Genomic DNA, 1,153,433 nt, shown 5'->3' with positions numbered 1-1,153,433 from the left:
TGATAACAATTTCAGCCAAGGCTCAAAGATTCTTTGAAGATTTGAAGGTAAAGTACCCTGAAGGAACACAGGTATCTACTACAGCAAGCACCGGTTGGTCTGCATGATTTTAAAACTATGCAGGATTTCATAATGAGCATGTATCAGAAGAGGCTGATAGTGCAGATACAGAAGCAGCAAAGAAGTTGCCAGAAAAACAATAGACAAAAGTCTGTGCTTACCAGAGCAAATTTTTAGGATAGAGGAAACCAGCCTATTTTATCAAAGAATTCCATCTTCGACCTACTTCTTGATGGAAGAAGAAACTATGCCAGGGCATAAAACTTCGAAAAATAGATTTATTCTCCTGTTTGGAGGAAATGTATCTAGGACTTGTAAATTAAGAGCAGTTCTTGTGCACCACTCAGAAAATCCCAGAGCACTGAAAAAAATCAGCAGAGTAACACTATCAGTGCATTATTTCACTAATCCTAAGGCATGAATAACCAATATCATCTTTCAACAATAGTTTACGCATTGCTTCATTCCCTCTTCATCTAGATGATTTTAAATGAAAATGTACAAGTTCTCTACCTTCCCCCTAAAGCTACCTCATTATTACAACCTATGGATGAAGGAGTGATTGCAAATTTCAAGGCAGACATATTAATTATGCACTACATTTGCACAGGCAATTGCAAACTTGGATGCAGATTAGGACTTGACAATAAGAGATTCCTGGAAGCCTATAATATTTATCATGCAATCCAGAGTAATGCTAAGACATGGAAAGATGGAACACAGACAAGTATGAAGAGAGTTCAGAAGAGTGTGCCCATAGTTCATTCCCAATTTTCATGGATTTGATAAAAATGAAATGTCTGAAAAAGTGAGAAACAAGACTATAAAATTAACACAAGAATTGGAATTATAAGTGAATGAGAATGTGGAGGAGTTGATTGTGTCTCATGGAGAAGAGCTGTCAATGAGGATCTAACTGAGCTGCTAGCTACAAAGATTGAAGAAGAAGGGGCAGCGAGGTGGCACAGTGGATAGAGCACCGGCCCTGAAGTCAGGAAGACCTGAGTTCAAATCTGGCCTCAGACCAAACACCTGACGCTTACTAGCTGTGTGACCCTGAGCAAGTCACTTAATTCCAACTGCCAAAAAAAAAAAAAAGATTGAAGAAGAAAGAGAAGATTCAGAACCCAAGGCCAATCAAAAAGGTTCACAATGAAACAGTTGGCAGAAACATTTTATCAATTGAGTAAATTTTTTTCTTGGATTCAAAGTAGGATCCAAATACTTCAAAAACTAATTGAGAATAATATTGCTTACTATTGTCAGATCTTCTGAGAGGGAAAAAGAGGCACTATCCAAACACCTCTCAATAGCTTCATAAAAAAAGTTGCAAAGTCGGTCAAAGAACAAATCATAGAAACAGTCTATAATTTCATTAAAGAAAATGACAACAATGATACAACAGACCAAAATTTATGGGATGCAACCAAAGCAGTACTTAGGGGAAAATTTATATCTCTAATCACTTGCATCAATAAAACAGAGAAAAAGCAGATCAACAAACTGGGCATGCAACTAAAAAAAATTGAAAAAGAACAAATTAAAAATCCCCAATTAAACACCAAATTGGAAAATCTGAAAATCAAAGAAGTAAGAAAACCACTGAACTAATAAATAAAATTAGATGCTAGTTTTATGAAAAAAGCAATAAAATAGATAAACCATTGGTTAATTTGATTTTTAAAAGTTAAGAAGAAAAATAAATTACTAGTATCAAAAATGAGAGGGGTAAATTTATCACCAATGAAGAGGAATTAAGACAATTGTTAGGAGCTATTTTGCCCAATTACATGCCAATAAATTTGTCAATTTAAATGAAATGGATGAATATTTACAAAAAATATAAATTACCCAGATTAACAGAAGAAGAAATAAAATACTTAACCTAATCTTAGAAAAAGAAATTGAACAAGTCATCAATGAACTCCCTAAGAAAAAATTCCCAGGACCAGATGGATTCACAAGCAAATTCTACTAAACATTTAAAAAATAATTAATCCCAACACTATATAAACTATGTGGAAAAATAGGTGAAGGAGTCCTACCAAATTCCTTTTATGATACAAACATGATGCTGACACCCAAACCGGAAAGAGGCAAAACAGAGAAAGAAAATTATAGACCAATTATCCTAATGAATATTAACGCAAAAACTTTAAGTAAAATGCTAGCACAGAGATTACAGCATTATATCACAAGAATCATACACTACGACCAGATAGAATTTATACCAGGAATGCAGGGCTGGTTCAGCATTAGGGAAACTATGAACATAACTGACCATATCAATAACAAAAGCAACAAAAATCATATGATTATCTCAATAGATGTATTAAAAGCCTTTGACAAAATACAGCATCCATTCCTATTAAAAACACTAGAGAACATAGGAATAAATGAAGCTTACCTTAAAATGATAAGTAATATTTATCTAAAACAATCAGCAAGCATTATCTGTAATGGGGATAAGCCAGAAGCCTTCCCAATGCAATCAGGGGTGAAGCAAGGATGCCCATCATGACCTCTATTATTTAATATTATGCTACAAATGTTAAATCAAAGGGATGCTCATCAACTGGAGAATGACTAAATGCCTGTGGTATACGACTGTAACGGGATATTGTTGTGCTATAAGAAATGACAAGCAGGATGATGACAGAAAAACCTGGACTTGCAAGAACTGATGCATAGTGACGTGAACAAAACCAGGAGAATGCTGTACACAGTAACAGCAATATTGCATAATGAAGAACTGTGAATGATTTAGCTATTCTCAGCAATATAACGATCCGAGACAAGACAATCTCAAAGGACTAATGATGAAGCATACTATCTACCTCCAGAGAGTTAATATTGATTGAATACAGACTGATTCATGCTATTTTTCACTTTCATTTTTTCTTTTATTCTAGTCTTTGAACAAAATGACCAATATAGAATTGTTTTACATAATTGCACATGTATAATCTATATCTGATTGCTTACTGTCTCAAGGAGGAGGAAAGAGGGAGAGGAAGGAGGAGGGGTGGGACAGAATTTGGAACTCAAAGCTTTAAATAAAAATTTTTAAAAATTGGAGGGAAAAAATGTTGCACAGCAATCACCAGTGATAAAGGCTAGGTGAAGCAAGTAGGGAAGGAGTAACATATTGCACACCTATGTTAACTTTACTATACGGTATTGTGCATACTTTATCATTAACTTTACCTATCATTTCATAATTCTGTTTATAATCATGATACAGTATTTAGTATGTCTACATTTTAGTACATTTTATGACTTGCATAAAGGTACTATTTTGTGTATGCCTTTGTTATATAGGCTAAGTAAAGTGAATAGGTAGGGGCAAATTTGCATTATGTAACAATCCTTTTACATTGAGGTCTGCTGAATGGTCCATTTATGTAAACTGAGAACTGTATGTACAGAAAATATGAAAGCTGAGAATTTGTTTTGAGATCAATGCCAATATTTTGTAGATGAAAACCAGGGCATCGAACAAATAAAATGGAACCAATGTGCTTAAAGTTTTTATCATGTCCTATCAAAATTGAACTCATCCAACTAAGAACGAAATTTACTATGTGAGGAAGCATCAAAAACACTTAAGAAAATGAAGTCATCTAACCTCTAGGTTAAGCCTGAGTCTTAGTTTCCTTATCTGCAAAACACAGAGGGCCATACTAGGTGATCTGTAAAGGTCCCTTTCAGCTCTAAAGCCTACATTATAATCCTTTGATTCAAAAAGCAGCTGAATTGATTTATTCATTTAACAAGAATTTGTTATCTGACCAAATGAATACAGACTAAATCCATACTGGAAGTAACCCAATTTTAAAAATACCCAGGAATGGATTTTTAGTATGTCCTAAGAAAGGGAATGTGTCAAAGGAATGGAGATTAAAGTGCTCTGAAAACCCTTTAAAAAAAAAAGGCAGCTAAGAAGGCATCACCAACCACCAATTAGTCATTACCATGAGCCTGCTTTTTAATCTTTATTACAATAGTAATATGTGTGTGCATATACATACATATATACATCAAGAATACCCTAGACAATACTACAGCATGATAGTTTTTTATAAATATTTTCTATAGTAGATCAATTTTTCAGTCATGAAAAAAACCTAAGTATTTAAGAGAAAAAATTGTCACAAAGACTCTCCTCAAAAAAAGATATCTTCCAAGCATATCTTAAAAGTACACAAAACTAAGAGATACAACTACAGAGACAACCTTGTTCAATAATCCACTGACAACAGGTGACTATAAAAGATTAATGCTCAACCAAGGTGCTTGCCAGCGTCATGGAAGATGTCCTGCAGAGATTACAAAGACAATAAAGAAACATTTATTAAGTACTATAAGATGTGCAAAGTGGTTTCCTCATAATCACCTTGTGAGGCGAGTAATAAAAGTACTATTATTTCACATTTTACATAAAAGAATTCCTTACTGATGGCAAGTTCTCCAATGTTCCTACTCACAGATGAAATTGTACTAATTATATCAAGACTCGTCAGTGAAACTCACAGAATTTGAAAATAGTCTAACAATCCACAGCAAAAGAAAAAAAAAGGATGAAAAATACATATTGCATAGACGTTGATATGCAACTGCACAGTCAAGTTAGCCCACATATATATGTGTATGGATGGATGGATGGATGGATAATCAGCTGAGCCAAGAACTAAATAAAGAAATACTGGGCTGGAGCACATTTGAGAAACTACAAAGTACTTTTCATTATCTAAAACCAATATAAAAGTCCCATCTCTGTTACGCTAATATTCACTAGTGACGCTATCTAGCAATGAATTGTAGAACACAATCTCATAAGAATCAAAATTACTAAAACTTCAAATGGCAATGAAAAGCAGGCTGAAACTTATTACCAACAATAACCATCACTTGCTGGTATCATCTAAAACATCTCTAGAACACAAGTTGCCAGAAAAAGAGATGTGGGGGCCATACAGTAAGAATGAGAGGCAGAAGATTTTCTGATTGCTGCAGTGGTATCCTAGGGATATTATAAAAGATAGGAAAAAAGGGCTCCAGGGTATGTATGAAAGATTTATAGAAACATGTGGAAATGAACTGTATGAAACGAGCACGTATAGAGCAGTTGTAACGTGCATTAGTGGAGAAAATATCCAATGACAGTATAACAAATACAAATCACATTACACAAAAACTGTTTTTGGGCTCAATTTGTAACAATGATACTACTAATCATTATACCTATAATTTAACTATTTTTTAAAATGCCCCTCCTTTTTATTCTTTATATATTCACCCCTCCATTCCACACCAACGAAAATGGTAAGTCACTGTGGTGGGGTCTCTGTCCTAGAGCAAAAACCATCATCTTTCTAAAGCATTATTTTATTGCAAAAGGAAAAAAAAGAAAAAGCAACACAGAATTCAAGGACATTTTAAAAAGTTATATCACTATCTACTATCTAAACCTTGAAGAAGTGAAAAAGCTAAGAAAGAACACACCATTTATTTATGCCAAGAAGCACAGTCCATTATATATTTTAATATTAAAGCCAAAACCAAAACTTCAAATAGGAAGCACAACTACCAGATATCCTAAAAGTTAGAGATATATACTAACTTACAAAAAATTCCTTTCACTAACTATATTTCAGTTATAACACTAAATTAATCTATTTCAATACCTCAGAAAACACAGGATGAAAATTAGTTAAGAAAAGGGCTGTAGCTGTGCCTTAAGTTCAAATCATTTGTCAAGGAGGTAAGTAGGAATGTCTTATGGGTGCAAAATACAAGCAAGTTATGTTACCTCTACACCTGATGCAACACAATGGTGCATCAAAAACAATATCCTGTATTGCTAAAAGCGGCTGTTCTAATTATTCATCAATACCAAAAAAAAATCAGTCTATACAAAATAATAACTAGTATTTATATAGTCTTTTAAGCTTTCCAAAGCACTTTACAAATTTTATCTCATTTTTATCCTTATGGCAACCCTGGTAAGTGCTAATCACCCCCATTTTACAGGCAAGGAAACTGAGGCAGACAGATTTAAGCAACTTGCTCAGGGTCACAAAGCTAGTTAAGTGCCTGAAACTGGATTTGAACTCAGGATTTCCTGACTCCCAAGTCCACCATCTACTGTGCCACATGACTGCCTTTTGGTACTGATCACAAAACTTCTGAAGTCAAAAGATCCAGGAGCTCTGCTATTAACTACCCATTTGACTGCAGGTAAACACCACCTTCCAAGCCTCAGTTTTCTCAACTGAAAATGATGAATAAACACTTACCAAGTGCCAGGTACAGTGTTAAGCACTAGGGACAGAAATAAAAGTAAAGCAAATAAACAAATAAGTCTTTGTGTTCAAAAGGCTTACATTCTAAGAGGGGAAGACAATAAATATAGAGAAGTGATGGCTAAGGAGGAGTATTCTGGGTAGTGAAATCAAAGGGTTGTTAGTTGGTTAATTTCTAAAATTCCTTACAGCTCTAAATCTTCCATTCTACTAATACAGCACTAAAAAAATCTACCAGCTACTTCATCAAAGCCAATTCTAATAGTAGGGGAATTCGGAGAGCACTTTTTCAATCTTACTTCAACTAAATCCAATTGACATCAGGTCCATTAACTCTGAAATGCATTTCTCCTTTATTTCCAAAACATGTCCCTTCTTTCTTTCACTTTCTTTTTTCTTTCTTTCTTTTTTTTTTGGTGAGGTAATCAGTGTTAAGTGACTTACCCAAAGTCACATAGCTGGTAAGTGTTATGCGTCTGAGGCCAGATTTGAACTTAGGTCCTCCTGATTACAAGGCTGGAGCTCTGTCCACTGCACCACCTAGCTGCCCCTTTCACTTACTTTTAAATAATATTCACCCATCTTATTTTTCACGAAAACTTTTTTTATTGAGTACCTACCTCTGGTCATTCTATTTTTAAAAATTAAGTTCCTATTATATGCAAGGGAAAATCCCCTTATCATTAATATATATTATTTACATAATATATAATAATTTTATATAACAAAATAAAATTGTGTATAATTTATATATAATAGCTTATATATTAATACTAAAATGATTCTCCCTTGCATATTATATATGTACACTTGCATAATATATACATATATAATATACACACATATGCATATATACACACAGAAAAACACACAAATAACATATATTGGAAAATAAATTTACTGGAAAACAAAAGGAGGTACGTGCTTTACTGTCATATATAAAGCATATGCTTCCTTTTGGTTTCCAATGAATTTATCCTCCTTCCCCCTTTAGATTGTCTAATGGCTAGAACTGTTCCTGTTCCCTCTGTTATACATCCCCACCTAGAACAGTGCTTGGCACATAGTAACCTGTGAATTCAATGATATTGAATTGAACTAAAAGTTATCTCAACAGTAACTCCCATAGCATTCTGTATTTGTTGGCCAATTAATCAATATTGACTAGCAATCACATGAGTCAACAGAGAGAAATCTTTTGATTATTCAAATAACTCAAAAAGTAATGTAAAGATCAATCAATCAATCAACAAGCATTTATTACATACCTACTAAGTGCCAAGTACTATGCTAAGTGCTATAGATATGAAAACAATAGACATTCCTACAGTCAAAGGGCTTACATTCTATCATGGGAAACAACAGGTATAAATAAAAGAGAACACAAAGCATATGCAAGGTAAATACAAAGTAATTGTCAGGGGGCACTAGTAACTGAAGGGAATAGAAAAGGCCTCATGTAGGCAATAGCATATGAACTGACATAAAACCCACCACCACTGCCCACCAAATAAAGTAATCGGACAACCTTCAGAAATGTTTTCTTCAGACCGGTTTTAATAAGATTATTTTATAGATGCAAAAGAAGATAACTACACTGTATACTACAGGACAGAGAATCCAAATGCAATAAAAGCAAATTGTCAGTAAGATTAATCTAGCATATAACACCACTGTAAAATACTATATAACAGAAAATTCAAATGCAATAAAAGCAAACTGTCAGTAAGATTAAAAAGTCAAGCATATACCATCACCAGCATCCAGGTCTCCCTCATTTGCAAGTCTAACAGAAACAAAAACAAACAACATTCCCGGTTACAACCGGAGCAAAAGTATTACTAGTCAGTCAAAGAAGTGAAGTTTGTTACCTCGACGTTTTCTGTGAGGCCATACTCGGAGTGAGGATTTTCTGAAACCTACAAGACAAGACCAGCGTCAGGGCAGAGCCCCGCGGCCCACCGCGGCCCCGCACCCCCTCCCCCCACAGGCCCCCGGGTACCGGCGTCTGTCCCTCCAGCAGCTGTTCTGGCTCCATGACGCGGGCCCTGCAAGCGGCCGGCTCGGGACGCGAGTCTGGGGAAACAAGGAGAGCCCCGCGTCAGTGACCACCAGAGAGCGGGAGACAAGGAGGGAAGGGACGGGACGGAAGGGACGGGGCCCCGGGACGGCCCGCGGAGCTGGCCGGGGGAACGCGGGGCCGCCCGCCTGCCTGCCCGCAGCGGCGCGGGAGGCAGCGCACAGCCCGGACCCGGCTCCAGAGAGGAGCTCGGAGGGAAGGACGCTCGTTACCGCGCTCAAGTCGAACCGCGCCCAAAAGCCTTGCACCGCACCTCCGTCTCCCTACGGCAAACCGCTCGGGCCGGCCGTAAAGCAAAGACGTCGCGCGAGTGCCGCGCCTGCGCAGATGCCAATCCCCAGCACTGGCTGCAGAAGGGAGGGGTCCCCGTGACCCCTCCCCCCTCAGGGGGCCGCCCCTGGAGCGTGACGAGGAATGGGTTATCCGGGGACCCCTGACGAGGCGAGCACGGGCCGGTCCGTGCCGCCGCCTGAGCCACGGGTTGGCCTCGTTCTCTGCTAACTCTCCTCTCTCCTCCCGTGCTGGGCTTGCCCGATTACCCGCCACCCTCTCCCTAGGAGTTAGTGCTCTCCCGAGCACAGAAGCACTTGGTATATATTTTGTATTGGCTTTTCTGTGTACATGTGCACGCGCGTGGATACACACGCATGTGCTCGTTGGCATGGACCGTTTCCTTTTTTTTTAATCTTTTATGTAACCAAGTGTGTAGCGCCTAGTAGGCACTTAATATGTTTGTTCAGTTGGAATTAAACTAAATTGCTACTGATGGAAAAAAGTACTCTCTTAGGAGAAATTCTAGACAGATACAAATTATCCAGCCGTCTGCTGGAGCTCTCTCCTCGCCAGAAAAACGGCCGCTAATAAGTTCTCGTCTAGTCATAAAGTGGAGGGACCAGCAAAGAGAAGCTTTATTCTGGATCTGATTCTCAGTAAAAGAGGAACTGGTGGTTGGCATAAATCAAACAATCAATATTTATTAAGTGATAACTATGTATCAGGCATTGTGCTAATCAGGGGGGATACAAAAAAAGTCAAAACCTGCTCTCAAGGAGCTTGCGATCTAATGGGAGAAACAACATGAAAACAAATATATATACACACAAGCTATGTGAAGGATAAATTGTTCAGTGGTGTCAGATTCATTGTGACCTCATGGACCACAGCAGACACACCAGGCCCTTCTATCCTCTAGTACCCCTGGAAGTCTATACAAGTTCATGTTCATTTTTTCTGTGACACTATCCATCTCATCCTCTGCCATCCCCTTTTCCTTTTGCCTTCAATCTTTCCCAACATCAGGAGTTTTTCCAATAAGTCACATCTTCTTATTATGTGGCCAAAGTATTTAAATTTCAACTTCAGCATTTGACCTCTTTCTATAAGTATTGACTGATCTGATCTACTTGCTGTCCAAGGGACTCCCAAAAGTCTTCTGTAGCACCACAATTCAAAAGGATTGATTCTGCAGCACTCAGCTTTTTTGTAATCCAAGTCTCACAGCCATATATTGATGCTGGAAAAACCATAGCTTTAACTATGTGGACCTTTGTCACCAAGGTGATGTCTCTACTTTTTAGTATGCTGTCCAGATTTGCTATAACTTTTCTTCCAAGGAACTTCTTTTAATTTCATGGCTGCAGTTGCCTTTTGCATTGATCTTCGAGATCAAGAATATAAAATCTGACAAAGCTTTCATTTTTTTCCCCTCTGTTTGCCAGGAAGTGATGGGACCACTTGCTAAGGTCTTAGTTTTGGTTTTGGTTTTTGTTTTTTATGTTAAGCTTGAAGCCAGGTTTTACACTCTCCTCTTTCACCTTCATCAAAGGCTTCTTGATTCTGCACTTTCTGCCATCAGAGTAATAGTGCCTACATATCTGAGATTATTGATGTTTCTCTCTGTAACCTTAATTCCAGTTTTTGGTTCATCCAGTCTGGCATTTCACATGATGTACTACTCTGCATACAAGCTAAATAAAATAAGGTGACAATATACAGCCTTGTTATATTCCTTTTCCAATTTTAAACCAATCAGTTGTTCCATGTTTGGTTCTTGCTGTTGTTAATTGACCCACATACAGATTGCTCAGGAGACAAGTAAGATGATCTGATTTCTCCCCTCTCTTTGAGGACTTGCCATATTTTGTGTTGACCCACACAGTCAAAGGCTTTAGTGACGTCAATGAAACAGAAGTAGATTTTTTTTGGAACTCCCTTGATTTCTCCAAAATCCAACAAATGTTGGCAATTTGGTCTCTAGTTCCTCTGCCTCTTTGAAAATCAGCCTGCTCTTTTAGTAATTCTCGATTCACATGTTGCTGAAGCCTGGCTCAAAGAATCTTAAGCATAACTTTGCTGGCCTGTGAAATAAGCACAATTGTTTGGTAATTTGAACATTCTTTGGCATTGTGCTTCTTTAGGATTGGGACATAAACTGATCTTTTCCAGTCCAGTGACCACTGTTGTGTTTTCCAAATTTGCAGGCATATTGAATGCAACACTTTAACAGCAATAGGAAATAATTAACAGAGGGAAGCCACTAGGATTAAGAGGGGTTGGGAAAGTCTTCTGGTCAAGATAGGATTTAGTTGAGACTTAAAAGAAATCAAGGAAATCAGTAAGCAGAATTGAAGAGGTCTCCCTTCCATGTATTCGAGGCATGGCAGACAGCCAGAAAAAAATGTCCAAGGCTAAGAGAGGGAGTGACTTGTTTGTACAACAGCCAGGAGGCCAGTATTACTACAAGGCAATGTATTGGGGAGTAAGGTATAAGTATATATGTGTTGGGGAGTAAGGTATAAGAAGACTGGAAAGATAGGAGGGGGCTAGGTTATGAAGGGCTTTGAATTCCAAACCAACATTTTGTATTTGATTTTGGAGACAGGGAGCCACAGGTGGGGGGTGGGAGGGAGAGCAGATAACATGGTTGGACCTGTGCTTTAGGAAAATCACTTTGGTGGCTGAACAGACGGTAGATTAGAGTGGAGAGATACAGGCAGAGCAACCAGCAAGCTATTGTGATAGCCAAGACAGGAGGTAATGAGGGCCTGAACTAGAGTGGGCAGTGTCAGAGAAGGGGACACATTAGAAAGATGTTACAAAGGTGAGATCCATGGACCTAGGCAACAGACCATATATAAGGAATGAGTGATAGAAGGGAGTAGAGGATGAGGAACTGGGAGATGGTATCACCCTTTATAGTAATAGGGAAGGTAGGGGAGAGATGAGGTTTAGAGGACAAATAATGAGTTGCAAAAATGTTTAGTTTAAAATGTATACTGGACATCCAGTTCAAAATTCTGAAGGGCAGCTAGAAATACAAGATTGGAGGTTAGCAGAGAGATTGGCGCAGGATAGATAGGTTTGAGAATCACCAGCATAAAGATGGTAATTAAATCCATGGGAGCTGATGAAATCACTAAGTGAAGTAATTTAGAGGGGAGAAGGACTAGGACAGAACTCTGAGGGACATTTACAATTAGAAGATATGATCTGGGTGAAGATTTAGCAAAGGAGACTGAGAAGAGGAGGTCCAATAGATAAGAGGAGAATCAGGAGAGTGGTATCCTGAAAACTTAGAAAGAAGAAAGTATCAAGGAGGTGAGGGCATTCAACAGTGTCAAAAGCTGCAAAGAGGTCAAGGATAATAAAGACTGAGAAAAGGCCAGCAATCATAGAAGAAAGAAGTGCCAGCCTCATCCTAAAGTTTGTGGAGGGAAATTAGAGCATAGTCTGATATGTTCCCCAAATCAAGAGAAAGCAGATTTCAAAAGTTTCAGAGTAAAAATAAGTAGGATCCCATGCTACTGGGGAAGTCAGCCCGGAAAAGATTATATATGCTCAAAAATGTGTACTGAGGACTTGTCTCCCACATATGGCATATGCATGGAGTGTCTTTGTGGCTCATAGGGAGGCAGAACAGAATTCCCTAACCTCTTCTTCCTGCCCTGCCCGCTTGCCTTTCATACCACCCTTCTCCAAGGGGTGCTTTATTTCCTTAGGGGGAGAGGAAGCAGGAAATTGAGACTAAAAGCCACTAGGATTATATCTGTCTACTCTATTAAATATTGTTAGTTTAGGGGATATGATTTTTCAGGTTCAAGCTAACTTCTGATTTTAACTTCATTACATGAGGGGAAACAGGATCCCAAAATTTTTTTCAAAGACTTGACTCCTTTCCCCAACAATTACCAGTACCACAATGAACACACATATAACTTAGCAAAGAAACCTATTTATCCAATTCAACAGCAAGCAAAAAAAGGAGAAAATATATCAGACAATATAGAGTGAAGGAGCTCTGCCATTGGGAGTGAGGTAACTCAGTGAAAAAGAGAAAGAGAGAGAGAGGGAGAGAGAGAGAAAATCTCAAAAATTACCTAAGGGGAAGTTCCCCCAAAATCTGTAGGGTAGCAACTTGGAATAGGGACATGATGGAGACTCCTTTTAAGTTGGTTTCTTCCATGAGTCTTTTCCTTCAACACTCTGGTTGGCCTCCTCTGTCTTCTTTCTTGAAGTTACCTGCCTTCCCCTAGGAGAAAACTTGGCCCACCCCTCCCAGAGGCCCAAGGCATTGATCTTCACCAATGAGAAGAGAGTCCCATACTTTGGGATAAGGATAACACATTAAATTTTGAAGACACACACAAAAAAAGGAAAAAATCCCATTGAGGAAGAAAAATGAGATTTGTCTAGAGAGACCAATATAGATTCACAGGGAACTCACCAACTAACATAATTTTGTTTTGTTTTTGTTTTGTTTTTTAAGGAAATGTACAGAAGCGAGTCCACAGAACCGAGAATAAAACCATGTGGCATTATTCTGTAAAAATAGGATCAGAAGCGACGAAGCTTAGAAGGAGCTGAAGGTGGCCAGGAGTGCTAAAGACAACAGAAGGGGAAGAGGAATTGCATCGGGTTTTTGTTGATTTTTGTTGTTGTTGTTTTGTTTTTTATCCATATTGGGAGAAAAGTATGAAAGAACAGCCTGAATCTTTACTCAGAGTATATAGGATGATAATTGTCAAGAGAAAAGGCAGAGCTGCTTAGTTCTTATTTTATTTCTGTTTTCTCTGCAAAATAGAAGGGCCCCAGTACTGAAAAGGAGAGGACAAAAATGACTAATAAGAAATAGATCTCACTGCTCTCTGATAATAATAATAGCTAACATTTATATAGCACCTAATATGTACCAGACACTGTAATAAATGCTTTTCAATTATTATCTCATTTATTCCACAACAACCAGAAGGGAGGCAGGGAGGTGGTATTTTTATCCTGTTTTTACAGATGAGGAACTGGGCAAAGAGAGGTTAAATGACTCATGGCTAGTAAGTGCTAGTAAGAGGTTTGATCTAAACTCAGGTCTTCCTGACTCCAGGGCTAAAACACTATGTACTGTACTAGCTGATGAGTTCAAGTCACCTAACTCAAATGAACTATGTCCTTGGATCCTAAAAGAACTGGAAAATGCAATTACTGAGTCACTTTCAGTGTGTTTAAAAATCATGGAAAGCAGGAGACATACCAAGATAGCAAAAGAGTAAAATGTCCCAGTTTTCAAAAAAAGCAGGAAGAAAGACAGAGTCTGCAAACTGAAAGCCAATGAGCTGGATGGTAATTCTTGGGAAATTTATCAAAAGGATCATTAAAGAGATGGTTGGTGAATATCTAGAAAAAGAAAAGGTGAGTACATAGAAACAGAATGGCTTCATCAGAGGTCATAATGGAAGGAGAAGATAGAGTGAAATTGGGACAGGAAAGCCTAGGGCTAACATGGGATGAGTATGAAGAAATGTAACTATGTAAATTAGTTGCATCAAACGCAGATCGAAACAGGGGCTGCTAAACCATGCATAAGGATCCCTGAAGGTCATATATTGACTTAGAAAACCATGTATTAATGTTATCTATTTTTTTTAGTATTTTTATTTTTTTGTTAAGTATTTCCCAATGTCATCTTAATCTGGTTTGAGTTGTGCTTAGGACTGGTTTTTTTTTAATGATTTGTTATAAAGGGTGTGTTTCAGGGAGGTGAGCAGGAGTGGGAAAATGGGGAAAACTAGGCAATGTAAAAACAATCTCAATAAAGATCTATTTTTTTTAAAAAAACAGTTCATGTCAGACTAATCTCACTTCCTTTTTGACAGATGAGGGGAATGTTATATTCATAGTTTACTTAGAATTTATCAAAGCTTATGATAAAGCATCTCATTCTATTCTTGTAGAGAAGATGGAGTGTTACTAATTAAAAAATAATGCTATCAGACAGATTCAGAACTGGTTGGATGGCCCCACTCAAAGGATAGTTTTAATGGTTCAATGTCAATATGTCAGCAGGTATCTAGTGGAGTACCCCAGAAATCAGTGCTTGGTGCTGGGCTGTTTACTATTTCTAGGATAAAGGCTATACTTATCAAATTTGTAGATATTACAAAGCTGGGAAGGATGGCTAACACTAGATAACCAAAGGCAGAATTCTAAAAGGATCTCAATAGGCCAGAGCATTGGGACAAATGTAGCAATATAAAAATCAATATATATAAATGTATAGTTATATACTTAGATTTTAAAAAATCTACTTCAATGCAAAAAATTGGAAAGCATGGTTAGATGGCAATTGTTCTAAAAAAGATCTGAAAATTCAAAATGAGTCAGCAGTTTGATGTGAAAGCCAAAAATCTAATGCAACCTCAAGCTGTAGGAGGATGGGCATAGCTTCCAGAAAAAGAAGTGATTTGTACATGAACATCATTAGGCTTGACCTGGACTTGTGTGTTCAATTCTAGTCACCATGGTTTAAGAATATTGAGGAGAATATTCAGGAAGAGGTCAGCCAGAATAGTGAAGAGCCTTGAGTCTATGTCATATGAAGATCTGTTGAAGAAACTGGGAATATTTAGAATAGAGAAGAGAAGACTCAGAGGGGAAAATGATGGTTATCTCCATGTATTTGAAGGACTTTCATATGGAGTAGAGAGTAGACTTGTTCTCTTTGGCCCCAGAGGACAAAACCAGGAGAAAAGTTGCAAAAATGCTAACTTAAGCTTAATGTCAAAGGGTGGGGGGAACCTCTAACAATTAAAGCTGTCAAAAAGTGGAATGAGCTGCCTGGGGAGGTGGTGGAGTTGTCCTCTATGGAAGATTTTAAGCAGAGGCTGAACAACCATTGATATGTGTTATCGTGGAGATTCTTTTCATGTGTTTGAAGTAAATATCTATTGAGGTCCCTTCTAGCTCTCAATTTCTGTGATCTGTGACTCTTTCACTTGTATACCCAGTGTCTTGAACAAAATAGGGGTTTAATTACTACTGCTTGACTGACTATCAATTGATTATTATTACTATTGGGAAGGCTGTGATCATCTGCTGTTTATGGCTCCATTCAGGATCCCTGCGATTCAGAGTTATAGGCAAACTATAATCAAAACTCCTTTCCCCAGCCATCACTTACTTCAAAGGTGTCAAACATATGGCCCATAACAGTCCTAAGTGCAAATCAAGCCAGATTAAGATGAAATTGGTACGTATTTAACAAAAAAGAAAAAAGAAAAAATAGAAAATATTAATACATGGTTTTCTAAGTCGATATATGGCCCTCAGGGATCCTTATGCATGGTTTAGTAGCCCCTGTTTTGATTTGTGTTTGACACCACTAACTTACATAGTTACATTTCTTCATATTCATCCATGTTAGCCCTAGGCTTCCCTGTCCCAGTTTCACTCTATCTTCTCCTTCTGTTATGACCTCTAGAATTCCATTCTATTGTTAACAAACTTCTCTTTAATTAGATTTCTTACATTAATGTTCCTTTCATCTCTGTGCAGGCAAGAAAAGCTGAACCTCTCCCAAAAGAGTGTCCTTGCCTTTATTGCAGCCGTTGATAGTCTTTCCAGTACTATCTGTACCTTCTCTCATTTACTCAGCCAGGATGAAGTGTAGACATGCTTCTTGCTCCTCACTACCACTTCTAGGCACTCCCCTCAACACCACCACTTAATAACTTCAAATCACTTTTCTGTTGTGGTTCACTCCATCCGTATATATGACCCTATCCAGATCCTGGAGGCTATCTAGAGAGTGGAGATAACTCCACTCTCCATCAGCAGCTCCGCTTGTTTAGATTCCATGGAAGATCATGCTCTACCCAGGATAACTTGATCACCTAAATGTCATCATCATTCTGATTGACTCAGTTTTTGATGCTCCACACCTAGGCTCCCTCGGTTGACTCTTTCCCCTGATTGGAGGACTAGAAGGTAGAGTACTATATTCCTCCCAAAGTCTTCCTTAAACTTTTTTAGATAACTGTACTTTTCATCAGCTGCTCTTCTTGGTTTCAACTCCATGGAACATCATACTCCATCCCCTGGTGGCCCTTCCTCCTGCCCTTTTCAGATTCTTTTTGTGGGTTGTCTTCCCCATTAAACTGTAAGCTTTTTGAGGCCTGGCACTTTCTTATTTGTATCAGGAGGTGCTTAACAAATGTTTATTGAATTGAATCTCCCAGCCCATGGATCACTCTACCTTTTTTTTTTAATCAAAGAATTCGATACCTTCCTAACAGCCTTACTCTTCATCCTCGTCCTATATTTGAGACCTTAGGGGCTGTCTCTAGTCATCCTGATCTATATCTTCCCACCAGACCCAGATGGCTCTGGAGGAGACAGGGAGGTTGGTGACTTTGCACCGCCCTCCCTCGCTTACATCCAGTTCATTTGCAAGTCATGGCCTCACCTTCCTGAAGTCACTGTCATCTTCCAGAGCAAAGGACAAACAGCAACAACTTGGGCCCTTCAAGTTACTCTTTGAAGCCCCTAAAACTCAAGTCCTTGACTTGTCATCAACTACAAGTGTTCCACCTCTACAACCCATAATTCTAAAATTCCTTTATCTAACCAAAACCTCCTGACCTTCTATCTTTCCCTGTCAGAAGTAGCAAGGAATGTTGGATAGATCTCTAGAACTGGAGTTAGAAAGATCTGGATTCAAATCCTACCCCAAAACACTAGCTGTAACTCTGGGCAAGTCACAACTTCTCTGCCTCTGTTTTTTCATTTGTAAAATGAAAGAATTGGACCTCAGGTCTTTGCAATACTATCATATATGTCTCGTGTCTTTCATATCTGGGGGGATATGACCTGGGCCTTCTCTTCTGTCTCTACACTCTCTCATTTTGGTCTCATCAACTCTCAAGGATTCAACTATGATCTCTAATACAGGTGATTCCCAAATCTATATAGCCACACCTCTTTTCTCACCTAAGGTCCAGTCTCACATCTCCAATTGCCTGTTGGATATCTTTACCCCATACCTGATTTACCTGATAAGCATTTCAAATCAACATTTCCAAAACTAAACGCATTATCTTTCCCCATCAATTCACCTGCCCTCTTAAACTTATCATTTCTGTTAGCAATACCACCATCCTTGCAGTCACCCATATTTGCAACCTAGGAGTCACCTTCGACTTACTTCTCATTCTCCATATCAGTAGACACGTTTTGTTGATTTCACCTCTATCTCTTATTTGTTCCATTCTCTCTGCTTATATGACAACTATCTTAGTATAAGACCTTATTACCTTTTTCATGAACTACTGCTATAACCTTCTCATTTATCTATCTGCAAACAACCTGTCCCATCTCCAAGCTAGCTTCCACTCAGTTCCCAAACTGTTATTCCTAAAGCATAGATGGTCTCCTATTCAATGACTCTCCATTGACTCTAGGATAAACTTTTAACAATCCTCTTTTTGGTATTTAAGGCACTTCAAATTTCTGCCACACTCTATCTTTCCAAGATTATTATATATTATTCCACCTCACATGCTGTAGGTAAACTAGTCTACTTGCTTGCAGTTCTCTGTATATGACATCCATCTTGTGCTCCTATGCCTTTGCACAGACTCTTCTCCATGCCTCCACTTTTTGAAGACCTTAGCTTGTTAGAGGTTCACCTTAAGTGACATTTTACTCATTTTTTCCCATTTTAAAATTCTGAATACAACAAATATCAACTAAAATGAGGTGGAACAGAGAGAGCTGTAGTATGTGAAAATGTATGTCTCTATTATGTATTTCTTGCTTTTTCTTTCAAGTCTAATAAATTCAGTTTGTTACTTTTTAGAGCTGTCCTGCTCATCTGTGATTCCTCCAGGCCTTCATTTTGTTCTCTTCTATACATTTAGAAAACATGTTTTGATGACACCCACCACCTCTCAGTCTCTGTCTCTCTCTCTTTTTTTCTCTCTCTCCCTCCCTCTCTCCTTCCCTGTAACCTTATCCTGAGCTATTCTCTCATATCCCAAGCTCTCCTCTCTCTACTCTTTTCCCTGCTGTAGCTGAGAAAAAAACTCTTTCTCACAAATATGCATATTCCAGCAAAACAAATTCCCACATTCATGTGTCTAAGAATATATGTCTCAGTCTGCAATTTGAGTCTATCGACTCTCAGACAAGAAGAGGGGTAGCATGTTGGTCCTCATGGAATCATGGCATTGATCAGAGTTTTTAAGTCTTTCAATACTGCTTTTCTTTACAATGTTGTTTTATTATATTAACTGTCCAGAGTCTAGATCCTGCTTACTTCACTCTATGTTATTTCATACAAGTTTTCCTAGGTTTCTCTGAAGCTAATCCCTTTTATTTCTTATGGCACAATAAAATTACAATTTATTCATATACCATAATTTTTTCAGTCATTCCCCTTAGTTTCCAATTCTTTGCCACTCTGAAAAAGAGCTACTATAAATATTTTTGTACTGATAGGTTCTTCTCTTTCTTTGATGTCTTTAGGAGTATTAATGTAATAGTGATATTACCGGGTCAAAGGGAATACACAATTTAATAGCTTTTGGAGCATAGTTCCAAACCAGTTCTAGAATGGCTGGACCATTGCCCTCTGAGATTACCTTTCACTTCTACTATCTATGTCTTAAATGTACCTATATACATTTCCCCATTAGAATGTAAGTTGATTGAGGGCAGAAACTGATTTTGGCTCTCTCTTCATATTCTCAAAGCTTAGAACAGTGTCTTGCTCATAATAAGTATTTAATAAATTCTTGCTGAATATTTGAGAATAGGAAAAACCTGACCATATGTGTAGACGTATGAGAAGAAACTAAGAGAGAGGCAGAGATGGAATATGAAAGAGAGTAAGGGAAATAATAAATGGATTAAGGTCTCAGACAAGGCAGGAGAGGATGAGATCAAGAACATAGGGTGAAGGGGCAGCTAGGTGGCGCAGTGGATAGAGCACCCGCCCTGAAGTCAGGAGTACCTGAGTTCAAATCTGGGCTCAGACTAAACACTTGACACTTACTAGCTATGTGACCCTGGTCAAGTCACTTAACCCCAGTTGCCTAAAAAAAAATAGGGTGAAAAGGTTAGGCCTAGTAGGAAAGCTGAAGACTACTTAGGTCAAACTCTTGGTTGAAGTCCCTTAGGATGCAAAGCCAATGGAGTATGGATGAGGCAAAGGAAGTTGCCTTGCTTCCACACACCATCAATGCTGTGATCTCTCTTATTCCTTACTGACAGAATGCCTCAAGCCCATGGAATGCCTCAAACCCTTGACCTCACCTCTGCTTTTGTACTGACTGGAGTAGAATTAATTAGAGAGGAAAATTTTGAAAGCAACAAGATCAGACAATTATATATGTAATATTAAAAGGTTTTCAGAGCTCTGCCTTCTGTGGTACTTTAAAATGTTTATGTTCTGATTTCTCAGTTGTCATTTGAATTTCTTAAATAAATTAACACAACAATTTATTAATTTATATTCCTGAGCAATTATAGGTAGTAAAAGTGAAGGGTTTTTTTCCCCCTCTATGAGGTTTAAATCTGAAATAAAGAATGAAATAGGGGCAGCTAGGTGGTGCAGTGGATAGAACACCAGTCCTGGAGTCGGGAGAGCTTGAGTTCAAAGCTGGCCTTAGACATGTAACAATTATTAGCTGTATGACTCTGGGCAAGTCACTTAAGCCTAATTGCCTCGCCCAAAAAAAAAAAAAATATATATATATATATATATATATATAAAGAAATGAACACCAGTCTCAAAAAGTTAAATGATAATGGAATCAATTCCAATTGAGAAAAGCATCCTAACCTTAGCTCACATGTCTACTTTGGTAAATGTTAATCTTTAACCAGAAGCATTCATTTGACAGATCAAATCCTCATAGATTCTTTTTAAGATTCTTACTTCAGCCTGTTGGCAGTGTCTCATATCAGGTATAGGGTTTAAGTAGAGATAGAAACAGCATGTATGTAAAAACTTACATTCTCTGGAGTTTCAAGTCAACCATGAGTTCCTAATTTAATGTTCTCCTTATAGCTTTACTGTTAATAAGATGAGAACCACAAGGATTGAGCTAGTTTTCCCCATGTTAACTAGTTATTGGAGAAGCAAAATTTAGGAGAGTATACTAAATTGTCCTGAGATCTGTTTTGCAAAAGATTTTAGCAGAAACATCTAAGAATGTCTACAAGTGACTTGGAACCAGAAAAGCAAATCTGCTAGAAAGCCCCCTTCAGAACTGCCTTGAGAATGAGACCTACTCCAGAATGTCCAAGAGAAGATGTTTTCAGAGATCAAACAACTACACAGCACATCTGGGATCCAAGATGTAACATGTTGATTAAATGTACATTGGGAGTGGGCTACCAAGCTACAAGGAAATTTGATGTTAGTTAATACTGATGATCATTATTATACTACTTTGGCTTTTTGTTTCACTGTATCTGTTTGCTGAGTTTTCTTGATTACCTTGATGACACTTGAATCTTCCCTCTAAAATTAGTCCATGGTTTTAGATATTTTTACTAAGATTGAGCTATGATTAGTCAGTCTTATTATTCTTACATTAATTGCTCAGTAGAAATTGTGACGAGCCTATATAACAGCCAATAAGTTATAGCTGCAACACCACCACCTCCCTTAGGTGACCCCAGAGGAATCCCTTCTCTTGTTCACTTGACTGCAGGGAAACAGCCTGTTAGGCACCATTGGAAATGGGCATTTGTTGCCCCCTATTTTATAATCCTTTTTTAGACTTTGCATTAGTTGCTGTGTTAAAGACTGTTCTAAAGTTACACCAGAAAAACTGATGTCAGTACATGCTGTTAATGACTATATTAAAAATCTTATATAATTAGTCTATTGATAAGTGATCTATGAGAGACACATATGTCTCTCATTGATCAAAGAAGGGAATTGAAATGATCAGAATGATTCTGTCTTTTTTTAAAATTGATCTTATTTACAGTTAATTGATTTTGTTCTGTTGCTGCCTAAGTTGTGGTTCTTTGAAGAACATAGTTCTGAAATCCAGCTGACCTGTAATGATTTAAGTTTAGAAATCCAATTTTCTTGCTAATCACTGTTCTATTCTTACCTCAAGGAAATCTATTTTCCATGAAGGAGTGAACATCAAGGAGTCTGGTATACCACCAAGCTATCCTTCAAAGATCTCTGTTTTGTTATCCATAGAAGTCTGGTCCACTACATGTAACCTTGCAGATGGACTCAAACAATGAACATTTGTTAGTCAGGGAAGGAGGGGGTTCTTACTAGCCCCTCATTCCCAATTTCCAACCCATTATCCAGCCAGTCTCCCATGCCTCAGCTCTGTAAGTAATCATATTGATTTCACTATTCACAATGTTGAATTCTTATAACCAATTGTAACTTCTTCCCTGTCTATGAAATCCTATTCTTTGTTCTATACTCCCCAAAAACTATTTAAGGGAGCTGTCCTCCTCATTTGAGGACTTAGTTTTGCTGAGGAAGCTGAGATCCTATTTATTCATAAATTCACACTTTACTGATAAATTGATCATGCTCAGAACTTTGTGTCTCAGTTTACTTTATTTGGATGATAATAGTATACTTCTTGACTCTCCCAAAATTTCAGTTCCTCCTTCTAGAATAGAGAGAGTTGTAGACCAATTTTCTGTCATAGTCATAGACCCTCTAGCATAGACTTTATATCCATCATCAGATACTGAATTCCAGTGGCCTGTAATATTCAAAATAAGAAAGCTGGATAATATCTCTAAGGCTCCTTCTGGCTCTAAATCCTGTATATATAGAGGAGGCCCCCTCTCAAAAAAAAATCTGAAAAAGTCATAGGGAATCAGGGATAGTATATTGTAAAGGGGGCAGCAGAGGATAGTCCATTTAGCCATCTGCCAGCTTTTATTCTACCAAGGAAGTTATAATGTGATCTTGGAAAATTTGTGCTATATAAAACTGATTTTCAAATGTTTTAGTCTCAGGATCCCCTTTACACTCTTAAAAATTATTGAAGACCCTGAAGAGCTTTTGTTTATGAGAATTTTATTTATATTTCTATATATACATATATATTTCAATATCTCAATAACAGAAATTAAAACTGATAAATAAAATCATTATTAGTTCATTAAAAATAACAATGAAAATCCACTTTATGTTAACACAAGTAATATGTTTTATGAAAAATAAGTATATTTTCTGAAACAAAAAATAGTGAGAAAGGAGACACTGGTTTACATATTTTTGTACATCTCTTTAATGTCTGATAAAATAATAATAATAATAAAAGCATTTACTATGTGCCAGGCACTATGCTAAGTGCTTTACAACTATTATTTTATTTGAGGTTTTAGGCTAGATTTGAACTCAGGTCTTCCTGACTCCAGGCCCAGAACTCTATCACCCACCACCTAACCTCCTCTCTGGATTCTCATATCTGCCACTGCATTCATTCTGTCACAATATGTTGTTTTGGTTGAAGTATACAAAGAACATCTGGCCTCACACAGACACTGAACTGGGGGGAAAGAAGTAGTTAAATACTCAGATAACACCTTAGTATTATTATGAAAATAATTTCTACTTTATAGATCTCCTGAAAGAGTCTTGATGACCACCAGGGGCCTAGAGATTATATTTTGACAACCTCCACTTTGCCAACCTCTGAACTAAAGGATTTGAGGCAAGGAAGTTTACTAGTCAAAAGCTAAAGATGTGCAGACCCCAGAAAGGGAAAGGCAAAAAGCAGCTGATTAAAATAGCGACCCAAATCAGTTAGTGGGAAAGTAGGAGAAACTGTAAAGTGTTCTAAAAATGTAGAATGTTGGCAAAATTGTTTGGATGGAAGACTCTGAAGAGGAGAGAACTGATTGGTTGTGATTATAATAGAAGAAAATATTTTCAGAAACATTTGTACTACATGAAGGTGACTAAGTGAAACATAAGGAGACTAGGAAAGAGAGGAGGCAATGAAAGAAGTATGTATATACAAAAGAGAGATTGTATTTATTTTAAAGCTTAAATCTGTATATACTTAAGTTATAAATAAATGTTATTTAGAATAATTAAATTTAACTTTTTAATTTATGGGCATAGATTAAGGATTTTCCTTTTCTGACATACTGTTGGCCCATAGCTTTGCTGTGTTCAAATAAATGTTTCTAGTTTGTTGTTTCTATCCTAGTGTTGCTCTCTAGACTAGTTCTATTCTTGGGTTCTTGGTAAGTTACTGTTACTAAACTAATGAAGAAGAGCTATTGTGTTTGTAACACTTTTTTCAGTATCTTCCTATCAGATAGATAGATAAACAACAACACGAAGGCAAGAATGTTTCTATTCTAGGTCTGGATCTCACGTAGTAGTATGGTTCTTGTCCTTAACTATTTTCTTTTATTTGTCCAGCATGCATCATTTTAGGCCCTAAGTACTAGGCACTATAGGGCTGTCCAAGTCTGTCGTTTTCATTTTATACTTGGGGAAGCTGAGACACTGGGAGAGGCAAGATATGACCCCAGGGCCACAAAAAGAGGCATCAGCACAGGAAAGGAGACCATTATGATCCTTGAGTAGAGTTGTACAGAGTACTTTTGCACCAGAAGGAGCCATAGGAGGTAGAAAGGACTGAAAGTACACCCTAAAGTTTGCAGGTAAATTGAGTTGCCAATAGGTCATTGGGGAATGAGTGGTACAAAATAATAACTAACATTTATATAACATTTTATATCCATTGCACCATGTGATCCTCACAAACCCCTTGTAAGGCATGTGCTATATAGGTTTTATTATCTACTTTTTCCAGATGGAAAAAGGCTCAGAGAGGTTAGGTGACTTATCACCCAGATAGGAAATGCATCATCTGAAACTTGGTCTCTCCTGATTTCAAGTCCAATACTCTTTCCACTATCAAACTTCATCTACCCATCTCTTCCTCCTTCCAACCCTCAATTCTGCTCTGGAACCATCCTACCACCAAGACCATGCCAATGGCTGTCTCTATTCCTATCCTCATTTCTGAGTTTCTGATATGACATTCAATAATTACATGGAGTGTCCCAAAAGTCTCAGTGCAATTTTAAGTTTTAAAACCTCTAATAACTACAAATTGCCCTAGATTTTTAAAATGCATACTCAGTTCATTAGTCCTCATTTTTTCTATTTTGTTAATGTATGTATTTAGGGATATGATTTTTCATCTGAGGACTGTTTCAGCTTTATCCCAGAAATTTTGGTATGTCATTTCATCACTACCACTATATTTCACACAATTATTATTTCTAAGATTTATTCTTTGACTCACTCATTATTTAGATTTCATTATTAAGTCTCCATTTAGGTCTTTTTTTTTTTTAGGTCTTTTGTCAGTAGTCCCTGAATTGATTGTTATTTTTATTGCCTTCTATTCTATAAATAACATGCTTAGTATTTTTATCTTTTTACAGTTATTTGAAATTCATGGTCAATTTTTGTGAAAGTATCATATGGTACTCAGAAATATGTAGTTTTTTGTGGTCCCATTCTGAAGGTACCATATGTTATTTTGCTCTGATTCTCCAACAATTTGTTCAATTTTATATTTTCTCTTTTGTTTACCTTTCTGTTAAATTTCTCCAGCTCTGAGAGATAGACTTTAAGCTGTTTTATTATTATTGTGTTACTATCTATGTCTTTCTGAAATTCAATATTTTTTTTCATTTATGAATTTAGATGCTATGTCATTTGGAGCATAAAAGCTTACTATTGATATTGTTTTGTTGTCTGTTTCCTTATTTTCCTTATCTGTCTCTGTGTATGTTGTGAATTTTTACTTTTTTACTTTGAGAGCATGATTGAAACTCTTGCTTTTTAGATTTAGCTGATGCATAATACATTTTGTTTGCTTCTCATTTTTATTCTGTGTTTGCTTTTTTAGATGTGTTTCTTATAAGCAACAGATTGTGGGGATTTGTTTTCACATCCAATCTGTCATTCTCTTTTATCTTATTGGATTGCTTAATCTATTCAATTTAATTTAGTCAGATTCATGGTTTTCCTTCATTTGTATCTCTAGTATTGTTTTTTCAAATTAAGATTTTTTTTAATTAACCTTCATCTTTTAGCTAGCACTTTTCACTGAGTTGTTTTGCATAATATATTTCAATGAAACCCTATTCCTTCAGGTTACTTTCTCTCTCCTCAAACCTCCATCCTCCATTTATCAACTCTTCCTCTAATTTTAGAGTTTCACTTAACTTATTGCTTTCTTTTTCTTTCTAATCTATTATTTAATTCATTTTCCCCCTTATTTGTTTGTTTGTTTTCTTTTTATGCACCTTTCTGTAAGAAGTATTTGTTTATCTTGTTCTCTTCAATAATTTTTTTCTCTTTCTGACTTTCTGTACTTTAATTCTCTGATACAGGGTATATTTTTATATATTTTATATTTATATTATTTCTTCTTTAGTCTCTTTCTGTTTCTCATGGAATTAATATTTCTGAAGTACCAAGTCTGTATAACCTTTTCTAGCCAATATCTGTATTATTGCCTTTGTAGATCTTGCTCTGTTACCCATTTTTTCTCATTCTTAGAAGTATCAGTGCATGAGGTAAGTAATAGAGGCAGTGAGGTACTGTAATGGATAGAGAACTGGACCTGAAATTAGGAAGACCTAAATTCACATCTAGCCTCAGACACTTATTGTGTGACCATGGTCAAGTCACCTCACTTCAACTCTATCTGCCTCAGTTTCCTCATCTATAAAGTTGAAAATAATAATAACATCTACCTCCCAGAGTTGTTCTGAGGATCAAATGAGATAATATTTGTAAAATGGATCAAATGAGATAAACTTTTCAAACCACAAAGCACCATATAAATGTTGTTATTATTAACATTGCCCCATGGCAGGAATTTTCTTGTTTCCCCAGTTATGCATTATAATTCTACCCTCTGCCCTCACCATGATTGTTATATTTTTAATTTGCCATGAAATAATCTCTTTTGGTCCTTGTCCTTCCACCCTTCTGGGAACTAATTACCTCAAAGAACTCTAATTTCCTTTCTCCTAAAAAAGGGGATTGTCAACAGAGGCACAATGTTCTCTCAGTGGATGTGGTCTCTCTGTGTACCAACCCCTTGAAAATTAGACCCTCTGTAAGATCTCTGTCTCTGATTATAGAGCATACCTCTTCCCCCTCGAAAGTTTTCTTCAGTGGGATCTTCTCTCCTCATTGTTTTGAGGCCTCCTCCTTACTTTTCTTCTGTTTTAATTCCTCCTTTAGCCACCTCATTCATTCTTCTGTACCCTCTTCTTACTGAGAGACTATGTGAGTTACCTTCAGGCATGGGGTCAATGATTTGAAGAGGACCAATGACATCACAGGGTAACTTCTTGACTTGGATGTGAATTAGGAGGAATTTACTTTTCAGTGACCTTGGTCTTCATACAAAGTAGCTTCTCCAGTGACAGGACTATCTCCAGATAGATTCCAGTAACCTTTCCTTTAACTGTGGTGCCTCAGTTCCCTCCATTTCTTAGTTCTCTGAGTAAGGTGAATCAACTTTCAATTTTTGTGGGGTTGGGAGAACCCTCCTTATACTTCCTCCTCCTTGTCACATGGTTAGAAAGAGTTGATGTCTATGGCTTATTGGACAGGATGATGAGGGAAGAATAAGGATGGTGTAGGCTAATAGAGATTCTTTAATAGGAAGGAAATCCCCAAGTGGGTCCCAATGCATGAGCTTTGTGTTTTGGTTTGTGTGTTCGGCTAACGTGACATAAATGCTGAAAGAATCATTATAGTTTGTCCATTGTTAATTTACATTGATAATTTACCTTGTTGATCTTCTCGTTTTCTTGTCCTTTGGACTCAGTTGTAATTGCTCTACTTTTGGAACATAATTCCTCTTCTGGGAATTTTTTTTGAGAGTTAGTAGAGATTGGAAAATGACTATTCTCCTATCTTATTGGTCATGTGACTTGACCCATCCATGAATGATAACTAGGTATAATTTAATATTCAGAGAGTAAAGTCAGGAAGCACTGGGAAAGTTCATGATAGAGTAAGGTCCCCAACAGAGAGACTCAAACCCAAGCCAGAATGTTGTCAAAGAAAAGATTAAGCCTTAAGCTATTAGCTAGCAGGGAAGATCTTGTTCTATGTCTTAATAAGCTTGGCACCTAGAGCACTGAAACTCTACCTGGAGATGGAAAGCATCCTAACCAAAACTATAGAAAGGAACAGACAGAATATTCCACCTGCTGAATAACTCATCAAGCAGGCAAATCTCTACTCTATCAACTGCTTTGCTTTTGGCAGAAAAAAAGAGACTTCCCTAAGTTGTCTTGTACCTGAAGTCCCCTATCACTACAATATCATACTTCTATATTGGTTTTTGTGATTAATTTACTTAAAATCTTGTCTATTTCCTTCTTCTGTCCAGTATATATGCTGTGATAATAATTTTACTTTTTCTTCCTCTGTTGCTCCTCATCCAAATGTCCTCTATCATATTTCTTCTTTGGGTTCCTATATTTCTTCATATGAAGATTATTTTCTTAGCATACAATGTTATGACCCTTCTCCCTTTTAATTCAACAATAAGCACTCCTTTTATCTGTTTATTTTCTTATTTTATCTATCCTGTTGCTTTTGAATATAATATAGCTGTCCAGGACCATATACCATTCAAAGGTTCTATCCAACAGTCTTAGTGATACCTCTGAGGCTTTGCTTTCTGTGGGTAAGGCTCTCTGCTTTCCCTTATTTTGTTAGCCATTCCTTATGCATTTGTCTATAATCTATAGGCATCTGAGGTCATGAGTTTTATTGACACTTCTTTTTTTCAACATTGTGTCCTATGATTTACTGGTCTTTTCTTCTAGTCTTCTTTTCATACGGTGAGTCAGATAAAGAGCCTTTACCCAAAGAAGGAAGAGACACAGAAACAGCTACAGTGACTGATGAATATCCATGAGTGAATTCCCTGACTCCAATGGAATTCTGCCAATCCCTGTGTTTAGTGTTATCTGCTTACCTTAGACCAGCACATTGGTAAAAGACACAAGCTCTCTTTGTCTTTTTCAGTATAAGACTGTATACACGTTATCAGCTTCATTCTGTCCAATGATCTGGGTAGAACTGACTTTCTGGGCCTAGTTTCATAGGCAGCTTCTTCTCCCTAACCCATACAAAAGTAGAGACTGTATGTCTACGTGTATTCTTTGTGTATGAACGTGACCATGTGGTTTGTATCTTATTCAATAAACTTCCTAGTTAACTTATGGTGGCAATGACTGTGAATCTTTTCCTTGAAATCCTTAAATTATGCCTTTTCCTATCTTTTGAAACCTGCTTCTTTCTGTAGTACCAAGGTACATCTAAATGAACAGTTTTCCACAACCTCCTCCATTTTCAGATCTACTTAATGGCATGCAACTTACATTTGCTACAATTACCATTGTTCTGATTGTTTACCATATACTATTATTGATAAGTTGATTCCATAGCCACTTATGCGTGGTAGATGCTGTACAAAGCATGGTAAATGGCCTATAGCTTCTAAGAATTTGTAATCTAAGACACTGATATGAGCAAATAAAGGACATCCAGATAATTGTTTCAATATAATAAAAATCCACAAATTAGAGTAACAATGAACAAGTATATTTATATGCTAGAATAGGGATTGAATACAGAGAAGCACATGTTCATACTGAATGAAAAAATCATTTCTACATTACTCATTTAATAAACATTCATTGAAAACATGTAAAATTCATAGCCTTGTGCTATGTAAAGTAGGGAATACTACAAAACATGTAAGATGCTATATTCCTCAAAGAGATTACAATAAAGTTGTGAGAAAGTGAAACATTGAAATGATAATAATGAAGTATTAGATTAAGTGCCAGTATAGACAATACACATAACACCTCATAAGTTCATTTATAAGACCATGATCATAGTAAAAATTCAAAAACAGGAAAAGAGCCATGTGGGATAAAACCATTGGAGAAGTCATAAAGCAGTTAGAAATTAGTCTCCTCATTTTAGATTGTACACTCCTTGAGAATAGGGACTATATCATCCTTTCTTTGTATCTCTAATACTCAGAAAAGTGCTTGAATATAGATACTTCCAAGCTTTGGTAGATGTGTGATTTTGTCTAGGTGGTGACTCTTTCTAATCCTGCTTAATGCATCTATACTTTCTTATCCTGGTCATCACTGTGCAATTTCCTAAATTTAATCAATCAAATCAATACATACTCTTCCTCTAATTCTGGGCCCCATTCACCATTCAACTTCATTGCCTGTCCAAAACACAAATATGTGCTTTGTAGGTTATCCATCTAACTGTATTTAATAGTGTGGGTAATAGACATTCTTTATCCACTTAGTTTCCCTGTATAGATAGTTTAAACTAAATTATTCTGAGGATTATGAATTTCACTTGGGAGCTTCTGCAATTTTATAAAAATGTTCCAAAATGTCTGTCCGGCAAAATAGAATCAAATTAATTTTTTTTATAGTACCACTTTGATAAGAGCAATTGCCTCCTAAACAAAACTTCCTCTTTTCTAGTCTTCACTTCTATCATCTCTATGGGTACTTTCCACTCCAGCCTAAGTGTTCTAATCACCATTTCCTGAAAAAAATCTTACTTTCATCCACATCTATGCCTTTGCTTAAGCCAGTCCTTCCATTTAGAATACCTTTCCTTTTTTCAAATCTTTCCGTCAAAATAATATTTATTCTTCAAAGCCCAGAGATCAAATGTACCATTCCTATGAGTCTTCTTTATTTTAACTTTTATTGAAATCTTTGTTTTTATAGCACTTACATTTCCCACAGTATCCTTTCAACAACACCCTTCTACAGAGCAATTCCTTATTTCTTAAAATACCTTTTATTTCATTAAATATTTCCTAATTACGTGTAAAAAATTGTAACAATAATTTTTTGAAATTTGAGTTCCAAATTCTCTCGCTACTTCCTGCCCCACTCCTCCTCCTTGAGAAGTTAAGTAACTTTATTTCAATTATACATGTGAGGTCATGCAAAACATATTTGCATATTAGCCATGTTGCAAAATAAAACACAAACAAAATAAAACAATAAAAATAAAGGCAATTTTTAAAAAAGTATGCTCAAATCTGCATTCAGAGTTCATAGGTTCTCTCTCTGGAGGTGGATAGCATTTTTTTGTCATGGGTCCTTTGGCATTGTCTTGGATCATTGTCTTGATCTGAGTAGCTAAGTCACAGCTAATGATCCTTGTGATATTGCTGTTGCTGTATACAATGTGCTCCTGGTTCTGCTGACTTCATTTTGCATCAGTTCGGATAAGTCTTCCCAGGTTTTTCTGAACCCATCTTGCTCATCATTTTTTATAGCACAATATTCCATCACAATCATATACTAAAATTTGTTCAGCCATTCCCCAATTGATGGACATCCCCTCAATTTCCAATTCTTTCCCACCACAAAAACATCTGCTATAAACATTTTTGTACAAATAAGTCCTTTTCCCTTTTCTTTGATCTCTTTGGGAGACAGACCTAGTTGTTGGTATTGCTGTGTTATATGCACAGTTTCATAGCCTTTGGGGCACTATTATTCCAAATCGTTCTCCAGAATGGTTAGACTAGTTTACAACTCTACAAAGAGTGCATTTGTGTCCCACTTTTTCCACATTCCCTCCAACATCTGTCATTTTCCTTTTCTGTCACATTAGCCAATCTGATAGGTGTGAGGTGGTATCTCAGAGTTGTTTTAATTTGCATTTCTCTAATCAATAGTGATTTAGTTCATTTTTTCATTTTCATTCAGCTTTGATTTCTTCTTTTGAAAACTGCCTGTTCATATCCTTTGGCCATTTATCAACTGGGGAGTGAGAGCCATTCCTCATAATCAAGAATTTTTTTAAGAGTTGAAGAACAAAAAGTTCAGCAAACTATCAAAAAAAGCCTAGCATTATATGCAGTGTTAGAAGGGCATGTTTTCTCATGTCTCTTATTTGAGGCTGTGTGATTAATATAATTTTGCAGCATTTAATTTCTATTGTTTTGTTATTTTTCTTTTCATTTATATTGTTGTGATCATATTGTTTATTGTTTTTCTGATTCAACTTATTTCATTTTGTATTAGCTCATGCAAGTCTTTCTGTGTTTTTTTCCCTATTCATTCTATTCATTGTTTTTTTTTTTAAACACAGTAATATTCCCTTACATTCATGAGGCACAATTTGTTTAGCCATACTCCAGTCCATGGGTGTCTACTTTACAATTCTTTGCTACAACAAAAAAAAGTTCTATTTTGGTGTATATATAGAGCCTTTGTTTTTGTTATTACGTCTTTGGAGTATATGCCTAGCAATAGGACATTTTAGTTAATTTCTTCTCATAATTCCAACTTACTTTCCATAATGGTTGGATCAATTTACAATTCTAAGGACTTGTATAATCATCAAGACTTTTAGAGGGGCGGAGCCAAGATGGCAGAGTGAAAGCAGTGACTTGCTTGAGCTCTCCCCCAAGCCCCTCCAAATACTCATAAAAAATGGCTTTAAACAAATTCTGAAGGAGCAGAACCCACAAAAAGACAGAGTGAAACAAATTTCCAGCTCAAGACAACCTGGATGATTGATCAGAAATGTGTATCGCGCGCCGGGCTGGGAGCGCAGCGCAGTGAACCTGGAGCAGGCCTCAGAGGACTAGATAGCAGCCAGCTGTGGAGGTTTCCAGACTCCTCAATCCACCAATGCCAAAGACAACTTAAAGGTCAGTGGGAAAAGTCTGTTTCTGTCGGTGCTCAGAGAGGAAGGCAGGGTTTCAGCTCTATTCCCCAAGAGGGTGGTGCTGGGGGAGCAGCTGCTTCCCGAGCTTCCAGCCCACAGACTGAGGGGGAATCCAGTGGCTGATCAGAGAGGGATTGCAGGGATCTCTTTTCCAGTGCTGTGGCAGGAATTTCTTGCTTTGCCCGTGTGTGGATCTGGGTCACAGTTCTGGGCGGTGGTGCTGGGGTGAGGAGGAGCGCTGGCGTGATGGAACTTGTAGTGGCTGTGGAGAGGAAACCCTCCTCACAGTTAAGGGACAGAAAGGAATACTTTGGTCACAGGCCAGGAAAGGAGTAAACACCTCACCCCTTATCATACCACCTTGGAAGAACTGAAAATTTACAGGGGCCCTACAAGTATCTCTGAAAACAGCTATACAAACCCCTGAAGCTTGGGACAGTACACTCTCCACATTGGAAGCAGACTCTTACCTTAACAAAGAGTTTAAAACTCAAGTAATTGGCTGGGATCATGAGCAAGCAGCACAAAAAGAGTCAGACTATATTATCTTACTTTGGTGAAAAAGAAGATCAAAATATACAACCAGAAGAAGACAACAAAATAAAAGCTCCTACATCCAAAGCCTCCAAGAAAAATATGAATCAGTCCCAGGACTTGGAAGATCTCAAAAGGGATTTTGAGAAGCAAGTAAGAGAAGTAGAGGAAAAACTGGGAAGAGAAATGAGAATGATGCAAGAAAATCATGAAAAACAAGTCAACAGCTTGCTAAAGGAGACCCAAAAAAATACTGAAGAAAATAACACCTTAAAAAACAGCCTAACCCAAATGGCAAAAGAGGTCCAAAAAGCCAATGAGGAGAAAAATGCCCTAAAAAGAAAAATTGGCCAAATGGAAAAGGAAGTCCAAAAGATTACTGAAGAAAATACTTCCTTAAAAATTAGAATAGAGCAATTGGAAGCTAGTGACTTTATGAGAAATCAAGACACTGTAAAACAAATCCAAAAGAATGAAAAATTAGAAAACAATATGAAATATCTCATTGGAAAAACAACTGACCTGGAAAATAGATCCAGGAGAGAGAATTTAAAAATTATTGGACTATCTGAAAGCCATGATCAAAAAAAGAGCCTAGACATCATCTTTCAAGAAATTATCAAGGAAAACTGCCCTGATATAGTAGAACCAGAGGGCAAAATAGAAATTGAAAGAATCCACAGATCTCCTCCTGAAAGAGATCCCCAAAGGAAAACTCCTAGGAATATTGTAGCCAAATTCCAGAGTTCCCAGGTCAAGGAGAAAATATTACAAGCTGCCAGAAGGAAACAATTCAAGTACTGTGGAAACACAATCAGGATAACACAAGATTTAGCAGCTTCTACATTAAAGGACGCAGGGCATGGAATATAATATTCCAGAGGGCAAAGGAGATAGGATTACAACCAAGAATCACCTACCCAGCAAAACTGAGTATAATCCTTCAGGGAAAAAATGGTCATTCAGTGAAATAGAGGACTTTCAAGCATTCTGATGAAAAGACCAGAGCTAAACAGAAAATTTGACTTTCAAATACAGGACTCAAGTGGAACATGAAGAGGTAAACAGGAAAGAGAAATCATAAGAGACTTATTAAGATTGAACTGTTTACATTCCTGCATGGAAAGATGATATTTATAACTCATGAGACCTTTGTCAGTATTAGGGTAGGAGGAAAAAATTATATGTATGTATATGTGATAGATAGATAGAGAGGGCACAGGGTGAGTTGAAGATTAAGGGGTCATATCTGGAGAATAAAATTAAGGGATGAGAGAGGATGATACTCAGAGAAGAAAGGGAGAGGTAGAATGGGGTAAATTATTCACAAAAAAAAAAAACAGAAAAGTCTCACAGTGGAGGGGAAACAGGGGAAGGTGAGAGGAATGAGGAATCTTATTCTCATAGGATTTGGCTTAAGGAGAGAATAACATACACATTCAATTGGGTATGGAAATCTGTCTTACCCTACAGGAAAATAGGGGAGAAGGGACAAGAGAGCGGGGTGATAGAGAGGAGGGCAGATTGGGAAAGAGGGTAATCAGAAGCAAATACTTCTGAGGAGGGACAGGGTCAAAAGAAAAGAATAAATGGGGGGGCAGAATAGGATTAAGGGAAATAGAGTTAGTTTTTTACAACATGGCTACTTAGGAAGTGTTTTGCATAACTGCACATGTACAACCTATATTGAGTTGCTTGCCTTTTCAATGAGGGTGGGGAGGGAGGAAGGGAGAAAATTTGAACTAAAATTTTAAAAACACATGTTTTAAAAAAAATGTTTTCACATGCAACTGGGAAATAAGAAATACAGGAAATGGGGTACAGAAGTCTATCCTGCTTTATAGGAAAATAGAAGGGGAAGGGGATAAGAGAAGGGAGGGGGGAGAGATAGAAGAGAAGGCAGACCAGGGGAAGGGGTATTCAGAATGCATGCCATCTTGGGGTGGGGGGAGGGGTGAGAAATTTGGAACTCAAAAACTTGTGGAAGTGAATATTGAAAACTAAAAATAAATAAATTTATATATTTTTTAAAATTAAAAAAAAATAAAAAAGAATTAAAAAAAAGACTTTTAGGTCCACTCTAGATGCCTGCACTTAATTATAAAAAGAAAGAATTCTGAGTTGCTAAGGAGACTAACAACCCTCCCTAATTCCAAGTACCACTTTCCATCAGGACCTTCACTGTTTAATTGACTGGCAGTACCAGTAAAGTGATAAGTCTGGGTTACTTCCCCACCACTTTATTGCACTTGTCCTTCTCCCCTTTTGTATCTCCATCTAGAGATAGATCCTTCTTTTCTACTACATCAATCTTTGTTTTCATCTAACACTGATTCCTTCTCTACTTAGGAGTCTGTGTTGTGCTAGCCTTCCTCCAGATAGGTATGACTCTGTGTATGTGAGAGTGTGTGTGTGTGTGTGTGTGTGTGTATCTATGTGCCCATATTATGTGTCTATCTGTCTATCTCAAATTCTACCTAACCTCTCTTTTAAAAGTCAAGCCCCACAGCCTAACTCATGTGTGTGAACTCCTCATGAACTTCAATCATTGTCAGAACTTGGGCTTCATTAATAAGGAGCAGGACAAGGGGAATTTTTATCTTGTCAAGGGCAGTTAGGTAGTGCAGTGGGTAGAACACTGGACCTGAAGTCATGAAGACTCATCTTCCTGAGCTCAAATCTGGCCTCAGACACTTACTAGCTGTGTGACCCTAGGCAAGTCACTTAACTGTTTGCCTCAGTTTCCTCAAGTGTAAAATGAGCTTAAAAAGGAAATGGCAAACCATTCCAGTATCCTTGCCAAGAAAACCTCAAATGGGATCACAAAAAGTTGTACACAATTGGAAAACGACTGAACAACAGCAAAACTAATTCACATCTGGTTTAGAAGGAACAAGGAAGAGGAGTATGATTGATGCCTAGATAATTCTTTTCCACCTCCTTCTACACATTATAATAACAATAATAGCTGGCATTTATAAACAGATTTACAGTTTGCAAGGCATTTTGTATGCATATTAGCATATCTGAGACTTCAAATATCACAATTTTAACAAGTACTGTTATCCTCATGCTACAGATGAGGAGACAGAGGCTCAGAGATGTCCAGTGACTTGCCCATGGTTACATAGATCCTAGATGTCAGAAACAGGATAAGAATCCAGTTCTTCATTACTTAGAGTGTTGTTCTATCCATTAAACCACACTGCTTTATATCAATTACACACATAGCTAATTTCTTATTTTTATAAAAATTATCTAAACACATGTCGTCCTTGATAAAAACAAGTATGAGAAGGAAACAAGTTGGTTTTCATTAACAATTTTCTACAGTAGACCTTAATTCATAGTCACATAATTGACTGAAATCATATTTACTATTTGCTCATTATTCTTTAGAAGCACTCAACTGGATAGAGCAAAACACAGACTTAAGGGCTTTCCTCCCACAAGAAGTCTCTATGTATACATTATGAACTCACAAGTTTCTTTGATAGATATAACAACAGAGATAATTTTGGTCAACAATTCTGTTTATCAGACTCAAATTAGCCATAACACAAGGTTCTCCAAAAATATTTGCCATTGCATGGAAGATAAGGGATTCTCTAGGGATGATAAGGTGTTCTAGGTCTCCTTGCTTGTGGATGTCATCGTGCTAATTGCATCAAGCCCCATAATATTTTTGTTTTTATTTTTGAGGTTGAGGTGACCAATGTCACAGCCAGATGACCCTCACATTTTTCAAGTTTTGTCATTCTTTTTCTATTTATTTATTTTAGTTAATTAATTAATTAATTGATTGATTTTTAGTTTTCAAAAATTCACTTCCACAAGATTTTGAGTTCCAAATTTTCTCCCCATCTATCCCCTCCCCCACCCCAAGATGACATGCATTCTAAATACACCTTCCCCCAATCTACCCTCTCTTCTATCACCTCCACTCCCCACCTCCTCTTATCTCCTTCCCCTTCTATTTTCCAGTAGGGCAGAATAGATTTCTATATCCCTTTGTCTGTATACCATACTTCCCAGTTGCATGCAAAAACAATTTTTTAACATTCATTTTTAAAATTTTGAGTTCCAAATTTTCTTTCTCCCTCCCTCCCCACTCACCCACATTGAGAAGGCAAGCAATGTAATATAGGTTATACATGTGTAGTCATGCAAAACACTTCCATAATAGTCATGTTATGAAAGACTATATTTCCCTCCATCTTATCCCAACCCCATTTATTCTGTTCTCTCCTTTGACCCTGTCCCTCCTCAAAAGTGTTTGTCTATGATTACCACCTCCTACCATCTGCCCTTCCTTTAATCATCCCCCCCTCTCTCTTATCCCCTTCCCCCTTATTTTCCTGTAGGTTAATATAGATTTCCATACCCAATTGAGTATATATGTTATTCCTTCCTTAAACTAAATCCAGTGACACTAAGATTCACTCATTCCCTGTCACCTCCCTCCTCTTCCCCTCCACTCTAAAAGCTTTTTCTTGTCTCTTTTATGCGAGATAATTTATACCATTCTACCTCTTCCTTTCTCCTTCTCCCAGTACAATTCTCTCTCACCCCTTAATTTTATTTTTCAGATATCTTCCCTTCATATTCTACTCACCCTGTGCTCTCTCTTGCTCTCTGTCTCTTTCTCTCTCTCTCCATGTAGGTAGATAGATATAGATATAGATATACATGCAGATATGGATAGATATAGATATCCAACCACTCTAATACTGAGAATGGTCTCATGAGTTACAAATATCATCTTTCCATGTAGGAATGTAAACAGCTCAACTTTAATAAGTCCCTTATGATTTCTCTTTCTTGTTTACCTTTTCATGCTTCTCTTGAATCTTGTATCTGAAAGTCAAATTTTCTATTCAACTCTGGTCTTTTCATCAAGAATGTTTGAAAATCCTCTATTTCACTGAATGTCCATTCTTCCCCCTGAAGGACTATACTCAGTTTTGCTAGGTAGGTGATTCTTAGTTGTAATCCTTTCTCCTTTGACCTCTGGAGTATCATATTCCAAGCCCTCTGGTCCCTTAATGTAGAAGCTGCTAAATCTTGTATTATCCTGATTGTGTTTCTATAATACTTGAATTGTTTCTTTTTGGCTGCTTGCAATATTTTCTCCTTGACCTGAGATCTCTGGAATTTGGCTATAGTATTCCTAGGAGTTTTCCTTTGGGGATCTCTTTCAGGAGGTGATCAGTGGATTCAATTTCTATTTTACCCTCTGGTTCTAGAATTTCAGGGCAGTTTTCCTTGATAATTTCTTGAAAGATGATGTCTAGGCTCTTTTTTTGATTATGACTTTCAGGTAGTCCAATAATTTTCAAATTATCTCTCCTGGATCTATTTTCCAGGTCAGTTGTTTTTCCAATGAGATATTTCACATTGTCTTCTATTTTTCATTCTTTTGGTTTTGTTTTATAATGTCTTGATTTCTCATAGAGTTGTTAGCTTCCATTTGCTTCATTCTAATTTTTAAGGAATTATTTTCTTCAGTGAGCTTTTGGACTTCCTTTTCCATTTGGCCAATTCTGCTTTTTAAGGCATTTTTCTCCTCATTGGCTTTTTGGACTTTTTTTGCTATTTGGGTCAGTCCATTTTTTAAGGTATTATTTTCTTCAGTATTTTTTTGGGTCTCCTTTAGCAAGCTGTTAACTTGTTTTTCATAATTTTCTTGCATCACTCTCATTTATCTTCCCAGTTTTTCCTCTGTTTCTCTTACTCACTTCTCAAAATCCTTTTTGAGTTCTTCCATGGCCTGGGACTGATTCCTATTTTTCTTGGAGGCTTTGGATGTAGGAGCTTTGACTTTATTGTCTTCTCCTGGTTGTATGTTTTGATTTTCTTTGTCACCAAAGTAAGATTCTATAGTCTGAATTTTTTTCCTCTGTTTGCTCATGTCCCCAGACAATTACTTGATTTTTTTAACTTTTGTTAAGGTAGGGCTCTGCTTCCAGTGTGCAAGGTGTATTGTCTGAAGCTTCAGGGGTTTTGTGCAGCTATTTTTAGAGATACTTCTAGGGACCTGTAAATTTTCAGTTCTTCCAAGGTGGTATGATCAAGGGCAAGGTGTTTACTCCTTTCCCGGCCTGTGCTGTGGTCCATACTTGACCACAAGCACTCTTTTCTGCCTCGGAACTGTGAGGAGGATTCCCTCTTCACCAAGGCCACAAGCTCCACCAGGCCAGTGCTCCTCTTGCCCCAGGACCACCAACCAGGACTGTGACCCAGATCCAAGTAGGGGCAAAGCAAGAGAATCCTGCTTCAGAGATCCCTGCAATCCCCCTCTGATCAATTGCTCAATCCCCACACTGTCTGTGGACCAAGAACTCCAGAAGAAGCCACTGCCCCAGGGTTATGCCAGGGCTGGGGCCAAATTGTGCTCCTTTCTCACCTAGGTTCCACAGACCTTTTCTACTGACCTTCTAAGTTGTCTTTGGCATTTGTGGGTTGAGAAGTCTGGAAACTGTCACAGCTGTCAGTGATTCATTCCCCTGAGGCCTGCTCCAGGTTCCCAGTCTTTGCCTACATGGCTTGTGCTAAACTGCGCTTCTCTCCCAGACCAGCACAACAGATCTTTCTTATCAACCATTCAGGTTGTCGTGGACTAGAAATTTGTTTTACTCTGTCTTTTTGTGGGTTCTATAGAATTTGTTAAGAGTCATTTTTTACAAGTATTTGGAAGATGTTGGGGGAGAACTCAAGCAAGTCACTATTTTTTTTTTTGGTAAGGCAATTGGGATTAAGTGATTTACCCAGAGTCACACATCTAGTGAGTGTGTCTGAGGCTGGATTTGAACTCAGGTCCTCCTGACTCCAGGGCCGGTACTCTATCCACTGATCCACCTACCTCCCCTGCAAATCACTACTTTAACTCTGCCATCTTGGCTCCACCCCTCCAAGCTCCATAATATTACAAAGCCTCCTCATATAACCCTTAAAATAGTCCAAACAGCCAAACGGTTAGTCCATATGGGGAAAAATGAATGAAAAATGCCTATTGTATAGACCAATATGTAGACAGATGACCCTAGCATAGTCTCTGTTTAGAAGGCCCAAAAGAGAGATACAGTGATATGTAGTATAGGGCTGACTAACCTCAGGGCAGCAACATAAACAGTGCCTACAGGCACTCTAATATATTGTATGGACCTACTTATTCATACATTTTCTTTCCCATTAGAATATGAGCTCCTTAATGGCAGGGACTATTTTTTTTTACATATCTGTATTTCCAGAGCTCAACACAGTTACTAGCACGTAGGTTTAATTAATGCTTTTTGCTTGATTCATTCATTGTTTATAAGTGAGACATCCAAAAAAGAGTGACTATGTTTTATGGACAAGTCACCAAAATATGCCTGAGAAACATTCTAAAAACCTGCAAGAGAAAATGCCAGACAGAAGGGAAGAGACCTGAACATGTTTGTAGGCATTAGAAGGATCCAATACACTAAGAGAGTGGTTTGATTTAAAATTTCCTAGCAGCAGATGGCCATCTATCCCTAACAAGATCTATAATCTCAGTTCCTACCACCTAATTTTCTTGTATCTGGTCATTTCCAGATGTTCCTAAAGATCATAGTACCAGGGGATTATCTACCCACACAAACTCCAACCCCATCAATGGCAAGAGTTTTGGAGAACATGTATTTTACTATTTTTTGCCTTTGATATTGACAAATAGAGAACTATTGATCAAAGATTTTTCTGTTGTTATATCTATCAAGGAATCTTGTATGTTCATAATATATGCCTAGAGATACCTTTTAAAATGAAAGCCCTTAAACCTACACTTTACTCTACCAAGTCCTACCATTGTTCATTGCCAAATCCCAACCCTTGCTTAATCCCCACTATCTACTTTCTTCATTTCTACTCATGTTGCTGAATGGTGCAGGAGGAAATTACATAAGCTTGCTGACTTAATTCACTACAAATCTATGTTAAATAATCATCACTAGACACTCACTGGTGTGGCAGTATGGGTCAACTGGCAAAAATAGCAAGCATAGATGTGCCTTGCTGGGTTCCAGTCAATCAGCAAATCGATAAGTATTTATTACCACAAGGAACTTTGGAGGCTTAATTCTAGCCCTGGGTGACTTAGTGGCTTATGCTACAGAATGTTGAAAAGTTCCCAAATTAACTACTGAGCTAGAATCAAGTAGATACACCAATGGGACAATCCTCCCAATCTATCACTCTCCTTTCTTACAAGCAATAATGAGGTAGAACTATCTCCTGAGAGCCAGGTGAGTGGATGGCAGCTGGTTCCTTCTCTGTACCTGATCATGCTAACTGAAAACAGATGTCTGCCCCTGTCTTTTTGCTTTTTTCTTGATCTTAGGTGATGAATATCCCAAGAAGTGTCCAGGGTTTTGAGGTGTCCAAAGGTACTTTAAGGGTTTTGAGATATTCAAAGATTCTAAGAGAGCTTAGAGGTGGCAGCTGCAGTGTCTTTATAGTGGCAATGACTAAGGTCAGTAAAAACATCTGTATCAGGAGTGGAGAGACACCCTGGGGAAAACCATGGAGAAGAAAAGATAGTCATGAAGCAAAGCAGATTCTGGAGATATCCTTCCAACCCCACTCCCCAACCCAGCTCAGAGAAACACAGGAGTGGCATAAGAAAGAGCACTGGCCCTGGAGTCAGAAAACCTTGATTCAAATCCCAATTCATCCCACTTGGATAGCCACGAGCAAGTCACTTCTTCTCTTTGGGCCTCAGTTTCCTCATCTGTAAAATGAGGAAGTTGGTCAAGATGGCCTCTAAGGTTCCTTCCGGCTCTAGATCTATTATGCTATTGATTCAATAAAGACACAGATCCTTACAGCCCAGCCCAGTGGTCCTTCTAGAAAAGAGCAGCACCTCAATGCAGCTGTGAGAGGATATGATGAAGAGAGAAAAGACATCCAGCACTAGAAGTTGGGAAGTGTGCTTCTGCCACATGTGTTCTCTACAGGTGGGTCTCATTGCTTTTATGTTTTCAGTTTGAATGGATGTTGTATATATTTTGGGGAGGGTAAGCCCTAAATTTTAGGGTGAATGTTTTATACAAATTATTCTTACTATAACCAATTAACAGACATCTTAGTTGAAAGCTAAGTCTACTGGCTGATTGGTAATGGGCAGCACACTGGAGGGGACTTATAAGTTATAGTTTTAGGAGTACAGATCCACAGAGTATTTTGAACCTTGGGGTAGTTGCCTTCCTGAAAGGAGGTCCCCTCTTGTACCTAGCTGGTAAGTGTGAGTTAGAAGGAGTGTCTCAGAGGGTATATTACACTTAATTGACTATCATATCTCTATATAGCAGCTGTTTCAAGCCTTTTTCTCTCCATGCTGCCCCTTTTTACTTACTCTCAGCAAAGGACCTCACTTCATACTTTACTGAGAAAATAGAGGCTATTCACTATGATCTCTCTTGCTCTATATTTCAAGTCCCCTAGATGTCATCCACTATCCTTTTCTTCTTTACTCTAGGGTTTGATGAAGAGGTAGCCCTTCTTGCTAAGGACAAACCTACTGTATTCTCTTGATCACTTCCTGACTCCTACAGCAGATTTACTCCACAATCATCCTTTCTCTAATCTTGACAGATTACTTCCTAGTATTACAAAGTATAGATAAGTTTCTTATCTGTATCAGTGTGTACGGTTTCCATATTGGGAATTCCCCACATTGATGAAATTATAGGTCTGAACAAGAGAGAGAGAGACAGACAGACAGACACAGAGATAGAGAGAGAGAGATACACAGAGACAGAGACAGAGAGACAGACAGAGAAAGAGAGAGAATCTATCTTGTCTATCTTACAGGGTCATTGTGAGGGTCAAATAAGAAAATGCTATATAGTGACATAAAAGTTTTACAGTTTCCTTTCTTTTTTATAATTAATTTATTTTTCATTTTCAACATTCACTTCCATAAGATTTTGAGTTTTAAATTTTCTTCCCTTAGGAGCAGCTACGTGGAGCAGCAAATAGAGCTCTGGCCTTGGAGTCAGGAGGACCTGAGTTCAAATCCAGCCTTAGACACTTAACACTTACTAGCTGTGTGACCTTGGGCAAGCCACTTAACCCCAATTGCCTCACAAAACAAAAAACAAAACCAAAAAAAAAAAATAAATTTTCTCCCCCTTCCTTTCCTCTCTCCTCCCAAGACAGCCTGCAATCTGATATATGCTCTATTTATACATTCATATTAAACATATTTTCACATTAGTCATGATGTAAAGAAGAATTAGAACTAATAGGAGGAACCACAAGACAGAAGATAACAAAATAAAGCAACAAAAGAAAAGGAGAGCAAATACTATACTTCCATCTGCATTCAGACACCTAAGTTCTTTCTCTGAATGCGGTTAGCATTTTCCATCGTGAGTCTTTTGGAGTTGTCTTAGATCCTTGCCTGGCTGAAAAGAGCTAAGTCTATCAAAGTCAGTCATTGCACAATGTGACTGTTACTGTGTACAATGTTCTCCTCGTTCTGCTCATTTCACTCTGCATTAGTTCATGTAAGTCTTTTCAGGTTTTTCTGTACATTTCCTTTCTATTTGGCTCTTGGCTCCAGAGGAGCCCTTACAAATATTGTAAGGAAAATCAGAAAGATGTCTGAGGCTTTTCTTATGGTATAGTTTAGCTGAGACTTCCAAATATTTTAACTCAGATAAGAAACTAATCAGTAGTAAAAGAATTTATGGCTCAGTTTTGTGATAGTCATTTGCTAGTTGTAAATCACTTGCTACTCTTCTCAGTGTTTGTTGACCAATTTATCTGATATAATTTCTTTCCTGTTATTTTTTGACAAGTAAACCTCCTTCCTCTTGATTAACCTGATATATATGTATGTGTGTGTGTATGTATATACACATACATGTGTGTGTGTGTGTGTGTGTGTGTATAGGCAAGGCAGTCGGGGTTAAGTGACTTGACCAAAGTCATACAGCCAGTAAGTGTCAAGTATCTGAGACCAGATTTGAACTTAGGTCTTCCTAACTCCAGGGCTGATGCTCTAGGCTGTTATAAATTTTACAAGCTTAACTTTGAAATGTAAGTCTTTATCTCTCTCTCTCTCTCTTACAAATATAAAATCTAATTGTATCTTTTTATTTTCTCTTACATAACTGAAAACTGTATATAAGCCTTCAGTGGCCATTTAGAATGTTGAGGCTGTGTTCTGAGTATATGACTGGTTCTTAAAATATTTCTTAGGGTTGATAGGTATGATTGACAGCAACACCTATCAATAAATCATTGGATATTTCCACATCATTATGAATATGTGAATTATTATTGCTAAGACTATACTTGAAGCCTTTCCAGCATGGTAGAACCTGCCAGAGCTTACACTCAGCTGGCACAGCTTTCAAGAACCCATCATTACCTCCACATCACATGAAAGGAGGATTTGATGGAGGAAAAGGATTATTATTTAGCAAATATCATGTATTCTTGAAGTTAACACATTAGCTCTATAAAAATTTATCCAATATCGTAGGCTTTATAGATGGAAGATATTCAGAGATCTTCTAGTCCAAAATCTTCATTTTACAAATAAGCAAATTGAGGATCAGAGAGTTTTAAGGGATTTGCCAAAGATCACACAAGTGGGTAGATTGCAGAGGATCTTAGGCTCAAAGACCTAGAGCTGAAAGGGACCCTAGAGATCATGTAGTCTAATCCCCTTATTTTACAGATGAGGAAACTGAGGGTCAGAGAGGTGACATGATTTGGCCAGAGTTATACAAGTAGGGGAACTAAGATGCAGGATTTCTGACTGCATTTCACTTTCCATTGCCTTGGATCGAATCTGAGCTTAAGTCCTCTGATTCCAAGACTAGTGCTCCTGTTGATGCACGGCTTTCCTTGAAAGGCTTCGTAAACAATTTTAGAAGGCAGCAGTTGTATTATTGGCTTATAAATGGGCTCAAAAGGCCCAAATCCTGTACTGACTCTGTTTGCCTTCTACATGGAAGTGCATATCTTAAGCTTTGCCTTTATGTTTAAAGCTGCATTTCCTAGGAAGCAGCTTCTCCTTGGAGAACCAGGACATTACCCCAAATCTCAGGCTCCTGCTTTGATATTCTTTTTACTATGTGATGGCAGCTTCTCATCTAACTTATTAAAATCATCAGTGTTTGCTTGGTTAGCCTTTCCTTCAATTTCACTTGCTTTATTCTCCTGCATATCCAGTCATGAAGAAGCTGGTAGGGCATAACTTGGTGTTACAATGCTTTCATGCTTCCTTATTCTGTATGAGTTCTGTCAATGTAGCCCTTGTGTTGGAGAATCTCATGACAAAAGGATCCAAGCATACTTAGAGGAATTTTCTTAGCCTCTTGCTTCATAGTACTACTCTTACTTCACCCTTCTCGCTCACACACACACCAGGAAATCTAGGGAAGTGTATGGACTGACAGGCTCTAACATACTGAGATCAACTCCCTTCTTCCAAGTATACTGTTCTTAATACTATAGAAGAAAATGTTATTGAATAAAGGGGAATAAAATAGAGACCATTAAATTGAGCAACCATTAATCCCAAATATTTATGAAAATCTCCATCAGGGACGTGCCAGAGCCAGCTTGAACAGGCTCAGGACAGCTGATTGTTAAATTTTCAAAGACCACTAAATTTTCTAGGTCTGTGACTATTTAAGAGCTCAGAAATCTGCAAATGCTAGCAAAGCAGGACTTGATTTATTGTTATGCTGATTGCTTGAACAGGAAATGACGGTGAGAATGTTAATATTGCATATCAAACTTAAAAGTGTTGTGTCCATACTTTTTTTTCAGAGAGCCAGTTGTTAAATATTTGCCAGCACACTTCTGCTTATAGTCTTGTGTGAGACACCCTCTGAAATACTCCCTGAACTCAGTATTCATAGGTTGGGTTCCCAAGCAGAGAGACTATTTCTAGTGGCAACCCTGTGGGACTACATTTCTAACAGTATGTCTTATGAAATGAGTGCCTACCAGTGTACTTCTTATTAACAATTAATAGTTTTAATTAGTTTTTAGCAAAGGCACCAAGATGGTATATGGTGATAGGGAGGTGGGGTGAAGAGGGAATAAGTATTTATATAGTACATACCAAGTACTGTAGTGTACAAGTGCTTTATAAATATTATCTCATTTGATTCTCACAACAATCCATTGAAGTAAGTGCTGTTATTATCCCCATTTAATAGCTGAGGAAACTGAAGCAATGGTGGCTAAGTAATTTGCCCACGGTCACACAGCTTGTAAATATCTGAGGCCAGATTTGAAATTAGCTCTTCCTTACTACAAGACCAGCACTCTATACATTAAACTATATACCAGACTAGGCAAGACTAAATATACTGCAGTATATTTTTATATATATTACTATATTGCATATTATAAATATAATATATATATGATGCAATACTGTATATTACAGATATAATAGTTATATATATTTTACTATGGTATTGTTGTATTGTAGTACCATTGTACAAAGAATAGTTGGCATAAAACATTCCCCCCAAATCCTGGGGTACACTATCCCATAAATACATACAGTGTTCATGGAAAGAGTGAGACCAAACTTCCATTTGTTGTGGTATACACATATAAGATACATGTATGGCAAAGGGTAACTCATCACTGAATTATGAGGACTGAAAGTCCTTTCCTTCCTTCTTTCTTTCTTTCTTTCCTTCCTTTTTTCTTTCTTTTTCTTTGTGTAATTCCTTTCTCTGATGGCAGCTCTTCCATGCACCATCTTGGTTTGCTAAACTCTACTAGTCAAAATGGAGGATAGAATAGATACTTCTTTGCTCTCTCTCAATTTTTTTTATCATTTGTCATGACTCTTGGCTCTTTAGTATGGCCATATGGTCTAACAATTTCTCAGTCATGCTGAATATATCTCTAGAGTTCACTGATCCTTCAGTGAGATCTTCCTAGTGCAAGAAGAGAACAAAATCTTTAATGTTGCCTCCTCTTTCCCCTGGTTGCCAATGCTCCATTCTTTCTTTTTCTAGTTTCCATCAACTCCAATGTTATCAGCTTCAAGGCATCACCATAAATACCTTCAGGAAGATAGTATGCCCAAGAAACAAAAGGAGAAAAGCTTCTTGTACTTCCTATATTTCTCCTCTGAAGAAAAGAAAATGACAATGCTTTTGAATTATACCAGATGCTCTCTTTGTGTAAGGTGTGTGTGTGTGTGTGGGGGGAGGCTCATAAGGGGACTCTAGGCCAATTAAGCACCCCTACCAATTACTACCCCTCTTGGATCACTGCCTTGTTGTGGCAGAAGGGCTTGTATAGCTCAATGAAACTGTGAGCTTTGCTGTGCAGGGTTACCGAAGATGGATAGGTCGTAGTAGAGTTCTGACAAAAAGTGAGCCACTAGAAGAGGAATGGCAAGCCACTCCAGTGTCTTTGCCAAGAAAATTCAATGGACAGTATTAAAGTAATGAAAGATAAGACACCAGAAGATGAGCCCCTCAGGTTGTAAGGTATCCAACATGCTACTGGGTGAATGAGATGTCCCAGTGAAGACTTCTCAGTGTAATTAAGGTAATGAGTTCAGAAGGTAAGATAGGGTTAAGAATAGATTTCTGTGAGTTATTTTTTTTAGTGACATATACCAGTAGTTAAAATTTGTCTAGTGGTTAAGCCTTAGCCTACTTTTTAATCTTATTCAAATGCATCTTTGCCCCTAAAAAGAATCTGGCTCCAGAAAACCCTTAAAAGGTTCCTTATCTACTCCCCTTATTTCCCTTTGACAGGATCTTATTCAGATGTCTTCCAGTTCCCAGCATTGTCTGTTCAATCCCTAAGACCTTCCAAAACAATTGTAAATTATCTTCCTGACTGCACATTTTTTATTGCTTCTTTGACATTATCTCAACAAACTAAGAAATATAGAGATGTATACTATGTCCTTCGTCCTATGTTAGAGTCTGGCCTGTGAGATTGTGAGCCGAGTTAATGGACAGCTGTGAGGGAGAGGGAATTGAGTCTTCAGGGTTACAAAAACTGATTTCTACCTCTGCGGGCTGTCTCCTCTCATCAGAGCCATTGGTTCAAGGACACCCAAATCTTGAGATTTGAAATAATAATAATAATTATGGCTATAACAAATTAACTTTCTGTTTCTCCTTGGATACCTCTGTGTTTTGTTTTGTTATATTTTTAATTTGAATGGCATCCCACACATGGGGAAGACTGGAAGATATTTACAAGCAGCTCCAGTACTAATGAAGCAGTTGGGCCAAAGTCAAAAGGAAGCTCAGATGCAGATGTGTCTGGTGATGGAAGAAAAGTCCAATACTATAAAGATCTATATCATATAGGAACCTGGAATGTAAGATCTATGAATCAAGGGAGGCTGGATGTGATCGAACAGGAAATGGAAAGATTAAACATCATCTTGGGTGTCAGTGAACTTAAATGGATAGGAAAGAGTGAATTTAAATCAGATGATCACTAGGGCAAGAATTTCTTAGAAGAAATGAAGTAGCCTTCATGTCAATATGAGGGTTTAATCTCAAAAATTACAGAATGATATCTGTTTGAATCCAAGGCAAACCATTCAATATCACAGTAATACAAATCTCTGCTCCAGCCATTGATGCTGAAGAGGCCAAAATTGATCAGTTCTATGAAGACTCACAACATCTAGAAATAACACCCAACAAAGATGTCCATTCATCATAGGGGATTGGAATGTTAAGGTGGGAAACCAAAAGATAATTAGAATAACAGGTAAGGGGGCAGCTAGAATAACAGATAAGGGACACAGTGGATAGAGCTCCAGCCTTGGAGTCAGGAGGACCTGAGTTCAAATCCGGCCTGAGACACTTGACACTTACTAGCTTTGTGACCCTGGGCGAGTCACTTAACCCCATTTGCCTAACCAAAAAAGCAAAAAACTATGGATAGAGGTTTACAATATTGTATGGGAGGCAGCAACAAAAAACATCCAAAACAAAACAAAGAGCAAGAAAGCAAAATGACTGCCTGATGAAGCTTTACAAATAGTTGGGGAAAGAAGGAAATCAAAAGGTAAAAGAGAAAAGAAAGACATAAAACAATTGGATACAGAATTCCAGAGAATAACAGGGAGAGATAAGAAAGTTTTCTTAAATGAGCAATGCAAAGAAATAGAAAAAAATAAAAGAATGGGAAAAACAAGAGACCTCTTCAAGAAAATTAGAGATATCAAAACATTTCATACAAAAATGGACATGAAAAAGTCAAAAATAGAACAGAAATAGAACAGATTAAGAAAAGGTGACAAGAATACACAGAGACTCAGATTCCTAAAATCTAGCCACTGCTCAGATTCTTACAATCTAGCCACTGCTAACCCATGTGCAGACTCCTTAAGAGTCTGCCCAATAGGATGGATGTTCTAATTAACCTTGTCTTTGGCTGAAAGAAGGCTTGAGTGGAATTCTTTCAGGCAGGATCCGCGTGTTGTGATTTTGGGGTCCCAGCACTCCAAATCCCTAAACCACATCATTTTGGTGGCCCTTATGGGGAAACTGCCTAAACCTAAGTTCTTCTTCAGCCAAGACTGGAAGATATGTAAGCCTCCTCTCCCTCCTTTCATGCTCTGCAGTTAGGGGCGCTCTCCAAGCACTAAGGCATGGAGGTGCTTTTCCGGCAGACAGTTACGAGGCTGTCTCTCACTTGGCCTGACGCTCTCAGGCTCTCAGTCCACAGGTGGGTTGAAGGCCATGGACCTGGGTACACCTTCGGCAGCATAGAGGACAAGGATGGATGCCCTATCTGGAAGTGTATGTTCAATTTTGTTAATTCCCTTGGCACTAGAGAATTGGGGAGAACTGCAGTTGCTTTTTGGTTCTCTGAGGCTTACTTACTCCCTTCCCTCTGCACCTCTGGATCCTCCTTCATGGAGGTTACAGGGAAAGTTAGAACAGCTAAAAATATCTTGGTAGATTCTGGAGGTTTTGTGATTGATCGTTAAGGAGTTTTGAAACACCTGTCACCCTTTAACCTTTGATTTCACCCTCCTCCACCTGGGAAAGGAGTGGGGAGAGGCAGCAGCTACAGGTGGGCCTCCCTGGCAAAGGCCTTGGGCTCTGGGGCAACCTTTGCTGGAAGCATCACCCAGGTTCAGCACATCCAGCTCAAGGTAAAGAAGCTGGCCTCTGAACCTGGGTAAGCATGCTTTTTTAAATTTGTAGTTTTAACTGTTAATGACGAGATGTTGATTCTCTGTGTAATTTGGAAGTGCATTTAACAAAACTGAGAATGGGTAATGGGTTTGTTTCAAGTTTCAAATTGGTGAACTTGTATCAGTTATGTCAAGCAACTTTTCATAATTTGGTTACCGCTAAAATGATTTGGCTATTGTTGCTTATTGTTTTAATGTGTAAACTTGCCAAAAAGCCTGTCTGGGTTTTGTCTTGCTAAGAATTTGCAGCTGTATAGAAATCACCAATGATTGGCTTTTTACAACAGGACAAATTTAAATTTGAGATATAAATCCTGGAAAAGTTTTTCCTAAACTGTGATTAGTAAAACTTGCTGTTTGAGGTAAAAGCTCATAGGATTTTATTTTGGGTTGTCTGATGGGTCATAATCCATCGATAATCAATAATCCACCATCTGAGAGAAATGCCACAAGCTACTCAGAGAAGGAGATACTGGTGGGAAGTCAACATTGGGAAAAGCTGAGAGGACAATTTTAGCCTCAGTCTAAGATAGTGCATGGTTGGAAAACTGAATTATCTGAATCCAAACAGAGCTAAGGATGTTTTATCCTCTCAAAGTTGGGCCCTAAATCTAGTCCCTGCTTTATATCTGGGTCCTGCAGTTTTTTCTGTCAGATTTATGTCTTCCAGACTACAGGCCATTCACCTACAGTTGGTAGCAAACAGTGAGTACCAGCCAACGTCCCCACATTGTTCCCCGGATGCAGCCTGTGCTCGGTTCCTGTCAACCTCCTCTTTGGGACTCCCTTAAAGCAGGGACATCTCTATGCTCCTTGCCAGCAGGAAGCAGTTTCAGAAGCCAAGACCTTCTCCCCTTACTCCAAAAGAATTTGAGTCCCATTTGTTTGAGGGGAGAATGATGGGGTTGGGATCTAGACCCCAGAAAGGAAAAATGCTGGACTTTCCCACATGGCCAAATTTCTGGCGTTCCCCTGAGGCTATAATCCCATCAACTGGCCTTTCATTGTGGCTACACCCAATCTCCCCTCCTTTGTTTTAGCTCTCTATGGCCCCTGGCCATTTCCCACATTTAATCCTAGCTAGGCTCCATTGTCCAGGTCCAGGAGTTCTGTTCACCTCAGTTTACTGGCCACTCCCATCCAGATGTCCTTAGGCCCCTCCTCCAGTCACCCCAAACTACTTGGCCACTCCTAGATCCCTCCCACAGGCTTTCTGTGTGTAAGGTCCATCTTATCTCCACTAAGATGCTGGGATTCTTATAATCTAGCCACTGCTTACCCATGTTCAGAACTCCTTAAGAGTCTGCCCAATATAATGGATGTTCTAATAAACCTTGTCTTTGGCTGAAAAAAAAAAGAATACATAGAACTATACAAAAAAGATCTTAACATCATTGATAACCACAATGGTGCAGTTACTGATCTAGAGCCAGACATCCTGGAGAATGAAGTCCAGTGAACCTTAGGAAGCTTGCTAACAATGCTAGTGGAGATGAAGAAATTCCAACTGAGCTATTCAAAATCCCAAAAGATGATGCTGTCATAGTGCTGCATTTGATATGCCAGCAAATTTGGAAAACAGTAGTGGTCATTGGATTAGAAAAGATCAGTTTACATCCCAATCCTAAAGAAGGGCCAATGCCAGAGACTGTTCAAATTACTGAACAACTGCACTTATTTCACATCAGCAAGGTTATGCTTAAGATTCTGCAAGATAGGTTTTAGCAATACATGAACAGAATTACCAGAAAAGCAGGATGGTTTTTGAAGAGGCAAAGGAACTAGAGGCCAAATTGCCAACATTTGCTGGATTCTGGAGAAAACAAGGGAGTTTCAGGAAAAAAAAATCTACTTCTGCTGTGTGGATCACAACAAAATCTGTCAAATCTTCAAAGAGATGGAAATGCCAGATCATTGTACTTGTCTCCTGAAGAACCTGTATGTAGGTCAAGAAACAATAGTTAGAACCAAACATGGAACAACTGATTGGTTTAAGATTGGAAAAGGAGTATAAGGCTGTATATTGTTACCTTATTTATTTGACTTATATGCAGAGTACATCATTCAAAATGGCAGGCTGAACAAATTAAAAGCCAGAATTAAGATTGCTGGGAGAAATATCAATAATTTCAGATATGTAGACAATACCACTCTGATGGCAGAGAGTGAAGAATTAAGAAGCTTCTTGATAAGAGTGAAAGAGGCGAATGTAAAAGCTGGCTTGAAGCTTAACATAAAAAATGAAGATCTTGGCAAATGGTCCCATAGCTTCTTGGCAAATAGAGAGAGAAGAAATGGAAGCAGTGGCAGATTTTATATTCTTGGGTTCAAAGATCACTGCAGAAGGCAACCATGACATTAATTGCTTCTTGGAAGGAAATGTATGGCAAATCTGGACAGCATACTTAAAAGCAGAGATATCACATTGCTGACAAAGGTCCATATAGGCAAAGCTATGGTTTTTCTAGTAGCAATGTATGGCTGTGAGACTTGTTCTGTAAAGCTGAGCACCTCAGAATTGACATTTTCAAATTGTGGTGCTGGAGAAAGACTTTTTGAGAGTCCCTTGAACAGCAAGGAGTTCAAATCAGCCATACTTTAAAGAAATTAATTCAGACTATTCACTGGAAGGTCAAATACTGAAACTGAAGCTTAAATACTTTGGCCCCATAAAGAGAAGATGGGACTCATTGGAAAAAGCTGATATTGGGAAAGATTGAAGGCAAAAGGAAAAGGGGAAAGCAGAGTATGAGACAGATAAATAGTGTCAGGGAAACAATGAACATGTATTGAATAGACTTCGGGAGAAAGTGGAGGATAAAAGGGGCTGGTGTGCTATGATCCATGGCACCATGGAGATGACTGAACCTCTGAACAACAGCAATAATAACATAAAAGGCAAATAATGAGAGAGAGACAGAGAGAGAGACAGAGACAGAGAGACAGAGAGAGATGGAGATGTATCTTTCAGATTGAGTAGTCTATTTGCATATAAAAGGGTCAAGAAACTAACTCACTGAAGATTTTCAGAAATAATATAGTTTCTGGACTTGCCTTTTCTCTGTCTACTCGTCAGATAAACAGCGATTAAAAATGGAGAAGCTATCACTGCTAGCATTTGAGTAGTGGAGAAAAGTAAAAAAGAGGAGCCAAGACCAGTGAAGTGAGAGAGGAGAAAAGGATTTCTCTCTCCTTCCCCTCATCAACATTGGTGTCTTTCAGAAAGAGGACAAAGATGTAGAAGACATGAACAGTCAGTTTTATCATGTGTTTCTAAACACTTGCACGCGTAATGCATGTTTTGAAAATCCAAATTTGTTCCAATGAAATTTATATATTAGGGAACATTTTAAGCATCACTCAAATTTTAAGATTGCTTCAGGGAAATTTCTTCTACTAGAAATAGTGAGAATGCAGGAAATGTACCATTTCAAGATAACTCATAAGCTACTAGATGTGGCTTCACTACATGATTTAATTCACTATTACCTTTCAACTTCTGTCTCCACTGAAATCTTGACCTAGGGTACTGACATGCCTTTTTCTGCAAAGAGACAGAACCCTGGCATCAGCAAGTGCCTCCATTAATCTCCCTCCCAATGCCCATTTCCACAAGCAAACCTTAGATCTTTCTCAAGGTAAAGTGCCATATTTATCATATATCTTCTGGTTCAGTATGAGAGGAGATGAGCAGGTCTTCACCACTCCCACCTCGTTCTTCCACAACCCTAAAGCCCCAAAGTTGGGAATTTCGGTGGTGACCTGCTTAACTTGCTTGTGTAGACTGGAGCAGGTGCCAATGCTGCAGATGCATTTATAATTTATTGTAATAGTTACATATTTTTTAACTATTTGAAATGTATACAACTGTCCTACCATTTTTGCCAGGTTCCTAATTTTTTTATATGTCACGATGAAGTTTTTGAGCATTGTGTCACTAACCCCATTTTCTTCATAAGCTGTGTAGTTTTTATCAGGTAATTTTGTATAGAGCAGAGGTGCTTTTGGGGAATTAATATGCCCCGTTAATAGCAGAACTGCTTGTACTTGAGTGCAGCCTGAAAAGAAGTCCAGCTGCAAAGCCTAGTTGAGTTGGCAAGAGCATGATACTGCTGCTCAGGAGACGGGCAGGCCTCATCTGAGACTGAGGCAGTAGATTAATGGAGGCATTTGCTGATGCCAGGGTTCCGCCTCTTTGCAGAAAAAGGCATGTCATTACCCTAGGTGAACATTTCAGTGGAGACAGAAGTTGAAAGGTAATAGTGAATTAAGTCATGTAGTGAAGCCACATCTAGTAGAGACTGTGAGACCAACACCATGGGGAGCAATTCGAGGATCTCAGCCGACACAGACACACCTGCAAATAAAATTCCCAATATTCACAACTGCAAAGTGGAAAGATTTATTAAAAGATTAAAAACCAAAAACCAGAGACTCTTCTATGGGAGGAAGGTTGATCAGGGGACACATGACTAATTGAATCCCCTAATATACTAGGTGAAATTAAGTGTGTCAGACTTTAAATGGCCCATCTGTTGTTTGACCAACCCCCATTGTGCCACCTGTTTTCGTATAGCCTGGGTTTTTGCATTTTCAAATCACTAAAACAAAATTAAAGGAAGAATATTTCATGACACATGGACATTTTTATGAAATTCAAATTTCAGTGTCCAAGTTTTAATGGAACATAGCCATGCTTGTTCATTTACTTATTGTCTATGGCAAAATGGCAGAGTAGAGTAGTTGTGATAGCAACTATATGTGGGCTTTTGTTGCTTTGAACCACTTACTGTTCAATGCACTACAAATTGCAGTTATGGACAAAATGGAAATAATGCAGATTAAACTTGAAAGTATATTGTGGCTTCCTTCTTCCCCCAATCCCCTCCCCAGTCCAAGCTGGTTGTTAAACCTTTACTATACACCCCTGCATTAGTTCTACCAAATTCTAAGCCCAAAGTCCCTTTTGGGCTCTCATCCCAGCATTCTGGCTTCTCAGGTCTTCCTTATTGGGCTGACAGTAACATCTGGCCTGGTATCTGGCTCCAAGGTTATGATGGCTTTAGCTTCTGGGTGCAGAATTCTATTACGTGTACTGAGAACCGAAAAAGATAATTGAAACAGATCAGAACTCCCAGCCTGTTTCTTAGGGGCACAGGGCTGAAGGGGAAGATAGCCCTTCCTCCCACCCACCTTAGTGAGTGAACAAGACCTTCACAGGTAAACTGTGGCAATATGCTTTCTTTGAGATCCTGCCATTCCATGATTAGAAGCCATATAGCAAGCAGCACAGGGAACATAATGAAGTCTAGGAGGTCTTTAGTTAAATGCAATTTAATGATTTTGCACTCAAGTCTAAATCATGTGGAAATTTCAGAGGTGAAGTAGGGTCAAGTTCTTTCATGTCTCTGGGCCTGAGTTTCCTTACCTGTAAAATGAAGGGACTGGATTAAATGATTTAAAAATTCCCTTGCAGCTCTAAATTTACTATCCTAAGATCTGAGATTTCCCATTATATTGGGGTTCACATCATGTAGGGTTCACATTACAGGGTTTCACAGTCTAATGTTTATTTTTTAAAAGCCCTTATTTTCATTATTAATCTAATTAATTAGTTCCTTTGCACTCTTGTTTACTTCACCTATAAAAGGAAAGCTTTTGATTATTAGGGATGGGCCACATGTGGCCCTCTAGGTCCTCAAGTGCTGCCCTTTGACTGAAGCCAAACTTCACAGAAGAAATCCTCTTAATAAAAGGATTTAGTCTGTAAAACTTGGACTCAGTCAAAAGGCCACACCGAGGACCTAGAAGGCCTTGAGGCTGCAGGTTCCCCACCCCTGGACTAAATTATGCCAAAAGAATCTTCCCATGATAACATTCCAGAGTCATTTTGTTAGTCAGTAAATATTAAATGCCTACTATGTTCCAGACACTTTGCTAAATGGTGGGAGAATACAAAGAAATGAAAAAAACTCTCTACTCTCAAAGAGCTCACAGTCTAATCAGGGAGACAACATGCTAACGATTATGCACAAATGAGAGATATTATGAAGATTGAAATGAGAGGACTTGGCTACTGATTGAATGTGAGGGGTGAGAGAGAGAGGAGTAGAAAATAACATCCAGATTGGAAGCCTGAGTGATTGAGAAGACAGTGGTATCCTCAACAGTTAATAGGGAAGTTAGGAAGAAGGCAGGATTTAGGGGGAAAGCTGTTAAGGGTCTGAGGCAGAATTGAGACTCATGTCTTTCTGATTCCAATTCCAGTATTCTATCCTTTACTTGGCTCGATCTCTCTTACCCCACTTATCCGATCTGCTGCCAAGTCCTGTCGATTTTACACTGGGCCCCTTTCTCTCTAGTAACTCGTGCAGGTTGTCACCTTATGCCAAGACAATGGCCTGCCGTGGGCTCCCTGCCTCAAGTCTCCCTCCACTCTAGACAATCCTCCACTCAGCTGTGAAAGCAATTTTCCCAAAGCATAGGTCTGACCACACAACCCAGCTACTCAAGAAATGCCCCGTGGTTCCTGATGGGGTGCTTTGGTGATTGTGTTTGGGTGCTTGTGCTTGTACTTGTACCCCAATTTCTCCCTAGCCTCAGAAACACTATCCCTGACAGTTTCTCGCCAGCCCAAGGACACCGTGCCTAGCAGTTATTCATGCATGGGTCTCAGCATGACCCTTATCTCTCTCCCTGGTACAGCTACACAGAACTGGGCTGCTCAGGCCCCAGCCCTCAGATCATGTCTCTGGAAGTCTCCCAATTCCTTAGTAGTTCCTGTCTTGTAAGAAAGCTTTCCCTTGTTGCAGAAAATTCTCTTATCAGGACAGAGGGAGAGGGGTGCCTTGCCCAGCCCAAGGAGTTTTGTCCTTGGCCAGCCCAAGGGCTCTTTCTCCTGCCAGACTCCAAAGATCCATACCTCTGTCATCTCCCTCCCTGTCCGGTATACTCCCTGTACTTTCCCATCCATAGCCCCCAAAGACACCTGCACCTCTGGATTACCTCATCAGTGTCCCTGGCATTATTTTCCCATGCTCTTTTCCATATAAACCCTAGCTGCATTCTCAGTCTCTCGCAGGATCCTTTAAGAATCCTTGCCCGCTGAAAAGCATAATGATAAACTTTGCTACCTTGAGTTAAAGAATGCTTGAGGCTGTGAATTCATTCCAGACGACCCATCCTGTAGTCGGGTCTTTGAGGGGTCACAACCTCTAAACCTCTTATACTGCAACAGTTCCCAGCACCTCTAGGAACAAATATAAATCCTGACACCTGTAATACTTTGGACAAGATAGTCCACCGCTGTCTGTCCCCCCCACCAGGAACTCTCACAATCCTCTTGGGTCTCCTACTTTGCCTGGCTTTTTTTCCATCAAGGACCAAAGTCCCACCTTCTACAAGAAGTCTTTTCCAGCCCTCTTTTATCTTAATACCTTCCCTCAGACTATTCCCAAGTTTTTGTCTAGTTTGTACATATTTTTTGCGTGTTATCTTTGTCATTGCATTGTAAGCTCCTTGAGAGGAAGGACTTTTTTTTTTTTGGTGAGACAATTGGGGTTAAGTCACTTGCCCATGGTCACACAGCTAGTGTCAAATGTCTGAGGCTGGACTTCAACTCATGTCTTCCTGACTCCAGGGCTAGTGTTCTATCCACTGTTCCACCTAGCTGCCCCAGGACTATTTTTTTTAAACCCTTCTTTGTATCCCCAGTGCTTAACCTAGTGCCTGACACACAGTAGGTACTTAATAAATGCTAGTTCGTTGACTGACTCTGAACAAATCACTCTTTGAACCTATTTACTTATTGGCAAAATGGGGATAATAAGGATGTGGTGAGGCTCAAATTAGATAATGGAAAGCACTTTACAAATCTCAAAGCGCTCACAAATGCTAGTTGTCATTTAGTCAAAAAAGTATCAATCAACAAACAAAGATAATTTGGAGTTCAGGCTGGCCCCAAAGGGCTGCAAAGCAGCCTGGGAGTTTCAAGTTTATAGAAGGCGGAGCCTGGGGGGGTGGGCGGGGCTGAAAGAAAGGCTGCACAAACGCACCGCTGGAGCTTCTGTCAACAAAGACCGAGGCGCGCCCGTGAACGACGGCGGCTGAGAACGCGTGGAGCGTGAGCGTGTCCGCCTTGCAGAGGCGGCCTATGAACAGAAAGCGAGGGGACAGGACGTGCGCGTGACCGCCCTACTGCATGAGCCTGTGGCCGAGAGGGCGGGGCTGGACAGGGACGGAGCCCCGACACCTAGACCAGCTGGGGAGGGCCCCTGACAAGGGGAGGTGACGCTCCTGACCTAGGGAAGGGGCGGGGCGGGGCGTGGAGGCAGCGCGAGCTCGGGGGACTCGCTGTCCCCTCCAGCCAGCCTCGCTGCGTGCCCTCCTTCTTCTCCTCCTTCTGCCGCCAGCACCGGCTCCGCCGCCGCTCGGTCGCCGTCGGCGGGTTATGGCGGCGGCGGCAGCGGGGGCCGTGAATGAATTCTCCGGGCGGCAGAGGGAAGAAGAAAGGCTCCGGCAGCGCCGCGCCCGCTGGGCCCCCGCCCCCCTGCGCGGGCCCCGCCCCTCCCGCGGCCGCCGGCCCATCCCCGCATAAGCGGAACCTGTGCTACTTCTCGTACCCGCTGCTGGCCACCTTCGCGCTGCTCCGCTTCGTCGCCTTCCACCTGGGGCTCCTCTTCGTGTGGCTCTGCCAGCGCTTCTCCCGCGCCCTCATGGCCGCCAAGAGGAGCACCCGGGCGGCGGCCACAGCGGCCACCGGGCCGGGGGCGGCGGCTTCGGCCCCGGCCCCGCCACCCGTGCCGGCGGGCGGGGAGGCCGAGCGGGTCCGCGCCTTCCACAAGCAGGCCTTCGAGTACATCTCCTTCGCCCTGCGCATAGACGAGGACGAGAAAGGTAACGGAGGTGGGTGGGAGGGCGGTCGGGACTCTCAGCAGCAGCCCCTTGTTAGGGGGGTCCCCAAGGCGCCTGGGATTGGCCGCCCTGTCCCCCCGCCCGGCTCTCCGTGAGCACTCGTCGCCAGTCACTCCTCCGTGGGGCGCGTCTGCCTCCGTTTGTTGCAGGACTCGCCCCATCTTAAGCATCCCCCGGCCCCTGGGGAGCCCGAGAGCGCCCCTGTCACCAGCCGCCGTCCTTCCCCCCCCCCCCGAGTGACAAGCAGCTAGCTGCATGACAGCTTTCGCCAGGCAGGCGATGGCCGCGCCGACTGCCCTGCGGTGACCGCCCCGAGACAGCGTCAGCCGGGCCGCGCTTAGTGGCCTCCAGCTCGGCCAGGTTTCCGAGAGGGTCTGCTGCTCTAAAGGAGCTCGTGGACCGCGATGGGTGATTGCGGCTGGTTTTAAATAAAAGCAGATATTGTCATAGGGAAGAAGAAAATTGAACCGGGGGTCTTATGAAAGAAAAGGTGTTTTTATTGCTGTATTTGCATTAGCTTAACAAAAGCTGTTTCCCGGCCTTTTTTTTAAAAAGGTAAAATGACAGATGTAATTTCAACTTTTGACATTTGTATATGGGAAAATTAAGTCGATTTTCGTAGCATTACTTTTACTCCCGATTTTATTAACTTCATTTTACCAAACTCTCCCCAAAGAAACTTGGGAAATGTTTGAATGGCCTGCATATACTGTCATATAAATTTTGGGAAGAGCCTAAATCTTTTGATATCATATTGTTTGCTTTCTCAGTGGAGAAGGGCTAGTAGAGCGAGACACTTGAGCATTCAAATTTTTTAAAAATGTTAAATAATTATTTAGAAAAAAACCTGGGGGCAGCTAGGTAGCGCAGTGGATAGAGCTCCAGCCTTGGAGTCAGGAGGACCTGAGTTCAAATGCGGCCTCAGACACTTGACACTAGCTGCTATGATCCTGGACAGGTCACTTAACCCCAATTGCCTCACCAAAAAAAAAAAAAAAAAAAGAAATGAAAAAAATGAAAAAAAACAAGAAGGAAAAAACCTAAACCAAAACGTAACGGGGACTGCCTTAATGTAAAGTGTAAGTTTTAATTAGAAATAATAGAAATATTTTTGGAATTACAGAACCTCTCATAATGGTCTTCATTGTGTTTTGTTTGCTCATTTCACCCCCAGTTTTACTTGCATTCTAGATTACTAAGCAAAGAGTAGATTACAGTTTTCTCAGTGACTTTTTGTCACTGTATTACTGTTCTCCTCTTTTCAAACACATAGGAGGAGAAAGGTGCAGTAATTGTGAAGACCAAAAACACTGTGGCTAGGAATCAGTCTATCAAAAAGCATTTGCCCTGTTCCAGGTACTGTGCAAAGTGCTGGAGACACAAGAAGAGTCTTTGCCTTCGAAGGACTTACCTTAAATTGGGAAGACAATATGTGATTATAAAAGTGTATAAGTTAACTTTTGGGGGATAAACAGCTAACAGCTGGGGTGAGCAGGGAAAATTTGATGGGGATAGCTGTTGAACTGAACTTTGAATGAAAGGAGGGAACTCAGAGGTGAGGGTAAGGTATGCATAGGGGATAACAGCATGTGAAAAGGCTGGGAGAGAGATAGAAAATAGGATATCTTATGTGAGGAACTACAGTAGTGGCCAGTTTTTTGACATTCCTGCTGTACTTGAAGGGGAGTAATGCATACTCAAGTTGAAAATCACTTGGAACCTGCTGGTAAAAGGCTTTAAATGCCAAAGAAAGAACTTTGTATTTAATCATAGAGGTAATTGGGAATAGGGCAGAGGGAGCGCAAGAATGACATGGTCCAATCTGGGAGAAGAGGCTTCCACCACCAAAGAGTTGGATATTCTAGTTTCTCTACCCTTCTGTTAAGTCCTGGGATAGGAAGGGAGGAATCTTAAAAAGAAAAAGATTGAAGTAGTCTGTCACATTTTTCATAGTCCTATGAAGTAGATAGTTCCAAATACTATTCCTGTTTTACAGATAAACTGAAGTGAAGTGCAGGGAGGTGAAGTAACCTGCCCCAGGGGAGGAGTCAGGACTTGAACCCTGATCTCCTGACTTGGTTCAGGACTCTTTCCATTATATCACACTGACAAACACTGCTCTATTGTAATGAGGCATCTATCACTTACAACAGTTGCTCTAAGCCACAAGGTGTCTAAAAATAAATGTTTCTTCTCTGAGACTGAGGATTTGGAAATAGGAGGGAGTTTGTCAACTACTGTAATTTGGGAGGGAAAGGGAAGAAGACAAGAAGGGAATGCCAAGTAATGTTATTTAACACTGAAATTGATTCAGGACCAGGTGAGAAAAGAATCTAGTTATACTAATAATAGCCCACCTTTGGATAGGCTTTCATGGTTGGTGAAGTGCTTTCTCACAACAGATCTTTGAAGTGTAATTAGTCCAAGTAGTACTATCTTAAATTTTATAGATGAGGAAGTAGTGTTAGATGAAGTGATTTATCCACAGTTGTACAGTTGGTTTAGTGTTGGACCTAGTATTTAATCTTGGCCTTTTGATTCCCAAACCCATTCCTCTTCTCACTATATCATGATGTCCAAATAAAAATAATGAAGTCAGAAGATAGCTTATACTTTATTGTGGATTTTAGTGATCTCATTGGTGTGAATACTCCCCCCAGTGGTACAAAATGAAACTTTTTTGTGCCTTCTCATCCCTGTATGATTCTTTTGTGTGACCTTCCATAAAGGATTTCTGCCCAGCATTCTAAAGGTCTTTTCTAGGTCTTTTGGTACCTTAAAATTAATTTTAATTCATGAAGTATCATAACACTTTTTTTGAGTTCTATCAGGATTCTTTCAAAAAAATGAGTGAATGAAAATTAATATCTTTTATCATTGTCTTACTGTGTAACTGACCCTTTTTTTAGTCTTATATTTCCTTCTCTTTTTAAATTGGCAGTACATGATGGTGTAATTATATCCAACCTTGTTTTCTCTCTACACTTAGAGGCAGCTTGTGGCACAGTGGTTACAGAAGTGGTATTGGAATCAGAAAGATTTGAGTTCAAATTCAGACTCACACACTTCTAAGCTGTGTGACTCTGGGCATGTCACTTAACCTCTGCCTCAGTTTCTTCACCGGTAAAATGGGGCAATAATAGCACATATCTTGTAGGATTATTGTGAGGATAAAATGAGATAACGTTTGTAAAAAAGTGCTTAGCATTGCTCCTGGCATATTGTGTACTCTATATAAATGCTTAAAGTAATCAACTACGCCTTTTGCCATCATTCTTTGGGTTACCTATTGTATTCTAATGAAATTGTCATATTCTGTAGATTGGCTGTGGGGGGTAGTAAAAAGAGTACTGTACTTGGAGTCAGGAAGATTTTTTTTTCCCCTGGGTAGATTATTAAACTGGTATTTCTTTATTGGTTCTCTTTTTCCATCTGGGGTTTCAGGGTTTTCTTCAGTCAAGCACAATGTTTTATCTGCAGAGAGAAGTACCTGGGTAACCTCATTACCTATAGGGAATTTCTTTTCCTTTTGGAGTTTATGTAGGATTTCTTCCATAAAAGTAGTAAACTTTTTTGATGAGGATATGTCCCTCTTAAATTCTTTGCCAAATATAGATAATCAGAAGATTGATGAACACAGGTTAATTCTGTGGTTGTATAGTTTAAGGAATCTTGTACTGTCTTGTGTGGAAAATATCTTTTTTGGAGGTGATTCTTTAAGCCTGTTTTATTCTATTAAGCCTATTTTATAATCAACTAATTATAAACAAGCTCATATTTTATATACTTCCCATTCATTTGTGTGACTGAGAAGATATGATCTGCTATAAGGAATTATCCACTAATACCTCCTTGTTTTCTTCTCATATTTCTGTCAGTGATGTCCTTGATATGTTTGAGGATCATTTTCATAAAGGTTTTATAAAGAAGAAAAAGTAGGCAAATGGATTAGCTGCTGCTGATATTTTTTGGCCACTGTTTTGTTGTTTTTTTTTTTTGGATGATCTTTACCCTTCTTCAAATATTACCTTATTTGAGAGCTTAAAAATCTATCCAGGCAACAAGCATTTATTAAGCATTTATTTTGTGTCAAGTACTGTGCTAAGTGCTGGGGATATATATATATATATAGGCAGTCCTGCTCTAATGCAACATAGGAGTTCCCAAAAAGCACCTCAGTATGTAAAAAAACCTCACAGAGCTCATGGGGAAAATGGAGTTAGAGGCACACTGTTCAAAAACTTTGTTGGTGATGCATTAAAAAAAAAGATAGGAACCTAATTTTAAAAAATAATAGCACATTATTATACATGTCAAATGGTTAAGAAATCCATAAATACTACAGTAAATAATGTCTGTGTCCATGATTTCAGGGTACTGCTCTAGGCTACACAAGCAAATTGGGCAGGTCATCACTGCAGTTATGGGCTTGGGCCCAAGGTGGAATGATATGTGCCGGACCTTCTCCAATCACAGCTCCTACCGCACAAGAAGACGTATACAGTAATTGTTGCACTTTACCTTGACGAAGACCTAAAGTTTGCTTGTGGAAGTAGGCATTGGAAGGGTTGCAGCTTTTGAATTATTTGTGAAGTAGTGCCATTTTCTGCATTTTTGCTGTTTCTAGTGGAAGAAATCATGCAGAAACAAACTTGAAATTCTTGCTATGTTCAAAATATTCCCTAAAATATCAATCACATTGGAAACGTTTCTCATTTTGATAACACAGGTTATAGCAGAATTGACTCTATAGGCAAAAAGACAGTCCCTGCCCTACATTCTAAAGTGAGCTGAAAGTAGAGGTGAGGAATAGGACTCACATAGGGGCAAGGTAAAAAAGTAGTCAGTGAGTCAGAAACAGAACTAAGAGAGGAATGAAGGATGTCTGGCCTCAACCTTTCCCAAAAATGGAGCTTCTAAGAGCAGCTTCTAGAAGCATTAACATGACTTTCTGTCTTGTGTTTTCTGTCTTCTTTTGGGATCAGTGTGTTCACTGAGGGAAGGTACCAGGTTAGGTGTTTTCCATCTGTCACAAAGGACTTCCCCTGCCCCAAAGCAGTGACTTCCATCAGTGCCAACACAAGGCAACTTCCTCTTCCTGCTGCCATCCTGGATCTCCTAAATGGGATGTGGAGGATGTCTGGTGCAAAGAGTAGCAACCTACCCTTTGACTTCAGGCCTTCCAATTCCTTCTGTGCCTGCCCTTTGAGGGAAAAGGAAAAGGAAAGTTGATTGAGAACCAGACTTCTTTCTCCTGATTTGCAGGTTCTACCTACATCTCCTGCTGTACTCTTTTCCTGCCTAATCTTCACTTTCTGGAGGGAAGAGGACCAGTGAAGCAGAGCTTCTCATCTGACCATCGTGTCCTTCCTTTATCATTCTGCTCTTGCCTGCAGCCTGACTGCCAGCCTCCTTTTGAAGAGTGTTGCTCTCATCTCAATGATGAACATTCTCACACCTGGTCATACCCTTCACATCCCATTGGTTCTGAACCCCTGTAAATCATCATCCAAACCTGACTCTATAGTCCCTTGTCACCTTGTTCCTTATTTCCATCCCCCCCTCAATTTTCCCACCTCAGTTTCATCCTAACCCTACCCAACCCTTCCACTGTGCCTGCTGGTATGATTGCTCTATAGGTAACACATTTCTCTTCATCCTAAATCTTTTCCTCTCTCACACTTTCTGTCTACTAGATATTATTGAAACCTAGCTCCCCTCAGATGACACAGCCTCCTGGGCCACCCTTTCTAGTATTTGCTTCACTTTCTCTCATTCCTCTCAGCTCACTGGTTGAGGCAAGGAAGTTGGAATATTCCTTGCTCTGTATTGCCACTTTCAGATTCTCTTCCTACCTCCATCATTCAGTAACCCCTCTTGCTTTGAGATTCATGCTGTTTCTATCTGCCACCCAATTAAAATCCTGATAGCTGTTAACTTCCTCAGGTTACTTCCTTTCCTTTCTCAAAGAGTTTGGCATATGGCTCACAATTTTTCTTTCCACTCCAAATCCTGCCCTCATAGTAGGAGACTTTAGCATACATATTGACTCTCCTTCAAGCTCTCTAACCCTGCAGTTCCTCAACCTACTCACTTCCCATGAGCAGCTTCTCCACCTCATATCAACCACACACAAAGATCCTTGATCTTGCCATCATTCACAGATGTACCATTTCCAGGTTCACTAATTTCAAAATCCCCTTATCCAACCATAATCTATTGGCTTCTCACTCCTTCCTTTGCTTTCCCTTGCAAAAAACCCTACTCTTCATCCATACCATGATGACTTCTAATCCTTTGATCCCTCAATTCTCTCCTAAGCCATCTCCCCTGCAGTAGCCACTTTCTCCTCTTCCCAGTCTTAACTCATTGGTGAACCAATTCAGCTCCATACTGTCCCCTTCTTTTGAGTCCCTACATCTACTTTATCATATCACCAATCATGCCCTGCCAAGCCTCAGCCTTGGATCACTCCCACCCTACCATTCACTGCCTTCACTCCTATACATTTACTGCTGAACAAAGGAGAAGAAAATCATTAACTGTTCTGACTGGGTCCACTATAAATTTATGTAACCTAGCCTCAACTGGGCCCTGACTTCTGCTAAGCAATTCTACCATACTCCCTTAATAACTCACTATTCTACTCTTCACAGTGGCTCTTCCAAACCTTTTCATCTAGCTCCTATGGCTTCCCCACCCTCTCAGCTGTGATCTGAGCCTCATGTTTTACAGAAAAAATTGAGACCGTTTACCGTGACCTCCCTCTTTTCCTGGCTTCCTCATCTTCTATCACTCAGATGTCTTCCTCGACTATTTCTTCCCTCACCCCTGTCTCACATGATGAGTGGCCTTACTCCTTACCAAGGCTTAGCCCCTCTACCTGTTCAAATGATCCCATTCTATCTTGTTTTCTCAAATAGATTGCTTCCTCTGTCATCTCTACTCAGTCACTTATTTTCAGTTTCTCCCTGTTCACTGGCGTATTTCCTGCTGTCTGTAAACATGCCCACATCTCCTCCATCTTGAAGAAACCCTCACTTGACTCTTCGATCCTTGTTGTCTCTATCTCTTCTGTCCTCTGTGGCTAAACTCAAAAAGGCTACCTACAATGGACTGTCTACAATACCAGCTTTTTCTCCTCTTACTGTCTTCTTAACCCCTTACAATCTGGTTTCTGACCTTATTCTACCAAAACTGCTCTCTCCAAAGTTTACTGTTATCTGCAAGTTGCCAAATCCAATGGCCTTTCACTGCACTCATTCTCCTATACCCTTCCACAACCTTTGACATTGTTGTTTATTCTCTCCTCTTTGATATTCTCTCTAGATTTTTAGGATACTGCTCTCCTGGTTCTCCCCTACTACCTATCTGATCTGTCTCCTTTGCTGGATCCTCTTCCTGGTCACACTCTCTGCCTGTAGGTGTCCACTAGGATCCTGGGCCCTCTCCTCTTCTTCCTCTATACTGCTTTAGTTGGTGATCTCATCGGCTCCCATGAATTTAATTACCATCTCTATGTTGATGATTCTCAATTCTACCTATCTTACCCCAGCCTCTCTGCTGACCTCCTATCTCATATCTCCAACTGCTTTTCAGACATCTCAAAATGGATATGCAGTGGACACCTTAATCAAATATGGCCAAAACAACTCCTCATCTTTCCCTCTAAGTCCTACCCTATTCCTACCTTCCCTGTTATTGTAAAGCACAACACCATCCTCCCAGTTCCTCAGACTTGACTCCTCACTATCTCTTCTCCCTGCCCCACCTCCACCTCCATTTAGTCTGTTGCCAAAGCCTGGTGATTTCTCCTCTGCAGCATTCTCTTTCCTCTGACACTGCCGCCACTCTAGCGCACCTTGTTGCCTGTAATAGCCTGCTGGTGGGTTGGCCTGCCTCAAGTCTCTCCCTACTCCAATCCATTCTCCATTCAGCCACTAAAATGATTTTCCTGAAGTGTGGGTCAGACCATGTCACTCCCCTATTCAATAAACTCCATTGGCTCCCTGTTATGTCCAGGATGTACAAATGCCAAAGCATTTTGCATTCAAAGCTCTTCATAACTTAGCCCCCTTCTACCTTTCCAATCTTGTTACATCTTATTCCCTGACATGTACTCTTCAGTCTAGTGACACTGGCCTCCAGATTGTTTCAGGAACAGGAAGCTCCATCTCTCAGCTATAGGCATTTTCTCTGGCCATTCACCCATGCCTGGAACACTCTCCCTCCTCTGTTACAACTACTGAGCTTCCTGGCTTCCTTTAAGTTCCAACTAAAATCCCACTTTCTGCAGGAAGCGTTTCCTAACCCCCTCATAATCCCAATGCCTTCCCTCTGTTATTTCCTATTTATTCTGTATATAACTTGCTTTGTATATATTTGCATGTTGTCTTCCACTGTAGATTGTAAACTTGAGAGCAAAGACCATTTTTTGCCTCCTTTTGTAATTCTTGTGCTTAGCACAATGCTGGACTTATAGGTGCTTAATGACTATTGGTACATTGATTGATTGTCATAAAAGAGATGGGCGGGGCTGGGGTTAGGAGAAGAGTTGGGAAGGAGCCAGGAAATGGGTGGTGAACAAGGAAAATTCATCTACCAGAGCTCAGGTTCTTTGGAGTGGTGGAGGGTAGGATTGGTGATTATAGTGGAGGCAGCTTGGTAGATGGCCAGGAAAGGTTGTTGAGGCTTGTTTTGTCAAGATAAAGTGAAGGTTCACCTATCAGAGCCTAGGATGGTTCTGTGGATGGATTCAAATGTTCCTTTGGGAAGGAGGTATGATAGGAGGCTCCATGATGTGGAAATGGCCTTTCAAATTATGTTACCACCTCTAGTATATAGTATTTCTGCCTAAAAATGATCATTGAACCAATGGAAGCTGATTTGATCATGAAGAAAGAATGTATATAAAGAACAGGACCCAGCATGCATCCTTGGGGGAGTTCTAGTCAGGGATTAGGAGTTAGGAGAATTATTGATGGAGAAAAAAAAGAATTTGTAGGAATGGTCTTAAGAACCAGGAAGAAGGGTGGTGGTAGTGAGTCTCAGAAGCTGCAGAGAAATAAAGTAGGGGCAGCTAGGTGGCACAGTAGATGAATACTAGACTTGGAATCAGGAAGACCTAAGTTCAAATTTGGTCTTGCTCACTTACTTGCTATGTGACCCTGTCAAGTTATTTAACCTCTGTTTGCCTCAGTTTCCTTATCTATAAAAATGTGAATAATAGTAGCACCTACCTCCCAGGGTGGTTGTTAAGGATCAAATGAGGTAATAGTTGAAAAATATTTGCAAAGTGCTTTGTAAACTTCAAAGCACTATATAAATGGTAGCTATTTTAGCTATAAGTAGTATGAGGACTGAGAAAAGATAATCAGATTTAGCAATTAAGATATTGTTAACCTTGGAAAGAGACATTTGGTTTTTTTCCCACTTAATAGTATTTTATTTCTTTCCAGTTACGTATAAAGATAGTTTTCAACATTCATTTTTGTAAACTTTTGTAAACATTTTGTAAACTCCAAATTTTGCTCCTTCTCTACCCTTTCCCTTCTACCTCCCCAAGACAGCAAGCACTTTGATATAGATTATACATGTACAATTATGTTAAACATATTTCCACATTAGTCATGTTGTGAAAGAAGACTCAGAACAAAAAGGAAAAGCCGCAAGAAAGAAGAAACAGTGAAAATAGTATGCTTCTATCTGCATTCAGACTCCATAGTTCATTCTCTGGATAGCATTTTCCATCACAAGTCAGAGAAGTTTCAATGGAGAGATGTGATTGGAAAACTGAATACAAGAGGTTGAGAAATGAGTAGGATTTGAGAAAAGGTTGGCAAATCTAGTTCACTTTTTAAGAAGTTTGTGAAAAGGAGGGCATATTTAGGATGATACTGTAGGTACCAAGGTGTATGGCAGGGTCGAAAGAAGACTCTTTAAAGGATGGGGGACCTCGTCAGCTCTATAGTAGATAAGGATCCGGTAGATGAAGAGATATTGAAGATGAAAGAGAGGGGATAGGGATGATCCAAGGGGCAAACTCCTGGAGGGAATGTAATTAAGTGTATTTATATAGGATTTTACCTTGGGAAGGAGAGCCACCTTTTCATCTGAGGCTAGAACAAAGGAGGAGAAAGGAGTTTTGAAGTATAATATGGGGGAATAGTGGGAGTTCTGTTCTAGTGAGATGAAGGAGGAAAGGGTGATGTGGAACAGAGGTGTCAAACTGGTTGCAAGCCAAGTGAGTGAAACCAGATTAAAATGTAATTGGGAAATGTTTAAGAAAATAAATAAAAATACAGCACAACTTATATTTAATGTTAATTTGTGATTTTCTTTTTTTCAAATTTTTGGGGTTAAGTGACTTGCCCAAGGTCACACAGCTAGCGAGTATCACTTGTTTAGTCTGAGGCCGTGTTTGAACTCAGGTCCTCCTGACTTTAGGGCTGGTGCTCTATCCACTGCGCCCCCTAGCTGCCCCAATTTGTGGTTTTCTAAGACAATATGGAGACCATAGAGATATCTTTCTATTTGAGTTTAATACCACTGTTATAGACCAGTGATGTCAAACTCAAATAGATATGAGGTCACTAAACTATAAGGGTTTAGGATAAGATAAAAATAATAACAAGATAAGAATCCCTGCAAGCTGCATGTCGACTTAGAAAACTAGACGTTTATATATATATATATATTTTTTTTTTTTTATTAATACATCAGCACATTAAAATCAGAGAGGGCTGCATTTTAACTGAATTTGGGCTGCATTTGGGAGAGTGCTGTAGAATGCATCAGGTGTTTGACACTTTGGTAGAAGACTTGAGAGAAGAAGTTTGTAGTACTTACTATTTAGAGTCTGATAATCAGAGAAGTGTAAAAGAATTGCTGTGCAGCAATGAGAGCCTGGTTGAAATTAGAACTTAAGTTTTTAGTGGAATTACTAAGCACTGTTTTATGACTTCTTCCGTTTGCATTCAGCAAATGGAGCCAGGTGGATGGCATAGTTGAAGTTTGCTATGTTTTTTTGAGTAGTGATAGTTCAGATGGGTATTTGATTCAAGGGTAGAGAATGCTTTATAGTTGAACTGCTTTAACAATCAGGTCAAGACTTCAAAGGAATAAAAATGAGGTAGAGAAGGGAGTTTTAGAATGATTGAAAGTCATGAAGAATGGGCTTAGGAGGAATTAGGCTGAGGGAGAGATGGAAAGCTAGATTCTGAGTGGAGAGAAAAAATTTAGTTCTGGATTATGTCAGTGAACAATTATGGGTGATGGTGATAGAATATAAGCTTCTTGGGAGCAGTAACTTTCATTTTTGTTATTGTATCCCCAGGGTTTGTACCACAATACCTGGCACATACTAAATACTTAATAAATGCTTATTGATTGAGATCAAGAGCATAACCATCTATGTGTTAGGCCAAGATGAAATGAAGATGTAGCTCATGGGAGGTGAGGAGATTAAAGAGTTTGGAGGCGCATGCTTTGAGGAGACATTAGTGTGTATATTCAAGTTCCCAAGTATGAGAACAAGAGTTAGAAGTAAAGGAATGCTGTGAACCAGGTGCCGAACCTCTTGAGCAAAGGAGTACAATTACTTAGGAGTTGGCAGATGAATTAAACAAGTATCTGGATAGGATGATATAGATAGATGTACTAGACCTCATTGGAAAGAACTTGGTGAGTGGTGGCAGCAAAGGGAGGGTCTGAGGAGCTAGGAGTAATGAGTATGCTTGTTTATTTTTTTTCCGTTCAGCATGTTGAGTGGTCTGAGAGAAAGTGCACTTGATTCTGGAGAAGAGATCCAGGGATGAAGTATGACCTATAGGGGAGCCAAATTTCTATAAATATAAGAAGATAGATTATGAGAGGAGATTGTCTCTAAGACAAAGAAATATTTAAGAGAACAGGGATCCCATTGAAAGAAGAAGCAGAGTTCAGTAGAGACCCAGATGCTGGGTTTTCCCAGATGGGTTGAGATGAGAAACTGGAAAGTGGTAGTGGGAGAAGGGGTTTTTGGCCAGCAGGCTTGGTGTCTCACAATCCAAAGGATTAGGAGAGGAAGTGAGAGTTTACTAGCCATAGTGAGGAAAGTGGTATCATTTGATTGGTGCTCCAAAGTACTGTGATGATGGATTTTCTCTCAAGCACCAGGAAGGGAGATTGGACTGTTGAGCATATAGATTTATAAATGGTTGGTGACCATGTCTCCAGGGGCTGACTGAATTTATAGCTAGTTTCTTTGCCTCAGCCAAAGATATAAAGGGATGATACACAGGTGGAAATTTGCTTGAATGTAGAACTTAGCTTTGGCTTTTGGTCAAGCCTAGTGTTAGAGGCCTTACTTCTGTTTGAGGTTCTGGTGGCAAGTTTGGTGTCTTAGGCTGTGGTCCTAAAGGTGAACTCCTTGATTATGGTGTGATGAGGCATAATTGTCTTTATCTTATTATTCGGTAAAGCGGGACAGAAAGTTAATAGTGTCTTTACTTTTATCAGTAGGTTCAGGTTTTCAAATCTGTTCGCTGGGTGGTCTGTAGCAAGCAAGGAAGGAACACAGCATTTTTGTACTGGTAAAAAGCTGAGTATATATGTAGCCGCCACATGTTGATGGAGTAAAGAGGCTTTTAATCCCAAATTGGTGTAGATTTAGCCTCCAAGTATTGATAGATCTGAGGCAATAGATTCCTTGACTATACTCAATAATCTAGTTCTAAACAGGAGCCTTATATAACGTTTTTCAAACCTGAAATATAAGAACTTCTATTTCAATGATGTCACCTCTTGTGAAGAAATGAGAAATAACCATTAGCCAGCTGAAGAGAACCATTGAAGAGAGCCTGGGTTGTACCTTTGTGTGGAAGCTTCCCTGTGGGCTTCACTCCAATCTCCAAGTGTGATTGATGTCTTTCTCTCTTCTCCCACTTAAAAAAATTTTTTTTTCTTATAAACTTGACAAATAAGAAACATAAACATTTCAATATGCAAAGAAGAATGGGATAGAGGATTGTATGTGGAACTAAATTGTTAGTAAAATTTTTTTGTTCTTTTTTTATTAATTTATTTTATCAACAATCACTTCCTTAAGATTTTGAGTTTTAAATTTTTCTCCTCCTCTCTCCCTCCTCCCTCCCCAAGATGGGATGCAGTATAGGCTATACATATACATTCCTATTAAACATATTTTCACATTAGTGATGTTGTAAGGAAGAATTAGAGCCAATAGGAGGAACTACAAGAAAGAGAAAACAAAACAGAAGAAAAAAATAGCAAATAGTATGCTTCGATCTGCATTCAAACTCCGTAGTTCTTTCTTTGGATGTGGATAGCATTTTCCATCATAACACCTTTGGAGATGTCTTAGATCCTTGCATTGCTAAGATAAACCCAAAGACCCAGCTTCTGGGACAAGAACTGACTATTTGACAAAAACTGCTGGGAAAACTGGAAAAGAGTATGGCAGAAACTAGGCATAGACCAAAATCTCACACCATATACCAAAATAAAGTCGAAATGGGTTAATAATTTAGATATAAAGGCTGATACTATAAGCAGACTGGGAGAGCAAGGAATAGTTCAGCTATCAGATTTGTGGAGAACAGAAGAATTCATGACTCAACAGGAGGTAGAGAACATTACAAAATGCCAAATGGATAATTTTGATTACATTAAATTGAAAAGTTTTTGCACAAACAAGGCCAATGCAACCAAGGAAAGTAGAAAATTGGGAAAGAATGTTTACAACCAGTGTCTCTGCTAAGGGCCTCATTTCTAAAATATATAGAGAATTCAGTCAAATTTATAAGAATACAAGTTCCCTAATTGATAAATGGTCAAAGGATATGAATAGGCAGTTCTCAGATGAAGAAATTAAAACCATCTATAGTCATAATGAAAAAATGCTCTAAATCACTATTGATTAGAGAAATGCAAATCAAAGCAACTCTGAGGTACCACATCACACCTGTCAGATCGGCCAATGTGACAAAACAAGAAAATGATAAATGTTGGAGAAGATGTGGGAAAATTGGAATGCTAATGCATTGTTGGTAGAGTTGTGAAATGATCCAACCATTTTGGAAAGCAGTTTGGAACTATGCCCAAAAGGCTATAGAGGAGTGCATGCTCTGACCCAGCAATACCACTTCTAGGCTATATCCCAAAGAGATCATAAAAATGGGAAAAGGACCCACATATACAAAAATATTTATAGCAGCTCTTTTTGTGGTGGCAAAGAATTGGAAATTGAGGGAATGCTCATCAATTGGGGAATGGCTGAAAAAGTTGTGATATATGAATATAATGGAATACTATTGTGCTATAAGAAATGATGAACAGGCAAATTTCAGAAAAACCTGGAAAGACTTGTATGGACTAATGCTGAGTGAAGTGAGCAGAACCAGGAGAACACTGTACACAGTAACAGCCACATTATGGGGTGACTGACTTTGACAGACTTAGCCCTTCTCAGCAGTTCAAGGGTCTAAGACATCTCCAAAGGTCTCACGATAAAAATTTTTTTAAAATTTATTTTATTAATTTATTTTGATTTATCAATAATCACTTCCATATGCTTTTGAGTTTAACATTTTTCTCCCCCTTCCTCCCCACCATCCTTCCCAAGACGGCACACAATCTGATATAGGCTATACATTTACATTCCTAATAAACATATTTTCACATTACTGAAGTTGTAAGTAAAAATTAAAACCAATAGGAGGAATCATCAGAAAGAGGAAACAAAACTCAACAGAAGAGGAAAAAAAAGCGATTCAACTTTCACAGTTATGATTACTATCTGTCTTTTTCTCTATCCTTTTTTTCCCCTTTTATGCTTTTCTTTCTCCTATCTCCTTTCCCACCTTCACTAGTTTTTGCTTTTGACCACCGCCTCCTTGTCTCTCCTCCCTTCTGTTTTCCCTTTCCCTTTTCTTCCCCTTTGCCCTTACTGCTTCTTCCCTCCCTTCTATCCACCCTCCCTTTTCTTTCCCCTTTTCCCTCCTACTGCCTATAGGGCAAGTTAGATTTCTATACCTAACTGATTATGTTATTCCCTTCTTGAGCCAAATCTGATGACAGTAAGGTTCAAACAATGAACTTTCTTTGCCTCTGCTGTAATAGGATTTTGTCTTTTCCTGTAATGTAATTTACCCTTGTCTGCCTCCTCCTTTCTCAGTACATTTTCTAAGGTCAGACTAATCCACTTACTTGGATCCATTTAACCCACTTGATTAGATTTTTTTTTTAATCATTACTTCAAAGTCAACTAATATCCACCCCCTTTATGTATACTCCTTTAACATGGTGTAATAACAGTACAGTTCTCAAGAGTTGCAGGTGTCATCTTCCCTTGTAGGGATGTAAACAGTCCGCCCTTATTAACAACATTTTGTATCTTTCTGTCCCATTTACCTTTTTATGTCTTTCTTGAATCTTGTACTTGAAGATCAAATTTTTTGTTGAGCTCTGGTCTTTTTATCAGGAAGGTTTGGAAGTCCCTCATGATAAAATTTTAAAAAATTGTGTATTAGGAGTAACACAAACTGTCCTAACAAAACTGTCCTTATAACAAAGCTGCCCTGCTTATCTGAACTTCTTTAAGTTCCCTTATGTGTATTTTTAAGTTTGTAAATTTCTGGTGGTTTTTTTTTTTTGGCATCATTATTATTACCCAGTACCTCTGCACCCAATGGAACTTCTTACTAGAGTACCAATAAGTATAATCAGGCAAAAGAAATCAACAGTTAGTGAGGTTTATAAATTTTGAACCTCTAGTACATAGTCTTTTTGTCAGCAGTTGGGAGGCATTCTTAGTTATTAGTCTTCTAAAGATCATTGCATAGATCAATGTCTGGAGTCTTTCAGAAGTATTTTCCTTTACATTCTAGTGGTCACTGTGTAAATAGATCTTTTGGTTCTGCTTATTACAGTCTATATCATTTCACACCTCTTCCCTTGAATGTGTCATATTCATTCTTTCTTTTTTTCATGTATCATAGTTTGTTTAGCCACATCTCAATTGGTGGGCATCCATTTTATTTCCTTTTTTTTTTTCACTACAGCAAAAAAAGTGCAGCTATAAGTATTTTTGAACTTATTCATTCTTACCCTCTGTCTTTGACCTTTTGGGAGTATATGTCTAATATTGCTATTGTTGGGTCAAAAGATATGAACAGTTTAGTGGCTTTTTGAGCATAGTTCCAAATTGCTTTCCAGAATGGCTGGAACAATTCAGTTTTACTAACAGTGCCTTACTGTATTTCTTCTCCTGAAGCCCTTCCAGAAATTGAAATTTTCCTTTTGTCATCTTTGCAAATTGGTTCAGTATGAGATAGAATCTCAGAGTTATTTTAATTTGTATTTCTCTTATTAATAATTGAGGGTTTATTTTCATGTGTTTTTTTTTATAGCTTGCATTTCTTTCTTTTGAAACCACCTGAACCCCTGACTTTTTCTTGTTGAGGCCCTGAATTCTTTTCCTCTCTTTGAAGTTCCGTCTTGATCCTGTGTCTTTCTGTCACCAGATCCTAAGTGCACGTGGTTCCCTATGAAAATGGCATAGATGGACAAGCATCATTCCAGTTTTAGGTTCAACCCATTATGCCTCTATGTTTGTATTTCCTCTCTTTTTTGACTTCTCTGTCAGGAGGACCTTTCTGAAGCATGTGATAGTCTCTCCTTTAGAATGATCTAATGTAATGATCTAATCATCTCTTTTGCCTTCTCTGACTCTCCTGCTACTACTTTTCATTGTCTTGAAAAATAAATTTAATAATCTTCCTTCACACTACTCTGTAATGTTTTGCAAATGAGTTGATACACTAAAACTAGTATTGCCTTGACTATCACATCTCTTTCCTAGTCAAAAAAATGCTGGCTTAGGCTGTTTCTGAGCTCTTTTGGACTACTTGTGGTGATTTTTTATATTATTTAAACTTCTTTAAATAATAGTGATATTCAGAGGCAATGCATATTATCCATTTCCAATTTCTATGAGTTCATAATAGCCTGTTTAAATAGGTCAGTTTGGAGGCCCTTTTCATTGTACTTAGTATCTTGTTATTTTTTATTTTTCTGATTTTATGTTAGTTTTACTTTTGCTGTGACCACTTAATGATCTAGCAGCAAAGCAGCTGATTTTAAAACCTATGCTTGTAACCAGTTGTTCTCCATCAAGATGTTTCGTTTTCACTTCTTGTGACCTGGTGGGTACTGTTTCTATACAGTGCCTTTCAGCTGTATTCTTGAAGAAAGTATGCATGACATATATAGATGTGAATCTTCTGAGTTATCTGCAAGCCATTGGCCACTTGGCTTTCTTAATTCTGAACAATATTGTCCAACATTTTTGATTGCCCTTTCCTGTGCCCACCTTCATGTTAGCATCATCTTCTAAAAAGCTGCATGGTGACTTGGTTCTTGGAAGATATTGTTAAGCTCTTCATAGAATTTCTCTACTTCAGCTGCAAAAGATATTGATGCAGTTTTGGAATTGGTCAAAAAAGTGCTTTGACAAAAAATGAGATTTAGAGGGCAGTTGATAAGCTTTTCCCATGAAGTTCAAAATTCAATTTCTGTTCAACAGACATGTAATAGTAATAACCTAACTTTTATATCCCTTCCTGGTTTAAAAAGGGCCTTTTGTAGTTAACTAAGTTGGACCTTACAGTGCTGTTAGCTAAATTTTATAGATAAAGAAAATGATATTCAGAGAAATTGAATGATTTGGCTAATTCATGTACCTAAAAACTGGACTAGAACTCAGGTTTAATGATCGCAGTGCCCTTTTGGTAACCTCATAATTTTGTTCTATGTTATGCTGTTTAGGCCCACAAACATGAAAAATGACACAGACCTTGAAGAAGTTTACAGTCTATTGGGCAGGTGAGGGGGTGAGATATGTACATAATTATAATTTTTCAGTGAATGCACAGTGTCATTTGTATGTCTTCAACTGGTCTAGCTCACAACTCTTTTGGGCCACTCCTTTTAGGAGATTCGTGTTCATTTTTTTAATAAACCCCTCCCTCAGTGATCTGTGTCACACATCTCCCTTCCTTTGGGTCTTTTGTGATTTTACAGGCACAGTACAACATTGGGGCATCATGATATAACTGAAATGCCAGTTAGACTATGATTAAGTGCTTAGGCAACACTGGACTGTCATTAGAGATTGGAGCAGGGAAGGGTCAAGGAATATATAATTTAGAGAATGAAGGGCTTCTTGATACCATTTAGTTTGAACTCACGAATTTTGCACATGAGGGAACTGTGTTGAAGAGAGGTGAGGTGAATTGGGCAGGATTACCCATCGAGTGGCAGCACCACCATTCACTTGAAGGCGTTCTGAATTCGCATCTTGGTGAATAGGAGAGTGGAGATTGGAGAAGGCTTCATGGTGTTCAGCAGTCAAAAATATGAGAGATCCTGCTGGGACAGGGGATGGTATAGAACACACTTATGGATATTGGAGAAAGGACAAATTAGAGAATGGCCACTTTACTCTGGGATGAACAGAGAGAATGTGAAGTGGATCGATGTGAAATTAGCTTGGGACTTTGAATTTTTTTATATGCCATAGTCACTGGATAGCTACTGAAGGTTTTTTCCAAGTCTTTTGGAAATATTTTTTTCTATTCTCCAGTCTTTCCTCTTGAGGAAGATGGTTGGCCAGGATTCACAATGAAAGAAAAAGCCCTATATGAGGAACTAATAGAACTGACACATACACACTGCTGCCATATAAAAAAGAGTGTTTTTAAAATAAGCTGAATGTATTTTTGGAGTTTCAGTGGTATTTGTACTACTACTCTATAGACAACTCTTAACTAATTCATTATGTTTTATTCATACTTTTTTTTTTTCATTTTGGCTATGCTGTAATTTCTGAAAATGAAATGGGTAATAGCCCTTAATTTATAGATTTGGTATGTAAATCATCACTGTTTGGGGAAATTTTCTCAGCTTTTTATTTTTGGCTAATTTTATTATTTTCATTTAAAAGTGGTACAGTGACTTTAAAAAGTGACATAGTAATGATTTCTGTTTCTCAAAATTCTCATCTCAAATTTTGTCTTTGAGCAACAGTACTTTGTAACTCTTGTTACTGGCCCTTTATTGATTAAACCAGGCTTTCTCTCAAGTAAAATATGTGTTTTTACCATGTGTGTAATATGTCTACCTTATTTCAAGGAGCTTAAAACCTTTTTTTATAGGCATTTTACTTAGTCATTGAACAAATCTGGAAAAATAATAGCTTATTACTATGAAGGCCATTTCATATACATATAAGGAAACTGAAGTGTAAAGAGTCACTAGCAGAATCAAAGACAAAGTTTAAGTAACCTAGGTCATAATTTGATATCATAGATCTTGTAGCTTCCTTTTGTCATGTGGAATGATAGCTACAGTTTTGGTAATGAGTCTCTCATTGAACTGTGGGAAAATAAAAAATAGAAAAAAATTTGACTGTAATACAGGTGATAAAAGTTTTTTGAGTAATCAGCAGCATGTTTAGGTTTTGTATAGCTCCCAAAAGAAGTAGACAGGCCTGAAATTTGACTTATGAAGGGGCAGATGCTAGAGATGTGGTTTCACTACATAAAAGTATCTACGTTTTGAAAATAAAAGACCATTACATTGTAAGATAGAGTGACAGTCATTTTCAGGTTAGTACAGTACCAAAATTTCCAATGTTGAGTGTCTAAAACTGTCATAGTTTTTTCTTGGTAAATTATCTTAGTAAACTTAAGATAAATTTAATTTTTAATAAATTTTCTTGTTATTTTATAATTTCTCTATTTAAATCAACTTGATGCTTTTACTTAAATTTAAAACAACAAACTTCCAGTTAATCATGTTCACTCTCTATCCCTATTTTTCTTTTTCTTTTTTTGTTTTTGGTGAGGCAGTCAGGGTTAAATGACTTGCCCAGGGTCACACAGCTAGTAGTTGTGTCTGAGTCTGAGTGTCTGAGGCCAAATTTGAACACAGGTCCTCCTGATTCCAACGCTGGAGCTTTATCCACTGCACCACCTAGCCGCCCCTCTATCCCTATTTTTCAAAGTAGAAGTCAGAAATATCACACTTAGTGTATATTCTAGGTATTAAACACCCAATTTAAGCTTAATTCATCTAGATATTATTCATTTATTTGTAAAGTTTTAAAATTCAAATAATAAGGCAGTTCGTTAAAATGAAACCTGAATTTCTTTTCTTTTTTAACTATAGTAACTATGAAATCACTAGTCTGCCAGGCATAGTAACTAGTAGTTTCTACTTCCAGAGGTATTACCCTGGAAATTTGGGGTTCTCAAGTACAAATTTAAGAAGTAATATTCTTACCCTTTTTTAAACTGCGAAAGAGACAGTTATTTAGTCCTATGAGAGCTCTTTGAGAGTAGGGCATGTTTCATTCTTTGAATTTGTGCCCTCAGCAGCTAGCACAGTACTGGCTTATATAGTAGTTGTTTAATAAATGTTGATTGATTGAGTTGTTCTTGTGGAGAGAAAATGTGGCTTTATCTACTTATGGTAGTTCATTATTGACTTACATACAGTAAGCTCCTTAAGGTTAGGACTGCTGATTTTTTTTTTTTTTTTGCTTGGCACATACCTTATAGCAGGTGCCTAATGAATGTTTAATCGTATGGAATTTTTATCATTCAGGTCAAAGTTAAATCCTCCAACTTTTAGTGGGTTTCCCTGGCAAAAAGTTAGATGACCATTTATCAGTTATAGGATTCTTTTTCACATATGGGTTATACTGGAAGGCCCCTGAAATCCCTTCTAATCTTGAGATTCTGTACTAGAGATTCTGAGATGCTGTCCTTTGAGATTTTTTCTAGGACAGACTAAAGTATCATAGATTGTAAATTGACATGCCTTTGCTATATTGCAATTCAGCCTTTATTACCTGCAATGATCTGTGGAATACCAGTGAACGTTTTCAGCACTAGGATGGAAGAGCTTAAGCTGGAAGTGCAGTGTTATGTCATACTGCTTGATAAATCACTCTGCTGCCTCACTGCTTCCATGTAATCCAGGCATGAATTGACAGTAGCAGTGGTTACCCCTAGTGCAGAGCTTTGTTATTATTGATATTATTGTTATTATTTGCTACTGCCTTCCCTATTGCTGTGGCAGTCCTGTCCCTAGACTATTCTCTGATACTGCTTTTCTACCCAAAAAACTTCTTTGTGCTTAATCCTTTGTCAGGGAGGTTGAGACTATTACTATTTCTTAAATATGGTTATTTAAGAAATGGTGATAATAACAATGAGGAAACTGTAACAATGTCTTTCATAGTGCTTTTCCACTTCAAAATCCATTTCCTCAAGATAACCCTGTCAGGAAAGTAGTGGAAGAAATACTGTCTGCCAGTAGATGGGGAAACATGGGCTCAAAGAAGGTGTGACTTCCCATAGCCCCATGGTTAGTGAATGATAAAGCCAAAACTTAAACCCAGATCTTCTGACTTGATCAGAATTCTTTCTACAGTATGGGGTCTCAGTTAAAACATTGTATTTTATCTTGAATTATTTCATAGAAGTTCTTATGACATAATCTTTGACATAATGAAGCTGAGGCTAGAAAGTTAGGCCTCCATTAATTGTGTTAGAAAGTTTGCTTTTCATTACTGTTTTTGAAGATATATTTGCACTTTATTTGCAACAAATTTGTTTGGATTTTCAGGTAATGTATTATTTTGTTTTTTTTTAAATTTAACTAAATATCTCACTAAATCTCTTTCTCTGATCTTATATAGTATTTAGTATACTGTTGGTGCTTAGTAAATATTAAATATTTCCATTTTAAAGCAGGACAAAAGGATCAAGCTGTGGAATGGTATAAAAAAGGAATTGAAGAACTAGAGAAAGGAATAGCTGTTGTAGTCTCAGGACATGGTAAGGTATTGTTCTGGCTTGTTGTACATATCTTTTTAATATTATGCTTATTTATGTGGCTTTTCCCCTGATGGTGCAATTCATTTTTTGCTTGTTAAAGTTAGAAACCAAAATTTTAATACATGCTCCCCTACAATTAATTATATATAACAAAGTATGGAGTAGTGGGTATGTAAAATCTTAGAGTAATTCTTGTCTGACCTTGGAATAGATTTCAGAGACTCTGGGATTTGAATACGTCACTTATTCATACACAGTATTGTGACCAAGTGACAATGAGTGAGGAAAGTATATCCATGAAAGAGAGGGGATGTTCAGCAGTGTCAGAAGCTGCAGAGAGGTCAGGAAGATTGAGAACTAAGAGATTAGCAGTTGAGAGAGTTTGGTGACCTTGGAGAGAGCAGTTTAAATTGAGTGAGATTGAAAGCCAGATTGCAAAAAGTTGAGAAGTGAGTGGGAAGTGAAGAAGTGCAGGCAATGAGATTAGAGACCTTTTTTTCTAGCATCTGACTGTGAAAAGGAGAAAGAGAGAAAAGTACACCGAGAGAGACAGGAAAACAATAGTGTGAAGGTCAAATGAAGTTTTTCTTTTCAAGAATGGGGAGACCTGGGTAGATTCAAAGGCTAAAACGAAGAGCTGGTGAATAAGGGGAATGAAGGTTAGAGCAAGAAGGATGGTAGAACAGTCAAACTCCCAAATAATATAGGAGGCATAGCTTGAAGGACATGGGTTCACCTTGACAAAGAGCAGAACTACTTCTCTGTCAGAACTAGGAGATGATGTAGAGGGAGAAGAAGTTGAAGTTCACAAAAAATAGACTCTTTTCTCCTTTCTGGAGGAGAGATGGTTTGAAAGAATTGTTCAGAAGATTATAAAAGAGGATCAAGTCAGGGAAGAATAAAAGGACTTCAGTGCAATAGTGAGATCCTGATGAAAATTAGTAACATGAACTTTTAAGTAGACATGTTTAACATGTGCAAAGTCCTCCTTTATTATTTTATGCTAATGGTTTAAAATAAGATTTTGAAAAAGTGACTTAAGATTTATTTCAAAAGATATGAATAATGCCATAACAGGCCAACTGCCATTAACCAATGGCAAGGAATAATCCAAATTATTTTACTATACCTGATATTTCTTATATTAACTACTGATTTAAATAATATTTTTTAAAAAGTTGTTTTATAAAATACATTCTAACTTCCTAGAATTTATTAGATTTATACTGTACATGAAACTCTAGGTTGTTTCTCTGTAAAGAGACAGATATTTTAATGGATTTTGATTGTTTTTTTCTTCTCCTAGGTGATCAGTATGACAGAGCTAGGCGCCTTCAAGCTAAAATGATGACTAATTTGGTCATGGCCAAGGACCGTTTACAACTCCTAGGTACTGTTAATATTTTGGGCAGTGGACTTAATGATAGCTCTGTAAGTTTTAGTTTACATGTATATAAAATTGTGATACTCATTTTTAAAATGTACAAGAACTCAGACTTTTAAGTTTAACCACTTATAGCCTTTCCCCCCAATCACCACTCAAAAAAAAATTAAGTAAAATTGTCTGAAAGGTTTTCTGTCTTTATTACTCTTTTGCTTAAGTAGAGGTAGGGGGGAGTTGGGAGGAGAGTGATTTTTTTCATGGTAGTTTAAAAAAAAACTTTTGAGGGGCAACTAGGTGGCACAGTGGTTAGAGCACTGGCCCTGGATTCAAGAGGACCTGAGTTCAAATCCAGCATCAGACACATAACACTTACTAGCTGTGTGACCCTCGGCAAGTCACTTAACCCCAAATGCCTCACCCAAAAAACCCCCAAAACTTTTGAAAAGCAGTAAAAGAAGCTCTGCATTGCCTAACTACTGAGACATGTTTCCATAACTTAAGGACTATAAGGATTACCTGCCTGCCTTAATCAATGTTGCTTCCTTACCTCCCACCATAAAACACTTATGTTCTGTATGTGCTTCTTTCAGAATGATTATTATTACATCATTAGTCAAAAAAACTGTATTACAGAATATTGTAGCAAAGCTATCTTTTAATAAACCTACTTTTCTTGTTCAGCTTTGACTTTATAAGTAACATGAAACATACAATGTGACTAAAATAATGACTAATTTTCTGCTGTAACTTATAAAAACAGGCAGTTATCATAGCAGTGACATGCTAAAACATGTTTCAATTTGTAGTAGCAGAATGGATAATTTTAAGTAGGAGGTTGTGTCTTTTATTTGAAGTGTTATGATAGAGTAGCCTAACCATCTTATCAGATAAAATCCTATCTAGAGAAATTTCCTTTATTTCTCAGATTTATTCTTGATCAAAAGATGGTTTATTTGAGGGAAAGAGTTTTAAGTGATACTGAACTCTGTGTAATGTTCCTATGAGAGAAAATTGGTTGAAATTTAATTTTAGGCTTGAATTTTGTTGTAAGTAAACATTTTGATTTTCTACTTTATAATAAAATTCATTCCTTTTGTTTTCAGTCATTCATTCTTCAGTCAGTATACCTAGTGATTACTATAAACTGTGGATTTATATCCACATATGTAAAGACTTGTGGGAAGCCACTTGGGATAGTAGGTAGAGCTATCCTTGGAATTTGGAGGCCCTGGGTTCATTTTCTGCCTTGATGCATAACCCATGTTTCATCCTGGTAAAGGCACTTGACTTCTATGAATCACAGTGAATCCACTTAGTAAGTTACAGATGAGCTGCTGTTCTGAATCAGAAAGGAGCTGCCAAAGATCCTCCCTAAGAGCAATTCCTTATGTGGATAAAATGAGAAGTCGAGGCCGAAAAAGAAATTATAAGCCCAACTAAAATATTAAGCATTCAAACTTTTCTTTTATCAGAATATCAGTGAACAAATTTAATTTTATAACATGCTTTAGTGATATATCAACTTTAAGTAAATTATAGAAAAATTTTAATTATCAAGTCATGGCTTTTTATTTTCCTTTAGTAAAGGAAATACTTTGGAGATAGAAATAAAGTAAAAACTTAGATTTAGGCATAAAGAATGAAAGGATACAAATGGTGAAGGAAGTTTTTTGTAGTGGTCTTGCTCATTCCAGGTAAAAGAAGTCACTTTGTTTAGAAGTCCTTGAGGTCGTAGGGGTTTTTTTGGGGGGGTGGGGGTGGGATACTAAGATATATAGCAATCCCTACACTAATACACTTAACAAAAGCTGAATATGCTAGGCTTTTAAAAAATGATTTTAATAAATTTAGAGAACCATAAGGAATAATGATAAAGAAAACCAAAAAACAAGATAATCTCTTCTATCCATTTCAGGACTTCACAATAGGACTGCCAGAGGCCTGAGGAAGTTCTGAGCAGAGATAAACCAGGATAGGCAGAAAGCAGAGTACTTAAACAGCATAGACCTAGAGCAGGGGCCAGATCAGCATCCAGTTCAGGAAACAGGGCTAAACCAGTACTCAGGCACTAAAGTACACAAGTAGCCCACACCCAAGCCTCTGCAAAAGAAAGAACTAGAAGGGGTACTGGGGAAGCAAACTACCAAGGGTCTTTCAGGGGGCCTGCTATCAGCAATCTACACCAGGGTGGGGGCTTGTCAGGCTTACAGCAAGGGACAGAGCCAGGTCCAGGTCTGGAATCACACACAAGGAGGAGACAGGGAAACAAAGTCAAAATCAGTCCAGCCAGAGCCAAAACCCAGGAATTCCTTCAGAAGGTGGGGCCTAATCTGAGTCACCAAGCTCAGAGCTGGCAACAGGACTTGTCTATACCATCTAAGAGAGTGGGCAGGAGCCGAATCTGATTCATGCATAAAGCTTCAATCCAAAAGCTGAGTCTGGAGTTATAAGTAAACAGAAGAAAATCACGTAGTGAAAGAGTTCTTTGGCCTGAGAAAAGCCCAAGGTGTAAACTCGGAATTTGAGAATAACTCCACAAATCCAAGTAAAGCTTCAGAGAAAATAATATCCCAGCCATAAGCACTTCAAGAATATCTGGAAGAAGTGAAATGATAAAAAATTTAATTTTTAAGGAAATGACATAGAGGAAGGAAAGAATGGCCAAGAGAATTAATAACTTAGAATATAAGGTTTAAATCTTACTTGGAATTGAACTCCCTGAAAATTAGAACAAGCTAACAGAAAGCAACAACTTTATGAGATGGGTGAGAAGTATTAAAACTGAATCAAGAGATTAAAAAAAGGAAGAAAACATAAGGTACATACTATCAAATAATAGCATCTATAAAGTGCTTTAGGTTTTGCAAAGAGCTTGACTTATATTAATTCATTTGATCCTCACAACAACCCTGTCAGGTAGGTGCCATTATTATCTCCATTTTATAGAGGAGAATTTTGTTATTCCTTTGTTTCAATTGTGTTTGACACTTTGTGACCCCACTTGGAGTTTTCTTGGCAGAGATACTGGAGTGGTTTACCATTTCTTTTTCCAGCTCATTTTACAGATGAGGAAACTGAGGCAAACAGGGTCACAAAGCTAGTAAGTGTCTGAGGCCAAATTTGAACTCAGGAAGTGGAGTCTTCTAGGTCTAGCACTCTTATCCACTGTGCTACTTAGCTTCCCAATAGATGAGAATACCAAGGCTGAAGGAAGTTAAGTAACTTGCTTAGTGTCACACTGCTATTTAATGTCAGAAGCAAAATTTGAACTCCAGTCTTTTTAGCATTCTATCCAATATACCACCTAGTTGCCTTAAATGGCTGGCATTTATAAAGTGCTTTAAGTTTCGCAAAGCACTTACTTTATATGATGTTCAAATAATACTGAAGCTGGTGCTATTATTAAAATGAGGAAGTAGGTTTGACATGTTCAATAACTTGTCCAGGGTTCCACAGCTAATACGTGGCTGAGGCAGGTTTTCTGACTGTATGTCCCACACTCTGTGTCCACCATACCACCTAGCTGCCTCAGAAACAACTGACTTGGAAAGCAAGGAAGGGGAATCTCAGAAAAAATAAATTGCTGAAAAATTATGACACCTTCTCTAAAATATACCATATTTCAAGAAATCATAAATGAAAACTGACCCAATCTATTAGAACTGTGTAAGGCAAAGTGAAAATAGAATCTGTTAGTCACCTCATGAAAGAAACTCCAAAGTAAAAAATCCCAGAGTCATAGCCAAGCTTTAGAGCATTCAAGACAAAGAAAAATTACTGCAAGCAGCCAAAAAGAAAGAGTTTAAGTGCCAAGCAACCACAGTCAGGATAATACGTACTTGCATCTGGCACTATAAAGAAGAGAGAAACTTAGAATATGACATTTTAAAAGGCTAAAGGTAAAGACTTGCAACTAAGAATAACCTATCTTGCAAAACTGATATAATACTACAAGGAGGGAAAAGTGAGCCTTTAATGAACGAAATAAAGGACTTCCAAAAATTTATGATGAAAAGGCCAGAACTGAGTAGAAATTTTGAAATGCAAATGTAGGACTCAAGAGAAATAGTTAAAAGCAAATACATTTCATCCATTGGAAAGAACTACATGACAACAAATTCTATACATTTTAATAAAGGGAGAAGAAACAAGTATCACCTCTTAATATCTTCAAGGGTCATAGAGAAAGTTAAATAATACATTTAGAGAGCTTGGGGTGTGATCTTGATCTATTTTGATAGTCTTAGGAGAAGGAAATGAAAGAGAAAAGGGATTGTACTGGAGAGAGGAAAGGAAGAAGGTGAGGGAACTCACTATCTCACATAGTAGGGGAGCTTTGGAGGAAGAGTATCCAAACATGGAGGATGGGGTTTGGAGCATGCACATCCCATCAACCTTACTTTCATCTGAACAAGGAAGGTTGAACACATTAAAACATTAAAAGTGTAGTATAGGCATTGAATTGAAAAGCCAAATAGGCTAGGATAGTAAATGGAGAATGGAATTTTTAGTAGGAAGGGTAGGGTCAGGGAATAGTCATAAGCAAAACAAACCATAATATGGGAGGTTGGATTTTGAAAAGTAGGTTAAAAGGAAAAGAGTGTAGAGAACTGTGATTGGGTCTGAGGGAAGGAAACTAGAAGAGGAACAACAGAGTAGAAACAGATTGTTTCAATAATCATTAGTGTTAAGCAGACTCCTCCTTTACCACCTTCTTGACAGGGTAAAGAGAAGAAAAAATACAAAAGGGACAAGATAGAAGGAAATTATACAATTAACAGTCATAATTGTGAATGTTATAATCTCATCCATGTAAGAGGGTAGCAGAATAGATTAGAACCTAGAATCCAGCAAGAAACACATTTCCACAAGAAACATGTTTGAGATATAAATTTCACACTGGGGGAACTGGAGCAGAATTTAATATGCTTCAGGTGAATTTTAAAAATCACAGGGAGGAATCCTAATTTCAGACAAGGAAACAATAAAAGGAGATAAACAGGCTAATGGCATTATGATATTAAAGAAAATATATCAGTTCCGTACTCTGCTTTGTAGGACCAAATAAACCAGAAACTATTTATTTTTTACTAATTTAGCATTCTAAACCCAGCATTTCTACCTTAGAGACATTCCCAGACAATTTAAACTAACGTTAATGGGAATCTTGAACAGGGAAAAAGGTCACACAGTATGATAATATACAGTTTTTGGTTAACATTCTGCCTTATTTAATAGAATAATAGTCAACTTATTTTCTAAAACTATTCAATTCTTTTTTTTACTCCCCTCAAGGATTCTTCAAGAGTAATCAAAGAAATTTCCTCCTTGTGATCAGTACCCTCTAACCCTTTAGGATTGGAATGATGGTACAGTGCTTAGAGGGGCTCACATAAAAAATAGTGGATCTGAACAGTATTTTAGAAATTAGCAATGGTAGATCTCTGACAGTTACTGAATGGAAATGGAAAGGAGTCTACATATATCTTCATTATGCATGGAATATTTACTATGACCGTGTATTTGGGTGTAAAAGCCTCACAAATGTAAGCAGAAATGTTAGACACATCCTTTATTCATCAAATGCAATAAAAATATATTCAATAAAAGGATTTTGAATAAAGGATTTAAAATTAATTGGGAGACTAAATCAATATAATGTATAGAACTAAAAGCCAAATTATAGATAGTTTCATCAGAGAAAATAAGACAATTTACTAAAAGTTATGGGATACAGTCAAAGCAATTCTAAGGGGAAAATTTATATCTCTAAATATTTGGATCAACAAAAGAAAGAATGGATCAATAAAGTGGACATTCCATTTAAACTACAAAATCAAAAGACCCTAAATAAAAACCAAAATGGGAACTCTAAAAATCAAAAAGGAGATAAAATTGAAAGAAAAAAATTGAATTGATGAATAGTAATAGGAACTGTTTTTTAAAAACCTAATAAGGGGCAGCTAGGTGGCGCAGTGGATAGAGCACTGGCCCTGGATTCAGGAGGACCTGAGTTCAAATCCAGCCTTAGACACAAAACACTCACTAGCTGTGTGACCCTTGGCAAGTCACTTAATTCTATTGCCTAGCCAAAAAATTTTTTTAAAAAATTAAAAAAAAAACCTGATAAGATTCATAATCATGTAGTCTGATTTTTAAAAGGAAAAGAAAACCAAAAGTTTGTATGAAAAAGTAATATTTACAGCAATTGAAGTTGAAATAAAAGGAAGCTGTTATAAAGGTCCAGATTAAATAGATGAATATTTGCAAACAAAATTAGCTAGATTAATAAGAAATGGTTTCTTTAACCCAGTGTCAGAAAAAGAAATTGACCAAGTCTTAAACTTCCCAAGAGGGGAAAAAAACCCAACTCAGGATTAGATAGTTTTATAAGTGAATTCCATCAGACATTCAAAGAATAATAATAAATTTATATCACTTGTTGAAAAAGAAATAGAAAATGATATGAATATGATCTTGATTCGTAAATTATTAGGGAGGAACAAAGCAGAGAAAGAGTAACATTAACCAATATTCCTGATGAATGTTTATGTAAAAAATATTAACTGAAATATTAGCAAAGATGCTACAATAACATATTTAAAAGCTGATTATTTATTGTGACCAGGTTGTGTTTATACCACAAATGTAAGGTTGATTCAACATAAGGAAAACTATAAATGTAATAGACCATATTAATTTAAAAAAAGAATAAAAACTACATGATCACATCAAGAGATGCTGAAAAAGCTTTGACAAAATATATCTATTTTTGTTAAAAACTACAAATCACAGAAATAAATGGACCTTTCCTTAATATCATGAGTTTCTATCTAAAACCAAGATGTAACATTTTTTATAATCAGGAAGAAATTAGAGGCCTTTTCAAAACATTAGGGATAAATCAAAGGGTAAATCACTTCTATTATTTAACATGATGCTAGAATTGCTAACTATAGCAATATGACAAGGAGAAGATATCAAGGGAATAAGTATAGATAAATAGAAAACTAATTTTTTGCAGATGTTACAATGATCAAATTAGTAAATTCCAAAGAATCAGCTAAACAAATTTAATTGGTGCACCAGTGCAGATGTGATTGCTAGACTGTACTGTTCGAGAACAGCAAGAAAGTCCATTTGACTGGACTGTGGAACGTGGGAATGGGAATAATTTATGAAAAGTAGATTGGATCCGAGCTATGAAGAGATTTAAATGCTAATGAGAGGAGTTTGTCTATGATTCTAAGGTCATTAGGGAGCCATTGGATTTTATTGAGCAAGAGAATAACATGGTCAGATCTGTACTTTAGGTATGTCATTTTGGCATCTGTCTGGATAATAGAGTGGAAAGGGAAGAGGCTGAGTGTAGGGAATACAAGGTGAGAATCAATGAAGCCCTGAACTAGGGGATGCTATGAGTAGAGAAAAAGGAACAGTAGAGTAAAAATTGATAAGACATGTAAAAGGATTAGATATGTGTGGTGAGGAAGAATAAGGGGTTGGGACAGACTCTGAAGTTGTGAACCTGGATGAAGATGTGAACCTGAAGGAGGGTGGTACCCTTGACAAAAATAATGAAGTTTTGAAGAGAGATGTATTTCAGGGGAAAGATAATTAGTTCTTTTTGAACATGTTGAGTTGAGATGCCTGTGGGATAAACTTCTGAGACTAGAGCTCTGGAGAGAGACTTATATTAGATCTGGAAGTCATTTGTTTTGAGATGATTGAACACATGAGACTTGATGAGGATATCATAAAAGAAAATAGAAAGATAAGAGGACCCAGGATAGAACCTTGGAGTATACCCCCAGTTAAGAGGTTGCATATGGATGCTGATCAGTCAATAAGCTTTTATTAAATACTTATTAAGTGTCAGGTACTGTGCCAAGCACTAAATTATATGCAACAATAGCAAAAATAGTCCCTGCCTTCACAGAATTTACATTCTAATGGGGAAGACAACAAGTACACAAACAGAGACGTACAAAATTCATATAGAGTAGAAGGAAAGTAACTTCAGAGGGGAAAGCCCTTATAGGCCAGAAAAGGCCCGCTATAAAAGATTTGGTTAAACTAATCCTTGAAGGAGGCCAAAGAGGCAGAGTGAGGAAGGGAGAGCGCTCCAGGCATGGGGAGGAACAACTAGTGCAAATGCATGGAAAATGGAGATAGAATTTCCTGCATGAGGAACAGCAAGCAAACAAGTATGAGTGGATGTAGAGTGTATGGAGGGCAGTAATGTTTAGAAGGACTTAAAGACAGGAAAGGGCTGTGTTGTGAAAAGTTTTACACGCTAGACAGAGGAGTTCATAGTTGATCCTTGAGGTGATAAAAAAGCCACTGGAATTTGAGTAGGGCTATGTGGGGTATGTATTGGAGTAGGGAGATAACTGAGGAAGGGAGATCAAGTATGAAGCTGTTGGAATAGTCCAACGCAAGAAATGATGAAGACCCAAAGTAGAGTAGTGGCTCTGTACGTGTAGAGGATGTAATATTCTTGAGAGATGTGGAGAAAGAAATGAAAAGATGTGGCAACTGATAAACTATGTGGGGTAAATGAGATTGAGGAATTAAGATTGTGAACATGCATGACTGGAAGAATGGTGGTGCCCTTGAAGTAGTAGAGAAGTTCTGAAAAGAGGTGAAAAGAGATAATCAGTTCTGTACTGATTACGTTCAATTTGAGAACCTTATGGAGCACCTAGCAAAAGTGACTGAGGACAAATGATCAGGCAAGTAAAAGGAGAATCAAAAGAGAGCAGTGGCATGAAATACTACAGAGAGGTCACAAAGGATAAGAACTAAGAAAAGGCCATGAATTTGGTATGAAGAGATTACTGATAACTTTGGAGACAACGATTTTTAGTTAAGTATTGGGTTTGGAGGTCAGATTGTAAGGGGTAGAGATGTTAGAGGAAAGAAAGGAGAGGTAATGAAAGTAGACTTTTCCTAGGAATTTGATTGTGAAAAGGGGGAAAGATACAAGACAATAGCATGAGTAAATGAAGATTAAATTTAGTGTAGTTATTAAAACTAATGGTAGAACATAAATTTGGAATTGGATCTAATTTTGTTGTCTAGTTCTGCTAGCTGTGTGACTTTGAGTAAGTCATTTAATTTCTCACAGTTATGATTTTTTCATCTGTAAATTGAGGATTCTTATGCTGCTTTCATTTTAGAGATTGCTATGAAGAGAAAATAATGTAGAGGATTTTGTAGACAGTAAGATATTAATTTATGTAGCAGAAGTGTCAGATGTTATATTTTAAATTAATTGCTCTGTATGCATATCAATAACAATAATAATAAACATTTATTAAGTGCCTGCTGTATGTCAGGCACTGCTCTGCACTGAGAATACAAATACAGGGAAAAAAAAGCTCCTTCCCTCAAGGAGCTTACAGTCTAATTGGGGAAGACAGTACACAAAAGGTACCTGAAAAGGGGAGGGGGAAGGTATGTGCTGTGGTGAGAAGATATGACAGAGACATAAGTCAGAGAAGTCCCACAATAGTGCAGCCTGGTAAGAAATAAACTGTTTGAGCTTAGCTTTCTTTTAATTTATTTTTATATATTTATACACACACACACACACACACACACACATATAATATAATTTATAATTGGTTACTTTATTTTTAATTTTCAACATTCACTTCCATAAGATTTCGAGTTTGAAATTTTCTTCCCTTCTCTCTCCTCCCTCCTCCCCAAGACAGCGTGCAATCTAATATAGGCTGTACTTATACATTCATATTAAACGTATTTTCACATTAGTAATGTTATAAAGAAAACTTAGAACTAATGGGAGGAATCATGAGAAAGAAGAAACAAAGCAATAAAAGAAAAGGAGAGCAAATAGCGTGCTTCCATCTACATTCAGATTCCAAAGTTCTTTCTCTGGATGTGAATATTAGCTTTCCTTTTAAACGAGGTTTGGAGTTCATGGATACACCATCCAATCAGAGAGGTAAAGAGTTATAATAACTTGGCATGCCAAGGTTGATGGGATCTTACAGGATGATGAAATTATCCCTATAAAGAACATATCTTTTTCTTATGAGAAACTTAGCTGCATTATATTACATTAAAGAAGAGAACTAAATAAACAAATCATTGTTGTTAAAGTTGCATGGTGCTATGCCATAGAAAGTATTTTGGTACTGGGTAATATTGTCATGACCATCCTCCTCCATCACAAACATTCAAAAAATACTCAGTTATTCAAGAGTGCAACAGTTGATATTTATAAAGCAGTTTAATGGTTACAAAGTGCTTTGCATATACATAGGGTCATAGGAAGGAGCTTTACCTGTTCTAGCTTCTTTATTTGATATGTAGGTAAACTATGGGCCAGAGAAGTTGACTTGCCTAAGGTCATATAACTAGTAAGTGACAGAGTTGGAGTTTGAACACACCGTACACATTATTTCATTTGATCTTCATAACTCTGAAGAATGTACTACAGATGAGGATTATCTAATTAGAGCTGGAAGGACCTAAGAGCTCCATCCAGTAAAACTCTTTAATTTTATAGATGAGAAACAGGCTCAGAGAGGTCAGCTTACTTGCCCATGATCTCACAGTTTGTGTTAGAGGTGAGATTTGAACCCAGGTCTTTCTGATTGCAAGTCTAGCAGTCTTTCCACTCACCTTCCTTACTAGCTGGAAAGTCACTGACAGCTAAGGCATCTAGTGACATTGGTGGGTCCTGTAATTATTCTTAGGGCTCCATTATTACAAATTATTTTGCATAGGGTCCTGGAATTCCATATCCATACTGCTTTGAGTGGGGGAAATAGCTTATTGTTTAGTTGAGGAAAACTTTCATTTACAAATTTTTTAAGTGAAAATTGAAGCAGCAAAGACATTCTATTGAAAATACTATTTTTGCATTGTAGCACTTTCTATCTTGACAAATCTTTTTTCATTTAACTTTAAACAAATTTATTTGCACTCTTTTTTTTTTATTGTTGGCAATACAAGGAGATTTTTTTTGACTCAAAAGTTTGAGTTCCCAAAGCAGGGCATTTGCTACTCTGGGAGGAACGTGTCTTAGCTTGTTTTCCTTGACTAACAGTGAATTTGATTGGAGAAGATTCACTTTGGCAGTGGTTTCCATAGATCAAAATCAACTTTAGGGCGTCATGTAGACATACACAGAAATAGGCTCCATCATTTATTTCAGTAATGTATAGAACTTTTTAATAATGATTATAAAAATGTGCTTAAAATAAAAGCTTCATTTCTGGCCTTCGTTTTTAGTTAAGTTTAAATGTTTTTGCAAACAAATTTCTTTGGATTCGATGTTAATTGATGAAGGTGACATTTTAAAATCATTGTTTTGTTTGCTCTAATTCATGTCTTTTACCAACACAAATAGTTCCTTCCTCTGAATGGTGTATTTGAAGAGCATTATCACTAAGAAAAATCAGATGACCTACCTGTTAGCTAACAAAATCTGCTCCAAGGTGTATTATATCAGCTACCTTAAAGCACAAAAGCTCTGCAGTCCTTTGTGCTTTGTGAGAAAAAGGTAGTTGCTATTCAAACTACCCTAGAGGCATGTGCAGGTTGTACCACAAACCAGCCATGGTGCCTGTCTGTCTGACCTGGCAAAGTAAAGCTTAAGGAGAGTCACTGTGTATGTGCAGTGGCTTCCCTATGTTTTGTCTGCAGAAGTGGAAGGAAGCTGGGAGCCCTGTGTTAGCTTAGCATATGTCAATACTGAATATAAACTACCTGATTAATGTTAGATTACTGGGACATAAATGTTAGGATGTCTTTCTGGTCCTCCAGAATTATTGGGACTGCTGGTCCACACTGAAAATAACTGATCTGTTTATGGTCTCACAGCAAACTACTATCTGTAGCAGTCTCACGCTGGTAACATAAAGTTCAGGGTATAAGTTTACTTAGCACATAGATTGGCTTGAATTTTAATGGATTAAACTTTGACTTTTGATTTATGTTCTGTCATTATCCTGATGATGCTTACAGCAGCTGGTTCATTGGAAATCACAGAATATTAGAATTGAAAGAGACCTTAGGAACTAATTTAACTTAAAAAAAACTGCCTTAAGTTCTAAAAAAAAAGCCAATACCTTATAAACAACAAATAAAGGAAAATTTCCATATATTAGGTAGAATAGATTTGAAGATTACGTACGAAACTGGCTTTTATGTACCTTTGCTTTTCTTTTTAATTATATATTTATTATGTTAATTTCAAAGCTGTCTTGCTCATCAATTTTCTTTTGTGTTTCCATTTGCTTCTGTGCATTTAAAAAAATACTTCAGTGACTATCTTTTCTACTTTTTCTAATTCTCTTGACAGTACTATTTTTAGCTTGCCTTCCTAGTAGAAACTCTCTCCCTAAGTTGGGTGGAAAAAAAAGAAAAAAATATTTGTAACAATTGTGCAGTATGTGTTTATCCATTGGTCATATCCAAAAATAGCTATCTCATTCTACAGCTTGAGACCATTACCTTCTCTGTCAGCATGCTCTATCATTAGTCGTCTAGAGCAGAGATATCAAACACCAGGCCTTTACCTACAACACTCTCTAGTATGGGTTAACTGGATTAAAATGTAATTAAATGTAAATTTAACAAAATAAATAATATTACAGTAGAACATAGATAATTTTAATATATGGTTTTCCATGTCAATGTGCTGTCCACAGGGATCCTTCTGTATGGTTTAGTGATTCCCTTCTATTTAAGTTTGACGTCACAGCTCCAATTCACTGATTAGATTTCTTAATTCCCTTCAGGGAGCTTAGATTTTAATAGGGGGAAACAACATATGAAAAGGGACAGGCAGCATGTGTGGACATGGCCAGTAAGTAGTGTGGGGGTCTGATTACAGGCCAAAGTGAAAGCTCACTTATCAGAGCCTGGAGTCCAAGGTTCTGGTGAGAGGAGGAAGAGGATGTTGGCTGCAGGGCTGGCAGTATAGTATAGTGTGGAGATGGCCTGGTTCTTGGCAGCAAAAAGGGAAAGCTTACCCACCACAGAACCTAGCATACCAGGAGCACAGTCCAGGTTTTGAGAAGGGGAGATGAGAGGGATGGCTGTAGTGCTAGAAGCGTAATGTAGAGGGTTAGGTCAAGCAAAGTCCAGTGATTACTTGTCAGGTAGTTGCAGAGGAGATACTTGTTCAGGAATAAGTAGGACTCCATGGCCTCAGAAGGTCTTTTGAACTCTTAGATCCTGGGATTTGAAGACGTCTCGTGATAACACAATGACCACTTAGCGAAAGGAGGAGAACCTGGACCAAATGATCCATCATCACTATTATACCAGGCCTGTCACTCTCAACCAGTGTTTCCCCTGTGCTAAAGCACAGAGTCTCCATGGTCTCACTAAACTTTGACTACTAAATGTAAGTTGATTTGATTCAAGACATATTAGTCCCCATCTCACTATTGTTAAGGACTGGTAAGGAGTCTCCTAAACTTATGTTTTTGAGTGGCCATATTTTCCAGAAACACTAGACCCAGAGCATGAAGGGACTTCCTTAAGGTGCCAGGAACAAAGCTGTAAAACTTACCTCTCCCCCTGCCCTCCGCCCTGACATAATTTGTTGTTTGCATCCCAAACTGGACTCCTTGTGTGTCTTGGGAATCAAGAGGGCGCCAGACAGTCTGCACTAGGCTTATACAACAGAGACCCTTATAGATAAGGAGACCATCCCATCTTTATGATCTACCAGTTCTTGAGGGAAAAGAATGTGGCTTTTGCCGTTGCCTTGCTCCTCCCCTTCCTGGAGGGGTTTTGTCCTTTTCCTACCTTTACTGCACCTTTCCCCCTCCCCTGCCACACTCCTTTAGGTGGAGATTCTGGTTATCTCCTCCTTCCTTTGTCCTACTGTCATAAATATGCAAACTTCTGAAAGAACTATAACTCCTTACTCTGGCTTTGTGTTCCATATGCATGTTCATTTCTCTTGTAATAAATCTAGTTTTCACATAAGTTTCACGAAGTTGTGATTTCCAAAGTGCCATTGCAGTCAAGTGCCAGTAGATTGAGCTGTTTATAGCAACTCTAATCCTATAATAGACAACCTTTCCAGCCTTTGTCTCAGCTCTGGTCTCTTTTATATATACCTTGCAGTGCCCTGTGGAATTCAGTTCAAACATTTTGTTAAGTGTCTATTTTGTGCTAGGAATGCAAAGACTAAAATGAACCAACTTTGTCCTCAGGGAGTTTACATTCTGCTAGGGAATGCAGTATATACACGGATAAGTCAAACATGACACTTTATGGAAGGATAGAGCGTTTGTGTTAGAAAATGAGGTAAAGATAAAAGTTTGTTTATACTGAAAGTGGAATTCTGTAATGGTGAAAATGAAGGGTCATCATAGAGTCTTAATGCAATTTGTTGATGACATTTAGAAGAAAAATGAATTTTCTTCCCAAATATGCACTTCATTTCTGTCAGATATAGGGTGCTATTTGCCATGTTGTTTAGGATATATTTTCTCCACAATCTGAGAGATTAATACATTGCATATAGTGTAATAAAATTAGATTTTAATAAACTTGCTTTGAAGTGCATTATGTTTAATTTTTTATTTTGATAAAAGTTGGCATTAGGTTGAAGATTTATTTTAAAATAGCCACAGAATGACAATACAAAACAGGGGAAAGAGCATTGGACTGATAATCAGGAGACCTGAGTCCTGATTCCATCTTTGCTACTATTTCTGAGCCTCAGTTTCTTCATCTATAAAATATGAGATCAGAAGTAGGAAGTATCTTCTATTTAACATTTGATTACTTTATGAGCTTTAGTGGAGTGACCCTATATGGGTATAGGAAGTTTTTAAAGAGAAATGTACCTTTTTTTAAAAAGAAGTATCTTGAATGAAGTTCTTGCTAAGAGTTTGTGTGTGGAAATTTCTTTTATATAGAAGTGGCTTAGCTGAAGGCGTGTGTGTGTGTGTGTGTGTGTGTGTGTGTGTGTGTGTGTGTGTGTTGGTTTTTCATTGTATCAAATTCAGTCTAATTTTGCCAACTTCTTGGAATGTCATTTGATTATGTGGTTGTGTGGCAAAGGTACAAAGTAATTGCATACAAAAATGAAGAATGTCTTGAAAATTGCCTTGTGGAATATCTTACTTGAATATTTATCTAATTTAGAAAGACATTGACTTCTTTGTTTTCTGTAAAGGTTTTTGATGTGTGTATGTGTTTTATCACAGTAATCAGAGGTATTTTTTAAATAAAATCATAACCTTAATGTAGTCATTTCATAATTTAAACTTTTTAAACAGCAGTATCAAGAAGGTAATCATAAACTAAAGATACTTTCTGTGAACAAACAAGGAACTATTTTCTTGAGTCATTAAAAAAATAAAGCATTTCTGCAGTCCTTTTTTTGGGGGGGAAGGGGAACATGCATATTCTTCAACTAGTTTACATTTCAAAAGTTCATTTTATGTCATTTGTTTGGAACTTAGATAATTCTAAATACTTAAAATCTTTGTCAATGAAACACAAGTGTTGGCAGGTTCTGGGGGAAAGTTTTCAGTGCAGGGCAAATAAAAGACAGTATGTCTCTGATCTGAGAACCAGACCAAGTACAGAGTTGGCCTCAGGAAGATGAATTTTTCATCTACAGCAACACTTGGACAACCATCTACTGAGTTTTGATCTATATTGGTAGAGAAGGAATACTCATGCCAATGAAATTTAGTCCTTAAGGGTCTATAAGTAATGGAACTTAGAGCACATTTTCTATTGGAAATGGTGTTACAGAAGATGACAGGTCATTTTTCCTGTTCAGCCCTCAAAACCCTACTTAACCAATACTGTAGCTGAAATATGATATTAATAATATCGTAGACCTCTTTTGTGTCATAGACTCCTTTGGTAGTCTGGTAAAACCTGTGGAACCCTTCTCAGAATAATATTTTTAAACACATAAAATACGCAGGATTACAAAATTATTATATTGACATGCAGTTATCAAAATATTAGACAGGTTCACGGACCCCAGGTTAAAAACCTCTGCTGTAGAGCCTGACATATATAACATTCATCCTGTGGTATAATGCATTATGAGTTTGAATTGGAGATACCTGGAACCTACCTCTTTCTGCTGCAGTCCCAACAGCAAGATTCTTCCCTGACCCTGTACAAATAACTCAAAGGCAGTGGTTCCCGGAGGTATCAGTAGCTCTGGCTTTACTTGGACAGCAGGAGTGAGGATAAATAATAGAAGTTAGTATGTATTTATTCCTCCATTATTCATGAAATCAAGTGTAGATGAGTTAGGGAGAGGTGCGTTATTCATGAAATAAGATGTGACATTAAAGTCTATAAGAGCTATTATGCATTAATGTTTTTGTTCGAGCAATAAAGTCATGATTTGCATCATCAGAATCGTGTCACAGAATTTGTGTTTTGCTTGCTTGATTGTAAGTGTAAATATGGGGGCCTTGGTTTCTTCATGAGCAGTACAGAATGACACCCCCACTTTTAAAAAAGGTCTTTCCTTTTCTGTACTTTTGTAATTTTTCTGATTCTATTCACTCTGTTGGGTTAGTTTTCTGTTCCTCTCCTCATCAAAATCTAAGCTGCATCCCAAGACCTAGGGCAGATCCCTCTTTTAGAAAGCCTTTGTTTACATGCCACCCTAGCCTACAGTAATATCCCTCTAATACAGACTCTTATGCTTTTTTGTCTAGTTTCATACTTAGATGTATAGTCTTGTAGTTTTTTTCACTGTTGGCACATTTTAGTCTTTCCTGGTAGATTTTAAGGTCATGAGAAATAGAAATAGTACTATCTTAGACTTCTTTGTATTATCCACAATGCCTAGCACAATTTCTTGTCTATAGTAGTTGCAGAGTAAGTGTTTATTAATGATGATAATAAGCGAATACTAGACTTCTTATAATTTAATAACCTTTCATTTTTGCCTATAAACAAACACTGCAATTGTTGATTTCTATTATTTTCATGCATATATTTTTAACTAATTAGAATTTATATCAGTTTTATATAAACAAAAAAAAACTTACTCTAAAACCCATTTGATCTTAATATGCACGTTTTATTTATTTATTAGTTTTTTGGTTTATTTTGTACTTTTTTTTACTCCCTTTCTATTTGTTGCATAGAGAAGCTGCAACCAGTTTTGCAATTTCCCAAGTCGCAAACGGACGTCTATAATGACACTACTAACCTGACATGCCGCAATGGACATCTCCAGTCAGGTGGGTTTGGGTTAACTGACACTTACGTAAGTGAGCACCTTTCTTAACTTCAGACCATAAGACTTGCATGCAAAGTTGGATCAACTAATCCCACACTTAGAGAATATGTTTTTCTGTTTTAGAAGTTTTAGTTTTCAAGGCTCTGTTGACTGCTTATTCTTTGACAGTAAGTGGCATATCTTTTTTGCTTGCATTTTCCAATTGCTAATGATACTTGTAAGTAAAATTATATTAGGAAGACATTATTAAGGCAAAATAGTTACATGCCTCTGTTCTCCTTTATGCTTTTGTTCATAGTCCATTTAATGTAACACTTTTTCTAATTGATTTTTAAAATTTGTTTTCTCAGAAAGGACATGAAACTTATGCTTTTGTGTCTTTTGGATTATGGAAGTAATTTTTGAAAGTGAAATGGTAGATTTTACTTTGTGATTTTCACTGTTTTCATTGTTTTAGAATTGCAGCTTATATATTCTAATTATGTTTTAATATAATGTGTACATTATGCATGTATCTTTACATATAGTTTATGAATATCATATCATGATATTAAAAGTTTGAAGTTGGGTTTATGTAGCAAAAGAAATTGGAACGTTCAGACAGTTCTAATGAATCACTATGGAATAGATGCAATTTATTATACTTGCTTGGTAAGTGGATGGCAAACTAAGAAGAAATCAAATGCCATAAAGTTTTCAAGCTATAGGTCTATTTCATTATTTAGACGGTCTTATATGCCTTTTTTTCCTCATTGTATGTCCACTGAAAGTTACTGCTCCCTGTAAACTGTTATAGGAGCAATTTAGGTCTGATGTTAGAAACCTTCCTGGCTCTACTATAAAGATTATGAAATATTGAAATATAGGAAAGATTGCAGAGTAGCTTTCTTTGAGATGTTTTGCTGAACTGATTTAGGAAGTTTTCTGATATCCTTTTTACCTTTAACTTGGATTTTAACATAAATTTGATTAGGTTATCACAGAACCACAAAATCTTAGAATTGGGGGTGACTGCAGAAGCTATTCAGTTTGGTTAAATTTAGAAAACATCTAGTTCCATACCTTCACCTGACAATCATTTTTCTTAGAGGCCTTTTGTGAGAGGTCTGTTCTACTTTATTCTAGCTCTAAAATTGTGAAATTATGTCAATCCTAGATCTGCGTATGTGCATTTTCTACCTTCTGCTTATAGATTCATCCTCCTGGGCAAAATAGAACAATTTTCCCTATGATAATCCTTCAAATACTTGAAAACCATTACCATGTTCCCAAACTAAACATCTTGATTTCCTTTAAAAAATCCTTATGGCATGATGTCAAAGCATTTCACTCTCCTGCTCACAACCCTTTTTGTACTCTTTTTTTGGTGTGCTTTCTTTTTTAAAAATTTCATGTTTTTATCCTCAGCTTAAACACCAAATAAAACAAGCATTTCTATATACATTGTAGAACAGGAGAGGAATGTACATGAAAGAGTGAGTTTCCATTACAGAGTTTGCTTTTCTTAAGTTTATGATAAACTCAATATCCAGCTCTCAAAGTTGCCCTACTTGTTTCTGATTCCTTCTGATCTTCTTTTTGTTTTTATTTTTGGAGGGAGGGAACCCTGTCCCTACCTCCCTTCCACTCCTACACCCTCCCACTCTCCCCACATTGAAAAGAAAAATCATTGTAACACATATGCATGGTGAAGCAAAATCACACTGGTCATATCCAAAAAATGTATGTCTCATTCTGCAACTAGAATCTATCACCTTTCTATCAGGAAGCAGGTAGCATGCTTGTTCATCATTCCTTCTTAGTCATTGATGTTTGTTGCCTTGATCAGAGTTCTTGAGTCTTTCGAAGTTATTTGTCTTTATAGTGTTTTTTGTTATGCAAATTGTTCTGGTTCTGCTCCTTTTGCTCTGTATCAGTTCCTATAAAGTTTCCCAGCATTCTCTGAAACCATTACTTTCACTGTATTTTATGGTGCAGTAATATTCATTTACATTCACATTATGTTTGGTTATTTCCCAGTTGATGGACACCTCTTTAGTTTCCTGTTTTTTGGTGTATCAAAGAGAGTTGCTATAAATATTTTTGAACACATTTTTTTTTCCTCCTTTCTTTGATCTCTTTTGGGGATAAAGCTAGTAGTGGTATCTAGGTCAAAGGATATACCCAGTTTGCTGACTTTGAGGGTATAATTCCAAATTATTTTTCAGAATGTTTGGACCAATTCACTGTTACATCAGTAGTATATAAATGTGCCTATTTTCCTGCAGCCCTATTAACAATTCTCATTTTTTGTGTGTGTGTGATCTTATTGTCAATCTGATAGGTATGAGGTGGAATTTCATAGGTGCTTTCATTTTTGCATTTCTTTAATACTTAGTGATATGGAGTATTTTTCCTTTTGGTTATTGAGAAATTAGATTTCTTTCTTTGAAAACTGTTCATATCCTTTGGCATATCCTTGGGGAATGGCTCTTATGAATTTGAATCAGTACCTTATATATCTTGGATATGAGACCTTTGTCAGAGAAACTGGCTACAAGATTTTTTTTTCCCCATTAGCTGTTTCCCTTCTGATGTCAGCTGCATTAGTTTTGCTTATGCAAGAACCATTTTAATTTTATGCCATCAAAATTATTCACTCCATCTTCTGTGATCTTCTCTGTCCCTCTTTGATCATGAACTCTTTCTGCCCAGTCCATAGTTGTGAAAGACACTTTCTTCGTTTCTCTACTTATTTCTTTATCATTTGACTTTTTATATCAAAGTCATATGTAAATATACATACATACACACACATATATAAAATATACATGTATTATATGTGTATATATGTATATATGTGTGTGTGTGTGTGTGTGTGTGTGTGTGTGTGTGTGTGTACACATACATACACTTGGAGCTTATCTTGGTCTATTGTGTGAGATGATGATTTATATCCAATTTTGGCCATAAGTGCTTTTCAGTTTTTCCAGCAGTTTTTGTCAATCAATGAGTCCTTACCCCAGTAGTTGGGATCTTTTGGCTTACTGAATATGAATACTATGCTACTATGTCCATTTTTTTCTGAATGTTGTGTACCTAATCTGTTTCCTTGATCAAACTTTCTGTGTTTAATTCAGTATCAAGTAGTTTTGCTGATGGTGGTTTTGCAGTTTAAGATCTGGTATTATTAGCCTCCCCTCTCCCCAACTTCCCACTTTTTTCATTAATGCTTTATGTTTCTTGACCTTGTGTTACTCTGGATGAATGTTATTTTTTTCTCCCAACTCTATAAAGTAATTGGTAGATTAACTGGTATGGCATTGAATAAATAAATAAACAAATTTAGGTAGTATCACCCTATGCACTCTCAGAATTATTATTTTTATCCTTAAATGTGGTGTCTACATCTATACGTAATAAATATTTTAGATGTTGTTTGTGCATGGCAGAGTCCATTGATACAATTATTTCTTTAGTCTTGACCACTATACTTCTCTTAAGGCCTAAGGTAGCCTTACTCTTCTTGACTTTGACATAGCATTTTTGATCTGTGGGAGTTTTTTTGTTTGTTTTGGTTTGGTTTTGGTTTATTTCCCTAAGATCCCCAGATCTTATTCATTTGAAGTTATCTAAAACCATGACTTCCCCCATCTTGTATGTATAAAATTGCTTTTTGAATCCAAGTGTAAGAATTTTTACTTGTCCTTTAAATTCTATAGTATTGGATATGGCCTAATGTTCTAAGTTTTTGAGATCTTTTTGCATCCTGTCCTTGTCATACAGCAATCTGTGCTTTTGTCTAAGTTCATATTGCTTATAATAAAAAAATTGTGAACATTATTAGGTAACTTAAAACCACATTAGATGTTATCAAAGGTTCTTTTCAGCTCTAAAATGTAATGGTGCCATTAAAAAGATGTATGACCAAAGAAGGAAGTTGGCTAATCGTTTGTTTAAAGTGAGCATGACAAGTGAGCAGTCCAAATGCTGTACTAATATTAAAAAACAAACAAACCAACCAGAAACTCCAGGGTGCTAGATAGATCCTCCCAGGGAATTTATAAAAGGACATAGGTTAGTCTCTCACAAGACGAGAAAAAATGTGGAGTTGTATTATCATTGTTGGAGGGCAAATCTACACCCATGAGATTCTGAATCGATTGAAATGGAAATATCTATTTATAATGTTCTTTCTGAGTTTAAGAAGTTTTCATCTATTTATTCAGTGCCTACTAAGTACAAACCACCATAGGGTTTGGGATGAAATAAAAGGTTCATATATGAAATCATACTGATACTTGTGGAGGCTACTATAATAGAAATCTACGATAAGTGCACAAGTAACTATAGTAGAAAATAGTACAAGGTAAAAGGGTAAGGGAGGTATGAATAGAGAGACATGTGCAGTCCTTGTTGGTCTGGTCATTACTGATTGGTACAGGGGTGTTGGAGAAAATTAATCAAAGTGCTACTACTAGGTATGTATCCCAAAAAGATCATAAAAAAGGGGAAAGGACCTACACATACAAAAATATTTATAGCAGCTCTTTTGTAGTGTCAAAGAATTGGAAATTGAGGGAATGCCCATCAATTGGGGAATGGCTGAACAAGTTGTGGTGTATTAATGTAATGGAATACTATTGTTCCATAAGAAATGATGAGCAGGTGGATTTCAGAAAAACCTGGAAAGACTTACATGAAGTCTGAAGTGAGCAGAACCAGGAGAACATTGTATACAGTAACAGTAACATTGTATGATGACCAGCTTTGATAGATTTAGCTCTTCTCAGCAATACAGTGATCTAAGACATTTCCAGAAGACTGATGATGGAAAATGCTATCCACATCCAGAGAAAGAGCTATGGAGTCTGAATGCAGATAGAAGCGTACTATTTTCTTTCTCTCTCTCTCTCTTTTTTTTTCTTTCTCATGGTTTTTCCCTTTTGTTCTTATTCTTCTTTCACAACGTGATTAATGTGGAAATATGTTTAATATGATTATTAAAAAAAGAAGATGAATCAAAGATTCCTTGGAGATCGTGGTATTTGATTTAATTTTAAAGGATTGTTGAGAATTCAGCAAGCAGAAGGAAAGAAGTAAACATTCCAAGTATAGAGAACAGTATGAATAAAAACCTACCCTTTCTTGTAATTTCCTAGTTGTTGAGGGCACCACCTTTCTTTGAGTAATCTATGTCTCTTCCTTGATTTTTCACTTTCACTTACCTCCTATAACCAATAACTTCTCACTTGGACTGTTAGAATAACTTCCATATAGGATTTCATGACTCCAGTCTTTCCTCTCTCCAATCCATTCTCCACATAACTGGCAAATAGATATACCTAGAGCTCATGGGTGACCATCTTATTCCCCCGTACAGGAAACTTTAGAAAAAATACAAACCCTATCTGTCATTTAAAGCCCTTTATAGTCTGGCTGCAGCCTATCTTCTAGGCTGATTAGATTTTACTTAGCTTCAATCAAACCAGCACTCTTACTTTTCTTGTGAAGAACAGTCTGTCTTCCCCCTCTGTAGTGTTAGATCACTCCCCATACCTAGAATGCATTCTCTCCTTACCTGTTAGAACCCCTAAATCACTTCAAGGTTCAATTCAAGTGCTACCTCCTGATTCCCCCAGTTGTTAGCACTGTTTACACCTTTCCCCCCCCAATCATCATGGTTTTATTTTGTATTTTCCTATGGACATATAGTCTTACTCCCAGAACAATGTGAGCTCACCAAGGATAGGCATCAGCGTGGTGCCTGGCACATAGTAGGCACTTAATAAACGAGAACAGGGAAGAGATAAGCATATATTTATAAGGTGCCTACTATGTGCCACTTCTGCTAAGTGTTTTACACATATTATTTCATTTAATCTTTATAACAACCCTATGAAGAGGTGCTGTTATCATTTTGCAGTCTGGGAAACTGAGGTAAACAGAAGAGTCACACAACTAGGAAGTGTCTGAGGCCAAATTTGAACTCAGGGCTTCCTGACTCCAGGCCCAGTGCTCTATCCACTGTGCTACCTGTCTGTCTCAAATTCTTGATTGATTGATGGGGTAAAATATGAGTTGTGTACAGGGAAAAAATAGTACTACATTTTGTTTGTAGTGTAATACGAAATAAGTCTAGAAAGGTAGAGAATCTATTTTAAGAGACCTTGAATACTAGGCAGAGGAATTTTGATCTTTTTTGATCTCAGTAGAGAATAGGAATCCACTGTAGGGTTTTGAAAAGAGGAACATCAAAAATCCAACTCTAATGGATTAGGTATCTAAAGTGTAGCCTGCCTCACCCTGTGCTATAGCCTCTCTGAAAGGGTTGGGAAGGGAAAAAAAAGGCATATGAACTAATAGGCCAGTATGATTGAACCACTTGTCCATTACTATAGTTGTGTGATTTAATTCTCCTGGGTGTGATGCTACCAGATTTGGATGGACAATTACTTATAATTAATCCAGTATGCACCCATATGAATTTTTCTAGAAATGGAGCAACATTGAAAACTCTTAGCTGCCTTTGGCATGAAGAACGTAAGTCTAACGAGATGGTCTGAAATGGGGAAAGAACAGTTGGGAAGAGCTTTTTAGGCCCTTGGAATATAATTAATGTAGGTGTTAATGAGGGTCTGCCTTTATTAAGTTGTTGGCATTAACAATAGAAAGGAACGATCAGGTTCAAGAGATGTTGCAGACAGAATCAGCAGGCCTTGATAAGAAAGTAAAAGCTGAAGCAGAGAGTCAAAGGGAGCAACCTTGTTATGAACATGGGAGATTATGGAGATAGTAGTGCCATCAACAGTAGTAGTGAAATCAGAAAGAGGTTTAGATTTTAGGAGAAAAGACCTCAATGTGGGACTTAGTAATGAGTTTTAAGTATTAGCTAGACATTTAGATAGAGAGATTCCATAGGAAGTAGAAGATTAAATTCTGAGGTCTTGAAGCCCACTGTTTAGGGGTGATAGTTAAAACAGTGAAGACAGTTTATTATCTAAACTTGACATTTCTCTCAGCCCCTATACATAGTCTACAGAAAGTCAGCATTTAACAACTTTATTTTAATTGAATTGATATATTTATTTGCAACATCTTCATTTCCTTTTGCAAGAATTCTCCATGGTCTTTAAGCAATTTTCTTAATAGGTGTTTGATTAGCAATTCTAAGTTTAGATAAGCCATACTTTTATGGATCCATAGTACTCCTTGGCTGTTTACCCAGAATAGGTAGAGGGTGTGTGTGTGTGTGTGTGTGTGTTCTGCCTTGTATAGATTTACTATAGGTTTTTCTTTTCATTCTTATTATCATAAGTGATTTTTTAGCATTTTGTATAGCACATATGTTTGGGACAACCTGATTTCACTTAATTTTTCTTGATTCAGATTTTTACTTAATGATGTGGAATCCTGTTCAACTGAGATCTCTGAAGTTATCATTTTGTTCTTAACCTTTGAATGTTTTTTGAAATTAATCTATGACCTTCTGAAGAAACTAGCATGTGCTTTTAAAAAATTCAGTTTAGCTTTCAAAATAAATCAAACCAGCAGTACATTTGTATCCCGACATTTGTGGGGTTAGGGGCACAGGACAAGATTTAACTAAAAGTATGCATTCTAAAGGAAAATCAGAAGTATTTTTTCCACCTATTGGTTTTCACATATTTGTTTAAAAAAAATTAAATGTTTTATTAAAATTTTACATTGAACACTAATGCACTAAGTTTGTTTAATAACTATGTTAATTTCAATATAGAGAGTATTATAACAATTTTACTCACCCTCTTTAGTTCCTCATTAGGATTCTTTCTATGGCCATTTGTTCTCATTTGCTTTTGTTTTTATTGGTTATATTTTGTACTCTGTTCTTCTGGATCTGCTTTTTTCCCCTCTATGTTATTTCATAAAGGTCTTTCACATTGCCTTGTATTCCTCATACTTGATAGTCTTAATTAATTTACTGTACTGTATTACCTTTATGTGCTATAAATTATTTAATCATTCCTCTTTTGTTGGACCTAAAGATTGTTTTCTCTTCTCTCCTTTCTTTCTTCCATATATATAATACTGTCTGAGAAATTCTTGGATAGCATATATTTATGGGTTTTTTTTTAACACTTTCATGGTATATTACCATCAACAAGATTTTTGGATCAAAGAATATTTTTATTTTTGTCACTTTTATGGTATATTGCTAGGTTGTACTCCACAAATATTCAGTAAATGTTCAATCAGTGCATTCAATTAGTGAACAATCATTTATTAAGCTTTTCTTACTACTATATGCTTAGACACTGAAGATACAAATGCAAATATAAGATAGTTTTTGCCCTCAAGGGGCTCATATCCTATTTACAGCATCCACAGACTAATAGATAGAGGATGTATAACAAATAAATACACAGTGATTTAGGCAGTACATTAACAATAGGGCCCTAGGAAAGACCACTTGATGGTGATGTCTCTTGAGCTGAGCCTTGAAGGAAGCTTAGATGTTTCAAGAAGTGCTTGTGTATAGGGATAGCATTCTAAGACTGAGGAACTTGGGTAAAGCATAGAGGTAGAAGATGAAGTGTCATATGTGGAAAATATCAAGTAGCTCATCCTATTTGGAAGATCGAATGCATTTAAATTTGCATAGTATTTTAGTTCACTGTTATAGGTAACTGGTGGCATGGTGGATAGAGCACTGGACCTCGTGTCAGGAAGACCTGAGTTCAAATCTGGTTTCAGACACTTAATAGCTTTGTGATTCCATGCAACTCATTTAACTTTTGTTTGTCTCTTGTTTCCTCATGTCTAAGATAGTGATAACAGTAGCACCTACTTCCCAGGGTTGTAAGGATCAAATGAGATAATATTTGTAAAGCATACTTTATAAATGTTCACTATTATTATTAGAAGGCAACATGGCATAATAAATAGAAGACTGGTATTAGAGTATAGAAGACCTAGATTTAAATCCCATCTGTGAATCTTAGTAGTTATATGACCATGGGCAAATAACTTTAATTCTTCTAATCTTCAGCTTGTTCATCTGTAAAATGGGCATCGTAATACCTGTATTGCCTAATACAGTTTTTGTGAGGCTTGTGAGATAATGTATGTAAAATACTTTACAAAGTACTTCTCAGAATTTCGGTTCATTAAATTTGATATGTGATGTTTTGTCAGTCTATTCTAAACTCTTAATCTGGACATTTAATAAATATGCAGTAAAATTTTCAAATTATGTCTTCTTTCCATTCTTCCCACAGATAGCCTCCAAGATTTCAGTAATCATTTTATTCTTGACCCATGAACTATGTATAGTTTCTTAAGTTTAATGCCATAACTCCTGGTAGTACTTCTTTGTTTTTATTCTGTTAATGCTCTTCTTTGGGAAAGGAACAGAAGTAGGGCATGTCGTCTCCAACTACTCTTTACTCTTTGAATGGCTATTGTAGATGTCCCCTAGTGGGCCCCATTTCTATTACTAGGCGTGTGATTCACAAAGGGTGAAGCTAGTGGGTAATCAGTAGCTTTGGTGGTAGCAATTATTCTGTCCCTAGCCTCCCTTCCCCCATAGAGACTCCCCAAGGAATCGCTTTTCTTATTGGCTCACTCCTCCCCAACCCCAAGTAATGTTTATTTTAATGTTAAGTTCATGAAACAACTTAGGAGGGCTCATTCATGACGAGGAGCACATGGTACCGTATCCGTAAGTAAATGGCATATAGTCTTGATCCCCTTGGTGCTGTGGCCAGCAGAAATTACCTTTCCTTTCTGATCAGCTGCTGCTATTTGGTGCTCCACAGGGTTATTACTCCAGTAATTTTCATCATTAAGAGGAAGATGCTTTGTTGTTCCAGGTTATTCTTTGTCATTTGACTCTATCATGAGAAGAATGAATCTCAAATATGACCAATCACCTCTTTGGCTTTGATTATCTTACTAATTATAATATTCTGAATTGTAATTAGATATAAAGATATCAGTCAACAAATTTAGTACCTACCATCTATAAAGTACTTTGTTGGAGGAAATGCAAGATATAGATATGATAAAATACCTGCCCTCAAGGAGCTCAGATAGCTATAATATGCAGTATTGCCTGACCAGTGTATTCTGGGGTTTCAATACAAAGTGCTGTGTGCTCGCAGGGGTGAAGGCTTCCTGGAGGAGGCGGCGTTTGGATTAGGTTTTAAAACATGGTTAAGAGTTTTTCACTTGAGGAAGATATGAAGGAAGAACATTCTAGATAGAGAGGACAAAGGTATGAAGTTATGAATGAGCACACAGTGCATTTGGCGTGGGATGGGAGATGTGCGAGGAATGTTGGGTGGTTTCAGTTGGTTAGCTCTTTTTTGTTAACATGTTGCAGTTTATTTAGAACCACCATGTAGCAGCAATCCATTGGTTGTACTTTGGGTAACTTGCAGCTTTTATTCTTTGGAGATTGTGATATTCTATAACTCAGTCACATGGCATCATCAGAGCAACATTGTTTGTAAAGGGGCTTTTATTTCAGAGAAAAGTTTAAAGGCATTAATAGCACTATGCTGTTTCCTAAATTCAATCCAGCCTACTGTCCTTCTCCTGTTTGATTCTGGGCCTTAGTCTCATTTTATCGTCAGTCTCTGTCCAAAAATGCATTTAAATAGGTTATTCGTCCAACTGTATATCATAGTCTGGGTAATAGGAAATCTTCATACACTTGATTTTTCAGGTAGCCAGTAACCATTTATTAAGTGCATACTATGTGCCAAGCACTGTGATTAGGACTGGAAATAACAAAGAAAGGAAAACAGTTTCTGCCCTTAGGAGCTCTATTGGGCTCTTTATTCTAATGGGAAGACAACATTAAATAACTGTACAAAATATATAGAGAGATGGAAGTTAATCAGAGAGAAGCCATTGGCAGCTGGCAGGAATATGAAAAAACCATCAAAAGGTGGACTTTAAGCTGCATCTTCAAGGAAACCAGGGAAGCTAGTAGTAGAAGTGAGGAGAACATCTTAGGCAAAGGACAGAAAGGGGAATATGAAGGAAAGTTAAGTGGACTTCTTCTGAGTGATTATGGTTTTCACCTAGAAGGCTCTATATTGTACTAGGAAAATGCAGTTAACACAGTTCATCCACAAACAGAACCATCTGAAAGACTTCACCATCTAGACCAGGATGTCTTAACCTTCTTTGCATTTTAGGCATCTTTGGCAATCTGATGAAGCCTATTGACCCCTTGTCAGAATGTTAAATGTATAAAACAAAATACTTAAGATTACAGAGGAAACCAGTTTTCAGTCATCAAAATACTAAAAAATAAATTCCCTGATCCTATGTTAAGAACTCCTTATCTATAGGGAATCCTTCCATTTGTACTCCTTTTTTAGGGTATCCTTGATGGCAAATAGCTTTAGCAGACAACTATCCTCAAGTTTTATGCTTTCTCTGATGTTAGTAGATCATCAGACAAAGATAATTGTTTTAAATTATTAATGAAATCTGTGTGATTTTGTTATATACATGGGAAACATCTTGTTGGAGGCTTTAGCCTTTTATATCAAAATTCCAAGTCTCTATATATGTATACATGTACATGTGTGTGTGTGTGTGTGTGTGTGTGTATGTTCTAATTCTAAGTCAGCAAATGCTTTTATATGGTCAGAAATGGCAAGCATATATGAGACATGCATTTGGCTGTCTCATATAACTGCCTTTCTCATGGTACCATTTTTATTTCCTCTGCGAATCACATTGAGGACACAGTGGCTTTATTGTCATTGATGGAGAAAATCATTTGTTGCAGAAATTTGTGCAAATATTTTTCTTACGGTCATTGCCCTCTTCCACGGTTATTTTTTTAAATCCAAAAGTGGACACCTTTATATTGAAGTTGGTGAGTATTAAAGTATATATTAATTTCATGGGGAATAGAGTCTTATCCAGTGCTCTGTAAAATTTTCCTTTGTCATATCTTCAGCATAATGTTAGTTCATAAACTATAGGTATTTTCAGGGTAGTCTTGCAAATGTGAAATGACCAGGTTTCCCAAGAAAGGTATTTTTATTGTCTTTGTATATAGTAAAGCCAGTTCTGCCATTACTTTTTTTTTTTTGTTTTTCAAAAAAGAGGCTGTGATCTATCTTTACATTTAATTATAGCAGCCTTCTGATTTTGTTGATTGGAACAGTACCAATATTGTTGTATAATTCATTTCCCTTAGTAAAAGAAGAATATGTTTGCTCATTGGTCATTGGAGAAGGGTGTTACAGTCAGAGTATCTATAACTAAGTTATATTTATAAAATTTCTAGAAACTGACTCTTGGCCCCTCACTTCTCCCTTTGTCACGTCACTACAAAAGCAGAGGAAGCAGAGGTAACCAACCTGGACAGAAAGGCTCATAAGCTGGCCATTAAAAAAAATAATTAATTTTGTTTTTTCAAATAACAAAAGTCTATTTTCTCTATCTCCCGCTTCCTACCCTTCCCCACTGGGAAAAAAAAAAGAAAAGAAAAAAACAAAACCCTCATAACAAATACACATAGTCAAGCAAAAAAAAAATCCCATGTTGGTTGTTTCTAAAAAATACATGTCTCATTTTGAGCTCTGAATCCATTACCTCTCTGTCAGGAGGTAGATAGCATGCTTTGTCAGGGGTCCTCTGGAATCTTATTAGTCATTACATTGATCAGAGGTCTTAAGTTTTTCAAAGTTATTTGGCTTTACAGTCTTATTATTTGTTGTAATTGTATAAATTTTTCTCCTGGTTTTGTTCACCTTACTCTGCCACAGTTCATACCAGCTTTCCCAGGTTTCTCTGAAACTATCCCTTACATAATTTCTTTTGTCACAATAGTATTTCATTATATTCACATACCAAAATTTTTATGGTATTTTTTGGTCTTTGTTTTTTTAAATTAATTTTTTCATGCTGAAATCCACTTCCTTTCCCCACCCACCCCAGTTGAGAAAGCAAGAAAAATAAAGCCCATATTAAAAACATGCATAGATAAATAAAACAAATTCCCACCTTGGCCATGTCCAAAAAAATATGTCTTAATCATTCTGATGCTATTACCTCTCTGTCAGGAGGTAGGTAGCACATTTCATCATGATCGTTGTCATTATATTAATCAGTATCACTAAGTCTTTCAAAGTTTGACTTTAGAATATTATTGTTATATAATTTGTGTCCTGGTTTTTCTCACTTCACTCTGCATCAGTTCATACAAGTCTTCCCATGTTTCTTTTAAATCATCCACTTCATCATTTCTTATAGTACAATAATATTCTATAACATTCACAAGCCTAAATTTGTTATCATTCCCCAAGTGATGGGCATCCTCTTAATTTCAAGTTCTTTGCCAAGCTGCTATAAATTTTCATACATATGAATTCTTTTTTTTGTACATATGAGTCCCTTTCTCTTTTCGATGTCTTTGGGAGTGTAGTTCTAGTAGTGGTATTGCTAGATCAAATGTATAAGTTTAGTAAATTTTTGCACATAGTTCCAAATTGCTTTCCAGCATAGTTGGACCAGTTCTAACCAGTAATGCACTAATGTTAGGCTGATCATTTTGTAATAATCCGTTTTGTGTGTTGCTATGGCCAAAGAACTTAGCAGCTGGCCAACCTACTGGAGATAAGCTTTTCTCTACTTATCTAGGCTAGTCTTCAGAAACACAGTTTGTTGATAAGACCATAACTGAAACTTTTCCAGAATGGTAGAAGTTCCTAGCGTGTGATCTTTACTGGCTGAGCCTTAGAGAAACCATGATCACTTCTGCACCATGATGATACCTTGGGAGGATAAGGAGCTTCCCCAAAGTCACACATATAATAAATGTCAGACACAGGTGCTGAACTACATCCTCTTATTGCAGAACCTGGGTTATTTCTACTGTACCAGGGGCTAGGGCTTAGTCTCACACTGAAATTTATAGGCTTACGGATTCATTTAACAGGTATTTACAAAGTACTTACTATGTGTTGAGGTTCTATACTAGACACTATTGACACTCTTCTAGATAGTTAAATGTCAGAGTTATGGAGATGAACCATCTGAAAATCTCACAATTCTGTTTATTAAGTGCCTGCTATGTGTTAAGGCACCATGCAGGAGTGTGAGGATACAAAGGCATAAAATGGAATAGCCTTATCCCTCAAGCAGCTTACATTGTCCTGGAGATGACAAAACATATAAATAAATATGTGAACTTAAAGTAATACAGAGTAATTTTAAGAGGGAGACTACAATGATAACTGGGAAAATCAGAAAAGGCCACTATGTAGAAGAACTAGAAAGCCACAGATGAAAACTTCAGTGTAGTAGAAAATAAACCAGACTACAGTTACCAGTCATGACCCAGAAAACAGCTTGGAGCATTGTGTGCTACTTTGGTTCAGTAAAAGAGTAGTAAGATGCTAAATGATGTCAGAAAGTGTACTGAAATTAAAATAAAACATTAAGTTTAAATAAAACCATTTGTGCCTCTGCATTTGGTACGCTGCACGCTGTTGTGATTGTCATCAAGAAAAATACAGCAAAATCAGAAAGGATTCAGAAAAGGTTCATTAAAGTACAAACCTGGAGTCAGGAAGTACTGAGTTTAAATCCAGCCCCAGATACTTACTACCTATGTGATGCTAGGCAAGCCGCTTAACTTTGTTTGCTTCAATTTCCTCATCTGTAGAATGAGCTAGAGAAGAAAATGGCAAACTGCTCTAGTACCTTTGCCACGAAAACCCCAAGTGGGTCACAAAGAGTCAGACACACGCAACTGAAATGACTCCACAAAAGGGATCAAAGGGACAGCAAGGCTTCAATGTGAGAACAGAATAAAACAATTAGAATTTTCCAGCCATGTAAAGATAAAAACTGAGAGAAGATGTAATCAAATTTTCTTGAATCATGAAAGATGTGGTTTGGTTAAACCTAGATTTGTTTACCAAGAATTTGTTTACCCCGAGTGCTATGAGTAAGGAATAGTACTTGAAAGGGGTTTTTTTGTTTTTGTTTTAACATTAAAGGAATTATTATTGTAGTTGGTATAATATGTTACATTTTGGGTAAAGTGCCAAGTAATAGAAGATTAATTATTGGGCCTGGAGTCAGAAAGACCTAGGATAAAATCCTACTACTGATGCTTAATATTGTTGTGTGACTGTGGGTGAATACTTCTCTTTGTGTTTAAGGCAATTCCCCAAGAATAAGTCATAGTTGAGTTGTGATTTATGGTGTTGGTGGAAATGTTCACATTGAGAATTACCTACTGAAAGGAAATCACAGATTCTTTGTGTATTGCATATTATTGTACTTTACATGAGGTCAATGCTCTTAACAGATTATGTGGATAGAAAATTTTCAAAAGTTCAACAAGAGTTTAAATAAATTATTGATTGACATCCATGGCAGGTGGTTGGGGACATTTGGGTTATGCCTCAGGAGTTTGTCTGGGAAGACATCTGTACTCTTGTGCAAAACTTCCTCTTACTGCCAGTTAATGAATGAATACTGGTCCCAGTGGACTGTTACTCTCCACAGTATGACACTTTGTTTGCCCAGGAAATGAAAACTGGATAAGGGCTAGTCATAAATTGCCTCTCAATTGCCTCTGATTACCCATAAGTAAAAATTATTTGCATAATATGATTGAAAGCCTCCCACTTATGTTCTCTCATAATGCTGAACTATTGATAATAGAACTAAGCTCTTGGGGAGGAATAGGGTTGGGTAAGTGGGTTACATTTCTAAACCCATAATAATTGTTCTGGGGATTATCTGCTTCTTTTTTTTCCTGAATATTAGGCACAGATTATTCTTTTTTCTTAACGTTATTTTTTTGAGTTCCATTTTCTTTCCTTTCCTCCATTCCCTCCCTTACCCATCAAGAAGGCAAGTAATATAATACTCATTATACATGTGAAGTCATGCAAAACATTTTCATATTCTCCATGTTGAAAAACAAAAAAAAGTTCTCAAAACATACTTCAATCTGCACTTAGAGTTCACCAGTTCTCTCTGCAGGTGGATAGCATTTTCATCATAAGTCCTTTGAATAGATCACGGTCTTGATCAGAGTAGCTAAGTTTTTCACAGTTGATCATTGTTTCAGTATTGTTATTATGTATGATGTTCTGCTGGTTCTGCTCACTTTGCTTTGTATCAGCTCATATAAGTCTTCTCAGGTTTTTCTGAACCCGTCCCATTCAGCACTTCTTGTAGCACCATGTATTGCAGTCATATGCCTCGTCTTATTCCGCCATTCTAACTATTGATGAGCGTCCCCTCAGTTTCCAATTCTTTGCCACAAAAAAAGAGCTGATAAAAATATGTGTGTGTGTGTGTGTGTGTGTGTGTGTGTGTGTGTGTGTGTGTGTGTCCTTTCCCTTTTTCTTTGGTCTCTTTGGGAATATAGACCTGGTAGTGGTATTGCTTAGTCTAAGAGTGTACATAGTTTTACAGCGCTTTCAACATCGTTCCCAATTGTTCTCCAGAATGGTTAGACCAGTTCACAACTCCACAGTGCATTAGTGTCCCAATTTTTCCACATACCCTTCATGTAATTTTTCTTTTCTGTCAGGTTAGTCAATCTGATAGATGTGAAGTGGTATCTCAGGAGTGTTTTAATTTGTATTTCTTTAATTATTAGTGATTTAGAGCACTTTTTCATGTGATTGTGATAGCTTTGATTTCATCATCTGAAAACTGCCCGTTTATGTCCATTTATCAATTGGGGAATCATTGAGCATAGATTATTAACAATAATTTTGAATATGTATAAATATATACACATATGTGTGTATATATAATATATCTACATATATGCACATATATGTAGATATATATTTAAGTCCTCTCAAGCTATTTAATGCCAGGAGAGTTTAAACTTATAATCCTATTCAGTAGGCATACTAGTTGCCCTACTGGGTAATTTAAAGCTCCACCTTTAATTTTGAGTGTTAGGTTATATTAGGAAAATGTTATTTTGAAATCATGGATTTTAAGGATATTCTGCAGTTAAATTGACATGGGTCTTTTAAAATGTATTGTTTCTAACCTGTAATTTTAATAAAAGCACAGTTTATATTAATCATTGGTTTTGATCTTAAATACTTGCCTTATTTATAATGCTTTGAATGCTTTGTAATATTTTGAAAATTCATATATACCTGTGCATAAAGGGGCACAGTTGTAAAACCATATATAATATGTAATAACGCTTGAAATTTTAGAACTCATTTAGTTCAGTACCACTTTTATCCTCAATGGCATTCTAAAACAGCTATCTTAAGCACTTTGTTTCATAGATTTTTGGGGGTAGCTTTGATCATTTTGAGTAGAGAAAATATTTTGTATGATTATAGTTTTGATTTTAAATATTAGACTGACTAGTAAATATGTTGCAATATTCTAGTATTAACTGTTATAGAATTACCTGTTATGGTTTTGATTTTAAATATTAGACTGACTAGTAAATATGTTACAGTATTCTAGTATTAGCTGTTATAGAATTACCTGTTATAAAATGTTTTCATTTTTTTCTTTTAGAAAGTGGAGCTGTTCCCAAAAGAAAGGACCCATTAACACACACTAGTAATTCACTTCCTCGATCAAAAACCATTGCCAAAACCGCATCCACAGGTCTTTCAGGTCACCACAGAGCACCTAGTTGTAGTGGGCTATCCATGCTCTCTTCAGCTAGACAGGGAACTGTCCCTGCAACTACATCTCATAAGGTACTCTTAAATTGTAACCTAACTTGTTCTGCTGTCACAAGTGGAAACTTAGAAATGGTTGTACTTCATTTTTTGTACCTATGTGCTTTCCTTAACTGAATAGTTATGTTCCTAAAAAGTAAAATTGCAAGCTGTGTTTCTGAAAATAGATTTCACTTAAAGTGCAGTTGGGAACATACTATTTTTTTTTTAATTTTTGCTAGGCAGTGGGGTTAAATGACTTGCCCAGGGTCACACAGCTAGTAAGTGTTACGTGTCTGAAGCCAGATTTGAATTCAGGTCCTCCTGAATCCAGGGCTGGTGCTCTATCCACTGTGCCACCTAGCTGCCCCGGGAACATACTATTAAATGGACTCCTAATCCTGACTCCTTCAGTGCCTGTTTTGTCTTCATATGTTGCATTTACTTGCATAGCATTCCATTTTCATTTGAAATCCTCATTTTCCTGTCATTGAAAACTATTTGTGAATCTTAGCATTTTAAAAACTTGGTGTAATGTTTTTTATAGATCTAATCTAGACTATTGTACAACTTTATGTTTGAAATGCTGATTTCAAAAGGATATTTTTAATATTCAGCAATTAAATTCTTTTGGACAAAGTCTACCCCAGACCTACCTTGTAATAAATATTTTCATAGTGAAAATATGTTTAGCCAGTTCTGCTGGGATTAAATTAAGTATAGTGAATTTCAGATTTGAAATACTTAGATGAAAAGCTATGCATCTGTTGGATACAGGATCTGATTTTGAAATCAGCCAATGCTGTGGGCAAAAATAAATTTTAACTGATAGAATTATAAAAAAAAATTACTTTCTAACTGAGCATATGCTTAATTTTTATTTCATAGTTTAAAAAGCTGTCTGAAACCTTAAAAATAACTTGTTGGAAGAGAGTACAAATGTTAGATTGTATTTGTTTCACTATTAAAAACCTTATTTTTTAAGGGCACTCCCAAAATTAATAGGACAAATAAGCCTTCAACCCCTATGACTGCTGCTCGAAAAAAGAAAGACTTGAAGAATTTTAGGAATGTGGACAGTAATCTTGCTAATCTTATTATGAATGAAATTGTTGACAAGTAAGTTATATTACTGAATTTTCTTCTAAAATTCTTACTCTGTGGCTAATATGTGTTCTGAGTGAATAAAGTACATTGTTTACATACTTTTTACATTTTTTAATTTTCATGATAGTTTTCACTTAATAAAGATAATTCTTGCTATAGTTAAATATTTAAACATGAAAATTACTAAATGCCTAATAAATTATAAATTATTTTACTTCAGTTTGGATATAACTGAATAGATTCCCATCATGGGATTAATATTCTTTTTCTTTGCCAGTGGAACAGCTGTCAAATTTGATGATATAGCTGGACAAGAGTTAGCAAAGCAAGCATTACAAGAAATTGTTATTCTTCCTTCCCTTAGACCTGAGGTAAGGAAATCATTAACATTTTCCTGTAACATCATGCATCATGGCATCTGTAGAGACAGTAAGCAAATGCCACTATGTCAGTACAGTTATATTCACATGCTATGCACTCTTATGACAATAGAAGTAATGAAAACATGGAAGAAAATGGTAAGACAGACAAGGGAATGGAAATCACAATGCTATGTATTAGTACAATATGATAACTAGTTATATAGGGGAGGAAACAGTATTTGCCATTGTTCAGTCATTTAAAAATTTGTTATGTGATTATAGAATCATAGGTTCCGAGCTGAAAGGGACTTTAGAGGGAACTTAATAGAATGTTCCTGAGCAATTACTGCATTGATAAAGTAAATCAAAGTAACCAGAATTAGAAATACAAAAGGGAACTTCTTTGAAATTTGACCTCAGTAGTGCTTAGGAATTACTCTCCAAAGGCATTGAGTTCACCAGAGTGAAGAAAGGGACAGTAAATGGCGGGGAGACATCTGAATTCCCAATACATTTCTTAATTGCCTTGTGGAAATTAACAGTTTGCTGACTGGGGCTCTTTATATATTTAGTGCAACATTTAGTGTTGTTTTGGATTTGAACGCTTAATAAAGCAAGATTTGCAATTTATATATTTGTTTCTATTTCATGAGCACTACCAAAAAAGCTTCAAAGATTATTTCTAGCTCTTTAAAACAAAAGTATAAACATTATTCTTGTCAAATAAAAACCCTTGGGAACCCTTTCTTGTTAATTAAATCTTTATACTATTTTGAGGAAACTTGATAGGACTGATCAAGGAGACAGTTATTTTTATTTAGAGTTAAAATTATGGCTATTTCATTTGTCTTATTTTTGTATACTTCTTATGGAGGGTGAGATCTTACTTCTTTGAGAGGCAGCAGAAGAGCCCTACGTTTTGAGTCAGAGAACCTAGGTTCAAATTACCTCTCTCTCTCTCTCTGTCACTTAGTATGGGAAAGTCATCTCATCGTCTTTGTCCTCAGTGTCCTCATCTGTGTGTAAAATGAGCAGTTTAAATAAGAGAACTTCTAGATCTCTTCTGACTATAGATCATATAATCCTGCCTCAAATTGTAGCCAAAATATATGGATTATCAATTTCACTAACTTCTGTCAGCAATTATATGAGAGAATCAAACATGCAAAGACCAAGACAACACTCACTGAAGTGTTGAGTATTCATTAAATGTGGTTTTTAATACTTGCTAGGTTTTATCTTTTTTTTGTGAGAAATATTTCTTGAACTGTAATGGAATCATGGAGAAAAGTGATTCTGTCGTTATTCAGATTTCCAGAAACATACCTGATGGAAATGGCATAATTAAACTCTTCTGTGACCTTTATACTAGGCATATTCCCAGAGCAGTAACCGTGAGCAAGCTAAGTTAGAATAAAAGAACATGCTAGTGTTGTGACAATTATGTTTACCTTATTGTAGAATTATGGGGTAACAGAATAGGGGGGTCCAAGCAATCTGATTGATTTCAAAGTAATGGACGATAGTCAGATATTATTTGTTTGTAGATTGAAGCCTCATTCAGAGGCTTCTAGTGAATGTTCAAAAGAACACTAGGGTATCCAGGACTGTGTGGTATTTCCCACCATCTCAGAATGTCTTCTTTCCAAACAACTTTACTCAAATGTTTCCAAAGGAGAATGTACTCTGCCCTGTCTAGTATTTGGCTATAGACATTGGCATGGCGGACATGAGGTTTATGGGAAAGGGTGCTGGGACTGGAAGCAAATAAGTGGATGCTCATGTGGCACACTGCTAGTTCTCTGATCCCAGGCAGTGTCACTAAGTCCTTCTTTTACTTTAGCTTCTTCATCTGTAAAATGACAACTGTAATACTTGTACTGTTGTGAGAAAGTGTTTTGTAAACTGTAAAATTGTAAATAGCTATCATTACTTTACTACATTGTGGGATTTGAATGGTTTTGCTGATGGTTCTCCTCTAATTGATGTTACTACTGATTTGTCAATAGTATATGAAGTCCCACTGTTACAGTTACGTATCTTGACAGTTACATATTTTGAGTAAGCGATTTCGTCTTCATGGATCTTCTGTTAAAAATACAAATAGGCTTGGGAGGGATGGAATGGAATGGAAAAGCATCTATTAATCACTTACTGTATGCCAAGTGACAGCACTTGATAAACTCTGGGGGTACAAATAGAAAATTTAGGTGCTCCCTTCTTTCAAGGAGATCATATTCTAATTAGGGGAGAAAATTGAGATGCTCCCTTCTTTCAAGGAGATCATGTTCTAATTAGGGGAGACACACATAAATTTTCATGGCAGATAGAAAGGCCAGGTAGTGTGTAAGCAGGGAAATTAGCTAGAGGTGGCTACCTCTTGCTCTTACTGGTGAAGTCTCATATCTGGTCTTTTTCTGTCTTGTCTCTTCTCTCTTTCATTTATTTAGTGTGGTCCTCCTATATTAATCTTCATAAAGCTCCTAGCGTGTTATTCTTCTGCCCAAGAACTTTAGTAAAGCCTAAATCTCATGAGTCAAGTCTTTTTTGCAGTACTCATCTTTCTTGACCTCTTTGTAGCTTGTGGTACTATGGACCACTCTTTCCGCCTGAACTCCATTTTATCCTTTGGTCTTCATAACACTGTTGTATCTTGTTTCTCATCCTACCTGTCTGACTCTTCCTTTCGAGTTTCTTTTCTAGTACCGTTATCTATGATCTGTCTCCTAAGCATAGGTACCCCAAAACTATTCTATGCCTTCTCTTCTTTCTCTGTACTTTCTTGGTAAGCTCATAAGGATACAGTTATCTTTGGAGATAACTCCCAATGTTCTCCCTCAAATAATGTTACTACTCAGCAGAGTAAAACTATTTTGTGACTTTATATGAGACATGTTCCAGAGAAGTAGCAATGTGCCAACCAAGTTGTAATAAAATAACAGATATAATTTGTTTTATCAGAAATATGTTCACATTATTCTAGAATTATGGAGTAACAGATTATTTATGTAATAAAATTTATTTCAAAGTAATGGATGATACTCAGACTTTATTTGTTTCTAAATCTATAGAAGTTGTTGCTTTAATCTTTTCTCGTGCAGTCATTGACAGACTATCTTATCTTTTTCCTTTTTGGAGTCTGGATATCTCCCCCATGTATTCCACAGATATATCAATTTAACTTGACTAAAATGGAACTTATTAACTTTTTCCTTACACCAGTTCTCTCTTTCTAATGTCTCTGTTTCTATTAAAGGAACCAACATCGTTCCATTTATCCAGGTTCAGATCAACAGATTCTTGATCCCACACTCCTGTATCTAGTCCCTTGCCAGGTCTTCTTGATTCTGTCTCCATAGCCACTTTTGCACCTCCTTTCTTCACATGACCAGTATACATGTTCATGCCTACATTGTGTCTTGACTGAACTATTAATTTTCTAAATAATAATAAATAATCTTCCTGCTTCTGGCCTCTCCGTTCTTTAGTCCATCCTCCACACAAAGTCATCTTCCTACAGTACAAGTTTGACTATGCAACTCTCCTGCTCAAGAAGCTTGAGTGACTTAATATTGTTCTTAGGATAAAATGCAAGCTCTTTGGCATTAAAAGCTTTTCATAGTCTTGTCTCAAACTTTCTTTCAAATTTATTTCATATTAGTCTCCATTGTATACCATGTAGTTGAGTCAAACCAACCTATTTAGTATTCCCCATCTGTGACATTCTACCTCTTTGAAAGCAGGGACTATTTAATTTTTGTCCTGTTCCTAGCACCTTGTTGGTGCCTTTCAGGTGGCAGGAATATAAGATACATTTGTTGAGTTGAATTGAATGTAGCCATACACACATACAGTCAATCAAAACTTCAACCAAACAGCTCATCCCTAAAACATTTAACTTCACCACCTCATTCTGTTCCCTGTACCTAGAAAGCTTTTCCCTTTGCCATTCCTGCTAATTTATATACTTATGTTAAAGATTATCTCTTCATTGAAGCTTTTCTATATTCTTTCAGCCCTTAGAAAGGTTTCCTGTATGAGTGATTATAATTAATTATAGCTAAGATCTATATAGTCCTTTACAGTTTGCAAAGTTCTGTACATATGTTATTTCATGTATTATTGATTTATCTCCTAGGGTTGTTGCAAGGATTAAATAAGATTAATAAATTTGTAAAGCACTTAGCACAGTGCCTGACACATAGTAGGTGTTATATGAATGTTAGCTGTTGTTGTTATGTCCTCAAAATAATATTGTGAGGTTGGTGCTATTATTATCTTCATTTTGTAGATGAGGAAACTGAGTCTTAGAGAAGTGACTTGCCCTGGGTCTCACAACTAGTAAATATTTAAATTCAAATTCAGGTCTTCTGACTCCAAGTCCAGTGTTCTATTCATTATCCTCTATATCTTTTTATATATACTTCTCTAACAGTAGTAATCATTTCCCACCTTAATAATTATTTGTTTATTTTTCTTTCTAATTTATTTTTCTTTCTGCCACTTGGTAATCTCCTTGCAGATGGAAAATCTCACACTCATTTTTAATCTCCCATAGTGTGTAGCCCTCAAGGACATTACAGTTTAATTGGGAATATAAGCAACTTAAAATATAGTATAAATGTATTATTATAAAAAAACTTAAATAGTGTTATAAGAGGTAAAATTAATAATTGAATGCATTAAAAATAGAAGTAAATGCCATAATGCACTGTGCTATTGGATTTCAAATGAATGGTTCGAACTTTTTAAGTGCTATTGAAATTTTGAAGCAGGACAAGATCATTGTGGATGTCTCCCTGGAGGAGTTAGGGTTTGGGATGATAGGGCTTGGAAAGAAGGAAGGGGGTGAAGATGGTAGAGGCACGAATGGATTTGTACAATTAACTTGCAAATAAATTTGCAATTCTAGTCAATGATATTCTAATGTGAGTCAATATCTCCTAGTTGTCTTTTGTGTAATTTGTATGTATCTATGTCTGTACTTAGAAAATTTGCTTTACTTTAGCCTAGTTAATTCTTCTGCCATATTCACCTTCAGTAAAGAAACAATGAAACCGATTGCTCTTTCTAATTATTCTTTGTGCTAACATCTGCCTGGGTTTCAAATTCTGATGTTGTCTGTCTTATGTCTGAATGAAAATAATTAGGAAATGTTTATCCTTGTTTTGTAAAGTTATCTTTTCTATTTCATTAATAACCATTTCCCCAGATTTAGTGATATTCATCTACCTGTAGAACAAAGTTTTGAACTAAAATATGTTCTTGTATTGTTAAAAGTTATTCACAGGGCTTAGAGCTCCAGCTCGAGGATTGTTGCTGTTTGGCCCACCTGGAAATGGAAAAACTATGCTGGTAAGAAATGCTTGTTATGTGTTGGAATCTTCTATATTTGAGAAATATAGAAATATATTCTAGAAATCATTTTTCTTTCCTAGATAGTTTCTCTGATTTTTCTTTATAAAAGATTTATCACTATCCAGAAACTTTAGTAATGTTGAAGTAGATAGCTGTAAAATAATGTTAGTACTGGACAGGCTTTGTGGGGTAATGGAAAAAGGACTAGACTATGAGTTAGACTACATCCTATTCCTTCTTTAGTGGTATGATCATTGGCAAATCACTTTAATGTCCTGTGCCTAAACTAGCTCATAATAACCTTATGAGATTCATAAGGCAAATATTATTGTCCTGATTTAACTGATAAGAAAGTTTTTACATTCCTCAGAGAACTGTATAAATGAGTTGGGGAATCAATAGTAAATATTTTTCTTAATACTTGCATGCTGTGTAGTATTCGATAGTTTTTCCTTAATTGTAACTGAGTACAGTTATCCCTTCCACATCTTGACTTTCCTGAGCGTGGTTTCGGTATATCAAGGGTCGGCATATCAACAGGCAGTCACAGTGTCACGAGACTTAAATGAAAACCAGGTTTATTACAAGAGAAATGACTATGCATGTGGAAGCCAAAGAGTTTGCAATCCTTACAGAATTTTGCATGTTGATTACAGTACCACAAAAGGAGGAGAAAACAGGAAGGGGCATGGCATGGGAGGGGAAAGGTGCAGTAACCCCTCCTGAAAAGGAGGAGCTAGGTGATGGCAAAAGCCTCATTTCTTTTCCCTTGGGAACAGCTAGATTACAAAGATAGGAGTGTCTGCTTATCTGCAAAGGACCCCAGCTACATAAGTATTTTCCTCAGTCTGGTACAGGCTGTCTAACACCTGCCTTGCCTCCCAAGGACACACAGTGAATCCGGTTTGGGGTGCAGACAGCAAATTATGTCAGCCTTGGGGGAGGGGTGGGGGATGGGGAGGACTTCATCCATGACACACTGCATGCTCTGGGTCCAGTGTTTCTGGAAAATATTACAACTCAAAAAGACAAGTTCAGAGGACCCCTTAACAGCCCTTAACAAATCCATAAGAAATTAAATGGGAATTTTTGGGGAGTTTTGTGGAAGCCATAGATGACACGTGAAGGCCAGCTGACAACACAGAACCTATGACCAAATACTTAACCCAAATTTTACAATAAAGTACTATAAAAACCACAGAAAAGAAAAAATTCAGACATCTTCTCTGGTATGAAAGGAGAGCTAAAAAAATTTTACACAGATTTTCCAGATTGCAGGGGCTTCACACCCCTAACCCCCATGATGTGGAAGGGATAACTGTAGCTTTCTTTTTGATGTGTGTTTTTTCTGCTTCCCATCTTTTCTATTAAAGACCTCACAAACAAATTTACGTAATGGCTAACATGCAATCTGCTCAGTATGCATTTTGGGACAGCTGGAAGGAGTAATGGAATAATTTTCATTTTATTCAGGCTTTATATAAAAGCATACAATAAGCAACATGTCAGAGTGGCCAGAAGACTGGCCTTGGACTTTAGGAGTCCTGGATTAAAGTTCTGCCTCTAAAACATACAAGTATGGGAAGTCACTTTATTGCTTGGTCACTCCAGGCAACTCTGTAAGCATGGTCAGTCTGCCTCTGTGGAGAGAATATTCAAGTTTTAAGTTCTCCATACCAATGACATCACATCTGGACCAAATAACAATATATATGCTGTATATACCCTACTGTGTTGAGTACTTTTTTAGTTTTTAGCTACTTTAGCAGACTAAAAAAAATTTGTTCAAATTATACAGAAACCTGGTTGTCAAAGTTGCCAAGACTTTTTTCCTGCTATGTTTCCAGGTGTTTCTGCTCTCCTGGATGTCTATGCAAAAAAGAGAAATGAACAAAGAACTGGCACTATTTTTTGCTGGCAGCTCAACTCCCTTTATTGTAAGCTGCCATTCCCATAATAGAAAGGAGAAAAGCCATCATCCTCTTCTTTTCCTTCTAGTCCTTTTAACAAAAGGACTGACAGGAAGCTTCCCTTTTCGCATAACAGAGAAAAACATCATAATTTTGATATAATATCAGTAATCATGTATTTAATTTTTAGAAAATCTTTGTTATTTTAACATCCCAAATTAAGTACTGTTTAAATAGGGTATTGTGATGCTTTAAATCCTTATTTTAATATATGTTCATGTGGCTTTACACCTGCTTTTTACATTTCTTAAAGGCCAAAGCAGTAGCTGCAGAGTCCAATGCAACTTTCTTTAATATAAGTGCTGCAAGTTTAACCTCAAAATATGTGAGTACTACTTTCAATATTTATTAAGTTAATGTGCAAATTTTAATGTATTAAATACTACTAATAATGATAGTGTAAGTAAGAATGTTTTCTTAGGATTTTGTACCTGCTTTAAAGATATAACAAGAAATTATAGATTTGAAAGTAGTTTATTTTTTAATATTTCCCTTTTGTGGAACATAATCATTTTACCTCTAAACATTCAATTCAACAAATATTATTAAGTGCAAGCATCAAGTATACAAAGTAAAACATGAAGCAGTCCTTGCCCTTAAAGAGCTTACATTTCTTCTGAGAGAATACAACATGTACAAAGTAAATAAATATAAAATATGAGTGTAAAATGTTATGAAAAGTATCCTCAAGAGGGAGAGAGTACTAATTACTAGTGGGAGGAAATCAAGAAATATTTCATGTAAGAGGTAGCACCTGAACTATGCTTTGAAGGAAGCTAAGGATTTTATGAAGCAGGGGTGAAGGAGATATGGGGGCCTGCTCATGCAAAGATACAAGATGCAACGGATGGAATGTCTTGTAAAGGGAATAGTTGATAGTCTGGTTTGATTGAAACAGAACTTCTTCCATAAAGATGAAGAATGTAAAATAAGACTGAAGAGCTAAGTGGTAGCCAGATAGCAGAGGGCTTTAAATACCAAGATAAAAGTCTTGTTTTTATCCTAAGAAGGGAATAATAGATAATATTAGTTACTAGAAAGGAAGCACCCAAATTCTCTGAGACTCCCTCCACCCCCCTTACCCTTTACCCCAGTACTCAGGTTTTCTATATAACCTTCCCAAGTCTCTCCCTCATTTCCTTTCTGTTATTTATATGTCTATTTTTTGTCTTTTCTCCATTTGCTTTATAATGTCCGTGATGATATTCCAGAAAGAGCTTATTTTGATATTCGTATATTCAGTGGCAAGAACTTTAAGAGTAGCAGTGTCTGATGTTACACAGCAGACATATTAACAGGGTCGATGCCAGGCAAAATTGTGAATATGATAGTTTGACTTTTACTTCCAGCCTTCAGTCAGTCAGTCAGTAAGGACTTGCATTGTGCAAGGCATAGTGCTGAAACACCAGGGGATTCAGAGACTAAAGTCCCCACTTGCAGGGAGTTTACTTTTTAATATGTACATATAGGAGTGTATGCAGAATGTACACTAACCATAACAGGAACCAGGAATGGCTGTGTGGAGAGTGGGACTTGAGTTGAATCAACAAGCTGAATTCATCCCTTTCTCTGTGTCAGGCCCTTTGCTTAGTGCTAGGGATGCAGATACAAGCAAAAAGAAAAATAGCTCCTGACCTCAAGGAACTTACTTTTTAGTGGAGAAAGATAACATATAAAAGAGGGCTTAAAAGTAGGAGGGATTTAAGGAGGGGACATGTCCATGGTAGGGGCGTGGATTGTGGTAGTCTGGAGGATGAAGCATGACTCATCTGTGTCCTTTCTCCAAATGGAGGTTCTGAGTAGAGCTGACCAATGAGAAAAGGGGGCCACAGTGGTGGAGGGAGAAGCCCCTGAGGTACTGAGGCATGGTGGTAAAAAAAAAAAACCTGGGAATTTTAAAAGGCAGAGATGAAGAGGGAATTAATTACAGGCATGGGGAACAGTTAAGTGCAAAGACATGGAAATGAAAGATGGAGGTATTGTGTGAAGTCTGCCAGTATGGCTGCATTGTAGAGTGAGGTGTAGGAAGACTGGAAAAGTAGAAAGAAGCAACGTTGTGAAGAGCTTAGGTGAAAGCAGAAGAGTTTATACAGTGTATTCTGGAAGTCTTGGTGCAGTTTTAAGCTTAAGTAGCTTAACTGCTTAAAACTGCACAAAGACTACTGGGAGACCCAATATTTCATCCTAGGGGAAATAGGGAGCCCCTGGATTTAGTTGAGTAGGAGAGGGACATAATTAGACCTGAGTTTTAGAAAAATTACTTTGGCAGTTATGTGGAGGATAGATTGATGTAGGGAGAGGCTTGAGTCAAGAAAAAAATGTAGACGTTTTTGCAGTAGTCCAGGGCAGAGGTAATACAAGCCTGAATTAGCATGGTGAACTACTACAGAAATCACCAATGTTTTAATATTTTAAAAACCTTTTAGGAATTATTATGGTAGTTTGAAAAACATGGCAAAAATCATAATAGCCAACAGAACTTAAAAGAACTTTTAAGTAGTTGTGAAAATAATACATTCTGTCTATATCATAAGTTAGAAACAATGTGTTCTTACAAAGAGGAATACTTTGAAGATAATTTGGTCACTTCATATGCATTAGGGTTATACTTTTTTGATGGAAAAACTTTAATCTCATTCATACTTAGATATGTGAATGATGATTTATGCTATATTAGCTTTCCCAGAGTATTTGGATTTTAATAGAAGTCAAAGCATTAAGCCATAGGAATCAACTCTAATGGCGGAATTTTAGCCATAGGTGGCAGGTCAGGGAATGTGATAATTCTGAGGAAGAAAACCTTTCTGGTTCCCCTCAAATCATACTATATTATGATTGTCCTAGATGTTGATCTGGTTTTGGTTGTAGACTTCTTTGATCAAGGTATGCATATAAGTTCTGTAGATATTAAGTGTTTATAGCAATGGTGAATGAAATGAGTCATTAAAGCAGCAGAATCATTTTCTGACCCTGGATTAGTGTGTTCTAGTGTGTTCCACTAATGTGTTCTTAGAATCATTCTACAAATTCAGTTGGATGAATGTTTATTAGAGGTTTTAAGGTACCAAAGATTTTTGACGTCAGCCAATTTAATGTCACACTCAATAAGTGAGGCAAAATAAATAGCTCCCCAGTCTTGGCTTAAATATCTGGAGAAAATCTCGTTATCTGTTAGGATAGCATGTTAGCCTGTTCGATTATTAGACTGCACTATTTATTGTAAAGCTTTTCCTTATACTGAACCCAGATCTGCTTCTTTCTAACTATTCATCCAGCCTTCAAAAGCAATACAAAACAGGACTGTATGTACTCTCTTCTACATGATATCCTTTTATGATACACACCATATCTCTCCTTAGTCTTATTTCCAGGCTAAACATACCCAGTTCCGTTAGCTGTTCCTCAGAGATCAAGGGGTCTAGACTTTTTCATTATCCTTGTTTCCCAGCCTCTTAGGATACTACAGTTTGCCAATACTTCTCTTAAAAACTGACAGAACTAGGCATGTTACTGCAAATGTGTGAGTAGCACAAAATATAGAGGAACTGAAAAACTTTGGAAACTCTCTGGACTTGACTTTTCTCATTTGTAAAATGAAGGGGCTGTTTTTGAAGTAGATGAAGTAGATGTTTTTTAAGGTGCCTTCTAGTTCTGCAGTGTATAATTTATTTCACATTGTCCAGATGATATATTTCTGTTAATATAGTCCAAGATTACATTAGCTTTTTTTAGCAAGAACATATGAATGTTGGTGTATATTTTTGTGATCAAGTGAAATCCCTCAAATCTTTCACAAAGGTTTCAGTCGCATATTTTTTCCTACTATGTTAAATATGGACAATTTTGCATACACGTAGTCTAATATTAGCTTGTTAATTTATATAAAAAACCAAATTTACCACCTTATGAACTACGAACCAATTACCTAACAGTATAACAAATAGAAGGATTTCCTTCATTAAAGGAAGAGTAGCAGGGGCAAAAGAAGATGGTATTAGAAAAGGATCTGAAAACTGACACAAATTTGGAATTGTAAAGGTGAGCTCAGTTAAAATTTAAAAAAAGGAGCTGTAGGACTTAGTATACTGAGGGTTTTTTTAATCCTTTAGAATAGCCTTTTTAAAAGCAGTCATTACACTAATAGCACTTTAGCTTCTGCTTGGGATGTGTAAAGTAAAATAGTCATCAAAGCAGCTTTGTGCAAAGATTGGGTATCCATAAATTTGGGCCAAGTCTCCTTGGTCAAATACCAAGTTCTTATGGTAATGGAGTTGTGGAAACAGGTAAAGGAAGGGAGAAGAGGCAGCTAGGTTTGTCTTTATACCATTTGTTTCCTTATGCAGTACTAAGTACTGTGGCATCTGGGAATGGCCTAAGTTGACTGGATTTGGCACTTTAGGAGTATTTCAATCAAGAGGCCGAAGTGACTCATGATACCTGGAATTTGTTGCCTACTGTTGGTGTTTATGACACTGACTTTTTCAGGAAGTTTCACTGGGATTATTCATTGTAAGATGGATTTTCCTTCATCTTACCCTCCTACTCCCCCCCCAAAAAATTATTTATATGTATGTATGTATGTATGTATGTATGTATGTGTGTGTGTGTGTGTGTGTGTGTGTGTGTATATATATATATATATATACACATATACACACACACACACACACACACACATCATTCACTTATTCTATATACTTACCTACCCTCTGTGTCTCTATCCCAAATTCTATTTGTTCCTAAGGGAGAAGAAAACTGAAGTTGTCTTTATTGGGTTTTTTTGTTTGTTTGTTTTAAACAATTTTCAAACCCAAATTAAATCTTGATAAATGTTTTCTTCTTTCTCTACCCCCTAAATTTATATTGAAACAAAAGGAGAAAAATCAGGTTTATTTGTCCTAAGATTGCAGTCATAGAAATGATTAGAGGTGGAATAATTTTGAAGTTTAATGTGTAACAAAATGTTTAATATTTTGTTTTTAGGTAGGTGAAGGAGAGAAATTGGTAAGAGCTCTTTTTGCCGTGGCTAGAGAACTTCAGCCTTCTATAATTTTCATAGGTAAGACTATGTTGTGCTGATGAATATCATTCATGAAATCCCTTTCTCCAAATATGATAGGGCTCTTATTCTTTCAGTACTTAAATAGATCTGTGGTATCATTGCTGTGGATACAGATAACAGCCTATGAAGACTCTTGCTTGCTGTTTGACTCTTATTCATGTCTTCCCATAAATCTTTCACAAGAGATTCACCCAACATGCTAAGGAACTCCATCTAGATCTCATATAAAAATATGGGTACCTATGCAGCATGTAGGCTGTCCATCTATAACTAATTTACAACAGGTCCACCACTTTTTCTGTTCAGAAATTTCTGTTATCCTTTACATTGCTCTGGGTACATAGTTTATTATTGATAATGTGCTGAATATGTTTTCCACCACACATCTTGTTATTAACCTTGACTTAAAATTTTGATTCCTCATGAATTATAGTATTCTATGATTTACAGTGTAGAATAACTATGAAGACAGTGATGTTAGAAAGATGAGATGGAGAAATTTGGAGTAATTGAGAGCACTACAGGCAATCTTGTCCATTCCTTTCTTCTGTTCAATTCTAAGTCCAGTTCATTGTCCATCTACCATGTTTGCCAAGTAAAGTATATGACATGCTCTATAGATTATCCAATTGACTGTATTATAGGCTGGTCAATATGAATTCTTCATCTACTTTGTTTTTCCTGCTTGGATAGTCAGGCCAAACTCTTTTGAGTGATTATGGATTTCATTTTGGCTGCTCTGCAGTGTTATGGGGCTTGATGCAGCCAACACTATGTCATCCACAAACAGGAGCTTCTGGAAGACCTCATCTATAGGGAATCACTCTTCCATTTGGACTTTGTACTGGACATCCTTCATGACAGTGACAAACACCTTTGGTGAGCATATGTCTCCCTGTTTTATGCCTCACTTGATATTAATAATCAGAGGATAGTCAACATTTTCTCTATTTTTGCATCTTTCAGGGAACCTTGTATGTTCTTAATATATGATTGGGAGACATCTTGATGAAGGAGACCTTTAAGGCTACATTTTCCTCTGCCTGACTAGATGCTTTTTCATTCAACAAACAGGGTTATTTTTAAGTTTTCTACCTTTCAGTCAACTGTTTGACTATAAAAATGTCTTCTGCCACAGAATATAATTTGCACCCTGCCTGTTCTCTTCTTAGTTCTTCATCAAGAATGTCTTTTATGTGTGTAAATTCTCATGAAGATGTCGCAGATTTGCAAGAATAGATGTACAAATTAGTCATTACTGATATATTCTCAAGTTCTCCTCTCTCTTCTTTTCTTGTAATAATAACAGCTTTGATTTTTCCCCACTCTTTCTGATACTTTAAGAGTTGATCACTCAGTGCCCTCTAGGTTGTCTCTTGGTTTTCCCATCTCTGTTTTCTTTAGTGCCATTTCTGCAACCTCACAAGTTACATTAAGCAGCATGATATTAGATTCCAAATTGGCTCTGTTATCATTTTTGTTATAGAAACTATATAATTCTTTACATTTTCCTTCCTTTGTCCTTTCTTTGTCCTTTCCTTTCCTTTGTTCTGTACTGTCTTCCCATCTTGCTCAGGATGGAAGTATAGAAGTACTCATAGGCCCAGTCTCCCTACTGATCAGCATGGGAGTTTTGACATGTGTCATTTCTGACCTAGGGCAATTCAGCTTTTTTTAGGATAATTTTTGTCTCTCTGCCCACTCCTGGGCCTGAGTTCATCATATTAATACCTAGTTTAGTGCAGACCACTGATTGATATATTCCAGTGCACCTCAAAATTCTCAAACTCAAAAGATCTGCCAGCTTCATTCTCCCAATAATCCCTGGTAACTGGGATTACATGTGTTTTTTTCTGTTTTTCAGATGAGTATGTTCTAAACTGGTATTGTTCTTAGCTATTATAGCAAGGATATTTAGATGTTTGCCATCCAAGCTGGTTTCTAAACTCTTGGTTCCCTCACTGTGGCAGTTAACCTGTGTTGATTAAACTTGCTTTGGAAATGGTAATAGTCTCTTTCTTTGTCCATTAATTTCCATTTTTATGCATCAGTAGGTTATTTAAGTAGGTCAGATGCAAAATATTAAGATATAGTATTTTTCTCATTTTTATTCTTCTGAATTTGTTGGGTTTTCACCTTTGTTATAACAAGTCATTGGTCTGACTATAGATTAGTAACCAGTCATTTCTTATCTATTAAGGTTTGGAAAGTTTCTTTTTTTTTTTTTTATGACATTCAGTTTTTTCCATGCCCAGAGCCTCATCATTCTCTTCTTGAAGAGAATTTATAGACATGTGATTTCTGAACAGAATATGAGTTTTCGGCCTTTCTTATATCTTATTTCTGAATCATATTTTTACATCATATTTTTTCACTGTCCTTTCCTATGGTCATCTTTGCATTAAAGAGCCCTGAGTATAAAAGTATATAGTGATTTAATTTAGGAAGGACTTAATAAGTTTTCCATAAATGTCTCTATCACTACATCATTTGTGACAGAGGTTGTCAAATAAGTTGCCGGTATCTTTGGTGATCCTTTTGCAAAATGGTCCTCATGTATTTTGCAGTGCAGAATGATCAGGTATTCTTTGAAATTATATTTCTTTTAGCCTTTATAGGTGTCATAAAACCTCATTCTTGAAGAATTTGTGAGCAGTCTTTTTGTTTAGCTGCAGTGATTTTATATCTTCTGATTTCTTTTTATAGTGATAGTGCCAGTATTTATACGATTCTTTTCAGTGTTATCAGTGTTTTAGTTTCAGTTCAGTGGACACCCAGTCATAGGCCAACAACCTCACATTAAAAGTACCAACAGCTAATTAATGTTAATCATCTTACAACTTTTTTGTTGTAAGACAGTTTTAATTTTTTGATTTGTAGCACTCTGCATTATTTCTGACCACTGCCATGATGACTGTCAGAGTAGAGCAAGATTGAGGGTTATTTTGTTATTTTGTGCATTTTTTTGTTTCACACATTGCTATGGCCGTTGAATTCATAGCCTACTGATAATGAGTTTCTTTGTACTTAGATTAACTGGAAAGCAGACATGAAAATTTTATCAATAAAGCATTTTTTAAAAAGCAGACCTATTTTGTTAATTCAAACCTTTTCAGCATGGTAGAACCCAACAGAGTTTATTCTCCGTTGACTGAGTCTTCAAGAGCCCAAATTTATCTCTATGCCCCTAGAGGACATTGGAATAGGATTTTTGTGGAGGAGAAGGGATACTAGTTAGCAAGCATCATTCAGAATGGAAAAGTTCAAAGAAGAAACTCATGTTAAAGACTACATCATGACTTCAGTTGTTTCCCTCTGTTAAATAACTTGCAACATTTAGCTCTTAAAACAAGAAATAAATTACATAGAGATAATTTTAAATGATTTGGGTAGTTTGGCCATTGATGATGGTACCATCGTTTTCTTTGCAGATGAAGTTGATAGTCTTTTATGTGAAAGAAGAGAAGGAGAACATGATGCTAGTAGACGTTTAAAAACTGAATTTTTAATAGAATTTGATGGTGTAAGTATTCTTCATGATCTTTATTTGTTTTAACATAAATATTTTCCTTTTTTTAAATAACCAAAATTAGAAATATAATTTTTGTGTGTAGTATATATTATTTGTATGTATTCTTTTGTATCACTTTATTTAAACTTATAAAAAAAATTTTTTGATTCCTCTTATAGGTACAGTCTGCTGGAGATGACAGAGTCCTTGTAATGGGTGCAACTAACAGGCCACAAGAGCTTGATGAGGCTGTTCTCAGGTAAATAATTTGTATGTCTTTCTGTATTTTTAAAAGCTACGTTACACTTTTACTTTCCTTTGCCCTCATTTGCCTTCTCTTCTCCCCCTGATTCCTCTGTCCCTTAATTGTGAGGAGGGGATAATATTTTTTTTTCCTCTCATGATTTCCTTTGTCATCTTTGGTTGTCAATTTTATCAACTCTTTGAAGGTAGACCATATATTGTTATTGTTTATATTTTTCTCCATTGTGTTAAATCATTCACACAAATGTTAACTCTTCTTGAGTTAGCTATGAGGACTACTAACTAGTAAATCAGCATAATTGAAAATTTTCCTTCAAACCAAAAGCAATTAACATTTTCCTTTTCCTGATTGAGAATTAGCACCCTAATAACCCTCACCTTCTTCTTCTAGCAGTAAAATATAGGTGGAGGAAAATGGGAATTATATGAGTATATATATAAACTTACTATATATGAACTTGTATTTTACATTTCAAACTCAAGATTTATATACTTTAAGAAATTTGTCTTTCCGAGAGCACATAATTTAGTATATCCTGAAAACCCCCCCAAAAAACCTAACATCAATTTTATAATGTTCATATTAGTTTTAATACTAGTATGGATATAAATAAAGCCAAAGTGTGGAAATGCCTAGGAAAATATTGACCAAGTCTGATGCCCTTTTATTAAAATATGAGGCATTTTAATACATTTTCATTCAATTACATATTACTGTTACATATAACCTTTCAGATGAATAAGCATTCAGCCGTTCAAATGAATAAAGTTGAATTGGAGTTCTGTAAGCAGGCTTCAAATTAATAAATTCTCTGTTTTTCATTGTAGGGTATCTGAGTGCATGTAATAGTCCTAGCATTATGGCCTTCATTGATATATAGTGACTACTTGGTTTGTAGAGAAGCTATATTACTCTTTGACCTTTTTTTGAATTCCCAACTGTAGAAATGTAGACTTGAAAGACAAATGGTAATAAGTAACATGGGAAAATTGCACTGCCAAGGAAGTTCTGCTGGTAGCTGAAGAAGCATACTATTCTACAAGATCTAGGAATAATTTCCATTACAAAAGGCTCCTATCACGATGCTATTGAGGAATAAAGATCTATCATCTATTTTATAGTTATTCTGTCACCATATACATGAGGAACATGATTTACACAATAGTAAAATTAAATCTATAGCATAGTAGAATAATTTATAATAGGATTTAACTCTTTTTTTTTCCAATTTTCCTCCTGGGTTGTTTCTGTTTCCTTAGCTTAGACATGTCTACCCTAATGAAGTCAGTGGATTTTGTGAAAATATAATGTTAGGTAAAACAGTATGGGAGGAAATTAGTTCAACAGGATCAGTCTTATAAATGAGAAATCTACTTTTAGCACCTAAAACTCTTGGTGTAAGAACTTCTACAGTACAGAATGATAAGAGGAGATTCTGCTAGACCAGAAACTCCTTTGGGCAGAAAATAAGTTCAGTAACTGTTATGGATTGGTCATACTTACCTCTTGCCAAGAATAAGAGGGTGAGAAGGGCTTCCCCTAAAACAAGAAAAGTGAGAGAGCCACCACTTGGAATGATGAAACAGCTAGATATAAGGAATTAACATTATTTTTGAAACATTTATGGTGAAGTTTTATAAAATATTTGTACTTAAAAGTTAACCCAAGTGTACAAGTATTGAGGCATATGTTTTGAGTTAATTGATTAATTTCTTATTTTACCGTTACAGCATGTTGCTGTCTTTGCTATCACCAAAAGTAGATTAGAACCACCTATCATTTTTTAAAGCTGTATTAGTGTCTTTTGTTCTGATACCACAGTCATTTCCAGAAACCCCCACTCATTGAACCTCTCTTGTAACAACGAAAAACAGTTATGCAAAATTAAAGCAGATCTTTGATAGTATATGCAACATTCAACAGTTGTAGTCTCTTACCTCTTGTCTGTTCTAAACAAAAAAGCCATTACAATTAGTCATTTTATCTGCCTTTCAGTATTGTTTTTATTTACATTATTATGGTCATTGTATATACTTTTTCTAGTTATGCCTACTTCATTCTGTCTTACAACTTTTCCGATGCTCCTTTCATTTCTTTATATTTGTCATTTCTTACAATGCAAGAGTGTTCCATTACAGTCATGTTAATGGTGCAGCCATTCCACTCACTTTGGGAACCCACTTTGTTCACAATTTTTGGCTATTACAAAAGTTCCATCTGTTATTTTATGACAGTATTAAGTAAAGTAGATAAATTAAATTTAAACAGTAAATGATGTAAAAAAGCAGTTCTTTAAAACATTTTTTTTTTGCTTTTTTAAAAAAATTTTTAGGTTTGCATTCTCTTCTTCCCCTGCCCCTTCCTTCACCCTTTGAGAAGTCAAAAAAACAAAATCTGTTATAAAAATGTTTACTCAAGTAAAACAAATTCCCGCATTGGCCATGTTTTGGGGGAAAAAATATGCCTCAGTCTGCACTCTGAATGCATCACTTCTTCATCTGGAACTGAGTAGCATGTTTTGTCATGAGGCCTCTGGAATTGTGTTTGTTCATTGTGTTGATTAGAGTCCCCAAGTCTTTCAAAGTTACATAAAACAATTTTTCTCTACAACCAACCTCCTTCAAGTCTTATCTAAGATATCTTGAATTTAGACTTTATTTTTAAGTGAATTTAACATTTTAAATCTAGTTTTTCTTACTTGGTCAAAACTTTTTTTAGGCGTTTCATCAAACGAGTGTATGTGTCTTTACCAAATGAGGAGGTAAGTATATATTTTTATTTCCAGTTATACAGCTAGTGCCTCTTTCCTTAAACAAAAAAAAAAGGTTTCTTCATTTCAATTAATTTAATTATTATGGCATTGTAGAAGTTGAAAGAGATCCTTTTGAGATGGGAAGGAATCTTTAAATTTAATGTCTAAGTTACCTGATTATGTTTTCTTAAAAGAATAAGATGAATAAGAATGAGTAATACAGTTTTTACCCTCCAGGATTTTACATTCTGAGGGCAGCTAGTTCAGATCTGGCCTCAGACACTTGACACTAGCTGTGTGACCCTGGGCAAGCCACTTAACCCCAATTGCCTCACCAAAAAGCAAAAAAAAAAAAATGGATTTTACATTCTGATAGAACTTACCTCATGACAAATACCCAAATAGCTAAATGCAGTGGTTTGTATCATAAGAATGGTTTTGTGTGTCATAGGAGTTGAGAGGAAGTAGGGATCACATGTAGCCAGGGTAGTCAGAGATGATTTCATGGAGAATGTGGAATTTGAAATTAATATATATGCTTGGTTGGGGGGGGTTGTTGTTTTTTGTTGTTGTTGTTGTTGTTGTTTTTACCAATTACATAGCACCTATATAGGGGGACTGTATGCTTTTAATTTTAACTATTCTCTTTTCTTTGGTAACCTCATTTACTCTCATGGTTTAGTTAACTCTTTGAAAATAATTCCCATATCTTTTACTTCAAGCTCCAACCTTTTCAGAGTTCTAGTCTCATATTTCCAACTGCATTCTGAATATCTGTGCTTGGACATCTCAGGAATACCTCAAATTCAGCAACATATCTGAAACTGAACTTAACCCCTTCCTTTCTACCACCCCAAATCTGCTAATGTCTCCATTTTCATTGATAAAACTATCCTCACCTAGGCTCAAAATCACAATCATCTTTGGTTCTTTCCTCCCCCTGCTACCCCATTACCTGCTTCTATTACTTCCCAGGTTCGGTTAATTCTACTTGTGCAGTAACTTTCAAGTAAATATACCTCTTCCTTTCCACTTGACCATCCTAATTCAGACCATCATCACTTTTTTAACTGGTCTGTTGCAATAGGCTGTTTGACTAGTCTTTCTGTTTCTGGTCATCCTTTATACTCCAGTACTTGGAATGTTCTTTATTTCCTGCTCAACCACATCACTTTCATGTTCGAAAACCTTTAGCAGTTTAATGCCTTAACTTGGAATTAAGAGCTTTTACAACCTAGTTTCAGCCTGTGTTGACTCCCTTTACTTACACTACTCCACCTCACCAATTCTGTTCCATTTAAACCATTCCATGGTGGATTTGGAGTCAGGAAGACTTGGCTTCGTATCCCACCTCAAGATATTTCAAAACTGTGTGACCTTAGGCAAGTCAGTCAGCCTCTGATGCTTGATTTCCTCATCTGTAATGTAGGGATACTATTAGCACCTGCCTCACACAGTTGTTATTAGGATCAAATGACAAAATGTGTTAGAACACTTTGTAAGCCTTAAATCTTTATGTAAGTGCCTGCCATTTTTATCATTATTCTCTTTTTTACCCCCATCTTTGTGCCTTTCTTTAGCTGATACCCAGTGCTTGGAAGCCTTCCCACCCCTCATCCCTACCTTTCTAATTCTTCCCTTCTTTCACATTCAACCTTGGGCATACTCCCCTGAAAGATGACTTCTATGGTCCCCATCCACACCTTCTAAATCTGGAAATGATCTCTCCCTCCTATACTTCTTATATAATTTGGATGTTTTCTTTCCATTTGTATTTTAGTTACTATTACATATATATATACACACACACATACATGTGTATGTGTGTGTGTCTGTCTGTCTGGTCTCCCTTTGCAAGCTGGCAAGCTAGTTGACGGCAAGAACTATCTCACTTCTTTTATTCTGGTGCCTTATGCATGACATTCATTCATTTATTACATGATGGCCCAATTGAATATGAGGGGCTAAAGAGAAGGGAGGTTTTGAGCTTGCATGATTAGGGACATAGTAACTTGGTTAACAGTCCAGTCAGTCCATGCATTTATTAAGGATTTACTGTGTACCAAGCACTGTGCTTTACTGAGCACTATAAATACAAAGAAAGAGGAAAATGTAGTCTCTGTTATCAAAAAGCTTATGTTCTATGGGGAGACAAAATGCATGTAATTATATAAGTACAAGATATATATGCAGAACAGATGGAAGGTAAACTTAGAGGAAAAAGGCTATCTGAAGGCGGGTAGGTGTGAGATGAGGAGGAGAAAGGCAAGGCCTCTTGCAAAAGTGGAATTTGAGCCGAATCCTGAAGGGATCCATAGAAATGAAGGCACATAAGTGAGCAGAGAGAGCATTTCAGACATGGGGACAGCCAGAACAAAGGCAAGGAGACTAGAGACTGGAGATAGATTGTCATGTTCCAAGATCAGCAAGTAGGCCAGCATAGGTGGATTGGATGGTACAGAAGGGGAGTCTAGTGTAAGAAGACTTGAAATGTAGGAAATATGAAGGGCTTTAAAGCTCAAACATAGGATTTTATATTTGGTCCTAGAGATAATAGGGAACCATTAGAGTATATTGAATAGGTGGATAATGACATGGTCAGACCTATGCTTTAGGAAGATCACTGTGGCAGCTGAGTGGAAGTTGGATTGGAGTAGGGAGAAAATGGAGGCAGGAAGACCTATAGAGGACTGTTCTAATACTTCAAGCTAAAGAGGGGATAAGATCCTATATAAGAGTGGTTGCTATGTGAATGGAGAGAAGTGGATGTATGTGAGAGATGGGAAGGTACAAGTGGCAACACTTGGCTATGTGACATCAGTTCGAAGGGGAAGTTGATGGCAGCAAGGATGCCAGGCTTCCCTTATATAACTCTGCTCTTCATTCAGATTGTGACCTCCAATCCCTTGATGCCTCAAGTCTTTCTCAGACTATCTCCCCCACTCACTCCTAGTCACTCTCTCTTCTCCTCCCTATCTTAACTCCTTGGTGAACCAGTTCAACTCTTTACTGTCCTCCTCACTTGAATTCCTAGCCCGCTTATCGTATTACTTATTATGCCCAGCCAAACCTCAGCGTCAGATAACTCCCACCAGTCACCATCTTCACTTGTGCTGAATGAAGGTGGAGAATATCATACAGCCATTCTGATTGAATCCTCTACATATTTATGTTACATAACCTCAACAGGGCCCTCATTGCTCCTGGGCAATCCTACTATACCTCCCTTATCAACTCACTGTCCAACTCTCCACAGCACACTCTCTGCCAAACCTTTTCACCCCTCCTCATAACCTCCCATGACTACCCTGCCCAAACTCTTTTAGCTGAGAACTTTGTCCCATATTTTATAAAAAAAATTGAAAGCATTCACCACGAACTCCTTACTCATCTCTTGTCATTCTGTTGCCTTTTGCTATTATCTCCTCTTTCATCCCTGTCTCATGTGATGAAACTTACTCCTTACCAAGGCTAACCCTTCTACCTGCTCAAGTGATCTCATTCTATCCCATCTTCTCCAATAGAATGTCCCGATCATCCCCACTCTATCACTTCTTTTTTCTTTTTTTAATGTATTTTTACTTAAAATTAAATATTTTCTGACTACTTTTAAAATTTTTTTAACATTGATTTTTTTAAAATTTGAGTTTTCAAATTCTTTGTCCTTACCCCTTCCCTACCCTTTGAAAAAGCAAGCAATATTATATTAATTATACATGTGAAGTCATGTAAAATATAGTTCCATATTAGCCATGTTACAAAAGAAAATATATGCACAAAAAAAGAAAGAAAAGAAAATGTTAAAAAAAAGTATGCTTCAGTCTGCATTCAGAGTTCATTTATTCTCTTTCTGGAGGTGGATAACATTTTTTGTCATGGGTCCTTTGAAATTATCTTGAATCTGTAACTTAATCATCATTAAAATATTTCTGTTACTGTTTTTAACTTATTTTTCATCTCACTCTGTCTGTTGGCTCATTTCCTGTTGCCTACAAATATTGATCATGCCATCTGTGTTATCACATCTCTACTGTCCTTTGTAGCTAAACTCCTCAAAAAGGCCTTTGACAGTAGATCCCTCCACTTTCTCTCTCCTCCCTCTCTCTCCTTATCCCCATACAGTCTTGTTTCTGACCTTATCATTTCACAAAAACTACTTTCTCCAAAGTTAGTAATTAACTTTAAGCTGCCAAATCCAGTGGCCTTTTCTTAGTCTTTATTCTTCTTGACCTCTCTCAGCCTTTAATGCTGTTGATCACTCTTTCCTCCTTGATAATCTCTTCTTTCTAGGTTTTTGGGACACCATCTTCTCCTGGTTTTCCTCCTGTTTTTCTGATCATTATTCCTCTGTCTCCTTTGCTGGATCCTTATTCAGAATACATTTTCTAACCATAAGTTTCCCTCAGGATTCCCTTCTTTACTTGGTAATCTCATTAGCTCCTATGGATTTATTTAATTACCATCTCTATGCTGATGATTTTCAAATCTACCTTTCTTGCCCCAATCTCTTTGCTGACCTCCAATCTCACATCTCCAGTTGCCTTTCCAGCATCTTGAAATGGATGTCTAATAGACATCTTAAACTTATGTCCAAAATAGAACTCATTATCTTTCCCCCTAAACCCTCTCCCACTCCTGCTTTCTTTGTGACTGTAGCAACACTGTCCTCCCAGTCTGTCAGGCTCACAACCTAGGAGTCATCCAGGATTCCTTTCTGTCTGTCTGTCTGTCTGTGTGTCTGTCTGTCTCTCTCTCTCTCTCTCTCTCTCACACACACACACACACACACACACACACACACACACACACACACACACACACACACACACACACACCCATAGCCAATCTGTTGCCGGGGCCTCTGGTTATCACCTTTGCAACATCTCTCAAATATATCCCCTTTTCTTTCACCTCTGACACTGCCATAACTCTAGTTCAGGCCCTCATCACATTATGGCTGGGCTATTGCAATAGCTTGCTAATGTGTCTGCCTGCCTCAAGTCTCTTCCTACTACAATCCATCTTCCATTCAGCCACTGAAGTGATTTTCCTGAAGCTCAGGTCCATTCATGTCACTCCTCTACTCAATAAACTCCCATAGCTTCTTCTTGTCTCTAAGAGCAAACGTGAAATCCTTTTTAGCATTCAAAGCCTTTCATAACCCTGCCCCCCTTCTATCCTTTCCAGTCTTCTTTTCTTTACTCCCCCTGACAGATACTCTTTGATCCACTCTTTAACACTCACCTCCTGGGTGTTTCAGGAATAGGACATTCCATTGTCTTGGCTTCAGGCATTTTCTCTAGCTGTACTCCATGTCTGGAATACTCTCCCCTCCTCTACTCAGTCTACTGACCTCCCTGGCTTCCTTTACGTTCCAACCAAAATTCTACCTTCAACAGGAAGTCTTCCCCAATTCCTCTTAATTTCTTTGCCTTCCCTCAGTTAATTATTTTCTAGTTATCCTATATATAGCTTGCTTTGTATTTGTTTGCATGTTTTCTTCCCCATTAGATTGTAAGCTCTTTGAGGGCAGGAACTTTCTTTTGCCTCTTTTTGTTATCCCTGGCCTAGCAGTCAGCACAATTCCCAGCTCATAGCAAATGCTTAATAAATACTTATTGATTGATCCATTGATGCCCTCAACAGTAATAGGGAAGTTGGGAAGAGAGGAGGGTTTTGTGGGAAAGATAATAAATTCTGTTTTGAACATGTTGAATTTAAGATGTCTATGAGGTATCTAGTTCAAAATGTCCAGTAAATAGTTGGTGATGTGGGACTGGAGTTCAAAAGAGAGGTTAGGGCTAGATACAGAAATCTGAGAACCATCTGAATAGAGATGTTTGTTTCTTAAGATGATTTTAAGCTGATGGTCTTTGTGACTTGTTTATTTTTCTTCTCACTTTTCAGACTAGACTACTTTTACTAAAAAATCTATTAAGCAAACAAGGAAGCCCATTGACCCAAAAAGAGCTAGCTCAGCTAGCTAGGTGAGTAATTCTGTTTGGATTACTTTAGCATTTTTATGAAGAAGTGGTTTTCTGTTTGATTTAAAGTAAGTTTTATGATGAAGAAATGCAAATTTCTATGTAATGTAAAAGCTCTACCTAAATATTTCTATCTTCTCAAGAGTAATGTGTTTTCTATGACCTGATAGTAACAGATCTAAATTGTTCGGTTTGTATTTTTCCCCCAGGGCTCTGTTCTGGATACCCTTTTCTCTTTTTCCTCTGTAGTAGACAATCTGTACTGTTTTTTTTTTTGTTGAGGTCATCAACTCCTGTGCATTCAGTTGTCATTTGTAATCTGTTTGTCCAGCCCTAACCTTCATCACATCTCAGATACCTAGTGAACATCTCAAACTGGATATCCTATACATATCTTAAAAACTAAAGTCATTGTCTTTCTCTTCTTCCTCCCAACCCCCCAACCTCCCCTACCTAAAATCTCTGAGGACACCAGCATTTCAGTCACCCAGGCCCAAACCTTGGGTGATATATTTGAATGCGTGTGGACGTGCGCGCGCACACACACACACACACACACACACACACACACACACACACACACATATACTTTCAATCAGTTGCCTACATTCCCTTCTTCCTCTGACATTGCCGCCTGTTGCAGACCCTCATCTCTTTGCATCTAGAGTATTTCAGTAATCTGCCTTGCCTCCCTACTTCATCTCTCCCCACTTCTTTCCATCCTTCATTCAGCCACTAAATTGGTGTTAACGTGCTGTTCTCACCATGTCACTCTTTTATTCAGTAAACTCCAGTGGCTCCCTGTCCCCTCCAAGATCAAATTGAAAATTTTCTGGCTTTCAGAGCCTTTTATAATTTGACCTTCCTTCTACCTTTCTAAACTTCTTACATCTTATTCATCCCCACATACTCTGAGATCCTGTGACACTGGCCTCGTTGCTGTTCCTTGAACATGATATTTCATGTTGTGACTTCATGCATTTCCACTGGCTGTCCTCTAGAATTGTCTCCACTACTCATCTAAGCTTCCCGGCTTGCTTGTCTTCCTTCAAGTCTCAGCTAAAATTTCACCTTCTTCAAGAAGCCTTAACCCAATACCCCTTACCGTTAGTGCCTTCCCTCTTTTGACTTACCTGTAGTTTATCCTATCTAGATCTTGTTTGTATATATTTATTTTCATGTAGTCTCCCCCATTAGGCTGAACTTCTTTAAAGCAAGGACATTTTGTTGGGGGTTTTTTTGCCTTTCTCTGTTTCCTCAATCCTTAGCCTAGTACCTGACATGTAGTAGGTGCTTTAGAAATGCTTGTTGACTGACTGAGATGTGAGACTAATGGTTAGCAGAATTTAGAACTTGTTGAATGATGTCAGCTTGGAAAAGTTATAATAGCATGCTATAAGGAGCTGTTCATGACTATACTATTCAACATTTCTGCCAGTGACTTGGATAAAAGAATAATTGGCATTCTTGTGAGATGTGCAAAAGATAAAAAGGTGGGAGCAATAACCCATACTTGGAATGATGTAGGATCCAAATGGAGCTTAGTAGGCTAAAAGAAGGGTCAAATCTGAAAAGTTTATTTAATAGAAATAAATCTAAAGTACATTTGTGAAGTTCATTTGTTTGGACCCAGGTATAATATGGGGGAGGCATAAAATAGATATCAGTTCTTTTGAAAAACATCTGGAAGTTTTATTGAACTGACAGCTTAGTAGGAGTTGTGTGTAACATGGAAGCACAAAATGCTAATACGGTCTTAGGCTGCTTTGGTTAGACTGTATTTCAAAGTATTGTTTTCAGTCCTAAGTACCAGATTTTAGGAAGAATATTAAGTTAAAGAATTTCTTTAGGAAGTCAAACCAGGGTGGTAAGGAAGGAACTAGCAGAAAGAAGATGCAGGGAGAATGGTATCAGTTTTCAAATATATTGGGGCGGGGCACAACTAGGTGGTGCAGTAAATAGAGCTCTGGTCTTGGAGTCAGGAGGACCTGAGTTCAAATGTGGCCTCAGACACTTGACACTTATTAGCTGTGTGACCCTGGACAAGTCACTTAACCCCCAATTGCCTAAGCAAACAAACAAAAACACAATCAAGTATTTGAGGGGCTGTCATTAGAAAAGAAATTTGATTTATTCTCTTTGGCCCCAGAGTATAGAACTAGGAACAATGAGTAGAAGTTGCAAAGAAGCAGATTTAGAGTGGACTTAAGGAAGTCTTTGAAATGATACCTATGAGGAGCAGGGGAAATTCATATCAACTAGTGCTTAATGAAATAAGCAAAATCTAAAGAACAATGTACGCGATTACTACAGCAAGGTAAAGGAAAAGACCACTAACAGGATGCCAAACTCTGAGTAACTCAAAGAACTGGCAATGTTCCCTGATGAAACTTTCCTCCCTGCTTATGACAAAGGGCTTGAGGGATTCCAGGGGCAGAATGTATATGTTGTCAGATGCACTCTCTATAACAGGTGTTTATGTTTAACTGTTTTTCTTTTTATAAGAAAGGGTTCACTAGTGGGAGTAGTGTGGGCAGAGGAACTGAGAAGAGAGTATTTCCAGAAGTGGCTAACATAAAAACAAAAGACATTAATAAAACTTTCTCCTCAAAAGTGAAATAAATGGTCTGGCTCTGGAAGTAGTGAGCTCTTCCTTACTCTAGAGGTATTGGAGCAAAGGATGGATAACTACTTGTTGAGGAACTCATTGAGAGAATTCTTGTTCAGGTATAGATTAGATTATATGGCTTATGAGATTCCTTCCAATTTTGGAAATTTATGCAAATTTTGATAGCTTTATATGCACCTTTTTTCCTTATATGCATGCAGCATGTCAATTTATCCCATTTAACTGGCAGTGTGGTTCCTCTTCGTTTCTTTTACATCAGTTTCTTGGTTCTTTGTGAAAATGTTGTTTCAGTCTCTGAGAATGTTTAAAGGCTTCAATGAGCACACTCATTATTTTGAACAATTTGCCAGGTACTTAACTCTGACTTCAGAATGCCACCTGTTCTTTATTTTAATCACTGAAAAGTCCTATTAGGTTAACATGCATATGTGTCTATATACCTGACAACTAGGTGAGTGACTACTACTTTTCAGTCATAGTTATAGTCTTATAGGTGTCAATTAAATACTGGAACAAATTGGAATTATTCTGTCTTTTTGATAAAGTATACTGCTACTAAATGTTCATCATATTAGTTTTTGGCAAAGTACATGGGGAATGAATAAGTGAATCAAATTTAAACACCTTTGGATAAAGGGAGAAGAAAATGAAATATTTTCATTTATTTTTAAACTTTAATGTATTTCTTATAGTTACATAGATAATACCCAGTGAAACTGTTTCCATATCCTGATAAGTGACACGTAGCAAAAATGCTTTATTGATCTGGTTACCATGCATTTTTCTTAATAGTTTTTTATAACAATCATTTTTTTCCTCTCAGCCTTCCTGCTCTGAGCTGAACTTCTCTTAGATTTTCCACCAAGACATTCCCATCTAGATCTACCTTTCCGAATCTTCAGGGCTGTGTCCTTCTCTCTTCTACCTAGGCTCATTGTCAGGGTAGCAATTAATCTTTGTTAATAGATATGTTGTTGATGTGCTAATGAATTCCAGTGGTTGAAAGATTTACCCTGACCCAATAAACACAAATTACAGGATCTTTCTGAAGGTAGAAGAAATACTTACCAGTGTGGAAGTTTGTTTTGGGGGGGGGGGATGGACCATATGGTCATGCCATGTAAGCAGCTATTTATCCATAGAGTGTGCCAAACTTGTCATCATTAAGATTTAATATTTCCAATGGTATAAGTGTTTTGCTGTTTTTCTTTCCCTTTCTCCAAGAATGACTGAAGGATACTCAGGAAGTGATTTAACAGCACTTGCAAAAGATGCAGCCCTGGGTCCCATACGAGGTAAGTGATTAAACAGACATGTGACATTTCTACCTATTTTATTCTGTCTTTTGAGAGTCACCTTGTAAATATTTTGCTACCAAAGGTTATGGGCACTAAAAGCATTTAAAATAGGAGATTTCCATTAACAGACTTTCTCAAATGAAATTACTTACAAAAATCATTACATTCTAAGACAGAGTTAGCATTGCTATGACTATAAAATATGGTATAAGGTAGTTTCTAAGCAGCAGCTTATTTTTTGGTTGAAAAACAAAGAGAGTCCACAAGAGAATAAAACATTAACATAAACATTCCAGTAGTGAAAAGAAACAAAGAATTCTTCTTTCTCCGTTTTCTAGACTGGGAGAAATATAATCATATTGTTCTGATAGTCATCTTTTTTACTTCCTGGCATAATTCCTTTCCCCATCCAGGACATGCTTACTTGTTCTCTCTCCCATTAGAATGTAAGTTCCTTGTCAGCAAGAACTATTCAGTATTTAATTAATGTTCATCATCATTCACCATGGATGTCCAGAGGAAACCTCCTGGCCCTTATTGCCAACTCTAGTAATGTCTTCTGGATACTTTGGTCATAACCTTCAGAGGATACCCATTCCTATTTGAACCACAGCTTTTACTCCCATCAGGATTGAATGAATTTCTTCATCATGTGGTAGAATGAGCCACCTTTGAACTAATATGCAGCCATAACAATAAAACTGACCCCTACTGCTTCTCGACTCCTCAGACCCCTCCACATGCTTGGGAGACTTTGAGACATGAATCATGGTGCTTGACTCAGAAGTGCTAGTTTTAATTAGTGGCCTCTCCCTTACCTGTTTAATTGTAGATTTCTAGTAATTTTCAGTTGCTAGATGATGGTTTTAATAGATTGGAACAAGATTGCTTGGTACTAAATGCTTATAAACCTTCCACTGTAGTAGACATAATTAGAGCACTAAAATAATATATATGACTAGTCATAGGTAAATTTATGGATAGGTTTTAGGGACTGGCCTTGTGATTTCATTAGTATAGTAAGTCCCCAGGGGGATTACCCCAAGCATGTAAAGACTTCCCCTGGCAGAATGGGTGGATGAGAACAGTTTGTTCCAGTGGCCATGAAGGCAGCTGAAGCATGTTCCGTGGAGTGCTTAGAGCTTGGTCAGACATCAAAGACACCAAGTGGTCATTCACTGTATCCTGGGCCATCACCAGTTATCTTGACCCTGTTTTGCCACTGGACTTCGATGACTCTGGATGAAACCAAGGTTGACAATCTTGCACCTTTTAAACTTACAAATACGTTAAGAAATTCTGTCCCAACTATTCAATCAAGCCTTGTCACAGTAGAGCTAAGATCATTGGCAAACATAAGTCATTTATATTTTTAAAACATTTTCTACTATTTTGAAACAAATTAGAACAATATTTGAATGGTCTATATGCATGACAAATTGTACTCTCCAGAATTAATAAGAGAGGAATAACCATCTACTATGCTTCATCATTGTGCATAATAATAGATTACCTCAAAGTTTTTCAGCAAAGGAATTATTCTTTTTAACATTTTGAAGGATTTTATGTATTAGTAAAATTATAATGTGTCTTCTTATCAAACATATACTTGCAAATTTACTTGTATTTTATTGTTTTACAACAGAAACCCTAGTTTCATTTCTCACAAAAATTTTTTATATTTTGTAGAACTGAAACCAGAACAAGTGAAGAATATGTCTGCCAGTGAGGTATACTGCTTTATCATTCCCTTTATATTAAAAAAAAAAGTCAGATGACTTACCTGAATTATTTTGTACTAGTTTTTCATCAAGTGAGGTAAAATCTGGTTTGTTTCACTTAAGAATTTTAGTAGAAAGTCTTTTTATAAACCATTGCATAGTCAGAGTATCAGCTTAGCTGAGTTTGGAAAGATTGTCACCATGAGGCAGGCTACTAGTGATTTTCTGTTTTTTTCCCTGTCACTGCAGCTTTTAAATAAACAACCTGCTAAAGCAAGGAAGTGTTTTGTAGTCTGTTTTGATGGAAGGAAGACCCACACAGGAGAAATTTTTTGAAGCACTGAAGTAATAAAGATAGGGTCTTTTCAAATTTTATTCTTTTGCATAAGGTTCTCATATAAAAAGTTAAACATAAAATAATTGTATTTAGGAAGCTATACTTTATTATAATAGCTTGATTATGTAACTCTTTACATCATCTTACAATAATTTTCCTTTCAAGATCCCTCTGAAGTAGGTAATACAAGGAAATTTGAGATTCAGACTCCAAGTCTAATACCCTTTCCACCTGCCATGTTGCCTCCTACATTTTTTAAATGTCCAAGTTGACCTTTATAATGATCTTTAAAATTATAGGTGGGCACAAAAGTGCTTCAGCTTCTCATATAGATGTGTTCTCACTTCAAGAAACATAAAAATTCAGAGTTCATTTTATGTAGTAAATTCCCTTTGTGTTTAAAACATTAGCATTAATAAAACATTTTTATACAATATTTTGAAGAATATGGTATATAAAGTAAAATACATCTCTATTTGTAGCATTAATGGACAGAATGATTAATTTTAGTCTTGGATATGTATGCTAAAGAAAACGTTTGATAATTCTGCATGCAGTTATAAAAATATTTTGTTCTTATTCTCTGAAATACAGATGAGAAATATTCGATTATCTGATTTCACTGAGTCCTTGAAAAAGATAAAGCGCAGTGTGAGCCCCCAAACCCTAGAAGCATATATCCGTTGGAACAAGGACTTCGGAGATACTACAGTTTAAAGAAGTACTTATGTGAAACTGAGGAGATTATGTTTACCTGCCAAGAAGGAAAAACATTGTTTGCAAGGAGCAGCTGGTTTAAACTGCTAAAATTTGGCCCAAGTTTATGGGATCTTACAGATTCTCATAACTATTTGTGCACTAAACTTGAAACTGAACAAGAAAGTAAATTTGAATAAAAACATACAATGTGAATAGAATACTTTTGCTGTTTAAGGCATCCTTGCCTTTATAGTCAGGGTTTCCTTGCTGGGTACTGTAAATTAGAGCACAATAAAAAATTATTAAGACCTTCTAGCAGTTTAATCATGGTGTGAATAATAATTTGTATATGTTGTTCCAAATGAAAGTATTCCAGACATTGAATGGTAGAAGGCACCAGCACCTTTGGTCTTCTGTCTTCTCACTTTTTTTTCTCCCGCATAACACATTTTTTTTCCATTCCCCTATCCCACATTTGTCTTTACTGCAACATCTGATTGGAATGCCAAATGCTATAAGTTTATTTTATTTCTCAAAAATTCAATCCAGTGTGCCAAATGAAATTTGTTCCCTATGCAACAAGAACAGGAAAAAGCATTCTCAATATTAGGATTTTTAGTTGCGTAAATCTGTAAATATATTATTAAGCACTTGGGTCCCCCCCTTGGATTTTTTTTTCTGTTATATTCCTACCAAATGATTGATCAGTTTGATAGCAACAAAATTCCAGTAAAACTGAGTAGTAACTGTCACTTTTTCCACACCAGTTTACATTTGGAGTACAAAATTTTTTTCCCTTTTAGTATATTTGTAAAGAATCGATTACAATGGTTTTCCATGGTCCTAATTTGTTTTCTTCTGGAATCAATCTATTTGAAAGAGCCAGTATTAACTACTATTACACTGGTTTAGAAGGGAAGAAAAGGGGTAAGTTATTGACTAAAACATTTCTAATTTTTTGCTTCTTCCAGACTGTTTACAGGAATACTTATAAGCCAGCAAAACTACCATCCTTAATTCTTACTACTGATTAATCTATTCAACCAAGCTTTAAAATAAGAGGTTATTGGATTTTTTATACATTGCATACAGTAACATTTTATAGGTTTTGTGTGCTCACTTTGTATGCTAAAAGTCTTAGGCCCAGCTAATCTGCTTTTTTTTAAATATATGTAACTGTTTCTTGTTTGTATAAATATGCCTGAATTTTTAATTATGAAAATGAAATTGTAGTAAATAGAAACTCTTAAATCATGATCTATTAAATACTGTAATAAAGGGAAATGGATATTTGCCCTTAGTTTACTTGTTAAACTTTTGTTTACAGCATTATCTGTGGTGCTCATATGCTATTGTTACAACCAGAGAGAATAAATTTGTAGTAAGAAGTATCATACTTGGTTTAGAAAAAAATGTCTTGAGAGAGAGAGAGAGAGAGAGTGTGTGTGTGTGTGTGTGTGTGTGTGTGTGTACATATATATACATATATTTATAATATATATGTTAAAAATAAGAATTTGTCCCACTAGATAAAATTTTTATAATGAAACTTTTTTCATTAATTTTTCTAAAAGATTTTCTCTTACAATCCTTTACCTAAAAGTAGATGATAAATGGTTCCTTTAGATGATAAATACTTATTAGCTATTTGTAGCCAGACCTTAATTAGCTGTCCTATGTTTTGGGTGGTGTTTTGGGAGGTGAAAGAGCCAATATTTTTAACATATGAGATATTAGTTTGGAATTATTTTATCATAATATTATAGTACACCAATTTTCTTACTAGTATAAAGAAAGGGTGTATTCTTATTACACAATTATCTTAAATGTTTAAAAAGTAAAGGAAATTTCATTTAATTTTCTATAACATCATAGCAATTTTTATAATGTTTCAAAACAATAACATGCAACTGACAGAATCTCATATGAAAGCATTTTTGATGGTGGAAGCTCATCAAATTAATTTTTACATTTTAATTGTAACTTTTAAGAAGTAATTAGCATTGATTTCCTAGAGCAAAGAGCTTTTAGTGCTTTGGGAAACAAGCCAGTCATTGAAAGGATCTTTTGCTTTCATTTTTTTGTTTGTTTTTTACTTTTTATTTGGTGAGGCAATCGGGGTTAAGTGACTTGCCCAGGCTCACACAGCTAGTAAGTGTTAAGTGTCTGAGGCTGGATTTGAACTCGGGTCCTCCTGACTCCAAGGCCAGAACTCTGTTCACTTCGCCACCTAGTTGCCCCTTCGTTTTCATTTTTTAAAATTGCTTTAAGCATCTTAAAATTACTTTATTTACATTTGGATTGAACAATTTATTTTTAGTGAAACTTAATTTTGAATTTTTAGGTCTTTAAGAGTAGTTTCAAGACACTAATACCCATATGTATCTTTGATCTCCCTGTTATGGATATCTTTTAGAGCTACAGAGCCCATCCTATATTTTCTTGCTGTCCTTAATGATTCTTGTCTTTTTCATCCCAATAGGTTGCAATGGGATGGGTATGTGTTAATGATAACACATCTACCTAACTATATTTGCTAAAGGAAAAAAAATTTCTCATTTTTTTTTCTTAAATAATTTAAGATCATTACAGGTACTTACATCAGAACATCTTATTGCTGTGTTAATGTCCAGGTATTGGAGTTATTTTTACTTTTTGTTTTTTAACGACATCCTCTTTTAAATTTTAGTGCTGTGCTAAAAGATTCCATTTTTATAATGTTTTTCCATTTTAATTTTAAAGCAGTGTTTTTCATAGACATGTTATGAAACCTGAATTAGAATATAATAGGAATCTAAGGAAATAATTTTGTAGTAATTGTCAACAGAGATGGATGCTTTAACTTTATCTAAAAAAAAATTAAGCTTAATGTACCTTTTGAGATCTGCTTTGTCCACTGGCTAATTTCCTAAAAGATACACTTTTAACTTTAATTGTTGATAAGCCAGTGAGACAGAATAGGCATTTGGACAAAGCAAGGAAATAAATTAATCATTAACTCATTAAGTATCTTTAGGCTGAAAGATCATTTCTAAATAGTGACTACTTGACTATACCTGTCACATAGACAACCATGCCTTGAGCCCAGGAAAAAACCCAGAAAAAACAATCAAGAATACAACCTTTACATATTATAAATATTTGCATTTTACAGAAACTGTTATGGGAAAATGCACTACTTTTGACGTTAGTTTGTTAGCTATTTCTCATTTCATTTCAGTAAGGAAAGATGTAGGTTGCTATTTTCAGTGTTATTGTGGCCTTTAGAGTTTTTCTTCACAAGGCAGTAATGGAAAGATTAAGATACAGTCAATAAATTCACCTTGAAATCATTTCAACATTTGAGACTTTACTTGCTTGTTACATGTTAATTTTACATGGTTGGATATAAAGTTACATGGTTAATTTTTTCCACTGTGTTGGACCTAGGTAATCTCAAAAAAAAAAAGCAGCAGCAAATTCATATCCTATAATTTGATGGATGTGACTCTGCTCTGCTGGGACTGTTAATCAAAGATTTTCATTTTCCATAGTAGTTGACTAGGTTTCTGAAATACCATACTTTGCATCTTAGTATTTTATTCAGTTGAAAAAATAATGTATAAAAATATGATACAAAAATTAATTTAATACTTTTTTATATTATCCTCCAAATAAGATAATTTCATTTATTTAATAATTTGTATTTCCTATTTCTCAACTGAATTAGGTATTATGAAGTCAAATTTGATTATGTAATGTTTTAAATCTTTTAAAGATTAGAATATTTGAACACTTTAGATTTTGTAACTTAATAATGCCAAATAACTTGCAGAAAATTTTCATTCAATTTTTTTTATGTCTGCACACATGTGTAAAAAATTTTGAACATTGATGTACGTTGGAGGTGGTAAATTTCCCTTCACTGGAGGCTTTCAAGTAGAAGTTAGATGGACGTGTCAGTATTGTTGGGAGGATTCCTGTTTAGGTACAGGTTAGACTAGATGACCTTGTGGTTCCTACAACTCTATTATTTTAGGGGGCAGCTAGGTGGCGAAGTGGATGGAGCTTCAGCTTGGAGTCAAGAGGACCTGAGTTCAAGTCCAGCCTCAGACACTTGACACTTAACTAGCTGTGTGACCCTGGGCAAATGACTTAACCCCGATTGCCAAAACAAAAGCAAAACACCTATTGGTTTTTTTTTTCTTTTGGCTAGGTAATGGGGTTAAGTGACTTGCCCAGGGTCACACAGCTAGTATGTGTTATGTGTCTGAGGCCAGATTTGAACTCAGGTCCTCCTGAATCCAGGGCCGGTGCTCTATCCACTGTGCCATCTGGCTGCGCCTAAAAAACCTATTATTTTAGAGAAAATATGCCATATCTATCCACTCTCAGACAAGAGGTCTTTCTAAAGTACTTAGGAAGAATTTTATCATTTTGGTGAAGTCTATATTCTGACAAACCTCACTCATTTCTTTCTGAAAATAGATTATGTTGTCATAAGTTCTTGTATCAGAAAATCCTCATGTACATTTTTTAAAAGTAAAATCAGTTGGTCATTAGTACTTCTGAATTTTTTCAGTAGGTAGTACTAGGAAAGGCAGCATGGAACAAGACAGGAGCACTGGATTTGGAGTCAGAGGATTGGGTTTGAATCCAGGTTCTGCCATTTCCATTAAGTTAGTAACATAACCTTTCTAAAGAGATTGAGCTCTGCTGCGGAATAGAGGGCACTGACCCAAGCTTCTTGTGTTGGGAGCCTAGGCCTTGGTCACTGGCTTTGTGTGCTGGGGCCTCTTATGTTGGCAATTGGAGGCTGTAGAGTTCTGGCAGCTTACCTTGTGTTGGGCTGGAATCAGCAAGGCTGGAACTTTCGGGCAATTCTAGGTTGCCTGCTTTTCCTTTCCTTTAGCTTTCTTCAGCTCCTTTGAGATGGGTGCTGCAGGGTGTTTATCTGCCTGGGGCCTCTTGCAGTGCTGTCTCCCTTGTTTCTGCTAATGCACTGGGAGATTCCTTTGCGGTAGAGTGTCGAGGCACCTGGTGGTTTTCTGAGCTGGATTTCACCAGTTCCCCTCCACCCTCACTGAGGCACTCGGAGGTCCAGGTGTTGGTGTTTGCCTGCTCTACCACCTGGGCTTCAGGATCTCTTCCTGGTTGACAGTTGCAGGTTCTGACAGCTTACCTGGTGTTGGGCTGGAATCAGCAAGGCTGGGACTTAAGGAGGACTTTAGGTTGCTTTCTTCAGCTCCTTTCAGATGAATGCTGATGCAGGGTGCTTATCCACCTGGGGCCTTTTGTAGTGCTGCTTCGCTTATTTTTGCTGAGGCACTGGGAGACCCATTTGCTGGGCTGCTCCACTGCTGTTCCCTTCTTTCTTCTAGTTCAGCTGTTCCAGGGTTTTGGTTTGTTTTTTTTCTGGGGTGATATTTTCTGGGTTTTCAAAGGTTGATGAACATAACCTTTCTAGACCTCCATTTTCTCATCTATAAAATGAGGGTAGATCTAAGTAGCTTTTCACCTTTGAATCTAAGATACTGGGGACTGTGTTAAGCTTTTATTTTAACTGAATTCAACAAATGTTTGCCTTCCTACTAAATGGAAAACCTTGTGTAGGCAATACAAGGGCTTGCAAAGATGATAAAGACACTATCCTTGATCTCAAGGCCTTTACAATATAATAGAGACAAATTAAGAAAATGCAAGGTGACATATGGTAACTTAGACAAAAACGCATAATAAACAAATTGCTTTGCAATTGTGGGAATTAAAGATTTTATGGAGTAGGTGACATATGGACTGGGCTGTGAAGAATAGAGAAGATTTTGGCAAGCACACAGGTAAAAGGATGACACTGTGCTAAGTACTGGGGATACAAAAATAAGCAAAAGGACAGTTTCTCTCCTCAAGCAGCTTACATTCCAATGAGGGGGTGGGGGGAGACAAAACATAAAAAGAAGCTGGAAAAACAGGGGCAGGAAGGAAGCTTCTTCCCCACAGTGTAGTGGTAAAGTCCAGAGAAGAATACAGATGTCTGCTCTGGGCCCTCCTTCAAAATGGATATTCTGGGAGAAAATAGTGAGAGAAGAGGTGTATGGGGGCAGAAGGACAGTTCCAGGATCAGAGGGAAGCGGAGGCACAAAGGTCAAGTCTGGGCAGTTTAGAAGTACAGCCAGGAAAAGAATAATAGTGGACAAAACTGTTAAGGCAAAAAGCCCCAGCCCATGTTAGTAAAAGTGCATTACTGTAGATAATCCACAAATCAATTCATTTGACATTGGTAAATTATTCCTTCCTGCTTTTGTTTATGTTTCCAATACTCTTTCATTTAGGTTAATATGAAAATTAATTTGTCTTCACTGAGCACATATTCTGATAAAAATAGGAAGCACAAAAAGGATTTTGGAAATCAGAGGCAATCCAGCGCTGCATGGAAGATATGATGTAAACTAGATAATTTAGAGAACTAAAACACATTTTTATATATCCAATTCCACATTAAAACTAGTTTAATAAGTGATTTATTAAATATTTAATTTATTTAATAATATTAACCTACAATCTACAAAGCACTTTGTGCTAGTTACGGTGATTACAAAGAGGTTACATAGACCTTGTTATCACGGAACCTATAATCAAATAGGAGTAAAATGCCATATCCAAATAACAATACTACGAAGGAGAGTATAAATGTAAAGGAGATGTCCAGGAGAAGTGTAAAGTATGAAAAATCTAAGGAAAAGGGATCTCTGTCTGCTGGGGGAAGGGAAGAAAGGAAGAGAGGTCAGGAAACACGTCATGAAGGAGATAGCATCTGAGTTGCCCCTTCATTTTTTTTTCCCCCAATTACATGTCAGAACAATTTTTAGCATTCATTTTTACAAGATTTTGAGTTCCAAATTTTTCTCTCTCCCTTCCCCTTTTCTGAAAATGGTAGGCAATTTTATATAAGTTATATATGTGCTATCATGTAAAACATTTCTATATTAGTCACAGTTGTGCAAGAAGATACATCGAAAGAAAAACAATCACAAAATTAAGTGGAAAAGTATGCTTCGATCTGCATTCAGAGGCCATCAGTTCTTTTATCTAGATGTGGACAGCATTTTCCTTCATGAGTCCCTTGTCTTGCTAAAAAGAGCTGAGTCGTTCATAGTGGATTATCACACAATGTTTTCCTGGTTCTGCTCATTTCACTTTGCATTAGTTCATACAAGTCTTTCCAGGTTTTTCTGAAATCTGCCTGCTTATCATTTCTTATTGCACAATAGTATTCCATTACATTCATATACCACAGCTGGTTCAGCCATCCCCCAACTGATGGGCATTCCCCTCACTTTCCAGTATTTTGCCACAACAAAAAGGACTACTATAAATATTTTTACACATGTGGGTCCTTTTCCCTTTTTTATGATCTCTTTGGGATACAGACCTAGTAGTGGTATTGCTAAATCAAAGGGTATGCACACTTTGGTTGCCTTTGGGCATAGTTCCAAATTGCTCTCCAGAGTGACTGGATCAGTTCACAACTCCACCAACAGTGCATTAGTGTCCCAGTCTTCCCACATCCTCTTCAACATTTAACATTTTCCTTTTTTTGCCATATTTAGCCAATCTGATAGGTGTGAGGTGGTACCTCAGAGTTGTTTTAATCAAAAGTGATTTAGAGCACTTCATATGCCTATAGGTAGCTTTGGATTTCTTCATCTAAAAACTGCCTGTTCATATCCCCTGACCATTTATCAGCTGGGGAATGGCTTGTATTCTTACAAATTTGACTCAGTTGAGTGGCCTCTTCAAAGGAAAGACTTCAACAGATATAGATAGGGATACTCCAAATATAGAGGAAGGGGAAATAAAGGCAGGAAGACAAGGTAAGTGGAGTCCAATTTGGGATATTGGAAGCCTGGAAAATTAGGTTGGAGCTAGCTTTTGGAATCTTTGAAAGCTAGTTTACTTGGTAGGCAGTAGGAAACCATGAAAAACTTAAGAGTAGAAGGATAATGTTCTTTGGAAAGATGTTTTATGAATATGGAAGCAGTATAGTGTAGTGGATACAGCGTTGTACTTGGAGTCAGGAAAACCTGGGTTCAAATCCTGTATCAGATGTTTACTAGCTTCATGGCTCTGGGCAAAGCAAGAATTTAAGTTCTCTGGGCCTCAGTTTCCTCATCTATAAAGTTAAGGGGTTGAACTTGACCTCTAAGATCCCTTCGAAGTCTAAATGTATCATCTTTTAATTACTAAAGAAATGGAATGGAGAAGAGAAAGACTAGCTTTCACTGGTTGATTTTATAAAGCAAGGTCAGCAAACCAAGGCCTGGTGCCTGTTTTTGTACACAGGCCTATGAGCTAAGAATGATTTTTACATTTTAAGTGGTTGAAAAAATATTTTTAAAAAAGAATATTTTGTGATATAAAAATTAAATGAAATTCAAAATTTCAGCATCCCTAAAATTTTATTGTACCACAGTGGCAGAAGTCGCCGAGACATAGATCATACATAGTACTAGCTTCACACTGCTGCTCTGTACATTCCAAATTGCAGTGATGTGATTATAACGACAGCATTTTGAGTACCATGTGTACTGTCATGATTTTTTTTTAAATTACTAGTATGTTCCTACCATGTCAAAACAAGAGAAAAAGTTTTATTATTACTTTTTTGAGGTTAAAAGCTTTCTCAAAAAGAACTGCCCTCAACCACTATTATGGAACACTGAATGACTTTTGCTGCAGATTTGATATTGTTAGTGAATTCAACATAAAATTACAAGGCAAAACAGTACTTATATGCAAAACTTGTATTGGGGTAAAGTCAATTCAACCACTAATGTTGTTTGAATCACAAGTAACATCTAGCTGCTTATACAGTTCCTGTGCTGTCAAAACTTAAAAGAAAAAGTGAGATCTCCATTTCCACATGAATTTGCAGTGCATATACTTTTTTTTTTTTGTTAAGGCAATTGGGGTTAAGTGACTTGCCCAGGGTCACACAGCTAGTCAGTGTCAAGTGTTTGGTCTGAGAGGCCACATTTGAACTCAGGTCCTCCTGACTTCAGGGCAGGTGCTCTCTCCATTACACCACCTAGCTGCCCTGGTGCATATACTTTCTATTCTAAAACTACAGTTCCAACAGTGTGTTTTCAGACCTTGATGCAAGTGCAAAAGAAATTTACACATTTCAAAATCCATTTAACTGCAGTTAAGGAACTTCCACCCAGTCTTCAATTGTAAGTGATTAATTTATAACATAATGACATGCTAAAAAGAAAAAATCAAGAAGCATTCCATAAATGCCTTCCAAGTGATGAATTTATTCTATTAAAATCATATGCTCAGCCTAACATCAGCATTTGGCAGTATTTGTGTGGAAAGACATTTTCTTTTTTGTTTGTTTTTGTGAGGCAATTGGGGTTAAGTGACTTGCCCAGAGTCACACAGCTAGTGAATATTGTGTGTCTGAGGCCAGATTTGAACTCAGGTCCTCCTGAATCCAGGGCTGGTGTTCTATCCACTGTGCCACCTAGCTGCCCCGTGGAAAGCCATTTTCAAAGATGAAATATGTAAAATCTCATTACAGATCAGTATTAACAGATGAACATTTAGAGTTGTTTTTGATGACACAGAACAGTAATTCTGAACCCTTACTAAAATATCCTCCAAAAAGTACATTACAAAAATGTATTCCATTATTATTACCATATTTTGAATTTCACCAAAAATTTGCACCATGTTGGTAAAAAGACTGGCAAATTCCTTAATGGAGAAAAAATGTGTTTTATATTGAATGGAGGGAAAAATAATATGTGCTATATTAGTAAAATCCCCCAGGCTTTTATAGGAAGGCAGTAGGAAGTGTAAGATGCTGACAGGCTAAAATTATTAACATCCCAGGTACTTGCAATTAGCTTTGGTTTATCCAAGGGAAATAATGGACTTAAATGTTTGTTTATCAGCAGCGGTTACATCCTTCAGGGATCTGTTATTTGTCAGAGCATTGTCTCCACTGACATATTCCAGTCCCTTCATAATTTGGTAGATATTTTACAAGAGTTGCTGTGGTGGAAAGAAAAATACAGATATATGTTTGTGTCTATATAACATATACAAATTATAATATTAATACTATATTAGTGTACAGCCAAATGGGTGATAAATTTCTCTGAACTTAGTGAAGCAAGTCCTCAGCAAAATGTAGTGGCCCCAGGCCATCTTGAAGCCTAATTTCCAGAAAGGCTTCCAACCTGCCAGAGTTCATGCTGTATTGGCATAGCTTTTAATAACCTAGGGTCACTTCCATGTGAATAAATCAATAAATCAACAAGCATTTTTTGAGCCCTTACCATCTGCCATACACTCTGCAAAACACTGAGAATAAAAAGACAGAAGTTAGACAGTCCCTCTGCTAAAAGGACTTAAATTCTTATGGTTTACACACCCTGATGAGACTGAAGGCAAATTTTAGTAGACCATGGAATACAAATGCTTAGCTATACTGGAGTAGCTTTGCCTGAAGGGCATATATTATATACACTTCAAAATAGCAGTTATCTACTTATGGGTCAAAATCACATATAATCTACCAGCCTGAGATGTCAATCCTTAATTTCCCATAATCTATTTAAAACAGATGACAATCACTAAAATTTTTGACACCTTACTTTTTTAAACAAAAAAAAAAACCCAAAAAACTTTATTCTAATCCACAGCCAAATAATACATATTTTTGGTTACAGCAAAACTGACAATTTTCTTGAAAAATCACAGCAAGTTCCATCTGTATGAGTATGAAATGTGATTAAATTATCGTGTTTATCTTTCTAATCATTGAACTTGCTTACTTGTTAACATTATGAATATGTTAACATGTACTCTTGGAGTGATTTTCAGTAGTTCTAAAATCTCAAAATTTTTCCTGCCAATGAAATGTACTGCATTGCATCCATGATTGCCCATCCTGTGTGATTCCTGTCCGAGATCTCTCATTTTGCCACAGGGGATACACACACCATACTTGAGGTCTTCCTCAATTTCTTTTGACACTACAAAAGTCAATGAAACACACATCATTCCTTGCTTTCTCCACTGACTAGGGCATCATATTTTGAATCATTTGCTTCTTTGACATCTTTGACTATGATTGTTTTTAATTCCTTGTTTAGAATGTGGTGTAGCCTGCTTATACCCAGAAAGTAACTATGGCATTTTGTATGGTCCTCAATTTCAACCCTTAGAAAACGAAAGTGTTCCATGACTTGCAGTCATATGACACAGGTAGAATACTGGTATTAAAAAAAGATGGGCCTTTGTTTCATGTAATAGTTTGTGGTCATTAAGAGAAATATGGAATTTCCCAAAAGCAATACTGTTCAAATCTTGGCCCAGCCTTTGGCCAAGATTACATTTACTGACAGATAAACTCCACAAATTGTCCATCCAATTGCATATTGTAATACAGAAAATAGTCATTCTTCATCCAGCTCATTTTTCCTGTGGGGATGGTTAGAATCACATCTTTTGATTATGGATATCAACGAGGGGGCTCTGCAGCATACTAGGGCTTGATGCAATTGGTACAATGTGATCTTCAGATGGACACATGTTGAGTACCTTATCAGCTGTGAGGAATCCTCTGACTAGAACTGGGCACTGGGTCTTAGTAACAGTGATGGAACATCTCTGACAAGCAAGCAATCTCCTTGTTTCTTGTCTGACCTGATGTAAATGATCAAAGGATCATCAAACAAAGTTATCTATTAGGTTTCTCAAGAAATCTTATATAATTACGACTTATGCATAGGATACAGCTTGTAAGAGGAAAGTCTTTAAGGTATTTTCCTGTACTTAATGAAATGCATTTTTATAGTCAACAAACAATAAGTACAGTAGGATTTTGTATTTTAGACATCTTCCGGTTAATTGCATGATGATAAAGATGTAATAGGCCATGGAATATCACATAAAATACTGCCTATTCCCTTCAGATAACCTCAAGGGGATGGCCTCGAATCATGGGTAGATTATTCTCATAAAAATTTTCCAGAAAAGACTTATATTGTCTGATGCTGAGTGAAGTGAGCAGAACCAAGAGGACTTTGTACACAATAACAGCCACGTTATGTGATGACTAATATGGTTAAACCGAACCCTTCTCAGCATTACAAGGATCTAAGACATCTCCAGAGGCCTCAGGATGGAAAATGCTATCCACATCCAAAGAAAGAACTATGGAAGTCGAATCGCTATCACTTATTTTTACCTTCTGTTGAGTTTTGTTTCATCTTTCTGATGGTTCCTCCTATTGGTTTTAATTTTGTACTTACAACTTCACTAATGTGAAAATATGTTTAATAGGAATGTAAATGTAAAGCCTATATCAGATTGTGTGCTGCTTGGGGAGGGTTGGGGGGAGGAAGGGGGAGAAAAATTTTCAACTCTAAAGCATATGGAAGTGATTGTTGATAAATCAAAATACATTAATAAAATCTAAAAAAAAAAAATTTCCAGAGATAGGAAAACAGGCATTTGGGTTTGTAGTTATTGATGCTTTCTTAGTTACCTTTTTTTGGAGTTAAATAAATGGGGAATTTTTTCCCATGAGTTTTATATCTTGCTGTCCTTTGAGATACTTTTAAAATTGATCTCTTAATGCTCTCAGAATTGTGTTGCCTCTGATATGGGCCTCATTTTCATATATTTGGTCTAGGTCTAGCTGCTTCTCTTATTCTTTGTTCCTTTCAATGTTATTTTTAACTTCAATAAGCACATCTGAAATTAACCCAGTTGTGGTACCTTTCCTGTCCTTGATAAAATTTGTCATAAAAAACTTTGCTGACATTTCCCCTCTTCTAGTCTATCTACTGAATTCCCTAGGTTCAGTTCTCAAATAAAAACCCTTCTTTTACTGAAAGCCTTTCACTGCCCCTCTTAGTTCTAGTGTTTTCTCTGTTAATTACTTTCTATTTATCCTGAATATTGCTTGTTTTGCATATTTGTTTTCATATTGTCTTCCCCATTAGATTGTAAGCTCTTTGAGAGCAGGGACTCTCACTTGCCTCTTTTTGTATCCCCAGTGCTTAGCATAGTGCCTAGCACACAATAAATACTGGCTGATTGACTGATTTTCCATATCTCATCTGTCATTTTCATTCTTAAATCTTCTTTGGATGACTTTACTAAATTGGGTTCTTGGCAAGCTTTGTTAAGAATGGTTTTTACCTCCACTATTTCTCATTTTTTAATGAGACAGTACTGTTCATTACCTTCCATTATCCTTCTGTGTGAGGTTTTACAAAAGTTTGTATTCTAAATCAGTGGTGCTCTTCCCTACCATCATCTCTATCTTCAGCAAGTGAAGTGTTTGCTGATTTAGGCAGGTTTTTTTGGTAACTTTTGCTCTTCTCATTACTGGCAATTGATTTATACCACTTAAACTTATAGGTGAAAATACTGTGATAATGTGTGTTGATGTCCTTTCTTCCCTCCATAATCCATTTTCCTTGTTCATTGTGATAGGATCATTATCTACCAGGGACATTCTTTCCTCCTTACCCTCCCCACTCCCATCCCATATAGGTTCAGCTAGTTCTTTCTCCAAAAGGTAAAGAGTCTGTTCTAAAGATTTGGTTGACCCAGGAGGATAAAGGTCAAGCCAAGTCTCAGTTGATATGACTTTCTGGTGGTCTCTAGCCATATCGATGTAGCTTTCTGTTAACCTAAGGGGACTAAAAAGGTCCAACGCCATGGAGTCTGGGCCTATCAGACTTAGGAGAAGAGGGGAGGATTAGCCAGGGTCACCTCATCATCACACCAAGCCTTCAGATCAGACACATTTCCACATGAAACAGAGTATGTTGGGGTGGGGCAAGAAGAAACCTATCTATTCAGACTAAGTGTTGCATTGTCTTTGCTAAATATCCATTCCATGCTTTGGATAAGTAACCTTCCTTATGCCAACTGTTGAATTGACCTAAGAGTATCTTATTTCATTCTAATACCAAGCCTAAACTTTAATCATTTTATTCCTGACCTTTTCTCTAGCAAGCTGATGGTCTGACTATACAAAGACATCTGAGTCAGGAATGACTCCTATATCATCAGTAATGAATTATTTCCTGTCAACAAAAAAATCAGTTTTATTTTTTGGGATGTTATTCAGTGTTTTCCATGCTCAAGCACCATATATCTCTATAAATTACCAACAAAGTCCAGCAGCAAGAGATGAAAGAGAAATTCCATTTAAAATAGCTGTAGACTATGTAAAATACTTGGGAAATCTACCTGCCAAATCCAGGAATTATATGAACACAACTATAAAACGCGTTTCACACAAATAAAGTCACATCTAAAAGAGTGCTTCATAGACTGTGGGTTGCAACCCCATACAGAGCTGGGAAAAATTTGGCAACAGTAAAAGGTTTCTGAACACATAACAACCAAAAATTAATTTAAAACCAAATACTTAATGAATTCCAGGTGTTTCTGGCAGCACTTGCCTGTATTGCATCACACAATTTCACTGCAGCCTTGGTTCTGAACACAAAGCACTTTGCACTATGCATGCCCTCAGGCCACATACTGCCAAGGAACCCTGCCAAAATGGAAAAGGGGTCCTGAGTGGAAAAAGTTTAAGATGCCTTGATCTAAACAATTGGAAATATCAATTGCTCATGGGTAGGCAAAGCCAATACGAAGAAAGTGACAATTCTACCTAAATTAATCTATTTATTCAGTGCCGTACCAATCAAACTATCAAAAATTATTATATAGACCTAGAAAAAATATCTGGAAGAACAAAAGCTCAAGGATAGCAAGGAAATCAATGAAAAATGCAAAAGAAGGTCTCAAACTGTATTATAATTATCAAAAGTAATTATCAAAACAATCTGGTGCTGGCTAAGAAATAGAAAGCTGGATCAGTAGAATAGATTATGTACAAATTACAGTACAGTAAATGACCACAGAAATCTAATATATGATAAATCCAAAGACTCCAGTTTTTGGAACAAAAACTCATTATCTGACAAAACCTGCTCGGAAAACTAGAAAACAGTATAGCAGAAACTAATTGTCGACCAACATCTCATACCATATACCAAGACATCAAAATGAGTACATGATTTATACATAAAGGGTAATGTTATAAGCAAAGAGAGCATGGAATAGTATATCTATCATATTTATGGATAAAGGAAAAATTTAGGATGAAAGAAGAGCATTACAAAATGTAAAATAGATAATTTTGATTATATAAAATTTAGAAGTTTTTGCACAAACAAAACCAATACAACCAAAATTATAAGAAAACAGAAAACTGGGAGGAAATTTTTGTAACAAGTATCTCTGATAAAGGCCCCATTTCTCAAATATATAGAGAACTGAGTCAAATTTATAAAAAATACTAGTCATTTCCCCAATTGATAAATGGTCAAAGGATATGAACAGTCATTTTCAGACAAAGAAATCAAAGCTATCTATGGTCATATGAAAAAATGCTCTAAATCACTACTGATTAGAGAAATGCAAATTAAAACAATTCTGAGATACCACCTATCAGATTGGCTAATATGACAAAAAAAGGAAAATGCTGGATGTTGGAGGGGATGTGGGAAGCTGGATGGGGGAAAAAAACTAATGCACTGTTAGTGGAGTGGTGAACTGATCCAACCATTCTGGACAGCAATTTGTAACTATGCTCAAAAGTTTGTAAAACTGTGCATAACCTTTGATCCAGAAATACCACTATTAGGTCTATACCCCAAAAATATTATTAGAAAAGGGAAAAGGACCCATTTGTACAAAAATATTTATAGCAACTCTTTTTTTGTGGTGGCTAAGAATTGGAAATCAAAGGGATGTCCATCAATTGGGGAACAGCTAAACAAGCTATGATATATGATTGTAATGGAATGTTACTGTGCTATAAGAAATGACAAGCAGGATGAGTTCAGAAAAACCTGGAAAGACTTACATGAACTGATGCATAGTGAAGTGAACAGAACCAGCAGGACATTGTACACAGTAACAGCAATATTGTATGATGAAGAACTGAGAATGACGTAGCTATTTTCAGCAATATAATGATCCAAGACAATCCCAGAGCACTAATGATGAAGCATACTATCTGCCTCCAGAGAAAGAACTGATGTTGTTTTTTCACTTTCTTTCTTTCACTTTTTTCTTTTATTTGAGTCTAGTACAAAATGGATTGTACATGTATAACCTATATCAGATAATCTACCATCTCAGGGAGGAGGGAGGCAAGGAAGGAGAGAGGGATAGAATTTAGTACACAAAACTAAATAAAAATGTTTTTTTTAAAATGTAATAGCAAAAAGAATCAAAAATATTTTTAAAATTAAAAAAAGAAAATATCAAAATTGATACTGATCAGTTCTTCCAATAGTATTTCCATCTGTTGCTCATTGGATAATAATCTTACATTTTATAGTACCTACTACTAAGGTAAGGGGTGATTCCTAGCCCTTTTTGCCCCTTTTCCCAGCACTCTGCAGGGGTAAGGAAAAATATTTTATGTTTTTCTGTTTCATGTGTGCCATAGTCAGCAGTTGGTCATTGGAAAGTAGATACAACCTGTTGCAAGATATTACTCAAAGCCTTTCCCATATAGTAAAAATCTGTAAGAGCTCTTGCTCCCCCTGGCATAGCCTTTGAGAACACAGGGTTACCTCCACACAATGAAACGAATGGTAAGCCTTTGTGGAAGGACTCTGTCCCAGTCTGCTGCCAAAAATGGTTTCTTAGTTTAAAAAGAAGATCCACAAATATGAAATCTTGTTAACTTTTACTATTTTTAACAACTTCTAGACTTGAGATATTTTAAAATTTGGATATCATAAGGCCGTTGGTTAATTTTTGAGCACTAATCATGAATCTCAATCATTGATAAGCCAAAAATGTATTGAACCCTTCCCCCCAATCCCCCCCACCCCCATTAGAATATGAACTCCTTGGAAGCAGGAACTATCAAGGTTTTCTATTTATATCACTAGTGTTTAGGATAGTACTTTGCAAATAATACACACTTAATGTTTTTTTCATTCATTCATTCATTCTTAAACTACATCTTAATGAAAAACCTGAAACCATGGCATAGTCAATGTCAATGTTTTTTTTTTAAAGGACACAAAGATTTATTAGGAGGAGAAGTCAAGACCACATCCAATTAAAATTTTCCAGACTGTTAATACATATGTTAGACTTTGGGCATTGAATTTTTCCTGTCCTCTCATACTCTCTTTTTTTTTCCAAATCTTTTTAATTTTTATTTAAAAAATTTTTTTTCCACACGCTTTTGAGTTGAAAATTTTTTCTCCCTTTTTCTCCCCCCCACCCTCCCCAAGACGGCACACAATCTGACATAGGCTTTACATTTACATACCCATTAAACATATTTTCACATTAGTGAAGTTGTAAGTAAAAATTAAAACCAATAGGAGGAACCATCAGAAAGATGAAACAAAACTCAACAGAAGGTAAAAACAAGTGATAGCGATTCGACTTCCATAGTTCTTTCTTTGGATGTGGACAGCATTTTCCATCCTGAGGCCTCTGGAGACGTCTTAGATCCTCCTAATGCTGAGAAGGGTTCAGTTTAACATTCTTAGTCATTGCATAACGTGACTGCTATTGTGTACAAAGTCCTCTTGGTTCTCTGCTCACTTCACTCAGCATCAGACCATATAAGTCTTCCCAGATTTTTCTGAAGTCAGCCTGTTCATCATTTCTTATAGCACAATAGTATTCCATTACATTCATATACCACAACTTGCTCAATGTCAATGTTTTTGACTAGACTTAGACTTTTGACTAGACATTCAAAGTATGAGAGATGGTACCATCTTCAAACTATTTTTTGCCTTGTGTATGGTTTCTCATCCATTGTGCTTTTACAGTAATGTAAAAAAAAATGGGGATTTTTTTTTCAATGAATCCTTATTTTACTTCAAAATAAGCATGATTTTATGTTTACATCTTCTTTATATAGTCTTTGGAAAAAAGCAATATCCAGTAATAAAGACAAGAGGGAATTTGAATCTGTTTCCTTCCACTAAAACTAGAATTAGTAATAACTGACTGTAGTCTTAGACTGATGCCTTCTTTGAATATTTTTGTATTATTCCTTGACAATATTCAAAATCACTGAAATTATGACTGCCCTAAACTGCTGGGTGTTTTAAGGCTTTGTCCATTTGCAGATCTGGAGAGGTTTTTTAGCTATAATGCAACACTATCCTCCCCTGGCCAAAGAATAACTTTGTTTATTCAGGATGATCTCTAATTCAAGTTTATTGGCCTGTATGATAAAAAACCAACATTTCCCACCTTTAAGAAGCTTATAATATAGAGATGGTGGTAGGCAGCAGAATTAATTGAATACAGCATTTTCAGAAGTAAATACAAAGTAACTTTTCCAGATAGAACAGCTATCTATTTACTCAGTAACTTCAAGAAGAAGAGAGTACTAGCGGTAAAGGAGTTTGGGAGGGGAGGCTGACAGTGCACAATCAAGAAAAGTGGCATGTGCTTTGAAGGGAGCTAGGGATTCTATGAAACAGGCTTTTTTTTTTAAAGGCAGTGAATTCCTGACATATGGGACCATTTGTGCCAACGCACAGGGGCTGCCAATGGCAATGACCCATCTTTCCCAAACAGCTAGCAAGCTGGTGTGCCTTCAATGGAAAATGCATAAAGGGGAGGAATGTGAAATAAGACTGGAAGGGTAGATGTGAGCAGCTGTGGAGAGTTTTAGGCGCCAGGCTAAGGATCCCAAAGGCAATAAGAAACCACTGAAGATTTTTAAGTAGGAGTGATATGGTGCTTTAGGAATAATGATTTTGCAACTGTTTGGAGGATGGATTAGAGAAGAGGAATTCCTGGAAGCAGGAAGAAAACCTAGGATGCCATTGCAGTAGTAAGTGAGAAGTGATGCAGCCCTAAATGGGATTAGAGTCTGTGTGGATGGCCAAAGTGGGACAAAAATAAGAGATGCTGTGAAGGGAAAATCAGAAAGATTTGGCAACTGGAGGAGAGGGTTGCAGGAAAATGAAGAGCTAGGGAGCTACAATGTTGCAATACTAGATGACTGAAAGGATTGCAGTACCATTGAAAGAAATGAGGAAAGTGGAAGAAGGGATGTTTTTAGTGATTAATATGAGTTCTGTTTGGACATGCTTAGTTTATGAAGACTATGCAATATCTGGGTGGAAGTATTCTAGAAGGCTGTTGGAGTATATGAAATGAGGGCTACAAATATATACAGATTGAAACTATAAGGTCCCTTTGTCTTCAATAGAACTCTCAAGAAGCTCACATTCTAATAGGTAGAACAAAACATAAGAGGGTCTTGCTGCAAGGCTGATGGAAAGGCCCAGTGGTCCATAGGGTATGGCAGAAAGCAAGGTCTGGTGGTCCTGGCCTTAAAAACAAATAAATAAACAAATGAACTTTTAATTATTGTAAAGCCTGGTAAAGCTGTATTTATTCATTCAACAAATACTTCCTAAAACATCTCCAGTTTTCTAGGAATTGACAGAGACACAAAGAATTAAAGGATATTCCCTGATCTCAAGGAGTTTTTGTGCTAGTAGCTGACAAAACAGGCACAAGAATAGCTATGCACATTAAGTGTCTGTTTTACACAGACAATGTGCCAGGTGCTGGGATTACATAGGCAAAAAGGAAATTAGTCCCCACCTAGGAGGTAGTAACATTTTCTCTTACATATACAAAGATAAATAAAAAATATATATAAGTAATTTGGCAAGGCGGGGGGAGTAATTTGTAGCAGTGTAAGAAACTCCATTTAAGGAGGGCACACAGGATAGACACCTCATTTCCTGCCCCAATGCACTCATTTTAGATTTTTTTTTTTACTTTTCCACTATGCCCCGTGCCTACCCCCTTGTTCCTTCTTTTGTGTATTTTCTTTCCCTATTAGATTGTAAACTGCTTGAGAGCAGGGATTTTTTTTTCCTATTTGTATCTCTAGCACTTAGCATAATGGTTGGCTAATAGTAGGTGTTTAGTAAATGTTTATTGACTATCAGAAAAGGCCTGGATAGGAGGGGTCACTTGAACTGAGCCCTAAGTAGAGCTAAGGATTCCAAGAGGAAGCAGTCACTACCCTCTATAAGCTTGTACCATAAAGGAAGAAACAACATACAAAAAGAGGCAGGAATGCCAGGATCTGGGGATGGGAGGGAATACCAGGGGATACCTAGCCATGGGGAACATCTTGCTCCATGGAATTGAAACCAAGCAAAGTGGCCAATGCAAAGGCTTGGCCAGGATTGTGGTTGTGAGTGAAGACAACATATACAAGAGATGATGTGAAAGTAAAAACAAGATTTGGCAGTGAACTGAGATGAATGAGTGAAGGTGCAGCTGTTATTAGAAAAAGTGGCCAGGGAAACTATGTCCTTGGCAGGAAGCTAGGTTTCAGGTAAAACAACACCCTAGAGCAGCTAGGTGGCACAGTGGAGAGAGTGCCAAGCCTGGAGTCAGAAAGATTCATATTCCTGAATTCAAATCTGGCCCCAAACACTTACTAGCTGTGTGACCCTGGGCAAGTCACTAATCCTATTTGCTTCATCTGTCAAATGAGCTGGAGAAGGAAATGGCAAACAATTCCAGTATCTCTGCCAAGAAAACCCCAATGGGATCATGAAGGCTCAGACATGACTGAAAAATGGCTGAATTGAAGGTGCAGGAGAGGAAAAGATTTAGGATGAAGGAATTTTGCTGCCTATGAAACAGGCATCCCAGAGAGCACAGGGGAAAGGCAGGGTAAGGTTAGGATGAAACTTTGGGGTGGAAGGGTTGAGGGAGATGGAAATAATTAGGTGGTGGGGGATATAGAGTTCAGTTTGGATGATGATTTATAGGAATTCCAAGTTACCAGGATGTGAAGGGTATGATCAGCTGTGGGAATGTTCATCACTGAGGAGAGGGTGCCGCTCCTCTACCCTCATAGGACAGGTGCAGCAACAGATTGGAGGCCTGAAGTTGAGGGGAAGGTTGTTCTTTGCATTGGGGGTTATCCACATTCCAGTTAGGGGATTGGGCTGGCAGTAGGAAGAAGATATCTTGCGTTGGTACAGATGGAAGATGCGCAGCCTGGCTCCTAGTGGCCTTTCCTCAGGGGATATTTGGGAATCCTCTTTATGGAACTGATAACTGAAACACATAGGAGTTGATGAAAACACCAAGATGCTTTTTAGAAAGAAGAGAAAATGGATAGATATATATCTACATATAGAAGTACTAGCAAGAAAATTTCCTCTGTTCCAGTATACTAGTTGATGGGGGGAAAATTACCTATTATACTCTGTAAAATCTAAGCCTTGCCTTTCTAGATAAGAAAGAGAAAACTTAGGGAGAAAAGGAAGAAAAACTAGTTATGTATCAGCACTGTAACTGAATTTTCTCTCAGATTACTTCTGAACTTAACCTAACCCTGCAAAAATTAACTCAACACTCTTATTCAGGTAAATAATACGTCATGACAAATCATAATTAGAAATAAAACAAATGCAATGTAGTGTCCTCTCATTCTACTTCTACAGACTTCAGCCAAATAGTGTACATGTTTTTCATGGGCTGAGTAGTTATCACTACTAAAAAGTAACTCACATTACTTCCTTCAACATACTTTAAGGGCGGGGGGCAGTGCCAAGATGGCAGAGTAAAAGCAGTGCTCTCCCCGAAATCCCTCTAAATACCTGTAAAAATAGCTGTAAACAAATTCTAAACCAGCAGAACCCACAAAAAGACAGAGTGAAAAAATTTCCAGCCCAAGAAAACCTGGATGGTTGATTGGAAAGGTCTGTTGCATCAGGTTGGGAGAGGAGCACAGTTCAGCATGGGCTGTGCAGGCAAAGACTAGGCCTCAGTGAACCTGCAGCAGGCCTCAGGGGACTGAATCAAGGGGAGCTGTGGTGGTTTCCAGACTTCTCAAACCACAAATGCCAAAGACAACTTAGAAGGTCAGTAGGAAAGGTCTGTGGGACCTGGGTGATAGAGGAGCTCAGTCCAGCCCCAGTCCTGGCACAGCCTGGGGCTATGGCTGCTTTCAGAGCTCTCGGCCCACGGACAGAGGGAGGATCCAAAGGCTGATTAGAGAAGGATTGCAGGGATCCCTTTGCTGATGCTGAGGGAGGATTCTCTTGCTTTGCCCCTGCTTGGATCTAGGTCGCAGTCCTGGGTGGTGGCCCTGGGGTGAGGAGGAGTGCTGGCCTGGTAGAGCTTGAGGCCTTGGTGAGAGGAAATCCTCCTCACAGTTCCAAGGAAGAAAAGAGTGTTTGTGGTTACTCATAGACCAGAGCACAGGCCAGGAAAGGAGTAAACACCTCTTCTTTGATCACATCACTTGGAAGAACTGAAAATTTGTAAGTCCCTAGAAGTATGTCTGAAAACAGCTGCACAAAACCCCTGTAGCTTGGGACAGTATATTTTCCACACTGGAAGCAGACCCCTACCTTAACAAAGAGTTTAATAGTCAAATAATTGGCTGGGAACATGAGTGAAAGTCAGATCACAGAATCTTACTTTGGTGACAAAGAAGATCAAAACAAACAACCAGAAGAAGACAATAAAGTCAAAGCTCCTACATCCAAAGCCTCTAAGAAAAATTGGAGTCAGTCCCAGGCCATGGAGGAGCTCAAAAAGGATTTTGAAAAGCAAGTAAGAGAAGTAGAGGAAAAACTGGGAAGAGAAATGAGAGTGATGCAAGAAAATCATGAAAAACAAGTCAACAGGTTGCTAAAGGAGACCCCCCAAAAAATACTGAAGAATATAACACCTTAAAAAATAGCCTAACCCAAATGGCAAAAGAGGTCCAAAAAGCCAATGAGGAGAAGAATGCCTTAAGAAGCAGAAATGGCCAAATGGAAAAGGAAATCCAAAACCTCACTGAAGAAAATACTTCCTTAAAAATCAGAATGAAGCAAATGGAAGCTAACAACTCTATGAGAAATCAAGAAATTGTAAAACAAAACCCAAAGAATAAAAAAATAGAAGACAATGTGAAATATCTCACTGGGGAAACAACTGACCTGGAAAATAGATCCAGGAGAGATATTCTGAAAATTATTGGATTACCTGAAAATCATGATCAAAAAAAGAGCCAAGACATCATCTTTCAAGAAATTATCAAGGAAAACCGCCCTGATATTCTAGAACCAGAGGGTAAAATAGAAATTGAATCCACTGATCACCTCCTGAAAGAGACCCCCAAAGGAAAGCTCCTAGAAATATTATAGCCAAATTCCAGAATTCCCAAGTCAAGGAGAAAATATTGCAAGCAGCAAGAAACAATTCAAGTATTGTGGAAATACAATCAGGATAACACTAGATTTAGCAGCTTCTACATTAAGGGATCAAAGGGCTTGGAATATGATATTGCGGAAGTCAAAGGAACTAGGATTACAACCAAGAATCACTTACCCAGCAAAATTGAATATAATCCTTCATGGGGAAAAACAGACATTCAGTGAAATAGAGGACTTTCAAGTGTTCTTGATGAAAAGAACAGAGCTGGATAGAAAATCTGGACTTATTAAAGTTGAACTGTTTACATTCCTACAAGGAAAGATGATATTTGTAACTCATGAGACCTTTCTCAGGATTAGGGTAGGGAACATATATAGACAGAGGGCACAAGGTGAGTTTGATATGAAGGGATGATATCTAAAAATTAAAATTAAGGGGTGAGAGAATTGTACAGGGAGAAGAAGAAAGGAAGAGGTAGAATAGGGTAAATTATCTCACATAAAAGAGGGAAGAAAAAGTTTTTACAGTGGAGGGGAAGAAGGGAGAGGTGAAAAGGAATGAGTGAATCTTCCTGTCACTGGATTTGGTTTAAGGAGGGAATAACATACACACTCAATTGGGTATGGAAATCTATCTTACCCTACAGGAAAACGGGGGGAAGGGGATAAGAGAGGAGGGGATAACAGAAAGTAGGGCAGATTGGAGGAGAGGGTAATCAGAAGCAAACACTTTTGAAGAGGGACAGGGTGAAAGGAGAGAATAGAATAAATGGAGGGTGGGATAGGATGAAGGGAAATATAGTTAGTTTTTCACAATGTGGCTATTATGGAAGTGTTTTGCATGACTCCACATGTATAAAACCTGTATCGAGTTGCTTGCCTTCTCAGTGAAGGTGGGTGGGCAGGGAGGAAGGAAGAGAGTTTGGAACTCAAAAATTTAAAAACAAATGTTAAAAATTGTTTTTACATGCAACTGAGAAATAAGATATACAGGCAATGGGGTATAGAGATCTCTCCTGCCCTAGAGGTAAATAGAAGGGGGAGGGGATAAAAGAAGGGGTGGTAATATAAGGGAGGGAAGATGAGGGGAAGGGGTATTCTGAATGCATGGAGTGGGGGAGGGGAGAGATAGGGAGAAAATTTAGAACTCAAGATCTTGTGGAAGTGAATGTTGAAAACTAAAAATAAATAAATTTTTTTAAAAAGAAACATACTTTAAGGTCCTACTCTGTGCTAGTCTCTGTACTAGACACTGGTTACATAAAAACAATGATCGCTCCCTCAAAGCAATCCCATGTAGGACAGGTACTATTATACCTATTTGGTAAATGAGAAAACTGATTCAGGATGATGGAGTGTTTTCTTCAGGCTTGTAAATGCCAGGCAGAGATTCTTGGTCTTCTGACTCCAAGTCTTGTAGTCTTTTTTTTTTTTTAACTTTCTACTCTCCCTCTCAAATTCTTAACTTCCATTAGGGTGGTATTTATGACAGTCAAATCAACAAACATTCATTAAGTACTACGTGCCAGGCACTGTGCTAAGCCCTGGGGACAAAGGCAAAAAAGTCCCTGTTCTTAAGGATCTCAGTCTAATATAGGAGATAACATGTAAACAACTATGTAAGAACAAGAAGGAGACAATAAACTGGCAATAATCTTAGAGGAAAGTCATGACATTCACAATTGCCCATAAATATGTCATCCACCTCAACGGAATAGGTTACATACACAAGACAGAGTAGTCAAATGACTATCAAACAGTAATCTATTGTTTGATCTACTGTTGAGAGAGAGAGAGAGAGAGAGAGAGAGAGAGAGAGAGAGAGAGAGAGAGAGAGAGAGAGAGAGAGAAAGGGAGAGAGAGAAAACATTTGCAGTGAAGTGAAGATTATTTGGGTTATGTTGGGTGAGGGCAAGTAGAGGAGGGTAAGAGAAGTGTGGGATCAGAATAGGAAAGAAATAAGACATGTAGTTTGAAAGGGGCTTTAATCAAAATCCACTAGAGGAATAAGTAGATAGAAGGAAAGGCAAGGTTTAAGCATGTGAGAATGAGAGGTGCACAGGCAGAAAGCTGTAATCTGTTTGCATGGACAGTGAATAGAGGGTTTGAGAGTAAACAGTTTGGAACCTTGAAAGAAAAAGTTGTTGGTAAAGATTTTGTTCTCTTCCTTCACATTTCTTAACTGTGGTCAGGTTCTTTCCATCACTGCCCTCCCCCTCTACACACCCCTGGAATGACTGGTTTATTGTTTCACAGCTAGAGAAGAAGGTCATTTCACTGATTAGAAGGAATTGGACTGGCACTTAACCCTTTCCTAGCTCATGAAAAAGCGGAAAGTTTTTGTGTATCAGGACACAACCAAAAGGTAATTGAATTCATTCTGGCCTCATTTAATTTTAAGTGAAATGTGTCACTCCTAATTTGATGCTTAAAGATAAGTCAGAATTTATTATATCATTTGGCACTAAGACAAATTGGGAAAATGCACAGATCTGAAATGTTTTTTAACTTTTTATTTATGTATTTTTAGTTTTCAACACTCACTTCCACAAGATTTTGAGTTCCAAATTTTCTCCCCATCTCTCCCCTCCCTCACCCCAAGATGGTATGCATAGTGAATGCCCCTTGCCCCAATCTGCCATATCACCACCCCCTTTCTCTTATCCTCTTCCCCTTCTATTTTCCTGTAGCACAGGATAGATTTCCATACCCCATTGCCTGTATATCTTATTTCCCAGTTGCATGTAAAAACGATTTATAGACTTAACTATATTTCTCTCCATCCTATCATGACCTGTTTATTCTATTCTCTCCTTTGACCCTGTCCCTCCTCAAAAGTGTTTGCTTCTGATTACCCCCTCCCCCAACCTGCCCTCCCTTCTATCATCTCCTTTTATCTTATCCCCTTCCTCCCTATTTTCCTATAGGGTAAGATAGATTTCCAAATCCAATGAGAGGAAGATTTACTCATTCCCTCTCCCCTCTCCCCTCTTCCCTTCCACCGTAAAAGCTTTTCTTTGCTTTTTTTTTTTTTTTTTTGGTTAGGCAATGGGGTTAAGTTACTCGCCCAGGGTCACACAGCTATTAAGTGTTATGTGTCTGAGGCCGCTTTTGAACTCAGGTCCTCCTGAATCCAGGGCCAGTGCTCTATCCACTACGCCACCTAGCTGCCTCTTTTCTTGCTTTTTTTATGTGAGATAATTTACCCTATTTTACCTCTCCCTTTCTCCTTCTCCCTGTACAATCCTCTCTCACCCCTTAATTTATTTTTTAGATATCATCATTAGACATCAGCTTTTTTTCCTTCCTTGGTGGTGGCTCTTCTCAATGGCATGGAAAAGGGCTATCTCATGTTAGCTACCAGCCTTGTTTTCCCTTCACTAGTCAGCCCCAACTCCCACTTGGTATTCTTTCTGTATCCTGCTGACTACACTGGAATTCTGTTAGATCCAGAATTCCCCCAACTAGGGAAATCTTGCATCTCCCTCCCAAACAGTGGGAGAAATTTAATACCAAATGATTTAAATATCATTTTTAGAAATCAGATTTAGGAATCATAGTATCATTTATGTTCACTCTATTCACCGTCCATGCAGATTTAGATATCAACTCACCTTGTGCCCTCTGTCTATCCATCTATCTACCTATCTACCTAAATACACACATATATATTTATATTCCCTACAACTACCTTAATCCTGAAAAAGGTCTCATGAGTTACAAATATCATCTTTCCATGTAGGAATGTAGTCAGTTCAACTTTAATAAGTCTCTTATGATTTCTCTTTCCTGTTTACCTCTTCATGTTTCAGTTGAGTCTTGTATTTGAAAGTCAGATTTTCTATTCAGCTCTGGTCTTTTCATCAAGAATGCTTGAAAGTTCTCTATTTCATTGAATATCCATTTTTCCCCCTGAAGGATTATGCTCAGTTTTGCTGGGTAGGTGATTCTTGGTTGTTATCCTACCTCCTTTGACCTCTGGAATATCATATTCTAAGCCTTCTTATGTAGCCCTTAATGTAGAAGCTGCTAAATCTTGTGTTATCCTGATGTGTTTCCACAACACTTGAATTGTTTCTTGCTGCTTACAATATTTTCTCCTTGACCTGGGAATTCCGGAATTTGGCTATAATATTCCTAGGACCTTCTAAGTTGTCTTTGGTGTTTTAGGGTTGAGAAGTCTAGAAACCACCACAGCTGCCCATGATTCAGTCTCCTGAGGCCTGCTCCATCTTTGCCTGTGCATCCTACGCTGAACTGCACTCCTCTCCCAGTCCCCCACAAGAGACCTTTCCCATCAACCATCCAGGTCATCTTTGGATGGAAATTTGTTTCATTCTGTCTTTTTGTGGGCTCTGCTGCTCTAGAATTTGTTTAGTCATTTTTACAGGTATTTGCAGAGGTTTGAGGGAGAAGTCAAGCAAGTCACTGCTTTTGCTCTGCCATCTTGGCTCCGCCCCCTTGAAATCTGTTAACTGGGTGACCTTAAGCAAGTTACCTCAGCTTATTTCACATGACAGTAAAATGCCTAACCTAATGCCTGGCAAACACTATAAATTTTAATTGTTATTATTAGTTCCTTAATTAGATGTGATTGGTATACAATGCCAGTGATGATGAGAAGCTTGATTTTCTGTGTAAGGTTATTTGGAAATGCATTCAACAGAACTAAAGTCACCTGATTAGTAATGGGTTTGGTTCAATTTCAAATACATAATAATATTGTTTCAAATTGGTAAACTTTTGTTATCAGTTATGTCAAGCAACTTTTCATAAGTTGGATATTATTAGAACATGAACTGAAAGAAGTTAAAAGATGGCAGAAAAATTATTTAAAACCAATTATGTTATTTTATCAGCCTGAGTAACTCTGTCTTATAATGTTTTATAACTGCCATGTAGGGAACTGGATATTTCCACCTCTGCCTGTAATTAAGAGGAAGTTACATCTAAAACAATCTGGCTATCACTTACGAAAGTTTTAAGATTGCTAATTAAGTTATTTGGGGTTATTGTTTTAATGTTAAAATCTAAAATTGGTAATTGATTACTGTGTGTGGAAAGGAGGGGATGAGGTGAAAGCCTGGATTGGTTCTGTACATTCAGGGAAGTCCGCCTTGGGGAAGGGAGGGGTGTCAAAGAGCACAGTCCACAGCAGTAACAAGGGTAAGTGGAGTGGATACTGCCAACTGCCCACCCTTAGGAAGACGGCCAAGGTCACCTCCAATGTAGGGTTTAGGGGGTGACCAAAGGCCTCATGTGCAGTTACCATATACTGAGATCCTAAAAAAATAAACAAACTGTGTCTGCTCTGATAGATACTGGTGCAGAATATGTGAGGCTATATAGGAATCCTGAAACACATCCTGGCAAGTGGGTAGCCATAGAAGGATACAGGATAAATTCAGTCAGGGCAAAGCAAACTAAATTAAGATTGAAAATAGGGGACTTGCCATCCACTGAGTTCGTGATTTACATTAGTCTGGAAGAATAATATATTATGGGGTAGGCAGGCAGAGGCATCAGGTCAGTCCTTTCTCTGGGGTCCCTGTCGATTCCCCTTATTTTGTAAACTTGCTAGGTTCCTAAAAACCATGTGTGTGGGCAAGGTCATCAGCCCTGGGAAAAGAGCTTGTTTGGGTTATGGAGTTCCTAAACAATGAACTTGGCTTGCTGAAGATTTGCAAGTTTAAGTATAATACAGAAATTATTTCTTTTATTTATTTATTTATGTTAGGTAATTGGGGTTAAGTGATTTGCCCAGGGTCACACAGCTAGTGTCAAGTGCTTGGTCTGAGGCTGTATTTGAACTCAGGTCTTCCCGATTTCAGGGCCGGTGCTGTATACACTGCGCCACCTAGCTGCCCCCAGAAATTATTTCTAATGATTAATCTTTGCACTAGGACAGAATTTAAACTTGAGAAGGAAAAAAAACAAGTGAAAGACGTTAAGTGAAATCTCTTTATGTATGTGAGTCCTGGTAAATTTTTATTGCTTATTGCAGCTCCATGAGAGTAAAAATAATTGGATTTAGCCCTAAGCTGTGATCAGTGAAACTTGCCATTTGAGGTGAAAGTTCTTAGGACTGTAACTGATTTATTTTGAAGTTTGAATTTAGGTATAGCTGTCTGATGGATCATTAAGTCAGTAATCCACCACTTCAGAGAAATGCCACAAGCTACTCAGAAGGAATATGATTCTGAACCGTTACAGGTGGAGGTCTGCATCTGGGAAAAAGCCAAGAGGACAACCTTGGCCTCAGCCTAAGGTGTGATCCTTCTGGCTCAGTTTCCCCATTATGTTCCTTTGAACAGGTATGAATGTTTCCCACCTGGCTATTCCTGAGTCTGGCCGTGAGGTGGAATTATTACTGCATGGTTGCTTGTTAAACTTTGACTCATACCTGAAATCAAACAGAGATAAGGCTGCTTTATCCTGTCATATATGTGCCCTTAGGCTTAAACGTGAAAGACCAGTTTGATGATGGTACAATTATGTTTCTGTTTTTTCCTTTTATAACAAATTTCTATAATCAGAGGAAGTGGTCAGTAGAAGAAATGAGCACAATGCAAGTATGTGAAATCTTGCTGTTTTCAATCTGAATGTACAACCATTCTATATCCCAAACAACTAGATAAATTAGTACTCGGGATTGTCATCAGCCTGCTAATGCATACATAGTGCATACATATAAGAGTGAATCCCTGAAATAGCTCATTCTTTCAGAATACTATGGAAATAAATGGATAAAGGTAAAATGTAAAACAAAGATATGAATCTATTAATTTTTTGGGTAGAAATCAGAAACATCTTTAGTTTGGTTTGGGGAAGATAATTTTAGTGCAATTTTCTTAGAAGGATGTAACTCATGGAATATTTTGTGTTACATTAAATGGAAAAGTCAATCTCATTCAAGTTTATTGCTAATGTGGAAACAGTACCTGCTCTACTGCATGTTCTATAGTTAGCTGTTTTATTATAAACAACTTATTGATATGCACTGTTTTGGAATTAATTGCTTAAATATCCTCCTAAGTCTTTTAGTATAATTAGTGTAAAGTCAGCCTCTTGTAAGTAAATTCATTTGTATAACCAATGAACCTAGGGGTGGAAAGCCTTTACCTGCAAGAGTGTTGTTACTCATGTTTTCATATACAGGATTAGATCCCCAAAAGCATCTGATCTTCCTAAAAGAACTGGAATCAGAGTAGAAAAGTTTGAGAAAGTAACAAGATCAGATAATCCTGTATATTAAATATAAATGATTCTAAGGGGCACGTAAAAACCTAAATTTTCTGAAGCTTCAAGCAAACTCTGGGTTCCTACTTTGATGTCCCCCCTTATAGCTCTATGGTTAAGATCAGAACTCTAAGGTTTGAGCTGATTTTCCCAATAGGAACTGGTTACTGGAGAAGAAAAATTTGAGAGGCTGTTTTGTAAAAGATTTTAGCAAGAACATCTAAGGAGTTTCTACAAGTAACTTGGAACCAGAAAAATAATTCCACTGAAGAGTTGCCCCTGAGGACAAGACATTTCCAGATGGCCCCATGAAAACATGTTCCAGAGACCAGACAACTACATGTGATGTCTAGATTTCAAGATGAAATTTGTTAATTAGGACATTGGGGGTAGGTTGATGATCACCATTGTACAAGTCTGCCCTTGACAAAAAGGGGGAAATTGAGAAAATCAAATTGTTCTGATCCCATTTTGTAACTGATTGTATTCTGTCATTTCCAATATGCTGTAAAACTGTCCAAGCCATGTTTATTTGTCTCTGAACCTGGTTCAGAAACTCAGCTGGCCTGTACTAAGTTCAGAAATTCAGCTCGCTCATTAATTCTCAGATGCCATTGGTTCTGCTTTCACCTCCCTAGGGGTGGAATAGAAAAAAACTGTAACAGCTGTGGTAATTTTTTCATCAGTCGTGTTGTTTTCCTATCTGTGCTTATATTGTTTGGGTGGTTTATGCTTACAAATGGAACCATCCTGGCTATACCCAAAAAGGCCCTAAACACCCTAGTACAGAGCCACCCAGAGATCTTGTGGAAGATACTTGGAAAGAATGTATGGGTGGCTTTTCTGGGGTGGATTTTGGGGTTTCGACTGGGGAAAAGCCACAAAATACAGTAATAAGTGAAAAGTCATAAAAACTTAAACTCTATGAAAGTAAAAGCCCAAAAGTGATGACTTGTTAAAAATCAAAACTTAAGATACTGAATCATAATTTAGACACTGAGTCAAAACTTAGATACTATGACCTAAGAAAGACAAAACAAGAATATCATGATCCATATGTGTCTGGTACATGATCAATACACAAATTTGTGTTTGGGCTTAACACTAGCTTAATGCCTAAGCTCATTACTCAGCAGAAAACCAAGAACAGCCACCAATTAGTAGTGATGCACTCTCTAGCTCCTCCTCCCTTTATCTGTTTTCTATAATTACCACTGGGATTTTTGGGGTTCTTTCATGGGAATCCACCATTAGTCTGGCTGCTGCCCCAGACCACTGATTATTTAAATTCTTGGCAGGGACTCATCATACTGGTCCCCAATGTAAGTAATCCAATTGATTAAACTACTACCTATAATCAGCCTGAAGCTCTTTGGTCTCTTCCTTTGGTATTAAACTGTTTCGGAGTGGGATACAGTATTCCCTAGGTGGGGGAATTCCGGACCTTACAACTGGTCACTGAGATTATAAATCGAAGAGCAGTCACATCTACCTACCGAGGTGGAGAGGGTTTTTCTCAGCTGGGAACTACTGGCACCAACGCAAATCAGAGGTGTATACACAGACATCCCCCCAAAAGCTTTCAGATAAAATCTACCATAAAACACATACACAGAGACACTCCCAAAAGCATTCAGACAATCTGCCGTAAGACGCATACATATACACCCTTCAGACAAGTCTATTATAAGACACCCACCATCACCAAAAGCCTTCAGACAAGTGTACCATAAGACACATCCCCCCAAAACAGCTTTCACACAAGCCTACCATAAGACACACAGATACTCAAAAAAACCCCCAAAAAGACAAAAAACCTTTGGTCAAGTCTATAATAAAACACCCCCCCCCCAAAAAAAGCTTTCAGACAAGTCTACCATAAGACACATATTTAGACATCCCAGAAAAGCCTTCGGGAAACTCTATCATGAATTGGAATCCCGGCTTTGCCACTTAATAATCTCTGCAAATTCAGGCAATTAACCTGCCTTCCCTTTGAGGCTATGAGCAGGTAAATTCGTGCTTCTTCCTCACTGCAGCCTGCGTGCTTGCTCGGCCCCTTCGGTTCAGCCTAAAGCGGTTCACAAACAACACAACTACTATGACCCCCTGACTCTCGTAGCTCCCTCCGAGATCTAGCCTTCCTCACTTCCGGATTCCTCTACCTCAGCCAATCGCCTGCGTTAGTCCCGCCCCTTCCGCTCGGAGGGAGGCGGGAGGGGGAGTAGCCGGCCAGTGGCAGAACGACTTCCGGCGGCGGGAGCTGCGCGGCCCCTTATCATGGTGAGTGGGCCGTGGGCCGTGGGCCGCGGGCCGAGGGGCCGGGACGCGGGGTACGTGGCGCTCCCTGGGAGCCTCCATTGTCCAGTGCGGCGGCCGTGGCCAGGTGGGGCGCGGACGTTTCGGCTGTCTTGCGTCCTCTGTCTCTCCGGAAGCGAGGCGGCAGCTGCTTCCTGGAAGGTTCCCCCACACTCGCACTCCGCGCCCGCTCTCGGCTTTCTCTTCCCATCTCTCGGGGCCTCCGGACTCCCGGGTTGTCGGGGCTGCCGGCGACCTTGGGTTCGGCTCCTGCTGCCTTCACGGGCCCGGGGGCAGCTGCGGTTGCCCGCCGGATTGGAGTCAACTTCCCGCGCCCTCGGGTTGCCCAGTGCTGTGATCGGTCCACAGGTGCCTGGGGCTCCACTCTGCTTTTTTTCTTAATGTAAAGATAACTAGACTAAGAGGCGCCCCGCAGGGCATGAGCGGTCCCAGGACATTAGCAAAGAGTTCTCAAAATGAGAATTGCTATTATTTCGAGGACAGTATAGACAAGCATTTATTAAGCACTTGTAGTGTACCAGGCTTTAAGGGCTCCACATCACAGAGAAATGCCATTCAAAACAAGTAAGATTTCATCTCCCCATATCCAGTGAATTGCCGAAGATGACTAGACAGGAATCGTCAACAAAGCATTTATAAAGTGCCTACTAAGTTTGGGTCCTGGGGTGCTGAGGATACAAAGAAAGGAAGAAAAGAAACAGTCCCAGCCATCGAGCTCGCCTTCTAATGGGGGAGACAGCACAAATATATATGTTTATAAGATATATATGTGTATGTTTGCCATATATGTTATATAATGGAGACAACACATGCAAATACATAAATATTGTTCAGTCTTTTCAGTTGTGTCCAACTCTTTGTAACGCCATATGGAGTTTTCTCGGGAAAGATACAGGAGTGGTTCACCATTTCCTGTACCCAGATCATTTTACAAATGAGAAAATTGAGGCAAATAGGATTAAGTGATTTGCCTAGGGTCACATAGCTAGTGTCTGAGGCCAGATTTGAAATCAGGAAGATGAGAATTCCTGACTCCAGGGCTGGCACTCTTTTCACTTCCCCACTTAGTTGCCCGTTTTGACAGTATATAGCTAGTAAATTGGAGATAATCAGAGGGAAGGCCCAAGGGTGTTAGGGCAGACCAGGAAAGACTTTCTGCATAAAGTAGGATTTGAGCTGAGTCTTGAAGAAATTCAGAGCGATGAACTTTTACTAAGGAAGAACTGGATTCAAATTTGGCTTAGGTCATTGGTTGTAACTGGACAAGTCATTTTCTGTGCCTGCTTTTCTCATTTGTGAAATGAAGGGGTTGAACTCAATGGCCTCTAAGGCCCCTTCCAGTCATAAATCTACATGATGCTATGAAGTTTCTAGGTACTCTCTGAGAGAACTGGAAGCCAGGATGAGAGATATTTGCCTTGGAAATTTGCTGCCTTGAAAATTATGTTTACTTATATTTTCCTCCCCCTTCTTTGTATCCCCAGAGTTTAACACAGTGTCTGGCACATAAGTACTCAATAAGTGCTGGGTGATTGAATGACTGACTTCTACTTTTACATGCTTGTTTTGCCCAGTAAAACTTAAGGGCAGGAACTGTTTAGTTTTGTCTTTGTATCCCTTGTGCACAGTACCTGGCACGTAGTAGGTATTCAGTAAATGTTTGTGAAATTGAGTCATTGAATTGAGGGGTCTCATGTCTCCTTGAATTAGAGAGGGAAGGGGTGTGTGTATAAGAAGCTACTTTCAGCTTTATTTCAAGATTTCTAATCTTTTGTCACAGCTCCATGCCTCTGCTCCCTGAAGGATTTGGTCATCTATTTAACTGGAGTATATCAATTACGTGGCCACTTGTAGCAGCCAAGTTAGAATTTTAAATTTTAGTTTAATGCGCTTTGATCCAGTAATACCACTACTAGGTCTGTATCTCAAAGAGATCCAAAAAGGGGGAAAGGACCTATTTATATAACAATATTTGTTGTAGCTCTTTTTGTAGTGTCCGTCATTTGGGGAATGGCTGAACAAATTGTGGTATACGAATGTAATGGAATACTGCTGTGTTATAAGACATGATGAGCAGGTTGATTTCAGAAGAACCTGGAAAGATTTACATGAACTGATGCTGAGTGAAGTAAGCAGAAGCAGGAGAACATCGTACACAGCAACAGCAACATTGTGACATGATTAACCTATGATAGACTTAGCTCTTCTCAGCAATATGATGATCAAAGACAATTCCAAAAGACTCCTGATGGAAATGCTAACCACATCCAGAAAAGGAACTATGGAGTCTGAATACATATAAAAGCATACTATTTTCACTTTTTTTTGTTTTTTTGTTTTTTTCTTTCCTATGGTTTTTTCCTTTTGTTCTGAGTCATCTTTCACAACATGACTAATGTGGAAATACGTTTAACATGATTATATATGTATTAACTATATCAGATTGTTTGCTCTTTGGAGGGGGAGGGAGGGAAGGAGAAAAATTTGGAACTCAAAATTTTACAAAAATTGAATGTTGAAAACTATCTTTACATGTAATTGGAAAAGAAATTAAAAAAAAAGAAATGAGCAGGCTGATTTCAGAAAAACCTGGGAAGACTTATATGAACTGTTGCAAAGTGAAGTGAGCAGAACCAGGAGAAAATTGTTCACAGTAACACCAGTAATGTACAATCATCTAACGGTAAACGACTTAGCTATTCTCAGCAATGCAATGATCCAAGACAGTTCCAAAGGACTCATGATGAAAAATGCTATCCAGTTCCAGAGAAAGAATTGATGGAGTCTGAATGCATATCAGAGCATACTATTTTTCACTTTCTGTATTTTTTATGTTTTTTTTCCCCTTTGGGTCTGTGTATTTCACAACACGACTAAAATGGTAAAATAAATAAATAAAGATGAAGCGAACTTAGGTTTAGTAATTATGTGCCCTTTACTCTCTGTGTGTAATTTCCAGAAAAAATTTGTTTAAATAAAGACATAGATATTGAAATACTTCACACTGATCAGTTGACTTATTTTTTTTATAATACTGAAAGCTTCTGGCTTTTCCTTCTTTAAAACCCAGCAGTTTTATACTTTTTATTTAAAATTCTTTAGTGTAGAGTTTGGACGATAGTTGTTTGAAATATATGGAAATTAGGGGTAATAGAGTATAGCATCAGGATACAGGATAGAGATTTTGTGAAAGTCTGTTGGGACTCTGTTGCTCTTATGGTTGTTTCAGAAATGCCATCTTAATAACATGGGCTCAGAATTAGCGGACTGATTGGCATCTCCCACTTCACATGGAATCTGTATTGTGAAAACAGATAAGACTCTCAGTAAAATGTTATGCTTACATATTAAAGAAATATTTACTTAGGTTACAGTGTTTCTTTTTTACAGGGGACAATACATCTCTTTCGAAAATCACAAAGATCTTTTGTTGGCAAGTTATCCCAGGAATTTAAATTGGTAGCTGCAGATCGAAGGGTAAGTCAATTTTTAATACATGGTTGTGATTATAATTTGAAGGAAATGCTTTAGGTAGAGATTATTGGTCTAATTTAAAAATTATTTGAAGAAAAATTGGTTAGTGTTTTTCCCATAATTTTAATTTTCTTCAGTGATGCTGATATGGTCAGGGGTATATTGTCTCATTCATAAGTTGAGCAGTAAACTAGAACAAAAGAAATAGTTGGTTGAGGTAAGACTATTTAAAAAACGGGTGAAGTTGTGAATAGCACATTTTTTGGTGGCATACCTAAGAATTTTTATCTATATTGTTTCTATTATAATCATTTTATTCAGAATAATAAAATGTAACTTTAATGAAATATGAATAATACACAGAAACTTTGGTACTGTTGACATTATTGTTGCATAGGACCAGGACCTGCTAACATTTTAGAATGATTTCGATTCTATATACTCTATAGTCAGTATGTTCTGTATGTTTAATTCAGTACCCTGATTATTAAATTTCAAATGGCATGCTTAACTGGTGATGTAAGAACAGAAAATTATTATAATGAATAATTTGCACTATAGGACACATGGGGAAATCTACTATACTTATATATGAGAAAAAAACCAACTTCAAAATTCTGTTTGTTTTGAAAGGATAAACTATTAACCTTGCCCAGCCTGGATCAGTTTTACAGTGTTCTTAAAAACACTGTGACTCTTACCCTATTAAACTTATGCTATCTAAGGCATATTAATCCTCACTCCTGGCTCCTTCCCTCAGTTTACTTTCTGTGCTTCTATTTCTGGGCTAAAAGATCATTCATTGCCAGAGAAAATAGCTTGACCTACTACAGAAAAATGTTGAATGATTTCAATTAGGACCGTTATTAAATGCACCTCAGTCCTTTTTTATCTGTCTCTTGTTGATTTCCTAGGGAAAATGTCCAGATCCACCATGTCTTCTTTCTTCTCCAGGCTCTACTCCTGACTGTCTGGATTTGCTCTACCATGCTCCTTCAGAGCACCTCTATCCCATTCCCCCTTTTCAGCTTCCTTTTGCATGTTGTCTTCCTCCATTATGACATAAAGAACTGTCTTTCTTTCTATTTTATTGGTATTCTCAGTGCTTAGCCCAGTGCCTGGCACTAGTAAGTGCTTCATTGATGCTTGTTGACTTATTGACTTGCCTGGAAGATCACTTTCATGAAAAGTGGGAATGCTAGTGCCTTGCTCATAATAGCCTCTTGATAAATGTTTGTTGAATTTAGTGTCTTTTGAAACAAGATCCTGGGGAAGCAGGAGGAAGTGTGATCAAAGGTGCAGGTGAAAAGATTGGTCTTAGTAGTATACCTGTGGACTCTTTATCTCTCCTTTGGAGAGAGGGTGGGGGCTAATGAAAAGAGTGCTGTATTTGGATTCAAAAGAACTGAGGCAAGTTACATCCTCTCTGTCTCTGTTTTTATAGGCAGCTAGGTTGCACCATAGATAGAGCATTGGGCTTAAGTTCTAATCCTGCCTCAGACAGTTAACTGTGTGACCCTGGGCAAGGCACTTAGCTTCTTGTTCTCAGTTTCCTCATCTGTAAAGTCAGGGGATTACAGTTTTAGTCATGGGCTCTGAGGTGCCTTGCAGCTTTAAATTATGCATGATCCTATGATGAGAAGGAGAAGAGAAGGTGGAGATGTTAAAGTTTAACAAATGGATGAGGGAAATTGAGGATAGGTGAATTTAATGGAACATTATTGAATCATAAGAAGTGATAGAAGAGACAGTTTCATAGAAATCTGAGAACACACATGAACTAAGCAAAAAGAGGGAAACAATTCATACAATAACAACATCATAAGAAAAAAACTTTAAGAGAGTTGTTCATTGCAACGACCAGCTATGCTTCCAGAGAACTGATGATAAAGAATGCTACCCACCTCTTAAGAGAGAGCTGATGGACTCAAGATATAGAGTAAGACATACTTTTTTTGACACAGCCGATGTGGACATTTGTTTTGCTTGGAGGAGAGCACATGCTCAAATGAACACACACACACACACACACACACACACACACACACACACACTCTCATTCATTTATTACAAGAGTTTTGGGGGTTTTGTTTTTGTATTTTTCTTTTTCATTGGGTAATAGGTGGTGGGAAGAGAGAAGTTAGGGATAGAGTAGCCAAAAGAAAAAGAAGGTCATTGAACTATTTTTTTTAAAGCACAGAAGAAAACATAAGGCCAGAAAGGATCGTAGACAAAAAGATAGTTTTGAAAGTTCATGTTGAATTTATTTTTAAAAAATTTTTAATATCTTTTTTAACAGTTCCAGAATTTCTCCCATTATTCCCCCAACCACCCCCCTCCCCCCCAAGCCATCCCAATGACAAAATTTTTTAAAGGAAAAAAAAGGAAAAAAATTCAGCAAAACCAAGGAATATCTTTTTTTTTTAGTATTTTATTTTTTCTCCAGTTACATGTAAACAATTTTTAACACTCGTTTTTAAAACTTTGAATTCCAGCTTCTCTCCCTTCCTCCCTCTCCACCCACCCCCTTCTTAAGAAAGCAAGTAATTTGATATAGGTTATGCATGTGTAGTCACGCAAAACACTTCCATAATAGTCATGTTGTGAAAGACTAACTGTATTTCCCTCCATCCCATCGTGCCCCCCAATTATTCTCTTCTCTGCTTTTCACCCTGTTCCTCCTCAAAAGTGTTTGCTTCTGATTACCCCTTCCCCCTTCGATCACCCCCCTCTTCTCTTATCCTCTTGCCCCTTACTTTCTTATAGGGTAAAATAGATTTCTATACCCAATTGAGTGTGTATGTTATTCCCTTTTTAAGCCAATTCTGAAGAGAGTAAGATTCACTTATTCCTCTCACCTTCCCCTCCACTGTAAAAGCTTTTTCTTGCTTTTATGTGAGATAATCTGCCTTATTCTACCTCTCCCTTTCTCTTTCTCCCAGTACATTCCTCTGTCATTCTTAATTTTATTTTTTAGATATTATCTCTTCATGCTCAACTCACACCTGTGCCTTTTGTCTACATATACTCCTTCTAGCTACCCTAATAATGAGAAAAGTCTCATGAGTTACAAATACCATCTTTCCATGTAGAAATGTAAATAGTTTAACTTTAATAAGTCCCATATGATTTCTCTTTACTGTTTACCTTTTCATGCTTCTCTTGAGTCTTGTATTTAAAAGTAAAATTTTCTATTTAGCTCTGGTCTTTTCTCAAGTATGCATTTAAATTCCTGTATCTCATTGAGTGTCTTCATGGATTAAACTCAGTTTTACTGGGTAGGTGATTCTTGGTTTTAATCCTAGCTCCTTTGACCTCTGGAATATCATATTCCAAGCCCTCTGATCCCTAAATTTTGTGCTATCCTGATTGTGATTCCACAGTATTTGAATTGTTTCTCTCTTGCTGCTCGCAATATTTTCTCCTTGACGTGGAAACTCTGGAATTTTACTAAAATATTCCTAGGAGTTTTCCTTTGGGGATCTCTTTCAGGAGGTGATTGGTGGATTCTTTCAATTCCTATTTTGCCCTCTGGTTCTAAAACATCAGGGCAGTTTTCCTTGATAATTTCTTTCTTTTTTAAAAAATTTATTATTTTTAGTTTTCAGCATTCACTTCCACAAGATTTTGAGTTTCAGATTTTCTCCCCATCTCGTCCCTCCCCCCACCCCAAGATGGCATGTATTCTGAATACCCCTTCCCCTAATCTGCCCTCCCTTTTGTCTCTTTCTACCTTCTCTTCTCTCCTTCCCTTTCTGTTTTCCTGTAGGGCAGGATGGATTTCTATACCGCATTTCCTATATTTCTTATTTCCCAGTTGCATGTGAAAATAATTTTTTAAACATGTGTTTTTAAAACTTTAGGTTCCAAATTTTCTCACTTCCTCCCTCCCCACCCACCCTCATTGAAAAGGCAAGCAACTCCATATAGGTTATACATGTGTAGTCATGTAAAACACTTCCATAGTAGTCATGTTGTGAAACACTAACTCTATTTCACTTAGTCCTACCCTGCCCTCCCATTTATTCTGTTCTTTCTTTTGACCCTGTCCCTCCTCAAAAGTATTTGCTTCTGATTACCTCCTCCTCCAATCTGCCCTCCCCTCTGTCATCTCCCTGCTCTCATGTCCCCCTTTCCCCCTATTTTCCTCTAGGATAAGATAGATTTCCATACCCAATTGAGTGTGTGTTATTCCCTCCTTACGCCAATTCCTATGAGAATAAGATTCACTCATTCCCTCTCACCTTCCCCCATTTCCCCTCCACTATAAAAGCTTTTTTTGTCTGTTTTATGTGGGATAATTCACCCCATTCTACCTCTACCTTTCTCCTCCCAGCATAATCCTCTCTCACCCCTTAATTTTATTCTCCAGATATCACCCCTTCATCTTCAACTCACCCTGTGCCCTCTGTGTGTGTGTGTGTGTGTGTGTGTGTGTGTATTTATATATATACACATACATATAATTTTTACCCTCCAACTACCCTAATACTGACAAAGGTCTTATGAGTTACAAATATCATCTTTCCATGAAGAAATGTAAATAGTTCAACCTCAATAAGTCTCTTATGATTTCTCTTTCCTGTTTACCTCTTCATGTTTCAGTTGAGTCTTTTATTTGAAAGTCAGAATTTTTATTCAGCTCTGGTCTTTTCATCAAGAATGCTTGAAAGCTCCCTGTTTCACTGAATGACCATTTTTCCCCCTGAAGTATTATACTCAGTTTTGCTGGGTAGGTGATTCTTGGTTGTAATTCTGTCTCCTTTGCCCTCCAGAATATTATATTCCATGCCCTCCAATCCCTTAATGTAGAAAGTGCTAAATCTTGTGTTATCCTGATTGTGTTTCCACAATACTTGAATTGTTTCTTTCTGGCTGCTTGCAGTATTTTCTCCTTGACCTGGCAACTCTGGAATTTGGCTACAATAATCCTAGAAGTTTTCCTTTGGGGATCTCTTTCAGGAGGTGATCGGTGGATTCTTTCAATTTCTATTTTGCCCTCTGGGTCTAAAATATCAGGGCAGTTTTCTTGATAATTTCTTGAAAGATGATGTCTAGGCTCTTTTTTTGATCATGGCTTTCAGGTAGTCCAGTAATTTTTAAATTCTCTCTCCTGGATCTGTTTTCCTGGTCAGTTGTTTTCCCAGTGAGATATTTCACATTGTCTCTTATTTTTTCATTCTTTTGGTTTTGTTTTATAATTTCTTGATTTCTCATAGAATCGTTAGCTTCCATTTGCTTCATTCTAATTTTTAAGGAATTATTTTCTTCAGTGAGCTTTTGGACCTCCTTTTCCATTTGGCCAATTCTGCTTTTTAAGACATTCTTTTCCTCATTGGCTTTTTGAACCTCTTTTACCATTTGGGTTAGGCTATTTTTTAAGGTGTTATTTTCTTCATTATTTTTTTGGGTCTCCTTTAGCAAGCTTTTGACTCTTTTTTTCATGATTTTCTTGCATCACTCTCATTTCTCTTCCCAAATTTTCCTCTGCTTCTCTTACTTGCTTTTCAAAATCCTTTTAGAGCTCTTCCATGCCCTGAAACCAATTCATATTTTTCTTGGAGGCTTTGACTTTGTTGTCTTCTTCTGGTTTTATGTTCTGATCTTCCTTGTCACCAAGGTAAGTTTCTGTAGTCAGAGGCTTTTTTTGTTTGCTCAGTTCCCCAACCTATTGCTTGACTTGCTGTCAGTGTGGAGGTCAGACTCTCCCAAGCTTCAGGGGTTTTGTCTAGCTGTTTTCAGAGATACTTCTAGAGACCTGTAATTTTTCAGTTCTTCCAAGGTGGTGTGATCAAGGGTGAGGTGTTTACTCCTTTCCTGGCCTGTGCTCTGGTCTGTGATTGACCACAAGCACTGTTTTCTGCCCTGGAACTGAGGTCACAAGCTCTGCCATTCTAGTGCTATTCCTCATCCCAGGACTGCCACTCAGGACTGGGACCCAGATCCAAGTATGGACAAAACAACAGAGCCCTACCTCATTGCTAGCAAAGGTACCCCTCTAATCTCCTTCTGACCAGTTGTTTGATCCTCATACCCTCTATGGGCTAAGAGCACTAGAAGCAGCTGCTGCCGCTACTGATTCAGTCACTCCCAAGATCTGCTCCTAGTTTGCTGGGGCTAGGGCTGGGACCGAACTGAGCTCCTCTCTCACCCAGGTCTGACCGACCTTTCCTACTGACCTTCTAAGTTGTCTTTGGCATTTGTGGCCTGAGAAATCTGGAAACTGCTACTACTGCCCGATTCAGTCCCCTATTTTAACCCCCTGCTCTTGGTTTGCTGGGGCCTGGTCTGTGCTGGCGTGACCTGCACTGGACTGTGCTGCTCTCTCAGCCTGGTGCAACAGACCTTTACTATTGATCTTTCAGATAGTCCTGGGCTGGAAATTTGTTTCACTCTTGTCTTTTTGTGGGTTCTGCTGCTCTAGAATTTGTTTAGAGTCATTTTTAAAGGTATTTGGAGGAGTTTGGGGGAGAGGTCAGGAAATACATTTTTTAAAAGTCAGAAAATGCAGGCAATTTTCCACACATGGACTTGGCCAACTCCACAAAGAAGTAGGCCAGGGGTGTCTTCTCAAATCTCTTGAGTCCAGACTTTGTTCTTTGTAATTTTGCAATGTTCACTTTTGATTATTTTGTGGTTCCTTCCATTTACATTAGTATGGTCATTGTGTCTATTGTTTTCTTGCCTCTACTTACTTCACTCCACATCAGATCTAGCAGATATTTCTATACTTCTCTGTATTCATCATATTCACTGTTTCTTATGGCACACTCATGTTCTATTATGTTCTTGCACCACAATTTCTTTAGCCCTTCCCTGTTTGATGGGCATCGAAGTTGTTTCCAGTTCTTCACTGCTACAAAAAATAAGCGCTGCTATAAATATTTTGGTGGATGTAAGACCTTTCTTTTTTTATCCCTGACCTTTTTGAGGTTTAAACCTATTAGTGGAATGTCAGGATCAATGGATGTGAATATTTTAGTCACTTTATTTGTGTATCTGCTTTCCAGAATGGTTGTATTGACTCATAGCTCTACCAAAAATGCACGGGGTGCCTATCTTCCTACAGCCTTTCCAACGTTGACTATTCCCATGTGTTGTTGTCTTTGCTAATTTGTAGCATATGAGATGAAACCTCAGGATTATTTTGATTTGCATTTCTCTTATTAGTGATTTTCAGCCTTCATTCAAATAGTTGAAATTTATTTTATTTTTTAAAAGAAAAGTAAGTTGTGCATAATAGAGATTGGCAGTTTCACATACAGTTCTTTTTTCTGTTTTGCTGTATGCATGAAAATACTCATTTGGTTTTTGTTAAGTTCAGAATTTTAAAAATAAAGTCAAAATTTTTTTCTTTCTAAAAGCATCCTAACCATAAAAGAATACTAACTGTCTTGCATATCATAGGAGTATTTCTGTTTAAAATAGCTAGCACACAGATTTATAAATTTAGTAAGATGGCAAAGAAAAAGGATATACCACTCTATTATATTTCTGGTAAAGTAATGCAGTCCTTTTGATTCAAAGGTTTTTTTGTTTTGTTTTTTACAAATAAGCACAAATTTTTCGTTCACAGTCCTGGAAGATCTTACTTTTTGGGGCTATAAACTTACTGTGTACTGGATTCCTGCTCATGTGGTGCAGTTCTACTAACAGTATAGGTATGTTACAGTTTTTACTTATAGAGAGTTTTATTAATTCCATTTAGTTTTCTGATTTTAAATAAAAATATGCCTTGTTTTATATTCCAGGTATATTCTAGAAATGTGTATAAATTTAATTTTTGTGAATTAAATAACATTTTCAGTGTACTTTGGGGATATAATATTTAAAGGAAGCTTGATAAATATCTCCTTTTTAAAGCTAAAAAAAGTTTTGAAAATGTCATTAATCCTTTTTTTTAAATGTTCAGTTTTTAGATGTATTTTCTCAAAGCAGAGAATACTTGTAATATTTTATACCATTGATCTATTATTCTTATAGCATGTTTTTCTCTGACTTCTAGTACCAGTTTCCACAGATATATAGGAAAGCTGTGTCATCTAAACAAAGTAAAATAGATCTTTAGTAATTACTTAGTTAATTTAAAACAATTAGTCTTTTCAGTTTAAATGTATGAATAAAGCCTAATTCTTTTTTCCTGTCTACTTTAAACCAAATAATTACATAATTGCCAGAAATAAGTATTGATAGCTGGAGGGTGATGACCTGAATAATAAGAAAAATTGTGATGACTTGTCAATCGAATGTTCTCAAGCTAGTTAATTCTTAACAATCATTCCAATAACATTTCTTCTCTCTCCTTCCTCCCCCCTTTTTTTTAACAGCTTTAACTGCCTATACATATCTGACAATCTTTGATCTTTTCAGGTAAGTTTTTAAAAATAAACTTCTTACTGCTCACACAGAATTACTTCTTTTCATTAAAAGACAGAAGAGATGTTTCCTTTTTAGAAAAAGAAAATGGCTTTTGAAGTATAATCAGTTGAATGAAACGATCTAGAAATTCTGCTGCTATGCATGTGCCCCCAAGGAGGTCATTAATAAAAAGAAAGGCTTCATTTACACCAAAATATTTATAGCAGCACTTTTTTAATTAGTAAAGAATTATGGGGGGCAGTACATGCTTATTGTTTGAGGAATGGCTTAACAAGTTGTGGTGCATGAATATGATGGAATATTACTGTGCTGTAAGAAATAAATATTATAAATACAGAGGATCATGAGAAGATTCATATAACTTAGGTAAAGTGAAGTAAGCACAATCAGCAGAACAAAATACACAATGATTACAACTATATAAATGGAAAGAACAACAACCCAGTAAAAACTGATTGCTGTGAGATTATAATGACCATGCTTAGCCCCAAAAACAACTTATAAGAAGTCACTTCCTTCCCTTTTTTGCAGAGGCAGGTGACTATGGATAGGGAACACTGAAGATGTCAGGTTTTTTAAGTGTGTTGGTTACGTAATTTTGCTGAAAACATGTTTTTTTCTCTTTTTTACTCTTTGATATAAGGAATGGCCCTGGGAGGAGAAATTAGATAACATAAAAACAAAAGCTATCAAATAAAAAGGTATTATTAAAAAGAAAGGTAATCTTCTGGGTGAAATAATCTTAGTTATGAAAGTTAAATAGGAAGAAATAAGATTTTTAACTTGCAAAAGAGTTTTTCAAAATTCTTTAAAAACCTCTACCATAATGTATTTCTAAGATAGAAGAGTTAACTTTTAAATTCAGCAAATTTAGTAAATATTTGTCAGGTACTTACCAACTGCAAAGCACAGTATTAGGTGTTTGTGAGGGCATGAGATATAAAATTTTTTAAATTTTAAAAGATCCCAGCTCTTAACAGTTTTGCAGTTTAGTAGGGGAGAGAGAAATACATCCAAACTTGAACTGAAAGCATATTAAATTATCTGAAACCATTAGGGAAAATAAAATATAAGTATGGCTTAAATGAACAGAAGGAGTAACTATGATGCCCTAAAAATTTAGTATTGTGCTTGAAAAAAATGGAATGGCAATCAACATAAGACAGCTCATTAAAGAAAGTGTAACTTTTTTTTTTTCAGTGAGGCAGTTGGGGTTAAGTGACTTGCCCAGAGTCACACAGCTAGTGAGTGTTTTATGTCTGAGTCCAAATTTGAACTCGGGTCCTCCTGACTCCAGGGCCAGTGGTCTATCCACTGTGCCACCTAGCTGCCCCAAGAAAGTATAACTTAACTTATGCTGATCTAAAGGGATAGTATCAGATCTCCAATAAACAAATGGATAGTAGTTTTAAATAGGTCATTTATAAAAGAGGAATCACAAATAGTAAATAAACATTTGGAAAAATGTTCAGTCTCACTAATAATAAATAATTATAGCAATAAATAAATTATTAAGGAAATTAAAACAATGCTGAGATTTTAATTTTCATCTCTTAAATAATAAAATATAAAAATCCAGTATTGGTGGGGCTCTGCTGAAATATGGATACATTTATACCCTCATGTGTTCTTTTTGAAAACAGGCAGTAAGAAATGAATCATAAAACTAGCCTTATCCTTTAATTTAGTAATCTCAGTATTGGAAATATTCATCAGTGATTTCACTGATGTAAGTATTCTGTCTTCTGACATAAGAGTTCAACACTTCCACAATGTAGAACATGATATTCATGAATTTTGGTGACTGGGATTCTGGCTTTGAGATTCAGGAGTATATATTAGAGAAATAAATTTTTAATAAAAATCACTTATTATTTTGAACTCAATATTTACAGCAATTGTCAGTTAATCAGCAGCTGAAATTGGGCAAATATACAATCACAACCCTGAAATTTTATTTGTGTCTTAATCATAGCAACATAATATGCCATACATTCAAGAAATTATTGCTGTCATCACCTTCATTAATTTTTAAGATCTCTCTCTCAGAAAGCCAGTCATTTATCCATTCAGCAAAAGAAAAAAAAACTGTTCAAAGCTACCACATCTGCCTGATATATGCAGTATTATACAACCAAAGGCACTCCTTCCTCCCGTCTGCAGCCCCCCACAAGGAGGGGAGGTGCGTTTTCTCAACACTTTTCCAGGGCTAGGCTTGGTTGGTTTCACTTTTATAAATTTCTTTGCATTTATAGTGTTTGTATTGTTTTCCAAGTTCTGCTTATTTCTCTTTGTCAGTTCCATGCTTCTCTGAATTCTTCATATAAGTTTCTTATGACTCAGTAATATTCCATAACATTTTATTATATCCACATATCACAATTTGCTTAGTCATTTCCCAGTTACTCGTCATCTATTTTGTTTCTCATTCTTTGCTAGAAAAAAAACAAAAAGTGCTATTATTAATTTTTTTTATACATAGGAAAAGTCATCCTTCCTTTGGTTATTTGACCTACTTTGTATATTTGCCTAGCAGTGGGTATTTTGGATCAAAGGTATGGGTAGATCAGTCATTTCTTTTTTGCATAGTTCAAAATTATTTTCAAGAATTACTGGACTAATTCATAGCTCCACCAATAGTTTGCTAGTGTCCCTGACTTCCTGCCAACTTTTGGACAACAACATTGATTATTTCTATTTTTTATCAGTTTTGATAATTTGCTGGCATCAAGGTGAAATCTTAGTTGCTTTATTTGCATTTTCTTAGTGATTTGGAGCATTTCTTTTAAGTAATTGTAAAGAGTTTGGACTTCTTTTTTTGAGAATTGTTTGATCGTATCCTTTAATCAGTTAACCCTCGGCCCTTGACTTTTTGTGTGTGTGTGTGAGGCAGTTAGGGTTAATTGACTTGCCTAGAGTCACACAGCTAGTAAGTGTTATGTGTCTGAGGCTGGATTTGAACTCAGGTCCACCTGACTCCATGGTCATTGACTCTTGGTTTTACATGTTTGTGTTAATTTTCTATCTGTTTTGACTACCAGACTTTTATCAGAGATATTTGAAACAAAGATAGTTTAACAAAATAAAATCCAAAAAAATGTTTCTTTCACCGTCCTCTGATTTTGTCAGTAGTTCATTACTAATAATTTAGTTGAAAAGAAAAAAAGACTAATTTTTATAAAGTTGTAGGCATGCTCTTTATGATAGTGAAAAAAATGAAGAAAACCAAAATTCCCCACATTGAGAAAATGGTTATACTGACTTTGGTACATAATGCAATGAAATATTATGTTGCCATAAGGCATGACAAAAACAAAGCTTATACAGAAATATGGAAATATCTATATTGCAAGGTAAAAAAAAAAACAGGGTTGTTGTACTCATGCTAAATATAGCTATATAACACTCCAAATAAATTATTCACACTGTCCCTAAAATTTACAAAAATGTACCCAATTTGAAAACACATACCTTAGTAGTGAATATGTAGCTGTAGAAATTCACCTACCTGACCACAGCTTAAGAGAACCGTTAAGAATCCTTCAAAAACAACCGCATGATCAACATATGTTGGAGGAAGGTCAGTAGTAATTCGGGCAGCTAGGTGGTACAGTAGATACAGCACTGGGTTGAGATCAGGAAGACTTATCTTCCTGAGTTCAAATCTAGCCTCAGACACTTAACTAGTTGTGTGATCCTGGGCAAGTCACTACGAATCTTGTTTGCCTCAGTTCCTCATCTGTAAAATGAGCTAGAGAAGTAAATAGCAAACCACTCCAGTATCTTTGCCGGGGGAACCCCAGATGGCGTCCTGAAGAATTGGATTGTTAAATTCCTTTTGCTGAATAGAGCTGATTAGAATAAATAAAACAGTTCTCACCAAAAAAAAAAAAGCAATTCTCAACCAAAAACAAATTTTGGCCAAACTACATATTGCTATTCAATGCAAAAGCATCATTAAAGGAACTAGTATATTTTTCTTACCATTTAAAATATTATCATTTTACCTTTGAAAATAATATTTATTCCGTTTGCTTCCATTGATATCTTTTCTGACCTAACATGGTAGTTGATTCACATTAGTTTCTGGTTGACTGAAGGAGTCTGATTATTTTGATGGTGATTAAAAATTGTTGCGTATCCTGTTGATGAAGAAGCTATAATTTTTTACTGGTCCCCAAACTCCAAGTCTGTTATGTTTCTACAATGTCTGATGTCACAAAGTGATTGATTATTTACTGCATACTCTCCACAGGAATTTGTTACCAAAATCTCCAGTATACTAGAGCAAAACATTGTTTTTCTCATTGTCCCAAGATCAGTAGCAAATTCCTTGACAAGCTGCAGTCTCCTTGGGGGTGCCACTTTCAAATAAATCATATAAACAAAAATCCTCTTTTGATGTCCATAGCCTTTCATTACCTCCCCTGCCCCCTTTTACTTTTCTTACATTTTATTCTGAGATCCAGGGACATTGGCCTCCTGGCCATTCCTCCAATAAGACATCTCCCAGCTCTGGGAATTTTCACTGGCTGTCTTCCAGGCCTGGAATTTTCCCCCTCATCTCTATCTCTTGGCTCCCTTCAAGTTTCAGCTAAAATCTCACCTTCTACAGGAAGCCTTTCCTAATCCATCTTAAGTATAGTGACTTGCCTCTGTTGATCAGCTCCAGTTTATTCTGTGTGTCCCGTGTTTGTACCTAATTGTTTGCATGTTGTCTCCCACTTTAGACTGTGAGTTCCATGAGAGCAGAAACTGTTTTTTACTTTTCTTTGTATCCCCAGCGCTTAGCACAGTGCCTGACACATAACTGGTGCTTAATAAATGTTTATTGACTTTCTGGGACATAAACTTAATTAACATGGACCTCCACAGGGCTAAGACTCCCATTCTGTCAGGCCTGGTCACTCAAAGAAAATTTTCACCAGGAATTTGGTTGAAGGATAAAAATTAGACTTTGGAGCTGGGGACAAAAGACAACAAAATGAGTATAGCCTGTCTGAGGTAAATGGCCTAGGGCTTGTTGATGGCACTCTGCTATTCAAGGGATAGAAAAATTATGCATGCATTACATTCCCCTTGCCAAATGAAAGAAGTATCCGTGTTCTAACTTTTAAGAATTGTTTTCATTATTTACTTAACATTACTTATGTAAGTAAAAGATACTATTTTATGTTATTTTTCCTTACCTTAATATTATATATGTCATTTATGAGATAAAATGTGGTTTAATTAAAAAACTGAGTAAAGGATTTAAACATCACTTCCATCTAAATGACTCTGTAAAATGTTGTAATCTTATGGAAATCATCTGCTTAGTTTCTCTATAACTTGCCAATAGTTTTTATTCGGTGCTTGAAAGTTATTCAGCAAAGATCTGAGCACACATTCAAAATAAAATAGTTAATAATCCTGTTAGAAGTGCTTATTAGTAATTTACTATGGGCAGTCACAGAAACTTGTTAATTCTGAAAGCTGAGCTTTTTAAAATGTAGATCTTTAGCTTGAAATAGCTAACTTCTAATTAAATATATTTTCATTTTTTTAATTCAGTTTAGTGACATGTCTGATAAGCTACTGGGTAATGGTGAGGAAACCAAGCCCAGTCTACTCATTTGGGTAAGTTTGAATAATGTCTTTCTGCTAAGTGGTTAGTTATAAAATAGATGGATATAATAAGCAGTATAAAAAGCTGGTCAGATTCTTGAAAATAAATGTTATAAACTTAGAGGACTAGTGAAAAAATAAGGAGGAAAATACCTTTTGATGAAGATAATAGAATGATTTTTTTCTAGGAACTTGAAATTATAAAAAGTAAATTATATGGAAAAGAAGGAAATCTATATCTTGCCCCTGGACTTTTTGCCATTCCTCAAACAAGATACTCCATCTCTCAGCTCCAGGCATTTTCACTGGCACTCATGCCTGTAATGTTCTCCTTCCTCATCTATACCTTCTAGCTTCCTTGGCTTCCTTCAGGTCCATGCTAAAAGCCAACCTTCTACAAAAAGCCTTTCCCAATCCCTCCTACTTCTGTTTCCTTCTCTCTGTTAATTATTTTCTATATCTCTTGTATAAAGCTTATTTGTACATAGTTATTTGCATGTTATCTCCCCATTAGATTGTGAACTCCTCAAGGGTAGGGACTGTCTTTTGCCTTTCTTTATATCCTCACTGCTTAGCGTAGCTCCTGGCACACTGTAAATAAATAATAAGCTTAACAAATGCTTATTGACTCACTGTTGTCATTGGACAAAAGATAGTGTATCTTTTAGTAATGGAAAACACAAAGGACCTTCACATGAGAGTTGTCATTCCAGATGGTGTGATAAATGTCTTTTGGAGTTAATACAATAAAGTATAGCTAGATTCTTGGAATAGCAATTGTGTAATAGCAATGAATTCGTACAGAAGTAGACTTTAATCTACTAGCTGTAATATAGGTTTCTACTTTAACAAACTGAGCTTGAAATAACTTAAACTTGAGGAAGAAGAGAATTATATTCTCATAAAACAGTGACACATGCCTTGGCAAAGAAAGAATATACTTTATTCAGAACAAGCATCTAACGGGAAGAACAGTAGAATGGCATTATCTATAATGAAGATATCTGTGTTGAAATCTACAAAACTGAGTAGAAACATGGTAGAGAACATTGGAGTAATGACTTTTTTTTAAAGAGCAATAGAAGCAATATTGTTACAGAAGTATACTGTGGACTACCAAACTAGATAGTAGATGTATACAATGAATGCTTCCCTTGTACTAATTACAGATCTGACATAGAAGTTGTGATAGTCATGCAGAATTTCAAGCATCTGGACATCTGCTAGAAGTTTAATTCTGCCAAAAATAAAACATTGGCAATATTTTCCTTTTGCTAGTTGAATTTTAGCTTTTCAGAAGGTAGAGGAGGCCATCAGAGGGACTTGCACTTTTTTTTTCTGACCAGAGGGTAAATCAATACTTATATAGCACTTACTATGTACTAGGCACTATGCAAAGCACTTTACAAATATTATCTCATTTGATCCTTGAAATAACCCTAGGAGGTAGGTGTTATTATTATCCTCATTTTACAGATGAGGAAACTGAGGCAAACAGAGATTACTTGAATTGCCTGGGGCCACACAGCTAATAAGTCGCAAGGAATAGGAAGACCAATAGATGGATAAGCAGATCCCTCTTCTCCCCCTAACCCCCCATCAGAGTTGACAGGAAAAGTTAAGGATGCATTGACTTCTTGAAGTTGATGTTGCTTTATAGTTCAGATTAGCAATGAAATGCACATCAGATAGTGTGGTGAGTGTAGAGTATAGTAGTGTAAATCTCCAGGGAAGGAATGAGAATTCACAAACAGAAATTCAGTGGTCCATTCTGTACCAATTTCTCACCCTTGTTTTTATCTCTTGATTTTCCTGGAAGGGTGAGAGATTCTTTTTTTTTGGTGAGGAATATGAGGCAATTGGGGTTAAATGACTTGCCCAGAGTCACACAGCTAGTGAGTGTTATGTGTCTGAGGCTGGATGTAAACTCAGGTCTTCCTGACTCCAGGGCTGGTGCTTTACCTAGCTGCCCCTATGGGTGGGAGATTGTAACAGGTTCTTTGGCCTTGATTTTGGGTTAGGCAAGGTATGATGTATGTCTGTTTCACAAATGGACTCTGCTCTCTCCCCTCTTTCCATAAAGTAGGAAGGATTGTGTTGCAAATGCCCAGAAAAGGGATTGTCTGTACAGAATTCTGATATTTCTTGATGGAACTAGAATAGCTTTGGCTCACTTAAAACCCAAAGAGGTTGTCATCTGTAATAGTGCCGAGATGTCCCTTTTTATTCCCATCTTTAGTGGAATAAGTTTGATGCCTTAGGAGCGTGGATTATAGATTTAGAGTTGGAGAGGCTCTCAAAAGTCATCTGTCTAGTCCATCCCCAGGTAAATGAGGCCCAGGGAGATCATGACTCGTCCAGGGTAATACAAGTTGTAAGTGGCAGAGCTGAGATCAGAAGCCAGGTCCTCTGGATCCAAATTCAGCTTTGTTTTCACTGTACCATTTCTGCCCCTAGGATCTCTTATCATCTCTAATTTCCTGGAATTTTCCCACAATGGCTTTCCTCCTAAATCCAACCCTTGGCCATTCACTTGCAAGACCAGATTCCTCAGTGACTACCTTTCTCTGGTCCTTTCTGTGTGTTCTCTACATATTAGCATCACTCTTGTCTGCTGTCCCCTTTCTCAAGACCAGAACTAACTACTCAATACTTACTGGGTTTCTGCCTTACTCATTAAAGACTAAAAAAAGAACAGTCATGGTTAAGAAACAAATAAAATTCATGACATGAAAGGATTAAGAGAAAACTTAACTTACTTTAAGTGAGTTCAGATGAAATGACATCCTAGAATGTGAAAAAAAATTTGCAGGTATGATTTCAGAGCCATTCTCAGTAATCTTTGAGAAACCGGAGAATAAGAGAGGTGCTGTAAGATCAGACAGGTACAAATTTTCAGAATGGGGGGAAAATAGATTCTGGAGAGTATAAATGTGATTCTGGGTGTGATAAAGACATGATTCTAGAAACTACAGATCAACTAAAGATATGTTGCTGATGCCCAGCACAGTTGTAAAACATTTTATGTATTGTGACTTTTAAAAAGAGTGCTACAATTACTAGTAGACAACTTGGGTTTAGTTAAGGAGAAAGCATGCCATAATAATCATTTCCCCCTTTTTTGATAGGATCATTAAACTGGTAGTTAAGAGAAGGCCATAGACGTAATATATCATGATTTTAGTAAAAGAATTGAATCTCATTATAGCTTTGAGGATAAGATGATGAAACATGAAGGAAATAATATTACATTTAATGTAAATTCACAGTTGGTTGAACAGACTAGTCAAAGAGTATTGACTTATGATTTCATGGTCTACCTGTATGGAAATCTCTAATGTTCCTGTGATAGGGCTTTATCCTGTTGTATATTTTTCTCATTTCTTTTTTTTTTTTAATTTGGGCTAGGCAGTGGGGGTAAGTGACTTGCCCAGGGTCACACAGCTAGTAAGTGTTACGTGTCTGAGGCTGGATTTGAACTCAGGACCTCCTGAATCCAGGGCTAGTGCTCTATCCACTGCACCACCTAGCTACTCCCCTGTTGTACATTTTTATCAGTAACTTGGACAAAGATATGGAAGGTACACATTTTTCAAGTGACACAAAGATAAGATAGATAGTTGATATAGTAGATGAAAGGATCAAGATTCAAAATTATCTTGACAGATTGGAACACTTAACTGAAACCAGCAAGATGACATTTAATGCAGTAGAATGTAAAATCCTGCATTTAGATTACCGCATGAAGTATTGAACTTCTTGTCAGGGCAAGTATTTAAGCAGAAACTGGAGACCCATTTGACAAGAATGTTTTAGAAGGGATTTCTATATTAGGTGAGGTAAGGTAGATCACCTTTAAGGTCCCTTTTACCTGTAATATTATGTGATTGTAAAGTCTGAATTGCTGAGAGCAATTCAACTCAGAAATATCCTTTTTTTAAAAAAAATTTATTTTTACTTTCAGTTCTAAATTCTCTTTCTTATCCCCCTGTCCCATGCATTGAGAAGGCAAGAAATATAATACCCATTATACATATGAAATTGTACAAAACATGTTTCTGCATTAACTATGTTCTGGGAGACAAGTAAGAAAAATAAAGAGAAAAATATATGCTTCATTCTACACTCTGAGTCTATCAGTTCTCTGGAGATGGATAGCATTTTTCACCATGAAGTCTTTTGGAATTGTTATGGATCATTGTGTTGATCAGAGTAGCTAAGTCTTTCACAGCTGACTATCTTTACTCTATTGCTGTTATTCTGTACATTATTCTTCTGGTTCTGCTCACTTTTTTTGGTATCAGTTCATATAAGTCTTCCCACATTTTTCTGAATCCATCCCCTTCAGCGTTTCTGATAGCGCAGTAGTATTCCAACACATGCATGTACTATAGCTTGTTCAGGCATTACCCAATTGATGGGCATCCCCTCTTTCCAGTTCTTTGACACTACAGAAAGAGCTGCTATAAATAGTTTTCTACATTTGGGTTCTTTTGCTTTTTCTTTCATCTCTTTGGGGTGTAGACTTAGTAGCAGTATTGCTTAGTTAAAAGTATATATAGTTTTGTAGCCCTTTTGAAATCATTCTAAATTGTTCTCCAGAATTGTTGGACTAGTTCATAGCTCCACCAATAGCGCATTATTGTACCTGTTTTCTCACATCCTCTTCAGCATTTGTCGTTTTTCTCTTCTGTTAAAATTTTGTAACATCAACAAAGAATACCATTATTCCTCAAAAGAACTAGACTACCATTAGTCTTACAAAAGCACTGTCATCCTCAAACAACTAGACTTCAAACGCTTGTGTCCTGCCCAGCTTTAAACTGAGCAGGACTATGCAGAGAGGACCATAGTGTTGGAAGAAACCAGAATACTCTTGTTAAATATTGTGTGTTGCCTATATAGTGTCTCTAAAAGCTGTCTGACATTCTGTACCTCTGATCTTCCTTAATTTACTGGGGTTCTAGTCTCTAGTTTGAAAAATGCCAACTTAGAGAAAATAATAGTTTGAATTTGAAAGTGCATTTTTATATCTGTTTTGATTTTATTTGTTTAGGCTTAAACACTGACTTGGAATCAGGAAACCTGGGTGCAAAACCTGCTTCATACACTTACTAGCTGTGTTACCCTGAATGAGTCATCTAACCACTATTTCTTCACCTGTAAAATGAAGTGATTGGTCTTAGATATATAAATGCCAAAAATAAAGTTTTAAAAGAGAAGAGGATAACTATTTTAATTCATATTATATGCAGAATCCAGAAGATGATAAGATAAATATTTACCCTATTGAAAAGAGTTGTTTTTTTCTTGTATTTTTTATTGTTTCTCATTTCTGTAGAAAGTCTTTTAGAGATGCAGAATGTGGTATTATATTTAACGTTTGAAATGGAAGTAATAAGCATAATTTTCTGATTTTAGATTTGAAAGATTAGAAGTCTTGGCAGTATTTGCTTCCACAGTTCTGGCACAGTTGGGAGCTCTCTTTATATTAAAAGAAAGGTAAGTATATTCTATGAAAGTTTAATTCTGATTTCTAATACCTTTTTGAGGTATAGTTCTACTTATGCCATCCTTTTAGAGTAGAGGCAGTGGTTACTTGTTAGCTCTTTATATTTGCAGTAATGTCACTATTGACTTAGTAGGTATGGTGGTACATTGTATATCCATAAGAGCATCATCTCCATAAGAGATGGTGGGAGAAGGGAATTGTGAGTTAATGAAGTATAAAGTTAGTTAGAGAGGAAGGATACTAATGTGTAGAAGTTGGTGCTTGAATTGAGTCTTGAAGGAAGTTAAGGATTTTGAGGCAGGAGTGAGGAGGGAGTACATTCCAGGCATCAAGGATGTCCACCACAATGGTACTAAGACAGGAGATGGAGTGCCATGTGTAGAAGGACAGTTTGGCTGGACTGTGAAGTGATGGAATTGGGGGTAATGTATAATGAGGCTGAAAAAAAAATGGGACCAAATTATGTAAGTCTTTAAAACAGAAAAGTTTGTGGTTTATCCTAGCAGTAATAGAGAATTACTAGAGTTTATTGTGTAAAGGAATGACCTGGTCAGATATGTGCTTAATGAGACTCACTTTGGCAGCAGTGAGGAAGGTGGATTGTAATGGAGAAAGACTTGGGACAGAAAAGAATTAGCTGGTTATTGTAGTAGTGCAGGCAAGATGTGATGAGGGCCTGAACCAAGCTGGTACCTTTGTTAATAATGAAAAGGACATGATGTAAGAGATGTTACGGAAATAGAAATGGCAGCATTTGGAAACAGATTGCATATGTGGGTGAGAGAGAGTGAAAAATCTAGGTTAGCTCTGTAGCTATGAACCTGGAAGGCTGGAAGAATAATGGCACCCTCAACAGAAATAGGGGCATTTAAAGGAAAGATAATGAGTTCCACTCTGGACATGTTGAATTTATGATCTCTACAGGGCATTCTGTTTGAAATGTATAATAGGCAATATGTATCTGGAACTTAAACTAAGGGATATGATTAGTAAAGAACTACATCTGTATCTATCTATGCATACACACATAAACACATATGTATACACACATATGTGTAGATATACACATACATGTGGATCGGTGAGTCATTTTCATAGAGAAGATAATTAATCATATGAAAGCTGATGAGATCTCAGAGAGCATATGTAGAGAGAAGAGGGCTGAGGACAAGGCCTTGGGAAAATACCCATAGTTAGGGGCCTATGGAAAGTGAACCTGCAAAGGACCCTAAGAGGAGTGGTTAGACAAATAGGAGAATCAAGATACAGTGGTGTTATGAAAACCTGAACTTCAGAGGTTAAGAAATATAAGGACTGAGAAAAGGGCATCAGATTTGGCAATGAAGGTCATTGGTTACTTAAAGCAGTTTTAATTGAGTGCTTTACATATATTATTTCATTTGAACCTTTCTAATCTTATTCACATTGCTTTCCCTCATTCAGTATATGTTTCAGGTAAATTGAGCTACTGTTAACTGTTCTCTCACTCCTTTTCATCTTCTGCCTTAAGGAATTAGCTCAAACTTTGCCTAAAATGTACTTCCTATATCTACATCTGTTGAAATCTTTCTCTTCCTTCAAGGCTTACCTTAGATGCCACTTCCTCCATGAAGCCTATCTTGATTTCTTAGCAGAAGATGATCTCTCCTTCCAACTGAGAACACTTTATATTTCTCCTTTTTCCCCATCATATTCTATTTCAAATTATACTTCAGTAGATTTTAAACTCCATGAGGGTGGGGACTGTATTATTTTTCATTTCTCTGTCCTTAGTACCTAGCATAGTCCATTCCTTTCACATATCACACAATCATAGCATTTCAGAGCTGGAATGGACATCAGCTGTCTAATGGCTACACAAGAGGGATCCCCACACTAACTGACAAGTGATCATCCTTCCTCTGCCACAAGACCCACTGACTCTCCAGTCAGGTCATCCCCCTCTTAGAGGACTCTCATTGTGAGACGTGAAGCCTAAATTGGCCTCTTTGCTACTTTCATCCATCACTCATTGTTTAAGTTTACATGCTCCTCCACTAAAGCCTTACACTGATATCTCATTGTATCTTAGAGATGACCATGGGCTATCAAAGGTCAAGATTATACACTTTAAAAATTCTTAATGAGCTGGAAAGTCTTTCAATTTGACCCCAGTGATGGACTGTATGTCTGATATCCAGAAACAGCCTAGGTTTGGAGAGGCTTGTCACCAGATTGGCCATATCAACTCTCAAAGAACTTTTGCTTAGTCAGAGCAGTTGTGGTCTTCATTAGTTGGAGAAAAGCATCCACAATGATGAAATCAGAAGTTATTGGTATATTTCATGGTATAAAAATCAGATAATCAAGTTTACTAAGCCTAGGCCAAATCCATTTCTTGGTTATTTAGAAGTCATCGGTAGAGGCCTTTAGGAGCAAATGAATCTGTGGATTAATTAGTTTCTCTGTTCTGTCCCTATTCTTCATTACTACCAATATTCAAAAGTTAACTTTTATTGTGAGAGTTGGGGTAATTTTATTTTATTAGGTTTGGATAGGTCAAGCAAAATAATTTTTCTCTTGTAATAATTTATAGAATTTATTTAACAAAATCTATATAATTCCTTTCTCTAGCGTGGAACGTTTCTTGGAGCAGCCTGAGATACATACGTAAGATTATATTTTAATGTGTCATTTTTCATTTATTTACTTTTCATTTCAGTGTTTAATAAATATCCTTTAATAGATAGCAATTGCTTTTTCTTCTGCCGAAGTTAAACATTTGTAAGTATGCTTTTTCAAAGTGCTTCAAAGACAATATCCCAAAAGTAATTTTGCTCACTGGGCTGCCCCAGTGTTTTCTTCCTCAGCTTCATTTAGTTTCCTAGTCAGTGCCCTGAGAAGTTTGCAAGCAGTCCAAGATTGTACTTCCTAGAATAGCACCATAAGCATCACTCCTTCATCCTTTCATTGTGTGTGTGTGTGTGTGTTGTTTAAATATACATACATACATTACAAATACATATACATGCATATATAAAAATATATATAAAACATATACATAAAACATTAAAATTATTATTGTAAATTACAAAATAATTGGCATGAAGATTGTCCATGTCTACACCAAACTAAAAAATATGACTTGTTCTGTATATTTACAGGGGGAACATTTATACAATTTGACTTTAAAAATGGATCTTTATAAAATACCATGAATGCTGAATATTCTTTTTCTCTATTACTTGACAGGCAGTGTGCAGTAGTAGATTAAATACTTGAACTTGTGTTCAGATCTTTTCTCTAACAATTACTAATTGTATAGCCAAAGGCAAGTCTCTTAACATCTGAGCCTCAGTTAATTCATCTGTAAAACAGGGATGACAGACAACGAGGTGGTGCAGTAGATAGAGCACAAAGTCTGGAGTCAGGAAGACCTGAGTTCGAATGTAACTTTAGACCTTATTCATTATGTGATCATGGGCAAGTCACTTAACCAAATTTGCCTTAGTTTCCTCATCTGTAAAATAAGTTGTAGAAGAAAATGGCAAACCAATGCAGTATCCTTGCCAAGAAAATCCCGAATGGTGTCATGAAGACTTGGGCACAACTGAAACGAGTAAACAGCAAAGTAGGGATGGTAATAGTACCCGTAGCTCCTATTTTACAGGATTGTTGTGAGGCTCAAATGAGATACTGTGTGTAAAGTACTTTTCAAAGTGCTTTATAAATGTCAGCTATTATTTTTATTAGTATTCAGGGTGAACAGGAGGATATGGTCCAATAACTAGGACATCTGAGAGGGTTCTAAAAACCAAGTTCATTCAGAATGCATGCCATTTTGAGGGAGGGGGAGGGATGAGATGGGGAGAAAATTTGAAACTCAAAATATTGTGGAAGTGAATGTTGCAAACTAAAAATAAATAAATAAATCAAAAAGAAGTTCAGATTCTGATTTTGACTCTTGAGTCATTGAAAGACAGCAAAAAAACAAACCACTTTATCTCTCCATCTTTCTGTTTCTCCATCTTAAGGGTAGAGATAATGATATGTACCATGTGAAATATCATTTGTTATTAAAGGAAAATAAACATGAATTTTTTTTCCTTTAGGGGACGATTATTAGTTGGTACTTTTGTGGCTCTGACATTCAACTTGTTTACAATGCTTTCTGTTAGGAATAAACCTTTCGCTTATGTCTCTGAAGGTATGTTTTTCATTTGCCATAATAAGTAAGAAAATTCATTTTTTAAAAATGAGCTCTTCTTACCTTTATTGACTGCTCAATCTCCCTTGTAAAATGATATGTTTTTCTAATAGAAAACATGGCATAGTGGAAAGAGAGTTGTCCTTGGAATCAAGAGGATCAGATTCAAGTCTTTGATACATACTAGCTTTGTGACCCTTGGCAAGTCTTTTAACTTCTCAGGACTCACGCAGCTTTCTGAGAGTATAAATTGCAGAAAATATGTTAAACTAAGTTGATAGAGGAATTTTCCTCACTGTGACCTCCCTACACAAATGAAATGACAGCTCCAAGCCAAAGATTTTTTTTTCTTTCTGATACCTTCATTATATCTAAAATATTAATCACATACATCAAATATAAAAATGTGTTCTGAAGAGAAGAAAGGTAAAGAGCAATGATTCTTAAAATTTTTTGTAGCAATTTTAAAGCTCAAAATACAAAAAAATGTTAACTCAGATCTCAATAATTCGGTTATACAGTAGGCTGAAGTATATTAATACCATCTATAAAGGAAAAAAAGGCTTTGCTAAGCAAATTTCTAAGTAAACAGTCCTATAAAGGGAATGTTTAACTTTAAAAGAACCGTATTTTGAGGCATTCTAAAGTTTGTCTTTAAATGAAATAATTGAGTTAATTACAAATAATTTTAATCCATTTAAAGCAAGTCCAAGCAGGTATCTATTGGGCAACCCTTTATAAGTACATATAGTTGGAAATAACAAAACTTTCTTTCAAAATATTTTACAAGTCAGATGTTTTCTTGATTCAGACTGGCTGTCACTTTGGTGCTCCAGTTAATAAGGTTTAATTAAGAAACTTCAATATTTTGGGATCCTTCAACCCAAGAAAGGGCCCATAGCCAATGGATGGATAGAAGTGGTAGTAGGAGGTAAAGTGGGTGGTTAGGCAGATCAGTCGTGGCACGTCTGGGAACCTGAGATATTCAAGGAGAGACATGTACTAGGACAGACATTCTTAATCTAAAGTCTGTTAACTTTTTTTTTATCTTGGTAACTAAATTGCAACATGTTAGGTTTCCTTTGTAATGCTATATATTTTATGCATTTAAAAACATGATTCTGAGAAAGGGTTTGTAAATTTCACTAGACTGCCATAAGAGTTCTGTGACATACAAAAAAGCTAAGCACCCTTGTAGATCTTAAAACTTTGCATAATGGATGCTTGAAATTCTCATTTCACCTGAAACAGTTTTATAAGTTATATCATATTTCTTATGATCTAGAATTTGAGGGCTAGTGGCCCAGAAAATAAAGGATAAAATTTGAGATGAGCATATTACTGACATGTAGAAATTTGAATGAAATAATCTAGAAAGTGTCACTGAAATAGATTTGTACAGAGCACTGTACTATGTATGCACATTAGTTCTTTCAAGCCAACTGGTTACAGTATATTGGAGCAAACAAGACTTTTGACTCAGATTTTTGACTAAATAGCCTACGATTCTGTTCAATTCAACAAGCATTTATTGAGCCCCTGTTGTTCAAAAGGCTCTGTGCTAGGTGTTGGAGGATATAAAGACAAAAATAAGAAGTATTCCCTGCCCTCAAGAGCCAGTTGTCTACTTGGGAGTACACCATGAAAACAAATTTGAAGAAAGAAGAAAGCATTAACAACTAGACCAGGGAAGTCTGCTTGTAGGTGACACAAGCAAAAGAGAAAGCTCTCCAAGGCATCTTATCAGAAGTACTTCTGCATATAAGTTTGCCTGATATTCATTAAACTTATCAAAAAGTTAAGGAAATAAGGAATGTTGGTGAATTGTTCTCCCTAGATGTCATGTTAACAATAAAATCTCTTATTTCATGTAGCTGCTACTACTAGTTGGCTTCAGGAACATGTTGCTGATCTTAGTAGAAGGTAAGCTTGAATGAGGTTTGGTTGTAATTTAATTAAACAATAATACATAATTTTTAAAAGTACGAGAAATCAATCTCTGTATAGAAACTGTAAATTAAAGTATCCATTCCCTAAGTACATGAATAGCATAGAAGGTGGCTTCTTATTCTAGCATAACTTTTCTTCTTATATACTGTTTGTTGGCATGTTTGTTAAATTTGTGGAATAAGCCTAAGTTCCAGAGATAAAATGCAAAAAAAAATCCAGTAGACCTTTGCCAATTATTAAGCTTTGCCCCAAAGTTTTCCTTGTATAAAAACAAGATAGATGATGTATTACTGAAATGCAGTTCATTTCTTTGTAAATTTTCAACAGAATAATATTAATAAATTCTACTTTGGTTTGTTTTTCCTTGTAGTTTGTGTGGAATCATTCCTGGGCTTAGCAGTATATTCCTGCCTCGAATGAATCCTTTTGTCTTGATCGATCTTGCTGGAGCTTTTGCTCTTTGTATTACATATATGTTAATTGAAATAAAGTAAGTATTTTTCTTACTCCTATTAGTACTAACAACTACTCTGTGGACCTATAAGGGAGCCAGTGCAATGTTATTAGGAATACCCCTGGATAAGAAATCAGGAAACCTGGGTTTTAGTTCAGCTGAGTCACTAACATGCTGCTTTGACTCAGTCAAGTTGTTTAACTTCTCTAGGCCTCAGCTGCCCCATGGTTAAAATGAGAGAGTGGGAACTGATAACCACTAAGATTCCTTCCACTTAAATGTTTCAGGAGTTTTATGATGGGTAAAAATACTGAAAATTAATCGTTTTGTGAGCTGTCACCAGAAAAACAAATTAATATGGGGATGATTTAAGGAAATGAAACACCCAACTATTTGCTTTAAATTATTAATAACCACATTTTCCTACACATACATGGTAGCTGTTGCTATTAAAATAATGCCTTTATTGCTAATAAAGCCTGCCTTATTTTAGCAGATAGGGCACTAATTACAAGAGAATACTTCATATATTGAAAAGCACTTGGGAAAGGAGTATGTATAAGAAGCCTATGACTTTGGAGCATTGAACCATCTCCTAATGCAACTTCTGAACAATTCAAACCATTGTACTCCTAAGCAGAAAAGCCTTTATCCATAAAGTACTAGAGAACCCACCCCCTTCCCCACCTTTCAAGGAGTTCTAAACTTTCACAGTACCTATCAGGAAGTTAGTATTTCTATAGCAAGTTGAATGAACCCTTAAATTACGTTTGTTTACACAAAATAAGCTGTTTTTGCTTCAGAGGAGTAAGGATTAAAATTATATATGTTTGACAAGGAAATTAACTATTTTTAATAATATTGGCATAACATGGGTTTCTACATTATCTGTTGCTTGATGTGGTAATTTCCTTGTAATGCAGATATCCTGCACTTAGGTTTATTATTACCTAATGCAACAGTTGTTATTAGAAGAACCTTATTTGTCTTGTATGTACATTATGTCAGTAGCTTATTTTTTAAAAGTTTTTTAAGACTCAACTGTAGTGGAAAAATTTATCTTGAAAAACTGGGGATTCTTTAGGTCTTTTCCATTCCTGATATTGACCAGTTGTAATAATACCATGCATTTTGAGAATTGGTCACAAGTAGCTTGAATTACAGGGTGGTTTAAGGAACCTTCATTTACTTTTGGCATTATTTTCTCATTTCAGTAATTATTTTGCAGTAGACACTGCTTCTGCCATAGCTATTGCTCTGATGACAGTTGGTACTATGTATCCAATGAGTGTGTATAGTGGAAAGGTGTTACTCCAGGTAAGGAAAGTTTTCTTAAGTTACTTCTTCTCTAAACTTGCCTGCTTGGTATGATTCTTGTTTTCCTAATTTTTTTTCGCCTAATGGACAAACTACATAATTACACACTTTTAAGTTACTGGAGAACCCATTATAACTTGGTACCTAGATTTAGGTTTAGGCACTAAAATGAAATCATTTCTCCTAAAACATGGTATCTGGATACAGTAAAAGCTCCTAGCTGACTGATAAAATGGATAGAGTATTAGTCCCATATTTGTAATATATGACAAAACCAAGTTAGTGAATTTATTTCCCTATACTGAATCATGTTAAATGAAAAAGTGCAGCTTCTCATTTTTACTTATTTGTGTATACACAGTGTAGAATTCATAATCTCTAACTACTGACAATGAATCTTTTAGTCTTACTGAACCAAAAATCAACAGATCTCTTTTGCTACAGACTTTACATTTGAATTTCTATTCACTAATTACCCTGACCCTCATGGTCAGGATAATTAGGCTGCTACCAGGGTAACCATCAGGCTGGTCAGGCAGGATTATCCCCAGGAGTAGGACAAGCACTTCTGCCTCTCCCTTTCTCCCCATTTTCCCCAAATACACGTGATATTTCCAGAAGCAGGGAAAGTGACACTTATATAACCACTTTCACAACAGATCTAGACATTCATTTAGGTTGATGGGCAGAGGGCCCCAACAAGTGAACTAATTTGAGTATGGGCTAATGGCCTCAGGAATTTGTATTATAGAACTCTAGAATCTTTTAGCCTCACTTCCCTGTCATGTCCCCAAATTTGATAGTCATTCTTGTTGCAACTTCAGAGGTGACACTTTAAAGTAGGGTATGCTGTGTAACCAAATTCTTATAGTTTCTGAGTCATTGATTCAACTAATCTTGTGTCATAAAATGGTCATAATTTATTGTTATTTTCTTCTCCTAGACTACCCCACCTCATGTTATTGGGCAATTGGATAAACTTATCAGAGAGGTAATAATAACTGATGTTTAGATGGGTTACTTAGTAAAATCACTAATATTGTGAAATTTTGTTTAAGGAGTAGGTAAGAATAACATTCTATTAGAATCCAGGTAGGATTGACCCGAAAGTATGTATTTCCTGTGCTCTTGAAGTTTATAATCATTTCAATAATGTAGCCTAGATGAGAGTACCAACATGGTAACAAAAGTCAGATTAGTGAGAGGAATTATCAACCCCAGCCAGTGAATTTACCAAAGACAGGTATAGGAGGAGTTAAAGTGGCATACCTTGTTTCAACTGTTTTTCACTTGTCTCTGTCGCATCATCCTCTGGACCTTTACCTGGGCTTCAATGACAGCTGTACTCATTGTGTAGCATCTATAACTCTTTTTCCAAACTAGCATTGGGATCAATCCGAAAGCTCTGGTTAATGAGGAAAGGGCTTCACTACTTCAAAGCTTTGAGTTCTGGATTTCTACCTCACTGGTATCTAATTTTGTGAATCTCTAGGGATAAGAGACCATACCTGTGATTTGATCAGTATAGGAAAGTTCTGTCAATGCAAAGTAACACCTTCTCTGCAACCTACAGTCTTAGAGAGCTGCATAGATCACTAAGATCTTAAGTGATTTGCTCAGCTTTGTAGAGCTAGTATGTGTCTAAGACTTGAACCCAGATCTTCCTGGCTTTAAAGCTAAGTCCTTATTCACAACTGTCTTATAAAAACTTGCTAATTATAATAAATTCATTAATGTCATTTAGTGGAAGCATAAGCTATAGTGAAATTTAGATATTAGGAAACAGTAGTTGGTAGAAATTAGAGTGTACTAAACATGGAAAGAAGGACTTTATCAGTGATTTTTATCTTTAGGTTTCTACTTTGGATGGAGTCTTAGAAGTCAGAAATGAGCACTTTTGGACACTGGGATTTGGTTCATTGGTAGGTTTTCTACTGTGTTATATTTTTAGTAAATTAAGATGTATTAAAAGGAAAATTTTAAGATATTTCTTTGATACCTATTTCATATAGTCAAATCTGAACTATTGAAGGGTTTGAATTTTATTGGACCCGTAGAAAGCAGTCATTTGGTAAACTAATGAATATTGAGAGATTTTCTCTTCTTTCTCAGCAGTCTTGTTCCCCACCACGTGAATCATTGCAGTTGTTTCTTTTTTTTCCATTTTAATATATTTTTACTTATTTTGTTAAATATTTCCCAATTATGTGCAAAAAATTTTTTAACATTCATTTTTTAAAAATTTTGAGTTCCCCTCGAGAAGGCAAGCAATTTGATATCAGTTATACATGTGAAGTCATACAAAATATATTTTCATATTGGCCATGTTGCAAAAGAAAACATAGATAAACCAAAAAAAAAGCAAGAAAAATCAAGAAAGTAAAGCATGTTTCTCTCTCTGGACGTGTATAGCATTTTTCGTCATTGGTCCTTTGAAATTGTCTTGGATCATTGTCTTGATCAAAATAGCTAAGTCTTTCACAGTTGACCTTCCTTACAATATTGCTGTTACTGTGTACAGTGTTATCTAGATTCTGTTCACTTCATTTTGCATGAGTTCATATATGTCTTCCCAACTTTTTCTGAAAGCATCTTGCTCATCATTGCTCATAGGACAACAATATTCCATCACAATCATATACCCCAACTTGACTAGCCATTCCCCAGTTAATGGGCATCCCCTCAGTTTCCAATTCTTTACCACCACATATTGATGTATGTGTTTACAGGTGTAAATTTTCCCTTAAGCTCTGCTTTGACTGCATCCCACATATTTTGGTATGTTGTCTCATTGTTGTCATTCTCTTTAATGAAATTGTTGATAGTACCTAGGTTAATAGATTGGATTAACCATCATCTGAGACCTCAGTGAGTCATTATCTCTTTCCTGGTAGAGGGTCTTGCCTTGTTGTTGGTGGCTGTTGACTGATCTGAGTAATGGTTGCTGAAGGTTAGAGTAGCTGTGGTAATTTCTTAAAATAAGACAACAATGATGTTTGCTGCATCAATTGACTCTAACTTTCACTTGAACACTTAAGAGGTCATTATAGGTTTATATGGGCACAGTTCATGGTGCTGCCCTCCCTCCATTATAATAGTAACATCAAAGATCACTGATTACAGATAACCATAACAGATATAATAATAATGAAAAAGTTTCAAGTATTACAAGAATTACCAAAATGTGACACAGAGACACAGTGTGAACACATGCTGTTGGAATAATGGTGCTGATAGACCTACTTGACTCAGAGTTGCCACAAACCTTCAATTTAAAAAAAAAATAGTTATCTGTGAAGTACCATAAAGTGAAGTTCTATAAAATTAGGTATGCCTATACTCTGTTTTTCTGGGCAGGTTATTCTTTGTTGTAATTCTAGCTCCTTTGCCTTGTGGAATATCATATTCCAAGCCCTCTGCTCCTTTAACATGGAAGCCTGTAAATCTTGTATGATCCTTGCTGTGGCTCCATGGTATTTGAATGGTTTCTTTCTAGCTACTTGAAGTATTTTCTCTTTGACCTTGGAGCTCTGGAATTTGTGTATAATATTCCTGGGAGTTTTCATTTTAGGATCTCTTTCAGGAGGTGATTGGTGGATTCTTTGGATTTCTATCTTACCATCTGGATTTAAACTATTGGGGTAGTTTTCCATGATAATTTCTTGAAATACGATGTCTAGGCTTTTTCTTTGATCATGGCTTTCAGGTAGTCAGTAATTCCTGGGTTTTTTGGTTTGGTTTGGTTTGGTTTTTGGTTGTAGTCAGTAATTCTTGAATTATCTCTCTCAGTCTGTTTTCTGGATCAGTTGTTTTTCTAATGTGATATTTCACTCTTTTTTCTATTTTTTCGTTCCTTTGACTTTGATTTTTGTTTAATGTCTCATAAAGTCATTAGCTTCCACTTGACCAATTCTAATTTTTAAAGAATTATTTTATTCAGTGAGCTTTTGTATCTCTTTTTCCATTTGGCCAATTCTATTTTTTAAGGTGTTATTTTCATCCTTTGTTTTCATTTCTTTACCCAATTTTTCTTCTACTCTTTTTTTTTCTTTTGGGGAGGCAATTGGGGTTAAGTGATTTGCCCAGAATCACACAGCTAGTGAGTGTTATGTGTCTGAGGACGAATTTGAACTTAGGTCCTCCTGACTCCAGGGCAGTACTCTATCGACTGTGCCACCTAGGTGCCCCTCTACCACTCTTAATTTGATTTTGTAAATCATTTTTCAGCTCTTGTAGGATTTCTTGTTGGGCTTGTGTCCAATTCACATTTTTTTCTTTGAGGCTTTGCTTATAGTTCTTTTGACTTCATTGTCTTCTTCTAAGATTGTGTCTTGTTCTGCCCTGTCACCATAACACCTTTTTGTGGTCAGATTCTTTATTTGTTTGCTAATTTTTCTACCCTGTTTCTTGATTTTGAACTTCATGTTAAAGTTGGGCTCAGTTCCCCATGGGAAAATTGGTGAGGAGGAGTACTGTCTCAGTCTAATAGCTTTTTTACATTGCTATTTTAAGAGTTAGTTCTCAGGGTTTGGAAGTTATTGGTGTTTCCAGGGTGATATGATCTTGGGAGAAGTGTGGTCATTGCTTTCTTGATCTATACTCTGGTCTTTATCCTGGAAGGACCTCTGATCTCTTTGGATTGCAGTTGATACTGCTCCTTAGGGGTCCTGCTCTCTTGGGACTGGAAATGATACTATCTCACAGGGTCTCTGATGCCTTGGAACTGGAAGTGATACTGTTCCTTGGGGTCCCTAGTCCCTTGTGATCGAAAATGATATTACTCCACAGGGTTCCCACTTCCTCTTGACCAAAAGTACACCTCTTCCCTTGAACCATAACCCCAAAGTGAATATAGGCAGTAGATTTACCAAACAGTGTCTGGTTCCACATCCAGTATTAGAACAGGAGTCCCCTGTAATTTCTTTCTGACCAGTTGCTGGGTCCCCTTACCATCTCTGGCTTGAGAGCTCCTGAAACTGCTGCTGCATCTGCTGCCACCATGTAATCCCACCACTGGCATTTCATCTACATGAGCTTCAAGCCGGCCTCTATCTCCATGTCACAGATCTCTCCTTCCAACCTCATAAGTTGTCTTGGGCTAGAAAAATGTCTCATCCTGACCTTTTGTTGGCTCTGCCACTCTAGCATTCAATTTGAGGCATTATTTTAAAGTTTTTTGGAGGCGAATGTTGGGAGACCTCTTGGCTCCACCACTGGAAGTCTTGCAGTTCTTTCTTGATACTGAATTGACCAGGTAAAAACAAATGAAATCCCTGGATTGGCTGATTAGTCACGTAACTGAATTTTGAGAATTTCTAAATATGTAGCTGCAGTATAATTCATTTATAAAGGTTCCTTTTATCAGAGCTAACAGAGTACTCAGTTAATCAACAATTAAGACCCTACTATGTGCTTTACATATGCCAGAGAAAGACAGTGATTCCTTATCCTTCCAGAATACAGACAAAAACTAACCAGAAATTAAGGAGGTGTTTTGACTTGGTAGTAGGAAGTCATTGTAGGTTCTTAAAAAAAAACATTCAGTGTTTTAAGCAGTATTAGTCTATTTAATCATGTGCAGGATGCAGTGAAGTGGGGAGAAAGGTGACTAAAGAGTGGACTGTTATGGAAACCTGTGGGTCACTTGATAATGAAGAAGCAGATTATGGTGGTAGTGAGAAGAAAAGAGAATTCATGGAGCAAACATTTATTAAATACCTTGTATTTCAAAAATACTGTGAAAAATATAGGGATGAATTCTTTCCCTCAAGGAACTCACAGTCTGTTTGGGTAAATATGATGCACAAAAATAACTGGTACAAATTTGGAATATGATTGATTGAGTTAAAATATGATAGATGAATTAAAAGCAAATTTTTATGGAAGTTGTAGGAGGAACAAATTTAGAACACTTCATAAAACAGTTGACAAGACTTAGTGACTAATTAAATGTAGGGGGTAAAGAAGAAGTCAAAGGCAACCATATGGTATAAACTACATAAAAAGTCAAGTAAAATTCAAGCAATTTAGCCAGCCCTTATGTCTCAAATACTGACTACATGATTGACCAAAGAATTTCTGATACCATTCTATTCTGTATAATTCTTCAGTTAATATTGGAAAGCATCTTGAACCCCTTTTTGGTTTTAGATGTCCCGTAACTGAACTAGCAGGGAAACTAAGGTCAATTTGTGTGCCATTTGATTAATTGTTACCATTTTTCTCTTCTGGAGAACTGAGTTGATTCAGAAACCTATATGCCCTCTCCTGGTTACTGCCTGTACTTTTATTTACCATGCAAAAATGGTTTTATGAACTTTTCCCCTACGTAGCCTCTGTTTATGAGGTGTTAAGGAATTATGCATTCCTTTTTTTTTAAGAAAATGTCACAACCAGATCATAAATGAAGTCTTTCTTTCTCACCAACAGCTTAGTTTGCCTTACACAGACTCTTTCTTGTCTCCTTGTTCTCTTTTAGGCTGGATCGGTGCATGTTCGAATTCGAAGAGATGCCAATGAGCAAATGGTTCTTGCCCATGTGACCAACAGGCTCTACACTTTGGTGTCAACTCTGACTGTTCAGATTTTCAAAGATGATTGGATGAGGCCTGCTTTAATATCAGGACCTGTTGCAGCCAATATGCTGAACCTTCCAGATCATCATATAATTTCAATGCCACCTTTAAAGGGTGATGAGTTGAACCCTCTCACATCGACTCCAGCTAAACCCAGTACTGCACCTCCAGAATTTTCTTTTAATACACCAGGAAAAAATATGACCCCAGTTATTCTTCTAAATACACAAACCAGGCCTTATGGTTTGGGCATTAATCATGGATCCACACCATATAACAGTATGTTCAGTCAAGGATTTGGAGCACCAGGAATGGGAGCAGCTCAAGGATTCAGGACTGGTTTTACAAATATACCAAGCAAATATGGAACTAACAGTAGAGGGCAACCCAGACCATAAGAAACTGTCATTTCATCTTATTTATTCTTATTAAGGGTATCAACTTTTTGACCTCTGGTCTCTTTAGCTGGCCAGAAATGTCAACATCTGATCATTCATTCTAAATATTAGGAATTGATGGTCTAATCCCCATTTCATGAAGTCTATAAAACTATATTTTCATAAAATGCATTTAAGCTACTGAAATTCTCTTGAATTTGCAGAGCTTAAATGGATTTGCTATATAGAAAGTGTGTTCCTCTGAATTCAGATTTTGCTTCTCTTTCATTTTTTGAGATTGATTGCAGTATGATATCATGTTTGCTTTATGAGGAATCACTTCACAGAGTGGCAACATTTCATTTTCTTAGTTAAAAGATGTTTTCTTCAGTTGAGATTATGAATCTGTTTCCTGAATAATGGTAAGAATTTCAGGAATAAGAAATCACCACTATAAAAGTAAAGATCTCTACTACAGCTTTTCCAAAGTCAGTTATATTTTCTTTGGGGCCACACTACCTTTTGGAAGTTATTGTGTTACAAAGTAAAAATCAAATTTTCCTTTTACTTGAAGTTTTCTATACATGTTTTACTGACCAAGATTTTAAAATGTCGTGACAATTTTTATCATGGTTTTTATTGTTGTTTAAATTTAGCTATTGATAAGGATTTTCACTAATTTTTCTGCAGTTTTAAATGAACCATGCTTCTCTTCATTACACTTTTGGTTAACTTTTTAACAAATTATTCGTCAATGTGCAATGAACAGGTTTCCATTCTATGATTACTCCAGTAAGGAATTAATGGTAGAAACATCTATAATTATACAACTTGTATAATTTATGACCCTTCTACTAGTTCATTGTTCTCTACTTCATGAACATAGTTGTATTGGCCATATCATACTTGCAAATTAGCATATTTTGTTTTTATACTGTATGATGTCACAAAAACAAAATGGACTTTAGATTGTTATACAATATTATATCTCCTGAGAGCAGAATTATACTTTATTCTCCTGCTTTATCAGGAATGGTGAAATAGTAATGTGGCAATATTTTTGAAAATGGCATAGGACATTTTATTTATTTTGAATGTTTTCCATGTATATATTATGTGGACTTTCCAGTATAGCTAGTGCTGCTTTGTATAAAGCATAGTAATACCAGAATGTTCTCTTAAACATAGTCAACTTTATATGACCTCTACAGCCACAGTTTTTAAAAAAGCGATTTAATGGGTAAATGAAGTTAAACTTCCCCATTTTCCAAGGATTTTCCAGTAGTTATAATTTGGAGGTTCCACTTGGTGCTGCTTTTAAGGATGCATGACCTCAACTCTTTAATCCATCCACAGAAGATGTTCATTGAATTCAGAATGTTCATGAAGACCATCCCTTCTTCAACAAAGTATCAAATCTTTCCCTGTCCCTGAGGGATTATAAATTGGAGGCTTGGAGGAATGAAGAAGCTGTTTTGAAAGACCCTTATTTGCCTCAGGATGAGGTCTAGTCTACCAATATATAGAGGAAGACAACTTCGTGGAGTAGAGTTGTATCATCGAGTGGAAATATGTAGCACATCCTAATAATTACTTGTTGAGAAGTCATCTATCTTCCACATTTATAGTGTCATGTGGATAGTTGGGAGTGTAGGAAAAATCTAATCAGAATTGTATATTTCCCCTGAAGAGAATATGACTTACTAAAATAAGGTAAGGCGGTTTTCCTTCTCTCTGGTCTTATGCTGTACCACACCTATGGCAGTGCCTATTAAAAGGCTACCACTATAGGAAGGGCTTACCACCAGTGACCAACCAAATGTGCCTGTGAGTGTCTTCATAGAGAGCAGAAGAACTTCCATATCTTGAGAGGTGGTAAAAGGTATGTTCTCCATCCCCGACATACAATCTCTACTTCTGTGAGAGTAATGGTGTTCGGGTGCTGATCTTGAGTCTGTGTGAAGCCTGTTTCTTCCACAGCCATTCAAAGGTGGCCACTTATACAAGTTCCCCACCAAAGGTGCTTTAATTACTGTTTACACTAGTTGAGAATGGTTATTCAAAGTTGCCTATGGGATGTGAAAGTAGAACTGGCTGTACCTGCTGGTGTTTCATTCATGCTGCCATCTGCTTTGGGTGATGCATTTTATTTCAAAGAGCATATTTTCCAGACTATCCCACAGGGAAAAAAAAAGTTTTGCTAGCAAACAGCCTATAAGTAACAGCCTTGATGTTGCCATAGTGCCAACTGTAGGTATCTAGACATGAAGTTTGAAAGATTAAGTGCTTGTCATCTAGTTTGACTTTGATGAAAATTTTTCTGAAGATGTGATCAGCAGGCATTGAACTGAGCAGCAACCACATGTGTATATCAGTGCCCCCTTGCTGAATAAAAAATGTTGAGCCCAGACTTTTTTATTGCAGTGACTACCTCAATATAATGGCCAGCTTTTAACCTATACTGACACCAAAGCCATTAACTTGAGCTACCATGGGAATGGGAGGTGGACAGTCTGGTGCCAAGTGAATAGTTGTTTACTTTTGTTTTTTTCCCAGACGACATGGAGGTAAGGCTAGATTTTTGAACTGGCATCATATTTTCCTTTTAGGTTCATTTTTTATAGGGTGGGGATGTTAAAATGATTTGGGCAGTGTCTCTTTGACTCCTGTGGAATGCAAACATATCTTTTTTCTCCTTTTCCAATACTGAAGCCTGTGATTGGTGATTAAAAAGGCATAGCAGCTCCTTGATAGAAAACCTAGATTTCATGCCTGTGATTGACAGTATTCTGGTTGAGCTATAAGCAGCTGCTGATTTTCTGCTAGGGTAAAGGATACTGATCTGTCTCTAGTAAGAGAAGCAGTTTTTAATATTCTGTATTATTTGAATTAAGCTATTAGAGTCTTAAGAATGCTTAAGTACATTTACTCTGTTTTTAAGCAATTATTGCACTCATTTTTGTACATTTCATTGTCATTTATGCAACTGATATTATAAAGAATCTAACATGTACAGGGCACCATGGTAGGTATTGAAGCTAATACAAAGATAAGTCAGCTATCAATTCAGTTTGATTCAACTAACATTATTAAGTACTTAATACATACTCTTGCTAGTTGCTGGAATTACAAAGACAGAAAAGAAAACTAACCTGCCTTCATGGAGCTTGCATTCTGATAAAAGAGAGAATAGATAACAAATACTAGCTACAGTACTTCCATTTCAGTGACTCCTCCCTGGTCCCTATTGACTGACTTAATATTAATTCAGATTCAACCAGTAAACATGGGATGACTAAATGGGTAGTGAGCAGCATTCCAGGGCTCAAAGTGGAAAGGAGAGAGAACAATTTTTTTCATTTTATACAAACTTAAGAGTTAATTGTAGAGACTATATTACATAAGTACTTAACAGTGATGTAGTATTTCAGAACTTAAAGCCAAGCTTTTAAACAGTTGTATGTTTAGACTTTTTAAACAATTGCTAGTTTAAATTTATTAGATTGAATAACATTGAAATCATTATCATCAAAGTGCCATCTTATTAACCTGATTTCTTGCAAATAATTTAGCTTGTGTAGTACATGACCAAATTTTCTGACCAACTGTGGGTCAGGAAGCAGTTCTTCTTTGCTATTGAAGTTAAAAAAAACAAAAACCTATTTCTTGAGATTCACTAATATTCCAATAACGGCAAACCCATCCATTACTGCTCACACAATTCCCCGCCAAATCCAACTGCTGGAAGTTTTCTGGAAGTTTTTTCCCAAAGAATGATCCTAAGAATAGAAATAATGATAGTGTTAGTTTGAAGTGAGCTTCAGTCACTTCAAAGCCACATTTTCTGAATTTTCTTTGCACATAGAGCTGATTTAAAGAATCATTGACCTGGTTGTTTATAAATGCCATGTTTAGACCCATTGAATATCAGAAAACAATGTGGTATTTTTTCTTGGAGGTAACAGGGAGCCACATGTTTTTATTGACAAAAGGAGACATAGGCAAACTTAGGCTTTAGGAAGATTACTTTGTCTTTTCTTTTTCTTTTTTTTTTCTTTTTTTTTTTTTTTTTTAGGCAATTGGGGTTAAGCGACTTGCCCAGGGTCACACAGCTATTAAGTGTGAACTGTTTGGTCTGAGGCCGAATTTGAACTCAGGTCCTCCTGACTTCAGGGCCGGTGCTCTATCGACTGTGCCACCTAGCTGCCCCAGGAAGATTACTTTAATAGCTAAGTGGAGAATGGACTTGAGTGAGGAGAGACTTGAGCTAGGGTGAATAACCATCAGTCTGTTGCAATAATGGAGGCATGAGGTGATGAGGATTTGCACTAGGGTGGTGTCAATGTCAGAGAAGAGAAGAGAGAGTGTACAAGACATGTAACCATGGGAGAAATAACAAGACTCAGCAAATGATTGGATGTGGAAGAGGGGGGAGTATGTATGAGAGAGAATGAGGAGTCAAACCTGGGTGACTAGGAGAATGGTTGTACCCTCAATCATAATAGAGATGTTATTAGGAAACAGTGAAAGTATGTAGGGGTAGGGGAGATGAGTTCAGTTTTGGACATGTTGAGTTTAGGATGCCTATGGGGCATCTGGTTTGAGATGTCCAATAGGCAGTTTTGAAATGTGAAATTGTAGGAGAGAAGTTAGGGGGAGATAGACAAATCTGAGAATCATCTGTATAGAAATAATTGAATCCATGAAAGATGATGAGATTATGAAATGAAAGACTATAGAGAGATAAGAGAAGAGGACCTAGGAAAGAGCCTTGGGGACACCCACTGTTAGTGGGTATGACCAGTATCAAGCTTCAGCCAGGAAACTGAGAAGGAATTGTCAGATGGGTGGGAAGAAAATCAGAAGAGAGCACTGTCATTAAAACCTAGGAAGATGAGAGTATCAAGGTGATCAGGTATCAAAAACTAAGATTGGACTGCCAGTAAAACAAAATTGCCGAAATAATTAAAATAATGGTACCTAAATTAATTGACAGATTTAGTACTCTATCAGTGAAACTACTAAAGGGATATTTTACAGAGCTAGACAAAACAATAACCATAGTGTGAATGAAGGAGAGTTATATGTAATACTGCTAGAAAGTTTGTGAAAAGCTTTAGCTGCCCCAAAGAGAACTTTATATGTGATCCTAAAGGTTATAGAATTGCACCCTGGACTTAATCCACTATGCCCTCACACAGGGTACCTTTATCTCATCCCATACCCTGCACCTCTTTTCATCTTTATGTGTTATCTTCCCAGTTAGCATGTAAGCTCCTTGAGGGCAGGGACTATCTTCCTGCTTGTATTTGTATTCTCAGTTCTTAGCACAGTGCCTGGCACATAGTAAGTGTTTAATAAATGCTTACTGATTTATAGGGAAACACTTGGAATTTATTATAATCAGTGATATACACCAGCCATCTTTGGGCTTAACACACCTGCTCTCATTAAGAGAGGGAAAAGCCTTTTACACCATCTTAGTAGAGCTAAAGGCGATCATTTTGTCCCCCTAAATCTTCAGAATAATTCTGGCAAACGAAAGGGTCCTCATCCTATATGACAGGGACACCTCTCCTATTTTCCCTGCAGAGAAGCTATTTGAGATCTAGTCATAAGCCTTGAGCTGTGGTTCTGGATCAAAGCCTCCCAACAGGAATAGACAACAAGAGAGAAGATTCCCAAGGTTTCCAAGCTACCATTCTCTAGAATGGCCTAGGAATCAAATGACAGAAAATAGAATAACAATTCTCTATAAACAAAGTAGGCCAGAAATAGACCTGCTTCTAAGGCAAACAGGTCACCCAGTTCCTATTTGGCAAGTTACTGAAGATCAAGGATAACCAGACTGAAGTGGTTTGTGAGACCTCTTGGCCTCCTTGTTGTGATTGTATATGCACAAAAATATGAGAAGCAAAAAGCTTTTGTAAACAGTTTTTATAGGCAATCACATCCTCACAATTACACGAGAATGATAACAATTTCTAATATTTGCATAGCACCTACTAAGTGCCAGGCACTGTGCTAAATGCTTAACTGTTTTATTATTTGATCCTCACAACAACCCTGGGAGGTAGGTGCTATTATTATCCCTGTGTTAGAGATGGGGAAATTGAAGCAAACAAGAGGTTAAGTGACTTGTTAAGGTCACACAGCTAATCGGTGTTTGAGGCCATTTGAACTCTGGTCTTCCTAATTCCAGATCTAGTGCTTGATGCACTGCAAACTGTGTGGATAAAATAATATGAGCCTATTGATTACAGTTAGTTGATTATTTAAAATAAGTCATCAATCCAAGGTATCTATTTGTCAGACATTGTGCTAAGTGCTAGTGATACAAAGAAACTCAAATAAATGATACCTGCTCACAAGCACCTTACGTTCTAATGGTGAAAACAACATGCAAAAAGTAACATACAAGATACATACAATATAAATTGAAAGTGATCTGGAAAGGCACTAGCAGCAGGGCGAAATACACAAACCTTTACCTCAGTAGAGCAGAAAGGCATAAAAATTCTCTGAAAAATTATATCCCTTTTTAAAATCACAAAATACTCTGTGCTCCATGCAGCCAAGATGACTGGTTCTCTAAACATCAGCATCAAATGAGGAATAAAACAGGGAAATATATGCTGACCAAATATTTGGCAAACATATGTCCTGTTTACTTTTATGTTGGGGAGGAACTTTGGGTAGATCTGAAGGGTAACACTTTTTTTAGGGGGTGGGGCAAGGCATGGCAATGAATGGCTAACACTATTCACTTTGAGCGTAGATTGCATCATCTTTTTGATCTTGGATTTTGCTGGCTGTTCTGGCTAAAGAATCTAGGAAGGGCCAGTCTAGATGAGGACAGCCACAGCTAGGCCTTGAAGAACCATTGGGACAGCAGTAAGGCCTAGAGAGAGGAGAGAGGCACTGAGAGGGTACAGCTGCTCAAAGCAATAATAATTTACTGATCATTAGCTGTAAAAGAACAGTAGTAGATCAGTGCCCCATGACTGCTTACATATAAATTCCAGAGTATAAGATACAAATAATAAAACATGTAAACACAAGGAAACAACATTGTGACTGAGGAGCAAGAGGAACAAACCAAAAATTTCCCTGGGGTATAAAAAGAAACACATTATTGCTTTGGCGGTTATTGAACAAGTAAACCAGAAAATGCATTACATTTATACTGCCTTTGTTGATTACCGAAAATGTTTTATTCTTGTCCACACTTTTGTGGCTTATTTATACTGTAAGTATATAAAATAGATCCAAATATAATGAAAATGCTAAAAAATTCCCCAATAAGTTGCTAAGGTGATCGAAGTCTGTATAGAAGAAATTCACTATATAATATGCCACCAATACTATAAAATAATAAATGATATAAAATCTGGCATGTAGTAAGGAGGCAGCCTATGCTCTAAATCCATCATCATCTCTTCGAAATTAAATCAATAAGCATTTATTAAGCAGTAATGTATGCCAAGCCATTTGCTAGGTGCTGCAAATAAATAAACAAATAAATAAAGCAAAACCTCTCAAGGAGCTTAGAATCTATTGTTCTCCAAGTTCATCACTGGTTTTTCAATTCTCAGAGTACAGCTTCCTTTTGATGAGATTACCTCCTTTTCATTGGTCGTAGTTGTGTATATTATTTTAGTCCTACTTCATTCTACATCAACCAGGTGATCTGCAAGCAGTTATTATGCTTACAATGTTCTAGGTGCTGTGCTAAGACTGGGGGAAACTGATAAAAATAGGGCGCTCTGCTGTCAAGGAGCATGTATTGGAAGAGAGAGGAATGTAAGTAATTCGGTACATAGAAGATACAGAATAGATGGAAGGTATCTTTAGAGGAGAAGGTCATAAGAGGGGAATAGGCAAGAAGGGAGGGAAGAGGACTGCATAAGATGTCCACAAAAAGTACTCTTTGAACTGAGGGGTTTTTTTGTTTGTTTTTTGGTAAATTTTATTTTACACTTAAATACAAAATGAGAAAAGAAAAAAATTGCCATGTACACAGCAGAGCATTCAATATAAAACAGTAAATTTCTATTTCAAGAAAACCTATATGATAAATACTACACATGAACTAAGATTTTAAGGAAGCCATGGATTCTAAAATGCAGAGTTGGGAAGCCATTCCCGACATTGGGGACAGCCAGTGCAAAGGCAGGAGGTGGGAGATGGAGTGTCGTGTACCAGGAACAAAAAGAAATCATAGATTGTGGAGAGGAATAAAGTGTAAGAAGCCTGGAAAAGTTGGGAGGGAGCAAGTTATGAAGACCTTTACATGCCAAGCCAAGGGGCATTACATTTGATCCTGGAGGTAACAGTAAAGTCTGTTGAGTACAGGGGTCACATGGTCAGAGGTGTGCCTTAGGAAAACATCTCTAACAGCTGTGTTGAAGATGGATTGTAGTGAGGAGAAGCTTGAGGCAGGGAGAATAATTATGAGCTATTTCAGTAGTTCAATTCATACAGATCTTCCTATGGTCCTATAAATTACTCATATTTGTCATTTCTTGCTATACCACAATATTACATTACATTACATTCACATACCACAGGTTGCCCTTTCTTTCAGGTAGTCTGTCCTCACTACCAGGTGTGATCATGATTAACTTCATTCACAATCTAATATTCTTTTTCCCTCAGCACTTAGCTGCCTCTCAATTATGTCAAGTGCTTCAGCAGAGTCTTCCAGTCTTCCCTTCCAACCCCATGAATTTGTCAGGTATCTACTGAGTGAGGTTATTCAAATTATCTAGAGTTGCTGCTCCCACTGTTGAGTATAGCGGATTTGACTTGGGTTGGAGAAAAGCCAAGGACCCTGCAAAAGAAAATTTGAAACTTTCCACTACAAAGGGCCCTCAGATTTTCAAAGCATACTATCACATTATCTCATCCAATCCTCACAGGACCTCATAATGTAGTTCTATTACAGGAATGGTTCTTAACCTTTTTTTTGTATTAAGGATCTTGGCAATCTGGGACCCTTTCTTAGAATACTGTTTGCAAATGCATAAAATAAAATGCATTGGACTATAAAGGAAATCAATTATATTTAAATACAATTATTGATTTTTTAAATTAACAGACTCCAGGTTAAGAAACTCTGTGCTACAGGTATTTTTGTTCCCATTTTGCAGGTGAGGAAACTAAAGCTGAGGGAAGTTAAATGCCTTCGCACATTATTGAGTAAAAGTCAGAGATGGGATATGAACCCAGTTCTCTCCGTACTTCAAATCTAGACCTCTCCACTAGGGGAAAGATACTGAAAACTGTCTACTTCACAATTTTGTCTAGACCTGGCCTTATTCTCTCACTTGCATTCCATACATTTGTCCTTCTAGCACTTGCCCAAGATTTGGATCTCAGTGTCTGCAAGACTTCATTCATTGAATTTAAGTATGACAAGCCACGGCAGTGTTTCCAGTTGCTCTGTCAGCCTCATCAGGTGTAGATGCACATCACATCCCCAGAGGAGCAGCTCTGTCATCAGCTGTTTCAGGACATCTAACTCATCAACTGAAAACAGCAGAAAGTAGTTCAGTGCAAGTTGACTCCAACATCAACACAATTCATTATGAAATAAGGAGGAAGTGAATTCTGTGTGTAATGGCTACTATGTTCATCCTTGGGGGATATGTCAGGAAGAATGTAGGAAGCCTGGAATGTTGGAAATACTCTCTCATCCTGCCCTGCCCCTGCCCTCCCTGAAGAGGCAAAATGTCCATGGTATAATAATAAAAAGGGATTTGCTGGCAAAATAATCTGTCCTAGATTCAATGTAGCTTAGAAATAGGCTAAACTGGTTCATTTCTGTGCATGTGGAGAGCTATGAGATGAACAAAAGAGACCACAGATGTCTCCTATAAATGGGTTGCTACTCCAGGGCCAAGATCATAATCTGCTTTTGCTACCTTGATCTATGCATGCAGATACTCATTTTCAGCTGTTGTCTTTCTTGCCCAGTTCACGTAAAGCTTCAGATAAATCAAGTTTGCTTAGTTTTGGCAAATTTGAAAATTCTGAGCCAGGAAAAAGAGCTAATTCCAATGATCAGTTGTTTCATAAAATGCTTTAATAACGTAACAGGTATGATCTGCAGAACACCCGATTTGCTGAACTGTGGTGAACTTGGAGATCCTTTCCAGTTCTGACTTTATGATCCTAGCTCTATGAGCCTATAAGCTTCAGACAAACTGAGATGTTTCTACCATTGCCTTTTTGCTTAAATCTTAATTCTCAGGGAGAAGCCATGTCGAAAAATAGAAACAAATGAAATGTTTTTAAAGGATTCATCTGTAATTTTTTTCAGTTTCTCTTCCACCATTAGTTTGGAACAAAGACAATCTCACGCAACCTAAGCATTTATTGGCATGTATTTAGTCATGACTTATTATTCCACACATGTTCTTACCCAGTGAAACAGAAGGCAACAGTTAATTGACCTAGTGTTTTCACATCATTAGTTTTCAAGTAAATTGTATTTCTTCAAGATCACAACACTCAGAGGATACTGACTTGATTATATAATCCATTCCATCTCCAATGCCAAAGAAATAAATGGGTGAAACAAAGTAAATGCAATTTCTTTGAGCTCATCAGGCCTTTAGCTATCAGTGTATTGGAAAAAGAGAGACAAGCACATAAAAATTCGAGTTAATTGTACTTTGGTATGGGTTTACAGATGAATTCTTTATAAACTAAGAAGTAACCCCACTACTATCAATGAAGTTGCCTGTACTTTACATGTTTTTCTTTAAATATCATGTAAGAATGAACACATAGCCCATTGTTTAATCAATCAATCAATAAGCATTTATTGAGCGTCAGTATGTGCCAGGTGCAATTCTGAATGTTGGGGAGACAAAGACAAAAAATGAAACTGTCCTTGTCCTCAAGGAATCTATGCACCATCAATAGGACAAGAATTCAAACTACTAGAAGAAGGCCCTGTTCAACAAAAACTGATTGGAAAAACTAGCTCTAAGTGAATAATTAAATATTAAAAGTTACATCCAATAAATTTAGAGTAGTAGGTAGTTAGGGAGAGAATTCATAACCTGAAAGGGATAGAGAAGGTTACAAAAGATAAAATAGACAATTTATATAAAAATTTGAAAGCTGCACAAAATTAATGGAGCTAAAATAAGAAAAACTACAGATTGGAGGGGAAAATCCTTGACTCAAGTAGTTCTGATAAGTTTATAAGAAATTGACACAAATATATGACTGAGACACTCCCAATTAAGTGATAAAAGATATGAGCAAGCAGTTTTCAAAAGAAGCAATGCAAGTCAATAACTACCCATAAAATACTCCAGATCATTAATGAAAAGAACTGCAAGCTAAAACAAATGAGGTAAAAAACTTCCCACCAATAAAATTGGCAAAAATAGTGAAAGGTCAAAAATAGTAAGTGTTGAGGAACAGAGTTATGAAAAGATAGACATACTAATGTACTGTTGGGTGAACTGTAAATTGGTTCTATCATCATGGAAAGCAATTTGGAATTACGGGGAAAATGTGACTACATTGTTCACATCCTTGATCTAACAAAACCTTTTCTAGGCAATACTCTAAGGAAGTCAAAGACAGAAAGAACCTACGTATACCAAAAGAGTCATGGTAGCACTTTTTGTAGTTGCAAAAACAAAAACAAAAACTGGAAACAGGGTAAGTCCAGGATAGGTGCTTAACAATTGTGTCTGAATAATTGTGATAGGCAAATATTATTAATATCAGACTGTAAGGAATGACAAATACAAAGACTTCAGAGAAACATGAGAAAACTTGTATGCACTTATAGAAAGTGAAGAAGACTTTAAACCAATAAGGCCACTTGAATGGAAGCAGGCATTAGCTCCTCCATATCCACTCCAGTAAAAACCTAAAAATCATGCCAGGTCAAATAATGAACTACAGTGACTACTTCTATGCCAGAACTGCCAAAAAGTCATCCAGATATCCACAGGTATTGGGGAAAGTGGCCTCTAGCAAAACCAGCACCAGCACAGGCAAACAAGCCAGCAGCCTGCTGACATGGCCAGATATGAACCAGAGAACACTTGTAGTCTGCAAGGCTCTGTGTCTGGAGCCAGCAAGACTGGAACACTGTCCTGAAAAAGTGCTACAGATATTGGAAACCCACAGCAAGAATCTTGAAAGCCATCAGTGTAAGTGCAGCAGAGCTCAGACCAGGAGACCCCAGGACTCAGAAATTCCCTAGCACTCTGTCATGAAATACCATAGAGAGTCTTGGAGAGTCAGCAACTCAAAGATGTAGAGATGCTTAAACCTGGGGGTTGAGCTCACCTCAGTAGCCCAAAGTGACCCTGCTGACCACCCTACCCAAAAATACAATGAGAAGCAAAGCCTGGTTCTGGCACAGAGCCCCAATTCAGGAACTAAGTCTAGAGAGATGACCAAGCAGAAGAAAATACAGAAAACTATGAAGAGTTTTCATAACTCTAGAGATGCCCCAAAATACAACATAGGAGAATGTAACTGCAGAACAACTGCAAGCAGAAACTCAAAGGAAATTATTTTTTCCTTGAAGCCTACATGAATACCTAGAAAAAAGTTAAGCAAGACATAAATTAAATTAAAGCTCTGGAAAAAAAAAGAATTGAAAGGAGAATAAATATCTTAAAACAGAAAGGTGTCAATTTTACATAAGTTATCTGACAGAATAGCCCAGACATCACCGAATCCCCAAGACAGCAAGAAATATCAGAACAAAATTTTTTAAAAATGAAAAAAATAGAAGGGGAAATGTAATGCATCTCCCTTTATCCAAAACAACTAGCCTAAAAAATAAGTAAAGGAGAGACACTATTAAAAATCATCAGGCTTCATTTAAAAAAAAAACCAAAAGCACCTTGAACACTATATATTAAGACATGGAGAAGATTCTGGAAAGATGGCAGAGGTCAGAGAACTTTTGGTTCTTCAAATTTCCTCCATGAAAAAAGACAGTACATTGCCTCTTGAGCAGCAAAAATATACACAAGGTAAAGCAGTTGTCCTCTTAAGATAATTTGAGAAGACCCCAAGAAAGACCTAACCTCCAGCTGCTTAGGTTTGTCCTGAGTGAAGCACAAACACCTCCAGGCCGACTCTATGGAATCAACAAACAATAAGCCCTGGGAGTGAGTAGTTGGGTTGAGGGGCAGCCTCAGCCTTAGAAACTTTCATCTTGAAGACAGTGTGAGGGTCTGACCACTGAGTAGAAGATTGAAGGACTTTCCACTACTGAGGGATGCCAAGCACAGCTGTACTGACCAGATGCATCCTGGGCTATGGCTGTGGGGAGAAAGAGCTAGCACACACCTACTAAGTGCAGCAGCAGTAGTTGCTGGCTGTGGACACTTGCAGGAGAGCAAAGACCCTGTTTTCAGTTCCAGGGTAGAGAGGACAGCTATAGTTTGTAGCCACCCAGGGGACTGCAGGAAGCAAGATCATTTGTAAAACTGTGTGGGTAGGGGCCCTAGCCATGGCTTAGGAGTGGAGAGGAAAGCCCAAGGTTGGGTCCCAAGAGAGACTTCAGAAAATAACAGTAAGAAGAACCTGAGGCTTGGGGCATCATTCCCCATACCTTGGAACTATAAGATGATTACACTAATAGCTGCTAAAAACAAAATGAAATAAAAAATAAATAAAAATGAATACGCAAATGAGAAATAATTCAACCATAGACAGTTACTATGGAGATAGAGAAGATCTGGGTTCATATTCATAAGAAGATAATGGAGCTAAAAAACCCACTTCTTTTTCAATGAGAAACATCAAATGGTCCCAAGCATGAAAAGAGTTCTTGGAAGAACTTTAAAAGGACTATAAAAATCAAATAAGAGAGATTGAGGAAAAATTAGAAGAAAAAATAAGAGCAACCCAAGAAAATAAATAAAATTGTGAAAAGAAAGTCAACCAATTGGAAATAGAGAATCAAAAACTTAAGGAAGAAAATTCCTTGAAAACAAGAATTGGGCAAGGGGAAGCTAATGACATTCGAAGATGCCAAGAAATCATAAAACAAAATCAAAAGAATGAAAAAATAGAAGAGAAAGTAGACAATCTCATCAGGAAAACAACCAATCTGGAGAACAGATCAAGGAAAAGTAATACAAAAATAGTTGGACTACCTGGAAATTATAATTAAAAAAAGAATCTTGATACAAAATTACAAGAAATTATCAAGGAAAGTTGTCTTGAAGTTCTAGAACAAGAAGACAAAGTAGAACTAGAAAAAATCCACTGATCACCACCTGAAAGAGATCACAGGAGGAAAACTGCAGGGATATGATAGCCAAATTTCAAAGTTCCTGGGTTAAGGAGGAAATATTGGAAGCAACAAGAAAAAGAAATTTAAACATTATGGAGCTAAAATAAGGATTACACAAGACATAGCAGCTACAATGTTGAAGGACCATAGGTCTTGGAATACTATGTTTCATACAGTAAAAGAGCTGGGGTTATGACCAAGGATAATTTACCCAGCAAAGTTAATTATAATCCTGAATGGGAAAAAAAATGGACATTTGACAAACTCAAAGACGTTTAGGTTTTTGTGACAAAAACCCCAGAACAATAGGGAAAATTCATCATATAACATCCAGGAGAAATATAAGGTAAACGTTAAAGACCAATTATAAGGGACTCAATAAGGCCAAATTGTTTACTTTGCATATGTGAAAATATTAGCAGCATTCTTAATGATTGTCATCGTTATGTAGATAGTTTGAAAGAAAGGCATGGGCTGAGCTGAGTATGATCGAGTGATTCTAAAAAAATGAAACTGTGTAAGGAGAAATAAAGGAGTAATTATTTCATACAAATGAGGCAAAAAGGGAAAAATTGATACAGAAGAAGCTAGTAAGGAGAAGGCAAGTAGTGCCAGAAACTTACTCATGAGGAATGGGTTAAAGAGGGAACAATGTATATCTAAAAGTGTATAAAAATCTTCTAAATTCAGAAAGAAATAGGGCAAAGGGATAGGATGGGGAGAGAGGATAAGGGAGGGACTCTTACAGGGGTGGGTAGGTTAAGGACTAAGAGGGCAAGATAGTGGGTAGAAGTAAAGCAGAGGAGTGAGGAGGGATAGAGTAAATAGGGTGAGAAGAATAGTGAGGAAAAATAAGGAGAAGGAAAATACAAGTAATTGTAGCTTCGAATGTGAATGGAATGAATTTACTCATAAAATGGAAATGGATAGCAGATTAAAAATTGGAATTCAACAATATGTTGCTTTCAGGAAATGTTATAAAAATGAGAGATACACATGAAGATAAAATAAAGGGCAAGAGTAGAATTTAGTATGTAAAAAAAAAAGAAGGGATAGTAGTCATGATCTCAGACAAAGCTAAAATTAAATATAATCAAAAGTGAAAAGTAGAGAAACTACACCATGTGTCAGCAATATTGTTCAATATTGGTTTAGACCATTTAAAATACCCTAGACAGTATAAAATACCAGAGTGCATGTTTGCCAAAACAGACTGAGTGACTATATGAACATAAACATAAACATTTTTTTCTTTTTCTTTTTTGTTTTTTGGCTTGGCAATGGGACTAAATGACTTGCCAAGGGTCACACAGCTGGTAAGTGTTATGTGTCTGAGCCCGAATTTGAACTCAGATACTCCTGACTCCAGGGCCAGTGCTCTATCCACTGCGCCACCTAGCTGCCCCCTAAAAAGTTTTTTGTACAAATAAACTCTGGTCTAAATAATTGAAGTAGTGTTTATTGTTCATGGGTAAGTAAAGGCAATATAATTTTTAAAATGACAATTTTCCTAACTAATCAATTTAATATCATCTCAATTAAATTACTAAAATTTATTTTACTGAGTTAGAAAAAAATAATAATAGTTCATGTAGAAGAACAAAAGGTCAGGAATCTCAAAGAAACCAGGGAAAAAAGATATAAAGGAATTAGATTCAGCAGTATCAGACATTAAACTATATTATAAAGTGAGAGCATTGTTGGAGTGTAAAAAGGATAATTTTGATTATTTTAAATTTAAATTTTCTTGGATAAACAAAACCAAGGAAGCCAAGAATAGAAGGAATGCAGACAATTGGGAGCAGGGGATTTTCATAGACAGACTCTCAGGATATGATTGGGTTGAAATATTGCTGGGATGTAGGAAATGATGAGCTGGTTGATTTAGAAAAACAATGAAAGACTTGGACCTCTGAAGGAATATGCTATCTACCTTCAGCGAAATGGATGATAGGAGGAAATAAGCATAGTACAGTCTTGCATATATGTGTATGACTGTATATGTATATATTTGTATATGTGTGTGTGTGTGTATCCATGCTTAATTGTAGCCTTCTTTAGGGTGGTGGAGGGAGGGAAGGGGAAAAAATAAAGTAAAAAGTACACAGCAGAGAACAAAGGAAAACCAACAAGGAAGCAAAGAAAAACTGGGCAGCTTTAAAAACAATGTGTAGTATTTATTATATAGGTTTTCTTGAAATGGAAATTTATCATTTTATATTAAATCCTCTCTTATGGTCTGCTGTGTACATGGTAATTTTTTTTTCTTTTCTCATTTTGTATTTAAGTTTAAAATAAAAAAAAATTTTTAAAAGAAGACATGAATGCACATTCCCCAGATTTTTAGAAAGAGGGCAAAGTGAAAATAGAAAGGATCCACTGACAATCTCTTGAAAGAAATCCCAAAAGAAAAATTCCCAAGAATGTAATAACCAAAACCCAGAGTATCCAGGTCAAAGAAGAAATACTGTTCACAGCCAGAAGGGATCACTTGACACACCAAAGCAGCATAAGCATGATCACACAAGACCTAGCAGCTGCTACTGAGATCTCTGAATGCAATATTCCAAAAACCAAAGATTAGGGTTTACAATCAAGAATAACTTACCCTCTAAAGAATATAAGGAAAATAATGGAATAATTTTTTGGAATCTTTAATGGAATAGAGAGCTATCAAACATTGCTGATGAAAAGACCAGAGCTGAGTAGGAACTTTGAAATGTGAGCAGAAGAATCAAGAAAAACCTAGAAAAGTAAATCTATTTGAGCAATTAGAGCAGGCTAAATAATGATGCAGCACAGGGAAAGGAAACATCTATCTCTTTAGAACCTTAATGTCTTCAAAAGGTTTTGAGAGATTTAAATAAGAGAAACAGAGGACTTGGGTGTGAGTTAGTTCTGTTGTGAGAATTTGAAAAGAGGAAGGAGGGTAAAAGAAATACACTGATGTAAAAAGAACAGTATGTAAGAGGCAGAATACATAAACATGGAGAAAGGAGGAAGGGGAGGCCTGAGCATCAAATGAACCTGACTCTTATCTGTACTAGACGAATGAGGACATATACACAAATAGTTTGGTATAAAAATACATCAGATTCATATAGGAAACATCAGGAGTGGGAGGTGGGAGGGTAGATAATACCAGGGAGGAAATAAAAGCAAAACAAAATTCCTGATCCTGAAGGGAAGGTTAAAAGGAGAAAAATTTTAAGTAAAGAACTGTAATCTAAGAGGGTGCCCATCAATTGAGGAATGGCTGAATAAATTGTGGTATATAAATGTAATAGTACATTACTGTACCACAAGAAATGACAAAAACATATCATAGAATCCTAGGAAGACTTAGCTCTTTCTAAGTGAAATGAGAACCAAGAAAGCAATTTATACATTGACGATAGTGTTGTAAAGAAAAACGATTCTGAAAGACTCAAGAACTTTTATAAAAGCAGTGACCAATGATATCTCCTAGGGACCTATCACAAAGAATGTTACCTATGTGTGGGACAGTGATCACCGAAATCAAGAGTCTGGATTCTGAATCAGAGATCAGAAAAGGTCTTTATTCTTTCTCATGAGAAAGGGCACAGCCCTTGTTGCTCAAGCAGCAGCAGCCAGGGAGTGCACTGTAAGAAGCAAAGCTTTATAGCCCTAACTCGTGCCGTTCCCACTCTCTTACCTCTTTCCCCCACTGGCTGGGTACTCAAGGCATACAATCTAAACGCTACAACTAATACCCAACAGAAGCAAACATCCATATTTGGGAACTACATGTATGCTTGTGCCAGGAAGCAAAAGTGACCAGGAATTGCCTGGCTTACGTGGATTTTTGAGAAAGTGGAAACTCAACTCAGGGCTTTCTAGAAGAGTATAACTTAGGCCTGAGGGAACTGTACTTTAAGCCATCTCTCACACCTGCCTCTAGGCAGAGAGATGATGAACTCAAGGTGCAAAAAAGGAAACAAACTTTTGAAAGTGGATTTGTTTTGCTTGATTATGCTTATTTTTCATGAGGTTTTTGTTTTTGTTTGGTTTTGTTTTTTAGTTGAGGGGTGGAGGAGAAGGGAGGTCAATAATACTGATGTCATAAAATAAGAGAACCATTGAAACATTTTAGATGGCAGCATGTTAAGAATTAGAAGAGCCCAAATCCCCACAAATGCCTGAGCAAAGCTCTAAAAATGTCAATTGTTTTATTTTTTTTTTTAATTAAGAGAAACAGCTATGAACTCTTCCACTCAGTCCAGAGCTACACAAAAAGAATGCCAGAATCCTGCAGAAACCAAAGCAGCCCCATGGCTATACGGGAAAAATCAAAGAAGAGAAGCAGTTGAGGGAGTGGTCTGGAGTCCTTCAGCAAAAGGAAGAGGGAGAAAAGCCCCAGGAAGCATGAAAGATGGCTCAGAGCCCTGCAGCAGTGAGGAGGAGGAAGATGCTAGAGAAATCCTCCAGAAGCTTGAGGCAGCAGGAGAAAAAGGCCTAAGCAACAAGATGGCCCAAGAACCCTTGGTCAAAGCAGTACAAAGTCTCCAAGCAGCATCTAAGTAGCCTGGGCCTGAACTACAGCAGGAGCCAAGGCCAAACAATGCCAAGAAAGACCTACCACACCATCCAGGAATACAGGAGCAAAGTTTAACCCAAACACAAGCCCTCAACCCAGATATTTTGGTTACTGATATGAGCAAACCAAAGAAAACACCGAAAGTTATAAAGAATAACCATGGACTGAGAGATGCATAAGGGGTAACTGAAGGTTAGAATAATACCACAACAAGTCAAAGTTATGCTTAAGAAAAAATAGTATCCTAGCCACAAGGAATGTAAGAGTACCTTCAAGAAATAAAAAAAGAGACAAAAATTGGAATAGAAAAAAAATGGAATGGTAAAAGGGGAGAAAGAATGGCAAGGAGAATTAATATGTTAGGGCAGATGATGAGAAACCTTGCTCAAAAACTGAATGCTCTGAAAATTAGAACGAAGCAAAACAAACAAAACTCTGATTTCCTGGAGTGCAAAGACAGTTTCTTGCCAACGCTTGGCACAAAATAGGTCAATAAATGCTAATTAGTTGATTGATGAATTCCCCTACTGATAAATAACCTAAGGATATGAATGGGCAGTTCTAAGGCAAGAATCCAGGGCTATCTTTAGAAATGAAAAATGAATTCAAACCACTAAGTTGAGAAATGAAAATTAAAACAATTCTAAGATTACACCTTATACCCATCAGATTGGCAGACAGCAAAAAAGGGAAATAATAAATGTTGGATGGACTATGAGAAAACAGGCTTATTTATGTACTGTTAGTAGATATAATCTTTCTGGGAAGTAATATGAAATTATACACAAAATAATTATCAAACAGTGCATACCATTTGATTCAGCTGTACTACTGCCAAGCCAATACCCAAAAGATGAAAGAGGAAAAAGTCCTATACGTACAAAAATATTTATAGCTGCTCTTTTTGTGATGACCAAAAAAAATTGAAAAATGGCTGCATAAATGGTAGTATATGATTATGATGGAATATTATTGTGCTGTAAGAAATGGGAAATAGATGATTTCAAAGACATAAAGAAACAGTTATATGACCTGACTTATAATATAATCTCAATATTACAAAAATGAACAATTTTGAGGACTTTTATAAAACTGAAGAGTGAAATGAGCAGAACCATGAGAACAATTTATGCATCAAAAAAATTACCAAAAAGACAAACAACTTTGAAAGCTGTAAGGACTATGGCCAGTAAAATGATCATCCATGATTCCAGAGGACCAATGATGAAATGTGTTACACACTTCCTGTAGAGAGGCAAGGAATTTAGGGTGCAGAATAAGGCATAGATAGATATAGAAATAGACAGTATATAGATACATATTTTGTATCTAGCCAGTTAGGGAATTTGTTTTGATTGACTATGCATGTTTGTTAAAAGGAATTTGCTTTCCTTATCTCTGATTTTCAATGGGGTTAGGAGTGGGAGGGAGAGAAAATAGATATTTATTTAAAAAAATTTACCCAGTCACTGTATTGATAGTTTTGCTTAATTGTTTTACTTTGTTAATGAGAGATATCTCAATGGTTAAGAGTGATCTGGAAATATTTGTAATATAAAAATAAAACATCAATAAAAGAAACATTTTATACGGATTTCCAGCACTTAATAGAATTAACTTTCCATTATCTGAATAAAGCTCACCTATTCAGAATGAACCATTCTGTAATAATTCTCTTTGACTTATGATCTGCTCCCCAAAATCCACATGTAAGATTATTCCTTATGATGCCAACATAGTTGGGTGCTCAAATCAATGGGTAGCTAATAGTACACTTACATTGAAGCCAACAAACATGTACTAAATATCAGTAAAACAGGGATTCTTAATCTGGGGTCTGTGAATTTGTTTTTAAAAAAAATATTTTGACAAATGTATTTCAATATTATTACTTTCCTCAGTAATCCCATGCATTTTATTTTAGTATTCTGAAGAGGGATACACAGGCTTCACCAGACTTCCAAAGAGGTCCATGAAACAAAAAAGGTCAAAAAACACTCTGGTCTATATTATGCAAAGTACTGAGACTTCTATTCTTCTACTTTGGCATCATGGCCTATTTCCAAAATCTTCCAGCTTGAACACTGGCTGTTGACCCTACCGTTTCCTGCTACCCAGTGAAAACAACTCCTGGACTAGGTAGAGATTTCCTTTATCAACAATCCTGTCTATGGGCATGGAAAAGACAGGATTAGCTTCAGTGCCTATATAATATTTATTAGGTGGTTGATGTAATAATATTATTAAAATACCAGTGTTCCTCCACTATGATCTTCTTCAGATTTCATACCACGTATAACACAAACTCTTTTCTGTTCCTATTAAGTTAGAAAGATATGAAGTATGGGTCTGATGTGTCAGTTGCCTAAGACCAGCCTCAAATATAGAGAACTCAGCTATCACATTAAATGTTTGGCCACCAGTAATAGATTTTTTTTTTGGCTGCTGCAGTTTACAAAACTGTCAAGAGAAGGAGTTGTAGTCTGCATTAATTGGGGGGGGCACATTGATAAAATAATGGATTCTTAAAATATTGAAATATTCTCATTTTTTTTCTTCCATAGGATCTGAAGCATTTGATGAATATCATCTTATAAATTTCAATGCAGATGTCTTACAAGAGTAGGGAGCTAGAACCAGAGCTGGTCATAAAATCAGAGTATAATGTTCTGACTACAGCATCCTCAACTGTTCTTATGGTAACTGTCCATATCTATATTTATTTAAGTCCTACTTAAGATCAATGAGGACATAGCATATCTGGATTGTTATAATAAGTGACATGTCAAGGGAGTGGTTAGTGTGGTCTAGTGGAGGCTGGTCCTAAAGCTAAGAGTTTGTTAAATAGCAGGCTATAGTCCCAAATCTCAATTATATATGAAGTTGCCTGCTTGCTGAGAGCCACCGAGTACTTGGCACTTCCCCTGACCTCTCTTTGTGCTGGGTGGGACACACAATGCTAGAGTGCCACAGGACATCCTAATGCTTGGTTCTTATGATGAATAAACCCAGGTTAGGGGCAGCAATGCTACCTGGTGGTTTTTAAAACCCATTTAAAATGTTTCTTGGGGCAGTAGTTAAAGACCTTACATGGCAAAGTGAGGAGCATATCGATAGACACAACTCTACATAAAATATTTACATATATCCTTTCCTTCATATTATTCTTGTTGTTAGAAGGGATATATTTCAAGAAAGAACAGACTGATCCATTCAAGAACAGATTTTGTATGATCAGTAGCAAAACTAGAATGTCCCGGAAAGGTATTTTTTGAATTATTTCAAACAATCATTTTTTTATTTTCTGATAGTAAAGGCAAAGTTGCCATAAATGGTCAATTATGAACAAGGGTTGCTTGTGGCTACTGGTTGAAAAGATTAAGAGAAGAAAACAAAAGGAATGAGAAACTGATCATTATGCTGATGAGAGTTCTGAAGTCTTTCAAAATTGTTCATTTTTAATGATCTAAATCACTATTGGTTAGAGAAATGCAAATTAAAACAACTCTGAGGTACCACATCACACCTATCAGATTGGCTAACATGACACAACAGGAAAATGATAAATCTTGGAGAAGATGTGGGAAAATTGGAACACTAATGCATTGTTGGTGGAGTTGTGAATTGATCCAACCATTTTGGAGAACAATTTGGAACTATGCCCATAGGGCTATAAAATTGTGCATACCCTTTGACCCAGCAATAGCACTTCTAGGGCTATATCCCAAAATGATCATAAAAATGGGAGGACTAACATGCACAAAAATATTTATAGTAGCTCTTTTTGTGGTGGCAAAGAATTGGAAATTGAGAGGATGCCCTTCAATTGGGGAATGGCTGAGCAAGTTGTGGTATATGAATGTGATGGAATACTATTGTTTCATAAGAAATGATGAGCAGGCAGACTTCCGACTTGCATGGCCTGATGTTGAGTGTGAGCAGAACCAGGCGAATATTGTACACAGTAACAGCCACACTGTGCGATGACTAACTTTGATAGACTTAGCCCTTCTCAGCAATGCAAGGATCTAAGACATCTCCAAAAGTCTCATGATGGAAATTGCTATCCACATCCAGAGAAAGAACTATGGAGTTTAAATGCAGATCTAAGCATACTATTTGTTCTTTCTTTTCTTCTGTTTTATTTTGTTTCCTCTTTCTTTTGGTTCCTCTATTTGCTTCTCATTCTTCTTTACAACATGACTAACGTGAAAATATGTTTAATAGGAATGTATATGTATAGCCTATATCAGATTGCATGCCATCTTGGGGAGGGAGGTGGAGAAAATGTAAAACCCAAAAGCTCATGGAAGTGATGTTGAAAACTAAAAATTAATTAATTAATTAATTAATTAAAAAATGAAATGATGAGCAGGCAGACTTCAGAAAAGCCTGGAAGGACTTGCCCAAACTGATGCTGAATGCAATGAGTAGAACCAGGAAAACATTGTACACAGTAACAGCAACATTGCAAGATGACCAACTTTGATAGATTTAGCTCTTCTCAGCAATGCAAGGATCTAAGACAATTCCAAAAGACTCATGATGAAAAATGCTATCCACATCCAGAGAAAGAACTATGGAGTCTGAATGTGGGTTGAAACATACTATTTTCTCTCTCTCTCTCTCTTTCTTTCTCATGGTTTTTCCCTTTGGTTCTAATTCTTCTTTACAACATGACTAATGTGGAAATATGTTTAATATGATTGTACACGTATAGCTTATATCAGATTGCACACCATCTTGAAGAGGGGGGAGGATAAAGAGAGGGAGAAAATTTAAAACTCAAAATCTTATAAAAGTGAATGTTGAAAACAAAAAATAATTTTTTAAAAAATTGTTGATTTTTATAATTTATTAGATCGTAGTTGTTTTCAAGGTTCTTCTCACTTCATTTTGTAGCAATTTATACAAGTCTTTCCTAATTTCTCTGTAATTGTGTTCTTTATAATTTGTTTTGGCATTATCACATTCCATTACGTACATATAACAGAATTTGTTCAATCTTTCCCTAATTGATGGGCCCTCAAGTTTCAAGTTATTTGCCACTACACACACACAAAAGCTGATATAATTGTTCCAGTCATCCTGGGGAAGGAAGATCTCTCTCTCTCTCTCTCTCTCTCTCTCTCTCTCTCTCTCTCTCTCTCTCTCTCTCTTTCTCTCTTTCCTCTTTCTTTGAGCTCTTTGGGTCATAGCCATAAAAATTGGCCCTCTCAGATTCTCTAAATGTCTATCACATCATCTGGAAAAAGTCATAATTTTATTTCTTTCTTGCCTGTGCTTATTCTCTCAATTTTTTCTTGTCTTTATTGTTATTGCTAACAGTTCTAGCACTGTATCAAATAATAGTGTTGACAATGGATATCTTTGTTTTACTCCTGATTTTATTGGAAAGGAATCTAATTTATCCCCATTACATACATATTATGCTGGATCATGATTTTAGAGATACACTATCTATACATCTACTCAGAAGGTCCATTTATTCCTATGTTTTCTAATGTGTGTGTGTTTTACAGAAATGGGTGTTGTATTTTGTCTACAGCCTTTTCTGTATCCATTGATATAATCATATTATTACTTTTATTAACGTAGTCCATAGGTTTCCTAATATTGAACCAACCCTAATTTCATGATATAAATCCAACCTTATCATAGTATATAATCTTTGTGATATGTTATTGTAGCCCATTTGCTAATATTTTACTTAAAATCAAGACCCTGTGTATCCTTTAAATTGTACCACCCTCAACATTTGCAGATACAGTCACTGCGAAAGTATTAGTCTCACAACTTTAACATACTATGAAGGAGAAATGTTGTCAAAGTTGTAGCTTTCACTAGGTTTATACTGAACATTTGCTACCATATTAGTAATCTTTGTGCCTTCAGGAAGTAAGATTTTACACCCTGTAGACATACAGGTGAATGCACAGAGAAGACATCCAGAAACTTCAGACCCCCATATCTGCACTGCTCTACAGCAACCAAAGTCCCATCTGACTCCTCTTTCTTTCTCCAATACCAGTGCAAAAGCTATACATTTCCAGTATGATTGGCCAGCCTCAAACAGCAGCAGCAAAGCTCTGCTCCTCGCTTTTATATGACAGCCCCAGCTATGAGACAAACCCTACTATGCTCCTTAGGAATATGAGAAGTGGCTACTTCCTTCTTCCCTGACACCCTTCATTTCAATTACTCTACCTTTCTTAGTATGGTAATATAAATGTATGTTATACTAACAGTTCAAAATATTTAATTTATATTTTTGAAATATTAAAAAAATCCCGACCTCGTTTTCTTGCACCTTCTTCACTCATTTTGATATTGTCCAACATGGGCTTCACAAGATTCTTTAGGCCAAAAAGAAGGAAAAAAAAGATTTTTATGGTTGTTTTCATTACTGTCAGTCAATGAATCAATCAACAAGCATTTGTTAATGACTTATGTTCCGGGGATTGTGCTAAGTGCTTGAGATACAAAGAAAAGCAAAAACACATCGTCTTCCACTATTTTAAAAAATGTTTTTCCTAAATGATAAATTTTGCTTAGACATAACATACAAATCCCAAGTATACCCACTATGTGTAGTCTCCCAAAATTGTTAAGTAAAACAGCACAAGAGTGATCAATATATGCAACCTGTCAAATTACTAGGTTTTCATTTATTTGGGAAAAAAAAGACCTGGGCTGGTGTGGGCTTTATAAGTTAGTATTAACATTGTCTAATGTTTTTGATCTGAGTTTTGTATCTATTTAAAATTTTCTTCAACTCTGCATTTTTAATAATTGTGTATGTTGTTATTTTGCTTGCCTGCTTTGCTCACTCTGTATTGCATTCCATTACAAATAGTATTTTCAGTTGACCCCATTCCTATGAATTCCCCACAAGACTGGCACAAGAATTCCCTTTTCTCAAACATCAAACATTCTGGTTTTTGACCAAAAGTGCTTCTAGAAAAGCATACAAAGTTAAAAGTTAAAAAGAAAATTGTAAATATGTTAATTCTCCATTGTAACTATGTTTATACCCACAGTGAAATGGAGAATTAAGGTTGTCATAACAACTACTTTCAAAGGTTTCATAGGCTGAACTAAAGGTAAGCCTTGGGCATGATTGGTGGACACCAGGTGGGGGATTTATAGGAAGACATGGACAAGAATTATGTTGGATAGGCAGGCCTGAGTGTGTTAGAAGTACTCACATCAATGATATAATGATAGCTACATTTATTTACCACTTTAAGGCTTGTAAAGTATTTTACATGTATTATCTTATTTGATCCTCATAACCCCATAAGATGGGTGCCATTATTGTCTCCATCTTACAGATGAGAAAACTGGAGTTGAGAGAAGTTAAGTGACTTGCCCAGAACAGATATAGCTATTAAGAATCTGAGGTGTGATTTGTACCCAGGTCTTCCTCACTTTAAGTCCAGTGCTCTGGCCATTATATTGAGGTATCAAAGTATCTGATAATTTACACCCATTACATGTGTAGACACAGGTGTATTTATTTTTTTTTTTTGCCACATCTTTGATCTCATTGATATAGGGAACTCCTAGTTAGGAAACCCCTCTAATAAGGCAGGTTGACATCTGCTCTGTGATTCCTAAGCAATTTATAGTCTTAGACAACTAGATGAAGTCACCGACAGGCTAAATGACCTAACAGAGTCAGTATGAACTCCAGATTTCCATTCAAATGTGGCTTCAGACACTTCCTAGCTGTGTGATCTTGTGCAAGTTCCTTAACCTTTGCCCCAATTTCCTCAACTGATAATTGGGATAACAATAGTACCTACCTCCCAAAGTTGTTGTGAGGATTAAATGAGATAATATTTTTAAAGTGCTATATATCCCCCACTTCAGTAATCAGGGCTCCAAAGCACCTCACATACTTCACATACTCTATTGTGGTGATGATGATGACTGTTCTTGAATGGGTAATATTCCTTAATCGAGTCTTCTCTGTCTGGGCAGCTTTGGGGTTTAAATTCATTATAACTATGCAATAGAAAAAGAACTCTACGCCTTGGTTTCATCAGGGCAAACTTAAAGCTTTTCTTCCTGAGTATGTCTGTCACTCCCAGGAGCTGGTCATGTAGCCTTTCAAAAAGCCCTTTGTGGGCTCTGCTTAGCCATAAGAAGAAGACAAACTTGAATCAGGCACTCTCCTGAGGCCCACAGCATAGCAATTCTTTGGAGCAATGTAAATTTCCCTTTCCCAGATTCTCCTTCTATGACACAAGGGTTTTGAAAGGTTTCTAGAAGGGTATGTAAAGTAAGCTCTTCCTTTTGGTGATAGCATCCATCCATCCTCCAGAGGATAGGTTCTGCAAAAATGCTTTTCAAATTAAAGATGATATCAATGTCATTTCCCAAGGGATGGAAGTTCAGGAAGGATGGTGGACAGTACCAGTCCTTTAAATCCTGGGCCAATGCCTCTAAAGTCTTTTTCTGATACCTGTTGGACAAGATTTAGAGGGAAGAGGAGATGAAGTTAAGGAGGACCAACTTCTGTATCTCCCCTCACCAGTACTAGAGATGGTGGAGAAGGAAAGAAGGTAAGTTGAGGAAGAGGGGTTAATATTGACTTTTTATGCCTTTATTTCTGTTCATTCACTTCCCAGCAGGTGTAATAACTCCTTTCCAACCTTCTCTACTTTCAAATTTCTCTCTCTTCCCCTCTCACCTCTTCTTGTCTCTTCCTTTCCTCCATTAAATCCCAGAGCAATGGATGGGTAATGTGGAATTTGAGGAGCTATTCTAATTCCCTATACTATCCCCAAAAGTTTGCCCTTGACTTACACCACAATTTTGTGAGAATTTTCTGGCAACACAATACAATTAATAATAAGGATAATAATAATATCTAGTTTGTATGTGGTGTTTTAAAGTTTACAAAACACTTTACAAATTTTATCTCATGTTATCCATATACAACAGGCTTCTGAGAGGTAGGTACTATTGTTATGACCATTTTAGAGATAGGGAAACTGAGGTGGAGGGAAATTAAATGACTAGCCCAAGGTCACACAGCTAGAAGGTGTCTAAGGCAGAATTTGAACTCAGGTCTTCCTGACTCTAAGTCCAAGACTCTTTACTAAACACACCACCAAGAATTTATCATCATGGACCTTCACTTGTGATTATTAGAATATAAACTGGGAGAATCCTATACAGGCTGAGGACAGAACCATAAATAGTAAGTTGTGCTTGAAGCAACACAAATGTTACCTGGGGAGCACAGAATGAAACACAATTCAAATCAGCTTTTTAAGCTGGGATACCTTCCTAAGGGTATTGAAATAAGCGTGAATTGGCTCAGGAAGCCAATTGTTAAATTTTCCTTATGAGTATTTATACCTCAAGAATCAGTAAACCCTCAGATCTAGGTTTGATTTATTGTTTATTTATCGATCTTATGGAATTGAAAATTGATACCCCACTTAATTTTGTATTATTTATCAATTATTGAATGAGAATTGTATATAATCAGTGTGTCATTACTTATGGATCAGATTTAGATTTGATTGTAGAGGCCTCAGTGGTAGAGTTTGGAAGAATTCAACTTCCCTATTCCTACAGGCTACAGTCCGACCACAGACTGGAATCTGTGAGCTTTTGCTGACTTCAAAGAACATTAGTAGCCCAGGAACATGAGCCAATGAATAGTAAATTCCTGGGTCAAGCTGGACCTTCTGCTAATTCATTTGAGGTAGCTTCAGGTCTTGTGCCAGAATGAGAGCCAAAAGAATAGGGAGAGTAGTGGAAAAATCAAGAAGGGTTCTTTTCTACCAACCACCTCCCAACCCCCACCCCTGCTCTGGATTTTGCAGACTTTTTAAAATCAGGATATCTGAAACATTATAAATTATTTCTTTTAGAATGATTAATAAATATCTAAGATATTTATATAAGATAAGATATTGGAAAGGAAGAATAAAATGTTTAGATAAAACCATAAAATAATCATTTCACAGTTGAAGAAATAGGCCTGGGAAGGTTAAGCAACTTCCCCAAGGTTACAAGACAAGCATCTTGGTAATAAGAGTAGAGATGGTATCATGTAGAAGACAGCACATAGATAAGAATTGTCCGGTTATTCTCAGGAAAGAGTCTGAAACAATATTATGAAAGTGTCTTTAAACCAATGCACAGATTATGAATAATAAAGAAAGTGAATTGGAAATTTAACACAATACATTCTTCCAGATATCACCAAGATAGTAGGATGGGACTCATGTCTTGAATATGACAGGAGAAAGGTATATTCTGTTCAAAAGAAAATTTGAAAGACTTAAGAACTCTAATCAAAACAATGACCAATCACAATTCCAGAGGATTAATAATGAAACATGTTATGCTCTTTTTGATAGAGAGATGACAGTCTCAGGGTGCAGAATGAGATATGTATTTTTTGCACATAGCCAACACGGGAATTTATCTTGCTTAACTATGTAAATTTGTTACGTGGGTTTTGCTATTTTTTTTCTTTCAATAGTGGGTGAGGAAGGGCAGGTAGATGGCATAAAGTGCTGGGCCTGGAATCAGGAAAACTCATCATCCTGAGTTCAAATTTGGCCTCAGACACTCACTAGCTATGTGACCCTGAGCAAATCACTTGACCCTTTTGGTCTCAGTTTCCTTATCTGTCAAATGAGAAGGAAATGGCAAACCACTCAGTATCTTTGCCAAGTAAACCCCAAATGGGATCATGAAAAGTAGGACAGGACTGAAATGACTGAACAACAATAAATGAGTAAGGAACTTAAAAGAGAGAAAATAGATTTTTGTGTATTGAAAAATTTTTTTTAAAACCCAGATATAATAGGAAAGATGAGAAAGCAAGAGTTTATATTAGGAAAACATTCTTTGGATAGAAATACTGAAACATAAGGATAGAAATATTGTGATTATTTGTATGAGGACAAAAGGGGAGAGAAATAAAACAACATTGATGTGAGAATACACCTGGACTAGCCAGAAGGATGATATAGACAGTGTATTCCATAATATCAGATTATAAAATTTGCACAAAAGCATTAGAGTAGTGATAGAGTAACCATGTAAACAACTGCTAGAAATTAATTTTGTTATTTGGCCAATGTGTTATTATTTTTTTGGCTGTATTTATTTGTCACAAGAGAGAGCTGCTATTGGGGAAGAGTCTGTGGGATAAGTTAATGGGAAGTGAAAAAAAAGAAAAAAGTAGGAAAAGAACATGAATAAAGAAAAAATATGTAGAAGAAAGCAAAAAAGCACAGAAGGAGCCACAAACAAATAGCAAATTTTGTTAGTTTGATGCTAAATTTATTATACACTTTAAAAAGACAAACCTGTATATAACAGAAGCTTATGGTTTCATATACATCCTTTTGTTCTTTGTGTATCGGTATATTTGCCTATTATTATTCTCATAATGAAAAAATTCCCATAAAAAGGAAAGAAACTAATTCCAATAAGAACAGAATATATACGAAATTCTTGACTTGGCCTGTTGACAACTCAGCAAGTACAGGAAACAATCAGGACTCTATATTTAATTCTAGCCAAGAAAGAACTGCTTAGTGGTATGAGAGTGACTGGAGTCTGAATGATCACAAAGGAGACAGGCCATTCAGGAAGACAATAGATGCCTTACGGGGAACTCTGATTTCCTTCCTTTTCTGAAGGCAGGATGTCAAATCCTCCAGCCCCATCCCAGGCTGGTTTTTAGGCTGTCCCTATTAGGTTTGAAAGAGCAGAAGGGAGAGCACGAGAGCTTTGTGAGACCTGCTTGGGACTCAGAAGTGCAACTCCGTAGATCTGGTTTTATCTTGGGGGTTTTCTGTGTTTGTGTTTCCCTAGGTTGTGTGTGTATGGGCAAGTCTGTTGCATTGGATAGTGCTACAAGTTACCCAACGCTTTAGGCAATAATCATGTTAAATAACAAGGTCCTTCTAGGTCTTAATCTCTGCAGTGCTGTGTCATACCATGCCATGTCATGCCACATGGGAAGTTGAGGGACCATAACACCTTGAGGAAAAGGGAACACATCACACAGTAACTGCAATATTGTCCAATGAAGAACTGGGAATGACTAAGCTATTCTTAGCAATACAATAATCCAAGACAAACCCAAAGGACTCATGATGAAGCACACTGTCCACCTCCAGAGAAAGAACTGATATTGATTGAATTCAGACTGGAGAATGCTACTTTTCACTTTCTTTCTTTCATTTTTTTTCTTTTATTCAAGTTTTTGTACACAAAATGACTAATAGGGAAATGTTTTACTTAATTGCACATATATAACCTATATCTGATTGCTTACCATCTCAGGGAGGGAGTGAGGGATAGAATTTTGGAACTCAAAACTTTAAGTTAAAATGTTAAAAAATTGAAGAAAAAAACCAAATCCATAATTTTAGAGTTCTTTATAATGAAAGGAGATTCTGGACTAATTATGCGTACCCATGTGTACCTAGGGCAGCTAGGTGGCTCAGTGAATAGAGCACTGGGCCTGGAATTAGGAAGACTCATCTTCCAGAATTCAAATCTGGCCTCAGACACTTACTAGCTAAGTGATCCTGGGCAAGTCACTTAACCCTGTTTATGTCATTTTCCTTATCTGTCAAATGAGCTGGAAAAGGAAATGGCAAACCACTCCAGTGTCTTTGCCAAGAAAACCCCAAATGAGATCATGAAGAGTCAGTTATGACTGAAAAATGACTAAACAACAACATGTGTAGCCAAGATCAGTGTCTCCAAACATTTTTGGTTGTCCATTCCTATCAGTAAAAAAAAAATTGTACAGATACTTTAACATGTATAAATTATATACACATGGTACCTTATTAATAATGACATGCAAGGGGCAGCTAGGTGGCGCCGTGGATAGAGCACTGGCCCTGGAGTCAGGAGGACCTGAGTTCAAATGTGGCCTCAGAAACATAACCCTTACTAGCTGTGTGACTCTGAGCAAGTCACTTAACCTCAATTGCCTTGCCCCCCCCCAAATAATGACATGCATTATAAAAATTAACAAAATTAAACAAAAAGAGACTTTAAAAAAGGATGATCCTAGTCAATAGGCTGCTGCTGGAGTTTGAGAAAGGAAAAAAGGTCAAACCTGTGCTTCTGGAAAATAACTTTGGTAGTGGTCTGAAAAGATAGATTAGAGAGGGGAGAGACAAAGCAGGTAGAATAATTAGGTGGCTATTGCCTCCTAAGCTAGGCAAGAGGTGATGAGGGCCTGAACTAAAATGGTGACTGTGGGAGTGGTGAGAATAGGTTAGTTGTGAGAAATGTTGTGGAAGTAGAAATGACCAGATTTGGCAACTGATTAGATAGTAAGGACTCAAGGATAACACCAAGGCTGAAAACCTGAATGATTAGAAGTATGTTGGTACTTTTAATAGAAATAAGAAAATTTGGGAGAGGGATAGATTTGATGGGGAAAATAATGTAATCACAATGCATGTATGACTGCTCATCCTAGGCTATTTACTCTTTCCCCCTGAAAAATTGAAAGTATGATTGGGGAACTTACTCCACTGCTGTTATGGGTGATAGAGAATGGAATGTAAGAAAACTTGGTGGAAGGGGCTGGGGTGTGTGTGAAATTCTGCACAGATCCTATGATGCCAAGGTTGGCTTAGGTTATATTCTTGCTGACCTGAGGGGCCCACACCTAAAGCAGCAGCCACTGTAGGCCAGAGGTCGAAAGAGGCTGAATAGGTGAGTGTTGAAGAAGATGGTATGATACAAACCATATCCCCATTAGGATTAATCCACTTTCTCCACTTTGGAGACCACTACCCTAGCCTTTAGGAAAGAAAGTAAAAAAAAAACAAAACCTCAGGGAACAAATAAATAAAACTCAAAGCCCAGAGTATCTAAGAGGTAATAGAGAGGGAATACAGTTCAAAAAAGGATGTTTCTAAAACTTGAAATCCTGACTACATAATCACAAATAATCCATATTGCAATAGTCAAGGGGCAAAACTGACAGGATACTGGGGTCATTGTGATAGGCCTAGATAAGATATAAAAGATATGAAGTCAGAAGACTTTGTATATAAAGTTATAAGGATATGAAGTCTAAAAACACATCTGGTAGCATTATGGGTTTCAGGGCTGCTTACCTATTCCACTTATTCACCCCCAACTCATGGCTAGCCTATCAGAACTTGCTTAGCAAGAGAGCTTTCAAATTTCTGGAAACTGGTTGATCTGATGATAAGGGAGAATCTATTATCATGCAATGGGGGAGGAAGGAGCCTAGGAAGAGAGTGATTTTAGCAAGATTTATAGCTATTGACAAGAAATAAAGGGAAGTTGGGCTGTAGAGCAGTGCTGTCTCACTATAAAGTGTATTAGGGCAACATTACGGCTTAAAATATACATGTACAGTGAGATAAACGTGAGGAAATAATAGAAACAGAAATCCAGGAAGCAATAATAGAAAGGGAAATCCTATTCCAAATAACTTACAAAATGTATAATGTGTCTGAAGATCAGTCTACCAAAGCATGCAAAACACTTATATAGATTCAATTACAGAGTGTTCCTTAAAGAAACAAAGAGCATCTTAAATAGCTGGAGGATTATTCAGAGCTCATGGCTAAGCCATGCCAATATAGTAAAAATGACAGTACTACCAAACTTAATTAACACTTTTAATGCTATAGCAATCAAATTATCAAAGGGATAATTTATAGAACTTCATAGAATAATAAAATTACTTTAGAAAAACAAAAGATCTAGAATATCAAGGGAAATGACATAAAGAAATAGGGACAAAGGAGGAATAACACTTCCAGACCTCAGACTATATTATAAGGCAGCAGTCATCAAAACCATCTGGTATTGGCTTAAAAATAGAGAGATAGATCAATGGAACAGACTAGACAAAGGAGAATCAGGAACAATGAAACCCATAATCCAACAGCTGATAAAGTGGAAAACAAATTACTTAGGAAAGAACTCCCTGTTTGACTTAAAAAAAAACTTCAGGGAAAATTTAAAAGTAGTCATATAGAAACTAGGCTGAGACCAACATCTTATGCCATGTTCCACAATGTATTCTGCATGGATATGTGACCTTAATATTAAAGATCACACTATAAAATATTAGGATCATAAACTTCTCACAGCTATGGGTAAGAGATATATTCTTAACCAAACAAGAGATGGATAAAATTACAAAAGATTAAATAGATGACTATGATTACATGAAACTGAAAAGTTTTTGTACAGACAAAAATTAATGCACATAGGATTGAATGAAAAAAAAATTGTATTACATTTCTGTGATAAGTTTGATACCCAAGATATGCAAAAACTAACAGATCTATATCTATACCTATGTTTTACCTCATTCCTTACAAATTGGCAAAGATGAAAAAAGGTGAGAATAGTCAATATTCAACAGACTGTTGGAAGATAGGCACATGAGGGCATTGTTGATAGAGCTGTGAATAAGTACAACCATTTTGGAAAGCAATTTGAAATTATACAAATAAAGTAACTAAAATATTCCCTTTGCCTTTGACCAAGAGATCGCGTTATTGGGCTTATACACCAACCCCCTGCAGAGAAAAAAATCCTCATACACCACAAAATACTTACAGCACCACTTTTTGTAATAGCTCTTGTTCTTATAGATATGAATAAATTCTCTGTATATTTTAGAAATAAGATCTTTACCAGAGAAACGTGCCACAAAGATTTTTTTTCCTCGTTAATTGTTCCTAAGCTGTTATGGATTTGTTTGTGCAAAAGCTTTCTAATTTTATGTAATCAAAATTTCCATTTTAATTTTTGTCCTTTCTATTCTTTGTTTGATCATTTACTCTTATCCATTCCATAGATATGAAGGGTAATTTCTTCCTTATTCTTCTAATTTACTTATAATCTGACTTTTTATAACTAGGTCAGGGCTTCTTAAATTTTTTCCATTCATGAAGCCTTTTTGCCTGAGAAATTTTTATACCATCCTGAGTATATAGGTATATAAAATAGGTGTACAAATCAAACATTTACTGATAATAAATCATAAAGAAATTTGTTAAAACAATTCTTTGGTATACATATAATTTTACCATTTATTAAAGATGACAGCAAATTTGCATACTAATGAGATGGATGTGCTTGTTTATTTTTACATAAAGAATTAAATCTTGGCAGAATATTTGAAATTGTAGGACATAGAGCATCTTCAAGGTTTTTCAGAGTTGATGGATATTTTGATTTTATAATCATTAATGGTAAAACTTCCACTTCACATAAATATGTAGAAAAAAATGGCAAAAGTATGTTTAGGGACATTTCAGAAATTGTTGGAAATTTTGTTCTAATTTCTTTTTTAAAATTAATTAATTGATTTATTTTTAGTTTTCAACATTCACTTCCACAAAATCTTGAGTTCCAAATTTTCTCCCTATCTTGCCCCTCCCCCACCCCAAGATGGCATGCATTCTGAATACTCCTTCCCCTAATATGCCCTCCCTTCTATCACCCCGCCTTCTCTTCTTGCCTCCCCCTTCTGTTTTCCTGTAGGGCAGGATAGATTTCTATACCCCATTGCCTATATATCTTATTTCCGAGTTGAATGTAAAAACAATTTTTAACATTTGTTTTTAAAACTTTGAGTTCCAAATTCTCTCCCTTCCTCCCTGCCAACCCCCCTCATCGAGAAGACAATCAACTTGATACAGGTTATACATGTGTAGTCATGCAAAACGCTTCCATAATAGCCATGTTGTGAAAACTAACTATATTTCCCTTCATTCTATTCCACCCCCCATTTATTCTATTCTTTCCTTTGACCCTGTCCCTCATCAAAAGTGTTTGCTTCTGCCTACCCTCTTCCCCAATCTGCCCTCCCCTTTATGATCCCCTCCTCTTATCCTCTTCCCCCCTATTTTCCTGTAGGGTAAGATAGATTTCCATACCCAATTGAGTGTGTATGTTATTCCCTCCTTTTTTCCCCCAATATTTTTTAAATTTTATTAATTTATTTTGATTTATCAACAATCACTTCCATATGCTTTTGAGTTGAAAATTTTTCTCCCCCTGCTTCTCCCCCACCCTCCCCAAGACAGCGCACAATCTGATATAGGCTTTACATTTACGTTCCTATTAAACATATTTAGTGAAGTTGTAAGCAAAAATTAAAACCAATAGGAGAAACTAACAGAAAGATGAAACAAAACTCAACAGAAGGTAAAAATAAGTGATAGCGATTCGACTTCCATAGTTCTTTCTTTGGATGTGGACAGCATTTTCCATCCCGAGGCCTCTGGAGATGTCTTAGATCCTTGTAATGCTGAGAAGGGTTCAGTTTAACAATCTTAGTCATTGCATAACATGGCTGTTATTGTGTACAAAGTCCTCTTGGTTCTGCTCACTTCACTCAGCATCAGACCATATAAGTCTTTCCAGATTTTTCTGAAGTCAGCCTGTTCATCATTTCTTATAGCACAATAGTATTCCATTATATTCATATACCACAACTTGCTCAGCCCATTCCCAATTGATGGGCATCCTCTCAATTTCCAATTCTTTGCCACCACAAAAAGAGCTGCTATGAGTATTTTTGTACATGTGGGTCCTTTTCCCATTTGTTTGATCTCTTTGGGATATAGCCCTAGAAGTGCTATTGTTGGATCAAAGGGTATGCACATTTTTGTAGCCCTTTGGGCATAGTTCCAAATTGTTCTCCAAAATGGTTGGATCATTTCACAATCCACCAACAATGCATTAGTGTTCCAATTTCCCACATCTTCTCCAACATTTATCATTTTCCTGTTTTGTCATATTGGCCAATCTGATAGGTGTCATGTGGTACCTCAGAGCCGTTTTGATTTGCATTTCTCTAATCAATAACGATTTAGAGCATTTTTTCATATGACTATAGATGGCTTTAATTTCTTTCTGAGAACTGTCTGTTCATATCCTTTGACCATTATCAATTGGGGAATGGCTTGTGTTCTTATAAATTTGTCTTAATTCTCTATATATTTTAGAAATGAGGCCTTTATCAGAGAGACTGGTTGTAAAATTCTTTCCCAATTTTCTACCTTCCTTCTAATCTTAGTTGCATTGGCTTTGTTTGTGCAAAAACTTTTCAATTTAATGTAATCAAAATTATCCATTTTGCTTTTCATAATGTTCTCTATCTCCTGTTTGGTCATGAATTCTTCTGTTCTCCATAGATCTGATAGGTAAACTATTCCTTGTTCTCCCAGTTTACTTATGGTATCAGCCTTTATATCTAAGTCATGAACCCATTTTGACTTTATTTTGGTATATGGTGTGAGATTTGGGTCTATGCCTAGTTTCTGCCATACTCTTTTCCAGTTTTCCCAGAAGTTTTTTTCAAAGAGTGGGTTCTTATACCAGAAGCTGGGGTCTTTGGGTTTGTCAAAGAGTAGATTACTATAGTCATTGACTACTGTGTCTTGCATATTTAACCCATTCCACTGATCCACCTCCCCATTTCTTAGCCAGTACCAAGCAGTTTTGATGATTGCTGCTTTATAATACAATTTAAGATCTGGAATTGCTAGGCCACCTTCCCCTGCATTTCTTTTCATTAGTTCCTTTGATATTCTGGACCTTTTGTTTTTCCAAATGAATCTTGTTATTATTTTTCTAACTCTATAAAATAATTTTTTGGTAGTTTGATTGGTATGGCACTGAATAAGTAAATTAGCTTAGGTAGGATTGTCATTTTTATTACATTAGCTCAGCCTACCCATGAGCAACTGATGTTTTTCCAATTATTTAGATCTGATTTTATTTGTGTGAAAAGTGTTTTGTAATTGTGTTCATAGAGTTCCTGGTTTGTTTTGGGAGGTAGACTCCTAAATATTTTATGATTTCTATAGTAAGTTTAAATGGGATTTCTCTTTCTATCTCTTGCTGTTGGGCTTTGTTGGTAACATATAGAAATGTTGATGATATGTTATTCCCTCCTTAAGCCAAATCCAATGAGAATAAGATTCATTCATTCCCCCTTACCTCCCCCATCTTCCCTTCCATGGTAAAAGCTTTTTCTTTCCTCTTTTATGTAAGATAATTTACCCCATTCTACCTCTCCCTTTTGCCTTCTCCCTGTACAATCCTCTTTCACCCCTTAAATTTAATTTTAGATATCATCCCTTCATATTAAACTCACCCTGTGCCCTCTGTCTATATGTATTCCCTTCTACTACCCTAATACTGAGAAAGGTCTCATGAGTTATGAATATCATCTTTCCATGTAGAAATGTAAACAGTTCAACTTTATTAAGTCCCTTGTGATTTCTCTTTCCTGTTTACCTTTTCATGCTTCTCTTGAGTCTTGTATTTGCAAATCAGATTTTCTATTCAGCTCTGTTCTTTTCATTAAGAATGCTTAAAAGTTCTCTATTTCACTGAATATCCATTTTCCCCCCTGAAGGATTATACTCAGTTTTGCTGGGTAAGTGATTCTTGGTTGTAATCCTAGTTCCTTTGACTTCTGCAATATCATATTCCAAGCTCTCTGATCCCTTAGTGTAGAAGCTGCTAAATCTTGTGTTATCCTGATTGCATTTCCACAATACTGGAATTGTTTCTTTCTTGCTGCTTGCAATATTTTCTCCTTGACCCAGGAACTCTGGAATTTGGCTATAATATTCCTAGGAGTTTTCCTCTGGGGGTCTCTTTCAGGAGGTGATTGGCAAATTCTTTCAATTTCTATTTTACCCTCTGCTTCTAGGATATAAGGGCAGTTTTCCTTAATAATTTCTTGAAAGATGATGTCTAGGCTCTTTTTTTGATCATGACTTTCAGGTAGTCCAATAATTTTTTTTTCAAGTAAGAGATTATTCTTTTCTAAAAATTTTATTTATTTTTAGTTTTCCACATTTACTTCCACAAGATTTTGAGTTCAAATTTTTACCCCAACTCACCCCTCCCCTCACCACAAGATGGCATGCATTCTCAATATCCCTTCCCTTAGTCTGCCCTCCCTTTTATCTCTCCCCTTCTTCTCTTATCCCCTTCCACTTCTATTTTCCTGTAGGGCAGGAGAGATTTCTGTACTCCATTTCCTGTATTTCTTATTTCCCAGCTGCATGTGAAAACACTTTTTTAAACATGTGTTTTTAAGACTTTGGGTTCCAAATTCTTTCCCTTCCTCCCTCCCCACCCACCCTCATTGAAAAGGCAAGCAACTCAATATAGGTTGTACATGTGCAGTTATGCAAAACACTTCCATAGTAGTCATGTTGTGAAAAAAGTAACTGTATTTCCCTTAATCCTATCCCACCCCCCCATTTATTCTATTCTTTCTTTTGACCCTGTCCCTCCTCAGAAGTGTTTGCTCCTGATTACCCCCTTTCCCAATTTGTCCTCCTTTCTATCATTCCCCTGCTCTCTTGTCCCCTTCTCCCCCTACTTTCCTGTAGGGTAAGATAGATTTCCATACCCAGTGGAGTGTGTATGTTATTTCCTCCTTAAGCCAAATCCTATGACAATAAGATTCATTCATTTCCTCTCACCTTCCCCCTGTTTTCCCCTCCACTGTAAGAGCCTTTTCTTTTCTGTTTTTTTGTGAGATAATTTACCCCATTCTACCTCTCCCTTTCTCCTTCTCCCAGTATAATCCTCTCTCACCCCTTAATTTTATTCTCCAGATATGACCCCTTCACCTTCAACTCATCCTGCGCCCTCTATCTATCTATATGTATATCTATATACATACATATAATTTTTTCCCTCCAAGTACCCTAATACTGACGAAGGTCTCATGAGTTGATTGTCCAAGAATTTTTAAGTTATCTCTCCTGGATCTATTTTCCAGGTCAATTGTTTTTCCAATGAGATATTTCACATTGTCTTCTATTTTTTCATTCTTTTTGGGTTTTGTTTTATAATGTCTTGATTTCTCATAAAGTCATTGCCTTCCATTTGCTCCACTCTAGTTTTTAAGGAGTTATTTTCTTCAGTGAATTTTTAAGGCATTCTTCTCCTTATTGGTTTTTTGGACCTCTTTTGCCAGTTGGGTTAGGCTATTTTTTTAAGGTGTTATTTTCTTCACTATTTTTTGGGGGGGTCTCTTTTAGCAAGCTGTTGACTTGTTTTTCATGATTTTCTTGTATCACTCTCATTTCTCTTCCCAGTTTTTCCTCTACTTCTCTTACTTGCTTCTCAAAATCCTTTTTTTGAGCTCTTCCATGGACTAGGACTGATTCATATTTTTCTTGGAGATTTTGGATGTAGGAGCTTTGACTTTGTTGTCTTCTTCTGAGTGTGTTTTGATCTTCTTTGTCACCAAAGTAAGATTCTATGGTCTAACTTTTTCTGTGCTGTTTGCTCATATTCCCAGCCAATTACTTGGCTATTAAACTCTTTGGTAAGGTAGGGGTCTGCTTCCAGTGTGGAGAATGTACTGTCCCAAGCTTTGGGGGTTTTGTGCAGCTGTTTTCAGAGATACTTCTAGGGACCTATAAATTTTCAATTCTTCCAAAGTGGTATGATCAAAGGAGAGATGTTTACTTCTTTCCTGGCCTGTGCTCTGGTCTATGAGTAACCACAAGCACTCTTTTCTGCCTTGGAACTGTGAGGAGGATTAGCTATGCACTGCCACCACAAGCTCCACCAGGCCAGTGCTCCTCCTTGCCCCAGGACCACCCAGGACTGCAACTCAGATTCAAGCATTGGCAAAGAGAGAGAATCCTGTGTCAGCACCAGCAAAGAGATCCCTGTAATCCACCTCTGATCAGCTACTTGATCCCCCCCTTCATCTGTGGGCCAAGAGCTCTGGAAGCAGTCACTGCACACATGTACAAAAATATTTATAGCCACTCTTTTTGTGGTGGCTAAGAATTGGAAATTGAGGGAATGCCCATCAGTTGAGGAATGGCTTAACAAGTTGTGGTATATGAATGTAATGGAATTCTATTATGCTTTAAGAAATGACAAGGAGGCAGACTTCAGAAAAACCTGGAAAGACTTATATGAACTGACACTGAATGAAATAAACAGAACCAGGAGAATTTTGTACACAGTAACAGCCACATTGTGTGATGACTAACTTTGATAGACTTGGGTCTTCTCAGTAATGCAAGGATCTAAGACAACTCCAAAATACTCATGATGGAAAATACTTTCCACATCCAGAAAAAGAGCAATGGGGTCTGAATGCAGATCAAAGCATATTATTTGCTCTCTTTTTTGGTTTTGTTTTATTTCTTTTTTCTTGTGGTTCCTCCCATTGGTTCTAATTCTTGTTTATAATATGACTAGTGTGATAATATGTTTAATATGAATGTACATGCAGAGCCTATATCAGGTTGCCTGCCATCTTGGGAAGGTGAAAAGGGAGGTAGGGGGAGAAAATTTAAAATTCAAAATGTTATAGAAGTGAATGTTGAAAACTGAAAATTAATTAATTTAAAAAAGAGAAGTTTCATAGGAAACAAGTACATACTTTTCATTGACAGCAACAAACTTCTCAAAACTTTGTTTTTCTTTATTTGAAGATTTTAAAAGTCATTCAAAATATTCCTTTGATTTATTGCAGTACACTGCATGTTCAGTATTAAGATGTTTTAATTTGATTGGTTTCATGCTCTGTGTAGCCAAAACTTCATTACAAATTAAGCAAAGAGGTTTTCCCACACTATCATCATTATTAGAAGTAAATCTATATTGCAAAAATGATTCAACATATTTTCTTTTTCTTTTCAATTTAGGTGTACTACAATCTGGTAGCAAAGACTCTGCTGCGTTGTCATCAGTATTTTTACCTTTTTTGTCTAATTTAGACACTTATCCATAGCCAAAAATAGTTTTGTCCTAAAATATAAATAAATATTGCTAATAATTCCTCAAATAAATACTAGCTTTAGTTTATAAAATTACATTTGTGCTTAATTTAAAAAATTGATGTTCACACATATACACATACAGCAATGATGGTGGAGAAATATCATTAAAGGGTTTTTGTCTTTACTTGCTGCAATTAAGCACTTATGTTTCTGCAAAAGAAGGAGATAACAGCAATTTTTTTCCTTTTTTGGGGGGGGGTTGGGCAATGGGGGTTAAGTGACTTGCCCAGGGTCGCACAGCTAGTAAGTGTTATGTGTCTGAGGCTGGATTTGAGCTCAGGTCTTCCTGAATCCAGGGCCGGTGCTCTATCTACTGTGCCACCTAGCTGCCCCTTATTAACAATAATTTTTAAAATAAAACATTCTAACACAATCCCATCCAAAGATATACTAATTTGATACTTGCATGTTGAGAAATGACAGTAGGAAAATATTAAAAGTCTTTATTTTCTGTAATTAAACTATTATGTTTCAGTAAGTACATAAAACTTCGTATGTATAGCAAAACCACTGCAATTCATAGCATACAATAGTCTCAAATCTGAGCCAAGGTGTTTCTGGCAGCATTCATTGGTGTTGTGTGGTGTGATGGCACGAGCAGTGCAAAGTGTACATATTGTGTGTTCAGAACCAAGGCTGCAGTGAAGTTGCTCAATTAAAATCCAGCAACACCTCAGACTCATTATGTGTTTGATTTGAATTAATTTTTGGTTATTGGGAGTTTAGAAACCTTTTAGTGTTGCCAAATCTTTCGCAGCCCCCCATGTGGGGTCACGACCCTCAGTTTAAGAAGCACTGTAGGTCACGTATCCATTTGGATAAATGAATACGTGATATAAGGCATGACGTATTGGCCTATTATTGGCCAATCAGGAGAGCCAAAGTAATTTGGGTTTAAAGACATAGTCAAGCAGCTCAATTTGAATCCCAATGGACTTTATCAAAGCCTGGTTTTCCAAAGCTAGTTCAAGAAATCATAAGTGAAAACTACATGAGACAAAAAAGTTAATTGTCCCAGTTTTTCAGGAAAAAAAACCCCAACAACAACGATAGAATAAATAAGTAGGGGAAAAAATTTAGCCCCCAAGCCCCAACATATCTTGTAAATTATAAGTGATCAAAATTTATATTCCTTTGGACAAAGCACCCACATATAAGGATATGACTCCCCAAGTGGACAGAGGGAGAAGAGGAGGAGGAGGAGGAGGAGGAGGAGGAGGAAGAAGAAATAGCAGCATTGCCCAACTGGAACTGGAGGGTTGGGTCCCCATTGGGGCAGCTACTGCTACTCGTAGATGGTCATTCATCCTTCATTCTCTAAAAGGACCAATGACATCAGGAGGATGATGTCTTGACTTGCAAGTGAATTGGATTTAAATGAGGCAACAGTGCTGTGGACTCCAGGGGCCTTGGAGTCCAGTGGCAACAAATAGGTCAGGACCACTGGCAATGACCCCTGGATACAGTGGGAAACTTTGGCCTTTTTAAGCTAAGGTCTTTCCCAGGTCTCAGTTTGTCTGATGCAATACCCATTCAGTAATTAAAGGTTAAGTAAGAATTGAGGCAAAAGGTGGTCTACTTTGCCTTCACAAAGGCCTAAACCTAATGTCTCCCAGACTGCTATCCAATTTTCTCCAAGACTGACCAACAATATTCTGAACTCCAGGCCCAGAACTCTAATCTACAGCTTGGTTTAGCTGCCTCTCCTAGAGTTGATAAATAAGGATGAGACACAGGGTTTTGGAGAACTAAGTCTAGTAGGGAAGATAACATTCATACACAAATGAATATAATAAGTAGAGTGTGATAAGGACCTTTAGACCTATAAGCAAACTACTTTGAGACTTCAAAGGAAGGAGAGGGAGTATTTCTGGCTGGTAGAGTAAAGGGTGGAATCTGGGAGTATTTATGGATTACTTAGTTGACATTTGAGCTGGGTCTATAAGTAAGGTGGTAATGAGGGATGAAGCATTCTACTATAGGGAATGGTATAAACCAGTGGTGTTAAACTCAAATAAAAATAGTTCCCTGTGGTAATATTGACTTAGAAAACCACAAATTAACAATATATTGTATTCTATTTTTATTTATTTTGTTAAACACTTACCAATTACATTTTAATCTGTCTTGGGCCCCACTCCAGAGTTTGCTGGCCACTTGCCCCTGGCAAGCCTTGAATTGGACACCTCTGGTGTAAGCAAAGGCACAGAGACAGAAAGTCACAGGATTTATTTTGAGAAGACTGACTATTCTAGTTTAGCTGGAAACTAAGGTTCATGGAAGGCAAAGCAAATGCCAGTAGTTTAAATATACATAGAATGTTAAGGTTTTAAAAGCATTTTCTTCTCAAATAACCCTGTGAGGGAACTAGTACAAATATTATTAACTTTTTATAAAGAAGGAAACTAAGCCTTCCAGGACTCTTTTCACCAAACAATGCTGCCAGAGTTTCTAGATAAAGCTAGCCCCGGTAAGTTGGAGTATGCTTTTGGAGGGACCTCACTGCCAAGCGAAGGAGAAGAATCTCTGAGCTCTCTTCCACATCCACAAATCTTCTGTCTACATCTAAGTGTAGATTGTATCTAGCAGAGAAAAAAGAACCATTGGGGATTTCTGAGCAGGGAAGCGGCATGATCAGAGTTATGTATTAGAAAAATTAATCTGGCAGCTATGTGAAAGATAAATTTGAGGAGGACAGAGGGAAGAAGGGGAAAGGTCAATTAAAAGGTCATTGAAATACAATGGGTGAGAAAATTCTGATCAAGGGTAGTAGCTTTGGAAATGGAAAGGAACAAAAGATGGAAGAATAAATTAATTTAAAAACTGGCAAAGGAAGCAGAGGACTATCCCAGGATTCCATCTGCTCATCCATGGTGCAGCACAAAGAACATTTGTCTGGAAATCAGATTTGTTCTGTGTCTCTGCCAAAACAACTGGAGCAAAGCATTTAATCTTTCTCAGCTTCTTTTTCCTTATCTATAAAACAAGGGATTAAATTGGAAGATATCTAGAGGGTTTTTTTTTTCTCCTAGATCTAATTTTGTGATCCTATGAAAGCAGATAATGACACAGATAAGGAGGCAACTACATGGCTCAGTGAATAGAGTGCTCAACCTGGAGTCAAGAAGTTCTGAGTTCAAATCCAACTTGAGATACTCACTAGTTTTGTGACCCTGGGCTAGTCATTTAACCTCTGTTCGACTCAGTTTCCTCATCTACAAAATGGAGGTAATAATGCCACCTTCTCCTAGGTTTGTCATGAGGATATCTGTAAACCATCTGACATACATTAAAGAGCTATATAAATGCTAGCTATTATAGAAGGTATTAATGTTTGATGAAGCTGTGGAAACCAAAAGAATAAAAAAAATCATCATCATAAATATTGATATCTGATCCTCTGTGAAAATGGTCCAATGTGATCACAATATTTGTGCCAGACATAGGAGGCACTGTGGCATAATGCACAGAGCATTGGACTTGGAGTCAGGAAGAGTAGGGTATGAATCCTGGCTGTTTGACCATGAGTAAATCACTTAACCTCTTTAAGCATTGATTTCCTAATCTACAAAATGGTGATAATAATGGCACCTGCATCATAGGAATGTTGTGAGGATCAAATGAAATAATATGGGTAATGTATTTCACAAACCTTAAACTGCTATATAAATGCTGACTATTATTGCTATTGATATGCATGCAACAACAATATAGTTGAGTTTTATCAGAGATTCACATTCGTAATAATGGTTGGAATTTTTATGATGCTTTAAGATTTGAAAAATACTTTACATACATTATTTCTTTTGATCCTCCCTACAACTCTGCTAGGTAAATATCATAGTTATTATTATCATCATTTTATAGATGAGGAAACTGAGGTGCAGAGATGTTAAGTGGCTTGCCCATGGCCTCACAGCTAGTAAATGACATGGGCAGGATTCAAAACCCAATCTCTACTGACTACAATTCTGTCACTCTGTCCATTATACTATATTGCCTTCCCCTATATTTCTCTGTAAATATGATTTAGTTCTTTCTAGTAAAAATCTAGAGGATGGTCTACATGCAGCACTACATTGCCACATTCAGGCTCTGAGAGCTTGTTTAGCTCTATCACCTATTAAAAATCATCGACACTTATTTCATCTCTTAGGGATGCTGGAATATATTACTGTTTCAGAAACTATTTCATGTAATACATTTCTTGCTTTATCCACCTTCCCATATGTTATAGAGAGTCCATTATATGTCCTCAAAGTTTCTGAAGCACTACAGTATAATATATTTCCAATAAGTCACTGGGTACCCCCCAAACCAATAGTCCTTAATGAGAGTCAAGCTCTGGAGAACACTAGGGTTCAGAGGGTGCAGTGGATAGAGTGCTGGGCCTGGAGTCAGGAAGACTCATCTTCGTGAGTTCGAATCTGGCCTCAGACACTTACTAGCTGTGTGACTCCAGATAAGTCACTTAATCCTGTTTGCCTCAATTTTCTCATTTGTAAAATGAGCTGGGGAAACCACTCCAGTATCTTTGCCAAAAAAAACCCAAATAGGGTCATGGAGAGTCAGATACAACTGAAACAAGTAAACAGCAACAAAAGGGGATCAGAAGATTCAGATCAGGTCTCTTTCTGTCTCCTGTCAACTTACTCCTCTTTTTCTCTCCTCTCTGTCTCAGTAATCAGGCTTTCTCTTTTCCAACTCCAGCTCAGATGCTGCTCACAATCTCAATTCTGATCTCTTGTGAAAGCTGATTGCTCCAATAAATGCAGGAGCAAGAAGGAAAGTTGGGAAGAAACACTCTTCATCTCTTACTGCAGTCCATAAAAACATTTATACCAGGATACTTCTTATTCCAGCTCTCATCTCAGTGCCTTTGCCCTGGCTGTACCCCCATGCCTGGAATGGACCTCCTTACCTACCTCGGCCACTTAGAGTCTCTGGTTTCTTTCAAGATTTCATGACCTTCATAAGCTTTATCCAACTGCTTTTCAGTCATCTCAAACTAGATCTAGTAGACTTAACATCTTAAACTTAACATAAACTGAACAGTTTATTTTTCCACCTAGATCTTTCCCCACTCCTAATTTCCCTATTACTGTCAAGGGTAACACTATCAACCCAGTTCCTCAGGTTGATAAGCTAGGTGCCATCTTTGACTCCTTACTATCTCTTACCCCTGCCATATCCAATTTATTGTTAAGACCTGCCAATTTCTCTTTAGCAACATCTCTCTTACATACTTCCTTCTCTGCTTGGACTATTACAATAGCCTGCTGGTGGGTCTGCCTTTCTCAACTTTCTCTCCACTCCAATTTATCATCCAATCAGCCACCAAAATGACTTTCCCAAAGCCCAGGTTCAGCCATGTCACCCCCTATTCAATTAACCCAAGTGGCTCTCTGCCACCTCAGGATCAAAAACAAAATCCCCTGTTTGGTATTCAAAACCCTCTATAACCTGGTCTACTCCTTCCTCTCCAGTTTTCGTCTACCTTACTCCTTGACAAGTACTCTTCCATCCAGTGACATTGACTTCCTTGCTGTTCCTATTTTTTATTTTTTGGTTTTTGGTGAGGGCATTTGGGGTTAAGCGACTTTCCCAGAGTCACACAGCTACTGAGTGTTAGGTGTCTGAGCTAGGATTTGAACTCAGGTCCTCCTGACTCCAGGGCTAGCGTTCTATCCACTGCGCCACCTAGCTGCCCCGGTAATCTCGTTGACAGCTAAATGTTGCCAACAGTATGAATTTGGGTTAAGAAAGCCTGAGAGAAGCAAACTAGTCAGATGCCCGGTCTTATCCAATTGAATTATGTTCAAAATAAGTTTCCTAAGATTACTGTAATTTTTTAGTCCTCTTTTTGTTATAAAAATAAGCTCTGTAAACCACTCCTTTGTCACTAATTACTGAGGAATTAGTTGACCTGACTTAATGGTAGCCTATCACCCATTACTATTGAATCATTACTTGGAAGCTTTGTACTTCTGTTTCCTATTTCAGATGATTAATTTTAACACTTTCTTGATACTCCAGAAACATGGGTGGTACTTAGTATCCTTACCAATCATACAGATTGACTACCTACTAGGCACAGAAATATTGAAGACAAATGTGAAAAGACAGAAAATCAATACATCCCATACAGACCATAGTGCAATAAAAAGATACATTGTTTCAAGACCATGAACAAAAGATACAGACCTAAATGGAGACAATGAAATCTTAAATAACGAGTAAGTCAAAGAACAAATCACAGATACAATTAATAACTATGTAAAAGAAAATGATAGATGAAACAACATTCCAAAATTTCTGGGATGTAGCTAAAGCAGTCCTCTGGGGAAAATTTATTCTCACAATCACACATGAATAAAATAGAAAAAGAAAAGATTAATGAAGTGAATAAAAATTAGAAAATCAACAAATAAACAAACCCAAAATGAAATAAACAAAAGAGAAGATATTAAAAATTAAAGGGGAAACAGTTAAATTGGAAACAAAAAATAGAAATTATAAATAAAACCAAACATTGTTTTTGAAATGACTAATGTAATTGCAAACTCTTAGCTGACTGGATTAAAAAGAAGAAAGCAGAAAATCAAATCAATAAAATAGCAAATGAGCAAGGTGAAATCACAGCAAAGCCAGAAGAAATAAAAAGAATAATCAGAACATAATCTGCATAGTTATATACTTACAAAACTGAGAACACAAAAGAAATAGAGGGATACCTTCAAAAATATAAAATGCCCAAACTATCAGAAGACCAGATAGAGATCTTAAATAACTCAGTCTCAGAAAAGGAAATAGATCATCTGTAAAGGAACTACCAAAGGAAAAAAAAACCTTTTTCCTGATGGATTCACAGGAGAATTTTTATCATACTTTGAAAGTATTAGTATCCAGACCTCACAAATTATTCTCAAACATTGAAAAAAGAAAGAATCCTACCAGAATCTTTTTGTGAAACAAATACAGTCCTAATACCTAAACCAAGGAAAGTTAAAACACAGAGAGAAAATTATAAGCCAATATCATTAATGAGTATTGACTTGAAATTTTTAAACAAAATCCTATCAAACAGTACAGTGATTTTTCTAAGAAATCATTCATACAATCACGTGAGATTTATACCAGGGATGCAAGAATAGTTCAGCATTAAGGGGAAAAATTGACATAATTAAGCAAATCAAAAACCAAAATATCCAAAACCACATGATCATCTCATTTCTTACCTAACCTTAATCACTGATTGTTCTCTGCCTCAGAAAAACTGAGACCTGGGAAAGATCTTCGCTTAAAAAGGGCAAGGTCTCCCTCTGCATCCAGGGCCATCTCCAATCATCTTGATCTATATCTTGCCCCTGGACCCAGATGGCTTTGGAGGAGAAAGTGAGACTAGTGACCTTGCATAGCCCTCCCTCTCTTAAATCCAGTTCACTCGTAAGTCATGGCATCATCTCCCTGATGTTAGGGTCCTCTTCCAAAATGAAGGACAAACAACAATCTATCCCCAGTGCCTAGTACAGTACCTTGCACATTGTAGGTGCTTAATAAATATTTTAAAAATCGAATTATTGAACAAGAATTGAAACCAGAAGACAAAGAGAAATTGCAACTAAATGTAAGAATGACCCATCGGTTCTTCTTGGAGAAGCAAAAAGGTGTTGGTTTTCCCCAGCTATGCTTCTGATTCTAGAAGGGGCCGCTAACTAGCACAGGACATAAAGTGTCAATGCTGGAGTTAGAAAGATCTGAGTTCAAATTCAGCCTTAGACATTTACTCACGGTGTGACCCTGGGCAAGTCATATAACCTCAGTTTTCTGTAAAATGTGGATAATAACAGCACCTACTTCCCACAGTTGTTGTGAAGATCAAATAAGAATAATTGTAAAGTGCTTAGCACAGTGCCTGTTTTATAGCAGGCATTGTGTAAATATTAGCTATAATAATAATTATTATTACCATAACTCAGCTTCCATCTGATCCTGGAACTTCCCTCTTTACCTAGGGTCTTCTCAACTTGCAAAATCCCTCCGTGATGCTGGCTATGCTTTTCATTCTCACTTTGTTTATGCTTCTGACTCTACAGATTTTATCGGAATGGCTGAATGCAGGTACCCCATCTCTCCCTCCTTCACCCTTTACTTTCCAGTATCCTTTTACTATGCCTCTATTAGAAGGTAATAAATTCCTTGAGGGCAGGAACTGCCTTTCTCTTTGTTTGCATTAGTATCTCTAGCACTTAGCAGCTGATGCCTAGCACACAGAAAGTACTTAATAAATTCTTCTTGCCTTCTCCAAGGGGAATGGGAAGAGGAAGGGAGCAAGCATTCATTCAGCACTTACTATGGGCCAAGCATTGTGCTAACTGCTTTGCAAATATTCTCTCACTAGATCTTCACAACACCCTTAGAGGTTGGTGCTGTTATTATCCCCATTTAACCATTGAGGAAATGAGACAGAGGTTAAGTCACTTGTCCAGGGTCACATAGCTAGAATAAATCTTGAGGGCAAATTTGAACTCAGGTCTTCCTGACTTCAGGGCCAGTGCTCTGTCCACTTACCTGCCACTCAGAAAATAAAATTAAAAAAAACCCAACAACAGGATTTTATGGAACACCTGATTGGTCACCTTGCCTTGCAGTGCCCATAATGAACCTAACCAAGAAGACTACAATGATGATAATTGCAGTTTAGGTTTAAATCTCAATTGCTGAGGAAGAGGAGGTAAAGAAGGACTATGACTAATTTGATAAGAACTCCCTGGCCAATTCGACATACATTTTGATACTTGGGGATGTAATCAAAAGGATTACTTACTGCACAGTTTCCATTTAGGTTCAGATCTCAAGATATAATGACACGTACTCAGTGTAATCTTAACAAACAATCACATTTATTTTACAATGATTAATAATGATTAAAGCAAAACACGCACACACACAAAGATGAGAAAAACATTCAATATAATAAGTAATAATCAAAATAAAGAAAAGGGGGAATAAGAAAAGAAAGGATACACACTCATTGACCAGGCGAGCTCATACCTACTACACTGGGGAGACTGAAAAGACAGCCAAGGGGTCTGGTCAGGGAAGCAATGGGGCAGCATCCTGCTCCCACTCAACAGAAACGTGGTCCGCTTCTGGCCAACAGAGATTCAGCGTCCCTATCTCTGACATCAAAGTACTCCAAAAATCCCCTTCCAAATGGCTCCTTTTATATCTATGTAAACCAGGGGGAAACAATCTTGATATTTTGTTTTGTGTATGTCTCCCTGGTGAGTACTCAGGTCCAGTGCATGCACACATTCTAACAAAGGTTAGAGCTTCATCAAAGCTCCAAATACCTGTTTGTTGTGTGATTGTCCAAGAAGTGATCAATTCCTTGGACAATTACACGCTTTTCTCAAGAAAAAATGTTCCTTGCGATAAATTGGTTTCCCTTTAACATAGTTTGTTTAGTTTGTTACTTAATGTTTCAGTCTCCTTGATCCCGGCCATGCTTTGGTAACTCCAATTTATCTTTATGTCAGGTCATGAGGCAGTTAGGGGGCTGGGGAGGATCCATCCTCCTCAGTTTCTCTTACAGGGGACTTCAGTGCAAAGACACATATGAGGAAGGATGATAAAAATAAGTAGTAATATATGGTTCTGATTTAAGAAATAAAAGCAGTGATACAAAAAAGGAAATTTTTTTTTTACTCATTTTTGGAATGTGTCAGTTCTACCCTCTCAGCTTTCTTTCCATTTTCATAAATGCCTTGAGATGCTTTTCATTGTTCTGAAATCCACTGGGTTTATCTCTTGGTTAAAAATATATTTCCACAGGACACTAATTTTAAAGAACATATATTAAGGAGAGAGGTCTCCATATTTCAAACCTGAAAGTCAGGCAGGCTCTTTTGTGGTGGCTTATGATATGCCTTCCCAACTAAGGAAGACAAGGAAGCTCTGAGACACATCAGCCCCAGCCACTGATGCATTGGCAGGCACCAGAAGCACCCTGGAGGCCTGGCCATGGCCATGCAGTAGGGCTGTACCATCACCCAATCAGCTTTAACAAATGTCATCCAGCTTACTTCAGGAAAGTGGGTACAAGGAATACCATTTGAGGAAGAACCAAAGCTACTGCCCAATTGTCAACCTCGATAAGCTGTGGACACTGGTCAGTGAGCAGACGAGGATTAATGCTGCCAAAAACAAGGAGGGGCTTGCCCCTTTCCTTGATGGGCAGTTGGGGTTCTACAAAGTCCTTGGAGAAGGAAAACTCCCCAAGCAGCCAGTCATTTTGAAGGCAAAGTTCTTCAGCAGAAGAGCAGAGGAAAAAATTAAGGGTGTTGGTGGAGCCTGTGTCCTAGTGCCATAAAAATCCAATGTTATCAAATAAAACAAATGTCTTTATTGAAAAAAAAAAGTCAGGCAAATTAGAGACAATATTTTTGGCCATCCTTAAAGACCAACAAACTGTATATTTGTAGACGCCAAACATGAAGCAAATTCGAGAAATAAGAATTATGGATAAGAATATAAGTCATTCCCCAATTGATAAATGGTCAAAGGATATGAACAGGCAGTTCTCAGATGAAGAAATTAAAGCCATCTATAGTCATATGAAAAAATGCCCTAAATCACTATTGATTAGAGAAATGCAAATCAAAACAACTCTGAGGTACCACATTACACCTATCAGTTTGGCTAACATTACAGAACAGGAAAATGATAAATGTTGGAGAAGATGTGGGAAAGTTGGAACACTAATGCATCGTTGGTAGAGTTGTGAAATGATCCAACCATTTTGGAGTGCAATTTGGAACTATGCCCAAAGGCCTATAAAAATGTGCATACCCTTTGACCCAGCAATACCACTTCTAGGGTTGTATCCCAAAGAGATCACACAAATGGGAAAAGGACCCACATGTACAAAAATATTTATAGCAGCTCTTCTTGTGGTGGCCAAGAATTGGAAATTGAGGGGATGCCCATCAATTGGGGGATGGCTGAACAAGTTGTGTTATATGAATGTAATGGAATACTAGTGTGCTGTAAGAAACAATGAGCAAGCAGACTTTAGAAAAACCTGGAAAGACTTGTATGGACTGATACTGAGTGAAGTAAGCAGAACCAAGAGAACGTTGTACACAGTAACAGCCACGTTGTGTGATGACTAACTTTGATAGACTTAACCCTTCTCAGAAACGCAAGGATCTAAGACATCTCCAAAAGTCTCATGATGGAAAATGATACCCACATTCAAAGAAAGAACTATGGAGTTTGAATGCAGATCGAAGCATACTATTTGTTCTTTTTTATCTTCTGTTTTGTTTTGTTTCCTCTTTCTGGTGGTTTCTTCTATTGGTTCTAATTCTTCCTTACAACATGACTAATGGGAAAATATGTTTAATAGGAATGTATATGTATAGTCTATATCAGATCACATGCCGTCTTGGGGAGAGAGGGGGGAAAAATTTAAAACTCAAAAGCTTATAGAAGTAATTGTTGATAAATCAAAATAAATTAATAAAAAAAAGAATCATGGGCTAAAAACATGCTGTCCTCTCTACTACCTGACTACTCTTCAATCAGTTCCTTTCACTGGCTCTTCATTCAAATCATGGCCACTATATATATGGGTGTTCCATAGGACTCTTTCCTGGCCCCTTTTCTCTTTTTTTCTAAAATACTATTTCACTTGATCTCAGTAAGTTCTCATGGATTGAACTATAATCTGTTTAATGATGATTCCAAGATCTATTTGTCCTGCTCTAACCTCTAGAGGCACAGTGGACAGAATGCTGGGCCTAGAGTCAAGAAGACTCATCTTCCTGAGTTCAAATTAGGCCTCAGACTCTTACTAGCTGTGTGGCCCTGGGCAAGTCACTTAACCCTGTTTATCTCAGTTTCCTCATCTGTAAAATGAACTAGAGAAGGAAACAGCAAACCACTCCATTATCTTTGCCAAGACAACCCTGTCAACTGAACTGGAACAGGCTCTAACCTGTGGGTGGTCACAGCCAAACAAACAGACGAGAGAAGGAGAGTCAGGACAGAAACAGAAGTTTAATTAATTTCGGAGTGAGGAAAGTGACATTTGCAAATTGAACTCCCCCTGAAAAAAAGGAGGGCTTAAGGCTGCTAAGGCTGGCACCACATGAAAGGAGTTGGCCCACAACACAATCATTCTTAGATGTTGAGATAGTTGTCAAGGTCTTGGGACAATACAGGTGTTCTTGGATCCAGTGGGAACACTCATTGTCTCAAGTCTTGGGAGTCATGGCCACCCTATGGGGCATAGAATCAGAATTTTGTAACAGGAACAGGAGTGCACTAGCTATCAGTGACAAGGAACAGGGATTGGACGGCCCTGGGAAATAAGAGGAGCTCAATTCCTTAGTGAACACCTGGAGCTGATCCAAGCAATACACTTTGCCAGAGGGTGATATCATCCTTAGCATAAAGGATTATTCTTATCCCAAGCTCAGTACACAGTATGCTTGCTGGGCCTTAGCTCTGGGAAACAGAGTATCTTCCAAATATTTTGACAACCCCAAATGGGGCCACAAAGAGTCAGACACAACTGAAATGACTGAACAACCACTATTCCCTATGTCTGGAATATACTGGCTTCTCATATCTTCTTAATGTTCTATTGTCCTTCCAGATGATTTCCCTTATTAAAATATCTTTCCTTGGCCACCACAAAGTATACATATGTAGACTTTCCTCCTGTTGGAATGTAAGATGCTTAAGGGATCTGATAGGGATCCTCTTAAGAATGTAAACTCCTTCTCTATGCACATCTTCTCTATGTATGGCACCTATAGTAATAAGAAGTTAATAAATATCTTTTCATTCATTTGTATATATATCCCCCTGCATCCAGGGCCATCTCCAGTCATCCTGATCTATATCTTGCCACTGGACCCAGATGGAGAAAATGAGGCTGGTGATTTTGCACAGCTCTCCCTATCTTAAATCTAATTCACTTACATGTCATGGCATCACCTTCCTGATGTCATGATCCTCTTCAAGAATGAAGGACAAACAACAATCTTCTTAGAATCCCTACCTTCCTTCAAAGTTCAGCTACCCTTCCTAAATGAGGCATTTTCTACTCTTTCAGCTGCTAGTGTTTCCCCAATTGCTCATAACTTCTCTTTCCTTTGCACATAATTTGCATATACTTTTCACTAAGTAAACTGGGGGAAATCAATTGGTCAAGCATTCCCCAACATCCCAAACTATGTAAGTAAACAAAAATATTATGTAAATACAATTATATTACAATAATAAGCTACATAAGTACATTATGATTAGTATTAGTATTATTATTTACTTATGTAGTTGAGAGGAATCAATTGATTTCCTTTTGCCAACTTGATGAAATTATAGGCTATAAAGGGCAGGTAACAGAGACAATAAGGTTTTAAGAGATGCTATAGGAGATAGTTAGCCCTGGAAGTCAGGAATAGAGCTGCAGAGAGGAGTAGGTCAAGTGAGTCTAGATGAATAATGTGCCCAGCAAAGATGCTGTGCTTAGTGGGAAACCAGTGTCAGGACTCTATGAGAAGAGAGAAGACATTGTGGCCTGGCAGCATCAGAGGCATGAATTAATTGCCTTGGCTACATGTGTACTGTATGTATTTCCCTACCAGTATACTCTTTGTGTGTGCACACTCTTCCCACAGAGGCTGTGTGTGATTGCGGGAGAGAGCATGCCAGATTTGTGCGGATAATGTTTCTGTTGCTTAAGCTATATCATTTTCCTAAATTATTTTGCTTTGATCTAATTATGTCAACTGGCTGACTATAAACAATAAACATACCAGTAGGGGCTCATGAGTTAATATTTTAGGAGTGCATGTTTTGCATGTCAGGTAATCATCTTGAACCTCTAGTAATCATCCCCTGAGGGACCCAACATGTGAGCATAAGTTAGGAAGTAGTTCAGAGGAGTGCTATACTTACTTATGTATTTATTGTTTTCCCTGAAGAAAGAAAAGCTTTTGGAGGTCAGAGACTTACATTTTTGTCTTGATATCCTCAGCACCTAGCACAGTGTCTGGCTCATAAATAGCATTTAATAAATGCGTACTGATTGATTAGTAGGATCTATTAGAGCCTCTATTCCATTATCATATCCTTTAGGAACCAAGAGTATTGTCCATGCCACAATAAAGTATAAGAGTAGGACTTTAATCGAAGACTCTTCACCTTGATGATCAGAATTTTTTTCAAATAATTGGCATGATGTATGTCTTCATTAATTTCTACAATTTTATCAGTAATTGACTTGGATCATAGATGGAAGTATTTAGCTTTATTTTAGTGTATAGTTAATTTTCCCATTCCCTATTTCCTCTTTTTCTATAATTCAAGTAAGAAATCAAAAATAACTTCTAAACCTTTATCATCTCAGTATTGGCTATACATTTCCCCCCTTCTTTATTAGACAAAGAGTTTTGCTTTTATTCTCTGCTCAAAATTTTAGGGAAGACTCTTTTCTATCTCCTCATCCTCTTCACTACAAATTCCTTTTGTCTTTTCCTTTATTTTCTTAAAGAAAAGTCTGGGTCTGCCTCTCATTTCTTAAGTTTTCATAATCCCCTCAGAAATCTCTAAGAAGGTTTGTTAGGCACTTCTTCCCCTATGGAGTTATAACTTCTGGCCCTCTTCTTTCATAATTTTTAAAGCACTTTACTGGATTTGTCCTTTGCCCTTATCATGTTCTACCTTTACATGTTCTTTTCTTTACATGTTCTATCCCCTTTCCATCCTTATCATTTAGACTATAAGCACCATGAAGTTAAAGATTGCATTGTTTTTTGTTTTTCATCTTTGTATACTTACTACCTAGAACTGGGCCTTGTATATAGTAGCTGATTAGAAACTGTCTTTTAAATTGACTTGGATTTTTAAGCTATCAATATAAATTTGAGCACCTACCATGCATAGGAAACTATACTAGAACTTAAGTATAAAATATATCTTGTTGTCAACATGTTTTAATCTATTTCTGAAGAAAGACTATTTAAACAGTTACATTTTTTAAATTAATCTAAACATTTAACTAAATAATATAGTTTTTTGCTAAATGACATATAGATCACAAATTCTATAGGAATTCATAAAAGGAAGAATAAAGTGAGAAATCTTTACGGGACAAGGTGGGAACAATTTTAGGTGTCTTAAAGAATAACTAGACTTTGGATTCAAAAGTTAATTTTAAAATTAATTGTTTTATTAAAACAATGTACATAGTGACTACAATAATGTAAACAAACAGATCACTAGAAGGAAGTTGAACTCTGAGTAACAAAATACCCATTGAAGACCAGATAGAGATAATGAAACATATCTCCTTCCTTCCAGCAGACAGGAGGAGAATCAATAGGACACATCATCACTGACATCTAATATGGTCTCTGTCATAGGATGTTTTGTCTTATTTTTCTTTATCACAAGGAGTGATTCATGATAAGTAAGAAGGATTGGAAAATTACTATAATTTAAAGACAAAAGGCATTATTATCACATGCTCTGGGCCTCATTCTCCCAACTTGTATTCAGATTTGCAGATTCTCCCCTTGGAAGTGGATCAAGGTGGTTTTTTTCTAGTATTCTAATTCATGAGTACCCCACAAATGGGTTTCCTTGAATGGCACAGTGAATAGAGTGCCAGGCTTAGAGTTAGGAAGACCTGAATTCAAATCCAACCTCAGATACCTACCAGCTGTGTGACCTTGGGCAAGTCACTTAACTTCTGATTGCCTCAGTTTCTTCATCTGTAAAATAGGTATTATAATAATAGCATCTCCTGGGGTTGTTATGAGAATAAGGTAATTATAAAGTGTTTAGCACAGTACCTGGCACATAGTAAGTGCTATGTAAGTATTAGCTATTATCAATTGATATCAATTAGTTAGCCATACCTAATTAGCTTTTAGAAACAGGTATTTTCTAAGGTGCTATACTAAGTACAACTGGTACAACATTCCCCACAAAACCAGGGTGGTGGTGGGGGGTATACTCTCTCACAAAGGGGCTCAAGTTTAGAGAACACATGTGGTAAAGGGGGTTGGGGAAGGGTGACATAGCTCCTGGAAGTTCTTTTGCTAGTAAATGTATGAAGCCAGATTTGAACTCAGGAAGATGAGTCTGACTTCAGACCCAGAACTCTATCCATTTCATCACTAAGTTAAAAGACCTGCCCAGGAGCTTGAAGGCTCTACCACAGGTTGGGCACAAGTAGTTTGTTTGAACATTTGGGTTGGAGATGTCTCTAACTTCACATATCTCATGAGTCTTTGAGCTACTGATATTCTGCTTTGCTCAAAGAGTACAGTTCCTTCTTTGATGTGCCATGCTGGACAGTATTGTGCCAATGTCTCTCATGTCTCACAATACATACCAAAGTTCTTCAGAGAGACCTGGAAAGTATCCTTGTACTGATTCTTCTGATCTCCACATGAGCACTTGCCTTGTATGAGTTCTCTGTAAAAAAGTCTTTTAGGCAAGCATATTTGGCATTTGAACAATGTGGCCAGCCCATGGGAGTTGTACTCTCCGTAGCTGAGTTTGAACGCTCGGCAGTTCAGCTCAAGAGAAAACATCAGTGTCTGATACCTTATCTTGCCGGTTAGTCTTCAGAACCTTCCTAAGACAATTCAAAGAGAAGCAATTCAGTTTCCTGGCATGGCACTGGAAGACTGTCCAGGTTTCACAGGCATACAATGAGGTCAGTGCAATGGCTCTGTAGATCTTCAGTTTTGTAAGCAGCCTAACACGTCTTCTCTCCCACACATTCTTTCAGAGCCATCCAAACACTAAACTAACTCTGACAATGTGTGTGTGTCAACCTCATCATCTTTTGTATCCATTCCTAGGAAATATACTGCCAAGGTAAGTGAACTTATACACAGCATTCAGAATTTCTCCATTTGCTGTAACTGATAATTCCACATGTGGATGGTGCAATGCTGGTTGGTGGAGACCTCTGTTTTCTTGGTGTTAATTCTCAAGCCCCAATTAGCACAAGTAGCACAGAACTGATCTATACTTTGTTGCATCTTGGCCTCAGAGGCTGAATTGAATGCACAATCATCTGCAAACAAAAAGTCACACACCAACTTTCCCTTCACTTTAGTCTTGGCTTGTAGCCTTCTCAAGTTAAATAACTTACCATCAGTGTGGTGGTTGACCTTGATGTAATTTTTTTGTCCTCACTGAAGGCATCTGACAACATTGTTGAAGACGTTATGCTAAAAAGTTTGAGAACAAGCACATAGCCCTGCTTCACTCCACTGATAACTGGGAAAACTTGAAAGTATTGTTCATTAACCAGAACCCATGCAAGCATGTCATCATGAAACTGGTATACAATACTGATGAACTTCTCTGGGCAACCAAATTTTGTCTTGATCTTCTATAGGCCCTCATGACTAAAAGTATCAAAGGTCTTGGTCAGATTTACAAACATTGTGTATAGACCTTTGTTTTGCTCCTGGCATTTCTCCTGGAGTTGTCAAGCAACAAACACCATGGCAACCATTTCTCAGCCCTTTCTGAAGCAACATTGGTTCTCTGGTAGATGACCATCTTTCAGGTGAAGGATCAGCCTATTAAGGAGAACTCTGACAAGAATCTTCCTGGCAAGGAGTAAGAAAGAGACATCCTCCCCACAGGACAACTTATTTCCTTTTCCTTTATATAGATGGGCAACACCAGATGCTTTGCCACGCCAAAGGGGCTAATGGCATTCAAAACCTCATCTTCAATTACAAATTCAGCTAGAGAGGGATTGACTTCAACCTGAGGTAAATGGTCAGTGGCTTCAGTATTGATTAATGATGGTCTATTGAGAATACTATGGAAGTATTTAGCACATCTCTCCAGGATCATTCATTTCCTTACCACTGATCAGTCTGGCTCCATCAGCACTGAGTAGTTGAGATGCACCAAAAGTCTTTGGCCTATAAATAGCCGTCAGAGCATTGTAAAAATAATTTGCATTGTTACCATCAGCATAAAACTGAATTTCATCTGTCTTCTTACTGATCCAAGAATCCTGCCTCTCTCTAAGTTTTGTCTGCACTTTACTTTTGATGGAGTTAAATATTGCCTTTTTAGACCCTGTAGAATTCTTATTTTTCATTTAGTAGCTTCTGAATTTCCCCGTCATTTTCATTAAACCAATCCTGATGTTCACAAGTGTTCTGACCCAAATGAGTAAATGCAATGCTGTACACCAAATCTTTGAAAGCTGCCCTCTCCTTTTCTGTTCCACTGTTACCAACAGTGTGTTGGCTCAGCTTTCTCTCCAAGTCAGTAACAAACTGTTCACGCATGGAGAAGTGTTCTAAATTATTGATGTTGAGTCTTCTAATAGTTATCATGACTTGGAGTCACTGTTCTTGTTGAATGTGAATGTTTAGCTTGGAGAGGATAAGTCTATGTTTGGTCCAACACTCTGCACCACACCTTGCCTTTGTCACTCTCACATCTTGTCTATCTCTTCACCTTACAATGACATAGTCTATTAAATGCCAATGTTTGCTGCAAGGGTGCATCCATGAAGTTTTATTGCTTCTAAATAAAAGGAAAACAGTTTTGCCAAAGTGAAGGTCATGAGATGCACAAGTCTTCAATACTAAATCAGCATTGCTGTTGCTGTTTCTGATTCTATTCTCCCAAGGACTCCCTGCCACGTCCGACAGTCTGTGCCTACTCTGGTGTTAAAGTCACCCCGAATCATGGGCTTATCCTCTTTTAGCACAGTGATGATGAAAATCTCCAGGTCTTCATAAAATTTTTCTTTGATCTTATCAGGGTTCATCATAGTGGAAGCATATGCACTGAAGGTGATGTGATTCCTGTAAGTGGCAATCACATTGTCATAAGCCAGTCATTCACTCCTTTTGAGAGGTCTGCAAGCTCTTTGGCTAAATTAGATTTGATTATAAAATCTATGCCAGCTTCAAGGTGTTCCCCATCACTGCAGCCACTCCAGAAAAACGTGTATCTAGTTCAATCTCAGTAAGCTGGCCTTCATTTACCAGCCTTGTTTCATTCAGAGCTGCTAATGTGTGCTGAGTTCTTTAGCAAGAAGAACTGTTTATCTTTCAGGTCTACTGGATTTCTTGTTGTCTGTAAGTGTGCCATCTTGCATGTACCAATGATGAGTAGAATCATCTTTATAAAAGTTTTTGTACGTGTTTTTGTGTTTTGGCCACAGGGTAAATTCCCTACCTGCCTCAGTAAGCATGCCAAGGTTAGGTGAACCAGACAATTTCTAGCCCCTTCCTCACACCAGGAGGTGACCAGTGTGGTCCTTAAGAAGGCTGTTCAGATACCCAGGGGGCTATTGAGAAGCCCAGTGAGAAGATGACCCTATAGCCTGCCCTGAGCATGTGCAGAGTTGTGACTATAGCTCGAAGTGTGTCTGCACCTGCTGCTTCATCATTAGCCATTACCACAGGACTTTGAGGTAGGTAAAATAGCAAGAAAGTAAAATAGTAATGTAGTAAAATAATAAATAATAAAATGGCAAAATAATTTAATAGAAAAATAATAAAATAATGAAATAGTAAAATGGTATGGGTGATGCCTTTTGACTCCCGAATAAATTTGATTTAAGTGAGGCAGAGTTGAGTGAAGTTGTCAGCCTCTCTCTCTCTTCCAGAGTCATCAGAGTCCAGTGGCAAGTCAAAAGTCAAAATGATTGGCAATGACTCTGGTGATGCAGTGGATGACCTTGGCATCTTAGGTGTCTGACGAAGCTTTAAGTGCTCCACAATGCCTGCTTCTACAACCTGCATAGCCTATCAAAACAAAAATGTTCATATCTACCTATTCTTTGCATACTTGGGGTAGACACTCCTCCAACTCACCCTGTCCATAACTTACTCACTCTCAACTTGGTTTAGCCAATCTGCTAAGATTGTTTTATGGGGGTATGGCTGCTGTGCATGCTTCAATTTCTTTTGGAACCACAGGTGAGAGCTGGTTGGCAGGTGGACACTAAAGGCAGATGAGCGGCTCTGAAAAAAATTTGACAGCCCTCATACCAAAAATACTAGTCCTCCCTGAGCACCCCATCAACCTCATCCACTAACTACATTTTGTAGAAGGCACCCTCCCACAGACAATAGCCCTGGAGTTCAAATCCCACCTTGCCACCTTCTTGTTTGACCTTGGGCCAGTGAATTAACCTCTCTGGACTAGTGTTTCCACCTCTGTAAAATGAGAGGGTAGAACTATATGGCCCCTGGGCTCCTTTCCAGCTCTAAGATCCTACATAAATTAATGTAATGTATCTTCTAAGATACAGCTCATTTGCCATTCCTCACCATAGGCACTTCATCTCCCTACTCTAAAGCTTTTCACTGGATGTCCCCACACCTGAAATTTTCTCCTTACTCCACCTCCAGGCTTCCTTCACATTTCACCTAAAATCTTACCTCGCAAAATAAGCCTGGTTCCTGTGCTCCCTTAATGCTAGCTAGCGTCTTTCCTCTGAGATTCCAGATTTGAGATCTGATCCCAGACCTGAGATGCAGATTTGTCCTGCATGTATCCTGTTTATACATCATAGTTTGGATCTTGTCTCTCCCATTAGATTGTAAGCTCCGTGAAGAGACTGTTTGTGACTTTTTTATAAAAATTTCCTGAGTTCGATACAATGCTTGACACATAACAGGAGCTTAATAATGTTTGTTGACTAGATTCTAAGATCTTATGCAATGTAATGTAAATTAACTTTTGGGGGATATGAGTTTCATATGTAGATAGCTCCTTGAGATCAGAGTATTTTTGTTTTTGACTTTTTATCTCCAGAGCCCGCTTAGTGCCTACAAGGTATTCTGCAGTCGATTAATAAATGCATGTTGATTGACTGATGGGTAAAAGAAGGATTTCTAAGTTGCTTCCTTCTGTAACACATTGTCACTTTTAAGAAGATCCACGCTCCCACAACAGCCCAATTCATTACAGGTTCTCAGTAGTGAAAGATTGGAGAGGACAGAATGAAATTGGATGGAACATGGGAGAGGAAGAGAACGAAGGAAAAAGGACTCTCCAAAAGAAAGAATGCACCAGATTAACAAAGGAAAGAAAAAAGAACAGAAAAGCTGGAAATAGTAAGATGGGAAGCCCAGCGTCTCCACCAATCAGAAGTAAACTTCCTCGCCCAGCCCTGGGGAGAACTTCCTGAAGCAACAATTAGAACAGCCAATCGGTATCCCCCCTCGAGGCAGCCAATCGGCCGCCGCATTACAAACAACCAATGGGAGGACGCCTGTCAGTGTTATGGTCCTGTCAGGACGCCGGCGTCGTGGGGTTTGGGCGCTCGCCACGGGCAGGGCCCGGGTCGGGGTTTGGGCCCCGCTCTTCTCGAGCGCGTTGTCAGCCTCCTGCCCGCTTTCCCCGCCCTCCTTGACCGCAGCTCGAGGGGTCGAGAAGCCGCCGCCGTTTGAGTGGAGGGGCCTGGACGAGTTTAAGCGTCCGAGGGTCGGCGCCACACACACCGCCTCCGCCTCCGATCCTGGGCCCAGCCGCCGCCGCCGCTGCGGTGGCCACCTCCGCGGGGCGAGGAGATGCAGCCGCCTCCGGGTCCGCCCCAGCTCTATTCACCTACTAACGGGGACTTTACCTTTGTTTCCTCCGCAGACGCTGAAGGTGAGACGTTGGCGACCCCCGAGAGGGCCCTGAGGAGGCCGGCTCCCAGCTGCACGGGTTCCGGCCTACTCGGAGCCCTGGTTCGAGCCCGGCCCGGCGCCGTGGCTGCGAGGGGGGCAGGGCAGGGATGGGGACGAGGCTTCAGACCCACCCAAACCCATTCTGGCCACTGGCCCCGGCGACAGCTCAGGAGAGAGGACTTGGGGAGTCTGGGACAACCTAGGCGTCAACCCAGAGATTGAACCTGAGAAGGGTCCCGGTGTTGTGTGAAGGACAGATGAGGACAGTGAGGGATGGAATGAAAGACGATGTATGTGTGTCCCTGACATTTACATAGCGTTTTAAAGTTTGCCAAGCACTTTGTGTACGTTAGTAGTGGACAAGCATTTATGAAACTCCTTCTCAGTGCCAGACACTGGGCTAGGGATAAAGAACAAAAATGAAACAGCTCCTTCCTTCAAGAAACTTTGTTCTTATTTGATCCTCACAATAAATGTTGACTGTAAGTAAGATGCTGTCATTAGTAACATTTTACAGAGAAGGAAACAGGCTCAGAGATGTTGATTAGTAGACGTTAAGCGATGTGGTCAGAGTCTTAGAGCTAGGTATTTCTTCCTTCCAAGTTCTGTGCTCTCTAGTGTGTTTATTCACACATCCTGAAAAGCTTCATAGAAATAAATGTTACCCATTGTATACAGTAACAGTAACGCTGTGCAGTGATCAAGTATGATTGACTTAGCTCTTAGAAATACAATGATCCAAGACATTTCCAAAAGACTCGTGTTGGAAAATGCTAGCCACATTCAGAGAAAGAACTGTGGAGTCTGAATGCAGACAGAAGCAATTATTTTCACTTTTTTTGGGTGGCTTTTCCCTTTTGTTTCATCTTCCACAACATGACTAATGTGAAAATATGTTCTCATGATTGCGCATGTATAACCTATATCAGGTTGCTTGCCCTCTTGGGGAGGAAAGAAAGGGAGGGAGAAAATATTTGAGCTCAAAATCTCATAAAAATTAATGTTGAAAACTATCTTTACATGTGATTGGGAAAAAATAAAATACTATTTACCAAAAAAAAAAAAGAAATAACGTTACCAAAGGAGCACCAGTTTTGAGGTCCTGCATCGTTGAAGCCCAGTTTTAAGGTATGTTTGGGATTCAGTCAGTCACCTCATTGCCTGCCTCTTGACATTCCTATAATGTAAAAAGCTGTAAAGGATCTATAATATAACTCTCATTTTACGTATGAGGAAGCTGAGATTATGGTGACATAGCTAGTAAATAAATGCTGGGGCCTGGCCAGGTCTTGATCCTTGTGCATCTAGTGGTCCAGCTGGAAGTAGACAGCTGGTAGAGATTTTGATGCAGTCCTATGATAAGTAGTGGTGGAAGCAAAGTCTGCTGGATAAAGACTCTGTAGCAGTTGAGTATCCATAGCCTCTGTACTGATGCTTCCTTTTTTCCTAGCCTCCTTTACATCTACATTTTTTGTCTTTTTTTTTTAACTCTGCACAGTAGTGAGGTTTGGGTTTTTAAAAAATTATTATTTGTTTTTACAGGACCTGCCTTTTACAATGCTTCCTCCACCCCCAGCCACCTTTTATACAAATAATAACAAAGAGAAAGGAAAAAAAAACAATTCAACAAAACTAACCAATATTGCAAAAAAGTCTGACACTTGGAGTTTTTGACATTCATAGTCCCTCATCCCTGCAAAAACAGCAGTGAGATGCATTCTCACATTTCTTCTTTGTTGCAAATTTTATTTCTGTGTTATGATCTATAATCACTCTGCATTCAGTTTCCACATTTTGTTGTCCTAATTATGTTGTTGTTTATATTGTTTTTCTGCTTCTATTCATGCACCACATTTTCTTTAGATGTTTCCAGTTAGTGAGTGTCTACTTTGTTTCCAGGTTTTTGCTACTACAAAAAGTTCTGCTATAAATATTTTGCTTATATGGGACTATTTTTTTTATCTTTGGTTTTCTTGAAGAATATGTAGCTAGTTAGCACAGTAGATAAAGAGACCTGGAACTAGTGTCAGAAGAGATCTAAATTAATCTAGCCTCAGACATTTAAGAAGTGTGTGACCTTGGGCAAATTACTATCTCTGTCTGCCTCGATTTGCTCTTCCATAAAATGGGAATGATAACACCTGCCTTCAAGGTTGTAATAGGGATAAAATGAGATAATAATGTATTTGTAAAGTTTGCAAATCTTAATAGTGCTGTGTAAATGCTAGGTAAAATAAAATAAATGTTCCTAGAAGTGGAATTTCTGTATCACATGGTTTGGACCTTTTAGTCATTTTCTTTGCAAAATTTCAAATTACTGTCTACAATGATTGAACTAGTTCAGAATTCCATCAAAAATATATTGCTGTGCTTGTCTTTCCACAACTCTTTTCTTCACATGCTATTGATGATTTCCATCTTTTATCTTCTTTGCCAGTTTTTGGGGTATGAGGTTAAACTTGAATTGTTTTTATATTTCTTTTATCATTGTTTAGTTTTTACAGTATTAAACTTTGTGGACAAGACAGATTTTTAACCAAATAGGAAATAAACAGTGCAAGAAATGAATGAGAGTTGATTTGTAATTATTTGGATTTTTTTGATCTAAGTAGAACTTTAGATTTTTTCTTTTCAAATTGAATCTTCATAGGTCACAAAACTATGTTGATTTAACTTTTTTCTCTTAGATTTTTTTTTAGTGGCTTTGGGTGTTAAAAACATTAATGCTTGTTTTAAATTTTTAAAAAATTGCCTCCTAAATAATTATATAATTATCTTCATTTTGCATTTGAAGAAACTGGGATAGACATGTTAGGCAATCTGTCAGACATCACACAGGTAGTAAGTGGCACAAGCAGGATTTCGACTCAGGTCTTCTGACCCCAAATCTAGCATTTTTTTCCATTTCAATGCAGCATGAAGATATTTGTTAGAATGTGGTAGTCTAAAAGTTATCTCCATTTTGTTCAAACTGCACCTTCTGGTATAGGGTAGGGAGAATTTTAAATTATTCATGAAATCTAGTTTGGTATCATAGCTGGCCCTAACATTGACTATACAGGTTAAGTATTTTTATTTTTATTAAAAAAATTTTTTCAGTTAGTGAAAATCTACCTTCTCTCCTTCTCTCTTCCATTCACTTAATTGAGAAAAAAAGGGAAAAAATTTGTTTTGACTGGGACTTATCCCCCAATCTGTCCTCATTCTTATTTCCTTTTCTCCTTCTTCAAAGGCCAGTAGGTGGTACAGTGGATAGTATTAGACTTGGAGTCAGGAAAACCTGAATTTAGATGCAGCTTCAGCTACTTTCTAGCCAACTGGGCAAATCAGTTAACTTCTTTGTGCCTCAGTTTCCTCATTTGTAAAATGGAGATAATAATAGCACCTTCCTCTCCAAGCCTTCTATCTTAACATTAGACTCTTTATGACCCCTGATGATGATTAAGGTCCAGAGAGGGCACATATCATCTCCCCCTATTAGTATGTAAGTAGTTTACCCTTATTTAATTCTATAAGATTGTTTGCTCAGTTTATCTTTTTATGTTTCTCTTAATATTCCTGGATTTGTTCATCTGAGTTTCTACAGCTCTGGTTCTTTTCATCAGGAATGCTTGGAAACCCTTTATTTCATTTTAAAGGTCCATTTTTTTCCCCCTGTAGGATTTTACTCAGTTTTAGTAGGTAAGTTGTTCTTGGTTTGCTATTATTGGCCTTTATCTTTTGCCTTCTTGAATGTCTTATGCTAAGCTCTCTATTCCTATATAGTGGAAGCTCCTAAATCTTGTGTTATCCTGACTGAGGCTCCTTGGCGCTTAAATTCTTTCTGTCTGCTTGCAATATTTTTTCTTTAACCTGGAAGTTCTAGATTTTGGCTAGAAAACTCCTGGGAGTTTTCATTTTGGGGTTTCATTCAGAAGGTGACCAGTGGATTCTTTCTGTTTCCACTTTGCCCTGTGGTTCTGAAGTAGTTTTCTTTTATGATTTCTTGAAATATGATGTCTAGGCCCTTTTTTTGGTCAGGGTCATGAATCCCAGCCACACTGCATTTGTACTTCTTTGGACTTCTCCAGCATGCCTTCTTTCCTCAGGAAACTCATTATTGGGAAATCTCATTATCCTGCAAGATTGAATCTATCTGGTACACATCTCATTAGTACCCACTTCCCCTCTTGATTAAACACCTCTACCCCACTTTTCAGCTTCCTTTAGATTGTAAGCACCTTGAGGACAAGGGCTAAACTTGTTTTTATTTGTAAATCTAGCACCTAGTACAGTGCTAGGCACATAGTAACTACTTAATAAATATTTATTGACTGACTTGTGTTCAGGTAGTTCAATGACTCTTAAATTATATCTTTTCAATCTGTTTTCTGGGTCAGTTGTATTTGCCATAAGGTACCTTAAATTTTCTTCTGTTTTTTTCTTTTGATTTTGTTTTACTATATCTGGTTTTTTTCATGGAGTTACTGGCTTCTGTGTGAGCTATTCTAATTTTCAGGGAATTTTATTTTTCTTGGGCAAGGTTTTGTACCTCTTCTGCCAAGCTAATTCCCTTTCCAATTTTTTCTTCACTCTCACTTACTTAGCAGTTTTTTTCCTCTAACATTCTTACTCCTACCTATATGGCCTGATGGTTTTCTCTGCTTTCAATTTAAGTATGAATTTTGCAGTGAGAAACTCATGATCTGAGCTATGGTCCACTCCAGGTTTTATTTTAGCTGATTGTATAGAGCTTCTCCACTTTGATGCCAAAAGTATATGTTCAATCTGATTTCAGTATTGAGCATCTGGTGATGTCCGTGTGTAGAGTTGCCTTTTGAGTTGTTGAAAAAGAGTGTTTGTTGTGAACAATAAGTTATCTTAACAAAACTATTAGTCTGTACCCTGCTTCATTTTGTTGGGGCAGCTAGATGATGCAGTGAGGACCTTAGTTCAAATCTAGCCTCAGACACTAGCTCTTTGAACCTGGGCAAGTCACTTATCTCCAGTTGCCTCCAAAAACTAAAACAAAACAAAAAACATTTTGTATTTCAAGGCCAAACTTGCCGCTTATTCCAATTATCATTTGATTTTCTACTTAAGCATTCCAGTCCCCTATGATGACTGTGATGTCTTTTTTGTTGTTATTTCTAGATGTCGTAGGTCTTCATAGAAGTGATTCAACTTTGGCCTCTTTGACGTTTGTGGTTGGAGCATAGACTTTTATTACTGTGATGTTGAACAATTTGCCTTGGATTCAAACAGATATTCTGTGGTTTTTTGAGATTATGCCCCACTACTACTTTTCTCACCCTTTTGTTGACTTTGTCACTAGATGCATCAGCAGCTGAGCTTCCTTTTGGCTTTGGCCCAGCTGCTTCATTCTTTCTGGAGCTGCTTGTAGCTGTCCTCCTGTTTTCCGGAGTAGTATATCAAACACCTTCCGACCTGAGGGCTCATCTTCCAGTTTCATCTCTTTTATCATTGTAATACTCTCTATGGGGTTTTCTTGTCAAAGATACTGGAATGGTTTGCCATTTCCTTCTCCAGTGGATCACTTTTTGTCATCCCTTATGAATATGAAGTAGAGGTGATGAATGAATAGACTTAAGGAATTAAATCTGGTAGAGTGCCTGAAGAACTATGGACCAAGTTCGCAATATTGTTCAAGAGGCACCAACAAAAAATATAAAAAAAAAAGAGCAAGAAAGCAAAATGATTTACTAATGAGACTTTACAAATATGAGGAAAGAAGGAAGGGAAAAGGGAAAGATATACCCAACTGAATACAGAATTCCAGAGAATAGCAAGGAGAGATAAGAAGGTTTTCTTAAATGAGCAGCACAAAGAAATAAACTGTACAAGAAAGATCTTAACATCACAGATAAGTAGGATGGTGTGGTTACTGATCTAGAGCAAGACATCTTAGAGAATAAAGTCAGGTGGGCCTTAGGAGGCATTGCTAACAGTAAGGCTGGTGGAATTGATGGAACTCTAGGTGAACTATTTAAAACCCCAAAAGATGATGCTGTTAAACTGCTGCACTCAATATGCCAGCAAATTTGGAAAACTCAACAGTGGTCACTGGATTGGAAAGTATCAGTTTATGTCCCAATCCTAAAGAAGGGCAGTGCCATGGAATGTTTAAATTCCTGAACAATTGAACTCATTCCTTAAGCAAGGTTGTGCTTGAGATTCTGCCAGCTAGGCTTCAGCAACATGTGAACTAAGAATTACCAGAAGTGCAGACTGGTTTTCAAAGACACAGGGGAAATGGAGACCAAATTGCCAACATTCAGTGGATTCTGGAGAAAGCAAAGTTCCAAAAAAACATCTACTTCTGTTTCATTGACTACACCAAAGCTTTAGACTATATGGATCACAACAAAAGGTGGCAAGTCCTCAAAATGAAGGAAGTACCAGATCTTACTTCTCTCCTTGGGAACCTTTATGCAAGCCATGAAGAAACTGTTAGGATGGAACATGAACAACTGATTGGTTTAAGATTGGAAAAGGAGGAGTTGTGAAATGATCCAACCATTTTGGAGAGCAATTTGAAACTATGTCCAAAGGGCTGTAAAAATGTGCATACCCTTTGACCCAGCAATAGCACTTCTAGGGCTGTATCTCAAAGAGATCATAAAAATAGGAAAAGAACACACATGTACAAAAACATTTATAGCAGCTCTTTCTGTGGTGGCAAAGAATTGGAAATTGAGGGGATGCCCATCAATTGGGGAATGGCTGAACAAGTTGTGGTATATGAATGTAATGGAGTACTATTGTGCTATAAGAAATGATGAGCAGGTGGACTTCAGAAAAACCTGGAAAGACTTATATGGACTGATGCTGAGTGAAGTGAGCAGAACCAGGAGAATGTTGTACACAGTAACAGCTATGTTGTGTGATGACTAACTTTGATAGACTTAGCCCTTCTCAGCAGTGCAGAGATCTAAGTCATCTCCAAAAGTCTCATGATGGAAAATACTATCCATATCCAGAGAGAGAACTATGGAGTTTGAATGCAGACCTAAGTATACTGTTTGCTCTTTTTTTTTCCTTCTGTTTTCTTCTGTTTCCTCTTTCTTGTGGTTCCTCATTGGTTCTAATTCTTCCTTACTACATGACTAATGTGAAAATATGTTTAATAGGAATGTATATGTATAGCCTATATCAGATTGCATGTCATCTTGGGGAGGGAGGGGGAGAAAAATTTAAAACTCAAAAGCGTTTGGAAGTGAATTTTGAAAACTGAAAATAAATTAATATAAAAAAAAAAGATTGGAAAAGGAATATACCAAAGCTGTATATTGTCACTTTATTTGTTTAACTTATACACAGAGTACATCATGAGAAATGCCAGGCTGGATGAAAACATTTCCAAGACAAATATCGACAGTCTCAGATATGCAGATGATACCATTCTGATGGCAGAAAATGAAGAAGAGCTGGATTGAAGCTTAACATAAAAAAAAAAAACCAAAGATCTTAACAACTGGTGCCATCATTTCCTGGCAAATAGAGAGAGAAGAAATGAAAGCACTGTCAGATTTTATATTCTTGGGCTCAAAGATCACTGCAGAAGGCAACTGTAGCCATGAAATTAAAAGACATTCCTCGGAAGGAAAACTATAGTAAATCTGGACAGCATACTAAAAAGCAGAGACATCACCTTGCCGATAAAGGTCTGTATAGTCTAAGCTGTGGTTTTTCCAGTAGCAATGTATGGCTGTGAGAAAGCTGAGTGCCCCAGAATCAGATGCTTTTGAATTGTGCTGGAAAAGATTTTTGAGCATCCCTTGGACAGGGAGATCAGATCAGTCCATCCTTAAAGAAATCAATTCAGGCCATCAGATACTGAAGCTGAAGCTTAAATAATTTGGCCACAAAATGAGGAGATGGGACTCATCGGAAAAGATCCTGATGATGGGAAAGATTGAAGGCATAAGGAAAAAGCAATGGCAGAGAATAAAATAGATATAAATAGTATCATGGAAACAATGAATGTGAACTTGGATAGACTTTAAGAGGTAGTGGAGGAGAAAAGAGCCTGGTGTGCTATGGTCCATGGCGTCATGAAAAGTAGGAAATGACTGAATGACTGAACATCATTACAACAACATTCTTAGGTTTTAAAAATAATTTTAAACCCTAAAAAAAAAAGATCTTGATCATCTCTTGCAGGAATTCTGGTTGAATTTGTGCCCAACTTGTGTTTTGCATTGAGCCTTTGTAGATGTTTTGGAGCCATTCTCTTCTGGGTTTGTGTCTTGAGCATCTTTGTCACTACAATAGCTTTTTACAGTGGGGTTTTTTTTGTTTGTTTGCTTGTCTTTCCAGCTTACTTCCTGACTTCAGGTTTGTTAGGACCAGGCTCTGAACACTTTTGGAAGGAATGTCAAGGCTAGTCCTGCCACTAGTTCTGGAATGTTTTGTTTTTCCAGGCTCTTAAGGACAGCTCAAGCTGAGAACCTGCAAGCTTTCAGTGTTCCCAAAGTGGTCTGAGGTCCCAAGGCAAAGTCTGAATCCTGCCTTCCTCTCTGAGTTCAGCAAGTTTCTGACCTAGGTTTGGATCTGAGCAATAGTCTTATAAACTTGCACATTTTGAAGTTTCTGTAAACTGCTGCTTGGCTCATCCATGCTCAGCCAGCTAGAAAACTCTGCTAGTTTAGAGTGACATAATTGTAGGCTGCCCTTTGGTTTGGCAGTTGTGTCTTGGTTATTCTTCTGTAGGCTTCAGACTGAGCTAAAAGTTGGAACTGAGACCCTGCTCTGTCTTGGGGGTGGGGGGAGGCCGTGGCAGAGTTGTGAGGGAGGGGAGAGGAACATAACTGCTGATTGTTTCTGAACTTGGTTCCTGCCTAGACCCTGTGATACCTCACCCTTGAATTCTACCCCTAGGTGCACGTCTCTTCCTCACTGTGCCCTGGATCTGTGATCTGGTACTGGGTGGGGAGCAACAGAGCTGCCAGTTTGGTACCTGTTCTTGTACCCTACATGAATGTTGGCCCCTCTGAGTTGGATCTTCCTGTCCTTATGCAATCTCTCCTTCTGCTGAAATACTCTGTGTGGTGATTCCTTGCTAGACCCTCTTTGCTCCTGGTTTCTACAGATCTCTCTGCCTTCCTCTCTTTGCCAACACTGGCAGGAAAAATGATTCACTATGATTTTTTTTTCTTGAATTTTCTGATCAGGATTTCATCTGATCTGTTTTCTATATCTGTTTGGAAGAGCTTCACTATATTCTGCCATTTAGGCTCTATTTTTATTTTCAACACATGGACTGAGAATATTTTATAATTGGAGATTTAAACTTAATATGTATCTCATAACTTAACAAGATGTTTACTATACCTGATCAACATTATTGTGTAATCTTATAAGTCAAAAGAGTGCTGGTTTTGGAGTCCGATGACCTGGGTTCAAATCTCAGCTCTTATGCCTTATATGAGTGACCTGGAGAAAGTTATATGATTTCACTAAGCCTTGGTCTGGGTGAGAATGGGTGTACTAAATTACTGTAAGGCCCATTCTAGCTCTAAAGCTGTGGTTGTGTAATAGCTATTTGCTATTATTAGGTGACAGTATTTCACAAAGTGAGTACAACCTACAAAGTAGAGACTTTGATATAATATTGCCAGGAATTTGAATGTGTTTGCGTATTTCCCATAACTCCTGTACTTTTCATTGAGTTCTGCTTTGTTATCAGAGGAGCTTGGAACTATGACAGTGCCTACAAAGATGAACTGTGAATTGTTTTCCTCTTGGAGTTGGTAAAGAAAAAAAAAATTAAAGGCATGGGGTATTTGCAGAACCTGTTAAAAAAAAAGTATAAGAAACATTTTTTCTGGAAAAATTAAAGATGATGATTGCCATCTTTTATGATTTCTGTTGATGAAGTTTCTATTCAGACTGATTTTCTGTGTAGAGACCTTTTTGTTTGTTTTCTTTTGTTGCTTTGTTTTTAATCCAGTTATTTGTCCAAAAAAACATATTTTAAATTCCAATTATGGGCAAGATGATTTGGGGGAAATAATTAAACATTCTTTCTGCCTTCTTGGAATTTCCAAGTTTCTTTAGTAGATGTAACTGTGGAGCTAATTTTGTTTAGCAGTCTTCTAATTCTCAGTATTAAACAAGGAATAAAACAGATAGATGTTATGTTTGTAACTGTCATGGACGATGATCTGTGTGGAGGCCAAATAGGGGATTCACTTTAGATGTGAAAGTTCTCCAACTGCCCTATATGAGTGTAATGAGGGACTGATTCATCAAGCCTCAGGCTGCTACAGAGCCATGTCAAAAATAGTCAAAATAATTCATTAAGTCTTCCTAACAATGAGCACAGGAAAAATAAAATAAATTAAAGATGACTATTATCCAGTCAAACACATGCAGTTGAATTGCCAATGTATTGAGTTAGTTTATTAGTGTATGTGTCTTGAACATACACTGCAGATAAACAATGAAATGGGCCTGAAATTGAATAGGAGCAAGAGAGTCAACTGGGTTGCCTTCGAGAAATTGTACATTCAGCACTTTAAATGATCCCTGCTCCTTAACTTAAAGACCCACCTTTTAAAAACCAGTATCCTGCTGGTGATTGATTCAAATTGTAGAACACTGCTGTTTCTGAAGAACCAAAAAGAATAAGTAACCTATGTATTGTCAACAAGGGCTTGTATAGAGGAAGTGGTGTATCCAAGCAGGAAAAAAAAGGTAGGCTGGTCATGGAGTAGGAGCAAGTGATAACAGAATGACAACTTTAGTGTTGCACTGGTACCCACAGAATGTTTAAAAGACCTAGAGAATATTTCCCAGACATTGAGTAGATCCTTGGGTAAGGATTTATGGGGGAACATGGACTAAAATTATTTAGGATGGAAGACATAGAAAGGTTATAATCTGTACTACTGGAAGAATTACCTTCATTGATGAGATAATGGATACATTGAAATGTTGAAGTATAAGACTGGTGATTTATTACCATTTGAGGGGTATCTTCCATGCTTTGAAATCTTGAGAACCAATACTTTAAAAATTTTCAAAATTGTTACCTCTAGCATCAATGTCTTCTGTAGATTCTTAGCTTGATATAGCTGCCTTTCCTGGCTTCATCTTCCTAAAAGCCATTTCTGCTTCCTCATAGAACACATCAGATAAAGTATAAAGATGTTGTAGTTTTACTCTCATCAGAGGTCAGAAAACTATAGAACAGTGACTGGGCAAGCCCATTTCTTTTTTTTGTTCTTTTGTTTTCCTTCTGCTTTATTCTGTGGATGGTCTTGCAGCAATTATACTGATTTGGGTCTCATGCCAAGCTTTCTACAGATGTATTATCTTCTCCAGAGTGCAGTTTGTTGTTTTATGTGGTGAGATTGCTCATAATCAGTAATCTTTTTGTGTATTTTGCAAATGAGTTCATATTCTTGTGTTACTTATATTTCATTTTGTGAAGTTTGTTAAGGAGATCAGCAGTTCCCTAGGTATGTAAGTTTCTGAGCTCTTTTGATCTTTGCTGTGACTATTGCTTTATATCATTTAAGCTTCTGTAGGAAAAGGTAGTTGGCCAAGCTTATATCTTTTTTTGGACTTTTTTTTTTATCAGTAGATGGTCATGGTGTAGTGGGCGCAATGCTAGTCCTGAATTCAGGATTTGAATCCTTTCTGTGATCCTAGCTAGCTAGCTGACCATAAGCAAGTCACTTAACCTCTCTGAGAATCTGTTTTCATACTTTGGGCCTACCAGCTAGCCTCTCTGAGCATTAGTTTCCTTACTTGTAAAATAGGGATAATACTGCACGTGGTTGTGAGATCAAATGTTGTGAGAATCAAATGAGAATATGTGTGTATCACTTCACAAACCTTAAAATTTTATATAAATGCTAGCTATTGTTGTTGTTGTTGTTATTATTGTTGCATATGGGATGAATGAATAGTCCAGAATGACTCTGAGGTTGCAAACGTGGGAAGATTATAATGGCCTTGAGAAAAATAGGGCAGAGTTGGTAATGAGGTTACTTTTGGAAGTGTTCAGTTTGAGCTGTCTATGAGATAACTAGTTTGAGACGTCCAAAAGGCAGTTGGTGATATACGGCTGTAACTCAGGAGCTGAGAATAATCTCCATAGGGATGATCAGTTGGAAGTTGATGAGATCACCAAGTAAGATAGTATAGGAGGAGAAGAGGTCCCAGGCCAAAACCTTGGAGGGTAACTATGATTAGTGGACGTGACCTAGATTAAGATTCATCAAAGGAAACTGGGAAGCAGCTGTCAGACAGGTAGAAGAGGAACCTGGAAAGAGCCATATCATGAAAAACCTCAAGAGTATCTGGGAGGAGAAAGTAATCAATAGTACCAAATGTTGTAGAGAGATCAAAAAGGTTAAGGATTGAGAAAAAGCCATTATGGCAGTTGAAATTATTGGTAGCTTTGGAGAGAGCCTTGCATTTTGAGGCTGGATGACCTATTGTAAAGGATGTAAGGGAGAAGAAATGGAGGCATTTACTGTATATGGCTTTTTCATGTAGTTTAGTTAAAAAGATAAAGATATGAGACGATAAGTGTTGGGAATAGTGTGATCAAGTGAGGATTTTTAAAGAATGAGACAGATGTCTTTATTTGCAGGTAGCAAAGGAAGAGCCAGTAAATAGGGAGAGATAAAAGATGAGAGGAATGGTGATAATGGAGGCAGTCTGTTGGAGAAGATGGGAGGGAATGTGTTCAAGGGTGTATGTAGATGGGTTGGCCTTGGCAAAAAGAAGGGCTGTCTTTTCATCTAAGAACAGAGTAAAGGAGATGATACTGGGGGAAGATAGATGTCTGAGTGATGTGAAATGAGGATCAGAGAAGGAGCTTTCAGTGAATGGCCTCAGTTATTTTGGTGAAATATGAGGGGAGGTCCTCAGCAGAGAAAGTGAGGAGAAAGGATACTATGGGAGACAAGAGGAGAGACAAGACATTTTAGCGTAGCCACTATGAAGAGTAGGCTAGCAAATTGATCAGGAAGGTGTAAAAGGATTTCCTGGCTTCAGTGAAGTCCTAGTTTTAAAAAAGTGACATAATTTTGTCGTGGATCCAGTCATCACAGTTTCATGATTTCTTCTAGTTCCATTCAGCTATAGATGAATAAAAATGAAGGAGACAGATGAGAAATACAGAGGTTAGGGTTTGGCAAAGCATGATGGACAATAGTACAAAGGGGCAAGGAATTCAAAAGTGAAAGGGTAATATAAAATTGAGTTGGTTCACTGAGAGGCTGAAGTAAAGAAGGGAGGAAATTGTGGACAGTGCAGGAGTGAATGCCTGGGAAAAAACTGAGACGTAGAAGGAGTGGAAGTCATGATGAGAATGAAGAATAGGATTAGGGCTTGTAAGGTATAGGAAGAGCGGAATGATAAACTAATATGATGAGATAAATTTTAGAGTTTACGAATAAGAAAATGGAATACTTCTGGACCAAGAGTAAGACTATCTTAGTGTGTTGCTGAGTGGAGAAATAGTTCATGGGAATTGAGTAGATTAAGAAACTTAAAAATTTGGGTGGTTGAAGAATAATCAATATGTATATTGAATCTCCTTAGTATGTGGGTGGGAGTTGGATTGGAGAGTGAGACTGTAAGGCATTGAACTAATTGATGAAAGGAGAATGTCCTGAGGGTTTTTAGATAATGACCACCCGGATCTGTAGTATTAGGTGATTTTTTTTTTTTTTTGCTTTTTGGCAAGGCAATTGCCCAGAGTCACACAATTAGTAAGTGTCAAGTGTCTGAGGCCTGTGATTTTTTTTTTAAACAGGAGGTTGCAGTTTATTTACACCAGCAGCAGTGGGAGAAAGGGAGAATATACAATATTTACAAAAGTATCTGTGCAAGATGGATTACATATGCAAAATTAAAAATTTCAAAACCACTAGACAGTGGACTCTCCTCCCTTCCCAAAGACCCCAACATGTATTAATGCCAGGCATGCAAAATGGAATGATGCATGGAAGGAGAAAAATCACAGTACAGAATCCTTACACATACTCAGACATGAGTGGCTACAGGTTAGACAGTACACCTGGTTAGGGACTGGGGGAAACAATAGAAAACAAAATCCACATACATATAAGCTGTACTAAGTGAAAGAGAAGGAAGAGAGACCTGGGAAAATCTCCTAACCCAGCATTTAAAGGGCATTGAGCTCTTTTTCCCCAAAAGGAAAGAATTAGTTCCTTAAAGGTCTCTGCTGGGCCAGGCTCATCTCATAGTCCAGTAGTGAGTGGGCTGAATCTTGGTGGGAGAATTGAGGAAAGATGGGCAAGTCATTGTGGGGAATCTACCTAAACTGCTTCCTAGATCTCCCACTTTAGATAGGTAGGGAAAAGGTAGGAACCACATTATCCTAAGTTATAATTCAGAGAGCTTCCATGGGTTCTTGGAAGCTATAGCCATCCCTCAAAGGGTTAAGGGTTCTGTTGCCTCACAGAAGGCACTCAGTCTGGATCTCTTTCCCACCCCAATCCTCTTCCTGCTTCCATGAAATGATTTGGAAGGACTGAAGAGTACTAGGTTACCTCCTGTAAAGGAAGAGGGATATGGAAAAGGGGGAGCAGGGATTACCTTGGACCCAAGCTGTATTCTTGATTTTACTCAGATTTGGCTTTTTTTTCTTCTTTAAAAATAATTACAATTTTTGGACTAAAAAAAAACAATTTGTAACTAATGTCAGGACCTTTCCAAAACAGCACATGTGGTAGATGGGGGTACACAAAGAATTCAAGCCCAATCTTCTACTTTTGCTAGCCCTCTAGGACCCACTGAGATTTGTTAAACCAGTCCCAAATACTAATTGACCAGATTAGCAATGGTGCCTCTATCCTAGTAGGAGAGGAAAGGTACGTGCCTACCTCTGTTGAGGTTTCTTAGGATACCCTCCCCTTCTCGTTTAGTATTCTCACCAACCTTAAAAACGTATATGATATTGTTGTAGTTTAGTCGTTTCAGTCACGTCCAACTCTGTGACCCTATTTGGTATTTTTTTTTCAGTTGTGTCTTAACTCTCTTTGACCCCTTTTTGGGGTTTTCTTGGCAAAGATAGTGGAGTGGTTTGCCATCTCCTTCAGCTCGTTTTACAGATGAGGAAACTAAGGCAAACAGGGTTAAATGACTTCCCCAGGGTCACTCAGCTAGGGTCACCCAGTCTGAAGCCAGATTTGAACTCAAGTCTTCAGGCCCAGCACTCAATCTAGTCTGCCATCTAGCTGCCTTCAAACTTTATAACTCAACCCTCATCCCTGATGGTTTAGATATTGGAAGTGGCATTGACTGGGTTATGTTTGTCCTTTGTTCTTGAAGAGGATCATGACATCAGGGAAATGGTGACATGACTTGCAATTGACTTTGATTTGAGTGAGCGAAACCTGTGCAGGGTCACCAGCCTCACTTTCTCCTCCGGAGCCATCTGAGTCCAGTGGCCAAATATTCCTCAGGACAACTGAGATGGCCCCGAATGCAATAGGAGACCTTGGCCCTTTTAAACTAAGGTCTTTTCAGGTTCTCACTTTGAGTGAGGTAATGCCCATTCAGCAAATAAGGGGTTGGGAAAGAAGTCAGTACCACCTTCATCCCAACTTTTCAGGCTGTAAAGGATTATATCTGGCTTAAACACCACCCCATTTCCTCATCTTCCATGTGACTGGGGTGCTATGTCTACTTTTTTCCTACCCCACACAGAGAAGGGTAGAAGATCAAGATTTTCTTCAGAGTTTTAGACTGTAAAACTAGAATAAATAATGGGGGTGGAGGGTGGAAAGGGGAACACAACAGTGAAAGAGGGCAGCAAATAGCAAATGAAGATCTGAGTAGTGCATGAACTTGGGACCACCCTGAGCGTTAGGCTGAGTCCTTTCCCAGGACAGGAGATGAGGTGAGAAAACATTTCAAAAAATGCAACTCCATCCCCCTCTTACTTTGTGATACCTGCTTGTTATGGGCTTGGATTTGAAATTAGAGGGGAAAAGGAAAGTTCTGATAAACATTTTACCTTTCCTCCCATTTGGAAATCATTAACCGCAAATGAGTACAGATTGCTGAGTGATGATGGTACAGGGAGACACTGAAAGTAGCATTGGGGAGCAGTGAGTATTCTAACCCCTCTACCCATAGTTCATAATAAGGATTAGTAAAAGTGCAACAAGTATTGGAAAGGGTAGTGAGGAAAGCAATGTCATCAAGAAGGACCTAGGTCTCAATGAGAACCAGAAGATAGGAGTAAGAAAGGTAGAGGTTAAAATGAAAGGAAGTTGGTTAATTATGGTCCAGGCATTCTAGAAATCTTAGTGGAAAGGGCAGATCTGGAGTGGGGCATTCTAGGGGGTAAGGTTGAGGAGGATGGGAATAAATTGGGGATGGGGAATGGGGTTTATGTGTTGGCATTGGGAGTTAAGAATTATTGCAAATAGAAAGAGTCTAAGACAGTGAAGTATGCTAACCTTGAAGGAATGAGTCCAGGCAGAATATCAGTGATTATTAGATAGAGGTCAGTTGAGGGAAATGAGATTAAAATGTTCAAGGTTCTACCTCAAGGTCCAGTCTTATGGCATGTAGTGATGTCCTATGAAGCCCTTGGAGGCCTGCCTCACAGTATGTAGGAGTAGGAAAAATTGTGAGAGCCTAGCCAAGAGATAGGGTTTTTTTTAGGTCATTTTAATTTAATTACAGTTATTTCTGTAGACTGAGAATTATTTCAAGTCACTTTTCCTTTTAATATATCCAACCCTAGTTGTACTAGTTGTATTACACAATTTTTTTAAAGCTCCAGCTGAGTAAAACTTATTAAAAACTCTTTACTACAGAATTAAAGCTTCAGCAGTAGTTAACTACAAGTTATCACATTTAAGACAGAATGTAAACTCCCCTTGAAATGGTTGTCGATAAGCCTAAATTTTTACCAAGAATCATAACAGCTAAAATTGTTAGTGGTATCATTTGTTGGTGTTCTTCATTCTTGAAGAGGACCAAAATGACTTCATTATGTTAGAGTCAAGTTACAGTGCATCCAACTGTGGTTAATCAGATCAATATGAGCTCAGACTGCTCTACCACAAGTTGGGTACAGATAGTCCATGTGAACATTTGGGGTGTATTCTCCAAATTTGCCCATCTTGAGTTCCTTTGGAGCTACTTCAATTCTACTTTGCTCATAGAGCACAGCACCTTCTTTAATGAGGGCATGCCATGCAGGGAAGTCCTGTGTCAGTGTCTCCCATGTCATACAGTTCCAAAGTTCTTAAGAGAGACCTTGAGAATGTCCTTGTATCATTTCTTCTGACCACCATGTGAGTGCTTGCCCCGTGTGAGTTCTTTATAAAAGTCTTTAAAGCAAGTGTGCATTTGGCATTTTAACAACATGGCTAGCCCATTGTAGTTGTGCTCTCTGCGATAGAGTTTAGTTTGAGAGAAGACCTCAGTGTCTGGTATCTTATCCTGCCAGGTGATCTTCAGAATCTTTCTAAGGCAATTCAAATGGAAGTGATTCAGTTTCCTGGCATGGTGTTGATATACTGTCCAGGCATGCAACAATGAGCTCAGCACAATGGCTCAGTAGACCTTCAGTTTGGTAGTCAATCTAAAACCACTTCTTTTCCATACTTTCCTTTGGAGACTCCCAAACACAGAGCTAGCTCTGGCAATGCTTGTGTCAACCTCATTATTAATGTGGACGTCCCTAGAAAGTATACTGACGGGTTAAGTGTACTTATCCACAGCATTTAAAACTTCCCCATTTGCTGTAACCAGTGGTTCCACGTGTGAGTGGTGTGGTTCTGGCTGATGGAGTACCTGTGTTTCCTTAGTGTTACTTTTTAGGCCAAAATTAGCACAAGCAGCAGAGAAATGATTCATACTTTGTTGCATCTCAGCTCCAGAGGCTGCATTGAATGAGCAATCATCTGCAAATAATAAAATCATGCACCAACACACCTCCACGTTGGTCTTGGCTTGTAGTCTTTTCAAGTTGTAGAATTTACCATCTGTGTGTTAGCTGACCTTGATGCTGTGTTTTTGTTCTCATTGAAGGTGTTTGACAACATGGCTGAAAACATCATGCTAAAAAGCATGAGAACAAGCACACAGCCTTGTTTCACTCCACTGATGACTGGGAAGGTACGAGAGTATTGTCCATTATCTAGAACCCGGACAAGCATGCCATTGTGAAATTGACATACAATACTGATAAACTTCTCTGGGCAACCAAATTTTGACATAATTTTCCATAAACCCTCACAACTGACTGTATCAAAGGCCTTGGTCAGATCTGCAAACATTGTGTAACAGACCTCTTGGAATTTCTCCTGGAATTGTTGGACAGCAAACACCATATTGGCCCTTTTTGAAGCCACACTGGCACTCAGATAGATGACCATCTTCCAGGTGAAAGATCAATCTATTAAGGAAGACTCTGGCAAGAATCTTGCCAGCAATGACTAAGAGAGAGATCTCCCTGTGATTGTCACAGAACAGTCTATTTCTTTTACGTTTATAGAGATGGTCAGTGGAGACATCCTTGAACTCCTGGGGGATATCCTCCTCTTGCCATATAATCCAGAAAATTTCAGTCAGCTTTTGTATGAGCGGTGAACACCTCCCATTCCTTGTAAATCTCAGCTGGAATTGAATCAGCACCAACTTTTTTGCCACATGAGAAGTGCCTAATGGCTTTGAAAACCTCCTCTTCAATTGGAACTTTGGCTAGGAGGGATTGACTTCAATCTGAGGTAAATGGTCAGTGGCTTCAGCATTGATTGATGACAGTTTGTTGAGAACACTATGGAAGTGTTTAGCCCATCTCTCTTAGGATCATGTCCTTATCACTAATCAATGTGGCTTCATCAGCATTGAGTAGTTGAGCTACACCATGGGTCTTTGGCCCATAAATAGCCTTCAGGTCATCAGAAAAGTGCTTTGGATTATTACTATCAGCATAAAACTGAATTTCATCTGCCTTCTTACTGAGCCAAGAGTCCTGCATCTCTCCAAGCTTCATTTTCTACTTTACTTTGACGCAATTAAATGTTGGCCTTCATAGAGGTGGATAAACTGTACTTTTAGTAAACCTGGTGGAATTCTCATTTTTAGCAGTTTCTGAATTTCCCCATCATTTTCATCAAACCAGTCTAGCTGTTTGTGAGTGTTCTGACCCAAATGAGCTAACACAGTGCTGTACACCAAATCTGTGAAAGCTACCTGCTCCTTTTCTGCTCCACTGTTGCCAACCTTGTGTTGACTCAACTTTCCTTCCAAGTTAACAACCTACTGTTCCCTCAGAGAAGTGCTCTAATTTGTTGACATTAATTCTTCTGGTAATCATTTTGCCTTGGGACCTCTTCTTTTGTTGAATGCGAATATTTATCCTTGGAGAGGGTAAGTCTCTGATAAAATGGCACTCTGTGCCACATATTGACTTTACTATTCTCACATCCTGTCTGTCTCTTCTCCTTACAGTCACGTAGTCTGTTAAATGCCAATGTTTGCTGTGAGGGTGCATCCACAAAGTTTTATTGAATTTAGGTAAATAGAAGACAGTGTTGGTGATGAGAAGGTCATGAGATGCACAAGTCTTCCATAGTAAGTGACCATTGATGTTGCTGTTTCCAACTCCATTCCTTCTAAGGACTCCCTGCCATTTCTGGTAGTCTGAGCCTACTCTGGCATTAAAGTTACCCAGAATTATAAGCTTGTTCTCTTTTGGCACATTGATGATAAGGGTCTGCAGGTCTTCATAAGAGTTTTCTTTGACCTCAGCAGGATTCATCATAGTAGGAGCGTAGGCACTGATGATGGTGGCATAGTGTTTTCCTGCAAGTGGCAGTCTCATTGTCATGAGTCTCCTGTTACTCTTTGGTAGGCATACAAGCTTGTTGGCTAGATTAGTTTTTATTGCAAAACCTACACCAGCTTCATGGCATTCCTACTCATTATAGCCACTCCAGAAAAATGTGTATCTAGCTCTGACTTACACGTAAGCTGGCCTTCGTTTGCCAGTTTTGTTTCACTCAGGCTGCTATTTGGATGTGATACCTGGTCAGTTCTTTGCAACAAGAGCTGTTTGTTTTTCAGGTCTACTGAATTTTGTGTTGTCTATAAGTATGTGCATATTCCGTGTACTGATGCTAAGTGGAATCATCTTTGCAGAAGTTTTTTTTGTATTTCATCTGCAGGGTGGGATCCCTGCCTGCCACAGTAATGAGGCCAGGGTTGGTTAAGCCAGCTATTTTTAGAGCACCTTCTCTAGCCTCTTCCTCACACCAGGAGGTGAGCAGTGTGATCCTTAAAAGGCTGCTCAGACACACCCAGGGGGCTGCCAAATCCCACTGCTGCTTCCAGTGAGAAGACGATGTTATGGCCTAGGCTTCTTGTGTGCAGGATTGTGACTACAGCTCCCAGTGTATCCACATCTGCTGCTTTGTCACTTGCCTGTCACCACAGGACTTTGAGATAGATAAAAATGGTAAAATGGTATAGGTTATGTCTTTTGATTTGTGTGTAAATTGGATTTAAGTGAGACAGAGTTGCATGAAGTCCTTGGCCTCACTCTCTTGACCAGAGTTATTGCAGTCCAGTGATAGGAGAGAGTCAAGGCGACTGGCTTGAGATGTAGTGGATGACCTTGGTGAATTCGATGTCTAGCCACGCTCTAAGCGCTCCATAGAACCTGCTTCCACCACCTTCATGTCCGTTGGAATAAAGTGTTCTCATCTGCCCATTCCACCAGGGAAAGTCTTCATATGCTTGGGGTAGACACCCCAACTCACCAATGGGTTTGAGACCCCTCCATTACCCTTAACCTGATTTAGCCCGTCTGCTGAAACATTTTATCAGAGTGTGGCTGCTGTGCATACTACAGCTTCTTGGAGCCACAGGTGAGAGTTAGGTGGGTCAGGTGGGCACCAAAGGTAGAAAGCAAGCCTGTGAAAAGGGCTCTGCAATCCTCACACCAGAGGTATTAGTCTTCCCTGAACATATCCTACACCCCATTAGTGGCATATATGTAAAAGGAAACCACTGGCTACTTTGTCTTCAGTTTCTTCCCACCCTCCAGTCCATCCATCATCTTGCTGCCAAGTTAAATTTTCTTATACATAAATCTTGGCCATGTTGCCTTTATCTTAAAGCCCTTCATTGCTACTCATTGCCTATCAGATAAGGAGGATTGCACTATATGATCTCTAAGGTCATCTAGCTCCTTGAACTTGGAATGTCCTCTTTGCCTCCATGTGATAAATCTCTGCCTAATTTTAAAACTCCATTCAAATGCCACCTCTTTCATAAAGTCTTCCCTGAATTTCCCCAGATGATAATGATCTTTTATCCCTGGGATCTCACATAGGATTAGGTAATGCACTAATGTTTTACTCTGTATTATAATTCTGTGTTTGCTCCTGACCCCAATAGATTATATACCTAATGAGTACAGAGACTTTTTTACCTGTACTTTGTATGTTGTGTATAGCATGATGTTCCACAGCTAGATAAATGTTTATTTCAATATAATTCCACATTGACTTCACCTTATTGTGTATAGATCAGTATTAGGTGAAGGTGGGAGCATATGAAGTTCATATCATAGGATCATAAGATTTATTGTTAGAAGGGACTTTTAAGTATTATCTAGCCTGACTCCTTTCAGTTTTACTAGTGAGGAAACTTAGTCCCAGAGAGGTTAACACAAAGTAGTAAGTAGTAGAGATGGGATTTGGACCCCATTCTCTGATGCCAAATTTTAGCACTTTCCACTGGACCACCCTGAAGAAAAGGTTTGGGACAAATTCTTTGGGAATAAAATAAGGAAGTGATAGGGGTGGGATGGAAGAATTGTCAAGCAGGAATTCGAGCCCAACTCTGACTGCCAGCTTATAACAGGTTAAGTCAGTTCACTTTCATGAATTTCTAGTGATGATTAGTAATACCAGAATAGGAACAGAGAAATTGAATAGTAAAGAATACCACCGGGATGTTGATTTGCAGTTGAAGAATGGTAGAGGATCAGGATTCTAGGGTAACATAACTACAGAAACATGAAAAATACTAAAGCTGGTTGTAGTGAAAAGACAATTGGACATAGAGTCTGAAAAATAAGTTTAACATTGTGACTCTTTAACTTGTTAGCTATGTGACCTTGGACAAGTCAATTCATCTTTCTGGGCCTCAGTTTCTTGTAAAATGAAGGAGCTATATTACAGGATGTTTAAGGTCCTTTCTTCCTCTATTTCTTTGACTCCGCAATTCACTTCAAACTGTGGGACATGTGAAGCACTGAAGTAGAGTGGGAGTATTTACTGGATTTGAGGAATTAAGGGGTCATCATCATGTATGTATGTATGTATGCGTGTATGTGTGTATGGTTGTTGTCCTTCGTTCTCAAAGAGGACAAAAATGATATCAGTATGCTAGAGCCAAGTTTCAGTGTGAACCAGGTTATGTAGTCATTCAGAAAGTTGAGAAATGACCTGGAATTTAGTAGTGAAAGTAAAAAAGTTGGAGTAGGTGCTAGAGATAGATCACATGTACCTCAGAAGAGGAGAGAGGTCATTAGGGGATGGTGTTAGTGAAATGGTTTGAAAGCTATAAATGGGGAGTGAAGAGTATACTGATCCCTATTCCTAGCCTTGTGAGTTGAGAGAAATAAAAAGAATGGCATTTATTGCAGAGGGTTGCAAGAGATGTGATATCTTTACTGGAGAGCCAGTTTTCTATTATGTTAAGGAAATTGAAGGTAGGTCTTTGGTTGAACAGATCAAGGACATAGGAGACTTTGTTGATGATCAGGGAGACAGAATTTAAAGAGCGCAGTGGAGTGGGCAAAAACCAAAAACAGGCCTAATCCATTTGGAATCAGTGTAGGGAGAAATAGGGGCTGTTAAGAAATGGGTTCAGGATGGGGAAGTGTAGTCATGGAATATGCATCTAATGCAGGTATGACTGAATGACCAGGATTGGAAAACTGGTGCAATAGGAAGGAGATTGATTTGGCTTGGTCTGACGACAGAATTTAAAGAATAAAAGAGTGGCAAATTGTATTTACACCAAAGTTTGAAATGGAGTACCAAACTGAAATGTCATGAAAGATAGCCTTTGATGGTACTGTGGCTCTTACTGTGGTTGGTTTGGCTAAACAAAAAAGGCCTCAATGAAGTTTGATTCTACGTGATGGTCCGTTTCTGTAACTGTGACAATTGAAATTCCTTAGTCTGTCATTTGAGATCTCTGCCTTTCCAGACTTTTCTCCTTTTCTCCATGTGCTGTACTTCAGCCAAAGTAGATAGTTCACCATTCTTAATGTGTGTCCAGTGCTTTCTTTCTTGTGCCCTTTTTACATCAGTTTTCTATACTTGGAATGTCCTTCCTTCCTTCCCCTCCTCCAGTTCCCCCTGTTGTTTCTGCTGACTCTCAAATCTTTGCAGCAAGTTTTCCTGTTTAGTGTATAGTTTCCAAGATATATAAGGAATTGATTCAAATTTATGTGATTTTCAAGGCCAACCCAAATGCCACTTCTGCTAAGCCTTCCCTGTTTCCTTTCTTTCCTTCTTTCAGTTATAAGTTTTTTCTTTCTTGGAACTTGCATCATATTTTATACAACTTTTATGCACTTAATGTTTTCTATTCAGCATTATAGTAATTATATATTTGCATATGTGTATGTATATACACATATATAATTGTATCTTTCCCAGCACCTAGAATAATGCTTTGTGTACATAGTAGGTATTTAATAAATAATAGCTAAATGAATCAGGTAATTTGTAGGACCTTTTAAGCACAGTGTCCTAAAAGGCTTAATAAATGCCTTTGATAATAAAGGAATCTGGTTTGTTAGCTCATCATTTTGCTCTTTCATGTTCTTGTATTTAAAGTCTTTTGAATTTTGTGTATTTCTATCTACATTTTAGAGAGGTAGGATGTAGTAGCTCATTGTTTAGGAAGCTGGAAAATCTGAGTTTTAATTCTGGCACCAAACTAACTTCCTATGTGACCTAAAATATAAAATTTAATTTTCTGGGCCTCTTTCCCTCATTTATAAATTGAGGAAGTTGAACTAGATGATATTAGGTACTTAACCAGTTACAAAATTCTTTAAATTCTCAATGTTCACAATTGGAAGTATTTGTATTTTAATGAGTTATTTGAAGACAGAAATTGTCGACTCTTATTTAGCTTTTTATCTTTGCCAGTTGTGGTTGTGCTCTAGTCCAGTATTGTACATAATAGGTGTTTAATATGTATTTATTAAGTAAATGAAGCTAAGTTATATGTAAGCTTTTTTTATTAAATCATGAACATTTTATTCAACCTCCCCATCCCCTTTTCCCCACCTTCTCTTTAAGATCTCAGTGGTTCAATAGCATCCCCAGAAGTCAAACTAAACCTTGGTGGAGACTTCATCAAAGAATCTACAGCAACTACCTTTCTGAGACAGAGAGGCTATGGCTGGCTTTTGGAAGTGGAAGATGATGACCCTGAAGATAACAAGCCTCTGTTGTATGTCCAAATAATACTACTCTTTCTTTTGGTTATTAAAAGCTAATTTTACTCTGTGGAGGCTGGTATTCATCTTTCATTTTATTTAGAAACAGATGGAGAGAGCTTAAAGATTGGTTTTTTAATAAAATCCATTAATTTAAAACAAAGAATTTTAGAGCTGGGGCAAATCTCAGAAGTCATCTAGACCAACCTCTAACTAAGCAAAAAATCTTCTGTGGCATCGTCAGCGAATGATCAGCTTGCCTTTTTCTGAGCACCTTTAGTGATAGGGCTTATTCATGCTGTCCATTCCCTTTTTGGATATCTACAATTTTTATGTAGATAGGAGCTTGACCTGTGATTTCATTGTTATAGGGAACTTCCCAAATGAGGGAAATCCCTCTACCATTGCAGATCAGTATCATTTCTGAAATTGATAGACTTATAGTTGCCTAGAACACAGAAAAGTTAACTGATTTATCCAGGCTCACACTGCCAGTATATTTCAGAGGCAGAACTTCAATTCATGTTTTCCTGGCTTCAAGGTTGGTTGTCATTAGACTATGCTACCTCTCCTTTATATTGAGCATAAACCTGGTTTTCTATAGCTTTTACCCCTTGGTTCTTTTTCTCCCTCTAGATCAAAACACAGTAAGGTACGTCAACCCCTCTGAAGGAAGCAATCTCTCCTTTTCTAAGGTCTCCTCTTCACTTAGTTAAATGTCAGTAGATATTTTATCAAAATTTAGATGATGTGGTTTTCAGTCCCTAGTCACCCTTTGGGTAGCTTCTAATTTAATAAAGATAGCAGAGAATTGGAAATAGTATTCCAGATATGATCTAAGTAGGTCTGAGTGCAAGAAAACTATTACCTACCTTGTTCAGGACACTTTTTGTATTAAGGTGACTTTTATGTCATATTCTTTCTTCCTGTGTCATCATAAAGTATATAAGCTCTCCATTTAGTAAGAACTCTCAGGAAGTTGGAAAATTTCCCCCTTTCCTTTCTCTAATGGATTCTGTAATTAACAGATCAGGTCAGCTTGATATTCAGTGAAAGTAAAGATGACACATGGGATCTATAACCACAGATGGAAAGACATACTACTAAAAGTTGGCGCTTACAGAAACAACCCTGTATATATTTTTATACTCAGGCTTAAGATTACTGGCCCTGTTCCTAGCCCTGGTAATTTTGAAGTGACAACATTCCATATCTTTTAAATTATAGGGAGGAACTGGACATTGATCTGAAGGATATTTACTACAAAATTCGATGTGTATTGATGCCAATGCCATCACTTGGTTTTAATAGACAAGTGGTGAGGGACAATCCTGATTTTTGGGGCCCTCTAGCAGTTGTTCTTTTCTTCTCAATGATTTCATTATATGGACAGTTCAGGGTAAGTACACTGCTTTATTTCATACATTTTTAAAAAGTGTTTTAATATTGAATATAGTCAAGTATTTGTTTTTCCTGGTTAACTGAGGCTATAGATACCTTTAGAATAATAAAAACTTTTGGTCAATCAAAAATTTGCCAAACTAAGTTACCCCTTCCTCCTTTGATTTGCTTTCAGAGTTAGTGAAGAAGTCCAGAAGACTGATTTGTTTAGGAGTATTGGTGTATTAAATCAACCAATTTGGCTTTTTTCCCTACTAATAAAGAATAATAAATATATTGAGGGTTTTTTAACTTGGGATCCACAGGGCCCCAAGGACACTAAAGTACCCCAAGGATACTAAAGTACCCCAAGGATCCCTGAGGTTGGATTGGAAAAACTATATTTATTTCAATATAGTTGGTTTCTTTTGTAGTCTAACATATTTTATTTAATGTACATAAAAACAGTATTCTGAAAAGAAGTCTATAGGATTCACCAGATTGCCAACGAGGTGTCAGTGACACAAAAAAAAAATTAGTTGCTGAACTTGATGGTACCGTCAGTGAGTCATGTAATGCAAAGGCAGTCCTAGTTTTACTCATACTTTATTTAATATCCAAGATTAGAATAAGTGAAATTCTACAATTTGTATGCTATTTTTATAGGTCACTGAAACAGTTCCTTCAGCTTCCATACCGGTTATTTGTGGTTCCCTGCAACTTTCAGCAGCCCCTATTTTTGTAGACCACTGATTTCCTCCTCTCCAGTACTCCTAAATTCTTAGTCTTCCAAATTTGGATGGTGAGCATTTTACAAAGCCTTGCCAGTGTGCTAATTGTCCCCATTGCAAACAGATGTCTCTTAGAGAAGTCTTGCCAAATTCACTGACCTCCTCCCTTTTCTCTGTCTCCTGCTACTGGTTCTTTCTTTTGTGTTCAATCTGCTCCATGTTTTTAGAAAATCACGATGGTTTACTAATTAGTTATTTTACTCATACACATGTCAAAATTACTCATGAGAAATACTAAGATACCTGTTAAAAGGAAAGTTGAATTCTTTAGGTCCAGACTTATTGCTTTATAGGTTAGTACAATGTTTTTATAAACATTCAGCATTTGAAATAAAATCCTCATATTGATTTTTGTTTTCCCTTTTGTTAGTTTTTATGCCAGTTATTTGAAATAAATATTGTTAGAAAACTATGACAGGGGTCTCCAACAGATTGATTATAGCAATTCCCTCTCAGGTTTTAGGCATCAAACCAAAACACTGCTTTTATCCTGTGTTTTTCCATATTCATCTCCCCACCTCCGAGATTTCATCTTTAGTATCAACACACACACACACACAAACACATATACACCCATTCTTTTAGGTGACCTTAAGGATTTAGGAAAACAACAACTTTCTCTAAACACTTAGCAGCTCCAGAGTTGGGGTACCTCTTAATTATAAAGGGGAAAGGAGTACTCTCCAGACTTTCCAGGCTCCAGTGTGTACTTTTTTATAACCAGTGAATTATATATAGCCACTAAGTTTGAATCTTGATGATTGACAATTACAATGTACCTTACAAGAGGAAAAAAATTGTGTTTAATTTTTCATTTTCTATTAAGGTGGTTTCATGGATCATAACTATCTGGATATTTGGCTCCCTAACAATTTTCTTATTAGCCAGAGTACTTGGTGGAGAAGTAAGTAACTCTATGAAAATTATCCTTTATACTTAAGTGATAAAATTTTGTGTTCCATAGACCCATTATAATGTGTATGATTTTAAGAATAATTCATTTGTTAATAATAGAAAAGGTAACTGTGAGAACAGTTTCTCACTGCATACGCTTGACTTTTATAACAGTTCTCTGAGAACTTTAACTTGTTGGGAAAGGAATGACCAAAAATTTGAGAACTGGAACAGACCTTAAAGATCATCTAAAAGAACATGCTTATGTTCTTGTACATGAGGGAAAAAAAGTACATCAGAAAAGCTCTCTAGAGGATGATCCTTAACTGATCCTTAACATAGGGAGAAAATTTGAACTGGCTTTCCAAATCAGAGAAGATTCGATATCATTATTATGTACCTCCTCTTGCCCTCCAATTAAAATAGTCAGTATTTTATTTTATCAGTTTTTACTAAATTTTTACCTCCTAAAAGTTTCCTTAATTCTTTCTAGTTTCCCTTTCATCAAACCAGGAATAATTGAACATGCCAAGGAACTATGATTTTGTCAGTAACCTCTGTATAATTTAAAGTCTAAGAGATTGGGTGAAGCTCAGAGAGTTCAAGTGAGTTGTCCATGGTCACACAGCTAGCTGGTATCAGAAATGGAATTTGAATTAAATTCTTCCTAAGTCTACACTTTATTGTGGTACTTTATTCTGTAATTGAACATAGAGGGAACTGAGACAATTATAATTTTTTTGCGGGGGGGGATCTCTGCAGCCTTTTTTGTACACTCAGGCTTTAGATTTTTTAAAATTAATAAGCGTTTGTTTTCTTTCCCTCTTACCTCTCCCCACACTGTAAAAGAAAAAGAGAAAAAAAGTCTTGTAACATATGTACATAGTTAAGCAAAACAAAACATTGAACACATCCAGTCAGGCTTTAAATTATAAGGGGCAGGTAGGTGGTACAGTGAATAGAGCACCGGCCCTGGGGTCAGGAGGAACAGAGTTCAAATATGACCTCCGACACTTGACAGTAGCAGTGTGACCCTGGACAAGTCACTTAACCTCATTGCCTAACCAAAAACAAAACAAAAAAACCCAACAAATTATCAGGGAGAAAAATCTATCTTGATTTCACACTCTTGTTGTCTTTCATGAAATATACTTTAGTAAAGCAATTGCTTTTCCCCCCATCTTACACATATCCTGTATCAACGTTGAACCTAGGTCATCATCTCCCAAACTGTCTTCTGCTGACTAGTTAGTTGTATTTCCATGTGATGTAAATAATGAGTCTGTGAATTTCAGGCTAGTGATAATTTTTCATTTTAGAATATCAAATACAAAATTATAGATGAAAAATATTTACTGCATGTTAGTTTTCAAAAATATATTTGATTTTCTCTCTTTTGCTCTAAATATCTCTGAATATCCCCCATTTTAACACAGTATTCTATACCCCCAGATCTTTCCCTTCTCTTGTCTTCGATTAGTATTAATTGGTTCTGTCAGTGTCTTTTTATCCTAAAAAAATTCTGTTCACAAGTTAATTTGAGAATTGTTGCCCCAGAATATAGTTAATATTATATGTCTGTATTATGTGAATTTATGTACATATCAATCAATAAATAAGTTCTCCCACCAGAACTAAAGATGGGATGTGACCACTCCTGTTCCCTACTTTGGCATTAGGATCCACATCTCAAGTCTGCCTGTAATATTCATTTTATCTTTTTTTGGTAAATTTTATTATTTATTTTAAACTTAAATACAAAACAAGAAAAGAAAAAAACATTGCTGTGTAAACATAAGAGAGGATTCAATATGAAACAGTTTTCCGTTTCAGGAAAACCTATATAATAAATACTATACATTGTTTTCAGAGCTGCCCCATTTTTCTTTGCTTCATTTTGGGTTTTCTTTTGTTCTCTCTAGTATGTACTTTTTCCTTTATGTTTTTTCTTCTCCTTTTACTCTTCCCCTTCCCCATTCCTCCACCTCTGCCCTAAAGAATGCTATAATTAAGGGTGGAGATATATATATATATATATATATATATACACACACACACACACACACACACACATAGATAGAGATCTATAAACATACACGTACATACACATATACACTCATATACATATATGTAAGACCATACTGTGCTTATTTCCTCTGTCATTTGTTTCTCAATGTTCATTTTATCTTAATATCACTTGTATGAAAGAATCAGCAAATGGGAGAAAGGGGGTAGGACCTGGACTAGACTGATTTGGGTAATAGTATATGAAGTATGATTTATTTGTTACCTCATAATTATTTCCTAATACTTATATGTTAATTATAAACAAATAGTGTGAATGTTCGAAAGTTATTATGGTGTTCTGGATTCCTATAATATTAATTTTTAAAATTCACAGGTTGCATATGGTCAAGTTCTTGGTGTCATAGGATATTCGTTACTTCCCCTCATTGTAATAGCTCCTCTACTTTTGGTGGTTGGATCATTTGACGTTGTATCAACACTAATAAAAGTAAGTTATATATACAGTGAATATTTTATTTTTAAAGCTATATAGTATATTCTGGTGGAAAATCATTGTGCTAGTTCCCTAGCTTTAAAAAAGATTGAGATACCAACAAAACTGATTTTTACTTAATATCAAACTTTTCCCCCAAATAATATAAATGAATGAATGAATGAATCAAGCATTTATTATATGCACATTATATGCAAAGCACTGTGCTAAGCCCTGGAGATACAAACAGAAAAGTCAGACAGTCCTTGTTCTCAAGGAGCTCACCTTCTCATGGGGGAGACAATACATAATGAAAGTTTCAGCTTTAAGTCAAAGGGAGAGATCCTATGGTACTTAGGGTGCAATGGCAAAGCAGATGGTGATGCTTCTTCTTTAATATCATTTTTACTGATAAAGTCATATGATTTTCAGATATTGAACCATTTAACAGTGCCAAGGACTTTAATGACAAAACTTTTTTTTTTGAGTCTTCCATATATAAGTAGAGCATTTGTAGGAGCATTTGCTAGGCTTCTTCACAGGGGTTGTTTCCCAGGATAATAGCTCTGGGCACTAGGTTGGAAGCATTGCTATTCTAAAGACTCTTAGGTTCAGGGTCCTGGGCTGTCTTCATCTGGTCCAAGGGGAGATGGTGGTCAACATGGTGTTCAAGTTGGTATTGGTGGTTTGAGTTGCTGTAAATGTGCTGTTTCCTTCTCTCTCTGAGTGCCCCCCTGCTTCAGCTAGGCAGCCCCACCTGCCCTGTGATTGGCAGTTGATGGGGGATGGTTCACCCTTCTCCATAGGATTTGTTTCTGGGGGGTGGTAATTGAGATGGTGAGGCTGAAAGCAAGACAGGTGGTTTTTGTGGGAGGAAGGTGGGATACATGGTACTGCTATTCCCAGGGCTTTTATGCTCATCTGCCTGTTGGGTGGCAGCTGAGCAGTTGTTGCTAGTGGTGATAAGGAAAATATGCACTTTAATTTTTTATAAAGCCTACTTTGTGTAGAATATGCTTGGTGTTGGGAATTCAAAGATAAAGTAATCTCTGCCTTCAAAGAGTTACTTTCCAGTAGGGGTACAGAGTACTTACACTTAAGTGAGCAAATATAAGGGGCAGCCTAAGTGGTGAAGTGCATAGAGCACTGGGCTTGGAATCAGAAAGATTCATCTTCATGAGTTCAGATCTGGCCTTAGATACTTACTAGTTGTGTGACCCTGGGCAAGTCACTTTACCCTGTTTGCCTCAGTTTCCTCATCTGTAAAATGAGCAGAAGAAGGAAATGGCAAACTGCTTCAGTATCTTTGCCAAGAAAACCCCAAATGGGGTCATGAAGATTTGGACATGACTTAAACAACTTAACAACAAGTAAATACAAAGTAATTTCAAGTGAGGGGGCTAAAACTTGAGACAGAAGGTGCTTTGAAAGAAGTGAGATTTTCATTTTTGTTTAATTTAATTGACTTAAGTTAGTAGCCTTCTCAGAGGGTGGCCAGCAAGAGGTTGTATACTCTTGTTTATGCTTCACTTTACTGAAATAAATTTTTGTGAGGAGTAAAAGGTCTCTTCTTCATTGATACTCCTACCTGCCCCCCCCATTTGTAGGGAAAATATTTTGAAAATGTAAACTATTATAATTTCTCTAGTTCAAGTTCTCAGGGTCATTTTAAGGTCTAAGAAGCAAAAACAAGGGTATACAAACAATCCAATTAAGTATGAATCTTAGACCATGAGAGTTGGTAAGAACATAGTCCATTTAATCTAGCCTCCTTTTGTTTTTCTCAGTTGAGGAAACGGAGACTCAAAGAAGTGAAATAACAGATAATAACATAGCCAGGACTGGAATCTAGGTATCCTGACTCCCAGTCTCATTCTTTCTACTAGAGTATGAGTGTCTTTGGGGTGCTACTTAAATTTTCCACAATAATTTGTTGAGTAGGGTTTGTCAACAGTGGATGAGGTAGGTTTTTTCCTTGCCTGTAGTATTTAAAGAGTAATTTTATTTGCTAATATAATATCTTTTTCTTCCCATAAGCTGTTTGGAGTCTTTTGGGCCGCCTACAGTGCTGCTTCCCTATTAGTTGGTGAAGAATTCAAGACAAAGAAGCCTCTCCTGATTTATCCAATTTTTTTATTATACATTTATTTCTTGTCCTTATATACTGGGGTGTGATCTGAAAAAAGTCATTTATGGGTAGAAAATTAACACATACATACGCAGGCTGGAAATTCACATGGAATAGATTGGAGAAAACATGTCGATGGTGGAGTCTTATATGTTCCAGTTTTAAAGGCAGGTTTAAAATTTAAAAGCCTGCTTGTCCATTGTATTTAAGCAGTGTAGCTATGTAGATGTGTCAGAATTCTAGATTTTGTTTAAAATTCTTCATATTTCAGTGAATAAAATATAAAAGCGTTCTGTTTATAAGATTGTGTCAATATATACCTGAATACTTGTGCCAAAAGCACCAGAAACTGGCTTATTGTATTACACTTGAAGGGTAAATATGGCAAGATCTTGATAATCTAGAAATGCAAATTTTTTTTCATTTAATAAGCTGGATTTTTTTTGCACAGCAAATTCTTTAGGTATATATATTTATATATACACATATATATTTATGAAATAATCCTGATTATTCACAGAATATATTTCTGTATGACCTAAAAATGAAGATATTTTAAATTTGATGCTTAAAATTTCTTTAATTTGGCCATTGAGTTTTGTAGGTTTAAATTTGTTTTTTAAATTGTACATAACATTTTTGTATCTATTGCACAGCTTTGACACTTACTTGTTAGAAATTCTTGTTGGTAACTTCTAAAATAATTTTAGTAGTTACTACAATAGATTGAGTTTGTGCTTTTGAAAACCATTTTTGAATATCCAGAAATCTGATTTAAAATTCCTATTTATATTTCTGACCAAAGGAGCAAAGAAATGTATTGTGTATGACATTTATTAAAATTGTTAATATTAGGAAAACAGTATATTTACAAGATTAGTAAATAATTTTAAAGTGTGAATCTTAAGTTTGACAGTAAAATGGTTAGGTTTTTTTAGTCATTAAAAATTCAAGGTGGCAAAGAGAAGCTTAAAATTCACATATTAAATTGTTATTTGAAATAGAAAAAAAAAATAAAATGTTTCCCAACTGTGTGCGTGTTTTATGACAGCTTGTTTTATGTCATATTTGATGGTCTAGTGTTTTAACAAGTGACATGTGCTTTAACAATTATGCAAATTTTCAAAGAGAAATGTTTAAAACTCATAAATAACAATTGATATTGTTGCAATAATCTAACTCTAGAGATCAAGTTATGTAATGATATTCTTTTATAAAAAGCAGATGAAATGTTTTCTTGTATGTCTTGGGGTTAAAGACCATAAACTGGCAAATGTCTATCAACTATTGTCAAATCAGTATTTTGTATCTATTTTAACTGTTCTCTTCACTACCAAATGATATGTTCCCTGGACTGCAGTCTTCTTAACTGGAACCCTTATTAGTGACTCTTACCAAATTAACATTCCTACTTCCATGAACTTGGAAAATAAGAGTGAAAAAGCCTATAAGGAAAATAGTTCTCACAGACCTGATATGTTGTATTCTTTAGGAAAGTCATGAAGCCAGTATGGGTTTAGAATTCTGTGAAAAATGAGCTAACTGATTTTATAAACTTAGGATGGATAGCAGATTAAAAGTAACAGGAGAGGGAAGAGAGGCTTCTAGAAAACAAAAAGAGAAGTAATGTAACAGCAGAGCAAGGAAGGAAATAGAAGAATCAGCAGCAATGTGAAAGACAACTGTATAGACTTCAGTGGTTCCTCAGGTCACCACTGTATATAGCACAGTGAAAGTAGTTGAGGTTGATGATAATTAAGCTTGCATCAAGAAAGGTTAAATTGTGTGCAGGAAGGAGACAGGAAAATAAAGCATTTTAGATACATAGCCATTGAAAAATGGCTGTGATGCTTTAGGCGATAAACTTCTGTTATCTGGAAAATTGATTCATGTGAAATATATCATTACTAAAAGTTGCCAAACAAATGATTTGGTGTTGTGCATTTGGTACATTGGGGTGTTTAAAAAACACACCTAAAAAAACTTTAAGAACAAGAGTAAACAAAAGCGTATTTTCTCATTTTATGAGGCTTGATAGATAGCATTTTGACATGTGAGACCCATGAATGAGGAAATTTGCTTAAATAAAGGATTAGATTGAAGATAGTAAGTACAAATTTGTATTAATATTTTAGTAGTGGTACACTGACGGACAGTGAAGTCATTCTGTTTTTAGATTTTGTTCAGTGTCATATTGATTTAAGATTATTGATGGATTAGTGTAAAAATTTTTATATCATGTCTTAGTTGATTTGGGAAAAGTAAGACTAGCCAATATTTGTGCACATTTTGCCTTGTTATTATCAAATCTGCTTTTCAGGTAGTCAACCAAAAAAAGTCATAAGATAGCATGTAGGGTTTTAGCTTGTTTCATGGCTATAAAAATGAGGTGTTTTTTTGTTTTTGGTTTTTTGGGGGGGTTTTTTTGGCTAGGCAGTGGAGTTAAGTGACTTGCCCAGGGTCACACAGCTAGTAAGTGTTATGTGTCTGAGGCCTTGTTTTTTTTTTATTTTTTTAAAGAAGATAATACAATGCCCTTGTTTTTATTTGAAAAAGAAAAAATTTCTTTCGTTTTGAATATAACTGTCTTTAGACGTTCACAAGTTTGTAGATTTTTAAAGACGGGATTAATTGCTACACTTTGTCTAATACATTTGCCAGCTGTTTTAGTTAAACTTATAAATTACTAATTTATTTTAACTTAAAGTTGATGTAATAATAAAAACAATAACTTGCATTTATGTAGTTCTTTAAGATTTTAAGTGCTTTACACAAGTAATCTCATTTGATCCTCACAAAAACCTGTAAGGTAGATGCTATTATTATCCCCATTTTATGGATAAAGAAACTAAGGCTGAGCAATTGTGACTTACCTAGAGTCATAGCTACTAGGTATCTGAGGAAGAATTTGAACTTAGATTTCCCAGACACCAAATCTACTCTATTCATTGTACCATGTGGCTTCCCCAATATGTATGCTATATGTTATATGTTATATGTTATATGTAACATGTAAAATCTATAGAATTATTTTTATTCAACTTAACTAAAAACAGTAATATTTCTAAAATTACCCTGGATGCCAACAATTAAATAAAGGTCATTTTTCCTTTACCAAATTAGTGTACATTTTGGCCAGCCGTATATCTATGCCTTAAGTCAGTTGGTTTATCATCTTTCAGTAGGCAGACCCCCACCTGTGCTATCTCCTCCTTTTATAATCTTGGACTAATCCTTCGTCCCTTGTGGACCTTAGCTTCCTGCTTTATAAAATGAAAGGTTTGGAGTAAGTAATCTCTAAGGTCTCATTCCCACTCTAAATTTTTGATCCTGTGTTTTAGAATTGCCACACAATGTGATGAGAGTGACTGTGTAGCAAACTGAGTCCTTGTTTTGGTACAGGCAGAAATCTCAGTAGTGTGCTCTGGAGGGGTTATTTTAAGCATCGATTCATAGCCATCATATTTCATTCTTCTCTGTTTACCTGAGCTCATAGGTAATATCACCTTTTTAAATTTCACTTTAGAACTTGAATTTTAAAAAACATTTTTCGTTATGTGGTAAGTACTTAATGGGTGCTAGTTGGTATTTTTTGAGTAAATGGTTAGGATTTGACTTTTCAGTATAAATCAGTTAGTTAAAGCTTTAGAAATACTGACATCTCTGTAACTGAGTAGGGAGTTCTAGATGTGGCCACTACATATTTAAAAACACACACACTTTATATTCTTTGTAACAAACCAGCATGAAACCTATTTAGGATTTTACCTTGTCTTTTTGCAGATTAGGAACAGATAAATGTGGTATTACATGAAAATAAATGGTAGTTGAACTAGAATCTATTGAAAAGAAGGATTAAAAGTTATTTGCTACATAAATCATATTCATTTTTTACTTAATAAATTTTCTTTTAGAAATAAAGTATTTTTAGAATTTATAGTAGCAGTGGTTTCTGGGATGTAGTTGTTAAAATGATTACCTCCAAGTTTTTTATCAATGGTTATCTGTAATGAAAGCTGTCATTTGTAGCAGAGTATATAGCTTTTTTTTCCTTTTGAGGTATTTAATTTTGAGTTTTGCAAACACTATGCAAAAAAAGAAAAGCCATTAAGCATCCTGTCTAAATAGTTTGATATAATTAAAAATGAATATAAAAGCCATGAACTATATTTTATAAAATTATTTTGAATTAACTTGTTTATAGAATGTATGAAGTTTGTTAATATTCTTGAAACTATGTATGTATTCCTACTTGTAATCATTAACTTTGGAATAAAGCAGTCTTAGGTTTATCAAGTATAGAAACCTTGGTTTGTCTGTAACCATGGCCACTGGTCCCCTTTTAATTCTAGAAGATAACTTCTAAATCAATTTATTTATATGAAGTCAGGGGAAATTGACTCAAGTGACTTATTCTAGGAAGAGATTTGTCATCTAGAAATAAAGGAAAGAAGGCTGAGAAAATTGCTAAAAGAATACAGATTCTTTTATATTTAATAGGCAGACACTGTTGATTGATCAGAAATTTGGTACTTTGTCCCATTTTGTACTGCAGTTACAGTGATTGTTAAGTATAGTAATTATATACTATAAGTAATTGAATTATAATGACTCTTTATTAAATTATGTTCTCCCATAAAGACCATATCACAAATAGAAAGTTGCTGCCTGTCTTGTTCCATGTACAGAAGAAATTTCAGAATGAATAATCTTTTAATCATGAGAACAGAAGTGATTATTTTTGAAGATGGATTATTTCATTGTTTCTTCATACTTTTCTCAGGCCTGTTTCAAGAAAATAATTTGACAAATATGCTAGATCTCCCAGATACAAAAAGCAAATAAATGAATAAAAGGAAGAATGGTACAGTGGTGGCATAACAATGAAACTTTGAGAACAAAAGATACATTGGATCTCATCTTGAATTTTAAATAGTAATAGATATTCATGAGACTGGATTGAAGTGAAAGACCTCAAGTGTGGAGAGATAGATAATTGAGAGATTTTCCTAGGATGAATCTGCAATATGGTTAAAGGGGATATTGTTATTCAAGAAGTATTCTTAAGAAAGGAGAAAGTACTAAATTGGGTAAACCTGCAAATATGAGAGGACTGGTCTTATCAGACCCCAGTCAGCTAGAGAAAGAACCTCATTTTTTGCATAAAAAAAAGTCTTAAGTGGAGCTCAGCACCTATTTCCTTAATGTGTGTTGATGTTAACAGCATCGAGAGTGATGAATAAATGATTCATCCCCAGTTTGTGCTCATCCCAACCATGACCATTGTGGGGAATGTTGAGAGGAGAAATATGAGTGAGCATAACCCATCAGGTCTACTTCTTTATTGCACTTCACAGACTTTTTTTTTTTTAATAAATTGAAGGGTTGTGGAAACCCTGCATCAAGCATGTCTATTGGCGCTATTTTTCTAACACTCTGTGCTCACGTGGTGTTTCTTGTCACATTTTGGTAATTCTCCCAGTATTTCAAACTTTTTCATTATCATTATTATTATTATTATTTCTATTATGGTGAACTGTGATCAGTGAGTGATCTTTAATGTTACTGTTGTAATTATTTTGGGGTGCCACTAATCGATAAATGTTGCATGTATTTGCTTCACTGACTGGCCATTTCCCATCTCTTTCCCTGTCTTTGGGCCTCCCTGTTCCCTGAGACATAACAATATTGAAGAATATTACTTAAACTTAGTTCATAAAGCAGAGGCAGGTTTTGAGAGGATTAACTCTGATTTTGAATGAAGTTCTACTGTGAGTAAAATGCTATCCAACATCATTGCATGCTACAGAGAAATTTTTCGTGAAAGGAAGAGTCATTCAGTACAGCAAACTTAATTGTCTCATTTTAAGAAATTGCTACAGCTACCCCAAACTTCAGCAACCACTCTCCTGGTCAGTCAGCACTCATCAACACAGAGACAAGACCTACCAGAAAAAATATTATGACTCACTGAAGGCTCAGGTTATAGTTAGCATTTTTTAGCTATAAAGTAATTTTTAATGAAGGTATGTACATTGTTTTAAGTCTACTATTGCATACTTAATAGACTGCAGTATGGTATAAACATAACATATGCAGTGGGAAACCAAAACATTTGTGACTTGCTTTATTGTGATATTTGCTTTATTGTGTTAGTCTGGAACCAAACACAATATTTCCAAGGTGTGCCTGTAATGGCCAGAGATACAATGTTAATAGGAGGGAGCTAGATCTCAGTGAGAAACAGAAGATGGGAGTGAGAAAGTTTTCAGATGGAAGCTTCTTAATTACAAAGCTGGCATTCCAAGAGCACAATGTTGGGGTAACATAGGGTTAAATCAGATCTGGAGTGGAGCATTGGGAATTTGGGGAATGAGATTTGTACTATGAAAAAAGGCAATATTCTTGGAAGAGTATAAGGGGGGCAGACCATGTTAACCCTTGAGAAATGAGTCCAGGCAGACCATCTGGCTAGAAAGAAGTTTGTTGAAATAAACAGATAATTATAGCTTAGACTGTTAGTCCCAGTTCCGAGTTTCCACCTTTGCTCAACCTGTCTTCAGCAATTAGCCAACAAGCAATAAAGTACCTACTGTGTACAAGGCAAAAGTGTCAGTGCTGGGATTATATTTTTTAAAAAAACAAAAAACTTCCTTGCCTTCAAGGAGTAATGGAGGAGACAACATTTACATACGTATATACAAATAAAAATTGAAGGTTTTTTGAGGGGGAAGTGAAGAGTGAATATACTGGCAACTAGGTATAGGAAAGGCTTCATATACAAAGTGCACTAGATCTGAACTTTAAAAGAAACTAGGGGGGAGGGAAGCTAGGTGGTTCAGTGGATAGAGCTCTGGCCTTGGAGTCAGGAGGACCTGAGTTCAAATTTGAGGCGTCAGACACTTAACACTAAATGTATGACCTTGGGCAAGTCACTTAACCCTGATTGCCTCACCAAAAAGCAAAAATTTGATCTTAAAAATAATAGGGAGCAACTAAAGCTTATTGAATCAGGGAGTGGCAGAGTTAGGAGTATACTTTTGGAAAATCACTTTAGCAGCTATGTGGAGGTTTGATTAAAGAGAGGAGAAACTTAAAGCAGGTAGACCAATTAGGAAACTATTATAATAGTCCAAGCAAAAGGTGATGAGCACTTTTACTAGGGTGGTGGCATGAGTAGAGAAAAAGCAGTGGGTGCAAGTGAGAAAAATGTGAAGGTGAAATTGATAAGATTGGGTGATTAACATGGGGGTTGAAGGAAATGAGAAATTGAAGATAACTGATATTGCAAATTTGTGTGTATAGTGGAACCTTTAACAAAAATAGGGAAGTTCGAAATAGAAGTTTTGGGTGGAAAGATAATGATTTCTGCTTTGGACATGTTGAATTTTAGATGCCTATGGGACATCTAATTGGAAATGTTCATTAGGCATTTGGCGATAGGGGAATGGAAGTCAGGAGACAAACCAGGACCAAATAAATAGATCTGGGAATTATCCACGTTAGATATGAGAGTTAAACCCAAAGGAGCTAATGTGTAGAGAGAAAAGAAGAGTGCAGGACAAGGGTCATGACATGGCTAACGAACCCCCAAAGGAAACTGAGAATAGTCAGGTAGGAAGAGAATGGTGCAAAGTCAGGATATTACCTCCTCTTTTACAAAAGGAGGCAGCTTGTTGGGTAGAAAGGGATATAGTGTGTTGTCTACATCTACAAGGATTGCTCCCATTTCCCTAATGTTTATACTTCATTACCATTTTATAACATGGCCCACCTCTTTCTTAATGGAATTAGATATTGATTTTTTTTTACCTTCATCAAATTTAAAAAAAAGTCTTTAAACTTGTGTAGCAGTTTCTTCATATTGGCAGAGAAATTTGTCATTTATGAGGCAGACAACTGAGATAGCTATTATCATAAGTAGCATATTTTTCCGTAGCCAAATGAATGACATGAAGAAAATAGTGTTTGAATATCTGGTAGTTTTAGATGATGGATTAGGATAGAGTTTGGAGGTAGGGAATTTAGTTAGAAGGTTGATGCATTGATATCTGCTGGCCAAAGAGCCTGAACCAGTATGGTTACATTAGAAATAGAAAAGATGAGATAAATCTGAGATATTTTGAAGAACTGACAGTAATTTACAGCTTGAATATAGGGATTAAAGGAAGTGAAATCTCAGAATCAAAGTTAATTCCAGTTTTTCACTGAGAATGTTAGTAACCCACCAATAGAAGCAAGATAGTTGGGAAGAAAGATTTGCTTGGGAAGGAAAAAGGCATGTTCTATTTTGAACATGTTGAATTTCATATTGCAGTAAGGCACCCTAGTACAAATAATGCTGGAACTAGAAGGGGCTTGGAGCATATATTAAGTGGCAGCTTACAGGTAAGAGGTGTCATATCATTTTTAAGTATATTTTAAAAAGGAGTTGGGTCATATGAAAGAATGCTCCAGATCATTATATATGAATAAAAGAAATGCAAATTAAAACAATTCTTAAATTTTTTCTTCACACCTATCAAATTGGCTCAGATGAGAAATGGTAAATGTTGAAGAAACAATGGAAAGACAAACATTAATGCACCCCTGGGGGAGCTGTGAATTGGTGTGACTGTTCTGTAAATCAATTTGGAATTATACTAAAAGTCTCAAAACTGTATGTATGCTCTGACCTAGTGGTACCACTACGAGGCATATACCTCCAAGGAGATAGAAGAAGGCGCATATATACAAGAATATTGCAGCACTTCTTATAATAGCAAAAAAACTATAGGGAAAATGGATGAGCTTTGACTGGGGGAAGGGCTGAACAGATTGTATGTGAATATAGTAACATATGCCATACAAAATGAGTGATACAGAGCAAAGCAAGCAGAACCAAGAGAACAACTTACAGGATGATCACAGTAATGTAAAGAATAACAACATGGAAAGACTTGAGAACTCTGATTAATGTAGTGATCAGTCCATGACTTCATGGGTCTGATGGTGAAGCATGTCTCTTGCCTTTTGGCAGAGGTGGTGGGCTATAGGTGTAGAATGAGACATGCATTTTTAGACTCAAGAGTGTTTTCCTTAACTGTATTTATTTGTTATGAGGGAGGGCTCTCATGGGAGAGGGAGATGGAAGGAAGGAGTGACTGGAATGTAATAATTATAATATGAAAAGGTGTATTAGTAAAACATTCAAAAGAAAAAAAGCCAGTATTTTGGCAAGAATGAGGGAAAAGAGGTGATTGGCCTGAGTCCACTGGTACTCACAAAATGTAAAATGACCCAAGGGAGGGGTTCTTAACCTAGAAATAGTCAATGTGAAGCATTTTTTAAACAACTTTCAATAAGACATTTCCTTTGTAGTCTTATTTTGTACATTTGAACTCATTATTCTGAAAAGTCATCCATAGGCTTCGCTAGAATGCTAAAGGGTTTCATGACACAAAAGGTTAACTTTATCCTAAAAGAAGGCCTCATGGCATTATTTTAGAGTTGGAAGGTACCTTACAAGTCATCTAGTCTAATTCCTTACTTTTATAGGTAAGGGAACTGAGGCCCAGGGAAGCTAAAGGACCTGCCCAAGTTTACACAAGTATTAAGTGGCAGATTCAGGATTTACATGTGTTCTCTGACTCCCCATCGGGGATCTTCCCACTGTACCCTTGGCAATCACTGGAAACATGCAGCAACATACTTGGACTTACCATGGTTCTCTCCGTTGCTGTTCAGATAACCTGTAATTTAGATTCTTCAGAGATTGTATTGTCCCAAGCTTTGCGATCACACAGTATCAGTAGGAGAACATTTGTATTAAAAAAGGTGGGTCTCTACTTCAGTGAACAACTTGGGATCATTAAAATCCAGAGACAATTCTGCTACCTAGGATAGATTAAGTTGAGTAGTCTTGAGGAGAAGATCAAAGTGTCTAAAGTATGACCTTTCCTGTGTGTGCTTTAGGTAGACTAGAGACAGAGGTCATGAAGTTGAGAATCTGGAGTTGAGGGGAGAGTGTTTTATATTTTTTAACGTCTACCTTCTTTTTTTATTGGAAATTTTTTTAGACAAATACTAAAACTTAAATACATAAGAAAAGAAAAAGAAACGTTATAAACTTAAATATAAAATAAGAACAAAAAAAATGTCATGTGTACTGCAGAACAAAGGAGAGAATTTAAAATGTATCGCAATAACTTTTCATTTCAAGAAAGCCTATAAAAAAAGAAAGCCTGTGCATTATGTTGAAAGCTGTCCATCTTTTCTTTACTTCCTTGTAGGTTTTCTTTTGTTCTCTGCTGTACACTTTTTACTTTGTTCTTTTTTTCCCCTCCCTCCCACCACCCACTACCCCAAGGCTACAATTGAGCATTGGATATATTTAAATATAGGTATTAATATATACATACACATACACATATACATACATACATATATAAACATGTACTTTCACCAAGAGATTCTAGTCCTAATCTTTGTTTATATTTGTGCATATATCTTTTTTCCTATCTCTCCTAACTCCTCTACTTTACTTCTACCTGCTACTTTACCCTCCTATTATTTAACCTACCCCCACTCCAGTAATCCCTCCCTTATCCTCCCATTCCTCTAAATCTGAACTCCCTTCTATATCCCCCTTTTAACTTATTCCCTCACACTCCCCTCTAAAGATCCCTCCTTTAATCTCTCTTCCCTCCCTATCCCCTTAGTTTTATTTCTTTCTAAATTTAGAAGATTTTTGTACTCTTCTAAATATATATGTATTTTCCTCTCTTAAACTCATTCCCAATGAAAGTAGGTTTCCAGAACTAACAGCCCCCTCCACCCTCTAATTCCTCTGTATTGGTTCTTCCTCTTGCACCTCATTTGTAAAAAATAATTTTTTTTTAGCCGTGCTTAAATGGTTTTACTTTTTTGAAGTCATATCACACTCAGGTCTACGCCAATCTTCCTTATAAGTTACCTACTTATTAGTAACAATCTTAGACATAGGTTTTACATTTTTCATACATAAAAGGTAAACATTCAATCCTTATTTAGTCCCTTGTAATCGTCATTGGTATGTACCTTTTATTTCTCTTGGCTGTTGTGTGTTAAATCTTTTATTGAGTTCAGGGTTTGTTTTTTGGGGTTTTTTTTTGTTTTTAACAAAGACCTGACAGTTGATCAAATGTCCATTTTTTTTCCATTTAGAATTATACTTAGCTTTGCTGGGTATGATATTTTTGGACGGAAGCCCAGTTCTTTTGCTCTGGGATATATAGTGTCCCAAGACCTGTGATCTTTTAGTGTCGCCACTGCTAGGTCTTGGGTGATTCTAATTGTGGCACTGCCATATTAAATTTTTTTGTTGTTACTTGTAATATTTTGTGGTTGATCTGGGGATTTCAGAATTTGACTATAATATTCCTGTGAGTTTTCCTCCTAGGATCTCTTTCAGGTGGTGATCGGTAGATTTTTTTCTATTTCTACTTTCCCCTCTTTTTCTAATGCTTCAGAGCAATTTAATTATTTCTTATATTATTATATCAAGATTCTCTTTTTTGATCAGGACTTTCAGGTAGTCCAATGACTTATGTTTCCTCTTTTTGATATGTTCTCTAGATGCATTGTGTTTCTTATGAGATTTTTCACATTCTCTTCTATTTTTTCATTTTTTAATATATATTTTTTTCATTTCTTCATCTCTTATAACTACGCTGGCTTCCCCTTGCCCAACTCTGATTTTCAAGGAGTCATTTTCTTCCTAAAAATTCTGGATCTCTTTTTCTAATTGGTTGACTTTCTTTTCATAATCTTCTTGTTTTTCTTGTGTTATTCTTATTTTTCTTTTTAGTTTTTCCTCAGTCTCTCTCATTTGATTTTCAAAGTCATTTCTACATTCTTCAATGAATTCTTTTTGGGCAGGTGGCCATTTGACATTACTCTTTGAGGTAGAAGAGGTTTTCTTTGCCTTATTATCTTCCTTTGAAGAAGCAGTCCAATCTTCTCTATTCCCATAGTAGCTCTCCATGGTTGGATTCCTTCTCCTTTGCTTGTGCATTTTTTTTTGGTAATAGTTTAGTTTTTATAATCTTCTCTAGTCCTGGGATATGGGAGATGATGCCTCTGGCCTTTAATCTTCTTCAATTCTCCGTTCTGACTTTGAACTCAAACCAACACCTCTAGCTTCCTGTAAGTGCCCCGCGGCCAGCATCCCCACCCCACTGCTTCTGCACTCACCCAGCCTGTGCTGGTTCCTTCTCACCTTCACCGCATCTCCACTGCACAGCTGGGTCTGGCGTTCTCCATTATCAGAGGTTCCTTTGATCTTCCCCAGGTCAGAAGCTCCACTCCCCTCACTCTCCCTAGGGTAAAAGTTCCTGTGGCTGGGGCTGAGGCAGCCTCCCAAACCAATCCCAGGGCTTGCCCCTTGTTGTTAAAGTGGACCTCTAGCCTGGAGGTGTTTGCTCTTCACAGGGAGAAAATTTCATCCAGGGATTTTTCTTCAGATCTTCTCCAATTGTCCCAAAAGGACCCCTCTTCTGCCCCTACTCTTATTTGTTTTCATGGATCTAAGTTTGCCCAGAGGTGCTATTTTATCTCATTTGTGGAGGAAAATCTTGAGAGCTTGAAATTTTCTGACCTACTCCACCATCTTCCCAGAACACACTCCTCGAGGAGGGTGTTTAGGGAATGAAGAGGATGAAGAAGAATGTGAACCGGGTACTATACTTATTGGAGAGGAAGTCTAGAAATAACAGAAACAAGTTTGTGGCCAAGATGCAATGATCTCTAAAAGAAGTTGCTGAGTCAGATGGTCTGACAATGAGAGTAGGAAACTAAAAGTATTCTAGCTCTTCCTGACCTTTACGAGAGACAGAATCTTGGAGAGAGTGTCAAGAGATAGGAATCTTCAAGAGAAACCTAGGTTTCCATGAGCATCTGGACGTGAAAGCAACATAAGAAATACAGGATGAGGGAAAATTTGTTAACAATGGAGAAATGTTACAGAGGGCACAGTGAAAAGGGAAAGCAGAGGGAGAGGTGAAAAATTTTATGTATAGGTATGTAGACCAGCAATAAAGCATAAAATATACACAGAAGAAAAGAAAGTTTTTAAAAGGAACAAAAAGTGATTTTTCACTACTTTGTTAAATATAATATGCACATTTCAAAAATGTAAAAGTTCATGGTTTCTTTTACAATCTTCTTTTTTGTCATTTGTATTTTGGAATGTTTGTATTTGCTAATAATTGTTAAGTTCGTAATAAATAGAAGCACAGTTTCATTCTAGGATGGAGATGACCCTGTGCTCTTAAAAGCTATGCCAGAACAGGGTGAGATTAAGGGGTCATATCTGGAGAATAAAATTAAGAGAGGAGAGAGGATGATACTCGGAGAAGAAAGGGAGAGGTAGAATGGGGTAAATTATCTCACAAAAAAAAACAGAAAAGAAAAGTCTCTCACAGTGGAGGGGAAACAGGGGAAGGTGAGAGGGAATGAGGGAATCTTATTCTCATAGGATTTGGCTTAAGGGGAGAATGACATACAAATTCAATTGGGTATGGAAATCTGTCTTACCCTACAGGAAAATAGGGGGAGAAGGGGACAAGACAGCAGGGGGGTGATAGAGAGGAGGGCAGATTGGGAAAGAGGGTAATCAGAAGCAAATACTTCTGAGGAGGGACAGGGTCAAAAGAAAGAACAGAATAAATGGGAGGGCAGGATAGGATTAAGGGAAATAGAGTTAGTTTTTCACAACATGTCTACTATGGAAGTGTTTTGCATAACTGCACATGTATAACCTATATTGAGTTGCTTGCCTTTTCAGTGAGGGTGGGTGGGGAGGGAGGAAGGGAGAAAATTTGGAACTCAAAGTTTTAAAAACACATGTTTTAAAAAAATGTTTTCACATGCAACTGGGAAATAAGAAATACAGGAAACGGGGTACAGAAGTCTATCCTGCTCTACAGGAAAATAGAAGGGGAAGGGGATAAGAGTAGGGAGGGGGGAGAGGTAGAACAGAAGGCAGACCAGGGGAAGGGATATTCAGAATGCATGCCATCTTGGGGTGGGGGGAGGGGTGAGAAATTTGGAACTCAAAAACTTGTGGAAGTGAATATTGAAAACTAAAAATAAATAAATTTATATTTTAAAAAAAAGCTATGCCAGAGAAACTTAAGCAGTGTAGTTCTACCAAACTACATAGACTCTGACTGTGGTCCAGTAACAGAATGAATCTGCTGTCCAGGGACCATAATCCCCTTCCATTTCCACAATGATAGTGGCAGAATGACTAAAAGGGGGCTACATGTGCTAAGCATCATACTGTTTTTAGACTATAAAAGATTTACTTACCTATAGGTACTCCATACATGACATCATTGTTCTATGATTCAACATACTATTATAAGAATTGAACATCAATATTGATCAATAAATGAAACTAGAAGACAAAAATGTTGCCACTAAGTGTAAGGGTAGCTCACAAGTTCTCCATCGAAAGATAAATGGTTTGGTGGAGTTGTCTTCACTGTGCATACAAATTTAACAAGAAATATTTATTTCATGGGACATTGGTGGTCTTGTTTTTGCAAAGCTCATGAGAAGAAAACAAAAATAACAATCATGAAGATAATTATAGCTTATGTGCCAATATTTGTAGCAGATGAGGAGGAGGTTGAGGAATTCGAAGAATTCGATGAAATTCTTCAAAACAAATAAATATATGCTTTAATCCTTGGTATCTGCAATGCAAAAGGGAATCAAGAGGAGGATAGCAAAAAGTGTGCTAGAAAACATGGCTTATGTTGGAGCAATTAAGCTGAAGACTTGAAGGAAATGAGTATTTATTAAGTGCTTACTGTGTGCTAGGCACTGCTAATCACTGGAGGTACAAATACAAGTAAAAAGAAAGTTCCTACCTTCAAGGAGATTGAGGATTTCCAGTGGGGGAAGACAGTAAACAAAAGGGAGTGAAAAAGGCGGTGGGAAATAGGTACCCATTCAGGGGCACAGTAATTTTGGAAATTAAGAAGCAGAGCCAAGAGGAGAATGAAGGTTGGCACTCCAATGACCTTCCCCAAAATGAGGCCCTTGGAGGAACTCACCAATGAAAGGAGGATGGCATGGTAGAGGAGTGAGGAGGCACCAGGTACTATGCGAAATTCTAAGATGAGACTGAAAGTTTGGCATCATGGCAAAGTCCAGGAAGTCAGAGGCAGGGCCAGGAGAATTGCAAGCTGCATAGAATGCTAGGTTTGGAATTGGAAAGATCTTGGTTTGGCTTCTGCCTCAGACATTAGCTGTTAGATCTTGGGCAAGTGACTTAACCTCTCCTAGCTACAATTTCCTATCTATAAAACTAGATTAATAATAGTACCTATTTCATAGGGTTGATGTGAGCATCAAGTGAGATGGGCATATGTAAAGTTCTTTGCAAATCTTAAAATACTATAAATGTGAGCTTTACTATTAAATTATTATGCTGAAGCCTTGTGCCTCTATATCATGAATATTTTCTTTCAGAAAGCACTGAACATGGCCAGCACAAAAAAAAATTAAATTGACTACTTCATAACAAACAAGAAGCAACTGAATACATACTTGAGACATTTCCGAATTAGTGATCTATGTTCAGGCATTGACTTCTTATTAGTCATAGCAAAGGTCACAATCAGCATCAAATTTTAAGTCTAATAAGGCACTGCAAACAAGTACAAAAGATTTTATCTGACCTATTCAAAGTAATTGTTGAAGCTGAAAAACAGGGAATGGAAAAGGCAAAGATGCTGACCTTGATTCTCACAAATATAAGTAAGTCACCATGTTGAGCAGGCCAAAAATAGCATAGAAACTACACCTCTCAACAAACACTTCTTTTTCTTGCCAAAGAAGAACTGGAAGACAAAGGCAACACTGGCTTAAAATAAAAGCCATTTGGTAAAAACAAAAACTACAGAGGAGGAGAGTGGAAGGTTATAAACAGTATTGTCTCAGAAAAAATAGAAAGTAGTGGAGGCCAAATAATGTTTTATAGAACTAGAAAAGATAATGGAGTTCATATGTAGGAATAAAAGGTCAAGAATCTGAAGGGTCATGATGAAAAAAAAAACATGGAAAGGAAGGTGTTCTAGTGCCATATCTCAAACTGTATTGTAAAACAGTAATTTTAAATTATTTGTTACCAGTTAAAAAATAGAAAGGTCCATCAGTGGAAAAGATTAGTTATACAACATATAGAAGCAAACAAACACAGCACCATAGTGTTTGATAAATCCAAAGAACCCAATTATGGGGGAAAGGACTCTATTGGACAAAAACTCCTGGGAAAAAAGCAGATTGCAGTTTGGCAGAAATCAGACAATAGCTCATGCCATATACCTAAATAAGCTCCAAAAGTATATATGACCTAAACATAAAAGGTTATGTAATAAGCTAATTAGAGGATCAAGGAAGATAACACTTTTCGGATCTATTAATAAGAGAAAAGTTCATAGAGAAAAGTAATAGAGAGGATCACGAGATAAAATGGATAATTTTGTTTATATAAAATTAAAATTTTTACACAAATTGAATGGTTAAAATTAGAAGGTAAATGGAAAAAAAATCTTGGCAATAAGTTTCTCTGATAAAGATCGCCTATCTAAGTTATATAAGGAAGTATTTCAAATTTAAAGAAACTAATATCTATTCTCCAATAAATAAATGGTATAGTTTTCATCCAATAAATCCAAGCTATTACCAATCATATGAAAAAAATGCTCTAATCATTAATCTAAATCACTGATCACTCTAAGTCACTATTAATTATAGAAGTGCAAATTGAGGGGTAGCTAGGTGGTGCAATGGATACAGCACAAGCCCGGAAGTCAGGAGGACCTGAGTTCAAATCCAGCCTCAGACCAAACACTTGACACTTACTAGCTATGTGACCCTGGGCAAGTCACTTAACCCCAATTGCCTTAAAAAAATGCAAATTGAAGCAAATTTGAGGTTCCTCCCATAAAAATGGCCAAGATGACAACAGAGGAAAATCACAAATGTTAGAGGATTTGTGGAGAAACAGTCACACTAATGGTTCAGCCATTCTGGAAAACAATTTGAAACGATGCTAAAGAAGTCACTAAATTGAATACCCTTTGACCCATCTTTACACTATTAGGCCTGACCTCAAAGAGATCAGACAAAACAGAAAAGAACCTATGTGTACAAAAATATTTTCATAATAGCCAAAAATTGGAAACTAAGAGGCTCTCTCCCTGTTGGAAAATGACTAAACAAATTGTGCTATATGAATGTTATAGAATATTATTGTGCCACAAGAAATTAGGAAATTAGGAAATAAAGAAACTGAGAAGCCATATATGAACTGATGCATGTCAAAGTGAGCAGATCTAGGAGTAGAAAGTATACTGACCACAATGTTGTAGAGAAAAACAACTTTGAAAGATGTTTTTTCCTTTTTAAAAATGTATTATTTTTAACATTCTTTTCTTCTCAAGTTTTGAGTTCCAAATTCCTTCCCTCCCTCACAAGCCCTCCCCCACTCACTGAGAAGGCAAGCAATATGATATGAATTATACATGTGAAATCATGCAAAACATATTTCCATATTGTCCATATTGCAAAAATAAAAAGTGAGAAAATTATACTTGAATTTGCACTTGGAGTTCAGTCCTCTTCTTTGGAAGTAGATAGCATTTTTTTTTTTATCATGAGTCCTCTGGAATTGTCTTGGATCACTATATTGATCAGAGTAGCCAAGTCTTTCACAGTTGATCATCATTACAATATTGCTGTTACTATGCACAATTATCTCCCGATTCTTCTCATTTTGCGTCAGTTCATGTAGGTCTTGCCATGTTTTTTTTTTTTCTGGACCCACCCCTTTGTTATTTCTTTTCCTTAATAGTATTTTATTTTTCCAATTATATATAAAGAAAATTTTTAAGATTCATTTTTATAAAATATTGAATTCCAAATTTTTCTCCCTCCCTCCCATCCCTTCCTCTAAAGTACATGGGAGGGGAGCTAGGTGATGTAGTGGCTAGAGCTCCAGCCTTGGAGTCAGGAGGACCTGAGTTCAAATCTGGCCTCAGACACTTGACACTTACTAGCTGAGTGACCCTGGGCAAGTCACTTAACCTGATTGCCTCACCAAAAAGCAAAATAATAATAATAATAATAGAGTGTATATTACTCTATAATAATAGAGCATGTGGAGATGCATCAGAGAGTAGAGCACCAGCCCTGGAGTCAGGAGGACCTGAGTTCAAATGCAGCCTCAGATACTTACTAGCTACGTGACCCTAAGTGAGTCACTTAATCCTAATTGCTTCTTAAAAACAAACAAAAAATAAAGTATATGAAGGGTATCCTCATGGCATCCACAAGAGAAGAAATGACAGGAGAAATAATACATTGGGAGGTGATACAGGCCAATAGCCAGGGACCAATTTGGGATTGTAGACCATGTACTACGTTTCTTGTGTATGGTAATCATTTACTCTCTTACCTTTGTTGAAGCAAAACTATGTAATAGATGAGGATCTAGCCTTGAAGCCAGGATGATCTGAGCTTAAGGCCTACCTCTGACACATACTGGCTGTGGAATCCTGAGCAAATCCCTTTACCTTTCAATGCCCCAGACTACTCTCCGACACTATAAAGTTTCAGGAAAGGAGCTGACCTTTCTTGGTAGAAGGAATTTCCTTATCTGAGTGTTCACCATAACAATGAAATCACTGGTCCCTAACCTAGTCCTCCACTATCTTGGTGGCTTCCGTCTGAGCCTACCAGCCATTTATCCCATTTTATCTTGTTTATCCATAGTTCTAGGTTGTCTTCCCCATTAGACTGTGAGCTCCTTGAGGGTGGGAACTGTTTTTTGCCTTTCTTTGTATCCCCAGCCCTTAGCCCTTAGGTACTGACCTGGCATAGAGTAGGCACTTAAATTCCTGCTGACTAGCCTTACTTGTTGATTATCTTTATTCTATTGGATTTGTTAAGAGAGAGGGGGTATTATGGCAAGTAAGTGATTAAACTGGGTATAGGCTGGTGTGAGCAGAGGTTGGTTGAGGCCCCTCTATGATATTTACAATAACTCCATTAACTTTTAAGAATGTTACACTCCAAGTATATTATCAAGGATGTATCAAGGATTCAGGAAAAGAAATGACAGATGGAAAAGTTAGGTAATGCTTGATCCTTGAGGCTGGTACATGAAATTAGCCAGATGCTACAGGAAGAAGATAGATATTAAAACACACACACACAATGCAGAATAAGTAAAGAATAGGTCAAGATAATCAAAGGATAAATTGAGGCAGTGATAGGACAGCACAGTAACACTGTTATGACGACCATGGAAGACCATCTTCCTCCCAAGCTTGGACTTGGATGAGACCAGTGCAAGACAATACAAACTATAACATATGACAACCCAGAAAGGACATATAGTTCTGGCATTTGTCACTTAAATGTCAGAGCTGTATGTCCTTTCTCGATTGTTGTATGGCATTTTGGGTTGAGTGACAATTGGGGAGGAGCCACACCTGGTTTCAGTTTTGGTGTGAGTGGGATGGAGCTCATGGAATATGAGGTATAGCATCCAGAGAGGAAGCTGGACTCAAGACATGAATGCACAGTGACTTTGGCCCCCATAGTTCCAAATAAAGTCATCAGAAGGTTGGCCACCAAAGGGTGATTAATTTGGTTCCAACTAAGCAGAATTAATATAGTAACTGGACAATTCTTTTATATTACTTTATGACTCCATCCACAATGGAAGGTGAAGACAGGGAGAAAGATCTTGGCTGTCAGCAGGATTCCTGATTGGCACCTGGTTTCAACGAAGGCTACAGTTTCTAGGGAGGGTCTGAGAACAGTAGAAACTGGAGAACATAGAATGTTACAGCTGAGCCATAACACAAATGATGGACCTTAACACATAAAATGTTTGCATTGGAAAGAACCTCAGAGACTACCTAAGCCAAAGATTATTAACCTGGGCTCTGTGAACTTGTTTCTCTTGTTTCTTTTAAAAAAATATTTTGCTATTAGTATTTCAGTATCATTGGTTTCCTTTGTAATCCTATGTATTTTATTTTGTGCATTTAAAAACATTCTTTTGAGAAAGGGTCCATAGGCTTCACCAAATTGCCCAAGGAGTCCAGGATATAAACAAGATTAAGAACCCCTGATTTAGACCAACATTCTGATTTGACAGGAAAGGAAACTGAGACCTGGAGAGGCTAAATGACTACTGTAAGGTCACATAAGAAGTTAGAGGCAGAGCTGGGAATACACCACGGGTCTCTTGACTCCCAGGCTGGTGTTCTTTCCACTATCACCAGTATGTACAAGTCACTTCAAATATAAATGGCAAAGAGGTCCCTAGACTGAACAGTAGATACAGAAGCAACCAGTGCTTAGGACCTAGTCAGCGCTGGGGTTGATTCATGTCAATATTGCTCTGGGGATGATAGTACTGTACAATATGGAGAGTGAATCTTCTCCCAGGTGGTTGAAAAGTCTCTCACTTGAACAATTCCATTGTCATGGTTCACTAGTTCTTCTGCAGGTCATCTGGTCCAAATGATCTAGGCAGTAGTTCATGTACCATCTGTTTTTGTCATGTAGACATACCAATGTTTTCCAAACTCTTTCATCATTTGTCTACAGGCTCCATGTGGTACAATAAAGTCATCCTCCAAATTACTGGTAATGGCAATGGCCTGGAACTCTTTGTGTCTTTCTGAGATGGCCTTTGAATGGCAGTGCATTCTGCGCGGGTGTCTACTGGGTAGGAAGCATTTTCTATGTTGCATCCTAAAAAAAATCATCCTGTCTAGAGTCAGGAGAGCTGCCCCCACTGGGAAGTTACTTTAGGGACAGTAGGCAAACTCCTTGGCTTCTTGGCCCTTGCAAATGAACTACTCAATCTGAGATGGCTCTAAAGGCCCCTGGGTGCTTGGGCGCAGGACTAGACCAAAGGGCACTTGAGCCATGGCTTTGACCCCAAGGAGCTCTTTTCTCAGTTCAACAGTAGGCAGAGAGCAGGCAGGCAGAACTCTGTCATTTCTTATATTGTAATAGTACTCCTTCACAATCATATGCCATAACTTGTTCAGTCATTCCCCAATTGATGACCATCCCTTCAATTTCCAATTCTTTGCCACCACAAAAAGAGCAGTTATAAATATTTTTGTACATTTAAATCCATTTTCTTTTCTTTTGCTGTCTTTGAGATACAGACATAGTAGTGGTATTTCTGGGTCAAAGAGTCTGCACAGTTTTATAATCATTTGGGCATAGTTTCAAATTGTTCTCTAGAATGGCTGAACCAGTTCACTACTTCACCAGCAGTTCGTTAGTGAACCTATTTTCCCTCATCCCCTCCCGCATTTATCATTTCTGATAGGTAGGACAGGTACCTCAGTGTTGTTTTAATATATATTTCTCTAATCAATAGTGACTTACAGCATTTTTTTCATATAACTATAGATAGCCTTGATTTCTTCTTCCACAAACTGTCCATATATTTTGACCACTTATCTATCAGGGACTGGCTCTTATTTTTATAAAATTGACTCAATTGTCTATATATTTGAGAAATAAGGCCTTTATCAGAGAAACTTGCTGTAAAATATTTTTGTTTTACTTTATTGTCTGTGTTACCTTTTAGCACAATGTAGTTTCCCTGATTATCTCTTTTAATTAGTTGTTTTTGCTTTTGCTTTGTCTGAGATCATGATCACTATGTCACCTTTTTTTTTTTTACTTTAGCTGAACCATTAGATTCTGCTCCAGCCCTTTATTTTAATTCTGGGTATGCCTTATGTTTCAATTGTTTTTCCTGTAAGCAACATATTATTGGATTGATTTCTAATCTGTTCTGCAATCTGCTTCCGTTTTATGGGTAAACTCCTCTCATGCACATTCACGATTATGATTACTAACTTTGTATTACCCTACATTCCATTTTCTTTTATTTCTCTCTCTTTCTTTTTATCTAGTCCCTTCACAAAAGTCTATTTTGCTTCTAACACTGCCTCCTTTAGACTACCTGCCCTTTTACCATCCACCCCATACTTTCTCATATCCTTTTCCCCTCTTCATTCCCTTGTTGGGTAAGATAGATATCTATACACAACTGAGTGTATATACATACATCTGTATGTATGTGTGTGTATATGTGTGTGTGTGTGTGTGTGTGTGTGTGTGTATTCTTCTCGCTTTGAACCAATTCCAACAAGAGTGAGGTTCAAGCATTGCCCACTACCACACCTCCCCCCATTTTTGTCTCTACTGTAAAAGCTCTTCCTTGCATGCCTCTTTTATGTTAGAAATTTTTCCTTATTCTACCTTTTCTTTTCCCCTTCCCTCTGGTGCATCCCTCTTTTTCATACCTTCAGTTTTTTTGGAAGATTATTCCAACATAATCAACTCTAAGTAAAAATTTTGAACTGAATTTTTTAAAAATTTATTTATTTTTAGTTTTCAACATTCACTTCCACAAGATCTTGAGTTCCAAATTTTCTCCCCATCTCTCCCTTCCCCCACCCCAAGATGGTGTGCATTCAGAATGCCCCTTCCCACAATCTGCCCTCCCTTTTATTACCACCACCCCCTTCTCTAATCCCCTTCCCCTTATATTTTCCTGTAGGGCAAGATAGATTTCTATACCCCATTGCCTGTATATCTTATTTACCAGTTGTATGTAAAAACTATTTTTAATATTCATTTTTAAAACTCTGAGTTCTAAATTCTCTCTCTTCCTCCCTTCCTACCCACCCTCATTGAGAAGGCAAGCAATTCGATGTAGGTTATATGTGTGTAGTTATGCAAAACACTTCCATAATAGTCATGTTGTGAAAGACTAATTATATTTCCCTCCATCCTATCCTGCCCCCCATTTATTCTATTCTCTCCTTTAACCCTGTCCCTCCTCAAAAGTGTTTGCTTTGAATTACCCCCTCTCCCAGTCTGTCCTCACCTCTATCATTCCCTCCTTTCTTCTCCCCTTCCCCCCTATTTTCCTGTAGGGTAAAATAGATTTCCATTCCCAATTGAGTGTGTATGTTATTCCCTCCTTAAGCCAAATCTGATGAGAGTAAGATTCACTCATTTCCTCTCACCTCCCCCCACTCCCCTGCACTGTAAAAGCTTTTGCTTGCTTCTTTTATGTCAGATAATTTACCCCATCCTACCTTTCCATTTCTCCTCCCAGTACAATCCCCTGTCCCCCTTAATTTTATTTTTTGGATATAATCCCTTCATATTTCAACTCACCCTGTGCTGTGAGAGAGAGTGTGTGTGTGTGTGTGTGTGTGTGTGTGTGTGTGTGTGTGTGTGTGTGTATTCCCTCCTACTACCCTAATACTGAGAAAGGTCTCATGAGTTACTAAGATCATCTTTCCATGTAGGAATGTAAACATATCAGTTTTAATAAGTCCTTTATGATTTTCTTTTTCCTGTTTACCTTTTCATGCTTCCCTTGAGTCTTGTTTTTGAAATTTGTATCAAATTTTCTATTCAGCTCTGGTCTTTTCATCAAGGATGCTTGAAAGTTCTCTATTTCATTGAATATCCATTTCCCCCCTGAAGAATTATACTCAGTTTTGCTGCGTAGGTGATTCTTGGTTGTAATCCTAGCTCCTTTGACCTCCAGAATATTATATTCTAAGCCCTCCAATCCCTTAATGTAGAAGCTGCTAAATCTTGTGTTATCCTGATTGTGTTTCCACAATACTTGAATTTTTTCTTTCTGGCTGCTTGCAATGTTTTCTCCTTGACCTAGGAACTCTGGAATTTGGCTATAATATTCCTAGGAGTTTTCCTTTGGGGATGTCTTTCAGGAGGTGATCAGTAGATTCTTTCAATTTCTATTTTACCCTCTGGTTCTGGAATATAAGGGCAGTTTTCCTGAATAATTTCTTGAAAGATGATGTCTAGGTTCTTTTTTGATCATGGCTTTTAGGGAGTCCAGTAATTTTTAAGTTATCTCTATCTCTCCTGGATCTATTTTTTAGGTCAGTTGTTTTTCCAATGTGATATTTCACATTGTCTTCTATTTTTTCATTCTTTTGGTTTTGTTTTATAGTGTCTTGATTTCTCATAAAGTCGTTAACTTCCATTTGCTCCATTCTAATTTTTAAGGAATTATTTTCTTCAGTGAGCTTTTGGACCTTTTGGACCTTTTTGGACCATTTGGCCAATTCTGCTTTTTAAGGCATTCTTCTCCTCATTGGTTTTTTGGACCTCTTTTGCCATTTGAGTTAGTCTATTTTTTAAGGTGTTATTTTCTTCAGTATTTTATTTTGGGTCTCCTTTAGCAAGCTGTTGACTTGTTTTTTATGATTTTCTTGCATCACTCTCATTTCTTTTCCCAGTTTTCCCTCTACTTCTCTTACTTGCTTCTCAGAATCCTTTTAGAGCTCTTCCATGGCCTGGGACTGATTCATATTTTTCTTGGAGGCTTTGGATGTAGGAGCTTTGACTTTGTTGTTTTCTTCTGGTTGTATGTTTTGATCTTTGTCACCAAAGTAAGATTCTACAGTCTGAGTTTTTTTCCTCTGTTTGCTCATGTTCCCAGCCAATTACTTGATTTTTTAAACTCTTCATTAAGGTAGGGCTCTGCTTCCAGTGTCTGAAGCTTCTTAGGCTAGGTACCTGTAAATTTTCAGTTCTTCCAAGGTGGTATGATCAAAAGCTAGGTGTCTGCTCCTTTTCTGGCCTGTGCTGTGGTCTATGAGTGACCACAGCACTCTTTTCTGCCTTGGAACTGTGAGGAGAATTTCCTCTTCACCGCAGCCACAAGCTGTACCTCACCAGCACTCCTCATCCCTGGACTGCAACCTAGATCCAAGCACAGGCAAAGCAAGAGAATCCTGCCTTAGCACCTGAAGAGAGATCCCTGCAGCGCCCCTCTGATCAGCCTCTTGATCTCACCACTATCTGTGGGCGGAGAGCTCTAGATACAGCCGCTACCACTATGGCCGCCACCCTGGGGCTTTACCAGAGCTGGGGCCAGACCATGCTCCTCTCTCACCCAGGTCCAATAGACCTTTCCCATTGACCTTCTAAGTTGTCTTTGGTGTTTGTGGGTTGAGAAGTCTGGAAACTGCCACAACTGCCTGTGATTCAGTCTCCTGAGGCCTTCTCCATCTTTGCCTTGTGTGGCCCACGCTGAATTGTGCTTTTCTCCCAGCCTGGTGCAACAAACATTTCCTATCGACCATACAAATGGTCTTGGGCTGGAAATTTGTTTCACTCTGTTTTTTTGTGGATTCTGCTGCTCTAGAATTTGTTTAGAATCATTTTTTACAGGGGTTTGGGGGAGAGCTCAAGCAAGTCACTGCTTTTACTCTGCAATCTTGGCTCCTTCCCCCCCCCACCAAAAAAAACTGTTTTAACAATGATAAAGTTCTTAGGAGGTACATGAATCATCTGACCATACAGGAATATTAACAGTTTAACCTTATTGAGTCTCTTATGATTTCTCTTTCATGTTTATCTTTTTATGCTTCTCTTGAGTCTTGTACTTAAAAGTCAAACTTTCTATTCAGCTCTGGTTTTTTTTTTATCATAAATGCTTGAAAGTCCTTTATTTCATTAAATATCCATTTTTTTCTCCTGAAGGATTATACAGGCATACCTTGGAGATATTGTAGGTTCAGTTCCAGACCACTGCAATAAAGCAAATATTGCAATAAAGTAAGTCACATAAATTTTTTGGTTTCCCAGTGCAAATAAAAGTTATCTTTATACTACACTATAGTCTATTAAGTGTATAATGGTTATTATGTCTTTAAAAAGTACACTATTTAATTTAAAAATACTTTATTGTTAAAGAATGCTAATCATCATCTGAGCCTTCAGGGAATCATAATCTTTTTGCTGGTGAAGGGCCTTCCTTGTTGTTGATTGCTCAAAATGATGGTTGCTGAAGGTTGGGGTGGCTGTGGAAATTTGTTAAAATAAGACAGCAATTAAGTTTGCCGCATCTATTGACTCTTCTTTCACTTGAACACTTAGAGGCCGTTGTACGGTTATTAAATGCCCCAATTTTAATATTGTTGTGTGTCAGGGAGTAGGGAGACCCAAGGAGAGGGAGAGAGACTACAATGCCTGGTTGTTGGAGAAGTAAGAACACATGCAACATTTATCAATTTAAGTTCACCATTGTATATTGGGCAGAGTTCATGGCACACCAAAACAATTATAATAATAACATCAAAGATCACTAATCACAGATCACAATAACAGATATAATAATAATGAAAAAGTTTGAAATATTGGGAGAATTACCAAAATGTGACACAGAGACATGTTGTGAGCACATGTTATTATTAGAAAAATGGTGTTGAAAGATTTGCTTGACTCAGGGTTGCCACAAACTTTCAAGTAAAAAAAATCTGCAAAGTGCAGTAAAGCAAAGCTCAACAAAAGAATGTATGCCTGTACTCAGTTTTTCTGGGTGTATTATTCTTGATTGTAATCCTGGCTCCTTTATCTCCCATAATATATTCCAAACCATCTGATCCTTTAACATGGAAGCTGCTAAATCTTGTGTGGTCCTGACTGTGGCTCCCCAGTATTTGAATAGTTTCTCTCTGGCTGCTTCAAGTATTTTCTCTTTGACCTGGGAGCTCTGGAATTTATCTGGGAATTTTAATTTTGGGATCTCTTTCCAGAGGTGATTGGTCAGGTCTTTTGATTTATATTTTACCATCTGAATTCAAGATGTTGGGGCATAATATCTTGAAATACATAGGATGACTAGTCTCTTTTTTTATCATGACTTTTAGGTAGTCCTATAATTCTTCTTTAATATAAATTTATTTATTTTTAGTTTTCAACATTCACTTCCACAAGTTTTTGAGTTCCAAATTTTCACCCCATCTCCCCCCGACGCCTACCCCAAGATGGCATGCATTCTGAATATCCCTTCCCCTGGTCTGCCTTCTCTTCTATCTCTCTCCCCTCCCTTCTCTTATCCCCTTCCCCTTCTATTTTCCTGTAGAGCAAGGTAGATTTCTGTACCCCATTTCCTGTATTTCTTATTTCCCAGTTGCATGTGAAAACATGTTTTATTAAAACATGTGTTTTTAAAACTTTGAGTTCCAAATTTTCTCCCTTCCTCCCTCCCCACCCACCCTCATTGAAAAGGCAAGCAACTCAATATAGGTTATACATGTGCAGTTATGCAAAACACTTCCATAGTAGACATGTTGTGAAAAACTAACTCTATTTCCCTTAATCCTATCCTGCCCTTCCATTTATTCTATTCTTTCTTTTGACCCTGTCCCTCCTCAGAGGTATTTACTTCTGATTACCCTCTTTCCCAATCTGCCCCCTCTCTCTATCACCCCCCTGCTCTCTTGTCCCCTTCTCCCCTATTTTCCTGTAGGGTAAGACGGATTTCCATACCCAATTGAATGTGTATGTTATTCTCTCCTTAAGCCAAATCCTATGAGAATAAGATTCCCTCATTCCCTCTCACCTTCCCCTGTTTCCCCTCCACTGTGAGAGACTTTTCTGTTTTTTTTTTGTGAGATAATTTACCCCATTCTACCTCTCCCTTTCTTCTCTGAGTATCATCCTCTCTCATCCCTTAATTTTATTCTCCAGATATGACCCCTTAATCTTCAACTCACCCTGTGCCCTCTATCTATCTATCTATCACATATACATACATATAATTTTTTTCCTCCAACTACCCTAATACTGACAAAGGTCTCATGAGTTATAAATATCATCTTTCCATGCAGGAATGTAAACAGTTCAATCTTAATAAGTCTCTTATGATTTCTCTTTCCTGTTTACCTCTTCATGTTCCACTTGAGTCTGTATTTGAAAGTCAAATTTTCTATTCAGCTCTGGTCTTTTCATCAGAATGCTTGAAAGTCCTCTATTTCACTGAATGACCATTTTTTCCCTGAAGGATTATACTCAGTTTTGCTGGGTAGGTGATTCTTGGTTGTAATCCTATCTCCTTTGCCCTCTGGAATATTATATTCCATGCCCTGCGTCCTTTAATGTAGAAGCTGCTAAATCTTGTGTTATCCTGATTGTGTTTCCACAGTACTTGAATTGTTTCCTTCTGGCAGCTTGTAATATTTTCTCCTTGACCTGGGAACTCTGGAATTTGGCTACAATATTCCTAGGAGTTTTCCTTTGGGGATCTCTTTCAGGAGGAGATCTGTGGATTCTTTCAATTTCTATTTTGCCCTCTGGTTCTAATATATCAGGGCAGTTTTCCTTGATAATTTCTTGAAAGATGATGTCTAGGCTTTTTTTTTTGATCATGGCTTTCAGATAGTCCAATAATTTTTAAATTCTCTCTCCTGGATCTATTTTCCAGGTCAGTTGTTTTTCCAATGAGATATTTCACATTGTTTTCTAATTTTTCATTCTTTTGGATTTGTTTTACTGTTTCATGATTTCTCATAAAGTCACTATCTTCCAATTGCTGTATTCTAATTTTTAAGTAGTTTCTTCAGCAATCTTTTGGACTTCCTTTTCCATTTGGCCAATTTTTCTTTTTAAGGCATTTTTCTCCTTATTGGCTTTTTGGACCTGTTTTGCCATTTGGGTTAGGCTATTTTTTAAGGTGTTATTTTCTTCATTATTTTTTTGGGTCTCCTTTAGCAAGCTGTTGACTTGTTTTTCATGATTTTCTTGCATCATTCTCATTTCTCTTCCCAGTTTTTCCTCTACTTCTCTTACTTGCTTCTCAAAATCCCTTTTGAGATCTTCCATGGCCTGGGACTGATTCATATTTTTCTTGGAGGCTTTGGATGTAGGAGCTTTGATTTTGTTGTCTTCTTCTGGTTGTATATTTTGATCTTCTTTTTCACCAAAGTAAGATAATATAGTCTGACTCTTTTTGCGCTGCTCCCTCATTACCCCGACTAATTACTTGAGTTTTAAACTCTTCATTAAGGTAGGGCTCTGCTTCCAGTGTCTGAAGCTTACAGGATAACCTAGAACTCAAAGTAGCAAATCACCAAATTACCACTATAGTGACCCAACCCATGAATGTTAGCATAAGTTGGGCAGTGGCCCAGAGGGAGTGTCATAATTTTTTTTAATATAAATTACTTTTTTAAAATATAAATTAATTTATTTTTAGTTTTCAATGTTTGCTTCCACAAGATTTTGAGTTTCAAATTTTCACCCCATCTCACCCCACCCCCACCCCAAGATGGCATGCATTCTGAATATCCCTTCCCCTAGTCTGTCCTCTCTTCTGTCTCCCCTCCCTTCTCTTATCCCCTTCCCCTTCTATTTTCCTGTAGGGCAGGGTAGACTTCTATACCCCAATTTCCTGTATTTCTTATTTCCCAGTTGCATGTGAAAACATTTTTTAAAAAATATATGTTTTTAAAACTTTAGGTTTCAAATTTTCTTCCTTCCTCCTTCCCCACCCAACCTCATTGAAAAGGCAAGCAACTTAATATAGGTTGTACATGTGCAGTTATGCAAAACACTTCCATAGTAGACATGTTGTGAAACACTAACTCTATTTCACTTAGTCCTACCCTGCCCTCCCATTTATTCTATTCTTTCTTTTGACCCTGTCTTCCTCAGAAGTATTTGCTTCTGATTGCCCCCTTTCCCAATCTGCCCTCCTCTCTATCATCCCCCTACTCTCTTGTCCCCTTCTTCCCCTGTTTTCCTGTAGGGTAAGACAGATTTCCATACCCAATTGAATGTCTATGTTATTCCCTCCTTAAGCCAAATCCTATGAGAATAAGATTCCCTCATTCCCTCTCACCTTCCCCTGTTTCCCCTCCACTGTAAGAGACTTTTCGGTTTTTTTTTGTGAGATAATTTACCCCATTCTACCTCTCCCTTTCTTCTTCTCTGAGTATAATCCTCTCTCATCCCTTAATTTTATTCTCCAGATATGACCCCTTAATCTTCAACTCACCCTGTGCCCTCTATCTATCTATCTATCTATCTATCTATCTATCTATCTATCTATCTATCTATCTATCTGTCTATCTATCTATACATATAATTTGTTTCCTCCAACTACCCTATATATTGACAAAGGTCTCATGAGTTATAAATATTATCTTTCCATGCAGGAATGTAAACAGTTCAGTCTTAATAAGTCTCTTATGATTTCTCTTTCCTGTTTACATCTTCATGTTCCACTGAGTTGTATTTGAAAGTCAAATTTTCTATTCAGCTCTGGTCTTTTCATCAAGGATTCTTGAAAGTCCTCTATTTCACTGAATGACCATTTTTTCCCCTGAAGGATTATACTCAGTTTTGCTGGGTAGGTGATTCTTGGTTGTAATCCTATCTCCTTTGCCCTCCGGAATATTATATTCCATGCCCTGCTGTCCTTTAATGTAGAAGCTGCTAAATCTTGTGTTATCCTGATTGTGTTTCCACAGTACTTGAATTGTTTCTTTCTGGCAGCTTGTAATATTTTCTCCTTGACCTGGGAACTCTGGAATTTGGCTACAATATTCCTAGGAGTTTTCCTTTGGGGATCCCTTTCAGGAGGAATCTGTGGATTCTTTCAATTTCTATTTTGCCCTCTGGTTCTAAAATATCAGGGCAGTTTTCCTTGATAATTTCTTGAAAGATAATATCTAGGCTCTTTTTTTGATCATGGCTTTCAGATAGTCCAATAAGTTTTAAATTCTCTCTCCTGGATCTATTTTCCAGGTCAGCTGTTTTTCCAATGAGATATTTCACATTTTCTTCTACTTTTTCATTCTTTTGGGCTTGTTTTACAGTGTCTAGATTTCTCATAAAGTCACTATCTTCCAATTGCTGTATTCTAATTTTTATGTATTTTCTTCAGTAATCTTTTGGACTTTCTTTTCCTTTTGGCCAATTTTTCTTTTTAGGGCATTCTTTTCCTCATGGGCTTTTTGGACCTCTTTTGCCATTTGGGTTAGGCTATTTTTTAAGGTGTTATTTTCTTCAGTTTTTTTGGGTCTCTTTAGCAAGCTGTTGACTTGTTTTTCATGGTTTTCTTGCATCACTTTCATTTCTCTTCCCAGTTTTTCCTCTACTTCCCTTACTTGCTTCTCAAAATCCCTTTTGAGCTCTTCCAAGACCTAGGACTGATTCATATTTTTCTTGGAGGCTTTGTATGTAGGAGCTTTGACTTTGTTGTCTTCTTCTGGTTGTATATTTTGATCTTCTTTGTCACCAAAGTAAGATAATACAGTCTGACTCTTTTTTTGCTGCTCTCTCATGATCCTGGCCAATTACTTGAGTTTTAAACTGTTTGTGAAGGTAAGAGTCTGCTTCCAATGTGGACAGTGTACTGTCCTAAGCTTCAGGGGGTTTGTATAGCTGTTTTTAGAGATACTTGTAGGGCCCTGTAAATTTTCAGTTCTTCCAAGGTGGTATGATAAGGGGCGAGGTGTTTACTCCTTTCCTGGCCTGCGACTACAAGTACTCCTTTCTGTCCTGTAACTGTCAAGAGGGGCTCCTCTCCACGATCACTACAAGCTCCCCCAAGCCAGCTCTCCTCCTCACTCCAGCACCGCCTCCCAGAATTGTGGCCCAGATCCACACACGGGCAAAGCAAGAGATTCCTGCCTCAGCACTGGCAAAAAGATCCCTGCAATCCCTCTCTGATCAGCCACTGGATTCCCCCTCAGTCTGCGGGCTGGAAGCTGCCCCCCCAGCCCCATGTTCTTGGGGAATGGAGCTGAACCCCGCCTTCCTTTCCAGCACCGACAGAAACAGACTTTTCCCACTGACCTTCTAAGTTGTCTTTGGCATTGGTGGATTGAGGAGTCTGGAAACCTCCACAGCTGCCCGAGATTCAGTCCTCTGAGGCCTGCTCCAGGTTCACAGCGGCCTGCATGCCCATGCCGTGCTGTGCTGTGCTCCCAGCCTGGTGCGATACACCTTTCTGATCAATCATCCAGGTTGTCTTGAGCTGGAAATTTGTTTCGCTCTGTCTTTTTGTGGGTTCTGCTGCTTCAGAATTTGTTTAGAGCCATTTTTTGTGAGTATTTGCAAGGGTTTGGAGGAGAGCTCAAGCAAGTCACTGCTTTCCCTCTGCCATCTTGGCTCCGCCTCCTATAATTCTTAAATTATTTCTCCTTGATCTGTTTTACAGATGAGTTGTTTTTCCTGTGAGATATTCACATTTTCTTTTATGTTTTCATTCTTTTGATTTTATTTTATTTTTTCTCAATGTCTCATGGAGTCATTAGCTTCAACTTTTCAAATTCTAATTTTTAAGAAATTTTTTTTTCAATGAGATTTTGTACCTCTTTTTCCATTTGGCCACTTTTGTTTTTTAAGGAGGTCTCTTCTACAGTAAATTTTTGTACCCCCTGTTCTGTTTGGCCTAGTCTGCTTTTAAAGGAGTTGTTTTCTTCAGTTAATTTTTGTGCCTCTTTTACCCTTAGGTCAATTCTGTTTTTTAAGGAGTTATTTTCTTCAGTATTTTTTGTGCCTTTTTTAGCAAGATGTTAATTTTCCTTTCATAATTTTCTTGCATCACTGTCATTTCTTTTCCCAGTTTTTCCTCTACCACTCTTATTTCTTTCTTTAAAGCTTCCAGGAATTCTTGTTGGGCTTGTGTCCAATTAGCATTTTTCTCTGAGGCTTTGGTTGCAGCTGGTTTTGCATTATTGTCTTCTGAATTTGTATCTTGGTCTTTTTATGTTCAAGTTTTTTTTTGTTGTTGTTTGTTTGCTCATTTTTCCAGCCTATTTCTTGACTTTGAACTTTATATTAAAATTGGTCTCTGTTTACCTGGGATGGAGAGGTCCTGTCCCAAGCTTTAGGCTGTTTTTGTGCTGCTGTTTTCAGAGCTAGTTCTGGAGGGCTACAAATTTTCAGTGCTTCTGAGGTGGTGTGATCCAAGGAGAGGCATAATCACTCCTCTCCTGGTCTGTACTCTGGTCTGTACCTGGGAAGGGCCCTAGCTTCCCTATAGTTGCCACAAGTACTAGCATTCTTCTCTGCCCTGTAACTGTGACTGTGTCCTCTGTCCCCATTCTGCTGTAAGTGTTAATGCTCCTTTTGGCCCTAGAACTGTGACCAGGTCCCCTACTCCCTTCTGACTGACCAGAAGCACTTCTTTCTGCCCTGAAACTGTTATCTAGAACTGTGTATGGGCAATAGAGTTATCATTCAATAGCAGTTGTACCCAGTGCCAGCAAAGTGTCCTCTGGAATTTCTTTCCTACCCCCTTATTGACTCTGGGCTGAGATCTCCCAAAGTTACTGCTGCCACAGCCACTGTTATTGCCACCCCATGTGTGTGATCTAGACAGGCCTTCATGCAGGTATTACAGACCTCTACTCCCGATGTCCTAAGTTTTTTTAGGTCAGAAAAATATCTCACCCTGATCTTTTGCTGGCTCTGCCACTCCGAAATTTGATTTGAAGCATTATTTTAAAGTTATTTGGAGGGGAATGTTGAGAGAGTTCAGCTGCTCTACCTACATCCAAATTGATCCTTTGCAAGACTTTAGAACTCTTATCAATGCAATAATAAATGATGGGTTCAGAAGACTGAAGATGAAATATACCACTTACCTCCTATTTAGAGAAGTACTGAACTTAAAATGCAGAAAGAGGCATACATTTTCCAATACAGTGAATGCGAGATTTTATTTTGCATGACCAAGAATGATTATGAGGAGAGTTTAATTTTTCAAGGTTTTGGGTTTTGTTTTGGTTTTTTATTCATTTTTGTGCAATGATGGTGGGGAGTAGGAGGGAGAGAGTTCATAAATACATATAAAAATAAATGTTTATTTAGAAGGCGTGAAAGCAATGGAGACATACATAAACCTGCAGATATCTTGGCATGAGATGCAACCAAGTCACATCATCCCATGAACATTCATAAATTAAACTGGCAGGAGTACAAGTAGAAAATGGGATAAATTTATCAACATTTCTATAAATATGTATTTTTCATCATCAGTGATAGAACAGCCCCATTTGGACCCTTTCGCAGTCATTGATGTAAATATGAAAAAATTGAAATGACATTTAAGAAGATTGTCATAAAGACCAACAAAACTATATTAAGTGTACTCTGAGGAAATCCATGGTGGAGGCATGATACTCTTGAAGCCATTGAAGGAACATTTTACAAGATGTCTTGGGGAGAAAAAGATAGAACATGGGACCTAGAGTCAGAAAGACATGAGTCCAAATCTCACCTCAGACCTTTACTAACTCTGTGAACTTGGGAAAGCCACTGAGTTTCCCTGTGTCTCGTTTTCCTTAGCCATAAAATGAGAGGGTTGGATACACTGGTCTCCAAGGTTGTTGTAAATCTCTGATCCTATGAATGGGGAAAAGAATTATATTAGTGCTCAAAAAGGAGAAATGAGAGATCAACACTAAGCTGAGAAGACTGTATTCTGTGCAATGCAATGGAAAGAACCCTTGACAAAGAGTTAGAGGACCTGAGTGCATATCCTGGCTCTGTGACATCTATGTGACATCTTGGACAAGAAATCTAACATCACTGGGCTCAGTTTCCTCATTTGTAAAATAAGCAGGTTAACCTTCTAAGGTCCTTTGAACTTTATCATCTCATAACAATTTCACAGTAATTGTGCCTTTTCTTATCTTTGTAAGATCTTAGTGAGAATAATCTACTCACTAATCAAAGGGGTCTTTGATGAACATTTGAGAAGGGAGCAGACAAGTTTTCAAATGATTCTCCACAGAAAGCACATCTTTGCAGTCATAGTTTACTGACAGAAAACACAAAATTCTGCCATGTTGATAGTTTATATATTATTAATTTTTTAAAGAAAAAAAAGTACTGGACTCAGTAGCACAAAATGAACCCTTAAAGGTACTTCCCCAGTAAGCAGTCTCTTATGCATATGTTACAGTCATGCATGATTCCTTGATAAATGCAATCACAGAGATAATTCTGTTCAATAACCCTCTGACTCTTAATGCTAAGTAAAGCATATACAAGGGATACGTGTTTGTTTGCCAAAGGCACCAATACATTCATGGAAGAAGTTTTATGCAAGATCTAAGAAGATATTCCCTATAGAAGAGGAGACCCTCTGGGTGTTCCTGTTTGTGGATAATATCATGTTTATTTCATCAAGTTCTATAATATTGCAGGGCCTCCTCAAAGAGGTAAATGATTATTCGATAGCATCAGTTTAACAATCCATGTAGGAAAATGAAATGGACATAACGTACCTGTTATTCAGGCTATGATGAGCAATTGGATGATCAGTTTATTGACTTAGTTTGTCAGTGCACAAATCTGAAGGAGGCATTGTGGATATATTAAAAAAAACAACAACTGTGAGCTGAGGGCAGAACTGAACAGGAAGGAGATGGTGGTCAGGATGGCATTAAGGAAATTGTATACTGCCTTTAACAAATCCAGAACTGGAATTATGGTGCTGGGGCTTTCACCTTAGGTACCAGCAACCAAGAGGGCATATATATTTCCTCTTCAGAAGAATGCCAGAATTCCAGGCCTTGACTGACCAACCCCATTCCCCTTGGGATCTTTTTTTTTTTTGCCTTTTTGGTAAGACAATTGGGGTCAAGTGACTTGCCCAAGATCACACAGCTAGTAACTGTCATGTGTCTAAGGTCTGATTTGAACTCAGGTCCCCCTGACTGCAAGGCTGGAGCTCCATCCACTGCACCACCTAGCTGCACTCCCCCCACTCCTTGGTATCTTATACCGATTACTCTGATTCCTTTCTAGAGGGTTTACCCTTTGTCCAGGGAAGTCTGGCTTCCTATTGCCTCTTGGAAAAACATTTAAACTCTTTTGTTTAGCTTTTAAAGCCCTTTGTAACCTAGCCCAAACCTGTATTTTCAAATTCGTTGGACATTACTTCTCCTCATACACAATGCAATCCAGACAAACTAGTTTTCTGTTTCTCATGCTCATTCCCTTTCCTGTATTCTTGTCTTGCACTGGTCACCCCACATGTGTGGAATGCACTCCCTCCATATGACTGGCTCACATTCCTCTAAGTTGAAGCTCAAACTTAATTTTCTTTATGTAACATTTCTTGATTTTTCCAAGTCCTAATGGCTTGCTTCTCAAATTATCTTGTATGTAACTTCCCCATTAGAATGTAACCTTGGGGCAGCTAGGTGGTACAGCGGATAGAGCATTGGCCCTAGAGTCAGGAGGACCTGAATTCAAATCCAGCCTCAGACCAGACGCTTGACACTTACTAGCTGTGTGACCCTGGACAAGTCACTTAACCCCAATTGCCTCACCAAAAAAAAAAAAAAACCCAAAACAACCCAAAAACGAATGTACCCTAAATTCTGAGTAGGGATTATTCTACTCTTTATACTTGTATCCCTTGTATACTTGCAGAGTGCTAGGGATATAATAGACACAATAAATACATGTTGATTGATTGATTGACACTGGACATCAACATAGGCTCTGGGGTATGTGTTTGGGAGAGGGGGCAGTGTCAGCATGGGAAGAGTGGAGAGGTCAATGAACACCTGATGCCCATCCGTGGTAAATAGCCTTACCCTCCTTGGTGTTTGTCTTTCTCTTCCCTTCTTTTGCACTGGGAGTGCCATCCTGACATCAACAAATTCCCTTTCATCCTAGCTCTTTTTTGTTCATATTCCTTTCATGTTCTGATACTCACTTTTAAAACTTAGCTTACTCTTTAATTCACTGCCTCTCTTTCTATCCTCTCCAAGACTTACTCCAAAGTACTGATACACAGTGAGATGCTTGTCTAAGAGGAAAAGTTGTCATCCTTTTTGTTCTGTCATTCAGCAGTCTTTTCTTTTAAGAAATGGTGCAAATCGATTTCCCTCTATGTGTAGAATCATTAGAGACAGTTAGATCATAGACTCTCTCATGACACAAAGGTCCCAGGTACATTTGGGCAGGGAGATTGTCTTATTTTCTTGGCTTAGTAACTCCTTGGGTGCTCTTGGAAATTTAAAGGCTCCTTCCAGTGAACAGATCTCACTACAGACTTCAAGAGTCTATATACACTATCAGTCATTCAGGAATAGGTAGTCCACCTCTACCCCCTAGGTTTCAGGGAAACAAAGACAGTACAATACAAAGGAGAGGGTCAACAAAGGATATCAGGCAGTCACTCAGTCAACAAACATTTATTGAGTGTTGACTATTTGTCAGATGCTGCAAGTGATAGAGATGCAAAGAAAGGTTAAAAACACTGTCTCTGCCCTAGAGGAGCTCACTTTGTAATGGGGAGACAAGATGTAAATAACTGTGTGCATGTAAAATACATGTGTATATATATATATAAATGTGCATATATTATATATGGTAAATGGGAATTTATGTGTGTATGTACATACACGCATACATATATACGTACACATACACACACATATAGTGTATGGAATGTTCAGGGAGGACTAGCACCTCTGATGAGAAAGCTTACTGAGCCCTTTTCAGGGCTGCTCATCTACCTTTGGGTCCACCTGATTCACCCAACTCTTACCTGTGGCTCCAAGAAGCTGCAGCATGTGTAGCAGCTACACCCTAGTGAAACAGCCTTGGCTGATGGCCTAAACCAGGTTGAGGGTAACCAACAGGCCTCAAACCTGTTGGTGAATTAGGGGACGTTTATTCCAAGTACGTGAAGGCTTCCCCCAGCCAAATGGGTGGATGAGAACAATTTGTTCCAATGGCCATGAAGGTGGTTGAAGCAGGCTCTGTGGAGTGCTTAGAGTTTGGTCAGACATTGAAGACACCAAGGTCATCCACTGCATCCTGGGCCATCACCAGTCGTCTTGACCTTTGTCCTGCCACTGGACTTAAATGACTCAGGAAGAGAGAATGAGGCTGATGACTTTGTGTAACCCAGCCTTATTTAAATCCAGTTCACATATAAGTCAAGACATCATGAGTCCTCTTCAAAAATGGACAAACAACTATATCTATATCCATATCTATCTACACATATACACACACACACACACACACACACACACACACACACATAGTGTGTGTGTGAATGTGTGTGTGGGGAGAGACAGACAGAGAGAGAGAGAGAGAGAGAGAGAGAGAGAGAGAGAGAGAGAGAGAGAGTCTTAAAGGAAGTCAGAGAAGCCAGGAAAAGAATATAAGGGGAGGAAAAGCATCCCAAATATGCGGGATAGCCAGTGAAAAAATATGCAGGCAGGAGTTATAGCGCCATGTAGGAGAAACAGCAAGATCAAATGCCACTGGATCAACTTGCTGATGGAATAAAGGGTAATAACATTGGAAAGGTAGGAAAGGGCCCAGCTGTAAGGGCCTTAAATATCAGGGAATTTTATATTTGATTCTAGATGTAATAGGGAACCGGTAGGGTTTTTTGAGAAGGGGGTAACATGCTCAGAGCTTTGTTTTTAAAAAATCAGTTTGGCAGCTGAGTTGAGGATAAATGGGAGTGGGGAGATCCTTGGGGCAAGGACATCAGCCAGCAGTCTGCTGAAATAGTTCTGGTGTGAGGTACTGAGGGCCTGCACCAGGATGATGGCTGGGTGAGGGAATGTATGGGAGAGAGGCTGTGAAGGTGAAAACTGCAAGACTTGGCAAGAGCTTAGATATGGGGGATGAGTGAGAGTGAGGAGTTGAGGACGATACTGAAGTTTTAAGCCTGGTTGGATGGGAAGATGGTGATGCCTTCAACACCGTCATAAGGAAGTTCAGAACCACAGACAGTTCCCAAGAGAAATAAGAATCTTGAGGGGAAAAAAAATGAGAATTTATGGCCTGCATGGCAGAAATAATTAAATGGAATCCTTGGTGGCTAGTGCTTGCAAAGAAGCACAAGAGAGAACAGAACGTTGGGGATACTAATGTAACATTTCCTTTAGAGGGGGTAAGGATTGCACAGACTTCTGGGATTTGGAGATTTCTGCTCATCTCTAAAGACAATGAAACATTATATGGTTTGGGTATGGGGTGAGAATAAAGAGAAGGACCGGAAGAAGATGCAGAGGAGGGAGGTGGCAGAATTTCTTCCCTAGTCATATGGAATTTCATGATCATGGGAGCAGTGGTGACAACACTGGCAGTCACCCTCTTCAAACCTTCCCTTCTTCCTGGGACATATGAGAGGTGAAGGTTAAACTGGCAAGTGGCAAGGTAGAAGACTTTTTTTATGGTGAGCTTCCTCAGGCAGTTGGAGCATTGACTAAAAAGAGAGATACATAGGAACTGGTGGTCTTTATTCCATCTCCCTACCTTATTTCAGACAGGTACAACTAGTGCCCATTTCTAAGCATGTTCTTTTATTCTGTTAAAGACTGCATTTGACTGATTTAATCTTATTTCTCATAAATGTTGCAAGGGCTATCCCCCTCATTTAGCATGGGGTTGTCATTGTGTGGCTCAAAGGCAAGCAGAATAGGCATATCTTGCCCCCCCCCCCTTCTCTAAAGGACAATTTCATTCCTCCCAGGAGGGGAAGCAGGAGGTTGGGGCTAGACATGCCCACTCTGCTTTCCTCAAAATGAGAGGGCCTGGGGCTAGAATTATATCTGTCTGCTCCCTTAAATATTGTTAGCCTAGGGGATGAGGTTTTCAGCTTCAAGCTAACTTCTGATTGTTATTTCATTATTGGGAGAAGAAAGACCCCAAGATTTATGTTCAAAACCTTTTATATTCAAACCCTTTCCTTCCAAATACCAGTTCCACAATAAATACACACAATGAATAGCAAGGAAACACGTTTAACCATATCATAGCAAAACAGAAATCAGAGAAGGTATACATAGAAAGATACATACAAACAACACAGAGTGAAGGGGCTCTCCCATTGGGATGGATGTAACTCATTTCAACCAAGAGAATCCTAGATATCACCCAAGAGGAAGTTCCATATAAGATAAGTAGGAAATAATTAAGAAATGGAATGCATTAGAATTAGGAGAGGTTGGGAAAGCCTTCCTGTAGAAGATGGGATTTTAGTTGAGACTTAAAAGAAGCCAGGGAAGTTCTTGGTGGAGATAAGGAGGGAGACTGTTCCAAGCATGGGGCATAGATAACAAAAATGCCCAGAGTTGAGCAGTGGAGTGACTTATTTGGGGAACAGCAAGAAGGCCAGTGTCACTGGATTGAAGAGTTTGTGTCAAAGAGTAAAGTGTCAGAAGATTGGGGAGGTAGAAACAACAGAGGATTTTGCATTTGATCCAAGAGACAGTGGGAAGCCACTGAAGCTTATTGAGTTGGGAATGGCTGGACTTGAACTTTAGGAAAATCACTTTAGCATGGAGGATGGATTGGAGTGAGGAGAGACCTGAGGCAGGCAGACCTACCAGCAGGCCACTGCCAAAGTGCATCCAGCCATAAGGTGATGAGGGCCTGCAGCAGAGTGATGGCAATGTCAAAGGAGAGAAGGAGACATATTCAAGAGGTGTTACAAAGATGAAATAGACAGGACTTGCCAACAGATTAGATATGTGGGGTGAGAGGTAGTGAGAAGTTAAGGATAATACCCAGGTTGTGATTCTGAGGGACTGAGGTGATATTGCCCTCTACAATAATAGGGAAGGTAGGAGGGAAAGATAAGTCAAACTGGAATGAATGTAGAATGTAGAATGTAGAATGAATTCATGAGAGTACAGTTGGGTAAACAGGACTTTAAGTGGAACTTGTTTCAAAAAGTTGCTAGACATTATAAGCAAAATGGAAACTGACCCAGAGATGTTCAGAACAATATTCTCTGTGAAGCCCTATAGGCAAATGGTTCAGAAACAGATGTTAAAATATGAATAAGAAGAAATAGAGACAAACCTATATAACTGGAGAAATATTAATTGCTCATGGGTAGGTTGAGACAATGTAGAAAAATGACAGTGCTACCTAAATCAGTTTATTATTTGGTGTTGTGTCAATCAAACTTCAAAAGGAATATATTATAGAGTTAGAAAAAATAATAATGAAATTCATGTGTAGGAACAAAAGGGCAAGAGGCTCAATGGTGATGAAAAAAAATGGGTTGGAACAGGGTCTTTTAGCACCAGATCTCAAACTGTACTACAACACAATAATCATTAAAAATTATTTTCTACTAGTTTAAAAAAAGAGAGAGAAGTTGATCAGTGGAACAAATTAGGTATCCAACATACAGAAACAAATGAACACAGTATTTAATAAACCCAAAGATTATAAATACTGGAGGAAGTGCTTACAGTTTGGTCAGACATCAAAGACACCAAGGTCATCCACGCATCCAGGGCAATTACCAGTCATCTTGACTTTTGTTTTGCCACTAGACTTCAATGACTCTGGAAGAGACAGTGAGGCTGACAATTTTGTGCAACTCTGCCTCACTTAAATCAATTTCATGCACTAATCATGACATCACTGTATGATGTCATTGGTTCTCTTCAAAAATAAAGGACAATCTTCAATTGATAAATGGTCAAAGGATATGAACAGGCAATTCTCAGATGAAGAAATTAAAGCCATCTATAGTCATATAAAAATGCTCTAAATCACTATTGATTAGAGAAATGCCAATCAAAACAACTCTGAGGTACCATGTCACACCTATCAGATTGGCCAACATGACAAAACAGGAAAATGATAAATGTTGGAGAAGATGTGGGAAAATTGTAACACTAATGCATTGTTGGTGGAGTTGTGAAATGATCCAACCATTTTTGAGAGCAATTTGGAACTATGCCCAAAAGGCTATAAAACTGTGCATACCCTTTGACCCAGCAACACCACTTCTAGGGCTAAATTCCAAAAAGATCATACAAATGGGAAAAGGACCCACATGTACAAAAATATTTATAGCAGTTCTTTTTGTGGTGGCAAAGAATTGGAGATTGAGGGCATGCCCATCAATTGGGGAATGGCTGAACAAGTTGTGGTATATGAATGTGATGGAATATTATTGTGCTATAAGAAATGATGAGTAGGCGGACTTCAGAAAAACCTGGAAAGATTTGTATGGACTGATGCTGAGTGAAGTGAAGCAGAACCAGGAGAATGTTGTACAGAGTAACAGCCACATTGTTCAATAACTAACTTTAATAGACTTAGCTCTTCTCAGATATGTAAGGATCTAAGACATCTCCAAAAGTCTCATGATGGAAAATGCTACCCACATCCAAAGAAAGAACTATAGAGTTTAAATGCAAATTGAAGCATACTATTTGCTATTTTTTTCTTCTGTTTTTTTATTGTTTCCTCTTTCTGGTGGTTCCTCCTATTGGTTCTAATTCTTCTTTATAACATGACTAATGTGAAAATATGTTTAATAGGAATGTATATGTATAGCCTATATCAGATTGCATGCCATCTTGGGGAGGGAGGGGGAGAAAAATTTTAAACTCTGAAGCTTATAGAAGTGATTGTTGATAAATCAAAATAAATTAATAAAAATTTAAAACCCCCCCCAAAATAAAACCTCCCTCAAAAACCCAACAACAACAACAACAAAAACAAACAACAAAAAAAAAATGAAGGACAGACAACAACAAAACTAAACGACAATATTCCTGAGTTCAGATCTGGCCTTGGACACTTTATTAGCTGTATGACGCTGTACAAATCACTTAACCCTGTTTGTTTGCCTCAGTTTCCTCATCTGTAAAATGAGCTGGAAAAGGAAATGGCAAATCACTTTGCCAAGGGTTAGGAAGAGTCAGACACTACTGTAACAACTGAACAACAACAAGAAAAGATATAAAAGGTATATCATAAACAAATTAAAGGAGCAAAGAAGAAATGAACTGTTAGATAAATGGATTGGGAAAGAGTTCATGACTAAACAAGTGATAGAGTGGATCATGTAAGATTAAAATGGGTATTTTCATGACAAAATTTAAAAAGTTTTTTTACATATTTAATGTAATTAAAAACAAGTAACTGAGAAAAATAGTTGCAGCTAGTTTCTCTGACAAAGGTTTCATATCTGAGATATATAAAGAAATGAATTCAAATTTCTAAGAGTAAGAATCATTCCTCAGTAGATAAATGATCAAAGGCTATGAATGGTTTTCAAAGGAAGAAATCCAAGATATCGACAATCATATAAAGATGCTCCAAATCACTTATCGTTAGAGAAATGCAAATTAAAGCAATTTTGAAGTTCAGCCTGACACTTCTCAGACTGTCAAAGGTGAGAAATGAGAAAAATGACAAATATTGGGGGAGTTATGGGAAGAAAGGTATGTTCCTGCACCATTGGTTGAACTAGTCCAGCCATTCTGGAAAACAATTTGGAACCAACCCCCAAAAGTTACCAAACTGTGCCTTCTTTTTGATCCTACTAGGCCTATATCCCAAAGAAATTAAAAGAATCTCCGTATGCAAAATGTTTATAGCAGCTTTTTTTTTTCATAATAACCAAAAGCTAGAAAATAAGAGGCTAGCTTCCTATTGTAGAATGGCTAAACAAGTTGTTATATGAATGTAATATAATATTATCATGCCATTGGAAATGAAGAAATGGACAGTTTTAGAAGACTTATGAACTGATGCATAGTGAAGTTAGAACTAGGAGAATAATTTACATAATTATGTCATTACTGAGAAAATCAACTATGAAAGATTTTAAAACTTTAATCAGTGCAATCATAAACCAGGTTTCCAGAAGACTGAAGATAAAATATGCCAGTCACCTCCTGTTAGAGAGGTAATGAACTTAAAATGCAGAGACATACCATTATAGGCATAGCTAAAGTAGAAATTTGTTTTAGACTATGTAGCTATGTATAGACGGATTTATTTTTTGTTTGTTTTTGTTTTTAATTTGCTTAATAGGATGAGGTAGAGTAGTAGAAGGGACAGATTAATACAAAACTTGTTACTTGAAAAGTGAAATAATAAACTATATTGGTTAAAAAATTTTTCTGTTAGCAGAGAGTCAGGGAATTATGAAAGCAAAATATTATATACATTGTCAGATAGACATTGCAGGAATTGTTTTGCTTAACTGCTTTTCTTTGGTATAAAATAGGGTTCACTTTTGAGTAGGGATTATAGGAAGATATATACAGAAATGACTGTGGCATAAAAATAAAAGACTCCAATAACATTTGTTCAAAACCAAATAAAATGCATTAAAAGGGAAAAAAGAAAGAAAGCATTCTACAAGATTCCCTTTACAAGAGAAATATAGTTCTAATAACTAAACCGGGGAAGAACAAAGCACAGAAAAAGAACAGGCAATATCATGGGTGAATATTGATTCAGAAATTTTAAACAAAATCCTGTCAAGCAGACTATAGTAATTTATCATTCATGATGATTATGGCCATTATGAAATCATCCATTATAACCAAGTTGGATTTATATCAAGGATTCAAGGATGGTTCAATATTAGGAAAACAATCAACAGTTGGTAGGAAGGATTCATTCACTATACCAGGACACCATGCAGTGAGATAGTTTGGGGAAGGGTCACTTTCCCTTTCTCTTTAGGCCCTATCATTCCAAAAAAATGGGCTTGCAGTTTTTGATCTTGTTTTGTTGGTCTCTTTGAGTTCTATGTGTACGGAGTGGAGTCTTGGACCCAGGAGCTGGAGCTATGAGAACTCTGGATCCTAAGATTCCTGGTCACAGGTGGCACCCAGCACAGCAAGGAAGCCCTGAGAAGCCAGAGTGCTAGTACACAAGCCCAGCAGAGCATTGGACTTGGAACTTGGTAGGACTAATGCTATGTAGGAACTGGGCTAAACTGTGAACCTAATTCCTCTCCCCTCCCCAGAGACTGTGGTAGTATAGGGAGAATTGCGTTCCTTATTTGCTGAGCTAACTGGAATAAAGAACTTTCCAGTTTTGCACTGGCCTACTATTTTACAGACCTATGGATCATGACCAAGTTTCTTAGGCAAATTCAAACACTGTTCTTCTGCAACATCGTTCCAGTTACCTAATTGCTCATCATAGACATTTAAACTGATCCAGGCCTTTAATACCTCGTTGGAATGCCTATGACTGATTTGACTCAACTCAGATGCATTTCCATAAGGTTAAGGTAGAGGGTATAACATTTTATCACTTTAGGTGGAGTGGGATAACTTGATTGATTTACTTAATTGATCCCACCCTTACACAGTAATAGTAGAAGACTTTAAAGTTCCTTTCTCAGAGCTGAACAAATCTAATGGAAAGCTAAACAAAAAGGAAAATGTAGAATTGGGAAAGCAGTAGCAATGTGGCTGGTAACAGATTGGACATGTGGGGTGAGTATGAGAGAAGAGCAAATATGACATCGAGGTTTTGAGGCTAGGTGACTGGGAAAATGGTGGTGCCTTCAATAGGAATAGGCAAGTTCAGAAGAGGGAAGGTTTGGGAGAAGAATGCAGGGAAGATGCTGTTGTAGAACTGTTTTAGTCATGTCTGACACTCTGTGACCCCATTTGGGGTTTTCTTGGCAAAGACATTGTAGTGGTTTGTCTTTTTCTTCTCGCAGGGAAGATGAGGACTTCTATTTTGGATATGTTAAATGAATGAAGAACTCCTTACTTAGCTATTTTGTGTACCTGAGTTTTCATAGATAGGATTGGTTTTACCTAAGGCAAGATAAATCTTTACAGTGTAGGATAACAGATATAAAGCTGGAAGGTACCTCCTTGACTCTCTAGTCCAACCACTTCATTGTATAGATAAGGAAACTGAGGCCAAGTGGGATTGAATTTTTTACAAGATCACACAGGGAGTAAAGTTCTATCTCACTTTTGAAAGATGCCTGATAAACTGAGGATACCTTTGGGCAAATAACACTCATGGTTGTATTATATAAATGGCAATATCAAGGGTTCATATATATCCCAGAGCAATTGAAACTTGAAAAATCAGTCATCATACTTGACAAGTATAATTAAGCTCTCCATAATCTGGCTCCCACTTATCTGTCCAGTCTTACTTCTCTTTCACATATACTCTATTCCAGTCAAATTGTGTTTCCCATATCTGGAATGCACTCCCAATTTGCTTCCACCTTATAAAATCTCTAGCTTCATTTAAGGATAAGCTCAGGTGGCACCCTTTCCTTACAAGAAGTCTTTCTTGAACCCCTTCAGTAGTAATGCTTTCTCCCTCTTGAAATTTGTTTGTATCACTGTATTTTGTATGTGTGTAGACTATTAAGTTTCTCAAAGGCAAGTATTCATTTTTTTCCTTTTATCTCTAGCACTTGGGTGGCACAATGGCTAGAACATTGGGCCTGGAGTCAGAAAGACCTGAGTTCAAATCTGTCCTCAGACACTGGCTGTGTGACCCTGGGCAAATCACTTAACTCTGTTACCTTATCTGTAAAATGAGCTGGAGAAGGACATGGCAAAACCACTCCAACATTTTGCCAAGAAAACCCCAAATGTGGTCATGAAGAGTTGAACACAACTGAAAGGACTGAACAACAATAACTTAATACATTACCTTGTATACCATAGGGATTTAATAGCTGTTGAATTGAGTTGTGTACACAGAAAGATTGCTTCCAGTTTGCAATATAAAGCTCATTTTGCTTTTCTTGTAGCACTCATCATAGTACATTTTAATAAATTTCCAAGATTTATTTTTGCTTCAGCCCTTTAGACTGGCTTTTCATCAATTTGGTCTAGTTTCCTGCTAATTTTTAGTTTTATTAATTACTGTTTTTGCCCCCCTTCCAGCCCCATTTCAACTCTTTGCACGCTTCTCACAAGGCAGCTTTCAAGCCAGCTTCCTGATTTCAGTAACATATCATTATGTAAACATAGTCATAGAATTATATAATGAATTAATTCACTTCCTTTTTGGGGCATTTGCAACCTCTCATAGTAAATTTATTTTCACTTTCATTTTGGTATTAGAGTTCAGGCTACTGAAATGCTTTGGTGTTATTAGGATTATCCAGCAGCTGAAGGAAATAACACCATACCAGAGCTTGCCAAAAGTTTTCTTTAAATTCAACTTAGTTAAAAGTAAATTACCTGTAACTTGTTAATACAAAGCAAAAAAGCATAAAATGTGATAAGGATAAACTACAGACAATTTTATTTCGAAACTGAAAACCTGATTGTGCCTCACTTGATAAATAAGAGAAAGTGCTTAATGGAACTCGAAGTCCAACTTTTTCCATTGACAAACAGAAAATTGGCATTAGTGAATGTATAAATAGGGAAAGCTAACTTGATTTTTTTTAATGAAAGTTTTGCTTATAACAGTTGGAAAAACTCTGGACAGCAAATCAGGAGACAGCTTCCAGTCACAACTTTGAAAACCAACTAACTCCATGGCTTTGGACAGGCCACTTAACATTGCTGGACTCGCTTTTCTAGTTTGCCAAATGAGTGGATGGGACTAGATGATCTCTGAGATCACAGAATGAGAGAATCACAGAATCTGAGAGTTAGAAGGGACCTTGGTAACCATCTGGTCCAATGTATACCTGAAAGGAATCTCCACTACACCATACCTGACAAGTGGTCATCCAGTCCTCTGCCTGAAGACCTTCAAGGAGAGGAAGCTGCCATCACTCAAGGTAACCCATTTCACTTTTTGGACAAGTCTAATTATTAGCAAGTTAATCAAGATATTGGGGCTAAATCTGCCTCTTTGCTATTTCTATCCACTGTTCCTCGTTTTGTCCTCTGAATGCAATCAGTCTATTCCTTTCCTATGTGACAACCCTTCAGATTCTTGAAGACAGTCTTCATGTCTCTTCCTGAGACTTCTCTTCTCCATGCTTAACAGTTCCTTCAACTGACCTCCAGATGTTATGGACTCAAGATCCTTTGCCAGTCTGGCAGCTCTGGACACTTCTCCTGCTTATCAGTGTCTTTCTTAAACTGAGGTCCCCCAGAATTGTACATAAAACTCTAGATGAGGTCTGATGAGGGCAGAAAACAGTGAGGAAGTCACTTCCCTATTCCTGGAGCTGTGTCCCTCAATGTAACCCAAGATGATATTAGCTATTTTAACTTCCATATCATATTCCTGACTCATTCTGAGCCTCCAACACTTTTTCACAATAACTGTCATCTAATCAAGCTGTTCTCATCCTGTTCTGGTGAAGGTTTTTCTCTTTGTTTGTTTGGTTTTGTACACAAGTGTAAGAATCTACACTTGTCATTATTGGATTTCATCTTCTTAGATTCATCACTGTACTTTACTCTGTCAATATCTTTTTGGATCCTATCTGATTTTGTGTCATTTGCAAATTTGGTGAGCATGCTATCTATAACTTTATCCAAATCATTGAAAAATTTTATTTTGTTTTAAGACTAGGTCTCTATTTTGTCCAAGCTGGAAGTTCAGGAGCTACTTATAGACCTGATCCCTCCACTGACTGTTATGAAAGCTTTGACTTGTTCTGTTTGCAATGTGGATTGGTTTGCCCCTCCTTAGGCAACTTCTGGGAGCTCACAATATTAATGCCAAACTTAGTACAAACACCAAACTGGCATAGTCCCCTGCAGTTTAGAACTCCTGACTTCGAGACATCCACCAGCCTCAACCACAATTGGAATTACATGACCAGATACTGATAAAAATGTTAAACAGGACAGGGCCAAGCACAGATACTCAGGGTTCTCCATTGGAGACCTCCTGTTAAGTTGACATTGAATTATTAACAACTCCTCTTTGAATCCAGCCACCCAGTTCTGAATCCATCTCATTGTATCATCGTCTAATTCATATCTGTTTTCATTTCCAGCTCTAATGCTGTAGGAATTTAACCCAAATTTCTGAGTCAGGGATTTGGAACTGGGCATTATAAAGCTATAAGTAAGCTCTCTGTGCGTTTATTTGGGTATAGGCAGAAGTTTGTTTTCGATTTCATGGTTTCAGTGACACAATGTACCATTGTAGAGCTAGAGGAGGAAAAATTATGTTATGTTTTAATTTAATTATGGCCTTAAGCCCATGCCTTATAAGGACCAGGATGAAGGAACCAGGGATGATTAGCTTAGAAAACATAAATTAGTGGGGGCTTAATAGCTGTGTTCAAATATTTGAAAGGCTGTCTTGTGGAAGAGATATTTGGCATATTCATCTTGGTCTCAGAGGAAGGAACTGGGAGAAATGAGTAGAATTAAATTTTGATTTGATATTAGGAATAACTTCTTTTAACAATTAGAGTTATCCAAAAGTGAAAGGGGCTATTTAACTGGAAGTCTTCCAGCAGAGCTCAGATGACTACTTTTAGGGTCTGTTGTGGTAAGGATTCATTTTGGGGTATGGATTGTACCAGATGGCAATTAAGGTCCCTTTCAATTCTAATATTTAGTGATTCTGTGAATTATTGCAACAAATATTAAGTAACTTCTAGATTTAAGGCATTGTTCTAGGTGTCAAGTTTCAAAAATGAAAAGCAATATATACATATATATGACCTTACATATTGCTTAATATGTGGTCAGTGACTAGGGAGAAGTTCAGTAGTGTGATGTAGCAACCAGAAAGTGTGATGTCATCTTGTACTATATTAAGAGGGGCGCACCTTCCAAGAATAGGGAGATGATATTCTCATGGCATTCTGGCCTCATCAAACCAATTGTGAGTTCAGTTCTGAGTACCAAGGCTTAAGGAGGACATTGATAAGTGGGAGAGTATCCAGATAGGGCAACCAGGACGGTAAAGGACCTTGAGTCCATAACATAGGAGGATGAGATGAAGGAACTGGGCATGTTTAGCCTGGAAAAGAGAGGACTTGGGGAACATGACAGTTGTCTTCAAGCATTTAAAGGGCTACCCTGTAGGAGAAGGGCTGCAATTGTTCTGTTGTGCTTATGAGAGCAGAACCAGGGTCAGTAGGTAGAAGTTGCAAAGAGGTCAATTTTTCCCCTAATGTCAGGAATAACTTCCTAACAATTAGAGTTTTCTAAAAGTGTAATGCGGTGATGCCAGCATCAGGCAGGGAGGGTTGTAACTGCCCCAAAGGCTCCAATGCCTGCCCTCTGCCCTCTGTGCTTTTCCTGGGACCTGTCCCAACTTGTCTATCCCAGGATCTCTGTAGGACTCTAGAGATTCCTTTGTAGATTCTGAGGTTTGCTGGGGGAGTCTAGAGGTATTTCTCTTTGTACAGTTGTGAATCTCTAAGCTATAATGGAGAGTTGAGGAAGGGGGTGGAGTAGAGGGAGGAGGGATCTGGGATCCTTGGCATCTGAGTATGCTACCATCTTTCCCAAATCTGGTAAATGTACTTTGTAAGGGGGCTTGTTGCAGTGTTAGTTGGGAAGTCCTTGTTGAGTAAAATCAAATATATCAATTGGAAAACTAATTACAGTATCTGAGTGCATGTGTGATATCACTCCATAGACCCTTGAAACCTGCTGTTAGCCAAGTTGTTCCTCCAGGAGTGAATATAAATGGATGTAAGTTTGTGGGAGGATGACAAGAAAGCTCAGTTGAATCCCAAACCACATGGTGATTCATACTATCTGTAGGAATACAATTAAAATTGGAAGGACTCAGTCTAGGGGCTTCCACCCAGTAGATTGGACTCTACTAATAGATCTCAAACACTCATCTGATTGATATCCAAGTTTTTTTTTTTTTGGTAAGAAAATGTTTATTTTCCATCAGCATTTTTCCAACAGTATTAGAAAATCTGGGGTAAAACTTAAGACCACTCTGTGGTAGTTCCTACCCACTCAGTGGCCTGAGCAGTAGGAGCCACAGACCAGTCCTCAGTAGCCAGCTGAACACTCTAGTCTTCAGTAGGGAACTGCTGAATGGGCACAGATGGCACCTGTATTCCCTCAGAGCAATCAGCCATCCCTGGTTGAGTAGCAGTGAATTCTGGGGCAGGTGTAGTCCATTCACCCTGAAACTCCTTTGTCACTGTCTTCTCAGCTGCGGCCTGCTCTTCCTTTTCAATCTCCTCTGGATCCCTGTAAAAGCAAAGATCGGGCATTACCTCCCATGGATGTTCACGGGAGATGGTACCACGCATAAGTAGGACTTCACAGGCCAGCATCCACCACATCAGATCCACCGAGTGAGCTCCCTTGTTATTCCATGGAATGGCGATGTCCACATAGTGAAGTGGGGAGTCTGTGTCGCACAATGCAATGATTGGAAGGTTAACATACAGTGCTTCAGTCAGAGGCTGGTGATCTGCCCGAGGATCAGTGACCGCTAAGAGGCAAAGGTCCCTGAAAGCTGCCTGGATCTGGCTGGTGAAAGTGCCTGGTGTGAAACGTCCAGCAGTAGGTGTGGCGCCAGTGGCAGCAGCAAATTTCAGAACAGCACGCTGGCCAGTGTTCCTGGATGAGATGACACTAACATCAGCTGGATTTTTAATGGCAACAATGGCACAGGATGCCAGCAGAAGCTTTTCCCAAGTGCTCTTCAAATTGATGATGTAGAAGCCATCACTCTTTCTTTTGTAGATATACTGTTCCATCTGGAAGTCCAAATTGGTGCCACCCAAATGGCTTCCTGCAGCAAGGAATTTGATGACATCCTCCTTTTTCATCTGCAAGATATCTAGGGCTCCAGACATGGTGAAAGGTTCCCTTTAAAGTTAGGAGGGAAACCAAAAACAATGCCATGTGGAACCTTCTTCAGGACAGTGCGGAAAGGGCCTGAGTCTTTTATCAATACCAAATATTCTGCTCTCCCCAAAGTCCCTGCCAATCTTCTAGAATTTTTGGAGGAGAGAAGAGGGCAAAGGAAGGACTTTAGTTAAGTAGGAAAAAAAAACCCCACTGATTCGCCCAGTTCTAAATCTAGAGTCCTGTGACATAACTTGTCTTCATGGCTGCCGTTAGCAGAAATCACAGGCGTCAGTAGAACCCTGGCTTACTCTGGCTGCCCAGTCTAGTTATGTAGCATACCTTAAACTAGGGCAAAGAACAGGCAGCCTCTGCCCTGCTGCCAAGAGTTATAACCCTGGTGTGCTCTTTGTAGGCCCTCCCAGTTCATAAGGGCATTGATCTTGGCTTGTCCACTTGAAAGTTGCTCTTTGTCTATCACCTCCCACCTACCCTGTACTTTTGGACAATGATACTTAGACTGACTACTTGAAACCTGCTACCTGTCTGTTCCTTGTGGTTTGTGCTGAACTCCTGGATAATTAGCTTGGGAGTGCCTACTTAGAATCCACTACCTGCCCATATGCAGTTCATGGACTTTGGACTTAGAGACTTTAGGTACTCTTCTTTACAGTGGCTAACTCCTCTTTGCCTATTTAGAACCTCAAAATCTGCCATATCCTTAAACATTCTTGGCCTTTAGAGGCCTGCCCCGTTATATTACTGTCTATACCTAATGCTTGCTTTCTTTTAACTTTTATTTTTCACAGTGTTCTTAACAATCATTAAAAACTATAAACATTTCAATATACAAAAGAAAAAGCATTATATAATAAACAGTAAACTTCCATTACATACAGTTTGGGTATTTAAAATACATGTATATATGTAACATATTTATGATCTATATCTTTTGTGTATCTGTGATATATATGCATAAATATATAAATTTATATCAACCTATATGTAAAATGTAACAAGGTAGTAACAAAATTATTCCACTTGTTTATGTCCCCTTCTGAATTGTTTTTTTCTATACATTTCTAAAACTTCCTTATTACAGACCTCTAGTATGAAGCACTCTCCTGAACTCTTCCTAGATCTTTCTGACCTTAAAGCTGACCTGGCTGCATTGGTTCAAAGATCTATCCCACGTGAAACCTAATGACATACAGTATCCAGCTTCCTTTGGGTCCTATTTCTTGCATCCACTTTCCTTTGTCTCATCTAACTCCATTCTCCACACACTGCAGACCACAAAAGTGTATTTCATAGGGTTTCTTTATGAAGGAAAAAAGAATATACAAATTCAGAAATAATATATTAAGATAAGATACCAGATGCACATATAAAACAAATATACCTAGTCTTAGTCAAAGTGGCCCTAAACTTTACAAGATCATAGATTTAGAACTAGAAGGGACCTTGGTGGTCATCTGTTCCAACTTCCTCATTTTACAAATGGAGAAACTGAGGCCTACAGAGATTAGCTTGCATAGGGTCCACAAATAACAAATAGCAAAATTGATATTTGAAACTAGGTCATCAGATTTCTTACTCAGTGCCTTTTTCTCAATGAAGTCTATCCAGTTATAATTTTCCAGGCCAACCTTGTCTCATAATGATCTTCTCTTGTTGCAGAGTACTTCCTTTTTACTCTTCTTTCAGATTTATTTCTTGAGAAAAATGACACAGAGGGAAATTATATGTTCTGCTCCCACAATGTACATATGGCAATGGGGAGTGACAGGAGTGTGCTTGTGTGTCCATATTCTACATGTGGATGAATCTGGAAAAAAAAAGGAAAAATTCTGTGGGTTTTTTTTTTTAGGCAGTTGGGGTTAAGTGACTTGCCCAGGGTCACACAGCTAGTAAGTGTCAACTGGTCTAAGGCCGCATTTGAACTCAGGTCCTCCTGATTTCAGGGCCAGTGCTCTATCCACTGCACCACCTAGGAAAAGGAAAAATTCTGAAAGCAAATATATACCATTAGGTAAGTTAAACATTTTCCATAGGAAAGGATGTATCAGAAGCTACTTATGTCAACATGAGTCAGTAGCTCAAGTTTATCTCCGTGTCTTCAACCTGACACAAAAAGAATATTCAATATGTTGGAGTCAATGACTGTTTCGTCTTACCCTGAATTTCTGAAGTGAGACTATTTAAATGGATTTGTTATTTCCATCAATGAGAGCCTTCCCTTCATTGATTTAGATTGCAAGCTGTTCAGGCCCACACACAGTCCCACAGACTTGCTGTAGAACACTCCTGCACAACCTGAGGCCTGCGGGCCTCTACATTTTTGCAGGCCGTCCAAAATCCTTTGGCATGCCTCCAAGTGGCTCTCAGGCGAGTGCAGGTTGTGCAGACTTGCCATGGAGGATTTAGCTGGTATGCTGGAGGCCTTTCTTTAGGTCTTTTTTCTATTTGGTGCATAAGGATGGAATGCTTGGGCTGCCTAGAAGTGATCCCTCACTGTTGAAGGGAGAAACAAGTGACAATTAATCAAAGGATTGGGCCTGGAATCAGGAAGACTCATATCCCTGAATTCAAATCTGGCCTCAAACACTTACTAGCTGTGTGACCCTGCATCATTTAATCCTGTTTGCCTCAGTTTCCTCATCTATAAAATGAATTGGAGAAGGAAATGTCAAACTGCTTCAGTATCTCTGCTAAGAAAACTCCAAATGGGGTCACAAAGAGTTGGACATGACTGAAATAACTGAAGAACAACAATGGGACTTTAAAGGAGGATCACAAATATCACAGTTTCTTGTAGAAGACCGTTACAATTTTTGTTTCGGAGATTTTTGTGTCGTCAAACGCCTGAGTATATTAGGGAGGATTTTCTCACGTTTTTAGCTTGTAGCCCCAACCCAGGAAACCTGGGGAAATGTGAACCTGGGATTTTCCAGTACACCTAACCAATTCACACTTGTAAGCACAGAATCAATTAATCAACAAGCATTTATTAAGTGCCAGGTACCAAAGACACAAATGCAACAAGTGGAACAATTCCTATTCACGAGGAGATTATGTTCTAACAGGGAAGATAACAAGAATATACAAAAGTATGTCTAGAATAAATATGAAGAGAATAAATTCAAAGAAGTTAAATACATGGTGGTTTGGGAGGGAGGGCATTAGTAGTTTGGAGAATCAGGAAAAGTTTCATCTTGTATGAGGTGGTACTTGAGCAGCATCTTAAAAGAAGAGAGAGTTTCTGTGAGGCAGCAGTGAGGAAGGAGTGAATTGCAGACATGGGGAAAGGTCAATGCATGGAGATGGGAGATGTCATGTGTGATGAACAGGGAAAAGGCCAGTTTAGCTACAATACAATACAATAAAAGAATACAATAAAAGGAGTAATGTTCAAAGAGTCTAGCAAGATAGGTTGAGACCAGGTTGTAAAGGACTTTAAGAGCTAAACAAAGTAGTTTAGGTGTGAATTTAGAGGTATTATGGAGCCATTGGAATTGGTTCAGTAGGGGAGTGACATGTTAGGTAAATCACTTTGGCACAACAGGTAGGATGAACTGGAGTGGCAGAGATTCGAGGTAGGGAAACTAATTAGGAAGGGGGCTGTTGTGATAATCCAGGAGAGAGGTGATGAGCATCTGAATTAAGCTGGCAGCTGTGGGAGTAGAGAGAAGAGATCAGATGCAAGAGTTGTAGAGGTAGAAGTGGCAAGATTGATTGGATATGTGGGGTAAGTGTGAGGAGTTGAGGGTAATGCGAAAGTTATGAATCTGGGAGAATCAAAGGATGATGGTGCCTTTGACAGAAATAGAGAAGTTTGGAAGAGGGAAGGGTTTGGCAGAGAAGATAATCATGTCAGTTTTTAATGTGTTGGATTTGAGGTGTCTCTGTGACATGCAGTTTGAAATATCCAATAGGCAATTTGTGATGTGGGACTGAAACTCTGGGGAAAGACTAGAGTTGGAGATACAGATTTGTGAGTCATCTGCATAGAGAAGATAATTAATCCCACAAGAGCTGATGAGGTCACCAAGAAAGAGAATATAGAGAGAAATAAGTCAAGGACAAAACTTTCAGGAAAATCCACAGTTTAGGGGCACAATATGGATAATAAGCCAGCAAAGAAGACTGGAAAGAACCAGACAGGTAGGAGGAGAACCAGGAGGATGGAGTATTATAAAGACCCAGAGAGGAGAGGGAGATCAACAGTATCAAATTCAGCAAAGCAGTAGCGAAGGATGTGAGGACTGAGAAAAGACCATCAATTAAATATTGTTCATAAATTTAGAAAGAACAGTTTCAGTTGAGTGATGAGGTCAGATACCAGACTACAAAGGGTTGAGTAGTGAATTCAAAGAGAGGGAGTGAATATAGATAACTTTTTCTAGGAGTTGGGCTGAAAAAGGAAGAAGAGATAGAGGTCCAGTCCTCAAAGAGCTTATAGTCTGTGGAAGAAACATGTATATGTAAATATACACATATATGGATACATATATGTACATATAGGACATGAACAAAATAAATATCTTGAAGGGATAGTAGAGCCTAGTTAATATTTTTTAAGGATGAGACAAGCATGTTTGAAGGTAGAAGAGAAAGAATCAATAGATAAGGAGAGGTTGAAAAGTGAAGGAAGAGGTGCAGTTTGCAATCTGCTGGAGAAGACTGGAGGGAATGGAATCTAGACACACGTAAGAGAGGTTGGCCATAGTTCACAATATTATAGGGAAAAAAAGCCAATTTAAGTGAAGGAGTAAAGCAAACCAACAGATCAATGGTTGATCCCAGAGAAGAATGCAAATATCCAGAGTTACTTATAATCTCAAATAAAAGGAAGTGTCTGTCTGGAACTTAATACTCCTTCAACATCCCAAGTTCTTTCTTGGTCTTTATTTTCCTGTGATTGGAAGGGGAGGGCATGGTAGCTTCTCTGACTTCTTGCCATTCTGCATGGTCCTCCTAGCTCTGTGAAACGGCTAATTCATCTGCTGCTTTCTCAGTCAAGATGAGATTGGGCTAGGGGAAAATCAGTTGGTCAGGGGTTGTGATCAATGCCCTCTCCCAACTATACCGAATCAGAATCACATAATTTGAGAATTGGTAGAGACCTCATCAGCCAATAATCCAACCCTTACAACACAAAGGAATCTTCACTATAACATACCCAAAAGAGTTAACCAAGCTAGTGGCTTTGTGTATATGGAATGAAAGTGATGAATAAGAGAGATGTTCTCTCTCCTGGTGATCACATTAGCTCTCATGTTCAGCTGTTATCTCTATGCAAATGATGACCAGATTTATACTAGTCTCTTTTCTGAGCTTCAATTCAGCCTTTAGAATTTCCCACTGGACATTTAGAATTGGAAAACCCATAGGTATATCAAACTAAACATGTCAAAAAACTAAACTAATTCTTTCCCCATGAACCTTCCCCTCTCTTTTTAACTTTCTTCTTACTGTTGAGAGCACACATTCTCCCAGTCTCTGGGGTTTGCAACCTCAGTGTCCTCCTCAACCCCTCACTTTCATTCACCCCGCATATTTAATCCATAACCACAACAGGTATTTTCTACCTACATGTCTCTCTTCTAGGTCTCCTTCTCTCCAACTCATACACAGCCACCCTGCTAGTGAATCAGCTCTTTCCTGGACTACTGCATTCACTCTCCAATTGGTCTCCCTGCCTCAAGTCTTCCTCCACATAGCTGCCAAAGTGATGTTTCTATAGCATTAATCTGACCATGTGACACACTCCCCCTCTTCTACACAGTCTGTACACTCCAGTGATTCCCTATTACCGGTAGGATTAAATATACAGTCTTCTGTTTGATATTTAAGTCTCTTCACAGCTGATTCCCTCACTACTTTTCCAGTGTTATTACTACTCATTCCCCTCCATACACTTCACAGTCCAGCAATAAGAGAGTGATACTCTCCCATGTCTGTGCTTTTGCACTGGATATCCCCAAACCTGAAATGATCTCCCTCTTCACCTCCATCTTTTGACATCCCTGGCTTCTTTCAAGAGTCAGCTCAAATGCCACCTTTGGCAAGAGAACTTCCTGCTCCTCCAGTCACTTGCGTCTTACTCTCTATGGTTACCTTCCTTTAACTCTGTATCTATCATGTGTGTACTTACATATTTACATATTATCTCCCCCCCAGTAGTATATAAGCTCTTTGAAGGTAGGGATGATTTTTGCCTATCTTTGTATACCAGTTGCTTAGCACAGTTCATGTACATAGTAAGATTTTAACAAATGCTTTCTGGTTGATTGATTGACTGGGGAGAAAGAAGACAAAATCTGGCAAACGGCAAATATTGGGCGATAATGAGGAAGATGTATACATGAGTGACTGAGATGATGGTGGTACCCTTAATAGTAATTGGAAATTTTAAAAGAGAGGTAGGTTTTTGGAGAAAGGTAATAAATTCTCTTTTGTTCTTGTTGAGTTTGAGATGCCATGTACCTATGGGACATTTAGTACAAAATACCCAATAGGTGATGAGGGACGGAGCTCAGGAGAGAGATAGGACTGGACATAAAGATCTGGACATCACGAGCAGAGAGATCATAACTAAACTCATGGGCAATGATGAGCTTATCAAATAAGAGGGGTAGAGAAAAAAAGAACAATTATGCTTTGTCTTCCAGAGAACCTTCCATGATCATCCCTGTGGTATACTATCTTCGTCATTGGGCCTCAAATAACATTTTTCTTTGCATCTCTGTACTGCAATTATCAAGTACTATTGTGTATCAGAGCTGTGCTTCTATTTGATTCAAAGGTCCATGATGTCATTGGCTATGTCTTATTCAAACTTTTTTATATTCTTCCAGTGCTTAGCACATCATTCTCAACATAGAGATTAGCTAATAAATATTTTGTTCAGTGAACGTGTAGCACAGATAGACTCTCAGACTCCCTTTCACAGCCCATACTTTGTCTAGCAGGTTGGGTCCCCAGAGCTTGGCTACTACTCCCTGCAGAGATCTAGGGGTTGTATAGAGCTGTCTTGGGGAGGGAAGCAGGAAAAAGGGGGAGAAAATTTGGAACTCAGGAGCTTATGGAAGTGAATGTTGAAAACTAAAAATAAATTAATAAAAACCCCTCAGAGTTCTAGGGGTATCTTAAGAGTAGGGTTTTTCCCCTCTGAGAATGTTGCTCTTTGGCCCCCATATGGTATATTGCTTTAATATCAATTGATTGGTTACCAACTCCCTAATATCATCTAATCAGTTATTAACACTCTAATATCAATTTACCTATTGATCTCTCCTTAATATAATTAACAAATTTATATTAATTAGCTTTTATAAAGGGATATTTACTGACAAGTACAAAAGTACAAAAGCCTCCTAAACTGGAAGCACACTATCCTCTGCTACCTCAGTGCTTAGGGAGAGCAGACTCATACTTAAAGGGCTGCCACAAAACATTGTCCCCGCCAAGTTCACTTCTCGTCGCGGCATACTTGAGGAACGAGTTGCTCCCAGGCTTGCATGACATAATATCTCAGCTGCTGGGTTGATTTATTACTAGACTGGGCCAAACAAATCTCAGGGCTGGCTCATGGGGCTATTCCATTGAACCTGAAGCTGAAATCCCCTATGCGTGTTATTTCCTTGTTAGGAAATGAGCTCCATGAGGGCAGGGACTGCTTTTCTATTTGTTTCTCTAATACTTAGCCCATAGTGCTTTGAATATAGTAAACATTTACTAATTTTAAAAAATCCATTTATTTAATAAAGTATACCCTTCCAGAGTGATATTACAGTGTATGGGATATTCAGGGAGGCAAACCTTTGGTTTGACAGCTGCTCAACCACCTTTGGTGTCCACCTGTCACTCAACTCTCACCTGTGGCTCCAAGAAGCTATAGCATGCACAGTGGCCACACTCTGGTAAACCTCTGGGTAGATGGGCTAAACCAGATTGAGGGTAACCAACAGGCCTCAAACCCGTTAGTGAGTTAGGAGGATGTCTGCTCCAAGCACGCGAAGACTTCTCCCCAAAGAATGAGCAGATGAGAACAGTTTGTTCCAATCAATGGCCATGAAGGTGGGTGAAGCAGGCTCTGTGGAGTGCTTAGAGCTTGGTCAGACATTGAAGATGCCAAGGTCATCCATTGCATCCCAGGCCATTGCCAGTCATCTTGACTTTTGTCCTGCCACTGGACTTCGATCACTCTGGAAGAGAAAGTGAAGTCTATGATTTTATGTAACTCTGCCTCACCTATTCATGCAGGAGTCAAGACGGTGATGTCATTGGTCCTCTTCAAAAATGAAGGAGCAACAACAACAACAACAACAACAACAACAACAACAGTGATGGGTTTCATCTGACCAAGTCTCAATAATACTCATGGGTTAAATTTGCCTCCTGGAATTAGGTGCCCTATTTAATCGTTTGTTATTCATACTATGTATATTTATCTATAGACACCTGAAGCCATGAGTTATATTCTATCTCCTTTCTTGGATTTTGTCTCCAGTGAATTTCTGGCTAACTTTATTGCTGTTTTTCCTACATGGTGGCTCTAGCTTGATGGATATAGGCTGTATTCTTTATCCCTCCACCCCTCTCCCCCACTTCCTTTAGATTATATTTCTAAGACTCTAGGCAACTACATTCTTTAATTTTTTAAAAAATGGCTTGATATGTTTTATTTAGAAACAATAGATACTTCCTAGTAAAGACCCAAATAAATCTTTTCTAACATGCATTCCCTGAAAAAAAGTCAGATTCTTGACTTTTTATAAAAGAAGGGATGTGGTCCTTTAGACCATGATATTTGACCAGTTTTGTGCCTTACCATGTTGGCTTTATATACACTGTTGCAGTTGCTCTGTATGATGTAGGTATCGTTCTGCTTTCATTATGCTGTATAACTTCATAAAAGTCTTTCCACATTTCTCTTAATTCTTCACATTCATTGTTACTTACAGAGCAGTATTATTACATTATACTTATAAAGAAGTGTAACTTATTTAGCTATTACCTAATAACTGGGCACATATTTTGTTTCCAGTTTTTTGTTATCACCAATGCTACTATGAAAAGTTTTTTGTAATTTTTCTTGTCTCTGGGACATAATCCTAGTAGTGGAACCTCTGGGTCAAAGGCTATGAACAATTTAATAAGTTTTCTTGTATGATTCCAAATTGTTTTTCAAAATGAATGAATTCATAGATCCTCTACCAGTGAATTAGATGGCCTCCTTCCATAACCTCCCTAATGAGTGTTCCCATCTCTTAGAATTTTTGCTAGTTTATGGGTTTGAGATAACACCCCAGTGTTGTTTTATTTTGCATTTCTCAGATTATTGTTGTTGTTGTTGTTGTTGTTGTTGTTGTTGTTCAGTTGTTTCAGTTGTCTGATTTTCTATGACCCCATTTTGGGGTTTTCTTGGCAAAGATATTGGAGTCGTTTGCCATTTCCTTTTCCAGCTTATTTTACCAATGAGGAACTGAGGCAAACAGGATTAAGAGCTTTGCCCAGTGAAGCCAGATTTGAACTCATGAAGATGACTCTTCCTGATTCCAAGCCTAGTGCTCTATCATCTACACTACATAGCTACCCCTTCTCTGATTATTAGTGATTTTTAATGTTTTCTTGATGGTGATCAATAGTCTGTCTTACCTTTACTCAAATAATCTGTCATGGGACTCCAATATTGCCTAGAGAATATAGGCCAGCCTCTTCAGAGGTAAAGGTGTTCCAAATGTGGCATGGTCCTCTCCCACAGGTGGCATGTAAATTGTTGGGAGAGTGTGGCCACATGTTTATGAAGAGAATTTTCCTTCTTATTGATATTGTTTTCTATTTAATTCAATGTCTTTGTTTTGAGTTAATGTAGTCTGTGATTTGGTCTGATAAAAAAAAAGAGAAGCAATGGATATGTTGTACAAAAAAGCCTTCAAAATACAGAGATTTAGCAGAAGAAAAAAACCATGTGGAATCAGAAGGAGGGACATCTCATCCCTCTAATGAAATTAGGCTGATGTGTTTTGTTCACTTATAAAAAGGCTGTGACTTGAACCTGGGTGTATCTTTCACACTGGGAGAAGATAGGCTGTATCTTGGGACTCTGTCGCCTTATCCACTTAACATGATGAGGACACATAAATCTGGTCAAATATAATGTTCAATATTAGCTGCTTAAAGGACACATCCCTCCTGTAAAAAGTAAAGAGTCTAACTTTTTGTTTGTTTGTTTCAGGGAACGTATATTAGAAATGGCCTATTTGGATCTTTACTGGGAAGTATCTGTTGTGGCTAAACAAAATACATAAGTGCATCAATATTTTTTTCTTTTTTAAGATTAAGCAATGTATTTTCTGTCTCAGAACAAGCAGAAGTAAATACAGAAATGTTCATCACCAGCAGTAGTAGTAGTAGTAGTAGTAGTCTACGGAACATTAAAAATAATAGCCTGACTTGTCCCAGGATCATTTCCATCTATACTCCATTGAATAAGATAAAAACTCACATGTTTTAAGCTACAAAGGCCTTTTCTTATGAGAACTCCTATATGTTGGGTAGTAAAAGCAATGTTATGATCATTTTATATATGAAGAAATTAAAACCCAGAGAGTTCAACTTTCATCCATTCAACAAGCATCTATTCCTTCAACAACCCTGAGAAGGCCTGAACTGGATTAAAATGTACTTGGAAAATGTTTAATAAGATAAAAATACAATGAAACATAGATAATGTTTTATTGTTGAAGTTAATTTATGGTTTTCTAAGTCAATATGCAGTTGGAGGGATCCTTCTTTATGGTCTAGCAGCTCCTATATCTGTGTTTAACATTTACACACAAGAAGTAATACAAAATACAATATCAAGGTCACAGGGGTGGGGAACCTGTGGACTCGAGGCCTCACAAGGCCCCCTACATCCTCAAGTGAGGCCCTTTGACTGAATCCAAACTTCACAGAACAAATCCCCTTAATAAAAGAATTTGTTCTGTAAAACTTGGACTCTGTCAAAAGGCCACACCTGAAGACCTAGAAGGCCATATGTGGCCTTGAGACTGCAGGTTCCCCACCCCTGAGTCAAGAACATTTACCAATTGAAAGGAGGTGGATTGGTCATGGAGATATAATCAGAAACAACTAATGGATACTCTGAAAGACACTGAAATCCCCCAGATTTTTTTTTTGAAGAGGAAGACCTCATTTTCCATTGATTGAGGCCTGTATGGAGAATTAATGCCAAAACAAGGACAAAGAATTGCATAAGATGAGAAAGGGTCTGGGTTCTGTACCGGTGGGAAAAATCAAACAAAACAGAGTCTGTTCAGGGTCATATTTACACTGATGAATAAATAAAAGTAATTAAATTATTATATGAAGATAAATTAAAATATCAAATTATTTGTGCACTCTCAGAAATTTTAATAGTACTTTATTATGCCTAGATGAATGTGTAAAATCATCTGGCTCCTAGAACATGGACTATCTCTTTGAACCAGTCTTAGGCAATAGTGTAATAGAACTGATGTCTGGTGTCTGGTGTCTGGTGAATATGAATCTAAATAGGCCTTTGGAAGCAGGTTGAGACTGGGGGCTTGAATTTACTTGCATGGCCTGGATGGTTACAATGGGACAAAAATATGGGAGACTGGGTTAAGAATGGGACATTAGTCTGAGCGAACATGGCGAGTGATAATATCTTAGATTTAGAGTTGGAAGAGTCCTTGGAGGTGATTCAGTCTAACAATCACATTGCGTATCTAAGGAAATTAAGGACCATAAAGGTGAAGTGACTTGCCCAAAATTATAAGGGTAGTAAATGGTATTAGTATGTCTGGAATTTGAATCTAGATCTTCAGGCCCTGAATGTTTCTATGGTATGGAAACTATATGCTAAAGCAGGATGTTCAGCTCATCTCTAAGCTGGAGGACTGAAATATTCTAATTGGTCTCCCTGACTCATCTCTTCTCAATCCAATCATCCACTCCACAGTGGCCAAAGTGATTTTCTTAAAGGGAAGGTCTGACCATGTCAGTGCTTCCCTATTACTTCAAGGATCAAATATAAACTCTTCTTTTTGGCATTTAAAGCATTTTACAACCCAATTCCAATCTACTTTTTTGGCCTTAACATTTGTTACCTCCTTTCATGCAAAGTATGATGCAGCTAAATTGGACTTCTTGCTGTTCCTCACACATATCCTTCCATGGTAGCATTTCAGTGCATTTGTACTTGTCCCCCATGTCTAAATATGCATTCCCTCCTAACCTCTGCCTCAGTTACCCTCAAGGCTCAGCTCAAGGGTCACCTTCTTCTATATGAAACTCAGCTGCTAGTACCTTCCCAGCAAAATGACTATTTTGTATATGTCAACATGTGTACATGTTATCTCCCTTGGCCGCAATGCAAGCTCCTAAAGAGCCAAGACCTCTTCCAGCATGTGTTACTGTTCTCAGGGCCTAGGATTGTACTCTGCATATAGTTGGTATTTAATAAAATCTTGTTGATTGATCAGGGGAGCCCATAGAAAGTCAGGGCAATGCTAGAACCCAGAGTATACTGGCATTTTCATTTTTATTGCTGGGAAGAAGTCAATAACAGAGGTGTAGATCAGTAGTGTCAAACTCAAAAAGAAATGTATTCCTTGACTTGGAAAACTACAAATTAACATTATCTATGTTTTACTATATTTTTATTTACTTTGTTAAACATCTCCCAGTTACATTTTAATCTGGTTTGGCCAGGTAAGTTTGAAACCTCTGGTGTCTACCTAGACGAGGAAAAAGGTACTGGAAATAAAAACAAGTATGAAATATAGGGGATTTAACAGTAGTTATCTGTAATCATCAGAGTGTGAATACTTGGAGTTGAGGATTCTGACCTAGCAGGTAGAAGCACAGGCATTGAGGAGCTATCCAATTCAATTTAATATTTATTGGGCACCTAATATGTATACAAGCCTCTCTGCCAGGTGATGTGGTGTGCCCACATATGCTCTATGAACAAAGCAGAATTGAAGTAGCTCAAAAGAAATGCAAGATGCGCAAATTTAGAAAATCCACCCCAAATGATCACATGGACTATTTGTGCCTGACCTGTGGCAGAACATTCCGAGCTTGTATTGGTCTGATCAGCCACAGTTGGACACAGTGTAACTTGACTCCAGCATAGTGATGTCATTTTGGTCCTCTTTGAGAATGAAGGACAAAAACCAACCAATATGTGCACAGAGGACACAAAATCTACCAGTTGTCCTTTCTGCCTTTGGGACCCTGTCCTTAAAAGCCAAGAACTGTGTTCCTACTTACTGAATTCCAAGGGACAGTAAAATTTTCTTTTCCTTATGCTGACAATCTAGTTTTTCTAGGACCATTAACAATAACAAGTGAATATCCCCTCTGGAATTATCTTTATCCTCCATGTCAACCTCTTTTAATATCCGTTAGGCTACTATCTTCAGCCTGGAATGGGCCAGCCTGTAGTCACTGTATTGAGCTGGCCTTTTACCCCAAGTCTGATTCCCCCTCATTGCCCTTCCCTACTTTGACCATGGGCTCATTCTGATCCAATTCTACCGAGTATCATTACTTGCTGTAGGCTGGACTTGGTTTTGCTTCAGGTTCAGATATTAAAAAAAAAAAATTGGACATCTGTAGACTAACAGTTAATGAAAAGGTTTACTTGTCCATTGTGCTGAAATGATATTGCAATTCATTCTGTTGAGCAATGCTTTCCTGCCTCAGTGTTGACCATCCTAGTTAAGCTTGAGAGAGAGGTCATCACCAGGAAGCTACCATGGTTATGGATTTAATCCCCTGAGCCAATTAAGTCTCAGGGATGGTTTTAATACCTTTTAAGGAAAAAAAACTAGCTTAGCCTATATGGCAGATATTGCTCCAATGAAAAGTCCCTACCCTTTGGGGATATAACATATATACAACTAAGTAAAAATTAGAACAATGATTGCTAGGTTGGGAGAGGTTATATGAGTTGCCTGGGGTCACATAGCTAGAAAATGTCCAAAGTATGATTTGAACCTGGGTTTCCCTGACCTCAGTGGCTTACTTGACACATACATATGAAAGCAGCCAGGTTGGCATAGTGGATAGAACTCATGACCCCAGGCAAGTCACTTAACCCTGTTTGCTTCAGTTTCCTCATCTGTAAAATGAGCTGGAGAAGGAAATGGCATACCACTCCATTATCTTTTTTTTTTTAATGTGAGGCAATTGGGGTTAAGTGACTTGCCCAGAGTCTCACAGCTAGTGAGTGTTATGTGTCTGAGGCTGGATTTGAACTCAGGTCCTCCTGACTCCAGGGCCAGTGCTCTATCCACTGTGCCACCTAACTGTCCCCACTCCATTATTTTTGCCAAGAACATCTCAAATGGGGTGAATCCAGGGTCAGGTACAACTGAAATGACTAAACCACAACAATTTCCTGACTCCATATTCAATGCTCAAAAATACTGTTTTCCCTGCAAAGTATATAAAAATTTTAAGGAAAGAAAGTACAAGCAATCAGAAATGTGGGTTGGGAAAGGCCATATGTAGGATGTGCTATCTGAATTATGTTTTGAAGGAAGCTAGAAATTCTAAGAGGTGTAGGTCAGATGTGAATGCATTAGATGGCCCTAGGACTCGGGGGGGGGGGGGGAACCTGTGGCCTGGAGGCCACATGTAGCCTTCTAGGTCCTCAAGTGCTGCCCTTTGAATGAACCCAAACTTCACAGGTTCAAGTTTGGATTCTGTCAAAGGGCCGCACTTGAGGACCTACAGTGCTACATGTGGTCTCGAGGCCACAAGTTCCCCACCCCTGTGCCTAGGTTAAAATGCTGCCTTAGATGCTTGGCAAGTCTTTTAACCTTTCAGGGCTTCACTTTTCTCATATGTAAAATTGGAATAAGAATAATATATCACAAGGCTGTCGTGAGGATCAAATGACATAATATATGTAGAACACTTGCAACTTTAAAGCCTATTTACATTTACCCTTATAACAACTAAGTTCACTGTTATACCTAAGTACTTATAACAGTTCAAGTGCCTAATAAATGTTTATTGAATTGAATATCTACAGGTTAAAAGAAATCTTGGTGTAGCTTCACCACCGTCAATAAGGCAAACCCAGGAAATAAGACTGGGGCAGAATTCAAGCCCCCCAAGAATTCAAACTTTAAAAGGCTTATATAGACAGGAGTAAAACAATTTCCATGTAAGGGCAAGACAATCCTGACTGTTTTACTGTTGAATAAGGAGGTGGGATTAGGGTCACCTCAGCTCCTCCCCTGTTATAGTATCATTGGGAGATAATAGTAGATTGTTCTATCCTACAAGTCAATCAAGGTTAAAACACTGGGGTCACTCTGCCCTAGTGCTGACTTTACACATACATATGAAAGCAACTTTCAGGTGGGGTTCAGCATATTTTGTGTAGATTCTCACAAAAAACCTGTGATGTATACTGTTATTACCATCTCCATCTTGCCATTCTGGAAACTGAGGCTCATAAATTAAACTGATCTTCCCAGGGACCACATCTACTTATGGTGGTATTTGAACCAAGTTTTTCCCAATTTCAAATCCAGGGCTCTTTCCTCTTACAGTAAGGCAGATCTGGTTCAATTTAAGCAAGATCTTTCTAATAATTAGAGCTGTCCAAAGAGGAATAGCTTGTCTTATGCGGGAAATGAACTCAGTCACTAAATGTTTAAGCAGAAAGGGCAGATGCTATAAAGGTGACTCCTGAACTGGGCAGGGAGTTCATAGGATCAGATTTGGAGCGAAAAGGACCTCAGAGTTAGGACTAGGTAATTTCTAACTGTAAGGCAGTGTTGCATAGTGGGTATAGGATCTGCCCCTGGAGTCAGAAAGAACTGGTTTAGATTCTGTCGGTGACACATGCCAGCAGGAGCAAGTCACTTATCTTCTCAGTACTCCAGGCAATTCTCCACACTCGTCCCCTACACAGATGAAATCACAGGTACAGGCGAAAAAAAAAACCTGTAGTCAAGCTAATTCGAAAAGGCTTCCTGAAATATGTCATTTGTTCTGAGTTCTAAAGCACCAGGATTTGGAGTACATGTTATATCCCTGCTTTGCTACTTGTATGACCTTGGACATGTCGCTTAACCTCTCTTGGTCATGTAAAATGAAAATGTTGGTCTAGCTGACTTCTGTGTTTCCAGTTAGCTCTGAATCTATTAGCTATATGAAAATTTGGGGAGTCCAAGAAGGATGCGAGGGGCCAGGGGAGCTTCCCCGCGCCACGACGCCATGGCCCTCCAGTGGCTGGCGGGAGTCCCACTCAGGCCGGCCAGTGAAGGCGCAGCAGCAGGCGGCAAAGGCGTGAGGGTAGCCTGGGCCCCCGCCCCTATTCCCCCCCCAACGTGGAAAGAGGAGTTTGGCTCGCGAAGCGGGGTGGGGGTGGGGCCACGCGGTGAGAGGCTCGCCGAGCAATCTCGTAGCTAGGATTTGCGAGAGTAAGGGCGCGCGGTGCGCGTGGCAGGCAGGGCCAGTTGTGCGCATGCTTCGTCTGACTCCCAGCTCCTTCCCACCCCACCTCCGGCACCGCCTCCTTTACCCCCGCGGGCCGCCGCGGCTCCCCGCTACTCCCTCCAGCCGCCTGACGTTGCTCGTGCGTGCCCGGCGCCCTGACTTCACTTCCGGTTAACGCTGCTCGGCCTGCCCCCTGGCCCCGGATGGTGACTGGCGGCGGCGGTGCTCCTCCCGGGACTGTCACTGAGCCGCTTCCCAGTGTGATTGTGCTGAGCGCAGGCAGGAAGATGGCGGCTGCCGCGGCCTCGGGCCCCGGCAGCTCCTCCACGGCGGCGGCCGGGGCCGGGGTCTCGGAGTGGCTAGTGTTGCGGGACGGCTGCATGCGCTGCGACGCCGATGGGCTGCACAGTCTCTCCTACCACCCGGCGCTCAACGCCATCCTGGCCGTCACCAGCCGCGGGACCATCAAAGTCATCGACGGCACCTCGGGGGCCACCTTACAGGCCTCGGCGCTCAGCGGTGAGTCCCGGGCGCCCCGGGCAGGACCCCGTCCTCGGCGCGGGGAGGGGCCGGGCCGGGCTTCCGAGTGCCGGGGCGGGCACCGAGAGACAGGTCCCGGCCCTCCGGGGAAGGGGAGAGGCATGATTGGGGGAGGTAGCGGGCGGGCAGCGCCGAGAGGCGAGGCTCGGCCGGGCTCGGCCGAGGGCGGGGTGGGGGTTGGGGTAGAAGCCTATTTTGCCGGCGGCTCCTGCTGGGAAGGAAGGGCCGGCCTGGAGTCTGGCCTGGAGCCGGCGGGGAGCGGTGGTCGTAGGGGCTGCCTTTGTGGGCCTCGACCTTCGGCGGTGAACCCAGCTGCCTCTGCTCGTCTGGGGAGGTTCGGAGGAGGCCCTGGCGGAGCCCGTCTCGAGACGAGGCTGGGCCCGGGATGAAGGTGTTGGGTCCCGTGGAAGGGCGGAAGCAGCCGCCGCCGCCGTCCGCGATTGATGTGAAAGCGAAAGGGGTAGAAGACTGAGCCGGCTGCGGGCAGGCCGGCCGGGAGCCTGCTCCTCCGAGTCGAGGCTCGGGATGAGGGGCTAGGAAGAGCTCGGCTGCCCCCGATTTCGTTTCCCGACCTTCCCCTCCCCTCCCTTCTCATCCTCTTTCTTTCCACTTCTCGGAGAGGGAGAAATAGGCGCCCTCAGGTGCAAAGGGCCTGCCCTTAGGGCTCCCTCGGGTGGGGCGAGGTGTGGGCCGTGCCCTTTCCCCAGGCCCCCAGAGGCATCGGACTGGGCTGGATGCCACTCAAGTGGAGACTTTGCCCCTCTTGCTCCCTGTCTCCATCCATTTCGTCCAGAGGCTAAAAAATTTAGGATAAACAGAAGTGGGAATCTTGGCTCGCCTGGATTCTCGATTAGGTGAAATCACAAGGTTTTTTGTTTTTGTTTTTTTCTGTTTTATAATTTTATGTACTGAAAGGTGGTACTTTGACATTATTAAGACTCCTGGGGAGAAGTTGGTGGGTGGAGGAGTAATTGACAGGCATGGTACCTTTTACCAAATGGTTGTGGGCCAAGTAACGTTTTAATGTGTACTCTCCTTCAAGTAGTATGTGTGTCTAGCTATTTTAATGTTGTATCTCTTCTCTCAGGCTCCAAACAGTAGAATGTAAAGTCCTTGAGAGGAAGTACTGATTTTCCTTTTTTGTCTTTGTATCTCCAGCTTCTGGCACAGTCTCTTGTTTATAGTAGGTTCTTAATAAATGTTTACTGGATTGGATTAATATATATTGGGGCTAGCTTAATTAGAGTTGAGGTGAGGTATCCTTAGATTAGCAACCTTTTTTATGAGAGTGGTTTTAGAGCTATAAATTGGGAGGCAGTCCTGATAAAGTGGGAAGCTTAATGAAACATTTGGAGCCAGAGAAGCAGGCTCAAATTGCAGCACTGATAACTACCTATATGACCTTGGGCAAGTCGCGTAACCCCTTTGGGCCTCAGTTTGTTCAGTTGAAGAATGAGGCTTGACCTTCAAGGTCCCTTCCAGTGCTAAATTTGTGATCCTGCAATATTAAACGAAGGATAAAGAGTTAGCACTGAAGTGGGTGGAGTCGTTTACTCCAGTGGTGTACATTTTTTATATATATGTGTGTAGCTTTAAGGTTTGCAGAGCACCTTAGTCAATTCAAATCAACAGGTATTTATTAAGTGTCTGTTATGTGTTGCACATAGTGTTAAGCACTGGGGATTCAAAGAAAGGGAAAAAAACCCTAAACAATCCCTCCCCCCCACCCCCACATCCCTGCTATCCGGGAGCTCGCAATCTAAAGGGAGAGACCACAAGCAAACCAACTATGTACAAAACTATATCTGCAGGATAGATTGGAAATAGTCACATATTTTACATAAGTATAATCACTTTAACTGTTTTATCTCATTTGATCTTCTCTAAAACCTTGTGAGGTAGGGGACCGTTGTTATACTCATTTAGCAGATGATGAAGCTGAGCTCAAAGAGGTCAGGTTACTTTCCCCGGTTTACACAGCTAGTGATTACCTGAGGCAGGATTTGAACTCAGACTTTCCAGACTTCCAAGTCTAGAGCTCTTTCCAGTATGCCACCTAGGTGCCTCATAATTATAAGAAAATGACAGTAGTTTGTTTAGATATGAAAGAAAAGTGATTAGGGTCACCTGTGTGAATTAGTGACTGAATTTCTTCATTGTTTCTCAGTTAAAATTAGACTTATCATCAGGTGACTAGGCTAGATGCTTTCTTTAAGTTCCTTCCAGCTCTAGACCTATAATTAAAAAAAAATTGCAGAGCATAAACCTGAGCAAAATCTAGAGAGTCAAGGGAAATATTGGTGTCTTGTTTGTTGAAGGGACAGGAGGGTTGTCCCATGTATGTGGACAGGCTCTGGGTCTAAAGTTGTGGTTGTTTGTTCTTCATCCTGGAAGAGGACCATGACATCAGGAAGATGATGCCATGACTTGCAAGTGAGTTGGATTTAAGTGAGGGTGGGCTGTGCAAGGTCACCTGCCTCACTTTCTAAACTTCAGGAATCATCTGGGTCTAGCAACAAGATATAGATCAAGACAGCTGGAGATGGCTCCCAGGTCTACAAGTCTCACCTCCAGAGAGGGTTGACAATTTCTTATTCTGTACTTTAGCGGAATTAGGAATTCAGGGTCCCAAGTGTATGAAATATGTAGTAGGAATTCCAGAAGGTTTAATAAATGAATCGTCTTTGATGTAAATATTTGGGAGTAGGAAGGACTGCATAAGAGATGGGGAATACACCTTATTAATTATCTTGTATGGGTAGAAGAGACTTGAATCTTTGAGTCAGGAAGACCCAGGTTTCAAATCTAACTTTAGAAACTTAGTTTCAGTGTAACTATGGGAAGTTTATCCCCTGAACCTCAGTTTTCTCACCTGTAAAATGGGAATATTTGTAGTACCTACATTACAGAGTTGTGAATATCAAATGAGAAACTGTATATATAGCCCTTTGCAAACCTTAAGATGCTATATAAATGTCAGCTTATTTATAAGTATTAAAGTTTACTTGTGGTGAATGGAAGGAAGAGATCAGGGAGGAAAGGATAGGTTGTATGTGACTAGAGGCCACATTTAGGGTAAGTAATGTTTTTGTACTATGTCAAGATGGTTGGGGAGATCTGAGGCATGCATGTGCTTGTACATAGGTGAGAGAGGAATATGTTTTCTGTGTATTTAACAAGAGAGTGTATGAATAAATGTCCTTTTTGGAAAAGATGATGGAAACAGCAATGAACCCCAAATGGCAGAAAAGTTTTGAGTATGTATACTCAAAAATGTATTATTTCTTTAATTGAAAATACTCCAGTTCTTTCAAAACTGTCTTAAACCACTAAATCAGCCACAAAACTCATCCTAATGCTTAGAATATTTGCTATATCATTCATAGACATACTCTAGTTTACCATTTATTGGGAAAAGAATTGAAGGTCTGTAGTTTTTTTATTTTGTAAGTAGAAGTAACTAAAGTTTAAAATGTTTGTGTTTATGTGTTTTGTAAATAATGGAGATTAATGCTGAGGTGCCTGGGGAGTGAGTGCTTTAGGCAGATATCTGTGTATAGAGGTATGGTATTTTTGTGCTGCTTAGGGTTAGAAGTGGATAAAACTATTTATTTTTATTTCGTATTGGGTAAATTAGAGAGGTTTTTTTTTTTTGCTTTTTAATGAGGCAGTTGGAGTTAAGTGACTTGCCCAGGGTCACACAGCTAGTGTCATGTGTCTGAGGCCGCATTTGAACTCAGGTCCTCCTGACTCCCAAGGCTGGAGCCCTATCCACTGCGCCACCTAGCTGCCCCTAAATTAGAGTTTTATGATTAGAGAGTGGCCTGTGTTTTGTTAAAAAATGTGTGTGTGTGTGTGTGTGTGTGTGTGTGTGTGTGTGTGTGTCTATATATATAAACACACACATATATATATTTATTACAATAGTAGTTGAGTATAGGGCTACATTTATAAGTGAAATTATTGTAGTTGTGTACCTGTGGACATTAGTTCATCAGCTTTTCGAAGATAGGAGCTATTTCTCCTTTATGTTTTCATTTAAACACATGTATGTATGTATGTATGAACATATTTATAGACTCTTATCAGGCCTTTAGCCCAGCTTAGATTATGACACTTTAATGGTTGCTTACCTTGAGGGAAGAATGGGCATGTTCTTTATTGGTCCCCACTATTATTTTGACTGCTTATTTCACTATAGCTTTACTTAATTCCAGGAGATTTGAGAAGATACAAGTGGTAACCATTCAGTTCAATAGTATTCCAGTTAATAAACTTTGTGCCTACTGTTTGTAGATCTGGGGGGGATACAAAAAAAATGCTTAATAGAGATGTGAGGGAAGTGCTTTGTGAAGTGTGTTATGCAGGGGCTGGAAGTGAATGGGGGAAGGAGAATCAGAGAAGCTTCTTGGAAGGGGCAGCATCTTAATTAAGCTTTAAAGGATAGTTAGTCTTTCAATTGATGAAATTAGGGAGGGGGAGTATATATCCAGGACAATGTGATTGCAATGTAGTGTTTGGCAGGGAGTAATAGGCTGGAGTTGTAGAGCGGTGGGAGATTAGGCAGGGCTGAACTTTACTTGGGGGCCGTTGGAAATGTTTAAACAGAAGAATGACATGACAAGATCTGTACATAGGAAATGTACAGGTTATTCTTATTCTTCATCAATGGGAAGGATGGATTGGGAGGAGAGATGCTATTGCATTAGTCTAGGTGGATTGTTTAGTGGGACTAGAGGAAAGTGTAGATGGGAGGCAGTGTTGTTGAAGTAAATTCCAAGACTTGGTAATTTATGTGAGATGAGAGAGGAAAGTAACTGATATTTCAAATATGGGAGACTGGTACTATCATGGAGAGAAATGATGAAGTAAATAGTGAAGAACAAGTGTTCAGTCAATCATCAGGGATACAAAGACAAAATCAAAACAGCTTTAAATTTAGGAAACCTACAATCAAGTCAGGGAGATCAACATCTAGAGGTATAAACTGATGGATAAGAATAGGGGCTGGATCTATGATTTCATCGATGGGGGACATCCATTTCTCAGTGTAGGTTGATACTTTTTCTGTAGTTTATAGTCTTAGAGAATTGCCAAGGGCACTGAGAGATTAAGTGACTTGCCCAGGGTTATATAGTTCTTACCAGTAGGAGATAGGACTTGAATTGAACCCAGATCTTTCTGACTTGGAGGCCAGCTCACAACAGTGAAGGAGTTTGTCTGACAATGTGTATAATGTTGTGCTCCCTGTAGTCTCCTGTCTCTATGGATATGGGTTATTAAAATTATTTAGAGTTTGGCTTTGTAGTGCTTTTTTCCTACTTAGATTATTGTAGTTATATATGTTCTGGTTCTGCTTATTTTATTTTGTATTCATGATGTTCTTTCCAGCTCTAGGTCTATGAGCCTATGAAAATAAATTTTCTCATTTTTCTCTTAGTCCTCATTTCTTCAGTTATGTATCACAATTTATTTAGCCATTTCCCAATTGATGGGTACCCATTTAGTTGCTACCACAAAAGTACTGCTGTAAATACTTTGATATAGATGAAATCTTTGTTTTTACCATTTTTGCCAATTTTCTGGATGTGAGATGAAACTCAACTTGTTTTAATTTTCTTATTTTTAGTGATTTAGAACATGTTTTCATATAGTTATTGATAGTTTGGATTACGTTTGAATTCTGCATGTCCTTTCACCACTCATCGATTGGGGAATGGACTTAGGCCTTAAATATGTGTCAGTTGCTGAAATATCTTGGATATTAGGCTTCTGCTAGTAATATTTGATGCAAATTTTTTTGCTACATAATTTATCTTTCATCTATGTCGATTTTATTCTTGCAAAAACTTTAATTTTAGGTGATTGACATAATCGGTTTTTGTTTTATCTATCAATACAATTTTATTCAGTGCCTGTTATGTGCTAGGTACTGTTAAGTGCTGGGAATACAAGAACAAATGTGAGAAAGTTCTTGTCCTTAAGGAATTTATATTCTACTGATCAGAAACAGTATGCTCCCAGATAAGTAAATATGGCATATATACAAATAAATGCAGTGACTTGGAGATGGAGGAGCACTACAGCTGAGGATAAAGAAAGGCAGTTGAGCTGAGCCTTGAAGAAAGCTAGGGGTTCCAAGAGACAGTTGCAGAGACAGTGCATTCCTGGCATGGGGGACAGCCTATACAAAGGCGTGGAGGTGGGAGGTGAATTATCTGTATGGGAAATGGCAAGCAAGGGCACTTTAATTGGAGCCTAGAGTGAGGGAAGTGTTAATGGAAACAGCTTGGAAAGATAGGCTGAAGACAGTTTATGAAAGACTTTTAAACCAAGGAATTTTTATAATTTAGCCTAGAGGAAATGGGGAACCATTGAAGGTAATTTAACGGAGGTCTAGTTATCCCCTTAACAAAAGGATTTGTTCTGTAAACTTGAACTCAGTCAAAAGGCTGCACCCAAGGACCTAGAAGGCCATGTGTGGCCTTGAGGGCGCAGGTTTCCCACCCCTGGTTTGGACGTTTGTCTTTGCCTCAAGAATGTCAGTTTGGTATAAGATGAATTGGAGAGGGTAGAGACTGTTAACAGGAAAACCAGTTATAGTTATATGGAGGCCAGTGAGAGGCTTTTACAGTAGCAAAGGTGAGAGTAGTTGCCTAAATCAGAGGAGTTGCCAGAGAAAGGGATTGGTGTGAGATGTTGTACAGGTAGAGTTGTTGAAACATCAAGACTTTGCAACTGTTTGGAGGGATAGTGGTGATAGTGAAGGAAGGGGAGAGTAAAGAGTTGAGGATGATGCCTAGATTGGTTCCTAAACCTGTATGTGTCAGAGACAGAACTTGAAGCCAGGTTTTCTTTTTTCTTTTTTCTTTTTTTTCATTTTAAAGAAATTTTTATTATAGCTCAGTGATCAGTATAAATAACTAAAAGCCAATATCTAAGTGACAGTTCTTTAGTTTCTTCTTAAGAAGTTTTCCAAAGCAGTCTTCTGGAATATTTTTAATACGACTAATAGAATTTCAAGGCACTTTGTTCTGCAAATCAGATTTTTGATGACCAATTTTAAAGTGTTAACTTGAGTATTTTTCTCATACTGGCTGTCAAACAAAGGAAATACCTCTAAGAAGGCATAAATGAGTAACTACTCGATGGCATTCTTTAAGAAATATTAATTTGGTTGAAGAGTTTATCCTTAATAACCTGAGACATCAATCCATGGATAGCTTCTATGGTGGTCTTACAGCTGTCTCTTGTTGCTTTAGCAAGTTTGTCTTCTGACTTTCGGTCATGGTTTCTAAACCCAATGAAACTTCCTCCCAAGCTAAGCTTCTGACTGTTCTAGTTTTTCAGATAAATCAAAGACTTGTCCAGTAGTATAGTCTGCATTCGTAAGTAAGCTGGAAGAACTCAGAGTATTTACCCCAATATTTGTTCCACAGAAGTTCAAGCAATTTTTGATCCAAAGATAATTTAAAGTAAGAGACTTCTAAAGCACAGTACTGTTTGTAGTGTACTCCAAAGTCTTCTATTTTATTAAGTGGAATAGTCTGGTACTCAGAGCGACCTTCATCTGGTGGTTTATAGCCCTTTGGGTAGGTCCTAAAGGCACCAAGATTCACTTTTCCTGCAGATATTGTTCTTGTTGGATCAATAACTATTGCTACAAGTGGTTCTTGAAACTGCTGATTGAGCATCTGGGCGCTAACATCAATCCCAGAGAGCCAACAACCATAGCCAGGGTGGCTGTGATACCAGCCAATTGCATTTTCAAGTCGACCCACCAGTTTTGCATTTTCTATATATGCTGCCATATGTTCATATGTAGCGGCTTGGGCATTAACTCGAGTTTCTGTGCCCTCTACTAGTAAAGCAAAACTGTCCATAATGATCATGGTTTCACCATCCACTTTCCCGAGCATCAAACCCATCACTTCCAAGTTGCCTCCTGATCTAGCATGCATCACTATTTTCAGTAGGGATAAGGCTGAGATGTTGCAGTACTTAAAGTAATGGTGATCCTTAGTCCAGGGCTTGGCCGCCAGGATTTCCTGCTGCTGCTTCTTGTCGTACTTGTAGATCTCGTCGATGCTCTGGGCTTCCTGCATGTTGTTGGCCAGCTCCCAGCTCTTCTGGGCCATGCCACTCCCCTAAGCCTCCGCAGCAGGCCCTCCCCTCCCTCCTGGCCTCGGGGCAAGAACTTGTGACCCTCGTCCCCTGCCGTAATGCAGCCCTCGGTTAACAGGTTCTCCGAGCTGCCATGACACCGGGAACCTGCCAAGTTTTCTTTATTCTAAAACCAACACTGTAATCTTCTATGCTATTGAGACAGTTGAGATTATACACCATAAATTTTAAGTGGTCGAAATTAGCATAATGTAGTGACTTCATTAGAGCTTTCTCCAAGAAGTAGGGTATGTATGTTTCTCAGAATTGAGGATCAGTAGGTCAGGAACAACTCTAGAGGGTGTGTGTATGTGAGGTTCAGGTAATGATGGGTTCTCAGATGGTAGTATTAAGTTGGCAGACTTTATTCCCGTTGGCCAATTCATGGAAAGTAGAAGTCAACTGCTTCTTTATCCCAAAGCCTATTGAGAAAATTTCAACCCTGACCCAGTAAATACTTTATGAAGTTGGGTTATTATAGTTCAAGTTCTTATCACTTCTCACTTAGACTATTGTAATAGCCTTTAATTGGTTTCCCTGCCTCAATTCTCTTCCTATTCCAATTCATCCCACCACTCAGCTGCTAAAATGATTTTTCTAAAGTGTAGATATGACCATGTTATCCCCTACTCAGTAAATTCCAGTGACTGTACTTATTTCTAGGATTGACTATAAAGGTCTGTTTGGCATTCAAAACTCTTAATAACTTGTCCCCTTTGTGTATAGTTCTAATCTTTTTATACTTTATTATCTTCCATATACTATATAATCCATTCCTACTGTTGGTTTTGTTAGAACAGGATACTACATCTTCATCTCTATGCCTTTGCACTGTCTCTTCTTATGCCTGAAATGCTCTCCCTTCTCTAATTTTCCCTCTCCTCACTCCCTCTGCTTCCTCACTCTTACCCCTTTGCTTCCCTACCTTCCTTCAGTACAGCTCAGATTCCATTTTCTGCTGGAGTGCTCTCCAGTGCCTCCTAGTTGCCTCATGCCTTCCTCTCTGAGATAACCTTTCTATTCTGTATATCTTGTGCATACTTAATTATTTATTTGTCATCTCTCCCATTCGCATGTGAGTTCTTTGAGGGAAGTGCTTTTTTTTTTCCTTCCCCTTTTATCCCTAATGCAGAAATTCTTAATCTTTTCTGTGTCATGGATCCCTTTGCCAGTATGGTGAACTTCATGGACTCTTCAGAATATTTTTAAATGCCTGAAATAAAGTACACAGGATTACAAAGGAAGCCAATTCTACTGAAATACATGTATCAATTTTGTTTTTAAGTTCATGGACCCTAGTTTGAGAACTCCCGTTGCTTAGTGTAGTACTGATACATGTTGTTGTTCAGTCATTTCAGTACTATTCAACTCTTCGTGACCCCATATTGGGTTTTCTTGGCAAAGATACTGGAGTGGTTTGCCATTTCCTTCTCCAGCTCATTTTACAAATGAAGAAACTGAGGCAAATGGGGTTAAGTGACTTGCCCAGGGTCACATTGTCAGAGGCTAGATTTGAAATCAGGTCTTCCTGATTCCAGGTCTGGAGTTCTGCATCACCTACCTGCCATAATAAGAGCTTAATTAATATCTAATAAGAGCTTCATAAATATATAATAAAAGCTTAATAGATATTTGTTGACTTGATATATTGAGAAATATTTTTTATAGATTAGTGGGTGTTAGGGATTACTAATCTTTATAGGCTGAGACAGGGAGGATGACAGGTTTAGTACAATATACATAGAGTAACTAAACTAAGATTATGTAGGGTAAGAGACTGCCTGGCTAATGGTTAGAAAGATAGGCTCTAAGTCAAGAAAGTCTGGTTTCAGGTCTTCTCTCTGACACACAGAATGGCTGTGTGACCCATTGCAAATTACTTCACCTCTCAAATACCACAGGCAGCTTGCTAAGACTTTAGGTTACAGAACTGCCAAATCTGCATTGAAAAATTCTATTTTCTTACTAGGAAGCTTTCTAAAATGGGATGAACTCATATTTATGGACCAAAATAAAGTTTATTAGTATATGCCTTCAGTGTGACTCTTTTATACTAGGACTGCTATTGCCTGTTAGTTGGAGTCAGAACTGTTGATGTAAGGAATAATGGTGGTGATTTTCCACTGGTTTTGTTGGTCAAAATTTCTGCGGATCTGAATGGTATTCTAAATCTAAGCCTTCTAAAAGCTGGTCTCAACCAACTCTTCCAGTCTTTTATTTCATAATTGATCTCCATGTTGAACCCCACCTCTCTGATAAACTGGATCACAAATTTGAGAAAATTTGTTCAAGGTCATTCTTAGCTTTCTTGAATACCTGTTACCCTACTATCCATTCATTCAAATCCTGAGTAAAACCTCCCCTGCTTATCCCAGACTGTTATCATTTTAATTCTAGTAGTACCTACTTTTGGTATTTTTTTGTTTGCTAATTAATCTTTTTTACTGCCTTGTGATAACTATTATTATTGTCTTGAACTCTTATTTATCAGTACATTCTGGTTTCTTCAGACAAATTAACTTACCTCCTTTTAAGAATTATGCACTCAAATTCAGCAAGTGATTCTGCTGTGTGCCAAATTTAGAGTTCACAGAATTTCTTTGAATTTTTATTTAAATTGTTCATTTGTGATCTTTCCATCTAAATTGTAAGACCTTTTATGATATGGACCTCGCCTTATGCTTCTTTGCATAGTGCCAAGTACATGGTGTATAGTATAGTGGATAGAATTGCATATTAGCTGATATATAGTAGGTGCTTAATAAATGCTTGTTGAACTGAATTAATTTGGTCTGTGAGCTTCCTGTTACTCTGTAAAAGATTTACTTTTGATCCTTGAAACACTTCCCCCTCCTCCCCTCTACTTCATTGCTCATATCATTAGCTATATCCCATGTCTATGCTTTTTTTTATACCTAGGCAAATTTACTAGTCGCCTGGGAATGATTCATATGTCAGGCACTGTACACAACTCTGGAGATAGAAAAATGAAACAGTCCTTACCTTTAAGGTTCTTATTTTCTACTGGGTAGAAACAACATGTGCACACATAAATAAAAGGAAAATATATACAGATGTCCCGAAAGCCTTAGTGCAGTTTTAAGCTGCTAAAGCTTTAAATTACACTAAGACTTTTGGAACAACCTTTACAGATAAAATGCAAAGTAATGGGGAAGTTATTAGTATTAGTTATTAGTAGGTGGAATCAGGAAAGGGCCTCCTGTAGGAAGTGGCACTTGAACTGTCTTTTGAGGAAAAATAGGGATTCTCTAGGTAAAGATGAAGAGGGAGTCAAGCCAGTGAATATTTATTAAGTGCCTACTATGTGCCAAGCAGTGTGCTAAGTACTAGGGGTACAAAGAAATGTAAAAATAGCCCTTTCCCCTTAAAGAACTCACAGTCTAATGGAGGAGACAACATGCAAACATGATCAGGAAAATTTGGAGATGATTAACAGAGGGAAGACACTAGCATTAAGGGGGATCCGGAAAGGCTTCTCGAAGAACTTGAGATTTTTAGCTGAGACTTGAAGGAAGCCGTGGAAACCAAGAAGTTGAGGAGATCATGGGGGACAGCAGGTGAAAATGCAGAGACTGGAGATGTCTTGTGTGAGGGGGCTAGTGTCATTGGATCATAGATTACATGGAGTAGGAGGGAGTAAGGTATACGACTGGAAAGTAGGAAGGAGGCAGGTTATAATGCCGTTTAATTGTCAAACAGTTGGGGTTTGCCTGTGAGTGACATAGTCAGACCCACTCTTTAGAAAGATCACTTAGCTGAATGGAGGATGAACTGGAGTGAGGAGATATTTGAAGCAGGGAGACCAACTAGCAGGTTATTGCAAAGTCCATTTGTTAGGTGATAAAGGCCTATACCAGGGTGATGGAAATGTTAGAGGAGAGTAGGGGAATATAATATATGAGTGATAACCTGAAGGTAGAAATGATAGGACTTAGCAGCAGATTGGTTGTGAGGGGTGAGAGAAAGAGAGTGAGTGAGTGAGGAGTTGAGGATGAAACCTAGGTTGCAAGTGTGAATGTCTGGGGAGGGTGGTGGTACCTTTGATAGTATTAAGGAAGTTGGGAAGAGGGAAGGCTTGTTTTGGGGAAAGATGACAAGGAAATTTGGGATTTGAATTGAGCTTAGGACTGGATAAATAGATTTGAGACTCTGTCTTCACAGAGATGAATTCATAGGATTGATGAAATTACCAAATGAAATAGTATAGAGGGAGAAGAGAAGATGGTTTAGTGGATCAAGATGTAAGAAAGGGGACTGACAAGGAAGAGTCCTACAGGTATGAGAAAAGAGTGCTACTGAAAACCTAGAGAGAAGAGAGTGTCCAAAAGAGCATGATCAAGAGTGTCAAAGGCTTCAGAGATATCAAGAAGAATGTGGATAGATAAAAGGCCATTAGATTTGGTCATTAAGAGAGATCATTGGTCAGTTTGAAAGAATTTTCCTTAAAGGATGTGATATGGAACCAGACTGCTAAGAGTTAAGAGAGAGAGAGGAAAGGAAGTGGAGGCATCAGTTTGTACATGGCCTTCTCAGAGACTTTAGCCAGGAAAGAAGGAGAAGAGAGAAAAGATGATAGCTAGTAGGGGTTAGGGATTCACAGACTTGTTTGTAGGCGGCAGGAAAGCAGCCAGTAGACAGGAAGAGATTGAAGATAAATGAGGATGGGTTTGATAGAGGGGGCACTATTTGCTGGAGAAAATAGAATGGGGTCATGTGTGTTAGAGATGTTTGCTCTGGCATAGCTCTTTTGCTCATCTCTTCATGAAGGTTAGAGGTGAAAGAGGAGATAGTGAGGGAAGGCATCTAAATGATGTGAGGAGGAAGGGAGAAGAGGGAGCCCTTGGTCAGTGGCCTCAGTTTTTTTTCACTGAAGTATGAGGCAAGGTTCTCAGCGGCTCCATACCTATCGACAGGGAGGTGGGGAGAGAAGCCATGGGAGTTTGAGGAGTGATGAAAAAGTTTGGAAAAACTGCAATGGCGAGTGAGTAGTGAATCAGTTAGAGTGATGTAAAAGGTTTGCCTTGCTCATCAAGCATCACCATTTGGAAGTATGTAACCTAAATTTGTGGAGAACCTATTCAACACAGTTAAATGATTTTATCTAGCTTCATTTGGTAGTAGGAGAATGGGAGTGAAGGAATGAAGGCAGAAGATAGCGAGAGTTATCCAAGCCAAAATTTGGCAGGGCAAGATTAGTGATTGGATAAGGGAGCAAAGGGACTTGAGAGTACAGGATACCATAGAGGTAGACTGATTCACCAAGGGATTAAGATAGGGGTGGGAGGAGAATGTAGCTAGTGTAGGGGTGATGACCTGAAAAAGTACTGAGAGGTGGAGGGATTGAAGATCATGTTGAATATAAAGAAAAATGTTGATGGAATGATAAAAGATTATGATGAGATAAAGGAATTTCAGAGTTTATGAATGTTGAAGTTGAACATTTGTGAGTGATGATGGCAAGATCAAGAGTATGACCGTCTCTGTGGGTAATCGAGGTTGAGTAGGAGAGTTGATTAGGGCAAGTGAATAAATTGAGGAATTGGGAAGTTAGGGTGTCTGAGGGAATATCAGTTTGTTTTGGGGGAATATCAGTCAGTAAATGTGTATTAAGTATCTACTCAGTTCCAGACACTGTGGATATAAATAAAAAGAAAGACAGTCCCTGCCCTCAAGGAACTTAAAATCTAATGGGAGAGGACAACACACAAAAGGAAGCTGAAAAGAGGGGAAAAGGTGCCTGTGATGGGGGTGGGGGGCAGGCAGGAAGAAGTCCAAGCTATGGGGAAAGGAAGAGAAGTATATCATTATGTATGTTGAAAGAACATCAGGTTTTCATGGTACTACTCTTTCTTGGCCCTCATCCTTCCTGTAAGAACTCTCCTAGTCTCCTCTACTGGACTTCTCTCACCTGAGTGACTCCCCAAAGCTCAAGTATAAGGGCAGGAATTAGAGAGGAGAGAAAAACTGTGAGCCAGGCACTGGACTTGTAGAAGAATAATAGTGTCCTGTTAATAGCTACTAGAATCTTGATTGGTTGATTAATAGGGATTGAATGAACCTCAAAGCAGGAGGGATTACTGAATGATAGTAGTAGAAGGAGAGTCTGAAAGTGGGAGAAAGAAGTATTCTGATTCTTCCACCACAACTTGTGAGCCAGTTGTATGAGTGAAACCACACCCAGTGCTGAAAAGGGTGGTAGGGTAAGCTGTAAGGAGGGAGCTAGGTTTCAGGGAGTATGAGAAGAGAGAAGGAATGAGAAAGGAAGGTTTAAGGTGAAAGCAAGTTTGTTACCTATGGAGCAAGCATTCTAAGAAAGCTCAATGGGAAAGTTCAGTAGATCTGAAGTGGGGCATTGTAGGGGTTGGATAATTTTGATCTTGCCATCACCCATAAGTATTTGACTTTTCATGTTCATGAACTCAGAAATTCTTTCAACTGATCATAAACTTTCATCATTCCATCTTTCCTATGCCTTATTGACCCCACTAAACCTGTTCTTCATCCTCAGTGAGATCTTCATTCCCTTCTTCCATCAGTCCTTTCCCTGGTCTTCACCCCTGCTGTGACCACACTGTCCTCCCTTCTCTATCTTAACCCATTGCTGAACCAGTTCAACTCTACATAATCTTTTACTTTCTCTCAATTCTTTTATCCTCCTTTCCTGTCCCTATTCATATCTTGTCAAATCCTAGCCCTGGATTACTCTAATCATTTGCCTCCTTTGCTCCCAGGTGGAGCTGGAGGAAATCACAAAACCTAGTTACCTGGTTCTACTACAAATTTGTATTCTTATCTCAACTGTGCCTTCACTGCAGTGAGATAGTGCTTAACTCCTTCCCTACTTCTCCCTAATTGGTTTGCTACTACTACTCCAGAAGCAGCTGGCAGCACTGTAGATAGAGCTGGATCTGGAGTCTGGAAGAGTTTAAATCTAGCCTCGCTTACTAGCTGTGTGATCATGGGCAAGTCATTTAACCTCTGTTGATCTTAGTTTCCCCAACTGTACAACGGGAAATATAGCACTCATCTCCCAGGGTTGTTGTGAGGATCAATTGAGATAATATTTGTGTGTCTTGTATTTACCTAGTTATTTATTTTGTTGTTTCCCTATTTAGAATATGAATTCCTTTGAGGTCAGGGACAGTTTTTACCTTTTTTAGTATCCTTGGTGTTTAACATATAGTATGAGCTTTATGAATGCTTGTTGACTCACTTTCTGGGTTCAGGACACTCTGCAACTTGTTATCACCTACCTTTACAAATGTATCTCATTGTTTCCTACTGCACACTTTATGTTAAGAGTCAAAATAGACAACTCTCTTTGAACTGCATTCTTTATGAGCGTAATGCTGACAGAACTTTGGACTAAGCCATGTGGTCTAGTTTAAGGAAAAAGGAATGTTTATTAGACAGGAGAGCAAATTTAAAGGGAGTGTGATAACTTTCTTTAAGTGCCTAAACGGATGTCATTTAGAAGTGGGATTAGACATTTTTCTACTTGGCCCCACAGTGCAAAACCAGAAATAGAGTATTCACGCTGAGAAACTGATTTAAGGTTAACATAGGGAAAAACTTCCTAATTAGAGCTCTCAAAGATGCTGGCATGGGAGGCAGTGGGTTCTCATGCATTGGAGGCTTTCACATAGAAGTCAGATGATCAGTTGTCAAAGGTGGGATTCTTTTTTTCTGATCTGGTTTAAACTAGATGGCTATTGAAATTCCTTCCATCTTTGATATTCTGTGATTCCATTGTGTTTTATGATGGGTCCAGGGGTGGGAAACCTGTGTCCTCAAGGCCACATGTGGCCCTTTGACTGAATCGTTTTATTAAGGGGATTTGTCCTGTGAAGTCTGGGTGAGACTGTTTTAGTTTATAAAGATGGTAAGTAGGTATCAAGCAAATTATTTGGTAGCAAAGGAGTGTTTGCTGTATATATTTGTATGTATTGCTGTGGTTTCTTTAATTAGTAGCATTTGGACTATATGGATCATATTGTTCTTAATATAGACTGTATTCTTCCTCCTCCCCCATTTAGTTTGTATAAAACAGGGAACCCTGTGATCTGTGCCTTTTTTTAAAAATTGATACAGCTTTCTTTCCATAAGAATTTGGTTTTAGGGAGTTGGCCTACATATAGATCAAGATATTGACCTTAGATATATAATTTTACCTTTTTGGAATTCCCACCTCCACAATCTATCATTAGTGTCAGTATTTGACTACATAAAAATATTTGCGTATGAATCAACAACAGTCAATAATTTCTTAAGTTGCTATGGATACAAAGGAAAAAAAAGGAAAAAAAAGAATTGATCTTGTTCTCAAGGAGCTTCCGTTCTGTTAGGTGAGACAGTATGTTTGTTGTTTTGCTGTTCAGTTGTGCCAACTCTTCATGACCCTATGGACCATAGCATGCCAGACCATTCTATTCTTCACTATCTCCTGAAGTCTGTCCAACCTCATGTTATTTGCTTCCGTGACATATCTCTTTCATCCTTTGCCAACCCCTTCTCCTTCAATGTTGTCATTTTCCCCCTCCAAACATGCTACTCTTCTTATCCTGCTTTTCCCATATAAGCACTGATTTTTTTTATTGGAAAGTCGAATATAGTGACTAGAAATGAAGCAAAATGTGGCATATTTATTAAGTGATCACTAAGTATCAACCAGCATTTATTAAGTTTATGTGTGACAGGAACTGAATCAGGGATACAAAGTACAAAAAAACCCAAAAAACAGACCATGCTCTCCAGGAACTTTGATTCTAATGGGGAGGACATGTGTGGTACATAAAAAGCACTGTAGATAAAAAGACAAGTGGTACTTGAGCTGAATCTTGAAAGAAGTCAGGGATTCTAAGGGCTTGAGTATGGAGAGCATTCTAGGCCTGAGAGATAGCCAGTGCAAAGGCATCAAAATGGGAAATGAAGCAGTGGGTGTGAGGAACAAGAAGTAGGCCAGTATTATAGAACCATAAAGTGCTTGAAGGGGGATGAATGTGTAAGAAGATTAGAAAGATAGGAAGGGGCCAGGTTGTGAAGAGTTTAAATGCCAAACATAGGAATTTGTATTTTGTACAGGAGGTAATAGGGATTCATTGGAATTGACCAAGTTTGAGGTTGTCATGTGTCAGATCTTTGTTTTAGGAAAATTCACTTTGATAGGAGAGCTAGAAGATGGTTTGGAGGGGGGGAGAGATTTGAAATACAGAAACCAGTTAGAAGGCTATTTACAGTAAGTAGTCCAGGTGAGAGTGTTTGTACAAGGGTGGTAGCTAAGTGAGTGGAGAGTAAAGGATATATGTGAGAAATTTTGGGAAGGTAGAAAAGATAAGACTTGACAATAACTTGTATTTGTGAAGTGAATTCAGGTGAGGAGTTGAAGAAGTTGAAGAACTGAAGTTGCAAGCTTATTTACTTGGAAAGATGGCGATGCTCTCAGCAGTGAGAAGGGGGAGTTCAATGACATGACAGGTTTCTGTAAAAGATAGGAAGTTCTGTTTGAGCAGGTTGAGTTTGAGCTGCCTGTGGGACATCCATTTCAAAATGTCCAATTAACAGTGGGGAATGTGGATTTGTGTTATAGGATAGATAGGATGGGTGGGGGGAGGTAGTTTCTTTTATACATAATACCTCATACTCTTCTTGCTCTAGAGATCAATAAATTTTTTAAAAAAATTTGGTACCTATTAAGCTTCTTATGTACTTTACGTACATAAGGATGTACATAGGATGGAGACTAGGACTGGATATAGATCTGGGAATCATGCATAGAAATGATATATATATATATATATATATATATATATAATATATAATATAGTTGTATGTATAGTGCAAAGGGCAATGAATTTGGAGTCAAGACTTTCTTCTAGCTAACTGCCTTGGTTAAGTCATTCAGTCTTCTAGTGCCTGAAGCACTAAATATTGCAAAATGTGGTATATATCAGTTGTGGATGACTTCCAAATTTGTATCATCAGAATGTATTTCTACACTGAGAATTCTCTTTACTCTCTGGGCAAAGAATCTTTTTACTCTGTTCTTATGTGACATCAGTGAAGTCCAGACTCATTGAGTTCTTGAGGTTTTAGCTATTTGATCAAGCTCACAAATGGTGTCTTCTAAAAAAGAAAAAAGACAGGGAAAACAGATTAGGTAAGCCTCTGTAGTTCTAATGAAGTCGGTCAAATTCTGATAACCACATCACCTTTGTCTAAGTGATGGAAAACATTCTTCCAACTATAACTTAAATACTTCGGGAAAATAAAGTCTTCTTGTAAGTCCTGTAGTTATTAAAATTATAAACTGTTCAGATTCAACCAAATTTTGATGCCAGTGAGCTCTTAATGCCTTTTCATTCATTCAATTAGTTATCTTCATTCTCCTGAAACTACTTAGTATAATGTAAGAAGGAAATTCCTGCAAGGAAATATCTGTAAAATTATTATGTTCCAGACAGTCCTTCATTTCTCTCCCCCCCCCCCCATGTAGTAATGTTGATTGGGCTGTGTGAATGGTATGGTAAGCACTTTGGCTCTACACTTTTTTTTTTAAGTGAAGCAGTCAGAGTTAAATGACTTGCCCAAGGTCACATAGCTAGTGCGTGTCAAGTGTTTGGTCTGAGGCCGGACTTGAACTCAGATCCTCATGACTTCAGGCCCGGTGCTCTATCCACTGCACCACCTAGCTGCCCCTGGCTCTACACTTTTTAAAAAAGCAATTATGATAAAACTTATTATAGTCTCCTGACCTTATTACAGTCTCATTTAGAAATTATTCTCTTATACTGTATATAGGCAGGTAGGTAGGTGCTTAGTGGATAGAATGCTGGTTCTGAAATCAAGAGGACCTGGATTCAAATACAACCTTGCTTACTGTGACCCTGGACAAATCATTTAACTTCTGTCAGCTTCAGTTTTCTTAACTGTAATGTAGAGATTATAATAGCATCTACTTTCCAGGGGTGTTGTGAGGATCAAATGAGATAATATTTGCTAAGTGAGGTAGCAAGGTGGCACAATGGATAGATGCTGGGCTTGAAGTCAGGAAGAACTGAGTTTATATCCAAGCTAGACACTTAGTAGCTGTTTAATCTGGAACAAATTTCAACTCTGTCTCAGTTTACTCAATTGTAAAATGAAGATAATAGCACCTATTTCCCAGGGTTGCTGTGAGGATAAAATGAGATAATATTTGTAAAGTGCTTAGCACAGTGTCTGGCACATAGTAGTAGGTATTTAATGAATTCCTTTCTTCCTTCCTTCCCTCTGTCTGTCCCTCCCATCCTGCTTTCCGTTATACATTTTATGGGAAGAAAATTGATCTTGGATTCTGTTGTTAAACATTGCATGCCCAGAAGTGTGTGTGTGCTCTTGTTCGCATTGGCTGTCATCAGTGGATTTTTTTTTTGACAGTGTTCATAGGATCATAGATTTAGAGTTGGGAGTGACCTTAGAGGCTGTTGATTCTAACCTCTTAATTTCCTTTCACAAATGAAGAACATGAAGGCTAAGAGATTATGACTTGTCCAGGGTAACACAGGTAATAAGTATCCTTGTGCTAGATTTAAACTCAGGATATATAGCCCAGTGCTATGTCCATTTTACCACCTAGCTGCCTAACAAAAAAAGTACTTCACACAAGACTGAATGTGAAGTACATAAATAACAGGGCTGCTAAACAGAAAACAAATTGGAAGTGAGGCAAGAGGAATGTGCTTAGTTTTATGTCCTGCGTCTTAAGGTGTCTGCTAGAAAAAAAGTCAAGCTCTGTTCAACTCCAGTTCTTGTAACTGGTACCAACGTTTAACTATTTATTTTTATTTTTATTGGAGAATAGAAAAGGAGGCACAGAAGTGCAATGAAATCAACCAGTTAGTAAACATTTATTAAGTGCCTGCTATGTGCTAGACACTTGCTAAGCTCTGGGGATACAAAAAGGCAAAAGATGCTTACAGTCTAATGGGGGAGATAACAAGACAGATACATACAAAGCAATCTATACTAGGATAAATAGGACAAATTAACATATGGAAGGCAGTCCAATTAAGAGGGATTGGGAAAGTCTTCCTGTCTGTTGAGAGTTAGTTAATCATTATGCGTTAGGAATATGATGTGTGATATTGTTATGTCAGAGAACTTTAGTTTGAATTCTGTTGTTGGATACTTCGTGCTTGTATGACTTTGGGGAAATCACTTCTCTAAGTCTTAGTTTCTTCCGTCTTTAAAGGGAATTGGAATAGATGATTTTTAAAGTCCTTTCTAACTCTAAATCCTGTGATCTTGTATTTAAAAAAATCCAGATAAGGAAAATCCGTTTAGACTTTTGGTGCTTTGATAGCTATTGTAGGTCTGAAATTTGTCTAAACAAATTTGTGTTCTATAGTAATCAGACAGTGTAGGCTATCTGTTGAGATCTGATAGCTGCCTGAAAGGTCAAAAGTGTCATCTATGGGGCACATGGATGGATATATTAACACTTACCTCAAAGCACTGAATGTTCTGACACCATAGTGGTATGAAGTAAATCCACTTGAATGATGGTTTGGTAATCAATGTGGACTAGCACAGGAGTTTATAATCAATAATCTTTAGAGATGTTCTGGAACATAATTTGCTTAGTTCTTAGGTTGAAATTCTCTTTCTATGGGATGCTATTGTTGTACCAAGAAATCAGCGAGCGAGACCCAGACGTAATTTAGGATGTGGATTTATTAGTGCGCAGCTGCCAGGGGTATGCACATCCAAATCAAGCAGCCCCTATCAGGGGTCGAGCTAGGGTTTATATGGAAAAGAGTATGGGAAAGAAATGCCCGGAACACTGATGAGGTAATCCAAAGGTGCAGTTGTCTTTGGGGACTATGGATGGGAAAGTACGGGGAGTATACCGGACAGGGAGGGGGATGGATCTTTGGAGTCTGGCAGGAGGAAGAGTTCTTGGGCTGGTCAAGGACACTCCTCTCCCTCTGTCTTGATGAGAGAATGCTCTTCAACAAGGGAAAGCTTTCTCACAACACAGGAACTTACTGAGGAATTGGGAGGCTTCCAGAGACATAATCTAAGGACTGGGGCCTGAGCAGCCCAGCTCTGTGTAGCTGTACCAGGGAGAGAGATAACGGTCATGCTGAGGCCCATGCATGAATAACTGCTAAGCACAGTGTCCTTGGGCTGGGAAATGGTTGTTAGAGACAGTGTTTCTGAGACTAGGGAGAAATTGGGGCACAAGTACAAGCACAAGCACCCGAGCACCCCATTATTATGGGTCAGAAATCACACAAACCAGACCAGGTGTCCTGGTCTCTGGTATAAACATAATTATCTAAAGCAATTATATTGCAAGCTTTCTTATCCATTTGTGTTGGAGGTATGGCTATGCTGAGCTATGCAAAAGTACATTTCACTGTTGTTTAGATTTAGGAGGAAAGAGGTCTGGGGCAAGATTAAGCACCAACTTTTGCTTTCCATGGCTTAAAGGGCCCTACTACCTAAATGGCAAAATAATGTTCTGCAGTACACTATCACATTGATTATAAATCTGTTTTGAACTTCATGAGAAATATGCCATGGCTTTTGGTTTTAAGTACAGTACTTATGGTAAATTTTGCTGACTACTTTATATTTTTTCCACTTCTGTGTAACGATATGAAAAATAGTAGAGCTCAATCTCCATCAGCTGGTCCCACTTATTTCTCTATCTCCCCCATTGAACACCATTTGCACCAGCTAAGATTTCTCTCTATCTTTTGGGTGGACTGTGCACATTCCTATTTCTAGTAACAGTGATTTCTCCCTCTACAAAACTTTGATAGCAGTGTGTGTGTGTGTGTGTGTGTGTGTGTGTGTGTGTGTGTATTTCACCAAGTATTTATTATATATTTCCCAGTAGGATTTTTTTTTAATGTGTAAAGAACACTCTAAGAGTGGTCTCACCATGAGATGTTCTAAACTTAGTTCGATAATATTACTAATGCTCAAGTATTGTTGGAATTTTTCTTTTGGAAATACTTTCAGCTTGAGTTACAAGAAAACATGGTTAATAGTCAACCTTTGATTTTGGGAAAATTGTGTTACCTTATTAATTAGTAGGATAGGCAGTATAGCATAGTGGATATGATACTGGACTTTGAGTCAGGAAGGCAGCCTTGATTCAAATTCTACTTTAGACACTAGCTGTGAGACCCTGGGCAGTTCACTTAACTGACAGCCTCGGTCTGTCAGTGATGGGATTGGATTTGTTAGCTTCTAAGGTTCTTTCCAGCTCTAATTCTGTCATCTTGAGATTATATGACCTAGCTTGATCATTTAATAAGGTTAACAATAATTAGGTTATTATAGGTGATATATTTTTCATGATTTTGTTAGTGTAAGTCCACTCTCCTCCATAGGAATTTGGAATTCCTTTATGCTTTAATAGAAGGTTTTAATGAATTGTAGTTGAAAAAAATCATCACCTGAACTAGGTAGTCCTCTCATTTCTGCTTGTGTTAGAAGTCTTTCCAGTTTGGTAGGATCTTTTTGAGCTTTGCGTTCATCTGGCTTTGACATGACCATCTAAAAAACTCAATGTCACCTTGATGCTAAAGTAATATATTGTAATAGGACATTCGTAACTGGCTGTAATGGTGGTTACATCATCGGAGTCAGTCAAAAGACCTGAGTTTGAATCCTGTGTCAAATATTTGCTAGCTGTGTAACCCTGGACAGGTCACATCACCTCTCAGTTTCCTTGTCTGTAAAATGGGGATAATAGTAATGCTTACCTCATGAGATTATTGTGAGTCTGAGACAGCATATGCAAAGCACTTTGTAAGCCTTTAAAGTACTATGTAAATTCAATTATTATTAATTTTGATTATAAAAATCAAGTTTACTCTGAAAGGAAGAGTTTGTTACTATTGAGGTTATTCAAAAGATTTCTTCAACCTCTGAAGGCAAAAGAGGAGCTGCAGAAAAATTCCTTTTGTGTAATAGCATTATTGGAATCAAACGTACAACTTTTGAAGGTTTCTTTTGATGTTGAGAACAGCCATTTGGATAAGTTTATATTTATACATATATTCATATTACCTTATATGCTGTTACCCAACTAGATGCAATTTTCTTGGAGGCAGCAGCAGATAAGAGTATTGAACTTATAGTTATGAGGTCTTGAGTTCAAATGAAGCCTAAGACACTTACTAGGTGTGTGGCCATGGGCAAGTTGCTTAATATCTCTATGCTTCAATTTTCTCATCTGTAGAATGGAGATAATAATAGCACCTACCTTGCAGGGTTGTTGGATAAAATGAGATATTTGTAGACTTTTGCAAACCTTAAAGTGCTGTGTAAATGCAAATTGCTGTTATTTTTATAGCAAGATACATCTCTATTGCTAGCACAGTGTTTTTCACATAGTGTTGGAATATTTGTTAATAATGTAGTAAAAAACTTGCTGGAATGGAAAATATATGCATAACTTGTATGTAGGGTAATTCAGATGAGTTAGGATATCTTGAAGAAAAAATTGAGGGATGATAACTCTTCACGAAACATACACTTAAATCCATCACAGATTTGTTCCATGTCTGCTGTGTATAAGGCAGGAAGCAGTCAGATATTCTGGATAGAGGACAGTAGACAGGAAAACTTGAGTTCAAGTGCTACCTCTGACACAAAATGACTGAATGATCATAGGCTAGTTATTTAACATCTCAATTCCCCAGTCCTCCTGATACACATACACTTGAATGTTACATATGAGATACAAATTTGCAAGGAGGGGAGGGCATTTCTATCACATGAAGTCCCCTCACTGATGAAATCAGTTATGTTCTCCCCTCTCTTCCTTCTCCCTAAAAAGCGTTTGACACATTGTACTTTCTGAATACATTGTACCAAAAAGTTTTAAAGGATATTCTATTATCTATTTCCATCACAAAGTAAGAATTTTAAATTCCCAAGTGGAGCCTATCTTTGCTTTAGCACCTTCTCTTCCCCAGACTAATTTCTCCAATAATTACTCCAATGTTGAGTAAGGGAAGTGAGAACACTTAATACACTTGTAGATTCTGGAACTTTGTTTCCTGTCTTTTATTTTGTTATTTCTGTTGTCTGATCTAAGTGACCATTCTTTTCTAGTGGAGGCTGCTATGTAACTAGTATTTTAAGATGAAAAAAAAATTGCACTGTACTAATTGCTGGCAATACAAAGAAAGGTAAAAGACAGTCCCAGTTCTTAGGGACCTTCTAGTCTAACGGAGAAAGACAATACATAAAAAGAAACTGAAAAAAGAGAAAGAGGTTGGGGACGGGGTAGGGAATAATGAAGTCCTTGCATCCAGTAGGAAATGATGAGGTGTCTTCCCTGGGTTCTCTCTTAAAAATAGAGAATCTAGGAGGGGGTCTCAGGGGCAGTGGGTAATCAGAGTTGATTTGATCTTGTGAAGTTTCTGGAAACCATGGTTAATCAATAAACATTTATTAAGTGCCTGCTGTATTTTAGGCACTATGCTAAGTGTGAAGAGGCATGGGGAAATCCAAATGAGCAGCCAGGTGGCAAGTGTACAAATATAGCTCTCATTTTGCACTCCTGAGTCTTTTACCTCTTTAGCAGGAGGTGGGTAGCATCATGAGTCCTGTGGAATCTTGAATGTTCCTGAGTGTTTTTGTCTTTACATTATTGTCTTCAGTGTATAGCTTGTTCTGTTGGTGCTGCTTATTTTACTTCTTATCATTTCTTGCAAGTCTTCTCAGGTTTTACTGAAACTATCTCTTTCATAATTTCTTATAGTAAAATAGTATTCCACATTACTGATATATCATAACTTGTTTGGCCATGCTTTCAGTTGATGAGTACTCCCTTAGCTTTCCTCTTATTACCACCTCAAAAGAGATATAAATGTTTTTGTGTAGCCTTAGAGTTTGTTTTGCTTAGTTTTAATCTCTCCCTTAAACTTCATTTCCTTTAATTACTCCTTCTTCCTTTTCACCATTGCCCTCCTGTTTCTCTGTTGAATGAAATGTGTTTTTGTATCCAACCTTGTGTGTATTCACCCCTCCTTTGAGTGCTGGTTGGTGTGAGTGAGGTTTGTGTCAGCCCCTCCCCCCTTCTTTTTCCTTGTTTGAATAGATATCTACTTATGCAGTCCAATTATGGGAGACACTTTCACTGATCTTTCTTTCCCTTTTCCTTAGTGTAGTTCTCTTGTGTTGCTTTTAATTTTTTTTCTTTAAATATCACTAAGACATAACAGATTTATCACCAGGCCTTCTGTCTACATAGACTCCCTTTATAAGGTATGGTGGTAATAGAATTCAGATGGGACGCATGTATCACCTCCCCATATTAAAATGTAGGCAGTTTACTGTTAAGATTGTTTGTTCTTCTTTACCTTTTTATGCTTCTCTTAACTTCAGAGTTTCTATATAGCTCTGTTCTTTTCACCAGGAATATTTGTCAGTTGTCTTTTCATTAAAGATCTGTCCTCTCCCAACTCCTGTTATAGGATTATACTCACTTTTGGTGGGTGAGTTATTCTTGGTTGTAAGATTATATCCTTTTCCTTCTGGAATATCATATTCCCAACTCTCTGTTCTTTTTTAATGGTGGCTGTTAAATCTTGTGATTGTGACTGTGGCTCCTAGGTACTTGAATTCTTTCTTTCTGGCTGCTTGTAGTATTTTCTTTGACTTGGAAGCTCTGGATTTTGGCCACAATGTTCCTGGGAGTTTTCATTTTGGAGTTTATTTCACAAGGTGACTGGTAGATTCTCTTTTCAACTTTGCCCTTTGATTTTATGAGATCTAGACAGTTTTATGGTTTCTTGAAATACTTTGTCTAGACTCTTTTTTTGTAATTATGACTTTCAGTTTTTCCAATGATTCTTACATTATTTCTCCCTCATATTTTCCAGGTAGGTTTTTTCTATGCGATATCTTAAATTTTCTAAGTTTCCCCCCACCTTTTTGCTTTGTTTTAATGTTTCTTGTCTCATGGAGTAATTTACTTATTTGTGGCATATTTAAATTTTTAGGGAGTGTGTTACTTGGGCAAGATTTTGTACATATTTCCAATTCTTCTTCCTCTTAGTACTTTTCCAATTTTTTCACCTGGTGCACTCATTTCATTTGTATAAAACACTCTTTAATTCTTAAAAAAAAATCAAAATAAAACCCCAAACAACTCCTGCTTTATGTTTTTTGGAAAATCTAGTTGAATTTGTGTTCTAGTTGTGTTTTTCTTTGAAGTTTTGCTTGTAGATGTTTTTGGAGTAATTTTTTCCTGAGTTTGTGTTTTGACCAACTCTAATACCATAAAAGCTTTTTCTGATCAGATTCTTTTTCTGCTTGCTCATTCTTCCAGCCTACTTTAGAGGCAGCTAGGTGGTATAATAAAGTGCTGGAGTCAAGAGACCTGAGTTCAAATCCAGACTCACCCAGTTACTAGCTGCAAATCACTTAACCTCTGTCTGCCTCAGTTTCATCAACTGTAAAATGAGGATCATAATAGCACCTAACTCCCAGGGTTGTTGTGTGAATCCAGTGAGTTCTGTAATGTGCTTAGCACAATGACTGGCACATAGTAGAAGCTTAATAAATGCTTATTCTCTTTCCTTCCTCCTATTTCCTGACTTTGGACTTCATATTAGGGCCAGGTGCATTTCTGGAGAGAATATCTGAGTTGGTCCTATTGGTCCTATTGCTTCTTTCTTGGAATATTGAGTGTTGTCTAATTCCAGGCTCTTAGGAACAGCTCAGGCAAGGGGACCTTTATGCTCTCAGTGCTCTCATAATGGTCTGATCCACAGAATAATCTGATCACTGTCTTCTGGTCTGATTTCTGCAAATTGTTGACCTGGATTTTGTTTTGAACAACATTAGACCACTGCTGGACCTAGCTACTATCATCCAGCTGGTAATCTCTATTGGGAATCTCTAGTGATAGAACTGTAGAATTCTCCTTGTTCTGGGATGTCTGCCCTGAAATTTCTACAGGTTTCAGATTGGGCTAGATCTTGGATGTAGGAACTTTGACTGTGTTGTCTTCTTCTGGTTGTAGATTTTGATCTTCTTTGTTACCAAAGAAAGATTCTGTGGTCTGATTCTTTTTGTGCTGTTTGCTCATAATCCCAGCCAATTGCTTGAGTTATAAACTCTTTGTTAAGGTAGGAGTCTGCTTGCAGTGTGGAGAATGTACTGTCCCAAGCTTCGGGGTTTTTGTGGAGCAGTTTTCAGAGATACTTCTAGGGACCTGAAAATTTTCAGTTTTTCCAAGGTGCTATGATCAAGGGCAAGGTGTTTACTCCTTTCCTGGCCTGTGCTCTGGTTTATGAGTGACCACAAGCACTCTTTTCTGTCTTGGAACTGTGAGGAGGATTCTCTCTCCACACTATAAGGTCCACCACATCAGCACTCCTCCTTGCCCCAGGGCCGCCACCCAGAACTGTGACCCAGATCCAAGCTCAGGCAAAGTAAGAAAATCCTGCACCAGCAAAGAGATCCCTGCAATCTGGCTCTGATCAGCCATCCGATTCCCCCTCAGTCCGTGGGTCAGGAGCTCCGGAGGCAGCTGTCACCCTGGGGTCGTGCTCTGGGAATGGGGCTGGGACCCTGTGCTTCTCTCACTGTAGACACAGACTTTTCGTACTGACCTTCTAAGTAGTCTTTAGTGTTCATGGGTTGAGAAGTCTGGAATCTGCCACAGCCGTCCACTATTCAGTCCTATGAGGCCTGCTCCAGGTTTACTTCGGCTTGGTGCACCCATGCCCAAACTGCGTTCCTCTCCCAGCCTAGTGTGATAGACCTTTCTGATCAACCATCCGGGTTGTCTTGGGCTGGAAATTTGTTTCAGTCTGTCTTTTTGTGGGTTTTGCTGCTTTTGAATTTGTTTAGAGCCATTTTTTAAAGGTATTTAGAGGAGTTTGGGGGAGAGCTCAAGCAAGTCACTGCTTTTACTCTGCCATCTTGGCTCTGCCCCCCTTGAGCTAGATTTTGGAACTGAGGTTCCCCCAACTCACCTTCTGGAGTCTAAGCCAAATAGTTGCTGTTTACTCTTGCACCTTACTACCTCCAAAAGTAGGTCCTCATTCCAGTCCACCTGGGATCTATGATCCAGACCTGGGTAATGGGCAACAAAGGTGCCAGTTGGCATTTGTTCTTACACCCTGCATGAGGTAGCAGCCTGGTATGATTCTAGGACCTTGTATTGCTCTTGGGTATGGCTTCTTCCTGCCCTGTAGTACTCCCAGTGTGGTCCAACCTCATCTCCAGTGTCTGTAGAACTCTTTGTCATTTATCCTTAGATCTGTGTTAAAAGCATTCTTCCTAAAGCACAATTCTTATTATGCCTTTGCTTAAAAACTTCAGTGGCTCTGTTTTGCCATTAAAGTAAAATATAGACTCACCGTTTTGACCTTTAAAGCCCTTCCCATTCTTACTGCAGCCTATCTTTTGTCACCTCATTTCAAATATATCACCTTCAGGAAAATTTTCTTGACATTCTTAATTATTATATACCTTAATGTATGATGCTTTCTTCTCTTTACCCTCTTTCTCCCTTAAATTATTTGGAGAGGAAGCAGTGTGTTGTTATGACATTTGTCTGACATCGGACAAGTCTCTTTACACTACTTTGAGACTCAACTTTCCTTGTAGTAATTTCAGCCAGTTAAGTAGAAAGAGCAATGGCTGAAGAATTGCGTTCTGTTTCCGTTTCTGCTGCCGAGTGGTTGTGTGTCCTTAGGCAAGTCCCTTTGGGACTTTAGGCAGCAGTTTCTTTGTAAAGAGGATCAGATTCTTTTAGACCTGTGAATAGAATGTAAGCTCCTTGATGTCCTGGACTGTCTTTTTAAATTTTTGTATCCCCTGAACTTATTACAGTGCTGAATATGGCACTTAATACAATACTCAAGTGCTTGGAATATAGTAAGTGCTTAATAAAAAGTCCATCCGTCCTTCCTTCCTTCCCTCCTTCCTTCCTTCCTTCCTTCCCTCATGTTTTATATCTGTGTTATTTTCTTTTCAAGTTACTGTTGTGCAAAATGAGAGATTTAGACTTGATGGATTAGATGAATTTGGTACTGGTTAAATAGCCAAATTTTAAGAATAGTGATTCAGTGCCTATTTTCAGGAAGCTTCCAGCAGAGTTCCTCAGGGCTCTATTCTTTTTTTTTTTTTTAAGGTTCATTTTTTTTTTCATTAATTTATTTTGGTTTATCAACAATCACTTCCATATGCTTCAGAGTTGAAAATTTTTCTCCCCCTTCCTCCCCCCCACCCTCTCCAAGACGGCGCACAATCTGATATAGGCTTTACATTTACATACCCATTAAACATTTCACATTAGTGAAGTTGTAAGTAAAAATTAAAACTAATAGGAGGAACCATCAGGAAAATGAAACAAAACTCAACAGAAGGTAAAAATAAGTGATAGCGATTCGACTTCCATAGTTCTTTCTTTGGATGTGGACAGCATTTTCCATCCCGAGGCCTCTGGAGATGTCTTAGATCCTCGTAATGCTGAGAAGGGTTCAGTTTAACAATCTTAGTCATTGCATAATGTGGCTGTTATTGTGTACAAAGTCCTCTTGGTTCTGCTCACTTCACTCAGCATCAGACCATATAAGTCTTTCCAGGTTTTTCTGAAGTCAGCCTGTTCATTTCTTATAGCACAATAGTATTCCATTACATTCATATACCACAACTTGCTGAGGCATTCCCCAATTGATGGGCATCCTCTCAATTTCCAATTCTTTGCCACCACAAAAAGAGCTGCTATGAATATTTTTGTACATGTGGGTCCTTTTCCCATTTGTTTGATCTCTTTGGGATATAGCCCTCAGGGCTCTATTCTTGACTTTAAGCTATTCAAATTTTATTTTTCAATCAATGCTTTGAATTAAGGTATAGACAGTTTTGCAGATGTTAGCTTAAGAGATACAGCTAACACAGTGATTTTCACAATGTTAGTAGATCTTGACAGAATAATACATTGGCTGTGCTGACTCTAGTAAGGAGAAATGTAAAGCCTATACTTAGATAGCAGTTTGAAAAAGATCTGGTGATTTTGGTGGTCTTATAAGTTTCACATGAATCAGCAGTGTGATTTGGAAAATGTCAAAGCTAATTCAGTCTTGAGCTTTTTAAAGAGAGGCATAGCTTCCAGGAATAAGGAGTTGATATTACACTTGTGCTTTACCCAAGAGCATCTGGTATATTGTTTTCACTTCTGAGCACCACATCTTAAGATACTTTAGAATTCTATCCCTATAAGCTGATGAAATTGTCTCCAGCCAGGACCTCTTTTATATATACTTGGTGTGATTCAAGCTTTTCTCATCTTTTTTCTTTTTAGTATCGGTTCTTTTTTCTCCCTAATAGGGGTTTTTAATTGGTGGTCCATGAACTTAAATTTTTGTTTTGATAGATCTTTCAAAATAATTAGTTGGTTTCCTTTGTAATCTTACTTTCTTTTAAATAATGTTTTATTTTTCCTAACTGCATATAAAAACAATTTTTAACATTCGCTTCAAACAATTTTGAATTTCAAATTCTCTCCTTTCCCCCTTCTGCTTGAGATGGTAAGCAATATGATACAGCTTATGTATGTGCAATCATGCAAAACATATTTCCATATTAGTCATATTGTAAAAGAAAATATAGACCAAAAAAGAAATACCCCTCTCCCCCAAATAAAGTGAAAAATAGTATGCTTCAATCTTCATTTAGACTCCATCAGTTCTTTCTTTGGAGATCAGTAGCATTTTTCATCATGAGTCCTTTGCAATTGTCTTTGCTGAGAATAGCTAAGTCAGAGTTGATTATCGTATGGTATTATTGTTATTGTGTACAGTGTTCTTCTGGTTCTGCTCACTTCACTCTGTGTCAGTTCATGTCTTTTGAGGTTTTTCTGAAATCAACCTGCTCATTCATTTTTGATAGCATATTAGTATTCCATTATATTCATGTACCACAAATTGTTTAGCCATTATTCAATTGATGGGCATGCAATTCTTTGCCACTACAAAAAAGAGCTGCTATAAATCTTTTTGTACAAATGGGTCCTTCTTCCCCTCTTTTTTTTGGGGGGGGTGGAAATCTCTTTGGAATACAGACCTAGTAGTGCTGTTCTTGGGTCAAAGGGTTTGTACAGTTATAGCCCTCTGGACGTAGTTCCAAATTGCTCTCCACAATGGTTGGATCAGTTCACAACTCCATCAAAAAAACTGCATTAGTGTCCCAATTTTCTCACATATCTCCTCCAACATTTATAGTTTTTTTCTGTCATATTTTCTGCCATATCCTGATAGGTGTGAGATGGTACCTTAGGGTTATTTTAATTTTAATTTCTCTATTCAATAGTGATTTAGAACATCTTTAAAAATATGACTATAGGTTTGATTTCTTCATCTGAAAACTGCTTTTCATGTTTTTTGGCCATTTATCAATTGGGGAATGACTTGTATTCTTATGAATTTGACTCTGTGTATTTGAGAAATGAGGCCTGTATCAGAAACACTTGACTGTAAAAATTGTTTCCCAGCTCTCTGCTTTCCTTTTAATCTTGACTATATTGATTTTATTTATGTAGAAGCCTTTTAATTTAGTATAATCAAAATTATCCATTTTATATTATGTGATGCTCTCTCTTGTTTGGTCATTACCCATAGATGTGATAGGCAAACTATTTCATGCTCCTCTAATTTGGCCATATTGTCACCCTTTATGTCTAAATCATGTACCCATTTTAAACTTGTCTTGGTTTATGGTGGGAGATATTGATCTATACCTAATTTCTGCCATACTGTTTCCCAGTTTTCCCAGCAGTTTTTGTTAAATAGTGAGTTCTTGTCCTAAAAGCTGTTATCTTTGGGTTTATCAAACACTAGATTTCTTTCTTTTTTTAAAAAATTTTATTATTTTATTTTGGTTTATCAACAATCACTTCCATATGCTTTAGAGTTGAAAATTTTTCTCCCCCTTCCTCCCCCCCACCCTCCCTAAGACAGTGCTCAATCTGATATAGGCTATACATTTACATTCCTATTAAACATATTTTCACATTAGTGAAGTTGAAGTAAAAACTAAAACCAATAGGAGGAACCATCAGAAAGAGGAAACAAAACTCAACAGAAGAGGAAGAAAAAGTGATAGCAATTCAGCTTCCATAGTTCTTTCTTTGGAGCATTTTCCATCACAAGGCCTCTGAAGATGTTTTAGATCCTTGTATTGATGAGAAGGGTTAAGTTTATCAATATTAGTCATCGCATAATGTGGCTGTTTTTGTGTGCAAAGTTTTCTTGGTTCTGCTCACTTCACTCAGCATCAGATCATACAAGTCTTTCCAGGTTTTTCTGAAGTCAACCTGTTCATCATTTCTTATAGCACAGTAGTATTCCATTACATTCATACACCACAGCTTGCTCAGCTGTTCCCCAATTGATGGGCATCCTCTCAATTTCCAATTCTTTGCCACCACAAAGAGAGCTGCTATGAATATTTTTGTACATGTGGGTCCTTTTCCCATTTGTGTGATCTCTTTGGGATATAGCCCTAGAAGTACCATTGCTGGGTCAAAGGGTATACACATTTTTTATAGCCCTTTGGGCATAGTTCCAAATTGTTCTCCAAAATGGTTGGATCATTTCACAACTCCACCAACAATGCATTAGTGTTACAATTTTCCCACATCTCCAACATTTATCATTTTCCTGTTTTGTCATGTTGGCCATTCTGATAGGTGTGATGTGGTACCTCAGAGTTGCTTTGATTTGTATTTCTCTAATCAGTAATGATTTAGAGCATTTTTTCATATGACTATAGATGACTTTAATTTCTTCATCTGAGAACTGTCTGTTCATATCCTTTGACCATTCAAACACTAGATTTCTGTGGTAATTTATTACTGTTTATTGTATACCCAATGTTTTCCACCGATCTCCCACTCTTTCTTAGTGAGTACCTGATTGTTTTCATGATTACCACTTTATTATACAGTTTGAGGCTGGTATGGCTAGGTCACCTTTCCCATTTACTTATTCCCTTGGTATTCTTTGCCTTTTGTTTTCCAGGTGAATTTTGTTACAATTTTTTCCTAGCTTAATAAAATTATTTTTAATAGTTTGATTGATATGACACTGAATAAGTTGCTTTCTAGTGTTCTTAGTGGGAATGGGTATTGTATTTTGTCGAAAGTTTTTCTACATCTCTTGAGATAATCATATGATTTTGGTTGGCTTTGTTATTGATATGGTCAGTTATGCTGATAATTTTCCCAATATTGAGCCAGCCCTGCATTCCTGGTATAAATCCCTGGTCATAGTGTATGCACTTTGTGACATTTTGTTGCAGTCTCTGGATCCTAGTATTTTATATAAAATTTTTTGCATCAATATTCGTTAAAGAAATTGGTCTATAGTTTTCTTTCTCTGTTTTCACTCCTCCTGGTTTAGGTATTAGCACCACATTTGTGCTGTAAAGGGAATTTGGTGGGACTCCTTCTTTGCCTATTTTTCCAAATAGTTTATATAGTATTGAATTAATTGTTCTTTAAATGTTTGGCAGAATTCGCTTGTGAATCCATCTACTCCTATGGATTTTTTCTTAGGGAGCTTATTGATAGCTTGTTCATTTTCTTTTTCTAAGTTTGGGTTATTTAAGTATTCTATTTCCTCTTCTGTTAATCTGGGCAGTTTATATTTTTGTAAATATTCATCCATTTTGCTTATATTGTCAGATTTATTGGCATGTAATTGGGGAAAGTAGCTCCTAATAATTGCTTTAATTTACTCTTCATTTGTGGTGGGTGAATTCACCCATTTCATTTTTGATACTAGTGATTTGGTTTTCTTCTTTCTTTAAATGGTGTTAACCAATGGTTTCTATTATTTTATTGTTTTTTCTTAAAACCAGCTTCTAGTTTTATGAGTTCAGTGTTTTCCTTACTTTCAGTTTTATTAGTCTCCTTTGATTTTCAGGATTTCTAATTTGATGTTTAATTGGGGATTTAAAATTTATTCTTTTTCTAGTTTTATTTTTTAGTTGCATTCCCAGTTTATTGATCTACTCTTTCTCTATTTTATTGATGTAAGTATTTAGAGATATAAAATTTTCCACAAGTACTGCTTTGGTTGCATCCTGTAAATTTTGGTATGGTGTTTTGTTGTTGTCATTCTCTTTAATGAAATTATTGGTTGTTTCTGTGATTTGTTCTTTGACCCAGTCATTCTTTAGGATTAGATTATTTTGTTTCCAGTTAGTTTTTAATCTGTCTTTCCATGGCCTTTTGTTGAATGTAGTTTTTATTGCATTATGATCTGAAAAGGATGCATTTAATATTTATGCATTTGGTTATGAGTTTGGGTTTTTTTTTTTCAGGCATCTGGGGTTAAGTGACTTACCCAGGGTCACAAGCTAGTTAATTGTCAGGTGTCTGAGTCTGGATTTGAACTGAGATCGTTCTGATTCTGGGACCAGTGCTCTATCTACTGAGCCACCTAGCTGCCCCTTGTGAGTTTTTTACGCCCTAAAATGTGGTCAGTTTTTGTGTGGGTGTCATGTACCACTGAGTAAAAGGTATATTCTTTTCTATTACCATTTGATTTTCTCTAGACATCTTAATCATAGCTAACTTTTCTAAAATTCTATTCACTTCCTTCTTTTTTGTTTATTTTTTTTAATAGATTTATCTAATTCTGAGAGGGGAACATTGAGGTTCCACCACTAGTATAGTTGTACTGTTTATTTCCTCTTGTAATTAATTTAATTTTTCCTTTAAACATTTGAATGCTGTTCCATTTGGTGCATCTGTGTTTATTGATATTATTTCATTGTGGTGCCTTTAATCAAGATGCAGTTTGCTTCCTTATCTTTTTTTAATTAAATCTATTTTTACTTTTGCTTTGTTGGACATCATGTTTGCTACCCCTGTTAAGTATTTTTTTTTTTACTCCAGCTGAAGCATATTAGTTTCTGCTCCAGCCCATTACTTTTACTCTGCTTCAAATGTGTTTCTTGTAAAGAACATAGTAGTATTCTGGTTTTGAAGAGGCTTTCCTGGCTTTTTGAGGAGTGAAATTTGCGAAAGCTTAGGCAAGTTTCTGTCTTACTCCGCTATCTTCTTTCTCCGAAGCTGTAATTCTGTTTTCTATAGTTAAAAATATTATTTTGAAAACGTGCATATAGGGCTTCACTAGATTTCCCAACATATCACAAAAAGGATGCTTTATAAGCTCATCAGGGATGATAATGTTAGAATGTAGATATAGTGAAAAGAGTTTGTTATATCTTTACAAATCTTTTCCCCTTTTTTCTTCTCAGTTTATTGTCTTTATAGTTTTATTCTTTTGGGTTAACTTTGCTCACTTGAATATTTTGTGGTGCTTTCTTTAAATTATTTTTTCTCTCCATTGTTCATAATCTCTCACCCTCATTCGCTGTAAGATTTTAGAAATGAAGTTATTCTAAACTAGTATTTCTTTTGGCTGCTGTTTGTCTCAGGTGGTTTTAGGCGCTTTTGGTTTTGTGACAGTTTATTTACCTTGATTAAATTTATGAAGGAAATTATTGTACTCTTCCTTTATTTCATCCATATCTCATTTTCCTAATCATTAATAACTCATTTAAATAGGTTAAGATTTAGTTGTCTCACTTGTTATATCTTTGTTATTTTTATTCTAACTTTGTTCTAATTTTGGCAGTTTGGTTGTCTTATTGCACACACACAGCAGATTCTAAGGAGAATCTCTGAGTTGTTTTTCCATTTAGCTGTACTACCTTTTGTCTTCTGGTTTAGTTCATGGTGAAATACTGAGTGTGAGATGATTCGGTTCTTCACTATCCACTGATTGGTGATTGGAAAAGGATCTCATTTATAAGATCATTGACTAACTTGAAATTGTGATCCTTAATCCACCCTCTCTGTCACCTTTTCCATCACTCTTCTATGCTCACTGAAGGAAGGGCCTATACAGAACAGAGGGCCATTTTATATTTTTCTTTCTTTCATGGGTTGCTATTGTTAAAGAATTCATCACTAGGTGGTCAAATTTCTGATGATAAGCCTCTCCCTACTTAACTAGGCTCTATGTTCTTAGAAAGCAGATTCAATCTGTTGCTGATACCATACTCAAAGACTTGTAGAATTTGTCAGAGCTTGTTCTCAGCTTATGTAACCTTTGAGGACCTAGATTCACCTCCAGCTATGATGAAACATTGAATTAGGAGTTTGTAGAAGACTATGTGGGTATTTAAACAGATAGGCCTTTGTTTTAGGGGAATGTATGGGGCCATTAAAGGATTTGTAATTACTCAGAACCTATACTGGAGAAAAAGAGATCATTGAGAGAAAATAAAGAAAAGGACCCAGGGTAGAACTCTAGATGATATTCAAACTAAGGGTTCAAGAGATGGATGATGATTCAGCCAAAGAGAATGAAGAGTAGTCCAATATTTAGAAGAAGAGAGAGAAGATAGTGGAGGGAGGAAAAGGAGGGGAAAAAAGAAGGGAGGAGAGAGAGAGTAGAGGAGGGAAGAGGACGCAAGGCAAAAGAGAGCATTTATTTTTTATTTTTTAGGCAGTTGGGGTTAAGTGACTTGCCTAGGGTCACACAGCTAGTAAGTGTCAGGTGTTTGGTCTGAGGCTGGATTTGAACTCAGGTCCTCCTGACTGCAGGGCCAATGCTCTATCCACTGCACCACCTAGCTGCCCCAAAAGAGAGCATTTTAAAGACGAATCAGAGGTCGACACTGTCAGAAGAAGCACACATCAGGATGGAAGGGAACTAAGAAAAAAGATAATTGGGTTTAGAAGCTAACATGGTTGATTATTTTGGAGAGAGAGTTTCAGTGGAGTGAAGCATAGCCGTAAGGGGCTGAGTAGGTGGAATATGGAAGCATCTAGAATAGAAAGTTCTTCCTGTCAACCTGGCCATGAAAGAGAGGAGAGATATAGGTTTTAATGGATGTAGTCATCTATGGAGATGACTCCTATATCTGCATATCCAGCTCTCATCTCTCTTGTTAACCATCTTCATTTCATGGCCGCCGTTTCCAAATCATGGTACCTGCATTTAAGTCATTAACTTTGTCTTCTTCCCCACTCCCACTGTGAAACTTAATAGGATTTCCCTCATCTTGCTCAGAAATAGGCCTCCATGACACTTCCTAGATATTGTTTCTACTCCCCATCTGCTACCAGCTTTCCAGTTGGTCTTCATAGATTGCCTTCCCTTTATTTGAATGTAAGCTCCTTGACGAAGAGATTGTTTTGCTTGCTCGTTTTTGTATCATGAGCACTTAGCACAGTGCCTGGTATTTAGTAAGCACTTACTGAATCTTCTATACCATTGATACCTCAAAATTAAAAATGCCATTCAATCAGCAAGCGTGTTTAGCACACATTAGCAAGCACACCTGCAATGAGCCAACACACAAAATGGAACTTCTGGGATAGTGGGAAGATTTTGAATTTGGAGTAAGAGGACCTAGGTTTATATCTTATTTCAATGGCTTACTCCTTAATATGACTTTGGGCAAAATGCTTAACATCTATGAGCCTCAGTTTTCTTATCTATAAAATGGGTTGAACTAGATCTGTGTTTCTCAAATTTTTTTATCTCAAGACTTTTTTCACACCTAAAAATTTAGGACCCTAGAAAGGTTTTGCTTATGTGGTTTATAGCTATTGATATTTACTGTATTAGAAATAAAAATGTATTTGTGTTATCATGAAAATAGTTTTGATCCTGTGGACCTCCAAAAGTGTGTAGGTGACCCCAGGGGTTCCTGGACTATGCTTTGTGAACTGCTGAATTAGATGATCTCTAAAGCCCTTTATGATTTTATCTGTGATCTTATCATTATCTCTTCTTAGTCCTTCCTCCTCATCCCATTTCTCCTAATGTATCTGTTTCATTTGAGGGATAGATAAGTAAGTACTTGCTGAATTAAATTGGAGGCAAAGTGTTTCCCATCTCCTTTAGAGTTATTTCTCTTTCTCTCCACTGACTACCACTACCCAGTTCAGGCCTTCATCACAGCTTATCTGGATTATTGTAATAACATCCTAATTGGTCTTCCTGTTTCCAATCTTACACTTCCCTAATCCATTTTACATATAGATGCCACATTGATATTTGTAACCATATCATTTCCCTGCTCAAAAAGCTTCTGTGGCCTCTGTGATAAAATACAAACTCTTGCTATTTAAAGCCCTTTACAACCTAGCTCCAGCTTATTTTTCTGTTACATTTATACACATGTACATAAACTAACATTATACTTTCCCCCTACATTGTAACCAGCCTAACCTTTTTTCTTCTCTGTACATGATCTTCTATCTTTTTTATCTTCATGCTTCTGTATAAGCTGTTACTCATTTTTGGAATCCTTTCTCTCCTCACTTCTGTCCCTTGAGATCCCTGTTTCCCTTCAGAGCCAAGTTTAAATGCTGTCTTGTGAGATGCCTTTCCTGGTCTGTTGCTTCCCACTTCTTAGTCCTCTCTGATCTCTCTCCACATTGTATCTATCATTTAATAAGCATTTCTTAAGGACCTGTATATCAGGCACTAGAGACACAAAGACAAAAACAAAAAAAAATTCTGGCTTTCAAGAATCATTCTTTCTGTCAAGGAAATGATGTACAAGTAAATATAAAGTATATGTAATGTAAATATAAAGAAGTTAAGTAGTGGGGCACTAGTAGTTGAGAGGATTAGAAAAGTCCTCGTGTTAATAGGTGGCACGTGAGTTTTCTCAGAAGCTAGACAAGTTTCTAAGAGGTGGAAGTTAGGGAAAGAGAGTTCATTAGATAATCTGTGCAAAGGTTTGGAGATTGGAGATGGAATGATGTGTAGGGCAGTTTGGCTGGAATAAAGCATGCATGAAATGGCTTAATGTGTAAAGCCTCATAAGGTAAGCCAGAGCCCAGATTGTGAAGGGTTGTAAGCAGTGGTGTTCTGGTAAATATTTAACTAGTTGGTTTTCCAGAAAAAAAAAAGTAGTAGGCAGGACACATTTTAAAGTTTAGTTTGCATTATTAACATTTTCTCCATCATTTTATTAAGTATAAGCAATCAAAAAAATAAATCAAGCCGTGATTTATATTGAGGATTTCCAAAGTATAAATGCTCACACTGAAAATTTAATGATCAGAGAGAACTGGTTTGAGCTGACTTCAGTACCCCTGGCTGTGTATGTCAAACACTAGAGTTTGTATTTTATCTTAGAGGCAAGAGGGAGTTGTTGGAGCCTTTGAGCAGGGCAGTGATGGGGTTAGATTTATACTTTAGGAATATAGATTCGACATCTGTGTGGAAGATGGATTGAGTAGGGAGATTCATTATGAGGCTAAATGAAACAGTATGAGTCAGAGTTGATGAGGACCTGAAATAGGATATGGCTTTGTGAGAGAACCGAAGGGGATGTATGTGATATGTTAAGGAGGTAGAATATATAAAGTCTAGCAACTGATGAGATGTGAAGGGTAAGACAGAGTGAGGAGTCTAGGATGACTCTGAGGTTATGAATATGGGTGATTGGAAAGGACGAGGGTGTAAGAAATAGGAAAATAGGAAGACCAGTGCATTGTGGGTAAAGATAATGTTGCATTTCAGATGCCTGTGGGACAGCTAGTGAGAAATGTACATCCAGTAGACAATTGGTGATGGTGGATTGGAGAGATACATATAGATTTATATATAATTGTAGATAGGTCACCTCGCCCCTGAATCTCAGCTTCTTTATCCATAACATAGAAATAAAACATATCCACTACCTAAACTTTGCAGAGTTCAGGTGTAAGAGTGATGTGAGGTATTGATATTTATTCATTAATGGTCAAAATGGATGGTCTGTTCAGACCTTGATGGGCAGAGAGGAAAGGGCAAGGGGGTCTGTATAGATCTCCATATTCATGAATTTTTGCACACTAACTTTAGCTTATATAAATATAGTTTTTTTTAGTATTTTATTTTCCCCTAATTACATATAAAAACAATTTTTAACAGTTTTTAAAACTTCAGGTTCCAAATTCTCTCCCTCCTCCCTCCCTCCGGCCCCTTCATTGAGAAGGCAAGCAATTCTATATAGGTTATACATGTGTAGTGATGCAAAACATATCCATAATAGTCATATTGTGAAAGAAAACCAAAGAAAAACTCAAGAAAACGTAAAAAAAAAAGCATGCTTCAATCCATATTCAGACACTATCAGTTCTTTCTCTGGGGATGGATAGCATTTTTCATCATAAGTCTTTCATAGTTGTTTTGGATTGCTGAGAATAACTAAGTCATTCACCACTGATCATCTTACGATGTTGCTGTTACTTTGTACACACACAGAACATTTCACTTTGCATCAGCCCATGCAAGTCTTTCTAGGTTTTTCTGAGAGTATCCTGCTCATCATTTCTTATACTACAATAGATTCCATCATAATCATATACCACACCTTGTTCAGCCTAATATAGTGATTTTGAAACTTGCAAAGTGCTTCACACCCTTTATGGTCACTTATATAGCACTATTACAGTTTGCTGAGAGTTTTTCTTACAGCCACTGTGCAAGAGAGGTAAATCAAGTAGTATCATAAGTTTAAAGGACCAAATCGAGATTCGGAGAGCTGATGTGATTTGCCCAGTGTCACAGAGAAGCAAGAGTAGTAGAGCCAAGACTTAAACCTGACGTTTAGCTAAACCATATTTGCTTCACCATGGCTACATGTAGTAAAATGACTATATCTTGCATGTGTTAGTCTGACCCCCTAGCTTTGAAAATCAGTACCATTCTTCAAAAGTGAACTAATGGATTCTTAAACTTTTGGTGCTGAAATACCTTAGGGTAAAGATAAGAGTTCAGTTGTGGATCTATTGAGTTTGAGAGGTATCTAGAACAATCCATTTTGAAATTCTAATAGGCAGCTGGTGATGTAGAATTGAAGCTCCTTAAAAACTAGGACTAGATCTGGAAGTCATCAGTATAGGGGTGATAAACCTTTGGAAACTGTTGAAGTCAATAAGAAAGAGAATGTAGAGAGAAAAAGGGAGGGCTAAGATTTGGGAAACACCTATATCTCTAGGACTGAGCCTTGAGGAACACCTGTAGAGGGCATCATGCTGGATGAACCAGCAGAAGACACTTTCCTTGCTTATATTTGTATCTTTAGTCCTTAAGTACAGTGCTTAAACACTAGTAAGTGTTTAAGAAATTAAAAGGATAAATAAAGTAGAGATCAAGTCAGAAAAGTTGAGGGTGAGTACAACGCTTTCAACCCTTCCAGTGTGAACCAAGAAGGCTCCAGGGGCACCTAAAAATGTAGTGCTGTGGAATCAAGGGAAGGGAGGGGAACATGAAGACCTGAGTATGCAGACAAGGAAACCCCAGAACAGTCGGATACCTGAAGTCAGAACTCTGAGCTTGTATATGGGTATGAGAATTGCTAAGACTCAAATGGGAAGGATCAGCCTATGATACCTTGCAGGGGTAGGAAACCTGTGTCCTCGAGGCCCACCTTGTTAGGGGCTCAGAATGTTTGCACCATATTAACTTGAGCTACTGTGAGAGCCAAGAAGAATGCAAGACTCTGTGCCTAGAGGCTATAGATGAGCCCAGAATCTTATGCATTGATGACATCCGTGAAAGGGAAATCTGTGTCAGGACCCCAGTATCTCTGACACAATATCCCATTTTAGGCTGTGAATATAAGTAGTAGAAGAAGATACCAACAATAATAAGATTTTCTCCATCCCAGGATGTCCAAGACACAAAACTAAAGGAAAAAAAATAATTTCATAAGAAGGGACCTCAGTTAAAAGAAAAAGGAATATGAGTTCCTGGAAGAAATGGAACAACAGATAAAAAGATCATAAGTGAAATGGGAGCTCTAGAGGAAAACAATGAGGAAGAGAATAAGTGATTTCATACAGGACATGTTAAACCTTACCCAGTTGATAAATGCCTAGAAAATTAGAATGGACCAAATCGAAAACAATGACTTAAGGAAACAATAAATACTAGGAAAAAGAATCAAAAGTCTGCAAAAAAAAAAAGCAGAAGAAGGAAATTCTATTTAAACAGGAAAGGCATTTCCTGTTTAAAAAACAAAAGTAACAACCTGACCTTGACATCAGGTCAAAAAGTCATAATTTAAAGATTATTGGACTACTTGAAAATCATGACCAGAAAAGGCACCTGAGTACCATATTTCAAGAAATCATATATGAAAATTTCCCAGATATCTTCATGAATAAAATAATGTAAAGAAAGGCGACATAAAGGAGGTGAAGCACAACTACCACTGTTGGTTTCACATTTTTCTGTTAAGAAAATGGCCTCAGACCAAACGCTTGACACTTAATCTGGCCCTCAGACCAAACATTTGACATTAGCTGTGTGACCCTGGGCAAGTCACTTAACCCCAATTGCCTTAAAAAAAAAAAGAAAGAAATGGCCTACTTGAAGAATGGAAAATTATAGGACTCTCAACTCAGTTGTTGTGACCTTGCTGATCACAGCATGCCAATACTGGCTGTGGGGTTTTCTTGACAAACATACTAGAGTGGTTTGCCATTTTCTTCTCTGGTAGACTAAGGCAAACAGAAGTTAAGTGACTTGTCCAAGGTCACATGGCTAGTAAGTGTTTGAAGCCGAATTTGAGCTCAGTTCTTCATGACTTCAGGTCCAGTGCTGTATCCACTGAGCCACCTACCTGCCTTTTCCATAATTTGAAATTGTTTTTTAGAATAGCTTAATTCATAGCTACACCAGCTGTTAACATACTTTTTTGAATATTGATTCTTTATCTTTTACTGCATTTTGCCAGTTTGATAGTCATAGTAAATATTCAATAAGTGCCTACGATGTGTAAAGCACTGTGTTAAATGTTGGGAGTGCAAACAAGAAAAAAGAAAGTCTTGACTTTTTAAGAGTGTAAAGGGGTCCTGAGATTAAAAAGTTGGAAAGCCTCTGGTCAGAAGGATCTTGTTAAGTTCTGGGTAGACTTCACTACCTCTTCCTCTTCTACCCCAGATGTTGGCCTTTAAGCTGCAGCTAATTTTTTTTTAAGTTCATGGCCAATAATGCAAGGCATGGTGATGAAATAATTCTTATTTCCTTTGGATAGTCTATGTATTCAATTTCATCAACCTCTTTATTTCTGTAAGGGGAACTTGTCAGGTATCTTATTCAACCTCTTTATATTTAATGCTTTTTTAAAAAGTATTGTAGGTGTCAGTATTCTTCAAGTAGTATGTCAGCTTTTTGATCATCATGTTAATTTTTCACATGTATAATTGCATTAATGTTTAAATTAATCTCATTGTTTGATTGTTCTCAGTTGTGTCTGACTCTGTGACTCCATTTGGAGTTTTCTTGACAAAGATACTGGAGTGATTTGCCATTTTCTTTTCCAGCTCATTTTATAGATGAGGAAACTGAAACAAACAGGGTTAAGTGACTTGCCTGTGGTCACACAACTAGTACCTGCCTGAGGCAAGATTTGAAATCAGGAAGATGAGTCTTCATGACTCCAGGCCTAGCACTCTATTCACTGTGCCACCTAGCTGCCCAAAATTAATCTAATGTCTAAGCTAAATGAATAAAGATGGTCCAAAACTTTGCCTTTTAGTATCTTCCCCATTTTCTGCCAGGTTGGTAAATCAAACTGATCTAAGATTAAAATGTATTGTGTATTTTTATGGGTTTCTTGGGTAGTTATGCTCAAAAAAAGTATTTTAAAAGTACTTGCCAACTACTTAAAATAAGCCTGTTCTCAGTTACAATATGTTGCCTGGAACGTACTCCAAGAGTTTTTACAACTTCATAGACCCTGCCAGAACTTGTGCTTCGCTGAGATATGTAATTTGAACCCAGGGTCACCTCCAAGCCAAAACAAAGTAGAAGTTTAGATTAATCAATCTTTATTTGCATTGTGTAGTGGGTGTCCTGTACATGACATTTAAGTGTTATTATTTTTCTTCCCCTTCCATTGAAGAAAAAATTTGGTTCCTGGCACAGAATTGTGCAAGATATATAGAGATTAAAAAAAAAACTATCTTTTTCCAAATACATTAATTTAGGGTGGTACAATATTATTAAAATGTATTTGGGGGCTTTGGTCAGTGTGCCAGTTTGCTAAATGATGGATTTAATTTTCTTAAATTGTATTTGGGACACTTTTCCTTTTGCCAAATGTTTGATTTTTGTCCTCTACAGCCAAACCAGGTGGACGGGTGAAATGTCAGTATATATCTGCTGTGGATAAAGTTATCTTTGTGGATGACTATGCAGTAGGGTGTAGGAAAGACCTTAATGGGATCTTGTTGCTAGACACTGCTCTGCAAACTCCTGTTTCAAAGCAAGATGATGTAGTTCAGCTTGAATTACCAGTTACAGAGGTAAGTGAAATTAAATATGAATGTCTTTACTCTCTGCTTTTATTAACTATTTTTGTATGTGTAGATTCTTAAATGAGCTCAGATTATATGTACAAGGAAATGGTGTATCAAATGTATTTATGACCACTGACTACAATCTTGCTTAAATATTGGATATTCTATTGCACAATTATTCAGTGGATGTTTGCTGAAGAATGTGATATCCTGTAGATAAACCCCACTGGGCATTATTTTGCTTTGTTCAAAATTCTGGGTTTAAATTTGAACATCGTATAATTTATTATAGTGTCCAATTGTAAGAGCATAGTAATGTCAGTTTACAGTTTTGAATTTATTCCAAATGTGAAAGTATTTTTCTTTAGGTTATTAAATTTTTAGCCATTTTTGAGCTAGTGGAATAGGAATTGAAATTTTGAGCTCCCCAAAATGTGGGGATTCCATATAGAAAGTTATTTAAATATTTTTGTTTCCACTTGTTAAGCTGCTGAACACCAATTGTTTGTCATTCGAAGTTACTATTTTTTTTAGTTAGCTAGCATTTATTAAGCGTCTGTTGTGTGCTAGGCAATGAGCTAAAAACCAGAATCTTCAGCTGTGGAGAGCAGTGTCTGTTATCTAATTTCTCATTCAGGATATTAAATGTCCAGCATTTTGGCCTTCAAAAATGATTGCCAGGTAGTCAATTGTAGCAGCCCCTTGTTTTGATTGGTGAACACTTTGATGTGTTGCTTTTTCATTTGAATAGAGTACACTGAGTCCTAGTGTGATCTTTTTCATGGTGCAATGGAAGATGTTTTTCTGTATTAAATTTCTTTTCAAGGTGTATTTTTGTGATTTTCCATGTCCCTTCCACATAGTAGAAGCTTAATAAATGTTTTATGAGTTGATTTGGTACTGAAGATGATCCTATAGGTGTAACTTGCATCATGTGTCCAGGAGACAGGCAATAGCAACATAGTATCTGAATTCAGAGCAGATACTTAGAATCTCCTGGGAAGTAGAAGTTGTAAATTTTACTCTTTATTTTATTTCCTTCTACATATAATTTTGACTATGGATACTTGATAGTATGGGCTATAGGCACATTGATAATATAACAGAGATGTGAGGCTTTTAAATGGTAAATATCTAGTCTATATTTAAGTGTATCTAGAATTAGCATTCCTTTTTTCCTTGGTTCAGAAAATTATAATCAGTTTTTAATATTTAAATGAAGCAGAAAAGAATTGAGTCTTTGAAATGTAAGTATAAATGAGGAATAAAATAATAATAATAATAATAATTACCCCTTTTAAAGTACTTGAAGGTTTTGAGGTGATGTCCTCAGTAATTTTCTGAGGTAGATAATATAAGCATTATGTGTATTTTACAGATGAGGAAACAGCCTCAGGAGGATGCACCTGTCTTGTGCTTAAAACAGTAAATGTTGGAGTCTGTGTTTGAAACCAGAGCCCCCAATTTACAAATCTGTTATTATTATTTTTTTTACTTTGACATATTGCTACATTACATTTTGGGTTTGTAGTATCTCTGGATTCCATGAGAATAGGAGAATTATAGAATATGAGAACAGGAATAGATCTCATATCTGTTCTAATACTCTTAATTTTCTAAATGAGGAAATTGAAATCTACAGTTAGGGCACGTAGGTAGTTTGTGATAGAGTTGGCACTGGAGCTGTAGTGTTTTGATTCTTAGTGGCATCTTTTTTATGCTAGTTGCCAAATGTTCAGTTGAATGCCAGTACTGATTATAAGTGTGGCATTACAGCATAGTATCATACTTTAGAGTTGGTAGAGACCTTAGAGGTAATCTGGTCAAACTAGATGAGGAAACTCCAGGTACACAGAAGTGAAGTGCTTTACCAAAGGTTGTACATGTTAAAATAAATGGCAGACCTGCAGTTTAAATTGTATGCCCTTGTATACATTGCCTTTCATTCCATTGCCACTTGATCTTTACTTATGAATGAAGTTAGTTTCATTGATAATGGGCAGCTTACTAATATGCCTTTCATATTAATGGCTGTTGACAGCCTTACAGTGTTTAATTATGCTGAAGAGTAATTTTTTGATGTTAGTTACTCCTTAAGATTCTTTGTTACTGATATTGGTGTATATGTCATCATGCTGTTAATAAATGGAGATATTACATTATTTTGGGATAGCTTCATGTCCACATTAATGTTTAATACATGTTATTGTAAAGGCTTTGGCACTTGGGGACTTAATAGTAGAAGCAGAGTTAAACTAAATAATAAATAAATAAGCTAAGTGTTTTCTGGTGATGACAAATGTTAACGTTAACCCAATAGTGAAACTTAGTTAAATTTAGGATTTAAATAATCATATCTTATTGGTTATATTATAATTTTTAACTATCCAATAATGACATTCCAGTTACTGAAAAGTACACAGTATGTCTTACGTGTTTTAAACTGGACAGTATAAAAAGACCTCTGGAAAGATGACTGTGATTTTTTTTAAACTGTGATTAAAAACCATTGCAGAACAAAATCTAGAACCAACAGGTGGATGAGCGTATGTTTTCTGTAAATTTTTATGTGTGAAAAGAAATAGATAATAAATAGTCTTTCAACTTCTTTCTGAGCATGCTACTCTATTTTCGACCTTGTAAAAATGAGCCAGATATTCCAAACTGCTTATGGTAGGCAATTAGGAGAAGTGAGGGAGTTATTACTTAGACTTATTTTAAGCCCAAGAGCATTTATTTGATTTGACCATTGGATGCCTCATTTTATTGTTGTCTTTAAAAACTAATAGAATGTAATAGGGATTAATGTTTTCATTTTTTTCTTGGTGTTTTCAGCACCTAGAATAGGGCCCGGCATGTAGTGGGTACAGCAAGCTACTTTGTAGCAAGTTCAAGAAACAGTGGTAGCTATTTACATAATAGTCTAAGCTTAAATCTTATAGCAAATATTTAAACCCATATTAACCATTTCACTGGATTGCAGAGTACAAGGCAAGAGAATAAAGTATAAGAGTAGGAAGGAATGAAGGAGCCAGGCTTTAAGGGCTTTCTTTAAACACGAAACAGAGGGTTTTTTATATTTGATCTTGGAAGACCCACCTGAATTTATTGAATATGGGAGTATTTATGTATACTAGTACTTTCCCTCCTAAATTATCTTGTATCTTTTTGGCATTTATTTTTATATATTCCTCTATATTTATGTCTTTTCTTCTCCAGTATGGCTAGAAGCCACTTGAAGGTGAGGACTGTTTGGTTCTGGACTTTTTGTCTCCAGTACATATTATTGTGACTGGCTCATAGTAAAATGTTTAATATGTTTATTGATTGATTAGATTGGTGACCACATTTTCATAAATACTTCTTCTTAAAAGAATTACAAAAGAAAGTGATTATGTCAGGGTGTTCTCCCAGCTCTGGCCCCTGACTTCTTTCTTCATTGACTAAATGTTTTAGTGTCTGCTATGTGCCAGACATTGTGCTAGGCACTGAGAATACAAAGACCAAAAACCAAAACAAAAGAAAACATGTCCCTGCTCCATGGAGCTTATATTACTTACCTATCAAAGCTTTTCCTTTCCCTTACTTTTAAACCGCACACATTTTCTGAAATTTATAAATTATACTTGGTTGGGATATGGCCCCATATGACAGAAAACTGGACACTTTTTAGTCTTGGCAAATTTTTAACATGTCTTGCCTGATTTGTGAACTCTAGGGTTGGTGCTGTTTATGTTCAGTCCTGTTCTGAGCCCACTTCTCTATATTATTGAATGCATAGTTAACATTAACTTTTTGCTTTGTTATTTAAATAGACTTGTAGAAATTTAAGAGTTGGGAGCTATAAAGTTATTTTCTATAATACCCCTGCCTCTTTGTAACATCTGTCTATCCACTTGTCCTGTGAATCATCTTTTTTACTACCACCAATATGTTTTTGGAATCCTCAACCATCCTCAGAATTCTGGATTTGAAACATGCTTATCAACATGAAACTACATTCCAACTAAAAAAATTTAGAAGATATTGAAGTATAGGGAAAGAACACTGGATTTGAAGGTCAACTCTGTTACCTACTTACCTGTTTGTTGTTGGAAAAGGCATTTAACTTTGCTGGACTTGTTCCTCCACCTGTAAAATGAGGGTTTGTATTATATGAATTCACAGGGGCCTAAATAAAAATCCTACGATCTTAAAATATCTTACCCAGCATTGAGCTTTGTATTCTGCGTACAGTCTGACCAATACAGATTATAGTAGGACTGTTATCTTCCTTTATTTGATCAAAATACTTCTTCCTATGATACTTTTTGCCCTATTGAGTTCCAGTAACTCCGTCATAAGGTAGGATTATATATATTGGACTTTTGGTCAACTAAGTCCCTCAGGAATTTTTTCACAAGCATTCTAAAGAAAGAATTACCTTCTTCTCTACTTGCAGAAATTGAATTTTTGAACTACCAGAAAAGGACTGTACATTTATCCACATAAAATCTCATCTTGTTTAGACTTATCATTCCAAATTTTAGAGATTATTTTGAATTTTGATTTTGTCATTGAGTATTAGCTCTTGCCTGAAGCTTTTTGTCATATGAATATTTGATGAGCATAATTTCTTTGTTTTACTTAACATTTTTTGACAAATTTTTAAGGACAAACACAGTAGAGTTAAAGTTCAAAACCCTGTAGAAAGATTTCTCTTCAAGTAAATCAACGTGGTTGTTAAACCAGCTGTAACTTTTTATTCCATTATCTTTTCCAAAAGGATATTATAGAGTCACAGAACTTCGTAGCTGTAAGGATTTCAGGAACTTTCTAATTGGAATCAACACCTAAAAAACTCCTATTGCAACATTTTTGTTGCTTTGAAACTTCCACACATTTTTCTTAGTTCTGCCCTCTGGGTCCAAGCAAAGCTAGTCTAATTGCCCTTCTACGTGTGGCCTTATAAGCACTTGAATGCTATCATGCCTCCCCTGAGCCTTGTCTTCTTCATGTTAAACATCCACATTTCCTTTAATAGTTCCTCATGTGACCTGGATTTTAAGTGCTTTCACCATCCCTGTTGAATTTCTCTGGAGATTCTCCAGCCATCTAGGTGTCTTTTTTTTTTTAATGAGGCAATCAGGGTTAAGTGACTTGTCCAGGGTCACACAGCTAGTAGGTGTCAAGTGTATGAGGCCAGATTTGAATTTAGGCCCTCCTGACTCCAGGGCTGGTGCTCTATCTACTATGCCACCTAGCTGTCCCCCATCTAGATGTCTTTGACATGCCTTTCTAAAATAAAAATATCCCTGTCATTCTTTTACCTACTAGTTGATCTAGGTTAATCTTTTTAAAAGAACAAAAAAACTAAACCTATTTCTAATATTAAAAAGTAGATTCAGGTACATGTGACCCCTTGGATGTAAATTCCCTCACTTTTTACTGATGTAATAGACACTAGTAAAGGGAGAATGCACAAGGTCACACCACTAGAGATTGGATTGGGTTTGGAGATGGTGCTGTTGTAACTGTTTGATATCTTACTTAATGAAAATCTTCAGGACATTATCAGTTTTATATGCGATAGAAAATTCACAATGGGCAAAAGCACTCCTAATTTTTGATAATATGTTTAGAAAAACCATATGCATTTAAAATTTTAATTGCAATAAAATGAATTTCATTGAATAAATGCTACATGATAAATTTAAGATCTTTGATGTATGTAAGAGAAATATAAATAATTTAAATTTTTATCCCATAAGTATCCATGGCACCTACTTTTTCATAGGTGATTTTTTTTTTTTGGTAAGCATTTTCCTTATAATTTATGTAGGATTATATAGTTTGAAATTCCAAGTGTTTTGAGATCCTAATTTTCTCTTCCAAGTGTTTTCAAATCTTAATTTTTTGAGTTACAATGAATACCATATTTATATCAAAGGGAGGAAAAGCAATGTCAAAACTCAAGAATATTTGTCTAAGATTGGAAAATAACAAAGCTGAGAATAGAACTTGAGTTTTCAAATTCCTTTTCTAGATCTTTCTTAGTACTTATTTTCCTTACACAGTTTTCATTATTCATCTTTTTTTTTGGAGGTATGACCACTTCCATCTATTTTATGAGCATATCTTTCCAGCAGGGCTCAAAAATAAAAGTATTTTTTAAGAAATAGTGTGATTAAGCTCTTTTTTTTTCACTTTTTGGTATTGCTACCTGTGAGGATTTCCTGTGCCCTTTGGCAGAGAATTTGTTCACTTATAGAGGTCTTAAATATTAAGGATTTTAAGATATCAAGTATATTATGTAATATAGAAAATTTCTCCTGTATTTTTTACTGAATAATAATAAAATAATTTCATACTTTGAGATCAGTGAAATTCTAGCTTAGTATTACTAATTTTAACTAATCGGGTAAAGAGAACATCTGAAGAATCTGAATGACAGTGTTTTTAAAAATACAGTTGTCATACTTGGCATTTTCAAGAGCAAAATAACTTGAAGCAGGGAAATTTTTTTTTTTGCCAAATAGAACTTCCAGGTTAATAGATATTATGAAGTGAAGTCAACAGTTTAGCCTTTTTATTAGAGTATTTACTCCTCTTAGAAATTGTTTGTATTATGAATTTATTAAAGTATCTAGTCTTTAAAATCAGTAATGCAGTTGTAAGGCCCAGCTTATTAAGTTTTATTCTTTTAATTTTTGTGTTTTCCTTTTGTTTTTTAGGCCCAGCAACTTTTATCTGCTTGTATAGAGAAGGTAGATGTTTCTTCTTCTGAAGGATATGACTTGTTCATCACACAGCTGAAAGATGGACTAAAAAATACATCTCACGAGACAGCAGCTAATCATAAAGTTGCTAAAGTAAGAATGTTTAAATAAGATTAATATATTGCATTAGAGTTATAAGGAAAAAACATTGTCTTTTTGTCTGTCTATTTCTCTGCTCTTAGAGACAGTGTTTTTAAACATATACTTGATAACCTAAAAGGTGTCTAAAAGTCTTCACATATAAATGTCTTTTATTTAAATATTTAGCTTGCTGAATTTTCTGGGTTGGCCACTTCTTTATGCATAGTCTTATTGTGTTCAGGTTAGTTCTAAGCTAATTTAGGTATATATTTTTATGTCCTTTCATTTTTGGGGAATAGCTTAAGTATTCTAGATCAGACTTTATTTACTTCTTTGGGACACTAGAATGTTTGAACTTGCCTTACAGATTCACTTTACTTGTTGAAGGAACTTGAACTGGCTTTGAGGCACCATGAACTGATGTATAGAACTAGCAACTCTAAGATTTTTCTAAGGCATTATTTATTTTTCGTTAGTGAGAATTTTCTACAAAGCTCTATTTTAGTGCCTCATTTGGTATGTTGGTGATTCTTAATGCTATGTCTAGTTTCTTAATGCTTTGTATATGAAGGGAATCTAAATTCTGGCATGTTTTAATAGACTGGAAAAGATTGTAGTATGGTCCTAAAATCAGACTGTCTTTAGAGGACCCAACTAGCAGAATGTGGAGATGGTCATCATAAGTTTGGCCACTTAATGATGAATTCTTTGGCCATGGCAACTCATGGAAAACAATACAAAAAGATCTTCAGTCCTGTGCCATTCTTCTACTTTTTAAAGTTTTAGAATATCGGTATAAATGACAGCTTAGTTGATGCTGCTGTAAATGTAAATTCTTGTCTTGACCAGTGAGTAAACACATTACTGGAGGAACTGATTTTTCTTCTGTCTTTTTGTTTTTGTTACAAATGAAGTAGGTAAACAAAAAGATCCACAGGATATTAAATCTAAAGCTGGAAGAGACCTTAGGGGTTACTGAGTCCAGATAGTTCATTTTATAGTTGAAGATTCTCAGGCCCAGAGGGGTTAAGTGATTTGCCTGGGCCATGCTGCTAGTAAGTGCCTGAGGTGGAATTTGAATTTGACTTGACTCCTGAATTATGTATAGTATCTCCTACAGTCCTGGGGTGGGGAACCTGCAGCCTTAAGGCCACATGTGGCCTTCTAGGTCCTTGGGTGTAGCCTTTGGACTGAATCCAAGTTTAGAACAAATCCTTTTATCAAAGGGCTGCACTTGAGGACCTAGAAGGCCACATGTGGCCTCTAGGCTGCAGGTTCCACACCCCTGTTATACCATGCTATCTCTATAAGGAAATGGGCAGCTAAATTGAAAGGTCATTTGTAGGCTTTGCTTGTTAGACATAAATAGTGGGGTTGGTGGAGTTGGTTTTGCTCTATGTACCAGAAGCAACAAGCAGTCTCAGGTGGAGTCATTCCTGAATTAATTCCTGAATTAACTCATTAGAGCAGATATCAAATGAAGAAAGAATAAAAATGAGGAAAGATATGGTATGCAGTTTAACTGATACTAAAATAACTTACTTAACTTCATATGCTGACAAATGGAAAATGACTAAAAGAATACAATTATCAAATTTGTTATTTAAGTGCTACAAAAGTAGATAGAAATCTTTAATGGGGAGGTATTTGATCTTAGAAAGTGGAGAGGTATGATAAAGTTAACAGTGGTTTAAATATAAACTAAATAATAAAACATTATGGAGAAAGATGGTTCAAGATCATAAAAAGAATCACTTCATGCCACCTCACACCTATCAGATTAGCTAATATGACAAAAAAGGAAAATATTGAATGTTGGAGGGGGTGTGGGAAAACTGGGACACTAATGCATTGTTGGTGGAGTTGTGAACTGATCCAACCATTCTGGGGAACAATTTGGAACTGTGCCTGAAGGGCTGTAAAACTGTGCATACCCTTTGATCCAGAAATACTACTGCTAGGTCTCTATCCCAAAGACATAAAAAAAAGAGAGAAAAGGACCTATTTATACAAAAATATTTATAGCAGCTCTTTTTGTGGTGGCTAAGAATTGGAAATCAAAGGAATGCCTATGAATCGGCGAGTGTCGAAACAAGCTGTGTTACATGATTGTAATGGAATATTTTTGTGCTATAAGAAATGACAAGCAATATGATTTCAGAAAAACCTGGAAAGATTTTTTATGAACTGATGCAAAATGAAGTGAACAGAACCAGAAGGTGGTTATACACAGTAACAGCAATATTGTACAATGAAGAATTGTGAATGACTTAACTATTCTCAGCAATACAATGATCCAAGACAATCCCCAAAGACTAATGATGAAGCATACTATCCACTTCCAGAGAAAGAACTGATCTTGTTTGAATAGAATTAAGCATGCTGTTTTTCGCTTTCTTTCATTCTTTTTCCTTTATTCAAGTTGCACACGTATAACCTGTATCTGATTGCTTAACTATCTCAGAGCTGAAGGAGGGAGGGAAGGATAGAATTTGGAAATCAAAAAGTTTAAAAATTGTTTTAACATATAATTTGGTGAAAAATAAAATATATTTAAAAAAGAAAACAAAGATGAAACTAAAAAGTTTGTAGGACTGAAAAAAAATTAAAGAAAAAAAAGAATTATCTTAAAACTGAGAAAAGAAATGGAAAGAGGGTATAGTGGGGCAATAGTTCAAAGACTCCTTGGCCACTAAGTTCACAACTAAGGGAACTCATCCTGAAGACATTTAAGGTGGAGACTATAAAAAGTACCACAAGTGTTAGGAAAGTTCTGTAATGATTTTCATAAAAGGTACAGTGGACATTAGATCTTTTAATATGACCATTTATGGTGTGCTGTCTAAAAAAATGGAAATAACATTCTAGAATATAACGATAAGACCTTAAAATAGAGCTGGGCACCTCTCTACTAGGCCTGTATCTCAGAGACATCAGAAAAAGAGGACCACCAGCAGTTCTCCTTGTGATATTGAAGACCTGGAAACTAATCAGTTTCCATCAGTTGGGGATTCATGAAAATTTTTGGTATATAAATGTAACAGAATACTATTGTGTTGTAAGAAACATTGAAAGTGATGAGTTAAGAGAAACCTAGCAAGATTTATAGAAACTGATGCAAAGTGAAACAACCGGAGCCAGAAGTACAATTTATGTAGCATGAACATTGTAAAATCAAACAGCTTTTAAAGACTTAATGACTTTGGTTGTTCCAGTGACCACCCAGATTCTAAGGGTTGTATGATAACGAATGATATCTACCTCCTAACATTTAGAATGAGACATAGGTTTTTAGAAGCTCTTCATTTTCCATCTGTTGCTCTACTTCGTTTCAGTTCCATGAATATCATACTTCCATGTTGGGTACCCTCTGGCCGCTGTGTGTTCCCTGTATTTCCTTCAGCTTCCTTTTGTATATTGTCTTCCCTCATTATATTGGGTGGTCTTTGAGGAAAGGGACAGTCTTTCTTTTTCTTATTTTCATCCCCAGTGGAATACAAATATACTATGTACAGTGGTATTTAATAGGTGCTTAATAAATGTTTATTGACTGCTTTGACATGACTAGTGGATAACTTTGTCTTTGCATAAATTTGCCTGTTTGTTACTAGGGTTTTGTTTTTTCTTTTAGATGAGAGCATTGGGTGGGTTTTGGCTCTGGTAGGAGGGAGTGAAAATAATTGTTAATTGAAAAGTAAAATAAAGTGGAAAAAAAGGCTCCCAAACAAATATGGAAAAATCTTTTATGGAAGAATTCATAGTGCCTCCCCCTCTTCCCCTGTCGATGAAAAAGATGCAGAAGAATGGAGCATACCTGAGTTATAACCATGTAAGATGAAAAATGAATGAGAATGGATAAAGAATCCTAGTGAGGACTTTAGAGAAAGTGATAGACAAATTATGATGTTACTTTAAATGTTGAAGTTAAGTGTAGTTGCAAAGCAAAAACAAGACAAAAACCAGCTGTGTCTAGACCAAGAACACACAAAAAAAGAGATCTGTACTGGAGGTGGCACAGCTTTGAGGATGTTGAAGGATTTAGTTCTTAAGTTGGTAGATGTTACCAGAGGTCTGAAAAGAAATCCTCAGACCCCTATCATGACCAAAAAAGGGACCACTGAGTGAATATCAATAAGCCATTCTCCTACTTTGTTATTAGTGAAAATTTTTTTTATAAGGATATACTTGTTACAAGCATTAGAAAAGAATATGTAGGCTATTACAATCAATATTCTGTAGCACTTCATATCTTTACTAAACAGTGAGTGGATCAAAGAACAAATCATAGAAATTGATTATGTGAGGAAAAAATGATAATTATGAAACAACATATCAGTATTTTTGGGATGCAGCTGAAGCAGTCTTATAGAAAACTGCATTCCTAAAAAGTACTTTAATAAAATAGAATCAGAGGAGATTAATAAACCATAAATACATTTAATTGAATATGTATTTTAAATATGCTTTTAAATAATTATAAATCAACCAAAAGAATTATTAAAAATTGGAGGACAAGTGAAATAAAGTAACTAGAAACCAAAAGGACTATGGAAAGCAAAATTAAAAAAAGGAAGCCTACCAAAAGTTAAAAAAATTTCTACAAAAGTTGAAAAGTAACAAAATTAATAAACTTTTATCTTACCTGATTTAGTAAAGGATATAGAAGTAAAGCAAGGATGTTTATTTTCCCCACTGTTTTTTGATATAATTTTGAAAATGCTAGCAGTAGAAATAAGTCAAGAAAAAGAAATTGAATACTTAAAGGTAGGCAAAGAGGAGATAAAACTATCTTTTTTGCTTATGATAGATAGGATGGTTTATTTAGAAAATCCTAGGACTTAAATCAAGATACCAATTAAGACAGAAACTTCAGGAAAGTTGCAGGAAAAACAAACTCATAAAAACAGCTGTATTTCTTCATAGGTAGTATTTATACAATGCTTTAAGGTCTTCAAAGCACTTTATAAATTTTTAAATTTAGCGTTAGTTTTATTGATAGTTTTTATTTTTGCATTATATATATTTACAGATCACTTCCACTTCATGAGAAGTGTCTTGTCACAAAATAAAACATTTAAGTAAAACTAATCACATAATGACCTCATCTGAAAAGTTTATGCAGTATTTCCTGTTTGTGAATCCTATCAATTCACTATATATTTTAATTAACAGGGATTGATTTTCTCTCCCAACCCTACCCGGTTAAAAATCAAAGGAAAAAAAAATCAAATTCCCTGTAATAAATATACATAGTCAAACAAAACAAATTCCTCTGATATCTACGCAAAATATGTATGTTCAGTTCTGTACCCTAAATCTGTCCATAACCTGTCACTTTCACAGTTGTTTATATTTTCAGTGTCATTGTCAACTGTGTAAATTGTTCTCCTGGTTATACTCTTTTCATTTTTATAAGAGTATAAATTGTTCTTCTGGTCTGCTCACTTTGTTCTGCATTTGCTCATGCTGAGAGACAGGTGCTATTATTCCCATTTGACAGGTGAATGAAACTGAGGCAGAATGAGGGTAAGTGATATGCCTAGGGTTACATAGCTAATAAAATGTCTAAGGCCAGATTTGTCTTGTCTTGATGACTCCAGGTACAGTGCTTTATCTACTTTGCTACCTAGCTATCTATATAACAGTAAAAAAAAAAATCCAAGAAGCAAGATAATAGGAAGGGAAATCTCACTATGTATAACTAAAAAAAATTCATAAGATAGTTGGATCAGTCTAACAAAGCAGGCAAAATACTTGTGTAGCTTTAATGAATTATAAATAGATTGAATAAAGAACAACTTATAAAGCTGTAAGAATATTCAGTGCTGTGGCTGCACAGTATTAATATAATAAAAATAACAATACTACCAATGTTAATTTACAGCTTTAATGCTATTCCAATTGAATATTATTAAAAGAACATTTTACAGGACTCAGTAAAATAATAATTAATTCAGAGAAATCTAAGGTCTACAATACCAAGAGAAATAATGCAGAAAGGTATAGAAGAAGAAAGAATAATAGCTCTTGATCTCATTGTACATCAAAAAATCTACATCATAAAACAACAGTCATCCAAACAGTTTGATATTGGTTAGAGAGGTAGCTCAGTGAAACCGACTAGACAGGAGAATCAGAAACTATGGAATTTAGTAGCTCAGTGTTGAATACATTTGGGAAACAAATTACTTATTCAAAAACTCTGATGAAAACAAGTCTGAAGATTTTCATTGGATGGTGTATGTGGATTGACTAAGGAGGAGGGGTAAAGAGGTTACTGCATGACAGTGGTAGATAATAATAACATTTAAATAGTGTTTTCTTTGTGCCAGACACTGTGCTGAAAGCTTTAGTATTACCTCATTTGATCCTCACCACAACCTTGTGAGTTTTATTATTCCATTTCACTTGCTGGGAAACTAAGGCCAGTAGAAGTTTAGTACCTTGCCTAGAGCCACATAGCTAGAGTCTGAAGACTGGATTTGAACTTGTACCTTTCAGACTCCAGATCCTTTCTTCACTGTGTCACAGCGGTTTAGCAGCCAAGATAGAGAAGCTTGAAGTAGCTGTGGGAAGCAAAGTGTATTCCAACTCTTTCTACCCAGCCAGTGCATGGTAGCCAAGGGGAATGAGTGAAAGTTTAGCTAGTGCTAGAAGAGGAGGCTGTTGTGATTGAGCCAGATCTCACTGAGAGCCAGAAGTTGGGATGAGTGGGAAAGGAAAACATTTAAGGTGAAAGGAGGTTTATTGCCTGTGGACTAGGCAGAGAGCACAGTGGAAGGGGTAGATAGCTTTGGACTGGAAATTGGTTTGGGTTAAGGGGAGTGGGAATGCATGGAAGTTGGGGAGCAGAGTTTGAATAACTACCAGCTAGAGCTCCGTTTTATTGTTGTTATTTTTTTTGTAGTCCTTGCCAGTATTGTTTTCCTGATTTTGTTAATTTCATTTTAATTCTCTCTCCCACCAAACAATCCCACCGCCCACTTTTTTGCATTTATCATATTCATGCTAGGTATGTAAATGCTTTTCTTTCATTAATTATAGCATAGTAATATTCCACTACTATAATGGAACGTAATCCAACAGTTTGTTCATCCATTTCCCCATCAATAGGCATCTTTTTTTCCCCAGCTCTTTACTACTGTAAAAACTGCTGCCTTAAATATTTTGGGTTTTATTTGGTACTTAATTTTTTGTCACTGACCTCCATGGAGCATATATGCCTAGCAGTGGGCCAAAAAAGGTTATAAACATTTTAATCACTTTCTTTACATAATTTGTAATTGTTTTCCAAGAATGGTTGTATTAATTCACAGCTCTAACAACAGTTTTTTAGTGTGCCATCTTTCCATGTTCCTTTAGCATTTATTTTTCCTGTCTTTTGTCTTCTCGATCAGCTTGCTAAGTATTTGATAAGATTTGAGTTGTTTTCGTTTGCTTTTCTCTTACTAGTGATTTGGAGAATTCTTTCATATAGTTGTTAATAGTTTGTGATTCTTTTGAGAAATGTTTTTTCATATCCTTTGCCCACTTGATTTGGGGAATTTGTTTTGGTTTTGATGTTTTTTAAATTATCTGTAAATCTTGTATATCAGAACCTTATCAATGACATAACTGGAAAATTTTTTCCCCTGTCAGCCATTTCTCCCTTTTTATCCTTGTTTCATTAATCTTTTTCATTTGAAGCTTTTCAATTTCATGTAATCACAGTTACCTATTTTGTCTCTTATAATTGACCCTATCTCTTGTTTCTTTAAGAATTTAAACTCCCTTAGCTGTGAAAGATACATGATCTGCTTCTCTTAAACTTTCTTATGGTATAAGCTTTAATATTCTGGCCATATTTCCATTTTGATGTTATTTTGGAATACTTGGAGGAATATTCATTGGTCATGGCTGGACTGTGATAAGATAATACAATAACAATACTACCAAAGTCAATTACAGATTTAGGGCTGGCCAGACAAATTGCCAAAGGAACATTTTATAGAGCTAGACAAAATAGCCTGGGAAAATGATGGGGGAAAAACTATTACAAAACAAGTCAAGAATTAAGTTATCAAGCATTGACTAAGCAGTTGCTATGTGCCAGGTGTCCTAAGCACTAGGAATGCCAGTAGAAGCAGAAAGAAAAACAATTGTTGCCCTCAAGGAGCTTGGTTTCTAGTGGGGGAAGTCAGTACATAAAGGGAAGCTGAAAATGAAGTGGGAGAATGTGAAGGTACCTATCTGGGGGCGTTGCGGAGAAAGTCTGGAGAGTGAGGAGTGCAGCCTAGAAAGGACTTTCTAGGTTTCCTCCTTCAGATGGAAGTTTTAGGAGCAACCAATCAAAACAGAGAGATACTACAAAGGGTGGATGGTACTTCCAGTGTATCAAGTCTCAGGGTGTAGTGAACTTCCAGGGTGAAAGGGCATTATAGGGTATTGTCGGAAAAGTTGGGTAGAGTCAAAAGTGCAGACAGGAGAGGTTTATTAAAACTATTTCATCCTGGTTATAAAATACAAAAGATACAGAAATAATTGAACTCAGTAAGCCAGTGTTGAGTCCTTGAAAACTTGAAAATGAAATTACCTGGGAAAGAATTCCCTGCTTGATAGGAATTGCTAGGAAAACCAGAAATCTGTCTGATAGAAGTTGGATTAAGATAAACTATTTTTAACATTACATACAAATCTTTGGTGAAACTACAACTTTTAAAGATCTCTTCAATCTTACACCAAAAAAGTTTGCTAGTATTATTTTTCTTTTTGAGAAAATAGATTATGATCATAGTACCACAGATTTAGAGCTAGAAAAGAGTCTAGAAGCCATCTAATCCAACTCCATAAAGAAATTGAGGCCCAGAAAAGCTAGTTAATTACTTAAGGTCCCACACATAGCAAATAGGAAAGTTGGGATTTAATAGTCTTTTCATTGAGCCATACTATTTATGTCTTCTCCAAATGCCTAGTACCGTGATATGTGCTCAATTGGCTTAGACTATTTTTTTAGTGTTTCATAGTACATATGTATCTGAGGAAATTACTAGGACATTATATGGATATAGGCTGAAAAAGTGACATGGGTAGGTGGAAGGAAAGGTTTGATTAAAAAAAGAGAGTGATTGTTATAGTGATCTTGTTTAGTCATATCTGACTCTTCGAGAACCTGTGGACCATATCATGCCAGTAATGTCTTTGGGTTTTCTTGGCAAAGATACTAGAGTGGTTTGCCATTTCCTTCTCTAGGGGCAGAGATTAAGTGACTTTCCCAAAGTCACATAGCTAGTAAGTGTCTGAGGACACATTTGAACTCAGGTCTTCCTGACTCCAGATCCAGCACTCTATCCACTGAGCCATCTGGCTACATTTTATTTAAAGTTCTGAAATTGTAATTTAAATTGTAAAGAGCCAAATTAATTTCCCCTAATAGCTCATTTTCACATACAGTAGCTGCTAGGTGCTTAGTAGTAGAGAATTTGGATGGCATCATAGATTACTGTGATTTAGATTTTTGAGGAAGAGGAAAATGGGACATGATCAGAGATGAACACTTTTACATTGTGGCTGGAGTTTTCAAAAAGAGTTAAATTGATTTTTGTTTTTCTAGTTCAAAAATATATGTGATAAGTTGAGCAAGAGAAAAAGAAAAAAAATCTGATATAAAGCCTGGATTCTAAGCATTTATTTTTGGTCATTTAAAAATTAAATATTATATTAGCTTAACATTAAATATCAATACCACTAGCTAAACTTGCTTAGAACTACTTATATGTAGTTACTAATTTCAGTGCATTAAAGTATGAAAGAATTTTTAAATCTACTCTCTTGTGTTTGTAGTTAATGTATATATTGTATTCTGGTTTAGCTTTCTTTTTACTGTGCCAGATTTCATAAAGGTTTTTGTAGCTTTTACTACATTCCTCAATCTTGTCAGTTTTGATTTTATCCCATTATATTGCTGTGTCACATTTTAACCATTTGTTCAGTTGTTTCCAATTTTTTGTCAATTACATATACTGCTGCTATGAAAATTCTTCAAACAGGTGGCTCTATTAAATACTTAGTTCAGAATACATTTTCAAAAAGAATTGTTGGGATAAAAAGTATGCTTATTTTAAAATTTAAACTATGTACTGCCAAATCCTCAAATGATTCTATGAGTTTTCATTCACACCAGGAATGAATTCATGTGCTGATTTCTTCCCTTCCTTGCCAGCATTTGAATTTAGATGCTTTTTGTTATTTCTGCCAATCTGAAAGATATGGTGGTGGTGTCTTATTTTTCTAAAAGTGTACTGACTCTCCTTTTTCTTAAAGCTGGCATTTTTTTCAAGTGATCATTAATGATTTGTATTTGCATTTCATTTATTTATTTATTTGTTTGTTTGTTTGTTTGTTTTTAGGCAGTTGGGGTTAATTGACTTGCCCAGGGTCACACAGCTAGTAAATGTCAAGTGTTTGGTCTGAGGCCGTATTTGAACTCAGGTCCTCCTGACTTCAGGGCCGGTGCTCTATCCACTGCGCCACCTAGCTGCCCCATATTTGCATTTTAGTAAATTGTTCACATCAGTCACCACCCTGGCTCAAAACTCCCAATTGACAACACAAGAAAAACAAAATTCAATGAAAATGTACCTGGTCTATCAGAGTGAATTTCCACAAATTTTTTTTTGTCTCATTCTGCATTCTAAGTCCTTTACCCCTCTGTCAGGGAATGTGTAGTATGTTTCACCATTAGTCCTCTAGAGTCATTATGCTGATAAAATTCAGTATAATTGTATTTTGTTACATTTATATACTAAGGCTTATTCATTTGTTCTCCAGTTGATGGATATTCCTTTATATCCCATTCTTTGCCACCTCAGAAAGAGGTGTGCGCGTGTGTGTGTATTTATATATATGTATATATTTACATCTTTAGCATTTGTTTTGCTTAGTACTAATTCTTCCCTTATTTTATTCTCTCTAATTCCCTTTCCCCCTTCTTCACCCCCTTTCCTTTTTAGACCTGGGAGGTACTTTTAGACATCACCTAAAGATTATCTCCTCAACTAGGACCCAAATTTTAAAAATTTCTGTACTTCGTATTATTCTTTCTTTTGACCAGTTCAGATGAAAATGAAATTTAAGAGTCAACTATTGACTTCACTTCCCTCATTCATGTGGGTGTCTGCTTGTGCACCTTGATTCAGAGATAATTTTCCCTAACTTTCCTTTCCCTTCCCTCCAGTGTATTTCTTTTTATCTCTTTCCATTCTTTTTTTAAAGATCATCAAGACATTAAAATCAGTTTTCAAAAGAATTGAAACTATATACATGATTGCTCCAAATTATTAACAGTAGGAGAAATGCAGATCAAAATAATTCTGCGGTTATACTTCATAACCGGTAAATTAACAAAAATGGCACAAGATGGAAAATAAACTCAACAAGGATTTGTTAAGTACCTATTATGTGCAGGCAATTTAAACCAAGGGTATAAAAACAAAAGACATTTGTCAGAGAGAGAGGGAGAGAATGCAAACGAATGCAAAATAGATACAGAGTAATATTGGAGGGAGATTATTAGGAACAGGAGAAGGTTAAGAAAGTTTTTTATGTAGAAGATTGTATTTCTGCTGAGCCTTGAAGAAAATTAGAGATTCAAAGAGGGTGGGATGAGGAAGAAGTGCATTCCAAGCACTAGGGACAACCCTTATAAGAGCATAGATATAGGTAAATTGTGTATTAGGAAAAGTATTAAGGCCAGTTGTGATTGGAGAGAAGTCAATGAACAGAGTGACCTAAAAGTCTTAGTGTACTTTAAAGCTTTATTAAATAGCTTAAAATGTGAATTTTGGGAAGAACACTCTGTTTTACTAAGCCTGGAAAGGTCAAGTTGTAAATGTATTTAAATGTTAGAGGAGTTATATTTGATCTTTGGAGTGATTGGGAACAGTCGAAATTTATTGAGTAGGGTTGGGTCTGGACTTTAGGAAAATCACTTTGGTAGTTTGTGGAGGACAGATTACAGTGGGTAGAATCTTGAGGTAGGAAGATAGGTTAGTTACAAGGTTGTTTCAGTAGTCCAAGTGAGGGATGAGGTGAGAGGCCTGGATAAGTATAGTTGTAGTGTAGAGAAGGACATAGATATGAGATGTGGGAGTAGGGTACTACATGCTGGAAGACAGTCACACTAATACCATGAATTGATCCTTTTTTTTCTCTATAAAAACAATTGTTGTTATACTGAAAAAGTAATGAAAATGATCTTTTGACTGAGAGATCCCATTGCTAGGCAGAGAAAGAAAGTTTTCATAGGTACCAAAATATTCATATGCATCTTTTATGATAAGAAATTATTGAAAATAAAGCAGGTATTGATTGGGGAATGGCTAAATGAATTGTGGTACTTGAATGTAGTAGAATGTTATAGGCCATTAAAAATGATGGCTAAGAAGAGCCATGGGAAAATGTATTGAGCTGATGCAGATTGAAATAAGCAGAATCAGAAAACAGCAAATTCAGTGACATGGTAAACAAAAAGAACAATAAAATGACGCTGAATGTTGCATAATTAAAATGTCCATCTTTGGCCTGAGACAAGAATTAGGAAAATTTATCTTCCTTTCTTTGGGTATGGAATATTGCATATACTATCAGGCAGTATCAGTATGTTGGTATTTTTTCCTGAATTAGCTTTTTTGCCTTCACCTTTCAAACTGGGATGGTTTACCTGAGTGTGGGGATGGGGTGGGATATATAATATTTGGAAATGAATGGGATATAAAAGGTATTAATACAATTTTTTTCATTTCCTTGGACACTTTCCGCCCAGACCTATTTTATGTCTTTGTGGAGACTGGATCCTAGTTTAGGTAGAGCTTTTTAGTAATTACAAGTTGAGGTCGTAAATATGACATTCTCACTTCTGTAATACTTAATCTCTGCCATTAATTTGCTGTAGGACCTTGCCCAAATCACATGATCTCTCTAGGCCTCAGTTTTCTCAGATGGACAAAATGATCCTTACAGTATCATGTGTTTGTATATGGCCTTTGATTGCATAATGTAGCAATCCTTCAATTGAGTTTCATATTTTCTTGGTCTGATCTTTTTTTCTTTTGGAGCAACCAAAGTACCAACTTTTCCCACCATTTTTTTGTTTACCTCTTTGTTCTGAAATCTTGATTATAAAGTAGGAGGTAAAAGATGTCTGTCTGCTTTCACATGCCATTCTAGACTGTTCCTTATTCTGTCCGGAAACTTATCTGAGTGACTATGATTGAAAAGGGTCATTTTATGACTTAATATGTGCAAAGATTAAGCCATAACTTGTCATAATAAATATGTTAAAAAGACATACTCATATCATTCAACTATTTGTGTAGTACCGTTATGTGTGCAGCACCATTTGGCATGGAGAGGATGTTTGGTCCTTTACCTCTGGCAATTTAGTATCTAGTTGTAGAGAGATGCCAGTAAACTCTGGAGTACATGTGCAAATTATGTGACTAATACTTATCTCTTGCACAAATTGTTTTCTTTACATTCCCTTTTTTTGTTGATTTAGGACTATTCAAAGACCATCGAATTTTAGACCTGGGAGGGACTTTTAGAGATCACCTAAAGATTATCTCCTCAACTAGGACCCAAAGAGGTTGGGATTTGCCCAACATCATACAGTTAGCTAATGGAAGAGTGAGAGCTAGAATCCAGGTATTCTGATGCCTAATCCAGTGTTCTTTTTAATCATACCATGCTTACTTACAGTTGTACAATTTTTTTTTGTAGCTTATTATTATTATCATTAGCACTTCATTTTTTTTATTCTTGCTTCATTTAAAAATATTTATTTTTCCTCGTTACATGTAAAGACAATTTTAAACATTCATTTAAAAAAATTTTTGAGTTCCAAATTTTCTCTTTCCGTCTCTCACCTCCCACCTCCCAGAGACAATAAGCAATTTGATACAGGCCTTATGTGTTCAGTCATCCAAAACATATCACCATATTAGTCATGTTGTGAAAGGACATAGACACAAAGAAAAAAAAACATAAAAAAACACAGAAAGTGAAAATAGTATGCTTCCATCTGTATTCAGACTTCATTAGTTCTTTCTCTGGAGGTGGAGAGCCATTTTTCATCATGAGTCCTTTGCAATTGTCTGGTATCAATTGTATATAAAGGGAATGTCTTGGATTGGTTGTATTCCTGAGAATAGTCGAGTCATTCACAGTTAATCAGTGTATAATTTTTTTCCCAAATCTTAATATTTTATTTTTTCCCAATTACATGAAAAACAATTTTAACAGTTTTTTTCTTCCAAATTTTGAGTTCTAAATTCTTTCCTCTCCTTCCTCCCTCAGGAGGAAGGAGGAATACAGGAAGACAGTCACAGTAATACCATAAATTCATCCTTTTGGTCTATAAAAATAATTATTGTTATACTGAAAAAATAATGAAAATAACCTTTTGATTGAGAGATATCACTGCTAGGCAGAGAAAGAAGAAAATTAGAGATTCAAAGAGGATGGGGTGAGGAAGAAGTACATTCCAAGCACTAGGGACAACCATTACAAGGGCATGGATTTAGGTAAGTTGTGTATTAGGAAAAGTATTAAGGCCAGTTGCTGTTGGAGAGAAGTCAATGAACAGAGTGACATAAAAGTCATAGTGTACTTTAAAGCTGTATTAAATAGCTTAAAATGTAAATTTTGGGAAGGACACTGTTTTACTGAGTCTGGAAATGTCAAGTTGTAAATGTATTTAAATGTTAAAGGAGTTATATTTGATCTTTGGAGTAATTGGAGTAATTACAATTACTCCTCGTTGAGGAGGCAAGCAATTTGACATGTTATACATGTGTAGTCGTGCAAAACCCATTTCCATGCAAGCCATTCTGTGAAAGAAAAAGGACAAAAAAAAGCCCCCATGAAAAATAAAGAAAAAGTATCTTTGGTCTGCATTGAGGCCCTACCAGTTCTTTCTCTGGAGATGGACAGCACCTTTCATAAGTCCTACAGAATTGTCTTGGATCGTTGTCTTGCTGAGAATGGCTAAGTTATTCATAGTAGATCATCATCCAGTATTGCTATTACTGTGTACAATGTTCTACTGGTTCTGCTCATTTCACTTTGCGTCAGTTCATGTAAGTCTTTCTAACATTTTTCTGAGACCATCCTGCTCATCATTACTTAAAGCACAACAAAATTCCATCAAAATCATATGCAACAACTTGTTCAGCCATTCCCCAATTGATGGACGTCTCTTCAGTTTCCAGTTCTTTGCCACCACTAAAAGAGCTGCTATAAATATTTTTTATACACTTTTTTTTTCCAAATCTCTTTGGGCTACACACCTAGTAATGATATTGCATTGTCAGAGGGTATACATGGTTTTATAACCCTTTTGGGCATGTAACTTATTATTATTACAGATCATTTTAGTTTTCCTCAGGTGAATATAATTAATAATAATAAGGATAATAACAATAATATTAGTAATAGTAATGATAACACTTTAGAATTACCAAAATTCCTTACAAATGTTTTATTCTTACAACAACTCTGAGAGGTTGATGCTATTATTATCCCCATTTTATAGAGAGGAACCTGAGGCAAACAGAAGTTAAGTGATTTTCCCGTGGTCACATAACTATTAAATTTTTGGGCAGAATTTTAAGCTCAGGTTTTCTTAACTTCAGGTCTAGTGCTTTGTCCACTGCGCCATCTAGCTGCCATTTATATAGCATGTGCCATGTAGTATCCCAATGAAAACCACTGTATCTCTTCAGAGCAGTGTTTAACTCTCATTTTTACTGGCAGTTTGTAGTTTAAATTATATACTTTTATAATATACTGAAGATTAAAGATCACATTTACTAATGTATTTTATTTTATTTAACCTGTTGTGTTGGTGTGTAAAATTAAGCCAGCTTTTAAGTTTTTGCTCTCAACTTTTCCTCCTATATATTTTTTTAAATTGTAGTGGGCCACAGTTACGTTTCATCTTCCTCATCATGTGTTGAAGTCTGTTGCCAGTGCCATTGTAAATGAACTCAAGAAAATAAATCAAAATGTTGCTGCCTTACCCGTAGCCTCTTCAGTGATGGACAGGCTGTCTTACCTCTTACCTAGTGCACGGCCTGAACTTGGAGTGGGTCCAGGTCGATCTGTAGACAGGTATGGAAATTTCTAATTTGTGACTTTTTTTTTTTTGTGAATTGAGACTTCATTACTCTGCTTTAGAGAACAATTTAAAAAGCAGGTTGTTTCCCTGTGTTGCTTTTAATAAGGGAGTCTGTAGTTTTTGGAAAATTCAAATTAAAATAGATTTTCCTTTGCCTGTGTTAAATTAGTAGATGTAAAATATTTAATTTTTCACTTAGACATTTTTACTTGTATTATTCATTTTAAAGAAGCTACTAAGTTATGTTTAAAATGGTGTTTTTAGCATTTCTAACTAGTGGACACTCAATGTAGTTGTTGAATCAAAGAAATTTAAAATATTGTACACTTAAAAATTACTTTCTCATTGATAGAACGTCAGTTATCTTTGTGATAACTTGTAAGTTTTTAATTGGAGCCAGACATTAGCTGTATCGAGTTATTTTATTGTGAAATTTGGAGGGAAAAGTTAATATGGGACTGGTGGGGCTGTGGTGCAAAGGAATTTTTAATGTAATGGTATAGTAAATACAAAAGGTAAGTTGTGTGAGCTGATTGCCTACGAACTGCATACTTGCAGAGAAGCTTGCTCTCAATAACATTTAGGAACTGAGCTTTGACAGTTATCAATGGATACATTTTTGAGAGGAGGAGAATTAGATCTTTTTGCCAAGGCTGAACAGGAAGGAGACCACCAGTTTTCACATACTTTCTTCAGTAAAACCCAGACTAAATGATGGTCAAGAAATCGAATGAGTAAACAAGGTTAGTCTGACATGATCTATTTTTGAAGAAGCCGTATGATGAGCTCTTTGTGATCTCAGCTTTTTTATATTCACAAGCCATTCCTTTAATAATATTAGAGAAATTTGCTAGGAATTGAAACCATGCTTACTGGTTTATAGTGGACAGACTTTATTTTCTACTTCTTTTTGAAAAGACATTTCATCTTTTCTTCTCCTGCAGTAACTCTACCATTTTCCTTGATTTTTCAGAGATTACTTTCTGTGGCTCATCTTTCACAAATGACTTTTTCACTATACTGAGATATTGTTTGAGGTCAGAGATCATAATTCATTAAAATCAGCTATCTTCTTGCTTACTATTTCCCTCGTTATTTTGAGTATCAATTCCCTATTAATTATACTTCTCTATCATTTCCAGTCCAAAGATGCTTTTTCTTGGTAGAGAAAAGAGAAGCAAAGTAAGAAATGAGTTGCTCTGAATTCTTTATATAATTGCTTATCACTGTTCTATTTACTCTCTTCCTTTTCCTCCCGTATATGGTTTTTTTTAATCTGATGTATGTGATTCATTCTGAGCCTGCAATCCACTTTTCTCTACTTACACCAATGAAGTATTCCATCGCTATTCTTCTATGGTTCTCATTGGTCATTGCATTTAATTTTAATTTCTCTACCTTTTTGTATTGTTTTTCAAGCAGTTTAGGATTATGGCACATAGAGCTGGAGTCCTTTGTCTTCTACACATGAGGAAACTTAATCTTAGTCATTGGGTATTTTGGTCTTCTATTTCTTCTTTCTTCATAGAATCAATTCATGTACATCTGTGTTTCTCCTAATTGTTTGTTTTTTCTTGGCACACAATAATATTCCATTACATTTCTGTGCCACGCTTTGTTCAGTCATTTCCCAATTGATGGGAACCTACTTTGTTTCCAGTTTTTCATTTCATGAATAAAAGCTATAAATAATTCCATAATTATTTGCGCTATAAATAATTTGGTATATATAGGATTTTTTCTTTGTCTTTTATTGTTCGTAGCTTAAAAGTAGTTTAATTGAATTGCATAATTCCCGTTTGTATTCTAGGATGTTTGGGCCAATTCACAAGTCTACCAACATCTTAGTGTTTCTCTCTTCTAATAGAATAGTACCTCCTGCATGGATTAATCCATCTTTTGACAGATTTACAAGTTTTCTATGTGTGAGATAAAAACTGGGGTGGAATTTAAATTTGGATATTTCCTATTAATTGTGATTTGGAGCAACCTTTCATTTGGGTATTGAGAGTTTGTAATTCTTTTGAAAACTGATCATTCTTCTCATTAAACCACTTATTTATTGGGAAACAATTCTTAGTCTTATTTGTGTTAGTTTCTTTTATATCTTATCCGATGTTATCAGAAATATAGATGCAGAAATTTTTTTCCCCTCAATGGACTTTAACATATTTGCTTTCATTTCATTTTATTTGTACAAAACCTCTTTACTTTTATGAAGTTACAGTTGTCTGATTTCTTTGATAATTTCCTTTCCTGTTTGGTTAAGAGTTTTTCCCTATTGATACCTCTTTCTATTGTTCCTCTGTAAACCATGATGTGACCTTTTATAATTAGTTTGTAAATCCATTTGGAACTCATTGGGGTATGTTACACAAGATATGCTAGTCAGAGTTTTTTTTCTGCCAACATTCCATTTTCCCCAGCAGTTTTTCTTTAATATAGGTTCCTAATTCTATCAGTTTATGTTTTTCATTTTATTGAATACTGGGCTACTAAGCCCACTTATTTCTGATTTTTATCTAGTCTGTTCCATTTATTAATGGTATTATTAAGACTTTTTTTTTATCAGTAGAAAATAGTTCTGGGAACTGCCGTTTTATAATAATAGTTTTATATCTGGAAATCCTAGGACCCTTTCATCTTCCTTTTTTTTTGTTATTTCTCAACAAATTTTTTACCTTTTTGCTCCTCAAAGCTGGTTTGGTAAAGTGTCAACTTTGTAAATAAATTAGTCAGTATTATTTTTGTTGTATTGGTATAGGCCAAGTATAAACATTTACTACCCCTATAATTATCTAAACCTTTATTTTCATAAAAATGGAATTTTTCTTTCTCTTCTTTTCTTCAGCTTTTTTTTTTGGTTGTTGTTAGTACTCTAAAGAATTGCTAATGATTTTTGCAAATTTATTTTGTATTCTGTGATATTGTTGGAAGCTAGTTATTTATCATTATGAGGGAAGAGGTATAGTGGGAGCTGAGACCTTATGATGGATTAGTCTGGAGGGAGTTTGTGTATTGGGAAGCCTACTTCTTCAGGAAAGTGTTGTGCCTCCATGGGTAGCATCCTTCCTTAGGAGAAGGAATGTTTATGGTCTGGTTGCAGCCAGCATCTAGAGTGGTAATGGGGACATGGAGCCTGAGATGATGTATGGCATGGAAATTTGGGATGGGGACTTAGAATGACAAAGGGATGGGGTATGTCCTGGCCTTATGATTTGGGACACAGGATAATGTCTTTTACTTGGCAATATTTCTGTCAGTGTTTTTTCTTTGTAAATTATATTTTCTGTTACAGATTCTAATATGGATTCCTAACTATTCCCCAGTGTTCCCTTTTTTTGTACTCTTAACTCTTTCTTGTTGGCAAGAATCAGCCGCTCAACATATTTTCTCCTTGTTAGTTCCTATAGTCAGTCAGCAAGTATTTGTTTACAATTTTATTTATTAAATATTTTAAATTTTGAATATCAACATATTTATAATTTTTATTTATGCTGACCAGCCATGGTGCTAAGCACTGGGGTAAAAATATAAGCAAAAGGAAAGAAAGCCCTTGCCCTCACAAATGGGAGAAGGCAGTATATAAAAGTGGGCTAAAAAGTAGTAGTAATTGGAAGAGAGGGCATGGTAGTGAAATCCTGAGAGTGAGAAGCAGGGATGAGAGAGGTATTTAGGATGGTGGGAGGAAATCACTAACAGAAGAAGGGAGCTGCAATGGTAGAGAGATGTCAGTGTGAGAAGGCCATAGGTGATGAGGGAACCACCATGGTAAGAAGGCAGCTGAGGCTGGGTGGTGAAGTCCAGGGAGATGGAAACAGAGCCAGGAGAGAAATGTTCAACATTAGGGTCCGTGTAAAGGCCTGGAAATCCAAAGATGTGACAGCAGGATGCATGGCAAGGTCCAGGCGTCATGGTGCTTTGTTAGTACATTAGATGACAGTGCCTGGGGTTTCTTCCTACCTCCTTGCTATCTAGGATGGTTTCTGGCATCCCCTGTTTCATTATTTGTGTCTTGAATGTATCTCTCTGAAAGTTTTCCACAAGGAAAAGAATGAAATTATCATTGTGACAAATAAAAAATTGATTAATTATACTACTTTTGGTAGAGAAGAGAATCCTAGCAGCTAGCTGTCTGGATAATTTTTCTTTCTCTTTTCAGTTTCAAGTCTTTTGGATTAGATTTCTAAGACATAGGCAAAAACATTCTTAACAGCTCATGGTCAGTTTATTATATCCCTGCCCACAAGCCTATTAATCTCAGGCAACATCTGTTCAGGTCCCAAATCAGACTTTCTTTTCTGAAACCTATTCTCCCCCTTCTAGATGTGATGAATATACCACTTGTGGCTTTGAGGACTAATTTCTTGGACAAGATCTATCAGTTAATAAACATTTATTAAACACCTATTATATGCCAGGCACTGTAGTAAGTGCTGGGGATGCAAAATAAAAAAGAAAGGAGAACCTTTGTCCTTAGCAACTTACATTTGAATGAGAGAAGAGGACACAAAAAAAGGAAGTTGAAAAGGGTTGAGGTGAAGGGAGGCACCCTGTTTGGGGGCATGATGGAGAAATTCAAAAAGAGTGGACTTGGGTGGGAAATGAAGAGATGGCTGTCCTGGACGCCTTTCTTAAATAGAGGTTTTGGAGTTCATGGGTCCGCTCACTAATCAGAGTGGGAATACCAAAATCTTCAGCAATGCTTATTTTTTTTTTCCTTTAAAAATTGTTTATAGTTTTTATACACTCAGCTAGGTGGTGTAGTGGATAGAATGCTGGGCCTAGATTCAGGAAAAATTGTCTTCCTCAGTTCAAGTTTGACACTAGTTGTGTGACCCTAGGAAGTTGCTTAAAACTTTTTGCCTAAATTTCCTTGTCTGTAGAGTAAACTGGAGAAGGAAATAGCAACCTACTCCAGTATCTCTGCCAAGAAAACCCCAAATTGGGTCATGAAGTGTTGGACAAGACTGAAAAATGCCTGAACAACAGTAGTTTTTATATCATCTTCATTACCTCCCTATCCCAGAGAGCCATCCCTTTTAACAAAAAAATTTTAAAGGAAGGAAAAAAAACCAAACAAGTTCCATAAAGCTAACCAAATCTTTGAAGAAGTCTAGCATTATGTAAAGAGTTCTATATCTGGGTCACACACCCTTGATGTGAAGGCTTTTTCATAATCTCTTCTTTGGAGTCAAGTTTGGTGGTTTTGATTTTGCAGCTTTTACTTCTGTTTTGTTTTTTCCAACAGTTATATTCAACCTTGTATTCATTGTGTATATTATTTTTCTGATTCTTTTTACTTTTCATGAGTTATTGTTACATATTCTCTGCTCTTCTTTATTCATCAATTATTCAACAAACATTAAGTGCCTGCTATATCTGTAGTCACTGTGCTAAGCACTGGTGATACAGTGGAGGGCAAAAAATTAGTTTCCCTAAGGAGCTTATATTCCAATGGAGGAGGTAGAAAACAAGCTACATGTATAAGATATATACAGAGTATTCACATAATTCCAAATTTCTTTCCAGAACAGCTAGGCCAATTCAAACTTCATCAGCTGTGAAATCACAAAAAAAGAGATAAAATTTGGAGTGGTTGTATGAAATAAGATAGTTTTGAAAAACAGGGACAGAATTGTAGCAAAATGTAAATTATGCTGGTTTATAGGAAAATGATACTTTCTTTGATATTATCAGTGATATCTCTTAGATTTGTTGTTACTGGTAGCTTCTGTTTCATTTTGTTGGTAGTGGTGCTATCAGGCCAGGGTAATTTCTTAGTAATATCTTAGAGATAGTTAACTATTTATAATTTTGTTTTTCTAAACAAGTATATTTTGGGGGATGTGGAGATAAGACCTATGATTTTAACTGTGCTTGGGAATACCTGGTATAGATATTAGAGTTTGGGCACTGAGAGGTTAGGTGTTTTGTCCATAGTCGCTCAGCTATATGTTTCACAGGCAGAATTTAAACACAAGTTTTTCTGATACCAAGGCCAGTCCTCTAACAGCTGTGTGACACACATTAACACATGTGTGCTTTTTAGAAAGTCTCTGGGAAATTAACCAATTTGGTGAATTTAAAGAAACGTAGCTTTATAACCATTTTGAGATTTTTTGGGGAATTATTTCTTTTCCCTTCAGCAGTTGCCATTCGATATAAGATGGGTAGTGTATACTTGTGCTTAGCCTTACTTTCTTGTCTTATCTTTCGGCAGGGGTTCTATTTAATTTACATATGCACCTGCTCTTGGGATCTATTCATCTCAATGAATGATCATTCCTTATTAAAGAAGTCAACATTTAATAAGCTACTACTGTTTGTCCTATATTGTGTTAAGTGCCAGGAATACAAAGAAAAGAGGGGAAATAGTTCCTGCTCTCAGGAAACTCAGTCTTAATTGGCAGATAGCTTGTAACTGAATATATACCATCAAGATATGGACAGGATAAATTAGAGATAATCAATAGAGGGACAGTACTAGCATTAAAGGGGGTAGGGAAGGGTTCTTGTCAGAGGTCACATTGTAGTTGAGATTTAAAGGAATCCAGGAGATGGAAGTGAGATGGAAGAGCATCACAGGCATGGAGAGCAGTCAGTGATGGGACATGGTGTGTCTTGTGCAAAAAACAGCAAGGAGGTCAGCATCAGTGAATCATAGGGTATGTGCAGGGGTAGTAAGGTCTAAGAAAACTGGAAAGGTGGGGGAGGGGGCATAAATTATGAAGGGCTTTGAATACCAGGGCATTTTATATTCATTCCTGGAGGTAATGGGGAGCCAGAGGAGTTTATTGAATGAGAATGGGTGGGAAGAAGGTGAGTGGTGATATTGTTGGGCACACTCTTCAAGAAAATCACTTATCTGAATGGAAGATGATCTGGAATGGGGAGACACTTGTGGCAGGCATCCCAACCCCTCCCTGAGTTGCAATAGTTGGATGAGCCCCCGCACCAGGCTGGTCATAGTATTGGAGGAGAGACAGGGACATAGGTGAGAATTGCTAGCATGGTAAGATGATGGGTCAATTTTGGGTATGTTGATTTTTAAGATGTTTATGGTTCTTTAAATTCTAGGAGTTCAAGAGGAAGTTGGAAATGTGAGACTGGAGGTTAGAAGAGAAAATAGGGCTGCATAAATAGATATAAGAATCATCTGTATAGAGATGATAATTGAACTCACAGGAGTTTGTGGGATAAAATGAAATGAGCATAGTGTAGATTTAAACTGGTTCTCTATGGGATCAAGATAGGGAAGGGAAGAGAGTGTAGCCAGTATAGTGGTGATAATCTGGGAAAGGACTTGAAGGCTGATGGAATATGTTGAAGATGAAGACCTGGGTTTGTAAGGTAGAGGGAGAAGTGGAATGACTACAAAGTATAATCAGGTAAGGATGTTTCAGAGTTAATAATCATGGAATTGGGAATATTTTTGAATGATAAAAAGAAAGAACGGTATGACCATTTATTCCTCTATGTAGTTGAGGCTGTGTGGGTGAGTTGATGTTGAAAATGAATAAGTTGAGGAACTGGTAAGTTAGAGTGTTTGAGGTAATATCAATATCAGTATCTATATATGCATATGTATATATATGTGTGTGTGTGTGTGTACGTGTGTGTATACACACACACACACGTATATCGTTGCCTTCATACTGCCTTAATATGAAGGCAGTGGTGTTGGGGAGTAGAGAAAGAATGTGAGCCATGCACTGAAACTTGTTTAGGAAAGGAGAATAGTGCCCTGGAGGTTGGTAGATAAATAGCTACCAGAACCTCTCCTGCTTTGAGGTTCATTCTAATTCTTCCTCTACTTTATGACCCCTAATCAGTTCTTCATCCTCAACATGATGTTCCAATTCCACTACCCCTCAGGTTCTTTCCCAGACCATTATTCTGTACTAGCTACATTCTCTTCCCTTCCCCATTTTGATCCCTTAGTGAACCAGTTCAACTCTCCACTATCCTTGCTGGAAGTGGCAACAGGGAGCCACTTAGTCGCCTAACATGATTGGTGAGTTGGGGGATGATCTGAGTAAAAAATCAAAACCAGAGTGCTACTATAAAGGGTTGCAGGGGAAGCTGTGTCATTAGGACAGGTGCCAGGTCTTAGTAAGTACAATAAGAAATAAGGAGTAAGAGAGGAAAAGGATTAAATTGAAAGCAAGTTTGTTACCTAGAGAGCAGGTATTCCACAGAGCACAGTGGAAAGTGTCAGTATCTTTAGAGTGGGATGTTTGGGGGTGTGTTGGGTTGAAGGAGATGGGCATAAGAGAGTCATCAGTGGGGGTTGGTGAACGGAGTTTGAACAGTGACAGCTGGGGGTTCAGAATCACTGGGATAGGGAGGGTGAGTGAATGTTAATCATTGAGGAAGGAGTTGAAGTAGCTTGTCATCATTCCTAGGAGTTTAATTTGGGGTCGAGTCATCCTATGGCATTAGTGGTGCACAGCTAGAAAAGGATGGGGGTACCTGTGAGGGGGCAGGCATAGGTGAGGTGTTGGAGGTGTTGTAGGAAGCTGAAGAGGGTTCTGGGAGGGAGTGTGATGGAATGGCTGTTTGAGGGAAGTAGGACACTAATCTTTTTGTCCTGCAAGTGTACAAGAATTTTAAAGTACAGCCACTCTTACTGGTGTTATTTTCCTTTACAGAAGGAATAGTTTCTTACTACCGTTACTACAGATATTGCTTACTAGTGTCTCTGTGGTTTCTCTGAACTGTCCTTTAGAATGCCTCTATCGGTGGGTAGAGCACTGGCCCTGAAGTCAGGAGGACCTGAGTTCACATCCGGCCTCAGACCAAACACTTGACACTTAGTAGCTGTGTGACCCTGGGCAAGTCACTCAACTCCCATTGCCTTTAAAAAAAAAAAGAAGAATGGCTCTATCAATATGAGGGCTAACCTGCCATTACTCTTGCTGTTTTGTGGAATTTTTCAGATCAGGGAGAATTTTACATTTATTAAAAATACAGGATCCTTGGTTTCCACATTTTTGGCTACCCCATTCTTTGGTCCACTGTTTTACAGGATGGACTATTTTAACACATTTGAAGTTGCTTATCAGTCTTTCTCTTTAGCTTATTCAAATTTCTTCCTTATTATATTTTGTTTTCCCTTTTAGCTTAATTTTTGAAATAAATGTCTAAAACGAGTTGTTTCTCTTTTTTAACACAGTATACATTAAAAATGAGAATTATAAGGAAGCTGAATTCATGAATAGATACAACATAGTATTTTCTTTTATAAAGATGATGGGGCTCATGAGCATCATTATAATTTGATGCACAAATTGAGTAATATAAAATGTGTTTATCTTTAGGTCATTGATGTACAGTGAAGCTAACAGACGGGAGACATTCACCTCATGGCCTCATGTTGGATATAGGTGGGCACAGCCAGATCCCATGGCTCAGGCTGGCTTTTATCACCAGGTAAAAAGATAAGTTAAATTGAATCTTAGTTTTTAACTTATTTAATTATCCCAGTTCATAAAACTAGTTAGAGCCAGGGATCAAACTTGTGGCTTTTTATTCTAACATCTAGGTCTTCTGTTGTCCAGTCTTATATGTACTCTTTGCATGGGCTGTTGTCAATCCATATTCTTTAACCCTTCAGCATGTCCAGTAGAATATGTATACAATGAGCATTTAAAAAGTATGGATAATAATAACATTTGGAGCCTCATTACATGGGTGGAGTATTATTGAACTAAATAAACTTCAGTTTATAGAGCAATACGTTCACTGAAGTCATTTGGTCTACTTAGATTGATATACTTTTCTGTTTTATTAATTTTCATTGCTTCTTACATAGGTATTCTACTGTAAAAAATGAATTTTTTTTTATTAAATCTACCAACACTTCCCCATTTTCTGTTGGACAAGAATACATTTAATGTTTTGCTTCAGGTTATATTTTACCTATTAATTTAATAATTTCTTGAGATTTGCATGTTATAGTGGAAAGAGTTTAGGATTTGGTTCGGAGAACCTGGATTAGAATTTGAACTCTGCCCCTTCCTACCATGTGTGACTTTAGGCAAGTCACTGAACCTTTTTTTTTTTCAGGTTTCTTATCTGTCAGGTGAGGGTGTTAAACTAGATTATCTCTTAGGTTACTTCTGACTTTAAACTGATCATCCCATCATGACTTTTAGTTCTGCCTTTATTAGGTAATATAATTTGAAGACTAAAATTTGGCGTAATTTTTTTGTGGGGGAAGGGAAGATAGGTGGCACACAGGATAGAATGCTGGCCTGGAGTCAGGAAGACCTGAGTTCAGATCCAGAGTCAGACACTAGCTTTATGACCTTGGACAAGTCACTTAACCATATATATGTGCCTCAGTTCCCTCAAATGTAAAAAATGATCTGGAAAAGGAAGTGGCAAGTATCTTTGCCAAGTAAATCCCGAATGGGCTCACAAAGAGGTGGATACAACTGAAATGACTGAACAACAGCAAACTTTTTTGAGAGGGAGGGAGATTTTCTTTGAAAATATTAATACTTGAATAACCTTTTAAATAGTGTTTATCAAAGGAAATACAAAATTTAAAGATATACTTATTATCGCTACCATACTTCTTAGGCACTTTGGTTGATTATTTTGACATTTTTGCTGTGCCTAACTGTTGACCTTTCCATATCATTTTATATAGCCTGCCTCATCTGGAGATGACAGAGCCATGTGTTTTACTTGTAGTGTATGTCTCGTTTGTTGGGAGCCTACTGATGAACCTTGGTGAGTCTTACTCAGTGTTTTGAAATAGTAGAGATTATATCAGTCACACAAATGATTTCAGTTCATGGGCATATTGGCCTGGTGGAGTATTGGAAAGTGTTAATTGTTTTGAACACAAGCGTAATAAGACTGCTATATTGTTTTATCGTATTACAATGGACTGTTTGGATTTGTTCTGCTTTGTTACAGCTAATGATTTGGAGTCTGTAAGTCTTCTCTTTTCTTAAAATATCTGCCATAAATCCTTCGACAGTAAATTAAGGGGCATATAGTGATGTATGATCATTTTATAAAGTTGTAGACATAGAAGAAACTTTAGAGGTCTTGGATTCATATGATCTCTTGATTATTTCTATTGATGAGAAACCTGAGGCCTATGGAGATTTTAACTTTCTAGTGTTATCACACAGTTAACTTAGTGACAGGGCCAAGACTAAAATCCAGACAGATTTATAACTGTGAATTCTTGTGCCTGGAGCAAGTTCTTTTGAGTAGCTAGAGCAGAAAGGTATGGGAAGGCTTGCACCAGTTGAGTGTAGTTTCCCTGGGCAAGTGGGTGTTTTGTCTGCTAAAAGTCTGGCCTAAGTCCTTGTTGTACACATCCGATGGCATTCAACCCCTCTGAAGATGAAGAGTAATTTGGCAATGGAAATGACAGAGGAACAGGACCTTCAATTGTGATGATACATAGAGAGGTAATTGTGAAGTGTGGGAAGTAAATTGACTGCTTTGCAAAGGAAGTAAGCATTCTCTTCCCCTCCTGGGTTGATAGCTATCTTTGTAGCCTAGATCAAAACTCTAGCTGCCCTGGTGACCTAGTGAGGGCTCTGAACACAAGTTGCCTGCCAGTGCTTTTTCTAATATGTATATTGCCTCTCCTGTTAGCCTGGGATTACCAGAATTGGATTAGATTTTGTTGATTTCTAAACATGTAGAAATAGGTGTTATTCATCACGTAGGTCAGTTAGTAAGCATTTATTAGCCACCTGCTTTATGTTAGCCACTGTGATAGTTTTTGGGAGTACAAATAAATCATTTAGGATGAGACAATCCCTCCTCTCAAAGAGCTTGGGTAATTTTTTCTGGTTTTTTAATACAGTTGTTTTTTATTATCCTTCTTAATTAAGGGGAGCATTCGCATGAATTATATGCTAAGTAACACACAGTTTAAAAAAAACCTGTTTGCGTGAGGGATACATTGTTTTACGTAATTTATTTCATAGTAAATTTACTTTCATCACTGTATTTGGCTAGTACTGGTTTATTTGCTTCCTCTAAGCATTAATGTACTGATGGGGAGTCCAGAAGCATGTTGGTGGTGGAAATCAATTTATGGTTAGAATCTTGTATTAAATCTTCTGTACAAAACAGAACTCATTATTTTTCCCACAATCCATCCCCCTGTTCTGAAATTTCTCTATTGCTGTTGAGGGCACCATTTTCCTAGGCATCCAGGTTTGCAACCTACGTGTTATTTTTTGACTCCACGACCCTTCTCTTAACTCTGTCTCCCCCCCCCCCATATCCAATCTCTTGCTAAGTTATGTTAATTCTACTGTCACAACATTTCTTTTAGATGCTGCTTTCTTTCTTCTGACACTACCCCATCCTGGTGAAACCCCATCTCACCTCCAGCCTGGACTATTACACTAGGCTTCTGGTTGATTTCAGTGCCTGAGGTCTCTACTCAGGCCAGTCCATCCTCTGTTTAGCTCTCCAAGTGATGTCCCTAAACATACGTCTGACCTTGTCATATCCCTACTCAATAAACATTAGTGGTTCCCTGTCATTTTGAGGATCAGACATAAAATTTGTCATTTAAAGAATGACACAACCTGAATCCTTTTTTACCTTTCCATGGAGGTATAAGTATGATTTGGCATGCCACCATTAACATGGTATTAAAAAAAAAAAACAAAACACCACCACCATCCAAGGTCACGTCTGACGCTTCATATGCTGGTTATGTAGTAAATGAGAGATAGCAGATGGTGGATAGCCTGAGTAGTGTTGTACTGGTTTTTTAGAAATATTACAAATCTTCCTTGTTGTTGAGTTCATCTCTGATCTGTTTTTGTAAAGATATGGTCCAGCATTTCACAAGAAGTAAACGATAGGTTGCATTTTGCATTTTTGATGGCATACTAATGTTGATAGAGTCGTGGATCCATTTAAATATTTATATATCTATAAATATATCTGTATGAACGATGACAAATTGATTCATTGAAGAAAAGGGCTGTGTGTGTAGACCAGAGCTGTTTGTTTCCAGGAAAGATATAGGAATAGTAATTTGGATTTTGGCAAAGTAGGAAAGAAGTATAATAGACTGGAGTGTAAGTTGCATCTTTGATCCTTTTATTTAATGGGGCTGTTGATGGAGCAGACATCAGTTGTAGGGCAATAAATATAAGCTAAACACTGGTATTTTGCAAACTGTATTTGTGACCCATAGTTCGAACTAAATAAAAGGAGCTCATCTTTAGTAGTCCCTTTAAAGAGTTCACAATCTAATGAGGCCGGTAAGATTTATTTTAGGGGAGACTTTTATAGGAATTGATGAATTGATGTCATCATTTTAATACTTTGCATTATCTTTGACTTGCTTTCACTTGTTGGAGCAGACTATCTGCTAGATATTTTGGTAATTTTAAAAAATCTTTTGTGAAGGTCTGAACATGAGAGACATTCCCCAAACTGCCCATTTGTGAAAGGTGAACACACGCAGAACGTACCCTTGTCAGTTACACTTGCAACGAGTCCAGCACAATTTCCCTGTACTGATGGCACTGACAGAATATCCTGCTTTGGGTCTGGAAGCTGTCCTCATTTTCTAGCTGCTGCAACAAAACGAGGAAAGATCTGCATATGGGATGTTTCCAAACTTATGAAGGTATGTTTTTATTTGAAACATGAAAAGTGTTAATGAAAAAAAATTAGTATAAACCTATATTTTTTATTTATTTAGGTGCACTTAAAGTTTGAAATTAATGCATATGATCCAGCAATTGTACAACAGCTTGTCTTATTGGGAGAACCAAGCTCAGGAGTTGATTCAAGGAGACCAACTTTAGCTTGGCTGGAAGATTCGTCTAGCTGCTCAGATATACCAAAATTGGAAGGAGACAGGTATACAAGTTGCAAAATTAAGAAGCTTAAATAATGACCACTATTTTTAGTGGTCATCAAACATTTTCTTGAATTTTATTTTATTTTTTGTAATTTCTACCAGAAAGACATTATTATGGTATCAGTGGAGATAACTTTCTAGCCTTTTTTTTTCTCCAGAAAAGATTTTCTTCAACAGTATGTAGCTTTTACTCTGTAGGACAGTCAATTTTAAGACTTTATTAATTAGGGTAACATAGGAAAAAATTGATAATAAAAATTCTTTATTTTAGCATAAATGCTAAAACCATTTTCTCACAAAACATTTTGATTAATCTCTTAAGAAGCTAATTGACTGTTTTAAGTTTCATTCATTTATTGTGTTAATGTTAAATGGTTTAGAGACATGTAGAGAATGTGGGATATCTTTGACACTGGGTCACCAGTCATTGACTAACTTTGTTGCAATCTTATTACAAAATTTTGATGAATACAGTAAAGTTGGAAGAACTTTGTTAAAATGCCATTTGACCTAATCAATTTACCTTTCTAGGTTCCCTCTCAAGATCTTGTCTTTTATAGTTACTACTGCTGTCTTTAAAGTAGAAGAGCCTTCAGTTTATGTAACTTCTCTCAAATCAGCCACCTTGGTTTTGTGGAGGCTTGTAATTGTCTTTGTGTAACTAGTTCATATCTCAGAGTAACTTATATAACTCTTGTGAATAAGCAAGTAGGTGTCTGGAATTAATTGCCACCACCTTTTGGGGATCTGTTATGGTGCCAGTCGATGAAAGGGCAACTATTAAGGGTCTGGAGGGTAGCTTCATAGAATAGAATCACGTGAAGGGAACAGGAAAGAAAAGAATAAAAATAAGAACTCATGTTTATATAGATAGCTGTTTACCCATAAGGTCTTAGATTCTTTGTTACCATATAATAATTTGCTTTATCTGTGACATAAGCCTTAGAATTTTGATTTGTATTTTTTCCCTTTATTAATACAAAAAGGGAAGAGAAATTATTTTTCTTAGCTCTACCCAGGTTACTTTGCAGTTGAGGATGGGAATGAGTGTATAAGAAACTGTTGAAGTTTGGCTTTGAGATTTATATTAGGTAAGAATAATTGAGGAAATAGCTTAATGGGAAAAGCTGTGTTGAAGAAGTACTTATGGTTGTTTGGCGATGTGGTTGTTCTAATTGAGCATTATCCCTCTGGATACTTAATTGCTTCACCTATATGTGGTCTCTAGTTATTTAATCAAAACTTGGTAAAAACCATGCAAAGGAAATGAAAGTGATTGTCTCTTCTCCCACACTAAAATTCCAAATGCCATTCTTTGGCATGGGAATTCTTTAAAAGAAACTCTCTTTTCTTGATTTTTAAACAGTTTTAAATATGATTTAAAATTGCTAAATATGATACTTCAAAGGGCTGTAGTTGTTAATTGATTAAGCACCTATTAGGCACTTGATAAGTGGTTGTTGATAAATTCTCTTTAACATTCTACCTCACTGTATGCATGGCATCGTGTATTTTCCTGGGGCTGCATGAGATTTAAAATAGCTCTTGCCCTCAAGAAACTTCCAGTTTATTTGGGGAGACATTACATAAACATAGGAAAACATGTAACTATTGAAGATAGTAAGTAATTAATCCTTTAGCTTTGTTTTTTAGCAGTTCAGGGTAAAGACTAAGCCAGTTTTGGGAATACTTCATGGAACAGATGGGATTATACTGTGAACTAGGTTTCTAGCCTTGACTTTTAGGTTGTTTTGTCATGCTCTGGGCTAAGAGGCCTTGAGAGGGAAGAATTGCCATTGGAACCTAGCAGATAAAAAACAATTCATCTTTGTCTTTTGGCCATTGATCATCCTCTGCCCTCAGAACATCTTCACGCTGATACAGATTTAGATGTCTTCTTTCTGCTTCTTCTAACTTCTAAACGTCAGGACTCATGGAATTTTTGTGAAATGTTGCTTTTACATTGCTCTTCACATTAAGCCACTTGATCATCTTTTTCCTCTCTCCTAATTGAAGGCAGTAATAGTCAATCCTGGCCCCAGATGAATCAGTGCAATATTCAAGGCCTGAAATGGGTCCTTCAATATAAATTATTACCTTGACTTCCGAGTACAACAACATAACTATATTGATAACAAGTCTAAACATCCACATTTTCATTTCTATGTTCATTTTGATAAATTAAAGACTTTCTAATAATTTGAAACGCAAGACTATGTAAAATTAGTTATCTCTCTGCTAATACATTTTAAACATTTTAGCTCTGTGCACAGTTAAGTGCTTAGTTAAGGTTTCTTTTATTTGTTTTTACCTAAACAGACATTGCCAAATGTCAACGTAACCAAAATTATTATTTGCTATTTTATTCTACTGTAACTTCTGGGAGTAGTTTTTTAAAAGTCTTGCATAATGACAAGTGCTTCTCGTGAATAATGATATGAATAGAATTTTGGGCTATGCTATTTTGTTCAGTTGCATTTATGTTTTTCAAGTTGTGTCTGGCATTGGAAAGATTTTGCAAGACCTAGAAACTCTACTGGGCAAGTTTAACCTGTTCAAAAATAAGGAAAAGCATTCTTTTCCATGTAAATTACAGAGTTAGAGAAATCCCATTCTAAGGAATTTGGGAGTTAAGGCTGGAAGGAAGGTAGTGAACTTTCAGGAAAAAGGAGTCTGTTGGAGATATTAGTCATGAGACTCTGCTTTGACTTTCACGAGTTCTGATAAAATTGCATCAAGTGCACAGCCCTTTAATCTATAGGTTAAAATGTTAGACTTGTTAATTATATTAATGTTTTAAAATAATTGCCATATAGTTTCATCTGTTAAACTTAAATGGGACATTTAAATGAGATATCCTATATTCTAATAACATATACCAGTTATTATTTGCTCAGCTCAACAGATATTTTAAAGTACTCACTGTGGTCAAGGAACTAGTCTATGTATTGAGAGGAATATGAAGTTGAGTTGGGCACAGACTTTAGCTTCAAGGAATTTGACAGACTTCCCCCTCCCCCCAGTTCCCTTCTAGTTTTTTATTGCCATGGACGATGAACTACAGACAAGTTTCAGACTTTGCCCCTAACTACTAGGTGCATAGTCTTACCTCTCTCTTAGAACGTTCCTTAATCACTTAGATCAGAGTTATCACAGCTTCCCTTGTATTTATACTCATGCTTCTGATAAATCTTTTGGCAAATGAGATAAATACAAAAATGTGGTCCTTTTACATCTAGGTGGCACGGTGGATAGAGCAACTGTCCTGGGGTCAGAGAACCTAAGTTCAAATATGGCCTCAGACACTTATTAACTGTGTAGCCCTGGGCAAGTCAATTAATCCCAATTCCACCCCCCCACCCTCCCTTTCCCCTTTGATGTTTCAAATTAATAGGGTGCTATATCTGAGTAGAGTTAAAATCGTTAGAGGATTGTTAGTTAATGTCATTCGAGGAGTACTGAACTTCTTGAACTTTGTTTGCCAGAATTTCTCTTGGCTTAGATGACTTCTGACTTCTAGAAGTGTTGTTAGAGGGTAGTTGTAAGACAAAAATTAAAGTTGGATGAAGTTACTTTTGTGGTGCTGAGGTGGCTAGACTAATGGCAGTATTCATTCAGTTCTGAACTGTAACCTGAGAATATGCATCATAGGCAAGGTACAACAATCTGTGACTCAGGTAACTTCCCAAAATTAATGGGTCAGTAATATACAGAACATCTCTTTCTGATATTTTCTATTTAGAATTCTTCTGGCTTTGAATTGAATTTAATGGTATAGCTTCACGTACTTTAAAAAAAATATCTAGTTTATAGTTTACCTTAAAAAAAAAACAAACCCAAAATTTTCTTAATGCCATTATTTTCTAAACTTCCTCGTCAACTTGGAATTGTAGACTTGTTACTGAAATCTTAGTATTCTAATTTTATACCTCTAAACATTAGTATTTTTTTCCTGCAATTCTCCCTATGTAAATCCTTAAGGGTTAATAGAATGTGCCAAAAGGAAATATTGAGGATAGGTTGAACTGATAGTTAATGGTAGTACTGCTAAATATTATATCTTTAGTAATTTTATATAATATAATTTACATGATTAAAATTATTTTTTTTAGGAATCTTGTTGGCTGTTGTATGGTTTATGTAATGCAGTGTGTACTCAGATTTAGATGTCTGGTATCATGTATAACAATGTCTTAATTTGAAAATAAAATTATTTGCTCATTTCTTCTTTAAGTGATGACTTACTGGAGGATTCAGACAGTGAAGAGCATTCCAGATCAGAATCAGTAACAGGTATGTGATAAATACTACATGGTCTTATTTTTTTTCCCCATACACTTGGCGCTGTGGATTCCACCTGGGCATAGAGCGTACTTGTATTTTAAATGTCTTTGGATAATACCGGTTCACAGAGTACTTTGCACATACACTGCCTGCTCAAAAATATTTTGACTGAGAGATGAGGAGGATTGGAATAAATAGTCTGGATTTACCTTTGAGACTACTTACATTTAAGTGAAATAAAATATTTTGCAAGGGAGAAGGGGGATTGTGATATGAAAATCAGAAAACGAAAAGCTAACAACCATAGAATAGCTTAATTTTTTATTTACATGAGGTAAATTGATAATCCTTATTTCATAAAGCTAACTTTAAATAATAAATTAGGACATTTTATTTTAAAAGCATAAAGATTGGAGGAAGATGTTTTTAAACTGTAACATCTTTTCCTGTAGAGGAAGCCTTGCATAATGAGATAATGGGGTGGACTTAGAATCATGAAAATCTGTGTTTAGTCCTAACATGACACTGACTAGCTACCTTACTTGGGGCATGTCACTTCACCTGTTTCTCAGGCAAATCTCTAGAAAATTTCTACTAAATCTTAGGTTATAATTTCAGTTTGTGGAGAAAGTTTGTACAAACAGAGATTTCTCATGGTAATGCATAAAATCACAAAGGATAAGCATAAGATAAGCACTGATTTCTCTTGGAAGGTTAAAGAATTGTTTCTGGAAAGAAATAGGATGAATGCTAATGTGAACTGATATTAAAAAATCTGAAATAGATGGTGATTCCTTCTCTTTTGGAAATATCTTAATAGTTTTTAGCTCACTAATTACCATCCTAAGTTTTATGTGCTCACCATTTCCTCTTCGGACAAGTTCAGCAAAGATTGTGTCAGTTTTGACCAAGGTTCACTGTTGGTGTTGGGGATACAAAGAAAAAAAGTAAAAAAAAGTTTTTTCATTTCATTTCACCAGTGTGGGAGGATTGACACCTGTTACTTGAGTAACCTTGGGCAAGCCTTTTATTGTCTCTAGTTTTCAGTTTTCTCATTTGAAAAATGAAGTGGTGGGGCTAAGGAGCCTTGCAGTGTCAAATTTATAATCATAGTAAAGGAAAAAACACTAAATATTACTCTATACAGAGACTGAATAAATGAAGAAGCATTTATTTAGTACTTACCAGATGAGATCAAATGAGATACTATTTGTAAAGCACTTAGCAATTTGTCTGGCGCCTAGCTGCTAAATAAATAGTAGCTGTTCTTTTTTTTACTCTATAAACCATTGGCTCAAGCACTGGGAATACGAATATGAGATTGAGATAATCCCTGCTTTTAGATAGCTTACTTTGTGATAGGGAGAGACAATTTAAGCACCTGGTCAGATGAAAGTTCCCAGTTATTCTTAGGTTACAAGAACTATGCAATGGCAAAACAGATAATAGTACCTGGTTTAATGAATGATACCATTTGCTGGAATGCTAGGGAGATAAGGCTGTTGTACCAACATACTTGGTGTTATTTTGATTGATAAAATATATCTTTTCTGACATTGAACTGTTTGACAGCACCAAAGACTTTGTTGGTAAGAACTTTGTTTTCTGCATCTATATTAGTGATTGCTGCTGAGAAGAAGAGGGGGTGAGGGGTTACAGTGCCAGCATAGGCTGTTTTTAGTGCTGGACAGGGGTAGAGTTAAGGCCACTAGTAGGGGGGGACCCCTGATACTCAGGGGACTCTTGGGCTCAAGATGCTGAGTTGCCAGAGTTTGGTGATGGGTAATGGTCAAGTTTTTTTGCTGCCATGGCTTAGCTAGATAATAGACATTTTGAACATGTGATCTGAAGAGATGATAGATCCTGAAATTATAAATTCATTATAGAAGGACTAGAATAAATCCATGGATTTCATATCTGTATTTATTTGGGAATATTGGAATTCTTTCTCAGTTTTGTAAGATGAGTAAATAGACATTTTGATTATCACATACTACCTAAATTTAGTGGAATCATTTGTTACATGTTATGGAATGAATTTTTACATTGTGTGGAAGGTGGACTTCTCCGGTCCTTTTCATCTTGTCAGATTCTTTGATTGTGTATTCTGTACCATTTTAGCCTTTGTTCTTAGTTTTAAGAAAAACATTTTTTTTTAGCAAAGTCTATTCACATTTGACAATATGATAATAATAATCCTAGTATTGATTTTTAGTTGCTGCTTGTTTGAGAACATATATAGAATTGCTGGTACATATTGTGTTTTCCTTCTTAGTTAAATCACCTACAGTAAATTTATTTCTGATCTAATCTAATTGTTTCATGCCTTGAAATACATATCCATCTACCTGTTACATTGAAAATTTCTTTTCATGTTGACTCTTGAATGTTTTATATGACTTTCTCTTTGTAGTCTGCAACCCATGATGCTTTTCCCCTTTATTTCCTTCATCCTTCATGTCACTTGAATTAAGTAAATGCTTAATGGCAATATATATTAGACCATATTTCTGGTCCTATCTTTAAGTCATCTTAAAGTCTTAAACTAAATCCAAACTGTCATATCCAAACATAAAAGAGACCTGAAAGTAAACAGGAAACACCTTATTTGGGACTATCAGGTTTTAGTATACACTTAAAATATTACTTTCATGATCCTAAGGAAAGTATTTGAAGAAAGAATACCTTTAGGAGTTAATAAGCATTTATTAAATATCTACTCTGTCAAGCATTGTTCTAGGCACTGGCGACACATATATACATATAAAATTGGGATTTTTCCTTAGTTGAAGGACATTATGTATCCTTTAAGTGATACTCAATAGAAAATTAGTGATCATTTATATATATGGTAGTAGATTTGATGGTTTTAATAAGTTATGGTCAGAATTTGATAGTTGATAGAGGTCTACTGCAGGATTTTGAGTAGTACCGACCACTGATTTTAGTGAGGTAACTAAATGATGGCTATTGATAGCATTCAAAAGATATTGAATGAAGGCTCCATTACTTGCAAAAAAGCCTATGTTTTCTCATCTGTCAAATGAGTTGGACATAGTTCATGTCATTTTTAAATCTGATAGTCCTAAAATCAATGAGAAGACTGTTATGCAGTTGCAAGTTATCCATACTAATTGAAGGGAACAGTAAGTAATACAATAAAGTGAAACAGATAATACACATCACTTATAGCTTTTGTATTTTTCTAATAGTTCTTCTTCCCTTAGAGTAAGATTAGAATTAGTTAAGTTCCTTGAATATGTGGCTAATACAATTAATAATTTAGAATCCTGCTATGTTTTATTAGTTATAAGCTAGTCTATGATAAGAAATTTGTCACTGATAACCTTTCTATGGGACAGAATTGACTATATTTGGAATTATATTTAGCGAATGAATACTGAAATAATATTCTTATATTTTACTAAATTAAAGTTATTAGTATTGTCTTTAACATTTTATTGTTTTCATCTTTCTATTAAAACCACTGCATCTCTTAAATAGTGACCCAGGAGAGTATACTATAAGTGGAAAAGAGGTTCAAAGCAATGTGATATGAAAATTTTATTCTTTCAAAATAAACCTAGTTCAGAATATCTTATTCCATTTAGATATTTTAAATTATCTCTAATATATAATCACATTGCTTACCAAACAGTTGTATACAAAGGGAAATTTAAAAAACAATGCTTTTTGCCTTGATTTCGCAGCGTGTGTATAACACATTCTTTTTATTTTTAAAGGGCATACATCACAGAAGGAAGCCACGGAAGTAAGCCTTGATATAACAGCTCTCAGCATTCTCCAGCAGCCAGAGAAACTTCAGTGGGAAATTGTGGCAAATGTCCTTGAAGATACTGTTAAGGATCTTGAAGAACTTGGGGCAAATCCCTGTGTAGCTAACTGTAAGAGTGAAAAGACAAAAGAAAAGCACCTGGAACAACACAACATTCCCTTTCCTTGTTTATTAGCTGGGGGATTATTGACATATAAATCCCCTGCTACCTCTCCCATTAGTAGTAACTCTCATAGGTCACTGGATGGTGTAAGCAGGACTCAGGGTGAAAATATATCAGAACAAGGGTCAACAGATAATGAATCCTGCAACAATTCTGAACTAAATTCCCCTCTGGTAAGGAGGACTTTACCCATTTTGTTACTCTATAGCATTAAAGAATCTGATGAAAAAGCGGGAAAAATATTTTCACAGATGAACAATATTATGAGTAAAAGTTTACATGATGATGGTTTTACAGTTCCTCAGATTATTGAAATGGAGCTGGATAGTCAGGAGCAGTTGCTATTGCAGGATCCTCCTGTGACTTACATTCAGCAGTTTGCAGATGCGGCAGCCAGCCTTACCTCTCCAGACTCTGACAAGTGGAACTCTGTGTTTCCCAAGCCTGGGACTTTGGTTCAGTGCTTGCGGCTGCCAAAGTTTGCCGAGGAGGAGAACCTTTGTGTAGACTCTATCACTCCTTGTGCAGACGGAGTTCATTTGTTAGTGGGCCTGAGGACGTGCCCTGTTGAATCCTTGAGTGCAATAAATCAAGTAGAGGCCTTGAATAATTTAAATAAACTAAACTCAGCACTGTGTAACAGAAGAAAAGGTGAGGTGGAATCTAATCTTACAGTGGTGAATGGCACAAATATCAGTGTAATCCAACATGAATCACCAGCAGATGTACAAACTCCTTTAATAATTCAGCCTGAGCAGAGAAGTGTTAGTGGTGGATATTTAGTGCTTTATAAAATGAACTATGCCACCCGGATAGTAACGTTAGAAGAGGAGCCAATAAAAATCCAGCATATCAAAGATCCGCAGGACACAATTACCTCGCTTATATTGCTTCCACCAGATATACTGGATAATCGAGAGGATGATTGTGAGGAGCCTGTAGAAGAAATGCAGCTAACCTCAAAGAATGGCAATGAGAGAGAAAAAAAGTCTGATACTTCTACTCTGGGACACTTGGTAATAACTACTCAGGGAGGATATGTAAAAATAATAGATCTTTCAAACTTTGAAATTTTGGCCAAAGTGGAGCCTCCTAAAAAGGAGGGCACTGAGGAACAGGACATGTTCGTCTCTGTCATATACTGCTCAGGCACAGACAGGCTGTGTGCATGCACTAAAGGTAAGCTGTGTTGGTGGAACTTTTTCCTGACAATTTATTTTTTTATGAGATTCAAGATGAAAATTTGAAGTACATTGATAGATATGTTCTCTTCTTATGTTTTGATGAGTAATGTCATCAGATACTTTATGTTACTAATGTGTTCATTTTCCTACAGTGTGTTTTCAGTTAGATAAGCTAATTTTCCTTGTGTCCCATGTTACACTATAGATGCCTCTTTTTTGGGGGTGGGGAGTGTGGCATGTGAGTTTTTTACCTTTAAATATTTCTGCTTCAATTAACTGGTGGTGATCTCTCTTCATTTGATTTAGATTTATCCCATCTTTTCCTTTCATCCTGTGTAATTCTTATGCTCTTCCATAGAGTTTCTCTTCATTATAATAAAGGGTTCCCTTAGTCTCTTTTACCTTATTCTCATTTCATCATTGGCTTACCTCATTTTCAACCGTAACTGTCCTTAACAGTGTCTGTTATGCCATTTCTTTTATGTAAGGCAGTAATTGGTGGTGATATGTGTATTTGCTTCCATCTTCCTGCTTTCTTACAAAATATCAATTATTCAAGAACTGAATATCCAACTTATGGATTATCTAGGTTTCTTTTTTCTCTTTGTTCTCGTTTTTGCTCTCTGTCTTACAGCTTTTTAAATCGGTACTCCTTCTACCAAAGGATGGGCAAGAAGAGGACACAACTTAAATCAGTTGAGATTTAGCATTTCTGATGAGTTCATATGAACTAAGTGTTTTCAATTAATTGACAGAATGGAATTTTGAATTAAAAGATTGTTTATATCAAAATTATTTTTGACATCTCATATTGAGAATTGATGTCTGTATGTCTTTGAGAGTAGTTCTTTTTAGTAAAATCATTAGAGATTTGTTTTAAATGGACTTAAAGAACTAAAATTTTTAGTTAATACATGGTATTTATTTACTTATTTATTACTTTTCCATGATTATGGAAAATTTTATATTTTTTTTACAGTTTTTCTTAGTGTGGGAATAATCTATTGAAACAAATATACTGTAGACAATTCATATTATTTACAATTTTATCCTCTTTCCAAATATAGGAAGATAATGATGATGTTCAGTTTTAAGCATTTGTTGAGTATCCACTACATGTTAAAACTGTGCTATCAATAGTTTGAAATGTTTTTGCTAAACATATTTTGTTTATAGTCGAGGAAATTGATAGGATAGCATGGTTTTAAGGTTGCATTAAAGAAGGATGAGTTAAATTCAAATGTATGGTATATTTTTGTAAGCTTGGAGTAGCATGAATTCTCTTGTAAAGCTTGCTGTGAATACGGCCTCATAATGGTGATTTTTCCATTAGTTGTGTCTGATATATTTTATTCACACTTTCTTACTACAACTCCAAACTGCTTTCCAGAGAAAGACCAATTTATGGTTCTAGCAACAACATATTAGTGTTCCTTTCTTTCCAAAACTTCTTTAAAATTAAATATTTCCAGCTTTTTTGTTTGTTTTTTGGCTAGACAGTGGGGTTAAATGACTTGCCCAGAGTCACACAGCTACTAAGTGTCAAGTGTCTGAGGCCAGATTTGAACTCTGGTCCTCCTGACTCCTGGGCCAGAGCTCTATCCACTGCGCCACCTGGCTGCCTGTTGTGTCTGATATATTCAAAGGCATTTTAAGAACTTAACTGTTAAAAAGTTGAAAAGATGCAAATTTGTAATTTTTATAGAAAGATATAATTTTTTTGTACATCCTAGCTGCATTTTGAAATGGTCAAAGTGGTGTGTGGTCCTACTGATCTCCCTTTAGAGCACATAGAAGTATGATATGGCAGGATTAGAATAAAAGTCATGGTACAAGACTCTTTTACAGTTTTCTGTTACAGAATCAGTTTAGAAGGGGGACCCTTTCTCAAGTTTCTTATCCATTAGTCTGTGGAAAAGAGTTAAGAGTCTCCTTCTTGAACTCTATGGAGAAGGGGACCTGATGCCTTTTTCAAAAATTTAATCTGAGACTTTATAGGAACTGCCCAGATTATTACTTTTTTTAGGGACACTTGAATTCTTTTATCTATTTCTCTTCCTAGAGAAAGTTTAATTGTGGATGAGAAATGTGTTTTGAATTAATTGTTAAAAAATCTGGAATGGGATTTAGGGATCTGAGACTTTCTCAAGGGTTGATCATGTGTCCTCTCTTTAAAAAAAAAACAAAACTCCAGAGGGCATCTAGGTGGTGCAGTGAATAGAGCACTGGCCCTGGAGTCATGAAGACCTGAGTTCAAATTCGGCCTCAGACATATAACACTAACTGTGTGACTGTGGGCAAGTCACTTAACCCCAATTGCCTCATATTTAAAAAAAAAAAGCTCCAGGTCATGTCATTTTACTTCATGATATACTTAAGAGTGTTGTGAAGAAAGCTCTTTGCAAACTTTCACGTACTATATGTATTTCTGTAAAATGATTAGTTGAAGGGATTGTAGTCCATAAAGTCCATTTGCTACCAGTAAGTCATACCTAGTACCTATGATTGATGATCTTTATGTACTTCATACTATTTTAAGTATCTGTTTTTAATTTTAGGTGCAAATTACTGTGGTATGGCTAGGTGCTTAGAATTTATGGCAGAATGTTTTGACTAGAGGAAAAAAGAATTTAAGTGTTTTATATTTAATGTATTATGATAATTCCGGACTAGAAAATTAATTACAGTATAGAATGTTACATATACCTAGAGAATTCAGTTATTCACTGACCCATTGTCTTGATGTTGAATGAAAAGTTTCAGCAAACACTTATTAAACACTCACTAAATGTAATTTTAAGTCTTGGGGAAACAAAAAGATAAGTCAATGGGTAAGGATCTGGGGGAATGGAGATATAGCACCTACTATATGCTAGACACTTTACAAATATTATCTTATTTGATCCACTAAGTACAACTTTTAATTTCTTCATTCATTGTCTCTTATTTTTATTACCTTAAAAAGTGTTGTCAAAATTTTTTTTAAAAAGTGTTGTCATAGATAAGTGTGAAAATTTATGATTGTATTCCTTTTTGAGACTGGTAAAATTTAGGTGAAATCATATCTGTGTCATCAGTGATTATAGTAGCATAAAATTTGACCAAAAAACAGAGTACTATGCTTAGCCTTTTAGTGATTTGTTAGAATTAATGTAAGTTCACTGTGAGTAGGGATTGTTTCTTTTTTTGTAATTGTATCTTCAGTGCCTAGCACAATAGGCACTTTTAATAAATGCTTATTGATTGGTTGATTTTTTTAGAATGCAAAGTTGCCACACTAGTTGATGCTATATGGAGCTAGTCATGGGTTTTGAGTTAGGACCTGGCTTTGCAATTTTCTTGTGTGACCTTGGCACTTGACCGCAAAATGAGGTGGTTGGACTTGATAACAGATTTTTTCCACATCTAAATCTGTGATGCCATGACCCACTGACTCCTCCCTGTTCTGCTTAGAGACATGAGAGGCTTTTAAACCTGATCTTATAGTTACAATAGGATTGGGTAGGGTTTATGTCCCCTTCTCCCTCCTCATCCCTAATGGAAAACCAGTCAGATGAGAGATTTCCTGTCTACCCTTAGAACTGATATTAAAAAAAAAAATCTCTCTTTGATTAGCTAATGGTTCGTCTCAAGAAATAACCAGAACACCAAAATTTAAGTATTTGAAAAACTTTGACCTGCGTTGTATTTCTTGCTAATTTTTCATTATAAAAATTCTAATGAAATTATATTTCATTTTATTCAACATTGTTGTTCTGTGAACATTCTGATATGGTCAGCTGTTTCTTTTAATGAGTTTTCACCATATTATAGGGGGAGAGCTTCATTTCCTCCAGATTGGAGGAACTTGTGATGACATTGATGAAACTGATATACTTGTGGATGGATCCCTTTCTAAAGGAGTTGAACAGTCATTAGAAGGTACCAAGCCCTTATCCAATCCTTCAAGTCCTGGTATTTCAGGTAAGAAGTTAACAGTTTTAAAGACTTATTTGTCATTGTGATATTTCTTGAGTTTAATTCATACCAATCTTTCCCCGCCCAAGTTGTTGGATGATTTTTTTAAAAAGTTTTTTCTTTTTGCCATTAACTCTTGATTATCCAGCCTATCTCTTAATGGCTATGGTGAAGATGCTTATACTTAGGTTATTTTTTTGTAATTGATTGCTTAACGGTATTGGGCTGGATATTTCCTTCAAATATCATTATCCAGCCTATCTCTTAATGGCTATGGTGAAGATGCTTATACTTAGATTATTTTTTGTAATTGATTGCTTAACGGTATTGGGCTGGATATTTCCTTCAAATATCATTATCCAGCCTATCTCTTAATGGCTATGGTGAAGATGCTTATACTTAGATTATTTTTTGTAATTGATTGCTTAACGGTATTGGGCTGGATATTTCCTTCAAATATCCTTGTTTATGTGTACTGAGTTTTATATAGAATCATAGAATATGAAGTAACTCAGAGAATTCTGACATTTAATAATTGATCATTTGCTTAAGAATGTCACGGGAGGTGGAACCCACTATCTTCCAAGGAAGCCTATTTCATTTTGGGACAGGTCCAGTTGACCAGAAATTTTTTCTTATGATCTCAGATCTTCTTCACATCTTATACTCATTATTTCCTTTAGGAGAACACTTTTAGGAGGGCGTTAACAAATAGCTGTCATTTGCTTTCCTGTCCTGACACTTTATTTCTCCCGGACAGTATATTCCTAGTTCATTGGATCCTCATATGGCATTATTATTGCTGTTTACTCCATCTAATTGATCTTCTCTGGATGTGCTTCAGTTTGTTAGTTTTCTTTCCTAAGTTCTGATTCCTAGCACTGATGTGTTCTGATCACTGGAGCATTATCATTTTCATTTAGACAGCATGGCATTTTGACTATAGACTTAAAAGCACATTAAGTTTTTGTGGCTCACGAATTGACCTTTCGAACTAAAAAAACCTTGTATCTTTTTCACTGCAGCCCTTGCCTAACTTCCTATAATTGTGCAGTTGATTTCACTGAATGCCAGTGTAGCTCTTTGTATACATAGCCTTCTTATGAAGGTTTCTTGAATCTTGACTTTGTCACCTAATTTGTTAACTCTTCTTAAGCTTTGCGTTATTGACTTAGATATTTCAGCATATCTATAATACCATTGATGTAGATAACCCCACAAATTTTATGGATTACAGTGCATCCATGCTCTTTTATCTTTTGAGATTCTTTTCTATATATTCTTGTAGATCCCCTTCAGGGATCCCACTGGGGGCCTGCCTTTAGATTTCTTGACATTGTGTGGACACTATTGGAAAATGCCATCTCAGATATTCTAAGCGTGCTAATGTAACATCATCCATAGGAATATTGAATTGAACAGAGCCAAAGATATTTCTCTTGTCTCTTCACATCATTCCAAGTTCACATTAACCCATTAATGACTACTTTTTAGTTCTAATCACTTAGCAGTTTTAAATTGACATCTCTTTATCCAACAGTGATGGCATGAAGGGTTTTCTCAAATGCATTGCTAAAATATAAAGCATTCTCAGATTAACCAATCTACTCTGTCAAAAAAGTAAATAGAATTAGTTCAGAATGACCTGTTCTTCATGAAGCTGTACTGTTGCCTTAGTGAACATAGTTTCCCTTTCTAAATGCTTATAATCAGCCCTTTAAGAATATTTTCCAGAATTTTAAAATTGGTATTTGACTCACTGGCCTATGATTTACATAGTTCCCTGTTAAGTCCATTTTGAAATCTCCATAGCAAGTCAGTCATTCTCTTTGATTTTTCATAGATTAGTAACTGCACAGCAATTACATCTACCCTTGGGGTATAGTTTGTTTATCTAGATTTGATGACTTGAGCACCTCAGCAATGAAGTAGTGAGTTAGTCACTTACTAAGTTCCTCCTTTATTTTGGGATTTCATCTCCTGTACAGTCATGTTTAATCTGTTCTTCTCATTCTATAGACCACTCTCTTTGGCAGAAAAAAATAGAAGCAAAATAAGAATTTAGTAATTCTTCCACTTTAGTGTATGTCACCGCTATTTTATCTACCCTGAAAACGTCTTTTTTTTTAATGTTCCTTTTGCCTCATTATATCCAAAATAAGCCCTTTTTTTGGTTCTTAAAAATTTATTATCATTCTTCTCTAGCCTCAGATAATTTAAAATTCTAAGCTCCTAGTGCTTCTAGAATTAAATTCTAAATTTAAATTAACAGGACCATGTATCTCTTTTGTCTGCAATTTCTGTTACCTACTCTTATTTCCATCTTTTCTACATGTTTTGAAAATAAAATTAGGAAAGTTCATTACCCCTGTATCTCCTTAGATGGCTTTTTCTTTTCTTTCTTATTAGAATAATTTGTCTTCCAAATTTCATCTTTATAACTTTGTATTCTTCTTGGGTTCATGTTCATTAGATAATTTTAATGGGGTCTTATCCCTTTTCTGAACCCTAAAATCCACTATCTCAAAATCTAGAGTGCATGGCAGATAAGACCTAGCCTTTTTTACTCTCACATGACTTTAAGATGGAGAAGTTGCTCATTCCCTAAGGTTCCCATCATTTTTGCTTCAATATCCTTATAACTTGTTAGTTATAGGTGGGTTGAGAATAATATTTCTCCTTTGCTCTCTTTCCACTTTATGAAGAATCCATTTATCTCTAAGGCAAGTCAAAAATTGATCAGCTTCTTTTGGCAGAAAGAAAAAGCATTCACAAAATTCATATAGTGCTCCAGCAGATATCTAGCATGCATAATTCTACATCATGTTTTCATCTGTTTGCTTTGACTTTGTAACCCCTTTTTTTTCCCATTTCTCATTGTCTTGTTCTATTTTCACGTGTTCTCCAGCATGCTTGCCCTGCATTCTACCTTATGGATTTCTTCATGAGACTATATCTTCCTATTATAAAGTTTTACTTCTTCTGCTGTTGTATCTATCTTGCTATTTTTTTTTTAATTTTTTTTGGTTAGGCAGTGGGATTAAGTGACTTGCCCAGGGTCAACACAGCTGGTAAGTGTCAAGTGGCTGAGACTGGATTTGAACACAGGTCCTCCTAACTCCACTGCTGGTGCTTTATCCACTGTACCACCTAGCTGCCCCATGAAAGAGAAAACAGTTCCTGCCTTCAAGGAACTTTCTTTCTTGCTTTCTTGCTTGCTTTCTTGCTTTCTCAATTGGGGTTAAGTGACATGCCCGGGGTCACACAGCTAGTGTGTCTGAGACTGTATTTGAACTCAGGTCCTCATGACTACAAGGCCAGTGCTCTATCCACTGCACCACCTAGCTGCCCCGCTGTTTTTGAGTAAGCTATATCTTTACTTCCATAGCCATGGTGTTCTCCTGAGTTCTGTCATACCATACCCAATCTGTTGCCTTGTCAGAATCTCTTTACTTTGTTAACAATATTTTGTATATTTGTATTTGGATATCTATAATCATAGATTTTTATTCTTATCACTTGGATATTTTGTGAATTGTTGATTCTTTGCACTGGGCTTTTCCTGTGTTGCCACTTCTGTGGCATCTGATTTAACTGATATTTGTGAAAGTTTTCTCTCCTAAGTTTTCTCTCACATTTTTATTTGATAGCAGTTATATTCTGTATTCTTTGAAGATAATGGGCAAGTCTTTTAAAATCCATGCTGTTTTATTGTTATGGGAAAGGTTTAAAAGAGAATAGTGCTATTTAGCTTGATGGTGAATATGAAATAATTTCCATCATTGAGTCGGGCTAAAATGAGGAAATTGCAGCACTTCCCTACTTATGCTAAGTTATGTCTTCATAGAATGACTTCATTATTTCTGTAGACAACAGATTTCTAGAACTTAATGTATACCTGTACTCCATGTCAGTTCATTTCATCAAGGAAGGATAAGTTTTGTTCTTTGACCCTGAAGGGTAGAAGTAGGAGCAGTGGATAGAAATAACAAGCCAATTCAGGCTTGGAATTAGGAAAAAATTCCTAACAATGAAATCTGTCCAAAAGTACTATGGGCTGCCATGTGAAGTGATGAATATATCCTTCTTGGAGATGTTCAGGCTGGATGCCTACTTGTTAGGTGTGTTATAGTAGAGATTCCTTCTGTGCATGACTTGTATTAGATATCCTTACTAATTAAAATTCTGTGATTCTGTATCTCTCATTTATTCATTAAGTCCCTACCATGTGTAAGGCTCAGTGCTAGAGGTAAAAGAAAAAGAAGAAAAACTATACCTGAATTCAAGGAAGTTACATTCTTCTGTGGGTATCAAAAGCTATGGAGGGGACAAAAAAGATAAGGAATGAGATAAGGCCATTGTCCATTTGATTTAGCAGTTAGTAGAACGTTGGTAATTTTGGAGAGAGCAGTTTTTGTATAGTGATGGGGCTATGTTGCAAAAGCATAGTGAAGAAGAGGTGAAGAATTAGATAAAAGGAGTACAGCTATCTTGTAGTAATTTAGCCAATTAGACTTACATGAAGTGTTGCAGAGTGAAATGAGCAAAACCAGGAGAACATTGTACACAGTAACAGCACCATTGTGCGATGACTGCCTTTGATAGACTTAGCTTTTCTCAGCAATGCAAGGATCTAAGACAACTCCAAAAGACTTATGATGGGAAATGCTATTCACATCCAGAGAAAGAACTATGGAGTCTGAATGCAGATAGAAGCTTAGTATTTGCTCTCCTTTTTTGTTGTTTTCTTTTGTTTCCATTTTCTCATGGTTCCTCCTATTAGTTTTAATTCTTCTTTACATTATGACTAATGGGAAACTATGCTTAAAAAAAAAGATATCAGTGTTGAGAGGAGGAAAGTATTTTCACTATTATTATAAGACCTGTGAATGAAGTTCATGTCTATATGTATCTTAAGCCTCTAATATGATAGAAAATGTTTCCAACATTTGACATTATTTATTTATATATTTATTTTGATGGTTGTCATCCATTCTTTCAACATAAATTTTAATTGGCTATCTAGTGAAGCACCATGCTATATTCATTGGTGATATAAAAAATGAATGAGGAGAGACAGTCACTACTGCCTCAGGAGTTCATAGACTTGTAGGTGAGGTAAGATGAATGAAGCTATTATAATTGAAGACAGAATGTTAACTTCCAATAAGAAAGATACAAAAAAGAATGCTATGAGAATTTAGAAGAGTGAATCAATTTATTTTGATTTTGGGGGATATTAATCCCTTAATGATAGTTTTAATTGTATATATTTTGATCTAGAGACTACTTATGTGGTTATGTTTAACATATCTTCTAATAAATAGCTCTATAATTTATAGATTTTTAGGACCTAGTAGTCAGCTTTTAGGCCAGTATAGCCTGGACAAAAATTTTCCATTGCTAGTTAGATCAGATTTGGTGGGTAGTATAGGCCTATCATTGTTTTTCTTTGTAAAACTTTGTCTTACTTAGTCATTGGTTGTTTTTTGTAGTTACTCAAGCATATTCCATTCTTGTCAGTAGAACACAAGCTCCTTGAGAGCAGGGGATGGTCTTTTTTTTGTTTTATCCCTGTCTCTAAACCAGTATTATTAAGATTATGGAACGTACTTAATAAAGGCATGATGACTAATTCTCTAAACACATATTCATCCACATAAATTGACGTGTTATGATTATATAGACAAGAATATATATTGAATAAAACTTTTTTACTGTCTTCTTCTTTTTCTATTCCTTATCAACCTATATTAAGGAGTTGATCTTTTGGTGGACCAGCCATTTACTCTTGAAACTATGACATCATTAGTGGAACTAACCCGCTTTGAGACCTTAACCCCACGGTTTTCAGCCACCGTTCCTCCGTGCTGGGTGGAAGTTCAGCAGGAACAGCAGCAACGACGGCATCCTCAGCATTTGCATCAGCAGCACCATGGAGATGCAGCTCAGCACACTCGAACTTGGAAACTGCAAACTGATAGGTAAAGTATTTTTAGGCCATTCTTATATTTGTTATACAAAATATTCAGTTTTGTGCCAGTGCCTCTCTTGTATGGCTTTGGAGTTAGAAGACCTGTTTTCAGATTCTTATTTGAACACTTAGTAGCTGTGTGATTGTGAGCAAGTCACTGAGATTCTTATTAAAATCATTTGTAAAGTAGGAATAATACTTTTTTGGACTACCTGCCTCATAGGGTTGTTTCAATCAAAAGATTTTGTGTAGATGAAAGCTATTATTTTGTGCATTATTCCTCATTTTCCTCAAATTTTTAACACTATTATATTCTTGGAGTTAGCTTTATAGCATGAAGTGGGAGTTAGCGTTCACTCTACCTTAGATTGTGATGATTGATCAGATTCTAACATGTATGAATCTTTGAGGTTAAATCACTTCTTTCCATAATTTAAAAAAAATTCTGAAACCAAAACAAAAATCAAATAAAATTAACTTTTTCATGGTTTTTATAGAACAGAAGGAGGGAATTGTATATGAAATTGAATCTGTTATATAGAAATTGTTTGTCTAAGTTTATAAGTCCAACATGAAATTTTCAAAGCTGCCTTGTCTATACTTCCTTTTGCCTTTATTCTGTTTTTTAAATTTTTTTTACCCCTATCCCTATTACTCTTCTTGCTTATAGTTTGCAACAACTCCAATCCCCAATCCTAAGTTTCTATTAAAAAGAAAAGAAAGGAAGAACATACATAGTCAAGGAAAACAAATTTCCCCATTGTTCATTTTGAAAAATGGGTGTTCCATTCTACATCTTGTATGTTTGTACAACTTCTGTTAGAAGGTGATAGCATGTTTTGTCATTGCTACTATAGGACTGCAGGTACTTGTTATAATGAGATTTCTTAAGTCTTTCGAAGTTTTTTATTTTTTAATATTGGTATTGTGTAATTTGTTCCCATGGTTTTGCTCATTTCATTGAATATTGGTTCAGACTTCTCAGGAATCTTTGAAATTGTTTCTTTCACCATTTCTTATGGAGCAGTGATATTCCATTTCATTCATATTACATAATTTGCTTAGCTTTTCTCCAGTTAGTTGACCAGCTTCTTAGTTTCCCTTTTTTTTAAAAAAACTACTACAAAAAGAAGTGTTTCAAATATTTATGTACAGATGTATCTTTTTCTTCTTCTTTTGGGATAGGTCACATTTTAAAGCTTAGGTCGACCAGTGTCATCTACTAGTTGTACTAGTTTACTACTGCCTAAGTAAATTTAATCATACACTCATAGGAAATTTTAAAAAAGCATTGACCCAATAATGTAATTAAAATTTCTAGTTGTTGTGTGTATTTATACTTCTTTGATTATTTTACAGCAACAGCTGGGATGAACATGTGTTTGAACTTGTCTTGCCTAAAGCTTGTATGGTTGGACATGTGGACTTTAAATTTGTTTTGAACTCAAATATCACCAACATACCACAGATACAAGTGACTTTACTGAAAAACAAAGCTCCAGGCTTAGGAAAAGTCAGTGGTAAGAAAGGAACAAAATTTGTATCTTGAAAGAAATTTAATATCATAATTGTTTTTTGAGGGGTGGGGGTGAATTCTGACTTAAAGGAATTTTTTTTTTTAATTCTTGACTAATGTTTGATTCCCTTCTCTTCTTCCTCTTCCCAGTTGTTTTTCTAAAGCTTATTGTTTAGCGTAGGAATCATTTTAGTTTTACTGATAATATGTTTCAGTTCATGATTTAAAATATATACATGCACAAATATAGTTACTAGAAATTTAGCCTTTTAATTTCCAAATTTTAGAGTAGTTAACCTCTTTGAATCTTTGCTTTTCTATAAAATGAGGTTAATAGCTATACTTTCTTTCTCATATAGTTGTTGTAAGGAAAGTGCTTTTTGAAACTCAAGACATTATATAAATTCAAGTTCTTTTTGGCATAGTTGATAGAATACTGAACTTGGAGTCAGCAAGAGATGAGTTTGACTGGCTTCTGACACTAGCGATGTGATCGTGATCATGAGTGAGTCAATTAACCTGGTCCTCACAATTTCCTCATTTATCAGATGGGTTTGTTAATTGTGTTATATACTTCCTAAAGTTGTTATGAGGAAAGAGCTTTGAAAAACTTTAAATTATTGTCACTTTTAATTATTAATATTATTGAAAAAGCACCTTATGTTGGTAGTTTTGAAAATGTAATTTTGAAAGTAGCACTGGATCTCTTTCCAAACAGATTTTGTTATTGTTATTTGAATTGAATCACTTGATCAGAGTGATTTCATTTTTTATATCAATGTGTTTTTTCTTAATGGAATTTTTAAAAGATACTATACCAATGAATTAATGAGCTCGTACTTATTGAGTGTGTGTGTTCCAAGTAAAAGAACAGTATTCAGAATGTTATGAGAATAATTACTCTTTATAAAAATAAAGAACAAAATGATCTCCACTAGCATTGAGCTTATATTCTATTGGGGAAGACAGTAAGCACATATAAAAATACATTAATATAAAAGTAAATAAATTAAAATAGAAACATAGTAGTTAAAAACAAGGTAATTTTGGAGAGCAGTAACTCCTCAGAGAGGTGCGTTGTGAGGTTCAGGAATGAATTTGTGCATAATTTACATGTTTGTAAACAGAAATTTTCCTGTGCATGGATGACCTGCCTAATATCATTAGTTAATTCTTTGAAAATACTAGATTAGGCAAAACAATCCATCAGTCAATCAAGATATTACCAAGTCTTACTATGTGTCAAGTATTATTCTATGCCCAGTGGATACAAAGTGAATAATGAAACAGTCTTTGCCCTCAAAGAGGTTATAGTCTGTACTTGAAATTAACATACTTGCACTGTGAATAATAGGTGATTTGGGATTGTGGGGAGATATTACAAGCTGGGTTGATCAGTTAAGGTTTCCTTTAGGAGGTGGTATTTAATCTGAACTTCAAAAGAAACTAAGTATTTTAGGTGGCAGAGGGGACAGAGATAGTGTTCCAGGCATGCAGGCAGCTACTGTGAAGGTATAGAAAGGGAAGTATAATGTCACTTGTGAGGAAAAATGAAAAGGCATGTGTGGTGGCTCCATTTTAGATTATATGAAGTGGAATAATCTATAAATTGGAAACAGTTTGTGGAGCACTTCAGATCCTACATGGAGGAGTTTGTATTTTATCCTAAGGCTGAGTAGGAACCACTGAACTTGATTAAGTAGGGGATTGGACTCAGTGAGACTAATTTGAAAGCTTTTACATTAGTCCAGGGAAGAAGTAATGAGATCCTGAACTGTGATGGTGTCTCTGTGATGTGATGTGAGCGGTGGGGGGTGGGGAGGAGATGTGAGGGACATGGAGGAAGAATTCACAAGTCTTGCAAACTATATATATATGGATGGGGTTAGGGTGAATGAGAAGTTAGGAAGACTCAAATTGTGTGTAACTCAAGGGAAGGTGGATGCCTTTAACAAAAAATTGGGAAGTTTAGAAGAACGATGAGTTTTTTGGGATACAGATAAATTCTCCTTTATATCTGTTGAGTTTGGTGGTCTAGGGGATGTCTGTTTCAAAATGCCTGATAGGCAGGTAGTGATATACAGTTGGAGCTCAGAAATAAGACTAGAGATGAATGGATCTCTCTGGGAGTCATCATCATAAACATGAAAGTAGAAACCATCAGAGCTGATGATGATACAGAGTATAGAAAGAACAGAAAAGTGTGCAGGAACTTTTAGAGACAGTACTTGCAGTTAAGAGGACATGATATAGATGATGTTCCGTTAGAGAAGTAAAGGTTAGGTAGATGCAGAAGTGAAGAGGGAGAGGAAGGAAGGAGGAGGAGAGAGTCAAAACAATTTCATTTGTTGCGGAGAGGTGAAGAAGGAAGTAGATTAAGGAAAGGCCATCAAATTTGCTTTCTACTAGAAGAAGCCTTTCCCAGTACTTTTTAATTTTAATACCTGCTCTCCAAGATTTTCTCCAAGTTATTCTGTACATAGTTGTTTGTACATAGTTGTTTAAATGTTGTCTCCCTCCATTATAGTATGAGCTTCCTGAGAGTAGGGAGTGTGGTGTTTTGTTTTGTTTTGTTTTTTGCCTTTTTTTGTATCCTCAGCTCTTAGTATGGTGCCTGGCATATAGTAGGCACTCAATACTACAATAACTTTCTCATTTGTCCCCCTATCATGTATGTGTATATGTAAGTATATGTATAACGTGTACGTATGTGTCTCCAGATAGCTAGGTAGATAGATCCAGTGTCTCTCCAATCCATCAACTGATATCTTTAAAGCATAGCTCTGATTGTGTCATTCACCTGCTCAATAAATTTCAGTGGCTCCTTGTTGGTAACTTGGAAGGGAGCAGTTGCAGTTGAGTCATAAAGACAGAAACCTGATGTCAGAGATTGTAGAAGTGATTAAGATTAAGTGAAAAGGAAATTGCAAGGTAAACTTTTTTTTTTTGAGTTGGACATCGAAAGCAAGGAGAGGTATTGTCTGATAGCTTCAGGGTATGACTTGTTGGGTCAAGTGAAGATTGTTTAAAGGTGAAGGTCTTCACATGTTTGTAGGCACCAGGGATAGAGACAATATATAGAGGAAAACTGATAATTGGAGTGTTGTTGGGGAGGACAGGTTGTTGGGACAATCTGCTGGAGGAGACTGGAAGCATGAAGGATTCATACAGAGGGTATGAACTTAGTGAGGACAAAGATTCTTCATCAGATTTGAATTAGAGATGGAAACAATGGGGGATAATATCAGTTGATTTTGAATTGTAGGGAAATAGGAGCTTATTACCAGTGGCTTCCATTTTCTCAGTAAAGAATGAACCAAAGGTTTTTGCTGAGTGTTAGGGGATGGAAAGTCATCTTGTAGGAGGTTTCCCGAGTGGAGAAGGTTTGATGGACACATGATGTTTGTTATGTGATAGTAAATATAGCCTGTAACCAAGTTTGTTTAAAGATGTTTGCTTGTTAGTATGCTGTGAGCCAGATAACATATTTAGATCTAAGTAACTCTCAATAAAGTTATCAGTTTGTTTTGTGAAACAGATATAGTATTTCCCAGTTTATAGAAATACAGAAGTATTGACAATTCAGATGGAACAGAAAATATTAGAATTAAAGACACTTTGGTTAAAAATTAAGTCTGCTCATATTTCTATCCTCTAGAAACAGCAGTAGATAGGCAGATCACCTTTCCTTTATCTCCAGCTCTTAATATTGAAGTGGAGCAAAATGGGACGTCTTCTTTGGTTGAATTCAATGAAGAAATGCAGCACATGGATGTGGAAGAATCACAGTGTAAGTTGATTTGCTCAGTTCTTGTGCAGAAAAGTAAAGTTAGAATTAAAATTATGGCATGTTTCAAGCATTTTCAAAGAATAATACTTACATTTCATGTATAAAGAATTTTTAAGAATAAATTTAAAACCTAAGTATATATATTCAATTACAAGCTTTAATTTTTATTTTATCTTTGTAGAGAGTCGATAGATTTAACATTGTTGCAATATTGTAGAATTCTTTCCAAACTTGTTGAAATAGAAATTGACTTTTCAGTGGAAAGTAATTGCATAGTGGGTTTTTATCACCTGATCAATGATTTTTCACTCATTGCTGTGTCCAGTCATTTTTGATATTATAATTAATAATATTTTATATTATACGAACTTTAAGTAGACATATTATAAATAAAGCATTAGTATTGCTACATTCTATTCAGTAACTTGTTATTTCCATCAGTGTTTAAAAGAAAAAAAATCTTCTCATTTAAGGTCTTAGATTATGTCCTTTTTTAGAAGATCATAAGGAAGACATTTTATGTGGGCCTGTGTGGCTGGCTAGTGGCCTTGATTTATCAGGACATGCTGGGATGCTGACATTAACAAGTCCTAAGCTTGTTAAAGGTAAATTAATTTATTTTCCAAATCTTCAGTGTATTATAACATCCTCAGATTGGGAATAATTATTTCTTTATGGTAGATCACAGATAATCCATATCTTCTTACCTTGTTTAATTTATGTTTCTGTCCTTTAAAAATTTATAAACATCTACCTAATGCTTTGCAAGAGTTCGTGTTTTTAATTTTACAAAACAACTTTTAGTTGTATACCTTGTACTTGCAAGATTGTAGACATTTATGGAACTAAAAGCGTGTCATGTAGTTCATGTTCATTTTAATTCTGTTTCTTTTGGAAAAATCACAATGTAATATCTTTCTTAGCATGCAGTGTAATTTCATATTTACTATGTGTGAGACTGTGTTCCTTTTATGAAAGGAAGTACAAACAGAAATTATTCTTGTTTTCAGGGTACTTAAACTCCATCAGAAGATAGATTATGTACAGAAAAAAACCATCATACAAAATGCACTGTGAAAAGTATAGAGAAAAAAAGTATTTTGGGAATTTAGAGGGAAGGATATGATTTTTGTTGTTGTTGTATTGAGTGGATATGTGCTCTTTTTTTGAGGAATAGTACCTGAATTCCCAGTTAGGTGAGATTTCAACAGGTAGAATTGAGAATGGAATTGATTTTAGGCATTGGGAAAGGGTTGAGTAAAAGTATAATAAAACAACAAACGAATGAGTTTGTAGAATGGTCAGTAGTGGGACTGAATGAGCAGATCATGTAAAGGAAGAGGTTTATGAGATATAATTGGAAATACAGTCTGGAACCTTATGGATTGGGTTTAAATGACAGTGAACAATTTGGAAATTTGTCCAGTAGGAAGTAGATAGCTTTTCAACGTTTAGATGAATATCAAGCTTATACGGGCAGAACTCTTTTAATTAGGAGCATTTACATACCTGTCATTTATGGAGTAGAATAAAAGTTTGAATTCTAGAAGTCTAGATAAAAGGTAATAGAGGGTACTAGGGTAGTTTTAGTGTGAATGGCAATCCGAAGTAGGGGCTATATGCCAGTCTTGATATCAGCAAGTCAGGGTTTTGAAGAGCTTTAGATTTACATGCCAAACAAAGGCTTTGGAAAGGTAGAATAAGCTAGGTTTGAAGATTGGATACGGGGCTGATCCAGAAAGAGGGTTTAAAAAATGACCTTAATTTCAATTGTCTGAATACAATAATGCCATGAATAGAGATGGTAAAGCTGGGTAGAGGAACAGTTTTATAGGTAGATTTTGATTTTTGAATGTGTTTAATGTTGTGTACTAGTATGACTATTATTAAGTATATATTTGGTAGCCCGGAACATTTTCTACTATTACAAACTGTTGCTATGCATGTTTTGCCATAAACTGAACCTTTCTTTTGATCTTTGACCATGTTGGGATATATATCTCACAGTAGGATCTCTCAGTCAAAGCATATGGACATTTTATTCACTTTCTTAGCATAATTCCAAAATACTTTCCAAAACAGTTGGACTAATTCTTATTTTTTTTTACTTTATTTTTATTTTTTCAATTAAATAAGCATTTAAAAATTAATCTTGTTTCTCCTTGTTCTCTCCTCTTCTCCTTTCCACCCCCAATAGTAGGACCAATTCACAGCTCCATAAATTTGGTGTGCCTGTCTTTATACAACCCCTCCAACATTTACTATTACTATATTTTTCATCTTCTGATCAGGTAGCTGATCTGTTCTCTTCTGATTTTTTATGTTGTCACATAACTGTTTTGACCTTATTGTCCTATATGATGTAAAGAATTAGTCACATCCTAATTTCTGCTGAACTTTTACTGTTTTTCCAGCAAATCTTATTAAATAACGAGTTCTTTCCTAACTAATTTATGTTCTTGGGTTTATCAAGCACTAGATTATTTCATTAATTAGTTCTTCATGGTTTCTGATGTAGCTCGTTTCTTTGATGAGGCTCAATAGACTGAATGTGTGATTTATAAAAATAAAAAAGTCAACAAAATTAAAATTAGCACAAAGGAGGAAATCTTGAAAATTAGAGAAGAAATAAATCAATTGAAAAACAGGCTATAGAACTGAGAGGCAAAAATTTAAAAAAACAACAGTTCTTTGAAAAGGCTAACAAAATTGATAGGCCTTAGTTAAACTTGATTTGGGAAAAAAAAGAATGAAAATTAAATTAATAAAATAGATGAATAAGTTGAAGTTATAGCAAACTGAAGAGATAAGAATTATATCAGAACACTATATACCTCTACATGCCAGGAAAACTTAGAATTTATAGAAAATAGAAAGTTATCTGTTTGTAACCTTTAACTATCAGTTTGAGGAATGATTCTTATTCTCAAATATTTGCTTCAATTGCCTTGTCTAATATTTTAAATATTAGACCTTTATCAGAGTGATTTGCTGCAAAGATTCTTTTCCCTGAGTAACTGTTTCTTTTCTAATTTTGTGTTGATTTTGTTGGTATATAAACTTTAAAATTTTACATGATGGGAAATGCCTGTTTTATCTCCTCAGATCCATTTAGTCTAGTTTGGTCAAGAAATCTTTTGCTCTGTAGTTGTGAAAGGTGTCACCTTTTGTACTCTTGTAATTTGTGTATGATGTAACCTTTCATATCTAGGTCACATATTCTTGTGTAGCTTATAGACAGGGAAGGAAATAAGAATTTATTAAATACCAACTATGTACCAGGTGCTATGCTAAGCACTTTTAAAAATATCTGTTTTGAGTTTCACAATACTGTGATGTATCCCCATTTTACAGCTGAAGATACTGAGGCAGATAGGTTAAGTGACTTGCCCACACCTTGTTAAGTGCTTTCTTCATGGTACCACATAGCTGCCTCAGTTGTTTGTGGTATGTGACGTTGCTCTAAATTTAATTTCTGACAGACTGCTTTTCAGCTTTTCCTGCTATCATTGCATATATTCCTAAAAGTACTAGCAATTGCAGTAAATGAGAGAGAAAAATCAAAGGCGTCAGCGTAGGAAAAGAAGATTTTAAAAGTCCTGATTTTCTGGCAAAATTGTATTGCCCTGTTTACTGATTCTCTGGGATTTTTTCAGATTGCTTCCATAAAATTACAGGATTTATAGTAAACTCAGAAGAATAACTGCAGGCTTATGTAGCAGTGACAAAATCTAAGAGGGAATAACAGAAAGGGAAGTCCCATTCAAAATAGCTTCGTAATGCAAACTTGTGCCAGTATAATAAAAAAAATTATGCTGCCTAAAGTAATTTACAGATTTAATGATATACCAAAGTACTGATGGCATATTTTAAAGGTATGAGCAAAATAGCAAAATTTATTTGAGGGAAGAAAATAAATGGAAAGGCTTACAGTCTCCAGGGAAATGATGAAATATTAGGACTGAAGACGTAATAGCAGTTAGATACCTGAAATTATGCCATAGAGCATTAGATACAAAAATATTTAGAACTGACTAAGATCTGGGAATTAACTGCAGAAGGGTGTGTGTGTGTGTGTGTGTGTGTGTGTGTGTGTGTGTGTGTATGTATACGTAATGTTAGTATGTTTTTTTTCATGCCGCAATCATTTCCTTATGTATCCTCTCACATCTCCCTAATAAGGTCATCTTTTGTGACAAACAAAATCAGTTAACTAAAATTAAAAGACAAAATGTGTCTGTCATATCCAGCACCTGTATGCCTCTGCCTTACTGTTAAGAGAAGGGAAGTGCGTTTCATTTTCTCTGAGATCAGCATTTGTCTGTTTTTGAAGCCATTATGTATGTTGTTCTTCTGTTTCTGCCTGCTTTACTCTGCATCAGTTTCTGTAAGTCTTCCTGTATTTCTTTGAATTCCTTACATTTGCCACTTGTTATAATGCAATAAATGTTCTGTTACATTCACATATATCAGTTTGTTAAGTCATTTTATGATAATTGGACAGCCACTTGTTTCCACTTTTTCTTGACCATAAAAGAGTCTTGCTTTGAATATATATTTATATTGGGGACCTTAATTTTGGCATTTTACTTTCTTGGAGCATATATCCAGAATGGGCAATACATAGTGCTAGAGGCAGTGGGCATACCAAACTTAAAATGACACAATCCCAGCTTTCAAAGCTGTTGTCTTCATTTATTTTTTGTTTCTTCTAGGCATGGCAGGAGGAAAATACCGTTCGTTTTTAATTCACGTTAAAGCAGTGAATGACAGAGGAACAGAAGAGATTTGTAATGGTAACTTACGCCCTGTGGTAAGAATCCCATCCTTGAAACCTCAGAGTAACAAGGGGCATTCACTTGCTTCGCTCCTGGCAAAAGTTGCAGCAGGCAAGGTAAGAAAGAGTATCATTTTGAATACTAGCTCAGCTGTGTTAAACTTGAATAAAAACTAGTACAGGAACCAGAACATTTGTTTGAGAGTCAGGCTTTCTGATTTTGAAGCTTTTTCTTTGACTTTGGGAATGTCATATATCCTCTGCTATATATCTTTCTTCAAATAAAAAATATCCATATAACCAACCGTATAACAGTAGTTTGTAATGTATGTAGCCATGTTAAAGCAATTTAGGAGGAAAAAAATCAAGTTATTGTGCAGTGTTGGAATTTATTACATTGTACTTATAATCCTTTTTAGGGCTTCATTAAATTTTTTTTTATTAATAGAAGTTTGTTATAGATAAAGCTCCTTAGTTACTTCATACTGACTGAATGGTCCTTTTCTCACCCTGAATGTGAGTGAGAATGACTTATATCTGTAAAAAATCGTGTATGTTATTTCTAAAGGCATAACCTCAATCAAGTTCAGCACCATTCCGTTTTTGCTCTTGGTAGTCATGTTCAGGAGGATGATTTCTTAGTTCTTCTTGAAAAGTAAAATCCTGTAACTTAGGTATTTGAATTATCAATTAAGTATATTGTGGATGTTCATATGAGTGGTTCATTTTTACTGTGTTATATGTAATGGTCCATTTTTTAGTTTGTATAAATGGGAATTATGCTCTGTTCTTTCTGTAGAATTGTAATATAAATGACAAAAGTTTGAAATGACTGTAAAAGTAATTTTCCTAAGACTTATGTCTAATCAGATTACTCTTTGGTTGAATAACCTACAGAGGCTGTTTGTTACCTCTGGAAGCAAATATAAATATCTTTGTTTGACATTTGAATCTTTTCCCCATTTGACCCCTTCCCTCCTTTTCCTTCCCCTCTCTTCTTTTCCCTTCTTCCCCCTCCACTCCTAACCCTGCCCTGTTTCCACTCTGGCCTCTTTGCTGATTTGCACAAACAGTATTCCATCTTTGGTCTTCATGTATTTGTACTACCTTTCTCCTATATTTGGAATATGCTCTATTTTCTTGGATTCCTGGGTCCTTCAAAACTATGATTAAGTGCTACCCTTTACATAATGTCTTTCCTGGTTTCCCCTAGCTGCTGGTATACTCTCTTCCCAACCTATCTTGTATTCTTCTTATATACATTGTGTGTGTGTGTGTGTGTTTGTCTGTCTGTGTCTGTGTGTGTATGTTATTGTTGTCATCACCTCCATTTATAATATTAACTCTTTGAGGTCAGGTTTTTGTTTTAACTTTATTCTGTGTATCTACCCCACTTAGCAGAATGCTTGTCATATAAAAGGTTCTTAATAAATGCTTTTGGTGATATTCCCTTGCTCTTATGTTTTTATTTTATCCTAGGCATTACTTATGTCATTGAAGTCAGAATAAGGAATTAGAATGATTACAGCTTTAAATTAAGATAGATTTTTAAAAATGTAAACCCATTAACCCCCCCCCCCAAATGTGTATTGGTAGCAACTATTTTTCATATATTTATGAAATTTTTTCTGTGTGGTTAGGAAAAGTTATCTACTACAAAGAGTGAAACTGGTGCTTCCTCAAGAAAATCTGAAAACCTTCGGGGCTGTGATTTGTTGCAAGAAGTTTCAGTCACTATTCGTAGATTTAAGAAAACCTCAATTTCTAAAGAAAGGCAAGTGTATTCTATAGTAGGGAAAACAGAAGACTTATAATGGGGTGGTCATCTGTGTTCTAGTTTCAGCCCTACTAGTAACTAATTGTGTAACCTTGAGCTGTCCCCTCATTTCTTTGGGCCTCATCTATAAAAGGAGGTTGGATAGATTGAGCTTTGTTTCTTTCTTGTGCCAAAATTCTTTTTTTGTAGTATTAATTGCTGGAGGACTCTGGTTTAAACTTGTTTTTAAAGTTTCCTTTAAGTTGATGTGAAAATAAGTTTGTCCCTTTCTAAAAATTATTTAATCACTGATCATATTAGTGTCTATAAAAGTAGTTTACATATCTGTATATAGTATCCTGTGCCTTATTTAAGATGAACTATTACTCAGCTGTAGTTCTGTGGGAAATAAAGCATCTGTGCTTGAATTTTAGATCTGACACTCAGTACTGGTGTGGTTTTGGGCACACCAGTCTTTGCTGGAACTCAGTTTTCTAGGCTATAAATTGGGGTTATTATGAAGTTCGGATGATCCTAATATTTGTGATGTTAGAGGTAATTTCATTTTAAGAATTTTATTATTCTCGCTAATGCACTAATCATTTCTGTAGGGTGCAACGATGTGCCATGTTACAGTTTTCAGAGTTTCATGAGAAGCTCCTTAACACACTCTGCAGAAAATCAGATGATGGTCTAACTACAGAACATGCACAGAGCCTTGTGTTGGATACCTTGTGCTGGTTGGCTGGAGTCCATTCAAATGGACCTGGAAGGTAGTAAGATTTCATTTATTGCCTGTCCTTTATCTTACTAAAATTGAATGCTATGTGATGGGATTTTCAACAGTCTAACTTTCTGTTTATTTTTCAGCTCAAAGGAAGGAAATGAAAGCTTGCTTTCCAAGACACGTAAATGTCTTTCTGACATAGTACGTGTTTGCTTCTTTGAGGCTGGACGAAGTATAGCCCATAAGTGTGCCCGATTCTTAGCTTTATGCATAAGGTTGGTGATTCTTTTAACTTAGAAGTTTATATTATATGTTCATGCACACACAGTTTTGACATATTGTTTTATTTACAGTTTAATGGTATTAAAAAGTATGAAAATTTTAAAAATTACATACCTGAGTAATAGACATTGATGGAATGTACCTTGAAAGTGCATCTAATATGTCCTCTACCTTCAGACAAGAACCACCTAAAGCATCCTAGTCAAACGTTTCACTTTATTTTTAAAGGCCTGCACGGAAGGAGGTTCTACTCACTCTGGGTGATTCTCATTTTTTATAAAAATTCACTTTCAGAAGTTATTTTTATTTATTCCTTTGTGCATCATCAGCATTAGACCATTTTTTTTTACTTTTATTCTCTTCTCTGTGGCTGTAGAAAACAATTGATCATCATGCTGTTGCACATACATAATCGCATTTCTAGGACCATCCCTCACCCTTATATTCTACAGGCTAAATAACCACAATTCCTTTAACCTTTCCTCATAGGTCCTGTTTTCCAATCCTTTAACCATCTTCGTGGCTTTCCTCTGAACCCTCTCCAAGTTTTTCCACGTCTGTCTTAAGTTGTGGAACCCAGAACTGTATAAATTTTGCCATGTACAGTGCCTTCAGTTGTGTAGTGCGTATGATCATTATTGGAGGGGTAGGTGGGGGAATTTGAACCATAGATTCACTTAGGTTGGGGTACAGAGTGTGTTTTCCTTTATTCATGTTTACCTTTACTTTTTTATTTGTTTCCAAGTACTCTTCTGCCGTTATATATAATCTTGTCCCATGTTTCAACAATTCAGCATGTTTTCTGTCAAATCATCAGATGAGATCATTTTTAGTAACATTAAATAGTACTTGACCCATGACTCTTCTTTGCAGATAACCCTTTGTTATATTTCATGGGGTCTGAATCGCACCACTTATAAATATTCTTTTGATTATGGTCCTCTAATGAAACATGTAGCTAGCCCCTGTCATGTTAATTTGTGTACCTTGAGGAACATAATCAGAAATCTTGCCAAAGTTGAGATGAAAGGCATTTTTTCTTTTTTCTGTAATCTTCCTACATACTAATTCTGTCATATATGAAAATTATATTAAAATTGTGGCTATTTTGGGGAGTTACTTCTGGTGTTTGGAATTTGATTCCTTCGTGTTTTTTTCCTGATCTTTGTATTTTTCTTTAAAGGCAGTTTGAAAGTACTTTATGGATATAGTAAAACTGTTAATTTTGTGTGAATGTGTATCAAACTCTAAGGTTAATAGGCCAATGAGGATTTTAAGCTCCTAGAGAAAAGTAGTATATATTAAACATGATATTATTATTTCATCTTTTATTTTCAGACATTACCTGTGGTTCTGTCCATTACGAAGTGATTCTGTAAAGCTGGAAAAAAGACTGAGGTTTCTAGGATAGGCCTCCTTAGGTGTTTTCAGTTGGAGGCTCTGTCCTGTGTTGTATAGAATTTTTTTAATAGCCCTTGATTTGCAGAAAATACTGTAGGCATTTTCCTTTCACCCCTATTTACTTATTTGGTTTGTTGAGATAAGGGGCTTAAAGGAGAATAAAACAAGAGTGGTGACACCTTCCTTTTGAATATCTCTTTTGGTCAGAGTGGTTGAAAAAGCATTTAAAAGGTTAGACACAATATTTGGAATGCTAGTTATCCTGACAGGTACTACCATTGAACATGGCCTTAGAGCCTGATAAAAATTTTCTCTTGTCGTAAACTAAATCATTGAGACCTCTAATTACTAAACACATTTTGGTATCATAGGATCATAGATTTAGAACTGGCTAAAAGTATCTTTAGAATATTTGGGAATGTTTTGGGCAAGTCAGTTAACATTCTTGGCTTCAATTTTCTTAAAGAGATTGGATTAGAGAATCTCTTTAAAGTCCCCTTCCTGAGTTCTGAATCCTGCATTCTGTGATCACAGAGTGTTACTCAAATGTGTGTTTTTATTTTTGTTTTGATAGCAATGGCAAATGTGACCCAAGTCAACCAGGATTTGGATCTGTTCTGTTGAAGGCTTTACTTGACAATATGCCGCTTTTACCTGCAGCTGCTACTGGTGGTATGTGAAAATAAACCTTCTAAAATAAAAAAAAATCCAAGTATTGTTAACTTTATTTTTCAATTCTTCTGTTTTTGTTTTATATTTCTCTTCATTGGCTATCTTTTATTTTCTTCTTCTTTTGGTTTGTTTGCTGTCTCAGTGATTATTAACTCCTCTAAGAGTTGAAAGGAAAAATAAAATCTTCTCATTCATTTTTTCTACTGATTATCTCCATATTTAGGATTGATGATTTAGTGGGTATGGGTACAGACCATCATCCATGCTTCCCTTATTCATTTCCTTTTGTGATTCTGTAGTAGGAAATAGGATTCCCATAATAGTCTTCTAGGCCTTTTTCTACTTGATGGAAAGTGATAAACATGTAGTCTTCCCACTTGTTAATTTGTGCTCTTGAGACGCGACTGGTTTATCTTCTTTTCTTGTCATTTATATCTTTATGTCTTTCACTTCATATTTGTATAGATGGTGTTTGTAATTTAACGCCCTGTCCATCTTTTCTTACTCTTTGGATTATTTGCCATTTTGATTCTTCAGTGATCATGGTATCCAGTTCAGTTTCACAATCACTTTTTGAGTGCCTGCTAAATTAGGTCTGTGCTGGCATTGGGGATACAGTGACAAAACAAAACAAAAAATCCCTTTTCTCAGAGTACTTATGGTCATCTGTTAAATGATTTGTAGGTATATTGTATTATTGTCTGAATATTACTGTTGAAAAAAAGTTGTTTTGTAGTGGAGTAGCTGTGAATGATTTTCAGTATACTATACTCTTTACATACATGATCTGGTCTATTCCGCTTTTTAATTCTGAAACTCATTTCTATTCATTGAATACCTGCAGTGCTTAAGATATGTATATGGATGTACTTACCATCCATCCAGTTGTATGTAATAATCTGGGCAGTGTATATTTTTCATCCTTTTGCTGTTACCTGAAATCAGTTACTAGGCCAAGCTTTTGAATGGCCATGGATCTCATTGATTCTTTAGTGTTCTTATATGTTATCATCTGTAAACATGAATATGTGGAGAATCTCACTATTTATACAGAATCCCTCTTCAATTTAGACTTTTCCTAGCATGTCTTCTATGGCCTTGATCAAAGACTTTGAGTCTTTTTCAAGCTTCTATTGATAATTGATCATCGAGGGGATTATTATCTTGGCAACAAGTATACTTAAGTTTTCAGTAATTTATTTCTTCTTGAGCCTCTGTCTTTGAAGTTAGTGTTTTAGCTAATATTCCTAATGGTCTGGTTTCCTTCTTCATGAGTACTGCAATGGGAGATAACCAAGATGACATGATGCTACCCGTTGCTATTGGGTACACAATGAAACCAATTTTGCCAATGCCTGTATTTTCCCTCCTATGGAAAACCTGTGAGCTGTTGTTAATGTTTTTCTGCAACTTCCTCTTTTCTGGTTTCCTTTGTAGTGAGATTGTTCGAGTCAGTATAGTATAGTTCCTCCAGCAAATATTGGAGGTAGATTTCACATTTAGAGTTAGTACTAAGAGTTAATGATTATAAACTGTCCAAGAACTTTCTAAATATTAGCATCTTCTGTCTTGTTCTCTGTTACTCTGTCATTGTTGCTTCAGAAAAAGAAGGGGTCTTCATGGGAGTATGGGCTGTTTTATGGACTTGCCTGTTTCATGTGTCAACCTAGGCGAAACTTTTAATTATCTAGTAATGAGAAGCCTCTCTGTACTTAAATCAGTTGATGCTCGTATCTCTTCCCAAACCTTCCTAGCTTAGGTAAGACCTAGAAGAGCTTTGTGTTCTTCCTACATAATCGTTAAGGGTTTGTCAATGCCATGCTGAGCCATTGGATATTAGGACTCTGTGGTGCCTGTTATCATTCATTATCATCTCATGTAAAAATTTTGATAATGGATTCAAATATTCTTTTTTTAAAAAGTGATAGTAGCATCTGTTACATTCCTTTTTATTTTGTCTCTGGATGTTTAACATTATTTTATCTTAGCATTGTTATTCTTTTCCAGTAGTATTTTGGGTTTAATAATTTTAATCTTAATTTTATTCATTTACAAAGACTACTTTATCTAACGTAGCTTAGTTTCATCCATTTAAGGGCTTTATATTTAGTTTGTTTCCTTTCATATAGTTTTCCTTTTACTATGAATGGCAGATTATAAGTAGGCTAGGGTTCTTTGTTGATACACTCAAAACATAGAGCATCTCTGACTTCACCACAAAATTGTGTAACTCTGTTTTTCTGTGCTTTTAGGATCTGTATACTGGTATTTTGTCTTGTTGAATTACGTTAAAGATGAGGATCTGGCTGGCTGCAGTACTGCTTGTGCATCTTTGCTCACTGCTGTGTCCAAGCAGTTACAGGAGAGGTTAACACCGATGGAAGCTTTACTTCAAACCAGGTACTTTAAGTAATTTGGTTCCTTTTAGGCTTACTTTCAATATCTCCTTAGTTTAATTAATTTTTGAATGCTTCAGACACTTAGTAGCTATGTGATCCTGGGCAAGTCACTTCCTCTTCGGTAAACCGAGCTAGAGAAGGAAATGGTAAACCACTCCAGTATCTTCACCAAGAAAACTCCAAATGGGGTCACGAAGAGTCAGAACTGAAAATGACTGAACAACAAGTTCTAGAGCATTCCTTAAGGTTCTGAAAAATTAATAACTCACCTAAGGCACAATGCCAATAAGTGTCAGCTGCAGACCTTGAACATAGATCTTCTTGACATGGCGGCCTGCCCTTTATTCGCTGTATGAAGCTTCTCATTGTTACTGTTTATCTTTGTGCTTGCTTTAGGACAGAAAAGTACAAGAGAAATAATTAGATGACTTGATTCTGGAGTAGTAGGCCAGAGAAGAAAGAAATCCTATGAACATGTAATATGGTTGCAGTGGAAGGAGATAGGAGAAGTCTCAGCTTCCCAGACTGGCAAAAGAAAATGAATAGCATTAACATTGGACCTGACTCAAGGTCTAGGAATGTCCTATCACAGTTTTATTTGCAGAAGGCAATCCCCCCCCCCCATTTAAAAATATATATTTTTAATTTATGGAATAAAGCAAGCATTTCCATAACATAGTACAACAAACAATTTTTTTTCGCACTGCACATGTACTGTCTACAACTTGCTGTTCCTTTTAATATATGCAAAATTATCGTGTAAATTTCATTTTTTTCTTCCCCTCCCCTCCACCCCCTGTCCTAGAGATGGCATTAGACATAAAGTGTGTGTGTGTGTGTGTGTGTGTTTGTATGTGTGAAATTGTTCTACGCATACTTCTATTTATCAGTTCTTTCTCTAGATGCAGATGGTGTCTTTCTTTTTTATGTCCTTCATAGTTATTTATAAAAGTCAAAATGACTTAGTCACAGTCATTCTTAAAACAATATTGTTGTTACTCTATATAGTGCTCTCTTGGTTCTGCTCATTTTGTTCTTCGTTATTTTGTGCATGTCTTTCCATGCTTTTCTAAAATCATTGAGCTCATTGATTATGACCCTTCATTTTCTTGGCCCCTGTTCTGAATTCTCTCTCTCAGTCTTCTTTTTGACCTCAGAGACCCTTTTCTTCTTACTTCTCTCCAGGCCCTATCTTGCTCCTTGTGACAAACCATGTGCCCCAGGGTAGGGCAGAATGAGAGGAAATGTGTTGCTGATATACTAATTTAGAACTCTGTTTTCCTGTAGAGTAATCATTACAAATTATGGCTGAGAGGACAGCATCTTACTATGTCTCCTATTTGTAACATGTCCTGAGAAGCAGGCATTTGGCACCCTCCCCATCCTCCTCCGATATATGCATGTGTCTGTGTGTGTGTGTGTGTGTGTGTGTGTGTATATTTGTGTATATATACATATATAAATTTATATAAATATGTATACATATATGTAAATAAAATGTTGCAAGATGCAAACACACACAAAAATATAAGTAATTTCTATGGTGACGTTTCCTGTGTTCCAACAACTGACTTAAAAAGATATTTTTGATATATAAACTTATAAATTAGTACTGTCCATGCTAAGTAGGGAACAAAGAAGTACTGTTGTGAACTTTTTATAGTTTTTTAAAAATAGAATATTTATATTAAACTGGGCTACATGGCATATCAGTAAACAAAATTTTTTTTTAAATTAAGCCTTTATGAATCTGTTAAGAGATGTATTATATTTCAACTAGAAATTGTTTTTCATAAATTTATCATTTGAAAAAATAAAAATTTATAGAATGAAAACTAGATATCCTGAAAAATAAATTTTTAAAAAGAGGACCTTCCCATCCCATGAAAATATTATTAGTTTCATTTTATGCAGGCATACACTAGAACTCTCAAATTTGAAAGCAGGCCTTTATTCAGGTTTTTTCATTTTTCATTCATTTTTTGAAAAATTGATTCAATATCTAGTATGTACAAGTCATTGCTATAGATCTTGTGGGAAATAGAATAATGACTTAGCCATCATATCTGTAATTTGTATCTTACTTTTTAGTTGGAGAAATCATATGTAGACAAGTAACAAGAGGTTAAAATGGTCCTAAGTGAGGTATGAGTGAAGTTTCATTCTTGGAAATCTTTTTATTCATTTTAAATAGATTGATTCATTTCTTCTTTTTCAGATATGGATTATATAGCTCTCCATTTGATCCAGTTCTCTTTGATTTGGAGATGAGTGGCTCTTCTTGTAAAAATGTGTACAACAGCAGTATTGGTGTACAGTCAGATGAAATTGATCTCTCAGATGTCCTTTCAGGTATAATCATTTTTTTTAAACCCCAAATCTGTAATATTGATAAAATGGAGTTTGAATTTTCCTAACCATACAGCTAATTAGATTTTTGGCTGATTATACAGTGATATAAATGTCACTGTTTGATTTCTACTTTTTCTCTCATTCATCATCCATTTCATTTTCCTCCTGCATGTTTGCTTAAGGGAAACTGATCTCCAGAGTGTTATCAACTGCCATGAACATGGTTAGGAGAGTTGTTTGAAGCCAGATTGTCCGATTCTGAATACTCTGTTATTAAATTAATAGGATAGAATAGAAGAGGAAGACCCAAAAGTAACCCCATGAGTGGTATGAAAAGAGAGATGTTTTTATTACATAGTCTGATATACATAAATTGCTGAAGAAAACCTGTTGGGGGGGGGGTTTCATTTCACTTTAAATTGGGCTTTAACAGAAGCTTGAGAGCCTACAGAGAGTCTTTTTTATATGTCCCTGTCCAGAAGCAAAAGGTGAAATGGCATTTACCCAGAAAAGCTAGCTGGTGATTTTATAATAAAAGTATGTGAAGAAGAGATAAAATTCAAACAGCAATTTGTTGGAGACATATTGTAGAAGTCTTTAAATGCCAGGCTTATGGTTTTGCATTTTAGCCTAGAGAAAAATAGAGAATTTCCAAAGAATGTTGAGTGGGATATTTATGTCATGTGTCTGACAAGAATTTTAACTTGTGGACTACAGGAGGTAAGGGAGAAAAAAATAGTCAAGTTTGACCCACCTAGTTGACATTTAAGAGGAAATGTCTAGTGACTTGCTAGAGATATGGTTCTACAGTTAACCTCAAGTATCTTTGTGATTTGTAATATTATAGGGATCCATATAATATTGGAGTCATATTCTAATGGTAGAGGTGATTTTTTTAAACAAGTAAAAGTGGAAAGTGAGATTTTGTTAAGGGCCGCATTTAGATATGATCTCTTGAAGGGAAATTACATCTAAGCTACTCAAGATACAAATGTTCTTTCTCCTCTGATTTTATAGCCTTTATTATTTGTGACAGTTACATAATACATTATGTGGCATTTAAGTTGTGTCTTGTTTTATTACTAGCAATTTCAACCCTTACCTGACAAAATCCTATCATGACTGGTAGCTTATATTATCCATACTAGTCCATTCCATAGTGAACATATCCATAGAAGAAGACAAAGGATGACATACTTTTAAATTCTGTTGTATACCATAATGTTCAGGGTGGGGATTTTTAACTAGCAAAAAAATGCCCTTACTTTTATCATCTGGGGCAGCAAGTGCAATAGCTCTTAGTGTTCTAATAATAACTTGTTTTTATTTTTAAACATTTAAAGTTGTCATTGTATATAATGGAACTTGTTCTGTTGTAGGGAATGGCAAGGTTAGTAGCTGCACAGCTGCTGAGGGTAGTTTCACTTCTCTGACTGGACTCCTCGAAGTTGAACCTCTGCACTTTTCTTGTGTTTCAACCAGTGATGGAACAAGGATAGAAAGGGATGATGCAAGTACGTTTACTGGTATATACACTCTTTATTATTTTATATATACACTTATACAGTTCAAATAGAGAAATGAAGTGTGTTTTATGCCTTCTTGTGGAGCAGAAAATTATATATTTATCCTGAGGACTATTTTTGAAGAGGATAGGTCTTATTTATGTCATTTTCATGACTGAAGAATATTTCTCTCATCCTCACATCATGTTGTTTAATTTTACCTCTGCTCATACTGTTATCAGATGTCTGTACATATGACAGTATATATATATATATATATATATTTCATGTATTTTAAATTACTGCAATCACATTTATCTTACTGTGTTGATTTGTGTATGATTTTTAAAAGATATTTTAGGGTGAAAAAGAATTCTTTTAAATTAGTGTGAAAGAGTGTATGTTTTAGCTATGCATTGTTTCTTTTTAAAGGAATTAATATACTTTGAAATTTTATAACTAAATGTTAGCCATATTCCCCTTTACGTCTCTTTCCCCACTTGTATTTCTTTCCGAAAGTATTGTCTACTTTCAAATGACAAGCTTCTTGTGAGTACAAATAAGGATATGTGTAGTTAATTTTCAGATCTGTTCCTATAGACTAATGCTGCAGGCACAACAGGCTAGCCAGAGCACAGTTCTTAATGCCAGACTGTTTCAGTTTTTCCTCCTGTTACTAACATGATCAGACAGAGGAAACATAAGTACATCTGCAGTTTATTTTGGTGAAATGTCAGTGTTACATTACAGTATTAGTGCTTATTTTTCAGCAACAGCTGACTATTTAACTGTGTAGGTGACTGGAGGGATTAGAATTATTTATTTCGGGGCAGCTAGGTGGTGCAGTGGATAGAGCACCGGTCCTGGGTTCAGGAGCCCCTGAGTTCAAATGCGGCCTCAGACACATAACACTTACTAGCTGTGTGACCCTGGGCAAGTCACTTAACCCCATTGCTTGCCCCCCAAAAATTATTTATTTCTCAGTTTTCACTAAGACTTTAATAGTTGGTATTGAGAGTATTTCTAACCTTTTTCTTAAGAGGACTTGGATCCTCCATAAGCTTTTAGATCTTTCTATCCTTCCATCCATTCATCTTTAAAAAGACCTTTTATTTCCTAAAGAACCATTAACTCTTTGTCTGGCTCTTTGAGCACCTTGCTCATTATCAGAAGACAAGGGCGATGTAATTAAGATAAAGCAAAGTATACTTAATTCTTTTAAGAGAGAATTTATTGCAATGAGGCAGTGGGCTATTTTCTTCTTTTTGTTGGATTGTCCCTATAATTGAATTGATTTTCATGAAACAGTTAAAAAAGTGCTCCTCCCCACAAACATTGAAGGTAAAATGTCTGTGATTGTTTTCAGTACTGAAAAATAGTTGATATTTCTTTCAGTGCTACAAGGCATGCTTCAGATTCTATTAACAGTAACTGGTGAGAAACTGTCCATATTAATTATTTTGCTGATATTTTGTTGTCTGGAACTATTTGTTATAAAGTTATAACTTCAGTGTAACAGCTAGCTTATTTTTAATTTGACTCGGTCTCAAGTCAAATTGCCACTCAAGATGCTGGCAGATATAGTAATTGACACCAGCACTTTAGAGATTATAACTAGTTTTAACTCACATTTGTGACTTTGAGGGTTATAAAGCACTTTATTCACATGGGGTGAGTAGTGCAAGTAATATTTTCTCTTTTCTTACAGATGTAGAAATTGGTCTTTTAGAGGTTAAGTGATGTTCTTATGATTAGTCAGCTATTTAAGTATCTTGAGTGTAGGATCTGAACCTAACTCTCTTAGCTTTAACTCCAGAGAATTCTACTCACTAGATGTCCATTTCCACTAAATTTACCTTGGCACATTTAGTTAAGCTATTATTTCTGGGCAGGCCATATCTCATGTGTTCAGGAAGTGTTTTCTTTATCAGCAGAAACTACATAAATACTAGGTTTTATATCAGGGTTTATTGTTGCACAAGGTTAATGTTTTGCTATAACTTAAAAAAATGAAAACTAACTTTAGTACACTCCCATTTATCCTGGATGATTAAGAAATGGGCTGATTCTTTTTTAAAACAAATTTCTGGTTAACTCAGCTTATCATTTTTAAAGTAGTAGAAGAAAGAAAATTCCTTGATATTGTACTCACATTCATATACTTTTAATTTTTTTTATTTTTGAATTTAGAAGGAACCTTTACATTTTAAATGTTTATCATTGTGACATAAGTTACTTTGTATATCATCAGAGTGCATTATGGATATTCATGTTTGCTGTTATAATTCTGGATAAATAGCAGTTCTTTTTTCACTTACTTATATTCAGATTTTTTAAAAAATAAAAACTGTTACTGTATGAACCTCGTCTTCATCCTTGTTTGTGTGTGTGTGTCTGTGTGTGTTGTTTTTTGTCTTATGCCAGTGAGTTCCTTCGGGGTTACCCCCGCAGTAGGCGGCCTCTCCTCGGGGACTGTTGGGGAAGCTTCGACCGCCCTGAGTTCAGCAGCCCAGGTAGCTTTGCAGTCTCTCTCTCATGCAATGGCTTCAGCTGAGCAACAGCTCCAGGTGCTGCAAGAGAAACAGCAGCAGCTTTTGAAGCTTCAGCAACAGGTTGGAGACTCTTTGGCTATTTATTTATGATGTCTCTAAACTTCAAAAGCTGAGAAAAAGTCCTCAAATAAAATTGGCCATTCTTCCTCGTCAAAGAAAATGAGGAAACTGAGATAAGCCAATTGTAATAGTTGCTTAAATAACTGACAATATGTGGTTTACAAACAACTTGGATGGTCACCTTAAAATGAGTTTATGCTCTTTGAAATCATTAAATCAGTTATTTGATTCTATTGAGTATGTGTGTGACGGAAAACTAGTAGTACTCTTCATGCACTCTGGAAGGGAATCACATCTCTACTTGTACAATTTAAATTCTTATATTAAGATCCTAGTGATAGACAAATTTCTGTTTTCATGGCACTCATGATTTAGGGCTGTGTTTAATGGCAATTTGCATTATGTTTTCTGAAACATCAGTACACTTACAAAGTGTGCTTTAGCTATTTAATTTTTATTTAAGTACAAGATGCCAAAATTTGAAGTTGCATTGTTTTTAAAAATTTTTTACATGAAAATGACATTTCTTCCTCTATTCATTTATTCTGAACAGAGCTTCCCTCTCATTCCTGCTTTCACATCTATGCTTTCTGTCCTCTCCCTAAAACCGCTATCCTTTACAACTCCTTTACTTTTTAGGGAATGTTATAAAATAATTTTGTTAAAAATGTTTTATATTATTTTATTTGCTTTAATGTCAACTTCAGTTAAGGATTGGCTTATTTAAAGTGAGGATTTTACGTAAAATTTTATATTTGACAATATTTGCTTTCTTGTCAACTTCATTTAACGAACAATTTATTTAAATCAAGGTTGGTGATGTAGTAGCTAAAATGTGTAACAATGCATTGTTTATCTTTAGTATATGCTCAAGCAAGTTTAATCCACATTTGCTGCCTTTGCTTATTTTTTTTCAGAAAGCTAAGTTGGAAGCCAAATTACATCAGACTACAGCAGCTGCTGCTGCTGCTGCATCAGCAGTGGGTCCTGTTCACAATTCTGTGCCTTCTAATCCAGTGGCAGCACCAGGATTCTTCATTCATCCATCTGATGTTATTCCACCTACTCCAAAAACAACTCCACTCTTCATGACTCCACCACTAACTCCACCAAATGAAGTTGTATCTGTTGTGATCAATGCAGAACTTGCACAGCTCTTTCCAGGCTCAGTTATTGATCCTCCCACCGTCAGTCTTGCTGCACATAATAAAAGTGCAAACAAATCTAGAACGGTAATTGATCATAGTTTTAAAAGACTAAATATTTTGATGGTCTAAGTATTCATAATTTTTAATAGAAAGCAATTTGATTCCAATTCTGTAACTAGATGGAAGCATACGTGAGGTATATCATAGTAAGTTGTGAATACATTAAAATGTAAATCAGTAAATTATATTGTGTAGCCCATCATTTTTTAAAAATGTTATTTTAACAGATTAGGCTAATCTTGAACATGTTTTCTCTCTTTGTCACTGTTAGACTCCACTTGGAACAGGCCTTGCTCTAGCAATTTCTCATGCTTCACATTTCCTACAGCCTCCACCCCACCAGTCTATTATTATAGAGCGAATGCATTCAGGTAACATATGTCTTTAAAGTATTAAACATTTCTATTTTGTCAATTGTTTTAAGATTTAATATATTAGACAATGAATTTTTATAATAATTTAATTTCCCTTTGGGTCTTTGTAAATAAATAGAATAAATCTGCTTTTGTATAGCCACAATTTTTAGAGATCAAGGAGGCTGGTTGAGTTTGGGCTGGTTGCTCACGCACGAAGCAGGGGCAGACAGTCTTTGGAGAGAGCTGACTTCATATCTATACAAACTTTGTTCATGAACAGATTTCAGGGAATAAAATTAAGAAAATGAAAGTTTGGTTTCACCTGATGGCTGATATTCTCACAGAATTCTGTCTTTTTGTATGGAAGGCAGCCTACTCAGTCCATCAACCCGTAAACATTCATCATGTGCCTACTGTGTGCTAAGCTCAGTGTTAACACTGGGACAATTCCTTGTGACAAGAGTAAAGAGCATATGTTTGAAACTTGAATGGACCTTCTAGTTCCTCCCCTTCGTTTTTACAGATAAGGAAAGTGAAGGTCCAGAGAGGGAAAGGGACTGGCTCAAGGTCACACAGGTATGAATTAGCAGAACTGGAATTAGAACATAAAGCCCTAACTCCAAATCTTACAATCTTTGTACCGTCCTGATGGAGAGCTGTGGGTAGTTGGGGCTTTGTTTACTCAGCGTTCCCATATCAGAATTTGTAGGCCCATTTAGTCAGCTTCTCTAGTTTACTGAGAAAGATTTAATCAAATTTTCCCACTGTATCTTGCTTATGTATTAGTAATAAGGTAGGCATTTTTTAACCTTAGAGTAATTTTTTAGGTTTCTGTGTTTCCTGTGACCTCAAATTATTTACTACTTTGCTTCTGGTAGTACTATATATGGTCTCCTGAAAGAATCAACTGGTATACCAACATGAGAATATGATAAGAGAAACTCACATTTCTCAGACTCCTCTCTTTTGGGGGTAGAATTCAGGACTTTGGCTGTTTTTTTTCTTTGTCTGTGCCAAATTATGTTCATCAAGCAGATTTAATAGCTAGGATAGAAAATGTTTATAAGTTTATAACTTTGTTAAACATGCAGCTATTGCTCATGTATGTGTTAAAAAAGTTAATATATCTGCAAGTGTATATAGAATTGCCACACAATTAGTACAAGAAAAATATAGCAAGCATATTTTATTTCAGTTGAATTCTTTGAAAATGATGATCCATACAATGATGGTTGGGTTGTAGGAAAATGTACAATGCAGGTTAGTAGAAGATAGTTATAATGCTACTTAATCACAACATAAAATATTTTAAAATGGTAAAGAAGTTGAAAAGTGATCTGCAGAACTATGAAAATATTTGTCTTTTAAAAATGCTGGATACAATTTGTTACCTTTTTACATGCTAAATACCCACAGTAGGTTTTAAGTTCCTTGAGGGTAAGGATTTGTCTTTCCAGTCTTTGTGTACTCACCTTCTTGGATATAGTAGGTGCTAAATAAATGTTGTTTGAATTTAATTAGATTCAGACATTTTATTTGCTAAAACTATGTTATTGTTCTATTTTAAACCTGGTCTTAAGCCAGAAGGATTTTGCTTTTGGTTCTTAATTAGTTTGCATCAATTGCTTTCCTACAAAATAAGGATAATATTCTTCCAGATCTCTCTTATATAGTTAAGAATGTATGCAGTTGCCTCCTCAGCAGTAATCTTACTCTTAAGAAGTTAAAATTATTTAGCTTTTCAATTGGAAAATAAGTCTGTCATAGGCTTCGGAGAATTATTTATTGAAAACTTTTACAGCTTATTAAATAGTTTTATACAATTTCTTCTTAAAATAATTCTCTAAGCTTTCCTTTAGTGGATCTTTTATTTGATTGATTGGCATGTGGTGTTTTCAGACAACTGTGCTTCCTTTTTTATAGGAGCAAGGAGATTTGTAACCTTAGATTTTGGCAGACCCGTACTCTTGACGGATGTATTGATTCCCACATGTGGAGACTTGGCCTCTTTATCAATTGACATCTGGACATTAGGAGAAGAGGTGGATGGAAGGCGATTGGTAGTAGCTACAGATATTAGCACCCATTCATTAATTCTTCATGACTTAATACCACCTCCTGTATGCAGGTTTATGAAGGTAAAAAAAAATACTTGAAGGAAATTAAAAAGAAGGGGAAATAATTTGTTTTAATTTTATTACATTTTCCCATGGAACTAAATGAACTATTTGTTCCATGAATGTTTCTGGCAACCTATATTAAGTATTATACTGGTAATCAATTAAAGCCTTATTATATATTTATTCAAATGCTATTTTTCTAAAATGTTTATTGTGGCAGGTATTTGTTTTTCCTTTCAGATCACTGTCATTGGTCGGTATGGCAGTACAAATGCTAGAGCGAAAATACCATTAGGATTTTATTATGGTCACACCTATATCTTGCCTTGGGAGAGTGAACTGAAGTTGATGCATGATCCTTTAAGAGGAGAAAGTGAATCTTCAAATCAACCAGAAATAGATCAGCATTTAGCAATGATGATTGCCTTGCAAGAAGACATACAATGCAGGTTAGTGGGGGATATTTGAAGTGTTACTTAATACTAAAATAAAATACTGGGGTGAATGAATGAATGAGCATTTACTAAGTATTTAATGTGTCCCAACCATTTTGATAAGTGGTGTAAATGTACAAAAAGAAAAATAAGGTGATCCCTGTTCTCAAGGAGCTTATGCTATATTTGAGCAAAGACAATACATAAAATAAAGTTAGTTGTGTGGCAGATTGTAAGGCTCAGAAATCTTTATGTTATATCAGTAGATCTGTTGTTTGGTGTCTGAGGGGTATGGAGGCAGGAGATATGGTAAGACCTAGAGCAGATTTGTCAAACTTAATACCTGAGGAGCGCTCAACGAAACTCCTGAATGTTGAACCAGATTAAAATAAAGTTGGGAAATGTTCAACGAAGTAAGTAGTTATGTAAGTAGCCAGTCCATCCAGTTGGCTAGTGGGCAGTGAGGACCCAGGGGAGGAATTAATGGAAGAGTAAGGTGTAGTAGCTGGCCTAGATGATGGGGGAACCAAATGAAGGTAAGGAGAGAAGAATGTTTGCATGGTGGTACTTTTATCTGGTACGTGTTTGTATGAAGAAAAATATATTGCTTCAATGTAAAAAAAAAGGAAAGGAAGGAGAGAAACAGTATGTATTACATGGTTACAGAAATAAATCGGACATTTTGTTTAAGGAGTCTTTCATTATGATGTTCATTTTCATTTATTTTCTTTGGTATTGATAACTTTAGCATATGTTCTTTGTGGTTTGGTTCTTTGTAATTCTTTGTACAAAGAATTAAACCACAAAGAACATATGCTAAAGTTATTGTTTTTCACTTGTGTAATTAATGTAATTAATATGCACAAAATATTTTACTTTGTGTTTTTCCTTCATAGGTACAATTTAGCTTGTCATAGACTGGAAACCCTTTTGCAGAGTATTGATCTTCCTCCTCTCAACAGTGCCAATAATGCGCAGTATTTTCTGCGAAAGCCAGATAAGGCAGTTGAAGAAGACACTAGAGTATTTTCAGCCTACCAAGACTGTATTCAGTTGCAACTTCAACTCAATTTGGCTCATCATGCAGTACAAAGGCTCAAAGTAGCATTGGGTGCAAGCAGGAAGACCTTAAGAGAACTTCCTGAAGCTAAAGATTTAATTCAGATGTCCTCCACTGAGCAGTTACGCACAATCATCAGATATCTCCTAGATACTTTACTTAGTCTCCTTCATTCCTCCAATGGTGTGTTTATTTGATTTACTTTATCAGTACCTTTGGGAGCGTGGTTACTTTGTCCTTTAGTATTGGAGCTATAGCTTAGGTATGAATAATTTGGGGACCTGTTCTGGCTAAATGAGAATGTAATTATACATGGTAATATTTATTATTCTTTTATTTCATTTCATTGGTAAATGTTTACATAGAGGTTTTCATTGTTCTTTTTGGTAGTTGTAGGTTTCTGCATTCTTTGTCTTTGTGTCTGTGAACTGTGTTATACAAATTGGTAAATATCTGAAAGTTTACATATTAACTCCATTGTTCCAATATGTTATCCTTATAATCAAATTACTTTCATGTAGATTATTGAAAACACCATTTTGAAAAATTTGAAGACATAGTCTATGCCCTCTTCTGAAATTTTCATGTCTTTAATCATCAACTTATTATTCCTTACCCAAACTATTATGGTAGGTTCTGGATTGATTTCCCTTCTTCATATCTTGTTCCAAGATTTCCCAGTCCTTTACATAGCTACCAAAGTGAGTTTTTGACAGCACAGATTTGATCATGTGACTCCTCTAGTCAATATATTCCTGTGATTCCTTATTTCCTCTCAGATTAAATATAAATTCACCATATTTGCCATCTTAACCCTTTCACACTCTGTTCCCAACCTACCTTTCCAGGCTTATTACACATTTATTTTCCTTTGTGCACTTTGCAGTTTTAGCTAAATTACACTTCTTACTCTTTCATGTACTCGATTTTCTATCTCCATGCCTTTACACTGCCTCTTCCATGCCTTGAATTATAATGTAATCCTTTCTCACCTCCTTGTCATGGAGTTCCAATTTCCTTCATGATTCAAGCTAATGCATCTTTTTAGACATGAAGCCTTTTGTAATCTCTCCAGCCTCTAATGTCTCCTCAAAATTATCCGCTTATGTCTTTCATACATATTTAACTGTGCATATTATTTTCCCTCATATATGTAAACACCTTGAAGGACAGATTACCTCACATTTTCTTTGTATCCCCACATTTCAGCACAAGCTTAGTATGTGATAGACACTTAATAAGTGCTAGTTTGATTTATTGACTAATACTACTTCCCTTTTCTTTCCAAAAGCAATCAAGAAATACAACATGGAAGCAGAATTGAACGTGATTTTTTTAAAGAAATTTATTAGATCTGATCAAGTAATAACATTTGCAAAAAAAATTTTTTTTAATTGTGCTAGGCTGCAGTCATATAAAGAACATTTTAAAAAACATTATTACTTTAAAATTTCTTTTTATTGAGAAACCAGTATTGTTTCCTTCTTTTAACAGGACACTCTGTTCCTGCAGTTTTGCAAAACACGTTTCATGCACAGGCATGTGAAGAGCTGTTTAAACATCTGTGCATAAGTGGAACCCCAAAGATACGTTTGCACACTGGTCTTCTACTTGTTCAGCTCTGTGGTGGTGAAAGATGGTGGGGGCAGTTTCTTTCCAATGTTCTTCAGGAATTGTACAATTCAGAGCAACTTCTGATCTTTCCTCAGGACAGGTAGGTTAGGAGTTTGGGCATTTCTATTGTAAGTAGAGTCCATTTGGTTTATTTTCAGTGGTTTCATGTAGGTAGACTATATGGGAACTGAGGATAGGGTGAAAGAATCACTTAGTACATTAGAAATTAAGATTAACAAATATCACAACTTCTGGTCTTTTAAAACATTGCTTAAACCTTGAGTTAGGGCTGATGAGACTCCCCAAAATTGGTAATCTTAGGCATCAAGAGGAAGGAGATACATTTCCTGGTTTTTCAGGTCAGACTGCTCATCATTCATTCCTGCTGCCCTATGGGGGTGCAGAGATAAAAACTATGCTTTCCAGTGAAAAAACCCATCTTTGGCTGTAATTACAATGATTGTTCTTCCTCTTTTTGAATTGCTGACAGGAAGAAACATAAAAAGTTGGAATTTTTAATAAAGCAAAATAAATATACACTGAAATATTAAACATGTATCGCATCCCTCACCTCATGAGTCTATGTACCCTAACATAATAGTACAAAACATGATATAATTAAAAAGTTTAATTTTGGAAGTAAGACTGTTATATGTTGTCCCCTTTGTGACTGACACAGGGAAGCTTATTGTCAGAGCCCCCTTTTTTTTATCCTGTTCTTTACTGCATGCAGTTACTCCAGAAAGCAAACTGGAATATGAAAAGGTAAACTCCTCTGATTAGCTTTCACTGACCTCTAGGACCCAGCCCCAGCCTATATTAACAGTCTGATTAGATATTACTCCCTGTCCTGTAATCCAAATTCCAGCACCAACAGGCAAGTGGTTATAAAGTACAATAACAGAATAAACTAATTTTCTTGTTTCTATCATTAGAATTACTCTTTTTTGAATTGCTCAATTTTAAGAGCTTAGAGTCACATTAGCTATTGGATTAGCAATTAGGAGACATAATTTTTGGTGTCAGTTCTGCTAATGACCAGTTGTTGTGACCTTGAGCTAGTTACTTTCATTATTTGTGAACCATGAGTTCTAATTCTGTATGTTATACAGCATACATCATATTTCCTGGAAAGTTGTTTCCTAATATTAAGGGGTTTTGCCTTAGGAAATTTAGTTATCTTAGCCTATGTAACCTATGGCTTGTTCACTATCCAGTTTTGCTATCTTTAGTGCAAACTATGTAAATTATGTTTAGCTGATATGTAGAAATATGTTTTTAAATCTAACTTTGATATTCACAGGTATATGTTAGCAGAGATATCAAAATGCCCAGGATTCTGTTTCATTTTCTGTTTTTTCCTTTATTACTTTATCAGCTAACTAGGGTAAACTTTGCTTTCTTCTCTTTATTTATATTGTTCTAAATTACTGACCTTGGATCAAATTAGACCAAATTAGATCAAATTTAGACCAAATTGCTTTTTTTAAATGCATTTCCTTAATAGATTTCATGTTCTTTCCTAAATTATAGTTGTAGTCTACTTTTAGTCATAAAGTATATGCAACTTCTTTGCTGAAAGGAGCCTTAAAAGTCATGTAGCACACCCTCTTCTGTTAACATTTGGGGAACCTGAAAAACTGTTCTAGGAAGTGACTTAGCAAGTTGCATGGCTTGCAAGGATCAGGGTTGGAATTTGAATCCTGGTCTTCTAGACTTTAAGTTCATTTTACACCAGTTATACAGTTTGTCTTTCATTGTTTTTGGGACTGATTATGTCAAATTGTCATGTACGAAATAGATATACCAAGAAAACTTAGTAGAAAAAGTGATAATTATTGGTCTTGTGTGTACTATGCGATTTTTTTTTTTTAGGGTTTTTATGTTGCTTTCCTGCATTGGCCAAAGATCACTTAGTAACAGTGGAGTCTTGGAAAGCTTGCTTAATCTCCTGGATAATTTACTGTCACCTCTTCAACCACATTTGCCCATGCACAGACACACAGAAGGTATTGCTTATTTTAATGATCAGATACTTTAGTATTTGTAATAATACATTATAATACAGTGTGTATTCAGGATATTGCCAGAAGCCATATTCATGACTCAGACTAAAGGAAACGGCAATTAATAATATTGTTCCCTTTCTTATCTATCAGTTTTTATTCTTGGAAAGGGAAATTTGTTAAGTTATTGACAATATATTTCTATGAACATTTTTTGCTTTGAAGTATGGTGATAATTTGTTCACTTTGCTTCACACTTTTCAGTTCTTTTATCAATAAAAAATATATATATATATATATATATGTTGTCTCTTTTATCTTTAACTTTTCAAAAACATTATTAACTGTATTATTTGATAAGTCTAAAATCTCAGTTTTTTTGTTTGTTTTCTTCCTTTGTCTTTTGTCTTCCTTTTGTAGGAGTATTGGATATTCCCATGATCAGTTGGGTTGTAATGCTGGTGTCTAGATTGCTAGATTATGTTGCAACCATTGAAGATGAGGCAGCAACTGCTAAGAAACCTTTGAATGGTAAAGAAAGGGAGAGGTTTCTGACAGGTATGAAATGTTTACATTAATATGTTAGGGGGAATATAATGGTGATTTTAGAGTTACTCAGCACTCCAAACTGGATCTGAGAACTTAAATATAAACTTCATTGTTGAAAATTTGGGTTAATAAAATTTGATCATGATCCTGCAGTACACATTTTAGTAGTGAGTTTAATGGAAAATAGATCCTTCTGTAAGGGGGACCATTAGTTAAAACAATTGTTATTCTAAAAAAGCAAATGGAAGCAATTTAGTAAAACTAAGCACTACGTATGTTCTACAGTTAAGTAAAACTAAGCACAAAGTAAGGCTTATAGTAGGTGCCATAGTCTGCACCTGTAGTTCCCTACCTCTGTTAAAAAGGGTCTCCTCTTTCCTTTGTTGATCTAATTGTTATATATTCTTTTTGTTGCCAATAGTAAATTTTGAGGTGAAGATGGGAGGCAGTGTTGTATACTGGGAATAATGTTGAATTTGGAACCAGAGGGCCTTATTTTGAATCCTGACTACCATTTTGTGTTGTGGACTGTGTTAACTCTGTAACTACACACAAGTCACTGAAGTTTCTTCATCAGTAAAATGAGTTGTTTTTGAATAGATAACCTCTGTTACCTTAACTACCACATAGTTTCAATCTCTAAACAATAGGAATTGAGATTATAAATCTCTATTCCCAGTGGTATTGGGAGAGAAATTGGGGATGTCAGTAGAAATATACAATTTAAGAGACGTTCCTCACTGGTTTCTAGATTGTGTTCCTGAGACTAGGAAGAATGGTGAAGACAGATCATGCACCAACTTTTTTACTCTCTTGTTTGCTTATGATAAATATGGCAAACAATAAAATTTATACCCTTCCACAAATAAAGGCAAAAACAGGGAAGCAGTTATAGTAGTAAACAGTACTTTAAATTATAGTGCAAAATTTAATGCTTTGCAGTTCCATTCATAGATTTTAAAGAAATACTGTGTCTTCCTCATGTAAGAAAAAAATTCGTCTTCCTCCTTTGGAAAGGAGCATTATACTAACATGTTAAATTTGAGCCTTCCTCCAGACCGTTAGTTGAAGTATTACTGCACTGTAGAGAACATTTATAGTAGACAACTGATAACATGTCTTCCTTACCATAGTGTAGTACAGTGGTGTCAGACTCAAATAGAAATGAGTTCCTATGGATTGCATATTGACTTTGAACACCACAAATTGACAGTGTGTTGTATTGCATGTTTATTTGTTAAACATTTTTAATGTGGTTTGGGCAACCCTTGGGAGTTTTGGGTACTGAATGTGAGCCCCCTTGAATTTGATATTTTTAGTATAGTGGAAAGAGCACTGGAATAGAATTTAGTATTCCAAAGTTATATTTTTGACTCTGCTGCTAAGAAGCTTAGTGAAGTCGTATCATTTCTCAGGTCTTGATTTTGCTCTTTTCCAAACTGAAACCTTGATCGTCTTCTGTAAAGCCTTCTGAAAAATTATGTGATTCCCTTCAAAATCTGCAGTAGTGTATTTGGGAAATTATTTCAAGCATCTTCTTCATCTTTGCGAAAGGAAATATTGCTTATGAAGCTCTAGATTGTTCTTCAAGTTGGGCATTTTGCTCTTAACCTAATGATTCTATGTTGAAGAAATTTTGAATGGCTATTTGAGTGACATTTTTATCAAACTAGCTAATTCTATTTAAAGCCTGTAGAAATTTTAGAGATTAATGAGACATCTAATATGATAATATACTGCAACTAAGGCAAACAATTAGTAAATCATTACTCGAAGTTATTTACGAGTTGAAGGATGATACAAATGTTTTCTACAGACGGGAAAGTCATGTTGTCTTTTTAGTAAAATTCTAGCAAATTACTATTTCCCTTTAAGAATTTTTAAAAAATTCCTTCCCCTTCTTTTCTCCTGCTACGTGCACTTCTCTATGCTTACTTAAAATTTTAACTTTATAATGCCTGCATTATTTACATGTTTCCTAAGAGCATTCATCAGTAACCATTAATGAGGTTTTTTTCCTCCCCTGAGTTAGGTCACCAGTGGAGCTTCATTAACAATAGCCTGCATACCCAAACCCTAAATCGATCTTCCAAAGGCAACAGTAGTCTTGACAGATTATATTCCAGAAAGATCAGAAAGCAGCTTGTTCATCATAAACAGGTAATTTTCAAAGTTTTTAAACTTTAAGCCCTTTTAAAACTTTTGGTTGTTTCATAAACACTTAATTTTTTAAAAAAATTACTCAGCTTTAGTAGCCAGGGGTGGGGAATCTGTGGCCTTGAAGCCTCATGTGGCCCTCTAGGTCCTCAAGTATGGCCCTTTGACTGACTCCAAACTTCACAGAACAAATCCTCTTGATAAAGGGATGTATTCTGTAAAACTTGGACTCAGTCAAAAGGCCTGGAGGCTGCAGGTTCCCCACCCCTGAACCTCACCCCTGAACTGGCCATTATTCTCCCACTGGCTGTTGCTCAGAATTTTCTATTTTGATCTTCCACTTATTCCTCAGTTATGGAGCAGAGATTCTTTTGGGAATGTTTACTTGCCCACCCCATGGACCTTATTGTGCACTTCATTTTGTGTTTGTAAAAACTGCAGTTAACTTTGAGTAGCGCTGATTTTTGTCCATTTTAGGAGTGATAGATTCTTAGTAGTTATCTAATATTCTGTTTACATGCATATTAGTCACATTGGCATAATAGTAAGATATTTAAAATAGATTTTGGGAATGGATTTTCTTAATAGTAACATTGGCTTAAACTTAATTTGAGTGTCTTGAAAAGGATGGACTTGTAGACTGTATTTACAACATTCTAGTAAGGGAACACGAAGGATAACTATGCATATATCTTATTGTGGAAAGGGGAAGAAGGAAGAAAAGGGAATAACTATTTATATAAAGTATATTATGTGTGAGACACTGTGCTAAACACTTTACACATATTATCTATCTCCTTTGATGTTGACAACTGCCCTGGGAGGTAGATGTTGTTATTATACTCTATTTACAGTTGAGGAAACTGAGGGAAGCATAGAGGTTATGTGACTCACTCAGTCACATAGCTAGTAAGTAGTAAGTATATGAGTTCTGATTCCAAACCCAGTACTGTATCTACTGCACCACATAATTGTAACCTTTAGCTAACTGATGTCCCCAATGTAAATACGTCTAAATACCAGCAACATTTTAGAACCATCCCCCAAATCATGAAGTGTCTCTGTGTCCTAAGGATCCATCGGACCTTTCCAAATGATTTGCAGCTGATACCTTCCATATATGCTGTCTGCTCCGTTAGAATGTGAACTGCTTTGTAGCAGGGACTGTTTTTTTTTCTCTTTATATCTCTAGCACTTAGCACAGTGCTTTACACATAGTAAGTGCTTAGCAGATTACTTTTGTCATTCTTCTTTTTACTGGTCTACCTGTGATTTCTGTTATTTGAAGCCACATATCTCTGTGAATAGAACCCTGTGATAAAGTATAGTTTACCAAGGAGAGAATAATTTTCATTGAAATGTAATGGCTGAATTCTTGAGGACAATTACAACCTGGAAAATGATAGGTGACAAAGTCACTATTTAATTCAACAAGCATTTATTAAGCAGATGCAAGGCAAATAAAGATAAAAATAAAGCAAAACCTATGCTTGAGAAGCTTATAGTCAACTATAGGGAGTGACAAATATGGAGCTAAATAAATAAAAAATAGATTCAGAGTAAATGAATGGTAATTTCCTAGGATTAGAGGGAAATTCTCAGATTCACAGGTTCAGGAACTCCATTTTCCAGATTCTCACAGGCTATTACATTCTGGTTAATTGATTCATGGTGACAAAACACCCAACAAACCAATTTTTTTTAACCAGTACGCTACATTTTAAAATTCAAATGGAGGTATATATACCTTTCTGTTAATGGGGAAACTCCATATGCTTTATCCAGGACACTACCTTCTCAGTATCTAGGTATTTGGGGAACTTAAATAGTGCTTGGGAGATTGAATTACCAGTAAGAACATTGCTTGGTGAGCTCAAAATCTTAGCAAAGGGAATTGAATAATCTCTTAGGATAGTTTCGTTCAGGTAAATTGAAGTAGTTTTTTCTTCTTAACTAAATAGTTTCTCTTTCTGGTGAGTGGGAAAACATGTCAGTGTAATCTCCCCATATTTATTTTTCTAGCCCATCACTAGAACTTTCATTACTATATTAATTGTTGTAAAACGTTGTTACATTAGACTTTCAAAAATTATGGGTTTTTAAGAGGACTGGGTTTTTAGAGCATTGACTGATACTTGGATTCTATCCTGAAATCTATAAGGAAATTTGAGAGTTGCTTCAATCTCATTAGTGATGGCTTCATCAAGTATTTTTTTAGGTATATTCTGGGTATTTCTTCAGATGACTGTTTGCATTGTTGTTTTTTGATTCTTGTACCGTTTTAAAGCAATTTCAGAATATAACATTATTATATAGCAGCTAGGTGGCGCAGTGGATAGAGCACAGGGCTGGAGTCAGGAAGACGTGAGTTCAATTGCGGCCTCAGACACTCACTAGCTGTGTCACCCTGGACAAGTCACTTATCCTGTCTGCCTCAGTTCCCTCAACTGTAAAATGGGGACAATAATAGCACCTACCTCCCAAGGTTGTTGTAGGGACCAAATGAGGTAATATTTGTAAGAGTGCTTAGCACAGATTAAGTGCTATGTGAATGTTAGCTTTAGCTGTACATATATATTTTATACTTCTTTGCAACTATTGCAATCTTAAATGAACAATTTGCATGTGAATAGAGTATTCTATACAATTTTTATTGGAAGCTTTGGCCCCAGTGTAGAAGAATGCTGTATTTCTGTGGCTTATATTTTTATTTGTTAATTTTTATTTTTTAGCAACTTAATTTATTAAAATCAAAACAGAAGGCATTGGTGGAACAGATGGAAAAAGAGAAAATACAAAGCAACAAAGGATCATCGTACAAACTTTTGGTAGAGCAGGCAAAACTAAAGCAGGCTACATCAAAGGTATTGTGATCTTACAGCTTTTAATTTAAAAGCCTACCTACTTCACGAAAAGTAGTTTTTCATTTTATTCTTTTAAATAATTGATTCCTGAGCTTTTGATCCATGCCAGTCATCACTATTCATTTAATTCACCAGTCACTTGAAACTCTAGCTTGTTAGTTGTCTTTTCACTGAACTCGCTTGTAGGACCTTAAATCAGATCCTATGTAAAAGCATTTTGATAATTGCATAGTTTTAATCTGATCTTGAATTTCATAATTGATATATTTCTGCCTTGGTCTTTGCTTCCTTAATTGTTATGAAACTATTTCAGCAATAGAGCATTAGGTTATGGTCAGAAATTAGTAGCCTACCCTCAAACCTGTTGTGCACAATACCTTTCTGGAGTATTAAGCATGGAAAGTGAATAAGCATTTTTTGAAAATAAGTATAGTGTTAAGTGCTTTTACAAGTATTACCTAATTTGATCCTTACAACAACCTTGGGAGGTAGGTACTATTATTGTCCGCATTTCATAGTTGAGGAAACTGAGGCAGACAGATGATAAGTGACTTGTCCAGGGTGACACAACTGGTGAGTGTCTGAGGCCAGATTTCAACACAGGTCTTCCTGACTCTAGGCCCAATGCTGTATCCACCGCGCCACCTAGCTGCTATCTTACTCTTTAGAAGCATTGGTGCAGGGAATTATTGAATTACTAGGAATAAATTTTTGTTTTACAAGTTATTTTTGAGGGGAAGAATTGTTATATTGTGAATTAAAGGAGAAAATAATGAATCAGGCTTCTCAGAAGTTTCCTAAATTTTTTAAAAAGACAACTAGCGATAACTTTAAGTCAAGTTGCCCTACTTTGGATTTACTTTTTAAAGCTTATTTCCCTTAAAACTTCTCAATTATTAATTAAAAATAATACATGTTTTTGAAATCTAAATCTTTTATGTACTTTACCTACCCAAAATATGAAGGGGGGGGTGGTGTGTGTGCGCATGTGTATACACATATATATGTACACACATATATACATGTAATGCAAATGTATTTGTTTCAAAGTAATTAAAGGACTTTATTCATTATCCTAGAAATTAAAAAAAGGAATGAATCCAGAATAATAGTTACTCTACCTATGAGTTATTTGTTCCTGTGTATATGCTCTTTACACCAAAATATGGAAACAAACAAGGAATCTTAAAAAGTGTTATCAGTCTTTTGATTTTTCATACATTAGTTATTCCATGAAAGTAATACAAATAATTTTTAGGCTCTTACAAGAGCTAAAATGTGATGGTTAGAATGAAAAAGCCACAAGTGTTGCCTAATCTATGGGTCTAAGTGACTTGAGTTCTTGTGGCCAACCAATAGACTAAAACTAAACCACTGACCCCATCTCTTTTAAGATTTTGGATGATCTGTTTTGTGACACTTAAAAGCAATCCCATGTAACATGTTATTTCATAGCAATTAGTCATCAATACATCATAACCCAGTTTCACTCTGACATTGTAAAACTCTTAGCAGCAATTTGAGTTTCTTTGAGCCCTAATGACATTGACTCTCTTCACTAATTTTTAGGTTACTGTCATTTATAATGTTGTTCCTGTAGTATTAACCCCCGCTTCAAATTGTTTTGTACAGTTTCACTTAGTTGGGTATGAGCAGGAGGGAGAGGAGAAGAAAGGCATTGTGGGAGGTTTGATAATATATTTGTGTGCCCATCAGCATAATTCTAATATGGCTTTGCTGTGTGGCAAAAAAAAAGGTTATTCTTGTTCCTGCTGGTTGTTTCCATGTAACTTGTATTGACATTCTGTATTTTATATATTTAATTACATCAAACTTAGTTACTGGTCTGTCATATTTGTTTTAATATTTGAGTATTGTCCCTATGAGCAGATTAATTGCAGTTCAGTTTTCCCTAGAATTTGATAGTCCTATGTCTTTGAAATTTTTTCCTACAGAAATTATCAAGGTTTGTTTTACATTTTGTGCCTGATTTTAATTTTATATGCAAAATTAGACTGAAATAGCTTAGTTAAGAAAATGTTAGTGTGATGTAAAAATTTTTTAAATTCTCTGTGCAGCACTTTAAGGATTTAATTCGTTTACGTCGCACTGCGGAATGGCCTCGCTCTACATTAGACACAGAAGTCTCAACCACAAAAGAAAGCCCAGAAATAGAACCCCTTCCATTTACTTTGGCCCATGAACGGTGCATCTCTGTAGTTCAGAAACTTCTTCTCTTTCTTCTCTCCATGGATTTTACTTGTCATGCAGATCTCCTTTTGTTTATTTGTAAGGTAAAAATGTTTCATTTACATTTAAAAAAAACTTGTAAGGGGAATGGGCATAGTAGAATCATTAGAAGAATGAGATTTCTTAGAAATTGGTAGAAAACAGTAAGTTGTTATAAAATAAATAGTGATAATAGAAGTCATACTAATATTTAAGATTCAGAAATTGCTTTATAGTTTACTAAATGCTTAACTCTCAACTCAGTACAATAGGTAGGATATAAGGTATTATTACTCACATTTTATAGATTGGGAAACTGAAATTAAGCCTCTCAGCCATACTATATGACTTGCTCAAAGTTACCCAGGCAGAAAATGCCACGGCTAAGATTTGAATCCAGGGGGCAGCTAGGTGGCGCAGTGGATAGAGCACTGGCCCTGAAGTCAGGAGGACCTGAGTTCAAATGCAGCCTCAGACCAAACACTTGACACTTAACTAGCTGTGTGACCCTGGGCAAGTCACTTAACCCCATTGCCAAAACACAAAAACAAAAACAAAAGATTTGAATCCAGGTCCCAAGTCTTTGTTTTACCATTGTGCCACTCTGCCAATCAAAAAGGAAAAATAATATATCAGTCATTTTAAATTTAAATTTTAGATACCCTGTGATTTCATCTGTACAAGCAACTCCCAGTTAGGAACTCCTTCATCTACCAGTTTGACTTTACACCTTGTCTGCAACTTAGAGAGTTGCCTGAAGCTGCAGAGAGGGGAAGAGTCTTATCCCCAATCACAGTCAGTATGAGTTAGATGATGGATGTCAACACAGGTCTTCCTGACTGTAAAGCCAATTCTATTTCTGCCATTCTGTGCTGGCTGCCTTTCTGTACACATTGTTGTACACTCTCTTCTTGTTCACTTTCCCTTTATCTCTCTTACATATCTTGTCTCATCTCTTTTTTGCTCATCTTTTTTTTCCTCTCGTCTCATTATCTACTTGTCTCTCCCTTTTGAACATCTGCTTACCCCCAACACCTTTCCTCTTTCTTTATTTTACAACAGTCTTACAGTATTACAAGTATCACTTTGTTACAGATAAGGAAATGAGGCTCAAGGCTTACAGCTCTCTTGAGTGATTATCTTTAGAAGGCCATAATTGACTTTGATGCCATAAAATAGTGAAATAAAACTGTCTTTTACTGTGGAAAAATGTTTTCCCCTTTCATTCAGTTTTTTAAAAAAGTTTTATTCACAGTGCTCTTTTGAATGCATTTTGTTTAGCAATTCATTTAAAGCAATTCAAATAGAGAATAAAAATTGAAATAATGGAAACTTTCTTAGGTTTGTACAACTTAAAGATCTAGGAATAATCATTCCAGACATGTGTTGGCCCAAAATCTTAATACTTAAGAAAGTATGTTTCTTAAAGGTTAATTTGAGAAGAAAATACATTTTAAATTTCTCAGAAGGGTTATTTTATAAACTGAAATTGGATTGTTGATACAGTTTTTACTTTCTAGATGCTTATTTATGTTTCCCAAAATTTATTAAAGGTCCTTGCAAGAATTGCAAATGCCACTCGGCCAACAATTCATTTGTGTGAAATTGTAAATGAGCCTCAACTGGAAAGACTCTTATTACTTATGGTTGGAACTGACTTTAATAGAGGAGATATATCCTGGGGTGGTGCTTGGGCTCAGTATTCCTTGAGTTGTATGTTACAGGACATCTTAGCGGGTAAGTTAGAATTTCTTTTTCTCAGGTGGCACATTTAATTTGTACTTGAAAAAATTATTTTAACTCTAAAACAACTGTTAAGTATTATTCATTGGCTTTTATAATATAATTCGGAGATTACATTTGTAATTTATTTCAAGAGAGTCCTTTTAATGCATGTATATCACAAAAACTACTTGAAGATTATGTTGACAGTGATTATTACCTGTATATTTAAATGTTGCATCAGGATTTCCTTGAGCATTACAAACTCATGTAAAAATTATTCATAGAAAATAATGAGCTAGATTATATATAGTGGATAGTATTGGCATTTTTCATTATGGAAACCTAAAGAGAATGGCTTAATTTGTTTTAAAATTTGTTGTTAGAAAAATATTGCTTGTGAGAGATTGTGACTTTATTCACAGGAGAGTTGTTAGCACCAATTGCTGCTGAAGCTATGGAAGAAGGGGCAGTAGGAGAAGATGTAGGAACAACAACAACTGGTGACTCTGATGATTCTCTTCAACAGTCTTCAGTTCAATTGCTAGAAACTATTGATGAACCTCTGACCCATGACATCACAGGTGAATAAATATATTTATATTTTGTAATAGTTTTGCTTCTTAAATTAGTATGGGGATTTTGATATTTTATGTTATTAAGTACAATAGAAAAATCCAAATTTTAAAAATACTCTAAATAGGGACTATAACCAGAAATATGGGCATTTAAAAGGCTTTTATGTCCTTTTTGAAATTACATTGTAATAAAAATTTCAAATTAGGAGTACTTCATATATAGTTTTTTTAGCTGGCAAGTTTTAAATTTGTTTATATTTTTAAGCTAAATTTCAGGTAATTCATTATAACTTAGAACATTGTAACATTCATTTATTACGTTTATAACATCATAACATCCATTTATAACATTATAAAATTATAACAAATTGAATAATAGGTGCTCCCCCTCTTTCATCTTTGGAGAAAGATAAAGAAATTGACCTCGAATTATTACAAGATCTGATGGAAGTTGACATTGATCCTTTAGATATCGATTTGGAAAAAGATCCTCTTGCAGCAAAAGTGTTCAAGGTATGGCATTCTTTAAATATTTAAATTAATTTGTAGGAATTTTTTTTGGGAGGGGGGTGAGGTGATTGGGGTTAAGTGACTTGCCCAGAGTCACACAGCTAGTGAGTGTTATATGTCTGAGGCCGGATTTGAACTCAGGTCTTCCTGACTCTAGGGCTGGTGCTCTATCCACTGTGCCCCCAAGCTGCCCCAGTAGGGATTTTTTTTTTTAACCAGTCAGTGTTTGTTTAATGTCCCTTATATACTGAAAAATAAATGTTTGAATCCGCAACATACGTCATTGTTTATACAATTTTCAGCATTAAGTATTACAGAATTCCATGAGCTGTTGACTTGAAATGATACGTAAGTTGTAAAGTCAATATAATAAATTAATAACAGTATTTCTTACAAATTGTCAACAATAATAAAACTTTCTGTGGAGGGAAAAATGATAATTGTTTTCAGAGAGTTTAATTGGTTTCACTAAATGAGAATAGTATTCATAATTGTTGCTGCATTCCGAATTAGCAGTATGTAAACTAAGAATTAGGTAATTATTATAGTACAGTGTTGTTTTGGTTGAGTACAGATTAGATTATTCCACATTTGAATTTTTAGAATGAAAGACTTAGATAACAAAACAAAATAATTTTGTTACATAAAATGGGTAATTCTTAAACATTTTGAAAATAGTTTTAATTTTGCCTATAGATTAAAGGTGCAGTTGCTTAATATTTGGTATGAGAAGTAGAATTACTGAATTTAAATATATACTAGATACTGTTTATAACCAGTTTGCCTAAGTGTGAGGGGTGCTGTGTGTTTGAGAAATGTAAATCTCAGGAACTTTTATGTCATCATGGAATTTGTGAATAGATGGTACTAACTGGATGGAATTAATTATAAATTATGACACAGTAGATAGAAAAGTTCACCAAAGTGAATGGGAAAAAATGACCCACATTCTCTTCTCTTTTTTCATTTTTTCAAGCCTATAAGCAGCACATGGTACGATTATTGGGGTGCTGATTATGGCACCTACAATTATAACCCTTACATTGGAGGTCTTGGAATCCCTGTAGCAAAACCACCAGCAACCACAGAAAAAAATGGATCACAGACTGTTAGTGTGTCTGTTTCTCAGGGTAAGTATAATGTTTTGTTTTGGTTTTTTGGCTAGTGAAATATAATGTGAATGAGTAGAACTTTTGAGATGACTGGAAGGTTTCCTAAGACTTTTTGTCTCATGTGATAGAAGAATCTGTGATGTCATCAGTAGTGGGAAACTGCCTCTATTAATTTATATGAAAAAAAACATTTCTGACTTAGAAGATAAATCCAAAATCAGACTGCAAGTATCTGTAGTCAAAGTTGAATGTCAGTATTCCTGATCACAATCCCAGTGGTATCACTGCAAAAACCATCCTATATCTTTTATTTAGTAAATCGTAGGAGTATTATTTGCCAGCTCTAAAACTAGTAAGACTTTGATTTTATTTCCTTTAACCTTTTGTGCAGTTGTAAGTAGAAAACAAAAATAATTCATAACATAAGTACGATTTTGGATACTTATCTTAGATGTATCTCTCCTCCAACTGCTTAGGAACTTTTTAATAAACCAGTTTTGATTTACTTTGTTCATCAATTATTTTCACCCCTGTTTTAAAGAGTATGTGTATTGAATAACGTTTTATAAAACATTTGGGGCCATTTCATTAAATTAGAAACATAGAATAAAGGTTTTATCCTGCTGCCTTTTGACAGCTTTAATAAAACTCCAAAAGTAGGTGAAAGGATTATAAATATAATTTAATTTAAATGGGAACTGATGAAAGAATAAAGGAAGTACCCTTTTTTAACACAGCATTCCTGCTTGTTAGTAGTTATTGAGCTACTGACACTATGATAACAAAATAATAATAACAGGCAAAGGAAAAAAAAAAGAATGAACATGTACAGTTTAACTTGAGGTTAATTTTGGTGAGTGAGCCTGCAAATTCATTTCATTGATGTCAGTGTTCATTGTATATAGCCTTACTTCAATCTTTATTTCAGAAATTAAGTAAATGAAATGGAAACTGGAGGTCATTTGAGAGTACACTGGGGTGTACTGTGATGAGTATGATTTTGTTGTTCTTTTAGCAGACATTTGGAGATTCATCTGTTTATTCTTCTGCTTGTCCGGATCTAAAAATTGGGCCCCAAATGGCCCTTATCCAAGTAACTGCCTACTAAATAAGCTGGCTGGGGTTTTTAGGAGCACTTTGGATAGGAATATGGCAAAATCTGGCTATACCCTCTAGAGATTTGATTTAACTTTTGTTCTTTGAAACTCTTAAACAGTTATTGTCTGCAGTTCATTTGACAAGCAGGTATAGCTTTTTGATTTCTTTACACTTTGCTTTTCAGCTGTTTTGATTTTTCTGTTGACATTTATTTTTTACGTGTGAAAGTATTGACTTCTCAAAATGAAAACTTGTTAAGTGTACATTTCGTGATTATGGTTTATTTTTTTTTCAACCAGCAACATAAAGCATAATTCCTTGTACTTAAGCAATGATCCGTAATTTTCAAAAAATTATGTAATTTGGTTTACATTTTTTAATTAGAAAATTTTTGTTTGAATGTCCATAAAGTCTAAAGTATTCCCTAATGATTCTACCACAATGTTCACTCATAGACATCTATTAAGATGACATACAAGGATTATGTTGAGTGTTTGGCTTTTAAAGTCCTTCATAACCTGATTACTTCTTACCTTTCCAATTGTCTTACACTTTACTCCCTTCCCTCTTTTCTGTGTTTCAGAAACACTAGACTTGCTATTAGTCCTTCCAGATACTTTATTTTTTAATTCAGAACATTTTCTTTTGGTTGTTTCCCATGGCTAAAATTTTCTCCCTCTTCATTTCTGCCCTTTGGTTTCTTTTCAGGTCTTATCCTTATTCTTACGCGCTTATCTGTAGTAGCTATGTGACTATGCAATTTATCTGAACTTTGTTTGCTTCAGTTTCCTCAACTGTAAAATGAAGATATTTATAGCACCTACATTCCAGGGTTGTTGTAAGGGTCAAATGAGACAGTGTTTGTGAAGTGCTTAGCGCAGTGTGTGGTACAAGGAAAGTACTATATAAATGCTTATTCCCTCTTTTCCTCTACCCCTCCCCAACCAAAATCTCACCTTCTGCAAAAAGCGTTCCCCAATTCCACTTAATGCTTGTGCCTTCAATCTGCTGATTATTTTCAGTTTACCCTTCATTATATCTTGTTCGTATGTATATACTTGTAGATTGTCTCCGCATTTAGATTGAGCTTCTTGGGAGCGGGGGATTTTTTTGCCTTTGTTTCTTTCTCCAGCAATTAATAAAGCTATTGGCACATAGTAGACACTTGAAAATGCTTCTTGACTTGACTTAACTGATAATAGTACATGAAGCCTTTCCTGTTAAGAATTTTGCAGTTTTTAAGGAAACAGGCTTACGCATCGTAAATTAATACCACTGTTGTCCATTATTCCTAAAGTAAATTTTTGTTGCCTTTTAAAGTAGCCTTTTTGTACTTTGTTGTTATTTTGGTTATGCTTAGTATATCTTATTTCTTCAAAATTTTTTTTCTTCTTTCCTTCATAATGGGTGGGTGAAGGATGGGAGGGAGAGAATTTGAAACTCAAAATTTTTAAAAAATGAATGCTAAAAATAAATAATAAAATTTTTAAAGATTAGAATTTTGTCCTTTCTTGTAATTTTACAGATCAGTTCTTTATTGTTATTTACATTTACTTATATTTTGTTAGTGATTTTATGTTCTAGTCATTTTGTGCAGACTATTTAAAATATTTTTTCCTACATAGCAAATATTTGTCACTATATGTGATACGTATATAGCGCTTCTATGACTAATTTTGAAGATATTTTTTTTTTGAGAAATTGTTTTTTCTGTCCTTTGGCCACTCATATGCAGATTGTGGTTTGTTAACATTTTCCATACTTAAACTTACCAGGTATAATTTTACTCTTTGAGTATTTAAAGATTCATTTGAGATTGTGGTGTACTGCATTATTTAGCAGCCCTTATGAATCCTTGAGATAATAGAGGTGTTAAGAAACTGAGCTTTTCCTTATTTAATAGTTTGGAATTATAGTGGGGTTTCCCAAATGTCATCCACTTTGATCTTTTTCATCTACTCAGGTTATGTCTCTGTTCATTATCCTTCTGTATTGGGCTAGCTCAGTGGGCTTTCTACCAGATGCTTCATCTTTCGGGCTTTTGCCACAGAGCTGCCAAAGTGAATTTCTTAAAGCATGTCTGACCTTGTCAGTCTCATACTTTAAAAAGCTCTCTAATGGCTCCGTCTTCCTTCTTGAGTAAAATGCAAATTGTTTTTGTATTTAAATTCTTTAATGAGTTGTCTCCTGCCTGTCTTTCAAGACTTCTTAAATATCACTTCCCTGTAGATACTCTGTGGTTCACCTTAGTGACCTAATTTGGCCAGAGCTTGAATGCATTTGCTCTTTGCTTTGCCCTTAAGGATCCTTAGATTTTTTTGTAAGCTTAGCTGAAATACTTCATCCTAAAAAATTCATTTTCTGGTTCATTCTGTTTTTTATTTCCCTTCTTTCCCCATTGATTTACTTATTATATGTGCACATTTCCCACTATATAATGTGAGCTCCTTGAAATAATGATCTATTTTATTTTTGTCTCTAAGGCCTAGTGTATAGGACGTGCTTAATACATTTTGAATTGATTATTTTGCATTCTTTATCGTTTTTTGTTTTGTTTTTCCTATGAGTTGGTGAACCAACTTTGGTTTCACTGAAGTTGGTTTTCATTGAGGAGGCTTAAAAACAATCAGCACAGTGTCATCCAAAAATAGATTGTTAGGATAACTTCATTATATATTGAGGAAATTCTTATATTTTGTCTTGAAGAACGTTAGTACTTGTGATGTGGGCAAAAAATACCTTGATGAACATAGCTCATCCAGTCTAATGTGTGCAGGACACTAAGTAAGGTACTGGAATATGATCGGAAAAATCAATCACTTGCTTTTCACAAGATGCTCATAGTCTTTTTGGGGAGATACCATGTATATATTTAGAATATACATGAAGTGTGTGTGTGTGTGTGTATGTAATTTAATATTGATCCTCAGAGGACTCTTTGTTGGATATTCTCTGCTTGCATCTATCAAGAAACTTTTTGTCATCCTTACATATATATGGAGACTACTTATTTACCACATCCTTTAAGGTTGTCTTTTATCCTACTATACAAAATTCTTATTTATAGTCAACAAAGAATAAATCTATCTGGAACCTTTCAGTTTGCTGTAATTATATATATATATATATATATATATATATATATCTTCATATTTTCTAACTGATTCTGTGTACCAAGTACTGTGTTAAGCACTAGATAGAACCATCCCTGCAGGAGATTACTTTCTTAACGGGGAGACACCATTTAGATAATTATAGTTAGCATTTATATAGTGCTTGCAATGTGGCAGGCACTGTGCAGAATATTTTGCAAGTGTTATCTCATTTGATCTTCATAACGATCTTGCAAGGTAGTTGCTATTATTGTTCCCTTTTCACAGATGACGAAACTGGGACAAAAAGAGAGTCAGTGACTTGCCCAGAGTCACACTAATAAGTGTTTGAGAACAGAATTGAAATAGGTCTTCCTGACTGCATGTCAAGTACCATGGAGCTGCACTGGCAACTTCTGTAGTAAGAGCTATTCAGAGAATATTAAAGGAGCCAAAGTAGATATGAGATGAATAGGGCTTTAAAAAATTCTGCAGTAAACAGTTTTCATCAACACATCTTCCACATTAAATACTATGTGTGCAATATGAGGAAGTGTAAATGACACGTAAGATGAAATGGGGAGAGTAAATGAACCTTATCAGTCTGAGGAAGAACTCCATAAATTATGTTATGTGGAAACAAATTAAGAATAGTGTGGAATTGGGGCAGCTAGGTGGCACAGTGGGTAGAGCGCCATCCCTGAAGTCAGGAGAACCTGAGTTCAAATGTGACCTCAGACCAAACATTTGACGCTTACTAGCTATGGGACCCTGGGCAAGTCACTTAACCCCAATTGCTAAAAAAAAGAAAAAAGAATGGTGTGAAATGTTTACAGTTTTATCCTATGGACAATGATAACTTTTGATCTAAAAAATATGGATAGCGTAGCTTTTATCATTATAAATGTTACAGTATTTGTTTCATTTTTGCTATTTATTTCTCTTTTCTTAAATTGCAGTTCTTTTCTCCTTTGACTTTTTTGTAGCTCTGGATGCACGTCTAGAGGTTGGACTTGAACAGCAGGCAGAGCTTATGTTGAAAATGATGTCTACTTTGGAAGCGGATTCTATTTTGCAGGCATTAACAAACACATCTCCGACATGTAACTAAAAACTATTTTATACTATCATTTTTAAAACTTTGCTAGGTTTGCTGCCTTTAAATCTTTGCAAACCAGTTGTCTTTCATTTTATCTAAAGTTAAACATAAATTCTTCCTGAGTAGTGTTGCTTTCTGAAGCTCAAATTTAATACTTTATTCGGCCACACAGTCAGTAAGTGCTCATTCAGTGTTGATGGTATAAGTCAGATGTTTATAAACTCTTATTCTTGTTTATGCTTTATCTTGTGCACTAGAATTATATACAGGAAGGGATTTAAAGAGTGTTTAGTTCAGCACCATTCCTTCAGTCAGGTAAATGCATACATTTGTCATTGCAATCTTTCTAGGTAGTTTTTATGTCACACTGTCATTTAACTTTATGTGTATGTATGTCCAAGAGAATCATCTTGTTCTCAAATTTAAGTTTATTTCCTTTTGAAATCATGGAAGTATTGGTTTAATTTTCAGTTTCCCAGTCTCCCACTGGAACAGATGATTCATTATTACGGGGGTTCCAGGCAGCCAACCCAACCAACCAGCTGATAATTCAGTTGTCCTCCATCCCCATGCTGAGTACTTGCTTCAACAAACTTTTTTCCATGCTCCAAGTTCATCATGTTCAGGTATGCACTGAGAACACATGAAATTATAATTTTTTGCTTTATGCATTCATTTAGGAAAAGTAATTATTTGTAGAAGTAAAGATTTGATGTTAGAGTGTTGGGGAGAAAGGTTTATAGAAAAAGTATTTTGACGTTTAAGTAAATGTATCAAAATTCAAGACAGGCTTAATTTTTCTGTAATAACTGTGCATATGGGACTATGCATAGGTTGATAAAGTGCTAGACCTGGAGTCAGGAAGACTCATTTTCACAAGTTCAGATGTGGCCTCTGTCATTGTGTGACTTTTGTGGTCCTCGACAAGTCACATAACCCTGTTTGCCTCAGTTCCTCATCTTTAAAATGAGTTGGAGAAGGAAATTGCAAACTACTCCAGTATCTTTTCCAAGAAAACCCCAAATGGGGCCATGAAGATTTGGAGTCAACTGAAAAACAGCTGAACAACAGCCTGTGCGTGTAGTTACCTAAGTGGGGATGTGTATAGGTTTTTTTCTAGTATAGTTTTAGGACTAAGATTATTCTTTTGTGTTTATGCTACTGTATAGCATTAGGATCAGATTTTAAAACATTTATGTTTAGAAATTTTAATAAATTGTGTGTAACTAATCTAGGAAATAAGGTGTCAGGAGTAAATGTTAAGCTGGAATATAATTATTTATGTAATCTCTGTGTTTCATTTTTAAAAAATTATACTGTTGGCTGTACCAATCTTTTTAAGTTTCATTTTTAATATTTACTTTTTAGTTGGAGTCCCTTCTACAATTATGGCTTACATTAAGTCTAAATTCTAATTCCTCTGGGAATAAAGAACATGGAGCTGATGTTTTCTTATATAATGCTAATCGGACACCTGTCATATCTTTGAATCAAGGTAAAAGAGCTATCAAGACTAAAGTAGCACCTTACACAAATAAAGGGTGTCTTACTGAAGTTTTGTGCTTTAATTTCAAAAGTATAAATGCCACAACCATGTGTATAAATACTATAATTTGCAGAAGAAAAAATTTGAAAGGCTAATTACCTAAATTTTTGAAATATTGATGTTTATTTTTAAAATTCAGCATAACCACTGTCTCTGGTTGACTTTTGAACTTTGTAGAACTTTTATTAGCTGCTTTTCCTAGCCTTAAGATGTTGCAAAGAATGAGGTTTTGTTGTGTAAATGACAGTTTTAATGTGACCCTACAAGATCTACTGTAAATGGATCAGGCAGCTGTGGTAGTACAGAAGGTGACCTCCTTAGCCAATCCACCATTGTGAGAAAGTGTCAATCCAGAAATTAACACACATACATAAGAATAGAATGTACCTTGTTAAAATAAAAAGGTTATTATTCAAAAACTGATTGTGTATTAAAGAAATGTAAATAACAAGTTTGTTGTGTTTATACAACCAAAGTTATTAAAGCTTAAAACTGCACTCACTTTTGGGGCATCTTGTATAACTGCTGCATTGTAACTGCCTTGAAAGAAGGGAGTGTTGGGGCAGCTAGGTGGTGCAGTAGATAGAGTACTGGTCCTGGAGTCAGGAGGACCTGAGTTCAAATTCAGTCTCAGACTAGATATTTGACACTTAACCCTAGTTGCCTTGCCAAAAAAAAAAGAAAAGGAAAGGAAAAAAAAAACGAAATAAGGCGAGGGTTCTTTTTCATCTTTGCATCCCCATTATATAGCACAGAATTTTGGCATATAGTTGGTGCTAGAAAATATGTATGTTTTCATTGTTTTATTTTTATATTGCATATATTAGCATCTTGTGGCATATTATCATGGGTACTAAGCAAGCTGAATTAGGATTTTAGCATAAAAAAAGCAAATTTGATAATCCTGAGGCAGTATGGCTTTACAAGGGTGTGAAGTATTACAAAGAAACATGAGATAGGTTAAATCTTATGTAATGTTATTGCAAGGGAAAAATGGCATATACTTACATATAGAGATTGAGAGAGAGAGAGAGAGAGAGAGAGAGAGGGAGAATAAATATGTATAAATTCAGGAAACAACAGTGAATAGTCACAGAAAGAAACATGGAATAAATATTTCGGTAAGGGTCATCTTAGCTAGAAAAATGATTAAAATTGTTCTGCTGGCACCTGAGAGCCGAATAAGAAAAAATGGTTTAATAAGTTGTAAAGCGCCATGTTTGTGTTTTAGATAAGAGCTTCCTTATAATTAGAGCCATGCAAAAGTCTTGGATTGAATTAGTGGTCACTGAGGACCTTCTGTCGATGAAGATCTTTTATTCTCTGACTTTTGCTATTATAGAGTAACATTTATAGAGTAAGCTTATTTTCTCTTTAATGATCTAGTAACTTGGAGTCATGTGTTCTACATTCTTATAGAGCCCATTGAAGACCTGAAAATTCTTTTGTGAGGTTGTTTTTCTAAAAGATAGTTTTATCCCTTCCCCAACTCTTTTCTCTACAGCATCAATAACTAGCTTCTTAACAGTATTGGCATGGTATCCCAATACTTCACTTCGGACGTGGTGCCTAGTGCTTCATAGCCTAACCCTCATGACAAACATGCAGCTTAACTGTAAGTTAACTGGAAATTCTATTTCTTTGTAAACCTAAAATATATTTTTACTATTATGAGTAAGGGAATATTAAGTTTTCATGAAATACAACATTGGATTGTCAAGATAAATTTTGTGTAAAATTCCATTATAAATTTGAGACTGTTACTAGCCTGTATCAACTAGAAATGTACTTTTTGTAAAATTTATGTTTTTAGCATAGTTATCATACATGAGTTCATATAGCAAAATTTCAAACTCTTAAATTCTTAATTCTTACAGTAGTAGTGATTATTTTATTAATGGATGTTAGAGATATGTAATGAATATGATCAAAGGGAACATGTTAAATGAAATAAAAAATTTATGTCCTGAAATAAAAGTTTTTCTTTTAGTTTTGGCACTTTTTCTCCTAAGTACAAAGTTAATCAAGATTAGTCCGAGCATTAAGGTAAATTTTTGTTCAACCACTTTCCTTTTTTTTTTTCCATCTTAAGGCTAATCCTAAGATTAGCATGTGTACATATCACTCCAAGACTGCAGTAGAGAGGATTAATTTATAAAAATTAGCAAGTTGAGGGAAATCTCTATATCATCAACAATTTGTGTAGCATCAAGTTTGTAAAACTGGTTAATTACTTCTGTGGTTTGTTATTAATAACTTATAAAAATTGATCCCTAAAAATGGAACTTTGTAGCCTGCAAAGGCAGTCAGCATTGAATTACATATTGACTATTTTATATATGTTCACTTGTATTTTCTTGGGTAATAAATATTCATAGATTCTATATTGGATTTTATTTATTACCAGGGCATGAAAATAACTTTAATAGTGCTTTGTGAAAGAGAGACATTGAGACGTTGGGTATGATCTGTGATTAAGTCTAGCAAAGTAAATAGTAGAGAAGGGCAAATGAAACATGCTATATAGAAGTGCAGTTAATGTGCATCTGTACATTTTGTACAGAAAATACAAATAAAAAATGACATCCATAATATTTAATGGCTTCCAAAATAATTGTCAACATTTTCTTAATAACATAACTGATTTTTGTCTTCTGTATGTTGTTATTTTGTAGCTGTTCCCAGCAATTCTATTGGAACTCAGGAAAGTACTGCCCATCTACTGGTCTCAGATCCTAATCTGATTCATGTCTTAGTAAAATTTCTTTCAGGAACTAGTCCTCATGGAACAAATCAACACAGTCCACAGGTAATAGAGCTTTTTCAGTATCAATAATTCATCTAAGTTCTAAAGAAACAAGTTTCTCAGACATGCCTCAATTAAATCATTATTTAAAGATGCCTATTGTTTGCAAAGCATTGGATTAGTCATTAGCAATGATGCCAAGACATGCCCCTTGCACTTAATTTTATGCAAATTTAATAAATCTATTTATAGGAATGAAACAAGTTATATCACATATAATTTTCTCTTAACTGTATGTCAGATAAGCTATACTAAGACTATAATAAGAGTATAAAATATAGTGCAAAATCTCAGGAAAGTGTGACATTTCTAACTGCTAGAATGAATGTAGTAATAAGGCATAAACATTAATTGTAGTATACTTATGTATGTAAAATACATTAATTAACTGTCATAAAACTAGTCTTAAAATATTTCACTGCATACTTCTTCCACACTTCGTTTATATTAAATCACATTCTTCTTTCTAAAAGTTGTTCTGTGATTCTTTTCATCAGTGTGCTTTTTATCGCTTTCCTTCTTGGTATTATGAAACAACATCAGAAGAAAATAGAAAATTTAGTGAAAGTCAAGGAAGTTATTTGGATTAAGGCATTTTGAGATTTTTCATAGTTCACTGTATTATCTACAGTATGTAAATATACATTTGCATTTTCTCTCATTTAAATCCATTAATATTCTTTGTTAAGTGATTAGGGCAAGAAAACACTGCTATTTTGGCTCTGAATACTCATAAACATTGTTTTTAGTCTTATTAAAAGTATTAGAATGAATAAATGTCTTTTAAGTTTATATTCTCTTGCAAATTCAAGTTTCCTGTATTGCATTAATCTATTTGGCATGACAAACCTTTAATATTTATATTTCACCTGCATTAAAAAATTTATCATAGGAAATTACCTTGATAAATTCATTTTTTAACTTTGTATGTGTATGTATATGAGTAAAGAAATTCCAGACTTGTGGCTTTTTTTTTCATGCTGTAATTCAAGTGATCTGATAATCTATGCCTGTGTTATGTAGTATTTGATTGGTTTTAGTTTAGTGAAAATGTCTCAGGCATATATTTGGAAACACCAATTTTGTTTCCTTTCTCAATACTCATTAATTTCAAATATGGTGCTTAATGTCATCTAACATTTATCTATCAATGCCACATCCCTTTGTACTTTTATCTATATTTCTGAATGAAGGGAAGATGTAACTCTATAGTCATATATGCTCCATTCAACCAGAATACAAATGATTATTAAAACAGAAAAGGAAATTAACATAAAAAAATATAATGCCTTATCAACTACATTTTGTGTTTATATTCCTTTTATTTCTAGGTATAAATATACATATTTTAATTTTGCCATTTATTTTAACAAGTGATAATTAATTTGAAATGATAGGCATCTAGAATATGTTGCTCAAAACATCTTAGGGTTTGTTAGTTTTTTTTTTTTAATGAGTCACAAGAGGTCTGAGAAGGAAAAGAAAAGTTTTAGATGAAGTACTGTGCTGAGTGGACTAGGAAATTTAATTAGGGAGGTGTGATAGAATTGCATTGCGGCAATGATGGGCCCAGTTGAGGTATAGAGAAGTAGATCTGGGTTCAAAAAGACCTGAGTTCAAATGTTGCCTCAGACACTTTAATAGTTGTACAATTCTGGGTGAATTACTTTACCTCTCTCTATGTCAGTTTCCTCATTTGTAAAATGGGGATAATAATAGCACCTATCTTGCAAGGTTGTTCTGAGGATTTAATGAGATAATTATTGTAAAGTGCTTTGCACACTTTAAAGCACTGTATAAGTGCCAGCCCTTATGATGAAGATGATCATCACATCTGTGAAAGCAACTTTGGGATCTTCATGTTTTCATGCTTGTTTTGAACTTTCTATTTTTTTATCTTCATTTTTAAAGATTTCTCATGTGCCTTTGCCCAAATCATTAAGTTTTTGACCTAATGAGGACTAAGGAAAATAATCTGAATTAATTACCTTAGAACACTGTTCATCTCTTCTGCTTCATCATCACTTGAACAGTGATATTCTTCATATAGACTTTAGTGTGCTGGTTGTTTTTTCCTTTTTTAAATCTCAACAGCATTCAGTTTTATATTACAGTACTTTGCATGCACATTGTTTTTGTTCTTTATGGATATTGTTATCCTCATTTTGCTTACTTCACTCTGCATCAGTTAAAGTGTATTCCAATGTTAGCACACATTGTTCATTTCCTTATCTCTTATGACATAATTATATTCTGTTACATTTTTGGAACATGTTCTTTTAATCATTCCCCATTGGTCATACACCGACGTAACAAAAAATAGTAATGAATATTTAGATGTATAAGAGATTGTCCTCTCTGTAACTGACCTAATGGTGTATATTACACCAAGCAATAAAGTATCTGGTTGAAAGGTCATGAGCATTTCAGTATTGGGTTTTTTTTTTTTCAGGATTTGTATTTGATTTCCAGAATGTTTGTACCACTTTTTAAACTGTAACAGTAATGTATTAGCATAGAACTTCTCTTCTAGCTCTTTGGACTTGTTTTTCTTAAAAAATCCATGATTGTGAGATGATGGTAGCCATTTTAGCTTATTTCTATTTTCACAAAAAAGAATTCAGATTAAACTCTTTTTGCTTAGTTAAGTGAACTAAAAGTGAGTTGTATTAGCTAATAAAACCATGATGAAGAGGCAGTTTAAGAAGTAATAGAGTGTCTACAGTAAGATTGAGTTATTTGACCCAATCAACAATAAGATATATTGAGTACTTAGTATGCTAGAATTTGAGTGATGTGGGAAGTTAAGCCATTTAAATCACTTATCATATTTAAGCTTCTTAAGAATGTAGAGGGGCAGCTAGGTGGTGCAGTAGATAGAACACTGGCCATGAAGTCAGGAGGACCTGAGTTCAAATCCGGCCTCAGACGAAACACTTGACACTTAGCTGTGTGACCCTAGGCAAGTCACTTAACCCCAATCGCACCCCCCCCAAAAAAACCCCCAAAATGTAGAAACACTACACTGTGAAATAATTTAATGACGCTATTGTTCCCATATGGTAGGTGTGTCTGTATAGCAAGAAAATCTATCTCAGTCCTCAATATAAATATTATTTTGAATAATCTTTTCTTTCAGGTTGGGCCAACAGCTACACAAGCTATGCAAGAATTTCTTACAAGATTACAAGTGCACCTTTCTTCAACATGTCCTCAGATATTTAGTGAATTTTTGCTAAAGCTGGTTCATATACTTTCAACAGAGAGGTAAAACATGAATTTTTTAAAAAGAATTTTGATAATTGGTGACATTTTTCATTGAAATTAGTCGTATGTGATTCTTCCTATCATATATAATAATAGCTAAGATTTATAAAACACTTTAACTGTTATCATATTTTAAATATATACTGGGAGAAAAAGAGTTTTGGAATTTACTTTCTTGATAAAATTTTGGTTAGGGGAACTAAAAGGAGGTGATTAAGTTTTCAGTGTAGTAAATGGCAGCATTAAGACTTGAATTTACCCACGGTAACTGAAAATCTCATACTTATTGCAGTGCATCATTCTTTTTTCATTTTACTTTCTCCATTATCTCTCAGTCTCTTTTATTATGGTAGGTATTTAATAAAGTTCTCTTTGTAAATTAACATATTTCTTTAGTTTGAATCATTGTTCCATATGTGCGACATGTTTTTAACAATTACTGTTTGGTTTAATTTATTTTGATTGTACCGTGTATGAAGCAGTGGTATCTAGGCTCCTATGCGGGGAGATTTCAAATAAACTATTAGGCTGTTGTCTCTGTCCAAAAGGAGTTTATGTTCCATTTGACAAAAAATACATTTTGTTCTCACCATGATGGTGAAGGTTTTTGTGTGCATTTTGTGAAGATCAGCTGAAGAAACTGTACATATGTGGCCTGGAGAGCAAAAAACTCAGGGGAAGATAATTATTTTTAGTTTCCCTGGAAGGCTGTTATGTGTACAATAGACTGGATAAGACTCTTCTTGATTGAGCCGTAGGGCAGAATGAGGAGCAATATTGAAATTTTCCAAGAAGCTAATATTGGCTTGATGTCAGGGGTAATAATTACTGTAAATAAGAGCTATCTAAAGGAAGAATGGACTGATTTGGAATAGTCCATCCATCTTTTACCCTGTGCTTTCCAAGCAAAGATTATGTGATTGCGCATTGCTTTTTATGTAGAAGAGGTATACATTGGGTGAGTTAGCCACTGAGGTCTCTTTCCACTTTAACATTCTTTGATTCTGATGCTAAAAGCTAAAATTTAAAGACATGTAGGAAGCTGGAGTATTTTTCATTTGGGGTGAATCTTGGTGTTTTTACCTCCTTATACAATTGCCTTTCCCAAGGCTTTCTTTTCTATCTCTTTATTTTGTACTAATTGTAAAGGAAAATCTTTCTTCTAGGTTGGCTAAAATAAAATTTTAAAATAAAAGGAAAGAAGTGAAAGGAAAAGAGAGCCCTCTAATGAATGTAAAAGTTCTAGCCTGCAACTTAACCCAAATGCCAAGTTAAAAAAAAAAAGAATTGCTTGAAATATCGTTTTGCTTTCTTGTGCTTATTTCGTAAGCTATTTTAAAATTGTCTCTTTAGAAATGATTGACCAGTGTGCATGCTTAAATCACTTCTCTGTTATTTGCAGGGGTGCTTTTCAGACAGGCCAAGGACCTTTGGATGCGCAAGTGAAGCTCTTAGAATTCACACTGGAGCAAAATTTTGAAGTAGTTTCTGTCAGCATTATTTCTGCTGTTATTGAATCCATTACATTTCTAGTGCATCATTATATTACTTGCTCTGACAAAGTGGTGTCTCGCAGTGGATCAGACAGTTCAGTGGGTGCTCGTGCTTGTTTTGGGGGACTCTTTGCCAACATAATTCGTCCAGGTGATGCCAAAGCAGTATGTGGAGAAATGACAAGGGATCAGCTTATGTTTGATTTACTTAAACTGGTCAATATTCTGGTACAGTTACCCCTTTCAACTAATAGAGAATACAGTGCTCGAGCTCCAGTTGCTACCAGTACTACAGACAGTGTTTCAGATGAAGAAAAAGTCTCAGGAGGCAAGGATGGCAATGGAAGCAGCTCCAGTACCCAAGGTTCCACTGCCTATGTAGCTGACTTAGTGTTGGCCAATCAACAAATTATGAGCCAGATTTTGTCTGCTTTGGGCCAGTGTAATAGCAGTGCAATGGCAATGATAATTGGTACGTATATTTGTTGTTGTTTGTTATTTCTTGGCCATCATTTTTTATAATAAAATTAGAGGCAAGTTCTTTCACTACATCATTGTTACCAGAAATGGTAGCTTTTTAATAGTAAAATTGATTGTGAGTTATTCATTATTAAAGCTTATTACTTCCTCAATAGGAATATTGAGAATTATTATTCTTTTACATTTAAAGTTCCTTTGAAAAATGAGCTAGGTATTGTGACTTGATTGACAAAGTTTTTATCTTATTGCTTTCCACAGTAAATTGAAATAAGCATTGACAATAGGTTACTGAAAAACATAAGCCTACTATCAGGTTAATATATTACTGTCTAGAAGCTCTTCACCTTTGCTTTTTCTGAGTTGCAAATAGTTAATTTATGGGACATAACTATTCCTATACTGGGAACCTGCTAGTATCTGTATATATACTATTTACAAAGTTAATTAATATCTGATATTTTATGTAAAGTTTTCTTCTGGTTATTTGCGTATTTTATTAGGATAGTAACTCAAAATCTCAGCTTTGTTTAATTATTTAATTTAATGTCTAAGGCTTAAAAAAAAAGTAAACCACATTTACTAATGAAAGCTTCTTTATGAATCCAGGTTTGCCCTTTTACTAGAATTATCACAGTTTTCTAAATAATATTTAAACTAAAATGTCCTTTAAAATACAACTCATGTTCTGATCCTGTTCTCATGTGCCATCACACATTGCCAGGTATTTGAAAGGAAACATGATGATTTCATAGCTTTTCTAAGATTGTACACACATACACATGTGCACTCGTGCGCGCGCGCACACACACACACATTCTTTGATATACCACTTTTATTTCTGTCATGGAGTAAGGGGCTTACTTTATTATATTCCTTTTTATGCTGTAATTGAAAGTAGTTGAATTTTTTTGCTTACATAATTTTCATGACCAAAAAAAAAATCAATATTTATATACAAAGAACTAATAAATATACACTAATAAATTACTGTCAGTGTTACGGTCTTAGTTCTATGTATGCAGTCCCTCATACTTGGTAACCCATAAATGCTTGCTGCCTTCAGGATGATATCACTTAATTGCATGTTCCTCGAAATTTTCAATAAGATAATTACTCCCACTCCTCCACCCCCCAGTATTTTTTAGTTTATTATGAGAGAAACCTATGTTTAGGAGGCAGGAGATGGGATGTGATCCAACAAAGGGTGCTGAAAGGAATTATCAGGTAAGAGAAGAACAGAGACTTTAATGATAGGATACTGTTTTGGTCTATTGATTTCTGTATGTGTCAGGAAATTTAAATGTTTGGTGAGTTTGATGGATGTTGCATGTATATATATGGCCCATGTCCATGGCTCTCTATGGAATCACCATTTAGTACTTTTCTAATGGTGGTAATAGAATCCCCACTATTTTCTCTTTAGCATTTCCTTAAATGTGGAATGTTCCTCCTTCAAAGAGTATCAGACCTCTTCTTTATTTCTGTCATGTTATTTCCTTCTCTATCTTTTTCATATCAAGACCTTTTATTTTAGTTTCCTTTTTGGGTCATGTCATAGAATCAGAGATTTAGAAGTGACCAGAAAGTTTTATGCAATTCAGCCTGTGTTTGACTAGAAATCCTCAGAACAGCATGATGCAATGTTCATCTAGCCTCCATTTCAAGATTTTCAATAACTAGAAAATGACTTAACCCCAAGAAACCTAGTTTCACTTTTGGACAGCTATTATTGTCAGGAATTTTCTTGTTTTTATCTTATAATTTGTTTCCCTACAACTTTTACCCAGTGCTTCCATCCTGCCCTTAAGAACAAGATCAGGTAGCATACCTTTCCTGTATGATAGGCTTCACATACTTGTAGAGCACTATTCCTCTGAAGCTTTTATTTAGGCTAAACAATCCACGATGCTTTATATTAGTATATGTCTAGTTTAACAGCCCTATTTTTACAAAATTGTTACTTATGATTAGACAGTACTAGAATGTAGAGCTGGTAGAAACCTTGGAGCTCATCTAATCCAATCTCTTCATTTTACAAATGAGAAAACTGAGACCAATAGTAGTTAAGTGACTTGCCTAGGCTAAAAAAAGAAGCAGTGATAGAACTCAGATTTGAACCTAGGTCTTCTGACTTTAAGTCCTGGGATGTTTCTACTACACTGCATTGTTAGGGTATTCTCCAGCTAATCACTATCCTTCCTAAAATGTGACACATAAAAATGAAGATAATAGTCAAGCGTGATGTGTAATTGTCACTTGTCTTATTCTAGCTAGCATGCCTCTATATTACACCACATTCCATCTTAACTTCTTTGGTTGTTGTTATGTGTTAGATTTGTGTTAAACTTTTAGACAAAACCACAGATCTTTTTAACCTTGATTGTTGTCAAACTACATCTCTTCCATCACATCCTTGTGCCTAATTATTAGTTTTGTCTCATAATTTGTCAAGATCCCTGTAATTCAACTCTCATCTTATGTATTAGTTTCTTTTTTACTGTTGTTCTATTTAAATGTTTCAGATGTAGTCTGTTTCTTTATTCAAGTTATTGATAAAATTGATAAGCACTGCATGACCAAGGACAAATCTCAGGAGCACTCCACTGATAAAACTTCCTTCTTGGTTGAAATAACAAAAATAATGATAATAATAATATGGTGATGATAAAATAGCATTCATATAGCACTTTAAAATTTGCAAATCATTTTACATTATTATCTCATTTTATCTTATAACAGTCCTGGGAGGTGGGTGGTATTATTATCCTTATTTTGCAGGTGAGGAAACTGAGGCAGGCAGGTTAAGTTCAAGGTTACATAGCTAGCTGGATTTCAACTCAGGTTTTCCTGACTCAGGTCAAGTGTTCTCTTTACTGTACCACCTAGTTGTGAGCAAAACCTAAGTGTTTATGTGTTTGATAAATATCGGTAAACTTTATCGTGTGTATAAATGGCCATGTCTATGACCTTCCATAGGGAGTCAGCAGTGATTGTGACATTGCTATTTGGTCTGGTTGTCTAACCAGTTCCAAGTGTTGTAATCTAGCCAGTTTCTAGTTTTGTAATGTAGACTGCATCTTTCACTTTTGTGCAGAAGATTTCATGGAAATGTTCACTATTAAAATGTACCTTATACCCTCAGCAGCTTTTTCCAACCAGTAGAAGAATTCCATCCTTGTTAATTAGTTGGAATATTGAATTGCATTCCTCAGACCTTTTACCTTCTTTTCTAACCAGAAGTCTAGACATATTTGTAGGATATATAATTGTCTCATGCAGAAGTTACCACATGTTTATCACCCTGATATAGTAGTTTTACAGTGTTTCTTCTTGGAATTTTCATGGTAAACTTAGGATCTTTTTTAATTGGTGTAGGAAAATGCTATTTGTCAAGGCTACGTGGAAAGTTGACTTTATATTTTAATGTAATACCTGTTCTTTTAAGATGGTTATCTTTTAAATGTAAGCTGTGTTTTTTTGGTACTAGGTGCAAGTGGCTTACACCTCACCAAACACGAAAACTTTCATGGTGGATTAGATGCAATATCAGTTGGGGATGGATTATTCACCATACTCACTACTCTGAGCAAAAAAGCTACTACAGTACAAGTCATGTTGCAACCAATTCTAACATATATGGCCTGTGGCTATATGGGAAGACAAGTAAGTCATTCTTAAGAACGTTGCAGTGATGTGCTTGTTTTCTGTTAAGTATCACATTGCCACGATAGGGAAATATTTTGTAATATTATAGGTAGGTTCTGATTTGGAGATAAGTATAAATGAGTTTTAAATTTTTATGTGCCTGAGCCTTCTTTAATTGATATCAGAATGTGTTACAAATCTAAATGATAAATATTAAAGCTTCATTCACAATCCATGATGAGGATTAGATGTCCAGTTTTTAAAAAGGTGTATCAATTCTGATGCATTTTCAGTTTTAAATTTAAAACCATTTCTCAAACAACTTTTAAGTATCATTTATTACTATGTTTTATGTATCTTACTTTTTAATGAACTGTTATATATTCTTTTGGCTATCAAATATTATGCATAGTAGAAATAACACTTTTAAAATGGAAATTCCAGAAGACATTTAAACAAACTTTATGTGGATATTTGCAAAATTATTTTACCCATATAAAACTATTGACTCAACATGGGTGGGGCAGAAATTTACTGTGGAAATTAATTAATCCTCACGCAGTTTGTGCATTCCTTTTTTATGTGCACTAGTATTATTGAAAACATTAACTTGGAAAACAGTGAAACAATATTGTTTTTGAAAAATAATGAGGTATACTAACTTCATAGATATATAATTGTCCCAACAAAGCTTTTTAACATAGATAATTTTCTGTTTCTTACTTTGTAATTGTAAAGCTCTTTATATTTCCTTAGGGCTCTCTTGCTACTTGCCAGTTATCCGAACCACTGTTATGGTTCATTTTGAGAGTCTTGGATACCAGTGAAGCATTAAAAGCATTTCACGATATGGGTAAGAGAAAAATCTCTCCTGTTAACAACTATATAAGTGATTTACTTTTTTTTTTTAATATAAATTTATTTGTTTTTAGTTTTCAATACTTATTTCCACAGGATGTTGAGTTCCAAATTTTCATCCCATCTTGCCCGTCCCCTCACCCCAAGATGGCATGCATTCTGAATATCCCTTCCCCTAGTCTGTCCTCTCTTCTATCTCTCCCCTCCTTCTCTTATCCCCTTCTCCTTCTATTTTCCTGTAGTGCAGGATAGATTTCTGTATCCCATTTCCTGTATTTCTTATTTCCCAGTAGCATGTGAAAACATTTTTTTAAGCATATGTTTTTAAAACTTAGGTTTCAAATTTTCTCCCTTCCTCCCTCCCCACCCACCCTCATTGAAAAGGCAAGCAACTCAATATAGGTTACACATATGCAGTTATGCAAAACACTTCCATAGTTGTGAAATACTAATTCTATTTCCCTTAATCTCATCCTGTCTCCCCCCATTTATTCTATTCTTTCTTTTAACCCTGTCCCTCTTCAAAAGTATTTGCTTCTGATTACCGCTTTTCCCAATCTGCCCTCCTCTCTGTCACCCCCCTGCTCTCTTGTCCCCTTCTCCCCCTATTTTCCCGTAGGGTAAGACAGATTTCTATACCCAATCGATTGTGTATGTTATTCCCTCCTTAAGCCAAATCCTATGAGAATAAGATTCACTGATTCCCTGTCACCTCCTCCTGTTTCCCCTCCACTGTAAGAGCCTTTTCTTTTCTGTTTTGTTGTTGTTGTTGTTTTGTGAGATAATTTACCCTATTCTACCTCTCCCTTTCTTCTTCTAGGAGTTTTACTTTTGAGATTCTTTTGTCAGATGTAATCATCTGGATCATTAATGAATGTTAAATTTAATGTCAAATAAGTTATGTTTGGATCATTTTAATTCATTAGCTCTCTTTTTGAATTTAGGAGGTGTTCAGCTTATTTGCAACAATATGGTCACCAGTACGAGAGCTATTGTAAATACTGCAAGAAGCATGGTGTCAACCATTATGAAATTTCTGGACTCTGGGCCTAGTAAGGCTGCTGACAGTAGTTTGAAAGCAAGAGTACTAGCTTCTGAACCTGACAATGCTGAAGGAATCCACAACTTTGCACCTTTGGGTAGGAGAATGTGTGCCTTCAACAGCTTTGTATATTTGTGTGTATTTGCTGAGTTTGTTTTGTGTACTTTATTAATGATTGCTCTAAATGCTTTTGTGACGTTAATGTCCCCCATTTCTGTTAGGTCAAAGATTCACTTTTATTACAAGTGAGTAACAATGAAAATTGAAATGAAATAATGTAAGGTTCAACAAGTGGACCCACAACTGATGAATATTAGGGATATTCTAATTTTTTAGAATTAGAAAATGCATTGGCCTAGGAGTAAGGAGACTTGAACTGTAGTGCTACATCTAATATCGGCACTATTGGTGGCACTAATCACCTTGGGTAAATAACTTAACTCTTTTATATTGTTTGATCTATAAAATGAACAGTTAGTATTTTATTAGATGGCCTTTAAGTTTCTTTTTCATTCTGTATTATCTAACTTTCTCATTATCTCTTAATTTTCCAAAGAACTAGCTTCCTGACACTTAAATTATGTGGTGTTAGCATTTTTCCACATTTTAGTAGCTTATTTAATTTAATTAATTTAATTTAGTGGCAAGTGGTGAAGTACAGTTAACTTTAGTAGTAAACCATTTAATTTTTAACTTTTTGGCACAAAGCAATGCACATTTTCTTCAATGTGTATCTAAAATTCTGTTTTTAACATTAATAATTTTATATCGTAGACTGATCTGACTGTGAATTTGTTATTTGGATGAAATGTTGGAATTTGATTCAGGAAGACCTGAGTTCAAAATTAGACTGCAGACACTTACTAATGTGTGACCCTGGGCAGGTCACTTAACCATTGTCTGCCTCAGCTTCCTCATATATAAAATAAGGCTGATAGTAGCACTCAACTCCTGGGATTGTTGTGAGGATCAATCAGTAAACACGAATTATGCATTTACCATGTGCTTTGTATTGTGCTAAATACTGAGGGTGCAAAGAAAGGTTCTCATAGTCTAATGGGAGAGAATGTGCAAACAAGGATAATTTGGAAATGACCGACAGAAGGAATGCAATAGAATTAAGGGGACTGGGAATGCTTCCTGTAAAAGGTAGGGTTTTATCGGAGACTTGAAGGAAAGAAGGGAAGCCTCAAGGTGGAGGTGAAGAGGGAGAGCATTCCAGGCTTGAGGGGACAGCCATTTTAGGTGGAGTGTCTTAGTTGAGGAACACAAACAAGGTCATTGTCACTAGATCATAAGTATGTGGTGGTGGATAGGTGGGAAGAGGGGAAGTGCAAGGTATAAGATTAGAAATATTGGTAAGGGGAATCAATTTAAGTAATATATAAAATGGCTTTGTAAACCTTAGAAGTGCTATACAAATGCTATTATATAATGATGGTCTTTACATAGGAATCAATATTGGAAGTCTTAAGTATAATAATATGATAAAATGTTATTTATAATTCATGTCTTTTAATGGCTTATAATAGAATTTTTTATTTATTTCACTTTTACAAAACATTTCTTTTCTAGGCACTATTACATCTACTAGTCCTACTGCTCAGCCTGCAGAAGTGTTGCTTCAGGCTACTCCACCTCATAGAAGAGCTCGCTCTGCTGCATGGTCTTACATATTTTTGCCAGAGGAGGCCTGGTGTGACTTGACCATCCACCTTCCAGCTGCTGTCCTTATTAAAGAGATACACATCCAACCACACCTTGCATCTCTTGCAAGTGAGTAGGTTGGGGAAATGCAGGGGGATAATCTATCTTACTTCAGAAAAGTGTTTTAATAACAGCCCATACCATTAAAATAGTCAAGTATAAATTTTGACTGGCAGTTATGACTGCTGAATGACTTAATGTATTAGGAGAGAGGTTTAGTTCTTAGTACTGGAATTAAAAAGATAAAATGAAAATCATACCTTGTTTTGATTCATTTCTAAAACGTAAGACCCTATAAAAGTCATTAATTTCTCTCAGCCTCTGTTTCCTCATCTGTAAATGCCTCACGGGTTTATTGTGAGGATCTACTGAGATAACATATTTAACATGCTTTAATAACCCTTAAATACTATACAAAATAAATAATAGCTGGATAATAATAATTACTATTATTGTATAAATTATAGCTAAAATAGTATCCATTATTTTATGGTAGATATCCTTATATATGTCTGTATATATTTGTAATTACAGCAGTATCACTGTTTCTAACTTTGCTGCTTTTTCCTAATTTTAAGGTAATATCAGTGGGAAAAAAAGCTTTTAATCTCACTCAGAAATGAGCTTTACTTTTCTTTGGAGATTATTAGTCTATCTATTTGATGCTTTGCCTTTAGAAAAGAATGAAAGCAAGGATTGAACAGTAATTGCTTATGACTGCTACATTTGACTCTAGGTTTTAGTTTTGTCAAATTGAATACATAGGATAATTAAATTTTTTCAGGAAATACAGTTTGCATTGTAAGTTCATTAATAAATACATTCTTTGTCAGTTCCCCTGATATCTCTTGTAGTCATGTTTGAGGATTAAATAAACGTAGATTTGCAACAGTTAAATTCAGAATATTCTTTAAAGTGAATATTTAGATTTCTTAATTATGAGTTGTATTATAACTTAGATCCAAATTGAGACATCTGAAACCATAATGGATATCAATGGCAAAATGTGAATTGAAATAACAAATTTGCTTTATACACAGTATAGAAATCCAGATGAATTAAAAATGGATATTGCTGTTGTGGTATAGAATAGTAACTATTTCATGTTTTTTCTTTAATTATAGCTTGCCCTTCTTCAGTATCTGTTGAAGTGAGTGCAGATGGGGTTAATATGCTACCTTTGTCCTCTCCGGTGGTTACCAGTGGTCTCACGTACATAAAAATCCAGCTTGTTAAGCCAGAAGTAGCCTCTGCTGTTTGTCTTAGACTACACCGCCCTCGAGATGCCAGCACCTTGGGTCTTTCTCAGATTAAATTACTAGGCCTCACAGCATTTGGAAATACTTCATCAGCAACAGTTAACAATCCTTTTCTTCCATCTGAAGATCAGGTGTCCAAAACAAGGTATTTTTCAATATAATTTCAAGTAAGACTTTTTAATCAGACTTAGCGCCTACATAAGTAGCTATAATGTGTATAAATTGATGCGCGGAAATGAGCTACACGAATTTTAGTGGAATTTTTCCTTAATTTTGTATTAAAAACCTTGTGTATTATCACTGAAACAATGTGAGGTGAATTTTTAATATTTTGTCATTCTAGCAGTTTTGTGTTTTTCATTTCAGTATTGGTTGGTTACGGTTATTACACCACTGCCTTACTCACATAAGTGATCTGGAAGGAATGATGGCAAGTGCAGCTGCACCCACTGCTAATCTTCTCCAGACATGTGCGGCCCTACTGATGTCACCATACTGTGGTATGCATTCACCTAACATCGAAGCTGTGCTTGTTAAAATAGGCCTTCAGTCCACTAAAATTGGATTAAAGCTGATAGATATCCTCCTAAGAAATTGTGCAGCATCAGGCAGTGACCCTACAGGTGAGTTTTTTCTATATCCATTTTTTCTTGTGGCAAATTGAAAAGATAGGTCATTGACCTCCTATCTAATTCTCAACTAATATCTTTCTGTATTCTATAACTTTTAAAATTAGCTTTCTTAGATATTGAAAAGTATCTTTAATTAAGAAAAAACACAAAATTCCAACTTATTTCAAACAGCAAAATGTGTGTGTATTATTCCCCACCCCACCCCCGAATTTGCCCTTTTTTTTTTTTAAAATTAATTCTGAGATTGCATTTTTTTCTATTCCTTTTTTTCATGTGGTAAGATTTGAATAGCCCTTTACTTTTTGGAAGACTTAATGGTTTATCTTCTGACTCTACAATAGACATTCTCTACCAGCTTGGAACCACTCAAGATCCTGGGACAAAAGACAGGTAAAATAATTTAAATTTCTTATTTTCCTAAGAGAAAAGATAATATAGCCTCATGGAAAGAGGATTAATGTACTGGAAAGAGTCAAGAACTAGGTTAAAGTCCTACTTCACATATACTATTCCAGTGACTTTGATCATATCTTTTTCCTTTTTCTGGATATAGTTTGCTTTTTTCCTTGCTATATGTGGACCCTGACAAAAACTTGAAATATAGATACTAATATCTTCATTTATCTTTATTTGTAAACTTAGGAGTAGGGAGTGAATCTCAGGCAAATTTTATACTCCTTCCAAAATTGTATAATACGATAACAACATATCATTGTACATTGTGACTGAATGTGTACTTATGCTTTTATCCTCCAATTGGCTGTGTTCTGTTGATTAGTTTCATAATTAATTACTAATAGTGACTTAGACCAGTTTAGGAGATGAATATTACTATTGCCATCTTATTAATCACCACCAGTTTCCTACTCTTTTATCTGTCATTGAAGACTTCACATATATCACTTAACCTTATCAGATGTTTTCCTCTATGAATTTTATGCCTCTATCAACTTGGACAACCGTCTGTCCCATAATATGCCATGGACTTTCATAACTTATGTCTTTTGTTGTCTTTGCTTTCTTTGCCTGCCCACTGGATTTGTACTATCCTGTAAATCAAGTTTTTGAATTGAATCACTTGTTTGGTAGTATACTTCAAGATATATATAGTACTGTAGTTACAGAAATTCTTATGGGCAGATAGTACAGTATTTTTATAGATTATTTGCTCACGAACACACAACTTACATTGGAAAAACATGAAATGTCAGGAATGGAAGTTATTAAGAACCCATCTAGTCCCATCCATTTCTGAATAAGAACCCCTTCTAAGGCAAACCTGGGAGGGGCTTATCCTGTGTTTGCTTGAAGGCTTGCAGTGAGAAAGAACTGATCTTTTCCAAAGGAAACCTGTTATACTTTTGGGTAGCTCTAATTATACAAGTTATTTCATACCCAGAACCTAAATTTGCCTCTGTATCACAATGAGGCATTAGAATAGTTTGTAATGCCATGATTTTTGTCAAGATAAGCAATATTTTGGATTTTACCTAGTTATTGAGTGAAATGTGTTTATAATTTTGAGAACATAGTTACAGAAGACAACTTCATTTATAATGCAATTTTTACATGTAATGCCCCCAAAAGTGCCTTCAGTTAAAGAATGTTTCATTTTTTTGCACTCTTTAAATATCACCCAACATTTTGAAAAGAAAATGAAAATATCCATCCCACATAATTATTTACACAATTCCACGTGCCCACTGGTGAGCATGCGTACACATTTTGAATACAGTTTTTCTATCACACTGTGGAAGGAATATGAAATATAAGTGAGATAAGATTCCTTCCCTCATCGAGCTTACAGTCTTAATAGCTCTTTCTGCTTCTTCCTTGAAGAATTCAGGCTCTGTTGAAGTGGGTCAGTGACTCTGCAAGAGTAGCTGCTATGAAAAGAAGTGGAAGGATGAGCTACGTCTGTCCCAGCACGTCAACAAGAGAGTATGGTCTTTTGATGCCATCTCCTTCTCATTTGCACTGTGTTGCAGCAATTTTATGGCATAGCTATGAGCTGCTTGTGGAATATGATTTACCAGCACTGCTGAACAGAGAGCTCTTTGAGTAAGTACAGTATATGCAATCTTGTTTTCATAATTCTATTATAAACTTGTGTACATAATGAAATGTACTTCACAATCCACATTCTGTATTTAAATAGGAATATGTTATCAAATATGTTGAATATAATCAGTTATAATCCTGAGGAATTCTGTTATATCTTTAACTACCTTAATTTGGTTATCTTGTTTTAAAGAGGATAAATAACTGACACACTCTTTTTATGTTGTTTCAACTCATTAAAAATCAAAATAACTTATTGCAGATCACTGCAAAATTTATGTGTTTTTTTTTTAAGGTAGTTGGGGTTAAGTGACTTGCCTAGGGTCACACAGGTAGTGTCAAGTGTTTGGTCTGAGGCCAGATTTGAATTCAGGTCCTCCTGACTTCAAGGCTGTTGCTCTATCCATTGCACCACTTAGCTACCCCCCCAAAATTTGTGAGTTTTAAAGCAGATTTCTTTTGTGTTAGAAAACAGACAAATTAATTTTAGTAGCCTTTTTAATGAGAGATGGTTATTTTGATAGGTAGGAGACACTTTTGATTAATATGTAGCTAGTCTACAAAGGTTTCCCATTATTTCAACTTGAATCGTTACTTCTATTACTCTTTCTGTACCTTTCTTTAATGGTGGTGACAGCTGAGCTTTTTAATGTGTTTCTTGGCTTAGTAAAGTTAAACATCTTCTGTTCTGCCACCTTTTAAAATTGCTTCAATGATTGTACTAACTGGTTTTAAGCAGGTGTTGACCTATTGGTTTGAGAGATGAGAGTAGAAGTCATTACTGTCTTCTGAATTACATGTAGATATTAAACTGCTTTTATTTTACATTTTAGCTTTTCATGGAAATTTTTTGGTTTTGAATTTTGCCATTTTTTTATAGAGATTTAGTAGGATATGGAATAAATTGTCCAGCAAATTAATATATAAATTTGGATGAGAGGATAAAGTATAAATCTTCACATTTTTCCCCCAAAAGCAATGTGTACTTTAAGTGAACCTTATTATGTTTTTTTCCTTTAGATAAACTGCATTTTTTAAAACCATGTAATAGATTGTTTCAGAGTAGAAATGTTGTTGTTTTGTTTTGTTTTTTAATAAAGAATTAACATTTACATACAATTTTCTTTGGCTTTTCTAGGTCACTTTTTAATTGGTCTATGTCTCTTCCTTGCAACATGGTTTTGAAGAAAGCTGTTGACAGTCTTCTTTGCTCAATGTGTCATATACACCCAAATTATTTTTCCTTGCTTATGGCCTGGATGGGAATTACTCCTCCTCCATTACAGTGTCACCACAGACTTTCCATGACTGATGATAGTAAAAAACAGGACCTCAGTTCATCTTTAACAGATGACTCTAAAAACGCACAAGCACCTCTTGCACTAACTGAGTCTCACTTGGCAACTCTTGCTGCCTCCTCTCAATCCCCAGAAGCTATCAAACAGTTATTAGACTCAGGATTACCCTCGCTTCTTGTAAGGAGCCTGGCTAGTTTCTGTTTTAACCACATTTCAAGCTCTGATTGCACTTCTCCATCAGTGGATATTACCCAGGACAAACTCAGGAGACACCATGTTCCACAGCACTTTAATAAGATGCCCATCACAGCAGACCTGGTTGCACCTGTTCTCAGATTCTTGACAGAAGTTGGCAGTAGCCACATTATGAAAGATTGGCTTGGTGGTTCTGAAGTCAACCCTTTATGGACAGCGCTTCTGTTCTTACTATGCCATTCTGGTGCCACTTCAGGAGGACACAGTTCAGGGATGCCACAAACTAGTGCAAGGTCTACTTTGCTCTCCTCAGCTTCTGGAACAGGATTAACTACTCAGCAGAGGACTGCAATTGAGAATGCCACGGTGGCTTTCTTTTTACAGTGCATTTCTTGTCATCCTAATAACCAGAGACTGATGGCTCAGGTAAGAAGAAGATAAATGTACAAAGTAATTATTAAGTAATTTCCATTGGACTTCTTAGTATGTAGGGAGGAAGTGATAGCACTTAGGGTAGATCCAAAATTTCTTTTTGATGTCACTGGAGGTGAACTTCTTGAAAGAAGTAAGGACTCTTAAGAGGCGGAGTGGAGAAGGAGGTGCAATTTAGGTATGTGAGACAAGCTGTACAAAGGCATAAAAATAAAAGATGGAAAAATAGGTATTTATTAAGAAACTATTAGTATGATAGTGTGCTTGGATACTAAAAGGGAATAAGTTATAATGTGCTTGGAAAAAGATAATGGGAACCAGATAATAAAGCTAGATAGAAAGGCTAGTATTTGATCCTAGAGACTATAGAGAGGCTTTGGAACTTCTTGATAGAGAAGTGACATCAACTGATCTATCCTTTAGGAAGGGGGTGAAGTGGAAAGGGGAGAGGCTTGAGATAGGAGGCTATTGCAATACAAATGAGAGGTGATAAGGTAGATTGACTGGGATTTGAACTATGGAATTAAGGTTTTAAAAAAAGATAATTACTCCATCAATCTTTTTTTGTCTACATTCATTGCTAATGAGTGCGTTGTTTTGCAGGGAAACTATTAGAGCACAGCTTGAGCATTTATTAGGAAAATCATCATAGCATTTGTAAGCATTTAAAATGAGCCCACATTACAGAATTTTAATCTAATAGTCCATGATTATGTAGCAGTTTCTCATGATAATTGGCATAGCATGGGGTTAATTTTAAAAAATTTATTACCACTCATTGTCTTATCCTATCTCCTTCTACCTTTTCTAGGATTTAAAAAACTGCTAAAATGCATTTGTGGTGTTAGAACTTGGCTCTGTAGATCTGTGCTTTCAACAAAGCATTCAGTCTCCTGGAACTTGGAAATTTTTCTTTTAAAGAGAGGCTTCATTGCCATATTGGTATAATTAGATTATTTACTTGGTATTAGATGATTTAATTTCTTGATTGTAACTGTTCTATGATTGTTATTATGTAAATCATAGGATCATAGACATAGTGCTGGAAGGAAAAACCATCTGGTTTAGTTTCGCATTTTGGAAATGAAGCCACTGAAACCCAAGTTAAGTAGTTTGTTCAGAGTCTCACTGGTGATAACAGTGTAGCTGGAACTGGAACTAGGTCCTCTGACTCTAAATCCAGTGGTTCCTCCATTCCCCCACATGTGCTTCCATTTAATTATTGCTAGGTATTGAGTGTTAAATGCAGTGTTTAGACTACACTGATTTTTTTTTTTTGGTTTTCTCTTATAACTTCTAAGAAAAACAAATCTAGTGATTTAATAAGTCACATTTAACAATTTTAATGTCTTGCCTTCCCAGGTTCTTTGTGAACTTTTCCAGTCATCCCCTCAAAGAGGGAATCTTCCAACATCTGGAAACATTTCAGGGTTTATACGACGCCTCTTTTTGCAGTTGATGCTAGAGGATGAGAAAGTGACAATGTTTCTTCAGTCACCATGCCCAGTGAGTATATTTTGTTTGCCCAGATCATTTCCATTATTAGTATTTAGCTGAGTCAAAAGTAAATTATTTATTAAAACCTATGAAAGGAGTCTGCCACCATTCTATATCATCTGGATCTGCTACAGAAAAAATAAATAGCTGGAATGGACCTCATACTTAGAACCCACATGCTGATTATTTTACAGTCCTTTTCACAGACCTCTTCAAAAGGAGTTACCTATTTTACCCTGAATCTACTGTATCCTGTTGTTTTAGCCCTCATGACCATTAGAGCACTCTTCTGAGATATGCTGAGTACAGGATTTTGTCAACCTGTCTCCCTTCACAGGGAAAGATTGCTTTTCCAGTATCTCTTGATATATATAGATAGTGCTCAGTAAGAAGTGTCTTGATAAATTCTTGTTATGATTTTTCCACTTTTTATTCATACTTTTAAGCTATGCTACATTGTTGTCAGTAAACCTTTTTTGTTCACAACTTATTGAAGTGTATATGCTTTACCATTTTGGGTAGTTTTAACACTAAAAAGATCAGTTATATCAATTGCCACAAAACTTTTACTTTGATATAAACTTTCTCCCCCTACTTATCTCTATTTTCATTGCTATATGAATTTTTAAAAAAAATACACTGAATCAGTTGATGCAGATTGGTCCTTTAAGGAATTCTTAAATTCCAATCCTTTTATTGATAGTACAGTTTTTGATATTTTAGTTTTTGCAGTCATCTCAGAGTATAGGAGGAAAATATCCCAAGTAATTATAATAAAATAAGGAAGCAGAATCATTTATCATTGTATTAAAACTTAAAAATATATCTTAAAATGTGAATGTTGCTTATCAGATTTAGGTATTTTGAATAATTTTTGTGCTTTTAAACTTATAGGCTTTGAAATTCTGTCTGCAAAGCAGAATGTAAGGTCACTCTTTTGCTTTAATTTTCAGCTGTACAAAGGAAGAATAAATGCTACTAGCCATGTGATCCAGCATCCAATGTATGGAGCAGGACACAAGTTTCGTACTCTTCATCTTCCTATTTCAACAACCTTGGCAGAAGTTCTTGATAGAGTATCAGGTTGGTCTGTCTTCAAGTGATTTTTTCTTAAATTTCCTGAAAATTACCTTCATATTTGGCTTCAGGATAGAGGCAGTAGTCAGGGACTATTTCATTTTTGTTTGTACCTCTAGTGTCTGAAATAGTGCACAGCATAGAAGATACTAGATAAATGCTTGCTGATTGGCTTATCTATAACATCGATGTGTCTTAAACTGTGCTTGGGATTTTAAGTTTATTTTATCCATAATTGGACAGAGGCATTGGGGACATTGTTATTCAGGGACTAGTTGGACCAAATTGGCTTTGAGGTTTTGTCCGTTTTTCTTTGAATCTATACTACTATAGTAGTATAGTAAGCATGTAAGATACATTTATTTAAAGTTCTGATTCAATGATATCCATCTGCTTCTGAGCATATTAAAATTTTCCATTACAAATTATTTCTAGTTCTTTTAAATATTACTTTGTGAGATGGATGAATAGAGAATTGGCTTCAGAGTCTGAAACACCTGGGTTTAAGACTTTGAAAAAATACTGTATACAAGTATAATTCTGTTGAATCAGTTAACCTCTCAGTGTTCCCAAGCACTTCTCTAAATGCTGTAAAAGTTGTAAAGCAGGTGCTATCAAGGAAGTTCCTTGTTGGGAGCTTCCTACATAGCTATACAGTTCTCCTCAAGAATAACCCCAAGCCTTAGAGCTATTTCTAGTTTCCTACTGCAAGGCGGAGTAATGAGTTGGGGTGGGGTAGAACAGAAGGTAATAAGCATTTATATAGCATCTCTTCTGTGCCTAGGCACTGTACTAAGTGATTTTAAAAAAATATTCATCTGATGCTTATAACCCTATAAGGTAGGTGTAAATATCATCATCATCATTATTATTATTATTCCCATTTTAGAGTTGAGGAAGCTGAGGCAAACAAAGATTAAGCATCTTTCTTAGGGTCACATAGGTAGTTAGTGACTGATGCCAGATTTGATCTCAGATCTTGATTTCAGGGGCAGTACTCTTATCTTCTTCACTACTAGTTGCCTCTAATGCATATATGAGTATTAATTACAAATCTCCTTTATAACCTCCCCATTTTAAAAGGAAATTATAGTGGAACACTGTGATGGTTATTTGCCCAAGACAGTAGTGACAATTAGAGAAAATAAACATTTTTTTAAGCATTACACAAATGAAGTGTTACTTTGCTCTAGCTTTTACATCTGTTCCAGAAATCTTGAGCATTAGAGTAAATATGGAAAACATTGCATGTAAATGGACAAGAATTGATTATGTAGCGAGTTGACATTAGCATGTTATGTACTTGCATAAATGGGTAATTTTACCTACATTTAGTTACTCCAAAAAATACCAGATTGCTATTATCATATGAGCGAAAAAGGTGATTCAAATAATCTTCCTCATTATAGCTTAATTTTTGAGAAATCACTTCGTATGTTCTGTTTTGATCTTGCTTACAAAATTCTTCAATACAATTTTTACAGATTATGAGGTATATCAAATGTTGCATAGAAAAAATAAAGCATAAATTACTCAGATTTCAGTGGCTCTTAATATTTTCAGCGTCCGAAGCAGCTCTTTGACTATAAGTTGTAGGGAAGTTGCAGAATTTCCTCGCTTTGGAGCTCCCCTATCCAACAAGGTATAATCATGAGTCTGGACAAGAAGAAAAATGAAAAAAAAAGAAATCTTCATTAATGCTTATTAGTTATAAGTCATATATGATAGAAAAATTGAAATTTATTGTATATTTAAACCTACTTGTGAATTAATATAATGTAGTGCTATTCCTCATTATCCCTTACTTAGAACATAACACAAAAACTTTGCCTTGTTAATGTAGAGGAAGAGCATTGTTATAAAAATTACGGTATTGGAACCATGAAAACAATCAATGAAATGCATTTAGTGGAAGTGAGATAGCCTTATAATTTCAGAGTTCAGTGTATTTAAACTCTTCTTCTAATTAAATGTTGAGAGAGTGGTAGAGTAGAAAAAGTGCTGCTTCTGTTTTTGTTTTTTTTGGCAGGGGGAGACTAGGCAGTGGGGTTAAGTGACTTCCCCAGGGTCAACACAGCTAGTAAGTGTTACGTGTCTGAGGTCAGATTTAAATTCAGGTCCTCCTGAATCCAGGGCTGGTGCTCAATATATAAACTGCGCCACGTAGCTGCCCCAAAGTGCTGCTGCTGAAAAAAGAGGATCTGGGTTCTAATTCCAGCTCTTCCTTTTGCTGCAACTGATTTAAACTCTCAGAGACCTAGGTTCTTTATTTGTACAACCAGGACATTGTACATGACCTCTTGCGCACAGTGTGGATCAGTTTGTAGTATCCCCAGACTTTTTTCTGCCATTCTTTTGCATGGAATTGGATTAGACTTTCCAAGTTTAGGCTGTGAAGACTGGGGCAAAGGGGAATGGATGTGATTAACAAAAAGTACATTTGTTAACCATGGTTTCTGCTTGACCTATTTATTTCTCAGGTAATAGGATAGTCAGTTATAATCAATTTTACCTCTGAACCTTTAAAGAAGTTGTTTGGAGATCTGCCTTGAGATCTGTTCTCTGGACATCACAAATTTGAGTTAATCTGAATTTACTCGTTTCTTGTTGATTTTCTGTTTTAAACTGAAAAAGTATTAGGCTGGCATCTACAATTTTTGGCTTGTCCACTAGATGCAGAAGAGTCGTGTCATGTTCAGTATTATTTCTGGATTGTTGTTCACATCAACAAAGTTCGGACCTGTTTTTATCTGTGGGTTTATGTTTGACACTGAAGATTATCATCTTTGATTGGTTTGCATGGGTAATTCCACAAGCTTGTTCCCATAAGGTGTGGTCTTATGTTCTTAAGTTTCTCCTAATTTCCTTCTTTTCCTTTTGTTATTGTACTTCATTTTGTATCTAACCTGAAATAAAGTGAACTCTTAGACTCCTTTTTTCCATTACCTTTTCATTCTTAGTAGTCTTCCAATTAGGATCTGATTATTCACTTTTCAAAAGAGTATAAGCCAGATGGACTTTTATAGATAATATAATTCCAACGTCTTCATTTTTATAGAAATGAAAAGTTGTGTCGACAAAAGTTATGACTTGGCCAAGGAAAAAAGTAGCTAAACTACGACTCAACAAAACTAGGTCCTCTTTGTTGCCACAACAAAGTTCTGTGTTGTAGAAGCCTAAATATTCAGTACATAAACCTTGTGGGACAGTGTATACGATATTTTGTCTGAATAGTCCCCTGACTTTTCTGTATGAGGAATGTTATGTTTCCTTGTCTCCTATATTTTTCTTGTGTGTTCGTTAGTTTATGAGAGTTTAACTTTCATTTCATTGTGGTCGTCCTTGCAACAAAAGAACCTTGTTCTCTTTATTTTGGCTTTGTTTCTCTTTGGGCAAATCTTACCTGTTTTCTGAATTTTTCATATTCATCCTTTCTTGCTGTACAATAGTATTCTATCACATTTATATATAATAATATTTCTCTCCATTCTCCCAATCATTGGTATGCCCATTTTCTTTCCAGGTTGTGGCTACTATATACAGTGCTGCCATAAATATTTTAATGTATATATTGAACCTTTGCTCCTGTCTTTAATTTCCTTAGAATATCAGCCCAGTAGAGTAAATCTAATTATATTTTAAACATCTCTAAAACCAACAATTTTAAAGTATATATAAATTTTTCCCTTACTCTGTTTTGGACATTTTTAATCACAAGAGTGTTGGAGTTAGAGCTGAAAGAGAGCTTCAAGATCATCCAGTGTCCATCTTACACATGAGGAACCTGATGCCCAGAAAAATTATGCAATCTGTCTAATAACGCAGAAGAGTTGACGTTCAAGCATGTTATACTCTGAAATGAATGAATGCTATTTCCAGTACACCACCAGCTATGAAGTCATCTACATTATACATTTAATATCTTTTCATATATAAAGAAAAGTCGCAGTGAAAATGAACATTATGGAGCTTCAAATCTTTTTTTTTCTCTTTTGTTATATAAAGAAAAAATGTTAATCTTTGGAACTGATGAAATCTACAGTAAAAATTTCAGCAAAAATCTAAAGTCCATTAGCAATGCAGCCTCTGATTGTAATTTGTGAGTGTTCTTTGGACTTGTTTGCCCTACAGAAATATAACTTCATTTAGTCTGAATCTTATTGCTTCAACATCCAGCTCAGAGCTGGGTACATTTATTAATTTTCTGTTTCTTTTAATGTTTCCAAATCTTATTAGATTATCACTTATATAATTGTCAAAGATAATTGAATCTTGAGTTTTGAAGGGACCTTAGAATCTGGTCCAAATACTTTCTACCTGCAGAAATGCTTTCTATAAAAACATGCAATTCTCTTATTTTTTTGAACAGGTGTAACTTTTTTAAAATTAAATTTTATTTTCAGTTCTGATTTCTTCCATTCATCTTCCTTTTCCTCACCCATTGAAAAAGCAAAAACAAAAACCCAGTTAGCAAGTATGTTTAGTTTAAAAATAAAAAACAAATTCCCCCATTAGCCATGTCTAAAAAAAATGTGCTTCAGTATATGCTTTGAGTTCATCATTGCTCTATTTGGAGATGGATAACTTGTTTCATCATGAGTTCTCTGGAGCTGTTTTATTCCATTGTGTTGATCATAGTTCCTAAGTCTTTCAGAGTTGTTTGTCTTTACAGTATTATTTATTGCCTCCTAGCCTACATTTTTAATAAGAAATGTGTTTTAAATAAATTATGTACTCTTCTGCAGACACCCCAAGTATCACTGCTAAACTAATTAATGAACAGAAAGATGACAAAGAAAAGAAAAACCATGAAGAAAAAGAAAAAGTTAAGGCAGAGAATGGATTTCAGGACAATTATAGTGTTGTTGTTGCCTCTGGTATGTTTTTATTTTTCTTTTTCCATCTCAATTTCATTTTTCATTGTTGATTATGTAAAATATGTGAACAGTTAAATCATTTAATGAAGCCAGTTATTTTTATATGCAAACTGTTGAATACAACACAGGAAAATCAGCTGGCTTATGCATGAATATTTAAAGTGTACATACAGTAGGAGGGAGTTATTTGTTAGTCCAGTCATGAACCCTAAAGAGTTTTTGTGCAACTTATTCCTTTTCAGCAATTCAGATAACCCTGAAAATGACCAAGGGTAAAAAAGAAAATTTAGTAATGTCTCTTTCCCCCCCCCCAATTAATTCATATGTTTTCAATTTGAGATATTTCTCAATTAAGATCTCACTTGGCCTGTTTTGTGAAGTTGCTTCTCAGAAATGAGTAAAGACTTGTGTGCCTAGACCATTATATCTATGATAGGTGTATTTGAATGTCTAATAAAGCATAAAAATTACTTTTTCACCTTGATTTTGTATCAGCAACTTGTATTTTCCAAGACTTCCAGAATCTTACGTATTCTCAAGGAGAGCTTGGATAGATTCATGGACAGCTGGGTGCTAAAGAGGGTGTGTGTGTGTGTGTGTGTGTGTGTGTGAGAGAGAGAGACAGAGACAGAGACAGAGAGACAGAGACAGAGATAGAGAGACAGAGACAGAGAGAGAGAGAGAGATATTCCTAATCTTATTGATTTGTGACCAAAATTACCATAGTCTCTAAGCAAGGTAAAAAAGTCTAACTGAAAAGTTACCTTGAGTAAAGATGAATGGAATTTTTCCTAATAATGTGGAAGTATATAATTGGAGAAACTTGAATAGTCATGTGGTAGATGATAAATGTTGAATTGTTAGTGGGAGAGGAATTAACTAGAATATGTGTTAGTTACAACTTAAGATGTTATAATCTTGTCTCACAAGGCAAAATGTTCAAATGAAATCTTATGTAGTGAGCTTTATAAATTTGAAAGCACTGTAAAGTATAAACTCTTAATGTTATGTGATGTTAGGCAAATTATGAGGATTTTTCTTTTTTTCCTTATTCTTGCTAGTCTTTGTGCCTCTTCTCTTGATTTCTTCTCTTACCTCTTTCCTTTTTCTTTTGCCTTTCTAATCTAGTTTATCCATCTGTTGTTTGGTTATGAGGGGTAATAGAAGTCATATGTTGGCCATTTTTATTGTTTCTCAACTGTTTCACTTTGTTTAATAAATGACAATATGTATAATCTAAAATTGGGTTTGTTGTTGTTGTTGTGGTTGTGGTTCTTGTTTTTGCCCAAATTGGGTTGAATTCTGAAAGACAAGTTTGCTTCAAGACTCAGCATCATCAGCTCCTCGTTATTGACCAACACAGAACCAAGCACATTTATTATTCAATAAATGTTAGTGCACTAGTTAACATACCTACACATGTATTAACACATAGATATATGTAACACATACATATATACTATATCTTTCTCTCAGGTGTCCATAACTGCTCCCTTCAGGGGATATAATGCTGGATTAGTGTGACATTTCTTTTTCTTTTCTGTCATGAAATCATTTCTTTTAATCAAACAACTTCAACAACAATTTAAAATCTATGATTTGTTTCATTTTTTTCTTAGGCTTGAAATCCCAGTCTAAACGAGCTGTATCATCCACACCACCTCGTCCCCCATCAAGGAGAGGAAGAACAATGCCAGATAAAGTAGGTAGCTCTTCATCAGGAGCAGAGTCTTCCAGCAAAACCATTACTGTTCCAGTTTTTCACCTGTACCACAAACATTTGCCAGGTAATTTCCAGAATGATAGAATAGCTAAATAATTATTTCAGTTTATTTTAGCTCTATAGATCAGTAGCAGCAGCAGCATTCACAATATATTTTGGCCTCCAGTTTACTTAGAGGAATTTGTAAATGCTGCATGTCATTATTTTAAAGAGAAATTGATTTAAGTTCTCCCAATGCCTCACTTTTCCTAAAATATTCTTCCCTTTTATTGAGAACATCAATCTCTGCACTCCTCAGTACTCTCTTAGAGCATTACTACTGCTTTGACTTCATATCCCTCTCACTAATTTTGATTTTGTAGTTAGCTAATTGAACTCTAGACTGACTTCCACTCTGAAATCCCTTGTCCCTTTGTCCTTTCACCATTCCTTCCTTGCCAAACTTCAGCTCTGAAGTACCCATCCCCACTTCCAACCCCCCCACCTACCTTAACCACCTTTTTTGTTGCTATACGTGTGCTGCTAAACTAACCTGGAGGAAGACATAAAGTCATGCTGACTGTGTACATTGTAAATTCATGATAACCAGGCAGTCTTTTCATTCCTCCTTAATAGATTTCCTGTCTCATTCCCTACAAAAGTTTTTCAACTGCCTTATCTCTCCTCAGGTCTCCTCACTCTCTCTCAGATGAGGAACTAACTTCTTACTTTCCTGTCAAAATTGAGGATGTTCATTGTGTGCTCCCTCTTCTCTCCTTTTATTCATCTTAAAACTCTTTGACATCATCCTTGATTCTAGCTTGCTTTTTTTCAGTTTCTAAAAATGAAGTGGACCTCCTCTGTGCCCTTAATGTCATTCCTCCCCATCTGCCCCAAAAGATTACAATCTCAATCATCTCCTCTTTCTAATTTTCAACCTCTCTCCATTTCTTGGTTCCTTTCCCACTTCCATAAGTAGGTCATCTCTGTTTTAAAAAAAAGTCTTCACTAGACCCTTTTGTAAAAGCTATAGATACTTGCCTTCATTTCTTTTCTTCTCATTCCTTAACCTTATACATTCATTCTTTTGACTTTATCACTTAAATGAAACTATGCTTTCCAAAATTGATCTCTTAATTGCAAATCTGATGGTCGTGTCTTGGTCCTCATCCTTCTCTGCCGCATTTAGCCCTGTTGAACACCCCTTTCCTGGATACCTTCTCCTTTCTGTATATTCAGTCACTGTCTGAGCTTTACTTCTCTATTTCCTTTGTTAGCCTATCCTTCATGGCCTCTTCCCTAGTTGTGGTTCTTGCTCAAGATTGATCATAGGTATTCATCTTTCTCAGTAATTTCTGGATAATCTCATAAGATCCCATGATTTTAATTATCCATCTCTATGTAGATGATTGATTAGTCCATAACTTGCTCCAACTATAGTTTCTGGTATCATTAGTAATTGTTCCTCCTACCACCTTGTGTTCTAGCCAAGACCATCCTTTTCTCTGTTGTTTACCCACAATACTCCCCATCTTCCCTCTGGAACACCATTTGCTCTATGAATCCTTTCCTTAGCTCTCCAAATGCTAGTACCCTCCTATCTCAAACAAACTCATATTTAAATACTTTGTATTTATTTGTATTTATGTTCTTTATATTCTATATATCCTCATATATGTGCTTGTCATATCCCCCATTAGAATGTATTTGTTTCCCTGTTAACTAATGTAGTATGGGCACATAGTAGCACTTAATATTTGTAAATTGATTCCTTAAATTATGTAAGATAGCTGTTTTCTTCCCCTCAGTTTTATTCAGGCTAAATGTGTTCAGTTCGATCAGTAGTACCTTGAGTGACATTTCCACAGTGACTTACTATCCAGAATTGGCTAACAGTTTACTATTATAGTATTTTGTATGTGTGTATGTATACATGAATATATGTATGCATGTATACATAATAACCATATATATATGTATGTGTTATGTATATGTACTATTATATGTACTTGTCTCACCAGTTATAATGAAAGTTCATGGCAAGTAGGTATTGTTCCATTCTTTCTACTTATTTCCCTTTGTGTAGCTAGTTACGTTCTTAATATATGTTGATTGATTAGCAAGGCATGTTAATAACTTACTGGGTGTTCTATTTTTTTATCTAAATGAATTATTCCTTATGTTTTAGTTCTAATATAGGTTTTGGTAGGGCTTTAAAAGAAGGTATTTTTCTGATCATTTCCCTTAAAGGACTGTTAATTGTTGGTAAATGTTCATTTTCCTCCAAACTTAAGAGACCCTAATTGATGAATTAATTGTATTCTAAAGTTATGACTTAGGAGGTTTTAGGGGTCTTTTTCCACCTTGCTATTTAGTGTGTTTAATTAAACAATTCTAACCAAAATATCTTTCTAACTTTTACATACGTGTCTTGGTTACATTGTTCTTAGGCCAACCACTGCCTGCTGAGATGACCCTTGCCCAGCTTTTAACTCTGTTATATGACCGGAAGCTCCCTCAAGGATACCGTTCAATTGATTTGACTGTTAAATTGGGCTCTAAAGTTATCTCAGACCCAAGTCTTTCAAAAACAGATTCTTTTAAAAGACTCCATACTGAGAAAGGTATGTATGTGATTGTACTTGCTGTAGAATATGTTTTTTAGGAGGGTAATTTCAATTAGTTTGCTTCAGGAGCACTGACATATAATTCAAACTATGTTATAGTACTAAAACAACAACTTTATTTCTTTGTACCTCTTTCACCAGCAGTTATGGGGAAATATCACTAATATATCTGCCTGGGCTGTAGTATGGAGTAATTAAGACAAATGATTGTATTACTTTTAAAAAGGAAAAACTGATAGAAAATTTATAAATAAAAAATTCCTCTAATACAAGAAGTTTGAAGTATTTTACAGATGTTCCATTACTTTATGCAATAGTCCTATGAGACAGTAGTAGGCATTAAATATCATCATTATACAGTGAGAATCTGAGATAGAAAATGTACAGGTTTGCCAAATTCTTGCTCTTAGTGAAAAAATGTAGTGCATTCAACACCCAAATTTGCAATCTAGTTGTCTTCTCATTAGGTTATATCAGGTATAAAGCAATTCTTATTTTTTATAGTATGGAAAATCATAAAGTAAAATTTTTTTATTTAAGTGACTATAGTTTTTCTTGACTGATTACGGTTAGAATTGGGAGATTTAATCCATATTTTTGGATATTACTATTTTTCTCAGTAACTAGTTATACTTTTATTGCTTAAAATTTGTGTTTCCTACTTTAGAATTGTAGAGGACAAAAAGTGAAGATGCCGAGGAGGTATATAGTATTGGAGATTAGGGTGAAATAACTTGTATGTTTATGATTTCCCTTTTAAGATAATCTCTAGGCTTTTTGGTTTCACTTATCTAATAGGACACACATTACATCTGGAGAGGTTATTTCAGACCCATTTTTAGAATCTGATAGGACGTGAAGTCCCTAATATTTTTATCTTAACTCATAGTCCTGAGATTCATTGGATAAGCCTGAGAAACTTTTGTAATGCTTCTATTCTTATACTTAGGAAAAAAATAAGACTTTTTAAATAAGCAAGATTGCCTTGTCTGATTTTTTAAATGAACTAAATGTGATAAACACAGTAATGCTATATCTACCTTTTTATATCTTCCTTCCTTTTTGTTTCATCACTGTAGATCACGTTGACTTACTTGGGAGCTGTCCAGAAGATGAAATTATCGCTGCAAATGATGAATGTATGGAAGCAGTATTGGATGAATCTTTTCTTGAAACCTGCCCTATTCAGTCACCACTGCAAGTTTTTGCAGGAATGGGTGGATTGGCTCTTATTGCAGAGAGATTGCCCATGCTATATCCAGATGTAATTCAACAAGTAAGTTGAATTTGTTATTTATGTGTAATACAGTATAATAATACCACAAGTTATTTTTGTCTAACGTTTCCATTTCTGATTTGCTTGTTTTGTTTGTTTTTTTGTTTGTTTGTTTGTTTGTTTTTTACTAGGCAGTGAGGTTAAGTGACTTGCCCAGGCTCACACAGCTAGTAAGTGTTATGTGTCTGAGGCCACATTTGAACTCAGGTCCTCCTGAATCCAGGGCCGGTACTCTATCCACTGCACCACCTAGCTGCCTTGAAAATTTTCTTTAAAATTGCTTAAAAATCTTTCTTCCTTCATAATGTGACAGGGGGGGGGTGTGTGTGTGTGTACAGGCACACATATTTGTGTCTCTGATCAGAGATGTGATTTCTTTAGTATGGGAAACTTCCTGAAATGGAAGCTTGCTTCATTAGCACAGATTAACACCTGTTTATAATTTAGACTCTTGGACAATTGGCCACAGCCACACAGCTAGTATGTGCCAGCAGCAGGACATGACTTCAGTTCTTCCTGACACTAAGATCAACCTTCTGTGACTCCATTTTACTTCTTTATGTGTGATACTCTTTTTATTACTTTCCTACATAATATATATTTTAAAAATGCCCCTCTAAACTTCACTCTCTGATTTGTTGTCCACACTGAGTATGTTGTAGAGTTGGACACGACCCATTTTTCTTAGGACCTGTATTCCAGAACTGGTTAAGAATCAACTTGCCCTAGGATAGCTAGATGGTATAGTGGATAGAGCACTAGCCCTGTAGTCAGGAGGACCTGAGGTCAAATGTGGCCTCAGACACTTCCTAGCTGTGTGACCCTGGGCAAGCCACTTAACCCTGATTGCCTTTTTAAAGAAAAAAGAAAGAAAGAAAAAAAAGAATCACCTTGCCCTTTGGGATGACAATGATAGAGCATATCTATTAATTTTTTTCAGTGTGCAGACATTTATTAAAATCATTCTTTTTTCAAGTGTTGAGAGATAGAGATTGTAGATAAGGAGTCTACATTAATATGCTTTAAGGAGAGTAAAACAATTTAGATAACTGTAATACAGATATTACCCAGTGAGACAAAATACTATGTCAGGTCATTGGGTAAGAAAGGAACAATCAGTATCAGTTGAGTGGCATTATAGAGTGTTTCCTGGGAAAAAAGTAGTATTTGAGTTGGACTTTTTTTTAGACCATCCAACACCTTTTTTTATGCATGTATACTTTTTTATTTCTTTTTATTTTTAATATTTTATTTCTTCCCCAATTACTTGTCAAGACAATTTTCGGCATTCATTTTTACAAGATTTTGAGTTACATATTTTTCTCCCTCCCTCCAGTTTCCTCCCATCTTACTTAAATGGTAGGCAATTTGGTATAGGTCATATGTGAGCTATCATGTAAAACATATTTCCATGTTAGTCACAGTTGTAAAACACGAAAAAGAATAAAGTAAGTGAAAAAAATATGCTTCAGTCTGTGTTCAGAGTCTATTATTTCTTCATCTTGATGTAGATAGCATTTTCCTTCATGAGTCCTTTGTACTTGTCTTGGATCTCTGTTACTGAGAAGAGCTGCATCATTTATAGTTGATCATCACAGAGTCTTCCTGATAACTGTGTACAATATTTTCCTGGTTCTGCTCATTTCACTTTGTATCAATTCGTACAAGTCTTCCTAGGTTTTTCTGAAATCTGCTTGTTCATCATTTCTTATAACACAATAATATTCCATTGCATTCACATACCACAACTGTTCAACTATTCCCCAATTGATGGGTATCCCCTCAATTTCCAATGTTTTGCCATCACGAAAAGGCCTACTATAAATATTACACACATAAGTCATTTCCCCTTTTTTATGATCTTCTTGGGACAAAGAACTAGAAGTGGTATGGCTGGATCAAAAGGTATGCACAGTTTGATGGCCATTGGGCATAGTTCCAAATTGTTTTCCAGCGCAGTTGGATCAGTTCACAACTCTATTATTGCATTATTGTCCCAGCTTTTCCATATCCTCTCCAGCATTTATCATTTTCCTTCTTTTGTCATATTAGCCAATTTGATAGATGTTTTAAAACACAGAGAAGTGTTTTAATTTACATTTCTCTAATCAGAAGTAATTTAGAGCACTTCTTCATATGCCTATAGATGGCTTTCATTTTTTCAGAAGTACCTGTTCATATCCTTTGACCATTTATCAGTTGGGGAATGGCTTGTATTCTCATAAATTTGACTCAGTTCTCTGTATGTTTGAGAAGTGAGGACATTAGCAGAGACACTTGCTGTAAAGATTGTTTCCCATCTTTCTGCTTTCCTTCTGATCTTGGTTGGATTGGTTTTGTTTGTGCAAAAGCTTTTTAATTTAGTATAGTCAAAATTACTTGTTTTACATTTTGTAATGCTCTCTGTCTCTTGTTTGGTCATGAATTCTTCCCTTCTCCATACATCTGACAGGTTGACTATTTCTTGCTCTTCTAATTTGCTTATGCTGTCACTCTTTATATCTAAATCATGTGCCCATTTTGACCTTATCTTGGTATAAGCTGTGAAATGTTGGATTATACCTAGTTTGTACCCTAGTGTTTTCTAGTTTTCCCAGCATGTTTTGTCAAATAGTGAGTTATTGTCTCCAAAGCTGGGGTCTTTGAGTTTATCAGCACTATGTGCACTATGTGGTCATTTATTACTATGTCTTGTGTACCTAATCTGTTTCTTAGCCCAGTACAAGATAGTTTTGATGATTACTGCTTTATAATATAATTTGAGATCTGGTATTGCTAGACAACCTTCCCTTGCATTTTTTTCCATTAATTCCCTTGATATTCTTGGCATTTTGTTCTTCCAAATGAATTTTGTTATTTTTTCTAGCTCTGTAAAATAATTTTTTGGTAGTTTCATTGGTATGGCACTGAATAAGGAAATTAACTTAGGTAGAATTGTCATTTTTATTATATTGGCTCGGCCTACCCTTAAGCAATTGATATTTTTCCAGTTGTTTAGATCTGACTTTATTTCTGTGAAAAGTGTTTTTGAAATTGTGCTCATATAGTTCCTGAGTTTGTCTTAGCAGGTGGACTCCCAAATATTTTATATTGTTTGCAGTTATTTTAAGTGGAATTTCTCTTTCTATCTCATGCTGCTGGGCTTTGTTGATTATGTAAAGAAATGCTGATGATATATGTGGGCTTATCTTATGTCCTGCAACTTTGCTAAAGTTGTTAATTATTTCAAGTAGTTTTTTAGTTGATTCTCCAGGGTTCTCTAAGTATACTATCATATCGTCTGCAAAAAGTAATGGCTTTATTTCCTCATTTCTAATTCCTTCAATTTCATTTTCTTCTCTTACTGCCTTAGCTAATATATCTTAGTACTATATTGAATAATTGTGGTAGTGATGGGCATCCTTGCTACACTCCTGATCTTATTGGGAAGGCTTCTAACTTATCTCTATAACAGATAATGCTTGCTGATGGTTTTAGATAGATACTGCTTGTCGTTTTGAGAGATGCTCCCTGTGCTTCTTAGTGTTTTTAATAGGAATGGGTGCTATATTTTGTCAAAAGCTTTTTTAGCATCTATTGAGATTATTGTGTGGTTTCTGTTGGTTTAGTTATTGATATGGTTGATTATGTTGATAGTTTTCCTAATATTGAACCAGCTCTGCATTCCTGGTTTAAATCCTACCTGTTATATAATGGTATCTAATCCTTGTGATATATTGTTGTAATTGCCTTTCTAATATTTTGTTCAAAATTTTTGCATCTATATTCATTAGAGAAATTGGTCTCTAATTTTCTTTCTCAGTTTTAGCTCTTCTTGGTTTAGTTATCAGCACCATATTTGTGTCATAAAAGGAGTTTGGTAGGACTCCTTCACCTATTTTTCCAAATAATTTATATAGTATTGGAATTAATTCTTCTTAAAATGTTTGGTGGAATTGTGAACCCATCTGGCCCTGGGGATTTTTTCTTAGGGAGGTTATTAGTGGATTTTTCAATTTCTTTTTCTGCGAAAGGGTTATTTAGCCATTCTGTTTCCTCATCTGTTAATATAGATAATTTTTATTTTTGTAAGCATTCATTGATTTCACTCAGATTGTCAGATTTATTGGCATATATTTTGGCAAAATATTTTCTAATGATTGCTTTAATTTCTTCATTGGGGGTGACTTCATTATTTTCATTTTTGATACTAGACATTTGATTTTTTTAAAATCATGTTAACCAATGGCTTATCTATCTTACTGGGTTTTTTTTCTTTCATAAAACCAGTTCCTAGTTTTATTTATTAGCTCAATAGTATTTTTTACTTTCAATTTTATGAATCTTACCTTTGATTTTCAGGATTTCTAATTTCGTGCTTAATTGGGGATTTTTAATTTGTTCTGTTTCTTTTTTTTTTCCAGTTGTATGCCCAATTTATTGATCTGCTTTCTCTATTTTACTAATGTAAGAATTGAGAGAAATAAATTTTCCCCTAAGTACTGCTTTGGCTGCACCCCATAAATTTTGGGCCGTTGTCTCATTGTTGTCATACTCTTTAATGAAATTATTGATTGTTTACATGATTTGTTGTTTGACCCACTTATTCTTTTTATATGATCTTTTTTTAATGTTATGACTGGGTTTTTTTAATCTTAAAATTAATTTATTTATTTTTAGTTTTCAACGTTCACTTCCATAAGCTTTTGAGTTTTAAAGTTTCTTGAGAAGCCTCTCTCCCTGTTACCCTCCCCAAGATGGCATGCAACTGATACAGACTCTACATATACGTTCTTACTAAACATATTTTCACATTAATCATGTTGTAAAGAAGAATTAGAACAAATGAGAGGAACCATAAGACAGAAGAAACAAAACAAAAAAAAGAAAGAACAAATAGTATACTTTGATTTGCATTCAGACTCCATAGTTCTTTCTCTGAATGTGGATAGCATTTTTCATCATGAGTCTTTTGGAGTTGTCTTACTTAGATCCTTGTATTGCTGAGAAGAGATAAATCTATCAAAGTTAGTCATCGCACAATGTGGCTATTACTGTGTACAATGTTCTCCAAGTTCTGCTCGTTTCACTCAGTATCAGTTCATATGAGTTTTTCTAGGTTTGTTTGAAGTCACACCTGCTCATCATTTCTTATAGAACAGTAATATTCCATTACAGTCATGTACCACGACTGATTCAGCCATTCCCCAGTTGATGGGCATGCCTTCAATTTCCAATTCTTGGCAATCACGAAAAGAGATGCTATAAATATTTTTGTACATATGGTTTGACCCACTTATTCTTTAGGATTAGTCAATTTCTAATTAATTTTTAATCTCTCCACTGTTGTTTGTTGAATGTAATTTTTATTGCATTGTGATTGGAAAAGAATTCATTTAATATTTCTTCCTTTCTACATTTGATTTTGAAGTTTTTATGCCCTATTACATGGTCAGGTTTGGTATAGGTACCATGTGCTGCTGAGAAAAAGTTTGTTTTCCCATTCAGTTTTCTCCAAAGGTCTGTTATATCTAACTTTTCTAATATTCTATTCACCTCCTTAGTTTTTTTTTTCTTTTTTTGGTTGGTTTTATCAGATTCTGAGAGGGGACTCACTAATACAGTTTTGCTGTCTATTTCTTCCTGTGACTCATTTAACTTCTCCTTTAAGAATTTGGATGCTGTACCACTTGGTGCATTATGTTTAGTATTGGTATTGCTTCATTGTCTACTTTACCTTTGAGCAAGATGTAATTTCCTTATCTCTTTTAATTAGGTCTGTTTTTGCTTTGTCTGAGATCAGGATTGCTACCCTCTGCTTTTTTTAAGTTCAGATGAAGCATAATGATTTCTGCTCCAATCCATTACCTTTACTCTGTGGTGTCTCTCTGCTTATTTCTTGTAAGCGATATATTGTAGGATTCTGGTTTTTGATCCACTCTGCTGTCTATTTCCATTTTATGGGACAGTTCATCTCATTCGTATTCACAATTATGATTATTAACTTTGTATTTCCCACCATCCTATTTTTCTTCCTGTTTGTCCCCTCCTTTGACCCTTTCCCTCCTCACTAGTGTTTTTCTTATGTCTGCCACTTCCCTAGATCTGCCCTCCCTTCTGTCAATCCATCCATCTTCCCCACCCGTGCTTTCCTCGTCTCCTACTTCACTGTTTGGTAAGATAGATTTCTATATTCAACTGATTGTGTATATCATTCCCTCTTTGAACCAATACCGATGAGACTAAGGTTCAAGCAATGCCCATTGCCCATGCTTCCCTCTTCCCCTCTAATGAGTTTTTCATGTGAAATAATTTAATCCGTTCTACCTCTCTCTTCCTTCTGCACTCATTATGCTCCTCTTTCTCATTCCTTAATTATGTTTTTTTATATTATTCCCTCAATTCATCTTATAGCCATACCCTCTCTTTATATGTTCCTTCCAGCTCTGCTATTAGTGGTGCAGTTTTTAAGGAGTGAGAAGTATCATCTTCCTGTAAATAGTTTAGCTCCATTGAATCCCTTAAGTTTTCTTTTCCCTTTTTCCCTTTTTTCAGCTTCTCTCAGGCCTTCATTTTAATAAAGTTGGAGATAGATGTTTCTAGTAAAAAGGGAAGGGCAAAGGTTGAGACTTGATTAAATCAGTCTCTGGGGGTGGGGGGAAGTATGAATGGATTTTCTTGCACAAATGCTCCCACTTAATGTTATCATAAATTGGTATGTAACCCAGTTAACATAACAATCTCAAGCCTTGCTTAGTAGTTAGGGATTTGGAGTTGGAAGGGTTGAATATCAAAAATTGACTTATCTATAGATATTCAAAGTTAGAAGCTTTGTGGTCTGGAATCTGTAGATCACTGAGTAGTATTTTACTTAATTATGTAAATTCCTTTTGTTAGTTGCTATCATCATTAAGGTGTGTATAGTTTCATACATATAGAATTTTATAGAATAGGATGAAAATTATAGTAGAATGATATAGTATAATAATTATAGTAGAATAGGATAAATTAGCCAAAATAAGTAATTCCTCTAAAATAGTTTTTTTAAAAGGTAAAAATGGCAGCTGCTAAAGAAGAGGCATAGAAAATGCCAAAGTATGGAAAAAAGTTGGAAGAAAAATAGAACCATACTGAAAAAGTTTTCCCTAGACAAGGGAAAAGTTAGTTGAGTTAGAATACTGTTATTTTCCTATCTTAGGTGGAAGCAAAGAAAGTAATTATTAATTATATACCTTTTTTCTATGAATTATATTTTTTGCATAGAAAATGCCAGTATATGAATGTAAATTAGCTTTGTGGTCTTAGAATCTGATTTGGTTAATCAGAGTATCTCCTTGTTCTGTCAAGATAAAATACTGTGCTATTTTTCTAATATAAGCTAGCACCTGTTTTTCAGAAATAGCATGGGTTGTTGATTATGAATTTGTTTGATTTGAGGAAGGAAAGAAAAGTCTTAAAGCCTTAAGCATTCAGAAGAAGCGAGAATATTTATAAATCTGTTGAATATCCTCTTTTCCTGCCAGTCTGTGTAATCATGGTATTTGGAAGTCTGCCTCATTGTGCCAAACAATTATAATGATAATTATATCCACACAATGTTAAGAAATTGGTTGATTGATGGTTCCCATAGCATTGTATGAATCCTTTGTAGGGGATTTTCAGGAAGATATGGACAAAAACTATAGAGTAAGAGAGCATGGATGAATGTTTGAAGGGACTACTCACGAGGTTGAGATCCCAGATTCATCAAATTATTTACACAAGGCCTTGAATTTTTATTTAATGACTAAATTAATATTTAGTATTCTTCTCATTGTCGTACTTTTCCCATGCTTCAGAAAAAGCCATAAATATTCTTAAATATTCATAGCTTTGGAAGAATAGCCTATAAAAATATATCAGAATGCTGTAGTTGTTTTGTGTTAACATTCTTAATGTAGATTTTTACTGATTTAAAGGCCTCACACAACTGGAATCCTTTAAGGTTATATGACAGTGGGTGGAAGTATGTATGCTTTTGTGCTGTGAAAAGCATCTATATGCTTTTCAGCTTGGTGGTGGCATGGATAGAACACTAGGCTTGGAATCAGGAAGACTCCCTTTCATGAGTTCAAATCTGGCCTCAGACACTTACAAGCTCTGTGACCCTTGAGCAAGTCAGTTAACCCTTTTTAGCTCAGTTTCCTCAATATAAAATGAGCTGGCAAACCAGTCTAGTATCTTTACCAAGAAAACCCCAAAATGGGGTTGCAGAATTAGAGAAGACTAAAACATCTGAACAACAAATTCAGAAAAACTATTTCAATGTTTGATGTCAGAATGTTTGCTCTGAAATTTAACTATTCTTACAGTTCTCAAAAAAAAAAGCTAGCAAAAGAATATAGGGGTTTAAATCCTAGCTCTGCTATTTATCATTTGTCTGACCATAAAGATCACATATATAAAGGGCTTTCTGAAACTTAAAAACATAATGTAAATGCTAATTATGATGCTGAGTGAGTTCAGCTAGATAACCTTTGAAGTCCCTTTCAGCTCCAAATCTATGAAGATATGATAACTTTAAAGTCAGGGAAAATTATTTCCAATTTTCAAACAAATTTTGGAATATTATTAGCCCTTTGCAATTTGAGGACTTATTATTCAATTCATCAGTGCATGTGTATTTTATATGATATAATAGGTTTGTTGCTAAAAGAAATTGTATTTTAAATAAAATTGTTTGAAAATACCCTAGAGAGGCTTATGATTTAATAGAATTAGTTTGAATAGAAATTTATTAATCTTGGATTTATCTTTCCATAAATCTTAATTCTCATTTATTAGGTTTCCTAAATGTGGGGTGCGTCTCTTTTTATATGGTTTCCAGATTACATGCTGACAGTATGGCTGCTTTTACTCCTCTACTACTTTAATATACTAGAAGTTAGCAACATTTTTAGCATTTTCTATTTCTTCATGTCTCATAGAATCCTTAATTTTCATTTGGCTAATTCTTACTTTCAAGGAATTACTTTCTTTAGTCAAGTTTTGTACTTCTTTTTCCAGCTGTTAGACCTCTTCATATCTTTATTCCCAAGCTCTTTCTTCTTTTCTGATTTTTTCCCTTCATTGTTCTCATTTGATTTTTAAAATAATTTTTGGGTTCTTTCAAACAAGCAAACCTTGTGTGGGAATTCTTGTTGGATTTATCTCTAAGTTGTGTTTTTCTTTGAAGCTTCGATTGTAGATGTTTTCAGGTCATTCTCTTTCTTTCTGTTTGTGTCTTGTATTTTCCTGTCACCAGGATAGTTCTTTATGCTGGGATTTTTGTTTGATCATTTTTCCAGCCTGCCTCTTAGGTTTGAACTTTTTATTAGTTCTGGGCTATGCACACTGATGGGGAAGATGCTAGTCTGAGCTTCTATCCTCTTATATAATTTTATTTTCACAGCTCAGGTTGGGCAACAGAAAATTTTTAAGTGCTCCTGATGTGCTATGAACCAGGATGAGATATGGCCACTGCCCTCAGGGTCTAAGCTTTGCAATTTCCTGGCCAAGAATTGGGTTTGTCATCTTTTTTCAGTTGGGAATTTCAGTAAACTGCTCCTGGACACCAAACCCTCTGGACTAATAAATAAAAATTATGCCCCACATTAAGGAAGCCTAATAATTGAGAATTATCATTTATAAAACAGTAAATCCAGGATTAATAATTTTTCTATTCAAATTATTTGTCTTAAGTCATAAGCTTCTTTAGTACATTTTCAAATGTATTTTATTTGGAATGCAATTTCTATTAGCAACCAACCTATAATACACATGCACTAATGAGTTGAATAACAGGTCCTCAAATTATAAAGGATTAATGTTCCACAATTTGTTGTATTCAGCGGAATAAACTGGGAGGTTCTGCACCTTCAGAGCTATTGGATTGTTCACTCCACTTTGGTCTGGGATTCCTGCCCTGGTTATTCCACTGCAGGCTTATATGCTGATCTGAAGGCTAACACTGAATCACTTTTCTGCTTCTAGGATTAGTGCGACACTGTTCTTTTCCTGTATTTGTTACTTGCTCAGTATACATCTAGGGCCAACTACACCTCCACTCTGAATCTCACCTGGAACTAGTATTGGGCAACAGAGCTGCTACTTTATGCCCTTGTGTTTTCTTTCCCTGGTTTCCTGTCTTGATCCTTTTCCATTTCAGTCCCTGGATACTGAAATGCTCCACAGACCTCTCTGTCTCCCTAAACCTATCTTGGCTATAAAAATAACTCAATGGGATTTTCTTTATTTTCTTTGCTTTCCTGATTATAATTTATTCTGGTACTTTTTTTTACCTCATTGTGAAGAAGGTATAGTGGGAAGTTAAGCTGTACTGCTTCCTCTTGCTGCTTCCACCTCCCATTTTCATCATTTGTTGAGGACCTGAGAATAATTGTTTCATAGAGAAGAGGAAGCTGGCCTTTAGTATGAGGAAAATGTGAGCTCAAGACTGGTCTCTTGACATTTACTTGTGTGTTGCTGGGCAAGTTGCTTATTCTCTCTGTGGCTGCCTCTAAGATTGTCTTTTGCAGAGCAGGTGCTTGACATACATTTTTAGATCAAGTTTCCATAAGCGAAACTGAGGAGTAATTCCTCTGCCGCTCTTAAACCTCATACAAAAAGAAAACCTCTACAAAAGGAAAAATCAACACCTAGCCCTTGAAGTTCATACTGTAATCATTTAGGACTCTGTAATTTCAACCTTATGGTTACTTCCCTTACTGGTATAGTTCATATTCCATATACATATTGAAAGTTGCTATGTTCAAAAAATTCCATCACTTTATGACTTTCCTCTAAATGAACCTCTTCATGTTTAGTCAGACTAGTCCTTTGAAAATAGGTGTACATTCTATCCTTGGCCACATAATAAATCCTTTCCAGATTGGTAAGGATTTTCCAGATTTTGATAGGAAACCCCAAATCCCTTCCATTCCACAAGAAGTATTAGAATAAGGCTTTAGAGATTTTGAAATTGTTCATAAGTATAAACAGTTAGGTGGTATAGTGGATAGAGTGCTGGGCCTGGAATCAGGAACCCTGAATTCAAATGCGGCCCGACGCTTATTAGCTGTGTGACTCTGGGCAAGTCACTTAACCCTGTCTGTCAGTTTCCTCATCTGTAAAACAAGCTGGAGAAGAAAATGGTAGATCACTCCAGTATCTTTGCCAAGAAAACTCCAAAAAGGGTCACAAAGAGTTGGACACAACTGAAAAACAACTAAACAACAAAAAATAAGCACATTAAAAACTCTTAATGCTAGCTAAACCTATTTGATCATTCAGATGTATCAAAGAGTATTAACTGTAGTTTCTCGTTGCTTCAAGTAATACAACTAAAATTTCTCTTAATATACAAATGTTATCCATCTAATTAATGCCATTGTTCAGACGCTTTCTGTTTTAATCATTTATCTCTTCTGCTTTCCTTCTTCCCAATTTTAAATTAAAGTAGCCTCATATATTTCTTAGTGTCTTCTTCTTTATTTCTATGTCTTTGGCTAAGCAGCTCAAGATCAGACAAAAGGGTTAGCAAAGAGAGCTTAGTGAAATGAGACATTCTATCTGTTCAGAAATATTGATAAAATTAACACCTTTACCATTTTAATTCTGTTCCAATATTCTTAACATAATTAATATGGCTATATTCATCCAGTTGTATGGAGTCCTGAGGGAGACTTTAAATTTCTCTGTTTACCTATTCACAAAAGACATCCGAAAGAGATTTTTAAAAATCTTAATGTCATGTACTATTTCCTTGTTATGCAATTTGTAATAGTGTCATTTATGTTGTAATTAACCAAAGTCTTCAAGTTAAAACATCATTCCGATTACTTCTTCCCTTAATAAATATTGAATATGTAGCATTATTTTAAAACTCAGAAATAGAATTCCATTTCCTCATCTCTTCAGATAGTAAGTTTGAAATAGATGACCTTTGAAGTCTCTTCAAGCTCTAAATTGACGATGATGAATTAATCAACACTGTAGATAAAATATTGTACACAGGCATTTCTATACCAACACTAAACCAACACTTCTATTCAAAATATCTTACTTGAATTAGAACATTACTTTCTTATCACATACAACATTGTGATCGTAGCTATACCATCCTTTTAATCACCAGTATCTTGACTTGAGAGGCACCCTGGTATCCTGAATTTATGGCCTCCTTTGACTCATACTGGCAGTGGGAGTAGGAAAAGGTCATTTTCCATCTCTGTGCCCTAGGTAAAACTCTCTAAAACTGTAAGTTGCAGATATACATTAAAAGTGTGGGAGTTTTATGTTCCAGGATCTCCTCAGACCTATGAAATCACAATCGCAGACCAAAAGCAAATGTTGACTAATGACTTCATTATGATTTTCTAATTATGGAACATGTTAAGATTAGGTACACTATGAGAAAAATAGTTTAAGAACAATACTATTTGAAAACTCTGTCCAAAAAGTTGTTTGTAATTCTGGGAAATTTAAATGAAAAGATATGAATGCCAAATGCAAAAGCACTTAGAAAATTAAAAATGTTTTATATATGATGCTGAAATATAGATTTAGCCAAAAGGAAATCAAGAAGGCAGTAGGGACATCTCAATTTATAAGTGTCTGGCATAAGGTGACTTTTTTTGTTTCTTAAATATGGCTATCATTTCTCTGCTTTTCATTAAAGAAAGTTTCAAAGAAATGTATAAATGGTACATTAGAACTTAAGTGGACAAAAGGGAGCCTGTTTCACTCCATTATTTAGCTCTGCTGTGGGAAACCCAGAGAGAACTAATCTTTTGGACTCCTATCTTTGACCATAGGAAGGCTAAGACAACAGATTCCAAACCTGATACAATTTAAAAATATACACGTTTTGAGGCAGCTAGATGGCACAGTGGATAGAGCACCAACCCTGGATTCAGGAGGAACTGAGTTCAAATTTGGCCTCAGACACAGAGCATTTACTAGCTGTGTGACCCTGGGCAAGTCACTTAACCCCATTGCCTAAACCCATCCTTCCCCCCAAAAAAATATACACATGTTTTAATACAATTTTATTTTAAAATATTTACAAATTCTTAAAGTAAGGAAAGGTTGATATTGTAACATTTTGATTAGATTTTAAGTTAGCTTTTCTGTATTTCATGACTATATAGAATTGCTTAATTGATTATAATAATGCATTAATTTGGATAAATTCCAGTCCCATTTTAAAAACATCTACAATATAAAATAACAAATCGACAGAACTCCATAGATAATGAGTTTTCTTACACTAGACGTCTTTAATCACTGGTTAGTGATGTCTTAGGGTAAGACTGTGAATAGGTACAGTCTGCAGTAGGTGACTTCTCTGAGATTCCTTCTAATTCTCAAATACTCTGATTTTATGAAATTTTCTTTTGGCTATGACTGTATTATATATTACAACTTAGCCTTACACTCTTGTAGTTTTTAACTAAGTAATATTTTTTTTTATCTACTTCAAAGTGTTTCTTCATATTGATAAGAAGTTCTTTTTGTTTTTGAAAAGACGTCTAGATTTGTTCCTTCTTCAGTTCTTGGATGGTTATCTTATAAAATACCTGAAGATAACTATTCTCTAAGTTGGGCTATTTCAAATATTCTCTTTTCATTGGTGTATAAAATGTGTAGTAATTTAGCTTTAACTATAAATACACACCATTGCTAGACTCACTGTTTCTGGGTATGAGTGTAGAATATGAGAATGATTTATTGTCCCCTTAATAGTACCCGCCATATAACTTTCAATAAAGTTAATGGAATTAGATAAATTCTTAAGATATTACCATTGATTCCTTTCCTTATTTTCTGTCCCAGGAAAACTTGGATCTGTTTCATTTTTAAATACCTGCTTCTGAAGATCTAGAGAGCAAAAATTCTGGGACCAATTCAGAGATTTGGATCTACTGTTAGGTGTACATACAAGATTATTTCATTTGGCTTTTCCCTAACCCAAGGGGATACGTCATTCAGATACCCTTAAGGGGAAATGTCCAGAAGACCTCTTTATTTATTTTGTCATACAGAAGATCATCGTAGAGTTGTATTAAAATTGACAGTCACATTTTAGGGATATGATAATATTCCATTTCACTCAAGCATGTTCTTTATAATGAGACTTCCTCATTTTTCATTGCTTGATTTCTATTGTTTTAAATCTTCATAATTCATGTTCTTCATGGAGAAGAAAATATGAAACATTCTTATTCAAAATATATTTAATCCAGCTTCATAAAGTTACTAGCATTTTAATTCTTTGTAGGTCATTCAACCTCTGTCTCCCACAGTTTCCTCATCTATGAAATATATAGTGCCTACTTCCCGGGCTGTTATGAGGATAAAATGAGTATTATCTATTAAGTCCAACAGATACATCAAATGTCTACTGTAGTTGTTGATTGAGACATAGATTTAGTTAAGATATTGACATTGCCCTTGGTGTTTATAATCTGGTTAGAGGGATATGCAATGAATATAGTCAAATGTTTTTGTTTTGGTCTAGAATTGCAATTCATTACTCTCTGGGGAAATTTCCTACATCAGTGTAGATTAGCACCTGCCCAGCAAAACATTGTCTGAGGGATTTGCCTGTGGACACTGAGTGGTTCACTGACCTGCCCAAGATCACACAACCATCATGTCAGAAGACCCAGTGATTCTAAGTTTCTATCCATTCTGCTACTATAGTACAAAATTAGGCACAATATAGAAAAGTTGAAAGAACGATGAATTTGAAACTGGGCCCTGTAGTTGAGTCCTGCCATTCCAGCTTACCATCTTTGTGACCATAGGCACTTGTCACTTGGCTTGTCTGAATCTGAATTTTTAGTTGTTTTTTATAAATTATTTTTGTCTTTGTTTAATTAAGATAGTGGAAATATTTTCCTACAAAAGCAGAAATAATTTGATATAAGCATGAATATGGCTAAAATAGTAAAACTTTATTCTTTCTTAGGTTAGTGCCCCAGTAGTTACATCTACCACTCAAGAAAAGCCAAAGGACAGCGATCAATTTGAATGGGTAACCATCGAACAGTCAGGAGAATTGGTGTATGAAGCTCCAGAAACCATTGCTGCCGAGCCTCCCCCGATTAAGTCAACAGTACAGACAATGTCTCCCATACCTGCTCATTCTTTAGCTGCTTTTGGATTGTTTCTCCGTCTGCCTGGTTATGCTGAGGTGCTGTTAAAAGAGAGAAAACATGCCCAGTGTCTACTTCGATTGGTATTAGGAGTAACAGATGATGGAGAAGGAAGTAAGTATTTAAGAGTAACAATCATTGTGTATGAAGAGACATGATGGAGCCCTAAAAATAGTCAAGTAAAATTTCTTATTTTTGCCAGTACTCATTATTTGGTCCTTTGTAAGTTTTATCTCTTGATTATTTAATTTGCTTAATTCAACTAATATGCCTGATTTGGACATATCTGATAATGAGTCAACAGCTATTTAAAGAAGAGAAACTTGATGGAGTAAAATGGCTTGTGTTTTGGTCTGCCTTTGTTTTTTGTGGCCTAATGCTCCCTAGTGTTTTTGGATCCTAAAATAGAAGAATATAAAAGGGCTTCTATTTGATGGTTGTTATCCCACAAATGTTTTTCAGGGTTTTTTGTTTGTTTTTTTGTTTTATTCTGCAGTTTAAAGATAATCAAAGAATACTTTCAGGATTCCTTAAATCTGACTAACTGCCAACATGGTTGATTAGAATTTTTCTAATTTTGTTTATAGGCTAGATACTTTAAAGACTTTTGAGGTACCCTATATTTCTCAAAAGGGTTTTTTGCCTCTTTCTTTTTGTTAATGCAGGGGTGAGCGATGGTCTGGAGGGCAAAGTAGCAAAGTCATGCCACACAAAAAGGGAAGGCATATTGAAACATTTTAAAAAATATACAGAAAAGAACTTCTGGAAAACACAGGCAGGACATATTTTGTTATGGAAAAGGCTATACATATATTTTAAAAGCAAGCAATATGAAATACAGTTTTAAAGTTTAATTTAAAATCCTCTTTTGTGTTCTTTGTATTTTTAATTGTTAAATTTTCCTTTAAAAAGTAAACATGGGGCAACTAGGTGGCGCAATGGACAGAGCACTGGCCCTGGATTCAGGAGGACCTGAGTTCAAATCCGGCCTCAGACACATAACACTTACTAGCTGTGTGACCCTGGGCGAGTCACTAAACCCCATTGCCCAGCCAAAAAACAAAAAGTAAACATGAAAATAATATTTCATCTCTCTACCTCACAGTGAACATTAGATTCAGTCACATATATGAGTGCTTTGTAAAATATAATGCATTTAATAGAACACAGCAAACTTACTTTTATTCAAGCAAAATATACCAAATCCTGTCAACATTTAGAATTTTGATATTGTATATGTAGTTGATAGGGGTAGTATTTGGTAATCATAATATCATCTGAGGAATGTAAGAAATATTTTGAGTTTGCAGATGAAAGTGAAATTGTTAGTAATTTGCTTTGGCATTTTATTATCATTGTAAATTTGACCTCATTATGCATAAATACCGTTTTAAATAATCTAGTCATCCTTATTTCTCTCTCCCTAACCCAGGTCATATCCTGCAGTCGCCTTCAGCCAATGTACTTCCAACCCTTCCATTCCATGTGCTGCGTAGTTTGTTTAGCTCCACACCATTGACTACTGATGATGGTGTACTTCTAAGGCGAATGGCACTGGAAATTGGAGCCATACACCTGATCCTTGCTTGCCTCTCTGCCCTAAGCCATCATGCGCCAAGAGTTCCTAACTCTAATCTCAATCAGTCAGAGGTATGTTGGATCTCAGTTTTTTTAATTATGGAATCGTACTACAAATGATTGTAATATAGTGAGTAGTTTAAGGTTCTATTTTAAATATGATTTTATTGTTATAAGATAACACAGATCTAGAAGAAAATATCACTTCAAACACTCTTTAATAACCTACATCACTTCAGACACTGTTTGGTTCTGTAAATACAAAAACAAAAATGAAATGGTTCCTTCTCTCAAGAAGCTTATACTCTATTGGAATGATATAACACATACACAGAGAAGTAACTAAAGTTACTTCAGGAAGAAAAGACTAACACTTGGAGGAGTAGGAGAGAGACACATATCAGGAATGAGCCTTGAATGAACCTATGAATGCTAAGAGGCAGAGACAAGAAAGTTATTTTTTACTGGTATGGAGGACACTTGTGCAGAGGCACAGAGAAAGGGGATAGCTTATTGAGTTTAAGTTACAAGTTTACTTTGGTTACAAGTAATTTTGGCATGAAATTTAGTAATATGAAATACAGTTGAGAAAGTATTTGATAACTGTGTGGTAGAGGACATTCAGTGCCAGGCTCAGGAGTTTATAATTTACCCTAGAGACCATAGAGAACCCCTTAAAATTTTTGAGTATGGGAATGAACATGATCAGACCTATATCTTAGAAATATGAATTTATGATTTGTGTAGCAAAGGTTATTTAGTAAATGTTTTAATCTATAACATTTGTTTCTCTGAACAATGCTGGTGTAACAAAAATACAAAATATCTTGAAAAGCAAAAAAGGACCTTGTAGTATAAAAAGAAGTTCTACCATTTACCAGTATTTCCTGCATGTACCCTTAGCTTTTTCCTTCTTATTTTGGTCAAGATTTAGAGAATTGTTTGCAAAGCTACTTTATAAATAATCATTTTTTTTAAGCCCCCAGTGTCAAGTACACATAACAGTGCATCAACAGAAGAGCAGCAGCTTTACTGGGCCAAGGGTACAGGCTTTGGAACAGGTTCTACAGCTTCTGGATGGGATGTGGAACAAGCTTTAACTAAACAAAGACTGGAGGAGGAACACGTCACCTGTCTCCTGCAGGTATTTTTGTTTCTCATGAGGGTGAAATGAGTAATTATTCATAATTAGTGGGTTTTTCTAAGTGATTGCTTCACATTTGGAATCATTATCTAATATTTTCATTGAAGCTTTAGGGCATGCTAACTACATTGACCATTGTCTCATAACTTTAAAAACTACTCCAAGCATCAATTTCCTTCCCCCCACCTGCTGGTTGGCAGGAAGAGATGCCACAGAATGTAGCACATAGTACCTGTCATCCTTACTATATATACATCATTCTTATTGTTGAATCTGAGATTTTTTTTTACCTTTTGCATTTCTCTTGATTTCTGTGTCCCACAAACTCTAAAACTGGTTTGAAACAGGCTAATTTGAGTAACCTTTCTAGGTTTGAAAGCCAGCTCACCATAGAGTGAGTTGAAGAAGGTAAAGTGGAGAAAGAAAAGAGAGGAAATCATTAGTTTTCCCATTGCCTTCCTTTGGGATCTTATGTTCTGTGGTCCTAAACTTTTTGAACAGGATGGAAATACTTGACGCCATCCAGCTTTGACTTACAGGATTTTTCTTTCTATCAGTCTTTGTAATTGTTTTTAATTTTATCTGATACTGATAATAACAATAACATCTGAGATTATTAGCTTTATAATATTATTTATTGTTCTCTATAAGACATTTTTTCTGCTGAAAAGAGTGTTTTTTTGTGATTCATAGCTAAAAACTTCTGCTTAAATTAAAACAAAGGAATAATATTTTGTTTCTTGTACTATAAATAAATATTTGTAACTGTTAGTTTAATTATACAACAGGAGATAAAGTAGCTCCCTATGGCACTTTTCTTCCAATAAATAAAATAACTACTAGTAACCAGTAAATTAATCTTTTGGATAAAGCCAGTGACTTCTTTCTAGGCAGCTAAAAACATTTATTTATGTCAGTGATTTTTCATTTTCAGGTTCTTGCAAGTTATATAAATCCTGCAGGCAGCTCAACAAATGGGGAACCACAGTCTGCTCCTGAGGGTAGAGGACAGAACAGTAATGCCCTTCCATCTGTTCTTCTAGAGCTACTTAGTCAGTCCTGCCTCATCCCAGCAATGTCCTCCTATCTCCGAAATGATTCCGGTAACTCTTCTAGATCATATTGTAATTAATCTACTGAACATGCCTTTGTGGGAAAACAATTTAACTTGTTATTATAAGGTTAGTTTAAATTAAGAAGTTTAGTTATAATAAAATTTTAGGCTACATACAGTAGCTTTTCCTGCCAATTTGATAGATTTACTTTTTATTTGTTGAAAATGCTTTGATTCTGGGCTATTGGATAACATTCTTCAAAATTATGTCAATTGCAAGAGATAAATTGTATTTGTTCTTAGTTTTTGTTAGTTCTTGGCATTCTTTTACAAAATCCACACAAAGTGGATTTCTTTAGAAATTCTTTCTATAAGTGAATAATGTAGGGAAGTTAGAGTTCTAATAGTAATCTTGCATTTTATTTTTTATTAAATGTCAAAGAGAAAACGTTTGAAATTATTTACCTGATCTAATTAACTCCTTAGCTGATTTTTTAAAACAATATTATTTCATTTTGCTAAATATCTTATATGCTTACTTGATATGTTAAGGTTATCCTCCAGGAACATAAACATGCCAGGAAAAGTACTTTTTTTTTTTTTATAAGGCAGTTGGGGTTAAGTGACTTGCCCAGTGTCACACAGCTAGTTTCACGTGTTTGATCTGAGGCCATATTTGAACTCAGGTCCTCCTGGCTTCAGGGCCGGTGTTGTATCTACTGCGCCACCTAGCTGCCCCCAGAAAAAGCACTTTTGAAAGCATATTACCATAACCAGAAGTATGTGAACTGATTATTTAATCTTTTAAACTTTTCCTTTCTTCCCTGGTTTTTTGCATTTTATTTGTGTCATTCTAATTAGAGTAGCATAAGATTAGCAAACAGTAATGAAATATTGGTACAAAGTAAAGAAAGTAAAACAGCTTATTTTGTTAAATAATCAGCAGTTATACATTAGCATCAGAAAAATTCAGTGGAAAGAAAAGTTGATTTTTTTTTAAAAAAGTACTGAACTGAAGGTTAGCAGCTGTTTGTATATTTTATTCATGCTGTCATTTCCCCTGTTATTACAGAGTTTGTTGTAATCATGTGTTGCACTCCCCCTATTTCCTTCCACCCCAGAAACCCAAGTCTTACAACTGGTCTTCCTTTTCATAACTTTCCTACATCATACACTTTTAAAAAGTGTTATATTGTTGCTGTTAAGTATTTGGATTCATTTCCTGTCTTCCTCCCATCTAGATTTCTGTGAAATATTGCGTCGATTTTACTTTTTACTGGTTTCTCCTTTCCATATTCTATTACATTCGTATTGGAAGAATAAATAGGTGGAAATGTACAAACCTGTGTACTACACTTTCACATTTCTTAAGAGAAACCAAGTGATGAGTGTCTTATGTAGCTTAGCATTGGGATTTTTTTTCTCTTAATGTTGAGAAACATTACTTCTTTATTTTCTTTTCTCTTTATTCAATTTGAGAAGCTGGTGAGCTATTTGAGGTTAACAGTGGGTGATAATATTCAATTTTCATTCATTTCAACAAGCATATTTCATCCACAAGTCTCATTAAATTACGTTTATATATATATATATATATATATATATGTTATACATATATACATCAGAAAAGAAAGTAACAGCACTTCTGTTACAATTGTCAGATCCAAATAGCTTAAGTGTTGTTAGAAAAAAAAATGCAAATACTTTGGATATATTGACCAGGAATTGCATAGGGCATAGATAGTCATTAGAAAGCAAGTGTTAAACACCTACTGTGTGCCAGTCACTGTGCTAAGTGCTGAGAATGCAAAGAGAGGCAAAGACTAGTCCTTGCCCTCAAGGACCTCACACTATAATGGGGTACTCAACATACAAACAGCTATATACAAACAAGCTATATAAAGGACAAATAAGAAATCTTCAACAGAGGAGGCACTGAAATTAATAGAGATTGAGAAAGACATACTGTAGAAGGTAAAATTGTAATTGGCTAGAGGGAAGCCAAGGAAGCTGGAGGCATTGATGAAGAGGGATAGCATTCCAGGCATGGGGACAGCCAGTGGAAATGCCTAGAGTGAAACAGTAAGGAGGCTAAGTTCACTGGATTAAAGAGTGAGTGGGTGGGACTGAAGTGTAAGAAGGCTGAGAGACAGAGAGAAATAGACAGCGAGAGAGTGAGTGTGTGTGTGTGTGTGTGTGTGTGTGTGTGTGTGTGTGTGTGTGTGAGAGAGAGAGAGAGAGAGAGAGAGGGTTGTTATGAAGGGCTTTCATCACGAAGCAGATGATTTGGATTTGATCTTGGAGGTGGACATTTTTGAATATGAGGGTGACATTGTTTTGACCCTGCACTTTAGTAAAATCACTTTGGTGGTTGAGTGGAGGATGGACTGGAGTGGGGAGAGACTTGTGACCAAAGAACTGTTGTATGCATGAGTAGATGAAGGCCTCCATCAGGGTGGTGGTAATATCTGAGGAGAAAAAGGTGGATATTTGAGAAATGATGTAAAGTTAAAATTGACAGACCTTGGCAACAGATTGGATACAGAACATGAGACATAGTGAGCAGTCAAGAACAGTACTTAAGCCTTGACAGCATAAACTTGCTATATTTTCATTTTCTCCATCATTTGAAGTATTTAAATTTTCATTTATTAGTAAGACAAATGGCTTAGAAAAAGGTTTTTTTCTTCATGATAATTAATTTCTAAATAGGTAAGCAGATATAAGAAATAAATTTTCCCACCTATTATATTAACATGTGACCTTTTGCTCTTTATTGCTCATTTGGTCTTAAAATCAGATCAGAACACTTGTTTCAGAATTGGATATATTGTGTTCTGTCAGCACAACCCAACTAAGAAATTTGCTTTACATGTATAATTCTCAGGTTTTGTTATGATTATTTGAAAAATTGAACTACTAATTTTTAGATTGTATGTGATAAAATCTTCAGTTCATATTTCATAGTTGTTGTATTCTTACACTAGGGCAAGGAAATGAGAAATGCTGCCCATAATGACATACTCTTTACCTAAAACATTTCACGTTATTTGTTCAGTTTGATGTGAGTGAATTTGGAACTGGCCCATTCATTCAACAATGCCTCTTGCACATAAGTTCTGGGAATTTTTCCAGTGTATATACATTTTAAATGGAAATTCATTCAATTTGTTTTGAAATCTCTCAGGATCAAATTACTGTACTAAAATTATCTCATTTCTATTTAAAAATATTAGGTCTGGTAACTGAGTGATAAATTGTGATTCTGAAGTAGTCTTACAAATGCTTTTTGAATTACCCTGAAAATATTTTGATACTTAGGTTAAAAACTATTTTGTCTGTAAACCTATTTGGGAATGTTCGTGGTGGTATAATAATTTCATCCAGAAGTTAAACCAATGTAAATTAAGTTCTAAAACAAAGTGAACACCGGCTGCTGCATAGAGGGCAAGTAAACTAACCTACCTATAGCAATAAGGTGCCTTGGGGGAAAAACAGGAGGCAGATTGTGCCAGGCGAGTTGACCACTAGCAGCTTTCCTTAGAAATAAGTCAAGAAGTATTTATCAAGTGCTTATTTTGTGCCAGGTACCATACTAAGAAAACTGTGGAGTTAGTTCAAGACCCTGAGCCCACGAACTCTAATAATAGCAATGCTGCCCTCACCACTGACTCTACTTCAGCGACACCTGTCAAGATACAACGTAGCAGCAAGGGCAGCTAGGTGGTGCAGTGGATAGAGCACCAGCCCTGGAGTCAGGAGGACCTGAGTTCAAATCCAGCCTCAGACACATGATACTCACTAGTCATGTGACCCTAGGCAAGTCTCTAGCAACGGCTTCTGCAGGTGCTGTAGCCACTGCCTCTTTAGCAACTACAGCTACTGAATTCCCAAAAAAGAAATTCTTCCCACCAAAGTCCTTGGCATTGTCAAATGTTTCACTATCAGAAAACAGAGTCCTTAAGGATGATGGACAGGTATGAGCAGTATCATCTCGTAAAGCAGAGAGAGACCGGTTAGGATAAAAACAGTCAAAAGAAAGCTTTGAAAAACAACCAGCTAAGCAGAGTCATCCAAGGACATTGAAGGATAAAAACCAAAAGGAAAAATGGAAGTGATATGCAAAAACTGTTATAACAAATTTTTTCCACCAAGGCTTGTGGAACTATTGTACTTAGATCCTAGGCTCCCAGTCTCTTAGGTGCTTACAAAGATTTTTGCTAACAAGAACAACTATAAGAAAGACATTTTGGGACCGACTGACCAGATAGCTAAGGGAGGGGAAGTTACCAAAAACATGGAAAGTAGCTCAAACTTACGATATCACAAAAAAAAAAATTTATTTATATATATATACACATATAAAAGAAATATAAATATATATGTATATTTTAAAGAAAATGACTGAGAGAACATCAATAACTACTGACATCTGTACCTTCTTTCACATCTATGCAAAGTTTATGTGGGCTTTGTCTTAATATTCACATTGAAGGCATCCATAGTGAGGGCATTAGTAAGGAATAAGCTTTTGCAAGCCAGATTCAGCTGTGGATACTTCTTTACCATTTTATAACTAATGGGTTTGGTTATTTGCTGATTATGAAAAAGAATTTGATTCAGTATAACAAAATGCCATCTTCCAAATTCTTTTACAGCAAGTTATGTCCCTTCTGTGCACCAGGATTATTCAGTGTTCCTTGGAAGATGTAACATCAGTAATAATAGACTCCCTGGAGATCCAGATCAAGGATAGATTACCTGTGGTTGCTCATGTCCTCCACAAAATCCAGTTTACTGTTCACATTTTTCTGATTATAAGAAAACCTCAAGGCAGGGGTGGGGAACCTGCCCCCAAGGCCTTACGGATCCTTTTGAATAGTGGGGGCAGTCTTCTGGAGGAAGCAAGATGGGAATATGTTCAGTCCTACATTTAGAGGAGTTGGCCTTGGTAAGTAAGAAAGACCTGTCTTCATGTGAAGGAGGAGATAGTAGCTGAAAGGTGATTTGAAATAAGGAAAGAAGAGGGAGCTCTTGGCAAATGGCCTCAACTTTGTTTAGTAAAATATGAGATGTGGTTCTCAGCTGAGAGAGTGAGAGGAGTGGGAGCCACAGGAGGCCTGAGGAGGGCTTTAAAGTTTTGGAAGAACAGCAGCAGTGAGTAAAATATCAGTTCATAGGGGTAAAAGCATTGCCTTGCAGCTGTGTGAGGGCCCAATTGAAGTTATGTAATATAACCTTGAATTCTCCTGAGGCATAGTTTGCTTTTGCTAAAGCAGAAAGCTGCATCTAAGTTCATCTAGCCTTCTTGGTTTCTTTAAAATTAGCAAAAGATGTTTCCTGGCTTTTCAGAAAAGAAGAGAATAACAAGCAGATCCCACAAGACAATGAGGGACAGTTAAGAGTGGTACCTCTCAAAATTCAGATTACCTTGTGACATTTCAGCCAGGAACAGGGATACCTGTTAACTGACTCATTCTCAGGATCTCTCTATTTTTTTTTTTCATACTTTATAAAAATTTCTTAGCACCAAGGTATCATTCTAATGCTACTAAACATGTTTCTTTGAGTATTAACCCAGGTCACAGCAAGTACAAAAACTGGGTAATTTCCTGTGCCTCACACACAGGGAACTAAATTCTATACTGTAGAAAGCTGTCTCCAAATTCCAGTTCACGCTGAGTAACTGGGAATGATTCTGTGGTGTGCTTCACCAAGGTATCAAGAGGGTTCTCTTATTAGGTTACCTTCCTTCCACTTTGTTTATGTATCCTGTATATACACTTACTTAGAATGTTGTCTGCGCCATTAGAATATAATCTTCTCAAAGACCAAGACTGTTTTTACTGCCTGGAATTATTCATGTAATTGTTTTTTTACATTTTAAGACTTCAGTAGTTGGACTGTGTTAGCCCTTGCTTTCACTACATCAGTGCTGTGCATCCTTTTCCAATCGTATAGTTCATTTGTGATGTCTTTCATAGGCTTTCTTATATATGAATTACCTTTAGTAATTTGTTACAGCTTATTTAAACCTGTCATGCTCTGTGTGTCAGGGGTTCTTCATCTGAGGTCTATAGATCTCCCATTCCAAAAAAGGGCCTATGAATAGATTTCAAGGTAGGTCCTTGAACTTGTATCATTCATCTTGTAATATATCTTTATTTTCACTAACCTTTAACTGAAATTTAGCATTCTCTTGATTTGTTTTAAAACTTTTTTCTAAGAGATTCACCAGAATGCCAAAGGAGTTCATCACACACACACACACACACACACACACACACACACACCACACACCACACACGGTTGTGAAATCCTACTTATGGTTTAGCACAATTTTGATTCTTCAAAAAACATCGTATTCTATGATTTGCAACCGTGTAGCATCACCACAGGGAGATTGTTGTTGTTGACAAAGATGGAGTTACTGTAAGCCTTGTGCTATTTCCCATGTGCTTTCCTGCTATTTGCTTTGACGTGAGTTCATGGTCTTTTTGGAGTGCCTGTCTAAAATCTGTCTGCAATTGATTAACAGAGTGGGCTTCCCATAAAGTTTTATGTCATAATTTCAGCAATATATGTGCATCATAAACTTCCCTTTTTTTCCTATTTGGATTTCCAATCTTTACGTCTTTTTAGTTAATCTGGACCTCAGTGAATAGATCTGTTATTATGGAACTTGAAACCAACTGCAAAATGTCGTCCACAAACTGAGAATCTCTTTTCCTTTTGGAATTTGTGCAGATCAACTGTCTAGAGAGTATGAATACCTTTAGTGAACCTATCTCCATCTTTTTGAAATTCATAAGCAGAAGATCATTCATCAATATTTTCAGTAATTATATCTCTCAAGGCATCTTGTAGATTAATAGTCATGGGATCCTTGATAGAGGGAAGCCCATAAAACTACACCACTCTTTTGAGGCATCCTAACACAGTAGATCTTATATTTTCAACTTTTTACAATTTCTTATGTGACAGCAGATACAGTCTCTTATAGAAAATCTTTTTAGCTGTCTACCTATTCTCTTCTCATGTTTTCAAAACAAGAATTTTAGGGTGAGAAAGTAGGAGTGGGTAGGTATTTATTCTTGTCAGCTTCCTGGTTTGTACAGTGTAATGTTTCTGTAATTTGGAGATCTTTACCTCTTTCAGACATTTTAAGAATTAATCTTTCATTGCTTTAAAAAAAATTGTCATCTACTGCTTGAATTTATTCTTTGTATACTTGGTATGGTTTCTCTTTTTTTCTGTGGTTTACCTGCTATTTCCAGTATCTCATCTGGTTAATCAGTGACTGAAATCGTAGTTTCCAAATGTGGAAGTTCTACTTTTGTCCACTTAGTACAAAACACATTAGCCTGCTTGTTCTTTCTCATACAAAATATTCCACTTTCCATTTCTGTGCTTTTGCTATCTGGAGTACTTTTTTTTTTCTCTCTCTCATTGTTGCATTTTAGAATTTCTAGCCTCCTTCAAAATTCTATTAAATGCTGCCTCCTACATTACTGCTTTCCTTAATTCTCCCCACTGTAATCCCCACTGCCATTTGCTTTATATTACTTTGCATAAATTTTGAATTCAATTAGCTGTGCACATGTAGTTTTCCTTGATAGAATGTAATTCCTTGGGGTTTAGGGACAGTTTCATTTTTTCTTGTATCCCAATTACCTATAATACTTCCTACAACATGGTAGTCCCTTAATAAATAAATGCAATTTTGTTGATTGGTCATTTATAAAAAGGCTAACACACAGTCTGTTGTTCATTTGTTGGTTGCCCTCTTTCTAATTTTATCTGCGTGCCCCCCCCCCCCTTTTTGGCTTTTTGGTAAGGCAGTTGGGGTTAAGTGACTTGCCTTGGGTCACACAGCTAGTAAGTGTCAAGTGTCTGAGGCCAGATATGAACTCAGGTCCTCTAGACTCCAAGGCCTGGTTGCCTGACAAAAGGATCCACTGGAGAAGGAAATGGCAAACCACTTAGTTTCATTGCCACAAAAACTCCATTGGTCCACGGGGTCATGAAGAGTCAGACAATGACAGCAACAACCACAAAATAAAAAATGTTGAGAAAACAGAATTATTCCAAATACTTTAATTTTTAAACTTTTAATAAATTGTTTTAATTGCTCTAATTATAGTGAATCTAAATTAGTTCTTGGGTTTGTTTTTTGCTTTTCACATTAATGAAATTATCTAATTGTACATTCCTTTTTATTAAACTCTTGGCATAAATTTACATACATCGATATGTATGTGTTTGATAATTTTAGAATTAGAAAGTGCTATTAGGTATTATCCTATCCAACCCCTTCATTTTATTTTTTGTTTTGTTCTATTGATTATTTTTAATCAGCTTCCTTGTTTTACAAATGAAAACTGAAACATGAGTTTAATTTTCTTTGTAATTTATCCAGGTGACATCAAATCATATGGTCAGGAATAATTATTATAACTTGCTTCATAAAGCTATTAAAGAAATGGCACTGTGTTATTTGAAATAAAAATCAACTGATCACAAAATGTTCACACATTTTGTAGGAAAAATATCTACAGCTAAATCCCTTAGAACTTTTTACATATGCAGCTAATAAGTATTTGTCTTTTTAGCAAATAACTTTTGTCACTTCCAAACTTTAGTGAGCACCGTATTCTTAGGATATATTATCCAGAAAATGTCAAGCTGTACATAAGCTGGCTTCTGCTAGAAAGTTCTTTTACCTCTCTTTTGTTTACAAGAGGAATAAATATGTTGTGGAAGCAGTTGTACAATTCTAAGTCCTCATAATGGAACTCCTCTGTCCATTAGCAGCGATTCTTCTGAGCCGCCTTTCCAGGCTTGTCCTAATAAATGCCTCAAAAGCAATGCCATCAAAATCTTGTTAATGTTGCCAGTATTGATTTCTTGTCTTAAGAATGCATTCTCATCCACATCCTAGAAGGTAGGAGCATGTGTTTGTTCATTTGCTGTATATATTGCTGAGATTAACATATTTTGTAATAAAGACAGATATTTAAGGCTGACTATAGCACTTCCTACTTCTATGTTTTCCCTTTTCTTGTACATTTTCCCAGGCATACACAAAATCCATAGTCAAAAGATTGCTCCCTTTTTCTTAAATGTATGACTACTTTTAGCATATACAACTTGGCAAATATATGTAACTGATATTAGAACCATTCTTGGACTGATATGATTTTAATGATGGAAATAACTAAATAAAAGGCATTACCATCTGCTTTGTTGCTGAGTCCAAAAGACTACAGGACCTTTGCATCTCTCTTACAACTGAAACCTACAAGATTTGTTGTCTCTGCTGTTAGAATGCGAGCTCCTTGAGAACAGGGACTATCTTACTTCTCTGTTTGTATCCCTAGTGCTTAGCCCAGCACTTTGCTCACAGAAAGCTCTTAGTAAATGCTTCATTCATTCATTCTTTAATTTTTATTTATGTAGAGCATATCTGAAAAACATGCACACAACTTTATTCTGACACTAAGTCTCTGTATGTTGTCAGTGCAGCAAAAATCATAAATTGGACAATATACTTTCTTCACCCATGGTATTCTTTCCTATATATGTCATTTTGAGTAATAAAGGGAATTATGTTAGCGGTTTTGCAGTGTTTTGGTTCTTCGTTCAATCACTGGCCAACATATTGGTATTGGTCACTGCAGCTTTCTGGAAAAGACGTGCTGTATCAATTCCACAATCCATGTCTCAGGAAGACAGAGATGGGGGAGGAGAGTCAGGTATAAGGGTTGGGAGGATGATTTAAAATAAACATTTACCATATCAATGTATTTTTTTAATTAAAAAAAAAGAATCATTCTTGGTTTAAAAAAAAAGAAAATAATGAATATTATTATTCATTTTTAATTTTTAAAACATTTCTCCCTGTTCTTACTATTTCATTGATATCTGATTTCATCTGTGCAAGTTCCTCCTTGACTGTTACAGCTAGTGATTCCTGTATGACTTAATTGATCTTTGAGAATGGCCAGAAAGAATGCTGCCCAGTCTGGTCAGCAGCTTCTCTCATTGTAGGTACGCTGGTCCACAGGTAACATTCTGTCAGTTACAAGACTGTACTTAAAAGTTTTTCTTTGAATTTCACATTCCACTTGCTTTGTTTTTAAAGAACCCAGATTTAGCTACATACCATGATAAAGCATCAAAGCAAATCTTGGTATATGTTGCTCAGAAAGAAAGAAAAACGTGCATCCTGCTGAGAAGCTTGAATCTGTCGTGAGTTTTAGGATGATAAATTGAAGACATGGAAGAACCAAGAAAGGTTTTTTGGGTTTTGTTTGTTTATGGATAGAAGAGACCTGAGAATGTTTATAGGAAGTAGGTAAATCACAAGTGTAGAGAGAGAAAGAGAGATACTGAAGTTGACAGAAGGAATGATCAAAGTGTCGAGTTCCTAGAGTAGTTGTCCAGGGCACATGTGGAGATCAATTAGTTTAGGCAAGGCCGAGTCTTCTTCATCCTCTGAGACTAGAGCAAAAGACATTGTTTAGTGACTTCAAGTGCTCCCCTAGCAAAAGACAGTCCTTTCCCTCAAGGATTTCACAATCTTTGTACAAACAAGCTATATACACAATAAATATCAACAGAGTGAAGGCATTAGATTAGTAAGACATTAGGAAAAATTTGGAACTCAAAATCTTATAAAAGTAGATGTTGAAAACTAAAAATAAATAAAAAGGAAAAAAGAAATTTAAAAAAAAGATTAGGAAAGTCTTCCAGTAGAAGTTGAGGTTTTAGCTAGGACCAGAACAAAGGGAAAGTAGGAGGCAGAGCTGAGAAGAGAGAGCATTCCAGGCATGGAGGGCAGGCATGTAAAATGCCAAGAGCCAAGAGATTGCAGTGCCTTGTTTGTGGAACAGCAAGGAGGCTGTTTTTACTGGATCTCTGGGTGGGGTGGTGGTAGTAAGGTATAAGAAAATTGGAAGGGTGGGGTGGGGAAGGGTCTAAGTTGTGAAGAACTTTGAATTGCAGAGAATTTTGTGTCTGATCCTGGAGGTGATAGGAAGTCACTTGAAGCTTATTGAGGAGGGAGTATGGTAACATGGCTGGACCTGCCTCTGGGGAATATCAGTTTGGTGGCTGAATGGAGAATGGACTGGAGACTTGAGGCAGGCAGAACAACCAGCAGGCATGTGGAGATGAGGAAATGTTGTTCCAGGATAGTGGCATTATCAAAGGAGAGAAGAGAACATGGTCGAGAAATGTTGCAAGGGTGAAATTGATAGGACAGGCCTGGGTATAAGACTTGAGAAGAGGGGATGAGAAATAGTGAGGAGTTTGAGGTGTGTGAGCTTGTGGGACTTGGAGAAAAGTGTTGCCCTTGACAGTAATAAGGGACTGTTTTATGTACATGGATCCCAGTCCCAGTTTTTACATGATTTCCATTGACACATCGCTTAATTTCCAACTGGCCATCTTCACTTAGATATCTTTTTTTTTTTAATATAAATTTATTTATTTTTAGTTTTCAATATTCACTTCCACAAGTTTTTGAGTTCCAAATTTCTCACCCCTCCCCCCACCCCAAGATGGCATGCATTCTGAATACCCCTTCCCTGTTCTGCCTTCTCTTCTATCTCTCCCCCCTCCCTTCTCTTATCCCCTTCCCCTTCTATTTTCCTGTAGAGCAGGATAGACTTCTGTACCCCATTTCCTGTATTTCTTATTTCCCAGTTGCATGTGAAAACATTTTTTTTAAAACATGTATTTTTAAAACTTTGAGTTCCAAATTTTCTCCCTTCCTCCCTCCCCACCCGCCCTCATTGAAAAGGCAAGCAACTCAATATAGGTTGTACATGTGCAGTTATGCAAAACACTTCCTTAGTAGACATGTTGCTTCACTTAGATATCTTAAAGGCCCCTCATATTGAGTAAGTCTTAAAGCCTCATTTTCCCCTAACTTCATTTTTGTTAATGGTGCCATCATCCCAATCACCCAAGTTCAAAATTGATTTTAGTTTGTTGAATCAAAAGAAACATTATGCTTCAGGAATCAAATAGTGCATTCCAAAGCCATATATCATTTAAGCTTTTAAATGTTTTGAATAACCCATTTTGAATTATGTTTTGCTAATTACCCATCAATTAAATGGATAATCAAAAGTTGACCGTATTTTTTTTAAACATTGAAATGCCAGTGTACATTTTTAGTTTCATAATCAAGTACATATTTGGATCAATTGCTGTGTTACTTTTTGGGGTGATGTAAAGGTGTATAGAATTGTGACTTTATTCTTGTAGTGAACTCCTAGTGTGAGAACTTTGTTCACCGATACAAATCCACAACTATTTTGGTTTTTAAAGCCTTAGAAAGTTGTCTGTGACTCTGAAAGCTTAAGTGACCTGCTTGTGTTCACGTAGCTAGTATGTGTCAAAGACATAATTTAAAACCATGGTCTTCCTGACTCAGGACTGATCACACCACACAACACCGCACCACACATCTCCTATATAAACTGTCGTTTCCTAATATAGATTTTAAAAGTGTTTTTAGACATCACAAAGACAAAAGAGAAGATTTATAGCAAGTTGATATAAAGACAGAGGCAAACATGAACTAATTAACATAAACTTAGAACTAAGACAACAGAATCTAGAGGCTATCAATATTATGTAAATCTAATATTTCAAATAGAATTATACTTAGTGGCTAATTATATTGGTTGAAGGATGGTTTTTTTTTTAGAAATAGTTACAAATTCTCATTAATTCACAGAGTTACTAAGCCATTTTATGACTTGACAAAATAAATCAAATTATGTTACAATGAAGTCTTAAATAAGACGTATCTAAAATTTGTATTACATTTGAATTTAGTTGTAATCATAGTGTAGATTTTATTGTCCCTGGTATTATGACTTGAACTTTTGAAGTGGGCAGTTCAACTTAACTCTTTAGCTATTTTTGTGACCCCTTAATAAAAATATTATTTTGTGTATTTCATAGATATAATTGTTATGGTAACAGTAAAATTTCCAGTTAGTGTACATAAATATTACATTAAGATATTTTAATATAAGTTTGCTGAAAATTCTGTTAAATTTGCAAATGCATTTAATGCCATTTAAATAAAATAATCTGAACTGTGACCTAATAAAATCCTAGTTCAGATTAGTTATAATGCTGTTATAATGTTATATTTTGATACTTAGTTTAGTGGAGTTCCAAAGTGAGCTTGCTTTATACTTACTGCTTATAGCAAGTTGTTTTTTTTTATTAGGTATAAAAAGTAATTTAAGTTTTGATATTGACATTTGATACAGAAAAAAACAAATGAAAGAATCAAACTTCATTACCTACTTTTTACTCATCTGTGCCTAATCTGCTTATTTTACTCATCACTATATGCCAGAATTTGAAGTATTAAACCCAAAGTAATTAAATCATTTTTATGAGTTCAGAGATATATTCAAATATTTTAGCAATCAGTGCCTAGTGCTAATCTGGAGTTGTAGACCTCTGTAATGCAATGTCACTGTAGTTTAAGATAAAAAAGATAAATAAAAACAGTTCTCTAAATTCATTATTCCCAGTGATAATTAGAATAGTGTGGCTTAAAATGAACATTTGGCTAAAATGCATTTCCATATCCAGTATAGTCCTTATTTTGATGCTTGATTGAGATGGACAAACACAAAAGGAAAAATAATTTCACTGAACATTATTTGAACTGTCTTAAAATGTAAGGTTTTATTTAGTGACTAGGGTACCAAAAATATAAAACCTTTTTCTCCTCATGTTTCTTGGAGATGAGGCTTAATTGATCATTTGGCTTTCTTTGAAAATATTTATATGAGTATGAATATACACAAGCATGTGCACACAAATAATCCTTTGTGCAAAGTGAAAGAAATTTCATTATGAAATAAATTATAATTAAACTTTTGAAATAGTGATGGCATAATAACAAGCATTGAATCAATACCCTGCCGAATCTAATGATAAAATAATAATTCTTCCTACTGGTCAGTAAGGGTTGACACTGACTTTTTTGAATAAAGTTCACCCTTGAATCCCTGCCAAGAAATCTTAATCTTTTGACATCCATGACATCCATAAGGTCTAACATTTCCTGCCAATTTCTGGTCTGCCTGCTGTAGCCAAGATTCTGAGGATTTAGGATTGAATTAGCAGAGAAGTCCTAAAACCGAAATTGCTAATTGGCGTTTGGCTTAAGGTTGTATTCAAGGACAAGGAAAGGAAGGGCATAAAAAGTGTTTTTAAAATAACTGCATTTGAACAGAAGTCGTTACCTAAAGATAGTCTTTACCATTCTCATATACAACAGAATAACTAGAGAAATCCTATTTGTTAAATTTTTTTTTCCTCAGTAAAACTTGAGTATCAAAATTCTTATGTGTTAACTGGGCAAATCCTTTTAAGATGATATTTAAGATGATGATTCTAGGTGAAAAATCCTACTTGTAAAATATGTGCTTTGTGAATAATATTCCATTTCTGTTGTTTATTGGATATAGTGACTGAAGATGATATAATTTTTCCTTCATAGCAGGGCAGTTTTAATTTTAATTTCATACATCAGAGATTGAGCTACATTTTGACTGTGATTAGCCCAATGAACAAAATCTGGTACTGAGTGTGCTAATTTATTAAGATTTTCGCTTAACTCTCATCTATAAGAATCCAGATTTCAGAGAATTATAAATAAAGGGTTAATTACCTAAAGTGAGAGTGAGGTGTGTAATTAATGAATTTATGCAAATGGTATAAGAATGTGATGACATTCTGCCTAACAGGATGATTATTATTTTTCCAAATCATAGCCCAAAGTATAAGTAAAATATTTAAGACTTTCCTTAATCTGGAATGATGAATTTTTCATTTGTAATCTTAAATTAATTTTAAAATAAAGCTGAAATTTTGTTGGCTTTTGAGTCCATTAGATTTATGATGTCTTTTTCTAAATGTATTAGCTTAATATTAAACTTCTATCCTTTATAATAACCTCTTCAGTTAAATATTTCAAAATATGCTAAACATTTATCGAAAAGGAAACAATTTTCCTTTTATGTCATATCTTTATTTTTATGTAACCGAAAGTATTAAAAAAAAAAACTAATAGCTTATAAAGCATGCAACACCTTTGATTTTTATCTAGAGCCAAAGGCAATTTCATCATCTGAAAATATTGATCAGTATGTAGAAAGGTTAAAAATAATGCTAGACAGTACAAGCCATGGTTAAAATTGTATTGGTAATTTTACAGTACATTTGATTAGTAATGTTCTTTCCATACTATCTAAATTATCACCTTTTCAATCATACATATAAGGTGTGTATTCAGGATCTCAAAGAAAAAAAGATTTTAACACAAGTCTGATTGTAAATTTTATGTGTGTGTGTATGTGTGTGTATTAAATAATGTACCCTGATCAAGGTGTCTGTGGCATTGCCATCTATTATCTTGTTTACATGAGCAGTTTCTTGCATACTTTGTAGCAGAAAAGGACATAATTATTCATATTTGTGCTGCTTCAGCCTCCCCAGTCTTTTATCTTTGTAAACTGAATCTTATCTGTCCATCTTGCCATACTTAGATACCATTCACTGGATTTCCAGATGCATTTCACAATCAGTAATGTGCCTTGAGTGAGACACTTAACCCTGGAATGTGCCTTACAGCTTTCAGAGACACTGCTTTTTAAATGAAGTATTAGAAACATTATTTTCAGTGCTATTTTTCCCCCAAATATATAACTATCGCTAGAAAATACCATTAAAGTGTAGTGTATATGTACACAAAAACAATAACAAAGAGGTTAAGCACTGTCCCAATGATTCCTAACATGGCTAAAATAGATTCTTCTTTTTCCTCTTTCTCCTCTTGCCTTTTTACATCTTCTACTGTAGTGATGGCAGAGGTACCCATTTTTCCAGCAGATATCTTCACCAATATTTTGACAGCTAGCTAGAGAAAAAGAAAGAAAATGAATGTTCTCTAAAGAAGTAACTTTGAGCTTTCGGAATATAAGAATGTATTTAGCATTTTCTGTAGGTTTATTAGAGTAATTTAATTTTAATTTCTCAGTGTGCAACTCTCTTTGTATTTTTGTGTTGATCACATTAAATATGTTGTACATCGTTTCTTCTGACTCTAAAGTAAATACTATTTTAAATCATCAAAATGCTTTTCATTTCAAAAGTTCTACAGCAACATAAATGGTCATTTAATTTCAAGGAACTTATCACAAAACTGTAGTACATAATGTTTGCATTTTTGAAACTTTAGGTACATTTTTATTTCCCAGTACATGTAATAGCCAAGTTAGCATAATTTGTTCCAAGTATAATTTTGTTAACTCTTAAGTAGTTAAATGTATGAGATTATTAGCCTAAAAAAATCACTTTTTTTCCTGACCTTAGAAAGAATAGTTTGCTGTATAAAACCCAGGTTTAATAACCTGGGTTTGAAGTATTACCACTGGAATTATTTTCATTTATTGCAGCTTTGAAAATTAAATCAATTTTGTTAACTGATTAGAATATATATGAAAATTATGGCAATTTTTATGACCAAAAATTATAGAATCTTTTAAGCCTAATTAAATTACCATCCTAAATATGGCAATTTTAAAATTGTCATTCCTTACCCTACATTGCATCAGGAATAAAATGTCATCAGACATGCTCCTTAGTCCATAGTAGTGATGAACCAACCTTTTATCTTCATAGATAACTGCTTTTTATGTTCAGAGAAAAGGAAAATGTGTGTACAGCAAGGAATTCCTTAGTAAACAAATTTATTGTGAAAAAAAACATAAAAAGCTTTCAGTCTCTTAAAAGGCATAGGCCTTATCCATCAGTAATCCATTCTGAAATTCATTATTGTCTTTCAGTAAGAAAAGATAAACCTCATTTTCAATATTAGTCCATGCTGTAAACATGTTCCATTTTCAGTGGTAGAATTCTTTTTATTTTAAATCCCATATTTGCTGAATCAGGGTAACAATATCTGTCATTGAAGTTTCATATGCTCAGGGAAAAATAGTGTTGCTATTCTTGTTTGTCGTTTTTCTCTCTGGCTTTCCCTTCAGACGAGCCTTTTAACTAACATACTTGTTTCCAGCCATCTGAAGAAGCTTTCTCCCGTTGAAATGCTGTAGCTCCAAATGCAGTAAGCTGAATATTTGATTACACTACCTAGCTTTAGTCCAGACGTCTGAAAAGCAGGAAAATAGTTTTATTGTCATAATTGTAAAATGTCACACACCTGCATTTGCAGTCTTATGTGATAATTCCAAAGTATTCTTTAAGCATTGCATAATTTAGCAGCCAGGCACATGCGAGGAACAGAAGGACAGTGGCTTCAGTTGCTTACTGTAGTGAGCTGTGACATTGATTAAACATGCACTTGGCACTTGCTGAATAAAGAAAGAGCTACAAGCTACCCTTGCAGACAGTGAGTTGCATAACAATGTGTGATGGCTCTGCTATTTCATTGTCAGGCCAGGCACATTTTAATCCTGTAACAACACTGAAGAGTGCCATGTGGAAAGGAGCTGAGTTAACTATACTTAGGGTTTTCAGATGAAGCATATGACGAATGCTGACATTAAGGATTTCAAGCTTGAAACGACGATTCTGTTGTTTTATGCTTTGCTTGACAGGCAATTTTTCTTGATAGAATTAAGATTGTCTTTACTTTTTATTCATTCATTTTCCATATCATGCATACTTTAGTACGGGAAGACAGGTTTTTTTTGTTTGTTTTGGTGAGGCAGTCTGGGGTAAGTGACTTGCCCAGGGTCACACAGCTAGTAAGTGTCAGAGTGTCAGGTGTCTGAGGTCATATTCAAACTCAGGTCCTATCCACTGTGCCACCTAGATGCCTCAAGATAAACATTTTAATGTGAAAATGTGAATATTCTAATTAGATGTCTCTTTCTCAAGCATATTACATTGGACCTACTTTCTATTTTTATAAAATTTCGACATTCCTAAAAAATACATGTGTGTATGTGTGTGCACACATACATACATGCATGCATACATAAATATACACACCCTACCATAAAGTAGCTCCATGGTGTAATTGATAGAAAGTTGACTTCAAAGCAGGGGAAAAAATCTAATTTCAAAGCTTATCTCTAACATATATTGGCTTTGTAACTCTGGAGAAGTCACTTAGCACCTCTGTACCTCAGTTTCCTCATCTGTCAAATGAGAAGATTATATTTGATGGCCTTTCAAGTCTCTGCTAGCTCTATATCTATAATAGTATGTGTTCACTTCATGGCTAAATTTTTGTATCTGAGACTTGTTACTATTTGTATAATTTACCTAGATTTTCACAGGTATTTAATTATGTTTCTCACAATATTTTTGCCAAAAAAAAAAGGTGGAAAGATACTGGGTTGATGATGATACAGTTTGGAATCAGTTTAATGGCCAAATTGAAAAGTCTTAGTTCAGTGTCATTTTGGCAGGAAACCTCCAATAATATTCCCCCTGAGATATGTGACTGTCCATGTGCTATTTAACATTTTTATCAGTGCTTTTGTGTTGTTGTAGTTGTTTGTCCTTCCTTCTTGAAGAGGACCATGACATCAGGGAGGTGATGCTGTAACATGCAAGTGTAAATGCCTTTGGATAAAATGCTCATCAGATTTGTTCATGACATGAAGCTAGGAGGATTAGTAAACACACTGAGTGACAAAATCTGGAAACATCTTAACAGGTTCAAACATTGACTAAATCTAAGAAAGTGATATTTAATAGGGATTAATATTGAGTCTTATATTGTGATTTTGGAGTGTGGGAGAGGGGATAATATACAATGCTGCTTGAAAGAGGGTTTGGGCCAAGATTGCACCTTAGGGCCAAACAGCATACATCTTGCCTTGAACAAACCTTCAAGTACTAAAAGACAAATTATCTTTTGGGTTTTTCACTTCTCCCTCTGCCTTCCTTTATAAAACCCCACTCTTTGTCCACATAGTGACCTCCAATTGCTTGACCCCGCTGTTCTCTCCCAGACCATCTCTTGTGCTAGCCACTTTCCTCTTTTCCTCATCTTGACCCCTTGGGAAACCAATTCAGCTTTTGACTCCTTAGCCCCTCTTATCATTTCATGTACCCTACTAAGCCTGAGCCTTGCATCTTTCTCATCATTCACTACCTTTACTCCTACATGTGTAGTGAAAGAAAGTAGAGAAAAATCACAAATTTATGTTATACAGTGTCAACCAGGTCTTCACTGCTGCTAATCAGTCCTTCATTATGTGCCTTGTCAACTCAGTATCCCACTCTCCACAGCCAGCAGCTCTTCCAAATCTTTTCATCCCTCTTCAAATCTCCAGTAGTGCCCCTCTTCCCCTTTCTCAGCTGAGTGCCTTGCTTTGTATTTTATAGAAAAAAATGAGGATATTCACCATGAATTCCCTCTTCTTCCTTCTTCCTCATCTCCTATCAGTCAGATACTTTCTCCCACTATTTCCTCCTTTTCCCTGTCTCACATGATGAAGTGGACTTACTCCATACAAAGGCTAACCCCTCTACTTGCTCAAGCAATCACATTCCATCTTGTCTGCTCCAGTACATTGCTCCCCATGCCATCCCTACCTTGTCACTTATTTTCAATCTCTTAAGTTTTCAGGACACTGCTCCTGCCTGGTTACCCTCCTACTTTTCTGACGACTATCTCCTTTACTAGATCCTTATCCAGATTATGCCCTCTGTTGGTGTCCCACAGGGTTCTCTCTTGGGCCCTCTTCTCTTTTGCCTCTGTACTACTTCACTTGGTGATCTCATCAGCATCTGTGTATTTTACTACCGTCTATCTCTATGCTGATGATTCTCAAATCTATTTCCCCAAGCTCTCAGCTGACCTACAATCTTGCATCTCCAACTCCCTTTCAGACATCTCAAACTGGATGTCTCATAGACATTATAAACTCAACATGTCTAAAACTGAGCTCATTATCTTTCCCTCTAAACCTCTTCCCGCTCCCGTCCTTCCCTATTACTGTGGAAGGCAACACCATCCTCCCAGTCCTCTTAGGCTTGAAACCTAGGAGTGATCTTATACTATCTATTACTTCTCCCCTCTCCCCAATCCAGTCTGATGCAACTTTCACCTTTGTACCATCTCTTGAATATGTCGCTTCTCACTTCTGACATTCCCACCACTCTTATACGGTCTCTTATTACATCATGCCTGGAATATTGCAATTGCGTACTGATTGGCCTCTCTCTTTCTCTCCCCTCCAATCCATCCTCCATTCAGCCACCAAAATGATTTTCCTAAATCACTCCTCTGACAGTGTCACCTCACTACTCAGTAAATTTCAGTGACTAGTCACTGTCCACAGGAGCATACATTCTCCTGGAAGGTACAAGGTGTATGCAGAGAAGTTAAGTACAAGATAATTTGAGAAAGTCAAGCATTGGATTAAATTCAGGATGGAATGCTAAAGGTTCTGCTGGAAAAATTTGGAAGGTAATACAGGGGGATGGCATTCTCTTGCTGACACTGTGTGGAACTAAAAATGAAAACTGTTTCCAAACATTTATGCCATTCAGTACTTACCATATATTTCTTCATCACCAGATGGGACTTGTTTGTTTTATATTATTTAAGATTATGCATTTTTTCCTGGCTAAATGAAACATTTTGGAAAGACTCTAATGTCAGTAAAAGCAGTGATCCTGTTTGTATAATTAGCAACACTCCAATTCAATTGAAACTATTGATACCTGGTTGATTTTGGTTTTTGTAATCATATTTCTGATGGCTGTGTTTATTATAAAGTGATGATGAGAAGAGCATAATAATAGTGATAATGATGATGTTAGTTTTCTTTGTTAAAATCTTTAAAAGGACTTTAACTGTTTTTGTTATCGACTAAAATATAATAAATTTTGTTATGTAATTGAATAAGAGTTTGTGGCACATTATCCAGAATCCATGCTTTAAAGGAATTTCTCGTGTTTCTGGTAACTTAAAATTATTGATACAGGGCTAGATGAAGAGGAAATCAGGGTGCCAAATTGAAAGAGCAATCATGTTCCTTGGGGAAAAGTTTTCCCTACCTGTTTTTAGCAGGCGTATATTGAACTTTTCTTGGTATTAGCTCACACATTAGTTTATTCAGTCTTTGCTAGTACTTAACTGTGCCCTGGAGGCACATATTGTAATAAGAAACTAAATCTGATTTTTAAAAACTACCTATACTTTGCAAGACCAGTGAGTAAAGTTTGGGTTACCCCCTCCTCTATGTTGTTTTTTCCCTATTATTCCCTCAATTCATTAGGTGAAAATATATTTCCAGATGATATCACTTGGAGGAAATGTAATTTAATTTTGTTTACTTTTTAGATACAGTAACATTGAAAAAATACATTGAAAAAAAGTAGTATGTTTTCATGTTAGTAGCACACAGATCCCCAAAATCATGCCCCTAATAAAAGTAAGTGATGTTTTATCTAGTATTTGTTTTAAATTGTGATATTTAGTAGTATGCATTTTAAAACTAAATTTGCCAACTTAGTCGTCATGGAGTATTACTAGAGAAAATAATAGAGCATATCTACTTTTTTATTAATTTATTTTGATTTATCAACAATCACTTCCATAAGCTTTTAAGTTTTAAATTTTTCTCTCACTTCCTTTCCCCCTCCTTCCCTAAGATACATGCAGTCTGATGTAGGCTATATATATACATTCCTATTAAACATATTTTCACATTAGTCAAGAGCATATCTACTTTAAATTTAATCCTTAGAGATTATTATGAACATCTAATACAGAACTTTTAAATGCTGTTGGGAAAAACCATTTTGGTTTTGAAATTGGTTAACTAGGACATTTCAGTCCATTTCATAGATTTTCAACTAAGATATTAACTATTAATTATCTCAATGGAGGGATAATACTTATTTTCATTATTTCTTCCTATTTTGATATATTTCAATAATTAGCATTTTAAACAATTTAAAGACTGAATTTTAGGTGACAAACTATTTCATAGGTTTGTAACATCTCTTTTTTTGAAGTTCATAATTTTTGATGTGTGTATATGCAATAAATCATGAGTAAGTAAATAATTTATGAGAACTCAAAATAATTAATGTATTTCTGATATCTGAAACACAATGGCTTGACATTTGGAAAATGCTTTGCCTAGATTTTACCAGATTTCTAATCTGTTATGAATACTTGTAAGGCAACTGGCAGTCCTGTACTGGCCTTTTTTTGGTCATTCTCCTTGACTGATTTGCAGATGACCACTCTAAACTTCTTCATACTTTTTATTAGTGTTCTTGGCACTTTATTTTTGTGGTTTGAGAACTGTTCCTTCACTTTTTTCCTTTGCTCATCTTCCTACTACTGGTTTCTCACTGAGTTCTGTCCTTGAACTTCTTATTTGCTTCCATGGCTGAAATTACCATTTCTAATGGCTTCTAGTCCAGATTTTTCCACTCCTCATTCCCCTAACAGTTCCCCTGGGATTGAATTCTTTATTTGTCACTATGTATTTACTGGATATCTTAACCTAAATGAACCACCATCCACTTCAAATGTAGTCAAAAATGTATCTCACATTCTCCATCCCAGATTTTTGTCCTTCCCTTCATTTATCTGTTTTATTGGATGGATCCAGTATATCCACAAACACCTCTCCAGGTTCAAAATCTCAGCTTCTTTTGTTCAACTTGCATATCTACACGTTTGTTGTTGTGTCCATCCTCACCCCTCATACTGACGTCATCCTGCTTTAGGTCTTTATCTCGTCCACTTGGACCTGGGTTGCTGACCTGTTGGGATTGGTACTCAGTGGCTTTCAAGAAACTTCCCCATGTCCATATTCATTATTAAACAAAGAGAATTCTTGTGTTTGTCATGTTTGTGCACATAAAAAATAGATTAATTTTGGTAGAAAAACATAGTTATTTGCCAAATATTCTTCACACCCCCTTGAAAAGGAATCTCTATTGTGAAGGTTGTGCATGTTCAGTTTAGGAACCTGTCATTTAGATAATTACAAGACCTCTTAATGGTTTGAAGGAAACTCAGGACATTTACCCTGGATAGAAGACAATAACTTTCTTCAAGTATTTGAAATAATGTTCTGTGATAGAGGTATTTGATCTGTTTCCTATGGTCCTAGAACATTAAGAGCTCGTAGCAGATTTACAGGCTCGGTGTTTAATAAAAATAATAACACTCCTTCGTTAATTAATTGATTAATTGGGGGGCTTTTTTTTTTAAGGCAGTGGGGTTAAGTGACTTGCCCAAGGTCACACAGGATTCAAATCCTGCCTCAGGATTTGAACTCAGATCCTTCTGATTCCAGGGCCGGTGCTGCATCCACTGTGACAGCTAGCTGCCTCCTTGGGGGCATTCATTTTTAAAAAACATTTTGTATTTCAAATTCCCTTCTCTTCTCCTTCACCACTGAGAGGGCAGACAGTATGAAATCTATTATATATGTGAAGTCATGCAAAACATATTTCCATATTAGCCATGTTACAAAAAAACAAAAACCCAAACAATAAAAAGCAAGAAACATAAAGAAAATGAAAAGGTATGTTTCAGTCTGCATTCAGAATTTATCAGTTCTTTCTCTTTCTCTGGAGGTAGATAGCATTTTTCATTGTGAGTCCTTTGGAATTATCTTGGATCATTGTATTGATCAGAATAACTTTTACAGTTGATGATTCTTACAATGTTGCTGTTACTATATACAGTGTTTTCCTGGTTCTGTTAATTTCTCTTTGTATCAGGTATTTCTGAAGCCATCTTGCTCATCATTTCTTATAGCACAATAGTATTCCATCACAGTCATATAGCACAACTGGTTCAGCCATTCCCCAGTTGATGGTCATTCCCTTGGTTTCCAGTCCTTTGCCACCAGAAAAAGAGCCGCTACAAGAATTTTTCTACAAATAGGTCCAAATAGGTTCTCTTTTCTTTCATGTCTTTGAGATACAGACCTAGTACTGGTATTGCTAGGTCAAAGTACATGCGGTTTTATAACCCTTTGCATGTAGTTCCAAATTGTTCTCTAGAGTGGTTAGACTTGTTCATAAGCTCACCTACAGTGCTTTATTAATGTCCCTGTTTTTCCACATCGCTTCCAGAATTAGTTGTTTTTCTTTTCTGTCATCTTAGCCAATCAGATAGGTGTGAGGTGGTTTAATTTGCATTTCTTTAATCAATAATGATTTAAAGCATTTTTTCATGTGACTATTGATAGCTTTGATTTCTTCTTCAGAAAACTGCCTGTTTGTGTCCTTTGACTGTTTATGAAAATAACAGGAAGTTGGTAGTGATAGTTCACTGGATCCAAAAACTCCTTCAGAGCCATGCCCTGAAGGGTTCTACTCTTTATTCTGGGTGCCCCCTCCCTGTCACTCCTGTTGGTGAGTGTAGCAAATGGCTAGGTTTATCTAGGCTTGGGCTTCCTTTTTCCACTTTTCTTTTGGGCAGCTTTAGTTGGCTTTGTGTGCCTGAGGGCATGCGCAATGCAAAGTGGGCATGCTGTGTGTTCAGAACCAAGGCTGCAGTGAAGTTGGGCAATGCAGCCCAGGCAAGTGTGGTTAGAAGACCTCAGATACATTACATGTTGCATTTGTAATTAATTTTTGATTGTTGCACATTCAGAAACCTTTTACTGTTGCCAAATTTATTGTGATTCCATGGGGTCTCGACCCAAAGTTTAAGAAGCATTGAATTCTAGGCTACTGCTGCTGTCCATCAATTTATACCCCAGCTAACAGCCCTATTGCTGCCTATGTTCTACCACTTGTTATTAGAAATGGGTGTGTCAGTGTCATCTCCTGATCACCATACCTGAGACTTTCCAAACCAAAATGCATCTCCTTGGCTACCATTTGCCTATGTGTTTTCTTCCCTCTTAGAAAATATGCTCTTTGAGGGCAGAGACTACTTATTGTTTTTACATCCTGAGAACCTAATACAGTTCATGGCGTATTATATATCTCAAAAATTCATTTACTGTAGAACATTAGGTTAAATATAATAAAAATGAAATTTAATCAGTATAAATGAAAAGTTCTACACTTGGTTTAAAAAAAAAACTTCACAAATACAAGACAGAGCCTTTACCCATCAAATTGACAAAAACAGCAGAAAGTTGTTGAAGGAGTTAGGAGCAGACTGGTAGACTAAGATTCTCCTGCATTGTTGGAGCTATGAATTGAGCCAACCAACCTGGAAAGCACACAAAAAGTTACTAAATTAGGCTTAGGCTTAGCAATACTAATAATAGACATATACTCCAAAAAAGGGAGAGGGAGGGAGAAGGAGAAACAGAGAGGAAGAAAAGAGAGAGAAGACTCTTTTGTGCAAAAATATAGTAACTCAAAAAAATACAGAGTAACAAATCAGTTTTAGCAAAGAACTTGAAACATAGTGAGTTCCTATTGTTTGGGGAATGGATAAACAAATTATGGTATTTGAACATAATGGAATATTTATTATAAGAAATGATGAAAGGTACAGAATCACAGATAGCTGGGATAGTGAACAAGCACCGAGAGAACAATTTATGTGACTACAACATTTTAAAGGAAATCAACTAAGACTGAATGAAGCATTTAAGTGTTTTCCATGTGCAACACATGCTAAGAAATATCATCAGTGCAGTGACCCATTGTGACTTCAAAGAACTAATAAGTGAATTACACTTCTGACTCCTTAGCAAATAGAATGGGACATATTTTCAGACACAGCCATTGTGTGCATTTGTTTCGCCTAACTTTGATACTATGAGTGCTTTTATTTGGAGGGGAGAAGGAAGGGAAATGGAAGGAGGTGTGTGGTGATACCCGGGAAGAGGGAGAGAAGAATAAAGTGTCTGTGAATCTTTTTTTTTTTAAGTTCAAAATTGGGGACACAGTTAAACAGAGTGGTTTTGAAATAGACAAAGATGAATAGCCAAAATATATATTTTTTAAAAGCAGTATATAGATCATATGTGTGTATGTGTATATGGTGGTGTTATTTCTTGCCTTCTCAGTGTAGGGGAAGAGTGGAGGAAGGGAGATGATTCGGAACTAAAAATAAAACATTTTAAATTTTAAAAAAAATTTAAACTGTACCATGAAGATTCAGGGTTTCATAAGCACCCTTTTTTTCCTTGGTAAGGAGAATTTACTTATCATATTCATAATCATTACAAGGACATTTTTTTAAAGTCAGGAGATATTAAAAATGTGTTGAGGACAAAATCTTGTAGCTGTCACATTGCTGCTTTTCTCACATTGTTCTTTGATTTGGAATTTATAGAAAATTTTCACCCACGGTACTGTGGAGGGGGCCCCCTGAACTTGTTTTCTTGAATTGCCCTATTTCCCAGAGTTGAAGCCCTCCTAAACTAACACAACAAACACTGATCTTTTGCAACTGGACTCTATTAAACTTTGAGTGCCCTTGAAGCCAAGTGAGCCAGAAGCCTGACTCTGGCCAGTCTGCCCAGACTGATAAACTCTTTGTGCAGCTGGGACCCTTTCAAATAAACAGAACATCCTCTCTCAGTCCAAAGTTCCCAAGCCTTCCTGCTCCCTCCTGCTCCACCTCCCCTACTGCTCCCTTCTTCCTACTTTGCCACTCCCATTTTGGAAGGAATTGTCCACACCTCCCATGACACCTCCCCTTTTGTTGTCCTATAAATATTCAAGGTTGGGGCATGAGGCTGGATTGGTTTAAGGAGTTCCCACATACTTTTGCCTTTCTCTTGTAATGAAGTTAACCTTTGGTTAACAGTAGTGGGGTCAAGTTTCCAAATTGTTGTTAAAGAAGGACTGTAGTTATGTTGTAGTGACTCCTGGCAGATTCAGTGTGTCCTTTGATATTCCTAATTGCTACTTGAGTTACACAGAATGGGTCCTATTACCCATATTTGTAAAGTAGGACACTGACTTACCAAAGTTGACACAACTCTGAAGCAGTAGAGCTAGGACTTGTTCTCATGTGATAAGTTGCCTTTATGTGTAGTATAATGTACTGTGGTGATGTTAACTTTACTCCCACACTTCTGTGAGGTGGTATGTATCCATATCTGTGGTGTCAAACTTGTGTATTGCACGCAGGCCCACTCACCTGCATGCTTCTAGAACTTTGTTAAGACATAATGGGAAATGTTTAACAAAATAAAGATACAGTGCCAAATAGATCATGTTAATTTGTGCTTTTCTTAGTCAAATGCAACCTATAGATCAATTTCTATTTAAGTTGGACCTCACTTAAATAAAAAAAAAAAGGAGCCCCAAAGTAGTCTCACCACTATCACGTAGTGGGTCCCAGGGCTTCAAAAACTGTCCCTCTCCACCACTCTAACTGTAAGATCATATAACCATATGTTTAGAGTTGGAAGAGACTCCAGGGATCCTCTAATCAACCCCCTTATTTTATAGATGAGGAAACTGAGCTCTAAGAAGGGAGAGTGACATGTCCATTGACACTTAGGATTCAAACTATTGCCCTTTAACCTCATAGCCAATGTTCTTTCTGTTGTACCATGCTGCTGTCACAGGGGAGTACCTGGTTTGTTGACAATTGTTCCTATATGAATAACTACTATACCAGTTTAAAGAATAAGGAAGTCAATTCAGGTTAGCATTGTATGGGAAGGCAGAGTAAAGACATGGGATTTGAGCCAAATTTTAAGGGTTAGATAATTAGAAAAGAACGTAAAAAAGGAATTATGAACAAAAACGTAGGGACAAAATAGCACAAATCACTTTTGGGGAACAATCTGTCTAAAACAAGAAGCTTATAATGAAGTACTTGTGAAGATAAGACTGAAAAGGAAAGATTGATTTACAAGGAGGTGGGGGGTGTATTGAAAAACTGCTAAGGAGATTGGCCTTTAACTTACATGCAATCTTGTAGTAGTGTTTGGGATGGAATTGAGGGAGGAGAACAAGCCTAGAAGCAGAGATACTCATTATTTGACAGGGTAATATTCTTCCAAGTATGATATATGAGCCTGAATTAGGAGAGTCTCTGTTAGATTTTAGAGACTATGATGAATATTAAAACAGACTTATCCTAGATACATTAGGAAATGGTGAGACAACTTGATGTTCAACAGAGAGAATTCATAGAACCTGGTAAGTGGTTGGCTCTGGATGGTAAGGGAAAGAAGAATCTAAGATTATACATAGAAAAAAGATAATGTAATTTTAACAAAAATGCAAGTATTTGAAATAGCATCCTCAGAAGTATTTTTTTGCTATCCTTATAATAATGATCTTTTGACAGTCTGTTTATTTCTTCCATTTACATAACAAATGACATCGCTCTGAGATTTTATTTAAATCACCAGTTGAAATTGTGTTGCACTTTTTATCAATATCATTCCAGTTTTTTATGTTCTGAAAATGTCCTTTATCTATGAAGTTAATTACTCAGATTGGAGTTTTTAGTATATTATCTTTATCTTAATTCACATATGGTACGTGTAAGAGATAATTTTACCCTTAAAAGTAGTACACAGGCATTGACATCATGATGACCTGTTTTCAGCTACTGAAGGTAAGTAAAGGAAAATACTTTAATTCCTCTAAGATTGAGATAAAAGCAGCATTGTTTTGAAGTTGTTTTGATACTGCATGTGTATTTACCTTGCGTTTCTTTTTTCCCACTTGTTATAGTTCTTGATATGGCCAGACATGTTCCCCTCTACCGAGCTCTGCTGGAGTTGCTCCGTGCCATTGCTTCGTGCACATCCATGGTGCCCCTATTGTTGCCTCTCTCTACAGAAAATGGTGAAGAGGAGGAGGAGCAATCTGAATCCCAAGCTTCAGTTGGGACACTGTTAGCAAAAATGAAGACATGTGTGGATACCTACACTAATCGTTTGAGGTATAATGATGTGTTCATGCCTTTGAAGTGATCCAGACATACATGTATGTGTGTTAAACAGTTTAATTTCCCTTAAATTATGTCATGCATGAAAGAATTATCTTTTTTTTCTTGCTTTTTTTTCTGTTAAGTTGATACCACATGATATTCTTCAGGTGTGGTTGGCTTGGATGATGATAATCTGTTTATCAGCGGATTAAAAGCACTCTCTAAATAATTACTCAGTACTTTTCTTTCATCATCTATTCATTAAGTCAGGTCTTAACATTTTATTAAAATTACAACTTAATAGAAAATTAGCAGGCTTAACCACTATTTGTAGGCTTTTGCTTTCTTTTTAAACTACCAGAAAAATTTCGCTCCATTGTGACTGGTCATTTGTTGTTTTTTCGTTGGCATTCTTAAAAGACATCTTGCCAGTTGGCTTCACCCCCCCCCGCCATATTTGCTTTGTTTTCTGCCTTATTTTTCTAACAAGCTGGAGCTAAAAAGATCCAAGTAAAATGTATGATGACAGAGAATCACTTGCTAGAAATGTACAATAGTTATTTGCTAGTTTTTCCTTTCAGGGAGAAAAAGCTTCTCAGATTATCCTGGTTTAGTAAATTGAGAGTGATGTCATCTTCTTTCAGTGACTGAATGCCAAGTACTGAGGAATATAAATTAGGGTGAAATCAAAAGATGAACCTAAATGGGCATGGTAAATTAGGATTAGGGGTCTGGAAGGCTAGGGGTTTAGAATAACACTGAAGTAAAATATGAAGTAGTTTTTGTCATGGTGGTACCGCAGAGGCCATAATATGTGATTTTCTTGTGGTAATATAGAGAATCATCAGGATCATGGAATAGAATAGCATAGTGTATTAAAGTTAGTTGAATGTCATATATATTTTGAAAATGATATCCAGGAAAATAAAAGTTGATTTTATTTTATGCCAAAAAAGATAAGGTATGTATAATTTTAAGAGTTATACATACGGTGTCTACACTGGGTGAATTTTGCCCAGTATTCCTACTTTGCACTATATTCTGGAAGTTTTGTACTAATACAATTCAGGATTTTCAAGATAGAGATACTTCAAAATTTGCAACAGCGTGGAAGTTTTAATATTTAAATAATGGAGAGTATATTGTACAGTGGAAAGAGCACACATTCTAGAGTAAAAAGACTTGGATTCAAATCCTGCCTCAACCACTTACTGCTGTGATGTTGGACAGGTCTTCATCTGTAAAAAGATGGGGTTAAACTAGATGGCCTTTGGATTCCTTCCTCCCAACTCCAGATCTATGATCCTTTATTCCTGTGATATTATTAGTGTTTATAGATAACCCACCAATGCATTCTCGTCCTGTATAATACCTATCTGTGTTTTTCCAACAACTTTCTATTCATGATCTACCCAGAACAACGGAAGCATTCCTTTTTGTCTTTAATATTTCATGAGTATTGATGCTACAATCAGCCTGTCTATTTATTAACATTTATTTTCCTTTTTTTTCTGTAACTACTTGCTATAACTTCTTACTGAAAACTGACATACTCTCCTTTCCATTGTATATGTTTTTGATATCTTTTTGTAACACTTCTTAGGTGTGAATTGTCATTGATAACATGATCTAGTCTGTACCCGCAATGTGTCATATTCAAGAGGGTGTGTGTGTGGCTGTGTGTGTGTGTGTGTGTGTGTGTATGCGCGTGCATGCACGCATTTCATTAGATTAGCTCAATGTGCTACCCATACATCTGCATGTCAGAATATGAGAAATATGCAGCCTTCATCAGTCTTTTTTGCTCTATGTGAATTGTCACAGTAATGTGTTTCAGATCCTTTTGAGAAAACTTTGCACTGTTCTGTGGCTTGCTGATGTCAATACAAGGTCATCATTAAAAAGAGGCATCTAGAAGACCTCACCATCAATGGAGAATCCCAGTTCCCATTTGCACTTTGCAAAAGACATCCTATATGACACAAGTAAATGCCCTTTGGCTAATTTATGTATTCCTTTTTTAATCTTCACTTCACTTTGGTGGTCAGAGAAGTATTGAATTCATGCAGCCATTATCTCTTATCCTCCAAATATAATTTTTCAACCTCATCCTTCTTGACTTCCCTACAGCATTTGACAGTGTTGATCCACATTTTCCTCCTGGGTACTCTATCCTCACTAAGGTTTTGTGCCACTGTTCTGCCGTGGTTCTCTTATCTGTCCACTCCTCCTGAGACTCCTTTACTGATTTTGCATCCATATCATGCCCACTTATGCTGAATAATTCACAAGTCTCTGACCTGGGCCCTCTTCTCTTTTTCCTCTGTGCTGCCTCATCTCTTCTCATATCTTTTATGCTGATCTTCACCCAACTCTCATTTGTAGCTCCAAGAAGCTGTAGCATGTGCAGCAGCCACACCCTGGCAAAACCATCTTGGCAGATGGTCTAAAGCAGGTTGAGGTTACCTGACAGGCCTCAAACCCACTGGCAAGTTAGGGGGATGTCTACACCAAGCATGTGAAGACTTCCCCTTGTGGAATGGGCAAGTGAGAACAATTTGTTCCAACAGTCATGAAGGGAGCTGAAGCAGACAATGTGGAGCACTTAGAGCTTGGTCAGATATAGAAAACACAAAATCATCTACTGCATGCTGGGCCATTGCTGGTCATCTTGACTTTTGTCTTGCCACTGGACTTTGATGACTCTGGAAGAGAGGATGAGGCTGATAACTTGGTGCAACTTTGCCTCACTTGAATCCAGTTCACGGACAAATTAACACATCAAACCTTCATGTCGTTAATTCTGTTCAAAAATGAAAGATAAACAATAACAAGATCTTCTATAGAGTACCCAAAAAAACTATTGCCTAGTCAAACTTTCTTATCTTATATTTGTGAAAAATGTTTTTCATTAATTGCTAATAAATTTAATCTTAATGCATTTGGCCTTGTAGTCTAACCCTTCAAGATCGTTTTGGATCTTGACTTTGTCATTCAGTATTTGGCATGCCTCCTGATTTCTGAACGATTGAATTAGGCATTTAAGTTCTTACAGTGTGCCAGTCCTTCTGTTAATTGTTGGCAATAAAAGTACAAAAATGAGAGAAGGGAACTTATATTTTGATAGTAAGAGATTACACACACACACACACACACACACACACACACACACACACACACAGGTTGGTGGCCAATGAGAGAGTGACAGTTAAGTCACAGAGACAATAAATTGACCCACTCAGTCAACAAAAATTTATTAAGCATTTACTATGTGTCATTCACTCTGCAAAGCATTGGAAATACCAAGGAAGACCAAAACTTCCCCTGCCTTCAAGGAGGTTACATGCTATTGGAGGAGCTCACATATAAGCAGCTAGGTATACATAAATAAATAAATATACACATGCAGAATAAATGAGACATAACTTCAAACGAGAAGGCATCAGCTGTTGGGGATCTTGAAAAGGCTTCTTGCAATAAGTGGGCTTTGAGTCATTTTGAAGGAAGTCAGAGAGACAAAGAGGTAGAAGTGAGGAAATAGAGCTTTTCACACATGGTAGATAGATAGTGCAAAGGCAGCGAGGTGAAAGGTGGAATATTTTGTCTGAAGTACTTAAGTAGGCCGGCATTCCTAGTATGAAGAAAGAAGAGTACATAGAGGAGAGTAATATCTAAAGGACTAGAGAAGTAGGAAGAGGTTATTAGAGGGGAGAGTACATACAGTAGAATAAACCATAAGACTAGAAAAGTAGGAAGGGGTTAGATTGTGAAAAGCTTTAAATTGTAAGTTGAGGACTTTTTATTTGATACCATTCATAATAGGGAGTCACCAGAGCTTGGCCGAAGGGAGAAATCCTGGTCCAACATAGACTTTAGAAAAATTGCCTTGGCAGCCAAAGGAAGAATGGATTTCAGACAGCTAACGTAATTGTCCAGTTAAGTGGCAATAAGGGCCTGAATTAGGATTGTTGCTTTATGAGTGGAATGAAATAGATGTATGCAAGATGTTTTCAAAGTATAAATAATAAGATTTGGGAAGAAATTAGACATATGAGGTGAATGAAAGTAAGGAGTCGAGAATGACAGCTTGCAAGCCTGGGTGACTGGGGAAATGGTAATGTCCTTGACAGTAATGGAGAAGCTGGAAAGAAAGGATTGTTTGGAAGGAAAGATAATGTTTTGGACATGTTGAGTTTAAGATACCTGTCGCACATCTAGATTTAAAATGTCTAATAGGTAGTTGGTGATATGGCACTGGAACTCAGGAGCAAAACTAGGTCTGGATCTGTGATTCTGAGAATAATCTACATGGAGATAGATGATAGTTGAACCTGTAGAAGCCGGTGAGATTACCACGTGAAATAGTATAGAGAAAAAAAAATAAGAGGGCCTAGTACAGAATCTTGGGGGACATCCACAAATAATGGGCATGCCGTGGATGAAGACTCAACAGAGGAGTCTTAAAAGACACAGATAGCAGGAGAACCAGGAGAAAACAATGTCATGAAAATCTAGAGAGGAAAGTATCTAAAAGGAGAAAGTGATCAACAATGTGAAGTGCTACAAGGAGGTCAGGAAGGATGAGGGGAGGGGAAAGTCATTAGATTTGGCTATTAAGAGCTCATTGGTAATTTTGGAGACGGCAATTTTAGTTGAAAAAATGAGGCCAGAAGCCAGATTGCAGCGATTTGAAGAAGAGAAGAGAAATGGAGGTACTTAATGTATATTGCTTTCCCAAGTTTACTTGAGAATTGTAGGAGAGATTAGGACAGTAGGTATTGGGAATTATCAGATCAAGTGAGGATTTTTTTAAGGACGGAGTACATACAAGTTTATTTGTAGGCAGTTAAGAAAGAGCCAGTTTAGTAGGGGGAGACTGAAGACAGGAGAGAAAGTGGGCTTGATGATAGAGGCTGTCTGCTAGAGAAGACGACAGAATGAGTACAAGGGTGCTAGTAGAGGGATTGACCTTAGCAAGAGATGATAGATCCAGTCAGCAGCTCATGAATAGGAGCAAAGGAGACAGATGATTATCCAAAAGACATGATTGACAATAAAACAAGAGGGCAAGGGGCTCATGTGGTGGCTAGTGTTGGGATTAGTTGACCGTGGGGTCAAGATAGAGAAAGGAATATAGTGTGCCCAATGCAGAAGTGAAAGCCTGGGGAAGACCTTAGAAGTAGAAGAAATGGAGGTTACAATGAGGATGAAAAACCTCATCAGGCATCATAAGACATAAGAAAAAAGGAATACACAATAAAATATTTAATATGAAAAGGAATAATATGAGATAAAAGAATTTCAGAGTTCATGACCATGGAAATTGAATACTTACAAAGATTTGATCATCTGTAGAGTGAAGAACTTGAAAGAATAGTTGAGGGAACATTCTTATGTATTATGTATAATTCCCCAAGTATAAAGGCAAAGTTTGGGTAGAGGACGATATTATAAGCCATATGCTGAATTCATTGAGGAAAGAAGGAGAATGTCTAGGACATCGATAATGTCTGTCAGGATCTATATTGAATAATAATTTTCTTTAACAACAGGAAGATTGTTTAATTATACCAGCTGCTGTGAGGGAAGGAGATTACAGAGTATGGATCAGAAACAAAAATTTCAGAACCACAGGATGATACACTCCATCTCCTCCCAGTGTTTTCACCATATGTTAATGCCAGGCGAGTGGACCTTGGGCATGCAAGGGGGGAATGATACGTACAAGGAGAAAAACCTTCTAGACAATCTTGGATCCGTGATTGGCTGAAAGGTGAACAACATGCTATAACATTTTTGTAATCCAGGACATTGATAAGAATATAAAAAAGCACAGAGTTAAGCATGGATCCCTGAGCTACTCCTCTATAGACCTAGATCCACATATACCCTTTGATAACTAATATATGAGTCCCTCCATTCATTCAGTTGTTAAGACCACCTCTCTAGACTTATCTAGTTCACAGCTCTCTTTTTACAAAAATAACATAGGAGAATTTGTAACATATTTTGGTAAAACCTCATTTATTTACTTGTCTGGTATGCCTTTCATCAAAGGAAACAATAAATTTAGTCTAGCATGACCTACTCTTGCTGAAGTTCTAATGGTATTTTGGTACTCTACCATGCTTCCTTCTCCTTTGCTTCCTTTATTTTCTCACATGAGTATCACTTCCTAATATGCCGTGCTGCTGTCCTTCTGAATTGCCTATCTTGTTTATTTTGAATAATCTTTACTCCCCCAAAACGATATTGTAGTCTTGGTTTTCATCCCACCAAGTGTCACCGGGAGCAGATTGACCCTTTTCTTCAACCTTTGCAGTATCATTGTCTTACTATGGGACTTCAGTGACTCTGGAAGAGCTAGTGAGGATGATGACTTTGTGCAGCTCTGCCTCACTTAAATCCAATTCATGCACAAGACAAAGACATCACCCTGTGATGTCATTGATCCTTTTCCAAAGGAGGGAACAAACAAGGATTAACATATAAACCATAGTGTTTTTTTTCTTGATCCCATTGCCTGTGTTTAGTATGAGAACAATACAAGGCAAAATGACCAATTGTGTTATGAAATTATGTGTCCTTCAAGAACCTGATTTTTTTTTTCACTTAATTATGACTTTTTAATCTTACAGTTAGAGAACCTCTATATTGGTGTGGTTTCATAGTGTATTAACTCATTTGTTAATATGTTTAGTTAGTCTAAAACTGCATAGTTCTTAGCAACCTCTTTCTCCTTTTTTCCCTTCACTCTACAATTTAAATAGGAATTTTTGGGCCATTCAGAATTATGGATTGTTTTGTAATTTTCTCTGTTTAATACATTACCATGACTCATGGGTGATTATATCTCATTCATTTCTAGTCCCCCTCACCCAGAACTATGATTTCTAACAATCTTTTCATTATAACCAAATCATACTTTGGAGGGACATGGTTTGGGGTGGGAAGTGGAATATCTTACAGAACTACAATGACAAAAATTAACATCCTTTAAAAATTGTTATAGGGCATTGATTTTTCTCTTTCATGGATCGTTAGGATTCCATGAGTTGTCTCATTGAAAGAAAATAGGATCAATCTTTCAATAAACATTTATTAAGTACTGTGCTATAAACTGGGAATACAAAGAAAGGCAAAACAATTCCAGTCTAGTGGGGAAGAAAACATAGAAATGATTGGGACAAATGGGTATATACAGGATAAATTTGAAATAATCAGCAGAGGAAAGGTACTAGAGTTTAAGGAGACCAGGAAAGACTTCCTGGAGAAGGTGGGATTTTATCCAGGACTTGAGGGAAGCTGGGAAGCAGAGGTGAGGAGGAAGATTATTCCAGGTGTGGGACGTAGCCATTGAAAATATCTGGAGTCAGAAAGTCAGGAAATAGAGTGTCTTCTTAGGAAAGGTGCATAATAAGTTGCATAATAAGTTACCTGATCCATATCTAGGCCCTACATAGTAGAGTTTGGAGCTCTCAGATGTTAAAAAAAATAAGGCAGATCTGTTCCATAGCCTCAAAATGTTTAAAAAAAAAACACAAACCCAAAACACATGAGTCTTGATGAAGAAGCTGAGCAAGCTCCTTTGGTGAGAAGGTTGAGTGAATAAAATATGTCATTATCAGAATTAAGCAGGTAAACAAAACATCAATTCTAGCAGTCAAATTATGTTTTTATGTAACTTATTTTATTTGGGTTCATTTTCTTATTATTTGTGAACTCAGGAAATCTGTGCAAATAATGAAAACATTTCCATTTCGTTACCTGCCTTTGAATCACGTTTGTCATCAGAACTAAGAGGCTATCGGGGGTGGACTAGAAACTGATTGCATCAGGTGATATATTAGCTGTTCTTTTAAGGAAGCTCTAGAATTTAGATGCAGAGAGTAGCCCACACAGCCCAACAATAGCCTATGGAGAGATTATGTTATTTTGATTCAGTCTGAGAAATAGAAGCAGTCATCCTCAGGCTCTTCATAAGAACCCCAGATGGTGATGATGGCTGGTGGTTTTCATCTCCACAGCTCCATAAAATCACATGTATTTTGAATATGTATTGTAGACAATTGTGTTCTGTGTAGATGAAACCCATTTCAGAACTTAATTGGATCTGTGATACCACAAATGGGAATTCTTTCTCCATTGATGTAAACAACAGCACTCCTTCTGTACAGTTCTTTTTTATATTCTACATAAATCCTTTATGGTGGGTCTTGGTAGGTTGTAATTAAGTAAATGAAAGCAAAATATTTTACTCATCTAAAGGGAAAGTATACAATTAAATATTGTAATAACCTTGTTGAGCTTAATCTAACCATTCTGTTCCCAAAACTATATTTACTTTTAAAGTCTTAAATTTTGTCTTTTACTAAGATAAAAGAAACCTTAGAAGTCACTATACATACCATCAAGCTTGAGACTTATTTTTGAGGATTTGATCATGTTGGAAAGGCAGATAAAGGCTTCTATATTTTATTGTCTAGTTCTTAGAGTAATTTGTACCATAGAAAACTTTCCTTCTCCCCCTTAATACTAGGACCTTTCCTCTAATATTACTGTCAGTTTACCCTGTATACATCTTGTATGTACGTAGTTATTAGCATTTTTTCACACCTTGTGCAATGTGAACACTTTTAAGGTGAATGACTGTTTTTACTTTTCTTCATATTCCTAGTGCTAAATTCAGGGCCTGGTACATAGTAAGTGCTTAATGAATGCTTATTGACTTAGAGGAATTAACATATAGACTCTCTGTTGCTGATTTTCTACATTATATGTTGTTTTATTGTGGAAAAATTTTCAGATGACTTAGGAAACAAAAGCTATCTTACTACAAGCAAATCCCATTTTATAAGCTTTTAGATAACTCATGTGCGAATAACTGCTGTTTCAGGAAACCTCCTCATCACCCATTCAGCCCCCCTGGCATTGGAAATTGTTGCTACTGGAGCTTACCTGTGGCATTCCATTGATTATCTTTTCATTAAACTACTTTGTCTCCTATGTAGGACACCACTTTCCTGCTTTTGTTTGTTTATACCATTTATTTTAAATTAAAAATTAATTATATTTGTTAGTTCAGAAGTACTTCTGTTACTCAGAATGTATATAGTTAAGTACTTTGGTAGCAGTGAGTTTAAGCAAAGACCAGCCACTATAATAGAAACAGTGGTTGGAGTAGGGTTTTGTTTTTTTTTTAAATATACCTAGGAATTTCAAGTTAAGCCTCTTCCTTCTTATCTGTTACCAGTCAGGAGATGGACAAATGAATACTACAGCTTTCAGCCAGGTATTGTTTATTCAATCTATCCCAAGTTATAATTATGTAAAATACGGTACCTGGTTCCAGTGGAACCCAGTGAAAACATGCTTTGTGAATTTGAATAATTTGACTACTTCAGAAAGTTTATTCTTACTAATTGGGACTGAGTTGTATTAGTATAGTAGATAGGACTCTGCTGTACTGAGATATATTAAGATTCTTATATGAAGTGAGAAATAAAAAGCTTTAAGTATATGCTCAAACTCCCTTCCTGAAATTGCCATTCACTTTACAATCTTTAATGTCTATGGCTGTTGTAAGCTAGTTAATAATTTGCATCAATAGATTTGTTTTTCTAAATGTTATGCCGTATAGAGATCACCCTAAATTTAAGTTAACCTAAAAATGAATGTGATCTAACTCAATATCTTGTTAGCATTTGTTATCATTGCTAAATGTGAGAAAGCCTAAAGAAAATGTTTGTGAATTTTTCAAAATCTTTGCAAGATTTATATATAATAGATTGTTTGGATTTGACAGGAATGATCCTAAAGGAGCCTGCCAAAAGGGAGATCCTGGCAGTACTGTTAAATATAAACAGGGAAAGGGTGAGAAATACATGTACTTATTTATTCTTGTTGAGGGAAAATCTTTTTTCCTCTTCCTTTTCCTCTTGAACAAGTGGGAAAGAAAGGTTTAGGTGAACTGGCTAGTCATTGGATAAGCATGATCTAGGGTTGTTGGGAAATGTGGTAGTTTACAATTTTCCAAACTTGTTCTGATATATTACTCCAACCAAAGTTGAGTTTTGGCCAGAATTTTCATTTGTTCAGGAGACATGCTTAGAAGCCCTAAGCAAAAATGTTAGGTTTGCTTTCATTTTTATTTCTCATGATTAGTGATTGGTAACATTTTTTTCATGTAATTGTTGATAACTTCTTTCCTCTTAAAAACTTCATGTTCTTGAACATTTATGTATAAGAGAATATCTTAGTTTATTTTATGCAAATTCTGTGTATATTTTGGCTATCAAATTTTTAACAGGATATTTGATACAAAATTTTTTTCCCCTTATTAGTCCAGTTGCTTTGATTTAATTCTTCCATGAAGTTTTGCATTTTCAAAAAGAGCTCTGAACCTAAATGAAACTAATTTGAGGTTTTGTAGTAGATCTTTTTAAAAGCAGGAGTGATTACTTTGAACCAACCTGAATCAACCCTTCTCCCCTAACCTTTAGTCAACCAAGGATTAAGATGATGGGAATAAATATAGGGTGTCCCAAAAGTCTTAGCTTGAAACTGAATCAAGACTTTTGGGATCTTCTGTATTTCGGTTAGGTATGTGATCCACCAGTTCTTTTCCTTACCTATACAGACATTGAAGGGCCTTTCTTTCTGCTTGTAAAGAGAACTTATATTGATATAGCCAGTATGTGGAGATTTCAGGTTTCAGATCACAAATCTGAAAATATGGTGGGCTTCCTGTACTGTACCTCTCTAATTTGAAGAGAAACCTAAGATTACAGAGCCTTGAAATATGGTCCTGTGTCAGTTTATTTTGGTCCCTTCAAATTTTAGCATTTATATAGTGGACACCTCAAGTGCTCTGCTGGTATTTGTATTGTGTCAGGAGGGATCAAGAACACCTTCCCCACTTTGGATGGTCCTCCGCAGTTGAAATTATGAGACAGCATGGAAGGAGTCATACAAGCAAAGCAGACATGGATGAGTTTTGATCTTCTAAATTGATGTGTTAACAGGTCATTGAGTATATATATATATTTAAATATTTTAAGTTCCACCTTGAAAAGGTACTTGATTACCCTTAGTGATATTTTTCTCATATACATATGTGTGTGTGTGTGTGTGTGTGTGTGTGTGTGTGTGTGTGTGTGTGAGAGAGAGAGAGAGAGAGAGAAAGAGAGAGAGAGAGAAGAATAGCCCATTTTTATCTTTTTGAAGCAGTTGATCATCATGGGAATATTTCAAAAATTCATTTAATTGTAAGTAAACCTGCATAATGAGATCCATTAGTCTGTTGCTGTCATAATCAGCTGCAGATTAATGGTGAGAAAACAGCAGGTTCCCCTCTGGTCTGGGATTCCTGCCCTGGTTATTCCACTGCAGACTTCAGATTAGTCTGAAGGCTGGAACTGAGACTCTGTCTTCTCTTGTGGAAAGAACCACACAGACGTTTTTTGATTCTGAACTTATTCCTTGCACAATACATAGCCTATAGCCTTCAATTGCTCCTTGTCCTAGAGCCTCACCTCTAGGTCAGGTCCCCTCCTAAGTCTGACCTGGATTTGAGAGCTGCCATTTAGCACCCATTCTTACAAGATCAGGGTCCCCTTTGTCAGTCTTGGACCTCTTTTTGCATACAGGCTTGTTCTTCTTTTAGTTCCCATTTGTGGAATGCTCTGTGTTGCACATCCCTAACCAAAACCTGTACTCACTGTCCACAAACCTGGCTTTCCTTGTACTGACCTGAGCTGGATAAATGACTTATTAAGTTTATTCTTGGATTTCCTGATAGGACTTACTTAGCCTGCTACATTTTCTAAATCTTTGTGGAGGAATTATGATAGAGCTTGACTGTATTTCTTCTTGCTACTTCACCATCTTCATTCCGCCTATTCCTTTCCTCCAGTGCCTGTTCCTACTAGACTCAGAAAAGAACCCTGTAAAAGCCCACTCTGTTTTACTGATTGGAGAAAGTGTGGCCTGTTCCCTCTTGGGGTCCCAAGTGGCCTATTCCTGTGTTTATTCTTCCTGACCACCCCTTCATTTTCATATGTGTGTGTGTGTGTGTGTGTGTGTGTGTGTGTGTTTACACTTATATATGTATGTATATCCCTTCAGTAAAGCTTACTTTTTTGTCTTATGGTAAGCTCCTTGTTTCCTTAAATTGGACCTGGGTGTATCAAACCTTCCTAAGTATGTGTTAAGACTAGTTTTAAGGAATTAGAAGCATTCTGCCTAATAACCATTGTTTCCTTGTTGGTAGTATCTGTGCTTTGTTAGTTGGTGACAAAAATTCTACAGTTAAGATTCTAATAATTCTCAAACCCCACCCCCTCCAAAAAAAAAAGCACAATAACTCCCAAACTCACAGATTTCTTAGGAGTTAAATAAAGAAAAGTGTTGGTAATAGTTAATACCTTCTTCCTTTTCTCTTTAGAATAAAAATACGGAAACAATACTAGTCTGGCAACCTTGATCTTATCAACAACTGAGACCTCAAAAATGAAATAGCATCAAAAAAGCCTCCATGTTTAACAAAAATAGATTTGCTCAAGTATTTTGCACTTAATTTTACACATAATATTTGGTTTTCTGATTTATTCTGGCAAGCTTCAGTTTGATTACATTTTACAGTTAATCACTGCCTCCTGGACAAACTTGTATTAAACATCTGCTACGTTCCAGTCAAGAAGTAAATAAAGTCTTGTGCATATTAACCTCACCAACAGCAAGCATCACAACTTAATTAGTATTTGGCTACTTAAGCAGTTTGAGGAATAAATTTAGGTTTATTTAACAATTGGTCTGCTAGACACTTATAGTTGCCTGAGACCTTTCTCTACATGCAGTTACAGAGGTATTGTGCTTTTTTCTCCTAGAAATATACAAAGTAGATTAAGTGAAGTGAAATCAAGACTCCAGGAAGTTGTTACAGAAACATTCAGATAAATTACACTTCAATGGATCCTTGTTCTCATTGTTGTTGATATTTCATTTTTATAAATCATATCCCTTCCAAAGCTTAAATAGTCTTCACAAGAACTGCATCACATAGGTGATTACATTACAGGTGGATTGAATCTTGCATATGATCTAACCTCCATCTTTTTACTAGATTGAGACTTGGAGAGATTTGAGTGACTTGACTCTTTCTACTATACTAATTTGATAACAACCCTCTAGTAATAAGCTTATTGAGATTAGGCAGTCTGGTCCTTGTACAACTGACACATCACAAGACCTATATCAGAGACCTTTTCAGTTTGGTAGAGGCACACTCAGTGCCCTCAGGCAATTTTTTAAGACCATAAGTTGCAGAGAAAATATTTAATGGGAGCCCAGTACCTGATATAGTATCTGGCATATAGTAGGCTGAATGACTGACCTGGAGCTCCCTCTAGCAAACAAAAAAATCATACGTTCAGTCCTTGTCTCTATCCCAGTGAGGTACCAGAATTTGGACCCTGCCAGCCTAGCTTTTGATAACGTAGGGTCATTTCTAGGGCCATGATGAAGAATCACAGGTAAGATATTTAATGTTCCCAGCTTTTAGAAGAAGGAACTTTGATCCTATAGCACTTTGTTCATACTACTCTTGCTAAAGTAAAGGTTCCATTAATATCAAGAAAGTGTTCTTTAGTAATGGATTTGATGACCATGGCAATAAAATTTTAAAAGGGAGATTTATTATACCATCATTTAAAAAAATTGAATTTGTTAATCAGCAGTAAACATTTATTAAGCACCTACTATATAGAACAAGCTTGACCCTTGAGGAGATAAAAAAATTATATAAGACACAGATCTTTCCCTCAAAAGTTGACTTTCTTTGTTGTTAAGGAAATCCCCAACTTCTTAGAAGTTATTGGCGAAAGATTTTTTTTGGAATGCCTAATCCTTGATTTAAAACCAGTTTTTAATGTTTTATTGACCTTATGTACTTCTTAAACTTTTACCAAAGAAATGCCTTCTATCAGTATAACATTTTTGCCAGATTTTTTCTTATTTTCTCATTAATTTATTGCTATTTTATATTTATCCAATGAAACATCTTAAGTGTAAATTTTTATTTTCTGTTTTTTAATTCAACAAATATTTAAAGATACATATAAGACAAAAACTAAACTGCTTTTGCCCTCAAGGAGTTCCATTACATAATAAAATCCTTATAATACTCTCCCTTAAACTAGCTCCCTTCACGGTTTGAGAATAAAGACAAAGACTGTGTCTCTTGGAATCCTGGGTCCTGGATGGAAAAGGACTTGAGAGGACATCTAGTCCCACATTCTCCTTATACACAAGGGGCAGCTAAAGATCAGGAGATGTGAAATGATTTGTCCACAGTCACACCGCTAGTGTCAGAAGTGGGAATTACATGTAGGTTACACCCCAGCATGCTAAGACTATCCACTGTAGGCCTCTGGCCTCTTCATTAGTACTAAATCCAGTACTGTTTCCATCCAGTTCTTCTGTCTGTTAGCTGACAGGGAGTTACTTTTATAAAGTAATCTACTTAGATGGATCTTAACTTGTTACTCTCTCTCTCTCTCTCTCTCTCTCTCTCTCTCTCTCTCTCTCTCTCTCTCTCTCTCTCAAGAATATTTGTGCTTTCCCATTGGTCTTCTTTAAATAGTACTCAACCAAGAGAAATAGAGTGATGAAAATTTTAGACCCAGTGGTACAGCATTAGAGTATAGATTTGGAGTTAATAGATGCCCTCATACCGTACTATATAGGAAGCTGTGCATTCTAAATTTCCAAATTTCCTTTGGATAGTGGGAGTCGCTCATAATTTTTTTACTTATGTTATTAGCAACAAGAGTTATCGATTTGATCTACCACTTTTATCATGAATTATGAAAGTTTCTCTATTCTGAGCATCCTTTCTGTTCTAAGAATCTACATAGAATAGTCATTGTTTTTATATTATTGGAAACCTACCCTTTTTCTGAAAGACTTCTCCTAAATTTATGTAATTGTTTATTTCCTCTACCTATTATCGTTATGCTTCCCAATCAGGGTGACATTTTTATTTGACCCTCTGTTCATTTAGGACTGAAATGAAATACATCCCTTAATAATTTTTAGAGTGAATTCAAGTAGATGACTAAAATAATCAGTAAGTGAAATGACATACAAAAACTGAAATGTTTATTTCTAAGAAGGGAGTTATTAACTAAACAATCTTTTTGGCATTTTCATGAGGTTTATGGACCCCTTCTCACAACTGTTTTTAAATGCATATAACATAATTCATAGGGTTACAGAGGAAACTAATTATATTGAAATAAAGTTATTAGAAATAAGTTTATAGACTCTGAGTTAAAAACCTCTTCTAGGAGGTTTTTTCTGCTATTCACTAAACTTTTCATAGGCATATATTCAAGTCTTTTGTAATTGATAAGAAAATATACATAGATCATCCAAAGTAAATGTCTGTATATATCTGTACTCATTTTTAGTGAGTTGCTTCTTAAAATTTTTTGCATTATGGCATATGGCTCAAGAATGTGGGAGTAATTGAAATTGCGTGTTTGTTCTTTTAATTTGGAGATAATCATAAGAAGTTCACTCTTGAACCTCCAGAATGTCTCTCTTAAGCTCTACCTGCTTTGAATAGTTCTATACCTAGGTGTCTCAGCATGTAGCTTTCAAGTTCCTTATGCAATGGCAGAATTTTATATTATCTTTCTGACTATATAGACTTCTGTTGAAGTGTTGAGTCTTGAAGTGGTTGGTCCTATATATTGTCCACCCTCCAAAAATGGATATTTTTAGTATATTAACTTGAAGAAGAATTTTTAAATGCTGAGGTGTTTTTACATGTCTTCCCAATTTTGACCAAATGATCCAACCAGAGCTATTATTAGTAATCCAAAGATTTATAAATATCTGTCTTAATTGGCAAAACCAGTTCATTCAGTTGAACTTTATTTTTTCTTTTAAGGAAATATTTGCCCATTTTGCTCATATCCTAGTTCAGGTTATATATTTTGCTTACTTTGTTAGCTGGTTAGTGGAATTCACAACATAGTGGAAATGTTTGCAGATGTTTTGTGCAATAGCGACTACAGTTGCTTCCTCGTATTTCTTCAGGGCAGTGATCACAACCAGATTCAACGTATGCACAAAGCAGCGGATACCATGGTAGCGGCCGTCGCTGATTGCTTTTACCATGTTGGATCCATTGTCTGTCACAAAGATCTACTTCCAGCTAGGTGCCTTGAACCCAAATAGCTTTTCACACAGACTTCAGGATATGAGCCAAGGTATGGCCTTTTTTCATGAGCTGGGCCTACATATGGGTTGACAGTGACTTATATACTTTATCTATATCTATATCTATATCTATATATATGATACTACTGGATATAACAGTAGTGTCAGTAACCAGTTGCTGTCAGCAGTATACAGATAGTATATGTTCTTCATGTATTTGAAGTGCTCTTACCATCTGGAGTTTAATCTTCTTTCTTTTCTGTATACATCGTAAGGAGAAGTGTTCAAGTGAAAATTGTTCTTACTTGGATCTAGTAAAGGGCTCTTATGAAATACTAGTTTTTGACTCTACTATTCTCTTTTATTATGAGATCATTGTATAATCATCTGAGTGTCAATTATAAGATCTAAAAATGTTGATATAATCTATTGTCTTTCTAGAGCAGATTCTTGATTTTATTCAGGAATAAGAAGTTCTACAGCTCTCAAAGGAACTAGGATTAAGTTTAGTTAATTGCTTATGAATATTTTTGAAAAGGAGTCAATGTAATGATAATATTGTGCTACTGTGGTTGACCACCAAAATCTAAGCCCTTCCAAAAAAGAACCAAAAGAGACGTGATTGTTCAAGGGAAGAACACCCTAGATGTTGAAAACAGTATTTTACTTTAGTATTCCTCCTTCTGCCTAGTAAGAGATTTTTCTTTGAAGTGGATCTATTTCAGTGTTCAGTGGATCCACTTGATTGATAATTTCCATAAATCTTCTGATTCCATATAGTACTGTTACTAGCATCATAACACTTTTCCTTCCCTTCTCTTTAACACCCTTTTGGTTTGGGTCTTGCTCACTAGTGTCCTGCTATTTAGGAACAACTTTTATATCCTGTCTAACAATTGGTTAATACCACAGAACTTTCCAAGCATAATGAGATGCTATCAGAATTCCTGTCGCAATTGTCTGGCGAGGTTGATGTGATTTGACAGGATCTCTATATTTATTAGCTGAGAGACAATCCCCTTTTCAATCCCTAGAAAGATCATGTGTTCTTAAGCAATTAGTCAACAAGCATTATGTAGTTGCTGTGCTGGGCACTAGGATAAAAAGAAATGGAACAGCTCCTGTCATCAACGTGCTTAAAATTTCCCCCTTCTTCATATAGTACTTCATATAGTACAGTAAGCATTTATTAAGTGACAACGATGTGCTAGGCAAACTGTGCAGCAAATGTACAAAGTTTAGAATGTGGCCCTGTGTAGCTTATAGATGAATAAAAGGTACAAATACAGATAGCTATAAAATATAGCACTACATGATGAATCCCTTAAAAGAGATAAACCATTGAGCAAAGACTAAAGGGGAAAATATAGATAATGAGGATCAGAAATGACCTTCTGGAGGAAATAATATTTGAAGAAGGCTTTAAAAAACAGGAAGAAATTCAGCAGTTAAAGTGGATGAAAGAAGAGTATTCTTTCTTTCTTTTTTGACAGTTGGGGTTAACTGACTTGCCCAAGGTCACACAGCTAGTAAGTATCAAGTGTTTGGTGTGAGGCTGGATTTGAATTCAGATCCTCCTGGCTTCAGGGCCAGTGCTCTATCCACTGCGCCACCTAGCTGCCCCAAGAAGAGTATTCTTAGGGGTTTAGATGGGGAAAACTTTATCCTCTTTGCTCAGAGTATAATCCATTTTATTAGGATATTAAGTGTACTAGAGCACCAATATGAGATTAAGATGAGGAAGATAAGTTAGTACCAGATTATGAAGGATCTTAAATGCAGATGGGAATTTAAACATTCCTCAAAAAGGCTTTTGTTTGTTAAGAGGTATGAAGGATAAGCTGGAAAAGGGATAGGATAGTGATAAGAAGTCCTATATAGAATCTATTAATATCTTTCAGGTAGCAGGTAATGAAGAATAGTACTAGGGTTAGTAAGAATACAAAGTGAAGTATAGATATGGGATGTTATAAAGGTAAAAATGATAGCATTTGGTAAGGACAGAACTGAAGATAACCACAATGTTATGAACATATAATAATATAGCTGGCATTTATTTAGTGCTTTAAGGTTTGTGACTTACTGACATTATCTTATTTGATCCTCGTTATACCCTCATGGGTTTGTTATGCTACAGGCATTGTTCCATTTCTCCAGTGAAGAAACTGAGACTGAAGGATATTAGATTAATACTGCATCCCAGGCCATCAAGAGTCATCTTGACTTTTGTCTTACCACTGGACTTCAATGACTCTGGAAGAGAGTGGGGCTGTCAACTTTGCGAACTCTGTCTCATTTATATCCATTTCACGTGCAAGTCAAGACATCACCCAGCGATGTCCTCTCCAAAACAAAGTACCAACAAGTTAAGCCTAGAATCACACAGCTAATAAATGTTTTAGGTGGGATTTTGACCCCAGATATCACACTTCCAGATATAGCCCTCAGTACACTATGCCATACCACTCCTCTGCCCTATGATAATGAGTGCCAAAAGCTCCAGAAAGGGGGCAGCTAGGCGATACTGTGGATAGAGCACCAACCCTGAGTTCAAATCCAATCTCAGAACAGACACTTGACACTAGCTGTGTGACCTTATGTGACTGGGCAAGTCACTTAACCCCAAATGCCTCGCAAAAAAAAAAAAAAAGCTCCAGAGAGATCAAGAAGGATAAAGACTGAAAACATTCATTCATCCATCATTTCTCAAGCACTTGCTATGTACTTTCATTGGGCCAAAGATACAAAGAAAAATAAACTAGCCCTTGCCTCTGAGGAGCTCACATTGTTTGGTAGAGGGGAACACATAGTATATAGAGTATACACATAGACAGTATAAATATAAGACAATTTAAGAGCTGGGAGAGTATGTTAACAGGGAAGGGGTGATGGTGTCTGAGAAGATCTCCTTTAAGAAATACACCTGAGGTGAGCCTTAAAGGAAATAAAGGATTGTCATTGGGATGAAGGATGACTTCTGCAAATACAAGATTGGTTGAAATGAAATGTCTGTGAAGAGCAATATTGTAAAATAAAGTTGGAAGGGTATTTTGAAGCCAGGTTACTCATAGTTTTAAATGCCAAGCAGATGAGTTTGTTTTTTATCCTAGGGGAAAGAGTACTTTTTGAACAACAAATAACATAGATATGCCTTAAAAAGATTGTTTGACAGCTTTGTGGAAGGTGGATTAGAGAGGGAGGAAACAGTACGTAGAGATGAATTAGTTGCTGTTCCAAGAGAGAAGTGATGAGGGCCTGAACTAGGGCAGCACATCTTAAACTGTGTTTAAACAGTTCTTAAACAGTTTAAGAAGTACTGAAGGGGTCTCAAGAGGAAAAAGTTTAAGAGGCCCTGAACTAGGATGTATATGGAGAGAAGGGAACAGATGTAAACAATTGTGTGGAAGTTAGATTTGATAAAATTTGGATACTAATTGAATATAGGAATGAGGGAGAGGAAAAATGAGGTTGTGTATCTGAATGAGTAGAAGAATAATAGTATCCTCCACGGGGGCAGGAAAGTTTGGAGGAGGGATAGCTTTAGCAAGGAAAGAAAATTAATTACACTTTGGACCTACTTGGAAATATCTAGCCACCAGCTAACCATGTGAAACTGTATCCACTTTAGAATTTCTAAAGATGGAAGATTAGGGAAGGCACCAAGATTTGAGTTAATCTGCATAGAAATGGTAATTAAATGTGTAGATCTGATGAGATCACTGAGAGTGTAAAAGAAGAGGGCCCAAGACAGAATCTTTAGGGAAACCCATGCAGGAATGCAAGGTGATCATCCCGCAAAGGAGACTGAGAAGGAACTATCAGACTGGGAAGAAGGAAACCAGAAGGGGACATTATCGCAGTAGCCGGGAGAAAGTGATGAAAGGGTAGGCTGTTAAGCAGAGGTGGGGATCTTAATCTTTGCTAGAACTCAAAGAGCATATAAGAACTGAGGAAAAGGCATTGTAATTATCAATAAAAAGATCATGGTAACTTTGAAGAGAATAGTTTCATTAGAGTGGTTGGGTTAGAAGCCTGGTTCTGAGGATTTGAAAAGTGAATGGTTAATGAATAAATGAACACAGCAAGCATAAGCAACTCTTTCTAGCTAAAACTTTGTCATTGGATTCGAGGAGATACACAGGATGATAGGTAGAGATGGCAGAATGCAACAAAGATTTTTTTTTAAGATTAAAGGAGAGACGGCCTTGTTTTTAAACATCTGAAAGAAGCCAGTTTAAAAAAAACAAACAACTTTCCAAAAGAGGTAGGGACTTAAGAGGCAAACATCTAGAAGAGGCAGGAGAGACTTAGAACAAGGCCACAAGTAGAAGAGGTAACTTTTGCAATAAGGGCTTCCTTTTCCTTAGAAACTGGAACAAATAAAATGAAGAAGACAGGTATTACTGTTGAGATGTGGAACAGGAAGCAATATCAAAGGCCCCACAACTGAAGGCTTTTTCTTAGTTAAGTTGGATGAAATATCATCTGAAGATATAAGCAAAAGAGCATAAAGAGACTGAGAGAAGATTTGGAGCATAGAAACTTGTGAGAGCATGAGATAGTCAGTAAAGGAACAATAAAAGCATTACTTTATAGTAGTGAGCAACCAATTAAGATTAGATAGCATGAATTCATACAGCACTTAGTTAACATGATTGTACAACTTCTTAAGCTGTGTTCAAACAGATGAGAGAAGTAAAGAAGGTAGTTTATGGGGTTTCATACACATAGAAATGAAAAAGCACTAACCTTATTTTACAGATAAGTAAACTGAAGTCAGAGAAGTTGTGACTAGGCCATGATGACACCGGTAACAAATGGCAGAATTGGAACCTGAACTTAGCTCCTCTAACACCAGACCCAGTTCTACAATGCTTCTTTTCCATGCCCTACATCAGCCAGGTTTGAGGATTGGCATTGCATGCCAATGTGATTGAAATGTGGAAAATGACTTGAACTGGTCATCCATAGGATCAAGACTGTAAAGAAAGTGAAGCAAAAGCACTTAATTTTTGGATTGGATGGACAAGAAGGACAGGGTCAATGGAAGGACAAAGGTCACAGGATGAAAAATAAATCTAGAAGTGAGGCCAAGGAGACCTTTCAGATTTTAGTATTACAAATATTATTCACTTCTGGACAAAGTTATGATCTTAGGTTTTACTGCTTAGGTAACTTAGGTGAAGATATAGGAAATGAGTTGAATAGCATGTAGTTCAGAGGAGTATTTTACCTTACTTAGTAGAATAACAAGGACATCTTGAACTACCAATCCCAAAAACTTAACATTAACTGAAAACTTCACATTCATTCAGTTCCAGGTGTACTGTATGCATTTTTATATTTTGGACCCCATTGCCCTTGGATTCTGTTCATCTCTATTGATAACTGAAGGCTCCCCTAGTTATCTTTCAGATGCCTACAATTATTTGGACCCTCTTTCAACTGAAAGTCTTGGTTTTTTTCCTACCAGAAAAGACTCATTTTATTGACATTAAATTAATTTTTTAGAATTTTATTTAATTGTTTGAGCTTGTGTTTTTAAAAGAGTTAATTTGATTTGGTTAACTACTCTGTTTCCTGGCTTTATCTAGACTGATGAGTCATTATGCCAGGTTGTTTGAATTAATTGAATATAAACAAATATCCTATTATAAAGAAAAATATATTAGCCTGGGAAAAATAAGCTGTACTTTTGTTAATACACTTATATTTTGGGGGTAGTTTTCATTTAGTTGGGTTCATGGATCACCATATATACATTTTTAAGCATTAAATAGTCATTTATATGTGCTTGAATATTTTGTATTAATATATGATAATAAAAACTAAATAAAAAATTAATGGGATAGATAGTTAACTTCACTTGAAACTTAACATGAATGATTACTAAAATTAAATTATAAATATAAAGATCAGCAAAACACATAACTTTTTGTAGATTTCTTTATACAGATTACACTGTGATACTATGAGAACTTATTTTATGACAAAATAATGTTAATGGAAGCACAGTTTACAATATTATTTGTGAACTTATAGTGAGATGTTTTTAAATGCTGTTTTGAACTGCATTATTACTAGACTGTGCTCATATTAAAATTAAAGTTTTGTTTTCTAGATAAAAATATTCTTAGGGAAATATCACATACTATGTTGCCTTGCTTATTTAATTGAATTTGGTATTAAGTGCATCTTCTGTTTTGTTCACTGCCTCAGTGTTCCTGAGTGTTTTGTCATAAAAAAACTTTTATTTATAACAAGATTCCCTGAAGTGGACCTTGAGGATTTTGTTGTATAAATATATGTATTTAAGCATATTTAAATTTCAGTTGGATTTAACAGCTCTTCTAAACTATTGTACTTATATTTACTCCCTCTAAATTCCCTGAATTTACATTAAATTCAGGTATTGTGCCACTGACATGGTAGTTGTTCTGTCAGAAACACCCAGACATGGTAGAGTTTTGTCTTTTATTTTATTGGTTGGTTAATTTTTTAACCATGCTTACAGGTTAGAACACGTTTCTTTATTTAATGATGCAAAACTAAGAGTATATGGAGGGGGGAAATCATCATGACTTCTGAGTAATTTTAAGATAACACCTGCTACCAGTGTTTTTAATTTGGAAAAAAAATTTCTTTAAACATTTTTAATTAACCTAAACTGAATAATTTCATGTTTGAAGCAACGACTTCTTACAATGCCTCTCATAGTATGCATTAGACTGACTTCATGTTAGGTAAAATGCAAAATTCATTTTTATTTTACTAGCAGTAATAGTCTTGCTGTTGTTGATTGTTGTTTAAGCCATACAATAATATTTCTCTTCATATGTCCCTTTAAAAAATACAGATCTAAAAAGGATAAAGCTAAAACAGGAGCAAAACCAGATGCATCGGATCAAGAACCTGAAGGACTAACTCTTTTGGTTCCAGATATTCAAAAGACTGCTGAAATAGTTTATGCAGCCACCACGAGTTTACGGCAAGCAAATCAAGGTAAAACAATCCATTTTGCATATATAACCATCTAATATTCTATTAACAGATTAGTTTTCAACACGTTGATGTACTGAAAACCCAAACCAGTTTCTTGTTATGTATTATGGATAGCACCTTATTTCAGAATTTTATTTCAGTATCAGATGGATACTCTCAGAAAATTGAGTGGGTGAAAATCGTATACTAAAAATCTGATCATCTTTTATACATGTATCTTTGATTTAAAAGAAAAGTTACAGTCAGTAGAGAAAGATGTCAAATTGTAATTTAAATTAACTTTTTTTAAAATTACCTCCAGAAAAGTTTGATTTTGTTATTACCTTTTCTGATAATTATTTTTTTTAATCAATAAAGCTTATAAGACTTAGTATGTGGTCTTGTAAATGTACTTAAAATGGAAGGGAATGAATGCTTTGCCAATAATCATCAAAACATCATAAAATACAAAAATTATAAAGCAAGTAAATAATGGATGTTTATTGATGTTATGAACTTTCATTAGCTTTGACTATAAAAGCAAAGTGTTTCCAGTTACAATCATTTTACCAAAATGCATAACAAATATCATTTTTCTTAAAATATTAAATAACAGAAAAAAAACTGGCTGAGTATTCCAAGAAGGCTGCTGTGAAACCAAAACCTTTGTCAGTATTAAGATCACTTGAAGAAAAGTATGTAGCTGTCATGAAAAAGTTACAGTTTGGTAAGTTAAAATCTCAATATTTGTTTTTTAAAATTATTCATTGCTTATAAAAATGGTTGAGAGATCTACTAAATTCTTAGGATTATAGTTAGATTCTGTTTGATATTTGATTTTAAGTGTATAGTCTGCGGGGAAAAAACAGTGATATGTATATTTCTCCAGTACTTCATGATTACTTACATATGGTGTGAGAATAATATCCTTTTTCATAGATAAGGAAATCAAGAACCCAGTGTACGTGATGAGTTTATGCATCAAGAGAGGGCACCTTTTTAGAAGGGATATGCCAAAGCTTCATTTTTTAAATAGTTCATGATTTTATCTGCCAGCAACTCCTGATTAAGAGGAGAGCAGCTTAAAGGGAACTGTGAATAAAGTCTTTTAGAGATCTGAAGCGTTAGTAGGGGATACAGAAATTGTGAAAAATAAGAAGAGTTCAAGAAAATTTACCCTAAAAACCAGATAACCAGAAAAGGAATAAGTAATTTTCTTCATTCCTTGACCTTTAATTTCTTGGTTTGGTTAAGAATTCTGATGGAAGATGGAAACAGCAATTACCACCTAACTTGGGAATGCATTTCTCTGTATTTTATTAATATTTTCTATTGGACTAGTGGCACGCGTCCTGTCCTTCTCGTCTTGTATGCCACCTTTAGTGTATAATTCAACATATTAATAAACATTACTGATGTGTGCAAGACACTGTCTAATTGCTAGAGATAGGCCTTCAGAGAGGTTACAGTGCACTGAGGTAAATACTACATGTACACAAATAAGTGTAATACAGTGTTTGCAGAAGCAGGAGGGAGCACTGACAACTGGAATATTCAGTCTTGGCTTTGCAAAGGAGGTGTAACCTGAGCCTTGAAGAAATAATAATAATAGCATTTAGTTAGTACTTACTACGTGCCAGGTACTGCTGAGTTCTTCACAATTATTATCTGCTTTGGTCCTCACAGCGACTCTGTGAGGTAGCTGCTCTTATGATTCCCATTCTGTAGGTGAAGAAACTAAAGAAATAGAGGCTAAGTGACTTGCCCAGAGTCACACAGTAAGCATCAAAGGTTAGATTTGAACTTGGGTCTTTGTAACTCCAGGTCCAGCATTCTATCCACTGCACCACTGAATTGCCAAAGTTTCTGAAAGTTCAAGATAAAGAGGAAGTTCAAAAAGAAGTATAACTGTCAGCAATAAATTATTAATAGTATCACTGTAGCCAACCTTAGTCAAACAACAACTGGACTACTGTGTTCAATCCCCAGAATATCATTTAGGAATAGTATTCCATTCTGAATTGCTTCCAGAGGATAGCAGCCTTGATGGACAAGAGCCTCAAGTTCATGCTTTATAAGGAGTGATTAAAGGAGCTAGAGATAATTAGCTTGGAGAAGAGAAGTCCTATGAGTCACATGAAAACTGCATTCACAGATCTGAAGGGCTGTCACCTGAAAGAGGTTGAGACTTACCTAAAAGGCTTAGAACCAGGGGCACTGGGTAGAAGTGGCAAAAAAGACTGCCCATTAAATCTCCCCTCTTTAATTCTTAATCTTGCTTTCTACAAATAAAGAAAGTATGACTGGGGTGAGGGTGGTATTTGTCCTTTCTTCACTAAATCACCTTCTGTTTCCCTGGGGATAATACCTTGGATGCTGGCCTGACTGTTTCCCCTGGTTCCTAGTTCAATGAGGCACTGTCATCGGCTGTCATCAGCTTCTTCCACAATTTTGAGCTTGCTCTGGCTTAGAGATTCGCCTCACAGTTTTCCTACTTCTACAGAGTCATCATAAACTCTAATCCTTAACGTTTACTTGTCCCTCAAGATTCACAGATGCCTGATTTGTTCTCCTGATCACTTGCTGTCATGTTATTTAGTATTTATATTATTTCCCTACTTTATGATATCCTAAAATATATCTCTATGTTTCTTATATTACTTCTACCTCAGAAAAAAAAAGTTTTTAAAAACAAATTACTAATGAAACCTATTCTAATTCAAAATAGTTACCGAAGGTATAAAATATTTGGGAGTATATCACAATGTATCCAGGAAGTGTATTAATACAACTGTATAAAGTAGTCTGAAGAAATGAAGATGGACTTAAATATGTAAAGAAACATTAATTGCTGATGGACAGGTTGAGCCAATAAAATAAAAAATGACGATATTGCCTGAGTTAATTTACTTGTTCAGTGCTTTGATCCATCAGGCTACCAAAGGAATATTCTATAGAACTAGGTAAAATACTAGTAAAATTTATATTGGAAAACAAAAGGTCAGTCTCCCGAAGATCATTATAAAAAAAATGGCAAGGAAGTGGGTGTCAATATCAGAACTCAAACTAAGGCACAAAACTGTAATTATTAAAACAGCTTGGTACGGGTTAAAAAACAGAGATCTCGGTCAATGGAAGAAACTGGATACCATACAGAATGCAGAAGAAAGCAAATATGGCAACAGAGTGTCTGAATAACACAAAGACCACAAATATATTAAACCACCATCTGTAGTAAAAGAAAAAGTGTAGGTCTAAGACCTTGTTGCAGTCTTCCCTCACATAAACCAGAATCCATAATAGTTTGGATTTTTTGTTGTTGTTGTTGTTTTGTTTTGTTTTTACAATTAGAGTTAAATGACTTGCCTAGGATCACATAGCTAATGTCAGGTGTTTGGTCTGAGACTGGATTTGAACTCGGGTCCTCCTGACTTCAAGGCTGGTACTCTATCCACTGTGCCACCTAGCTGCCCCCCCATAATAGTTTTTAGCTATTTTATAACTATAAGCAACTCTGTTATCTTTATATTGTAAATTTAGCTATATATTCAAATGTGCACATCTATATATATGCATATTTCTTCTGTGGCTGTGTCCCATTACTTTCCCAATTTACCTTTGTGCAGAATGAGAGAGAACAAGAGGAACTGGCTTATGAGCAGATCCTTTTGGCTAGGTAGATAATCCAAAAAGTTGACTTTCTTTAAAAACAAAGATGCCCATTACCTCCAGAAGTTATACCAAGGACCAAATAGTTTTTACCTTTATTTTTAAGGGGTTTTTTTGTTATTATACTTAGTAAACTTTGTATTTTCTAAGGCTTTTTATAATCTGCAAAGAAGATTTCTGAAAATTATTTTTACCATAATTGTTTAGTAACTGTGTTTCTTTGGGTTGATCTTTTTTAGAAGTGAATTCATGTCAGTTCTACCATTATTTCTAATTGTTTAAATTTCTTTTTCATTTCCTATCTGTTCCCTATGGTTCAGTGGAAAGATTAGTGGATTTCAAATCCAGAATCTTCTGTTCAACTATCCAATTACTGTTGGAGCATCTGAATTTCATTCCTGACATGTCCACCTGAATGACCGTCGACATTTAACCCTTCAGGCCTCTGCTGCCTCCACTTTGGAATACCAGAGTTAGCATTTAGGAAAAGACTTGAAATTAGGCTTAAAAATTACTAAAATGATTATTCCTTTTGACCTGGAGAAACCACTATTAAGCATTATACCTTAAGGAGGTCAGAGATGTAAAGGAAGGTCCCATGTATAGCATAAAGTTATAGTAGCACTTTTTTGTGGTGACAAAGATTGGAAACAAACTAGATGCCCACAATTAGCATATGGCTGTAAATAGATTGTAAATAATCATATGAAATGGATTATGAAGTGACATGAAGAATTTGGGGGAAAAAATGGAAGGACATGAAGAGTAGAGTGGAATAAACAGTACAAAGAAAACAATATATACAATGAAAACAATTTAAACAGGAAGAACCAAAAAAAAACAAACCCAAAACAAAGCAAAAACCCTAATGCTGTGTAATTGTAAGTATGAATGCTGACACCAGAGAAGAGTGAAGAAAATGCACCTCTCTCCTATGCAGAAGGACTGGAGGTGGGAGGGTGTAACATACTGTACATACTGTCCAACTCAGATAATGTGCTTATTGGATTTGCCAATTGTTGTCCCCATCCCTACTCCCACCCTTTCTATTTTTTATTTGTTACAAAGGATTGTGTCTCAGTAGTAAAGAAGGGGGATTCTTTATTCTTATAATTATATAATGATAATTATTGCATAATTAATAATTAATATTGATTATAATTATCACAATAATATATTATATGATATAATGGATATTATATAAAATTAACTTTATGATTATAATTAATAATTTTAATTATATAATAATTATATCAATTATTCTTAAAGTAATACCAAAATATTGACAATGATAGGATAGATTACATACTTACTTATATATTACTAGATCCTTATAGCTTTAAATCTGATATTCTGTGGAACATTCCCTTTGTATGCAGCTTAATTAATGTCATACATTGATTATGACTGCCTAGTGGAGAGTCATTTTTAATTTTCATTTGAACATTTTGGAAAGGCACTATGGGCTATAACCATTATTTATGTCTTCTATATTATTTGTTAGTTTCCCCTAGATTGTTTTCTTTGATATCTTCTGTTTTGCATGAGTCATTAGTTGTTTTCCTCTAACCTGTTGTTTTCCTCTACTCTTGGTAACAAAGAAAAATAGTTAAGCACCAAGATCATAAACACGAGAAATTAGATGGTTTAAGTGGTTTCAGTGGCAGAAATAGTGACATCCAAATTTTTAGGTTTACATATTAGCCAAGTTAATTACAAAATTAATAGGTGTCAGGAAAACTTACTGATTTCTCCTTCTTTAAACTCATAGCATTTTTTTTTGCCTAGGCTAATTAGCTTGGCATTTAATCATATATTTAATCATTGTTGAGCTATTCCAAATTTGATTTATCTTGATTTTAGGATTATAATCCTAAAAGAATCTCACACTAGTTTTTTGTCCATTACAACAGCTAGCCCCTCCTCCCCCTAAAAAAGGATGAAATAGCTTCATTAGTTGTTCTTTAATTTCATTAAAAGTTCATTGTTATTGTGTTCTAGAGTAGCAAAATTGCATGCGTTTTAATCATTGTTTACTAATTTCATAATTTTCAAGTCTCAGGTTTATTTTATAATGTATACTGTTTCACCTTTTCTGCTGTTTTCTCTTCTGTCCCAGATACATTTGAAATGGTTTCTGAAGATGATGATGGGAAATTGGGTTTTAAAGTAAATTATCACTACATGTCACAAGTGAAAAATGCAAGTGATGCCAATAGTGCTGCAAGAGCCAGACGTCTTGCACAGGAAGCTGTGACACTTTCAACATCACTGCCTCTTTCATCATCTTCCAGTGTCTTTGTACGCTGTGATGAAGAACGACTTGACATCATGAAGGTATGTGGTATATTTTAATTTTTTTCCTCCCATCCTCTTTATTACTTATTAGAAGGTGCAAGCTGGGGATACTATTATAAATTTTTTGTAGTAAATATTTTTCCTTAAAAAAAATTCATGACGGTACATTAGCAAGTGTTTTATGAGGTCCAAGGTAGGAAGCTGTTAAGTGACTTGGCAAGCAGAGGATATCAGGAAAGGCTTTCATGTATAACTTGGAGTTTGAGTTGAGCATTAAAATATGGCTAGGAATTCAATAAGCAAAAAGGGAGAAAAGACCAACACCTCAGGCATAGGGAATGGAAAGAGTAAAAGCAAGAAGGCATGAGAGCGTAAGAAATATTCAGAGAACAGAGTAATAATTGTGCCTAAATTAAGGGGGAGGGGACCAAGGAACAATATGCAGTAAGGCTAGAAAAGGTATACTGGTGCCACATGTGGCCCATAACATTCCTGACTGCTGCTGAAACAGATTAAAATCTATTTGGAAAATATTTAACAAAAAAAAAATAATAAAGCATACATATATCACATTTTAAAACTAATTCAATATGCAGCAGAAGTTGTTATATAGAGATGAGTGGCCCCTGTTTCTATTTGAGTTTGACATCACTGTTGTAGAGAACCTTGAATGATAGGCAGAAAATTTTAAATATTATTTCATGAGCAGAAGGAGGTATTGTGCCTCAGTGAGAAAAATGCTCAATTTGAGGTAACAGGGCCTGAGTTTGAATCCCACCTCTGCCATTTACTATCTGAGGGACCTTGGTGTGTCCCTTAACCTCTGTGAGCCCCAGTTCCCTTATCTTGATCATGAAAGATTAAATTAGATGATTTCTGAAGCCTTTTGTAGCCCTAATCTGTGATCCTATGATCTTTTTGGAGGCTATAGTAGTAGAGGCAGGTTGTAACGAGAGTCTGTACTAAGATAGCACTGTGAGGGAATAGAGTGATGAGCAAAAGAGAAGCACTGTGGAAGTGGATTAAGTGATAAGTGAGAGAGAAACAAGGGTCAAAGGTAAGTTCAAAATTGTAAACATGGGAAACTGGGTGAAAGTTGGTGCCTGTACTTTTGGACATGATGAGTTGTGGAACATCTAGGTAAGGCAGTAGGCATTTGGAGACATGTTCATCTCAAACTACCTGTTTCTATCCCCATTGCATTATGAGTCTACAACTGCTCTAAGGTCAATAAACACTTTAAATCAATGAATTCAGTGCCCTTAAAAAATTCCTATTCTCTATGTCTACTTTGCAGATTTGTTATTCTGAATATATTTGACATTTAGTTATCTGTGTACATGTTTTTCTCTCTAGTAGCTTGGAGGTGAATCCATATTTGTGAATTATATTGCCAAAGAGAGAGTATAGAGAAAGAAGAGAAGAGCATCAAGAGCAGACACTTTTAATGCCCTTATCTTAGGAGATGGGGTTTTTGAAAAAGTGAGGATCAAAGGAGGGAGTTAGCAATGCTAGGAGAAGAGGATATTTGAAGGCAAGTGAGCACAGAATATTCAGTAACATAGGAAGTAAGTAGGTCAGTGCAATTCACCAGGCATTTATTAAATGCCTACTGTATGTGAAGAATTGGGGGTACAAAGAGTAAAAAAATCCATTCCCAATGAAACTTACATGCTACTAGGGAGAAAAACATGTAAACAGAAAAGTAAATGTCAGATATGTTCAGAATAACAAAGCTGCAAAATACACCTAGAGAATGGGAATTTTTTTAAGGGCATTGAATTCATTGCTTGAAAGTGTTTATCGACCTTAGGGCAGTTATTGTAGACTCAAAATGCAATGGGGGTAGAAACAGGTAGTTTGAGATGAAAATAAGTAGTAACAGACTGACTTCCTTTAAAATGAAAGTTAGATGTTAAAGGATCTCTAGCTAACACCCCTCATCATTTGTCAGTATCATCCAAGATTATAATTGAAGAAAGTTGCAACATTTTCTCTGCATCATCTAAAATACTTCTTCCAGGTGCTTTATGTACCAAAAAAAAAAAGAATGTGATCTTTAAAAAAAAAAGCACTAAGAATTATGATCCCTATTACCTCCAGATTTGAATGTAAAGTCTTCTATTTGCCTTTTAAAGTCCATAATAATGGGTGCTCTCCTATCTTTCCAGACTTCTTATACCTTACACGTTCTCTCTCTCTCTCTCTCTCTCTCTCTCTCTCTCTCTCTCTCTCTCTCTCTCTCTCTCTCTCTCTCTCTATTTATTTTTCTGTCCTTCCCACTGGCACAACCCTCCTTGCCATTCTTTATAAAGGATATTCCATCTCCCCACTCTAGGTATTTTCACTGGCCATCCCCCTATGCCTGTTATACGCTTCATCTTCTATGCCTCCTATCCCCCCTGGCTTGCTTCATTTTTCAGCTAAAATCCTTCCTTCTGCAAGAAACCCTTCCCTAATCTCCTCAGTTTTAATGGCTTTCTTCTAAGATTCTCTTCAACTTATCCTGTATATAACTTTTTTTTATATAGTTGTTTGCATGTTGTTTTCACCCATTGAACTGTGAGCTCTTTGTCATTAGGCACTGTTTTTTGCCTTCCTTTGTATCCCCAATGTTTAGTACAGGGCCTGGTACATAGTAGGGGCTTAATAAATGCTAGTTGATTTGACCTATGTTTTAAGTTCAAACTTAACACATTTTCTAAATAGCATTGATTCTGCCAATTTCATCAAGCAGAGTGGTATGGTCTGGATCATGGGTGGGGAACCTACAGCCTAGAAGCCATATGTGGACCTCCAGATCCTCAGCTGCATTCTTTTGACTGAGTCCAAGTTTTACAGAACAAATCCTTTTATTAAGGGGATTTGTTCAGAGAAGTTTGGATTCAATTAAATGGTCGCACCCAAGCATCTAGAAGGCCACATGTGGCCTCAAGGCTGCAGGTTCCCCAGCCCTGGTCTGGATGAATGAATTCATATCCTTGCTACTATGAGCTGGATCAACTTAACTCATGTGGCTTATGGCAAATTCTCACATAGACTTCTGCTCCAGACTTCTTATGGCTTACTCTTCCAGCCTTTCAAAGCTCACAAGGTCACAGTGTATTCAATCTCATTCAGCTAAAAATAGGAAAGAATAGACACAACAGAGGCATAAGCAAACGTAAGGCCTTGCACTGTTGGCATCATGACCATTCCAGAGTCTCACCCAGTGGCTCTCAGCTCTTAGTCCTCCCTGCAGTAGTGCCAGCCAAATCAGAAAGGGCAATACCCAGAGACTTGCCTTGGCTAATTAGTGCAATTTGAATACATCCAAGTTCTGGCTTCACAGCCAATCACAAGGCTCCTCTTTGCCAAGTGGCTAACTGAAACCAGGTACAGAATAACTTTTCATTCTTCAAAGTGCACATTGGGATGTATCACCTAAGCTAACTTGTGTGTATGCTCATAAGGACTGAGCTCATTGACCATTCCATTGGTTTGATTATTTTCTCTATTAAAATGACTATCAAATTGATAGATCCCAGTCTTTTTTCTGTTCTGAGCTACAGGAATACATCTCCAGCTGCTTATGGGGCATTTGAAATTCAGCATATTGAATACAAATACTTTTTTTACCCAAAAAATTACCCCTTTTATCTAGTTTCCTTGTGTCTGTCAAGGGCACCACCATCTTTCTAGTTACCCATGTTCATAACCTCAGTGTCATCTGGATCTTATCATTTCTGTCTTCATAACTCATCTTCCCATCCCTTTCTCACCACTCACATTGTCAGTAACTCAGTTCAGGCCTTTATCACCTCTTACCTTGACTATAGCAATAGACCTCTAATTAGTCTCCTTGTTTGCAAGTATCCCCCTCTCCCCCAATCTTCCACACAGTTGTCAGTGATTTTCCTGAAGCACCAGTCTGACCATGTAACTCCCCTACTCAGTATACTAAAAAGACTTCATTTCATCTCTAGGATTAAATATAAGCTCCTTTATTTATCATTCATTACTATTAATAGCTTGGCCTCAGCTTCCTTTTCTACCCTAATTAGACATCACTCTTCTTTATACACTCTGGAGATCCAGCCAGCCAGACAGATGGACTTGCCTAATACACCAAATTCTATTCCTAGTCTCTGTGCCTTTGCATTGGTTTTCCCCTATGCCTGGAATGTATTTCTTCCTCACCTCCACCTCTCAGAATCCCTGTTTTCCTTAAAGATCGATGTCAAGTACCATCTTCTAAAGCTTCACCTGAATCCCATCAAAATACTAATGCCTTCCTCCCACCCCCACAGAAAAAAAGACACTACATTTATTTTGAATATATATCTGTGTTTGTTTTACCCTTTATATTGTCAGCTTCTTGAGGATAAGATGTTTTCACTTTTTGTCTTTAATATTTCCAATGCCTTGGACAATCCTTAGTGTATACCAGGTGTTTAATAAATGCCAATTGGTTAATTGATTGAAGAAAACTATCTTTATTTTGTACCAGATTGTGCTTTTGATTTTTGACACAGAAAAATTTAAGTATGTCAAATATTTCAATCTTCTTGATGTGATTTTTCCCCGCCTCCTTGCATCTTAGGTTCTAATCACTGGCCCAGCAGATACTCCTTATGCAAATGGCTGCTTTGAATTTGATGTCTATTTTCCACAAGACTATCCCAGTTCACCCCCACTTGTGAATCTGGAGACAACTGGTGGCCATAGTGTTCGATTCAATCCAAACCTTTACAATGATGGCAAGGTAATGTACTTTAAAACTTTTTTTCATTGTATTAAAATGTTTTTGTAATCTTATTTTAGTTATGTTATTTCACTATATTGAACCCAGTTTATTTACAGGCTTGTGATTACTCCTTGGCCTTGTTATACAGCATTAGGTACCTTTCCTAAAGTTAAATGTAAGGAGGAAATGTATATTTTTAATCTTTTGTTGTTGTTGTTTTCATTTTCATATTAAATATAGGAGGTTACAACAAAAACGTTATTCCTCAGGTGTAATTAAAATCTGTTTAAAGGTGCTTCAGATCTTTTACGTGGTTATGTTTAGTATACTCTCAGTATAAACTATATGTTGACTGTATTACAGCATTTAAAAAACTAGGGGAGTATATATCAACTATACAAATAGCTACTTCTCTGGTTATAACGGACTGAGCGCCTAGCTTACCTTTACATGACAAATTTACTTGAAGGGGTACAGTTTGAAGAATGCTTCAGAAAGTGTTAATGTATCTTTGCCTTGTTTAAAAATGTGTGGGCTGTCCCTGTCCCCAAAAGAAACAAGCTGACTATATTTAAAACATCTTGCTCACTCCTGGCTCTAACACAAGCCTTGGAATTAGAACCAATATTTTCTGTCAGTGTAAAGTGTTTTAGCTGAAGGCAAACCTAGTTCTCTCCTTTATGCTTCCTTATGGACAAGAAAAAAAAATTCATTTTAAGCCAGTCTGTGAATAAATATTATATAAAAATACTGATTATGAACTAAAGCATGAAAGTTGTTGATACCAAGATAGTTATGGGATTGAGGCACAAGACCTGTGATTTTTAACTGATATGTGGAAGAGCTGGATAAGGAAATCCCCTCTACTAATGCCTATCATTACCTTTTCTACAATTTAAAATCTTAGAGTTGGCCTAAGGAGTTCAGAGGCAAGATGACTTGCAGGGGGTCACATGCAGTATATGGCAGACAAGTAACTTGAACACAGGTGTTCTCGGGTCAACATAATGCATTGCATCTCTTGATATCTAGATAAGCGAAAGGAATCATTCCCTTCTGGCAATCTATAATGGTCAAAGGAACAAGGTCTAGTAGATTTCTAATCACCATTTCATCATTAAATAGCTATATTGCATTGACCAAGTTATTTAGCTTCTCTGTATATTAATTTCTTTGTCTTAAAAACAAGATCACCTGGGGCAGCTAGATGGAGCAGGGGATAGAGCACTGGCCATGAAGTCAGAAGGACCTGAGTTCAAATCCGGCCTCAGGCCAAACACTTGACACTTACTAGCTGTGTGACCCTGGGCAAGTCACTTAACCCCAACTGCCTCACCAAAAAAAAAAAACCACCAAAAAGAAAGGAAAAACAAAAACAAGATCACCAGCTCTACAAACATGAGATAGTTGGGAGAAATTAAACAAGATCATGGATGTGAAATTTTTAAAACTATAAACCTCTATAAATAAAATTAATTGCTAAATAATTTTCTCCTACGCTGAAATAGTATTGCAGGAATGTGCAAGCGATGAACTTTAAACTGACTTTTTTCTTTAGAAGACTAATGTCTTTTCTTTTTGGTTGATAAAATCACCCTACTCTGAGTTTGTCTTCCAGCCATAACGTGAGATAAACATTAATGGTTGCTGCACACTCAACTATTATCTTTTTTAAAAAGTAATTTTTACCTTATCCTACCTTTCTTTTTAAGTAGCAGACATCCTTGAATCCTCCAAATAAGTAATTATATCATAAACTCTCCACAATATTCTGAGTTTCTTCATTCAGTGTGAAGTTAGCAAAATCTTCTAGTCTTTATTCTGGATTTTTTCCAGAAACTGCATTGCTTTTTCCAAATTTGATGAACATAGGCACACATACCTGTAGAGCAGTCTTTATGCCTCAAAATGAATTCACATCATATTTTTCTTGTTTATGTATTACCTTAAGCAAGTCACTTAATTTCCCTGGGCTTCATTTTCTTCTCTGAAATGATAGGTTTGGACTCAATGGTCTCTAATGTCCTTTCTAGCTATACATCATCTATGATCCTACAATACGTTTACCCACTAACTAGCCTTCATATGTATGCATTTTTACCTGCCCTTTTCAGTCATCATGGAACCTTCATCCTTTTCAGAAATACTACAAAACTACACAACCAAGCATTTTTCTCTTCCTTCCTAAACTCTTGTCCTAAAAATTCTTTAGAATTCTCCATCCTCCAAGAATATTTTTTCAAAAAGTAGTTAATCATTTTCCATTTAAATGAAATTGTAGTGCCATGCAGAGATTTGTCATAGCCTGAAAATGCTCATTTTAACATCCTCACTACCCTTAAGGGTTGGAAGAGATAAGATTAATATAACATAGTTATTTTTTTCTTCTAGCATCAACAGTTTTTGTTCATATGGTTCATCTTGCAATTTTCCCATTAAAGCTTTGTCTCTCTTCAGGTTTGTTTAAGCATATTAAATACATGGCATGGAAGACCAGAAGAGAAATGGAATCCTCAGACATCAAGCTTTTTACAAGTAAGGAAATTTTTTTCTCACCCTTTTACTTCTAAATACATAAACGCAAAATAGCTGTAAGATGGTAACTACATGGGGAGAAAATATGTTGACTCTTGGTTTTCTTTGTTCTTGCTTTTTGAAGTTTCTAGGTCTTTTAAAAAATTTTTTTTGAAACAAAACAATTTCAGGTTTGTTGAGATTTCAGTGCCGTTTTTTCCTAGTTCCATTTGAATTATTAAATTTCCTTTCTCTCTAATTACCTTAAAACTGAAAAAAATTATTTTTACAGTTTAGAAAAGAATTACAGTAGTGCATTGGATGCTTTAAAAATCCCCCAATTGATGTAAAGCACTTTTCTAACTTTCAAGTGCTACATATATCCAGTTATTATTAGAAGACCTGGACACTTTCCTTGAGTCTCTTCTTACTCAGAGATATAGAATAAAATGTCCAAACTGAAAAGACCCTTAGAAGTCATCTTGTCCATGAAATGTAGGATTTAAGAGCTAGAAGTAACTAAAACCATTTAGTCTACCCCTTTCATTTTACTGATGAGGAAACTGAGGTCCAGAGAAATGAGTAAGTCAAGATATTACAGGTAGTAAAGAAAAGAGTCCTGGATTCAAATCTTTGTCCTTTTGCTGACTCTAAATTTAGTGCTCTTTCCCTGGTAATTGTATAACTTTCACAAGCCTCATTTTGTAGATGAGGAAACTCAGACTCAGAGAGGGAAATTGACTTGCCCATGTCACACAGTAAGTGGCTGCGCAGGGCCAAGCACCCTGGGCTCTTGGGTCATTTATTTTTAATCTGTGCCCTTTGTGTGATCTGGCATTTGAAGGCTTATCCTGTTTAAAAGCTGATACATTAATACATCATATCTTACTTTTTTGTCATAGTTTGGGGGTTTTGTTTTTGGGGGGTTTTTTTGTTTGTTGGTTTGGTTTTTTTTGTCATTGCATAATTTCAGCAATAGTGAGGCTACAAAATATGAGCAAGGGTCCATTAACCACTTAGTTCTTCTTTGCATAAGAAAATGCTTTTTGTACTTGGTAGTTACATAAAAAAATTGTTACCATTTAGTTAAAGCAAACTGGGTTTTGATTTTGTGTGAAGCTCCAGATTGTTACATATCTTCCATGTACAAAGTAGCTTCTCTAACTGATTAAATCAAAGTCCATAGGGGATAGAAATTTTTCCTTTTTCCTTGCCTGATGTACATAGTATTAGCCTTAGAAAGGAAGAACTAACAGGAATCCTTAAAGATTCAAGACTATGATTTATTTTTGATTCTTTATCATCAGTCTTCTGGAGCATAAGCTGAAGAATTGACAGTACAGTGCATCACACCTCTCTTTACCAATCAGAAACACAAATAAGACTATCTCTGTGAAATTTATGATCACAATTATTACTTGACTGCCTACTTCACTAACTTGCAAATGAAAGTTCACAGAACTTGAAACACTTTATTTTCTCTTAAGCATATTTTAGTCACTATTATTAGTATAAATTAAACTTTTAATAAATTTTCCATTTAAGGAAAAAAGCAAAATAAGAATAAAGACCTCCTTTTTTTTTCTCCAAAAAAATGAATAGGAATTTTATCAGCATATAAACATTTGTATTTTTCATTAACATTATAAAATTTTCGTGGAGCACTATTTTAGGCATTGCTATTGCCTAAAACATTCTTCCAGTGTATAGAATTGCATTTATCTTAATAATGTTAATTTTTTTTTCTTTGAGTATTAGCCTGTGTGCAAACTTTTTTCCCCTAATTCTTCTGAAAATCTTTTGCCTTCAAAAATAGGGTCACTTAGATCTTTCCTTGAAGTGGCAAAGACCTGGCTTCAAATACCTTTTTCTGCTCTTCCTGGTTATATAACCCTGGGCGAGTCATGTAAATTCTCATTGTTCTAGGCCAGGGGTCAGCAAGCTATGATTTGGTTGACCCTCTTTTTGTTTGTTGTTGGTGGGTTTTTTTTTAAATGGTGAGCTAAGAATGTTTTTTACATTTTAAAAAATAGTAAAACTTTACTTTTGTATTGGTTTTCTGATCCCTGCTCTATGCAACTCTTTAATACTATAAGTTGCAGCAGAGGTGTCAGCTTTGGTAGAAGGAACTGAGTCTTTTGAGTTCTTATGTCAGTGAAATCCCAGCTCTTATTCCTATATCTTAGAATCTTCAGAGTATAAAATTCTCATAATGAAGAATATAACAAAATCTTATCTTTCTAGCTTACTTAACTCTTTTGTGAAAGTTTTTAATTATGTGAGATTTGTTAATAGTGGTATGAACTCTCCTGTTGATAACACATCAGTATGTGTTTTCATCATTGATTTTTAATTGAAATGCTTGTTGATTATGATGACACTTTCCTATTCATTTTGTCCTACATATTTCCTTAGTTATATATTTACCTTGGTGGATAACTTTGGAAAGATGTTTTACAAACTAAGATTCTGAATTTTTTTAAAGTAGTCTAGAGGCATTAAGTCTCTCTGAGTATCATTTCTAACTGTACAATCAGTGAAGAAAATGAAGGTGGTAAGAGAGTCTAGCAGCGCCTTCATATCATGAATGTTACTTGGCAGAAACTTTTTTCCCCAAAAAATTAAATTAGATGCCTCAACTACCTTCTCTACCAACTGGTAGTGGTCACTTATTTTTCTCACAAGTTTTCATTATTTTAATTGCTTGAAGATAGATGTCAAAATGATAGTTTTCCTTAGAACCTCAGATATGTAACCTCCAGAGTATAAATATTGTTCTATACTATTACAGAAATAAGTTGTTGAAATATCACAATAATGAAATAATCACAGTTACTTCTATAAAAGTCCCAAAGATATCTAGTGTGTTAGTTCTGTCCTGAAGAACCTATGGACCCTTCTTCTGAAGCTAACATTGACAGACCACAACCTTCATTGTGTTTATACAGCCTCCCTATCTTCCTTTCAAAATACTGAAGCGAATAAAAAATGATTTCTTGATCATTCAGGATGACGCAGTAGAAAGAACATTGATTCTGCAGTCAAAGGACTTGAGTTCAAATCCTACCTATGATACTTATCCATTTATTGTTGGGCAATTCTCTTAACTTGTGTGAAACTCAATTTCATCATCTATAAGATGCAGAGGTTAGAAGAGATGTCTTCTAAGAAATATCCCTTCCAACTCTGTATCTGTTATCCTCAGATTCTGTTAAGCACCTACTAGGTTTTAGGCATGGTGTGACATACCCAGTATGCCATCTTTATAACTTTGCCTGCATCTTTAGTGGTAGCCTTACTGTAAGTTGATGGTGAGGAGATATCTCAAACAACATGCAAATAATCACGCTAGAGGAAAGTGCTTAGGCTAAAGAGTAGAAATAGCTGCAATGATCTCTATACTGTTTTCAAAAAAGAAAAATCTCTTGGTTCTGACATTTAATGTAGCAGCTTAGGACTATTGCTGACAAGATATTCTTGCTGTGTAGCAATAGCCATGGACATTTTAAAGTCTGGTATAATTTTGAGCCACTTTGTAGAACCATACTCAACAGTTGAGATCATCTGAAGAAAGGAGGGCTTTCCTTCACCTTTTCCTTCATCCCTACCCCCTGCTTACACTGGGCAGGGGGAGCCCGAGGGAGTAAGATAATGATATGGCTCTAGTTACTTTGCTGCATCCAGCCCTGTTCCAGCTTCATGCCTCATTCCAACTGGTCCATACTTTAAGCCAGTCCTCATCTTAAAATTTATATCCAGATTCCTGACTTCCCTTACCTACATTGCTCCAGGAGTCTGTTCACCTTGATGACCTGCTAGAGATACGTATATGAGCGTGACTCGGCTCAAGATTTATAAATTCTCTCTCTGATTTCCAAATGATGCAGCTATAATCCTGAAACTTTCCACAGCTTGGCCTCCTCTGTTAGGAAGCATTATGCCCAATGATCCTCTCCTTAACAGAACTAAAATGCCAAATTAAGGCAAACATGTTCTTTGGGCACTTAAATGACAGAATTTTTCAATAAATGGCAAAAGTATGGTCAGTAGCAAATCTCTAGAAGAGATTCTTACTATTTTGATGTGTATTTGAAGTTTCATCAGTATCATCCATGAGCTTTACAACACATTATAGCTAGGTAAAATCATCAGCAAAATCTAGTCTACCAACATTGGAGTGACGTAAAGTTGTAATACAGCTTTGTTGGGCAATTCATTTATGGAATGATACCATATCTCCAAGAAACTGAGCTAGTTAGCTGGTATAGGCAAGCCCCAAATATTATAAGAAGATATACCTCAAAGCCATGCAGAAATTTGATTTAGCCAAGGTTCATTCCCACTCTAAATACCTCAACGTAGACATGTAGTTGAGGAATAAAAGCAGAGAAGAAACGGTGAGAGATTTTAATTATAAAAGGAAGATAGAGCCAAATAACACCAGATGTAGCAGTTAGTGATTATAGCTAAACTCCATAGTATAATTCTTAGTATGTACAGGATAGAAAAGAAAGTCATATCTAAGTTGCTTCACATTGGTCCATAGATCATGTTTGCCACCAGTAGTATTCAGCATGAAGTAGAGTTTAAATATGTACATAATTGCATATGCCTATGGAGTTGCATATATATTTGCATATGTATGTAAAATATTTTCTTAAAAAAGCAAAGTTTTTCCAGTATTAAAAATCCTAAAGAAATCACTAATTTTTCTCAGTTTTTCAGCCTTGTTTTCTCTTCAGGTCTCTAATATGGATATTACGTAGCTTGAATACATTAAAAAGAAGTCTGTTTTACCTGCGGTTTATTTGTACTTAATTAGATTGAAATTACTAAACTACAGAACTCATGATAATTTAGCTTCGTGACATAACAAAAGGGTATAACAATCCTTAGACTCTATTCCCCTTCTATTAACCTCCTGCAATGTTACTGGGCTAAAGTAAACATTCATTTTCATGGCACAAGAACAATAAAGCTCTTTAAGGACTCAATAGGGAATATTTTTGCAGATGTTGAAATACTTTTTTCCCCCACCAATTTAAATTATATCCAATATTTTAGCTATCTGGTGTTTTCCAAATAGACCACAGGAAGGAAAAAAAGCAATCCTGGAGGTTTCTACAAGGTGTAATTTTCTTATAAATGAATTACAATCTTTGGCTAAGATTTTAAGTTTTTTATTCTGAAATAAGGAAGGCAGCCTGATGTAGTGGATAAAAAGCAAGCTTTGTAGCCAGGAAGATTTATCTAAAGTAAAGTCTAGCCTCTGACACATACTGGTTGTGGTATCCTGAGCAAGTCATTTTAACTTCTCATGGCCCTTGGCAACTCTCTAAGACTCATCTCTAAATTCTTTGTCCCTGAAATCACAATTCCAATCTGGTCCCTGTCTTCTGTCCTGAAATAAATGTGTGCATCTTTCTAAGCAATTAAGTATTTCTAATTTCTTTTTTTTATGTGTTTATGACAAAGATACATGACAACTAATTTACAATATAAATAGATCAAGCATTATGCCAATATATAGTGAATACTTACTTATACTAAAGTGTTTCACTATTTCTTATTCCAAAATAATTTTGTCTCTTTTCTGTTGTCATAACTGGCATAAATAGAATAAATGATGATGAATAAGTGACATCAATTTGTTATAAGTGACTAAAAAGTAATTAGAATTTTGGGTTTGTTTGTTTTTTTAATTTTACTACACCTCATATCACATTTCACTGTAACAATTTAAAAATACAATACTGTTCCTTAAATCTTGTGCATCGACATACTATTTTTTCCCCACTACTCCCCATTAATTCCCATCAATGGAGTTATTTTTCCCTTTTATTAATCCATTCTTTCAGTTATCTTTTCCCTCCATTGATCAAATAAAAAACCTCCAAAAATAAAGCCCTCAATGTATACCTGCATTATGCATCAGAACATTCTATCTTTAAAAAAAAAACTAATAACAAGCCTACTAGAACTTATATATATTAAATGGGTGTCTTCCTTCAAAGTATTTATCTTGAAGAAGTACTTAAAACAAGCCTGTCACTCAAAATATTTTGGAACTCTTTTTTACAAATTACCTTCAGTCAACTTAAAAGTCTCACAAGAAAATCATGCCTTATTACATTTCATTGTTAACTAAAATGGTACTATCTAGTTGAACTACCATATTATTGGTTTGATTTGCTTCTGAATGATACTTGACTGTTTACTTAAAATCAGCTCCCCTAAAAGAAAAAGATTTGTCACTTGGTAAGGATATTGAAAGGAACATGCCAAAGGAAGTTACAGAAAGGAATTCTCAAAAATTTTTTGGTGATCAACTTTATTGGAATAAACACTCGCACACCATCATCCCCTTACCCCGAAACCCCAAATGACTACTTTAAAGACAATACCCAGACAACTAGAGAGAAATTGGGGTAGAGTGAATAAGTAACAGGAGTCAAGAGATACCTCATGCTTCTCAACAGTCTGTCTTTCTGGGGAGAAGCTCTGATTTCTGAGGATTCTGCCCTTTCCTATCCAGTGGGAGCACTGAAGAGGGGGGATTGCCCCTATACTCCTGCCCAACAGGGATTACCAGGAATCAGTGGCTGTGCACTTCACCCAAAAGGAATGGAGGCACCTGCATCCCTCTCAAAAGGAGCTTTACTGGGATGTGAGGCTGAAGAACTACTGGAATCTAGTCTGGCTGGGACTAGCAGTTTAGATCAAATATGATCAACCATTTGGAGTGAGGGGAAGTGGTCTGGATGTCAGAGGGAAATGACCCAGGAAGCACCTGTCCAGGTGAGTGAGTGAGTGAAAAGCATATTGGGGCCCAAAGGGCAACAAAAATGTGCATACTCTTTGATCCAGCAATACTACTTTTAGGTCTATATCCCAAAGAGATCAAACAAATGGGAAAAGGACCCACATGTACAAAAATATTCATAGCAGCTCTTTTTGTGGTGGCAAAGAATTGGAAATTGAGAGGATGCCCATCAATTGGGGAATGCCTGAGCAAGTTGTGGTATATGAATGTAATGGAATACTATTGTGCTATAAGAAATGATGAACAGGCTGATTTCAGAAAAACCTGGAAAGACTTATATGGTCTGATGCTGAGTGAAGTGAGCAGAACCAAGAGGACTTTGTATACAACAACAGCCATGTTATGCAATGACTAAGATTGTTAAACTGAACCCTTCTCAGCATTACGAGGATCTAAGACATCTCCAGAGGCCTCAGGATGGAAAATGCTGTCCACATCCAAAGAAAAGAACTATGGAAGTCGAATCACTATCACTTATTTTTACCTTCTGTTGAGTTTTGTTTCATCTTTCTGTTGGTTCCTCCTATTGGTTTTAATTTTTACTTACCACTTCACTAATGTGAAAATATGTTTAATAGGAATGTAAATGTAAAGCCTATATCAGATTGTGCACTGTCTTGGGGAGGAAGGGGGAGAAAAATTTTCAACTCAAAAGCATATGGAAGTGATTGTTGATAAATCAAAATAAATTAATAAATTTTTTTAAAAAGAAAAAAAAAGCACATTGGGATACTAGAGCTGAAACCAGAGAGCTGGCTCCAAAGATGGGCCTCTCTGTGAAAAAATTATTCCAAGCAAGTATCCAAGTCAGTGGTCTCCATGTCTTCAAATTTGGTGAAGCCTGGGAATGTGGTGCCTTATTTAAAAAATGAAAGAATAAGGAGAAACTTTTTGGATATGTACAAACCCCAGAAATGAAGATTCCCAATCAAGTAAGAGGCCATGCATGTTTAAAACTATGTGTGTGTGTGTATGTATGTATATATGTATATATGTGTATATATATATATATATATATATATATATATATATATTTTAAACATGATAGATATGATAGATAGATATAGATATAGATAGATAGATAGATAGATAGATATATCTATATATATATCATAGAGGCTTTTTCCAAAGAATAATCCTTTTCCCACAGCACAAAATATCTATTGGAAAGAATTTCTTCCATCAATATGATACAAAGCAAAGGCCAGTCAGATTGTATTCATACCTAAATAAAGGAGAATTTGCTCAAAGAAGATGTTTTCTAGGCATAAGAAGCATGAGAAGTTGTTCAGTAATAATTCAGATCTTAATGAATATTGTAGTATACGTATTGAAGAGAAAGCACATTTATGTACTAAAAGTGGTCAGACCTTCAGTAGCATAAATATTACTCAAAATCAGATGATTCATTGTATAGAAAAAATTGTGAATGTTAACTAACGTAGAAAAGCTTTTAGTAAGAAAACAGGACTTAAAAACATCAGAGAATTTATTCTAGAGAGAAACCTTATAAATATAATGAATGTGGAAAGGCTTTCATACAGAAGATAACACTTGATCATCAAACTATTCATATGGGAGAGAAACCATATTACTGTGACAAATATGAGAAAGCCTACAGACAGAAATTAGGACTTACTGGACATCAGAGAATTCATACTGGAGAGAAACCTTATAAATGTCATGAATGTAGAAAGGACTTTAGACACAAATCAGGACTTGTCAACCATCTAGAAATCATATGGAAGGGAAATTTTATGAATACAATGAATGTGGCATGGCCCTCCAGAGGAACTCCATACTTGTTCAACATCAGAGAATTCATACTGGAGAGAAACAGAAGAGAACAGTTAATGGCCATCAGAATGTTTTTACTAGAAACTTTATGGAAATAATGTCTATGAGAAAGCCTTCAATCAGAAGAGTGCACTTACTGAACATCAGAATAATCATACAGGAGGAGCAACCTTATAAAATCAGTTCTCAATTTTCGTGGGGTAACATGTTCCTAGAAAGTAGTGTGAAAATAAAAGACATAAATGTTGATTCAGTGACATATGGGAAATAGGGGTTTAAATTCCCATGACCACTAAAAACTGTAATCTTTCTCTAAAGATTGCTAAAAATACACTTTTCTACTTACAATTTATAACAAAAGATTAATTCTGATAATGTACGCTTTTCGTAACACAGTAAACTATGAAATAACTCATAAAATGTAGTACACAAAATAAAACTGGTAACATGCCCCCCAAAAAGGTAATACCATAGAAATATATGAATTATGGTATATTTGTCATATATAATAATCATAAATTGTATGTTATGACATAGATCTCTGCTACATTTGAAATGCTGGACTTGGAATTGAGAATAGGTGGGTTTAAATCTACCTCAACAATAGTTGGTTGGGGCAGCTAGGTGGCACAGTGGATAGAGCACCAGCCCTGGAGTCAGGAGGACCTGAGTTCAAATCTGGCCTCAGACACTTGACACTTACTAGCTGTGTGACTCTGGGCAAGTAAGTCACCTAACCCCATTGCCTAAACAAACAAACAAAAAACCAATAGTTGATGGTGAAACAAAAGTTTAGACAATGAATTGTTAAACATTATACAAGCAAGGCCTTTAAATTTCAATGAACAGAAATTTTAATTAGCAGAAACCAATAGTTCAGCTACGTCCTTTTGTACTTAATGTAGTTGTAAGGTACCTTCCAGTTTTGAAACCAATTTACAATTACAATTTATAACTGAATCCTGAAACAACCTGACTAGCTTGTTGGATTTAGGCTTTCCTTAAAACAAAGAAATGCAGGGTGGAGAAGGGAGAGATTTAAAAAAAAAAAGCAATGACTCTGTTTAAAAAATAAATATATCCCACCGCAGATACTAGGTATAAATTACTTAACCTGGGCAAGTCTCTTAACCTCTCTCAGCTTTGGTTTCCTCATCTATAAAATTAAGGGTATTATACGTAGGTTACTACTTCAGTGTACTATGTATAATATAAGCTCTTATTTGTTGTCTTTAACAACACTTTTTAAAAATTTTAACATAATGAAAAGAGAGCATTACATCTAGTGTAAAATAAGAAATCCACCCTTTCCTATAATTTAATTGAATTGTATATAAAAGTCTACATAGAAATATCTTGAATAATTTTTAAAAATATTTTTTAAATAGTGGCCATTGTTGCATCTCCTTTTTCCAAAAATTATGAGACTTACTAATGTAGAAGTTCTTAGTCTAGTTTTATCATTAGTTGCTTTTTCTTAATGAAGTTAATTGGTAGGTAGATAAAAATGAACTAATAATGTATGCTATCAATGTACTATATTTTCTTATTTAGTCTTAGGGAGTTCCTATAATATAAATTTCCCGCTCAGGTGAAATTACTGTTCCATTGATTCTCCTTAAATAGATATTCATAAAGATACTCATTTGTGTGCAGAGGGAGTTAAACAATATTGAAAGGTATGTAAATTAATATGCTTTAGTTATCTTATTAATATATTAAAACTAAAAATGAAATTGAAGCATTCTAGAAATCCATGCTATTTCATTGATACTGAAAAGAATAATTTTAAAAGATAACTGTGTTTTTGAAACATTTATTGCCAATTAACTTTTTTGAAAGGTTACAGTATTATAATCATACAGAATTTTCCTCCCTTACCAAAAAAAAATCATCTTCTCAGAATTAATATTTTTCTGTTTGTTGCCTTTAAAATGATGCTTTTCAAATGCTGTCCATCCTCAGAGAAAGAACTGATGGAGTCTGAATACAGATCAAAGCATAAGTTTTTAACTTTACTTATTTTTCTTGGGTTTTTAATTTTGGTCCATTTTTTTTTAACAACATGACTAATATGGAAATATGTTTTGCATGACTACACATAGAATAACCTATATCAAATTATTTGCCTTCTCAATGAGGGGAATGGGGAGGGAGGAAGAGAAATTTGAAACTCAGTTTTAAAAATGAATGTTGAAAATTGTTTTCATATATAATTAGAGAAAAATAAAATGCTAATTTTTTTTTTAAAAAGCAATGATGTTTTTCAGTTTTGCAAGAGTTTTTGTGTTTTCAGTGATCTGGGAACATAATTGCCTTTCACTTGTTCATTTGTCCAGTTTGAAAGTCCTATTCCCCATTTCCTTTGAAGGGAGAAGGGGAAAAAGGAAGGAAGGAAACTTTGTTCACATAACAAATAACTAAATTAAAATAAAAACCAATTTGGAAATTTATTTTCTTAAGGATGAAATAAATCCTTTCAGTATATGCACAAAATGAAAAGGACTATTGATGTCAGAGAAATCATTGTTAGAAATGTAATTTGCTGATACAAATATTTCTCCTAAAATTTATCCAAACGTAAATAGTTAGAATGAAAATGGTTACCAGGCAGTAGTTCCTATAAACATTTTTTGGGGAGTTTTTTTTTTTAAGGCAGTTGGGGTTAAGTGACTTGCCCAGGGTCACACAGCTAGTAAGTGTCAAGTGTTTGGTCTGAGGCCGCATTTGAACTCAGGTACTCCTGACTTCAGAGCTGGTGCTCTATCCACCGTGCCACCTACCTGCCCCCTCCTATAAACATTTTAACACATCTAGAAAATACTGTTGGGAGACTGGATAAGGGGATATTTAATTTCAATCAAAAAGTTTGATGTCATGTAATCGAGTGGTTGTCAAAGTACAGTCTGAGGGTTCCTGGTAGTCCTTGAGGTCAAAACTATTTAATAATACTAGGGCATTATTTATTTGCAGTTTAAAATACTGCTCCCTTTCCCAAAAATATATCTTTGTGGGGCTAAATTTTCTTCATATACTTAAACCAGTTAACAACAATACATCACAGGAAACTGAATGCATGAGCAGATATGAGATCCATCTATATTATATTAAACCAGACATTAAAGAGATTTGCAGAAATATGCCAAACAATACCATTTTTCTCACTAAAAATTTTTGAAGTTATTTTCATAAGAGTGTTATTTATATTAAAATGTAATGGGTTTATTATTGTTATTTTAAATGAATTAACATTTTAAATTTTTATCAACTTAATTTCTAATAAAGGAAACATCAATAGATGTTTGAACAACCCACATAAACAAAAGCTTTTGACAGTTCTCAATTTTTAAGAGTTTAAAGGGGTCCTGAGACCTCTCTCAAAAGTTTGAGAACCTCTGATCTAGTATGTCATTATTACATATAAGAAAACTGAGACCCAGAGGAGTAGAGAAGTGACTCGAATAGTAAGGAATGGGAATAAGATGTAAATCTAGGTTCTTTGTCTCCAAATCCAGATAACATGACTCAATAGAAGTATGAAAATAATTCCTAGTGACTTTAAAGTATTTCATTTCTTTCTTTCTTGATTAAGTATATGTTAATGATGCATCTTAGGCAATAAAGAATACTATCTTTATCTTCTCATAATTTTTGCTATCCTCTTTTATATGTTCCTAAGCATTACTCACTGGAGTTCCTGGAGGCAATGGAGATGAAATTTCATCAATTATTAATTGATCCTATCACCTGTGGGTCCATAAGGTTATAATTTGGATTGCACAGACATGCTAGTAGAATCTGAGGTATAGAATATTGGTAGTAGACAATCTAAGATAACCATTCATGGTGTGATAAAGGCATCTCTGTGGTATATTCAAGGCAGTATATTCAAGCATTTATTAAGAGCTCAGTTATGTGCCTGATACTGAGCTAAGCACTGGAAATAACAAAAACAAACAGAAAAAAAGATGGTCAATAGTCCTTGTTCTCAAAGTCTGTTTTCTATTGGGAGAAGACAACACATAAAAGGAAGCTGAAAGAAGTGAAAAGAAGGGGAACAGGTGGAAGATAAGGGAGTGAATGTACCAAGTGCAATGTGAATTCTAGGGCAGGATTGCGTTTTCAGGATGAAGTTTCTGAGGCTTAGTAGAAAAGGTCCAGAGAGGACTGAGAATTATAATAAAGAGTAATCTAGAGCCCTAGAGTTATGCTTTTAAGGCTCTGAGTTAAGCAAGTTGCATGTGTATGTTATACATGTGGACTGGAAAATTGTGCATACTTCTGGGTGTCAGTTTAGGAGGAACATGGTAAGTTGTGGAGGAGAGCAATCAGGATAGATGGAAGGAAGGGAACAAGTATTTGTTAATTGCCTGCTATGTGACAAGCACTGTTTTAAGTGCTTTACAGATACCTCATTTGATCCTCACAGCAACCCTCGGAGATAGGTGCTATCATTATCCCCATTTTATAAAGAAAGTGAAGCAGAGGTTAAGTGACTTACACAAGTTCACACAACTAGTGTCTGTAACAGGATTTGAACTCTGGTCTTTCTGACTTCAAGGCCAGTGAACTGTATCCACTGTGCCTCCTAGTGGCTGTGAAGAACTTGGTGTCAGTGTCATGTGAGGATAGGTCAAAGGAACTGAGAATGCTTAGTTTGGAGAAGAGAAGACTTGATGGGCAAGTTAGCTGCCTTTCAAATATTTGGCCCCAAAGGCAGTACCAAGGACAGCGGGCACAGGCTTCAAAAGAGGCAAATTTAGGATTTGTTGTTGTTCATTCATTTCAGTCACATCTGACTCCGTGACCCCATATGAGGTTTTCTTGGCAAAAATACTGGAATGGTTTGCCATTTCCTTCTTTAGCTCATTTTACAGGTGAGGAAACTGGGGCAGAAAGGGTTAAGTGACTTGCTCAAGGTCACACAGCTAGGAAGTGTCTGAGGCTGAATTTGAATGCAAGTCATCCTGACTCCAGACCTGGTGCTTTATCCACTGGGTCACCTAGCTGCCCCACAAAAATTTAGGGTTAGTGACAAGAAGAACTTGCGATCAGCTGGATATTTCTGAAAGCAGGATAGACTGACTAATGTAGTCTCCCACCCCCATTGGGCTCTTCAAGCAAACGTTAGATGACCATTTATTGTATATTTTAATCCTTTTACTTATGAATTGGACTAGACAGCTGCTGAGATTCCTCCTGACTCTTAAGATTCTGTGATTGTCAGTCTTTTGTAGAGTAGAAAAGGCACATAACTGTTTCAGGGGTTCTTTCTGGCTTCCTGGGAGCAGACACCAAGCATTAGCGGGGTTTTTACAGGCTATGTATATATGAGACAAGACCAAGGATCAAATTTTGCAACCAATTTAATGTCCACTGGTCAGTTTAACATGCCCTAAGGAGAGATCATGCGATTTCTGCTACCTAAGGCTAACCACTACATTACAGAGTATACCTGGGATTCACATGTTACCCAGAAATCTGTACCTGAACTTGAATTATTGTGTAGAATTTGAAATCTCTCAAATAGTCTTTAATCACTAGTGCCTTTCAGTATAAAGAGTTTTAGGAAACAGGATTTACATATACTGATAGTTTAATGTTTTTTGCTTGTTCCATTGACTCTTTGGGGTTTTGGTTATTCTTGATTAAAAATAAATAATTTTGACCTCGATGCTAGATATTAAGATTTAAACAAAAAAAACCCAAAAACTTCAAGGTATAACAATATTTTTTGGCCTTTTTTTTTGAGTTGCATAATAATCATTTTGTTAGCATTGAAATGGAAAATACATTTTCACAGTATGGAAATATGTGTTTTTAAACATTGGAAACAGACTGTCATTCCTGGCATAGCAAGTTCTGAATCTGCTTTAAAGGGCCAAATGATCTTTGATGTTGACTTTGATAATAGATCTGTCATTATGGAAATGTTGTATCCTGACTGAATTTCATTCTACAAAGTACATGAAAAATAAAGGCTGTGATTTAATAATTTTATCATTGCTCTGGTGGGTGAGGGTGACCAACTTCCTGGTTAAAAATTTAAGTGTGTGTAAAAAGTATATTTTCATGCAAAAATCTGCCTTGTCATTTCAATCTTTTGCCATCCTTTAAAAATATTAATATTTTAAAATTCCACAGTATTCATCATTATTATCAAGTGACTTTTTCTAAGTGTCATGAATTTATGAAACTGCCATGTAAACTCATATAGACAGTCTGCCTTCTTGGAATTTATAGTCTAATACAGAATGTGAACGTATGCTAATAGATTAAACACTGGGAAATTGCTGAAATTTGGGAGCCTACCATCACAGTAAAATAAGCAGTGACACATATTAATTTTGAGTTCATCTAAGGGTGAAGGAATCACCCAAAATCAGTGATAGGAAAGTTGAAATGATATTTCAGTAATAATTCACAATTATATGAAACTTTAATTAGAAAAGTGCTTTCCATATGTTCTCATTTGATCCTCATGACAGTCCACTGATTTACAGTCAGTCTTAGAGATACTTGGTGGTAAACAAGACAAGAAATGGACAAGTATCTTAATTCCAAGTTCAATACTTTCCACCACAACGTGCTGCTTTTCTAATACCTTGGCTCTGAGGTTTCATTAATTTTGGCTTTACTTACCACTAAAAAGAGTGTAGACTAAAATTTTATGATTCTTTATGAAGTAGAGTTTGACTGTGGTTTTTTGTTTGTTTTGGGTCTGTGAGAATTGCACCTTATTCAGCTGGAACTGTCTTCTCCAAAATTACCTATGATCTCTTCATTGCCAAATCTAATGACCTTTTCTCCATCTTCATCCTTCTTGATCTGTCTTGGGAATTGTGTTTGATTGTGTCCCTCACCCTTTTCTCCTTGATACTCTCTAGGTTTCCATGACATTATTCATCCTGCTTCTCCAGGTCACTCTCAGTTTCCTTAACTGAATCTTCATCCAGGGCACATCACTACCTGTGAGTGCCCCTGAAGGCTCTATTCTGCGCTGTTTTCTCATCTACCTCTATTTCATTGGTGGTCTCTTCAGTTCCCACAGATTTAATTATCATCTCTATGCTGATGATTCTCAGATACGTTTATTCAGCCCTAACCTCTTCTACCCTCCAGATTCACATTTCAAACTGCCTATTGGACATCTTAAAATAGGTGTTTCATAGACATCTTAACATCAACAAAAATTGGTCCAAAACTGAACAGATCTTTCCCCCTCTAAGCCTTCTCCTCTTCCTATCTTTCTTATTAATATTAAGGGTACCACCATCGTCACTGTCACGCAGCCTTACAACTTAGGTATCCTCAACTCCTCTCCTTCTCCCTCCCCTTCCCCTCCTCCCCCTGGGGACATATCCAATCAGTTACCATCCTATTGCTTTTTGAAAGATCTCTCACATACACATCTGCCACTGCCCATCCTGGTGTTAGCCCTCTTAGCTTCATCCTTGGATTGGGGGGGGGCAATTGGGATTAAATGACTTGCCCAGGGTCATACAGCTAGTAAGTGTCAAGTGTTTGGTCTGAAGCCAGATTTGAACTCAAGTCCTCCTGACTTCAGGGCCGGTGCTCTCTCTGCTACGCCACTTAGCTGCCCCACACCCTTGGATTTCTAAAGTCACCTGCTGGTGAATCTTGCTGGCTCTCTTCTCTCTTTACTACATTTCATCCTCCACTATCAAACACAATCAGTTCTCATCATTCACAATAGTGAAGGTCTATAAAGTTGCCATGAACACTAAATTAGCAAATACTAAACCATTGCTCCTAGGGAAAATACCGGGTTAGGTTCCTACAAGCCTCTGGTCACAACTTGTACTTTGGCATTTTCCAGAGCAGCTTCATATGCTGATCAGCAGATTCACTTTTTTTTTTCTTCTGGATGTACTGTATTTTGATTGGTCAACATTGAACTCAACTCACAGCCAACATTAACTCATACTTGAATGAAACTCATCTAACATACATTTTTTTCATAAGGCATTTGACATTCTTCCTGCTTTAGCAACACTTGACAATACTTCAGCACAATGCTTGGAGGTGGTTTTGTACAACAAAATCACCAACAAAAAAGCACAAAAATGTAAATAACGTGACACTAAATAGATGGCAAGAAGGACAGTTGTTTACAGCATGGAACCTGAAACAGGGAGGCAGAGCATCATCTTGTTTGACCTCAGCAGGGAACATGCTCATTGGGCAACTTGATTTTTCACTGCTTTAGATGTTTCCATGAATGACTGCAAAATTGCTATAGCCACAAGTGTTGATTTTGGGGTCACAAATAAATTTTAATGAGAAGGTAATTTTGCAAATATGTAATCTGCTAATAATGAAGATCAATTGTAAAGCTTCCTAAAGGGCAAGTCTAACTATGTCACTCTCCTATTCAGTAAACTCCACTGGTTCCCTCTTAACTTTAGGATCAAATCTAAAATACTCTGGCTTTTAGCCTTACCCTTTGCTTTCTTTCCAGTCTTCTCATACCTTTACTTCTCTTAATAATCTGCAGTCCAGTGACACAGGTTTCCTTGTGCTTCCACCTTCCTCCCACTTCCATGTAGTTTCCTGGTTATCTACCATGAATGGAATTGTCTTGCTCCTCATCTCTGCCTCCTGATTTCCTGCAAGTTCCAGCTAAAGTCCCACCTTCTGCAAGAAGCTTTTCCCATTTCCTTCTTGATCTTAGTGCCTTCCCTCTGAGATTACCTTGAATTTATCTTCTTTATATCGTTGTCTTCCCCATTAGATTGTGAGTTCCTTGAGAAGAGGGGTTGGTTTTTTGCCTCTTTCTTTCTTTCTTTCTTTCTTTCTTTCTTTCTTTCTTTCTTTCTTTCTTTCTTTCTTTCTTTCTTTCTTTCTTTCTTTCTTTCTTTCTTTCTTTCTTTCTTCCTTTCTTCCTTTCTTTCTTTCTTCCTTTTTTTCTTCCTTTCTCTCTCTCTCTTTTTTTTTTACAATAAATATTTTTTAAAATTTAGTTTTCAACATTCACTTCCACAAGATTTTGAGTTCCAGGTTTTCTCCCCATCTCATCCCTCCCCCACCCCAAGATGGCATGCATTCTCTATACCCTTCCCCTAATCTGCCCTCCCTTCTATCTCACCCTCCCCCCTTCTCTTATTCCCTTCCTCTTCTATTTTCCTGTAGGGCAGGATAGATTTCTGTACCCCATTTCCTGTATGTATTTCCCAGTTGCATGTGCATTTTTTTAAAACATGTTTTTAAAACTTTGGGTTCCAAATTTTCTCCCTTCCTCCCTCCCCACCCACCCTCATTGAAAAGGCAAGCAACTCAATATAGGTTATACATGTGAAGTTATGCAAAACATTTCCATAGTAGACGTGTTGTGAAAAACTAACTCTATTTCCCTTAATCCTATCCCGCCCCATTTATTCTATTTATTTATTCTGTTCTCTTTTTTGGCCTTGTCCCTCCTCAGAAGTGTTTGCTTCTGATTACCCCCTCCCCAAATCTGTCCTCCCCTCTATCATCCCCCTGCTCTCTTGTCCCCTCCCCCCCATTTTCCTGAAGGGTAAGATAGATTTCCATACCCAATTGAGTGTGTATGTTATTCCCTTCTTAAGCCAAATCTGATGAGAATAAGATTCACTCATTCCCTCTCACCTTCCCCTGTTTCCCCTCCACTGTGAGAGACTTTTCTGGGGTTTTTTTTGTGAGATAATTTACCCCATTCTGTCTCTCCCTTTCTCCTTCTCCCAGTATAATCCTCTCTCACCCCTTAATTTTATTCTCCAGATATCACCCCTCCATCTTCAACTCACCCTGTGCCATCTATCCATCCACACACACACACACACACACACACACACACACACACGATAATTTTTACCCTCCAACTCTCATGAGTTACAAATATGACCTTTCCATGCAGGAATGTAAATAGTTCAACCTTAATAGTCTCTTATGATTTCTCTTTCCTGTTTACCTCTTCATGTTCCACTTGAGTCCTGTATTTGAAAGTCAAATTTTCTATTCAGCTCTGGTCTTTTCATCAAGAATGCTTGAGAGTCCCCCTATTTCACTGAATGACTATTTTTTCCCCTGAAGGATTATACTCAGTTTTGCTGGGTAGGTGATTCTTGGTTATAATCCTTTCTCCTTTGCCCTCCAGAATATTATACTCCATGCCCTGCAGTCCCTTAATGTAGAAGCTGCTAAATCTTATGTTATCCTGATTGTGTTTCCACAGTACTTGAATTGTTTCTTTCTGGCTGCTTGCAATATTTTCTCCTTGACTTGGGAACTCTGGAATTTGTCTACAATATTCCTAGGAGTTTTCCTTTGGGGATCTCTTTCAGGAGGTGATTGATGGATTCTTTCAGTTTCTATTTTGCCCTCTGGTTCTAAAATATCAGGGCAGTTTTCCTTGATAATTTCTTGAAAGATGATGTCTAGGCTGTTTTTTTGATCATGGCTTTCAGGTGGTCCAATAATTTTTAAATTCTCTCTCCTGGATCTGTTTTCCAGGTCATTTGTTTTTCCAATGAGATATTTCACATTGTTTTCCATTTTTTCATTCTTTTGGATTTGTTTTACAGTGTCTTGATTTCTCATAAAGTCACTAGCTTCCAATTGCTCCATTCTAATTTTTAAGGAAGTATTTTCTTCGGTAAGTTTTTGGACTTCCTTTTCCATTTGGCCGATTTTGCTTTTTAGAGCATTCTTCTCCTCATTGGCTTTTTGGACCTCTTTTACCATTTGGGTTAGACTATTTTTTAAGGTGTTGTTTTCTTCAGTATTTTTTTGGGTTTCCTTTAGCAAGCTGTTGACTTATTTTTCATGATTTTCTTGAATCACTCTCAGTTTTTCCTCTGCTTCTCTTACTTGCTTCGCAGAATCCTTTTTGAGCTTTTCCATGGCCTGGGAATTTTTTTCTTGGAGGCCTTGAAATGGGAGCTTTGACTTTGTTGTCTTCTTCTGGTTCTATGTTTTGATCTTTGTCACCAAAATAAGATTCAGTGGTCTGACTCTTTTTGTGCTGCTTGCTCATGTTCTCAGCCAATTACTTGAGTTATAAACTCTTTGTTAAGGTAGGGGCCTGCTTCCAGTGTGGAGAATGTACTGTCCTAAGCTTAGGGAGTGTTGTGCAGCTGCTTTCAGACATACTTCTAGGCACCTGTAAATTTTCAGTTCTTCCAAGGTGCTATGATCAAGGTCGAGGTGTTTACTCCTTTCCTGTCCTGTGCTCTGCTCTGTGAGTGACCACAAGCACTCTTTTCTGTCTTGGAACTGTGGAAAGGATTTTCTCTACACCTCCATTACAAGTTCCACCACGCCGGCTCTCCTCCTTGCCCCAGAACTGTGACCCAGATCCAAGCACGGGCAAGGCAATAATCTTGGACCAGCAGAGAGATCCCTGCAATCCCCCTCAGATCAGCCAGTTGATTCCCCCTCAATCTGTGGGCCAGAAGCTTAGGAAGCAGCCACCACTCCAGGGACAAACTCGAGGACTGGGGCTGAAACCACGCTTCTCTCTCTCACCACAGACACAGACTTTTCCCACTGACCTTCTAAGTTGTCTTTGGTGTTCGTGGGTTGAGAAGTCTGGAAACCTCCACAGCTGTCTGTGATTCAGTCTCCTGAGGCCTGCTCCAGGTTAGCTGAGGCCTGCCTTGTGTGAGCACCCATGCCCAAACTGCACTCCTCTCCCTGCCTCGTGGTGATATACCTTTTGATCAGCCATCCAGGCTGTCTTGTAAATTTGTTTCACTCTGTCTTTTTGTGAGTTCTGCTGCTTTAGAATTTGTTTAGAGCCATTTTTTATAGGTATTTGGAGGGGTTTGGAGGAGAGCTCAAGCAAGTCACTGCTTTTTCTCTGCCATCTTGGCTCTACCCCCTTTCTTTGCCTTTCTTTGTATCCTCAGCACACAGCAGAGTGCCTGGCACATAGTAGGCACTTAATAAATGCTTTATCACTTGACTTGTTGACATCTTCCAAGAATTAAAAGTTAATTTTTGCTTAAAAATAATTAAATAGAAAATAAATAGCTGCTTATTGCAGTAGTGGTAAATTATTGACCATATAGTTATTAAACTTTTTTGGCTTCAGTTATTTCTGAAATTTTAACTAGTTTTATTAATTTTCAAACAATGAATTCAGCCTTTTATTTCTATTTTGTAATTTTTAAATTTGTAGTAAATGACATCTTTTATTTGAAATGTGCAGGCCTTGGAGACAAGGAGGTTTAGTCTTATTTCTAAATTTACCTTTTATGAGTACCAGAAAGTGATTCATCCTTAAATCTTCAACAAGAATATGAAACTAGTTTTTGAAGCTTGAAAAGGTAGAATGTTGCAAATATAATCATTATAGTAGAAAATCTGAAAAATAATATAACTGAAAGTTTATCAAAGCCATTTTCTTTTTAGTGAATATTTCTAATTATGTTTGGAAAATATTCAGAGGAGTTGGGAAATACTTTTCCTGCTTAAGCTTTATTTCATAGAAAAAAATCACAAGGCAAAATGAAGTTTTGGTTGCTCTGCTTATTGCTGTTTTATTCAAATTTCATTTTGAAAACTGCAAGTGAGCATTGTTAGAAAATGTAAGCACCCTGGGGAGGAAAAATAGACACTGTAGCAATTAACAGGAAAACAGCTGCAGGACTAAGTAAATTGCTTCAGAAAAATTGAGTACTAAGTGGTTTGTAGCTTAAAGATTTCATCTAAATGCCTAGGTCACCTAAAATGCTTCAGTCACAGTATAATTTTATTTAAAAGTTTAATCTTTTCTGTTCATCAGAGTTCATTACTTGTTTCCATACTTATGGATAATTTATTGATGAATGTAATTAAATGTTATTTCTGAAAAAAATGACCATTTTTAATCAGCATTTATAACAATCACCACCTTTCCAGGTTAATTTTATTTTTTAATATAATATTTACATAATATTTTATGGTTACAAAACATTTCATATATCATATGATTCTCACAAAACTTTTAAAGCATTACTGGTTAAGGTGCAAAACAGGTCAAATGATTTGCCCAATATCACATAGCTAGCTAGTAAATAGCAAAGCCAGAATCCAAACCCAAGCTGAATATGTCTAGTACTCTTCCCTCCAGCCAGAAAATCAAATCTAGTTAAATTTCCTTTTCCCTACAAATTGTATGTGGATTACATGCAGTGGTGAGAACACTGGCCCTTGAATATGAGGGCCTAGTTTCCGATACCATTTCTGATGCTAACGCTGAGATTGGGCAGATCACTTAGCTTCCTAGGTCTGCAGTTCTTCTATCTATAAAACCAGAGGGTTGGACTAGATGACTTGCTGAGGTCCTTTCCAACACATCTATGATCCTGTGATGTTATGTGCTTTGCTAGCTGACTTAACATTAAAGATACATGAAATAAAACCTCATTATAGCATTGTCCATTACTATTCAGACTGATAATGTCAAAAATTAAATCACTACTACTATATTCCCAAAAGGACCTAATGTAACACTAAAGTATATTAATGGCTTTTTTCCCCAACCCCAGTGTTGTTAAATAACTAGTTCCCAATTTTCCATGGTGATGATAAAAGAGCCTAGGATGGAGGGAGGGGGGAGAGATAAACTTTGTCCCACAAAATAAATCTCATTTGTGTAGATATATGACTATAAATCCTGGAATATCTGTCTCTAAAGAATTAAAACTTTACATGATCCACAGGAGAAAGGAAAAATGTATGGTGGTCTTTATAGCTGATAAATAAATTTTGAATTACAGACAATAAATGACTTAAAAGATATAATCAAAAAAGATGAAATTACTAGAAAAGGAAGGAGAACGGGGGTAATGGTTTATTGTTCACACATATTAATAGACCTAGGTGTTTGAGGAAAAGAACATTTCATAAATTTGTCTCATTGCCATTCCTTTAGTTGGATGAGTAAAGTACCTTTTAAATGGACTTTGTTTTTATCTTTCAGTGTATTTTATAATATTTTAATATATAAGATCCTTCATATTCTTTTATTTGGATTCCAGACTGAACCACCAGACCTTTGGTTCAGTTTCAGCTTAGAGGGAGGTCATTAGTGTATCAGAAGGAATCTCTCTCTGGCCCTGTTATGTTCGACATTTTTATCAAGACCAATTTTAGTTAAATTTAACACATTTTTAAAAAACTGGAATACTATGAAATGTAAAGCACCAAAACTATACTATACCTAATATAATTGCATTTTAATGGCTTAGAAGGCACTTTATTCTGGTCATTGTGAGTATCATTTTCACTGTATTTTACATATGAGAAATTTTAAATTTACATTTTTAGATAACATAAAGAAAGCTTAGTATATATTCAAAGATATTTTGAAGAGTATACTATAATGCTACCAACATTGCAATATAGGAGATTTTTTTTAGTAGCTTGAACACTCTTCAATCAAACTGAAGAGGTTGAATCTATAAAAACAATATATTTGTGTATTTACTTGGTATTATTTGCTTTTCCCACAGGTCTTGGTATCTGTCCAGTCCCTTATATTAGTTGCTGAGCCATATTTTAATGAACCAGGATATGAACGCTCTCGAGGTACTCCCAGTGGCACACAGAGTTCCCGCGAATATGATGGAAATATACGACAAGCAGCAGTTAAATGGGCAATGTTAGAACAAATCAGAAATCCTTCACCATGTTTTAAAGAGGTAGGTTCTGTGCATCTTAGAGGAATTCCTTTATCTCTTATAGTGATGCTCATAGAAGATAGATTCGTTTCCAGTACTTATTAATTGCCTATATTATGTGGAATTTACAGTGTTTGTGATTGTTCAGTAAGATAGGCAACTAGGTTCTCTCTTGAGAGGGAGGAGAAGAGAAGGGATTGTATAAGAGGTTGGAGGAGAATATTTAGAACAGTTATTTTGGAGAGTGATAATAAGTTAGGAAAAAATAAAAGAATTGTACAACAATGAAAGCCCAGTTGAGGTTAGATAAGGTAACTTTATAGTGAATCCAGTTGGCTTGCTAGAATTTCTCCAGTAGTTTTCAGCAACATGTGAGTTGGAGCATAGATAATAAACCTAGATGACTGGAGGACAAAGTTAATACTCTTTACAGACATAGGCAAATTTTGAGCCTGGGCAGGTTTAAAAGAAATTAGAGATGCCAGTGGAACATTTTGGCAATGTTGGGCAGGCAGCTGGTGATTAGAGTTCAGGAGAAAAATTAGGTCTGGATATATAAATTTGGTAATGTGTTTAGAGAAGGTCATTGAAGCCATTGATGAGATCAAAGTGTGAAAGAATTATAGAAAAAGAAGAGGGGCCTGGGACGGGACTCATACTTAAAGGAGAAGCAGTGGATGACAGATCAACAAAGGAGATGTAAAGGAGCAGCCGGGTTAGATAATTAGAAGAGAGGGAATTGTCACAGATTTCAAGGAATAAAAGAGTATCAGCTAGCATTTATACTAAAAGTTCCATCATCATCACCATGGCTAGCATTTATTTTAGTATTTGCAAAGCAGTTTATAAATATTATCTTGTCACAACACCACTGTGAAATAGGTGTTATTGTTATCTGTACAAACTGAGATGGAAGGAGGTTTCATGGAGGGAAATTTTCAGAGGGACATACAGCTCAGTAAAGGTGTGCAAAGATGCAGAGATAAAATAGAATAAAGTCTAAGGGAAGGCTATTGAACTTAGTCCTTAAGAGCTCATTAGAAACCTTGGAAAGAGTAGTTTCAGTATATTTATGAGGTCAGAAGCTTATGAGTCAGTCAACAAGCACTTATTAAGCACTTACTCTGTTCTGGGCACCAGGAATATAAAGACAGAAATTAAACATTCTATCTGTCTAATTCTGTCCATCTACATATATCACACATACCCCATACATACATACATACATACATACATACATACATAGAAATATATAGGAACTTTAATCGGGAGACACTAACAGCTTCAGGCTCAGGGAAAACTTCATGTAGGATATGGCACTTGAGATTTAAGCTTTAGAGGAAAACCTTCTGAGAGGCTGAGGTAAAGGACATTCTGCAAATGGGGGTCCAGTGCAAAGGCACCAAGTTTGGCTGTCCTATAGAGTGTGGGAAGGTGAATGATATATAATAAGGTTTGAAATATAGTTTGGAGCCCATTTGTGAAGGACGATTTTATTGAAGAGGGAAATAAACATCATCAGAACTGGCTAGGACTATTACTTTAGCAGCTGGGTAGAGGATGGATTGGAGAGAGGAAAGACTCAAGGCTGAGAGACCATTTAGGAGACTGTTTTGTAGTCCAGGCAAGAGGTTATGAGGGCTTAAACTGAGCTGGTAGTCGTCTGGTGAAAACAAGGGGACAGATATGAAAGACATTGTAAACATAGAATTGGTAAGTCTTGGCAACTAAGGGTAGAAGCGAATGGTGCTGTGGTTGTATAGGCAGTGAGCATGGATACTCTTTCTGTGAGCTTGGCAGTAAAAGGGAACAGACATATAAAATAGTCATTTGAGAGGATGGCACAATTGAAAGGTTTTGAGGATTGAAATCTGAGCACATCTACAGGTAGGAAGGAGAGAGCCATCAGAAAGGCAATTAAGTTGAGACGAAGGGGGAATGATTGAGTCAAGCTCAGGAGACAGAATTGGCCTCAATAAAAGAAGAGTCACTTCCTCAGAGTTTAGAAAAAAGATGACAGGTGAAGATAGAAACCATTTTTGAGAAGTGGAGTAAGTAAGACTTAGGGAATTCGAAAGAAATGGCCTCAATTTTCTCAGACAAGGAGGCAAAGTATACTCAAAGATATGAGATAATGATAGTTTAATGCAGTGGTATCAGATTCAAATAGAAATGGGGGCCACTAAACCATACATAAAGATTCCTGTCAACCACATACTGATTTAGAAAACCACATGTTAACATTATCTATGTTTTATTGTACTTTAATTTTTATAACGGGCACTTAGCACAGTGCCTGATACATTGTGGGTACGTAATAAATGTTCCTTGATTAATATTTTTAAAAATATTTCCCAATTACATTTTAATCTGGTTCAGGTCACACTCTGGAGTGGCCTGCTATTTGACACCTCTGGTATAGAGAGTTTAAGGAGAAGAAAAATTATTGAAATAGCCACCATGGGGCCCTTAAATTGCTATTTGAGATATGTATTAAAGCAAGTTTTATGAGGAGGAGAGGAGGAAGAAGTGTTAAGAGGGAAAGCAGTTCAAAGACATGAAGATGGACAATGTAGTACAGTGCATGAGGAACAGATAGAAAAACCAGTTTAGCTAGATTGCAGAATGTAAAAGAGGCAGTAATGTTCAGTGAGGCTAGAAAAATGGATTGGGGCAAGCTTATGAAGAGCTTTGAAAGCTATACAAAGGAATTTCTATTTGATTCTTGAAGCAGTAAGGAGCTACCAGAATCTATAGAGTAGGAAAGTGACATAGCCATATCTGTCTCTTTTCCCTTTCTCAGTGAAGTCTACTAGTTGCTTCCAGTTCCTTACCTCATACTCATTCCTTAACTCTCTGCAATATGGCTCATTACTCAAATGAAGCTAGGAAACCCCAACGTAAGGAGGTTCTCTCAGAATGGGGACAGAAGCCAACAGTGCTCCTTCCTAGAGAGCAGCGATTAGTCTTTACACCCTAGAGGCCTTGAAAGCTTGCAGCAAGGTAGCATGAACCCTTCTCATGACCTCAAAGAGCTTAGTGTTCCATACTGAATATACAAGTAAGCTTGGGTCCTCCAAACACTTTGTTCACAGCAGATAGCAGCAGAAGGAAGAAACAGTGGCAAAACTTGAGACGATACAGATTGGGACCAAACAAAGGACTACGATCCCATCCAAATGTCCAGCACCTAGTTAGAACTTGGCCCTGATGTATGAATTAACTGCAAGTACCAATGATAAAGAAAGCTTTTAGGTCTAGGGATGTCCAGGATAGAATAGAGTAAATAACTCCACAGCCACTATGGATACAACCTCAGATTCATGTATAGCTTGGCAATAAAGTCTACTGGAATTACTTAAGATATGGAATAAGAAATTTTAAAAGGATATTTTAGATGAAATGAGCACTCTATGGCAAGAATAGGAAAATAAACACCTTAAAACAGGAAATGTGCAAAATCATAACCCAAGTAAGTGGCTCCCTGAAAACTGAAATTAATGAAACAAATCATTGAGACAAAATCATGAAAAAAAAATACTGTATCAAAATTAAAGAATTGAAAAAAAAAACACAAAACAAAATATAAGCTTCCTTCTTTCAAAAACAGTTGACCTAGAAAAGAGGTCAGGAAGAAGTGATCTTAAAATCATCTGACTACCTGAAAAGCACAACTGAAAAAAAAGCCTGGATACCATATTCCAAGAATTCATGATTGAAAGCTCCCTAGACCTATTAGATTCAGAGGGCAAAGTGAAAATAGAATTATTTCTTGGTTACCTCCTGAAACCTTAGTGTTTCAAAAGGCAAAAAATAAAACCTTACAACTAAGAATCACTTACCCTGTAAAACTGAGTATAAGCATACTTTTTGGGGGGGGCACAGGATGAGGGAGTTAAGTGGCTTTCCCAGAGTCACACAGCTAGTGAGTGTTATGTGTCTGAGGCCGGATTTGAACTCAGGTCCTCCTGACTCCAGGGCCAGTGGTCTGTCCACTGTGCCATCTAGCTGTCCCTGAAAAAGTGGATCTTTATAAAGAAATAGAGGACTTCCACGTATTCCCAATGAAAAGAACAGAACTGAATAGAGTCTTTGAAATGCAAACTTAGGAGTGAAAAGAAACTCACAAAGGGAAATACATTGGTGCAATTAGAAGGGAATATGCCATGAGAAAATATTTACTTACTAATTGAGAGAGAAGAGACAAGGATTATCACCTTAAAATCCTAATGTCTTCAAAAGTCACAGGAGAATTTAAATAAGACAGATCTGGAGGTAGTTTTGTTCTATTTTGATTATGTTAAGTGAATGAAAATGGAATATAGTAGGGAAGAAAGAGAGTAAAACTTAATATTTTTCGCATAATCAGAGTACTTGAGAAAAGTGGTTTATAGCTATGGAAGGAAAGAAAATTGAAAACAGACATACAAGGACAAGTACATAGAGTTTGGTGTAGGAAAACATTAAACTCAACAGAGAAACAAGGAACAGGGATGGGGAAGGAGAGGTTTAAAAGAAAGGAAAGAATAAGGGAGGAACTAGTCATATGCAAAACAAACTCCAGCTTGGATGATAAGTTGTGAGGAGAAAGAATAAGTAACATGAAAGAAAAGATAAAAACCTTTTATCTGGGCCAAGGTGAGGGGAAGAAGAACAGTACAGGAGAATCACATTACTTCATTTTCTTGAGCACAATGTTACTCTTTTGTTGCCTTTTTTGTAAAGAAAGGAAATGGGAGTAAAGAGAGTAATTAATATAAGAGGATGAAATGAAGGAAAATATTCAACTAACAGTTATAACCATGAGTAAAATAAAAAAATGCAGAATGGATTAGAAAGCAGAATACAACAGCATATTTATTTTGCTTCAGATGAATTAAAAAAACAGGGATAGCAATCATGATTTCAGAGAAGACAACACTAAAGTTCAACATGATTAAAAGATATGAGTAGGTAAACTACAGTATGACTAAATGTGCCGTAGACAGTATCAGTACTTAATACATAGGTATATATGTACCAGATGGCATAGCAGTTGTATACTTAAAGGGAAAATTAATTTTTAGGGAGATATAGGCAGTAAAACTTGACTAGTTAGGGACCTCATTGTGCCCCTTTCAGATTTAGACAAATCTAACAAAAAGATAAGAAAGAGATTTAAAGAACTAATTAAAATTTTAGAAAAGTTAGACATGACAGATCTGGCAATTACTGAATTATAGTGCAGGATAGAGAGGAGATACTTCTTAAATGTTTGTGGTACCTTTACAAAATATAAGTTTTGGACTTAAAAGTTCAAAAATTGATAAAAGCAGGAATATTAAACACATCCCTTTCTGACCGCAACACAATAAAAATTGTGTTCAGCAAAGAGCCTTTTTAAAAAGTATTGAAAATTAGAGACTAAATAATCCTGAAGAATAGGTAGCTCAGAGAACAAATAAAAATAATAGATAATTTCATCATAGAAAATGAATATAAATAAGACAGTATACCAGAATTTTGGTGAAGTGGCTAAAGAAGTTAAAGGAAAATTGATATCACTAACACTTCATTACCAAGAGAGAAATAACAGACAAATGAGCTAATAAGCTTGTAAACAAATTATAAAAACTTACAAATCAAACTACAAACCACAGACTAAACACCAAACAGATTATTTTGAAAGTCAAAGAGATTAAATGGAACAAGCAACATCAAATTGATAAGTAAAACTAGAAACTTTAAAAAAAAACTAGTAAATTAAACAGCTAACCTAACTTTAAATAAGAGAAAGGAAAACTAAATTGCCAGTAACAAAAACAACTTCACATGAAGATTAAATGAAGGAAATTATCAGAAATTATTCTGCCCAAATATAAACCAACAAAAAAGGAAAGTTTAGATGAAATGGTTGAATACTTTAAAAAATATACTCAGATTATCAAAAGAAATAGCTTCAGCCATAAATGAACTCCCAAAGAAAAACCAGAAGTTTTACATTGTAGCAAAGATTCAAAAAACAATAAATTCCAATATTATATAAAAATTTGGGGAAACAAATTTACAAAATTTGGAAAAGAAGGGATTCTGTCAAACTCTGTGATGCAGATATAATCTAAATACCCTAAACCAGGGAGAAATAAAGAGGAGGAGTGGAGAACCATAGATGTAAAAATTCTTCCACCTCGTCCTATTCTTGTAAGTTTGCATGGGTGAACTTTTGGTTTTTCTATACTAAACTCTTTATGTGTATACATGTGTATTCAGTTCTCCTTCCCTCCATGGTTTTATAAAACTATATATCTAATATTGATACAGAAATATTAAATAAAATGTTATAAAAGATAATCCTACCAACTTAATTTACACTGTTAATTCTGTACCAATCAAATTATTTACGTGATGCTTTACAGAATTTGATAAAAAAAAATAAGAAAATTCATTTGGAAAAACAAAAGACCAAAATATCAAGAGAAATAATGAAAAGAGGTAGGAACAAAGGAGGAATAGCACTTCCAGACCTCAAACTACATTATAGGGCCTTGGTCATCAATGGAACAGACTAGACAAGGAGAGAATGAGAAGCAGAACTCAATAATCCAGTTTTTGATAAAGCAGAAAACAAGTTACCTAGGGAGGGGGAAAAAAACTCTCTATATAGTTTTGTTTTTTTAATTCCAGTAAAACTGGAAAGCAGTCTGGCAGAAATGATAATAATATGGTCATTGCTAACATTTATATAGTGCCTACTATGTGCTAGGTACTGTGCTAAGCACTTTTATAAATATTAGCTCATTTGATCTTCACAGCAACTCCAGGATGTAGATGCTGTTATGATCCCCATTTTACTTTTGAGGATACAGAAGCAGACCAAAGTTAAGTGACTTTTCCACTGTCACACTAAGTGTCTGAGACCAGATCTGAATATTGATCATCCAGACTTCAGGTCCAGTTTCTGTCTACTGTACCACCTAGCTACTCTGAGTCCAAAACCTTACACCATATTTTACAATATATTCCAGATGGATTTGTTGCTCGTTCATTCAGTAGTGTCTGCCTCTTCATGACTCCATGGACCATACCACACCAGGCCCTTCTATCCTCCACTATCTGCTGAAGTCTATCCAAGCTCATGTTTGTTGTTTCCATGACCCTTTATATCTAGCTCGTCTTCTGCTGTCTCCTTCTCCTTTTGCCTTTTTCCAACATTAGTATCTTTTCCAGTGAGTCCTGTCTTGTCATTATGTGGCCAAAGTATCTGACCTTCAGATTCAGTGTTTGTCTTTTCAGTGAGTACTCTGAATGAATTTCTTTAAGTATTGACTGTATTGATCTCCTTGCTGTCCAGCACACTTCTCCAGCACCACAATTCGAAAGCATTGATTCTGGGGCACTCAGCTTTCCTTTATAGTCTACCTCTTACAGCCATGCATTACTACTGAAAAAAAAAACATAGCTTTGAGTCAGCAAGGTGATGTTTCTGCTTTTTAGTATGCTTTCCAGATTTGCCATATCTTTCCTTCCTAGGAGCAAGCATCTTTTAATTTCATGGCTGCAGTTGCCTTCTGCAGTGATCTTTGAGCCCAAGAATGTAAAATCTGACAACACTTCCATTTCTTCTCCCTTTATTTGCCAGGAAATGATTGAACCAGTTGCTATGATCTTAGTTTTTTTTATGTTAAGCTTCAAGCCAGCTTTTGCACTCCCCTCTTTTACCTTCACTGAGGTTTCTTAATTCTTATTCACTTTCTGCTATCAGAGTGGTATCATCTGCACATCTGAGACTATTGAGATTACATATATACATATATAACATATATATATATATATATATATATATATATATATATAATTATATATCTTGAATACCAAAGCCTAATCAGATAAATTTACAAAGATTTTTTTCTCATTCAACTGCTTTCCTTCTTATCCTAGATGCATTAATTTTGTCTGTGCAGAACCTTTTCAGTTTCATGTAATCAAAATTATCTCTTTTATCTTTTGCAATTACCTCTATCTCTTGTTTGTAAGAGGTACATGTTCTGATTCTTTTAATTTTTTTATAGTATGACTTTTAATATTAATGTCACATATCCTTCCTGGATCACTGCCCTCACTGCAGAGGGAATTGCTTAGCTCAGTGAAACTCTGAGCCATCTACCAAATATAATTCCTTAAATCTATTCATCACTTCCACTTCATATTCATAAGAGATGTTATTTAGTTATCCCTATACAGTCTGATGGTTTTCACTACTTTCTTCAATTTAAGTCTGAATTTTGCAGTTAGAAGCTCATGATCTTGAACCACAGTTAGCTCCTGGTCTTGTACAGACTGTGTGGAGCTTCTTGACCTTTGGCTGCAAAGTATATAATCAGTCTGATTTCAATTTTTACCATCTGGTGATGTCCATGTGTAAAGTCATCTTTTGGGTTGTTGAAAAAGTATTTGCTGTGACCAGCAAGTTATCTTGACAAAACTCTGTTAGTCTCTGCCCTGCTTCATTTTGTACTCCCAAGATTAAATTTGCCTGTTATTCCAGTTATCTTTTGAGTGCCTTCTTTAACATTCTAATCCCCTATGTTGAATGTGACATCTTTTTTAAATGTTATTTTCTAGAAGATGTAGGTTTTCACGGAACTGTGCAAATAACTAAAATATCCATTCCCTTTGACCCAGAGATTCTGTTATTGGACTTACATACCAAGAAAGCCATTGATAAGGGGAAGGTCTCCATGTATATCCAAGTATTTATAGCAGCACTTTTTTGTGATAGCAAAGAATTGGAAACAAAATATTGGGGAATTGAGTGATTGGGGAATGGCTAAACAAATTGCAGAACATGAATGTAATGGAATATTACTACACTGTAGGAAATTATTACTGTGTGATGAATACAGAGAAACATGGAAAGATCTAAATGAACTAAAGCAGAGTGAAGCTAGCAGAGTCAAGAAAACAGTGCACACAGTAACTACAGCAGTGTAAATGGAAAGAACAAGAGCACACCAAAAAAAAAATTAAAAGTAAATATAAGAAAAATATGTAAATCAGGCAGGACACAAATTAAGAGATGAGGAGACACCCCCAACCTACCCCTTTGTGAAGATGAGTTATTGGACATTTCAGATTTTTCACTGTATGAATTAATTGTGCTTTTTTTGGAGGGGGCCTTTAAAAATATTTTTTATATGAATTGGCTGTTGGGGGATGGATACTGTGGAAAACTAAAATAATGTAAAAAACAAAACAAAATTAATTTAAAAAAATATCACAGAGACTACAGTAATATATTTAAAAGATTATACACTATGATCAGATTAGATATTCACCAAAAAATGTGGGATTGGTTTAATAATAAGGGAAACTATAACAGATAACCACAAATCACATGATTATGCCAAAAGGTACAGAAAACATCAACAAAATATAATACCTATTTTTATTTAAAAAAAAACAACCACTAAAAACGGAAGAACTAGCTAAATGAAGATTTTACTTCACCAACTTGGTTGAAGTAAAGGAAGCAGGGCAGCTCAGCTCTCCTGCTGCCACCACCAACACCACGTGACCACCATGCAGTTCAGCCACCAGGGCAAGTAAAGGGCCTGCATTACTGGGAATAAATGGATATTTGTGTATCCCATCCCCCAAGGGGAGAATGACCTCTAAGACCTGGAGTAAAGAAGCTGTCTTCCCCCATCCCCCAAAGTAATGGCTCAGAGTTACCCAGGGTTCAGCAGTAGATCAAATGGCTAGGTCCACTGATCTGGAGGACTTAGTCCTACAGTAGGGTCTGAATTAAGTTAAAATCATGTTTAAGTGCAATAACTGAAGAAGTTAGATGATCCCAACCTGCCAGCCGTGGCAAGTCATGAGGAGAATATGGAAGACCCTAACGCCATAGGGGTAGGAGGAATGCCAGGAACTACCTTAAAAGTTTAAAGGTTTTAAGGAAAGTTTGAACCAGAAAAAAAGCATCTCCTTTCTGCCCCCTCACCCACCAAAAAAAAAATCTTCTGGCAATCTTGCTTTCTTATATTTTATGAACTATTTGACCTAAATCTCTGCCTCTGCTAATTTCCCTAATCATTTTAGCTTTTTGAATTTTGGAACTCTGTAAACACCCTGGTATCAATCCGACCCAGGTCTTTTTGTTTATATTTGTTCTCCTACCCATTCTGACACCCCCCCCCACCCCGAATTTACAAAACCACCTGCATTGTGTCAGCCTTTGCTTTAAGTAGGATAGAATACAGCTGATAAGGTATTCTTTTGATTTTATCCTTAATTGCATTGACCTGTGAAAATCACTTGTATCATATACAGGTACCTAAATGTGTTACATAGATATTCTTACATTGCCTATTTTCTTACAGGTTATACACAAACATTTTTACTTGAAAAGAGTTGAGATCATGGCTCAATGTGAGGAGTGGATTGCAGATATACAACAGTATAGCAGCGATAAACGGGTAGGCAGGACCATGTCTCACCATGCAGCAGCTTTGAAGGTAAATTGAACAAGCCTTTTTTTTTTCTTCATAATGGGAATCCTGTAGGCAATATCAGACTGTTTTAGCAATTTTAGCAAAATTGATGCATCTTAACTGGTACTATCCTTGACTCCAAAATGAAAAGGAAACAAGTGGGGAAAAAAAATTGAAATTAAGTGGTCTCTACTACCTACCAGTTAAATCCTCTGCAGAAGAGGGTCAACAGTTTTGTCATTAAATTAGTTTCAGGTGGGGTTTTTTCAAACTACAGACTGGGACTCTGTGGACAGAATTTCTATTAAGTCAAAAACACTTAGTCCCTAACCATATTACTGTTAGCATTACTAACTATATTACTGTGTCTTAGCACTATCCATTATACTTATAAACATTCTGAGGACTCCCCTCTTCTGAAAATAAAAGTTCCTTTTACCCCTGGCACTCCCTTGGAGCTGTCACTCTCTTTCTCTTCTCATTTCCAAATGAGAATGTTGCAAACTGTAGTTGCCAAAATTCTAGAAAGGGTGGTCTATACCTGCTGCTTCTAAGGCCCACCTATTCTCTTCTTTACTCCCTGCAGCGTACATTATTTTTAATGTTGCTTTGTCCCCACAATTCTACTCATACCACTTCACTCTGAAAAGTCAGCATTAATCTCATTAATCACCAATCCTTGTCTTCCTCAAATTTCTTCAGAATTTGAGACATTCTTAAAATGCATCTCTTGTTTTCCCGTTAACAGTAATGTTTCTTGTACTCATCCTTTCTTTTGTATTTCCACTGCCATCACTTTAAACCAGTCACTCATCACATCATACCTGGGCTATTATTGTTCTAGTCTCCTTGCTTCCAATCTCTCCCTAATATTTTTATAGCCCTTTTTAGATTTCAAAGTGCATACATTATCTCATTGGATCAGTACAACTGCTCCATAAATTACATAACACAAATATCATTATGTTTCTTTTAACAATGAGGAAACTGAAACATAAAATGCTTAACTAAACACTCCGTATAACAGTCAGGAAATATAACAAAGTTGAACTTATTGAAAACATTGTTTTACCCAAGTCACTCTCCTGCCCCATTGAAGAAAAAAATAATAATACTCTCTATTTTAGGCGCAGATCTGACAAATAATTTATTCATTTCATCATTATATTATACTATTTCTGAGAAAGAGAGAGAGAGGTCCATACTATTATATGGTTCCTCCATGCTCTCAGACATATTACTTCAAATCTTCTTGAAATAGACATTTATAGAAATCTTGAATAAGAAATATTCTAAAACAACAGTCACTACTACTTAGTTCCTTTGATGACCACCCAGCTCAAATGTTTTCTTCGAATAAACAAAGGACCCCCTCCTCCCTTAGCTCTGGTGATAGGGAAAAGGGAGACTTTCCTAAGAAGGGTCTATAGTCCAATCAGTTCTGGGGGTAGGGGAGACAATGATCCATAAACAGTTTTGGTAACCATCCTTAATCCATTTCCCTAGGAAAGACCTCTGCTAGGTTGCATAGTGGGTAGAGTACTAGGCCTGGAGTCAGGAAGACCTGAGTTCAAATCTAGTCTCAGAAACTTACTAAGTTGTATAACTCTGGACAAATCACTTAACCCTGTTTGCCTCAGTTTTCTCATCTGTAAAATGAGCTAGAGAAGGAAACGGCAAACCACTCCAGTATTTTTGCCAAGAAGACCCCAAAATGGAGTCACAAAGAATCAGACACAACTGAAATGAAACAAGAACAACAAAAAGAAAGGCCTTTAGCTCTCAACCTAACCCACCTTCAAACCAGGAAATCTAGAAAAGTTTTTTTTAAGACCAGACTACGACCTTAATCAGCATAGAGAATTATCTGTGTAGAACAGAAGTTTCTTCATCCACCAAATAGTACATTTCATAACCCACTCATTTTATTTAAACATTTCCTTCTTGATTTAATTCTATTGGTCTCAGAAATGTATTATTCCTAATGGTTAATCAATTATATAATAACTGGATTTCTAGATCAGCATAATGTATTTTGTGTAGGCAGCTGGGTGGTACAGTGGATAAAGCACTAGGAGTGGTGTCAGACCTGAATCCAAAAACAAACTCAGATACTTACTGTGTGACCTTGAACAAGTCACTTAATTGCCACCTGCCTCAGTCCTGTCCCCCTGCCCCCAGCCCCCAGAAAATGTAATAATAGCACCTATCTCACAGGGTTGTTGTGAGGATTAAATGAGATAATATTTGTAAAACATTTAGCACAGCGCAGTGCCTGGCATATAGTAGGTACTTAATAAGTGCTTGTTCCTTCCATATATATAAATGTTTCTTTTCTTGCCACGTGATTTGCAATACTAAAAACTCTCTTCTTTGCCCCTGTGTTTAGCGCCATACTGCACAACTTCGAGAAGAGCTCCTAAAACTCCCCTGTCCAGATGGCTTGGACCCAGAGGCTGAGGACTCCTCAGCAATGTGCAGTGCTGCAGCGGGCTCCGAGGAGACTGCATTGCATGACCAGGTCACCCCCAGCAGCAGTAAAGAGTTCCACAGTGACTTCCACTTATGAGCTGCAATGACATGGGCTTTATAGACACAAAGGCTTTGAAGCACAAGCCAAATATGTCAATATTTGTATGTAAGAAGCTAATAATTATGTCATAGGTAATGGAACTGAAACTATACTATGCCCTTAAGGATATACAGTTTAATTCAAGATGATCTTTTATTTACCTGTACAAGAGTGTAAACTTTTTTGTGCTTTTATTTTTCAATTGTGAGAACCACTGATTGGTATGTTCAAAAAATTTGTGTATACAAGAAATGGATAAATCACTGCTATATAAGGGAAACTACCTTAGGAAAGAATGTTTACTGAATGTTTATTATTTTTTTTTACTTGTAGAGTGAGGGCAGTTGTAACAAAGAATATATATTGGTCATTCTTACAGCTACTATTTAAAGTCAACAACTTTTCACTGAATTTGATAGATTCTATGTTTGGCCATACCTTAATGCACCCAAGTTTGATTTCCGAAGACCTATATACTTCAATAAAAGTTAAATGGACATGCTCCCTCTTTTATGATTTACTGGTACATTTTTTAAAATAATAAATCTGCCATGAACTACATTATAGCTGGAACCTTGCACTTGTATGGATGAATTTATTACATTCAACATATTTAATTTTATGCTGACTAATTCTAAAAATGCAGAAAAATAAATGGACATGATTTTGTCTCATGCCAACACTTGGGCCTCTGGATTTCATCCATTCTTTGAGGTGAAATATGTAAAAAGTAATGATCAATTTTAAACATCCATCATAACTGACTCCTTCCAAAAGGGCTAGACTAAAAGACAAAGGGCTCTTCTTAACTGGACTGTCTGGTTTTTACTAAAGTCACATGTATGTATTGAGAATATAGAGAGCAGAGAGGATGTGCCCCTCTGGTGCTATTACAGTGTATTCTGTACCTAGAGTATAGATTCATTTTCATGCAAATGCTTAGAGCCAAATAAATAAAATATTAGGTGGATTAGTATATGTCTTGTTTCTAAAATTACATGCCATTGTATAAACTTCAGATTCTGTGGAGGACCGGAGAACTGTATTTAGGCCCTAAGGGGAGAGACACATTATGGGAAATGAACACTTTTTCAGACATGAAGATAAAAGGGTTCTTGACCCAAGTTGCAGTCTTATTACAATAAAGAAAAAATATTAAGGTTAAACTAAATTGTAGATCATTATAAAAAATTGATGCAAAAAGTTACTACCTATATGATTTGTGAATCTGTGTTGAGAAACAAAACAAGCAACATTCTGAACAGGTCATAGTTGCTTTGGGTAGAACAAGGGGATTATTCTTATGCAGCTAAATCTAGGACTTTCCATTTGAGTGACAGATTTGTGCTTCTCTATTGGACATGCCTTCTACATTAAAAGTGTCTAAGCTCCATTTCCATGGAAGGCCAAGAACCCATCATATTCCCAGAAAGAACAGTTGAAGTCACTGTCTGCTGGAAGATCTCCAGACCTGAAAGTGAGTAATAAGGTAGGTTGTGTAGTCAACCTGTCACACACAAAACTAAATCAATGTAGTGACAATGTTACTATTATTGTCTATGGCAGAAAAGGGGTAAAAAGAATCCTATACTATGGGCTATAAGGAGCCTCAAAGGTCACCTTGTCTTTTACAGATGGGGAAACTGAAATCCAGATTGGTTCTAGGAAGTGGAAAGGCTGGGATTTGAACCCAGGTCTTCAGACGCTGGGCTGATTCTGACTCTCTTTGTTGTTATTGGGGTGGGTTTGTTTTTTTTTTTTGGTGGTGGTGGTGGTGTTGGGTTTTTTTGTGTTCTGTTTTGTTTTGTTTTTTGGAGTGGGTGGGGTGTCTCACTTTCATCCCAGGCAGGGTGATTGGGATAGTTGCCTGAGGATATGGACAGATTATGTGGGAAGTGGTTTGCCCATAGTCACATAGCTAGTATATATCACAAGCAAGTCTTGAGCCCCAGCTGATTCCAAGACTGGCTTGGAGCCCCCGTAATATCATTATAAAATTACTCAAAGAATTACAGAGCAGCAACATAGAAAGTAATTTCAGAGTGTAAACAGAAATTTTCATTCTAGATTCTTAAGACCCTATATATTGAATGGGATAATGGAGTGTGGGGCACCCTACAGACTCATATTAAGATGATGTGATACTTGCTTGGTCTCTGACCCAAGAGCTCATTAGTGTCAGTTCAGAAACCAACATGACCAGAAAAAAAAAGATGCTCAGGCTTTTGTTTAGAACTTTGGGGAATTGGCAGAATTTCACTAGAAATTATGAGTAATGAATTGCCCTTTAATCTTTAGAACAGGCTTGTTTCTGTCTATTCAGCAAGTAGATTCCTCCAGTTTCACAGTCTCTTCACATATTAGAACATAAGGACAAGTTGTAAATGCTACTCCGTCTTTCAAAAACAGGTTTGTTGATACAAGATTTATTTCACAAATTTTTCACAAGCTTATTTGTCAGCCATGTCTGACTCTTGTTTTCTTGGCAAAGATACTGGAGTGCTTTGCCATTTCCTTCTCCCATGGATTAAGGCAAACAGAGGTTAAGTGACTTGCCCAGGGTCACACAGCAATTAAGTGTCACACCAGATTTGAAGTTGGGTCTTCCTGACTCCAGGCCCAGTGCTCTATCCATTGAGCCACCTAGCTGCCTCATTTATGCCATTCAAAATAGTTATCAGCATTGGGTCCATGCTGTTGCTCACCAGAGCAGGCCAAGATTAATTCCGTTCAGCTCAGACAAGTAAGTGGGCATGATACACCTCAAGATATATATGAGGGTTCAGAGCTGGGAGAAGAGCTAGTCTAGGGAAGGGGGGATGTTGGTACCTTAAGTCCAAAGAGTAGGCGAATTCTGAGTCCCTGTAGGAAAAGGGAGCATTTATTCAAGCAGCAATTTCTTCAGCACCAGGCTAAGTGTTGGGCAGTAAAACAGTCCCTGCTCTCCAGAAGCTCCCGGTCTAATGGAGGACCCAACATGCAAATAATTAGAGATAAGGTATATGGGAGATCATTAAGAGAGGGAAGGCAATAGTATGAAGATTGGGGAAAGTTTCTTATAGAAGGTGAAATTGTATCTGGGACTTGGAGGGACGTTGGAGATGAAGATGAGAGAATGTTGTAGGCAGGAGCCAGATTATAAAGGGCTTTGACACACTAGTTTTATCATTGATCCTGGAGTTAGTTGGTGAGCCAGTGCAGTTTATCTTTTGCTTTTTGATAAGTGGGTGGAGGAAGGCCTAAAGAAAGAGGACATTTCAGACAGAGCCACTAGAGCCACTAGGAGGTTTTTGTAGCAATCCAGGGATGAGATGATAAAGACCTACACCAAGATGGTAGCAGTGTCAGAGGACAGAAAGGGTGTATTCAAGAGATGTTATAAAGGTAGACAGGACTTGCTAACAGAGTGGATATGGGAAGTGAGAGAGTGAAGAGTTGAGGATGATACCTAGGTTGCAAACCTACTTGACTGGGAGGATGGTGGTACCCTCAAAAGTAAAAATTAGAGGAGAGGGCTTGGTGAGGGGAAATAAGAGTTTTAGACATGTTGGGTTTAAGATGTCTACAGAACATTCACACGTCCTCTTCTCTTCTCCCTCTACACTGTTTCACTTAGTGATCTCATCAGCTCTTATGGATTTAATTACCATCTATGTGCTGATAAGTCTCAGATCTGCCTATCCTGTTCAAACCGCTGACCTCCCAGTCGTGCATCTCTAGCTACCTTTCAGACATCTCAAACTGGATATCCAGTAGATATCTTAAACTCTGTATGTCCAAAACAGAACTCTTTTCTTCCCCCCCGCCCAAATCTTCCCACCATCACCACCACCACCACCACCACCACCTTCCCTATTACTATAGAGGTCAACACCATCCTGCCAGTCTGTCAGGCTTGCAACTAGGAATCATCCTGGATTCCTCACTCCCTCCCCCACTATTTGCCAGGTACTGTGCTAGGTGCTGGGGTTAAAAAAAGGGAAAAGATAGTCTGTTCCATGAAGAAGTCTCTCATTCCCCACATTCAATGTGTTGTCAAGGCTTGTTGATTTCACCTTTGCAACCTCTAGAATATGCCTGGACTGTTGTAATAGCTGGGTCATGGGTCAACCTGCCTCAAGTCTCTCCCCACTCCAATCCATCTTCCATTCAGCCATTGAAGTGATTTTCCTAAAGTCAGGTTCAACCATGTCATCCCACCTTCCCTACTCAGTAAACTTCAGTGGCTCCCTATTGCGTCCAGAAGCAAATAAAATGTTCCATTTCTTATTCAAAGCCCTTAATAACCTAGCTCCCTCCTACCTTTCCAAGCTTCTCACACCTTACTACCTGACAAGTACTCTTCATTCCATTAATACTGACCACCTGGCTGTTCCATGAACAAAACCATCCCCATGCTTGAAACACTCTTCCTTCTCCACTCTGTTTACTGACTCCTGATTTCTTTTAAATCCCAACTAAAATCCTATCTTTAACCAGAAGTCTTCCCCAATCCCTTTTAATTCTTTTAATTACCCCCCTTAATTATTTCTTATTTATCCTGTGTATAACTTGCCTTGTATATATTTGTTTGCATGTTGTCTCCCAGTTAGATAGCTCCTTAATGGCACAGACTTTTTGCCTTTTTTGTATCCCCAGCACTTAGCACAGTGCCTGACAAATAGTAGTTGCTTAGTAAATGTTTGTTCATTGATTGGTTGATCCAGCTCAAGATATCTACTAGATAGTTGGAGATACAAGATTAGAGATTAAAGTAGATCTGGGAATCTTCAATATAGAGATTAAAAAGAGTAGGAGAAAAACATGATTCTGAGTGAGTAGAACCTGTGCAAACAACCTAATGTCAACTAAGCCATCAGACAAAACAGGAGGAAATGAGCAAATAGTGTTTCTGGATTACAAAGACATTTTCAAGCATCTAGGGATTCAGACCAAAAGCTTTCCTGTGACATGGTGGCTGAACACTGGTGGGTATGTACTGGGTGTCAGAAGCAAGGCCTTAATCTCCCCCCATTCCTGTCGTAGTAGCTGGTTGTAGCAGAGGTATAATTTGGTACCAAATTCAATTAAGATCAGTCATCAAACCAGTTTCTATCTTCAGTTAGTCTGAGATGTGACACATTAGATATCCTATAGTGAAACTCATCTACATTATTGAAGCATATATTTTATTTCATTTGCCATCTTCATTTTTACACACACCTAAAACTTCATGTTTCAAGAATAGAGTATGGTGACTTTTTAGGGAAATTGCAATCAATCATCCCCACAGTCTGATACCCTGTAAGTAAATGACAAGGGTTGTTGACCAGCTGAAATAGCAATCTCCAAAGCTAATGAATGCCCTATCACTGCTGTACTTTCTTTGTAGGAGATTCTCTCAGGCCCCTCTCAAAACTTATTTCTCTTCTAGAAACAACCCAGGTTATTTGAACAGTCCTGATTATCTTGCAAACCCAAGGCAAATTAGAAGATGAAAGACAAACATTTTGCTTATTCATTGATCATCTATGCACACCTCAATTCATCTATACCTCCCAGCTCATTTTGTGCAAATCCTGCCCATACCCTCCTATAAATCCTCCACAAGAGAGTCACCTGACATTTGAAAGGTCTTCATGTAGAAGAAGAAAAACTAGATTTAATATCAAATATCTAAATTTAAATCTTGGATCTACTAATCATTAGAAGCAAACCACTGCTATAAGCTTCAGTTTCCTTATCTATAAAATGATAGGGTTGTGCTGGATCTCTAAAGTCCTTTTCAGCTCTAAATCCTAGGATCTTTTGCCCTCTTCACTTATGTCATATCTCCTTTCCTCCCACTGGAATTTATATAAGCTCCTTTTAGGACAGTCATTTCTTTAATCTAGGGTGGTGCAATAGTCCCTCCCCCCAAAAAAAAAACCACTTCAGTTTGGAATTAGAGGACCTGGAGTTAACCCCTGACTTAATCCTTTGTGACCTGAGGCAAATAAATTAATATAAATTGAGGGGATTGGACTAAATGAGCCTCTCAGTTTCCAGTTCTAAATCTATAATGATCCAATCTTTGTATCCTTAGCACTTAGCATTTTGTTCATTCATTTTAATCGTGTCCGACCCTTTGTGACCCCCTTTTGGTGTTTTCTTGGCAACGATACTGGAGTGGTTTGCCATCTTCTGCACTTTATTTTACAGATGAGGAAACTGAGGCAAACAGAGTTAAGTGACTTGCCCAGGGTCAAGTATCTGAGGCCAGCTAGAAAGTATCTGAGGCTTACTAGGTGTGTGACCCTGGGCAAGTCACTTAACCCCAATTGCCTTAAAAAAAAAAGTATCTGAGGGCATATTTGAACTCAGGTCTTCCTGACTTGAGACCTGGAGCTCTATCCTCTGCACCACCTACCTGCCCCAAATGCATTTACCATAGTGCAGTGTAAATAGTAGACATTTGACAAATGTATGTTGAATGTTGACTTAGGTGCTCCTGGGTTTACAGGTGTTAAGAAAATGGGTCAGAGAGAGACAGCCAGACTAGTAGAATGGAAAGAAAGAGAAATGGCTCCAGGGCAGTGGTTCTGAACTTTTTTTTTTTGTGGACCCATTTGGTTGGCTGAGGCAGCCTGTGGACAACTTCTCAGAAGAATGATTTAAAATGCAAAAAATTAAATACATGTTATGGCAAGGAAAACCAATTATGTTGAAATATATTTATCAAAATATTTTTAAAAGCAAGCTCATGGACCCTAGGTTAAGAACCTCTTACCTTCCTTCCCCACTTCCAAAGATGCTGATTACATAGAAATAAAAGTTGGTCCCTCACTACCTGTGAAGGTCCTTTTGAGCTGCAGATATAGACCAAGAAGTGTCCCCATAGGCAGGAGGGAGACTCCATTCCACTTTCCTTCAAAATTCTCCCATAATATTCCTCAAAAGAGCTTTATACTAAAGAAAAACAAAATCCCTGTTACAAACATGTATTATCAAGCAGAACAGATTCCTGCATTGGCCATGTCCAGAAGAAAACTCAATCTGCATTCTGAGTCCATCATCTCTCTTTATCAGGAGATGGGGAGCATGTTTCCTGCAGTCCAGAAGACCTGCTATGTCTCCCTCAGCAAGTCTTCTTAACCTGTGTCTGCCTCAGTTTCCTCAACTGTAAAATGAGGTTAATAATAGCATGTACCTCCCATGGTGGTTGTGAGGATCAAATGAGATAATATATGTAAAGTTCTTTGCAAAGTGTCTAGCACTTAGGTGCTCAATAAAAGCTTATTCCCTTTCCTTGGTCAAATTTACTAAGTCTTTCAAAATTATTTGTGCATTTATTGTTGTTATATCCTGGTGGTGCTCACTTCACCCTGCATCAGTATAAAGTGCCTTTTTTTTTTAAACAACTTCAGCAAACTGCCACACTCGTCAGCTAATTCCTTTTAAGTGATCACGATCTGTATGTACCCTTGGCCAAGTTTACTCAGGAGCAGCCAGTGCTGAGACAGAAAACCTTACTCAGCTATGGCCTCTTCTAGCTTCTAATCCCTTGTCCCTGAATTCTGCTTGTCTTGCTCCACTCCTTCTGGTTCCTCCAGAACCCCTGGATACTGAATTTCTACCAGGCTCTTTGACCTTCCTTACCCTGCCTTTTCAATATCTAGTTGTTTATTGATAATGTTCCTTCTGATTTTTTTTTTCAGCTGTGAGCAGAGACTGGATGGGGAACAAAGTATAAAGCCTGAGAATACACAAACCTTAATGTTATAGTCAGATGAATCAAGTTACTAACATTTAATCATGTACATAATTGTTATACAGTATAAGTAGGCATAAATGACAAGAAATTCATACAAGTAATTACCACCAAATAAAGGGTTTCTAAGATCTAGACTGGGAGTGGGGAGAAACTGGAACAGAAAAGTGATCTGTTGTCTCAGAATAACCATAGATCCATAACCCAAGAAAATCTATATTTCCCCCATCTCTGATAGAACTTTGCTTAAGGCACCAGGTCTTGGGACAGAGTATTCTTAAGTTGTGCCTAGTTTAGAGTGGAATAGACAACTCCCTCTCCAGTAGGGGTTGTCTACTTTCATTAAGGATAAAAGATCGAAAAAAAATCTGAACTCTTGAGATCTGAACCAAAGAGAGTAGCCACCTCCCTCCTCTAGCAAGGAAAGAAACTGGAAACCACAAACTTTCTTCTCCATCCTCTTCCTAGAGACTGAGTATTGAGATTTGGGGGAAAGCAAAAGTCCAAAAATATATTTTCTCCATTCCCACCCCAATTATTTGGCTTAAACCCAGGCACTATTAAGGAGGAAAGGTAGGAAGGGGATGTTATCAATGGCCCATGCCTTAAAGTGAATTAACTTAACCCACTTAATCCTACCCCCTACATGAAATGCATCAAAAAAAAAAATCTTTGATAGGGGATAGTAATGCTGACAAAAGCTACTGAGAGAGCAATAATTACTACAGAGCAATATGCCTATTGTCTCATCTTTATAAAATCCTTAAGAGAATGATTTATATGTATACTGAGAGAATCCTTGATAGAAAATATAGGAAGGAAATAATTAAGCTTTCACAAATAATTCTCTACAGCAGACTACATCATTATAATTGTATATTTGACTGAAAGATTTAACGAATACAAGATCCTGCTATGTTTATTGCTTTAAAAAAAGCATTTGACAAAAAGCAAAATGTAATGTTATAAACTGTCTTCCAACATGGGATCTCTCATGCATGTGTTAAGCTCATACAAAACTACTTGATGAACACAACCAGAAAAATAACTGAAAACTTTCTGGACTAGGTAATCAAAACTTAGAAGTAACTGAATATTATGGCCTAGTGAAGAAGTTATTGACCTTGTTTGGTCATGGATCCCTTTGGTAATATGGTGAAGGCTACAAATTCCTTCTCAGATTAATGTCTTTAAATGTATGAAATAAAATATATAGGCTTACAAAAGAAACCAAATGATAGTGAAAATGAAGATGTAATTTTTCCCACTCATTCATGAACTGCCTAAAATCTAACCATAGATCCCTTTTCTTTTTTTTGGGGGGGGTGGGGGGTCTTGTGGAACCCAGAGTACACCATGTACTGAGATAAGGAATTCGGTTTGACAGAAATCAAATAAAAACAAATATCTCAAGTTATATGCCACAATTAGTTACAAGTGAGGGAGAAGAGGGAGGGGAAAAATTTGGAACTCAAAATCTTATAAAAGTGAATGTTGGGGGGCAGCTAGGTGGCACAGTGGATAGAGCACTGGCCCTGAAGTCAGGAGGACCCAAGTTCAAATTTGGCCTTAGACCAAACACTTGACACTTACTAGCTGTGTGACCTTGGGCAAGTCACTTAACCCCAATTGCCTAAAAACAAAACAAAAAATAATAATAATAATAATATTTAAAAAGTGAATGTTGAAAACTAAAAATTAATTCATTTTTAAAAAAGAAAATAACACTGAAAGACTTGAGAGCTCTGATCAATGCAGTGACCACCTATGACTTTAGAAGACAATGGTAAGGCATGCCTCTTACTTCACAAGCTGAGATATCGTAGAGAAAAATGTGGCATGAAACTGTAAGGCATGGGACACCACTGGAGGTTTTGGGCTCCAGCCTTTAGCAGGTTCACTCTTGATCTGGGCAGCCAAAAGGAATAGAAGACAGCTTCAGAGGTATTAAATAATAATTTATTCTTATTCTTCTCAGTTGGGTTGCTGATAATAGGAGCACCACCTCCTACAGCTTCCCCTAATTACTCTTCTCTCAAAGGCCACCAAGAATGGGGCAATAACAACAAAGTAATAATAATAAATAAAAATTTAAAAATGAAATAAAATAAATTTTTTTTTTAAAAGGATGAGGAAACAACCCCTACGTAGGAGCACAACTCCTATCTCATTCCCCTAAGTCTCGATGGGGATCTGTCAGGGCAACACAGCATTCCAACTTGTGCATCTCCCCTAAGCGTCAGTGGGAGTGGGCTGAGGCAGACACAAATGCATTCCCCTGCGCATTCCCCTAATCCCCATTCACTGGCCAGTTATCACCTGATTTATAGGGGGACGCACAAAGAAGGCATCTTGCCAGCAATAGCCTCACAAGTTTACATTAACCAGCAATACTATGCTGACTTTGCACTGCACAGACACAGTAGATTATTTACAAAACAACTGAAATGTTTATGTTATATTATTCCCTATACCTCACTGCGCAGTCGCAGTAGAAACTGTTTATAATGTGAAAACCTGGGAAACTAGAGATTGTTTTGGCCATGGATCCTGGAAACGAGAATCTAGGATCCTGGGAACCATTATCTAAAAAAGAATAACAAAATTCACCTTACTTACAGAGACATACATTTTTAAACATGGACTATGTGTTGATTTGTCTTACTTGATTACTTATTTGTTAAGAAGGGAGAGTTCTATTTTTTTTTGTTTGGGTTTATTGGAAAATTACAATGTTGTTTAAAAAGAGCACTAAAAAAAACACTTTTAAAAAGTAGGGGAAAGCCTTCTAATTATTGTCAAGCAAGGGATAAAACAACAAATGTATGCTCACCAAAGATATTTGCCCCTCTCAACAGAGGCTCTCTTGCCACCTCAGTAAGATACTCAAACAGCTATACAAACAATGGTATATTGTTGTATGACCAGGACATTGAGTTAGTAGATCAGTACATTTATCTGTGATAGGCACTATGAATGGAAAATGAGTTAGTTCCAGAATTATGGAGAAGGAAGAGAGCACCCTGGATTACATTTGGGAATTCTGTAATTTTTTAAGATTCCAAATTGCTCCCTCACACAAATATTTTTCTTTTTAACACAAACATTTTTCTAGCAAAGCTGTATGGTTGAAAATCTAGGTTGAAAATCCAGTCTCCAAGGAATCAAAGCTGTAGGTGACTTAGAAGGTAATGCTGGTGGGCAAAAGTAGGGGTTGGTTGATGTATGTTTCCATTGATGACCAAAACCAAGAAGTGGTATAAAAATATCACTGAGATAATGTATGATCAGAAAAAGAAGTGGGCTAGTGGTGGAAAGAAGATGAGATAGCCGACGGATAATCCAAGTGTAAAAAGACCTAGAGAAAGATCCAGCATGGTGAAAGGATCAAGGATCCATGAGAAAATAAGGACAAGAATCACAGAAGATGAGAAAGTGTGAGTGATGTAATTTGCAATCTGCACCCATGGAGAAAGCACCTGTATTGATGGGTATCGGAGCCTTAGCTCCAGAAAGAAGCCACCTCACATATCAAGCCTCAAAATACCTGAGGTAAGAAGCCTTTACTTCCATGGGCTCAGAGGTCCAGAGTCGAGTGCCTATGGCCCATGTGAGTTATTTCTTCATCCTCAGTCACCACCCTGAGGAGCAGAGGGATAGCTCAGTCTGGCCTTGTGGAACATGATCATTTCGGTATCTGAAGGCTGGAAGGCCCGCACTGATGCCATTCTCAGCCATCACAAGACCAAGGTTTCCCTCAGCTTCAACATGATGCCTTTCATGGTTCCCCTAGTAGCTAGAGCCTTCCCCACAAAGGTTACCTTGTATCTGGTTTGTGAATATTTTCCATATACCTCTATATGAGCATGTGGTTTCTCCTTGAGTGCAAGGACTAATTTATTTTTATAGTTTTTAAAACCCTAGTACTTATTAGGCATTGAATAACTGCTTGTCAGCTCACTCATTAATTAACTAACCTAAAGTACTGGACTTGGAGTCAGGAAGACCTGTGTTCAAATCCTGCCTCTGATACTTACTAGCTGTGTGACTCTGGTCAAGTCATTTGACCAATTTGCCTCAGTTTCTTCATTTGTAAAATTGGGATAATAGTAATGCCTTCTTCACAAGGTTGTGAGAGTCAGATGAGGCAATATATGTAAATCACTTTGCAAACCTAAAAGTTCTATAAAAATGCTGGCTATTACTATTATTGATCTGACCATCACCCATCCAGGACCCACTGTAATTCAGAGCTCTGAAACTCCTCTTTGACTACAATTTCTATTCTTCATTATCTCCTACCTTTGCCACTCCTAAAACAATTCTGTCATAATGACCTCCCTCTCTTCCTCCTCCCTGTTCTCCCACTCTTATTACCTCATCCTGGTCTCCTTCCAAAGCCCTGACCCTATGGTTAACCATTTAACCGTATACTACTATCAGCTACCTTTGAATTCCTGGCCCTCTTATCATTTTTTTTTCCTTGTATATCCACATCCTGCTGAATTCTCCTGGAGAAACCCATGCAACTGTGTTGGTCAATGAGTCGGTACTGCTGAACTGATGATCTTCTTGTCACCTTTAAGTCTTTATTACATAGGAAAACTCCCTGGTATGAGAAGAAGCAGTTATAGTTAGAAATGAATGTGATTGGGGCAGCTAGGTGGTGTAGTGTATACAGCACTGGCCCTGGAGTCAGGAAGACCTGAGTTCAAATCCAGCCTCAGACACGTAACACTTAACTAGCTGTGTGACCCTGGGCAAGTGACTTAACCCCATTGCCTAGCCAAAAAACGAACAAAGCCCCCCCCCAAAAAAAACAAAAGTCAGCCATAAAAGTAAAAAAAGTCACGCAATCATGTTAACTGGGTTCACTACAAAAGACATTCTGTCTTCGCATTCTGGTCCTTTTCCTCAGAGCTGGAATTTTCTCCTTCCTCTTCTGCACCAACTTGCTTCCCTGGCTTCCTTCAAGTTTCAGCTAATGCCCATCTTCTTTAAGAAATCTTTGATCACAAAGTCTCAGAATCATAGTGTTAGATGACCTCAATGTCCATTTAGTTCCACTTGGACTGAATAATAATTCCGTCAACATCATACACTTGACGAATGGTCATCTATGCTCTGCTTAAAAGATGTCTAGGGAGGGGGAACCTCCTACTTTCCCAGATTTCACTTCAGCCTATCTCTAATTGTCAGACAGATTTTCCCAGAGTGGCCATTAATTCTGTGTGGCCTTGAGTGAGTCATGTAACCTTCGTGGACATCAGTTTCTTCATCTTTCCAATGAGAAGGGAGGAGATGGCATCAAAGGTAATAGCTGCCACTGAAGCTCTTGGCTAAGGAAATCAATTCTCTCTCCCAGCAATCAAGAATCACTCAGCTGAAGCCTACTGTGAATTATCTACTTCTAACTGCTAGAACCTGAGCAACTTTGAAGCCCTCAGTGATGTCTTCGATTCTCCCCCTTAAGCTCCTATGTCAGGTTTTCCTGCCTTATTTCTTCTTCCAGCTCTCCTACATTAAATGGGGGCCCCCTGATTCTCAGAGACTCATGTTTCACTTACAAATTCACAACTCCCCAAACTTCTCCTATCAAATCAATAGTCCTTTTAAAAAATCATACCTCAGTCTCCAAATGTTTATACAATTTTTAAAAAAGTTTTACCCTCAGTCAAAAAAAGACTTACTTAAAAATGAACTAAAATACGCATCATGCTTGTAGCTCTAGGATTCACCATGAGCATCCATCACTTTGGTACCTTGAAACTGGTTATCTTGAAACTGTGAATGTAGATTCATTTATCTAGTTTTTAATAAATAAAAGATCTTTCCCTACCTACTTAAAACATTAAACTGTTCCCACACAAGAGAGGCATCATCTTACATCATTCACAAAGAGATTTGAATCTTTTATCACGTGTGACAGATTTTTTTTTTGTCAAAACCTTATCCGAAAGCCGTTTCTGCATACATATCTATTAGCAGTGTATTTTACAATAAGGTTGTTTTGCTACTTGTTAGCTTATCAATCGTCATCTTTAACAGCCACAATATCTTATGCCATTTACTAATTAACGTAAATCTTTTCCTTTACCCAAAAATATTTTCTGCTCTTTTTATCGCCAAATTGCAGTGTACCTTACACTATGAATGAGTTTCTAAATACCACATGAAACCATCTAATTCAAACCTTTGGTCTGTACCCATAGAAGGAGAACCTGGAAAACAGAATCACTAAGCATTACCATTCAGTCTTTGCCCACCCAAGACTCCCCATTGCTCTAATGTTCATGGTTTAGGACAAAGAAAATTTTGTTTCAAGAACTCCTTTTTAAATTAGATTCTTGAATTTTTTAATTAATTCTTCATGGAAACCACTAAGTTCCTTAAAGGATCAGCTCGAGTGCCACCTATATCAAAAGCTCTCTTGATTTTCCATAGTCATCAGTGGTCCTGTCTCCCTGTCAACACAGACTCAACTACTGATACAGATATCAGTAGCTCAGTACAAGAAAGAAAACACGTGGCTCCCAAGATAATAACGCAAACCAGCTTACTGAGGCTTCCTTTGGCCTTGTAGCAAGTCAGTGAGATTACTATATTTCTTACACACCCCAAATTATGTTTATTTACTTCCTACACATCCTATGTGTACTCACCTGTGAATGAGCTGAAGCCCCATAGAAGAATGTAAGCTCGCTGTCACTCTGGGCTCCTAAATTTCGTGTTCTAAGCTGCAACAACAAAAACAATAGCTAATGAAGAAATGCTAGTTGGGCTTACCTATGTTAAACAACTCCTCCCTGTCAAAGGTCTCTAAGTTGTTGGCATGTTATTGGAGTAATATAATGTTGATGTGTTGTTGAAGTGATATGATGTTGGCATGTTGTTGGAGTGACATCGTGATCCTGGTGTGCTGGCATTTTATTGGAGTGTTGGAGTGATGTCATGATGTTGGCATGTTGTTAGAGTGATATAATGATGACATGTTGGCATGTTGGAGTGCCATACACATATTGGCATGTTTTGATGTGTTTTGACATGTTATTGGACTGGTATTGTCATGGTGGTGTATTGTTGGCATGTTATTAGAGTGACATCGTGCTCTTGGGGTATTATTGGTGTGTTATTGCTGTGTTGGTGTTTTATTGGTATTTTGTTGATGTTATGCCGTGATTTTTGCATGTTGTTGGCATGACATATTATGGTTTGTGTATTGGCATGTTGTTGCCTTGTTACTGGCGTATTGTTAGTGTGGCATGATATTAATGTGTTTTGGTATGTTATTGGAGTGCCACCATGATATTGGTGTGTTGCTGGAATGTTGTTGATGTGTCATTTGGTGTGTTGTTGGATTGATGTCATGATTGTGTGTTTTGGCATGTTATTGGAGCTATAGCATATTGTTGATATGTTGGAGTGAGGGTGTGCTGTTCATATGTTGTTGGTGTGACATGATGTTGACATGTTGACATGTTATTGGCATGACATTGTGTTGTTGGCATTTTAAAGGCTTGGCATTGGCATGTTATTGGCGTGAATTCTGTTCTTTGAGTATGGAACTTTCCCGTCTTTCTTGCCTTCTTCTTTGCTAGATTGCCTATACTATCTGAGATAAGTTTTCTTCTCACATCTCCAAAGCCAAGTATGTGACTGTTCATTTGGGTCAGAATAATTATTTCCTAAGACAAACCACACATACATATTCTAAGACAGTTCTAGAACATATATTTAGTGGAGAGATGAAGATCACAGAAGTTACGAAAGTATAAAGAATCCCTCCAGAACACTATCCTTTGGCTATACCCTTAGCCCCCAGCCCCTTGCATTAGCAATGAACAACACATTACAGCCAAGCTGTGTACTTTTTTTTTTTAAACTGGAGTTTTTTATGTAAGAGGGCAACACTGACAGGATGTCCAGCAGGATGCTTCTGGCCAGAGGCCCATCGATGTGATTGGTAGACTTGGGGAATTTAGACATTGAGAGGACTGAGACATCAGTGGGCTTTGAACATAGGCTATTTAGGACACTGATGTGCTAATAACTGGCTAGCTGTGATTGATTAATGCAAGCCATTATTATTATTATTATTATTTATTATTATTCTATATGTTGCAAAAAAGCAATGGTTGTTCCCACTCAGAGACCATGGCTGAAATGACTCGTGAGATATCCAGAGTCACATCCAGGCTAAAATGTAACATCTGCAAAATATTGTCACAGAGTCTCCACTTGATATTTGAGGATAAATCTAGAACGAAGACAGTACAGTTCAGCTGAAACCCATTTTGTTAGCCCCTTTCCCCCAATCATCTAAAATCGATATCAGGTGTAAATTCTGCATCTGCCAAGTACTTAGCACACTACCATTCCTAAGCACTGAGAAGAGCTAAGCAACACAAATACTTTGTGGAATGAGAAAAGAGCTACAAATAACTTGTTCAGTAAAGAGGATCCTGGGCTTTTGAGCCAAAGGAACAGACTCTGTGGCAGATGTTACCAAGACTGAAAGACCTTGAATATGGGACCAGTTATGAGTTGTACTCCTGTCATCTCAGAACCAGCAGTACCAAGCTCATTACCCACTGGATTCATGGGAGTGGATTGTTCAGCCAAAACAAATCTGGAAGATCATCTCCCAAGTAAGTTGTGATCTGTGTTAGTGGAGAGAGTACCTAGACCAATGAAATTTTAGATCTGTGAAGAATGATGTGTGTGTATATATCTATATATCTATATATCCATCTATATCTATATCTATAATAGTTGTCAAATATTTGGTGGAAGCAGCACATCTGTACTATGACTACCATTGTTCACCTCTCAACCAAACTTGCACAAAATAGAAGCTACACAGATTTGAGAGTTGTGGCTGAGTTGGAAGCAAGAAATTTTAATAACAGCCTCACTATGAATGAAATGATAGAAAGGGAAGAATTAAAGGTAGTCACGAGATATCAAAGATGAATTGTATGGTAGTGACAGACAGAAATAGTGAAAGAACAAGTAGTGGGAAAGATGAGTCTGATTTTAAATATACTCATAAGTTGAAAAGACTGATGGAATATCTAAGTTTCTGTGTAAATTATGTATTATGAATCAATATGTCTGAAAATTTTCCTCCATTTTCTACAGAGGAAGACCAAGTGTCACATAGATACCTAGACATTGTACCAAAGTTTCTTAAGGAAATAGATTTTCTTTGTAGCATTCTATTATTGTCTGTCACTTTCTAGAAAAACTAATTTTTTCTTTCTTTTTTTACTTTCACTTTTTCTTTCTTTAAACAGTAATGAGAGACAGCCATGGGGTAGCAAAAAGACTAGGAGATAAGATGCTCAGATCCATTTCCTTCTTTGTCCATGCTCTGTGACCTTGGGCAAGTTATATATCTTATATCTATATTTTTGGGCTTCAATTCCCTCAAATTTGAAATGAAAGGACTTCATCAATTAGTTGCCAGGGTCCCTTCCAATACTGCTTTTGATCATCTAAACATATTTAAATCCATGCAAGTCAATTAGTTGAGTATTTTTATTCTAAAACAATTTTTGTCCTTTATTTGTGGTTTCTTTTATTCTGATGTACTTGTGACATGGAATATTTCCCAGGGTCTAAGTTTTCTGACTAGAACAGTAGGTTATCAGCACAATGTCTGTGGGGGGTGGGGGATAATTTTATTTGATGAATTGATCCTTTTAAAAAGATAATTTTTGGCCTGGAAGCAAACTTTCTGGCCTTATACAATCCCATGTACTCTTCAATCCACTGACACTGACACTCCTTGCTGTCCTCCCCCGCCAAAAAAAACCACTACACTGCTCTGCTTTGAAGCATTTTTTCTGACACCTCCTTTAAGGGGGAAAACGTGAGGCCTAAAGGGGCTAATTGACTTGCCCAAGGTGACACAGGTAGTAAATGATGAGTCAGGATATTCCATTACACCATGATGATTTTGTACTGGGTTCTATCTTTTTTTCTTTATTCCCTGTTTTGAGGGGTCTAAGTGGGACCTTTGGAAGTCTGATTTTTGTGGTTCAGTTGTTGTCACTAGTGTCTGCCTCTTCATGACCCCATTTGGGGTTTCCTTGAAAAACTACTGCAGCAGTTTGCCATTTCTTTCTCCAGCTCATCTTATAGATGAGGAAACTGAGGCAAACAGTGATTTGCCCAGGGCCAGTAAGTAAATGTCTGAGCACAGATTGGAACTTGGGAAGACGAGTTTTCCTGACTCCAGCCCCAATATTCTTTCTACCCACTGTGCCACACTGATACAGATCTACTAAGAAAAGAAGAATTCTTACCTGGTGACTGTAATCTAAACTGGTGATGATCAAAGTCTCTCTCAAGTGGCCAAATTGCCCCTGAGTGTGAGGCAGGCAGCCAGCCATGAGAAAATAAAGGAGGTTCAAAGCCCCTGGCTCTTTTAGAGAAGCCAACCCAAAGAATAAGGGTACTGCAACCAAAGTCAAAGTAGCTTCAAATTAAACTGGAAGAAAAGACATAAATCCCCAAATATCCCTAGAATATCTTTTGTGACTATGTCTTGTGCCCATCCTTTAATTGCATTAGGCTTGCATTAGAATCTGAAAGAACTTGACCCTAACTTGGTTTCCTCATTTGTTCTCTCCCTCCTGCTCTTCCCCCACCCCTAAATATGACCTTACAAAGTAGTTTGTTCAATTGTTTTACAGCTCTAAGTGTAAGGAATTTCTTCCTTGTTACTTTTAAGATAGGCACTCTTAAATGGGGACAAAAACCAAAATGTTTAACTACTCGGTTAAAAGAAAGTCTATCCCTTCTAGGAGTTCATTTAATAACTCATATTTATATAGCACATTGAAGTTTGCACAGCATTCTCCTTGTAACAGCAGTATGAGGTTGGAAGCACAAGCATTATTATCCCTATTTTATAGTTAAGGAAATTGAGGCACTGGTCCGAGAAATGACTTGTCTATGATAATACACCTAGAAGGATTAAGAGTCTGAGACAAAAGACAAAGCCTGGTCTTTGGACATCTAATCCATCAAGTAGATATTCCATTCTGCTTTTCTTTCTTAGAAAAGAATCACTGTTTATCAGTTATCTAGTCTGCTGATTTTAAGTTGGGTGCAAACATTTAAGATTTTAGACAAAACTACTTGGGACATTATGCTTATTTCAAACTATGAAATGTTTTCAATTCATATTGTCATTTCACTCATGTCTGAGTCTTCATGATCCTTGACAGAAATGATTATTAAATAACTAATTGTTAATATTGGGGAGACAAAGGATTTATCCCTCTCTGAAACCTTATTCTCTACTGGGTCAAGCCAGCATTTGCAGGACATTGCTGATAATGAGATTGGATTAGCTTTCCACTCAATCTTTTTCAGACTTGCCTATTGTATTCTACTCAGGTTTGGGTAATAAATTCTTTGATTAGATTGCCCCAGGCTGGGGGTGATTTGGAAGTAAAAATGACATGATCAAAGTCACTTCCTCCAGCATCTCATTAGAATAGGTCCACCTCTTATTATAATATTCATTCTCTCTTATTAACCAATCAGAGTGGATTTCCACCCTCAAGAAACCCCACCCCCCCTTCCAAGGACATATTAGTGTTGAGTGGGTTCCATGCTTTGTCTTTTGTTCTAAAAGAGATGGCCAAGTGACCATTGTTTTATTAATAATATGCTAGCATTATTAATGATTAATTACCCAGAAACTATGTCTCTGAAACTTTTTATATTCATACCCCATTTGGTTTTGTGTGTGTGTGTTTTTTGTTTCTTTAAAGACATTGGAGTGGGCAGCTAGGTGTCGCAGTGGATAGAGCACAGGTCCTGAAGTCAGGAGGACCTGAGTTCAAATCCAGCCTCAGACCAAATACTTGACACTAGCTGTGTGACCCTGGGCAAGTCACTTAACCCCAACTGCCTAAAAAAAAATGAGGTTGGAGTTAAAGACACTGGAGTGGCTTCCTATTTCCTTCTCCAGCTTATTTTATATATGAGCAACTGAGGCAAACAAGATTAAGTGACCTGCCTAGGGTCACACAGCTAGTGTCTGAGGCTATATTTGAACTCGGGGAGATGAGCCTTCCTGATTTCAGGCCTGGCACTCTAGCCACTACACCACCTAGCTGCATGTTAAGAAGATGGGCTTTTGTTTCAGGGAGAAATGAGTCCATTAAAATCAGAGCTAGGAAGTATAATGGTGGGTAAGTTGGTAAACCTTTGCGAGCTTCAGTTTCTGCAGTTATAAAATAAAGGCTGCACAGGTTCATTTCTAACTTTAAGGAAGTTCAGTAGGGGGTCCTCCTCCCCCATTAGGTTTTTGCGTTGTCAATAAAACTCTAGTTCAGTATTTCTTTTCCTTCTTCATAAGACTTCCAGTAGAGGAAATGAGACAGGCAAAATGCACTAGCTTCTGAAAACAGATTGTACTTAGAATACCTAAAAAATCATTTTTCAATTAGAGAGCAGAAACAAATTATATTTGGTTAGGATACTGAATTAAATTATCCATAGATTACTCTATAATAATCTGCTAGGCTGTTGTAACAACATTACTGCTAAAGCTTATGGTTAATCATTTTTTCATTAAGTACATGAGAATTTTATCTTAATGTTGACATAATCCACTTGTCATATCTTTCTTTATATCATCCTCACTAAAACCATCTAATAATAATCTCCCATTTTCTTAACTGTATATGGGGCACAAGGGTTAGCAAAGCTTCTAAATTTGGGGGAAAATTAGATGAGTTCATCTCTGCGAAGCTAACTTTCTCTGATTTTAAAGATCATTGAGTCCAAAGCTGCCTTTATTTTTATTCTGGAGATCATAGGATCACAGATTTCAGGGTGGATAGGACCATCTAGTGTAACCCCCAAGAGGCCAGGGAAGAGAAGTAATTTTCCCAAGGTCATACAGGCAGTACAGCAAGTCCCAGAGCTGGGATTTGGAATAATAGGTGATGAAATTCCATATGGAATGCATGTTATATTTTATATTTTGGCATCCAAATAATAGCAACTTTTCTAGACTGCAGCCTCAAAGGAGTAATAGGCATGGTCCTGTGTGGCACTGTTCATGGTGCTTTTTTTTTTTTTTATCATTTTATGGGGAAAGAGTTGGGAATCTGTTAACTAACAATCAACCAGTTATTATTAAGTACCAACTCTGTGCCAGGCACTGCACTAACAATGCTGTTTCTCAGTCATGTCTGATTTTTCATGACCACATTTGGGGCTTTCTTGGCAAAGATATTGGAATGGTTTGCAATTTCCTCCTCCAGCTTATTTTATAGATGAAGAAACTGAGGCAAATAGGGTTAAGTGATTTGCCCAGGGTCACACAGGTTTAGAGTTGGGAGAGCTGGTTCAGGTGTGAAAGAATTCACTTAGACCTTCTCTGTAACCATTGAGTGCATTATTGATGCAAAAGCAGCTGGCTGGCCCTAGAAAGAGGACTCACAATTTGCAGAAGGACAGGATGAGGAAGATGGTTGCTTACAAGAAAGTTTAGAAGTTTTTATGGGTGTTAAAGATTAGAGACAGGTCAAGGAAGGTTTTTATGACATAGAATGAATGAAACAAAGGGAATTCTTTATGATTTAAGGATTTAAGGACAGGGCATAAGAGCATAGGTTAAGGAACATAGGATAAGGGACACAAAAGCAGTTCTTTTGGTACAGGTTCAAGATAAGGGGGAAAGGACTTTAGCATGCCTTTTAAGTTACAGAATTAGCTGGGGTTTCACAAAGTCCTGGAAAAGTAATGTTAATATTCTCTTGGGACACTATTTGTATCTACATCAGTCTGAGGCTGGATTTGAACTTGGAAAGATGAGTCTTCCTGACTCCAGGCCTGGCATTCTATCCACTTAGCCACTTAAGTGGCTACCCCCTAAAGTGTAGGCTCAGTTGATGAGGTCTAGAGGGTAGGTGTGCTGGGACCCCAAGATCACGTGGGCCCTGCCTGAATCAATTCAACCCAAATCTTCTTTCAGCCAGAGAAAAAGTTTAATAGAGTTAAACCACATAGGCCAGGTGACGCCTGTAAGGACCAGCAGGCATGAGAAAGTCTCAGCGTTTAAGTGGGGGGCCAGGGTGGATCTTATATACACTAAAGTAACTTTGGGTGGCCAGAGGAGGGGGCTGGGAAAAGGGTCTAGGTGAGAATTCTGATTTGAATGTCTGAGAGACTGAATAGACAATGGGAATAGATAATGAAGAGAACTGGGAGGAAAAAGTTTGAAAGGCATCTGAATAAGATCAAAAGGTGTGGGTAGGGCTTTCAAAGGAAAATAAGGGGAGTCCATATGGAACTGTCTGAGACCAGAGTAAGAGAAGTTTAAGGGTTTTCTGGGGCCATAGACAAATGGGAGCAAAATTCTTTTTGGGGCAAGGGGCAAAGGTCTCAGCTTGGGCCCATACCCCATCACAGTCATTTTGCCCTCTACTTTATAAATTCCAATGGCTTCCTATTGCCTCAGAGTTGAGAGTGAGGTTTAAAACTTTGCACAGCTCTGCCTCACTTAAATCCAATTCACTAGCAAGTCAAGACATCACCTGTGATGCCACTGGTCCGTTTCAAGAATGAAAGGAAGGAAGAACAGTTGTCTCTAAGAGCAAAGACAAAATATTCTGTTTGGCATTCAGAGTCCTTTAAAACCTAACTCCCTCCTACCTTTCTTGTCTTCTTATACCTTACTGCCCACCACATACTCTTTAATCCAGGGACACAGGCCTCCTGGCTATTCTCAGGACAAGAACCATCTCTGAAATAAACTGATCTCTTGGCTCCAGGCATTTTTTTCTGGTGGTCCCCAGTGCTGGGAACTCTCTCCCTCCTCGGCTCCCACCCACTGACCTTCTAGGCTTCCTTTAAGTCCAAGCTAAAATCCTGCTTTCTAGTGAAAGTCTTCCCAAATCCCTCTTAATTCCAGAGCTTGTCTCTTATTTATCTTGTCTATAGCATGCTTTGTATGTATTTCTTTACATGTTGTCTGTCTTCTCCAGTTAGACTGTGAGCCCCTTGAGGGCAGGGACTATCTTTTACTTCTTTTTCTATCTCAAGCACTTAGCACAGTGCCTGGCACATTGTAGGGGCTTAATAAATATTTATTGATAGATTCATTATCTAACTGGGGAAATAGTATATTTGGAAGTGGCGGCCAGGGAAGGGATTTATAGTCTGGGAAGTCGCAAAAATAGTAAATGGAGCAATAAAACAGTTAATTGATGTGTTCTTTTTCAGAAGCAGCAGCAGTGTTGATTTGATTGTCAGTTCTCAGAGAGAACTCTGGAGGGGAGATGTGAGCGAGGTACCACCCCTCCCCCCTTCCTGCTTTATTTTTGTCTTTGTATCACAGTGCCTAAAATGTTCATTGATTGTGTTAATATGCTCATAGAACTGAAAGAGACTTTAGAAGCCACCTAATCTAATCATTTCATAGATAAGCATCTGAAGACCAGAATTGGTAAATGACTTGTCCAAAATCACACAATAAGTAGCAGAGTAGGGATTTGAACCAAGGTCCTCTGATGCCACATCCAGCATACATTTTTATATTTGAGACAATATTCATATTTTCTGATTGGAAACTGAGGGGTGACCAATAAATAAGTTAGCCATGTTAGTTTTTATTCATTCTCCTGGCCTGGAGAGAAGATTGAGTAGTCTGTCCAATAATCATTGCCCTCAACTCCATTGATGAGGGGTTATATTAGGAGTTATTAGACATTTTTGTTTGAAGCCTATGGACACATTCTCAGAAAAATGTTTTTAAATGCATGAAATAAAATATTCAGGATTATAAAGAAAATAATTCATTAGATTTTAAGCTCCTCAAGGGCTAGGACTTTGTCTCTTTTTGTATCCCTAGCACTTAGCATGGTGCCTGGTACATAGTAGAATTTTAATAAATGTTTTATTGAAATACAGTTATTAAAATACTTTTTAAAATTCACTGGGCCCTGGCTAAGAATATCTGGCCCAAAGCTTTCCCTGGCAGCTCATATTTTTACTTTGTGGATAGAAGAGTTGAGCATTGACTGCTGTGTATCAATACTGCCTCTTCTCCCACCCACCCTCCCCTTATTTAGTTCAGTTTAACACACTGAAGGCTCAGGACACACTGGCTCTCCCTGTCAGGTGGACTTAGTCTCTCTGCCATAAATAATTGCTCGGAACACCTGAGAAGAAGCCTTGCTTTTCTCCTTCTAGTATACACTGTTTACTCTAGTTCACCCATCCTCCATACAAAACATAACAGCAGGGCATTCATTCACTCATTCCTGCAACAAACATTTGTCAAATCCCTAAATAAGGGGTCTGCTGGCCTAATAAGACTGGGGCACCCTGTCCCATTGAGAAGCCATACCTCTGGGCTCCCAAAGTGTGAGTTCAGTCCTGGGAAAGCCTAGCCTCTTAAAAGGTTTCAAGTTCTGTTGCTGTTGTCATTTCTGGTTCATTATGCCCCCATCAGAGAAGAACTCTGAGAAGGAGCTTTTAACAAAGCCTAGGTTTGGCTAATACCTAGGGCCTTCCCAAAATGGATTGATAGAGTCCCTTTTAGAAAGGTACTCAATGTATACATGTGGTACAATTTATACACTGGTACCAGATATAGGCCCCCTCTTTATTTCTTCTATCCCAAAAGAAACACTTAAATCCAAAAGATGCATAAGTGCTCAGTGATAAATAGTTAAACATGAAAAAGTAACCTTTAGAGGGGCAGCTAGGTAGCACGGTGGATAGAGCACCAGACCTGGATTCGGGTGGACCTGAGTTCAAATCTCACCTCAGACACATAACACTTACTAGCTGTGTGACCCTGGGCAAGTCACTTAACCCCACTGCCTAAGGGAAAAAAAAAAAGAAAAAATAAAAGAAAAAAAAAGGAAAAAGAAGAGAAAAAGTAACCTTTAACTTCCGTTATACTAGTCTAAGAAAGAGACTGATACTTAAAACATGAAATATTTTGTGTGTTGATTAGAAATTTCACCTTCACTTCAGTCTGTGCTATCAAAATGACTCCTTCAGAGTTCATGTCTTCTGGGAAGTTGGAGTATAGCCTGGGCTCATCCTTCCATAGGTGGCCATCTCCTCCTCCAAGAAGTGCAGGAGCAGCTGCAGGGAATACCTCCTGCTGCCAGTCACCTGCTATTCCTCACATGCGAGTGTCTGTCCACACCTGCCCTCCTTAGGGTGAGGGAAAAGATGATTCACATCTGATTCCAGACTTCTTGAGTCCACAAGCGTAATGATAATAAGTTTTATTATATAACTGCCTCCATTTTGTTTTGATAGAGTTGTTTTAAGTTTTTCATTAATAAGTCCTTGTGTATTATAATGTAGTAAACATGTTTGTTCTTGACTAAAAAGCGTATGTGGACCCTCTGATAAGACAGATTTCATCAGTAGTTCATGTAATAAACTACAAGTCAACTTACATGGTAAACAACTTGGGAATGCCCGCAGCTTAAAAACTATAAGAAACCCACCTGAGACCTCGGCCATCAGCCAGCCTGCACTTAGGTGATGACTTGCATAGACTCCCACATTCCTAGAACTTGACTCAAGCAGCCATAGTTGCCTTGAGAGCAGTGCCGATTGACTGAGACTTGTCAGAAGACCACTGTGGAGGAAGGTACATGGCTTCCCAGTTACTGGTTAGAAAGGGAACTGGGTAAAGAGGGAACCTTGTGAGCAAGGGTGTGAAAGACCCTTACCAAGACCTCTAAGAAGATGGTTTGTTCTTTGTGGAAACTGATGCTTTTACTGTGCATGAATTTATTAAGAAAGTTGGATTGCATCATGCATTGAGGAGATTAAGTCCAATTAGCGTTTCCACCACACTAGTTAGTGTTCATAATGTGTGCACAGGTTGTTGCACTGAGATGACTGCCTGGGCCAGAAAAAACACTATTTTGGTGGCCTGTCCGCCAAGAAAGAGAGAAACAAGAAGAGGAAGCTGAAGATTTGAAGTATAGTCTCAAGATCTTCTAGGCTGATTTCTAGCTGTCGGTAGTCACCATTGCTGCTAAGGAGGAGGAGAAGAAATCTCCTCCCTCAACCCCCCCCCCCCACCCGGCACCAAGTTCCAAGCTAGAACAGAGCCTCTGAAGACAGTGAAGGATGTCTGTCCTTTTAAAGTCTTCTGAGTGGGCAGCTCTTTCTGCTCAGATGCGAATCATCTTTTCCCTCACCCTAAGGAGAGCAGGTGTGGACAGACACTCGCATGTGAGGAATAGCAGTAAGCCTCTTGGTGTACAATTTCTTTATTAAATGGTGAAAACACATATCTCTTTGGAATTGGCCAGAGCACCGGCTCAGCACCATGCACGGCCTATTCACAGTTAAGGGGCTCTCTGGATAACAATCCATGTCTCTGTCTTGGACTCTCTTCTCTCCCTCTTTCTCAGTGACTTCATTACCTCTGGTTCAATTGTTATCTTTGTATAGACCATCCAGTGACAGTGGAGGATACTAATTGCATTATAACATTCTGTGCTTATTTGCACCTTTCCCACCTATTAAATCTTTTAGATATTTCTGGATTCCCCCACCCCCCATCATTAAACACTCCTATAAGAAATGCTTGAATAGGTAGCTATTTTCTTATTTTTGATCATCTTATTATATGTGATAATTGAGATGAAGATAATGATTTTTGACTCAGAATGTAATTCTAAAATGTCCTCCAAAAATCTTTCAGCTTCTAGTTCCATAAGAAATATAGACGTGTACCTGCTTCTCCACAAACCTGCATTGTTTTGCTATTTTTATTTTTGTCAACTTTGGTGCATGAGACAGAGTACCTCAGAGTTGTTTTCATTTGCATTTTTTTGTTAGATGGAATACTTTTTGAGCAATCTGTGATCTGCATATCCTTTGTTGTAAATTTTTCGTGCCCTTTCAACAGGGAATAGGTAGTTTCCCTTGAATAGTTTTATTATTATTTTTAATATTGAGCTTAAAAATCTGGAAATTTGCTGCAAATACTTTTCTTAATCTAATTGTTAAATTGTATATTTTGCATTCTTTATGTAACCTAACAAATCTCTAATTTGTTACGATTTCTTCTATTTATTCAATATTTCTTTCCCTCATAGTTGAGATCACATTTTTTCTTTTTTTATATAGCTTTTTTAAAATGCTGAAGTCTATTGTTTTTCAGTTGTGTCCAACTTTTCTTGACCAAATATCGGGCTTTCTGGGCAAAAGGTACATGGAGTGGTTTGCCATTTCCTTTTCCAGCTCATTTTACAGATGAGGAAGCTGAGGTAGTCAGAGGTTAAGTAACTTGCTCAGGGTCACATGTCTAGTAAGTGTCTGAGGCTGGATTTGAACTCTGATCCTCCAGATTCTAGGTCCAGCACTCTATTCACTTTGATCACTACCTGCCTCTTTCTTAAGTCTGTTATTCAGATACGATTTTTTTTTTTGACACAAGGTACTGAGGTGAAGATTTCTTTTTTTTGGTCACATAGCTAATAAGTGTTATGTGCCTGAGGCTGGATTTGAACTCGGGTCTGCCACCTAGCTGCCCCCAATAAACTATATTTATTTTTCATCACATTCCCAGGAAGTTTCTCCAAGAATATTGATTAATCTCCTCCAATTTTCTCCCATACTCGAACAACATTTTGCTTATATTTGGTTCTATTTCTGACCCCATTCTGTTCTATTGGTCTGTTTACCTCATTACAAGGTAATTTTAACATAGTAAAGTATTAAAGTAAGGCCACCTAGACTTTGCTCTATTTTTCAAATGGCTCCTAGCTACTCCAGAGAAGCAGCTGTAGTGTAACAGAGCGTAGTATAACAGAGCCTAGGGCCTGGTTGTCAGGAAGATTTGAGTTTGAATTTCTGCCCTCAGATACTTACTAGCTGTGTGACATGGGCAAGTTACTTAACCTCTCTCTGCTTCTATCTGTGCAAAATGGGAATAACTGCATATGACAAACACAGTTTAACAATAAACTGAAGTTGACCTCATCTTTGTGAATTGCCTGGGGCTGATCGGACAACTCTCATTCCCAGCCTCTAATTACTTTGTAAATCTCCCACCAGCAGCCTGGTCATAACCCCTCCCACCTGTGAACTGGCCATTCCTCTGCCTAGCCCCTCGCACCTGCAGCTTGGCTATTGCCTCTTCCTTAGGACCCTATATAAACTGTTCTCGGCCTCCTCCTCAGGTACCCCAGCACTTGAGAAACAGGACTTCCAGAAGCCAAGATGGTGGAGCAAGAACTAAGTTGCTCTCACTCTCCCTTGCTGACCTTTTTAAAAAAAAAAACACCCAGAAAATATTGCCCCAGGAAAAACCCTGGAACACAGAAAGACAGGATGTGGCAGTCTTTTACCCTGGGAAGCTTGGGAAATTAATGAGAACTCCCTCTGCACCTGGTGGAGGGGAGCAGTGCAGGATGGGAGTCATCCCAGCAAGCCCCCTATAAGCCTCCCTAAGCAAGCACCAACAGCAGGAAACCCAACCTCCCCTCTTATCCGCCCCCCTCCCTGCCCCAATGCCTTGGAGCAGCTAGAGGAACTGGTAGACTCCAGCAGCCAAAACTCCCGGTGCTTCAGCACAATTCTAGGAAGCACAACTTCCTAGGCAGGCATCCTCCAAAAGCCAAACCTTGCTGTGCTTCAGAGCAGGTATCCTCCAGGTGTCAGACCCCACCTCCACCCCAAGAGCTTTAGTGCTGCTGACCCCAGCTTAGCACCAGGTAAGCTGTCAGATCCCCAACAGCTGCCAGCTGCCGGCACCTGAGGCCCCAGCACATAAAGCCAGCGACCAGGTCCCCAGCACCCAGCACGAGAAGCTTGGGTCAGTGGTTCCTGTGCTCAACTTTAAAAGCCAGGAAATGGGCAAACATCATGAGCAAAAAGCAGAAATGAACAATGACCACAGATTCTTTGGGGCAGGAATGATCAAGACACAAATTCAGCAGAATTGTCAATATATCCACATCTGAAACCTCAAAAGGGAACATGAACTAGTCTCAAGTCCAAAAAGCCTTCTTAGAAGAGCTCAAGAAAGATTTTAAAAGTCAAGTAAGAGAAGAAAAAATTGGGAAAAGAAATTAAGAAATGAGAGTTATGAAAGAGAGTCAATAGCTTGGAAAAGGAAGGACAAAAATTGACTGTAGAAAACAACTCCTTAAAAAGTAAAATGGGCCAAATTCAAAAGGAAGTACAAAAGCTAATTGAAGAAAACAATTCATTAAAAACTAGAACTAGGCAAGTGACTTTAATGACTCTGAGACATCAAGAATCAGTCAAAATCAAAAGAATGAAAAAATAGAGGAAAATGTAAAATAACTCACTGGAAAAAAGCTGACCTGGAAAATGGATCCAGGAGAGATAATTTAAGAATTACTGGTCTACCTGAAAGCCATGATTTAAAAAGAGAGAGAGAGAGAGAGAGAGAGAGAGAGAGAGAGAGAGAGAGAGAGAGAGAGAGAGTGCGTGAGAGCAAGCCAGCGCCTGGACAGCATCTTTCAAAAAATCATCAAGGAAAACTGCCCTGAGGTCTTAGAACCAGAGGGTAAAATAGTCATTGAAAGAATCCACCCATCAACTCCTGCAAGAGATCTTAAATTGGGCGACTGCAGCCATGAGTATGCTCAGGCCTCAGAAGAGGCTTGCCTCTAGTGTCCTTAGATGTGGAAAGAAGAAGGTATGGCTTGACCCCAATGAGACCAATGAAACTGCCAACACCAATTCCCATCAGCAGATTTGGAAGCTGATTAAAGATGGGCTCATCATCTAGAAACCGTGACTATGTACTCTAGTGCCAGATGCTGAAAAAATACTCTGGCTTGATGGAGGGGCTGGGCAGGTAAATGGGCATTGGTAAGAGAAAGGGTACTGCAAATGCTTGTATGTCTGAGAAGGTGACCTGGATGAGGCGAATGAGAATTCTGCACCATCTGCTCCGAAGATAGCGTGAATCCAAAAAGATTGACTGCCATATGTACCACAGCCTGTACTTGAACGTGAAGGGAAATGTGTTCAAGAATAAGTGGATCCTCATGGAGCAAATTCATAAGCCAAAGGCAGACAAGGCCCGGAAGAAGCTCTTGGCTGACCAGGCTGAAGCTCGCCAGTCGAGGACTAAAGAAGCACAAAAGCGTTGGGAAGAGTGTCTGTAGGCTAGGAAACAGGAGATCATAAAGACTTTGTCCAAGGAGGAGGAGACTAAGAAATGATCCTCCCCTATCTGTTCTGTACATAGTACCCTTCTATTTAGCTTATACAATAAACCTTGACAGATTGAGGGGAAAAAAAAGATCCTAATTGAAAACACCAAGGAATATTGTAGCCAAATTCCAGAATTATCAGGTCAAGGAGAAAAGCAGCCAGAAAGAAACAATTTAAATACTGTGGAACCACAGTCAGTATGACACGGGACCTTGCAGCTTCTATGTTAGAATACTGGATGGCTTGGAATATGATATTCTGTAAGGCAAAGGAGCTTGGATTACAACCAAGGATTAACTACCCAGTGAAATTGAGCATAATCTTTCAGGGGAAGAAATGGATATTCAATGAAATAGGGGACTTCCAAACCTTCCTGATGAAAAAACCAGAGGTCAACAGAAAATTTGATCTTCAAACACAAGACTTAAGAGAGGCATTAAAAAGGTAAATAGGAAAGAAAAACCCCAACATGTTATTCAATAAGGGCAAACATTTTACATCCCTACATGGGAAGATGATACTTGTAACTCTTGAGAACTGTATCTTTATTATGACATTTAGAAGGGGTACATATAGACAGAGGGCATGGGTATAAGTTGACTTTGATGTGACCATAAAAAAATCTAATTAAGTAGTGGAAAGGGATTGTACTGGGAGGAGAGGAAAGGGGACAGAAAAGGGTAAATTATATCACATGAAGAGGCACAGACCTATTACAGTAGAGGGAAAGTTTTTACTTCAGTTGAAGTAAAAACAAAGTAGGAGTACTAAGTCTGATCTCAGACGAAGCAAAAACAAAAACAGATCTAATTAAAAATAAGGAAGAAAACTACATCCTGCTAAAATGTACCATAGACAATGAATAATATCGTTATTAAACATATGCACCAAGTGGTATAGCATCCAAATTGTTACAGAAATTAAGGGAGTTACAGGAAGAAATAGACAACAAAACTATAGTGAGGGACCTTAACCTCCCCCCTCTCAGAATTAGATAAGTCTAGCCACAAAATAAATAAGAAAGAAATTAAGGAGGTGAATAGAATTTTAGAAAAGTTAGATATGGTAGATCTCTGGAGAATACTGAATTGGGGTAGAAAGGAATATACTTTTTTTTTTTGAGATGAACATCTTATTCAAAAGTTTAAATATGCAGACAGTACACAGCTTTTTCAATGAAAGTTCTTGTGTTGTTTCTCAGACAAATGAAATTGAAGGATGTGTGGCAGATGAAGGTGACTCCTCATGAGTGCTCTTCAGCCAGTTTTTCAGCTTTTGTCACAGCTTCTTCAATGGGTCTGACCATAGAGAAGGCCTGCTCTGAGAGATGGTCAGACTGACCTGCCAAGGTTTACTGGAGTCCCTTAATGGTTTCTTTCAGGGGCACCAACTTCCCCATATGTCCTGTGAAAACCTCAGCAACCTAGAATGGCTGTGACAAGAAACGCTGGATTTTCCAGGCCCGAGACAGTCAACTTGTCTTCTTCAGACAACTTATCCATACCAAGGATAGTAATGATGTCCTGGAGAGACTTATAGTCCTACAGAATCTTTTGCACACCTTGGGCAACATCATAAGTGTTCATTGCCAACAATGTTGGGATCTATGATCTGGGAAGTGGAGTCCAGAGGATCCACCGCAGGGTAAATGCCCAGCTCAGCAATGGCCTGAGACAGCACAGTGGTAGCATCCAAATGGGCAAAGGTGGTAGCAGGAGCAGGATCAGTCAAGTCATCAGCAGGCACATAGATGGCTTGCATGGAGGTGATAGAACCCTTCTTGGTTGTGGTAATTCTTTCCTACATGGTGCCCATATCAGTGGCTAAGGTGGACTGATAACCCACAGCAGAGGGGATTCTGCCTAGTAAAGCAGACACTTCTGAGCCAGCCTGAGTGAATCAGAAGATATTATCAATGAAAAGCAGTACATCTTGACCCTCTTGGTCTCTAAAGTATTCAGCCACAGTGAGGCCAGTCAAAGCTACCTGAGCTCGAGTACCAGGTGGTTCATTCATCTGGCCATATACCAACACTACCTTGGAAGTGTTATCCTTCAGATTGATGACACCAGACTCAATCATCTCATGATACAAGTCATTGCCTTCTTGGGTCCGTTCACCAACACCAACAAACACAGAATAACCACCATGGGCCTTGGCAACATTGTTGATTAGCTCCATAATCAATACAGTCCCAGCACCACCAAAGAGACCAATTTTGCCACCTCTGGCATATGGGGCCAAAAGATCCACAACTTTGATGCCAGTGACTAGGATTTCTTGCTCTACACTCATCTCTATGAATTCAAGAGCCTCAGCATGAATAGCAGCAAACTATTTTGTTTTGATTGGACCCCTTTCATCAATAGGCTCTCCAATTACATGATTCTTCCTAGGGTCTCAGGCCCCACAGGGGTTTTGATTGGGGCGCCAGAATCCAGGACCTTCTTCCCTCTGACCAATCCTTCAGTACCATCCATAGCAATGGTCCGGACTGTGCTCTCACCCAGATGTTGAGTGACCTCCAGAACCAGCCTGGTTTCCCTGTCCTGCACTTCCAGGGCATTGAGAATGGGAGGGAGTTCCTCATCAAACTGCACGTCCACCAAGGCCTGATGACAGCCACCATGCGCCTGCAGGCCGCCCTGCTCTTGGGGGTGGGGGATGTCATAGCTGCATAGTCCCGGGTGCACTGGAGTGTGGCTGGGGCCACCTGCAACAAGGTCTGGGCCTGGGGCAAGGGTGCCTGAGGCTGTGGTGGTATGGCCCAGCAGCCCTAACATAGCAGAGTATGGGGAGAGACTGAGCTAGAATATACCTTTTTCTTGGTGGTATGTGGCACCTACACAAAAATTGACCATGTACTAGGGCATATGAACCTCACAATCCAATGCAGAAAGGCAGAAATATTAAATGCATCCTTTTCAAATCATGATGCAATAAAAATTAAATGTAATAAAGGGCCGTGGAAAGATAGACTAAACATTAATTGGAAACTAAATAATCCTAAAGAATGAGTCAAACAACAAATCATAGAAACAATCAATTAACTTCATCCAAGAGAATGACAATAATGAGACAGCATACCAAAACTTATGGGATATAGTGAAAGCTCTCCTTAGGGGAAGTTTTATATTTCTCCAAGCTTACATGAATAAAATAGAGAAAGAAGAGATCAATGAATTGGGCATGCAACTGAAAAAGCTAAAAATCCCCAATTAAATACCTAATTAGAAATTCTGAAAACCAAAGGAGAAATTAATAAAACTGAAATTAAGAACTCTATTGAACTAATAAATAAAACTAAGAACTGGTTTTATGAAAAAAAAAAACAAAAAAAATATCTTTGGTTAATTTGATTAAAAAAAAAAAGAGCCACCAAATTACCAGTACCAAAAATGAAAAGGGTGAATTTACCACCAATGAAGAGGAAATTAAAACAATAATTGAGTTATTTAGGTGGAGCCAAGATGGTAAAGTAAAAGCAGTAACTTGCTTGAGCTCTCCCCCAAAACTGTCCAAATACTTGTGGGAAAAAAAAATGGCTCTAAACATACTCTAGAGCAGCAGAACCCACAAAAAGACAGAGTGAAACAAATTTCCAGCCCAAGACAACCTGGATGGTTGATTGGAAAGGTCTGTTGCACTGAGCTGGGAGAGGAGCACAGTTCAGCATGGGCTGTATAAACAAAGACAGGGCCTCAGTGAACACGGAGCAGGCCTGAGGGGACTGAATCATGGGCAGCTGTGGCGGTTTCCAGACTTCTCAACCCACAAAGGACAAAGACAACTGTGATCTGTGACTAAAGTGAGAGAGGAGCTCAGTCCCAGCCCCAGCTCCAGTTCCCGGGCAGCCCTGGGGATGGTGGCTGCTTCTGGAGCTCTCAGCCCACAGACTAAGGGGAGGATCGATTGGCTCATCAGAGGGGGACTGCAGGGATTTCTTTGCTGGTGCTGAGGTAGGATTCTCTTGCTTTGCCCGTGCTTGGATGGGTCACAGTTCTTGATGGTGGTCCTGGAACAAGGAGGATTATTGGCATGGTGGAGCTTGTGGTGGCAGTGGAGAGGAAATCTCAGATTTTCAAGGCAGAAAAGAGAGCTTGTGGTCACTCACAGACCACAGCACAAGCCAGGAAAGCAGTAAATGCCTCTCCTTTGACCATACCACCTTGGAAGACTTGAAAATTTACAGGTCCCTAGAAGTATTTCTGAAAACAGCTGCACAAAACCTCTGAAGCTTGGGACAGTACATTCTCCACATTGGAAGCAGACCCTTACCTTAACAAAGAGTTTAAAAGTAAAATCATTGGCTGGGATCATGAGCAAACAGCGCAAAAAAAAAAGTCAGACCATAGCATCTTTCTTTGGTGACAAAGAAGATCAAAACGTACAACCAGAAGAAGACAACAAAATCAAAGATCCTACATCCAAAGCCTCCAAGAAAAATAGGAATCAGTCCCAGGCCATGAAAGAGCTCAAAAAAGATTTTGAGAAGCAAGTAAGAGAAGTACAGGAAAAAGTGGGAAGAGAACAAGAAAATCCTGAAAAACAAGTCAACAGCTTGCTAAAGGAGACCCAAAAAAATGCTGAAGAAAATAACACCTTAAAAAATAGACTAACCTAAATGGCAAAAGAGGTCCAAAAAGTCAAGAGGAGAAGAATGCCTTCAAAAGCAGAATTGGCCAAATGGAAAAGGAAGTCCAAAAACTCACTGAAGAAAATACTTCCTTAAAAATTAAAATGAAGCAAATGGAAGCTAATAACTTTATGAGATATCAAGAAATTGTAAAAAAAACAACAACAACAAAAGAATGAAAAAATAGAAGAAAATGTGAAATATCTCATTGGAATATCAACTGACCTGGAAAACAGATTGAGGAGAGATATCATCTTTCAAGAAATTATCAAGGAAAACTGCCCTGATATTCTAGCACCAGAGGGTAAAATAGAAATGGAAAGAGATCTCCAAAGGGGGAAAAAAAGACCTATTTAGTCCAACTGTATGCCAATAAATTTGACAATCTTAGTGAAATGGATGGGATATTTACAAAAATATAAACTGCCCAGATTAACTGAAGAAGAAATAAAATACTTAAGCCCATTTCAGAAAAAGAAATTAAATAAGCCATCAATTAACCCCCTAAGAAAAAATCTCCAGGGCCAGATGGATTTACAAGTGAATTCTATCAAATGTTTAAAGAACAATTGATTCCAATACTATATAAACTATTTGGGGAAATAGACAAAAAAGGAGTCCTACCAAATTCTTTTTATGGTACAAATATGGTGCTGAGGAGCTGAAACAGAGAAAGAAAATTACAGACCAAATTTTTCTAATGAATACTGATGCAAAAATTTAGAATAATATATTAGCAAAGAGATTGCAGCAATTTATCTTGAGGATAATAAACTATGACCATGTAGGATTTATACCAGGAATGCCAGGCTGGTTCAATATTAGGAAAACTATCAGCATAATTGACCATATCAACAACAAAACTACCAGAAATCATATGATTATCTCAATAGATGCAGAAAAAGCTTTTGAGAGAATACAACATCCATTCCTATTAAGATGCTAGAGAGCATAGGAATAAATGGAGTCTTCTTTAAAATGATAAATAGTATCTATCTAAAACCATCAGCAAGCATTATATGAAATGGGGATAAGCTAGAGCATTTCCAATAAGATTGGAGGTGAAATAAGGATGTTATTATCACTGTTATTCAATATTGTACTAAAAATGTTAGCTTTAGCAATGAGAAGAAAAAAGAAATTGAAGGAATTAGAACAGGCAAAAAGAAACAAAGCTATCACTCTTTGCAGATAATATGGTGGTATACTTGGAGAATCCTAGAGAATCGAGTAAAAACCTACTTGAAATAATAAACAAATTTAGCAAAGTTGTAGGATATAAAATAAACCCACATAAATCATTGGCATTTCTATATACTACTAACAAAGTCCAACAGCAAGAGACAAAGAATTATAAAATGTTTGGGAGTCTACCTGTCAAAACAACTCCAGGAACTATAAGAATGAAATGCAGGCACTTTTCACACAAATAAAGTCAAATCTAAATAATTGGAAAAATATCAGTTGCTCATGGGTAGGCCAAGCTAACGTAATAAAAATGACAACTCTACCTAAATTTCAGTGCCATGCCAAACTACCAAAAAATTATAGAGCTAGAAAAAAAACCAAAATTCATCTGGAAGAACAAAAGTTCCAGAATAAGGGAATTAATGAAAAGAAATGCAATGGAAGGTGGCCTAGACATACCAGATCTTAAATTGTATTATAAAGTGGCAATCATCAAAACTACTTGGTGCTGGCTAAGAAACAGAGTGGTGGGTCAGTGGAATGTTAGGTACACAAGCCACAGTAGTCAATGACTATAGTAGTCTACTGTTTGATAAACCCAAAGGCTCTAGCTTCTGGTATAAGAACTCACTACTTAACAAAAACTGCTGGGAAAACTGGAAAATAGTATGGCAGAAACTAGGCATGGACCAACATCTTATACCATATACCAAGATAAAGTTAAAATGGGCACCCCAGCACTTGCAGTGTGGCACCCTAATTTGCAAATCATTTGCCCTGATTAAAGACCTCCATTTTACTAAATTGGCTGTTTTCTCTTGAATTCAGGTTGACATGCCTATCTAAATGGATTAGTGTTTAAGATCAAATGAGATGAGATTTACAGCATTTATATAAGTATTATAGCTCATAACCTATTAGGCTCAAGTGGTAGAACCACCACTTCCATTGGATAAAGCGCCAGGCCTGAAGTCAGAAAAACCAAAGTTCAAATACCGCCTGAGCCACTTACTAGCTGTATGACCCTGGGCAAGTCACTTAGCCCTGTTTGCCTCAGTTCCTCATCTGTAAAATGAGCTGCAGAAGGACATGGCAAACCACTCCAGTATCTCTGCCAAGAAAGCCCCCCAAAAAGGGGGTCATGAAGAGTTGGACACAATTCAACAAGAAGACGTGTTTTTGTTGGAGCCCTCCACGCAGGTGGCTACACTACATCGCAACTAACTAGTTAGTAATCACAAAAAACAGGCTCAGTAAACGCGTACAAGGACAATCCGTCACCTCCTTTCCTTTCCCTCCTAGTGTGCCTGCCTGCAGGGAGCCTCCATGCCGGGTTCCAAAGTCAAGTTCGGTCTCTCCCCCTCCCGGAGGCTAATTGCTTTCCGCCGGGGAGCCCACATAGCTCCTATTCTGGGCATGCTCTATAGCCAGATTGAAGCCACCGCCTCCTAGGCGGAAGCGGGAAGGCTCCTCCTCTAGTTTCCCAGAGTTCCGTGAGGCACTGCCAGGGACGCTTCCTGGGTCCGTTTTTAGCACGTGGGACACCAGAGTTAGGGGGTCGGTGCCAGAGGGGACAGCGGGCCGGGTTAGCGTCCGGGCGCCCTCGGGCCCGTTTCCTTCGGCCCCCCCGAGCAGTCCCCGTAGAACCCGTTGCTGGTGCCCGGCTCCGGCGCTGCCATGTGGCCCCCGGAGCTGGCGGTGCTGAGGGGCCACCCCACCGACGCGGAGCGGCAGCGGTGGAAACAGGCGGACGTGGTCGGCGCAGGTGAGAGGAGGGCTCGCGGCCCACCTGCCCCTGGCGGGGTGCGCACGCCGCCGCGGGGCCACCAGCCCCCCAGTCTCAAACGCCCCCACTGCCTTCATTTCGGTCTTCCTCACCTCGCGTCCCAGCCGGTGTCAGCAAGCACTTACTGTGGGCCGGGCTCTGGTCTCCCCCACGCCACGCCACCCTTCAGCTGCCAAACTGATTATCCTGAAGCGCGGGTCGGGCCGTGTCACCCCCTGCTCACTGAATTCCAGTGACCTGGTGTTTTTATTTGAGCCCAGAGGTAGTAGAGAGCCATTGGAACTCTGAACTGGGGAGTGATGTGCTCAGTATTGGGAATAGCTGTCTGGAGGATGGATTGGAGAGTAGAGAGAAAGGCAGCGAGTCAAGTTGAGAGGATATTGCAATACATACTTCAGGCAAGATATCCCTGTTACTTCTAGGATCGAATAAAGCTGCCTCTCTGGTGTTTCTCTTAACATGGCTCTCTTGCTGTTCCATCTTCTTACATATTACCACTTTTCATGAATTCTATGACCCACTCCAATTTGCTTATTCTGAAACTTGGGTATACTACCTCCCATCTCTCTTCTTTTTGCTATAGCTGTCCCTCACTCCTGGAATGCATTCTGTCTTCAGCACCTCTCCGAATCCTTGTTTTCCTTTAAGACTCATCTCAAGCTACCTACATGAAGCCTTTCTGAGTCCTAATTATTGGTGCACTTTCTCTCCAAACCTACCTGTATACATTTTGTATATATTATTTATATATGTCTGTTTCCCTGATGATAAATAATGCAAACTCCTTGGAAGCAGAGACAGTTTCAGTTTTGTCTTTGTATCCCTAGTGCTTAGTGAAATCTCATAATAGATATACATGCTTGTCATTTGGTTGATGGGGGTGGAGGTGACTAAGGGACGGACAAAAGAGGGAAATTATCCAGCACTAAGGGCAGAGACCTGGCCCCTTTTCTCTTTCTGATCCCTGGAGTCTGATGGAGATAGTAAAAGTGCTTCCATTGCTGTTGGCTTTCTTTTTAGGGGCAGGGGCGGGAAAGTTAGGTTTGATTATGTTTCTCTTATCTTTTTTTTTTTATGCCATTGGGGTTAAGTGACTTGCCCAGCGTCACACAGCTAGTAAGTCAGAGTGTTTGGTCTGAGGCCAGATTTGAACTCAGGTCCTGCTGACTTCAGGGCTGGTACTCTATCCACTGCACCACCTAGCTGCCCCTAGGTTTGATTATGTTTCAATGTTTCCTCTCTCCAGTGAAAAAGGATTTTGAGGGTGGGATGCTTTGGGAAGCAGGAAGAGAAGCAGCAGCACTGTCCTTGATTATAGGTGAATTATGGAAGATAGAAAAGTGATGGTTCAATTAAACTCAGCAAGCATTTATTAAGCAACGACTAAGTGACAGGGCCCTGGGGATACAAAGGAACATGTGTGTGTGTATGTAGAAAATCATGTACACAAGTAAATAAATGCATAATAAATTCGGAATCTTAGTTGTAAGAATGGGTGCAATATTAGCTTGGGGGGGAGGGGAGATCAGGAAAGATTATGGGTAGGGAGTGGCATTTGAATTCAGTCTTGAAGGGAGCCAGAGATTCTGAGAGGCCTATTAGAAGATAGCTTGTTCAAAGGCGTGGAGGTGGGAGATTGAATATTTTGGATAGGGAACAGCAAGTACTCCAGTCTAGCCAGAATGTGCATGAAGTAGAGTGCCAAAAAGAGTTTTTATTTGAGTCTAGAGGCAGTAGGGAACTCTTTGAGCAGGGGAGTGATATGGTTAGTGTTGGGAACACTTTGGTAGCTATGTTGAGGATGGATTGGAAAGTGGAGAGACATAAGCCAGTGAATCAAATTAAGGAGATGTTTACATTGTATACTTCAGGCAAAAGAGCCTAAACTAAAGTGGGTGGCTGTGTGAGTGTAGAAGGATGTGGATGTGAGAGTGTTGATGGTGGCAGAATTGATAAAACTTGGGCTGGATCTGGGGATAGAGGAGATAGTGGTGGTCCAAAGAGTCTCCATTGTCTTTCAAACTTGGATGATTGGAAGGATGAAGGTGGAAAGTTAAAAAGAAAGAGTGATGGGTTTGGGGCAAAATTTTTTTTTTTTTGGATATGTTAAGTTTGAGATGGTAAATGCCTAGTAGGCAGTTGGGGGTCCCCTAAGGCTCTGTCCTGGTTCCTCTGGTCTTCTCCTATACTAGTTTACTTGGTGGTCTCATCATTTCCCATGGTTAAGTATCATTTTCATTCAGATGACTCTCAGATCTACTTTTCCAGTCCTAACCTCTTTCCTGACCTCCAGTCTTGAATTTTTAACTGCTTATTAGACATTTAGAACTGGGTGTCCCATAGACATATTAACTCAACAAGTCCCAAGTCCAAAACTGAACTCATCCTTCCCCCCCAAACCCTCACCTTTTCCTAACTTCCTTACTGTCCAGGGTGCCATCATCTTCCCAGTTATCTAGAATTGTAACCTGTGTCATCCTCAACTCCTCCTGCCCTTCTTATCCATCTGTTGCCAAGGCTTGTTGATTTTACCTTTATAACATCTCTTGAATATGTTCCTTTCTTTCCTGACACTAAAACCTCACTGATGCAGGTTCTCATCACCTCATGCCTGGACTCTTTCAATAACCCATGTTGGTCTCCTTGCCTCATTCTTTCTCCACTCTAATCTTTCCTCTACTCAGCTGTCAAATTGACCTTTCCAAAATATTGGTTTGACCTTATCACATCTCTACTCAGTAAACTTCAATGGCTTCTTATCATCTCTAGGATCAAATACAAAATTCTCTGTTTGGCTTTTAAAGCCCTTTATAGGCTGGCTTTTTTCTGCATTTACAGTTTTGTTATACCTTACTCCTCTCCATGTACTCTGTCTTCCAGTGACCCTGGCCTCCTTGCTGTTCCTTGCATAGTACACTCCATCTCCCAACACCAAGGGTTTTCATTCCATATTCTCCATGCCTGGAATTCTCTCCCCCTTTATCTCTGCTTCTGGCCTCCTATCCTTCATTTAGTTTCAGCTGAAGTCCCACCTTCTGCAAGAAGCCTTTCCCAATCCTCCTTAATGCTAATGCCTTCCATCTGTTGATTATTTCTAGCTTATCCTGTATATAGCTTGTTTATACGTTGTCTCTCCCATAAGACTGTGAGCTCCTTGAGGGGAGATGTGGGCTTTTGCCTTTCTTTGTATCTCCATTGCTTAGCACAGTGCCCGGCACATAGTAAGTTCTTAAAAAAAATGCTGCTTGACTGACTTGACTGATCGATGTAGGACTAATGATCAGGAGAGACTAAGGTTTTATTTTATAGAATAGAGATAATAATGCAACACACTGAAGCCAGTGAAATTACTGAGAGAAGGTGAAGAGAGAGAAGAGAGGACCCAGGGTAGAACCTTTGGGCACACCCATACCTAGGGGGCTGGATATGGGTAATTGGGCAAAGGGGGAGGGGGGGGTTAACTAGACAAGTCACTGACACCAGATAGAAGAGTGAAGTAAGAAGAGTGTGATGAGAACCCAAGAGAGGAGAAAGGATCATAGTATCAGAGATTTTTAGAAGGGACCTGAGAAGCAATCTAGTTCAACCTCCTCATTTTACAGATGAGGAACTAAGTCCCAGGGAAGTTAAATGAGAAAAATAACAAGAAGACAGGCTAAAAAAAAAAAGAACTGGCAGGTATCACAAGTAGGATTTGAACCCAAGTCCTCTGACTCCAGAAGTCAGAGGATGGTCAGAGCTGTCATGCTACAGAGAATGCTCATCAACCACTAACTAACTTTGAAGTCATTAACAACAAAAGAAAATTTAATGTTGAATTTGTTTCTTAAATGTCACAGTACATGTAGCCAGGTGCCAGGAGCTTATACTATTATGACTATAAAAGTAAAAAAAATTGGCCTTTTTGTTAGGGTCAGCTTGTGATCATTGAAATCATTTCACAGTTTCCTGATAAAGTCCTGTCAGCTAACTCCCTTTTATGTAGTTCTGGGACCAGCTTATTGTTCCTCTGTGGTACCTGTCCAGGTATGTACTGATAGACCAGCTAAGTGAGTTACCCAGTCAACTGGAAATAAAAATTTGTGCATTATGTACTTTTCATCCATCTGAATTTTCCTGTGTGGATTGCTGAAATTGAGTAGTAATGGTCTCTTTGAGTATTGGTTGAAGGAATGGTTATGTTTTGATTCATTCAATAAGAATTTTAACTGCAGACCATATACTAGGCACTGTGTTTAGGTGTTGGGGATAAATAGACAATCCTTGGCTTAAAGGAACTTATGTTTTATTGACAGAGATGGAGGAGCATTGGAGAGAGATTGTTTGCAGATAAGTATATATAGGATATATTCAAAATAGATATACACTGATTTTGGGGAGCTGGGACAGGGGAACTAATACTTGAGGGAATTAAGAAAGGCCTCTTGAAAGAAATAGCATTTGAGCTGATCCTTGAAGGGAGCCAGCAGTTCCAAGAGGAGGGGATGAGGAGAGAGAGCCCTCTAAGCATTTGTTGGGGGGGGGGGAGCTTGAAAAGACTTGGAGGTGGAAGATGGAATGTTGTATTTAGGGTAGTGTAGTTTGACTAGAGTGTAGTTTACATGAGGAGGAAGGAGTAGTCATCCTGGAAAGACTGGCATTTAAAGCCCTTCTCAGTCTGGTTCCAGTGTAATCCTGGATTTTTACATTTAGTTCTAGAACCCATGAAACTTCTCGAGTAGTGGAGTGAAGTGGTGGTCATCATAAGAGCATCAGTTTGGCAGCTACATGGAGATTGGACTGGAGAGGAGAGAGAATTGGGGGGCAGGAGAGATTTCAGGGGTCTGCAGATTAGCATGGGAAAAAAAATCTTTATTTCCATGTAATTGATTTCATTTGTAATCCTATGTGTTTTATTTTATGAATTTAAAACCATTGTTTTGGGAAGGAATCCATAAGCTTGACTAAACTGCCAAAGGGGTCCATGACACAGAAAAGTTTTAAGGAGAGAAGAGGAGGTTTGAGGAAAGAGGAGAGAGGTTGGTCAACAGTGTCAAATGCTGCAGTGAGAAGAGAAGACATATATGGGACAGGATCACTTTCCTTTCTTCAAGTATTTAAAGAGCAGTCCCTTGGAAGAGGGAATCGGCTTATTCTGATTGGCCCCAGAGGGCATCAGTGGGTGGATGGAAGCTGCTTAGAAGCAAATTAAGCTTGATGTAAGGAAAAACTTCCTAAGGGAGCTGTCCAAAAATGGAAAAGGCAGCCTCTGTAAATAGTGGGTTTCCTGCTCATTAAAAATTTTCCAACAACGACTGAATGACCACTTCTCAGTATGTTATAGAGGAGATTCTAATTCAAGTATGAGTTGGACTAGGTAGTATATAAGAAACTTTTCTACTGTGAGATTCTGCAAAAATGAATGTATAAAAATAAATCAAACTTTTTTGGCTTTAGCCCTGACTATAGTCATTCCCATGTTAATCCAATTCACTCCCACAGCTTCAACTGTCATTTCTGTGCTGTGATTCCAAAAACAAAACCCATGTTCCTATCTCTTCTAAAATCCAGCCCAGCATTTCCAAAAACAGATAGTCATCTGGCCCTAAGTATCCCACCTGCAGACTTCAGGAGGTCATGGAAGATAGGAAGGCCTGGTGCGCTATGGTTCATGGGGCATGACTGAAGGAATGAATAGCAAAAAATCTCACCTGTATCAACATTCTACAGTCTACAAGCAAATTTGTTCTTTTTTCCCCAAAGCTAATCTTCCTCCTGACTTTTCCTATTTCTGCTAATGGTACTACCATCAGATTGAAACCTTGAATCACCATTTTTTCCTTTCTCTTCTTTGTCCTTCATATTTGTCATCCTTTCAGTTACCCAGGTTCACAATCAAGGAGCCATCTTTGATTCCTCACTCTCCTTCACCTCACATATACATTCAGTTGCCAAATCTAGGTGATTCTACTCCCGCAATGTTTTCTTGCATCCATTCCCTTCTCACCACTCACACAGGGATTACCCTGAATGGTTCTCATCAAGTTTCATCTGGATTATTGCAATAGCACCTTCATTACTCTCCCTGCCTCAAATCTCTGACCTTCCAAGAGCTTCCTTCAAGTAGCTACCAAAGTAATTTTCCCAGATCCCCTGCAGGGCATTACTCCCTTGTCCAAAGTGCTCCAGGTGCTTCCTTTTGTCTGCACAAACTCCTTCACTGTCTGGATCCATGATTTTTCGATCAATAGTCAATCAACAAACATTTATTAAATGCCTCCTATGTTCTAGTTCTCTGCAAAGTACAGAGGATACAAAAAGCAAAGTGAAACAATCTGTGCCCTCAGGGAGTCACATTCTAAGTGGAGAGACACACTCCTCTGCTCTGTTTATTTTGTTTATACTCCAGCTGCACTGGTCTTGCTGTTTTTCACAGGTGACACTAACTCCTGTCTCCATGCTCTATGCCTGGAAGCCCTCCTTTCTCTTCACTTGTGACTGCTTAGCTTTCTTCATAACTCAACTCAAGCAGTACCTCCTCTGTGAGGCCCTTCCTGATTTTTAACCACCTCCCTCCTTTTGTATGTATTTCATATACGTACAGGTTTCTACTTTATATCTGTAGTGCCTGGCACAGCGTCTGGCACATGGTACTTGTTAGCTGGTTGCAGTCCACTATTTTCTGTTTCCAAAATGTCTTCAGTCATTCACCCAACACTTACTTTTTTTTTAATTTTAAAATTTTAATTAAAATTTTTTTTACATCCAGTACTTATTAAATGCAGAGCACTGTGCTGGGTACTTGGGGAGATAGAAAGTTAAGATCAGAGACACTCCCTGCTTTCATGAAACTTAAAAAATTAGACAAGCAAAGATAAATCTAATAATGCTGCATGAATTGCAAAACATTGCTTTGAGAGGGCTGAGAGAGATCATTACCAATTTTGAGTGTTGGGGAAGGCTTCATGGAGATGGTGGCATTTGAGTTTGGGTTTAAAGGAAGAATAGGGCTTTTAGCAGGTGAAGAGCAAGAGAAGGGGCCCTTCAGGTTTGGGGAGCATGAACAGAGGCATAGGGACAGAAGAACATAGTTTGAGGGTCAGGGTGGTCCAAACTGGTATGGAGGGTACTAATAATATATAGTAGGCTGGTTTCAGATTTTGGAGGGTCTCAATGCTAGGTTTGAGGGACTGAGCTTTATATTCAATAGGGAGCCATTGGTGGGTGAGTGGCATGATCCTGTCTATGTCTAATCAAAGTAATTTCGGCACCATTATTTAGTACATATTGGAGAGGGATGAAAATAGAGGTGTAATACTTTTTAGGAGTCAATGAGTATACTCATCTCCTGAGTTCTGTCCCTTTTCCATCCCATGCCTGGAATACTCTTCCTCTTCACCTCCACCATGTGGCTTCCTTCAAGGCTTAGCCTTAATCCTCCCTTCTGCAAGAGGCCTTTTCTGGTGCTCCCTCTCCCTCCACCTCCCCAAACCTCCTAGAGCCTTCCCTCTGAAATTATCTCCCATACATAGCTGTCTGCGTGTTGTCTTCCCCCAGGAGAATGTGAGCATCGAGGGCCAGGACTCTGGTTTTGCCTTTTCTAGTGCCTGGTTTATTTAGTGCTTGAAAAATGCTTGTTGATTCAGGAGCCAGTTGAAGTAATCAAAGTGAGTGGTAAGGACAGCTTAAACTGGGGTAATCTCTGTGAGGTTAGAGAAGAGAGGACTGACACATGGGTATTGCAGTGGTGGAATTGACAGAACTTGCTAATGGATTCTGTTCCCTCTTCCTCAAAACTCATATCTGAAGATAACCCTGATATAAGACCTAGAGGAAGTGGTGCTGTCATGGGCAGTAATGGTGAAGTTCAGAGGTGCCCAATTGTGGGGGGAAGATAAGTGGGTTTTTTATTTTAGGTAATGGGAAGATATCCAGGATTTGAGGAGCAGTTAGTAGTTTCAAAAGTTATTGAGAGATCTAGACAAAAATAAAAGACCATTGGATTGGATGACCAGGAGGTCTTTAGAGACTTAGAGCAATTTCAGTACAATGATGGGTTTGGAATTATGATTGCATAATGTCAAGCCACTCTTAATAAGGAGATCAAGCTTTCAAGAAATTTAGGACTAAGTGTGAAGTAAAGAAGATAGTTTGAAAAGGTGAAAGGATCAAGGGAGGGCCTTGTTAGGATTAGGGAAATATAGTGGTCATGGACTTGAAGTTAAGGAAGGCCTGGGTTCTAGGCCTGCCTCTGACATTTTGAGAATGCACATTCATTTGCTGTCAGTCAATAAACACGTATTAGGTGCATGTTATATATATTCCAGGCATGTGCTCAGGCTAGTGATACAAAGGTAAAAAACAGTCCCCTGCTCTGAAGGAGCTCCCCTGGGAGAGACAACATGCAAACTATGTATAAAGAAGCTTTTTGTAGGATAAATTTGAAAGAATCAATAAAAGGAAGGCACTAGAATTAAGGGGGATCAGGAAAGGTGGGATTCTAGCTGGGATTTCAAGGAAGCTGGGAAAGTCAGTAGGTAGAGAGTAAAAGGAAATGCATTCCCTTTGTGGGGGGTAGCCAGTGAAAAATGCCTGGAGTTAGAAGAGTATTAGAATATTTTGCTTGAGGAACAGCCAGGAGGCCGCTGCCCCCCCCCTCCCCCTTAGGAGGTAGGGAGGGATATAAAAAGTGAGAAGACTGGGGAGGTAGGGAATAGGGCAGTTTAGGAAAGGCTTTGAAAGCCAGAGGATTTTATTTGTTCCCAAAGGTGATAAGGAGACATTGCAATACGTTGAGTCATGTAGGTAGAGCAGCGGAAAAGTGCTGCCCTTGGAGTCAAAGACCGGAGTTTACATGTGACCTCAGACTCTACTAGTTGTGAGAACCCTAAGCAAGTCGCTTAAACTCTGTTTCAGTTTCTTCAACTGAAAAATGGGAACAATAATAGCACCAACTTTCCAGGGTTGTTGTGAGGACGAAATAACATAGTATTTGGAAAGGGTAGCCCCAGTGCCTGGCACAAGAGTAAATGCTTAATAAATCCACCTCCCCCCTTTCCCTCCTTCCTTCCTTCTTTCCCTCCATTCCTTCGTTCCTTCTTTCCTTCCTGCCTTCCTTCCTTCCAGGGGGTGGGGAGACATGGTTAAACAAAACTGTTGCTTTACTTACTTACTTACTTATTTATTTATTTATTTATTCATTCATTCATTATTTATTTTTGGTTAGGTAGTTGGGGTGACTTGCCCAGGGTCACACAGCTAGTAAGTGTCAAGTGTTTGGTCTGAGGCTATATTTGAACTCAGGTCCTCCCAATTTCAGGGCTGATGCTCTATCCACTGCGCCACCTAGCTGCCCCCAAAACTGCTGCTTTAGAAGGGTCACTTTGGCAGCTGAGTGGAGGATGGATGGGAGCAGGGAGAGACTTGGGTTAGGAAGGCTGTCTAGAGGGTTATTGCAGTAGTCCAGGCATGAGGATGTGAGGGTCTGTACTGCAGTGGTGGCAGTGTCAGAGGAGAGAAAGGGGCACATGACAGAGCTATTATAAAGGTAAAATCCATAGGCCTCAGCAGCAGGTAGGATGCTGGAGAGTGAGAGTAAGGAATTGAGGTTGACACCTAGGTTTCAAGCCTGAGTGACTTAGGAAGACTTACTACTTATTCTCTTTTTGACTTTACACAAGTTTTTTCCCCTATCTATAAAATTAAAGAGTTGGACTAGATAACCAGTAAGATCTCTTTTAGCTTTAGATCCTGTGCTCTTTGTTCCAGTCCCTTGTATACATTATTGTGAAATTAATCTCCGTAAGGCACATCTGTTCAGAAGCATTCACTGACTCTTGATTGCTTATAAATTTAAATTTTGTACTCCTTAGGGTAGTATTCAAGGGCCCCTTTGGCATATCCCTTAACTTGTCTTTCTAATCTTATTTCTCATTCTTATACACAAACCATCTGTTTGAGGTGAACTACACTATCCATGGTATCATTATGCTGTTTTTTTTCTTTCTTCCATGACTTTGTTCATTTCATGTTTCAGAAATTCCCTTCTAGGGGCCGCTAGGTGGCGCAGTGGCTAGAGCACCAGCCCTGAAGTCAGGAGGACCTGAGTTCAAATGCGGCCTCAGACCAAACACTTGACACTTACTAGCTGTGTGACCCTGGGCAAGTCACTTAACCCCAATTGCCTAAAAAGCAAAAAAAAAAATTCCCTTCTAATAATGTCTCTGAAAACCCTATTCTTCCTTCAAGACCCTCCCCCCCAATCTATAATGTGGGAAGGTTGTAATAGATGTCTTTAAGGTTCTCAAAGGCTTTGCAGAGTATCCGCAGTAGGGCAGCAAGGCTGTTGTGGGACTTTGAATTCAGTCCATATAAAGACTGGTTGATGAAATTGTTCAGCCTGGAGAAGAGAAGGGTGTTTGTTTTGGGTGTGTGGCATGGGGGAGAGTGCTGAGGAAGAAAGAGACATGGTAGTGTGTTTTGTGAATTGGAAAGACTCTCATCTGTGAGGAGCAGATCTGTTTTGCTTGATCCCCAAGGACAGAACTAGGAGCAGTGGGTGGAGGTTGCAAAGAGGTCAGTTTTGGTATAATGTCAAGAAACACTTCCTAAAAAAGGAGTGACCCAGAAGTGAAGTGCGCTTCTTTGGGAAGGCCGCGAGTGGGGTTGGGGGGCTGGGAGGCTCTTTGAAGCAAAGATTGGATGACTACGTTGAGGGTAGGTGGTAGAGTGCATTCTGGTCAGGTGCAGATGTCAGGCTAGGTGGCTCAGGAGGTGCCTTCCAGGATGGAGATTCCATCTGGACCATTCTGTGTTTCAATGAATTAGCGCCTTTGGACTCCTTTTAGCTAGGAATGGTAGATCTAGCCCTTTCCTCAGAGCTGCTGTAAGTCTGTTTGTGCCTCTGCCTACCACAGTCTTCCTGCTATCAAAGATCACACGTTAGGCACATATGTTACAATGCTATCTACACAAATCACACATGGTATCTATGTATGTCACATAGGTAATTTACACAGGTCATCTGTATATGTAAAGTGCTTTGCAAATCTTAAAGCATTGTATAAATACTAGTTGTTAATTATTATTGATTTATGAACTTGTATTATTCTCCCTGGTATTCTGTAAGGTCTTTGAGTTTAGAGGCTGTATTTTATTTATCTTTGTGTCTTTCTTAGAGAGAGGCAAAGTGGTATATGGGAATCAGGAAAGATCTGGATTCAAATCCCTCCTGTGATTACTAGCTGTGATTACGAGTAAATCACTTGACCTCCCTGAGCCTCAGTTTACTCATCTTTAAGATGGGAGTAGTAAGACCTGTAGGGCCTACTTCATTGGATTGTCATAAGGATGAAAAGAGATAATCCATGCAAAACTCTTTGCAAGATAATACTAACATTTATGTTGTGGCTTTAATATAATTCACATACTAACATAATGCCCTTTAGCTATATGAACTTATGTTTTGTGTCTGATGCTTTATGATTATGTGGCATAGGACAAGCCACTCTCATGAGGGAGGCACATTTTAGGTTTTTATGAACTTTGAAGTTTTAGAAAGTAATCAGTTCCTAGGAAGTCATTTTTGCAAGGTCCTGCATTTGCTTTCTAAGTAGAACTTTGGGGCTGATTAGCTTACTAATTAGTTTTCTAATAAAACTCAGCCTACTGAGCCCTGTCCCCTCATTCCTTGACACATCATTTAAAATTATCTCTCAGGATCCTTTTTCCTTTATCTGTTATTCATTATTATTCCACCCTTGGCTAGCCTCTCTTGTCCTCTTACCTCTTTCCAGCCAAACTCTAATCTTTTGTAGATTCAATGCTTTAGTCTACCTCTCCACAAAGTCTTTCAGTGGACCTCATTCAGTTGGGAGCAAATTTCCCCATGCTCTTCATCTTTTCTCACCGTGACTGAAACCTGGCTTCCCCTAGCTGATACCATTTCTCTTTGCCAGAGGAGGCTGTTATTTCTCTGACAACTCAGAGTTTCCTTTTTAAAGACTTCTAACCCCGCTTTTCACAGGTACTGTTTTCCTGTGTGTGTTTCTGTATAGACATATGATACCCTCCGGCTGAAGATAAGACCATAAGACCATTTCATAGAATGTTAACTCTTCAAGTTACACGTGCCGCTTAAAGCATATGGATCCTTTTTAGGTCTCTAACACATCTAGGGCCATTGCCAGTTGTCTTGACTTTTGCCTTGCCACTGGACTTTGATGACTCTAGAAGAGAGAGTAAGGCTGATGACTATGCAACTCTGCCTCACTTAAATCCAGTCCTCTTTGAAAATGAAGGATGGATAACAATGGATGGAATTAGTACAATGTAGTAGAAAAAGCCCAGGACTTGAGTTTTGAGATATGTGTCTCTTATTACTTGTGTGGCCTTGGATAAGTCACTCAACCTTTTGGGGGCTTAGTTTCCCAATCTGTAAAAAGAGGAATTTGAACTAGATGACTACTAAAGTCCATTTTAGCTCCAGGTCTGTGGTCCTGTCTTCCCCTCATTTATTAGGAATCAGTTTAGTTCCCCTGTGTCTTTTCTCTCTTTTGTTTCCTTCACACTCTACTTCCTACCCTGCTTTACTCTGCTTCTCTGTGTTGTAAACTTCTTGAAGGCAAGACTTTTTTTTTTTGTATCTCCATTGCTTAGTACAAACACAAGAAAAGGCACTTGATAAAGATATGGTGAAATGAACTGAATTTTCAGCAGTCCTGCTCCTGATGATAACCAAGGGGAGAGTGGAGGGTAGGATGGAAAAAGAAAATTACAGTTTTTCTCCTAAAAATTGGGAGTAAGTAGTAGTTGAGATGATTTTGTTTAGACAAAATATGCCTCTCATGTGGTACAGGCTGTGTTTATTTGCAAAGTTTATGATTTTGAGGTAAATTTAAATAAAGAAAAATTACATGAAAGCTATCCTCTTTTTTTAACAGTAATAAAAATTAGGCCTTAATTTCTAATTTGCAATTCATAATAGCTATAATATGGTGGTGGCTTTGTTACTCTAGGAAATATAGCTCTGGGTGATATGAATTTGCCCATTATTTAATAGCTAACGAGCACACATATAATATAGATTCTTTGTTTTTCTGACTTTTTAAAATGTTGAATGGCCATATAATTTGCCCGATCTTTGAATTACAGATAATGGATCCTTTTTACAGTTGCTGTTAGAGGGGAACTATGAAACCATTTTTCTAGATACAGTTACTCAAAACATTTTTACGGCACTCATATTGAAAGAGGAGAAGATTGACAGCTACCTGGAAAAGCAGATTCTTACATTTCTGGACTGTTCAGAAGATTTGTATGAAACTGAAAGGTAGGACTTTTTTTTTTTGAACTGCCCTTGTCATAGTGGAAACAGAATTGTAGTTAACCTATATAAAAAATTGTTAATGTTAATTCCATTCTTCATCATTTTACTTGGATCTCTGAGTGCTGCCTAAAAAATCTCAGTTTGAGATTTCTGCAGCATCTAACCTAGATTTTGTTTTGTTTTGCTGCATAGGCTCAGGGTAAGAGTGCTTGGTGTCACAGAACCCAGCCTTCAGGTATACATTTTTTGAACAAATATGTCAGCTTTGTTTTATCCTTCCTTTGCACTGGGAAACAAATTCTATAACAAGTTATAGGAGAAGCCGTGTTTCTTTGGTTGCATTTTTAAAAATTTATTATGCTAGTGCTTGATTATTCTGCACCTAGTATCCACCAGAAACTCCTTCATTTTCTAGCTCACTTCTTTAAAGTAAATAACAAGATCTGCTGCTGCTTCTACTCTCCATAGCCCTCTTCTTCTTTCTGATAAGGATGTGTTTCACCCATGACATTCCTTTGGAGTTTTTTCCTTTATGCTCCAATGTTGTATTGTTGGTTCACTAGGTATTTTTTCTTTTTTGTTCTTTTTCAATTTTATTAATTTATTGATTTATCAACAATCACTTCCATATGCTTTTGAGTTGAAAAATTTTCTCCCTCTTCCTCCCCCCCACCCTCCCCAAGAGGGCGCACAATCTGATAATAGTCTTTACATTTGCATTCCTATTAAACATATTTTCACATTAGTGAAGTTGTAAGTAAAAATTAAAACCAATAGGAGGAACCATCAAAAAGAGGAAACAAAACGCAACAGAAGGTAAAAATAAGTGATAGCGATTCGACTTCCATAGTTCTTTCTTTGGATGTGGACAGCATTTTCCATCCTGAGGCCTCTGGAGATGTCTTAGATCCTCCTAATGCTGAGAAGGGTTCAGTTTAACAGTCTTAGTCATTGCGTAACATGGCTGTTATTGTGTACAAAGTCCTCTTGGTTCTGCTCACTTCACTCAGCATCAGGCCGTATAAGTCTTTCCAGGTTTTTCTGAAGTCAGCCTGTTCATCATTTCTTATAGCACAATAGTATTCCATTACATTCATATACCACAACTTGCTCAGCCATTCCCATTGATGGGCATCCTCTCAATTTCCAATTCTTTGCCACCACAAAAGAGCTGCTATAATATTTTTGTACATTGGGTCCTTTTCCCATTTGTTTGATCTCTTTGGGATATAGCCCTAGAAGTGCTATTGCTGGATCAAAGGGTATGCACATTTTTGTAGCCCTTTGGGCATAGTTCCAAATTGTTCTCCAAAATGGTTGGATCATTTCACAACTCCACCAACAATGTATTAGTGTTCCAATTTTCCCACATCTTCTCCAACATTTATCATTTTCCTCTTTTGTTGTGTTGGCCAATCTCATAGGTGTGATGTGGTACCTCAGAGTTGTTTTGATTTGCATTTCTCTAATCAATAACGATTGAGAGCATTTTTTCATATGACTATAGATGGCTTTAATTTCTTCATCTGAGAACTGTCTGTTCATATCCTTTGACCATTTATCAATTGGGGAATGGCTTGTGTTCTTATAAATTTGTCTTAATTCTCAATATATTTTAGAAATGAGGCCTTTACAGAGAGACTGGTTGTAAAAATTCTTTCCCAATTTTCTACCTTCCTTCTAATCTTAGTTGCATTGGCTTTGTTTGTGCAAAAACTTTTCAATTTAATGTAATCAGAATAATCCATTTTGCTTTTCATAATGTTCTCTATCTCCTGTTTGGTCATGAATTCTTCTGTTCTCCATAGATCTGATAGGTAAACTATTCCTTGTTCTCCCAGTTTACTTATGGTATCAGCCTTTATATCTAAGTCATGAACCCATTTTGACTTTATTTTGGTATATGGTGTGAGATTTGGGTCTATGCCTAGTTTCTGCCATACTCTTTTCCAGTTTTCCCAGCAGTTTTTTTCAAAGAGTGGGTTCTTATCCCAGAAGCTGGGGTCTTTGGGTTTATCAAATAATAGATTACTATAGTCATTGACTACTGTGTCTTGCATATTTAACCTATTCCACTGATCCACCTCCCTATTTCTTAGCCAGTACCAAGCAGTTTTGATGATTGCTGCTTTATAATACAATTTAAGATCTGGAATTGCTAGGCCACCTTCCCCTGCATTTCTTTTCATTAGTTCCTTTGATATTCTGGACCTTTTGTTTTTCCAAATGAATCTTGTTATTATTTTTTCTAACTCTATAAAATAATTTTTGGTAGTTTGATTGGTATGGCACTGAATAAGTAAATTAGCTTAGGTAGGATTGTCATTTTTATTATATTAGCTCGGCCTACCCATGAGCAACTGATGTTTTTCCAATTATTTAGATCTGATTTTATTTGTGTGAAAAGTGTTTTGTAATTGTGTTCATAGAGTTCCTGGGTTTGTTTTGGGAGGTAGACTCCTAAATATTTTATAATGTCTACAGTAAGTTTAAATGGGATTTCTCTTTCTATCTCTTGCTGTTGGGCTTTGTTGGTAATATATAGAAATGCTGATGATTTCTGTGGGTTTATTTTATAGCCTGCAACTTTGCTAAAGTTGTTTATTATTTCAAGTAGTTTTTTACTTGATTCTCTAGGATTCTCTAAGTATATCATCATGTCATCTGCAAAGAGTGATAGCTTTGTTTCTTCTTTGCCTATTCTAATGCCTTCAATTTCTTTTTCTTCTCTTATTGCTAAAGCTAAGTTTCCAGTACAATATTGAATAACAGTGGTGATAATGGACATCCTTGTTTCACCCCGATCTTATTGGAAATGCTTCTAGCCTGTCCCATTACATATAATGCTTGCTGAAGGTTTTAGATATATGCTATTTATTATTTTAAGGAAGACTCCATTTATACCTATGCTTTCTAGTGTTTTTAATAGGAATGGGTGTTGTATTTTATCAAAAGCTTTTTCTGCATCTATTGAGATGATCATGTGGTTTCTGGTTTGTTTGGTGTTGATATGCTCAATGACGCTAATAGTTTTCCTAATATTGAACCAACCCTGCATTCCTGGTATAAATCCTACCTGGTCATAGTGTATTATTCTTGTGATAAGTTGCTGCAATCTATTTGCTAGTATTTTGTTTAAAATTTTTGCATCTATATTCATTAGAGAAATTGGTCTATAATTTTCTTTCTCTATTTTGACTCTTCCTGGTTTAGGTATCAACACCATATTTGTATCATAAAAAGAATTTGGTAAGACTCCTTCTTCACCTATTTTCCCAAATAGTCTATATAGTATTGGAATTAATTGTTCTTTAAATGTTTGATAGAATTCGCATGTAAATCCATCTGGCCCTGGAGATTTTTTCCTAGGGAGTTCATCAATGGCTTGTTCAATTTCTTTTTCTGAGATGGGGTTATTTAAGTATTTTACTTCCTCTTCGTTAATCTGGGCAATTTATATTTTTGTAAATATGTATCCATTTCACTAAGATTGTCAAATTTGTTGGCATATAGTTGGGCAAAATAATTCCTAATTATTGTTTTAATTTCCTCTTCCTTGGTGGTAGCTTCACCCTTTTCATTCTTGATACTAGTAATTTGGTTTTCTTCTTTCTTTTTTTTAAATTAAATTAACCAAAGGTTTATCTATTTTATTGGTTTTTTCATAAAACCAGCTCTTAGTTTTATTTATTAGTTCAATAGTTTTCTTAATTTCAATTTTTTAATTTTTCCTTTGGTTTTCAATATTTCTAATTTAGTGTTTAGTTGAGGATTTTTAAGTTGTTCTTTTTTAGTTTTTTGTTGTATGCCCAATTCATTAATCTCCTCTTTTTCTATTTTATTTATGTAAGCATTTAGAGGATATAAAACTTCCCCTAAGAACTGCTTTGCTGCATCCCATAGTTTTGGTATGTTGTCTCATTATTGTCATTCTCTTGAATGAAATTATTGTTTCTATGATTTGTTGTTTGACCCAATCATTTTTTAGGATTAGATTATTTAGTTTCCAATTATTTTTTAGTCTATCTTTCCATGGCCCTTTATTACATATAATTTTTATTGCATCATGATCTGAAAAGGATGCATTTAATATTTCTGCCTTTCTGCATTGGATTGTGAGGTTTTTATGCCCTAGTACATGGTCAATTTTTGTGTATGTGCCATGTACTGCGAGAAAAAAGTATATTCCTTTCTATCCCCATTCAGTTTTCTCCAGAGGTCTATCATACCTAACTTTTCTAATGTTCTATTCACCTCCTTAACTTCTTTCTTGTTTATTTTGTGGTTAGATTTATCTAGTGCAGAGAGGGGAGGTTCAGGTCCCCCACTAGTATAGTTTTGCTGTCTATTTCTTCCTGTATCTCCCTGAACTTCTCCTGTAAGAATTTGGATGCTATACCATTTGGTGCATATATGTTTAGTAATGATATTACTTCATTGTCTATGGTGCCTTTTAGCAGGATGTAGTTTCCTTCCTTATCTCTTTTGATTAGATCTATTTTTGCTTTTGCTTTGTCTGAGATCAGGATTGCTACCCCTGCTTTTTTTACTTCAGCTGAGCATAATATATTCTGCTCCAGCCTTTTACCTTTACCCTGTATGTGTCACTCTTTTTCAAATGTGTTTCCTGTAAACAACATATTGTAGGATTATGGTTTTTAATCCATTCTGCAATCCTTTCCGTTTTATGGGAGAGTTCATCCCATTCACATTCACAGTTATGATTACTATCTGTGTCTTTTTCTCCATCCTTTTTCCCCCCATTTATGCTTTTCTTTCTCCTTTTTCCTTTCCCCCCCTTCACTAGTGTTTTGCTTTTGACCACTGCCTCCTTCAGTCCCTCCTCCCTTTTATTATCCCTTTCCCTTTTCTTCCCCTTTACTCTTACTTTCTTCCCTCCCTTCTCCCCCTCCCCTTTTCCCTCCTCTTTCTTTCCCCTTTTCCCTCCTACTGCCTATAGGGCAAGTTAGATTTCTATACCTAACTGATTATGTTATGCCCTTCTTGAGCCAAATCTGATGAGAGTAAGGTTCAAACAATGCTCCCCCCCTTCTTTCCCTCTGCTGTAATAGGATTTTGTGTCTTTTCCTGTAATGTAATTTACCCTTGTCTGCCTCCTCCTTTCTCAGTACATTTTCTAAGATCAGATTGATCCACTTATTTGGATCCATTTAACCCACTTAGATTTTTTTTTATCATTACATCAAAGTCAACTAATATCCACCCTCTTTATGTATACTCCTTTAACATGGTGTAATAACAATACAGTTCTCAAGGGTTGCAAGTGTCATATTCCCTTGTAGGGGTTTAAACACCCCCCCCATTAACAACATATTGTATCTTTCTGTCCCATTTACCTTTTTATGTCCTTCTTGAGTCCTGTACTTGAAGATCAAATTTTTTGTTGAGCTCTGGTCTTTTTATCAGGAAAGTTTGGAAGTCTCCTATTTGTTGAATATCCATCTCCTCCCTTGAAAAATGATGCTCATTTTTGCTGGGTAATTGATCCTTGGCTGCATTCCAAGCTCCTTTGCCTTAGGAATATCATGTTCTGCGGTCTTTTAATGTAGAAGCTGCAAGGTCCTGTGTAATCCTGACTGTGGTTCCATGATATTTAAATTGTTTCTTTCTGGCTGCTTGCAGCACCTTCTCTTTCATCTGGTAATTTTGGAATTTTGCTATTATATTCCTTGGCGTTGTCAATTTGGGATCTCTTTCAGGTGGTGATGGTGGATTCTTTCTATGGTTATTTTCCCTTCTGGTTCTAGGACTTCGGCAGTTTTCCTTTATGATTTCCTGAAAGATACTGTCCAGGCTCTTTTTTCATCATGATTTTCAGGTAGTCCAATAATTTTTAAATTGTCTCTCCTGATCGATTTTCCAGGTCGGTTGTTTTACTGATGAGGTATTTTACTTTCATTTTTTTTTCATTTTTTTGTTTCTGTTTGACTGATTCTTGCTCTCTCATAGAGACATTAGTTTCCATTTGTCCAATTCTAGTTTTTAACAGATTGTTTTCTTCTGTTAGTTTTTGTACTTCCTTCTTCAATTGGCCAATTGTGTTTTTTAGGGACTTGTTTTCTTCAGTGTATTTTTTTTTCCAATTGGCCAATTGTATTTTTGAAGGACTCTTCTACCTCTCTCATTTGACTATTAAAATCCTTCTTGAGCTCTTCTAAGAAGGCTTTTTGGGCTTCAGACCAGTTCATATTCCCTTTTGTTGTTGCAGATGTGGGTTTGTTGACAATGTTGTCCTCTTCAGAATTTCTGTCTTGATCTTCACTCTTCTCATAATATGAATCTATGGTATGTTTCTTTTTACTCATGGTGTTTCTTTATTCCCTGCCCTTTAAAGAGATTGAGCTCTCCTGCTGGGGAACATAGGGTACTGACCCAAGCTTCTTGTGTTGGGAGCCTAGGTCTTGGTCACTGCTGGGGCTGGCTTGGAGGCTGTAGGTTCTGGCAGCTTACCTTGTGTTGGGCTGGAATCAGCAAGGCTGGAACTTTCAGGCAATTCTAGGTTGCCTGCTTTTCCTTTCCTTTAGCTTTCTTCAGCTCCTTTTAGATGGGTGCTGCAGGGTGTTTAATCTGCCTGGGGCCCCTGCAGTGTTGTCTCCCTGCTAACTGGAGATTCCTTTGGGTGGAGTGAGACCTGGTGGTTTTCTGAGCTGGTTTCCACCGGTTCCCCCCCCTCACTGAGGCACTGGAGGTCCAGGTGTTGGTGTTTGGCTCTACCACCTGGGCTTCAGGATTTCTTCACAATTGGAGGCTCAGGGCTCCACAGCTCACCTGGTGTTGGGTTGGAATCAGCAAGGGCTTTAGGAAGCCTTTAGGTTGTTTTCTTCACCTCCTTTCAGAATGCTGCAGGGTACTTATCCCACTGGGGCCCCTTGTAGTTCTGCCTCCCTTATTTTTGCTGAGGCACTGGGAGACCCGTTTGCTGGGCTACTGCACTGCTGCTCCCCGTCTTTCCTCTCGTTCAGTTGTTCCAGGGTTTTTTCCTGGGGTGATATTTTCTGGGTTTTCAGAGGTTGATAGGGAAGAGTGAGAGTGGCTACCTTTTCACTCCGCCATCTTCCCGGAAGTGGAACTAGGTATTTTTTCTAATAAATTTCCTGTATCAAAGTTGTTAATTGTTGTCTCTCGGACTTTCCCAATGTGGGCAGCTGCTACCTCAGTATACAGAGAATAGGACTTTTGACTCTTTTTTTTTGGCTCGTATTTTCTATAATTGTATTTAGAACAAGAATAAACTAGTCTGAGATGAATAAATTATATCCCTAACCAGTATAGGATACATACTAGCTCCAGCTTCCTGTTCTAAAATGACTTCATATTCATCCCTGACATGCATTCTGTGTTCCAGAAAAATTACACTACTAGTTGTTCCCTAGACTTTAACATTCTATCTACCACATCCATGCATTTGTATAGATTCTCTCCCAAGCTTGAACTGTATTCCTCTTAGCTTCTCCACCTTAGACTCTCTAGCTTTCTACAAGGCCCTTCTCAATTGCTAGCCACCTCATTTTTCAAGACTCTTCTGATTTCTCTAGTTGTTCTTGACATCTTGAAGTTTTTTTGTATTAATTTTTTATTTGTGTGCATGTTCCTTCCCCTACACCTCGCCCCCTTTAAAACGTAGGCTTCTTGAAGGCTGGTATTGTTTTGGGTGTGCTTTTGTTTCCCCAGCATAGTGCCTTGCACTTAGTATGTACTTAATAAATATTTGTTAAAATGTATTGAAAGCATTATTCATTTGGAGTATGTAGTTTTCTTTGCTCTATGTAGATGGGTTACCTTCTTTCCAGCCTGTAGTTCAAGGATATTTTAGAGGACAACTTTTTTTTTTATTTCTGTCACAGATATTTATATAGATGGTGCAGCATGAGAATTACTTAAGAAAATGAGCTCAGTAAGATCTTTGTCTAGGGTTTTCTTCCTATGTTCAGATTATCATTCAGATATTTTCAGAAAATGTGAGAGCTGCTGAACTTTGAAAAGGGCAAGTTCACAGGATTGTGTCTCCAGAGCTGGAATGGACCTTGGAGGTCATCTAGTCCAGAATCCTAATTTTGCAGATAAGGAAACTGAGGCCCATAGAAATTAAATAACAGTCACACAGATCAAAATCTGCAGAGCTAGCATTTGAACTCCAGTCCTGTGGTTTTAGTTTCAGTACTTCAAGTTCAGCGTTCTTTTTACCATACTATGGTACCTCATCATTGAGATGGGTTAGTTTGTTTCAGAACTGTTTTGATAAGTATCCTAGATATTCTCAACCATTCTGAACTGAGATCGTTGATTTTCTTTTATATAACTAAGATCAGACCATATGTACCTGTGGCTGTACCCACAAAAGGGCTTCATGTTTATGTTTTTAATTCTCTCCTTTGCAGACAACAGATGATATTTCTGCTTGGAGTGAGCAGCTTACAACTCTTCGTTCAGAGCAACTGGACTGGACCTCCTGTTGACTTACAGCCCCAGGACTTCTTGCCATCTGTTTTATTACAGCAGTTCAGTGACGTATGTTGGCTCAACCTTCCCTTTTGGGTTCTTACTCTGTTTACTGTCTCTGAGAAAAAGTGTGAATACATATGGAATTGGGGACCTATAGGATAATAAAGATGCATATATAACTCTTCATCATGTAGGAAACTACATGAGTCCTTGTTCCTTCATTAGATTATAAATGTTTTGAAAAGTTCCAATTCTACTTGTTCAACTCCTAGTCAAATGATGATAACCTAGTTTGTTATGCATTTGGTTGTGTTTCTCATTATAGTGCAGACACCTCTGCCTCTTAGTTGCAGTGTCTGGAATATATTAAAAAAAGTTAGAAAAATGTGTATATGCAAAACTTCTAGATCACGTTTGAGGTGAGAATTATTGTTTGTGGGACGTGTGGTCCAGGAAATTAAAGAAAACAGTTACATTTAAGAATAGTAACTGATTATGTTTCCCATGGGATCCTGGGATTTGGATATAGAAGTCACCTTAGATATCTCATCCAACCCTTTCATTTTATACATGAAGAACCTGAGATATAAAGGGTTAAAGTGACATATGGAAGGTGTCACAGGTAAATATATCAGATGGATGCTACTGATTGGTCAGTTAACTATTCATCATGTTAAATACCTACACTATGCATATGCAGGCCTGTGCTAACCACTGAGAGTTGATAAAAAAAAAAAATCCAAGAACTAAGAAACAGGAAATATACTTCCCTCTCCCCACAAAGAGAAGGGCTTCAGAGCAGTCACATGGATGTTATGAAGTCTATATGTAAGGCACCCACTCAGCTATTTGATCATTCTTTAGATACAGTTCTAACAATCTTAGTTGTCTAGTTTCCCAGCCCCATAGCAGAGGGGAAATTGTTAAACTAGAATTTGTATGGTTGTTAGAGGAAGATCCTCCCGGCAGTGGAGGAGATAAGCTCGAGCAGTAAGAAGCTGTAAGAAGGAGATCAGAATTTTTAAAAAAGCAGTAATTTGGAGCCAGGAAGTATAGAGGCAAATTGTTCTGCATAACTCAATAACTTCTGAGACCATGGCTCTTCGGTAATTGATGGTCATGATTATGCTGAATCATCAAAAAGTTAAATTCAGTGAAGGTCATAATTTAATGAATTTGCTTTAATATGACAGGGAAATGTGTACTGGACCAGGTGGACAGGAAAGTGGTTACTAAACGCTTTAGGAAGGTTTCGTTTAAAATTATCACAGGATTGCGGACTTAGATCTAGAAGGGACCTCAGAGGTCCTCCAGTTCAGCCTCCTCATTTTACAGATGAAGAGGTTCAGTCCTAGGGATGTGACATTATTTGCCCAAGATCACATCTAAGAATGGCAAATTCTGAGTAATGAGAAAACCAATGAAGGTCCTAGGGATCAGATAATGAAATGGACCTCTCTCTTCATAGCAGAACGGAAAGGGAGCAGTAAGAAAGACTATTATATGCACTGTCAGATGTAATCATTGTATCAGACATTTTTGCTTAATTGTTTTTCCTAGTCCCAAGGAAGGCTTCACTCCTGAGGGAGAGATTTAAACTGACTGTAATGTAAAGACAAGAGGCATCAATAAAATGTATTTTTCAAAAAATAAAGGATGTCCCTCATACTTTCTTTCTATTGCAACTAAGAAAGTTTTGTAGAGCAAGTTAAGTAATGTATGCTGGATAACATAGCCAGTATGTTTCACAAGTGGGACTTGAAGTCAGGTCTTCCTGGCTTTGAGAGTCTTCATTTTATAGTCACAGAGGAGCTGCTGGAGTTTTTGGGCTGAGGAGAGACCCTAGCATGGGCAATGGACTTATGCTGATGCATCTTCCCCCATTCTCCTGGTGTATTTTTGAGACAGCTTCTGAGGAAAAGGGTATGGCCAAGGAATTTTAGCACCACAGCATAGCTAATGTCTTACAATCCAGCCCATTGTTTTCATCAGGATTGTTATTTTAATCTGCTAAGCTAACTGGCCATATACAGCAGTGTTAACTGAAGTTTTATGTACAACTGGAGGTCACCTTTGCACATCTTGCTTGATCAGTGCTTAACTCTTCTTTCATTCTTTTTGCCCTGCTTCTCTAAATGTTCAGTATCTTTTTGTTGCCATGTTATTAAATGTTTTCTTTTTTAATATGCCTTATACTTGACAGTGACTGATGAAATATTCCTATGATCATCATAGCCTTAGCATGGCCTTTTGAAGTTAGATACATAAAACCAGGTATGGTGTTGCACTTCTGTAATCCCTGGCTAGCAAGGAGGTTGAGGCTGGTTTATCTTTTGATGAGAAGATCGGAGGTACAGTGGGCTGTGCCAGTCAGGTGTCCGCACTAAATTTGGCACTGATGTGGAGAGCCTCTGAGATCAGGGACCTACTAGGTTGCCTAAGAAGGGGAAACCAGTTCAGGTTGGAAAAGGAGTGGGTCAGAGATCCTATGCTGATTATTAGTGGGATTAGGCCTTTGGGTAGCTGTTGCATTTCCAATTTTGGGGAAAACCAGTCTTTAAAAAAAAAATTAGAAACAAACAATTCCCTTTTAAAACTAGATTGTTACCCAAACCCTTTGGGAGCGCATTTAGAACTCAAATCAGAATACCATTGGTAATTCATAGGCACAGATAAGATACTTAGACTCTTTAATTTTCTTGTTTTGAAAAAAAAAGTTTAATTAGTACCATATTTTAAGTGCTTTGAGATGAAAGTTGGATAAGAAATCAGTCATTTATTGAGTATCAAGCAGTACCCAAATAATTTCCAAGTTAGTCATCTGAGAGTGAAATATTATCTGATTAAATGATGCAATACTTTCATCTAAACTACATGTCTTGTACATGTGTAATGTGATTCTCTCTGATGCTGTTTATAGCCAGTGATTCTGCTTTCAGGAAAATGGTCTGAAATTTATGCTTAGAGTAGGTAGGCTTTGACATCAAGTCAAGTCAAGTGGGTTAAGGATGAGTTTTCTCAGTGTTGACTCTTCTCCTGTCACTTTCCATGGTTTAACTTAGCTTTTTTCTTCTTTCTTCTTTTCTAACTTGAAAATTAGGGGATAAAGCCTGTAGATCCCCTACATTGTAGTATGTGTGGATCAAAGAGAGATACCTGTCCATGTTTGATCACGTTAAGAGTGTATGCACTGGACTACAATATCCTGGATTCTCATAATATATAGTTTTTTATTGACCAAAGTTGTGGTTGTTTGTAGGAAAGAAAATGTAAGGGCTCCAGTACCCTGCCTCTTTGCCCTGCTTCAAGAAAAATAAAATATAAGGGACATCCTTTATTTTTTGAAAGATGCATTTTATTGATGCCTCTTGTCTTTACATTATAGTCAGTTTATATCCTTCGCTCTGGATTGAAGCCTTCCTTGGGACTAGGAAAAACAATCAAAAATGTCTGATACAATGATTACATCTGACAGTGTATATAATAATCTTTTTACTGCTCGTTTTCCATTCTGCCATGAGGAGGGAGGTCCATTTCATAATCTGATCCCTAGGGCCTTCATTTTTTTTCTCATTACTTAGAATTTGACATCCTTTGAACAATCTTTTCATTTATATGTTGGGAACTATTGTTTTCTTGGTTCTGTATATTTTGCACAGCATAAATTCATACAGATTTTCCCTTGTTTCTCTGAATTCTTTATTCATCAGTTTTTCTGCACAATAATATTCCATTGCATTCACATGTCATTTTCTCAGCTGTTTTTGAAGTTGAGAGAGAACCCTCCTTTGTTAATCCCACACCTTTGTAGCATCTTCAGTTCATTTCTTGCTTTCAAAGTCTTTTTTTTCCTTCTAAAAACAAAGTAGAATAAACATTGGATTTTGGAGTTTGAGAATTCTTGCTTAGTATTTGTGTGACTTTGAGCAAATCATTTCCCTTTTCTGGGCCTCAGTTTCCTTATATGTAAAATGAATAGGTTGAGATAAATGATTTCTAAAGTCTGTTAGTTCTAAATGCTAGGATCTTATGCTCCTTTCCTCTTTTATTCATGCATCCATCCATTCATTTGGCAACTGTTTATTAAAATGCTTGCTATATAATGCATACCCTCTCAACCTCTCCTCAGATTACTTACTTCCCTGATAAGTAATTCTCCTGCAGTTGAGTGATAGAAAGAAAGCTTTTTTAAAAAAGGATAGAAGAGACTTTACCGTGTTTGTGACAGAAAAGGAAAGAGCCAGTTGTATTAAACAGATACTGAAGAGAGGAGAATAGCTGGAGTATGCTTGCTGTTTCTTTGTGTGATATTCACTGCAAATGCTTCTTGTGGCCCTGAAACTGTAGGAAAACAATCTTTCATGTGGCAGCATTAGACACTGGCTGCCTTCTCTTCCACCCTTATGGCCCACAGAGCATCCCCCCCTCTCCCCATCCCCCATCCCCAATGTGTTGATAGAGATCCCTGAGGAGGTGTGGGAGGGCAGCTAAGGATGACAAATTAGGAAACTACATCTGATGAGGAAAAGTTGAAGCAACTCGTAATGTTTAGTTCAAAAAAGAGAAGGCTTGAGGAATGGTACATAGTTACTGTCTTCAGATATTTGGAACTCTGTCATGTGGGTGAGGAAATAGACTTGTTTTGTCCAGGTCCAGAAAAAAGAGTTAGGGGTCACTGTGTGAAAGTGATGGGGAGGCAGGTGTTAGCTCACTACGTAAAAGAGATTTCTAATACTTAGAGTCATATGCAGTGGAGAAAAAAAGCAAAAGTTGGGTGAGTGTCTCTCAAGGAATAGGAAGTATTACTGCAGTGTGTGAGAAGCTGGACTGGATGAAGTCAGTGAGGTTTAGAAACTGGGTTCAAATTCCAGCTCTCTCACTTACTACTTAGTGGGTGACCTTAAGCAAGGACTTTATCTCTTGGGCCTCAGTTTCTTCCTCCATAAATTGAGAGAGATGGACCAGATGATTTCTAAGGTCCTTTCCGTCTTTAAATGTATGAGCCTATAGATCATATCTCCGATGCCTTCTAATCTGCAGTACGCTAGTTCCACTGGTCAGGAGTGGAGTACTTTGTTAGTTAATGGAGAGATGATTGTCTGTGTAAGACAGAAAAATTTCTGTGTTACTCTTTTCTTTTTTTAATGAAAGATGTCTCATCAGTGAGATTGATAGGTGATCACTTTAAAAAAATTTTTTTTCTTTCAGACCAAAGAATTATGCACAGTTGTTTTGAGTCTGTTGGTTCTAGATGGTGAATCGATCTACAGTCTGACTTCTAATCCTGTATTGCTGTTATTAGCTCGAGTAATACTGGTGAAATTAAGACATAAATTCCCCAATATCCAGGTAAGAAAAAAAAGTACCATGTAAGTTATTTATGTGGTGGCATTTAGTAGGTACTAACATTAGACTATTTAAATGGAAATGATAATGCTCATATTTCCTACCTCATAGGGTTCTTGTGGGTAAACCTTATAAAGTGTTACAAAAATATGAAATGTTCAGTTAATTTCAACTAACATTTATTAAGTTCCTGCATTTGCCAGGTATTGGGTTAGATGCAAAAGCAAAAAGGAGACAAACTCTGACCCCAAAGCAGATATTTAACTAGGGTGGGAGTCACATTGTGTACATAGGTGATTAAATATGAGATGTGGGGGAATGGAGAAAGGCCACTTGTAGAAAGCAAAACTCGAGTTGGGCCTTGAACGCTGAGCACTGGGTTCTAAGAGGCAGAGGTGAGGAGAGAGGCTGTTCTAGGCACGGGGACAGCCTATAGAGAATCATGGAGGACCATGGAATGCCATGTCCAATGAACAGTGAGTAGGAATGTTTGAGGGGCAGTGATGTGGAATCACTGGAAAGATAGGCCACAGCCAGATTGTCAAGGTATTTAAATGTCAAAGAAAGAAGTTTGCATGTTATCCTGGAGGTACTAAGGGAAGCCCTGAAGCTTCTAGAGCAAGCGAGTGGCATGGTTGTACTTGCGCTTTATTAAATCATCCTGAAAGCATGAAAACAAATTGGGATGTTAGCAAGAACTCCACTGGGCTATATTTGTTTATTTTGATTGATGAAATGGTACCTAAGGAAATGGGTCTTTAAATGCTGTTCCAGGTTAGGTTTATATTAATCAATCAATAACAGGTAAACATTTATTAAGAGCCTACTATGTGCCAGGCACTGTGCTAATACTGGAGATATCTGTGTCTTCAAGGAGCTTACATGGAATTGAAGATTATGAAAATTTTAACTTTTAATAATATGTTAGTTATAGGTTCAAACATAAATCACCCTTCACTCACCTTTACTGTTATACAGTTATCTTCAGCCTTTTCCTAGGGTGTTGCGGACAACAACAACCTGAAGAAGTGGCTCTGTAAATGCATGGAATTTAAATTCATTCTTCCTCATGTTCTGATTTGTTTTTGTTTGTTGGCACCAGATTAATAACAAATAACTCACATTTTTTTTTTGGTTTTTGTTTTTGCTAGGCAGTGGGGGTAAGTGACTTGCCCAGAGTCACACAACTAGTTAAGTGTCAAGTGTCTGAGGCCAGATTTGAACTTGTGTCCTCCTGATTCCAGGGCTGATGCTCTATCCTCACATTGCTATCAGGCACTGATGTTACTAAGTGGTTTCTTCACTACAATCCTGTCAAGAAGGTAGTGTGAGAATTATTTCCATTTTTTGGATGAGGAAATAGAAGCTGAGAAGGGCTCACATAGCTTGTAAGAGTCAGACAGAGCTGATCTAGTTCCAAGTCATCTGACCTTTCATTAAGTGTGGCTGCTTTGTAATAGTTTACAATATTTTTGGTGTTTATCCTGGGCTGATGTTTGGACCTGCTATTTAAGCTCTGGAATTTGAATATATATTTATATATATCCACACAGGTATGTTTGTGTGTGTATATGTATATATGTATATGTATATCTCTCTATAGCTATGTCTATAAAATTTGAGGTGGAGGTGTTGGATCTATGATCCAGGAAATTCCTGGTCTAGAAACTTCCTCCACCAGCATAGTTTGATTTCTCTCTAGCCTAGTCTTAGTGAGGTACATGGGTACATTGAGAGGTACATTGAGAGTTTCAGTGACTTGCCCATGGTCATTCACATAGCCAGTATGTGAATCCATACTCAGATTTCCTAATTCCTATATTTCCTCTCACTGAGAAAGTACCAGTGCCAGGACAGCTGCAGAATGTCTTAAAATGGGCTTTTCATTTATTTTATTGTGGAAAACCCTAGAAATGGGACTTAATCTGAATCTATCAGAAGCCTTTAGACAGTGGTTGTTAAATACAAGAAGACATTTCTAAAACATTTTAGTTTGTAGATTTCAGTGTAAACTCTTTTTTCTTTCTTGACTTTTGTTTTTCTCTTGACCAAGATGTTTTTGCTACATAACGATAAAAGGCTCCAACACTTTGCTTATTGAATGATCAGAATCCCACTCTTCCTCTTCCCAGTCCCTGCCAGCAGGTGGCAGGCTAGGTTAATATCAGGCAGAACTGTGACATTGTCATAAATCTTTTAGTCAGAAGGCTTTTTTTGGTTTGGTTTTATTTTATACCCTCATCACCATTTTGTATTAAAATACACATACACTTTTATTAGTGTTATAAAGAAAAGACCCGAGTTCATTGTAATTAGTAAACTTCCAAAATTCTTTCAGTGTTCTGATAAGGGGGGGATAATAAATTGTCTGTGTCTTGCAGCATTGTTTTAAGGATTCAGTGATTTCATCTACGTGAGACAGCATTAAAGGGCCATGTACATATCTGTCCTTGTTGCTTTTAATCTTAAAAGGAGGTAGTGTAATACAGTCTAAAGACCAATGAATTTGGCTTCAGGGGACCTGGGTTACACCCTCCCACCCCCCAGTCATATTCTGTGTGACCTTGGGCAGGTACTCAACCTTCTTGGGTCTCATTTTCTTTAACTATAAAATGAAATGGTTAAATTAGATGCCCTCTGATATTTCTTTCATCTCTAAATCATGATTCTATGATCATAAAATTTTAGTTGTTGTTTAAGGGTAAAAAAGGTGAAGGAAATGAAGGAAGTACATGTTAAAAAAAAAAGAGGAGTGAAGGCTTTTTAAAACTTAAAAAGACAGAGAAGCTTTGTATTTGAAATGTTTTTGTATAAAACATGACTAAATTGATTTGTTCTCCTGCTTCTTTTCCAGAGCACTTCTAGGATGAGAATTTGCCAACTAACTACAACAAATACATAGAGAGTTTAGAAGCAATTCTCATCATTTAATGCATATCTTACCCCTAATAACCTCTAAATGCAGCATTTGGAATGTTCTGGGATTTATTTCCCAAACCACTTAATTTTGAAAATTCTTATTTATATTGTTTCTGTGTTGCATAACAAAATGATGAAATATGTGGGTTTAACCTTTTGACAGAATCTCTTCCTAGTAGTCCTCTGAGTCATTTTGTTAGATAACACTTATATTTCTTAACTATTGAAAGAGTAGTATGCATTTGAAAAAAATCATTTTTGAGAGAGGTTATGTGAAATGTATGTAACTGATTTGTTTAAACGTTTGGGTTGAAAGCTTTAAGTGACCTTCATCCTGCTTTGTCACATGTTTGTGATGTGACCAAATCATGCTGTTGTTGATTCTTTAATGGGCATGTCATTTGAGTTCCCTATGACTCTACTAACCATCTGTGTGACAAAGTAAAACACTCTTTCTTCACTACTTCTCCCTTATATGTTTTGTTTCTCCCTACTATAATGTAAGCCCCTTAAGGACATTTGTATTTGTATACCTAGCACTTGGTATATACCAAGCACTTGGTATATACCAAGCACTTAACAAATGCTTTTCATTCATTCATTCCTTCATTCATTTATGATAATTGTATGTTAATGAACTTCTCAGTAAATGTAAGCTCTCTGTTAGTCAGGATTGAATCCTTTGTTGTATTTGTATCTCTTGCACAGTAACTCATTGCCTGGCACATAGTAAATGCTTATTGTTGATTGATAAGTTGATTGCTCAGATGTAACATTTATCATATTGGTCTCCGAATTAATTTCTTGAATGCATGAAATGACAATGTAATTGAATATGCTGTTAACAATTGGCCAATAACCTTGAATCATGGCCCATTTATTATATTAAAGAGCAATTGCTTTGAGCTCTGTTTTTGAGTTCCAGGATATTTGCTTCAAAGAATACACCCTCTGTGGTCCTCTAAAACGTAGAAAGTTCTGTGTCATTTGCTATGTTAATTGATAAGAGTATGAATTGAGAAAAGACAGTCTTGGATCTAGACTAAGGCCATGTTTTGGGGGTTAAATATAGAGTATATAGAGAATATAGAATATAGAGTATAGATTTAAGCCCCTGTGTAGAAGACGAGTTTCTTATGTTGTTAAATACAGTCCTTGGCTCTTCAAGGAGAGGGTTAGAAAGAGTGCTAGTGATAGTCTTTATCAGCTGTCATGTACTCACACCTTCTGCATTCAGTAGATTTGCACAAAGAAGATTTTTGAAAATGTGGATAACAGTGGTGGCCCCTAAACATAAAAATGTTGCCAATACTTAGAATTTGTATTTTGTAGCTGAACGATGATTTCTTGTCTTGTGGATTTTAATGACATTACTCTGAACAGAAAATTCTTCTCTCAAGTTGGTCCTAATTAAAATGTCCTTGGAGGCAAAGTATATCTTTCTCCACTGGAGACTGACTAGCTATGAATTCAAAAATGTAATGTGAAGGCATGAGGCTATGTGACATTTTTTTTCTTTCAAGTGAGATTAACGGGGCAGTAATGAGTGAGCAATGCAATCTTAAGTTCTGTCAGTCATAAGCCTTTCATCGGTAACTATGGCGATCATTATTTGAAAGAAGATATTATTCACTGTCATCAGTACAGTGAAATAAGTAACATGTCAGCCATCCAATCTGGACTTCATGCTTTGTGAGGTTTAAGAAAAAAAGCTATCTCGATTTCCTTGCAGTTGCTAAACTTCTCTTGACATTGTAGTTTTGTGATTTTTTTTATGTAGACCTCATTCTTTGTTCAGCTTTTCCTTTTAAATGAAAACTGGCCATTCTTGCTCATACGTGGCAGTTCTTAGGATTTAAAACTCAGAGATTTCTCTATTTCCTTTACTAAAAGAGGGCTGATTTTTGTTGTGGTTCTCTGGGCAGGCAGATTGGTGGGCCATCTCCTACTATTATTTGAAAACAGCCTCTCTGCTGGATATTGTGAAGAGTAACCACAATGTAGGAAGAAGAAAAACTGTAGATACTAGTAGAAATTTAGATAAAAATCCAAGAAAGCAGTTAGCAGTAAAACCTGTGACCTCATTATTTGTACACAGATGCACAAAGTATGTGTAATATGCAAGCTAAACCAGCTATTTTAATGCTGGGAAGCAAATCTGATATCATAGGTGCTAGAGAGTCATGGTAGCTATTGATAGAATATGATTTTGGAAGGACATCCCTTACCCATATAGTTGAGACAGTGCAGGATTTGTAGAAAGAGGTCACCCAGGTTTATAAATTGGGGCATCAGTTTTTTTTTTTTATTATGAACTTGACAAACATCAACAAACGCGAACATTTTCAAAATTCAGATGAAATTGCACTTCTATTAAATAAAGTTTTTCAAAAAGTATAGAATAAATTTATCATGGTAGTATCATGATAGTGCCCTGCTTGTCTCTGTCCCCTTTTGAAGTTCTTTTGCTTTCTTTTTTTGTATTTTTAAATGTTTCATTTATGCTTCTTTCTTTTTAAAAAAAACCTGGAATGCTTTACTAGTTTGCTTGTCATCCTTACCTAGAGGCCATGCTAATTTTTCTCTGTATGGTTCCAGTTTTACTGTATGTGCTGCCAAAGTAAGCACGATTCTCCACTTTCCCCCGGATCAGTTAGTCATCAGTTTTGTCATTTCCAGAACATTTCTCATGTCTGTTCTCTTATGTCTACTCACACAGCCTCTACCCTAGTTTAGGCTCTCCTCATCCCCCATTGGGACTGTTGCAATAGCCTTTTCATTTGTCTCAGTGTTTAATTTATGGTAGTGATGGGACTTCCAAATAGAGCTGGCCCATAGGCAAATAGAGTGCATGTTAAAAATCATGACGGTGCATAGAGATTTGATGGTAATATCTGTTGGAATCATCTGATGAAGAAGTTGGACTTGTTCAATCTGAAGATCAGCCTGGAGAGGGACATGAATTAGATTTTAACTTGATGTGAGGAAAACTCCCCAGCAGTTAGTACTGTCTTTCAGTGGAATGGTTTATCTCAAGAGACAGTGGGTTCCACACTCTGGAGGTCTTCAAACAAATTTCTAATGACCACTTGTTATGTATTATTGAAAGAATTCTTATTCACATGTAACTTGGACTTTATGACTTTTGAGAGTTCTTCCAGCCCTTAGATTCTGTAATTTTGTGAATTTAACAAACTTGCTTAATATGTTTAAATCTAATTAAAAGTTGTATTTAAATGGATCTATAGGTATGCTATAAATATATTGTTATTTTTAAAATGAAATATTTTATAGGGTATGAATTTTTCTGAATTCTGAATTTATTTTAGCTTATTGAGTTTATTTTTTCTTTTTTAGACTTTACCATGGTGGACCTTAAGATGTGTGAACATTCACCAGCAGTTATTAGAAGAACGCTCATCTGAACTTTTCAGCCTTGCCCAGACCAGTATTGAGCAAGGTGTGTGTTGAAATTTTCACGTGTGTTATTATAAAAATTTCATTTGAAACGGTTTGTATTCAGTTATTTGTCAAATTGTGACTTGTGACTTAATATCTGTCTTTTTAAATAAGTGTTTTTATAATTCTGATAAAAGCATGAAAATCATACAGTTGCATGTGCTCTACTAGATGTTTCTGAGAAAAGCAAATCATCAAAAATGAAGTCAATAGTTTGGGACTCAGAAAAGATTCAGATATTATTCAGATGGGTCTGAATAATATTCTGAACAACAACAAAGCCAAATAAGCATACATTTATAGCTATTTACATATTTTGTGGGTCTCATCTGGAATCTTCTCTTTATTTAAATTTTTTTTCTTTATCTTTTATTTTTATATTACCAACATTTCCCAACAGTTAAAAAAACCCTAGCATATCAAAAATTTGATTGTATACACAATTTTTCATAACCAGTGTGCCCTACCTCTGCCAAGAAGGGTAGGGGAGGTAACTATTTACATTTAAAAATGAATAGTGGATTTCAACACATACTATTCTCATATTAGCTTAATAGTTACTTCTCCTTTATCCCCATCCATTTCATGTTCATTAATTTCTACATTCTATATACGTGTTAATTTTTAGGTAATGGTAGTCATTGTGAATATATAACATCACGTCTGGTTTTGCTTTCTTTAAAATTGCTTTACTTCATCTAATTCTTTCCCCAAAATTTTTATATTCCTTATATGTTTATAGTTTTTGAATGTTTCATATTTTGCATTTTATTGATATATCAGTTTATTCAGCAATTAATTCATATCTATTATTTCTTGATCCTTTTAGTAGATTTGTCATATTGATGGCTCCTATTATTATTATCATAGTTTATTTTTTCTTGCTCTATTAACTTTTATTAATCTAATTGTGGACTTGTTTGTTGTGTGTAAATTTAACATTATTGTATAGTATTTCAATTTATTTCACCACTTTTTTTTTCCTCTTTTACAATTTTTGCCTTGATTTCAATTTTATCTGCCTTTGTTATGCTTACTGCATGATCTTGGGCAAGTCACTTCATTTTTCTGGTACTCAGCTTCTTCATCTATAGAATAAAGACAAGATAGCTTCTTTGGATATTCCCTATTATTCTGTGATATTGATGAATTTATTCAAACCATTCTGTAGCTATTCTTTTAATATGAAGATTCAGACCATTCACATTTAATATATAATAAATTTGATTGATCCTGTCATTTTCATTTTTTTTCCTATTTTTGCTTTTAATCTTATCTATTAGGAATAGCTTAGTGAAGTTTTCTACAACAGTTACCAATGCTAAAAGAAATAAATAAACAACCCCTTTTGGTTAAAAATAGAAGTTTAATTTTCAGGCTATCAGCTCCTCTTATTCTCTCTCTCTGACTTCTTTTTTGGAGGGTGAGACTTTTATAATTATTTCTTGCCATTTTAAGCACCTTATTTATAAATGCTAAATATATTTGAACTCTTTTTATTTTCCTTAATTACAATATGTGCTTATAACATGAATTAATTTGTTTACTAATGTTTCTTTGTAAATATTTAATATCCCTAGGTAAAAATAATGACAAACTTACTGTAATGGACTCTTCATTAATTATATCATGTCCTTAGATCTGAAATTCTCCTCTGATTGTGGGGATCTTTGATGTTGTAGACTTTTCAACATAAATTGTTAGAGTTTTGTTATTTTTAAGTATTTTTTTTCTGGCCCCAAATAAAATGTTCAAATTAGAAGCTTATGTAACTTTTGCTGCTTTTAAGGCATGTATATTTTTGACCAGTTCTTCCTCTTCTCTCCTGGGGTAATGATTCCTCATTGAAAAAAATCTGGGAAAATATCAATGGGTACTTCATAATAAATATTTATCATAGAATCACAGGTTTCGACCCAGAAGTGTCTGTAGAGGCCATCAAGTTCAACTCCTTTATTTTACAGTTAAGAATCTGAGAACTGGAAGGATTAAATGGCTTGCTCAATGATGGGAATTAAATCCTGTGAGTCTAAATTCAGTACTATTTCCATTATACTCTGTTGCTTCCAATTAAATTTTTCTCAACTTTCTTGACTCGTTTGTAATTCTTTCATTGTCATAATTTCCAAATGTGATAATTTTGTGTCTTGGAAAGTTGAGTTTTGGATTTCAACATGGTGAGGTCAGTGACTTTTTTCTACTTGCTGAGTAATTCCTATTGTTCATTTGTTCATTCAGGGAATAGTTTCTGATTACTTCTTTTAATATGGTGCCAAGCTTTTTTTTTCCCCTTTTACTTTCTGGGATCCCAATTAATTTGAGGTTTAAACTTCTCAACTTATCTTCTAAGACCATATTTTATCCGCTTTTGTTTCTCAAGTTCTGTAACAATCTGTGTTTATCTTCTGATTTCATTCTTCTTGTCCATTGATCTTTTCTCAGCTGTTTTTTGTTCTGCTTTTGTATTCCTTCCATTGATATTATATTTTTTTTGTGCTGTATTGCATTTTCTTTAAGTTTGTTTCTTTTCCCTTGCCTGTTTTTGGACTGAATTTAAATATTCCTTTGATTCCTTTAATATGTTTATTATACAGTTCATTTTATCTTTTGATATTTGTTCTATTGGTGGTAATTCTTATTGTTTTTTTTTTAGTATTTGAAAACTTTTTCTTTGATTTATTCATTAACTATCAATGAATTTTAAAAATTCACCATGGTTTCAGTGGAAAGTTTTTCCTGTTATATTGAGAGGTGGGTAGATGACATTCTATTTAAGAGGAGATACTTGTCCATTTGAGAAGGTGGTAGCTGGGCCCTTCTATATTTTATGGGAATATTATGGAGGAAAAGTTGACTGGGCTGGTGGTGTATAAAAATGGTAGTTTTTTCTAGAAATTTAAGGACTCCTATTCTCTTGGTTGGGTTGTTACTATTCCATTGGATGTTTGCTCCCCTACTTTGAAATATGTTCTTTGATTTCATTGTGTTTTTCTGAGAGGATAATATTAGTTAGATTTTAAAAAACACTGTTCTATTAGGCTTTTGTTTCTGATTGTAAATATCTTACATGTTTCAATTTTACTGACTTCTGATATTGATTTACTATTATTGAGTTGTTAACTTTTGAGCTGTTGTTGCTCAGTTTTCTTTTTTCTAAGTGGCCACTCCTTTTTTGTTCTAAGCTGTTAATTCTCCTTTTCAGTTTTTCATTATGAGCTTGAATATTGATCCATACTGTTGAACTCTGTTCAAAAGCCCTGGATTTCAGGGATTTATGTCACTTACCCTACTGTGTTGATAAGAGGATCAGGTGAAATAAGGTGCTTTGCGTACCTTACACTGATTTTTAAATGGCAGTAATTTTTATTGTCATGATTGTTCAGTTCTTTTATTAGACCTAACTACTTTTGTTATTTGTGGACAGTCAGTTTTCTAGTGTACTGTTAGAAAGAGCACTGGTTTTGAAGTTGGTTTCAGATCTCATCTCAGTTAACTGTGTGACTTTAGTCAGTCAGTAAATATTGTTAGGCACTGTTCTAAGCTCTGAAGATACAAAAACCAGGCAAAAAATATTCCCTACTCTTAAGGAGCTCACAGTCTAATGGGGGAGACAACATCTTCAAACAAACAAGCTATATACAGGATAAGTAGGAAAAGTTAACAGAGGGAAGGCACTAGCATTAAAAGGGCAAGTCATGGAACTTCTATGGCCTTAGTTTCCTCATCCACAAAATGATGATGTTGAACTAGGTAGGATTTCAAAGGTCCTTTCTAGTTCTAAATCTGTTTCTAGGATCTATGATCCTATTCTTTTCTCTTGGAGTTTTTTTTGTTTTGTTTTGTTTTGCTTTTAGGCAATTGGGGTTAAGTGACTTGCCCAGGGTCACACAGCTAGTAAGTGTGAAGTGTTTGGTCTGAGGCCGGATTTGAACTCAGGTCCTCCTGACTCCAGGGCCGGTGCTCTATCCACTGCACCACCTAGCTGCCCCTTCTCTTGGAGTTTTGTTCTGGGTTTTCTCAAACTGTGTAGTATTTTTTTTTCCTTCATATCAAAAGTGTTTCTTTTACTCATTTCCGTAATTGTCTGTTAGTTTTCCCCCTCCCCTCATCCCTCACAGAGGTGATCTAATCCTTGCTCCCTGTGATAGCTCTTCAACTATTTAAAGACAAGTATTTCCCCTAAATCTTTCCTTTTCCAGTCTAAACATCCCTAATTCCTTCAGTTGCGCTTTGTAAGGCATGCACTAGAGACTGTCTTAAACATTCTGATTACCTTCCTCTGGACACTTGCTAGTTCATGGATTCTTAGCCTGGAATCCACAGAAGTGGATAAATTTTAACAGGTCCATATATGTGTATGGGAAAAAATTTACAGCTTTAAAAAATCTTTTATTTTTAACCTTGGACTGAAGTTTATAATTTCCTTTATCATTTAAAATATTATTCTTAGAAGGGGAGTATATAGACTTCACCAGATTGCTCCAGGGATCCGCAGCATAGAGAAGGATAAGAACCTCTGCTATAGTTTATAAGTGAAATTCCCAGTGCATGTCATCTTGAACTTAACCAGAGTATTATACATTTAGTCTCACTGGGGCAGAGTGCAGTATAACTATTAGATGGTGCAGTGATGGAATCTTGGGCCTGGAGTCTAGAAGACCTGAGTTCAGATATGTTCTCAAACATTAGCTGTGTGACCCTGAGCAAGTCACTTATCTGCCTGCCTCAGTTTCCTCAGTTGTAAAATTGTGATATAATAGCACCTACTTCCCAGGGTTGTTGTGAGGATCAAATGAGATAATATTTTTAAAGTGCTTAGTATAGAGCCTGGCACATAAGAATGTTAGTGGTTATTATAATTATTATTACTAATTATTGCTGTAGCAATACAGAGGATTTCATAGAAGGAATTTTGATGATAGTATTCTCTTTTCTTGATGTGCTGTTCTACAACTATTGCCAATAAAATTATGATAGATTTTTTTAAAGCTTAGTTTTATATATATCTATATATCTACACTTATAGAATTTAAAAATATTTTTTAACATCTTATTATGAATAAAACATAGAAGACATTGAACAGTATCTTTTTTAGCATAAAGTAAATTTGGTACATTAGTTGCAAAACCATTCTGTTTGTGAAAAACCATTCCAGACAACCTCCTTCTGTTCACTTCTGTGTATTTAAAACAAATATTTTGATGACACTTTAATTCTTTTCTTTTTGTTTTGTTTTGCTCTTACTGTCGCCCCCTTTTCTACCTCCCAGTAAGTGTACCATCCCTCCCCCCAGTCCTTCCCATGTAACAAATAAGCATAATAAAACAAAATGAATTCACAAACTGATCTTGTTCCAAAATATATGTCTCATTCTGCTCCTCTAGTCCATTACATCTCTTTCAATAGGTGGGGAGCATATTTAGTCATTGGTCCTCATGGTTGATCATTGCATTGATCAGAGTTCTTAAGTCTTTGAAAGTTGTTTTTCTTTACAGTGTCATAATCATTGTATAAATTTTTCTTCTGATTCTTCACTCTGTATCAGTTCAAAAAAAATCCTTTCACTTTTTTCTGAATTTGTCTCTTTTGTCATTTCTTAGGGAATGTAATGTGTCTCATTAACTTCATATATCATAATATGCCTGGCCATTCCCCAGTTGATGGAGACTCCCTTAGTTTCTAATTCTTTGCTATAACAAAAATGCTGCTGGAAATATTTTTGTGAGTATAGGTCTTTTCCCTCTTATTTCTTGTGATATCACTAGGTCAAAGGGTAGGCGCAGTTTCATCACTTTCTGGGTATAGTTCCAAGTTGATTTTCAGAATGGCTGGAGCAATTATGAGTCCGCCATCATTCATGTTTTGGTGAATAGTTCATTTCTTTTTTTTTTTTTCTTCTTCTCTCCCCTGTCCTTTAACTTAATAGTATTTTATTTTTTTCCAATTATATTTAAAGGTAGTTTCCAACATTACCTGTTGTAAGATTTTGAGTTCCAAATTTTTTTCTCCCTCCTTGCCCTCCACTCTCCCCCAAGATGGCATGCAATCTGATATAGGATATATATATATATATATATATATAGAGATATATATATATATCTATCTCTATATATATATATATATATATTTTACACACAGTCATATTAAACGTATTTCCACATTAGTCACATTGTAAAAGAAGGATCAGAACAAAAGGGAAAAACCATAAGAAAGAAAAGAAAAAGAGAAACCGTATGCTTCAATCTGCATTCAGATTCCATAGTTCTTTCTTTGGATGTGGATAGCATTTTCCATCTGGGGTCTTTTGGAATTGTCTTAGATCATTATATTGCTGAGAAGAGCTAAGTCTATTAAAGTTGGTCATCACAAAGTGTTGCTGTCACTATGTACAATGTTCTCCTGGTTCTGCTCACTTCACTCAGCATCAGTTCTTGTAAGTCTTTCCAGGTTTTTCTGAAATCTGTCTGCTCATCATTTCTTGTAGAACAATAGTATTCCATTATATTCATATACCACAATTTGTTCAGCCATTCCCCAATTGATAGGCATCACCTCAATTTCCAATTCTTTGCCACCACAAAAAGGGCTGTTATAAATATTTTTGTACACAAGGATCCTTCCCCCCCCCCCTTTTTTTTTTGGCAATTGGGATTTAAGTGACTTGCCCAGGGTCACACAGCTTGTAAGTGCTTTCCCCTTTTTTGTGATCTCTTTGGGATGCAGACCTAGAAGTGGTATTGCTGGGTCAAAGGGTATGCACATTTTTATAGCCCTTTGTGCCCGTAGTTCCATATTGCTCTCTAGAATGGTTGGATCAGTTCACAAATCCATCAACAAGCATAGTGTTCCAATTTTCCCACATCTCCAAAATTTATCATTTTACTTTTTTTGTCACATTAGCTAATTGGATAAGTATGCGGTGATAACTTCAGAGTTGTTTTAATTTGCATTTTCTCTAATCAGTAGTAATTTGGAGCATTTTTTCATATGACTATAAATAGCTTTAGTTTTTTCATCTGAAAACTGCCTGGTCATGTCCTTTGACTATTTATCAATTGGGGAATGACTTATGTGAATAGTTTATTTTGTAGAATTTTGTATCCCACAGGGATCTTAGAAAATCAGCTTGTCTATTCCCTTTCCACTCCCACACTCCGCATCTCATTTTGCAAGTGAGAACACTGAGGCCTCTAGGGTTTATTTCATTGATTTTATATAAAATAGGCTTAGATAGCTGTGATTTGTTTTGTTGAAAGGAATAGTTAAATTGAAAAGATGCAGATCCATTGTTGTTTTGGGATGTAATAAATAACATGTTTTAGAAAGGCCACTGTAGAAATTAAATTTCCTGCCTATCTTTGCAAGTATGATGGCATATTTATTTAATCAGAGATTCTTGTGTTTTAGAATGTGAGAAGGCCTTCTTTCTCTCTCTGTTATTCATGGTTCCTGTGGTATGGCAGCTGTGGCCTTTGTCAGTGTCTGGATAAAAGAAACAGCTGTAAGGAATTCGTAAATATCAAAGCTTGTGGGTTTTTTTGCCCTAGTTCCTTGGGGAATTTATTTTTCATGGCCTCTTACTGCCATTTGAAACAAGTTGTGGCATGTATGAAAGAAGGAATGAGTATCTTTTCATTTTGGGACTGAACCTCTCTTCAGTGATGTTTGTTGAATGCATTGTTGTTGTATGACAGGTGACCTGAAACATTGTTATCAGTCTTTCTGATTGTACTAATGTAGCAAAGTGTTGCCCAATCTTTGATATAAGGATAGGATTTGTAGCTTGGAGGGAATAGTGAGGAAGTCCGGTGGAGAAACTGTTGTTTACCTTCCCTATGTGTTCTGTTGAATAGTTTATTTGAATATAAACTATAGCAAACTTTAAATGTTTTTTGGGGGGTATCATTTGCTGGGGCCAAAGAATATGGAAATGACACATAGGAAAGTTGGGATGGACAATTGGCTACAGACTGAATACCCACAAAAGAAGTGTGTGTGGGAGGTGATAGAACTTTGAAAGCATTCTGGGATGAATTGTCAGGATATCTTAAATGAAAGGAGGAACCAAACAGTTGGGTAAAAAAAAGGGGAAAAAATGGTGATTAAAGACCTCTAGTGAGGGGGAAAAAGCCTTCTGACAATTAAACATTCAAAAGTGGAGTGACTGAGCACATTCTTTGTAGATCATAGTACAATAAAGCTAATAATACAGGGAGCACAAGCAAAAGATACTGACCTAAAAGGAGCCTTAATAATGACAACTTGAATAATGAGTTGATCGAAGAACACATTATAGAAACAATAACTGTGAAAGAGAATGTAAATGAGACGTAACAAAATTTCTGGAATGCATATAAAGTGACCTTCAGGGGAAAAATTATATCCCTGAGAAAATTAACAAAGAGAAAAAGAAAGAATTAATGACCTGAACATGCAGTTACAAAAAATTAAAAAAAATCAATCTAAAGTAGTAGATAGAACCCTGGACTTTGAGTCAGGAAGATACAGGTGTGAATCATGCCTCAGATACTCCCTAGCTATATGTCTTTTGACCAAGTCATTTAACCTCTGTCAGCCTCAGTTTCTTCATCTGTAAAATGAGGATAATAATAGCATCTACTTCATAGGGCTTCTGTGAATATCAAGTGATGTAATATATGTAAAGTACTTTGCAAATCTTAAGGTATTCTATAAATGTTAGCTATTATTGTTTTTATTATTGGTGAGTTCTTACTTATGTGAGCTCTTTAAAGGCTAAACAATCACTTTTCAGGTTTGATGTAGAGTGGATTCTTGTTTAGGGATGGATTGGACTGTATGTGTATTTTGGCCTTTGAGGTGCCTTCTGAGTAAGATTATATGATTCTTTTCTTCTCATAGCTATTCTTTATAATATCCAACTTCTTGGAGATACACACACACACACACACACACACACACACACACACACACACTCTCTCATGTACGCACACATGCAGTTTTCTCCCTTTTCCTTTCCTTTCTAGTTTTAGATCCTTTCAATTTTGTTTTCAAGAATCTAGACAAGTACCATCTTATCAATCTTTGTGTATTACATTTCTGTCCAGAAAACTATCATTTCTAAATTTTAAGGTATATCCAATATTTAGACATCCAAACCAGTATTTAGACATGATCCTTTTAACCTGAATTGTTCACTTTCCAAACCTGCCATTTAAATTCTTTTTCCTTTCTTCTCAGTTTGAAGCACTTTTATTAGTATTCTGTCATGGAACAATTCATTCAATTTTATTTTTTTGGCAGTTGGAATTAAGTGACTTGCCCAGGGTCACGTAGCTAGTAAGTGTTAAGTGTTTGGGCTGAGGCTGGATTTGAACTCAGGTCCTCCTGACTTCAGGGCCGGTGCTCTATCCACTGTGCCACCTAACTGCCCTTTAATTCATTCAACTTTTTAACAGAAAAGTAGATAGGTATTCTTCCAACTCTTTTAATTTTTCACATAATGGGGAGACCACCTTGCCTTTTTGTGTGCACAGCTTTTAATTCCATCCTGGCAGAAACAAGAACGTAACCTTCAAGCTTCCTTCACCTGTTCTAAAGCAGTGTCATCCTAGCTAGTCTCCCTTCTCAAATCTCTTGATTTTCCAGTCAAATTGTTATTCCTAAAGCACAGGTCATACTTCTTGCTCAAAATGCTTCTATTGCCTCTTGGCTAAAATACAACCTACTCTGTTTGGCATTTAAAGCCTTTTACTGTCTGGCTCTAGCTTACTATTTTTTTCTCCAACAAAATCAGAAAACATTTATGAGATGCCTACTAAGGGCTGCAGATGCAGAGATAACAAGTCTTACAGATTCCATAGAATCCCATTTTTAGATAAGACCTTAGGGCTCATCTGGTCCATCCTCCAGCTCTGTCCAGTGTCTATCTACCTTTTGCTTAAAGACCTCTAGTGCAGGAGAACACTTCCCAGGGTATTTCTTCAACATAAAGACAGTTTCCTCTTTGTACTTTACTATTTCCCCCCACAATCTTTTCTTTACTCCAGAGTTGCCCACTTCTCATGCCATAGCCCAGTCCCTGACCCCTATTTTTCAAAAATTTCTTTTTTGTGAATTCAGTTATCAATAAACATTTCAAGAAATAAACAAAAGGAAAGAGAATTGTATTAGAAATTGTGAACTTGTGCAGTGTTTTTATTTTATTTTATTTTATTTAGTTTCATTTATTTATTTTTGCTAGGCAATGGGGTTAAGTGACTTGTCCAAGGTCACACAGCCAGTAAGTGTTATGTGGCCGGATTTGAACTCAGGTCCTCCTGAATCTAGGACTGGTGCTGTATCCACTGTGTCACCTAACTGCCCCAGTGTTTGTTTTTTTTAAAGAAATAGTAACAAAATCACTGGTTGTACCATGTTCTGCACCTTTTTCCCTGAGCTTTTAAAAAATGGTTTATTGATGCTCTTTTATTCGCATGTCTGCCGCTGCCTAATAATAGACTCTTCTTCCCCTGTAGAGCAAATGTTTATAATCAAGCAAAAAAAAAATCAGCTATTGGTCATGTCTGAGAGTCATATCTGATTCTGTAGCTGTAGTCCATTATCTTTATGTCATGAGAGGTTTGGTTTGCTTCATCCTTGGTCTTTTGAAGTCATAGTTGGTTTGGTTGGAGTTCTTTGGTCTTTCAAAGTTGTTTCCTCCACGTTATTATTATATTCATCAGATAGATTGTTCTCTTGGGTTTTGCTCACTTTACTCTTCATCAGTTAATACAAGCTTTTACTTCCTTCTCTGAATCTGTCATGTATTTCATTTCTTATAGCATAATAAATTACCATTATATTTATGTATCACTTTTTGTTCAACCATTCTCCATTTGATGGGTACCTAATTTGTTTCCAGTTCTTTACTACAACAAGTGCCACAATTAATATTTTTGTATATGTGGCTCCTTTCCCTCTGTCTTTGACCTTATTGGAATACATAGCTAATGTAGTGTCACTAGATCAAATATAGTTTAGTGACTTTGGGGATGTCATTCCAAATTGTCTTCCAGAATGGTTTAGCTAATACAGAGTTCCCCAACAGAACAATAATATGTCCATCCTCCTATAACTCCTTCAATTATTGCTGTTTTCCTTTTTTGTTTTTTGTCAGCTTTGCCAGTCTGATGTGTATGAGTTGGAACCTCAGAGTTATTTCAATTTGCATATCTCTTATTGTTGACTTGGAGCATTTGAATGTGGTTATTGATAACGTACATTTCTTCATTTGAGAACTTATTTGTATTCTTTGAATACTTAGTTCTTGGGGAATTGGTCTTATTTTTATATTATTTATACTGATTCTTTATAGCTTGGATCAGTTTACTGTGAAGGTTTTTCCCAATTGTCTCCCTTCTGATTCTAACTGTATTTAATAGCGCTGTAGAGAAACCTTTCAATTTTATGTAACTGAAATGACTAATTTTATCCATTTATGATCATTTTTGTCTCTTGTCTTCCCCTAGTCATGGTTATGAAAGACATTTCCTTTCTTTGTCCTTGATTTTTTTAATCATATGACCTTTTCTATTTAGGTTAAGAATCCATTTGGAAAGGTGACATGGTGTAGTGAAGAGAGAGCCAACCTGGAAGTTAGGAAGATATGGGTTCAGCCCCACTGCTGAGATGCATTGGCTGTGACATTAGGCAAATCACCTAATAACTCGTGTTCTAGGCAGCATTAATATGGTAAATTGCAGAAAAGGATCTGATCTGCATTGATAGGAAGAGTTTCTTTACTTGGGAATTCCCTATATTAATGAAATCGTAGTTCTAGTCCCTATCTCTATCATTCCATTTGAAATTTGTTGTGGTTTATTGTAAGATGATATAAACTCACACTCTGTCAGAGTCCTTTTAAGTTTTTCCAGCAGTTTTTGTTGAAAGGGGAGTACTTAACACCTGTAAGTAGGAGTTTTTGCTTTTATTGAATGCTGTGCTGCTATATTCATTTACTTCTTAGTCTTGCTTACTTAATATTTTCCATTGATTAACTTTTCTATTTTTAAACTAATACCAAAGAGTTATAATGCTTATTACCTTATAGTATAGTTTGAGATCTGATGCTATTGTCCAGTCTATCTTACCAGGCTAGTTATACATCATTCTCTTTCATTCACTCTATCTTCCTTTCAAATGTCTTACTTACTCTTCCCCATCTATGTCATTCTGTCTCCTTCCACTGTACCTTTGCCCAGGTTGTCCTCCTTGACTTACCATGTTGTTCCTTCTCACCTTTGCTTCTTGGGTTCCTTAGGCCATTCAAAACTCAGCCCAAAGTGTCACCTCTTTCAATAGATCTTTTTTGGTCTCACCAGTTGTTAGTGTCTCTTATCATTCTCCCCACAACCTTCATCACTTTTGTGTGTTTGTGTGTATGTATATGCACACATATATACATATGTGTGCATATATACACATGTGTATATATAAATATATACATGCATACACCTATATTATTCACTTATATGTGACATATTTTGCTCCCCTGCTCCACTGGGGTGGAGGTAAAGAGTTCTGGAAAGCCCGAGAGATCTCTACAGATTGTTCCTGTCTAAATCTGTGTAACAATGGCTTATGAAATAATATAAATTAGATATTATCTTCTCCCAGTAATATATGCTTATTCTGATAAGGAGGGAAAATTAGTATTATCTTCATTGTTAGCTAAGCTATTACTTTTTATTTTATTTTATTTTATTTCATTAAAGAAATGAAGAGAAATGAAGCCTGCATTTATCTCCCAAATTGTAAACAGATATAAAGCTTTTACAAAAACATTTATCTTTACAAAACTTCAACTGTTAATAGTTGAAATCTTTTTCAGATCACACATTGATCTGTTTTTGTTCACTTAAAATTTGGGAGACCAAGACTCTACACCAAGCCTCTCACAGGCTTATCAGTAAATACTATCTTGTATCATCTTATGATAACAATAAGTTATTGCTTTTAAAATGAATACTACTTTTAATATTTTGTTTTGGGGTTGTCATTTTCAAATTTGTAGTTTTGCTGGTGCCCCAATTTGCTGTGTAATCTTGGTCAAATTATTTAACTCTCCTCAAATTGTAATATTCATAATATTGGACTATTAATACATCTCTTTTACAGAAATAATAATTATGGCTTATTTATAGAGCACTTTATAGTTTACAAGTTATTTTCACATATATTTTCTTAGTGAGGTAGGCAGGTAGTGCATGTATTTATTATTCCCATTTTATAGATAAGGGTTGGGGAAATTAAGTGACTTGCCGAAATTAACCTTAGTCATTTTGTGGATGGAACTGGAACAAAGATCTTGCGTGTCCAAATTGAGGTCTCTTTCCATGATGTTACATTGCTACCCCAAATACAAAATACTTGGCTGCTATAAAACATTTATGTAAATGAAGAAAGATTGTTTTGTATTTCCTGCTTTCTGTTAGTTTGCGTATTTAGTACCCATATTGGTATTTATACTTAGTTGAACAAGACCCAGTTTTCAGTTTGAATATGAAGCTGGGTAATGTAATAGATTTGTTTCACAGTCAACACAGAAACAAATTTAGATAGTACCAATAAGTTGTTTCTTGACAAAATCATGTCAGGAGTATTGGGATACAAATTTAAAACTTTCAGCTAACTCTTCTGCTTTCAAAATAGAAGTGCTGAAATGGAAATTAGATGTTATAATATGCTGGTTGATTTAGGTAGAGATAATTCATTTACGTATCCAAGTGGTGTTAATTTCTACTTGTCTTCATATTTTCAGACTCTGCCTGTATGTATCCTGGCCTCCTGCCAGATTGCTTCAGCAGAATCCAATTAATGTGGCCATCATTCATTTCATCATTGAATATTAGGAATGTGTATTGTTTGTACCGTCCTCAATAGGATTTAAGAAAGAATGGTTAAAGACATATATTTTTCCAAAAGACAAAGTAAAATAAAAACAGTCTAGTTGGACATTTTCCACCAGCATCTACCAAACTCCTTACTAAATTATTCATTCTTAATTTACCAAAAGTCATGCCCTAATCAGATTGCATCCAATATATAGGAATTTGCTGTGAGAAACCTTTCTGAGTAGAATAATGTTGTCTGAATGTTTTAATGAATTTGGAGCAGCAGTGTTTTTCAAGTAGTGCATAATTTCATCTTTTTCTTTAGAAGTGCTAACTACTTTATTATTTGAGTTTTGCTGCCTGTAAATGGCTTGTGCTATGAAATGATCTAAATTTTACTTCACTTCTGCACAACTCTATTTGGCATCATTTTATCAGAAAGGAAGAATGCTGTCCATCATGTTGAATGTTTTGTTTTTTATAATGTCAGGCTCAAATTTCAGAACCCAATTATGCATTTGTCTTATTATATGTGGTTAACTGAAGAAGAAGATTTGATATAAGGCAGGTTTGCTTTTATGAGGGCCCCTTTATAAAGTTCTTTTGTTTTTTAATGATGGTTCTGTCATAAGTACTTTCCCGCAGTGCTTGAAGTTGTCACAAAGATTCAGCATATTTTGTGTTCTTCATTTGCCCATCTTATACCAAAGCAGAAATGTCCAGCAACAAACTGAAGGAAAGCACAGAGAAAAGCAAGTATGGTACAGTAGGAAAATAGAAGCCAAAACCGCTGGATTTGCATTTAGAGGAGCTAGGTTTAAATCTTGGCTCTATTTTCTGTGTGAATTGAGGCAAATCATCTAATTTCTGTGGGTCTCACTTTTCTCCCTAGGGAGTTCATTAATGGCTTGTTCAATTTCTTTTTCTAAGATGGAATTATTTAAGCATTTTATTTCCTTATCTGTTAATTTGGGTAATTCATATTTTTGTAAATATTAATCAATTTTGCTCAGATTATCATGTTTATTGGCATATAATTGAGCAAAATATTTCCAAATGACTGCTTTAATTTATTCATTGGTGATGATTTTGCCCTTTTCATTTTTGATGCTGGATATTTGGTTTTCTTCTCTCTTTTTAAAAATCAAATTAACTAGTGCCTTATCTATTTTATTGACTTTTTCATAAAACTAACTCCTAGTTTTATTTATTAGCTGAATAGTTTTCTTACTTTCAGTTTTATTTATTTCACTTTTTATTTTCAGAATTTCCAATTTGGTGCTCAGTTGGGGATTTTTAATTTGTTCTTTTTCTAATTTTTTTAGTTGCGTGCCCAATTTATTAATCTGCTCTTTCTCTATTTTGTTGATGTAAGAATTTGGAGAAATAAAATTTCCCCCAAGTAATGCTTTGGCTTCATCCCACAAATTTTGGTATGTTGTCTCATTGTCATCATTCTCTTTAATGAAATTATTGATTGTTTCTGTGATTTGTTCTTTGACTCACTTATTCTTTAAGATTAGATTATTTAATTTCCAATTAATTAATCTCTTTCCACTGTCCTTTGTTGCATGTAATTTTTATTGTGTTATGATCTAAAAAGGATATATTTAATATTTCTGCCTTTCTGCAGTTGATTTTGAAGTTTTTATGCCATAATACATGGTTAATTTTTGTGTAGGTGCCATGTGCTGCTGAGAAAAAAAGTATATTCCTTTTTGTTCCCATTCAATTTTCTCCAAAGATCTGTCATATCTAACTTTTATAATATTTTATTTACCTCCTTAATTTCTTTCTTGTTTATTTTTTGGTTGGATTTATGAAGTTCTGAGAGAGAACAGTTGAGGTCCTCCATTAGTATAGTTCTGCTGTCTATTTCTTCCTATAACTCATTTAACTTCTCCTTTATGAATTTGGATGCTTTACCACTTGGTACCTACATGTTTAGTGTCGATATTACTTCATTGTCTGTGGTACCTTTTAGCAAGATATGGTTTCCTTCCTTATGTCTTTTAATTAGGTCTATTTTTGCTTTGTCTGAGATCAGAATTGCTTCGGTTGAAGCAGAATAGATTCTACTCCAGTTCTTTACCTTCATTCTGTGTGTGTCTCTCTGCTTCAAGTGTGTTTCTTTTAAACAACATGTTGTAGGATTCTGGTTTGTGATCCACCCTGTTATCCACTTCCATTTTATGGGAGAGTTCATCTCATTCATATTTTTTTTTTTTGGCTAGGCATTGGGGTCAAGTGACTTGCCCAGCGTCACACAGCTAGTAAGTGTCAAGTGTTTGTGGCTGTATTTGAACTCAGGTCCTCTTGACTCCAGGGCTGATGCTCTACCTACTGTGGCACCTAGCATCCGCTATGTCATTCATATTCACCATTATATTTACTGTGTTTCCCTCCATTCTATTTTTCCTTGTTTGTCTTCTCTCTCCTTTGACCCTTTTACTCCTCACCAGTGTTTTTCTTCTGTCTACCTCTTCCCTCAGTATACTCTCCCGTCTATCAGTTTCCTCCTCTCTTTATGTGAAATAATCTACCATGTTCTGTCTCTCCCTTCCTTCTGCACCCAGTGTACTCCTCTTTCTCAGCCTTTAATTAATTAGTTCATATCTTTCCCTCAAATTCACCTTATAGCCATAACCTCTGTGTATATTCCTTCTAGCTATATTATTAGTGGTAAATTTTTTTTTTTGGCTAGGCAGTGAAGTTAAGTGACTTGCCCAGGGTCACACAGCTAGTAAGTGTTATGTGTCTGAGGCCAGATTTGAACTTAGGTCCTCCTGAATCCAGGGCTGTTGCTGTATCCACTGCGCCACCTAGCGGCCTCTGTGTGGTACAGTTTTTTTTAAAGAATTACAAGTATCATCTTTCCATGTAGTGATGTAAACAGTTTAGTTCTGTTGAATCCCTTATGTTTTCTTTTTTCTTTTTCCTTTTTATGCTTCTTTTGGGTCTTGGTGTTGGAGATTAAATTTTTTTGTTCAATTCTGGTCTTCTTCTGAGAGCTTAAAATGCTTCTATTTCATTGCATGGCCATTTCTCTGGGTAGGTGATTCTTGGTTGTAGTCCTAGCTTCTTTGCCTTCCCTCACTTTTCTTATACAGGAACTGAGAGTGAAGGACTAGATGACTTCCAAAGTCCCTTTCAGTTCTAAAACTGTGATCCAAAGTCTGGCTGCTTTTTTGCTTGCTAACAAGCATTTATTAAGTGCCTGTCCTATGTCAGATGTTGTGATGAGAAAAGCAAAAGTAATCTCTGCTCTCAAGGAGGTCATAGGCTAATAAGTGAATTAGTTTAATAGTAAAAATTCTAAATCACCTTTGCTGCTTTGATGAAAGTTTGGGTAATCCTCCTGTAGTCCAGAACTTGGTCCACTTGTTGTTCTGAGCCATTCTCGTTCTTGTTTTTCCTTAAGTTCTTTATAGAATATCTACTAAGTGTATTGCAGATTGGGGTGAGGGTTGAAAGTCAAGAGTCTTCTTGACTTTATAAATTACAGACACCACTGTGCCAAAAAGACTCCTGTCTTTTTTCTTTAATTCTCGGAATGTTATTGGCTTGCCCTCTTTTTTAGTTACATGGGACCTCTGTCTTTTATGACATTTGTCCCTTGCAAATCCTCATTGGTAACATAAGATCATAGGAACATAGATTTAGAACTGGAAAGGAACTTTAGAGGCCATTGAGCCCAACCCCTTTATTTTACAGATGAGGAGACTGAGGCACAGTTGTCAGAACCAGCTTATACCTGAGATTGCTGTTTCGTGTTACCTAATAATAATAGTAATAATAGCTAATATTTATATATTACCTAGAATGTGCCAGACACTGTGCTAAGTGCTTTGCAAATATTATCTTATTTGATCCTTATAGCAATCCTGGCGATATGTGCTATTATCATCCTTTTTTTTATAGCGGTGGAAACTGAGGCAAGCAGAAGTTAATTAACTTGCCCAAGGTCACTATTAGTAAGTGTCTGAGGCTGGATTTGAACTCAAGTGTTCTTGCCTCTAAACCAAGTGCTCACTCTACTGTGCAGCCTATCAGCTCCTGTTTAATCTTTCCATTTCCTTTTGAGGTATTTGTAGTTTTAGTTCTTCTGACTGTGTGGTATTCTATGATTTGCAGCTATATAGAATACACTGTAGGGTTTTCTCTTTTTTTGACTGGATCAGTAACTGGTGTAGGTAGCTCCCACAAAGAAATTCCCCAAAGCTCAGAAACTGTTCTGTGATTTGTTGTCTTGAGGGTAGACTGGGCTACTAAAAGGTTAAGCAATTTGTTTAGGGTCCCAGTATGTGGCAGGCAGAACTTTACAGGTATTTCTGATTTTATCTACCACTGTTTTATCCACTTTATTCACCACTCAGAGCTACAATGGCTCTCAGTCTATAGAATATTGCCTGAAAGAAAGTTTGGCTTTTGTAGCATTAAGCAATCTGGGATCATTGAAAGTCCTGTGCTTCTTTTCAAATGTGAACCATCCCAATTTTTTTTTTAACTAAAGTCCTGCTCATTTGCCTCATTAGCATAACCATGACACTGAGTTCTTCAAGGCCTTGCCACAGAAGGCCAATAGTGTCTGGTTCCACTGATCGGGAAAGTGAAACATGGTAACAAACTGTGCCTGGTGTTTGAGGTTAATCCCAGCTTCCTGTAGGACCATTCCTTACCAGAAGTTTGACTTCCAGTTGGTGACTTTTTTTTGAGAGGAGAGCAAAGGCCATGAAAATCTAAGAAACAGACAAAACCATAAAATGACCTTCTGTCTTCAGGGCGTTTTAAGATTTCATTAAGCATGTAATTCTTATTTAGTAGTCATGTAAAAAGAATACTTTTTCATTTGTTTTTTTAATTTTAATGTTCTTTGAAAAAAAATCACTATAATGCTTGTCTCCCTGTTAAGGTCAGACCACATCAAGGCTATAATCTATTTAAACCTGGGTGTCACTTTCTAAGAGCAGTATGGATAACCTATAACACACACACAAGAGGTTGATTGAGATAGTGAGGAATCCAAAAGCATGTCATGATTAATGGCTGGGGAACTGGGGCTGTTTCAAGAAAAAAAAATATTTGGAGGAACATGGTTATTGTCAGATGGAAATAGAGAAAAGTGTTGTTGTTGTTGTTGTTGTTGTTGTTGTTTTTTGAATTCTAGTAACCAAAACCAAGACTAACAGGTTGAGGCAGATGTCTGCTCAGCATAAGAAAACATTCTAACAGCCAGAGCTATCTGGCAGTGGAACAGGATTACCTTAGGAATTAGTGAGCTTGTTTTCAGCCTGAAGTTGGAATGCCGTTTGCCAGTGGTGCCAGAGCAGGGACTTGTGGCTATCAGTGCCTTGGACTTAATAGATGTTTGTTATTTAGTAAATGCTTCATATTTGTTCAGTTATGTAGGAAGTTCTGATACTACTTATGGCTCATAAGTGTTTATAGTTTTTATATTTATGTGTGTGCGTGTGTGTGTAGTATATTCTATACTAAGTGAATTTAAAGTATATTGTTCGTTTAATTAACTAGAGAGACTTATAGTTATAATTTAATATGTAATATATAGTATAATATAATTAGATTTTAATATTTAATTTATATATGCTCTTGCTGGGTCACTATTTTTATACTGCACCAATATTTAATTCTTAATCTTTTTCATGAATCATAATTGTTTTCTCACCCCCTCTCTTCTTCCCACATTGAAATAAACAGGAAAACAAAACCCTTGTAACAAATGCATAGGTTTTTTTTTCTGAGTTACTGTTTTTCTACTCTCCACTCTTTTTAGTGGAGTAATCAGAGGTCATCTTAATTTAGACCCTATGAGCTCTTCAAAACTCCATGTCTTTAAATCTTCCCTGAGCACGTGGGATTTATTTTCTATTTCTCTGGAACTTCTTTTCATTGGAACTCCTTCCCTGAGGCTGAGCTAGCTTGGTGGTCTGTGAGTGAGCAAGCCCACCTCACATAGCTCCAGAACAGACCAGACTAGTTCTATCTAGTTATCCACTTTGGCCATTTTCTTGCCATCTGCCCTCATGTATGCGTTCTCTCGATCCTCCACACATCTTCCTACAACCTTCATTTTCTACTTCATGTTCTAGGAACCATGATCAAATCAGTACTAATATCGATTTTGAAAGTGACTCACTTGACTCCACTGTAGTTCTGTTCACCGTCCCTATGACTTCTCCTTTTGTTTTTGTATCTGCAGGGTTTAGCACAGTGCTTGGCACAGAGTAAGTGTTTAATACATACTTGTTGATTCATTGGTTAGGCAGCTCGATCATGCAGTGGATAGAGCACTAGACTTGGAATCAGGAAGACTCATCTTCCTGAATTCAAATGTGGCCTAAGGCATTTATTAACTGTATGACCCTAGGAAAAATCACTTAACATTGTTCACCTCACTTTCCTCATTTGTAAAATGAGCTGGAGAAGGAAATGGCAAATCACTCCATTATCTTAACCAAGAAAACCCCCAAATGGGGTCATGAAGAGTTGGACATTACTGAAAATGACTGAACAACAGAAATTCAGCAAAATTGTTTCTAACAATATTCATTATTTTCTCTGCATTTTCAACACACACACTTCCCAACAAACACCTCTTCCTATAAAGCGTATTCTGTGAAGCAGCTTATTGACTGTTAAGAGAAGGAGGGGTGTATGTCCTTTATCTTTAACAGTATGTTTTTACCTGATAGTTTTGATGAAGATTACTTTATGATATATTTATTATTGGGAGGGCCAATCCTCTATCATTTGTTGCTATTTGTAGCTTTTGCTGGCTCTCTGGGCTGTTGTTGAATGGACTTTCCTCTGCTGCTGCATCCTACTCTTTTCTGTTTATCTACCATACCAGTCCTTGGCAGCACATGGAGACAGCTTTGGTTCCTGGGGATCAGTCCATGGCAGTGATTGTAATGATGATTGGAACTATAAAAGTTCTAACATTTTCTGAGATCTCTCTTATAGAATCTTTTTCTGTTTCTCTCCCTACTGGCCACTGGGGAACATGTATGGTTATGGCTCAGTGCATTCTTCTGGGCTGTTTTTCTCTAGCACGGTGTCTCAGGAGCAACACTGGTTCTCACCTCTGCCCTAAGTCCTTGGATGGAAGATCATGCAGGTAGTGGGAGCATCCTGTAGCTGTATCACAGATATCTTACAATGCCTTTTGCCTAACTCTTCCTCTCTTCAGTTACTGTAACTTATTACTATAGCTTTCTCTTCTTCACCTTTGATTATAGGCATGAGCTGGTACTTTGTCTCTGCAGAATTTTCTGTCTTAGTTCTGAGGGTGGAGGAAGAGCTTATGCCCATGTCTGACATAGCTGTGCCTCTGGGCCATAGTGAGAGCTGGATAGCAACCAGTAGTGACAGTAGTAATAGAATATAACTAGTAGAGGTCAGATTGTATCTCATTTTTTTTTTCAGTGCCTGGCACAATATAGGAGCATAATAAATTGGTGTTGATTTATTCGTTGCTAGCTGTAGCAGCAGCTGCATCCCATGGTTTTTCCTCTCATTTTGGCCACAGTTCTACAGTTTTTATTGGTGATTGATGACAGGTTTTCTTGCCTTGTGAGTACAATAATATCTTAATGTCTTCTCTTGTCTTACAGTGATGAAACTAGAAAATCTATTGGCCAAGGAGACATGTGGATACCTGAATGTTCAGTTCCATCTTGAGTGTGCGCATACATATTTGTATTATTACGAATATGCAAAAGCAAAAGACCAGTTCAACGTTGCTAAAGACATAACCACACTGAAAATTAATTTGACAGGTAAAATCTACTTTTCTTCTTTTAGAAAATTTATGACCAATTTATATATTCACATTTTAAAATTAAGGTTAATGTATCTTTGTTTTATAGTTGCTGAGCACTTTAGCATACCTATTTTACCATGCTCTCCCATTCCTGTCTTTTCTATTTTCCTTTTCTATAAGCAGGGCTTAAAATTTTATAACAAATATGCCAAATTTAAATATGTACACTCAAATCATTAATGTCAATAAGATGGTTTTATTATTCAGTTTTATTTGACAAACTTTATTAAAGTGCTGCTATGTGTGAGGTACCGTGCTAGTAGGTCTTGGGGATGCAGAGTCAAAAATGAAAAACTTCTAATTGAAAGAGCTTGTATTTTTTTAATTTTAAAATTTTAATAAGTTTTTATCGATATTTTCTGTTTCTTATATCACCATAATATACCATGTGTCACTCTCCTTACCCCTCCTAGAGAGTCATGTAATAGAACAAATAGTATTTTTTAGAGAGGAGGAAAAAAAAGTCAGCACAACTGATTGATACATTGAAAAAGTCCAAAAACATGCATTTTGTAATACCTGTGGACCTCCCACATTCATGAAGGAGAGGTTTAGGGGTGTCTTATATTTCTTCATTCTATTCCCACTTGATCTTTATAATTTTGTTGTAGTTTTTTCCCCATTTATATTGTTGTGGTTACTGCATATATTGTTTTCTTGACCCTTCTTACTTTATTCTGCTTCTCTGTAGTCATCACACACATAATTTCTTCTTTTCTTAATGGTATTTTATTTTTTCCAATTACGTGTAAAGACAAATTTTTTTTTAGGCAGTTGGGGTTAAGTGACTTGCCCAGGGTCACACAGTTAGTAAGTGTCAAGTGTTTGGTCTGAGGCTGGATTTGAACTCAGTCCTCCTGACTTCAGGGCTGGTGCTCTATGCACTGCGCCACCAATTTTTAACGATCATTTTTTATAAGATTTTAAATTCCAATTTTTTTCCTCTCTTTCCTTCCCCTCCCTCCTCCCTAAGACAGTAAGCAATTTGATGTAGGTTATATATATATGCAATCATGTAAAACACATTTCCATGTTAGTCACATTGTAAAAAGAAACAGAACAAAAGGAAAAGACTGTGAAAAAAAATAAAGTAAAAATAGTATGCTTTGATTTGTATTCAGACTCTACAGTTCTTTCTCTGGATGTGGATAGCATTTTCCATCATGAGTCTTTGGAATTGTCTTGGATCATTGTATTGCTGAGAAGAGCTAAGTCTATCAAAGTTAATCATTGCACAATGTTACTATTACTGTGTACAGTGTTCTCCTGGTTCTGCTCACTTCATTCAGCATCAGTCCATACAAGTCTTTCAAGGTTTTTTGAAATCTGCCTGCTCATCATTTCTTATAGCACAATAGTATTCCATGACATTCATATACCACAACTTGTTCAGCCATTCCCCAGTTGATGGGCATCCCCTCTATTTCCAAATCATTGCTACCACAAAAAGAGCTGCTATAAATATTTTTTGTACACGTGGTTCCTTTTCCCTTTTTTATGATCTCTTTGGGATACAGATATAGTAGTGGCACTACTGGATCAAAGGGCATGCACAATTTTATAGCCTTTGGGCATAGTTCTAAGTTGCCCTCCAGAATGGTTGGATCAGTTCACAGCTACACCAACAGTGTATTAGTGTCCCAATTTTCTCACATCTTCTCCAGTATTTATCATTTTCCTTTTCTGTCATATTAGCCAATCTGGTAGATGTGAGGTCTTACCTCAGAGTTATTTTAATTTACATTTCCCTAATCAATAGTGATTTAGAGCATTTTTTCATATGACTATAGACACACACATCATTTCTTACAGAACAGTAATATCCCATTACATTTATGTACCACAATTTGTTTAGGGCAGCTAGGTGGCACAGTGGGTAACAAGAGGACCTGAGTTCAAGTGGGCCTCAGATATTTACCAGCTGTGTGACCCTGGGCAAGTCATTTACCTGTTTGCCTCAGTTTCCTCATCTGTAAAATAAGCTGGAGATAGAAATGGCAAACCATTCCAATCTCTTTGCCCAGAAAGCCCTAAGTGGGGTCACTAAAGAGTTGGACATGACTAATCAACAAAATCACCACAATTTGTTTAGTCATTTGCCAGTTCAAGAGCTTACATTTATAGGAAGACAGTGGAGTTTTGCCTTGGCCAGAATATTTCCCCATCATTCTTTGGTGGGTTTTGGGTAGGCCCTGCTGTGTCCTTTGCTAAGACTTGATTGTCATCCATAGAAAAGCACTCTAAGCATAGCAGGCACAGTCGAGATTTAACTAGTTGGCAGCAGGAAAAAAAGAGTTGCAAAATAAAGGATGGAGTAAACGTCAAAAAAACCCCAGGGTTGTAAACTGTATAATAGACATGCCTTTAAGTCCTTTAGACCTTGTCTTGACAATTGTCTGAGTAGCCCTTGAGCTGAAGGAGCAGCCATCATTGGGGAATAAAAGCAATCCCAGGGAGAGGGGTCAGATCGAAGCCCCTTAAGGTCACAAATAGGCCTTGAACTTGAATTAGCTGCTGTGATTAGGTACTGGAATGAGGGAGAGGGTTGGGTAGTTGGCCCAGTCACTGACTGCTGCTGTTATTGGCTTTGATTTTGCATCATGCATCCTTTCCCTGTGTCTGAAAATTGTGTCCTTATCAGCTAAGTAAACATGTGTACGTGCACACACACACACACACACACACACACACACACACACACACACACACAGAACTTTGCTCATATTTGGTAATCCATTGTCATCATTGTAGCACCTGACAGAAGGGCTGTAACCATCTACTGTATCTTGTTTTTTTTTTTCTTGTTTATTTATTTTTAGTTTCAACATTCACTTCCACAAGATTTTGAGTTCCAGATTTTCTACCCTTCTTGCCCCTCCCCCCACCCCAAGACAGCATGCATTCTGAATACCCCTAATCTGCCCTTCCTTCTATCATCCCCTCCCCTATACCCTTCCCATTTTCCTATAGGGCAGGATAGATTTCTATGCCCCATTGTCTGTATATCTTATTTCCAAGTTGCGTGTAAAAACAATTTAAACATTTGTTTTTAAAACTTTGGGTTCCAGATTCTCTCCTTTCTTCCCTCCCCACCTATCCTCATTGAGAAGGCAAGCAACTCAATATAGGTTATACGTGTGTAGTCTGCATCTTGTTTCTGGCTGATGATGCATTGAATTTTATTTTCTAAAATTATAAAGCCCTTTTTCCCTTTCCTCACCTCCCCCTCCACTAAAGAAAAAAAAAGATACATAGTATGCATCTATGTAACATAGGTACATAGTCAAGCAAAAGAAATTTCCCATATTGACTGTATCCAAAATATGTGTCTCCTTCTACATATTTAGATTGTTTCTCCTTTATCAGGAGGTGGGTAACATTTTTGATCATTGGTCCTCTGGAATCAAGATTGATCATTGCATTTGGCAGATAACGTGTCAGTCAGTCAACAAACATTTATTGAGTGTCTACCATGTGCCAGGTAGTATGCTAGGCACTGAGGATATAGGTACAAAAAATGAAATAATTCTTACTTGCATGGAATAAATGTTCCCATAGGGGAGGCAGCAATTATACAGCGTAATTATAAAAGTGAATAAACACAAATACATATGAAATATTTCAATAAAAAGTAGATTGGAAAGGAGGGTACTAGCAGTTTTATGATCAGAAAATAAGATTCATGCAAAAGTTGGTGATTTAACTCCATCTTAAAGGAAGAAAGGGACATCTTGAAGTGGAGGTAAGGATGGGTATGTTCCAGGCATCAAGAATGGTTAGTACAAAGGCAAGAAGATGGGAGATGGAGTATTGTGTGAGGATTTGGAAGAAAACCAGTTTTGCTAGATTGCAGATTATGGGAGAGAGAAAGTCATGTCTGGTAAGACTGGAAAGAGAGTTTGAGCTCAGGTTGTGAAGGGCTTTAAAAGTTAAACAGACGAGTTCATGTTTATTCTAGAAGCAATATGGAGCTTCTGGAATTTATTCAGTAGGTGAGTGATCTGTCCAGATCTGCACTTTGTCAGCTGGCTGTGTGGAGGGTAGATTGGAGTTTGGAAAGACTGTGGGCAGGGACATGAAGTAGGAGACTCTCATAGAGGTCTGCGCTAGAGATGATGAAGGCTTACACTAATGTGCTGTCTGTGTGGTCAGAGTGAAGGTAGATGTTATGGGGTGTTGTGGAGGCAGAAATGGCAAGATTTGGCAAATGATTAGCTATGTCTAATGAAGGAAAGTAAGGAATCAAGGGTAATGCCAAGATTGTGAATCTGGGAGACTGCAAGATTGGTGGTATCTTTGACAGAAGTAAGGAAATTTGGAAGAGGTGATATTTTGTGGAAAATATAATGAGAGGTTGAGATTTAGGGCACATGCCAAAGTTGGCCTTGGCACCACTTTGTTAGAGACTGGGAGAAAGGAAGTTGGAGATGATGTGAAGGTGTTTTGAAATGATGAGACTAGGAGAAGAGGGAGCTCACATTGAGTAGCTCCAAATTTCTCAGTACAAATAAGAGGCAATCTTCAGTTGGGAGTAAGAGTAGAGGAGAGGTAGAGGACGCTTGCAGACTGAAGAGAAGGTTTGGAATAACTTCTGTGGGGAGTCAGATGGGGAATCAACTGGGAAGGAGTAAAGGGACTATCTTACTGCAATAAGGATACAGTTGAGGCTACATGACAGATTTGTAATATGCTTACTCAGTGTGGTTATGAGATAATAAAGACAGAGATTTGAATTGGGAAGGTGGAGGTCAGTAACATTTTTTTTCTCATGTAACTTTTGTTCTTGTTTAATTTCATTTTTATGCCGACCTGGAGGATATTGGGAAAGATGTGGGTGCTTTTCAGCCTTTATTTCCGCATACTTTGTGCTTTAAAAAAATATTTTTTGGCAGTTCTACAAATGACTTTTGGGAAGACAAGATCCTCATCGTGGGTTAAATGGGAGCAATAAGGCATTTTCTAACACTGTTAGTAACCTGAGACCAAAAGTTTTGAATCAACCCAACACAAACAGTCAAAAATCTTAGCTTGAGGACACTCTAGCTGGCTTTTGTTGACTCTTCTCTGCTGGGTTCCTCTTTCTCCTCTTTGCCAGATATTATATTGTTTTGGCTTTAAGGCTCCCTCGTTTTTACTGTCTTCTCTCTACCATCTTCAGAATTTAAGTTCTTCAAGACCATCTGTTGGGTTTCAGGGTTTATATCCTCTGTTTGGGGGGGGGCAATTGCTGGAAAGCCTGTCTCTGATAAAGAGAAGCTAAACAGCTCTTTTTATCTGTAGCCAAAGCTGGAAGCCCCCGCACCCACCCTTTTATTCACTGAGTACTAGTTGTTGCCCTTCAGTATTTTAAATTTCTTTTAAATTTTAGATGTTAAGTTTTTATCTTTTTTTGTTATACAGTATTTCCCCTAGCATGGTTATTTATCTTGAGTATGATTTTGTTTTGTACTGAATCTGTTTTATCATCAGTTTCTTCTTTTGATGCATTAAAATTCATCTCTCTTATACAATTGAGATAAAATTGCCTTCTATTTTTTATAGATTAAAAAAGCCCCAGACTTTTTGCTAGAATTTATTGTGGTACATGCCATAAGATGTTGCTCTAAATTTATTTCCATGATATTTCCCCATACAAGTTTCCCATTTATTAAACAATGAATCCTCTTCCCAATTTTTATTTTTTATGTATTTTTTTTCAAACACCAGTCTCTCTGGGTGGATTTTAGGTCAAGGACATCCATTCAGTTACAATGATCTGTATCTTTTTTTGTCCAGTTCTTAGTAATTTTGATAATGGCCTCTGCATGTAAATTTGGTGCCATCAGATTTTTTAAAAACTGCCTCCTGATGTTCTAAACAAATAAAAACATTCAGGTCTGTCATTCAAAAGACCAGATATGATTTTTTGGGGGATGGAAAAGGCCAATCATTACCCAGAACTGACTCTATTATTGGCAAGTCCTCTGAACATCCATAGAATTTCCATGTAAATTTTGCTGTCATTTTACCTAGGTCAATTAAAAAAAACAATGTCACAAGCAAATAGGAACATTCAATTCACTTCATGTTATTGAGTATCCATCTTGTGCCAGGCACCTGGAAAATATTGCCTGCTATAGGGAATCATTCTGTATTTTGACTTTGTGAAGGATATATTGTATCGTAAGGAGCAATGATAGTCTAATGTTAATCCTACAAATACCTTTTTTACCTTGTTGTGATTGATAGTATTTCTGTCCCCCACAATCTGTGAAATAGAAGTGATGAAGGTGGGTACCTTTGTTTTGTGCCTTTTTTTTTGTGAGGATACTTCTAATGTTTTGCTGTATAATTCTGGCTCTTGGTTTTAAGTGTATACTTTTAATTTTTGAGGAAAACTGTCTCTTTTAGGTCTTCATTGTGTTTTAAACATGAATGAATTTTGGATTTTTTAAAGACCTTTTCTGCATCTATTGATATGATTAGAGATGATGGTGCTTGATCATGTCATCAGTATTTTTAACTCTGCAAACCTTTATTCATTGCTTATTGTGTAAAGAGGACTTCTAATGACCTGAAGGGTAATACAGAGGCACCTGATGGGCATCAGTAGCCTGTAACATATTATCAATTGATGAATTGCATAAAAGAAATGGCATTAAAAGTTGACATCTGAGAATGAATTAGAAAAGGAGTTGGGCTGGCATATATCAAGAGTGATAGCTTTAGAGATGCACTGGTATCCATGGAATATTAAAAAACCTAGAGCAGGGGTTCTTAACTTTTTTTGTATCCTAGTCCTTTGGCAGTCTAGTGAAGCCAGCTTATGATCCTCTTAGAATAATGATTTTAAATTCGTAACATAAAAGACAGGATTACAAAAAAATTAAAGATAGTTATCAAAATATTTTTAAAAAAATGTTAATGGACCCCCAGTTAATTCTAATCTGGAAGAATGTCTTTAGTATATTAGGCAGATCCTTTTGAACATTTCTGGGGAAAATAGGGACAACAGCCACAAAGGATTATGGGATGTGAATGGGTTGTGATTTACCCAATTGAGTTGTGTCACCATACCAATGAGATCATGAATCTGTCCATCACAACATTGATATCATAATTAATCCTTTTTTTTTTGTTAACATAATGTGACACTTTTTTCTTTTAATGTTATCCTTGCAGGCCTGCTATAAATCTTACTTGATCATGATGAATTATTGTTTTAATATTTCCATTATGCTAGCTATTATTTTTATTTAGTGTTTTCATCAGGGACTGTGATTTCTTTTTTTAGTTTTGTTATTGCCAGCTCTTATATGCAGCACCACATCTATATCATAAAAGGTATTAAATCATTTTCCATCTTTCTCTATGGAAAGTGACTTCTCTATAGCTAAGTGGTATAATGGATAGTGTCAAGATGAGAGAGTTAGGGGAGTGACAGATATAGGAAACTTGAAGAGGCAAGAGAAGGTTTGGAACAGTGATTATGAAAAATGATTAGGGAGGAAATAAAAGAATGGATTGCTATAGGGAGGATCTAGTTAAAGCTAGGTAACCTCAATCTATAATGTACTTAGCCATGCAAACTTTTGACTTCCTTCTGTTGCCTGTGGGTAGGAGTGAAGGAGATAAATGATTGAAATGATTATAGGGCAATGTTTTGGTAATAGGTGAGGGGAGCTAGATGACAAGGTAATACAGGTAGTAAGTAGCAGAACCAGGAAATAAATCCAGGTCCTCTGACTCCAAATGTAGTTTTTTGTTTTTACCGCTGTGCCACTATTTCTTCTCTGTGCCAATCAGTACAAGATGTTCTGTGTGATTTCACATGTGTAATTGATATCATTTTGCTTGCCTTCATAGTGGGTGGGGGAAGAGTGGATGGGATGGAGGGAATTTGGAACTCAAAATTTAAAAAAAATATATAAAAATGATAAATTTGAAAATAAAAGCCTGAACTGAGGTGAGTTGCCCCTAAAAAAAAAAGTGGTCTCCCTTTCCCCCTACTTTCTCTTCCTCTTCCTTCTCTTCCCTCCTCTCTTTTTCTTTGGTCTCTCCTTCCTTCCTCTCCCTCTCTCCCTCTCTCCTTCATTTACTCTAGCGTGGACGTGACTATAGTCAAGACAGATTACGAAGGACAAACTAAGAAGCTGCTAGAATTAATGAAAAATCTTTTTCCCTTTTCCATCTCGCACTGATTGGCACAGAGAAGAAATGGTGGCACAGTGGGAAAAACAGAAAACTGGATCTGGAGTCAGAGGCCCTGGATTTATGTCCTGGTTCTGCTACTTACTACCTGGATTACCTTGAGCAAATCACTGAAACTTTGTGGGCCTCAGTTTTCTCATCTATAAAATGAGGGAGCCTGAAGTGCCTTTTGCCTCTAAATATATGAATGATTAGATGATCATTTGACTGTGAATCTTTTAATTTCTTGTATCATTTAAATATTTTATAAATCTAACAGTAAGTGGGGTGAGGTAGACTTGATGGTCTTTTGGATCTGTGGCCTCATGGAAATGTTTGTTGAAAAAAGTTTGCGAATTAATATAGCCGTATAAAGCAAAATTTTTTGAGGATCTTTTAATAATTGGGTAGCGTGCCTCAACAACAATTAAGCCGTTGAATCTTATTTTTTAAATAGGAGCTTTGGGGAAAAGGACTCGGTTTCAGGAGAATTATGTGGCACAGCTTATTCTGGATGTACAAAGAGGAGAGGACAGCCTTCCCCATGATGAGCTTAGCCCAGCACCTACTCCTCCGGAGAATTTAACAAAGGTAAGCCGGGAAGCCAGTTGGTAATTACTGATCTTTCTAGGCTTAACACTCTCAATCACAGAAGGCTAGTGCAGAAGAGCACTGAATTGGTAGCAAGAAATGTAGACTTAGCTTTTACTTTGTCTAAGACTTCTGAAAGGTCATCTTTTCTTTAATTCTCTGGCATACTCTATTTGAGAAAGAATGGAAACTGTGGTGTTTTATTAACTTCACTATGGTTTCTAATTAATATAGTGTTACCAGTCTAGCTGGATACTGTCCCCCAGGTGGAAATGAACAAAACAAACTAATCTCAAAGTCATTGTGTTCATTATGTTGTTGCTTTTGTCTCTCTTGTATTTGTTATGGAATCCAGAAACATACTTCTTACTTCATTGTTTTCACAAAGTATTTATGGGCTCTTTCACTGGTTTTATATTTTGTGTCACATTCCTCTGAGTCATCAGTGGGTGGATTGCCAAGGATGCCATCTGTAGCCTGGCCCATCAGTTATCCTTCCTAATATACAAAGTCAGTTCTTCTCTTTTCATTGGCTTTTAGCATTTGTCTTCCAAAAAGGCACTCTTCCCTCCCTTTCTTCATGCAGCCCTCCTTTCTCCCTCCCCAGTCCCTCATTTAATAGGATTATAGATTTTGAACTGGAAGGGAACATAGAAGTCATCTGTTCCAACTCTTCATTTTAAGCATAAGGAAAACATAGCTCAGAGAGGGTAAGTTACTTATCTGAGGCCATAAGGCAATAAATGCCAGAGTCAGGACTGGAGCTTAGTGCCTCTAACTCCAAATCCCATGTTCTTTCCACTTTAGAACACTACTATCCTTTGGGAGGTAGTTGTATAGGCTTTATTTATCTTAAAGGCACAAATCCAACATTGTAGGGAATCTTTTGTTGATTCCTAGTGTGATAAGCTGGTGCTCCCTAGCCCTTTTCACTACTTGACAAACATATCAGTGTTCAAATTTATAGTGATCCACTAGAAGTGTTCTGTAGAGGTCCTTATTGTGACTGATGAGAATTGGCCTGGGCTAATGGTAGAATGTCGGATTTGCCATTGAAGAGAGTCCATGCGTCTGTGATAATAAAAAGAGACAGCAGTCATTCCTTTACATGGCTTAGATTAGATGCCATAGGCCTCCTGCACTCATAGCAGGTGGCATCTTGATTTGGTAAGGTAGATGGAGGAAGAATTATGTGTAGTTGGGCAGATAGGGAAGAGCAAAGAGGGGCAGGATGAAGCTACTGTGGAGTAAGATATAGGTGCTGATTTTTTTTTTAAACTGCACTGTGATTGATGTAATTTAGGCGATTAAAGATAATATCAAACAACCAGCAAGCATTTAGTGAATGAATTGAATGATCTCTTTTCCTCTTTCCTGTTTTTTCCCATAACAGAATCTTGAGCTAAATGATGATACAGTATTGGATGAGATAAAGTTAGCAGATTGTGAACAATATCAGATGCCTGACTTATGTGCTGAAGAGCTTGCTGTTATCCTGGGAGTCTGGTAAACCTTTTTACTTTAAATAGATCATATGTTGTTGTTCTTATGGAACGCTTGGCATTTGAGAAGACTAGCATTTTTAAAAATTAATTAATTAATTTTTAATTTTCAACATTCACTTTTATAAGATTTTGAGTTCTAAATTCCTGCCCCACACCAAGACAGCATGCAGTCTGATATAGGCTATACACATACAATCATATTAAACATATTTCCACATTAGTCATGTTGTGAAAAAAGAATTAGAACAAAAGGAACAGAACAATCAGAACAAAATGAGAACAAAAAAAAAAGAGAAAATAGTATGCTTTGATCTACATTCAGACTTCATAGTGCTTTCTCTGGATGTGGATAGCATTTCCATCCTTAAAAAGACTAGTACAAGGATTTTTCTTTTTTTTTTTTATAGTGGGGGTACGAATGTAGAAGGGAGAAAAAATAGGGGGCAACTAGGTGGCGCAATGGATAGAACACTAGCCCTGGAGTCAGGAGGACCTGAGTTCAAATGTGACCTCAGAAACTTACTAGTTGTGTGACCCTGGGCAAGTCACTTAACCCCAATTGCTTCACAAAAAAAAAATAGAATTTTTTTGTTCATTGATAAAATAAGAAAAACTTAGTTAATTAAAAAAAAACCCAGAATTGCATAGTCTTTTGAGATTGATAGACTAGTATTTTCAGGTACTTATGAATAGGGGAATCCTTGAATACCTTTAATTAAAAAAACAAAAAAGAGTGAGTGAATTAGTCAAGGGGATATGACAGAGTATCCTCAATCTTCCATCTCCCAATCACCAAGAAATGTTTCTTAACCCAAGTGATACCTTACTTGGTAGAATATGAGAGGATGAAATAGATTAAAAAAAGAGGAAAAGAACCAAAATGGACACAAAATATTTATAGCAGTTCTTTTTTTGTGGTGACAAACAACTGGAAACTAAGAGGGCCCATCACTTGGGGAATGGCTGAATAAATTATGGTGTATTACTATAATGGAATGCTATTGTTATCTAAGAAATGATGTAGGGGATGGTTTCAGTGAAACCTAGGAAGCCTTGTATGAGCTGGTAACAGAATGAAATAGTATAACCAGTGGAACACTTTATGCAAAAACAACAGCATTGTAAAAACAAACTTCTTTGAAAGACTTAAGAACCAACCACAATTCTAGACAACCAGTGGTGAAGCATGTTACCTACCTCCTGACAGAGAAGTGATAGATTCAGGATGCAGAATGAGGCTTATGTTTTTGGACATGGAATTTGTTTTGCTTGAATATTTGCATTTGTCAAAATGGTTTTTCTTTCTGTACTTTTTTTTTTTAGTAGTGAGGATGTGGAGGTAGAAGGGAGAAAAAATAGATTTTTTTTTTGTTCCTTGATAAAATAATAAAAATTTAATAAAAAAAAACCCCACAGAATTACATGGTTGGCCAGGATTTCCAACTAGTTCAGTCTGTACTTTATTTTATTTAATTTTTTTTTGGCTTTTTGGTGAGGCAATCAGGGTTAAGTGACTTGCACAGGGTCACACAACTAGTAAGGGTCAAGTGTCTGAGGTCAGGTTTGAACTCAGGTCCTCCTGACTCTAAGGCTGGAGCAGTATCCATTGCACCACCTATCTACCCCTCAGTCTGTACTTTAAAAGGAATCACCTTATTAACCCTTTTTCTTTCCTCCTTCTCACCCTTCTGATAAGCAATTACTATCTAGTACTTAGAGACCCCAAGTAATGGGCAACTCATTACCTTTTGCTTTTGCCTAATCCACATTTGTACAGCTCTCGTTGTTAAGAAGTTTTTATATTACGCCAGTATTTACCTTCGTAAAATTTCTACTCATTACATTCAGTCCTTTCCTCTAATGCCAAAGTTTAATCTTGCTTCCACTTGATGGCTCTTCAGGTTTGAGGAGGCTTGATTTTGTCTGTCCTGGATTTTTCACTGGACCCCACAAATATTAATCTATTAAAGAATAAACTCTGTGAAATGAGTCGTGTAGCATGTTAGCTGTATATACTGCTTCTTCATCTTTGTGATCAGTTTTCCTTCCCCCCATTAGTGACAATAATACTGAACCCCAACTAACTAGGAACCTCTATTAACTTGACTTACTGCAGTTGTCTTTTAGGAGACTAAACCAAATCATAAGAAAACTCTCAGTAACTGCTATTTAACAGCAAAACAAAAAACATTCTTCCATCCTATATCTTGAGGTTAGTATACACAGTCACCTCAATTTCTTCTACCTTTTGTAGCTATAATAATACCATTCTGTATTGAGTGATGTCCAGAATCTTTTGAGGCCATGTGAAATTTATAATTACTGGACAAGAAAGTATTCTTATATATTTTAGAAAAATTTGTAACAACAAAGTTTAAATTAAAAAAAAATTCTGGTTCATTTTCAGGTTTTTAAAAAAATCACTTAAACAGGATGTAGCCATTCCCAGGCATTCTGATTAATAAGGTTTTACTGTCTTAGTTTTTGAGTTGGGAATAAACCAAAGATAATTGAAGCATCCATGTACTAAGAAACTTCAGACTACATTTTATTTTTTTTAAATAAAGAGTTTTGTTCTTAAAGTCTCTTTGACAATAAACGTGTAAATTCATGAGGCAACTCTTCCATAGTAGACTCTCAGCTCTGCGGCCCTCTTACATACATGCTTGATGTTGTCACAAAGTTATGCTGAAATTGGAGTCAGTGCCAGGTCTCCCGTAGTTCAAAGCATTTAGTTATTTTAGACAGAAATAGATTGGTTTTTTCTGCATAGATTCATATACACACATATCCACATACTTGTGTATATACACATGTATATATATTATATACATTCATACACATATATCCACACATATATGTATATATACACATGCACACATGCATATACAATCAAATGCTATTATGTTTGTAAAATGCCAAGTCCAGCACCTGGTACATAGTAAGTAGTTAAGAATTGCTAGTTTCAATTCTCTCCTTATGTACACACATATGCACACATTCCTGTGGCATACTGCTTTTGTGTTTTAATCAAACCAGTTCTGTAAATTAGAATTTTTTAAATCAATATACTTTTTTTTTTTTGCAGTACAAATTTCCAGAAGACCAACCCAGTGCATAAGTTAACTGAAGAGGAATTGTTGGCATTTACATCAGTACGTAATCTTTTCTTCTTTAAAAATTTTTTTTCATTTCTTTGTCAGTTGTTTTGCCCCTTCCTTGAGGCATTCTCCCGTGGTCAGAGCATGTCAAGAATGGAAGTAATGAGAAGTAGAAGCAGAGTTATCATCCAGGCATACTACAGACCACCCTGATAGAAGGATAAAATAAATAATGTGTTCCAGGAACAGCTCCCATTCCTGGCCCAGAGGTGTGATATAGAAGTTATGGGAGACTTCTGTAATTTAGTCGTTCGCTGTATTCCTTTTTCTGTGCCTATAGTAGAGCAGTTAATAATTTTTTGGCTTGCCTTAATGATAATTTCTTCCTTGAAAAGTTCATTAAAGCAATGAGGACAACTATTTTTTATTTCATTTTCAACAGTAAGAAGCAGTTGGTTTGTTGATGTTGAAGTGAAAATGAACTTTGGAGGAAAGTGACCATTTCAACTTATAGTTATTAATAGAGAAAGAGATGAAAGCCGGCTGTAGTTTGAAATGGATTCTAGCTTTTGGGATGAAAGATTTCAAAGGATTTAGAAAAGGGACTTCGTGAACTAATGTTTTACAGGGAAGTCAGCCCAGAAAGGTATGAGCAGCAATCAAAAATGAAATTCTGAAGATACGAAGAGAAGTAATCTTGATGAGCAAATGCAGTGTTGGCTAAAGAGAGCAATGTAGATTGCATGGAGAACTGATTGCTCAAACTTAGATTTTCAGAAAGCACATGTAGAAGATTAAAGCAATGGCAAGTAATGGAGGATGAATGCAAAAGTATGGAATGGTCCTATAAGAATCATGTTATGAATGCTAGAGCGTTAATGATCTGAGGTTGGTAAAGAATACTAATTAAAAAAAAAGATTTCTGAGATTTATTTGGGAAAAGGAAGAAAATCAGGGAAGGAAAAGAACTACTCCTTGACTTGTATGAGAGTGATAACCAAAGATGGAAAAAAGTCAGAATTTGATTTTAGCTGATTGGTTGTTTGACAGGAAGAATTTGTGTTCTGTCATGGATTTTACAGAAATGGGAATACAAGATAAGTAGGGCAATAGAGACCATGTAGTTGCCTTTAAGCCACCAAGGTTTATCGATCTGGAGCATTAAGGTCCTTATAGGTCATCTAGTGCATTCTCCTTATATAACAGATGGAGGAACTTAGATGAAGAGAGATGGTGACTTCTTCAGGATCATGTAAGTAGTACGTGGTAGTACCAGGATTTAAACTCAGGTCTTCTGATTCAAGAGACTGTGGCCTTTTCACTGTCGTATAAAATGGAAAAAAACTGTTGAATAATTAGGCAGCTAGGTAGTGCAGTGGATAGAGTGTCAGGTCTGGAGTCAGGAAGACTTACCTTTGTGAGTTCAAATTTGGCCTCAGACACCATCTGTGTGACCCTGGGCAAATCACTTAAGCCTATTTGTCTTAGTTGCCACATTTATAAAATGAGTTAGAGAAGGAAATGGCAAACCTCTCCAGTATCCTTGCCAAGACAACCCCAAATGGGGTTACAAAGAGTCTGACACAACAGCAACATTCATCTCTAAGGGGCAGCTGAGTGATGTAGTGGGTATAGCACTGTGCCTGGAGTCAGGAGGGTCTGAGTTCAAACATGTCTTGTTAGCAGTTCATCTGAAAAGTTTTAATGTACTGTATATACGTTCAGTATGACTCAGTAGTGTAATATGGCATCCCTCAAAGCTAATGCAGTCTTTTGTTGCTATAAGAAAATACTTGTGTCGGGCATAACATCTTTGAAAGTTACATGTTGTATTTATTACATAGTTAAAAGGGAAGGCAAGCTATATATAATATTCTCAGTTTCATGTACGGTCCTCTTTCCGTTTTTCTTTGTATGTGGAAATGCTAATTTTATTTGCGTTTATTAAATCCAGAAAAAAACCCCCAACTAACTAAAGGGCCATGCACAAATCAATTATTATTACTTAAGATGCAAATTGTCTTATAAAACTATAAGCAGTACTTGTATTGTTCAACTATTTATGTATCTCTACATATTAATAAATAAAATGACAGTACTAGGACAATTTTAAAGCAATGTCCTACAAATGATAAAATTAATTTTTCAGTATTGAAGAATCCTTACTAGCTTCCTTACTAGCTATAATAAAAAAAAAAAAGGTTTTAGTGTCCAAATCTAGGGACATGATAATCCATCTGTACTTTTCTGGTCAGACCACATCCAGAAGGCTCTGTTCTGTTCTAAGTGCCACATTTTGTGAAGTACATTCATAAACTTGAGTATCTCCCCAGCAAGGCAGCCACGATGGTGATGGGCCTCTAATGAGCTTTAAACAAATTGAAATGAAGGGATTAGTTTGGCTTATGTTGAGCTAACTTCCTCAAGATGATTATGATGCCCTGTTATTAAGCTCTGAAATTTGTGGACAATTTAGGGTTAGCTACTCAGGAGAATGGAGAATAGTAGGAGATAATAAAGAACAAATGAGTGCATTCTGAGCACTGGCCAAGGGAGTATTGTTGGATGGCATTAATTGGGCCACTCATTAATTGAGTTGAAGGAACAATTTTGGAGTTTGTGGAAGCTAAAAATGAGGAGACTTTGAGGTTTGTCTTCCTGTTGCAGTTCCTTTGTTTGATGACTAATACCTCTCCAGATGAGTGACTATGTAATGACTCAAGCATATCTACAAAGTACAACAATTTTGTGAGATACTAAGCACAAATATTACCTTTTCTCTGTAGAAACTGAGTCTTAGCGACATTAAGTGATTTGGAGGAGGTCACGCAGCTTATGAGTTGAAAAGCCATGTCTTCAGCCTAGGTCTTCTTACTCCAGAGGGTGAAAGATACTTTTTTTGGCAATGGAGTTGAGAATATTTTAGATACAAGGGTCAGAAAGGATGGAGTTTTTACAACTCCCTTTGTGATCGCCAATCATGATAGTATTTCTGAGGCTATAGGATTTACTTTTGAAGCAAATCTAACTGATTTTTGCTTTAAGACAGATGAGGAACTGCAGTCATCCATTATATAGTCCAGCAGAATTTAGGCAGCAGGAACCAAAGATTCTCCTCTTTGGCTGAGCCTTTAATATTTCAGGTAGAAAAGAATTCAGACAGCACTAGCACTGTGTAAGGTCCAGTCTGGTTCACCTGTAGTCCGTTGAGTTGAATCACACTTAGCGTAGCCCATTCTGACTTATGAGTGGTTATTGATATATACCACCTGTTCCTTTTGGAGGAATTTGGCCAAACGCTGCTAAGGGAAAATTCTGGGAGGCAGTGCCTAATGCTGGCAAAGCCTCTGGGTGAGGGTTTGCCACATTTATTGATAGCCCCAGCTGTCTCCTGTCTCTGAGCCTTTGTTGCCACGTGGAGACTGGCATGGGAAACAGCAGTAGAGAATGCAGAGAGGAGAGGGGAGCTAGTGGCATATCCCTCTTTTGTTTTTTTTTGTGTGGATTACAGCCTTTTTTTTCTTGGCTTATTTCAGATGGTAAGAGGAGCACTGCCTTAGGTTTTACTTCACTTGGGCATGGAGTTTAAAGGTCATCTTATCAGCTTCTAGCCCCTCTTATTAAAGTCCTAATGAGGAGACCGAGGCCTAGAGAGGTCATGTTTGAGGTCATTAGCTGCTTAGTGGTCAGGTTTTATAACGGCAGTGCCCTGGAAGAGCAAGTCGGTCTCCTCCCATCACTGGCATTAAGCCAGTGGGGAGTAAAGTAGTGGAAGTAATAATCATCATCATCATCACTAACATTTATATAGAGCTTACTATATGCCAGGCTCACTGCTAAGTTCTGTACAATTATTGTCTCATCTGATCCTCGCAACAACCCTGGGAGGCAGATGCTGTTATTATCACCCCCATTTTACAGACTGGGGAACTGAGGCAAACAGAGTGATATGCCCAGGGCCACACAGCTAGTGTCGTAGGCTGAATTTGAGCTTAGGTCTTCCTGACTCCAGGCTCAGCTCTCTGTTTACCGAACCAATAGTAGAACAGAAGCCCTGAGCTTTGAGGCCACAGGTCCAAAGGATAGTAAAGCAGAGTCGTAGATCCCAAAGTCTTTTGGAACTTTAGATTCCAGAAATGGAAAACACTGGTGATCTAATGTTAATTTTACGATTCTCCTTTAATTCTCTTCTTCTTATGTATTAAATTGGTTGTCATTGAAGCGATTTGGCTTCAGGGTCCAAACAGTCCTGTTGTATGTATCTCACTGATTCTGCTCATGGAAAGAGAAATGCATTGATTGACTCTCTTTAACATTTTCGTTCTTAAAGATACTCTTCAAATTTAAAACCCCGAGTAACCCTGGGTCTCATGTATGCCTTGACATTTTTTTTCCAAGGTACTTTTAAGATGAAGTTTTTTTCAGTATTCTTGCTACATCTTCTCTAATGTTGTATCTGGTTTCATTTATTCCCCTCTCCTCATCTGTCCCTGGATTCAAAGGCAGAGAGCCTCTCTTATTATTAGCACCTTCCTCGAAGGATTGTTGTAAGGATCCAATGGGCTATTCCTCATGAGCACTTAGCACAATGCTTGGCACATAGTGAGTGTTGTATAAATGCTTATTACCACTCTCCTCTCTTACTTATTTTTGTGCAACTCACTATGCCTGGCAGAATGCTTGTACATGGTAGGTGCTCAGTAAACATTTGTTAGTTGAATGAATGACTTGACTTCTTTCAAATGGGTATGAAATACTTGGTTCTTTAAGATTTTATTGATGTCTTTTGTTTTTTACATCATCATAGTTTTCCCCAGTATGCTCCCCCCTTCCTCTCCAACAAAGACATCTTATATAAGAAATAAAAATTTTTAAAGGCAGGAAAAAAACAAGAATAAGAGAAACAGATCAGCGCAGTTGAAGAGTAAATTGAAAAAGCCCAAAAACATGTGCAATGTTTAATACTTCTGGACCTCCCACCTCTTTGAAAGGGTGGGTTGGGAGTGACCTCTCATCTGTTTTTTCAAGCTATGCTTGTTCTTTGTAATTTTGTTCTTTTTTGAACAGTATAATCACCCTCTTTTTAAGTAATAGTTTTGGGGAACACTCATTCTGGCGTAGTGTGCTGAGCAGTGTTAGTGTTTCAATTCAAAAGTGTCAAAAGTCTTTTCTCAAAGAAATACTTTGCTTTTCTTAGACTGTCATTATGATAGGCAGTGCCCCAAATCTTGCAATTACACATTTCAGGAAACAGAATGAGTCATAACAAAAATAACCTATATTGTGCTAGGGGGCCATTTGCGTTATATCGGCTAGATAATTTAAAATTAGCTGTTTTATCTACGTTATTTCCTTATAGATGAGCCAAGTTCAGGGGCATTCAATGGTGTTTTTAATTTCCTTTCATTGTTGAAAATGTGAACAATCTAGTTTATACATACAGGTGTTTAAGTTTTCATTGGCAAAACTTTTGCTTAGGTATGGATTAATACTGGCAGTCTGCCTTTTTTTTTTTACTTTTGCTTGAAATCTCAAGGTCTTTCTACAGTTGAAGAGATGGAAAAGGACCCTTTGTGCTGCGAATTCCAAATGTGTTCTAAGAATAGGGCACATGTTTCATAAAGTAATTACATCTTACCAACCATTTCAGAAAATTATGTTTGTCCTTTATTTTTCTTTTGGAGAATTTGGGTCAGCTTTCCTTCGTTTTTTTTTTTTTTGATTAAAATTTCTTGGTAAACAGAAACACAAAGTAATAGTAATTTTGTATAAGAGATGCCTGTTCTGCTTTAGTAGTTTTTGTTAGCATATGAAGGTGACCAGATGTTTCACATTATGAAGTATATGGAACATAAGCCTTGGATTTTAAAATCTTTTCTGTCCAGACTCTTTTTTCTTTATTTCAGTTCAGCACTCATTTGCTAATTTATTCACTGGAACATGCAAAAGTAGAAAGAGTTTTCATTTTTCTTTGAAATCACTCAATCAGCAAACTTACTATGTGTCAGACATCCAAGTTAGGTGATAGGAAGATGAAGACAAAAGTAAACAGTTCCTGCCTTCAAGGAGTTTACCAAGGATGAACACAGGCTAAGATCCTGAGCCCCAGATCACCTATTTCCTGACCAGCCTCATGCTGTCATTCAGGGAATCAACTCTTGAGGAGATGTGACCTGATGATTGCTAGCCCTTAACGCCTCAACAGCCATGGTGGTTGAAGACTTGAAAAGAAGATTTGGCACCATAATCTTTGAGGGAAGAAAATGAAAGCCAGCAGCTACCTGGGATTTTTATGCCAAATTTAAGCCAAGGATGCAAATATTTTACATGTATAAACTGTACCTAGTGGCACAGTTCCTAATTTGCAATAGCAGATGTAAGGAGATGATTTAATTCTTTGAGTGCTGAAACTAAAAATAGACATACGTCATGAGGGGGCAGCTTTATGACAAAGCTTAACTCAGATTACCAAAAAAATACCAGGACTTGAATGTTATGTGATATTTGCAATACCTTTATTCAGCAGTTCTCATTTTGTTAGTTAAGGATTCAGTAAATTTCTTATTTGTTGTTCACAACAATTCTTTTTTGTTGTTGTATGACTCTTTGTGATCCCATGTAGGGTTTTCTTGGCAAAGATACTGGAAAGGTTTGCCATTTCCTTTTCCAGCTCATTTCACAGATGAGGAAGCTGAGACAAACAGGGTTAACTGACTTTTCCCAAGGTTACCCAGCTAGCGAGTGTCTGAGGCTAGGTTGGAACTCAGGAAGATGAATCTTCCTGACTCCAAGCCTGGCACTTGATCCACTGTGCCACCTAGCTGCTTGAACTTCATTTTATAAAGGAAACTAATTCCTGATAGCAATATTGATACCTAACACACATAGCCTAGTGTTTTTTCCATTACACCATGCTACCTTTAAAAATTCTCATTGGAGGAAGCAGTAATAGGCAATATTTAGTAAGAAGCCAAGGGAACATTTCTGTTTACTCTGTGATAGGGAGAGGGCAAAAAAACGTCCTAGGGCAATCAGGAGAGTAGAGATAGAGTGTTAAAATGCACCTTTAGAATTAGGAATCATCAGAGCGTTGGGAGAGACTTGAACAATAAATGGAAGAAAATTAAGGAAATGCTAGAGGGAAAATGAGTAAGAAGAATGAGAAGGTGATTTCAAAAGGCAAAAAACTTTGAAGATCAACCTTATAGATTTTAAAATGATTTTAAAAACAGAAGAGAATGGAAGAGCTGAGACTTTAAAAAGGAAGATTCTACATATTCTGAAAGAGAAAGATAACTTCATCCAAAACTTTGAATCTACTCCTAAACCTCTTTTACTATGCTATAAAATTTGAGCTGCTGCTGTTGGTAGATGTGCTGTTTCCTTGGCAGCCCCAGAGCCTGTCATATCTCCTTCACTGATTCCTTATTCTTAGCCACCTCAGATGCCATGACACCACTTTGTTCTTCATAGGATTTGATGGCTTCATTTACAGACTCAAATTGTTGTTTGTAGGTACCCTGTTCTCTCTTGAGTTCTTCTAGCTCTAGATTGATAGCTTTAACTTCCTGCTGCTTTTCTTTCATCTTCCTTCTAGAAGCATCTGCCTTTTGTTTAGCACAATCAGGTTTCTTCTGAGCATCTTTCAGTTCTCTCTCGCTCAGCTTCTGCATTTTTCATTTTATTCTCCAATACTGCATATTTTTCTTCAGCCTCTTTTTGGGTATCCTTTGTATTTTTTAGGGTCATATCTCTTTACAGCTTCTTTTTAAGACCATTCATTTCCTTATGATTTATATTTTTGTCTCTTTTGCCTTTTATTCTGTCTGCTACCATCTTTAGGATTTGTATTGTACACAAAGTAGAAATACCTCCCTGAACGTTTCTGTATTGGCAGATGGGGGAAAAAATTACACTTGGTATCCTAGATCTAGATCTGGAGGACAACTTCAGTGGCTAACCTCCTCTTCTTACAATTGAGGAAGCTGAAATTAAATGACTTGCCTAAGGTCACATGGGTAAATAAATGCACCATGTCTTCTGATCTCAGAGATTGAGCTTTGGTCCCTATGCCAGTGGGCTTCTGTGATCTGAACTTGTTACCTCTACTTCTGGGCTTGAAGAAGGATTCTTATTTAGTCCCACTTATTTTATAGGTTGTTGAAAATAGCACCCATTCATTCTTACTAAGTAATTAAGTTAGTAAAATGTCCACTTCAGATGTCCACTAAAATATCATTAATTTGAGTACTGCTAATAAGGAATTTGTTATAATTTCATTTACAAATTAGGCTACTTATCTTTGCCTTCATTGTATCAAAAGCATTTGTTACTGTTATGATTGAATTTTAGTGTATTGGAAAGAGCGATAGATTTGGAGTCAGAGAATTTAAGTGCTCATTCTGCCACTCACTAGCTATGTAACAGTCAAATAACTTGCCTTATCTGAGATTCATCTGAAAAATCAGAGCATTGGACTAGATGATCTAAGGTCCCTTCATTATCTAATTATCTTTGAGTCTGAATTTTTTACTTCCCTTTTGACCATTTGTAGTCCTGTGGCATTTAATATGTTATTCAGATTAGTCATCTCTTATCAGTTATCTTTTCTGAAAAAGCTTAATCAACTCTCCTTTGAGAAGCATCATGGTGCAGTGGATAAGACACTGAACTTGCAATCAGGAAGAACTGGGTTCAAATCCTGACAAGGTAGGTGTAAGTCACTTGGCTTCTCTGTAATTCAGTTTTCTCATTTACAAGATGAGAGGTTTGGACTCCATGGCCTCTAAAGTACCATCTTGTGATCCATGGTCACAGAGGTACTTAGCATCACAGACAAGATTTGAACCAGTTTTCCTGATTTGGAGCTCAGCACATTTTTGTTTCTGTTTTTAATCTGATCTGTGATTTCATCTATGAGGAGCTCCTAACGAATATCTTTCTTTACCGATACATATCAACATCTTTCCTGAAACTTAGGAGCATCAGAGGTTGGCGAAGGCCATGAGAGGTAAACTAACAAACCCAGTGCTTATCCCACTACACCATATGGTCCCTACTTATATGGCAATTAGACTCTAAAGAATTGGGTGTATATGCCCTGGGCAAGTCATTTGACCCCTCTGAGCCTCAGTTTCCTTCTCTGCGAAATAGGGATAATAATGGCACCTACCTCCCAGGGTTATTGTGAAGACCAAGTAATAAAAAATAATGAAAATAAATATAATAATGATAATAATATAAAATAGTTAACATTTATATAGTGCTTACTCTGTGCCAGGCACTGCACTAAGCACTTCATAAATATTATCTCATTTGATCTTCACGACGACCCTGGGAGGTAGGTACATGTAAAGTGTTTTGTAAACCTTAAAGTGCTGTGTAAACACCTGTTACTTTCATAACCATTATTAAAAATAGTTTGTCTTCACAATTTTCTAAGCTTTCTACCTTTATAATTTTTACATATTAGTTTTTAAAAATGCTTAAATTGTTTTGTTTTTATTAATATTTTCTGTTTCTCACATCATCAGTCTTCCCATCCTCCTCCCCAAGAACCATCCCATATGACAAACAGTATTTTCTTAGAGAAAAAAAATCAGCACAACTAATTAATACATTGGAAAAGTCCCAAGCTGTGCAATATATAACACCTGTGGCCCTCCTAGCTCCTTGAAGGGGACAGCTGGCGGTGTCTTCCATCTCTCTTCCTTCAAGTTCTGCTTGATCTTTATCATTTTGTTACATTTACTTTTGGTTTTGTGTTGTGTTGTTCTTTCCATTCGTAGTGTGTAGTGCTCTGTTAGCTTCACTCTGCATCATTTCATGTAGATCTCTCTCTCTGTTTCACTGTATTCATCATGCACATCATTTTTTAAAGCGTAACAATATTCCATTATATTTATGTACCACAGTTTGTTTAGGCATTGCCCAACTGATGGGCGTCTACTTTGTTTCTAATTTTTAGCTATCACCAAAAGTGGTACTATAAATATTCTGGAGCATTTGGGGACTTCTTTGGGATATAAACACAGTAATGGAATCTCTGGTTCAAAGGGCATAGATATTTTAGTCACTTTATTTGCATAATTTCAAACTGCTTTCCAAAATGGTTGTACCATTTCACAGTTTCACCAACAATGTAATGAGAAAATTAAAATTGATTTTGTATTTTTTTTTATTGATTCTATTTGACTGGTTTTGTCCTGCAATGCTTAAGTCATGGTTCTTTGTCTCTGAATTTTAGTTCAGAGTTCAGCTGTTCTATGATGGGTTAAGTTTAAAAATCCAGCTCTCCTACTCGAAATTTTGCTAGCCTTGATCTCTACTTATTATGATGCTCATCCAAACTAAAAAGCAGAAAGAATAGAAGCTCACTTGAATGTTGTGTCTAGACTCTAGAAGGTACATTTGTAATTTTTGAATGGAAAAGTTTACAATGAATAACATTGTATTTAGAGTGCTCTATTCTGAGAAGAGGCTATTGCATGTTCTATTGCAAGTTATAATTTTTACAGGTTATGGTGTGTAGGTAGAGGCAATCTGAGTGCTTTTTCTTGATAGTGATACTAGTTAGTCATCTTGGTAGCTTCTGGATTAAAAGTGCATTTTGAAGATGTATCTTCCCATCCACCCTCCGGTTTGATGTATTTGTGTCTTTTCTGTACTTTTTGAGTTCTCAGCTCAGCAGTATTTGTTTCTGTTATTTTCTTCATGTGTTAAATTGTTATGGATTTTTATTTTCTGTGTGGCTGAGGTAGGTGAAAATTATCTTTTAATACTTTGTTGTCATCACCAAATACATGAAGACCAATGAGGCAAGCCAGTAATCTAGCTACTTGGACAAAGATGGAAACAGCAAGCTCATTTTCACTAATTCTGATAAATGTTCAATGATAGTATGATATCCATCAGAGTCTGTCATGATAAAGGACAAGAAAAATAAATGTGAATTTGTGGTTCTTTTGGAAATTTGAACACAAGTGAAAGAATGATTGACAAGTGCTAAAGTTTTGAAAGGTCTCATTTCGACGTGGGTAAGAAAAGAAGTCATAGGCTCCCAGGGGGTAAGGGCCATGTATAGACAACATCCAACATTATGCTGTGCTAAAGCACAGCTGAAAATTCAAAGAGCACTTGCTGAATTTTCTATGTTGTTGTCTATCCTGTTCTGTACTTTTCAAAACCTATATAAGGGAAACTGCCCTTTTGCTTGGGGTGTTCGGCATAAAAGGAGGCAAACAATTGACCTATTTATTGACATGTAGCATGCCCCTGTTAAAAAATGTTATCTTGCTCAGAGATCTTCCTTGGTTTACCCTTTTGTGTGTTATCTTTTCTACATGGCCAGCCTAATATCCTTTCTATTTTTCTTCAATATCTCATCCTTCTCATATTGACCTCTCCTGTTGTGCTTCTTGCATGCTGTGGGATTGTATTAATTTGTGTACATCTCTGTAACTTGTAAGTCCTTCAAGGATAAAGTGCATGACATTTAAAATTTTTGGGCCCTTATTACTCAAATAGACTTTATATTATTGATGCTTACTATTTGTTGATTGATTATATCATAGACTGTCTCCAGTACATTTGGGTTTCTTGATCACCTAAGGAAGTCCTCATTTGTGAAGTGAGTTCAAAAACATTTTCACATCTTTCTTTCTTTTTGTATGACTTGGCGACTGAACCTCTTTTCTTTGAACTTTGTTTTGGACCAACATCATGATAGTTATGGAGATCATTGTAGGCAGTGCTGCAAAGTTAAATGTTTCTGTTCTGATTTCTATGCATGACTCCTTGTTATTCAATGTTACGTGAATGAGGAAGAACAACCTAAGATAGTATGATGTCTGTCAGAGTCTATCATGATGAGAGACGAGATATAAATAGGGATTTGTGGTTCTCTTAGAAATTTGAACATAGGTAAAAAAATGATTTGCAAGTGCTAAAGAAGAACAAACCCCACCAGAATCTTGCTGTCTGTTAGCAAGACAGTAAAAAATAGTATCCCTTATTTATTTTTGTACAGTACCTTGTACATATTAGTACTTCATATGTGTTTGTTGAATTTGGATTTGACCAAATTAGGTAAAATTACATACTAAGGAAAAAATTTATATTAGTAAAAAATTTGCATGATTTTAATTTTTTTTAAGTCTAAGGGGGAGAAAACATCAGCACTTTTTTGTTATTTATTTTAAAAGGCATAAATTATTTTTTGTACTTATGTTTTGCTTTATTATGTTATAAATTGTTATGTCATTGTTATGTTATATATTATGTTAGTGGATATTGATCTTTTAGGGGCACGTGATTCCATTGGCTTTGAGGATGAAACATATCAGTTTTTGTCATATTTGTTCATGAAATATCCTCCTGGAAATGGTGAAAATAAAACTGCCGTTTTGGAGATTAGTATAGTTCCTAAAACATATCCTGTCTCATCTGTGGAGTAGATAATTGATATTAATGGGTCACAGCCTCTGATCTGGTTAGGCCACTGATCTGATTTATTTGTCAAAAACTGTTTTGTAATAGAACTTTGAAAAATTAAAATAATTTACAGTAACTTAAAAGAGCTTTAGCAATAGATGGTCTGTTTGGTTTGCTGATTGATGGGCTTTTCTTTTTTGAATTAATATTTCATGGGGAATGGAGGCCAAGGGGAAGGGAGTATGGGTAAGAAATATTCTTTTATGTGCCTTTTTTACTGAACAGAAATTGACTGTATTTAAAAAAAATGTCAGATGCTTATGTTTGTGGCTTAAAGAACAAAATAATGCACACAGTATTTTATTTTGTCAAACTTTAATGTATAGTCTGGAATTGTTCACCAAATCTCAGAAGGCTAGGATGAGGGAAACCCCTTGAAGTTTAAAAGAGGCAGTTTTTAGGGGAAAAATAAGAGGAAGTCTAGTACTGCTTTGTACATTGTATAGTAAACATATGGAACTTATCTCACAGAGGAGGCTGAAAATAAAAATAGCTTCAAGAATGGTTTAGAAGAATTGATTAAAAATAGATTCATAGTAGATAACTATAGCAGTTTAGTGATATTTGAGATGCATCCCTTTCTTTTGAAGTTGATGTCAGGGACTGATGAAGTGTGAATAACCTGGTATGGAATTTCTGATTTTCCTATGCTCTAATTTGATTAAATTATCATATTAGTTCATCAGACTGCACTTTCAAGTTACTATAGCCATACTTTATATCCACATATTTTAGAGATTAGCATGTTTCCTTTTAAAAAAGCTCCACTGATATCCTTTGTTTTTACACCATAATCACTTATTTCCCCCATTCTCCCATTTTACCCTGCCTTGCACCAAAGAAAAACTGTTAAGCAGAACCATTTGATTAGAAAACCAAGTCTGACAGCATATGCAATATTCTGCAATATTTCTACCAAGAGGATAAAAATGTGTTTCATTAATTAGTAGGTTTAGAAACCCTTTTTTTTTAAATAAGGTGTCATATCAAGGGCCCAGGAAGAGGAAGGCATAATAAGCTTGCTTGTGAAATGATAGCAGAGGCAGCTGTAAATGAGGTTTATAAGAAAATAAAGTCTTATGGGCTAAGCAGTAGTGCCTAATATTTAAATATAACTCTTTAAAATAACTGTTAGAACAGATGAAGGGGACTTGATATTGGTGGCACAGAAGATGAACCCAGAGAATGATAGGGACTAGTGTGGGACATGGCTAGGTGGAATAAAAATTAAATTCCTCTTTTAAAAAAGATTTCCTTTTGTTTATATTTGGCATTCTATTTTTGTCATTATTATTCTGTAGAACAACTTGGCCTTACTGGAAGTCCTAAGTTTTCAGTAATATTTTAACTTCATTTTTACCTTCTTAATAAATTTCATTTTTCTTGAGATACATATTTTCCCCCTCCTTACTATACCTTATTTGATCTTTGCTAAACACTTTGGGCAAATAATGATTTCTAAATTTTGGCTTATTTGGCAAATATGATTTCATTGTACTTTGAGTCTTTTACTTGAGATATTTAAGCTGCCATCCATCTCTCATTGATAGGCAGTTGTTAATATTTTTGAATGGGAGAGTTTTGGTTTTTTTTAGACTTTATTTGAGTTCTGGCCATAGAAAATTATTATTGTACTGTGATGTATGCTATAAAAGCCTGTTCTTCCAGTGTCGTGGAATCAAATCCAAACCGTACATCTTTAAGTGGAGATAATTACATTGTTGCCAAGCTGGTAATGGCAAAGTAAATGGGCGTACGTCTTTGGAAAACTAAGAGTAAATGGTACGTTTGGGAGAAGTCATTATTGCTGTTTTATTGCAATGGAAGCCATTGCCTGGTGTGACTGTTAATTAAATGGCTCCATTAAAAAAAAAGAATTTTTCCTTTTTCTTTGGGGTTTTACTGTGGATCAAGACACTATGTAATAAAATCTCAGAATTTAAAATTAGGTTCAGAATTTAAATGTTGCTGTCGCTTTCTGGAATGACTGCATAAAAAGCATTTATTAAGGACTTATGTGTCAAGAAATGTGCCAAGGATTGAGAATACAAACAGGAAATCAGAGACAGTCTCTTTCCCTCAAAATGATTACATTCTAGTAGAGGCAGTGTAAAGGAGAATGGTGACTGAGAGAGGAGTACATTCGTCCTGAATGTACAGGGATGATGAGTGGAGTCATTGGGGGATGGATTTGTTCATCCATTCCAGGAGCAGTGGCAGAGTTGATTTCATCATGATTATGGAATTGGAGGTAGGGAAATGTAGCAATAAGGAGACTGGGACAAAAACAGGAAGCAAAAAGTGAACAGAATTGTTGCCAAGATATGTCTGAAATGGGGGCCTTGGTAAAATACCCGCCAGTCAGGACAAGTATGGCCTCGCTGTAGAAATTCTGGAGATGAGCAGATGAAAATTTCTTGTACATGGTCAGCCTTCTCCAGACCCTACACTGTGTCCATCCTCCCCATCCCTCTCCCACTGGAACTTGGATTCTGCCCCTGGGACCTTGGGGTCTGATAGATGAAAAGATCCTTCCTCCCTTCTTTTTTCCCTCCCTTCCTCTCTTCTTCTCTCCCTCCCTTCCTTCCTTCCTTCCACCCTCCCTCACTCCCTCCCTCTCTCCCTTCCACCTTCCCTCATGCCCTCTTTCCTTCTCTCCTTTCCTCCCTCCTTCCCTCTCTTCTCTTCCTTCCCTTCCCTTCCTCCCCTCTCTACCTCCCCTTCCTGTCCTTCCTCACCTTCCTCCCTTCCTTCCTTCCTTCCTTCCTAGCAAGCACTTATTAAGGGCTGATTATGTGCAAGATAATAGGCTAGGTGTTGGAGATACAAAGGTAAACAGAAAACAGCCTGTTCTATAAAGGTCCTTATAGTCTGTTGGGGCTTTCATCATATGAGCAGACAAATATGTACATATTTATTTGAAAGGGGATATAACACTAACCAGTAGGGAAAACTAGAATCAAGGTTTTCTGTAGGAGATTGTGCATCATCTGAGCCTTGAAGGAACCCAAGGGTTCTAAGATGTAGAACTATCTTAGAATATAGGCACTGATGTAAGAAGTGGATGGACTGGGGATACTCAATCAGAAAGAATGCTGAATTTGGAGTCAGAGGAGCCTTCAGCTCCTAGCTCTACGTAGCACTTACCACCTGTGTGAATTAGAGTAGATCCCCTTCCCTGTTTGGATCTCACTGTCATCTTTTGTAAAATGAAGGGAATGGACTGTTTTACATATAAGTCCCTTCCAGCTCTTAAGTCCCTAATCCTATGGCCTATTGAATAACATCACTATAGGGAGATTATTATGACTAGACCTTTGAGTTTTGGGAAGTTTCAAAGGTGAATTTGTGAAGTAGATTATACTATAAAACTTCTCCATAGCTCTGTTTGAATGAGTGAAACTTACTGTCATGAGCTAGGTTCTCAGGGGACCAGATATTTAACTTAATGTGTATTTCAGGGAAAAGATAAGATCCACTATGGATTTATATTAGGGGAAATCATGCCTGATCATCCTGTTAGCATTCTTTGGGTAGCAGAGGTGATGTGTATAGATAGTTAACACCAATAAGTATTTATATAGTGCTATAAGGTTTGAAATCTACTTTACAAATATTACCTCATTTTATCATCACAACAACCCTAGGAGGTAGGTGTTATTATCCCAATTTTACAGATGAGGAAACTGAAGCAGATAGAAATTAATTGATTTCACCAGTCACGCAGCTAGTATCTGGGGCTAGATTTGAAATAAGACTGACTCTTGACTCCAGATCCTATACTTGTTGCCTCTTATATATTTATATATAAGATGATTGATTATCTATAGATGAGTGGGAACCAGTGAGACTCTATTTTAGACTTTCTAAAAGCCTTTGACAAAGTTCAGTAAACATTTGAACTATGTTAAAAAGTTAGTGATATAGAGAAAACTGACTGGTTCTGGGGAGAATGAGTAGGAAATTTCAAGATGGAAAAGAGTGAACTTTTGATCCTTCAATGATTAATATTAGATTTAGATTATTTAAAATCTTGTAAACAGTTTGAAAGTAGGAGTAGAGAGCAAAGTTATGAAGTTTCTAAGTGACATTGTGCATTGTACATTCTTTATTATTTAGCAGCTACAGTGGTGACTTTTTTTGGTGGGGAGAACAAGTATTCCTGTGATTTAATTCAAATGGGGAAATACCAGTGAGGAAACTTCTTCCACCAATACAGATGGGCACCTTTTTTACAACATATAGAGGATTGCCTAGAACAATGAGAAGTTAAGTATATTAAAAGATCACACAGCCAGTATATATCAGAGACAGAATTGAACTCCAGTCTTTCAAACTTCTAGGCCAGATCCTTGTCCATTACTGTCTTGTCTTTGTCCATGCTGCTTCTCATGGCCAAAATAACCTGCCAAGATGCTGAACATCATCATGAGCAGTGTTAGAAATAAAAGAGAAACTCATATTAAAAAAATGGAGCTACATTTGAATACTGTACATCATTTTGGATACCCCAAGATAAGAATAACAGAAATGATCAAGAGAACTTGAGGGGGCAGGGATGAATGTTCAGATAGTGGTAGTAAGAGAGTAGAGTGAGGGATGATATCCTTGTATAATACATCGCTTGATGCAGCAGAGTGGACCATCGATTTCACCCAGTCCTGTTTGTCAGATCTTTGAAAGGGAAGCAGATCAAGGATCTAACACTCTGTCATATGATAGGATTCCTTAGCAATCTTTGAATTTCCTACATGGTGTCCTAGAAATATTTCACTGTTGCATTGATAGATTCCTAAATTACTAGAGCTGGAGGGGAACTTGATATCTAAAGCAGGGAATAGAGTATTGCTGTGTATTTATTCATTCATTCTTTCATTTAACAAATGTTTACTAAGTGCCTGCTGTGAACTAGGCACAATTTCAGGTACCGGTACTACAAATACAAAAGAAAACTATCTTTGTCTTTAAGGAACTTACATTCCTTAAGGGTGAAGACATGTACACAGACAAGTGCGTACAAAACACATACAAAATAGATACAAAATAATTGGGGGAGGGTCAGGAAGGGAGAAATTAGCAACTGGGGGGATCAGGAGAGGCTTCATGGAAGAAGCCCTTGAACAGAGTTTTGTAGTAGACTGGGAATTCTAAGATGTGGACATGAGGAGGAAAGACATTCCAGGCACAGAGATAGCTTTACAAAAACACAAAATGTGGGAGATTGAAGGTGTTGCAGGAGGAACAGGAAATTGGCCAGTTTGGCTGGTTAGAAAAGTCATCAATAAGCCTGAAAGTCAGGTGGAGAGAGACTGAAGGACTTTAAATGTCTACCAAAGGATTATGCATTTTATCCTAGGAACAGAAGGAAACCACTGGAACATCTTTACAAGGGGAGTGATATGGGCAGAACCATGGTTTCAGAATGTCACTTTAGTAGTTGTGTGGAGGTTGGATTGGAGTGGGGAGAGATCTGAGGCAGTGAGAGTAATTAGGAACTTATGGCAGTAGTCCAGGTGAGAGGTGATGAGAACCTGAAAAAGGTTTGTGGGAATGGAAAAAGTCGAAACATTTGCCTGATTACTTTTAAACTGTTCAATAATTTGATGCCTTCTTGACCAAGTTGCCTTAAGCCAGATGTGTATACCTAATTTTATTAGCACCATTTTATTCTTGAGGGATAGATTATTGCCTGGTAATATTATGAAGAGCTATTTGATTTCTCCTTGAGGACTTGGCTGCAAGGCAGGAGTTTTCATTCAGCTATAGGGTTCTCCTTCATAGGCCATATTCAGTTCAACTCTCTTTTACTAATGCCATATTTTGAATTAGGCTTAGATTTTCTCGTAGCTTGTTTTTTTTTTTTTTTGGTCACTGGAGTGATATCATGAACCTTAGAAATTTACCACAAAATGCATGTTCTCCCTACTTAGAGGGGAAAGAGTAAATTCACAGCAGTAGAATGGAACTTTTCATAGATTTCTATCTATTTTTTCCTAGTCTCTTTAGTCAGAATGAGGGAGATTTGTTTGCAATATAGCCGGAGAATTGAGTTCTGGCAGCTTTTTAATTTAGAAAAAAATGAGTTGGTGGGAATTCTTAATAGATGTGAGGAAGAAATGTAAAGATAAGAGAAATCAAATTCAAATGGATTATTTGTTGTCTATTTCAAATAGAGTTTTGAATGTAGAGTTAAAATAAGTAATTAGAAAAGTTCCATTATCATTTAATATTATAGGTTGGTTCATTTGAATCTAAAGTTGACAGTGCAAATTAGAAATATAGTTTGTGCTTCTGATTAGCATTTGTATTTCAGTGGAGAAGTTATCAAGTTAGACTAGACAAAGTGGATCTATAAAGTCTGTTTCTAACTAGGCAGTCGCTTGGTACAGATTGATCAGGATGTCTTGGCTTTGCTTCCAAGTTTGAAATTAAGAGATGTGTTTTTAATAGTACTGGTAAGAACTTTCAGCCCAGCTCTGCTTATGATCAGATAACACCTGTTTGGGAGGAATGTTACTTAACTACCAGGATTAGTTCTGTGTGTGGAAGTATGTAACTTTAGTTTCTGGAAAAGGCATTCTGATTGTGCAGTTTTAAATCAACTAAGGAATAGAGAGTACCAGATTAATAATGAGATATTTGTTCCACTAAATTTGAGTAACTTTGTTGTGAAAGTTTACGTTCATTGAATTACACATAAATGTATATATAGATACATATTATACAGATCTTATGTCATTTCCCAAAAAGCTTACGGGAAATAATTTTGTTCAAGTTTGATGAGGATAATTAGTTCAGGATACAGACTGTTACTATCTTAAAGAATTTCTTCAACAGAATATAAATTCTTTGAGAACATGGGTGGTTTCATTTTTGTCTTTGTATCTCCAGTACTTGACATGTAGAAGATCCTTTGTTAATGATGGTTAAATGAATGAAAACTGCAATCTTAGCATAATCTTCATCTGATTGCTTGTTACAGGATTGTACATTGAAAAGGAAGCAGATAATATAAAGTGATAAAATGACCAATATTAAAAACTTTTTGGTAGAAACTGATTTATAGAAGTTTGAAGAGAATACCCAGTAGGACCATGAGGTTTCAATTTCCAACTTGATCTAAGACCTTTCTGTTCATTCATAGGTTTTGGCATATGGCCTTTACAGAAAAGGTCTTTAATAAAATCCAAAATTCATTCACATGAAGAATTGAAAGAGTTTTTCCCTTATTACTTAAAAGTATATACTTAAAACCAAGATCTAGAATTATATAATTATTAGAAGTATAATTACAATAAAAACAGGCACAAAACAAAGTTATCTGCTTTCATTACTTCTTTATATAAGCATTGGAGAAAGAAATGCTATCAAATCCCAACATGGTAAAAAGGGTATTAATGAGTAGGATTAACATTAGAATACCATTGCCCCATACCATATAATGTGTCCTTCAAAAATTCAAAATGCAAACTGATTCCCTATAGCAGGCGGTAGTTTTCAGATGCCTGCCACATCATGGATGCTTAATAAATGCACGTTATATGATATGAAGTGAATTGAATATTCTTATTTGCTTGTGACACTGAAATTATGGTGTTTGATCACATCATCAATATTTTAAATTCTGTAAACCTTTATTCATTGCTTACTGTGTAAAAAGGACTTCTAATTCTTTTATCCAAAGGGTAATACAGAGACACCCTATGGGCTTCAGTAGCTTGCAACGTATTATCAGTTGATTAATTGCGTACAAGAAATGGCATTAAAAGTTGGTGTCTGGGAATGAAATAGAAAAGGAGTTGGGCTGGTCATAAAACAAGAGTGAGAGGGCTTATAGATGGACAGACAGCTTTAGAGTTGTACTAGTATCATATAGAATATTAAGAATATTAATAGAATGTTAAGAAGCTATAGCATGTGCAGTGGCCACACCCAGGTAAAACCATCTTGGCAGATGGGCTAAACCAAGGTGAGGGTAACTGACAGGCCTCAAACCCATTGGTGAGTTAGGGGGATGTCTACCCCAAGGATGTGAAGACTTCCCTGGGTGGAAATGGGTAGATGAAAACATGTTATTCTGATGACTTTGAAGGTGACTGAAGCAGGTGCTTTGGAGGGCTTAGAGCTTGGTCAGACATTGAAGACATCAAGGTCATCTACTGCATCCTCAGCCATTGCCAGTTGTCTTACCGCTGGACGTTGATGACTCTGGAATAGAGTGAGTCTTATGACTTTGTGCAGCTCAGTTTCACTTAAATCCAATTCATGTGCAAGTCAACACATCACTCTGTGATGTCATTGTCTTCTTTGAAAACAAAGGACGAATAACAACAAAAACAACAACATATGGCCTTTAACCCTATAATAAAGGTGGTGAAGATACAGATGTGATGATTTGTGATGATTGTTGGCCTGGCACTGGCAAAACCACAGGTATTGTCCAATTGTGCTGAATCTATCTATTCCAGATCACCTTAGAAACACTTGTGGATGCCAAAAACAGAAGCAAGGCATATTTATTCTATGATATTTTTATCACAGAATAATGTTAGATTTCCATTTTTTTCCCTTGGGTTCTTTCAAACACATTAATCATTATAGTGTTTTTGAAGTGAAGTTATTTTTGTGTAATTTTTCAGATGTTAATTTTATATGATCATCCTATATAGCTTATGTATATTTATACAAAATGGCTTGTGACCTAGTGGTTGTAGCACTATCACAGTCACTTTAATACAGTTGCTCAAAATTGTTGCTTTGTGTTTAGATATTATTTCACTCTTTGTATTTAGAGGAGGGATTTAGAGGTTGGAGTTCTTTGGCTCATCTTTAATTTTTAGCATTTCAACCTTCAATCTCCAAGTTCTCTTGATTCTATCTCAAGATAAATCAAGTTAAGTCACTACTGTGACGTAGGTCTTCATTATCTCGTGCCCAGGCAAGACAAGACTTTCCACTCTCCATTCTGCAAAGTGATCTTCCTAAAGCTCAGGTCTGACCTTTTCATCTCCCTATTTAATAAACTACGGTGGATTTCTATTACATCCAGGATCATATATGAAATCCTCTGTTTAGCTTTTAAAGCCCTTCATAATCTACCTCCTTCCTACTTTTCCAGTCTTTTTATATCTTAGTCTATTCCATGTACTCTAAGGTTCAATGACACTGACTTCCTTGCAGTTAACTTGTATAAGATACTCCACCTCTTGTTTTAGACATTTTCACTAATTTCACTATATTGCCTATGCCTGGAATTCTCTTCCTCCTCCTCCTTTCTGCTTCCTGACTTTCTTAGCCTTCTTTATGTCTTAGCTAAAATCCCACTTTCTATAAGAAGCATTTCCCAATTTCCCTTAATGCAATTGCCTTCCTTCTGAAATTATCTCCAGTTTGTCCTTATATATCTTGTTTGTACATAGGTATTTTCATGATGTCTTCATTTCTTTCCCCTTCTCCCCATTGCTTCTGGCTTTCCCAACCTTACCAACATGGTTCATGCTGTCTCACCCCTGGAGCTTCTACCAGCACCTGAGACTTCCTCCAAGAACATTCATCTACCCCTGCAGCCTTCTAACTCTTGGAACCTTCTTCCAACAAAATTCTCTTTCTTCCATTGGTGTGTTTCTCTTGAGGCCTGAGAGGACAGAACTAGGAATAATGGATGGGAGTTTCAGAGAAAGAGATTTTGGCTTAACGAAAGGAAAAACTTTCTAATAATTAATGCCATCTAAAAGAGGAGTAGGATGATTTGGGAAATAGTGGGTACCTCTTCATCAGAAGTGTCTAGGTGGAGAGAAGTTGTGTTACTATTTGTCAGGATTGTTATTGAAAGGATTCCTATTTAAGTATGGATTAAACAACAAACATATTTCTCACAGTTAAAAGAATATCATGCAGTTTCTTTTCAAGTAAGTGATTCTGTAATTGTAATAGCCTTCTTTCTGGTTCCTGTCTACATTTTCCCTCCTTTCCAGTCTTTCCTTCATAACACTTCCTGAGTAACCTTTTAAATATATTGCTTTGATATGAGAAGCAGCATGGTATAGTGGAAAGGATGCTCTCCTTGGCATTAGGAGAGATATGAGTACAAGTCCCACTCTTTCACTTAAAAGCTGTATGACTGTTGGTGAATCACTTAAACTCTTTGGGCCTCAATTTCCTTGTCTGGTAATTGGAAATTATAAAACTTATGATACTTATAGGATGGTTATGAAGGTCATATGAAACAGTGTAAGTAAAACCTTCTACAAACTGACTACAGCTTTCCTCTCTAGCTTTTTATATCCAGTGGGCTTCTGTTATCTACTTCCTAGGTTGACTGTGAGAGTGGAGAGAAAGGGATGTATGTGAGAGTTGTTAAAATAGAAATAAAGGGATTTGATAACTGATTAAATTTATGTGTCATAGGAGAGTGAGGAGTCAAGAATAAGACCAAGATTGAGAACCTGTGTGACTAGAAGGACTGGTGGTACCCTCAAAAAAAAGAAGTTTGGAAGAGGGATGTGTTTGAGTGGAATGATAATGATTTAAGTTTTAGTCATGTTGAGTTTTAGACATGCCTATGGCTCATTGTTTGAAATGTATGATAGGCAGCTAGTGACATAGGATGAGAGCTCAGAAGAGATGCTTAGATTGGATTTATTGATCCTGGGAGTCATTTGGATAGAGATGATAGTTAGATCTATGGGAGCTGATAGGTTTATCAAGTGAGTGTACAGAGAGAAGAGAAGTTGATGCTGAACAGAGCCCTGGGATATATCCACCCCAAGGGGATGAAATATGGAAAATAATCTAACAAAGGAGAATGAGAGGATCATGCAACTAAAAAGAGAAGTAAGAAAAAGAAATGTTACAAAAACCCAGAGCGTAGAGGTTTATTCAACAGTGCCAAATGCTTCAGAGGTCAGGAAAGATGAGTATTGAAAAAAATTTGGCAATGAAAGTAAAAGGTGGTTTTTGTTTTTGATTTTGTAATAGAGAGACTTTGACATAGTTGTAGTTAATAGGGAAGGAGACAGTTGACAGTCAGTGACTAAATATTGAGTGAGGGAATAGTTGTGGGAGCAGTTCTCCTATCAAGAACAGGAAGGGATGGTATTATAAGTAGAAGGTTTCTTCTTCATGAGAAGAAGAGCTACCTAATTATGAGAGAATAGAGGAAAGGAGGAGAGCGTAAGGAAGATCATGCAGACATCATAAAATGGCCAAAATGACTTTCTTAACTCATGGGTCTGACCATCCCCCGCTCAGTAAACTCCAGTGGTTCCCTTTTACCTCTAATATCAAATATAAATTCCTCTTTTTAGCATTTAAGACCTTTAAAATCTGGCTCCAACATACTTCTCCAACCGTATTATACATTATTCCAATTCATGTACTCTGCAGTCTAGCCAAATTAGTCTTATCTATATTTCTCACAGAGGCAGCTGGTGGCTCAGTGGATACGGAGTCACTGGATCTGGAGTCAGGAAGACCTGAGTTCAAATCCAGCCTCAGATACTTCCTAACTGTGTAACAAGTCATTCAACCTCTGTTTGACTGACAAAATGGATCCATTGGATCCACTGGAGAAGGAAATGGTAAACCACTCTGGTATCTTTGCCAAGAAAATCCCCAAAGGGATCACAAAGGGTCAGACATGACTGAAAATACTGAAGAACAACTAACATATTTCTCACGGTTAAAACTTTGTCTCACATCTCTGTATCTTTGCGTGTCTGTAATGCACTCCTTGCTCATCGTTGCTTCGAGGCTCAGCTCAGATGTTGAATTTCTCTTAACAGACTGGAAAAGACTCTGATTGATCCCTGGCTGACTGTGTATAGTCAGATCATTGACTCATAGAGCTAAGATTGGTTAGAAAAAGAAAGAATACTAATGACAAAAAGAAATGGAGTATAGATAAAATTATTGAACTCTGAATTTTTTAACAAGTATAATTGAAAATAAAAAAAGAAAATGAAGAGAACTGATATCAGCTCTTTTTTCTTTTTTTCATCCAAAGACAAGGTTTATTAGAACATCTGTCCTATTGGGCAGACCCTTAAGGAGTCTGAACATTAGTAAGCTATTGGCTACATTATAAGAATCTGAGCAGTGGCTAGATTATAGGAATCTAAGCGCCTTAATGGAGACAAGGTGGACCTTATATACGGAAAGACTGTGGGAGGGACCTAGGAGTGGCCAGTAAGCTGGGGTGAACAGAACTCCTGGGACCTGGACCTTGTGGCCATGGGAGAATGGAGCCTAGCTAGGATTAAGTGTGGGAAATGGAGGGGGGCCATACATAGGGAGGTAGTACAAAGGAAGGGAGATTGGATGTGGACACAATGAAAGGCTAGTTGATTATAACCTTAGGCAAACGCCAGAGATTTGGCCATGTGGGAAAGTCCAGGGTTTTTCCTTTCTGGGGCCCAGATCCCAACCCCATCATTCCCCCCTCAAACAAATGGGAACCAAATTCTTTTGGAGTAAGGGGCGAAGGTCTAGGCTTCTGATACTGCTTCCTGCTGATAAGGGGCGTAGAGCTGTCCCTGCCTTGAGGGGGTCCCAAAGAGGAGGTTGACTGGAACCAAGCACGGCTGCATCCAGGGAATGATGGGGGACATTGGCTGGTACTCTCTGTTTGCTACCAACTGTAGGTGAATGGCCTGTAGTCTGGAAGACAGAAATCTGACAGAAAAGACTGCAGGGTCCAGATATAAAACAGGGACTAGAGATTTGGGGCTCAAATATGAGAGGATAAAATATCCTTAGGTCTATTTGGATTCAGATAATTCAGTTTTCCAACCATGCAGTATCAAACCCACCTCATAGCCAGACTCAGGAATAGCCAGGTGGGTAACACTCCTTTTCAAAGGAATATAATGGGAAAACTGAGCCAGGAGGATCTCATCTTAGATTGAGGCTAAAATTGTCCTCTCAGCTTTTCCCAATGCTGACTTCCCACCAGCATCACATTCTCTGAGTAACTTGTGGCATTTCTCTCAGATGGTGGATTATTGATTATCAATGGATTGTTATGATCCATCACATAACTCAAAATAAAATCCTATGAGCTTTTACCTCACACAGCAAGTTTCAGTAATCACAGCTTAGGAAAATCTTTTCCAGAATTTATATCTCAAACTTAAATTTGTCCTAGTGTGAAAAGCCAGTCATTAGAGATTTCTATACACTTGAAAATTCTCAGCAAGCCATAACCCAAACAAGCTTTGTGGCTAGTTTACAAATTAAAACAATCATCAACAGTAGCCAAATTATTTTAGCGGTAACCAAATTATGAAAATTTGCTTGACATAACTGATACAAAATGTTCACCAATTTGAAACTTGAAACAAACCCATTACCAATCAGGTGACTTCAGTTTTGTTAAATGCACTTCCAACTTACTTTACACAGAGAATCAACATCTTATCATTAACAGTTAAAACTACAAATTTAAAAGAGCATGCTTACCCAAGTTCAGAGGCTAGCTTCATTACCTTGAGCAGGATGTGCTGAATCTGGGTGATGCTTCTAGGCAAAGGTAGCCCTATAGCCCAAGGCCATTGCCAGGGGGGGCTCACACCATAGCTGCTGCCCCTCCCTCCTCCTTCCTTTCCCAGGTGGGGTAGGGCGAAATCAAAAGTGAGGAGTAAAGGGTGAAACTCTGTTCTCCTGTGAGAGGGGTTACAGATACCCTCTTGACTCAAGTGAAGAGAGTGGCAGAAAAGAGTGACCAGGGTTGTAATGAGGAGTTCTAAACTCCTTAATGATCAATCACAAACCTCCACAATCAATCCACTAAACCTCCAGAATCTGCCAAAATATTTTTAGCTGTTCTAACTTTCCCCTGTAACCTCCATGAAGGAGAATTCAGGGGTATGGAGGGAAAGGAGTAAGTAAGCCTCAGGGAACCAAAAAGCAACTGCAGTTTTTCCCCAATTCCCTAGCACTGAGGGAATTAACAGATACACTTCTGGATAGGGAATCAGTCCTTGTCCTCTATGCCGCGGAAGGTGTACCCAGGTCCATGACCTTGAACCGACCCAGTGGACCGAGAGCCTGAGAGTGTCAGGCCCAGTGCTAGACAGCCTCATAACTGTCTGCTAGAAAAGCACCTCCAAGCTTTGGTGCTTGGAGAGTGGCCCTAACTGCAGAGCAAGAAAGGAGGGGAGGGAGGAGACTTACATACTTTCCAGTCTTGGCTGGAGAAGAGCTTGGGGTTAGACAGTTTCCCTGTATGGACCACCAAAATGATGCGGATTAGAAGTTCAGAGGTGCTGGGACCCCAGTATCACAATACATAGGTCTTGCCTGAAAGAATTCGACCCAGCCTTCTTTCAGCCAAAGACAAGGTTTATTAGAACATCCATCCTGTGGGGCAGACTTGTAAGGAGTCTGAACATTAGTAAGTTATTGGCTAGATTATAAGAATCTGAGCAGTGGCTAGATTATAAGAATCTGAGCAGTGGCTAGATTTTAGGAATCTGAGCAGTGGCTAGATTATAAGAATCTAAACCTGATATCAGCTCTTAGTAGAATAATTTCAGCCAATATAAATTAATTGCCTTAGAAGACCAGGAGACTCCATAAAATACCTTAACAAACATTTGACTTATTTTCCAAATGGAGAGAGAGAACTGCCAAAGGCACCACCAGTTAGAATGTAAACTTGTCTGTAAAATATTACATGGAAGAATGATAGACAATTATGAGGAGGTTAAAGCAGAGAGAAGCAATGGAAGGCAAAACCAGTTTATTATTATTGTTGTTTGTCCTTCATTTTCGAAGAGGACCAGTGACATCATGGGTGATATCTTGACTTGTATGTGAATTGGATTTAAGTGAGGTAGAGTTGCACAAAGTTGTCAGCCTCACTCTGTCTTCCAGAGTCATTGCAGTCCAGTGGCAGGGCAAAAGTAAAGAAGATGGCAATGGCCCAAAGCTTGGCAAGATATTCAGCTAAGCAAAGTGTACTAAAAGGGCCTTCAAGGATGAAACTGGAAGGAGGAAATACAAATAGAAGAAAATTGCAAAAGATTCACAAAAGCCATTTTCACAAACTATTTCTTCCATCAGGGATAGTGGAACTATTGTACTTGGTCCCTGATGTTGTAGTCCACATTTGGCTTATAGAGATGGTACTGCTGAATTAGCACTAAAGAAAATTGGGAGGGAGTAGTGGGAGTAGTGGATTGAGCACTGAACTTGGAGTCAGGAAGACCTGCCTTGAGATTCTTATTACTAGCTTTGCAACCCTGGGTAAGTTACTTACCCTCTCTGAGCCTCAAGTTTCCTATCTGCAAAATGAAGGCGTTGTACTTGAGAGTCTCCATGATCCTTTCTAGATCTAAATTGATGATTCTCTGATCCTAAGATAAAGGATTTCAGCACAGACTTTTGTTCTTTCTTTTATGTTTTTTTAGACATATCAGGTTTTATTCTTACTATTGTTGCTGATAAGAAACTGAGTGCCAGAGAAGTCAGTTAAGTTGGCAAAAGTCTTACAATTAGTATTCCAAAATTAGATTCAAACCAAGATCTTTTGACTCCAGTGTTTTTTCTTTTTTTTTTCCCAATTCTTTATCATTTCTATTTGAAGTTTTGAGTTCCAAATTCTATCCCTCCCTCCATCTCTCCCCCCTGCCTCCGACAATAAACAATCAGATATAGGTTATATGTGTCAGCAAAGAATTTCATGATATGGTTATGGATATATGGTAAGAGCAAGAGATGATAGGCAAACCTCCAGAATTTTCCTCTGGTACATCAAGGATGTGAGCAAGTGAGAAATGCCTCCTGAAGTTTGGTGGACCTCCTGTGGTGAATTTTTTGGAGTATATGGACAAGTGATGCTCAGGATGTGTTTCTGTGGATGGGCTACAATCTGTATCCTAGGAGAGCACTCAAGAATGGATAGCTTTTCAGGTTCCTTTAAGTGTAATATAATTATATGTGTACATGCAATTTCCCCTGATAAGCTCCGTCAGGCCAGGGACTGTCTTATTTTAGTCCATTACAATGCATTTCATAGAATCATAGCATTTTAGGCTATGAAGGTCCAAGTCCTTTATTTTTTGGTGAGTTGGCTGGAGTCCAGAGAGATAGAGGGATTTTTTCCAAAGTTCATAAAATTGTTATTGTGGAGCTGGAACTAGAACTTAGGTGATCTGATTCCCAGGGGGAAAAACCTCATTTCAGTTTTTATGTTGGAAAAAAAAAGTCATGTTGAACTGCATTAGAACGTTATTCTAATACCATTAGTTGTAGAATGTAATTCAGTATAATTGATCCCCAACCTGTGATCAAATCTTGTTTCCAAAGGCTTTATAAAAATTTCTTGCATTTCTTGGAATTAAAAACAAACTTTGGATGCATTTTTCCATTGAAACAATCTTATAAAAGGGGGCTAAGTTTCTTTGGGACTGCTTGAGAAAGCCTGTTTATCCTCCATCATGTATCTCAAGAATAGTACTACTCTCTTCAATCACTATTTTATAACAGTGTTTTTCTTGGAAAATGCATTCCTACTTCCAGCTAGGTAACATTTTCCTTCCTCATAGCACTTGGGGCAAAGATGCCTTTCTTTTGGGAGAGGAAATAGATATTTCTGATGGTCAGGTTTTTTCCTGTCTCTACCCTCATCATAGTAGAGGGATACTTCCCTATTTCTGCATCTGCATAAAAGAAGACATCTTTTTCTGCATGACTGTTACATTAGATGAGGAGCCCATTTCAGAATTGTAGGACAAAAGATGGAGTGAGCTGACCTTTGGTTTTTCCTCTGCCTCTTTAGACAGATGAAGACCTTGTAAGTTGAAGACAATTTGAGCGTAGCAGTCTGACTTGTACATTGTCCAGTGAACTCTGTTTCCAAAGTGTTAAAATGTCTTGTTAAAATATAGTCTTGTTCACAATACTGTTCCACAGCATGGACCCCAAGGACAGCATAACATTGTGGCTCTAGAATGTTTTTATTTTTCCTCTGTCAGTGTTCCATCAATGTTATCACTGATGGCAGCCATTAGAAAGCATTTTAAACATGCCCTATCTAAAGTTGACCCCTTCCAGAAAAAGATTTTGTTAAATATTTTCCCTAGCCAGACTGATTAAAGAGAAACACATTCTTTAGTGTTATCATTTCCCAGACTTTTCTTCCTTTAGAGCTTTTCAAATGTCTCTTTTTGTCAGATTGCATTTTACTTTAAACTTTCAGTGAGATTATTTTGCTTGCTATGTGTACAGTCCTTGCTGGGGTGGAAAGAGGCTACTTTTGCAATTTTCTGGCGAAAATGTTGGTTCCGTTTGTATGTGTAGTTTGGGACAACTATGTTTGATTTTGGCCCAACGTGGTAAGCCTTAGGTGCTACCCTATGGTTCTTATGTCAGAAAAAAAAATGGTGGATTTGGTAGATTTGGCCCATTGTACCTTTTCTGATTAGTAAGCAAAGAAGATTGAGAAATGGCTCCTTATGATTTTCTGCTAAGTGTAAGACATAGAATTATAAATGGCATAAGGAAAAGAGAAGTTGAAGGGAAAAAATGTGTATTTTTCAGCTGTTAGTTATCAGGAAATATCCTTATACACTCTAAAATCGTTCAGTCTAAATAAGTATCAAAGATAGTGTCCTTTCAGTATACAGAGGACCTCCTCCAGACCAGTCTTATGATTGTAGCCCAAGGTTATAAATGAGTAATCCTCTTTTTGTAAGATGGTGCAATGAGGATCTCCCACATTGTATTTAATATAATCAATCTGTAGTTTTACAGAATGCAAATAAAATTCTTCTCATGAAAAAATTCTTACATTAAAGCTTTGTAGTCAAATCTTCTCACAGATACTAAAACCAAAAATCCTAGAGCTGTCTGAGACCTTACTGGTCATCTAGTTCCACCTAGTATCCACCTGATGAATAAATCATCTCTGCAACATTCCCTACAACCAGTTGCCCAGTCTCTGAATGGACAACACTTATATCAGGAGATTCAGTGTTTTTGTTTTTTGGGGTTTTTTTGTTTGTTTGTTTTGTTTGTTTTTTTCTTGGCAGTGGGGTTAAGTGACTTGCCCAGGGTCACACAGCTAGTAAGTGTCAAGTGTCTGAGGTGACTTTTTGACTCTAGGGCTGGTGCTCTATCCACTGTACCACCTAGCTACCCCAAGATTCAGTGTTTTTAAAAAATGTTTTAATGAATTACTGTTGTTAAGGGAAGCTGCCCAGCCTTGTAACCTAGGTGTCATGTTTGACTCATTCCTTACAATTCTGCGGGGGGCCCCCCCATTCCAATCTGTTGGTGAGGCCTATTGACTTTACCTTCACAACTCTTGTGTATGTCCCCTTCTCGCCTCTGACACTGCCACCACTCTGGTACAGGCCCTCCTTACTTCATGCTCAGACTATTGAACTTGTCTGCTAGTGGATTTGCCTGCCTCAAGTCTCTCCTCACTCCAGGCCATCCTCCATTGAGCCATCAAATTGATTTTCCTAAAGCACAGGTCTGACCATGTCACCCTCCACTCCATTCATTAAACTCCCTATTACCTGTAGGATCATATGTAAAATCCTCTGTTTAGCTTTTAAAACTCTTCATAACCTGGCCCCTTCCTACCTTTCCAGCCTTCTTATACTTTAGTTCCCTCTATATACCCTAAAATCCAGTAAATCCATTGATACTGGCCTCCTTACTGTTCCTTGTGTAAGATTTTCCATCTCCTGACTCAAGGCATTTTCACTGGCTGTACCCCTTATGCCCACAGTGCTCTCTCCCTCTTCATTTCCTCCTTTTGGCTTTCCTGTCTTCCTTAAGTCTCAGCTAAGATCCTACCTTTTGCGAGAAGCCTTTCTCTCTCTTTAATGCTAGTGGCTTTCCTTTGAGGAAACAACATTGTTGTTTTTGTGTAGTCTCCCTGATGAAACTGTAAGCTCCTTGAGAGCAGGGACGGTTTTTGCCTTTCTTTGTGTACTCACAAGAGCATTTAAGGATGAAAATGGAAGAAAAAAGTTTGGGAAAGCTACTGTGGTGATGCAATAGAGAATCAGTTTGAAGTATCACTAGAAATAAATGTCATTTGGAGATTAAAAAAGAAAGAAAAAATAAAATGGGAGTAAGAAGAAAAAGGGAAAAAGACTTATAAAAACAAACTTTTTTCCATCAAGGTTAGTCATTACACCAAACTTGGACTCCAACATATCATATGTGCATCTAGAGGAAATAAAAATTGGACCAAAGAAAACAAAGATGAAAAGAGCATCCAAGTTGGACTAAATATATATGTATATAGAGGAGATGCACGTTGGAGGCAATAAAATTTTGAAAGCGTGCATAGATTGATATGCAAGTTATTGAAAGCAAGGGAATTTACCAAAGGTGTGGAATGAATTTTGAATCTTATTCATGTTCAAGAAAAGTTACCAAAAGAATATTAATAATTGCTGATCTCAAATGCTTACTCTTCTAGCTCCATAATGTTTTTGTGAGAGTATTGCCATACCCAATTCAGGACATACTTAATGAAGACATTAAAAGGAAGCAAGCAGGATTTTGAAAATGATGTTCAACAATGAACCACATCTTTACAGTCTTCAATTTCACTAAAAGACATAGTGAATATAAAATTTCATTGTACTTATTGTTTGTTGATTAAGAATAAAAACTTTTGATTCCAGAGCACAAAGAGCTGCTTTACAACCTTTGTTACAGCTAGATATCTTTCATCTATACATCAATGTGGTTCAGGATTCCTCTGAAGATGACTCCCAGAATAACCCTGTATGATCTATAGGCAAGGTATAAAGCAAGGAGATATTTATGAATGCAGTGGTGGAGGATATCCAGCCCAGAGTCCAGGTTGAGGTGAGATTCCCTTGAGGTCTGCTAGATTGTCCTGTGTGCCTATGACATTGTGTTAATTGCTTTAAACTCCATAATATTGCATTCTTCTGTAGGATATTGCTAATCACTCAAGGTTGTTTGCTCAGTCCACTCACAAATCTCAAATAACATAATATATATGAGGTGCTTTTTAAGTCTTAAAGCAGTGTATAAATGTTAGATATTATTTTTATCATCTACAGATAAAAGACCAAGTGGATGAAGAATATCTGTTGCCTCTATTTTGACATTAAGATAGACATTCAATAAAGCTTGTCCACTGGGTACGTATATTTGAGACAGATACCTGAGATGGACAAAAAATGGAACCAGAGTTACTCTCAGGAAATTCCAAAGCTTTTTATTGGCTCCAAGCTTCCCATGAAAGTGAAAACCATCTTTTAAGGACTTAACTTTTACTGATGCTGTAAGGCAGCAAACTTTGAAACATCCCTGCCTCTGAAGAACTTAAATTGGATATCACACAGAAGGCAGTGCTAAGGTGTATAGTGGTCGTTAGAAATGAGGAACTCCAAGAATAGGGGAAAAGTATTACCATCAAGGAATTGTAAGACAGGAATAGAATATGTCCTTGTCATATGATAAGAATAAGAGATGATAGGTGGAATATTCTACAGATATCCTTGTGATGATGTTACAAAACAAGGATGACCTCCAGTATGGATGGGCCCTTTGATTCTTTATTTCATTTTTTTTTGTGGGAAGAGCTATATTATCACTAACTCTCTTCTCTCCACCACTTCTACCCTACCCCCCTTTTAAAAAAAGAGGAAAAATCTTCAAAACAAATAAGCATAACCAAGCAAAATATTTCTATATGTTAGCCATGTATAAAAGTATGTCTCCTTCTGCACCTTGAGTCCATAACCACTGCCAGGAGCTGAGTAGCTTGCTTCATCATCAGTCCTTTAGAATTGTGCTTACTCATCACATTGTTCAGAATTCTTAAGTCTATCAAAATTGATTGTTGTTTTTTACAATGTTGTTACTGTAGCATAAATTATTTTCCAGGTTCTGCTCACTTTATTTTGCATCAGCTCATACAAGACTTCCCCGAAACTGTCCCTTTCCTCATTTTTATGGCATATTAATATTCTGTTGTGTTCATATATCAAAATTTGTTGAGGCTGTACCCAGAGGGCTATAAAACTGTGCATACTTTTTGATTCAGCAATACCACTGCTAGGTCTGTATCCCAGAGACATCAAAAAAAGATAAAAGGATCTAGTTGTACAAAAATATTTATAGCAGCTCTTTTTGTGATGGATAAGAATTGGAAATTGAAGGAATGTCTATCAGTTGGGTAATGAAATGGCTAAATAAGCTGTGGTATATGATTGTAATGGAATATTTTGTGCTGTAAGAAATGACAAGCAGAATAATTTCAGAAAAACCTGGAAAGACTTACATGAACTGATGCATGGTGAAATGAACAGAACCAGGAGAATGCTGTACACAGTAGCAGCAATATTATTTGATGAAGAATTGTGAATGAGTTAGCTATTCTCTGCAGTGGAGTGATCCAAGACAATCCCGAAGGACTGATGATGAAGCATGCTGTCTACTTCCAGAGGAAGAACTGATATTGTTTGAACACAGACTGATGCATGCTCTTTTTTACTTTTTCTTTCTTTTTTTGCTTTTATTTGAGAATTCTTGTACAAAATGATTAATATGGAAATGTTTTACATGATTGCACATGTATAACCTATATCTGACTGCTTACTGTTTCAGGGAGAGGGGAGGGAAAAGAGAGAAAGGAATAGAATTTGGAATTCAAAACTTTAAATAAAAATGTTAAAAAAAATTGAAAAAAAAACTTGTTCACCCATTCCCTAGTTGATAGGAACCCCCTTTCTATCTAGTTCTTTGTTAAAAACAAAAAGAGGTGCTATAGATTTTTTTTGTATGTATCTTTTCCTCTTTTTTAATCTCTTTGTGGTATAAGCCTAATAGTGGTGTCATTGGGCCAAAGGGGGTGTGTGTGTGTGTGTGTGTGTGTGTGTGTGTGTGTGTGTGTGTGTAGATATCTATGTATATAGATATCTATATATAGATATGTATATATACATGTATATAAAATTTAGTGACTTTTTGGCCATAGTTCCAAATTACTCTATATAATAGAATAATTCATAGCTCCAGCAGTGGACTAGTATGCCTGTCCTCTCCCAGTCCCTTCAACAATTGTCATTTTCCTTTTTTGTCATCTTTGCCAGTCAAATAGGTGTGAGGCAGAACCTCAGAGTTTAAAATATTAGTTATTTAGATAACTTTTTTCATATAACTGTTGATAGCTTGGATTTCTTCCTTTAAGAACTTTCTCCAGTTGTTCTCTTTTGACCATTTAGCTATTCAGAGATGACTCTTGTTCTAAGGAATTTGAATCAATTCTTTATAAATATTTGCTGTTGAATCATTTTCAGAGAAACTTGTTGCAAAGATTATTTTCCAAGTTAATTATTTTCCTTATAATTTTAACTGCATTGATTTTTATCAATATTATGTAATTGACACAAACTCAATACTATATAATCAGAGTTGCCCATTTTGAGGCAGTGGGTTGCATTCATTTTAACTGCATTGATTTTGCCTATTAAAACCCCCTCAATTTTATATAATCAAAGCTATATTGAGACATTGTGATACAGCAGATTTGCTTTTGAGGTTTTGGATTTAAATTCTAGCTCTGTCACTTAACTCTGTGTAAACTTGGTCAAGTGACTTAATTTGTCTGAGGACACAGTTTCCTCATCTGTAAAATGAGGGGATTTGATTAGATGATGTTTAAGGTCTCTTCCATCTCCAAAATATAAGTTCCTGTGATCCATTTTTTTATTTTCTGATCTTCTCTGTCCCTTGCTTTTTCATGAACTCTTCACCAGGCTTTAGCTGTGAAATATATTTCCTTCCTTGCTCCTCTAATTTATGATATGACTTTTTGTATTTATGATATATTCATTTGGAGCTTATCTTGGTATACTGTGTGAGATGTTGGTCTTGAAGAGGTCTAGGACTTTTGGGGTGCTGCTGGAACCCCAAGATTGCAGTACCGGGCCCTGCCTGGAAGAATTCAACTCAAATCTTCTTCAACCAGAGGAAAAGTTTATTAGTGATAAAACACTTAGGGCCAGTAAGGACGAGCGGGCATAAGAGGTTCTCAGCCTTTTGTGTGTGAGATTCTCAGCCCTGAATGAGGGCCAGGGTAGATCTTATATACTTTGGGAGACCAGGGAAGGGTCTGGGAAAATGGCCTGGGGAAATGGTCTGGGAAAAGGGTCTGGGTGAGAATTCCCAGAGATTGGAATGTCTAAGAGATGGAATAGACAATGGGAATAGAGAATGAAGGAACTGCTAGGTGTCTGAATAAGATTAAAAGGTAGGCTAAGGCTTTCAGAGGGAGATGAGGGGCTGGGGCCTGTAGACTGGGGGAGCCGGATTCCCTTTGGGGCAAGGGGTGAAGACCTTGGCTTGGGCCACATCCCATCAGTCTGAGCTTAATTTTTGCCAGATTACTTTCTGCTTTCTCCAGCAGTGTTTGTGAAATAGTGAGTCCTTTGTAAATTATCTGGGGGTCGTTGATAGGAGTCAGCAAACTACTCCTTACAGGTCAAATCCTGCCACTAGCTGGCCAGATTTGACTGTTGGGCTGTGGTTTACCAAGTGCGGCATCTTTGGGATTATAAAACACTATGCAACTATGTTCATTTGCTTTTATATATTGTGTACCTAATCTGTTCTACTAATCAACTTTTTTTTTAACCAGCGCCAAAATAGTTTTAATGATTACTGTTTATATATGTAGTATAATTTGAAGTGTGATTAAATTAGATCTGCTTCCCACTTTTTTTTTCATTATTTCCTTTGGAATTCTTGATCTTTTTTTTATTCCAGGTAAATTTTCTTTGTAACTTTCTAAAATAATCTTCGGCACTTTAATTGGAATGGTGATTACATAAATTAATTTAGATAGTATTGTCATTTTATGATATTGGCACAGGCCCAATCATCAGCAATTATTTAGGTTTGTCTTTTTTTTTTTGTAAAGTACGTTTTGTTGCTGTTTTTATAAATTCCTGTGTGTGCCTTGGTAGGTAATCTCTCAGTTACTTGATACATTCTTATAGTTGTTTTACACGTAAGGTCTCCTCACTTTTGTTGGCAAAATACTGAAAGGCCACTGATTTGCATGGGATACTTTATATTGTGCTTCTTTGTTGAGCTTTAGCTTAGTAACTTTGTTGAAGTTACTAATTGTTTCAGTTTTTTAGTTTATTCTCTGGGGTCCTTTAAGTATACTTCGTATCTGCAAAAGTGATAATTTTATTTCCTTTTATTCCTTCAATTTAGTTTTCTTTTCTTACTGTTATAAAGGTAGCATTTCCAGCACTATAGCAATCAATGGTGCTGATATATCCTTTCTTTACCTCTTACCGGATCTTATTGGAAAGGACTCGTTTGTCTCCATTATATATAGTGCAGGCTTTTAGTTCTAGATATTCCTATACTTTTTAGTGTCTTTAACAGAAATGATTGTTATATTTTATTGGAAGCTTCTAATGCATCTATTGATGCAGCCACATAATTTTTTGTTTTAATATGGCTTAATAATATGTGCTGTTAATGTTTATGGTTTTACTAATATTGAACTAACTCTGCATTCCTGGTGTAAATTCAGGGTGATCATTGTGTTTGTACATACACATACATACATATATATTTTGATATATAGTACAATAATCTCTTTGCAAATATTTTCTCAAACATTTTTGTACCATTGTTCATTAGGGATATTGGTCTATACTTTTCTCTTTTTTATTGCTCTGTGCTTTAGATATAAAGAAATTTGGAAAAATCCCATCTTTTTATTATTTTTGCAATATATTGGAATTGATTATTTTCTAAATATTTGATAAAATTTACTTGTAAATCCATTGGTCCAGGATATTTTTCTTTTGGTAGTTCATTTATGTCTTATAACTTTTTCTAGGATTGAACTATTTATATTCTTGATTTGTTATTCTGTTATTATATTTTATATTTTTGTAAATATTCATCCACTTCAGTTAATTTGTCAGTTTTTTTGTATATAATTGGTCTGAATAATTCTAATAATTTTTAATATCTTTACTATCTCACATTTGTTGTGAATTCTCCTTTTTCACTTTTGATACTGATAATTTGTTTTTCCTCTCTAAAAAATTAGATCGACTAAATCTTTTTCTTATTTTAAAAAAACTCTTCCAGTTTTGTTAATTCAATTTAATTTAGAAAAAAATTTTTATTCTTTTCCTTGACTTTCAAGGATTTATATTTTGGTGTTAGTGTGCTATTTTTCTTGTTTTTAAATTTGCACAACTAGGGAAGTGTCTTGAGGTAATATTATGGCAGATGACAGACAAGAAATGGATAGGATGGGATGCGACCCACAGAGGAATTCTTAATTTGATGAGGTCATAGATCTGTTTGTGAAGTCTTTTTTTTTGCTGTCTAGTAATAGTACCATGTAGTATAGCAGGAAAGCATGAGTGAAATAAATGTGTTGATGTTGGTGATCTGTTTTTTATAGGAAATTTAATTTAGCAGTAGTTAAAATGCAAAATTTTTCTGAACTTAGTAGGACTGGAAAAGGTATTTTAAAAGCCAGATTACTTTTTATCTGATTTCTAGTTAACACGGTTATGTGATGGCTTCTAACTTTGTATATTGTGAGTGAGGGTTTGGAGATTAGAATTCTGTAACATTGGGGAAGAGAAAATGTAGCTAAATAAGGGGACCAGACACTAGGATTCCATTATAATACTACTGTTGGTATTTGTATCCCTCTGTTGAACTACATTATTGCAAACAGGGAGGATGTAAATTGATCCATAGTATATATGTGTTTAGAGAATACTAAATGTTTTATATAATGAATTTGAACTGTATTTTCTTTTGCTTGGCACATAGATGCTTAGTGGATTAAATTGAATTGAAAATGCAGGTCATATTTAAAAACCACAAAGTTCAAATATGCTTAATAAAGCCATTCCCATGAGCATGAGTGCTCTTGTATAGCATATAAAGACAGTTTAAGGAGAATTTGGATTTTTAAATGAATTTGCAATATATTTGAAAACCTCACCTCCCATTTTATGATCTTGATTAAAAACAAACAACAACAAAACTACACATATAAATGATAGTGAGGGAGGGAAGGAGAGAATGGTATTTATTAGCCAAAATATTTTTTTGCCACTCAACTTTAGAAAAATCACAAGAAAGCACTAAATTCTTATTAAATGTTTTGTCTTTTGCTTCACACTTCTCATTTCAACATTTTCCCAGTCTCTAATGTGTTGCCTGATGACAAAATTATAATAAGAATTGATGTTTAGAGTGATCACTGAGGCAGTACAAAATTCTGAATTATGAGAGAAAAATTAAATCACATTGAGTGTATAATTTGGGTCCCCCTTTCCATTACTTTGCATTTTGTTTTTTTCCTCACTTAGGGTCATTCATTGTAGACTGGGAAGGCCCATGGGAAGCCATGTAGTGAACTTCCTTCATTTTCTGGGTGAGAAATCTGTCCAGAGAAGTTAAGAGATTTTCTCAAGGTCACAGAGCCAGTAATTGAACTCACGTCTGCTGATGACTCCAAATCCAGTGGTCTTTTCACTGGGCCATGCTAACTGCTACCGTATTAAAAATTGATGCCTCTGATTTCTTTTTTATTTTTTCTTGGAATAGTTTTTTTGCTTTTAACTTTCTCCTTAAAACTGCAATAGAAGTTGTTTCCCTCAGTGAATAAATAACCTTTATTTCTACCTTTTTAAAACATCTGAATCATTTCTGAAAGTATCCTGCTTCTTTTCTTCTAACAGTATATACATGTTTCTATATCCATAGTTTTCCCCTTCTCTATCCACATGAAGGAGATAATTTCTCTGGGAAAAAGATTGGCCATTGCAATTTTATCTTCATATACATCACTCTAGTAATATATATTTTTCTCTGGGTTCTCCTCTTTACTGTGCCATCAAATTGTATGTCTTCCCATGTTTCCCATATTTGCTTATAGCACAATAATACTTCGTTTCTTTCATATACCATATATTTTTTAGCCCTTCTTCAGTTGATTGGTATCCACTTGGTTTCTATTTTTTTGGTACTACAAAGTACTGTCCTGAGTATTTTGTTATTTATGAGTTTTCTTTTCATCATTAACCTTAACTGTACACATACTCAGTAGTGGGATTACAGGGACAAAAAGCATAAACAATCCAATGACCTTCTTTGCATAATTCTAAGTCACTTTTCAGAATGGTTGGACCTGCTTACAGCTGGGTTAACAGTGCATTGATGTGACTGTTTCCTCAGAGCCCTACCACAGTTAATTAGTGCCATCTTTTGTCATCTTTGACAATTTAGTGGGTATGAAGTGAAACCTTAGAGTTATTATAACTTATATTTCTCTTATTATTTGTACTTGTTACCTTCTTTGCCTCTCTATACAGTGATTTCTGCTGATGGCTAAATGACAGAATCATAGAATTTTAAAAGTTAGGAGGGACCTCAGTGGCACCATTTAATTCAACCCCTACGCAAAAGAAATCTTACTATTCCATGCCCATTTTTTGGGTGTGCCTTTTCACTTCTACCCTCCCTTTCATCCCTATAAACACCACCTTCATTTATATCTTTCTTAAAGCATTGCATAATCTTATTGGTTTCTCTTGATCTAGGCTGTCTGCTACTTAGCAGTCTATTTTATATATTACTTCTCAAACTAATCTTCTTAATATGTAGCTTTAGTTGTGTTATTCACCAACTCAAAAGCTTTCAATGTCTTCCCATTGCTTACTAAACTAAGTCAAAATTTCTTAAGGAGGTTCTGATTGTAGCACAGGGGTGAAGAATTCTTCTAAAGTCTGAATTCCAGGGCTTCCAGGATGAAATTGTAAAAGCATTCAAAGTCCTCTGTATTCTGGCCCCATCTTGCCTTTATAGCCTTACTTCCCACTACTTGCTAGTATGTACCTTGCCCCCAGACGCAATAGCCTATTTGTCATTTTTTGAACATGCCTTCCATTTGCCCGTCTGCATTTTTGTTCATGTTATTATTATGGTTATTATTATTCTCCCTTTTTTTTCCCTGCTTGAAGTAATGTCCTCTACCCCATCATCAGCTTTAGAAGTAATACTCATTCTTTAAAACCCAGTTCAAATATACCTTTTACTTTCTTTGTGATATTTATCAAATTCTGCCTTGGAGTTATTTCCATATGAGTCTCACTTCTACAACTGGATTGTAAGGGCCTCTGAGCAGGGACCTTTTTATTTAAATGTGTATTCTTGGTAATATAGCACAGTGTGAGACACATAGTAGGCTCTTAATAAATGCTTGTTCCCTCTCTTCCTTCCCTACCTTTTATTGTTGTGCTTTGCCCAGGAATTCAATAAATATTCATTGTTGACAGTATAATTAGGATATAGCACATATTCACCGGGGATTTTGCATAAAGCAAAGTAATCAGCTCCAAAATTCCTTAGCCATAAATGCATTATGACTAAAAAGCAGGTATTGCTTGTACAACATAGGAAATGTACTCACATTTTAGAAAGATAGCACTAAGGTTTGAAACAAGTGCATAATCATTGTTCAGCCGGTAAAGTTCTACTCTGTTTCATCTTGGCATGGAGGTAGCTTGGGTCCTTGAAAGCTATGCTGGTGTAACAAGCTCTGATAGATATCTTATAAGACTTTGGATATGTTCTTGATGGACCATATGGCTGTTAACTAGACTGGTTGTCAGATAAGTGCAGAAGATTATCCACCTTTAGATGATTGTCCACCAGGTTATGGATGTCTGTAGCCTTCAAATTCAAGGACTTTTGATTTGCTTTGATGACTGGAGAGGATAGCCACAAAGATGAAATCATAGAACTTTCAAAATATCAAAGTAAGATGGTATTTTTAATAAAACAAAAATAGATTTCTGTGTAACCCTAATAAGTAGAAAACTATATTTATCAGTCTTTCAGTCTACAAGCATTTATTAAACACTCACTATTTTGAAGGCATTATTCTAAGTGCTAGGAATATGAATTCAAGGAGTTTGCACTCAAATGGAGAAGACCATGCATAAAAGGGAACTGGAAGGGGATTGGGATATGGATGTGGGGATGAGGGATAGCAAAGTCCTGAGTTCATCCTTGGAGAGAAATGAGCCCTAACTGGCCTGGGCACCCTCCTTAAATGGCATTCCTGGGAGGTTCTGATAGGAGCACAGGGGTGGGGGATTCTTCCAAACTCTGAATTCCAGGGCTTCCAGGATGAAGAGGTTTCTGGGACGTGGTAGAACAAGTCTTTTGTGCAGCCTGGAGAGGAATAAATATTCTCTTAACATTCTAGTTATTGACCAAAATTATAATTTCTTTTTCCACAATATTACTCATATGTGTCCCTTTCTCTCTACTCATTCAGATACCACTTTAGTTCAGGCTTTCATCATCTCTTTCCTGGACTATTAAAATAGCCTCCTGTTTGGTTTTCCTGTGTTAAATTTCTCCCTACTCTAATCTGTCTTCCATTTCCATGGTCTCAGTGATTTTCTAAAGTGTAAATCTGACTACATCAGCCCTCTTCCTTCCCCCCTAGTAAACTGCATAGGCTCCCTCTTATCTCTAAGATTAAATATAACCTCCTCTGGCATTTAAGGCTCTTCCCTATTTGGCCCCTTCCTGTCTTTCCCTTCTTATATCTTATGACCTTTAAACATTCTATGATCTAGTTCTGCTGGCCTGCATTTTGGTTTTTACACACAATATACGATCTCCTGTCTTCATACCTTTGTTCTGGCTGTCTCTGGTACCTGGAATATTCTCCCTCTTTACCTTTGCCTTTTTCTGGCCTCCTTCAAGACTCAGCTCAAACATCATGTTATGCAGAAGGCCCTTCCCAGTCTTCTGAGCTTCTATTGTCTTCTCCTCCAAGGTTACCTTTCATCTACTCTGTGTATGTTGCATGTATGTGTATATATTACATAATGTGCTATTTGTATACTATATAAATATGTATATATACACATACATACACACATTTGAGTATTTGTCTTCCCCATTAATATGTGAAATCCTTGAGGGTAGGAAGTGGGTTTTCTTTGTACTGTTATCAATTGACATAGTGCCTAGCACATAGAAAGTGCTTAATGCTTGTTTATTAATTGAGTGAACTGGGGTATTAGTTAGTGAAAAATGTATGTTTCTTTAGTGTATAAGGCATCTTGAATGTAGGCTAGATTTTTTTTAAAGTGAAATGTCAGAATCTTGAATATTTGTATCTACAGTTCAGTAGAGAATGTTTTAATAAAATGGCAGTACTCAATCTAATAAATGCTTATTAAGCACCCACTGTGAGCACTCTTGTGTTAGGGTCTAGGGATACCAAGACAACATGAAAAACAGTCCTTACCCTCAGGAAATGTATACTCTGATTGAGTTGGGGAAAGACTGAAAAGGAAAAACTTCTATTTTCTTATGTTTACAGATGATGAAATGAAAAATAGTTAATTTCATTTTGTTTAGGGTGTGTAAAGAAAATATTGGCCTTGTTAGATGCCTAGAATTTTTTTTTTTTGGCGAGGCAATGGGGTTAAATGACTTGCCCAGGGTCACACAGCTAATAAGTGTTAGGTGTCTGAGGCCAGATTTGAACTCAGGTCCTCCTGAATCCAGGGCTGGTGCTCTGTCCACTGCACCACCTAACTGCCCCTGATGCTTAGAATTCTTAATCCTATTCCATTTTCCTTGAATAATTTATTCAGTAGAATTCTATTGACTAAGTCATTTTATGTTTCTGTTTAAAATGTGGAATATTCCAGGAAAATACTTGAAAGAAAATGTAATTTTGTTTTCAGTGTAACTATAATTGTTCTTTTCATCATGTCTATTTATAGCAAGGATTCTTAACTTGGGGTCCAGTGAGGTTCATCCAAAATTGTTTTTTGGATAACTGTATTTCAATAGAATTGGTTTCCTTTGTAGTATTATGTATTTTATTGTATGCATATAAAAACATTATTCTGAGGAGTCCATAGGGACCATAGCCCCCATTTTGGTTCATAGGCCATTGTATCCATGTTACAAAAAAGGTTAAGAACTGCTTGTATGAGAATTTTATAGTTTTCTGATAAATGAGGGGTATGGAAGGAATGAAAATTTTCTTTGTAAGATAAAGTCTACGACCTTTAAAAATATAATTTTATTGATATATTTTGTTTTTTTCATCACCTACATTTCATAATATATCCCATTCTCTCCCCACACCCAAAGCCATTCCTTATTAAAAAAAAAAGTATAAGAATAGAGGGGAAAGCAGCCCACCAAAGCTAATATGAGAAAAGATTGACATTGTTTGTTTTCCACAGCCATAGGTCCCCCTCCCCCACCTCTGCAAAGAAGTGGTAGAAAGTAGAGGGGAAAAGTACCTTTTCATATATTTTTGGAGGATTGAGCTTGGTTTTTTTTTTTTTTGCCATTTCTGAGCTTTCGTTTTTTATTTTTGTTGTTCTTTCTATTTACGTTGTTTTTTTGGTTCTGCTTATTTCAGTTCATATCAGTTATATATATCTTTCCATATTTCTCTGTATTCATCATATTCATAATTTTTAATAGTACAGTAATATTCTGTTATAGTCATGTACCACAGCTTGTTTAGCCATTCCCTAGTTGATGGGCATCTACTTTGTTTCCATTTGTTAGCTACTACAAAAAAATGCTACTCTAAATGTTTTTATTTTCATGAGGCCTTTTGTTTTGTCATTGAATTTCTTGAAGGGTATGCCTAGCTATGAATTTTCTAGGTCAAAGGATACGGACATTTTAATCAGCTTCTGTGTTTGATTCCAAAATAAATTTGAGAATGATCGGACAATTCAGTTTCTTTGCTTGATTCTAGATTACTTTACAGAATGTTTGGGACAATTCACAGCTCCATCAACAGTACATTAGTATGCCCATCTTTTTATAACCCCTCCAACACTGACTGTTTCCATCTTTTGTCATCTTTGCCAATTTACTGAGTGTGAGATGAAACCTTAGGATGGTTTTGTTTTGCATTTCTCTTATTTGTGATTTGGAGCATTCTTTTATATGATTGTTAACTTTACAGATGTTTTGACAATTATTTGTTCATTTTCTTTGACCATTGAGAAATGGCTTTTGGACTTAACATATTTCTGTTAGATTCTTAAATATTTTGGATATCAGGCCTTTATGAGAGATACTTGATATAAACATTGGTTCTCAATTGGTCCCTTCCCTTTTCTAATCCTAGTTGCATCGATTTTGTTCATGCCAAAATCTTTGCAGTTTCATGTAATCAAAATTATCTTCAGCTTTTAGTATGGGGATGATTTAAAATGAAATGCAATGATAAAGGAAAATATTTTGGTCCATGCAAAATGGAATGTGGAAATCTCATCACAAAATTTATGCTATGTCTTTCTTATGCTTTATTTTTCCAGTGTTTACTTTCACAACCCAAGTTCTGGGCCATTCAGACAACAGCTTTGATCCTTCGAACAAAACTGGAGAAAGGTAGCACTCGCCGAGTGGAACGGGCAATGATGCAGACACAGGTAGAGATGTTATAACTTTGTATACTTCTCATTTTCTTTTCTTTTTCCTTTATCACCTTCATCCCTTTACTCATTATTTATGTTAATCATGTAGCCCTTATTTAAATGCTGAGTTTTATCAATATCATTGTTTATGTTCATTTCTTAGTTTGATTTCAAAGAAAAGTGTTAATATTCCCTCTCCTGCACCTTTATTACTTTAGAGTAAATTTTTTGACATTTAAAAGCAATTCCTCGTCACTCTCATCCTAATAGATCTTGGTCGGTATCGTTTTACAAAAGTGTTCAGTTTTCCTTTTTGTGTGTTCCCTCTGTTAACATTGTTGCAGTCATTGTGTATGTTGTGTTTCTGCTTCTGTTTATGAAGAATTGAGTCTCTGCTGAAATGTTTTTCATTGACTTTGAGTCCATTCGTAAATATCAAGTTCTTTTAAACTTTTCTATTAAAATTTCACCTGTGTCCCTTAACTCAATATAGGGATTGAGGTAAGCTGTACCATCTGGAACTGAATTGCAAAATATTTTGCTAGTCAGCTTGGCATAATGGATGACGTGCTGTATTTATTTGAAGTTAGAAAAATCTGAGTTCCATATTTTACCTCCAACAGCGATAAGTTATGTGGCCGTGGACTATTCACATAACATCTATGGATGACAATTTCTGCATCTGTAAGGGGTCAATGTTACCCACTGTATTTACCTCTCAAGTTATTACAAAGCTTAAATGAGATAATATATGTAAAGTTACATATAAATATAGTTGTTGTGAGTGAGTTTTAATATGAAATATACTTGAAGTAGAATATCCTTGGGACTGACCATGGCTTCAGATATTAACTGTGAAACAGATTACAAGCCTTATGGCAGTTAAAGAATTGATTTTATTTTTGGTGGCCATAATAACAGTCCTTTATAGTTTTATCAGTGTGGTGCTGCTCTGTATCTGGAATTATAATGACCTGAAAGAATTAATTTTCTAAATGTGCCTAATTATCTCAAGGGAATAACTTAATCACTAAGTTGATCAGTCTTATTATGTAATCCTTGAGCTACCATATAAACCCCAGTGTGTGTTGGTTCAGATGTTTTTAAATTTATGGAATTTGTATGTGTGTTGACTTCTTGGAATGTCATAAGTTTGATTTATAGATTAATTTAGTTCTGCTCTAATTTTAAACTAAACATAAAACACTTCTGGATTGCAGATCGTGGTTGTATGTCCTCTTAAGGGCCTTAGAAAGAATTGAAACACTCAGCCTTCTTTAAAGACATTTCCAAAATAAAGCCATTTTTATTATAGAATCTATGAATTATCAATGTTCAGTGAATGAAGCAGGTTTATTAATTTTTTGATTCAGAATCATGGACTTTCAAAGCCAGAGGGGAGTTATGAGGTACCATTGTCCAATCCATGCCTGTTAAGCCTGGCAAGTGGGCATTGAATTTTTGCTCGAAAGATCTCCAGTAATAAGGAATCCACCACATCCCAAGGCAACCTATTTTATGTCTGGATAGTTCTAATTCTTAGGTTACAGGCAGTATGTTGTAGTGAATAGAGAGTTGGCCAAAGAGTCAGGAAGACTTGGGTTTCATATCTTGTTTTTGATACTTACTGGCTCATGAGCCTGGGTGAATGAGTTAACTTTTCAATACTTTGGGCAATTCTTAAAGTTGCAAAAAAGGATACCAGTCTGCACTGGTGGAAGGACTTCCTTAATATGGGCTCCTTACACAGACCAAGAGAGGCAGCTAGATGTCTCAGTGAACAGAGGTGTGAACCTGGAGTGAGGGAGACCTGAGTTCAGATTCAGCCTCAGGCATTTAACCTCTGCCTCAGTTTCCTCAACTGTAAAATGAGGATGATAACGGCACCTGCCTTGCAGAGTTTGTTGTGAGGATCAAATGAGATAATATTTATAAAGCACTTAGCATAGTGCCTGGCACATAGTAGACACTATATAAATATTTATTCCCCTTTCCTTCATGGATCCCTTTGGCAGCCTGATAAAGCCAGTGGACCCCTTCTCAGAATAATATTTTTAGATAATAAAATAAAATATACAGGATTGCAAAAGAAACCAAATATATTACAATGAAGGTATCAAAACAGTAAAGAAACAAGTTTATAATCCCCAGGTTAAGAATCCCTAGACTAGTTATCTCTGAGGTCTCAGCCAACTCCGATATTCTGCAATTCTCTGATTCTTTGTCTTCTTTTAGTCATTCTTTTTTTTTTTTTTTTTGTTAGGCAGTGGGGTTAAGTAACTTGCCCAGGGTCACACAGCTAGTATCAAATGTCTGAGGCTGGGTTTGAACTCAGGTCCTCCTGACTCCAGGACCAACACCCTATCCACTGCGCCACCTAGCTGCCCCACTCTTTTAGTCATTCTTATCACTGGGAAACCAAAATAGAGGATGTACTGATAATAACTTAGGCTTTTATTCTACCCTCTTCTTTTTAAACAGATGTTGATAGTAAGTTGTTTAGTTTTAGAGTTTAAAGTGACATTTGGATTTACCTTGTATGACCCAACCATTTACAGATGAGGAGTTGAACCCCAGAGAATTTAAGTGACTTGTTCAGAGTCACACAGCTAGATGAGGAGAGGTTAAGTCACACATTATTCCATGCCATTTAGCTTTATATGAATGCCTTCTCTCTCTCTCTCTCTCTCTCTCTCTCTCTCTCTCTCTCTCTCTCTCTCTCTCTCTCTCTCTCTCTCTCTCTCTCTCTCTCTCTCTTTCTCTCTCTCTCTCTCTCTCTCTCTCTCTCTCTCTCTCTCTCTCTTTTTACTGTGTCAAAGACCTAGTTAATGCTTCTGCCAGGAAGCCTTGTCTCATCACTCTTATCCATAGTGACTCTCCACTTCCTGAAATCTCTGGGCTTGTCTGCAGCAGGACTTTGGCCCTTGATTTATATGTGGAGTCTCTTTGAATTATTTATGTTCTTGTTGTTTCCCATTCAGAAGAATGTAGACTTCTTGAGGGGAGGGGCTGCTTCATTTTTTGTCTTTATGTCTCTAGCACCTAGTATAGTGCCAGAGTACCTAGGCATAGTAGGCACCTAGTGTCATAATGGATAAAACACTGGCCCTGGCATTTGCAAGTCAGGCCCCAGGTACTCAGGAGCTGTTTGACCCTGGGCAAGTCATTTAACCTCTGTGTGCCTCTATTTCCTTGCTTGTAAAATGGGGATAACAATAGCACCTACCTCCCAAGGTTGTTGTGAGGATCTAAGGAGGTAATATTTGTAAAGTACTTAGCACATTGTTTGTCCTTACTTGAAGAGGACCAGTGGGTACAGTGTGCTTGACTGTAGCTCATCAGTCCAATATGAGCTGCCTCTACCATAAGTCAGGCAGAAATAGTCCTTGTGAACATTAGGGATGGAAATGTCTCTAAATTTATGCATCTCATGTTTCCTTCCTAAAATTTTGCATTTCATGTTATTGATTGTAGCTTGTCATTTTAAAAAATTAGCCTAATTTTCTCTGACCACTCATCTATTAGAAGACAAAGTAGTTCTTTCTAAACTGTAGGTTTTTCTTTTAAGCCAATTTTAAAAAAGCAGGGCTGCTGCTGTGTGTTTCTTTTTCCAAACAAAGGCAAGAGAATTTGGAATTGTATGCATAAACTAGTTTTTACAAATTTCTTCTTTTGATCTCCTTTTGAATTAAAGATATAGTCTTTAATTTTTATTTATAGTACAAAGCAAAGCAAAAATACATTTCATGTTTAAAACTTTACTTCAAAAAATTAAATGGTTCTGTGACTTCATTAATATGCCCTTTCCATGAGTATGCATTGAAACCCATGGATACCATGTTATCCTTTTCAGTTCTAGTCTTAGCCTTCCATCAGTCCTCCACAGAAAATCTACTCAATGCACTGGTGGGTTTTCTCAGATTCTTTTACTATTCATATGTCCTAGGGCAGCACTTAGGCCTACTGTTCATTTTTTAACCCTTTCTTATGTAAAATGTAATTGTCCCACACACTTTTTTGGTTATATACATCCTCTTTGTCAGTGGTTGCCAAACTTTTTTGATCCCTCATTCCTATCATAAATTTTTAAAAGTATGTCACCTTCAATATATGTATATTAATGATTTGTATGCATACTGCTATAATTGTTTACACTGAAAAAAAATACACAATTTGAATAAAAAAGAATAAGATGAAGATAAAATCATGTTTGATCCTAGAGTAAATAAGGAACCAAAGGAGATCGTTGTTAATGTTTATTGCATGTGCAAACTTTTTTTTAACATTCGTTTTTTAAAAATTTGAGTTCCAAATCCCCTCCCTTCCTCTATCCTCTCATGCCTCTCTGAGATGGTAAGCAAGTTGATGTAGGTTATACATGTTCAATCATACAAAACATATTTCCATATTAGTCATGTTGTGAAAGATAACAGAGACCAAAAGCAAAAACATGAAAAAAGTGAAGTGTATACCATATCACCTCTTGTCCAGATGATTGCAACATAGTATGCTTTGATCTGCATTCAGACCTCATCATTTTTTTCTCAGGAGGTGTATAGCATTTTTCATCATGAGTCCTTTGGAATCGTCTTGGAGCATTTCATTCCTGAGAATAGCTAAGTCATTCACAGTTGATCATTGTACAGTATTGCTTTTTACTATGTACAGTGTTCTCCTGGTTCTGCTTATTTCACTTAGTGTCAGTTCATGTAAGTCTTTGCAGGTTTTTCTGAGAACATTTTGCTCATCATTTTTTATAGCATAACAGTATTTCACCACAATCATGTACAACTTGTTCAGCCATTCTCCAGTTGATGGGCATCCTCATCATTTTCCAATTCTTTGCCACCACAAAAAGAGCTGCTATAAATATTTTTGTACAAATAAGTCCTTTTCCCTTTTAAAAAAATCTCTGTGGGATACCTAGTAGTGGTTTTACTGGATCAAAAAGTATGCAGAGTTTTATAGCCCTTTGGAAATAGTTCCAAATTGCTCTTCAGAATGTTTGGATTAGTTAGTTCACAATTCCACCAACAGTGCATTAGTGTCCCAATTTTCCCATATCCCTAATTGAATAGATGAATGATTTGCTCAGACCTGCACTTTAGGAAAATCACTTTGGCTGCTGTGAAGAGGATGGATTGTAGTGGGGAGAGATTTGAGGCAGGAAGACCAATTAGGAGGCTGTTAACAATAGTCTCAATATTTGGGATTATGGAAAACACTGCAGTTTCTGAAATGAGGGTGTTCCTCCTTTCCATTTCTGGATCCAGCTTATTTTCCATCTCTTGTATTTCCATATCCTCCACTTATTAAAGAAATGGACTAACAGCTCAATGGGTGATATGTCCAAGTACATTTTGTAATCTATGCAGTGTGTAGTCTTTGTTTTGGCTATCCAACAAAAAAAATCTTTCTCGTTATGTTTTTTTCCTCTATAGTCTTTTAGGAAGGTGCCTCATTTCTGACTTCATATCTCATTAAGGAGAACCTAAAATATTCCAGGGCTTAATGTATTCTGCACAATATTATCTGCAAACAAGAGCATCTGAACAAATTCACCATCTATTTGGAATCCTTCTCCTACTAGGATATTGTGCAGGACATTATCCGTAACATTGGTAGATGCCTTTGGCAAATAGAGTAAGCAGGCTACTGAGGTTAAAACATTGCTTTTTGAGTTAGAAATCTTTGGCTCAAGTACTGGTTGCTCTGGGCAGATTATAAAATCTTGGAGCCTCATTTTCCCCAACTACAAAAAGGGGATAATAATGCTTATGCTACCTTCCTCATAGGAAGGAAATGTTATGAAAACCTTATGGAACCTTAAAGGACTATAATCGTTGTGAGTTATTAGGACTCCTGATTTCACACCTTCTTTGATGTTTATGATCACAGTGTCATTGTACAAAGGTACCTCTGTAGTTGCATTCACTGTAGAATATTGTATAGCCTTAATATATACATGGGTGATATTTTGAAGAGAATAATCAAAGCTAAGCTTTGTTTTACCGAATGAAATGCTTTTTTAAAGTAATCAATCAACCAAAATAGACACAATAGAATTTTATCTTCTCTTTACCTCCCAGAGAGAGAGAGAAATAGAGAGACAGACAGAGACAGACACACATGGAGAGACAGAGACAGACACAGAGAGACAGAGACAAAGAGACACACAGAGAGAGCATGTGTGTGTGTCTAAAGATGTGGGTTGCTATGAAAAATAACTTACAGAAGTTTGCCTGTTTCTTTCACATAGTTTATCAAGGATGCCTTCAACACATGCATAGATATTCTACTCTAACTGTGGGTGTTTCCTAAAATTTTCTTCTAACCCTTTTCTCTTCTCCCTCTACTTTCTCAATGATGTCATTAGCTCTCAAATGTTCAAATATCATCTCTAAGCAAATGACTCCCAGATTTATATATCACATATATTTATATATTACAGTCTGTCCTCTGAGCTGTAGTCCTACATTACTCATTGCCTATTGGACATTTGAAGCTGGATGTCCTAGAGACATCTCAAACCCAGTATCCCAAACTAAACTCATCTTCCTCTCCAAAATCTCTCTTCCCCTAAACTTCCTTATTTCTATTACAGGTGCTATCCGCTTTCCAGTCTTGTGTATTTGTAACCTTGGCATTGTCCTGTACCCCTCACTCTCACCCCATTTATCCAGTCAGTTGCCATATGTTGCTGTTTCTACCCTCACAAGAGCTCTTTTCTTTACTCACACAGCTATCACTTTAGTTCATGCCTATATCACCTCTTGTCCAGATGATTGCAACAGCCAGCTTATTGCTTTCCCTGTCACAAATCTCTCCCAACTTGAGTTTCTCCTATACGTTGCTGCCAAAGTGATTTTCCCTTAAGCTCAAATCTGACCTTATGACTCTCTGACTCAGTTAACTCCAGTGTCTCCTTATTACTTCTGCTTGTAAAGCCCTTCACAACCTTGCCCTAACCTGTCTAGTCAACCAGCAAGCATTTATTAGGTGCCTAGTATTCACCAGGTACTGTACTTGGCATTTAATAAGTGCTTGTTGATTGGTGAAGGGTCTGTTGCAGAGAGGTAGATCTCAGCTTGGAGTAAGGAAAAACTTCCCAGTAATCAGAGCTGTCCACATGTAGAATGTGCTGCTTCCAGAGAGATCCCTGGATTTCCCCTGACTTGAGATCTTCAAGTAAAGACCTGATACTGGGTTGTGGAAGGGATTCTATTTCAGGTGTAGATTGGATTATATAGACTCTTGTGTCTTTTCCACCTCTGAGATTTTGTGACCCTAAAAACTGCATGGCCTCTTGTGCTTATTGAAGATGTTCAACATTTTGTATCTGAAGATACTTTTTTGTTTCCTAAAGAATTTTTTTTCATTGGACTTGTGATTTTATTGGCATAGAGGACTTCTGTGGAACAAAAATCCCTCCACTACACTAGTTTGGCACCTGTTCTACAGCTTAGGGAGAAGCCACTTAGGGGATAAATGATTTGCTCACAGTCGTGGAGCAGGATGTGTGAGAGGTGGGACATTAATCTCTATCTTCCTGGCTCTTAGTCCAGCTCTCTATGCACTACACCATGTTGTTTTTCCTGAAAAATAAAGAGGAAAAATGAGTAGACTAGTTACTTGCACAAATTATGGTAGGATGCCCCCCCCTTCTCTTATTGAGCATTTTTCCCTTTCCTATAGTTTTAGGAAATGCCATGGACTTTCTGTTTTTATGCCACCTCAGTCAGAAATGAAAGTACAGTTCTTTTGTCATTTTATTCAGATCCTTTGATCTTTCTGTGATTTCATAGATGTGAGTTTTGGATCATAGCTTCCTCTTTTCCTTTGCATCCTCTGTGGTCCTTGTCCATATCCTTCCATAAATCTTCCACATATAATCCACCCAGCATGCTGCAGACCTTTTTTGATTGTCTTAATATTTTGTAGCTTTCAGTATAGTATACGGTCTCTTCAGGGCATACACTTCAGATAGCAGAGGTAGAGACAGGAAAGCTTTGGGATCAGGATTGTCGTTAACATCGTGGGACTGGTTTCTGTGTGGTCTGAAAAATCCATCTTAGAAAAGAGTCCTTTTCCTATATAACGTTTTACATGTTGGTAATGGCCAACATCCTATTATAACAAAAATACAATTTAGCTAGGAAAAAGTGGCCTTACAGGTAAAAACGTCAGTGTTAGATTGGTTCCAGAATATTAAGATCTCTACATTGAGGCTTGTCCATATGTCTGAGAATATTTAAAGAACATGATTTTACATATATTACATTTATTAAGTTAATGCACTGCTGGAATTTTATGTAACACTTGGGCATAGTCCAAAGTTAATAGCCTCAGAAGTTTTTTTTTTGGAAGAAAGAATAATACCAGTAATAACTTAGCATAAATTCATTGCCTGATCCTTTTATGAATAATTTTTCTAAAGTCAGTTTTGCTTGCCATGTGAATTGTCACAAATAGTGTAGGGGGCAGGCAGCTAGGTGGTACAGTTGATAGAGTACTGGGCTTGGAGTCAGAAATACTCATCTTCATGAGTTCGAATCTGGCCTCAGTTACTTACTAGCTGTGTAACCCTGGGCAAGTCACTTAACTCTGTTTGCCTCAGTTCTTCATCTACAAAGTGATCAGGAGAAGGAAATGGCAAACCACTTTAATATCTTTGCCAAGAAAACCCCAAAAATGGAGTCGTGAAGAATCAGACACAACCGAAACAACTGAACAACAATAAATGTAGGAGCTAAATGTGGCACACAATTGACTGATGGGAGCTTCTTACACTCATTCGCAGGACTTTTGAATGCACGTTCTTTAATCTCCCCATATAAATTCTTTTTTTTACATAGAAGTCATTATTGTGACGTGGAGGAAACCCTGTGTTCTCAAAGGCTGTGTCCATCTAGCACAAGTTTTGGCAGTTTCTGCTGAGCTAGAAAAGTTTCCAGCATGGCCCTTGAGACCGACTGCTGTCTAGATTAGACAATCTAATTTTTGATCATGATAATTCATGAAGTGGATATGAGTCAAAAATTGCTCTCAGTCTTGTTGTGACTCTTTCTCTTTTGTAGTGATAATGGTGGAGTGGCTAAAGAGCTTAAGAACCACACAAAGTTATTGGACTGTCTAGGACCTGTAATTTAACTGTGGTTTCTCTTAATGTGCAGTCTTTATCCAATGACCAATGAAGCAATGTATGCTGGAAGCAAGGGAAAACCTCCAACACCTTGATTAGATTCTCTGTGGAGTGTTTACAGAACAAATGAATAAGAATCATAACAAGGAGATTGTTATGATTCAAATTAAGGTACTTTGAGACACGAAGTTCTGAGCACATTCAATTTATTGGTAAGGCTAACAGTTACCAGTAAAAGGGTCTCTCAGCTCGCTAGCAAGCCAAAAGATCCCAAATCAGGGCAGATAGATAATTTTTACAGAGAAACAGAGGAGAATCCTCCAAAATAGAAGGCAGTATCATAGATGGGGAAAACAATATGATTGGTTACAGCTTTGTGTGAGGAGCAATATGATTGGCTGGAAATTAGGAGTGAGGGGCTAGCAACAACCCCTTCTTCCATCCTGTTGCTAAGAAATGTTCATTGTTTGAGTCCATCTACAAGGACAGGTTAGTGTTAGTGGACCAGGTAACAGACCACATTCTTTGAATCTACCTGCATCCTTCAAGGGTTACAGATTTTTTTTTTTTGAGGCAAGAATAGAACAGTGATTAGCAGGAGAATCGAACTTTCAAATTTAACTCCAAGACCATGATTAATTTACAAGAAAGCTGAATTTCCAAACTTAACTCTGAGACAAATGAAACATGACATAGGCAGTTATAAAATGTCAGCAGTGCTATAGAATGAAATAAATAACAAAATAGAATCAGTTACAAAAATGGAAGCATGAAGACAAAATCAGTTTGATTTTCTCAAGATAAAAGGGTTGTTATTAGCACTGTCAGAGATACTTCCCACATTGAAGAGATCATGTATCACTCTTAGTGTGCTTAGGTAATTCTTGGACTTGAGTTATAAAATTAGAAAATTTTAGCAGTACAACCTATACATTTCATTTTACAGATCAGAAAACCAAGCCCCAGAGTGATTAAGTGATTTGTCCAGAGCCACAGAGCAAGTTAACAAAATAATTGTCTCCTCTTTTGCTGCCTTTCTATTTTATAAAACCATCTCCAGGATTTTCTGTTGTTCTATTCTTATATGGCAGTATGTGAGGAAAAGAAAGATGAATACACTTAAGTAGTTAAAGATATCTTATTGGTAGGAAGCATAAAATATCTTCTAAACTTTAGGCATCACCTCTTCTTCCTTTGGGGTCATGATTTTTTTTCAACCTGACATTCATTCATTAAGTATTTATTAAGTTTTAACTATGTGCTAGTCAGGTGGTTAGGTGCTGGGGATACAGAGAACAAAGTGAAAGTCTCAGCCCTCAAAGAGCTTATGATCTCTTAGTGCTGACAAGATATATGTGGAAAGGTCACTTACTCTGAATTCAGAGGACCTCAGTTCAAGTTGGCTGTGATGCAGACTACACATGTGACTTTAGTCAAGTCATTTAACTTTCTGGAGTTTCATCATCTGTAGAATGATGGGAGTTATAGGAATAGACAGCCTCTGAGGTTTCTTCCAACTCTACATTTATTATGCTATAATCCTAAGTATGTACAAAGAAGATATGAGGTGACTGAGGAGCAGCTGGGGAATCAGACAGTAGGAGGTGATAATGTAACTGAATCTTGAAGGAAAGGAAATTTTAAGAGTAGAGTTGAAGGTAGAGTGTATTCCAGGCATGGGAACATCCAGTGAAAAAGCATGAAGAGTGGAAATGGAGTGCTCATAAGAGGAACAGCAAGAAGGTTATTTTGGCTGGATTGTAATACCTGATTGAGAATAATGTGTCACAAGACTGGAAAAGTAGGTGGGGACCAGGTTGTGAAGGGCTTTAAATGCTAAACTAGAAGAATGTCTATTTGCTTTTAGTTTATTGAATCTGGGAGTGAAATGGTCAGACCCACGTTTTAGGAAAATCCATTTGGCAGATGTGTGGAGGATGGATTGGAGTTGAGAGATACTTGAATGGGAATTGTGTGGGTGAAGAGAAATGGACATATGCAAGAGATGTTGTTGAATTAGAAATGATAAGATTTGCCAGTTAATTGGATATGTGAGATTTGTGAGGATGAAGAGTTGAGGATGACACTAAGGTTGTAAACCTATGTGTGATGGTTCCCTCAACAGGAATGGGGAAATTTGGAAGAGGGGTAGTTTTTGTTTGTTTGTTTGTTTGTTTGTTTTTGGTGGAAAATAATGAGTTCTGTTATGGAAATGTTGAGTTCCAGGTACTTATAAGATATCCACTTTGAAATGTCCAATAAGCAGTTGTCCATTCTGGATTGGAGGTAAGGAGAGAGAGTAGTAGTGAAAATATTCACAGAGACACACACACATCTCTCTCTCTCTTCTCCCACCTCTCTGTCTCTCCATCTTTATATTTCTATCTCTGTTTTCATCTCTATCTCTAGGAACCATCTGGATAGAGGTAATAATTGAACCCATGGGAGAAAATAAAGTTACCAAGTGAGAAAGTATAAATAGAAGAAACAGGTGACCAAGATTGAGCATGGTGGCACACTTAGAGTTATGAGGTATGGTATAGCTGATGATCTACCAAAGGATACTGAGAAGAAACAGTTAGACTAGAAGGAAGAGAACGAGGAGAGACCAGGGTCACAAAACCCTATAGAGTAGAGACTGTTCAGAAGAAAAAAGGTTCAGAAATGAAAAGAAGTTCAGAAAGAAATAAGAAAGGATAGGAATTCGATTTAGCAATTAAGAGATCATCAGTTATGTTGGAATGCATTTCAGTTGAATGATGAAGTTAGAAGCCAGATTGCAAAGCATTGTCCCCAGTATCAATGTCCCCAGTATCTTTTATCGGATCCCCACTGCCTATTTAAAATCCTAGTCTTTTGGTCATCACTGTTGTCAGCATCTCTAGAGTACTCCATTAGAGATAATTACTCATGTTGTTGGATTATTTGTATACCTTATTTCCCCCAATAGAATGTGAGTTTTTGGCTGGAAGGGACTGTTTTCTTTCTTTCCTTTTTTTTTTTGTCTTTGTATCCCTAGTAGTTAGCCAAACAACAAACACATAATAAGTCCTTTAATAAGTACTTGATGCTTGCTGGAGTAGAATATGTGGATGACCAAAGTTGTCTATTTCATTGGATATTCTTCCTGAGTCCATTACGGAATGATAGATTGGAACAACTGTTTGTTGGGAACAATTGTGAACACATACTGAGTTTTCTGCTTAAAAGGGAAGCATGCCTTTTATTCTGCAGGCCAAAGTGAAAAGCCTGTGCATTTCTCTTTTGCTTTGTGAATTCACAGATGTGTGAAGAGATTTCCAGCAAAAGCTTAGGTTGGATCCAAGTCTTGTCAATTGATGTCAAATTCTGGCAGCTTTTCTATGCCCATAAATGCAATTATGGCTACACAAGTTCGAACTCTGCCATCAAAATTCAAGGGGAGAGCCTTGCTTTCAGAATATTGCTCAATAACTTTAGAAACTGAAAGAGTAGCAATGATTTGTTGCTGAGGAGTTGCTTCTCTAAAGCACTATCTCCTTTCCCCTCCAAAAAAAAAACTTCCAGCTGAGCATTTTATTAGTTTGCATTAGAATTGGGAGATAGTGTCCTTATAATCCTCTTGGTATTCATTGCATGCCTCTTGACTTTGGATGTAAGCCAGTTTGGACTGATCTGGTCCCCTCTGCTTTGTTCTTGAAATATATATGATTTGAGTTATTTACCCAAAAGAATGAGCAAGAAAGTCATTCAGCTATCATTTCATTTTCACTTGCCTCCTCTAGTGCAGCAGACAGTACATTCTTTCTCTTTCAGAACTGCACATGTGAAGGAGAAAATGCACTTTAATTATTCTTCTGTGCCCCAGAGCAAGGAACTTGAGAGGGGAATTATTATTTCCACCAGTGGGTTGACTGCACATCTCAGAGGAATGAAGGCAGTGGGAACGCTGTCTAGCTCTACTAAGATTTATAGGGTTCGAGTATCTTATTAATTAAACATGCTGGTTTTTCCAATCTAGCACTTTTCAGCACAAGAGATTAAGTGCCCGCTCAAGAGAAAAGGAAGACTTTGGGAGGAAATGAATATTTAAGTTTTTTTTTTAATTAAATAACATCAGAGGGCATGTAAATGAAAGGCACAGCTTTGTTCATTTGGAATACTTTTATGTCATTTCTATTTTTTGGTGTTCATAAAAGTTGAGTTGGTGGTTGCCCACTCTAAGCTTAAAAAAAATAACTGCTGCTGTTTTGTTTCAGAATGAGATACTTTAATGTTTGTTTTTCATCCCTGAAAAGTCGAAAATGTTAGCTGTGAGAGACAGCGTAGGGTAATGGGAAGATTACAGGAGAAGAGTTGAATTTAGGGTCTGTCTGCTTTGCTTACTACAGCTGTGCCTGTTCATAAAAACACTTAACCTCTTCATTTCTTGGTTTTTTCATCTTTAAGATGGGGATAAAAACCAATTAACTTCACACAGCTGATAAGACTAACACTGCTATTAACTATAAAGCACTATTTCAAAATAGTCTATAATTATCAATAGAAATCGAAATAAATTAGACATTTAAAAATAGAGGTGTGGAATCTCACAGTTTAAAGAGTTCAGGAGTCAAAGGACCTGGATTCAGATTCTGACTCTGACACTTTGGATCTGTGTGGTCTTGATAAATCACTTAATTTCTCTGGGCCTCAGTTTTCTTAACTGTAAAATGGAGGAGTTGGGAGCTGTGATTCATTTTAGATCTAACTCTGTGATCTTATAACATATTCATAATTATCAACAAGTACTTGTTGGAGTAGAAATGTTTAGTCTGGTGGTAAAAGTAATTTTCTTACATGCTTAAAACCTTAAAGCACCATATAAATGTGAATTATTGTTTCCATGGCACTGAAACAATTCTTCCCTCATATCTGTTACAGTAGGTGGTGCCCTCACACTGCCTTGAATTTTTAGGCTTTTAGTCCTTTTAGACCCTCAGACTTGTGACCTGATATGAGATGAGGCAGTTTCCATCCTCCCAGACAGATGCATGAGACTTTAATTTTTGAGTCTTCTCAAATGATTCTTCTTCCCTGCCCTGGCCCTTTAATCTCAGGTTTCTAAACCTCAGAGTGAGAAATAGTTTTTCTGTATATCCCAACTAACTTGACTTCAAATGGGGAGAAGGTTTGGAACAGCTGTAGGGAATGCTATTGAGAACTGGTTTTGGATGAGTAAAAGACTGTAACCTTCTAATCCTCTGTTATTCTTCTTAATGTCCTTCAGTAAATCCTCCAGAGTGAATCTACACAATAGAAGCTTTGCTCTGTTGGGAATATTTTAATGTTCCCCTGATACCATTGTAATGCTTGGGTTGTCCATTTTTTTGTCCTCTGTTCCTACTGCATGACTATCCCACTTCCTTGTTCCTGTCCTCAAAGTGTACATGCTATCGTTGGTAATTGTTCTGCTTGGTTACAGTAACTCACCATTGCCCTTGGGGTCAAAGGTTATCATTTCACATGACCCACAGTTAACACAGCGTAACTGGATTTGTCTCGGTGCTGAAACGATGAGTCTTGATGCCAGGGGCAGCCTGTGACCTTACATTCTACTCTTCTCATAGTGCTCAATTTTAGATTACAGTTCTAAAACTGTTCAGTTGTAGATTCTTGTTCGTTTGCATTCCTTTTCCAAAATATTGGTACACAAGTGCACACATAGTACGAGTCCAATATCTTCACATTTGTGATTTGTTCAGAGTGTATTCTTGTGAGTTTGAGTATAGTGTGAGGTAGAGCTCTTTTGAATGGTCAGAGGTCTCACTTTGGCTTGGTTGAAGGAATTAGGGATAGTTAGCCTGGAGGAGAAGGGTCTTTGATAGTTATCTTCAAGTATTTGAAGGGCTGTCACTTGAAAAAGGGAATAACTTTGTTCTTGTTGACTCCAGAGGGCAAAACTAGGAGCGGTAGGAGCAGCTAGGTGGTGCAGTGAATAGAGCTCTGGCCTTGGAGTCAGAAGGACCAAATCCCACCTCAGATGCTTAACTTACTAGCTGTGTGACCTTGGGCAAGTCACTTAACCCCGATCACCTCACCAAAAAGCAAAAAAAACCCCAAAAACCATACAAACAAACAAAAAAAGTAGGAGCTATAGGTGAACTTTTTAAGGTTGCTGTAATGGAAATTTTCCTAACAAGTAGAGCTAACCCCAAAATGGAATGGGCTATCTCTGGAGTTAGGGAGTTCACCTTCATTGGCAGCTAAATGACCAATATGTCCTATTACTGATTGGCATCAACATTAGACAATTGTCTTTGGGATTGATCTAACAAGGAATGTTTTATGATGTTAACATTTATGTGAGACACTTTTTGGGAGGAAAGCCTGAATTTTGCCTTATGAAGTCAAATGCTTTCAAATAATCCAACAATAACAAACACACCATCCAATCTCTACAGTAAATTTTATTTTTATTACCATAAATATAAAGGTCTGCTGTAAAAAAATCTGGAATGAAAAAAAAACCCCAAAAGATGTGACTGCTGAGCCACTGTCAGTGATGTTTGAAAGATTGTGGAGATCCTGAGAGGTATGGTAGTATGAAGAAGGGCAAATGTCCTTATTTTTTTAAAAAGTGGAAAAGACTTAGGTCAGTTAGCTTGCCTTTGATTCCTGGGAAAAGTCTAGAATGGGGCAATCAAGAGATGGGTAAGGGCAATTAGGTGATGAAGTGGATAGAGTACCGGCCCTGGATTCAGGAGGATCTGAGTTCAAATGCGGCCTCAGACACATAACACTTACTAGTTGTGTGACCCTGGGCAAGTCACTTAACCCCATTGCCTAACCAAAAAAAAAAGGTTAAAAAAAAAGAGATGGTTAATTAGTGTCAAGAAAAGCAAAGAATTATTACAAAGAGTATTGTTCATCAGAATAACCATGTTTCCTTTTTTTGGCAAGGCCACTAAGTTGGTACATAAAGGTTTCAGTTTACCTAGATTTTAACACTGGAAGGACCAGGCACATCAGATAATGAAAAAAAAATTACAAAAAAGTTGTAACTTTGAAATAAAATTTTTCATCCTACTATCTATTTTTTTCATGTTATGGATAAAAAAATCCCCTGTGTCAACTGACACAGCTTAGTCCTCTGAGGTATTCCAGTTCTAGTGTTTTTGTGTTTTTGGGAGGGTTTCTTTGGTGTGGATATTAAAACTGGTCTTTTCAAATTTGTTATTTATTTCGAGCATTCTTTTTTTCCCTTTTTTTCCTTTTTTTCTTTTCTTTTCTTTTCTTTTTTTTCTTCCAAATTTTGAGATCCACATTCTTTCCCTCCCTCTCACCTCTTCCCCCACCCACTGAGAAATCAAGCAATATGGTATCAGTTATACATGTGAAATCATGCAAAACATATTTCCATATTAGCCATATTTTTTGAAAAAGCAAGAAAAATGAAGAAAGTGAGAAAATTGTATTTCAGTTTGCACTCAAGAGTTCATTAGTTCTCCCTTTGGAGGTGGATGGCATTTTTTCATCGTGAGTCCTTTGAAATTATCTTAAATCCTGTATTAATCAGAGTAGCCAAGTCTTTCACAGTTGATTATGATTATGACATTGCTGTTCCTATTCACAGTGATCTTCTGTTTCTTCTCAATTCACTTTGCATCAGTTTGTGTAGGTCTTACCATGTTTTTCTGAAACCATTCCACCTTTCATTTCTTAGAACACAATAATACTCCATTTCAATTATGTGCCACAACTTGTTTGACCATTTCCCAATTGGTGAATATTATGTCGATTTTAATTCTTTGCCACCATAAAAAACTTAAGTACTTTGGTATAGATAAGTCATTTTTCTTTCTCTTTGATCTCTTTGGGGTATAGACCTAGTAATGGTATTGTTGAGTTAAAGGGTATGCACAGTTTTATGGCTCTTTGGGCATAGTTCCAGATTGTTCTTTAGAATTATTGAACCAGTTCACTACTCTGCCAGCAGTTCATTAGTGTACCCATTTTCCCCTCCTCCCTACCAGCAGTTGTCAGGTCTGATTAATGGAAGGTGGTACCTCAGAGTTGTTTTAATTTGCATGTCTCTAATCAGTAGTGATTTAGAGCATTTTTTAAATATGATTATAGATAGCTTTGATTTCTCCTGAAAATTGCCTGTTCATGTCCTTTGACCTTTTATCAATTGGGGAATGGCTCTTATTTTTATAGCTTTGGCTCAGTTCTAGACTCAATATATATTTGAAAAATGAGGTCTTTATCAGAGAAGCTTTCTGCAAAATTTTTTCTTTTAGGCCCATGGTATCTTTTAGCAAACTGTGATTTCCCTGATTATCTCTTTTAATTAGGTCTAGTTTTGCTTTTGCTTTGTCTGAGTTCATGATTGCTACCCTTGCCTTTTTTTGCTTCAGCTGAAGCACATTAGATTATTTTAACTACGTGTATCTTTCTGTTACAAGTATGTCTCTTGTAAGCAACATATTGTTGGATTTTAGTTTCTAATCCATTCTGCTATCCGCATCTATTTTATGGGTGAGTTCATTACATTCACATTCACAGTTATGATTACTAACTATGTATTTCTCTCTATCCCATTCTCTTCTGTTTGTTCTCTCTCTTTTTCTTTCCTGTCGCTCTTGAATAATCTATTTTGCTTCTAACTAATGCCTTCATTAATCTGCTCTCCCTTTTATAATACTCCTCGCTGCCCCTTTTCTCCTCTGCCCTTTCCCTCCTATTTCTCTATTGAGTAAATTAGATGTGTGTGCATGTGCACGCGCATGCGCGCGCGCGCGCGCGCGTGTGTGTGTGTGTGTGTGTATGTGTGTATATTCTTCTCACTTTGAATCAGTTCCATTGAGAGTGAGGTTTAAGCATTGTCTGTCACCACTGCCTCCATTTACCTGGTTTAAAGCTTTAGTGCTTCTTATATGTGAGAAAAATTTCCCCATTCTTCCTCTCCTTCTCCCTTTCTCGCAGTGCATCTTTCTTTGTCACCTCTTTATTATTTTTGGACATCATTCCAAAGTAATCAACTCATACCTATATCTTCTTTATAAGCTCCTTTTAACTGTTCTAATAATGATAAAGGTCTTGAAAGTTACATGTATCATTGTTCCATATAAGAATGTAAACAGTTTAACATCATTGAGTCCCTTTTGATAGCTCTTTCATATTTACCTTTTTATGCTTCTCTTGAGTCTTGGATTTGAATATCAAACTTTCTGTTCAACTCTAGTCTTTTCATCAGGAATGCTTGAAAATTCTCTATTTCATTAATGTGAGGGATTATGCTTGGCTTTATTGGGTAGGTTATTCTTGGTTGTAATCTACCTAGTGCTTTTCCTTCTGCAATATCATATTTCAAGCCCCCCCACTCCTTTAATGTGGAAGCCACTAAATTTTATGTTATCCTGACTGTGGATCCACTATATTAGAATTATTTCTTTCTGGCTGCTTGCAATATTTTCTTTCTTTTGGGATCTCTGGAATTTGGCTATAATATTCCTGGGAGTTTTCATTTGGGGATCTCTTTTAGCAGGTGATGGGTAGATTCTTTCACTTTCTGTTTCGCCCTCTGGATCTAAGATATTGGGGCAATTGTACTTGATGATTTCTTGAAAGAGGCTGTCTAGGCTTTCTAGTAATTCTTAATTATCTCTCCTGGATCTGTTTTCCAGGTCAGTTGTTTTTAAGTTCACATCTTCTTCTGTATTTTCATTCTTTTGACTTTGTTTTATTGTTTTTTGATGTCTCATAGAGTCATTAGCATGAACTTGCCTAATTGTAATTTTTAAGGAATTATTTTCTTCAGTGAGATTTTTTCTTCTTTTTTTTTTTCCATTTGCCCAATTCTACTTTTTATGGAGTTCTTTTCTCTAGTGAGTTGTTGTACTTCCTTTTCCATTTGGCCAATTCTGTTTTTTAAGGAGTCCTTTTCTTCAATGGATTTTTGTGCCTCTTTTAGCATTGGGCCAATTCTGTTTTTTAAGATGCTATTTGCTTTGGTATGGGGTGTGTGTGTGTGTGTGTGTGTGTGTGTGTGTGTGTGTGTCTCATTTACCAAGCTGTTAATTCTCTTTTCATAATTGTCTTGTATCACTCTTATTTCTTTTCCCAATTTTTCCTCTGTCACTCTTATCTTTTTCTTTAACTGTTCTAGCAATTTTTATTGAGCTTGGGTCCAGTTAGCATTTTTCTTTGTGGCTTTGGTTGTAGCTGTTTTCGCATTGTTGTCGTCTTCTGAGTTTTTGGCTTGGTCTTCCCTGCCACAATAGTATCTTTCAGTGGTCAACTTTTTGTTGTTGTTGTTGTTTGCTCATCTTTCTGGCCTATTTCTTGACTTTGACCTGTATGTTAAAATTGGGCTCTGCTCACTTGGGGGCATGGAGGCACTGTCCCAAGCTTTAGGCTTTTTTGTGCTGCTGTTTTCAGAGCTTGTTTTGGGTATCTGAAAGTTTTTGGTGTTTCCAAGATGGTGTGATCTTGGGAGAGGTATGGTCACTGCTCTTCTCGTCTGTGCTTTGGCTTTTACCCAGGAGCAAGCTTTGTTTCCCTCCAGCCAGAAGCCCTAGCCTTCTTCTTGGCTCTGGAACTGTGACCAGGACCCTTACTCCCTTGTGAGTCACCACCAGTACTCTTCTCTGCCCTGAAACTGCTACCCAGAACAGCTTATGGGCAGTAGAGTTGCCAAACTGCATCGGTCCTGTGCCCATTGACAACACACAGCTTCCCTGTAATCTCTTTCTGGCCAGTTGTCTGACCTCCTTACTGTCTGGAGGCTGAGGCTCCCAAAGCTGCTCTTGCTACCTCTGTCATGACTGCATCCAGTGCCCACAGTTGGTACTGCTGCCACCTTCCAGACCATGCCCCTGGTGTCACAGAGCTCTCCTGTCAACCTCCTAAGTTGTCTTAGGTTGGAAAAATGTCTCACCCCAACCATTTTTTGGCTTTGCCACTCCAAAATTTAATTTGAAGCATTATTCTAAAATTGTTTAGAAGGAAATATTGGGGGGCAGCTAGCTGGCGCAGTGGATAGAGCTTGGCGTTGGAGTCAGGAGGACCTGAGTTTAAATCTGTCCTCAGACAGATTTGACACTTACCAGCTGTGTGACCATGGGGAAGTCACTTAACCCCAACTGCCTCATCAAAAAGTGGAAAAGAAAAAAAAAAGGAAATATTGGGACAGTTCAGCTAGTTGGTTACCTCTAATCCACCATCTTGGCTGCGGTTTTTCTAGTATTAAAGCATTTGATCAGATATTTCACACTGTTTTTGTGGAATAGAGGTGTTGGCTGCATTACAGTACAGTTAGATGGATTTGGACCTGGATTTAGTGCAGGACTCAGAGTAGTCATTAACAGTTTGCTTTCATCTTGGCAGAAGATCTCCAGAGATTTGTGTTATTTGAAAAAAATAAATTAGAGAGGTGACATGGGTAAAGGGACAAATCTCATGCTTATTAAGCTTTCAACCACTGCAAAGCTAGGAGGAATAGTTACCACACAGTTTGCTAAAGTGAAGATACAAAAATATCTTGACAGGCTAGTGCATTGGACTGAATCTAATAAGATTCAATAGAGATAAAAATAATCTAGCACTTGGGGTAAAAAAAAAATCAGCTTGACAAGTACAAGATGGAGGAGCTATGGTTAGGTAACAGTTTGTCTGAAAAATATTTCTGGGTTTTAGTGTGCAGCAAGAGATGATATGGTGACCAAAACAGTTAATGGGAGCTTGGGCTGCTATAAGAGAGGCATAGCTTCTAGGAATAAGGAAGGCATAGACTACTGTAGCCTGTCTATTCAGACCACCTCGGGATTATTGTGTTCAACCCTTGGTGCCACAGTTCAAGAAGGACACTCTCTCAATCTCTGTCTCTCTGCCCTGTACACAATGATACACAATAGTATATAATACATACACATAATCATATATAATACATACACATAATCATATATAATACAACATATATGTATATATGCATGTAAAACGTAGAGAACACAGAGAGAAAAAAGTCTCTGAATTCATGCCACATAATCTGTAAGGAATGGTTGAAGAAACCTGGAATGTTCTTATCTTGAGGAGTAGGTGACTTGCGAGTGTGGAGGATTGTAGCTGTGGTCTGCCATGTGGAAGCGGGCTTAGATGTGTTCTGTTTGGTTGCATAGGACAAAGCCAGCAGCAGTGACAGTAAAATGTGAAGAGGCAAATTAAGGTGTTGTCAGCAAAAATTCTTAACAATTAAAAAACTGTTCCAAAGTGGAACGGATTATCTTGGTAATTCGTGATTTTGCCCAAATTGAAGGTCTTCAGGTAGAGGTTGAATTGACCACTAGTTGGGTATATATGTTATAGTGGGTATTCATTTTTGAGTATGGGCTGGACTAGAGAGCTGCTGAAGTGTTATCTAATTCTCCATGCTCTGATGTGGTTTCAAGTTCATAACATTCTGGTCTCATTTATAATGGGGATATATCAAGAAACTGTACTGTTTCTCTTCAGGAAAGACAAAGTTCCTTTCTTTTAGTAGGCATCAGCTTTGTTGATTAGATTATGATCTCACATGAACAGTCATGTTCTTGAGTAAGGCTTACCACCACCTCTTTTAAGGTATTAATTCTCCTTGCCATTTCACTTTTTTTCACTTGCCATTTTCATCTCTGTTTCATTTCTTCCAGTTACACCTTTAGTCTTTGTGACTTTCTTTTCTCTGAGGTGTTACTAAGACAGGTTATAGCATTGCTGTCTTCTGCATTTACCTCTTGGGCTTCTCTCAGTCTAAGATATTTCTTCATTGTGTATAGTGTTTTTTTCCTCTTCATTCATATTTCCAGCCTCAGTTTTTGGATTGTAGGCTGCAGCTCATGAGTTGAACTTCCTTCCCCTTTTCCTAGGTAGAATGGGTAGGTACTGCTAGATTCTCAGGTTAGTGGCTAAGTCTAGGCCCCACTTTCTGCAAGAATCATTTGGCCTTGTCTCCTGCCTCAAATGATGATAAGATGATTGTGTCTCTGTGTGATCCTTCTCTGGTTCCTGGTCTGAAACAGATTGGTCTACTTTGTTGCTCCATGTTTGGTCAGCATGCCTGTCTGGCCATCTTCTGTTGCAGATGAGGATGGGATCCTTGGTTTGGTTGTAGTGGGCATGCTACTCTGACTGTCTCTTGTTGTGCAATTGGGCTGTTTCACTTCCCCTTCCACCTACCCTAGCTTGTCTTTGGTCTGAAATTCTGCAGGATTCTGGCAGTCTATTTGTGTAGTCCTCACTTGAATAAAGGAGTTTATAGCTGATTCTTTTCATTATTTCATCTGGTGAATTTTTAGGACTTTACTGTGGTGTTTGTAGGAGTTCTAGGCTCCTCGAGGTCCTAATAGACTGCTTGTGGATGGTTTAAAATCAGGGAAATTAATGGTATCTTCAGCTCCCTTTCTTTCCTATTTTTATTTTTGTCCATTTTTCCAGTAGTAACTCTGGAAATTAGAGGGGACCATGCAGGCCTGAGGGCTGTTTAGTATTCTTTCTGTTTCATGAGTCTTCATAACCAGAGAATTCATCACCTCATGGCCATTTTTCTGGTGATGTAGCTTGGCATGTTCTTAGGCAGCAGGTAGTCTATTCCTGGGTCATTATCCTTTGAGCATCCAGGATCATATCCACTGCAGGATGAGATCCTAGAATAGGACTTTTATGGAGTGCATGTACACAAATTAGTATAATATACATGATTGAAGGTGAAGGTAAAGGTGGGGGAAGGAGAAATACACATAAACTGCTTTAGAAAAGTTTGAGGAAGGAGAGAGTGCTTTCAACAAGAGTAGATGGGGAGCAGAAGGTGTGGAAGTACCAGATGAACTGAGTCTTTATTGAAAAGAAGGATTAGAGCAACAGATATGCAGCTTGAGGACAAAGAGGATTAGGAATTCAAGGGGGAAAGACAGTGCTTTGGTAAACTGGATCACTATAGGATTAGGAGCTTTGAAGGTGGGGAACTGAGGACAGCAGGGAGTGATGGACCAGAAGCTTGAAATTCAGGGCTAGGAACAAGTTCAGGAGGGTGGTGGGAACAGCTTGCTTTCCATAGAATGTTCCTTGAGGGCATGGTTATTTTTTATTTTTTCTTTGTATCCTTAGGGCTTAATGAAGTGCCCTGCATATAGTAAGCACTTAATAAGTACTTATTGGATTGGATTGGGAAAGGCAAAAAGATGGGAGATTATAATCAGCTAAGAGATAGTCATTTTAATTGATGGCTTAAGGTGTCCTTCTGTTGGTGGTTGAGGCAGAGATGAAGGTTTTGGAGCACTGAGGATATTAACCTGGCCAGCCAGAATGTGAGAGGGAGCATCAGTGGGGCTACTGAAATGATCAGAGATGGTGGTCAACTCTTGAGGCAGACTACTGTGAGGCAAATGCTGAAGTCCTTGTGGAAGTAGGGAGAGTGAGTGACCTGTAGATGGGGAGGTAATAGAAGAAAGAATCTACTTGGGCCTATATAATCAAAGGCATGAACTTCAAGAACTGAGGTTATGCCTGATGGTGGCAGAGGGAGAGAATGTAGAGAGTTGTAGGGACTAAGAAATAAGCAGAATTCTCCTCCTGGCCCTGTATATTGGAGGGTATGAGGTATGTATTTTTTTCTTTTTCATGAAATAATTCAGTGATTTCTTTATTCCAATATTATAACCATATGTTTGAAACTAGAAGTCATTCTCCCTCTTTTTTTTTTCTCATTCCTCCAAACTTTCCACCAGCTAAAGAATACTGGACAGAACTATGCAACCCTTTTGTTGTTTAGTTTCTATGAAGGAAAGCCAAAAAACTTTCAAAATATTTTGACCAAGATGATTTAAAAGTCTCGTTATGTCTTAATTTGTTCTGAATGTATTTCACTGAAGAACCGAAAGACTTCTTGGATGGACAAAAGAGTGATGTAATCAGTGTTGTCTCACACTGAGAATTAAGAATTATGCACAATATTTTATGGTGAAAGTGGTGTATAAATTCAGTTAAGTATGATATAGGCAGCTCCCAGCCCTCCTCACAAATATCACTTAAGTATGAATGTTTATCCTGGTTAGTTCCTCATCTCTCTCATTTCAGCTTCTGGAATTCCTCATTCCCTTCTTTGTTGTTGGTAGAGCCTGAACCCGTCCTCTTAATATTCTGTCTTTCTGAAAATGGTGTTTCTTCACACTGACATTTTGTGAGTTTTTAGTAAATAAAAGTTCTTTCTCTGCGCTGCTCATCCACCAAACTGTTTATATGCAAAATTTATGAGATAATTCATGACTTTTATTTATGCAAAAATTTTATTTTCTGCCCTTTTTGGAAACCAAACTGCTCACATCTTACTTGAAAACTATGTTTTTTTAAACACATTAATTTTTAGCAGTTTTTATTAAACAAAAGTGTTCTTTTCCACTTTCAGTTATGAAACTGTTCACCTCTGAAAGGGACATTACCTTATTTTTTTTCCCCAAGATGATTAATTTCTTTTCTTTATACCAAAATACTTTTTCTGCTCCTTTCAGCAGCTAAACTGTTATATCTTAAAAGCCAATACCTTACGTAGAACAATAAATAGCTACTAGATTTTGTATGTGTGCGCCGAGATGATTTATGCAATTGAAAGCATCTCTAGGGGATAGAGTCAAGATGGTGGAGAAAAGGCTGAGACTTGTCTGAGCTCTCCCAAATTCCCCTCTAAATAACTTTAAGTAATGCCTGAAAACAAATTCTGGAGTGGTAGAATCCATAAAAGTATGGGGTAAAACAATTTTGCAGCAAAAGACAACTTAGAAAGATGGCAGGAAAGGTCTGTCACACTGGGGTGAGAGTGGAGTGCAGTCCAGCTCCAGCAAAAGCTGCACGGTAACAGGCTGAGTCCCAGCAAACCAGCAGTAGGCCTTGGGGGTAACTGCATCAGTGGCAACAGTGGCGTTTTTCAGACCTCTCAGCCCACTGACAGTAAGAGGGTCAGACACCTGGGCAGAAGGAGAATACAGAGGTCCCTTTGCTGGCACATGGTGTGGTACTCTGTTTCATTGTCTCTCTGTGGATTTGGGTTGTGGTCCTAGGTCGCAGTCCTGAGCTGCAGTCCCAGGGCAAGGAGGAGCACTAGCATGCCAGAATTTCTGGCCACAGGGAAGTGGAGACTCTGGTCACAGTTCTAAGGTAGAAAAGAATGCTTGTGACTGTTCATAGATTAGAGCACAGGCCAGGAGAGTAGTGAACACGCCTCACCTTAGATCACAGCACCTGGGAAGAACTGAAAACTTACAGATTCCCAGAACTAGCTCTGAAAATAGCTGCACAAAAAAACCTGAAGCTTGCCCCTCCACACTGGGAGTGGGGCCCAGTTTTAACATATAGAGTCAAAAGTCAAGAAATAGGGTGAACAAACAACAACAACAACAACAAGAACCTGACCATAGAAAGTTACTATGGTGACAGGGAAGATCAAAACACAAAACTCAGAAGAAGACAGCAAAGTCAAAACTTCTGTATTCAAAGCCTTAAAGAAAAATATGAATTGGTCTCAGGCTTTGGAAGAGCTCAAAAAGGATTTTAAAAATCAGACAAGAGAGGTAGAGGAAAAATTGGGAAAAGTCATGAGAGTGATGCAAGAAAAGCATACAAAAAGAGTCAACAGCTTAGTAAAAGAGGAACAACAACAACAACAAAAAATGAAGAAATAATGCCTTAAAAAACAGAATAGGCCAGGTTTTACAGAGGCACAAAAACCCACTGATGAGAAAAATTGGCAGAATTGGCCAAATGGGAAAGAAAGTACAAAAATTCATTGAAGAGAACTCCTTAAAAAGTAGAATCAGTCAAATGGAAAAAGAAATACAAAAGCTCACTGAAGAAAATAATTCCTAAAAATTAGAATCAGGCAAGTAGAACTAATGACTCCATGGGACATCAAGAAACAATAAAATAAAATGAAAAGAATGAAAAAATAGAGGAAAATGTGAAATTTCTAATTGTAAAAACAACTGACCTGGAAAATAGATCAAGGAGAGATGATTTAAGAATTACTGGAGTACTTGAAAGCTATGAACAAAAAAAAAAAAGAGTACAGACACCATCTTTCAAGAAATTATCAAGGAAAACTGCCCTGATAGTCTAGAACTAGAGGATAAAGTGGAAATTGAAAGAATCCACCAGTCCTCTTCTAGAAGAGATCCCAAAATGAAAACTCCCGGGAATATTATAGTTAAATTCCAGAGGTCCCAGGTCAAAGAGAAAGCAGCCAGAAAGAAACAATTCAAATATAGTGGAGCTACAGTCAAGATAGCACAAGATTTAGCAGCTTCTACATGAAAGGATCAGAGAGCTTGGAGAATAATATTCTGAAAGGCAAAGGAGCTAGGATTACAATCAAGAATCAGCAAAACTGTATATAATTCTTTGGGGTAGAAAATGGCTATTTAATGAAATAGAGGACATTCAGTCATTCCTGATGGAAAGACTGGAGCTGACTAGAAAATTTGACTTTCAGATACAAGATTCAAGAGAAGTATAAAGGTAAATAGGAAAGAAAAGTCATAAGGGATTCAACAACAAAGTTAAACTGTTTACACCTACAAGGGAAGATGATACTTGTAACTCCTAAGAACTTTTTCATTAAGGCAGTTAGAAAGAGTATACATAGATAGAGGTTATGGGTGTGAGTTGAATATGATGGCACGATATTAAAAAAATAAAATTAAGAGGTGAGAAAAAGGAGTGCACTGGGAGAAGGTGAAAGGGAGAGGTAAAATAGGATAAATTACTTTACATAAAAGAAGTCCAAAAGAGATTTTACAGTGGAGGGGAGAGGGTAGAGTACTTGAACCTTACTCTCATCAGAACTGGCTCAAAGAGGGAATAACATACACACTGGATATAGAATATATCTTACTCTGCAGGAAAGCAGGAGGGGAAAGGGATGAGAAAAGGAGGGGGCTTGTGGAAGGGAAGGCCTTCAGCTTCTTCAACTGTAAAATGTGAGTGTAAGACTAGAAAACCTAGTTGTACTTGTTCAGTTGTGTCCAACTCTTTGTGGCCCTGTATAGGGTTTTCTTGGCAAAGATACTGGAGTGGTTTGCCATTTCCTTCTTGAGTGAATTAAGGCAAAAAGAGATTAAGTGACTTGTCTAGGGCTGCACAGCAAATGAATGACTAAGGGCGGATTTGAACTCAGCTCTTCTTGACTCCAGACTGGGCTCTCTATCCACTGAGCCACCTAGCTGCTTAAAAAAATTTCTTATCTTTTTTGTTGTTCAGTTGTGTCTAGCTCTTCATTATGTATTCTTCATGGCCCCATTTGGGGTTTTCTTGGCAAAGGCATTAAAGTGGTTTGCCATTTCCTTCTCCAGCTCATTTTACGTATGAGGAAAGTGAGGCAAATAGGGTTAAGTGACTTGCCCAGGGTCACACAGCTGGTAAAAGTGAGATGAGATTTGAACTCAGGAAGATGAGTTTTCCTGACTTCCAGGCCTGGCGCTCCATCCACTATACCACCTAACTATCCCCTTGTGGTTCTTTACAACTCTAAAATTGGTGTGAGTATTCAATCCAAGAAGCATTTATTAATTTATTGACCCCTTAATGTTTTAGAAAGTATCTCAGAGTTGTGATGAGATGAATATGTCACTTAAGACTTTTGTCAGAGTTTGCCTCAAATACCTTTTGTGAAAGTACTACTCAAATCAGCTTCTGTTTCCTCATCTATATTAAAAAGGGTTAAACTTAATAGCTGCTAATGTTTCTTTGAGCTCTAAATCCATGATCCTATAATCTTCAGTATTCCAATGGAGCTATTATGTTCTGTCCAGTAATTCTATTATAATCCATCCATAGCTTCCCCTGTCCATGCTCTCCCATAAATTTGTATAAGTCAGTACAGCCAGCATGTTGAGGGTCTTCCTTGCTTTCTTTTGACATTGTAAAGATACCAGTGAAACACAGTGATTATCTAAAGGTCGTCCCTTCTTCTTGCCACATGACTAGCATGATTATCTGTTGTTGTTTTTTTCACTTTCACATTTCTTTGTTGACATCTTTTACTTTCTTTTTGCAAATTCCATTTTTTAGGGGATGGGGTAATGAGTCACAGTCTCCTTACACCCACCAAGCACCTCTCCATTGTTCTTTGGATGACTTTAATCCATCAGAGACCACAGTCTTGACAGACTTGTAGCCATGCGGCAAATTAAATCAGTCAAGCCATATAAAAGATGTTTATGCAAAGAATGTCATAATGATTCAGAGTTGAGTGAAGGTCTGTAGGAATTTGGAGGTGAAAAGATAACATACCAATTTTACAATATCGTTGTGAAGCTGGATCCAAGCTCCTTGTGATCCTGGTGATATTGTTCTGTGTTTGTGTGTGTGTGAAAGAGGGTTGCTATATTAATTTTGATAACACAGATTATGTGAAAATCATTACAGCTGTAGTTGCTGTTTAGATAACTGGTCGCTGTTTGAATTACTTATTACCCCTTAGGGCATTGCAGAGGTGCAGTGCTTTTTCAAAAAAGGTTGCTTCAGTGCCACGCTGCTCTGTTTGTTGGTATAATTTCCTAATGTTCCATGGCCATGTGTTATTCTAGAGTGTGCTGCACATGAGTCCTCTGCTCATCTGCCATCCAGTTTTTCCACTCCAACTACACATATGATAACTGCTTTAGTCAAAGTTCTATTTCAGTAATATTGAGGAAAACTGTGCACTCAGGATAATCTGCTTTTGTTTATGATCAATAAACAGAAATATATTCTTAAGCAATTAAGTCTTTAATTGGTCAATGGGATTTTACTTATTCCAGAAAGTACTCATTAGAATTGGAATGGAAATGCCAATTAGAATTTATTTACATTAACAGATACAAAAATAGATGTTCTTTAGCTATCTTGAATATGCCTTTGAGGAACTGGATTTTTGCAGTTAAATAAAACCATTTTTTCCCTAGTCAGTGTTTTATTTGTGGTTTTGTTAAATTGCTTTTAAATTTTAAGTCACATGTTTATTAGAATAGTCTTCCCTGGGTACAAGTTACCTAACCTTGCATCATTGTTATTTTGTTTGCAGGCTCTTGCAGACCAGTTTGAGGATAAGAATACTTCTGTATTGGAACGTCTGAAGATTTTCTATTGTTGCCAGGTGCCGACACGCTGGGCTATACAGGTTAATTTCAGCACTACCTCTTTTTTTTTGACATTACTTTAAGAGGTTTCTTAAATTTCACTAGACATCACTGATCTCAGATGCTGTGAATTATTAAGTTGAATCATTAGTTAGAATTTACCATGTTTGAATTTTTAAAGTTTTAATTGATTCTTTTTTTTTTTTAAGTGAGGCAGTTGGGGTTAAGTGACTTGCCCAGGGTCACACAGCTAGTAAGTGTCATGTGTTTGGTCTGAGGCCGGATTTGAGCTCAGGTCCTCCTGACTCCAGGGCCGGTGCTCTATCCACTGCGCCACTTAGCTGCCCCTTTAAAGTTTTAATTGAAACAATTGGACATCTAGCCTTAAAAAGAGAATAACTGTTACTCCTGATTAATGTTTTGTTTAAAATCACAGTCTGCAGAATCTTAGTGAAATAAGAGTTAAAAAAAAACCCTATTCTCATATTAATCCTGTTTTGTTGCAAGCATTTATTTTCCAAATAACTTCGTACTTTTAAGGCTTAATTCTGCGGATGTAGTCACATTTCAGTTATACTATTCCCAATGTATCAAAAAGAATTTTTTTCTTTGAAGAAAGAGGGGAAGGTTATTTGTAAGATCACAACATATTAAATATGTACCATAATATTAATGATAAACCATCACCTAGGCAAATGAGCATGAGGGATAACTAGGAAAAAAAGAGCATAGGACTTTTGTATATGGTACTTGTAGCTGAGTTCAGTAGGAAGATAATCCTGGCCTGAACCTCATATGTAGAGCTGTATGAATACCTGGTGCAGTTTGAGAAACACTGAATGAGGGTGGCAGTCCCTGGTTTCCACCACCCACAGTTTTCCTTCCAGTGGTGCAGGTTATGTTGACAATGTAATGGAATGATAGAGCTAAAAGGGACTTTGGTGATCTTTTAGTCCAGCCTCCTCAATTTCCTCCTGAGAAATCTGGGGCTTATAGAGGTAAGTTGACTTTTCCAAGAGTGCACAGCTTAGTAAAGGAGCTAGGATTGGAACTTCAGTTTCCTTTTCCCTAATCCTGTTTTCTTCCCATTTATCACTTTCCTGGGTTAAATACTGTGAGTTCCTCCCTTCCTTCCAAAAAAATGGAGTGATATATTTTTCAACTCAGCAGGGGCAGTTTAGAAATGCCCAAGGTGATTCTACAGTTCTAATCTAAGTGTAATCAAAATAATCATTTGAAACCATTGCTGTTCTAGGGGGAAAAGAGATACATCAGAATTCAGGCAGTCGCTTCTTTGTGATGAAACCACTATATATTTAGACAGTTCACTGTACTTTAATATAGATTCATAATATGGATTATATTCTTAATGTCCAGTGACACACTAGTAGATCCTGGGGTCTTGCTTGCTGGAGGTCCTTTTATTTTGAGGTAGTCTGCAAAAAATATTGGAAAGTAAAAGGCTTTAATACATCATTCCCTAAGTAATAGCCTTTTCATCAGGAAGGTGTTAAGTTAGCAGCTGAAAGATTTTTGGCATCTTTATGATTCTGAACTATGTAATTTGTTAAATGCTCTGGACCATGTGGCTTATAGGATGAAAATATCAAACTCTGCAAAAGCACCATAAAGCTTATGTTTGTTGAATGTTCATCTTTTCTTTGGACTCTATCTAGAACAATCAGGCATTGCTCCAAGTCATTGTTATTCCTGCCTTCATGGCTCTGGCCATTGTGCAGCATTAGTCAAGACAGATCACTGATGCTCCGTTTTTCATTGAATAATTGATATGATCTCAGTGGGCCATAGCCATCCTTTTTACTCAGAGACTCATTTGTATCATCTGTTTAGAACACATTCCCAAATGAATGCTTTAGTTCTCAGTTTTCACTATTCAGGTTTTGAAAATATATTTTTAAAATATCATGATTTTCCCCCAATATTGCATCTTCATATTACATAAAGGGATAACTTATTGTTCCTTCTGGCCATTCCATATGATGCATTGTGTTTAATAGTCCATATTTACCTCTGAGAGACACCATGGTGTAGTGAATAGAGGGTTGGCCTTGAAAATAGAAAGATCTGAGTTCAAATTCTGCTTCTGATACGTACGTATATACATACATACATACATACATACATAATGACTCATGAGTCATTAAACTCCTCTGATCACAAGGTAATTCTCTAAGACTATAAACTTCAGATTAGTTACCCCCTATACTGCCACAATCGTGTGTGTGTGTGTGTGTGTGTGTGAATATGTATATGTACACACAGTTTAATATATAAATTTATATATAATTAGTAGGTATTGTATATGGAAATGTGTGGAAATATATATGTGTAGAAAATATAATACGCATATATAAATGGCTCTGTGTGTGTGTATGCGTGCGTGCGCATGAGAGAGAGAGAGATGGAGAAAGATATATATAAGGAGTCCCAAAAGTCTTAGTGCAGTTAAAACCTTTTATGTGTGTATTATACATACACAGTCTATATATCTATATTCATACATACAGAATCTTTTTTTATCTTAACGATACCCTTTCAGGTTTCTCTCTTTTTATCGTTTTGTCATTTTTGTAACATATAAAAGCCTTCTTGTTAAATTTTTGTTAGAAATATTTGAAACCCTGTCCTCATACTAATCCATGAAGTAATTTAATGAAATTTTAGATCTTCAGGGATTCTGCCATCAATGTGAGTACTAAGACAGACTGCAAGCCCTCTACCCCTTAAGATGAAATTTCATAAGTTGTTGTGGCTGAAAAATCCATCCTTCTCTAGCCAGCCTGGTGATGAATTACTCAGAACTTAATAGGAGGTTAATCTTGGAAGACAGAGGTATAGTCCATCATCCGGACTTGTTGCAAGCTACTCCGAGCCTTTCTAGTTTGCTGAAATACCTGTCCAAGTTTGTGATGCACTGATAGAACCTTAGAAGACCTTAGGTTATTCCCGCGTTATAATGAGGGAGGGGCTTTAAGTGGAAGAGTGTGATGATGAAGAGAAAAGCCAATTATCATCCTGATCTCACTAAGATGAAGGAGTGTCTTGTTCAGGAACCTCACCCTTTTTCCTGTCTTTCCTTTTTCCTTCCATTTTCAGGGCTACTTATTAGCCTCCAGAGCTTAAAAGTAGTCCCCCCAACATGGGAATGAATTTGTAACATTAAATAAGTTGATGTTCTCCAGGAATACTTCTGGAATATATTTGAAAATACTTTGTAAAATACGGCTAATATCTGTAGAAATACTGCTAATTGGGTGAATTTAAAATATGGGAATATGTATTAAAACTTCATTGATTTGGGTTAGTTTGAGAAGGTCAGACTGATGTAGGTAAAAGTACTGAGCCTTGATTATTATTATTTAAAATTAAAGTTTCGTTATTTTCAAAGAGGGCTAAGAGTTCATTATAAATGTACCAATATTTAGGGCAGTTTGTTTTACTAAATGTATAGAAAATATCAATTTATCATTGTTGGGTGGTGAGCTCACTTATCTAGAATCTTTAGGAAATACAGTAGTTCACTTACCTTGCATTTTCATGTGAACCTCAGCTTATACCTCACAACCCGAAAACTTGTTTATTTTCACCATTGTGGATGGAAATTTTATAAAATGTAGCACATTACAGAATTTGACCTTATGCTAACTGGTCCCAAGGAGCTTTGCTTTTTGAGTTTTTTTATTTTTATGTAACTGCCTATTTTTCTTCCCTTGCTTTTGGACTCTATCCCTCTTCATCGCACACTATGGTTTGCCCTTTCTGACTTGTTAGCCACAAGGAGATGAGCTAAGTTTTTTGGGATTGTTATCTACGTTAAGAATAAATAGGCTCTGCATGAGAACCTGCATAGTTTACATACCAGGTTATTAAAATCACAACCTTTTTAAAAACTAATTTTTATGGGCATCTTTTGTTTTTAGACTGTCATTTCCTAACATATTCCTATCCCCATCCAGAGAGCCATCCCTTGTAACAAAATAAAAAAAGAAGACAAAAAAACAGTTCAGAAAAACTAATCAGCATCTTAATCCAAACTCCATCTTTAAAAAATTATGCGTAAGAGGCTGCATTAATAAGATGCAACTGGCTTTTGTGATAGAAGAAGTAGACTGGTTGACAATCCTCCTCTTGTATGAATAAAGCACTTAAGCTTTCCTGTTCTTGCCATCTCTGGATGTAGCATTTCTAACTTCCCAGAGGTCCTTTTTTGCTTGCTTCTTGACTGGAATTCTAGCTTGAGTTGGCTTGAAGAGTAACCTGATTGTCCATGAGTATAGTACTACCACTTATCATCTATAAATATCAATTATATAGTTAAAACTCTACTGAGACTTTTGGAGCAACCTGCATGTAAGTGCTTATGGGCATTTGAAACTCCTTTGTTCTCTTAAATATTTTAAGAGACAGCCCTTCCCCCTCAATCCTCTTTCCTCCCTCCAGTTTTCTCATATAGATCCATTTTCACTCTTTATATGGAGTAAGAGCTTGTTAAACAAAGGTCAGATTCCACAGGATTCTAGTAAAGAGGCTTTCTGTTTGTGAGCTGATTGGCATCTCTGAAAAGAGTGATTATGATACGGTGCTGTCTCAGTGTAGGCCTTACCCCTAAAATGGGATCTCTTTGAAAGGAAAAGACAGATAGAAGAGTATTGGCCTGGAGTCAGAAAGACCTGAGTTCAAATTTAGCCTCAGAAGCTTCCTACCTGTGTGATTCTGGGCAAATAACTTAACCTTTGCCTTCCTTAGTCTGCTTATCTGTAAATCTGGGGAATAGCACCTACCTCCCAGGGCAGTTGTGATAATAAGAAGAGATAATGTTTGTGAGGTACTTTATAGACTTTGAAGTGCTATATAAATGCTAACAGTTTTTAAATACCAGATACAAGTCTCTCAAGTGGACTATTGTTAGACCATTATGGGGTATGTGTTTGTGTGTGCGCATGCATGTGTATACACATTCATCCATGCACATATATGTGTATATATAGTTGTATGTATACATAGTTCTGTGTCTGTATCAGGGAATGTCAATTAATATTCACTTGACTCAAAAATAACACTAATAATAAGCCTCTCTCAAGTATCCTAGTCAAACCATTATGGGGTGTGTGTGTGTGTATGTTTGTGTGTGTGTGTGTGTGTGTGTGTGTGTGTGTGTGTATGCATGTATGAGAGAGAGAGATACAGGTGTTAGTGCAGTTTAAAGCTTTTATGTGTGCTCAGGTGTGGGCGTACATGTGCACACACATGCACAGAGTGTTACACACACCCATAATGTTCCATGCATGACATTCCATGTACATTATTAAGAAATGTTAACTTATATTAACTTGCTTTTCCTAGCGTCAGCTTGCAACTTTGCTTTTTGAATTGGGATGCACTAGTTCAGCCCTTCAGATCTTTGAGAAGCTAGAAATATGGGAAGATGTCGTCATTTGTCATGAACGAGCTGGACATCATGGGAAGGTATGTAACCAAAAATCATCTGTATTGATGTGACACTTTATTGTGCATCTCCTAAATAGTTTTTTTTCTCAATGTGGTGTGTCTGTTTAGGTTCTTCACAATTGCCCATCACTCCTATAAGATCTTTATTTAATATGCTCTTCCAGACCTTTTTCTTAGTATGATATTCCCGCTTACTTCCATTCATTGTGTGTGTGTGTGTGTGTGTGTGTGTGTGTGTGTGTATGTGTGTGTGTGTAATAGATATTGAAAGTTTCAGGAAGAACAGTGAACAGTTAGAGCCCACTATGTTTTATTTTATTTTCCTTTCTAACTGTTCATCCATCAGTTTTATGTAGAACAACAAATGCAAGATGCAAAATATTAGACAATTCCTTCTTGATGTCTCTAGGTTCCCTGTTGTATAGTCAGCTGTGTGAGACACAGAAGGGAGGTAACTGAGAGGCAGAATAGCTGGCAAGCCCAGTTTGGGAAGGTCCAAAGGGTGTGACAGTCCCTCTCGAGGAGGACAAATTGTCAAATATGTAATGCGTATTGAATTCCACCCTTATGTTGTATAATAAGGAAAATGTTGCAGCATTTGTATTTGTTGCTGGAATTGTTATTTCCCTCCTTCCTCTCCCAAAATGAACATGACTTAAAAGAATATCAACGGGTGTTAAATTATAACTGTCCAACTAAATGGACATATTGAAATCAAATAACATTGTGAATTGAAATTTAAAGTGGATAAAGTGTGGTTGCAAAGATAGAAAACATAATATGAAACAGTAAGTCAACTAGCATTTACTAAGCTCATATTTTGTGCCAGGCACTGTGCTAAGTGCTAGGGATATAAAGAAAAGCAAAAGCCAGTCCCTGCTCTTAAGGAGCTCACAATCTAATGAGAGAGACAGCATGCAAACAACAATATTCAAACCATATATAGACAGGATAAATTGGAGTAAGTCAATAAATGGAGGGCACTGGCACTGAGGGAAACTAGAAAATGCTTCTTGTAGAAGATGGGGCTTTAGCTGAAACTAAGGAAGCCAGGAAAGCCAGGAGGTGGGGATGAGGAGGAAGAGAGTTCCAGGCATGAATATGTACTGAGTTGGGAAATGGAATGTCTTGTGTGTAGAACAACAGGGAGGCTGGTGTCACTATGTCAAAGAGTACAGGGGGTGGGGAGTAAGGGATAAGAAGACTGGAAAGGTAGGAAAGGGCCTGATTATAAAGGGCTTTAAAAGGCAAACAAGATTTCATATTTGATCCTGGAGACAATAGGAAACCACTGGAGTTGATTGAATAGAGGGGTGACATGGTCAAATCTGGGTTTTAGGAAGATCATTTCCACAGTTGAATGAAGGATGGATTGGAATGGAGAGAAACTTGAGGCAGGATGACCAACCCATCATTTACTGCATTACCCCAGGCATGAGGTTATGAGGGCTTGCACCTACTGGTGGCAGTGTCAGAGGAGAGAAGGGGGCATGTATGAGAGATATTATGAAGTTTTTGAAATGACAGGCCTTGGGAACAGATTAGATATGAAGAATGAGAGAGAGGAGTTCAGGATAACACTTGGATTGTAAGCATGGGTCATTGGGAGTATAGTGGTACTTTGGGCAGTAATAGAGAAATTAGAAAAAGGAGAGGATTTTGGGGGAAGTTTTGGACATGTTGAGTTTAAGATGCCAGTGGCAAATCCAGTTCAAGATGTCTAATAGACGGTTGGAGATACAAGACTAAAGGTTAGGAAAGAAGTTAGGACTGGACAAGTAGATCTGAAGAGTCACTTGCATAGATGTGATAATTGAAATGATGGGAGCTGATGAGATCACCAAGTTAAATAAGATAGGTGGAGAAGAGAAGAGGCCCAAGTCAGAGGCCTTGACTGACATGGTGTGGATGAACATCTAGCAAAGAAGAAAGAGAAGCAGTAAGATAGATAGGAGAACCAGGAGAGAGCATTGTCTAGGAAAACCTAGAAAGAAGAGAATGTTAAGTAGAAGATAATGAATGATAATGTTAAAGGCTGCAGAGAAGTCAAGAAGGATAAGGATTATGAAAAGCCATGAGATTTGGCAATTAAGATATCATTAGTAATTTTCAAGAGAGTACTTTCAATTGAATAATGAATTCAGAAACTAGAATGTAAAGAATTAAGAATAGATGTAGAGGAAAGGGAATGGAGGGCATCTATTGTAGATGACCTTCTCAAGAAGTTTAGCTACAAAAGGAAGGAGAGATATAAGATGATAGCTAGTGGGGATGTATGGATCAAGTGAGAGGTTTTTTTTTTTTTAAGGACGAGAGAGACATAGACTTTTTTTTAGACAGTAGGGAAATAGTAGACAAGGAGAGATGGAAGATTAAGTGAGAGAAGGGATGATAAAGGGTCTTCTGGAGAAAATAGGATAGAATGGATCACTTGTGTATGTAGAGGAGTTTGCTTTCACAAGAAGAACCATCTCATCACATGAGATGTGGTGAACATGGAGATAGTGACAGAACCCATCTAGGAGATGTGAGATGAGGAATGGGGAGAAAAGGGAGCTGTCTGTGAATGGTCTCATTTTTTTCAGTGAAGTATGAGGCAAGGGTCTTGGCAGAGAGATTGGAGGAAGACTACTTATTCAGCCATTTACACCTACCTTATAGTCAACTCTTTCTTGGCTACACTAAAGCAAGAAAATAGTAGCATAAGTGACCTAAAATAGTAGATAATGAAAAATAACTTGTCTATGAAACGGGCATGTGTTCATATTTTCTTTGGTGTAGTTTATTTACCTTAATAGCAAAATTTAGTTCTATTACCTGGGCATGCCAATTTTTTTTTTAGGGCAGTTGAATTAAGTGAATGATGTATCATGGCAAAGCCAATCTGGACTTAGAAATTTGCTCTGGGGTACTATAGATCTATATAATTTTAGATTTTAAAAAAGTGACGTGAGATTCCTTTCCAGTCTACTCTTTTCATTTTAATGATTAAGAATTTGAGTCTCAGATATTTTAAAAGACTTATCCAGTGTCTCTTATTGAATCTAGATCTCCTGATTTCCAACCAGGTGCTCTTTTCACTGTACCACACTGCCTTTCTCCCCTAAGTGGACCACCCACTTGGTTAATCAAAAGTTAACTATGTACAAGTCTCAATTTGCATTTTAGATAATAATGTAAGAGTATGAACTCCAAAAAAAGAATCTGGAATCATTGACTTAGAAATATAGTAGTCTCCTCCTTCCTTTTATGCATTCATTTGACACTGAAGTAGCACATTTTAAATATTTATTTTTGTACACTTCCTTGGACATGGTAGGAGCTATACAAATGTTTATTGAATTGAGTAGAATCTAATTTCCCTACGCTCTCCTTAGAGAAGGGTTTTACTATGTTCTAGTATCCTTCTTTTCCTCTCTCTGTCCTCCTTCCCTAACTGCTTTTTGAAATGTTGAAAACCATTCTGTATAAAAGAAAATTATGTCAATGTGTGTGAAATGCATGTATTTTATGAATGTACAGTTATTTTCAGTTATCATTAAATATTTATTAGGTGCCTGTAAGGTGTCAGGATTTGTGCTAAGGCAAAAGACAGTCTCTGCTCTCGAGGAGCTCATAGTTGAGTGGGAGAGGTATCATGTAAACAACTTACGCACAAACAATCGATATGCAGGACAGATAGGAAGTAGTCAACAGAATGAAGGCACTAGAATTAAGAGGGGTTGGGAAAGACTTCCTGTAGAAGGTGGAATTTTAGCTGAGACTTAAAGACTTGGAAGATATCTAGTGAAAATGCCTAGAATTAGGAGATAAAATGTCTTATGGAAAGAATGGTCAAGAGGCCAGTGTCACTGGATTGCAGAGAGGGAAAGGGAGAGACAGAGAGAGAAACAGAGAGAGACAGAGAGAGAGTGTGTATGCAGGGGTTGTGAGGGGGTTGAGATGTAAGAAGACTGGATAGGTAGGAATAAGCCAGATTATGAAGGGTTTTGAATGCCAAACAGAATTTTATATTTGATCCTAGAGAAAATAGGGAGCTGGAGTTAATTGAGTAGAGGGGTAATATGGTAAGATCTGAGCTTTAGGAAGATCATTTTGACAGCTGAGTGGAAGATGAACTGTAATGGGTAGAGACTCCAGATGGGGAGACTGACCAGTAGGCTACTGTGATAGTCCAGAACTAAGGTTATGAGGGCCTGCACCAGAGTGGTAGCAGTATGAAGAGAAGATAAGAGGGTACATGTGAGAGATGTTATGAAAGTAAAATGTACATACCTTGGTAACAGATTGGATGTGGGCATGAGGAAGAGTAAGGAATTGTGAGCATGACTGTTTGGGAGGATAGTGGTACCCTCAACAATAATAGGAAAGTTAGGAAGAACAGGGGGTTTGTGGGGAAAGGTAATGAATTCAATTTTGGACATGTTGAGTTTAAGATGTCTATGGGATAACCATTTAGAGCCACTGGAAATGAGAGACTAGAAGTTAGCAGAGTAAAGTTTAGGGCAGGATAAATAGATTTGGGAAGCATCAGCATAGAGTTGATAATTGAAACCATGGGAGCAGATGAGATCACCAAGTGAAATAAATATAGAGTGAGGAGAGAAGAGGGACCAAGACAGAGCCCTAGGCAGACCCATGGTTAGTGGGCATGACTTGAATGAAGATTGAGAAAAGAAGACTAAAGAGTGACCAGACAGGTAAATGGTGTCACAGAAACAAAGAGGAGAGTATCAAGGAGAAGAGGATGATTAACAGTATCAAAGGCTCTACATGGTCAAGGAGGATGAGGATTGAAAAACGCCACGAGATTTGGCAATTAAAAGAATATCGGTAACTTTAGAGAGAACAGTTTTGGTTGAATGATGAGGTCAGAAGCCAGACTGTAAAGAAAGTTAAGAAGACAATGAGAGGAAAGGAACTGGAGGCATTTATTGGAGATGACTTCTGAAGAAATATAGCTAAAAAGGGGTGTAGAAATATAGGACAGTAACTAGGGGTGTGTGGATTAAGGGAGGGTTTTTTAAGGATGAGGGAGACATGGGAATGTTTGCAGGTAGTAGGGGAGCAGCCATTAGACAGGGAGAGATGGAAGATTAGAGTAGGGATGATAGAGGGGCAGTCTTTTGGAGAAGGTGGGATAGAATGGGATCACTTGTGTATGTAGATCAGTTTGCCTTGACAAGGAGAAGAAAGATCTCCTGTGAGACGGATGAAGGTGGAGATAGTGGCAGAAGCCATCTTCTGTGATGAAGATGTGAAATGAGAAACAGGGAAGAAAAGGGAGCTATCTGTAAATGGTTTCAAGTTTTTTCAGTGAAATATGAGGAAAGGTCAGCTGAGAGTTTGAGATTTGCTATGACTTATTATTATGCATTTCTTGGTTAATTACAGCAAAACAGAGATAATTTAGATTCTATGTATTTCTCTCAAGATTTATCAAACACAAATACTTAGGTCACCCTTTTTTGTTATATTGCATTTGCAGAGAAGCTTATATGTAGCCTGAAGTTTTTTCTCAGGAAAAAACAGGAACTCAGCTGGTCATTTCATTGATACAGGGAACTGTAAGGTGAGAAAACTTCCTGTGTCAGTGTTGGTCTGCAACTATACTGCAATTTATAATTTGAGAGAATTGCCTGAACAGTCAGGTTTGCCCAAAGCCACACAACCTGTATATGTCAAGAAATGGAATCTAAATCTTGTGGCCTTCAATGATGGCTTTCTGTCCGCTATGCAATATTGCCTCTCCCCTAAGAGGTTAGCAAATATTTTTTTCCTAAAATAGCACCCTCTTACAGTTAGACAAATCTCAGCCATTAGTTGATACTACATTTAATTGAAATCAGGGTTTCATGAAATTTTAATCCTAGTTAATGGCATAATATTCTTTTAAATGGAAGATTCAGAGAAACACAATTTTCATGATCTAAAAGCATTTGTGTGAGTACCCACCCACTTTTGAGATTCTTTCAACTTCTTTTAGACAGGCATGGACAACAGAAGGGGGCCATCACATGTTTGCATACAGACTGATAAAGTAGGTGTCAGGAGTGTTTCTCATTTGTCAGCAGCATTCCCTTGAACTCATTTGACTCACAAAACTCTGTTTTCCTCTCATTTTGTACAGTAAATTTGGCCTTATTTTGAAGAGCAAGTGCTTGTTGTCATTTCTGACTTAGGGGAGGATTTTTGCTGTAAGTGGTATGCTATCCAGCAAAGGTAGATGACTTTTTAAAGGCTCCATGAAGAGGGTTTCTTTTAACATGTTATTACAAAGATTTTTATTTGGGCCCTTTCTTTTTGGCCTTGTTTTAATTTTTTGTTTGTTTCATTAATTGTTTCTTCATGTGATTTGGAAGGTACCATCTTCATGCCTACCTAGTAATGACGGGGAGGGGTGAGATGAGGTGAAAATTTGGAACTCAAAAACTTGTGGAAGTGAATGTTGAAAACTAAAAATAAATAAATTTATATTAAAAAAAATTTAATGACAAGGAGGGAAACATCTATTTAGCCCTTGTTGCACTCAAACTGACAGAGAAGGCACAAGTTGGAGATTGTGATATTCTCTCCCTTCAAATCTTATTCCTCCTGAATGAATGAGAAAGGAGAGCAACCAATTTTAAGTATCCAGGGCTGTGAGTACTGAAAGCATTGGGAGATTTTTCTTTTTCGTGCTGGTCACTACTTAATAGTTTTTAAAACATGAATTAAGTCAGTAAGTTTAAACTATGTTTCCTTCAAAATGGGAGAAATGGGCCAAAAATGGGAAATGCTATATTACTTTATAATGCAAAAACAGGAGGTGATTAGTTAGCTGATCAAATGAACAGCCTGCCCAAAGCAACATTTCTAATTATTCTAATATATTTTGGACCTGGAATATTTGTGTTGGCAGTTTGTCTTCCTAAAACCAGGCCAGAGCAAACTTCTGTAAAGCACCTAAGTGTAGAATGCTGTGAGTGGACATTTCACTTACTGGGACAAAGATTAGTGCTAGGAAATACCACACAAAAAGAGCTGTGATTGGGAGTGACTGTGTGGGGTGAGGTGAAGGGGACTGTGTGCCTTGCACTTTTCACCTCTCAGTTGTTGCTCATACAGCAAGAATTCAGTCCAGGAAGAGCTTGCCTCTTTCCTTCCAAAGATGAAAGGATTGTGTCTGGCAGCTGTTGGAAGAGAGAGCTGTTCTCTCACTGCATGAAGTCTTTCCAAGACTTTTAGCCTCATTGGAGTGTCCCTAATCGAGTGACTTGCTGGGAGGATGTGTGTCCTGCCTCTCTGTGTATGTTAGGGACATCAACATGTGGCCTCTAGTGTTTCCTCTTCTCTGTCTATAGCAACAAGCAAGGGGACGCATGTATTTCCCTCTCATTATTTAGGTCATAGAGATCTGATACTGGGGCATCAGTTGGTAATTTCCCTTATCAGAAGTTTGACAGCAGTATAGCAAGCCTCTTGTACTGTCCAGCTGTAGATTGATTGAGTGGTCTGTGAACCATACAACGGTGTCTCCTGGAAATAGCGGTTACCAAAGATAGAACTCTCCGCTTCTAAGCCAGCTACAAACTATGTTGTTCTTGTCTAAAATACTCTTCTAAGAAAGCAGTTTTCTACAATACATTGTGCCTCAAAGGATTTAATGACAGACTGGGCCCTTGTATTCAGAGTCCAATCTCTTTTCATTCATCAAGCTATTATTGTCTTCTGTGTGCAAGGCACTATACTAGATGGAGATGCAGTGTCTTTTTTGAACTGTCTTTGCCCTCAAGGAACTTATATTTCACTGGGGGGAAACAAGTAAACAGATAAGTCAAGACAAAATATATACAAAGTAATAGAAAGTAGTTTTGGAGGCAGGGGGAGGCTACTAACACCTGGAGGGATCAGGTGTGGTTTCTTGTAGGAGGTGGCACTTGAGCTAAACTTTGAAGGGACCTACTTAGAGAATTGGAGCAGCCTAGGTGAGAAGTGAGTGCCTTCTAGGCATGGGGAATGGCCAGTGCATAAACACAGTGACTGGAGATGGAATGCTTGAATGAGTAATCTTTAAGTAGACTGATTTGTCTGAGCCTAAAGAAGAGTAATGTTCAATAAGCATGAAAAAAAATAGGCTAGAACCAGCCTGTGAAGAGCTTTAAATGCTGGTAATGAGTGTTTCTATTTTATTCTAGAATTAATAGCTCACTCCAACATTTCTCAAGTTGAGTAGTGACCTGACCTTTAGGAAAGTCAGTTTGGCAGTTGGATGGAGGATAGTTTGGAAAGGGGTGAGATTAGAGACAGGGAGACCAATGAGGTGGATATGGCAGTGTTGAGTAAGAACCTGAGACCCAGAGATATTAAATGACTGGCTAAAGTTATAGAGGTGTGGTCAGTGACGGTCTCAGGTTCTGAGGTGGTATGCTTTGCTCTTCCTCCATCTAATCCATGAGGTCTAGGCAAAATGCTAGTGTTAGGTATATCACAGATTTAGTGCTGGAAAGGACTTCAGAGGTCATCTTCTAAAATGCTCTCATTTTAGAGAGGAGAAAAGTGAGCCCCAAGGAAGAGCAAACCTAATATTGTATAGGTAGCAAGTAGCAGAGCCAGGATTGAATCCAGGTCCTGGAACTCCAGAACTAGTGATCTTTCCATTGAACATCTCTGTCTCCAGACTAAGAGAGGTCCAATTTTGGCTCAAGCAGCTAGCATGATGGAATGGAAAGAACAATGGCCTGTCTCAATTATGTGACCTTAAGTAAGTCATATCACTTCAGAGCCTCAGTTTCCTGTATTGTAAATAAGGGAAGAAGGACTAGATGACCTCTAAGGTCCCTTGTACCTCTAAAAGTTCTGATTCTCTGTTTTGTTTCAAGTTGCCACCGTTCCAGCTGAGAACTTAATCTCTACCCTCTCCCTAACAAACTAAGGCCTTGGAGATGGTCAGAAAGTTCTATCCCTATAAGCAGAAATAATTCACAGTCTGGTGTGTTTGAAGATGTTAGAGTTATTGTAGCTAGAGGAGGTAATGTCCTTAGGTATATAACATCCATGTACCATCTGATCTTAAGGTTTGACTATTTCTTTTTAAATATAGCTCCTGGCAGGGAACTCTTTCAGTTACAAAAAAATCCTCAATTTTAGGGGCAGCTAGGTGGTGCAGTGTATAGAGCACTGGCCCTGGAGTCAGGAGGATCTGTGTTCAAATTCGGCCTCAGACACTTGATACTTACTAGCTGTGTGACCCTGGACAAGGCACTTAAAAAGTCCTCAATTTTTCTATTTCTTACAAAGACTATTCAGTCTCCTTATCCTCCAGTCATTAATGTGATCCTAACCTTTCTGGCACTTTCTCTTAAGACTCTTCCTCTAGTAGTGGTCAGTGTGACCAGAATGGTCAACAAACTGTAAACTCAGGAACACACACTTTCTTTGCTCATTAAAATAGCCCAGGGAAATAGCTCTTTCTCTTTCTCTTTCTTTCCCAACTTCATTTTCAAGTCATGTGTCTAATGCTACATCAATCAAGAAATCATCCCCTGACAGAGCTTTAGCTTTCTTTTCTAGCCATGAGGAGAGCTTTGTTTTTCACCTAGAAAGTCTTAAGAAGATCAGACAACACCAACTGTTCTTTTCTTCCTTTGGCATTGACTCTGTGGGCCAATCACTTTTACAAAAGAGTCCTTTCCATCTGGCCAGCAGATTCCATTTTGTTCTGTTAAAAGGAGCCAGGCTTCCCCTTGCTTCCCTAAAGTTATGACCTGTTTATTTGGGGGCAGGGCAATCTTAGCTATAGTTCTGAAGGAACTTTCTTCCACCTCAGAGATCTGTAGGGCATCTGTCTTGTTCTTCACACTCAATTGTATTTAAAAACAAAAACAAAACTAATCCTAAAATCACCATTGCTTAAACCTAGCCTCCTTTAAAAAACAAAACGAGACTTTATTGGTATATTTATATCATTCATTTTAAGATATTCTTCACTGCCTCTCTCTCTCCCCCATGTTCTCAGTGAATTTCCCCTTGTAGTGTAACAAGGAAAAACAGTTAAGCAAAACTGGCATAGAGACCTCATCTGACAGCCTATGGAACTTCTGTGTCTGTAGTCCTCCACCTCTTCAAGCAAAGGACCTAGGTGTATTTTAGACCTAACTTCTTGCCAAGAATTTCAGTTTATTCTTCTAGTCCTACAGTGGATAGTCCTAATCTTGATCCATTTCTGATCATCCAGCCACATAATCACCTTTTTATGGCAGTTGATAAAGACAGTAAAAATTTTGTTTTTTTGAGAAACTCTAATTACCAAGAAGAATACCCCCCCTCCCCAAAGAAACTGTTGAGTCTATCCCACCTTCTTGAGAAAAAATCTCAGCCAAGTCATTCTCTCACATTTTGCTTGCCTCTTTGGTCCTCAAGCAAGATCGGAAAGACTGGAGTAGTCTCCCGCTGCTGATTTTCTGTCCTAATAGAATAAGGGAGTGCAGGGGACTCATTCCTCCAAGATGATGATAGGTCTTTAAAGAAATTAGTAAACAGCAGCCTCTATTAGAGTTATAATTTTATGATTCTTTGTTGTGTGGATGTAAATCTGGGTTCCTGAATTATATACCAGTTGAACACAAGTTCTGGGAGCTCCTGTCAAGCGGTGTGGTGAAGTAGAATGAATTCTGCATCTGGAGTCAGGGGTCTTGAGGTCATAGTCTCATTCTACCATTTACTACCTGTGTTACCTTGAGCAAGTTACTTTATTTCTCTGGCTGTAGTTCTTCATCTGTTCTGTGACGAGATGACTTCTCAAATCTCTTCCACAATCCTAAATCAATGATTTTGTGATTCTAAGCTAGAAAATCTGGCAGTGGACCATGTGGTTATTATTAGAAGACCAGCCTAGTTTAGTACAAAGAAGTTCATTACCAAAAGGTTTGCTACCACACTGATGAGTTTTTTATTCAGCTTGTTTTTTTTTATTAAATATTTGTAGATAACTTGTGTTTTTATATCACTTTTATTTTAAGATACGCCTCTCTCCCTTCCCTACCCATTGAAACTTCCCTCTTCACCAAGACCAAAAAAGGAGGAAAAAAGCAGTTCGTCAAAACTAGCCAACACATCAGTGGAATCTGACAGCATATGCAGATGTTCTAACCTGTAGAAACTCACCTCTACAAAGAAGGGAGGTCCACTGTCTGTTTTTCTTCTCTGAGTCTAAGCTTCCTAGCAAACTTACAAAATGAGGCAGCATTGTGCTTTTTGTTGGTGGAGGGAGTAACCACACCAATGAAATCACAGATTTTGCCAAGTATTGAATGAGATTCTCTTAGTCATATCTGATTTAGTCCAGCCCCTGTGTATCTTCCACTGGTGTCTGTAGTCCCTCCTTGAGGCTTTAATGTACTTAATTTTATATTGAGATTCATCATCAGTGTTTACTCATCTCTCTAAAAGTGAACTAAGAACAAAAATTAGAGTCCGGGGACAAGTTGCAACAAATATATTGCAAAAACAGCCCATTTTGGGGCGGTGGCAGTATTTCTAGGGTTTAAAAACCTTCAGATTTTCTCCAGAAGCTTTGCAGGCGATTCTTTATTAAATTTTTTTGGCATGTTTTGGTCAGTTTTTAAAAACAACTTGTTTTTAGTTTTCAACACTCACTTCCATAAGATTTTGAGTTTTAAATTTTCTCCCCTTCCCTCTCCTCCCCCTCCTCAAGACAGCATATTTTCACATTAGTCATGATGTATAGAAGAATTAAAACTAATAGGAGGAACCATGAGAAAGAAGAAATAAAACAAAAAAAAAGACAAAAGAAAAAGAGAGCAAATAGTATGCTTCCATCTACATTCAGACTCCATAGTTCTTTCTCTGGATGTAGATAGCATTTTCCATCCTGAGTCTTTTGGAGTTGTCTTAGATCCTTACATTGCTGAGAAGAGCTAAGTCTATCAAAGGTAGTCATTGCTTTGGTCAGTTTTTTACCTTAATGACTAGAGTTTTACCTGAATAACCTCTCACGTACCCAAAAATATACTTTTCTATTTGCTTCTTGCTCATGTAGCAGCCTACAGTTAGGAATGGTGTATCCCTTGAATGCCCTGAAGATTTCCTGCCACCCACACCTGAGACTTGGCAGAAGCTCAGCATAACTCTTTATGGTGCCTTTATTCTACCCTAGTGCCAATGCACAACGCTAGCCAATGCAAAAGACACACTTTTGGGTAATATTCCTAGTAGAGGAAAAACACTGTGCTATGAAAGATGTGCTCTTTGAAGGCCACTAACTGAAAATGCATGCATAAGTAGAGAAGAGAGCCTTTTGAAAAGGAGATGGCATAGACTGAGGAGTGAAATGTGACTAGGGGATAGAGGAAACATATTGTGTATGAATGCTGCCCTTGGGAAAGATCATTCTTTTGGCAAGAGGGAGAGGTGTCAGTATTACAAGGAGAGCAAATTAATTTATCCAGCATGTAAATTTGGGTCTAGGAACATTGAAAAAAAAATTAAAATAGGACATTTTACCCTAAGGAGGCGCGTTCTTGTGCTTTTTTGCCTCTCTACCAGCCACCTGTGCTCCCTCCCTCCCTACCAAAAGCTCAACATTCTTAACACCCCACAGCTTGTCTGGCAGAGGGTGGAATACCTGGAATCACCATTGGTTAATAGCATACAGTTGCATAACATCAACAGTACCTCCTCACCTTTGCATGTGACTCATTCCTCCTCCTTCCTTACTACCATTAAAGTAAAAAAGGAGAGAATGGTAGTTGCTCTGTGAGATAATTTGAAACCACCAAATTTCCCAAATTATTTTTTGATATGTAAATATTCTCTTTTGATGAATAAAGTGTAAGCCTTTAGAGGGACAGGTACAGCGTGCTCAAATTCTGCAGGTACTCACATGGTGTCTAGCCTAGCTTTGAAATGATGACGAGCTCTGCTTGTAGAAAACCAGAAACACAAACTCACAAAACACATAAATGACGGGATATACAATACTATTCCAACTGTGCTTTGGGGAGCTTTGTTTAGAGTTCCATATCTATGTGAAATACTTAGGACCATGCTGAGAGTTAAAATGACTCCTGGTTTGGCTGTGACCACCATGAGGCTTTAGGGTCATGTTGCGCATTTGTGGATAAGTGGTTTTCAAAGAGGAGGGTATTGTGGATTTTAGGGGAGAAGTGCATTGGGGCAGGTGATATGGACAAAATTTGTTTGGGTCATGAGTTGGCTCTAAGTTGTTGACATGTGAAAATTTCTTTGGCAAGTTAATTTTAAAAATCTGTATCTAAACCTATGGTTACATTTTGGCCTTTGGTCCTCAGAGTGAGTGGAGCCAAGTGGGACAAGAGCTAGAAAGTCTTCTTAGATAAGGTCAAATTTAATACAAGTTTGGAAGAGGAGGCAATTATTTTGTGGAAAGGCTTTTTTAGGCTGACATTTTTATTTTGTCCCATTTTATACATATATTTCCTAGCATTCCGAGGTTTTTAAAACAATACTTTTCATTGAAGGGAGGTAAAATCGATTTGAAAGGGTTGCCCTAGCCTATAGTCCCAGTAGGCAGTAGACAGCTACAGCCCAAAATGGTGGCAACTGGAGTTAGGAAAGTGAGGAGTCAGAAGTGTGAGGCATGATATAACTAAACATAGCACAATGTGTACACCATTACATACAAAAAAAGCACAACAGAATAAGACGTAATAGAGATAGATCTCTCTTTAGTATCCTTTGTGTATTCTTACAAGCTGTCCTCACATACTTGGAATGAAATTACTCTTTCTCTTTGCCCCTCTGAATCCTTATCTTCTTTCAAGGCTTATCTCAGGTGCCTCCTGCTCCAATGAATACTCTCCTGCTAGCCTCAGTTGTTTGTATTTGATCCCTCCTCCAGTCATTCTGTATATACTTAGGCATATTTGTGTTGTATTACCCCAACAGAATATTAGCTCCTTGAGGGGCTAGGAGTGATTCATTGCTGTCATTATGCTTTGCAAATAGTAAGTGCTTAATAAATGCTTGTTGAATAGAATTCCTTTTGAGATGATTTATTTGTTTGTTGTATATATGTATATATAAAATATGTTTCATATAAAATATACATATAACACAACAAATACATAAAGAGATACTAAATATAGAAAATCTATGAATACATTATAGTACAAATTATATATACATAAATATATATGAAATACATTTCATTTTATGTGTTGTGTGTTATATATCATATCATTTATCAGCCACATCATATGCCATGAGTTATGTAGTATCAAAAATAGCCATTATTCTACTCAAGGAATCATAGAGTTTCAGAATTGGAGGGGACCTTAGAGGCCTTCTTCGACTTCATACCAACTTCCCTGACAAGGATTCTTCTGTCCTCCACCTGAAAACCTCCAGTAGTGGCACAGACACTCTCTCTCAAGATAGTCCATTCCAGTTGGGGATGGTTCTAAATGTTAGGAAGTTCTTCCTTAATTTGAGCTGAAAATAACTTCTTTAGCTTCTGCCTGTTATTCCTCATTCTGGTCAAGCAAAACAAGTATAAATGCTTCTTTCGCGTGACAGGCCTACAGATACTTGAACACAACTACCATGTTTCTCAACAAACATTTATTAAGTACTTACTGAGTGCTTAGCAAAACACTTTAGCATTTTTGCTAAGAAAACCCCATGTGTTCCGCAGGGTCAGGAAGGGCTGGGTGTGATTGAACAACACCAATAACAACAAGTGCCAGGCACCTTGCTAAGTGCTGGGGTTACAAAAAAAGGTTAAAAACAGGTCCTTAAGCTTCTCCTCTTCAGGCTAAACACCTCCAGATCCTCCCACTAGTCTTCATGGTTCCCAGTTGCCTCACCATCCTGGCTAACCTTCTCTATGGACAGAGCTTTCGCTGATTGGTGTCTTTCAAAATTCCAGCAAGTAATTATCGCGCACGTAGTATGAACAGGATTCAAGTACACACATCAGATTGGTATCTACCTGCCTTATAAAGCTGTTGTGAGAAACAGTTGAGATTGAATCACTGAAAGTTAGAGTTGGAAAGCACCTTGGAAATTATCTAGTCCAATCCTGTCGTTTTATAGATTTGGAAAGTGACGCCTCAAGAGGTGAAGTGTTGTGCATATTTTACTTGACTTCAGGTCTAGCTCTTCCTCTTTTGATTCTTAGTCTTGAGTTCATTCTGTCACACCAGAAATGGATCCCTCTGGGCTACATATCTACTTAGAAAACCACAAATTATCACTATTTATTTTATGTAGAGTTTTTATTTATTTTGTGTAACATTTCCCAATTACGTTTAATCTGTTTCAGGCACGGGGCTGTGAGTGTGACACCTTTGCATTAACACCCACTCTCCACTAACCTCCTGCAAAACACTTTGGGGCTATATAGACATAAGGGATTGTTGCTTCCCCTCATTCTTTCTTCCTTTTCAGAATTCTTCTACTTTTCCTTAGCCCCTACTTTGATTTCTCTAAAATCTCTTTGCCTTCTACATAGGAGTGAAGAATCTGTTAGCTATGACTTTCACTTCTCTAATTGTGTTTCGTTATTTTGTGAAATGGCCATAAAAAAGCTTGTATTAACTACCTCACTGAGCTGTTGTGAAGCAAACTCTAACTCCACTCTAAAAACGTAAGCTAGTATTATTGTTATTTCTGTACCTTTATTGGAAGTGTTCAGGCAGAGGCTGGAGGACAGTGTGGTGGTGGTGAAAATGATTTAGAGGGAAACCTGTTCAATTGCGGTTGGAATATAACAACAATAGCAGCAACAACGATAATAGCTAGCATTTATATACCACCTACTATGTACCAGGTACTGTGCTGAGAGTTGATCCTTACATCAACCTTTCTAGGTAGGTGTTGTTATTATCCCCATTTTACAGTCAAGGAAACTGAGGCAAACAGCAGTTAAGTGACATGCCTAAGATCACACAGTTATTGTCTGAGGCTAGATTTGAACTCATGTCTTCCTGATTCCAGGCCCAGCACTCTTATCTTCTGTACTACCTCACTGCCATGTATGTAGTCTTTGAGGTCTCCACCTATGCTGAGAATCTGTGATTCCCTCTATGATAAGTCAGGGATAATGCATATATTTCACACATCTATCTTTAGTCTGGCTGTGAAGTTGCCTGTCTGGTGTTACAACTTATGGTCAAAGCAGGCACATAACCCCCAAACAATGGAGTTGAATTATTTCTTCTTTTTCCCTTAACCTTAAGTGTACTTGGAAGGGTAGTTCTTTTCTGGTGTTCATCTCTAATTCAGTCTGTGTCTAAGATGCCTTATTCAGTTGGACAGGTATTCCCAAGAAACTAATAAAAGTTTGGGAACATGTGGGATCACTCTATGATTGAGTAATGTATTTCATGCTTTCGATTGGTCATTGTCTTTCTTTATTAAGCAGTTGAATTATTTCTGTCATCAGGCAGAAGAAATCTTAAGACAAGAATTAGAGAAGAAAGAAACATCATCTTTATATTGTTTGCTTGGAGATGTGCTTCGAGACCACAGTTACTACGACAAGGCCTGGGAGCTGTCCAGTCATCGGAGTGCTCGTGCCCAACGTTCTAAGGGGCTCCTTCATCTTCGCAACAAAGAGTTTAAAGAATGTGTGGAGTGCTTTGAACGTTCTGTGAAGATTAATCCCATGCAGGTCAGAAAACAGAATCTCACCTACTTTTTTTGTGGGTTTATGCTCATTCCCCTGCCCCGTTTACTCTTCATGAGTCAGTACCATTTTTCTCTCCTAAGTGACTAAAATATCTTTAAGATAATGGAACACAGACTTATCCCTTTTCTTTTAGCATAAATAGTGCGGAGATAAAACGGGTTTCCTTTGTTTACTACAAATTGCTCTATTTCCCATATCACTGTTTCTCTTTGAACCTCATTTATCCCATCCCAGGATTCACCTGAAAGAATTCACTTTGAGGTGTGGTATAGAGGGTGGGAATGACTTTTTAAAGCAGAGATTTTTAGAAGAATGAGAGAGCCATGAACAAGAACTAAAGACACAAGTGGCCCTGCAAATAGCTGCTGCAATCACTAACTGGTGTTCAGGGTGAAAATGAACATTTTACAGGGGAAAGATCTACAAAGATGAGTAAATGCAAAATATGTACAAAGTGAATAGAGTGCAATGACAGGCAGCCTTTAAAACTTGTCTGGAACAGAGAGGAAAGAATGATGAAGAAGCCCTGAGACCACAAGTGAGTGAGAAAAATGACATAAAAACCAAAGGTTTCCATAACAGAACTTAGTGACAGTTGAATTTAGCACCAAGGGTATCGGATACATAATAGGAGTTTGTTTTTATTCACATCATGTTTTAACTTTTATATCTTTTGTTAATAAATAAAAAAGTACATAGAAAAGGAACAAAGAGAATCATGTGCCCATAAAGAATTACAGAGAAGTGATTTGAGTATTTACCACATTATCATAGAATTGGGGTGTTTTCCAAAAATTTCTAATCATGATTTCCTAATGACTTGATGTTTTTTTCTGTAAGTTTTGAGAAGAAGAGAGAAAGACAAAAAGTCTTTTTTTTTTAAAGAGGTGGGAAAGGTCAGTATGTATGTGGGGTGAGGAGGGGAGAGGGGCACATGAGTTACTAGACCAGTTTGGTCGACACAGGCTTTATGTAGGAGTGAAATTAGAGCAAAAACAGGAAATAACAGTTGGGAACAGTGAGTTGCTCTAAAGTGCCAAATTAAAGATATTTGGATTTTATTCTGCAGGTAGTCATGAAGCAAATTAGGTTTAAGAAGGTAGAGAGGCAGCATGTGCAAAAGAGGTGTTTTAGGAACAATAATCTGGTTCTCAATTTGACTTAGAGGGACTTAGAGCATGAAGAGATTGGGGAAAAAGTAAGATAGCTAGTTAGGAAGTTGTTGTCATAAAATAATACAGTCGATATATGAAGGGTTAAGGCTTGTGCGAGTAGGAATGGAAAAGAAGGTACAAATGTGAGAGATGTTATGGTGGAAAAATGTAATTAGGAACTAATTTTTCCAGAGAAACAAAAGGGATGATAATTGTTAAAAACCAGACACAATGTAAGCAGATGTTTTAGAAGATTTTCCTGAATCACCATATGTGAATCCAGTTCAGGCAGGCTCTAATTCATGTCAGAGTAGACAGTTCAGAGGATGTATGGTACTAACACAAGACAAAGATGGAAATACACTTTTGATCCACATCTAAACTCTCTCTAGAGATGAAGGGTTAATATAGATCATGGTTTGTTTTTTTTTTAATTCTTTTTTAAATCTCAGGAAAGAGGAAAGAAGAGAAATTGAAATCAAAATAGAAAAATCTTTCAGTGGATTCACTGTTGTCAATTTTAGGTGTTTCCAGTTCACTTGGTATCATGCCACGCTCTTTTGAAAACAATTAAGACAGAATGAAGTGCTATTTGAATAATTTACGTGGTTTTAACCCCTTGTTTGTTCATAATACTGTTAAGTAACATGCATTAATAATGAATACAATGCTTTTCCTATTTATTTGTATTCAAATGATATTTAGAGTCCCTGTTCATAATATTACCTCCTGAAACCTAAAAGGTTCCTACATCACAAAAGATCAAAATAAGCATATTTAGATTGCAAAGGTATGTAGCAGCATTTACAAATTGTCCAAGTTTCATATATTTCTCCTCTGAAGTTTGAGAGCCATAAGACATATCTGATTCTTATACTTTCATATTGGAAATGCCACTCTTTTTTACCCGTTAATTTTCATTCTTTGATACTTTCTTACTGTCCACAGATTGTAACTTCTGAAGTCACTACTGCCAAAGTTACTGAAGTTTCCATCCTCAGTTTTTCATAATTAGTGTGAAGAAACACATTCAAGAAAGTGGGAAGTTTACCATGAGTTTTTTCCATGCCAGACTTTTTCACAACAGAAGACTGAAACCTTTGTACCTTGTCTCCTAGTCTCATGTAGTCATTATCTATATCTCTCTATGTGCAAATATTTCTTGTAGCTAAATGCATATGCGTTCTCAGTAATGTGGGTTCTTTTTCCAGTGATATAGATCATAAAGTATCTATGCTAGCCTATGAATCCTCCACAGAGGATTTGCCCAATATGCTGTAAGCTTTCCTTTTAGATTTTAAAGCATTATGTCAGTACCATTGCCGTACTTGGTATGTTCATCTGTTATTATTTGTTTGTGCTCCACAGTCTACCTTCTTTTCCAATTATACATTTCCTGGACATCTTTCATACCAATTCTGGTGCTCAAGCCATGTGTGTTGCATCCTGCATATGCCTGCAGTGGGTGTCACCTTTGTTACTTTTGAGTCCTTTGAGTCACCCCTAATAATTCTCATTCTTTTGATATAGTCATGTTCTATGACCTGCAGCTCTACAGTCTCACCAGAAGAATACTGATGTGAAAAATATGGTTGATCTGTTTTTGTTTTTGTTTTTTTTAACATAGAGCAGCTTGGAGTCATTGAAAACATTGCACAGTTTCTCAGATGCAATCCAGGCTTATCCTCTTCTTGCTGTTTAATTCTGAGCTCAGCTCATTGTCTGTCTTGAATCTTTGTCTAAGACAAATGTACTGATAAATTAACTAAATGAGTGGCCAGTCTAGCTGCATGTTATAGTCTAGATGGATTCTTCTTCGATTTTTTTTTTCCTATGTAGATTATTAAGGTAGTCTCTTTTGAGTGGCTCCAAGGTCATAGTTTTAGAGCTGGAAGGGACCTAGGTAATAATCTAGTCCACTTGTCTTTGTGCTACAGGCAATATTGTGATGATAGCATCAAGCATCAGAATACTACAGAATGCTACAAAATACTACAGAATACCTTCCCCCCACCCCAAGAGATCCATGCCATGATATAGTACCTCTGTATTTGGAGCCAGAAGATCTAGGTTTGGATTCCAGCTCTGTTATATGCTACCTGCGTGACCTTGGGCAAATCACTTCCCAAAGGGAGCTTGACTAGATTTTCTCCAAGGTGAGAGTGTACACTCCCTCTTCCCTTGAGATTTTGCAAAGTACATCCTTTGTTTTGGTGATAAATACTTTGGTGAATATGTAGTCTTCCTGTTCTATGCTTTGCTTAATATTGATAATCAGAGGGTTGCTGAACAAAGTTATCTCTGCATTAATTAGGGAATCTCATATGAGTTTGACATAAGCGTGGAAGACCCATTGAACAAGGAGAGTCTCTGAAGTTGCATTTTGCTGAGTCAGATGCCTAAAAAAAAAATCAGCAAACAGTAAGCCCAGTGAAAGGTTATGTTACCTATACCTTTCAGTAAGTTTCCCTAAGGCTTTCAGTTGTGTAACTGTGAAGATGAAGACTCTTTTAGGAAATTGTACATGAAAATTTGCTTATTCCCTTCTGTTTTCCTACAGGATAATTTTTATGCAAGTGTAGATTACTTTCATAAAGATTTTTTAGAGATTAGGATATAAACGCGGAATGGTAGTTACTGGTGTCTTTTGGATCGCCAAAATACAAATCTGTGACTTTTCTCGATTTTTTTCCATACCTTTCCCCATTTCAGGAGGAAATCCATCCTTCATTGCTTTAAAAACCGATAGTATGTATTTTTTTTTCCTGTGTCCAGATCTGGTTTAGATTTGTGTGTTTATTTGGGGGCAGGAGAAGTAATAGGGCCACATCCTATGACCCATTGGGGGATGAGGTAATCGAGTCTAAATGTAGAGGTCTCATAGGGACTGTCTTTTGCTTTTCTTTGTATCATTAGCATAGTGCCTAGCACCTAGTAGGCACTTAATAAGTGTTTATTGCCTGCCTTATTGATGAGAATAAGGCACTACAGAATTACCTGCTGATGTTCTATTTTTCATCCGTTTGTTCTCCCAGTTTCATCTATAAATACTCTTGGGATATTTTGACTTACTTGAGTCTCAGGCTAAACTTTCTACAGACTTCTTTTTTCCTCTAGCATTCATTGTGCTCTTATTTATTTATTTGTTTGTTTATTGGCTAGGTAATTGGGGTTGAGTGACTTGCCCAAGGTCACACAGCTAGTAAGTTTCAAGTGTCTGAGGCTGGATTTGAACTCAGGTTCTCCTGACTCCAGTGCTGGTGCTCTATTCACTGTGCCACCTAGCTGCCCCAAGCTTCCTAACCATTGGAACTGTTCCTTTTTTTTTTTTTTTTTTGGTGAGGCGATGGGGTGAAGTGACTTGCCCAGGGCCACATAGCTAGTAAGTGTCAAGTGTCTGAGGCCGTATTTGAACTCAGGTCTTCCTGAATCCAGGGCTGGTACTCTATCCACTGTGCCATCTAGCTGCCCCTCTTTGTGCTTTTATAAAGTAGTACTGTTCATAATCTTCCATACTTTTTCTCTGTGAAGTTTTATAAATTAGTTTATATTTTTAACCTGTGTGGCCTGTAACTGCCATGTTTCTCAAGGAGTTCAAATGTTTGTTGGTCAGTACAATTTCTGAAATCTGCTGGCCTGTTGGAATGATTTCTTTGCATGATTTAAACTTCTGTTGGAAAGTATGATAATCAAAGTCACTTTTTTTCTTTTACCCATTTTCCATTCTTCAGTAGTTTTTTTTGAATAGGTTAGCTGTTGTAATTGCATACAATGCTCTCTTCTCATATTTCTTTCTTCTAGTTTGGTGTTGCTTTTGACCATTGCTCAAACTCGTTCATGGTTTGACTGTCCACTGATAGCTGAGCCAGAAACAACTTCTATATTGGTAACCATTAATTTTCTGACTTTTAAAATATACTCAGTTTCCTTTTGTGATGTTTTTCTTGCCTGTAATGTCTAGGACCTTCTGACTCTGTTCTGGAAGAAAGTATTCATGATATATAAATGTGCAGCTTTTGACTAGTACACAAACATTTGTCCTTTCCTAGTCCTGAGCCACATTTTCCAAAATGTTTTTTGCTGTCTTCTTCATACTGACACATTGAAGTAACCAAGTGTAAATTTATATGTTGACATAATTTGGAGTTCTTCATAGGATTTTTTTTATCTTTTCATTCTCTCCAACAATTGTTCACCCATTAACTGTAAATATCCTGGTTGTCCCTGCTTCTAGAACCTCCCCTACTAACTTTCCATCTCCTCTATGTGTACCTTGTATACATGTTTTTATATATGTTATCTCCTCCATTAGAATAGAAATCCCTTGAGGGCAAGAATTCTTTACCTTTTTTTGTATCCCCGGATTTTAGCATGGTATCTCACAGATAGTAAGCAATAAATACTTCTTAATTAATTGATAGTCTTTGTGCTTCTGCTCATCCTGAGGGTTGCAGAATTAGCCAGCAATCCCATCAATGTTTCTTATTACCTTTGGATACCTGATTAAATCAACATCCATCATTTCCTGTATTTACTTCTCCAAGGAAGTAGTATGGAAGATGCATACTACCTTTATGCCAATAACCCCAACAAATGTACTTGTAACAACAAACTGATATGATGAATACCCAATTCAAAACCTTTTCCTCCTATCTCTGGTCTTTCCCAAGTTAAGTACATTTTTCCTTTCCTTATTCTTTCTTGCTCTTTTCCTTAACCTCTTGATTTTTTATAAATGCAGAGCAAAGGTCACAGAATAGTCCCAGTTTTGCACAGTGCCTTAGATAGAAACTAGGTAAGTAATCCTTTCTTCCTTTTTTTCCTTTTAAGTTTTATACCTTTTACTTTTTACATCATAACCATTTCCAGATATACCTACCACCCCATGCCAAAAACAAGCAAAGAAAACAAGTTAAAAAGAAAATCTGCTAAGCAAAACCAGCCACCCAAGTAATTGTGCATGCCAGTGAATGCAACCTTCCATAATCGAAGTCCCACAGCCCTCTACCAAAAAGATCATGGTATACTAGGGAGATGAAGGGCAGGCTATCCAGCAGATTCCTAAGCCAACTCTAAGGTTTTACACCTGTGTCAGGACGTGTGTCAGCACCATCGTATTCACCTGTCTCGCTGTTAGCCGTGCTGTGGTAGGAGGGAGGGACTTTATTGACCACTGTGTTGTGTGGTTCCAATTAAAAGTCACCTTTTTATTTTAGCATTTTAAATTTGTCTTTGGGGATGGCAGGAGGTATGAAATGAATACCCAGAGTCTTCCTTAATTTGTTTGATTTTGGAGAATGAAACAAAAAATAAGATACTATTTAGAGTTTTGAAGTGTTTATTCCCCAAATTGATAGTGTTACTGTTTCTATCCATTTGACACAAAGTATGTGACTGTAATATTCTGTGTATAGTAATCACATTTGAATAACTACAAATCAGTTGTCTACCATTTAAAGCAAACAAAACAGCATAACAGTTTTAAGTTCAACAAATGTTAAGTGTTAATATAGCAGAGGTGCCAAACTCTGACCAAAGCTGCCTTTAAAACCCCTGATTGGGGCCAACGCCAGATTAAAATGTCATTGGGAAAATGTTTAACAGAATAATTAAAAATATAATGCAATATATGTAATGTTAATTTATTATTTTCTAAGTCAATATGGAGCCCACAGGGGTCCATTTCTATTTGAGTTTGATAATACTGCTGTTTAGAAATATATCTTTTTATTTGATATTTAAATGATAATAATTGTGTATATAATGTTACTGATGTAAATTTCTTAAAGAAAGAAAATAGTATTATAAAGGATCATAGTATCACAGGATAGAGGTACTGACTCATCTCTTTCTCTTGAGTTAAGATTGATCATTGCAATCACTCAACTTTTGGCTTCATTTTTTACCCCAGTTAAATTATTATGTTCATTGTGTATTGTTCTCTTGGTTCTGCTTGCTTCACTTAGCATTTTCTTCTTTTTAAAAGATACTACAAAATTTAATGATCTGCACTGATGGAGAGGTTACAAAGGATAGGTAGAAGATCAGTAACACATATTCCCTAACCTTATGAATCTTAGAATCTGGGGGGTCAGGGGTAAGGAGAAAGGGGAGAGCTAAGACCTAAATACACAGATAGCTATAACAGATAGTATTCTATGACCAGTACTTTAGAGACTTTTTTTTTAATGGACTATGGGAGGTTATTGTCCACTAAAGGAATCAGGGAGGATTTTATGTAGTAGCCTATATTTTATATAGTGCTGCAAATTACAAAGCCCCATGAACTAATAATCAGTGTAAGTAACATTATCCCCATTTTACAGATGAGGAAACAACCCCAGAGAAGACATAATTTGCTCAGCTCACACAGCTAGTAAGTTGTCAGAGCCAGGTTCAAACCTGAGCATATCTGGGCTCTAATTCCAATACTTTTTTCCATCAGGCTACACTGTCTCTTCATAACCAATTCATGGAAAAGGTGGCATTGGCGTTGAGCTTTCAAGATTCTGTAGAAATTCAGTAGTTACAGGATATTTCAAGCATAGGAAAGTGTGAGCAAAGACTCAGCAGTAGAGAAATGCAGTATCTGTCTGGGAGGAAGAGTAGTCTGGTTTAGCTAGAGCAGAATCCATAAAGGGGAATACACAGATTAAGGCTGGAAAGGTAGGAGGTAGGTGAGATTGTGGAGGGCTTTGAATACCAAGGAAAGGTCGTTAGGCTTTGCTCAATAAAGAAAAGGGAGCCACTGAAAATTTTGGAGCAGAATAACGGCAGAAACAATTCTGTGGTGTAAGACTGTGTAGGAAAAATTATTTCCAGGATGAGGAAATAGAACTTGGGTTGATTATTTCTAGGTCAAGAAAGTAAAAGAAAGGCATCACATAATGACTGACTGGGGAAAAGGAAACTAAAACCAAGTGCCAAAGTGAGGCAAGTACTTATGGAAACCATTTGAAATAGAGAAAAATCCTTTGGAGAAGGACAAGCTTAAGCAGTGTGAGACTTCTGCTTTCTTAGGAAGGGATATATTTTAGAAATAGCAAAATAATCTTTTAATTATTACTTATAGTTGATGGACTCTTCCTCTTCAAAAAGTAATTAATGCTTGTGTGCTAATTTGATTTTTTTGTTTACTTGTTTTTAAACAACATTGATCTCATTGTGTGCTTGAACATTGGGGGTATTTTTTGATGGAATCACCTGTATTTTGACATTGTTGGATTAGGGTGGAATATGTGTTAGTTTAAGATCGGGTGTAATATTTTAAGCTTCACTGCATATGACTAATTTTTAAAAGCCCATTCTTTCCTCACTTTGAAAATAAAAGTCCAAAGCAATTGCTCCCCAGAGAAGTGAGGAAAATGAGTACTCCTGATTGTTCATCCTTTGTAAACTTTGTGAAATGTGATGACAGCTGTTGAGACAAAGAAAGGTTGTATGTTGAACCCAAAAGTTAGAAAAGAGAGACAGCTGTTTTAGAAATAAATTACCTTCATCTGTGTTTCTAATGATTCTTTGTGAGTCAGCTAGTGTCCCTAAAGAGTGCATGGAGTGTTAAGGGAAGACTAGTACCTCTGATGTGAGGGCTGCTTTCAACCTTTGATGTCCACCTGCCACCCAACTCTGACCTGTAGCTTCAAGAAACAATGGAAAGTGCAGTGACCACACCCTTGTAAAACTGTTTTGGCAGACAGGCTAAACCAGGTTGAGGATAATACTGTCAGTGAGTTAGGGGAATGTCTATCCCAAGCATGTGGAGACTTCCTCAGTAGAATAGGAGGATGTGAAGTCCCTGGGTATCTGAGCAGCCTTTGTGAAGGACTATATTGCTCACCTCCTGGTGTGAGGAAGGGGCTAGAAAAGACATCCTAAAAATTGTCTGCTTCATCAAACCTAACCGTGGCCTGCTTACCACAGCAGGTTAGGATCCCACCCTGCAGTCGAAACACAAAAAAAATGAATAAAAACTTTTGCGAAGATGATTCCACTCATCATTGGTACATGGAATGTATGCATACTTTTGGACACCATAAAATGCAGTAGACTTGAAAAACAAACAGCTTTTGTTGCAAGAGAGCTCAGCAAGTATTGCATCCAAATAGCAGCCTTGAATGAAACAAGGCTGGCAAATGAAGGCCAGCTTGCTGAAGTCTGAGCTAGATAAATGTTTTTTTCCTGGAGTGGTCACTGTGATGAGGATCACCGTGAAGCTGGCATAGATTTTGTAATCAAATCTAATCTAGTCAGCAAGCTTGTATGCCTCCCAAAAGAAGTGAACAATAGGCTCATGACAGTGTGGTTGCCACTTGTGGAAAAGGGCCATACCACCATCATTACTGCATATGCTCCAACCATGGCAAACTCTGATGAGGGCAGAGAAAAATTTTGTAAGATCTGAAGACCCTCATCATCAGTGTGCCAAAAGAGGACAAGCTTATAATTCTGGGTGACTAACGCTACAGTAGGCACAGTCTATCAGGCATGGCAGGGTGGCCTCGGGAGGAATGGTGTCAGAAACAAAAATAGCAATGGTCTTGCTACTGAAGAATGTCTCATGACATTCTCATCACTAATACACATCACTAATACTGTCTTCTGTTTACCTAACTGCAATAAAACTTTATGGATACATGCTCACAGCAAACATTGGCATTTAATAGACTATGTCATTGTGAGGAGAAGAGACAGGATGTGACAGTGACGAAGGCGATGTGTGGTGCAGAGTGCTGAACTGATTGTAGACTTATCCTCTCCAAGCTAAACATTTACATTCAACAAAAGTAGTGGCCTCAAAGCAAGACAACTACCAGAAGATTTAATGTTAACAGATTAGAGTGCTTCTCCACGGATGAACAGTTTGTTCCTAACTTGGAAGAAAAGCTGAGCCAACACATGGTTGACAACAGTGGAGCAGAAAAGGAGTGGGCAGCTTTCAGAGATTTGGTGTGCAACATCACATTTACTCATTTGGGCCAGAACATTCACAAACATCAGGATTGGTTTGATGAAAATGATGGTAAAATTCAGAAGTTACTAAATGAAAAATAACTTCACAGGGTTTATCAGCAGGATAGTTTGTCCATCTCTAAGAAGACAGCATTTAATTCCACTAAAAGTAAAGTACAAGCAAAGCTTAGAGAAATGCAGGGGATTCTTGGCTCAGTAAAAAGGAAGGTGAAATTCAGTTTTATGCTGATGATAGCAATCCAAAGTGCTTTTATGATTCCTTGAAGGATATTTATAGGCCAAAGACCTACAGTGCATCTCAAGTACTCTGTGCTAATGGAGCCACATTGAGTGGTGATAAAGACGTGATCCTGGAGAGATGGGCTGAACACTTCCATAATGTTCTCAACAGACTGCCATCAACCAGTACTAAAGCTGTTGACCATGTACCTCAGGTTGAAGTCAGTCCCTTTCTAGCTGAACTTCCAACTGAAGAAGAGGTTTTGAATGCCATCACGCTCCTCTAATGTGGCAAAATGCTTGGAGCTGATTCTATTCTAGCAGACTTACAAGTCAGGGGGTCCATTGCTCATACAAAAACTGACTGAAATCTTCTAGGTTATATGGCAAGAGGAGGTTACCCCATAGGAGTTCTATAATGCCTCCATTGTCCATCTCTATAAAAGGAAAGGAAAAAGGTTGTCCTGTGACAATCACAGGGGGTCTCTCACTCAGTCATTGCTGGCAAGATTCTTGCCAGAGTCCTTAACAGATGATTCTTCACCTGGGAGATAGTCATCTACTTGAGAGCCAGGGTATGTTCAGAAAGGGCCGAGGAACGATCGATATGGTGTTTGCTGTCTGACAACTCCAGAAGAAACACCAGGAGGAGAACAGAGGTCTTGTACACAATGTGCTTTGATCTGACCAGTTGTTTGATAATGTCAGTCCTGAGGGCTTTTGGAAGATCATGGCAAAATTTGGTTGCCTAGAGAAGTTCATCATTATTGTACAACAGTTCCATGCTGGCATGCTTGGCGTTAAAGTCACCCAGAATTATAAGCTTGTCCTCTTTTGACACATTGATGATGAGGGTCTCTAGGTCTTCATAAAATTTTTCTTTGACCTCATCAGAGTTGGCCATTGTGGGAGCATATGCAGTAATGATGGTGGTGCGGCACTTTCCCGCAACTGGCAACCACATTGTCATGAGCTTATCGATCACTTCTTTTGGGAGGCATACAAGCTTGATGACTAGATTAGATTTAATTACAAAATTTATGCCAGCTTCACGGTGATCCTCATCACAGTGACCACTCCAGAAAAATGTTTATCTAGCTCAGACTTCAGCAAGCTGGCCTTCATTTGCTAGCCTTGTACTGCAAACTGGATAATGGAAAATGCTCTTGCAATTTTTCAGTCACCAGGGGAATGAAGCAGGGCTATGTGCTAGCTCCCATGTTTTCAGTGATATTGTTGGATGCCTTCAATGAGGATGAAAATGGCATTAGGGTCTGCTACTTCAATGACAATAAATTATTTAACTCGAAAAGGTTACAAGCCAAGACTAAAGTGGAAGGAGAGTTGGTGGGCAACTTTCTGTTCGAAGATTATTGTTCATTCAGTGCAGCCTCTGAGGTGAGATGCAACGAAGTATAGACTGATTCTGTGCTACTTGTGCTAGTTTTGTCCTGACAATGAACCCCAAGAAAGCAGAGGTTCTCCATCAACCAACACCACACTATCCATATGTGTGTGGAACCATCAGTTACAGCAAATGAAGAAATTCTGAATGCTGTGGATAAATTCACTTGCCTTGGCAATATACTTTCTGGGGGTATACACATAGATGACGAATTTGATGTGTGCATCACTGAGCTAGCTCAGTGTTGGGAGGCTTCAAAGGAAAGTGTGGGAGAGAAGAGGTATTAGGCTACTTGTTATGCTGACCTCATTGTTGTGAGCCTGTGAATCCTGGACAGTATATCAGCACTATGTCACGAAATTAAATCACTTCCATTTGAATTGTCTTAGATTCTGAAGATCACCTGGCAAGATAAGGTACTGGACACTGAGGTCCTTTCTTGAGCTGAACTGCCAAGCATTCAAACTGCATTGCAGAGAGTGCAGCTCTGTTGGGCTAGCCACATTATTCAAATGCCAATTATACATTTGTCTAAAAGGCTATTTTATAGAGAATTTACACAAAGCAAGTTCTTATATGGAGCCTAGAAGAAGTGTTACAAGGACACTCAAAGTGTCTTTGGAGAACTTTGGAATTGATTGTGAGGTACAGGAGACGCTGGCACAGGACCATGCAGCATCGCATGCCTGCATCAAAGAAGGTGCTGTGCAGACTTGCTTGAGCTCTCCTCCAAACCCCTCCAAATACTCATAAAAAAATGGCTCTAAACAAATTCTGAAGCAGCAGAACCCACAAAAAGACAGAGTGAAACAAGCCCAAGACAACCTGGATGATTGATCAAAAAGGTGTATCGCGCCGGGCTGGGAGTGCAGCGCAGCATGGCGTGGGTGCGCAGGCTGCAGTGAACCTGGAGCAGGCCCCAGAGGACTGAATCGTGGGTAGCTGTGGAGGTTTCCAGACTCCTCAATCCACGAGTGCCAAAGACAACTTAGAAGGTCAGTGGGAAAAGTCTGTTTCTGTCGGTGCTGAGACAGGAAGGTGGGGTTTCAGCTCCATTCCCCAAGAGCGTGGCCCTGGGGGGGAGCAGCTGCTTCCCAAGCTTCCAGCCCACAGACTGGGGGGGAATCCAGTGGCTGATGAGAGAAGGACTGCAGGGATCTCTTTGCCACTGCTGAGGCAGGAATTTCTTGCTTTGCCCCTGTTTGGATCTGGGTCACAGTTCTGGGTGGCAGTGCTGGGGTGAGGAGGAATGCTGGTGTGGTAGAGCTTGGACTGGCTGTGGAGAGGAACCCTTCCTCACAGTTACAGGACAAAAAGAAATACTTGTGGTCACAGGCCAGGAAAGGAGTAAACACCTTGCCCCTTATCATACCACCTTGGAAGAACTGAAAATTTACAGGTCCCTACAAGTATCTCTGAAAATAGCTATACGAACCCCTGAAGCTTGGGACAATACATTCTCCACATTGGAAGCAGACTCTTACCTTAACAAAGAGTTTAAAACTCAAGTAATTGGCTGGGATCATAAGCAAGCAGCAAAAAAAAAAAGAGTCAGACCAAGAATCTAACTTTGGTGAAAAAGAAGATCAAAACATACAACCAGAAGAAGACAACAAAGTCAAAGCTCCTACATCCAATGCCTCCAAGAAAAATATGAATCCGTCCCAGGCCTTGGAAGAGCTCAAAAGGGATTTTGAGAAGCAAGTAAGGGAAGTAGAGGAAAAACTGAGAGTGATGCAAGAAAATCACGAAAAACCAGTCAACAGCCTGCTAAAGGAGACCCAAAAAAATACTGAAGAAAATAACACCTTAAAAAATAGCCTAACCCAAATGGCAAGAGGTCCAAAAAGCCAATGAGGAGAAGAATGCCCTAAAAAAGAAGGTGCTGTGCTCTGTGAGCAAAGCAGAATTGTAATAGCTCAAATGAAATGTGAGATGAGCAAATCCAGAGACATTTCCATTCCAAATGTTCATATTGACTATTTGTGCCCAACTTGTGGTAGAGCTTTCTGAGCTCATATGGGTTTCAACAGCCATAATTGGACACACTGTACGTTGACCCTGACATAGGAATGTCATTTTGGTCCTCTTTGACTATGATGGACAACAGCAAACTAGCCAATGTCCCTGAATATCTCCTTATAAGCTGGGACACGAATATTAATTGTCAGGGTCTATGTTGGGTCCTATTTATAGTCTTTTTATTCTGCATTAGACTGCTCTGAAGTGTGTTGTGTTCTGCCTGCAATATGCTTATTTTGTCACTAGGGGGCACATGTGCTTTTTAAAAAATTAGTGGCACTTCAGGTTCAATCAGTCAGTCAATCAACAAAGATTCTCACAATACCTGCTTCCAAAGAACATTTTAAATGAGAGCAGTCCAGGTTGGCAACTTAGATTCTTCCATTAAAAATACAATTATATATTGGGATATATAAGGATATGGACTGAACCCGCAATTTCATTGCAGTGATACAGCGAACTTCAAGATGAGTAAACTCTTCAGTGCAGATCAACATCTTCTCTAAAATTTACAATCTTAGAGAGTTTCCTAGTTCAGTGACTTGCCCAGGGTCACATAACCAGAAGACATCAGAGCCAGGACTTAAAGCCAAGTCTTTCTGGTTCTGAGGCCAGCTCTCTATCCACTCTGCCATGATGCCTTCTGAAAGTTGTGTACTTCATTAAAAGCTTGGTTTTTTAGCCATTATAGTATACACTTAGAATAATAGTCAAGGGAATTAAAGGCTTAATAAAAACTTTTCTGTCTAGACCATAATTTCTTAACCTTTTTTGTGTCATGGACCCCATCTCAGAATTTTTTTTGGTTTGTTTTTTGTTTTTTAATGTTTTTTTTTAAATTTTCTTTTTAGGCAGTTGGGGTTAAGTGACTTGCCCATGGTCACACAGCTAGTAAGTGTCATGTGTTTGGTCTGAGGCCAGATTTGAACTCAGGTCCTTCTGATTTCAGGGCCGGTGCTCTATCTACTGGGCCACCTAGCTGCCCCAGAATGTTTTTAAATGCATAAACTAGAATACATAGGATTACAAAGGGAACCAAAGGCTAGTGAAAATAAAAGATGTAATTTTTTCCTCATCTAAGTTAATGGATTACATGAAATGTATTCATGCACCCCTCTGGGCCCCAAGTAAAAACCCCTGGTCAGGACTTTCTGAAATCCTCTGATGTTCCTTCGGAAGCAGGATCTTCCAGTTTAGTTGCTGTGCTCCGCATTTCCAGTCTTGATTTTTGAAATCCTTAGCTAAGCTTCACATTTTTCTCTGAAGATAACTAATCCATAATTGTAGCTTGAGCACTCTTTCACTTGTTAGTCCCTGTTCATCAAACTTGGCTGCCCCTTTTCAGCCTGGGAGATGAGGTCAGATTGACTGCCCTGGAGTCCTTTCGGGTTCTTTGCTAAATAAATGTACAGTCAAACTGTTCTCTTGCTTCCTCGTTGTTTGTCTGAATGGTCTCTGGAGTCAGGAAAAGTTTAAGGAAAAACTCTAAAAACTTGATTTCCTAGGTTTGCTTAGGATATACTTCAGCTGTACATGTTCTTACACAATGGGTTGTTAGAAACCTCAGGTTTTTTTGGATGCTGGCCTGCTAATTATTTTTCTGCCAATCACTGATTTGTCAAAATCATCTATTACGAGAGCATATATCTCTTATCTTTCTCCTAAACACCAATCCCCTATCGCAAGCTGCCTTTTAGACATTTTTGAACTGAGATGTCCCATATGTGTCTCAAGCTCAACATGTCTCATCATCCTCTTTCCCATCAAATCCATCCTTTCTCTGATCTTCCCTATTATTGGCATCTCCATACTACCAGTTACCCAGGTGTGAACCCTTGGTGTCATCTTTCAGCTCTTCATTCTTACTCACATCCATATAGATTTAGTTGCCAAGTCTTGTCATATTTATCTCCATAACATCTCATGTAAGTCCTCTTCTCTTTGCTCACATAACCACTTAGTGGAGGACCTCATCGCCTTTTGCCTGAACTATTGCAATAGCCTCCTGTTTGGTTTCCCTGCCTGAGATCTCCTTATTCGAATTCATCTTCCACCTAGCCAGTGATTTTCTTTTTTTTCTCCCGAGGCAATTGGGGTTGAATGACTTGTCCTGAGTCACACAGCTAGTAAGTGTCAAGTGTCTGGTCTGAGACCAGTTTGAACTCAGGTTCTCCTGACTCCAGGGGCGGTGTTCTATCCGCTGTGCCACCTATGCTGCCCCCGGTGATTTTCTTGAAGTACAGTGGGTCTTACTAAGTCATTCCCCTACCTGTTAAAACCCAGTGGTTCTCCCATTTCCCCTAGGGTCCATTGTAAATTCCTCTGTTTGCAATTTAAAGCTCTTCACAACATGATCCTTTCTTGTCTTCCCAATCTTCTTGCACATTACTTGCTCCTACTCGCACTGTGATGAAGGCAGATTGGCCTACTTGCTGTTCCTCACATATGACGATCCATGTCTTTGTACTGGATATGCTTTATGCCTGGAATGCTCTCTCTTTACCTCTGTCTCCTAGACTCCCTGTTTTTCTTTAATATTCTGCTCAAGTACCTTTCTTGATCTGTACTGCACCCTCCACTCTCACCCCAACATCTCCCATTGCCTTCCCTTCCAAGATCATTTTTCTTTTTTGGATTTGTATATATCTTGTGCGTACCTAACATATGTACATATTGCTTTCCTTGTTGGAATGGAAGTTCTTTGGAGGTAGGCATGTTTTGCTTTTGCTTTTGTGTTCCTGATGCTTAGCATATCACTTTGTATATAATTGATGTTTAATAAGTGCTTGTTGATTGATTGAAATATCATATAATGAAAAGAAACTCTTTTCTAGTGAGTCATCTTATGAGAAAACTTCTTAAGTAGAAAGAAGCAAGCTACTTTCCTTCTTTCCTCATATGTCTAATTTGATTCTAAGTTGTTTTTTTGAGCGGAATATTATCATTAATTTACTTTTTATTTGTTTGTTTTTTGTTTTTTGTTTTGCTAGGCAGTGGGGTTAAGTGACTTGCCCAGGGTCACACAGCTAGTAAGTGTTATGTGTCTGAGGCCAGATTTGAACTCAGGTCCTCCTGAATCCAGGGCTGGTGCTCTATCCACTGCACCACCTAGCTGCCCCATTAATTTACTTTTTAAAAAACAATCATTACTTATTGTTTAAATGTTAAGTAAATGTCATCTTCTTGATTTGATTTCACTCAAAATGAAGATGGTCCTGCCATATGTCTTAGGATGTAGGAGCAACCATAGATAGAATAGGAAAGAGGAGATTGATGTCTCAGCCGAAGTTGGTGGGTTTTTGTTTGTTGTTCCCTTGATGTGTTTTTTTATATGTGTGTGTTTGTGAGGTAAGGGTGTTGGTGGTAGTTTGTGATTTTTCAAGGAACTATCTGGGGAGTCATTCTTCTCTTCTCTCTCAATATGTTTTTCTTATTCTTTCCTCTACTTATGTCTTCTTGAGAAGTACTACCTTATTCCTCTACAATTAATATTTAGTCTTGCACACATACTTTTTTTTTTTAATCGTGTGATAAGATAATTAGATTTGTTGTTTTTGGTTTTATTTTTCCTTTCCAGTACTTATTTTGTAGGAATGTGATTATTCACAAACCTTGGAATTTGTCATTTCTAAACGGTAGTTCAGGCATGTATAATTAGATGCCAAATAAATAAATATTAGACATTTTGTGCTTGAAGTGTTGTAAAGGATCTACCACACGATTCATACGATAGAATATACGTATCATCTCCATAACCATTTTTACTAAGTCCATAGTTTTACTTTATCCGTAAGCAAAGGTAATCTCAATGTCTATTCATAGCACATAGACCAAAATTCTTAAGATCACAATGACATTAATAGTAGTAGCCAGGAAAAAAAATGTAGTGAGAGCTTGGTATATTAAATTAGGTTATCTGTCTAATTCTCTTTACTTTCCCCTTTCCTTTGATTTCTTTTCTTTTCCCCCTACCTCATTTTCCCTTTCCCCTTTTCCTTTCTATAGCACTTTTGAATTCTTTAAAGCTCTAGTTATAAAGGCTGATATTGCTTATGTAATAAAATTTGTTATCCTGGACAAAGTTGAATCCATCCCTCAATTTGAAAGGGAAAAAAAAGACAACAAAGGTCATAAGATAGAAAAAACATTCTGATCATTTATGACCATTGTCAGGCCTTATTTTAAGTGAATTCAAAACAAGCAACCTTTATTTATAGCTTGAGCTTATATTCACTGGTGTGTTTTACCAATATGTGCCCATGTTATTGTGGGAATAGTTTGTCCTTTGCTGCCACCAAAATAGCAAATAGAGCACTTGGTGGATTTGAGTCCCTTGAGGATAATTCCTGTCATTTTTATTTTGGTCCTAGAAGAAGGTCTGCCCGAAATTTCTCAAACAAAGAATGAACCCTTCCATTCCACAATTAGAGCTCAAATTTCAAATGCAAGTATATCTTAACAGGTGTATCTGCTGGGACATACCAGTGCCAGAGGTCATAACCTTTGTTCTTCTCTCACCTAAACATTTTCCCCACTAAGTTGTTTGGGGGATGTTTTCCCTCCAGTAGAAAAATGCATCTGTTTACTTTATAATAAAAGCCAAAAGAAAAGTAGAGATTCCCTTTATTTATATTGACTTCAGAGCCATTTTCCCTTGAATGTATCTTAAAATTGCATCATTCCTGAAAAATATACAGAAGAGTTTTGTATAGAGTACCTAATTCAGTGTTGTTTATGAGGAAAATGTATATAAAGTACTTAAGTAAAGTAGAGAGCTAGATTAGATGATCTAATGTCTTGCAATACTTTTAAGTACTCAAAAATTCTGGTACTTTTATCAGGAGCTTCTCTTAAAGTTTTAAAGTATCAAGTGATGTATTTGTGTGTGTGTGTGTGTGTGTGTGTGTGTGTGTGTGTGTGTGTGTGTATACATACATGTATTTATTTTTTGTTGTTATGTAATTATCATTAGCCTAACCTGTGATTTCATTGGTATGAGAAACGATCAAAGTGAACACCTCCAGCAATACACATTAGCAACTTGTCTGTTATTCCTTTGGTATGTGTATGTTGTGGGCTAAGGGTATTGGTGGCATTTTATGATTTTTCAGGAAAATGCCTGAGGAGTCATTCTCTTCTCAATCTGTGTTTCTTGTTCTTACTTCTTCTCATGTTGAAAAGTATTACCCTATTCCTCTACATTTAATACTTAGTCTTATATACATACTATTTCTTTTTTTTAATGACACGATGAGATAATTTGACTTGTTTGTTTTTGCTTTCATGTTTCCTCTCTAGTACTTAGCGTGAAGGAGTGTGATTATTCACAAACCATGGAATTTCTACATAGTAGTTTAGGCATGTATAATTTTTTAGCATTCAATTTTTTTTTTTTAGCATATAATTATTTAGCATTTTAGAGAGTTCCATGGTATGGAGAAGTTAATACCTTGGCTGTGGTTACACAGCTAGTATGGATCATGGTCGGGACTTAAACACAGGTCTTTCTTATCTCCATGGTTGGCCCTCTCTTCACTGGACCATGGTGCTTGTCATTATTGATAATAATAAATCATATTTTTTATAAGAACTCATTATTCAAGGGTGCCATGTGATGAATCTTGTTTAAAAAGAATCCTTTTGTAAACTTGAATAACGACACCTTAAATTATTTCATGTGCAAGTTTTAATATATTTGGTTTTCTTTTTTTTTTTTTAAAGAAAGGGCATTTTTGTGTTTTCGTGGGAGACATCTATATTAGAATATGGATTAATGCTTGGTAATTCACACCTTGAGCCCATTCATTCATTCATTCAGTATTTGTTAAATGCTTCTTAGATACAAATTCCTGTGCCAGGTGGGTAGAGGTGAAATAGGCAAAAAGAAAATACCTTCTCTTGAGCTTACTTTCTGTTTTGGAAAAACAACACGTGTTTAGAAAATTAAACATAACACATATACAAAGTAATTCTAGTGGGAGGGCAGTAACAATTGAAAAGTTCAGGATAGGCTTCATGTAAGAGGTAGCCCTTAAGCTAAGCCTTCCTTTGGCAAATGACAGAACGTCCCTGGCATAGTTTAGTTCTTGGTTAAAATAAAGAGCTACTTCCTGTTCAGCTTCAGGGTTCACTTTTAAATTGAAACTTTTTTAAGATAGGCAGGAGAGCCATGTGGATTGTTTCTTGAAAGTACTCCATCAGTAACTCCCCAAAGCTAGCAAGTTCCTATGGAAAATAAATCCTAAATAGTGAAGTCCAGTCCAACAGTTACTTATTAATCTCTTGTTATGTGCAAGGCACAATCATTTTAATAGTGCTTTTTCAAATTGACTATTCTTATATACACACATATATGTATGTGTGTATTTACATATGCTTATATATAGAAGTGCTGACTTGATTTGTTATTGGAGAGGCTGTAGTGGAAAGATTTATAAAAAGAAATTTGTATTGGACTAACGGAGACTACTTAAAATGAGTTGACATTTTATTTCCTCTTGTATATTCAGCATTCCACACAGTAACATTAACTGTGGCTTCAAGAGAGGTTAGCATGCTTTAGTGAAAAGAGAATTTAAGTGGGAGTCTGAAACCTGGGTTCTCTTCTTAGCTCTGCCACTGAGTCATGTGTTCTTAGAGAAGTCTTTTAATCTTTCTCAGCCCCAGTTTTCCTCATCTGTAAAATCAAACAGTTGGATTGGATGCTCTAATGCCTTATGATACTTTTAAAATAATAAGAAATTCTGTGATACTTTGACTAGGAATTTGTCTTTTAAAGTTTTGAAGTATTAAAGTTTGTGTGTTTAGGAAAGATAGGTAGAGCATCTTTCCATCTTTTCTGTTAACTGAAAATAGCCAAAGACATATAAAACTCATTTCATGGAATCATAGCTCTAGAAGCCAACAGGGACTTCAGAGTCTATTATATAATTATTATAATGCCTATTATATTATACTATTATAGTACTCTCATTTTATAGAGGGGGAAACTGAGGTCCAGAAAGACTAGGTCATGTAACTAAGATTTGAACCCCAAATCATCTGAATCTGAAGCTAGTGTTCTTTCTACTATTCAGATACTGACCTTATTATGTTTCAGGGTCACCAAATTGCAAAATAAAAATTAAGACAAGTTGGTGTTTCTACACTATCTGCTTAAGAGAGAAATTAACATTTGGAGTAAGACCTGTCCATAGCTTTATAACTATTGTTAAGTACTGCCCCTTGGAAATGGTTTTTTAATTTTATTTTCATGTTAGAGTGACTGACTTTTTTTTCTCCTTTCAGTTGGGAGTATGGTTTTCCCTAGGCTGTGCTTATATAGCACTGGAAGACTGGGGAGGTTCAGCTAAGGCCTTTCAGCGCTGTGTGACATTGGAACCTGATGTATGTTTGGTTTTATTGATTTTCTTTCTCTGTCACAACTACAGATGATTGTCCTTAATTATTCATTTAGGCTGTGTACCAGTTCAGCAGAAGGCTATGATATTGGGAGGAAACCATCCCGTAAGGGAGACAGGAACAGAAAATGCAGTATATTCAAAGCCAGGGTTACCCTGAAGTCTGGAGATTAAGCAGTCTTCTTGTTTAAATGAAGAAAAAAATTTTGAGTAGATATAGTACCTGCCACCCAGGTTTGTTATGAGGATCAAATGAAATAACAACTTATGTTTAACACTTGTTATTATTTAGAGCTATTTCTTTAAAATTAAGTCTCCATTTTATCCATCCCTCGCACTAAAATAAAGTTTCCTACTCAACTATATTCATATTCTCAGGTGATATCATGTACCGTCTGCATTAACAGTACATGTTTAATTAGATCAATTACTAAAACTCTGGTGAAAAAGTTAAATTCGTGATCGACCTTCTAAAAAATACGATGTTAAGGCATGAAAACAGTAACCCTGCAACTTTCTATGGAAAATTAATCCAATCCAACAATCATTTAATCCCATACTATGTACAAGGCACTGTTATTATAATAGTGCTTTTTCAAATTGACTATGCTGATAGCATTTTGAAGATTAAATTTAAAAATTTATAATTATTATCATAAAAATTAAGTTTATTTTCTTTTTAAGTTATGTTCTTGAGTAAAAAACGTAAAAGGATATTAAAGGTGCCATATTTTAGATAAAAATGTTTTCCCCCACCAAATTACAAATGCTTAATTTTGTTAATTACATTCTCCTTTTTTATCATTATAGAATGCTGAGGCCTGGAACAATTTATCTACTGCGTATATCAGATTAAAACAAAAGTAAGTACTTCAAACAAATAAGAAGAACATTGCTTCCAAAGTAAACAAATCAGATTTCCTTCTATTTGAGCACTGAACCTATCACTGCCAAATTTTTATTACTCTGACTTTTTCCTGTTCTCTGATTTTAAGTTTATTCACACATTGGTTTGGTCTGGGGTTTGCTTTTTAATGTCTCACACACACACACACACACACACACACACACACACACACACACATACATATAATATACATATATAATACACACACACCTTTTTTGGGTTTTATATGTGAAAAATACCAGTTGTGTAATAAAAATTTCAGTCTTTAATTTTTGAGTATTAAACCTACAAGGGCAAGCCAATAAATTAAAACCATTTGTATTAATCTACAAATATTTACTGTGTTTCAGTGAATATAGGTCCCTCTCTTCTGTCCTCCAATAGAATGTGTTAAAAATAGACACCTCAGTTTTCCCCCTGCTCTGCACTAAAATAAAATTTCATGTAGTACTGTATTCTTATTTCTTGTGATATTATGCCCACTGATGTTAACTATGGGTATTTAATTAAAATAATTACTGAAACTTTTCAAAATGTGGCCTGTAATCAGGCTGTTAGTGCTATAGACAGGGCTTCAGGATCACTAGTCTTTCCATTAGCAACAACTTCCCCATAGGCTTATACACATGTCTCTGCCTGGACCTGGTCCTAGTGCTGCCTATACAGAAGGCAGCTCTTGCTACTCGTGCCTTCCTCATGACTAACCATATCCTGGCCTTGGTCCCTTAGAGGTAGGAGCTCATCACTTCTGCCTCCTTCCCCTCCATCTTCCTCATAGATAGATCTGATCTGATTCTTGCCTACAAGGTGGAAATGCTACAGTGCATTGATATAAACCTTGGAAGGGTGATCCTTCCATCCTAGGAATTGTGATACAGAAGGAAAGGAAAATTAGATGTAGTCCGTTGTGCACCCTGGCTTTTCACTTCAGGGAGCAGATTTCAGAGGGTTCAAGTTTTGTGGCCTAAAGTTCTACATTGTAAATCCCTCCAGGACACATGGAAAACTCAGCAGAATGACATTCTGAAGTAATGAAGAAAAACAGTTCAGGGAAGGAGAAGGAGGAATTGTCTAAAGAGAGTGATGTTGATCACTCACCAGCTAACTCAGATTTTAAAAAGACTTGTACAGAAGGTGGAAGCAAGGGTAGGTAAACTAAGATGGAAAGTGTTAGGAGTATTAAAGCCAAGGCAAGCAAAAAAGGTTACTTTCAAGCTATATGGAAGGCAGCAAAGGGAGGGTTTATAAGTGACAGTGAGTATCAAGGAGTGTATTAGGGGGATGAGAGAAGGATTATATGATACTGGAGAGAATGGCCAGGGAGGTGGTGTCTTCCAGACAAAGCCAGGTTTCTATAAACATAAGGTGGAAAGAATGTGACAGTAAGAAGTCTGGGTTGAAAGGGAGCTTCCTAATGGTAGAATGAGGGGTTTCAGAGAGTCTGATGAAAGAGAAGGAAAGAAGAGAATTGGTATAGGAGTAGGGCTAAGAAGATATGAATAAAAGAGCAGGGACTAATAACAGGTCAAGGAATTTTTTCGTCATGGCCTGCAGTGATTCTGAATTATAGGAATAAAGAGAGGAGGGGAGAGGAGTTTTTTAGCTATAGAAGAGATATCAGTTGAGCAGGATCCTCTCCTTTTAGGGTCCTGGGATGAAGGAAGGAAGGTTGCCTCAGCTTATTCTTTCTTTAAATAACAGGGATAGAATGTGGAAACAGAAGGGAGATCAAGCATCTGGATTGGCAGATATTTGGTTATTGGTTAGCCTGGGCCCTGGATGAGCTCACATTTGTAAGTCCCTTTCCTTATACCATAATGGTGAGAGATGAGACCCACCCAGAAAGTACTCACATGCAGAGCATGCACTCTCTTCTCCATCAGGCCTGGGGTCTGAAGCTCTAATTTGGGATGTGTTTGTGGCAGTAAAAGACCTGGGACCTGAGTACTCAGTTACTGGAGAGCACCAGAGCATTGCTGGTTTATTTCCTCACTTGGGATGCTATCTCCCACTTCATTTCAGGTGCTAATGAATAAAGTTGGAGAAAGTCATGCAACTATGCTGACTAGGTCAACTACAAAATTGTTATTTAACCTCAACTGGACCCTGACTGCATCAAAGTGATCCTTCTAGCCCTCCATAATTGGTTGTTTTAAAAATATATATTTTTGTTAATGTCTTTTTGTTTCTCCCCTTGTATCTCTCATTCTTCCCCCTCCCAGAGAGCTATCCCTTATACCAAAGCATTTTTTAAAGTAAAAAGACAAAGAATGGAAAAATTTTGCTAGGAAGATCAATACATCAAAAAAATTGACGATACATACAGTGTTCTATACTTGTGGACACCCCATCTCTACAAAGGAGTGGAAAGAGGTGTTTTCTCATGTCTCTCCTTTGGGGCCAAGCTTGCTCTTTTTAATTTTGTAGTGTTCATTTTTTATTGTTTTGGATCATTATTCTTTTCATTTAAATTGTTATAGTTGTTATATGTATAATTTTTGTTGGCCTGCCTACTTCACTTTGCATCAGTTCCCCTAAGTCTTTCTTTGCTTCTCTTTATTCATCATGTTCATTGTTCTCACAGAACAGTAATATTCAGTTACATTCATGTGCCACAGTTATTCTTCAAATGATGATCATCTACTTTGTTTCTAGTACTTTGATATCTAATTTATCTCACACACTACAGGATCTATTCCATATCATCCCTGCTTGGCCAAGGACCTCACTTGATACCTGACTGAGAATGTTGAGGCCATTTGCTATGAGTCCATCTTTTCTCCTCCTCCTCCTCATGTCATAATTCCTCAACACTGTCTCATACCCTTCTCCTTTGATGGTCTGCAATAAGAAGATATGTCCCTTTTTGTCCACCAACTCCTCTATGTATAACTTTGGCTTTTCGTGACACTGCTGTCTCTTGATTTTCCTTTTAACTTTCTGACATCTTTCCATTCTCCTTTGCTGCATCATCATCTGTGTCACATCTCTTCATATTGGGTGTATACCCAAGACTTTGTCCTAGCCATCTCTTTTCTTTCTACATTCCCTCACTTAGTTACCTCACCAGCTCCCATGTGTTTAATTTATCATCATTAAAGTACATCTGCATATTCATATATCTATATATACATTTGTATATTGTGTCATCCATCCATCCGTCCGTCCGTCCGTCTGTCTGTCTGTCTGTCTGTCTGTCTATCTATCTCCTGCCTATTGCTCAAGCTCTAGTCCTGCATCAAGAAATGTGCTCTGGATTTAGAAGACCTGCGTTCATGGTCTGCTTGTAAAACTTACTATCTGTGTGACCTTGGAAAAGTCACTTTAACTCCACAGACCCCAGTTCCTGTATATCTAAAATGAGAGGCATTATATTAGATGGCTTCTGGGGTTCCTTTCAGTTCTAGAACTAGGATTCTATGATCTTATAATCACTAACTATTGGGCACTTTGAGTTGGATTTCCCATAGTCTCAAACTCATCATGTTCCAGATAGAACCCATTTTCTTTCCATGCCTAATCTAGCTGTCTTCCAAACTTCTCTCCTTTTTTTGAGGGTATTATGCTGGTTTTCAGCCTAGGAGTCATTCCTGACTCATTCATCCAGGTTCATTGAATGTAAAGGGTGAGGAAGGGATAGGTTCTTAAATGACAGCAGCATTCCTGCTTTACTTTGTCATGGAAACTGAAACATTCTTTTCTTAGATGGTTTGATGACACATTATACAGTAGAATAGGTACAGTCTTCACATGTTGTGGGTTCTGGGGTGAGAGATCCTCTAAACACAGGCCCTTAAATTAAGCTGGATATGGCACCCCACACTATTAGCTCCAATAGTGATGAAGAGGGAGTAGATGCTGGAGGAGGGGCCTTTTGTCTCATGCCTACTTTTTTCATTTCCCTTGAGTTAGTCCGCAGTAGTTTAAGGGGAAGGGAATTTTTTTTCCTATCTCTTTGAGATCCTGAAATGCTTCCTCTGGCATTAGCTAACGATCTCCATTAATAACATACAGCTTGTTCTTCCTTCACTCTTTCAGTAAATCATTAATATTAGGTTTCTGATAGCAGCTGATTATATTAAACCAAAAGACAGCCAAAACAAGTTTTAAAAGTGGTAAGGGGACTGAGGAGGAGGCGGGCCTGGCATACTTGCAGGATGATCTCAGCGATATTTTCTAGTAACTCTGATAATTTTGAGTTACTAGACTCTTGGTGCTCCTTGTTTTTCTTTCAGCCCATCAATCTTGTGAGCACAGCTTTTTCCTAGGAGTTTCTACCCACGACCCTCCCCCTCCCTCCTTGCCTTTTAGCAGCTTCTCTGAATTAGCTCATTGTGTAGAAGTAAAGTTGTAAGTCCAAGGTAAGCCTCCCTTCCATTCCTTTTTCTCTCTTCTTCTTGCTGCTGCTCCACACGTAGACTCATGTTAGACTCATGAGATCGTGACAGAGGTAAATCACTGTTGCTTCTTTCAAAAAAATGCTAGAGATGATTATGATCTCTTAAATCATCTTGTTTTCCCCACCACCACAAGATTTTTTACTATATAGTATTTTCCAACTGCTCTGTTTAGTGCAACTTTAAATATCTTCAGTGATGGTTTCCAAAATTCCCTTGGGAAATTTTCCCAGTCTTGTTAGCTTTCCCCATTAGGCTTCTCTAGTAGAGGGATATCTTGATTAATGGATCTTCTAGAAATAAAACTCCCTTTTTGAAGTCAACTGTGGTTGTGATTTTTTGTTTTGTTTTTGTTTTTTAAAGAAAAGTTTCACCATTTGTGGAGCCTAAGAAACCTCGGCATAGAGTAGGATCGGGAAGATGAAGGGCCATGCTGGATCGTAGACAAGTCGTTTTCACCTCTCCTTGTATTTCAGAATGATTGCTTCTTTATTTTTTGTGTTGTGTTCTTATATTTATTTCTACATATTATGTGTGCCTAAGGACTCCCAGTCTTTTCCCCCATCCTTCCTTTTTCCCTCTTTAAGAGCAGTCATCAAGAGCCAGGAAGGTGAAACTATGATATTGCAACCAGAGAGGATAATGGGAGAGAAAAGAGCAGTCTCCTTATTGAACAAATAAATGAATGAAAAGCATTTATTAAGCCTTTACTATTTTACTGAAAGCTGGGAGATAGAAATATAAAAACTGGACTTCCTTTCTCTCAAAATGCTTATATTTTCATAAAGAGAAATAACATTGATAGGTGACTGGCAGCTAGGGAGGGACAATTTGTAGGTCACAGAGATGGTAAGTAGAGAGCCATAGGCAATTGATTGATTTATCCCTTCCATAAGCAGCACTAATATTGATTGGTTACTACTAGTTGGCTTATGAAGCATGGTATAGAGCAGAAGTTCTCACACTTTTTGGTCTCAGGACCCTTTATATTCTTGAAAAATAATTGAGTCCCTTCCCAAGAACATTTGTTTATGTAGGTTATATTATATTAATATTTAATGTTAGAACTTAAAACATCTTAGGTTTGTGAAAATAGTTTTGGCCTTGTGGACCCCTGGCAAGGGTCTCAGGGATTCTCAAGAGTCCCTGGACCACATTTTGAGAGCCACTAGTCTGGAGGGTCTGGACTGGGGCCAGTTAGATATAATATGCTATGTGAATTTGTGTTCATGCATTCAAAGGTTGGGACAACTTGACCCAAGGGTGAGAGTTCCATAGCTGAGTGAATTAAATAAAGTGATGGTCGTAATGAAGGCGCCATGAGAGAAAAAACAATGAGATTAGTAAATATAGTAAATACTGACTTATACTTGGCCTCTATAAGTTCAGTTTTTACTACAAAGAATTAAACTTTAAAAATATGACACTGAAATTTATATTTTGGGTTCAGAGTTTCTTTGTAACACAGAAGCAGCCTAAGTTAACTTATAAAATTAAATTTAAATATAAGAAAAAATGATACTCTCTTAGAGCAGCCTATTTAAGAAAATTACATGTTAGAAACTTTTTTTGTGGAGAAAAGTAGATATGTAATTTTATGGTAGAGAGAAGATATAGCAAAATAAAGAGACATTTATTTTGTTCATTGTACTTTTGGAAAGTAATCAGTCATAAATATATTTGAAAACCAATAAATAGAAGTAAGAACTAATAGTACTTAAGTTAGGTCAAATTTCTATTTCTGCCAAAACCAAAACTGCTTCTTTATTTGCCAGTTACATTACACAGTTTGATTTAGATTTGTACTTTTGGGAAGAGTGCTGGACTTGGAGACAGGGGACCTGTGTTCAAATCTTGCCCCTGCTCCTTCCTGCCTGTGTGAATAAGCCTTTCCCTCTTTGGTTCTTGGTCTCCTCATCTGTAAAATGGGGGAGTTGTACTAAATGACTTCTGAGGTCTTTTCCAGCTCCAAGTCTATGATCCTATAATCTTTTTTTCTCCTTGAAACAATTTGTAACAACAACAACAACAACAACAACAATAATAATAATAATACTCGTAATTTAGTCAGAAGCCTCAGTCAGAACCAGTTCCGAAACCTTTATCAGGAATGTGATTTGGCTTATAGCAAAAAAGAGTCTGGATTTTGGAGTTAAATAGAGATTCTTTCCTCATTTTTGCCAATGTCATTGTGCAGTTTTATTTTGCTTAAGTGCTTAACTTTTCCCCTTTATCCCTTTATCTGTTAAGGAAAGAGTGTGATGTGGTCACCTTCCCAACAGGACTATCCAAATTATTTTGTCTTGGTGGAATTACTATCATAACCATTGGGGAAGGGGGAGAGGTGAGAGTCATGAGTGTAGGGAGCTCCTTCCACTAATGCAAATGGACAACTTCATAGTCTTAAAGAGTTGCCTGGTGCACTTTGAGGTCAAATGACTTTCATGCAGCTGGTATGTGTTGGGGGCAGAGCTTTTCTGACTGTTATAATAAATATATTTTTTGAAATAGCAGGACCATTAAGAAATCATTTTTACCTTGAAAATGTTTTCATTGTCATAATGTGTCATAATGAAATTTGCACCGTAGTGAATCATAAAACCACTGAGTTTTAGGGCAGTAAGAAAACTTAGGAGTCATCTAATCTGACTCCCAGATTTTTGATGAGAAAAATGAGGCTCAGAGAAGTAAGTTAACTGAACCAAGTTTAACCACTAGTGGCAGACATGAGACTAGAATCCAGGTATCCTGCTACCTAGTGCTTTTCACCACACTTTCTCCATTTCCTAGTTTTGCAAAGATTTATAACAATTAATACTGTTGTTCATACTTTGTTTTCTGAGACACCAAATGACATATCACGGCTGAGGTCTTAACTTGTGCATGAATTGCATTTAAGAGAGGCAGAGGTGCATATGCTTAATCATAAATGCATAAAGTAGTTGTAGTAGACAAACAGCAAGAGAGGTTTTGGCTCTCAAGCTTGGGAATCAGTAGGAAGGACTGGGTTGTGGGGAGGGGGAATACTCTTACTCTTGTAAAAAGTACTAGCTAATAGCACAGATTTGCAAGATAAATAAGCAGGAATAGATGTGCACTTTATTTAGCTGTTAAGCAAAGTTCTGTATGATAAGTCAGCTGTTCTGTCTAGAAGTCACAACCCTGGTTCTCTTAACACCATGATCTTTTTTGTTTTGCTTATGAACTGAGGAGCATTGTTGACAGAATTTAGGGTTTACAGTTATCCCTTCCATATCGCAACATTCCCCACAGTGCTTTTGATATATTGCAGGTCAGCATAAGAAATTAAATAGGTATTTTGGGGAGTTTGCGGAAGCCACAGATGACATATGTGAAGGCTAACAGATACAGAAAACGCTTAGAAACTCAGAATGCGTAAAATATATGTATAGTATTGTATAATATCAGCATACTTTCCCTCTTAATACCATGATAATTCACTTATTTTCTTGCATGAAGGGAAGGCCAAAACATTTTATGCAGATTTTCCAGATCATGAGGACACCATTCCCTTAATCCCCACAATGTGAAAGGGAAGGGATAACTGTAGTTTGAAGTTGCTATAATAAATGACCCTGGTCTAGGACAGGAGTTCTTAACTTGGGGTCCCTAAATTCATTTTTAAGATATTTGAATAGCTCAATATAATTTGTTTCCATTGTAATCCATTTCGCTTCATGCATTTAAAAAACAAAACAAACCATTCTGGAAAGAGATCCATTGGCTTCTTCAGATTGTGCCAAGGGGGTCAGTGGCCAAAAAGAAAGTTAAAAATGGTCAAAAGCTCCATGGCTATAGGAGGTTACATCTAAAACTTACATTTAAAACCCAGTGCTTTGTACTTGGGCAGCTAGGTGGCTCCACGGATGGAGTGCCAGGCCTGAAGTCAGGAAGACTCATCTTTCTGCATTCAATTCTGGCCTCAGACACCTACTAGCTGTGTGACCCTGGGTAAGTCACTTAACCCTGTTTACTTCAGTTCCTCATCTGTAAAATGAGCTGGAGAAGGAAATGGCAAACCACTGCTATATCTTTGCCAAGAAAACCCCAAATGGGGCCATGAAGCATCGACATAACTGAAAACACTGAACAACAAGCCTTGTGCATAGCAGTCACTTAATGAATGTGTCACACAAATTCATTTGAATTGTGAACTTTCCTTTAAACTTTATTGCTAATTAGAATGAAGTGTTTAATCTTCCTCTTACTTAAGAGCAGCAATACTTGCTGATCTATAATAATCACGTCAGGCACATTGCTTTGGGGTGGGAGTGGTGATAGTAAGAGTGAGTCCAGAAAACACGGTTTTTTGTGTGGTGAATTGCCTTTTGAACTCCTGCATGACTTGTCTATCTATCAGTCACTAAGCACATGGTACTTCATACTGTTGTTTTCCATACATATACATACATACATGCATTTATGTGCATCTGTAAGTATAGATACATACATCCAGCCCCTCTAAAAAAACACACACACACATACCTACGTTATAAACCCTTTCAAGGCAGAGACTTTACATCTAACCTTTTATCCCAGTACCTAGCATAACGTCCTATACTTTAGCTTGTGCTCAGAAAATATTTATAGATGATGATAATAATGATGTCATCAGAAAATTGGAAAAAGTTTTTTGATGTAGTGGGCTGAGACTGACTCAGGAAGGTCTCCTGGTAATTTATGTCTAGTACTGGAGTGAAATGAAACATTCACAGGTCATTCAACAGTGAGCCAAAGGAGCTTTACTGAGTCATTGCATAGAAAGGATACTGAACAAAGACACAGCACTCATTTTAATTAGATGTGGCCCCCTTACCTCCATGTGGAAACTTGACTGGTCCCATGGGGCAGGTTACTATGACTCATCTACCAAGTCTGAAGGGCCCAAACTCCTTAAGGGATCGTATTTTCTGCCTTAGGTGAACAGGAGCCAAGTCAGTGTGAACTGAGGCCATCAGGCAGATGAGTCAACAGCTAGGTGGCTTGCCTTTGTCCCCTGTACCAATCAAGGCTTGGAGGATGACTCCTTTGTCTTTTATGCAGAAGACTAGCTAATCTCTATGGTCATGGGGGAGACAGGAGACTTAGCATATCACATTCGATAATTGCAATTGAGAGCTGCTATTCCACATGTATGTTTCCTAGGAATTGTTTCTTTAGAAATAGGTGATACACTTAAAAAAATACCTTTGATGCAAACTTCACAAATAATGTGTAAATTACAGTGCATTTAAAAGGAGCCTCTGTCATCTCAATTGTAGGGACTTTGTTGCTTTTGGATTCCTTGAACCTTAGTACAGTGCCTGGTATAGTCTTCACCTTATAAATCCTTGCTGATTGAGTTGATTGTGAGAGCTTCTTTCATTCTTGATATATGATGGGGTTGTTCTCAAGCTTGAAAAGGTGGGGATAGGTACTGGACCTGTCATTGCACTGGTGGAAAGAACTCCTTGGTGAGTTAACTCATTCTACCTACACAGATTGGCACCTTCTCTGAAATTTGTAGTTTAAAGGAATCCTGAAATTTGCAGAGTGAGCTTAGTATATATTAAAATGAAATCCTAAAGGAAGTGGAGAATCAATATTGGAAGGTTCAACCCCTACCCAAACAAGAATCCTTGGTACAAAATACTTGACAAACCGTCATCCACTTTTTGCCCCCAGACCTTTAGCAATGGGGAACTCACTACTTCTTGAAGCATCCCGTTCCAATTTTGGAGAGCCCTTATTGTTAGAAAGTTTTTCTTATGTCAAGTCTAAATTTACTTATTTGCATCATTCTGTCAGTCAACAAATATTTAGTATGTGCTTGCTATGTACCAGGCATTATGGGCCTAGTACTTCCCACTGGGGCCAATCAGAATTTCTAATCTCTTTTACTTGTCAGTCATTTGAATATTTCAAGACAGCTAACAGCTGCTAAGTCTTCTCTTCTTTTGGAAGCTCTCCCCCTATTCTTGCTTCCCCTCCCTCCCCCAATTCCTTCCCCTGATCCTCAGATTATCCATCTCTGGACGCTACTATTTGTCAATGTCCATTCTAAAATGTAGTGCGCAGAATTAAATGTAATTCTCAAGATATGGTCATACCAGGGACTTACCACCTTCCCCAGTACTGGACACCATGCCTTTTTTTAATGTAACTCCATATTACATTAGCTTCCTTGGCTACCATATCACATTATTGGGCTTTTAGCCACCCTGGATCCACCGATCTTTGTTTTTTTAAACATGATCTACTGTCTGGCCATGACTCCTGTCTTTTACATATGCTGCTAATTTTTCTGGATTCAAGTGTAAGACTTTATATTTACCTTTATTGAATTAATAGTAGATTCAGCCCAGTATTGTTTTTGAGTCCTGAATCTGACATCTACAGTGATAGTTTTCCTTCTCAGCTTTGTGTCATCTGCAAAACTGATAAGCATGCCATCTATGCTTCTGTTGAAGTCATTGGTAACGATATTTAAATAGTTCAGTAAAGTTAAAAATTTAAACAGAGCCGCTTCTGCCCTTCTCCAAAATACTCTCCTGTAGTTAGGTATTTCAAATTGGTGTAATTTGGTGTCCCAGCAATACTAACAATATGGAAATAATATTTCAGAAAAGGTTGTTGCCAAGTTATCAGGCTCCTAGGGTTTTTGACATTTTACAGATCTGTTCAAGGAAGTAGAGAGAGTGTGTATGTGTAGTCCAGTATTTCTAGACTTGTTTTCATAAAGATGATAACCACAGTATTTGGGAAAAGAAACATGATGGGACTAAAATACCTGCTGTTTCCTGTGGTTTTTAAATTGTTAGGTCTGTGATAAGAGAAGACAGCTTCTTTCGAGAGGAAAAAGGACAGTCATGCCAAGAGTTCCTTTTATAATTGTAAACAAAATACACTGCTTATAAAACTTGATGAGTTACTTCTTATTTTCTTAAATTGCTTCCCACTTAAAGGCATTAAAATGTAGAAGGAGGCTACACAGAGAAGTATAAGTCATTTAGATCCACTTTGTATTGAATTTCTTGATTCGATCTGTGGGCAGTTTCTGTGTTATTCTGGCACATTATATTGTTTGCCAAAGGGGAAAAGTCAGTCAATCAGCTAGCATTTATTAAATGGCTACTGTGTGCCCGGCACTATGAAGACAGCTGGGGATACAAAAAAAGGCCAAAAAAAAAAAGAATAAATAGATAAATAAAATTCCTGCTCTCGAGGAGCTCACGGTAAATAAAGTAGACAACATGCAGATATTTGTGTATAAGTAAGATAGAGAACAAATTGGAGGTAGTCTCAGAGTGAAGGCACTAAAATTAAGAAGGACTGGTAATGTAGAAGGTAGTACTTTAGCTGAGACTTGGCGGGAGCCAGAGATGTCAGGAGGCAGAGATGAGAAAAGAAAGCATTCCAGGCATGGGGCATAGCCAGTGAAAACACTTAGAATCAGGAGGTAGATTGTCCGGTGCAAGGAACCTCAGAGGGGCCTGTGGTATGTTGAAGGGAGTAAGGTGTAAGAAGACTGGAAAGGTAGGAAGAGTCCAGGTTACAAAGGGCTTTAAAAGACAAATAGAGTAAAACCCAGGGTATGTCAGTCTTGTTCATTTCATATCATAGTATTGCCACAAAATTGGCAGTCAATTAAATGAGAACAAGGACCAAAATTTTTCTCCCACCCTTAACCTGAAGTTATAGAAGCTATAGAATCCCAGGACTAGAAGGCACCCCATTTGAAAGATATGGAAACTAGAGACCTGGAGTGGGTCAGCTATCTGCCCAAAACTACGTATCAAGTTCCTTGCTGACCTTGCTCTTTCTACAATACAGTCAATTGTCTTTGTGGGCTGCCTTGTGGGCTGAGAACCTAAAGAGGTACTTCTTCATAAAGCAGATTATAGATCCATTGACATATCCAAAGGTATTTTCCATGAAGATTTCTATTAGAAATGGCCACATAACTTACTTCTCATTCTTTGTTCTTTGGATGGTTAAAATCTAAGTAACAGAAGGAGTCGTTACACATTTACAAGGTTGTATATGCTCCTATAAGAGCAGGCACTGTGGATTCTTTCTTGCCTTTCTTTATATCCATAATGCTTAGCATAGTTCTAGTAAATATTAAGTGCTTAATAAATGCTTGTGGACTGACTAACTGTTGGAAATCTTTCACCTCTACTCCGATTTTTTTTTAATCATATGTTTTGTTTTTACTATGATTCTTCATGGAATCTGGGAGGGGGGAGAGAGAGAGAGAGAGCAAGAGAGCGAGAGAACTTGGTGTAGTGAATGGAATGTGAACCTGAAGATAGGAAGACCTGGGTTTGAATTTCACCTCAGATACTTTGTTGTTATGTGGACCCTATGACCAAGTCAGTTCATTTCTCTATAAGTGAATTCCCTACCTATAAAATAGGAGTTATAAAAACTGTAATATTGACCTTACAGGGTTGTTGGAAAGATCAAATTAAATAATGTTCATAAAGAGTTTTGCAAACCTTAAAGCACCATATAAAGGCCTACTTATTAATAATAATAATGATGAGTCTCCAAAATGCAGAGTTCCAAAATAGCTCCTAAAGTTGCCTGAAAGTTTGGAAAGATCTTCATTCAGTTTATATGGGTTTACTCTTCATTGAAAGTCCATTGGGGATTCCTTCATTGCTGTTTAGGGATCAATAACTCTTTGGATTCCTTCTTAAGCATTCTGATGCATACTTTTTAGTAGCTGCCCGGACAATGTGTTATTCTGTTTCTTCATTTCTCTTTCTGTCCCCCCGTAAGCCTCAATTCTCTTTTATAGACATCAGTCATGGCTAAGCACAGGGCTCAAATTGGAGGTGATAATTACCCTTGAAATTGACCCCTATTCTTTGGATGTTTTTAAACTTGGCAATACAAATATTTTTCTGGCTTCCTGCTCAGGAAAAAAAAGAGACAAGAAAAGAAAATCATAGACTTAGTAGAAACATTGAGGAGCTGGAAAGCATCCTCATATTATAGAATTAAAATTTAAGTTAGAGTAAAGATTTTTACATTGTTGTCCCCAAGGGATGGTTTTGGTTTGAAGAGGAACTCACTGAGAGAAAATTGGGTCTTGTTTTATCTTGCTTAGTTCCGGAGAATGTTTGCATTTTTCTCCATTCATATCCTAATTCTAATTTTCTTTAGGGTCAGTAGACTTTCATAATCTTGATTACAACTATTTAACTTTTTCTTTTAACCTCTAGTTATGTATTTACAAAGTCTAGCATAGGAGTGCTCAACCTTCTTATAGTAATTCACTTCATATCTTTTTAAAAATTAAATCAAATTTGTTTTTTCTTGCTCCCACTTCACCTTAACTTTGAGGGAAAAAAATAATAAAACAAAACCAAACCCTTGTAACAAGTCTGCCTCTCAAGAAAAACAAATTCTCACACTGATCATGCCCAAAAATATCTTTCCCCTTCTACACCCTAAGTCTATTTATGATCTCTCTGTCAGGAGATGGGTAACATGTTTCTTCATTGGTTCTCTGGAATCATAGTTGGTCATCACTTTGATCAGAGTTCTCAAGTCTTTCAAAGTTTTGATTCACTTCATTTAAACCATTTGTTAAGCACTTTACTTTCTCTATGCTAGGTACTGGGAATACAAAAACTTTTTTAAAAAGTCTACCTTCAAGAAACTTATCTTCCACTGGGGAATATAACACATAAACAGAATGGTCAACTTAAGGGAGTCTGAGGAGGGGGAGGGAGCTTTAGCAAAGGGAGAGACCAGGAAAGATATGTTGGGACAGCACCAGGACTGAGCCATGGGGGAAAATAAGCCAATTTGGCTGCAACATAAAGTGCATGAAGGAGAATAATGAAACGAGTCAGAAAAGGCAGGTTGGAGCCAGATTGTGAAGGGCTTTAAATACTATGCTGAGGAATTTGTATTTTATTCCAGAGAGTTTGTATGGTATCCAGTAAGCATTTTGTACTTGCTGTGTGCACAGCACAGTGCTAACCACTGGGGGTATGAATGTGAATAAGACACTGCTCCTGTCTTCTGTAAGTTGAAAACCTGACATATGAAAGAGTATATCGATGTACAGGTAATAGGAGAGAGAGAAACAGCACTGGGAGAGATCTGAACAGAGAGAGGTTACTTCCAGATAGGAGAACCAGGAAGGGCTTCATGGAGTACATGGCATTTGAGCAGGGCCTTGAAGGATAGATGGAATTTCAATAGAAAGTATTGGAGATTACTAGGGAATAGTGTCTGTCTAGGGACCTCCCTGAGATGACATATTACTAGGAATTGGAAAGAGTGGAACAACTGACTCCTGGGAGCCATGAGTCAGCCAGTTTGAAGATTATATAAAACCTTAAATGCAAAGCTAAGGAGTTTGAACTTTTATGTAGTTGACAGTGGGGAGCCATTGATGGTTTTTGAAGAGGGCAGTGACATGATCATCATATTCATATTATGACAGTGATGTGTAAGAAAGATTCGAGAGACTGGAATCAGGAAGACAAGTTAGAAAGCTATTGTGAGATCCAGGTGGGATGTCATTTAGACCCATAATTTAGTACTATGATGGTAGCAGAGAGAAGGGAAAAAGGGAAATGGATTTAAAAGATGGGTGTGTGGGGCATGTGTTGCAGAGCAGACAAAAATAACTGTTGTACCCTCTTTCCCCTGTATGCACTATTGGAATTTGAAATGGCAAAATGCAGAGAGCCACCATTCCCTCTGGCTTTATAAGCAGTGAGGCACAAGACTAGTACGTGTTTGTGGTTGCAGGGAGGGGTCTCCATTGCAAATCTGGACTTCACTGATTTGGTCAGCATGTGATGGGGTCTACCAGTCTTACTACTTTTCCACAGGGATCCATTTGAGGACTTCTGGGTGACTTCTGGGTGATTGTGATGGTGTGGCTGCTGACTTGTGATGAACATTGAAGTCAGTAGGCTGAAGAAGTCCCAAACTGTGAGGAAGTTAAGTAGGTCAGGATTTCACATATACTGGGAATGATTTCATCTTATGTTGAAAACATCTGTGCTGTACCTTGGCATATTCCTAATACAGAAAAATAAGATAGACATCAAAACACTGACTTTCCCCCCTACTCCCAGCCTAGTCTTATTTTATCAGTGACTGAGCACAAGAAGGTAGTATTCTAGATTTCTTTAATACACGAAAAGCAATTGCAAGGACCTTTTCCTTCCCCATTCCAGCCTGCCAATGGGAAGACCAGCGACCAGGCACTAGTACCTCTAGATACAGAGAACCTTGGCCTTCCTGTTCCCCTACCCAGCCCACTCTCAGCTGATTGGCTGACTCTTTTCCTCATGCCCCACCCCCAAAGCTCACCTCTCCTAGAGGCATCCCTGAGCTCAGTTCTTTCTGACCTTGCCATTTCCCCTGCTAAGTACTTCCTGACATTTCTGTCTGTCAGGATGCTAACTCTCTTTCATGTATTGTCTTTGAGAGGAGAGACTGTCTCACTTCTTTATTTATATCCCCGGCACCTAGCACAGTGCTTGGCCCATAGAAAGTACTTAATAAATGTTTCTCCATTCCATTTTAAGGGAAAGCTAAACAATATCCTTTGTAATGTGAAGCACATACCTAAGGAATTAAGGTTCTTGGGTTCTAGTCTTGGCTTTGTTAGACACTTGGCTGTGTGACCTCGGACAGGCCTATAGATCTTGTAAACTTCATTTTCTTCATCCTCAGAATAGCTGCAAAGTCTACCTTATAGGGTTGTGAGGATATGTAAAGCCTCCTGCAGATGTTAAAATGTGTATAATTGTTAGCTGTTATTTTTTTCCTTAGGAGAACATTGCCACCAGTGGTAATACCCTCCTTGATTTCTGTAAAGCCATAGTCTGACCTATAAGTGGTATTTTATTTAAGGTTTTGATAACAAAGGCATGAATTTATTTGTTTATGAAAAATAGAACTCTATTAACATGGCAATGTTAGCTGTATTGTATGTGAAGATGATATTATGTGGGACACATTTTTAAATAAATAAATTGCCTAGGTAGAGTTTAGTGCCTTTCTTGCTTATTTTCGGCTCTGAATCACAGCTTCTTCTTCCCTTGGTCTTTGATTAGAATTCTAATTCATTCTAATTCATAGAGGATTCCCTCTTAAGAGTAATTCTGTACTTAGGACTGATGTGGAGTTGGACATTTCAGCTGAGGACCAAAAGTCCTTTGCAATGATTTGTCCTTAAGTATTCTGCTGTACAGCACAAAGTACCTTTTCCAGCTTTTCATAGTCAACAACTGTAATAGAACTGAAAGAATATTTCCAGTGATTTCAGGTTTCTTTATAGCCATTGAGACAAATTCTCTCTAGTGTTTGTTATTCTCCTTCATACAATCTAAGAAGGAGAACAGAAGAACCATAAAAGGTATTCTACATTGAAAGAACAAAAGCCCCAGTGGCCCACCCTACCTGTTTTCCTCCCAATGATCAGGAGTAAACTTCTGTCATTAAAGAGAAAAACAGCTTCCTTTCCAACAGACCTTTTGGTAATATCAGCTGTGTAGGTATTAGTTCAGATTTAAATATAATGATTTCCTAGTAAAAGCTATAATTTTTAAAATTTTAAAAAATTTTGTTTTCCTGATAGAACTTATACAGCTCTTACCATAAGACATTTAAACAAAATATAAACATGGTTTTCTGAACACATTTAAAGTAGTTTCTTCATAACTAGAAGATCTTTAAATCAAATTGAACTAAGTCTGTAGTGAATTCCACTATCTTGCTAAAGCCTAAAATGGCCTCACTTTTTTCAGCTGAGAAATAACTTAACCAAATTAAAAATTAGGAGGCCAATTTGAACTGAAACTGAATTTATTTTTAACTTTTAAAAATAAAGACATATAACAAAAATAGTTTTATATATATGTATGTGTATATATATATATATATTGTGTGTATGTGTATATATAAATATCTATAAACAAATAAATACATACATACACACACACACACCCCTCATATGTTCCATTAGCTTCATTGTTGGCTTTTGTATAGTTATAGACAGCCAGGTCATACAGTGGATAGAGCACAGGACCCAGAGTCAGAAAGACTTGGGTTGAAGTCTAGCTGTACTCACTAGTTGTCACCTAACTTTTGTTTGCCTCAGTTTATTCAGTTGTAAAAAGAGGCTAATAATAGCATCTACCTCCCAAGACTGTTGTGAGGATCAATAGTACAACTAGAGATAGTTGTAAAGTGCTTATGGCACGTAGTAGGTGCTTGATAAATACTTGTTTCTTGGCTTCTGTCATAGTACATCTGTATGCTACTTTGTTTCTGCTTTATAAGCTTTACATTATTTTGTATGTCTTAATGAAATTCTTTATTTCATATTCATCCTTTTGAATAGATCAATGATGTTCCATTACAATTATGTATAGTAGTTTGTTTCACCAACCCTCACTCTTTGCACAAAGAGCTTTTTTTGTCCTAAATTTTTTTTGTTGTTATTACATTTCTTTTAATGTCCTTTTATATCCAGTAATAGGATATAATATCTTACATATCCTAATATAGGATATAATATCCTTTAAATAATGTCTTACATATCCTAATATAGGATACAATATCCTTTATATAATGTCTGTAGTAGGGTCCTTCATAGGTCTCTGCTGAACCCACTGTCCTGTAAGGTACCTTGTCAGCTTTTAGATATACCTGATTGTTTGGAAGTTTTCCTTATATCAAGCCTAACTTTGCTTCCCTTCAATTCGTACTCATTACACTTAAATAGTTTATAGGAATTTTCCTAAAATTTTGTTTAACAATTTTATTAATGACTTCAGGAAAACCATGAATATCATCATCATATTTGCAGCTGAAAGAGATTTGAGAGAGATAGCCAGGGCACTAAACTGCAGAGTCAGGATTTAAAATGATCTTCGACAGACTAGAACTCAAAACTGAATCGAAGGTGATGAAATTTAATAGGGATAAATGTAAAATCTTGCATTTGGGGTAAAAAACTGAGCTCTATCAAGGACAAAGTGGGAGAAGCACAGCTCTTAAGAGTCCTTCTGTAAAAGATCTGAAGGTTTTAATGAACTGCATATTCATTATGACTTAACAGAGCAACATAGCTGCATTAAACTACGTTGAGAGGATCAGGCTGTGCAAGGCTTGGGATGCAGTAATTCCTTGGTAATGTTCAGACCGCATTGTGTTACTGACAAAATTCTAGGAAGGAAATTGATGATCTAGAGATCATGCCATATATGGATCATCTGAGACAGCTAAGGATCCTTATTGTCAAGAAGAGAAGATTGGAGGGTGAGGTGGAAAACAGGGGGCATGATAACCATCTTTAAGTATTTGAAGGGTGGTGCTGTAGATGAAGAGTTATGCTTGTTCTTTTGAGTCCACTAGACCAGAACTAGGTAGGTGCAATGAGTAGAAATTGAGGAAAAGTAAATTTAGCTTTGATATAAGGAAAACTTAGGCATGTCCAAAAGCTGAAGAGGGGAGAGCGGGGGAGAGGGTACCTTAACTCCTTCAGTGGAGTTCTTGAGGCAAAGAATGGATGACTGTTTGTTATACTAGGCACCCTCCAAAGTCCCTGCTTAGTGGGATTGAGACCACTTACCCAAATAAAAACTCAGAGGTATCTCCAGGTAGAGAACAGAACGTTTTATCTTAGCAAGTCTTACTGAGAGTTGGGCGTCTCCTACCCAGGGCAGACTGGAGTAGTGAGGCCCAGCACAGACAATAGCAAGCAGTATATATAGTCTTAGACAAACCACTCCAAAAAGCCCCCCTCCCCACCTGTTTGTCTCAATCTCTTTATCCTCATTGGCTGAGGCAAGAGCCCTCACAGTCTATATTTAGAACCCAAGAGATACATTTTACTCAAAACTAGCTTAGGAGCTAGAGGATTGCCTTATTTGGTAAAGTTAAGGCACAAAACAACAGAGGGGTGGTTACAAAACAAGGCGGGGGTGTGGGCAGCTGGTGCACAACCCCCTTCCCCAAAAACGAAAGTGAAACTTCGGCCCAGCTCATGTTGAAGCCTCAGAACATTTTGGAGCATAGCTTACATTTCACATGAGAAACTTTCACTTGTCCCATACAGTTCCCCCCTCTCATTTCTTAGCTGAAAGTTTCTCACACCAAAACTGGTAAGTTTCTTCAGTTTCCCTGTTTGCTATTTCATCAAAATTGGGCCCTCCTTCTTCCTGATTGACTGTCATCCACCCTTGATTCTTAGCATCATTAGTCTAATAGACTCACTGACAGGTTCTTTTAATGTAATCATTCTAGAGAGGATCTTTTGCACAGTAGTAGTAATTAATTGCACCATGCAAGGGACACACAGTGGGAGTTGTGTGACTCCACTTATTGCTATTAACACAAACATAATACCTGCTTCCACCAAGATCCCCTAAACCAGGACCACCAGGGAGTATTAAATGAAGAGGACCAGGTCTGAACTAAAACATGGGCCATCTTTCGAATTTCCTTATTAATATCTCTAATGGTTTGTCCCACATCATCTGTTTTCATCTAACAAGTGGACAGGTTCAGTTTTCTGCAGACACCTCCTTCCTTAGCTAAGAGATAATCCAAGACTAACCTGTGTTGTAAGATAGCCTCCCTGCTTTGGTCTACAAAAACAGACAAGAGGTCAGTGGCCATAGCAGTTTGATTAGTAATAATTTCCACCACCGCTTGGAGTCTAATTATTCTGTTAAGTGTATATATATATATATATATATATATATATATATATATATATATATCGGGGTCCGATATCCCCAGCTCCCATCTTGTGCCCAAGTAGCAGGTCCATATTCCTTTATGATCCTTTCAGGGAGCCAAGTATCTCCCCATCTATTTGCATTTCCCATGCTGGCAATAGAGGTATCAATGGCTCACTTGTTCTTTTTAAATCAGCATATACTTTTACCCCCATATGTTTGCCTCCTTGTCCCAGGAGGAAGAAGAATTTAGGTCGAATTAGTTGCATCTGGGGAGACATACCAGGAGTAGGACAATAATTCCTCTCAAATTTTACAGTCTAAGAATTTTAGAAACACAATACAATTTAGAAACAGTAACTTTTGTAATATAAACTATAAACTGCTGACATCAATTGCATCTTCATATCATCACATATAGAAATCATCATTCTTATGATATCTTTAACACTTGGCACTCTTGGTACCTTTCATAGTCACATTAAATAATTCAAATTCTTCTCCGCTCTTTTTCTTCTCTCTCTAACCATCACCCCTTTAAGTAAATATGGCATTAATCTAAACATTGACAAATTAAAAGAGCAGCTCCTTCATAAATGCAGATACAGAGACCCAAAAGAAAACAACAATGCAGTTGTCCCTTTAAGAATAAAAAAGTCTTTTCTTATACAGTTATCTGGCAGGGAACACCATCAATGAAGTCCTCTTGTCCTTGGTATTTGCTCCAGCCATCTCCAGCCCAGCATCTCAGCATCTTCCTCTTCTTATCTTCTTGTAGGAACCAGCTTTCTGTCCATTCTCCTATAAAAGGGACCTTAGCACAATTTAAAATTACCATTTCTAATCATTTTACAGACTCAAAATTGGAACCATGGCCAATTGTCATGTTTAAGAAATTCACATCAGAACCCAGTGTCTTATACTTTACATTAATCCATTATTAATTTCCTCACCAGGGGGATGAGACTTCACTGTAGAATTAATCACAGGCTCCAGTACATACATATCAATTTTTAACACAATATATATAAAATCTTAAAATTTTAGTCATGCCCTGTTTCTTTGATGGCATTTCCACAAGCCATTCTTCTTTTAACATTATTAATCAATGGTGACAAAACTTTAGACGAGTATGATATTATCCAAATAACAAAATAACATTCTCAAAAGCTCCTGATTATCTCCATACCATTACCAAGAATTAAAAGACCCTAACTCATACAGGAACACTAGTCCCAGTTCTATAATAACCTAAGATGTTCCATAATCAATTATTTTAGTAAATTTGTTAAATCTTCTGATTATAGAAATTTGCTATAGAAGGAAAAAGAGCAGGGACATGTGACGTATCACGTATGACAGGATAAAACATCCTTAGCTTTGTTTAAATTCAGATGGAGTCACAGTTCTCCAATCATGCAGTATCTGTTCCATCTCATAGCCAGACTCAGAAATAGTCAGGTGGGAAACATTCCTTTCCAAAGGAACACAGTGGGGAAACTGAGCCGGGAGGATCCCATCCTAGCTTGAGGCTAAGATTGTCCCCTCATCTTTTTTTCCCCAAATAAATCACATTTCCTCTAAACAGACCTCCACCTGTTCTTGTGGCATTTCTCTCAGATACTGATTTAATGCAGACAATTATACCCAAATTCAAACTCAAAACAAAATTAGTTATAGTCCCAAAAGCCTTTTTCCTCAAACAGCAAATCTCACTAATCACAACTTAAAGCCAGATGTAGTTACTTTTACCCTCATGGAGTTGCAATAACCAATATAGATTTACCAGGACTCACATAGGAGATCTCACTTTATATCTTTCCTTCTCAAATTTAAATTTGCCCTGGTATAAAAAGCCAATCATCAAAAATCATTTCTATCTACTGTACATAAACTTGCAACTTCCCAGCAAACTAAGTTCATTGTCTAGGAACTGTATAATCCTAATAAGTTCTCTTCTCAGGGCAGATAACTTTGCCCCCTTTCCTCCCAGATTCCTCAAAAATATGTACTACTCCCCAGGCATACTTTGAATCAGTGTAAACGTTGCCCTCTTTCCCCATTAATAATTTTAATGTCCACAGTTTAAGGCATATAGTTCACATATTTAGGCAGACCAATTTTTTGGTAAGGCTCGTACCTGATGGGGAACGCTCACTATCAAGCTTCCCCCAAAGGTCAGCTTTCTACTCTCCTCCACTAGTATAGCAGTAGCCGCTACTGCTTGAGTACAGGTCGGCCATCCTCTAGCCACAGAATCCAAGATTTTTGATAAGAAAGCCACAGGTCTTTTCTGCCTTCTCCTTATTTGGGTCAAGACCCCTAGTGCTACCCCTCTGTCCACATTCACAAGTAAGTGAAAGGGCTTCTCCAGTGAGGGGAGTGTCAAAACAGGAGGGGAGGTGAGGACCTCCTTTAACTTCTTAAATCCCCCCTCTCCTTCAGGGCCCCATCTAATTTGTTCTGGTTCTTCTTCAATAAGTGTTGGTACAAGGGTTTTGTGAGGGACACATACGAATCAATCCAATTTCTACAGTATCCTACTACCCCCAGGAACTTTGAATTCCCTTTTAGTTTTTTGGAGGGGAGTTTGTAGGATTCCTGCCACCCGCTCTGGGTCCAGCTTCTTCTGCCCCTCACTTATTAAATGTCCCAGATATTTCACCTCTCATTCCATGAATTGTAATTTATGTTTGGAAATCCTCAAACCTTCTGATCCCAAATAGTTTATCAACTTGATTGAAGCCTCACTGGTTTCTATTCTCTTTTTACCTGTCCCCAGCAAATCATCTACATATTGTAATACCTGTGTCCCAAGGGGAGCTCTAAACCCTTTCAGGATTCTCTCAAGGACTTGTCCAAACAAATTGGTGATTCGTATACCCCTGGGGCAGGACACCACCTATACTGCTGCTTCCTCCCAGTCTCAGGATCCTCCCACTCGAAGGCAAAGATATCCCTACTACTAGGATCTAAGGGACAGGCCCAGAATGCATCTTTTAAATCAATTACACTGAACCACCTACTATCTTCATTTATTCTTCCCAAAATCATGTAGGGTCAGGGACCACTGGGTGGGATGGTAATACAACTTGTTAACTTCCTTTAAATCTTGGACTAGTCTATATATACCATCCCTTTCTGGACTGGCAAGATGGGGTATCGAAGGGGAAATACAGGGTTCAAGAAGTCCCCCTTCCAATAGCCCCTGAATCACCGGTCTGAGTCCTCTCTTCCCTCTGAGATACGGGATATTGTTTTACTCTCACTGTATGGGTTCCCTCAATTTGATCTTAAGAGGGTTATGTTAACCCTCCCCCTGTTGGTTTCCAGGGACCTTGGCAAGTTTCCAACATAAGGAGTAATTGCCTTGTGCCCCTTCTTTTCACACACAAATAATCAATTAACAATTCTAGATTTTAGCATTAAAACAGTAAACACAAAATTTGGGAGTTTTATGCTTTCTTCAATTACAATACTTAAAAAGGAAAGTTACAAAACAAGATCATATAGAATGCCCCAACAGGCAGATTCATTCCTTTTTCTCTTTTCCCTGAAGGCAATTAATTTAACATTCCAGATTATGCAAGAAATTGCCCTTCCAGCAACATAACTAATACAATTGAAAACAGACTCAATAAAAAAATCTTTCTTTCTTTCTGGACCCCTTCATCAGATTCAACAGTCTCCTGGGGCCACATAGTTAATACATTTCTTAATGCCAGATAACAATAGGTGCTCTCAAAATTATACAAATACACATTTCTAAGCCCTTTATAAAGGGATATTATCCACATTCATGTCCACGTTTTCTTGTAAAAGTGTTACAAACAGTTTAGAATCACCTGTTATAATCCGGTCAGTTTAAAAATGTACTGGACCAGTATTCTGAGTACTTCTTTTTGCTTTCCCACAATAACCAATCTCTTTACCATAGTCAGTATCCATATTAGATCTAATAGAGCCCACCCATGGATCTAGCCTGAAAGGTGGTTGGACATAATTCCTTCCATCTCTCCATAACTTTATCTATTGGTTTTTAAATTAGGCAAAAAAAAAAGTTTTACTTTTCCATCTTTCTCCTTTAAACAGACCACTTCCTCATACCTTCTCAACTCATTTAAACCATCTAAAACTATTCAGCTTTCTTTTTGTAAATCTGAAGGGAGATAATTGAATAGGGCTCTCCCTCCCTCTCTCTTTCCAAACTGATTGTGTTCCAGTACACAAAAACTTCTCTCTTTTATGAGAGGCAGAAAAGATTAAGTGCTACCTCTCTCTCTCTCTGATCTGAAGGGAAAAGATTCCCTTTTTCTCTCTTTGTCTCCACACTCAAATTTGGCCAGAATTAGAATGTAGGCAGAGAGAGAAATTATTATATTTTTTTTTCCCAAAGGTTTCAAAACTTTCTTACTTTCAAAACCCTCTATTCACACTGTGCAAATAAATTACACCTTCCTTAAGCTTTCTACACATACTCCCTCTCCTACAAGCTTAAACTTTCTTGCTTTTCTAACGGACTTTGATTAAGTCCCCTTTAAAACTGCACATATCTTACTTCTTTCTAATTCTGACCTGACATTTCAAAAATCCTTCTCAACTTGCTTTTTACCAATCATATAACCTAAATAATAAAGTATTTTTCTCTCTTTCTCTCTTCCATCCAGCCCCACCCCTCTGAGGCTGCTGTTATCAGTGAGTGAGAGGGGAGAGAAAGAAAGCTGCACTCCAGAGTCCAGCTGCAGCACTCAGAATGCTTTTTTTTGCCAAATCTTTTGCTATCAAACACTGTTAGCACTCATTCACACCACGCACAGACACAAGCACAAAAAAGAAAATAGACATACAACAACCCTCCACCCTGTAGAATCCTCAAATCATCAGACCATATCCAATCATTTTCCTTTTATCTTTTCCTCTGTATCTTGGTAGTCCATTCCAGTTCTGCAATCGATTGCCTAAAGGACTGTCTTTAGGTACCTCACATTTGCACTCCCACTGCACAGATTTAGATTGCCCCTTTCCTATTCTTAGGGAACCCCTAGGCCCTCACCTAGGGCATTTACGGGAGCCATCAATGAACTCCCTGAGTCTAAAGACAGACTCAGCCAAATTACTGAGGAGGGTCGCCCACTCCTCACCAGTCCCCTGTGAGGCTTTCTCAGTGGCGTCCTTCTGATGAGGTATCTATTCCGCAATTTGACCAGGCCTGGACTCTGCCCAAACGAGAGTCCATCCTAAGGGGCCCTCACCCCATGCCAATTACCTCCAGACCCCTGAGTGCTTATCTCTGGGTTGCACATATACAACTTACATGACTGCTCTTAGCCACCAGCCAGCCAGAGTTTCTCAGTTTTGTCCCTAATCATCGGAGCCCTAACAAATCTGTTTCTCTGAGTCCCTCTCTTTGGGTGTATTTCAATGACTGGGTGGTAACCTCCCTCCAGGGCTCAAGACCTCCAAGAAATCTCGGATGCACGCTTGGTCTTGATCTTGGCAAGGGAAGCCCCCTTCCTAATCAAAGAAAATCCTGGGATGAGCCCCCACGAGAGTGGGATTGAGATCACTTACCCAAATAAAAACTCAGAGGTATCTCCAGGTAGAGAACAGAAGGTTTTATTCTAGCAAGTGTCACTGAGAGTTGGGTGTCTCCTACCCAGGGCAGACTGGAGTAGTGAGGCCCAGCACAAACAATAGCAAAGCAGTGTATATAGTCTTAGACAGACCACTCCAAAAAGCCCCCCTCCCCACCTGTTTGTCTCAATCTCTTTATCCTCATTGGCTGAGGCAAGAGACCTCACAGTCTATATTTAGAACCCAAGAGATACATTTTACTCAAAACTAGCTTAGGAGCTAGAGGATTGCCTTATTTGGTAAAGTTAAGGCACAAAGCAACAGAGGGGTGGTTACAAAACAAGGGGGAGTGTGGGCAGCTGGTGCACAACCCCCTTCCCCAAAAACAAAAGTGAAACTTAGGCCCAGCTCATGCTGAAGCCTCAGAACATTTTGGAGCATAGCTTACATTTCACATGAGAAACTTTCACTTGTCCCATACACTTCTAACTTTGAGACTCTATGATATAAAATAGCTATGAATTTTTTAAAAAAAGTAATTTGACAGTGACTTCTGAATTACAAACTTATATACCATATAAACTTCCAGTAATTTTCTTTTTTTAAAATTTATTTAAAATTTATTTTATTTTTTTAGGCAATTGGGGTTAAGTGACTTGCCCAGGGTCACACAGCTAGTAAGTGTCAAGTGTTTGGTCTGAGGCTGGATTTGAACTCATGTACTCCTGATGTCAGGGCTGGTGCTTTATCCACTGTGCCACCTAGCTGCCCCAGCTTCCAGTAATTTTCCAACTTACTCTCTACTCCCACCATCCTGGATCCCAGGTTGCTATCATAGATAGGTAGATATCTCTGTATATTTGAGTGTGCCTAATGAGTTTCAAACTCATAAACAAATGACTTTTGAAATACTCGGTGTTTTAGATTACGTGAGCTTTTATCAACACTTGTCAGTAAGTCTAACATAATCCTAACTTACCGAATTCATTTTGCATAGAGTTTTGACTCATTTTATTGTACTTGAATCTATAAATCTTTATTATGTAGAACTAGCTTTTATTTTTAGTTAGGGTGATAAAAAAAAGCTCTAACGGCTTAAAACTGCTATAAGGCTTTTGGAACACCTTTTATGTTAAATTCAACATGTAACTTTCAAAATTGTCTTATGTGACTGAGTCCTTGTGGGATTGTTGCTATTCTCTTTTGTGCATTTAAAAAATATTTCAGTCTCCCTCTTTTTCTTTTCTTAATCTTTCTTTTCTTTTTGTCTTCCCTATTTTCTTCTTTTTTTCTTCTACTTTTTCTTCTTTTTTTTCTTCCCACTTTTCCTTCTACTCTCCAACCGAAAACCAAAATCAAAACAAAGCAAAGCAAAAACAAACTAAATAAAACTATTCTTGTAACAAATATTCATAGTCAAGCAAAAAAAAAAAGAATCTTAGTTTCCTACATATCTGATAATGTATATCTTATTCTGAATCTTGAATTTTTTACTCATTTTAACTAACAAATATAACATCGTGTATATTTATATAGGTATATATGTTCTTATATTTATATATATCCCTTTCTTTATTTCACCTTCCACAGAATCAAAGCTTTTCGAACACTGCAGGAAGCTCTTAAATGTAATTATGAACATTGGCAGATCTGGGAAAACTATATTCTCACCAGCACTGATGTCGGTGAGTTTTCAGAAGCCATTAAAGCTTATCATCGACTCATGGATTTACGAGATAAATACAAAGATGTTCAGGTAAGAGATAGATTGTCTTATTCAATTCTGCAGTTGAAATTGATCCTTAAATATACAATATGATGTAATATAATAAAAAATATAATACCTAACATAATGTAATGGAATATAACATAATTTAATATGCTATAATATAATTGACAAACTGTAATGTAGTAATATAAAATTCTTTCAAATTTGATTTAAATGAAAATTGTTATATTTCACAAGAGAAAAGTAAAACATAATTCTTCATAAGGAAATATCCTCCAAATTAGGAAGCTTGGTTCTCTTTTCCCTAGTACTATAATGCCAGATATTTTAGAGCAATAATAAATCAGGAATTTTATCTCTATTTTGTACAAGCCTCTGAATCAGTGGCTTGAAAATTGATATTAAGATATTTTAAAGCAATAGTAAATCAGGAATTTTATCTCTATTTTGTACAAGCCTCTGAATCAGTGGCTTGAAAATTGATATGCATTTAGTCATGATACAGAACCTACACAGAATGGTATTCCTGGTGCTATTACATTGGAGATCTCTAACTGGATTATTGGAGGAGAATCTGTAATTGAACAAAAAGAATGCTGAACTGAAGTCAGGAGACCTGAGCACAAATCTGAGCTCTCTGGAAATTTCTGACTGTGTGGCCATACATAAGTCACTTCTTTATCACTCTAACTCTTAGTTTCTAAATCTGTAAAATCAGAATAATAATATTTGCATTACCATGGGACAGCTAGGTGGTTCAGTGGATAGAATGCTGGGCATAGAATCCGAAAGACTCATCTTCCCAAGTTCAAATCTGGCGTCAAACACTTACAAACCGTGTGACTCGGGGCAAGTCACTTAACCCCATTTGTTTCATTATTATCTATAAAATGAGCTGGAGAAGGAAAGCCCAAACTACTCCAACATCTTTGCCAAGAAAACCCAAAATGGGGTTACAAAGAGTTGAACATGACTGAAATAACTGAACAATAGCATTGCTTACCTTCCATGTTTGTTGTGAGAAAAACCCTAAAGAAATATCAAATGTTTTTGTGAATTATTGTCATAACTGAACTGAGTCATAGAATGATAGTGCTCAATTACCTGAGAGACAATGATGTCAAATTCCTTCATTTTACGCTGAGGAGACTGAAATCCAGTGATGAAGTGATTTGGCTAAGGTCACATAGCTAGTAAGTGACAGAGCCAAGACTAGAGACAACAATTCTTGATTTATATTCCATTTCTGTAAAAATAATTTTTTTGAATTATACTCCTAGTCAGTTGAGTAGCATCTGGAATATCCTTTGAAATTTTCTTCTCTTTTATGTGCCAATCTCCATTGGTAGAGGGTATGTCCTGAGACCTTTTTATACCAGTGAAATCATAGGTCAGGTACAAACAAAGGTACCATCTGGGGATGTTGTTTACAATTTGAATTGATCACTTTGTTAGGTTATCTATACAAGTTGAAAAGTTCTGTTTAATGTGGGTATTTAAAGGTTAGGAATTAACTAATAATTCATGCACTTGTTTAGAAAAAAAATTTCTTTTTGTTAATCAACATTGTATTGAAGTATTTTTTTCACTTGTAACTAATGAATTTGTCAATTTCATGTATTTAAAAAAGGATAAACTCAGAAATATAGAAGGCGCGTGAATTAAAAAAACAGAAATCTCTACATTGTTATTTGTGATATCTCTTTTCCTAAATTGCTTATGTGGACTTCTGTTATCACTAAAGTTGAGCTTAACTTGACTTGTCTCATAACTGTGATTGTGACATACTCATAATTTGTCCTTTAAGGCTAGTAGCTACAGCTGTAATAGATGGAACTGCTTTGGCTTTTAGAAGTTTCAAGGCTTCCTTTAAGATCTGTGGTTCTTTTGGAATTGTCCACTTACTGTTAGAGATGGCAATTAACACTACCCCCTGTAGTCATCTGTTGCTGAGTCACACCCTCTTAAGGAGAATCCATTATCAGATAGAAATGTGATGCTTGGCCTGCTCTCTCTGCTGAAGTCAGAATCTCTGTATTCTGCAAAGTCAGCTGAGGGCAGCCTCTCCTGTCTTTTAACCTTATTTCCTGCCTGGGAGGAACAGAAAATAGGAATCTTCTGGGCCTCTCTGTGCGATGTTTCTCTATGCTGCCTTGGAAACTGCTTCCCCATATGGAGACCAATTAGTTTAACCAGACCAGAGTGATTATGTCAGTTTGTTGGTCTTTACTCATTGACATAAGTTTGGGTTTTCTGCTCCTTCTGCCTCTTAGGCAATTTTCATATACATTAGTCCCCCCTAGATTTTCCTGGGGATTACTAATGATTAGCCAAACTGGCTTTCTGACCCTGTAGGGAATCCTGTTGCAGGATCACTTGAACTTCTACCTATCAAGTGCATAACATTTTGGGAGATAATTTGTTTGCAAAGAACGTAAAAGCCTGGGTCTGGGGCTCCTGTTCTCAACAATAAAATAATCTGTGTAATTATGGTGGCTACAAGTCAAGAGCAGGTATATATTTTTTTATTTCTTATTTATGTTTAGCATTCATTTAAAAATTTTGAGTTCCAAATTTTCACTCCTTCCTGCCCCTTCCCCACTCATTGAGAAGACAAGCTATATGGTATACATGTGAAGTCATGCAAAACATTTCCATATTAGCTATGTTGTCACCCCCCCCCCCAAATAAAACAAAACAAAAGCAAGAAACATAAAGTGAAAAAGAGTATTCTTCAGTCTGCACTCAGAGGTCATCAGCACCCTCTCTGGAGGTGGACGGAATTTTTCATCACTGATCCTTTGGAATTGTCTTAGATCATTGTGTCTTGGATCATTGTATTGATCAGAGTAGCTCCAGGTTGATCATCATTACAGTATTACTGTTGTGTACAATGTTCTTCGGTTCTGCTCATTTTACTTTGTATTAATTCATATAAGACTTCCAAGGTTTTTCTGAAACCATCCTCCTCCTCATTTCTTATAGCATAATAGTATTCCATCACAATCATGTGCCACCACTTGTTTAGCCATTCCCCAACTGATGGGCATGCCCTCAATTTCCAATTTTTTTGCCACCACAAAAAAGATGCTATAAATATTTTTGTGTATATATAGGTCCTTTCCCCCTTTCTTTGATCTCTTTGAGATACAGACCTAGTAGTGATATTGCTGGATTAAAGGGTGTGCACAGTTTTATAGCCCTTTGGGCATAGTTCCAAATTGTTCTTCAGAATGGTTGGATCAGTTTGCAACTCTACCAACATTGCCTTAGTGTACCTGTTTTTCTGTATCCTCCCTCCCCCAAAATTTATCATTTTCTTTTTCTGTCAAGTTAGCCAATCTTGAGACTTTTTCTTTTCTTTTTTAAGCAGTGGGGTTAAGTGACTTAAGTGTCAAGTGTTTGGTCTGAGACCACATTTGAATTCAGGTGCTCTATCCACTGCACCACCTAGCTGCCCCCAAGTCAGCCAATCTGATAGTTATAAGGTGGAATCTCAGAGTTGTTTTAATTTGCATTTCTCTAATCTGTGGTGATTTAGAGCATTTTTCATGTGACTATTGATAGTTTTGATTTCTTCTTCTGAATACTGCCTGTTCATGTCTTTTGACTATTTATCAATTGGAGAATGGCTCATATTTTTAAAATCTGGCTCAGTTCCCTATATGTTTGAGAAATGAGGTTTTTATCTGAGAAACTTGCTGTAAAAGTCAGAAGGGAAAACGTTTCCATGAATGGGGGGAGGGGCGTGCAGTGCAGCTTGTGAAAAAGGAGAAGAGAGAGAGAGCAAAAGAGAGGAAGAGTAGGAGAGGAAGAGAGGAGAGAGAAGCAAAGTATTTATTGAGAACTCATCATGTCCTAAGCACTGTGCTAAGTCCTGAACACATAATATAAGCAAACAAGACAGTTCCTACCCTCAGAACTTACTTCTAATGAGGGAAGAAAATATATGAAGGGAAGCTGGAAAAGGAGGGACCTTTAAGTGGTAAAGGCTGATGATAAGAAAGGTAGAATAATTTATAATGATCACATCACCTTTTCCGTCATGTAAGATAGACAGACTTTTCCATCTCTCTGTGATACGTTTTCTTTCAGTTATTCATTCCCACCTAGCACCTCCTTCTCCCTTGTACCTCTTGAGCTCATTGGCATTGCCCTGACAGATATGAATTTGTTGAATTTAAATTTAGCCTGTATCTCTCTATAGCAGAACATCTTGGATATCTTACAAGTTGCGACTTTGAACTTTGTTAAACATTGTGAACTATGGGGCAGCTAGGTAGCAAAATGGAAAGAAAGCAGGTCCTGGAGTCAGGAATACCTAATTTCAAATCTGGCCTTAGACACTTATTAGTTGTGTGAGCCTGGGAAAGTCACTTAATATTTGTTTCTTTCAGTTTTCTCATTTGTAAAATGGGGATAGTAATAGTATCTACTTCCCATGACTCTTGTGAGGATCAAATGAGATAATAATTGTAAAGCACTCAGCACAGTGTCTGACATTCCATAACCTATGTACGTTAGCTATGAATATTATTATTATTATTGTTAGTCAGAGAGTCATTGAATATCAGCATTAAGAGTGACATTTTGCCAGAGCTGTTTACCAGTATCTTGTAGAAATCCTTAAATTGTGTTCAATCGAAGAGGGATTTCCTGTTGATAGTGAAGTTTTCCATATGCTCCTGTTCACAAATGCTATTTTGCTGATTATATCAACCCTATAAAGGTTTCTGAGTGAGATGCTCAAATGAGATCAATGTAATTATCTATAGGGAAAAAACCCAGTGAATGAAGAATGCATATTGGCCAGAGTATAATATGCAATTAGACAGACATTGCATTATTGCATGAGTCTTTGACAAGAGATGGAAAATGAGCTTGGCCTATTTCCAAAATGAGTTAGGAGGAAATTGGATAGTATGCATTTAGGAAATAATACAACGCATTAAATAATCCCAAGTTGCTCACTGTTGAAAAGCTCAATCGTTTAAACACCAGTATTCTTGTGATTTTGTGTGGCTACCAATCATGGTACATCATGATCTCAGAAGTTTCAAAATACCAGGTGACCAACAGAATAATGGAGAGGTGCATGGTGGTCCTATTACCATACTATTACCATTACCCTCACTTGTGTTCAGGAAGTAGTATAAAAGACATCATGAAGGACATGTACAATGAGAAAAAGGCTGTTCACATTGTGCAAGGAAGGCATAACTGATGGAAATCCACAACCCTGTATTGGTGTCCATAAGATATTAAAAGGCCCAAAGTCAAGCCTCCTCTGTAGTGCATTATGTCCCTTATAAGAAACTTCTGGAAGGATATTGATAAGAATCTTATTGGTGTTAGAGGGAAGTGATATACCCTGAAGGGAGAGGGAGCTATGTCACTGTAGTCATTGATCTACCCGATTAATGATATTATATGTTTCATTGCTGCTCAAACATCTTTTTGAAAAACTTGCAAAGAACTGGGTTCATATAGAGCAATTTAATTTTCCATTCAAGAATTCTGTTCCATCAATATGTATTAAGCATCTGCTTTGTGCAGAGTATTGTGGCTATAAAGACAAAAACAAAACAGTTTTCATAGAGCTTTCATAGAGCTTATATTATAGGGAGGGGAGAAGGGACGATAGAATGCAAACAAGTTAAGTGAATACAAAGTATTTGCAAAATAATAGACTGTAATTTCCATCTACCCCAACATCCTGTCGTTTGCTATAACTCGTTTCTCCATTTCTCCTCACCTGGAACCATATCTTCTGGACCAGACTTACTAAGACATGGGGAGAGTTAATTTATTCACTTTTAGAATTTTGGACCTCTATTTTAGAAATGAGATGTTCTAATTGGTAAGTGAGTACAAATTCACTGAGCTCACTATCTCTAAAAAAGCCTCAGACCATGCTTTGCATTTATCCATCTACACTCCATTATGTTACATTGCCCTCTCTCCTATTCCCTACCTTAGCTTCCAGGTCTTGCTATGAACAGTAATGAAATTATTATGCTCATTGCAATTAAAAAAGAGCATAATAATCTATGTGGCTCCATTCAGAAACTCTTAGACTCCCCAGATCAAAATTCCCTTCACTGGTGCTTTGTATATAATGTCCTTTTATTAGAATGTAAGCCCCTTGAAGGTGGGGACTGATTACTTTGTTATTTGAATCCCCAGTGCCTTACACAGTGCATGATACGTGGTAAGTTCTTAGTAAATACTTTTTCATTCATTTTAGGAGGGAGAGTACTAATAACTGGGAAGACAGACAGACAGACAGACAGACACACACACACACACACACACACACACACACACACACACACACACACACACACACCCCCAATAGGGAGATCAAGAAAGTTCTCATTTAGTGTTTTCAAAATCAAATTGCTTCCAGCTCATTTTACAGATGAGGAAACTGAGGCAAACAGATTAAGTGACTTGCCCAGGGTTACACAGGTGGTAAGTGTCTGAGGCTAGATTTGTATTTAGGTCTTCCTAACTCCAGGCCCACAGTTCAATCCACAGTATTGCCTCTATTTCTCTTATCTGCATCTGTTTCTCTTCAGAATGACTTGTTAACTCCAGTTACACTTTCCTTGAGACAAAAGACTACATTCTATAATTTAGGAGCTAGCATCTCCCTAATAGTGCTAGCCAGCTTGAAATCCTTAATATTGTAATCTATTAATTGGAATTAATTTGGTCATCCCTCAAACTAGGGCACTCTAAACACTGAATCTTATTTGCTAACTTACAATTGGGGATTTATATGCCAAGAGAAATAAAATCAGCATAAATATGAGATAGATAATGACTAGAATGTTATAGGTAAGAATTGAATCCTTTTGAATGGATTCATGACTCCAGTTATTACATCTTTTGTAGACTCTTCCTAAAGGTCTCATTTCTAAGCCTCTCCAAAACTGAAATAAGCTTTAATCAGGATGGAAACATTTCTTTGAGAGCTGTAGAAAACTGAACTACGTTCAAGGACTATAAGATGTATGAGAAGAGATGGCAGCAGAATTGCTTCACTCCCTCAGGAGCTGCCTTGGCAGGAACAGCCTGTGATTGTCAGTCTCCTAGAGACAACTAAAGACCTAACTTCAATTGTGGCTTAGTTGTGTTGAATACTGTCTGAACTTCAATGGCCCTGTAAGAACCGGTCCTTAATGTTTTGGGAGCCTCAAGCCAGGACTCTTTTTTTGTGCACAATTGCTCACTCTGTGCACATACCTTCAGAAAGGCAAGGGGAGAATGAATGAAATCAGATTGAAGGGAAGAACAAGCATTTCTTTCCACATTGGGTTTGAGTTACAGGAAAGAAAGCAGTGCTGCTGAACAAAGGTAAAGAGCACCTTGTCGTAGAGGAATTCATTATGCTCTGGCATGCCTCTGGTTGCCCATGAGAGAGACTAAGGCATTTTTAAAAATTTCCTTTCCTCTCCTCTCCTCTCCTCTCCTCTCCTCTCCTCTCCTCTCCTCTCCTCTCCTCTCCTCTCCTCTCCTCTCCTCTCCTCTCCTCTCCTCTCCTCTCCTCTCCTTTTCTTTTCTTTTTTCTTTTTACATTTAATGGTATTTTTTCCCCAATTACATGTAAAGATAGTTTTCAACATTCATTTTTGTAGGATTTTGAGTCCCAACTTTTTCTCCCTCCTCTTCCCTCCCCCTCTCTAAGACAGCAAGTTCAAATAGTTTATACATGTACTATCATGTTAAACATATTTCTACATTAGAGACTAAGACATTTTTTTAACCAGGATATGATGCATTTTTGTTTGTTTGTTTGTTTCATATGATTTCTCCCTGATGTCAGACAAATGTCTGATTTTGGTAAATTTCATCATAGCTCTATCTTGGGAGAGACTTAGAATGCAAGTCACAAGTAGCACAATTGAATTTAGGTTCCTACTCTCAAAGCATTTATAGTAAGGGTTATTGTGAGTTTCAAATGATCTAATATATATAAAGTGTATTTGCACACTTTAAATGACCTCCTAGATGTTGGTTTTTGTTATCATTTTTATTATTTTTTTTATTCTTGTACCTCATCTGACATAGAATTGCTTATGTTTTGGTCAGAAGTTAATAGAAATTTAGTTAATATCTAAAGAAGCCAGGCCATATTTTAAATCCTTGGTCAATTACATTTCCTTTATCCTTCCACTTCCACTCCACTTAATAACATAGGACCAGCTTCATTTTTAAAATTGGAATTTTCATTTCATTTGGGAGGAACACTTCCAAAGTATTCTGAAAATAAATTAGTCTATAATAAATAAATAGCATTCAAAGGAAGAAAAATATATTTTGTCAGGGATTCTAATAAAGAAATATAGTTTTCTGTCAGGGCTGACATTTTTGGAAACTATCACTTTAGATGGAAGCTTGATAGATGATTGAGAAGCAGTATGGTGTTGCAGATAGAGGGCCAGCCTTAGAGTCAGGAAACTGTGGGTTCAAGCTCTGCCCTTGATACACACTAACTGTGAAGTCTTGTGCAAATTAATTAACTGACTCTCATGGATTAAATTATGATATTTTTCAACTTAGAGGCTGCTTTCAGGCATTTGACTGTACATTGACTGATTGGACATTCTCATATTAGCCTACCATAAAGAGCTACCTTGGCAGAAGTTCTGTCAGTAGCTGTATTGCTTATTGGTGGTGGTTTGTCTCAGACACCTTAGTGGTTAGAGAGGCAGCTGGGTGGAGTAGATGGAATGCTGAGATTGGAATCAGGAAGACCTGGGTTTTAATCCTTCCTTAGATGCTTAGTCTACCTTTGACTAGGTGGAAGAGGCCATTCTTTGCCTCATTTCTTACCTAGCCTTAATCCACCCTATGAGCATTACCCACAAACTGAGATTTGGGAAAGGCCTTAGCTTAAAAAGGCCAAGGTCTCCCACTGTGTCCCTGGCCATCTCCAGTTGTCCTTTTGTCTATCTTGCCACTGGATCCAGGTGGCTCTGGAGGAGAGGGTGAGGCTGGTGACTTTGCACAGCACTGCCTCACTTAAATCCAGTTCACTTGAAAGTCATGACATCACCTTCCCGACGCTGTGTTCCTCTTTGACAACAAAGGACGAACAATAGGTCATTTAGCCTCTCTTAGAGTCAGTTTTCTCATCTGCAAAATGGAGATAATAATAGTACCTATTTCATAGGATTTAGGTGAAGATGAAATGAAATAATGTATATTTTTCAAACCTTACAATGCAATGAAAGTGTTAGCTACATAATCATTTTTATAATTATTTAATTATAATTATCTTTGTTAAATTATTTAAGTAATTTTAAAGCTTGTTAAATGAGTTGAATAATTAATTATTTAATTATTATGAAATCACACTTTTAAATAGCTTCCCAGAGTTATATTCTTTATTAAGTAAGAAGTTATCTCCAAGTATGCCAGTAGATTCCTTTCTTGCATTCATTCTTGTTCCTTAGACATAAAACCCTCTCCATGTTAGAATATAGAATTATCTGGAAGACTTTCATTTTCATAAAATTTTTTTAATATTAAAAAATCTAGTATACATTAGGCCAAGTGCATCAACACTCTCCTTTCTAGTTTTCATGACATTCTTACTGTTGTCAGTGTTGTTACTCGTTTCTTTGTTACAATTCTTCAAAATTGTCCTCACAATTTCACTGTTTGCACCCATATTTTATGTGTGTATAGAAAAGTATAACTGACTGTATTACATGCTAAACGCTCTAGGACATCAGCACCTGGAGAAGGATCCTAATCACTGAGGCTTTTCTGCCCTCATAAAGACTATTATCTAGTAGATCGTGGGTATCAGCTCCATAGGTAAATTCCCTAGTCAGAATTAGTTAACCCCTTTAAGGGTCTGAACAGTGACCATTCATCCAGTCTATCCCAACAATCTCTACTGTAATATAATATTTACTACTGTAATAAATAACAAGTAGTTATTTGGCCATTGCTTGAAGAGATCTAGTTTGTGGTGGCATTGAGGGAAGGACAAGTTACCCTGCACCTCCGGTGGCTGCTCACTCCACTTCTGGATAGCGCCAGATGTGGGGAAGTCCTAAATGTGCTTTTTTGTAACTTCAGCCTAGTGATCTTAGTTGGCCCTTTGGGGCCAAACAGATCAAGCGTTTTCCCTCTTCTACAAGACAGCTCATTGAATGTTCCCTCTGTCCTCTCTTCTCTAGGTTAAACAACCCCAGGAACTTTCAGGCAACATTTATTGCCCATAGCATAAAGTCTAGATTCTACAGACTGCTTTTCTAGTCTACTATAAAAAGACCACAATGTCTTAAACCTTTTTTCCAATTGCTTTGCAGTCTGTACCTTCACTCCTGCCAGGCCAGTCTTCTCATTAGAATGGTGTGGTGCAAAATGTTCTAGACATGAAGTCAGGAGAGACGTGGGTTCAAATCCCACCTCTTATATTTACTAGCTGTGTGATCATGGGCTAATCATACAAACCCTCTGAGCCTCAGTATTCTATAAAATGGGGATATGAGTGGTAGCATGGCCAGGGCCAACCTTGGAGTCAGGAATATCTAGATTCAAGTTTTACCTCTTACATTTTAGCTATGAGACCATGAGCAAGTAACTCAGTCTCTCAGGGATTCTTTCAAAATACAAATTACAAACCAGTTGTTGATCTGTACTAGTAGACTAACTTTACACATAAGGATTTACCAGTATTGTTGAAATCACAGATCCTAATCAAACAAAAAGGGAGAAAAGTAATTTTTAGCACCTACCTCACAGGGTAACTAGGTAGTTGTGAAGAATAAATGAGATAATACGTGTAAAACGTGTAAAATACTACTTTAAAGCAGTATAACAATGTCAGCTATTATTATCGTGTCATGGATGTATGTTTGGGGATGTTAAAGGGTGTCTATGCTTAAACCCCTTCTCCTACCTATTAATCCTTCTCTTCCTCTCATTCTTCAGGGCTGAGCTCAAATCTCGCTTCCTCCATGATCACCTTAGTCTCAGCTTCCCCCATTGTAGGGATTACTGGGTGTGTATGGCCATGTTCAGCATGCTATCCCTCTGAAGACCTCAGTTTCCTGATCTTTAAAATGGAGAGGTGTGGTACACTGGAAAGAGTAGAGCTCTAGGAATTCTAGAGGAATGGTTTTCTCTTTTGCTTTTACATCCCTAGGACTTAATACAGTGCCCAGTTCATAATAGGCACTTAGTCAGGTTTGTTGAGTTAACCTTGTCTAAGTTAAAAAGATATCAAAAGTTAAAATAAGGAGAAGGGCAAGAGTGAGCTAGAATCCTATTGGGTTAAAACTATGCACTTAAGCCTTGTACAACCTTGTTTTCTTTTGCTTCTTTTTGATCCTGACGTGTCACCAGTGATTAGACCTGAAGGTGGTGTAGAGAAAAAAAAGGATGTTCTTCCTGGACCTGAGGAAGTGGAGAAATTCCAGAGCAATTCCTCTCCTCTCCCCGCCTTCCTCCATGAAGGGTTGAACCTGGGTTAGAGACCAAGTGAAATCAACAAGAGCATTTACTAAGTGCTTATTATGTTCTTGGCACTGTGCTAATCACTGGAGATACAGAGAAAAGCAAAAGACATTCTGTGCTGTCAAGGAGCTCACTGTCTAATGAAGGAGACAATATGAGCATAACTAAAACAATATATATGCAGGATAATTTGGAGATAATCAATAAAGGGGCTGTACTAGAATTAAGAAGGATCAGGAAAGGATAGGATAGAAGATAGTATTTGAGCTGAGACTTGAAGGGAACTAGGGCAGCCAGGAGAGGGAAATGAGGGGGGCAGAGAATTCTAGGGATGGGGGACAGCCAATGAAAAAACATGGAGCCAGCAGATGGAGCATTCAGTGCAAGAAACAGTAAGAAGTCTGATATCGCTAGATCAGAGAGTAAGCTGGGGGTTGTAGGTAAGAAATAAAATGTAAGAAGACTGGAAAGGTAAAAGGAGGCCACATTATGAAGGGTTTTAAAAGACAGAGGATTTTATATTGGCTCTTGGAGTCAGTAGGGAGCCACTGGAGTTCACATGGTCAGATTTGTGCTTTAGAAAGGTCATTTTGACAACTGAGTGGATGATGGACTGGAGTAGGGGAGAGACTTGAGGTAGGAAGGTCAACCAGCAGGTTATCCCAGTCTTTCAATTGTGAGGTGATGAGGGCCTGTGCAGGCGTGCAGACTAGATGACTTTAACTCTGAAGACTGTGGGGTTCAGGTTACTCCCCAATTAAAGACTGTTCCACACAGAAGGGTCTGGGAAACCTTTCCTTGTTGCATTGGAATGGTTTCTTCACTAGCTACAGGTACCCTAGACATATACTGCATGAAAACAACCAGTACACACTGGCTTGTGTATAACTGTAGTCATTCCCCCAGATAATAAATAGCAGGGACTCTATAACTGTCAAATGCAGACCAGCAATGCAATAGCATAGCTAGTACAAATCAATAAGATGTTTATCTGATATCTGTTGTGAAAAGTAACTTCTGTTAAGTAATTGTTTTATGTCAGAATAAATTCTTCCACACCATAGAAGAGAGTAGTACAATGCTGATGTAATGGAATGTTGTTATTGAAACATTGGGTGCCCACCAGTTCTGAGCCATAGGTCATTTCACAGGCTAAAGAATATATTTAAATAGTTTGTTGCAAAGCTGGAGTAACATTTCCAGTTTTACAGTATTGCAGAAGTTCATAATTAGAAGACAGTGAGTCCAACCGAGACCTGACCAAGAATGACACACGATCCTTTAGTCTCTATTTGAAGACCTTCAACTATAGCCTGGGGGAGCCCATTCCATTTGTTCTGGACAGCTCTACATGTTAACAAGTTTTTCCTCACACTGAGCCAAAGCTTGCCTCATTGCAGTGTACTGTCTGCATCTAGATCTGTCTTCTAGAGTCAAGCCAAGCAAACTCTGATTCATCCTCTGCATAACAGCCCTTTAGAATCCTTGAAGAGAGCTCTCACGGCCTCTTTCAGGTCTTCTCTTCTACATCTTCACATCTCTGAATCCTTTTATTTTGTGGCCAATAATCCTCTCATGATTCACATGCCAGCCTATTAATGCCCCAAACTGAGCACAGTACTCTATATGTAGTCTGATTAGGGCAAAGAACAGCAGGATTATTATTGGTAAGCATTTATTAAATGCTTATTATATGTTGGATAATACTAGGCAGTAGAGATATAAATTGTAAGAAAGAAACAATCTCTACCTTGAGTTTACATTCTAATGGAGACAATAAGTAAATGTGTAAGCATATACAAAAAAATAGAACCAACAAATAAATACAAGGAAGTTTGGGGGGAGGATACTAGGAATGGTGGGGAGGACAGGCTTCACGTAGAAGGTGGTGCTTTAGCTAAGGATCGGATGAAGGCAAAGCTCCGTCCAGGCATGAGAGACAATTAGATCAAAGTCACTGAGAGAGGAGATATACAGTCATTCCCTTGGAAATTATGTCTCTCTATTCATACAGGCTGAGATGCCATTAGCTTTTGGGATTGAAATGTCATATGGCTGACTCCTAATGAATTTTTAGACTCCTAAAAGCTCCAGCCTTTTTTTCCACTCAAATTGTTGTCGAGACACACCTCCCCATCCTCTATTTTCATTCTAAGTGCTAGACTTTACATTCATCCCTATTGAATTAAATCTCATTAGTTCTGTCCCATCATTCTAGCCTATTGAGATGTTTTTCGTTCTCTGTTTTGTATCTTCTGTAGATTTGATAAGCGTGTTTAGTAGATAGATGTGTATGTATATATTATCTATCAAAATATATGTATGTATCTATACAAAAGATACATATATATTTATCAAAAATGGTATCAGTAGAAAAGGACTTTATTTCCCAGAATGCTATAAACCAAAAGCATTTGCTTAAGAATGACCAAGCAGAGGATGTGGAGGGGAAAAAACTTACAGGAGGAAGGTTTGTAGAAGAATGAAAAACATGGTTAGTGGCTATCTCTGCCCATAGCACTGGGGCTTCCTAAGCCAGGGCCAGGTCTCAAGTGATAGCAGTAGCAGAGTGAGAGAAGAAGGCCTGGACCATGCCAGATTTCAGAACCAAGAAAGTGAGGTAAGACTCTTAAGAAGAATCTAGAAGCAAGGGGGTGTCAAAGCCAAGAGGGGCCAGTTTTCACCAAAGAAGTGCTAGCAATTAGGACTTCTCTTTTGAAGTTGTAGGTTTGTTTCTTGCTAGTCGACTTGGGACCAAGTCCCACTCATATTTTTTCTTTTTTGAAAAATAAATTTTTCTTATTTAATGTGCTCAGTGATTTACTTTGTATCAAGGGAGTTAAGTAAAATATCCTCAGAGTCAGCCAAATTCTTATTGTCAGGTTTGGGGGCAGAAGCAACATTGTATTATTATTATTATTATTATTATTATTATTATTATTATTATTAGTATTGTTATTATTATTATTAATGTCCCTGTGATTGAACCTGGTCCTTTCCTCATTTGACATGGGTTATATATACTTTCACACAATTCATTGATAAAAGTGAATATCATAAGGCCTATGATACATAACTGGAATGCTACAGAATTCCTAATGTAGCATCCGTTAAATAACCACTCTTTGGATTCAGTTATTTTAACCTGTTCCAAATCCTACTATCTACCTAAATCTCACCAAATTAGTCATGCGGATATCATGAGAAGCTTTGATAAATGCAGCATTTTGTCAGTGAAATTGCTTTGATTGCTCTCGTAACCCCAATAAAATAGGAAATGAGCTGAGTTTGGCACATATTCTCATGAACCTATGCTTGCTCTTAGCAATTCTTTTCTCTTTCTAGATAATCGCAGTGCCTGCTGATAATGATATGATCTAGATTTTTGTGAAAAATCAAAGTCAAGTTCATCCATCAGAAGTGCGAAGATGCTACCCACTTCCATTTTGAGGGGAAAATCAAAACATTTACTACTTATCCTCAGCCCTCTGATACTTCTTCCACTCTCCATAGTTTTTCAGAGATCATTGACAGCAGCTCAGCAATCACACCAGACAATTCTTTCAAGATCCTAAGATTATTTTGGGCTTTGTCACATGAATTTATTGAAGACATCTCAGTCCTTTCTTACCATATATTTTGGTCTTAGATTTTAGCTTCTTGTGATTCATTTTTGTTCCATACTTCCCAATCTTAAGGTGGAATTCATAAACAAAATAAGTATCGAACAGTTCTACCTTTTCCCTGTTAGCCATCATCAATGTACAATCTAATCTTATTTATCCAGTCTTATTTATATCTTTTAATCTTTCTCTTGCTACCAATATATTTTTTCTCGTTAAGTTTCTTTTTTTAAGTTTGACTCAAACACAAGAACTCAAATATAGAATAGAGAAAAGAAAAAGAAACATATCATAAACTTAAATATTGAAACAAGCAAAAGTAAGAAAAGAAAAAAAAACACATGCACAGCAGAACATTAGAGAAGATTAAAAATATTTAGCAATAAATTTTCATTTCAAGAAAGCCTATATGATAAATACTACACATTGTGTTGAGAGCTGTCCATCTTTTCTTTGCTTGCTTATAAGTTTTCTTTTGTTTTCTGGTGTACACTTTTCACTTTGTTCTTCTTTCCCCCTTCCTTTCCCTCCCCCACCCCCCCAAAGGCCACAGTTAAGTTCAGATTTATATATGTGTGTGTGTGTGTGTGTGTGTGTATGTAGATATAGATATAAATAGACATAACACATATACATATATAGACACTTATTTCCCCTAACAAATTCTATACCTGAACTACACACACACACACACACACACACACACACACACACACATTTTAGGCAATTGGGGTTAAGTGACTTGCCCAGGGTCACACAGCTAGTAAGTGTCAAGTGTTTGGTCTGAGGCTGGATTTGAACTCAGGTCCTCCTGACTTCAGGGCTGGTGCTTCTATCCACGATGCCACCTAGCTGCCCCCCACCAATATATATATATTTTTAAAATTTTGCCATCAACTTTAGTTCATTCTGACCTCTAGCTCCCCTCTAACATTGTTTTTATAGGACCATGCCTACCTATCACTTGTGTTCTTCCTCAGTCACATGCCCTGGTTTCCATCTTTTATGTCTGAGTTTTTAAAATGTTAAATTTGGCAATGAGTTCCCTGTGTATTTACTTTGACTTCTTGATGTGCCTTCCACTTTTTCTTCCTCATTGGAGTCATTAGTCCTCACTGCTCAGTTTTGAGCAGGTGCCATTTCCCTGGGGCCAACTTCCCTTATTAAATTTTAAGAAGTAGAGTGCTACCTTTCTGTTTCTCCCAAACTTTTCAAATAAGCATTATGATATTGTGAAAAGAGCATTGGATTTGAAGTCAGGAGAGACCTGCATGACCATGGACAAGTCACTTAGCCTTTCAGAATTCTGTTTCCTCGTGTGTAAAATAGAGATAATAATGCTTGTTAGAGGCAACAAGGTGTAGAGGATAGAAGGCTCACCTGGGAATTAGGACAATCTTGGCTTGGGTCTTGCCTCTCACACATGCTGATTCTGTAGCCCCAGACAAATCACTAACTACTTAAGTACCAAGCAGTTCTCTAACATTGTAAGTTACAAAAAACAGTTGGGAGAAGGAATTTTTCTCAGCATGAGTAATCACAGGTTAAATAGTACCTACCTCATGGGAGAGTGTTGTGAGGGTCAAATGAGGATCAAAGATATGGAGTTGAAGGGACCTTAGAGCCTATCTAGGCCAACTCCTTCATATCACAGAGAAAGAAACTGCTCTGAGAGGGTAAGTGATTTGCCCAGCATCATACAGATAGTAAATGTCAAAGGAGACAGGGACAGGGATTCAGGCTTGGCTCTTCTTGAGTCCATGTCTAGGACTCTGTGTGTTGCTCCATAGTCTACTTACTGCAAAGTACTTTGCAGACTTTAAAGTACTATATAAATGTCAGCATGTACTACTGTCATTTTTGAAATCTACTCTCTGAAAATCTCGAGTTTATATCTTTGTTTTCCTTACCTGTCATAAGCTCTGAGAATGACTACTTCCTCCCAGGGTTTTCATTTCTTTGTGAAAAAAAGGATTGCTTTGGGGATTTTAGATAAAAAGGTGAAATTAAATTATCTGCTTGTATTACCAAAATCAGTGAATTAAACATGACATAATTGCTCTTGTATGCATTTAAACATCTCTGAGTTTCTTTTCCCTTGTCTGTAAAATGATGGAGTTAAATTAAATAACCTCTATAGTGCCTTTTAGCATCAAATCTGTAATTCTACTTTCCTGTGAGTGTCAAAGTTTAGAAGGGTAGTGAGTAAAGAGTAAGACAGAGTAAAGAGTGAGAACAAGCATGCTGTTCTACTGGGATGGGTAAAGCCAGCAGCAGAGCTTTGACCATGTGGAATATGAGGGTGGTTAAATACCTGGGTAAAGTGTCAAGAGTTTTATGGCAAGTAGGAAATGAAGACCTGTGAAAGAGCAAGAACATCAAATGGATATTTCCACTGGACTTCATCTTTGTCATCTTTGGACTTGGACATTTCACTTTTCATTCCTTCTCATTTCTAAATGTTAATTGACAGATTCTAGCACAATCTCCAAGAAAATTTGCTTTTATTCTTATTCTTCTTCCTTCTTTTTAATAAAGAAGTACTTCCAATTCCAAGAAAGCTACATTTACTTGGTAGCCTTTGGTGTGGAACCTTGTGAGATACTTTGGGAAAATTTAAATGTATTATATCCATTGATTCATCACAATTGATCAGTCTTCTACCCCTCTGCAAATTAGACATGATTTATTCCTGCAGAAACCATGTTGCCTTTCTCCTAATAGATAATTTTTATTTGAAGGCAAAAACGAGGTCCTTGACAGATTCTTGCTGAATCACATTAAATTGAGAAATAGGAAATATAGGTAAGATACAACATTATTCCATTGCCAGGTCCTCTAACTCCAAATCTAGTTATATTTGCCCTGCACTACCCTGCTGGCTTGATTAGGAGCATGTAGTTTGCCCAACATCTAAATAATTTTTTTTCCTAACAAAGTTATTTTAGTGATCCCAGTGACTGGCTATCAAATCACAGTGCTTTAATAGCATGCCACTGCCAGTTGTGTGGCCTTCACTTAACCTTAGATATAAAGGGGAGGTTAGACTATATGATCTCTGAGGTCCTTTCCAGCTTTAACTCCTATGATCCATAACATTTGCTGTCCATTTTGGAGAGACTGGGCATCTGTACAGTTTTGTCTCTAAATATTATAGAGTAGGAATTTGATTTAATAAATAGCTCATATTTCTATAGCATTTTAAGGCTTTAAAAGGGTTTCTTTAATTCAACGCAGTACTGTAGTTATTAAATGCCTACTATGTGCCAGGCATTGTGCTAGGCCCTAGGGATACAGTGATCAAAAAAAAAAATAGCCCCTGCCCTCAAGGAGCTTACATTTTATTGGAAAAAATACATAGCAACTGACACTTCAATAGCACTTTAAAGCTTGCCACATGTTTTATGTATGTTGTCTTATTCATTTTGGCATCCCTGTGAGATAGTTACTACAGGTGTTGTGCTGTCCCTGTTTTACAGATGATGTATCGGAGGCTCAGATTTTAATTGACTTGCCTGTGGCCATATATCCTATGGCTACTCTCTGACACTTCTGATGCCACGTCTGCTCTTCCATGGGACTGCAAAAACATGGTTTCTCCATCTTTACCCCACTCTACCCCCCACCCCCACCCCAAGACTTAAGACAGAGGAAATCTAAACTGCATCCAGGTATACGTGTGTATTCCTTTGCTGCTCTTAGCCCCATATGATGCTAAAACTTGGAGACATATTCTTGGCATCCCACCCACATGAAGAAGCAGTCATTGGCCTCTTGTTCACACACACACACACACACACACACACACACACACACACACTCTACAAAAGGCATTGCTTGTAATAGTCTGTTGAATATAGAATGCTTGATTGCTAACCTCAATTCGTATATATTCTAGAAAGGAACTTTTAAAAATAAACTTGTTAGAGCTTGGTCATACACAAAATTACAAGATGTTTTTGTCATTTACTAATTTGCTTACTTACATGCATCTTTTCATAAGGTCCTGAGAATCCTGGTCAGGGCAGTCACGGATGGGGTGGCTGATCGTAGTGGTGATGTTGCAACTGGCCTGAAAGGGAAGCTACGGGAGTTGTTTGGTAGAGTGACTTCAAGAGTCACAAATGATGGAGAGATCTGGAGATTGTATGCACAAATATATGGGAACGGTCAGAGTGATAATCCTGATGAAAATGAAAAGGTAACTTTGAAAATTCTCCTGAGTACTTTTTCACAATCAAAAATGTGGTAAGTCGCACAAGCGTTGGTCTGTTTTCTTGGTTGGACAGAGGGAGAGTTTGTTTGAAAATTAAAATCTTGTTAATATCATTGATGTAGAACTGGAAGGTATCTTAGAAATCATTTAGTCCAACACCTTCATTTTATTTTTTAAAAATCTTTTGAATTTAATGAACTCCAAAAAAAATTTACAAAGTAGAACAGGAAAAAAAAAAAAGGATTATATGGGAGCTGCAAATATCTACTGTATACAGCTTGCTTTTTAAAGCAGTATGCAATAAATTCAGCTTGCAACTTTTTAAGTTGTCCTGCTTGCCTGATCTTTCCCTTTCTGTACATTTCTAAGGTGCTTTAGTGACTTCCTTTTAAAAAAATTCTTTTGGCAACACTAACTCTTCTCTTCCTCCAGAATTCCTTTCCACAAATAAAAAGGAAAAATACATTCTTTATAACAAATAAGTGCAGTAAAACAAAACAGATTCACACATTTGCCATATCCTTTGTATATCTATATCTATACACACATGCATATATATGTATACATACATATATCTATATCCATATCTGTCTATATCTGTGTGTGTGTGTGTGTGTGTGTAAAATTCCACTTCTTGGGTCCATCACTTCACTTTCAGGATGTGAGTAGCATGCTTCATTACTGATGCTCCCAAATCATGAATTACAATTGGTCATTACATTGATCAGAGTTCTTAAGGCTTTTTGTTTTTTGTTTTTCTTTGCAGAATTGTTGTTATTGCATAGATTATTCTTTTGGTTCTGCTCGCTTCACTCTGTATGAATTCATATAAGTTTCCTTGGCTTGTCTGAAACCATCTCTTGTCATTTCTTATGGCATAATACTATTCTATTATTTTCATATGCCACATTTGTTTTTTAGCCATTTCCCCAGTTGTTGTGAGCCTCCTTTGTTTCCAGTTCTTTGCTACTACAAAATGAGCTGCTTTTTTTTTGTACATGTAAAGGCTGTTTCTTCTGTCTTTGGGGTATAGGTCTAGTGATAGCACCGGTTCAAAGGATAGGCACAGTGTGGCGACTTGGATGGGGAATCATTCCAAATTGCTTTCCAGAATGACTACCTCAATTCACAGCTACACCAAGAGTGTGGCAGTGTGCCTGTCCTCCTATGGTCCTTTCAGGAATTGTCATTTTCCTTTTTTTGTCGTCTTTGCCAATCTGTGAAAGAGGACCTTAGGTATGGTTTAATTTGAATCTCTCTAATAGTTATTTGGAGCATTTTTTCCATATGGTTGTTGATAGCTTGAGTTTCTTCCTTTGAGAACTGCCTTTTAATCTCTTTTGACCACTTATTTATAGGGAAATGGCTTTTATGCTTGAGTATTTTAATTCAGTTTGTTATATATTTTGTATATAAGACCTTTATTGGAGAAACTTGATGTGAAGACTTTTTTCCTCCCCTCAATTAACTGTTTCTCTTCTCATTTTAAGTGCATTGGTTTTATTTGTGGGAAAACAACTCTTTCATTTTACAGTGGGGGAAACTCAGACCCTGAGAGGCTCACTAATTTACCAAAAGTTCCATAGGTCATATGTGGCAGAGCCAGCATCTTTCCAGCATACCATCAGGCTGCCTTAATTGGGAATAGTTTATTTTAGTCATATTTTTTTCAACGAACCTTCTTTCCACTACTTGACTTAAACAAAAAAAACCTAACTCTTGAGGACGCCACATCTTGCAACTCTCTCCGCTGGTGGCCACTGTTTCTTCCACTCCCTCTATTCAGAGACCCAAGAAGAGGTTCAGCAGTTATCCCTTCCTCCTCACTGATGCTTCTTGATCCTTCCCATACTACCATCCCTTGAGCTTTTGCTCTTCCAGAGGCATTGTGATGAGTTTGTATGGTTTTCTCTCTTTTCTTTTTGCTGTTCCAACAACCAACTTCTAGGCCATTCGCTCAGCTTTCCAGTGACTTTAGGCCCTGGTTTATGGTCTTCCTCTTCACCTGATGCTTCAGGCCTTATCTTTGCAGGGTTCTCAGAAAACTTTGTCCCCTAAATTTGAAGTTCTAGCCAATCTGAACCATCGTCTGAACTACCACAAAAACATTCACTGAACTTGCCGTGCCTCTGGGCCTCAGCTCATGCTGTTCCTGTACCTCAAATGCCCTATCTCTCCTTACTTGTCTTTTAAATACTTGCCCATCCTCAAAAGCTCAGCTCAAGTTCTGTCTCCTGCTATGGATTTGAAAAGTTCTGCCCTTACAAGACACCTGTGAAGAGTGTAGTAAAATTGTCTTCATTTTCTGTATAAGAAAACAGACTCAGTGGGGTTTATTGACTTGTCTTTCTTTGTATCCCCAGCACTTAGCATAGTGACTGGCCCACAGTGAGAGCTTTATAATACTCGTTGAATTGAGTTTACTTGACAGTCCTAGTAAAGCATACAAGCTGGGACTTAAACACAGTCCTTCCAGCTTTTAAGGAAGTGCTCTTTCTACTTTACTGTATGTTTGCTTCACAACATTTCTCTGCAAAGCACCCATGGTACAATGCATTACTACCTTATTATTATGTGGGTTAGACCTTAATCATAGAACACTTTCTCTCTACTATGTCCTGATCTAATTCCCTCTCTCCCCATCTAGATGACGTTTCTCACTGTGCTACTGTCCAGAGAAGACTGAAATACACACGCATGCACACACACACACACACACACACACACACACACACACACACCCTCATACAATCAGTCATCTAGTTATAGACTCTTCTTTTAACAGATGAGTGAAGTGAAGTAGATTCAAGTTCTCTTTCTGTCCCTAATTAAATGTCTAACCTTGGACATTCATCATCATCATCATAAATGTCATAAAAATGATAATAACTGTCATTTACATCACTCTTTAAGGTCCATAAGTGCTGCCCCATAAACTCTTTTGATCCTCTTACCAACTTTCTGAAGTAGGTAGAGCAGATGTGACTGTAGGGGTAGCATGAGAGTGGGATGAGCACTGGACTCAGTAAGGGGGACCTTGTGATGATCAGATCCTAACTCTGCCACTTCCTACCTATGCACCTGTGGGCAGATGTCTTCACCTTTCTTGGCCTCATTTTCCATATCTCTAAAATGAGAGAATTGGATTAGGTGATCTCTGATTCCTTCCAGCTCTAAATCTTTTATCCTATGGTCCCCATATTACAGATGAGGAAACTGAGGTCAGTAAAATGACTTTCCTAAGACCACATTTAGTAAGGCCAGGCCAGGATACAAACCTGAGTCCTCTAACTCTATCACTTAATTTCTTTGGCCCCCAGTTTTTTCATGTATGAAATAAGGGGGTTAGTCTGGATGACCTCTGAAGTACCTTGATGTTGACCTAACTATAGGTCAGACAGAAAAAGAGAGAGACTACTGTTGAGTAACATAAAATTTAAGAGGCCAGAAGCCAATCAGTAGCATCCGAATTTTCTCTGAATCCCATTTCTGACTCTTGGTCAGTTATGTCAGCTTTTGGTGCCTACTTCCCTTCTTTGTTTTCCAGAGACGAAGGTCTGTCTGAGCACTCATGGATGGTTCTCTGTGTTAATAACTATTTTCTACTGTATGTGCTACCATATCCTTCATTGCAGTGAATAACAGAGAACAGACTGTATTGCACAAATGCAGTTTTTCAGGTTGGAATTAGTTCCATTTGATTTCCAGGAAATACAAAGTCTAAAGTAGACATTTTTGCTTTGCTGATAATATTATAACTTTTCTTTCTCCAGGTCCTCCAGTATCTTACTAAGGCTTATAAGTGTGATACACAGTCCAGTTCTTGGGAGAAAGACATTGCTTCATTCAAGGAAATCGTTAAAGGGGCCATAGAACTTGCACATGGTATATTTTTCATGTATTACAATATTTTATATTCATTTCTCGCTTTCATGAACTTCACTGATAATAATGAAAGCTAGCTTTTATATAGTAATTCAAGCTTTGCAAAAACACTTTGTATGTATTAGCTCACCTTCCTCACAACAACTCTAGGGGGTAGGTGCTATTGTTATTCCCAGTTTGCCAGTAAAGAAACTGAAGTATAGAGAGGTTAAGAGACTTGTCCAGGTCATACATCTAATAAGTATGGCAGGCAGGATTTGAACTCAGGTCGTCCTGACTCTAAGTTCCTTGATCTATCCACTGTACCACCTAGCTGCTTTAAAAAAAAAATTACACCACTTATGAGATAGTTTTATAACTTAATTGGTTGTCAAGTAGATTGTTGGCCAGAGATTTTCCTGTATTGACTACTTTTCAAAGTGAGAGGGACTTTGAATTTTTTGTTGTTTTGTGGAAGATTTATGCTGGGAAAAGAACACTGGATTCGGCATGAGAAAACTTTGATTTAAATCCTGACTTTCCAGTGTATGCACTGGATGATCTTGGGCAAATTATTTTACTTCTTTAAAGCCTGTTTACTTATCTGTAATTTTTCATCTGCTTATCTCGTGGGGTCACTAGAAGAGTCAAATGAGAAAATGCTTTTTAACTCCAGAATGCTATGCACATATAAATTGCTGTTACCTTTTGTTTTCATTGATAGCCATATTTTGAAATTGAATTTGGCCTCTTATATAGAGGACCAGTTTACATGGCTCACCTCTACTTAAATGGAAATGTTAAGCAAGCAGTTTTGTTGCTTTCTGCCTCCTTTTATTCACTTATAAAGGAATATTCACTTTATGAGAATTTACAGACTATTACAGTCGTGGCAGCTTAGTGTTACGAACTGTTATGAAGTCTCCAAAAGAAGAAAACATGCTCCTTGGGAGCTTACATTGTTTGGTGCAAGTGTGTCTTTATTGTCAGTGAATCCCAGATTGTCAACTTTTTATTATTTATACTAATGGGTGGGGACAGAAAAGTGGATATTCCAAAAATCTGCCCTTTGGCCTTAGTAATATGTATTTTTTGCTTGCATTTCACTATGGGTATATCTGATGTCCTGGGAATCCACTTCAAAAAATGTAGTGAAGTCACATTTTAAAAACCTGAATCAGGGAATTAGGAAGCTGAACAGATGCCCTGTCTAAGCTTGTTGCCAAACCCGTCCCTGCTGCCCATTCCACCTGGGATTAGATTTCTTTTTCAGACCTTTTCTGAACCAGGGAGATAATGAAGTATTTGTTGACCTCTTAACTAAATTTAATGACTTGTATAAACCTCTTTTAACCTTGTAATTAAGCAGATGGGGCCTAGGTAGTTGGTTCAACTCCAAAGAAAACATAGTAGTTTTTAAAGTACCGATTAAGAAGATTTTCTGACCATATTACATAGCCAAAATATGCCCTTCCATATAGGTACTTCCTTCCCCAAGCAAATCACAGCCCATCCCTGCCTGCTTACCTTGTGCATATCTTTTCAAAAATTCTCTGTACAACATCCATCCAACACTCCTTGAAAAACAGTTCTCTACTTATGCAAATGGATACGATTATTATCAAGTCTTGAGAAAATGATATAATGCAGATTTGTGTACAACCAATGGGACGTCTTTTATGAAGCATTCTTCAGTCAGTCAGTAAGGAAAGATTCTTTCAGGAAATCTCTGACAACAAAAGCTCAGGATATCTTTGTCATCACCAGGCAATTGACTTTTAAAACCCTGTAGGTGTAAATGTACAGGCTTAATGAATACTGTAGAAATAAGTCTGGCTTAGTAGTGAGAGGCACTGTGGCATAGTAGATAAAGATCTGGCCTTGGGGTTAGGAATGCCTGGATTCAAGTCCAGACTTTGATGTATCCTGGTGATCTGTCGAAAACTCTGAGTTATAGAGAAGGTACCCATCTGCGTTGGTTAGAGTTTTCCTTATCTTTGGTTTCTTACACCAAAGAAATCATGGATCCAATCCCTAACTTTAGCCCCTATCAGCTATTTATTATTGGTTATAATTTGCAAATAGTTTAATGTTCCCTGAGGTTGAGTTTTAATACCTGGGGAAAAACAAGGGTTTCTTTTCCTGATTTTCTTGTAGGCTTTAGTGTGTCTTCAGCATATGCTGAAACAGCCCTAGTGAAGAAGATACCTGGTGGAAAAAAGATACATGGTCTTTAAAGCAGAATCAAATGGATTTATTTGGATTTATAGAAATCTAGATTTATGATCTTAACTTTTCTATGAATATTTTCTTAGGTCAATGCAAATTCATCTGCCAGTAGAGAATAAGAATTGTTCCTCCATGACTGTTTTTACTTGACCATCCTTCTGTTTATCTAGCAAATCACCTATTTTGAAGGGGAAAATAGGCATGTTTCTCTTGTGCATAATGTATCCCAAGCAGGCAGCTCTAACCTTCAGAAGACTTGGTAAGGGCAATCTCTCCTGTGAGATTTGGGCATTTTTGCACAAGGGTCTGACAGTGTTCACTCATTTGTATTGTTTTGAGTCTTTCTTTATAATTTTGGGTGGAAGGGGTGTTAGATCTGAATGTGCATCATATTTTTGCATGCAATTTCACAATGAGTATATGTTTTCATAGTAGTCAGTATGAAGGTGCAGTATGTTACTGGCATTCCTGAAATCTCCACTAGTGTTGTATTTGAAATATTTTTCAATGATTGTATGTGTGTACTTACGACATAATTTAGAAATGAGACAGGTAGATTACTTCTTTGTAGTTTTGCTTCTGTCTCAGAGGATTTGATTTTCTCATTCTGGAGGAATGAAAATAAACTATGAAAGTCATAGTTCTTTCCTAGAAATTTAAAAAGTCCAAATACTTTAGCTAGGGTAGGTCAGCACTATGCTGTATAATGCATTATATTGTTCTATTACATTTGTCTGTTTATCACATTTAAGAAAAAAATCTTGGTCCTCCTTATTATTCTGAATCCTTTCAGTACTTGTTGGAGTCTGATTGATACTACAGAGTGCTAAACACACTTCATTGTTTGCCTAAAGTATTTTTTTTTTCTTTTAGGCAGTTGGGGTTAAGTGACTTGCCCAGGGTCACACAGCTAGTTAAGTGTCAAGTGTTTGGTCTGAGGTCGGATTTGAACTCAGGTCCTCCTGACTTCAGGGCTGGTGCTCTATCCACTGCGCCACCTAGCTGCCCCTGCCTAAAGTATTTTTGAAAAATAAAAACTTGCCTTTTGCCCTAGTTGAGTTCTTACTGATATAATATTTAAAGGGGAATAAAAAAAATTATAGAAAAATTTCTGGCGTTAACTGTTTTTCACACCTTGTTACCTGCACTTCTCATGCCTGCAGGCAACTCAGTTCCACAGAAAGAGCACTGCATTTTGAGTCAGTCCACCTAGTTTTGAATCCTGGCTCTGCTACCTACTATATGAGGACTTTGGATACACCACTTAACTTTTCTGGGCTTCAGTTCCTTTGTCTTTAAAATGAGAGGGTTGAACAAATGACCTCTAAGGACTCTTTCAGCTGTAAATGTATAATCCTACAGCTTGGAAGGGAAAATTATGTTTGTAGCTGCCTCCTGGGAAGGGGATGGGGTTCACTGATGTTGAATTTCTTCAGAATTCATGTTCTAGCAGTAAATTTTCTTTGAAAATATGGAGGAAATTATGCAGGCAATTATGGTAATTTTCCCTACAGTTTCAATTGTGCTTTCATGTTGAAATACTCTCAGAGGGCTGTTGAATATAGTGTTATTGAAAATCTCTGTTGATAGCATATGTGCTCCTTATTCAATTTTTATTGAATGTCCTTCTCATATTTAACATCCAGTGGCATTGAATTGCAGTAAGAACAAGTCAGATCCCCAAGAAGCAATACAGGTGCTTTCATCAGCTCGACTCAACTTACGTGGCTTGTCATCCAAAGCAAAGGTGAGGCTGGACTATCTATTTCTTATAAATACAATCTGTGAATGGTCCTTAAATTTGCATTATTGCATTTTTTGGAGGCAATCAGGGTTAAGTGACTTGCCCAGGTTCACGTAGCTAGTCTGAGTCTGAGGCTGGATTTGAACTCAGGTCCTCTTACTCCAGGGCTGGTGTTCTGTCCACTTGCTTTTAAACCTTTCTTTCTCTTCCTTCTCTTGTGGAGTCTGGGAGAGATTTCTGTCACTGAAATACATTGGGATTTTTTAGGAAACGTCCTTTTGATGCTAGTTGGATACTTTTGGGCCCAAAATCTGCAGTTTGAATAACTGCTACCAAGTAGATGGTAATGATGGTGGTGATGATGATGATGATGATGATGATAGTTTACACTAGTGTAGTGCTTCTCAGTTTGTGAAACATTTGCCTGTTAATTATCGTAGTAAAGGTTCAGGGATTAGATTATCTATAAACATGGTGAGCTCAGTGTCTCAGAAACTGAGGCACACAATCTAACCTGGTTGCTTTTCCATAAAACTATGTTTATTTATTAAAAGAGCATGTTCACATTGTAACAGTGAAATCAGATTTTGAAAGAAAAGAAAATGTTTTATTAATCCATGTTGATTAAACATAAACTGAGTTGACTAACCCTAAACAGAATAGCACTGAAGACAAAATATAAAGAAACATAATACCTAAGCATCTGTTTGCTCTTTTTCTTCCTTTTTGTTATCAATACTTACTTAATCTTGAGTCGCAGACTGACTCTGACGCACTTTTAGAGGCAGATCTTTTTAGGGTGTACTCATAAGAGGGAGGTATGTACACCTCTTCCTTTGGTAGATAGCTGTTTCAGGTGGGCCTTTTACCCATTTTAGCTCTTTGCCCTGTATCAAAGGGAAGCATTTCTTTTACCTCTTTAGCACTGATAAATAGCTGGCCTGACTGTTCTACTTAGTACCCAGAAGTAGATACTTGAAAAATTTGCAGAAAAAAAATCCTTTTTTTTTCTATCCACCTTCTCCATATAATCCCTATATTCCTTTTGTTTCCTGCCCAACCTCCAAGGAGCAAGGCTGTACCTAGTTGTACCCCCATCAGCATTCTCTAATCAAGATCAGTTTGTCTTAGGTATACTCGACAACCAGAAGCCACTTGGTAGCTGATTCTTCCAGTCAGGATTTGCTTTTAGAGGCAACAATCTTTAGATATACCCTCACCTTCATTTGAAACCCACCATTTGGGTAGAAGGTGGATTTTTTGCATTTTTTTAATATAATTCTAAGGATTATTCATTCACTCCTCTCAGTGATATCTGGGGTCTTTAGCATTTTACCACTTAGCCTTGCTGTTAGTAAAAGTTCCCAATGCAAACTCTGCTTAAAGGACCCCATCCTTTTCTTACAGAAAAATTGGATAACCATTTGAAATTGAAAAAATTTTAAGCAAAGTCTTCATCTTTTCTTTCATTACCATGCTGAACCAGAGAGCTCTTAGTTATTCTCCTTTCTTTCTACTATCTTTGCTTATCACTTCCTCACCTCCTTAGTTATCAGGGAGAATTTACTGAGTTTTTGACCTGATGGGACACTGTGATAGATCATAATGTTCATCTTCCATTATGTTCACATCAAGGGTATTGCATTAAATAATGGAAAATAAAAACAAGAACTCAAAATGTCTGTAAACTATCCTTAGTGTATGATTGTGCAACCATGTCTGTGATGTGTCCTGTAATTTTGGAATAGTAGAGAAGAAACCATGGTGTGTGCATATTCTTTTCAAGACCATGACACATGATGGATAATTAATAAAAATTTTCTTTGAAGACTTTGGCTGAAGAATATTGGAATTACATTAACTTCCAAACTGGAAAACATTTGTGACTGTCTTAAAAAACAAATTTAACATCTGTTTAGCACTGCAGTCATAGAAAGTTTATTGGATTTAAAAACAAGAAGTTAGGCTTTTGAAAAAAATAATATTCACTGTCTGAAAGTTGAAAATGTTTGTGTTTTTTCTTCATTGTTAAGAATAATCTGAACAGGCTGATGAATAATTAAAAGAAGTTTTGATTTTTGTTAAACCAGTATAATTTCTTCCAAGGTTAATTTGTAAATTAGTAATAGTCTTACAGTGAATATTATTAATATTAATATTATGGACAGTAAGAACTTCCAGATGAGCTTGAAAGCAGCTGTATTTTTATATGCATATTTTAAAAATCTCACTTGTTTTCTGTCTTCCAGTGGATGTGCCTTTCCTTATTCTACGTAAAACTTCTACTTTATAAATCTAATGTCTTGAACATTTATTTTAGCATAACCTTATATTTATATGAATTTTCTCATTTAGTCACATAGTCTTGCTTTGTGGTGATGGAGTTGCCAAACATGGGGTGTGAGGCCTGGAATGACCGTCTGGATTAGATTTTTGCTCTCATTCAGTCTCATTGGATCATTTGAAAAAAGGGGGGAAAATCCCTCCTTGCATTTTAGTTTGAGGTTTCCAATTGTATGACCTAATAACAGACACATGCCTCTTTTCCCTTCCCATATGAGTTGAGATGCCAAACTCACTTGTGAAGTGAGAGGCACCTAGAAAGAAGAGCCGATTTTTGTACATTTTATAGAAATGAAATTAGGATGGCTTCATGGATGTACCCCAGCCTGAATAGACTTAGTCTGGCAGCCATTTGAGAAACTACAGGGAAATCAAGCCCAAGAGACACAGCAGAGCCAACTACTGTCTAGTTATTCCTCACTCAGTGCTTGATGAATTTAAATGCCTTCAGCAAAATATTGTTATTGATTGGGACAGCACAAAAGGCAGGAGGATCTTTGAACCTAGAAAGAGGGCTTGAATTTGCTGTTGACCAACCCTGTGACTATAACCTTTCTAACACTTTTCTCTAGCTGTTCTGAACCTCTTCCCTTCCCTACCCTACCAAGATATGGTACAGATTCCCCAAGAACACATGTGAAAGTACTTCATATTGCAATTAGGCAAAATGCTACTTAATTCTAAGGTGTTATTAGAAGCAAATATGCCTCTTACAAATTCCTAGCTTCCTTCAAAACTAGGCTCAAATGCCAACTCTTACAAAAAGCCTTTCCTAATGTGCCCAAGTGTTAGAGCTGTCCTTTCTTACTCCTCACTGAAATTGTCTTGTATTTACTTTTTATCTTTTTTATTTGTCTGTGTATATATTGTTTCCCTTGAACTATCTGCATTTTTTGTCTTGTGTCCCTAGCACTCACCACGTAGGTACTGACACATAGTAGGCACTTAAATGCTTGTTGAATTGAATTATGCCCCCAAACCACATGGAGCTTGGAGGGAAGAGTCTGTATATGCCTTGTTCCCTGCTTCGATTTCCTGTCCTTCTCTCTGTTTCACCTCTCACTAACTTTTTCTCTGAGGTTCATTGCACCCATCTATATCATGTCTGGTTCCTCATTGCTATCATCTATCTACCCACTTCTGGGGAACTCCCCTTTCTCTAGGAGTTTAGTGCCTGACTTAGTTTTCCCATCTATCCCTAAACTTACTCTGATACTTTGGCACTTCATTCTTTAAGCTGATGACCCTTTGCATATCCAAGCTTTCCAATTTTATCAAACTTTTCAACCCCCTTGATCCATATCTCCACTCTACATCAGTCACTTATTAGACTTCACCACTTTCCAAGATGATTTTCGCTTCTTCATTTTGAACACATTGAAACTCCTCCCTTTGATCACAATCTCTTTCCAACTTTCTTTCTGCCTCACTCCCAAGCCTGTTTTTTATCCTGATGACAATCTCTAACCCCTAATTTCCTCCCTGCTCTCCCACTCACTGTTGCTTTGGCATCACTTTTCCCCGTTCTCCATCTTAAACTTCTGATTGACGGGTTCAACTGTGTATTCTCCTCTACCCTTGAATCCCTGCTCATGCCTTGGTAGCTTCTAACAGTGGGTTTCCCCCGCTTTCCATCTTGTCTGTACGCTGCATAATACTGAATGCTGCCAGAGAAGGTCACGTGGCTGTGCTATTGAGTCTACGAGTGTTCAGTTTAATAAACATTTATTAAGTAGTGCAAGACTCTTTGCTGGACTCTGGGCATACAGATATAAAAAGGAAACAGTACTTGCACTTCAGGAATTTATATTCTGTTGTTGATGGGATAGAGACAACATGTCCATAGCTAAATAAATACAATATAATTTGAGGAGGCACTGACAACTGGATGGATTGGGAAAAGCACAAATTTGCATTATTTGATCTCAACTGGATCTTCACTGCTACCAGACAGTCCTTTTTTTCCTTCCCTGATTGGCTCTCTACCACACTTCCTAAAGGGGTTCTTTCAAACCTCTTCTCCTCTCAAACTCCCCACACCATTTGCAGGTACATATGTAAATAAACGTAAAGTTATTTTGGAAGGGGCAAAAGGGAGGTGGTAAGGGGTGGTGTCCAAGTAGTTGATAAGAAACAAAACCCTTGTGTGTTCTTTTTCAAACATTGCAGCAGCTTTTTGTGGATTTGGCAAGTGGTGAGATTTCCTCTGAATTAGCTGAAGAAATGACCACCGTGGACACCTTGATAACAGAGCTCCAAGACATAAGCAACCAGCTGAGGAATCAGTATTGAGCCGTCATGGGACAGGCACTGGGGAGAGATTCCCTGCCGATGTGTCTGTTCTTCAGCAGTCACACAGCGGATCTGTAACGCCAAGCAACCATTAAAAAAAAGTCCTGTTTTGTTGTTGTCTTTGTTGTTGTTGTTCAGTGTTCTCCACTTTGCTGCCCCCACCCCCATTAGTTTTTCTTAGGCTTGTTTTTTTTAAGGCTCTAGGCACTGCGGGATAACATATGTTCTATCATTCATGAAGTGTTGGAGTGTTATGGGGGAGTAAATGGCGGCTCTTTGTGGCATAGAGTTTGTCGTCTCAGCTGAACATTGATTGGCTTGTTATTTGGCAAGATTGGTCTGAATTGGTGGAGGGGGTGGAGCAGAGTGACAGATGACTACTAGTTTGTAGCGTCGTTACATTGGCTTCTATGTTGTCCACAAGTGATTAAAAAAAAGATCTGGAGATGGAAATCTTTATGCTTCTAAAAGATGATGTAGCTGTGTCAGAAGAACATAGATTTGGCAAAATGAGAAGCATACATGTGTGAAAAGAAAAAAATGTTTAACTTGAATTCTTACTAAACTATTAGCAATTGACTAGTAGCCAGGCTCCCTGTACATACTGTATCTCTATATCTATATCTAGCTGTAGCTCTGTTTGCACAAATGTTACTGTGAAACATTTTACCCTGGCGTTTTTGCAAGGATGCATAATTTACAGCATTTACCCATAATAACTTTATGAAGCGATGATTTTTAGGACAAGCAGTATACAAACAGAGGGAGAGGGAGGGAGGGAGAGAGAGAGAGAGAGAGAGAGAGAGAGAGAGAGAGAGAGAGAGAGAGAGAGAGAGAGAGAGAGAGAGAGAGAGAGAAGTATATAGACAGATTGATCGATTTATCTATCTATATACACTGCCTGTCCTAAAAATGATCATTTCTTAAGATTATTGTGGGTAAAGACTATAAATCATGAATCTTTGTAAAAATGCTGGGGCAAAATGTTTCATAGTAACATGTGCAAATACTGTTGTAAGTAATGGAGTCCGATAGTACAGGTACAAAAATTCAAGGACTTGTGAGTTTAGGTCTCTGGTCTGTTGCTTGTTTGATGGGGCCATTTGACTATCTGCTAGATTGGCCAATGCCATTGCTCTCATAATCCCCCCTACTGTTCTTACAAGTAAATGGTTCTTTCCTATGTTTTTCCATACATCCTTCCTGGAGGAGCTATCCAGCTTGTTAAAAGCTGTCCTCTTGTCCTGTTAGATTCTTGGGGACCACCCAGCATGGTGTGCCTGCGTCAAAGAAGGCACTGTGCTCTATGAGCAGAGCAGAACTGCAGTAGCATGAAGGAAACATCTAGAGACATATATCTGTCCCAGATGTTCAGACAGACTATTTGTATCCTACCTGTGGTAGAGCCTTCTGAGCTTATATTGGTCTGACCTCTGTCAGATACACTGTACTTTAACCCCAACTTGTGATGTCTTTGGTCTTGTTTGAATGTGAAGGGCAAACAACAAGAATTGTACATTTTATTTATTCAGTAGGGAGCAGTAGACATCTTACCTTTCTTAGTTGGGCTCACACTTGCTCACTCTTTCCTTTATGACCTGCGATTACATTTTTGTGGGAAGCTGTTGATGAGGAAATCCCTCTACTAATGTGGATCAGCGCCTTCTCTGCAGTTTATCGTCTGAGAGAATTACTTGGGGCACTAGGAGGTTAAAGGATTTCCCCAGAGTCATACAGCTAGTCAATACACTGCATAGGCAAGTGGTGAACCCAGACTTTCCTTACTTTAAGGACAGTTCTTTATCCACTAATGCTGCTTACTCAATCTTTTCTTATAATAACTCGTTTTCTTTTTTTTTTAACTTTTAAAAAAATTCCTTAAATTTTTATTTTTAACATTCTTTTCAAATTTTGAATTCCAAACTCTTACCATTTTTCTCGCCCTCTCCCCCACCCACCAAGAAGGCAAGCAGTATGATATCAATTATACATGTGAAGTCATGCAAAATACATGTCTATATTAGCCATATTTTAAAAAATCAAGAAAAGTAAAGAAAGTGAGAAAACTCTACTCTAATTTACACTCAGTGTTCATCAGTTCTCCTCTGAGGTAGATAGCATTTTTCATTGATCACTATATTAAACGGACTAGCCAAGATTTCACAGTTGATCTTCATTACAGCATTGCTGTTACTGTGTGCAATGATCTTCTAGTTCTTTTCACTTCACTTTGCATTAGTTCATATAGATCTTAACATGTTTTTCTGAAACTACCCACCAATGTCATTTCTTATAGCACAATAGTACTCTGTCATAATCGTATACCGCAACTTATTCAGCCATTCCTCACCTGGTGAGCATTCCCTATATTTCCAATTCTTTGCCACCATAAAAAGAGCTGATATAAAGATGTGTGTATATACGGGTCCTTTTCCTTTTTCTTTCATCTCTAGTAGTAGTGGTATTGCTGGGTCAAAGGAGATGCACAGTTTTATAGCACTTTGAGCTATAAATTGTTCTCCAGAATGATTGGACCAGTTCACAACAAGTGAACTAGTTCATTAATTAGTGTACCTATTTTTCTCTCTTTTCCTCTAGCATTTGTCATTTTTGATAGGTATGAGGGTGGTACTTCAGAGTTGTTTTAATTTGCATTCCTCTAACCAATAGTGATTTGAAGCATTTTTTCATATGATTATAGATAGCTTTGATTTCTTCTTCTGAAAACTGTCTGTTCATATCCTTTGACCATTTATCAATTGGAGAATGGCTCTGTTTTTACAAATTTGACTCAGTTCTATACTCAGTATGTATGTGAGAAATAAGGTCTTTATCAGAGAAACTTGCTGTAAATTTTTTTTATATTCATTGTCTGTGGTACCATTTAGCAAAATGTAGTTTCCCTGATTATCTCTTTTAATTAGGTCTATTTTGCTTTTGTTTTGTCTGAGATTATGATTGCTACCCCTTCCTTTTTTACTTTAGCTAAAGCATATTAGGTTTTACTCCAGCCATTTATTTTAACTCTATGTGTGTTCTATTTCAAATGTGTATTTTTAATAACATATTTTTGGATTTTGGATTCAGATCTATTCTGCTGTCTGCTTCTCATGTGAACTCATCCCATTCACATTCACAGTTATGATTATTAACTATGTATTTCTCTCTATTCTGTTATCTTCTGTTTCTTCCTCCATCTCTCTTTTTATACTGTGCTTCCTCAAAAGTCTTATTTTGTCACTGTCTCCCTTGATCTGCCTTTCCTTTTATCATTCCATCTCCTATCCATTTCTTTTCTGCCCTTCCTCTCCTATTTCCCTGTTGGGTAAATTACGTTTTTATACACAATGGAGTGTGTGTGTGTGTGTGTGTGTGTGTGTGTGTGTGTTTATATATACTTCCTTCTTTGAACCAATTCCATTGACAGTGAGGTTCAAGTACGTGTCACCACTACCCCTATTTTCCCCTTCTTTGTAAAAGCTCTTCCTTGCATAATTCTTTTGTGTGAGAAAATTTTCCCCATTCTACTTCTCCCTTCTCTCTTCTCCAAGTGCATCTTTTTCTTACCCTAATTTTTTTCATCATTCCAGCATAATTGATTCACACTGCCTCTCTCTACGTAAACACCTTTTAACTGACCTGATGATGATATAGCTCTTAGGAGTTACATGTATCATCATCCAGTGTAGGAATATAAGCAGTTTAACTTTATTAAGTCCCTTATGATTACTCTTTCATGTTTACCTTTTTATGCTTCCCTTGAGTCTTCTGTTTGAATGTCATATTTTCTATTTGGCTCTGGTATTTTCATCAGGAATGCTTGAAAAGTTCTCTATTTCATTAAATATTTATTTTTCCCCCTGAAGGATTATCCTAAGTTTTGCTGGATAAGTTATTCTTGGTTGTATTCCTAGCTCCTCTTCCTTCTGGAATATCATATTTTAAGTCCTTCTCTTCATTAATGTGGAAGCCACAAAATTTTATGTGTTCCTGCCTGTGGCTCCATGATATTTGAATTGTTTCTTTCTGGCTGCTTCAAATATTTTCTCTTTGACCTGGGGGCTCTGGAATTTCGCTGTAATATTCCTGTTAGCTTTTGTCTTGGGATCTCTTTTAGGAGATAATCAGCAGATTCTTTGAATGTCCATTTTACCCTCTGGATCTAAGATATTGGGACAGTTTTCCTTGATAATTTCTTGAAATACGATGTGTAGGCTCTTTCTTTGATTATGACTTTCAGGTGGTTCAGTAATTCTTATCTTTCCCGAATCTGTTTTCCAAGTCATTTGTTTTTCTGATGAGGTGTGTTTCACATTTTCTTCTATTTTTTCATTCTTTTGACTTTGTTTTATTGTTTCTTGATATCTGATGGAGTCATTAGCTTCCACTTACCTGATTCTAATCTTTAAGAAATTATTTTCTTTAGTGAAATTTTATACTTCTTTTTCTATATGGCCAGGTCTGCTTTATAAGGAGTTCTTTTCTTCAGTGAATTTTAGTGCTTCCTTTTCCATTTGGCCAATTCTGCATTTTGAGGAGTTCTTCAGTGAATTTATGTGTCTCTTTTACCATTAGACCAATACTGTTATTGTTTTCTTTGGGATTTTTTTTGTGTGTTCCTCTTTTACCAGGCTTTTAATTCTCTTTTCATAATTGTCTTGCATCACTCTAACTTCTTTTCTGAATTTTTCCTTTATCACTCTTATCTCTTTCTTTAACTTTTCTAGGAATTCTTGTTGGGCTTAGGTCCAATTAGCATTTTTCTTTGAGGCTTTTTTGTAGCTCATTTCACATTAATGCCTTCTTCTGAGTTTATGTCCTCATCTTCCATGCCAAAATAGTAGCTTTTTATGGTCAACTTCTTTTTTGGTTGTTTGCTCATTTTTCCAGCCTATTTCTTGACTTTGAATTTATGTTAAAGTTGAGCTTTGCTCACCTGGGCATGGGGAGGCACTGCCCCAAGCTTCAGGCTTTTTTGTGTTGCTGTTTTCAGAGCTAGTTCTGGAGGTCTAGAAGTTTTTGTTGCTTCCAAGGTGGTGTGATCTTGGGAGAGGTATGACTACTTGGGTAGTCTTTACCCAAGAAGGACACCTGCTTCCCTGCAGCTGCACATGCTAGCACTCTTCTCTGCTTTGAAACTGTGATCGGGATCCCTGCTCCCTTGTGGGACCACCAGCACTCCTTTCTGCCTTGGAACGGCAACCAAGAGTAGCATGTGGGTGACTTGCCAATTAGCGTCAGCTGTGCCCAGTGCCAGCAGAGGGTCCCCTGTAATCTCTTTCTGAGCAGGTGTCCAAGCCTCTCACCTTCTCTGGGCTGGGAGCTTTCTAAGCTGCTGCTGCTGCTGAGGCTATTGTTACTGCTAAATGTGTAGGCTCCAGACAGACTCCCACCAGACCTCCACCCTGGTGTTACAGACTCCTCCTGCCAACGTCTTAAGTTTTCTTAGGCCAGAAAAATATCTCGCCCTGACTTTTTGTTGGCTCTGCTGCTCCAAAACTGATTTGAGGCATTATTTTAAAGTTGTTTGGAGGGGAATGGTGAGAGAGTTCAGCTGGGTGGCTGCCTCTAATGCATCATCTTGGCTCTAGTTCTTGTAGTGTTAAAGCATTTTATCAGATATTTCATGCTGTTTTGGTGAAATAGAGAAATGTTGGCTATGTGACTACAATTAAATGGATTTGGACTTGGATTTGGTGTTAGACTCAGAATAGTCATTAACAGTTTGATTTCATCTTAGCAGAAGATCTCCAGGGATCTGTGCTATTTGAAAAAAACGAACATACATTTTTTTTGGAGGGTGACATGAATAAAAGGACACATCTCATGCTTATAGAATTTTCAGTTGCTACAAAGCTAGGAGGGTTAGCTATGATACTATACGCTAAAGTCAGCATACAAAAATATCTTGACAGGCTAGTGCATTGGGCTGAATCTAATAAGATAAAATTCAATAGAGATAAAAATAATCTTGCACTGAAGTTCAAAAAAATAAGTTTGACAAGTACAAGATGGAGGAAGCATGGTAGTTAAAAATGGATCTGTGATCTCATTGATGAGGGTGCAGGTTGAAACCTTCCATAAATCCTGTGGGATTTGTGTCTGTATCCTTCCACAGATCTCCCACAGAGAATACACTCAATGTCTTAAAGGCTTTCCTCAGGTTCTTTGGCTGTCTCAAGAAGACCATGAGGCTCTCAGACTGTGCAACTATTCATATTAGACTTTGCTATGGTTTCATTTCCAGGCGTATACCAATCATCACTGGTTATTAATTAGCAACCTGCTTTTAACTATTTTCCTTTCAGCAATGCCTAAATGGAAGAGTATTTGCTCCAAAGAAGAAAATTCTTTAAATATGTACTGTATCCTAAAAATATAGTGATATTGGTGGCATTCATACATCTGTCCATTCCTGAACTTTAAAATTAGGCCTGCAGGGGAATTAATTCAGCAGACATTTGTTAAATGATTATTACATGCAGAGTACTAGTGTTAGGTGCTGGTGATACGAAACAGAACAAAACAGTACCTGGCTTCCAGGAGTTTACATTCTGCTGGAGAGATAGAGCTTGTATGCATGTTAAGCCAAGAATACACAAAGCAATACCAAGTAATTTAAATGAGACAGTTCCTAGGGGCAGGGAAGAAGATGAGGAAAGGCCTGGTTAGGAAGTGGCACCTGAGTGGTAGGTGACATGTAATCCAGATGGGGGGATAGCCCCAGGCAAAGGTACAGCGTGTGGGGAACAGCTAGTAAAAAAGTTTCACTATTACTTCCACCTTCTGCAAATGCTGTCTCATACCTGGAAAAAGTGAGGGAGGAGTAGGAAAAATACAACATATAAATTATAACAGTATTGATCAAACCACAGTTAGTCCAGATCTCTTTCTACCATTTCTTCACATCAATCCATATCAGCTGATGCATCTGTTTATCTTGGCCATTTCATACAAACACTAACAAAGATCTTGGGCTTTACAGCCGATGGAGCCAAATCAGTTTCAGAGATTGTGAGGGAACTAAAGGGCAGCTGGATGGTGCAGTGGATGACTCATCTTACTGAGTACAAATCTAGTCTCAGACACTTACTAATTGTGTGACCTTGGGCAAATCACTTAACCTTATTTGCCTCAGTTTACTCATCTGTAAAATGAGCTGGAGAAGGAAATGGCAAACCACTTCAGTATCTTTGCCAAGAAAACCCCAAACGGGGTCACAGAGTTGGACACAACTGAAAACAAATCGTCATCATCAACAAGGGAATTACATAAGTTTCAGAAAACAATTTGAGGCAGTTGAGATAGAACAGGTATTTTTAGTAAATGTGTTACTTAAGGTTTGACTCAGAGAATCCTAGGGCTGGAAGGGACTTTAGAGATCATTTAGTCAAAGTCTCTTGTTTCAACAGGTTTTGAAGTCTCCTTCTTGACCTTACTATATTTCAATGAGTTGTAATTACATAGCCTCCGCATAATGGGTGGAAAAGGAAAGAAAAAAGCACGAGTTGGGAGGCTGACCAAAGACCCTGGTTCAAGGCCAGTCTCTGCCACTATCTTGTGGTGTGACTTTGGGCACATTAATCTACTTTTATCAGTTTCCTCATCTGTAAAATGAGCTGGAGAAGGAAATGGCAAACCACTTCAGTATCTTTGCCAAGAAAACCCCAAATGGGGTCACGAACAGTGAGACATGACTGAAAACAAGTGAACAACAACCTGTCAAAACAAGGGATTTTGACTAACTGATACTCTAAGGTCCCTTCCATCCTTGGAATTCTCTGATTCAAACTCTAAGTAATGAATTTACTAATACCTGTTCTGTCTGAATTGTCTCAAGTTGTTTTTAAAGACTCATGTAATTCCCTTTATAGTCCCCGAAATTGATTGGTCCTATTGGCTAGAAGGCCTAAGGTTTCCACAGAAGCCAACAGACTTGCTTAGATACTGTATAGTTGTTTTTACTCAGCATAGAATCAATAAGAAAATTAACAGTGCATAATGAAACAAAGTGCCTAGCAAAGGGGCTGTGAGCGTACCACCTGCGTAAACCTTAGAAGCCTCTACCCCTCCAAACAATCCAGAAGCTATGTTGACCCAGAAGTTTTAGGAAATAAGTAGTTTGGGCTGGGTGAGTTACTTCTCCATGGGCAAGAGTGTCCCTCAATTTCAACTCATATATCCAATAAAGTTAGTCTTTAGAAGCCATTACAGAAATTGTAGAGAGATTCAGCACCAGGGAATGGACTCAGGATCTGGGTAGACTTAGGAGACAGAAGCTGCCATGGCCAGTGTAAACTGGATTTCAGGAGGATTGGTGCTGGTGGACTCTTATAACTACTATTATCTCATCACAGAAGAATGAGAGTAGACTTGGCAGCCATCCCTGCTACCACAAGTGTGCCCTCATGCCGTGTCCCCTTTCCAAACCTGAACTCTGGCACCTCTGCTACAGTGGGTATCTCCTTCCTTTCTTCCCCAGGGCAAAGCTGCTGCCATAGCACAAAGGAGTGAGGAATGTTGCACATCTAAGTAAGTAAAAACATAAAACGTAGATTAATAGAAAGCAATGGAAAAGATAGTACTTTTAAAAATACATGGATGTCTCAAATCGTTGAAAGAAAATTTTGATGAGACCCCTGAGTATCAGGGGACCAAATTGACACCCTTATGCAGTCTAGAATATTAAAGCTTTTTCTGCATACTGTTCCATTTTTGTGAGACATGGTTTGACCTCTAGTATAATCAAAGATTGTGTGAAGTAATGGAAAGAGTTCTCATCCTGGAGTACCAAGATCTGGGTATTGTAAATCCCAGCTCTGCAACTAATTCTCTGTGTGATTTAACCTTTCATTCTAATTTCCCTCCAGTGCATTTGCTACAGGAAAATATAGAGGATTGGATTAGATCAGGGATTCTTCATCTTTTATGTGTGTGTCATGGACCCTTTGGCAGTCTGTAGAGTCTTTCTCAGAATAATGTTTTAAAATAATTGAAGTAATTGAATCACAAAATTTCGGTTAGAGATTAGTAGAAAAAAAAATAAAGATGTATTTTTTTCCCCAAACAAGTTAATGGATCCCCCAAAATCTATCCACAGACCCCTTGGAGATTCCAGGTTAATAACCCCTTAATAAGATATAGCCTAGCTGTGTTTTCTAATGATTTTATGAATCTGTGTAATAATGAGCTGATCTGTTATTTACTGAAGTTTCTACTTACACAAGCATGTTATTCTAGTGTTAAAAAATGGAAAGGGAAGCAAATTCAATAAGTACTTCCTGTCAGGATCTGCCTAGCTCTCCACTCCCTATTCCAGCCCTGTTCACCCACTTGCCTTGACTCTTGGGCTCAAACTTTTCAACGTGCTGGACTATGTATAGTTCTTACCCTTAGCAGAAAGTGTAGAAGGAACGCCTGACTATCATGGCCTTTAGTGCAGAACCAAACTCCTTTCTTGTTTAGTCTTCCTTTGACCCCCTCACTGCTCACCTTCCTGAACTGCTGACCTCCTACTTGGGGTTGACTCTCAGTACTTACTATACTTTCCCCATTCTGGGCTGTTTTCTGGCCCCCAGCTCCCTTGTCATCACTGCCTTTCTCATCAGGCTAACTCACATGTTTGGCCCCCATCTGGTTTCCTCCACCTTGAGTCAGATGTCCCGTCTCTGGCTTTTTTGCTCCATACTTCCAAATCTTCAACCCACTTATTAACTATTAACTGTGTAAAAGCAACAAGGATGGGACAGTGAGAAATCCAGAATATTTGTAGTCAAATATGATCTTTGACACGATGTTAATGCTTCACATTTAAAGGAGCCAACACTCTTAACGTTGGTTTGTTACTGTGTAGTGTGTGATTTTAACATGTTAAATGTCATCATGTTCTTGCAAACTTTTCATTGTTCATTTTGTAACAATAATAATAGCAGCTGGCATCTACATAACACTTACAAGGTTTTCAGAGTGCTTTATAAATATCGTATTTTATCCTCTCAACAATGCTGGGAGGTAGGTACTATTATAGTCCTCATGTTATGGATGAGGAAGCTGAAGGAAACAGAATTAAGTGACTTGGCCATGGTCAAGCAGCTAGGAGGTATTTGAGGCTGGATTTGAACTTAGGTCTTGCTGATTAGGTCCAGCACTCTACACACTCTGCTGCCTAGCCGCCTATTGTTATGAATGGCTAAATGCTGAATATAGGCAAACCCACAGTGGAGTGTCAGAATAGACTCCTGGGAGTCTAGAGAGACCTCAGTTCTAATCCTGCTTCTCATGTGACCATGGGCAAGTTCCTTGGCCTCTCTCAGTCTCAATTTCCTCTTCTATAAAATGAGAATAATAATGATTCCTACCTCATGAGATTATTGTGAGAATCAAAAACAATAATGTATGTGAAGTGCTTCACAAGCCTTGAAGTGCTGTATAAAGTCAGCTGTTGTTATCATCACCATCATGGAAATAATAGGCAGCTTTGTCTAGTGGATGGAGAACTGGCCATGCTTCTGACCCATATGGTGACTGTGTGACCTTGGGCATGTCATTGAACTCTTTAAGATTGTCATAGAAGGTGCCAATCTTCTTTGCAAGAAGAGAGTTTCCTCCTTACACTGATTAAATCAATGTGCCAATCAAAAGGAATCATTATCACCCTTATGAGGGGGTGAATGCTACAATTGCTGCCATAGGAATAGTGACAATAAAAATAATGCCTGATGTTTACATAGTGCTTTAAGCTTTTCAAAGGGCTTCACTTCTATTAACTCTCAAAAAACCTGAAGCACAGATATTATTGTCCTCATTTTGCAGAGGAGGAAACAGGCTTAGAGACTCCTTGTTTACAACTACTGTCAGAGGAAAGGATTGAACCTAGGACTCTCCTGACTGTCAAGTTCACTGCACCACCCACTCCTGGAACCACTGACACATGATTACAGATTTAGAACTGGAACAGACCTCAAAGATCATCTAGTCCAGGGTACTTTTTTTTTACAAGTGAGGAAACTGAGGCCCAGAGAAATTAAGTGATTTACCAAGGTTATCCAGGTAGTAAATAGAAGAACTATGATTTGAACCCAGATTTTCTGACTCCCAAAACCAGCCTTCTTTCTACATGAGTTGCAGTGCTACCCATGTTGCAGAAGCTGACCCTGTAGCTACCAGATCTCCGTCTTTGTTCAATGGATCCTCCTTGAGATACTATGCCCTATTACTTTTCTATTTCTGTCAGGATGAATCTTAGAGCTCCTACAATAGCTTCCTTAGGGGCTCTCCTAGACAAGTATAAGCAGGGACTCTGTCAGAAGAAACCTCTATCTTCACTGCTGTGTGAGCAGAAAGACTCCGCTTCTTTCCTTTAGTAGAAAGGTATGTGTCTCCCTGAGATTTGTTCATTCACTTATTCAGCAATTTTTTTTGCTAGTATGTGAAAGGCACTGTGTTATGCCCCTGAAATACAAAGATGAAAAATTACATAGCCCCTGCTCTGAAGGAACTTGTAATTTGTAGTGGGAGAGACCATGTGCAAAAAATAAATATAAAGCAAGTTAAATTGAAAAATATATGAGCAGTCAAGCAGAAAGGGATAAAAGATTTAAGAAGGGAAGGGATCTTAACTGAGAAGATTAAGGTCTAGCCTACCCTAACAGTGTCTTGCACATTGTAGCTACTTAAAAATGGCTGTTGGTCATGTTCTAAACATTGTCCCAGAAAAAAGTTGAGAAAATGGACCTCCTGCTCTTGTGAAACATTATATATACTCATAGAATATTGATATATTGGTCAGTTTTGCTGAATTCCTTTTTTCCCTTTTTAATTTGTTTTGTTACAAAGGAAGACTCACAGGTTAACAGATAAATAAATGCTTAAATGGAGGTGATGCAAAAAGAAGGTATCAGTGAAAACGTATGTCATCGATATAGTCAAGGGACATCCCCATCTCTCCTCCACACCCACCCGCTTCTGGCTCAAGTAAATAACATGGCACATGCCTAAAACTGAGTCCCTTTGAGTCTCACATATGCTGTCCTTGGAGCTGGGCACCTTGATAAAAGATATGCACATCCAGAGGTTTCTGGTTGTATTCTATTGGCTGCCATCCTCCTGGGGAGGAGCTGCCTACTCAGTAGACCTTAAAAGGAGAGACACTAGCCTCTAGTGCTCCCTTTTCCTTCCTTTTTCTGGAATGTCCCTCCAAGACTTCCCAAGAAGGCTGGGGAAAGGAATTCTTTGTTTCTTCCCCCACGTTGGATGTGAAGGTGACACAGGCTACTTAAGTGGGCTTAATTCCGGACCTCCGGCCTTGGATGAATTTTTTACCTTGTATTTCTTTCCCTAAGCATAGGTGACCAAATAGCAATCATGAGAGATGTACTTTTGAGAGTCTTTGGGAGTGCATGGTTTCCTCAGTCACTTCTGACTACACTTCTGGAGGGGTCTCCGACAGCTCCTACAGTCCTTCTTGGAGGAGAGATGGCAGGAGTCAGGAGGATGAACCCAATCACTGGCCTGTCATTCTAGAAGACATAGACCTAGTGGTAGTTTTTTGGACAGGGCAGAGCTTAGGCGAAGGTGACATGCTTATTAGATAGTCCTTCCATGCTCTTTATTTTAATTCTTTAAGTATCAGTCTCCCCAGAGAACAAAATAAGAATTGTGGGTTACTTCATCATGCTTTAAGTCTTTGTCTAAGCAAAGTTGTGAATCTTTTATGTTCTAAGCATTTCATTTCTGGGGAGGAAATAAATAGCTGTCCTATACATAATCTACATTATACATTACATAGCTATTAATTCACCATGAACGTGAGCCTAAGCTTTAAGTAGTTTTTCCCAGGTCTTCAGGGTTGGTGTGTGAAGAGTCAGAGAATTCAGAAAAAGAGCCGGACAGGACTCCTGAAGAGAGACAGGATGAATGTCCTAGCCTTCCTGAGCCCTGCAGCAGTTCTGTGTTGTTACACCTAAAAAAATAAGTACTTGTTGAATTGAAGTCCTCGCAGAGGAGGGCAGTGACTAGGATAGGTCTTGAAAGGGAGGAACATTCAGTAAGCATCAGTGTGAAAGAAGTCTCTTCTGAAGAGGATGGCTGGGATGGCCAAAGGCAATGAGGCAATAAAGGTTGGACTTGGCATGTTGAGTGCAGTACGGGAAGGGGGCAGGATATAGTATGCAAGAAAGTGGGACAGACTGAGCCAGAATTCACGGAGGGCCTTAAATGCCAGAGAAGGGACAGGCAGGGAGTTACTGAAGGTTTTTGAGGAGAAGAATAACAATGAAACGTGTGTGAGGCAATTGGTGTGAGGCATACTTTGGCAAGTTGTGAAGAATGAATTGGAGAAAGATGGAAATAGCAGCCAGGAGACCAAGCAGGTGACTATTAAAATAGTATAGGTAAGAGAAAATGGCGGGGGGAATGAGTTAAAAAAGGAAACAGATTTGGAGATGTTGTAGAGGCTTAAAAAAAAAAAGAATGGAAGAAGGAATGTTTTATTGAAAAATCAAGGAAAAAAAGTTAAAATTGTAGAAAACAGATGCTTTCCAGTAAGCAGTTCACTCCCCCAAATCAGTCACTTTCAGTCTAAAATTGACAGGTTCCTCTCCCTGGATCTTTCAAAGGGTGTGCCTTTTTTTTTTTTTGTCAATCCTATCTATCTATAGCCTATCTCTTCCTCTCAACTTCTCTCAATTGAAAAAGAAGAAAAGAAGAAGAAAACCCTGGTAGCAAATATGCATAGTTACACCAAGCAGATTCCTACATTAAACGTGGATTTCCTTTCTGGTTCCTCTAATTTGTCTATGACATGATCTTTCATACTGAAGTCATGTATCCATGGGAGCCTTGTCTTGGTATATGGTATGGTTTAGGCCCAATTTCTGCCAGCTGCTTTCTGATTTTTCCAGCTTTTTTGTTGAATATTGAGTCTTTACCCCAGTAGTTGGACTTGTTTGGACTTGTTCAATACTATGTTGCTTTGTTCATTTGTTTCTATATGTAGTCAGTTAATAAATATATATATTTTTTTGATGAGGCAGTTAAGGTTAAGTGACTTGCCCAGGGTCACACAGCTAATAAGTGTCAAACGTCTGATACTGGATTTGAACGCAGGTTGTCCTGACTCCAAGGCCAGAGCTCTATCTACTGTGCCACCTAACTGCCCTGTTAGTAAACATTTTTAAGTGCCTACTTTGTGCTAAGCCCTAACTGCCCTGTTAGTAAACATTTTTAAGTGCCTACTTTGTGCTAAGCCCTGTAGTGTATACCTCATACTGGCTGACTGACTGATCTGTTTCATTGATGGATCTCTCTATTGTTTTAACTAGTACCAGATAGTTCTATTAATTGCTTTGCTGTATGGTTTAGGATCTGGTGCTGACAGTCCCATTGCTTCCCACTTTTTAACATTATTTCCCTTGAGATTCTTGACTTTGTCTAGATTAATTTTGGTTGGGTTTTTTTTTAGCTCTATAAAGAAATCATTTGGTAGTTTGATTGGTACAACATTGAATAAATAAATTAATTTTGGCCTTATTGTCATTTTTATTATATTGGCACAACTCAGCCATTACATACTTAATGTGTCTCTGTGTGTTTAGGTCTGTATTTGTTTCTGTAAAGAATGATTCATAGTTGTATCCGTAGAGTTCCTGTGTATGCTTTGATATGTGGACTCCTAAATATTTTATATAGTCTGTAGTTAATTTGAATGGCATTTCTCTCTTTCTTCCTGCTGGGTTTTGTTGGTAAGATATAAAAAAGGCTGATGATTTCTGTGGGCTTACTTCATAGCCTGCTACTTTGCTGACATCATTCATTCTTTCAGTTGATTTTTAGACAACTATGAGTTTATGGTTCTGTGAGTAGACTATCATATCATCTGCAAAAAATAAAAATGCTGTTTGTTTCATCTTTATCTGTGGTTATTCTCTTAATTTCTTTTTCTCATCTCATTTTTTTCTCATCTCATTCTCATAGCTAGCATTTCTGGCATTATAGCGAATAGTAGAAATGATCATTGATTTTGCTTTATACCTGAAAAAGCTTTTTTTTTTTAATCTCCATTACATATAATATAAAGCAGCTAGGTGCTGCAATGGACAGAGCACAGGACTTGGAGTCAAGAAGAACTGAATTCAAATCCTGATTCAGATACCCACAAGCTGTGTGGCCCTGGGCAAGTCATTTACATTTAGTTTCCTCACATGTAAAATGCAGGTAATAGTACCAATATAATAGTGATAATAATAGCTGTAATAGCACAGGGTTGTGGTAAGGGTCAAATGAAATAACATTGGTAAAGTACTTTGCAAATCTACACTATATTAATGCTAGCTATTATTATTACAATGTTGGCTCTTGGTTTTAAATGGATATTATTTATCATATTAAGGAAAGATCAATTTATTTCTAGCTTTTTAGTGTTTTTTAAAAAGAGTGTTATATTTTGTCAAAATTTGTGTGACAATATAGTTATGAGATACTTATCGTTTTTATTATTAATATGGTTTGTGTTCATTTTGTTCCTAATTTTGAACCAAACTTGCATTCCTTTTATAATCTAACCTGGATTATAATTCTTTCTGATTTGTTAGCCTCTTTGCTCATATTTTGTTTAAAAATTTTGCATCGATACTCATTTCTAGGTAGTTATATCTAGGTAATTATATATTTAGATATCTCTGACATGGTGTCTTTCCTCCCTGATTTAGATATCAAGACTATATTTGTAGCATAGAAGGAATTTGGTAGGATTCCTTCTTTTCCTAATCTTTGAAACAGTTTATATAATATTGTTGTGCTGGAGCCAGCTTGAAGCAGAACTAGAGAGCTGTTGTTAAATTTTCGTTATGAGCATTTATATCTCGTAAATAGGAATATGTAACAAATCACAACTTGGTTCATTGTTTTGTTGATTCTTTAGACTTAAGAAGGTTATGGGTAGCTATGTGGTTAGAGTGGATAGAGTGCTGGACCTGGAGTTAGGAAGATTGATCTTCCTGAGTTAAAATTTGTCCACAGACATTTACTAGCTGTGTGACCCTGGGTTTGTCACTTAACCCTGTTTGCTTCAGTTCCTTGTCGGTAAAATGAGGTGGAGAAGGAAATGTCAAACCACTCTAACACCTTTGCCAAGAAAATCCCAAATGGGGTCATGGAGAGTCAGATAGGACTGAAAATGACTGAATAACTAAGAAAGTTATAGAGAAAATGTTAATAATGCAGATCGAATTTAAAAGTGTGTCATGCATATACTTTTTTTTTTCCTGCAGAACTGGTTGTTAAACATTTCTGAGTTTACTCCTGAAAGTAATTGTTCTTTGAGTGTTTGAGGGAATTAATTTATAAATCCATATAGTTTTGACTCTTTCCTTACCCCCAATTTTGGGAGTTTATGATTGATTCAATTAATTTTCTTGAGATTTGGTTTCTTTAAATTCTCTATTTCTTGTTCTGTTAGTCTGGATCTTTTATATTTTTGCACTTATTGATCCATTTATAAGTTGTCAGTTTTGTTGGCATATAACTGGGTAAAAAAGTAGGTGGTGCAATAGATAAAGCACTGGGCCTGGAGTCAGGAAGACCTAAATTCAAATCTGGCTTTAGAAACTTACTAGCTGTGTGATCGTGGGCAAGTCATTTAACCTCTATTTGCCTCAGTTTCCTCATCTGCAAAATGGGGATAATATAGCACCTACCTACCAGGGTTATTGTGAGGCTCAAATGAGATAATAATTGTAAAGCAGTGAGCACAATCCCTGGTACACAGTAAATGCTATATAAATGTGAGTTGTGGTGGTGATGATGATGATGATGATGATGATGATGATGATGATGATGATGATGACAATGACGAGGTGTTTTTTAGTTGCCTGCCCAATTCATTGATCCATTCTTTCCCTTTTTTCCCCGTTGTTATTGATGAAAACTGAGAAAGGCTTATAACCAAGAATGTCACCTGGAAAAAAAATGAGCATAATCCTACTGGGGAAAATGGATCTTTGATGAAATAGAGGATTTCCTAGCATTCTTGTTGAAAAGACCAGAGATGAATAGATACTTTAAAATGTGAACACAAGAGGCAAGAAAAATATATGATGGTAAATACATTTGAGCAAATGGGAGAGACTACGTGATAATGAAATACTTATATTCTAATAGGGGGAGAAGAAATAAGTGTTCTCTCAGAACCCTAATGACTTCAGAGGGAGTAAATAAGACTGGGCATCTGATTGTGGTTTTGTTACATCTTGAAGACCTTAAGAGAAGAAAGAAAGGAGGGAAAGGAAAAAGTAATATAATGGAAAGGGGGAAGAAGAGGATGGAATTTACTGTTTCATCTTCAAACAATGGGCTACACAAGCATGGGGAAGGGAGTGGGAGAAGTGGACTACACAGGAAACTCATTCTCATCTGAACTGGACAAAGGAGGACTGAACAGACATATACACAGAAACACAAGGAGTTTGTTGCACAAATACATCAAATGCAAAAGGGAAATAGGTGGGAACATGGAGAAGGAAGGGCAAGTAAGATTCAGGAAGGCATTAACCATAAGCCAGGCAAGCTCCACTTTTGGGGAGCTGATTATGCAGAGAGAAAGGAAAAGGAAAGCAATAAAGGATAAGAACCTGTGATTAGGTACTAGCTGAAAGAAAAGGGGCCGTGGAATGGAAGCCGATCACATCAAATAGAGATCACCAATATTAAGTGTTGTCTTCTCTCTCACCTTTGTAAAGGAGTGAGGGGAGGGAGAAAAAATGAAAGGAAAAGGAAAGAAAAAACAAGATGAACTCCATGTGATTAACAAACAATTGTGAAAGTGAGTGGGATGAACTCAAATGGATAAAGGGTAGCAAAATGGATTAAAAAGCAGAAGCTTTTGTAAACAATTAGTTGTTTAAAGGAAATGCCCTTGAAAGGTAAAGATTCACACAGAGTTAAATAAGGATTTGAATTAAAATCTACAGTCCTTTGGCTGAACTAAAAAAAGGAGGGATAGCAATTATGATTTCAGACCAGGCAGTGGTAAAAATAGAGCTGATGAAAAGGTAAACAGGGATACTACAGTATGCTTAAAGGCAACACAGGCAATTGATTAATATCCATACTGGACTTGTGTGCTCTTCTTGTTCTCTTGTTCCAGCTGTGTCTGAATCCTCCTAACCCTGTTTGGGGTTTTCTTGGCAAAGGTACTGGAGTGCTTTGCCATTTCCTTCTCCAGGTCATTTTACAAATAAGGAAATGTTCTGAATGACATCTAAATGCTGAAAGGCAAAGTTAATCAATTTATAGGATGAAATTGAAAGTAAAACTTATAATAGTTGGAGATCTCGATGTAAACCTCTGAGGAGGGGGGAGAGACACCCCCCCCCCATGGAGACAGTGAGGGAAAGAAGAGAAGAGAAGGGAAGAGAAAAATAGCAGAAAAGTCGGAATTATAACAGATCTTCCCATAGAAAAAAAGTGCTTAAAATGATGGTTAGAGTTGCAGCTGGGTTTGAAGACCTTGCAGCGTCAATTTTATTTTACATATTTTCAGGGAGCATCCTGGAGACAACCTAGAGATCACAGCAAGTGTGAGTTTATTACCAGTACCCACCAAGTCAATCTTGGATGCCTAACTAAGATGGGGTGTGCTGCCATATTTCCAGCATTAAATATAGGCACAATAAGTTGTTCCAATCACAATTACCTTTCCATTAAGTAAGGACCCCTTCCCTTGGTCTTTGTCCTCTAGTTTGTGCTACGAAATATCTCAAAATTATGGAGCATTTTATCTCAGGAGGTCATTGAGGATTTAGCTCTACCTTAATGAAACATGTATACATATCTTTTTTTTTTTTGGCTTGACCAAATATAGTTTGGAATCTAGGAATCAGATCTTTAGAGTTTAGCATAAAATTGTAAGAGTGGAACTTTGAGAACTTACCTGTATCTTTAATGCAGAACCATATTATGAATTATAGAGCGTTTGTCCAGGTGCTTAAAAAAATTAGCAGAGAGTAACGCAAGGACTGCATCCCAAACTCAGGCCAAAAATAGAGCAGAGATAGCCTAGGTTAACAGTTTAGAGATTTTGAATCAAAAGCTTTTCCCAAAAGTAGGTTCTAGAGTTCCATTTAAATATAGTACAATAATTCAGTTATACTGTGCATTAGTCTTTTGTAGGCTAGTTTGAGAACCAATCACCATCCATAACCATGTTGCTAAGGGAAAATATATTCTGAATCCAAAATGATTTTGGCAGTTCAGCTTTTGAAACATCACCTGTTTGTAGTCTCCATTCAGTTCAATTCAACAAGCATTTATTTTGCATGAACAGTATGCCAGGGTACTGTGCTAGGTACTGAGCATACAAAACAAAGAGTCCTTGCCCCCAAGAGTAGACATTCTGCTGGGAAAAAACAACACATACACAGACTAGGAAATGCAAAATATATGCAAAGTGAATCCAAAGCAATTTCCAGGGGTGTCAGCAGAGGGAGAGAAAGGAGGAATTGCTAACAACTAAGACAGGAAAGGCTTCATGTACACAGTGGCAACTGAGCTAAAACGAGGCTCTGACTATAGCCGCTGGGATTAAGCTTCCTCTGATTGGTTTGTGAAGAGGAAGCCGAACTTGCTTCGGAATGGTAACGAGTATGGAATGAAGAGGTCCACCTGTGGGGGTGGGGAGTCCAGAACTGGGGATTCCAAAGCTGCGTCGGTAGGAAATATTGACCCTTATCCCTCTCTCACCTTTCCTCTTTCTTTCCCAGTCTCTTTTTTTCTTTCTTTTTCTTCCCTCTCACTGTTTTCTTATTTATTTGTAATTTTCTTCTGTAAGTTGCAATAATAAGAAATTGACTAATAATAATAACAATAATAATACCTAGCACTTACATAGCAATTTTTAAAGTTTGTAGAGTGCTTTACAAATATTACCTCATTTGATCCTCACAACCTTGGTAGGTGCTATTATTATAGCCATTGTTATTCCCAGATGAGGAATATGATGCAGAAAGAGATGAAGCAATTTGCCCAGGGTCACACAACTAGAAGTATCTGAGGGTAGACTTGGACTCAAGTCTTCCTGACTCCCAGTCTGGTGTTCTATCCACCACATCATCTATTTGCTAAGTTTTATATTCTTAATTTATGTGAAAATCACAATAATAGAAAGGAAAATAACTTTGAAAGACTTGAGATCTCTGATCCATGGAACGACTAATCAGGACTTGGGAGGGTAATGATGAAACATGCCTTCTACTCCTTGGCTGGGAGCTGATAAACTCTTTAAATTTTTTTAAAAAATTTGTTTTGTTAAATATTTCCCAATTACAAGTTTAGAAAATTTAATGTTCATTTTTAAAAATCTTGAGTTCCAAATTCTCTTCCTTCCTCCCATCCCTTACCCACCCATTGAAAAGACAAGCAATATGTTATCGATTATACATGTGAAATCATACAAAATATATTTTTATATTAGCAGTATTGCAAAAGAAAACCCACACACATGCACACACACATGCCCCCCCAAGAAAAAAGAAAGTTTAAAAAAAAGTAAGCTTCAGTTTGCACTCAGTATACATCAGTTTCTTTTCTGGAGGTAGATAGCATTTTTCATTATGGTTCCTTTGGAATTGTCTTGCATCATTGCCTTGATCAGAGTGAGTCGATAGACTCTTGAGGTGCAGAATGAAGTTCTCATTTTCCAACATGGCCAGTGTATTCATTTGTTTTGCTTGGTTATATTTACTTAGTATGAAGGAAAGTTTCTACGGGTGCTAGGAGGTGCTGAACAGGGGTGGGAGGAGCTAATGAGCTGTAATAGAGCCCCCACAAGAAAGAGCATCAATAAAGCATTAAAAACACACGGAAGAAAACAAAAAAAAACTTCAGAAAGGGATATAAACAGGGTGATTTTGTTACTACCATGTTAGACTTAATATACACTAAAAACCAAAACTGTACATAAAAGAACTACTTGGTGTCATGTATAATCCCTTTGTTCTGTCATACTGAAATATTTGTTGATAATCACTGAACTCATGATAATTAAGAAATATTTTTAAAAGTTTATGTTTCTTATTCATAATTTTAAAAGCAATCAAGTTAAATATTTCCATTTTTCTCCTCTCTATCCCTAAAATTTGCTTTCTACTTGTATGTAGCCCTTGATTCATTTTTTTTCTTCCTTGGAATCTGGGCCCCCTATAATAGGAAAATGGGGTTTCCCCACCCCCACTGTAAAATACATATACTCTCTTTTGAAAACAAATACCTTCCACAGAGGCCTTCCTGTCTCAGAGAGCCCTTTCACACCAGCTGTGTGCAGTGCAGCTAACAATGTCTGTTCAAACAGCTGTATCTCATTTAGTGTTGAGTCTTTGGTGCCTAATAATGACATGGTTAAATACTTGGTATTTCCAAGGACCATGTGCCTGTAAGCTTTATCCTAGTTTTCTAGTGCTAATGTTTTGTTTGAAAAACAGCTCCGAAGAAATAAACAATTTCTCAGTTGGGAAACCAAGGCACTAAGGGATTAAGAGACTGCCTCTGTGCCATCATTTTATAGCTGTTGCTACATGACTCTTGCCTGTCCCTCACCCCACTTTATCTTATCAGTTGCCAAGACTTGTTGAGTCTTTCCTCACAAGCTTTCTTGGATCTGTCCCCTTCCCTCTTCCTCTGCTCACTCACCCACCACCCTAGTTCAAACCCCTGGGATCACCTCTTGCCCTGGATTATTACAATAACCTCCTAACTGGTCCCTCTCCCTCAAGCCTCTCCCTTTTCCGATCCATCTTTCATACAGCTACCCAATTAATGTTCTTTTTTAATTTCTTTTTTTAAAATTTTATTAATTTATTTTGATTTATCAATAATCACTTCCATGTGCTTCTGAGTTTAAAATTTTTCTCCCCCCTCCTCCCCACCACCCTCCCCAAGATGGCACACAATCTTATATAGGCTATACATTTACATTCCTATTACACATATTTTCACATTAGTGGTGTTGTAAATAAAATTAAAACCAATAGGAGGAACCATCAGAAAGAGGAAACAAAACTCAACAGAAGAGAAAAAAAAATAGCAATTCACCTTCCATAGTTCTTTCTTTGGATGTGGATAGCATTTTCCATCATGAGACCTCTGGAGATGTCTTAGATCCTTGTATTGCTGGGAAGGGTTAAGTTTATCAATATTAATCATTGCACAACGTGGCTGTTATTGTGTACAGCATTCTCTTGGTTCTGCTCATTTCACTCAGCATCAGACCATACAAGTCTTTACAGGTTTTTCTGAAGTCTGCCTGTTCAGCATTTCTTATAGCACAATAGTATTCCATTACATTCATATACCACAACTTGCTCATCCATTCCCCAGTTGATGGGCATCCTCTCAATTTCCAATTCTTTGCCACCACAAAAAGAGCTGCTGTGAATATTCTTGTACACGTGGGTCCTTTTCCCATTTGTATGATCTCTTTGGGATATAGCCCTAGAAGTGCTATTGCTGGGTCAAAGGGTGTGCACATTTTTATAGCCCTTTGGGCATAGTTCCAAATTGTTCTCCAAAATGGTTGAATCCCAATTAATATTCTTAAAAGAAAGATCCGGCCATGTTTTTTCCCTGACTCAAAAAAATCTCTAGTGGCTCCCTGTTGCCTTTAGGATACACTACAAAATCTTTAGGATAAAACTACAAAAACTACAGACTTTCAGCCTAGCATTTAAAGACCTTCACAAAGGCTTTGCCTAACCTTGGCTCCCACTTCTCTTCATAGATTTATTTTATATTGCTCCTCTTCTTATACCACTGCAGTTAGACTGTCCTGCTAGTATTCTCTCTCCAGCCTCCTTTTCTTTTTTTTAATTTTTAAAATTTATTTTTAATTTATGGAATAAAACGAGTATTTTCATAGCATAGTATAATAAAAAAGATGATTGCACATGAAACTGTGAATCTAATATGTATGTTGCTATCCCTTTAAAATATATAATAAAGATATGTAAATTTCTTTTTTTTTCTCCCTCCCACCCCCCACCCTAGAGATAGCTACCACCAGACATGCCTTTTCCCGGGTTCCATTTAGAATGCCCTCCCTCCTTGCCTCTGCCTCAGAATCCTTAGCTTGCTTCAAAGCCCACCTTGGGTTCCATTGCCTGTAAAAGGCCTGTCCTGCTGTCCCCAGTTACGTGTACTTTCTTCCTCTTGAAATTGCCATGTATAGGCTTTGTATTTACTTGTCTGTGCAATGTTATATCCCCTAATAGAATATAATCTTTTTGAGGGCAGGGATTATTTTATATTTGTCCATATGTCCCATATACATATCCCAGTGTCTTATACATTTTTGCTGTTCAGTCATTTCAGTCGTGTCTGACTCTTATGACTCCATTTAGAGTTTTCTTAGCAAAGATACCAGAGTGGTCTGCCATTCCTTCTCCAGCTCATTTTACAGGTGAGGAAACTGAGGCAAACACAAGTAAGTGACTTGCCCAGGGTCCCACAGCTAAAAAGTACCTGAGGTCACATTTGAACTCAGGAAGAAGAGTCTTTTTGACTCCAAGATCAGCACTTTATACAATGGGCCACCTTGATGCCTGCCTTGCACATAATAAATGTTTGGTAAGTATTTGTTGAAAAGGCAGCTAGGTGGCCCAGTGGAATCAAGAAGACCTGATTTCAAACTGAATTGGATTGAATGTTTACAATATAAATAATATACAAAAACTTAAATTATATAAATGTTTGTGGGCCTATTGACAGTTGGACAGACCTGTAAAAAGTCATTTGAGTCAAACCCTGATTCCACTTTGGCTGTCTAAGGCAATCGAGATTCCACTGTCCCTTGGTAAACATTTAGCTTGTGGTCTACTATGTTTCCTAGATCTTTTACAGTCTACATATTCCTAGCTACTCTTTTGAATGTCCTTGTAGCTTTATCAATTTAGTCAACTTTCACATTAAGGCTTCCATGTAGAAGTAGGACTCTAGCTGCACAGAGACTTTGAAAGAATAAGGAATCCCTTGTCTGTACCCAAATCACTGAGTAAATAGGAACTCTGTACTGGCAGGAGGGCCAGATGGGGAGACGTAGCAGTTGGAGGTCCTTGCCAAGCTCTTCAATACTGAATCCCTTATGGAATTTGATGTGTCCTTCAAGGCTCTGCCTTTGCACAAGTAAGTTTTAGGACCATGGAAGAGAGGGTCTGCCTTGGTTGCTAGGAGGCCGTGACTGAATAACACGGTGTCAAACCTAGACTTTTATAGCATAATGATTTCTGTGTAATATGCATGCCATCATGGCATTTCAAAGTAGAAATGAAAACAAAAATTCATGACAATAACTTGATGTTTCTGTAGCCCATTATATAGATCTAGAGCTGGAACTTTGAGATCATTCACTCCAACCTCCTTCATTTATAGATGAGAAAATAAAGGTCCAGAGGGGTTGTGACATGCTTACAGTCACACAGGGAATGAGCGGCAGAGCATATAGACTGGGACTCAGGTTTCTGACTTCAAATCCAGCCCTCTTTCACTACACCACAAGCACTTCCCTCTCCCCATTCCCCACTCTTGTCTTACAGATAAGGAAACTGAGGCAGAGAAAGGTTAAGTGCTTCCTGCCTGGGTCACAGAGCTAGTAAATGCCAGAACTAAGATACGAATCTAGGTCTCTTGACTCAATGCCTGTGCAATAAATATGCTGCTTTTTAAATTTGAGAAGTTCAGACATTTGAGTGTATAAATGCAAATGGCTGATTTGTGGGAAATTATCCAAATAAATACTACTGGGTCAATGCCTACAGTTAGAATTGTGGAAAAAACAATTTTTTTCCATCTCATTTTAGAGTTTTTAATGTCCGAACAACTTCCAACCACTGCTTAGGGACTTAAATCTTGGTTTATTGGCCAAATGTGAGGAATAAAATCCATGCTTCCTCTTGTTTCCCTCACTAAGTGGGGCCTCAAATGAATAGGGCAAAAGACCCTTTGCTGGAATGGTGGAAGGCACAGCACGATAACACAGATGGATTTTTCACAGCATACACAAGTGCTTATAAATAGATAGGTTTCAATCGACAAGTAGCTTATTTAGGCATGTACTCAAATATAGTAGTGACATTCATTAGCCAAACATTTCTACTAATCCCTGGGCTATACTAATAAAAGAGTAATCCCTTATGGGTCAAAGGTAGCTCTGGTTTGTTTTTAACCATGAAAGTCCTTCACAGACCAAGGCCTAATCATAACTGGGGCAGTGTTGTTGAGGTTTCCCCAGGCAAGGAGCTTAAAAAACTGAGCTGATCTTGATATTTTCCTTTTCTTAATGGAATTAAGTTAATGGACAAAGAAGCAGTTTGAGCCTCTACTGGGCCTTATGCGGTAGAGCCAATTTAAGAAAGGTGTGGGGTTTTCCCAGCTGCATCCTTTGATTGGCCATAATGGGCCTCCCTGCTTTCCAAGGGTTATTTTTTGGAAGCATTGGCTGAAACAGGTTTTGGCTTTCTCCTTGCTTACGGCCCCACTACAACTCCTATCATAAAACCCAGTTGTGGAATTTGGGGTATCAGAAGACCCTGGCCATTGTTAATGGCATTTCCCATGACTGTGCTTTCTGCTTCAGTTAGAGGGGAGAACAATGCCCTGTCTTTTTCCACATTATCCAGAGCTGGGTAATTAGCCTGCTCAGCACACACCAGGGTGGGTTTTTTTTTTCCCTTTACTCACCAATGATGTCAGAGCTCCCTTCCTCTTTATTATTCCTACTTCTCATAAACTGCAGTGACCTGTGAGTCAACCACAGCATCTCTTGGCCCCACACCAGCATTATGATCTATGAAGGGGGAAACTAGCCAAGAGCCTTGAAGGAGAAGACTGATATTATGAAAGTGCTCTTCTGCACAGTAAGTTTAAATTGGTGGTGGATCTTTTGTAGCCAGAAGGAAAAAGGCAACAGATAAATTGTGCTAATGATTTTTGAGGCATTAACTGTTGAACTACTGTCCTTTTCCAAACTAGTTCAATCTGGATATGAAGTAAGAAATATAGAGCCCGGAAGGGACATTAAAGATCCTCCAGAATCCAGGGATTCCTAACCTTCGGTCTATGAACTAACAGATAAATGATGGATAGCCACGTGCCTCATTGGCATAGTCACAATGTCAAGAGAAAGCAAGAAGGAAGGCCCCGACTACACTGGAAGGAAATGGTGACTAGGTGTGTAATGGGTAGAGTGCTAGGCCTTAGAGTCAGGTAGACCTGTTTTCACATCTGGCCTCAGACACTTACTAGCTATGTGACCTTGGACAAGTCCCTTAATCTCTGCCTCTATTTCCTGAACTATGAAATAGGAACAATTATAGGATCAAATGAGGTAATTTTTATAAAACAGCACATAGTGGACAGTATAGAAATGCTGGGTATTATTTTTAATTACTAGATAAAGAGGCCCATATTTTTATCATTGGAGGGATTATTCATATCAAGAAGATTACAGCTCCATTTGAGAAAATGAGAATAACAATAATAGCTCCACTCTCACCTTAAAGATAATAAAGAGCACCAGATTTGGAGTGTGAGTACGTGGTTTCAGATTCTGTTTCTTTCACTACCTGTTTAACTTTGGGCAAGTGAATTAACCTTTTTGGGCTTAAGTTTTCACATCTGTAAAATGAGGGGATAAGATTTTTCTTGTTGTTCAGCCATTTTAGTCATGTCTGACTCTTTATGATCTCATTTGGAGTTTTCTTGGCAGAGATACTGGAGTGGTTTGCCATGTCCTTCTCCAGCTAATTTTTACAGATGAGGACCTGAAACAAACAGGGTTAAGTGATTGCTCAGGGTCACACAGCTAGTAAGTGAGGCCACATTTGAACTCAGGTCCTCCTGACTCCAGGGCCAGCACTCTATCTACTGAATCACCTAGCTGCCTTTACTAGAGGTTACCCTCTTAGTCCTTGTGGGAGCCATATCTAAGCTTTATTAAAATAGTTTATCTGGGACTCTGGGAGCGGGAGCATAATGAATCAGAGAGGATTAGGAAAAGTTTTTTCAGTGTAAAAATGATTTATTTAGGCTCCTTTCATATATCTTATTGTTTAGGGAACACAGTCTCACACAAAATCACAGACTTTGAGAGCTACACTTAATGAAGGGTCAAGGCAAAGCTGGTCCCCTGGACAGAGTCATCAGCCTGGAGGCTCCAGCTCCCTGAATGCATTTGTGCACATCTTCACCAGAAGTGCCTTTTCCTGAAAAGGGCTTGTAGGAAATAAGGAAATACTTTATTCAATACTTTCATTATACAAAGGAAAATAGTTTCTCTCAAAAATGGGGGGAAAAACAAAGAGGACAGATGTGATTACTTGACATGAATGGTAGGTCAATATAGAAAAACAATGGTGTTATTACTGTTAGTATTATTATAAGATGATCATATCAATGGGACCAGGAGGGTTTTTTCCAAAAATTGGACTCAAACCTTTTGCATTTTTACACCAGGCCTTTCCTTATGTCATTCTGAGAAACAGTAAGTGCCTGTTCCAAGTTTTGTCCTGGGGAGCAGAACAGCCTTTGAAATGCCATTAAAAGGAGCAAATCCAGTTATGGTTGCATCTTCACAAAAGGAACTCTAACCCAATAAACAGCCCAGGAGCCTCATTGCCATGAAGAAACTCAAGAGGATACTGACAAAACCAATGAATAGAAGAAGAAACCTGTTGAGCTTGGGAATATTTGGTGTATTGGGTTGGTCTAGGATTATGAAACCTAAACCTCCCATTGTAAACAGGAAACTAGATGCAAGTCCTTCCATAATGTATTGTCCATTTACTCTGTATGCCAAGAAAGCAGCTGGTCTTTGATGTCCATGTTCATCTGTCTGTTGTAAATCCAACAGTAGGAGGTTCCACAATGACATCATAAATTATTCCTCCAGTGATGAGAAAATAAGACACCCCTACCAGGGCGTACACCATCATAGCTGACTGCATGTGGGCCCATGCAGTCTTCAGCTTCAGGCTGGGACACTCGAGTACCACAAAGGGAACCCAGTACAGTGCCTCCATGTTGATGGCGACCTGCAATGGACCCCAAGCTCTTACCACCACCGCCGCAGCACCCTTAGGAAAAGTTTTATTCCTTTTCTCTGGGGTTAGGCTACTCTAGGAAGGAACCTGGTCTACCTGAAACCAGAAAAAGCGCTTTTTGTGGACCAGGGATACCTGTCTGTGACATATGGAATTAATACTATTGTAGAAAGAAAAAAGGCTGAGGTTTTGATCATATAAATAAATACTATCATCTTCCCACCCCTATTTGGGGGCCTTATACTTAGTCTTCAAAAAAAATTATGTTGAAACATGATGATTCTTGGACAGTGTTATTCTTGGTCCAAGTCCTGACTCTACCTCACCTCAGTACCGGAGAAAGTATGACAAATTTCTGTGATATGAAGCAGAAAAGGAGGGGCAAACAGGAAGCAAGGTGAGAATGAAGAATTATATAAAGAATAGATGATAGTGAAGGAGAAAACGAGAGTGAACATTGTTGTCAATTCCAACTGCAGTACGCTGGCTGGGCTACTGTGATGGGCTGCCTCTAGTTCTACAGTCTCCAAGTTCCTGATTCTCATGGAGATTATGGCCTTGTGGTATGAGAAACTGTGTTTTCATGCATGGAATATGATGGTTCTCCATTGTTCTCTCCATAGAGAAGCTGTTTTAGAATCATAGAAACCTAAAGCTGCATGGGACCTTTAAGTTGATGTGTTCCAGCCCTCTCAATTTGCAGTTAGGGAAACTGAGTTCTAGAGATGGTAAGTGGACTGCTTGTAGTCATATGGTTGGGACTAGATTCTGGTCTGACTCCTAGATCAGTGTTCTTGCTTCTTTCCAGGCAGATGCCTTCCCTATGTTTGTTCTGTATAATAATCTTATGATATCTTGTAACCTGGCTGAGGAAGAACTGAACTCTAGCAGTCAAATACAGTTTCATTGTCTTTTTTTTTCCTTCCAGGCAGTTGGGTTTAAGTGACTTGCCCAGGGTCACACAACTTGTAAGTGTCAGGTGTTTGGTCCGAGGTTGGATCTGAACTCAGGTCTTCCTGACTTCAGGGCCGGTGCTTTATCCACTGCGCCACCTAGCTGCCCCTCAGTTTCATTGTTTTAACAGTTGCTTAGCCAGAGCAACTATCATATGGAGTAAGATGCCAGAATTTCACAATTTGAAAATTTATAGCAGGGAACATAGCATGGTTTTCTTTATGTAATACTCCCTGAGCCCAACTCCTACTCACATTGACAAATCCCAGCTAGGCTCTAGCTCCCTCTCAGGGCTCCAGGGGAACCTTTTGAGTCCCTTTTGGATATATCAGAATATTCTTTACCTCTTTAGAGTATTCTCCCCAATATCAATTGCCAGAGATCATTGCCCTGGTATTAGCACCCCAATTAATATCAATTAGCTTTTACAAAAGCACGTGTTCTGAGAAGAACTCAGAAGTATGAACAGTACATACACATACACCCCAATATCTGGGAGTACACTCTCCCTTACACCACCTGTCACTGAGGAAGATCCATTAAAGTGGTTTCTAAAAGCCTTGCCTTACCAAGGTTACTTCCAAATGTAGCATAGCTGCTGAATGAGCCTGCATCTCAACTGGTAGAGGCCCAGGTATGCAGATAAAAGCCTGAGGCCTCTCTCCCCACTTAGGGTTTATAGAAGTCTTTGCCTTCTCATTTGAACATAGACAGATAAGCTAGATGGCTCAGTGATTAGAGTGTTGGAATCAATACTCTGAGTCAGGAACACCTGAGTTCAAATCTGGCCTTAGCTACTTAATAGCAGCGTGACACTGGACAAGTCACTTAACCTATTTGCCTCAGTTTTCTCATCTGTAAAGTGAGTTGGAGAAAAAAATGGCAAACCACTCCAGTATCTTTGTCAAGAAAACCCCAAATGATGTCACGAAGAGTTGGATACAACTGAAACAACTGAGCAACAACAACAAGGTAAGAAAAAGGAGGTGGGGGAGCCTTGTCCAGCTAGAGTATTTTGAATACATTCTCAGTTTTGGGTCAGTAGCCCATCAAAAAGTTTTTCATCTTCACATGATAAAGGACCAGACACAGAATGCCTACGTGAGCTTTGAATCAGGGAGCAGGGCTCCCTTCCATTACATGTCATAATGATTTTGTGGAAGCAGGATCCCTCCTCTCTTTCACATATGTGGGTAACAAGTGGAGTACAGGTGCATACTCTGAGGATGGGGCTCTATTGGCCAGGCCTCTGTTACATAAAGAACTAAATATGACTAAGAAATCTCGGTCAAGATGATATTGGAATTCAATAGTTTAGACATATCTGTGGAAAAAGAAACACAACAAGGTCAATGAAAAACTATCATTTCACTTGAGGACAGAATAGTAGAAATGAAGGGATGAGAAAAAATTATGTACCTGAAAAACATCTTAAATCTAAACAGACAAAAATGGTTATTACAAAGTATAGAAAAGGAGAGAAAATTTAAGATTTTTAGGCTTTCACATGGACTAAACCACTTGGGAGGGAGGGGGGAGGGCAGGGCAGAGTGAACCACATACCTCAGGTAAGGGTAGGGGGAAGATTGGGAGGAGGGAGGGAAGAGGTGGCTCAAAGGCATCGCAGAGAAGGGGGAGGGAGAGACAGTTTGGAGATGGAATTAGAGAGGATTTGAAGAATGAGGTCACACAAAGGGAAAGTGATGAAGTGGGAGCAAGGGGAATGGGCTGGGCTGGGCCCCAGGCCCCCTAGATCTCAGAATTATACAATATGGTTTGCTATAAAACATAAAATCTTCAAAAAAAATTAGACTTTTTGTGAATTAGTAATAAAAATCATTTGACCACTATACTCTAGCAAATCATACCAGAAAAGTTGCCTAAGTATAAAAATAAAAACAAAATAAAAACAATTTAAAGAAAAGACAGAATCCACAGGACTATAACAGAGGTAAGCCCAAATTCAACTTAACCAGACATATCACAGTCAGCATTCAAGGTTAAAATGACAAGGAGATGAAATTATAAGCAATGAAGAAGAAAAATTGAAGAGTCAGACGTGACTGAAACAAAGAAGAAAAACACTGCATAGTAAAAAGTATACATTCTAAAGGCACACTTAAAAGTTCATGTGTATATTTGTATGGGGATGTGTATAAGAAGTGACAGAAGGAAATAGAATCTCATAGGATCATAAATTTAAAGCTGGAAGGGCCATTGGAAGTCAACTAGCACAACTCTTATTTTACAGATGAAGAAACAGAGGCCTGGAGAATTTAAGGGCTTGTCCAGGGTCACACAATCAGTGGCCAGTTGTGTTCAGTCTTTTTTCAGTTGTGTCCAACTCTTCATAACTCCAATTGGTGTTTTCTTGGCAAAGATATTGGAGTGGTTTGCCATTTCCTTCTCTAGCTTTTTTTACAGATGAGGAAACTGAGGTAAATGGGGTTAGGTGACTTACCCAGGGTCACACAACTAGTAAGAGTTTGAGGCCAGATTTGAACCCAGGGAAGTGAGTCTTCCTGACTCCAGTCCTGACACTGTGCCACTTAGCTGCCCCAAATCAGTGGCCAGCAGTTTTCCTAAAAATGTTTACTACAAATAAATTTTCTAGTTCACTGTTTTCTATAGTCATTGAAAAATTTAAATGAGTTTGAAAAACTTGTGGAGGTTAGAGCAAACCTTAAGGGCAATTTTAACATGTAAAACTAGGAGAACACTGAGCCTGACCTTTCTTATCAAGATAAGTACTAAAAGAATGGGTCCTTTATAACTGATTAGTCACAATCTCCTAATCTTCCTGGATGGGTAAGGAACAATCACATAAAGGATTTTAAAGGAAGATAGGGAAGGGAGGGAGAAAAATCTGAAGTAAGTAGCTTTAGGTCATCATTAATAAAGGAAAGCAGAACAAAGAGGGTAGAATTGGGAGAGACTACAAGAGATACTTTTATCTCAAATAGAGAGGAAGTCAGGAAATTTTACTTTATGTAAAATTTATAGTGTTAATAGTCTTATGGTTTGGAATTTGGGTGTGTTAAGGTTGAGATAGGATTAATACTACTGAAACAAAGAAGATCATATTCCCTTCTGTCAAATGAATACTTTAACAAAATGTGGTATGATAATGCAATCTTATGTGCATCGTTATTGTGGAAAGGTGGAAATTTAGCCACTCAGCAAGTAGAATAAATTATAGGAGACAAAAAAGAGATTTGATTATGGAAAAACAATAATTTTTGGGCAACAAAAAGCAATATATTCAAAATAAAAAAGGAAACATATTGGGGGGAAAACTGCATTATGAAGAAATGAAAAAAACATTGATTTAGAGCTCATTTTGTTCCAAACATTGTAGAGATGCAAATAAGAAAACAAAGCAGCACCTGCCTTCAAGGGGCTTACATTCTAACTGGGGAGGGGGTAGTTGGAAGGGGGGGAAGACAAAATAGGAGCTAACACTGGTGGCCAAGGTCTTATGTTCTAGTCCTGAAAGCTCAATGGATGAAGAGAGATCATAGCAAAGGAGAAGGACACACCTCACCTAGGAGCAATGGTGGAGTGATTCCTTGGAGGTAGGGGTGCAAGGATTCAGGAGAGGATAAGGTACTATGTGCAAGGCAGTTGGTGAGTCTGTGGATGATATGGCCAGAGAACAGATATGCAATATCCTCAATCTATCAGACTGAAAACATCTCATATGTCATGAAAGAGGGGGACTGTCCAATAAGCTCAGTCCTTATGAACATTTGCAGGTATTGTTTCAGTTCGTCTCACCATGTGGAAAAAAAGGAGACTTCTCAATTGGGCTGCTGAGCCAGAACTGACACTTCTTAAAGAGATACTAATTGGATGATTCAGGCCTCTTTCCTGCTCTGTTGGTTCAAATGAGAAAGACCAGTTGTAAACCTCTAGGTAAGGAGAGAAGGGCCTTGGGCTTTAATCTGCCCACCCAAACCTACATGTGATTTGCCTATTATGTTTGATCTTTCCTATTCTTAGGTAAGGGGGTATCAGACTAGACTGTTACCTTGTGAGCTCTGAAAGATCAGGAGAAGGTCAAGAGAATGAACTGTCAGAAGCCTGGGAATTGGAGTCTGTACAGAATGTTATAGACAGTTAAGCCTGATAAGGAATGAAGTTCTGAACAACCCACCATATAAATGGATCAAAAGGCAGTGAAGAAGGGGCAAGAGTGACTTTTCCATTGGCTATCCTAAGATGGGGTCCAAACTGGACACGATAAATACCTTGTAGCAATTGCTGTAAGCTTGAGTCTACTGTCCCCTGGGATAGAGTTGATATAGGGGAGAGTGAGCCTCCCAGTGTTGGGAAGAAGTGCTTTGTAACTTCTGTCCTTGCTATATACTTCTCAAATCATATATACTTTTGTAAAGGCTAATCTATTCTAATTGGTTAAATGTAATTAAAGCACTAATCATTGGAGGGTATTGATCCTATTAGGGAGATAACTAACTATAACCGGTGATTGACATTAGGGAGGATGCAGTGGAATGGGAGCTCAAGCTGATCACATTAGAAAGACAGGATTCTAAGGTAGATGTTGCAACCAGCCAACCCAGCAGAGAAGCCATGAGAAGCCAGAGTGTCTGTGACTTGAACCTAAGGAGGACTTGGAACTTGGGACTGTGCTCTGTGGGAACTAAGCTAAGCAATTAACTTAATCTCTTTCCCTCCCCAGAGAATGAGGAGCCCCAAGTATTGGGATGTAAGTTTATATATTTGTGACTACACCTCTGAAGTCAATATTTCTTTGTAAAATCTAATCCAGCTGTTAGTGGTTAAATGGAACTATGGTGTGGTACCCACGATTGAGGAAACACCATCAGTGGAAGCTGGAGCCATTTTGGTAGAGTACCTGTACACCCCAAACCACCCTTAAGGGTACTGAGGAACCCTAGGGGAGGGAAGAGTTGTAACATATCTAGTCTTTAAGTAGTGGGGGACCAAGGTAGTTAGTATTACAATTGTTTGGTCATCTGTGGTCAGAGAAAGGAACAAAAACCAGAAAAAACAGAAAAGGTCAATGGCTAGGCTCAAATTCACCTAGGCAGCACAGATATTCAGTCACCCTAACTATCCATATGGGTTGTCTGTGAGAGGAGAGAAGAAAGACAGGTTGGAAGGAGAAAGGGAGGAAGAAAAGAAAGAAGGGAGGAAAAGGAAGGAGAGCTAAATATCATATGTCTGTAGAAAAGAAGGAAAAGATTGAGAGCAGAATCGATCTCACTTTTAAAACTGACACTGATTTGATGTAACTCCATTAAGGAGAGGATATGGGTGGGCAGACTAAGGGATTTCTTGGTACTTAACACATCATTGCAAAATAGCCAGATTTTCAGCACTGAACTAGAACCCATATGGCCCACTGATAGGTTCATGCTACTGCAGATTGAGGAGGGAAGTGGTTGGCCCCATTTCTTCATCTTTACTCTTTTGATAAGGAAGGATTTGCACAGAATACTGTCAATGTAGACATAGTAATTTACACTATAATGAAATAACCGAAGGATATATTCAGAGCAGTAAAACCACTTACTATTTGTGGGCACTGCAAGAGAAAGTCTCCTTTGGATTGTAAACTCTTGTCCTCAAGGAGTTTACAATCCAATGGGCAAAGGCAACATACAAATTGAAGCTGAAAAGAGAGTGGTGTTATGTGGGACTGCCAGGTGGTATCCTGTGAAGGGAATGAAGTCAAAACCAAGTGGAATTGCTGATGGAAAGAGTGGAGAAGGTACCTGATTGGTGACAACCAGGTACCAGCTCATGTTATGGTATGAAACCCTTTTGTTAAAGATTAATACAGTGGAAGACAAAGTATCAGGTAATGCACTCAAAGTGGAAAAACAAGTTGAGAATGGAAAAAACCAAAAACAAGAAATGGGAAGCTAAAAAAACACAGAAAAGATTTGGAAGCAATGTCAACAAAAGTGCTATTTATTTATTTCCATTATATTTGAATTTATTTTAAACTTAAATACAAAATAAGAAAAGAAAAAACATTGCCACGTACATAGTAGAACATAAGAGAGGATTCAATATAAAACAGTAAATTTCCATTTCAAGAAAACCTATATAGTAAATACTACATATTATTTTCTAAACTGTACATCTTTTCTTTGCTTCCTGGTATGTTTTGTTCTCTACTATTCACTTTTAACTTGATTATTTCCCTTCCTCCCTGCCAAGAAAGCTACAATTAAGTGCAGATATATGTATACACACATACACACATGTATATATACATATACACATATATAGATAGCCAAAAATATACACATATACTGAAATGCATATATGTGAGACTGCATTATGCTTATTTATTATTTCCACTTGTCTTCTATTTCTCTGTAGGTGGTTAGCATCTTCCTTTGTAAGTCCATGTCTTTCCATATTTTTCTAAATCCACTAGTTCATTATTTCCTATACCAGAACTATATTCCAACCCAATCTGGGAGATTGTCTCTGAGAGTTTTTTCCTTAAGAGGAAAATGCAAACTGCATTCCCTCTATTCTTGGCTACATAAATTTTATTTATGCAGCCACTTTGTGCAATGACTGACTTCGATAGACTAGCTCTTTTTAGCAATGCAAGAATCTAAGACATCTCCAAAAGTCTCATGATGGAAAATGCTATCCACATACAGAGAAAGAACTATGGAGTTTGAATGCAGATTGAAGCATACTATTTGCTGTTTTTTTTTTCCTTTTCTTCTGTTTTGGAGATGTCTTAGAGCAGAGGGTCAGGAATTTCAAGGAAACCAGGGGGAAAAGATGTGAAGGAACTAGATTCAATAGTATCAGAGCTTAAACCATATTATAAGGTGAAAGCAGTGTTGAAGTGCAAAATGAATAATTTTGATTATTTTAAATTACAGCACAAAGTGGCTGTTACAAAGTTGATTTTCTTGAAGCGCAGGTTCAGCCTTGTCACCCTCCTGCTTAATAAACTCCAGTGGCTCCTTATTGCCTCCTGAATAAAATACAAAATTCTCTGTGCAGCATTCAAAGCCCTTCATAACCTAGCTCCCTCTTACTTTTCCAGTCTTCTTATACCTGCCATGACAAGTATTCTTTGATCCAGTGACTCTGCCCTCCTGGCTGTTACATGAACAAAATGTCTATTCAAGACATTTTCTCTAGCTGTCCTCCATGCCTGGAACACTCTCCCTCTTCTGCTCCAACTAATGACATCTCTGGCTTCTTTTAAGTTCCAACTAAACCCCATCTTTTATAGGAAGTCTTTTCCAACCTCTTTTAATTCTAGTGCCTTCTCTCTGTTAATCATTTCCAATTTATCCTATACATAGCTTGTTTGTACATATCTCTTTGCTTGTTATCTCCTCTGTAAGACTGTGAGCTCCTTTTTACCTTTTTTTTTTAAAATTCCCAGCACTTAGCAGAATGCCTGGCACATAGTAGATGTTTAATAAATATTTATTGATTGTCTGACACTCTCTTTGTCCTCAGGTTCTCACTTACACATTCTACCAGAAGAAGTCTTCACATGCTTGGGGTAGACATCTCCCCAACTCACTGACAGGTTTGAGACCTGTAGGTTCAACCTGGTTTAACCTGTCTGCTGAGATAGTTTACTTGATATGTCTGCTGTGCATGCTACAGCTTCTAGGAGCCACAGGCTAGAGTTGGGTGAAAGGTGGAGAGCAAAGATTGATGAGCGGTCCTGAAAAGGGCTCAGCAAGCCCTCAGATGTTAGTTTAAGCAGAGATATTAGTCCTCCTGAACACCCCATACACTCCACAGAGTAGTAGGCTAAGCATGGTAGGACTTAAAATTTAAATGAGCAATGTTCTCTGTCCTCAAGGAGCTTATAATTTAATGGGGGATTATACACACCTATGTAGAAAGCTATTAAACAAAATAACATGATAGCCACATTAGAGTGTACTAAGCAAAATGCTTTTCAAATTCAAGGCATAAAAAGTCACACTAATTAGGAGAATCAGGGAAGAATTCATTGAGTCTCTAAGGAAGATATCACAAGGGCATGGAGGCAGTCAATACTTGGATGAAGTAGTGACTACATAGTTGTAGGTGGTATAAGTCTGGAAAGGTAAGGTGCCACCAAATTGTGGAGAGCCTTGAATGCCAAAGAAGTTTGAACTTGACTCTGTAAGAAATAAGGTGGCACTGAGGATTTTTGAGCAGAGGAGTAACATGTTTGATCTGTGTAAATGAAACATTTTCACAGTGGGCAGCACTTTTTAAACTGGGGGCTGCTGAAGGGGTTGTGAGTAGAGAAAGTTTAAGAAGCCCTGGTATAAAGGATGGATTGGAATGGAGAGAGGGTGGAGGTGGAACGATCTTTTGGAGGTTTACTACTAGATTGGAGGTAATGGGAATAGAGAGGGAAGGAATGGTTGGGTGAGGCTGTGGAAGCAGAATGAACTTAAGTCAATATATATTGATTGAAATTTCAAAACTGATGAAAAAAATGTTCTTCAAGTAGGCCCAAGGAAGAAAGGGATCACAATGAAAAATATTAGTTTTTCAATATATAGTTTTTCTACCTAAAACAGATATGACCAAAGAAGTTGCACCACAACATTTGGAAAATTGAAAAAGATGAATCTTGATACCAGACTTCCTTTCCTAGGATCATAAATTTACAGCTAGAAGGGACCTTGGAGGCTACCAGGACTACCCCTCTGATTTTTTTTTCCTTTTGAAAATTTTTTTTTCAATGAACAAAAGATCTATTTTCTTTCCACTGGAGAAAAAAGAAAGAAAAATATAACCCCATTACAAACTTTCATAGTCAGGCAAAATAAATTCATTGACCATGTGTCTTCCCCTCCCCCACTAGAATATCTCTTATCTTCACTCTTAATCCATCACTTCTCTATCAAGTGATGGGTAGCATGCTTCATCGTGATTCCTCTTAAATTGAAGTTGGCCATTGTGTTGATCAGAGTTCTAAAGTCTTTTTAAGTTTTTCAACTTTACAATGCTGTTATTGTATAGATTTTTCCTGGTTTTCCTCACTTCATTCTGTATTTTTTCACACAAGTCTTCCCAGGCTTCATTGAAACCATCCGCTTCATCATTTCGTACAGCACAGTAGTATTCTGTCTTTTCACATACCATACCACATTCATCCATTCCCCAATTGACAGGCACCCCCTCCATTTCCAGTTCTTGGCTACCACAAAAGGAGCTGCCATAAATATTTTTGTACATGTGGGTCCTTTTCCTCTTTTTTTTTTTAAGTCTCTTTGGGCTATAGGCCAAATATTACTGGATCAAAGGATATTCACAGTTTAGTAACTTTTTGGTCATAGTTCCAAATTGCTTTTCCAGAATGACTGGACCAATTCACAAATCTACCAAGAGTATATCAATGTGCCTGTTTCCCTGCAGCTGCTCCATTTGTTATTTTTTCCTTTTTGTCAACTTTGCCAATCAGATGGGCATGGGGTGGAACTTTAGAATTGCTTTAATTTGCAATTTTCTAATTAATCCTGATTTGGAGCATTTTCCCTCTATGGCTTAGATTTCTTCCTTAGAAAACTACCTGTTCATATTTTTGACCATTTGTCAAAATTGGAAATTTGCACTTATTCTTAAAATTTACATCAGTTACTTAAATGTCTCGGACATTACATATCTTAGCAGAGAAACTCACTGCAAAGATTTTTTTTTCAAAGTACCTACTTGTCTTCCAGGCATTTAGGTGGCACAGTGAATAGAGTGCTGGCCTTAGTATGAGGAGAACCTGAGTTCTAATCCAGCCTCAGACACTTACTAGTTATATGACCCTAGGCAAGTCACTTAATCCTGTTTCCCTTAGTTCTTCAACTGTAAAATAAGCTGGAGAAAGAAATGGCGAACCACTCTATTATCTTTGCCAAGAAATCCGCAAATGGGGTCATAAAGAGTCAGACACGACTAATTGACTAAACAACAACAAAAACTTCCCTTCTAATTTTAGGTGTATTGGTTTTATACATACAAAAACTTAATTTCACAAAATCAAAATTGTCCATCTTATGCTATTCTTTGTACATGAATTCATCTCCTATTAGACTGGAAAGGTAATTTCTTCATTGCTTCTCTAATTTGTTTATGATTTTACACTTTATAGATCCTCTTGGAGCTTATGTTGGTATTTAGTGTGAGAAGTTGGTCCATATTTAGTTTCTGCCAGACTGCTTTCCATTTTTCCCAGAAATTTTCATTAGACAGTGAATTCCTACCACTGCACCTGGGGTCTTTGGATTTATTAAGTACTAGGCTATTGTGCTTATTTTCTTCTGTATGGTATGTGTGTGTGTGTGTGTGTGTGTGTGTGTGTATCTAATCTCTTTTACTGATCAACCTCTATTTCTTAACCAGTACCAAATCATTTAGATGATTACTGCTTTATAGCACAATTTGATATCTGGTACTGCTAGGCTTCCTTCTTTCCCACTTTTTTTTTTCATAATTTCCCTAGAGATTCTTGACCTTTTGTTTCAAATGATTTTTGTTATTTTTTTTTCTAGCTCTATAAGTAATTCTTTGGTAGTTTGGTTGCTATGGCTCTAAGTAAGTAAATTAATTTAGCTGTTATTGTCATTTTTATCATATTGGCTTGGCCTACACCATGAGCAATTAGTATTTCTCTAATTATTTAGGCCTGTCTATAATTCTATAAAGTGTTTTGTAATTGCATGCATATAGCTCCTCTGTGTGTCTTAGTAGGTAGTCTCCAGAGTATTTTATGTATACTGTGGTTATTATATTATAATTTTTCTTTCTATATCTTCTTGCAAGGTATTTGTGGCAATACATAGAAATGCTGATGATTTATGTATGTTTATTATAAATCTTACAACTTTGCTGGAAATTATTTTAATTAATGTTTTATTTGACGTGTTCTCTAAGTAAATCATCATATCATATGCAAGAACTGATAATTTTGTTTCTTCTTTGACCCATCCTATTCCTTTTGCAAATGAGGGAACTGAGGCACAGGGGAGTTAAATGAGTCACAGAAAGATTATGTGATTTATTTAGGGTGACATGCCTAGTATATGTCTGAGGTAAGATGTGGCTCCGGATCTTCCTCTCTCCATGTCCAGGGTCCAGTCCACTATTCCATGCTGCCTTGGAATTACTAGAAAATCTAAGAATTCTATTTGAAGATAAAAGGAAGACATACTCAAGAGAATCCATGGAGAAAATATACCACACTTGCAAAGAATTTTTGGAACTGTGCTGGAGCCATAGCTAGAATAATAGGCACTATTCAACTGCTGTTAATTCAACATTGTTTTAATATAAGAGCTTCTTTAGAGTGAGAAGAGTAATTTGGTGGGGGCAAGATAGGAGGACAAAAATAATTATATATATGTATACATATATACATACATGACATATGTATATACATGCACACACACATATTTAACAGGGCATTGTAGATTAAAGGGAAAAAGGTCAGAGAAATTAACTCTGTGATCCAGTGACACTAGTCTCCTTGCTGTTCTCTACTGTTCCTCAAATAAGATATTCCTTCTCCATACTTTGGGCGTTTTCATTGGCTGTCCGCCATACCTGGAATGCACTCTCTCTCTCTCTCTCTCTCTCTCTCTCTCTCTCTCTCTCTCTCTCTCTCTCTCATCTCTGCTTCCTGGCTTCCTTAGCTTTTTGCAAGTCCCAGATAAAAACTTCATCTTCTACAAGAAGCCTCTTCAAATTCCACTTAATCTTAGTGACTGCCCTCTGTGATTATCTCCAGTTTATCCTGTATATATTGTGTTTGTGCGTATTTGTTTATATGCTTTCTCTTCCATTAGACTGTGAGTTCCTCAAGGACAGGGACTGTCTTTTGCTTTTCTTTATATCCTCGGTGTTCCTGACGCATACTAGGGGCTCAATAAATACTTGGAGACTTGACCTTTGATTTTACAAGGACCCTCTGGAGGGCTTCTTCACTTGGGACTCTTCTTGGATGCCTTTATTTGAAGGTATCCACTGGAGAAAATTTTGCATTTTTCTCTTTTGTTTTATGCTGTTAACAGGGCAGTGTTCTTCAGTGCATTCTCTTTACAAGCCGGAGCAGTTTCTTTGCTTGTTTGTTTATATGTTAATATCTCTTGTACATTGCTAGTATCCATCTGTATATTGACCCGTATGTTAATTACTATGTTTAAGTATGCTTCTATTTTATTTTCTGGTTATGCTAATTTACTTTGTATTCATATTTTGCTTATATTGTAGCTATGTTATTTTAATTTTGCCTAGTTTTTCTGTTAGTTCTGTGCACATAACTTTTACTAGGTTGCTTATCTTATTGTTTTGTAGACTTATTGTTATTGCTTAAGTTTGTTATTATGCAATGTGTTCTGCTTATAATTTAGACTTGTGGTTACTGAAGCAACCTGCCACGGAAGATCTTGCGTTTTGCTTATGTCCATTTTGGGGTGGTTGGTGGGTATTTGACATGCATAGGTGATGTAAAGTGATAACCTGGGATGCTGGGTTAATCATCCTTGTTATGTATGTGCTGAGGTGTATTTGATTCTGTGCTGTTAATTCTGGATGCCAGGTGTGCCACGGCTGATTTTGCAATCAACTGTGAAGTCTCCAAGGAATTTTCCAGGCAAAGCAGTTTGGTTTCTCATCTGAAGGGTGACTGAGTTGCTTCCAGTTTACTCCAACTCCCTAATCTCTATGGAGAGCCGTGAATGTGTTTGGGAAACTAGGTTGGGATTAGAGTGTCTTTCTCTGAGAAAGGAAGATCAGTTTTCCTTTTCTCCATTTTTTTTCACTTTTGCTAGCTTTGCTTATTCCAATTTGAATTTTTGGGTAATTTTTAACTAGTTCAGTATCCATGAGTTGGGATGGGCCCCCTTTTCAGTACAGCAAATGATAACTTCTGATAAGCTTTGTAAAATGTTCTTTGTCTGTTGAATTTGCACAGTTTTGAATCTGGAAAGTTGATTGTGATTTCCGAGATTTTTTTTTTTTTGGTACAAGCATCTGGGGAAGGCATTTGAAAAGGAAAATGATTAAGGCTCCCCAGGATCCCAGAAAATTGCTCTTAATTAAGAATAAGAGCAAATTAAAAATACATCCCAGCCAGTTTGTTGAGGATAGCAAACGTTTCAACCAGGGCAAGAGAGGTAGTAGCACTCTTCAGTGGCGATCTCCTTAAGGCATTGAAGTCAAATGTGTAGATCTCTTCTCTTCCTCCCCCATACACCTTTGGAGCATGCACGGATGTTCTCTGCCGTCCCCCAGGGGACTTCATAGAAACTTGAACATGTGTAGATACCCTCTGTTTCTTCTGGCTATGTAGGATTCATTGCTGAGTTCTGTCCACTGATTGGTTGCTGAGCCAGAAAATCGCTGATGATATGAGTTGCCACACAGAGTAGAAAAAGAGATAGCATCTAGCAGGCAGCCCTCTTGGCTTCCACATTCCAGGAATTACGATATGATTTTAGCCAGGGGTGGAAGAGTCCAGGCTCTATTTTGGCATAATGGTGCTATGCGCTGCTCCACCCCTCCCCGCCACCATTATGAAATGGGGACTTAATTTGTACCACAGTCACCAACTGCCTTTCTCGGGAAGCATATTAAAAACCTCTATTTTAATAAAATTAAATATTAAGAGAAACAGTTTTTCTCTAAAGCCTTTTCTAGGCTCTTGGGATAAGCCCCTTGGAAGGCAGGTGATAGGTCAAGAACAAAAAGGCTTTTCTTGAGGAAATAAAGGATGGAAACCAACTTTTAACAAAGAGTAACTCTGTTTACCTTATTGCCTTTTCTACTAGGGAGCAGTTGGGTAAGGACCTACTCTTCTCTGTTGGGAAAGGATTAAGATATTAAGAAAAAAAGGAGATCCCTTTATTCTAGAAATGAGGGGAATTTTCCAGCAGGGAATGGGATGGTGATTTCATTACTCAAATATTCTGGAATATTGGCCCCAAACTGTATTTTATGTATTGTGATTTCTCGTTTAAGATTCTTATAAATGTTACCTCAGCTTGTCTTGGAGGTAGAGAGTCACATCAGAGGGCCTGACAGAACTGTGCTAGTTTGGGTATTGCTTTCTCTGGACCAGTGGACTAATATTAAATTAATTGTTTCTGGCAGACTTGTGAATAAAATGCAGTATTAATTTTTTTTCTTCGACAATCTCTTTTCTGTGTTTTCTTGCTTTTGAATCTATTTTAGCATCACCATTGTGAATATCAAACAGTTCTAGAAGTATCAAAAAGTCCTACAAGTATGTATATTGGGGAGAATTAAAAGTGGCTATCAGAGCATTTAAAGGTATAACAGTAGGAGAGGCAGACTTAGCAGTAAGTAAAAGGTTGTTATCAAAAAGAAAGCTAAACCATTTGAAAGATCATACTTGGTATTTAACTGGTCTTTGCTTTATGGAAGGGAAATGTATGTTTCACTAAGTAGCAAACTTGCAACAAAACTATTTGTGGCCCAATGAAGCTTGAATTGTACTAGCAGTGATATGCTACTGGATTTTGTTCTAATCATTCTGTGATTATTGCTTAGCCATTTTATTTTCTGTGTGAGAATAAACAACCTGTACCATACCTGGTTTATGTTATATACATAGTATATAACTGTATGTCTATATATGTGTGTATATGTATGTACTCATACATATATAGGAATATGTACACACACACATACGCACACACAGTTAAGTGAGTTGCCAGGGTCACACAGTTAATAAGTCTCTGAGGCCAGATTTGAATGATGAAGATGTCTTCCTGATTCCAAGCCCAGTGTTCTATCCACTATGTCACCTGGCTGCCCTAGCTATAGAGGTGATTTTACTCAAAATTGAGATGAAAGTTCCTCTTCTCACAGTTTGACTGGTTCTTTTCTTAGGGAGAGCAAAGATATTCAGAAAGAAGTCAATGTGCTCCCATAGAAGTTTAGCACTTACTCCAACAATGATGATTTCCATGAAAAATCTCCCCATAACTCTATTGGTGATGATAATTCAAAGACCACCAGCTTTAAAAAAAAAAAATGAAAGAAAGAAAAAAAAGGGCTTTGAAGCCTTTCAGTGCATCTGGCAGGATTCCAGAGATGCATATTTGGAGGGAATGTCTCAGTGGTTTTATAGGAAACCCCCTACATAAACTAGTGATCTCAAGATCAAAGATATTGTATTTTATTAGCAGTTTCTTGATCCAGCCAATCCTACTCCAGTTATTCCAATCACACCAATAAACTCTTCCCCTGCCTGTCTCTTCTTTACTCCTGTAAGGGATTTTTTAGTATCACCAATAGGCCCTGACAACATTTGGTTTCTCGTTCTCAGGAATGCAACTGGTACATTCTTTAAATGAAAGCAGCAATACCAGGAAGGGGCACAGGCTGGAGAGAATGAAAGGTATCGTATTTCATTCATGTAGAACAAAAGAATGCCTTGGCCTTCCCAGTGTTTCGGTGAGGTGAGGGCTTGAATGAGAATGTTTTGGCTGGGGCCTAGTCCTGAGGACAGATATGAAGCAGAGAGGAAAATGTGGCTTATGAAATAAGAGGGATCCCTTTTCCCCTTTCCAATAATGTTCTTGCAAAAGCCCCCAGATTCCTATCTCTAAGGGAGCAGCAATTGATGCAGAGTTATTTCTATAAAACTGGAATCTAAAAAATGCATGCAAGTCTGAAGAGTAGTTCTGTCAAGCATTTTAAAATGAGGATAGAACATATGTAGCTCCTCAAGGTGGCCTGTCTCCAGGACTGTGCCTGGTCATCAAGTAGAGTTGGACAAAGGTGGTAGCCATAGCCTGAGAAGGGGAAGGGGAGGGAGGGAAGGAAATAAGGAAATAAAGTACCTACTATGTGGCAGACACTGTGCTAAGCACTTTACAAATATTATACATTTGATCCTCACAACAACCCTAAAGGTAAGAACTATTATTATTCCCATTTTGCAGATGAGGAAACTGGGGCAAACAGACGTCAAGGGTGTTATCTAAGGTTACACAGCTATTAAGTGTCTGAGGCCATATTTGAACTGAGGTATTCCTGACTCCAGGCCCAGCTTTCTATCCACCGTACCACCTAGCTGCCTCAATGACCATAGCATAATAAATAACTCATAAAGGGGTCTCTTCCTTGCTTGTTATCTATCTATCTATCTGCTTATTAATTAATTAATTATTTTTTGGCTAGGCAATGGGGGTAAGTGACTTGCCCGGAATCACACAGCTAGTAAGTGTTATGTGTCTGAGGCCGGATTTCATCGCTTGTTATTATCCATGCAGTATCTCCCCACTGGTTTGTGAGTGTGCTTTTCAGCATAAGTAGGGAGTGAATAAAGATTTATTAGCATCTAACTGTAACTGACTGTCAGGGTCCCAGAGCCTCTGACACATACACACATCTCACTGAATAGAGAAGGGCCTGTGGGGGTAGTTCCAAGGGTACAGCTGTCATTAACTTTGTCTGGTACAGAGTCAATATATACCAACTTTTTTTCAGTATGCTGTGCCTAAGATTTCCAGTGGTTACAGTGTAGTCCAATACATAATACTTTTCCTAGAATAGGGAGTCTTAACTTGGAGTTTGAAAACTTGCGCTTTAAAACATAGTTGGATAACTATTTCAGTTTAATTGATTTCCTTTGTAGTCCTATGTATTTTATTTTATGCATTTAAAATTTATTCTAAGAAGAGATCCATAGGATTTGCCAGACTACTAAAGATGTTGATGACACAAAAAACAGTTAAGAACCCCTTCCCTAGGGGCAGACACAGCACAGAGGGACATAAACCCTAACTTTCAGCACAGGGAAAGCTACCCAAGTAACACAACTTCTCAGGGTTGCACTACTATACCCAAAAGAATTCTCAGCTGGTGGGTGAGCATGGCATAGGGGCTAAGACTGCAGAACTCAGCATCAAAATAACCTGGGTTCAAATTCTACCTCCAACACTTGTTAGCTGTGTGACCCTAGGCGAATCACTTAAATTCTCTGAGCCTCTGTTTCTTCATTCATTCACTTATATTTTCTAGGGCACTCACTCTCATACTTAGACCCCACTGCCATAACTCAGGTTCAAGGTATTCTGTGGGCTTGTGTCCACTTGAAACCTTAGCTCAAAAGCCCCCTCCAGTATGTTTACTTTCACTAGTGAACCAGAGAATGCAATTAATTCAAGTTAAAGGAATTTAATGAAATAGCATAGTTAAAAAAATAATAATAGAATATTCCCCCCACAAACCTAGAGCATAGTATCCCACAACTACCCATACCATTAATGGGAACAGTGGGCAGACATAGTAATCACACAGAGGGGCAGACACATAGGAAACATGACTAGCACAGACGTAAAAGGACAGTTTATACTTCCAATGCCAGAAGACCATGTTTATCTTCAGGTGATGTCGTCATGTTTCTCTGCTAGACCTAGTCGCTACTGAACACTATATCCCTCCGTATTCTGCACTGGACATCTACTTTTAGTTGCCTCTAAGAAGAATTGTAATTAGCCGTTTTGGCATCGGAGGGTATGGGAAAATAGCTGATTATTTATCATTTGTTAATATTGTTTGAATCTAACTTTATGTGACTAGAAGTTATCTAACCCAAAAGCTTACTGTAGAGGTCAGGTACCTCCAGGGAAGCGAGATGGCTGTAAGGAATGTCTAGATCCCACCCAGTGCTTGTTTTGGGTACACTCAGGTTTTATTTTGGGTCTAGCCAAAGCTTGTGTTTTGGGTTCCCCAAATTAGATTGATTTACCTGTTGATATATATCTCAAATTTCCCCTTTCTAGAAACTACATACTATATCTGTATGGCCAATAAGGCAAATATCTTTATGCCCTTTTCTGAACTCTATACCACATAAACCTCACAGGGACCTGGCAGGGAGTCACACCTTCTGGCTGTCTACCAAATGACCAAATATATTTCTTTCTAAAATTATTTTAGGTTTTGGGATCCATTTTCCTGACTAAAAGAGGTAAATAGCATGAAATACTCTAGAGAAAAGTAGAACAGACTTTGCCTTCAAATCAAGTTTGTAATTCATGATGTGAAAATAATGCAGATAAATTCAGTTGAGTAGGAGAAGAAATTGATTAATATGATGCCTTCTCTACTGCTGGAGTATTTTTGCACCTTCTAAATTTCAATGTCCTGGGACAGAGCCTGGCTACGTTACCCTATTTATGCCTCTGCCTAAAGGCCAGAGGAAAACACTGTGTTTTCTATTTAGGTGGCATACATTTTCTTTTTAATTATATGTCACATGTACTAAAATAAAACAAGAGTTATCTTAACTGATCCATAGTGAATAAAAATTACAGTAGTGTTTTTCTTTTGAAAATTTTCAAAAGTATTATTCCTTAAACCCACCCCATCAAAAAACAGTCTCAGCAAGAAGAAGCAGAAACAGGTGAGTGAGAGATTTCCTAATATTTTAGTCCAGGATTCTATGTTTGATGACTGTTAGAGAAGGCTAAGTTGGCAATCAGCTAAATCAGCAAAGGACTTCTATCTGCCTGTTGAATTCCTTCTCATTCTTTGACTCAGAACCACTTATATGAAGCATTTACTGATTAATAGGCTTAGAAATTACTTTCACGCCTTGGAACTCTCAGAACACTCTATCTCACTCATGCATTTATCATGTTCTATTTTGAATTATGGTTATTCATGTATGTGTGTTAAATCTTCTGCTACTTTGTAAGCATAAAGAGACCACAGAGAGAATAGGCTGTAATTTGTTGTTGGTGGGGATGCAGGCCAAAGTTTGCTAAACTTTTCAGACTTCTCTAACAAGTCCATCCCTTGTGATTTGCATCAACTAAAGGAACATAATGGTGGTGATGGCCAGTCAGTTAGTCAATTAATATTTATTAAGTGCCTACTATCTGTCAGGCACTCTGTTAAGTGCCTGGGATACACAGAAAGGTAAAAGATGGTCCCCACCCTCCAGGAGCTTGCAGTCTAATAGGAGAGACAACATGCAAATGACCATACACAAATAACTATATAAAGCAACAGAGGGAAGGCACTGGAATGAAGGAGGATTTTAGCCGGAGACTTGAAGAAGTCAAGGGAAGCCAAGAGGTGGAGAGAAAGAGGGAGACAATTCCAGGCATAGGGAACAGCCCGTGGAAATGCCCAGCATCAGAAGATGGACCATCTTATTGGAGGAATAGCAAGGAAGCCAGTGTCACTGGATTGCAGACTACATGGAGGGAGTGTGTATGGGATAAGTATAAGAAGATTGGAAGTCAGAAGGGGCTTTGAACACTAAACAGAGGATTTTATATTTAATTTTGGAGGTGGTAGGGGGGTCACTGGAGTAATTGAGTAGTGGAGTGATATATGGTCAGACTTGTACTTTAGGAAGATACTTTAACAGATGGATGGATTGGAGTAGGGAGAGACTTTTGGAAAGCAGGCTATTGCAATAGCCTGCACTAAGGTGGTTGCAGTGTCAGGGGAAAGAAGGGAGCATAAGCAAGATATGCTGCAGAGGTAGGGCCTTGGCGACATAATGGATATAGGGGGTGAGAAATAGTGAGAAGTCGAGGATGACACCTAGGTTGCAAGCCTGTGTGCCTGCGAAGATAGTAGTGCCCTTAACAGTAATAGAGAAATTTGGAAGAGGAGAAGATTTTGGGAGAAAGATTATGAGTTCAGTTTTGGACACAGTGAGTTTAAAATGTCGACAGAACAGCCAGTTTGGGATGCCTATTAGGTAGTTAGAGATGGTAGAATGGAGAACAGCAGAGAGGTTAGGGCTGTACAAATAGATCTGAGAATCATCAGCATAGAAATGATCATTGAATCTATGGAAAATGATGAGATCACCAAGTGAAATAGCATAGAGGAAGAAGAGAGCCCAGGACAGAGTCCTGTGGGACATGTACTGTTCCCAGGCATGACCTGAATGAAGTTTCAGCAAAGAAGACTGAGAAGGAGTAATCAGATAGGTATGAGGACAGCTGGAAGAAAATAGTCACAAAATTTCTGTTGTTTTTCAGTCTTATCTGACTCTTCATGACCCCATTTGGGGTTTTCTTGGCAAAGATACTGGAGTGCTGTGCCATTTCTTCTTCCAGATCATTTTACAGATGAGGAAACTGAGACAAATTGGGTTAAGTGACTCCACCAGGGTCACACAGCTAATAAATGTCTGAGGCCAGATTTGAACTCACAGAGATGAGTCTTCCTGACTCCAGGCCCAGCACTCTATCCACTGTGCCACCTAGCTGCCCTATAATCATACCTAGAGAGAAGAATATTGGAAGAAGGTGATCAGTAGTGTCAAAGGCTGCTGCAGAGAGGTCAAGAAGGGAAAAGACAGAGAAAAGGCCATTGGATTTGGCAATTAAGAGATCATTGGTCACTTTGGATAGAGGAGGCAGTTGAATGATGAAGTCAGAAGCAGACTATAGAGCTAAGAAGAGAGTAAGAGGAGAGGAAATGGAGGTACCTATTGTAGATTCTCAAGGAGTTTAGCCACTAAAGGGAGAGAACAATAACTATAGTCATCAGGGATGAATGGATCAAGTGAGGGTTTTTTGAGGACAGAGGAGACATGAACATGTTTGTGGGCAGCAGGGAAGCCACCAGTAGACAGGGAGAGATTGATTACATATAAATGCTATTGAAGGTAGTTTATATACCAGAGTTTCACTCAGCTTCTATATTTGAGGAAGTAGCTTGCTGGGCTTACTTGTACCAGCCAAGGAATAGGATAAGAGCTAGGTGCTAAAGAAGTAAGGGAGAGTTTTGTACTAAGAGAATCAGAGGGTAGTGGAGAAGGTAGGAGTTCAAAGAGTAGATGTGACCTTAGACTGGACATCTGTTACCTTCTGATGTAGTCTAGCCAAGGGGAAGTGGTTCATAGGTATTGACTGAAAGGGCCAATGCCCTTGCCTTCTAGGGAGAAGCTTGGTAACCAAAGCACCCTACTCACTGCATTCCCCACAGTGGATGATAAATAGTATAGATGGTGGCCCTAAAGAAAACATTTTATGTGAGGGCTATAGCTTAAGGCAAGAGTGTGGAACCTGGGGCCTTGAGGCTACATGTGACCCTCTAGGTCCTCAAATACAGCCCTTTGACTGAACTTAGAAGTTTGGATTCAGTCAAAGGGCCACAATATAGGACCTAGAGAGTCACATGTAGCCTCAAGGCCCCAGGTTCCCCTCCCCTGCCTTAAGATCTAGTCTTACTAGCCATTGTACAACCCAGTGGGGTGGAGGTTGTTCAAAGCTGGATTACTGTGGCCTTCCCCTGTAGGGCTTATCAACCATAGTACTTGTGAGGAAGAGTAAACTCCAGGTTTTTGTTTTTGACGGGATGTTCTATTTTAAATTTTATTTGATTAAATGCTTTTTCTTTGCACAGTGTGCCCTCTGGCTGACAAGTAAAACTAAACATATTGATGGGGGCATTAGGTGAGGTTTGAATTATGTTTTGGAGAGGGTTTTGACTCTCAAAGTACCTGACTTTTTGGGGGTTCCATCAAGGAGAGTGACCCTGGATAGCCACCTGAGAGCAGGGGATAGATCTTATTTATCCTTGTATGTCCTTCAGGTCCTAAGATAGTACTTTTCATGTTAGTACATCAGGCACCTGTGGTTCCATCAGCACATCTTTGACACAGGTTACAACGCATCTCTAATTTTCTAAGTCCAAGCTGCCTCTAGTCAGAGAAGTTCAATAACAATGCACATAGTAACATAAGTTTCCATGGTGAGTTTTGACCCCAGATCTTGATGCCCAGTCCAAACACTGGACCATGCTTTCTTTTCTAGTGGGTTCTTACTTAAAGTTGAATAAATTAATGAAGAGAAGTAGAAGCTTAATGTTAGCATTCTTTCATGTAACTAGGAGTTCAGCAGTAAATAGATCTGTCAAATAGGAAGTCTGCTATAGTTGCACTAGTGAAAGTGATGGCTAGAGGAGTCAGACAGTCAATAAACATTTATTAAGTGCCTACTATGTGGCAGGCACTGTGCTAACTGCTGAAATAGGAAGTAGGTTGTAGGAGATACTGCCATGAGGAGCTACAAAGTACTTTAATTTGTTCATTCAGCCACTATTTATTAAACTGTTCTTGTTCTGTGCTAGACCCTAGGGAAAAGACAAAAATATAAGAAGCTAATGTAAATACCTTTCCAGAAATTTTATCTTTAATAAAGGTAAAATGTAAGTGTTATGGGGTCTCAGCATAACACATTTCAATACCTCTGGATATTTTGCCCTCTTTGAAAAAAAAAGCAGCGAAAGAAAGTGGCAAGAACTTACTCATTAGTTCCATTTCAGACCCAGGAGGTATGGAAACTGAAGGAATGATTCCAATGACTCTCAGAGTATGTGCTATGTTTTTCTTCCTGCCTGAGGCACTTATAAATTATGTGTGCCATAAATGCCAGCTAAAGAGAAGGTGAAAGGTTTAAAGAATGCATCTTTCTTCTTTTGCTTATTGTAGAGGATGAAAGATTCCTAGACAGGGCAGAAAAAATACTGTAATAAAAAAGGCAGGGGAAAAAGATCATTCGGGGGGGGGGGATGGAATCAAAACCAGTATTAAGAGTATAGTGAGTGGAAAGATGCCATATTGAAAAGAAAGAGGGGAGAAAACTCTGAATCACTGAAGAGATATAGCATGTATGAGGCACTTTCTATAGAGAATGAATTATAGATCTTTAAAAAAATTAGTACCATGAATATTGCTATCATCATCATCATTATATTTTTGGTCCCAACCCCTTATTTAATCAGTATACTGAACTCCTAGGATATAAACTCAACATTGTTATTGTTCTTTCTTTGTTCTCAAAGAGGACAAATGCTATCACAAGGGTGATGTCTTGACTTGTTCATGAATGGATTTAAGTGAGGCAGATCTGCACAAAGTCATCAACCTCACTCTCTCCTCCAGGGTCATTGGAATCCAGTGGTAAGACAAGAGTCAAGATGACAGGTGATGGCCTAGGATGCAGTGGGTGACCTTGGCTTTTTTAAATTAAGGTCTTTCCTAAGTCTAAGTTTGTCTGAGAGAACCTACTACATTGGAAAGAAGTGTGGTCTAGTGGTTGAACTTGGCATCAAGATCTGGGGTCAAAACTCACCACAGAAACTTATATTATTATGTGCATTATTATTTATCTTCTCTGATTGGAGGCAGCTGTCTTGGACTTAGAAAGTGATAGATGGGTTGTGACCTGTGTCGGTGATGGAACCACAGATACTCAATGTATTAACATGAAAAGCACTCTGCTAGGTCAGCAGCTGTTTTCCACGGTGTATGGTTTTTCATAGTTGTTTGTGGTTCTCAGAGATTAAGTGACGTTCCTGGGTTACATAACATTAACACAGTTAATTAGCACAGAGCCTAGCACATAGTAGATGCTTAATAAATGTTTATTGACTGACTACTAATAGTAGTGGTAATAATAGCTAGCATACTACATAGCACCTACTATGTGTCAGGCACTGTTAAGTGCTTTGCAAATATTATTACATTTGATTTTCACAACTACTCTGGGAAGTAGGTACTATTATTATTCCCATTTTATAGCTGAGAAATTCGATACAGAGAGAGGTTGAGTTGTTCAGGATCACACAGCTAAGGAGTATTTAAGACCACATTTGAACTCGGGTCTTTTTTAAAAAAAATTTATTTATTTTTAGTTTTCAACATTCACTTCCATAAGACTTTGAGTTCCCAATTTTCTTCCCATCTCTCCCCTCTTCCCACTCCAAGATGGTGTGCAATCTGACATAGGCTCTACAGATACATTGATATTGAACCTATTTTCATGTTAGTCATGTTGTAAAGAAGAATTAGAACCAATGGGAGAAACCATCAAAAAAGAAGAAACAAAACCAAAAACAAAAAAAAAAGAGAACAAACAGTATGCTTTGATTTGCATTCAGACTCCATAGTTCTTTCTCTGGATGTGGACAGCATTTCCCATCGTGAGACCTTTGGAGTTGTCTTGGATCCTTGCATTGCTGAGAAGAGCTAAGTCTGTCAAAGTCAGTCATTACACAATGTGGCTGTTCTGTGTACAGTGTTCTCTTGGTTCTGCTCACTTCACTCAGCATCATTTCATATAAGTCTTTCCAGGTTTTTCTGAAGTCTTCCTGCTCATCATTTCTTATAACACAGTAGTATTCCATACATTCATATACCACAACTTGTTCAGCCATTCCCCAATTGATGGACATCCTGTCAATTTCCAATTCTTGGCCACCACAAAAAGAGCTGCTATAAATATTTTCATACATGTGGGTCCTTTTCCCATTTTTATGATCTCTTTGGGATACAGACCTAGAAGTGGTATTGCTGGGTAAAGGTTATGCACATTTTTGTAGCCCTTTGGGCATACGAACTCAGGTCTTCTTGAAGTTAAGCCAGGTGCTCTCTCTACTTTGCTACCTCCCTGCATAAGTATAAGTCAGAGGCAAAACCAGAAGTCAAATCTAGCTGACTGTGAGTCTGGCCCCACATCTGCCATCTATTCTTCCTCTTGATGTGCATATAGCAGGCACTGAAATAAATGTTTATTAAATATAATTGAATTGGAAAAGTCAGCATCCCATGTTCCATAGAGCAACAAGAGAGATTTATAAGCACTAGCAATCAATAAATGAAGATTTATTAGGCTCTTACTTTTGCCATTCACCACACAAATCTGAGGAATCCTGTTTTAGCCTCAGAACAAAGAGGCACATAGTAAGGGGTAATGGTTTCTTATGAAGGGAGCATAGGATCATAAATCCAGACTTGGAAGGGACCCAGAGGTCATTGAGTCTAACCCCCTCATTGTACAGATGAGAAAACTGAGACCCAGAGAAGTTAAGCGACTTATTCAAGAGCTAAGGCAGGATTTGAACCCAGGTCTAATAAACTCCAATCCAAATTTCTAGCCACTGTACCTGTCATTACTAAATAGAAAATAGCCTATTCTTCTGGAATGTGTATCTACTAAATAATGGAGAACCTGATAAAACTTACCAAACCTATTAACTCCTGCCCATTTTTGTTGATTCACGTGGAAACAATATTATCAGAAGAAACATGGAATGAATCTCTAGTAATTTTGAAATTCTGTATAGCATAGCAATTCCTCTGGCAACACTTGGACTGGCTATCTTGTGAGGGGAAGAATTACAGTAGGAAGCTGAAGGACTTCAAGGCATAGATTATCTGAGCCTCATCCTGGCATAGGTACAAGGCATTGCGGAAGTGCTGGCTAGAGTCAGTCAGTCTCTAAACATTTTTTTGAATGCCTGCTATGTGTTAGGCACTGCGCTAAGCTCTGAGAATGCAAAAAAAAAAAAGGAAGAAAAAGAAAAAAAAAAGGGGAGAGAGAGGGAAAAGAAAAAGAAAAGAAAAAGAAAGACAATCCCTGCCCTCAAGGAGCTTACAATCCAGCAGGGAAGACAGCACTCAAAACCAAGCTGAAGAGGGATGAGAGGAAGGTACCCTAATGGAGGACAATAAAGTGAAGTTCATAGGAGTGCCAGATGATGAGCCTCGATGGCGTTCTTAAATAGAGGTTCTGGGAGGGGTTCTCCAATCAGAGGGAGGGGATTTGCATGTACAAGCCACCTGCAGGTGTGAACACTCTGATAACAGTAGGCAAAAGGCATACCAGTTTAGCCACCAGTATATAATAGCCACTGTGACTCCTCCATGTTTTGGTTCTTTGTTCAGTTCCTATTTTCATTACTTAAATATCCCTTACTAGACACTTTGTCTTGGCCTGGTGCTTCTTTTTGCAGCAGACCCCAGTTATATTGGGGCTCCCTATTGCCTCTAAGATAGAATGCAAAAGCCATAGTCTAGTTTTTAAAACCTTCTGCAGTCTGGCTCCTACTTCTCTCCAGCCTCATTTCACATTACTCCCCTTCATGCATTCTATGCAGTAGCTGCTAGACAAACTCAACATGTCATCTCCCACATCTAAGCATTTGCACAAGCTATCCCCAGAACGTGGAATATGCCTCCTTCTTATCCTTTGCCTGTTTCCTTCAAAATTCTGATTGATTGATTGATTGGTTCAGCCACCTCCTTTAAAAAAGTCTGTGTATTCCCCTAACTCTTAGGGTCCTTGACCTCCTCAAGTAGTCATAGAGCTTCTTGGCTGATCTCCGCTTTGCACCCTTCCCTCACTACCCTGGATTGTACTTTTCTGCGCTCATCTTATATCTTCCTATTATCAAATCAGATCAAATAAGATAATATTTGAGAAGTGCTTAGCACAGTCCTTGGCACACTGTAGGAGCTCTACAAATGTCCATGTAGTTCCTTCTTCTTTGGTAGGGAGGGTTTTTGTTTTTAAAGACAAAACATTATAAATTTAGCTATAGTTGCTTTGACCCCCATTGAAGAAAATTCCTAACATTTAGGGACAGACTGAATTCTTTGCCTAACTTTACTTTTATATACAGTGGTCCAAAAGTCTTAGTGATGTTTTAAGTTATTGGAGCTTAGACTTTTGGTGTACCCTATATACCTCTTGTTAACCACTGGCTCTTTGTGGTTGGGGCTAGATTCAGTCTGTTGGGAACATTTGGGTAATGAAACGAGAGATTATACTATAGTGACAGTTGATAAGCAACAGGAAGAGAAGTTGTAGAAAGGGCCAAATTTTTTTCAAGATTTTTCTCAGTCCAGGTTTCCTTGGAGATACTTGTAGAGGCAGTGACCCTCCTAGATATTCCCTTTCTCTGCCACAAATTAGTCCTGCCTTTCTCTCCAGGGGTGTGTTGGAATGCTATATTTGTTTCAACCTCTTTGGTCTTGGACCTTTAGAATCTCTCTTTGGTTCTGATAGAGCTTCTTCCTTTCTTTTATGCAAATTACTTAAAGAGAGACCAAATTTCTCACACAATAGCTTTGATTAATTCAAATTGTACATGGCCTGTTCGTATTTCATTCTGATTGATTGATTGGTTCAGTCAAGAAATGTTCTTTCTAACAAAGCTAACTACTTTTAAGTGGATGGGATAATCCATTGAGGGGGGGCCACCCCAGTTCTCAGGAAATTATATAAGGAAGTAGACCTTCCCACTGAGAAGAGAGGTTTTTTTTTTTCTTCTTTGGGGGGAGGTTGGGGAAGGCCCTTTTTACAACAAACAGATGGTAACCTATTAGGACTTTGTGCAAGTCAACTTTGTTGAGTTGTATCACCTCATATTTGGAAGTATGTGAATTATCATATTTGATTATGAACTGTGCCACATAGACTTTCCCAAGACTCTTTAGTACAAGGCACTGAGGGAGGCATTCAATGGGGAAAACAGAGCCTCCCCAAGTCACTAAAGAGTTATTCAGGATTTGATTTTTACCAGACACACATCAGTAGATTTGTTGATGCTAGTACATATTAAAACTATGGATAGAATATAAGGGCAGGGTTGAAAGCATCCCACCGCATTTTAGCTTTCATATCTTAACTAGGTGAGAACATGTCTCAATCAATCACTCACTGGCCTTAGACTAAGTGTTACAACAAACAAACCCACCCTTTGCATTATACCAGTATCCTGTGGCAATGAAACTTGACCATGCTGCAAAAATCATTTGCAAATTATCAAATGAATTGAAGAAGCAATTCCAAAAATTAGAGCATTTTTTTACTTTCAAGCACATCCTTGAAGGGGGAACAAGAGACTTCAGCTCAATCTCCTCCTGTTCCCATCTTCTTGAAAAGAAGAGGACCTTGTGAGCTTCAAAGAGTCTGGCAGATGGATGCTGGACTTCTCATCTCCCCTTTACTGTTTTAACCATATCCCTGGACGGAGGCAGTGTTTGAAGCAGGAGGTAAGGACAGACGGAATTTATGGCTCAGCAAGGAGCCTAGCAAAGAATTGTCAAGAAAGTCCCACTCTGTGATCGATCAAGTCCCGCTGCCTAGGGAGAACTTACTAGGTCCTCACAAATAGGAAAAAGCGACTTACAACAACCAGAATCTGTTAGTTACCCCTTTGCTATGTGTTCTGTAAGCATGAGCCCGCTTTTCCCTCGTCTCTGTATGCATTTGTGTGAGTGTGTCACATTTGAGAGGGACGTTTCGTATCACCCGTTCTTATAGTGCCACCTTAGTTGATTAAATTGATTTTCTACTGATAATCTTGGGGGAGGGGAGGACAGTGGAGCATACTGGTGGGGGGGGCTTGAGCTGATGGCATTAGAGAATCTTGTTCTAGCTCAGAGTAAGCAGAATTTAATAGCTTGTGGTTGAATGAACAAATTAAAGTCCTTTGCTTTGACTCCCCTCCTCAAGGGTAGCACCAGAATCTGAGGGAGAGATAGTCAAGCTCTGGGGACCCAACTCATCTCTGGGAGTGGGAGTTGGGATAGGGATCTCCAGAACATACATTGGCTACACTAGGACAAATAGGGGAGTTTCTAGGAAGCAGATTTTTGGCTCAATATAACAAAGAACTTTCTAGTTGTTAGATTTGGTCAGCAGGCTGCCTTGCAATGCAGTGAGTTCTTATCACTGGAAGTTTTCTTAAAAAGACTAGAGGACCACTTGTTAGGGAGGCTGTAAAGGAGACTGACACCTAGAGCAGGAGGTTGGACTAGGTGACCATTAATGTCCCTTTCAATCTTATTTCCTTTCCTTTTGGTGTAAGGACTAATCATAATGCTCCCTTCGGTGTGTTTGGATCCTCTTGACCCACATTTTAGGCATGCCTATGATTTCTCTTGTCATGTAGGATCCTTCTATACCCTGCTTTCATTTCTGGTTTGTGTTCTTGTTCAGTGTGCTGACCCAATAACTGGAAAAGGCTAGATATACCTTCTTCTCAGCTGTCCATTGTCTAGGCACTTTCAACAGCTCAACAAAAGTATGGTTTTGTAAAAAATCTTCCTACTTTGCTTATTTTTGTACATTGAATATTTATAAGGTGAGTCCAAGTCCTAAATAGGAAGGCTTTTTTTTTTTAGTAAATAGTATTTTTTCTAATTACATGTAAAGATAGTTTTCAGCATTCATTTTTATAAGATTTTCAGTTTCAAATTTTTTCTCTCTCCCTCCTATTCTCCCTATTCAAGATGGCAAGCAATCTGATTAATATAAGTTATACAAGTGCAATCATGTAAACATATTTCCACATTAGTCATGTTGTGAAAGAAGAAACAGAACAAAAGCGAAAAGCCACAAAAAACAAAAAAAGTGGAAAAAGTATGTCTCGATCTGCATTCAGACTCCATAGTTCTTTCTCTGGAATAGCATTTTCTCTGAGTAGCATTTTCCATTATGAGTCTTTTGGAATTGGCTTGGATCATTGTATTGCTGAGAAGAGCTGTTCTCCTGGTTCTACTCGTTTCACTCTGTATCAGTTCATGTGAGTTTTTCTAGGTTTTCCTGAAATCATTCTCACCATCATTTCTTACAGCACAATAGTAAGGAAGACTTTTTTAAAAATGTATTTTATTTTAAACTTTTATATGTAGTTTTTTCCAGTTACATGTAAAAGCAATTTTTAACATTCATTTTTCAAAATTTTGAGTTCCAGATTCTCTTCCTTCCTCTTCAAGAAGGCAACCAACTGAGTATATACATATGCCATCACATAAAGCATGTTTCCATATTAGCCATGTTGTAAATAGAAACATAAACTAAAAAACAGAAACCAACAACAAAAATAAAAGAAATGGGGAAAAATGTACTTCAATCTGCATTCAGACTCCTTCAGTTCTTTCTTTGGAGGTGGATAGTATTTTTCATCACGAGTCCTCCAGAATTGTCTTGGATCATTGTATTACTGAGAATAGCTAAATCACCACAATTAATCATCGTACAATATTGCTATTTACATGTACAACGGTTTCCTGGTTGTGCTTATTTCATTTTGCATCAGTTCATATCTGTCTTCCCAGATTTTTGTAAAAGCATCCTTCTCATCATTTCTTATACTACAATAGTATTCCATCATGATCATATGCAACAGCTTGTTCAGCCATTCCCATGATGACTGAACTGATGGATATCTCTCCTCAATTTCTAATTCTTTGCCACCACAGAAAAAGCTGTTAGAAATATTTTTGTACATATAGATCCTTTTCCTTTTTTTTTTGTTTGTTTTTGTTTATCCCTTTGGGATGCAAATCTAGAATTGCTATTGAACTGGGTCATTTCAGTTATGTCCTATTCTTCATAACCCTGTTTGAGGTTTTCTTGGCATAGATACTGGAATGGTTTGCCATTTCCTTCTCCAGCTCATTTTACAGATGAGGAAACTGAGGCAAACACGGATAAGTGACTTGCTTGGGATCATACAGCTAGTAAATGTCTGAGGCCAGATTTGAACTCATGAAGATGAGTCTTTTTGACTCCAGGGCTAGCACTCTATCCACTGCACCATCTAGCTGCCCTGCATGACTGTAGATAGCTTTGATTTCTTCTTCTGAAAACTGTTCATTCTTATAATTTTTTGTTCTTTTACCTTTGACTCAGTTTTCTGAGAGTCTATTTGAGAAATGAGTCCTTTTATCAGAGAAACTTGCTATGAAAATTTCCCCCATTTTCTGTGTTTAATAGGAAGGCTTTTAGAAGGCTTTGATCCAGGAGATTTTATTTTTGTGTTTTTGGGGGGGAATGAGGAAGGGCTGGAAATTGATGTCTCTGCCAAGAAAATATGCCCTTAGCTGGCATGGCAGGAAGGGAGTCTAGGACTCCCTCTAACCCCTTTCTCATTAACCAAGACCTTAGCTAACTAAGACCATGGGAATATCCAAATGTGTCTCTCATTCTAATTGAGGTGGAAATGAATATGTTCTTTAACATCATTAAGTTTAGAGATTTATGTTAGGATGGAAAATCCCCAGCAGAAAACAAAGTGGCTCTGAAATAGAGAGCAGCTAAATGTCTGGTGTCAACATGTCTTGGCTGCAACTATATCTGGCCTCAGAATGAGAAAGGGAAGAGTAGATTATCAATTTCTAGCACTGCTCAGCCCAGGCTTTTGCTTATGTTACTCATGGCTACAGAACACTCTCTATACCTACCTTCTGACTGTCAAAATAGATTACCTAAATGGGAAGATGCGTCATGGAAACATCATGGTGAAAGGACTTGAGGTAGACAGAATTTTCCATTATGTCATATCTTTGAGGACTTTGCACATTACCACAACATCCATGCTAGGCTTGCATTCAGGTTAGAGATGTTTTTATCGTTTATCATTAGCATTCACTGAACATTCAAGTGGATCATAGGATGGTATATTTAGAACTGGAAGGAATCCTAGGAGTCATCTAGTCTAACCTCTTTATTCAGGAAGAGGAGGAAACTAGGGTCATAATGGGGAAATGACTTACCTAAGTCTCCACAGATATTAAGTAACTAAGCTGGAATTCTGACAAGGTCCCTCCAATTCCAAATCCTGTGTCCTTTCCAAGCCACTCATCTCTGCTGTCTAGTGCCAAAATATCAACAGAGAGCTGTTGCTTTCTGACTCGTGATCTATAGGTTTAAGACCTGGATTTAGGATTTAGCCTCTTTCTGGTTTATTATTTTTAGATTAGACCTGGAGTTTCATGAGTGTAGGGAGCTCCCGGTGAGAAAACTCCCTTTACCAACACAGATTGAGCAATTGCTCTGAAATTTATAGTCTTTGAGAGCTTCTTGGGGCTCTGAGAGATTAGGGTTTACACAATCAGCACGGTCTCCCTTACTCTAAGGCTATCTCTCTATCCACTGCACCACACTGCCTATCTTATAGTCCCTTCCAGATGTAAAACTTTGACTGTAAAAGATTTTTTTATAAAGGCAGACATTCAAGACAAAACAAGTGTAATCAATGTTGGAGATTCATTAGTCTGTTTAGGACTACATATCCCCCTGAGAGTGTCTGTGGGAGACAGACTATCCTGCCATTGAGTTATGCCTTCCCTCAGTGCTTGGCTCCCAAACAAATACTTCTTCTGAATCTATAAATATGTGTATATCCACTGCTTACCAGTAAACACCCTAGAAACAGAGATAGTAAAGAAGCCTGTCTCTTATAATTAAGACTTCTCTGTGCACTTGACATCGTTTGTTTCATTCATGGTATCAGATGTGTCCTTCTTGGCACAGTCCTGAGAACATCTACTTAAGATCACAGATCAAAGGCTGGAAAGGACTTCAAAGTCCGTTTGGTCCAACCCCCTCATTTTAAAGATGAAGAAATGGGTCAATGGAGGTCAGTGACTTACCCGAGGTCACACAGATAATAGGAGATGAGTCTCCTTGAGCCCAAATCCTCTGACCCAAAGATTGAGTCCTCTAGCCCCTGCTGTCTTTGCCACAGCCCTGGATAAGTCTACCCTATTGCAATGGGACCCTTTTCTGGGACTGGAGGGGTAGAATATCGTTGGGACTTCCTTGGGGGTGCTTCTCCAGGGACTATCATTGTGTCACAAAGAGTCCTTTTGTGAAGGACTCTGGCAAATTAAGACAAAATCCTGAGGGAGGAAAACAACTTTTGTGGAGAGGAAACTAGTTGTAAGAAGCTGAAAGAAAGAAAAAAAACATTTACCAGCCAAAATGCCATAAAAGCTTAGTATAGCCTTCTACTTCTCAAAGTCCCTGCCCACAAATTTCATTTCTGGATTATGTGGTAAGAAGAACTTAATTGGCATGGGTTTAAAAAATGATTTTAGCTCCAAATGGAAATGGGCATTTACATTTTTAGCAAAAAAGCTTTTTACCTACTGTGCACACAGGTTACTCATTCCATCTCTGAAAAGGAAATCACAGGATCTTGGTCCAGATTAAGAGCTGAGAAAAATACATCTTCCTCCCTTCATTGTGGATATGGGGGACTGGGATCATGGGTGATTGTCTAAACTGTCAGATGCTGTTCAATGCATTGGTTAGTTTTACTAAACTCTTTTTACTCTCTTGTTTTTAAAAGCTTTGGTGCAAGAAATAGCTATCTTGGGGGAAGGGATAGATTTGGAAATAAAGGTGATGTAAAGACAAAGGTATCCATAAAATGAATATTTTTCTAACAGGAGTCATCCCTATGAGAAGGTACACCCCCCCCCCCATACTCCCTCCTCGTTCTTTGTAGGTGTGGGGGACTATGGGTAAGGAACACTGCATAAAATGTCAGATTTTTTTCATTATGTTAGTTTTACTAAACTTTTTTTGATCTCCTGGGAGAAAGAGGGATTCAGTGGGAAATGTAGGTGATGAAAGAACAAAAGAAACATAAAAATTTATTTTTTGAAATTTATTTTTTTAAAAAGGGGGTAACCTTAAGATAGCAAAAATGACATCAATGAGTCTCACCTTTTGTTAGAAAATGAGAATTGTTGGAGAAAAGGAAATTCATTACATGTTGGACACTGAGTCCATTACATTGACCTAACAAATTTTTAGGGGAAACTTCTCTTTGAATCTCCCCTGCATTTAGCATGGGCTGGGGAAAACTAGTCTACAGCTTCATCAGCAGTACAGGGAAAAGCCTGATCAGAGGTATGGGAGAGGCTGCTTGTAGGCTTTTGAATGTGGTTTGCCTGCTAGAATTGTGAACCATAGCTGACCTGGACTACTTGCCCCACCCCCCAACTCCTCCATGAAGATTTCACAGTGCTCCATTTTGTGATGTAAATTAAATCTTTGATAGAATGGAAAGCTGTGGATATTTAAGACTTAAGGTTAATGTGTTTTTTTTTAATGTGGAAAATTTTTTAAAAGCAAGTGTTTCCAAATAAGGAAGGCTCATATAAATGATGGTTGGTGTCCTAGAGCCTGGCTGCTGCTGTAGCAGAGCTTTGATTGAGTAATGAAGACAGGATTTCCAATTCCCAGTGCTGTGTAGCTCATACTTCCTTTTGTGCTACTGGAACACAGCTAGGCCTGTGTCACATCCATCCTTACCTAGTGGCTGTTTGGATCAGTGAGCTAAGTGGGAAATCAGATGTATCACAGAGAATTCATAGTGAGAAGCTCTTTCCTAAAACAGGAAAAATTTCCATCTCTTTGTTATTAGACTTCTTTTGGGGTAGAGTCACAATAAATATCTTAAATAATAGTACAGTTTTCCTTTTATGTCCAAATAATCTTTTTTTTAAGATATGAAATATTTTGAAATACACATTGGAAATACCATTTGCTTCTAAGGCTTCTTTAACCTAAAAAATAGCATGTTGATTCAAATAAACAAAAGGAAAAAAAGAGATTGTTCAACAGCTATATTTATCTCGGTTAGGTCCTATAATTGTCAAGTTTGTTGTTTAAGCTAGGGACTATTCCCATCCTTCCCTGCTGAAAGTACCATCTTTAGCTCTATGACAGCTGTGGCTTTCCTCTCCACCATGGGTGGAGAACAGTGGGAGTGGAGGGGAGGGGTGGTGGCTTATGCGGACCTGCAGCTTTGAAATACAGTATCAATCTTCCTCCTTGACCAAACCGATGTCAGGGAACAGTTTAGTCCAGGGCTTGGGAGTTACTGAAAACGTTTTTCAAGAGTCATCATTTGGAGCTGGCCTGTTGGGTCTCCTCCAGACTGGTCCTTAAAGAACCAAGAATCTCTGGGAGGGCAGGTCAGGCTTGGATTTCTAAATAAAGTTTTGATCTGCTCATGGGTATCTTTCTTGAATCTCAGAAGAAGTCTCACAGTGTGGACTCCTAGTATCCTGAGCCAAAAACTTATAGAGAACTGAGAGCCTAGAGGCAGGGGTGTGGACAAAAGGTTATAATGCACTGAACCACAAACGGGAGCAAAAGGGCTGCGAGGGATTGGGTGCCCCCTCCCTTCCTGGCCTCGCCTGCATTTTGTGAGTACTTTCTATTATGACATTTGTCTCTTGAGGTCATTCTAAGGAGCAATGAACACATGTGTCATGACTCAGGAAACACTGGGAGAATAGAGAAGTATACCATGTTATTTTAAAAATAAATATGATACCATGTGCATTCGCACTATGACATACAAGAGTCAGGAAATAATCCTTCTACTATCCTTGGCATTAGTGACGCCCTTACTAAAATATAGTGTCATTTTGGTCCTCACATTTTACGAAGGAGTAGCTGCAAGGTAGCTCCATAGAAGAGTAATACAAATGTTTAAAAGGATGCATAAAAGGGTCTGTGGGGAAAGGTTAAGAATATTGAGGTGGTTTAGTCTGAGGAATTTTAAAGCTAGGGGATGATTTCATAAATTTAGCTGCCAAATTGATATTCTCAAAGCTCAGGAAGCTTCAGTAACTCTCTGTTGCCTCTAGGATAAAATACAACCTTCTGTGGTTTAAAGTCCTTCTAAATTTGGTTCTAGCCTATCTTTCTAGGTTGATTACACATTGCTCACTCCCATGTACTCTTCATTCCAGCCAAAAGGACATCCTTGTTTTTCCTTCTTGGATTTGCACAGGCTGTCCCCTATCCTGGAATGTTTTCTCTTTTCATCTCTGTCTCTTGGGACCTTTAGTTCCCCTTTCAGGCTCAGACCAATTGCTATCTCCTACATGAAGCATCTCCTGATTTCTCCAGTTATTAGTATTCCCCCAAGATTCCTTTGTATTTATTATGTTATTGTGTTAGCTTATTTATGTATGCTGTTGCTTTCACTCAGGACAATTTAAGGTACTTACAAGCAGATCGTTGTGATTTGCCTTTGTATCCCGAATATCCTAGCACATTGAATTCATGGTTTGTGGCTCCTCCATTGATTTACTCCTATTTACACTTTTTTTGGGTGTTTTTGTGTACTTACAGAGGAGGGAAGAAGCAAGGAAGAGAGAGAAGGGAAAAGGAGAGGAAGAGGGGAGGAGAAGGAAGGGGGAGAGGCTTTTGAGAAGGAAAAGGTGATACATGCTAAATGCTTAACAAATGCTTACTGAATTTAGGGCTCAAATCTGTTGTTCTCACTATGCTTAGAGAAGAATTTGATCAGATACAACAAAGAACCATAAAGCTTATTAAAGCTTGAAGGAGAGATTAGAATCTTTATGCTCAGAGGTCTTAAAAAGTATAAGGAATTAACCACCTTGGTTTAAGCTTTCACTTGCCTAGAAGTAGAGGCACATGTCTTCTTGAAATTCCATCCATTGAATGATTCTATGGGTAGAGTCTAATGAAGAAATAGACATCAAAATCCGAAGTCTTCTGTGTATGGAATGATGGTGAGGGAAAAGGGACAAGAAAGAGGAAGGGATTATTCTAGAGAGCATGGGCAGCTTTATCGTACAATTTACCTTAGGAACAAAGATTCCTCAAGGCCTGATTTGGTGCCAATTCTCCTTCAGCTTTTTCTAATAACGTTGATTATCCTTATGTTGTGTCTGAGCCGGTAGGCAAAGAGTAAATGATTTTCTGCTGTTTATGTTTTCTATGGAAGAGAAGATTTGTGTAAAGTTTCATGTCTATACCTAAGGCAGCTGTAGATTCCTCTTCATCTAAGCAATTCTTGGGGAATAGACCACCTGCGTAAGAGCTATTTGCATTCATCTCAGTCATTCAATAAACATTTATTAAACTTCTATTATGTGACAGGCACTGTGCTAACCCTGGAGATACAAAGAAAGGCAAAAGACAGTCCCTGCTCTGCCCTCAAGGAGCTTATAATCTAAGGGGGAAGACAGCACACAAAAGGAAGCAGAAAAACAGTAGCAGGGATTGGGGGGAAGGTTTGATGGAGGGGCATGACAGAGGAGTCCAGAAGTGCAGCCAGGAGAGAGATGAAGAAAGGCTAGCCTGAACGCCCTCCTTAAATGGAGGTCCTGGTAGGAGCTCTCTGATCTTGACTGTCCAATTAGACGGGGAGAGGGGCGCAGGGGCAGAAGCCAGTGAGAAGGTGTGAGTTGCAGGCTGAGCTTGCAGAATGAAGAGGTTCCTCAAGCTACTGATTACTCTCTAGGAAAACCCTCCCCCGGGGCCAGATGGATTTACAAGCGAATTCTATCGAACATTTAAAGAACAAGTAATTAAAATACTATATAGACTGTTTGGGAAAATAGGTGAAGAAGGAGTCTTACCAAATTCTTTTTATGATACAAATATTATGCTGATACCTAAACTAGGAAGAGTTAAAACAGAGAAAGAAAATTATAGACCAATTTCCTTAATGAATATAGATGCAAAAATTTTAAATAAAATATTAGCAAATAGATTACAGCAACCTATCACAAGAATAATACACTATGACCACGTAGGATTTATACCAGGAATGCAGGGCTGGTTCAATATTAGGAAAACTATCAGTATAATTAATCATATCAGCAAAACTAACAGAAACCACATGATCATCTCAATAGATGCAGAAAAAACTTTTGACAAAATACAGCACCCATTCCTATTAAAAACACTGGAGAGCATAGGGATAGAGTCTTCCTTAAAATAAATAGCATCTACCTAAAACCTTCAAGCATATATGTAATGGGGAAGCTAGAAGCATTTCCAATAAGATTGGGTGAAACAAGGATGTCCATTATCACCACTGTGTTCAATAGTACTGGAAATGTTAGCATTAGCAATAAGAGAAGAAAAAGAAATTGAAGTTATTAGAATAGGCAAAGAAGAAACAAAGTTATCACTCTTTGCAGATGATATGATGATATACTTAGAGAATCCTAGAGAATCAAGTAAAAAACTACTTGAAATAATAAACAACTTTAGCAAAGTTGCAGGCTATAAAATAAACCCACATAAATCGTCAGCATTTCTATATATTACCAACAAAGCCCAACAGCAAGAGATAGAGAAATTCCATTTAAAGTTACTGTAGACGTTATAAAATATTTAGGAGTCTACCTACCAAAACAAACTCAGGAACTATATGAACACAATTAAAACACTTTTCACACAAAAAATCAGATCTAAATAATGGAAAAACATCAGTTGCTCACAGGTATGCCGAGCTAATATAATAAAAATGACAATTCTACCTAAATTAATTTACTTATTCAGTGCCATGCCAATCAAACTACCAAAAAATTATTTTATGGAACTAGAAAATAGTAACAAAATTCAGCTGGAAGAACAAAAGATCCAGAATATCAAGGGAACTAATGAAAAGAAATGCTAGGGAAGGTGGCCTAGCCATACCAGATCTTAAATCGTATTATAATGCAGCAATCATCAAAACTACTTGGTACTAGTTAAGAAATAGAGTGGTGGATCAGTGGAGTAGGTTAGGTACACAAGACACAGTAGTCAATGGCTATAGTAATCTACTGTTTGATAAACCCAAAGACCCCAGCTTCTGGGATAAAAACTCACTATTTGACAAAAACTGCTGGGAAAACTGAAAGAGAATACGGCAGAAGCTAGGCATAGACCAACATCTTACACTCTATACCAAAATAAAGTCAAAATGGGTACATGATTTAGATATAAAGGCTGATACTATAAGCAAATGGGGAGAGCAATACCTGTCAGATTTATGGAGAACAGAAGAATTTATGACCAAACAAGAGATAGAGAATGTTATGAAATGCAAAATGGATAATTTTGATTACATTAAATGGAAAAATTTTTGCACAAACAAAAGCAATGCAACCAAGATTAGGAGGGAAGTGGAAAACTGGAAAAGAATTTTTACAACCAGTGTCTCTGATAAGGGCCTCATTTCTAAAATATGTAGAGAACTAAGTGAAATTTAGAAGAATACGAGTCATTCCCTAATTGATAAATGGGCAAAAGATATGAACAGGCAGTTTTCAGGTGAAGAAATGAAAGCCATCTATAGTCATATGAAAAAATGTTCTAAATCACTATTGATTAGAGAAATGCAAAGCAAAACAACTTTGAGGTACCACATCCCACCTATCAGATTGGCCAACATGACAAAACAGGACAATGTTAAATGTTGGAAATGTGGGAAAATTAGAACACTAATGCATTGTTAGTGGAGTTATGAAATGATTCAACCATTCTGGAGAACAATTTGGAACTATGCCCAAAGGGCTATAGAAATGTTCATACCCTTTGACCCAGCAATAGCACTTCTAGGTCTGTATCCCAAAGAGATCATAAAAACGGGAAAAGGAAGCACATGTACAAAAAATATTTATAGCAGCTCTTTTTGTGGTGGCCAAGAATTGGAAATTGAGGGGATGCCCATCAATTGGGGAATGGCTGAACAAGTTGTGGTATATGAATGTAATGGAATACTATTGTGCTATAAGAAATGATGAACAGGCTGACTTCAGAAAAACCTGGAAAGACTTGTATGGTCTCATGCTGAGTGAAGTGAGCAGAACCAGGAGAACATTGTACATAGTAACCATCACATTGTGCAATAGCTAACTTAGATAGACTTAACCCTTCTTAGCAATGCAAGGATCTAAGATATCTCTTAAAGTCTCATGATGGAAAATGCTATCCACATCCAAAGAAAGAAGTATGGAGTTTTAATGCAGATTGGAACATACTATTTGCTGTTTTTCCTTCTGTTTTGTTTTGTTTCCTTTTTCTTGTGGTTCCTCCTATTGTTCTAATTCTTCCTACAACATGACTAATATGAAAATGTTTAATAGGAAAAAAAAAGAACGAAGAGGTTCCTGGAGCATTCCCCATTCTCTCTAGGTCCTAGAGTCTAGGATAAGTTGCAAAACCTTTCTTTGAAAATTATTTTAAAGTGAAAATTTACATACATATTTTTTTCAATTACATGTAGTAACAATTGTTAACATTCATTTTTTAAAAAATTTGAGTTCCAAATTCTTTCCCTCTTTCCCCTCCCCCCTCCTTGAGAATGCAAGCAACTTGATATAGATTGTACATTTATAGTCATACAAAACATGCTTCTATACTAGCTATGTTGTGAAAGAAACCCCAAAAAATAAATAAATAAAATAAAGTTTAAAAAAAGTATGCTTTGATCTGCATTCAGACTCTATCAGTTCTTTCTCTGGAGGTAAATAGCATTTTTCATCATGAGTCCTTCAAGAACTGTTTTGGATCTTTGAATCGCTGAGAATAGTTAAGTCATTCACAGTTGATCATAGTATAATGCTGTTACTGTGTATAATTTTCTCCTGGTTGTGCTCACTTCACATAAATCTTTGCAGGTTTTTCTGAAAGCATCCTGCTTGTCATTTTTTTTTAAGGCAATTGGGGTTAAGTGACTTGCCCAGGGTCAAGTAAGTGTCAAAGTGTTTGGCCTGAGGCCGGATTTGAACTCAGATCCTCCTGACTCCAGGGCCGGTGCTCTATCCACTGCGCCACCTAGCTGCCCTGTACCACTTGTTATTTCTTATAGCACATTAATATTCCACCGCAATCATATACCACAATTTGTTCAACCATTCTCCAATTGATGGAGATCCCCTTGATTTCCAATTCTTTGCCACTACAAAAAAGAGTGCTATTAATATTTTTGTACATGTAGGTCCTTTCCCCCTTTTTAAAGAATCTCTTTGGGATACAGACCTAGTAGTGTTTATGCTAGGTCAAAGGGTATGAACAGTTTTATAGCCCTTTGGGCATAGTTCCAAATAGTTGCAAGATCTTAGGGTATTTGAAGTTCTACACAGTTTGACTCTGGCCCCTCTTTGCAGACTTACTTCAGATTATTCCTTCTTACACTCTCTGTGCTCCAATTGAACTGGTCTACTTCTCTCCATCTCTGTGCCTTTGCCCAATCTGTCCCTTGTACTTAGAAAGCGTTACTTCTTAGAATCTCAAGCTTCCTTCAAGACATCTTAGACATCACCTCTGATAGAAGGCCTTTCCTGATCCCCTCCAAGTTGTAGGCATTTCTTCCCCACAAATTATTTTGTATTTACTTGGTGCAGAGTGTCCCCAAAGTCATTTATGTTTTAAGCAATTAAAGCTTAAAACTGCGTTAAGATTTTTGGAATACCCTGTATTAATTTATAATTAATTAATAATTATATAATTAATAATTAATTAATAATTAATTTATATTCATTGATTTATATACTAGTTTCCTCCCAATAGAATATAAGACTTTTGGGAAACTCTGAATCTAGTTTTATTTACTAATCAGTGTATTGGGTTTGTATTCCCCCAGCAGAATGCAAGCTTCTTGAGGAAGGGTCTGTTTTATTTATTTATTTTGCCTTTTTGGTAAGGCAGTCGGGGTTGAGTGACTTGCCCAGGGTCACACAGCTAGTCAGTGTCATCTGTCTGAGGTTGGATTTGAACTCAGGTCCTCTTGACTCCAAGGCTGGAGCTTATCCATTGTGCCGCCTACCTGTCCTTCTGTTTTATTTTTACCTTAGTTTCCACAGCACTTAGGGCAGTGCCTTGTACATCATAGGTGATTAATAAATGTTTGTTGAGTTGATTGAAAGGAGCACTGACTCTCAAGTGAGAGGACCTGGGTTCTAATTCCATTTCTGTTGCTTATTACTTTTGTGACTTTAGGCAAGTCACTTAACATTCCTGGGCCTCAGTTTCATCATATGTAAGTTGGACTAGCTGGCTTCTATGGTCCATTCCAGCTGAAGACTTACGATCCTATGAAATGAGAAAATGTGTGTAAAGCTCTTTGTATACTTTAAAGTGGCATACAAATGTCAGTGGTTACTGTTGTTCTTATTACCCTGAATTACACTGAGAAATAGAGATGTGGGGCTGCTAGGTGATGCAGTGGAGAGAGCACTGGCCCTGGAGTCAGGAGGACCTGAGTTCAGATTTGGCCTCAGACACACAACACTCACTAGCTGTGTGACTCTGGGCAAGTCACTTAACCCCAATTGCCCTCACCAAAAAAAAAAAAAAAGGAAATAGAGATGCTTCATTTTCCGTGTTGAGAGTTTGTAAAGATGTTGAAAGTAGGGTTCTCATAATCTGCTTACTCAGTAACTCCTCAGAGAAGCTGTACCAATATGATATTCTGTACATAATTCATGATCATTAAGTACTATAAAATGAATGAGTGTAGGTTCACCTACTCAGTAAACTTCTAGGAGTCCAGTATATGCTGTTTCCAACTTGTAGATTAAAATGGAAACATGGAGACTGTGATCAGCTATGGTGCAACTTGGACTAAGTTAAAATTATTCCTTTCCCAGTTTAGTAATTTAGTCCTAATTAGAGAGAGAGAGCATGATAGCTTAGATAGAGAGGACCGGGTATAAGTTTAGTAGCTGACAAATAAAACTCTAAGTTATAGAATTGCTGATTTGCATCAGTGGAGAGAGTTTCTTTAGTAGGAGTTCCCTGTGCTCCTGAAATTACAAGTCTGGATTAAAAAAAAAAACATGTGGTGATAACTACGTAATCATATTTATATGAAAGGCAACATGATGTAGTAGAAATAGAGCTGCCCTAAAAGCTGGGAAGACCTGGATTCAAGTTAGGTTTTTAACTCATTACTGGTTTTCTAACCTTGGGAAAGTCCCTTACTCAGTGCTCTAGGTAATACTTACAAGACTACCAGTTACAGAGGAGGTGCCATCCTGCATTGGTAGAACGAGTTCCTATGCCAATGAAGTCACAAGTCCAGTCCCTATCCTTATAGATCTATACAAATGTCTTTTTTTCCCCTAGACTTGTGGTGTTATGAGTATAAGAATTCCCAGGTGAGGAAGCTTCCCTACCAATACAGATTGGCAACTGTTTTGTAGCTTATCTTCTTAAAATGTTTTCTATGGTACTGAGAGCTTAGTGACCTGCCTCTGGTCATACAGCCAATAATGTATAAGAGGTAAGACTTGAACCCCAAACACCCTGACTCTAATGTGGGTTCTCTAGCTACTACCCTATACTGCTCCTCATATAACTACAGCTATACATAGTAAAAGCTGAACAGTGTGGAATTCATTTCAGACCAAGGAACATATGGTGCTTTAGCTTCTCCTCAGCTTCTTGTATTTATAAGGCTATAGAAAGTAATAAAGAGTATCATTTTCCCAGTATGGAGCTAATCACTATATTGACATATAATTTGCTACTATTTATGTTGATTCCTCAACTACAAAGAGAATCCTCTGGGAAAAATAACATCAGTCAAGTAGGGACCAGAAAGAGTAACCAATTAGAGGTCTTGTCATATTAGAGTTAATCCAAATACCAAATCCAAAGGGCAAGGCAGAAGGTAGAATTGCAGTCTATCACAGAATTTCCAAAATTGAGGTATCACCATGTAGTGAATCCAGATAACACATTGTGAAGGGGGGCTAATTTGTACCACGGGACTTCTCTGAACCTGTCCTTGCTCCCTTACATGTTGTTGTTTGGTTTATTAGTTGTGTCCAACTCTTTCTGACCCCATTGGGGGTTTTCTTGGCAAAGATACTGGAGTAGTTTACTGTTTCCTTCTCCAGCTCATTTTACAGATGATGAAACTGAGACAAACAGAGTTTAAGTGACTTGCCCAAGGTGGAACAGCTAATAAAAGTCTGAGACAAGATTTGAATTCAGGTCCTCCTGACTCCAGGACTGACCCTCTATCCACTGCACCACCTAGCTACTGCTTTGCATAAGTTCTGTGAAAGAATAATATTAAATCTAAGTGTTTTCCCTCATAGATCAATGCCCTCTCTGATTTTTCCTCTTCCTTTTGTGGAATGACTGTCAGTAAATGTTTAGAAGAGGGTAAAGATCTTATCAAGCTTGACAAATGGAGGTGGAGGTATCTGTTTAAACAGACTCCCCATCAGACAAAAGCAGGAAACAGGCAAAGTTATTTCCAGCACCCTCAGCTTCTCTGTTTAATGCCTTCCTCCTCTTTAGCCTTTCTGCTTCTCAATCAAGACTTGCTCTAAAACTCAGGACAAGTTTTCCATTTGGGTAGGGGATATTGCCAACCACCTTTCTTCAGTACTTCTGTAAGACCAGGATACCATAGCTTTTCCTTCTGCCAGTATAGATTGCAACCCCATCCATCCATCCCTGAGTTATTCTTGTCTGTGTTTGTCTGCAGAACCTTCAGAGAGGATCTGTCTGAGGTGCTGCTGGCCTTCCTCTGTGGCTGCCCATCTGCTGTCAGAGGATTCCTCCGTCTCTCCATACGATCAGTTCACTTCCTTTAATGTCATTTCTTAAGGATAAGTCAACATCATTGCTATCACGTTGCTGCTCTTGCTGTTCTGTCATGTCCAACTCTCTGTGACCCCATTTGGGGTTTTCTTCGCAGAGATACTGGAGTGGTTCGCCATTTCCTTCTCCACCTCATTTTACAGATGAAGAAACTGAGGCAAACAGGGTTAAGTGACTTGACTGAGATCACACAGCTAGTTAATGTTTGAGGCTAGATTTGAACTCAGGAAGATGAGTCTTCTTGTCTCCAGGCGTGGCACTCTATCCTACTGTGCCACCTAGTTGTTCTTATGCCATAGCTTTACCCTAACCATGATTTATCTTTGTATTGTCCTTTGAATTACCTGAAATGGTAGTCCTCATATTCCATAATTTGTAACCAAATAGTATCACTTGGGAGACTATTGGGATGAAAAAGATGGGATTTGTAGCAGTGAACATACTTGGATTGTTGAAAGCAGCAAAATTTTCCAAATGTCTTCAGCCTAATCACCTATTTAATTCCAAGCTCATTATCTATTTCTTATGCTAGTCCAAGATATCTGTATTAATGAGCTGACTCAATGGACATTCAGTGAGTAGCTACATGTCATAATCTGAGCATTCTGCATTCTTCACAGAATCACAGAATTTTTGAGTTGAAAGGAACCTCAATAGACACCTATTCTCACTCTGCCTTCCACTCTCTACTTGAAGACCTCCAAAAAGGGGGACCCACCACCTCTTCCTAGTCACTTTTGGAAGGTACTAATTGTTAGAGAGTTTTTCCTGACATCAAACCTAAATTCACCTCTTTGTAAGTTCCACCCACTTCTCTTATTTCCTTTCTTTGGAGCCCAACAAAACAAGTTAATTCTTTTTCCTCCTGACAACCCTTGAATACTCGAATATATGTGCTCCCTGAGTCTTTTTATTTTCTTGGTTCAATATCCTCATTTTAAAAATCAATCCTTATATGACATGGACTCAAAGCTTTTTACCATCTTACTTGCCCTCTTTGGACATTCTGCAATTTATCAATGTCCTTCACAAAGTGTGACATCCAGAGATATAAATACCATATTGAGAGGTGGTCTGAGCAGGGCAGAATTCAGAGTGACTATCCCCTTCTTATTCCTGGAAGCTATGCCTATCTCTTAATGTAGCCCAAGAATACTTAAGCTTTTTTGACAGCTATATTACACCACTGACTCATATTGGGTTTCATTCATCTTTTTTAGACAAACTGCCATCTACCCAGGACATTTTGTATTTGGGAAGTTGATTCTTTGAACCTGTATCAGTTAGTCACTAAACATTTATTAGGTACCAACCATGTATCAGGCACTGTGCTAAGTACTAGGGATACAAATATGAAAAAGCAAGACAGTTCCTGCCCTCAAGGAGTTTGCAATCTTGTGGGAGAAGACAATACACAAAAGGAAGCAGAAAAACAGGTAGGGGGTGACTGGGGAAGGTACTTGATGCAGGGGCATGTTGGAAATATTTAAAAAGTCCCAAAGTACTGCAGCCAGGTGAGAAATGAAATATTCTGAGCCGAACTCCCTCCTTAAATGGAACTTTTGGGATTCATGACTCCACCTCCCAATCAGAGGGCCTGATTACTCAGAGGTAATGATGAATTGGAGTCCCCCAAGTTTGATGGCATCTTGCCGGATAATGAGATTTTCCCAACAATGAGCTTCTTGGGGCATAGTGGAAAAGTAAGAGAAGTCCCAAAGTAGGGCAGTCAGGTTTTATGTTTATCTTTATAAACATATATGTATTATGTTTGTCCCAGTGCTCTCACCCAGGGGTGGGGAACCTACAGCCTCGAAGCCGTGTGTGGCCCTCTAGCCCTTTGACTGGATCCAAACTTCATGAAACAAATCCCTTTAAATAAAAGGATTTGTTCTGTAAAACTTGGATTTGGTCAAAAGGCTGCAAACATGTGGCCTCTAGGCCACAGGATCCCCACTCCTGTAACCTGACAAGATGTTTTTAGATCTTGACTTTGTCATCCACTGTATTCTCACAACTTTGTGTCATCTTCAAATTTGAGAAGTGTGTCTTTGTCCAAATCATTTATAAAAAAGTGTTAAACAATAGATGGCCAAGTATAGACCCCTACCCTGGGATACTCCACTGGAAACCTCTTGCCATAATGTTATTGAATCACTAATGACTACCCTTTGAATCTTTAGCATTTGGGAAGCAGCATGGTATGGTAGAAAGAGTGCTGGCTTTTGGAGTCTAGTTACCTGGTCTTTGGCTCATTTTATTTTTTCATCTCAAACAATATGTTTTAACATGTCTTACCCTTTCAGTCCTGTTCCCATTTTGCTTCGAAATGATCATCTTTCATGGCCTATATTGATTTGGTTTGGAGGCTCTTCTCAAGATCTCCACAGAATTCCTTTGCTCTTTATCTCCCACAGAAGATGTGTTGCTGTCATCCTTCAGAGCAAGAATGACTTCATGTTTGTCTTTGTAACCCCAGTACCTAGCATAGTGCTGGACATGCTAGGATTAGGGTCAAAACTCTTATTTAAAGCTTAAAACTGCGCTGAGACTTTTGGAGCCCTGTAAAGTGAACTTAGAGAAAGGGAAGGAGGGTGGGCAGTAACAGTATTATGAGCCAATTCATGTGAAACATCAAATTTCTGTAGCGCATTACAGTTTCCCAAGACTTTCTCATATATTTTCCTTGAACCTCACAGCATCCCTTGGATTCAGGTAACCTCTGTCTTGCCACTGGATTCTGAATGACTCTGGAGAGAAGTGTGAGGCTGTTGACTTTTTCCGAAACCCCGCTTCACTTAAATCCAAGTCATGCACAAGTCAGGATATCACCTTCCTGGTGTCATTGGTCCTCTTTGAGAATGAAGAACAAATAACGATTGCCTTGGAGTAAGGCAATGCAAGGTTTTTGGTTTTTTAAAAAACTATGCCTATGATTTCATTGACATAGGAAACTTCTTATACTATTACAGATTGGCAACTAGTCTTTAAATTATTTTCTTAAGGATTATGTGAGAGAGTTGCGCTTAGAGGTTAAATGACTTGTCTAGGATCACACAGCCAATATGTGTCAGAGGAAGGACTGAAACCCAGGTCTATCTTTCAATGAAAGTATTATAATCTCTATTTTACAGTTGAGAAAACTGAGTTTCAGAGAGGTAACTTGCCGAAGATCATGTACCTAGTACATATTTGGGTCAGATCTCAAAATTACATCCCTTACTCTTCCTACATTTTCCAATAAATCATAGAAAATGCTGATATCTTATGTGGTCCCCAAACCACAGTAATCTCCAAATTACCACCAATGGTAAGCTTCAAGAGGGCAGGGAAAATGTCTTAACTGAATTGCATACCTCCTGCCTAGCCCTCATCTACAAATTTCTTTAGCGTTTGTTTGTTGATTGACTGAGGGGCCAATTTTCTCATGGAGGATGGGGAGGAGAACCTGATGGAGAAAAATCCTTAATGCATTAAGAAATGCAAACTATGGATGAAAGAAACTGCTTCCCTTGTATTCTCTTGTCATTCAAGCTCTGCCTTCTTACATCTCACCAGTGTTTTGCCAGAGCTTTAGCTCTATTTAAAAACAAACAAACAAAATATTCAGTGTACAAATACTACATAGTACTGTTGATAGCCTTAGAAACAAAGGGGTTCAGCTTTGGCAAAGATTCCTAATTTGTAATGCTGGGGCTGGCCACACCCATGACTTCCTATTTAATTGGAAACAGTGGAATGCAATTTAACTGTGGCTGTTTTCCTTCTACTGTTAATTCAGCTGGTTGTAATTCTGTTAAGCTTGTGATGGAAACAATTCCACACTAATTAGCTCAAGTCTTCATTCTCCACTGGTCAATTAATAGGTAGAGGGAGAATGATGTTCCTATGTTTTAAAGGGGAAAGAATGGTGTCCGATAGCCTCTGAAAGTGCCACCAGCAGCAGCTTTGGGAGTAGTCTGGCACCTAGAACCACAACTTTTTTTGGGGGGGAGTGTGAGGCAATCGGAGTTAAGTGACTTGCCCAGGGTCACACAGCTAGTGAGCATTATGTGTCTGAGGCCTAATTTGAACTCAAGTCCTCCTGATTTCTATCCACTACACCACCTCGCTGCATAGAACCACAGCTTTTGAAACTGGTGGTATTTATAATCAGAACCAGAGCCAGCCAAAGAATGAAACAACCACCATAGACCCCCTCCCCCCAAAAAAGCCTGTGAGGTTTGTTTTTCTAGCTGAATTTCCAATAACAAAATATTGAAGGCCTTCTGTGAGCTTTGGATCCCAGGAGATCGACTGCCAAGATAAGATGCTGAGTTTATAGGACCGTTTATAAAAAGAAGTGCGTGTCTTAAGACTCTTCAGAACAAGCACACGTAAAGCCAGGGGGAAGCAACTTATTTAAAGCAAATGCTCTTCTAATATTTCGTTAAATCTTTTTAGTGAGAGGTGATCTGGACTTGCAATCAGAAATACCTGGGTTCAAAAACCCTTCAGCCACTTCCTAGTTGTGTAATCCTTGGCAAGTCATTTAAACTTTCCCTGCCTCAGTTTCCTCACTTGCATAATGAGAAGATCGGATTCTAAGGCTGCTAAGATCCCATCTGGCTCTGAATATATGATCCCATATAGTCTCTTCACAGTTTAACTTTTGTAGCCTGGACTTGGTTTTCTATGATTTCCAGCTGACTGTCTGAATTTATTAATGTTATATTTGTTCAAGAATATTTACAAAGCTCAGATGATGGTCTTCTATTCTAGTTATTTCCTGACCCTACAATCTAAGCAAGAGGGGACAGCATTACATGCTAGCTCAGGGGTTTTGAGCTATTTTTCTGTCATGTGGAGCTCTTCGAAAATCCAATGAATTTCTTAAAATAATATTTTTAAATGCATAAAACAAAATGCACAAGATTATAGTTATAACACTATTTAAAAAAAAAAGTTCACAGATCCCAGGGATTCCAGAACCTCTGATCTAGAAAGAGGAAGTGGTAGATAGTATAACATTCTGGGATAAGGTCGACAGTGAGGACTGAAAAGAGACCATTGCATGTGGCCATTGGGAAACAGTTGGTGACTTTTGAGAGAGCAGTTCCTGGAGAATGATGGGGATAAAAGCTGGATTGGAAGGCAGTGAGGAAAGAATGGATGGTGAAGAAGACAACCACAGAATCATAACTTCAGAGCTGGAAAGGACCTCAGCTGCCAGCTAGTTTGTCTGTATCTGAACAAGGATCCTGCTTATAATATGCCCAATAATTACTTTTCTTTGTGTCCTCAGTTCTTAGCACGGTGTCTGCCATGTAGTAGGTGCTTAATAAATCCTTGTGTATTTGCCTTGTTAACTGGGCCATCTAGACTTTGTCAGAAGATCTCTACTGAAGGGGAAACCACTGTCTCCCAAAGTGGCCCATTCCATTTTAGAATAGCTCTAATTGTTAGAAAGTTTTCCTTATGAGAAGCTTGAGCCTGCTTCTTGGAAACTTCCAGATGTTGCTCCTTGTTCTGTTCTCTGGGGCCAAGCAGAATAACACTTCTACATGATTAGTCCTTAAAATATTTAAATTAAACTTTCGTGTCCCCCCCCCCGAAGTCTTCTCTTTTCCAGACTGAACACAACTGGATTTGAGAAAAAGTATTATTGAGGAGCAGTGAGGGTCTAGGGATGGTTAAACAAGTTCAACTGATAATGGGCCAAATAAAGGGTCTCATGGTTTTCTCCAGTGATGATATAATTTCCAAGCCATTCAGCATCCCAGTTGCCCTCCTCTGTAGAGTTTAAGGTGTTTTTTCCAAAATGTGACACCAAGAAACTCTGCAAATGTGATTGATGAAGATAGAATTCAATGGCACTCTCACTCTCCTGGTCCTCAAAACTATGTCCCTTTTAATGAAGCTGTGGATTAGCTTTGGCTGCCTTCTCACATCGTTGAATTATGCTGAGTTTACAATCCACTAAATTCTCAGACAAATTGTTATTTAACTACTGCACCTTTGTCTTGAAATTGTGAAGTTAATTTTTGGAAATCAAATATCAGACTTAAAATTTAAGGGGTATACATATATATGTTTAGAGTTATTGTGGCAAATAGAGAGCTGGCCTTAAAGCCAAGGAGACTGGGGTTCAAATCCCACCTCTGACACAGACTGATTGTGTCACCCTAGGTAAGTCACTTAATCTCTCTACTCTCTAAGACTATAAACTGCAGAGAAGGGACTAACTTGCCATGGTAGAGGGGGTTTTCACACCTGAAAGTTCCCTATACTAAGGAAATGTATACCAAGGTCTAGTGCCTATCCCTTATCCCTAAACATAATATGATTAGATTTGGTTCAGTGTTCCAGTTGGTATGTGGAACCCTTTCCTCTCAAAATTTATGTTGGGGTAAGAGTTTAATTAACCTCTGAGGAATGGAGTGCAGGCATATTATCAAAAGCTGGAGAGAAGTCCATTGAAGGATGTAGATTATTAGACTGGTTGAGGCCCTCATTTCGTGTCTAACCTCATGGCAGATGATTACGTGTCCTATGAGGCCCAGGAGACCCAATTCAGAGCAGGTAGGAGCAGGCCAAAGTGCAGCCTCAGGGAGTCTGGATAGGAGGCAGGAGCTGGCAACTTGACATAGGTCTGATCCTGGAATGGCCTCTGGAGCGCTGGAGAAGGCCCTGGGGCAAAGACTGAGGCCGGAAGCATAAGGCCTGGATCCTAGAATGAGTGCTGCACTCCCTCGGTGGTCTCAGCAGGGAGGAAGTTATAGGTAGACAGCCTGGTTTTTCTAGGATGTCCCTTTGCATATGAAACATGTATCCTTGATCTTTCTTTCCATGCTCCTTGGATAGTATTTAGTGAATCCCATTGCCTTTGGGACTGAGTGACATCTGCCAACCCCTCCCCAAAAAAAGGAAAGCCTATGCTTTTAAAAGATCTCCATAAGTGAAGAATCCATAGTACCTGTCACCAGGGAACACTTTGCCAGCTCATTTTAGATTTATGGTCTTAGGACAGGAAGGGACCTTAGACATCTTCTAGCATAACCCCCTTATTTCATACACAAGGACATTGAAGCCCGGAGAGGTTAAACAACTTGCCCTGGCAGAGCCAAGATTTGAACTTGAGACTTCTGACTTCAAATCTAGCTATTTTTTTTCACCAGACAGCCTCCTCAACTCTTCTTATTGCCCAGACTTTGCTTCCCTGTGGGAAAATACTTTGATGTTTCCTTCAACTGGTAATCAAAAAATATTCATTGATAATAAGTCTGCCTATCTCTCTACTTGGTGCCCTGGGGAATATGAGAACATAAGGCAGTCTCTGGCCACACACACACACACACACACACACACACACACATACCACACACACACACACACACACACACATACCACACACACACAGACACACACAGATACACACAGACACACACATACCCTGACAGTAATAACAACAGCTAACTTTACATATGGTATCTCATTTGATCCTCACAACAGCTCTGAGAGGGAGGTGCTATAGTTATCCCCATTTTACAGATGAGGAAACTGAGGCAAACAGAGGTGAAGTGACTTGCACAGAGTCACACAGTGAGTAAGTATGTGAGGCAGGATTCTAACACAGATAGGTCTTCCTGACTCCAAGTCCAACACTTCATCCACTATCCTCAAGGGTGTTTTCCAAGGAATGTAGAATCTAGTCAGGGTTACAGGAATCCCATGCAAAACACCCTTGACAACTGAAAAGTGAAAGGCAAACAAGATGTAACTGTGTGTTTAACAAGTTTGACAGGAATCCTTCTGCTTCCAACTTTGACCTTTCTCCTAAAATGCACTCTTTGCCTGGAAACACACATCCTTCCTGTACCAATCACAAGAGTGATAATGCTTTCTCCAGCCCTGTGTAAACCCTGTGCAAACAGAGGAATCCATTGATTCTTCTGCTTTAGCCCCTGCCTTGTGTGGAATGCTAAGTCTTGCCTATGTTGTACTTATTTAATTTTTCATTTTTCTCTTACAGTTGTCAATTTGACCGTTGCCTTTTTGACATTCTTGCACACAAATGTTGCTCATTCTAGAATTTTAAAGCCGTTAGAAGTCATCTCTAGACTCTAGAGGTTAGGGGGCCTAACACCATGAACGAATGAAATTTTATAATGCTTTCATTAAAAAAAAAACTTTTCTAGGCACTAGGGAATCTCCTTAGTTAATTTGTTTTTCCCCTTTAATAAATTTGTGATTTTTTTAACATTGATTTAAATTTTTTTGATTTCTTAATTCTATCTCTCCCTCCAGCCCCTCCCCACCCATTGAAAAGGAAGGTAATTCAATATCCATTATACATGAGAAATCATGCAAAATATATTTCCATATTAGCCATGTTGCAAACAAAAAAAACCCCAGGAAAAATAAAATGTTTTGGTCTGTGCTCAGAGTTCATCAGTTCTCTTTTTGGAGATGGATAGCATTTTTCATCATAAGTCCTTTGGAATTATCTTGGATTATTGTATTGATCAGAGTAGCTAAGTCTTTCACACTTAATCATCCATAAGATATTGCTGTTAACTATGTGCAATGATCTCTTGGTTTTTGCTCACTTCACTTTGCATCAATTCATATAGGTCTTCCCAGGTTTTTTTCTGAAACCAACACCCTCATCATTTCTTATAGCACAAAAATATTTCATCACAACCATATATCATAACTTGTTTAGTCATTCCCCAATTGATGGGTATCCCTTCAATTTCTAATTTTTTGCCACCACAAAAAAAGTTGCTATAAATATTTTGTACGCATAGGTCCTTTCCCTTTTTTTTTTTTAATCTCTTCAGGATACAGACCTAGAACTGGTATTGCTGGGTGAAAGGATATGCACAGTTTTATAGCCCTTTGGGCATAGTTCCAAATTGCTCTGCAAAATAGATCAATTTACAACTCCACCAACAGAACATTAGTGTCCCGACTTTCCCACATCTCCTCCAACTTTTGTCCCTATCCTTTTCTCTCATATTAGCCAATCTGATAGCTGTGAAGTAGTACCTCAGAGTTGTTTTAATTTACATTTCTCTATTCAGTAGTGATTTAGAACATTTTTGTATGACTATAGATAGCTTTGATTTCTTCTTCTGAAAACTTCCTATTTATATCCTTTGACCATTTGTGAATTGGTAACTGGCTCTTATTTTTATAAATTTGACTTAGTTCTATATGTTTGAGAAATGAGGCCCTTATCAGAGAAACTTGCTGTGAATTCTCCACCCCCCCCCCCAGTTTCCTTCCTTCCTTCCAATCTTGGCTCTAATGTTTCATTTTTAAAAAACCTTTCTTTCCAAGAATTCTGGGTATGTATTTTCTGAGTATGTAAGTATTACAATGACTACCCCCATTTTACACATAAGGTAGCTGAAATTAAGAGAGTTTACATAGCTGACCTCTGGAAATACTTTTTTTCCTTCAAGGCCCAGCTGAGGGGCCTGTAGGCAGCGCTCTGCAGGTGCTACAAGGGCCTGGATCTGGAGTCGCAGGACCTGAGTTAAAAACAAACAAAGAAGCAAACAAACCACAGCTCTCCTGTTTCCTCTCCGTGTGGTTTTAGGCAACTCACTCAAACTCCCTGAGTCTGTTTTCTTATCTATAAAATGAAGAGATTGGACTAGAAATTCTAGGTGAGAACCTATGATTCTCTGATACTCAATGAAACCAACCCAGAGCACCTCAAATGAAAATAATTGATCTTCTCAAGTTTCTTAAAGTTACAGAATGCAAGATTTGAAGGCATGAGCTGTTTTTAATTTTTGGCTTGGAAACCCCATCTCCTTGAACACAGTTGGCAATTAGTAAGTGTTTGTTGAATTGACTCTCCCCTTTACTGCCTTTAAGAGCACCTTCTTCCCTCCCTCCTCCCCCCCCCCCTTTACATACACACATTGTCACATTCCTTCTACAAGTTCCTTGAGAACATTCTGTTTCTCCTAGGGCCTATCATAGTGCTTTACACTTAACAAATGTTTGTTTTATTGTAAAAGGTAGAACTGGAACCTGAAACCAGGTCTTCTGACTCGTTCCATTGCACCAGGAAGCCTCTCTGATGGTGAAAGGGATGTCTTTTCCTTCCTCTGCTGGAAGGGAAACGAGGAGTCAAATGGCCAGATGAATGAACTCATCATTCTTAAGTTTTTTCAGAATTCAGCTCTAGGAGGGTCAAAGTAAGAACCTGATGTAAGCAGGCTTTCTTTTCTAGGATTTCATATCTGTGTGATTTTTTTCCTGTTTTGACCTGATAAGACCCAAGAGTTCTTTGCTTTTATAACATGAGTTTAAACCCATCCTTTTAGGCTGGCTGATGAGATCAACAATATGGTATTCTAGGAATCAGCCTTCTACATGGACCAAATGCCTTAAATGTTTTGCCTGATTGGTCGGTTAGTAATCTGGACTTACTGATCTCTCCATTGGTTTAGTTTTCTTTAAACATGTCATAATTAATGGGTTTTGTAGTTTATGACTCACTTTATTTTCAAAATTTAATTTAATATTTTTAATTCACAAAATCTAGTTTCTTTCTATCCACCCTCTCCCATTATAAAAAGAAAAACAAAACTCTTGTAACAAATACACAGTCGTGCAAAACAAATTACTTCATTGGTTGTGTCCCCAAACTATGTCAAATTCTACAGCTGCCCTCTCTCTCAGGATGTGGGAGCATGTTTCATTGAGAGTCCTATGAAATTGTGATTGGTCATTACGTTGATCAGAGTTCAATATTTACAATATTGTTGTTATTGTTTAAATTGTTCTCCTGGTTCTACTCACACCATGCTGTATCAGCTAATACAAGTCTTCCCAGGTCTCTCCCCTTCAACATTTCCTACAGCGCAATGGTATGCACATCCATATATCGTGATTTATTCAGCTACTCTCTAACTGAGAGGCATCCCTTTAGTTTTCAATTCTTTGTCATCATATTGATTTAAATGCCCTCAAGAAGCATTTGATTTTTTACCAAGACAGGTTGTGGCTAGTTCTGTTTTCAGATATCCCACACTTCCTTCTGACAGCCTAGCTGGTTTCAGATAAAATGTATTCTTAAGTACCTTTTCCCAAATGCCCCAAAACAACCCACAGGCATTCTGTCACCATAGAGCTCCTTTGTTTGACCAGGGGTTATTATGATGTCCTCAGTACTTAGGGCTAATAGTTACTACCCTAAAGTTAAAATCTGTTCTCTTCCTTCTTAACTCAAAAAGTAGCTATTCCATGAATTGATCCACAAAAAGGATGGCTTTGGGTATTTTTGAGTGGCAAAGACTTTAAGGCTCTGCTTCTTTTCAAATATATAGATCTGTGATCTCATCCTCAATTCCAAAGATAGCTGAATTCCAAAGATGGAGATTTCAACTCACCCATGTCTTCCCATCCTGTACTACCCTGTTCCATTTCCTTTTGGAAGATCACCATAAGGAATGTACCTAACATGCTAGAGCCCTTCCTCTTCCTTTTTCTTGGCATCACAAGTGTGTCGGCAGAGTACATGGGTTTCCTGTTTGTTATCCCTATCTCTTGCCACGTGACTGGCTCATTCTCCTCCCCAATCCTTGCTCATACATTTATTTAATTACATCCTTTACTCCATATGTCAAATGTCTCTGAGTCATGGAAGAGTCTCTCCTCTGCAGAACTGAAAAGCAGTACCACCTAGAGGGCAATAAAGAAGTGGTGCTGGATAGGGGGAGGCAACAATTATATAAGGAAAACAGAGTAAAGTATGGTCTTTTCCTTTGCTACTTAGGAAGAAATAAGAGGTTGTGATGGCAATGCCCACGTTTGGTCTAGACAAGACAACACATCTAGCTGGAGGAAAAGATCAAAGATTAATTCAATTGAAAGTTAACTAATTAATCTTATCAATGTTTCTGTTCACTGAACTCTGCACTATTTCCCAAATAGCTACCCTCACTGTGCACAGACAGACCCTCAGTTATTTTTTTAGGACATCGGGGTGGGGGTGTGATATCTGTGAATATCATGAGATAGAATTAATTTGGTAAGGAAGTGAAGCAGCAGCCTATTGGCAGAAGCATCCCCAGGCTGCTGTTCACCAGCTGGCCCACAGAACTCCACTAGAAGCCCTGGGAGATTCTGCCCTTGAAATCCATCTTGGAAGCAGCCTTTTAATAACTTTTCAAGAAATAGCTTCCAAACAATGCCAAAAATGAACTGGTATTGATAAATAAAGTGAGGAATGCTATTGAGATTGAGGACACTGATTGGTCAAGGATTGAATGCCTACTGAATGCACAGGCAGCATAGGGCATACTAGAGAAATTTAAGACAAGGCACATTGGAAGAAAGATGTGGAGATCCTGTTTCAGGCCATTTTCATAGGCATGACTGTTTTAATCAAGTTGAAAGTAAAAAGGCCAGATGAGAGGATAATAATAGTAATACAAAGCACACTGGATATAACCTCTAAGGGAACTGTGTTTAGTTCAGGGCTGCTAAACATTTTTATCAATGCCTTGGATAAAGACAAAGATGATGTGCTCCTCAAATTTCCAGATAACATGAAGCTGGGAGGGATAGCTAAAATATTGGATAATATAGACAGGATTCAAAAGGGTCTTTATAGGCTACTCCTTTGGGCTGAATCTTATGAGAGAAATTAATAGGGATGGATGTAAAATCTTACACTAGAGTACAAAAAATCAGTTTCACCATCATAATATAGAAGAAGTATGAATAGATAGTAGTTATGAAAAAAGGGTTTTGTGGAATGGAGACATTGATGAGGAAGCTGAAAAAGCTAATATGATATAGGCAGCTAGGTGACATAGTGAATAAGAGAATTTTGGATCTGGAGTCAAGAAGGCCTGAGTTCAAATCTAGCCTTGGACATTTACCAGCTGGGTGACCCTGGGCAAGTCACTTAAACTCTGCTTCAGTTTCCTCATCTGTAAAATGGGGATAATGCTAGCACCCATTTACCAGGGTTCATTTGAGAATAAAATGAGATAGTATTTATATAACACTTTGCAAACCTTAAAGCACCCTATAAATGCTAGCTATTATTATTAATCTTGGTCTGCATTAAAAAGGGCACAGCTTCCAGGACAAGGAAGATTATAGTCCTACTGGACTCTGCCTTTGTCAGACCTCATGTAAAGTCCTGTGTTTCCTCTGGGCACCACTGTTTAAGATGGACTTTGATAAACTGTAGAGTGGTCAGAGGAGAGCAACCAGAATTATGAAAGGCCATGTCATATGAAGATTGATGGAAAGAACTGGGCACATTTAGGCTAGAGAAGAGAAAACGTGGGGGACTTGATAGCCATCTTCAAGTATTTGAAGGGCTGTAATGGGGTAGCTGGTGGCTCAGTGGATAGAACACTGGGCTTGGGGTCTGGAAGACTTATCTTCCTGAGTTCAGACCTAGCCTCAGACATTTACTAGCTGTATGACTTGAGGCAAGTCACTTAATTCTGTTTGCCTCAGCTCTCCTCATCTATAAAATGAGCTGGAGATGGAAATGTCAAACCACTCCAATATCTTTGCCAAGAAAACCCCAAATGGGGTCATGAAGAGTCAGACATGACTGAAAATTGACTGAACCACAACAACAGTGTGGATAAAGGAATTTTCAGCTCATTCTGTTTAGTACCAGAGGGCAGAACCAGGAAAATGGGTGGAAGTTACAAAGAAGCCAATTTTGGCTTAATTATCAGGAAAATATTCCTAACAGTTTTCTAAAGAGCTATCCCAAAATAGAATGGATTTCTTTGGAAGTGATGTGTTCCTCTTCCTTATAGGTCTTCCAGTAAAGGCTGGACATCTATTTGTTGGGTATGTTATCGAAAGGATTTTTTTTTTAGTATGAATTAAATTAATTATCTATGGAGGTCTTTTCCAGCTCTCAAATCCTATGTTATGTGACTTGATCTTCATAATGTTCATGTGAGGTACATTATTGTCCCCATTTGGGCTGAACCTTATGAGACAAATCCAATAGGGAAGAATGTTACAGTTAAGGAAACTGAGTTTCAGGCTGACAGACTTGCCCACAGTCAAATAGCCAGCTAATGTCAGAGGTAGGAAATAAGCCCAGGTCTCTCTTGACTTTGGGTCCAACATGCTTTTTAATGTATACCATATTTATCCTCAGGATACCCATAAGATGATAGGCATCTAGTAGATACTCAATAAATATTTGTTGATTGTGTAACGAGGGCTTGCTTGGAGTATGCCCGGATCAGCTAACACAGAGGCAACCTGCTTCTTCATGTTGCCCTACCATGAAGATGGGAATGATATCCTTCTTATTGGTTGTATTCCTGGTTGCATCTTTAAAACTGCCAAACTGAGTCATTCTCAGTCTTTCTCCTGCCTGCTCTTTCCTGTTGTGTTCAGAGGGTAAAAATCACAGTTCACCACAGCCCAGGTACCATGAATTAATCTTTCTTCCCTCTCCTTCTTACCTTGTGGGTCCAAAAAACAGTCCTGGGGAGTTTGTCATGTTCTGTTCATTTGTCCTTAGTTTCTAGGTGCAGGTGGTGATCTGCATGAGACTGGGTGTTTGAGACAAGATGACCTTAGAGCCAGGATTCCAGGTGGAATGCTATAGACAGTCACCCAACAGGAAAGCCCCAGGAAGTCAAGGTGCCTGAGCCTCAAGCCCAGCATAAGCTTTGGAATTTGGGACAGTGCTATATAGAAATGGATCTAAAGTGTTTAAGTATTTGTTATTATAGCTTTGAAGTAAATATTTCTCTGTAAAAAGCTAATCTGGCTGTTAAGTGGTTAAGTGGTACTGAGGTGCTGGGGATTCACCCTCTATAATTGAAGGATCCACATAGATAGAGGCTAGACAGAGAGCTTAGTTACCTCAAACCCCCTTAAGGATGCCTAAGAACCCTGGGGAAGGGGTGAAATGTAACATACCTAGGTTTAGGCAATGAGGGCCTTTTCAATTGTGGAAGATCATGTTTTAGAGCTGAGACTTTCAAGGTCATTAATCAATCTACAAGAATTTATTAAGTGCCTACTATGTGCCAGGCTCTGTTTCAGGTTCAACGATAAAAGCAAAAACATGGTTCCTGCCCTCAAGGAGCAGATAGCATGGACAAGGGGGACAACATACATATGTGTATATTACATATATAGCTATATTTATATCTATATATACACACACATATACAAATACACACAAATAAGATACAAGGAGATTTGGATAGGAAGATATTAGTGGCTGAGGGCATCAGGAAAAGCTTCATAGAAGGTGACTCATGAACTAAGACTTGAGAGAAATTATAGATTCCTGGAGAATAGAGGTGAGGAGGGAATACATTCTAGGTATGGGAGACAGCTTACTCAAAGATTGATGGAATCCTATCTATGAGGAACTGCAAGAAGGCCAATTTGGCCGGACTATGGGGAATGTTGGGGGTAACAATGGGCCATAAAGATAGGGCCTGTTCATGAAGGGCTTTAAAGCCCAAACAGAAGAGTTTATTTTTGATCTTGGAGGTAATAGGGAGCCACTGGAATTTATTAAGTAGGGCAATTCAGCTGTGTGGAGGATGGACTGAAATGGGAAGAGATTTGAGACAGGAGGAACAATTCGGAGACTACTGCAACAATCCAGTTTTGAGGTGATGAGGGTAATCTAGTCTAAGTTTTTCATTCTATAGCTGGGAAATCTGAGGTTTGCCCAAGGGCACATAGCTAGGACAAGAACCCAAGTTTCCTGACTTGCAGCCCTATGCTCGCTCCTCTTTCTACCTCAAACTGTCTGCCATGCATACGGTAACTTGCTCACAGGTAAATTTATTTTTTACAAATTAGAGCTTGGTGACATATACTTCCCTGACTTTGATTTTTTGGAGATTGTGTATTTGAAGGGTCATGCCCACATGCCATCAGTAAGAAAAACCATGGCATTGCAAAGAGGGGATTTTGTGTTAGGGAACAGCTTGGTGTTGTTAAAAGCCCTCCTATAATTACCCAAATGCAACCTTGCCAACTCTTTTGTTTGTATCTCCAAGGAAAACGCTGTGAACCATCCTATTTAACCACAATTTCTTTGTGTCTTCTGGTTTCATTTATCCTGAGAATGTAAATGATGACGTGGTTCATTTCTTCCAATAGTATGTTGATTTGGGTCATTGGACCCATTGGACCCATCTCAAATTTTCAGTACCAACAGCTAAGTTATTGTTTATAGAGGGTCTAGAAAACTGTGAAATTCTTCAGATCCTCTGTCTTATTTCTGACTACTCCATCGCCTTCACTAGAGAAGCAGAAAAGGGCTGCCAAGGCTCAGGGCCAATTTTTATTTATATTTATTGATGAATAATAATAATAACAGCTTTAAAGTTTACAAAGTACTTCATACATAATATCTTATTTGTTCCTCACAACAACCCTGGGAGATGGGTGTTATTATTATTCCCATTTTATAGATGGGAAAATGGAGACTCAAAGAGTCTAAATGACTTCTCCAGATAATAAATGTCTGACTCAAGATTTGAACTCAGGTTTTCCTGACTACCCTGTGGGGTGTACTTCCCACAGATTCAGTCTGTTGCTCAGAAAGTACTTGGAGACTTGGTCAAACGTTCTAGAGTTGATGCTCTAGAGGCCTACCTCTGGAGAACCCAGAGCTGCTACCATACCTTGATGTGGCCCTGGAATAGGACTTTGTGGAGGTTCAAATTAGTTAGAGTATGTTCAATCTTTTGTAAACTTTAAAGCACTGTACACATGTCATCATTAGGACTCATTAATACATATGTCTAAAAATTTGAATAGCTTTAAGAGATTCTCTCCTCCCCTTCCCTCAAATGATTCATTATTTTTATTTATCATAGCAGTCAAGTTGAGATGTTAACTGAGGTAGGGGGTGAAGTTAATGTTAACTTATAACACTAGAAGTAAAAACCATAACATCTTTCCTAAAAATGGAGAAGGGATTAAATGTTGCAATTTCTAGGTTAAGGAAGAGTTAATTTCAACATACTCACCCCCTTCTTTGCTCACTAACCTTACCCTTACCCTGAAATTTAAGGGGATTTAACCTAATTGTGGACTTCATAGTGGGAAGCAATAGGAAAGGAGAACTTACCACTCTGTGGTAGTATGTATTGCTTAGACCTGTCCCAAGAAGGATGCGAGTAGGAGAATCCCAGCAAGAGCTTTATAAGAACTTGATAAGCCCTGTGTATCTACTTCAAGGCAATGTGACAATTAAGTGGAAAAGCTTCTGGATTTGGGGTCATGGGATCTAGATTGGAATCCCATTTTGCTTACTTGTTACCTTAGTCACCTAGGGCAAGTCATTGAACCTCTCTGGGCCTCAGTTTCCTCATTTATAAAATCAAGGGGTTTTACTAGTTGACCTCTAAGTCTCTTCCAGCTCTAAATCTATGCTCCTTCATACTTTTCTGTTGCCTCCTTTATAATAAGGCTAGAAAGTAAAGAGTTGAGTTAAATGTCATTGATGATTGGTGAATTCCTCTCAATCAGGACATCTTAAGATCTTAGATCTCAACCTAGAAGGGACCTAAAAGGCCATCTTGTCCAACCTCCTTATTTTACAGATGAGGAAACTGAGGCAAGAGATAGGTGACTTAACCAAGATCAAACAGACAGTAAGCTTGAAAAGTGGAATTTGAATCCAGGTCTTCTGATTTTACAACCAGATGATGTCTGAGGCTATATTAAAGTTATGAGCCATTACAAATTAGCTCCATCTCTTACTTATCTGCTAATCCACTGCATCCCAGGTCATCACTAATTGTCTTTTTCTTGCCACTAGACTTCAGTGACTCTGAAAGAGATTGGGGCTGAGGAGTCTGTGCAACTCTGCCTCACTTAAAGCCAGTTTACCCGTGAGCTAAGACATCACCCATGATGTTATTAGTCCTTTTCAACATGAAGGAAGAACAGCAAAACCAACAATTCACCTTGAAGGAAGTGGGAATTCCACTTGGTTTTAGTGAACTTTAAGCTCAATATGAATCAGAAGTCTGATGGGGCAGCCAAAAGGAACAAATATGAGCTTTCACTTTACTTAATAACTCAAATATATGAGGTGCTTTTAGCTTTATTCACAACTATCCTGTGAGGCAAGAAATATAAATATAATATCCAGGACAAAGGACATTGTTTAGTTCTACTGTCCTCTGCCATTTTATGAATGCACTGTTGTTGTTGACCCTTCATTCTGGAAAGGGACCAATGACATCATGAGGTTGATATTTTGACCTGCAAGTGAATTGGATTTAAGTGAGGCAGAGCTGTGCAAAGTCATCAGCCTCACTCTTCCAGAGATGTCAGAGTCCAGTGGCAAAACAGAGTCAAGACAAGTGATGATGGCCCAGGATGCAGTGGGTGACCTTGACCTTTCTAAACTAAGGTCTTTCACAGGTCTCAGTGTGTCTGAGGAAACTCCTATTTAATGATTAAGGGCTAGGAATAGGTAAAAATTGATACAAAAGATAGCCTCCTTTACCATCACAGAAGTATCACTCTGGGAGGGGAACACTCTCATAGTTTCTTATACTCATTCTAAGTCATCAAAATCTAAACAGTGAGCCACAGAAGTTTGGGCTGGGGGCTATTATTGGCCATTTAATGAACGCCAGAGTGATTTGGGTTTAAAGTAGTCAAGTAGCTCTATTTGAAACACAACACCCTTTTTTTAAAGCCTGTTTTTTTCAGACCTGTATTTCAAGAAATAAATGAAAATGGTAGGACAAAAGTATATTGTCCCAGCTTTTTGAAAGAGAAGTAAATGAATGAGTAAAAAACAAAATCTAGCCTCCAAACCCCAAAATATCTTAGAAAATATAAGCAATTGAAAATTATATTTCTATGTACAGAGTGACTGCATGTAAGGCTATGGTGCCCCAAGTGGATAAAGGGACCACATGTGGTGAGGGAAAAAGAAGGAGGAGGGAGGAGGAGAAGAAGAGAAGGAGGAGAAGGAAAAGGGAAGAAAAGGAGGAGGAAGAGGAAGAGGAGGAAAAGGAGGGGAAGGAGACAATGGTGATGAACAATGACAATGGCATTCCTCATTTTCTGCCTGAACTGTCAGGTTGGGTCCCCAGAGGCAGCTACTGCTACTCACAGACAACATGATAAAGACAGTTAATATAAAATATTCTCCGAAAAACCTGGTTCACTTCTTCCCACAAATACATGCAACATCTACCAGAGGAGTAAGCTTAAACTTAGACCATAATAGTAGTGAGGTACACATGTAAGAATGCAGATTGATACTTTTTCATTTTCCTTATATTTCTTGCTTTTTATTGTTTTTTTTTTGCAAGCCTATGTTATGTTTTATGCCATATTATGTTCTAAAATTTCATGTTTTAGGAGGGGCGATGATAACTTGAAATATGCCCAAAGAAGAGCTAGGATAGTGTGGGTATGTGAAATCAGTATTTTCTTTGTTGTTTTTGCTTCTTGGTGAGACAATCGGGGGTAAGTGACTTGCCCATGGTCACACAGCTAGTAGATGTCAAGTGTCTGAAGCTAGATTTGAACTCAGGTGCTCCTGACTCTAAGGCCAGAGCTCTATCCACTGCACCATCTAACTACCCCGAAATCAGTATTTTCTTTTTTTTTCTTTCTTTCTTTTTTTTTTTTAGGCAATTGGGGTTAAGTGACTTGCCCAGGGTAACACAGCTAGTAAGTGTCAAGTGTTTGGTCTGAGGCCGGATTTGAACTCAGGTGCTTCTGACTTCAGGGCCGGTTGCTCTATCCACTGTGTCACCTACCTGCCCCCTGAAATCAGTATTTTCAACGGTAGGTTGAAGACATTGTGTTTGTTTAGAATGTAGGTGGCTCTGGACTTGGAGCTAGTAAGACCTGAGTTCAAATCCTATCTTAGACACTTACTAGATCTGTGACCCTGGTGGAATTACTTAACCTCAGTTTTTCTCATCTAAAATAGGGAGAATACTAATAGTGCCTCCCTCACTGATTTGGTAGTGAGGATAAAATCAGATGTGGATAAAGTGCTGTGCAGACTTTAATGCACTATATAAATGTTCTTGTTATTTTTATTAAAATTGTTATTAACCTAGAGAAGAAAAAAACTTAGTTGGGGATGTGATACTTGTCTTCAAATATTTGAAAGCTTGCTTTGAGGAGGGATTAGATATGCTCTGCTTGACTCTCAAAGACAGAATTGGGATGAATTGGTAAAAATAGCACAGAGACAAATTATGGGTCAAAATAAAGAAGAAATTTTGTCCTAATAATTAGAGCTGTTAAGAATGGCCTCAGAATTATTGTTGTTGTCATTAAAGATTGAAATGGGCCTCCTGAGAATGTAGCGAGTTTTCTGTCATTGTTATTGAGAGGCAGCTAAATGATTGTAGTTGGCACTCGCACTTTGGGTAAGAGTTAGACTAGATGACTTTAGAGGCCTTTCCAACTCCAGGGTTCTGTGATTACCTTCTTTTCTCTTTTTAATCACTGTGCCATTTATACACAATTGATTCCTTTCTAAAATCACACTGTGATTTCTTGGTGAAGTATTATTTGCTGGTATTTTTATGATTGAGTCAATATATTAATGGACTCTTCAGTCATATCATCAAAGAGGAAATCCCTCTGAGGGTGCAGATTATAACTCATCCACACCTCATCCTATGAGATTCTTGTCTACATTCTCTATAAATCCTCTATAGAGAATCTCCCTAATGTGTAGAGATATTCCTCTACATCTTATAATGCTCCATAGGTATAACATAGTCTTCAGAACATCTATTTGTTATCTCTTGCTTTTTGCTGCATGATTGGTCCACTTCCTTTTCCAATAAATTTCCTATAGGATACCTTTTACAGCACTTCTTGTGCATAAGCCATTGTTGACTTTCCATTATTCCCTTTGTTCTTTTTTTTGGGGGGGGGTTTGGTGAGGCGATTGGGGTTAAGTGACTTGTCCAGGGTCACACAGCTAGTAAGTGTTAAGTGTCTGAAGCTGGATTTGAACTCAGGTCCTCCTGACTCCAAGGCCAGAGCTCTCTTCACTGCTCTACCTAGCTGCCCCTTTTGTTCTTTTTAAGCACAATTTTGATTTTTTGTAGTCCATGGTTCACCCTTCCAGTCACTGGACTTATTTTATCCCTACAGAAAATGTGGAAACTACATAAAAGACTTACTTGTTGCTCAGTCGTTCAGTCATGTCTGACTCTTGGTGACCCCCATGAACATATCACTCCAGGCCCTTCTATCCTCTAGTATCTTTTGAAGTCTGTCCAAGTTCATGTTTGTTATTTCCATGATACATTACCTATCTCATCCTCTGCTGTCTCCTTTTCATTTTGCCTTCAATCTTTCCCAATAGGTCTTTTCCAGTGAGTCCCATCTTCATGTTATGTGGCCAACAGTTATTGTTTCATAAATAATCAACACTACTCTCTTCTCTCTCCAGCGAGTTTTTTGTTGGTTTGTTTTTGCCCAGGGCCTTATGCGTTCCCCCAGATTCATAGTACTGCTCTGTGTTTTGGATTTTCCTTGAAAGGGAAATAAACTTGAGGTTGCTAGAGAAGCAGCTTCCTGAAATTCTGGTGAATTAAACTTTCACCCCAGAATTGCATGTAAGCCTAGTCTAGTCTTACAGTACTACCTCTAAGGCTTAAAATCCCTCAAATGGGAATCATGATTATAACTGCTAGAGGCCCCTGACTTTGTGATGAATCCCATTTTCAACTCACATAAGCATCTGGCTTGAGGTACTGTCATAAGAACTTGGACTCTCCTGGAATGAGTACAAACTTGGGGTTACTAAACAGGCAACCTCGCTTCTTATTAGATTTCTGGCAAGAACAGAGGACAGATGCCAAGTTTTTTGCTCCTCCATACTGTGACTTCAGTTCTTTGTCTATCTTCTAGCTGAAGGTACCATTCAAATGATCCTTCCCTCCCTTAGAGAAGCATGTTACCCAAGAACTCCCCCTTATCTTTTTAGAAGGATGAATACTCAAACCTTTAAACTTGGAGATCTTAGAGAGGCAACCCTGAGGCTTGGGCTTCCCAGAAACTTCCTTTTCCCTCTAAAAGGTTGAATTACAGAATCCTCCAGAAACTCAACAGTTCAAGTGACCCTCTTTTTACAGACTAATGTAATGCCGACCAATTCATCCTTAATTGATGACATATGACTAAAGTCAATGACAAAGGTTTACGACCCCTTAACTCATCGGATCAACCCCTGCATAGCCATACAGCATCATTGGGAGAATGTTGGCATTAAAAAAGTAGGTTTTTATGTCAGGGAGTAGCTTACAATGGGTGAAAGCATTGCACATTTTTCCCAATTGTCTCCAGGTATGGTCATCATAAGCATTAAATTTCCTTCAAAGTAGAACTGGAGGAAAGAAGAGGAAATATGAAATCTAGAACAATGCAACGTGAATGTGAAATGCCAATGTCTTATAACAAGGCATGCTCTTCTTTGTCACTTATTGGCCCTGGGTTATTTTCAGTTCAAGAATGCGTGAAGGAAGAGGCCTTCTAAAAATGGGGCTGCTTATTTTAATCCTTATTTCATGCATCAGTTTGATTTTGGTGGGAGAAGAGAGTATTCATTTCATTTGGATTCCTTTTGAAAAATATCCCCCAAATGAAAAGTCAGAAAATTTACTATTTTTCTTCTTGAGTATGCTAAAAATACTAAGTTCTCTTGGAGGTAGGATGATGCATTTTATATAAGTCTTGTTAAACTTTATTGTCTAAGGTCTTCATCACCTGTAAAAATGACTGTAATAGCATTGGTTGCAAACTCATCTGGAAGGAAACAGCTGTGAATAATTTTCAATTGAATAAATAGCTTATGTGGAAAAGAAGCATAAATGTTCATCCTATACTGTTTTATTGTAAACTGAGGATATGTCAGGGAGAAATTCTGATTACTTATTTTCCTATTTCGTGCAGTCAGACGTTTCCATGGCACATAATACACATATTTTCCATGCAGTAGACTATTATAATCAAATGTACAAGATCAGCTTATTAGCTTTCAGTTTATTTTGGCATTTTTGGAAACAGATGCCCAATGCAAAAGAAAATACTTATACATCTTTATATGACTTTGCCCCAGTAAATGGATCACACACTGTGCCACAAAGGAAGTATTTCAAGGCAAACATGTATGCCTTAATGAAAATTTATTTTATTGGTGAACAATGCCTGTAGATTTTGGTGACCACTTACCACCATTTACATGAGTAAGTAGGCAAAGCTGTAACTAGGAATTTTTTCATATGAGCGACATTCACTTGTGGGGTGGGCAGAGACAGAGACCCTAGAACAGTAGCTACTGGGAGTTTCCTATTTTACTTGATTTTTCTTGCCAGTTAGTAGACAAGCTCTGTTGTTTCTATGGGTCTAAAGGACATTCAAGTATTGTCAACACCCTCTAAATTCAGCACCCTGAGACAAAGCCCCATTCTCCTCATTTTACTTGCAGTTCTGTAAGTAAAAATAAAAAATGTGAATGGAAAAGGCCAAACCACAATAGATATGTCTATAACCACAGGAATGCTGTCTTCTTAATTGGAAGCCATGGAAGATGGAAATTATTAAAGATGCTGCTTCTTTCCTACACTGCTAATTAATGACCATTTGAATAGTCACTTTCCAAGTGTGCCAGTAACTAAGTACGGTTAAACCTATGTTGCACACAGGGATTACATCTTCCCATTGGTATTGCCAGTTTATGTCTTAGTGAGAAAGAACCTTTTGTTGCTGCAAAATGAACATCAATTTTTTTTAATTCTTTCTTGAACTACAGTCAATTAAACTTAAAACCCATTTTATGATTTCTAATACTTTCGGACTTCTCCAAGATAAGTTCTTTAGTTGTAAAACAATTATTTTTGTTCCCTGATTGGAATAAATAAGGTATTGTTTTCTTCCCTCCCCCTTAAGTTCACAAATTTCTACCTACTCTAAGAAATTAACCACAATAGCCATCTATTCAGAGTGTCCCAAAAATCTTAATGCAGTTTTAATGCTGTGTAAGCTTTAATAGCTTTAAACTGCACTAGATCTTTTGGGACACTCTGTATCATAGATACATGTATGTGTGTATAAATGTTCATTGGAAGTTTTATTATTCATTAAAAGAAGTCATTCACTAAAAAATGCAGCATTTGTGACAATTTTGAGCCTAAACTCCTTTCCTCTGCCTACACATAAATTGGAATACATGACCTCCTGGCTGAACTAGTTGGGATCTCTAAGAGCTTTTGTTTTCATCAGTGGAATTTTATTTTATAAAATTTAAAAATATTTTATTCATGTTATGTATTTACATTTTTTACATATTTATTTAAAAAAATATCATTTTATATATTTATTTTACAAAGTCTTGCCTCCATGCCAGCTCTATATAACCTGCTCCTAAGTGAGAGTGGTGAAAGCATCTTCAGGTTTAATTTTAGGCCAGTTGTAGGCTTTTCTAAATCTGGGACTACTCCAGGAGAAAGTCAGTTTTCTTTTTTTTTCTTTTTTTAAAAAAAATTTTATTATTTATTTTGATTTATCAACAATCACTTCTATATGCTTTAGAGTTGAAAATTTTTCTCCCCCTTCCTCCCCCCCCCTCCTCAAGACAGCACACAATCTGATATAGTCTGTACATTTACATTCCTATTAAACATATTTTCACATTAGTGAAATTGTAAGTAAAAATTAAAACCAATAGGAGGAACCATCAGAAAGATGAAACAAAACTCAATAGAAGGTAAAAATAAGTGATAGCGATTTGACTTCCATAGTTCTTTCTTTGGATGTGGACAGCATTTTCCATCCCGAGGCCTCTGGAGATGTCTTAGATCCTTGTAATGCTGAGAAGGGTTCAGTTTAACAGTCTTAGTCATAGCATAACATGGCTGTTACTGTGTACAAAGTCCTCTTGGTTCTGCTCCCTTCACTCAGTATCAGACCACGTAAGTCTTTCCAGGTTTTTCTGAAGTCAGCCTGTTCATCATTTCTTATAGCACAAATAGTATTCCATTACATTCATGTACCACAACTTGCTTAGCCATTCCCCAATTGATGGGCATCCTCTCAATTTCCAATTCTTTGCCACCACAAAAAGAGCTGCTATGAATATTTTTGTGCCTGTGGGTCCTTTTCCCATTTGTTTGATCTCTTTGGGATATAGCCCTAGAAGTGCTATTGCTGGATCAAAGGGTATGCACATTTTTGTAGCCCTTTGGGCATAGTTGAGAAAATCAGATTTCAAGAAGAGAGACTTCAAAGTCATGTAACTTAGCAAAACAGAACCTTTTGATGAATATTTATCATAAATTCTTCCTTGGTTAAAGCCATCTGATTTTGTGAATCAAATGTAGATATTCTTTATTTGAATGGGGGTAGGGGAAGTGTCCAGATCAGTGGTTTCATTGGTTGGGAGGACATCAGAATCACAAAATTGCAAAATTTGAAGTTGCAACGGACCTCAGTGGCCATGTAGGTCTATCTGTACACAAAAGGAGTGCCTACTCTAATATCCATGAGAAATGGTCTTCCAGTCTTTGCTTGAAGACCTCCAATGAGGGGGATCCACCATCTTTCAAGGTAACACATCTCAATTTTAGAGATTATTAGGACATTCCCCCTCCCCCCCCATATCGGGCCTAGATTTGATTCTTTGTGATTTCCACTCATTGTTCCTTTCTGGGGAGAAGAAGAATAAATCTATTATCTCCTCCATATGATAGCTTTTAAAATCCTTGAAGACAACTATCCTGTTACCCCTGAGTTTTCTTTTCTTCAGGCTAAATAGCCCAGTTTCTTTAACCAACTGTCATTTGACATGATCCCAAGACTCTTCTTTATCCTGATTGCCTTTCTCTTGACATTCCCTAGCTTATCAATGACCTTCCTAAAGTATGACATCCCAAACTCAACATAATACAGGATAGGTGGTCTAACTGGAGTGTGGTGTACAGAAAAGCTATCACCTCCTTATTCTTGTCAGTTTTGCTTTTCTCTTAATGTAGTCCAAGATCATATTAGCCTTTTTGTCTTCTGGGCTTGCAGTCCACTATAATCCCTAGCTCTTTTTCAGACAAATTCCTAGTGTACTATGCCTCTGCCATCTTGTACTCATGAAGTTAATTTTTTGAGTTAATCACAATGGAAGATACATCCTTATTGAGTCAGTGGGATATAGTGGAAAGAGTATGGGATTTGGAGTCAGGTTTATTGTTGTCGTTCAGTTGTCAGTCATGTTTGACTCTACGTGACCCCATAGACAAAGTTTTCTTGGCAAAGATACTGGAGCAGTTTGTCATTTCCTTCTCCACTGTGTCCTGATTTTGTAGGTGAGGAACTGAGGCAAATAGGAGTTGTGACTTGCCCAGGGTCACACAGCTAGTAAGTGTCTGGGGCCAGATTTAAACTCAGATCTTCCTCACTCAAGACCAGCCTCTAGCCACTCTACCACGTAGCTGCCGTTTAAAGTCAGAACCTTGGTTCAAATCGTGTCTGTCACTTATTACCTTGGGCAAATCGTTTAACTCATTTGGACTTCAGTTCCCCACCTGTAAAATAAAGAGAATGAACAGAATAACCTCAATGGTCCCTTCTAGCTCTAACTGTATGACCCTGTGAATTTCATCTTTTTAGAATCAGTCCATAGTGTTAGCCAGTCAAAATCTTTTGGATCCTGATTCTGCATAGGTCTGACCATGTCACTCCCCTATTCAATAAACTCTAGTGCTTCCTTATCACCTTCAGGATCAAATATAAAATCCTTTGCTTGACATTGAAAGCCTTATATTTTTACAGATGACTGCATCTCCCTTACCCCAGGTACCACAATGGCCTCCTTGCTATTCCTTACGCTCTGGACACTTTCACAGGCTGCGCCCCATGCCTGGCTGGAATGCTTTCCCTCCTTATCTCTGCTTCCTGGCTTCCTTCAAGTCCCAGCTAAAATCCATCTTATATGAGAAGTCTGTCTTGATCCCCTTTAATGGTAGAATGTTGGTTATCTCCAATTTATCTTGTGTATAGCATGTTTGCACATACTTTTTTGGCCTGTTTGTTGTTTCCTTTATTACACCGTGAGCTTCTTGAGAGCAGGGACTGTCTTTCTTTTTAAAAAAATTAATTAATTTTTAGTTTTCAACATTCACTTTTGTAAGATTTCAAATTTTAAGTTTCTCTGCTCTCCCTCCATTTCCTCCTCCCAAAGCCAGCATGTAGTCTGATATAGGTTATACATTATGGTCATATTAAACATATTTCCACATTAGTCATGTGAAAGAAGAATCAGAACAAAAGGGAAAAACCATGAGAAAGAAAAAAACAAAAAAAAAATTGAAGAAAAAGAGAAAATAGTATGCTTCAATCTGCATTAAAACTCCATAGTTCTTTCTCTGAATGTGGATAGCATTTTCCATCATGAGTCTTTTAGAATTGTCTTAGATCATTGCATTGCTCAGAAGAGCTAAGTCTAACAAAGTCAGCCATCGCACAATGCTGCTGTTACTATGGACAGTGTTCTCCTGGTTCTACTCTCTTCGTTCAGCACCATCATGCAAGTTTTCCATATTTTTCTGAAATCTGCCTGCTCATCATTTCTTATAGCACAATAGTATTCCATTGCATTTATAATCCATAACTTGTTCAGCCATTCCCCGGTTGATGGGCATCCCCTCAATTTCCAATTCTTGGCCACCACAAAAAGAGCTGCTATAAATATTTTTGTACAGCAGGTCCCTTTCCCTTTTTTATCATCTCTTTGGGATACAGACCTAGTAGTGGTACTGCTGAATCAAAGGGCATGCCCAGTGTGATTGCCCGTTGGTCATGGTGCCAAATTACTCTCCAAAATGGTTGGATCAATTCACAACTCCACCAACAATGCATCGGTGTCCCAATTTTCCCACATCTTCTCCAACATTTATCATTTTCCTGTTTTATCATGTTAGCCAATCTGATAGATATGAGGTGGTACTTCAGAGTTATTTTAATTTGTGTTTCTCTAATTAATAGTGATTTAAAGCATTTTTTCATATGACCATAGGTAGCTTTAATTTCTTCATCTGAAAACTACCAGTGGATCTCCTTTGACCATTTATCAATTGGGGAATGACTTGTATTCTTATGGACTTGACTCAGTTCTCTATATATTTTAGAAATGAGGCCTTTATTAGAAACACGGGCTGTAAAAATTGTTTCCCAGCTTTCTGCTTCCCTTCTAATCTTGGTTGCATTGGCTTTGTTTATGCAGAAAATTTTTTAAATTTAATGTAATCAAAGTCATCCATTTTGCATTTCATAATGTTCTCTATCTCTTGTTTGGTCATAAATTCTTCCCTTCTCCATAGATCTGACAGGTAAACTGTTCCTTGCTCTCCCAGTTTGCTTATCGTTTCACCCTTTATGTCTAAATTGTGTACCCATTTTGACCTTATCTTGGTATACGGTGTAAGATGTTGGTTTATGCCTAGTTTCTGCCATACTGTTTTCCAGTTTTCCCAGCAGTTTTTGTCAAATAGTGAGTTCTGATCCCAGAAACTGAAGTTTGGGGTTTATCAAATAGTAGATTACTATAGTCATACCGTATTCCATTGATCCACCACTCTGTTTCTTAGCCAGTACTAGATAGTTTTGATGATTGCTAATTTATAGTACAGTTTTAGATCTGGTATGGTTAGGCCACTTTCCCTACCATTTCTTTTCATTATTTCCCTTGATATTCTTGACCTTTTGTTCTTCCACAGGAATTGCATTATTTTTTCTAGCTCCATAAAATACTTTTTTGATAGTTCGATTGGTATGGCACTGAATAAATAAATTAATTTAGGTAGAATTGTCATTTGTATTATATTAGCTAAATCCACCCATGAGCAACTGATATTTTTCCAATTATTTAGGCCTGATTTTATTTGTGTGAAAAGTGTTTTGTAATTGTGTTCATATAGTTTCTGGGTTTGTTTTGTCAGGTAGACTCCCAAATATTTTATGTTGTCTAGAGTTGCTTTATTTATTTATTTTTTGAGAAAAAATTACATTTTATTTCAACATAACATCATTTTCTTAATAATCCTATATGGCTTACTTTGTACATTTAAAAACATGATTCTGAGAAGGGGTCCATGGTTTTCACAAGTCTGCAAAGGGGTCTACAACACAAGAATGGTTAAAAATCCTGGGCTAGGGGCTTGGTTCCCTCTACCCCTGGAGGGGGGAGATGTCTCCTTTGTGCTGGGTGCATCCTCTCTTTGCACTGGGGGTGGAGGATGAGGAGCAATGGGAACCAGCAGGTCTTTAACTCTTGGCATGTCTGTGCAGAAAGGAACTCACTTCTAGACCTGGGTAATGTGAATGAAGCTGTTCCAGATGTTCTGCAGACAGGCTTCTCACTGGGGCTTCATTCAGCTCATGGGCTTGACAGCACCAGAGTCCATTTGAGGCAGCCTCCTGGGTCTTGAGAGAAAAACTACACAGTTCTTATTCATCTAGTCCAGAGTAACGAGGGGGTTAAACCTCCCTTTTCTTTGAAGCAGTAACTTCCATATTTCTTGACTTCTCAGTGGGTAGGGGCCGGAGTACAGGGTAAGAGAGAATTTGGAACTGTAGGACCAAAGCACCCAGGTTCTTGTGCCAGTTGAGTAGATTTTCTCCAGAATGTTCTACGAAATCTTGTGATGGTGCCTGTTCAACTGGCCACATCTCCTGGGTTTGCCAAAGGTGCCAGTAGTCTTTGGCAAAGCATTTTTCTCCTCCTAGGGAAGATAGCAATTGGGTGGGCAGTGCATTAAACTTACTTTGTAGTCAAACTAGGCTGGTGTAGAATCTGTGTGTCAGTATCTCCATGCATCTTTCTTTCTTTCTTTCTTTTTCTTTCTTTCTTTCTTTCTTTCTTTCTTTCTTTCTTTCTTTCTTTCTTTCTTTCTTTCTTTCTTTCTTTCTTTCTTCTTCTTCCTTCCTTCCTTCCCTTCCTTCCCCTTCCTTCCTTCCTTCCTTCCTTCCTTCCTTCCTTCCTTCCTTCCTTCCTTCCTTCCTTCCTTCCTTCCTTCTTTCTTTCTTTCTTTCTTTCTTTCTTTCTTTCTTTCTCTCTTGTTCTCTCTTTCTCTCTTTCTCTCTCTCTTTCTCTCTTTCTTTCTCTCTTTCTTTCTTTCTTTCTGCAAGTGGGGTTAAGTGACTTGCCCAGGGTCACACAGCTAGTGTCAAGTGCTGAGGCCGGATTTGAACTCAGGTTGTCCTGACTTCAGGGCTGGTGCTCTATCCACTGTGCCACCTAGCTGCCCCAATGCGTGTATTTTTGTTTGCATCTCTCTTCTCACATGTGTGTCTTTTTCTGATTTTGTAGGTTTCATTATTTCTTTCCTCATATTACAGTTACTTTAAATGGAATTTCTTTTTCTACCTCTTGCTGCTGAGCTTTGTTAGTAATATATAGAAATGCTGATGATTTATGTGGGTTTATTTTATACCCTGCTACTTTGCTAGCATTGTTAATTATTTCAAATAGTTTTTTAGTTGATTATCTAGGATTCTCTAAGTATACCATGATATCATCTGCAAAGAGTGATACCTTTGTTTCTTTGTTGCCTATTCTAACACTTTCAATTTCTTTTTCTTTTATTATATATTCTATTCTATTCTATATTATATTGAATAACAGAGGTGATAATGGACATCCTTGTTTCACTCCTGAACTTACTGGAAATGCTTCTAGTTTATCTCCGTTACATATAATGCTTGCTGATGGTTTTAGATAGATGCTACTTATCATCTTAAGGAAAACTCCATTGATTCCTATGCTCTCTAATGTTTTTTTAATAGGAATGGGTATTGTATTTTGTCAAAAGCTTTTTCCACATCTACTGAGATAATCATATGATTTCTGTTAATTTTTTACTGATATGGTCAATTATGCTGATAGTTTTCCTAATATTGAACCAGCCCTGCATTCCTGGTATAAATCCCACCTGGCTGTAATGTATTATCCTTGTGATAAGTTGCTGTAATCTCCTTGCTAATATTTTGTTTAAGAATTTTGCATCTATATTCTTTCTTTTCTTTTCTTTTTTTTTGGGGGGGGGCTAGGAAATGGGGTTAAGCGACTTGCCCAGGGTCATACAGCTAGTAAGTATTATGTGTCTGAGGCTGCATTTGAACTCAGGTCCTCCTGAATCCAGGGCTGGTGCTCTATCCACTGTGCCAACTAGCTGTCCCTGCATCTATATTCCTTACGGAAATTGGTCTATAATTTTCTTTCTCTGAGAATTTTGGCTTCTCCCAGTTTAGATATTAGCACTGTATTTGTATCATAAAAAGAATTTGGTAGGACTCCTTCTTCGCCTATTTTTCCAAATAGTTTATATAATATTGGAATTAATTGTTCTTTAAAAGTTTGGTAGAATTCACTTGTAAATTCATCTAGCCCTGGAGATTTTTTCTTAGGGAGTTCATTGATGGCTTGTCTAATTTTTTTTTCCTGAAATGGGGTTAAGTATTTTATTTCATCTTCTGTTAATCTAGGCAATTTATAGTTTTGTAAATATTCATCCATTTCACTTATATTGTCAGATTTATTGGCATACAATTTGGCAAAATAGCTCCTAATTATTGTTTTAATTTCCTTTTGTGGTGAATTCATCCTTTTCATTTTTGAAACTGGTAATTTGGTTTTCGTCTTTTTTTAAAAAATAAAGTTAACCTAAGGTTTATCTGTTTTATTGTCTTCCCTCCCCCCCCATAAAACCAGCTCTTAGTTTTATTTATTAGTTCAATAGTTTTCTTAGTTTCAATTTTCTTAATTTCTCCTTTGATTTTCAGAATTTCTAATTTGGTATTTAGTTGGAGATTTTTAAATTTGTTCTTTTTCTAGGTTTTTTTTAGTTGCGTGCCCAATTCATTGATCTCTTCTTTTTCTGTTTTATTCATGTAAGCATTTAGAGATATAAAACTTCCCCTAAGAACCACTTTCACTACATTCCATAAGTTTTGGCATGTTGTCTCATTATTGTCATTCTCTTGGATGAAGTTATTATTAATTGTCTCTATGTTTTGTTGTTTGACCCACTCATTCTTTAGGATTAGATTATTTAGTTTCCAATGAATTTTTAGTCTATCTTTCCTTGGCCCTTTATTACATGTATTTTTATTGCATCATGATCTGAAAATGATGCATTTAATATTTCTGTCTTTCTGCATTAGGTTGTGAGGTTTTTATGCCCTAATATGTGGTTAATTGTTGTGTAGGTGCCATGTACCGCTGAGAAAAAGGTATATTAATTTGTATCCCCACTAAATTTTCTATCATATCTAACTTTTCTAAAATTCTATTTACCTCTTTAACTTCTTTCTTGTTTATTTTGTGGTTAGATTTCTCTAGTTCTAGCAGAGGGAGGTTGAGGTCCCTTACTACATAGTTTTGCTCTCTATTTTTTCCTGTAACTCACTTCTTCTCAAAGAATTTGGGTGCTATACCACTTGGTCAGGGACTGTCTTTTGCCTTTCTTTTTACCCTAAGACTTAGTCCAGTGCCTGGCACATAGTAGGTGTTTGATAGATGCTTATAGACTTACTGCCATCCAGTATATTAGCTATTCTTCCTAGCTTTTTGTCATCTCAAATCTGATGATCTTGCCATATATTCCTTTTTCCTGCTTACTAGTAAAAAATGCCAAATAAGATAGGGCCAAAGACAGATCCCCAGGGTAGCTGGTGGCACAGTACAGAGAGCACTGGGCCTGCAGTCAGGAAGTTGTTCAGTGGTTTCAATTGTGTTCAACTCTTTGTGACTCTATTTGGGGTTTTCTTGACAAAAAATACTGGAGTGGTTTGCAACTTCCTTCTCTAGCTCACTTTGTAGGTGAGAAAACTGAGGCAAACAGGATTAAATGATTTGCCCAGGGTTACGCGGCTAGGAAGTATCTGAGGCCAGATTTGAATTTAGGTCTTCTTGACTCCAGACCCAGGGTTCTATCTACTGCATCACCTAGCTGTCTCAGAGTCAGGAAGACCTGGATTTAAATCTGGCCTCAGACACTTACGCATTATATGATCCTGGGCAAGTCACTTAACCTTTGCCTCAGTTTCCTCAACTGTAGAATGAGGAAAATTTGGCTACATTGTAAGGTTGTTTTGAGGATCAGTTGTGATTACATGTGTTAAAAACACAGAGTACAGTGCCTGACACAGAGTAGGCACTATACAAATGCTTATTCCCTCCCCCTTCTCCCCTGCAGAACTCCTGTCAACTTGACATTGCATTTTTAATAGCTAATCAGTGACTCTGAATCACAATTTGCCAAACGCTTTGCTAAAATATTGGAAAACTCAAGTGTGGAAATTTCTTCTGCCAATGCAGGTTGTCAATTCTGTGTAATTTATCAACTCTTTACAATACAGTATTTAGATGAGATTTTATTGCTTTGTTACAGATCCTGCATTCCAAATGTGGTCTAAACATCATAGTGAATTTTGAAGGATACCCAAAGTCCTGAACTCATGTTCTTAATAGCTAGGTCATTCCATTGTCTTTATCAGAAAGCTCCCAAGCCAGCTGCAAATAGGTTCCAATGAGCCTTCACTTGCCTGAGTTCATACCACCTGCATGTGTCTGTCAGAGGCAGGATTTACTTCCAGGTCTTCCAGATTCCAAGGCTAGCCCATTCTATCCTGTGCTACAATATGTAAAACTAAATATTGGTGGCATTAACAAAGTAGAGAGGTCTAGAGAATTGAGATCCAGCCATGGAATCAGGAAGACCTGGGTTTAACTTCTACCACAGACACATACTGATTACATGATTCTGAGCAAGCTACTTAATTTCTCAGTGATTTGGGAAACTCTCTTAAAATTAAAATTTGCAGTGCAGGTCCTGGTCTTCATTGATAGAAGCAGATTCCTCATTGGAAGTCCCCTGAACCAAAGAAATTACAGGTCCAACAATAACAACAAAAACAGATGAACAAATTAGGGAACTTTACTCTTTTAAAGTAGAGAAGGAAGTTTTCAAGGGGATAAAAATTGAAATACATCATAAAATCATAGATTTAAAGCTGGAAGGGGACTTGGAGACCATTGAGTTCAACCCCTCTTTTTATAGATGAGGAAACTGAGACTGGGATTGGTTAAATGGCTTGCCCAGGGTCATACAGCTTAGTAAGGATCTAAGGCTGATTTTGAATTTAGGTATTACTGACTCCAGCATTCTACCTACCATGGACTTCCCAGAGCAATGTTTGTCTCCCAAAGTGTTTCATATGACTCAACTTTGAAGAGACCTAATTGTACCTTTCCAACCCAAAGACTAGATCTTATAATAGCATGATTACGGTTGAAAATGAAATCCTTTTTTCAATATTTACCCCTGCTGCTTCCATATGAAGGGTCAGCGAGTGAATTCAGAGAGGAATTCTTTATAATTCTTGAGAGTTTTGAGGTTTTGGAAATTTTTTTTAAAAAGAAAGAAAAAAGAAAAAAGCAAATGAATTGTTCCAAGTAATGAACATGTCTTGTTTGTTTTAGTTCCTTTGAATGTAAGCAAATACATAAAAGAAAAAAAGAAACTGAATGATGGGAAGAGGAGGCCCCTGGAAACACTTTGGCACTCAAGATAACTACAAAGAGATGAATACCTTCGTGGGGGTATATGGCTGAGTGAGGGCTATTATTATACATTATTCACCACATGCTAGGAAACATGGTTCAGCTCACACTGTTTTGTTTCTATTCCAGTGTCTAGTCAGCATTATGTAGTCTTACTAATTCCTAATGCTTGAGCAACTTAAATACATGAATTATCTTAAATGGAGGCATTTGTCCCAGGGAATGAGGCTGATTAGACATGTGGGTGAGAATGAGTCTATTTCCCTTCACGGTTGGTGCATTTCATTGGCTTGTGGTCAGTTTGTCTGGCTTTTTGGGTCAATGGAGTTGATTTTAGCTAAGGCTTCTGGGTACAGGTGTGGCTACTGCCCACAAAGCTCTGGCCACTACCTAGAGACTCATAAGGAGTTTGCTGGGGTTTAGGGGAAAGGAAAGGAAAGGTTGTTTAGATGAAGAGCTGAAAGAACCTCCACATGCATCTATTCCAGCCCCCTTATTTTATAGATAAGGAAATTGAGTCCCAGAATGGTTAAGTGACTTGCCTAATGCCACACTTGTTATCATCAGGGGTAGAATTTGAACCTAGGTTCTCAGACTTCAGAGCCAGTGCCCCTTCCAGTGTACTATGCTGCCTCTTATTAATGTACGGTGTAATCTAAATTCACTCAAACCCATCCCAGGATCTACATGCCTTTCAAGATTTAATGAAGCTAAGCAAAGGAAGTGGGTAACTCTAATGGCCATTCCTCACTTCCAATCCCTTTTGTTTCAGAGAATGTCTTTTTAATATGTGGTTAAATGGTAGTCTCCAAAAAATAAGAAAGTGAGTATTACTGAGAGAACAATAGAAAATGGCAGGTAGGAGTAGACTACAGGAAGACATATGTAGAGGAAGGACAGTCTGGACAGACTCCTTGTAGCAAACTTAAAGGAGCTCATGGATAAGAGTTGGACAAGATGGATGGGTAAGGTTGTATAGTGATCTACAAAGTAGGGGAGAATATCCACATTGATGAGATCACAGATTTGAGTATTACAGTGTTATATATTAACTGGTGGTGGGATGTGGGGAAACAAGGGAAGACATGAAAGCCTCTTATCTTCTGATCCAAATCTCAATATATCTCCTATGTTAATTCAGACATTCTTGGCCCTTTTCTCCATCCCTGAAAAAAAAGAAAGGAGCCAGATTTTAGATAGGGACCACAGTGTTGAGATTTTACACTGTTTAAGCCTGAAATAAGAGTATGTAGTATATGAGCATGTAGTTCCTTGCGATGTGAGTATGTGATGCAGATGTACTCAGGAATAAGCATACATTTTCACTACTGACTCATTTCCTTATTAATTTTCACTTTCTCTGGGTTCAAAGGCAGTCTAATGGTTAAACTCTGGAATTATGCCTTTTTTGATTGGATCCATGATTTAATGGATGTAGGGAGCTTCTTCCTATCAATGCAGATAGTCACCTTTTCTGCAACTTATAATCTTAGAGATGGAATTGGGTCTCTGAGGGGTCTGGTAACTTGTAAGGGGTCACTTAGCTAGTATTTGGCAGAGGCAGGACCTGAACCCACTTAAAGAAACAACAACAAAATTAAAAAAAAAAAACCAGCAACACCAGCAACAACAACTCTGAGGCCAGCTATCTATATGCTGTGCCACACTGACTCTCAAGTTCTGCAACAGTCTCAAAAATTGGTGGAATTGAAGAAAGTGTCTTTAATTTGCAAACCCCCAGCCCAGAAAAAGCCAAGGAATTCTCTCATGGAATTTCCATTAATCTAGCTTCCCTTCTCTTCATCTCAAACTACTTAGGCAAAACCACCATGCAATGTAAATTATTTGCAGTATTAAGTAACAGAAATTCAGATAAATATTTGAACAGCGTACATAAGGTTGTGATGAGGCTGGTTTGGCCTAGTCTCAGATCTTTCTATTGCCATATGTCTATCTTTTCTCCTTTCCATCTCCGCTTGGGTCTTGTTTTTGCCTTCATGTGTGGTGACCCCAAACTTCAGTTAGAGATCACTTTCTTAAGGCCACTAAGCAAATGGAACTCCACTGAATGCGTATAAAGAATCTAGCCCAGGGATTTTCTGTGATTTAGCATCTTCGCAATCCAGGCTTATAACTGCAAGTGTGTTGTGGAAATATGAGCAAAAAAATACTTTCTGATTTTACAACACGAACAAGCATCTGCTGGAATTGACTGATGAACACCGAGAAAAGGTAACCAATGAGGTGAAATAAGATCACATAAAATTATGTTTTGATCAACCCCTAAGAACTTAATCTGAGTCAATCATTTCCATGGTGAATAAACTAAAAATGAAACTTAGTAGTTTAAGAAAATTCCACACCAAGATGGGGAAGGAGGGGAGCTGAGTATGTATTCAAACTCCTGGTATAACCCCTAAGATAACTGTTGATGTGATTTCTTATTCAAAATACTCTTTTCCTAAAATATGATTATGAAATTTCATGCCTACCTATGCATGGGGATCCAGGATATCTATATTAACATATAAACATGAGGTTTTTGATATTTTGAAATTTAATGGAATAGAATATAATGGGGCCTCCAATCAGTCAGTCAGTAAACATGTATTAGGCACTTATTATGTGCCAGGCTGTGCTAAGCACTAAGGATACAAATACTAGAAAAAAAAAAACAAGAAAACACAGTCTTGCCCTCAAGGAGCTTACAATCTAATGGGGGAAGACAACACACAAAAGGAAGCTGGAAAAAGGGGAAGGAGGGAAAGTACTTGGCATGGGAGCATGATGGAACCCTGTCCAAAGGAGCACAGCCAAGTGGGAAATGGAGAGATGTCTGGCTTGGGAGCTCTCAATGTTGACTTTGGGAGGAGTCCTTTGCTCTGTCCTCCAACCTTCCAATTAGAGGAGAGCAGAGGGTACAGAGGGTCCTGATAAAGTGAGTACCGAGGCTGATTTAATATTTCAGGATGATGAGTTTCCTGATAATAAGGTTGTAGTAAATATGATGGAGTCCAATCTAAAGGCATGTGGCCAGGTGAGAAATAAATTAACTTTAAGATATACTAGGCATTCTTAAATAGGGTTCTTATAAAGAGATAAGATGAATTATATCCAATTGGGATGAATGGGATGACTCCTGTTGAGGAGGTCAGGAAGAGGGACAAGGTTGGGAATTTTGGAAAGAGTAATGGATGTTTTCAGGGGAAATGAGCAGAGGGGAATAAGACAAGGAAGTTAGGAGAGAGAAAGTCCAGGATATGCATGGTGCCAAGAGTTGTTACTGCACCTGGTGTAGATGAGGACTTCTTTTTAAGTCTTGGGTACTACTAGTTACAGTTTTATCTATGTGGCCATGGGCAAGTCATTATCCTTTTGGGGGCTGTTTCTTATCCATAAGGAAGAGAATGGACTAGAGGCCTTCTGAGATCCATTCTAGCTTTAGTTTTGATCCTATAACAAAAGTATGGGGACTACAGCACTCATTGCCTCTCAGTAGGCACAGATCAGAGACGGCCAGGAAGATAGAGGCAAATAATAATAATAATAATACCTGTTATTTATATAGCTTTTTAAGCTCTGCAAACCTTTAATATATATATATATATATATATATATATATATATATATATATATATATATATTATCTCATTTGAACATCATAACCTGAAGCAATTTGACTTCTCACCCTAACATTCAGCTGAGATGGCTTTCTCCAAAGTCATCAGTGATCTCTTAACTGGTGAACTAAATGGCCTTTTCTCTGTCCTCATCCATCTTGACCTCTCTATAATGTTTGATGTTGTTAATCAACTCCTCTAGTTTACTTTCTTCTCTCTGGATTTCCTGACACTGGCTTCTCCTGTTTCTCTTCCTATCTTTCTGACTGCTTCTTTTCAGTCTCTTTTACTGCATACTTATCCTTGTCACCCCCAGGAGCCATTGTATGCCCTAAGGCTCTACCCTGTACCTACTTCTTCCCCTTTATGTTATTTCACTTGTTGATCACATCACCTCCCATGGGTTCAATTAATGTTTATGCTGATGATTCCCAGATTTGTGTATCCAGTCCTAAGCTTTGATGCTTTCCTAAGCTCCATCCAGACTCACATTGTTAATTGGTTGGAATTTCAAATAGACACATCCTTTACGACATCTCTAAGTTATGTCCTCTTATCTTTACTCACACAATTGCCACCCTCATTCAGGTCCTCTTCAAATCTCCTTTTCATTATTGCAATTTGTTGTTCAGTAATTTCAGTCATATCTGACTCTTTGTGACTCCCACTTGGGTTTTTTTTGGCAAAGATAGTGGAGTAGTTTGCTATTTTCTTCTCCAGCTCATTTTACAGATGAGAAACAGAGATAAACAGGGTTAAGTGCCTTGCCCTGGTCACACAGCTAGGAAGTGTCAGAGGCTGGTTTTGGAGTCAGGAAGATGAATCTTCTTGACTGGAGGACCAGTTCTCTATCCCCTGTACCACCGATTTGCTCTCATTATTGCAATAGCCTTTTAATTGGTCCTTTTGCTTTGGCCCTGTAGTCAAGATAGACAGACGTGGGTTCAAATCGAGCCTCAGATACTTATTAGCTATGTGACCTTGGACAAGTCACTTAATGCTGTTTTCCTCAGTTCTTTATCTGTAAAATGAGCTGGAGAAGGAAATGGTGAACCACTCCAGCATCTTTGCCAAAAAAACCCCAAAGGGATCACAAAGAGCTAATCAACTAAACAACTTCCTCTGTCCACATGTGGAGTCATACCCTTACATGTGGATGCGCTGTCCAAAGGAATATAAATTTTGATTGCTTATATTTTGCAAGGTATACTGGGTTTGGGGAGCTAGATTTTTTTCTTCTCTACTTATTTATCCTACCATTGTGTGTGCTTTTTTAAAAAACTGAGACAGTTAACTCTTTTGTCTCATGTAGTTTTCATTTATAACTTCTTGAAGTATAGCTTTGAAAAATCAGGTAAAGCCCACTGGGATTCAAATAGAGCTATTTGATTAATGCCTTTAAACCCAAATCACTCTGGCTCTCACTGATTGGCCAATAGGTCCCAGCCTCACTTGCTCACTGTTTGGGTTTTGATGGTTCAGAGTGAGTGTAAATAGCAATTGTTTCTGTTTTGGCCAGAAACTTTGAGGGTCTTCCCCTCCCTGATTGATTCTTCTGTAATGGCAAAGGAGGCCATCTTTTACCTCATTTCTTACCTAGTCTTTAACTACTGACTCAGTATTGCCTCAGACAAACTGAGACTGGAAAGACTTTAACTTAAAAAGTCCAAGGTCTTCCACTGCATCTGGGGCCATCATTAATTGTCCTGATCTATGTCTTGCCACTGGACTGTGATGACTCTGGAGGAGAGAGTGAGAGATGACTCTGCACAGCTCTTCCTCACTTAAATCTAATTCACTTGCAAGTCAAGACATCACCCTCTTGATGTCTTTGGTCTTCTTCAAGAAAGAAGGATGAATGACAAACAACAACAGGAGAAAAAACATCATGGTTAAGGAACAAGAAGACAGCTGGCATTTTGTGTGAAGAGTAGAGTATAATAAGACTGGAAGGATAGGTTGGAATCCGATTGTGAAGGAAGGGCCTTAAATGTTAGCTGGAGGAGTTTGTATTTGATCCTGGAGGCAATAGGTGGCCACTCGTACTGAGCAGGACAGTGACATGATCAGACCTGTGTTTTAGGGTTGTCAGTTTGACAGCTGTGTAGAAAATGGATTGGAGAGAGGAGAAACTGGAGGCAGGGAGATCTGTTAAGGGTTTTTTGCTATAGTCCAGGTAAGTGATGATGAAGGACTGAAATGAGGCGGCAGCTAACTTAGTATAGAGAAGGAGAAGGACAGAGATGTAGTAGTAGGAGAAACAATAATACACAACGACTGATGTGGAGCGGGGGAGAGTGAAGAGTCAAAGGTGACTTTTGTGAGGTGGTGATGGCGTGGATAGTGGATGGAAGTGGTAGAACTCTGGCTGAAGATGAGATCTAAGTTGTGACCACACTGTTGTGTGGCAGTGGTGCCTTCCACAGAAAGACAGAAGATATGGGAATAATCCGAAGGCACCAGAATCCCCTCTGGATTTAGCTCTCTGACCTGGTCTGCTCTTGGACACATGACTCTGCCCCTTCAGTGAATCAGAACCACTTTTCCAACTTGGTTTATACTCAGAGGGGGGAGGGGTAGACAAAACCAGCAAGTTAAAGAGAAGACCAGAGGAGAGGTTGAGGGGAAATTATACTATTATACTTTGGGGAGCTATTAAAAATGAATTTGCACTGATAGGGAAAATAGCCTCTGCTTATACGTGCCTTGTGTTTTCTCCTTAAGAACAGAACTATACACAAACTTGCAGGCCTCTGTGGTTTTACTTGGATAAATATTTTTTCTAATGACCTAAGTAGTTTACACATCTAAACGTGTATGACTATATGAAATGATTGGTTATACTTTGCCTAAGACTGTGCCCTCAAAGACTCTTTAGGCCCCTGCCCCCAGTGTGCCCCAGTTCTCTATTTGTGTTTTGCCAAAAGGCTTTTCTTAAGTCCCGTTTCAGTACATGGAGCATTAAGTGTCTGTGTCCGTAAGAAATGGTGCTGCATTAGTACAAACAGCCAGTTATTAAAGGTCATTAAAAGAGATCCCAAGTGCATCAGTGAGCAAAATATTTCTTTTTCATGATAAATGCTGTATTGAGTATACACAGAGTATATTTCACTTGCGTATTCACTCCCTTCACCAAAGATCTTACATCTCAGTGTTCTTTTCTGAGAGGCAGAGAGGTAGGGGGCTATGGCCACATTGCATATGTAGCCAGATGAGTTGACTGGTTTTACTTAAATGGTTTTCTTCATTACAAGGGAAATCCTAGAAAGGAAAGGGAGAGATACAAGAAATGTGTGATTTTAAAACAGAAGGCACCAATATTACATGTTCACATAAATATGCATACATCTTTTCCCCTCCTTTAAAAGGAAATGCAGCATCAATACTAACTGAGAAATCAAAATTAGGTACAAAACTGAAGGATTGAGATCCTATTGCATGGTATATTGAGGGCTGAAGCTATAATCAGGAAGATCAACACTGACTTGCTGTGTAACTATTAGCAATGAACTCCCCTTGGCAAAACGGGGATAATGATGTCTGTAGTATTTTTTGTTGATCAGTACACATAAGCACTTACTATATGACAGGCACTATGCTACAAAGAAGGGAAAGGAGATAATGCACATAAAATGCTTTGTGAACTTTAAAATCTTACAGAAATGTCAATAGTCTTTTTGACGGCATTTATGAATGTATCCAGGAACTTCTGGTGAGGAATTTCCTCCATCAATACAAACGGGCACCTTTATGCAATTTATCATCTCAGAGAGTTGCTTGGGCATCCTGAAAGGTTAAATGATTTGCCTAGGGTCACAAAGCTGGCATTTCTTAGAGGCAGAATCTGAACCCAGTTCTTCCTGACTGATTCTAAAGCCAGCCCTTTATCCACTGGACCATGTTGCCTGTCAGAGTTCTTATTGTTGTTGCCAAAACAAGTAATTGAAAATTGAAAAAGTCAGCTGGGCTTGTCATTGGGCATTGTAAGCACAAACAACAAAAATAGTATTGCTGTTTGATTTCCACTGAGATCAAAAATAACAAACTGAATTGAGTTGATCCACTCCATGCACTGACACAGCCTATATTTGCCAAGAGACAGTGAGACAGTCTTTCGGTTTCATGAGGAATTCTATTTCATACCATGATTTGGACTCTGAATCAGCCAACTGCAAAAGTAATTGGATGGTATTCAAAGAAAGGAATGTCCTTGGAAATCTTGTCCTTCACTTGTGTGGGCAGACTTGAATGATAATACAGAGAAATCTATGTGGAGTAATGGGAATGATTGAGAACACTTGCATCCTTCATCACCCCATTAACATTCAGGGCCCATGGATGGAAATAAATCCCAAGGACTGTGATGAGAAGTTACATCTTCGCTGAGATGTGACTGTTAAATAATGAGACATCCAATGTTTAGTTGTTTTTTTCCCCTTCAAACCAGCATATCAGGTATGAAACACCCAAAAGAGGGTTGTGTCCTCCAGAGCAGTCACTTGGGAAGCTCTACCTTATTCCAGCAATCCTGTCATAACTTTAAACATTATGAGACCTCTCTAATTGCTTGCAGATACAGTTGATGAGCTTGCCAAGAAAATAAAGTGTATACTTTCTTGTTTTTGACACCCAAACAAAAGCTGTATATACCCAATCTGACTACCCACTTTATTCACTAGATTTGATTTCTATCGATTTTGGCTATATTCTAATAATTCCTAATATCAGATCTGAACTCGAGGGGTGAGGGGCAGCATGGTGAAGTGGAAGGAATCCTGGACACAATATCAGAAGACCTGGGTTCTAACCCTTGTGTTGACGTTATTTAACTCCTTAGTCGTCTAGGCTCTCAACCTGGGTGTCATTCTTTTTTTTAATTAAAAAATTTTTTTTAAATGAAGCAAATTGGGGTTAAGTGACTTGCCCAAAGTCACACAGCTAGTAAGTGTTATGTGTCTGAGGACAGATTTGAACTCAAGTCCTTCTGACTCCAGGGCTGGTGCTCTATCCACTGTGCCCATCTAGGTGTCATTCTTGAGTCCTCACTCTCTCTCACCTCCCTCCCCCCTCATCCAATCTGTTGCCAAATCCTATCAATCTTAACTTTGTAACATCTCTTACATACCCGTCCTTTTCTCTTCTAATGCTGTACCCACTCTGGCACTGGCCGCCATTGCCTCATACCCGGATTATTGCAAGAGCTTGTTGGTTGGTCTCCCTGCTTCAAGCCTCTCCCCATTTTAGTCCATCTTCCACTCGCCAGTCAAATTCGTCTTCTTAAAGAGCGGATCTTATCACCTTCCCATCCCCCAATCAGCTCTAATGATCTCTTACCACCTCTAGGGTCCAATCCTGCTTGGCTTTTGTGTTATCTGGAGCAAGTCTAGGCTCTCTGTTCACATGGCTACACCTACTCTTCTTTCTCCCATTTCCCCCATATGCAGGCGCAAAAAAGCTCTCTGCAAGAGTGGAGTTGAAGGTGATGCTTATCATGTAATATCGTATATCAGAATTATCTATTTGTGTGTGTATATGATTCCCCATTCTAGAATAAGCTTCATGAGGACAAGGAAATATGCTTTATCAAGGTTGTGTTTCTCTTCCATTATCTAGCATTGTTTGGCACACAGTAGATACTTAATAAATGTTTGTTGAATGTATGCATGCATTCATGCATTCATGCGTGCTTAGTATATTCATTGACTATGATATTGTAGGAGTTTCTGCACATTCAACATACATATGGTTTTGGATGTTTGTTTTTCACAGTAATCATGATGATTTATTATTTTGTGATCATGAAGGCTGGTTTGGGGTTAGGAGATACAGCCAGATATGCTCAGAAGAGACTCTCCTTTTCTTCATCAGAAAACATATGCTGTATCTTCTAAGTGCATCTTTGCTGATCACAGTAATCGTTGAAGTCTTTGTTTATTATTCCGTATCTGGGATTTTAGGTGGCATGTGCCAACAGAACAATGTTATATTCATATTATTCAAGGGGAAAGTGAGAGGATTATAGGACTTAGAGGGAAGGGATTTTAGAGCCCATCTAATCTAAGCTCCTCATTTTCAAGGTAAGGAGACTGAGTCCCAGTTGGATTCTAGTGGCTTGTTTAGGTTCGCTGAGGTAATAGGTAGCAGCACCAGGGTTTTAACCCAAGTCCTATGACTCCAATGTATGGCAGCAAGGTGTGGTGGAAAGAACACTGGATTTGGACTCAGAGGACCTGATTTTGAATCCTCACTCTAATGCTATCTGTCTATCTATCTATCTATCTATCTATCTTGGGCATGTCAGTGAACCTTTTAGGGTCTTGGTTTTCTTATTTGTAAAATGAGGGGGTGTACTAGAAGCTCTCTAAAGCCCCTTCCAATTCTCAATCTGTTGATCCTATGACAATAAACAATATAATTTTAAAAAATAGTGGGGAGAAGGGAGGTAGTGGACCCAGGGGCATGCCTAGAAAGATATGCAAAAGGCGTGGTTCCAGCTGGCCCATCACATTGGAACATTGCTTTTGTGTTTTCTGAAAATAACTGATAAGGAATGCTGAAAAAAAAACTGCACATATATTCAGTATGATTCCCACTGCTAACATTTATACAGCATCAGTCACTGTTACATCTAAGTACAGATATAGATTGACTGAAAAAGACAACCAAAGGGTGAATAGGACTCCCAACTCAAAATAGTCCCAAAGTCTATGGAAGAGGAAGAGTCATTTGGGGCAAGTTTGACAGAAATAGAGGAAATAATAAAAAAAATTCAGCTAAGCAAAGAAAGCCTTGATGGAGAGATTTAGGCAATAAACAACTCCTAACAAAAGGGTCTGGATATGTAGTGATCTTTTGATCCATGGCATGTGGTAGAATCCCTGTATCTGGAATTACTGAGACATTGACTGTTTAAATCACTAGAGAATATTTGTGGAAAAGGTTGGAGATTTGATGGTATGTGAGTGTTTTCCATTTCTACATTCCATTATCTTCCTCTAGAGGACCAGGTTTATCCCAGGGGACCTCATGATGATACTCTGGCCATATTCCAAATGTAGGGAAAGGAGAAAAAGGCTGAATTTTCAGATATTCTTCTGCAGAGCTGAGAGTAGACACTTAGGACATTTTCATAACAGCTGTTATGTACTTACCAAATCACTGTTCTTTGTTCCTTTCAACTCCCAACCTAACACTTGAGCAAAATCCATCTCCCCCCGCCCGTTCCCCCCTTTCCCCTCAATTTGTGCAGGTGTGTTTCTGAGTCATTCTTAGGAAAGAACTGCTAAGAGCCACTCAGGTAGGGTTTCACGTGCATCCATGGGGTCTCTCGGCTGCTTCCTTTCATCTGTTTGACAGACAGGTTTATTCTTCTTCTGTAGCAGCAGCACTATTGCCTGGAATGATGTCCAAACAGCTGCAGAGTCATCTTGTTCAAATCTTCTCACTTTGGACCTGAGTAACTTAAGAGAATCCTGGTATATTCTGTAGTACCTGCCTCACAGGGTTGTTGTGAGGTTCAAATAAAATGATGGACACCAAGCATTCTGCTAATCTTCCTTCTCACTTTCTGCCTTTCAGATCCCTGGCTTGGACCAAAGTGAAACCTGAATATCACCTCCTACCCAAAACATTTCTCCATGACTCCCCCTTGCACCTCTTCTCCTCCAAGGCACTTTGTATTTAGATTATATATTTTGGGTATTTGAACATAAGCTCTTTGAAGGCAGGGATTAGTTTGGGTTTTGTTGGTCTTTCTCCTGTTCCAGGGTAGGTATTTTAAAAAGGCTTGTTGATTAGAAACCTTAAAGCACTATATACAGATCAGCTGCCATGATTATTGTTGATATTCCTAAGGCACAGGTCTGATTGTGTCTCTTCTCTGCTCAAGAATACTCAGTGGCTTTCTGTTACCTCGAAGGTAAAATACAAACTCTTCGAATTGGAATTTAAGACCCTCCACAATCTGGCTCCAATATGTATTCTTCACTTTATTTCCCATTATTCTCCTTTATGCATATTCTAATTCTTTTTTGTTGTTGTTGTTACATTTTGAGTTTCAAGTTGTCTCCCTCCCAACCTCACATTAGAGAAGGCCAGAAGGCCAACATTGTACACACACATACACATCCATCCATCCATCCATCCGTCCATATATACATATAATACATAGATGCGTATTCTAATTCAATCAATCAACAAGAAATCATTACATCACTGTGCTAAACTCTGGGAGATACAAAGAAAAGGCCAAAAAAAGGTTAGGTAAAGGTGGGGGGACAAGGGCAGGGATGTGCTGGAATAAATGTGGACCAAATTGGGAGTGTCAGTTGTTAAATTTTCAGTGTGATAATTTACACTTCAAGAAATTGGCCTATACTACACATCAGGGTTCAATTTATTGTTTTGTTGATTAGCTACACTTAAAAAAGTGATGAAGAAAATATTAATAATGCAAATTAAACTTAAAAGCATGTTTAGCATGCTTTTTTTTTCCTTGTGGAGAGCTGAGTATTAAATATTTACCAGCACACCACTGGGTGGGGAGAGTTCCATCCTTATTTCAATGAACTTAATCACAGGAGGCCCACATTGCACCTCTTTTGAATGAATCAACAGACATAATTAAGGTTTTTTTTGTTTGTTTTTTGTTTTGTTTTTATTTGGGGGAAGGCAATCAGAATTAAGTGACTTGCCCAGGCTCACATACCTAGTAAGTGTCTGAGGCCGGTTTCAAACTCTGGGTCCTCCTGATTCCAGGGCAGGTACTCTGTGTACTGTGCCACCTAGCTAACCCCCAAATTAAGGTTTTTTTCTTCGTAAAAAATTAATTTATTTATTATCAGGTGATTCATCCATGAAACTTTCAATGATCCCCTCTGTTATTAGTGCTTTCTCCCTCTTCTACATACCTTGTATTAATTTATCTGCATACATGCTGTAACTCCTCCCTGTGGTATAATACCACTCTATCTCTTTCTCCTTCCTTCCTCATGTAATTGGGGAAGGACTATTCAGTTTTTATCTTTGTATTGCCGACATATAGAGTGTTGTGTACATAGTACATATTTAATAAATGTGTTTTGAGTTGTTGAACCAGGGAAATCTTCAAAAAGGAAGTGGGCCTTGAAAGTAGAGAGGAAAGTGGGGCAGGCATTCCATGTATAAGTAATGGTGTGAGCAAAGGTGTGGAGGTGAGAATACATTGCTTGTGTAGAAGGAATGATGAATAATACAGTTTGGCTAGAGCACAGCACAAATGGTTAGGGATAATGTGAGATAAGGTGGCCCTTGGTTATACAAACAACATGTGTTGGAGACAGGAAGTGAAGACAGTTGTACTTGACTCTCTGGCCCTCCTTTGTTTATCCTCTATACCCTCTGCCTTTCCTACACAACATTAAGATGCCTTCATTCTCAGAGTGGACTTATGATGAAAATAGTAATAATTTTGTGCCTTCTATGAAGTGGAAAAGTAGAAGCTAAAATTGAGTATCTCGTTGAAGATTACATGACATGCTAATTATAGAAATTTGAATATAACTAAGGTTTCTTGACTTCCAATGTGGCATACAAATTTTTAGTTCTATTGAAAGCAGAAATTGCATACAGATAGTTCTTTTTTTTTTTTTTAAGTTTTTACTGACGTCTCCTAGTTCTTACATTGTCATAGTTGTCCCAAGTATCCTTCCCCTTCTCCCTCCCAGAGATCAACCTCACATAACAAATAGTATTTTTTAGAGAGAAAAAAATTAGTACAACCGATTAATATCTGAACTATCTGGAAATATGTACAGTGTGTAAAACTTGTAGACTGTCCACCTCTACAAAGGGGTGAGTTGTGGTATTCTCTCATATCTCTTCATTCAAGTCCTGTTTGATCTTTATAATTTTGTTACATTTACTTTTCATTTTTGGTGTATAATTGTTCTTTCCATTTACATTTTTGTATTTACTATGTATATTTTTTTCTTGGCTCTGCTTGCTTCACTCTATACCAGTTCATATAGATATTTCCTTGTTTTTCTATAGTCATCAGACACATAATTTCTTATAGCACAGTAATATTCCATTACATCTATGTGCCACAATTTGTTTAGCCATTCCCCAATCAATGAACATTTACTTTGCTTCTGATTCTTTACAATTACAAAAAATGCTGCTATAAATATTTTTGTGTATATGGGGACTTACTTATTATTGATGACTTCCTTAGGTATAAGCCCAGTAATGGAGTATAGACATTTAATCATTTTATTTACATAATTCCAAATAGCTTTCCAAAACTGGTGTACCTTTCATAGCTCTACCAGCAATGCTTTAGTAAGCCTATCAATCCACAATCCCTTCAATATTCACTATTGCCATTTTTGGGTCATTTTTTCCAGTTTTCAGGGTATGAGGTGAAACCTCTGAGCCATTTTGATCTTATTATTAGTAATTCAAAGCATTCTTTCATATGGTTGTGAATACTTTGCAGTTCTTCTTTTAATCTCTGTTTTTTTCCCTGTCCTTTAACTGATTTGTTGAATAATTTTTTCCATCCTCTCAGTTTACCTTGTGTATGTCTTTGTTTTTTAAATGCATTTCTTGTAAGAAACAAATTATAGGGATTTTAAAATCTAATTTTTTGCTCTTTTTCATTTTATTGGATTATTTAATCCATTCACATTTAATTTTATGAAAGTTAGATTTATATTTTTCCTCCATTTGTCTCTAATGTTAGTTTTTTTCAAGTTATGAATTTCCCCCTTTTCTGCTGTAAACTAAGTACCATGTTCTTTCAGTTACTTTATCCTGATCCTTTTTTAAAATTTTTTGGCTAGGCAATGGAATTAAGTGACTTGCCCAGGATCACACAGCTAGTAAATGTCAAGTGTCTAAGGCCGGATTTGAACTCAGGTCCCCCTGACTCCAGGGCTGAAGCTCTATCCACTGCATCACCTAGCTGCCCCTATCTTGATCCTTTTTAGGGTGGCCCTATTCCTACTTTCTCTCTTCTCCTCACCCTTGATTCCCTCTTATCATTGATTACCCTTTTCCTTTTGAGGTTTTGACTATTAGTTTCTTTTTTCTCCCTTGCTTTTATCTGGTTATATAATCCCTCCCTCCTTTTTCCTCTTAGGTGAGTAGATTCTCCCTTTCTCTTTCTCTTCAACTAATCTTGTTCATTAGTTTTTTGAATTTCTTTTTTTTTGCACCCATTTCCAAAAAAGATATTTCTCTTCCTTTCTTCATTATCCATCTTCTCTTTCTGTCTACTCTAGATGCTCATTATCCGATTCATGGCACCTCTAATTATTTAGTCTCTCTGTATTTTCTGTATTCTTCATGCAATCAAAACTTTCAAGATATCCATTCTAGGCTCTCCCCATGAGGCAGTTTCTGCCACTGCCTTGTAGAGCTTTCCCCATGGATTTCCCTTTTCCTTTGTACCTCACTTACAATGCCAATTATTGCAGGTGTCAGCCAGGACACAGCCATGTGGGAGAGGTTCTCTCTCCCCGCCCCCCCGTCCTTGATTATGCAGCCTGCCACTTCTCTATACCTTCCTCCATTACCTTCCACTCCCCCCGCCTCAAAATTTACCCCTCTGGATACTTATCCTACTCCTCCAGGTGACAGTTGTGCCTAGTTATTCCAATTCTCCTGCTTCTAAGGATAAGTGGACTTTTCAATCACCAAATTCCCTAGACCACAGCAAGCAAAAGGCCTGCATCTTCCTTCACAGATCATCTTTCTTCATCCTTAGGAGCATTCATCAGTGGAACCCTCTCCCACCACCAAAGCAAGGCCTCCTTCTTTCCCCCACATTTTCCATCCTCCCCTTCTCCTCCTCCTCCTCCTCATCCTCCTCCTCCTTCTCCTTACCCACTCCCCTGCAGGCCCTTCTCTTACTAAGACCACAGGGGCTAACTTCCCCTTATTTCTAGCTCTCTATTTGACCTAGGCACATCATATATTTCTTTCTATTCCCGTTTCCTTCTTCCCCTTCCATGCTGTAATGTAGTCCCCCTCTCAAAAAAACCCCAGTGATTCTAACAGGGTGTTGTTAAGTTCTGTCCATAATGCCCTAGCCCGCCTATTCACTGTTACCTCCCAGACTTCCACCTTCCCCCGTCTCCTCGTGCACATTCAGAAAGGCGTCTCATTCTAGTCTCTCTTCTACAATGCTGTAGTTGTTGCTGTCCTTGGCTGCTGCCTTTATTCAGTTCTTTTCAATTTCTGTTGTTTGGGGTGTTTGAAAAGCAAATAATCTCTTCAGACCTGGTTTTCTTTCTAAAAATCTTTCAAATTCCTCTTTATTATTGAACATCTATCTTTTTCTCTTTTGTGGTTAAGCTCAGATTCACAGAATAGGTCACCCTGGGCTGCATCCTGAACTTCATTGCTCTTTGGAACACATTATTCCATTCCTTCCTACATTTTCTTTGGGTGCAGAATAATATTGTATTATTGGAGTTTTCTTTCCTTTGTATTTGAAAGTCTCTCCAAATCACTTGCAGAATTTGTTTCTGAATTGAATTGTTAAATTTAACCACTATGTGTCTTGAAGATTGCAGCCTTAGGGTTTTTTCCAGTGATGATCTATGAATTATTTCAATTGATATTTCATTTTCTATGTTCAGGAGTTCAGGGCAACAGCCTTCCTTCTTGCCATGAAGTTTTTAATCTAAGTTCGTGGTTGTGTGTGTGTGGTTTTGTGTGTATATATGTATAAAGAAAATATTTTTAAAAAATTATTTATTACTCCTCTCAAGACTTTAAGAACAAATCTCTATCCTAAGCTTTTGAACCAACTAGGGCAATATGCTTCTTATTTCTAATCCCTATAGGAATTAGTGATACCACTGTCAATATCCAGTCATTTGGAGATTAAGACCAACATGTGTCCTCACTCCTCATAAGAGGTCTTCAGATGAAGGCTGGATGTTGCTTGCTGGTTATATGGTGGAGAGATCTGAGCATCTTGCTCAGACGCTACTAAGATGAGATGGCCTCTGAAGTCTTTCCCAACTCTGAGATTCTGATTTTGTGATCCTTAGATACTTCTTTAGAAAACTGTTCCAATCAATGATATTGACTGCCAACTAACTTTCCTCTGTTCCAGAATATTTTGAGTATTGGACCCTCATTTGGATCATTGGGCTTCCAAGCTTTCATAAAGCTTATTTAGCATCATGTTACCTGCCATATTCTGTTGCTAGTGTTATTTGTTATCAAGTTTGATATCAACCTTTGCCATATCTCTGGGTGGTCCCTGAAACCAAGTCTAAAAGTATAGCTATATAACACACTCACATATGTGTGTGTATCTTTCTTTCTTTCTTTCTTACTTTCCTTCTTTAAATCAGTTGTAACCTTATGTTCACAGTTGGAAATACAGCATTATTATGCATTCTGTTCCATACTTTGGGGCTTCCATTTATATTAAATTCCTTCCCTCCTTTCTGCAATGTTCTGCTTGTTTGTACTCAGGCTGACATTGTAGCAATACCTTTTAAAACAAAACCAGGGATACAATTTGTTTGACCCAAGGCAGTTGTGTATTTCAGGATATTGAGGTTCTTGTAATGTTTCCCACCTAAACTTAATATATCCAGTCTCCCTAAGGTGGCATTCTTTAGCAAGAGATACCTTCATCTGTGAAGATTTTAAAAGAATGGCTTCTGTGGGAATGGATAAAGATGTTAAACATTCGTAGCTGCCCCCAAATGAGCCCCATCCCATGAAAACACACCATCAGGGAAGACTTTTATTTGCAGCTGTTATGGAGGTGATAATCTTGTGGAAAAGATGGGAGGATTTATGGTGAGTTCACTTTATGTGTTGGTTTCTGCTTGTATTTTATCTTAAAGCTCCATATGCCTTCAGCACTAGAGTATCAAGGCCTCTGGGACAGATGCCACCATAGGAGCAGGGACAGATCAGTTCAGGTATAAGTCACACCAGCAGCATGGTGTCCCTGAACCTGTAAGTTCTCCTGACAGCACAAGGTGGTGCTCCTGGTAGTGTGGGGCGTTCTGATCTCAAAGTCAGGCAGACCTGAGTTCAGTTCTTGCCTGTGACATTTCTTTTCAGGGTAACCAGAGGCTTACATACACTTAGCATCTCTAAGCCTCAATTTACCCATCTGTAAAATGGGAACAGTGCTACCAAATATATTATCTACCTCACGGTGTTGTTTAAAGGGCAGATGAGATTATGTAGAGCCCTTGCAAAAACTTAATATGCCTTATTTATTGTTATTATTAAATAAATGATTTCATTGATATAGGGAACTCACCATTGAGGATACTCTCACCTACAGGAGGCAGTGTGGTACAGTGGAGAGAACACTGACTTTGGAATCAGAGGACCTTGATTCAAATCTCACCACTGATACTTAACTGTGTGATTGTGGTTATTTAACCTCCCCAGGCCTCATTTTCATCAGTTGTAAAATGAAGAGTTAGACCAGATCTAAGGTGCTATGACCAATGAGGTCCACAACTACACTGGGATTCGCAATCTTGGTGTTTCCTCAAATTCAGAGAAAGCAATGTGCTCCAAATTACTCAGCAAGTAGATATCAGAGGCAAGACTGGAATCCAGATTGTTCTGACTGATGCTAGCTCTCTATTATAATATACTGCACCTATATAATAGGCATTTCTATGATATTTATAAGAAAATGCTATATATGAGTCAATCAATCAAACATTTATTAGGTACCTACTGTGTGCCAGGCACTATGCTAAGCATGGGAGTTAGACAGACAGATAGGTAGATAGATAGATAGATAGATAGATAGATAGATAGATAGATAGATAGATAGATAGATAGAGGGCAAAAGGCAGTCCCTGCCCTCAAGGAGCTCACAGTCTAACAGGGGAGTCAACAAGCAAATGGAGATGTTCAAATAAGCTATATATAGGCTGAATAGGAAATAATGGAGGGACAGCACTGAAATTAAGAGAGATTGAGAAAGCCTTCCTGTAGAAAATGGGGTTTTAATTGGGACTTAAAGGAAGCCAGAAAAACAGGTAGGTAGAGATGAGGGAGAACATTCCCAGTGTGGAGCCCAGGCAGAGAGAATGCCCAGACCTGAAAGATGGAGTGTCTTCTTTGTGGAACAGCCAGGAAGCCAATGTCACTGGATCTGAGTATGTATTGGGGAGTAAGGTGTAAGAAGACAGGGTAAGGACAAGGGGTCGAGGTTATGAAAGGCTTTGAATGCCAGAGAATCTTATATTTGCTCCTGGAGGTAACAGGAAGCCTCTGGAATTTACTCAATAGGGGATTGACACAATCGTTGTTGTTATTATTATTACTGGGATTCCCTGCATGGATCATCCTTAGCCCTAGATAGATAAAACTAGGACAGTGACAGCTCTGGGAGGCAGTGACAGTGTCACTTTCCATGAGGAACAGAGACATACCCTCATCTTACCCCCTGGAATCCATTAAACTCATGGAGCCTCTCAGGGATACATAAAGCAGATTTCTGTGAGGAAGAGGAGCCCCAGGTTTCCCAAGGCAAGATGACTACTTCCATTTGTGTGGGAAGTGCTTCTCTGTCTTTCATTCATTGGTCTGAGCCTCTCCATACCATGACTTCCTCTGCCCCCCTTATTATGTTGGAAGCAGTCCCCAGCCCCTAGGGTGAAATTTCTTGCAGCTAAACATCCTTGGATCTTGTAGATTTTCTCCATGGGTTACATTTAGAGGCTCACTGCACCTTCCCCACTCCCCACATCTCCAGTCCTTAGGGCTACTGACAATGTGGCTTGTAAGGCATGTAGCCCATTTGTGTTGAAAAGACAATTAGGGTTCAGGCTGTCATCTTTAGCTTACAGTAGACTTTAATTTCAGGGAACTGACCTGTGTATCTCTCACAAAGATAAATCCCTAGCTTGTTCAGAATTCATTCATACTGCTTTAACATCCTTATATAATAAAGGACTAGCCAATGAGCCCAGCCCTTATGAGCACGCACAGAATGTTCAGCTGATACATTCTTCAAGAGGACTTTGGAGCATGACAATCAATGATTGGTCCCTATCCTCTAACCAAGTGGTGAAAAGGCCTCTTTTGTGTAATATCTCTTTTCTCATGCATCCAGGCAAGAAAGAGTCAGACCAAGAGATCATGTTGGGCTGTACCTTTTGAAGGTTCCATGGTTCATAGTCTTTTTTTTTTTTACTGCATTGTTTGGGAACCATGAACCAGTTACAGAATGTCTTCTTGTGTTCCAAAATCCATGTGGGGAACACATTACTCAAGCATTCTGCACATGCTCATTGGTCACTCTCATTATGCTTATAAAGCCTTCTTGAAGGTATTTGTTGAATTCAGAGAAAAATACTTACCAGAAGTACAAAATGCTAGAGGATTGACTTTGAAAAACAAGCTCAGAGAATTTAGAACTAGAAGGATGCTTACTAGTCCAAATCCCCTCATTTTACAGATGAGGAAACTGAGGTTCAGAAAGATGAGGGCACTTATCCAAGGTCATGTAGGTGGGAAGTGGCAGGGCTAGGATTAGAATTTACTGTTCTGATTCAGGGCAGCTAGATGGCACATGGATAGAGTGCCTGGCCTGGAGTTAGGAAGACCAGAGTTCAAATGTGACCTCAGATACTTACTAGCTGTGTGACTCTAGGCAAATCACTTAACTTTGTTTGCCTCAATTTCCTCGCCCGAAAATGAGCTGGAGAAGGAAATGACAAACCATTCTAGTATTTTTGGCAACGAAACTCCAAATGGAATCATAAACAGTAGGACACGACTGAAACAACTGAACAACAACTTCTGATTCTAGACCCTTCAACTCTTCAGAAAAAAGGCAACAACACAACTGCTCCCAATCCCATAAGACAATTATACTTTTATTCAAAGGGTCACATTTAGCTTAAGGCTTTCATTTTACTTTAATTTTCAAATGAAGGGGCTTTAATTATTTTCTATAAAAAAGAACAAGTCCATACTTTAAAAATTTCTCTCAACTGAAAACAGTTAATTTTTTCTCTCTTACTTTCTGAACACCAAGTACCTTCATTCTTTTTCGTAAGGTAAAATTTATTGTGGGCATTTAATCTCTTTATTATCTTTCTTCTATTTTTTTATTTTTAGTTTTCAAAGTTCACTTCCACAAGATTTTGAGTTCCAAATTTTTCTCCCCATCTCATCCCTCCCCTCATCCCAAGACAGCATACATTCTAAATATCCCTAATCTGCCCTCCCTTCTATCTCCCCCACCTTTTCTTATCCCCTTCCCCTTCTATTTTTCTGTAGGGCAGGATAGATTTCTATAGCCCATTGCCTGTATTTTCCCAGTTGCATGTGAAAACAATTTTTAACATTTGTTTTTAAAACTTTTGGTTCCAAATTCTCTCCCTTCCTCCCTCCCCACCCACCCTCATTGAGAAAGCAAGCAACTCGATACAGGTTATACCTGTGTAGTCATGCAAAACACTTCCATAGTAGCCATGTTGTGGAAAACTAACTGTATATCCCTTCATCCTATCCTGCACCCTGTTTATTCTGTTCTGTCTTTTGACCTTGTCCTTCCTCAGAAGTGTTTGCTTCTGATTACCCCCTTCCCCAATATGCCCTCCCCTCTATCATCCCCCTGCTCTCTTATCTCCTTTCCCTCTATTTTCCTATAGGGTAAGATAGATTTACACACACAATTGAGTGTGTATGTTATTCCCTCCTTAAGCCAAATCCTATGAGAATAAGATTCACTCATTCCCTCTCACTTTCCCCCACTTCCCCTCCACTGTACAAGCTTTTTCTTGTCTGTTTTATGTGAGATAATTTACCCCATTCTACCTCTCCCTTTCTCCTTCTCCCAGTATAATCTTCTCTCACTCCTTAATTTTATTCTCCACATATTACCCTTTCATCTTCAACTCACCTTGTGCCATCTATCTATCTATCTATCTGTCTATCTATCTATCTATCTATCTATCTATCTATCTATCTATCTACCTATCTATCTATACATACATATAATTTTTTTCCCTCCAGCTACCCTAATACTGACAAAGGTGTCATGAGTTACAAATATCATCTTTGCATGCAAGAATGTAAATAGTTCAACCTTAATAAGTCCCTTATGATTTCTCTTTCCTATTTACCTCTTCATGCTTCTCTTGAGTCTTGTATTTGAAAGTCAGATTTTCTATTCAGCTCTGGTCTTTTCATCAAGAATGCTTGAAAGTCCTCTATTTCATAGAATATCCATTTTTTCCCCAAAGGATTATACTTAGTTTTGCTGGGTGATTCTTGGCTGTAATCCTATCTCCTTTGACCTCTGGAATATTATATTCCAAGCCCTCAGATCCCTTAATGTAGAAGCTGCTAAATCTTGTGTTATCCTGATTGTGTTTCCACAATACTTGAATTGTTTCTTTCTGGCTGCTTGCAATATTTTCGTCTTGACCTGGGAACTCTGGAATTTGGCTACAATATTCCTAGGAGTTTTCCTTTGGGGGATCTCTTTCAGGAGGTAATTGGTGGATTCCTTCCATTTCTATTTTACCCTCTGATTCTAGAATATCAGGGCAGTTTTCCTGGATAATTTCTTGAAAGATGATGTCTAGGGCCTTTTTTTGATCATGGCTTTCAGATAGTTCAATAATTTTAAAATTATCTCTCCTGGCTCTATTTTCCAGATCAGTTGTTTTTCCAATGAGATATTTCACATCATCTTCTATTTTTTCATTCTTTTGATTTTGTTTTACAATGTCTTGATTTTTCATAAAGTCACTAGCTTCCATTTGCTCCATTCTAATTTTTAAGGAAGTATTTTCTTCAGTGAACTTTTGGACTTCCTTTTCCATTTGGCTAATTCTGCTTTTGAAGGCATTCTTCTCCTCATTGGCTTTTTGGACCTCTTTTGCCATTTGTGTTAGTCTTTTTTTGTTTGTTTGTTTGTTGTTGTTTTTTAGGCAATTGAGGTTAAGTGACTTGCCCAGGGTCATATACCTAGTAAGTGTCAAGTATTTGATCTGAGGCCGGATTTGAACTCAGGTCCTCCTAACTTCAGGGCTGGTGCTCTATCCACTGAGCCACCTAGCTGCCCCTGTTAGTCTATTTTTAAGGTGTTATTTTCTTCAGTATTTTTTTGGGATCTCCTTTAGCAAGCTGTTGACTAGTTTTTCATGATTTCTTGAATCACTCTCATTTCTCTTCCCAGTTTTTCCTCTACTTCTCTTATCTGCTTCTCAAAATCCTTTTTGAGCTCTTCCATGGCCTGGAACTGATTCATATTTTTCAGGAAGCTTGGGATGTAGGAGTTTTGACTTTGTTGTCTTCTTCTGGTTGTATGTTTTGATCTTCTTTGTCACCAAAGTAAGATTCTGTGGTTTGACCTTTTTTGCACTGTTTGCTCATGATCCCAGCCAATGATCTGACTTTTAAACTCTTTGTTAAGGTAGGGGTCTGCTTCCAGTATGGAGAAAGCTTTGGGGGTTTTGCACAGTTGTTTTCAGAGATACTTCTAGGGACCTGTAAATTTTCACTTCTTCCAAGGTGGTATGATCAAGAGCAAATTGTTTACTCCTTTCCTGAGCTGTGCTCTGGTCTATGAGTGACCACAAGCACCCTTTTCTGCCTTACAACTGTGAAGGAGATTCTCTCTCCCCGTCAAGCTCCACTAGGCCAGTGCTCCTCCTCGCACCCAGAACTGTGACTCAGATCTAAGCACAGGTAAATCAAGAGATTGCTGCCTCAGCACCAACAAAGAGATCCTTGCAACCCCCCTCTGATCAGCCACTCAATCCCCCCTCTGTCTGTGGGCCAAGCTCAAGAAGCAGTCACCCCTCCAGGATTGCACTGTGTCTGGGGCTGGGACCTAACTTCTCTCTCACCAAGATCACAGACCTTTCCTACTGACCTTCTGAGTTGTGTTTGGTGTTTGTGGGTTGAAAATACTGGAAACCACCACAGCTGCCTGTGATTCAGTCCCCTGAGGCCTGTTCCATATTTGCTGAGGCCTGGTCTTTGCCTGTGCACCCACGCTGAACTGCGCTGCTCTCCCAGCCTGATGTAAAAGACCTTTCCAATTCACTATCCAGGTTGTCTTGGGCTAGAAATTTGTTTCACTCTGTCTTTTTGTGGGTATTGCTGCTCTAGAATTTGTTTAGAGCCATTTTTTATGCATTTGGAGGGGTTTGGGGGAGCACTCAAGTAAGTCATTGCTTTTATGCCGCCATCTTGACTCTGCTCCCATGGACATTTAGTCTCCCTTTGAAATAATTAGATTAAAGAACAATACTTTTCTTTTCGTGAAACATAGGACCTTTCAGAATCCTACACTTTTCCATGTAATCACAGAATTGGCCAAAGATGGGAAAGATGGTAAAAAAGTGGACACTAGGTACTTTCTACCCCATCTGTGTTGACATGAGTTTAATGATAACAAGTTTCCACAAATGTGAAATGAGTTCATGGGGACTTTTGAATGAAAATCAGGGAAAGAAAAGACCCATTTAGAAAAATCTTTTAAGACAAAGTATTGAAATTAGTTCTGGGAAGTTAAAGAGCCAAAAGGCAAGGGAATTATAGAACTGTAATTTATTCTCTTAACGTCTTTCCAAAGAGAAAGCACAGGTTTCCAAAGTAGATGACGCAGATATCAAAAGTGTTTCACAAGTAAGAAATTTTTCTTCTGTTTATTTTAATTGAATTTGATATATAATTTCTTCTTGAAGTAGCCTCCAGCTGCTCAGCACTAATTTGTCTTCTCCTGTTTTTTCTTTATGTCTTGGTGCCAAAGAGAGATGAAGTAGCTATAAGGTAGCCCCTGCTAGGCACTAGTTTAAAAGGTGGTGGGGGGAGATATGCTGGAGGCCATGCTTGGATTATGACAGGTCTTTTTAAAGGGCCAGATTCTATAGCCTCTGGCTCTCTGACTTCCCATGCATTGGTTTCAATGAAAAGAGGGGTAAGAAGAAAATGCCAGTTGGGTACTGGGGCATGTGTGTGGCGGGGAGAGAAGAGTGGCTTTCCCCAAGGCTAACTTGAACCCAAAATGACCTGTAAAGTGACCAGAATTTGAGTTGCAAGCTTTGCTGGAAGGACAATGTGAGCTGGAATGATGATCACCACCAGCAATGAAAGGAGATGGAGTGAGCTCGAGTGTGGTGAGCTGTGCATCTCTTCCCCTCCACTCTCCAACCCATGTGATCTCTGGGGTAGAGGGACCTTGGTATTACTTGACCTTTGGGGGCATTTGTTTCTTCTGAGGGGACAAGGAGGTAGATAAAAAAAAGAAAGTAGGGGATTAGAGATCCAGAACATTATATTTTGATGCTCACACCATTCCATTTTACTTTTAATTTCCTGGTATTTAATTCCATTTATTCTATGTGATGAATGAGTGAATTCTTTGGGAGCTCCACTGAAAAGGGAAGAGAGACTGAGGGCTTTAAGTGGGTGGGGATGCAAATCAACTGAAATTATTCTTTTTAGGGGAATTAATTTATACCATTAGATATGATTCTGAAGTTAGGGCCCTAGAGTGAGGCTGGGAAAATGAGGAACACCTTCTGTTCAGTTTGCTTGAGCTATTGTAGCTTAAGTTTCATGTTCCACCTTGTGCCTTTTCCCCTTGCTTTATATTTACTCTTCCAGGATGGTCCTTAGGTGGCCCAATCCCCAACCCAGTTGGCCAGGTGGGAGGAACTTTCATGGAGAATTCTTCTTCTTTGCCTTCCCCTCCCAGGTTGCCCAGACTCTAGCCAAGCTGACTTAAGGGGCAAGCCAGGTGCTGCCCTTTTCCTTGTCTCCTCCTTGCACTTCCCCCAGGGACTCTAGCCAGGTCAGGCAAGAGGTGGTATAACCAGAGGTTCAGTCTGTATCCTTCTCTATGTATACACATGTGTTAGCCTTTGATAATACAAAGACAAAAGTGAAACAGTCCCTGCCCTCAGGAGAACTTAGAGTCTAATGAAGGGATAACATATATTTAAGGAATTTAAGGTCAGGGTCAAAATCACGTACTCTAAAAACATTTATCAGGTAAAACTGGATCTTGATTGAATCAAACAAGTTAAAGTTTTGGATCATAATACTAAATACTTCCTTTCAATCAAAGAATTTAGATTAAGTTCTGAAAGTCCTTGGGAGAAATGGAATGATTATTAACAGGCAGTATTCATAATGGCTGAGGAAATTTGGTCTTGCCCTGTGGGTTGTCAATAAAATAGTGAGTCAGTTCAGGCCCAAGCAACCTCTCAAGAAGGAATGAAATCAGTCTTTATACTCAGCACCTCAGTTGCCTTTCCTCTCTGATTGGAGGACTAAAGGATGGAGTAGTGAACTCTTCCAATGCCTTCCTTTATAGAGGGCTCTGAACTTTCAGAACTTTCTAGGTAACTCTCCATTATCCATCAGCAGTTCAGTTTGGTTTAGACAACATGCCTCCATGGCTGGGTTGCCCCCTCTTCCCTCCGCCATTGTTTTTTCAAGTTTCCTTTTGTATGTTGTCTCATCCATTAGATTACAAGTTTCTTGAGGGCAGAGACTGTCTTTCTTTTTTCTTAATTGTATCCCCAGTTTAGCACAGTGTCTGACACATGGTAGGCACTCAATAAATGTTTATCTAATTGAATTAAATCAATTGGGAAGGAAGGAGGAACAGAGTTTTGGACCTGGGTCAGATCTCTTGCCTTTCCCTTTATGTAATCTTGGCTACAGAGAAGGACCTTGTGGTCATTTGGAGGACCAGAGTATTTGACGTCCTAGCTATGGCAGCATATACACTGGGAGCTAAGTACAGACTTGCTAAAGATTCAAGGCTCTACAAGGAGCCCAGGAGAAAAGCTAGACAATAAATACCAAGGAGTAACATCTGGAGTATCACAGAAAAGGACTTTGAGGGAATGTGAGTTACTGTTTTGACACATGTGCTCTCTAAGCTTGAGCTCAATTTCCACTGACTTCTTTATGTCTTGGTGGGACAATGTATTCCAGACTTTTGGGGGAGTGTTTTGTATCAACTGTATCCATCATACTACCTAAGTTAATACTCCTTTCTAAATGTTAATTGTATGACTGAATATTGATAATCATGGAAAGAAGCTTCCCAGTAGGGGTTTGTGAGGTATAGCATTAAAAAAGATACCCCCACCCCCACAGGACTATCCCTAAAGCCCTGAAGAGAAATGAACCTTATCAGCCCTCTGGGGACCTGACTTGCCGGTGTGAATGTGAATTGGGATAGTCACCCAAGAGCAAATGCTATGAAAGTATAAAGTATGTGCTTAATAGAAGGTAGTTGTGAGAGGGAGAGCTCTAGTTGGTAGAAGATGTGAGGGAGAGAGGATGGGATCAGGACAGCTTTCATGTAGAAGTTAGCATTTGAGCTGATTCTTGAAGGAAGCCAGGAATTCCAAGAAACAGGTGAGGAAGGAGTTCCTTCCTGCCATGAGAGACAGGGTGAATATTCTGAGATGGGAGATAGAGTTCCAGGTATGGGGAATAGGACGGTATGGCTGGATCACAGAGTGAGGGTAAGGGAGGGAAACCAATGTCTAAAAAGACTGGAAAGGTAGAAAGAAGCCATATTTTGAAAGGCTTTAAGTGCCAAGTGGAGGTATATTTGATCCTTGAAGCAACAGGGAGTGCCAACAACAGTTGATAAGCAGGGGAATAACATGATTTCTCTCCTCAGCTCTGTCTTGCTTTAAGAATCAGCTTAAATTCTGCCTATTTCAGGAGGCCTTTCCCAGCTTCCTCTTCTACCACCCTAGCTACTTGTCTTTCTCCTCTGAGATTAATTTCCATCTACTCTGGGCACATTGTGTGTGTGTGTGTGTGTGTGTGTGTGTGTGCGCGCATGTACACACATTACATGTACCTAATTATTTATATGTTATCTCCCTAATTAGGCTGTAAGCCCCTTGAGGGCAGGGACTGTTTTTTCTTTAGGATGATTACTTTCGTAGCTGTGTGAAGGACAGTTTGGAGAGAGGAGAGGATTGAAGTGGAGCAGGAAGGCCACAGGATCTTAGATTTAGAGCTGGAAGGGACCTTAGAGATCATCAAACCCAACTCTGTCATTCTACAGATGAGGAAACTGAGTCACAGACAACTTAAATGATATGTTCAAGGTTACACAGCTAGTAAAAGAGTCTGAAGCAGAATTTTAACTCAGGTTTTCTTGACTCCTCATTCAGTCTAGCACTCTATCCACTATTCTATGCTGTGCCTAATTATTGCTTATTGTAATAGTCCAAGTGAGGGGTGATGAGGGACTGAATTACTGGGGTAGCTTTGTGAGTAGAGAGAAAGAGACCTGTGTAGGCCCTTGTGGAGACAGAAATAGCAAGACTTGGGACTGATTGAGAATGTCAAGTGAATAAGAGTGAGTTTAAGATAACACCAATATTTTTAACCTGGATGACTTGGAGGTTGGTGCTATCCCCAATAGTAATAGGGAAGTTAAGAAGAAAATCTATCAATACAGCTTTAATATAGCAGTGTCATCTGGTAGCAAAATCAGCATTCTGTACCCATAGGTAAGGAAATGCACTATAGAATAAGGAAATATGTTTCATTGCCTGTTCTCCTTGATGAAAATTAGGCATTATCATTAATCAGAGTTCAGCTGCCTTTTGGTGCTATTCTTGCTTAGGTTATTATATACTCTACATATTTTAAAGGTTGAAAATATTACTTTTTAAATAGCATTTTATTTTTTCCAATTACATGTAAAGATAATTTTTAACATTCCTTTTTTATAAAATTTTGAGGTCTAAATTTTCTCCCTCCTTCCCTTCCCTCCCAAAAAGCAATTTGATATAGGTTATATATGCACAATCTTGTAAAACCTATTTCCATATTGTGAAAGAAGAAAGAGTTTGCAAAACAATTACAGTTTGCAAAATGAAAAATAAAGAAAGTGAAAACAGTATGTTTTGATTTGCATTCAGACTCCATCAGTTCTTTCTCTGGATGTGGATAGCATTTTCCATCGTGAGTCTTTTAGAATTGTCTTCAATCATTGTATTACTGGGAAGAGCTAAGTCTATCTTAATTGATCACTGCAAAATGTTGCTGTTACTGTATACAATGTTCACGTCACTTTGCATTAGTTCATGTACGTCTTTCCAGGTTTTTCTGAAATCATTCTGCTCATCATTTCTTATAGCACAATAGTATTCCACAGTATGCCATTACTTATTCAGCCATTCCCCAATTGATGAACATCCCCTCCATTTCCAATTCTTTGCGACCACAAAAGAGCTGCTACAAATATTTTTGTATATGTGGGTCCTTTTCCATTTTTTATTATCTCTTTAGGGTATGCACAGTGTGATTGCCCTCTGGGTGTAGTTCCAAGTTGCTCTCCAGTATAGTTCATATTAGTTCATAAATATGTTATATGACTATATATTAGTTATGAACCTAATATCAAATATTAGGAAAACAATAATCATAAATTATATATACATAAACAGAAATTATAATTATTTCAATAGCTATAGAATAGGTCTTTTATAATATGTAAAATTCATTTATATTAAGAATTATAAAAAATAGGAACTGGGAGGACTTTTTCTTAACATTATGAAAACATATTTATTTAGAATATGAAGAATTAGCATTATATGTAATGAAATTTGGGCTGTCAGGCTGCAAGTTAGAGGTTCCTTTCATCCCACAATAGCAGGCCTATCTTTTATGCCAGAGCTGTATGCTGGCTAATGAAGGACTGTGCTCCCTATCCCACCCCCAGCTATAACCTCTGCTTTCACATCTTGATTATTCTCCCCTATGTGCTTAATAAAGAGCAGCTGTATGTTACTGGTGTTTGTACGTTAAATCCCCAGGTAGGTCATAGAATGCCAGAGCTGAAAGGGACCTTAGAGACCTTAGAGTATAATGCATCATTATTTTTCAAATAATCTGCTATTAAACCACATCTCCTCCACCCATTGATATTTCCTTTTGAAAAACTGGCCAAATGATGGTTGTAGATCTCTTTTCCCAAAGAGGTAGTTTGTCACATTGGCCCAGTACAAGGCCAGAAGATGAGTGAGTCTGTCTCTGTTTTATTTTAAGAGAAAGAACATTATTAACCTGTTAGGGTTTAAAAGAATGCAGAATGATCTCCTTTTGTAAATATATAGAAAACAAAAAGAAAATCTTTTTCTAACTTTATTTCTTTTCTTTAAAAAATGTTTTTGATTGTTCAGTCATTTTTTAGTCGTGTCCAACTCTTCATGACCCCATTTGGGGTTTTCTTGGCAAGAATACTGGAGTGGTTTGCTTTTTCCTTCTCCAACTCGTTTTGTAATGAAGAAACTGAGGGAAACAGGGTTAAGTGACTTGCCCAGGGTTAGGCTGGATTTGAACTCAGGTCTTCCTGACTCCAGGCCTGGTGTTTCATCCACTGTGCCACCTAGTTGCCTTGGCTTTTTTTTTTCTTTTGCATTGAATCAATATGTCATGACTAATAGAGAATGAGTCTTAGAGTTAGGAAGACTTAGGTCCAAGTCTTTCCTCTAACCAGGAGTGTGATGGTAAATATTTCACAAGTAGCTCTCTGAAAAAGAAAATGTCCGCATGTCATAATTCCAACTTTAATCTCCATTATGAACATTTTCTCCATCATTCTACCAATTCTATATAGTCAAGATAACAATAAATTAAGCCCTGATTTGTGGGGTTTACCAATTTTCAAAGTGTAGATGGTCATACTGAAAATTTAACAATCAGCTTGAAAGCCCTTAAGCTAGTTCAAGGCCACCCCTGCCTCTGTGTGACCCTAGAGTAAAGTCCCTTTACTTCTCAGTGCTCTAGGCAACTCTTTAAGATTACAAGTCGCAGAGAAAGTGCTGACCTGATTTTGTGGAGGGCATTCTTCTTGCAGGAGGTCCCTATGCCAAACAAATCACAGGTTCATTTTCTATTCTCCTTTGCTTTTACAGCATAGTCATTTATGCCTTTTATCACCTTTCCTGCCTTGAAACCAAAACCTGCCTAGTTAAAAAGAAAAACAAGCAGAAACAAGCAATACAAGTGATGCTTGATGAGGTATGCCACATTTTGCTCCTATAGTCAGTCCTCTTCTGCTCTCCTAAGAAAAGGGGGATATATTTTATGTCCTGTGCTCCAGGATCATTGTTAGTTTTTCACTTAATCAGAAGTTAGCTTTCTTTTTGTGATCTTTCAACCCACTGCTTCTTGAACCTGAAGACATAACTTTATGTTTGTCTCTACTGTATTTCATCCTATTGGTTTCAGCTTTTGCTTTTAGCCTGTCAAGATCTTTTTAAAAATTGATTCTGTCATCCTGATTATCCCTTCCAGCCTTGATTCATCTGCAAATTGGAGGAGGATCCTTTCGTTGTCTTCATTCAACCCCTGATTAAAAACATTGACCAGGACAGGGCCAAGGACAGAGTCACCAGAGACTCCCCTCCATAGCAGTTGGCTTGAGCAGAAGTTATGGTTGGAATAGGTCTTGGAACTTGATGTCACTTTTGTGCAGTTACTTAACTAGGGATAATTACACTCAATACAACATCCTAGAATCTGAGAGCAGGTGCCAGAAATGGGGGGAAAGAGGGTGGGGTTCATGAATGAGTAGCTCCCTGAGTGCCCCTGCTGGCTTGGGACTGGGCTTCTCAGTTACCTGATTAAGTTTAGTTGGATTAGGGTTACTCCATAGTATTGAGCCTACATCCAATTAAGTCCCACTATATGAATGACCTTGTATGTATTCTGTTCTTGGTTACTTATTCATGTTATTTATTCTATTCTTTTTCTTTTTCTACTAAAGTTACTTAATCAAATTTAGAAGAATAAAAACTACCGCAGGTTCTTACTTATTCCGATATATTCAAGCTGTATGTTCAGAAGAAATAATAAAAATAAGTACTATTCAAATGCTTCTTTAAGACTTATCATAACACCATGCCTGTCAGGTAAGGTAGTTTTGGGCAGCCCAACTAATGATAATGGTGTATTAGCATATTAGGGGATTGGGGCAGCAAATAGAGTGCTCGATCTGGAGTCAGGAAGACTCATCTTCCTGGGTTCCAGTGTGGCCTCAGATACTTAATAGCTGTGTGACCCTGGGCAAGTCACTTAACCCTGTTCCCCTCCATTTTCTCATCTATGAAATGTGCTATAGTAGGAAATGGTGAGCCACTCCAGTATCTTTGCCAACAAAATCCCAAATGGAGTCATAGTTGGACATGACTGAAACAACCGAATAAATTAGGGAGTTAATCAAAGAAACTCTCCTTCTATCCATTGAGTCCTCAAGAATAATTGATGAAAATAAGGGTGTTGAACTTTGTGCAGCCCATTTGTATATGAAAGCTTCATAAAATGAGGCAGAAAAGACAATGAATTTCCCCTTATACATGGATTGTTCTGGTGCCTTTTCTCCAGTCATTTATACCACCAAATGGGACAGACTGAGAATTTTAATGGAGGGTAACTAAACCTGGTGAGTTAATCAGGAAGAAAGCACAGACTATGGAAGAAGAATTCAAGATTTACTTGCACCTTTCACAGAGGGGATGGGAGAGGTTTTTTTTCCCTCTTGTCCCTCTCCCCACCACCCCTCAGTGTAATGGAATCTTGCAGCAGAAGCTTATGGCCATAAGAAACATATTTTCATGATGCCCAAGAGAGAAATTCAAAGACATTCTGTCTAGAACCCCAACCTTCTGGGTCCAGGTGAATCAAAATGGGAGAGAACTTAGTGTCTGGAGCTGGAATTCTGCTCCTTGTCATATGGGCCTAAGAGCCAAGATTCCAGGGGCTCAGAACTGGGCAGGCTGGTCCTAGAATAGAAACTCTGGTTCTTTCAGAAAGAGTCTAGCAATGCCTTAGGCAAGGATATTAGCTGGGCCAGAGACTGGGGATGGTAAAGACTATGGCCACACCAGGAGTACTGCAAGCAAAGAGCAGGCCCAGACAGCAATATCCAGGAGACTGTAGAGCAGTACACTTGTTTCTGGCTAAATTTCCTTTTCTGATCATATATTTCTTATGTCATTGGCCTTTGTGCTACTTTTGCATAAGTCTTCATTGGAAATGCAAGGTAACCTGATTATATCCACCCCCATACTCTTTGGGTTATCCACCACTTGGATTCTTCAGAGATTGTAATTTATGAGAAACCACAACAATAAACCATCACAGGGAGAATACTGATGTTAAGAAAATGAGTATTTGTGCCAAGGAGAAGCTTAGGATTATTAAAAGCCCTCACTATTTCCTCAATGCAACGCACCTTGCTCTCTTCATACTGTTTCATTTCTATCATTGTTCTATTATTGTCCATCTATAGGGCCTCTCCTAGACAGGAAGATGTAAATTTTAAAAATTTAACAAAAATTTTTGAAAAAAAAATCCACAATTTTCACCTGAGATTCTAGTGAAATAAAAATTAAACATCATCTATGTTAATTTACTAACTCAATGAATTATTCCCCAGCTATTAGTGCCTCTCCCAATAAAACTACCTTATATTTATCTTGTATAAGTTTTATACATACTTATATGTATACATTTTATCCCTTCTTCCCCAATAGAATATAAGCTTTTTAAAGGCAAAGCCTGTTCTACTTCTATTGTATCCCCTGTGCCTAGCAAAGTGCCTGTCAGGAATATAGTAGGTGCCTAATAAATATTTGCCGATTGATTGCTTGATCCATCTAAATGAATGTCATAGTGTGGACAATAGGCATTTACTTCCTTTTTCCCCCCTTCTATATGAACCGTTAGGCCAATATCTTCCTCACTGAGGAAGCCCTGTGAGGTTATGGGGTGTTATTCAATCAGTACAAGTACATAGTTAATTAACTATGAATGAAAACATCTGGAGAACCTTACCATTTATAGGGAAACTCTCTTCCATTTAGACACTAGGCAGGGTATTCTCTATGACTCCTAGTAACATCATTGATGAGGATGCTTCTCCCCATCTTTTCCACTCCTTGATTGCTTGATTTTATTGACCAGAGAGTAATTAAACCCAGTTACCTTGGGTTTCATTTATCAAGATATTTTGTATGATCTTACCAGATTTCACCAGAGACTCCTCTTTGGAGAAGAGCCTGTTTTAAAGATATATTTCTCTCTCCTAGGTAAAATGCTTTTTGTGGGGTACACAAATAACAAATACTATGGGATGATGAATTTGCTGCAGCCTTCAGTCAGTTGTGTGACTGTGAAAATATGGTGTGCTATAAAATCATTTGTTGTTGTTTGTCCTTCATTCTCAAAGAGGACCGTGACATCAGGAAGGTGATACCATGACTTGGCAAATGAATTGGATTTAAATGAGGGAGGGCTGTGTAAAGTTACCAACCTCACTGTCTTCTCCAGAGCCATCTAGGTCAAGTGACAAGACAGATCTGGATGACCAGAGATGGCCCCCAGAAAATAAGGAATATAGACTTTAATTGGGGTAAGAAAGTGACTATATCCATTATAAGCACATGGTTGTTTGCCAAAGGACAAGGTTTGTTTTTGTTTTTTAATCAAGACAAAATCATTTGTGAAATCCTGCTTTCTCACATTTGCATCAACATGCCCTTAGTATATCCGTGTATTTTCTCATGAAGTATTTTCCAACTACACGGGTCAATAGTTACCGATTTCTTCTTCATTAACATTTTTTGAATTTTAATGTTGTCCATTATTTTTTCCATTCTTTTGATATTTTCCTTTCCTTTTATTATCTTCTTTAATTAATGTACTACTGGCAGAGCTGTGAACTGGTCCAGCCATTCTGGAAAGGGTACTGTTCTTCCCCTTTGACTCAGTGTTACTATTACTAGGTCTAGACTCAAAAGAGAATAAAGAAAGAGGAAAATGACCTGTATATACAAAAATATTTTAGCAGCTTATTTTGTGGTGTCAAAGAACTGGGAATTGAGATGGTATCCATCAACTGGTGAGTCTTTCAAAAAGATATGGTATAGGAATATGATGAAATATTGTGCTGTAGCAAATGGCTTCAGAAAAACCTGGGAAGATTTGTATGAGCTTATGCAAAGTGAAGTGAGCAGAACCAGTAGAAAAATGTACACAATAACAATGATATTTTAAAGACAAAGAACTTTGAAAGACTTGGGAACTCTGATCTACACAATGACCAGCCACAATTCCAGAGGACCATGGTGAAGGTTTCCTACCTCCTGATAGGGAGGTGAAAGACTCAGAGTGCTGATAAAGGTTATTTTAGTTTTTCTTTTTGGTGGGGGTGGGTGGGGGATATGACTAATGTGGGTATTTGTTTTTCTTGACTATGAAGTGACTTGTTTTGTTTTTCTTGCTTTCTCAGTGGGAGCGGAAGAGGAAGAGGGAGAGAATTCAGTGCTGAAAATAAAATAAAAAATGAATTTTAAAAAAGATCACATTATAGCATGCATGTCAGATTGTGTTGTCTACAGTATGTATTTATTCTCTGTGTACTTTGTCTAGTCTAGCCAGCTTTTCCACTTTGTATTCTTTTTTTTTTCTTTTTGGTGAGGCAATTGGGGTTAAGTGATTTGCCCAGGGTCACACAGTTAATAAGTGTCAAGTGTCTGAGGCTGGATTTGGATTCAGGTCCTTCTGACTCCAGGGCCAATACTTTATGCACTGTGCACTAGCTGCCCCCCAGCTTTGTATTCTTAAAAGTTATTTTCTCCATAGACCATCTAGAGGAGGGCCATTTGATTGGCAAAGGACTTCAAATTCATGCCATATGAATTCATGCCACATGAACTCCCAGATAAGCTCTCTCTTAACTGCTTCATCTCTCCACTGCTTCCTTGTCTACCTCAGTGTGATTTTACCCTGAGGTCTGCCCTTCTAACTGGTGAGTCCTTTACTGGGAATAATATTTCATATGGGGCCCCATCCATGCTGCTACTTTATTCTTAGCTCAATTCGCTCTCTGAAGTGCTCTACCTCCCCTCTTGGCTGCCTCGTCCCCATACTGTTAAACCCCACCTGTCCCCCTCCTCCTGTTCCCTCCCCCATTCACTTTCCAGTTCCCTTTGACATTACAGGAAGTTCCTTGAAAGTAAGGACTATTTCATTTTCTAATATTTATATTTCCAGTGGATATGCACACAATAAACACTTAATAAATGTTCTCTCTCTTTCTCTGTGTGTCACACACACACACACACACACACACACACACACACACACACCATAAATACAGGAAACAGGACCTGATTTGGCAGCAGACAGCTGCCATATAATCTGAGGATAGGATTTCCATTGACCAGATCTCATATTACAGAACTAAGATATATTCCTATTTTCCTCCACTTTCAAACTCTTAGGCAAAGTAGCTCATGTTTGTTGCCTCCACTTTCTCATGTCTCAGCCCCTATTCATAGGGATAAGGATGGGACCTATGATTTCATAGGTGCCTAGATAGCATAGTGAATAGAGTGTAGGACTTGGGAGCTAGGAAGAAACCTGGCACTGGGGAAAGAATGGAGATAAAGGCACTTTTGTGCACGCTTAGTTGAAGTAAGGTGGTATAACTTGTGACAAATGAAAATCCTGAGAGATAGAGTTTCTGGGTAATTAATTAATTTATTAATCAGGCCAACTAATAATCAATAAATTGATATCATTGGTCTCTCTCAGCAACCAAAGACCCCACCATGGAGATCACTAAATGCTTAAATGCCTTTGGAAAAGGGGGTGCTCCTGACAGGTAAAAATCAACCTTGATTGGTGAACCATTAATGAGGGAGTAGACATATTAATGAGGAGGTAGGCTAAAAGTCTTCCGCTCCTCTTGCTGAGAAGCTGGCTTGATCATGAAACTCAGTCTCCTTCAGCAATCTGGACAAAGAAATCCATCTCTACCCAGACCATTCTGGTCAGTTTTCTCCTTCATGAGCTGGGTTACCTTAGACTCCAATGAAGGGGTGCTTTGGGGCTGGAATTCACCTAGATTAGATTCAGTTTACACTAGAAACAAAAGTAAGGTCTCCTAGTTGGGGGGGGGGGTCCTGCCCAAAATCATGGAGGTATAATACCTCCAGGATTAGGCCAATCTCATCTATCAGCCTTGTCCTTCAGAGACTGTCTCAATGACCTAAAGGGACTGGTCCCTGAATGAGGAAATAGGAGAAAACTTAATCCTAATTTAATAATTAGTTGTTACTATAATAGAAAAATAATCACTTCCCTCCTAACTCAAACTTTTTTGTATTACCTGGTGGTTAGCACATATATAACACCTTGGAGCAGTTGCTCGACATCCTGAGGGGAGAAACATGGGTGTACCAAGTATATGCTTCACTTATAGAATATCAGATAGTAGAAGTAACATTGACCTGAGATTTAGATGATCTGGACTTTCATAGTTCTCTGACTGTCAATAGCTGCATGGCTTTGGATGAGTTAACTAAGTTTTGGCCTTAGATGAATCACCTAATCTTTCTTTAAAGGAAGTATGGTAAAGATAGTTCAGCCATTTTGGGTGGTGTTAGGGAGGGTGCTTCTGATATCATTTCCAGCTGTAGGTTTCAGAGCTTCATCAGGGGTAGAATAGCATTCTGATTTAGAAAAGCCTGTTTACACATAGACAGGCAGCATTATGTCAGGGATGGATATCCGACCTTAGATTCAGAAAGACAGGGGTTCAAATCCTTCTCTTACACACACTTTCTATGTGATCCTTGGGAAGTGGTTTAATCTCTCTCTGACCTAGCTAACCCTCTAAGACTATAAGTTGAAGAGCAAATACTGATCAGAACTGGTATAGAGAATTTCCACACTAAGAGTTCTCCATCCTATTGAAATTAAAAGTATAGTCCAAAAAATTAGTGTGCATAAGCAATGAATATGATAAGGACAAAATAATTCTCACTTTGTATATATTTGTTTGCATTATCTTCCCCATTGGATTGTAAGCTCCTTGAGACAGAGACTTCTTTTGCCTCTTTTTGTATCCCCAGAGCTTAGCACAATGTCTGGTACACAGTAGATGCTAAATAAATGTTCATTGATTGATTGACGATTCTGATATAATCACTATTAAGTCAAATTATTTAAGGTGTTATAGAAAGGAGCTAGGTGGCACCGTGGATAGAGTGCCAGGCCTGGAGTCAGGAAGACCTGGGTTGAAATCCAGCCTCAGATATTAACTAGCTGTGTGACCCTGGGCAAGTCTCTTAATCCTGTTTGCCTCAGTTTCCTCATCTGTAAAATGAGCTGAAGAAAGAAATAGCAAACTGCCCCAGTATCCTTGCCAAAAAAAACCCAAACACCTCAAAGGGGTCACAGTCAGATGCAACTGAAATGACTGAACAACAAATAGAAGGGAATGTAGGTTAATCTGAATTATAGTATAAAAGTGCACATTTCATATTCTCCAGTATATAGCTATATACTGGAGAATATGAAATGTGCACTTTTATACTATAATTCAGATTAACCTACAATTAAGAATTCATACAACTCTGGCTCAAAAATCAGTTTACATTAGCAAGGTTTTACTGCAGGAATAGAGCCTAGACCTATTGTTTTCATTGACATAGGGAACTCCCAGCTGAGGAAGTTCTTTCTACCAATGCAATTTGGTACCCTCTCTGCTGCTTATGGTCTTAGAGAGCTGAGAGATGAAATGATTTACCCAGAGTCACAGAACCAGTATGTGTCAGAGGCAGGACTAGAACCCATGTCTGTGTGGCTCTGAGGGCAGCTTTCTATCAATTATGCCGTACTGCCTATAGTAAAGCACATAGATATAGAAATATATATCCATATATATATTTCACACTAAAATTGTATTTTGATAAGTTAAGTGACTGCTCTGAGCCCCAAATTATCTTGTCTATGGAATAATGCTTCCTGAAAATGGCATTTTTGGGAATGTGTTTTGAGAGCTATAGATGACCAGAGGATTATTGTTGCTTTAAAAAAAAATCTATGTCTTCTGTCTATCAGAACTGGAAGGGAAGCATATGGTAGGGATTCAATAAATACTTTTCTAATTGAGTTGACAAAAGAAAGTATGGATTTTTAAAATACTCCTATAGATAAATAACTGACGCCATTTAGGAGACTGGCGTAACCGGAGAGAGCCATAATTATAGGTGAAGAAGTGGTCTAGGATGGTAGATTTTCCTTTTCTCTAGAGGATCAAATGTATTATTAACTTTTCCTCCCTTTGGTATTTTTCTTCTCTCTCCCTTCAACCTCATTATTTTTATGCAAAGAGAACCACTCTCCTCTTCTTACAAAATTCTCCCCTGAATTTGTTTTCCTGGTTGTTTTCTTCAAAACTAAAAATAACAGCATATTGTTCCTAGCTCTGTGGACAATGTTTCCAGACGAGGGGAAACCAGAGGGCTTTTATGACTCAGGAACATGGAACTCCCTTGGGCCGAGTCTGTTTTTCTCCTATTCGTCCCTTTAACTTTCTCTGAATCTCCTTTAAAAAATAGTTTAAAACTTTCCCTCACAGTTATAGACTTTTCTTTCTAGACTGTGAGTCTGTCTTTTTTAGGTCTCCTGCTCCTTGTCTGTAATATCTTCCATATTGGCAGGGACATATTTTTGTATGTTTACTCTGAGTAAGATAAACCCATATTAACTCAGAGATTTGTGACTTTTCTCTCTCAGTGGACAGAAATGAGAGGGATGCCAGAAGTATGAAAGCGTTCAACCTACTTTTAATGAGCTACATTTATACTTAATCATTACCGTGTTGTTGTTTTTTTTCCAATAGGATAACTCTATTACCTTTAAAATCATTCTTTATGAATTCTTTACTGAACAGAGCTGGGTGAAAAAAAGAGAGAAAATTACACATATGTATGTATATATGTGCACATATGTATATATGCATATGTGCATATATGTGTGTATATGTATGTATGTGTATATATGTATATACATGTTTTAAAGAACCATTATAACTTCATTAATATGATCTTTGCCAGAATCTACATCTGGTAGTACATAATCCTTCTTTTTCTTTTGAAAAATTATTTGAAATATTATCCACTCAAAAGTTACTACTGAGTGAAAATACTTAGCCTTTTTTCACTTAGCATAAAAAGTAGTTCATTTTAATAAAGGTTATTTCCTGGTTATAATCTTTATCCATTTGGATTATCTATCATCCAGTAGCAGCTGCAGCTGAAAATGCTAGTCTGCTTCCCACTTGAACAAATTAGCCATGATGACACCATTAACTCTTAGATATGAAACATCTACTAGATAAGAAGGCAAAAGCAAGAATAGTCATAGTATTTATGGGCACACCTTGTTTTGTTGTGCTTTACTTCATTGTGTTTCTCAGACACTGCATTTTTTTTTACAAATTGAAGATTTGTGACAACCCTGCCATCAAGCAAGTCTATTGGCACCATTTTTCTAACAGCATGGGCTCACATCGTGTCTGTGTCACATTTTGGTAATTCTTACAATATTTCAAACTTTTATTATTATTATATCTGTTACAGAGATCTGTGATCAGTGATCTTTGATGTTACTATTGTGATTGTTTTGGGGCACCATGAACTGTGCCCATATAAGACAGCAAACTTAATCATTAAATGTTGTATGTGTTCTGACTGCCCCACCACCAGTAGTTCCAGTCTCTCTCCCTCTCCTCCAGCCTCTGTATTCCCTGAGACACAGCAGTATTGAAATTAGACTAATTAATAACCCTACAATGGCCTTTAAGTGTTCAAAGGAAAGGAAGAATCAATTGATGTGGCAAATTCCATTGCTGTCTTATTTTACAAAATTGCCACAGCAACCCCAACCTTCAGCAACCACCATTCTGACTAGTCAGCAGTCATCAATGTCCAGGCAAGACCCTCCACTAGCAAAAAGATTACAACTCACTGAAGGCTCAGATGTTGCTTAGCAATTTTTAGCAATAAAGTATTTTTAAATTAAGGTATGTACATTTTTAAAGACACAATACTATTGCACATTTAATAGGCTACAGTATAGTATAAATATAACTTTTATATGCACTGGGAAACCAAAAATTTCATGTGACTCACTTTATTGCAATATTCATTTTATTGTGGTGGTCTGGAGCTGAACCCGCAATATCTCCGAGGTATGCCTGTACTAAATAGAAAACAAAAGCAGACAGTCAAAACACAACAGTCTACCCATAAACGTGTGCCATATTCTCTCACTAATGCTCACAGTGCCCATGGGGGAGAGTGGGTGCGCACTTAGCTAAACCTAGCTAGTGAGGTATGTGTGTAGGGAAGAAAATCCATGTGTCTAAGATGACTCCCATCTTTGGACTATGGCCTTGATATCTGTGGTCTCCTTAGGGAAAAGTCTGCTCTCTGTGTGTCGTCTATTCCTCTAATCTTGCTTTTCTCCTGTTGAATGAAGTTGCTGTCTCTGATCCTCTTAAGCTGTTTTAGCCGAGAGCAGTCTTATCCTGAGATCTACAGAGCTTCATGTCTTTGTCCTCTTGACTGTACAGTGAAGCAATGTGAGACCTTTTCAGTAAAAGACAGTTCCCTTTAAACCTGAGATCTGAAAAGTTATTCAGGCCTCTCTGTAAATAGTCTCCAAGGGATTTCCCCCCTCTTGAGCCATAGGATGAGAACTGACAAAAGCAGCCCATTTTGACATGTGGTATGTACCATCCTTCCTTCAGAGATGCAGCTCTTACAGTATAATACAGTCTTTGTTGGACATTACATTATAGCCTAGAAAGTCAGAAAAAAAAGTATGCTGTTGAGCTGAAACCACAGTCTAGGCCCATAAATGGCAGATATGTAAAATCATACCTGTTAGTACAAAGTTGGAAGTTGTTTTACTTTTTCTTCTTTAACAAAGAAAATTAAAGGTAAATTTAATTTAACAGTGCCCAAAATGAGGTTGCCACATAAACTTAATGATTATATCAACTTAATGTGTACAGTTGAATATACCTTTAAGCCTCCCTAGTTTGTGTACTTTGGCCGGGTGAAAGTCATTTTAGAAGTTGAAGTTTGTGTTCATTTTCACTTATTATTGCTGTCATCTACTTTCTGCTGTTTCATTGTGGTATGTGGAGGTAACCCTGGGTTCTTGAAGGTATTGTCAACAGATTGTAAACTCTGGCAGACCCTGTTAAGTTGGAAAGAGTTTTGAACATAGACCTGGCAGTAGATTATGTGTCTCTTGTGTGAGGACCAGCCTTGCTAAGTGTGGAGAGGCTCATCACCAGAAGACTGGCCACCAAGTAATGGATTATTTTGGCAAAGACACTCATAAAACTATTTATGAAGGCAAGGAGGAGCAGTCTTTGTTGGTAGAAGGAGTACCCGGACATAAAAGAGACTGTATGTCTGGAACAGAAGTTCAACATTTCTTAAACCTTTTTCTTCGTTTATGGAAATGTTTGTGTTTGTTGATCAATGTTAGGTTCACAATAAAAAAGAAAATGTAATTTTTTAAAAAAGTGGCTGCCAGCTTTTCTTCAAAAGTTATTAAAGGTTAGTGCTCTCTCTACCTAGGGACCTTTCTGGCAATGGAGAATGGTATGCTTGGAAAGCTGATCCACATTGAATAAACATACAAATTTGCTTGAGAGAGACAGTGACACACACACTGATGGGGGGATGAGAGAGAGAGAGAGAGAGAGAGAGAGAGAGAGAGAGAGAGAGAGAGAGAAGAGAGAGAGAGAGAGAGAAGAAAAGGAGAGATTTAATGAGAATTATCAAGGACAAATTTAAGGAAAATTATCAAGGACATGTACTGTTTGGGTGCTCTCTGGCTCATTGTGAACATGTAAACCCATTAAAATAGCTTTTTCTTTTCTTTTCTTTTTTGAGAATACAAGCCTTAACAATAGAGATGCAAGACAAACATTCTAGAAAGGAGGATGGCATTGGATTATATTTCCTGAGCCCAATTGGGCAGACATTGACATGAAGTCATGTAGACCTCTCAACTCCTAGCAAAGGAAGGGGTGTGTGTGTGTGTGTGTGTGTGTGTGTGTGTGTGTGTGTGTGTATGTGTGTATGTGTGTGGTGTGTAAGAAGGAGAGAATGCTATAGAGACTAAGAAAAGAATGAGAAAGGGTGAGAGAGAGAGAGAGGGAGGAGGAACAAGAGTGAGACATACACGAAGAGAGAGACACACGGAAAGACCATTAATTGCTTCTTTGCCTACTAAGTAGGGAGAGTGGCACTTCTATCTAACACTGCCCATGGAGGATATAAATAGCCATTACGCTCCCTGCTACTTCCTCCTCTAGGTGAAGAGAAACAACAAGCCAAGAAAGCAATGCTTTCGTCAACCAGAAAGAAGGAGAGAATCAACAGAAAGAGCCACCTCAGAGAACTTTCCTTAAACTCTACCCACTACCTCTAAACACTACCCAGACCCTTAAGTTCCCCTTCCTAAGGATTACAGGTAACCTTGTACCTTTTCCTATGGGATCACTGAGCACCAGAGGAAGTAGTATCCCCACCTCTCCCCCAATGCACACACACCTTGAGTCAATGTTGATTTTTAATCAAAAGGTTCTGCCCTGATTAAAAAGAAAAGAAAGGAAGAAAAAATATTTTCAATCTAGTTAACATGACTCACTGGAGTCCACCTATTGTTATGACTGGAGCTGAGTGGAGGAAGGGTGATTTGTTATTCCCATATTCTGAACAGAGTAATTCAATGTCAGTTGAAAATTAGAATACTGCCATGTATAGCTAAGCAATCAGGTTCCTAACATAGATGGAATCATGGATCCTTGAAATACTTAAGTATTCCATTGACAGAGTTCACAAGGAAGGCTAAATTTCCATTTAGTCTCTAAACTCTTTGATGGCACAGCAGGCTAGTTTTCTATAAACTCAACAACATAAAGGTACTAAGGAAGAACTGCTTTATTCAAGAAGAATTGCTGAGAAGACTGGATAGCATTTTGGTAGAAAATAATTTTAGATCAATAATTTAAACCATCTACTGCAGGAGATTCCAAATGCCTTGTACATAGTAGGCACTTACTAAATACTTGTTGAATGAATAGATGAATGGATAAAGAATTTAAATATTTAAAAATAAAAAATGGAAGTCATTTAACATATATTTGTGTGTGTTTATCTATAGTTTTATATATATATATATATATATATATATAAAACTATATATATATACATATAGTTATATCTATATATCACAAATACATATGGGTCCTGATGGAAAGAATAGCATAAAAGGCAAGATGAATTAGTTTTATTGTATAAACATAAAAGTATTTGCATAAAATCAATGCAGCCAGAATAAAAAGAAAATACATAGCATGGGGGGGGAAGTTTGCATTAAAAAAAATCTTAGGTAAAAACCTAACTTTGAAAATCTATAGGAAATTGACACATATTTATAAAAGTAAGAACCATTTCCTAAAAGATTAGTGATAAAAAGATATGAACTTTCAGTTTTCAAAAGAAGAAATACAAGTTAACAGCCATCCATGTAATAAAGATTTACAGAATTAAATCTCATGAAAAGTGTTCAAAATTGCTTAATAATCAGAGAAATACAATTAAAATGACTCTAAGGTATCTATCAGATTTTTGAAGGTGGTAAAAGATGGGAAAATTCAATGGTGGCAGTCAGGTAGCTAACTTCTAGTGGAATCATGAGTCAGTCTAATTATTTTGAAAAACAATTGAGAATTATGCAAGAAAGTTACAGAATTGTTCATACCCCTTTATCTAGCAATCTCACTATTGTGTTTATATTTCAAAGAGGTTATTGACAATAAGACAAGACATATTTATAAATACACTTGTATATATATTTACAAGTTCATAGTAGCACTATTTGCAGTCACAAAAAGGTGAAAACAAACCATTCCCAAAGACTGAATAGCTGAACAAATAGTGAGACCTGAACATAATGGAATATTATTTTACCATAAGAAATAGTGAATAGAATAAAATCAAACAAATCTGGAATGACTAATATGGAATGATTCAGAATGGAGAAAGCAGAGCCAAAAAAACAACCTACATAATGAACACAACTTTGAAACTTCAAATTACAATAAAACCCAGATTTAAAAAATAGACAAATTTAGTTCCAAGTTGTATCAAGTTCCTTTCTTTTAGTAAAAAGTAAACTTCTCAAATTTGTGAGTATGCATTATCAATTCCAATTACTCCTTTGTGTTCTGTTGAACAGCTCAACATGTTGTACATTGTATGTGTGGAGTTTGTATGATGTCTTGTAATAATTTTTTAAATTAAAAATAAAGTCTTTCATGATTTAGGACCTTGTTATTTTAGACATGATTATTCTGCAACAAGGAACCTTTTCAAGAGTGGAAATGGCCTGGTATGCTTCTGAGAATAGTTCCTGGATCTATACTTTGAGGAACTGAAGGTAGGAAGCTTTTTATAAGAGATTGAGAGAACTCATCTTTCGAATTCATTATCTGTCTAATCTGGCAAAATCTCAAGCTTGTTGACATCCATTTATGGCCTGTTTCAAGACTTCTTATAAAGCAACTTTCCTTTAGGGGAGTATTAATGAAATTGTTAAAATTTTGTTGTTTTATGTACATTTTGTAGCATCTTTATCTTCCATGTCAGGTACTTAGAGTGTCTCCAAGTGTCTTAGTAACAAGTCACAACCAACAATAAATTCCTAGGGGCAATAACAATATTTCTTAGCATTTTGTGAAATATGAGATGATACTTCTGAATCTGAATGTCTGGAATTACTCTTTGTGAAAACTGTCTTTGGACTGTTGTGTAAGCTCTAATGATACAAAAATATTTCTTTTTCTATTCGAGGTTACGTTCTTAACAGCAATTTACCTCCACCCCTTTGGAGACTTTCTTTCTGATTCTTTGCTGGGAGTATTTCTTTCATTCTTTTATAATAACGTTTTTATTTTCTTCAAAAGTCCAAGTATTCTTCAAGTGTTTTCATTGGATCAGATCTTAGTACTTAGTTATAAGGACTCTTATAAATCACATAGTACAACACCTTCACTTTATAAAATCGAGGTCCAGCAAGTTAAAATTATTTTCTCAAGATCGCTTAGGTTGTAAGTGGCAGAGCCAAGATTTGAACCTAGGTCTTCTAGGTCAAATTCATTATTCTTTCCATGATACCACAATGCTTTTCCATTCCCCATCATTTCATGTAGCATGATCAGGCTTGAATTCCAACATATGTAATTAGTGATCACCTCCAGTAGAAAAATAAATGTAACATCTGCCAAATTGGTCATTACAATACATCTGTATCAATTACTTGGGCTTCTACATGAACTAACTATATGTATGTATTGTTTTGGAAATGCATGCATTCATACCTACTCATAATGTTTCTGGGAAGTTGTCTGGAAAAAAAATGTTCAACTCCTTTTCTCTATTACTCATTTGTCGGCCACTGCAAAATATATATTCACTTACCTTCCCTAATCCTTGCTGGAACATGTACATAATTCAATTCATTTTAACAAGTATTTATGCAGAGCATCTATCCAAAGTTAGAAGAATACCAAGCTTTCTGTTAGAAGCTATTTATCAATCAACAAATATTAATTGAATCATTACTAGGTAACAAATATTGCAATAAGTACCATGGCTGTAAGGAAGTATTTATAATTGAGCTGGGGAATAAGACACATGAATGCATGAAAAGTTAACTAATAATACCAGCTAGTGTATAAGTTCCAAATGAGTGGCAGAGACTTAGATTTCAAAGGAAGGAAAAATATTCTAAAAAGATAGTGACCAAATGAAAAGGCATTCATGGGAAAGGATTTTTTCATGGAAACCATTGTAAAATCTACCTTAGGACGTGAATGTTTCAACTTTTATTTGAACATTTGTCTCACCTTGCTAAATTATACATTCCCTTATAGTGTTCACTGATTATTTAATGTGTGTTTATGTGTCTGTACCCTAATCCTACCCTCAATCTTACTCACATTGCACAAATGAGATTTTAAGGTCCTTGTGGTCAGGGATCTTATCATGTATGCTTCTTGTATCTTGCCCACCAACTCCAGTACCTAACAACACTGAGCAGACTGTAGGCACTTGGTGAATACTAGCTGAAAAGTTATCCACAAATAAATATATCCATTTCTTCAGACTTTCTTAAAGATGAGTCTACTTAATTTTTGTTGGACATAGGCACTGTTTCCTTAATTTTCTCCCTATTGTTGCACCATGCCTCATTTCCACTTAAAAAAAAAAATTAGCACTTTCTACTCTCTACTCTGCTATCTATCCTCTGTGACTTTAGTGTCCACATTGGCAATCTATTAGGGCTCTGAATTTCATTTTTAATTTTCATCCTTGATTGTTAACTTCTGTATCCCACTTCCAATCAATAGCATACCAACATGGCCACACTGTCTACAAAGCATTATTTCAACTCAAGTATCTTGAACTCTTTAGGGTATCCTCCCCAGCTTACACTAATGGAGGAAAGGATCACTACCTCAGGGTCAATGTGCTCCCTATGTCCTCACTCCTGAAACTACTGAGTTCCCACTAGTGCACATACATTTAATAGTCAGTTGACAGAATTAGCTCAAAGTAAAGGCATTTACTGAAATGGGGTAACATGAATAATAGTAACAAAGCATTCCCACCATAAACCTCAGGTGCACTCTTCCACAAATATACGAAGTATCATTGGGAAAAGGTATGCATTGGGTACATCTGTAGACAGGCATGTACTGGTGTACAGACAAGTTAATAGCATAGAGCCCACCTGAGATTTTGGTAACAATTATCTAGGCCAGGGAATTCCATTCTTGTTGGTAGATTCACTCAGGTGATCAGCTTATAGGCCAGAAGTTTGCTTGGTTCATTCATTTAAACAGCAATGACAATTTATCAGACAAATTTGTCTTACGTTACTATTATTTTAGGTTAAGATTTTAAGGAAGCACTTTACTCTCATCAGGAATGTGTATCTAAGTGTATCTTAAAGTAGCTTACTTTGGGGAAGGTTTTTCAAGACATATGTAAGTTGCATATAAATTCAGGGAGTAACAATGCCCGTCCTTGTTCCTAGATGCAAAGACGCTGTTCTGGAGTCATTCTCTAACTGATCATCAACTCCAAACTATGAGGCTAACATCTTCACTCTCTGCCATCTGGAACCTTGGAGTCCATCTCTGAAACCTTCCAGGGCTCTGATAGATGAGCTTTCCACCTGATCTTACCTAGATCCAGGCCTGTACTTCATTTCCTAGCTATCATCTCCAAAATATGCCTGGACATATTTTCGTTCTCCCTTTATGTATTATCTTCCCCCCTTAAAATGTAAATTCCTTGAGGGCAGGGATTGCGTTATTTATATTTATATTTCCAGCATTTTGTACAGTTTCTGGTCCATAGTAAGTGTTTAATAAATGCTTTATAAATCTATCTGGCAGCTAGGTGGCATGGTGGATAGAGTACTGGGCCTGAAGTTAGGAAGATTCATTTTTCCTGAGTTCAAATCTGGCCTCAGACATGTACTAGCTGTGTGACCCTGGGAAAGTCACTTAACTGTTTGCCTCAGTTTCCTCATCTGTAAAATGAGCTGGAGAAGGAAATGGCAAACCACTCCAGTATCTTTGCCAAGAAAACCCCAAATGGGGTCATGAAGAATCGGGCACAACTGAAAATGATTAAACAACAACAGCACATATCTATCTATATCCAGGGGCATAATTTCTATAAGGTAATATTAAACATTATATATGTTAAAAGTGATTTTCCTAAAGCACAGATCTGATCACAGCACGTTCCCAACTCTATAATCTCCAGTGTCTCTCTGTTATCTCCAGGATCAAATATATAATTCTCCATTTGGCTTTTAAAAAGCCATGTTTTTGTCTTTCTTTGTGTAGCAAGTACTGTAGCCTCATTCTCCCAGAGCAAGGCTGGTCATGTCTTTTTAAAAAAATTTTTTTATCAATGTATTTTGATTTATCAACAATCACTTCCATAAGTTTTTGAGTTTAAAGTTTTTCTCCCCTCCCTCCCAAAGCCGGCACGCAATCTGATATAGGCTGCACATATACATTCCTATCAAACATATTTTCACATTAGTCATGTTGTAAGGAAGAATTACAACCAATAGGAGAAACTACAAGAAAGAGGAAACAAAACAAAATAGAAGAAAAAAAAGACCAAATAGTATGCTTTGATCTGCATTCAGACTCCATAATTCTTTCTTTGGATGTGGATAGCATTTTCCATCATGAGACTTTTGGAGATGTCTTAGGTCCTTGCATTGCTGAGAAGAGCTAAGTCTATTAAAGTTAGTCACCACACAATGTGACTGTTATTGCATACAACATTCTTCTGGTTCTGCTCACTTCACTCAGCATCAGTTCATGTAAGTCTTTCCAGGTTTTTCTGAAGTCAGCCTATTTATCATTTCTTATAGCACAATAGTATTCCATCACATTCATATGTCCCAACTTGTTCAGCTATTCCCCAATTGATGGGCATCCCCTCAATTTTTAATTCTTTGCCACCACAAAAGAGCTGCTATAAATATTTTTGTACATGTGGGTTGGTTACATCTTCCCTTCAGGATTTTAAGGGTACCCTTGAGGGGTTGGCTATTTCTCTAACTTCTAGCAACTCAAGTTTCTATTTTTATGTATTTCCCTCCCTCTTAGATGCCAATGAATAATGACTCATTTCATAAAACCAATTATACTTCATTATCTTTAACAAAGGAATATTTACTTCAAATATATATCAAGAACAGAAGTGCAAACATTCCACCCTCCCCCATCACTGGAGGGACACATTTTCTCTTCTACTTCTTTGGCCTCTAGAGAAAGTGAGCTCACACTCATAGTTTCTATATAGCATTGGCCTCACTAAGTTCCTGTCCAAATGTGGCATCTCTGTCATAGCTATAAATAAGCTGGGACCTCAGGGACACAAGTCAATCCCCATAGCATTGCTGCTGGATTGGCTGTAAAAATCCATCCTGACCACCACTCCCAGACTTCCATCTCTAATGTCTTTCATCAGAACTCTGAGAGGCAGGAAGAAGTCAGACCAAAAAGAGAAGCTCTGGTTGACCTTTTGAATGCTCCTCTCTTCTAGCTATGTGCCAATCAACAGTTTACCTTTTTATCACATGTTTAGCAGACCAGGACCAGTTATAGAATAACCATGCATGCTCCAAATCTCTCCAAGGCACTTCTATTACATGCTATCAAGCCTCTTTCCCATGGAGGATTGCATCAGTCAAACATTTTTGCCTCTACTCATAAAGACAGGGCTCAGTGGTCAGTCCCCTGTTATACGCACCTTGTACTCTCAGCTTCACAACAGTTCAGGATGAGGGAAGGCCCTTTGTGCAAATAATAAGATAGGCAGCATCTACTAGGACTTTGTAAAAATCATGTTTATTTATTACGTTGTATTACCATGTATTTGGAAGGTTGCTAGAATGTGAATGACTAGGTTTGATTATGAAGTATGCCCCATAGACTTTTCCTGGTAGATGACATTCAAAAAGGAAATTTGTAGGCTTCCCTAACTATTAAAAGAGATAGCTAGAACTTTGACCTTTACCAAATACATTCCAGTAAATATGTAGAGCACAGCAGATATGAAAATGGTAGGGGAGGGAGAGAAGAGTGTAAGGGGAGGATTGAAACCACTTAATCTATTTTAGCCTTGATACTTTACCTAAGTGAGAACAAATATCAATGAATCATTCATTGTTGTTGTTCATCCTTCAGTAAGAGAACCAATAACCTCAGGAGGGTGATGTCTTGACTTGCAAGTGAATTGGATTTAAGTGAGGCAGAGCTGTGTAGAGTCATCAGCCTCACTTTGTCCTCCAGAATCATCAGACTCCAGTGGAAAGACAGAGGTCAAGGTGACTGGCGATGGCCCCGGATGCAATGGGAGACCTTGGTCTTTTTAAGTTAAGGTCTTTCCCAGGTCTCAGTCTGTCTGAGGTAATGCCCATTCAGTAATTAAAGGCTGGGTAAGAATTGAGGCAAAAGATGGTCTACTTTGCCTTCACAAAAGAATCAGTCTAGGCGGGGAAGACTCTCAGTTTTAATCAATCATTCATAGGCCTTAGACTAAATACAAAGAGTCTATGAAGTCATTTAATAAAGTAAGACAATGCCAGACTAGTGTTCTATTCCAATTGACTGGGGGATTTTATTATGGTCTTTGGGTCTTGTATGAGGGCATTGAATTATCTAGAATGGAGGGATTCTAGAAACTGGAATAATGGGGGAGCTCTAGTTGAAACCTCTGAGAAAGAACTTCCTGGGGGAGAATGAGAAGTCTCCTTGGTTAGGTCTTCTTTCCTTTCCCCATCTTTGGCTAAAGGAGAACTTTGTTGAACCTTTCATTTCCCCCCTGGTTTCCTAGCATTGTACCTTATTACATTTGTATCCCTAAGTGCTGGGCACAGTTGTGGCCCATAATAGTCACTAAATAAATGGTTTTTGGCTGACTACCATCCAGTCCTCTCCTTTTAACACATTAGCATTGCTTAGCATTTAGATTAATTAGTGATAGCTGTAGGCCCTGGGGAAATGAGATATAAGATTATATTCCAATTTGGCAAGTCTGAAAGCTGAGGGATGGGTGGTAGATAGAGGGGGAATCAGGCTAAGAGAGACTAAGCTAAAAGGAAGACTTTGAATGTCTAATGGGAAAAGAAAGAGATGGTTTTGATAAGAAGAGAGAGCCACTGGCAAAAAAAGGAAAGGGAGGGCAGCTAGGTGGCGCAGTGGACAGAGCACCAGCCCTGGCGTCAGGAGGACCTGAGTTCAAATCCAGCCTCAGATATATAACACTCGCTATCTGTGTGACTCTGGGCAAATCACTTAACCCCAAATGCCTCACCTAAAAAAAGGCGGGGGAGTGAGAGACTTTAGTTAGGAGGAATAAAGTTGCCTGTTAGGCTGAGCAGTGGGAAAGGACAGAGTGGCTGTGATTGTAGCAAAGATGAACAACTTGTACTCTGCTGATCCATCTGCTATTGTGCTTTTTCTTCCATTTTCTGAATTGGTGTTCAGACATTTGCTGAAAAGCATATGCCATCTGGACCTCATTGATGTCTTGCAGCTTTTCCCCCTTTTGAATTTCCCCCAAGCCAGAACTATATAGATATTCAATTTCTGATGTAATTGTTCTGTTCCAGATCTTTTCTTTCCTAAACCAAAGACTCAAGCTATCCAAAACATTTGAAATGAGGTCTTGAACATAATGCTTTGTCTAAATGGTTTATATATATATATTATTATATATATATATATTATCTATCTATCTATCTATCTATCTATATATCTTATAGTTTAAATTGAGTTTTCTTAGTGAGTCAGCCAACATCTGGCTGGAGGTGCAAGTTCTGGGTTTAAATAAAAGGATATAGGGACACAGTTATACTTTTGTTTTAAATTCTTCACTTTCAGGAGAGAAGGTGGGAAATGTGAGTGCAGGCAACTTTTATTTGTTTGGGAAATGCAGTTATGATATGTTTTTTTGGTTCTTAAAATTCCCACCAAAAAAGGCAATCTAAACAGCTCTGTTTCAGCCAAAACAACTCTTATGAAGAAAATGTTCTCTGTTGTTGGATTGGCTGCTTCCAGCCTGTCGAGATCCTTCCCACCTGCCAGCTCTTAGAAAGGGCCAAGGGATGAGTGAGCAAAGAGGAAAAAAACTGGCCAAAATTTGACTTGGACCATTTGAAAACAGACAACTGCCAGTGTCTTTCCTAAGCTATTTCACAATAAAAAATCAGGGCAGTCAATTAAACTTTTTGGGCTTTACTAAGAAATTTTTAAGAATCTGACCTTGTCCTCTTTAACCCCTAACGGTTCTGTCCTAGGACAAGCACTAGCATGGAATAATCAGATATGGAATAATTCTAGATGACTCAAATACCATTTGGGTATTTAAATATTCCATGATAGTAGCTGACCTATTGTAGAAGCATTATGGACTAAGAAGGCTATACAACAGTAGAGTTTTGAAAATCAAAATCAATCAACAAGCACTTATTAATTTCTCCTTATAGAAGATACATACACAATAAACAAGATTACGTTAGAGGGAAAGTCACTAGAAGCTGGGGGAACCAAGGATGACCTTTGAACTGAGTCTTGAAGGCTTCTTTCAAGTGTCAGTTCAAAGGTCACTCTTGGTTGGTGGAGATGGAGAGGACCCCGGTGTGGAAGGTCGATAAAGTATAGGCATGGACAACTTTCTTTTATAGCTATACTTAGGAGTTTTGTGTACAGTTCAGGGTGAGTCTGTAGTTACAGAATAAGAAACATGTCAGAGTTGGAAGAGGCTTCATAGGCTACCTATTCCAACCAAAACCTAAGGCTTGAACGCTTCAAGCAACTCCATGAAATGGTCACTCGGCCTGTTTGAGATCTGTATTCTAAGACACTGAAATATGTTTAAAGAGAATTTAAGATTCCGTTTCACATGTGTTAAGATTATCTTGCAGTTATTTAGATTTTTTTCGTTGAAATTGTTAGTATAATAGACATGTCTGAAAGAGACTAGAGAAATCTTCTGGAACAGGTGCTCTTAACCTGGGGTCTGTGAATTTGGTTTGAAAAAAATTTAATAACTATTTCAATATAAGTGGTTTCCATCTCATGATGCGCAGCTGACAAGAAAATAATTCTAAAAGCTCACATTTACATAGCATTGTAAAGCCTACCAGAAACGAACCTTATTATATAAATAGTATAATTATTACGAAAGAATCTAATTGGTTACCTTTGTAATTTTTATGTACTTTATTCTATGCATTTTAAAACATTATTCTGAGAAGGGATCCACAGGTTTCACCCAAACTGCCAAAAGGGTCCATGATGCAGAAAAAAAGTTAAGAACTGGTCTAGAACAACCCTTTGTTTTAATTTGTTAAGTGACTTTGTCAAGGTCACATAAGAACAACTGACAGAACCTAGATTCTAGCCCAAGGCAACTAGGTAGTATAGTGGTAGAGCACTGTGCCTGGAGTAAGGAAGACCTAAGTCGAAATCCAGCCTCAGTACTTACTAACTTTATGACCCTGGGCAAATCACTTAACCTCTGTTTGCTTCAGTTTCTTCAACTGTAAAACAGGGATAATTACAACACCTACCTCCCAGGGTTGTTGTGAGTCTTAAATGAGGTATTTGTAAAGTGCTTAGAACAGTGTCTGATATATAGTAAATGTTTAATAAATGCTTATTTCCCTCCTCTTCCTTTGAATCCCAGTCCAACTCTCTTTCCATTGTACTATGCTTATTCTGTGGTAACTTGTTAAGCTCATAAGAAATCATTTTCTTTTTTAAAAATTTTAATATTTTATTTTTTCCAACTAGGTATAAAATAATTTTTAATATTTGTTTTTAAAATTTTGAGTTCCAAATTCCCTCCCTCCCTCCTTCCTCCTCCTTTCCTGCTCATTGAGAAGGCAAAGAATTTGATATAGATTACACATATGCATTCATGCAAAACATAAAGAAGTCATTTTCTAGAAATAGCAAGAATACCTATTTTTGCTACACATAAAATCTAAGAACCAAGTGTACTGTATTGCTGTCCACTTAACCAACCTCATTTTCCATGGATGCTTTAAAACAGTCGATGATCCAGACCATTAGAAGCAGATTTAGCAGGCACTGAGAAACAGTAGGGCAGGCACACTATCGCCTGTTGGATCTTGGCACACACGGCATCAGTGGTTACTGATCGTGATTTGTAAGCATTCTGCAGCTCAAACCACAGTTCCTAGAGCTTAAAGTGCCTAGTAACTTCTGATTACGTGTAATGTTGGCTACATGTAGCTTACAGCGTGTGTGTAAAGACATGCAGCATGTGGGGTAAGGGATATATGTATATGGAAAAATAATATATACACACATTTTTATGTATGACATACGTGTAGATATTTAGGCATAGACCTCTTGGTTAGTAACCAGCTGCATAAACTGCAGCTAAAATGCCTCAGTGCCTTAGGTTGGAATGGTAGCAGAAACTTCCAGCATTTAGGACAAAGCTGAAAGTGACACCAGCCTCAGCATCTTTTAAGGTCAAAATTACCAGCCCTTACCCTTGCTTGTTTGGGATGTGTGTGTGTGTGTGTGTGTGTGTGTGTGTGTGTTTCACTTTCTCCTTATTTAGTCTAGGACAGCGGTGGGGAACCTTCAGCCTCCAGGACACATGTGGCCCTCTAGGGTCCTCAAGTACAGCCCTTTGACTGAATCCAAACTTCTGCACTTGAGGACCTAAAGGGCCACATGTGGCCCGGAGGCCGAAGGTTCTTATCCCTGGTATAGGGGAACGATTATGTTGTTATGCCCTTATTCTCTCCTCTCTCCTCTCTTCTCTCTCTTTCATTCTCCCTCCCTCCCTTTCTCTCTTTTACCTTCTGTGTGTCTCTGACTCTCTCTCTATTTGTCTCTCTCTCTCATTCTCCCCATCCCAGCCCTGTTTGCAGCTGATTCTAGTGTCTCCCATCCTTTTAAAGGTGAAACTTCCCTCTAAACCATCATAATTAAATCAAATCAGTCAGAATTTTGTTACTATCACATTTTAAATCATGTGTCAAAAGGAATAAATTAGTAGCAATGAAAAAGACAGTAAGCAACAAGGGGAAAGATTCATTTGGATCATGGGATGCGTGGGGGCTGCAGTGAATAGGACAGATACAAGAGGCATCCATTTCTTCCTTTTCTCTTCCTTTCCCTAGAAGGAAAGAGAGACAGAAAGCAGAGGGTTTAGGAAATTAATTAGGGTATATTGTGGGCACTGTTGTTCTTTCACTCAAAATGGAAAAGGGTACAGAAAGATGTTGATGGCTGTTTCATCCTACCACCCAATCAGCTCTCCATGGTCTATCATCCCTTTAGAACTTGGGGAGTTTTAGTGCCTGTTGCCTGCCAACACAGTTCTGGAAATTGTAGAGGATTCTGGGGGGAGTGAATATTCCTAGAACAGGATTCATCTCTCTCACCTTTATTCTGTGTCCTGACCCCCCCCCCATTCCTCCAGTTGTCTCCAGAAGATAAATTCTCTCTACTTCTTTTCCAAAGTTATCACTGCCAAGTTCAAAAGTCATCATTTCCAGTGAACCTCTTGGGCAAAAGGCTGCTTGGCTGCTGCCGAGGAGGGGGGAAGCCCAATGTACTGAATCTCTACATCAAAACTCACTACCTGGCTAGCTGGGAGGTGAAGTTATTTTTGATAGACCAAATTTTCTTCATTGCCACTGGGTTCTTAGCAAGTCTTCCCTGCTGAAGAACCATTCATCACTCAGCCAATAACTATTAATTAGCAATTATGTACACACTAGTGGAGGCAAATGAGTGACCCAGGCAAGTCATTTGACCTTTCATAGCCTGAATTTCTGTATTTGTAATCAAGTTATTTGTATCAGCTGACTCATGGGGTCATTGTGAGGAAAGTGTTTTAGAAACCTTAAAGAACCTACAAAAATGCAATTTATTGTTTTTATAGTCTGGAGTAGGTGATGGAGTGTTTGGCTTGGACTCAGGGAGACTTGGAGTTACATCCTGCTTCTGATATTTATCTGTGTGGCCACTGACAAATCATCCTATCTCTCTGTACTTCAACTTCTGCATTTGAAAAATAAAGATAATGGCACCTACTTCACAGGGATTATGGAATCACTTTTAGAGCTAGAAGGGACTTCAGAAGTCATCTTCCCTAACCCCCTCATTTTACAGCTGAGGAAACTGAGGAGGCCTGGACAGGTGAAGTGACTTGCAAGGTCATTCAGATAAATGGCTTAGCCAGGATTTGAAATGAGGTCCTTTGGTTCCAAATCCACTGCCTTTTTCCAGTATAGTATAAGTATTGAGGCTGAAATGGGATCACATATGTAAATCACTTTAGAAACTTTAAAGTACCATATATACTTCAGTTGAGAAGCAATGTAGAGTAGGGGATAGAGAGCCACCCTCAGAATCAGGACAGAGCTGTGTTCAAGTCCCTTTTCTGCCACACAACACAGTGAAAAGAATGCTGGCTCTGGAGTAAGAGGACCTAGGTTCAAATCCCATCTCTGATACTTACCAGCTATGCAACTCGGGCACGTCACCTGAACTTCCCGGGTCTCTGTTTCTTCATCTACAAGGGGGTTAGAGGATCTCTAGGGACTATCCTGACTCTTAAATTCTATGATTTTACTGAGCAGATACATTAAAAGTTGGAAAGGCATTTATTGTATTGTCTTATCAAAGTGAATTGTCATTTTTCACCTTTTCCTCCTAATGAGCCATGGACCAATCTTCCCTGGGGTTACTATTACTTTTCTTTCTTCAGGAAAAATTACTTCTACAGGCTGTATTTTCCTTGGGTTTGAAGTTGTACTAACCCAGCCCTCTAAAGGGAAAGGCCTGAAGAGAGGTGCACCTCCTTGTTGTTAGGGTAGCAAATGCTCTGGGGCTTACTGTCCAACTTGTGCTCAGCTTGGCAGGTTAGGTTCCCAGAAAGTGGCTGTTACTTTTGGACCCTGAGTGTCTGGGGGTGATTTTCTAATACTTAGAACTATTAATAAGTCCCCATCAATATTCTTCTTGCTTCTATTATCAGTTGATATCAATCAGTCAGAATTAATTAAATTTCAGTCAGGCATATTTATTAGGTGGCATTGGACATACAATTGGTGCAGACACCACCCCCCACCCCATTCCACCCCAAACAAAGGGTGTACTCTTTCACACGTACATACAGAATTGAAGAGAAGGTGGACTCTAGTTTAGAGCAGATGATATAGCAAAAGGAGTAACTAACAGTTCCTGAGTGTCCTTTTGCTGGAATCCCTTCTGGGGTTCCTTAATTCTCCCTAGGTATGGTGTAGCTTTCTTTTGGGCCCTGGGAAGTCTTGAACCTTCCTTCCCTCTGTGTAACTAGTTTTTCCTTTGCTCCCTAGGTAGGAGTTGCCATCACCTATTCTGAGGACACTGCTAGGATACTAATGAGAAGTCCAAATCCTCTGATTTTTCAAAGTTCACAAGTTCTTCCTTTGGTCAAGTAAGAAGGGAGTGAGAGACAGAGGCTTTTCTCTTTTTCTATACCCCATATAGGCACTCAAATGCTCCAGTTTTAAAGTATTTTGCTATTTTATATAAAACCCATAGAGTGTAACTGAGTCCCATCAGCCAATCACTATATATTCCCTGTATGACATTTCCATTTCATCCAATGGCTTTTGCTCATTTCAAAATGACAAAGGACTAATCATTCCTATTATAATATTATTTTCTTTCTTTTTTTTATTAATTTATTTTTAGTTTTCAACATTTATTCCACAAGATTTTGAGTTCCAAATTTTTTCCCCATCTCTCCCCTCCCCCACCCCTAAAATGGCAGGCATTCTGAATACCCCTTCCCCTAATCTTCCCTCCCTTCTATCTCTCCCTTCTCTTATCCCTTTCCCCTTCAATTTTCCTGTAGGGCAGGATAGATTTCTATACCCCATTTGCTGTATATCTTATTTCCCAGGATGTGAAAACAATTTTTTTTAACATTTGTTTTTAAAACTTTGGGTTCCAAATTTTCTCCCTTCCTCCCTCCCCACCCACCCTCATTGAGAAGGCAAGCAACTCGACACAGGTTATACCTGTGTAGTCATGCAAAACACTTCCATAGTAGAAATATTGAGAAAAACTAAGTGTATTTCCCTTAATCCTATCCCTCCCCACTTATTCTATTTTCTCTTTTGACCCTGTCCTTCCTTAGAAGTGTTTGCTTCTGATTACCCCCTCCCCCCCCAATCTACCCTCCTGCTCTCTTCCCCACCTTCGAATATTCTTGATTGAGTGATTCAATAGAAGCCTTGTTTATACCTGGCTTATGTATCTAATTAATTGATCCAATCTATAAGTCTTTGTTGTTGTCAAGTCCTGTCCCATTCTTTGTGACCCCATTTTGAGTTTTCTTGGCAAAGATATTGGAGTGGTTTGCCATTTCCTTCTCCAGTGGATTAAGGCAAACAGAGGTTAAGTGACTTGCCCAGGATCACATAGTTAGTAAGGGTCTGAGGCCACATTTGAGCTCAAGTCTCTCTGACTCCAGGCTCAGTGCATTATCCCCTGAGCCATCTAGCTGTCTCTTCTATAAGTTCTGGCCTCTAAAATTATTGAATATCTGTCATACATGACTATGGTGTAATGTGAGGAATACTACAAGAATCTCTTACTATATGGACTAGGCTTGTTCTTTGCCTTAAAAGGTATTGGAACGATCTTCAAGTCTTAATTGATTCAGGGACTAAAAGTTCTGGCTGGTGACATGTTGACATAACTTCCTGGTTTCTTGAGGACAGAAAACAAAACAAAACAAAACAGGAGGAATTTGATACTTCAAGAAACTTCACTTGCAGACTACTATAGTTCAATCCAGCACTTAGCACAGTGCTTGGTACATAGTAAACATGATATCAACAACAACAATAATGATAATAATAATATAGCACTTTAAGGTTTGCAAAGCACTTCATATGTTAACTTATGGGGTAGGTGCTATTATTATCTCCATTTATAGATGAGGAAACTGAGGGACAGAGAGAGTAAGTGATTTACTGAGGGCCACACAGGTAGTTAGTATATGAGGCAGTATTTAGGCTCAGATCTTGACTCATGTTCTATCTATTGTGCTACTTAATTGCCTCTAAGCACTATTATTAAGTAAGTGCTTAATAAATGCTTGTTGACTTACTTTGACCATGGGCAGCACAGAAACAAAGGAGGTGCGATCAGCTAAATCTATGCTATATCCTCACTGAATATCCTTTTACTTCTCTGGATGTCCTTTCCACAAAATAGCTAAATATCCGTTGTTTTGTTACTTGTTAGATGGACTACGAGCATCTCACTTTGTTCCAGTCTCTCACCTGGGTACCAGACTGGCCTGAGCCAGTTGTGGCCTACTATATATGGCAACCACTGGTAGCCACTAACTCATATATATTTTCAAGGTCTTTGCTAGTGCAAAAGTTATTTTATATGAAGTTACCTGGATGATTTCTGCTCAAACAAGGCCTTCAGACGGAAGTCCATCACTAGATTAGCATTTCACATGAAAGTGATTATGTAATAATAACATGAAATCTGCATCCCAAAGGCATAATACTGATTACCATAAACTTGGGAACCTACTTTCTTCTGTAGTCTCCTTACCTCTTTGTGATGGTCTTAAAAAAAAATCTGTCCTTCTTTTGCTTGTCTCTGTCTCTGTCATCTCTCTCTCTCTCTCTTTCTCTCTCTCTCTCTCTCTCTCTCTCTCTCTCTCTCTCTCTCTCTCTCTCTCTCTTTCTCATTTCTCTCTCTTCCCCTCCATATAGAGCCTCAAGATAAAGATGGTAGGTCATTGGTATAGTGGCAAGCAGTTTCCTCTTTAGACCTCTAGAAGGGAATGAGAACTTGGGCCAGATATGGGGCCCAACTTCTTCAACACATGGAACACATACATAATGAAACATTACATCTGCATGTAATTGTGGAGAACTAGCTAATTCTTAGCTATTCAATAAATGGAGGAAATTATAAGAGACAAAATATGTGGATTTGAATATATAAGACTAAAGTCCTATTGTACAACACAAAGGAAAACACCCAAAACAAAATAGGAAGAAATAAATATGAAAAAAATCTTTGCCATAAGTGCTTTTATGAGTCTGACATCTCAAATGTGCAAGGAATTGATGCAAATTTATAACAGTAAGACCCAATCTCCAGTAAGTGGTCAAAAGATATAAAGTTCTTATAAGGTATAGCATAATTTATCAATAAGACTTTGAAAAATTAAAATTTGAGGAGTTCAAATGAAAAGAACTCTGAAATAACACCAAAAAGTCATTAAATTGGAAAAAGAATTACAGTTTGATAAAATTCCATGCTATTGGATCTGCAAAGAAATAGGAATGTTATTATATTATAGCATATGAATTGGTACAATCTTTTTGGAAAGCAATATAGCATTATACAATAAAAATCACAAAACTTTTCATTCTCTTTAACCCAGGTATCCCAGTACTAGGATTATACCCTAAGAATTGACAGGAAAAAAAAGACCTATTTGTACAAAAATACTGTTAGCAGCATTATTCAAAATAGCAAAAATACCATAAACAATGATTGGAGATTGTGGCACATGAACATAATGGAATATTATTCAATAATACACTTTAATTCAAGAAATATTTGTTCATTACTACATGCAAGGCACAGAAAATAGGAAATTGCCAAGGTAAAGAATGTAAAGAAAAATGGAGAAACATATGAACAACTACAGTGACTCCTTCCACCCTAGATCTGCATAAAACGTCAGCCAAAAGCCAAAATTAAAGTTTATGTATGTGTGTTTAAAATGGCAAATAATGAAAGTTTACAGTTTTAAAATATTGTTTGTGCATTTGAACATTTCTGTTTGTTAATAGTTACTTAATTTATAATAAAATATTTTAAAGGAAAAATATGAATCACTAAGAAAGCTAAATTTTCTTAGATATAATGTTACAAAAATCTTAGTCATTACTTAATTTAACTTTGATTTTCCTCAACAGGGATAAGTAGAAAACTTTTACTCATAGTAGGTTTTTTTTTTAGAGAGTTGGGTAGGGTGGGTGGGTGGTAGTCTAGAACTGTGATTTATTTTGGGTTGGAGGGGACCATCGTCAGTTGTCTTGCTACTGCACTCCAATAACTGGAGGAGAGAGTGAGGTTGATAACTTTGCATAGCTCTGCCTCACTTAAATCCAATTCACTTGCAAGTCAAGACATCACCCTCTTGATGTTATTTGTCCTCTTGGAGGGCAAAGGACGAACAGCAACAATGACAATTTTGGATTGAAAATTCCTAGTTAGGAAAGTCCTTCTACCTATGCATATTGGAAAGTGAGCTTACAGTTTGAGAGAGCTGCCTGGAAACATTGAAAAGTTAAGGAACTTGCTCAGGGTCACAAAGCTAACATATGTGAGGGGTGGGACTCAAACCCAGGGCTTTCTGACAAGATGCTAGAGCAAGGCTGGAGACCAGAGAACAATCGAAATCTCACACATTCCTGGTGTCTGTTAGTTAATCTGTGTTCTTAATTGTTCCTATTCTGAGTTCTCTGTTTTGCTACTTTCTTAAGTTCCTAAGATTACTTTGTGAACCGACTCTAGTGTATCCACTTCTGGATTTGTTTACTCACCTCTAGAGTGAGATCGGGGCTACAGGTATAGATTTGGGGATCATCTGCTTAGAAGTAATCATTTTCTTTCAATATTCCTGCACACTTTCTTAACCCCATAGTATCTATCAGTTTTGGAGAAAGAATACTTTAAAAAGAGATCCAACTAGAAGAAAGGAGTTAAATATCCAGCATCTAGTATCAGTATGCAAATGTTAACAGGAAAAGCAAAATGATGAAATTTGGAATGACTGGTAGTGGTCTTTTTATAACATAACATCAGTTCACCCACCTGCAAAGTGCTGAATCAGTAGGTCAAGGAGGGGAGTTTCATTTTGAAATTGGGTCCCTTGCAAAGTATAAATGGATATATTTGATAAAATAGCATCATGTTCTTCCCCCTCCTGGACTATGGGGATCAGCTTTGCAGCTGGTTGGTCTTCTTTGAGGTTTAATTTATACTAACACATTAGGAAATACCATCATGGAGATGAAGGCCTAGAAACTATCCTCAACCAAGCTGACAAAGTGATGTTAAGTAGGTCTTTTGGCAATGCAAGAACAAAAACATGATATGTTGCTTTAGCCAAGTCCAAATGGAAGAGAGATTCCTTATACATAGTGAACTCCTCCAGGTGAAGTGGTTTGCAGCTGACATTGTACTGATTGCATCAAACTTAGAATATCGCAGAGCATCCCAAAAGAGATCTATAATCACTAAAAAGAATATGCAGTTAGATGGACAGCCCATAGAAATGTCTCATCGAGACATAATATCTTGGTCATTTTAATTGTATAAGGAATGGGGCCCAGAGTTGAACAAGGAGAAGAGAGTGGATGGATAGCTTTTGGGAAATCGAGCAGTGATTGTAATGATCCCAATCTTCTTCTCCAAACAAAAATCCATCATAGTGATAGCTGATGGTGATAGATATTCTTCTAATAACATTGTATGGTTGTGAATAATGTAATGCTCTGACTTCAAAAGAAATAAAATGGCAGATCCTGCCCAGGGCAATGGAAGGATACAAGGTGGATGTAAGTTGTCTATAGCTACTTAGTGGTGTGCTACCAAGTAAGATTGCACAGAGGAAGAAAGGGAGATGAGCCAGTCAATGCAGCAAGAATTAGGGATGGCAAAGGAATAGCACTTCTCTACATATGATGGGAAGAAAACTAGAGGGAGGCCTCCAGGATGTTAGGTGGATCCTTTGTGGAGGGTTTATGGAAAGATGTAGATAAGAATGACACAGGATGAGAATCGCAGAATCTAAGATCTGGAACTAACCAAGGAGTCCTATAACACCTGCATCAAATAGATGTCCAGTTTCTACTTAAAGACCTCCAATGTTGGAAGACAAACCACCTTCTTTGACATAGTTCATTTCACTTCTGGATGGCTTTAACTTTTAGTAAATTTTTCTTTGTGTGAGGCTCATATTTGCCTCTCTGATTTCTACCCATTAATTCTAGTTCTACCCTGTGGAGCCAAGCAGATCAAGTCTAATTGCCTTTCAACCTGATTGCACTTCAAATACTTTAAAACAAATGGTATGTTCGCTAGTCTAAGCCTTCTCTTCTCCAGAAGAATGGAAATGAGGGCCAAAGAAGAATGAAGACTGGAGAACAAGGAGTGTCTGAAGCAGTGCTTCTGAATGCAAATGAATGAATGCAAATCCCATGACTACCTTACTTATAGCATCTAGAGTGGTGCCATGAGCCCCATTTTCTGATATCAATGATCCATCAGTAACTTGGCACATACTTACCTTTCAGGGGACATCTCATCATGATGGAAAGAGTACTGGGCTGAGAGTCACAGAATTTCAAAGTTGGAAGGAACCCCATGATCTATCTATCAATCTATCAATCCCACCCGTACCTGAACAAGAATCCTCTCTGTGATTTACCAGAAAAGTGGATATTTAACCCCCAGTGAAGGGGAGCCCACCACCTCCCAAAATAGCCTATTCTACTTTTGGAAAACTTTGATTCTAGCTACTGTAGCTTCTACCAAGCTCAAACAGCTTTGAATGAATCTTCGGAGATAGTCTGCTGTAAAGGTCCAGCAATGATCCCCAGTGACTCACTATTATCTACAGGATCAAACACATATATAAATACATATATGTATACATACATATAATTCCTTTAAAAATAAGTCTTTATATCCTTATGTTTTTAAACATAAATATCATTAAACATTATTATAGTTTCACCCAGAATCCTTTACCCCTTTCCTCCTAAAGAGCTATCTCATGTAATAATATTTTTAAAGACAAAAGAGGAGAGGGGTAGAAATCAACATAACTGACCTATACATTGAAAAAGTTTGAAGATATGTGCAATGTACAATACTTGTGGACCTCCAGCCTCTTCAAAGGATAGAGTGGGAATGTCTTCTCACATCTCTTCTTTTGAGCCATGCAGTCATGCTTGTTCTTTATAATTTTGCAGCATTCACTTTTGATATTTTCTCGGCAGTCCTTTCTCTCTACATTGTTGTAGTCATCATATATAGGGTTTTTTTTTTTTGGCTCTGCTTACTTCACTCTGCATCAATTAATGTAGATCTCTCCATGCTTCTCTGTACTCATCAATTTTCACTTCTTATTGTTCAGTTGTTTTTCCATCATGTCTGACTCTGTGACCCCACTTGGGGTTTTCTTGGCAAAGATACTGGAGTGATTTGCCATTTCCTTCTCCAGCTCATTTTACAGATGAGAAAACTAAAGCAAACAGGGTTAAGTGACTTGCCCAGGGTCACACAGCTAGTAAGTGTCTGAAACCAGAGTTGAACTGAGGAAGATGAGATGTCTTGACTCCAGGTCCAGTACTCTATCTACTGTCCCACTTGGCTGCTCATTTCTTATAATACGGTAATGTTCCATTACATTCTTGTATAATTTATTTAGCCTTTTCCCAATTGATAACTACTTTGTTTCCAGTTCTTTGCTATCACAGAAAGTGTTCAGATAAATATTTTTGTATGTATGGGGACTTATTGGCTTCTTATCAATTGCCTCCTTGGGGATATAAGCTTAGTAATAGAATCTCAGGCTCAAAAGGGATGTATATTTTTGTCATTTTATTTGCATAATTCTAGGTATTGCAGTATATAAAGGACTGGACCCAGTGTCAGGAAGACCTGAATTCAAATTAAGCCTCAGACACTTACTAGTCCTGTGACCCAGAGCAAATCACTTAATTGCTTTCTGCATTAATTTTCTCATTTGTAAAAAAGGGCTGTTGTGAGGATAAAATGAGATGATAACTGTAAAGTGCTTTGCAACTCTTAAAGCTAGCTTTATTACTATTATTTCCAAAGTGCTTTCCAAAATGCTTGTACTCATTCACAATTCCACTAGCAAGGCTCTAGTGTGCTTATCTTATCAGCTCTACTCCAGTATTGACTATTCTCATCTTTTATCTTCTTTGACAATTTGAAGGATGTGAGTTAAAACCTTAGGATTGCTTTGATTTGCATTTTTCTTATTAGTGATTTGGAACATTCTTTTATATTATCATTAAGTTTGCAATTCTTTTGAGAGAAGTTTGTTCACATCCTTTGATACTTTTCCATTGGAGGATGGCTTTTGGAGATTACATAGACAATCCGAAATATTTTGTGTGTGTGTGTGTGTGTGTGTGTGTGTGTGTGTGTGTATGCATGTATATACACGTATACATGTCTACAGCACTTCTTAAATTTTTTCCACTCACAACCCCTTTTCTCCCAAGAAATTTTTATGGGCTCCTGGGTATGTAGATATATAAAACAGGTATACAAATCAAATGTTTACTGATAATCATAAAAAATTTATTTTAAAGCAATTCTTTGGTATACATATAATTTATTGGTAAGGCTAACAGTTACCAGTAAAAGGGATCTCTCAGCTCGCTAGCAAACCAAAAGACCCCAAATCAGGGCAGACAGATAATTTTTACAGAGAAACGGATTTAATTCTTTATCTAAAAATAAACAAGCACATCTATCTCATTAGATTAGTAGGCAGCATCGTAGATGGGGAAAACAATATGATTGGTTACAGCTTTGTGTGAGGAATGATGTGAGTATTGGAGGATTAGTTGATACTGTAGATGTAGAGCATCTTCAACATTTTAAGAGTTCATTAATATTTTGATTTTATAATTGTCAGTGCTGAGAATACCATTTTGCATAAAAACGTGATAAAAAATGGCAGAAGTATGTGTAGGGCCATTTCAGAAATTGTTGGAAATTCTGTCCTAATCCCAAGCCAAAATTCATTTAACGATTTTGTATGTACAGTAAAACCACTGCAATTCATAACATACGATAGTCTTGAATTTGAACCAACATGTTTCTGGAAGCATTCATTGTGTTACATGGCGTGACGGCATGTGCAGTGCAAAGTATGCATGTTGTGTGTTCAGAAACAAGGTTGCTATGAAGTTGTGCAATACAACACAGGCAAGCACTTCAAGAAACACCTCAGATTCATTATGCATTTGATTTCGAATTAATATTTGGTCATTGTGCATTCAGAAACTTTTTACTGCTGCCATATTTTTCCAACCCCCACATTCAGTTGTGGTCACACATATGGAATCACGACCCACAGTTTAAGAAGCACTGTCTAGACTATGGAGACAGCTGCAATTGCTCTTTGTGGTTGTTCAGTCATTTCAGTCATGTGACCCCATTGTGGGTTTTCTTGGCAAAGATATTGGAGTTGTTTCTGAGCACATGTTACAGATGAGGAAACCGAGGCAAACAGGGTTAAGTGACTTGCCCAGGGTCACACAGATAGTAAGTGTCTGAGGCCACAATTGAACTCAGGTCTTCCTGACTCCAGGCCTATCCTATTGCACCAGCTAACTGCCCTGCAATTTCTTTATCTCTTGTGAATCATTCCTGTTTTAGGAAGATCTGAGATGTCATGAGGATCAGAGAAAATGTCTCCTCCGTTTTATTGGTCATGTGACTTAGAACTGCTTTTTTTCCTCTATAGTGTTATTGTTATCATATAAATTGTTCTCTCCATTCTGCACACTTCATTCTACATCATTTCATAGAAATCCTCCTAGTTTCCTATGAATCAATCCATTTTGTCATTTCTTATGGAACAATAGTATCTCATTACATTAACATGACACTATGTTTATTTTCCCCCAATAGGTGGGCATCCGCTTAGTTTACAATTTTTTTGCTACTATGAAAAGCGCTGCTATAAATATTTTTCTACATATAGATCTTTTTCCTTTTTCTTCGATCTCGTTGGGCTTTATGCTTTTTAGTGATACAGTTGCTGAGGTCAAATGGTGTGTACAGGTTAGCGACTTCTGGGAACTCGCTCTAAATTGTTTCCCAGAAAGGCTAGATCACAGCTCCACTGATAGTATTCTTGTGTGCATATTTTCCTGCCACCTCTCCCAACATTTGCTATTTTCCCATTTTTCAATTTTATGGCTGTGAGGTGGAACCTTACAGTTGTTTTAAATTGCATTTCTCTAATAACTAGTGATTAGTAACCTTTTTCCCCATAGGATTGATGATAGCTTGTTTTTTTTTTCCTTTGCAAACTGCCTGTTCATATCCTTTGATCATTTACCTGTTGGGGATATGGATCTTATTATAAGTTTGACTCAGTTCCCTAGGTATTTTGGATATGAAAACTTGATCAGAGAAATTTCTGCAAAGATTTTTTTTTCTCCAGATATCTATTGCCTTTCTAATTTTAACTGATTATATTTGTATTTCTCTAGCACCTAGCACAGTGCCTTGCATGCAATAGACACTTAATAAATGGCTAGAGTTACTTAGTTGAATGAAAGGGGGAAGAGAATAAGCATTTATATCATGCCTACTATGTGCCAAACATTAAGTGCTTTACAAATATTATCTCATTTTATCCTATTATTATCCCCATTTTACAGTAGAGGAAACTGAGGCTGATAGAAGTTAAGTGACTTATCCAGTGTCACATAGCTAGCAAATGTTTGAGGCCACATTTGAACTCAGGTCTTCATTACTCCAGTCATAGCACTTGATACATTGTGCCACTTAGCTGCTGAATGAATTCCTTATCTACGGTATCTTTGAGTTCTCATCTACCAAATGAAAAATTGTGTAGAATTTGGAGATCACATCATGTTGATTATAGTAAGCCCCCAAACTCTACCATGATCTCCTCCAACCAAGCAGGTCAATAATTCATGTTGTTCAGTTTAAAACATGAAGTTAGATAAGCAGCTTACTGAGTTGGTCTGTCAGTACCCAAGTCTTAGGCAAATATAAATATGCAATGTATAATTAATACATTATACAATGTACAATAATACAACAAATATAAATATACAATATACAATGAGGCTTAGACTTGAAGAGGAATTGTGTAGTAGACTGATTGTATTTGGGGAATTGGGCAGTTTTTAATTATCTGAAGCTCTTCCCATGATCTACTTCTCCATGTATACACAGAGATGGTCATAGTCTTGATTTTGGCACGGCTCACAAGTATTCCACGTTCAAGAACTCCAAAGTTCCTCTATTCCATCATAATCTTCTGTAATTCCATCTTTTCCATTTAATATTACTCCTAAATGTATTCTTCATCCTCTTCATGACCTCTAGTACCTCTACTCCTCACTACCTTCCCAGGTCATAACCACAACTTGGCCACTTTCTTTTCCATTGCCTATCTTGACCCTTTTAAAGTAAAAACCATACTGTTCTCTACCCTGGAATTACTTGCTCCCTTGTCCTCTTACTTCTCACTGGATGCCAGACTGCATCCCTGAGTTGCTTTCAACATCTGCCTCCTTTATTCCTATATGTGCTGCTAAACTGAACTGGAGGAAATCATGAAACTGTCCCCATTGGGTCTACAACAAATTGTTTTCTAATCTTAACTGGGTACTAGCTATAGCAAGGTAATCTTTCCGCTCCCTTGTATCTACTTTGTTTGCATCTTGCATTTACTTATATCTGTGCTTACATTTGTCCCCATTAAAATATAATCTCCTTGAGGGCAGGAACTGTTCCTTTTTTACCTTTGTATCCCAGTACCAGGCTCAACTCAGATATTACCTAATGTGCATGCACATAAGTAGGTGCTTTATTGATTGAAGGCTTCATTAGTTAGGTAATATCTGAGTTGAGCCTGGAAGGAAAGAATGAACTTCAACAGATCTAGTTGGGCCTGTGGGATTCCAGGAACATGATACGATGTGATCAAATGCCTAGGCCTTAAAGCAAGTATGAAGAGAAATGTAGTTGCTTGGAAATCATATTATTTGAAGACAAGCAAATAGAACATTAAGGGGAGTAGTATAAGTCTGGATTTTGCAGGATCTGTATACTAGAGTCAGGAGTTTGGTTTTTTAAAATTTATTTTATAGGCAACCTGTAGGATCCAGGAGCATAGGGACCACATCTTACTTAAATTTTGTGTCTTCCCCAGTACCTATCCTTCCCCACCCACATATTTTGTGTGCAGTAGGTGCTTCATAAGCATTTGTTGAATCAAAAACTTAAAAACCATTTTGATGCTATTGAAGTAATTGACTCAAGTATGAGGTCTTTACAATAAAATCACTTTTCTATGAAAGTACTTTTTGCAAATTTAGAGAAATCACATAAGTGTTTTGCATAGTATTTTAAGGATTTATTATTTTTAAAAATATGTTCATCACAATTCAATCACTGAACGATGGAGGCAAAATTAATGTTGAACTCTTGACTTAACACAGTAGATGATACCACATTGTTATCACTTGATGGCAAATCAACACCAGGTCCAGAGTTTTCAATAACAGTATTAATGTCAGTCCCTGCTCAGACAGTTCTTAGGCTTGGAATCATTTTGATTCCATATTCTCATTTATTTTCCCCTCAAATAACTAATCAGTAGCCAAATCCTTCCATTCCTCCTGTGCAGTATCAATCAACAGGTATTTATTAAGAATTTAATTAGTTTTAATTTTAATTTATTCTTTTTTCAATAATATTATTTATTTATTTATTCTTTTAAAATAATATTCTTTTTAAATAATTTATTATTATATTATTACTAACACACCCAGCAGTGTGTTAGGATGATCTAGTTAAAGCAGTCAGCTAGGAAATATCTGTAAATGGTGTCTCCAGTGAAACAAAACTGGCCTGGCATTTAACACTTCAAAGGAATTCCCTAATTGCTAGTTATCCGCCAAGTGGAGTCAGGACAGGAAATCAGTGATAACTAGCCTACATTCAGGCTGATGGGAAATCCAGGCATTAAAGTGGCTATAAAAATGGGGTACTGAACATTATCAGCACTGATATTAATTAAAATGTGGATAACAAAAAATGTTTCACTGCTCTATCCCTTGTTTTCAGATTTAGTGATTAGAAATTATAAAATTATATATCTGATGACACAAGTTTCTGTTTCTATACGATTCAGAATATATATCAACCAATTATTTCAAGTGAATAAACAATGTTTTGTAAAAAGAAAATTTCTACAAGAAAACTTTTAGTTTTATATATGAGAACTCCAAGATATCATATAAAGGGATTTATTGATTCAATGTATTTAGTCCATTGTCACTTATTAAGCATCTACAGTATGCAGAGCACTGTGTCA

General features: G+C 37.2%; 7 protein-coding genes, 2 long non-coding RNA genes, 1 other non-coding gene and 7 pseudogenes across 24 annotated transcripts in view; 7 read left to right on the top strand and 10 right to left on the bottom strand.

Moving 5' to 3' along the window:
• DPY30 (dpy-30 histone methyltransferase complex regulatory subunit) overlaps window positions 1-8,775 on the bottom strand; it is a 16,803-nt gene extending 8,028 nt beyond the window's left edge. Inside the window, exons 1-3 of one of the 2 annotated variants that reach the window (XM_020972361.2) lie at window positions 8,699-8,775; window positions 8,368-8,441; window positions 8,237-8,284 (exon numbers count right to left, since the gene is read on the bottom strand). In XM_020972361.2, coding sequence (XP_020828020.1) covers window positions 8,237-8,284; window positions 8,368-8,403 — 84 coding nt within the window. In that variant the 5' untranslated portion in view covers window positions 8,404-8,441; window positions 8,699-8,775. Of the gene's footprint in view, window positions 1-8,236; window positions 8,285-8,367; window positions 8,442-8,657 lie in introns of both variants that reach the window. The other variant, XM_020972362.2, reaches the window with a different exon arrangement.
• A 49,602-nt stretch (window positions 8,776-58,377) lies between these two features.
• SPAST (spastin) lies at window positions 58,378-151,708 on the top strand. Of its 4 annotated transcripts, none has more exons than XM_020972365.2 (17): window positions 58,388-59,150; window positions 80,990-81,073; window positions 82,380-82,463; window positions 99,593-99,688; window positions 117,205-117,392; window positions 118,339-118,472; window positions 118,738-118,831; window positions 124,103-124,177; window positions 126,404-126,475; window positions 131,134-131,209; window positions 134,644-134,735; window positions 134,903-134,982; window positions 137,707-137,749; window positions 143,648-143,727; window positions 147,578-147,648; window positions 149,341-149,381; window positions 150,304-151,708. In XM_020972365.2, exons 1-17 carry the CDS (start codon window positions 58,733-58,735, stop codon window positions 150,424-150,426), a joined length of 1,851 nt encoding a protein of 616 aa, XP_020828024.1. In that variant the 5' UTR covers window positions 58,388-58,732; the 3' UTR covers window positions 150,427-151,708. The 4 variants fall into 4 exon arrangements, with proteins under 4 accessions (XP_020828026.1, XP_020828025.1, XP_020828024.1 ...); XM_020972363.2 differs by having other exon boundaries at window positions 80,987-81,073; XM_020972367.2 differs by lacking the exon at window positions 99,593-99,688 and having other exon boundaries at window positions 58,378-59,150.
• A 31,416-nt stretch (window positions 151,709-183,124) lies between these two features.
• Window positions 183,125-223,478, top strand: SLC30A6 (solute carrier family 30 member 6). Of its 2 annotated transcripts, none has more exons than XM_020972356.2 (14): window positions 183,125-183,200; window positions 186,627-186,713; window positions 194,287-194,371; window positions 195,038-195,080; window positions 200,643-200,708; window positions 206,118-206,198; window positions 208,822-208,857; window positions 210,300-210,394; window positions 212,269-212,317; window positions 212,715-212,834; window positions 214,013-214,115; window positions 215,059-215,106; window positions 215,969-216,037; window positions 220,594-223,478. In XM_020972356.2, the coding sequence occupies exons 1-14, from the start codon at window positions 183,198-183,200 to the stop codon at window positions 221,086-221,088; spliced, it is 1,380 nt and encodes a 459-aa protein (XP_020828015.1). In that variant the 5' UTR covers window positions 183,125-183,197; the 3' UTR covers window positions 221,089-223,478. The 2 variants fall into 2 exon arrangements, with proteins under 2 accessions (XP_020828015.1, XP_020828017.1); XM_020972358.2 differs by lacking the exon at window positions 183,125-183,200 and adding an exon at window positions 183,236-183,303.
• Window positions 223,479-224,540: 1,062 nt separating this feature from the next.
• On the bottom strand, window positions 224,541-232,570 carry NLRC4 (NLR family CARD domain containing 4). The gene is given in 6 exon segments (XM_078149155.1): window positions 224,541-224,762; window positions 224,764-224,846; window positions 230,431-230,598; window positions 231,560-231,635; window positions 231,637-231,689; window positions 232,540-232,570. Coding segments are annotated over 6 exon segments (633 nt in total).
• Window positions 232,571-272,699: 40,129 nt separating this feature from the next.
• Window positions 272,700-273,146, top strand: LOC110198188 (large ribosomal subunit protein uL15 pseudogene; annotated as a pseudogene).
• Window positions 273,147-284,075: 10,929 nt separating this feature from the next.
• On the top strand, window positions 284,076-319,768 carry YIPF4 (Yip1 domain family member 4). 2 transcript variants are annotated; one of them, XM_078149777.1, is made up of 7 exons: window positions 284,379-284,452; window positions 302,512-303,855; window positions 308,817-308,970; window positions 310,184-310,355; window positions 311,954-312,031; window positions 314,423-314,536; window positions 316,559-319,768. In XM_078149777.1, exons 2-7 carry the CDS (start codon window positions 303,831-303,833, stop codon window positions 316,694-316,696), a joined length of 681 nt encoding a protein of 226 aa, XP_078005903.1. In that variant the 5' UTR covers window positions 284,379-284,452; window positions 302,512-303,830; the 3' UTR covers window positions 316,697-319,768. The 2 variants fall into 2 exon arrangements, with proteins under 2 accessions (XP_020828027.1, XP_078005903.1); XM_020972368.2 differs by lacking the exon at window positions 302,512-303,855 and having other exon boundaries at window positions 284,076-284,452.
• Window positions 319,769-337,191: 17,423 nt separating this feature from the next.
• LOC144455694 (cytidine deaminase pseudogene) lies at window positions 337,192-337,738 on the bottom strand (annotated as a pseudogene).
• A 29,407-nt stretch (window positions 337,739-367,145) lies between these two features.
• On the bottom strand, window positions 367,146-368,034 carry LOC110198175 (small ribosomal subunit protein uS2 pseudogene; annotated as a pseudogene).
• A 16,653-nt stretch (window positions 368,035-384,687) lies between these two features.
• Window positions 384,688-692,427, top strand: BIRC6 (baculoviral IAP repeat containing 6). Of its 8 annotated transcripts, none has more exons than XM_020972336.2 (74): window positions 384,692-385,045; window positions 429,436-429,617; window positions 436,325-436,462; window positions 452,403-452,596; window positions 461,927-462,038; window positions 463,264-463,346; window positions 466,017-466,239; window positions 466,315-466,475; window positions 470,711-470,769; window positions 474,504-475,898; window positions 479,717-479,866; window positions 485,619-485,844; window positions 487,194-487,354; window positions 491,051-491,140; window positions 491,614-491,745; window positions 495,856-496,034; window positions 497,558-497,691; window positions 498,285-498,446; window positions 498,544-498,675; window positions 500,658-500,755; window positions 503,008-503,155; window positions 505,373-505,506; window positions 506,886-507,020; window positions 509,436-509,623; window positions 510,541-510,855; window positions 511,103-511,202; window positions 513,111-513,325; window positions 513,548-513,756; window positions 514,638-514,984; window positions 516,296-516,515; window positions 518,291-518,424; window positions 518,842-518,979; window positions 521,003-521,130; window positions 523,860-523,991; window positions 526,070-526,285; window positions 527,774-527,957; window positions 528,368-528,526; window positions 528,900-529,033; window positions 530,007-530,160; window positions 535,319-535,435; window positions 535,903-536,057; window positions 536,800-536,926; window positions 538,482-538,592; window positions 539,653-539,786; window positions 542,923-543,050; window positions 544,453-545,015; window positions 548,511-548,686; window positions 549,425-549,521; window positions 550,471-550,665; window positions 552,144-552,344; window positions 553,400-553,679; window positions 553,901-554,157; window positions 554,448-554,556; window positions 556,006-556,227; window positions 557,366-558,146; window positions 559,515-559,658; window positions 560,603-560,732; window positions 565,472-565,603; window positions 567,223-567,390; window positions 569,756-569,929; window positions 571,012-571,208; window positions 586,180-586,480; window positions 587,799-588,016; window positions 588,924-589,088; window positions 590,023-590,191; window positions 618,820-619,030; window positions 642,102-642,247; window positions 642,843-642,953; window positions 648,015-648,232; window positions 652,776-652,937; window positions 655,377-655,454; window positions 678,534-678,722; window positions 689,063-689,197; window positions 691,563-692,427. In XM_020972336.2, the coding sequence occupies exons 1-74, from the start codon at window positions 384,730-384,732 to the stop codon at window positions 691,740-691,742; spliced, it is 14,598 nt and encodes a 4,865-aa protein (XP_020827995.1). In that variant the 5' UTR covers window positions 384,692-384,729; the 3' UTR covers window positions 691,743-692,427. The 8 variants fall into 8 exon arrangements, 7 of the variants coding, with proteins under 7 accessions (XP_020827995.1, XP_020827994.1, XP_020827993.1 ...); XM_020972335.2 differs by having other exon boundaries at window positions 506,886-507,032; XM_020972334.2 differs by having other exon boundaries at window positions 491,009-491,140.
• On the bottom strand, window positions 392,145-393,217 carry LOC110198172 (COP9 signalosome complex subunit 5 pseudogene; annotated as a pseudogene).
• Window positions 605,275-618,329, bottom strand: LOC110198161 (uncharacterized). Its single transcript, XR_002321679.2, has 3 exons — window positions 617,088-618,329; window positions 615,269-615,373; window positions 605,275-606,106 (listed from the first exon to the last, which is right to left on the bottom strand). It is a non-coding gene; the product is annotated as an uncharacterized LOC110198161 (long non-coding RNA).
• On the bottom strand, window positions 664,121-728,925 carry LOC144455851 (uncharacterized). Its single transcript, XR_013484657.1, has 3 exons — window positions 728,792-728,925; window positions 706,137-706,211; window positions 664,121-664,264 (listed from the first exon to the last, which is right to left on the bottom strand). It is a non-coding gene; the product is annotated as an uncharacterized LOC144455851 (long non-coding RNA).
• LOC110198160 (large ribosomal subunit protein eL19 pseudogene) lies at window positions 721,094-721,694 on the top strand (annotated as a pseudogene).
• LOC110198189 (ATP synthase F(1) complex catalytic subunit beta, mitochondrial pseudogene) lies at window positions 722,771-725,726 on the bottom strand (annotated as a pseudogene).
• A 74-nt stretch (window positions 728,926-728,999) lies between the features above and the next one.
• On the top strand, window positions 729,000-975,619 carry TTC27 (tetratricopeptide repeat domain 27). 2 transcript variants are annotated; one of them, XM_020972342.2, is made up of 20 exons: window positions 729,000-729,275; window positions 742,428-742,605; window positions 751,002-751,131; window positions 756,274-756,414; window positions 762,688-762,790; window positions 784,278-784,442; window positions 793,113-793,246; window positions 794,640-794,752; window positions 797,840-797,906; window positions 842,729-842,842; window positions 872,014-872,109; window positions 877,433-877,555; window positions 893,964-894,191; window positions 915,267-915,365; window positions 916,190-916,242; window positions 943,579-943,744; window positions 962,825-963,022; window positions 966,811-966,922; window positions 970,777-970,877; window positions 975,390-975,619. In XM_020972342.2, the coding sequence occupies exons 1-20, from the start codon at window positions 729,188-729,190 to the stop codon at window positions 975,507-975,509; spliced, it is 2,529 nt and encodes an 842-aa protein (XP_020828001.1). In that variant the 5' UTR covers window positions 729,000-729,187; the 3' UTR covers window positions 975,510-975,619. The 2 variants fall into 2 exon arrangements, with proteins under 2 accessions (XP_020828001.1, XP_020828000.1); XM_020972341.2 differs by having other exon boundaries at window positions 975,387-975,619.
• Window positions 761,851-761,958, bottom strand: LOC144456001 (U6 spliceosomal RNA). Its single transcript, XR_013484913.1, has one exon. It is a non-coding gene; the product is annotated as a U6 spliceosomal RNA (small nuclear RNA).
• A 27,515-nt stretch (window positions 975,620-1,003,134) lies between the features above and the next one.
• Window positions 1,003,135-1,003,570, bottom strand: LOC144455693 (oligosaccharyltransferase complex subunit ostc-A pseudogene; annotated as a pseudogene).
• Window positions 1,003,571-1,153,433: the final 149,863 nt, after the last annotated feature.

This window comes from Phascolarctos cinereus, unplaced genomic scaffold (assembly GCF_003287225.1).
Source record: "Phascolarctos cinereus isolate Bilbo 61053 unplaced genomic scaffold, phaCin_HiC Scaffold_2;HRSCAF=192, whole genome shotgun sequence".
Lineage (NCBI taxonomy): Eukaryota > Metazoa > Chordata > Mammalia > Diprotodontia > Phascolarctidae > Phascolarctos > Phascolarctos cinereus.
Note: the sequence above shows the minus strand (reverse complement) of the source record. Positions and strands in the feature narration are given on the sequence as shown.

Bases quoted from the DNA above. Each gene is read 5' to 3' on its own strand.
- SPAST (XM_020972363.2), top strand. From the start codon at position 58,733: ATGAATTCTCCGGGCGGCAGAGGGAAGAAGAAAGGCTCCGGCAGCGCC. The intron at 131,210-134,643 runs GTAAGACTATGT...TTTTCTTTGCAG, and splicing joins GCCTTCTATAATTTTCATAG to ATGAAGTTGATAGTCTTTTA. The intron at 134,736-134,902 runs GTAAGTATTCTT...TTCCTCTTATAG, and splicing joins TTTTAATAGAATTTGATGGT to GTACAGTCTGCTGGAGATGA.
- SLC30A6 (XM_020972356.2), top strand. The intron at 206,199-208,821 runs GTAAGTATATTC...TCCTTTCTCTAG, and splicing joins CTCTTTATATTAAAAGAAAG to CGTGGAACGTTTCTTGGAGC. The intron at 210,395-212,268 runs GTATGTTTTTCA...TATTTCATGTAG, and splicing joins TTTCGCTTATGTCTCTGAAG to CTGCTACTACTAGTTGGCTT.
- YIPF4 (XM_020972368.2), top strand. From the start codon at position 284,371: ATGCAGCCGCCTCCGGGTCCGCCCCAGCTCTATTCACCTACTAACGGG. The intron at 310,356-311,953 runs GTAAGTACACTG...TTTTCTATTAAG, and splicing joins CATTATATGGACAGTTCAGG to GTGGTTTCATGGATCATAAC. The intron at 314,537-316,558 runs GTAAGTTATATA...TCTTCCCATAAG, and splicing joins TTGTATCAACACTAATAAAA to CTGTTTGGAGTCTTTTGGGC.
- BIRC6 (XM_020972333.2), top strand. From the start codon at position 384,730: ATGGTGACTGGCGGCGGCGGTGCTCCTCCCGGGACTGTCACTGAGCCG. The intron at 510,856-511,102 runs GTAATTGATCAT...TGTCACTGTTAG, and splicing joins GTGCAAACAAATCTAGAACG to ACTCCACTTGGAACAGGCCT. The intron at 559,659-560,602 runs GTGAGTATATTT...TTTAATTTTCAG, and splicing joins TTCTTCAGTCACCATGCCCA to CTGTACAAAGGAAGAATAAA.
- TTC27 (XM_020972341.2), top strand. From the start codon at position 729,188: ATGTGGCCCCCGGAGCTGGCGGTGCTGAGGGGCCACCCCACCGACGCG. The intron at 729,276-742,427 runs GTGAGAGGAGGG...TTTGAATTACAG, and splicing joins GGCGGACGTGGTCGGCGCAG to ATAATGGATCCTTTTTACAG. The intron at 966,923-970,776 runs GTATATTTTTCA...TTTAACATCCAG, and splicing joins GGCCATAGAACTTGCACATG to TGGCATTGAATTGCAGTAAG.